Below are 1,072,171 nucleotides of genomic sequence, written 5' to 3' on the forward strand. Positions count from 1 at the left end.
ATCTCATTCATGTTCACATAAAACAACATTTCTCACTCGGTTACAAATCTACAAAATCCTGATATTTTTATGAATGGTTCTTGAGAGTTCAGAACCATACATAACCTGGAGGCTTGTTCACAGGTAAGTGGGCTGACCAAAACTCCTCTCTCAACTAACAGAACTTATAAATGGAGACTGGTTGTACTTTAATAAGTATCTTTACTATTAGGCTGTAGATACTGTATTTGGCTTCCCAGGTAATGAATGTTACTAAAATTCTCAGCTATGCTGAGCAGCAGAGCTGAAAGGGGAAGAGAACAAAGATGGCTTTATGTCACCTTTACACTCCTCTAAAACTGAGGCCATTTGGGGCCCCAGATTAACTTAGAACACACTCACTCATCTTCCAGCTTGTCTCATGTGCCAGTTGAATGGCACCCCACACTAGGGAACCCTCAGCTGTTCCATTAGGGAAACTCTCTCCTCCCTTGTGCTGCCAATGCAGGGACCAGGATTTGCCCCGAATTCTCCATAACAGATGGGCCAGTGTCCTCTGATGTGCAAATATTTCTCTCTCCATTTCTCTTTTGTTTTGTTATAATGCTCATCAGGATGTAAGCACTGATTATGCATGAAATGCATTTGCTTTGAACAGAGGTTTAACAAGATGTGCTGTGTATGTCTTGGAAAGCTCTATTTGAATTAAGACTTGCATCAGCAAAATGAGTATGGAATCTTTTAGTTTGGTTGTTACCAAAACCCCAAGGCTGATCACCCCCAAAGCCTAGGGATTTTCAAAATCCGAAACCACATCTGAAATTCACTAATTGCCCCTATCTTCATAATGAGCCAAACCAAGACCTTGGATCCAAAACAATCCTCAAACTCTGGTTAGTTTGATATCTGGATCTGAAGTCTGCAGCATGAGCTCAGGGAAAAGTAGACAGGGAAGGAAAATCTCATCCTTATTCCATGGATCTTTAATATGAAACCACTTCTGATATACTTTTTTTAAAAAAAAAGGGGGGGACATATAATGAGCCCACTACAACATATTCTGCAGCCAGAATTCTTGGCTCCCAAATATATCTTTATATGGTATGTAATACAGAAACACCCAGGAGACTATAAGAACCTTGACAAGGCTAATATTAAGCTAGAACAAAACAGAACTACTGGCACCAGATTGACTCAGCTCTTAAATAAACTTGTTCCATTAAAAAGTAGCCTCTAAGATACTTTCTCTCTGAAGTGTATAGTAGCTTATAAAAAGCAGGAAGAGTTGCCAGGTTGTAGATGTGTTCAAGTACTCTTTACCCTCATTAAAGAGCATTCCCTGGCAGCTAGCAGCTTTGAGTGTTCCAGTGAACTAGATTTTATAAGGAGGGTGTTTATAGTGGTGTGCAGTATAGCTGGTGCTCTGTAGTGGTGCTCTGTAGCAGCTATGAATTAGATACAGCTGTATTGGGAGCCTTATCATCCAGAGCACAGAATGTAACAGACTGTAAGATCAATGAGGTTCAGAAATGCAGAACAAAGTGAGTTTCTCTGCTTCATAGCAAGAAAGGCAACAAAAGAGTTGGGCCTAATTGTTCACCTGTTTTTTGATGTACAGTTTGCTGGTCTCAGTTTAATATCTGACACATCTTCTGTCTGGGGATTGATTATATCCGGCCTTGGAAGGCAGCTGGGATTGGATGACAGGGAATGGATCACTTGATACATTGCACTGTTCTGTTCACTCCCTCTGAAGCATCTGGCACCAGCCACTGTTTGAAGACAGGATCCTTGGCTAGATAGACCTTTGGTCTGACCAAGTATGGCCATTCTTATGTTCCTAAAGGACTAGATGAGCTAATGGAAAAGTTCTTTTCCATCTCTAACATCTATGATGTACTCGGAAAGGGGAGACCCAAGCTGGGCCTCTTTAGCTATGGGTGCTGAAGACCAAAAATGTAGGACCTCTCTCTTTCCCTCATTTCCACCTCATTACCAAATAATAAGTTATTATAATTTAAGAATGGCCATACTGGGTCTGATCAATGGTCCATCTAGCCCAGTATTCTGTCTTCCCACAGTGGCCAATGCTGGCAATCATCAAGCGATCCATCCCCTGTCGTCCACTCCCAGCATTTAGCAAACAGAGGCTAGAGACACTCAGCAGGGTGTTGAATCCTTGGCCATTCTGGCTAATAGCCGTTGATGGACCTGTCCTCTATGAACTTATCTAATTCTTTTTTGAATCCTGTTATATTTTGGTCTTCACAACATCCCCTGACAATGAGTTCCACAGGTTGACTGTGCATTGTGTGAAGTACTTCCTTTTGTTTGTTTTAAACCTGCTGACTATTAGTTTCATTGGGTGAGCCCTAATTTTTGTGTTATGTGAAGGGGTAAATAGCACTTCCTTATTCACTTTCTCCACACCAGTCAAGATTTTATAGACCTCTATCATATCCCCTCTTAGTTGTCTCTTTTCCAGGCTGAAAAGGCTTTTTAATCTCTCCTCATACAGAAGCTGTTTCATTTTTGTTGCCCTTCTCTGTAACTTTTCCATTTCTAATATATCTTTTTGGAGATGGGGTGACCAGATCGACACATAGATAGTCCAAGTTCTTTCCAGTTTTATTTGAAGGAGCCAAGTGGAATTTATTATGGCTTTTGAGAAAGCAATTCCAGATATGTCTTAATTGTGTGTGGGTGTGTGTTTGTGAGTGTGTAGATAACTTGGCTATGCAAATTATCAGTTGTTTTCAAGGGTAAATTCATCGCTAGTTTCTGTATTGCTGACCTTGCTATCTTTTGTGTCTTATTTAAAAGAACATTAATATGCAGAGCAACTGAGCTGTTTCAAAAAGCTCTTTGAAAAAAATGGCCCTGGGAGGAGACTGAAAGGGAGGAAAGGGAACAGAGTGGGAGGTAAATGACTGAGAGGATATATTTTTCTGTCTGTGCCTTCAAATGCATGAGACCTCACTCTGAACCAGGGAAATTAGCTGTAATTCTTTCCATGGCCATGTCATTTGACTGGACTACCACGGGAGACTTTATCTCCCTTTCTGCTCTATTTTATCTGCCATGTTACATACATAGGACATAGATAATTTTGCAGATTGTTTTTATTTCCTCCTACCACATTGCTAGCTCTCTCTTGCATCAAATGCAGTTAGTATCCCCTGTGCCTGATAGAGACTTTTTATCAAATGTAATGGTACCCAAAAGTGACAAAGCATGGACAGTAAGAATCCCTGATAGTTCTGATTCTTCCAAAGGTTCCTCTGAGGAATCAAAACTATCCAATGGACCATAATATTGGAGGAAATAGGTAATACAGCAGTAGTCATCTATGAAGAGCTATTGGACCTGGCTAACAATTATTTAAATGAGTCTGTTAAACAGAAAGAAACTTTGGGTGTCTACACTTTGAGCTGGAGGTATAATTTCCAGTTCCAGTAGACATACCTTCATTATCTCTCATCAAGCTCATGCACTAAGAACAGAAGTGTAGCCATTGTGTCAGGAGATACTAGCCATCCCAGGTCCAATCCTGTCTGAGACACTAGGCAAGTACTTGGGGCATCTAACCCCTCCCACTGTTAGCACTGCTGCAGAAACACTTTTATTTTTAGAGCGCTAACTCAGTCATGGTTAGCATAGGTATGCCTCCTTGATCTGGGAATTACACCTCCAGCTCAAAGCGTAGACATAATCTCAGTCAGTCAGAACCCAGATCGATAAATAAAGAGTTTCACTTTTTCCCCTCATAGTTTCCTCAAGATTGCTCTACTTTACTCCTGGTTAGCAAATATTATGTGGAACAAGGATTAGGGCTGTTTAGTTTACAGAAGAGAAAAATAATGAATGGTACAGAGAATGTAAATTAGACACTCCATTTTACCTTCTCTTATAGTACAAGAGCAAGGAGACTTCTAATTAAACTGAAATTTATATGGATAATGAGAAAATACACAGTTACTTTAGACAACATAAAAATATAAGACCCATAAAACTTCATGCTTTGCAAAACCAGCCACCCTGTAGGAAATAACTTCCCCATATGGGTCAGATATTACATGAGAGTCCACTACAGTGATGAAGCTTTTGGCAGTGGCTGCTGTTAGAGGCAGACTAATGCACTAGACAAATACTAGTTGGATGTGGCATAGCAATTCCTATGCTCCAGGCCAAGAATCACATTAGCCAATAACCAAACCATAAAAATTATCATGAGTCCCTCACAAGTCTCAGAGAATCTCTATTAGACCCATCAGACCTTTCTTTTAAATACTGCCTACCTAGCTATCTTAGGCATTGCTAGAACACATATCACAGTCATATCTGAGTCTTGAACACAGTAATTTAATTTGCATGGCATTGTCCATAGTATTTGCGTGGCACATGCCCAGTCTTTGGTCATTTATTCAATATTCCAGAGCATCAGGTTCTAAATTAACAAAGATCACCCTTGTATCTGAGGGCAGAATTAGGCCCATAATCTTTTAACACCAGAAAAATTAGTAAACTCACCGTTTTTTCCTGTGGCTAGCAAGAGGTTCAGAGTCTAAGTAGGGAATGCCTTTCAACTTCAGTAAAGAGCTATACAGGGACATGTTACACCAGTCGTCGATCATCTTGGCCACATGACAGCCAGCATCACAAGTAGCAAGGACTGTACATCGTTTGTGATCTCTACCTGAAAAGGAGAATGAGGAACTTTCCGTTACTTTATTAACATATTTGGAGAGAACAGTGGTAGCAATGGCTGTGATGCATATCCAATGGGAATTGGAACAAGACCACAACTCCTTGACATAATACAGGGGTTAAGGTAAAAGGAGAGAGGGAGGGGCACCGCTCTCTTTCCCTGCTGAAAGTAGAAGTGAACTCCTCATCCTGTAACAACTGCCCTTATATTTAAGATACATTTGACTCCTAGATTTCAAGTAGCTCGTGACAATCTCTCTCACTGGGCCAGAGTAAGGAGAGATGGAGCAACCAGATTTGTAATGCCTTGCCACTGTGACAAATACTTTCAAAGAAAAACAAACAAATGAAATTATTAATTTTCCTTTCTTGCTGGGTTCACGATAGATTAGTCAGACAAACAGTTTCCCCACAATTCTCCTTCCTGACAGAGCAAGCTTCTTGTACAGGCTGCCTTGGGTGAACATCATTCTAGAGGATGCTGGAGAAGGAAACAAGAAGCCCCCAAGTAAAAGCCCAGGTTCAAGACACACAAAACCTGAGGAGAAAGAACATTAGCAGTGTGACACTATTACTGCTACAAATATTGAATTGGATTCCCCATGATTAGGCATGCTTCTCGGGCTGTTCTTTCCTAGCAAAACAGCACCCTGCCCCTCATTCTCCACAACCCCAGGATTAACAATTGCAGACCAGACTGTAGATGTGCAATGTATGTGTGTACAGTGTGTTATCATAAAACGGTCTAAAAATCTAGTAGGAATAAACTGAAGATAATCACTCTTCCTTTCTTTCTAAACACTAACTACATTTCACTATACAAGACTACATTCTTGGTTACAGGACGGCAGTGCAGCATCATAAAAAAAGTGACATGGATGAAACCAACACAATTTATGCACAGCTGACAACTGAGCCATTAACAAATATTTATGCTGGCTAAGATAATTGTGCAGCATCACTCCATCGCAAATTTTCTTTTTAAAACATTTTTATCCAGTCTCCGTATTCTCCAACTGACCATTATTTCCCCTACACTTACATTCTAAAGATACGTTTTTTGTTTCTTTTCCATTCAAACTTCCTTCCCAGTGTGCTGCAAGACAGACAGACACACACACAAAGACCTTACTCCATTTTAGATAAAGTGAATTATAGCATAATATCTGTTAAACTGCAACAGCTAGAGAATAATAATAAGGACCCCCAAAAAATCTACGTTCAAAGAATGTCAGTAAGCCTGCCTGATAAACTGGTAGCCGTAGCACATTTGCCCAATGATTACACTCTCACCCCTATCCTGCCCTCATTTCTGTGTTCCAAATCATAACATCAAGGGTGATTTAAAGGGTTTCGTGTGGTATGTGAGACCTTGTACGGCAGGGTCATGTGACTGTCCTTTCTGTTTGGACATAGTTAATATGACATCTAATAACTTTGCAGCATTCTTTGAATGTCTTCATAAGCCTAGAATCCAACTGCTTTATTTTAAAAACACCAGTGAAATGTCATTTAAAAGAAAACATCAACTGTGGGATTTTTAAAATTGCTTCATCATATGTGCCACAACTCACTCATTTGGAAGGAGACTCAGTTGTGGATTCCTTTTAAGGCTATTTAAAAAGCATCTTGCCATTCTCCCTTATGGAAAAGCTTTTATAGAATCAATAGGCATAAAACCAATAGGATTCTATAGAAACTACTTTAAAAAGCAATAAAGAATGGTATTGTTCCTACAGAATTCTTAAGTCAACATATAGAATTTAATAGAGCATTACATTATAGAATTCTCTACATTGGTATATAATTCTATAGAAAGATCATTATTTCTACTAAATTCTAAAGGACTTCTCATGAAGGACAGATGAAGAATTTTGCTAAGTTTTTCAGTTACACATTTACAATCTTTACAAAATTTTAGCCTCTAATGGTCATGGACAATCTTGTCTGTCCCGCATGTAAGCATGTTTGTGGTTCTTGCATTGGTCTGAACTCACATATACATGTTCTTCTTCAGTGTTTGTTGAATCCTCATGTCAACATCAACATGAGATTCCATCATTTATAACCTTCTTCAGAATATGTTGAGATCTCATTCATTAAATTGCCTAGATCTTAACAGTCCTGCTTTATAATTAACATTAAAGTTTCTATGTTCACTAGTTTTTAATCCCTTCTTCAGTTCTATTTCAACCTATGTGCTTCCTCCTTTCTTTCAGTTGCAGACAGCAGACTGTTCAACAAACAGCAAACGAGACATGCACTGAAATAGGCAAAAGGTATTTGCTATAATGGGCCATAGCTGCAAAGTGCAGGTGCAGATCTGAAATTTCCCAAAGTTCTGGGGTGTTGTGATCCCGGGGTTTGGTTCAGATCCTTCTCTATAATGGAGCATTCAATATTTGTAATGCACCATCCAGAGTAAGAAACAATAGCCATTGTGTGTAACATTAGCCACTGGAGTCAGTGAATTCTAACTACTGTTGTGCACCAAAGATACTAATTTTGATAAGACAGGTCTATGTCAGATGGTTAGGGCCAATTAATAAAGACAGGTCAGTAACCCGAACTCTTGCATGTCACATCTTTATTACATGGGGGCAGAAGTAAACTAAATATCTGCCAAAAATAGAGCAAATGAAGTTCCCCTGAATCTTCATTAGATAAGGGAACTGAAGGAGGCGATTACAGTGCTTTGAAATTTTCCTGGAAGCAAGTGGTACTGAAGCTAAAAGGGGGAGGGCAAAAATATCAGAGGCCTTGGGAAACAACAATTCATTCAAAGTGGGACTATGAAGGGGAGAGCAAACTGCTAAATAAAATAAGATTCATAAATGTCAAGGAAACTTTGATCTGTGAAAGAATGTCACATGATATAGGCACTTTTTCTTTTTAAGCAAACCAGATGCCAAGACCGACCATTGATCCTTACCTTAAAGACCTGATAGTCACATGAATTTGAATAGTTAACATATAAACCAATTAGAGAACAAATTGTTTTTGGTTATTGGCACAACCAATAACCAGTTTAAAGTAAGTTTGTCACGAAAAATGGTCTTGGCTTCGCAGAGCTAAAGAAGATTGAGCTTCCCAAATGATACTGTTAGCAAGCAGTAAGGCGACCATATTTCCATAAGCTGAATACGGGACACCTGGTAAAATTACTCATATTCAAGTGACTTCAATGGCAATCAGAACTATGCAATACAAACATTCAGATTACCATCAAGTTGACTGAGCTCCTGTTAAAAAGAAATGCTACATAGTTGGATTCTTTTTATTTACCTTCTTATCTTTAAGGCTTTAGGGTTCACATGGGGCAGGGTGACACACACACACACACACCCATAGCTACCCCCCACACACACACTCCCGTACACCTCTCTCACACAGGGGTGGGGGGTGACCAACCTACCCAACCCTCCCTGCCCGGCGCTCTCCGCGCTCCATGCCTGGCTGGGCCCCCGGGACTGACCCGCCTCTACTGGTACCTGGTGCTGCACATGGGGGGGGGGGCACACAGGGTCACATGCCCCCTCTCCCCAGATTTCTGCCAGGATTCACACCAAAATGTGGCCAGCAGCAGCCTTTCAGAACTGTGCGGGAGGGAAGAGATGGGAGCTGCTTCCAGCCACAGGGGAGGAGGAGTGTGGGGAAGGTATGACGTGGCCCATATCTTTGCAGAGCTCATCTCTTCTCATCTCTCCCCTGCCATGTGGCTGGAAGCAGCTTGTCCCTTCCTGCCTGCACAGTGTCGAAAGGCAGCTAACACTTCCAGGCTGCTGCTGGCCACCTACATAACCCAGTCACCGCTGGCTACAGTGCGGGCAGGAAGGGGTTAAGCCCTCAGGATGCATTGTACACCAGGGCCCAGGGAACCTCACTGCAGGGGGTTCTGCGAACTTGGCCAGAGAGATGGCTCAGCAGGGAGGGTGCCTAGGGGACGGAGCAGCCCCGTGTTCCCTGGAGGCAGGACCCAGGTGGGAGGGGGTGGGTGAAGAGGGTGCTAAGCCCCTGCCCCAGGGGCTGCTGTGGAGGCTGCAGGTTCAGGGCAGGAACAGGCTGGAAATCACTTTTCCCCCCACCACTCCAGAGCTTAGCAAATGGGCGGAGAAGCTTCCCCGTGCCAGTGCAGTGTGGGGCTTTGGCACATGTGCACAGGCCAGAGGGTCTTGGGCTTTCCCAGGGTGCCAGCCCAGCCATAGGCAGTGGGGGAAGGAAGGAGCCTGCCCACCAGGCTGTTGGTGAGTTGAGCGCTCCGACCAGGGGCTGATTCTCCGCATAGCACTGGGAGTGGAACGTGCCCCTCTGGGTGGGATATGGAGAGCAACAGGACTAGGCGGGGTGAAGGGGCAAAGTAGGGAGAGGACAGAGAGGGGGGGAGCACATAAAGGAACAATGGGTGGGCAGCAGAGGAGACAACTGGCAGCCACCTGGCACCTGCCCACACACACCATCCACTGCAGCGTGCAGTCAGCCCCATCCGGAAATGGGACAGGAGGTGGGGCCCCACTGGCCGAGAACCAGCACACAGCAGGGTTTGCACTGACAGACCAACGGGGGAAGTGGTCAGCCCTGCGCGCTGCATCTTTGCCCCACCACCAGCCTTGCACACCCACCCCCATCATCAGCCACTGGACACCCCTCCTCCCCCCACTCAGTGCTGGTGGGTGGGCAACTGGTGAGCAGGGATCTGGCCAGCATCAGGACCCGCCAGTACTTGGGAGGAGGGAGACAGAAAATATGGGACAATTTCCCATTTTTAAGAAAGTCAGGACACCTGCAGGAGGGCTTAAATACAGGATTGTCCCTTTAAAAATCAGATATCTGGTCACCCTAGCAAGCAGTGAAAGGCTTGAAGTGCATCTCATTAAAAATGCACACAAAGGCACACAGAATACAAGGCTAGAACAAACAGAGTTCCGATTTGATTGCAATATGCGGGGAAGGAATCACAACACACAAAAGGTGTCCAGCACAAGGTGTACAGTGTCATGAGTAAAATAAAAGCAACCATTCTGTAAAAATGTCACTCTTAGCACTAACTGCATAGAAATGCATCAGCAAAAACCAGTCAAAAACATACAGCTGAAGGACAAAGTTCTGCTGATGATTCAAAGTGATGATGCAAAGTAATGATACAAAAATGGTCTTTTGGGGTCTCGCAGTAAGATTTAAGAAGCAAAGAACTTGATTTGTAAAACCTCTGGTGGATTCACGTGATCTAAATATTTAACATACAGCACTGCTAACAATACTTTATTAGCATCCTCAGCTCAGAGAAGTGCCATCTGCTCCCTGCTGCTGAGAGGTTCAAAGTATAGAGCCTTAAACGTGCACAACAGCAGCAACTCAGCCCAGCCCTAGCCCAACACCAAAAGGAACTTTGGCCCAGGCTGGAGGATCATTAGGCCTGCCCAGACTGTGAAAGAAGAATCTTCAGGCTAATCCCAGTGTGGAAGAAGACATGGAGGGGAACAAAACAGGTGTGGAGAGAGACAGAAAAGCAAGTGGGAGATGGAACAAGATAAAGACATGGAAGCAAAGGAAAGGTTAGAACAAACAAAAACACTTACATGTTCATCCAGCATTTTAGGGGTAGTTCTTGAAGATGTAGTTTAGTTTTATATACATATATATTCAAAGTGGGCGCACATATTTTTAATATATAGCCAAACTTTTTTCCTTTTGATCTCATTGGCGCAACAGGCCATGCCAAAAAATCCTTTGCCCAAAGCCAGCAGTGCTGATAGAGTATGGAAGCACTCTGAGCTGGCACTTCATAGATCAGCAAGCTAGTAAGTTTCACCTTCCTTTTGCTATGCAATTAGTTTACTAGCAAAATGTTTCAAAACAATATCTCCTTTTGTTACCCATGTCACTTTTCAGCAAGCTTCATGGCCCTGAGTTTCCCAGGCCTTCACATCATTATAATCCATTAGACACATTCATGTTCGTTCTGTTTTATTACATAACACATAATTATGTATTTTATTAACAGCATCACCAGGCATGACACATCAAAGCGAGAGGGCAGATGCTCAGGAAAGTTTAAAAGATGCAGTTTACTTAAAACAGGCTGTTAAAAACCTCCCCCAGTTTTCAGTCAAACTATGGTTAACATGTTTCTGGGCTTTGTTTTACCTTTGTGAATACAGTCACAACAGAACTTAATTCCACTCAAGGCTGCTGATATAGAAAAACACTTCCCCCAAAGACTTTTTTATTTCCATTCATGAAAAAGTAATACCCAGTCACAGGGAATGAATCACCTTCTTCTAGTGAATAGTCATTTGGCAAGACAACTTATTTACACTTATCATTACAAATGCAGAAAGGGCATAGTTCACGATTACATTCATGAACAGGAAAGATGCAAGTGACTGCAATACGTATGACTGTTCTTTCAAACATACAAGCTGCCTTCCTCATTGAGCCGAAATCAAGGAAGGGACCCCCTCTCTCCCCAGATCTACAGACCGTTGTCCATGGTAGGCAGGACTCCTTTGTAAGAATTCATCATTATTCTTGACAAATATAATATTCACCCTGCTTGGCTATTTAGAATTTGGGAAGATACTGAACAGCCTCTCGCAAGTATAAAACAATTTAGCACTTCAGGGGAGAATTAAGCAATGGGCATTCTAGTCCTGCTAGGTCTTTAAATCCCATGGTTTCCATGTAAAGACTGGCACTTGCCATGCCCTTAGAGACCTTCACTCTACAAAATTTTACAGAAAAGGAGATGCAAGGAAAGCATCTCTTTTCTGACAAGTGGAAGCAGAGCTATTCCACTTTAAGCTTATGCTGCCATGAGCTGAATGCAGCCAAAGAAAACACTTATGGCTTCAGCAGCTGTTTCCGTTTTCTGTAGTCAACAGAAACCTTTATATAATTTATCCACATTTATCATTTATCTATTTATTTAATTTACCTATTTATTTACAGCAGTAATGGTGGTACCTATGCCACCCCAGTCTAAAGGTATTTGACAGTGTCAGTACCAGCTCATGGGGTACAGACAGTTGAATCAAAAGTTTCCAGTAAACAAACTTGTTGATCTATATATAGGATATGATCAGGTGGTCCTTCATAATTTTATTCTCTCCAAAATAATAATATACCTACAACACTTCTGACTATTGGTTGGATTGTCAAACTCCCCCGTTTTTAATTTGGGATCTGACCATGGGGAAGGCCTTCTCAGGGTAGGAACATCCTCTGTGTATTTCCCCGCTAAGCAGGTCTCCTAGTCTGTGTAATTGTCTTCAACATTTGGAGAAAAGACAGTTCAGGACAGTTCATCTTTAAAGAAAACTATCCTGTCTAAGACCATGTCCATTAACAGGAATTTCTTTTCTGTCACCATTCATCTTCAGATAGTCTGTAAATGAGTATGTCTCTCCCATCCAGACATATATGCTTATTATTTTATTCTTAAACACTGATAAAAAAAATTCACTCTGAGTGGTTCAGTAAGCATAAATTGATGAAAAACAGATTAATTAAGAACTGTAAAGTCAGTCACTTCCTTAATAAACCATCTCTGATGGAGGTAGCTGTAGAAATGGAATGCTGAGATACAGTAAGCAAGAATAATAAATCCACTCGAAAGACTCTATTGTCACACTGGTCCTGAAAAGTTATGATTTCCAGCTCTTCGCACTGCTGAAAAATATTACTTCTTAAAGCATCTCACATATGGGGATTGTGCATCAAACTCCACAAAGACAACACACCCTGAGTAGATTTACAGTCTATAAGGACTTCATGCCAAATTACAAATGCTATGAGAATTGCACAATTCGATTCAGAGCTTGCAGGTCCTCAGTAATTTCTGGGCTGTGGAGAGGAGTGGGAAGTCTCTAGCATCCTAGAGACAAGTAATCTCCAGGACCCACAAATATGTAGCCCAAATATCTAAAAACAGGGGTCTGACATAGCTCATTTCTCTAAAAGAAGAGTGGCTCTAGCCTCACTATAGCAATCTTATTCCAAGATGAACCAACTGACAAAGGTGTCTTCTGTTCTTCTGAAATATTGTCTCCCACAGTTAATGTACAGGAAGGCTCTAGAGCATAGAAAGAACTTTAAGTAATACTCATTTTAATGACATTGATGTACCCAACTTCTGTGAACTATAAATACACTTTTGTATGCTAACTTTTAATTTGCTTTGATAGAAAAAAAATTCAGGGTGATCTAGTCTGATTCTCCACGTGAGCCTAAATATTTGCACTTGTCTGAAGCCACCAAAAAGGCAGAATGCTCAGCTTTTTTTTTTTTTTTTTTTTTGGGGGGGGGGGTGAATTGCTCATTCAAGACTAATGCCGTGGAATCCCAAGTAAAGGTAAAACATAACAACAAGTTTGGGAAAGAGAACTGTAAATAGATTAAAGCAGAATAACATCTGAAAAAGAGAAACATCCAGAGCCTCAGAAAAGTGCTGTGAGGTCTTTGGATGGAAGATGCTACACAAAAGCGTGAAATATTTTATTTCTGATTTCAATCCATAAAGACCTATAGATGTATCCATTCTAATAGGTGTGCCAATGATTCTCCTGACAGAGCAAACAATAAAGGTTATAATAGATATCTCCTTACCAATATTCCCTGGAAAGAGACCTAGACACCCATGAACTTTTTTAGTCCTGCACCTTGTCCCCGGACACAATACACACCCAGCCCTGAAAGCAGCTCTCAACTCCATCTAAATCAGCATCTCAATGTGTTCAAAAGCCTGCTCTGTGCCAAGTAAGTCTACTGCATATAGACAGACTAAGATCTTTATTGAAGCCACCAAAGTAGGGATCCTTTTGAAAGTATAGCTGTTGAGTGTTACTAAACCAGCAGTTCTCAAACTTTGAATGGGGTCACCAGGGCTGACTTAGACTTTCTGGGGCCCAGGGGTGAAGCCCAAGCCACACTCCCCAGGGCCGAAGCCAAAGCCCGAGAGCTTCAGCCCTGGGTGGCAGAGTTCAGGTCGCAGGCCCCCTAACTAGGGGCTGAAGCCCTTGAGCTTCAGCTTTGGCCCCCCTGCCTAAAGCAGTGGGGCTCAGGCTTTGCCCCGCCCCTGGGGGCAGTGCGGCTTGGGCAGGGTCAGGCTTCGCTCCCCCCTCCCGGGATCATGAAGTAATATTTGTTGTCAGAAGGGGGTCGTGGTGCAATGAAGTTTGAGAATCCCTGTACTAAACAAACCCAGATTGGACATTGTATGTTAACCAGGTAAATACCCTTCAACTCTCCTACCTTGCAATTGAGCTTAAAATCTTAAAACCATTGTTCACAGGGATTACTTGTTCATAGGAAGGAGTCAGGAGTGGATCTCTTCCCAATTTAAGCAGTACTGAAACCAGAAACTTTCAAATGCCCCTGTCATGAACTGGGTTAAACCTTGTTATGGGCAGACTTAAAACCTTGTTCAAACTGTTGTGTGAATGTATCCTTCGCTTAAGGTACAGTAATTGTGAGACAGTTAACAGGCCGCACCTAAAACAAGGTCTATTACAGCAGTGGTTCTCAAACTAGGGCCACCGCTTGTTCAGGGAAAGCCCCTGGTGGGCCGGGCTGGTTTGTTTACCTTCCACGTCTGCAGGTTCAGCTGATTGCAGCTCCTGCTAGCCACAGTTCACCGTTCCAGGCCAATGGGGGCTGCGGGAAGCGGCACGAGCCGAGGGATGTGCTGGCCGCATCTTCCTGGAGCCCCCAATGGCCTGGAGCAACGAACCACGGCTAGTGGGAGCCATGATCGGCTGAACCTGCAGACGCAGCAGGTAAACAAACCAGCCCAGCCTGCCGGGGGCTTACCCTGGCAGGCCGCACACCAAATGTTGCCAATCCTTGGGTTGATTAGGAGTTTTGGACTGTGGCAGGAGGGCTTTTTCCTGAGTATTGTGGAGGAGGAGCAGATGTAAACAGAGAGACTCAGAGGAGGAACAAAGCCAAGCAACATCCCGTGAGCACAGTGTGATCCAGGAAAAAGCTAGCAAGTGTGCTTTTGGGTCTGGTGTCGGCTGACGAGTGTTCGTGGTGCTGTGAGAAAAAGAAGCTGTTTCCTGCTATTTGATTCTTTCTGAGTTCAGAGAAACAGGACTTTGTACATTCTTGGTTTAAAAAAAAAAAAAAACCACTGTATCAAAGAAATAGCTTTGACTATCACCAATTTCTACTCCCAGCTGGAACATCCCCAGCCCCCTAAACTTTGACTAGCTTCTCGGGTAGAAAAAGAGGCAAAAATCCAGTTCTGTATATAACTAATATATTTGAGGTTTTGTGATTATCCTGATGTATAAAGATCTATAATTGCAATTCTGAAGCTGGGATAATTTAAATAAAACTGGAGTTAATTCCTTTTAGAGATTCCAAATTCAGAAGGGACCATTGTGATCATCTAGGCTGACCTCCTGTATAATTCAGGTTTTAGAACTTCCCTCAAATAATTCTAGAGCATAAATTTGGGGCATAAACACTAGCATGTGTCACCCTTTCTTTACAAAAGATGCTAGACTTCATAATCTATGAGGCTCTGGTGCTGCTTTTTGAAATAAGATGAACTATAGTAGTTCCTCATGACAGCAAAGATAAGGCAGAATGAAACACTTGTCCTACCACGAAAGTCTGAAGGCCAAGATATTTTTAAAGAATAGGTCTTAGCAGCTTAGTATAGTTTAAATTCCCATAGTTTAAAAATCAGACAACTGAGTGACAGGAAACCAGATCCCGTCAACACAACTTTTGTGAAGCATCTAAGATGTTGGGATAAAATGTTAATTGAGCCCTAAAGTATTTTAGTGAGACTGGCTGGTTCACTAGACATTCTATCCCTGAGAAGAACTTGCTGGGTGAGTTTCCAGTTAATTAAAGCACTTCCTTTCAGTCAGCAAAGAGAAGATGCTTCCTTGAAAAGTCCACTCTCAGCTTTGAAGGAAAAATATGGTGTTGTCAACATTTCTTTCACTAAGCTTGCCCTTGCTTCTCAAAAGACTTATGCTTTTTTAAAAGCTTTCCGACCAAAACTAGTAGGAAAAACAACAATGCAGAACCCTTGGTAGTGGTTTTGCTAAAATATTTGGCTGCTTGAAGGACCCTGACTATGAGCCAAATTTGGCCTTGAGTGACACCATTGTAAATTTGGAGTAACTCCATTAAAGTCAAAAAAGTATCTCTACATTTAATATGGGCATAGCTGAGAGCAGAATTTGATCTTGTCTTAGGAGTGGATGCATGTCTGCTCTTGCTAGCCAAAAAAGCAGCCTCTGGGTGAAGTCCCTGTAGTATGTGCTTTGTCAGTGACTAGTGGTGCAGGAAATGCTTCATGCTCCAGAGGTTTAACTCACAAATCCTGCAGAAAATCCTCTACACTGCCTGTGTCTGAGCCCTCAGGTAGTTCCAGCAGCCTCATATTATTTCTTCATGACCTATTTTCCAGGTCATCTAATATTTATTTATACCAAAACAGTTCTTTCTTAATGGCAGGAGTGTCTTTCCTACTGCTTTCTCTCAAGATTGCTGATGCAAGTTTCTTCAGCTGAAATGCACTTGTCCAGTCAGTTTGATTTGCCTTTAAGGCATTTCATTGTCTTGAGGTGTATGGTGTGGTGGTGGTTTACACACACACACACACACACACACACACACACACACACACACACAGCGCGCGCCAAATTGGTGTTGCCATCAGGACAGTAAGGAAAGCCTTTTACAGCCCTCTCTCTCTCATTGTCTGCGTCCCCCTCAGAATTGGGTGCAGCATTCCTAGGCAAGGAGAAGGAAGGGAAAGATGAGCCTTACAAGTAAATGCACTCTTCTCTTACCCTTTTGTTTTGGGGCTTAGTGTTAAGTTTGGCAGAAAGAGCTGCATCAGAAGCTGTTTACATTGTACTGCCTGCTATTTTAATATAAAACATTTTTGAGGAGGCTGTTTTGAGGTTAAAACTGGGCTGGAAGGACAGAAAGGCAATACAGCTCTTTCAACAAGCCTGACCGCCAAATAAATGTTTTAAAAGACATTTTTGTTCATAGCATCTTCTAACGCTCACATATAATGTTCTCTTATGTTTTTCCATAAGGGATGCTGATATATATCAATGTATGGGATGGGGCACCCATGTCTTTTAAAAAAAAAATCTACATAGTTACTTATATGGTCCTTATCACCCTAGTATCTGAATGGCTCACTCTCATTAGTGGAGTTTATCCTCACAGCACTCCTGTGAGATAAGGAAGTATTATTCTCTCCATTTTACATCACTGGCTAGATTTGTGTGATCTTGGGTAAATCCATGTGGTAGTCAGGAATTCAACCAGAGTCTCCCAAATCACTGCCCAGTGCCATTCTTCCTCCCAAGCATTAGTAAAAATTAATGCTTGTAGAAGGTAACTAACAGACAGGAAAGGAGGAAAGATGCTCCCATGGTTGCAACACTGATCACAGCAGTGCAAGTTTCTTCACTGATATGTTCTGACCTGGATTGACCACTTCTCGGATTGTGCCTCCATTGGCACATTTGGGGACATTTCTTATGGTCACACTACTGCCATTGGAAACGCTAGTGTAGGCAAGGCATAGGATCTTCATGACCATGTAACTGAACCCAGAGCAGGTCTTGATTCTGCACATCATTTGTACAATGCTACATGTGTAAGTACAAAAGAGCATTGAGCAGGACAGCAAACATAAGAGAACTCAACTCTGCATTCACAAGAGGACTGCTGTGCATCTGCTAAGTTACCCCTGTCTCAGAGGAGGAGCAGCAGCAAGGCCAGAGAGGGAAACTCAGTAGAACTAGTCACAACATTGTGATTCCCCATCCCCTCAGGAAAAATTTCAGTGAAAATTTTTTTTTTTCCCTTTTTGTCAAAAATATTTGAGTTTGAGGAAAACAAAATATTTTCTTTTTGGTAGTCAAAAAAACCACGTGAAAACACAAACAATTTTGTAGTAATAAAAAAAAACAAAACTATTTTTGACCAAACCCCGTTTTTTATAAAAATACTTTTAGTTGAAAATATTTTGACTAGCTCTAGAGTTCAGCATACTGAACCCTGGCCATTTGCAATACTGTAGAGTGTGCCAGTATACGTATTATAAATCCTAGGGCTTTTTCATTCTGATGATGATAAATACTCCATGCTGAAAGAAACTTGTTGTACCAGACTTTGTCCCAGAAATAATTCATTTTCTCAAAATTTGGAAAAATTGTGTCAGTATTCTAGAGTAGCATAAATTAAAAATAAAATATAACTTAATGGTTTCAGATACTTTTTATGACCGTGTAGCTTCAAAATGGATTTAATTTGGAAACAAATTACATTTGGCAAGGATTTAATTTGTAGCAGAATCCAACTGCTTTTTGTAATTTGAAATACATTAAAAACAAAGATATGAATTAAAAATAACTTCTGCACAGTAAATTCTCATGAATTTTCATTTATATTTGTACTACATGTCCCAAATGTATAATTATACAATGGAATATATTAGATCATTTGATAAATAACTTTTAAATCTACTGTAAGATATGGTCAGAAAAGTGACTATATAATTATATCTTCTTACACTACAGTTCTGTTTTTAATGCGTACTTACAGCAGAGATGAATCTGAGTGGCAAAATTCAGCTCCAGGTCTGAACTTTCCCACGGTACAAGGATTTTTGAATCTTGAGTTTTGATTTTGGTCTATTTCTAATTCAGAATCATGTCTACTTATTTAACTGACAAAGAAATTTTACTGTATTTTATTACAGGTAGCCAAGCGTGTACCACTATCAAAAACACAAACCTGGATTTTCTTCTGGCTTGCAATATCTACACAATCTTTAACTATATTCTATTCTAGCTGTAGAGACATTTCTCTACTGGTGATTATGCATGAACCAGTAAGAGCCCAGTTTGACTTTTGGCTCACAGCTTGAGTTTTCAGGGCCAGAAGAGAGGGAAAAACCCCACCTATTTAAACTATACAATTTTTTATGGTACCAGCGTTAGAGCTGGTCAACAAATCAGCTGTTTTCCCTGCAGAAAATTTTCAATTTGTCAAAAAAAAAATCTAAAATCAAAAATTTTGATATGGAAATGCTGTCGCAATCCCTCATGGAAATCATCATTTCAGAGCCTCCCGTGCTTCCATCTTCTTCTGTGGATTGCGCTCCCTGGCCAGTCTTCTCCCTTACTGTTCCTCTCTGCTATATCACAGAAATCTCTAGCCATGGTGTATCATGGGAGATGTCATCTGGCTGGAGAGCCCAGTCACAGTAAAATGAGACAACCACTTCTTGCAAAATAATTTGTTTAGTCAAAAAAACCAATTTTCTGTCAGAAAATAGTTTTGATATAAAATGTTCAACCCACTCTAACCAGTTTGACTCTATAAACATGGAATTCTGCCATGCCATTTTTGCAGTCACTTTATTTGCTGTATTTAACTGCAAGCCTGTTTAGGTCTATCAAACATAAAACTCATTTCTTTTAAAACAGTGTGTAATTGTTGTGCTGCTCTCACCACCCAGGAGACCTTGGGTCAATTCTCAGCCTAGGCACTTGCTCAGCAAGGACTGCTGGTGCAACAAAAGCAGAACACACAGCTCCTGAAGGAAGCGTTTGTAATCAGGCAACACCTGTTAACCATGAACCCTATTGCTTTTTAAAGGAATGACAACCTCAGAAGGGAATCCCATCCTGTCTCACTAGCTGGCCAATACTTCTCATTTTGGGAGAGTGTTCTGAAAACAAGACGTATAGGTTTTAAGGCCACAGGGGACCATTCAGATCATCTAGTCTGACCTTCTTTATAACTGCCAATTACCCCTGTACTGAGCCTAATAAATTTTGTTTGACTTCCAGAAAAGCATCCAGTCTGGATCTGAAGACTTGAAGAGACAGAGAATCCGCACCCACCTTGGTAGTTTCTTAACCTTTGCACCATCCTCACTAAACCATTCCCACTGGCTATTGCCAGCTCTAGGAAGGAACGTTAAGGCCCCACTGTGGGGGAGGGAAGGCACCCCAACCCCACATCTCCTGCTTTTCAGAGGTCTATACCCCATCACTCCAACTCCTTACCACCTGATCCTCAAAAGCTCAAGGTCAGCCACCCCCCCACACTCTGGAAGGGCATGAGGCACCAATGGGCAACCTGAACTCTGGACCAATATATTTGGGGCACTTGAGAATATATTTAACAAACACTAATGCAAAATAGAGAAAACTATGGCTCCAAAGAGAGAGACCTGTAGTGGGGAATTAGTGGATGTTTTAAAGTCAAGAGATACCTTGATTAAAAAGGAGGGTATGGGAAGAATAGGATTAATTAGTACTACCCCTCCCTTACACCAAATCACTGGAGCTAGGGAACAGGTAGTTTGGAAGGAAGAGCAGATGAACGAGTCTCTCCCCCACATATGCAGACCTCACACTCCTCACCCCCAACTCCTTCCTAGTCATTCAACTTGTGGGGAGAGGGGAAGACCCCCTCTCCCATCACTCTCCCAAGTAACACCCAGCCCGTATTATAGGACCCACCTCCCTCACAAGTGAGAAAGTTCTCACAAAACCACAAAATAAGGGGGAACACCAAGGCAGAAAACTATAAGACTGAGAATATAGATCCTCTAGGCTACAGTTCTGCTACCTGTGTACTTTCTCCTCCCTCTGCCAAAAAAGATCCTGCCTATATATTAGAGTCTCAAAGAGGGGAAGTGAAAGAGCATAGTAAAGAGGCAGATACCGTGATTATTAGCACAGTATACAACATAATATAGTAGACATAGTGTAACAGCTCGTGCAACTGACAGTGTGGAGGAACCATTTGAGCTCTGATAGGAACTCCCCAGGAAAACAAAGTTGCTTGCTTACCACTCCTTCTCATCAGAGGACAGAATACTTAGGAGTTTTAAAACATTATATGGACTACTCAGCGTTTCAAGTTCTTGAAACAAGATCAACCCAGTAATGGATGAAGCGAATGGCATGGAACAAAACCCTTCAGAAAGAGCACAGAATTAGTGACACACAAAGTAGCAGAGAAAATTCACAGAAATGCCACAACATAAAACTGGGGAGCTCAAAAACAAACCACAGCTGCTGGCAATCTAATTTGTGGCTCTTATGTATCCCAGAGGAGGAGGCTGAAGTGGAGAATACACAATCCAGCTACTCACAGCCTGATACAAGGCACACCTATAGTGGCATTTTTCTTGAATTTCATCAAGCTAGAAAGTACACTCTGGTGTTTACAGTCCAAGCTTAGTCTGGGTGCAATAAGTTCCATGATTTTATTGCACAAACTAGCCATTTTCACTTGCTAAATTTTCACCTGTTAAACAGGAGAACTGGGGTCCATTATGTCAACACTGCTCATATAGTGCAGAATTGATTTGCCTACAATGATGCTGCTGCCTCCCTTTACCCAAGACAGTCTCTTTGCAGATGGCATAAACAACCAAAGTCCCTGCCATTGACTATTAGATTGTATTTTCATCATATTGCCTCATGTCCCGGTCTGTAATGTATTGCCAGACTCAGAGCTTCACTCAGTAAAGGAGGATTTAGAATTTCTGGTCAGCAATTTTAGTGTTTTCAAAGCCAGATTATTGCAAGTCTGTCTTGTTTTCAGGAACTCCAGCTTTTATCAGATCTACCGTAGGATGCAGCTCATTCAAAATCCAGCAGATTGCATCCTAATAAGCATTTGGTTGTCTGAGCAGATGCCTCCTATTTTAAATCTTTCTACTGGCTTCCTGTCAAAATTCACATTGATTTTAAATTCCTTATACTTTATATTTTCAGCTTTGAATAGCTGTAGCCCATCTTCCATAACCAGTCTGCTGTACTTATACATCCCCAGCCATTCAATTGGATCTGAATTATGGATCATTTGCTTTGTTTGTGCTATAAGCTTGTCTCTGTTTAAACATTTCTAAGATGTCCATCACTACAGTATGTACTGTAGATGCCAACATTTGATGTATTACCAGAATCTCATGTGAACACTCAAAGGACCCAAAAGCCTGTTGAAAACACTTCTCAATACATTCAGTTGTACGTTCTAATGCCCTACAACATTGCTGTGAAGGATGCCATATAACATGTACTATTAAAATCTATGCCTTCACACAGTATTGGCAACATGACCTAGATTTCGCAAGAATGCCATTGCATGATAGGGAGTAAGGAGACAATGGATAGACTCTGTCTAGTTACCATCACTTAAGATTTGACTGCTGGGTTGCAATACCTGACCAAAGCTGAACTGGAAGTGCCAGGATTTGCCATGTGTAATATTCAAATATCCTATACACTTTAGACAAAGTTAAGCTTTTGAAAAAGCACTGTACTAGAAGGAATAAAGGAACAGAAGCTAATAATCTGTAGGGAAAGCGATTTTTAAAGAGGAAAAAAGGTATGCTAAGAATACAATTTGGGTGCCCCTTCCACACTTGGGCAGGGCTGGTTGGAAATTTTCCAGAAGGAAAAGTGCTGAGGATCTCCACTTCATGGAAATTTTCAAAATGTCCAAATTTCACATGAACTAGAAATTCGGAGTTTTGGCCAGCTCTACATTTAGATGCTCATACATCAATAGGAAGTAGTGTACATGAAAAGAAAGGTAGACCAGATTCAACTATTCCCAAAGTATAGGACAAGAGGTTCATTTGCAATGTTCTTTGATTAACTACAATCAACGCCCTACCAACGTGCCTCAGTCTTGATCTGGGCACTTGTGAGGCTAAGATGCGAGGTAAATCTCCATTCCTCATCAATCTTTGGATTTGCTGCTGAACTAGCATCAAGTGATAGTGCCATTTGTGGTTTCTGCGATACAAACATGTGTCATAGAATCATAGAATATCAGGGTTGGAAGGGACCCCTGAAGGTCATCTAGTCCAACCCCCTGCTCGAAGCAGGACCAATTCCCAGTTAAATCATCCCAGCCAGGGCTTTGTCAAGCCTGACCTTAAAAACCTCTAAGGAAGGAGATTATACCACCTCCCTAGGTAACGCATTCCAGTGTTTCACCACCCTCTTAGTGAAAAAGTTTTTCCTAATATCCAATCTAAACCTCCCCCATTAGGAAATGGACTCAGACAATATCACACAGTCTACTGAACAACCATCAGATGGTTAGCAATTTTAATTCACTACCAGGGTTCCCCTACCACTCCCAAGCACATGCTTATGCAGCCACACCCTCTGCTGGCAGGGATACAGCAAGAGGGTGAAAAGGTGGGAGAGGAAGAGACTCAAATTCTAAACTTGAGGTCTGGGAGTTGTTCATTCTGAACACAGAAAAAAATTAAATGAATATTTCTCGTTATGGACTAGAGTCAGATTCAGACTGGTGCCCCAAGGTTAAATGCTCTGTATTCTATTACTAGGCCACTGACCTATCCAGCCCATTTTTCGTTTAAGTTTGCTTTATGTAAAACTATGCTTGCCCTTCTTTCCTGAGCATGAGGGAAATCTTCTGAGCCCCAAGGACATCCCACATTTTCTCCTTTTTATCACCCTTCCTACAAAGGCCTGGTGTCAAACAGACTCTCCCTCCAGAGATGGAGCATTGGGTATAGCTCCATCTAAATGCCAGCAACTCCATTCCCCATATCCACCAGAAGAGGGAGCCCTTACTGATAAGGGGCTGGTGTATACACAGTTTTGGACTGATTTAATTATTTCAGGCAGGGGTGTGATTTTCTATCAAAATAGTTAAGTCAAAGCAACCCCTAGTTTAGATATCAGCATAATAGTGCCTCATACCAGTATAACTTATTCCCCTTCGCTAAGAGAGAAAGCAATGTCAGCATAACTGCATCCAATAGCAGGGGTTGTAGCACTTTAATTATACTAGTAAAAGAGAAGACCATTTGTGTCTGGAGACAAGCCCTGAGTAAGGATTTGAAATCTAATCTCACACCAGGACAGCCCCATCCTCCCTTTTTAACACCTGGGAAGCCATGTAAGTCAGATACAGCTTTCCAAGTATCTACGTCTAGTCACAAACAAAAAGGTTACTGAGACAAAAATCTATTTCAATAAAATGTGGTCTTGCCCCCTGAGCATCCTCTTGCAATGGACTCAGGACAATTATACAACCTTGAGAAACAGGAGGATGTGGGGACAGAGGTCTTGCCCTTCTTGTGGTGATGTTTCCCTTGGAGAGTACATCTACCGTTTGCCACAACGGGCAGACGAGGAGGGTCAAGTGTCAATATGAAGGGGTGGGAGGGGCATAGAAAGAGGCAGCCAAGAAAGAAGAGGTGGCCAGATGCCTGTGGGGTCTGCCACAAAAGGAAAAGAAAGCATTTTACAAACCTGTTCACTACAAGCCCCACATTCATAACTGTTTCCAAATGGAAGGCCATGTGGAAAGCCAAAGCAAACATTCCCAATTCTTTTTGAACCTATCAGACTATACAGGAAAATATGCGCATTTTATGGTTTGGGGGCACAACCTTATAACTATGTTTTTGCATTGTCATGTCCAAGTCCTTTTATTCCCCCTCAAAAAATTAATATTTCCTAAAGCAATACAGCTATTTATTTTGGGTGAACTTGAATTGAAGCACAATCTCCCTTTGCAAAACAACGAGGCACAGAGGAGTTGGAACATGACACCTAGGGGATTTCAGAGCACACTGCAGTGCAACCATAATCATTTTTCTGGTGCCTTTTCAACTGATTTTTGTGCCGTTGTCTTAGCAGTTCAATGTTAATTTTGTGTGCTCCTAAGTTGGCACTCAGAAAAACAGGCGTCAGGAAAGGGGGGCTGTAAAGAACAAAAATTACAGTGTCTGCCTCTTTATTAGAATTGTGTTAAACACAGTTCTGGTTTAAGTGTACTGGCAAGAAATAATTTTGAATTTCCCTGCTGTGAACCACAGCCTTTAAGGCACCAAGCTAAGGAAGACGTCAATCAACTGCCTTCCCACTGAGGTGCTAGATCAGCAACAAGCTCTTAAAGTGACAGGATACAAATGATATTTAAATTGGATTTTCATAGAGTCAGTGCGTGTACATCCAGGCATTAAAGATGCTAGTGCCATCTTGTAGCTTTCAGAAACCTTGAAGCAGCTGTATAGGGAGTAACTATCCCAGCTCCAGTTCCTCCAGATTTCACAACCGGTCACAATCAACCCTGAATTTTCAATACCCCAACTTCAAAAAAAATGTAACATCTATAATCTGATAATCAGCAGGAGAGAACTTTAGCAGATACACACTTAAAAGGCAAGGAAGTGGGCATGGGATAGAGAGGGCTTCAGTAAACAATAGCATCTGTTCATCATTTCATAATAAAAAAAGAATATTTTATGTATACATAACACTTTTCATCCTGAAGGAGCCAAAAAATGCTTTACAAACCATATACATAAAGCATTCTGACATGTAGCCACCTCTGGGTTAATGGTGACAAATAGAGCTGGTTGGAGAAATTTCCACTATAAACTGTCAGAATACACAGTTCCATCAAAAACACAATGCTTTGTAAAACCCTGTGGATTTCCCCAGAAATTTTTTTCAGAATAAAATTGGTGGAAAAGGATTCTGACTATGTCAAAATGTCCTGTTTCAACATTTTTTTGAACTAAGCTTATTTTTCATTTTGAAACTGCTTTTCATTTTATTTTCTATAATATAATCACGATCATCTAGTCTGACCTCCTGCACATTGCAGGCCACAGAACCTCACCCACTCATTCCTGTAATAGACCCCTAACCTGGGGCTGAATTAGTGAAGTCCTCAAATCATGATTTAAAGACTTCAAGTTATAGAAAATCTGCCATTTACACTAATTTAAACCTGCAAGTGACCCTTGCCCCATACTGCAGGGGAAGGGAAAAAACCCCAGGGTCTCGGACAAAACCCAAAATTCCTTCCTAACTCCAAATATGATGGTCAGTTGAACCCTGAGCATGTGGGCAAGATCCACCAGCCAGACACCTGGGAAAGAATTCTCTGTAGTAACTCAGAGCCCTGCCCAGTGGTGAGCTGGAGCCAGTTTGCACCGGTTCGCTAGAACCAGTTGTTAAATTTAGAAGCCCTTTTAGAACCAGTTGTCCTGCGAGGGAGAACCGGTTCTAAAAGGCCTTCTAAATTTAACCACCCACCAAAACTGGCACCTCCTCGCCCCGCGCCTAGCCCCAGCTCACCTCACCTACGCTCCGCCTCCTCCCCTGAACGCGCTGCGCCGCCCCGCTCTGCTTCTCCGCACCACCCCCACCCGGCTTCCTGCGAATCAGCTGTTCATGCGGGAAGAGTGGGAGTGCTGAGAAGCAGGCGGTGGCTTCACGCTCAGGCCCAGGGAGGCGGAGCGGAGGTGAGCTGGGGCGGGGAGGTGCGAGGAGGGCCGCCTGCACCGCAGCAGGTAACCCGGGGAGGGAGGGCAGCTGCACAGGGGAACCGCTCCCCACCCCAGTTCACCTCCACCTCCCTGTGGAAGCCGAAGCTGCCGCCTGCATCTCAGCCCTCCCCAGCTTCCCACGCAAACAGCTGATTCGCGGGAAGCTGGGGGAGGGGGCGGAGAAGCAGAGCAGGGCAGCGCTTTCAGGGGAGGAGGCGAAGGCAGAGCGGAGGAGAGCTGGGGCTGGGCGCGGGGCGGGGAGCTGCCGGTGGGTGCTCTGCATCCGCCAAATTTTCCCCGTGGGGGCTCCAGCCCCGGAGCACCCAGGGAGTCAGCGCCTAAGGAACCACTTTTGATGTGATCAGTGGGGGGAGCAGCCACTCCCCCTGCTCCCCCCAGCTTCGCTACCCCGCCCCTAGGAGCCAGAGAGACCTGCCGGATGCTTCCTGGGAGCTGCCCCAGGTAAGCACCGCCGGGACTCCCCACCTTGCCCCAGCAGGTCCCTCTGGCTCTTAGGGGTGGGATGGGCACCCACTACAGTGGCCCACGAGACCCTCCCGCCTGGTTCTGGTGGCAGTCTGGGGACAGGGGAGGGGTAGATGGGGCAGGGATCCCGGGGGGGGGGGAAGTCAAGGAACGCGGGGAGTTGGATGGGGCAGGAGTCCTGGGGGGCGGGGGTGGGCCACGACCCCCTTGCGGGGTGAGGAGGGAACCAGTTGTTAAGATTTTGGCAGCTCATTACTGGCCCTGCCTATCTAGTGTCCCATCTCCAGCCATTAGGAATATCTGCTACTAGCAGTTTCAGATCAGCTACATGCCATTGTAGACAATCTCATCATACCATCCCCTCCATAAAACTTATCAAACCCAGTCTTGAAGCCAGTTAGCATTTTTTGTCTCCCACTGCTCCCCTGGGAAGGCTATTCCAGAACTTCACTCCTCTGATGGATAGAAATCTACATCTAATTTCAAGCCTAAACTTGTTGATGGCCAGTTTGTATCATTTGTTCTTGTATCCACATTGGCACTTAACTTATGGCACTGATGTTTTTATAGAGAGCAATCACATCTCCCCTCAGCCTTCTTTTGATTAGGCTCAACAAGCCAAGCTCTTTGAGTCTCTTCTCATAAGGCCAGTTTTCCATTCCTTGGCTCATCCTAGTATCCCTTCTTTGCACGTGTTCCAGTTTGAATTCATCTTTCTTAAATATGGAAAACCAGAATTGCACACACTATTGCAGATGACATCCCACCAGTGCCTTGCATAAGGGTATTAACACTTCCCTATCTCTACCGGAAATACCTCACCTGATACATCCTAGCACTGCATTAGCCTTTTTCACAGCCACATCACATTGGTGGCTCAGAGTCATCCTGTGAGCATCCAGTACACCCAGGTCTTTCTCCTCCTCTGTCACTTCCAATTAATATGCCACAAGAACAGCCATATTGGATCAGACGAAAGGTCCATCTAGCCTAGTATCCGGTCTTCAGACAGTGGCCAATGTCAGGTGCTTCAGAGGGAATTAACAGAACAGTGATCAAACTGATCCATCCCCTCTTGACCATTCCCAACTTCTGGAAAACAGAGGCTAGGGACACCACCCCTGCCCATCCTAGCTAATAGCCATTGATGGACCTATCCTCCATGAAATTATTTTTTGAACCCTGTTATAGTCTTGGCCTTCACAACATCCTCTGACAAAGAGTTCCATGGATTGATTGTGCGTTGTGTGAAAAAATACTTCCTTTTGTTTGTTTTAAACCTGCTGCCAATTAATTTCATTTGGTGATCCCTAGGTCTTGTATTATGTGAAGGAGTAACTAACACTTCCTTATTTATTTTCTCCACACCAGCCATGATTTTATAGACCTCTATCATATCCCCTCTTAGTCGTCTCTTTTCCAAGATGAAAAGTCCCAGTCTTTTTCATCTCTCCTCATATGGAAGCTGTTCCATATCTCTAATCATTTTTGTTGCTCATTTCTGTACCTTTTTCCAAATCCAATATATCTTTTTGGAGATGGGGCAACCAGATCTGCACTCAGTATTCAAGATGTGTACACACCATGGGTTTATATAGTGGCAAAATGATATTTTCTACGTAATTATCTATCCCTTTCCTAATGATTCCAACATTCTGCTAGCTTTTTTGACTGCAGTGGGATGTTTTCAGAGAACTATCCACAATGATTCCAAACTACTGTTACAGAGACGAAACCAGCTTGCTCCAAATGTCAGGGGTTTCCAAGTTTAGGGTTTTGGTTATGGCCTATCCATAGCTACATGGGGATGTTTTCTCCCTCATTTCCCTTCTGCAATTTTACCTCTCTACCCATCTAAACTCCTGCTACATCACCCTGTTCCAGCAAGGTGACCCAGTGAAAGCAATGATAGCACTCCTATTGACAGCCTTCATTTTCCAACCCCTATGACTGCCTCACCAACATAGACCTTTCCTATATATAAGCTATTTAGAATTTAGATATGCAATACTTACAGCATGGGTATAACCAAGCCACTAGCAACAGCAGAACCCGCAGTCCAGCAAGAGAGAAGGAAATAAAATGCCAGAGCTGTAATGAGAGAGGTATATCCAAACTCTTCATGAGTCCCACGTTTGAACAAGTACATGATTCCTTGCTTACCATTCTCAGCTAGGAGTGCAGCCGCTTCAAGGGAGAGAGAAAAGAAAAGCAGGGGTACAGATAGTTAAATAGATCCATTAAAAATACCCACTAACAGTTCTGATATCTTTCAACCTTGATTATGATTGAATAAAGTTCAGTCAACAGGTTGATCCTACAGTGCTAGTTGAGGTATACTAGACTTCAGGAAAATAAGTGTCATTTGTGTTTGCAGTCTGCAGTCTGATATTTTTTAGATGACCTAAATGGAGAGAAACAGTAGCCATTTAGCCAAGAAAAAGGAACTTCTTGGCTTCTCCCTTTCTTAATCTCTCTGATAGACTCTCTTTTCCTCTCGTATAAACCTCAGAAGTGCTATAATTCACAAACTTCCCAACTCACACATTTTAAATGGGGGGACTCAGTTCTTCTGGTATGTCTCTGGAGAGGGAAAATAAAATCCACTTTAAAGAAAACCTTTGTTGCAGCTAAAGATATTTGGAGACCAAGTTCAAATTACACAAGCACAATTTATTCTTAGCCACCTTTCAGCAGACTTCTCCTTACCTTCATTAAAGGTTTGACTGGAATATTTGACTTCATCTGGTCCCATCCAAGATGTGCCTGATGGACAACTATATTCTGAAATTTCTCTCTCAAATGGGCTTATGCTTAAAAATTAAAGGGAAAAGGATTATATTAAATGGAAGAGTGTAACGCAGAGCATCTGTACAAAATATATTTATTGGACACTTCTGATAGATATCTCCCAGAAGGAATGCCCTTCTGTATCTTCTCTAGTAGCCCAATCCAACTCCCTTAAAGTTGACTACTAATAAACTAGGGCTGTGTTCCACCAGATATTCTCCTGCCACTGAAAAAGCTAGTTTCCAAAATTGAGGAGTCATGGGTTTCATTCTACAATGCTGGAGAAAAAAAATCTATTTTAAAAATCCAGTGTCCAATCTGGTCACGATCTCCTTACCAGGTGAGTATTATTGTAATACTATAAAATATCATCAGCACACCAAATTGTTCCCAATAGATATTTCTCTCTATGTAAGTCCAAATCACAGGGGCCCCGAGACCAGAATGGAGTTTGCAGTTTGGATTGTTTTTTGCAAAGGAGAGAATAGTGCACCTTGTCGGTACTAGGTATTTCATTTCATACAAACTTGTAACCAATGAGATGTGCCTGTTAGCATTACTTTCACCACCCTTTTTCCCTGTCTCTTTGTCCTTTTAGACTGTGTGTGTGTTAGGGCATGGATTGTGTCTTTCTTTGGGTTTGGAAAGTACCCACCACATTTTGGCCATTACCACAAACAATATGAACCCCATTTGTCCCACCAACAGCAGGAAATTGGTGGTAACTAGCCCACCTGATCCCTGCTCAGAACTCCAGAAGAAAGTGAAAACACATCAAGATTCTAGCCAACATCCAGAGCAAGAAAATTTCTTCCAGACCCCAAATTGGCAACCAAAGGAACACAGGATTCAACCCAATTTTTGATTTGCCTTCTTACATCAGTCTCACCCACACAAAAGAGATGAATTGCCAATTTTTAAAAAAGTGACACACACAATAGCCCAAGAAAAACAACCTTCTTATCCCCATCTGGGGTCAGAAATTGTATAATTGGTCCATACACTCATCAGCAACATCTCATGTCTTTTCCTCTCTCACTCCCATATTGCAAGAATGCCCTAACCCCTGGGCAATAGGATAGTGTGAGGTGGGTCTCTCTCAATCTGTTCTGCTGGAGCTGATCCATTTTGTATAAAATATTTGAATAGTAATTGGGCCAAAGAGAGAGAATCATTATGGCACTAACCTAAGATGTGGAAGACCCAAAATTCAAGTCCCTGCTCCAATGGCTATTTAAATTATTTATACACAGAGGAACAGCTTTAAGAGCAGAGACTGAGCACACTCTGCCCCAGACGATCCCACAGCCCAGTGATTAGCACACTCACCTACACTGTGGGAGACCCCAGTTCAAATCCCTACTCCACATCAGGCTGAGGGGGGAACCAACCCTGAGTTTCCACATCCTGGGTCAGTGTGGTCCTCCTGGCCATTTTGTGAATTTAGCCGTTCTTCTTAAAAAGAAATGGAGTCCTTGTGGCACCTTAGAGACTAACCAATTTATTTGAGCATGAGCTTTCGTGAGCTACAGCTCACTTCATCGGATGCATACCGTGGAAACTGCAGCAGACTTTATATATACACAGAGAATATGAAACAATACCTCCTCCCACCCAGTAGGACAGTGGGGTGGGAGGAGGTATTGTTTCATATTCTCTGTGTATATATAAAGTCTGCTGCAGTTTCCACGGTATGCATCCGATGAAGTGAGCTGTAGCTCACGAAAGCTCATGCTCAAATAAATTGGTTAGTCTCTAAGGTGCCACAAGGACTCCTTTTCTTTTTGCGAATACAGACTAACACGGCTGTTACTCTGAAACTTCTTAAAAATGGAGCTCTGAAAACAAAATATTTTGTTTGACTGAAACTAATTTTTGTTGACTTCTTCAATTCGACACCATGTTTCAGAATTTTCCATTTCAATTGGACCCAACTGCAGTTTATTTGTTGTTTTGCTTTTTCGGGGTTGGGTAGTTTGTGGGGGGCTTTTTCAAAAACCGCCAATGGACTGAGGAATCAGTTATTTGCCCAGCTCTAGCATAGGCCAGGCCTAGATGTGTTATGACAGGATGTGTTCTATGAAAAAAAGGCATTGGGGAAAGAATTTTTGCTATTTTTGGGGAGGCACTGAAATGAGCACTGAGTGAGGGGTCATAATACATTGGAATAGGCATATCCCGGATCATAGAATACGAGGGTTGGGAGGGACCTCAGGAGGTCATCTAATCCAACCCCCTGCTCAAAGCAGGACCAATCCCCAATTTTTGCCCCATATCCCTAAATGGCCCCCTCAAGAACTGAGCTCACAACCCTGGGTTTAGCAGGCCAAAGCTCAAACCACTGAGCTATCCCTTCCCCGCTAGTACAAATGATCAGTACTAACTTCCTACAATGGCAAGGATCAATGGATCTCAGTCATACACTGCCTGCTTCTTTGTTTCTAAGAGAATCGTGAACAAGGCTTTAGTCCACTTTCATCCTTGTGATTTATTATAGCCAGAAGCCTGGCGAGACTATGTATAGCCTGGTACAGTTCATGACAACCTATCATTTACTTCTCTTTAGGTCTATCCAGTTTCACTGGGATGGAGTCTTTATGACTGGGCCTATTTAAGCTGCATCACGCTAAAAGTTGGCGTTAAGACTGACAGCTTCTAACACAGATCAGCTGGACAATTTTTGATTCAAAGACAGGCAAAAAGACATAAAATTCTTGTGATTTCAGATGCACTTTCTATGCAACTTTAGAACAAAAGCAGCTTTGTTTTGGAAAAAAAATGAATTTTGCCAGTAGTTAGCCCTTAAAATATAAAAAAAAAAAGATGTCAGGGTGAAAGAAAAGGCTTTTCCCTATAAAGATCCAAAGAGCTGTGATAAGTGTGCCAAATCCTGATATTAAGAAGGTGACAAGTTTTTATGTTTTTTCAAAAGAAAAGAAAATCTTTACTACAGCACACAGCATTTATTCATGTAACATAGATCAAATGATACTCTGAAACTAGTGGTATACAAAGTAATATATGTCTGCATTTTTATTTGACTTTTGTAAGGCACTCAGAGTCCATTGTCTTGAGTAGCAAATAAATCTTCATAGAAAATTAATGCAATATAATATAATGTACTGCCATCCTTTTCTACAGAGTAATTGTACCATATTCACCCTTGTAAACTGGTGAAAATTCTGAGATAAACTGTCATTTAACTTAAACTTTGTCCAAATCCCCTAGATTCTTCACAGATACTAGCTAGAAAAAGATATATACTTGGCTGCAAGATCAAAATCAAATCTGAGGCTCACCACCTATATAACATCCCTATAAAATTTACATACATTTGATTGTATCACTCTTACATGACACTTGCCATCTTAGGCCCCTACCTGAAACTTATTCCTTGCTGGTGTACCCTTCTACCATGCAAAGGCCTGTTGAAGTCAAGTGAGAGTCATAGGTACAGATGGAACAAGTTGAAGGTTGCATGGAACACGTTGAAGGTTCAATCCACTACAGTCTAATCCAAAGCCTACCAAAGTCTGTGGGATCTTTCCATGGGCTTTGAACCAGGCCCTTAAAGTGTAAGTTACTTGAGCTAGGGACCATGTGCTCCTATATGTTTGTACTATACGTGGTAAAATGGGGACCCATTCTGATTGGGTATTCTGGCTTCTACCACAATACTAACATTAATCCAATTACTTCTTCTCTCTTAATGGATCAGACATGGATAAGTAAAATGCACCCCATTCCAGAGGATCGGTGGAAGGCCCTCCACCCCTATAAACTCCAGGTAAAATCTTAAAGTAAGTTTTCTTCATGGCTTAATGCATGGGCCCTCTGCCTTGCACCAAGTTCCACCCCAAGTATTTCTTGCATAGTCAGGGCTGTTAGGTATCTGTTACCTTGTTCTACTTTGATTTATATGGTTTCTTGTTTCTTAAAAACTGATTTGTTCACTTTTGTTATGTATTTTGTCACAATTAATGGTGGTCTTTTGTCGTTGCTTTTTAAAATTAGGGACAAAGCAATACAAGGGAAATTTAAAAGAAAACAAAGAAAATGATAAGTTCACAATCAAATATGCCCCTTAGCAAATGGATTTGTTAGAAATTGAGAGCAAAATAATTCTTCTTTAATTCTGAGTTCTTCGAACATAGATATTTATCATCGATAAACTTTAAAGCAAAACCTAAGTTGAAAATGCATTTGTAGGTTCAATTATATGAATGGTCATATCCCAGGCCTGCTCATTCATTTTTGCATTTGTCTTTAAGCATGCACTGGTTGTTGCATTCCCAACTGCCACATTGGAAAAGTTCACATGCATAAATAAAATTGTGCATTTCAAACACCCAATTCTGGTGCATCTATATGAATTTTTATCCCTGGATGTTCATAGAGACTAATGGAAATAATGTAGTAATAACTAGCATTTCACACAAAGATGCGTGCGCCATTCTCACCACTTACATTTCTGAACTGTTCTTCAGCTGCAAAGTTCTCAGACTCATGACTGGAGTGCAAGAAAAGAAATACGGCAAGTAGACTGTAACAGTGACGGTGCACACCTGCAGATGTAAAAAGTCAAAAACATCGTGTGAGGTAGAAACACAGAAGAAGAAAACGTGAAGGATCTAGAATCACCAACACCAGCAGCTATCACAAGAAGATTGTTCTGTGGGATGTGCCCAACATATATTGAGAGATCAACCTTGTTTGACTACAGTCACTTAAACCTCAATCCTGAAACATCCCCCACACAGTGAGACAGCTGTGTCCACACCAAACCCTAGTGAAGTCAATGGGAGTCCACCTGTGACAGCCACCACCTTGGCCAACACATAGGGATTGAACTGGAGATCTCCAGAGCTAAAAGCATGAGCTGAGCTGCTACAGCTTGAGTTAAAGAATCAAGATTTTGTAGCTCGGGGCTATATCAACTCCTATTCTCTGTGGATCGGCATGGAGGGGGACCTGTAAAAACACAAACACAGGTGGGTTACAGAGCCCAAATAGAGCTCCTTGCAAAATAGAGATCTTAGACTGTAAACTGTGTTCTATGTACCTTTTGGGAAAAATCTAGCACACTTTGGGGCACCTTAAAATTATCCGTGCTCTAAAAAAGTCCCAAGCCCACCCCCCCTATAACCCTGTCATGTCTGGCTATTTCTATTTAACTACAGTATTACTTATTTGCAGACATGCTTACAGCACTCATCATCATAGTACACAGGTACTTATTTCTGCCTTGTAGCCTCATTGCTTAACCAATCCACTCAGAAGAGACTTCTGAAAGGTTTGAAAGAAATATTGTTCTGCTGTTCAGTGACAGAAAGCTCTTAGACACTATAGTATAGTGATGGGCATCTTACAAATGCCTGAAATAAATTAGATAAAATATTGTACAGTGACAAGTAGAGATTAGGTTTAGCCAGGTACTGTAATCCTTCATAAAAGAGAGGCCTCACCATCCATGTTCCTTCTGCTAGTTCTATTGTACCATTTGGAAGAGGATACTAAAAATAAAAGTAATGAGGGGTTTTTTTCCTGTTTGTTTTGCTCTTGTTTAAAAAGCACCCACAGTGTGTAAATCAGAAGTCTGAATGTATTCCAGCTACAGACAGAACCAAGCCACAATGCTGAAATCTTAATCCTGACTGCCCCAAACCTCAAAACTGGTTGGACCTTGAACTATGATTTAGGTCCATCTATAGTTCTAGCCAAATAAAGATAAAATTACTGTAAGGAAAGGGAGAAGATTTTTTTAATAGATCTGCCCTACAACTGCAGGTGTCCATGAGGAAATTACTGAAACACACTGGGCCATTATAAAAGTGTCCTTTTTTAGGCATGAGTGAGACATTCAGACGCACTCTGGAATGTAAAGTGCTACACTTAGGGAAGAAAAAACAAATGCAGAATGGGGGATAACTGGGTTGGCAGCAGCACTGGTGAGAAAGATCTGGGAGTTGTGGTGGATCACAACCTCAACATGAGTCAGCAAAGCGATGCTGTTGCAAAAAAAGGAAATGCAATTTTAGTTTGCATTAACAGAGGCACAGCATGCAAGTCACAGGAGGGGATAGTACTGCTCTGCTCGGCACTAGTTAGGCCTCAGCCATAGCACTGTGTCCAGTTTTGGTCACCAATGTATAGAAAGGATGCAGAGGCAAGCGATAGGATGATCAAAGGGCTGGAATGTAAGCTATACAGGCAAAGGCTGAAGGAACTGGGTATATTTAGTTTAGAAAACGGAGATTGAAGGGGAACATGATAGAGGTTTTCAAATACTTGAAAGGCTGCCATAAAAAATATGGAGAAAAGTTGTTCTCTCTTGCCACAGAGAGCAGGACAAGAGGCAGTGGGTTCAAACTACAGCATAGCAGATTGAAATTAAAACTTCCTAACTGTAAAAACAGTAGGACAATGGAACAGACTGCCTAGGGAGGTTTTGAAAAGGTGGCTGTATAGCCCTCTGTCCTGGATGATTTAGACACAACAAATCCTGCATCTTAGCAGGGGTTTAGACTGGATGACCCTTGTAGTCCTTTTTAACCCTATGATTCTATATAGTTATTAAAACACATTAGGTAGTACATTTATGGAAACCAAGGAGCTAAGATACAATTGTATCTGCAATTATAGCTGCTTGTCATACAATTGTATCTCGGTCTTTGTTTCCCTAGATCTCAAACATAACAAGCTTATGGGCATAACCCTTCTAAAACAGAACTGGGAATGGTTTGGGTCTTACAAAACATAAGTTGGGTTTTGATTTTGCAAAATCAAAATCAGGTATGGTTCAGATCCAGCTCAAACTTTATCCAAAGCCCCCAACACTTGTAGGTGGGTGTGAGACAGGTGATTGGCTAGAGGATTCCAGTTGTGGCTGGTTTTCATTGCTAAGTCAAGCAACTTTTAAAGGTTTTGATAATTTTAAAACATGTGCCATGAAACTGTTCACCCAACCTAGGGAAACCGAGTTTTTGGAACTTAACAATTAGTCATCACGATAAAAATACAAAGAAAATGAAAGATATGTTCCCTAGATTTTTGGCAAACACTATCCGCATTGTGATTTCCTTTTTTCAGGGAAAGGTGATGAATTATGGAGAAGCAAATATGGCCATAGGTCAGTATGGCACTTTATAAAGACAACCACCCCTTTTCTAAGGGCTGGAGATTAGGAATTCAGTTCCCGTTACAGGGAAGGTGCTCAGGGTTATCTTGTGGGAGTGGGAGATACCACTGTGATTTCTTTCCAAGTTTAAATGCTGACTTGTTTATGTAGGATTAGTCTTGGTTAATTAAAGTCATAGTGACATAGATTATTTTAGTTGTCTGACTCTATATCATTTCAATAAATGCATTATATGGTTCCTTTCAGATCAAATCACTACTGCCCTGCCTTGCTTTGACCAAGACATGATAAAACAAGGCTTGTAACCTTCTAAAGCTAATAAAAAGGAAAGAACCTGAGTAGGAGTTCACTTTGTTGCTTTCATTAACTTTGGTGAAGAACTTACATAAAATGTTTATTTTAAAAAGTAAAGGGGGGGAAGGGATGAAATACTTAAACCATGGGAAATATGAAGCTTTAAGCAAAGCTATTTTTAATAGCTAAAATATTTGGGCTATTTTGAGGACTTTAGCAAGATGCTGAATGCACTCAACCCCCAATGGACTCAAACTGAGGACTATCTTTATTATTTTTAGGAATACTGTGCATGCCTCTGTGTGTTTATGTTGGGTTACTTGCTATGAGGGGAGATCAAAAGGGGATTTAGAGGAATCAAACAGGAAAGGCAAAACAAAAACCTAGATAAGAAGCATCCCACAATAGCCAGGTTAATTGGCTGTAAAGAAGCTGGTGCCAGCAAAGTTACTAAGATATCAAAAAAGAGAGAAAAAACCCAACACTTGTCAGTTAAAGGATTCATGGCAGAAGGGGAGGGGTAGAAAGATTGAGGCTAACACACAGGCTGACAGACACACTCAGGCAACGTCTACAGTTGGAGCTGGGGCAGGCAATTCCCAGCTTGAGCAGACATACTCGTGGCTACCTCTCATCAAGCTAGCACACTAAAAATAGTAGCGTAGCTGAAGCAGCCCAGGCTTTTCCCCTAAGTACGTACCCACAGGGTCCGGGTGGGTTTATACTCAGGGCAGCGATCCCTGCACCGCCGTTGCCACTGCTTGTGCTACCATGACTACTATTTGTACTAGCTCAATGTCTGCTCAAGCTGGGACTCACACCCCCAGCTCCAAGTCTAGACATAGCCACAGAAGGAGGGAGAAGCTGCAACAGTCATCTGCTTCTCGCAGCCAGAGATGGGGTAACTGGGCTGAAGGGAATTTACCAAGCCTGCAAGAAAAGATTAAGATGTAAATAAGACCCACGGTTTTAGGCTTTTCATTGTTTGATCCCTTTACTCTGCATCTTTGGGTGAATATATAATGTTTTGTTTTGAAGAAGCTATTTGAGTCTCTTTAATCAACTGCTGTCACAGGCACCCCGAGGGTGAAAGGACTATAGGTCCTCACCCCAGTTGGGCCTCTTGTGTTAATGTATTTGGTCAAGAGGAGGTGGGGCTGCAGTCCAGAGATCAGTCTAAGAGTGGTTCCACACACAGTGAGGTGCAGGGCAAGCCAGCTCTGCCACGTGAGGTGTGCACTCAAGACTGACTGAGAGGGCTCTAAAGCCCTGCTCACCTGGTAATTGTCACACCCTCTGAGTCTTGCTGGTGCTCAGTATCATGTGGGATTGGCCCTTTAGCGATATAAAATAAACATTTTATTACATCTTGTTTTCTCTTTATATCTGACCCCAGATCTCAGCTAGCTGGTCCTAAATTTAAATCCCATCCTGTGTCCTGATAAAGTAATAGTCTGTTTTCATACATGTAAGTAGTTCATGCAAGGAGTTTGTAATGTATTTATGAGAAGGCAACAGGTGAAGCTGTAGAGAGAAGAAGCAGAGGCTTCCATAGCTCAGACAATCTACAAATGATAAATGAATAGTTGCAATTCATGACATTATGCAGCAAGGAAAAGCATGAAGCTTTCTGGACATAGAAAAGCCCCTGGTTATTATTAGGCCTCAATGGCATTGCAATTCTGTTTGGAGCCTCCCATCAGCATAATTACTCCACTTCTGTGAGAGATGGAAGCTATGTCAGAGGGAGAGTGTCACCCACCAACACAGCACCGGTGTGGACAGCACTAAGGTCAATGTAACTTATGTTGCTCAGAGTGGGGTGTCTTTTTCACACCCCTGAGTGACTTAAGTGGCAGCGGGGACGAGCCCTTAGGCTTTAGAACAAGAACACCATCTCACTTTTACCTCTTCTAAATGAGGTAAGTAAGTGAAGGAATACAAGAAATTCTGAAGTAAAACATCAGAGACTGATAAGGGGCAGGGGTTTCAAGAGGTTTATGGAAATCAGTTTTTGTACATATGGTTTAATGCCTCATTTAATTAAGTCTTTTATACACTATCATAACAATTACTAGCATCCCCTTGGGGCATTCAGCTACAATGAGGTTGTGACCCAATCACATTCTAAAACTGTTGGGTTTTGCCCAGGGCCACAGTATGGCTCTTTTTTATATATATTTATTTATAATTATATACCCTGTTATAACAGAGGTGGATGCTGCCTATACCAATGGGGTACAACTGTGTGGTAAATTGATACTCTCTACTCCAGTTGTAATTGTGTTGTAGAGCAGGACCTAATGTCAGTATATCTCAAAAAGTATAGAAGAATTAAACCAGTAACCATTGTTCTCCTCTGACACCAATATCCTTTTGCTGTCTCAGAGCAGAGGCTGGCTGATAGGGTTATTCGGGCCGACAGGCAGGCAAGGATTTGCATGGGTAGGCTCAGTGCCCTTTAATAAAGTTTCCTCTTCAGGAGGGAGCTTGAACTCAGTAAATAAACTGGCAAGTCGCCTAAGAGATGTCAACAGCATGAGGTTTTGGTTTGCACTCGTTTCTCTGAAGAAAAGAGTACAATAGGGTCATTCAGGCACTTTAAAATATCAGAAAACCCTGCAAACTTCTGCAAAAAATGGAGAAAGGAAAATAATGAAAAGTCGGCATTCAGAAGATAAAACTGGTGGAGAAATCCAGCTCAGAGTAATCTACAAATAAAGTACAGAAGAATTCTCTAAACACTTCAACCTCTCCACCCCAAAGCCCCCTCTCCATGTCTTTCATCATATTTTTGAATTTGAAAATGATGGAAAGACACACACACACACACACACACACCCCTACCTTTTAGGCTCGCAGTACTTTTCTAGTTCTTATGGAAACATCCTTCCCACAAACTAAAAGCTGTACTCAGTGGGAGACTAGATAGCTCAAAGGACTGGAAATAGGATAGATCCTTTCACATCTAGCCCAGGCCTCAATCCAGCTATGAAGCAACATTTAAAAAGTTCTCAAAATTCATCCAAAGTTCTGAGGTCCTCTCAAACCCTTATGCCCCATGCATCTGCCATTTCCCCAACAAATAGAGATCCCTCTTCATGGTGTGTCATGTTACTTGGATATGTCACACTCCCAATTGCCTTTTACATTTTAGAAGTGCAGATGTAGCAGAGGGATCTAATTGATTATTTTGCACCAAAGCAGGGAAATAGACTGACCCCACAAGATGACAAGTGGATTAGAGGGGAAACAGGCCTGCCAGACTGCCACCTGAAGATACCAAAGGCCAGGGAGGAGAACATGTTATCCCTTGATGAGAGCAGAGAGGATGGAGAGAGGATGCTGGCAACCATGCCTCTCCCAAATGCCAAGGTGGTCTGTCATTGCTGAGGAAGAATGAGGGGAAAGGAAATGTTTGGAATCGACTGGTGGCAACCATCCAAAACACCAAAAATGAATGTGACAGCCATCAACCCAGCAAAACAGTTCTCCATACTGCTAAATAAATGTAGTATCATGAGAATGAAGGAGTGGCTGGGGGCAATACGGAAAATACCTTGGTAAGTGCTATAAAAAAAATAATGAACAACAACAAATAAACACTGTACACTTCTACCCATGTACACACAGACTGAAAATCCCTGTACAACATTTTGGGTCCCCTCTGCCCATTGCACATCAATTATGCTAAATCGTGCACCAGAAAGTCACTTTTCCCTGTCATCTGCTGTTCCATCTAGCCACCCTGTGACTGGCCTTCACTCTTACCTGAACCATTTTAAACATGACTTCAATTGAGAAACACACATTATTTACTTACAAGAAACAGCACAGATTCCAAGAGCTTGCTTGTTTTTCTGGAGGGATGTTTTTTTAACTGAGCTAAAGAAACGCTCACGTAATTTATTAATCTTTATATTTAGGGAAACAAAGAGAGCTCCAAAAAGTCCTCCAAGTATTCCAAGGAAAATGGTCGGAACGAAGGCCAAGACACTCATATCCAGCAAATTTTTAACCTGAATTGAAGGAGAAAAGAAAGACTGTACGGTCTAAGAATTCTGCCAGAGATTTGAAATACAGCAGCTACTCTGCGAAGTGAAACATGATATAACAATGCAACAAATAAGCAAAATTTACTTTATAAGAAACAGACCTTTCCTTGCAAATTAAGGAGTGCAGTTCTCAAATTTAGGGATGTTCCCATGAGGAGCCAAGAGACGTCTCCTCAGAACCTTGCAGGATCAGGATCAGAAAATACAAACCCAGGCAGCACATAGCACCACCAGACAGTTGTTTGATTTTTAAAAAGATTGGAAAGGACTTGATCAAATCAGGCTGAAGACTTAGTACTGCAGCTCCTTCTTGGGCCTCTCTTTCCATGAGTAGAAGCAGTCCATCAGGCAGAAATCTTTGTGATGCATCTCTTATTACTGAGAGAGCTCAGAACTTCAGGGTATAATGCAGAAACTTACCTTGACTTCAGCGAGGCCAGGATTCCACTCACTGTACCTTAAACCACCTCATTATTCATAATCATTTATTAAGCTTCAATCTGCAACTACCCATTTCAAAATCACTGAATAAACTGCAAGTAAAACTGAAGGAGGTAGGGCTAATCTGTAAATGTGTATTAATACTGTGTATGACCTAGTTATTTGGACAGTTATTTTATACTTATATTGGAATGTTTACTGTATGCATATGTTGGTTTATAGCAGAACTGTTAGGAAACCAGCAGGAACTCTATGTACTCTAGACCAGTAGCCTCCTAGTAAACATGGCAAGGGTCATTAAGAATCAATACCGGGCTATTAAGTTAGGTAAATGCTACTTCTTTTGCTCCAACCCAAGGTTACACTGCTGTTTTGCCAAGGCTGGGAACAGACAGATCAAAAGGACACAAAACAGTTAAAAGGTGACTCACTAGAAGAGGGGGCAGGGGCAGTTGTCAGGGACTGCAAAGCGGATTTGAAGTCATGAGGCCTTCTTTATCTTCCAGGGCATGGAAAGCCTCAAGTGAGATAGATGTGTATAGACTTAACTGTTTTAAAACCCTTTTTGTCTTATGCTTTGTTCCTACTGTTAAGATTAAACAATACTTAGTTTTAAGAAAGCTGCTTGGTCACCGTATTAACCACTGGGCACAGCACCTACAGGAAAGGCATGCATGGGCTAAATCCAACTGGGACTGCTAAGCACTCATGTGTTGATACACAGGATGCTGTAGCCCTGGGATAAGGTCTAAGAGTGGGAGAATTATGGGATTCCAACTCAGAAAAGATGAAGGCAAGAGGCCTGACACCTGATGGGGTGCACTCGGAAAAACTATGAAAGGGACAAAAGTGCAGCTAGCCCTCTAACTGGGACAAAAACCTTTTCCAAACATTTGCACAGATACAGAGTAGTGTCAGGGCTTTAACAATGCTATCTGACCATGATGTACAACCCTGGCATTATTTTCAGCAATTGCTACAACAAAATCATCCTCTTTATTACAATATCCTGTCTACACAGACCTAACTGTTTAAATATAGAGGGCAGCTGCTAAATCTGAAATATCAAGAATTCTATTCTGTTCAGTTTCTCACACTATCCTCAGCACTGTAGTATTGGAATGCCTTCCAAGACTGCATTAAGTTATGTGACTAACCTCAGTCATGTGTGGTTCTTTCTTTCTGCCTCCCTTTCTCTGGGAGAAATTGCATGAGGACTTTTTTATATATATATTTTAATATATTACATGTACGCTGTGCGTTTGTATTAGCAAAGGCAAGGACAAGCAAGTAGGCCTTGCATTTGGAACAAAAAGTGGCAAGGTGTATTGGTGGATCTTAGTTCCTGTGACAGTTCGAGCTGCAATCTGAGACCAGCCCCCAAGAGAGATCTGTCGCCTGCCCCAGTGAGCTTCACCCTTGTAAATAACCCAGCGGTCCAAGTAACAATAAATAAAGTCAAGCTTCCTAAAAATCTTGAGCTCTGCAGAATCACATGGAGCTGCCATGCAATAAATTCCTCTTGTAACATTATCCTGTGTAGAGTGAAACTGAGGAAAATAAATATTTTTCTTGAGAAACATAACCCACCAACTTTCAATTCAAAGTTTATTCACTATAAACTGTGTTGGTTAATGCCACAAACATGAAAGAAGTTAAATTTCCCCTGAGTCCGAAACTAACTGAAGTGAAAATACTTCTGATTATCTGTACCATCTGGACAGCCAAAACCTATAGAACTCCAGCAGAAGTCATGTGGTGGTAATTCTATCCAGTTTTTCCTCTGACACTAAAAGAAGATGGAGAGGGCCAACATCCACTCCCTTTTTCTGAAGATGTCCTAATATGAGTTTGTAAAGGGCTACAAATACTAAAAACAGCAGTCATTCTTGTATTTTACCCTCTTGTGTGTTTTTGGTACAGAAAGGTTCTCCTTTTGTGTTGGATCAACCTTCAGTTTGTTTTCATAATTGCTATGTATATTTATATACTTTTCCAATACTGTATGGCAGAATGAGACGTTTTCAACTGCAGTTCATGATAACTAGTTTGAGTGGGGTATTGAATTCACAGAACTCAATAGTACAAATATGTTACAATTCAGGACCGAAAATGTCAAGGAATTAAAAAACAGGGTGCTGTTGACATCTGTGAAAAGACACGTACACAGCAGAGGTATTAAAATGTGTCAGTGTGAAAGAAGACTGGGAAATTTTAAAAGATGCCCTAACTAGACAGCAGGAGACTTCAGTTTTTCTGTAAAAAGAGAATTCAAAAAACAGGGAGTGACTATTGTGATTTCACGAGGAATAGCTAAGAAACATGAGGTTTAAAAAAAAAAAAAGTTACCAGAAATGCAAAAGGAGGTTGGTAACTAAACAAGCATGCTGAGTTAATAAAAGCCTGCGGCGATAAGATACCAGTTACAGAAAGTTAGATGCAAGTCTAATATGATATGGAAGCAGAAGTGCCCAGTACAATTTTGCACAGAACATGCAGAGTCAGCATAGCATGGAGCATGCAAGTAATGAATCCTACCTACACAGCCAGGAATACTGCCTCAGTTGTGGGCACTACATTACCAGAAATGCAGAGACAAACTGGAGGGAATTAGAGAAAAGCAATGAAAAATGATCCGGAGCCAGTGAAGTCTACTTATGAGGAATGCACTAAGGAACACATACTCGGCTGGGACTCAGTAGAGCTAGGTTCTAGTCCCAGTTCTGCCATTGGCCTGTTGTGTGACTTTGGGCAAGTTATTTCATCTCTCCCTGCCTAAATTTCCTCACCTGTAAAATAAGGATAATGATACTTACCTCCATTATAAAGTGCTTTATAAGCGACAGATGAAAAGCATTACATAACAGTTGGGTAATATTTATAGGTTAAGACAAGCTAATAATCTATAAGTATTTTAGAGTGCTCACACACCAAAGAGAGTTAGAGTGGAACATGAAGATAACAAAGTAGCAGGAAGAAAATCAAGAAAGGGAGAATGTAGCCTGACTCTGCATTGTCTTCCTGACAATGAAATTCTGAGATGAGAAGTCCCCACACAAACAAGGTAGTGTGTACACATAACAGTGTGTACCCTGGAGAAGTGGTGCAGATTTCCTGGCAGCTAAATGGAGTGAAAGAAATGGTTTCTGGTCTTTCCGCTGCTCTATGCTCCCATACCTAATTTTGCATGGATAGCATGCGGTTGCTTCCCTCCATACCATGGTACAGAAAGAAGCATATGGCTTGGTATTAATGCAATGTGTAATTAACCTATGAAGGAAGTAGCTGTCAAAAATATTATTGAAGTAAAAAGCTTAGTAGAATTCAAAATAGGGTGAGACATTTATGTGAATAATAAAAATATCCAGTGCTATACCAGACAGAATAAAAATTCAAAAGGAATATCAAAACCCTCAGACTTCAGGATGTTCTCCAACCATTAACTACTTAGGGTTAGGAAAAAACTTCCTTCAAAGGAAAAATGATAGCATTATTGTCCACTTACATCCCCCCTCAGAAACAAAGGGTAGTATTTTTGAGTAGCATCTGCAAAGAGTCTTTCTTCTTCTAGGGTGATGGACAATTGTTGGTACTTATGATGAAGAATACGTATTACTAAGCACTGGTTAGAGGCAGGGATATTGCAAGCAATATTGTTCGGTGCAAACTTCCCCACACAGCTTGTCCAGTGGATCTCAAATCTGACCAACACCACACAGTTCTATGGGGTTTTGAGTGCTCTTATCTCTGCTTGAAGTCACTGGGAACCAAGGGCACTCACTCAGCACTTTGCAGAATACAGACCCAAGCCCTCAACAGTACTTGAGCAAAGATTGACAGCTATTGTCCTACGGTTATTTTATACATGCTGCTTTTGATAAACAAAGGAAATGATGGAATTTCATGTCTGTGGTTGTATAGTCTTCCTGAGATCAAACAAAATTTGTGTGGGGGTGGGAAGTTTGTTTGAGTGCCATGATCTGGCATGTTCAACAATATCTTTTAGCATGTAAATAAATACTTGTGTCTTCCAAGTATTATTTATTTTTCTTTGTATTTGTATCCATTTACAGGCAACAGCTGGCAAACAGCAACAAAGAGAGAGCTTCCCAGGAAGCTATTCAAGACTTAGCTGAGCCAAGTGTTAAACCACCACCAAAGTCTCCCCACCTATTGTTGCCGAAACGATCTGCTATTTTTTCAATGTATCCTGTGTTTTGAGTATCATCAAATTTTAAAAAACAACATGTCACAGATTTTGGCCCCAGCAGGTTGAAAATGATGGATATTAATGTTATGCCAAAAAAAAAAAAAGATACCTTTGCCCCCAATACCTCACATTTTTCAGTATGTTTCTTGCTTATCCCAGGGCACCCCATATTGTTCTCTGGTAACAGCCGGGGCTGGGATTTTGAAAAGCTCCTAATAAAAAGGAGCTATATGCCCAATTCCCAGTTCAGTGGAAATTGGGCAGCTAACCCTTTGATAATCCCAGCCAAAAACACTGCAAGCTGTTGGCCATCTAATAGCCTGAGCTCAATGCAAGGATCCCCACGGGGAAGGAAAAGGGCTTTGGAAATAATTGTTCTGTTATGTTAAGAGCTAAACATTTTCTATTAATTACCAGGAATGCAGTTCCCACTCCAAGGCTGAGCCATTAAAGAGAAACCACATGCAGAAATCAACATGGTTGCCCTTGGCATTGTTTCACTCTAATGCCAGCTCAGCAAAAACTGCAACAGTTAAAGTAACTACAGTCAAACCTGTCTAAGCTTCCACCCATGCATGTAGCAAAATTCAGCTAATAGAGTTTGTTCTAACTAATAGTTGACCGAAATCATATTGGACAGGTTGGAGGAGACTTTAAGACGGGGTGGCCAACCTGAGCCTGAGAAGGAGCCAGAATTTACCAATGTACATTGCCAAAGAGCCACAGTAATATGTCAGCAGCCCCCCTCCCCTGCCTGCATCAGCTCCCCTGCCCTGCTCCCAGCACCTCCCGCTGATCAGCGCCTCCCGCTCCCTCCCAGCACCTCCCGACGAGCTGTTTCATAGCATGCAGGAGGCTCGCACAAAGAGGGGGAGGAGCGAGGGCATAGCAGGCTCAGGAGAGGGGGCGGGAAGGGGTGGAGTGGAGTAGGGGCAGGGCCTGTGGCAGAGTCAGGAGTTGAGCAGTGAGCACTCCCCGGCACACTGGAAAATTGGCACCTGTAGCTCCAGCCCCGGAGTCGGTGCCTATACAAGGAGCCGCATATTAACTTCTAAAGAGACGCATATGGCTCCGGAGCCACAGGTTGGCCACCCCTGCTTTAAGAAGTTGCTTAAGAAAAAAAAAATTGCATACAGAAGATGGTCCTGAGAGAAAGTTTAACTGAATGGGCCAGATTCACATCAAGGAAAATTGGAAATTGCAATTCTCCGCATTTCCTACCCACAGGTGTAGCATGCTCAGGGAGGGAAATTTACCCCTCAGATAAGGTGACAACAAGAGAGTGCAGCTTTAAATTTAGTGCCTCTCCTGGCTGGGCTGGTCCCCCTCCTTCTTTGTCAGCCTCTCTCACCTTGGAGATTTCACTGACTAGCTCCAGCATTAAGGTGGAGCCCAGGGTTTACTTCGAATTGCTAATACAGTTAAAATACAAACTGCCTCAGCTTCACTAGGATATACCTCATGTTAGTTACCACTTGTTAATGAATACTTGGTAAGAACACACCTCTTTTCCTAGTTAAGATAAGGCCTAAGACTGTATCATTAAGTGCTTCATCAGAAATGATGTTGCTGTCAGAGGTAGTCATTTAATATTAGCTGGTATGCAGCATGGCATGGTAAGAGAAGGGGTCAGTGTCAATTGCTGCTGGAGCCCCAAAGGCTTAAAAACAGTCCATATGCTAGTTTTAATTTTCATGGGCTAATTTCCATTTATGCTTCTCAAGATCCTTGACTGAAAACAGGATTTGTGCCACAGATTATTTATTCCCAGATTCCATCACAGGCCCAAAGAGATATGGGTATTTGCCATATACATTACAAATCCATGAGCTATATTTTTATTCAAAAATAGTTCATTTGGTACATACCCAAAATAAATTCTTTTCTCTGCTTTGAAAAATCCAAAATGACCTCTGTAAACAAACCCAGAAAGAGATGAAGAGAGTAAATCCGTAGTGAAGGCAGCCATCAAGCAGCAGAAGAAAGTTTGCCAGGCCAGTCTGATGTCCCAGAAAGAGGCCACCTCTTCCAATGTGAACAAGAGTCCACCCACTGGGGCACAGAATACCAAGGCTATTCCTGCTCCTGCACCAGCTGTGATGAAATTCCTCCTACAACATGGAGAAAAATAATTCATCGGAAAACAGTGAGGCACAGCAAGGCATGCTTTAAGACTTATATGTTTAGAAAACTGATCAATGGTAAAAAAAATCCTTGCCTATTTATTGTTAAAGCAAACAGGTTTTAAAAGGCTGAATATAGGGGGACTGGGTTGTTCAGGGCATTGTTTTGGGGACATAGAGCTTTTCACCTCTGGAGTCTAAATTCAAACCTGACCCACAACAACTGTAATAACTAGTGGCTGTTTGGCAGCATAGGAGAAGTGAGCTGATTTCAGTCAACTGCCAAGGACACAAAGGTCCATGTCAAACTAGGCTGCCAAAAGAGGGGTCAGTGAGCCCAAAGATAAGCAAAAATCTTGGAACTGTTACCTGTGCATCCATATGTTAGTAATACTATGAGGGTTACATTCTGAGGCCTAAACGGGCTGTGGACTGGGCAGCAGGGGATGTGTTGATTGGTTAACTGATTAATATCTTATAAAGCAAATAGAAAAATCAGTTTCTCTCTTTTTTAACCCTGTCCCCAATGAACTTCTCTCCTAGTGCATTGCATTAGGAACTCAGAGTGTGTTTGTATGCTGATCAATTTCTTGATTCCTCAGAGCACTGCCTGTATTTTATGTAGCGACACCATAGTTAAGTTTTCTCAACACTTTCTATTATAACACTCTGTTTTCATTTGTTTATAATTTTGCCAAACTTTTGGGTTGAAATTTCCCATATTGGGTGTCTGGTCAGGCTGACATTTTCTATACATTTTCAATTCACATGGTTCACCAGTTTATTAAAGAAAAATACATTGTTTTGCCAATAATAAAAAAAAATCTTTCCAACTGTTTAACTGTGAAACTCTACTGCCTCCATGCTTTTCAGCAGGGACTTGAAATTTGGCAATGAGGGGGACCAGGAGGCATATCACCCAGTTATCAGGGATGTGCCTTTTGCCAGCGTTGTGAAAATCCATCCAAATTTGGTCAAGTTATGGGCCTCTGAAAAATCTCAGTTTGCACACCCTCAGTGGAGATTTCTTAGAACTTGACTGCTAAATTCTCTGAACACTCTGTCTTCAGGGAGCATGCTCCAGTTTGAGACTGAAGGGGCAGAGCAGGATTTTCCCTGCAATTGCTCCTCCACACTGCCGGGAGCGGCTATGACGCCGGCACAGGAGCTGAGAACGAGTGTCACTTTTGTGCTCTCAGTGCTTCCACTACCGGTATCCATGCAGTGAAGAGGAGGACAAGGAAGTGGCATGGACTACAGATGGGCAAGGAGGAAGACTAGGACATGGAGGGGAGACTGGGACAAGCTAGAGAGGCCAAGGGCTGAAAGGGGTCAGATTTGCAGAGAGAGAGGGGAAGAAGGATCTGAAACCGTAACCGTACACTCCCATATGAATCTGGAATAAAACCTATGATTCCTGAGTCTTACCATTCCCCCGCTGTCAGCAAATGGCTGCGGAACCCACTGGGAAAATATGTGCCTCGCCTCCCTCCAGTGGCTGGGCCCCAGAGTCTGACAACCTACTATTGCTATAGTTACTCTGTTAGCTCAAGTGGCACATGTCTCTGCTGTTGAACTAAAAATCCAAACCCAACTGATGAACCATGTGGGAGTCAATATAGTTTCACATGATTAATTTGTTTTTTCAGTTTGCTTTTCTTAAAAAAAAATCAAGGAAGTTATATTCAAAAAGTTATGTTACAAGAACATTAAATTTGCCGAGTCAAGCACACAAAAGTTAAGAAATACCAGAATTAAGGTTGCAGCGCAAGGGCAGCACTGGAAACACTATAACAGGAAATGGTGGATTCTCCATCTCTTGATCTCTTCACATCATGACTGGATGCCTTTCTGTAAGATATGCTTTAAGCTCAACACCAGGGTAACTGGTTGAAATTTAATGGCCAGAGAGATACAGGAGGTCAAACTTCATGATCTAATGGTCCCTTCTGATCTTAAAATCTTTTAAATTTCTTGTATGAAACGTGGATACCACCACCACCTCACAGGGGTTTTACAAAGATAAATTAATTCATTGTTTGTGATGCCATAGAAAAGCTGATCAGGAAATAAATAATTCAGTCTTCAGAGCAAGGTTTGACCAGCATGCAACAAATAAGGCTTGGGACCACACAAATAAGGAGAAAACAAATTACTGAATTTCTGCTCATTCAGTGAGCACTGTCCATCCTGTGCACTGAATGATGCAGAGGTGTGGTGGAAAAAATAGTAGGTGACCATGTCATTAAAGACCATATCATAATGCATATGCACAAAAGGGCTGAGTTAAGGCTATGCAGGCAACCTTAAGTCTGGCATTTCCTAATTTTTGACTGCTTGACTTTGGAGACTTTACCTTCTTTTAACATAGTTTTTCTGAGAGTAACATGGCCATAGCTGACCCAGTTCAGCTGACTCAGGCTTGTGGGACTCAGGCTGCAGGGCTAAATATCACAGTGTAGACATTTGGGCTGGGGCTAGAACCTGGGCACTGAAACCTCACGAGGGGGGGGAGGGTCTCAGAGGCCGGGCTCCAGTCTGAGCAGGAATGTCTGCACAGCAATTTTCAACCTCACAACCAGAGCTCTGCAAGCCCAAGTCAGACAACTCTGAGACTCAGTGCCACAGGGTTTTTTTTATTGCTGTGTAGACATGCCCTTATACATATCAACTAGTGCTGTCTAGTGGAGTAAGGGTTACATGATGCCTGAATACTTACTGAAATGTTGCTTCACCTCTGAAACAACAACATTTACTTTAAAAAAAAAAAACTTTTAAAAGTGTACCAAACCTATTTGCTGCTCCAGAAATACACCAGAGAGAAGTTAGCATGCTTCTCAGCCCACATCCCAAAAGACAACAACAAGGAAGAGAAGCTAAAGTGAGCTTGCTGTTCATAGTTAATCCTTTCTGTATAAACAGGATTTCTAGATGACATGTTTCTCCCAGGAGTTTTCCTGCCTCTGTAAATCAATTGTTCTCTAATTATCTTATATTGTATTATTACAAAACAAAAGCAAAATCTTTTACTGCTCCTCTCACAGCAATTACTAATTTCTTCCATGAGTAACAATTTGTTTTAATAGGCATGTCTCAGGATTTATTTCACTAACTGAAGATGAAAGTTAAAAGACAAAGCATATCACATATCGTTCGAGCTGTACTTTATGATTATCCTTTGAGCCACAGATCGTTCACAGTGGGCCTTTTCTTTTGGCAAATGAGGGGTTTTCCCTGCTTTGCCCTTGCCTTGGGAACAAAAAAACAAAAAAACCACAAAAAAAACAATACAGTATGGGGCTTTTTATTTATTACTTTAATGAGCAATATCCAGAAGACAGAGCCTGACCCTGCAAATCCTTACTGATGCAAGTAATCCTTACTCATGTGAGTAATCCCTTTGACTTCAGTGGGAATATTTACAAAAGCAGGTTTGCAGGATCCAGCCCGTAGATGTTCATAAGCAGAGAAGATTCGGATTAAAGAAAGTATGAACGGTCTATATCATTTTACAGTGGGGAAAAGAGGAAACAAACCTGTGCCTCCTATGCACAGTGTGTAGGTTGAACTGAAACTGTGGAATCCTCAGGAAAGCCAGGAAGAAAAAAGGTTTTAACTAAATATAGAAGTATCTTAATGTTGTATCAATTTAGACAAATCTAAATTCAAAAGTCTAGTATTTTACACTCACTTTGTAGCGGCGTGAATGACAACACGAGGTGCAAAGCAATGGAGAATTAGGCCCCAAATGTTAAGCACACTGTTTTCATAAGCATTCAGCATACCTATTTATCACAAGTTGTTTTAATTATGGCTCTACATTTGCTAGAGCCCAGCACAGCTCAGCTATGGAAATCACAGGGAGAGGAAGAGATTACTTTCTGATGGAGAGGGCCAGGAATATCTCCCAGTCTCATTCACTTCCCCAAACTCAGGGGTGTATTTTCTGCCTAAGATCAGAGATATCAGAGATGATTAGAATCTTATTAGATCATTCACTCCAACAGTCTGCCAGATTCTATTAGGCCCTAGCTTTTTGATTAACCCCTTGATACATCTGATTTGAGAGTCAGCATATGGCAACTGTCTCTCAAAAGACTTTCTAACAATTACATTTGATCAGTTACATACTTATCAGCTGAATTCCAAAACCTGGTGAAGAAGGGCAGCTGAATTCCAAGGGTGTCTGACTTGAACTGGGTCAGGCCACATCCTATTATTGCCCTAAAATAATGATATAAAAGTTAGTGTTATTTTTAATATGCTATTCACATATCAACTGAAGTTAAAGATAAAAGGGCCAGATCCTCAGCTGCTGTAGAGCAGCAAAGCTAAATTGACTTCAACAAGTGTAAAATGGGACTGTAGAACACATTTGCTTTTCAGTATGCAAAGTCCTGTTGACACAAGAGAGGAAGCTATTAAAGGCTTCCAAGTTAATAATTCAGAGATTAAAAGGGCCCCTCACAACATGTACTGTGAAGAAAGACTCTAAAGGCTCCTTTGACAAGCTGCATGTTAACATCTGCCTAAGAGTACTGACATGATGGATTAGAGAGAGAGAGAGACAGAAACAGACAAGGTGGGTGAGATATTATCTTGTACTGGACCAACTTCTGTGCGGCTCAAAAGCTCGTCTCTTCCACCAACAGAAGTTGGTCCAATAAAAGATATTACCTCACCCACCTTATGTCTCTAATATCCTGGGACCAACATGGCTACAAGTACACTGCATACAACAATGGATTATAGTTAAGGCTAAGATTTCGTCACGATTATTTTTAGTACAAGTCACAGACAGGTCATGGGCAATGACCAAAAATTCCCAAAAGCCTGTGATTGGTCCCTGACTTTCACTAGAAATAACTACGACAAAATGGGAAGTGAGGAGGGTCCAGCACCCACAGCTGCTTGGGCTCCGTGGTCCCCCCTCATTAACCACAGTGGCTGGGACACAGAAACCCCACTGTCATCGGTGACTGGGAGGCTCCCACCCACCTGCATTGGTTTGGTGCTGAAGGGTCTCCCCACTACCTGCGGTGGCTGAAAGCTGGCAACTGAGAACTACTGGGCCCCCGCCAACTGACACCTCCAGCCACACTGCCCTGGTGCTGAAGCAGAAAATGTCACAGAGGTCTCTGGAAGATCTTGCATGACAAAATGGTAGCCTTAATTATAGTCCATTTCAAGTTTAATTACCATTGAGAGCAATGCAGTTTCACTCCCAGTGGAAGATGCATAGTGATTTCATTTACTATGCCATGTCTCAGACAATGCTTCAGGGCTGCATTTAAATCCAAGAAAACAGTTTTCATTGAAATTTAAAATCATGAAAACGTTTATATTCTCTGTACAAGACTCTTTAACAAAATTGTGTGTGTTGATGTATAATAAAAATTGGATACTTTAAAAAATAAATTCAATTAAATTGGTTCTTTATGCCACTGTTTTAAGGCACTAAGTTAATACTATGCTGATTTTCTTTATGGAAATTTGATTGCAGTTTTTTGGTTCATGCATCACTATTACAAAACTAAACACGGGGGCGGGGGGTGGAATCACAGCTGCAGCCACTGAGCACCTGGAGACAAAAGTCTGAAAGTAAAGCAAACAAAAAAAAATCTAAAAAAAAAGAGAGCTAGGCCTTGGTAATCACTGTCTGAAATGGTTGTGGTCACCTCTGACTAAACCTTACTCTCTTATTTTTGAAAACCTGAGTCATCCTTGAGGGCTGCTGCACCTACGTACAAGTAAAATGATAAGAGTGGAGAAAAGGGGTTTGGTGGAGATGAGGAGAGCAAACCTCAAGGATAAATACTTTACAGGAAAAAAAAGGTGTGGGGGAGAGTCAGAAATAAAATAATAAGTCATCCAAAAAAGGAAATGTTACTACACACATAGAAAGAACCTGATTTTAATCACCTCTACTCATGAGACTGCTTAATAGGAGGAAATAAAAGGAGAGGATTCCTCTCCCACAGACCCAGCTGAAGGACTGGGAAGATTTCTGTTTGTTTCTTTTTATTTAAATAGGAAAAAAATAAATCAAATGTTTCTTTCAACAAAAGCGTATTCTGATATTATTTTCCCAAACTACAAATCTGACACCACACTGGGATTTAAATAATTTGCAGCTCTATTCTGACTTGCAATCTACTATCCTGTGGGAATTGCAAAGAGAAGCAGTTTTGACCAATTCTGTGGTCACTATTGACTATAACTGGGGGTTGTCTTCTTTGTAATCTAGGGATCTTACAGAACCTGAGCATCCAATTTTCCACTCTTTTGCACCTTGTGCAGGCATTTACCCCATGAAAAGAGGGTGTAAAATGCCACCACTTGTGTGAGAAAACAATTCTGATTTGAGCATTTTATACACCTTTGCACAGGTGTAAGTGATTACACAAGATGTAGAGCAATGGACAATCAGCCCCTGATAGTTTAAACTCTTGCATGGTGTTCCTTACCCCAAGTGAATCATAGGGCCATCCAGTCCACAGAAGAGCCCAGAAGCCACAGCCAGCACACAAGAAACAAACGTCCCAAAAAAAGTCTTGATATTAAAAATGTGTTGAATAGAAGCACCATTCAGAAGCCCAATGACTTCTGGAAGCCCATACAGTGCACCTGCTGGGCAAAAGAACTGTAAAGAGAAAGTCAAAAATTATTTCCAAATACATGAATTCAGATCCACCTGCAGCTAATAACTGCAGCTTTCACAAACAGTTCATAACTTCTCACAACTTACAGTTACTTGTTCTATCAAGTCATCCATTCTTTCAGTTCCTCCTCCTACATAGCTCAAGACTTCTGTATTAAGCGAATAGATATGTGTACCCCACATATACTTTTTCCTTAGATTTTTTGGAAAGTTCAATGAAATGTTTATTTTTCTCTTCCCTCCCCCACCCCCCTATGAGGCTACTAGCTGCCTTCTTGTGATTAAATTGAACGCAGTAAGATGGTAGATGGGAAACCAGCTTTCTGTGTTGGCTTTGCAGTCTGGTAGAGGAGATGGAGCCTCAAAGGAGAACTGGAAATGTAAGTTACGTTCATTTTACACAGAAGTCTGAGCCAAACCCCATTTGAAGTCATTGTGAGTGTTTATTTTAGGATCAGGCACCAACTCTGTGCAAATTACACTAATTTGCCACTTATATCCATTTTATGACCAATGTATATCTAAAGTATAACTTACACAACCATTTACACCACCATTTAATTTGCCCGAGACTTCCATAGGAATTGCAGGTGCTCACAGGACCTGAATTTGGATCTCAGACTGGATATCAATCCCAGACTCCCTACATAGCCAGTAAAACAGAAATCATAGGGAAATCCTGATCATGCTTAACTACAGTAGCACTTAGAAGGCACTGCCACAACAACAACAAAAAACACAAGAGCAAGGCATTTGTCTGATCTCAGCATTATAGAACTGTGTTGGGCCTCTTTTTCCCAGTGAGGACTATACAGGGTGTATGTTCTAAGACTCCTTTTCTGTAATTAAGCCTCCATCTCTCAGAACTCCACTGATATTTTACAGTACTTGAGTAAGAGACATACTTACCACCACTAACCCTGAAGATACAACAATCATGGCCAGCCCTGACCCAAGTATGCAAATCCAGGTCATGTGGAAGTTGCTCTTCTGCCAGTTTTACAAATAATTTATTAGCATCAGCAATGGTATAGAACACAAGTACATGTATGCCCCAAACCCTCTGCCAACACTATATAGTGATATATATTTAGAGATATATTTTCCTGTTCATTTGTCCATTTTCTTACATAACCCACTGCAGCAAGTCCTACAATTTACAGCATACAAGAATGAAAACAGGGGAAAGAGTGTTGCAGACTATTCAAAAATATGGGGTTGAGTCTGGGTTTTAGATAAGGGCAAAGGTTCACAGTGGCTCTTAGTTTTCCGACCAATTTGCCCAGGCTCATACAACATAGCAAACGGTATTTTAGTGTTCCCTGAAGGCCCCAAATCAAGACAGAATGCATCCAATGAAGTGAGCTGTAGCTCACAAAAGCTTATGCTCAAATAAATTGGTTAGTCTCTAAGGTGCCACTAGTACTCCTTTTCTTTTTGCAAATACAGACTAACACGGCTGCTACTCTGAAACCTGTCAAGTTCCATTGACTCCATTGCTTATGTGCTTAAGTAGTATACTGAATGAAGCTTTCCTGAACTTTGGCCTGAATCTATTACAATAATTAACTCTTTATATTTTACTGAGTAATGCTAACCATAAATTCATCTAGGTAGTTCCCTTGTTATTTGTTTAATAAAGTGACATATCTTGCACTCAGTCTTTTCAATTTAAACATGTTTCAGTCTGTTGCCGGCACAGAGTGCCCAAGGCAAGCAACAGCTGGGTTCGTTGCCCGGTATGCGTCACGCCAATGACCACAACGGGGTGGAGAAGCAGAGAGATTTATTTGGAGCTCCAAATAGGGTGCAAGGAGACTGAGCTGTCTCAAATCCTGCAGCAGTGCAGCAGATTCCAGTATACATTTTATACCTTTTCCTACTTCACTACACAAGCTTATGCAACCAATTACCTGTTACCCCGTACAATACCGTAGCCAATCAGCTAAAGCAGCCAGTTGTATTTTTCCTCAGTAGCATTGCCCAAGCCTTGCCTTATTTGGTCCTATTTGTTACTAGTTTTTGCTAAACATTTCTGCCTTATCTATCTGTTTCCCAGGCCGAAGCTGGCCTTGGCTGGCGAGCCGTGTGCAAACCGGTCTGTCTGTGTGCTAGCTTCCTCAGAGTTATGCAGGATCACAGAGGGTTCAAGAAGCAAAGGGGCCTTGGTTTATCCGGGCCTGGAGCAGGAGGGTTTCCTTGACACTCGTGGTCTTCCACCCTCCCGAGTTACCTAGTGTAGTGCTCAGTGTCCCCAACAAGTCTGCTGGGGTTTTTTGGTCTGTTTGTGTTTGGATTAACCACAGTCATGCTGTCTCCAGAACTCATCACAAGCACATCAGCACCCAGGTACCTTATAAAATTCCCAACTGTTGGGCTTTGATTCACTGTGCATGCAAGCCAAAGCTGTCCTCTTTGTTTCCCAGATCATAGTGGTACAGCAGGCCACATCAGCCTTCCTGTCCGCACTTCATGTCAGGTCTTTTTTTCAAGTGTACTGTACAGAGCAGCAAAACTGGAAGGTAAGGAACACAGAAGTGAACTCAGCTGCTCTCTAGTTGGAGAATGAAGGTAGGTTGTGGGGTCTTTATGGCAGGAACCGTCTCAATACTTGTTTGTACTGCAACTAGCACTAAGGGACCCTGATCTTAGTGTGGTCTCTGGCACTACTGTAATGCAACGCCACCACCACCAGGACGGTGGGCTGAGTTCTGCCTACTGTTTGGAAGCAGTGACACACACAATGGAACTTTGTGTGATCCAGTACTATGACGGTTACAATACCCTGGGGACAAAGTCTAGTTTTTTGGCAGATTTGGACTCAGAGCATCATATAGGTCATACTACTGGAATCCATTTTAATTGTTCTCATATCTCAGAGGTACACTGATCTTCTCATCCCCCATCTCCTGTAGACGTCAAGTCCACCTCTGCATTTTCCTGGGGTGCTCAAAGTGAGAAGGCCTTGAAAGCATTATTTCAAAGTCCTGACTTCTCAAGAGACAACAAACACATTAGGTATTCATACCATGCTCATCACTGATCTCTGAACACCTGTCTCTACCCATGATCATTGTGCTCAGGTATCGAAGTCCAGCCTAGAATGTCTAGATGTTTCTGCTCAAGATGGCAAAGCTCCTTTCCTGTTATGAACCTCTTAACTGTGGGCTTGCCAAGTACTAACAACCAGCTTCCTTCTTTCCCATCCATCAGGTCCACACCTCCTCCTATCTATCAATCTATCTATAAATAATTAAATAAAATAAATAAATAAGCACACAATAAACTGCATGGTACTCAGTTTGTCTGTCTTAGAAAGACTGAGCCTGAGTTAACTCCACCAGGATTTGTACCTTTGGTTCCAGCGTATGTAACCATTACAAACCTGAAGCATAGGCATCCAAGTCACCCTTCTAGTTGCTTTTGTATTATCCGTTATGCAGATGAACTGTATTTATAACTGCTACCATAGGCATGTACATATTTAGTTCCAATTTCAAGACACAATGTATTAAAATTCAGATGCAAATTTGACTCTCAAACCAGCTATCCTTACTCATGCAATAAATCACATTGGCCATGTGATTACTCATGAGAGTAGTGGGCTGTATAACTGGGCCCATAATTTGCTACAGAGGTATATAGTAACTGACATGCATAGTGTTACTTTTTCAAGACGTGGGGAAATCTCTTAAATTTTGGTTAATAGAAATAGAGGTCTTTTGAGACAGTGATTGATGGAAACAGCTTTCTAGAAAATTAAACCTAGCTTCATTCTCCTTTCAGATCTGCAGATCAGTCCAGAAGAGTTCGTTATGATCGCATTTACCGAATAGTTGCCTGTATATGCAGAAGAGTTGCTAAACCAACTGCTTATCATGTACTGAATGTCAGCTATTGTATTTCCCAATGAGTCAGCAGATGCTTCATTCAAGGCTTTAGGAAGAAATTCTTCAGCAAAAATATCATTTACAAAAGATGCCAGTAGAGTAGCTGAGTAAAAACTTCACGCTCATGGAGTTTTACTACCAATCAGAACAAAGTAAAAAGAGGCCAATTTATTTTTCCTCTGCTCACCTGGAGGTAATTTTTCACCAGTTCCCATTTTAGTTTGATGAGATAGTCAATTATCTGGTGTGTCAGGAATCCCAGCATTCCTACTCCTATTCCAATTAGCCCCATCAACAGCCATCGATCCCAGTCAGTTCTAAAGATGGAATAGTAACATTAGTCCTTTGCAGTGAGCTCAGGGTGGTTTGTCAAATTGCCTCCCGCAAAAAGTTATGCATGTTTTGATTACTACCTGTGACTGAAAGAGAGGCCAAACCACACAAACCTGATATATTAAGCAGAAGACTACATCTACTCACAAAAAGCAATCTTCCTTTGGGAATCATCTTCCTTTGGGCTAAGGAGCTAGATAGTGCTACTTTAAAATATATTTTATAGTAGATACAACATAACAAACACTCAGAGGGATGTCAAAACTTTTTAACAAGTAGGGCCAAGTAGTAGTATTTCTGTATACAAGCACCAAAAAAAAGAAAGGTGTTTTTCCTCCTCTCTTGTGAATTCAGTGTTCATGAAGGTTCCAGACTCTCAGCCCTGAAAACTGAAGTTTTCTATTGTCCACGGCCATGCTACAGCTGTGCTATTGGCATTGCACATATCCCCACCCTGCCCCATCCCTGACTTGAAGGGACCATCCCATCGGCAGGCTCTTCAGGTCTATGTAACTCTTGGTCTCTGCTGAGAGAAGAAGGGGCTCCCAATAAGCATCAACTGTAGTGAAGATTTTCACAGGGGGAATACTTGTGAAGTCATCTGAGGTCACCAACTCATTTCAGAGCAATCGCCTAACAGGCATCATCACATAGTAAAACCAACTTTAGGACACTACCATCCTGGGCAAGATTTTTTGACCAATAACTTATTGGGAAAAGGCTCTAAAATCTTACATATACACAACCATAGGGTCTGGTGGCACTATAATCTCCCTCCAGGTGGGCCCAGGCAGAGCCCAGCACTAAAGAATGTTTGCTGAAATCATGCAATTTAGTTATTTTGAGGCCTAATAGGGCAGATATTACTCAGCCATCAGTCCCATGTTCATCTGAGTTAATGTTTGCACTCAGAAGAAGCAAAGTGCTATAGAAGGCTATTAAGTAGCATTAAATATTGAATGGCAGCAGTGGCTTTATCTCTATCATAATGGCCTCAAAAGTTTTACTGTGTTTTCCCCAGTTTTAGTTAATGCATTTACACAAAGCATAAACTATATAAAATTATGCCTTTGCCTGTAGTTTATATATCCCTTAAATACAGTGCACATCTATGGTGCTAAACAAATAATTCCTGGTTAGCATAAGACATCATTTACTGCTAAATCATCCCTGACAGAGATTACTTATTTCTTGGGCTCATAAAATATTTCTGGAGAGAACATTTTTGACTTTAGAATACAACATGGTCAGATATTTGCAAACAATTTCCCCTGAAGAGGGTACCCCAAAATCCCTTGCAAAGTCTTTAAACCGCCTTTTCCTTCCAAATTGTACAGATTGAACAATGGGTTACACTATTTGTATGCTCAGTAAGGTATAAGCATTTCTAGGGAAGTGACATTGAATAAAAAGGTTAGTTGTCCAGTTGCCTCCCTTCTTGGCTATGATTACGTGAAAACATTTTCTTAAATAGAGAAATAAATGAAAAGACCACTCATTCCCTTACCCCCTTCATTTTGTGAGCATCTTTCATAAGTACTAAACTCACTTTATTGTTTTTAAAATAAGGCTTTGCAGTTCAGTAGCAACTTGCATCTAATTAGCTAAGTGCACTTTGTGAGTATTAGTGAATTGAGTCTCTCAGAACCCCTCTGAGATATAAAATGGTTGAAGTCTACATATTCTGACCTAGAGAAAGAGGCGTAAGAAAATGTTCTATGACAGATGCACAAGGGAATGGGGTATGTTTATATAGCTAGAAATGGAACAAAATCTAGGTCTTCTGATGTCCAGTCCAGGGTATGAGCCACAAGACCATTCTGCCTCCCCAACTCCACAAATAAAATATTTTCTCATCTCATGATTCTAGTATCTGCTTAACTTATTGACCTCCACCCTTCTGAGCAGCAGTCACAAGAAGAAAGATAGAGCTAGCTTAAACTTCTTGTGTGCCTTAGCCCAAATAATTTATTCTGTGCCTCAGACACCAGCTGTAAAATGGAGATCGCACTTCTCTGTCTCTCAGGAGTGTTACACAGATGAATTCATCAGTATTTGTGAGGCACTCAGAAACTACAATGGAGAGGTGCACACATCAGTAAATAGACTTTTTACTCCCCAATTTTCCACAATTGAAGAAATTTACTCTCTAGAAAGACCTACACACTTCAATTTTTTTGTTTATCTACAGTTTGATGCTAATCAGAGTTAAAAGAAGTTGCCTGCGATCTAGGAGGAACAGGACAGTACATATTGGGGGCACTGTTACCCGTATGTTTTCTCCTGTAGCCACTTCGTGTAAACTCTACTGTGTGAAGGTAAATAATCCAAACTCTCATGGGGTGCTTGACATTCTCTCTCCTCCTTTCTGCAATTAGAGTTTGCTAAGCCATCTCGCTTGCTGCTGCAATGCCTCCTAGGATCCAGAAAATGAATCAAATCAGGCCTTTCTTCTGTCAGCAGCATCTGCTCTTCACTATTATCCATGTACCTCTTACAGGAAAGAAAGGACGACATTTCCAAAACCCCAAGAATCGTTGGAGCGTTGACAAGAACTATTTGAGACAGAACACGCTAGTCACTTTGCTACCCAATGAAGGGTAAAGATGGAAAAATACACCAGGGTGGTGTACTCTACCTGTTCAGCAGAGATTGGCTGACTTATGTTGTGGGTTTGGTTTATTGTGACCGTACATAGATCTGGCTTGTTTGTGTCACTGAGAGCTTGACCAGGAAGCATGCATGCCAAATCTGAACAAATCTGCTGTAACTTTTCCATATTATCTCATTGCAGAGCCAACAGGTGGTGTTTTAGGTTCACAACCCCTTTTCCAGTCAGACTTAAATCTAGACATAACCCCTCCAAAAGCTGGTGAACTGTGTGGCAAATTAATGAAGCCACACAGTGCAGTGCAGTGCAGATGTAAAAATTGTAATGCAACAGAGAACATTCAACACTTTGAAAGGGCTTTTCTACCCACTACAGGAGTAGTGCTTTCGAGGGACTCTCAGTTGGCCAATGTTTTTATGTCCCTTTTCTGAAATTAAAACTCTGCTTAATTCCTTCGGATAGGCAGTTCTTTGGAGGACTGGTTAGGCCCTGTAATATGCTTCCACATGCACCTAAGGAAATTTTTAATTAAGAAATTTCTTAGTGACCAAAGTCACTGCACAGAGCTCAGTTTGATCTCTGCTGGGAGGATGAAGGGCTTTTTCATCCATGTCAGAATTCAAACTTGAGTCCTAAAGAGTCTAGAATGTTTCAAAACTCATGATTAGACAACTAAACCATCTACTTTGCTTTTTCTAACATCGGTGAGCATGAATTTTCCCTTTTATTCAAATAAAGGTCCTTTTAGGGTACACATCTTTGTCTTGCATAGTATGAATGAGGAAGAAGAGCTCTACTGCTTTCTATGACAGATTCTCTCTTTTCCCAGCATGGATTCTGGAGCTCTCTCCTTGATCTTAGGCCTTCCTCCAAAGCTGACTCCTCACTGAATTCTGGAAGGTGGTCACTGGTGAATTCTACCATCATTGCCTCCACAATATTAGATGTTGAAATCCCTCACAATAGAGCAGAGGAGAAATTTCTGGAAGGAGAATGAAGACTTGCTTGTGTAACCTTAAGGTCAGAATCCCCAAAGGAAAAAGTGCTGCCACAGAGTGCATAGGCTACCATAATTCCTTTACAGAAACTTGACATCACCATAAATATACATGAACTTTGGGGGTTACTCTGCTCCCTGAGAGAGGAAGGAGCTCATTTCCAAGAAGCTAGGATCCTAAGTTCTCGCCTCCCATTCACACAGGGGTTCTGCAGGAAGTGATAACGCAGATTGAGAAAACTTCTCTTTGAGAGGCAACACAGAGGACAGACAGCTCCGGTGAGGCCCTGCATGCCCAAAGCTGAATTGCTAAGCTGGGTCAGGTGGTGGTGCCTCCAGGCAAAGCACCTCTCTTGGGACTGGAGGCAGACCTGTAAAGAGGCACTTGAACTACTGCTACTCACTGATCCAAACCATTAGTGGGGTGTGGTGGATGGGTGAGTTGATATGGCCAAGCAACTGTGGGACAGTCTTGCCAGTTGGTGGGAAAAGGAAGTTGACGGACTATTGCCAATGTTAGTCTGTGTGTGGTGGTGGGGGGAGTATTTCACTCTTGATTTGCATATATGTTCTGTTGCCATGATTTCACATGTTCACTTTGAAAATATAGAAATAAAACAGGTTCCAGACATTAAACAAAAAGATTTATTACACATTAGAACCCCCGATTAGGAGGCTATAATTCTAACTTTTGATTTAGGGAATATTGAACCACTCAAGGTTCACTCTCATAATTCTGATGGCACACCAACAGCTATCTCTGTAGGTATGAAGTGCCCAATTGCCATTTTATCTAGATGACTCTCCTGTGGAATTTCAGCTTTCTGTAGCGGAAGGTGTACAGACACCAGACAGCTGCTCAGTTGCTTGGCACCCCAGTTCAAATCAGGTGAGATGTTTTCTAAGAAACATATAGTGTACATATAAAAACTGTATACACTTAATTGTACCCATCTCCCTCACCCTCCATATATCACTTATCTTCTTAGATTATAAGAATTTGGGAGGCAGGGATCATGCCTTTACGTCAAGCACAACAGTGCATAGTCTTCCTTGGGTACTATTGTAATACAGATAATAGTAACTGTGCATCATTATACCCATATGTCATAAATATAAAGGGAAGGGTGTCATAGATATAAAGGGAAGGGTAAACACCTTTAAAATCCCTCCTGGCCAGAGGAAAAACCGTTTCACCTGTAAAGGGTTAAGAAGCTAGGATAGCCTCGCTGGCACCTGACTAAAATGACCAATGAGGAGACAAGATACTTTCAAAGCTGGAGGGGGGGAAAAAAACAAAGGTTCTCGCTGTCTGTGTGATGTTTTTGCCAGGAACAGAAAAGGAATGGAGTCTTAGAACTTAGTAAGTAATCTAGCTAGATATGCGTTAGATTTGGTTTTGTTTAAATGGCTGATAAAATAAGCTGTGCTGAATGGAATATATATTCCTGTTTTTCTGTCTTTTTGTAACTTAAGGTTTTGCCTATAGGGATTCTCTATGTTTTGAATCTGATTACCCTGTAAGGTATTTACCATCCTGATTTTACAGAGGTGATTCTTTTACTTTTTTTTCAATTAAAATTCTTCTTTTAAGAACCTGATTGCTTTTTCATTGTTCTTAAGATACAAGGGTTTGGGTGTGTTCACCTATGCAAATTGGTGAGGATTTTTATCAAGCCTTCCCCAGGAAAGGGAGTGTAGGGTTTGGGAGGATTTTTTTGGGGGGAAGATGTTTCCAAGCGGGCTCTTTCCCGATTATATATTTGTTAGATGCTTGGTGTTGGCAGCAATAAAGTCCAAGGGCAAAAGGTAAAATAGTTTGTACCTTGGGGAAATTTTAACCTAAGATGGTAAAAATAAGCTTAGTGGGTTTTTCATGGAGGTCCCCCCATCTGTACCCCACAGTTCAGAGTGGGGAAGGAACCTTGACAAAGGGTAATCACCTTTCTGTATACAGTGCTATAAAATCCCTCCTGGCCAGAGGCAAAACCCTTTCACTTGTAAAGGGTTAGGAAGCTAAGGTAACCTTGCTGGCACCTGACCCAAAATGACCAATGAGGGGACAAGATACTTTCCAATCTAGAGAAGGGGAGAACAAAGGGTTTGGGCTGTCTGTGTGATGCTTTTGCCAGGAACAGATCAGGAATGCAAGCCTTACAACTCCTGTAAAGTTAGTAAGTAATCTAGCTAGAAAATGCATTAGATTTTCTTTTGTTTAATAGGTTGTAAAATAAGCTGTGCTGGAGGGAATGTATATTCCTGTTTTTGCGTCTTTTTGTAACTTAAGGTTTTGCCTAGAGGGATTCTCTATGTTTTGAATCTGATTCCCTGTAAGGTATTCACCATCCTGATTTTAGAGGTGATTCTTTTACCTTTCCTTAATTAAAATTCTTCTTTTAAGAACCTGATTGATTTTTCATTGTTCTTAAGATCCAAGGGTTTGGGTCTGCGTTCACCTGTACCAATTGGTGAGGATTATTATCAAGCCTTCCCCAGGAAAGGGGGCGTAGGGGTTGGGGGGGGATATTTCGGGGGGGAAGACATCTCCAAGTGGTCTCTTTCCCTGGTCTTTGTTTAAAACGCTTGGTAGTGGCAGCATACCGTTCAAGGACAAGGCAAGGTTTGTGCCTCAGGGAAGTTTTTAACCTAAGCTGGTAAGAATAAGTTCAGGGGGTCTTTCATGCTGGTCCCCACATCTCTACCCTAGAGTTCAGAGTGGGGAAGGAACCTTGACACCATACAGTCTAGATCATAAATCACAAAAGGAATGTGGAATTGTTTCCTGAATACAATAGAGCACTGGAGGTTGATATGTAACTTCGTTATGTTATTTGTATAACAAGGAAGTTTCAATCAAATTCAAGAAGATAATGCAGTATGTTTTCAACTATATTGTATTTTTTTTAAACTGCTGGGAAGCTATGTTCATTACTGTCAGTCAGCAGTGCTAGAAGCTTATAACTCTGACAGATTGAAAGCAAAACAGTTTAATGGAGAACTTGAATTTTATACTCTATCTATTCAAGATGTCACTAAAACCCCAATCTGTTACATTACCAATCAGGTTAAGATTATTATGGGATTTAAAAACAACAAATCAATGTTAAATACCCACATTCTGAGTGACAATTTAACAGAAAAATGTAAATATCATCAATAATAGTGACAAAAACATCTCATTATCTAGAAACATCTACAAACATCACAATAGCATGAAAATCTGCAACCAGGTTCTTCCAGTATTTCAAATGGCAAACCGTGTTTTTTGAAGGAAAAAAAAAATCAAACAAGAAATTTGTGGTAAAAATTCTCATCCTGTGGAGTTTCACACAAGATGCTGAATTTTATATAAATACATGGTTAAATTAACACTTTTGGTATGAGCATGAAGTTTAAATATTGCAAATAAGATGTGCTGCTTCAGGGCAATAATACAGGGCAGAAGATCAGAGATTTTTCTGGTTTGGTAGAAATTTCTTTGGTTTGGACAGTCATGTTAAGAGATAATCCTACATATACAGAAAGTAAAGAGGAAAGAAACAACATTTAGAAAACAAAATTAAAATAACTGTAAATTGCTTGTAAACCAGACAGCCTCCATTCAATCTGGGAACACAATTTTTTCCAGAAAGAGGTTCTATCTTATTTCACTGAGATTTCTCACATCCAGGAAGGCCTCAGGGCCACCAAGGGGAACAAACCAGCCATAAGACCAAAAACCCTCCTTTCAAGATTTCAGCCCAGTCATACATAGTAGCTATGGAAGTACTCATTCTAATCAGAACCACCACCTGCGACACTTGCCTTTCCTAGACTGTAAAAGACAAACAGAGATCTCATGGGGCCCCTAGTAACAAGGGGAATCTGTCATCCATGTAAAAACATGGAAGTCTAACCAGTGCTAAAGAAGCCATCACTCAAACCACTTAATGTCTCGCTTCCCTTTTTAAGCAAGTTAATCAAGAATCTAGCAAAAGTATCATCTCGTCAATATCCTAGATTCTTCTCCCTCAGGCTTCAGGCTAGGGCACACAGAGCAATTGTTGCTCTTAGGTGGTGACTTTCTCCTGTCCGCAGCCAAGGGGAAATGTGCCCAAATTCATCTTGCTGGACCTCACTGCAAATTTAATAATGTTGAAAACCAAATATTCCTGTCCTACCTCTGAAAGGTGGGACAGATGAATGGAAAATGGGTCAGGTCCATCCTCTCAGATTGAATTTAGAGGGCTGTTATGGGAAAATGCTAGTTCACCTCTCAAGCCTTCCTCACAGAGTCTCCCACAAGACTTAATCCTCTCCCCCATATTATTCAATATCTACATAGTGCCATAGCAAGACTTTGAAGACAACACCGCCTGAAGTGCCAGAAGCACACCAAGACATCCAGCTCTGTATCTCCTTCATGTCATACGTAAACAGCATTACTATTAATTTGTGTTATCATAGCGCATAGGAGTCACAGTCAAAGACAGGACTCCATTGTGCTAGGCACTGCACAAACACCAAACAAAAAGATAGAAGCTCTTTGAGGCAGGGGCTATTTTTTTGAAAACAGCACCTGGAGCAGCTGGCTAATGCTAAGGCTGAATCTAGCATCAAGACAGAGGTGATACTACTAGGAAAAGTGAAGTCCCTCAAAGAACTTGAGTACTCAACAGCACTTCCTACCAATGAGGGCATCTGTCCTCAGATTGTTAAATTGATCTAGCAGCTTTGGGGTCCTTTTGGATGCCTAAATAGCTAAACACCTACTTGTGATTAGCTGAAAGGTTGTACTGCATCCTGTCAGCCACAGATTTGGCCACTATGATCTACATTTTCGTGAGTTCCGGTCTGGATTATTTTAATTCATACTCAAAACTAGGAATGAAGCCACATGTTGTGAAAATGCTGCAGTCTTTCCAAATACACCAACACACATGTTTAGAGGTTACCATGAGCTCATGATCTGGTGACCAGTTCTCTACACTGGCTCTGAATTAGATACAGAGTCAAATTCAGTTAATTGAAGTCAGCAGGAGCTGTGGATGCTCACCACTTCCAAAAATCATACCACTCAAATTTCAAGTTCATCATCTCCAGTATTGCTAACTGCTTCATTATAAATTATATCAGAGAAACACAATATGAATAAATTTAAGCTTTGATCTTTATAGAAGGTATTGAAAACCAGTTAATATAATCAGATTAGTTTAGACTATTTGCCTAATGTATTGGCAGTCTGAATAATTAATTATACATAGAAAGGCCTATTACTGTGGTGCCTAGCAATCTATTTTGTTCAGTTTTGAACTGAACTGAACGGAGGGTATTTTTATATCTTCAGGGCCTGATTCAATGTTCGTTAAGTAAATATGAGTCTTTCCATCAATCTCAGAGGGCACCCAAAAGCTCTAAACAACTTTCTTGCATATTTCTGTTAATGTCTCTTTTCTTTGTGGCACGTTATAGTATTTAGTAATGTATGCTGAAATTAAAAATAGGGCAAATATAGGAAACAATATTCCCCCCTCCTCATTTCACATATGCACTTTTGCTCATCCTCAGCAAACATGAAACATTAAGTATTTAACCTCCTTATGCCAGGGGAAAACATTTAAAGAAGTTATTTTAATGAGTGCCACAAATAGAATGCACTATTTACCAACAGAATGAGGGAATTCAAATACCCATTTTATCACAGTCTGAGCCCCAGAACAGCCTATTTAGAAGGCCTTTAATCCAACACTGAGAATTGCTTTATTTTTTCCTTTGAAACACACAAGCAGACTATATCATAGGCAACAAGGTTCCCCTTAAATACAGCCCACCGCCAATGACCTCTGTTCCAGATACCTGCAGCCCCCAGTGTCAGGATCTGCCTGAAATATGCAAAACTGACCAGAGTATCTATGCATAAGACACAAAAACAAAAACCCTCAAGAAATAGGTATCTTGCAGAGAAGAACCTTCATTAATGTTTGAGGAATATACACATCTTCTTGAAATTAAAAAGAAAAATCAAGTCTCAACTTTAACTTTAAAAAGGGACAAAAACTATTGTTTAGGCCCAGTATGGAAGAGCAAGGAAATTAAGTTTTGAACAGAAATATTTTTTATTTCAAGACACACTTGAATAGTCTCACCTCCATCCCCCATTATGAACCCCTAATAATATTTAGCACTTCTATCACTTTCCTCCCCTAAATGCTATACTATTAACTAGCATGCTGATAAGGGCATGATAATTAAAAAAGTGAAATTCACCAGGCTGTTCAAGCTGGGGTGTCAGACAAAGCAACAGAAAAGTGAAAACTTTGATTTAATAATGTATGGTCCCAAATTTTAGTGTGATGGTGTCAGTTTAAAAGATAAACAACAAAAAGGTTCAGAGTGGACAATAAAATCTATGTCTATAGCCAGTGTAAAAAGAAGCAACATTGATGTGTTGGCTATGATATCTCTGACCAAGGAGGTTTCAAGACTCCTCTAGAATTTCAACTTTCCTGAGCACCAGTTCATTTTCCCAATGTCCTCAGCAACCCTGAAAAACATTTTCCTTGTCACAAGCCGTTCTTAATTTTAAAACCTGACAAGGTCCCTTTATGTTTTTAGACAATACAAATTTTCTTATTTGTATTAATAGTAACCCTCAAGTTTATTAAAACTGAATTTTAAAAATCTAAAATTTACTTTTCACCAGTTTGCTTACTTTATGCATTTTCACATTTTTCTCCTTACTAAAAAACACATTTTTAAAATTTATGTTATTTCTATTTTAAAAAGTTATGCCTTTTAAAAGGTAATGTTTTTTAGTAAAAGCTAGATTCTGTGGTTAGATTACTTGAGAATATTCCTTTAAAATATGGCTGAATACTGAACTGCTGCCAAAAATATCCATCTCAGAGTTGACTGAAATTCAGTCAAAAAAAAAATTATTTGTCAAACATAGTGGTATAGTTTGGATAAGACCACATAAGTTACCCCCTGTAATAATTGTGTTTTATGATTTTGCTACCTTCAGGATATTCATTTTTTACTTTGAGAAATTCACAGGTTACTAGGCCCAATCTCGCAAGTTGTGTTTTGGAGTTTTGCTTCCTAACCAACTGTTTGCCTTCCACAAGGGATACAAGGCCTTCAGAGGCCTCTGGGCACCATATTTCTTTAAAAAAAAAAAAAAAAAAAAAGTGATGCCGCCTTATGTGATTGGGTTCTCTCTAGGGCAAGAGCTGCAAAATTCCATAGTGCTACTTTTTCAGCTGCTCATCCTAGGTACATAGTATTTTGTTGTTGTTGTTCTTAATCCTGGATGCCAGAAAATGAATTTTCCAGGTCTGTTGCATAAGATTCAACACAATGTCTTCCCAACAAAGACTGTCCAGGCAGTAACAGCTGCCTTTACAGGCACCAGGATCACTTCCTAGAGAATCTTTATCCAGCTAAAACAAGAGGGAATCAGGCTACCTTTTATTTTCTTCCACTAATGCATTTTTTTTTTAAAGTTACATATCCTCTGAATGACCTTATCACATAATGAAAACACCCAACATACTAAATGACTTACTTATAAATGCATAACTTAAGGATCACTGTGGAAAGAAAAAAAAATACACACAGAATGCAGCTGATGAAAACATCTTCCTTGGTTATGTCTACATAACCCCTCCTTAGGGGTATTTTAGGGTAAATATGATATACAACATGCATTTTTATCTGTGATGTACAGTATATATATACACACACACACTACAAACCATGTTTATATATTATACACACTGTATATATTTAAAAGCAGGAGGTTGGGTTGTTTCCATAAGAAATGATGGAAAGTCATAAATTAGTATAGAAAAAATACATTAGCACTTAACATCAGGAAATCGCAAATAATGGTTAATCAGGCACTATCCATTAGGTTATCTGTTTATAGAATTTGACAACAGCATAAATAAAAATTGTCTTGCTTTACGTTTCATCATTTTTAAAAATGCTAACGAAATTAAAAAATTATCAATGAAACTACTTAAACAGGAGGATGCTACTTAAAGAGCAGGTATGTCATACCTATTAATCCATAGAATGAAATTAACTGTATATTCAATTGTAACAGTTTAGCATTATAGTTGAAGTGTACAGACATGTTAAATACACTGTATTATTATTTTTTAATAAATAATGCCATCACCACCAAAATAAAAAAAGTTGCTGATTTTAACCACTGAACACACCACATTCATTCTTATAGAAAGAGTAATATTGTTTCAAAAAAGAAAAAAACAGAAATGCAAAACACCTTTAGTGGGCATGGTTGAATATTAATAAAATGTATAGTCTTGGCCATGTGTGATCCTTTTCTGTATTTTCTCCCAACTTGGAAACATAAATAAGATACTTTTATGTTTTCAACATTTGGACATGATATATACCTTTCAGAGTAACAGCCGTGTTAGTCTGTATTCTCAAAAAGAAAAGGAGTACTTGTGGCACCTTAGAGACTAACCAATTTATTTGAGCATGAGCTTTCGTGAGCTACAGCTCATTCATCGGATGCATACCATGGAAACTGCAGCAGATACTATATACACACAGAGATCATGAAACAATACCTCCTCCCACCCCACTGTCCTGCTGGTAATAGCTTATCTAAAGTGATCATCAAGTTGGGCCATTTCCAGCACAAATCCAGGTTTTCTCACCCTCCACCCTCCTACACACAAACTCACTCTCCTGCTGGTAATAGCCCATCCAAAGTGACAACTCTCTTCACAATGTGCATGATAATCAAGCTGGGCCATTTCCAGCACAAATCCAGGTTCTCACCCCCCCACCCCCATACACACACAAACTCACTCTCCTGCTGGTAATAGCTCATCCAAAATGACCACTCTCCCTACAATGTGCATGGTAATCAACGTGGGCCATTTCCTGCACAAATCCAGGTTCTCTCACCCCCTTACCCCCCTCCAAAAACCACACACACAAACTCACTCTCCTGCTGGTAATAGCTCATCCAAAGTGACCACACCATTGCTGGCACATGATGGCATATATGACATTGGTATATCACATATATCACACCTGCACATCCACCAATGTCATATATGCCATCATGTGCCAGCAATGCCCCTCTGCCATGTACATTGGTCAAACTGGACAGTCTCTACGTAAAAGAATAAATGGACACAAATCAGATGTCAAGAATTAGAACATTCATAAACCAGACGGAGAACACTTCAATCTCTCTGGTCACGCAATCACAGACATGAAGGTCGCTATCTTAAAACAAAAAAACTTCAAATCCAGACTCCAGCGAGAAACTGCTGAATTGGAATTCATTTGCAAATTGGATACTAGTAATTTAGGCTTAAATAGAGACTGGGAATGGCTAAGTCATTATGCAAGGTAGCCTATTTCCCCTTGTTTTTTTCCTACCCCCCCCCCCCCACACGTTCTGGTTAAACTTGGATTTAAACTTGGAGAATGGTCAGTTTGGATGAGCTATTACCAGCAGGAGAGTGAGTTTGTGTGTGTGTGTGTGTGTGTGTGTGTGTGTCCATCCCCGGGGGGGGGGGTAAGGGGGGGGTAAGAGAGCCTGGATTTGTGCTGGACATGGCCCACCTTGATTACCATGCACATTGTAGGGAGAGTGGTCATTTTGGATGAGCTATTACCAGCAGGAGAGTGAGTTTGTGTGTGTATGGGGGTGGGGGGGGGGGTGAGAAAACCTGGATTTGTGCTGGAAATGGCCCACCTTGATTATCATGCACATTGTAGGGAGAGTGGTCACTTTGGATGAGCTATTACCAGCAGGAAAGTGAGTTTGTGTGTGTGGTTTTTGGAGGGGGTGAGGGGGTGAGAGAACCTGGATTTGTGCAGGAAATGGCCCACCTTGATTATCATGCACATTGTGAAGAGAGTTGTCACTTTGGATGGGCTATTACCAGCAGGAGAGTGAGTTTGTGTGGGGGGGGGTGGAGGGTGAGAAAACCTGGATTTGTGCTGGAAATGGCCCAACTTGATGATCACTTTAGATAAGCTATTACCAGCAGGACAGTGGGGTGGGAGGAGGTATTGTTTCATGATCTCTGTGTGTATATAATATCTGCTGCTGTTTCCACGGTATGCATCCGATGAAGTGAGCTGTAGCTCACGAAAGCTCATGCTCAAATAAATTGGTTAGTCGCTAAGGTGCCACAAGTACTCCTTTTCTTTTTTGATATATACCTTGAGTCATTTCAGCCCAAAACCAATCAGGTCTGCATCAGAAAAGGAAAGTCTGAAATGTACAAAAAATTGTTCAGCAGGCATGCCAAGGAGCATCTTGTGATACAAAAGACAAGTTATCAAGCATGCTGTTTTAGAGAATGAAGTGATCATCAAAGCAGTTCAGAAAAAAAGTGTGTATGCCTGTTTCAAGCTATTAAGGTATATTTCAGGGCTTGAAAAATCCTTCTGAAGCATCTATTACTATTGGAGAGGACTATAATACACCATATCCCCCGTCTAATATGGCAATTCCTAAATTCCTAGAATATTTTGAAGACAGATTCTTTAGAGATGCATTTCTTATGAATACTTTATCAAAATATTACGCCCCGTAACAGGTCTGGCTGGAATGTACTTTCTGTGGGACCTGAACAAATGGAGGGGAGATTGCTTAAAGCTAGCTTTAAGCAACCTTTGCAGTACCTTTGCAGCTGAGATTAGCCAGAGTGTAGACACATGTTGGCCACACTGCCTACATCAGGAGCTGCAAGGGGCTAGTGGTACAGCTTCTAAACTGCCTCTATACTGATAGAATTCTCAGATGGTCAATTTTACAGTCCCTTTGCATCAGTGTTTAAATAGAGAATCAGGTCCCACATATTTGCTCTATTGTTCGATTTAAATGCTCTCAGAGGCTGTTGCAGTGAAGAAATACATTTCCACCTAATTAAATCAAACCCCCACACATTTAAAAGTATCCAATTAATAATCCAAATATTTATCTTATTGTAAGTTACAGTTTGGGCTTAGGACAAAATACATTACTTGCATTGTAATGGTTGGTCGCATGTCACCCACACACTCCATCAATCATTAGGGCTGCCAAGCAATTAAAAAAATTAATCTTGATTAATAGCACTGTTAAACAATAAGAGAATACCATTTATTTAAATATTTTGGATGTTTTCTACATTTTCAAATATATTGATTTCAATTACAAACACAGAATACAAAATGTGGAGTGCTCACTTTATATTTTTGATTACAAATATTTGCACTGTAAAAAACAAAAGAAAACAGTATTTTTCAATTCACCTAATGCAAGTACTATAATGTAATCTCTTTATCATGAAAGTTGAACTTACAAATCTAGAATTATGTACAAAAAATAACTTCATTCAAAAATAAAACAATGTAAAATTTTAGAGCCTACAAATCCACTCAGTCCTACTTTTTTGCTCAGCCAATCGGTCAGACAAAGAAGTTTATTTACATTTGCAGGAGATAATGCTGGCTGCTTCTTGTTCACAATGTCACCTGAAAGTGAGAACAGGTGTTTGGCATGGCACTGTTGTAGCTGGTGTTGCAAGATATTTACATGCCAGATGCAGTTAAGATCCGTATGTCCCCTTCATGCTTTGACCACCATTCCAGAGAACATGTGTCCATGCTGATGATGGGTTCTGCTCGATAATGATCCAAAGCATGTTCATTTTCATCACCTGATTCAGGTGCCACCAGCAGCAGGTCGATTTTCTTTTTTGGTTGTTTGGGTTCTGTAGTTTCCGCATCAGAGTCTTGCTCTTTTAAGACTTCTGAAAGCATGCTCTACACTCATCCCCCTCAGTTTTGGAAGGCACTCTGAATTTTTAAACCTTGGGTCGAGTGCTGCAGCTATCTTTAGAAATCTTTGCATTTTGTCAGATCTGCAGTGAAAGTGTTTTTAAAATGAACATCATGTGCTGGGTCATCATCTGAGACTGCTATAACGTGAAGTATATGGCAGAAAGCATGTGAAACAGAGCAGACATACAATTCTGCCCCCTCTCCCCCCCGAAGATTTCAGTCACAAATTTAATTAATGCATTTTTTTTTTAAACTAGCATCATCAGCATAGAAGCATGTCCTCTGGAATGGTGGCAGAAGCCAGTAGTGGCATATGAATGTTTAGCATATCTGGCATGTATATATCTTCCAATGCTGGCTACAAAAGTGTCATGCAAATGCCTGTTCTCACTGTCTGGTTACATTGTAAATAAGAAGTGGGCAGCATTATCCCCTGTAAATGTAAACAAATTTGTCTGACCGATTGGCTGAACAAAAATGTAGGACTGAGTGGACTTGTAGGCTCTAAAGTTCTATGTCTTGTTTTAGAATGCAGTTATGTAACAACAACAAAAATCTACATTTGTAAATTGTACTTTCACGATAGAGATTGCACTACAGTACTTGTATGAGGTGAATTGAAAAATACTATTTCTTTTATCATTTTACAATGCAAATATTTGTAATCAAAGAAATATAAAGCAAGCACTGTACGCTTTGTATTCTGTGTTGTAACTGAAATCACTATTTAATACATTTCAGTTGGTATTCTATTGTTTAACAGTGCGATTAAACCTGCGATTAATTTTTTGAGTTAATCACGTGAGTTAACTGCGATTAATCGACAGCCCTAATCATAATTTTTACATGTATTCACAACAACAACGAACGCTTAAGACTGGCTGGACATCCATAACCCTATTTTACTAATGGTTTAAGGACTCTCACTCTTGGCCCAACCCTGCAAGGTGCTACACAGCCTCAGATTGACTTTAAGGGCATTTGAGTGCGCCGGGCACGTTGCAGGGTCAGGCCTTATGTCAATACTTTGCACTTTCTTGCAAAATGTAAAAGAATACAGAAGATTAGAAATAGCACAGATAGTAGAAATAACAGGCAGCTCATTACATTTTAAACAGTAAGTTACTACAATACATGAAATTAATACAACATATGTCAATTTTTCTCCTGTTATGCATTTACCCAGCAGAATTTAATTTAGCACATTTGGTAGGTATCAGAGGACAGCACAAGTTTAAATTCCAGTTAAAGATCACTTCTATTATAACAATTCTCCAACATAATCTGAAAACGTGCTACACGTGGAGCTTCCGAATTCCCCCCTCCCCGTGGTTTGTTTTAAATTGGTGCTCTATTTACCCTAGTATTGTACTTACAAAAAAGCACAAATACAGTTAATTCCAAAGAATTTTTTCTTTTAATTTCAAGCCACTAACCATTGAAAACCCATGCTTAAAAATCCTATTATATCATAATACTAACATAGTAATACATTCTTTAAAACCTGGTTTGAAGAGTTACCCCCCAAAAAAGCACAGAAAATAAATTACCAGACAAAAAACTGGACACTTATCAGACCATAATGTGACCTAATTGGAGGACAAGCAGTTATGAAGTGAAACCAGATATTATAGGTATAACAGAGACCTGGTGGAATAGTAGTCATGACTGGGCTACAGGTATTGAAGGGTATGTGCTGTTTAGGAAAGACCGAAATAAAGGTAAAGGTGGTGGAGTAGCACTGTATATCAATGATGAGATAGAATGTAAAGAAATAAGAAGCGATGAAATGGATATGACTGAGTCTGTCTGGGCAAAAATTAAATTGGGGAAGAAAACTATTAGAGCCTCCCCTGGGATAGTGCTTGGGGTGTGCTATAGACCGCCGGGATCTAATTTGGATATGGATAGAGCCCTTTTTAATGTTTTTAATAAAGTAAATACTAATGGAAACTCTGTGATCATGGGAGACTTTAACTTCCCAGATATAGACTGGAGGACGAGTGCTAGTAATAATAATAGGGCTCAGATTTTCCTAGATGCGATAGCTGATGGATTCCTTCAGCAAGTAGTTGCTGAACCGACTAGAGGGGATGCTATTTTAGATTTGGTCTTGGTGAGTAATGAGGACCTCATAGAGGAAATGGTTGTAGGGGATAATCTTGGCTCAAGTGATCATGAGCTAATTCAGTTCAAACTGAATGGAAGGATTAACAAAAATAAATCTGCAACTAAGGTTTTTGATTTCAAAAGGGCTGACTTTCAAAAATTAAGGAAATTAGTTAGGGAAGTGGATTGGACTGAAGAATTTATGGGTTTAAAGGTAGAGGAGGCCTGGGATTATTTTAAATTAAAGCTGCAGAAGCTATCGGAAGCCTGCATCCCAAGAAAGGGGAAAAAATTCATAGGCAGGAGTTGTAGACCAAGCTGGATGAGCAAGCATCTTAGAGAGGTAATTAAGAAAAAGCAGAAAGCATATAGGGAGTGGAAGAAGGGAGGGATCAGTAAGGCAAGCTACCTTATTGAGGTCAGAATATGTAGGGATAAAGTGAGACAGGCTAAAAGTCAAGTAGAGTTGGACCTTGCAAAGGGAATTAAAACCAATAGTAAAAGGTTCTATAGTCATATAAATAGGAAGAAAACAAAGAAAGAAGAAGTGGGACCGCTAAAAACTGAGGATGGAGTGGAGGTCAAGGATAATCTAGGCATGGCCCAATATCTAAACAAATACTTTGCCTCAGTCTTTAATAAGACTAAAGAGGATCTTAGGGATAATGGTAGCATGATAAATGGGAATGAGGATATGGAGGTAGACATCACCATATCTGAGGTAGAAGCGAAACTCAAACAGCTTAATGGGACTAAATCGGGGGGCCCAGATAATCTTCATCCAAGAATATTAAAAGAATTGGCACAAGAAATTGCAAGCCCATTAGCAAGAATTTTTAATGAATCTGTAAACTCAGGGGTTGTACCGTATGATTGGAGGATTGCTAACATAGTTCCTATTTTTAAGAAAGGGAAAAAAAGTGATCCAAGTAATTATAGGCCTGTTAGTTTGACATCTGTAGTATGCAAGGTCTTGGAAAAAATTTTGAAGGAGAAGGTAGTTAAGGACATTGAAGTCAATGGTAATTGGGACAAAATACAACATGGTTTTACAAAAGGTAGATCGTGCCAAACCAACCTGATCTCCTTCTTTGAGAAAGTAACAGATTTTTTAGATAAAGGAAACGCAGTGGATCTAATTTACTTAGATTTTAGTAAGGCGTTTGATACGGTGCCACATGGGGAATTATTAGTTAAATTGGATAAGATGGGCATCAATAGGAATATTGAAAGGTGGATAGGGAATTGGTTAAAGGGGAGACTACAACGGGTCCTACTGAAAGGTGAACTGTCAAGTTGGAGGGAGGTTACCAGTGGAGTTCCTCAGGGATCGGTTTTGGGACCAATCTTATTTAATCTTTTTATTACTGACCTGGGCACAAAAAGTGGGAGTGTGCTAATAAAGTTTGCAGATGATACAAAGCTGGGAGGTATTGCTAATTTAGAGAAGGACAGGGATACCCTACAGGAGGATCTGGATGACCTTGTAAACTGGAGTAATAGGAATAGGATGAAATTTAATAGTGAGAAGTGTAAGGTCATGCATTTAGGGATTAATAACAAGAATTTTAGTTATAAGCTAGGGACGCATCAACTAGAAGTAACGGAGGAGGAAAAGGACCTTGGAGTATTGGTTGATCATAGGATGACTATGAGCTGCCAATGTGATATGGCTGTGAAAAAAGCTAATGTCGTCTTGGGATGCATCAGGAGAGGTATTTCCAGTAGGGATAAGGAGGTTTTAGTACCGTTATATAAGGCACTGGTGAGACCTCACCTGGAGTACTGTGTGCAGTTCTGGTCTCCCATGTTTAAGAAGGATGAATTCAAACTGGAACAGGTACAGAGAAGGGCTACTAGGATGATCCGAGGAATGGAAAACTTGTCTTATGAAAGGAGACTCAGGGAGCTTGGCTTGTTTAGCCTAACTAAAAGAAGGCTGAGGGGAGATATGATTGCTCTCTATAAATATATCAGAGGGATAAATACCAGAGAGGGAGAGGAATTATTTAAACTCAGTACCAATGTGGACACAAGAACAAATGGATATAAACTGGCCACTAGGAAATTTAGATTAGAAATTAGACGAAGGTTTCTAACCATCAGAGGAGTGAAGTTTTGGAATAGCCTTCCGAGGGAAGTAGTGGGGGCAAAAGATCTATCTTGCTTTAAGATTAAACTCGATAAGTTTATGGAGGAGATGGTATGATGGGATAACATGGTTTTGGTAATTAAATATTCATGGTAAATAGGCCCAATGGCCTGTGATGGGTTTTAGATGGGGTAAGGTCCAAGTTACCTGGGAAAGAATTTTCTGTAGTATCTGGCTGATGAATCTTGCCCATATGCTCAGGGTTTAGCTGATCGCCATATTTGGGGTCGGGAAGGAATTTTCCTCCAGGGCAGATTGGAAGAGGCCCTGGAGGTTTTTCGCCTTCCTCTGTAGCATGGGGCACGGGTCACTTGCTGGAGGATTCTCTGCTCCTTGAGGTCTTTAAACTACAATTTGAGGACTTCAATAGCACAGATATAGGTGTGAGGTTTTTTTTGTAAGAGTGGTGGGTGAAATTCTGTGGCCTGCGTTGTGCAGGAGGTCAGACTAGATGATCATAATGGTCCCTTCTGACCTAAATATCTATGAATCTATGAATCTATGTTTTGAATCGTTTAATAGTAGAAAATCATCCTTAAGGGTCTCACCTTATTGACCTATGTACAATAATCTATGGCCAATTTAAAAGTTTATTTAATGATAAACTACACACTCCTATAACTCTAGCCTTTTTTCAATAGGACAAAGGGAATATTGCTTCAAAATTTCCCTGCTTAGATTTCATTATTATGAGTAGTTTTGTAGCTACCCCTTTGTACAACCAGTGTGGCTGTTTGAAAATCAAGTGCAGCTTGTTTGCAACATGCAAAATGGATCTTGCTCTCAGAAACTAACTGGCATGCAGATTTCCACAGAGATCCATAATTAAAGAACAGACAAGGAAAACAGACATTGCACAGTCAACTTGGACAACATGTGGTGCAAACAGAAAGCCAACACTTTAATATTCAGAGGCTCAGTGAAGAGTAAGATAGTTTCTCAATGGCTTCACACTCACACTGGTCATCTGTCACCAGCCATATGACAGTCTGGCAATGTATCTCAATCTCTTCAAGTTGTTTAATCTAAAGAGAGATTCCTGAAAGTTAACATTTATTTCTCAAACAGAGCTGCATAGTTCCATTTCTATTTTAATAGATTACATATAGACTAGCAGTACTAGCATAATGAAAGTTTATTTAGTGGAATCCAAAACATCTAAAATTAATTTAAAATTATGGAATAGGAATACATAGTGGTAAATCACTTCAGTCAAATTTTCCGTCATGTACTGTGTTATATAACATGGACATGAGGTAACTGACAGCTATCATTTCACTGAGTGAACTCTGGAAACGTGTCAGATGTGTTTAAGGACTCTCAAATACAGCTTTCCTATACTGACAATCACCACCTAAAACTTTCTATTAAAAAAATAAAACTTAGTTTATTGCTTTTCTTACAATTCTTTCTTCACATTAGGTATAGGCAATAAGGATACCAAACTTGAAAGTTCCCTGGCTGTTGATGGCTTTTGATTAAATTCACTTTTTCAAGAGAATTACTTATGAAGTTTTGAATGACAAGTCATATTCTACTCATATTCCCAAGGTTACAATTTTTTTAGTAAACTGGATAAATCTTTGCATTTTCCACACAAGAGATTAGAGTGTCTCATTTCCAGTAAGGTAACATGAACAACACTGAGAAACCTATAGCAGAACTAACCCATGAATGTCACCAACTACAGCTAAAGTGAGAAAGGAATAAGTAAAATTAGACTGACTGTTGAAGGGGCTGAATTCATTCTCACCAATGAGATTGCGCCATTGGCACTTGAAGCATGGAATGCAGATGAATAAATACGGCGTGTCCACACAGTTCTTAACAGTAGTATAAGATGTTTTAATAAAAATTATAAGGCCTGAAGTCTCTCACTTACGTGTAAGCTGGGGTAAGGAGAAAGTGAGACAGAGCAAAAAGGAAACCAGTTTGAAGATTTAAAAAAAGCGGTTAAAGTAAGTGCAGGGGGAAAAAAGGTGACATGGAAAAATAAGGTAGCAGCTGCAGAAGATGGTTCCTAGGATGAAAACACAGAAGCAGGACAGAATTCAGCAGTCCAGTTTGGAAATTGCTCTGGAGTTGCTTAGGCCAAGTGGCCTAGTTAATGTCATTTCTAGAATGAATACTTAAAATAATTTTTTTAATTTTATTTTTTAAAAAGGGTTTTGAACTGCAAGTTTTCCCAAACGAGTGTAACTACAGGTTATGGAATTTGCTCCTCTGCAATAATCCCAATACCTTCAGTTATCAAATAAGATAAGCGTATAGAAATAGTGGTAAAACTAAAAGGTGCATGTAGACCCACTTCTATATTGGTAACTTTTTGCTACCTCCGCAAGGTACTATACATATATTACATTATTATAGAAATGGCACAGCCTCAGAGGATACTTTCCACATTTTATTTACATTTTAAGACTAACTTTAATCTCAATCACATATCCATACACCTATTTCCTTTGTTTGTTTCACTAAAACTTAAATGCATTGTTTATTAGAACAAAGACTGTAAACAAATATTTGCCATGTCCATTACATGTAACACACAGGAGCCGCTTAACAGAATCCATTCCCCCCTTTTATAAATACAGGTATCAAAACAATCCTGAACATACTTTGTGACACCAATAGTAGTCGGCACCCACACCTTAGCAAAATTAAACAAGATGAGCAACAGTATTCACTGTATCTGCTACTTTAAAACAATTTTAACTGCAGCTCTTTTACTAAGCCAGATGGATAAAGCATGCCATTTATAATTTTTCTTCTTGAGAGATTAATTTTCGGAAACACATTAATCCACAGCAATCTGACACTTTCTGTCATGCTTTCATCTTGTAAAACCTGAATTTTAAGCTACTTCAGGCTTATACTTAAATGACAGTGTCTTGATAAGAGAAAAAAAATAAATTGTGCTGCCTTTTTTTCCTCCCATAGTGCCTAAAAACTTACTGGGCGTACATATATTATATATATATTCTTACAAATGTCCAGGTCATGTATACCAGCTGAAATTCTTTTAATGTGTGGGTGGTTTGCATTGTGAGATTTAATCAAGACATTAATATGAGTAGAAGGTTGTTGTTTTAAGACAGAAGTTTGAGAATCAGCTAAAATTAATTGCTGTAAGTTTGTCCTTCTGGAGGTTGTGGAAGCTTCATATTTTCTTTGGACATCATTAGACGTCTTAGCTCTTGAAGTACAACTTTAATGCTATAAGAATTTTGCCATTTTGCTAACACTGGTATGCTCCGTGTATCCACCTGCAAAGAAAGACAGCACAAGTTAAATAAGGACAATATGTTTTTGTACCATAAAATACAAAATTCCTGCAGAATTAGTTTTAGTTTACTTAATAACTTAAGAAATAGTAGCATCTATTGCAATCTCTTCAGCGCTTCCCAACTGTGTTATAAATACATAAAATATTTATAATGAACGCTTAGCACATACTTACATATAAATTCAGATCCTACAGGGAGACCAACACAGCTGGACCCCTGCATAGCATGCTCAACATCATCAACTTCAATGGTGAGGGAGAGGGTGGGCAAAGAAAAAGTCAATCTATGTAGAGCTCATTGCAAAATTGGGGCCATACCTTAAACTAGGGAGGTTTTTAATCCATCATATCAAAAGTTCTTTACTAAATGTTGCAATAAAACATTTAATTTTAACAGATCATATGAAAGTATTACTTGATTACAGCACAACATGCAATATGTGGTTCTCAAAGTTTGCTTAATAAAGAACTGAAAGCCATTTGCTACACAATATTCTATGCTAAATCTTTATACAGGAAAATTTACCTACTATAAATAGCTTTTGACTGCGATTTGTTTTGAATACTTATTGTTATATGGCCCTTCTGATGCCTTTTACTTCTCCCAGTAAATATGACTGGAAACAGTGAAGTAATTTGACTTATAAAGTTCCATATAAGATCAGGACATTTCTCAATTCTGCTTTGTTTCTTATGATAAATATTCTTATGGACCTCTTAAAGCACAGAGTCTTTATTGCATATCACTTGATAGTTTAAAAGTAAACTACAAAGGAAAATGTGTGTGCCCTTTTCCACTCCTTTATGGTATATACAGCATAAAAAATTTTTGTAGGTTAGTTTCACTTTTTAATATTAAAAAAAAAAAAAAGAGAGAGAAAATCAGAAATATCAAGTTCTAGCCATAGCAACTTTACCTCCAGATGAGACCTAGATTGCTTAACTTCGAGCTACCTGGTTTCAGAATACAGAGGATAATGCTGCTTATATTTGCAGGAGCAACTGGGAGATTAAGATTACCAATGATTACTTTCAACATTAAGAAACTAAATACTGAAGGCAAAACAGTGTCAAAAGGAAAGCTACAGTCAGTTGTTTATGCAGTGATTTTTGCACCAATTAAGAAACACCTTTTAAAAAAAAAAGGAAATCTTTTACAGCAAGGTTTGAAAGTTGCATTGGTCAGACCACTATTATAAGTACTAGCTCATTTTTTAAAAAGTATTTGATCTAATGTGTTAGAGATAACTAGAGATGCAATTCTGAGGAGTGAGGTGGAAGCCTATGTGACTGCAAACAGCTTTCACCCATGTTAACATTTGTTTGCAGGTATAAGTACTAAATCAATCCACTATCAGAGGAAATTCAACAGAGAGAAGAAATATACCCCTCCAAAATCCACCTCCCTCCCCCCAAATCTCAGGAGAGACTTTCTGAGCTGCAGAGAAGTAGTTCTGGTGAGGACAGCATCTAGTCTGGACCTCTCTCTCTGAGGCACAAGTGTCCCCCTCTTATACACCCTTCCTCCCTCCAGCCTCCTGAGCTAGATTGAGGAGAGGCCTTCCCTGATTGCTGTTAGGCAGTAGAGAAGCAATGAGCCACTGAGGCCCTGGAGCCCAGTAACATCACAGTTTCGTTTCAAAATTTGAACCCATTCTCCATATCCCACACAATGCAGCATAGGGCCCAAGACACTACCCTCCCCAGGCAAGAATTCCAGAGTGGAAGGAAACTTGCACAGTGGAAAGACCTGGCTGTTCGAGGGAAGTGTACTAAGAACAGAAATAAAACTCAGGCTCACCATGTTTTATGGGCACAGGGTTTGGTTGGGAAGGAGATCAGGAGGGAGAGAAGGGTAGATTTTAAGGAAGAGTAATAAGTTGTGGTTTTACCAGATAGGGAATTTTTATAAATTGGAATTAAAAATGAGTTGCAACAGATGATTGTCAAAGGCTGGGGCAGACTGCAGCTGACTGTGAAAAGAGGAAGATTCCCAATAGAGAAGCAGGAGGGTGACAAGAACCTAGATTTGCTGATTTAAGGGAGGTCAGATAGGCAAGCATGGATAAGGAAACAGTTTAGGTGGGATTTCAGTGGGTTTGAAAAATAATTCTTCATGTAATTGTGAGACAGTGAGCGACAGTTAGATGGGGAATTAAATGATGGGGGTTGGAGAGGCAGTTGCAGATTGTTTCTATCTAAGACAAACAGGAAAACTGTGGAACTAAACAATCCACTAAACAAATTTTCATCATGGGCATTTTGATTGCATGGTATATCCCTTTTCCCCACACTTCATCTGTTTAATCTTCTTTTTTAAGCCGTGTGTAGACTGGGGATTAGCCTCATTTACAGCTATCAGTGACCAGACACTAATGTAGCTTCACTAGCACACCTCTAATATAGTCAGTCAAAGCTACTATTTCCACTGGTAGAGTTTATTACAGTTTCAAGCAAAACTATTTTCACCAGTGCAAATATTGGCTTTCTAGTCTTCACTAGGGATTTTCAGCTAACAGACAAATATCTTCAAGGCAGGGACCGTCTCTTCCTGCACAGCGCCTAGTATATTTTCAGCACTATCACACTACTACTAAAATGACTTAATATTTATTTTAATTCAATCCGCTTTATTTTCGGCAAGCCACCATCTTTTGTTGCATAACACATCTTGCAGGCAGTAAATAAATATTTTGGCTTAGTTTTATTTATATCCTACATTGCAGGCCCTATTTTACATGTAAAGAGATTACACAATCAACCTACTTATGATATACCCCTTTATAAAGTAATCTGAAAAGAGAAGCCTCTCTCATTGGCTCAAACAATGTTGTTAGGAATGCTCAAAACCGAGTACCCACTTTATATTAAAATTGTATTCAGGTATAAGGAGGCAGCATTTCCAGGGAAGTCCGAAGGCTAGTGAAGCTGAAAACTGAGAAATAAAAATAGTTTTGTTCTATCAGTATATCCAATATAAATCTTTAAATAATGACAACAGCAGCAACATTACACACGATCCAAGAATAACCAAGGAATTCTTCTATGATTTTTAAACATCGAACATTTTGCAGCATTCTTCTATAGTTTATTCTGTGTTTATAATGCTTCCAATAGCATAACTTTAAAAAAGTAGCAAACTGCTTAGTCCACTATAAACAGATTCAAAATGATGACTGGACAACAGAGTTTACAGAATTATAGTTGATAAAATCCCAAGTATTTAAAAAGAAGAAACAAACACTTCCAGCTGTAAATGGTATTTAAATAAACAGAAGTGATTGCAAATCCTGTGAGATACCAACAGACTGTTAAAGAATACTCAAAAAAAAAAAACAGACATCCTCAAAAACCATGGGAAAATAAATAGTGTGTCAGAACACAACCTGTGTTTTATCAATCTATGATACACAATAGGCTCTAAAAGGAGAGACCCCACAGCATTAAAAATTATAATTTATTTTATGGCCATGACACCCTCTACAGAGAATAAGTAGTTTTGCCTAGTTCCACTCATATATTTGTGCCAGGTTTTCAAAACTAGATTCCCAAATTCTGTGTACAAATCCAGCAGTTGCATATGCAAACGGATCACTATGAGACTAAGTGCTCATACGCATATTCCGCATAGGTGGCCAACTTTTTGAAAAGGAGCCTATATTGTGAATTGAAGTGCAACTGGAATGAATTTTGCTAACTCTGCTTTTGCATTTTTAAAGTGAGGGTCAATGTGGATAAGTGATCAATCTTGGTCTTTTAAAAATGTATTAGTTTTAGAAATTTGAGGCTCTCCTCCCCCAAAGACAGCTCCTTCTGTTTCCCTCCATTCAGAAATCCCACAACCTGCTATATTGCTACTTGGATCCATGCACTGATTAAGAAAGCCTGTATTACATTTCTGGAAGACGACCTTCCTTGTTAGGAAGCCTCACACCGACAACACAATCTGGCATATGACAGCAACAGGAGGCCTGGGCAGCAAAGATTGCCTGATGATAAAACAGAGTAGACGGATGCCCCAACTCCTCCAATGAATTTTACAGCCTTGAACAACAGGGTGGGGAAGGAGACGAGAGCTGATCTATGGAACAGCCAGTCAGGAGGGTGGGCAGGAGACTGTCACAAGAGGGAACATCTCACAAAGTGGCAACAAGGATTTTTCCTGAGAAGTTATGAGAGATCTAAATGGAATGGAACCTTAGGTCACAAAGTAGAGAGGAAAGATGTGGTCTTCAGATCTGGGCTCACTTCCTGTTTCTGCCAGACTTCCTATGGGATCTTGGGAAAGTCATTTAAATCTTTTAGTTCCTTAGTTTTCCATCAGTAAAACTTCCATAATAATGTCTTTTGTCTGTTTTGCCCATCTTGCTCATAAGCTCTTCAGGGCCGGAGCAGTCACTTAATACATCTATATATAGACCTAACATGAATGAAGCCCTGATTTAGAGCAGATCCTTTAGGAACTACTATAATACAAATAGGTTTCAGAGTAACAGCCGTGTTAGTCTGTATTCGCAAAAAGAAAAGGAGTACTTGTGGCACCTTAGAGACTAACCAATTTATTTGAGCATAAGCTTTCGTGAGCTACAGCTCACTTCATCGGATGCATACTATGGAAAGTGTAGAAGATCTTTTTATATACACACAAAGCATGAAAAAATACCTCCTCCCACCCCACTCTCCTGCTGGTAATAGCTTATCTAAAGTGATCACTCTCCTTACAATGTGTATGATAATCAAGTTGGGCCATTTCCAGCACAAATCCAGGTTCTCACCCCCCCCCCCCCCCCACCACACACACACACACAAACCCACTCTCCTGCTGGTAATAGCTTTTCTTTTTATAATACGAATAGTTACTAAATCAGTGCACACATTTTATATACCCAGGAAAAAATGTTTTTTACCCCCAAAACTATTTAATTTAAAAAAAAATACTATAACATTAAATATTATAATGTTGTATTTGAAGCATGCTAAGCATATCAGAGTCCTAGATTCAAGATTACTTCATTAAGTAAGACTCTTTGTGGTGAATGGAACCACCCACCAGCACAGAAAGGGTTAAGGAGAGCCTTTGGGCCCAGCTAGCCCCACCCAGTTATTCCTGAAGCCAATACCAGGCATGAAGCGGGGAGAAAAGAAGAGAGCCTGTCTCAGTACAGGGTTGACCAGCGAAAAGGCAGGAGCTAGCTAGCTAGCCATCTTCCTGCCTGAAGGGATGGAGCACTGGCCTGCCAGCAATCTCCCCAGCCAAGGGGAAACTATGAAAGAACCCCCAGCAGCGGAGGTAACTGACTGAGCAGAACCCAGAGACGTTGTGGTGCTCACCCTCACCAGCCTGTGGCTACCCTGCCCCCAAAGGAACCTAGGACCAGACCCAACAGGGAACCCTACGGTAGACTGGACTAGAGGAGTCTTGCCTCAAACTGAACAGATTGGTAGGAAGTAGCCCAGGGTAGCAGATTCTGATTCTCCATTGGGAGGGACGCCAACCCCCCCCGGTTCAAGAGTTGACATACACAGGGCCCTGGGCTGGGACCTGGTGGAGAGGGAGAGGTCAGGTCTCCCTACCTGTCCCTGGCAGTAAGAACTGAAACTACTCAGCCCAGCTGAGGGCTGAGAGCCAGGTGATCTAACCACTAGGCCACCCGGCCGCCCAAGACCCTGTTACACTCTTATTAGGGTCCTACCAAATTCACAGTCCATTTTGGTCAATCTTATGGTCATAGGACTTTAAAAATCATAAAATTCATGTTTTCAGCTATTTAAATCTGAAATTTCACAGCGTTGTAATTTTTAGTGGTCCTGACCCATAAAGGAGGGGTTTGTTTGTTGTTTTTTTGGGCAGGGGAGTGTGCACAGTTATTGTTTGTGTGGGGGCGGGAGGGGTGTTGCAGTACTGCTACCCTTATTTCTGTACTGCTGCTAGCAAGGGCATTGCCTTCAGAGCAGCTGGAGCGTGGTGGCTGCTGGCCAGGAGTCCAGTTCTGGAGCAGCAGCGCAGAAGAGCAAGCAGAAGCAGCAGCAGCAACAGCAACACAGAAATATGGATGGCATGGTATATATTGCCACCCTTACTTCTGCGCTGCTGCCTTCAGAACTGGGCAGCCAGAGAGGGGCAGCTGCTGATTGAGGGCCCAGCTCTGCAGGCAGCAGTGCAGAAGTAAGGGTGGCATGGTATGGTATTGCCACCCTTACTTCTGCGCTGCTGCTGTTGGTGAAACACTGCCTTCAGAGCTGGGTGCCTGGCTAACAGCCACCGCTCTCCAGCCACCCAGATCTGAAGGCAGCTCAAAAGTACGGGTAGCAATACTGCAACCCCCCTAAAATAACCTTATGCCCCCACAACTCCCTTTTAGGTCAGAAATTTGAGAAACGCTGGTCTCCCCTGAGACATCTGTACAGCATAGGATAAAAGCACACAAAAGACCAAATTTCACCGGGGCGGGGAGAGATTTCACAGTCTGTGATCCGTTTTTCATGGCTGTGAATTTGGTAGGGCCCTAATTCTTATTTAGGGAAATAATGCATAGATACTCTCCCGTTTTTAGATAAAAGAAAGGATGGATTTTATCTTTCAAAGATGACTGCTGGTGGTAATTTGAATCCCTGGAAAATACAAACAATGAATAAGTCTAATCTAACCTTATCCGTAATTACAATGTATATATAATACAAATGCATATTGTTAAAATAATCTGAATCAGGTGTGTTCTCTCTCAAGACCAACGTTTATTAAACTAGGTTTCAGAAGTGAGCTGTAGCTCACGAAAGCTTATGCTTAAATAAATTGACCAGTCTCTAAGGTGCCAAAAGTACTCCTTTTCTTTTTGCATTTATTAAATTAGGGATTCTAAAACTGGCCTGAGACTTCTTTAAAAAAATAAAAAAAATAAAAAATAAATTAACTAAAAAATTATAACCACTAAATTCATACATATACTTCTACAGTCCACATAACCTGGGGATTTACAAGGATTTTACAAACACCCCTATGACGTTATCCCCATTTTACAGATCTGGAAACTAAGGCAGAGTTTAGTCACTCATCCAAGGGTAGAAAGTGAGTCAGAGGCAAAGCCAGTCAGAGAACTCAGGCCACCATCCGATTCCCAATCCTGTGCTCTAACCTCCAGACCATGCTCTTACCTTAAAACTGAAATGGAGCACTTCTGCTTAGGGTTGTGCCATAAATCAGACAAGATACCAAGGTGATGAGCACACTAAAAATTTGACGGATTACATAAAGAACAGTAATATTTCAGAAACGAATCACTTGTACTGTTTTTGGTTGATAATTCAACCTAATGCCACTTAAGGCTATTTGGTAAGTTAAAAAACAAATCATTTATACACGGAAGCCTTTACAAGGGATTAATTTATAGAGCTGGTTGGAAAAATTCCAACAAAACAGTTTTTCCATCAGAATTTGCCAATTTGTTGAAATTGAAATGTTGTGATGATTCAACGAAGCTCCTCTGGAAACTGGGCAGAGTTCTGTCAGAACCTTGCCTGGTTTCCTACCAGCTTGCCTGCAGGTCCTGGGATCGCAGGGTCCAGGGCTACAAGACAGCCTGTCAGGCACTGCCTCTGAGTAGAAGACCCCAGAACTTCTGGGATAAGTGGCTCTGCAGCAGTACGCCAAATAGACCACCTTGGAATTATGGAACCCAGAATTTAGGGTCCACACTTCAGGGGACCCCAGGGCTTAGGGTCCAGTCTCCCTTTTGCAGAGCATTTCAAAATTTTTGGGTTTTGTTCTGAAACAGAAAAACCAAATTTGAAAATAGCCAAATCCTCCAAGAAACAAAATTACCTTTCTGCACCCAGCTCTATTTTATTTAGATTGGACGCTCCAACTTAAAAATTTGTTATGAACCATATGAAACCAAGATAAATATTCCAAGACAAACAGGAAAGGTATTGTTCTGCATTACCAAACAAGGAAGCTCATTACTTGTTTTAACGAAGGGGAGGATTCTAAAACAACACTGTAAGCATCATACAGTAAAGCTCTTTCAAATGGCACCTTCAAATTGGCTGCTTCCCATACCAACATTTATTCATACATGTGCTTATTATACACCGCACCACAACCTGGGTAAACGGCAATATTTCTGGGTTGCAAATACTGTCCTTTATGGGATAGAAAGGCTCTGAGGCACAGCAAAACTGTTTGCTATGCAAAGGATTATTTTCAAAGGACTCATTTTGAAGGATTTCTGAAATATTATTTACAGTGCTAGTTTAGGCTTAGCAATTAACATATTGTGTTGCTCAATAAAAGAGTTCAAGTAGGTCCAGCACTAGCCTAAGAATTTCAAAACATAATGTCTACATGCCTCCAGTAGAGAAGGTTCAGTGCCTTCCAGCTCTTCTCCACTGTTATATTGTAGTAGTATTACAGCCTTGGAGAAGACTTCTCTATTTTAAATACCCACAATACACATAAGGATGAGTAAGGGGAAAACAAAATGGAAAAAAAACCAATGGTCCTGGATGAAGTCTAAATACTAAGTTGGGTGAACTTGAATGCCTGGTATGAAATGAGGACATTGATATAATAGGCACCACAGAAACTTGGTGGAATGATGATAATCAACGATACACTGTAATACTCTGTCATTCCTGTATACAGTACACCCTCGCTGTAACAAACCCGTCGGGATCCAAGCCATTTGTTTGTTTTAGCAAAAGAGCCCCGACGCCTGGTATGGTGAGGTGGGGGGTGGCTGACAGCTCCTCCAGCAGCGGCAAGGGCTGACAGCCGGGCTGGAGCAGCTACCAGTCCCTGCCGCAGCAGTGCAGCTTGAAGTAAGATCCAGGGACCAGGTTCAATATAGTGAGGGTGTACTGTCCATAGGAATGAGAGTAGGTCATACTTGTGGGAGAGTGGTACTATGTGAAAGAAAGCATAGAGTCAATTATAGTAAAAATCTTCAATGAATCAAACTGTACCATAGAACCTCTATGGATAGAAATTCCATGCTTGAATAATAAAGAGTACAGAAATAGGAATATACTACTGACCACTTGACCAGGATGGTGATGGTCATCATGAAATGCTCCAGGAGATCTGAAGTGCCACAAAAATAGAAAACTCAGTAATAATGAATATCGCCATATTGACTGGGTACATGTCACCTACGGACAGGATGCAGAGATAAAATTTCTAGACACCAGAAATGGTGCAGCTTCTTGGAGCAGCTAGTCCTGGAACCCACGAAGGTACAGGCAATTTTTGATTTACACACAATCCGGTCCAAGAGGTGAATATATCTCAACTGCTCAGTAAGAGCAACTATAATGTTAAATTCAATTACATCTTTGTGGGGTGGATAGGAGAGAAAGGATATCAAAGAAGCCCACCATAGTAACATTTAATTTCAAAAAGGAGAACTACAAAAAAAAAAAAAAGTGAGGGAGCTATTTGAATGGAAATTAAAAGGAACAGTCAAGAGTTTTAAAAACACCATAATAGAGGCACAAATTAAATGTATACCCCAAATAAAAAAAAATAGTAAGAGGACCAAAAAAAATGCCACCATGGCTGAACAACAGAACAACTTAGAGGCAAAAAGCATCCTTTAAAAATTGGAAGTCAAACCCTTCTGAGAAAAATAGAAAGGAACAAACTTTGGCCAGTGAAGTGTAATTAGACAGGCCAAAAATGTATTTGGAGAGCAAGTACCGAAGAAACAAACTAACAGCAGAAAAGTTTTTAATATATATCAGAAGCAGGAAGCCTGCCAAACAACCCATTTGGCCACTGGATGATAAGGGTGCTAAAGAAGCACTCAAGGAAGACACGGCCATTGCGGAGAAGCTAAATTAATTCTTTGCTTCTGTCTTCACTACAGAGGAGATAAGGGAGATTCCCACATCTGAGTCATTCTTTTTAGGTGACAAATCTGAGGAACTGTTCCAAACTGAAGTGTCAATAGAAGAGGTTTGAGAACAGATCAATAAATTAAACAGTAATACAATAGAACCTCAGAGTTATGAACATCCCGGGAATGGCATCTGTAACTCTGAAATGTTTCAGAACTCTGAACAAAACATTATGGTTGTTCTTTCAAAAGTTTACAACTGAACACTGACTTGATATAGCTTTGACACTTTATTATGCAGAAGAAAAATGCTGCTTTCCCTTTATTTTTAGTAGTTTACTTTTAAACACAGTACTGTACTGTATTTGCTTTTGGGGGTGGAGGGTGGAGAGAAGGGGTCTCTGATGCTGCCTGATTGCGTACTTCTGGTTCCAAATGAGGCGTATGGTTGACTGGTCAGTTCGTAACTCTGGTGTACGTAACTGAGGTACTACTGTAAGTTTCCAGGACCAGATGGTGTTCACCCAAGAGTTTTGAAGGAACTCAAATATGAAATTGCAGAACTACTAACTGTGGTATGTAACCTATAACTTAAATTAGCCTCTGTACCAAATGACTGGAAGACAGCTAATGTAATGCCCATTTTTAAAAAAAGGCTCCAGAGGCTATGCTGGCAATTACAGGCCGCGAAACCTAACTTCAGTACCAGGGAAATTGTTTGAAACTATAGTAAAGAACAGAATTATCAGACACAGATGAACATGATATGTAGGGGAAGAGTCAACAGCTTTTGTGAAGGGAAATCATGCCACACCACTTTATTACAATTCTTCAAGGGGATCAAAAAGTCTGTGGACAAGGATGATCCAGTGGATATAGTGTACTTGGACTTTCAGAAAGCCTTTGACAAACTCCTTCATCAAAGGCTCTAAGCAAAGTAAGTTTCAGAGTAGCAGCCGTGTTAGTCTGTATCCGCAAAAGAACAGGAGTACTTGTGGCACCTTAGAGACTAACAACTTTATTAGAGCATAAGCTTTCATGAGCTACAGCTCACTTCATCGGATGCATAGAATGGGATAGACAGATAGACAGACAGACAAGTTGGAAGTTACCATATAAACTGTGAGAGACTAATTAGTTAAAATGAGCTATTATCAGCAGGAGGGAAAAAAAAAAACTTTTGTAGTGATAATCAAGATGGCCCATTTAGACAGTTGACAAGAAGGTGTGAGGATACTTAACGTAAGGAAATAGATTTAATGTGTAATGACCCAGCCACTCCCAGTCTCTATTCAAACCCACGTTAATGGTATCTAGTTTGCATATTAATTCAAGCTCAGCAGTTTCTCACTGGAGTCTGTTTTTGAAGCTTTTTTTTTTTTTTTTACAGACAGCCCCCCAGCCTGAAGCAAATACTCACCAGCAACCACACACCACACAACAAAGACACTAACCCAGGAACCTATCCTTGCAACAAAGCCCGATGCCAACTCTGTCCACATATTTATTCAAGTGACACCATCATAGGACTTAATCACATTAGCCACGCCATCAGGGGCTCGTTCACCTGCACATCTACCAATGTGACATATGCCATCATGTGCAGCAACACCCCTCTGCCATGTACATTGGCCAAACCGGACAGTCTCTATGCAAAAGAATAAATGGACACAAATCTGACATCAGCAATCGTAACATTCAAAAACTGGTAGGAGAACACTTCTGTGGCCACTCAGTAAAAGATTTAAGGGTGGCAATTTTGCAATAGAAAAGCTTCAAAAACAGACTCCAGCGAGAAACTGCTGAGCTTGAATTAATATGCAAACTAGATACCATTAACTTGGGTTTGAATAGAGACTGGGAGTGGCTGGGTCATTACACATATTGAATCTATTTCCTTAAGTATCCTCACACCTTCTTGTCAACTGTCTAAATGGGCCATCTTGATTATCACTACAAGTAGCTCATCTTAACTAATTAGCCTCTCACAGCTTGTATGGTAACTTCCAACTTATTTGTATGTATCTATCTATATGCGGGGGGGGGGGGGGGGGGGGGGGGTGTGTGTGTGTGTGTGTGTGTGTGTGTGTGTGTGTGTGTGTGTGTGTGTGTGTGTGTGCGCGCGCGCGCGCATCTTAGTATATGTTCCATTCTATGCATCCGATGAAGCGAGCTGTAGCTCACGAAAGCTTATGCTCAAATAAATTTGTTAGTCTCTAAGGTGCCACAAGTCCTCCTGTTCTCTAAGCAAAGTAAGGAGTCGGGGATAAGAGCGAAGGTGCGCTCATGGATCAGTAATTGGTTGAAATATAGCAAACATAGGTTAGGAATTATGGCTGTCGATTAATCGCAGTTACTTCACACGATTAACCCAAAAAAAATAATGATTAATCGCAGTTTTAATCGAACTGTTAAACAGTAGAATACCAATTGAAATTTATTAAATATTTTTGGATGTTTTACTACATTTTCAAATATATTGATTTCAATTAAATCACTGAATACGAAGTGTACACTGCTCACTTTATATTACTTTGGATTACAAATATTTGCACTGTAGAAATGATAAAAGAAACTGTATTTTTCAATTCACCTCACACAAGTACTGTAGTGAATTTCTTTATCATGAAACTGCAACTTACAAATATAGATTTTTTTGTTACATAACTGCACTCAAAAACAAAACAATGCAAAACTTTAGAGCCTACAAATCCTACTTCTCGTTCAGCCAATCGTTAAGTCAAACAAGTTTGCTTACATTTACAGGTGATAATGCTGCCCACTTCTTATTTAAAATGTCACCAGAAAATAAGAACAGGCATTCACATGGGACTTTTGTAGCCAGCATTGAGAAGTATTTACGTGCCCGATATACTAAACGTTCATACGCTCCTTCATGCTTCAGCCATCATTCCAGAGGAGATGCTTCCACACTGATGATGCAAAAATAGTATGTTAATAAAATTTGTGACTGAAGTCCTTGGGGGAGAATTGTATGTCTCCAGCTCTATTTTACCCGCATTCTGCCATATATTTCATGTTACAATAGTCTCTGGGAATGACTTAGCACATATTGTTCATTTTAAGAACACTTTCACTTCAGATTTCACAAAACGCAAAGAAGGTACCAATGTGAGATTTCTAAAGATAGCTGCAGCACTTGACCCAAGGTTTAAGAATCTGAAGTGCCTTTCCAAATCTGAGAGGGACGAGGTGTAGAACATGCTTTCAGAAGTCTTAAAAGAGCAATACTCCAATGTGGAAACAACAGAACCTGAACTACCAAAAAGGAAAATCAACCTTGTGGTGGTGGCATCTGATTCAGATAATGAAAATGAACATGTGTCAGTCAGGTTCTGCTCGATAAGAATCCAAAGCAGTGCGGTCATCAGCATGAATGCATGTCCTCTGGAATGGTGGTTGAAGCAGGAAGTGACATATGAATCTTTAGAACAATTGGCTTGTACATATCTTGCAATGCCGGCTACAGTAGTGCCATGCAAAAACCTGTTTTCACTTTCAGGTGACATTGTAAACAATCAGGCAGCATTATCTCCTGCAAATGTAAACAAATTTGTTTGTCTGAGCAATTGGCTGAATAAGAAATAGGACTGAGTGGACTTGTAGGCTCTAAAGTTTTAAATTGTTTTAATTTTTGACCGCAGGTTTTTTTGTACATAATTCTATGTTTGTAAGTTCAACTTTCATGATAAAGAGTTTGCACTACAGTACTTGTATTAGGTAACTTGAAAAATGCTATTTCTTTTGGCTTTTACAGTGCAAATATTTGTAATAAAAAATATAAAGTGAGCACTGTACACTTGTATTCTGTGTTGCAATTGAAATCAATATATTTGAAAATGTAGAAAACATCCAAAAATATTTAAATAAATGGTATTCTATTACTCTTTCTAATCGCTTGACAGCCCGAGCAGGAATAACAGGTCAGTTTTCACAGTGGAGAGTGATAAATAGCGTGGTCTCCCAAGGCTATGTACTGGAACCAGTGCTGTTCTACATATTCATAAGTGATCTGGAAAAGGGGGTAAACAGTGAGGTGTCAAAGTTCGCAGATTATGTAAAATTATTCAAGATAATTAAGTCCAAAGGAGATTGCAAAGAGTTAAAGGGATATCACAAAACTCGGTGACTGGGCAACGAAATGGCACATGAAATTCCAATGTTGATAAATGCAAAGTAATGCACGTTGGAAAACAATCTCAACAACACATACAAAATGATGGGGTCTAAATTAGCTGTTACAACTCAAGAAAGATCTTGGAGTCATTGTGGACAGTTCTCTGAAAACATCTACTCAAGATGCAGCAGCAGTCAAAAAAGGCTAACAATGTTAGGAACCATTAGAAAAGGGAAAGATAATAGAATAGTTAATATAGTCATAAAGTTATGGTATGCCCACACTTTGAATACTATGAGTAGTTCTGGTCACCCCATCTCAAAACAGATATATTAAAATGAGAAAAGGTACTGACAAGGGCAACAAAAATTATTCAGGGTATGGAACAACTTCCATATGAGGAGATTTAAAAAATTGGGGCTGTTCATCTTGGAAAAGAGATGACTAAGTGGGGCTATGAGTAAGGTCTATATGGTTTTCAACCTTTTTTCGTGGCAACCCAGTTGAAGATTGTTGATGCCCGCGACCCAAAGGAGCTGGGGATGAGGGTTTTGGGAGGGGCTCAGGGCTAGGGCAGAGTGTTGGGGTGCAGGGGTGAGGGCTGCAGGGTCGGGCCAGGGATGAGGGGTTTGGGGTGCAGGAGGGGCTCCGGGTTTGGGGAGGGCTCAGGGCTGGGATGCGGGCTGCTCTTGGTCAGCGGCGCAGCAGGGGTGCTAAGGCAGACTTCCTGCCTGTCCTGGCACCACGGACAGCGCTGTGCCCCGGAAGCAACGAGCAGCAAGTCCAGCTCGTAGGCAGAGGCACAGAAGCACCTCCGCGCAGCTCTCGCCCCAGACATCGCCTCCCCCAGCTCCCAGTGGCCAGTTCCCGGCCAATGGGAGAGCAGAGCCGGTGCTCAGGGCGGGGGCAGTGTGCAGAGTCCCATGGCCCTCCCGCCTAGGAGCCAGACTTGCTGCTGGCCGCTTTCAGGATGCAGCGCCGTGTCAGAACAGATAGGGACTAGCCTGCCTTAGCCGGGCAGCACTGCTGACAGGATTTTTAATGGCCCGGTCGGTGGTGCTGACCAGAGCTGTCACGACCCAGGGCCTTACATTCCGCGACCCAGTATTGGGTCATGGCTTGAGGTTGAAAACCACTGGTCTAGAACATCATGAATGGTGTGAAGAAAGTGAATAAGGAAGTGTTTACTTCTTCACATAACACAAGAACTAAGGATCACCCCATGAAATTAAAAGGCAACAGGGTTTAAACAAACAAAAGGAAATACTTCTTCACACAACACACAGTCAGCCTGTGGAACGCATTGCCAGGGGATATTGTGAAGGCCAAAAGTATAACTCAGTTCAAAAAAGAGAATTAGATAAATTAATGGAAGATAGCCATTGATGGACCTATTAGCCACCCATGCTCTGGGAACCCCTAAACCTCTGAGGCCAGAAGATGGGATTGGATAATAGGGGATGGAGCATTCAACAAATTGCCCTATTCTGTTCATTCCCTCTGAAGCACTTGGCAGCAGCCACTGTTGGAAGACAGGATACTGGGCTAGACAGACCATTAGTCTGACCCAGTACTGCCGTTCTTATGTAAGGGAAAATCTCTAGTCCCCAAATAGACTATTAGAGACGAGTTACTATACCTGAAAAAATGACGATCAGGCAGGGCAACCTTCAAGCTTGCTAGTGGGTTCTGTAGTCTACTATTTACAGTCCCACATAGGCCTTACAGCAATTTTGCAGTTCATCAGGAAGACCTCTTAATTTTGTTGTTGTTTGTAATTTGGTTCAACGGTTGAGTTTACTAAACCCAACTCCTATTTAGGCACCAGCCCTGCACAGGCAAGTCATATTGACATCAGTTGCCAATGCAATGGTGCTGGGAACTATCAATGCTAGTCCAGTTGCAGGAGTGTGGTCTTAGTTTGTAAAGACACAGATTATCACTATTCTGTGACCAAGGACAATAAAATGATACTGTCAACAAAGAGAAAAAACACCCTTCTATATGAAAAATTTTCTCCTACAAACACCACCTCTGATAGAAACAGGAAGAAAATATTATTTTTCGTTTTACTCCGATAGCACTTTGCAAAGTCAGTTTCAATGTTTCTCCTGGAGTATCAATTTCTCGGAAGGGGAAGGAACCACCCAGGAAAACATGAATGTACAGAAATTGGAAGAGGGACTCAAGGGCAGATGTAGTATCTGAAACTGTATTTAAAAAATTCTTTTTTTGAAATTGTTCCATTTTCAAGTTGATGGTGTTCCTTTACATGCATCTAAAACTCTAGGTTTAAGATGTTTTCAGACTGCTCCCTTTTCAGTTTAGGCAGGAGTTTATGCAGTGTTTCTTGGATTAGTGACTACATAAAAACGGCATTTTGTTACTCAGCTCTCCTTCCTGTGTGCATTTGGCACATTTGTTTATTGTAAATTAACTAAGTTTTTACGTTTTGAATGCACAAGTGTTGTTGAAGTCTTAACTTGTCTTGGAGAACCTTTTAGTGATGCTGTGAGAGAAGTACAGAACCTAGTTCGGAACCCAGACTGAGTTTTCAGGCCTCCCAGTTAGAAAAAGCAATCACTTCACTTGAAAACCATGCATATTTGATATGGAATTTACTGAGAGGCCCCCAATTTTCAAAACAAAACTGCATGTTAAGTTTGGAACTTCATCTGGAGTCTTAGCTAGCAGATAAGAACATATTTAAAGACTGCAATTTCATTCTCAATACTTCCCAAATTTAAAATGTCAAGAGTAACAAAAAGTAATTTATAATTAGTGCCTTGCATTAGCTCAAAGCACCAGCCAAAACTGTTCAGAGATTTAAATGATCCTTAGTGGTTAAGTAAGGCAGATATCAAAAGTCTTGAGCAGTACAGCATTCCATATTCTTAGGTAAACTCAAGCCTCATTGAAGAGGAATACTGTAAAGGAGCTGCATATAAACTGCTTAAACACAAAGCTTTTTTACTCAACTTAAAAGAACAGCTTCAATTTATACCTGCATATTGTTTGCAAACAAAATCATCACAAATTAAAATCCTTGTTTAAACAAATGATCATTTATAAAGTATAATTTAAATACGAAGGCTCTTTCCCACCCACCCATAACACTCAATGGAATTTTTTACTATAAATAATTGCAGAGTACAGATTAACAAGGAGTTTGATTTTACCATTTTAACTTACCATTCCATTGGAATTATTTATTCCATTCATATTGATTTTAGTTACAAATCTAACTGTTGGAGGTGCTTCTGGATATTTAGGTCCACACTCTACTTTCAGACTGTATATTCTGTTTTCATAGTTTGTCTAAAAAGAAAAACAAAAAGATTAATGCATCTTACTGAAAGTTGTTATTTAAAAAGTACTTTAGAAATACACAAACACAGCAAGATGGGTTAGGGAGAGGAAATATGTAATGGGATGATTTTAACTCTGTTTTTATTATTTTACAGTTGAGGTCTTTGATTACTTTGTGACACGTCAATGCCTCAGTTATCTTGATTAGCTGATCAATATGCAATATTTTTTTAACAAAGATTTAACTACGTTAAAATAATCATTGCGTAAAAAGGCACCTATTATAGGTATCGAAAGCACCACATACAAAAAACAAACAAAAGACATTTTTTTAAAAAACTATACATAGAAAAGAGGACTAACCCACTGGCAAAGCTAAGCCACACATATGCTTCCTCCCCACCCCCGAACTCTGGCACAAGGGCAAACCTAAACCATCGGGCAAACCACCCTTACCAAAAGGTAAATCCTCTAATGCAGCAAAGATCAGGACAGGGGAAGAGGTAGATGAATATAAAACAAAAGGAGAAAAGCCTAGAAACACTCAAGAACAAAGACCAAAATAAATGGAATTTGCAACAAAATCCTGTAGAAGCAGTTAAGTAGTAACTATGGAAGAACTCCAGTAACAAATTCCACAATTTATGGCTTATGAGCAAGAAAGCTCTGCCTGAACAAAGAAAACCAAGCCAACTGCCAAAGAGGACATGATCAAGTACTCATGGCTAGATTATGAAAGGATTTATATACTATGATATTCAGTTGTACCTCACACTGGCAACCGACTCTTTCTCCTCTACACAGGAGCAACCATGGAAACAGCTACTTTCTGTAAAAACTGGTTACCTACATTCCTACTACTGTTGTTCTTTGAGATGTCCTGCACATGTCCATTCCACATGTTCGCACCTTGTGTTCGCTTGTCTGAGAACTTTTTCCCTCAGCAGTACCCGTCGGGGTAGCTCAAGCACCCTCTGTTATCACATGTCACTGCATGCTCGCATAAGAAGAGCCACCCCTGACCCTCCTCAGTTCCTGTGTACCTGGCAGACTCTGACAGAGAGGAGGAGGAGGAGGAAGACGACAGGCTGTGGAATGGACATGCAGGGAAACAAGCAGGGAGAACTGGAAGTCCTGGCACAGTCAAGGAATTATGATGTGATTGGAATAAGAGAGACTTGGTGGGATAACTCACATGACTGGAGTACTGTCATGGATGGATATAAACTGTTCAGGAAGGACAGGCAGGGCAGAACAAGTCGGGGAGTTGCACTGTATGTAAGAGAGCAGTATGACTGCTCAGAGCTCCGGTATGAAACTGCAGAAAAACCTGAGAGTCTCCGGATTAAGTTTAGAAGTGTGAGCAACAAGGGTGATGTCATGGTGGGAGTCTGCTATAAAACACCGGACCAGGGGGATGAGGCTTTCTTCCGGCAACTAACGGAAGTTACTAGATCGCAGGCCCTGGTTCTCATGGGAGACTTCCAGCAGATATCAGGATGATTGGAGAGCAATACAGCGGTGCAGACAATCCAGGAAGTTTTTGGAAAGTGTAGGGGACAATTTCCTGGTGCAAGTGCTGGAGGAACCAACTAGGGGCAGAGCTCTTCTTGACCTGCTGCTCACAAAGTGGGAAGAATTAGTAGGGGAAGCAAAAGTGGATGGGAACCTGGGAGGCAGTGACCATGAGATGGTTGAGTTCAGGATCCTGACACAAGGAAGAAAGGAGAGCAGTAGAATACGGACCCTGGACTTCAGAAAAGCAGACTTTGACGACCTCAGGGAAGTGATGGGCAGGATCCCCGGGAGAATAACTTGAGAGGGAAAGGAGTCCAGGAGAGCTGGCTGTATTTTAAAGAATCCTTATTGAGGTTACAGGAACAAACCATCCCGATGTGTAGAAAGAATAGTAAATATGGCAGGCGACCAGCTTGGCTTAACAGTGAAATCCTCGCTGATCTTAAACACAAAAAAGAAGCTTACAAGAAGTGGAAGATTGGACAAATGACCAGGGAAGAGTATAAAAATATTGCTCGGGCATGCAGGAATGAAATCAGGAAGGCCAAATCACACCTGGAGTTGCAGCTAGCAAGAGATGTTAAGAGTAACAAGAAGGGTTTCTTCAGGTACGTTAGCAACAAGAAGAAAGTCAAGGAAAGTGTGGGCCCCTTACTGAATCAGGGAGGCAACCTAGTGACAGAGGATGTGGAAAAAGCTAGTGTATTCAATGCTTTTTTTGCCTCTGTTTTCACCAACAAGGTCAGCTCCCAGACTACTGCATTGAGCAGCACAGCATGGGGAGGAGGTGACCAGCCCTCTGTGCAAAAAGAAGTGGTACGGGACTATTTAGAAAAGCTGGATGAGCACAAGTCTATGGGGCCGGATGCGCTGCATCTGAGAGTGCTAAAGGAGTTGGCGGATGTGATTGCAGAGCCATTGGCCATTATCTTTGAAAACTCATGACGATCGGGGGAGGTCCCGGACGACTGGAAAAAGGCTAATGTAGTGCCCATCTTTAAAAAAAGGGAAAGAGGATGATCCTGGGAACTACAGGCCAGTCAGCCTCACCTCAGTCCCTGGAAAAATCATGGAGCAGGTCCTCAAGGAATTAATTCTGAAGCACTTAGAGGAGAGGAAAGTGATCAGGAACAGTCAGCATGGATTCACCAAGGGCAAGTCATGTCTGACTAATCTAACTGTCTTCTATGATGAGATAACTGACTCTGTGGATAAGGGGAAAGCAGTGGACGGATTGTTCCTTGACTTTAGCAAAGCCTTTGACACTGTCTCCCACACTATTCCTGCCAGCAAATTAAAGAAGTATGGGCTGGATGAATGGCCTATAAGGTGGATAGAAAGTTGGCTAGATTGTCGGGCTCAATAGGTAGTGATCAATGGCTCCATGTCTAGTTGGCAGCCGGTATCAAGTGGAGTGCCCCAAGGGTCAGTCCTTGGGCCAGTTTTGTTCAATATCTTCATTAATGATCTGGAGGATGGTGTGGATTGCACCCTCAGCAAGTTTGCAGATGACACTAAACTGAGAGGAGAGGTAGATACGCTGGAGGGTAGGTAGAGGATACAGAGGGCCCTAGACAAAGTAGAGGATTTGTCTAATGAGGTTCAAAAAGGACAAGCGCAGAGTCCTGCACTTAGGAAGGAAGAATCCCATGCACTGCTACAGACTAGGGACCGAATGGCTAGGCAGCAGTTCTGCAGAAAAGGACCTAGGGGTTACGTGAACGAGAAGCTGGATATGAGTCAACAGTGTGCCCTTGTTGCCAAGAAGGCCAATGGCATTTTGGGATGTATAAGTAGGGGCACTGCCAGCAGATCGAGGGATGTGAGGCCTCATCTGGAGTACTGTAGTGAGGCCTCATCTAGAGTACTGTGTCCAGTTTTGGGCCCCACACTATAAGAAGAATGTGGAAAAATTGGAAAACGTCCAGCAGAGGGCAACAAAAATGATTAGGGGACTGGAACACATGACTTCTGAGGAGAGGCTGAGGGAACTGGGATTGTTTAGTCTGCGGAAGAGAAGAATGAGGGGCGATTTGATAGCTGCTTTCAACTACCTGAAAGGGGGTTCCAAAGAGGATGGATCTAGACTGTTCTCAGTGGTAGCAGATGACAGAATGAAGAGTAATGGTCTCAAGTTGCAGTGGGGGAGGTTTAGATTGGATATTAGGAAAAACTTTCTCTAGGAGGGTGGTGAAACACTGGAATGCGTTACCTAGGGAGGTGGTGGAATCTCCTTCCTTTGAGGTTTTAAAGGTCAGGCTTGACAAAGCCCTGGCTGGGATGATTTAGTTGGGGATTGGTCCTGCTTTGAGCAGGGGGTTGGACTAGATGACCTCCTGAGGTCCCTTCCAACCCTGATATTCTATGATTCTATGTGCAACACATCTTTGAGAACATCAGTTACAGAAAGATAGGTAACAGTTTTTAAATTTGAGTGCTTGTACATGTCCATTCCACTGCAGGTGACTCACAAGCAGACAAACACAGAGGTGGGCTCAGAATCTACCTGAACAGTGATTATGGGACAACGTGCCTGAAATTAGCATTGGCCCTGGACTGACAGGAAATGTCATAATGAAAAGAAAGAGGTATGAACTGATGACCAGGACATTGCTTTACAAATGACTGTGATCAGCACTTGTGCCAAGAAAGCCACTGAAGTTGCCTGTGCTCCAATAGAATGCACCAATACTCTAACTGGTGGGGCTATATTAGCCAACTGGTAGCATAAACAAAAGCACAAGGAGATCGAAGATGAGATTCTCTGAGTGGAAACTGGTTGGCCCTTAGCCCTGTCCACAACTGCAACAAACAACTGTGTGGAAGATCTACAGGACTTAGTACACTCAAGGTAGAAAGCTAAAGCCCTTCTCACATCCAATGTAGTCTCCTCTCACCTCTATGCACATGGGTTTTCAAGAAGAATGCTGACAAACAGATTTCCTGGTTAACATGAAAAATTAGACTACCTTTGAGAAATTTTGGGTGAGGGCACAGATAAATTTTATCCTAATGACAGGAGGCTCTGACACTCGGGCTCTCAACTTGCCCATCCTTCTGCTGAGGTGGCAACTAAAAATACTACCTCTATAGAGAGCTGGAGCAAAGAGCAAGTTGCAAGGGGTTCAAAAGGTGGTCCCATTAACTTTGCTAGGACCAGTTCAGATCCCATGGAGGTACAGGATCTTGCACATGTGGGTACAATCTGATCAAGCTCTTTATGAAACTGGTAGTGATGGGGTTGGAGGTCTGGAAGGCTTATATAGCTCTGTAAGAGGACATCTGGCAGCTAACTGCCAAACTTTGATGTTTTAGGTACAGAAGAGAGCTAAGTACAAGGCTCAGAGGTACATGCTTTGGGGATATGCCTTTCTTCTGGGACCAAATGGAAAAGCACTTCCATTTATGCACATAAGTGCCCCTATTTGAGGGTTTTCTACAATTCAGAAGCACTTCCAGGACATCCTTAGAACAGGATCTCTCCAAAGGCGTTGATCACTAACCATCCACACAATCAGATGGAAGTCTCATAGGTTGGGATGGAGCATCTGGCCGTGATCCTGAGAAAGCAAGTTTGGATCCAGCAGGACAACGGAGGCTTGACTGACAAGGTCAGCAGGGGCAAATAACAGTGTTGAAAAGGGCAAGCCAGTGCATAAAGATGAGATGAGCATGGTCTTGTTTGACTTTGAACAAGACCCTGGGCAGCAAGGGAATCATAGGGAAGTCATACAGTAGGAGGTCCTTCCAGGGTAGCAGAAAAGCATCTGTCAATGAGCCTGGGCTGACAACTTCCCAGGAACAAAAACGATGGCATTTTCTGTTTGACTCTGTTGCAAACAGGTCCACCTGGGGAATCCTCCAGAGCTAGAAGATGGATCTGATGATGTCTGGGCATGAAAACTGCTTGTGGTGATCAGAGACGGTCCTGCTCAGTTGATTGCCAACATGTTCTGCTTCCCTCGAAGGTAAGCAGCCCCAAGATGAATTAAATTGGTTATGCAAGAATCCCAGAGACAATCTGCCTCCTGGTATAGGGAGGAGTATAATTTATGCAACTCTCTGTTTATGTAAGACATTGACGCAGAGCTGTCTGTTAGAATTAACAAGTTCTTTCCTGCTGTATCAGGAGGAAAGCTTAACAGGCTAGTTGTACAGCTCTTACCTCCCAGACATTTATATGAGTCATTAGATCCTGAGGCAACCAGAGACCCTGATGCTGCAGGGATCCATATGGGTCCCCAAACCCAGGGCTGATGGTGTCTGATTAAAGTGAAGTTTGGTAGCTGTGGGATAAAGGCCCGCACCCTCAGATTTTCAGAGGTCCATTTACCAATCCAAAAAATGACAAAAATGACATTGGCACTCAAACCACATTGTCCAAATGATGATGACTTGGGTCATGTACTAACGCTTGCCATGCCTGCAGCTTGGCATGTTGAACCACATATGTACACACTGCCATGTAACCCACAAGGTTGAGGCAGCTGTATGCTGTGGTGAAAGCTTTCAGCTGCAGCACCAAGCCCCATACTGCCAGGATTATGGCAGCAAGAACATGGCCTTTGCAGAGTCTAAGAGCTCCAATAAATTCTTTCCTCTGTACAGGTTTTAGAATTGATTTGTCTCAATTTACTAGGAGCCCCAGTGCATCGAATGTGGATAGGATTGTAGATATACTAGGTAACACCTGAGCCTCGTACTGACCTCTGATCAACCAGTTGTCCACCTAAGGGAACATATGGACTCCTGATTTTCATATATTTGCTGCCGCAATTGCCATACATTTTATGAACATCCAAAGAAAGACAGGTCAAATGAGACCACTGAACTGATAATGGACCCCCTTTGCCACAAATCTGAGAAACATCCAATGGTTGTGCCATACTGCAACATGGAAGTAAGTGTCCTTCAAGTCAAAGGCAGCATACCAGTCCCCCTGTTCCAGGGAGGGAATAATTGAGACTAGGGTAACCATGCAGAATTTTATTTTGTTCAGGAATTTTGTTAAACTCTCTTAGATCTACAATAGGCCTGAGACCTCCCTTTGTTTTGGAGATCAGAAAGTAGTAGGAATAGAAGCCTCTCTCTCTGAGGCACAATGGGACTTCCTTTTTGGTCTTTACCTGAAGTAGTGATTGGACCTCCTGCTGAAGGACAATTCTGTGAGAGTTGTCCCTGAAGAGGGATGGGGAAGGGGAAAGAGGGGTAGAAATGAACTGGAGGGCATATCCTAGTTACACTGTGCTTAAAACCGCTCCAATCCAGTGTTAAGTGCTTGGGCCCAACAAAGGAAGCGGAATAAGCGATTTGTAAACAAAAGGTGGGAAACAGATGGAACTACAGTAACTGGTATATTGCCCTTGAGTAATACATCAAAATGCCCACTGGAATGAGGCGGCTGCATGGGATAAGCCCACTGATGCTGAAGAGGAGGGCAGCGGATGTGGTCCCCTATAACTCCTTCCCTTTCTCCTCAGTGTATCTCGAAACCAGGGAGGAAAGTCCTGGTGTCTGTATGGATGTTGAGGATGGAACTGCTTCCTCTTTGTTGCTGGAGTACAGATTCCAAGAGATTATAATGTCGCCCTGGAATCTTTTAGGCTATGGAGCCTATTGTCCATCTTATCCAAAAACAAAGTCCTAGATGGTCTGCTGGACTTCTTGGGGAAGCCCAGATGACTGTAACCACAAACATCTTCACGTAGAAATAGCTAATGCCATGGTTCAAGCTGCCACACCTGCACCATCCAAACTGTCCTGGAGAGCAGTTCTGCAACCAGCTTGCCCTCATCCACCATTACTGCAAACTCCTGCCTACAGTCCTTTGATAGCTTGTCTTTAAATATTAAAAAGTTCTCCCAGAAGGTAAAGTCATAGTGGCTCAGGAGTGCCCATTACTTTGTAATGCTAAACTGCATCCAAAAAAGTCTAGCCTCTTTGCATCTTTGCCTTTCAGCATTGATGCTTGGTGTCCTTTATCTTTCCAATTTGTTAGCAGCTGCAGCCATCAAGGAAGCTGGACCAGGGTACAAATACTCTAGATCCCTTAGAGGGGACATAGTACCTCCTTTCAGCTCACTTTGCTATAGGAGATAAGGAAGATAGTGTCTGCCATAGCCCCTTGACCTGGCTCCATAATGGCTTTGTTAATCAGCAGAGCAACCTGGCAGAGGCTACCGATACCTGAATGTCCACCAACTCATGGACACAACTCCTCTGCCTGAATGTCAAGAACAGAGACCACCCTTCTCAATAGATCCTGATGAGCCCTGAGGCCCTCTGGCAGTGGCGAATCACTTGCTGCCACAACAGCCTCAACTGGTGACGATGAAGTGTACACCACAGGATTCTGAGGTGGTAGCTGCTCCATGACTTGTGATGGGGAACCTAGTTGAGTGACTTCTGGCTGCAGATCTTGGTACAGATTTTGGTACAGAATACCAGAGAATGATGCCCCCAGAGCAGTCTTAATGACAAAGAACAAGATGGCTGTAAGGAGGGCCTATTAGGAGAAGGGACGCCCCATGGTGTCTAGAACGACCACTGATATTGGCTTCAGACCCAACTTTAACTAGGCAATTGCCCCTTAGGATACAGAGGCTATTGCTATGACTGTTGCATGACCCTTGGTCCCCAAGTCTCTGCTGGAAGACATACCTGCTATCTTGGATGGGACACAGATAAATGCACTTCTGAGTTCAAAGAGGAAGAATCTGAAACGTCTGTGAGAGCCATGTAGTCACACCCTACACACTATTGTAATAAACTTTGTACAAAGCACACAAAGCATTGTGAGGTGTCATTTGAAGATTCATAACTTGCTTGTTATTATTGTCCTGGTAACATGTATAGCCACATTGTATGTGAAATTATAAGATAACCCTGTATGATGTTTGTGATGGGGCAGATCAGTCCTGCACTGGTACGGAGGGGGTTAATCCTTCCCTCCTAGCAGAGGAAGCCCCACCCCTGAGGCTCTGCTGTGCATGCTCCACCTGGAAGTCAGGTATAAAAAACTGCAGAACTGCTCAGTCAGGGCTGACTGTGAAGGAGGAAGGACACTTGGAAAGGGCTCCAACCCAGGAGCTCTTACAGCCCTTACCTATGAGAGCTGAAGAGCCAGAAACCTGGACCAGAGGCCTACCGCTATTGAAACCCAGGGAGTGTCTGGTGCTGAGGAGCGTGGAAACCCTAATACCATATGGACCACTGCTGCAGGAGGGCTGGTAGGAAGTGACCCAGGGAGGGTAAGGGAGTGGTACCTCGCACCCTTATGAGGTCAGCTTGTTTCAGAAGGATTGCCCGCTGACCCTGTGACAGATCGCTCCATTGCTGGCAGGGCCTTGGGCCAGGTCCCGGTGGAGTCAGGTGGTCCCAGACCCCCCCTACCAGGGGCTACCACCCCCTTGTGACGGTCCCCAAGCGCTAGCCATTAGGCCCCGTTTTGCCTCCAAAGGTGGCAGTATTGACTCTGGCCAATAGGCTGCGCTATCCCACTAGGGGAGAGGGAATTAGGTGGACTCTGGCCATTGGGCCGCACTGCCCTAGAGGCATATTGAATGAACTCTGGCTGCTAGGTTGCATTACCCCACTCAGGAAAAGGCAGTAGACAGATCCTGGCCATTGGGCCACACTGTGCTGACTACCGGGGGAAGGGAGTTAGAAAACGGATGTAGGTATAGAGAAGCAACTTGACTTAAGGGGTTGACGAGGTACGAAGCCCGCCACAACGTTATTAACACATGTTCCAAACCCCACAGCCCTGCCCAAACTGAGAATGGTAAACAGGTCTCTCCTAAACAAAGGAATGTGTGCTCTGCTTCGTTTGCATTTAAGCAGTAAACAGAGTCATCAAGCAGGAAGGGAAACAAAGAGAGCTCATAACAGGTGAGGAAAAAGCCAGTAGTAGACATCCTTCCACATAGACTCTGTCTCCTGGTGCCCAGCTGGAAATGTTTTTCAAGTGAGCAACAAACTATAAAAAGGAGGGACAAACAACCCAGGGCACTCCTCTCTCTCCCTGCCCATCGCATTCACTGCACCTGAAGCAACAAAGGAAGCGTTCATTGGACTCAGGGGTAGAGGGGAGGGAGAGGCGCTGACACCTGTCAGAAATGGTCTAGTTATTACTTAGTCCTGCCTTGAGTGCCGGGGACTGCACTAGATGATCTATTGACGTCCCTTCCAGACCTACACTACTGTGATTCTATGACCTAAGAAGTTTGGTCTGTAAGGCTGCTGAAAGCATGTGGTGGGAAAACTGTGTGCTTTGAATTTAACATAGTTTGTTAAATTAGGCACCAATAATGTTTTATCTTAACTTTTCTTGCAACCATTTCTGACTCTTAAGCTTCATTACCTATATTAACTTAAAATCTGCTCTTTGTAGTTAAACTTATTTTATCTGATCCATTGTGTTTTAAATTGAGGTGTCTGGGCAACTCCATTTGGGGTGGTGACAAGCTGTGTGCATATTATTCTCAAAGGAATAACACACTTAATATAACTTGTGCTGTCCAGGCGAGGGCTGGGCAGTACAGGACATACATTTTTGGGGGGAAATATAAGACTGAGGGTGTGTTGGGGTCACCCTACAGCATAATCAAGGCTGGGGAGAGCCAAAGTGTAAACCAAGCTGGCTGGCAGGCTGCAGTTACACAAAGACACTCAGGGTCTGGCTTGCATGCTGGAAGACTGCTTCTGAGTAGCCCAGGTGGGTGCTATTTACAAGGCACTGTAAGGCACCTAACATTGCAGGGCAGGGGTGACACAGCTGCTCATTAGACTGGAGTGTACCCTGGTATGTCACAATGTTCAACATCATGGGGGGAGCAGAACAATTTGGGACTGGGGATAGGCAACCTGAGCCAGGGGATTGTGATTCCGGGGATATCATTGCCCTTTGACTGCACCGGCCTTTCCAGAAGCATGGGAGGTAACGGTACCATGAGCTCCTGACATGGAGAGGTTGGCGCGGCAGGCATAGGTACCAACTGTAAACTTTCTTGCATTTCTGGGGATACTGCTACAGGGAGGCGAAGCAGATCTCCTGCAGCTGCATATACCTCTGGGGTGGTTGGGAGCAGCAATGACAGATGGTTCTGCACCAGAGATCTTTTGGGGGATGCCTTTGATGGACCTGGTGCAGGCTCTGGAAGTGGCGATTCCTCCTTAACTGAACAGTGCTCCAGTGAGAGACTCTCCCTCAAATGTCTCTCAGGGTATATCTACCTTGCAATGAAAAACCCGTGTCTGGCCCATGCCAGCTGACTTGGGCTCACAGGGCTCAGGCTAAGGGGCTATTTAATTGTGATGTAGGCATTCGGGCATGGAGCCTGAACTCTGGGACCTTCCCATCTTGCAGGGTCCAAGAGTCTGGACTCCAGGTAGAGCAATGGTACATGACAGAGGGTGCTTGAGCCATCGCGATGGGTACCAACGAGGGAAAAATTTCTCTAACAACTGTGCATGAGACGTGCACACACCTATAAAGGAATGAAAACGTGCAAGCACTCAAAGAAAAACTGTTGTAGACTCTAACAATGTTGAGAAGCCCTATTTGAAGGTTATTACAACAGTTTAGCATGGACATGATCAAAGCACGGAGGACTGTGGTCAGTTCTACAATAACTGAATTTTCTGAATAATCTACAGCTGTCGATAGCAATGGTCACTCAAGGCCACTGACATACAGGCCTCCATCCTGAGAAAGCAAGTCAGGGTTGACCCAAGTTCCATATGTTTCTCACCAGTGCATATACTATACACATGAATAACAGGAACCCAAAATGGCAACATGCTCCTCAAAACTTTCCCCTACCCACAAACAACCACCCTTAACCTTGTATGTCACAGCTAGCTGTCACTCTCTCCAAGTAAAAATTTCAGCTAATTAGTCCAGTGACCAAGCAACTGTCCACAATGAGGCTACTAGACACAGTAAGGGTCATAGCATCGACACCACAATCCATATCATCAGATTATCTCCCCTGAGAGGGCTCTATATACACAGAGCAGCAAAAGGGACAGAAAGAAACAGTGGGAAAAAATTCTGGGCACTCTGAATACAGGACAGTGTCCATAACCACCCTCTAATTCTTCCCTTCTAGGAATGGGTACAGTCATCAAGGGGCATCCAGATCCTTTCTTAGGGACCACAGCTTTATCACCAGCACCTGAAAGTTAATAGCATGAAAGACTGCTAAAAGATCTGAGTGTCATCAGGAACAATTTTTTTATTCAGTGCCAGGAGGAGATTGCCAACTGCATTAATCAGGGTAGTCTTGATATGTAGACAGTCTGAAAATTCCATTAAGATGAGAGAAACTTGAAGCTGTACAGTCACTATGTTTTCCAATATTCTTCGCTGAAAGAGGGAGTTCTAAACAGATTCAGCACCACAGAAATTGATTGGTAGTTTTGGCTTGTGGCTACAATTCCTAAAATTTAACACAATCTTGTATTATTTATAGAGAAAACAAGGATGCTCTGGAAATCTGAGGGCTGAATGAAATGAAGCATGTGACTGCTAAAGATTTAGGTTTAATCAGTTGCTCTTGTGGTGAAAAAAGACACACAGAACAGAATATAAAACTAGTTGTTTAAAAAGACAAACAGATCAATCCATCATCCGATTGGGAACTGGGATCAGCAGCAGTATAGATGGGACACAGCTTATTTATAATTGCATAGAACCACTGGACATGCATGGAATATCAATCCCAGCTCTGAATGATCTCAGGACTTCGTTGTGAAATGACTACCCCTCCATGTTCGTATTTACCGGTCAACAACCTTTTGTTCAGGGGTCATGCTGCCATTGTTTCCTTACTCTGCAGCTATATGATACCTTCATCTTCAAAGCAGAAAAGCTCTTAATGCTCTGAGTAACATTAGCAATTTCCTCTGTTTTCTGTCAGAAGCTACACATTGCCTACTGTAGCTCTTCTCTGATTCGATCACCTCCAGTTGTCTGTACCCCCTGAAAATGCCTATGGAGTTGTTTGTGCTAATATGATGCAGCTAGCTTGGTGTCAGGTAAAGAATGATTATGTGTAGCCGCTTTCCACAGTCACATATGGCTGCTACGTGTGCATGTTTGTGTCCCTCTGCACTGGAGAGCACAGGAAGGCACAGCACCACTTCGATCCCCAGTTTCCACTGGATGGAACATAAGACTGCTTGTATTAGTTTCACACAATTGGGAAATAGATAGATTTAAACATCTCTAAGGATGTTCTGTATATTCTAAATATTTTTTGAAAAGCACTCTATTGAAGAGTATGGCACTAACAGCAATGGCATGGGCCAGACAGTACAGAAAAATACTGTTGGGGAAACTGGTACAATTTTGATAACCACCTCAATCATGAGCTGCAATAACCTTGCTACTACTGTCTCTATTTAATAGAGACTGCCCATCATCCAAAAGTTTTTAATATGGAATAGGGTAATACTAACTGCCTGTTCACTTGTGACCCAAGTTATCAATAGTTCATTTTTTTGGGCCATGGTATTAACTTCATCACTGGAATCAAAGCATTAAAAAGCTAGTTCCCAGTATTCCCCAGTTCATGTGGGCACAGGGCAATGAAATTTGATAATCTTCCTCCCCCAACATTCCTTTTGCTCCCAGTTGCTCACCCTCACCCTGAGCCCCTTAACATTTCTCCAACTCCTAGCTTAGGGGACTGACCCCACCCTCCCAATTCTCACTTCTACTAGAGTTCTACCATTTCCACCCCTCTGAGCTCATTTGGTCCACCTCTTTGCCCATGCGCCCTAACTAAATAATAATATACTGATAGACAAAAAGCATAGTTTTAAACTAAGCAGAATTTGAACTTGCATCCCAGCCCACATGGTCTCTCCTGCACTCTAACCAGCAACATCAAAAAGTTTGCTGGTTGTCTACCCTATGGCTCAAATTGAAGCAGATAACACTAGGTTGGTGACTTGGTACCTCTCTCCCACAAAGCAGTCATCTTGTTCTCCAGAATCTCACTTTATTTAAAGAAAAAGTATTGCTAGCCCTTATGGTACTGAAGAAAACCTTCAAAATGTAAACCAAGCACAAGCCACACAGTGACATCTACCTAATTCCACACACGACAACTCAAAAGTATAGCTCAAGGTGTTAACACCACCATTTGTTTTTTTAGGGGTGTTAAATCAGATTCCCAGTGATGATAATTTAAATGTCTATATGGTAAACAATTTCACTACTGACCAAAGCATGTAAGAGCAGGGACTACTGAGTCCCACCAAGGGAAGCCAATCCTGCAGAGCTGAGTGGGGCATCTGAGCCCCTGCCATGACCAGGCCAGCCCACTTCCTCAGGGTAACGAGTGTCTAGACTGCTCTGATACTGAGCAGGGATCCAGGAAGCACTCTCCTGGTGGCTGTTGCTTTTCCCACAGCTGTAGGCTGTCTGCAGATCCAGGCAAATACTACTGTATCAGTTAACAGGTTACATTTTAAATGCTTTTCTCTAGAACCATGAGATTGGGGCATGGAGGGTTTTAAATAAAAGCTTTGATTCTGACATCACAACTCTGGAAATCAGTGTCCAAGGCATGTAACTACTGTGTCTATACATTATCTGCCCTTAGAATCATAGAATATCAGGGTTGGAAGGGACCTCAGGAGGTCATCTAGTCCAACCCCCTGCTCAAAGAAGGACCAATCCCCAATTTTTGCCCCAGATCCCTAAATGGCCCCCTCAAGGACGGAACTCACAACCCTGGGTTTAGCAGGCCAATGCTCAAAACACTGAGCTATCCCTCTCGCCACAGTACTCCCTCTAATTTTTTACGTCCATGTGCAGAATGTATTTTATATGCACCAATATGGGGATGTGTGACACATCACCTTCATATAGGTGCACATAAAATCCATGTGGTGGGGGCGGGGCTGAGAGGTTCGGGGTGCAAGAGGGGGCTCAGGGCTGGGGCAGAGGATGGAGGTGCAGGTGGGTGCAGGCTCTGTGGTGGGGCCAAGGATGAGAGGTTTGGGGTGCAGGCTGCCCCAGGGCTGCAGTGGGAGAGAGGACTCCCCCCAGCCCCCTCTCGTGCTGCAGCAGCTTGGGGCTAGCGGCGAGGGGTGCCTCTTCCTGCCGCAGCAGGTCTTAATAGGGGCTTAATAGGCAGCTGCGCAACTTAGAGTGAACTTAACCTTGGTATATCCAAACCTCAGGAGCCCAGCAGTACACGTGTGATGATATTCGACACCTCTGCACAATCTACTGCAAGTGACAACTGATTCCAGTTTCCCAAGTAGGCTGAGTTTGGATTGTTGATGGAGCTTGGACAGTGCCATCATTATACCCCCCCCCCCCCCCCAACTATCAATATGAGCCTTAGTTTTCTTCTTCCAATAAGACTTACGGCAGGAAGGGACTTACTGCACAATAAACTATAGCACTGCTATCATGGTCACTCAACACTAGCAGTAAAAGTAACCTAGTAGCACAATACCGCTTTGAGTATCAGCCCAAGTCTCTATTTACGTAGAAGTATGTTTTGTACTCTTATCATCGAAGTTGCTTTTCAGCAGATTTCCTTAGCACAAAAAATACCCCATTCCAAGATCTGCCCATTCACTTTTGGTAATGCTCGTGTAAAAAGAAATAAGTCATTTAGGATTACTAGTTCTTCTGCAGGGTGTTTCGTTAAATATATTCTAAAGAAATTCAGAGTTCAGCTGGAACTTAAACTTTTGTTAATGCTAGTTTGTCTCAGAGGTCACTGTTAATTGTCTGGTCTTTGAAATAGACTTTGGCTGGATTTTATACATGAGCTATGTTCACACACTGTGCAGTGAATTATGTGATAGTGAAAAATACTACTTATCCTTTCTCAAATTCTGTAAATTTCTCATACTATAGGTATCTGTCAATTTTTAATTATCTTGTTTTACTGCAGAACTAAATCTACAAGGAGCATTTGATAAACATCACCTCCCATGTAGCAAAAAAGTGGTTGAATACTCCAACAACAGTTCCTGTATAGAATTATTTTGCTATCTTAGGGCATAGCTGCATTTCCATCATTAATATACAGCTTTAACTTGTGCCTCTATTCCAGGCAGCAATAGCCACAAAGCACAACCCCTTCACACAGGTTACTCAACAGACATAAAAATAACTGAAGAGATGTGGATACACACAGGCTATTGCTTTGCTGAAGACCTAAATATGTGCCTACACCAAATGTTCCTGTGCAATTCCTTCTAGCCTTTCTACAGATTTTAAGGAAATCAGAATTTTATGTGGATAATTCCCCAACACTGAATATAAGCTTGCTGGCACATATGAGTGTACTAGAATGTAGCTTCTCATATTTAACTCAAGTTACTTCATCAGGCTATGATTAGTTATAAATTGAAGACAGATTATGACAGAACAGTTGTAAATTAAACTATTGTTGCAACTATGTATTTTTCATTTTAAACATTAAGTGAATTGCTTCTCCAAAATGTAATCTTAATATAGGATTTTGTACCACCCACAAACAAAAAACAGAAGTTTTAACCTACTGTACTGACCCTTGGTGGTCCAATAATCATGCCTGTCCACCTTGTAAGTGTCATATCTTCATCATCTTCAAGGCCCCAGCTTACTGTACCATCGCCTACTCCTTTTTGACCTTCTTCAAGTTCTTCCAACAAGCGAAAATTACGAGGGACTTTAACTATTTAAATAAAGTGAAGTAATGTAAATAGCAATATTAACGAGAAAACATAAGTCAGTGATTATTAAATTTATAGTCTGAATGACATCTTAAACATCACAATTTAATATAATTTCAGTCATAAAAATCCTCACAAAGCATATTTTGAGTATCTTAATATAAAATATTTTTAGACACCCAGTTTGAGATTAAGTCATTATTTGAACACACTAGAATTTGCAACATAATTAAGTATTATATAGTAGCAACATGTTCAAATAAAGCAACCTGCTGTCTTAAATGCCATGGTAAAAATGTTTAAGAAAACAGTAACTATGGGTCTAAGTGTATCACCAGATACATTCGTAAGTCTAAATAACCATATAGTAACAGATTTCTCCCCGCTGCTTTCAGCTATTGTGCCACAAAGACCATGAAATTCAGATTATGGAATTTTCTGCACTGCTAACAATAGTTTTGTACTTAAATTGGGAAAATACTAAGACCCACTGTTCCGGACTGGTGGAGTAGAGAAGTTATGCTAGGATTATAGCAGCAGTGTTGGGACTGCACACATTGGACAGCATGATAAATGGAATGCTAGGTGACTCCAGCACCTAATAGACTGCCATTACAATACATATATATTTTCTGTAACAACATTCCAATCGTCAAAGAAATCTAATTATATGGAACCAAATGCACGCACACCCATCACTGGCATTCTGATTACAAAAGGGCTTGAAAAATTGTATGAGATATCTGACTGATATAAAAGACAAAAGAAGTGGGCCACAAGTGATGTCCAGAGGTCACAACTTCATGATTCTTGTCAGTTTCACTACTGCTCAGAGGATTCCTGATAGTTTTGGTGAAGTTGACCAGCATCTTGTCATTGGGCAAGCTATAAAGTAGCAAAAGAAGCATGGATGCTACCTTTGCAAGCTCATGCAGACAAAATTACATCAGTTTAAATTTGCTCAGTTTTCAGAACCATGTGAGCTAGAAACTTTTAAAATATGAAAGGGCTAAATGGGACATCATTTAAAAAAAAGCTCACTTTTCTTCACAAAAACAGTAATACTTGGAAAAAAAAGAAAGTGAAAGGAATTACAGGAAACAAAATTCTCTGGGCTAAATCATCGCCTGGTACAAGTTTGCATAGCTCCACTGAAGTCAATGGACTTACACTGATATACCTGGCCCTCTATCTTTTCAGTTTATTTTCTGCTTTTGACAACACCTTGTAAGTAGACTCCAAGGCCAGAAGGGACCATTATGATCATCTAGTCTGACCTACCTGCATAACAGAATTTCCCCAAAATAATTCCTAGAGCATATCTTTTAGAAAAACATTCAATATAGATTTTAAAATTGCCAATGACGGAAAATCCACCATGACACTTGGTAAATTGTTCTCATGATTAATTACTTTGAATGTTAAAAAAATTAAGCCTTCTTTCCAGTCTGGATTTGCCTAGCTTTAATTTCTAACCATTAATCATGTCATACCTTTCTCTGCTAGACTGAAGAGCTCATTATTAAATATTTATTCCCCATGTAAGTATTTGCAGACTGGAATCAAGTCACCCCTCAACTTTCTCTTTGTTAAACTACATAGATTAAGCCTTGCGTCTGTCACTGTAATGCAGGTTTTCTAATCCTTCAGTCATGGCTCTTCTCTGAACCCTCTCCAATTTTTCAATATCCTCCTTGAATTGTGGGCATCAGTGCTGGACATATTATTCCAGCAGCAGTTATACCAATGCAAAGTACACAGGTAAAATAACCTCTCTATTTCTACTCAATATTCCCTTGTTTATGCATCCAAGGATTGCACTAGGTCTTCTGAACACAGCCACTGCGAGTTCATGTTCTGCTGATTACCCACTATTATCTCCAAGTCAGCTTCACTGTTCTCCTGTATAGCCAGGTAAAGCTCCTAACCTACAAACAATTACACATGTAAGTTTACTTGTTTAAGAAATCCCATTGACTACAGTGGAACTAATCTCATGTAATTAAATTACACACATGCTTAAGTGTTTGCAGGATCCTGGAGTAAATTAGAGTTTCCAGTTTGGGCCTTTTACATTGCAACAGAAGGGGAAAAAAAACATTTTAAAATAGGAAAAAAAGTTATTTTAAATCCAAAATATTGGCAGATATTTCTGGGGCAAATGTAATTCCTGAAACTATACTGAAATTATTCAGTTTTTAAAAAATGGGTCAAATTCTGCAAAAACAATAAGTTAGGCCACTTCACTTGCTGGGAAATGCTTCACAGTTACCAGTGGTGAGTATATTTTTTAAGCCCTAATTTACAGTAAACCGGTTACGTAGCTTAATGTGTTAATGCAAAAAACTATTCACTTCTTAAATCCAGCATTCAAAATCTAGTTTTAGGTCACAATTACCTAAAATGAAACAGTCATCAATATAAAAAAAAAATCAAAAATGTTACACATTTTGAATATAGCAGCCTGTTAGAAGAATGAGAGGTCAGAGCAGAAGTTTATAGACATGAAACAAAGGTTTGTGGGGAAATTTACACAATCAGCTCTGATATGTTTCGGTCTAACCACTGCTACCAATTGAGTGTTACGAGATTAGTGTTCCGTACTCCTGGGCAGTCTCTTTCCCATCTATTTATCTTAGGATAAATTTATCTTCCCATAATGAAAAATATGTAATTAATATTTTGGTACTATAAATGTAGATTTTTTTTTTAATGTTCATGCAGGTGAAGACTCAATCTCTACTGATTTACACAATATCTATCCCTTGAGGGGGAAGGGAGAGAAGATTTGTTAAGCACCTATACCACACACTACCTAAGGAAATGACTGCACTAAAAAAAGAATGAAAATGCACACAAGCAGATTTTTTATCTATATTTCCCTATGCATATTCCTAACAGATAACCAAATCATGATTATTCAATGTTTACAGTAACATTCAAAAACAGTGGTAAATTCCAACAGAATATGGACCCACATACACCCTACGAAGGTAAAACCTGCATTTACAATTTTACACTACATTATAAATCCCTTTTACATTTGAATTTAATTAATTTCCAAATTTCATACAATAATTTTCCAGAGGGCAAATAAGCTATATAGTTTTAGAAAAAATGAAAATATATTTTCAAGCACTCCATTTTTTTCTTGTGTTAACATTTTTTGAGGGTGAACGGGGGTTGAAATAGGGTTCTTTTAGGTAAACAAGAAGTCCCTACAAACTCCAAATACATTCTTATAGCATTTCAGCTACAGGCCAGTTCTGAACACCAAAAATTGGGAAAAGGGGTTGGAAACAGGCATGGTTGGGAGCAGAGCTCTGACTTCGTAGCCACTGGAAGTTAGGGTTGGCTTACTACAGTGTTCAGGGTGCAAAATTTTTCACAGACCTGAGTGACACAGCTTGGTCAATCCAATTTTTAAGCACAGAACAGACCTATTTCACATCCCTTTCCACCCCATCTTCCATTCCCCTAAACTCCATTATTAATAGAAAAGTTATTTTGTTTCAATGTATTTAGACCCACAAAAATAATCAAAAATAAAAGGGAAAAAGGGGGAAATAAAGGGAAATATTAAATAAAAATTATGTTTTGGGTTAGTGTAGTACTGTCAGGAGCAGAGAGGGGGAAAATGCTTGCAAACATAAAACCTACAGAGGCAACACAATCTGATTTACATGGCTCCACCTTCTCTTCTTTTTTTTAAATCAAGCAATTTAAATAATCAACTTAAATCAAGTTGAAGCTTTGTAAAACTGATCTGAAAGTTTATACTATTATAAAACTAAATTTCAAATGCTGTTTTTATGTCACTGTTAAGTATCTTATTTGAATTTTACAGAATTTCTACAGGCAAAAACCAAAATATTGCAAACCAACACCTGATCCTACAAACATTTAAGCAGGTACTAACTTTACTCATATGAATACATCCAACTGACTTCAACAGGACTACTGATCTGCTTTAAATTAAGCATGTACATAAGTGTTTGCAGCATCACTTATTAACATTATATTTTTATTAAAAGCTTCTCTTTGGGGCATAAAATCTTTATCATTTCAAAACAAAATTGCTTTCAGTATTAACAATAAAAAGTTATTTAGCCTTTCAATAAATTAAGTTAGTGATTTTATTTTAAAATAAACAGGCCAAATTTTTCAAAAACATTTAGGCATCTCTGGATGGCATTTTCAAAAGCATCCACTAATATGAACTACAAACTTTGAAAAGGGAATATAACTTAGCTGAAGCGTTTTTGCTTTCTTGACTTGTGAAAGTTCAATATATTAGAAGATGGTGTTGGTGCAAATAAAGCATGAGCTATTATCAATTTTGTTTGACTTTATCAGTAAGCAAGGATGATGAGGCCCTGAACTTGTCTTTAGCATAAAGGAACACTTTAAATGTGAAATGTCTTAGGAAAAAAAATCTCGAAATCTGAAATTCTGCTAACAACTCAGAAGCAATTAGGTTTGCTAGAGGGAAAAGCTGCCTCTTGAGCAGAGCTGTTAACTCCACTACTGACACACTTTCAGCTGCAAGTATTCCCCCTCTTCTCCCTCTTAACAACTATCAGGGGAAAATAGGAGACCTGAGGCCTAGAGTTCAAGATCTATTAGAAAAAATTCAGCTCTACTCTGGAGACAGCTTCTTTCTCTGACAAACTTCCTACAGTGCACCATTAGGAAGTCCCAGTCTGATGGATCTGCACAGGACAGACCATAAACTTTCTCCTCCCCTCTCCACCTTGCCTCAGAAAAGTGGACCAGAGAACAACTTTGTTCTGATGATCCTCCTGTGATTCATCAAAGCAGATATGCCCTCTGACAAACCTCCTGGCAGAATTCTATTCTGATGAATCAGAGGAAGCTTATGAGCGCATGCTTCTACTTTGCGCTTCTACTCAGTCCTTCTTCTCCACTCCAAGACAAAAACCTCACTTACTGCCCCATGTTCCAACTCCCAACCACATCATCTTCACCCCAACACAATTAATTTATAAAAAATGATAGTATGTCACAGTGATCCTATATATAATGCTTAAAAGCTGGATGTGGCATGCATATACAGCAGCATGATAGTGTTTGTGGGTACATGGAGATCAGGAAGAACAAGTTGTGGAGTGGATGAGAGTACACTAGTAATATGAGAGTACAGATATGAAGAGGCATAGGAAACACTGGAGCATTGCAAGGCGGCTAATACGGATCAATGCTTACAGCTATCCACATGAACATAACAGTGCTGATAATTGTATTTAGGTTCTATCTATACTGCATTTTTTGAACCAGTGCAAACCCTCAGAACAAGCATAGGACTGGCATAAGACTGACACTTAACCCACAGCAATATCATTATTTTAGGAGGTCTGCACCAGTGTATCTACTCTGATGTAGTTAAAGACAAAACATTGGGAAAGTCTCACAGATGAGACTTTCACCTTATCTCTATTAGTAAATGTTCACTGAAGGAACTAAAATAAATCTAGCAACACTGGTGCAAACGCATAACATGCAGGCAGCTAAACTGATTTAGCTTAATACTGTTTAAATGCATCCATCTTACATTTTAAATGGATATCATTACACAAGTGCACGCTTTCTAATATAGGTAAGAATTTTTGTTAATTTAGGGCTTGTCTACACTTGACACACTATAGTGGCAAATCTGGAAGGCTATAGTTGCGCAGCTTTAGTGCCTCAGTGTAGACACTTACGACAGCAATAGAAGGGGTTCTCCCATCAATGTAGTTAATCCACCTCCCAAAGAGGCAGTAGTAAGGTCCACAGAAGAATTCTTCCATATACCTAGTGCTGTCTACACCAGGGGTTAGGTCAGCTTAACTACATCATTCAGGTTATGGATTTTTCACATCCCTGAGTGACACAGCTGGGTTGACTTAACTGTTGACATGGCTTTAGAGTTAGGTTGATATATGCATGTTCTAGGAATGCAAACTAAAAAACCCACAAGGAAATAAGCCGGTAAGTCTTTTAATAGTTCATCATTCAACACCTCAGGGTTGTTCGGGAGGAGAGTGGAGATAGATGAGCTGAAAATTGTGGAAAGGAGGTAAGTTTGAGAGGAGGAGCTAATGAATGTAGCACAGATGGAATGCTGAATAATTTCACTGCTTATTTCCATGCTTTTTACTATTTGCATTCCTGGTATATGAAATGGCACATTCTGGGATTTGGCAAATTGCCAATTTTATTAGATATTAGATTTTGTACAGCAGAATGTGACACAGGCAGCTGTGAACTAAGGCTTAGGTAAGGGCCCAGTCGCCATTCCAATCATTTAAAAGACAACATCAAATTAAATTTGTAACTTTTTAAAAAAAAGTTTATAAAGCCTAATGTTTTCATTGTATCTTTTTAGAGTCCAACAAAATTATTTTAACTCCAGCATTGCAACTCTAAAACTGAAACCAACTATACAAAATTGTAAGTGACAATCAACTTTTCACTGTCCAACTAGAGAATGAAAAAAGTAAACAAGGAGTATAGTGACAAGTAAACTAGAGTTTAAAATTCATTTTTAATAATCCACAGTGGTGGTAGTTGCATAAGCAAAGATATTTGTTTATTTATAATTTTAAATCTGGTAATATCCTTTTAAGAGAAGGTGTAGGAAGGAGATTTCATGGGATATCACTAGATGGTGGAAGCAGAAGTCAAAATTCCTGACCCTGAAATTGTATCCTGACACTCTCCCCTCATAGTGACACACAATGGAAGCCCATTCATGCAAATAATGTTGCAGGGTCTTAGTTTAGCAAACTGGAATAGTTGCCTAAATAGATTAGGAATCACTGTAATAGCAAGTATAAGTCTCAATCTCAGTGAGTCATGTCAAGGAGAGTCCCATATGCATTTACTATGATATTTCCATAGAGATGGAACCCCAACCTAGGTTTGTAAAATAATCAATCACAGATCACAACATTAATCTAAGATTTATATATCTGCATAATTGTAGGTGTTGCCTAAAAATACTATAGCAGGAACTATGTACCACCCACTATATAGTTCAGGCTACAACACAAATGCTATTGTATCCAATTTTCATGTACTCCTTGCTTTCTGAAAGTCACATTTTGGCCTGATGTGTGGTCTTTGATCAAAGGTATAATGACTTAATGTTTGCACAACCACTTCAAGCATTCGAGTTCAGCAAGGGATAAAAATAAACACTTTTCCTTTTAAAAAATTCTAACCAGCGTGAAAGAAGTTTGAAACTTTAATCATGGTATTGACATAGTCTTCCATCAAGGACATTGCTTTTGCTTGGACCAGAAAAAAGTGGTTTTGATTTACCTAAGTTGTGAACATTTGAAAGCTACATACTGAGCATCAGCAGTAATGTTTCCCCCATTATTTCTGCAACCTTTTTTTCTTGGTTGCAGTTAGTGTATTTCTAACACAACTGTTTATGTTAAAAAGGGATATAGGACTTAGGATATATGGCCTTGCAAATTTATCTGATTGCCTAGTTTTTTTATTTTATTATGTTTAATTCCTCATTTTTGAGGCTCTTTTTGAAGGGCCTAATTCAATGACACAATTGATGAAAGAAACTAATTAATTGTATGATAAATTAAATTGAGCTCTGCAGTTGTAAATCAGAGTTGGATGTTCCACTCCTTTCCAAATGTGAAATAGAAGTATGTATAGCCATGCACTTGAAATGCACTACACGTTATTTAAAAGACTACGAAAACAAAGTGTGCACTCTTCAAAACTAGCTTGACCACTTTATATTCATAATATTAGTATTTATGCACTGATTTTCTTCAAAATATGGCTTGAATTAAATCTCAGTAAGATCTAAGACAAGACAAATTGAGCGGGGGAGGGAAAAATCAGACACTGAAGTAATTTTAGTGACAATTTTTCAAATTAGCAAAAGCATTTGGAAACAGGACACGAACCAGGACTGTTCTGAACATTGCTTCTTCAGTGGTATGCTTTTGCCCCAGGATTAGCCTCACTGCTGCCCCCACAGATTGTCCTCTTGACATCTAATCATGTCTAAGACCTTCAAGCCACATAAACAGTTTAAATTTATATAAATTGCTTATGCAGCTTAAATACCTTGAGTCAGTTTGAAATACAACACAAATTTTAGAATATTTTTCAGGGAGGTCAACAAAACAACCATGGGGCTATATAGCTGGATGGGAGGCACTTTTGTTGCTGGAGGGATGTTTTTACACATGGAGAGTTTCAAAGTCACAATGGGCTCGTAAATAACCCAACTCTCACTGAAATCAAATGGGAGCTGGGCACCTACGTTGAAAATCTCCCCCTCAGTGCTTCAGGAACAGATTGCTACCTGGTCATGGAATGAGGAACACCAAGGGAGGAAGGAGGCAGACATAGAGAATAGAGGCATAGAACACAGAGGAATACACATATAGAGGGACACAGAAAATGCAGACTTATTTATGTTTGTGTTTGAAGTTTAACATTTTACAGATTTAAGCATGCAAAGTTTTCAGTTTAATGTAACACCACTTCTCCTCCTACAGACTTATTGAAGTGTAGAGGAGGGGAGACCTGCTCTGAAGAGTCATAAGATATGTCAGAGGCTAGGTCTATACTTGAAAGTTTTATCAGCATATCTGCATGAGTCAGGGGTGTGAAAAACCACACCTCACTGAGCTATGCTGGCATAATCTTCAGAGTAGACAGCTATGTAAACCTACTTTGGCTAAAAAACTGTCCATGTAGGCTACATCTACAGTATGAGGCTATGCCAACACAGCTATGGTGCTACAGTCTCCATAGTGCAGAAATACCCTCAGCAAGGTGTTCTACTGCTGTACAATGTTTCACACACTCATGCTCACCCCCATCCAGTTTATACCTCCAACCTAATTAACTATGTACCCTAATTATTAAAGATATGCAAGAGGTAAAAACAAATTAGGCTATGATTGCACACTGTTTTCTCAAGTGGGAACTGAACAAGTATAATTTTTTTAAATCTTTTCATATTTTTTCAAATTTTAGGGGCAAAGATAATTGTGTGGACACTGCAATTTGGGCACGGCAAGTGGAACAGAATTATGTGGCAGTGTGGAACAGGTTGAATGCTCTAACAGTTCTTTTTGAGACATTCTGATTTTTTTTTTTAAGATGCAATTTTGATAAAGAGAGGTAATATTGGTTTGAGGTGCTAGCTGGACTCCTCCAAAACACACTTCCAACTTTACCTCTGTTAATAAAGTCTGTACTTAAATAGAGGTAAGCCTTCAAATCTAAAATAACAACCTTTGGCCAAAACCTACCAGTTATAAGTCTACAAAGTTGAAACTAATGGTTACCAGTTGACTTTTACCATTTGGTAGCTACTAAAGACCTGATAACTTTCTCCATCTCATTTCCTTTAAAAACTAAAACACCAATAAATTAAAGGCAAAACAATTGTTAAGGCTGTATATTTAAGCAATTAGAAATAGAATATGAAAAAATTAAAGATAAATGCACAGTTTAAACCCTGATAACTGTATCATAAGACATGTGAGTTAAGTTATTTGATCACGGCTCTTAGATACAAATGCATCCAGAGTTGCAGAAAACACGTATCTGAAAAATAATATATTTAATAACTATTATAATGCAAACAGAGTGTAGATTATATTTTAGACTTTGCTTTTGCATTGCCAGAATTTTGGTTGTATTAACATAGTTATATATTGTGTATTTTAATTGGTTATAAAAATCATTGTTTCCTCTCTCTCTCTTGCTCCAATTTTATAAAAGGCTTTATATATTATTTGTTTTTTCCCGTGGCTGGTAATTTTATGCCCTCCAAAAAAATTTACAATGTATTTCAAGGAACTGAATGCAATGAGTCCCATCTAACCACAACAACATTTAAGTGTACTTTAACAATAACCATCCTTTTCCTAAAGAAACATCTTGACCCGAGTTTTCAAAAACTTTTAATGTTGCCAGCACAACTGATGTAGGCTTCTGAATGGGTCTAATTACAAACAGAAATAATTGCAATATTGAAGGCCAGACAGAGGAGCTGCTTAACTAACAGCTATAACATCTACACATGAACTAAACAGATGAGGGTGTTTTGAAAGGTAGATAACTGGTTATGGTGAGGATGCTATCAAACAACAATATAACTGACCACGTTGAAGTACATATTTTCTTTAAGGCATGTTCAGGGACAGTTATTTTCAAACAACATTTCTTCTTGTTCTAAAATGCTCTGTAGTTTTCCTATGTGCTCAGATAGCTGATTAGTGGTTTAAGTCTCAGGAAAGGAATACCTGGGGTGGAATCCTGGCCAAATTGAATTCAACAGGAGTTTTGCCATTTACTAGGATTCAACAGGAGTTTTGCCAATCTCACAGGATTACACCCCCTAGAATTCATCCAAACAAAAAATACACATTCTGGCAGTTTCAGCTCCAACCTTCCTCTCTGAAATAAGGATGAAATTCAGCCATGACAGAGTAGGTAGTATCCCATTGACCTCGCTGCAGTCACATCTGCTTATGCCTGCAGTGAATTTTGTCCCAAGAGAGTACCATTCAGTTTCCTGGGAAAGGGACATGTGTGTTTGGCAGAGATCCTAAAAAACAACTTCCCTTCTTGTTGGCAGTTCTTTCACTCTGCCTGGCTGCCCCCTCTACTGAAAAGATGGCTGATTTTCAGTGGTGCTAGGGAAGCATGGAATAAAGCACTTTAGGATTTCTGGAGATGAAAAAGTGTAACGTACAGTTAAGCACCCACTATGTTTTACTATACAAGTAGCTGCATTTCAATAATAAGGAAAATAATTCATGTAAATGTACATATACACATACAAGCTTTACAAAATACCCTCTATTATTTGTTAATATGCAAAGCGCTCTGGGATAGAAAACGTTATGCATTTTAGCAGATTATTTCTACCTTACAGAACTGAGTGACCGGTTTCAGAGTAGCAGCCGTGTTAGTCTGTATCCGCAAAAAGAAAAGGAGGACTTGTGGCACCTTAGAGACTAACAAATTTATTTGAGCATAAGCTTTCGTGGGCTACAGCTCACGAAAGCTTATGCTCAAATAAATTTGTTAATCTCTAAGGTGCCACAAGAACTGAGTGAGTACACAGGAGTAAGACAGTTTTCTGATTCAACAACATGAATTTTTTGTGACTGCCGGAATGAAACAACTGTTTTGAATGCAAAAAGTTGCAAGAAGCAAAGATTCACTCACAAGCAAAACCAACTTTACTTCCTGTTTATTAGAGGAAGCCAGAAGACCAAGAACTTAGACATGTAAGAGTGCAAAGAATCTGTAAACTCACTCTACCCCAAAAGTACTTGTGGGTGGGGGGGGCTTAGTTTAACTCAAACACCACAAGGCATTTCTACAAAAAGTAACAAAATCCAGTTCTCCCACAACTAAGTAAATATATAGTTCCTTCAGAATATCCATCCATTTCATAGCACAGCCTACCCCAATTCAGCCCACATAGGGTAATGCAGCCTTTTCCATTGGAGCCAAGGGTAGTACAGCTGCACCAGGTCTCTGCAGTGGGAGCTCCCCGAGGTACTGAGGGCTGCTCTCTTCCCTTTCTACAGGATCTGCCATGCACACCCTATTTCCAAAATCTGGCACAGTGAGGGGAGCTTTTCTCCCCCAAGTTCTACCTAGTATTCTCTATTCCTCTTCCACTGCACACCACCTGCATAAGACAGAGGTGAGTTCTACACCACAAGGTTCTGGTCTGCAGCCCTAGCTCTCCAAAAGCTCAACAGATGAGACACTAACTCAAATCACCTTGACCCCCCACACTCTCTGAATAGAGCACTGAAATCAGTTCGTTCCCCTGCCCCTGGGCTCTTCCCTGCCATTCCCTCTATTCATTCACATTGATGCCTTTGCCTCCTAAACCCCCTCTAAACCCTCACTTGGGCATTACACTGAAGCCCAGATTTACACTCCACCCTGTGCCTAATAATGCCTTTATTGAATAATAAGGTGGGCTCCGCTCCCCCAGGCTGGGCTACTGAGCTACCCCACACCACCCACACTGGTCACTGAGGTGGGATACCCCATCCCCAAGTACTGCCATACAGTCTGTCACCAGCAAACGAAGAGATAGTATCCATCCCCCTTGACTGTACAATAAGCCGCTCTGCATTAGACACTGAAATGGGTTTTGTCACTCCTACTCGGCCCTACCTTTCAGGCACCCACACCCCGGCAACGGGCACTAAATCATCCTCTCTCCTTGGCTCTGCCCCGCCGCTTCCCTACCCTCTGTACGGGTAGTGAGGACCGCTCCCTTCCCGCCCTACGGATTCGGGCTCCGCTCTCTCAGGCTCTACCAGACGAAGACCACAGGCCCGACGCCCTTGGGCCCGAGATGGGACCCCCCACGCCCCGCCGCCCTTTACGCGCCGCCCGAGGCACGGAAGTGGAACTCCTGTCCTGCCGCACCTACCCCAGGTACTGAGGAGGGAGGCGCTGCCGTGCCGCCCCCTGCACCAGGGCTCCACTGGGGACCCCCCAAGTTCTGGCTAGCGCCGGGCCCTGCCGCCGCGGCTCAGCCCAGACACCAGCTCCCCTTTCCTGGAGAGAGAGAGAGAGAGAGAGAGAGAGACAGGTACAGCCCCAGCCCCACCCCGGGGCTCTCGCAGCCCACAGAACAGAGACCCGCTTCCCCACACCCGCCCCAGGCCCAGCTCGAACCCCCCCTCACAGACCTGTGGATCCAGCCATCTTGTCCAAACCCCTCCCACCGGCCCGGGCCTGCGCAACGCACGTCACCTCCGCCTTACGCAATGCGTCACTTCCTAGTAACGGCCACAGAACTCGCGACTCTAGCAGGAGAAATAGAAACTGGTCTCGCATCCATAAAAAGGCGAAGTGACGGGAGGAGGGCCTAGGCCTCGAAACTTGGTCAAGTAAGGGCGATACCATGTCTCACTAGAGGGGGGAGGGAACCCTGCCTGTGAATCTGATGCAGGCTCTACGTGGGTGAATTCCCTGTATTGTGGGAGAATCGGGCTCCTGTCAGAGTTTGCTCTGTCCCGGCAGAGAGGCTCAGGGAACCCTTAGAGTGCGAGCGTCCGTACCGGGAACCTAGACGATTGGATACATCCCCCTTTCTGCGCCGAGTTCGGCTCTCCTGGGCAACTAATGGTAGGAAAACCCGCGAGAGCTCACCCACGTGTCCGGTTTGGCGCGGAATTTTCTTGGGGTTCACGGGCTGGCTGAAGGTGCTTGCGGAAGAAAAGCGGGGTACGAGCGCGAGACGCCGCCATCTCCCCCCCTCCCGCGAATATCTGCGCGCGAATGGGATGGGGGCGCAGGGGGCTCGCGGCGCTGAAGAGGGCGGCTCCGTGTTGTGCAGTTAATTCGCTGTAACTTTTCAGAGCCCGGCTCGGAGCAGGTGCCGGGGGGCGGCGCAGGGCAGGGCTGCCTGCTCCCGGTGCAGGGCGCGAGGCCGGCGGGCGCGCGGGAGAGGGGGCTCGGTGCGGGCTCCGGGCCGGCGGGGGGTGGAAGGGTCGCTCTGCCTCAGTTTCTCTCTCTCCACCCGTGTAGGGAGCAGCAGCCGCCGGTAAAGCAGCGTCATGTCCTCGCCGGCCTCCACACCGAGCCGCCGCGGCAGCAAGCGCGGGAGGGGCAGCAACCCGCCGACTCGTAAGTGCAGTTTTTCCCCGCCGGGTGGAGGTGCGTCGGGATTGGGTCGGGGGCAGCTGACTGCGGCCGCAGCCCTGCAAACTCCACTAGGAGATGAGCGTCCGGCCGGGAAGGCTTCGGCAAGCCCAGCAATGCCCGGAGTGGGGAATGTGGGCAGCCCCCCCGCTCTCTGTTTGGTGCTTAGCAAGGGTATGTGCACAGTGCAGAGAACATAACGGCCATACTGGGTCAGACCAAGGTCCATGGAGCCCAGTGTCCTCTCTTGATAGTGGCCAGTGCCATGTGCCCCAGAGGGAATGAACAGAACAGGTAATCATCAAGTGATCCATCCCCTGTCACCCATTCCCAGCCTCTGGCAAACAGAGGCTAGGGACACCATCCCTGCCCATCCTAGCTAGTAGATATCTATGGACCTATCCTCCATGAACTTACCTAGTTCTTTTTTGAACCCTGTTATGGTCTTGGCCTTCACAACATCCTCTGACAATGAGATCCATGGGTTGACTGTGCAGTTGTGTGAAAAAATACTTCCTTTTGTTTGTTTTAAACCAGCTGCCTATTAATTTCATTTTGTGACCCTTAGTTCTTGTGTTATGAGAAGGAGTAAATAACACTTCCTTATTTACTTTCGCCATACCAGTTGTGATTTTATAGACCTCAATCATATCCCCCCTCAGTCGTCTCTTTTCCAAGTTGAAAAGTCCCAGTCTTATTAATCTCCCCTCATGGAAGCCGTTCTATACCCTTAATAATTTTTGTTGCCCTTTTCTGTACCTTTTCCAATTCTGATATATCTTTTTTGAGATCAGGTAACCACATCTGCACGCAGTATTCAAGATGTGGGCGTACCATGGATTTATATAGCGGCAATATATTTCGTCGTCTTATCTATCCTTTTCCTAATGAATCGCAACATTTTATTAGGTTTTTTGACTGTCACTGCACATTGAGTGGATGTTTTCAGAGAACTATCCTCAATGACTCCAAGATCTCTTTCTTGAGTGGTAACAGCTAATTTAGACCCCATCATTTTATATATATATAGTTGGAATTATGTTTTCCAGTGTGCATTACTTTGCATTTATCAACATTGACTCTCATCTGCCATTTTGTTGCCCAGTCACCCAGTTTTGTGAGATCCTTTTGTAGCTCTTCACAGTCTGCTTGGGATTTAACTATCTTGAGTAGTTTTGTATCATCTGTAAACGTTGCCACCTCACTGTTTAGCCCTTTTTTCCAGATCATTTATGACTGTACAGTACTGGTGTGGCATAGCTGCGCTGCTGTAACCCTGGCCCGTAGCATAGGCACCATCTATGCTGAGGGAACTCTACTCCCCAAGTGACAGTAGCTGCCCACCTGCCAGCATCTACACCCAGGGTTGGATCTTCCTAGCCACACTCCTGAGTGTGGCTTTTTCACATCCCTGACAGTCTAGGCCTAAGCAGCTGATGCACAAGAACAGATGGAGTCTAACTTACTTTCACCCATGTTTCCTCTGCAAGGCTAACACCGAGGGAAGAATAATAAAAGCAGCTTTTTGTCATTAAAGCACAGCCATGAGCAATGTAGTTGTACCAGTATAGGTCTGTAGTGTAGACCTGGCCTAAAACTCTCCTCTTGATTACTGCAACAGCGTTTTCTCTGGCCTTAACAAATCAAATCTTGCCCTGCTTAGGCCAGTTCAGAATGTTGCCAAAAATATTTTCCTAGTATGTTGTTTTGAGCAGATTGCCCCTCTCTTTCCGTCTCTTCACTGGCTCCCACTTCTCAGTTGCATTGAGCATAAGCTACTTGGTTTTCACTTTCAAGGTATGTCATGGCTTATCCCCACCTTACCCATCAACTCTTATTAACTATTGAGAAAGTCTACTTTCTTTTCTAGTTGGACTCTTCTATTGTCCATTTGTTAAATTTTCAAATAAGTATCTTTGTGCTTTTTCCCAAGCTGCCCCTTGCATGCTCCTCCCTTACAGGAGGAGTTCCCTATAAATATCTATAAAGCTACCTTATTACCCTTCTCTAAAGCTCTTCTTAAGGCTCTCTTTTTACAACGGCTAGGCTGCGGGTGTGCTGAGGCCACTGCCTGTCATACTGACCAATACTGTGACCCTGTTTGTTTGTATGTCCCTGTTTGTATCCATCTGTTGTCTCTTGTCTTCTACTTGGATGGTAAGCTTTTTGGGAAAGCTCTTTTTATTCTGTTAGTAAGTTCTGTACAATGTTCGGATTTTGGTTCAGGAGTAAGGTTTGTAGGCATTAGGATGTAATAGAGGTTAAAATCCCCAGTAAAATTTCATATACTTTTTTAGTAGTAATATGTTTAGCATGTTATCCTGTTCCCAAAAGTGTTTTTTAACTTGTATTTATAAAATAATTACAAATTAGTTTGATAAAAAGGGATAATAGCTTGATAAGGCTTTTTCAAAGTAATTGGTTTGCTTTACTGTGTGAAATTTTGAAAAATATTGTTGGAATTAAGGAACTTGTAGTGTGCATGAGAGAAATATCCTGTAGGGGGATGCATTAGGGGTATCCCTACCCTTTGGGAGTTTTTGAGTAGCTGCAATATAGAGAGTATTTTTGAAGGTAATTTGAGCCATGAAAATGTCATCCAGTGTAGGAATGGTGTAGCAGTGAAATCACAGCTCTGTCCCTTTGGGCTCTCTTAAATATAACTTGTTTTATCTTATTCTCAATATTCAGAGATTTCTTCAGCATTTTCTTGATCCATTAGCTAAAGAGGAAGAGAATGTTGGCTTGGATCTTAATGAACCACTCTATATGCATCGACTTGAGGAAGTAATACTGTAATACAGCTAAAACTAACTTGTTTTTCAGACTTAAATGCTGGTGATTTAATGTGGCGTTTTTAAACATCTTGCAGATCAGTATGGTTGGGGAACCATTTCTAAACATAAACTGTGACCATCTGAGATCTTTCGACACAAATCTATACAGACAGCTGATCTGCTATCCACAGGTAACAGCAGGCCTTTTTTAAAGGATTTCTTCCAGTTGAGTTCAGTTTTTTTTTTAATTGCATTAGTTAAGCATAAATTAGTATGTAATTGTTTAAGATTATTGCTCAACGAGGGAGCAGTATTTATAGCTACACACCCCAGTGCTTAAGCACTTCTCTAAATATCTAGAAAGATGGTATAACATTTGTGTATACAAACTTCTGCATAAAATATATTTTATTACATAAAGGTCTTAAAGTATTTACCAGATGCTTCATAGCCAGAGACAGATACCAAAGAGCTCAGGGAGGAAGTAGTTGCTGCTCTCCAAAGGCAAATTCCCATGAGAAGCTCAGAAGGCTTCCCCATTCCACTCACCAAATTTGTTGACAAGGTATATTGTTCTGGAATTCCTCCCAGTTTGTAGTCCATGGATCCTGCTCAGTGCTCCAGCTTATTTCTCTCTGCCATGTAGGTGTGTGGAGGAAGCAGACAGCTTTAAAAGACAATAAGATCAAGGCTGAATCCCAGAATGACAAAGTAGTGGTCACTGGATCTTTATTAGTCTTTCTGTGCCTGTCTTAAATCTGTTATATACCTAACTACAACTGCAACCATGGGGCTGCCTTTGCAATTCTTTTCCTTGCCTTTCTTTTGAGTCCCTCCTCTGCCTGCGAATAGCTCCAGAGTCTGATTCTGCTGCTGCTCATAGTTTTGCTATGGAGCAATCAGGGAGGATTTGATTTAAATCAAATAGATTTAAATCATGATTTAAATCCTAGTCAAGAAGACTCAATTTAATCATGGTTTTTTACATAAAAGTGCATTTTTGTTGGTTGTTATAACCTTAATGCATATTCTTCACAACTCAGAAATAGATGTAGGTTTCATTTTTAGAAGGTACACACTATACATTTTTAAACACTGATTTATTTTGAAAACTTTTCAGATTAGTTTTAAGGTTGTATCAGAAAATGAATGATTGTTTGGTTATTTCATTTACCAAAGGTAATTGAAGCAGATATTTATGAAGTCATTGGGTGGTGAACTATCTCCAATTCAACAGGTTAATCATTAATATTTGGAGGATTTTCTTGCCATGGTGTATTAGAAGGATAACATCACTAGACAGACATTTTAAATTGTTTTATTTAACTAAAACAACAACGTTAAGTATTCTGGATTTTTTTTTCTTCAACAGCAAACATACAATATTTTAACAAAACAAGCATATGTCCCTTGTTTCTCACATTTATCTCCAGACTTCTTCTCTTTGTCCAGATCTATTCTGCCCCCAGCAATCTTCTATTCATTGAACTTTTTGAAACTTTGCACTTTTAGAGAGCAGTAAGGGATTGACTTTGTGTACCCAAATTTGCAGAGGGACAATAGAGTTGAGGTCTGTTGTTTCTCACCTGTATATATTATTTATTTATTTAAAAATATTTTTGCTGTTAACAAGCATGTTATCTCGGTAGACACAAATCCACAGTTTGATGTTGGATCATATTAAAGAAGTTCTGTATTAAAATCACAAATGAGTTTGATTCCCCATAGTTCAAATTCCAGAGTATTACTAATTAAGAGGTCTCTTGGTTTTTGGTACTGTTTCTCTCCCTCTATGTGTGAAACTTGCAAGCTGCTAACTGTGTTAGTACATTCTAAGACAGAGTCTGTTCTCAAAGCAATTCACAGAGAGAGAGACTCAAAACAATACTCTAACAACAGAAACAGCACCCAGAGACTCCCCACCCTTTTGTTGTATTAACAATTGTGATTAAAATAGAGACAGAGGATGTATGTGGATGGATGCTTGGTGTGGATAATAACTGAATGATCAGGGAGGTGCCAGCCTAAGAATCCAGTGTCCATCGGCTGAAGAAGGCGTCAAGTGGAAATAACCAGAGGACCCCCCGGAGGGCAGACTGGAATCCACCCAACAGCCTCAAGAATGGGAGAACCAAAGAACAAGATAACATCTTGGAGCCGTCAGGAATGTGCTATCTGCTGATTGATTCAGCAACAGCATGAAGCAGCAATTCCCATAGACTGGCATAGGAAGAAATTCCTATAAAAATAGACTCTAAAAAATGAGAACTTTGGGGGGTCGGATTCTGCAAACCAACTTCCAGGAGCATCAGATGAGCATCTGACAAGGCCCTGCTCCCTCCTCATGTCCAGGCCACATGGCCAGTGGCTTGGCATGAGCAACTCTAAGGCTGGTAACTATGATAACAACCTTGCAGAACCTGTGTGTGTGTGTTTGTATGAATGAATGTGTGAATAAATATGAGATTGAATGGAATGTTATAACTATAACTAACTGCTTACTATGATTCTTTCTGTATTCACAATAAATGTGGTATTTTTCCTTTTTCCCTTTAATAAGATCCTGCTGGTTTTTATTTTATTGGTACAACATTGAGAACTGCAAAACTAAGCATCTCTGATGGTATCTTCTAGACTGAGCACTGTCCCATTGGGTAGATAGAAAGATTAACCTAAATAATTTATACAAAAGCCCGTGGAACCCCATAAAGTTGGGTCCCTAATCCATGAATTATTGGAACTCATTTACAAAACTTTTCTTAAACGTTACATGAATATATCGTCTCATACTATAGAATTAGAATGTATCATCCATATTCCATAACAAGATATCTTTGAGCTATAATGTATCTTCATTAAAACTATCTTTTTCCTCAAAAAGCATTTTATCAAAAAAGTCGGAATTTATTTATTTATTTATTTTATTTAATCATTTATTTTTATCCACCCTGGTCTGGAATAGTGTCTGTTGAATATTAACTGAGTACATCATAATTGGTGACTGAAAACTGTGAAGCAGAAATACTGTCTGATTTATATAGTGATACCTTAGTTTTGGTGTAAAATACCTTTAGAGTTCTGAATATTTTCCCCTTTCTAAAATCAACAATAGTGTAAGTACAGCTGCCAATAGGTACTGTCTTTGTAGACAGAAAGGCATATATATTTTTGCCATGTTTGTATAATACAATTTCTAAAAATTAATGATTACATCTCTTAACCTATACTTCAAAGGGAAACAAGCATCTTTATCATGGAATAGCTTCTGAAAAGCTCACATGTACTTAGTTTTTACTTCTTGAACAGATGAGGAAGCATGTTGAAATTATTTCAATTAATGCAATTTAAATTGGGTTGAGGCTTTATGAAACTAATTTAAAAACTGCTTTTGAAACTTTAGGTTAGAATTTATAATGAATTAACTATAAGTGCTTTCTTTAATGTCACTAGTCTAATTTAAATTTTACAAAATTGCTATAGACCAAACACTGAAAATTATGATCCTGATACTGCAGTTGCCTAACCAGGTACCTAACTTTGCTCATGTGAACAGTCCGATGTACTTAAATAGCACTACTCATGTTTAAATTTACGTGTTTGTTTGCAGTATCAGACTAAAAGAGTTTTTAATAAACTTTTCTCTTACTAGTATAAAATCATTGCTGCTTCAAAACAAGATTGCTTCATTGTTGATACTAAAAAGTTGTTTAGACTTTCAGTGCACTAACACAATTGTCAACTTCTTGTATGTGCAAGCCAAAATCGAGCAGGCTAAAGTTAGGCTCTAAGGGCAGGATTTTCCAATGCACTTTAGGTCATGATCCTGTAAAAACTTAAGGCCACAACTTTACTACAATGAGTGGCCCATCTGAAATCATGAGACATGTTAGTAAAGGTAAACACATGCTTAAGTGTTTGCAGGATCAGGGCCTCAATGACAAAAGCACAAGTAACATTGACATCAGGAGAAGCATAGCCTGGTCAAAGCATTTCAACTTTTGGAAAGCTTTCTAGAGAATTGCTGCTCCGTGATGTGGCTAATTCTGTAGAACCAATCTGAAAATCGAAGTGAAAAATAAAAATGTAGATAAATCCCTTAAACCTTCAGCGTTTGAGCTAAGCTTATTTTTGATTTCGTATCTGAATTGTAATTCTGTGGGGGGTTTTTTTAGTATCTACAGAGCAGTTCCTGTTCGAGTTAATCCAAGAGTGAGCAATGTAAAATCAGTCTATTAAAACCCACATTGATGTCATTCATTACTGTAAAACGGATTCAAAACGTTTGCATGGTGTTGATGAAGAAACTGAGTAGAAAATGTTTGCAGAGGAACGTGTGGAAATGCTGAAAGAGCTCTCCAGAAAACCAGACATTTATGAAAGACTTTCTTTGGCTCTGGCTCCAAGCATTTATGAACATGAAGATATCAAAAAGGTAAACAAAATTTTACAAGTCTACCGGAACACCTGACTAGATAGTATAAATGCACATCTCCATTTAAAATATACACTTTTTTTGGAAATGATACTCTGTATGGAGTCTTTCAAATACAGAAAAATAAGAGGCCTTTGTGTATTTGAAATTGGGTTTGGTACATCCTGAATAAAATTTGAGTTTTATTTACAGTAAGTTTCAGTTATCAGAGGGCCTTGGGAATCCGAAAACTTTAGATAATGCAACAGGGGTTTCAGGTAATAGGAAAGGAAGCCTTTACCTTCACTCTCCTCTTCTACTGGCTGGCTTTAAGGAAACTGGCCAGCCAGTAATTCTGCTTTCTTTGGCCTTCTCTCTACTCTGCTACAGGATCCAGATAACTGAGAAATGCAGTCACAACTAACAAACCTTGGAAAACATTATAGACCATCCACTGAGTGGGGCTCTAAATCTTTGATTATTATAGTGGGGCAGTAACACCACTAATAGTTCAGGTTGAGAGTAGCTTACGGTTTAAAAGCTTACTGGTTTGTATGTGCACTCGTGCCCTGGGGTAGCCAAAGAAATGCTTGTGTAGGTAGCCTGTTATCAGCTGCCCCAAATAAGTCCATCTATTTTTCAGTACTGTTTGTATTGTTGTAGATAATTGTGCCCATTCAAGGATTTCTTCATTTTACTTTGAATATTCTACACAGGCACCTGCATGGAAAGCTATTCAGTTTGCTTTGGATGGACTTATGTTTCCAGTTCTCTCTAAGCATCCTTCTGTCTGGGATGTTACTTCTAAAATTATTTGTGTTTTTGCTAATAATATAACATATTTGGCATTGATCTCAGCTAGAGTCTGGTACACACTGCCCCTTTTGGGGAAACAATATTTTAAATTATTCAGGGTAAATATTGAATCTATAATGTGGTTTGAGCCCATGCTGGCAAGCCAGAGAAAAGTCATTTGTGTATGTGCTGCAGGAATGGAGCTGTTACAATCCAGACTGTTCTGCAGCTGCTGCTATTGGTCTGCTTCCCGACTGGGTCCCTCGCTTGCATCTGCAGCTGATTGGTCCATCCCCTTGCATCCCTTCCTGCCCCCAAGCCCCCACTGTCCTCGTTTTGGGAACTTGAAATATGGTAAGTTACTGGCACAAACTTGGTGTGCTGGGTCATGTGCCTTGCTGAGTCATGAGGCATTCAGTGCCTAGGTGCTGCCTGAAGGGATCTCAGGAGGGGTCCCTAGAAGAGCTGATTCTCCTTAATGGGCCATCAAGCAGGCTGGCTAGCCTTGATGTAAATCTATCTAGAGGGTGTTACCCAGAAACACAACAGGTTTGAGATACAAACACACAGCTAAGTTTCATAACTTCATATACAATGATGATACATGCATACAAACAGGATAATCATACTTAGCAGACTATAACTTTTCCAATGATACCTTACATGACACATGTACAAGATTTATCAGAATTGCGCAACAGGGGTCAGACATGGTCACCTTTCTTTTATACAGCAGCACGCCAACTGTAGAGCCTTTGTTGATAAGAGATCCAGAAAGAACCTAGCTCAGTGTTTAAATTCCAAATTGACTTTGCAGAGCTGGCGATTTAATTTAAAAAGTAATCTAAGCAGATTTGACCTGGAAAATCTTTGAGGCTTCAAAGATAGAACTCCACGACCCTTTTTAGTGATACTTGACAGAAAACAGTACTCCAGCTTTACATGTGTTCTGTTAATGATTTCAAACAATTTTCATTTAACATTTCAGTTCACTCAGTCAGAGATTGGCTCATGTAATTATCAAGAACTTCAGTGTCTGATTTGGAAAAATTCTTATTTTTATAGGGCATTCTGCTTCAGCTGTTTGGGGGATCAAGAAAAGATTTCAGTCATACCGGAAGAGGCAATTTTCGTGCTGAGATAAACCTTCTTCTGTGTGGTGATCCTGGCATTAGTAAGTCACAGCTGCTTCAATATGTCTGTAACCTGGTTCCTTGAGGCCAGTACACATCTGGGAAGGGCTCTAGTGCAGTAGCCTTCACTGCGTATGTAATGAAGGACCAGAGACAAGGCAGCTGGTTCTGCAGACAGGTGCTCTGGTTCTCCGTGATAATGGCATTTGCTGCATTGATGAATTTGATAAAATGAATGAAAGCACAAGATCAGTACTGCATGAAGTAATGGAACAACAGACTCTTTCTATTGCCTAGATAAGACCCAAGTTAATATCTGTTGGATGATTAATAGGGCTGTCAAACGATTAAAAAGATTATGGCCGAAGCATGAGGGAGCATACGAATGTTTAGCATATCTGGCATATCAATGCTGGCTACAAAAGTGCCCTGCAACTGCTTGTTCTCACTTTCTGGTGACAATGTAAATAAGAAGAGGGCAGCATTATCTCCCGTAAATGTAAACAAACTTGTTTGTCTTAGCAATTGGCTGAACAAGAAGTAGGACTGAGTGGACTTGTAGGCGCTGAAGTTTTACATTGTTTTGTTTTTGAGTGCAGTTATGTAACAAAAAAAAATCTACGTTTGTAAGTTGCACTTTCACGACAAAGAGATTGCACTACAGTACTTGTATGAGGTGATTTGAAAAATACTACCTTTTGTTTATCATTTTTACAGTGCAAATATTTGTAATCAAAAATAATGTACACTTTGATTTGAGTTACAACACAGAATACACTGTATATGAAAATGTAGAAATACATCCAAAACATTAAATAAATTTTAATTGGCATTCTGTTGTTTAACAGTACAATTAAAACTGGGATTAATCACAATTAATTTTTTTGAGTTAATCACATGAGTTAACTGTGATTAATTGAGAGCCCTAATGAGGAAATAAGATAATTCATAGATACTAAGGTCAGAAGGGACTATTATGATCATCTAGTCCGACCTCCTGCACAACGCAGGCCACAGAATCTCACCCACCCACTCCTGCAAAAAACCTCTCACCTATGTCTGAGCTATTGAAGTCCTCAAATCGTGGTTTAAAGACTTCAAGGAGCAGAGAATCCTCCAGCAAGTGACCCGTGCCCCATGCTACAGAGGAAGGCGAAAAACCTCCAGGGCCTCTTCCAATCTGCCCTGGAGGAAAATTCCTTCCCGACCCCAAATATGGCGGTCAGCTAAACCCTGAGCATATGGGCAAGATTCACCAGCCAGATACTACAGAAAATTCTTTCCTGGATAACTCAGATCCCACCCCATCTAACATCCCATCACAGGCCATTAGGCCTATTTACCATGAATATTTAAAGATCAATTAATTACCAAAATCAAGTACGTAATGATTAAACTACAGCCATGTCAGAACATAATCGGGATCAAGCATGAGGCAGAATGGTTGAACAACCCTTAATATAAAACTCCAGTGCTGTTAGTGTCAAAAACAAGAACCCAATTCTGCAAAATTTTACTCATGCCAAGTAAATTGTTAGCAAACAATCCTGCTGAAGTTAGTAGAACTACTTGTATAAGGCTTACTCAGGCCTTGTCTACACAACCAAGTTTTGTCGCCAAAAACTGCCTTTTGGCAACAAAACAGCAAGAGCGTACACACTACAATGGGACTTTTGTTACAAAAAACACCCAGTTTTGGCGACAAAAATCTTTCGCCCCTTCGAGAGACTTTTTTGTCTTTTCTCCTCCATTTATTGTTGACAAAGAGCCAGTGTAGACACGGCTGATTGCTTTGTCACAGAACTGGCTTCTGCCAGTATCCCACAATGCCTGCCCTGATTGCTCTGCTCAGTGTTTTGATCTCTGCTGCCCTGCAAGACCATCCCACACCAAGACCATGCAGTCCCACCAGTCTGTGCCCGTTTGCCAGGCCCAGTATCAACCAGCCTCACTGCCACCACGATGCCCCAACTGCCACACCCCGTGCCCCCAGGAACACCTGTGTCCACGTCCCCCCCCACAGTTGTCCTCACGCCACCATCCACCAGCCAGGCTCCACACACACTGCAGTACAATTGGAAAGGTAATGTAGGAACTAGAGAGAAGACTGTTGGCAGAAATACAACCTCAAAGTTGAGTAAGAGTATAGATGTTGGAGCTGTATTTCAATGACAACATTCAGCATGTTGCAGACTCAGCATATGTGGCTGCACACTGCATGTAATACCCCTTCCAGATAACCTTGTTCCATTTTGTACCCAAGCTTTTGTAATGAGGTTGTTTCTCTTGATCTAGAGAACCCTTTTTATAAAGCATTTTTGGTGAACCCAGCAAGAGTTAATTCTTTAAAGTCTTTCTTGTTAGAAGAAGCAAGTCTTGGGACTCTTAACATAGCTGCTGGAATCTTCCTTCCGCTAGGAAAGGTTGTTTGCTCTCAAATGTGTTTCCTTTTGACAGGCTGGAATTATTTGCCAACTGAATGCTCGCACCTCTGTCCTAGCAGCCGCTAACCCTATAGAGTCGCAGTGGAATCCAAAGAAAACTACTATTGAAAACATCCAACTTCCTCATACATTGTTATCCAGGTATTACAATTAGACTTATGTTTCCATGATGCATGCTTGCTTGGTTTTTTACAAAACCACTCTCTCTGTCTCCCTATTTTGTGTGTGTGTATATGTAATATAAAAAGTGTGTGTGTGTGTGTGCAGGAACATGTTGAGTGGGGGTGACATTTGCAATGTAGAAAGCAAAAGCTTTTTTCTAAATTTACTTTAAAAGTAATGTTGTTAACTAATACTCTAGCAGAGGACTGTAAATGGCTGACCAGTTTCTAGCATATAGTGCTTGGTATTGAATAATGGGATTTGGCAGTGTCTCTAAAGTTTTGTTGTGTGCATTGTTCTGTTTGCTTCAAGATTTTGTATAACTGCACAGGCACTGCCATTTTCAAATCTCGAGTATTTTACATTTAGTTCTGAGGACATGTATCTACTCTGGAGGTGGAGTGTAATTTCCAGCTCAAGTAGATATACCTGCTGTAATGGTCATCAAGCCACAGTGCTAAAAATAGAAGTGTAGCCACATCAGTGCAAGCAGTGGGACAGGATAGGTGCTCCAGGCATGATCCCATCTGAAACTCTTCAGTGCATACTCAGGCAGCTAGCCAGTTCTGCCAGGGCAGCAACACTTCCTTTTTTATCGCACAACTCAGAGCTAACCTGGGTATGTCTACCCAAGCTGGAAGTTACACCTCAGCTCCAGCGTAGACATACCTGAGTTGCCTTTTCTTCCTGTCAAGCTGTATTAGTAGCTGAAGTAAGTGTTTAATGAACAATGATAGAGGCATCACATCTTCAGAAAAGCATAAAAATTAGTCTTTCAGCCATTGCATGCTTTACAAATTAGGAAGCCAAATATAATAGTATACAAGTGTATGGTTTGTATTCTTATGTCAAGTGTCACCCTATTTTCTGTTTTTTATAGGCCTGAGCTTATTGATGATAAATTAAGATTTTTAACCTCTCAAAATATGTACCATACCTCATACCATGAGGCACCTAGAACTCTTTTAGGCCATGTAGAAAATAAGTAACTATGGATGATTGAGTGTCTAATTCCATTAATTTAATAAATTACAGGTAGTTGTCATCTTTTGAAATCTGACTAAAAATATGCCTATCTCATCCTTCTCAGAATACAGTTGCACCCAGAAATTATTCAATACATTAAGTAGACAGACTTCAAATACATGTAAATACATTCCCCCTCAAGATCAAACTGTAAGCATATGTAGACTCCATCACCTCATCAGGCAGAAGCTTGAATAAATGAAGTTTACGCTATGCGTGGAAGGTCCCAGCCTTCAGACATTCTTAGGCGAATGATGGGAGAAAATTCCATAGTTGGAAGCCCTCTGAAAACATTCTGCCTTCAAATACTCAGCTCTGTAGACTGAAAGCAAAATCACATTTTTTTTTTTCCTCCTTTTTTACATCCTGAGAGTATCCGGTACTCATGATGTAACAAATAAAATTTCAGATTTTAGATTTCACACAGCTTCCACTTGCTTGATCAAAATCATGAAACCAAGTAGTGTAAATGGTGGAAAAAGTTTATGCACTAAGTATTGAATCTTTATTCCATGCAGATTTGATCTGATCTTTCTAATGTTGGACCTGCGTGATGAAGCATATGACAGACGTCTTGCTCACCACTTGGTTGCGCTGTTCTACCAAAATGAAGAGCTGGTGGAAGAAGAGTACATGGACATAGCAGTATTGAGGGATTACATTGCGTATGCTCGTAGCTATGTTAATCCTAGACTAAGTGAAGAAGCAAGTCAGGCCCTTATTGAGGTAAAAAGTTGTGGATGTGAAATTTAAAGTACATGATTTAAAAAGAAGGGGGGGGGGAACCTTCCTGTGGGATAAGATGTACCAGAACTGTGTACACCGGTTTCCTTTATTAGGCTCTTGAAATCTTTTTAAAATCTATATTCTGTCTTTACTATTCTCCTTCCTTTTAATCCTGCATAGAAGTCATTCTGTGCAAACCAGTCTGTCCCTGAACAGGTTTCCCATACTCGTACAGAACCATCACATAATTTCAGTAGAACTTGAACTTTCTCATGCTTTTTTATAGATATACCTGTACAGATAGTAGTGATAGGCTTTAGCATTCCACATATTCTTCTGTGCTTTGAGACCAGATTTAACATTAATAGCTGTCTCAGTTTCATGGTAACTGCACCTGTATTTCCCCCTGGATTCACTCTGGAAATGCCCAGTCAAGTCTCCAGCCATCACCTGTCTCCGGATAGGGACCCTTCTGACAGGGGATATTAAGGCTGCACAGCTCCCTGCCATCCACTGTGATATCCCCAGCAAGCGTGCATTGCTTTCTCAGAGGACAATAATTGTGATTTTTTTACCTGTCACCCCACAGCTCTTCCAAATAAACATTTATCCACCGGGCAAAAGCATTATAGAGAAAACAAACAATAAACAGATTTAAATTCCCACTAAAGGTCACTAATTTTCCAAATGGGGAGGCTGATGGGCGCACCTCCCTTCCACCTTTCCGCAAAGAGGTGGGACCTCCCCTTGGGCAGAGAGTTATGTCCATTTGCTGAACCAAAACGAAGGCCATGAGTCATGCTCATCCTTTTACACCAAAGCCCTTCCTTTGTTTCCTGGATAACACAGCCTGACCCAGTCTATGCAAACCACCACCAGGAGTGGAACTTCTATGGAAGAGTTTAACGTTCATCAATTTAATACAATGATCCCCAAAGATACTGTGTAGGGTGCAGGAATAATCTGCCCAGTTTATTATGGCCTTGTACAGGATCAAGCACAAGGAGAAACCTACTAGCTGTGGTAGATGTCAGTCATGGCAAGGGAAATAGTGAAGATGTTTATGGCATTTATATTTAAGGGGATACACAATATTTGGAATTTTTTTTCCAGGCTGATAATCCTCTGAAGGATGGAGTCTGGATACGTCCTACATAATACATCTGTGAATTACTCATACATAAAACATTCCCCCCTTCCTTCTCCTTCAGGCTTATGTGGACATGAGAAAGATTGGCAGTGGTAGAGGAATGGTTTCTGTATATCCCAGACAGCTTGAGTTTTTGATCCGTCTGGCAGAAGTTCATGCTAAAGTACGTTTTTCCAACAAAGTTGAAACAATTGATGTTGAAGAAGCAAAACGACTCCATCAGGAAGCTCTGAAACAGTCTGCTACTGATCCAAGAACTGGCATTGTGGACATATCCATTCTCACTACAGGTTTGTGCTCACATAAGGATAAATTAGTATCTAATGGGTCTGGCTTTAGAAAACTATATATGCTATTTCAGTTTGGTGATGTTATCTTCAGTGATTGGTTTGTGGATTTGTAAATGCTTCAGATTGGATATTGAGCAATCCAGGTAATAAATGTCAAACCTGGATGTAATGTCAAGGTCAGTATATTCATTTTACAATGAAATCCGATTTTTAATTGAAAAACTTTACTTGAAATCTGCAAAACTTTCCCCAAACATAGCTAATACCTTAGGTGAACAGTTGATACAGCAGCCTATATTGTTAGCCCTCTTTCGGCTACAAAGAATTCAGTTTCTAATGTTGACATTCTCATATTTAAAGCAGAAATGACAGTCAACATTATATCCTTTGTAACTTTTTCTGTACTTTTTTCCAAGGGATAAGTGCCACAGCCCGTAAACGTAAGGAGGAGCTGGCTCAAGCTTTGAAGAAGCTCATCCAGTCAAAGGATAAAACACCAGCTCTAAAATACCAACAGCTTTTTGATGATCTCCATGCACAGTCTGACGCAGTACGTTTCTGCTTTCTTTGTATACTACTTTGATTTTTTTAAAAAACTTTTCCATCTCCTGGGGGATCTTCTGTGTACTCAGCAGCGTCCTCAGTACCGATTATAGTTGTATCTCAGTTGACTAGGAAAACTAAATGGAAATCTCTAGTAACAGTGGAGAGGTTATTTTACCTCTGTATTTGGCACTCGTGTAACTGCTGCTGGAATACTTGTCCAGTTCTGGTGCCCACAGTTCAAGAAGGATGTTGATAAATTAAAGGGGGTTCAGAGAAGACCCCTGAGAATGATTAAAGGGTTTGAAAACATGCCTTAAAGTGATACTCAGAGCTCAGTCTATGTAGCTTAACAAAGAGAAAGTTAAGGCTAAGTTGATTGTAGTCTAAGTATCTACCTGGGGAATAAATACTAAGTATGGGCTCTTCAATCTAGCAGAGAAAGATATAATATGATCTAATGGAAGTTGGACAATTTTTAAATCAAGGTTGGATGTTTTTCTAAAAGATACGCTCTAGAAATTGTACATATGCTGTTTGTTATACAGGTAATCAGTGTTCACAGTAGAGCCTTCTGGCCTTGGAATCTATTTACTCGTTGTCCACCTGACACATCAATAGGTATAAGATGAGCCTGCTAGTCAGTTGGTCATTAGGTGTTCCTGATTAACTAGCTTAATTCTGGTTTCAGTTACTGTTTCCTTCATAGACATAAGTTCCACCTGTGGAATAGAAGAGATCTTGATTACTTACATGCTTGTCCTGCTAACAAAAATAAGCTGATTATTCTTGTCAGCTATAGGTGTCTATTCTGGTTTGCACATCAACAAAATCATAAGCCATGATCGCAGAATCTCTTATTATCATTGAGGATGCACAAGCCAGAAAGAACCCACTTTAACTGTTGCATTCCAGGATGAATTTCACAGCTTAAAAAGACAAAACTTTTACCTAAAACCTGGCAAACTTGTCATGGAAGTTGGTGAGACAAGCAGAATCCCATGATTTTTCTTTGGGGCTTTGTAACATAGCCTTTTGTATTTGTTCTCAAACTTTTCTCTTTTCTTTAAGGCTGTCACTAAAGAAATGTTTGAAGAAGCATTTCGTGCCTTGGCTGATGATGACTTCTTGACTGTTACTGGAAAGACTGTTAGATAGCATTTCATTACAGCAAACTTAATAGCAGAGTTTTACTGTTTTTTTCCACGTATTTCCCTTGAGACCTGTATCTCGTTTAAGAATATTATTCTCTGTGGCAAAATTCATGATGATGACCTGTTGGTGAACACCTCTGAAGGACTGCAAAAAGGTTAAATTAAACACCGCTATATTTGTTTCAATAAAATGGGTTACTAACATTTCATGTATTTTCAATAAAGTGCTTGGTAAAACAAGCTCACAATTTTTATGCATTTTAAAGCCCAAATGTCAAAATTCATCTAGAACTACTGCTTTTTGATATAAATGCAACTTTAAATCAGTGCAGATTATGCTGTAGTATTTTTACTACACAGAGATTAGTGCTTGTGACGTTTGGAAATTAAAATCCACTGGTTTTATTAATAGCTTATTTGCCTTTCTATGCATTTCAAAAAGTGAAGCTAAATCTTGGTGAACACTTCAACCTAGTGTCCAGCAACTGCAAACAGACTTCATTTTGTTTTCTAGCAGTTTAAAAGAACCAAGTAACCATTTTTTCCTTTTCCCTCAGATTACTGCTTCCTCCCATCAATGTTTGTAATTGCTGTTAAAAGATGCCTTTCTGCTTTCAACTTAAACTTTTACCATAACAAGCTACAATGAAGTCCAAGTTTCACATTAGGTCATTTTCCTACAGTAAACTCGTATTGCTGTAAGATTTATAATTCATAGGACAGCTCAGACTATCTTCCCGGTCATTTTCTCTCTTCCATTGCAGTGGGAATTTAAATCAGAGGATGCAGCATGTAGGCATAACACTAACACTACAGACATTTTATAGATGTGGAAAAGTGGCCTTTGGCTATTTAATTATGCTCCTCGTCTGCTTTCAGAGCACAAGGTCAGTTCTCACACTGTTTCAGATTATGCACAGCTTCCCTACATGTAAATGAGATCAAGAGTATTTGAACATGACAAAAGAAAGTTTCTCTAGAAAACTGAAAACAAGCTAAAGATGAATAAAGTTCAATACATTAGAAACTGATCATTTAATCCTACTGTATTGAATTAGTCAACATTCAGTACAGTAAAAAAAGTAAGCAAAGTATTCGAGTGTTCTGCAGTACTAAGTTATTGGAAAGGGGGTAAATAGCAAGGAGGACAGAACTTGTAAATGACAACTGTTAGTCAGCAGTAGCACTTAAGCTAGGCACACAAAAACTAATGCTGATATATGCCTGGGAATGTATGTTAGAAGGAAGAATGTGAAATATTTATACAGGCTGCTGGGTTCTAAATTAACCGCTAAGAAGAAAGTTGTGGGTGTCTTTAGTTCAATGAAAAATTCTGGTCTCTGTGGAGCAGCAGTCAAACTGAACAAGGGCGTAGGCTGCTTAAGGAATAGAATAGAAAATACTACCAAAAATGTCAACTCCTTGAAGTCATGGTACACCACAGTTGGAATACTGAGTTCAGTTCTGGTTCACCCTGTCAAATAATACAGCATACCTAGAGAGGATTCAGAAATGAGTGTTACTAACTTGTAGAATACATTATGGCAGAGGCTAAGAGCTTACTAGGATAAGACACTAATATGAATAAAAGATTTTAGAAGAGGTGGGTGGGGGCCTAAAGCCCTTAAACTTTATTCTTCAGACCACAAACCAACCTGTGATTCATAAGTGTTAGGAAGAAACTTCGATGTTTATTACAAGTTGTCCACAACATGTTTTCTTGCTCTTTTCCTTTAAGCATCTGGTACTGGTCTTGATCAGAGAGGATGTAGAACTAAATTGATGACTGGTCCAACGGCAATTCCTCCGTTAGGTTTCTCCAGGAAGGAGGAATAATGAAAAGCTATTTTGATAAAACTTGAATTAAAACAGAACATGCCCAGTTACTGCTGATGGAGGAGAAATCCCTAAAGTAAAGATCAGTCTTCAAGAACAGAAAGAATTATACAGAAATAGCAGGCTCCATTTGCTTATAACCTAAAGCTACATTTTACCTACAACAAATTTAAAATGCATGTTGAAACATGCTGCTAAAAAACTCTGCCAGGCAAGTTTCTTTCCCTGAAATAAATACAAAACACTAATTAATCATGTGGTGTTTTCTAACTTTTGAACTTCAGCTCCCTTTCAATTCAGCAGCATTCCCCACTCTCCATTTGCTGATATTTTTGTCCCCCGTTTCAAAAATAGCAAGTAAGGCTTATAGTACTTCCTTTGGGAAATTAAGCTGGAGTCTAATCAAGCTGTCAGAAACCTTTTCCTGATCTTCAGCCTATGTTTTCATATTCACAGCATTCATAATCAATGTATTATCCTGAAAATAATTCCTCTCCAATCCTTACTGTTATAAAGAATATCTTTAGAAGAAAGAGGTAGCAGCTTCCCACTTGTTTGACTCATGCTTTTGCTCAAATGTCCCTATTCTGTGAAGGAAGCAAATTGGAAATTCTCTGGAGCGGGGGAATAAATTTCCAGATCACTACATGCTACTTTGAGGTGGCTCTTAAAGTTTCTATGTGATCGTACACATAAGTACCAGATCTATTTGAAGAATTTATTCTTAGTACACAATAATTGGTGACACCCTTACATGTGAACACAAACAGATGGGTCAGAACCTTTCAAGTCCCACATTAGTAACTAGGTCAATAAAATTATAGAAACATTTTAGAATTGTATTTGAAAGCTGTTCTTTAGTGAAGGTTCTGATTATAGGATTGGATCTTTCCCTATATGAACTAATACTTTCCCATCACAAACATCAATCCTAAAATATACAGTAGAAAGGGGAAAACTGGGAAGAGAAAGGCATAAGTATCTCCACAAATGGTTGCTCTAACAGATTGAGAATTTCTGTTCATGTGAAGTCTCCATAAAGGAATAGTGTTATGTTTTCAATTAATCCAATGTTCACTCCAACTTATTAAGATGTCTTTATGCTACCCTTCCATGTGGGTGATTAAACCTAGCTGTAAATGGAGAATGGAATGCACAGCAATGAAAGAGCAGTCTCGTATGTCTGAGATCTGACATTCCTAATATCAATAATAAGCAAGAAAACCTTATTCAGGCTCCTTTATGCATAAAGTAGTAAAAAGGTGTCATAAATATAAAGGGAAGGGTAACCACCTTTCTGTATACAGTACTATAAAATCCCTCCTGGCCAGAAGCAAAACCCTTTCACCTGCAAACGTTTAAGAAGCTAAGGTAACCTTGCTGGCACCTGACCCAAAATGACCAATGAGGGGACAAGATACTTTTAAATCTGGACCGGGGGAGAACAAAGGGTTTGGGCTGTCTGTGTGATGCTTTTGCTGGAAACAGATCAGGAATGCAGCCTCGCAACTCCTGAAAAGTTAGTAAGTAATCTAGCTAGAAAATGTGTTAGATTTTCTTTTGTTTAATGGCTTGTAAAATAAGCTGTGCTGGAGGGAATGTATATTCCTGCTTTTGTGTCTTTTTGTAACTTAAGGTTTTGCCTAGAGGGAGTCTCTATGTTTTGAATCTGATTACCCTGTAAAGTATTTACCATCCTGATTTTACAGAGGTGATTCTTTTACCTTTTCTTTAAATAAAATTCTTTTAAGAACCTGATTGATTTTTCATTGTTCTTAAGATCCAAGTGTTTGGGTCTGTGTTCACCTGTACCAATTGGTGAGGATTCTTATCAAGCCTTCCCCAGGAAAGGGGGTATAGGGCTTGGGGGGATAGTTTGGGGGAAGACATCTCCAAGTCTCTTTCCCTGTTCTTTGTTTAAAACGCTTGGTGGTGGCAGCATTCTGTTCAAGGACAAGGCAAAGTTTGTACCTTGCAGAAGTTTTTAACCTAAGCTGGTAAGAATAAGCTTAGGGGGTCTTTCATGCAGGTCCCCACATCTTACCCTAGAGTTTAGAGTGGGGAAGGAACCTTGACAAAAGGGTGTAAGACAAATGTTAAAGTTACTTTCCACATCCCCATTAGAGGACATAGCATTGGCAATTACAATGGGACAGCACAAACTTCCACTCTCCTGTAATGGAATGCTTTCACAAAAGGGGATAAATGCTAAATTAATGGAAATAAGCATTGTGTCATAAGATTAGTTCAGAAAAGTCAGGAGGAATGGAACAACAAAGCAGTTCAGGTGGGAAAATATTACTTCCGTTCATCACTAGTTTCTAATTTTGATGCCTGTACTATTCGTTTCACCAGGCTGTTGCTATGTGAGCTTGCCACACCAAGCAAACAGAAAAAGCAAGTTCAAAACTTCCTGGGACTTTAAGAGGGGAGGGGTATTCACCTGTCTGTCTGGATGCAGTTCAGAACAGTGGCCATGGTGGGCATTGTGAGATATCTCCTGGAGGCCACTTAGTGGAACATAAGCAATGCAGAGTTTACCCTGTGTAAGGTGTTATTGGTGTATGGTTATACTTTTGGTATGTATTATAATAAATGTTGTTGCAATTCAAAATGGAGTCTAAGAATTCAAGATGGGGCATGTTGTAGGAAAGGTTTGAACTCCATCTTGGTATACTTTCTTCATGGCATTTTCCCACGAAAACTCTGTTTCCTGCCAGAACTTGAGGGACTGAGAGCTGGCTGGAACACGTTGGGGGCAGTGTCTGCCAGAGTGTGCCTCAGGACTTTGTGCCACATAGAGCATATAAGGAACTGTCTGCGGTGACACAGGGGCTGTCCACCATTGAGGCAGCCACGTCCAGTTTCTTTGCACGGGCATCGGATCAAGTCTTCAGTCACTAATACCTGCCAAGGACTTTGATACTTACCTGATATCTGATTCCTGTATTCTATCAAAGGATCCAGTGAAGACTTTGCCATCAGCCCAGATCTGTTGATCTCCTGCTTCGGCGGTAGAGAGCCAGATCCTCTGATGTTCCTTAGACTCTGAGATGGTCCATCAGCTGCCGGTGACCTCCCTCTACAGTGAAAGAGAGACCGTAATTGTTTTTTGGGTACTTAATAGTTTAACCGAGGGACCGTTTAAGGTCTGGGTTCTATGCCCCTTGCTGGAATTTATTCTTGGGTATTTGTAGTGATCCCCCTCAGTGGACCTGTCCCCCTCCCCCGCCCTCCACTCCAGTTGCAACTATCCCTTAGTAAATCTTCTTTCTGTTTGAGGTTACATTCTCTCTATCCTTTATTTCAATGCAACACAGGCAGAAGGCACACAGATTTCTAAGTCTCCCAGTTGATAGATGCTGGTAGGACTCAAACCTGTTATTTATATGTCACCTCCTTATTATTCCATAACAGAGATTTTGGGGTAACAACTGACACTGTGTTGCTCTAACTTCTAATAGTTTATTATGTAGCGAGCGAGTTAAAATGGTGGGAGGAGCACTACAATGTGTACATCTCCATTGTTGGGTCAACGTAAGCTGCCTGATGTGGACAAAACTGTGTAGTGTACACATGACCTTAGTGATGCAAGTATAGTCAGATGCGTCATTCAAAAAGAGATCATGTGTGATTCTGTCTTTATCACTGTCCGATCTTCCATTCATGTTGGATTTGGGTGGGTAAACTAATACTGAAAAATCTCTGGCTGTAAGTGAATCTTAGACCATGTCTACACTATACAGTTTTGTGTACTGTATATTGTAAAGCATACAGTTTTGTGTACTCCGCTGACAGAAGGAGCATAGTGTGGACACACCACAGCAATTTAATTACAGTGGTGCCTGTACATTGATGTAACTTAAGTCTACTTAACTTTGTCGTGTAGACATATCCTTACAATCTTAACAAAAATTCTTTGTATTTTATACAGTGAGGGATAAAACAAGCATGTAAATGAAGTTACCATTCCTGAAATGCACCTGAAGAAGTGGTTTTTTACCCACAAAAGCTTATGCCCAAATAAATCTGTTAGTCTTTAAGGTGCCACCGGACTCTTTGTCATTCCTGAAATGGTCACTTTTCAAAAGGTGACAGTGCTGAGAACTGGTACATTTAAACAGGAGCAGATTAGCTGGACAAAGGTTGTAGAGGGTTAGCATTTACCAAGTTGTTTGATGAAACCGGAGTTTATCGGCCAAATAAAAACTCAAAAGCTAACTATTTAGTTTAGCGGAATTTAATGGAAATGATGGGCTGTTTAATCACTCATATTGTAATAATGTCTAGATGCATAAATATTTTTTTTGTGTTGGCACTGGAACAATTTTACAGGAGCATGTTATGACGTATAAAAATCAGACGTTCAAAGAGAAATCAGAGTACAGTGTAGATACAAATCCTTCACATCAGGACTGAAACAAATTCAAAACAGCTTTTCATTGCTCCTGTTAATGATTAGTCTTCATTTAGGGTATATACCAAAGATGTGTATTGGTTCTTGTTTTACAGTTATATTTTTGTCCCCCTCCCCAGTATGAAGGAAGAAATACAGAAATTCTGCTAGTGGCATGTGACTGCGTCATTATCGAATAAAGTTTTTACTTTGAATAAAGCTAATGTTAAAAGTGTTTATATTCTTTTACTGATTTTCAGTTTTAGAATAAATAATCCAGTCAAAATGCATACAGGAAGACATGAGTATCAATCCTACTATTTCCCATATGGTAAGCAAGTAGCATACCCTATGAGCTAATTCCCCTTTTTGCAGAAGTATGCCAAAGCAGTTGATAACCACAAAAACTGTGTGCTTCTCCAGTATATGATATTCTACGGTAATAGTTCATATTTCATCTGTACATAATTTCAGTGTTATTGCTGTTGTGTTGGTCTTTCTACTCACAACAGAAAAAATGTACCTTTTATCTAGCTTCCAAACAGAAGGCAGTAAAGGTTTTTAATATTATTCATTTATTTCTTTACAACTGCAGTGTTTAGTATTTCATTTTGGAATTAAGCCATGGGGGAAAGATGAGAACAGCAGAAAAGAAGGTTTTTGGGATATGTGTAATCGTTTAAAGTGTTCTGATTACGTTTTAGAGTTATTTTTATTAAATAATCAATGGGACAAATCATTTTGTATTAATTGATTTCCCAATAACAAAAGTCAAGTAATTAATTGTGTTTTAATAGCTTTGTTTGTGTATGAGACTTCTTCAGATAAATATTAATTGCATTTTCTTCTGTTTATTGCACATACAAGTCTTGAGAAATAAGAAATGCAAATTAAAACAAAAAACATCACATACAAGAATACCGAAGAGTAAAGAAAAGAAGTTTTGTAATTAATTGCTATTTGCTCCCTTCCCTGACACAGCCAAAAAAAAGTGTTTATGGAGAATGCGGGCATCGATCCCGCTACCTCTCACATGCTAAGCGAGCGCTCTACCATTTGAGCTAATTCCCCAGCTGTATGGGCCATGCAGAAGGTTGTTCACAAAACGTTTTTGAGCAGCTGTCTTCAAACACTGCAAGCTCTCCAATCAGAGAATAAAATGGTGTCTGATTCACCATTGAGCACTAGCAAGGACTCCCAGATACTTACTCAGCCTACTCAGGAAGTACAGTTCTTTCAAAGGTTTCAGAGTAACAGCCGTATTTGTCTGTATTCGCAAAAAGAAAAGGAGGACTTGTGGCACCTTAGAGACTAACCAATTTATTTGAGCATAAGCTTTCGTGAGCTACAGCTCACTTCATCGGATGCATGTTTCTGTCACCTCTGAGAGGCTGTGTCACCAAGCTGACCAACTGTGATCTTCACCTGCTCTCATCCTTTTGTCTCTTCAATTCCTTTTTCCACATTCAAAATGAAGTGTTCTATTGTTTAAAAGCAAGCACATCTGATTACTCTCATTGCAGGCTATATTTTGACCCTAGAAATCTGCACAGCATTGCTTTAACTTGTCTCTTCAGCACTGAGGTTTACCAACATGCATCTTATTCTCAGAATAAAATGCAATGTAACAGTTAGCGTCACTGGGTTAATATTCTTTGATCAATAGCAGCAAAATCTGCAACCACTCTCAGTCAGTCTCCCCAGCCACTACTATCACAAGACCACAGGAGGGGCTCTCTTTTTGAGAATTAACATCTCAATTACAAAAAGAAAAGGAGTACTTGTGGCATCGTAGAGACTAACAAATTTATTTGAGCATAAGTTTCCGTGAGCTACAGCTCACTTCATCGGATGCACTGCTACTCTGAAACCTCTCAATTACAGTGGTTGCACAAGAAAAGTTTCTTCTATTTTTGAAAAAACATGCCAGTTTGAAAGACATTCTATATATTTAAGATAGAGAATACTATGAGCACACAAAGAAAAGGAGTACTTGTGGCACCTTTGATAGCTGCTTTCAACTACCTGAAAAGTGGTTCCAGAGAGGATGGTTCTGGACTATTCTCAGTGGTAGAAGAGGCCAGGACAAGGAGTAATGGTCTCAAGTTGCAGTGGGGGAGGTTTAGGTTGGATATTAGGAAAAACTTTTTCACTAGGAGGGTGGTGAAACACTGGAATGCGTTACCTAGGGAGGTGGTGGAATCTCCTTCCTTAGAAGTTTTTAAGGTCAGGCTTGACAAAGCCCTGGCTGGGATGATTTAATTGGGGATTGGTCCTGCTTTGAGCAGGGGGTTGGACTAGATGACCTCCTGAGGTCCCTTCCAACCCTGATATTCTATGATTCTTAGAGACTAACCAATTTATTTGAGCATAAGCTTTCGTGAGCTACAGCTCACTTCATCGGATGCATTCCTGAATGCATCCGATGAAGTGAGCTGTAGCTCACAAAAGCTTATGCTCAAATAAATTGGTTAGTCTCTAAGGTGCCACAAGTCCTCCTTTTTCTTTTTGCAAATACAGACTAACATGGCTGCTACGCTAAAACCTGTCAATATGAGCACACAGTTAATGTATTGGCTAAATGTAATTGTAAATGAGATTATCTTCATTGAGCAAGTATGTTTCCAGTGGGGTCCAGCAGGGCTCAGTTCTTGGACCTACACTATTTAAAATTTTATCAATGACCTGGAAGAAAACAAAATCATCACCCAAAGTTTGCAGATGAGACAAAAACTGGGGGAGTGGTTAATAATGAAGAGGACAGGTCAGTGCATTGTGAGCAATATGTGCTGATTTTCTAAATTGGGGGCAAACAAACAATATGTATTTTAATATGGCTAAATGTAAATGTATTCTTCGAGGAACAAAGAATGTAGGCCATACTTACAAGATGGGAGACTCTATCCTGGAAAGCAGAGACTCTGAAAAGGATTAGAGAGAGTGGTGGATAATCAGCTGAACATGAGGTCTCAGTGTTAGATATAAAAATGCTCACATTCCAGGACAATTGAACACAGTTTATAGAAGAGTAAAATAATGCTAATCTGTTCCACCTCATAGTTAGCTGTAACATTGAGTACCTTTCCCAGAACTGAAGACCAGCTCTATGTAAGATCAAAAGCTTGTCTCTTTCACCAAAAGAAGCTGGCACAATAAGAGATTACCTCACTCTTTTCGCCTCTTTGATATAATGTTAAAGGTGTTTTTATGGACACCAATTTCTCTTGGAATTGTCACACGCCTCCTTGTCACCTTGCTTTTTCCATGCTATAAAAACAGAAAAATGACACAACCCTCTGTTTTAACCATATTTGCAAATGGGATGACCTGATGAAAAAATCATCCCTGACATAGCTTTTACAAAAATATTTATACCTTCTAAAACTCAACCTCTGCTGAATTGCCTTATCCTTTGCATTGTGCACATTCTTTCAATACTTATGAAAGAAAAGAATGTGTACTGTCAAAATTATGTTTATCTTCCATAACCAGCTAAAAAATATAATTCAAGCATATTGTGAACATCCCTTACTTAAAATGTGGTGGATTAATTTGATATGTACACTTATTTTGATCCCATACAAAAATGTTAAGAGCAGGATGCATCTAGAATTTAAAAAGAAAATAAGGACAAGTGTTTAGAGCGGTGAAATATCAAAGACAAAAATCACAAGCAACAAGCGGAAACTCTTGCAGCCCTTTTGTTTCATTTTTTTCAGCTGTCAACAATTACCTTTCTCTTCTATGCATGCAGCTGTGATAATCTTCAAGAAAACAGATCACAAACTGACCTTCCCAGGAAACAAAGGCCCCCCTCCCCCATCACTTTCTAAAATTAAAAAGCCTCAAGAAGTAACTTAAAATATGCATATTCTTCAGAACTGAAAAAACGGGTCACTTTGAAACATATTGTTCTCTGATTAAAACCCCCCTGGAGAATGCGGGCATCGATCCCGCTACCTCTCGCATGCTAAGCGAGCGCTCTACCATTTGAGCTAATTCCCCTCTCAATAAAAAAAAAGTCTAGCCATATGTGAGTCACTGTTTTCTAGCTCTTCACTGCCAGAATGCTAGTGGAAAGGACACGGTAATCCTATCAGCCACTATAAATCCTGAGTTTCCAGCACAAGTTATTTCGGAATGAAACATTCTGCTTTGCAGCCAAGAGTAAAGGAATATACAGCTCAAATTGCTACCTGATTGGTAGTGGGACTAAAACGCATATTCTTTATGAGACTGCAGAAATTGTTTATTTTAGGACAAGTCCTGAGATCTTTACAAGCAAGCAAAAACAAACTGCTTTGGATTTTATTAATCTGAGTTTTGCTTCAGTAAAATATGAGTCAAGAGCTCAGCATCTGACTGTTTACAAATTATCCAACTGAGCTGTAACTGGATCACACGCCTTTTCAAAGAGGTCTGCGTATCCAAACAAATTGTAGACTCATCTGCACAACTGAACAGTTATGACACTTAAGCTGTTTCATGTTGCTCTTAAAAAAACCTATATAATTATCTCAACAGATTTGAATTACAAGTTATTAACAGGCTACACAGAAATTTTCCCTAGCGTAACAGTAATCCCTGGGTAGCAACAAGCCAGCAAATCACTATAATACCCTCCACAGCCACCAATATAGTAAGCTTCAGAGTAACAGCCGTGTTAGTCTGTATTCGCAAAAAGAAAAGGAGTACTTGTGGCACCTTAGAGACTAACCAATTTATTTGAGCATGAGCTTTCGTGAGCTACAGCTCACTTCATCAGATGCATACCGTGGAAACTGCAGCAGACTCTATATATACACAGAGAATATGAAACAATACCTCCTCCCACCCCACTGTCCTGCTGGTAATAGCTTATCTAAAAGCCATTTCCAGCACAAATCCAGGTTTTCTCACCCTCCACCCCCCCACACAAATTCACTCTCCTGCTGGTGATAGCCCATCCAAAGTGACAACTCTTTACACAATGTGCATGATAATGAAGTTAGGCCATTTCCTGCACAAATCCAGGTTCTCTCACTCCCTCACCCCCCTCCAAAAACCCACCCCCATACACACACAAACTCACTCTCCTGCTGGTAATAGCTCATCCAAACTGGCCACTCTCCAAGTTTAAATCCAAGTTAAACCAGAACATCGGGGGGGGGGGTCAGAGGCTCGTTCACCTGCACATCCACCAATGTGATTTATGCCATCATGTGCCAGCAATGCCCCTCTGCCATGTACATTGGTCAAACTGGACAGTCTCTACGTAAAAGAATAAATGGACACAAATCAGATGTCAAGAATTATAACATTCATAAACCAGTCGGAGAACACTTCAATCTCTCTGGTCACGCAATCACAGACATGAAGGTCGCTATCTTAAAACAAAAAAACTTCAAATCCAGACTCCAGCGAGAAACTGCTGAATTGGAATTCATTTGCAAATTGGATACTATTAATTTAGGCTTAAATAGAGACTGGGAGTGGCTAAGTCATTATGCAAGGTAGCCTATTTCCTCTTGTTTTTTCCTACCCCCCCCCCCCCCGATGTTCTGGTTTAACTTGGATTTAAACTTGGAGAGTGGCCAGTTTGGATGAGCTATTACCAGCAGGAGAGTGAGTTTGTGTGTGTATGGGGGTGGGTTTTTGGAGGGGGGTGAGGGAGTGAGAGAACCTGGATTTGTGCAGGAAATGGCCTAACTTCATTATCATGCACATTGTGTAAAGAGTTGTCACTTTGGATGGGCTATCACCAGCAGGAGAGTGAATTTGTGTGGGGGGGTGGAGGGTGAGAAAACCTGGATTTGTGCTGGAAATGGCTTTTAGATAAGCTATTACCAGCAGGACAGTGGGGTGGGAGGAGGTATTGTTTCATATTCTCTGTGTATATATAGAGTCTGCTGCAGTTTCCACGGTATGCATCTGATGAAGTGAGCTGTAGCTCACGAAAGCTCATGCTCAAATAAATTGGTTAGTCTCTAAGGTGCCACAAGTACTCCTTTTCTTTTTGCAATATAGTAAGCGTGTCTGTGAAAAACAGGCAGGGCTGTACTGTTCCTGGAGACTTCCTGCCCACTTCAGTGACCCTTTGGGGCTGTGGGCAGTCAGGTGTAAATTACACAAAGGGTAATATCAGCTCCCTGCCAGTCCCAAAACTGGGAGCTGCAAAAGGTACCTTCGTTTTTCCCTTGGGTCCTGCACTCCCCAGGGCTTGTCTGGACCCAAGAATTGAGGCCACTGGTTATTGGAGAATCTCAAGACTATATTCCCATTAATCTCTGCTTCTATTTTTCTGTACTTTTTCATGATCCCCTTTTAAAAAAAAACTTTATTAATTTTTAAATTAAAAATACTCCATGCAATGCAGAAAGAAAAGGAATTATAGCTATTTAACAAACAAGGGAAGTAGTTAAATTATTATTCACTTCAATACACACTTTCCAAATATATCACCCTGGCCAGCAGTGAAAAATGGGCATAACAAATAATTTATTTCACTATAACAATTGTGTAAGGTGCAATAACATGCAACAGTACATACAAGGAATAAGTCCCTATCTTTCCAAAGAACAAATACATCATGGACAGTGCATGCTTCTTCATGTTGTCCCACCAATCTGACTCAGCCCTAGCCTTGATACCACCTCTGGAGTGAAAGAGTAGTTAAGTCTTCCAACCCCATTCAATCCTTAGTCCCCCTGTTGAGACTGCCAGCAAAGGTGTCATATTTATGTAATGATTTTTGGACAAGTGTTCACATTACACTTGGACTTAGAAATACAATAAATGTACAGAACTATTTGTATTATGTCTTCATGGGATTTAAAATGATACAAAATTATACATCAACATTTCAAAAGCTACAGGCAAGTAAAAAGCAAAGATTTACAAAAACAAATCCTGAACTGTTCCACATCTATTCCCCTTAGAGATGTTGTGGCTTCTTGTAAATCTATGGTTTTCTTTAGATGAAACAAATTCCTCTCATATATTACATTCATCAGTGTTATCATTCATCTTCTAATTACTGAGTTCTTTGGAAGTAATTTCTGTCATATCAATTTACCAATCTCTTAAAATTAGGACTCAAAAGGTTCTCCAAGCCTGAAATATCAGTCTCTTGCATAACCCAAGATAACTGCAATTCATCTTGAAAAGATTTTTGTAGTCCTATTTACTGATGAATCCTCATATAGCAAACATTTCATTTTCATATTGCACTCCTGGATACTTGTTTAAATGTAAAAAGAAGGAGGAGTATTTGTGGCACCTTATTTATTTGAGCATAAGCTTTCATGGGCTAAAACCCACTTCATCGGATGCATGCAGTGGAAAATACAGTAGGAAGATATATATATCTACACAGAAATCATGAAAAAATGGGTGTTACCATACCCACTATAATGAGAGTGATCAGTTAAGGTGAGCTATTATCAGCAGGAGAAAAAAGCCTTTTGTAGTGATAATCAGGATGGCCCATTTTCAACAGTTGACCAGGAGGTGAGAGTAACAGTGGGGGGAGGAAATAAGCATGGGGAAACAGGTTAAATGTGTTCTGCTGGACAATGAAGGGTGCTGGTAATATGGGAAACAGGATGGTAATTTGTCATATTATTTGGTAATATATTAGTACTAGAAATTCCTGATCAAGTATTACCAGTGTTTACTCCTGGGGGAATTCTGCACCAAAAAATTAAAAATTCTGCACATATTTTAAATTCTGCATATTTTATATCTCAAAATAACACTACATAATCATACCAGTTTCAATTATATTATCCCTCCCCCGCAGAGCCCAGCCAGAGAGCCAGATACATACACCGCTCCCCCCAGAGCCAGGCCGCAGGGTGCCCCTAGTCCAGACACTCTCCCTCACCCCTCGCAGCCCAGCTGCGCCCCGCACCCCAGCCTGGACACTCACACTCCTTCCCCCAGAGCCCAGCCGCATGGTGCCCCCAAGGCCCAGACACCTGCACCCTTCCCCCGACAGTCCAGCTCTGCCCCCTCCGCCCAGACACTCATACACCCTACCCCCACAGTTCCAAGCTACAGGAGTAAGTGTTATAGAAATATACTGAATCATAAAGTAGTGGATGAGTCAGAATTAAATTTGTAACATATGCCTTTCTTGTACAGTATTGTGCTTGGATAGTTTTTGGCTAGCGTTTCAGAGTATTCATTATTGAAAATGAAGAAAGAATTCATACATTCAGAACTGGGTGAGATTGCACGTGCAGTTCTGCTCATTGACTTGGTGTTCCAGCTCTCTGAAAAAAAAGAGTCAGAGGTCAGTTTTGCTTACAATTATAAGGCATGACTATTCTCACATTGGTGTAAAAAGCATAACTCTTTACATCAATTTTGTTACTTCAGATTCTAATCTCATACTGATGTATCTTAGATCATTAGCCTTTCTTTGCCATCAAGATAAATGGGACACTAAAAGAGACTGTGATGGGATGAAGCAAGGATGGAAGGGGTGTGTATTGTGGGATGGGGTCCTGGATTTTTACTTACTTCACATTCAGAATTTGTATGGGAATGGGAACTTTGCCAGCCTACTGTGCATGACACATGTGACGCTGATGTCCACAAAAATCAAATTTCTGGCTCCTTCTCTGCTTCACTCCTCTACCTCCTTGTTGTCAGTGCCATCTATCCTCTATGTTTACACATTTGGGATTGTCCAGGCTAAACCTAAAGCACTTGGACAGGTATTTGCTAATTCAAAGTGTCTATTATTAATTATTTATAGAAAAACTATGGTGTGTGTTCACTTAACATGTACAAGGAGAAAGAAGTAGCTGGAGAGCCAAATAGCTGTGAGTTTGTTTGTTTAACCCTTCCCCCCCCCCCCCAAAAAAGGGAAACTTGGGAATTTTGTTTCTGTCCTGAATAAAGGAGGAATGCAGATGTGGGAAAGAGTTTAGGGTGATTTTATTTGTTTGCTTTGACCCAGAAGAAAGAGGGAATTAAGGAGTTTTGTTTAATCCTGAGACAAAAGAATCGATGAACTCCACTGTTTCTCTGACCCTGGAAAGGGGGATCTTTAGGACTATATTTATTACATGCCCGAAAGAAAAAACTTCATGTTTCAGTTTCCTTTCTTGATTTGTCTGAGATTCTTTATGGCAGAAGGACCACTCACATGTAGGGACATTCCATATATTCCCCCTCTTTTCCCACTGCCTCTCCAATATTCAGAATACTACCAGTGAGCACATTAACTGAACTCCAGTCTTTGCAGGATAGCTGGGTTAGAGCCCAGAAATATATATTTTCTCCTTATAAGTGGGGTTTTCTTTGTTCTATTGTAATACTCTGAAATTACCCCTCGGACACTGATTTAAAATAGATTCTGTAGAACCAAATACTTAAATAAAACTCAACTCCTCCACTTCCCACGAGACATAGAATTCAAAAACAAATTACCTCGGTTTTGGAATCTCTGTCATTCGAGGTTTTTAAGAGCAGGTTAGCCAAACATCTGACAGGGATGGTCACTCTAGATAATACTTAGTTCTGCCTCAGTGCAGGGAACTGGACTAGATGTGCCTTCCAGTCTGACATTTTTATGATATTAAGGTGGCAATGGGATTGGAGGGATCAGGACAGACTGCAAACCTAATTCTGGCCCTCCAATAAGAGCACCGCATCCCTCACCACTTGCTCTGTAACATGCTTCACAGCATCAGAGCTCCTTTGTTCCAGTGCAGTTCCATCTCAATCATTACTTTTCTTGTCAGGCAAGCAGGGGCTACAGTTTAAACAACACACAAATCCACGCCTTTCTCCTTTTCTTGTCACACATCCACAGTAAGAAGCATCGCACCCAACCCTCTCTCTATTACATTTTTCTACACTCTGCCATGCACTGGAATTTGGAACCCTCCGAATCTTGTTGCCAGAGAATCTGGCACACTTTAGAGTCTGAACTACATATAAAGCACCCAATGATTTAACTGAGAAGAGCCCAGCAGAGACACAAGGCCCAAGTTCACACTTAAGATAATATGGTAATACTCACCGTAATAGTTTTAGATTTAATGCATATCCACTTCCCTCCCTGCCACCCAGTACAATAATAAAATGAATATAAATCAAGGGAAACCAACTTGGGAAAAATGTCAGGAGGAAAAAGAAGGGGATGGAAATCTCTGGAGGTGGCATGAAAGCCCAGGGGTGAGCTGGAAGACCACTGGGTAGTCAGGGAACAGGAGGAAAAATCACAAGCAGGCACCCTCATAGTGATAAGCACTCTAAACTTGACCTCACTTTTCCATCTGCCAAATCCAGTGTCACCAACTTCAAGAGAGCAAAATTCATGAGTGAGACCCCCCAAAGTCATGAGATTGGCCTGAAAAAATATGACTGTAAAAAAACCATTTTATTGTGTTTTTTAGGTCATTCTCTTCATTTTTGAACCCCCCTTTCCCATCTCCAAGGTGTGTGCAGTGACAATTATGTTGCCTGCTCTCCCGCATGTACTGGATAACATGACTTTGGCCCCTGCTGCAGGTGCTCTCACCCCCACATCTGCCTGTCTTCTACCCAGCAATTAATCCTGTCCTCCAGTCCATCAGTTATGTTCCCCACCCAACCTCCCTCAATTCAGTCCCCAGCTCCCATCATCACTACCCCATCAGTTCAGCCCCGCTACCCCTTCAAACCTCACCGCCTATAGCTCACCCTCTCATCACTCACACCACCTGCTCAGAACCCACCATCAATACCGTCCCCCACCCCATCAGATCCCACCATACTCACTTCAGCCCCCTGCAGCCCCCAGGCCATAGTTCAGCCCTCCCAGCCTCACCTCTCCTCCTCTTAGGGTTCTTCACCCTCTCCAGGCTTTGGGGGGCTGCAGTGGGGTCCCCTCTCCCACATCCCAGGCTGACAGCCAGAGCCCTGTCACCTGGGGCTGACAGCCACAGCCCCACTGCACAAAATCCTGAGATTTGAGAGTTCTATTGTGAGATCATGAGTAAGGCTTAATTTTGCTTAGAAATCGCATCTCTCACGATAAATTCATGAGAGATGGCATGTCTGCAAATCCTCCTGCAATAACAAGCACTTCCAAATCCCCTTTCCCTTGCGGCCAGCACTGACAAGTACTCCAACTTCCAAACCTTACATACTCCTTCCTCCCATTAGCAAGCCTCATTCTCAATCTGACCTACTTTTTCCACACCCTGCACCAATGACAACAAGTGCCCCTAGAAGAAAGGTGTTCTCATTTTCCATATCAAAACATGGTCAGCTAAGGAGAGAAGCAAATTAAAGTGATTATGCACAGTGAGAAAATAATCGTTCTTACAGCTGGCAGTATCACACAGGCTGTGTAGCGATTTCAACAGTTGGCTGGTGGGAAGCCTTATTAGCCGAGAAGCCTGGCAAAGATAAGTAAGACCATTGCACTTTCTATTCGGTGAGGTCTTTTGGGTAGTCAGTGGGACACTTCCTCTGAAAGCTCCTCCAGAAGTTTCTTTGCTTTATCACATAATAACTAGGAAAATAAAACTCAGTTACTATGCCCTGAGGATGAAACTATCAAAGCACCATGGACCAAGGGCAATTTTTTCAAAAGTGCCAAAATGACTTGGGCTTCTAAGTCTAATTTTTAAAAGTCACTTAGGCTCCTTTGGCTATTGGCACCCAATTATATAAATGGGAAACATCCAGATCTGCCACAGGCAGGGTGCACAATTTTCTTTCAAATGTGTATATAAAATACTGGATCTTGTGTTAACGACTTCATAGCAATTTACTTTCCCTTCCTAAATCTTAAATATTTCTGTATACCCTCATAGATCATGAATTGTGACCATTACTAAGATGTAGTGATAAATAAATGTGAACAGATTTTTTCCCCCTTAATTCTCCCCCCTTGATTTGTTTCAGGCGTTTTTTGTATGAAAACAATAGAAAGATTATATTAAAAATATCTGTGTTGAGAAGATCAGCAGAGGAGCAGAATAACATGGCTGCCTGAAGCCTGAGCTTTGAGGAGATAGCAAAGGAATCTGCCTCCACTTCACAGAAGAGTGTTTCTGGCTCACAGCATGGAGAGATCTCTCAGACTCCACATGAAGACTTTGCAGCTAGATCAGACAGAAATGCCAGGGCTGAGGAAACTCAAATGACAACCAAAATAGACGTTCTGGAGATGATCTCTGAGTTTAAGGCCATGAGAGATGATCTGATGACCCAACTTCTTGCAGTAAAGAAGAAAGTTACAGGCTTGGAAGAGCAAGTCACTGTGCTAGAGACTGGCCTCAGAGAAGCAAGTGAGAGAAAAACAGAGCTGCAGAGCCACAGAGCACTGATGGAACACAGAGAGAGAGAGAGACAGAGAGAGAGAGAGAGAGATGCAGCTTAAATTAGCTAATATAGAAAATAGAGAAGGAGGAACATCAGAATTAAAGAGCTGACTGAAAATCCTGAAGGAGGAAACCCAATCTGGTATGTAAAAAACTTTAATTGTGAAGTTGTTACATCTGAGCTGTCTGGAAGACATAAATGTGGAGACAGCACTTATGGCACTGTCTGGGCCTCATAGATTCATACACTTCAAGACCAAAAGTGCCCATCATGATCATTTAGTCTTACCTCTGGCATATGGCAAGCTACAGAGCCTCACACATCCACTCCTGCAATAGGCCCATATCCTCCGGCTGAGTTAATGAAGTCCTCAAATCTTTATTTAAATATTTAAAGGTACAGAGAATCCACTATTTCCTCTAGTTCAAACCAGTAAGTGACCCAGGCCCAATGCTCATAGTAATAAACCTAGAGACCTAATTGTGAAATTTCATGATTATCAGCAGAAAAAAATAAATTATGAAAAAAGCCAGAGAGCACTCAGAGCTCATACTCAAAGGCCACAAGCTGCAATTTTTCCACAATCTCTCTGCCCTAACTTTAAAAAAAAAGGAGACAGCTGGGGGAAATGACAGCAGCACTCAAGAGGGCAGAATTCTGCTACAGATGGAGATTCCCATTTAAACTCTTATCCAGCTTCCAAAATTAGCATTATACAGTAAGGGTATGTCTACACTATGAAATTAGGTTGAATTTATAGAAGTCTTTTTTTAGAAATCGTTTTTATATAGTCGATTGTGTGTGTCCCCACACAAAATGCTCTAAGTGCATTAAGTACATTAATTCGGCGGAGTGCTTCCACAGTACCGAGACTAGCGTCGACTTCCGGAGTGTTGCACTGTGGGTAGCTATCCCACAGTTCCCGCAGTCTCCGCTGCCCATTGGAATTCTGGGTTGAGATCCCAGTGCCTAATGGGGCAAAAACATTGTTGCAGGTGGTTCTGGGTACATGTCGTCAGGCCCTCCCTCCCTCCATGAAAGCAATGGCAGACAATCGTTTCACACCTTTTTTCCTGAGTTACCTGTGCAGACACCATACCACGGCAAGCATGGAGCCCACTCAGCTCACCGTCACCATACGTCTCCTGGGTGCTGCCATACGTGGTACTGCATTGCTACACAGCTGCAACCCATTGCCTTGTGGCAGCAGACAGTGCAATAGGCCTGATAGCCATCGTCGTCATGTCCGAGGTGCTCCTGGCTGCCTCGGTAAGGTTGGATAGGAGCACCTGGGCAGACATGGGTGCAGGGACTAAAATAGGAGTGACTCGACCAGGTCATTCTCTTTAGTCCTGCCGGCAGTCCGGTTGTACCGTCCTATGGTGAACAGACAGGAGATGAGGATGGCTAGTAGTCCTATTGCACCATCTTCTGCCAAGCAGGCAGGAGATGAGGATGGCTAGCAGTCCTATTGCACGGTCTTCTGCTGAGCAGCCAGGAGATGAGGATGGCTAGCAGTCCTACTGCACCGTCTGTTGCCAGCCAAAGATGTAAAAGATAGATGGAGAGGATCAAAACAAGAAATAGACCAGATTTGTTTTGTATTCATTTGCTCCCCCCCCAGTGAAATCAATGGCTGACAATCGTTTTGGTGAGGTCTGTCAGGGGCACCTTGAAAAGTTTAATGGAGATTCAGTCCTGCTTGAAATACTGGGGGGAAGAATTGCTCAGTGGGTTGAGCAGGGGGCCATTCTGTGTGACAGCTGTGTTTGTTTCTCCTTGATATAAAGCCACCCCCTTTGTTGATTTTAATTCCCTGTAAGCCAGCCATGTAGTCAGTCGCCCCTCCCTCCGTCAGAGTAACGGCAGACAATCGTTCTGCACCTTTTTTCTGTGCAGACGCCATACCATGGCAAGCATGGAGCCCGCACAGATCACTTTGGCAATTAGGAGCACATTAAACACCATGCGCATTACCCAGCAGTGTATGCAGCACCAGAACCTGGCAAAGTGAAACCGGGCAAGTAGGCAACATCAGCGTGGTGACGAGAGTTATGAGGACATGGACACAGACTTCTCTCAAAGTACGGGCCCTGGCAATGTGGGTGCTAATGGGGCAGGTTCATGCGGTGGAACGCCAATTTTGGGCCCGGCAAACAAACACAGACTGGTGGGACCGCATAGTGTTGCAGGTCTGAGACAATTCCCAGTGGCTGCGAAACTTTCACATGCGTAAGGGCACTTTCATGGAACTTTGTGAGTTGCTTTCCCCTGCCCTGAGGCGCAAGAATACCAAGATGAGAGCAGCTCTCACAGTTGAGAAGCGAGTGACAATAGCCCTGTGGAAGCTTGCAACGCCAGACAGCTACCGGTCAGTCGGGAATCAATTTGGAGTGGGCAAATCTACTGTGGGGGCTGCTGTGATGCAAGTAGCCAATGCAATCAAAGATCTGCTGATATCAAGGTTAGCGACCCTGGGAAATGTGGAGGTTATAGTGGATGGCTTTGGTGCAATGGGATTCCCTAACTGTGGTGCGGCCATAGATGGAACCCGTATCCCTATCTTGGCACCGGAGCACCAAGCCGGCGAGTACATAAAACTGCAAGGGGTACTTTTCAATAGTGCTGCAAGGACTGGTGGATCACAAGGGATGTTTCACCAACATCAACGTGGGATGGCCAGGAAAGGTACATGACGCTCACATCTTCAGGAACTCTGGTCTGTTTCAAAAGCTGCAGGAAGGGACTCTATTCCCAGACCAGAAAATAACCATTGGGGATGTTGAAATGCCTATAATTATCCTTGGGGACCAAGCCTACCCCTTAATGCCATGGCTCATGAAGCCATACACAGGCAGCCTGGACAGTAGTCAGGAGCTGTTCAACTGCAGGCCAAGCAAGCGCCCCCAGCCTTGGTTCACTCAACTTCCCTGTAAGCTAACCACCCTCCCCTCCTCCCTTCGATCACTGCTTGCAGAGGCAATAAAGTAATTGTTGCTTCACATTCATGCATTCTTTATTAATTCATCACACAAATAGGGGGATAACTGTCAAGGTAGCTCGGGAGGGGTGGTGGAGGAGGGAAGCACAGGGAGGGGTTGTGGAGGAGGGAAGGACAAGGCCACACAGCACTTTAAAAGTTTAAAACTTTAAAACGTATTGAATGCCAGACTTCCGTTGCTTGGGCAATCCTCTGGGGTGGAGTGGCTGGGTGGCCGGAGGCCCCCCCACCGTGTTCTTGGGCATCTGGGTGAGGAGGCTATGGAACTTGGGGAGGAGGGCGGTTGGTTACACAGGGGCTGTAGCGGCGGTCTGTGTTCCTGCTGCCTTTCCTGCAGCTCAACCATATGCTGGAGCATATTAGTTTGATCCTCCAGCAGCCTCAGCATTGAATCCTGCCTCCTTTCATCATGCTGCTGCCACCTTTCAGCTTCAGCCCTCTCTTCAGCCCACCACTTACTCTCATCAGCCCACCACCTCTCCTCCCGGTCATTTTGTGCTTTCCTGCACTCTGACATTATTTGCCTCCACGCATTCGTCTGTGCTCTGTCAGTGTGGGAGGACAGCATGAGCTCAGAGAACATTTAATCGCGAGTGCGTTTTTTTCACCTTCTAATCTTCGCTAGCCTCTGGGAAGGAGAAGATCCTATGATCCTTGAAACACATGCAGCTGGTGGAGAAAAAAAAAAGGACAGTGGTATTTAAAAAGACACATTTTATAGAAAAATGGGTACACCCTTTCATGGTAAACCTTGCTGTTAACATTACATACATAGCATATGTGCTTTTGTTACAAGGTCGCATTTTGCCTCCCCCCACAACGTGGCTAGCCCCTCACCCCTCACCGTGGCTAACAGCAGGGAACATTTCTGTTCAGCCACAGGCAAACAGCCCAGCAGGAATGGCCACCTCTGAATGTCCCCTTAAGAAAAGCACCCTATTTTAACCAGGTGACCATGAATGATATCACTCTCCTGAGGATAACACAGAGAGATAAAGAACGGATGTTGTTTGAATGCCAGCAAACATACACTGCAATGCTTTGCTCTGCAATGATTCCCAACTACATATTACTGGCCTGGTGTGGTAAAGTGTCCTACCATGGTGGACGGAATAAGGCCGCCCTCCCCAGAAACCTTTTGCAAAGGCTTTGGGAGTACATCCAGGAGAGCTTTATGGAGATGTCCCTGGAGGATTTCTGCTCCATCTCCAGACACATTAACAGACTTTTCCAGTAGCTGTACTGGCCGTGAATGCCAGGGCAAATTAATCATTAAACAAGCTTGCTTTTAAACCATGTATACTATTTAAAAAGATACACTCACCAGAGGTCCCTTCTCCACCTAGCGGGTCTGGGAGGCAGCCTTGGGTGGGTTCGGGGGGTACTGGTTCCAGGTCCAGGGTGAGAAACAGTTCCTGGCTGTCAGGAAAACTGGTTTCTCCGCTTGCTTGCTGTGAGCTGTCTACAATCTTATCATCATCATCATCTTCCTCGTCCCCAAAACCTGCTTCCGTGTTGCCTCCATCTCCATTGAAGGAGTCAAAAAACAAGGTTGGGGTAGTGGTGGCTGAACCCCCTAAAATGGCATGCAGCTCATCATAGAAGCGGCATGTTTTGGGCTCTGACCCGAAGCAGCTGTTTGCCTCTCTGGTTGTCTGGTAGGCTTGCCTCAGCTCCTTAAGTTTCACATGGCACTGCTTTGGATCCCTGTTATGGCCTCTGTCCTTCATGCCCTGGGAGATTTTGAGAAATGTTTTGGCATTTCAAAAACTAGAACAGAGTTCTGATAGCACGGATTCCTCTCCACAAACAGCAGTCAGATCCCATACCTCCCGTTCGGTCCATCCCGGAGCTCTTTTGTGATTCTGGGACTCCATCATGGTCACCTCTGCTGATGAGCTCTGCACTCACCTGCAGCTTGCCACGCTGGCCAAACAGGAAATGAAATTCAAAAGTTCGCGGGCCTTTTCCATCTACCTGGCCAGTGCATCTGAGTTTGGAGCGCTGTCCAGAGCGGTCACAATGGAGAACTCTGGGATACCTCCCAGAGGCCAATACCATCTAATTGCGTCCACAGTACCCCAAATTCGACCCGGCAAGGCCGATTTCAGTGCTAATCCTCTTGTCAGGGTGGAGAAAGGAAATCAATTTTAAGAGCCCTTTAAGTCGAAAAAAAGGGCTTCGTCGTGTGGACGGGTGCAGGGTTAAATCGATTTAATGCTGCTAAATTTGACCTAAATTCCTAGTGTAGACCAGGGCTAAGAGACTTTAAACAAGTTAAAAATACACTCCAATTGCTTGGGATAAAAATCCAAACTTCAGATGTAGAAGAAGACTCTCCAGAAGCAGTAACTACAGATTAGCTTCTGAAAAACTCTTGGTAAACACTGAAACCCGAAAAAACAGACGGGGAAAGAAAAGACAAAACATTCTAGAGGCCATACTGGCAATGGCAGAAGTGAAGCTGGAAACAGTCTTCATATTTCCTTCATCTTGGTTAGTTTTTGTGCTTGAGAATGGAGTCATTTGCAGGTCTGTTGATGGATATATACAGCAGCTAATGTGATTTTTGTGTTAGTTCCTCCATGGTTTTCTACTGTCTTCAGATAATCCACCTACCAGCTAATTAGATTTCTGTCAAGAATCTAGGCTCTTATTGAAACCAATGGTATTTTAGCCATTCACATCAATAGGCCCTTCAAATGTGTTGTATAAAATATGATGTCGATTGTTTCTGCAAAACTTATTTTAATGATACAAGGATCTTTTGAATTTTGACAGGAATTAATTAGAAATGGATTCTAACTTGCATTGCTCAGTTCATCTAATTATATTTAGAGCTACCATAAGGAACACCAAAAGAATCTTTTCATTTTGAAATAATCCTTATAAAAAACTTTACGTAATTTCCTTCAAATCAAGACATTTTCTAAAATTGCCAGTGTGTTCAATCCAGGTGTAGGAGGATACTGCAGTCATGTTGTGAAACAGATTTGTTATACAAGTTTTTTCATTATAATTGTTTGCAGTGTTGTTGTAACTGTGTTGGTCCCAGGATATAAGACAGACAAGGTGGGTGAGGTAACATCTTTTATTGGACCAACTTCTGTTGTTGGACAGGACAAGCTTTCAAGCTTCAAAGATCTCTTCTTCAGGTCTGGAGAAGGTAACCAGAGAGTCTAAGGGCTTGGCTACACTTGCAAGTTAGAGTGCATTAAAGCAGACCCAGGCACCCTAACTCACCACCCGTCCACACTAGCAAGGCACTTAGACCACCTGGACTCTGCAGCTGTAGCGCTCCTGGTAATTCACCTCCACGAGAAGCATAACGCTTGCTGCGCGTCAGCTGAAATACCCCAGGATCAGTGTGAATGAGGTGTTGCATTACTGCACTGCGATCGGCCTCCAAGAAACATCCCATAATCCCCTTAAGTCAAGTGGCCACTCTTATCATTGTTTTGGAATCAGCTGTAGGAATGCGGATATGCCCTTTCAAAGCTCTGTTTCTGACAGCCGGCATGCTTATCTGTTCTGGGACAAAGCAACCATTAGTGTGGAATGTTGCTTGCTGTGAGTGTGAGAGAGGGAGGTGGTGGAGAGAGGGGTCTGCTGCTGTCTAAACTTACAAGACTGCATGCTGACATGCTCTTAGCCCCCAAAATCCCACTCTCCCCCCACATACACACAACACACTCCCTGTCACACTCCACCCCACCTCTCCATTTGAAAAGCACATTGCAGCCACTTGCATGCTGGGATAGCTACCACAATGCACTGCTCTCTGTGGCATTGCAAGAGCTGCTAATGTGGCCATGCCAGTGCACTTGAATCTGACAGTGTGGACACACTGCAGCGCTTTCCCTACTGCGCTCTCCGAGGGCTGGTTTAACTCACAGTGCTCTACATCTGCAAGTGTGGCCATGCTCTAAGCTAGATGCAAGGTGGGACATTGTTAGGTGTAAGGGGTTCACACATGCTTGAGGAGATCACTTAAAATGAAGTGAGCAATTTATAGTTGACATTTCTGTACATAGCTTTTCAAGCAGATATCTTGCTGAAAAATACTGTCCATAATGGTCAGCATCTAATATCTCCTTCCCTCTTCCTCCTGGACAATTTACTAAATAAGACAGGACTCTGGAAGCCACTTAGGCCTCTGTCTACCAGAAGATTGCATGCATGTTCTGGAGAATTTTAGGTTATGTATTACCTAAGGTGGAGGTGGTGGAATCTCCATCCTTAGAGGCTTTTAAGGCCAGCTTGACAAAGCCCTGGCTGGGATGATTTAGTTGGGGTTGGTCCTGCTTTGAGCAGGGGGTTGGACTAGATGAGCTCCTGAGGTCCCTTCCAACCTTAACCTTCTATAGAATCATAGAATATCAGGGTTAGAAGGGACCTCAGGAGGTCATCTAGTCCAACCCCCTGCTCAAAGCAGGACCAATCCCCTATGATTCTAAGATTCTTATTAAGGAATCAAAACTGTAAAGTAGGACCTCAGCAATATGAACACCAGAGTTATGGACTGACTGATCAACCGGACACCATGTGGAACCGGAAGTAAAGTAACCAATCAGGCAGCAACAGAGACCAAAAAAAAAACAAAAAACAAAAAAAACCCAGCAGCAGCAGCAAATACTGTACTGTGCATGTACTGCATCCTAAAGGTAAGCACATCTGGGCTGCCTATCCCCATCCCCACACGTGGGGCACCCACTTACATCTAGGAGTTGAAGATACTGATATTTCCAGGCAAAACTGTGAGCTGCCTCAAGGCCCCTGGAGCAGGGGCAGCACTGGGATCTGTGCTGCTTTCCTGTAAGCCATGAGTGTTTTCACCCCCTGGCCGAAGAGGGGGCTCTATTTTGAACCCCCTGCCCCCCCGCTGGGAGGGGGACAAGCTGTTTTCACCACCACAACCACCACCACCCTGGGTGAGGAGTGGGACAACCTTGCCTGCAAGGAAGTTGCCTAGCTGCCTCTGGAACCTAGCCCAGAGTGTGAACTGCTGGAGCCTTAGCTGCATTTTGTTCAGAGTTACAAACATTTCAGAGTTATGGACAACATGCATTCCCGAGGTGTCTGTAACTCTGAGGTTCTACTGTATTACACTTCTCTCTCCCTGACTCCTGCCCCATATGATTTTGTATAAAAATTCAAAATAGTGATAGCCTCAAAAAAGTTGAAAAAGCATTATAATGTTATTTGTATTACAATAGTGCCTAAAGGCCCTAAGAGAGATGAGGGTCCCATTCTGGCAGACTCTGCCCTGGAGATTTTAAAGTCCAAGACCCAAGTCCTGTGAGTGAACACATATAGGTGCACTGCTGCACCTGTGCACAGCCCCATTGAAATCACATACAGGACCAGTGCCTAAAGAGATATAAGTGTGAAAGAAAGGAAGCATTATTGCCCCATTTTACAGATGGGGAACTAAGGCAGAGAAATGTTAATTAGTCTACCCAAGATCACACAAGAAGTCTGTGGTCAAGCTGGGAGCTGAACTCAAGTATCCTGAGTTACAGATCAGAACCTTAATCATGAAAACATTCAGATGGTTGCATCCTTATCTGAACCAATGGAAGACTTCACAAGGCCACACCATTGTTCCCCTCTACACAACCCTTCTCCACAGCAGGCTACCTTTTACCTGTAGTTGTCCAGTTGTCTTTTTGGAGGAGGTCCAGTACCGTTCCCCAATACATTCAGGGGAAGAAAGAAGACCATTCTTGCAGCTACAGGGGTATCTCCCCATTTTAACCTCCTACGGGGGGATCCCTTGTCCCCCTAATTTACTCCATATATGATACTCTCCTCATGCGTCTCCACAGATTGTCTCCCAGTAAATGATTGCTTGTTGCTCCCTCTTCCATTTGATTCAGTGTGTTCTACCCAGGTCTTGACATTTATTCAATGTGTAATACACTACATATTATAGAAATAATTTCAAGTTTTCTCAGGCAGCAGGGCTTGGACATGCATTTGTACTTACTTAGTTTCACGCTGGTTGTCTGCCTCTCAAAAACTGCCCAGTGAGGGGAACAATCCCAGAAGATGCAGAAGGGTAACCTAACTAGCACTGAAAGTGTTCACAGATTTTAAATTTGCATTAAAAAATATAAACTTATAGTGAACATTTCCAGTTGTATAGCATGTTCCACAGATTACTACAACCAAAGTGCCTGATCTTGCAAACAGGAGTAAGATGACTCATCTAAGGAGTCCCATTGCCTTCAATGAGTAGTATGTGACTAAACAGGCACAAATATGTGCCTAACCCCAGATGTGTGAAAAATCTGAAGTGAAATTAGATTTTATATATGTAGCATATTACCTAATAAGTAAATACTATCAAGTCTACCCATTTAGCTGTACTAAATTTTAGGTTATAGGTTTCAGTCAGTGTATATCCCTCCATTTTTAAAATATAGTTGGTCTGTAACTCTTTTTAAAAATGAGAAGTACTTGTGGCACCTTAGAGACTAACAAATTTATTTGGGCATAAGCTTTCGTGGGCTAAAACCCACTTCATCAGATGCATGCAGTGGAAAATACAGTAGGAAGATATATATATATACACAGAGAACATGAAAAAATGGGTGTTGCCATACCAACTGTAACGAGACCAATTAATTGAGGTGGGCTATTATCAGCAGGAGGGAAAAAAAACAACCACCTTTTGTATTGATAATCAGGATGGCCCATTTCAAACAGTTGACAGGAAGGTGTGAGTAACAGTAGGGGGGGAAAATTAGCATGGGGAAATACTTTTTACTTTGCGTAATGACCCATCCACTCCCAGTCTTTATTCAAGCCTAATTTAATGGTGTCCAGTTTGCAAAATTAATTCCAATTCTGCAGTTTCTCACTGGAGTCTGTTTTTGAAGTTTTTTTGTTGGAGAATTGCGACTTTTAGGTCTGAAATTGAGTGACCAGGGAGGTTGAAGTGTTCTCTGACTGGTTTTTGAAGGTTATAATTCTTGATGTCTGATTTGTGTCCATTTATTCTTTTGCATAGAGATTGTCCGGTTTGGCCAATGTACGTAGCAGAGAGGCATTGTTGGCACAAGATGGCATATATCACATTGGTAGATGTGCAGGTGAATGAGCCTCATATGGTGTGGCTGATGTGATTAGGTCCTATGATGGTGTCCCTTGAATAGATATGTGGACAGAGTTGGCAATGGGCTTTGTTGCAAGGATAGGTTCCTGGGTTAGTGTTTTTGTTGTGTGGTTGCTGGTGAGTATTCGCTTCAGGCTGGAGGGCTGTTGGTAAGTGAGGACTGGCCTCTCTCCCAAGATCTGTGAAAGTGAGAGATCGTCCTTCAGGATAGGTTGTAGATGCTTGATGATGCACTGGAGAGGTTTAAGTTGGGGGCTGAAGGTGACGGCTAGTGGTGTTCTGTTACTTTCTTTGTTGGGCCTGTCCTGGGGTAGGTACTATCCAACTATTTCTGATAATCATTCCAATCATTTGCTTTGTTTCCTGCTCAGCCATACTTTCCACTCACCCTCCAGCAAAACAGCAACTCAGAGCTGGCAGCTTGTGATACATTTTCCAGCATATACACAACCAATATAGCCTCATGCTTCCTCCTCTTTGTAACTTTATTATTTATTTATTTGCAGTTTTTATTATAAGACATTCGCCAAATGATCAGTAATTACTGAAAGGAAGCCAAAGATATGGGTGTGCATGGTTTTCCCCCCTGAAATCTTTATTATGCAAGCCACTCCAAATTTAATAACAAGGAAAGCAGTGTTCCTTCCAGTTTTCAGGGCATGCTCTTGAACAACTTGACCTTATCCAAAGGAATATCTACAGAGTATTTCTTTTCTTCTCATAAAACAGAAGAAAAGCAAGAACTTTGATTCTAGAGCTATAAACCTTTTTTCTTACTCCTTTCATTCAGAAAAAAACCAAGGGAACCTATTTCCCTTTGCAAAAAGAAAAGGAGTACTTGTGGCACCTTAGAGACTAACCAATTTATTTGAGCATGAGCTATTGCAATCTGGAAGCTGGCAACTCGACAGCTTCTGATTGGTCACTAACCAGTTTGGGGGGGGAAAGTCGACTGTTGGAATCGTATTGATGCAAGTTTGCAGGGCCATTAATCACATCCTGCTCAGAAGAACCATGACTCTGAGTAATGTGCATGACGATGTGGCTGGCTTTGCACAAATGGGTTCCCCTAACTGCGGAGGGGCGATAGATGGGACGCATATTCCAATTCTGGCACCAGCCCACCTAGCCTCCAAGTACGTTAATTGGAAGAGGTATTTCTCTATGGTTCTGCAGGCGCTTGTGGATCACCGTGGGCGTTTCATTGACATTAATGCAGGCTGTCCCGGAAAGGTGCATGACGCACTCATCTTTCGGAACACTGTCCTGTACAGGAAGATGCAAGCCGGGACTTTTTTCCCAGACCAGAAGATTACCATAGGGGAAGTCAAAATGCCCACTGTGATCGTTTAGACCCCACTTACCCTTTAACGCCTTGGCTCATGAAACCCTACACAGGGAGCCTTGACAGCAGCAAGAAGCAATTCAACAACAGGTGCAGAATGACCGTGGAGTGTGCTTTTGGCTGTTTAAAGGGCTGCTTTGGCGCTCTCTGTATGGGAAGCTGGACCTGGCCTATGACAACATCCCCAGGGTTATATTCGCGTGCTGTACCTGCCATAACATTTGTGAAGGGAAGGGTGAAAGATTCACTGAGGCATGGAACTTGGAGGTTCAACTCCTGGAGGCTGAATCTGAACAGCCAGAGAGCAGGGCTATTAGAGGGGCCCAGCGCGGGGCTGCAAGGATTAGGGATACCTTGAGGGAGCAATTTGAGGCTGAAAGCCATCAGTAATGTTTGCTGCCCTGCATGGGAGTGAAGTGCAGTGGTTCCAATGTTAGTAGGAATCCGTGTTTGCTATGTTGACTTGCAATGGCTGTTGCTTTCCTGGGCTGAGCTATCTTTTACTTTATACAATAATAAAGAATGTTTTCAAAGCCAAAAAAACCCATTTATTGAAAAGAAACACAACTGCTTGGGAAACAGAAAGGGCAGGGGGGTGGGGTGGAAAACGGTACTATGACAGATTTGCATCTGTCCTGTTATCATATTCAGCCTTCCTGTCTGGAGTGCTATGCAATGAGTGCTGCACTTCAGGATGGTTATAATGCATGGTGATGGGGGTTGAGCGCAGTGGGTAAGGGTCGTAGTTTTCAGAGCTGGGTGGTGAAGCTACAGGTACTGGAGGCAGCTGGTGGTGATAAGAATCCGGATGTTGGGGAAAGTGGGTTGGAGATGACATGGGGACACAAGGCAAAGAGTTTTGGGACAAGGGCTGTAGGGGGGCGATGGGCATGGTAGCACTCCGCCTGTATGGCTTCCAGCGTCTGGATCGAGTCCGCTTGGCGCTCCATGATGCTTATCAGCCAATCCGTGCTTTGCTGCCGGAGCTCCGTGCTTTGCTGTCGGTGCACTGCGTTTTCCTGGCGGATCCTGCTTTTGCTCTCCCTCCACTCCTGCACTTTTTGATTCTCTTTAGGAGATTGCTGCATCACTTCTTGCAGCATGTCTTCTTTGCTTTTTCGTGGCCTCTTCCTGAGTCTTTGCAGTCTCTTGGCCGGTGATAACACAGAGAGCTCAGATCTCAAGGTTGCATCTGTAAAGGCAAAATGCAACACTTAACAGAGGCAGCATTGTTCACACCAGACACAGCAATGATTTCCCCATACTTAAGGGCAAGCACAGTCTCTACACAATAGCAGAATTTGCCCGTCCCAAAGCGAGCACACATAACCCACGGGAATCCCAAAATGGTGAGTAAGTACAGGGTCAAGGGGGACTGATTGTTTCATGGCCATACTGTCCTCTGGGTTTCTGTGCCTTGGGAAGAGCCAACAGCTGCAGGGGGCCCCTGTACTGAACACTCTCCTCACATTTTCCACAGGAGTTCATCCTGGAAGATATCTCACTGCTGAGGGTGACCTGGGAAGCAAGGGAGGGTCTTCTACTACAATGCGGCTTCTGCCCTGGCCCATATGCATCTTGCCTGTGTGCGGCAATGGTCCCCCCGCCCCTCAGAGCATAGTGGCGCGGACATGTTAGCCTGACTGGGACAAGGACCACAGTGGCTCTCCCAAGAAACCTGCGTAAGCGCATTGCCCAACTTCTGGATGAGACCTTTGAAGAGATCACTGAGGCTGACTACCGTGATGTGAGAGAGCACATCAGCGCCCTATTCCTCATCTACGCATGCATGCAGCCCTAACTCTCCTCGCCTCAAGAGCCTGCACCGAATAACTTCCTTCCCAAAATAAAAGCTGTTTACTGGGAACCTCCTCTGGTGTTTGTCCTTCCCCAAGCACTGGCTGCCGCGACTGACTACCTTCCTCCTGGCTTGAGAACAGCTCCTGGCTGCATGCGTCTAGGGATTCCGGGGTGTCTTCTTCCTCCTCCTCCCCCTGCCTTGTTGAACTGGGCTCTGAAGTGTCCATGGTGGTCCTCGGAGTGGAGGTAGGGTCGCTCCCAAGTATCGCGTCTAGCTCTTTGTAGAAACGGCAGGTCGCGGATACACCACCAGAGCGGCTGTTTGCCTTGCGGGCTTTGCGGTAGGCATTCTGCAGCTCCTTCACTTTAACTCTGCACTGCTGTGTGTCCCAGTCATAGCCCCTTTCCATCATGTCTCTTGGTATCTGCCCAAAGGTATCATAATTCCTATAGCTGGAGCGCAGCTGGGACTGGACAGCTTCCTCCCTCCAAACACTGATGAGGTCCAGCACCTCGCCATTGCTCCACACTGGGAATCGCCTGGCACATGAAGGCATGGTCACCTGGAAAGATTCGCTGAGAGCATTCCATGCCTGGCTGAGCAAACAGGAAGGGGATTTTCAAAATTCCCAGAGAATTTAAAGGGCAGGTCTGACAGATGGTCATCTGAGGGCAAGGCACTAGAGTTCAAAGTGATGACCAGAGTGGCTAGAACAGGCATTGTGGGACACTTCTGGAGACCGATCAGAGCGCATTAACAGACTAGGGCGTCCACACTGGCGCTGTGACGCTCCAGCGGGGACACATCAAACATTATTCTACTCGCCGAGGTGGATTACCAGGAGCGCTCTAGCTGTGGAATCCGGGCACTCTACGTGCCTTGCCAGTGTGGACGTGTCGTGAGTCAGGGCGTCCGGGGCTGCTTTAATGCGCTCTAACTCGTAAGTGTAGCCATGCCTTGAGTTTCTGTAGGGTGTCACAGAATAGAATTCCTCTATCTTCTGCCCCTTTTATTAATTCCTCAAACACACCTTCCTATGATGGATACAGCTTTTTTGTGAGCCTTAGAACACTGATTACTGGAAAGCAGAAATGAACATCTACATTTTCCCTTTTCCAATAGCAAGTCCGTGTCTGGCTGAGCACAGCAACATATATACAACCTGTTACAGGCCGCTGCATCTCAACACACTACATACATCAAACATACAAACTTGCACTTTCTTCTCCAGACTACCGGGGGGGTATTTAACTTTACTACCCATCAAAGACACCTTCTTTAAAACAAACCTCAAAACACCAGTTTATTGAAAGCTGAAATAAACAGCAACACAAGGCATATAGTTGTTACTAGCTACAGTTCATCTCAAGTACCTCAGCTAATTTATTAGACAATCAATAGCATGTTTCAGACTTTGGAACATCTAATCCAAAGCAGCACGTCTGGAGTATCCAGATCTCCAAATGCTTGTTTTTCCCCAAAAAACTCTGTCAGCCAAGCACTGCCAATTGCTACAGCACAGCCAGACACACTTTCCTAATAATTTCCACACTTTTAAACCTTTAAAAAAACAACCACCCTCTGATTTTATTGCCTAGGTAAACGATGCCCCCACTAAAGCCACCATCACAGCAAACAAATTCAGTGCCTCTGTTTTATTCTGGACGGTTACCGATCTTTGCAGGTACACCTGCTGCCGCTGGTGCTGTTAGTGACAGTCACCCGGAGAGAACGTGGGTCATAACCGAATACTATCGTCTAAACCAGCTCCGGGCGTGGAACAACCAGGGTGACCGACCGGCTGCTAGAAGGGGCAGAAGACGTGCGGAGCTGCGGTTACTCTCTCAGGACGAGCCCCCTCCCCCAGCTTCCCCCCGGTCCCGCTGCGCTCCGCCCGCTGGTTACGGACTAACGCTGCCACGTGCTGCTGTGCGCCTCCTCTTCGCCCCGGGACGGAGCTGGGCGGTGCCCGCAGGCAGGGCGGGGCGGGGGCGGAGTCAGTGCCGGGCTGGTGGCGCACGCGCAGAAATGCGTCCGCCGGCGCGTGGCGGGTTTTTGCAACGTCAGCGCTTGTCGAAGCTCGGTCACAGTTTCTCTTCTTGACGTAGCGCGCGGTCGGCGCTGGGGCGGGGTCCGGGATGCGGCGCCGGCTAGGAGCGGAGGCGCCATGGGGAGCGCAGGTGAGAGCGGCGGCGGCGGGCCAGGGGCGCTAGAGGGTGAGGGAGAGAGCAGGGCAAAGAGGCGGGAAGGCGCCCGTCCCTCCCTTCCCGTGGCCTCCCCGTACTCCTCAGCCACTCCCGCCCCCACACAGACACCTCCCCCGCCTTCCACCACCCCTGTCGCGCTCGCTCCCTCCTGCTGCCCCCCCCCCAGGCCCCCCGCCCGGTGCTGCTGCGTAATCCATGCACTGACACCCTGCGCTATTCAGGGGCCGCTGCCCCCACCCAGACCTCCCTCCCTCCCGTGTCCTTAACCCTGTGCTCCTCAATTACCCCGTGCACCCCCCCCGATTTTCTCAGTTACTGCTTTCCTCTACCCCCACACCTTGTCCTGAATCACCCAGTGCTCTTGCCCCCTGCCCCCGCACCTTGTCTTCAGTCACCTTGTCCCCACATGCTGTTCTCCTGTCCCTACACCCCATTTTCAGTTACATGCCTTGAAAACCACACCGTCACCTACACCCTGTCTTCCTCAGAAATCCCCAAATGCCTTGTTCTTAGTCCCTGGGGACAGATAGCTCAGTGGTTTGAGCATTGGCCTGCTAAACCCAGGGATGTGAGTTGAATCCTTGAGGGAGCCATTTAGGGATCTGAGGCAAAAATTGGGGATTGGTCCTGCTTTGGACTAGATGACCTCCTGAGGTCCCTTTGAACCCTGATATTTTATGACCTCTTAGCCTTCACACTTTATCCTCAATCGCCCCTTCCTCCTGCCCACTCAACTACCTTGTCCTTCTGTCTCTTCAATTACACCCCATCACCTTCCTGCACACTTCCCCCTGCTTTCCAGTCACATCCCTTCACTCTGCTACACCTTTCCATTCACTCCCTCCTATTCTTCAGGAGTGTAGAGAACACAAGTGATGAGGTCTGTGAGTTACAGTGAAGCAAGTCCATGGAAGACTTTAAGGGGAACAGTTTAGAGGTGACCCTGAAATAAATGGGGAGTCAGGGGAGTTGTTTGACAATCTGCATGTGGAAATAGTTGGCAAATCCCAGTTTGTGATTAGATTCTTAGAGCTCAGTTAAACCCAGGGGTTGACTCTACCTTTTCCATGCTTAATGTATATCTTCCTGGAGTCCCTGACATGAATAAAGTTAAAGGCAAAAACCCTTTGTAATGTAAACGTACTATGCAGACAACAGATACCATTATGATATAAACCACATGCATACCTCTAGAAAGCCAGAATCAGAGCCATGATCTTTTAGCTCTAAAACCAAAGGCCCCTACTCCTTGTCCTAAAGAAGCCATGCTTTAGTTGGCAATAGTATTATAGGTCCTTTGGTGTCTTTGGAAGCCATCTATTGCCCAGTCACACACAAACAAAGCTGAAACATTATTCCCTGGCTGTCATCTTGTGGACATTTTGACTATCACTTAATCTTGTGCTATTCCATTTACAGGGAGATGGAGCTTGTTCTTCTGCTGTGTTGGCCCTCCACAGGACAATGAATCTGTTCTAAGGTAAGCCATATTTTTGCTTCTAAAGAATTTGCCACTTCTGTATGTAAGACACTATGTGGGTAGCAGACAGACAGGATGCAGTAATGAAGATGGAGAGTTTGTAGTCTAAAGCAATGAGGTGATAAAATACAGGTCAATACAAAATATAAGCACAAGATGTCATATGGTCACTATAAAAGCTACGATTTAATCCTGGGTATTTTTAGTAAAAAGTCATGGACAGGTTATGGACAATAAACAAAAATTCACAGCCCGTTACCTGTCCTTGATTTATACTATAAATACCCTTGTCGGGGGCAGCTACTGGGAAGGGGGGTGTCCGGGGCAAGCAGCACCAACGGTTCCCGGGGTCAGCTGCACTGGCTGCTGCTCAGGTGGTCCCCAGGCCAGCTTCCCAGGGCTGTCCAAGCAGCAGTGAGTGCGGCTGGCTGCAGAGCTGCTCCAGCAGTGGCCGGTGTCGCTGTCGCCACCTGAGCAGCTGGCCCCGGGGTCAGCCACACTGGCTGCTGCAGAAGTCACAGAGGTAGTGGAAAGTCACGGAATCCGTGACTTCCACAACATCCATGACATACATGGAGCCTTACTCATTATAACTGGAATTAATTTTCAGCGTAGGGGACAGGTAGAAAAAAGCATATTTAGGTAGAGAGAAAAGAAGAGTAGGAATGGATATAAGAGTTGATATAGGCTGGTGTGGAGTTATGGAGAATTTTGAAAGTGAGGATGATAACTTTGGAAAGCTATACTGTGGATTTATGGGGGTCTGCAAGCCTAACCCCATCAATTCAGTGCACCCTGAAAATCCTAAAACCAAGACTGCCAAAAATGAATACTGTTTGGTTGTGAATGTTTTTATGTAATTTCATAGGCGTCGAAAAAAAAAATAGTGGCTGCTCAGCACCCATCTGTGGGCCAGGATCAGCTGTTGAGCAGCCTGTAGGAGGCGCTGTGGGGAGGGGGAGGAGTTGGGAGGCAGGAAGAGGTGTGGGGAGGGGACGGGAAGAGGTGAGTCAGGGCTGGGCGATGTCAGAGGGGACTTCCCCAGATGCCGGGGAGTGGAAGAGGTAGGTACTAGAGGTAGGACTAGTCCGCTGGGATGCTGCTCTGCAGTGTGGCGGCTGGCAGCTGCCTGAAAGAGCCTGGCTGGGGAGGCAGCTTCCGTTCCCCACCTGGGCTTGGCTTCTGGGGACCAGGGGCAAGTGAGCCAGAGCTCCCCTTCCCCCCCCCGGCACGTTTTCAGCTCATTCAGTCATGGTCCTCAGCAGCTGAGCCCAGGCAGGGAGTGGAAGCCACCTCCACACTCAGGCTCTTTCGGGCAGCTGCTGGGCTGCAGAGCAGTGACCTGGAGGGGCCGACATTAGAAGCGGCTCCCTCCCGCTCCCCACCTGGGCTGTCTCCCTCCAGGGAGAGCAGAGGAACGTGCTGGGGGGGAGGGGGAGGTCAGGCACAGTGGGAGGACAGAGGCCCCCCCCCCAGTAATGTGCGGTGGGGAGAGCGTGGTGGCCCTGGGCTGGGCGTGGGGGCAGAGGTGTTGGCTGGGCAGGGACATATGATCTCCAATTTAGATCGTGCCCCCCCAGTATGGGGAGGCACCAGTTGTTGATAGGGTACCCTCAGGGGAGGGGGTGGAACAGGGGCAAGAAGAGACGGGGCAAGGGTGGGGCTTTGGGGGAAGGAGTGGAGTGATGGCGGGGCCTGGGACAGAGCAGGGATCGAGCTCCCCTCCCCGGGAAATCAGGCAGTTGGCGCCTATGTGTAATTTGTCAGTTTGTAAAGTGTTTTGAAGATTAGAAGCTTTATAAAGTGCTAAATATTACATTACTGGGGTGGCCAAACCGCAGCTTGTGAGCTGCATGTGGCTCTTTTACAGTTAAAGTGCATCTTGCAGAGCCCCACTGGCCTCCACATTATCTGTCTACCAGACTAGGTGGGGGAAGCTCGGAATTTCTGCCCTGTGGTGGGGTAGTGAGACTAGGGGCTCTTTGCCAGAGGTAAGTGGTGCATGATGGGATGGGGGGTTACAGGTTAAAGGTTCACCCCCCAGCAGCTTGAGTCATGTCCTCCTCCAGGCACACCTCCCCTCTTACCATCAGCAGTTCTCCCTGCAGCTCCACGCTGTTTGTAGCTGCCTCTCCCTCTGTCCTCAACTCCCAGCTTGCCAACTCTAGCAGCTGCCGTGCAAGGAGGGGGCTCGATGTGACCAAGCTGGGCCAGCAAATCCTGGCAAAAATCTGGGGAGCATGTGACCCCATGTGCCCCCCCATCCAGCAGGGAGGAGGGTCTCAGAGCTTCAACCTTGGGGGGCATGCCTGCTAGGGCTCAGGGCTTCAGCAGGAGGCAGGCTGAAACCCGAGACCCCCCCTCCCCAAAAGGCTAAAGCCCCGAGTCCTGACAGGTGTTTCCTGGGGGGGGCTGAAGCCCCGAGCCCCGGCAGGCATGCCCCAGCTCTTGAACTTCTGAAAATTGTCATATGCGGCTCGGAGGGTCAGTAAGTTTGGCTGCCCCTGTTATATTACTTTAGGCAGGGCTAGTAGATGATTCAAATGTCTGATTTCTTTTAAATGCTGCCTTTCATGTTATCCAAACTATGCAGTGCATAGTTTAACACTGGTTTCAGAGTAACAGCCGTGTTAGTCTGTATTCGCAAAAAGAAAAGGAGTACTTGTGGCACCTTAGAGACTCAAATAAATAAGTTTAACACTGGGCTATTAAAGAAGGAAATTCAGAAATGATTGTCTTTTGGAGGTTGCAAAATCTCACTGTGTGGATGCGGATTTTTATATTGGAGACCTAATTGCTTCATTTTACTCTTTTCTTGTTAATACTTATGTTGGGGTATTTTTCCATCAAGCCACATGCATAGCTCCAAAGAGCACTTTGTTAAGATGCTGTAGTTGGATATCTTAACTCCCAGCACCGTAAACGTGGTGTTTTCCAACTGCTATTAAGGCACCAGCCCTACCTCTGCTTTGGTAAAAGTTTGACATCTGCCAATCTCTTTCTTATATCTCATGTTGCAGGTGTTGTTCAAACAAAGTTCATCCAGAGTGGGCTGCTGAATCGAAGAAGGAAGGTGAAGAATCAAACCAGGAAATCATATGGCCAGAAGGACCTGCTGCAGTGGGTGCTACCTTTAGCTATATATGTGTAACCCTTCTGCCCGTCAGAGTTGGCAGCAACAAGGGCCGGGTTCAATATCTAGGGGATCCATTCCAATAACACAATGCAAACCGGCTCGAGCCCCCACCCAGTGACCTGGGACAAATATATACCACCCCCGCTGGGCGCCTCCAAGAGGCAATACTTCCCCTCTCGCAAGCACATAGCCTGAGTGTAGCAAAAGCCTTTTAATAACAGAGAGAAACAATGTGGCATTATGTTGGGGAAACACCACCAACAGGATTCATAACACAACCCATGAGCAAAAAAAACCCACCCCAGGCAAATTGGGGCATGCCCTTTTCCCTTTGGTTCTTGAGTCCAGCAACCCCAAATCACCCAAAGTCCCAAAAGTCCAATGCCCCAAAAGTCTCTGTCCCTGGTCAGGGCAGCCCCAGAATTCGAAAGTTTATCTGCGGAGCTTTACCTCCCAACCTGGGTGGAAATGGGACGGGGGTAAGAGGCACCTTACATGATCTGAAGCTGACCGCCCCATAGCTCCATAGCAGTGCTCCGCTCCGCCAGCCGCCCCACAAACTCCTTCGCTCCGCTGTGCTCCACTCCGCCAGCCGCCCCACGAACTCCTTCGCTGCGCTGCGCTCCACTCCGCTCCGCCAGCCGTCCCACAAACTCCTTCGCTCAGCTGCGCTGCGCTCCACTCCGCCAGCCGCCCCACAAACTCCTTCGCTCAGCTGCGCTCCGCTCCACCAGCTGCCCCACGAACTCCTTCGCTCAGCTCCACGACCCACAAGCAGCTCCTGCCATCCACACACTGCTCCGCGTTGAACTGCTTCACCAGCCCTGCCGCAAACTGCTCCACAATATATCTTCAGGCTCCCCCACTACTTAACACAACACTCAGTGATTTCAGCTCTTAGGTGAATTCAGCTTGTAGTAGGGGAGCCCCAGTGCTGGTGCACTGTCAGCCCAAAGTGAGCTCAGCAGCCTATAACTAGACTTCTAATGAAATCAAAATTAGCTCTGATATTCCACAGTGGAGAGAGGAGGAAGTGCAATTAGCATGTAAGGCCCTCACCAAGGGGCCCATGCCACCAAGTATTAATACTTGTCCCCAGCCTCTCTCTTCACACAGTTTTGGAACCCATGACCCTTGCCTAGCGAGTGCTACTTAGTTGATGGTGAATCCCTCCATCATAACAAAAGGCCACGTACAGTTCCAAGCACAGTTCCCATAATCAGGGTAATAACAATTTATTCTTCCTGCCCCAATAACAGAGACGCTGGGGATCCCACAGCAGCCAAAGTGACCATTTGAGCAGCTATGGTCTCATTCTAGGCATGGTGGGTGTGCCTATGCAAATGACATCGGCCCCTGAAGTTCTTTTCCACAACTTGCCGCACCTCACCACCAGATGTCAGGGTGGAGCTCATCCTGACACTGCTTACATATGTATTTTTAAATCAATTAAACTATGCCATGGTGTGTATTATTGGGCCATAATCATGGGTTGAGTGCACTGTGAGTAAGTAGCCTTGTGGCTTTAACCTACCCAGTGAATGTGACTATGGTAACAACATAAAAAGTCTGAAGTGCCATTTTTGGATGTTATGTCCCGTCCTGTGTAGATAGCCAATGTAGAAAAAGACTGGGATTTTCAAAGAAGCCTAAGGGAGTTAAGTGCCAAACTTTCATTGAAATTCAATGAGATTTGGGTGCCTAGTTCCTAAAACTCCTTTGAAAAAAATTCAGCCAAATCTGCTTTTCAGATCACTTCACAGAGCCAGATCCTGAGGTTTTACTAGTTCCTTACTCAGGGAACTTCCCATAGACTGAGGACTGGATCATTCTTTTCTGTGGTAAAAAGTTCAGGAGGAAGCTCATGGGGAGAAAATCTCTATGAGGATTCCTTCATAGTTGCTCTGTAATCTTTCTGTTGGGTTTCACCCCAACTCTGATGCAGCAGACTTGGCCACAGGGCCCATCGAGAAACGTGCAGAACCACGCTGGAGCTGCATTTCCAAGGACTCTCCTTGGCCACAGCAGTCCTAGTGATTTCCCTGGAAGGGATTCCTGATATGGAGTGGAATTTCCAGGAAAGGTAATAGAGCCCCAGTTTGTATTACCTTCTCCAGGTAAACTCTGCTGAGTACAAGAGTGAGGACAAAGTGCACACTCGTGTGGCTCACTAGTCCTCTGAAAGGCCGGATTAACCTTTTGTGGGCCTGGTCTAAACATATTTGTGGGCCCCCATGGGGCAATGGGACATGCCACGGGGATACGGTGGAGGGAGGTTGGTCCCCAGAGTGAGGGGCTGGACAGGGTAAATGGGGCATGGTGCATTGGGGGCAGTCCTGTTCCATCCAACTGAGCACGAGGGCATTGTTTACAAACAAGCAGCTGCCAGACGAACATTGGCCCACGCAGCTCTGCACTGGCATCTTGCCCCTTCCTCTTGGGGGCGGGACTGCACTGCCCAGCCCCGCCCGCCCGCAAGGGCTCCCTGTTCACAGACCCCGCCCGCCCGCCCAGCACCCTCCCCAGAGCCCCACCACCACAACTACCCCCCCACAGAATCCCAGAGACTCAAAACACACAGCGCCCCAAAACACACATCTCCCTCACTGCTCAGCACCCCTCACGTGCCCCCCAGAAAACCACTCTCCTGTGCTTTTCCCGCAGCAGCTGGGAGGTGACTCTATCCGCTGGGCTGAGCTGGCAGCGTGGCCGGTACCGGAGTGGGGTTCATTCTGGACCCTCCAGAGCAGTGTGATCAGCCAGGCCAAAGCAGGAGTGGGGCCTGTCTGGGCGAGGCTCCCGCAGGACCCAGTTGCCTGGTGGGGCTGGCCAAGCCCCCTGCGCTGCATCCCTCTCTTCCACTTGCCCCAGCCAAGACCAGACCAGACGAGCCTGTGCACCAGGCCCAGGCAGCTCGGCCCTGGGGAGGTGGGTGAGGCCCCACAAGTGGCAGGCAGCAGACTGCTAGGCGCTGCACTGGGGAGCAGGGCAGACCCCTGGGACATGACTCCCAAGAGCCCACCCAGGGCAGAAACACCCACCAGCCCTGCACTGGCAGCCTTCATGGCAGAGCTTGGCTGCTGGGTGGCAAGCCCCCTACAGGCGAAGCAGGACCTGCTGGCTGGGAGCCACTTACGGAGCAAGGCCTAGGCACTGGACTGGCCCGCGTGAGGAGCCAGACCCGGTCATGTGGGTAGGTTAGACGGGTCCATAATGGGCCCCTTCCCAGTGTCGGCCCATCGCCATTGTAAACCCAATACTGGTCCTCTATGAGGACCTGAGAAGGGAAAATTATGCAATGGAGACAGCTGAGCATCTGTTAATTCGGATCTCTCAATTTGTTCTTTTTTGTTTTAAGTGTATATATTGTGCTATGAAAAATAAATGCTTTTGAAATGTGAAGGGACATTTTAAAGAACTCCTTAAAATTTGTATACAAGGATAACACAATTGGTGTTTTCGTAATATGGCTCCCCTTCTTGATGTGATTTAATGCTATAAAATTGTCAGAAAACCTTCCAGCCCTCGTTTGTTGGCTAAGCCAATCCTTTTAGTTTATAATGGGCTTCAGCAACCATGTAGTCTTCTCTCTTGGCTCAAAAGTCTTCTCAGTCCTTTATCAGGGGTTCCTCTTCTTTGCAGTCCTCTGAGTTGTGGATTCTTATACAGCAAGGTAATGTGTCCTGAAGTCTCTGGAACAGGCCTTCTGTCTAGGAGCTCTGGAGAATTATCACTGCTCTCTTCCCAAACATCTGTTGGATTCACAATTTACAATGTGCTGGGGGGTTCTCGACCCCCCGGATCTGCCCCAAGCCCTGCCCCCATTCCACCCCCACCTGTCTCCATCCACCCCCACCCCACCTCTTCCCGCCCCATTCCACTCCTCGCTCAAGTATGCCGCATCCTTGCTTCTCCCTCTTCCCCCCCAGAGCCTCCTGCGCGCTGTGAAACAGCTGACTGTGGTGGGCGTGGGGAGGGAGGGGGAGGTGCTGATTGGCTGGGCCTGCAAGTGGACAGGAGGCACCTGGGGGGAGGAAGAGGTGCTGATAGGGGGGCTGCCGGTGGGTGTTCAGCACCCACCATTTTTTCTCCATGGGTGCCTATGGTTGGATTGAACTTAGGCAGCCCTTATATTTCCCAACAGGCCTGGTTTCTAGTCACATCTCCTGTCTTGTGCACCCTGATGTCATTTCCTTCTCCGTGGGAGGATGGGCTAAACCTGGCACAGGTTAGGGTGTTCCTTAACCCTCTTAAAAGCTAAGAGAAAAGGAGAACTTGTGGCACCTTAGAGACTAACAAATTTAGTCTCTAAGGTGCCACAAGTCTTCCTTTTCTTTTTGCGGATACAGGCTACCACGGCTGCTCCTCTGAAAACTAAGCGTACCCTGTGACACAGCTTGAATAATAGACTGATATTACAAAATATACTAGGGCAACTCAGGCAAAAGTTTTTTCTTAAAGTATCTTTTTAAAACAAAAATAGGGAATGGGTTGGTGACAATATTGTTGACATCAGTAATCAGTTACGAACTATGAGGAGAAGTGGGATTTCTGAGGAAGGAACTGAGAGGAGGGAGAGTATAACTTGGTGACAGTGTGGAAAATATACTAAGGGAGCAGTGAGATAGGCTTCTCTAGCAGGGAAAAAGGGTTTGGGTCGGTGATAATGGGCAGAGTTGTGGAAGGGCTTGAAGGAGAAACAGTTTACTAATTGGAATGAGGTCTATATTATCAAAGCTTTTTATGGTTCGGTATTGTTTGTTAAAACTGGAAGACACTGCTGTGTTACATTATATTATTATTCTCTATAATATTTAATTGTTAACAGAAATCAAGTCAATACAGAAAAATGAGTTAAAACTTGTTCCCTATACTACACCTACCATTGAATCTTCCTATGATTTTAGTCACACATTCCTCTATACTTAGAAATGCCTCTCTCTCCTCTGAAATGGAACAAACAAGGGAAACCTGCTGACCCCACACACACAGCCGTCAAAAAAAAGTGAACAGCCTGAAAAATAAAGAAAATATTTTTTTCTAATCTCTTTTAGGTATATTCGTCTTTGGTGTTAACTTGAAAAACAATTCAGACAAATGTGATTTTTTTTTTTTAGGTGACTGTCTCTTTAGTTGAATTCATGTACTTAATTTATCATAGATGTACTGATGATGTATTTGTGATGGCTGTTGTAAAACTTCTCAGGGCAGGGACCCTATCTTGGTTGGTGGAAAAGAACCATGCACACAAGTCACATAATTAATAATGCATCACAGTCTAATTTTATATTTTAAAACTATATATATCTGTATAATTTCTATATATTATCATGCCTTTGGCTATGACTCTCAGACCTCCAATAGAACTACTATTTTTCCAAATGTCGTTTTAGATTGTGTTGCAGGAGTGCAGTTGAACAGCTTATGTGCAGTAGTAACTGTATGTAAGTAGAATGTATGCACAAAATATACTAGTTGCATCTAGTCCTGTTTCTGTCATTGTTCTGCATCTTTTTGTAAGGAGGGCCATAAGTGGTTCATTCTATGTCTGCTATATTAAGATTAGTCAGCAGATGTTCTGTACCAACCTGTGACGTTAGGTCATAACCACATCTTTGCCTCTGAGATATTCTTGTCCTTACTTGGCCCTACTCTTGCCAGGGGCAAGCTGTTGCCCACATAAAGTAGCAGCAGCTGAGTGAGCAGTCTGCCTAAGGAGAGTGTTACTTGGCTCATGATGAAGGTTTATACTGGGTACTGTGTTGAGACAGCAGTTTTCTTGGCTAAAGAGTATAATTTTAATTTTGGAGAGTAGATGGCCATAATTATGGTGAGTTTTTGTTCTTTATTACAGCACTATGAAAAAGCAGACAGACAAGTCAAGGAGGAAGTGGAGATTCAAGTGTCTGTTGCTCTGCTGTCTCTTCAGGAGGCGGAGGGTCCTAAATTTCCAGTACATACTGAGGATCATGTGCAAACCCCAAATCTTGAAATACTAACAGTGGAGAAGGATCCTCTGTCCTCATTAAAAACTGAAGCCCATGCACAAAGCTCAAATCCTGACATACTGTGGGGGCAGGAGGAGGAGGAAGAAGAGGAGAAGAAAGAGCTGGTGGAAGAAGGGGAACTAGAATTTTTGTCTCTGTTACATTTTGAGATTCAGGAGCAATCTTCACATCTTGAAACATCAGTGGAAGAGCCTCTGACATTCTTAAAAACTGAGGCACTAGTGCAATCCTCAGATCTTGAAATACTAGGGGAACAGAAGCTTCCATCCCTACTGGATACTGAAACTGAGGTTCACATCTCAGATCTGGACATAAGAGATGCAGAGAAAACGTCACTCTTGATAGATACTGGGTTGAATGTACCAACAAAGAAGTGAGTAGAAAAAGCCTGACCTGCTATATAGATTTCTTGTTTTAGCAGATGAGCTTCCTCTGTATTTTTTTAATCAGGTATTTGGAGTTTAATATATCTCTGGCCAATTTTGATGTTTCTGGTTGTGACATACTTTTACCATTTATCCAGCTATGTAGGAAAACATTTGTGAGCCATATATTCTGTTTTAAATTATTTAGGACCAATCCTTTATATAAAACCCTTCTGCCAGGTGGAGCCAGCAGCAACAAGGGCCAGGTTCAGTATCTAGGGGTTCCTTTTCAACAATACAACACAAAACCGGCTTGAGCCCCATCCAGTGACCTGGGACAATTACACACCACCCCTGGGCTCTTTTAAGAGGCAATACTTCCCCTCTTGCAAGCACAGAGTCTGAGTGCAGCAAAACCTTTTAATAAAAGGAGGGAATTAACTCAGCATTGATTTGGGCAAACACCGCAACTAGGGTTCAAAAACACAAACCATGAGCAAAAGACCCACCCCAAGTAAGTTGGGCAGTGTCCTTTTCCCCTCAGGGTCTTAAGTCCAGCAACCCAAAAGTCCCTTTAACGTGTCTGTCCCTTCTCTGTACCCCACTCACAGTTGCTGTCCTTGGCCAGTGCAGCCCCAGAGTTCAGAGGTTCATCTGCAGAGTTCACCTCCCACCCTGTGTGGAAGGCGGGGGTGGGGAATTAAGGAGGCACCTTACACGCTGCACTGCTCGGGCACTCGCGTGTTGCTCCAATGGCTGATTGCCACGCCTCTCCGCCAGCTGCCCGACTGACACTCACCAAGATGTCATCAGGGCCCCCCATACACACACTTAACACAGCTCTCAGTGATTTCGGCTGTTAGTGGGAGAGCCTCACTGCTGGTGCACACTGGGCAGTCTCTTGCAATAAAGACACTCTCCCAAAGTAAGTCTAATACCAAGGGCATGGCTACACTTGCAGTTTTAGAGCGCTGGGAGTTAAACCATCCTTCGGAGACCGCAGCAGGGAAAACGCTGCCGAGTGTTTACACACTCAGCTGGAAGCACACTGGCATGGCCACATTAGCAGCTCTTGCAACGCCACAAAGAGCAATGCATTGTGATAGCTATCCCAGCATACAAGTGGCTGCAACATGCTTTTCAAATGCAGGCGTGGGGTGGAGTGTGACAGGGAGTGTGTTGTGTGTATGTGGGGGGAGAGAGAATGGGTTTTTAGGGGGGGCTGAGAGTGTGTCAGCATGCTGTCTTGTGAGTTCAGATGGCAGCAGATCCCCCCCCCCCCCCGCCTCTCTCTTATTCACTCAAAGCAAGCAGCATTCCTCAGTAATGGTTCCTTTGTCCCGGAGCAGATAAGCAGCCAGCTGTCAGAAACGGAGCTTTGAAGGGCATATCTGCATTCATACAGTGAGTTCAAAACAATTACAAGATTAGCCACTTAAAGGGATTATGGGATGTTTCTGGAGTTCAATCAGAATGCAGTAATGCAACACCTCATTCACACTGGCTCCGCGGTCCTCCAGCGAGGCGCAGCAAACGTTATTCCACTTGCCGAGGTGGAGTACCAGCAGTGCTGTAGCCGCAGAGTTGGAGCACTCTACGTGCCTTGCCAGTGTGGATGGGTAGTCAGCTAGTGCGCCCGGGGCTCCTTTATTACGCTGTAACTCACAAGTGTAGCCAAGGCCTTAGACCTAGGTATCTGTGATTTAAGCTCTGCAGTGTGTAACAAGACTATCCAATGAGTCTAAATTTTATTATGCTGTGGAGAGAGGAAGGATCAAATGGTGTCTAGGACCCTTAAACAGGGCCCACACTATCAGGTACAAGTACCTGTCCCCACCCTCTCTCAACTCATTGGGCTTTGGAACCCATGTTCCCTGCCTAGCGAGTGCCATTCAGTTGAGGCTGAATCGCTTCATTGGGTTATGCCAGGTACAATTCTGCTACCCTCAGTTCACACAAAAAGGATAACAACCCTTTATTACTCCTGCCCCAATAACAAGGAGACTGGGGACCCAACACCAGCCACAAGTGATCATTTGGGCAAGCAATCCCATCATGCTGAGCACCTAGGCAGGGTGAGTGTGTCCATGCAATTGAGATCAGTTTGACGTCTTTTTCCACAGCTCACTGCTAGATGTCGGGGGAGAGCTCATTCAGACTCTGCTTACGTATATGTGGGCAGCCACACAAATACATTGTGACTAATGCTAGGATATGTGGTTCCCCCATCAAGACTCCATGTCCCTTTCATGGCTCTAGCACAACTATGGAAGTCCTGAAAGCTCTGTGCCAAAGAGACAGATTTAAAAATAATGATACCAAATTAGAACTGTTCTAATTAACATACTGAATTAATATTGTCATCTTGGACTGTGATCTTACTAGATCTAATAAGCTGGGTAGGGCTAGGTCTGTCCATGGATGGGAAGACAGCGAGGAGAAGTCATGTTGTTAAATGTGTCCTTGCAGCAGGAGCAGAAATCTATCTGGTCTCGTCAGTCTTCTGGATATTCCAGGAGCGCGTGAAGAACCCTTGACTCAAAAGCAAATAGCAGGTAATGTAGAACCTCCTTGAGTCACTTCTTCAGCTCAGTCTTCAGGCATGTAAATTCGTGGTTTTAAAAATTGTTTTGCATTGGTGATTTAAAGGGGCTGTTACTAGTAGTAATGGAATGAAAATGAGCAAGTGTATCACCCATTGCTTTACAAATCAAAATAAAAGGCTTTTAAAATATTTTAAAATAAAAAATAGAGTAAGAAAGGAATTGAGATATAGTCAAGAAAGGAAAGAAGTTTTAGTTTAAAGTGAGAAGGAGAATCAATTATGCAGATAGATGCAGGAGGGCAGGACCAGATGACTATAATGGAGAAGGCCCTTGCACCCTAAATAGATTTTTGGAAAGGGACAAAAAGGTGGCTGGTGCTAGATAGGCTGAAGAGAGTAGATAGAGACAATGTTAATAGTAGCCATTTGTTTCAGAAAGTACAGTACATAAACTTGTTGTTTCATTGCAGTGGACACACAAAAAATCTGACTAACTTGCTGTGCTTTACATATGTTTGCAGCATTCAAAGATGTCTTCAAGGTTTTCAGCAGCACAGAGGGTAGCATTAAGATGCGTGGCCTGAAGCTGATTTTGCACAGTGTGGGGATTAATGTAACCCATCAAGAAATCTGTGAGGCACTGAATCGTGCTGATATTGATGGTATGGTTTCAGAATAGCAATACGTATTTATTGGTGGAGCATGTGTGTGCATGGTTAGTATTGTGGACAACGTGGCAGAGCATGTGAATACAGGGAGTGTGCATGTGTCAGTGTGAGATACTTGGGATGGCATGGGTTTGTGCGTGTGAGAATACAGATTATAGATTGTAAGTCCCTTGAGGGGCAGGGACTGTCTTTTTGTTCTGTGATTGTACAAGGCACAATGGGGTCCTGGTCCATAACTAAGACTTCTAGGCACTACAGTCATTCAAATAATTAATAATAATAATAATAGGCCTGGTCTGGAGACATGCTGAGCACTTGTAAGGATCAGGCCCCATGTTTGCATATGTGATACTAAAACGTAATCCCAAACTGAGTAGAACCCATTCTGTATCTATTTAGCTTTAATTTTTCCTTTCCCCATGCTCTTTTTTCTATTTTTTCTGGAGTGTCTGCGGATATTATTTTCTCTGTTTATGGAATATCAGATTGGTTGTGTCTCTATAACTAGGCATCTGGTTAAATAATTTGATTTTTATTCGAATTAGAGATGCTAAAATCCATTGTAACGGTGGAAGAAAACTAAAATAAATCCATATTAATATAGATGATGATATTTTCTAATTGATGGTTTTATTACTTTATATAGTCTATCGTGTCTTTTATTTTCTCCATGGCTGAACTGTCCTTTATCTGGCAGGTGATGGGCAGGTGAATTTCACAGACTTTGTAACCGTTCTGACAGATGACCAGCGCTTTGCTCAATCTATGGGTAAGAACTGTACAGTGAAAGAAAGGAAAAAATCTGATCCTTCTTCCTTTTTTCTACTGGCAAAACTCTCATTGATAATAGGAGAAGAATTTGAGATTGTGGATTAGAGAAACTGATATTGATATAAAAGGAAATCTTCAGAGTAATATAAAGAATATTCTAAATACTAATAAGTCAGTAATATAAAAAAACTTGTCTTTAAGATAATATAAAATTTTAGTCAGCAGTCAAATAGGAAACTGGCATCTTGACAATCCAGTGATATAGGTTAGGATTCAGAGAATACAGTTCATAGCTTGAAAACTTTTAATTGTTGTAAGGTAAGTTTGACAGAACGTTGAGTTCTAGGGCCCTGCCCAGAGAGAGAGAGAGAGAACGAGAACTATTCTGCTGGCTCATCTTGGTGTCAAGTTCTTGGGAACCAGACCAAGTGGTTCCTAGTAGCTCCAACCCAAGAATCTGAAAGGACGAGTGAGATATAGTGAGAGACTAGCTGTTCATAGGTTCTCCTTGACATGCTAGTAATGTCAGGAGGTCAAGGGATTCAGACCTTGTTACTCACCTGTGTGGGGAAATGTTACGGTTGCATGTGATTCCCACACTGAAAAGACCTCTTTTTAGAACAAGTTTTGTACTTAAAAATTGTGATAATCTAGAATATTCTGGTGTGAATTTCCAAAATACTTTTACATTTCAGTCACTTGTCACCCACTTATTTGTATAATTCACCTGTCAGTGTGTGTTAAGTGTCCCCTTTTTGTGCCCGGTCTGCAGAGGATGTGAGTGTGTGACAGCTCTCAGCTTGAGAGTCTGACTCCCTTTAGCACGAGCTATAAAGACTCAGTCTTTTAATTTAGGCTTGAATAGAGACTGGGAGTGGATGGGTCATTACACAACGTAAAACTATTTCCCCATGTTTATTCCCCCCCCCCCACCTCCCACTTTTCCTCAGATGTTCCTGTTAACTGCTGGAAATGGCCCACCTTGATTATCTCTACAAAAGGTTTTCTCCCCCCCCCCCCCCCCCCCGCTGATAATAGCTCATCTTAAGTGATCACTCTCCTTACAGTGTGTATGATAACACCCATTTTTTCATGTTCTGTGTGTATATAAATCTCCTCATTGTATTTTCCACTGAATGCATCCGATGAAGTGAGCTGTAGCTCACGAACGCTTACGCTCAAATAAATTGGTTAGTCTCTAAGGTGCCACTAGTACTCCTTTTCTTTTTGCGAATACAGACTAATACGGCTGCTACTCTGAAACCTGTCAGTCTTTTAGCTGAGAGGTCACTGTTTCGGTCCCCCAATATTAACTCTGATGGTGTCTATTGCACTTGCAGAGGTCCCACATTTGACATATTTTTAGGTTGAGATGCATCCTTCATACTGATGGGAGAGAAGGGGGGAGCACAACACACAGACCTGCTGATATGATGCAGGCACACACCCTGCTGCTGCAGTTGCTCCGGACTATCCAATTTCCAGAAGTCCATAAGAATCTGAGTGTTTGAGGAAGTGGGTGGTGATACAGACTACTTCATGAAAGTTCCCTCCAGACGACAGTTTGTCACCACTTGCTAAAATGTGAAGAATTACTCTTGATGTACTGTCTGTAACTTTTTAAGTGAGGATAAAATGCAAAGATTTTGAGGCATATCACAGCCTCCCACACTCTTCAGAAGAGTCAACATAGTAAGGAGCAACTTCAGCAGTGTAGTTTCTGTCTGATCCCCAGGCAGGGACAACTCTTCTCCATGACACTGGGAAGCTATGCTTTAAGGAACACTAGAACTATATAAAAAACCCAGGAGGTTATCAAATGAAAACTACATTTGTGTCCGTTAAGATTATGGCAGGATACACTTCATCCACCCAAACCTTAAAAGAATGGAAATAAGAAGTTAAGGGGAAATACTTGTGCATTTCTTTCTACTTATATATTGCCCAGGATTTTGCTACCACCAAATTAGTCTGTATTTTAAGTGTTCAATTTAACCAAGAATGGTATTTTCATTGGATCCCTCTTTGAATATTGAGTAGCATGCTTCAAAGGTAGTCATGCGGTACTCTTCCCCTCTCTGTGTATCTTTACTGTTATTTAAAATAAAGAAGCCTTCACAAGGCAGGAGAAAACAGATTAAAATATAATATTTATTTACTGAGTCTAATACTAGTAATGGACTACATACAAATTTACAAAAATAAGAAAGGGAAATTGAACCAGGCTTCAAGAAATAACAGCAAAAAGAGAAATTACTATAACGGAACTTATGTATACAGGGATGCTGCACATAAATTATTTGGAATTGTAAACAATAACCTTTTCCATAACAAAAATGGGTTTTTCTCATAATAATGTGCTCTGAAGTGAGGCTAGTTTCCTGTTGTAAGGTTAGAGCCCGCGGTGACGAGTTCCCCCTAAGGTGCCACCTGGAACTGGGATACCACTGAGCCCTCGACCCACCAGCCTGGGCTCCTCCTCACACTGTACTGCTGTGACAAGCTGCAGAGTCCTCCAGGCTGCACTTTCACTAGCATACATACAGGTAGGGACACACCCAGTTGCAGTTACATGCAAACTCTCTGACCAGCCCCTGCATTGGAAGGCCACAGTTAAGGCAACTCCCAGCTCCCCAGATATGCACCCCCTCCAGAATTTAAACCCAAAATTCTACCATCTTGTGTTGCACAGGGAACAGCATAAGCTCATAAAATTCACCCCCTCCCTCAATGTGGAGAGGAATATGAAACACCCTTTGCCCCTGAGTTATGATTCCCACACACTTCACTCCAACTCACTGGTTTAGATAAAGCAAAAACAAGTTTATTAATGACAAAAGATAGATTTTAAGTGATAGAAAACAGATCAAAGCAGATTACCTAGCAAATAAAAAACTCAAACTAAACTTAATATACTAAATAGATTGGATATGAATGCAGCTTCTCACCCTAAGAGATGATACAGGAAGGCTGCAGATTCTTAAAGCAAGTGCAGCTTGCCCCTTACAGCTTGGAATCCCCAGGTGTTTCATTCACAGGCTAGAAATCCCTTTAGCCTAGGTCCAGCACTTCCCCCAGTTCAATCTTTGTTCCTCAGCTGTTTCCGGGAGTCTTCTTGGGTGGGGAGTGAAGAACACCAGATGATGACACTCCTTCCCTTACATAGTTTTTGCATATGGCAGGAACCCTTTTCTTTTCAAAGCTTCGTTCCCAGACCAGTCTGTGGGAAAAATACTGACATCTCAAGATGGAGTCCAGCATCATGTGGTCATCATCATGTCCTTGTAGCATCATAGCAGCCATTACTTGGAGGCTGTCTGTAGTGTTCTCAGGAAGGCTTCCCAGGTGGGAGATAAGCTTCTCCTAAGGCAGGGGTGGCCAACCTGAGCCAGAGAAGGAGCCAGAATTTACCAGTGTACATTGCCAAAGAGCCGCAGTAATATGTCAGCAGCCCCCATCAGCTCCCCTCCTCTCCCAGCGCCTCCTGCCCACCAGCAGCCCCACCAATGAGCACCTCTCCATCCCTCCCCGCACCTCCTGATCAGCTGTTTCGAGGGATGCAGGAGGCTTAGAGGGGGGGTGGGGAGGAGCAAGGGCATAGTAGGCTCAGGGAAGGGCGTGCGAAGGGGTTGGGGCAGAGCCTCTGGCAGAGCCAGGGGTTGAGCAGTGAGCACCCCCTGGCACATTGGGGCTGCAGCTACAGGCACCAACTTTCCAGAGTCGGTGCCTGTACAAGGAGCCACATATTAATTTCTGAAGAGCCTCATGTGGCTCCGGAGCCACAGGTTGGCCAGCCCTGTCCTAAGGCCTCTTTTTTTTTTTTCTTTTCTTTTTTTTTCCCCCAATGGCCCATTACCCTGAATAGGCCCTTCTCCACCCACTATCTAGACTGTAAGTACCTTGTCTAGTGGGTGTTACAGGCAGAGCTGTCCTGTCCATAGGACAGACCGGGGCAACCGCCCCAGGCCCTGCGCTTTGGGAGGCCCTGCACCTTGGGAAGTGGGGTCCTGGGCAGCCTGGGGAGTTAGCGGGGGGGGCCTGGCGGCAGCAGCAGCAGGGGGCCCAGCCCACTCCGCTCTGCTTGCTCCTGGTGTCGCTCAGGGGAGGGGGTTTGGGGGAAGGGGTGGAATTGGGGGTGGAGCAGGGGCAGGAAGAGGCAGGGCAGAGCTCTGGGGGAAGGGTGAGTGAGGGTGGGGTCTGGGCTGGATTGGGACTGTTGGTTGTCCCTGGCCCTGCACCCCCCTAGGGGCGGCCCTGCTAACAGGTGTAACTACATTTGAAATACAGGTACGTAGTCAGTATTCATAGCTTCAGATACAAAAATGATACATGCATACAAATAGGATAATCATATGAATCAAATTAACTTTTCCAGTGACACCTCACATGACTTACCTTGCATAAAATACATCATAATTATGTCATAATCCTATCATAATCACATCACAGTGAAGAATATGGGGTGCAGTGTCACACCCGGACCTGACCTTCTCTTCAGACCTTGGAAGGGAAAACTTAAATACTGTAAACATACAGTTTTTTAGTTCATCAGACAAGTCTAAGGCTTCCAAGCCAGCAATTCAACCAGACTGCGAAAGTAATTTTTCTTTTTCCTTTCAGGAAAAGTTCTAGAATTTGCATCTTCTTTGGCAATTGGCACCCAGGCAGTGTAACATTCTTTGGTTTATGTTAATTAAACTTCTGGGTAATATTAAATTTTGTTTTAATATACCCCTTTGGGTGAAATGTTTACGGTGGAGATAGTCTGTGGTATGCCCTTTAAACTGATCTTCTGTATTTTCTCCTCAGTTCGGCCCAAAGAGAGCATAATACGTGACCCTTCTAGCGTAGAGACTCTCTTCTTTGAAGTTCTCACAAAGCTAGTGGAGATGTCAGCTCTGCCGATGAAATCAGAGAGGGAAGTTGTAAGGTGAGTGGCAGTGCAAACCTATTCTTAATACATGGTACACAAATATAGAGTTAGTATTAACTTAAAGCATTCTGATTATCCTTTGCTGTGCACTATCATCTATTTTCTTGTACTAGTGTCGGGATTACTCAATTGGTAACAGTACAAGCTCACTTCTGCCCCAGGTCTTGGGTTTCAAACCAAGAGATGTGCTAAAATTGAAGTGCAGTACTGAGGTTATACTGTTAAAGTAGCTGTTTAGATTAGAGTTCATCTTAGGTCCATTTTGTGTTTCTCTGGTGGTTCTCCAAGGTTGCATTAGGCCTTCTGGCTACAGCATTGCATTGGGAGCTCATGTTCAGCTGATTATCCATCATAACCCTTAGGTCTTTTTCATAGTCTCCCATCCTGTAATTGTGGTCTACATTCTTTGTTCCTACATGTATAACTTTACATTTGGCTGTATTAAAATGCATATTGTTTGCTTGTGTCCAATTTACCAACTGATCTGTCCTCTTCGTTATTTACCTCTCCCCCAATCTTTGTGTCATTTTGTTTTCTTTCAGATCATTGATAAAAATATTAAGTAGCATAGAGCCATTAACTGGTTGCTGTGGGACCCAGTTCTCCAGGGTGGCATTCAATTATCATAACCATGTAAATGTACTCTCTCTTCCTGCAGTCCTCTGCCCCATTCTCTGCACACCTTCCAACTTCTGAAACAAATAAGGTGGGGACTGTAAGATTGTGGGAACTCATTCATCCTCTCAAAAGGTTGGAAAAATTAGTATGTGATCATGTAAATAAAGACTATATCATCATGCATATGCACCGGGGGTTTCACAGGCAACCTTAATTTTGGCATTTACTACCTTTTTGAGTTCTTTACTTTGATAATTTTTTAAATTAAGATGTGATAATTTTTAAAGTGGCTTTTTGCTTGTAATCATCCAGGTTTTTTAAAAAGGCAAACTGAAAAATCAGAAATCCCATCATGTGGAATCATATTGACACCCACATGGGTCACCAGCAGGGTTGGAACTTTTAGATACACTGCACAGACCTCTGCTATGTGAATTAACAGAGTAGCTGATGACAGTAAGGTTGTTATCCTCTGTGTGGACCAGTACTAGATAGGAATGGGACACTTAGCCAGTGGTTTTCACAGGTATTTGCTGACAGTAGAGGAATGGTGAAACTCAAGGAACTTGGGTTCTATTCCAGCCTCTGGAGACAAGTGTGCTTTGTTGATTATAGCCTCTTCTACCTTCTCCCTTCAAGCTTGACCTCTTCTGCCCCACTCGCTCCAACCTTCTCTGTCCCATTCCTGTCTCTACCCCACCACTGGCTCCTCATTCAAGTCCCAGTCTCCCGACACTCCCAGTCTCCTTATGCAGCCATTCTTAACCGACCTTCAACCCAACCCTGCTCCCAGATCTAGTCTCCTTGCCCAGTCAGTCCCAATCCCTGCCCCCGTGCCAGCCTTTAATCCAAGGGTGGTCAAACTTTTTGGCCTGAGGGCCACATCGGGGTGCAAAACTGTATGGAGGGCCGGGTAGGGAAGCCTGTGCCCCCAAAAAAGCCTGTCCCCCGCCCCCTATTTGCCCCCTCCCACTTCCTGCACCCTGACTGTCCCCCTCAGAAGCCTGACCCATCCAACCCCCCTGCTCCTTATCCCTGACTGCCCCGACCTATCCACACCCCTGCCCCCTGACAGGCCTCTGGGACTCCCACACCCTATCCAACTCCCCAGAACCTCTGCCTCATCCAACCGCCCCCTGTCCCCTGACTTCCCCCCGGAACCTCCCGCCCCTAACCACTCCCTGTCCCCTGACTGCCCCCCAGAACTCCTACCCAAGTTTTTCACTGCTGTGTGTGCCGCCGCCACCACCCCCTTACTATGCCGCTCAGCGCGGCAGCATGGCTGCGTGGGAGGGGGAACAGTGGGGGAGGAGCCGGGGGTGAGCCTCCTAGGCCAGGAGCTCAGGGGCCAGGCAGGACGGTGCCGCGGGCCGTAGTTTGCCCACCTCTGCTCTGATCCCATGCTCTGCCCTCAGACTCCTTGTCCCAGTGAATCAAGCAATTCACAGAAGACAGCACATTTGCTTTAGGTACAAGGTCGCATTTTGCCTTTCATATTGAGCGCCTGCCGGTATGGTGACACATCACAAACGGCTGGACAACAGAATTTGGTTTCCAGGCAGCCATGGTAAGCCTTTTGGTACATGGGGTTGGCTTCTTATGCCTTCATAACACGTGGGAATGGTTTCAAACTGCAGCGCCATCCTTTCCCATAGCAAGCAATGCCGGTTGGGTTTCACATTTAAAAGGAGGGGCTGTGGTTTTCGGGTGGATGTGCAGCACACACCTCCCCCCACCCCACCGTGTGGCTATTCTCTGGGATGATCCCTTTACCCCTCCCACTCCGCGTGGCTATTCTCTGGGATGATCCCTTTTAGCCAAATGCAAACAACCCAGCATGAATGGGGTCCTTTTACTGTTCCCTTACAAAAATTCCCCCATTTCAACCAGGTGACCATGAATGATATCACTCTCCGGAGGCTAAGACAGAAAGATAAAGACCGAATGTTGCTTGAATGCGACCAAAACCATGCTTTGTGCTGCAATGATTCCAGACTACTTGCTACTGGCTTGGCGTGGTAAAGTGTCCTACTGTGGAGGACGAAATAAGGCAGCCCTCCCAGAAACCTTCTGCAAAGGCTTTCAGAGTACCTCCAGGTGAGCTTCATGGAGATGTCCCTGGAGGATTCCTGCTCCATCCCCAGACACGTTAACAGACTTTTCCAGTAGCTGTACTGGCCGTGAATGCATCCCAATTCTTCAGGACAAATCAAACATTAAACACTATATTGCTTTTAAACCCTGTACTGTAGTTACAAATGAGCACTCACCAGAGGTGCCTTCTCTGGCTTCAGGGTCGGGGATCCTGCCTTGGGAGGGTATTGAAAAGGTGATGAAAAGGGAGGTGATGAAAAGGTCCTGGCTGCTGGGGAGAACGGATTCACTGCTTGCCTGCTGCTCATTCTTCTCCTCCTCTTCCTCCTCCTGCTCTTCTTCATCCACAAAATCCTCCTCCCTGTTACGTGAGACTCCCCTCCCGCCCCCCCCCCCCCCCGCAGGTGTCCATGGACACTGGTGAGGTAGTGGTGGGGTCCCCCCCTAGAATGGCATGCAGCTGATCATAGAAGCAGCATGTATGGGGCTCTGACCCGGAGTGACTGTTTGCCTCCTTTGTCTTTTGGTAGGCTTGCCTGAGCTCCTTGACTTTCACGTGGCACTGCTCTGTGTCCCTGTTGTAGCTTCTGTCCATCATGCCCCGTGCCATTTTGGCATATATATATATATATATATTAGCATTTCTTCTTTTTGATCGGAGTTCTGCCTGCATGGTTTCGTCTCCCCATACAGCAATCAGATCCAGTGTCTCCCTTTCGGTCCATTCTGGAGCTCGTTTGCGATTCTGGGGGGACTGCATGGTCACCTGTCCTGCTGAGCTCGCCACACTGACCAAACAGGAAATGAAATTCAAAATTTCCCGTGGCTTTTCTTGTGTACCTGTCTAGTGCATCGGAGTTGAAAGTGCTGTCCAGAGTGGTCACATTGGAGCACTCTGGGATAGCTCCTGGAGGCCAATACCGTTGACTTGCGTCTGCACTACCCCAAATTCGACCCAGCAGGATCGAGTTTAGCACTACTCCCCTTGCCAGGGAGGAGTACAGCTGTTGATTTTAAGAGCCCTTTAGGTCGATGGAATGGGGTTGGTTGTGTAGACACGTTCATTTTTAAATCGACCTAACGCAGTTAAATTCGACCTAACCCCATAGTATAGACCAGGGCTTTGATGCTTCTCACCACAGGCTGGCTGGTTGCCCTTCAGTCAGGCTCTCCCCTTTGATTAGTGCTTCTTTCGCTTGGTGTGGTGTCTGTAGATGTAGGTGGAAGAGAGAGGAAGAGCATAGCAAAGTCTCTCCCTTTTATCATGTTCTTTCTTCCCTCTGGGCTCTCACCCCCCTTCAGAGTCAGATGAGCATTATCTCATCGCAGTCCCAAACTGACCAAAGGAAGGGGGGTGATTCACTTGAGAGTCCAGCAGATCCTTTGTTGTTGCCAAGGCCAGTGTTCTTTATTCCTGTGAGACTGTGCTGGGTTTGTCCCATACGCGCCCTGATGAGGTGTGAACTGCCCCTCTGGTTCTGGAAAGTTTTTGCCTGGACTTGCTTTAAGCCATGAGGACACATTTTCAGCCTCATAAATATATACATGAAATTACAGCCTATAACATTACTATAACAATGATTACTATAACATTACCATAACAACAATGCTCAGTACATCATGGGCCTTCCGAAGACACCTTTGCATTAGATACTATACAGTCATATAAGGATGAACACTGGGGATGTTACCCCGAGGTACAGAATGTCACAGTTACCTTCTGCAAATTGAAACCAAGCTTGTTTGTCTGAGCAATTGGCTGAACAAGAAGTAGGACTGAGTGGACTTGTAGGCTCTAAAGTTTTACATTGGTTTTTTTTGTTTCAGTTATTTTTTGTACATAATTCTACATTTGTACATTTAACTTTCATGATAAAGAGATTGCATTACAGTACTTGTATTAGGTGTATTAAAAATACGATTTCTTTTGTTTTCTACAGTGCAAATATTTGTAATAAGATTAAGTGCGCACTGTACACTTTGTATTTTGTGTTGTAATTTAAATCAATATATTTGAAAATGTAAAAAACATCAAAAATATTTAAATAAATGGTATTTCTATTATTATTTAACAGTGTGTTTAAGCACGATTAATTTTTTTTAATCGCTTTACAGCCCTAATATGTATATGTGCACAGTCACTGAGAGGAGAAATACTGGTTACTTACCTTACAGTAACTGTTGTTCTTTGAGATGTGTTGTGCACATGTACATTCCACAATCCTCCCCACTTCCTGACACTTTGGATACTACGAACAGCGGTGCGAAAACAGAGGGAGAGGCTGGGGACATACCCCTTTTATATCCTCATGTAAGAGCACGAGGAGAGCGGGTTACATGCGCTGCCTAACGGTACTGCTGGCAGAAGTCTCTGACTTGAGTGCACTGGGCGCATATACACTGTTAGTGGAATGTATATGTGCACAACAAATCTCAAAGAACAACAGTTACTAAGATAAGCAGTACTAAAATACTGATTTTTCTGATGTGTACCTGCACATTTTATTCCTACAATGGATTTGTTGTTCCTTATCCTCTGCAGAAAAGGCTCCATGGCCAGTGCAAACAGCAGAGAAAACATTGGATATGCCTGCCTAGTCTGTCTGTGTAATAGCTGCTTTTGGGCTGGAGTAAACAGCATTTAATGAACTGAGGGCCAAAGTCCATGGGAAGGAAGTTTAAACAGAAAGGTCCATTTTACTCTATCAAAGACTTTCTCTGTGCCTGGTGATAACTAAGTTACAATTATGTCATGGAAGTCATGGAATCCATTGACCTCCGTGACGTTTTCTGTTCTCCATGGGGTAGAGAGGGAACAGCATGGGGACTCTCCAGTGGCGGGGGAACTCATGGGTGGCAGGGATCCTGGAGCTCCCACTTGCCCCAGGTGGCGGGGAACCACCCCAAGCTCCATGCTGCTGTGGGTGGCGAGGGCCCTCCAGAACTGCTCAGCTGTCACTCACCCTCCAGAGCTGCTCAGCTGCCCTGTGGTGGGGACCCCGGAGCTCTCACTCATTGCAGCGGTAAAGGACCCAGGATCCCCAGCAGCAGTGGGTGCTGAGCTGAACCCGCCTCCCCATTTTGTCAGGGATATTTTTAGTAAAAGTCAGGGACTGGTCAGGGGCGTCTGAATTTTTGTTTATTGCCCATGACCCGTCCATGACTTTTACTAAAATATTTGTGACAAAATCTTAGCCTTAGTGATAACAAAAGATATTGATTTTTTTTATCTGGCATTATGGATGATTTCAAGTACTCTCTGCATATTGTCTGACATTTGTCTATCCTTAATTAATCCAGTTTGATCTGGATTTATATAAGCCAAGAGCATGGACTGCATTTGCCTAGGAAATAGTTTTGCTAAAATCTTTGTCATGGTTCAACAGCGATATGAGCTTATACGAGGTCTTCTCCATTTTTATGGACAACAGCCTCAGTAGCTTCTTTAATAGGTTGTGGAAGTTCCTCCCCTAATAGAATAGTGTTGAAGGTACCTCTCAAGGAACTCACTAATACCTCCTAAACCTTGTGAAATTCATCTAGAAAGCTATCAGGACCTGGAGTTGTACCATTTTTCATACTTGCTATTGCCTGTAGGATTTCTTCTTCTGTTATTTCATTATCTAAAGTTTCTTTATCAATTTTGCTTATCTTTGGCAAGCTTCTACTTCCAGATATGTTTAAATAAGTTCAGAGCTCGGAGTAACTGAGGTATAGAAATTTTTATAATAAAAAGCAAATGTAGCACATATTTTATTAGTTTGTAACTGTTTTAGCTGATTGTTTTTAATTGGTGGAATAATACATTGCTCTTGAAACCCTTTAAGCTTTTCAGCCAATAGTCTATTACTCTTTATTTCCTTTTTCATAAAATTTGTGCTTTGCATACTTATGGGTTTTTTCAGTGGAATTTGTTATCAATATGTTCAGTTTTCTCCTAATATTAGTTAATGGTTGATAGGGTTTTTTTAACCTGTGTTTTTATGAATGTCTTGTAAGCTTTTTATCTCCTGTTCTAGTTCTATTTGTTCTTGAGCTCCTTTCTTTTTTTTCAATTGAAAGACTCTGCTTATCAACTGAAGGCCTAAATACTGCTTTCCCTGCCACCTAGAGACGGCCTCTTTTTATATTGTCTGTGTCATTTATTTGAAAATTTTGAACATTGTCCCATTTAATTGCTGCAACTTGATCTTGGAGAAGCAAGCAGTTCATTTTTCAAAAAAGTGACCTTTTGGGACCCATTCAAGTGATCAGATGTTATTTCCACTGGTACATGATCTTAATGCTGCCAATTTCTGTAGCTCTTGCCTGCTTCATTAAGGATTTAGAGATTAATATTAACTCTGTTCTAGTATATAACTGAGGTGTGAATAAAATATGTAATCTCTTCCCCTGGGTGCAATTCTCTCCAGCAATCTGGGAGACTGAATTGTTGGCACCGAGAACGCCAATGATGTACCTACCTGCTTCCCTATCTCCCTAGTCTGTTTTATCAGATCTGCCCACTGTTTTTCCCAGGAATTGAAATGGGGGGGGGTGTTTGAATTTACTTGGGGGGGTGGTGGTCAGGGCTGATGTGGGGTGAGAGTGAAGGTGGACTGTATGGCACCATATTAAAAACTGAAAAATGTTTCATGACCATTTTATTAGATTTAACTCCTGTTTTAAAATCATCACACAAATTAAAGTTCGCTACTCAAGGCTTCTATGAAGTATTACATCTCCATCCTTCTTGGTTTCTTATAATTTTGCACAATTCTGTTAATGAACTTCTTGAATGCAATGCATTCATCTTTCGTGGCTTCTCGTGTGTCTGGTACTTCCAGGCCTTCAATTGATATGCTCGTTAGTTCATTCACATGATCAGGCAGAAGTCGACTTCTTTCAGAACACAAAATTCTATTCAGTGATGAAAAAGAATGTGCAACTGTAGCTGTTGTAACTGGGAGTAGCAAGAGATGAATTTCTACTTCTTTCATCCCAGGAAACATAGCACAAAGATCGTGTTGAGCCACTAGTGATGATAAAAAAAGAAGCTGAAGTCAAATCTTCATTCATTCGTTGTATGACATTCCACTCTGTGTTCAAATTCTCTATTCTGTCCTGAGCACATGGCAGCCCCATTGCTGGTAGTGCCTTACTCTACTCAACTGTCGGTGTTTTATAAGACAGGGATCTGTAAAAGCTACATAGAGGTTGAGTAGACCCTAGAGGTCGCTGTTGTAGATTTTTAAGAATCAAGTCTGTGTACTTTTTCAGTTGTCTTAACAAACACTTCTTGTCCTCTTCACTTAAGGATTCAATATAAATGCCTTCATTAGTCAACTTCTGGACTGAAGTCTTTGCTTCTTCCAGTACTTTTTCAATGGATAGCTCTCTGATTGATCTATTGCTGGACAAAGATCTACTATGGTTGTAGCAGATGCCTGGATGGCATTGTTTAATGACCCAAGTGGTTTCAACAGTAGACTTAGAAGAGAGAGAATGGCAATAGTCTTTTCTGAACATAGTAGCAAAAGTAGTCCACCAGCCTCACTGCTTAGATCCATCCCATCTTGGTAGATACTTTCCAAAGCCAGTAATAACAGCTGGAGTAACTTTAAGACAACAGCCAAGACATGAGAAAGCCAGAGGGTTTTCTCAAGTTGGACTAATTTGAACTTCAGTCCCAGTGTATCTTCTGTATTTTCCAGGATATTCAGTCTTTCTGGACTCTTGCTGAAAAAAGAATATAATGAAGACATTACATTTATAGCTTTTAAAATGTCTTTTGAAGAGTCTACAGCTCGAACTAGCACTAGTTGGAGAAGATGGCCTCTGTAGTGTGTATAGGAAAGATTAGGGTTATACTTTTCTCTGAGCAAAGGTTGTACTCCACCATGTCTTTCAGAGAAGTTTGCAGCTCCATCAAATGCACAAGCAGCCATCCGTTTGGGGTCCAATTGACAAGCATTTAACACTTCAAGATGTGGGTTGTCACAGACGCAACCGATGTATCTTCTATAACTTGGACATCTAGAAATGCATCTGCTGGCCTACTGACATCAAGATAACGTACACAATGACGTAATACTTGATGCCTGTTTGCATCAGTGCATTCATCAGCCATGTATGCAAATATATATATATATATTTTTTATTTTTAAGCTGAAGCAAAAAGTCTGTTGAAATCAGTAACCTTTCCTGCCCATTATTTGCCACTCCTAAACAGGAGTGTCTTGAAGTAGAATAATCTGAGGGTTTTTTCAGTTCTACCAGGACTTTGTTTTTTAATGACATTATTTAGCCCTTTGACATTCAAAGATATCATTTTTAAAAGGAAGAGCCATTGAGAGTAACTATTTAGTGTACTGAAAAACTAGAAATTATTGTGATTCTTCAGCTGCTTGATGACATGTTTTTTGTTCATAAAGTTTCATATCTATTTCTCATATTAATCCTCTCTCCTCTCCTGCATTACCTTTACTCTAATTTCATAAATAAAATACCAGCATAACATGTAAAACAGCCCCCGGATAACTGTGCTTTTCTGAACCCTAAACCCTTGTACTACCCTGTCATGAACACTTGGACTGCTTCTCTTGCAATCCAATGGAGGTACAATCTTCACCTAAAAGACCTTGACCCTCGCCCTTATGGATAGATTCCTATCTGATCTTTTGAGTTACGAGAAGGATTTACGCAGTACCCCTGATGGTTCCTCCCCACCCCCTCTCTATTTCCTCCATCCTTGGTATTCCCCCCCTTATAGTCCTTTATTTCCTCCACATATTAAATACAGAAGAACGCTTTACTGATCACCTCGATTAAAGCAACCTTCATACTATTTGCTTTAAAACATTAGCATAGTTACTGTTCAGTTGTTCATTCCGGATGTCTCCCATTCAGTCTTTGTTTAATCCTTAAGACTATGAATGGCTAGCCAACTACAAAAGCAGTTTCTCTTCCCTTGGTGTTCATACCTCAACTGCTAGAAGAGGGCCTCATCCTCCCTGATTGAACTAACCTCATTATCACTGATTCTAGCTTGCATATTTATACCTGCCTCTGGAAATTTCCACTACATACATCCGATGAAGTGGGTATTCACCCATGAAAGCTCATGCTCCAATACGTCGGTTAGTCTATAAGGTGCCACAGGACTCTTTTTGCCGCTTTTAGTGTAAAATGCTAATTTTGGAAGCTGAATAAGAGTTTAAATGGGAATTCCCATTTGTAGCAGAATTCTGCCCTCTTAAGTGATGCTGTCGTTTTCCCCAGCTCTCTCCTCTTTTTTTAAAGTTAGGGCGGAGAGATCATGGAAAAATTGCAGCTTGTGGCCTTGGAGCATGAGCTCTGAATGCTCTCTGGCTTTTTTAATATTTTATTTTTTTCTGCTAATAATCATGAATCATAGATTCATAGAAGATTAGGGTTGGAAGAGATCTCAGGAGGTGATACAGTCCCAACCCCCTGCTCAAAGCAGGACCAAGATCAACTAAATCAATTATATACCTAACTGTAAAATTTCACAATTAGGTGTATAGGTTTTTTATTATGAGCATAGGGCCTGAGTCACTTGCTGGTTTGAACTAGAGTAAATTGTGGATTCTCTGTAACCTGAAATATTTAAATGAAGATTTGAGTACTTCAGTAACTGGCCAGAAGATATGAGCCTCTTGCAGGAGTGGATGGGTGAGGCTCTGATGCTTGCGATGTGCTGGAGGTAAGACTAAATGATTATGATAGTTGCTTCTGGCCTTGAAGTGTATGAATCTATGAGGCCCAGGCAGGGGGAGCAGTGCCATATGTTCTGTCTCCACTTTTACCTCTTCCAGACAGCTCAGATGTAACAACTCCACAATTAAAAGTTTTTTACATACCAGATTGGGCTTCCTCCTTCAGTGGTTTCAGGCAGCCCCTATATTTCTGATGTTGCTCCTTCTCTATCTGTTTTCTATATCAACTAATTTAAGCTGCATTTCGCTTTCTCTGTGTATTCCATCAGTGCCTTGTGGCTCTGCAGCTCTGTTTTTCTCTCACTTGCTTCTCTGAGGCCAGTCTCTAGCACAGTGACTTGCTCTTCCAAGTTTTCAACTTCCTTCTTTACTGCAAGAAGTTGTTCATCAGATCATCACTCATGGCCTTAAACTCAGAGATCATCTCCAGAATGTCTGTTTTGGTTCCCATTTGAGTTTTCTTAGCCCTGGCATTTCTGTCTGATTTGGCTGCAAAGTCTTCATGTGGAGTCTGAGAGGTCTCTCCAAGCTGTGAGCCAAAAACACTCTTTTCAGTGAGGTATCTTTTTGAATTTTTTGATTTTCTTGGCAAATCCATCCTTGCAACTCTGTGCGTTTCTTTTGTGGAATTTAGTAGGTTTTGGGGGTCAGTGGAGACAGATTCCTTTGCTATCCCCTCAAAGCTCAGCCTGTAGGCAGCCATTTTATTCTGGCCCTCTGCTGATCTCCTCAACACATATATTTTTAATATAATCTTTCTATTGTTTTCATACAAAAAACGCCTGAAACAAATCAAGGGGGGAGAATTAAGGGGGAAAAAATCTGTTCACATTTATTTATCACTGCATCTTAGTAATGGTCACAATTCATGATCTTTGAGGGTATACAGAAATATTTAATACTCAGGAAGGGAATTGCTGGTTAATTGCTATGAAATCGTTAACACAAGATCCAGTATTTTATTGTCCAGACAGTCTGTGGCAGATCTGGATGTTTCCCATTTATATAGTTGGGTGCCAATAGCCAAAGGAGCCTAAGTGACTTTTAGAAATTAGACTTAGAAGCCCAAGTCATTCTGGCACTTTTGAAAAAATTGCTCTTGGTCCATGGTGCGTTGATGGTTTCATCCTCAGGGTATAGTAACTGAGTTTTATTTTCCTAGTTATTATGTGATAAAGCAAAGAAACTTCTGGAGGAGCTTTCAGCAGAAGAGTCCCACTGACTACCCGAAGACCTCACCGAATAGAAAGTGCAATGGTCTTACTTATTTTTGCCAGGCTTCTCGGCTAATAGGGCTTCCCACCAGCCAACTGTTGAAATCGCTACACAGCCTGAGTGATACTGCCAGCTGTAAGAACGATTATTTTCTCACTGTGCATAATCACTTTAATTTGCTTCTCTCCTTAGCTGACCATGTTTTGATATGGAAAATGAGAACACCTTTCTTCTAGGGGCACAGCTGCAGGGTGTGGAAAAAGTAGTTCAGATTGAGAATGAGGCTTGCTAATGGGAGGAAGGAGTATGTAAGGTTTGGAAGTTGGAGTACTTGTCAGTGCTGGCTGCAAGGGAAAGGGGATTTGGAAGTGCTTGTCATTGCAGGAGGATTTGCAGACATGCCATCTCTCATGAATTTATCGTGAGAGATGCGATTTCTAAGCAAAATTAAGCCTTACTCATGATCTCACAATAGAACTCTCAAATCTCAGGATTTTATGCAGCGGGGCTCTGGCTGTCAGCCTGGGATGTGGGAGAGGGGACCCCACTGCAGCTCCCCGAAGCCTGGGGAGGGTGAAGAACCCTAAGAGGAGCAGAGGTGAGGCTGGGAGGGCTGAACTATGGCCTGGGGGCTGCAGGGGGGCCGAAGTGAGTATGGTGGGATCTGATGGGGTGGGGGACGGTATTGATGGTGGGTTCTGAGCAGATGGAGTGAGTGATGAAAGGGTGAGCTATGGGCAGTGAGGTTTGATGGGGTAGCGGGGCTGAACTGATGGGGTAGTGATGATGGGAGCTGGGGACTGAATTGAGGGAGGTTGGGTGGGGAACATAACTGATGGACTGGAGGACAGGATTAATTGCTGGGTAGAAGACAGGCAGATGTGGGGGTGAGAGCACCTGCAGCAGGGGCCAAAATCATGTTATCTAGTACATGCGGGAGAGCGGGCAACACTAATTGTCACATGCACACACCCTGGGGATGGGGGGGGGGTTCAAAAATGAAGAGAATGACCTAAAAAACACAATATAATGGATTTTTTTATAGTCATGATTTTTCAGGCCAATCTCATGATTTTGGGGGTTCTCACTCATGAATTTTGCTCTCTTGAAGTTGGTGATACTGGATTTGGCAGATGGAAAAGTGAGGTCAAGTTTAGAGTGCTTATCACTACGAGGGTGCCTGCTTGTGACTTTTCCTCCTGTTCCCTGACTACCCAGTGGTCTTCCAGCTCACCCCTGGGCTTTCATGCCACCTCCAGAGATTTCCATCCCCTTCTTTTTCCTCCTGACATTTTTCCCAAGTTGGTTTCCCTTGATTTATATTCATTTTATTATTGTACTGGGTGGCAGGGAGGGAAGTGGATATGCATTAAATCTAAAACTATTACGGTGAGTATTACCATATTATCTTAAGTATGAACTTGGGCCTTGTGTCTCTGCTGGGCTCTTCTCAGTTAAATCATTGGGTGCTTTATATGTAGTTCAGACTCTAAAGTGTGCCAGATTCTCTGGCAACAAGATTCGGAGGGTTCCAAATTCCAGTGCATGGCAGAGTGTAGAAAAATGTAATAGAGAGAGGGTTGGGTGCGATGCTTCTTACTGTGGATGTGTGACAAGAAAAGGAGAAAGGCGTGGATTTGTGTGTTGTTTAAACTGTAGCCCCTGCTTGCCTGACAAGAAAAGTAATGATTGAGATGGAACTGCACTGGAACAAAGGAGCTCTGATGCTGTGAAGCATGTTACAGAGCAAGTGGTGAGGGATGCGGTGCTCTTATTGGAGGGCCAGAATTAGGTTTGCAGTCTGTCCTGATCCCTTCAATCCCATTGCCACCTTAATATCATAAAAATGTCAGACTGGAAGGCACATCTAGTCCAGTTCCCTGCACTGAGGCAGAACTAAGTATTATCTAGACCAGTGCTTCTCAAGTTATCTGATATGGGGGACCGGCAATTTTTTTTCCGATGTGCGCGCAGATCGACAGCCGATGGCTTGTGGACCGGCACCGGTGCGCAGACCACTACTTTGAGTAGCACTGATCTAGACCATCCATTTCAGATGTTTGGCTAACCTGCTCCTAAAAACCTCCAATGACAGGGATTCCACAATTTACGTAATTTGTTCCAGTGCTTAACTACACTTAGAGATAAGATGTTTTTCTTAGGGTATGTCTACACTATCCGCGGGATCGGCGGGCAGTGATTGATCCAGCGGGGATCGATTTATCCCGTTGAGTCTAGACACGATAAATCGAGCCCCGAGCGCTTTCCCGTTGACTCCTGTACTCCAGCGCCACACGAGGCGCAGGCAGAGTCGACGGGGGAGCGGCAGCAGTCGACTCACCCTAGACACTGCGGTGAGTAGGTCCAAGTACGTTGACTTCAGCTACATTATTCACTTAGCTGAAGTTGCGTAACTTAGATCAATCCCCCCCACCAGTGCAGACCAGGCCTTAATGTCTAACCTAAATTTCCCTTTCTGTGGATGGTTATATTCATAACCATCTCACAATGGGACATATGCACCTATATATTACATGTGCATTTCAGATTTCCAGTCAAACCTTTGTCCCTTAATTATTTCCTTTCATATTTTTTTCCCTTTGCTAGTGTCTGATAGCCCTTATGCCACAATACCTCGGTCGTTGCGAACTTGTCAGGACAGGAGAGTGAGATTGAAACCTCTGAGACACAGACCTATGCTGGGGGAAAAGAGCAATAAGGAGTCCAACCCTAATTCTGAGGACAGACAGGTGAGAATAGGGATTTCTCTCTGGGAAAACTACTGTAAAATTTCGCAGCTGTCTTGGTGGCAAAACTAGGCTGGTCAAAGCACTGAAGAATATACTGTCGGTAGGGTACAATGCATCAACCTCAATGAGTGCAGGATTAGGTGTTTAATAGGCCTCCATCTTTAACGTCTGTTTCTTTGATCATGGCAAAGATCTGAGTTAGCGTGTAAGGCTCCCTCCCCCATACAGAAAAGAGTTAAAATCTACTATGTCGTCCCATGAATTTTATGTTTCATGGAAAGTGGAGGAGTTGAGTTTTATTTAAGTATTTGGTTCTACAGAATCTATTTTAAATCAGTGTCCGAGGGGTAATTTCAGAGTATTACAATAGAACAAAGGTAATCCCACTTATCAGGGGAAAATATACATATTCAGGCTCTAACCCAGCTATTCTGCAAAGACTGGAGTTCAGTTAATGTGCTCACTGGTAGTATTCTGAATATTGGAGAGGCAGTGGGAAAAGAGGGGGAATATATGGAATGTCCCTACATGTGAGTAGTCCTTCTGCCATAAAGAATCTCAGTCAAATCAAGAAAGGAAACTGAAACAAGAAGTGTTTTCTTTCGGGCATGTAATAAATATAGTCCTAAAGTACCCCCTTTCCAGGGTCAGAGAAACAGTGGAGTTCGATTCTTTTGTCTCAGGATTAAGCAAAACTCCTTAATTCCCTCTTTCTTCTGGGTCAAAGCAAACAAATAAAATCACCCTAAACTCTTTCCCACATCTGCATTCCTCCTTTATTCAGGACAGAAACAAAATTCCCAAGTTTCCCTTTTTTGGGTGGCGGGGAAGTGTTAAACAAACTCACAGCTATTTGGCTCTCCAGCTACTTCTTTCTCCTTGTACATGTTAAGTGAACACACACCGTAGTTTTTCTATAAATAATTAATAATAGATACTTTGAATTAGCAAATACCTGTCCAAGTGCTTTAGGTTTAGCCTGGACAATCCCAAATGTGTAAACAAAGAGGATAGATGGCACTGACAACAAGGAGGTAGAGGAGTGAAGCAGAGAAGGAGCCGGAAATTTGATTTTTGTGGACATCAGCGTCACATGTGTTACAGCGTCAAAGCACAGTAGGCTGGCAAAGTTCCCATTCCTATACAAACTATGAATGTGAAGTAAGTAAAAATCCAGGACCCCATCCCACAATACACACCCCTTCCATCCTTGCTTCATCCCATCACAGCCTCTTTTAGTGTCCCATTTATCTTGATGGCAAAGAAAGGCTAATGATCTAAGATACATCAGTATGTGATTAGAATCTGAAGTAACAAAATTGTTGTAAAGAGTTATTCTTTTTACACCAATGTGAGAATAGTCATGCCTTATAATTGTAAGCAAAAGGGAGGGAAATCCTCCTTTCTGAAACTGACCTCTGACTCTTTTTTTTTTTTTTTTCAGAGAGCTGGAACACCAAGTCAGTGAGCAGAACTGCACGAGCAATCTCACCCAGTTCTGAATGTATGAATTCTTTCTTCATTTTCAATAATGAATACTCTGAAACTCTAGCCAAAAACTATCCAAGCACAACTGTACAAGAAAGGCATATGTTACAAATTTAATTCTGACTCATCTGCTACTTTATGATTCAGTATATTTCTATAATACTTACTCCTGCAGCTGGGCACTGGGGAAAGGGTGTGTGTGTGTCTGGGCTGTGGTGGGGTGGGGGGGGTGGCGCGGCGCAGCTGGGGTTTTGGGGGAAGGGTGCAAGTGTCTGGGCCTTGGGAGCACCCTGTGGCTGGGCTCTGGGGGAACGGGTGTGAGTGTCTGGGCTGGGGGGTCACCCCGCAGCTGGGCTCTGGAGGCAAGCGGGTGCGAGTGTCTGAGCTGGGGAGGGGTGCGCAGCTTGGCTGCGAGAGGTGGGGGCGAGTGTCTGGACTTGGGGGCGCCCTGCAGCTGGGCTCTGGGGGGAGCGGTGTAGTATCTGACTCCCTGGCTGGGCTCTGAGGGGGAAGAAGCAGAGAAACAGGCACTGAGTTGTCATATGGGTTTCTTTAACTCTCTTCTGCTGGGGGGATTTTTTTGTCTGTATTGTTACAGACATAATTGCTGACAGGTATTTTGAAATAAATTACCAAAATAGTTGAAACTGGTATGATTATATAGTGTTATTTTGCGAAATAAAATATGCAGAATTTTAAAATATGTGCAGAATTTTTAACTTTTTGGCTTAGAATTGCCCCAGAAGTAAACATTGGTAATATTTGACCAGGAATTTCTAGTACTAATATATTGCCAAATAATATAACAAATTACCATCCTGTTTCCCATATTACCAGAACCCTTCACTGTCCAAGTAGAACACATTTAAACAAGTGTCCAGGAGTCCAATATGAAAATGAAATATTTGCTATATGAGGTTTTATCAGTAAATAGGACTACAAAAATCTTTTCAAGATGAATTGCAATTATCTTGGGTTATGCAAGAGACTGATACTTCAGGCTTGGAGAACCTTTCGAGTCCTAATTTTAAGAGATTGGTATGTTGATATGACAGAAATTACTTCCAAAGAACTCAGTAATTAGAAGATGAATGATAACACTGATGAATGTAATATATGAGAGGAATTTGTTTCATCTAAAGGAAAACATAGATATACAAGAAGCCACAACATCTCTAAGGGGAATAGATGTGGAATAGTTCAGGATTTAGCTTTTGTAAATCTTTTTGCTTTTTACTTGCCTGTAGTTTTTGAAATGTTGATGTATAATTTTGTATCGTTTTAAATCCCATGAAGACATAATACAAATAGTTCAGTCCATTTATTGTATTTCTAAGTCCAAGCAACATGAAACAGCTTAAGTTTCATAACTGTTCAGTTGTGCAGATGAGTCTACAACTTGTTTGGATATGCAGACCTCTTTGAAAAGGCGTGTGATCCAGTTACAGCTCAGTTAGATAATTTATAAACAGTCAAATGCTGAGCTCTTGACTCATATTTTACTGAAGCAAAACTCAGATTAATAAAATCCAAAGTAGTTTGTTTTTGCTTGCTTGTAAAGATCTCAGGACTTGTCCTAAAATAAACAATTTCTGCAGTCTCATTGGAGTCTGTTGTGGTAAAGAATATGGGTTTTAGTCCCACTACCAGTCAGCTAACAATTTGAACTATGTTTTCTTACTCTTGGCTGCAAAGCAGAATGTTTCATTCTGAAATAACTTGTGCTTGAAACTCAGAATTTATGGTGGCTGATCACATTGCAGTGTCATTTCTGCTGAGTCATTCTGGTAATGAGGTGTAGAAAACAGTGACTGAGAGAGACCTGATTTTTTTCCCCTAGGAAGGGGAATTAGCTCAAATGGTAGAGCGCTCGCTTAGCATGCGAGAGGTAGTGGGATCGATGCCCACATTCTCCAGTGCCTTTTTTTTAAATCAGAGAATATTTATTTCAAAAGGACCCATTTTTTCAGTTCTGAAGAATATGCATATTTTAAGTTACTTCTTGAGGCTTTCTAATTTTATAAAGTGGTTTTTTGGGGGTTTTGTTTTGTGGAAAGATTGGTTTTGTAATATTCTCTTTTCTTGAAGATTATCACTGGTGCATGCACACAAGAGAGAGGTAATTCTTGACAGCTGAAAAAATTAAATAAAAGGACAGCAAGAGTTTCCACTTGTTGCTTGTGATTTTTGTCTCTGATATTTCACCCCTCTAAACACTTGTCCTTATTTTCTTTTTAAAATCTAGATGCATCCTGCTCTTAACATTTTTGTAAGGGATCAAAATACATGTACATATTAAATTAATCCACCACATTTTAAGAAAGGGGTGTGCACAATATGCTTGAATTATATTTTTTAACTGGTTATGGAAGATAAACATAATTTTGACAGCACACATTATTTTCTTTTATAAGTACTGAAAGAATGTTCACACTCTGAAACCAGTACAAAGGATAATGCAGTTCAGCTGAGTTGAGGCATAATAGGTTGAGTTATAGTAGGTATAAATATTATTGTTGTAAAAGCTATGTCAGGTATGATTTTTTTAATCAGGTCATGCGATTTGCAGATATGGTTAGGGCAGAGGGTTGTGTCATGTGTCTGTTCTTATAGCATGGAAAAAGCAAGGTGACCAGGAGGCGTGTGGCAATTCCAAGAGAAATTGGTGTCCATAAAAACACCTTTAACATTATATCAAAGAGGCAAAAAGAGTGAGGTAATCTCTTACTGTGTCAGCTTCTTTTGGTGAAAGAGACAAGCTTTCAAGTTCTTCAGTTCTGGGAAAGGTACTCAGTGTTACAGCTAACTATGAGGTGGAACAGATTAGCATTATTTAACATTATTTTACTCTTCTGTAAACTATGTGTTCAATTGTCATGGAATGTGAGCATTTTCATATCTAATACTGAGACCTCGTTCAGCTGATTATCCACCACAATCTCCAATCCTTTTCAGAGTCTCTGCTTCCCAGTATAGAATCTCCCATCCTGTAAGTAAGGCCTACATTCTTTGTTCCTCGAAGAATACATTTACATTTAGCCGTATTAAAATGCATATTGTTTGTTTGTGCACAATTTACCAATTTACCTCTTCATTGTTTTCATTATTTTTTTATTTTTATAGTTTTTGTCTCATCTGCAAACTTTCAGTGATGATTTTGTTTTCTTCCAGGTTACTGATAAAAATTTTAAATAGTGTAGGTCCAAGAATTGATCATTGTGGGACTGCACTGGAAACATACCTGGTCCATAGGCGCTGACTCCGTGGGTGGGGTGGAGCTGGAGCACCCAAGGGGAAAAAATGGTGGGTGCCCAACACCCACCAGCAGCCCCACTATTTGCTCCCCCTAACTCTCCCCAGCGCCTCCCGCCTGCTGGCGGGCCCAGCGGATCAGTGCCTCCCCTTCCGTCCCTGCGCCTCCTGCCTGCTGTGAATGGTTGTTTTGTGGCGTGCAGGAGGCTGGGAGGGAGGGGGGAGGAGCTGGGACACAGTGTGCTTGAGGGAGGGGGCGGAACTGAGCGGGAAGATGCAGAGCGGGGGTGGAGCAGGGGTGGGAAGAGGCGGGGCAGGGCTGTGGGTGTGGGGCCAGGGACCTGCTCAATGATGGTATCTCATTTACAATTACATTTAGTCAGTCCATTAACTGTGTGCTCGTAGTATTCTCTATCATAAATATATAGAATGTCTTTCAAACTGGCATGTCTTTTCAAAAATAGAAGAAACTTTTCTTGTGCAACCACTGTAATTAAGATGTTAATTCCCAAAAAGAGAGCCCCTCCTGTGGTCTTGTGATAGTAGTGGCTGGGGAGACTGACTGAGAGTGGTTGCAGATTTTTCTATTGATCAAAGAATATTAACCCAGTGATGCTAACTGTTACATTATGTTTTATTCTGAGAATAAGATGCATGTTGGTAAACCTCAGTGCTCAAGAAACCAGTTAAAGCAATGCTGTGAAGATTTCTAGGGTCAAAATATAGCCTGCAATGAGAGTAATCAGATGTGCTTGCTTTTAAACAATAGAACACTCCATTTTGAATGTGGAAAAAGGAATTGAAGAGACAAAAGGATGAGAGCAGGTGAAGATCACAGTTGGTCAGCTTGATGACACAGCCTCTCAGAGGTGACAGAAACATTGTAGCTTTGAAAGAACTGTACTTCCTGAGTAGGCTGAGTAAGTATCTGGGAGTCCTTGCTAGTGCTAGATGGTGAATCATCAGACACTATTTTATTCTCTGATTGGAGAGCTTGCAGTATTTGAGGACAACTGCTTGAAAACATTTTATGAACAACCTACTCCATGGCTCATACAGCTGGGGAATTAGCTCAAATGGTAGAGCGCTCGCTTAGCATGTGAGAGGTAGCGGGATCGATGCCCGCATTCTCCATGAACATTTTTTTTGGCTGTGTCAGGGAAGGGAGCAAATAGCAATTAATTACAAAACTTTTTTTCTTTGCTCTTCGGTATTCTTGTATGTGATGTTTTTTGTTTTAATTTGCATTTCTTATTTTTCAAGACTTGTATGTACAACAAACAGAAGAAAATGCAATTAATATTTATTTATCTGAAGAAGTCTCATACACAAACAAAGCTATTAAAACACAATTAATTACTTGATTTTTATTATTGGGAAATCAATTAATACAAAATGATTTGTCCCATTGATTATTTAATAAAAATAACTCTAAAACGTAATCAGAACTCTTTAAACGATTACACATATCCCAAAAACCTTCTTTTCTGCTGTTTTCATTTTTCCCCCATCGCTTAATTCCAAAATGAAATACTAAACACTGCAGTTGTAAAGAAATAAGTAAATAATATTTGTGGTAAACTCAGGACAAACAGCTACAAAAGGGGGGTAGTAATTAGTCCCAGGGAATTGAAAAGCCCCTTCCTATCCACTGAGGAGAGAGAACCAAGGGGCAATAAGGTTCTGCTGGAAAAGGGGTTGCTAGGGAACCAATTAGGTTCAGCTGACTCCAACTACTTGGGACCTTTTTAAACCCTCCCCTGGGTGGTAGGAGGGGGAGAGTGAGGGGAGCAGGGATGTTGCCAGTAGGCTGTTTGCAGCAAGACACCAGACCTTCCCAGTAGGGAGGCTGCACTCGCTCCCCGGAAGGAAAGGAAAACAAGCACAAGGGACTGACTGAGGAGAGGAGTAGCAGGAGCCTGTGCCACCTATAAGGATTTGCCTTGCCCCAAACCTGAGTCTCCAAGGCTAAAAAGGACTGAGCCTACTGAGGCGAACAAGGTATTTTGCAACATATTAAAAACTTCTACTGTCTACTGTTGGAAGCTAGATAAACAGTACATTTTTTTCTGTTGTGAGTAGAAAAACCAACACAACAGCAATAACACTGAAGTTATGTACAGTTAAAATATGAACTGTTAGAGTAGAATATCATACACTGGATTAGCACACAGTTTTCTGTTTACAAACTGCTTTGGAATACTTTTGAGAAAAGGGGAATTAGCTCACAGGGTAGCATGTTTTCTTAGCGTGTCTGTTGAGGAAGTGGGATTGATGCTCACGTTCTCCAGTATGCATTTTGATGAGATTATTTATTCTAAAACTGAAAATCAGTAAAACGCTATAAACACATTTAATATTAGCTTTATTCAAAGCTAAAACTTTCTTTTTTGATAATGACATAGTCACATGCAACAAGCAGAATTTCTATATTTCTTCCAGGAACAAATACATATCTTTGGTATATACCCTAAATTAAGACTAAATCATTAACAGGAGCAAAGAAAAGCTGTTCTGAATTTGTTTCAGTCTGGATGTGAAGGATTTGTATCTACACTGTACTCTGATTTCTCTTTGACTGTCTGATTTTTATACGTTGTAACATGCTCCTGTAAAATTGTTTGAGTGCCAGCTCAAGAAAAATAAATTTATGCATCTAGACACTATCACTAATATTGTGATAGATCAGACCATTTCAATTACATTCTGCTAAACTAAAGAGTTAGCTTTTGAGTTTTTATTTGGCCTATAAACTCCACAGTTTCATCAAACAACTTGGGGATGTTAACCCCCTACAACTTTAGTTCTGCTAATCTGCTCCTGTTTAAATGTATTTCACAGTATCCTAGTTCTCAGCACTCTCACCTTTTGAAAAGTGACCATTTCAGGAATGGTAACTTCATTTACATGCTTGTTTTATCCGTCACTGTGTAAAACTACAGAGAATTTTTGTTAAGATTTTATATTCTAAGGCTGTCTACACTACAAAGTTAAGTCGACTTAAGTCACATCAATGTACAGCCACCACTGTAATTAAACTGCTGTTGCATGTCCACACTATGCTTCTTGTGTCAGCGGAGCGCATCCACACTATACAAAACTGTATCGTGTAGACATGATCCAAGATTCACTTACAGCCAGAGACTTTTCAGTAGTAGTTTACCCACCCAAGTCGAACATGAATGGAAGATCAGACAGTGATAGACAGTCATACCTGATCTCTTTTTGAATGCAGCATCTGACTTTACTTGCATCACTAAGACCATGTCTACACTACACAGTTTTGTCCACATAAGGCAGTGTACGTTGACCTAACTATAGAGATGAACACATTGCAATGCTCATCCTGTCATTTTAATTTGCTTTCTGTGCTGACATAATAAAACCGCCTCGATGAGAGGTGTGGAGCTTAGGTTGACGTCGTTAGAGCGAACACAGTGTCAGTGTAAACACTGCGTTGCTTACGTTGCCCTAAGTGGCCTCCACGAGGTATCCCACAGTTCCCACCATGGCCACTCTGGTCACCGTTTTGCACTCTGCTGCCCTGCATCCAGGTAGACAGGTGAAAACCTCTCCCCTGTTAAAAGTCCCCGGAAATTTTGAACTTGCTTTTCCTGTCTGCTTGGTGTAGAGAGCTCACATAGCAACTGCCCAGATGAGCAGACCGGCTCCACACAGCAAACTCGCTCCTACCTGGAGTACACAGGAAGTGGTGGAACTCCTGGGTCTGTGAGGAGAGGAGATGGCAGTAACGGCTCCACTCCAGCCACAGGAACTTGCTTGGGTATGGAGAAGAAGGGCTACATTAGGGACATGCATCTGTGCCATGTAAAAAAGAGCTGCAACAGTAATAGAAGAAGGCAAGGGAGGCAAATAGTTGCCTTTAGTGTGGAGCTACAGACGTGCTGCTTCTACAAGGCCAAGAGGTGTCAGGGTAGTAGTGAATAGCCTCCTCATTGAGCTCCTCTTGTAGCCTTGTGTTCAAAACGCACAGCCCAAGACTGAAGGAGGTTGGCGTAGATGACCTCCTGATGTCCCTTCCAACCCTGTGATTCTATGAAGAGCAGTGCAGGAACCATGCTTTCTGACACAGATCGCTGGCTAGCAGGTTACCAGGCAGTTGAAAAGCGGCTAGTAGGATGCCCATGGAATGATGGGATTAAGAAATGTGCATCATGTGATGCTGAACCTGCCCCCATGAGGCATTGCAAACCCTTCCCAAAACACCCGGTGGCCAGCTGCACAGTGGGATAGCTCCCTATGGTGCACTGCTCACTGTCAATGGAAAAGCTGCTCCTGTGGGTGCACTCAAAAAGAAACGAACAAAAAAAGGAAATTATTTAGATTTTGTTAATCAGACAAAAACTTCAGCCCAAAGTTTTTATCCTGAAAAGGAACATGTGCCAGAGACTCCATTAATTCCTATTGGATGAAAAAGAAGTTCCACTTCCGTTTAGACTTAAACAGTTTCTTTTAGCCTTTATGTTGTACATTTTAAGACAATGCTGTTACCACCTATGAATTATATATACATGGTGAGAAAGATAACTAATCAAGTTACCTCTTCTGGGGTCAGGGTGATTTTTTTTCAAATTTCTTGTCTCTGAGTTTGGTCCATGTCTTTTCGAATCTCTTGTTGTCAATCACCTATTTTTTATCTCCTATTCCATTACTTTGCAGACTGAGTTTATTAAATTACCTCATCTGTGTATGTATCTATTCTAATCCCTTAATGAAAATGTTTTCATGCATAAATCACGATACCTAACCTAAACTAATACATTTTTGTTTATCCTGCTAAAACTTACCTTTGTCTATTTGTGACATCTAGTCTGTGCTGTCAACCACACTGGCTCCACTGAGGTTTTTTTTCTTACTAGTCTGTTTTTGTGGCCTTGGGTTTTTATTTATTAGCTTGTCTTGATAGGAGGGATGCGAGCAGCTGGAGCTTACAGTTCCCTTATGAAACTGCTTCACCCTACTGTTAGCACAGACCAAGGAATGTATAGATGAGACACACAAATGAGATTTCATGATTTACACAACTGTGAAACCGTTTCAGCTAAGTTCTGAAATGCTGCGTCAACAGAGAGACCCACAAAAATCAAAAGTTCCTTTATATTTTCTTATAAAACTATATATAATATTCATTTCTCCAACACTGTTTAGTATATATATTTGACTAACACCATTTATTACACAGTTTTCTAACAGATCCTAAGGGTCTTTGCTATGGGTTTTTATGTGGATGGCACTTAGATACTATGGTGGTGGGCAGCAGGATAAAACTCTAAGAAAGAAAACCATGAGAATGATACATTTTATTTGTTAACAGTCTTCCCTTGGAGGTTTCTGACAATAGCTTCTGCGCTTCTCAAACATGTATCCTTTATAGCACTCCAAATAGGTAGAGAAATATACTCCCAAGTAATTTCCAATTAAGGTGGATATGTCTGACATGTAACTCAATATGATAATCAATTCCATTTTCTTTGGAAGTCTGGCTACTTGCTACCTACCCCAGGAATGTTGGGGCATCTAAGTTATGAGAGAGAGTGTGTGTTTGTGGGGGGGTGGACTAGGCCCTGAGGCCCCCTACTGGAGGCTTCACAGCCCTGCCATATTCTGCCCCAAAAAGGGCAGTAGAGAGGTCCTCCAAGCTGCCTAGAGTGGCTGCGTGGGATGCAACCAATCAGCAAAGAGGCTGCAGGGAGAAGTCAATCAGGGCCCGTCAGCTTGGTATAAAAGGAGCTGCAGGCCTAGACTGAATTCAGTCTGCTGCTGGCAGGGAGTGGGGAAAATGGGAGCGGCTGGCTGGCAGTCTGAGCATGGCTTCTGGCTGGATACTGGGACTAAGTATGTAGTTACTGGCAGGGACCAGGGGAGTGAGGAAGGACCATCTGGCTGGTTGCTTGGATTCAACTAAGATAGGCTATGGGGAAGTGGCCCAGGGAAATGCAGAGCAGCAATTAGTAAAGGGATGCAGCTCAAGGCTGCTGTACTTAGAGTCACTGGGTTGGGACCTGGAGCAGTGAGCAGGGTTGGGTCCCCCCTCCACCAGCCCCTGGGTGGAAGTGGCTATGGTTTTAGGAAGGGAATTAGAAGTGTGGCACACCAGGGAAAGGACTTGCATTACCAGGACTGAGTCAGTGGGGAGCTATGGTCAGCCAACTGAGTTCAAGAGGAGTGGCTCAGCTGGGGACACTGAGGACTCAAATGAAGGCAAAGAGTCTCCAGGGAGGAGGCCTTGGGGGTGCTGCTCCACTGAGAGCAGGAACCTTTGCAGGACTGAGCCCAGGAAAGGCTACAGAGAAGGAAATGCCCAACCGAGGGTGCTGTGATGGGCTGTTTTAGAAGACTGAGCCCAGGGAGGGCTGCAGAACTTTCTGGATTATGTACCCTGGAAGGGGGGGTTTGTTTTGCACATGGACAGAGAATGACTTGGCCGAAGGGCTGAGTCATCAAAGACCAACCTGACAAGTACGGTGGCCAATGGGGGAGGGGGGGTTCTGTGAGAAGAGGAAAAACTGCAGGCATGCACACAGTCGACCAGGGTGCTTGCGAGAGATGAATGCACCCATTACAGAGATTAGATGTTTACACAAACAAGAATATCCAAGTTATATCCTTTCCAAACTCTTTGTTTTGTAACTATTATAAACCCTCATGCCTCAGTGCTAGCTGGTATCAACAGGAGGGTTAGCAGAAACTTTCCCTGTGCACAGGTTAACTCTTTACAGCAGGTTTTCTTGCACCACGTATGAAGCATCTGGTGCTGGCCATGAGTGGTAACAGGATTCTTGATGAGATGGACCATTGTCTTTGATCCAGGATGGTAATTCCTGTGAGTAAACTGTACAGCGTGTCCTTGGTCAGGAGCTTGCACTGAGGTGGTTACACTGATGCAAATTGCACTAGTAGTTTGATTGACCTTAGTTCTGTTACGCACTGATGATTCAAGGAATCTACTCTAAAGATGTGACATTGTTCACAAAGTAGGTTACAGATGTATTAAGATATCCACAAGTGTGACCCTCCCTGACAGCAAAGCTTTAAAATGGTTGTAAAATTCCCCAATGCCTTATATTAAGACAGTTTCTCTGTATTATACAGCATATATTTTTTCTTTGGACATTTCTCAACCATCTGTTACTTACGAATAACCATGGGCAGTTTGTGAGATGTGACTGGATCACTTTGATGTGGCACATCTCAGAGCCAGGTGAATCATAGTTGGTTCTAGTAGAATAGCATCTGTGGAAATATAGTCTGGCCAGAGACAGTGTTTTTTAGAACAGTATTAGCACAGCATCATTAAATAAGTGAGATCCTGTCACAGATTTTTAGTACTGGCCTAACTTTTCCTGAAACACTGTGCATAGTGCCAGAAATAACCTCCTACTAGTGATTTGTGTCGCAGTAGAGCTCAGAGACCCCAAACAACATAAGGGGCTACATTGTGCTGGCCATACAAACATCTACTGAAGGAAAATGCAGGGGTTGATAAAACAATCTTACAATCTGTGTGTATTTAACCATTCCTTTTGTGTGTTAGGTGAATCAAGTTAGCAACTGGCTGTGGTATAGTTATATCTTACACCATACATTCTGTAAAGTGATAATCCCTAATGAGAGCTGGTGAGCACCTCCATATTTACAGCAGTTTGTTCTGTAGGTGAATACATTATTTCTTTAATTATAAGTAAACCACTTACAATGTGTTATGAACTAGATCTATTTTAGGATGACTTATCTATGTGGTCTTTACTCTTGCAAAGTCAGAAACATCTGCAAAATGTTTTTTTAATCTATGCTGCTGTATACAGGTGGCAAACCCCTTGAATTACCAGCCACCATGGCAGCTGTGGGATTATGAAAACACCTGTTTTGACTGACTACCTGACAAGATAAGAAAGCAAAAATACTGCGAAATGTATGGTCAAATCTCCCTGCACAGCTACTTTGTATGCAGTGCCTCTTTTCAGCACTAACCTTAAGTGTCACAGGGCCTTCTGAGAAGTTAATGTGGAATCCCCCATGATTTCCACAGCCATGCATTTGGGGGCTTTGAGAAGATGGTTGGCCTGAGATCTTAATCTTTATATTAGTTTTGTTATGGGGGATATGGGGAGCAAGGCACTGGGCTCTCACTTAAGGTCTAATCCTGTTACTAGTGAAGTCAGTAACAAAACTACCACTGACTTCAGTAGTGCAGGAGGAAATCAGTGCCATTCTAGATCTAATATAGGTATACAGTGGAAGGAATACTATAGGCATCAAAATTAGAAACTAGCAATGAACTGAAGTGATATTTTTTCACCTAAACTGCTTTGTTATTCCATCCCTCCTGACTTTTCTGAACTAATCTTATGATACGATGCTTATTTGCATTAGTTCCCCATTTATCCCCTTTTGTGAAAGCATTCCACTCCAGGAGAGTGGAAGTTTGTGCTGTCCCATTCCACTTTAACTGCAGCTTTTCTCCCTTTAGTATTAAGGCAATGTAATTGTCAATGCTACGTCCTCTAATGGGCATGTGGAAAGTATCTTTAACATTTGTCTTATACCCTTACTACTTTATACATAAAGGAGCCTGAATAAGGGTTTCTTGCTTATTATTGATATTTGGAATGTCAGATCTTGGACACAAAAGAGACTGCTCTCTCACTGCTGTGCATTGCATTCCATTCCCCATTTACAGCTAGCTACCCACATGGAAGGTAGCATAAAGACATCTTAATAAATTGGAGTGAATATTGGATTAATTGAAAACATAACACTATTCCTTTATGGAGACTTCACATGAACAGGTTTCAGAGCGTTAGCAGTGTTAGTCTGTATTAGCAAAAACAAGGAGTCTTTCTGGCACCTTAGAGACTAACCAATTTATTTGGCCCACGAAAGCTTATCCCCAAATACATTGGTTAGTCTCTAAGGTGCCAGAAAGACTCCTTGTTTTCACATGAACAGAAATTCTCAATCTGTTTGAGCAAGCATTTGTGGAGATATTTATGCCTTTCTCTTCCCAGTTTTTCCTTTTCTACTGTATATTTTAAGATTGATGTTTGTGATGGGAAAGCATTAGTTCATACAGAGGAGGATCCAATTCTATAATCGGAACCTTCGCTAAAGAACAGCTTTCAAATACAATTCTAAAATGTTTCCATACTTTTATTGGACCTAGTTACTTATGTGGGATTTGAGAAATTCTCACCCATCTGTTTGTGTTCACATTCAAATATATCTGGTACTTATGTGTACGACTATGTAGAAACTGTAAGAGCCACTTCATAGTAGCATGCAGTGATCTGGAAATTTATTGCCCCACTCGAGAGAATTTCCAATTTGCTTCCTTCACAGAATAGTCATTTGAGCAAAAGCATAAGAGTCAAACAAGTGGGAAGCTGCTGCCTCTTTCTTCTAAAGATATTCTCTGTAACAGTAAGGATTAGAGAGGAATTATTTTTAGGATAATACATTGATCATGAATGTTATGAAGATGAAAACATAGGCTGAAGATCAGGAAAAGGTTTCTGACAGCTTGATTAGGCTCCAGCTTAATTTCTCAAAGGAAGTACTATAAGCCTTACTTGCAATTTTTGAAATGGGGGACAAAAGTATCAGAAAACGGAGAGTGGGGGAAATGCTCCTGAATTGAAAGGGAGCTGAAGTTCAAGAGCTGGAAACCACCACATGATTGGTGTTTTGTATTTATTTCAGAGAAAGAAACTTGCCTGGCAGAGTTTTTTTAGCAGCATATTTCAACATGCATTTTAAATTTGTTGTAGGTAAAAAGTAGCTTTAGGTTGTAAGCAGATGGAGCCTGCTACTTCTGTATAATGCTTTCTGTCCTTGAAGACTGATCTTTACTTGAGGGATTTCTCCTCCTACAGCAGTAACTGGGTGTGCTCTGTCTTAATTCAAGTTTTATCAAAATAGCTTTTCATTATTCCTCCTTCCTGGAGAAACCTAACTGAGGAATTGCAATTGGACCAGTCATCAATTTTAGTTCTACATCCTCACTGATCTTGATCAGTACCAGATGCTTAAAGGAAAAAAGCAAGAAAACATGTTATGGACAACTTGAAATCAACGTTTCTTCCTAACACTTATGAATCACAAGTTGGTTTGTGGTCTGAAGAATAAAGTTTAAGGGCTTTAGGTGCCCCCCCCCGCCTCTTTTAAAATCTTTTATTCCTATTAGTGTCTTATCCTAGTAAGCTCTTAGTAACACTCATTTCTGAATCCTCTCTAGGTATGCTGTATTATTTGTCAGGGTGAACCAGAACTGAACTCAGTATTCCAAATGTGGTGTACCATGACTTCAAGGAATTGCCATTTTTGGTAGTATTTTCTATTCCATTCCTTATGTAGCCTACCCCCTTGTTCAGTTTGACTGCTGCTCCACAGAAACCAGAATTTTTCACTGAACTAAAGACACCCACAACTTCCTTCTTAGTGATTAATTTAGAACCCAGCAGCCTGTATAAATATTTCACATTATTCCTTCTAACATACATTCCCAGGCATATATCAGCATTAGTTTTTGTGTGCCTAGCTTAAGTGCTACTGCTGACTAACAGTTGTCATTTACAAGTTCTGTCCTCCTTGCTATTTACCCCCTTTCCAATAACTTAGTACTGCAGAACACTTGAATACTTTGCTTACTTTTTTTACTGTACTGAATGTCGACTAATTCAATACAGTAGGATTAAATGATCAGTTTCTAATGTATTGAACTTTATTCATCTTTAGCTTGTTTTCAGTTTTCTAAAGAAACTTTCTTTTGTCATGTTCAAATACTCTTGATCTCACTTACATGTAGGGAAGCTGTGCATAATCTGAAACAGTGTGAGAACTGACCTTGTGCTCTGAGAGCAGATGAGTATAATTAAATAGCTAAAGGCCACTTTTCCACATCTATAAAATGTCTGTAATATTAGTGTTATGCCTACATGCTGCATCCTCTGATTTAAATTCCCACTGCAATGGACGAGAGAAAATGACCGGAGAGACAGTCTGAATTATATTTTATGAATTATAAATCTTACAGTAATAGGGGTTACTATAGGAAAATGACCTAATGTGAAACTTGGACTTCATTGTAGCTTGTTATGGTAAAAGTTCAAAGCAGAAAGACATCTTAACAGCAATTAAACACTGATGGGAGGAAGAGAGAGCAGTAATCTGAGGGAAAAGGAAAAATGGTTACTTTGTTCTTTTAAACTCCTGGAAAACAAAATGAAGGCTGCTGAAGTGTTCAAGATTTAGCTTAATTTTTTGTAATGCATACAAAGGAAAAACTATTATAATGCAAATGGATTTTAATTTCGAAAAGTCACAAGCACTAATCTCGCTGTAGTAAAAATATTAAAGCATAAATGCAACTTAAATCAGTGCATATTATGTCAAAAAGCAGTGGTTCAAGATGAATTTTGACATTTGGGCTTTAAAATGCATAAAATTTGTTAGCTTGTTCTACCAAGCACTTGACTGAAAATACACATCGCACTGAAATGTAAGTAACCCATTTTATCCAAACAAATATCGCTGTTCAATTGCAGCTTTTTGCAGTCCTTCAGAGAATCTAGTTATTTACAGTGCTGACAGTGGTGTTCAACAGGTCACCATCATGAGTTTTGCCACGGAGAATAATATTCTTAAACATGATGCAGATCTCAAGGGAAGTACTTGGGGAAAAAAACAGTAAAACTCTGCTGTTAAGTTATTTCATTACAGCAACCTAACAGTCTTTCCAGTAACAGTCAAGAAGTCGTCATCAGCCAAGGCACGAAGTGCTTCTTCAAACATTTCTTTAGTGATAGCCTTAAAGAAAAGAGAAAAGTTTGAGAAAATATACAAAAGGCTGTGTTACAAAGCCCCAAAGAAAAATCATGGGATTCTGCTTGTCTCACCAACTTCCATGTCAAGTTTGCCAGGTTTTAGGTAAAAGTTTTGTCTTTTCAAGCTGTGAAATTCATCCTGGAATGCAACAGTTAAAGTGGGTTCTTTCTGGCTTGTGCATTCTCAGTGGTAATAAGAGATTCTGCAATCATTTTGTTGATGTGCAAACCAGAATAGACACCTATAGCTGACAAGAATAATCAGCTTTTTTTTGTCAGCCAGACAAGGATGTAAGTAGTCAAGATCTCTTCTATTCCACAGGTGGAACTTATGTCTATGAAAGAAACACTAACTGAAACCAGAATTAAGCTAGTTAATCAGGAACACCTAATGACCAACTGACTAGCAAGCTAATCTTATGCCTGCTGATGGGTCAGGTGGACAGCAAGTAAATAGATTCCAAGGCCAGAAGGGTCCACTATAAACGCTGATTACCTGTATAACAAACAGCATATGTACAATTTCTAGAGCGTATCTTTTAGAAAAACATCAACCTTGATTTAAAAATTGTTCAACTTCCATTCGATTGTATTATCTTTCTCTGTGAGATTGAAGAGCCCATGCTTAATATTTATTCCCCAAGTAGATACTTAGACTACAGTCAACTTACCCCTTAGCCTTCTCTTTGTTAAGCTACATAGACTGAACTCTGAGTATCACTTTAAGGCATGTTTTCAAATCCTTTAATCATTCTTAGGGGTCCTCTCTGAATCCCCTTTAATTTATCAACATCCTTCTTGAACTGTGGGCACCAGAACCGGACAAGTATTCCAGCAGCAGTTACGAGTGCCAAATACAGAGGTAAAATAAAGAAATTACTCTCTCCACTGTTACTCGAGATTTCCATTTAGTTTTCCTAGTCAACTGAGATACAACTATAATTGGTACTGAGGACCATGCTGAGTACACAGAAGATCCCCCCAGGAGATGGAAACTTTTTTTTTAACTCAGAGTAGTATACAAAGAAAGCAGAAACTTACTGCATCAGACTGTGCACGGAGATCATCAAAAAGCTGTTGGTATTTTAGAGCTGGTGTTTTGCCCTTTGACTGGATAAGCTTCTTCAAGGCTTGAGCCAGCTCCTCCTTACGTTTACGGGCCGTGGCACTTATCCCTTGGAAAAAGGTACAGAAAAAGTTACAAAGGATATAATGTTGACTGTTATTTCTGCTTTAAATATGACAATGTCAACATTAGGAACTGAATTCTTTGTAGCTGAAAGAGGGCTAACAATATAGGCTGCTGTATCAACTGTTCACTTCAGGTATTAGCCATGTTTGGGGAAAGTTTTGCAGATTTCAAACATTGTTTCAATTCAAAACCAGATTTCATTGTAAAATGAATATACTGACTTTGAAATTACATCCAGGTTTGACATTTATTACCTGGATTGCTCAATGTCCAATCTGAAGCATTTACAAATCCACAAACCAATCACTGAGGATATCACCAAACTGAAATAGCATATATAGTTTTCTAAAGCCAGACCCGTTAGATACTAATTTATCCTTATGTGAGCACAAACCTGTAGTGAGAATGGATATGTCCACAATGCCAGTTCTTGGATCAGTAGCAGACTGTTTCAGAGCTTCCCGATGGAGTCGTTTTGCTTCTTCGACATCAATTGTTTCAACCTTGTCGGAAAAACGTACTTTAGCATGAGCTTCTGCCAGACGGATCAAAGACTCAAGCTGTCTGGGATATGCAGAAACCATTCCTCTACCACTGCCAATCTTTCTCATGTCCACATAAGCCTGAAGGAGAAGGAAGGGGGGAATGTTTTATGTATGAGTAATTCACAGATGTACTATGTAGGATGTATCTAGACTCTTCCTTTCAGAGGATTATCAGCCTGGGGGGGGGAAGGAAAAAAATCCAAATAGCATGTAGCCCCTTAAACATAAGTGCCATATACATCTTCACTATTTCCCTTGCCATGACTGACATCTACCACAGCTAGTATGTCTCTCCTTGTGCTTGATCCTGGAACAAAGCCATAATAAACTGGGCAGATTATTCCTGCAACCTTACACAGTATCTTTGGGGATCACAGTGGATGGCAGGGAGCTGTGCAGCCTTAATATCCCCTGTCAGAAGGGTCCCTATCCGGAGACAGGTGATGGCTGGAGACTTGACTGGGCATTTCCAGAGTGAATCCAGGGGGAAATACGGGTGCAGTTACCATGAAACTGAGACAGTTATTAATGTTAAATCTGGTCTCAAAGCACAGAAGAATATGTGGAATGCTAAAGCCTATCACTACTATCTGTACAGGTATATCTATAAAAAAGCATGAGAAAGTTCAAGTTCTACTGAAATTATGTGATGGTTCTGTACGAGTATGGGAAACCTGCTCAGGCACAGACTGGTTTGCACAGAATGACTTCTATGCAGGATTAAAAGGAAGGAGAATAGTAAATAAAGAATATAGATTTTAAAAAGATTTCAAGAGCCTAATAAAGGAAACCGGTGTACACAGTTCTGGTACATCTTATCCCACAGGAAGGTTCCCCCCCCCCTTCTTTTTAAATCATGTACTTTAAATTTCACATCCACAACTTTTTACCTCAATAAGGGCCTGACTTGCTTCTTCACTTAGTCTAGGATTAACATAGCTACGAGCATACGCAATGTAATCCCTCAATACTGCCATGTCCATGTACTCTTCTTCCACCTGCTCTTCACTTTGGTAGTACAGTGCAACCAAGTGGTGAGCAAGACGTCTGTCGTATGCTTCATCACGCGGGTCCAACATTAGAAAGATCAGATCAAATCTGCATGGAATAAAGTTTCAATACTTAGTGCATAAATTTTCCACCATTTACACTACTTGGTTTTAGGATTTTGATCAACCAAGTGGAAGCTGTCTGCAATCTAAAATCTGACATTTTATTTGTTACATCACGAGTACTGGATACTCTCAGGAAGTAAAAAAGACGGTAAAAATGTGATTTTGCTTTCAGTCGACAGAGCCGAGTATTTGAAGGCAAGATGTTTCCAGAAGGCTTCCAACTATGGAATTTTCTCCCATCATTCACCGAAGAACATCTGAAGGCTGGAACCTTCCACGCATAGTGTAAACTTCCATTTATTGAAGCTTCTGCCTGATGAGGTGATGGAGTCTACATATGCTTCCAGTTTGATCTTGAGGGGGAATGTATTTGAAGTTTGTCTACTTAATGTATTGAATAATTCCTGGGTGCAACTGTATTCCGAGAAGGATGTGCTGGGCATACTTTTAGTCAGATTTCAAAAGATGACAACTACCAGCAATTTATTAAATCAATGGAATTAGATGCTCATAATCATCCATAGTTACTTATTTTCTACACTGCCTAAAAGAGTTCTAGGTGCCTCATGGTATGAGGTATGGTACATATTTTGAGAGGTTAAAAATCTTAATTTATCATCAATAGGCTCAAGCCTATAAAAAACAGAAAATAGGGTGACACTTGACATAAGAATACAAACCATATACTTGTATACTATATTTGGCTTCCTAATTTGTAAAGCATGCAATGGCTGAAAGACTCATTTTTATGCTCTTCTGAAGATATGATGCCTCTATCATTGTTCATGAAACACTTACTCCAGCTACTAATACAGCTTGACAGGAAGAAAAGACAACTCAGGTATGTCTACACTGGAGCTGAGGTGTAACTTCCAGCTTGGGTAGACATACCCAGGTTAGCTCTGAGTTAGTGCGATAAAAAAGGAAGTGTTGCTGCCCTGGCAGAACTGGCTAGCTGCCTGAGTATGCACTGAAGAGTTGCAGATGGCTACACTTCTATTTTTAGCACTGTGGCTTGATTACCTGCTGTAATGGTCTATCTACTTGAGCTGGAAATTACACTCCACCTCCAGAGTAGATACATGTCCTTAGAACTAAATGTAAAATACTCGAGATTTGAAAATGCCAGTGCCTACGCAGTGACAAAATCTTGAAGCAAGCAGAACAATGGACACAACAAAACCCTAGAAACACTGCCAAATCCCATTATTCAATACCAAGCACTATACGCTAGAAACTGGTCAGCCATTTACAGTCCTCTGCTAGAGTATTAGTTAACAACATTACTTTTAAAGTAAATTTAGAAAAAAACCTTTCCCTTTCTACATTGCAAATGTCACCCCCAATCAACATGTTCCTGCACACACACTATATATATATATATATATATATATATATACACACACACACACACACACACACAGAGGGGTAGAAAGTTGTTTTGTAAAAAACCAAGCAAGCATGCATCATGGAAACATAAGTCTAATTGTAATACCTGGATAACAATGTATGAGGAAGCTGGATGTTTTCAATAGTAGTTTTCTTTGGATTCCACTGCGACTCTATAGGGTTAGCGGCTGCTAGGACAGAGGTGCGAGCATTCAGTTGGCAAATAATTCCAGCCTGTCAAAAGGAAACGCATTTGAGAGCAAACAACTTTTCCTAACGGAAGGAATATTCCAGCAGCTATGTTAAGAGTCCCAAGACTTGCTTCTTCTAACAAGAAAGACTTTAAAGAATTAACTCTTGCTGGGTTCACCAAAAATGCTTTATAAAAAGGGTTCTCTAAATCAAGAGAAACAACCTCATTACAAAAGCTTGGGTACAAAATGGAACAAGGGTATCTGGAAGAGGTATTACATGCAGTGTGCAGCCATGCTGAATGTTGTCACTGAAATACAGCTCCAACATCTATACTGTCATTCAACTCTGAGGTTTTAAGTGACCCAGTTCTGTCAATAGTCTTATCTCCAATTTCTATGTTACCTTTTAAATTATCTCATTTAATCATCTAACAGATATTAACCTGGGTACAATGCTGAGCTAGGGTCTTACCTTGGCAATAGAAAGAGTCTGTTGTTCCATTACTTCATGCAGTACTGATCTTGTGCTTTCATTCATTTTATCAAATTCATCAATGCAGCAAATGCCATTATCACTGAGAACCAGAGCACCTGTCTGCAGAACTAGCTGCCTTGTCTCTGGGTCCTTCATTACATATGCAGTGAGGCCAACTGCGCTAGAGCCCTTCCCAGATGTGTACTGGCCTCTAGGAACCAGGTTATAGACATACTGAAGCAGCTGTGATTTACTAGTGCCAGGATCACCACACAGAAGAATGTTGATCTCAGCACGAAAATTTCCTCTTCCGGTATGACTGAAATCTTTTCTTGATCCCCCAAACAGCTGAAGCAGAATGCCCTATAAAAATAAGAATTTTACCAAAGTTCTTGATAATTACATGAGCCAATCTCTGATTGAGTGAACTGAAATGTCAAATGAAAATGTGTTCTGTTAATAATTTCAGACAATGTGAAGCTGGAGTACTGTTTTCTGTCAAGTATCACTAGAAAGGGTCTGGAGTTCTAGCTTTATCACTTCAATGATTTCCAGGTCATATCTGCTTAGATTTCTTCTTAAATTAAACCACCAGCTCTGCAAAGTCAATTTTGAATTTAAACACTGAGCTAGGTTCTTTCTGGATCTCTTATCAACGAAGACTCTACAGTTGGTGTGATGCTGTATAAAAGAAAGGTGACCATGTCTGACCCCTGTTGCGCAATTGTGATAAATCTTGTACATGTGTCATGTAAAAAGAAAAGGAGTACTTGTGGCACCTTAGAGATGAAGTGAGCTGTAGCTCATGAAAGCTCATGCTCAAATAAATTGGTTAGTCTCTAAGGTGCCACAAGTACTCCTTTTCTTTTTGTGAATTCAGAGTAACAGCTGTGTTAGTCTGTAATGTGTCATGTAAGGTATCATTGGAAAAGTTATAGTCTGCTAAGTACGATTATCCTGTTTGTATGCATGTATCATCATTGTATATGAAGTTATGAAACTTAGCTGTGTGTCTGTATCTCAAACCTGTGTGTTTGTGGGTAACACCCCCTAGACAGATTTACATCAAGGCTAGCCAGCCTGCTTGATGGCCCATTAAGGAGAATCAGCTCTTCTAGAGACCCCTTCTGAGATCCCTTCAGGCAGCACCTAGGCAATGCATGCCTCATGACTCAGCAAGGCACATGTGACTCAGGGCTCCCTGTTTGTACTAGTAACATTCCATGCACATGTAGAGTTACCATATTTCAAGTTCCCCAAAAGAGGACGGGGGGAGAGAAGAGGAGCTGGAGGTACTCATGCGGGGGAGGGAGGGAGGGAAATGTTGCTCCCTGTCATGGTGGCTGGCACAAGTGCAGGTTGCAAGGACAGCCATCAGTCATGGCCTCCCTGAGGGACTCCCTCCCCAGTGCTGGGAGCCAGGGCCTGGGTGGGTGGGATCCGGCAGCTGTGGCTGCAAGGGGATGGACCAATCAGGAAGCAGACCAAACGGGGTTCTTTCTGAGCTACAGCATCTGCTCTGCAAAAATCCAGGACATATAGTAATCCTAATTGTGACCCAGGGCTCCAGATCTGTGCCAGTAACTTTCCGTGCATGTGTGCTGTGGGTATAAATTGCAGACTATGACATCAATCTTGGTCTTCATTCCTGCTCCACATATCTGGGCTATGATTTCTAAGCAAGGGAAGCTTTGAATAAAAGGACTGATGACCCCCAATCCTTTTAAGTGATCCAGAGAGACTTAATGCAAACTGACAGATTTAACATCACTGCTAATATCTTGATTTACAAACTCTGAAATCAACTGTAATGTATAACAGTAGTTTTCAACCAGGGGTCCAGGGCCCCCATAAGGGGCCTCGAGCACGTTTCAGGGGGGCCTCCAAGCAGGGCCAGTATTAGACTCACTGGGACCCAGGGCAGAACACCGTAGCCCCACTGCATGGGGCTGAAGCCTAGGGTCCTGAGTCCCATCAGCTGGGCTGAAGCCTGAGTAACATTGCTGCATGGGCCCCAGGCAACTGCCCTGCTTGCTACCCACTAACACCAGCCCTGGCTTTTATATGCCGAAGACCAGTTATTGTGGCACAAGTGGGCCATGGAGTTTTTATAGCATGTTGGGGGGGCAGGGGGGGGGGGAAAGGAGGCTCAGAAAGAAAAGAGATTCATTTTAACTGTTTAATAACTCTTCCTTTTTTACATTAATAAACCTTTAGTTTTGAGTTACTAAAGGATTGGCTACAAGCATAGTTTTTGGGTAAGATCTGACCTATATATTGACCTGGGGTGTGTGGCTGGTTCTTTGGAACTGGGAAAACTTTAAATGTGGTGGTTTTGGTTTAACAACCTTTCATCCCTATGTCGAATTGTAATAACCAAGGGCTGGAGGGCCTAGGGGACGGTTGTGTGGCTCTCTGAACTAGTGTAGTGATACAAGAGCTCACTTTTCTTACTGGCTTGGTGATCTCTAATCATAGAATAAACCACCAGTTTTGGGTTATGTCTACCCTGAATTTGGCACACTCAGCTGTGACTCAAATTAGGTAGTTGGAACTTACTTTAATTTGGTTGATGATGCACAAGCCAAAATAAAATACCATGCGCTCCCCCTCCCCACTAACAGAACAACAATGATTTTCATACAGCTACAGCTTCCATCTTATTTCAGGTTTACCATTATATGTTAGCTAGTATATAAACTGTTACACTGATTCCCATTGTGGCTCTAGCCATCGAGCAAAAGGCAGGTTGACAACACTAATGTGCACAAAATGCAAAATTCCATGGGAAAGGATTTGAATTGATTGCCCTTTTGTTGAAAGTGCAAATCTGGTTACTTTAAACCACCATGGCAGTATGTTACTCTGAGTGTCCTTCACCAACATGTTTAAGGAAACAGTTGCTCTTACAGGTATAAACTTTCTGTAACCAGAGATGCTAAAACTTTGAGTGCTGTAAACTTTGAACTATTTCTAAACTTGTCCTTGGTACCATTGAACAGCTGATCTCAGGAGCAGTCCCTGCTGTTTCATGAAGGTCAAAGCCTTAGATTCGCCCTAGCTTTACATTAAAAAAGTTGCTCAAATCTGGAAAAAAAAAGTTACAGCCTGCTCATTTTAGGCGGGCCTGTATATCACGAAGCTTTTGACCAAATGTCCCTAAATTTCCACTATAAACTTTAACCTCAGTCCCTCTTACAGCATTTCCATGCACGTGGGTTTTAGAGCAATTGAAAAATTAGAAATCAACTCCTTACTAGAGGGCTGTATCCAAGGAACCCCTAGATCAAATGACTCCCAACTTGCACTACTAACTGTGGCTCTGGTCCTGATGACATTAATTTTCAGCACAACTGGACTATGCATATGGATTTTAGAGCACTTTGAGATGGTGGCTCAAACTAGCAGCTTTTCCCTGAGAGCAAGCCTTCCAAAAAGGAGCTCCTTCAGAATGTGAGAATAATTAAAGTGAAAAACACATGTTCTCAAAAAGCTACTGAGGGCAGGAATTGAATGCATAGTACCCGGGCGCTGCTCGGGTTCAGTGGCCACAGCATGTCACCTGAGCCATCCAGTTACTCTGACATCAGGGTAGCTGCAAAACACGCTAGCTTGGAACAGCTCCATTCTCGCTGCACATACACAAATGACTTTTCTCTGGCTTGCCAGCATGGGCTCAAGCCACATTATAGATCCAATTTTTATCCTGAATAGTTCAAAATACTGTTTCCCCAAAGGGGCAATGTGTGCCAGACCCTAGCTGAGATCAATGCCAAATGTGTTATATTCAATAGCAAAAACACCCAACTTAATTTTAGAAGTAACGTCCAAGAGGAGAACTGGAGACATAAGTCCATCCAAAGCAAACTGAATAGCTTTCCATGCAGGTGCCTGTGTAGAATATTCAAAGTAAAATGAAGAAATCCTTGAATGGGCACAATTATCTACAACACCACAAATAGTACTGAAGAATAGATGGACTTATTTGGGGCAGCTGATAAAAGGCTACTTACATGAGCATTTTTTTGGGCTACCCCAGGGCACGAGTGCACATACAAACCAGTAAGCTTTTAAACAGTAAGCTACTCTCAACCTGAGAGTGTTACTGCCCCACTATAATAATCAAAGAGTTAGAGCCCCACTCAGTGGACGGTCTATAATGTTTCCCAAGGTTTGTTAGTTGTGACTGCATTTCTCAGTTATCTGGATCCTGTTGGAGAGTAGAGAGATGGCCAAAGAAAGCAGAATTACTGGCTGGCCAGTTTCCTTAAAGCCAGCCAATAGAAGAGGAGAGTGAAGCTAAAGGCTTCCTTCCCTATTACCTGAACCCCTGTCCCATTATCTAAAGATTTCTGATTCCCGAGGCCCTCTGATAACTGAAACTTACTGTAAATAAAACTCAAATTTTATTCGGGATGTATTCAAATACACAAAGGCCTCTTATTTTTCTGTATTTGAAAGACTCCATATAGAGTATCATTTCCAAAAAAAGTGTATATTTTAAATGGAGATGTGCATTTATACTATCTAGTCAGGTGTTCCGTAGACTTGTAAAATTTTGTTTACCTTTTTGATATCTTCATGTTCATAAATGCTTGGAGCCAGAGCCAAAGAAAGTCTTTCATAAATATCTGGTTTTCTGGAGAGTTCTTTCAGCATTTCCACACGTTCCTCTGCAAACATTTTCTGCTCAGTTTCTTCATCAACACCATGCAAACGTTTTGAATCGGTTTTACGGTAATGAATGACGTCAATGTGGGTTTTATAGACCGATTTTACATTGCTCACTCTTGGATTAACTCGAATAGGAACTGCTCTGTAGATACCTAAAAAAATCCCACACAGAATTACAATGCAGATATGAATTCAAATAAGCTCAGCTCAAATGCTGGAGGTTTAAACGACTTATCTACATTTTTACTTTTCACTTCAATTTTCAGATTGCTTCTACAGAATTAGCCACATCATGGAGGAGCAATTCTCTAGAAAGCTTTCCAAAAGTTGAAATGCTTTGATTAGGTTATGCTCCTCCTGATATCAATGTTATTTATGCCCCTACCATTGAGGCCCTGATCCTACAAACACTTAAGCATGTGATTACCTTTACTACCATGTCCCATTATTTCAGATGGGCTACTCATGATAGTAAAGTTATGGCCTTAAGTGTTTGCAGGATCATGACATAAAGTGCATTAGAAAATCCTAAAAGAGCCTAAATTTAGCCAGCTCTTGTAAAAAAAATAAAAATAAAACAAATGTTGGCCTGCACATATAAAAAGTTGACAATATTGTTTGTGCACTGAAGGTCTAAATAACTTTTCAGTATTAAAACTGAAGCAATCTTGTTCTGAAGCAGCAATGATTTTATACTAGTAAGAGAAAAGTTTATTAAAAACTATTTTAGTCTGACCACTGCGAACAAGCACATGTAAATTTAAACATGAGTAGTACTATTTAAGTCCATGGTACTGTTCACATGAGCAAAGTTAGGTATCTGGTTAGGTGACTGCACTATCAGGATCATAATTTTCAGTGTTTGGTCTACAGCAATTTTGTAAAATTTAAATTAGACTAGTGACATTAAAAAAAAGCACTTATAGTTAATTCATTATAAATTCTAACCTAATGTTTCAAAAGTACAATTTTTAAATTAGTTTCAAAAAGCCTCAGCCTAATTTAAATTGAGTTAATTTAAATCATTTCAACATGCTTCCTCATCTGTTCAAGAAATCAAAATCTGTCAGTACATGTAAGCTTTTCAAAAGCTGTTTCATGATAAAAATGCTTCTTTCCTTTGAAGTAGAGGTTAAAGAGCTGTAATCATTAATTTTTAGAAATTGTATCATACAAACATATGGCAAAAACACTCGCACCCGTCCGTCTACACAGATAGTACCTATTGGCAGCTGTAGTTACACTATTGCTGATTTAAGAAAGGGGGAAATATTCAGAACTCTAACGGTATTTTGCACCAAAACTAAGATATCACTATATAAATCAGATGGTGACTGAAAACTGAAGTGGAAATATCAATTATGATGTACTCAATTAATATTCAACAGACACTATTCCAGAATAGACCACTTGGTCCAATGAAAAGAAAGGCACGTGTATTAGCCAGATGAAGTTAAGAAACTGCATTTTACCTGTAACATTAACTCTGTCGCCTGGCTGAACCTTATCAACAAGGTCGTTGTGAGCAAACAGCACCACAGTATGAGGTGTCTGGCCAGCTGGCATATCTTCAGGAGACTCCTGTAGTTTGATCTGACAAAAGAGATATTAAGGTTACTATTTCTAAACAGTAGAAACCTAACAAATTTAACTCATTTGTAAGAAAGGATTTTACAACAACAACTAAAGAAGTCGGGCATCTTCAAATGGATACTGTTACATATTAGAGTACACTAAAACACAAAACTTTCAAAGATTTCACAACATGGTAGAAAACCACTACTAAATTAGAATTCCCCAGTTAGAATACCCAATCAGAATTATGCAATCTAGTTGTAGAAATGAGAGAGTGCATCTAGTGATTACTATCTCACATTGGCAGAAGTATAACAAGCAAGATTTACAGACAGGGCTAACCTATCCCACATATGTCATAGGACATTAGAACAGTCTCCGTATGGCAACATTTATTCGGTAAGTGAACAAAAAACACTAATTGGCTTGACTAACTTTTGGCACAAAAAACCACTCAACTCCCCTTCCAAATGGAGGATGGATAATCCTTTCATTTCTTTTCTCCCCTCTAAATATTAAGTATTATTGCAACCCTGTATTGCTTCATATGGTTACTTAAAGAGCTATGAATTGTTTTGAAGTTCAATATAGTAAGTCCTAAGAAACAGACATTTTAATATGGTTAAGTTACTTTTTAAAGAAAAAGGCAACTATTAAGCAAGCAAAACTTTTCTATTTTACAACACCAAAACGAAGCAACATACCATCTGTTTGTCTGAAAACATGGACCGATTGTGAATTAGTGCCATACTGTGTGTTGTGCTACAGTTCTTGCACGTTGACGGTTCAGCAATCCGGCCGCGGTCAATTTCTACTCTTGTGGTGAAGGCACAAACCTGGCACTTGAAGAATGCTTCTTGCATCTCAGGAATCAACTGGGAGCTTCTGATCACCATACCACTGATGGTGATAAGTTGGTCAATGTCTACAGCATAGAAAGGGATACATGTGATTGGCTCATGCTTTTCATTTGCCTGTCTCAAAAGTTCACCCTAGACTTTATTTTTACAACTAAATGGAGATTTACAGTGCCCACACATGAGGTAGAGAATATTTTGTCTGAGACACAAAGAAAATAAAATCTATATGAATAAAAATAAGCCACAGTTACATCAGAATTTTGACACAAGGGATATTATAAACCCTTACATTTCCAGGTATAAGACAGTCATTTACCAATAGAAGTTTGGAAAAAAATTCTTTTGTGGGCAGGTTATTCAACGGTTGTCCATTACAGTGTTTTTTGCACTTTCCTCTGCAACACGTATAGTGACTATGTGAGTCTGAAAATACTGGCCTAGATGGACCTGAAGTCTCATCATTTATCTTTTTTAATCTGTGTTTTCCTAGTTGTTGAACAAATTTCATGCATCTTCAAGTTTCTTTTTTTACATGGCAATCAAAACATCCTACCTTCAGGGTTCAGACTCCTCATATTCCTGGTCTTCAATGCATTATATGGTCTGACTTGAATCTGGTGTTCTAATATTGAGTCAGGGTAACGATCAAAAAAGATCTCATTAGCAGCCATGTCAAATGTTGGGATAACTTCCTGTTTAAAAGGAATAGATGCATGTGTAAGAAAGCCTGGCATTAAGTAGTTAACACTTTTTACTCCCAAAATATTCAACTTTGTGACCCCATTTGGTGCTAAGAGATAGGAATGACCACAGTTCTGTAAGCATTCCCCTACACAGAGGGAATTGCCAGTTGGCTGTTTAAACTAGCTTTTTGTCCCCTTTGTACTGAAAGAGCAGTGCACTCCTGATCTGGCCTTTGGATTCTTAGCTGTAGTGCAATTGCCCTACCTTTTTGGGTTTAGATAGAATTTTAATGATACCCTACGTTGCTTTTTGAAAGGCGTAACATACGCATAAAAGGACAGCAAAAAAAGGGGCCACGAAGAGTATGCCAAATATACATACATCATTATGGAACATATGTATTGCATTACCATGTGACTTTTAGTCATCTTCCTTAATATTTAGCATTAATACAGAATGCACACACTAGGTTAAAAACCCCCACTAGCCTTTGGAGAGTAAGGTTTCTTATTTAACAAAGATTAGAATCTAAACTTTCCTCTAAAGAAGTAGGTTGCTAGCTCTTATGGTTGCAAAGACAAGGATACGGTGAAATGTCTGAATGTGCAGAAAGCTCCATTGTTCTGCTGCTCAGAGTAACAACTTTCTCAACCTACAACAGAGTGAAAACTGGCAGCAAACTTGTCTTCAGAATCCTGTGGGCACCAGTAAAACTGAGCCACAGTTTCATTCTGTTGCTACATAGAAAAGCTGTGAGCAGCAGCAGAATCAGACTCTGGAGCTATTCGCAGGCAGAGGAGGGACTCAAAAGAAAGGCAAGGAAAAGAATTGTGAAGGCAGCCCCATGGTTGCAGTTGTAGCTAGGTATATAACAGATTTAAGAAAGGCACAGAAAGACTGATAAAGATCCAGTGACCACTACTTTGTCATTCTGGGATTCAGCCTTGAACTTATGGTCTTTTGAAGCTGCCTGCTTCCTCCACACACCTACATGGCAGAGAGAAGTAAGCTGGAGCACTGAGCAGGATCCATGGACTACAAACTGGGAGGAATTCCAGCAAAATCCCCCTTGTCAACAAATTTGGTGAGCGGAATGGGGAGGCGTTCTGAGCTTCCTATGGGAATTTGCTTTGGAGAGCACCCTCCCTGAGCTCTCTAGTATCTGTCTGTGGTTATGAAGTGTCTGGTAAATATTTTAAGACCTTTATGTAACAAAATATATTTTATGCTGAAGTTTGTATACACAAATGTTATATTTCAGAGTAGCAGCCTGTATTTGCAAAAAGAAAAGGAGTACTTGTGGCACCTTAGAGACTAACAAATTTATTTGAGCATAAGCTTTCGTGAGCTACAGCTCACTTCATCGGATGCATCACGAAAGCTTATGCTCAAATAAATTTGTTAGTCTCTAAGGTGCCACAAGTACTCCTTTTCTTTTTACAAATGTAATATTATCTTTCTAAATATTTATAGAAGTGCTTAAGCACTGGGGTATGTAGCTATAAATACTGCTTCCTCATTGAGCGATAATCTAAAACAGTTACATACTAATTTATGCTTAAATAATGCAATTTAAAAAAAACAGAACTCAACTGGAAGAAAACCTTTAAAAAAGGCCTGATGTTACCTGTGGATAGCAGATCAGCTGTCTGTATAGATTTGTGTCAAAAGACCTCAGATGGTCACAGTTTACGTTTAGAAATGGTTCCCCAACCATATTGATCTGCAAGATGTTTAAAAACGCCACATTAAATCATCAGCATTTAAGTCTGAAAAACAAGTTAGTTTTAGCTGTATTACAGTACTACCTCCTCAAGTCGCTGCATATAGAGTGGTTCATTAAGATCCAAGCCAACGTTCTCTTCCTCTTTAGCCAATGGATCAATAAAACGCTGAAGAAATCTCTGAATATTGAGAATAAGATAAAACAAGTTATATTTAAGAGAGCCCAAAGGGACAGAGCTGTGATTTCACTGCTACACCATTCCTACACTGGATGACATTTTCATGGCTCAAATTACCTTCAAAAATTCTCTCTATATTGCAGGTAATCAAAAACTCCCAAAGGGTAAGGATAACCCTAATGCATCCCCCTACAGGATATTTCTCTCATGCACACTACAAGTTTCTTAATTCCAACAATATATTTCAAATTTCACACAGTAAAGCATACCAATTACTTTGAAAAAGCCTTATTAAGCTATTATCCCTTTTTAATCGAACTAATTTTTTAAAATTTTACAAATACAAGTTAAAAACACTTTTGGGAACATATGCTAAACATATTACTACTAAAAAAGTATATGAAATTTTACTGGGGATTTTACTCTATTACATCCTAATGCCTACAAACCTTACTCCTGGACCAAAATCCCAACATTGTACAGCGCTTACTAACAGAATAAAAAGAGCTTTCCCAAAAAGCTTACCATCCAAGTAGAAGACAAGAGACAACAGATGGATACAGAGAGGGACATAAAAAGAAACAGGGTCACAGTACTGGTCAGTATGACAGGAAGTGGCCTTAGCACACCAGCAGCCTAGCTGTTGTAAAGGTTTTTGTAGGCATCACAGAAAAGGAGAGCTTTAGAGAAGGATAATAAGGGAACTTTATAGATATTTACAGGGAACTCCTCCTAAGTGTAAGGGGCAGCATGGGAAAAAGCACAAAGATACTTATTTGAAAATTTAACAAATGGACAATAGAAGCAGTCCAACTGGAAAAGAAAGTAGACTTTCTCAATAGTTAATAAGAGTTGATGGGTAAGGTGGGAATAAGCCATGACAGACCTTGAAAGTGAAGACCAAGTAGCTTATGCTCAATGCAGCAGAGAAGGGGGAGCCAGTGAAGAGACGAAAAGAGAGGGGTGATCTGCTCAAAACAACATACTAGGAAAATATTTTTGGCAACATTCTGAACTGGCCTAAGCAGGGCAAGATTTGATAGGTTAAGGCCAGAGAAAATGCTGTTGCGGTAATCAAGAGGAGAGTTTTTGGCCAGGTCTACACTACAGACCTATACTGGTACTGAAGCAGAGAGGTACAGCTGAGTTTTCCACATAGAAGGGATAGCTGAATTTGTGTTTGCAGATGAGATTACCCAGAGATAAGGTGGAGAGGGAGAAGAGAAGGGAACTCAGGACAGAACCATTTGGAACTTCTACAGAATGTTGAGGGTGGATGAGGAGGATCATCTAAAAGACTTGCTGAGGAGGCGATTAAAGAGGTAGAATAAAGAATAGGCAAAGGATGGAAGCCAAAGGAGGAAGAGACTTCAAGAAGAGCATGGCTGATTGTGCTGAAGGCAGCTGACAGGTCAAGGAAAATGAGCATAGAGTACTGGTTCTGAGCTTTAGCTAGTAAATGGTCATTAGAGACTCTGGGAAGAGCAGTTTCATTGGAGCCCAAGGGATGGAATCCAGAATGATGAGCTCTATGGTGGAAATTAGAGAAAAGAAACTCCAGACAACAATTTTACTTTTTCTCCTCTTAAAAACACTGTATGAAAACATCAGTATTCTTCAAACACCCTCAGATTGATCCTAAACATAACTCAATTCTAATATTTGCTAGAATCAAATACTGCACATAGAGAAGACAAATAAGCTTTTCATGAAAATGGAGGTATCCACACTTGTTCACCTACCTGGAACTTTTCTTTGCATGAAGCTACATTAACATCTGTTCCCCATATCACAAGTTTTTGTCCAAGAGTTTGTTCACTTGCCAATGCATCCTCTGCTGGCTGTGGGAAGGAAAAAGCCATCAATATGGATAATATAAATACATTTTAGAAAAAAAGTTACCAGCAAAATCTGAAACATCTACCTACCACATCAGAATGCAAGTCCACCTGCCTGGCTTTGCGGGCAGATCCAAGATCTGGCCTCTGCCTGACTGGAGTTCCTCGCACACCACTCCTTGGAGTGCCCTCCACTCTAGAGCTGGGAGTGCCATAGGTCAGAGGTGAACTAATATCAAAATCAAGTGGAATTGCTACAAAGAAAATGTTTAATTATACTTCAAAATATTAATGAATACACTTTGCCCTAATGAAGTAAACAAGTTAGTGTTTGTCATCGGTCAGTGTGACGGCAGACTAGCAAAGTTTGTAAGTCTTGTTAATTTTATAACTGTATTTTACAAGGCTGTACTAGCCATAGAATGTACTGTATGAATTAAAATGTATAGTTCTCCAAGCCAGAAGGAACACACTTTGCTAAAATAGTTTATTTTATACACCAACAGTATTTTAAAACACTGTAGAGCTTAACAACAAGTCACACTAAGGCCTACTGGGTGCATGTTTTATGCACTAAAATCAATTAACTAACTTAAAAGCAAGCCACCAACTAACCTGTAATTGAAAACAATCCTGTTAATTCATTTTTTGTTTTTAAATTGACAGCTATGTAAAAGCCTACATTAAATCTTTCAGTATAGGCCATTTAACAGCCAACAGTACACAGATATCAGCATTTTGCTCCTACTACTGACAGCAATACCTGATTCCCGAAACTGAGGTGGGCTGGAAAACAGAACATCTTGCGCATTTGGGCTTTGCATGTCAACTGCTGGGGAAGTAGGCATTGGCTGTAGATCTCCTGTAGATGTGGAGTCATCTGTTCTACGTTTTTGTGAAGGAGGAGACTGAGCATCTTCAGTGTGTGCTGCAAGAAGATGAAAGCTGGTTAAGTAGCTATTTCAGATGTTAGCTGCAATGTTCTACACAGATTAATGTTAAAAGACCAAATCACAAAATAGATCATATGATAGAATAGCAGAGAACTTAGCTGATATAAAATTAAAAAGCAAAGTGCAATATTTTGCTGAAATGAAAATGAAGAGTATTTGTGAGATTCCAAAAGTGGAAAATAGCTTAAGACAGTTTAAAATAATTAATTATCTTCTAAATGCTTAAGAAATCAAAACTCCTACTACTAGTGTTATGAAAACCTAGCTCACATAGTGCTTTTCATGAGTAGACTCCTTTGTAAAGTGCTTTGAGAGCAGTATCATTATCCCTGTTTTCCAGCTGTGGAAACTGAGGCAGAAGCGACCTACATACAATGAGTATCAACGCTTTTCAAGTGCAGCGATAAGTTTCACAGATCACACCTGTAACACTTGTAAACTTGCCTCCGTTTCACTTTTACAAAGCAGCCTCTTGCACCAATGCATTGTTGAAGACTAAAGCCAGGTCCCTACGACAAAGTTTTGTCAACATAGCTATGGCACTGACAGATGTGAAAAAACATACCTCTACCTGACACAGCTATGCCAGCAAAAACCCACAGTAGTAGCAACAGCTTTGCTAACAGAAGGGTGTCACTGAAATGGGAAACAATGCCCCAGAGTGAGTTGAGCTTACTACTGTACTGACATTACCTATGCTGATAGAAGCACACTTCTTCCCACATAGCTGTGTGGGAAAAGCCTTTGCAGTGCTGACAAGGCCATGCAGAAAAAACTAGTTTAGCCCAAAGACTAACAAAAAGTTAGTTTACTTAAGTTGTCATGCTCCTCTGAAAAGGGTCTAAACCAATAATTTATTGCTTCCTGCACATCCAGATTTTTAAATTTTTGCTTTAATAACAAAAAGCTGCTTTTACTGTTCTTAAGGCATTAGCCCTGCAGACCAAACACAGGTGAGAGTAAGCTAGACTCCATCTGTTCTTTGGCATCAGTTTAGGCCTAGACTACACTTAAAATGTAAGTGAACCTAGTTACTGCCGTCAGGGATGTGAAAAAGCCACACTCCTGAGTATACCTTGGAAGACCCAACCCTAGGTGTAGATGCTGGTAGGTGGGCAGATACTGTCACTTGGGGAGGTGGAGTTCCTACAGGCCCAGAAAACCCCTAACTCTCTCAGGGTAGGCAGTGCTCATGCTACGGGGTTACAGCAGCAGTAGCTACACCAGTACTGTATAGTCTCTGCACTGTGCACATACCCTTGCTAAGCACCAAACAGAGAGCGGGGGGGCTGCCCACATTCCCCACTCCGGGCATTGCTGGGCTTGCCGAAGCCTTCCCGGCCGGACGCTCATCTCCTAGTGGAGTTTGCAGGGCTGCGGCCGCAGTCAGCTGCCCCCGACCCAATCCCGACGCACCTCCACCCGGCGGGGAAAAACTGCACTTACGAGTCGGCGGGTTGCTGCCCCGCCCGCGCTTGCTGCCGCGGCGGCTCGGTGTGGAGGCCGGCGAGGACATGACGCTGCTTCACCGGCGGCTGCTGCTCCCTACACGGGTGGAGAGAGAGAAACTGAGGCAGAGCGACCCTTCCACCCCCCGCCGGCCCGGAGCCCGCACCGAGCCCCCTCTCCCGCGCGCCCGCCGGCCTCGCGCCCTGCACCGGGAGCAGGCAGCCCTGCCCTGCGCCGCCCCCCGGCACCTGCTCCGAGCCGCGTCCCGAGACCAACAAGTTACAGCGAATTAACGGCACAGCACGGAGCCGCCCTCTTCAGCGCCGCGAGCCCCCCGCCCGTCCCTCAATCCCCTTCGCGCGCACATATTCGCGGGGGGGGGGGCGTGGGGAGAGATGGGGGCGTCTCGCGCTCGTACCCCGCTTTTCTTCCGCAAGCACCTTCGGCCAGCCCGTGAACCCCCGAGAAAATTCCGCGCCAAACCGGTCACGTGGGTGGGCTCGCGCGGGTTTTCCCGCCAATAGCCGCACGGCTGAGCCTAACTCGGCCCAGAAAGGGGGTCGGAACCACCCATCTCGGTTCCGGGTACGGACGATCGCGCCTTAGGGGTTCTATGAGCCTCTCTGCAGGGACAGAGCAGACTCTGACAGGAGCCCGATTATCTCACAATACAGGGAATTCACCCACGTAGAGCCTACATCAGATTCACAGACGGATCCCCCCTCTCTCTCTAGTGAGACATGGTATCGCCCAAGTTTCGCGGCTCAGCTATTGAAAGCCGATCGACGCAGGTTGGGAGACTAGAACGGTCCATTCCCATCGCGGGGGTGAGGGATTGTACTCATAGCTACCTGATTTACACGAGACGGAGTTTTACATCTGCGGCAGTAACATCGCATGAAACCAGCTTCCTCGTTCGTGTTCCTGTGTCTCCGACCGGAGGCGGGGTAACGGACACCCCCGCGGCCGCAATGGTTTAGTCCAACTTTTCCTTTCCTCCTCCTCCTCCTCCCTCAGACCGAATCAATCAAGCTCCCTCCTGTGCCGGGCCGGGTTACTCGGCTCTGCCTGGGGAAGTGTACTCACCCAGGCGCGTGCGTCTGTGCGATTGGTTCCGCCCAGCGAAACTCCTATCTGGGGAAGGTCCTACCCCGCCGGCGGAATTGGTCTTGTTCTGGAAGGCCCTGTTGGGAGTTGGTTGCGCCCGGCGCCGCGGTCGCCATGGCTGCGGCTCTGCCCGTGTTCGGCCGCGGCGGCGGCAGCGGCAGCATTCAGGGCTTCCTGCACCAGCTGTCCTGCGCGCTGCAGGACCCGGACCCCGGCACTGCCGCCCTGCGCGGCTACCACCTCATCCGCAGCGTGGGGGAGGCGTGCGTGACCAGCACCGGCGACGGCGCCCGCGGTGCGTGTGACCTGGGCGGCGGTAACCAGCAGGCCCGTGGGCGGTGCAGCCCCGCTGCCTGGGCGCGCTCAGCCCGTGCCTGGGAAGAGCTGTCAGGCGCCCGGCCGGCGGGGACAGGGGAACCCCGCCCACGGCTGGCCCCCTTGGGGAAGGGGGGGGTCATGGCAGTGAGCCCCTCTCGTTCCTTGGTCACTGTGCCCGTGGCTGGCGTGGCCTGTGCCCGTCCTAACGCAGTAGGACCCTGCAAAGGGGTTCTGGGGTGCCCTGTGGACCGAAGCAATAGGTCCCGGCCTGTGCATGGGGGCAGGGAACCCCTTCCTCAGTCCTCGTTGTCCTCGCCCAGTTAGCCTGCGAAACGCTCTCCAGAGCGCCTGCCGCCCCAAACTTGACCTTCCGCTCTCAGTAGCCCCCAGGGAGCCCTGCCCCGGGGAGCTTCCTGTGTTAAACCTTGAGAGACTAGGTGGGTGAGCAGTGATAATTTTTGTGGGGGAGAGAGACGAGCTTTTCGGTCCTGACTGCACAGTGCTGCACGCTCTGCACCCAGCTGCTCCGCCAGCATCAGCTCACGGTTGTGAGGGAGGGACGCGGAATGCGAGCGAGCTGCTCCGCTGTCGGTACCAGGAACTCCCCCATCACCAGGCCAGTTGGTGAGGGTTTTGGGTTACCATGCCGTCTCAGGAGCCAGCTGAGCAGGTTCAGGTGTGGTTGGTTTGCTGTGCCAAGGCTGACCATGCCTGGGGCATCTTTTGCAGCTCACTATGCATTTGGTGCTGTGGAGCATGCTGCACGGTTGTTCTTTTCCTCTTGAGCTCCCCGGTGTTTGCAAACTGAACACTGACCACTCAGAAGTCATTGACTAGCTTTAGATAGCTCTGTGATTTTTGTTTTTTAATAAAACTTGCTGTCCTTGTCATGACAATATTCTATATAAGACTGTTTAAAACTATTCTGTGCAGCCCTACCAGCCACCGTTCTAACCCTAGTCCGGGAGGGAAGCCCTACCCTGTGGAATGCTAACCATAGCCTGGAGAGCCCCACCTTACTGGGTCGGGGGCTCCAATCCTATTGAACCCTAGCCCCAGGAGCTCGATGCTATTTAATCCTAGATCAAGGAGCTCTATCTTTTTGAACAGTAATCTTAGCCTGTACCCTATTGAACTCTAGCAGTTTTTTGGTGGATGCTTGCAGCCCTGCCTTAATGACCCTTAACTCTAGTGCTGGGAGCCCTAACCTTTTAAACACTAGCTCAGGGAGTCCTAGCCCGTTGAAACCTATCTTTATCCCAGGGAGCTCTACCCTTTTAAACCCCAACTGTATCCTGGGGAGCCCTTGCAATCCCAGAGCTAGCCCTATCCTGGGAAGCCCTAGCCTATTGAATCTGAACTCTAGCCTAGGGAACCCTAGTCTACTGAACCTTAACCCTAGCCTGGAGAGCCTTTTGCTATTGAACCCTAATCCTATAACCTGAGGAACTGTAGCCTATTGAACCCTAACCGGGAGAGCCGTAGCCTATTGAGCTCTAACACAATCTCAGGGATCTCTACCCTATTAAACAGTAACTCTAATCCAGGAAGCGTACTCTGCTGAAGCCTAACCTTGGTCCCAGGAGCTCTAGGTATTGAACTCTAACCCTAGTCTGGGGAGCTCTAGCTTTGGGAGCGCTGCTCTATTGAACCCTAATCCCGAGAGCTGTACTCTATTGAATCCTAACCCTAACCTGGGGAGCCCTAGTCTATTGAGCCCTAACTCTAGACAGGGAGCCTTTGCAGCTCCAGCCCTATCCCTAGCTGGGGAGCCTTAACCCTAATACTAGCCCAAGGAGCCATAGCCCTTTGAACCCAAATGTGATCTCGGGTATCTCTGCTTTTTTAAACTCTAACCCTAGTTCCAGGAGGTATACTCTAATGAGCTATACTAGCCTAAAGATCGAAATCTATCCTGGGGACGCGCATCCTTTGTAATCCTATCCCTAGACCAGGGAAGCCTACTGGTCCAAGATCTATTCCTAGCCTGGGGATGCCTACCCTTACTAATGCAAAGTGTACGTGGGGAGTACTAATGTCTCCAGGCCTAATCTGATCCCAGAGAGCCCTACCTTTGGTAACTGTAACCATAGCCTGCTGAGCTTTCCAGCCTCAGGCCTAACCCTAGCCTGGCGAGTCCTACCATCCCCATGAACTTGACAGTATAGCCCTGTACTTGGGAACCCTAAGAGCCTTTCAAGATCCAGGAATGCCTACTGACCCCAGGCCTAAACCTAGCTCAGAGGAACATACCCTTAGTAACCCTACCCTTAGCTCAAGGAGCCCTACTGGCCCCAGGCCAAAACGTAGCCCAGAGACGCCTACCCCTATGAACCCTCACCCCAGTCTGGGAAGCCCTACCCTTAGTAACCATGACACCAGCCTAGGGAGGTCTTAATCCAACAATGTCTGGCCTTACTAACACAAACTCTAGCTGGGGCATCCTAGCATCCTTAGGCCTACATGACCACAGGGAGCCATATCCTTGGTACCCCTAACCCTACTCCAAGAATCCTACTGACCGCAGATCTAACCCTCACAAAGAGCCTGACGCTTAGAAACTCTACTCCTAATATGGGGAGTCTAAACCTATCTTGGTGAGAACTACCCTTAGTTACCCTTTCTCTTCCCACAGAGACCCAGGCCCAACCCTAGCCCTTGGAGCCCTATGCTTTGTAAACCTAGTCCTAGTATGCGGGAGCCCAGCAGTCCCAGGCCTAACCCTCACCGGGGGACCTCTCCCAGAAGCAACCTGAACCCTAGACAGGGGAGCCTTACCCTCAGCAACTCTAATCTTAGCTTGGGAGCTCTACAAGGTGTGGGCCTAACCCTAAACTGGGGTAACTCTTACCCTAGCTCAGGGAGCTACACTGATCCCAGGCCTAAGGAGCCCTACTGACTCTGGGCCTAAAGCTAGCCCGGAAGATGCCTACTCTTTGAAACTCTAGCCCCGGGGAGGCCTACCGACCCCAAAGCCTAACCCTAGCCCCGGGGATGCCTATCCTTAGTAACCCTGATACTAACTTGGGGAATCCTACTAACTGCAGGCCTAACCCGAATCTGACAAATCCTACCGTTACTAACACAAACCCTACCTGGGGGAGTCCTACTGTATCCAGGTCTACCTGACCACAGGGAGCCATGTCCTTGGTACCAGGGAGTTCTACTGGCTCCAGCCCTAACCTGGCCCCAAGAAGCCCTATCCTTGGTAATCCTAACCCTAACTCGGCCAGCCCTACCGGCCCCAGGCCTGACCTTAGCCTTAGGAGCCTTGCAAGATCCAGGACTACCCTTACCGCAGAGAGCCCTACCAGTATCAAATCTAACCCTAGTCCAGGGAGCCCTATCTGTAGTAACCGTAACCCTAACCTGGGGATCCCTACCAGCCACAGGCCTAACACTAGGCCAGAGGGGCCTTACCCTACCTGGGGAGTCATACGTTGCCCAGGCCTTCCTGACTACAGGGAGCCATGCTCTTGGCAACTCCAGCCTATGGACTCCTACTGGTCCCAGGCCTAACCATCCCCCAGGAAGTTCTGTCCTTGGTAAACCTAACTGTAGTCCAGGAAGTCCTACCAGCTGAAGGCCTACCCCTAGTCTGTGGAATCCTACCTGCCTAACTCTAGCTTTGGGAGGCCTGTGGGCCACAGGCCTAACCCTAACCCAGGGAACCCTACCAATCAAAGGCATAAAACTAGCTTGGAGAGGTCTATCCTTAGAAACCTTAATCTTAGTCTGGGGAGTCCTCCCTGTAGTATGCCTGACGTTAGCCCTGGGAGCCCTACCCTAGCCCTCAGTGCCATAACCTTACTAACCCTGATTTAGGTTGGGGAGCCCTAGCAGCCATATGTCTAACCTGATCCCAGGAAGCCCTAGCCTTGGGAGCCCTCACCCTAGTCTGGGGATCCCTCCTGACACCAGGCCTACCTCTCGCCTGGAGAGCCCTACTGTTAGTAACCCTAATCCTAGTTTGGAGAGACCCTACCCTTTGTAACCCTCACCGTAGCATGGGTAGCTCAACTTGCCCCAGGCCTAGCCCTACCCCAGGGAGCCCTGTGGGCCCCAGGTCTAACTTTCACACAGGGAGCCCTACCGTCCCCGAGCCTAACCCTAGCAACTGGTGCCATACTGGCCCTAGCCCTTAATGTAGCCTGGGGACCACTACCATTGGTAACCCTCACCTGAGCCTGAAGATGCCTACACTTACTAAACCTAACCCTACTCTGGTTGTCCTACTCTTCCAAGGTCTATCTGACCATAGGGAGACATACCTTTGATAACCCTAATCCTAGCGCAGGGACTCTTACTGGTTCCTCGCGTAACCTGACCCCATGGTGCCCTACCCTTTGTAACCCAGACATGGGGAGCCCTACCAGTCCCAGGCCTAATCCTAGTGCACGTAGCCTGATGGACTCTTGCCTGTGAAGTACTACTGTCCAAAGGCCTAAAATTAGCCCAGTGAGGTCTACTCTTACCCATGGTAACCATAACCCTAGCTCAGGGAGCTCTAGTCTACTGAACTCTAACTCTAGCTCTGGCCTATTGAACCCTAACCCTAGTTTGGGGAGCTCTAGCCCAGTGGCTCTCAACCTTTCCAGACTACTGTACCCCTTTCAGGACTCTGATTTGTGTACCCCCAAATTACCCCTCACTTTAAAAACTACTTGCTTACAAAACCAGACATAAAAATATTACTGAAAAATTGCTTACTTTCTCATTTTCACCATATAATTATAAAATCAATTGGAGTATAAATATTGTATTTACATTTCAGTGTATAGTGTACATAGAGCAGTATAAACAAGTCATTATATGAAATTTTAGTTTGTACTCACTTTGCTATTGCTTTTTATGTAGCCTGTTGTAAAACTAGACAAATATCTAGATGAGTTGATGTACCCCCGGAAGACCTCTGCATACCCCAGGGGGTACATGCAGAATCACTGCTCTAGCCCATTGAACCCTAACCCTAGTCCCAGGAGTTTTAGCCTACTGAACATTAACCCTACTTTGTGGAGCTCTACCCTATTGAACCCTAGCCTGGGGACCTCTGTCCTATTAAACCCTAAACCTGGACCAGGAAACCATAGCTTATTGTATGATAACCATAGCCTGTGATTCCCTACCCTATTGAACCCTAACACCACATCAGAGATCTCTACCCAAGTGAACCCTAATTCTAATATGAAAAGACTTCTTTTACTGAATCATAACAATATCTCATGGACCATAACCCTAACCTTGAGAGCCCTACCATATTGAGCCCCAGTCCTAGCTCTGGGAGATGCATTTTGTACATGGAGGGGAGCTAGAGAGGAAGAAATGTTCATAGTGAGGGTGGGAGAGTATAAATCTTGAATGAAACTTATAGTTGTGTGGGCAGGAAGTAAAGACTATATCTGTGAGATGTTATGAAAGAATAAATAGGAGGATTTGGTCATAGTCTGGATATTTGGAACAAGATAAAGGGAGGAGTTAAAGGTGGCACCCAGGTTACAAGTCTGAGTGACATGGAGGATGGTGATGTTAACAGCGAGTGAGAGTGGAGAGACTTGGGTAGAAAAGATAAACTCAATGTGAATGAAACTCTTGAAGTTGATGGTGTGCTGAGGAGCGGTAAGAGAGACAGCATGAAATGTGGGATTGGGTAAACGAAGACAGGATTGGAGAGAGAGACTAGCAAATCATCAGGAAAGATGGCAGTGAAAGCTGTGTAAGTGGATGATTTCATCCACAGTAAAGGTTCAGATCACAGATGTCAGATAGAATCTAGCCCGCATGATCTATTTGTGGCTTGCATCAGACATTTAGAGTCTCCAAACTCTCTAAAATTTCATTTTTAAAAAGTAAGTTTCTAATTCTTATGGCTAGAGAGGAAACCTTCCAAAGGTAAGGCAAGTGTAGTCAAAGCGGTGATGTCTGCCTGAGTATGCAGACAGCTTGAAACTGACTCAGAGGGATGAACACCATTCATCTGCTTGGAATATCAACTTTAAACTGATAACTGATTGTTTCAGATGAGGGAAATGCGGTAGACCTAATCTATCTAGGCTTCATTAAAGCATTTGACATGATACAACATGGGAAATTATTAGTGAAGTTGGGGAAAATGGTGATTAATACAGGAACTGTAAAATGCATAAGGAGTGGCTAAAGGAGAAACAGCAGCTTGTTGTGTTGAAAGGAGAACTATGGGATGGAGGAAGGTTACTAGTGGCGTTCCTCAAGGGTCTGTCTTAGGACTGATTTTATTTAATATTTTTATTAATGACCATGGCACAAAAAGTAGTAGTGTACAAATGAAATTTGCTGATGACAAGTCAGGAGGCATTGTCAATACAAAGGAGAATTGGAATATTATATGAGAAGAATAGGATAGCCTGGAGGACAGGAATTTTTTCTCTAACTTGGGGGCTCATCAGTTGGAAATGACAGAGGAGGATAAAGACCTGGGTGTGTAAGTTGATCATGGGATGACTAATGTAATATGGCTGTGAAAAAGGCTATTTGGATCCTGAGATATATCAGGTGAGGCATTTCTAGTAGAGCTGGAGAACTATTAATACCATCAAACAAGACACTGTAAGACCTCATCTGGAATATCATGTACAATTCTGGTCACCCATGTTCAGTGAAGATGAATTTAAACTGGAACAGGTGTAGAGATGAGCTACTAGTTGGGTTAGGTAAATGGAGAACTGTTTTAGGAGAGGAGACAAACAAGCCAAGCTCTCTCAAGCCTAGCAAAACAAAGTCTAAGTGGGAATTTGCTTGCTCTCTACAAATACAGAAGGTAGGGGTTAACGCAAGGGTGGGAGAAGAGCTACCTAAGCTAAAGGACAGTGTGTGCATAACAACAAATGGGGATACATTGGCTATGAATAAGCTTAGGGTGGAAGTTAGAAGAAGGTCTCTAACCATTAGGGGAGTAAGATTTTTGGGTTAGCCTACCAATAAGAACGGCGAGGGCAAACAACCGAACTAGTTTAAGATGGAGCTTGCTATGTTTGTGAATGTGATTATATGAGGGGATTGCCTGCAAAAGCAGACGACTGGACTCGATGACCCAGGAGGTCCCTTGTTGTCTTTTGTGCTATGTTTCTGTGTTTAAAGTTCAGCGATGACACTTCAGTGGAACCTGATTCTCCACTGTTTTGCACCTTGTGTAGTCATTTACATTGGTGCAAAATGAGTATAGAATGCTGCCATTCTGAGTTCATAACATTTCATCCTTCACTTTGTACTTCCTTTGCACAGGTGTAAATGAATACACAAGGTGTAAAGCAGTGGAAATCAGGGCAGTGGTTCCTGACATTTTCCATTCAACTGTGAGCATGCTGCCACTGTCTGGAGCAGTGGAATAAAAGGCTGGCAGCATCGGTGCACTAGGGATCAGAAAACTGCCGCCTTATTAAGACAGGGATTAGGAGTGTGGATCACAAAAAGTATCAGATTTGTTACATATAAGTTGTGTTGAGACTCACTTAAAAAGGCAAACTCCTGTCACTCTTACATTGTGGAATACCTTATGTGGCAGTTTGGGTTCACTGACTGTACCCATGGAGAAAAGTACTACTCATAAGTCAGGATGGCAGAATCTGGCCCTAAGATTGTGCCCCAACTGCCACGTCTACAACTGGCAGTGTTGCTGTAGGTGTTGGAAACTTACAGCTTCACTTCCTCTACTGTGTATTCATGCTTCTCAGTTCACTCTACTCTTAACTGAGGATCATATTTGTTACCTCCTGAACTGTTAAGAGGAAGTTTTAAGCAGTCTGATTTATCTAATTGCTGTTTTTTTAAATAACAGCTGTTAGTTTTAGAAGTGAAACAAATTAATGAGTTGTTTGCAGTGTTGTTGTAGTCATATACGAGACACATTGTTGTAGCCAGAATACGAGACACAGAAAGTGGGTGAGGTAATGGCTTTTATTGGACCAACTTCTGTTGGTGCAAGAGACAAACTTTTGAACTATAAGAAGTTCTTCAAGAGATTCATTAGTGGCAGCTGTATTTAGAAGAAATGAAAGGAAATACTATTTCACGCAGCATATAGCTATTGTGTGGAATTCACTGCCACAAGGGGCTATGGGATTAAATTCTGTATCTGGATTTTTAAAAGGGCAGAATAATTTTAGGATTAATAACACTTGACTGTGGAAGAGGTTTAATATTTTTCTGAAGCATTGGGTGTTGTCCACCATTAGAATTGGGATAGTGGACTTTGATGGACCACTGGTTTGATCTGACATGGAAAATACTATGTTCTTGTCTAAACTCCTCATAGTTTTACTAGATGATAATTAAGACTTGTTGACATGACCTTTTTGGTCCTGTCTACTCTGGTGTTTGGTATCAGGTTAGCACCTTTTTGGCAAGAAGTTTATTTAAACGTCTCTCCGGATAGGAGTTAACACGGCTTCAAATGTTAATATAGATTATGTCTTAGTCCAGGATGACCTCTCCTCATACTCATTGATTAAAACGTAATTGACAGGTTATCCTTTGGGGTCATTGCAGACCTGATGTTGCTGTACTGGTTTTGGCACCAGGATTGGAAGATACAAAGGTGGCGTAAAGCCACCTTTGTCTCATCCCTGGTTCTGTACCAAGCAGAGTTGGACTGAACATGAGGTTTGAGCATATGTGAACTGAACATTTTACAAACAGAATTTAGGGTTCAATCTTGCAGACCTAATTCATGTGACTAGCCCTTTTGGCTTCAGTGGGAATACTTATGTAAGGACTGCAAAATCATGTTCTTATTTAGCACTGAAAATAATTAGTTGCATTTTGGCACAAGGACATTCTTTAAAAGTGGACATCCTGAATAATGCCCAATATTATCTAAATAATCAGGTTCTAGGAGCCACTTGTTTGGAAATACTGTAAATAACAAAGCAAATAGTTTGATGCTTTTCTTGTTCTTCCTACAGCATTGCAAACTTCACTGGTATTTTCCAAAGATAATGGATTACTTGTGTTTGTCCGCAAGTCTCTCAGGATTGAGGAAGTAAGTTGATAAACTTAGTTGTGATTTTTTTTTTTTTTTTAAAGAACTGTTGTAATATTTTTCGTTGCTAAGTGAGAGCATACAGGCTTTTTTTTTCTAAAAAGGAACTTGTTTTTTCAGTTTCGAGAGTGCAGGGAAGAAGCTTTAAAATTTCTCTGTGCCTTTCTGGAAAAGATTGGTCAGCACGTTCATCCTTATGCTCATGATATTAAGGTAAGTGAAGGAAAACTTATTTTTAAAAATCTCTGTCAAATACTTTTAACAGTTCTTCAGTGTTTTTAATTTGAACACGAAAGCTTGAAAGATATATAAAAATATGACTAGTACCAGGTTCATGGCTTTCCTTTATTCAATTCACCCCCCTCCCCCCCCCCCAAATGTTTCTAATAGAGCTAAAACAGAAGAGCAGTTTTGGTTTACATATTAATGCACTGGTGTCATTAAAAGTGTTAGTATACTTTGGTAGTATTAGTTCAAGTATCTTGGAGCCAGCAGGGTTAGCATATATTTTTCTCTCTCTCAAAAAATGGTAGTTGCTGGGTTTGGGGGTTTTTTGATAATGTTGTACCAGTGAAATATTTGATTTAAATATTTTGAATCCTTCTGCTCCAGTTCGTAACCTTTGAAGTGACTTTTTTAAGGCCTATTTTTTCACAGGAGTTGTGTACCTGGGTACTATGGGTGCTCATTGTTTCTGAAAATGTGTCCCTTAGAGTATGTCTACGGTGCAGTTAAAAACCCATGGCTGGTCCATGCTAGCTGACATGGGCTTGTGGGCCTCAGACTAACGGCTGTTTAATAGCAGTGTAGACATTTAGGACCCTGTGAGGTGGAAGGATCCCAGTGCTTGGGCTGCAGCCCAAGCCGGAATGTCTCCAACACAATTAAACAGCACCTTAGCCTGAGTCCCGCGAGCCCAAGTCAACTGGCACAGGCCAGCGGCGGATGTCTAATTGCAGTGTAGACCACTCTGAGTCTAAACTGCTCAGTAGTATCAATTTAACTGGAGATGTTTGTGCCACTGTACTTTTTGAGCTCGTGGTAATAGCCCCCTGCTTAAAAGGAAAGGGGGCTAGTGGCAGATTTGCTGCATGGGGTTCTTTTATTGTAGAACTTGCTTCAGTCTAGATTTACCAAAACTTGGATTTGCTCATTTTTAGGACACACTGCAAAACCAATCTTTTCTTTTGGGTTTGGTTGAGGGATATAAGGTAGTCAAGTGATGGGTTAGTGTTGCTATTTTCTGGGTGAATATTTATTCTAGTCTGCATTGGCTTTGTATAAGAAGTTGTGTATTTTTATTCTTGGGCTTTGTACATTTTAAATGTTGTAAAATACCTAAAATCATTGGGGAAAGGTATTTTAAAGAAATATCTTAAATTATTTAAATATTTTTAAATCTTCCGTCCTGTTAATGATTATTATGGTCTATTTTTTTCCAACCTAGCTAACTTGTATTAGTGTTTACACAAAAGAAAAGGCTGCAAAATGTAAAATCCCAGCCCTGGAGCTTCTCATTAAGGTAAAACATACTTTATAGTTCATTATTTCTAAGCCTAGAGACTTTTGAGTTATACCATGGCTGCTGTTGAATGTGGCAAACTCAAAAATCTACCATAACAAGGGAGGTTTGGTGGTTTAATTCTGTAGGAGGGGTATTAAAAAGGTATTTCTCTGCCCACAAATCAGTCCTAATCTCTTTTGACCAAATTGCTTTATTAAAGGTGCCATCCCTTAATTTGTGTTGGAAGACATCTTGGATTTTGAGGGCGATCACAGAGTGCATCTTTATTCCCAATTTAAGTGCTGTTCTTTAAAGCAACACTGTCAATTTAAAAATCACACTTCTGTATGAAAATATTAATCTGTTACAGATAACAACTAGGATAATACAACTGAAACATATTTGAGGGGCAAACTTGTTTTATATTTTTTTTTAGTTTTCTTAGTGCATATGATAACATTTTGTATATAATAATTTTTACTGTTTTTCCTGTGTAGTGCATTATGCCCTGATTCTGCAAACACTTATTCATGTGCTTAACTTTACATATGGGAGTAGTCCTTTTGAAGTTAATTCTTCTGTGATTTGAGTGGGCCTTACAGCAACAGGGAGAGAAACACTTTAAAACTAGGTAAACATGCTTATGAAACTGCAGACATTAACAGGTGTCATATCCTAAAACTAATTATAACTCATTTTTTAAACTGATTACATTTTAAATTGATGGTGCCCTTTTGACCTAAAATTACAGCCAAAATATGTACAAGGAACATAGGAAGTAGAAAAATAGGTGAACTACATATACAATAGGATGAGCACATGATTTGCATGAGGAAAACACAACAAAACCAATATTTATTGTATAGAAATGGTAGCTTGTCTTTACCTACATCTTATACAATCAGAATACGTATCAATCATCTTTAACTTAACCCGCTAAACCAGTGGGACTACTTGTGCTTAAAATTAGGTATGTACTTAAGTATCTTTCTGACTTGGGGGCCTTATTTACCTGGGTCCAAGTGGAAAAAAATAAAATAATTGTTTTTCCTCATTTGTGGGTATCTTGTATATATTTCCAGTTGCTTCAAAATTTACGGTCTTCCTTTCTGATGGAAGAATTGAAAGTTGGAGAGATCTTTAACAAATTTTATGGGGAACTTGCTGCAAGAAGTAAAGTGCCTGACACAGGTGAGCCTTAGCTTTTCTAGCAACATTATTACTTATTTTATTTATTATCTTTTAGTATAGTAGAACCTCAGAGTTATGACTACCAGAGTTACAAACTGACTGGTCAACCGCCCATGTCATTTGGAACCAGAAGTACACAATCGGGCAACAGTAGAGACCCCCTACCCCGAAAGCAAATACAGTAAAGTACTGTATTAAATGTAAACTATTTAAAAAAAAAATCAAGGGAAAGCTTAAATTTTTTTTGACAAAGTAAGGAAACCGTTTCTGTGCTTGTTTCATTTAAATTCAAATGGTTAAGAGCAGAAATTTTCTTCTGCATAGTAGAGTTTCAAAGCTGTGTTAGGTCAATGTTCAGTTGTAAACTTTTGAAAGAACAGCCATAACGTTTTGTTCAGAGTTACAACCAACTTCCATTCCCAAGGTGTTCATAACTCTCAGGTTCTACTGTATTAATATCTTGATGGATTTTTTCCAACAGTAATGTGGGTAAAATAGGAGAAGCTAGGACTTAAAATAAAAACAAAACTTCAAAAATAGTCTTTAATGAATAAATGAAAGTTACATACTAGTAGTAAGACTGCTCGGTTGGGAGTTGGGAAATTATGTATAAATGCATTTGACATTAGTGAATAGGAAAATCATGAAATGTTACTATTTAGTATACTGGCTCTAAATACTGATCAGCTGTCAATATGCTTTTGTAAGACCAATAAAGCAATATCATCATCATCTCCTCTAGAATAAGTAAGTGTCCTCAGAAATATTGACTGTCACATATGGTGGAGCTAGGTATGGGTTTTCTGCTTCATTAGGCCCTGATCCGGCAATGAGCTCTGACCTTGTATGGTCCAGCTCCATGTTAGCAACATTCCATGGACATCAGTGAGGGTGTGCCCACACAGAGCTCGTGACAGGAGTCTTAGGCTATATTTATATTAATGTTGCATTTTTAAACTTTCACTGCTGAACTCAACTCCTTGATTAGGGACTTAGAATGTCAAGGTGCTGAGCACCCTGTTTTCTCAAATCCCATTGATTTCAGTCTGAGTTGAGGGTGTGTGGTACCTCATAGGATTGAGCCCTATAATTTAGTATTTAAAACTAGTGGTTTGAATAACTTGAATAAATTAATCTTCACTATATGAGCTGGTGATTAATTTCAAATCCAAGCATGGAAGAATATGTATGTATTAAAGCATTGTTTTACTCTTTCGTTTGCCAGTCATCATGCCAAGATACCACTAGTCTTAACTGCCTAAATAGGTGGGTGGACAAACACACTGACTTTATAATAATGGTGTCTAACTACTGTATCATATGCCACAGAGATCTCAAAGTAAGTGACGCATATATTGATATTTTTTAGTACTGGAAAAATTATATGAGCTCCTTGGAGTATTGGGAGAAGTCCAGCCTATTGACATGGTTGACAATTCTGAGAAATTATTCCGAGCTTTCTTGGGCGAGCTCAGAACACAGGTATGATTGGAACCTCTTGTAGGACTCTGTCAATCAGTTTTCTCTGGTGGGTGTTGAATTACCATTCATCCCAAGATGGTTGGATACTTCATTTAACCAGATAATTATAAAACACAGTTTGAACAATTTTATTGTTAATAGCTGTCAAGTTTTGTTTTCTCTGGTTACAAGGTCTTGGGTAGATTACAGGTGGAGAGGAGACCTAGTGGCCATTAGCTGAGTAATGTGGGGAGGGGAGAGGGAAGAGCATGATCGTCATCAGCCATAGTGTCCTAGGTAGAGGATGTGATTTCCTTTAGAGGCCAGTTTCTTATTTAGACTCTATTAAGCTGCAGAACTTCATTGCACTGTTTGTTTCAGAAGGTTGACAACACAGCTATGCCTTACCAAGGTCCTTACTTGTTTGTTTCTATCTTACTCTTCTAATTTAAGCATAATATTTTCTTTAAAACTTTTATTTTCAGATGACCTCAGCAACAAGAGAGCCCAAACTACCAGTAGTAGCAGGGTGTCTGAAAGGACTGACTGCGCTTATGTATAACTTTACTAAATCCATGGATGAAGGTGCAGTACTTTTATTTTTCTTTTATTTTTTATATATATAGACATTTTAACTGTTGTGCACCTGATGGAGCATCTGTTCATCTGGTCTCAAGATTCACTCTTTTATAGATAAGAATGGATGCAAGCAGTTGTGCATTCTGAGTGAAATTCCCCCCCATTGGCAGAAGGCCTGCTCATGCAAGGCCTTCATGCCCCAGCACCCCTGGGGTGCTCCAGTACGTAAGAGAGTGTGGTCAGAGTGGTTGCATAGGGTGGGAAGCTGAAGTGCTTTATCCAGGAGGGACTGGCCAGCTGTACAACCTCAGGTGAAAGTTTGAACATTCTTATTCATAATTATATACAGGCACATTTACACTAGCGTACCCATGTTGTTTAAAGAGTGGTTTTTCAGAAAGTCAAACTGAGAAGTATATGTAAAAAAAATTTTTTAGCATCCTCAGGGAGAGGTTCCCTTCCTTTAAGAGTGTGGTATTTTGAAGACCTTTAAATATTGTCTCTTCACATCCATAACAAGATAAAATTATCTTGCCGTTTTGACTCTCTCAGAGGTGCCCTTAGTGAAATGTTTCATTATTGTTATCCTACAGATCCCCACACTTCAAAGGAGATTTTTGATTTTGCAGTGAAGGCGATCAGTCCACAGGTAGAATGTTTGATGAATATCTTCCGAGTGTGCATTCTTCTACATACATTAGTGCTGAAGAGCAAGTCATTTATGGTGAACCTTTTGTTTTTACAGGTTGACCTAAAGCGATATGCAGTACCTCTAGGTAAGATTTTATCTTATAACTGTTTGCAGTTCTATGGATACCAAGCATATCTTGGAGGAGACATGTTTCCTCCTCTGCTTATTCCCTTCAAAGAATACAGCATATTTTGCATTCTAGGCTAGAAGAGTGGAGTGAGAGAAGAGTGTGCTTTTGTGATCTAAGAAGTTAAAAATAGAGTAGTTGGCTGAGCAAAGCAAATTCTAATACTCAGCAACAACACTGCATCCAACACTTAACTTAATGGCATTTCTCTTTCTGTAATGTGACAACTTTGAATGCCATATCCAATGTGTTCCAAAATTTCAGGGAATGTTCTAGGCATCTGTGCATACCCAGGATAAAATCCAGATTAATGAGTAGCTACGCCGTGCCTGCCCTCTAACCTGGGGTGTCGTTTACAATGCTTTGCTGGTGTATCCTCCTATTTGGATTGCTCACAAACAGCCTCCAGATAACTTGCCACCCCAAATGGAGTTTTTCCAGACACTTTAATCTAATCCATTGTGTTTTAATTGAACAATAAAACAAGTTTATTAACTACAGACAGAGAGAGATTTTAAGTGAGGTACAAGTAATGAGGGGTAAAAATCAGATATGGTTACAAGAAAATAAAATTAAAACACTACAAGTGCCTAACTTAACCAACTGTATGAGATTCAAGCAATGTTTCTCTCACTACACACACTCCGCAGTTTTACTGTCCAAACTTCTTAGGCCAGGACCTCTTCTCCAGTTCTGTGGCTGCTTCCTTTGTTCCTTTTGGTGTAGTGAATTGATGAACAGAGAGAGGAAGAGTGCTTTGGGCTGTCTGTCCCTCATTTTTATAGTATCTGTCCTCCTCTTGGAGAACGTTTCCACCTGAGATTCAGGGAATAGAGAGTATGTGTAGGAAAGGCTGTTAACTACTGCATTTCCTCACTTGTCTGAGGTTTCTTTGTCCACCCTTCCTGCTTGATGACTCTGTTTACTGCTTAAATGCAAGTGAAGCAGAGCACATGTTCCTTTGTTTGATACAGACCTGTTTGCCAGTTTCTGCTGTGGTTTGGAATATGTGTTAATACCATTATACAGGGGAAAATGCAACACATTTTATCAGGATACTGTTGATGAGCAAATTACGAGTTTGCAGATGATACCTCACAAGGCATACTTTGTACAAAGATTATTACGATAATGTGTAAATTGTGGACACAGGACATACAGTTCTGGGGGAAAGTCTAAGACTGGGGTGTGTTGGGGTCACCCTGCAATATAACCAAGGCTGGTAAGTGAATTGCATGCTGGAGGCTGTTTGTCAGCAGTCCAGACTGGAGGCTACAGCAACAAAGCAGTGTAGACGATACCGCAGGTTAGAGGGCAGGGGTGAAAGTTACTCATTAGTCTGGATTGTACCCTGGGTATGTCACAGCGTCAGTGGCCAGAACTCTATTAATTTTGGTGAAAATCAGAAAAACTGAAAGGGGAAAATGGGGAACATATAGAGTCTGAGCAACAGGTTAGCTAAGCCTTCCATATAACAATATTCTCATCTCAGCTCTGCCCATCCTCCCAATACAGTTTTTAAAATGCTGTGGAGAAGGGGACAGTGGAGGGCACACAGAGCCCCTGGCATGGGGAAAATATGGGAAATGAGGAGCAGATAGAGCCCCTGGCCTGGGGGAGGTTGGGTGAAACTGATATGGAATGAAGGGAGGAGGTGGGGAGGTTTGCAGGGAGTCCCTGAAATAGAGGGGGATGGAAGGTAGCATAAGGCAGCTATGAGGGAATGGAGCGATCTAGAGAACCTTTGGTGTGTGCAATGCTACAGAAGCAAAAAAGTGTGTGACCCTCTCGTAAAGGTGGTGTACGTTGACTAGATCATGGATTCTCAGTCTGAGGGCTGCAACTCCTCACTGGGGGGTTATGACCACTCTGTATTTCCTATGTTGCTAAATGTAAGGTGCGGGGTTGGGGGGTGGCATTGTTCCTACCTACATCCCAGCTAAATGGAAGAGAGGACTCTGGCATGTCTCCTGGCATGGAAAAGGCTGAGACTCACTGGCCTAAATGAAGTAAAGTTCTCATTCATAATATCTGGAGCCCCTCCCTCCACCAGCAGTAATATACAGACCACTGAAAGGGGCTGCTGCCTCCCTTAGCTGTATCTATACTAGGATAAAAGCAGGAAGATTGTTTTCAGTTTTGAGCTCATATGTAGAGTTAAATGTGTGAATATAGATGTTTTAATAATCAGTAATACAATTTAGTCAGGAGATATGAGACTTCCTGTTGGCCTAATGTAAACTTCTAGAGCATGTTAAGTTGTCAGAAACTTGGAACACAAATCTGAGTTTTACTGATAATTGTGGTTTTGAATTACAGTTGGATTACACTTGTTCAGCGAGCATGCTGCTCAGTTTGGCACCTGCCTTCTGGACAACTATATCTCGCTGTTTGAAGTACTGTCCAAGTGGTGTGGCCATACAAATGCAGAGCTGAAGAAAGGTGGTCATTCAGCCCTAGATTCGTTCCTTAGACAGGTACTGCTAATTTACATAAGAACTCCAAGACTTCATCAAGGAGTTAGATTTCTCAAAACACAAGTGGAGTGCGGGGACTGTTACATAGATATGGTGGTATATATTTTCTTAAGGTTGTCTTTTTTACTTTAGAAAATAACCAAAGTGAAATTAGTTTCTGGAAATCCATAATTGTTTGTTTGTGTAAATCTGCAGATTTCTCTAATGGTGGCTAAAGATGCAGAAATGCACAAGAGCAAGCTGCAGTTCTTCATGGAGCAGTTCTATGGTATCATCAAAAAAATGGATTCGAGCAATAAGGAGTTGTCCATTGCCATTCGTGGATATGGGCTTTTTGCTGCGGTATGGCAAGCTTACTCTGACAAAACATTGGATGGGTTTTATGCTATGATTTGGAAGCCATTCATCTTACATGTTTGTTTTGATTGGCAGAGTCTGTTATGCAGGGAATGCTTCCCCCCAACCCTAGTTGTTTCTGAATTATAAAAGAAATCCACGAGTCAGACTTCTGCATTTTGACTTATAATAATCACTAAAGGCTCAGTGAACTACCACTGAATTCACTTGGAAGACTTGCAGGATTGGGCTCTAGAGCATTATAGCTTTTTCTCCTTAATACGTGACTGTAGAAGTTAGAAACACCCTTTCCGCTGTCAGAATTTTGGCCACATTAATTCAACTTAGACTTATCTTGTTGTGCTTGGATACGAAATCTACTGCCTTGGCAACTATTAAAAGTTGGAGGAGTTGCATCTATGGGCTGAAAATAAAACCTTTTTACCACTATATAATTCTCCTTTTTCCTTCCTCTCTCTTAACTGAGAGTGCTGGACAGGGTTTACTCTGGAGTCCCAACAGTGCTTCTCCTGATTGGCCAGTGTGGCTTGCTATGAGTAACATGTTGCTACCATGTTCCCCTGTGGAGAGCTAAGAGCCATTGTCTCCACAACATTCTCAGCCTGTCAGAGCTCTGGAAGTAATAGCCGTAGACCTCTTTAATGCCCCCAACTTATCCTTTCAAGGCAGTTGTATCGAAAAGTTGCAAGAAGAGGATATATAGTGGCCACATTTCCGTTCCTAAAAGACCACCTAAATTCTTAGCTTCTCAAGTTGGGTTGGAAAAGTATTGTAACTGCAAGCTCAAAATCAGATTATTAATATAGTTGCAATAAATTATAAAGCAAGGTCACTTTGTTTACTAGCACTTAACTGTTGAACAACATGAAAAAAAGTATTCAAATGTATCAGGTTCCTGTAAAGTTTCAAAAAAAGTTTTTATCTGAACCCAGCTTTTTTGGTTTTTTGTTTTTGTTTTTTTCTAGTATTGCCGCGTTCTTGTGCTTAACGTAAATACTAATTATTGAAGTGATACTTTACTTTCTCTCATTAAAGCCTTGTAAAGCTATAAATTCTAAGGATGTTGACTTCATGTACGTTGAGCTTCTTCAGCGCTGTAAACAAATGTATCTCACTGAGGCGGAGACAGCAGATGAACATGTGTATCAACTACCCAGTTTCCTTCAGTCAATTGCAAGTGTTATATTCCACATAGATACGGTAAGTGGAATATTTAAAACATCAGTCCATTATTTTGTGCCTTTAGAGCCATATATGGATCTGTTAAGGATGCACTGAACTACAATAGAAGAGACTCCAATTTGGGAGTGCCTGGTGACTTGCTGCTCAGCATGTACACGCTGACCTTTTGCTCCTAGAAGGCGGGATGAATAGTGCTATATTAAGAAAATTAATGAGAGGTCTGTTGAATAAAGGGAAGGATAACACACAGACTAGGTAAAACAGTAAATACTATGGCAATTGGTGCATTATAGGACAAGCACAGTAGTCAGGAGTGAAATTAAAAAAAAACAGTCTCTGGATGTGGCACACCCTCCCTTATTAGGTCACTTGTGTTGAAATGGCAGGCATGGTGATATCTGTGTTAGAGGGACATAATCAACTTAATAGCCACACTTCTACATTTCTTTTAAAACTAAGGTTAAACTAAGGTCACTGGTTTTTTTTTCAGTTTGTTTTTGTGCATACAACAGCACTTTACATACAGTCAGTTTCCCCTATGTACCCCTTTCCCCCTATATACCCAATCACTTTCTTGTTTCAATCCTCTTTCACACAACAATGGAAAGAGAAATGTTTCTCCGGCAGTACAGCACAGCTTTGTATCAGCTGTGTTTGTATAAGCCTACTGTCTTTATCTGCTCCCACACTGATAAGTCTGACACTTAAAGTGCCACAATGAGACGGGCAAGTGAGTCTACATGGATTCCTTTGTGTATCTGGAGTGTGTGTTTTGAATGAGGGCTTCCTGATCATTGGCCATAGGTTGGGAGTAAGATGAGCTGTACTTGAATGCCCTGGCTTCAGATGCATAAAAACAGATTAGGCTTCTGGTGTGTGGTTGCTTTTGTGTGAATAAAGCTCTCATTTTAAATTCATAATAATAAGAAATGAATATGATTGTTTCTGCTAACACTTGCCTTCATTCAGAAACTGCCTTTCTGTTCCTGGGACATAATGTGGCCCCAAGAAGCCTTCACTAACTCCTGTTTGTCTTGATGTTTTAAACTCTGTCCACATACAGTGGTTTGCTAAGTCTTTCTTTTACCAGTAAATAAAAGATAGTAGATAATTGTGTAACATTTCTCTTCTTTTACCTTTTGTTGGGAATTGCCTCTTATTTGAGAAGATTTGCATAATTTCCTGAGTGTTTAATGAAGTTATAATCGTTGCTTTTACTGGACACTTTTTTTTCCTGCTCTTATTTTGTCTAGATTCCTGAAGTGTACACTCCAGTTCTTGAACGTCTAATTGTGGTGCAGATAGATAGTTTTCCACAGTACAGTGTAAAAATGCAGTCGGCTTGTTGCAAATCCATAGTAAAAGTTTTCCTAGCCTTGGCAGGAAAGGGACCAGTTCTCTGGAGTTTCATCAGCACAGTAGGTGAGTATGTGTTTCTGACTCCTGATTTTTCCATCTACAATGATAAACCAGTTGAAGATAAGTTTGTGGAGTATTTATCTGAGATGGTCTCAATGATAATGGCCATTTTGGGAGCAACCTGAGGACTCCCACTCTCCAGGCCAGTAGAGGGTTTGGGGTGCAGATTACATTACCCTTGAACATCCTCTACCAGTTCCCTCTACAGGTGAGTAACAACCTTGTATGAGAACGTGATGATGATTTACACAAAAGGGTAAATGAAACAATAGTGTTTTAAAAAAACAGAGGTAGCTGTTACTGTTCTTGTTCAGATACATTGGGTTGAGGGGGAGTCTACCAACAAAAATAAAAAGTCCCTGTTTCCCATTTGCAAAATTCTTAAACTTTATATTAAAAAATGTGTACACCTGTTTAGGCCTGGGAGCACTCTTGTGGTTGATGTTATTGTAGAGTCTATCAGAAATACATGATGATGAACTCTTTGCTTTATGGAATATATTAATGGCATAAAATAAAATTCTAAATTTGTGGTGATGTTAAGATACAATCCTGTGAACAGAACAGCGTCTCTCAATGTTTATAAAATTTCCAAGATTTCCCAGCACGCCTTGCAATTAATATAAAATTAGGGGTTTTTCTTATTACATTGGGATTTATTAATTTTCTGTTTAATAACTGATCACCCACCATATCATACTCTAACACAAGTCCTGACTCCCTGCTCAGTGAAGTCCATTGGGATTTTTCTTATTTACTGCAATGGGCATTAGATCAGGTGCTCCATTCTGAGTACAACCAGCATCAGACCTGGAGAGGGGATGAGGCAGTGCTGACAAAATGTGATGTGGAGGCAGTTCAAAAAAGTTTTCCTGTGGGAGATCCTTAAATTTAGAGTCCACTTCTGGTTGTGCTTGCCAATTGATAAACTTCCTCTCCCCTGTATTTTTAAAACCCAAATTCTATCAGAATGCCAGAAATAAAGTTATACACTTCTTTCTTTTAGTGAATCATTTGGATGATGTACCTTTGAAATCTGTTCAGATAATTTTTTTTTATTTCAGTGCATCAAGGGTTAGTCAGAGTCTGCTCCAAGCCAATCACCTTCTCAAGGGTAAGTTAATTGTTGAGACTCTTCACTGGAAGTGTTTTTTTTTGATTATACAATGCAAAAGGCAGAGACTACTGTATATAGTTATCAGATCTGTAAAGTACCAATAACCTTTTGGGAGTCAGCTGATTGTTCTGAAGGAATTGGCGGCTGTGATTGCAGAGCCATTGGCCATTATCTTTGAAAACTCATGGCGAACCGGGGAAGTCCCGGATGACTGGAAAAAGGCTAATGTAGTGCCAATCTTTAAAAAAGGGAAGAAGGAGGATCCTGGGAACTACAGACCAGTCAGCCTCACCTCAGTCCCTGGAAAAATCATGGAGCAGGTCCTCAAAGAATCAATCCTGATGCACTTGCATGGGAGGAAAGTGATCAGGAACAGCCAGCATGGATTCACCAAGGGAAGGTCATGCCTGACTAATCTAATCGCCTTTTATGATGAGATTACTGGTTCTGTGGATGAAGGGAAAGCAGTGGATGTATTGTTTCTTGACTTTAGCAAAGCTTTTGACACGGTCTCCCACAGTATTCTTGTCAGCAAGTTAAGGAAGTATGGGCTGGATGAATGCACTATAAGGTGGGTAGAAAGCTGGCTAGAGTGTCGGGCTCAACGGGTAGTGATCAATGGCTCCATGTCTAGTTGGCAGCCGGTATCAAGTGGAGTGCCCCAAGGGTCGGTCCTGGGGCCGGTTTTGTTCAATATCTTCATAAATGATCTGGAGGATGGTGTGGATTGCACTCTCAGGAAATTTGCGGATGATACTAAACTGGGAGGAGTGGTAGATACGCTGGAGGGGAGGGATAGGATACAGAAGGACCTAGACAAATTGGAGGATTGGGCCAAAAGAAATCTGATGAGGTTCAATAAGGATAAATGCAGGGTCCTGCACTTAGGATGGAAGAATCCAATGCACCGCTACAGACTAGGGACCGAATGGCTAGGCAGCAGTTCTGCGGAAAAGGACCTAGGGGTGACAGTGGACGAGAAGCTGGATATGAGTCAGCAGTGTGCCCTTGTTGCCAAGAAGGCCAATGGCATTTTGGGATGTATAAGTAGGGGCATAGCGAGCAGATCGAGGGACATGATCGTTCCCCTCTATTCGACATTGGTGAGGCCTCATCTGGAGTACTGTGTCCAGTTTTGGGCCCCACACTACAAGAAGAATGTGGATAAATTGGAGAGAGTCCAGCGAAGGGCAACAAAAATGATTAGGGGTCTAGAACACATGACTTATGAGGAGAGGCTGAGGGAGCTGGGATTGTTTAGCCTGCAGAAGAGAAGAATGAGGGGGGATTTGATAGCTGCTTTCAACTACCTGAAAGGGGGTTCCAAAGAGGATGGCTCTAGACTGTTCTCAATGGTAGCAGATGACAGAACGAGGAGTAATGGTCTCAAGTTGCAGTGGGGGAGGTTTAGATTGGATATTAGGAAAAACTTTTTCACTAAGAGGGTGGTGAAACACTGGAATGCGTTACCTAGGGAGGTGGTAGAATCTCCTTCCTTAGAGGTTTTTAAGGTCAGGCTTGACAAAGCCCTGGCTGGGATGATTTAACTGGGAATTGGTCCTTCTTCGAGCAGGGGGTTGGACTAGATGACCTTCAGGGGTCCCTTCCAACCCTGATATTCTATGATTCTATGGCGATCTATGATGTTTGTTACCAAAAAGATGCAAATAAACTGGTAGCTTTAAAAACAAATAAAGTCTTTTTTGTGCTAGTTTTGCATACTACTTAATGAATGAAAAGCCCTGTAAGCTGCTGCTGTTCTTCGAGTGCTTGTTCATGTCTATTCCAATCAGGTGTGTGCGCATTCACGGTAGCTGGAGGAGTTTTCCTGTAGCAGCCTCTGTTGGGTCGGCCTGGGAGCCCCCTGGAGTCGCGTCTTCATGGCGCTCAATAGAGACCCCTGCTGACCCGCCACCCCCTCAGTTCCTTCTTACTGCCAGTGACGGTTAGTTTGAACATCCCGTAGCCCTTGCTTAGCAAGTGCCTTTATCTCTGTTTTTCTATATAGTTCTCACCCTCTAGGACATGAGGCACTGACTGGCACCGCCATAGCCCCGGCGCTCGAAGACAATCGGGTGTTGCAGCAATTGCTGCACCAGGTTGCTCAGGGTTTGGGCATCAAGGCAGAGGAGGTAGTAGAGGACTCTGATCCCATCGTGGATATCCTTGCAGCCTCTGGTCCTTCCCATATTGCCCTACTGCTCATAAAAACTATTGTGGACACCACCAAAACCCTGTGACAGAACCCAGCCTCATTGCCACCTACTGGCACCTACCAGCAATAATTTGTGCTGGTTATGAACATCTTTATTCCCACCTGCAACCTGATTCCCTTGTTGTGGATGCTGCTAATCAGTGCAAGCAGCAAGGTTTTCAAGGCCCCTCCCCCCAAAACAGGGAGGCTAAAAAACTCTACCTTTTCAGGAGGAAGGTCTAGTTCACGGGTGGATTGCGGCTCCACATTTCCAATCAATAGGCCACTGTCAGTCAGTACTCTTTTAATACCTCTGTGGCAATGGAAAAATTTTCAGAGTTGCTCTCCTAGACCCCCGTGCTGAATTTTCAGCCTTGTTTGAGGAGGGCAAGCTAATTTCCCAAGCTTCCATCCAAGCTCTAGTGGACAGTGCTGATGTAGCCACGAGAGTCATGGCTATGGGGTGGCCATGGGAAGGGGCTCCAGGTCTCTGGTCTCCCATACGAGGTCCAGTGGACCATACAGGACCTCCCCTTTGAGGGTGTGACTCTGTTTTTGGAGAAGACCGATAAAAGGCTACACAGCGTAAGAGACTCTAGAGCCATGCTCAAATCCTTGGGCCTACACACTCCTGCCATGCAGCAGAAGCATTTCAGACCTCAACCTCCTCCGCAGTTCTACCAATAGAACTGACAGGACAGCTCCCGGAAGAGGAATAAGAACGGCAAAAAAAGGCCTCACCCATCCTCAGGCCAGGGCTCTGGCCAACCCTAACCACCTCCAGCCCCAAACCAGTCTTTTGAAGGTGCGGTCAAGGATGGCACACCAGAACAAAAACTGGACCTATGCTGCCTTACCTTTTCTTCCTGACTGTCCCCTTTCTGCTCTGCATGGTCCTGTATCACTTTGGACTGCTGGGTGCTCCGCAAGGTAGAGAGGGGATACCCCATCCAATTCCGTGCCCTCCTACCCTTCCACCTACCCTTCCCCATTCCTCTTCAGGGACCCTTCTCACAAGCAACTCCTTATACAGTAGGTGCACTCAGTCCTTTCGCTAGGGGCAGGGGAAGAGGTTCCTCATGAGCAGAAGAGCAAGGGTTTCTATTCTTGGTATTTCCTAATACCGAAAGCCAAGGGCTGACTTAGGCCCATACTAGACCTCTGAGAACTCAACAAATTCGTAAAGAAGCTCAAGTTCTGCATGGTCTCTTTGGCCTCCATTATCCCTTCATTGGATCCAGGAGATTAGTATGCCTCCCTCGACTTGAAAGACGCGTACTTTCACATAACAATAACTCTGTCCCACAGAAAATACCTCAGGTTTGTGGTGAACAGGACCCACTGTCAGTTCACAGTCCTCCCGTTTGGCCTATCAGTGGTGCCTCGTGTTTTTATCAAGTGCATGGCAGTCATGGCTGTGTTCCTGTGCAGACAGCAGATACAGGTGTTCCCATACCTCAATGATTGGTTCATCAAGGGCCGCTCCAGGTCTCAAGTGGAGGCACAAGTCAACTTCATAAGAGCGACATTTGACGAACTGGGCCGCCTTCTGAACGAGGGAAAATAAACACTGTCCCCAGTTCAGAGGGTAGAGTTTATAGGGGCAGTAGTGGACTCGATACAAGCCAGGGCATACTTCCTGGAAGCAAGGTTTCATTCCCTCAGCGACATCATACGAGGTCTCAGGTAGTTCCCCACCACCACAGAAAGGAATTGCCTGAAACTCTTGGGACACATGGTGGCTTGTACGTATGTAGTACAGCATGCCAGACTGAGACTTCGACCTCTTCAGTTGTGGCTAGCATTAGTGTGTCGGCAAGTCCAGGACAGCTTGGACAGGATTGTAACTCTGCCTCGCCTGGCTCTCGACTCACCCCGGTGGTGGCTCGACCCACGGATAGTACGTGCAGGGGTCCCCTTCACCAGCCCTCAGCTGTCCCTCTCGCTAGTGATGGATGCGTCAGCTCTGGGCTGGGGAGCACGTCTGGGAGAACTCGGAACACAAGGCCTCTGGTATCGGGTGGAACTCGCTCTCCACATCCATGTCAGAGAGCTGAGAGCAATACGCCTGGCGTGCCAGACTTCCAAGCTCACTTGACAGGGAGATGCATCTCAGTTATGACAGACAACACCACAGTGATGTTCTATATCAACAAACGGGGGTGCACGTTCCTCTCCCCTGTTCCAGGAAGCCCTCCTGTTGTGGGACTTCTGTGATGAGCACTCGATACATCTGCAAGCATCATACCTCCCCAGAGTACAGAATGAGTTGGTGGACTATCTCAGCAGGTCGTTCTGTGGCCACGAGTGGTCCCTTCGCCCAGATGTGGCAAACTCAATCATCCATCAATGGGGCTTTCCCCACATAGACCTGTTCACCACCTGACGCAACAGAAAGTGCCAGCAGCTTTGCTTCTTTCTGAATCACAGTGCGGGTTCCATCGCTGATGCATTCCTCCTTCCATGGGGAGACCATCTCCTATACACGTTTCTGCCCATTCTGTTCGTTCACAAGGTGCTCCTCAAGATTCAGAGGGAACGAACTTCAGTGATATTGAGAGCTCCAGCACTGGCACGCATCACTCCTGCAAATGTCCATGGAAGCTTCAGTCAGCTTGCTGCTCTTCCCGGACTTAGTAACTCAGGATCACGACAGTCTTCAACACCTGAACCTCGAATTGCTACGCCTCATGGCATGGAAGCTCCATGGCTGAACCTGATGGAGCTTTCTTGCTCAGACCCCAGTTAGACAAGTCCTTCTTGGCAGTAGGAAGCCTTCCACCAGGGCTACCTACCTTGCCAAGTGGAAGAGATTTTCAATCTGGTTGGCGCAGCACCGTTCGTCCCCAACGCTTGCCTCTGTGGCACTTATGTTGGACTATTTCCTCCATCTCAAGCAGCAGGGACTGTCTGTCATCAATAAGGGTTCGTTTGGCTGCCATCTCTGCCTTTCACCCCGGAGCAGAGGGCCGCTTGCTCTTTGCTAACCCTATGGTTAGTAGCTTCCTTAAAGGTCTCGACAGACTGTACCCACAGGTCTGACAGCCGGTCCGAGCTTTGGATCTCAGTCTGGTCCTTTCAAGACTCCTGGGTCCACCCTTTGAACCTTTGGTGACATTCTCTCTCTCTTTACACACAGACACTCTCTCTCTCTCCCTCTCCCTCGCACGCTTCTGGTAGCAATAACCTCAGCCAGAAGGGTGTCTGAGTTCAAAGCCCTGACATCAGATCCCCCTTATGCTGTGTTCTCTAAGGACAAGGTTCAGCTCAGACCCCACCCGACTTTCCTCCCGAAGGTTGTCTCCCAGTTTCACATCAACCAGGACATCTTCCTCCCAGTATTCCATCCTGAGCTTCACTTGAGCGGCAGGGAGCAAAGGCTTCGCTCACTGGATGTCCGTAGAGCGCTAGCCTTCTACGTTGGGGGAACAAAGCCGTTCTGAAAGTCGGTCCAATTATTCGTGGCAGTGGCGGACAGGGTGAAAGGTCTTCCTGTCTCTTCTCAGCGAATATCCCATGGATCACATCCTGCATCCATGAGTGCTAGAACCTGGTGAAGGTGCCAACTCTTCTGATCACTGTATACTCCAGCAGGGCTCAGGCCTCTTCAACGGCTTTCCTGGCACAGGTTCCCACCCAGGAAATCTGCAGAGCAGCGACATGGTCCTCCATACACACTTTCACCATGCAGTATGTAATCACCCAGCAGGCCAGAGATGATGCGACCTTTGAAAGAGCAGTGCTCCAATCAGTGGACAACTCTGACCCCACCTCCTGAACTTGGCCTTATGAGTCACCTGACTGGAGTGGACATGAACAAGCAGCAAAGAGGAAAAAATGGTTACTCACCTTCTCCTAACTGTTCTTCGAGATGTGGTGTTTATGTCCATTCCAATACCCACCCTCCTACCCCTCTGTTGGAGTAGCCAGCAAGAAGGAACTGAGGGGGTTGCAGGGCTCTGTATTGAGCGTCATGAAGGCGCAACTCCAGAGGGCCCCAAGGCTGACCCAGTGGAGGCTGCTACGGGAAAAATTTTCTGGCTACCATGTACATGCGTGCATGCACCTGATTGGAATGGACATGAACAACACATCTTGAAGAACAACAGTTACGAGAAGGTGAGTAACTTCATTTTTTTCATATAATGATAACACTTCAAAAGATAGCAAGAAAGGCTGCCCTGTACCTCTTAAACTCTTTGTTGCTTAGATTGGTCATCTCAAACTAGATCGTAACTAATCAGTCAGACTTTGGAGTTTCTGTGATGTTTACTAACATGGACTAAAGGATAAATCTAACTGAGCATGTAACAGGGGCCAACCACTTTTCAGGCACCCCTTTGTGGCTTGGGTGGCTCTATTGTGACCTGCCTCAGTTTCCCCTTCTGCTACGTAGCCCTTAAAGTCTACACAATCCAAATATTCAATGCATTCCCCTTCTGGAGTCCAATTTATTAAAACCTGCACAGTGTGTTGCAAAACCAAACTCAAACCACAGAGAACTTGTCTATATGAACATTTAGTTGGTGGCAAGCTGTTGCATACTCACCTGCTGTGTACTAACTGTCTGCTCCTGTTTCAAAATGGGGTGTAGATTAAAGTGCTCTAGGGCACTTCTAGTGTGTGGCAGTAGGGTCTGCACAGAGAGGTAGTCAGTGGAAGGCTAATGCAAGGTAGATTTACACCCCAGCTTGTGGCGAACTAAGTGTTTGTTTAGACAAGGCCAGAGTCTTTGCCCCAGTCCCAAGCTGGGCACAGGCCTTCCTCCCAAGGGTCTGTCTTCCCTTCAGAGTTCTAATACTCTCCTCTCTCCTTGTGTCAGGAGCTCCCAGAGCTGGGTTGTAATCAAATAGAGCCTTTTTTACTGCCTGCAGCACTCTCCTACAGCTGCTCTCTCAGGCCAGCTGCAGCATCCCAGGCTTCTGTCATGCCTGGCACTTCTAGTCTAGGCCTAGCTGGAGTGTTATGTTCCCACTTGAGCTCCCCTTTCCAAGGCCTACCCCTAGGAGTCTGTACTTTCCTTCCTTCTCCTGATCACATGACCTCATGATCTCACTCATTGTTACCCACCTGGGGAGGTGAGCTGATCTTCTCACAGGTGAGGCTGAGGGCCCATTTCCTCTTAGAGGCGGGACAGCCACCCTGTGATAGAACACTTGCCTAGTGAAGGAATTTTAAAATGTAACAATTAATCTCTTACACTGCATTGAATTAGAATCTCTTTAAACTAACAGATTACCTGAAGAGAAAATGAAATAGAGGTCCAGCGCATACACAGGAGAATTTTATAAGCAGCTAGTTGTACTCTATCTCCAGCATGGTAAAACCAGGAAGCAGTCTGTTTCAGTCTTCTGATCTAAAAGTGACTTCCAGTTACTTATCTTAGCCTTTATTGAGACTTCTTCTCTTTCTAAGGAAAATATGTAGCCGAGGCTCTTGTAGGTAGTTTCACATGCAATGTATTGTACAGTTATTTAAAAAATATTAACATATTGATCTATTGCACTGCCCTGTAGGAGATTTTTGGAAAAGAAGTTTCTAAATTGGAAGAGCCCACAGCAGCTGGAGAGGTCAGAACTGGGAAATGGAAAGTACCTACGTATAAGGACTATCTGGATCTTTTTAGAAGCCTATTGAACTGTGATACAATGAAGGTAAAAGCCCACTTAACGCTGAGACCCAACAAGAAAAAGTTGAACTCCTTGATTTTTTTTGTTACATTTATTCAATTAATCCAAGATTATTATTTGAATAAAGTTTATTGCTCTTAAAAGCAAGTAACTAACGTCGCTGGCTAACACCTGGCCTCATACAGCCATATATTGTGCAGGCTGCCTTGCTTGGTTCTGCCAAAGAATCCTAATCCTGTCCTGTTCTTATCCCTGCTATGCCAACCCTAGATTTCTTCCAGGCAGGCAGCCAATCATGCTGCAGTATAGTGATTTAATGATATGGGCTCTGAATGTGGGCTGAGGGTGCGACGATCACATTAATTTAACAAAGATGAATTTGGCCTCCCGGGGTGAAAGGCTTCTGTACTAACCCTCTGCACCACAATCCCCCAAAACTTTACAGGTTTAAAAATAAGGAAGAATATAAATTTCAGAGTAGCTCTTACCATTGTTTTGAAGTTTATCCCTTTTTCTCCCACAAAGGATTCCGTTTTCGCAGATGAAACGTTTCTGATCGCAAATTCACCATTGCTTTCTCTGAACCGTTTGTTGTATGATGAACTTATAAAATCAGTATTGAAGATTATTGAGAAGTTGGACCTGACAGTTCAGAAACTGAATGTTAGTGAACAGGTGAGGCCTGATATTTTACAATAATTATTGTGATGAAAACCCCAAATCCCAGTCTTTTGCCTTTCTTTCCATACAGTGTAACCCTTGAAGTCTCCTTGAGTTAAAATTCATAATAGTCAAAATGTATTAAATTTTATTTCTGGAAGCTATTTCCAAACTGCCATTATGGCTGTCTTCAAGACGGACAAAATTCCCTCCTTGGCATCCTGTGATCTCATTATTTTTGTTTTTCTTAGTGAGTATTTTCAGTTATTACAAGTCCAATGAATTACATATGTCTATTTTTAAAAAGATAGATTAACGTGTAGCAAACTAGTTAGTATATTCTTTTTCCTGCCCTGCTGCTGACTGATAACAGTGGGTAAGTATTGTTCCAATCTGTAATGCCCGCTCTGTTGAAGCACATAAGCACATATTACCCTTTTTTTTTTCTTTCCCCCACCCTAGGATGAAAATGAATCTGGCACTGCTTTGGTTGTTCCTACTTCTGATCCAGCTTCAAACCTTCAGCCAACTAAGCCTAAAGATTTTATAGCATTTGTTAACCTAGTAGAATTCTGCAGGTACTGCAAGTTCTATAATTTGGGAATTCTGGAGTAGGTGCTGGGATAGTAAGATGCTATAGAAATGTGAACTATTAGTATTGGGTGTGATCATTTCCTGGTTTCAAATCCTTGGGCCTACATACTCCTGCCATGCAGCGGGAGTGTGTAGGTTTCTGGCCATATTTGATGTCTGTTTAAAGTGCACAATGTCCAGAACACTAGTTGGAAGCCAGTAAGCATATTTTGAACGTTTAGGTTGTGGGTGAAAATATTAGTATACACTGAAACTGTATAGAAGATTTGCAGCAAACTCCAAGATACATGATGCCCTTCAAATTGAGTGAGGAATTAACTGTGTGACTGCTGCACTTTAATGCTATGTCATTCATATATTCTAAGTGCTTTAGCTTCAGATACTTAAACTTCAGAAACTTACAATTCAATATTAGAGGTTTTCGTCACCATTCTAGCATTCTTATAAGATGGTTGATAAGTTAGTCATTCACCTTCATTTTATTCTCAGACATGCTTGCCTGTAATAAAATACCATATATAATTACACTAGCTATTGTAGGATATAATAATTATGAGGACTTTCAGCTCTCATGCTTTAGATCATAAGATCTCCTTTAAAACGTACTACACTATTGAAGGCCCCAAAGTCTACAATAGTGTTATTGTAATCTGTAAGTGTTTAGGATCAGTATTGTATTATATTCTTTATAAGGGTGATCACTGGAGGGGTCAGGAAGAAATTCTCTATGTGCCCTATATAATGTGTAATTAGGGGCAGTCTGGGAATTTTACTCTTTCCTCTTTAGTGTCCTGTAACTGATTTCTTTTCAATACTGATAGTTGGTCTGTTGCATTATGGCAGTTCTGATGTTTTTCACTTTCAGGCTGGTATAAGAAAAACTCATTTCAATTTATTTTGTTTGAATGTTCCCTGTGCATTTATTTTACAGAGAAATTCTGCCAGAGAAGCATGTTGAATTTTTTGAACCATGGATGTATTCCTTTGGTTATGAGCTTATTACACAGTCAACACGATTACCTCTTATTAGTGGATTCTACAAATTGCTCTCTGTTGCAATGAAAATTGCCAAGAAAATAAAATATTTTGAGGTGAGTACTCTCACTTGGAGCATCCCATTTTGTATTTTAATGACTATGCAAGTTGAAATATACTTTTGCACAACTGAAAATATTTATTAGTTATTGTTCGTTATTTTATTTAAAAATTTGGGTGCAAATTATGCCTTTTTGCAAAAAAAAACCTATTGGAAAGCTGAAATTAGGCTGAAAACTCAGCTTTTTAAAATATATCATCCATACGGGATTCCTTTCTGCTGGATCTTAGCTTCTTAGTGTGAGATTAATAGAACTCACCTAGCACTTAAGGTGTTTGATGTTTAAGGTGACTGGCCAGATTCTCAGCTGATATAAATTGTCATAGATCCATTGGCTCCAATGGAAGGAGGCTGATTTATACAAGCTAGGAAAATGGTCCAATAAATTCAGAGAAGCAGAATTACCAATTCAATAAATTACTCTTTCATTCTCTGAGTTTGTATCCTGTGGTGGGAGGAGGATTCATGTGCAAGGAAGCTTTTGGGCAAAGATGGTCCTTCAATTCAATGGATATCCTTAGAACTGTGAGGGAGGGAAAATCACAGATGTTGAACCACCTTCTGCTGTCCTTCTGCACTGCATACCTTCTCCTACCAAAAATAGGAGCATGGTTCCTACAAAGAGCCTGGCTGTGCCTACCGCTCCAAGAACTGTAGAAGGGAAGGACCAGTTTTTCACAAAAGTTCAAACTAAGAAGGTTGCCATTGATTTCCACAGAAATTGTGTAGACATTTATGCAGGTTAGCATGAGGGGATGATGCTATGGTGAGCAGCTGCCTTTTCCTACCTCACTCTCTTTCTAGCCGCACCTTTATAAACCTGCAGAGCCATATATGCACACTGTTCATGGAGAGAATCTTGCTTGTTTTCTCTTTGGCCTGGGGTGAGGGCTGGGGAGAGGACGTGATGCTGCTGCTTAAACTCCTCCATCCACATGCATATTGATCACTTTGGCTAGTACTTGCATACATTTAGTTGCCTCTGTACCTCAAAGCAGAGAGGATGACTGTCTTCAGTGCTTTTTGGTAGTATGTAATGGTGACTTTTGCTGAGAAAAGAGAATGAACGTACATTTTAAGCTTTCACTTTAGCAGATCTGTTAGTATTCAGGCAATAACCTATTCTTATCCTGTAGCTTTTTGTTTTGAGCCTAACTTGTGGAACAAGACTTGATGTCTGTCAGAACACGTACCTTTTGTGTATATATTTTTTTATTATTCATAGCAGTGATGATAGTTTTCTGTTTGGCAGGGTATAAGTCCAAAGAGTTACCAAAAATGCCCTGATGACCCTGAGAAGAGCTCTTGCTTTGCACTATTTGCAAAATTTGGAAAAGAGGTAAACCATTTTCTTTGTTAGGCTTTTATTACTATATCAATATAAACAGTGTTATTTCCAGTACAGCATTTTTAACAATAGTATCTTTTTGATTTTTGTCTCCATCATAATACAGCATTATCCCAGCATTTTGGGTTATAAGAGATACTTACTTTAAATAAATATGACCATGCGCAAGTGCCTTTCCCTGCCTGCTTGCAAGCACAGTCCAAATACTCTGTAGTCCAAACTTGCTGCATTTCTAAGGTTTGGTTTCATTAACGTAGAAACAAACAATAAGATCAAATTCAGCTCAAGCCTTCTTCTGACTTGGCTGCTCAGCCAACACCCTAAATCTCTTATATTTGGGTGGAGAAATAAACCACCTGCCTGCATAAGGGCTAGTCTACACTGGCAACTCCCAGCGCTCTTTAAAAAAACCTACCTCAACGGGGGGCGTAGCTCCCAGCGCTGTGAGCGCTGTTTACACTGGTGCTTTACAGCGCTGCAACTTGTTGCACTCAGGTGTTTTTTCACACCCCTGAGTGAGAAAGTTGCAGTGCTGTTAATTGCCAGTGTAGACAAGCCCTTAATCACCAAAAACACCTTAAGAGTCTCTGGTAGGATCAACACCTGCTCCCTGACTGGTATGTTTCAGACCGAAAAAGGTCATTCCAGTAAGCTGAAGTGACTGTGTCGGATAACCCAATAGTGCAGTATAAAACTATACGATATGCTCCTTTCTTTCTTTAAGTAAAATTCCAAAATGACTAGAAGTGATTCTGACTTGGGAGAAAGACATTTACATCCCTTACTCAACTTAAATGTAAATTTGATTCATTAAACAAATATAACTATTATCATGCCTTTTAGTCCATCCCCCCCATAGTAAATGATTAGTGCCAAGAATGAACTTCAGGGAAGGAAATGCTGCTTAGTATAAAATAAATAGCAACACATCTTCCATTGTTAAATGAAAATAATCAATTCAAGGGGAACAATTGTCAGTTCTCTTTTTAAATATGGATGGTAAATTCTACCATACTGCAGTGGAATCATCTCGGCAAATCAAAGGATGTGCAGTTCCTGATCTACAACTATACAGTTACTTCTCAGTTGTGCATTCTATATTGCATGATAATGAGTTATTCTCTATGTGGCATTCAGATCCTATACCCAGATTTATTGTTTCAGTTTATAGAATGGATCTGTCACAAACTATATTTAAAAATGCATATTACAAAACAAATGTAAGTTGACATAATGTCAGTTAAAACGTACTCTGGTGTTCAAAAATGAGACTCAGTGCACCGCCTGAGAGAAAACAATGTGAATACATAGGCTTTGTAGTATGCTTATGTATGCAGTAAGTTAGGCTTTGTCAGACCAATGGAGGAAGAAAATTCCATGGTTAAAATCTAATCTTTGGCCCTAGAGTTTTGTTCAGGAGAACAAAGTTTAACAATATTAAGAGCAAGCACTGTCCTTAAACTGATTGTAGTCAGGAGATAAGTTCAAGTTCAGAAGCAGACAAATCATCCTATTACTGTTGATATGATATGATGATGACTTTTTTATAATATGGAATGTGAGTGAAGTATTTAAAAAGAAAAAACACTTAAACGTGTGATGTCAGAACAGCCCCTCATTAGAACTAGATTTTTAATTTACACTTTGAACTAAAATCATACCAAAACCATGAAACCTCACAAAACCCTCTCTTCCAGTGGGGTTTAAACGTTTTGGTTGATTCTACAGTACCTAAAATACCAACTCTTAAGTACAACTTTTACCCTCAAGGTATTTTCTGAGCTGCTGTGAATTTCTGTTATCCTACCCATTATGTTCTAGTCACTAAACGAGATTCCTGTGGTATATGAATTATATAGCAACATATAGTGATAAAGCCAACACTTTCAAGATCCTTTAAGGTTTTATTTACCAACTAAACAAATGATCTGCTCAATTATTATTGTTACATTTCTGAATTTTAGGTAACAGCAAAAATGAAACAGTACAAAGACGAGTTGTTAGCATCATGTCTAACCTTTGTACTCTCCTTACCACATGACATCATCATGCTTGATATCAAAGCATACATTCCTGCATTGCAGGTGGGTCAGTGTGATGTATAATTAACATTCTTTGTTGGCTTTTGTTTTTAAAATCACTCTTGCAAAATTTTGTAATTGTATATGATTTTTTTTTTGACGGACAGGTAAGAAATCTCTTTCACTTTTGCACTAGCATCATCATTGATAAAAAGTTGGGTCATTGTCCCTTTTGTGTGAGCTGGTAAATTTGTATGGCTAAAACGTGATGTTTGCAGCTCCACCTGAAGGTTGTGATCATGCAAAGGAGTTCCAATGTTGTAATATAGTAAAATAAATGTTTGGTACATTAGCATGTCAGCTCTTAAGGAACTAAAGATATAAAAGGACATTATAATTTATAGTGTTATAATTTACTCATAAAGGTATCTTTTCTTTAAATCTTAGTATTGATTCCCAAAATATTTAATAGCTTTGTTGGCTTAATATGTAGAGTGCATTTAAGCTGGGCCTCAGCTATACCCCAATGGCTGATGTGGGACTGGATGCCCTGGAAGACTGGTCAACTCGCATTCCCAAACATATAATAGAGCCTTACTACAAGGATGTCCTTCCTCTCTTCGATGGCTATTTGAAAACCACTGGATTGGCAGGTATGTAGTAGAAAACATTGATGGTATAGAAATACAGAGTTGGGGGCATTTGCAAGCTTTAATATATTCAAGTATAATATAATAAAAAATTCAGTAGAGCATGAGGGTGCGGATGTAGGATACTTGCAACTTATTGTAGAAACTCTTGCATGTGGAATATTAGGAGATTCTTCTACAAAAAAGAATTGTGCTGCTTTTTTTTTTTAAACTGAGAGATCAGTGACTGCTGCAAGTAGAATCCCAACAATAGCAAATGGTATCAGTATATTTGCGCCATCCTTCATATTGTTTTCAGCAGTAGCTAAGAGGACAATAACTGTTGTATTACCCCTAGTTTATTGTGGTAAGTTTTGTGATGTTAGTGGGAGTTCTGTGTACCCATGAGTGGGCAATAACCCCAGTTACTGGTCTTCACTTCCAGCTATAATAACTGGCTTTTTCAGTGCTCAAGTAAAAGGCCCATATTGGATAGTGAAATTTTACCTCTACTGACACCTCAATTAGCTGTTGTGTAATAATAATTTCTGAAAAATTAGCAGAGCCTCTTCATGGCCAATCTTGTGCCACCCTGTAAATTGCCTGGTGGGGGGGAAAGCTTTCTGTTAGAGAATGGCTATTACCCTTCTCTGTGCACCTCACAAGTTCAAGCAAGTCCTGTCTTCAGTTCACCCATGCTCCCAATGGTTGATGACAATAGTCCTCTTGTCTCTTTTCTGGTGTTAAGTTTCCTTTGAGTCAGCTTAAAGTCGGTTCCATAACATGAAGAGTTTTTCCATGTCTGATATCTGAAAAGGAACTTAATTTTTTGCAAAATCACTTTTAAGAGAATAAATTCAGTGGATTTGAGTATATGGGCAGTATACATTATAGTATATGGGCATTAATAAGCTGCTTCTTTTTGATCAGATGAATCCCAGAATAATTGGGAAGTGAGGAAGCTTTCTCGTGCAACCCAGAAAGGATTTAACAAAGTTGTGATACAACGTCTGAAAAAAGCAAAGACCCTTTCATTGGTAAATCCTTCTTTCTCTATTGAAACTGACATTAACATTTCTGTTCTGCTCAGCTTTCAAAACCAAAAAGTATTATATCTTTTCAGAAGTAGATGTGAAAATACACTGTTTATATCTTAAATCAGAGTGAATCATTTATTTGCTGGCAGTAACAGCATGTAACCATGAATTCTCTCATTTTTCTTAGTGACGTTTCATGTATTTTTTTCTTGTATATAATATGAGGCCTGACTGACATGTTGAATAAACTGATGTTGTCAGATGCCTTCCAAAATCAGATGCTGCACATATAGGCTTGTGAACAGGGCCCTGTGGATCCCTTGATTGTGGAAATCACTTCTTGCCACAGAATTGGGCTCAAGAGTTTAAGCTTTTATTTTTGAAAATCTGTTTCTGGCCCGTACAATTGCAGAGTAAATCTTGGGTACAGATTGATGCAGAATTGTCTTCCTAAATCTGCGGATAACCAGGAACAGTAGCACTGAGAGGTGAACTGTCCCACTCATCTCAATGAGGTATTAACTCTGAAACATAAACCTGATAATCTGTGGTATATTGAAAATGTGCAACAGTATGAAATAATTGGAATTGAATATCACATGAATAATGCAGGGATTAGTTAATTGATTGTGGTGCTTAACTTTATATGTATTTCAGTAAAATTTTTAAAAAGCCCTATATAATAAAAACTACTTCAGAATTTCCAGAACATCCACCAGACTGCTGCTGATTTACATCCTGTTTGCTGCAGAGTACATGAGGCCTTGCTCAGAAGAAGTATCTGATATTTTCCTGACTGGTATTCAAGCCACACTAAAATTAGAATCTGGTTTTATAGTGGTTCTGAATGGTACTTTGTGGAAATTTTTGTATCCCATCCAAAACGTAATTGAAACTCATGAAAGTCAGGCATATCACTCATCCAACCCAGGGGCTTCTCTCTCTCTTTAGAAAACAGTGGCATAGTTTAATTTATATGTAATTTAATTTGGGTAATTTAATTTATAAACTACCTGGAAGGAGACAGTTTTAAGCAGGTAAACAATAGCTAATCCTAGTTGTGTATGCAGTGTTGTACCCATGTCAGTCCCAGGGTATTAGAGAGACAAGGTGAGTGAGGTAATATGTTTTACTATTCTCTGTCGCTCAAAAGCTGGTCGCTCACCAACAAAAGTTGTCCAATAAAAGATATTACCTCATCCGCTTTGTCTTTCTATTTGTGCAGACAGTGTCAAATCCAGTAGTTTATGAACAAAGCCAGCTAGTTTATACATTAAACTAATTTACATCATTGTTGGCTGCTGGATACTCAGCACTTCTGAAAATCAAGCATATGCCTAAATATGGATTTAGGAGCCTTACTTTAAACCCCTATTTTTTAAAAAATCTTTACCTTAAGTGTTTTGATTTTGTGAAATTCTGCACCCAACATTGTATTCTGTAGTCATGTGATATTCCTGTGCAGAACAGAGACAAATGTGCCACAAAATTATTTTACCTTTCCTGCAGAAATTGCCACTGAAGTGTCACAAAATATGGTGACTGTTTTGATACCTTCAGAATCAATCTTACTAGGGAGAGGAACTGCATATGGAGCCAGATAAAAATATATATAAAATGTTTTCCAGTGCTTCTGTCTCTTACTGAGGCAAGAATTCCACCCCTACCCCCAACTGTTTTAACTTTGTGGACAGGAATTTACTAATTAAGACCCTAATCCTGTATCCACTTATATTTGTAAAGTTACACACATGCGTGTGTAGCCCCACTGTCTCTTCACTTTTCTAATGAAGTTCTGAATTATCCAGGAAGAAGATCTGTCCTTGGAAGCTGTAAGAACTAGAGTGGTTCGGCTTCTTGGATCTTTGGGAGGTCAGATCAATCGAAATTTAGTTACAGGTGAGTGTCGAAAAATATTAAACACTTTTTTATGCTCTCTCTCATTTACAACTGACTTTAAGTGCAGGTTCATAAATGTTATCCTTTTATGAAATAAGGTGACCTTACCAAATAAAACACTATTTTAGTAGGCTGGTTCTATTTTGTTAAGCTTTCCAGTTCACAAGAAGAAAGTAAAACCTATTATGGAATGATAAGTGTGTGTCTGCACTGCAGCTGGGAGTGCCATTCCCAGCTTGAGTAGACATACATGCATTATCTCTGCTCAAGCTAGCATGCTAAAAATAGCAGCGTGGTTGCGGCAGTACAGGTGGTGGCTTGGGCTAGCCACCTGAGTATGTATCTAGGACCTCAGTCAGGGTTGTACTTGGTGGCTAGCTCAAGCCACCATGGCCATGTTGCTATTTTTAATACATTAGCTTGAGCAGAGCTAGTGCATTTTTGTCTATTTGAAGTATATGTGTAAGGCTTTGCATGATTGTGGGCTAAGTGACCTTTCAGCTTGCAGTGTAGACATACCCGGAAAGGTCACTTAGCCCACAATCATGCAAAGCCTTACACATATACTTCACTTTATACACGGGATTGGTCCCTTTGATGACTATTAATGGAAAAGTCTGAAACTGACTGTACAAAGTGAAGTCGGACTCAGTTTTTGCCGCCTCCCATTTACCCCTTCCACTCCCCAGGTTAACTATCATTTTCTCTTTCAATTTTAGACATTTTAGGGTCATATCTTGTAACTGGATCCACTTGTTTAGACCCTATACTCACACTGAGTCCTGTTTGAAATTAGTGAGTTTCTGTGCATTTCCAAGGGTCTTCCTGCCTGGATCCAATTTGTAGAATCCCACCTGTAAGTGTTGCTTGTAACAGTAGCAGACCAAAAAAATCCATATTGGACTTTTGAGAGAAGTGTTCTGAAACAAGCATGTTCCAATATGTTCCAAATTTATAAACTACTCTGAAATTACCTCTGTTGGAGTTGGATAGTAATGCTGTCTTGTGACAAGTTGGCAGCAATTACTCTTTCTCCAAGTGACAGTGAAGCTGTTTTTCTGTGAAAGTGAGACCACCATTATTCTGACAATTACCTTGATTAGCTAGGTACTTTGATGCACCCCTTGTTTGAAGTTGGCGGGGTTAGTCAAACAACTCTATCAAAATGCCTGAAAATCTCAGTGCTTTATGACTTGTGTTTTGATTTTTATTATCTGGTTAGTTGCATAGCATAAAGCTTATTTTTGTTTTGCTCTCTTCCTAATATACTAGCTGCTTCTGCAGAAGAGATGATGAAGAAATTTGTGTCCTGGGACACTGAGAAGCGCCTGAGCTTTGCTGTACCCTTTGCAGATATGAAGCCAGTCATCTACCTGGATTTGTTCTTGCCTCGTGTGACTGAATTAGCTCTATCTGCTAGCGACAGGCAAACTAAAGTATTGCCATTTTTGTGTTTGTTTTCATTATTAAATAATTGTCAGCTAACGCTTGTAAAAGATCTACTTCCTTTCTGAAGACTGTTCTGTTTTTGACTAAATCCTAGACTGTAACATGGTTCCTTGATGCAGCTCTATAATCATGTTGCTCTCCACGCTATAAACTAAAAAGTTATAGAACATAGATCCTTTGAACTGTACTGTACAGCCATGTGCTTCCACGGTTAGACTTGTAGTGAAAATGAGGGTTTAGAGAGAGCTTTTTTTGTGTGTTATGTGGCCTCCCTTCCCTGGCATAGTAAGCAAGCTTGTATTTTCCTTATCCATTGGCACTTGTGCAGGAAAGTATTTAAGGACATGCTTAAGTTCTTTGCTGGGTTGGGATCATGGTTTCCAAAGAAAGACGAGGCCAGTAGTGGCAATAGCAATGAAAGGCTATGAATGGTTTTCAATAATGTGTTTTCTCCAGGTCATAGATTCCACGGCCAGAAGGGACCATTGTGACAATTTAGCCTGACTTGCTGTATAACACACAGGCCACAGAACTTCCCCAAAATAATTCCTAGAGCGTATCTTTTACAAAAACATAAAAAACAAAAACCCCAATTGTGCACAATGAAATGGGAGGCAATAACTTGCTATGAAAAACTGTATTAGTATCTGAATTACTTAGTGAGCACAGTATTGAAGTACTTCTTTGTGCAATATTTGTTGCTAGGATGAGGATACAGTATAGATCAAAACCAGTTCATTAACATGCATTAGTGATAAGAATTTCCCCTGACCCCATTCCTTTCTTGTATAAGTAACTGGTACATAACAAAAAAGGCTGATCAAACTTTTATTGCAGGTTGCAGCATGTGAGCTCTTGCATAGCATAGTTATGTACATGTTGGGGAAGGCATCTCAAATGCCAGATGGACATCCAGGTTCCCCACCCATGTATCAGCTGTATAAACGAATATTTCCTGTACTGCTTCGGCTTGCCTGCGATGTAGACCAGGTAAATACATTTATTTGTTTGTGCCTCCTACTGAAACTCACACTTTGTACTGTTATATCTTAGAAAATTCCTTTATAGCTTGGTTAAAAGCGTCAAAATTTTGGAATACATTTACTACATGATATAAAATATTATGGCACGTGTTGCTGCCTTTTTTTTTTTTTTTTAAATGAATACTTTTTGTGTACTGAGATCCTTATCCCCCAAGCTTCCAAAGTGGAAGACAAAAGCCTCCTAGAAAAGTCCAGTGATGGACTTCAATCCAGGTTAATTCACAAGAGTATCATTTAAAGAACAGTCTCTGATTCATTCCAAGAGTTTTCCAAAGTATGAGTTCTTGATTTCTGTAGCAAAATAAGTTAATTTTGGGAGGGGGGAATTAATCATTCCAAATACACAGTTAATGTACAGCTGCCATGCTCCAGAGAAAAAATACATGAGGAACAATTTGTGATATTTGGTATCTGGAGATGATGATGTACATAATTCTGTGAGCTTCTATAACACCTTCCAGACAAAGATCTCAAAGCATATTAACCCTCCCATCCCTTGTAGGAAGGTATTATCATCCTCATTTTACAGATGGGAAGCTGAGTCTCACACAGTTTAAAATTACTGAACATATGAGGTTTTTCAAATTCTGAAATGTTTCATCCTATAAAAGAATTATGTCTTAAGACCCACCAGCTGAGTTTCTCTTCCAGTGCACCAAAATAAAAAGATTTAGATATCAAGTCTAACTATTTGCTGGTGTAAGTGTGGGTACAGCTCCACTGAAGTCAGTGGTGATGTGCCCAATTACAGCAGTGCAAGTCTGAAGTTAGTGTGCATGGGGCCCATATGGCGTCCTCAGTCTATGTGAGACTGAGATCAAATAGACTTTGCATTTTGAAAAATATGTAGGAAATGACTACACCAATTGAAGTAAAACCCTCTTTGCAGACATTGGGCTAAATTCAACCTTGAAGGAAATACATTAATTACATCAAAGTTGAATTTGGCACATTTAAGTTCTTTAAATGCTCTTTTCTGTCAAGATGTCAATATTTGGTGGTAATTTACCTTCAAGTAAGTGTTAAAATCCAACAACATATTAAATAGTAAGGGTAAAAAGATGCTAAAAAACCCCCCAAACTGAGTATGGTTTAAAAACCAAATATACTGCTCTACCTACCTGCCTTCCTTTCAAAGTCTGGTTGTATGCACCAGTGTCAACCAGAAGGTTGCGGTTGTGATGTACGATGTGAGTGAGAGTGAGCTTGGTGAGCTCTTGGCTTTGAGGACCTGAAAAGGGAAAACAGAGTCTAGATGATTCCAAGTCAAATGCTGCTTTTAATCCTTGCTGTTGGATATGTGGACCTATAATTATGAAATTATTGGCTTTTCACTCATTCACTTTACGGACTCCTCCTTTTTTAAAAAATAAATAAATACTTTTTTTTCATTGTCACATGAAAACAAGCTAGAATGTAAATATATATTTTAACCTATTGGGTGGTGGTTTTTATCTCTTCAGGTAACAAGGCAGTTGTATGAGCTTCTAGTCATTGAATTGATTCACTGGTTCACCAACAACAAAAAATTTGAAAGTCAGGACACAGTAGCATTGCTGGAAGCTATTCTGGTAGGAAGTTGGTTTCTCTTTTTATTATTATTGTTGTTTTTATTTATTATTTGTGTGTGACGTCTTTTAAAAAGTAAAGTATGATCTGCTAAAGGAACTCTAACAACAAATATACACATTTTACAGACTTTCCTCTCATGTAAAGAAGAAACCCAATTTATTACTTTCCTCCACAGGCCATCTTTATTCATTATTATTTACTTTTATGTTGGGCTTTATACTCCTGTGAATCCTTCATCTTTTTTTTTCACTTGACAATCTCTAAATAAGTCAAGTATCTTAAAAATTAGCAAGCATATTGTTAATCTTGGAAAGATCCTAGCCATCCTTTTTGTGATCAGCGTGTACAAGAAAGTACTAAAATACCATTTTATATGGCCTGTTTGAAAGTTTTCTGCAGCTATTATTCAGGCAAAAGTTTAACTACTTTTTGCACCATACTGATCAATTAAGGTTATCACAGTGGTCAGGTGAATGGAATTTTTAACCAAAAGAACTTTCTCCCATTTCATTGGTATTCAGCTGAAATAGGTATTAAAAAAAAAAAAAAATACTACCCAGAAATAGTCTGGTTAAATATCCTTTTTCCACTCGGCTCTTAAGATACGCTTCATTAATACTGTGATGTCATTGTATTAGTTCTCCAGTTGTTCATAAACTTCCAGGGGGAAAATGAGTAGACAAGACTCTGAATTTCAAATAGAAACTACAAGCAGAAAAAAAACTTAGTTATTTTCGCCCCCAAACAAACAATTCCAGCTGCCTTTATATATTGTAAAGATAAAAAAAGGGGACCAACATCCCTTCTCTTTGTAGATGATCTGTGAAGTACTGTCTTAATGCAGGAAGTCAGTTTTTACTGAGCAAATGGTATTGTGTCTGGATGACTTCAGTAGGGAATTTTATTTTTAATCTAAAAGCTTACTCACATACACGAATTCCCCCCCCCTGCGCAAACTTTTTTTTTTTTTTGAGCCATTTATACTGTGAATTATTTTTTCTCTATGCTTATTCTTATATTTGTCCACTGGAATAATACATGATATTTAGCACTTATAGCTGAGGTTCTCAAAGCCGTTCACAAACATTAATTGAATAGATCTCATCTCCCCTATGAGACGGCTATGATAAATATTGTCCTCTTCTTATAGATGGGAAGACCGAGGCTTGGAAGTTAACTTGCCCAAAATGATACAGCAAGCCTCTGATAGCACCAAGTTAGAACCTAGTTCTGACTGTCTAATCTAATTTTTCTAGGTTCTTATCAGATTCCTGTTACCTTAGAATCTGAGCACTTCTTAATAAATAAATAAACCTTAATATAAGACAGAGTCTAACAAATGGCATAGATTTTTTCCCTCTACCCTGGAAGATTGTTGGAGTTTTTTCCCCAGACATTTATTCTGTCCAGTTCTTCACCTTATATATTACATTATTCTCTCTCTCACATATTGCAGGTGTTGACTCCTTTCATCTGGGCACTAAAGTGAAAGTAGGCCTATAATGGGGAGGGAGAAACCTGCTTTTGTATGAAGTAGAAAACCACAGCAATGCTAGCCTTGAAGCTTCTACTTCTTGTAATGAAACAGTCTGCCCTTAATTTCAGGATGGGATAGTGGATCCTGTTGACAGCTCTTTGAGAGACTTCTGTGGTCAGTGTGTTAGAGAATTTATGAAATGGTCCATTAAGCAGACAACGCCGCAACAGCAGGAGAAAAGTCCAGTGAACACCAAGTCACTCTTCAAGCGACTGTACAGCCTTGCTCTTCACCCTAATGCTTTGAAGAGGCTGGGAGCTGCGCTTGCTTTTAACAACATCTATAGAGAATTTAGGTGAGCTGAAAACTTGAACGGTAGCTAAGCTAGACTAAAATAAGCAATGTTAATATACTAGAGGAGAGAGACATTTTGAGAAAAGAACCCAGGTTTTTATCCACTTACACTGAGGTTGGTTGATGCTGACTATTAATATGTAAAGAAGCTGTATCAATAGACCTCTTAAGACTATATACTGTGAGGGAAATTGACTTTACCCACAGAGAGCCTAAATATTTGGGTGCTATGTGGGGTGGAGAGCAGTGAGGCTGAGGTGGCGAATTTTCGTCCCAAAGCCAGATAAAAATGATAAGTTAACAGTTTTTTTTTTTTTAAATAAAGTACCACTTTTAATGATGGCTAGGTAATTTTCTCTTTTGCTGATAATGGTCTAAAATACTCTTGCAGTCTGTGTTAAGAAGCATAGGATATGTCTTTGTTCATTTGAAATGTGTTGTTTAACTGATTTCTAAATTTTATATTTGAGTTTCATATTCACTTGCCTATTGTTACTCCTATGCATGCTTTTTAGCATATTTACTCTCTTCCTCATTTTATAGGGAAGAAAATTCTCTCGTAGAGCAATTTGTGTTTGAAGCATTGGTTGTGTATTTGGAAAGTCTGGCCTTGACCCATACAGATGAGAAGTCACTAGGTGAGTTGAAACTGATTTATTGTGAAATGGAATGAATAAACCATCCGGTCTCTCATCCTTTTAGATGGCTAATGAAACAATCTTAACTAAGCCAAGCCATGACATTGAAGTTGTAGGTAAACTGCAGTGCAGTTCTCTTCTTACCAGAGGATCAATTATTTTCCATTCTCAGGGCTCCTCATTAAATTGGGTTTCTGATTTACTGGCATTTCTGTGCCAATTTCTTAAATGTGTGGGATTTTTATATCTGTATGTAAAATAAATCAGAGTTTTACAGATGTTTTACAGCAAAACTTCAAAAAACTGAGTGATGCTTCTGACCTAAGTATCCTGGTCCCACAGTTACACAAAGTAAAAATGGAGCCCAATGGTTTTTAGAGTTTAAAGGCTATTTTGTAACAAATATGGGGTTCAAAAAACGTATTTTTCTGCATTGATGGAGAGGGCTCCACCTACTTAGCAGTACCCTCAGCCACTAGCCCTCTTATGCTCCCCCATTTGGTTCTGGGAATGGGAGTTGTGTGAAGAATTCATGACCTCTTCCCCAATATTAAATAATAACCTATATTATTATATTTACTTGCCTTTTTTCCAATAGCCCTTTGTCAACTAATAATGGTTAAAATGTAAAACCAAAACCTTGTTTACAAATCTTTCTTTATTTCTTTCAAAGAAAAATATTTTGGATGTGATATTTTACTGGGAGTGGCCACGGGAGCATTCATATGGAAAAGAATGAGCTCCTTCTCTGTGTGAGTTAGTCATATATGCCAAAGAAATTATCTCTAAATGATATATACAGGGGGTAGGAAAGATGATTTTGTGGCAGAGGCCTGGGAGTTAGGATATGTAGTGACTGGGGGTTTTATAGTAGATGTAATATATCTGGACTTCAGTAAGGCTTTTGTCACTGTCCTATATGAGATACTCATGTGTAAACTAAGGAAATGTGGCCTAGATAAAATAACTGTAAGGGAGTTACACAACTGGTTGAGAGAACATACTAATAGTAGTTATCAATTGTTTGCTGTCATACTGGAAGGACCTATCAAGTGGAATCCTGTAGTGTTATGTCTTGGGTCTGGTACTATTCAACACTGTCATTAGCGACTTGGATGATGGAGTATAGAGTACGCTTTTAAAATTTATGGATGACACTTAGTTGGGAAGGGTTGCAAGCACTTTGGAGGACGGGATTGGAATTCAAACCAAACTTGACAAATGGGAGAATTGGTCTGAAATCAGTAAAATGAACTTTAATTAAAAAAAGGTACAAAGTACTAAACTTAGGGAGGAAATATAAAATATACAAATATAAAATGGGGAATAACAAGCTAGGTGGCAGTACTGCAGAAAATGATCTGGTGGTTATAGTTAAGGCTACGTTTTAGTCACAGGTATTTTTAGTAAAAGTCACGGACAGGTCACTGGCAGTAAACAAATTTTCACGGCCCGTCACCAGTCCATGACTTTTACTAAAAATACCAGTGAATAAAACTTTTGGGGGGACTGCTCGGGGGCTCCACGGGTGCTGGGGAGGGCAATCCGGCTGCTTGCGGGAGTGCAGATGGCAGCACGCAGCTTGGGACCCCTGCTGGTGCTGGGGAGTTGTGGGTGGTGGCACGTGGCATAGGACTCTCGCTGGTGCTGGGTGGGCATGGGTGGCACCCCAGGACCCCCCTGGAGCTGGGAGGGGCGGGAGAGCATTTTGGCAGGGCCGGCAGGCTCCCTACCTGGCTCCGTGCCTTCCTCCCCAGCAGCAGCAGAGCTTTTTGGGTGTGGGAGGGGGTTGTGGTACGGGACGGGGTGAGGCTGGCTCTGGGCGATGGTTATCTGGGGGGCTCCCCGGAAGCCGCGACATCCTCCTCGTTCAGCTGCTAGGTGGAGGTGATGTCAGCCCCACGCTCCAGAGGCAAGCCACCACTGGGATCACCGCAGTCATCACCGGCCTGGTACCGGTCTTGGTCGAGGGAACTTTCCTGACACTGCTCACCGCCCAGTGACCGTTCAGGGCTCAGTCCATGTGGATCGCCCTTGACGCTGGCCCGACTGTCCGGATGGGTGCCATCCAACCGGGACTCCTGGGACCGCTTGTCTTCGCGAATCGAATATTGACGGGACCACGGTGGACATTGCCAATGGTCCTCATCTCGCAGGAGATACCGCAGTCGGTCGTGGCATGATTGACGCCGGTCCCGCTTGGACTCCCATTCCAAGTCTCTGCCAAGGCACTGTAGCCCCAGGCGTCGATCACCGGCGTCTTGCTGACGCAGGTCTGCCCGTCGAGGCTGTTCACGGAGCAGCTACTACCGTCGGTGCCGCTCCTCCGTGTCGAGATCACGGTCCCGTGGCTAGCATAGATCCCTGCACCACCGATACTCCCGGTCCAGAGGCAGCAGTGGATCATATGCCAGCCCGGCCTCCCCTCACAGCCACCTGTCTACAGGCCCCGCCGGTGCCTCAGCAAGCGCAATGGCACTAAGCGTCATGGCCAGCCCAGTGGTACCAGTGGGCACCGTTGCCTCCAGCGCAGCCCCTGGTGGGGGCTCACTTGGCGGCTGGGGCCTCGGAAGCACCATCAGCGTCCATCTTTAGACTGCCAGAAAAAAGGTTGGTGGGACCTGTGTCCTTGGTATTGTGCCGGAGTCCGACCGGGTAGTGGATCCTTTGGTGCCGGACGACACCCAAAGCACCGCACCGGCCTTGCCCTGTCTGGAGGAGCTGATTGTGGCCCTGCCCCCCTCCGTCCCGCAGGAGGACTACCGGGCCCACCAAGACCTCCTAAAAAGTGTGGCAGAGAGCCTCCACCTCCAGGCTGAGGAGATGGAAGAGCCCTCAGACTCCCTGTTCAATGTGCTGTCCCCTTCAGCACCAGGCAGGGTGGCCTTGCTGCTCCATGAAGGGGTGGCAAGAATTTCAAATTCCCTGTGGCAAACACCAGTCTCAATGGCTCCCATCTCTAAAAAGGCAGTGCGCAAGTACTTTGTACCACGAAGGGACACGGGTATTTGTATACCCACCCGGCACCCAACTCCTTGGTGGTTGAATTGGGCAACCAGCCCCGACCCCCCAAGAACAAAGACTCTCGGAGCCCGAATACTTTCAGGAGAAAAGTTTATTTGTCATCAAGCTTTCAGCTATGACAAATGAGTAGCAAACCATCAGGATCTGGGAATCCCTCCCTAAGTTTGAAGGACTCCCTCCGGGAGTGCGATAAGGAGCTTAAGGCGCTCACGGAGGAAGGGTGGCGGCCGCAAGGGCATCCCTGCAGGCTGCTTCAGATGCAGCGGACACGGCCGCACGGTGCATGGCCTCAGTGGTGTCCATGAGATGAGTGTCATGGCTTTTGCTATCCGGGCTCTCTAGTGAAGTGCAGTCATCAGTGCAGGATCTCCCCTTCGACTAGAAGGCTCTGTTTGCTGGGGAAACAGACACAAGGCTGCCTGGCATGAAAGACTCCCGCCTGACTCTCCAGACCTTGGGCCTCTATGTCCCTCCTCCAGCAAAACCCAAGTTCAAGCTGCAGCAGGCTCCCGCCCAGGCTGCTCTCCCGAAGTATGAGGCCGCCCACAAAAAGCAGCAGGACTATAGAAAGTGCCTGCAACGACAATCCCGGCCTGCCCCCCACAGCCTGGGTCTTCTGAGGTCAAGCAGGCGGGCAAAAGTCTTTTTTGATGGGACGCTCGGGGTACCCTGCCAGTTCTCAGCAGGGACCTACCCCCAATAAAGCTCCCTTTCTCCAATTGGTTGTGTGCTTTCCTCCTGGAATGGTCACGGCTCACCTCGGACCGATGGGTCCTCAACACCATCTCCCGAGGTTACACCCTTCAATTTACCTCCTTGCCGTCCAACTGCCCTCCGCCCCCGTCCATCCTGGGGGACCCCTCTCATGAGGCTCTGCTCAAGCAGGAGGTGGGGTGGCTCCTGGACCTAGGAGCTATAGAGACGGTGCCCAAGGAGTTCCCGGGCAAGGGGTATTACTCCTGGTATTTCCTTATCCCGAAGGCCAAAAGGGGCTCAGGCCCATCATGGACCTGTGAGGCCTGAACCACTACATGGTGAAATTCAAGTTCCGCATAATTTCCCTGCCCTCCATCATCCCCTTCCTGGATCCTGGGGACTGGTACGCTGCCCTCAATCTACAGGAAGCGTACTTCCACATCCACATATTCAAGGGACGCAGACACTTCCTCTGTTTCGTGGTGGGACAGAGTCACTACCAAGTCACAGTCCTACTGTTTGGTCTGTCCACTGCCCCCAGGGTCTTCACAAAGTGTATGGCGGTAGTAGCGGCCTACCTCAGATGCCAGGGGGTCCAAATATTCCCATATCTGGATGACTGACTAGTCAAAGGCACCTTCCAATCACAGGTGAGGGATCATGTGGTGCTCCTCCTGTCCATATGTACTGCCCTGGGCCTGTTGATAAACAACGGCAAGTCCATGTTAGTCACGGTACAACGCATAGAGTTTGTTGGGGTGCTACTGGACGCAACGTCGGCCAGGGCCTCTCTCCCACCAGACAGGTTCGAGACCCTGAAAGGGCTCATCGACTCGGTCACAAGGTTCCCGGTGACGACAGCCAGGGCTTGCCTGCAACTGCTGGGTCACGTGTCTGCGTGCACATGTGCGGTCCGTCACGCCAGACTCAGAATGAGGCCCCTCCAGCTCTGGCTGGCATCGCAGTTCTCCCAGGCCATGGACAGAATGGACAAAGTCCTCACCATGCCGAACTCGGTGATCACCTCCCTGCGGTGGTGGACCACCCCAAACAACATGCTCCAAGGGTTCCTGTTCAGGGGCAAGGCCCTGTTGTTGGAGCTGGTGTCTGATGCGTCGGACCTGGGTTGGGGGGCCCACGTGAAGAACTTTCAAACCCAAGGCCTATGGTCTCTACAAGACCTACCCCTTCATATAAATGTCAAGGAACTCAGAGTGGTGCAACTGGCGTGTATGGCTTTCCGCTCACACCTGGAGGGTAAGGTGGTCAGGGTCCTCACGGACAACAGGGCCTCGATGTTCTATATCAACAGGCAAGACAGGGCCCAATCCGCTGCCACGAAGCTCTCAGTCTGTGGGACTTCTGTGTAGCCCACAACATCTACCTAAAAGCCTTCCACCTGCCGGGCGCCTGGAATGTGAGGGTGGATCGCTTGAGCAGGGATTTTTCCTCTCAGCACAAGTGGTCTCTACACCCAGAAGTGGCTCACCAGCTCTTCCGAAGGTGGGTACTCCCCAAATGGACTTATTTGCAACCCGGCAGAACTGACGATACCCCCGGTTCTGCTCCGAGGGGGCCTAGGGAGGGGCACTATCTCTGATGCCTTTACCCTGTCCTGGTCAGGCCAGCTTCTTTACGCCTTTCCCCCGTTCCCTCTGATCAGCAGGACCCTGGAGAAAATAAAGATGGACAAAGCCAGGGTCCTCCTCGTTGCCCTGGCGTGGCCCAGGCAGCACTGGTACGGGACCCTCTCGGGGCTGGTGGTAGCTCCGCCATGGCAGTTGCCGCTCCACCCGGACCTGCTCTCTCAGGACAAGGGCTGCCTCCTCCATCTCAACCTAGTAATGCTTCGCCTCACGGCGTGACTGCTCAGTGGCTAGGTGGTGAGGAAAGGACATGCTCGGAACAGGTTCATTGCGTCCTCCTCGAAAGTAGACGGCCCTCCACTCGTCGCTCCTATGTGGCGAAGTGGTCTCGGTTTTTGAGGTGGGCGTAAGGCCAGGGTGTTTCCCCGACAACTGCCCTGATCCAGTTTATCCTTGATTACCACCTCCACCTGAGGGCCCAGGGACTGGCCCCCGATGCAAGGGCACACAGTGTTTTCCCATGCTATGACCAGCCGGTTCCTTAAGGGTTTGGACCGTCTCTAGCCATATTCCAAGCCCCTGGTTCCAGTCGGACCTAAACCTGGTGCTGGCTCGTCTCACGGGGGCCCCGTTTGAACCACTTGCCATCTGTTCCTGGCCTCGCCTCTCGTGGAAGGTGACCTTTCTGGTAGCTATCATGTTGGCCAGGTGGGTCTCGGAGCTCAGGGTCCTAACCTCTGAACCGCCGTATACAGTTTTTCATAAGGACAAGTGTCGTAACCATACAGCTAAGGGTAGCCTAGAATTCTTCCTTACCTGTAATGGGTTAAGAAGCTCAAATAACCTGGTTGGCACCTGACCAAAGGGACCAATGGGGAAAGAAGCTACTTTCAAATTGGGGGGGTGGGGGAAGGCTTTGTTTGTGCTCTTTGTGTGTGTGTTCTCTGAGAAAGCAGAGAAGCATCAGGTCAGAAAACTCCTCCTAAAATCATCCTAAAATGAGTCTCAGTATTGCAAAAAGAGTAAGTAAATAAGGCAAGGCGCGTTAGATTATCTTTTGTTTTTAGCTTGTGAATTTTCCCTTTGCTAGAGGGAGGTTTATTCCTGTTTTTTGTAACTTTGAAACTAAGCCTAGAGGTAGCTCCTCTGTGAATCTTTTGTTACCCTGTAAAGTTATTTTCCATCCTGATTTTACAGAGGTGATTCTTTTACCTTTTCTTTAAATAAAATTCTTCTTTTAAGAACCTGATTGATTTTTTTTTTCAGTGCCCTATAGACCCAAGGGGTTGGGTCTGTGCTCACTTTGTAACCAATTGGTTAGGATATTATTCTCAAGCCTTCCCAGGAAAGGAGGTGTAAGGGCTTGGGAGGATATTTTGAGGGAGATAGGGCTCCAAGTGGCCCTCCCTGAATGTTTGTTTAAATCACTTGGTGGTGGCAGCATACTGTCCAAGGACAAAAGGAATTTGTGCCTTTGGTGAAGTTTTTAACCTAAGCTAGTGGAAATAAGCTTAGGGGGTCTTTCATGCAGGTCCCCACATCTGTACCCTAGAGTTCAGAGTGGTGAGGGAACCCTGACAACAAGCTCCAGCTCCGCCAACATGCCGCGTTCCTCCTGAAGGTGGTCTCCACCTACCACATGGGTCAGGACATTTTTCTGCCAGTCCTCTGCCCCAAGTCGCATACACGGTCGACATGAGGTGAGCTCTGGCTTTCTACCTTGAGCGGACCAAGCCGTTCAGAAAGTCTTCGCAACTGTTCATCGTCTCAGCTGAGCGTGCGAAGAGTCAGCCGATTTCCACTCAGTAGCTTTCTAACCAGATTACTTTGTGCATCTGTTCCTGTTATGAGCTGGCGTGGTTTCCCCTGCTGCCCATTGTGAGGGCATATTCGACTCGGGCGCAAGCCTCGTCCGCTGCCTTTGTGGCCCACGTCCCCATCCAGGACATTTGTAGGGGCCGCCACGTGGTCTTCGGTGCACACGTTCACCTCGCACTATGCAATCGTCTCCCAGGCCAGGGATGATGCCGGGTTTGGCAGGGTGGTACTCCCTCCCGAGAACTTGTGAACTCCTACCCACCTCCGACAGATATAGCTTGGAATGGCCTATTGTGGAATACACATGGGCAATCACTTGAAGAAAGGACATTTGCCTTTTCTGTAACTAGCGTTCTTCGAGATGTGTTGCTCATGTCTATTCCACATTCCACCCTTCTTCCCCTCTGTCGGAGTGGTCTGGCAAGAAGAAACTGAGGGGGGGAGCACAGCCCCCTTATACTGCGCCAGACAGGTGCCGCTCAAGGGGTTGTGGGGGGGGGGTGTGCTCCCCCCTGCGGGTATTGCTAGGGGAAAAACTTCCGGCACTGGTGCACATGGCAATCATGCATACCTATTGTGGAATAGACATGAGCAACACATCTCGAAGAACACCAGTTACGGAAAAGTAATGGTCTTTTCCCAGCACATCCTGAAGTAAGCAGGTGGCATGCAGGAAACTCTGTACAAGCCCAGGACCCAGTATTAGGCTGTTTCTCCCTTTGCATCCTTGGGCTTTGGGAGGGAAGGGGGTGCGAATGTATGGGCTTGCGGGGGGCCCTGTGGTTGGGCGCTGGGAGTGTGGGTGTCTGGGCTGGTTGGGGAGAGGCACAGCTGAGGTCTGGAGGGAGAGGGTATAGGTGTCTGGCCCTGAAGCTCAGGGGTATGTGTGCAGGTGGCTGGGGTCTGGGAGGGCAGGGGACAGAGAAACAGCAACTGGGTTGTTGTAGGGGTTTCTTTAACTCTCTACTCCTGGGGTAATCATGTTTGTTGTCTGTATTGTTACATACACAGTTGCTGACAGGTATTTTGAAATAAATTACCAGACTAATTGAAACTGATGTGATTATATTATGTTGTTTTGACAAAATAAAATATAAAGAATTTTGCAGAATTTTAAAATATTGTGCACGGAATTTTTAGGTGCAGAATTCCTCCTGAAGATAATGTTTAATCTAGAGAAGAGAAGAGTGGGGGGCATAAGTCTTCACATATGTATACTTCTTGTCCTACTTATTACAAATGTGATCAGCTTAGTTTGCAGCAAGGGAGATTTAAGTTGGATATTAGGGGAGGCTTTCAAACTGTGAGGATAGTTGAGCACTGGAGCAGGTTACCTTGGGAGGTTGTGGAATCTCCATCCTTTGAGGTTTTTAAAAACAGATTAGATAAACAGCTGCAGGAATGGCCTATGTATACTTAATCCTGTGATTGTGTGCATGTGGACTAGATGACCTCTTGAGATCACTTCCAGTCCTACGTTTCTATGATTTCTATGACTCCCAGCTGTTTCACAGGCTTGCTTGGTGACCTTGAGCAAATTATCATAGAAATGCAAAGCCCGATTATTAGTAGGCATGATCCTGCATGTAATCCTCATGGAAATCCCATAATAGAAATACACATTTCTGCAGCCTGGAGTCTCCCACAATTCTGTTATGTCTGGGCTGCTTTCATTCACTCTGCAGTTTCTATAGGTGGTTTGAACTCTCAGCACTGCTCATGCTGGCCGCGTCCCTTTCTCCTGCTTGTGGCCAGATCTTCTGCCTCTGCATCAGCAGTCAAGTGGTGGTTCATTTTACTCCTGTCCTTTCAGTTTATTAGTTATTCAGCCATTTTGGGCAGTGACTGGCAGTTTTCTCTTCTTCCAAGCCTCCTCTCTTCCTTTTTGGTTCAGGGTCTGAGCAGCGTGATAGTCACAGCCACCTGAAGCTCCACTGGAGTGTCTCCAGGCTGAGCTCCTCTGCCCCATTTTAGACAGAGCTACCGTGTGAGTGCTGGTCTAAGTCCAGAAGGATCCAGTGTAAGGCAGCTTTCCCAGGCTCAGCTGAAGGTGAATATTCCAATTATCACAAGATCGCTCTTCTTTGGAGAAAAGTTATGTAAGATGGCAGCAGAAAATGCTGTAAAATCTAAGTAATCCCTTCTCCTTCCACTGGGTGCTCTCAGAAGGGATACAAACCTGCTTTCAGGCTGAGACACTCCTTTTGTTCCTGCTCTTCTCAGAAATATCAGAGGAAGGTGTGATGGGTGTCGGGGGCAGTCCAGACCAGTGAGTGGTTGCTCTATAATTCTGGATTGCCTCATATTGCTTTCCTGCTGTAGCTCCCAGCCTGGGATGCTCACAACAAGCATACCAGCATGCAGGTCACAACCTGAATGTCTGTGTACTAGACAGCCCTGGTTCAGCAGCTCTGACCACAGCAGACTGTCTACAGCCCCACTGTGGTTTCCACCAACCTGGGTTTCAACCAGCAAGGTGACCAACATACTCCCAGTCCCTGATTTTCCCAAAACTATGTGCTCTGTGATGCCCAGCCCCTTCCTAAAAGCAATCCATGTGAAGGAGAGATGAACTAGAAGGCAGGCTGGCTCAGTAGACAAAAAGTCAACAACTTAAATTAGTGCCCTCCTGAAAAACTGTGGCACACCTTAGATGTCAGAAGAGCACTGAAGATTTGCCTCAAGTGTACAGAAGCCACCCGAAGTGACCAAGGACTCTGAGTTTCCAAGCTATATATTGCCAGATGGATCAGACTGTGCATTGTTGAAGCCTACAAGTCATCTGGCATCCCTGTTCTGGAAGGAATTGAGGCACGCTTCACGAGATCAGGACATCCTTGTGGTCCAGATGGGCAAGGGCTTCCACTTCAGAGATATGGAGTGCAGCTATCTGGTCTTTTGGCCAACACCTGATCAGACACTATATAAAGTGGACTTTCTTTTGTCTGCAGAAGCTGCTTCCTGGATGAAAGTGCAGCAGGTGGTGGCCCAGTAATAGTATTGCCTGTTGGGCAACTGTCAATAAGGGGGATTCCCTTCCTACCTCATTCTGTTTATCTTTTTCCTCCCTACTTCTGCTCACTGCTCCAGATGTAACAGAATTGTGGGAAAAGCTGGGCTGCAGAATGGAAAATTTCTTATACAGTAATTTTGTTTCTGCTAGCAGCATCTCCCACAGTTCTACCCACCCTGGATGGCTTCACTGTTGAGGGTAAGCTTTTCATCTAGATCATCAGCACGTAGGCTGTTTATCTGCTATAAATAGTTATCGAGTTGGCATTGAGGTTACTGTTGTTAATTTGCTTTCCATGAATTTTCTGCAGCTTTGAAATGACTTATCTGGCAGCAAGTGGGAGAAGGGAGCATGTCCAGCCTGAGACGTGCTGTAACTTTAAACCATCTCCAGAAACTCCAGAGTGGAGGGGAGCATGCCAGACATAATAGAATTTTGAGAGACTCAGCTAGCAGAAAGGAAATTATTGGGTCAGGAATTTTCCATTCTTTAACTGGGCCCAACTATTGGCATTTATTCATAGATGAGCACTTCCCTTTTCTTTGATAACAGGTACAGTTCAACAATGTTGTGATGCCATTGATCATCTAAAGCGCATAATTAAGCACAAAGCATCTTCTCTAAATAAGGCAGAAAAACGGCGGATACCAAGGTTAGTTGTTTGAGATTTTGCCTTTCCAAATACTATATCTTAGTTCGTTACATATGGCTCTTGTAAAAATTTAGGGTGGTGGGTCTGGACTTCCATTAATGCGTAACTGCATCCCCTTGTGTGTGAAAACTTTCTCCTGAAATGCCCCTTAGCTCAGGTTGGCCACCCCTGAGGTAATGGAAAGAGCATCCATAATTCTTCATTGGATATTTATCTTTGCAAATAGAGCAGTATGGCTTCATTAACATGATGCTGTTGTGGCTTTTCCTTGAAACAAAGAAAAGTCTTTGGCAAATATCAGTAAAGATTGTTGATTTGTATTCCTTATTTTTGTGCAGAGGATTTCCAAATGCTAAGTCAGTGTGTCTGTTGGACCTTGTCATGTGGCTCTTGGTGCAATGTGGGCGACCCCAGACAGAGTGCCGGCATAAATCCATGGAGCTCTTCTATGAGTTTGTTCCTTTATTACCAGGTACCGTGGTCACATATACCTCTAGTCTCCTGCTTCACATAATTGTGCATTTCTGCTCTCATTTTCTGTGCAAGTAGCTGCAAGTATTTCATTCAGTATAAAAACAGCATTTTTTTTTTTTACCATGCAAACTTCCTCCAGCCAGTGTGCCTCAACTCTGACCTGGAGTGACCACCTTTAGGTGCAGGAAAACTATTGTAGCTAGCTGTGAGGGGATCCTCAGCTAATGCAGAGCAAGAGGAGTGGTTCCTAATCCACCCTCTTCCTTGCAGTTGACATATGCAGCGTGGCCAAGGGAATCTGACCGCTGTATTGGCTGTCTCCTCTTCCAGAAAATAAGAGCAACTAATGGAATAGGTTTTTGAGTGTTGATCCGTGTCCATAATACCTTGCTGAATGCCAGCTGTGTATTTACCTAAAGAACATTGATTTCTGTATGCTTCTTTATCAGGAAACCAGTCCCCATCTTTGTGGCTAGGTGATGTTCTAAAAAAACAAGGAATCTCTTTCCTCATCAACAAATTTGAAGGGGGAGGTAATGATGGTGACAATCTCTCTGGAATCCTTTCTCAGCCAACACTGTGTGACGTGCAGGAGCCCTTTAGTTTGCGAGCAGTTGTGCAATGGATGGATATGTTTTTAGCAGCTCTGGACTGCTACAATACATTCATTGAGCAGGGAACGATCAAACCATACGAAATACTAGGTAGGTAAATCCTGGCAGCAGCTGGGTCAGTATTATCCATGTTATAAACTCACTCTGAGGGGTTCCTAGCTTGGGCTTAACACTTGTTTCAAGAATAGATTTGATTTACAGGTTCACAATCAGTTTCAGCAACAATTGCCTTGCCACGTGGATTTTTTTTGTAATAGTGGGCTGGTATAATACCTTATTTACTTAGTGTTTTATAGAAATGTTTCATTGCAATTATAAAAACACTAATTTAAATTTCTTTTCCTCATGGATTTATTTTCCCCTCACGTTGTTTAATTGTGTCCCAACTTCAAAGGCCCTGCAGTGCAGCAACCCTACCTCCAATGAGAAGATCTGTACATGATTCCTTCTAAAGTCCGTCACCACTCTCCTTCACTTACTTAAAGACGATTACCAATTATCAAAGTGAGGCGCCTCCTTCACTCTCCACTGCCAGCCCAGTCATTTGAGTTTGTTGCTTTTCTCATGCTTCAGCCCCACCGAACCAAGGGAGCTCAGTACTTGTATTCTGATGACATGAATACCAATACCTTGTGTAGCCGTTAGGCCATTGGGTCTGCATCCAATAAAAGTTTTTTTAAATTTATTCATACATTTCTGAACAGCATGTTTCCATAGTAGTAAAATGCAATGGTGGAATTAGATAACCATTTGTAAAATACTGGTCTGTGTGTGTGTCAGGGCAAGATACCTAGCTTCATTAAAGTGTACAATAAGATTCTTATTAAATGCAGATATTAGAGGGCCAGATTTTCAAAGATGTGGACTTAGATTTGACATGTATGCAGATACCTAGTACACACATCCATTAAGAATGTATAGTTGTCTGAAAACCTATCCCTCATGTCCAAAACTTAATACTAACAATGTTATTGAAATATGGTTTGAAGAAAAAAATCTCGTTCTTTCACTGGTGGGGAAAGATTTTGACTTTTCTCCCCCCACCCATATTTTCATTGTCATTGCATTATGTTAGTCTTTCTCTTTGTGCTGAGCATAAAATGTATTTTTAGATTTATGGGGTCACTATATATTTAGATTTGGTGTAATTCTTTCTAGGTACAAAGATGAGGTCTTCATTCCTGAGAGCTGTGGAGTTCTTCCTTGAAACTATTGTCTTGCATGATATATCTGCAGCAGAGCGGTGCTTTGACATTGGGTCAAAAGGCAATATGTTCAGCCCACAAGAAAGAGAAGAGTATAATTACAGCAAATGCACGATCGTAGTCCGAATCATGGCGTTTGTCAGCATGATCCTGGAGACCTGCCAACAGGATTTCTGGAAGGTAGATGTTGAACCTATTGATCTGTAGAAGGTGACCTCTGCAGTTGTTGCAATTGTTATTTAAAGTTATGCATTGTTGATTTGAGGGAGGGTGGGGGACTCATGACTAGCTAGGAGAAGTGGATCATCCTTTGCAATACCTTGGGCCATTAATCCTAGCTGGTTATTAAGCCCCAGGAAGTGTCCTGCTCTTTGGACATTACTGCTTCAGTAAGGTGAAGGAAACCCTCACTTCATGGATTATTTTGCAATGAGTGATGCAGTTCTAATTAGGAGAAATTAATACCATGTATATTTGCCAGTCAGGTTGCTTGAATCGCCATCAGCATGAGTATCTTATGTTCTTGAATCTGGGAATTTTTCTAAGTGATCATAGTACAGATACTGTGAGAGAGACAATGGCTATAGAAATGACTGTGCTCTGCATTTTTCCTGTTAAATTCCTTTTTGAAGAATGAACATGCAAGTCTCTTTCTGTATTTAACGTAATATAAATGGAAGTTTTAATATCTACAGTTCCTTATGAATTTTAAAAAGGGCACTGCTAAGTCAATTTCCGGGTGCATACAGGTGCATAACTGGCAGTTGCATAATTTGTTCAGATGCATAACTAGCAGTCTTCATGTGTGTAGAAGTCTCTAGTATTGGCACATTATTTGAACACTAAAATGAGCACATGTATGTGGAAATAAGGTGTGATGTTGTGCACCCGCATCTTTAAAAATGGCCACTTAACTTCTGTAAATCAGAGTAATTAACAATATATTGAAAATGAGCCATTTTGGAGAGAAAGAGATTAAGATTAACAATTGAATAGCCATATTCTGCTTATTTCAGGCACAGGAAAAATTATGGAAAGCAGAATAGGTCATCGAATAAGATTAAGAATAAAATGTCTTCAGCTTCATTTTAATCTTTTATTCGTTCCAGTTACTTGAGAAGGAATTGCTTAATGCAAATCTGATAGAACTTCTTGTGAGAATAGTGTGTGATCCAGCAAACATAGGCTTTAATACAGCTGATGTACAAGTCATGAAAAATCTCCCAGATGTTTCTGTGAGGCTCATAAAAGCTTTGATGAAATCTCCCTATAAAGAATCCTTGGAGCTAAGTATAAAGAAAAGAATAACATCACAAAGGTAAGAGCTCTCTGATAGCCATAAATGGCTAATTTAAAATAAAAACGAATGCAGTACATAGTGAGAGATGCAAAGTGAATGAAGCTTCCATTGCACAGTTATAGGATGGTGTATTTTTCTCATGTTATATTGATACACACACAGGCAATCTATGTTTTTATTTATTTTTCCTTTCCTTTGTCAGCATCGAGGAGCTTTGCTCTGTTGAGCTGTATAATCCAGATGCTCGTTTTGATCATATTAGACTTAGTTCCATCTTGTCTGCATGCAGGCAGCTCCATAAGTCTGGCCTGCTTCATTCCACACTTCAATCACAGGTAAACATTGATTCAGAAAATAACAGTTAAGATTTTTCATATTCAAGAGCTTTTCTAATGTGAAAGGCCATGAAGTCATGGGGAGTTGCTTGTGAAGTAACCAATGGCAGAATAGGCCTTAGCTAATTCTCATAATTTCCTAGTGAAGTAGGTCAATAAATAATATCCTTTTATAGATGAGAATACTCTGGCAGAGAGATTAAGTAACTTGTCCAAGGTAACACTGGAGAGTTGGTGTTGAAACTAGGATCTGAACTCTCGAATTGCTGGTGCTCAGACTATACCACCCCTAAATAAATGATTTACATTACACTCAATAAATACCAAACACTGGGGCATGAAAACAATAGAAGAGAGCCGTGAAAAATCCCTTTATCTATGGTTCCGTACAATTGGGTGGTAAATTTGGTAGTGTAGCTAAAAATCTGGCCACATGTGTGTACCTTAATGTTCAAAATGGAGGTTATTTCAAGAAAATATCTGCACTTCAAATGGAGTGGTAGACATTTAATTCCAAAGAGAAGATTAGATTGCAGACAGTAATGGTGGGGAAAAAAGAAGGGGAAGATGTGCTTAATTTTTGACAAAAGTAAAAAAACTTGATTTATCGTTAAAAGAAGTCCAGGGGAAAGAGTGATTTTTGTGGTTTTGACTATGCAAACAAACTTTTTACATTTTGAAAACTAGCATGTAAACTTACAAAATGTCAGATAAGAATATATCATTGGTTATGATTCAGTTGTGAAGTAGTCGGTAGAAGAAGGAAAAGATGTAATGCTATCAGAACGAGACAGAAAAGCATCAGCCCCTCTGATGGAGCAGTGTTCAGAAGAGAAATATACAATATATTAATATTCTGAGAAGAATATTAAGACAAATGGGAAAAGGTGTCAGAGAAGCACGTATAAGTGTGGTATAGGGGATACGTTATTTGGATGTATTGTTATTAAAATGAAGATTTTGGACATAGTTGCAAATAAAAATTGGTTTCCTTTATTCATGAGTGTTGGCAGGCCTGGCCTTTAAAGAGCAAATCCTTTGTCCAAAAAAATAATCAGTATAGGTCATCCTATTAGTACTACATATGTTGTTTTGCAAGAGACCAGAGTTCAAATTGTGAAGAGGTGGGTTATTCAGCTTCTGGAATAGAAGGAGAGCCTCTTTCCTTCCAGTAGGATGCTCCATTGGCTGAACAGATGCAGCCTGAGGGGCCTTGTTTAGACTTTTGAGTCACAGGAAAGTAGGATAGAGGGAAGTTGTACAGATCAAACTTAAACCTTTATGGAACCTCCTAGGTATTCCTTGGGCTTCCTGATACCAAGGTTCTGGAATTCATGTCTCAGCTAGTCTCTGTCACTATAGGTAAAGGAAAAAAGAAGCAAGATAGGTAGCAGCCATTCAGGATTGACAAAGACTCTGCTATTTGGTGAAGGATGCCACATTTATCATGTAACAATGTAAATGTTAAATTTTATGGAATTTTTGCCGTTAATTTCTCCAAGACCAAGATTTCACCCTATATGTTCAGATAAAAACCTGCGATAGTAGGACAGCATGTTGACTGGTGTCAGTGGTACCCACGGATTATATGGTGCCTCCTTCAGGGCATCTACATTCTCATAAGATTTTCTGAATGTCCATACTAGTATTGCTCATCAACTGTTCAGAATCCCTTAAAGTCCCTCAAAATCCCTTAAAGGAAGAGGTTCAGCATCCCTTGAAGTCTTGAGTCCAAATTTTGGGTTAGTGAGTAATGATCCCCAAATGGGTATCAGCTCATTCTGAAACCAAATGTTTATTCAAGTGTGGTTTCCAGGAGCATGAATAGGACTGTCTAGGTGCAGGGACAATTATCAGGTCAACAAGCTTGAAAAAACAGAGGTTTTTTCCCAGAACCCCTGTGGTGCTCCTGTCACAGAACAGTTTTACGGAGGTTTAATTTATTTATTTTTGGCAGCTAGGCAGAGCAATTTAATGTTTAAATTGTATTTTTCTCCTGCATTTATGCAGACTTACAGTAGAAGTTGTCCCTCTCCACCCCCTTCTCCACATCCTCTAGGGTTCGGGGCTCCATTTCACAGTTGGCTCTAAGCTTCTTTCAGTTGTTTATAAAAGCATTGCACCAGGAGATGAGAGGAAATCTCTTCCATCATTGGACATCAGCAGCAAGCGACTGGCTGATGGACTCTTGCAGCTGGCCTTTGCTTTTGGTAGCCAGGTAGGAGGATCACCTCTTCTGATGTACTGTCTCCAAGTCCATTTCTGTAGTTCTGGGTTCTGGCATGTTTCCTGTTCTGGTAGTTAATCTTATCTGTGCTGTCTTCAGCAACATTATAGAAGAAACTGGTCCATTTCTCTGTAACATGTATTTTTTGGGACAGAAAATTATGTATGTATGTAGCATGCTGTATTTATAAAGTTACCTCAACACTTTGAATCCAGAAGCCAGAGTTTGGCCATTGTTGAGTGCTAGCGTCAAAGGCAAATCATGGATTCTTTAGTAGGGGAAATAGTCTGATAATGTTCTGGGGGGGGGGCGGGTTTGTGCTTTTTTCCTAAAGTTTTAATATTTGTTTTTGTGTTATAAGTATACGTACAACTATTTGAGAAGGTAGCTTTAAAAGAGCTTCTCTTGATTTTGTAGAAGACTAGTGACACTTAGTGATTTCAGTACCTCTGGACTGACCTCTCTTCTTGTGCCAATTCCCACAGTGTGAGGAGCTGGTAAGTCTCCTGTTGAACACAATGATCCTGTCTGTGCCACTATCAGGAACATCACAGAGGAGTCTGATCAGCTTCTCCCATGGAGAATATTTCTACAGTTTGTTCTCAGAAACCATTAATCGAGAACTGCTGAAAGACCTGGATGTGGCCATACTTCAACTTATGAAATCATCTGTGGACAGCCCCAAAATGGTACTGGACCTCTTTTTCAAAAGGACACAGTCAGTTGAAAATGTCATACCCTCTCTAGTTACAAGAAACATCTACAATAACTGTAAATGAAAGATTGGGGGGGGGGGTTGTTAAATATTCTTTTTTCAGTGTTTCACTTTGTTGTGGAGGTTTGTTTGTTTTTTTGGGTTGTGTTGATACTCATTGATTCTGCATACCTCATGCACCATAGCAAGATGGCATAATTCCCATGCACTGCACTCTCACATGCTTCCTCTTCCCCAGGCCCCATTAAAGAAAGTCTGCCAATTAAAGAGGGTTTACTGGTAACACAGCAGCCGAGCTGATGTTTCTAAGATTGGGCTCAAGATGCCTGGTAAGGGCTAGGGACAGCAGAAGCCCATGGGAGGTGGGGATCTGTCTTCTTGGCCCAGGCAGGGGTCCAGGGAATGCAGTGACTGAAACCTGAGGAGCGGCAGCCTCTGCCTGGGATCAAGAGGACAGGTGATTCTTCTTTTTTGGGACTCCTCTATAGGTCCCTCGGAAGAATTTAGAAGTTGGGAGGCCTTATTTCAACATTGCTGCTAAAGAGCTCAGCAGAGAGGTATCAGAGCATAGGAGTCAAGCATGTTTGCCAGTGTTGCTTTTGAGCCCACACACACTCTCTCTTGCAGAAAAATTCAGCAAGGAAGAAGACACCCCACCTAAAAATTAATCAAAGGAATTTTAAAAAGTAGTCTGGACATTACATTTAAAAGGTTTTATCTCAGACAGTTCTAAAAATAATCAAGCTGGTGGTATCACTTTAAATTGTTTCCACTGTCATTAAAGCTGATGTAAGCAGCAAAGAAGTGATTTTTTTTTAAAAGGCTGGCACTTGCATATTGATGATTCTCCAATGTGCTGTGTGTGCAGAGCCATAACAGCTGTTAGTCTGAAAACTGGATCTCTCCTATCTAGTAGATTCCTAAATATTCATATTCACATAGTTGTAGCTAGCAGTGGATATTCTCTATAACACCTGCTTTTTAAATTCTCTACTTCTTCTGTTTTTGAAAACTTCTTGTGGCTGGTTCATGCGCTACAGGTCAGGGAGGTATGGTCAATTATTTTCCAAAACCACATTCCCTCCTCCTTTGTTAGAACTTGGAGATTTCTTTTTCAGGTTAGTGAGATTTTTCTTTTACAGTCTTTTGTCCTCGCTTTTGAAAATTTGGGAAGAAAAATACCCATAGTTTAACTGTAATATTCTAAATCTGGTGGAATCCAAATATGATGATTAGATAGTCAAAAGTGCAAGTAATCCTTGCACAGTAGGATGCAAAGTTCAAGTATAGTACTTAGTGATTTTGTTTTATACTCTGATCACATAATTTAGAAGAATTCTCTGTTTATTAAAATTGTGATCTCATCCTGTTACACTCTCTGTCTTGGATTGCAAAACTGAGAGGGAAGAGCAAAAAATGCTTGACTGTTACCATGTATGATACACCTTTATTCTTGGCTTCTCTGTGTACTTGTCAACAGAAATGTGTTTCGATTTTATTTTTAAATGTTACTTCATTTGTATCTTAGGTCCATTCTAGAGACTATTTTAAAATAAGAATTGGAGTTTATTAGGTTACTGTATCTGTTTCACTCAAATATACTCCCTTTTCCCATGTTCACACAAACTTTAATAAACAGAACTGCTGCACCATACGTGGAATAAAACAGGAATGAATATGAGAGCAATCTGAAGTGTTTGCTTTTGATCGTTAATGCTAGTATGTCCTTATGGAAAATTAATGTTAGCACTACTACGTGATGCATGAAACTAATCCTCACTTGATTAATATTTTAGGCTCGGATTTTCAAAATCACCTAGAGAATTTGGACTCAGTTCCCATTAAAAATAGTGCAAATTGGCTGTCAAAGTCTCCTAAACTAGTGATGCTTATTGTTTGTAATTATCTATCCCAATGACCAAATATCATGATTACATTGAATTAAATGTTACCACCATATGGAATACATGGAATTTTTATTTTGTTTTCATTTCAGGTGGGTACCATCCTGAATGGTATGTTAGATCAAAGCTTTAGAGAGCGTGCTGTACGCAAGCAGCAGGGAATGAAGTTGGTGACTGCAGTACTGAGAAACTGGATGAGACTTGACAGCTGGTGGGCCAAAGATTCTGCTCCAGAGAGCAAAATGGCTGTTTTGACACTGTTGGCTAAAGTTCTGCAGGTATATATTCAGAGGGGTAGCCGTGTTAGTCTGGATCTGTAAAAGCGGCAAAGAGTCCTGTGGCACCTTATAGACTAACAGACGTATTGGAGCATGAGCTTTTGTGGGTGAATACCCACTTCGTCGGATGTATGTAGTTGAAATTTCCAGAGGCAGGTATAAATATGCAAACAAGAAACAGGCTAGGGATACTGAGGTTAGTTCAATCAGGGGGGATGAGACCCTCTTCTAGCAGTTGAGGTGTGAACACCAAGGGAGGAGAAACTGCTTTTGTAGTTGGCGAGCCGTTCACAGTCTTTGTTTAATCCCTGAGCTGATAGTGTCAAATTTGCAAATGAACTGAAGCTCAGCAGTTTCTCTTTGAAGTCTGGTCCTGAAGTTTTTTTGCTGCAGGATGGCTACCTTTAAATCTGCTATTGTGTGTCCAGGAAGATTGAAGTGTTCTCCTACAGGTTTTTGTATATTGCCATTCCTAATATTGCTGGTGAGAATACGCTTCAGCCCATAGAACTAATCAACATACCCTTAGAGCCCCGACAGGGGTTATTCTGTCTACTGCCCAAGATCCACAAATCCGGAAACCTTGGACGCCCCATCATCTCAGGCATTGGTACTCACTGAAGGAGTGTCCAGATATTGTGGACTCTCTACTCAGACCCTACACCACCAGCACTCCCAGCTATCTCCGTGACACCACTGATTTCCTGAGAAAACTACAATGCATTGGTGACCTTCCAGAAAACACCATCCTAGCCACCATGGACGTAGAGGCTCTCTACACAAACATCCCACACACAGATGGAATACAAGCTGTCAGGAACAGTATCCCTGATGATGCCACAGCACAACTGGTTGCTGAGCTCTGTAACTTTATCCTCACCCACAATTATTTCAAATTTGGTGACAATATATACCTCCAGACCAGTGGCACCGCTATGGGCACCCGCATGGCCCCACAATATGCCAACATTTTTATGTCTGACCTGGAACAAGGCTTCCTCAGCTCTCGTCCACTCACGCCCCTTCTCTGCCTACCTTACAATGATGACTTCTTCATCATCTGGACCTGCGGGAAGGAAACCCTGGAAGAATTCCACCATGATTTCAACAGCTTCCACCCCACCATCAGCCTCAGCCTGGATCAATCTACATGGGAGGTCCACTTCCTAGACACCATGGTGCAAATAAGTGACGGTCATGTTAACACCACCCTATACCGAAAACCATCATCAGTGATCTACAACCCATCCTGGACAACAGTCCCTCACTTTCACAGGCCTTGGGAGGTAGGCCAGTCCTTGCCCACAGACAGCCTGCCAACGTGAAGCGTATTCTCACCAGCAACTACACACCGCACCATAGTAACTCTAACTCAGGAACCAATCCAGGCAACAAACCTCGGTGCCAACTCTGCCCACATATCTACACCAGCGACACCATTACAGGTCCTAACCAGATCAGCCACACCATCACCGGTTCATTCACCTGCACATCCACCAATGGAATATACACCATCGTGTGCCAGCAATATCCCTCTGCGATGTACATCGGCCAAACTGGACAGTCCCTACGTAAAAGGATAAATGGACACAAATCAGATATTAGGAATGGCAATATACAAAAACCTGTAGGAGAACACTTCAATCTTCCTGGACACACAATAGCAGATTTAAAGGTAGCCATCCTGCAGCAAAAAAACTTCAGGACCAGACTTCAAAGAGAAACTGCTGAGCTTCAGTTCATTTGCAAATTTGACACTATCAGCTCAGGGATTAAACAAAGAGTGTGAACGGCTCGCCAACTACAAAAGCAGTTTCTCCTCCCTTGGTGTTCACACCTCAACTGCTAGAAGAGGGTCTCATCCCCCCTGATTGAACTAACCTCAGTATCCCTAGCCTGTTTCTTGTTTGCATATTTATACCTGCCTCTGGAAATTTCAACTACATACATCCGACGAAGTGGGTATTCACCCACAAAAGCTCATGCTCCAATACGTCTGTTAGTCTATAAGGTGCCACAGGACTCTTTGCCGCTTTTACAGGTATATATTGTGTTTGGTAAAGTTAAAGCCACTTTAACAGCAATCTGTAAGAGCATGCTGCATCTTGGAAAAGTGGCAGTATTAGATTTTGAAGGTTTATTTTAGTTGTTTTGTTTTTACTTTTATTGCTAGTTGGAGAATTTCAGTGTTCTCTGAATAATGAATACAAAGTATTTTTTTTTTTTTTAAAAAGGTTTTGGCAGACAGAACTTTTGATTTCACCTTCCCATTTTTACTCCTGTGTCTGATGTTATAGCTCCCCATCTCCTTCATAACCAGAGTTGCCAATGGAAGGAGTCATCTTTGGGAAGCAAGCAACCTCTGATGAGGTACTGCCTGTCTCGTTGGCAGCCAGACATTTGTTTTTGGAGTGGTTGTCCCCAGACCAAATCATTTCAGAAAACTATTCTGTTTGGAAGAACTTCAACTTCTTTGCCTCTCCATTCCCTCACTTATTTGAGACATTCTTCCTCAGCTCACATCTTGAAGACAGAGCTTTTTTGACAACTTGTAAACCCATGCAAAATATCTAGGAAAAGAATCAGAATGACCTCCCCTATTCTTTTCTTTTCTTTATATTCATTCTGTGGCTTGAGGTTTATTACTGGAAGGTGTGTTTGAAAATATACGAAGTGGATTATCCTAATGGCTTAGCTGGTAATAGTGCAGTAATCATAGGAGATCTAGCTTTGGGAAGGAGCTTAATACTGTTTTTCATTGGCCAGAAAAGGTCACAACATGTGATTCCCAACATTGTGATGGGTGGGAACTTTTAGATCCATGCTAAGAACACATGTAAAACCTAAACCCTCATCATATGCATGTCTGCTGAAATAAATTCCAGAAATGACTGATGAATTATGAAACTCTGAACAAAAATCATGGAAACTGTGTTTAACACAGAGATTCTTTTTATATACTAAATATTTTTATATGTTTTAATTGTTTTTTCTCTCTCCAGATTGACTCCTCAGTGTCTTTTAATACAAATCATGAGGCTTTCTCTGCTGTTTTTAGTACATATACCAGCCTACTTACTGATCGCAATTTAGGTCTAAATCTAAAGGTAAGTTGTATTTTGTTTTCCCCCGAGTTTGAATGCTAACTCTACTCATGGATTAAAAACCAGTTTTAATTGGGTTACGTCACTAAGGGTACCTTTCTCTTGCTTTTCATAATAATGTAACAAATTTCCTTTTCTTTCTTACCCTCCCATAGATCAGCAAGCTAAAAATCACAAGTTAATGTCATTTTTATTTTTTTATTTTTACATTTTTCTCAATCTTCCTTCTTTTTCCTTCTCTTTTTGATCATGTAGTTTTAGGAGAAGTCAATAATATGGAGATATAGATGTAGTTATAAACTCACTTAAAAACGTAAGAGGAATATAGCTTGATCAGGGATGTCATTTCACTTTTGAGCACTATCTGTAGGGATTGAACCTGGGACCTTTGTATATAGAAGCATTAGATTCCTATTGCTTGAGCTAAATACCAAACTCATAAACTTCTATATGTAGTCTAGACACTAAAGTGGGGACAAAGAACCACACTGTGTTAGTATGGGGTACAAAAGATGCTGGACTGAGAGCCCTGACAACTGAAGTTCTCTGCCTACAGAAGAAACACAGTATGGTTACTGCCAATGTTCCCTCTAATTTTTTACATCCATGCGCGGAATGAATTTTGTTATGTGCACCAATATGGAGGTGGTGTGTGGTGGGGCTGAGGAGTTCGGAGTGTGGGAGGGGGCTCAGGGCTGGGGCAGAAGGTTGGGGTGTGGGGGTCAGGGGTCTGGGGTGGGGCCGGGGATGAGGAGTTTGGGGTGCAGAATGGGGCAGAGGGCTGGGGTGCAGGGTTGAGCACTTTGGCTGGGGGTGAGGGCTCTGGGGTGGGGCTGAGAGGTTCAGGGTGCGGGAGGGGTCTCAGGGCTGGAGCAGAGGTTGGGGTGCAGGGGTGAGGGCTCGAGCGTGGGGGGTGGGCTGGGGATGAGGGATTTGGGGTGCAGGTTGCCCCAGAGCTGCAGTGGGGAAAGAGGAGTTCCCCCAGCCCTCTCTCACCGCCGGTGGCAGCTCCGGGGGAGAGGCACCTCTCCCCGCCAGCAGCTTTGCATGCCCCAACTTTCCCCTCTCCAGGCCCCTGTAGCTGTGCACCTGCCAGCTGTGCAGCTTAGAAGGAACATAGCTTACTGCCCTGCTAATGTGAGTCTGCCATGAATTAGGCAGACTACTCTGGTGGTTGCCTGTTTGTTCATATTCAATTGAACTTGGACTTTTTGCTGTAGCTACCAAGAAGGGTGTCAGTTAGTGCATTAGTAGTGGTGTTTTTCTGTGCTAGTAGACACTTGTTAAGTAGAAAATGGACTGAGACTTATTCGTTGTGTACATCAGCCATGAAATATCCATTGGAGGATAATTTTTGGTCATTTCTGACCAGGGCTTGATTTTGGACCAGCAGCTTAAAAGATGGAAGGCTACATATTAACTAATTACCAACCACCTGAGCTCTGCACTTATCTAACTCTGCTACTGAGGAGTAACTTGTAGTTTTTTCAGTCTGATACATAGCTGGTGGATGAAAAAGTTTTTCTAATTTGAAATAACCTCTATTTACTTCAGAGCCAAGCAGTGATTATTCTTCCATTCTTCACTAATCTGACTGGAGAAAGGCTTAGTGAGCTTAAGGATGCTCTTGACCAACTTGTGGCTTTCAATTTCCCCATGAAGTCTGATGAGTTTCCCAAGGGAACCTTGAGGTACAATAACTATGTGGACTGCACTAAAAAGGTCAGTACTTGAGTATGTTTAAAGTGTATAATTAAAAACATAAGTGAATTTCTATGCAGAAACCATGTAATTTATCAGTATGTTTGTCATCTTTGAGATGACAGGATTGTTTCCTCTAAATCCTAATGTAGTTCACCAGTTTATCTTAATTTATTTCTGGTAGTTGATGATTCCAAACATCAGAAATTAGGAATATAAATACAAGGTCCAGTTCTGCAGACCTTTACCCTTGTGAACAATCCTTATTCATACAAGTAGTCCTATTGACCTCTGTGGGATGACTCTCAGGAGTAAGGTTTAAATGTAAAGGATAGGGTGTATGGTAATTCAATCTGAAGAAAAGTCATATTTAAGGTAATACAGTTATCAGATTTTCTTTAAGAATATGTTGTGTCTGTGTTAGGGCAGAGCTAAATTGTATTCTCCATGGTCTAGACTGTGACTGTTGAACCACATCCTTTTATAGGGGAGGTGCAGTGCGGAAAGGATCAATGGAGGGGCACAGTCTCTTTTCAGGCTTCTTCCACGCATGGTAGTGAGCATTTTGTCCATCTATCCATAAAGTGGAGCAAATTGCTGTCCCCAGTGTAGTAGTTCCATCCATGGCCCAACCCCAAAGTGCAGGAAATGGACAGAATTCTCTTGAATTAAGAGGGCTCTCTGACAGCAGCCACATCCCCCTACTCCTCAAAGCAAGAGGCTTTCTTTATATCTGGTGATTTATTTTTTGTGTGTGTGGAAGATTCTCTTTCCTGACAAATGAAAGCGTATGAAATAAAAATATTCTCTTGAGCATGGTCCAGCAGCATGATAGGATACCAGATCCGACGGACCATTGGTTTGATCCAGTATGGGCAACTCTTGTATTCTTTTTTCCAGTTTCTAGATGCACTAGAATTATCTCAGAGTCCAATGTTGTTACAATTGATGACAGAAATCCTCTGTAGGGACCACAGACACTTTATGGAGCACTTGTTTCAAACCAGTTTCAAAAGAATTTCCAGAAGGTGAGCTTGGGCTGTCATTTTTTGTTTTTCTGTGAAGCTTTACCTTGCCAATAGGTGCTCGACAGTAATCAAGTCCTGTTATGCAGATCGTTATGGTTATGAGCATTATGATTTCCAGCTGTACTTTTGAAGAAACTTGTCAGTTTCTTCCTGATCTCTCTTGAGCAATACCATCTCCTCCTGAAATTCTCCCAAAACATTTTGACCAAGATTTCCCGTAAAAATCAAGTAAATGTGGTTCTGATTTCCAGATGACACTTCATGTGTCTGGAGAAGTTTGCAAAGCCTTGACAGCTCAGTGTCTTCAAAAAAAAAACAAAACAAAACATTCAAATCAAGATAATAATCTTGGAAAACATGCACCCGGGGATGTTCAGTTGATCTTCCAATTGTATATTTAATGGAGTTAACCTTTTCCATAAGTAACTACCATGAAGACAACTAATAATTACTTTGTGCAAATTTATGGGGAATGAATATTACCAGGACAGTAAGACAGAATCATTTACAAAAAAAAATGGTATTCAGAAAAGTGTGTTTTAAGATTATATCCTCATTGAGAGCATTAAGGTTTCCTGACTTGAAGTCTTCATTTATGTCCAGATTTCAGTTTTGTATGTTTAGTTTTATGTAATTATCCAGGATAACAGCCAATATGTGGCAAAACTACATCACTGACAAGCCCAAATTTACCATGCCAATAGGTGCTGAGCAGTAATCGAGTCCTTCTCTTTTCCTTCCTCTTTGGAGATCAAGTATGTCTCTTCAGTTGTCCAGAAAGCAAGAGACTGAACGAAGCATGGCTACAACCCAGCTGACTCTTGAAAAGCTGTCCTTTTCAAAGAGTTCTAGTTTCTGTCTTTGTGAATGATTTGGTGGGTGCCTGAATGGCCTCGATTTTATTTTTTATTTGCTATTTGCTTATTACTACATTTCTAGGTGATGTTCTGTACACATTATTAAAGATATAATTGAGTTTTTAATATACACAGAGGACCAGATTCTAAACACCTAGGTGTTCAATACTGATAGCTATGCGTATCTTGAAAAATCTGATACTGTGCTTTTGCATAGTTAGGTCACCAAAGTATGTTTGGGTAGCTAACCCTCATTCCCAGGGATCAGACTCCAGTATTTTAGCCCTCTTTACACTTGTGATTGATGCTAATGCCATTGCTTACTTGCAGGCTGCTTTTGAAAATTAAGCAAAACTGGACAGGAGAACATAAATCCTGTTAAATATTTCTAAGAATTGTATATTGCGGTGGAATCTCCATCCTTAAAGGTTTTTAAGGCCCGGCTTGACAAAGCCCTGTTTGGGATGATTTAGTTGGGGTTGGTCCTGCTTTGGGGGGTTGGACTAGATGACCTCCTGAGGTCTCTTTCAACCCCAATCTTCTATGTTTCTATGTAACAAGCTTCTTATATCTAGGCTATTGGGTATTGGTTTCCTAGATATAGGGTTTTAATGGTTTGGTGTTTCAAGTGCTCATGTGTGCAAGTACTATTTTGAATTTATTTAATGGTCTTTGTCCTGAAAGCTCTCAAAACACTTGAAAAATTACATATGGACAAGAATTGTCATCTACCACTGAAATGCAGCTGTCTTTTGGGGTGAAATATGGCCTCCATTTAACAGCACACAGCAGCACTGCGCTATTGTTTCATAGGAAGTGAAGAAAAGCATGGCATATATTGACAATACGGGGGGGGGGGGGGGGGGAGATCATGTAGACAGAACGTAATTATCCAATCTTGAAAATGAGCTAAGATGCTGGGCCTAATACTGTTCTGTAGAGTGCTGTAGAATCTTTCATGACCACAATTGGTCTAGAGTTGGACCTCTCATTTATAAACCATCAGATAGCACCTCCACTAACCCAATGCCTTCAAATGGCATGCTGTGTTGCTGGATTAACGAAGACTCAAAAGGTACACCTACACTCCACACTTCTTATGGTGTCATATAGAGTACATACACAGCTCCCCTTCCTCCCCCCACACAGCATGGGTACAAATAGCGGTGTAGATAGTGAGGCACTGCTTAGGCAATTAAAGACAGGCTTGGATGTACCTGGTATGCACCTGGGTATATACTCTGTGACTCTCTCTACAGCCAAAGCAGAGCTTCCCCAATCTGCAGTGCTATTTTTCCAGCCTTTGTCCACCACAGGGATAGATTCTGGGCAGGGTGAGGCAATGGGAAGGAGCTGAAGCCTTTTCCTGTTTTCTCACCCTGCCAGAGCCTTTCATTGACACATGTAGCTACACACCGCAGTGTGGACACAGCCTTTTTAATGAGGAATATAGCTACATGTACCCTACATGCTGCCAACAGTGACATGCAGTGTAGATGTAGCCAAAGAGCAGAATGCCACTTACCAAATGACAAAAACTGCTTCCTGCAACACCTGGGTATTCTAGGTCTTCTACCCCAGTGCTGATGACCTTGCTTACCATGTGAGATCCGCTGAGTTGACAACCCAAATTGATATGACTGCTCAAGAGAATCAAAAAGTAAATGTGGAGTTGAAAATTTAAATGGAAATTTGGTAAAGGAGTGGTTCACCTAAAATTCTCATCCTGCTTAGGAGTAGCTGTGAAAAACAAGTTGTGCTGTTAGACACCGTGCACAAAATGTTCCAGAGCGAAGCCCTTCTTTCAAATGCCACTCGACAAGCCTTCGTGGATCGCTCTTTCCTCACCCTCTTGTTGCACTGCAGCTTGGATGCACTGAAAGAATTCTTTAGCAAGATTGTATTAGAAGCCATGGATACACTGAAAACCAGATTTACAAAGGTGAGCTTCATTTTTCTTTAAGGTTGTAAGAAATCCTCTAAAATGCCAGTATTGTTCCATGATATGTTACAGATTATATTTTCTTAACTATAAATACAACATTCAAATAAAGATAATGTTTTCCAATTTTGAGCACATTATAGAGCACAAATTAACATCTTAATGTCACTGGGAGTCTTTCCATTGACTTGAATGTGTGTTGGATCTGGCCTGAACATGTTATTACTGTGAAGTTAATATACATTAACTTATATGTTGCTTATGAAAAGAGAAGAAATGCCATCTGTGTATATCCAGAGAGGCTTAAGGTCCTGTCAAAGGCAAAATCCTGTACTAACCTTAACTGGGGTGTGTGCGTCTGTCTATAAGATATATTGTTTTACTGTACTCTTAAATTATATAAACTTGCACATTAACATGAAATGATGGTGATGGCGCCAAGTCTTATTTTGACAATTAGAAAAATGTTAGTACTTCCTGTGGTCAGTAATATATATATTTTGTTACAATTAAAAATCCTTACTGTTTTTATTTCAAAATATAAAGTGCCGACCATCCTCGGGGGAAACTCCCATTGACTTCTTTGCAGACAGGATTTCACCTCTGGCTTCTATTTTATATTCTCCTATCACTGTTCTATTTTAAAAAATTAAATACATGAATATAAAGGATCATTGCAATATGAAAAAACAGGGTTCTAAGCCTGTATTTCTATAAGAACGGCCATACTGGGTCAAACCAAAGGTCCATCCAGCCCAATATCCTGTCTACCGACAGTGGCCAATGCCAGGTGCCCCAGAGGGAGTGAACCTAACAGGTAATGATCAAGTGATCTCTCTCCTGCCATCCATCTCCACCATCTGACAAACAGAGACTAGGGGTATGTCTACACTACGGAATTAGGTCGAATTTATAGAAGTTGTTTTTTTAGAAATCGGTTTTATATATTCGAGTGTGTATGTCCCCACAGAAAATGCTCTAAGTGCATTAACTCGGCGGAGTGCTTCCACAGTACCAAGGCTAGAGTCGACTTCTGGAGCGTTGCACTGTGGGTGGCTATCTCACAGTTCCTGCAGTCTCCGCTGCCCATTGGAATTCTGGGTTGAGATCCCAATGCCTGATGGGGCTAAAACATTGTCGCGGGTGGTTCTGGGTAACTATCGTCAGGCCCCCGTTCCTTCACTCCCCTCCGTGAAAGCAAGGGCAGACAATCGTTTCGCGCCTTTTTTCCTGAGTTACCTGTGCAGACGCCATACCACGGCAAGCATGGAGCCCGCTCAGGTAACCGTCACCGTATGTCTCCTGGGTGCTGGCAGACGCGGTACTGCATTGCTACACAGTAGCAGTAACCCATTGCCTTGTGGCAGCAGACGGTGCGATATGACTGGTGGTAGTCATCTTCATGTCCGAGGTGTTCCTGGCCACGTCGGCCAGGAGCGCCTGGACAGACATGGGTGCAGGGACTAAATTTGGAGTGACTTGACCAGGTCATTCTCTTTAGTCCTGCAGTCAGTCCTATTGAACCGTCTTATGGTGAGCAGGCAGGCGATATGGATTGCTAGCAAGAGATGAGGATGGCTAGCAGTCATATTGTACCATCTTCTGCCGGGCAGGCAAGAGATGAGGATGGCTAACAGTCATATTGCATCATCTTCTGCCGGGCAGCCATGAGATGTGGATGGCATGCAGTCCTTCTGCACCGTCTGCTGCCAGCCAAAGATGTAAAAGATAGATGGAGTGGATCAAAACAAGAAATAGACCAGATTTGTATTGTACTCCTTTGCTTCCCCCACTCCCCTGTCTAGGGGACTCATTCCTCTAGGTCACACTGTAGTCACTCACAGGGAAGGTGCAGCGAGGTAAATCTAGCCATGTATCAATCAGAGGCCAGACTAACCACCTTGTTCCAATAAGAACAATAACTTAGGTGCACCATTTCTTATTGGAACCCTCCGTGAAGTCCTGCCTGAAATACTCCTTGATGTAAAGCCACCCCCTTTGTTGATTTTAGCTCCCTGAAGCCATCCCTGTAAGCCGTGTCGTCAGTTGCCCCTCCCTGCGTCAGAGCAATGGCAAACAATTGTGCATCTGAGTTGAGAGTGCTGTCCAGAGCAGTCACAATGGAGCACTCTGGAATAGCTCCCGGAGGCCAATACCGTCGAATTTTGTCCACGGTACCCCAAATTTGAGCCGGCAAGGCCGATTTAAGCGCTAATTCACTTGTCAGGGGTGGAGTAAGGAGATCGATTTTAAGAGCTCTTTAAGTCGAAATAAAGGTCTTCATCGTGTGGACGGGTGCAGGTTTACATCGATTTAAGGCTGCTAAATTCGACCTAAAGTTGTAGTGTAGACCAGGGCTACGGACACCATTCCATACCCATCCTGGCTAATAGTCATTAATGGACTTAGCCTCAATTAATTGATTCAGTTCTCTTTTAATCCTGTTATAATCCTAGGCTATGGGCTGTCTTCTCTCTGATATAAAAAATTACAGATGCAGGTTATATTTCAGGGTTTTCTTTTCGCTGCAGTGGGATTGCCATAAAATCTAAAGCTGTGGGTTTTTGAGCACTAATGATGATTAATGTCCTAGACATATTGTCTGATAAATATTTTAAATAATGTTTGTACTTACGTAATATATTTCAACCAAAGATCTGAGTGCTTTACAAATCTTTAAGTAAGACTCCCAACACCCCTGTGAGGTAAGGAAGTACTGTTCTCCCCATTTTACAGATGGGGATATGGGCACGGAGGTTGTGACTTGTCCAGGGTTGTATGAGATATCTGTGGTACAAATGAAATAGGAAACAGAAGAACTAGGTTTTAATCTTCTATTTCTGCATTTTTGTTCCTTCACTACTGTGTACTGGTACTGCATTTTTTTCAAAATCTTAGAGCTATGTTTTGGATGATAATTGTTTAATATTTCATGCACTCTATAAATATGGTTATGGAATCTTCAAAGAAATATTTAAGATTCATTCATAAAATGTCAATTTTTAAATTTACAATTTAATTTTATTCTCATGAAAAGTAGTTAGTGGCTGGATGTTTATTTTTACCATCATACAGTGAGACTTTTGATATGGAATTTTAGTTTTAGGATATGGAAAGCGAGTTTACTTTAGTTTCTACTGAGTAGCTTTTGGAGATACATTGCAAGGACAAAGGCTAGGTGATCTTTTCCTCTGTACATGTTTTGTTTTTAGTCAAATGAATCTGCTTTTGATACACAAGTCACCAAGAAAATGGGGTATTATAAGATTCTGGAAGTGATGTACTCCCGTCTCTCAAAAGACGATATTTATTCCAAGGATTCTAGAATTAACCAAGCTTACCAGGGATCCACAAATGTAGAAGGAAATGAACTTACCAAGGCACTAATAAAGTAAGGCTTTCTCATTGTTTCATAAACTTGTTTGCTACCCATTTGTCTGAGTGCCAGATATTTTTTATAAATATTCAGTTTAAACCAAAAGTTCATATCCAAGGAAAAATTTAATTTGAAAACTGAGTTTTGGTTTAAACCACAGTATAAGGTGTTGAATTGAATTTATGCCTGGATATGAGGATGTCCAAATATAGAAACTGGAGTACTTTTCTGTCAGAGTAGGTACCACTTTTTTCATGGGTGTGTTTGTGACGGTTGGGAGTTTTATTTGGTTTGTTTTTAATGAAAAGTGTGAGACTCTGCATCTTTTAAAATGACTCAGTGGATTTCCTTATCTTTTACTGTCGCTTATCACTGAGAGATTCTAGATCTTTTGTATAATTTTGCTGATCTATAATGTAGCCAGCCTGGCCTGTTTGCACATAATTTCCTAGATCAGAGAAAAGTCTCCTATGTGGGTTGAGAGCTTGTCTCTAAAATGTTCTCTGTCTGATTTCAACTTGTCAAAGTATTAGATCCCTAGCACTGCTATCACTATGGAAATATCAGCTAATGTTTGGCTTCAATAGTGCTGCTGAGTCAATTTTAATAAAATATTTCTATGAGAAGACTTAAAGGCAAATTAATATTTGACATGGTACATTGAGATGATGCATCAGTAGGCTGTGCTATGACACGGATGCAAAGCCTATGAAAGTCTTTCTGTTGATTTCATTGGCCTGTGGATTGGATTCTATGTGGCCTTCTAAAAAAAAATTTGACGCTATTTTCTGGTCTGTTTTGTTCTAAGGTCATGCTATGATGCATTTACAGAAAACATGGCTGGTGAGAGTCTGCTGTTGGAGAAGAGGAGACAGTACCATTGTGCTGCATATAACTGTGCCATTGCTGTCATCAGTTGTGTCTTCACTGAAAGTAAATTCTACCAAGGTTTTCTTTTCATAGAAAAACCAGAAAAGGTGAGATTTAATGAGGAAGCTACTGTCATGTCAAAGGTCTGCAGGGTCCGTACAGCTTATTTTGGACACGAACTGAAAGCTTGCACTTTGAACCCAAGAATTGAACCTATATAGTGCAAATTGTTATGTAAGAAACTGATGAGAGAGGAAACAAGCAGGGATGTAATTCTTTTGCTCTACTCCGCTCTGATTAGGCCTCAAGTGGAGTATTCTGTCCAGTTCTGGGTGCCATATTTTGGGAAAGATGTGGGTAAATTGGAGAAAGTCCAGAGAAGAGCAATAAAAATGATTAAAGGTCTAGAAAACGTGACCTATGAGGGAAGATTGAAAAAATTGGGTTTGTTTAGTTTGGAAAAGAGAAGACTGAGGGAGGGGACAGAATATCAGTTTTCAGGTACATAAAAGGTTGTTACAAGAAGGAGGGTGAAAAATTGTCCTTGTTAGTCTCTGAGGATTGGACAAGAAGCAATGGGCTTGAATTGCAGCAAGGGAAGTTTAGGTTGGACATTAGGAAAACTTCCTAACTGTCATGATAGGTAAGCACTGGAACAAATTCTCTAGGGATGATGTGGAATCTCCATCACTGGAGGTTTTTAAGAGCAGGTTAGACAAACACCTGTCTAGTCTAGATAATACTTAGTCCTGCTTTGAGTGCAGGAGATTGAACTAGGAGATCTCTTGAGGTCCCCTCCAGTCCTATGATTCTATGTAGGTGGCTTCCTTTGATCCTGCATGGCAATTGAATCACTGATGGAGGTTTTTCATATGGTTGAGTGGGGATGCAGTAACAGTACATTCAACCTCGCTACTCTATCTCAATCACTATTTAGTTATGGAAAATGCTTAAATATTACAAAAGCCCTCCAACCTTTTGAAATATTATTGAATAAGAGAATGTTACAGGGCTTTGTGTACTCTTTTAAAGTAACTAGTCACTTAACTTGTTCTTAGATGTCTGCATAATGGTAATTTCTAATAAATGAGTGTAATGGAACGGACTGTCCCTTATTTTGTATGGTAATTTGAAATAGACTGTCTTTTGAATAAAATATTGCTGGTGCCCCAGCTATTGTTTACAGTAAGTTAATTTTTAAATTTCCAAATATGCTTTGGTTCACAGAACTTGTTTATATTTGAAAACTTGCTAGATCTGGAGCACCAGTATTTGTTTCCTGTTGAAGTTGAGGTGAGTCATAGTTCTGTGTTTTATTGTAATACAGTGAAAATGTTCATTGCTTTTAATTCTACTCAGTCATTGCAGAGTGCACGCTCTGTGTGTGTGTGTTACATAATTATACATAGAAAGAAATGGTGCTGTTTGAAACCATGACAAATACAAGTGGAGACCTATGACCCTTTTGAATGTTATGTAGTTTGCATAGTAAAATCCCAAATCCAAGGAATGAAAAGCACAACTGGGATGTACACATTTAATATATTGTTTTGGCAGATTTATTCCAAAGATAAATTATTACTAGTGTCATTAGTTCAGCTGATGTGATATATTGTAGAACACTGATTATTAGCATTTGTAAGTTGGAACTCCTGTTCATTTTTAAATAGCTGAAATACTTTTTTTCCCCACATTGTTTAAAAAAGTTAAGTTATAAATAAAAGTTCTATAGAGTTTGCTAGGTAATAAATATAATTCTCTAAATCTTTTTGTAAAGATATCAAAATAGAACTCTTATTTTTATCAACTAGTTATTTTTTTAAAAGCAAATTTAACTAATTTTAAAGCTCATATTTTTGTTGGTGTTCTAGGTGCCTATGGAAAGGAAGAAAAGGTATATTACTATTAGGAAGGAAGCCAGAGATACAGTAAATAGGGACTCAGGTATGACATAAATTTATAATGATTAAAAATTTGTCACTCCCTCCTCAGCTCCCCCCACTTAAATGTACAATGCACCATTGCACTTATATGGAATGTGCTTATTTTAGTAGAGATGCATCTAGAAAAGCTGGTAACCATGTCTAAATTCTGATTCTGCAGGTGGCAGTGCCTGCCCAACTTCTGACTGCATGACCCCCGAAGCTATTTTTTCAGTAACTAGAATGGGACCATATAAAGGATAATTTCCTTCCTCTTTCTCAACAGCCCCAAGCAAACAGAGCCGTATAAAAATTGCTAACTGAGACTGCATTTTTGCGTTTTGACATGTTTGCTAAACGGTTTCAGAACGTTTTCCCACGCCAGTGTGTTCCGGTTTTCTGGGACAGTGATCCATTCCATGCCTTTCTAATGACATTGAGGTGCAAGAAATTGAATTGCTAATAGATATTAAATGCGTAGAAAATTTGTTATGTCAGTGGAGGAATTATGCAAAGAAAGAGACCAATTCATCATATTTATTAACAGGCCTGTGCCTTACAGTGAAACCTGGACTAGAGACCACCTTTATAAAAGTACCACTGATGTGCTCAATATTGTTCCAGATGCAAATAAAGACAGACACTGTACTTGGTCTAACTTTCATTAGAATACTTCCTTGGTTAAGCAACCAAATTTTATTTTTCTTGAGTAGTCACTGAAGACAGCTTTCACTCAAATTAGTGTTGTGATTATCAGTACATTATTTTTCTTGTTTAGATGAACCTCAGTATTTGCCTTCTGCATCATATATGGTTGACAGCAGTCTGAGTGAGGAAATGAGCCAATTTGATTTCTCAACTGGAATCCAAAGTTTTTCTTATAACTCACAAGACCCTACAGCTACCAGTATACACTTCAGGAGAAAGGTGATTACAGATGTATACTGTGGGAGGAACAAGAGTCTCAGTATTCTAAAACTCTCAGTAAACTTATACATTAATTAAAAGAGCAAGTTTCACGTACATGTCCTAGGAAAGGTAAAAGGTTCAATGGGAGTAAATACTGGATACGGGTTATCTCTATATGTAAGTCTGTCTTTAATATGAGGCTTGAGGCATCAGAGCAAGTGTTTTTTGCCATCAGTTTGGGTCCCTCTACTCTGTTTTTGAACTTAGTAAACCTTCCTTTAATTTGAAGGTGGAGATTTGCTCATGAAGGCAGAGGCTTTGCATTGTTGAAGGGAACTATAGTACAGAGTTTCTAAATCACTGAATCTAATTACAAAGAAAAGTCCATTACTAAAATATTTTTAGAAGCATCTTAGATATAATGTAGGTTAAAGGGCCACTGTCTTCTGTACTTTTCTGAATTTGACTAGATTTAAAGTGGTTGTATAATTTACATCTGTGCCTGAGTTCCCCTGCCATTTTTCTGTTTAATAGTCAGTCTCCTATTTCCCACCTCCTGCTTTACTATTACTATGTGAAAGATCCACAGAAACAACACATGAAAATGAGTTAACGACTATGTAGGGAAAACCCTGAAACTGGTCAGTTGGTATCAAATGTACACAATAAACTGAACAAAAGAGAGAGAAAACAGTATTATTTTCAATCTACTCTCTTGTGGTTATATAGTGTCTTATGTGTTGCTTGCGGCAGTATGTTCTGACATAAGCCTGACTTGAAGTTGACAGTGGCCCTTTAACATTTAGTCAGGCAAGAGTTTGCCGTATTGAAAGTAAGATTGAGAGAATCACTTTCACCATTTTAAAAGCGTTGGTCATCCAGGTATCATACATGTTTAAAGCAAGATCTATCAAAATAATTATAATGTTATCTAACATCAGATAACCACCTCTTTTCATATTTTGTAGTGAGGAGGATATTTTAACAGTTGACTTGACTTAAATTAACCAAAAATTTATTGTAATTATAGAACATGTCATAAGCAATTGTGATTTCCACTTCTTTGTAGTGGTGAAGCCAATTTTTTATTTGTTCTTTACTGTCAAATGAAGTCTCTTCTGGAAAGAAGAGAATGGCTATGGCTGCCCCCACTGGAAAACAGCCTCTGAATTCATCAGAGATTAATTACTTTACAAATAGCTTGACTGGGAGTAAAATTTAGGGAAAATGCATGAAGTCTTGAGGAAGATGTATGGTGGTGGCACTCTCAGGTGTGAAGTGGAATTATAGCTTCTGTGGAGGACAATTAATTTTTACATTTCTGATTGTTGTTGCCATACTCTTTTATGTATCTGAGTCAGAGTGACATGCAGCTGGCACCCTTAAACGTAGAGATTTGGAGCTGTGCAAAATTAATTCCTATATTTGGGGGAGATTTTGGTTTGAATAACATATTTGACCTATTGTTTGTTGTAATACGGTTTGTATAGACGTGACGAGAAAATCAGCATAACGAACAGTATAATTATGACTTTTAAAAAATAGTGCATAAAGCCCCTCATGATTAACTGGCTCTCCTTATTTTGACAGGAACCCACAGAATCCATGGATTCAGATGATCTGATGGAACTGGAGATGGACGAGCTCAATCAGCATGAATGTATGGCCTCTATGACGACCCTGATTAAACATATGCAGAGAAATCAGATTACACCCAAAGTAGATGAGGTCAGTATTGGTTCATGGTTTAGCACCTCTCTAGTTTAAGAACATAGTTAAGTATTTGAATAGGTTGCTGATTGAGGTTGTGAAATCCCTGTGGAAGTTTTTAACAACAGATTAGACAAATATCTGTCAGGCATGGTCTAGGTGCACTTGGTCGTGGCTCAACGCAGGGGGATGGAGTAGATGACCTCCCAAAGTCCCTTCTAGTCCTGTATTTCTATGACTTTTTAAACTCAAGAAAGGAGGTTATAATGGAAATATTGTTTTGTAACCGTTGTTGCTATCAGTCCCTAGTGTAATAGAATAAAACCTGTGGTAATCTTGAGTTATATGCATTTCAAATGACCCATTTAATTTTGATTTCAGGGAATAGTTCCACCAGACCTTCCTCCATGGATGAAGTTTATACATGGCAAATTGGGGAATCCATCTGTGCCACTAAATATTCGCCTCTTCTTAGCAAAACTTGTTGTTAATACTGAGGAAGTAAGTGATTTTTCAAAAAAATTGTATCATATTCTCTCTCTCTAGTAAAATATTATCTTAAATTGATTACAACTTCAGCTGTGTAAGTCTTTCAGAACAAAACCCCACACCAGTTAAACCTCTCCTAGATACAACTTTAGTTACTTGACCTATTGAAGGGAGGGTGTTCCTGGCTTATGCGTCAGGTGAAAGCCATGTGATATTAGTTGGCTCAAATGAGTTTTAGCAACTCCTGTGAACCAAAACTCCTGAGTTTTGTATAGCTCTAATTGCAACAGAATATAAAGCTATATGGTCACTGAATGAGGTCTGTAGTGACTCTGTGGAAATGTTCTTCCTTGCTCTATTTCAGGTGTATAATGTTTCCATCCTACTTCAGCCAGTCTCTTTAAAACAAAGTATTATGAACCAAATGAATCCTACTGTCCCATTACATTGTATATAAGATCCTAAATGTTGAAATTGCTGCAGTTCAGTGAATTGTCAGTCAGTACTGTTCTCAAAATAGTTTAGTGCTAGTCTGGTGACAGAGGAGCAGCTTTTAACATTAAAAGCTAAATGAGAAATGTGTGCGTGAGTGCATGGGCGTATGCACTCGCTTGCTTGTTCATTCTGGATGGGTGGGTTACTATTCTGACTTCCATGGGTAAGACTTAGTGTATGGAAAGCTGGTAGATGGGCTCCAGTGGAAGAAATCATGTGCTTTGCCAATAATAACGAACTTGACTTTTCAGGGCTTGCACACAGAAATACAAATGGGGTATGTAACTAATTTATCAATGGGGAAATTTTCTTTGGGAGCTTTTCAAATTACTATCATGAGGGCTTTGTACAATATTAGGCAAAAACTATACAGAGAAGGTTGATTTCTAAATGTCTGACAGACAGAAGTTGGACCTCGGTGGGGATGGATCACTTGATAATTATCCTGTTCTGTTCATTCTCTCTGAAGCATTGAGCACTGGCCACTGTTAGAAGACAGAATGGTGGGCCAGATGGACTGTTGGTCTGACCCAGTATGGTCATTTTTATGTTCTTATGTAAAAAATAACTATGCCTGTAACAATGTGATGCATAAATGCTTCTTGCATAGTAGGTTTGTATAGATAACTGTTCTTTATTTCTTCTAGGTTTTCCGACCTTATGCAAGGCAATGGCTTGGTCCTTTACTGCAGCTTGTTGTTTCTAGGGATAATGGAGGAGAAGGAATTCATTACATGGTGGTGGAGATAGTAGTTACTCTGCTTTCCTGGACTAGTATAGCTGCTCCCAAAGTAAGGAAATGTGGAACACGTTTAATTACTGTAGACTTCGCTTGCAACCCATCGGTTGCCAGTAAAAAGTTGCTATTATCCAGCAGTTGCTAATAAGCAGAAGCAGGTTTGTGGGGCAGGAGCCAGGGAAGGAACAGCTGGGACATGCCTTCCTTGGCTGTAGCCTTGCAACCTGCCTGTAGGCAGGGCAGCAGTGAGGAAAGGGCTTTTCTTCCCAATGCTGGGGTTTTCTGTGGGAGCAGTGGTGCTGGGAGCCCAGAGGCCTGCACTGCACCTCTTTCTCCATTCTCTGGGAATCAGGATTCAGCATGTCCTAGCACTTGCTTCTCTGCATGAAATCCTGAAGCAGGGAGCAGCTTGGGGAGCACAGGGAGAGATACTGTGAAGCTCCAGGTTGCAAGTTTCAGCCTTCCCTTCCCTCCGAGCCTGCAGTCCCTTACCTCCTGTATGGTCCCTATGCACGGGCAGGTTTCTGGTGCTGCAGTCCCAGAAGGAAACCCTAGAATGGGTTGAGAACTGGCCAGAGGCAGGTTTTCAGGTCTGCAGCTAGGCAAGGCACATCCCTGCACCTTTTTTCCCTGGTTGCAGCCCCACAAACCTGCCTGCAGGTGGTTCCTCTTCCAAAAAATGTTTAATAAGCGGCATGCCATTGCCAATATCTGAATCCCTTTAACATTAAAGTAAATGGAATGGAATTGATTCCCAGCAAAATGTTGCTACGAACTGGAAGTCGTTAATATCTGGGTGGCTATTAAGTGGAATCTACTGTACTCTGGTGATAGTTTTGTAATAAGTTTTTAAAATTATGTTCATATAATCACAGAATCCTAGAGTTATAGGACTGGAAGGGATCTTGAGAGCTCATCTAGTCCAGTCCCCTGCCCTCAAGGCAGGACTAAGTATTATCTAGACTAGACCATCCCTGAAAGGTGTTCGTCTAACCTCTTAAAAATCTCCAATGATGGAGATTCCACAACCTCGCTAGGCAATTTATTTCAGTGCTTACCTACCTTGAAAGTTAGGAAGTTTTTCCTAATGTCCTACCTAAACTACCCTTGCTGCAATTTAAGCCCATTGCTTCTTGTCCTATCCTTAAAGGCTAAAGAGAACAATTTTTCTTTCTCCTGCTTAAAACAACCTTTTATATACTTGAAAACGGTCATTGTGTCCACCCTCAGTTTTCTCTTCTTGAGACTAAGCAAACCCAATTTTTTTTCAATCTCCTCTCATAGGTCATGTTTTCTAGACCTTTAATAATTTTTGTTGCTCTTCTCTGGACTTTTTCCATTTCATCCACATCTTTCCCAAAATGTGTCGTCCAGAACCGGACACAATACTCCAATTGAGGCCTAATCAGCACAGAGTAGAGCAAAAGAATTACTTCTCATGTCTTGCTTACAACATTCCTGCTAATACATCCCAGAATGATGTTTGCTTTTTTTGCAACAGTTGTTTTTGCAACTTTTTTTTGTTACACTGTTGACTCTTATTTAGCTTGTAATCCACTATGATCCCCAGATCCCTGTCCATAGTACTCCTTCTCAGGTAGTCATTTCCCATTTTGTATGTGTGCAACTGATTGTTCCTTCCTAAGTGGAGTATTTTGCATTTGTCCTTATTGAATGTCATCTTATTTACTTCAGACAGTTTCTCCAGTTTGGCCAGATCATTTTGAATTTTAATCCTATGCTTCAAAGCTCTTGCAACCCCGCCCAGCTTGGTATCATCTGCAAAGTTTATAAGTATACTCTCTATGCCATTATCAAAATAGTTAATGAAGATATTGAACAGAACTGAACCCTGCGAGACCCCACTTGATATGCCCTTCCAGCTTGACTGTGAACCACTGATGATTACTCTCTGGGAATGGTTTTCCAACCGGTTTTATGCACCCATTTTATAGTAGCTCAATCTAGGTTGTATTTCCCTAGTTTGTTTATGAGAAGGTCATGCGAGACCGTATCAAAAGCCTTGCTAAAGTTAAGATATGCCGCATCTATTGCTTCCCCCCATCCTCAAGGCTTGTTACCCTTTCAAAAAAAGCTATTAGGTTGGTTTGACGTGATTTGTTCTTGACAAATCCATGCTGACAGTTACTTATCACCTTATCTTCTAGGTGTTTGCAAATTGATTGCTTAATTATTTGCTCCATTATCTTTCCGGATACTGAAGTTAGTGTTGGGACACTGGGGCATGGCCACTAGATAACTCGAGGGAATGGAAGACCACAAGTGTCGATGAAGCCCCCTCGAACTAGGCCCAAGTGTCCTTGGCCCCCTTCCCCCCCTCAACCTCCTCCCCCCCCCACCCTGGAGGCACTCGCAGCAGTTATGCGCACTAGGCCCAAGTGTCCTTGGCCCCCGCCTGGAGATACTCGCAGCAGTTATGCTGAGAATCTGCAACAATATGTTGCAGAGTCAGACTGCCTAAAACTAATCAAGGCCAAACAGGGCAAATATAAAAAAACAATGCTAAATAAAGCAGCTTTATGTATAGTTTAACAAATAATACAAAAAACAAGGGAACTAGCTGGTAACTGGATTGGCTGGCTATATAAATACTTAAGGCAGCTTGCTATTAAATAAATATGCTAAAAAAAAAAGAATGTATAAAAGTCTGTGTAACTTCCTGCTCTGTGTACAGGATTTGAGATTCTAATCTCCCTGTACCTTTTTGAAGCTTCAAATAAACTTTTCTGCTTCTCCACCCCGTTGTAATTATTGGGTGAAGCACACCGGGTAGCAACCCCCCCCCCCCACCGCTGTTGCTCGCCTCTGGCACTGAGTGCCGGCAACATTAGGATGACTGGTCTGTAATTCCCCAGGTTGTCCTTATTCCCCTTTTTATAGATTGGCACTATATTTGCCCTTTTCCAGTCCTCTGGAATCAATCCCATCTTCCATGACTTTTTGAAGATAATTGCTAGTGGCTCAGATATCTCCTCAGTCAGGTCCTTGAGTATTCTAGGATGCATTTCATCAGACCCTGATGACTTGAAGACATCTAGCTTGTCTAAGGAATTTTTAATTTGTTTTTTCCCTATTTTAATGGGATGATATTATTTTATCGATCTTTCCTCAGTGCTGCTTTAATCATTAACCACTGTAAATAACTAGATCATCTTAATAAGAAGCAAGTTTAGTTCATTAATTAAATCAATCTCTCTGGCAACACTGTAAGTAACTTATTGAGCCTGTGATCCTCCAGGTTCTTTCTTATTGGTCCACTAATGGACACTTCAAGTGGTAGAATGCACAAGTTCACAGCATACCTGAGAAATACATTAATGAACTCAAAAATCTACGCCCTGTCATGTCGTCTTGTAATATTTTTTAGACTGATGGTAAAAGTTAGTGCCACCTTCATACTTCCCTTCCCCAAAAGACTTATCAGTACTGGTATAACTTACTAGTGCCTTTTGGACGCTCAGTTTGCCAGTTGTAATAAGATGCCAGGATAGTTACTTTGTATCACTGTGAGGGCTAGAATGTCTTTTGAGTTAGTGTGAAGCAATGGAAACAGTCTCTAGCATGGTTCAGAGCACTTTTTATTCAGAATATCACCACATTCAATCATCACTGGGATTCAGGGATCTGTTACACTGAGAATATAAAAATTGGATGGTATCTTTTCCATGCTAATAGTCCTAGACCATTGTGATATCATACATCACCACCATTACTCTTCAGCTAATTTGCATGGAACAGTTTCATTAGTTGTATGAGGGATACTGCACTGCTGGTGGATTAGTTGGCCCAACTGCTATAGTTCAAAGTATGGACTTTCACCTGTTTTCATAACAAGTTTCCAGGGCTCTCCTACGTAAAGCTAACAAAGTTCTGGTGAATTCTGAGCTTGACTTCCCTACAAACTTATACTGCTGAACATGCCTTTTCCTTCTGTACACTTATTGCAAACTCATAGTCAACATTGTGTTAGCTAACTTGAGAATTCAGAGTTATATTTTAAACATTAAACCAGTGGAGAATGAAAACGTTCTATGCGTTCAGATTATGAACAAAAATATTGTTTTATATAGAATTACCATGTTGCTTTTTGTTTCATGTTAGGGGAATATTAAAGATGAGATACTGGCTAACAGATTACTTGAATTCTTGATGAAGAATGTATTTCACCAGAAAAGAGCAGTGTTCCGACACAACTTGGAAATTATAAAGACAGTTGTGGAGTGCTGGAAGGATTGTCTCTCCATACCGTACAGGTAATATTTCTCAGTATAAAAAGAATGTAGGGAAAATGTGAACTGAGCTCTGCAGAGGTGAAAGGGTTAGCCCGGTGGTTTTCAACCTGTAACACAAACAACTTGCAGGTAGTCTGAGGATCTGGTCCTTTCACAGGCAGTAGTGAGGCATCCGTAAGTCTTCAAGTGGTAATGCTTCCTGCTAACAGTCGCTCAATCCAGGATTGTACATGGATTTTAGTGGCTTTTTGACCAACCAACTATTTTTTAAAAACAAATCCTCTTATTGCTTTAGCCAGCTGCTCTCTCCCTTTGTGGTAAATTCACCTACATTTCTGTCTGTTGTTGACACCAAAATTGCAGAGGCAGCAACACACACAACTCATGCTGCTAAGAATCCTGGATAGATAAGAATTACAATGAGCTGTATGCAGTGAGAGAGCAGAAGGCAGGAGAAACTACTGAGAGGATTTTTTTGTCTGTTATTGCACCATTGAGTTAGCAGCTGGTGATGTTCAGTCATTGAGGATAGAACACAGAAATCAAAGGATGAAAGTTTTGTGGGGGGGATAATTTCTGGGAATTTGCAAATATTTTATACTATATGCATTCCCAATAAAGTATTGTTCATGTAGCCACGGTCACTTTCACCAGATTTGTACTGTCTTTAGCATGTACTCTGTCACATGCATATATATACATATATATATTTTTTTGTACATCCTTGTGCTGCAGGTTAATATTCGAACAATTTTCTGGTGGAGATCCTAATACAAAGGACAACTCAGTGGGAATTCAGTTGTTAGGTATTGTTCTTGCTAACAACTTGTCTCCCTATGACCCAAAGTGTGAAATAGACAGCGTGAGGTGAGAAGCATGTCTATTTGGGGAGTTAATTTTTTATTATAAACCTTACAATAAGCTGACCAAGAAGGATGTTTGCAGCATGGAGGGTGGGATTTGGAATGCTCACCTCTTGGAGCTTCTTGTCTCTCTGGCCCCACCACCACCCCTAAACTCCTAAGTTGAGCAAGTTGCTCCAGCTAACTCGGCAGCTGTTCCTTGCTTTAGGAGGTGAATTGGCGGGAGCGTAGATGTATCTGCACTGGGCACTATTCTGACTCCTGCTTTTACAGTTGTTGAGCTCTTTGGCACCCAGTGGAGTCAAGAGTGGCGAAACAGGTATTTGTGGCACTCCAGATCCCATTGTACCCAAAAATTCAAAGGGGAAGTGTTGTTACCATCTGAAACCTTCATGGATATGGGGTGTTAGTGTAATAGCTCCACAAAGACTGCATGAGTGCGGATGCATGAAATGGAGAGCGGCAAAGAATATTTTTAGAGTTTCTTAAATGTCTGATTTTCATGGAACATCAAATACTAGGGTGAATGGACCACAGCTGATTTCGTTTGTATGTTAGGTACTTTCAGGCTTTGGCCAATAACATGTCCTTAATAAGATATAAGGAAGTTTATGCAGCTGCAGCAGAAGTGCTGGGACTTATTCTTCGATACATGGCTGAGAGGGAAAATGTGAGTGTGTTACATTGTGTCTTTTATCATTATTGTATTAAAGACTGTTATATCTATAAGTCTAAACTGAATACCCAATTCTAGCTTCAAAATGAGAGAACGTTAAATTTAATAAGGCCTCCCCAGAAGTACGGCAATAGCAGAAGATGCTATCACAGGAGAATCAGAATTCAAGACGAGATTAGCACAGGCTGGGCGCACTTTGCCTCAGTTCTTATGAACCTTTTGTCTTGACCGTGGCAGTGAATGGATCTGGGGGAGTTGTGTTCACCTCTTTTCTGCCAGTGGGACTGACAAATAGAAATTTTTCAAATATGAGGGAAGGTGAATAAAATGTTAAAGTTAAGAATTCTCAGGGCTCTATTTGATAGAAGATTTCTAGGAACCTGAAAATAGGGACTTAGAATGAAAGTGCTTTCTCAGCTGCTGCTCTTGGACTGTAATTGTGGCACTCCTGTAAAGCAGGCATGTAGCTGTCTTCCCTGTCCAATACATTCCATTTTGTTCATCCTTTCTCATTCTCTAGGGTGCATGATGAATATTGTTGAACCCTTGCACGCTTCTCATTTTCAGTCTTATCCATTCCTCCTTTCCTTTAAAAAAAAAAAAAAAAAAATCTGTCATTTTGAATGAGTAAGCAGGTGTGGTGGTTAATATTCTGTGTGTACCTTGTATTTCTTTGCAGATAAAGTTAATTTAATAGAAAATGGCTTTTTATAGTATTATTGTATAGTATTTTACTGGAAACCTGCCACACACCATCAGGAATTATTTAGTGTTTGAAATAGGAATATCGTGTGATTTTTTTCTTTCTGTATTTAAGCTGTTGGTCTCTGCACAGTTAATAGAAACTTATGAATTGTTAGACAGCAGCTCTGTTAAAACAGACAAGTTGTATTTCATCCAGGCATGTTGTACTACTGCTGTGAATTGTCATAAATGTCAAGATTAAGCCAGTGAAGTTTCACTGTAACTAAAAATATCCCCCGCGTAATAGTACTGTTACATAATTTGAGTGTTCCTGAGTTTCTGGTGTTGGCATTTGTTTAATGATAAAATGTTTCTGATCTTTCAGATATTTGAGGGTCCAGTTTATGACTGTGTCATAAAACAGTTAAAACAACATCAAAGCACCAAAGAGGACAAGTTTATTGTGTGCTTAAATAAAGTAGCAAAGAACTTTCCACCTCTTGCTGACAGGTATAGTGAGATATGATACCCTGTATATAGAAAAATCATTATCTAATAGAACAGTGGTCCCCAAAGTGTGGGGCTCACCCCCATAGAGGGGTGCAGAAGAATGTTCAGGGCAGGGCCTGCACCAGACTCCATGGAGGGCAGGGAGAGACCACCGCCCAGACCAGTTCTGCTCCCAGCTACAACTCCACTCCAGCTGCAGCTCTGCCCTCATTCTCTTTCCTCCCCCATACCCAGTTCAGTCCCCAGCTCCACCTTCAGCCCAGGCTCCTCTGCTGAGCCAAGTGTGCAGTAATGGAGAGGTGTGTGGACAGATCCCATTACTTGTAATGGGGGACACAACAGGAAAAGTTTGGGCACCACTGTAATAGAATATAACTTCTTATTTTTTGCTTTGTGGGCTCCTTATCATGTAAAGGTTTATGAATGCAGTATTCTTCTTGATACCAAAACTTCATGGTGTTCTGAAAACATACTGTCTGGAGGTGGTGATGTACCGTGCAGAGGAAATAACTGATCTCTACTTACAATTAAAGAGTAAAGATTTCATCCAAGTCATGAGTCACAGGTAAGTGGGCACATGACTAGTGCATGATCATCTTGGCAACCTGGGAACATAGTCTGAATTTTGCAGCGTTATCTTTTTCTGGTAGTGATGCAAGTTTTACATTTCACGTGCGTTTACATTTCCAGTTTTTTTTCTTGAGAGCCTTGTTCTCTTCTTTGAGCAAATGTAGATTAGAAAATCTGGCAGGTTTTTTCTACTTCTCTTATTCAAGTTGAAAAGTATGCTTGCTGTAGCTTTTTTCCTTAGCCATATGGTGAAATCCTGGCCCTACTGAGATCAGTGGCAAAACTCCCATTAACTTCAGTGGGGTCAGGATTTCACCCTTAATGTGTATTTAGTTTGGTTCGACAGATTTTTTTTTTTTTTTCAGGTAAACACAAAAATAGTAACTAAAAACATTTTTATGCAATATGAAATTGCTAAATATTACTTTAATGTTCAGCTGTATGTGTAACTGTAAATAGAATAATGAAACCAATGCAGTTGCTTTTTATCTCCTTTAGAGATGATGAAAGGCAGAGGGTGTGTTTGGATATCGTATACAAAATGTTGCCTAAGCTGAAACCACTAGAACTAAGAGAACTTCTTCCTGGAGTAACAGGGTTCATCTCTCACCCTTCTCCAGTATGTCGGGAGCGCATGTATGACATCCTGATGTGGATTTATGATAACTACAGGTATGGATTCAGTTTCAAGTAGTGTCTTCCAACTGGGTAAAAGCAGTTATATAAAAGTGATCTGAATAGTTACTTTCCTTATGTAAAAAGTGAGGTGATGGTGTTATCACAGCACTGGGAGCAGAAACCTTTGAGTTCTACTTCCCTTCCTGAGGCTTGGAAAACTCACTTAAACCTTTCTATCTTCATTTCCCTGTCTGTTAAATGGGGATGATAATTGTGTACTTCTTCTAGTGATGGTCCCTATTGTATTCCACTGTGGGTCTACCCACGCACCCGGAGCCAGAGAATTTGAAAGTAGCATCCATTGGTCTGTGCATGCACCCTGCCTCACCTCCGGCCTCTGATGGAGGGGATAAAGGACAGGGAACCATCTCTCTAGTTCCTTCTCATCTCTGCCTGATCTGGGTTGGAACCTCCAGTGTCTATAGTTTTGGTTTTGTCCTACAAGATAAGATTTAGATTTAGTGTTGTAAATGGTTTTAATAGCTTGTACAGTTTTTAGTGTTTTATAGATTTCTTAGTGTTTAAATTTAGTCTCTTTGGAGGAACCCTTCCCTGTTCAAGTACTGGACTATGCCCAGGTCTCCAAGCTTCATATTCTGCACTTGCTGCCCGCAGTCCTTTTCGATCAGCGATGACTATCTGTATGCCTTGGGGAAGTCTGCATCGCGGTGAGTTGCAGTATCCGCCGATAATTCCTAAGCCTTACCCAAGAAGGGCAGGAACTTCATCTCTAGAAACACCTCAGTCGAACTCAGGTCAGGAAACCATCCCTGAACATTGGCCTGATTCAGGAAGCGATGTGTCTCCTGGTGCGAAGTCCAACTCTGGAGTAGGAGCATCTAGCCCCACAGATGCCCCAGTGGGATCTTGTCAGGAATTGAGGAAGCCCCTACCAAATTCACTGTCCATTTTAGTCAATTTCACGGTGATAGGATTTTTAACATAATACATACCATGATTTTAGCTATTTAAATCTGAAATTTCACAATGTTGTAATTGTAGGGGTCCTGACCCATGAAGGAGCTGTAGGGTTGCAAGGTTATTGTGGGGGGGTTGCGGTACTTCTAACCTTACTTCTGCACTGCCTTCAGAGGTGGGCAGCTGGAAGAGTGGTGGCTGCTGGCTGAGAGCCCAGCTCTGAAGCCAGAGCCGCTGCCAGCAGCAGTGCAGAAGTTAGTATGCTATTGCCACCCTTACTTCTGAGCTGCTGCCTGCAGAGCTGGGCCCTCAGTCAGCAGCTGCCACTCTCTGGCCGTCCAGCTCTGAAGGCAGCAGCGCAGAAGTTAGAATGGCATAGTATGGTATTGCCACCCTTACTTCTGCGCTGCTGCTGGTGGGCGCTGCCTTCAGAGCTGATGCCTGGCTAACAGCCACCGCTCTCCAGCTGCCTAGATCTGAAGGCAGCGCAGAAGTAAAGGTGGCAATTTGCAACCCCCTTGAAAGAACCTTGTGACCCCTCCCCCCCTACAACTCCCTTTTGGGTCAGGACCCCCAATTTGAGAAATGCTGGTCTCCCCTGTGAAATCTGTATAGTATAGGGTAAAAGAACACAAAAGACCAGATTTCACTCAGGAGGGGGAGACCAGATTTCTTGGTCCATGATGTGTTTTTCAGGGCCATGAATTTGGTAGGGCCCTACTCAAAAGCATGAGACTAAGTCTTTCTTTCTCTAAATCCACTTCAGGGAAGTCAGATTCAACTCTGAGCAAAACCCATCAGTTTGGCCTGTGAGGACTTAGTGTGTCCTTAGTCCCTGAGGCATGACAAGAAAGCCCATAAGCATAGGGCTACATCATTCTTGGCACCTCCCAAACCCTGAGATCCGCCGGCACTGACAAAGACCAATCATCAGCTTTGCTTGTCCACAGCACTAGCTTCATCAGCAGTTACACAATCTTCTCTGGCTCCAGCAGCTTGGACAAGTAGAACCCCTCTCATATCAGGGAGATCGGATCCATTGCTGTTCCACAAGACATTTTTGCTCTCCTGGATCTGGAATTTTCTGCTCCAGCATGTCCCTCCATTTCCCAAAAGATAATATCACAAATGAGGGAGTTGACCACTGAACGGAGTTCGTCACCTGTCACATGCGCAGAATAAAACTATCCTCCAACAGCCATTTCAACTATTCCTGCTACATATCCCTGCTGTTGTGGATAAATCCTAGTCAGGTATGTATGCGCTTCTCTTTTCTCCCTTCCTCACCAGACAGGACCATTATTACAGATGCATTCTTGTTCAGCTGGGGAGGCCACATGAACAGCCACAAAGCACAAGCTACCTGGACATCTTCAGAGCCCAGGAGTTCCAAGCTGTCTGGAAGGGATATGAGTCCTTTCTTCTATACATCCACGCTCACTATGTCCTTATAATGTGAGACAACATTACAATTGTCTTCTATGTCAACAAGCAGGGAAGAGTGAGATCTGTCCCCCTGTGTGCAGAAGTAGTTAGCCTATGGAACTGGTGTCAGCAGTCAAATCACCCTATCAGCAGCTTACCTTCTGGGGGAGCAAAATGTGCTTGCAGACTCCCTCAGCAGACATTTTGCAGTCAACCATGAATGGGAGCGCCACAACTTGGTACTGTGTAATATTTCGCTCAGTGAGGCACCCCAACCAGGGATCTGTTTGCCTCTCAGATGAACACGAAATACATCACATATTGCTCCAGAGGAGCCCTAAGTATCTCTCCCTCGGCAGCACTCTACTTCCTCAGTCAGGCCAGCTCAGCTATGCCTGCCCTCCGCTATCACTCCTTCCACAAGTTCTACACAGAATCCAGCAGGACAGGGCATGGGTCATCCTGATCACCCCCTGCTGGCCCAGACAGTTTTGGTTTCCCATCTGCCTATGCATGTCATCCCTACTACCAATCATCCTCCTAGTGTTTCCCAGGCTCCTGACTCAGTGGAATGGCAAAATCAAGCACTCGATCTGTGTCCATTACACCTCAGGGCTTGGTATTTGGATGGGCATTATCCTTAGAATGTTCATGCTTTGTAGCCATGCAAGACATCCCTTCTAATAGTAGAAAGGACTCCACTCAAAGATGTTTCTTAGCTAAATGGAGGTGCTTTTCTTCTTGGGCACATCAAAGGACCATTCTCCCAGAAACAGCAGATGTTCCTTATCTTGGAGTGTATATCCTTTTTCTGAAGACATCAGGCCTGTCCATCAGCTCCTTGCGAGTCCACTTGTTAGCAGTTAGTGCGTACCGTTCACCTTCTCAAGGCTACTCTGTCTTCTCACACCCACTAATCACCAGATTCTGGAAAGGCCTAATCACAGCCTTCCCATCTATTCAGAAGCCTACTCCCAGTGGGACCTGAGCCTTGTTCTCTCAGCACTCACAAAGCCCCCCTTTGCTTTTTGCTCCATGTCTCTCCTTTCCATGAAGGTCACTTTCCTTATAGCCATCTCCTCAGCTAGAAGGGTTGGCGAGCCTGGGGCAATATTCCATAAGGATTAGGTTTCTTTGCATCTACACCCCAAATTCAGTCACAGAGCAGTTTTAGAATTTTACCTTAACCAATCGATTCACTCACCTGTATTCTTTCCAAAACCACATGCATCTGCAGAGGAATGAAGATTCCACTCCCTCAGTGTTCAGTGGGGCTTGGCCTTTTACCTGCAAATAACAAAACCTATCAGGAAGTCCTGCAACTGTTTGTTGTTGTAGCAGAAAGAATTGGGGGGCACACCATCTCCACCCAGAGACTCTCCAAATGCATCTCTGGCTATATTCTACTCTGCTGTCAGCTGTCAAACCTTCTTCCCTGCCAGGGGATAAGAAGTCATTCCACAAGAGCACAAGCAATGACTATGGCATTACTTCAGGAGGCGCCCCCCCTTGATATCTGTAAAGAGTCCATGTGGGGCTCTGTTTACGTATTTGCGAGACATCATTCCCTGGTGCAGGACTCCTCTGCTGATACCTCCTTTGGGCCGGCAGTCCTCCCCTCAGTTCTACTGTCTATATACTTGCACCATTCTCCAAGTACTTCTTGTCGGTCACTACAGTGGAATAACAGGGACCTTCACTTGAAGAAGAAGAGGAGGAAGTTACTGACCTGTAACTGGAAGTTCCTGGAGGTGAATGGTCCCTATCTGTATTTCACTACCCATCTTCCTCCTCTGCTTTGGATCTTCTCTTATTTATGGTAAAGAAGAAAGTGAAGCGAGGGTCTGTCTGCTCTGCCCTTTATCCCCTTGGTCAGAGGCACGAAGTGAGCCAGGACACATGCCTGAACCAATGGATGCTACTTTCAAATTCTGCGGCTCTAGAGGCATGGTGCACATGCGTAAACCCACAGTGGAATACATCTCAAAGAACCTCCATTTACAGGTCAGTAACTTCCTCTTACCTATCATGGATTTGTGAACTATTTAATATTAGTAAAGCACTTTGAGGATAAGTGCTAAATTTGATTTATGACAGAAAATTGGTCTTATTTCACCATATTATTGAATTCTTGGGTGTGTTGCTTTTCTGCCTTTTTCAAGTTCTGTTACATTTTCACAGGGTAAACAAAAGAAGGGCTTGCCTTCTCCTCTGAAACTTCCAATAGTGTTGTTTCCCAAATTGACCAGCAGAAACTTCTGAGGAGTAGCATTATTTAGTTTCTTTCTACCTCTTCTTTCAGAAATAAAGTATCTGAAATATAACCTGCCGAGATAACTGTTCTCCACTAGTCTTGGGATCGCATGTCTGCTGGCCACTTACTAAGCTTTGTTGCTGTGTGGCTGTGTGTTCACTGCAGTGTAACTAGGCAAAGTCAATGCTATACCTCCCACTTGAGTTTGATGCCTCCTAGCTATGTTGCAATAAAAGCTATAGAGCAGGGGTCCCCAAACTATTTCAGTCGTGACCCCCTTCCCTCTGGGAGAGCAGGGGTGGGGCAGGATGGGGGAGAAGAAGCTGCGTTTGGGACAGGACAGGGAGCCACTGGTATCTCTGCAGTTGTCAACTTTCTGACTGCAGAAAAGTGAACACCCTTTCCATGCCCCCTGCCACACCCCTTCTGAGCCCATGCCCCTTCTGAGGTTCCACCCCTGCTCACTTCATTCACCCCCACTCTGTCGGTCGCTCTCCCCCAACCTTGCTCATTTTCACCGGCCAGGGCAGGAGATTGGGGTGTGGGGGCAGGCTCTGGGGTTGGGGAGGGGACTCAGGGCTGGGGCAGAGAGGTTTGGAGTGTGGGAGAGAGTGCTGGCTCTGGGAGGGAGTTTGGGTGTAGGCTCTGGCCAGGCAGTGCTCATCTCGGATGGGTCCCCAGAAGCAACTGGCATGTTTCAGTGGCTCCTAGGTGGAGAGGCCTGGGGGCTCTGCACTGCAGTTCCTGGTCAATGGGAGCTGCGGAGCCGGTGCTTGGGGCGGGGGAAACACTCAGAGCCCCCAGGACTTCCCTGCGCCTAGGAGCCGCGGGGACAAGTATGGAGCCTGCCTTAGCCCTGGTGCGCTGCTGATTGGACTTTTAGTGGCCCAGTCAACAATGCTGATGGGAGCCGCCAGGGTCCCTTTTCAACCAAGCATTCCTGGGTGGCGCTCCCTCCTCGGGGGGCTGGCCTGGGCCCACCGCATCCCCCCGGACATTCCTCTGTGTCCCCGGGGGGGGCCCCACAGTTTGGGGAACATTGGTATAGAGCCTTGTCTCTGTGAGGTTTTGCATGAGGTTACTAACATGCATTATCTCTCTTTAAAACAAACAGCAAACCATCATCGTTTTGGGGCAGTGAAGACATAGCATGTATGAGCCAAGTGCACTGCTATTATGTTTATTTTCCCCGTGTTTGTTCCTTTTGTTGCAAGTTGCATGAGAGAGAAATCAATAAGACTTTCTTTCCTTTTCATTTTATATCAGGGACCCAGAAAGCCAAGCAGAGGAGGAATCTCAGGAAGTGTTCAAACTAGCAAAAGAAATGCTACTTCAGGGACTGATGGATGAAAACTCCGGACTACAGTGAGTCGGCACACCGAGTATTGTGATGGGTCAGCTGAGATGCTTAAGTCTTGAATGCGTTTTTGTTTTGTTTTGTACAACAGATTTTTTTTTTTAGGGGTTTTTAGGCTATTAAGATATGTTAAGCAGTAAACGTAATAGTGACACCTTGCTCAAAAATTTCATGTTTGTTTCTGGAGATGATTATCTTGTTTTTCTTTCTTAATTGGAAGACATAGCTTTCCCTATTTCAAAGTTTCCAGTTACATTTCATGAAGAGGCTAGGGCAATATTACTATTAATCATGCTTATTATGGTAGTGCCTAAGGGCCAATCAAGCGTAGGCCGCCATTATGCAAACTGTACAAACACAAAGTCGGAGATGGTCCCTGCCCTGAAGAGCTTACAGTCTAAATAGACAAGAGAGACACAAGGTGGGGGAAGGGGTAGAACACATGTGATGGTGGCAAAAGTCGTGTTAGTTCCACAATTATTTTTGTGGAGTGTGGGGTTAGCTAGGAGGGGATACTCGTAGTAGAAAGAAAAGGAAAGGGAGGTGAGGGGGACAGGGCAGGGAAGATGAGAGTAAGATGGGCAGGTATGGAGTGAAGCTGAGGTGAAGAGGCTGTGAGGATGGAGGGGCACGGAAAGGGCTTGAGCAAATCAGTACAGGGCAGAGAAAGTTTGAGAACATTCTACAGTTTTGACTAGAATGCTCTGCTTTGACTGCTTCTGCTCCTGCCAGGTGGAGCCTCTGGCTGGCTTCTCTCTGCAGTTCTCTCCCAAAGCCACATGGTGGAAAGGCAGGGAGGCACCATCTGGGTTCTAGTGCCCCTAGACTGGGCAGGGGCTCCACTGCACATTTCTGAGACCAGGGCATGCTGGGGGAGAGATGGCTCTGCCTGGGCTACATTTTATCCCAACCCCAGTGCAGCAGTCCCAGCTTTGGCTGCTTCTGGTCCTACCTGCTGATTCAATGTCACTAACAATGATCAATTTGGAAAGTAAAAACAATATTATAAACTGTTTAAAGTACAGTAGAACCCTGTTTGTTTGTCCGGTTTAATTGGGATCGGGGCCAGATTAGATAATCAAAACTCTGGATAAACTGGACAATGGGAAAATACGATGCTGCAGCACCATCTAGTGGCCCCAGGAGAGATCACCTACTTCTGGCCCTGGAGTCCTGGTTGTTAGGTAAATGCAGAGAGCTGGTTAAGGGAGGGTTGGATAAACGGGGTTCTAGTGTATAAAATTAACAGAAGATTAACATTTTAAGAAGTGTTTGTATCCTATTCTCTTGCACTACATTTAGCTGAAATAGTGAGAATTTGAAAAAATGTTAAGGGCTTGTTCTAAAGCCTATTAAGTCAATGGGAGTTCTAAATCAGTAAGTCTCTTTAGTTTATATTAGACTTAATCCTATGTTAATATAACACAGTCCCTATGCCAGCACCTAAACTTTTGATCTATAAAGACGTAAGAAATTAGGTCCAGTTTTGGAAGATAGTATCATCATTAACTTTTATAATGCGGCACAATAGGAAAAAAGGTGTGTTTTATATACCTGTGCCCACAATTTCTTTTGTTTGCATGGACATGATTTCATAATCATAAGTAAAATTCCAATTTATGAAGTATAAAAATCCTTGTGACCTTACTAAAGTTTGTAATATCATTTAGATGAAATACAGATTGGGGGTGGAGAGTGGGAAATGAGATGATTAACATACACCAGTGTGGAATCGTTGGGGTAAAGAAATTAGTGGGGTAATATAGTCCTAATCCTAATCCTCCTTATATATTTTTTGCTATTCACTAGTTTTAAAAAAAAAAATGGAAGTTTTTTGAGTCAAGCATTGCGTAAGGCTATAGTGTTCCATTTATAGGTGTCCAAGTATGTTTTTCCTCTCTTTACAGATTGATTGTTAGAAATTTTTGGAGTGATGAAACTAGGTTACCTACAAATACCCTCGATCGTATGTTGGCTTTGTTAAATTCCTTGTACTCTACCAAGATAGAAACCCAATATTTGAGTTTAGTGACGAATTTTCTGCTTGAAATGACCAGCAAGAGCCCAGATTATTCCAGAAAAATGTTTGAGCATCCACTTTCTGAATGCAGATTTCAGGTGAATTGTAATATTTGTGTAATGCTATAGAACTATGCAGCAGTGTCCAGTTATCAATGTAGCAGTTACCTTTGTAGAAGTTAAATAGAGCTGAAGTAATGAAGAAGACTGAACGTGTGCTGTGTTCTACTTCAGTAACAGCTGAGGCAGTCATGGGTTATTCAAGTTCTTAGGAGTTTGATATTTATTTTGGGAGGATAACTTCATATTTTTAACGTGAACTTTTATTTTAAAAAAGTGAAGGTAAGAACTTACTTATAACTCAAGTGATAATTATATATGATGTATGCTAATTGTCAGAGATCCTTTTGTTAGATTATGTGTTATGTGCTAATTAAATAAATAAAAAGGGCACCTATAGCTTGGAAAGATAACTGAATAAATAAAGAATCAAATTGGGGGTTCTAGTGTTGTTACAGCAGAATAGCAGAATTGATACTAAATGACTGCTTTGTATTTGAACCAGGATCATGCAATGTTACTGAAATATGAACAGTTGTGATATGGTTCTGTATGTTAAGGAGACCAGTCAGTACTGAATTTAAAGTGATGTATTACATACTAGCCATTTTATCTCAATGGTTGAAAAAAGTTTCAGTTCCCTGTGCTCTTATTAATACCTTTTTGCATGTATAGGACTTCACTATTGATTCTAACTGGCGTTACCGAAGTACTGTTCTCACACCAATGTTTGTGGAGACTCAAGCTTCCCAAAGTGCCAAGAGGAATCGGTCACAAGAAGGATCCCTTTCAACTCCGGGGTCACTAGGTGGTCAAGTGAGGGCTACCCAACAGCAATATGAATTCACACCTACACAGAATATCAGTAAGTATAGATCAGCATGTTCTGGAGCTCTCCTGTTCCCCAAAGCAACAATTCTACTTTTCTTATTCCTTTTGTGTATGCTTTTTTTAAAAAGCAAAGGTATAAGTAAATGTGTATCATTTGTTTATGAAAACATCTAAACACTCTGGTCAGCTGTAAATTGAAGTACTGTATATACTCGATCATAAGCTGGTTCGTTTATACGCCCCCGCCCCAAGATGGATAAGTAAAAATGGAAAAAATGTGTGATCCATTCATAAGCCAACCCTATAATTCAGGGGGCATCAAACTTTGGCTCCCAGACCATCAGGATAAGCCGCTGGCAGGCTGAGATGGTTTGTTTACTTCGAGTGTCCGCAGGCACAAAGGTAAACCTAAGTAAACGAAAAGAAAAGGAGTACTAGTGGCACCTTAGAGACTAACAAAATAAATGTGTTAGTCTCTAAGGTGCCACTAGTACTCCTTTTCTTTTTGCGAATACAGACTAACACGGCTGCTACTCTGAAACCTGTCATTAAGTACACAAAGTGTCCCGGCATGCCAGCTGCTTACCCTGACGAGCCGGGACAGCAACTGGTGGGGAAATTTTTTGTGGGGGAGAAGCTGGGGGTCAGGGGAGTAACCCCTGTGACCATCCCCCCCACGTGACCCCCCAGCCCAGGACCCCCACATTCTCCCTATCCCATCCCTTCCCACCTTATCTGGGGAGGGCCAGACGGGGCAGCGTGGCCGCAGCATGTTCCAGCGGGCTGGGCTGGGCGGCATGACCACAGTGTGCTCCAGCGGCTGGCGCGGCCACAGCCTGCCCTGGTTGGCGGGCCCGAGCGGCACGGCTGCAGCCTGCCAGCCCTGGAGCTGCAGCTGCTTTGGAGGCTGGGAGGAGAGTAGCATGGCCAGAAGTGGAGAGACTCTGGCCCCGCCTCTTCCCTTCTGGCTCTGCTGGCTCTGCTGCCTCTCCTTGCTCTCTCTGTTGCGGGGAGGGGCTGTGTCCCACCTCTCCCTCTCTATACCCGTTCATAAGCCAACCCCCTCCTCTGGTGCTTCAATTTTTAACTAAAAATATTCGGCTTATGAATGAGTATATACGGTATGTTACTAATTTGTTCCAGTTCCAAAGTAGTAAGCCCTACACACTTAGTTTGCATTGATTGTTCTTATTTTTTTAAGCCTCATGTCCAATTAAAAAGATTGGCCTCCCAGCTGAACATTTTACTTCCTGTTGTTCTATTTAGGTGCAAAAATGCAGCATTCATTAGATAATAATTGGACTCTTCTTCTTTGCTTATGAACAACGTGCCTCAAGTGGCAAGTGACCAGGATTCATCACTGAATTTGGTCCACTGGTTGGATCATTAGCTTGCCCAGGCTGGGTACTGATGGGGACCAAGATGTGAATGCTGATTTCCCCCCATAATTGGACTATAAATATGGGAATTGTGCCCTTGTTTGGAAGGAAATTTTGTGCATGTTTTGACTTAAATGAAGTCACAAACTGATATTTCATATTTCTGCTTTTTACAGGTGGGAAAAACTCTTTTAACTGGCTAACAGGAAGCAGCATTGACACACTGGCAGAGTATACAGTCCCTTCATCATCCGAATCATTGTCCTCATCCATGCTGTTTGCTAGCAAGCGGAGTGAGAAATCACAGAGGGCAACCTTAAAACCACTGGGACCCAATTTTGGGAAGAAAAGGTTGGGTTTGCCAGGAGACGAGGTGGACAGCAAAGCTAAAGGTATCAATACCTTATTGATGGAATGCCAATGTTATTTATATATATAATTTTTTTTTTTTTTTTTTTTTTGTTAAAGAAAAACTGACTCTGTGTGCTAATGAAGTAGGTGGCAGAACATCATCTTTGGGATGTTGTAATGAAGGGACAATCTGGAAATTTTGCTTCCTGTCATATCTGATGTAAGGAGCATGTCAGATGTGAGTCCTTCAGTTTGAATGGGCTACTGTACCCTACTTAAATATATATAAATATAAATAAATATATCAAATGTGGCTGTTCATAATATAGGTGGTGTTTGAGTAGTGGAATTATTTAGGTGTCTACAAAATGGAATGTTGTTGGCTAAAATGATAGGGTAAGTAACACCTCCATTGTCTAAAACCAGCATTCCTTATTTATGTTTCTTGTTCTCTCCAAGATGACCAGAAGGGAAATGCCAGGGAAATCTATATTTCCTTGTATCTTCTAGATTTGTCTGAGTGTCTCCATAAATGAACCTAACAAGTAGTAAACATTAAAACAGTTACACCGGACCCTCTCTAGAATGCAGGATTTGGGATCCATGCGCAGTACCGCGTTATAACGAATTGCAATTAAAGTAATTAAATTTGGGATCCATGGCCGCGACCGCGTTTTATGTGAATTTGCGCTATATAGATATGCGTTTTAGCGAGGGTCCGGTGTATTTCTTTTTCAAATAATTTGAGTAGTGCCTCAGACATTTTTCAAATGGATTCCAATTTGGCAGCAGAATTAACTACTGTTCCTATAAATCAATCTCTGAAAATGAGCTTTCACTTATCCACTCCAGGTCTGAAAAACACTAGCATTGTTCTGGAATTGCTTAGAGGTTTTTTGTATGGTTAGTTAAAAATAAAGTGTGAGGCAGACAGCTCTGGAGTTTGACCCCTACAACATGGGCAGTGTACCTCATGCTGCCAGGTCAAGGTACTTCAACCCTGTTTCGAAAGGAACATACTCAAAGTAAGGCCATGTCTACACTACGAAAGTACTCGGATTTTACAGAAGTCGATTTTTGGGAACAGATTGTAAAAAGTCGAGAGCATGCGTCCACACTAAGCACATTAATTTGGCAGTGTGCGTCCACAGTACCGTGGCAAGCGTTGACATTCCAAACGGTGCACTGGTGATGCACCCACAGTTCCCACAGTCTCCGCTGCCCATTGGAATTCTGGGCTGAGCGCCCAATGCCTGATGGGGCCAAAAATTTGTTGCGGGTGGTTATGGGTAAATGTCGTCAGTCAACCCTCCCTCCCTTCCTCTGTGAAAGCAACGGCAGACAATCATTTCGCGCCCCTTTCCCTGGATTGCCTGAGCAGACGCCATAGCACGGCAAGCATGGAGCCCGTTCAGCTCACCGCAGCAGTTATGACCATTGTAAACACCTTGCGCATTATCGTGCAGTTTATGCAGAACCAGCACCTGAAAAACCAGGCGAGGAGGTGATGGCAGCATGGTGATGAGGACATGAACACAGATTTCTCTAAAACTGCAGTCCCTGGCAATTTGGAGATCATGATGTTACTGGGGCAGGCTCGTGCCGTGGAACGCCAATTCTGGGCCCGGGAAACAAGCACAGACTGGTGGGACCGCATAGTGTTACAGGTTTGGGGTGATTCCCAGTGGCTCTGAAACTTTCGCATGCGTAAGGGCACTTTCATGGAACTTTGTGACTTGCTTTCCCCTGCCCTGAAGCGCAAGAATACCAAGAAGAGAGCAGCCCTCACAGTTCACAAGCGAGTGGCAATAGTCCTGTGGAAGCTTGCAATGCCAGACAGCTACCGGTCAGTCAGGAATCAATTTGGAGTGGGCAATTCTATTGTGGGGGTTGCTGTGATGCAAAGTAGCCAACGCAATCATTGAGCTGCTGATATCAAAGATAGTGACTCTGGGAAATGTGCAGGTCGTAGTAGATGGCTTTGCTGCAATGGGATTCCCTAACTGTGGTGGGGCTATAGACGGAACGCATATCCCTATATTGGGACCGGACCACCAGGGCAGCCAGTACATAAACCGCAATGGTACTTTTTGGGTACTTTTCAATGGTGCTGCAAGCACTCGTGGATCACCAGGGATGTTTCACCAGCATTAACGTGGGATGGCCGGGAAAGGTTCATGACGCTCGCGTCTTCAGGAACTCTGGTCTGTTTAAATGGCTGCAGGAAGGGATTTGCTTCCCAGACCAGAAAATAACTGTTGAGGATGTTGAAATGCTATAGTTATCCTTGGGGACAGCCTACCCCTTAATGTCCTGGCTCATGAAGCCGTACACAGGCACCCTGGACAAAAGTAAGGAGCTGTTCAAGTATAGGCTGAGCAAGTGCAGAATGGTGGTAGAGTGTGCATTTGGACGTTTAAAGGGTCACTGGCGCAGTTTACTGACTTGCTCAGACCTCAGCGAAACCAGTATGCCCATTGTTATTGCTGCTTGCTGTGTGTTCCACAATTTCTGTGAGAGTAAGGGGGAGACGTTTATGGCGGGGTGGGAGGTTGAGGCAAATTGCCTGGCCGCTGAATGCACACAGCCAGACAGCAGAGCAGTTAGAAGAGCACAGCAGGAAGTGCTGCACATCAGAGAAGCTTTGAAAACCAGTTTCATGACTGGCCAGGTGTGTGACACTTCTGTTTGTTTCTCCTTGATGAAAACCCGCCCCCTTGGCTGCCTCTAAATTCCCTGTAAGCAACCCCCCCCCTTCGATCACAGCTTGCTTGCAAAGGAAATAAAGTCACTATCGTTGAAAAAACGTGTATTCTTTATTAATTGATTATAAAAATAGGGAGATAACTCACAAGGTAGCCCGGGTGGGGTGTGGGAGGAGGGAAGGAAAAGGCCACTTCAAAACTTGTTGAATGACAGCCTTCTGTTGCTTGGGCTGTCCACTGGGGTGGAGTGGTTGGGTGCCTGGAGCCTCCCACCCCGCGTTCTTGGGTGTCTCGGTGGGGAGGCTATGCAACTTGCGGAGGAGGGAGGGCGGTTAAACAGGGGCTGCAGCAGCGGTCTATGATCCTGCTGCTGTTCATGAAACTCCACCAGACGCCAGAGCATGTCCGTTCGATCCCATAGTAGCCCCAGTGTTGCATTATGCCTCCTCTGATTTTCCTGCCGCCACCGTTCATCGGCCGCTTTCCTGTACTCTGCTATTGTGTCCCTCCACACAGCTCTGTCAGTGCCGGACGACTGCATGAGCTCAGAGAACATTTCATCGTGTGTGCGTTTTTTTCGCTGCCTTATCTGAGATCGCCTTTGGGATGGAGGAGAGAGGCTTGAAACATTTGCAGCTGCTGGAGGAAAAAAAGGGAGTGAAATATTTAAAAAGATACATTTTACAGAAGAATGGCTGTACTCTTTCACGGTGAACAACACTATTCACATTACATAGCACACGTGATTTTGGTACAAGGTCGCATCTTGCATCTTACATTGAGTGCCTGCGGCTTTGGTGTGAGAGATCACACACGCAGGGCCAGGCAACAGAATTCGGCTTGCAGACGGCCACGGTAAGCCATAGTCTTTCGGCTTCTGCAACCTTCATAACAGCAGCACCCTCTCCCATACCAAGCAAAGCACATTGAGTTGGCCATTTAGTACTGCAGTTTTCCTGTTAACATGCAGCAGCAGAAACCAAACTAACTCCCCCCTCCTCCCCCCCCATCTCCCCCAATCCAATTCTCTGGGATTCTCTGGGATTATCGCTTTACCCCTCCCCCCATCACGTGGCTGATATCAGGGAAGATCCCTGCTAGCCAAACACGAACAGCTCAGCACCAATTCCCCCCCCTGCCCCCCCACTGCGTGGCTAACTGTGGGGAGGATTTCTTTTCAGCCACAGGTAAACAGCCACCTCTGAATGTCCCCTTAATCAAATTCCCCTATTTCAACCAGGTTACCATGAACAATATCACTCTCCTGAGGATAACCCAGAGAGAGAGAGAACAGATGTTGCTTGAATGCCAACAAACACCGGGACCATACGCTGCCAGGCTTTGTCATGCAATGATACCAGATTACTTGCTACTAGCATGGCATGGTAAAGTGTCGTTCCCTGGAGGACGGAATAAGGCTGCTGTCCCCAGAAACCCTCTGCAAAGGCTTTTAGAGGACCTCCAGGAGAGCTTCATGGAGATGTCCCTGGAGGATTTTCGCTCCATCCCCAGACGCATTAACAGACTTTTCCAGTAGCTATACTGGCCACGAATGCATCCCAAGTTCTCAGGGCTACTTAATCATTAAAAAACTCTTGCTTTTATAACATGTATTATATTTTAAAAGGTACACTCACCAGAGGTCCCTTCTCTGGCTTGATTGGGTTGGAAGGGTATTTCAGTCAGGGTGATAAAAAGATCCTGGCTGTCGGGGAGAACGGTGTGCTGTGTGCTCTCCTCAAGTTCGTCCTCCTTCTCCTCATCTTCCCCGTCCGCAAAATCCTCAGGCATGGCGTAGAGCACCCCATCATCGGAGTCCATAGACAGGGGTGGGGTAGTGGTGGCCCCCTCCTAGAATTGCGTGCAGCTCAGTGTAGAAGCGGCATGTCTGGGGCTCTGTCCCGGAGTGTCCATTTGATTCTTCGGTTTTCTGGTACGCTTGTCTGAGCTCCTTAAGTTTCACACGGCATTGTGTTGCGTCCCTACTATAGCCTCTGTCCCTCATGGCCTCGGAGATTTTTTGAAATGTTTTGGCATTTCGTCTTTTGGAACGTAGTTCTGATAGCACGGATTCGTCTCCCCATACAGCGATCAGATCCAGTACCTCCCGTTCGGTCCATGCTGGAGCTGTTTTTTGATTCTGCGACTGCATGGTAACCTGTGCTGATGAGCTCGCCTGGCCAAATAGGAAATGAGATTCAAAAGTTCCCAGGGCTTTTGCTGTACACCTGGCCAGTGCATCCGAGTTCAGAGTGCTGTCCAGAGCGGTCACAATGGTGCACTGTGGGATAGCTCCAGGAGGCCAATACCTTCAAATTGCATCCACATTAACCCTAATTCGAAACGGCAATGTCAATTTAGGGATCTGGGGCAAAAATTGGGGATTGGTCCTGCTTTGAGCAGGGGGTTGGACTAGATGACCTCCTGAGGTCCCTTCCAACCCTGGTATTCTATGATTCTACGATACTTAACACAGTGCTCAGGGATTTCAGCTTGTAGTAGGGGGAGCCTCAGTGCTGGTACACCATAGTGAATTCAGCTCAGCACCTGTAGCTAGACTCCTAATAGACCCAAAATTAGCTCTGATATTCCACAGTGGAGAGAGACAGAGGTGCAATTGATGGTTCAGGCCCTCACAAAGGGGCCCACACCACCAGGTACTAATACCTGTCTCCAACCTCTCTCAATTCACAGTTTGGGGGGAGGGATAGCTCAGTGGTTTGAGCATTGGCCTGCTAAACCCAGGGTTGTGAGTTCAATCCTTGAGGGGGCCATTTAGGGATCAGGGCAAAAATTGGGGATTGGTCCTCCTTTGAGCAGGGGGTTGGACTAGATGACCTCCTGAGGTCCCTTCCAACCCTGATATTCTATGATTCTATGAATTTGAGCGCTAATCCCCTCGTTGGGGAGGAGTACAGAAATCGGTTTTAAGAGCCCTTTATGTCGGGGGGGAAAAATGGCTTCGTTGTGTGGACGGGTGCAGGGTTAATTCGATTTAACGCTGCTAAATCTGACATAAACTCGTAGTGTAGACCAGGCCTAAGAAGAGGTAGTTCAGTTTCCATGCCAATCAATCCATAGTCTTCCTGTTGAGACTGCTAGCCGGGTGTCTGTTGTGATGGTGTAAGTTGTTTATGGGCACCTGTTTACTAAGATTTGGACTGAGATCACAGATTTATTTCATATAGGGCCCCACTGAACAACCATTGGAATGATTCTTTTCCATTACTGTCCTGGATTGGATTTGAACCATTGAGGCTTGAGATGGAAAACCATATAATCTATTACCAAATCTCTGAATCTTTTCAACTCTGTTGTTTACAGAAGCTGCAAACATGCTGAATGCTTTTCAGAACTTGGATAAAATACAATACTTGGCCTGAGGCGTTTACACTCTATTTATTACATAGACAGTAGTACAATTCACTCACAAATTTTTACATACTTACAGGTCAGACATAGAATGTACATTAGGAAGTGCTGATGAAAATTGATTGAAATAAGTTTAAGGTTGTCTTTAAAGGGGATAGCTATAAGGGTGGATACTCAAAATGTGTGTGTAAATTGTTGGTGCTTACTCATTATTTATTAGGTATAGATGAACGGGCAGAAATTCTAAGGTTGCGCAGGCGTTTCTTAAAGGACCAAGAGAAACTCAGCTTGATTTATGCAAGGAAAGGTGTTGCTGAACAGAAACGAGAAAAGGTTTGTTTGCTTCTTAATAGTTAGAGATTAAAATCTTTGACTGACAGGATGTGTTAGCTGTTTTTGAGAAGTCTGATATTTTACCTATAGAAGCATCATGTCATTGGAAAATTATGGTGTTGGGTACCATTGGAAGAACCTAGATAGGTTCTGTTACAGAGATGGTATCTGCAATTATGTTTTGCAAGTTTTATAATATATTATTTGTGTGTGTAATGCTGAGTGTGACTTAAACTTCTCCAGTAGGGAAAGCGCTGGGGGTATTTACTCCAATCTCCCATATTGTGTGGGGGTATTGGACTATGTGATTTTGTGCACCATTTGTATCACAACTCCTAGGAGCGATGGTGTTAAAAATGAAGGGCTATTCTTAACTCTAAATTCCTCAACTGTTGTGGTATACTGTGAAACTCTAAAATTACTTAAATGTTTCTTGTTTGCAGATGGCATAGTTTTCCAGTGTAGATGTCTTATTTAGGTGCGTAACGTTAATGTGTCCTGTTAATCGGGGTGATAACCACCCACAAGTCCCAGTATCTTCAGTGAGTTGAGGGTACTCCCTTTTTAGATGTCTAAATATGGATTTAAATTAACTATTTTTAGATACCTACACTGGAAAACTGGTCAGTTTCTGTACTCTACTCAAGATCTGCAGATACATGCAAACTTGATAACATGTCCAGTGAGCCCTGTTCTATAATGCATCTCTGACAGCATTCACCCTCAGGTACAGAACATGAAATGGCTGATGGAGTTACCTGAAATGTGTCAAACACAATGTCACAAATGTCACAAACACATAGTATGTGTTTGTACAGCATGTAGCACAATGGGGTCCTGATCCATGATGAGCTCCTAGGCACTATGAATAACAATATTTTAGCCTGTGTAAAATGTGATACTGGATTTCCTTCAGGGTTTATAGATTGCAGTTTACTATGTGTCAAGTCTTGACAAAATTATCTAAAATAATTTGTAGTAGCTGTTTATTTAACCCATTCACGTTAGATGTGTAATATTCACCTTTCTCACATTTTTGCAGACTCTGATAGGTTTAATGAGGGTCATGTTACTAAAAATTGAAAGCACTGTTGCCCAGGAACTGATACAGTTGGACAAGAAAGTACACATGGAGGACAAAGCCTCGCATCAATATTGTCATGTCTGATGGGGCAGCAGGAGTGAATAGATACCAGCCCAAAAAAATTTCTAGTGCTCTGGGAGCTTCACCAAAGCTCCAAAGCACCAAAGTTCCCCCATGACATATCTCTTGTAATCTTTTGAAAGAGTGATCCATTTAGAAGGAAGACGAGGCATAGAGCTGTGGAGGTAAAAAAGTCCAAAAGAGCAGGAGGAGGAAGAGGAAGGATTTGAGCAGAAGAAAAGAAATTGCAGTCTCGTCCCCTCACTAGCGTGCACACTCTTCCAAGACGTAGAAATGCAATTCCAGGTGGTCCGGATAGCAGTAGCAACATATATGTAATTTTTTTGCAGGAAATAGGGAGGAAGCAAACCCCAAGCCCTTTTTACTGTTAATCCACCCTCCTGCCCCCTTGCCAAAGCCCATCAGTATTTTCACTTGTATAAAAGGAAAAAGGCAGAGGCATCTGGAGAGAAAAGTAAATGTTTGTGTACATGAGAGAGTTGCACCTGTTTAGTTTAAGATGTAATTAAAAATGGATTTAGTTAAACTGGTGCAAAAGGCTGTTTGGACAATCCTATTTCATTTTAAAGCAGGTTTATTTCTGTTTAGCTTAAAATAATTAGGAATAAGTTTAAGCCAAAATGAAACAAGCCATTCTTAAAACAGAGTGAATCTACAGGTTTGCGTACTGGTTTAGGCAAATCGGTTAAAAAATTGGCTTAAGGTAAACTAATGCCACTTCTGTAGAAAAGGCCTAAGATACAGTGGTACTAAGGAAGGGTGAAAGTAGCTTTAGGCTTTGTTTTTTGTTTTGTTTTTTTACAGAATAATCATTTTGGTGTTTGGTTTTAACTCATTATGATTTCTGTAACTCTTTTTAGCCATTAACACTTATGAGAGTTTTTAAAGGAATTGTTAAACTTGATCACATTTATTATATCTCCTCCATTAAACCAGAAACAGATTTCACTGAGTAGGTATTATGTGATCTTTTGTCTCTACATGTAATCAAGGCTGCTTTTTTGCTGGCAATTGTTGCAGGAGATAAAATCTGAGCTGAAGATGAAGCATGATGCTCAGGTCACGCTGTACAGGAGTTACCGACAAGGAGACCTTCCTGATATCCAGATTGAATACAGCAGCTTAATCACTCCTCTGCAGGGTGTGGCACAGGTCTGTCTTCTGTTCACAAGTCACTAGCCAAATGTTCCAAAACTGTTCTCCGCCAGACAAATTGACTATGTAACAGCCAAGCTTTTTTCAAAATGATTAGTGATTTGGGGTGCCTCAGTTGTGGGGTAACCAAGTTGAAGCACCTTAAAGGAGCCAGGTTTTCAGATGGTGGGTGTTCAGTACTTTCTGAAAATCAGGCCCCTTTAAAGTATCCTAATCTGGGGAACCAAAAATGAAGAAAAGGGTATAGCTGGCCTTTTACTCTTTCCCAGTTGGAAATAGCAGCAGTTGTAGACTGGACTCCTCATCACTTTTGATGGTCAGGCTCTCACAGCATCTTTGGCCACCCTAGCCCACTCCCACCCCATCACAGCAGTATAGCTAGGAATAAGGGTACATAAGTCAGGCTTCATGAACAGTTTGCCTAAACTCCAGTCCCACTAAAGATCAGGGTGGGTTTAGGCTCTGTTACACTTGCAAATATCTACGTTCAATAATGTGTGTAAATCTGGGCTGATACTGTTCATCGCTATCTCTTTGCTCCATCCTCACACATGGATGACTTCCTATTCTGTCTTTTGAGCCAGCTGATCCCTTGTCCTGTCTCTTATGTCTTTGGGAGGGTTTTGGCTCTCTGCTCCCAAGTAGCAAGGTTTTTAGGAGAGATTGGGAAGGACACCTGGACGTAATTACTACCTCTCCTAGTCCTTTCAAATGGCATGGCTGGGTGGGATGTGAAGAATAGGATACATTCTGAGTCCTCAGTCCCTCCTATAGACAATGGTATACACACTCACTGAACAGGTTTAATAGAAAACTCCTTATTTCATACAGTAAAAGTACAGGGTCACACTTCACAAATGTTTTGAGTGAGTCATTTAAAAGATGCTGTATTACGTAGATCTTCCTCAAAATATCTAATATAGGTGAAGAAAACTAGTGGTCTCCTCTGACTGGCGCCCCCCCCCCCCTTCTTTCAAAAGTCTCGATGCTTCAAATTTGGGCCACTTTGTCTGGAATACAACGTACTTGGCGTGCAATGAGGACCTTCTTTTTAGCATTCTGAGTTACATTGTCTTAGTCACTTGTACTATGGCTGCATTGCTAATTTACAGAGAGATCCAGCGTTGGCCAAGCAGCTCTTCAGCTGTTTGTTTACTGGAATTTTGAAAGAAATTAACAAATTTAAGAATCCTTCTGAGAAAAACTGCATCACCCAAGAGCTGCTGCAAAACTTCAACCGCTTCCTCAGCACGACCGTGTCTTACTTCCCACCATTCATAGCCTGCATCCAGGTAAAACTTTCTATGTGGTGTGTCGTCTTTGTCTATCCTAACACTGATTAATTATGGTGTCACAACTAATTCCAGGAAGTGCATTTTAATCCTATTAGAGGGTTAAGCCAAAGAAAGAGATGGAACATAAATGGAGGCAAACAGTGAATGAAGATGGCAAAATAACTGTTCTGTAAAAGTGAGAATGATGTGACATAGCAAATCCTTCCTTCAGTTTTGTGTTCCATGTGTACTAAACAATAGATACCAGATATGTGACTTAGGCCAGAATGCCTTAAGGCAGCATTTCCCAAAATGTTGAAAGCTAAGTCCCTATTCAGGAAGATGAAACCAGTTGCTCTATAGCACCACCACATGTTAATTAAAGACCTGTCCATTTTAATGTAAACATTTTCTTCACTCTGCCTGGCTAGTTTCTCACATGTACGCCAGAGGAGACACATTGGGAAGTGCTGGTATAGATCTTCATAATGCTATACTTCCTTTCCTTTCTTACATAATTTGATGAGCAGCTGAAAATAATAGTGATGGCATTAAAGTATCATCACTTGGCAATTTGAAGTAGCACCCATTGAGGTAAATAGGGTGGATCACACCTCAGAGCTACTGTTTCAGGCTCTCTGCAAATTCAGGCATGCATTGCTACATCTGGTACATTGAGGTCACATTTTGAAGGGGTTTTTTCTGCAACCACAACAGAGATACTTGTTTTTAAATAAAAGTTCAGAGAATAATTGAGAAGTCTGGGCATCCCAGCTAATCTTTCAGACTCGGTCAGGGGCATGCACTTCACATTTTCCGAAATGCTGCATTAAGAAATACTTTGAGATGTAAGGCTCGCAGACATTGATAGCATTTGTTTTTTTTCCAGCAACTCTTATTCATTGCTTGCCAATGTCTTCAGTTTATTGCCTTACAATAATTACCAATGTAATGCAGACAGCTTCCTACTGAAGGGAAAGTTGTTCCCATTGACACTGATCCTCGACCCTTTCTCCTTTGCATCCTCTTTGATGTGTTTCCATATCACCAACACACAATTTTTAATAGCATGTCAGCTCCAGTTTTATGTTAATTTTCAAAGAGTCTAGTAAAATTTATGGTTATCCAAGTAATCACAGTAATAATTAAACACTTCTTATATACAAACCTCGCTATAGGTTAACATCTCTTCTCATTTGAGTTAATTTTGATCAATCCATTTGTAATTTATGAAACTCTGAAGTCACTACAAAATAACATGCCTTTAGAAAGGCAATTAGTTTAGCTTCAACTCTCTAGCACAAAAATTTGAAAAGCCTAATCTGTGGCAGCAGGTGTCATTCTTATTATGGTGAAACGCTGCTGTTCTGCAAATCATGTCTAGTGTCAACCCAGTTTTCTAAACTGTGATAACCTCACTTCCTAGCACTTAATATTTGAACATATGAAAAATTACAGCTTCCTGTTTACTTTCCTCTCTGCAGCTGCACATAAAGTTGAATGCTTTGGGAATTATTCTGTGCTTTCCAGGCCAGCATCTCACTATGGCTTTCTATTCATCATGTATTCCCTCTTGACTCTTTTTTTTTTTTTTTTTTGCTGGTTCCCAAGCTCAGTATTTTATTGTTACTTGCATTGAACTGTTCTCCCTGCCTGTTCTCCTCTATCAATATTGTTGTTGTATTTTGGCAGCTCACTGTATGAAATTTCAGAAAATTATGGAAAAATAAAAGTAAGATGAAGATACACAGCAACTAAATTGTGAGATTCTGCTTCTGCTGTTACTTTTTCACCTTTAAACTTAATAAAAAGCACAGGAATGGAGCTCAGAGAAGTCACCTGGTATTTCCACCAGCTGCTGCATAAATGTGGGGTTGGAAGTGAAAACAATTTAAAATTATTCATGAGAATGGCTTAATTTTTTTTAGATGTTTGGTTTGAAATATTTAGGTTTCAGAGTAGCAGCCATGTTAGTCTGTATTCGCAAAAAGAAAAGGAGTACTAGTGGCACCTTAGAGACTAACAAATTTATTTGAGCATAAGCTTTCGTGAGCTGCAACTCACTTCATTGGATGCATTCAGTGGAATAGTTATGTTCCCTAACATTCTAAGCCTGGCCTTGGCTTTATCTCTCATCCCAAGGCCTTCCTGCCAAAAATTAGGTAGGAAACGTGACATTCTTCTTCGAGAATGTGGGTGCTTCACTTTAGGTGTCTTGATGCCCTGCACTTGTAATGAGAGATTTGTGGTAGTAGATTTGTGGTAGCTGCCTCGTGCCGCTCCGAGTGGTTACATGGTGGTGCGTGCAGCCTTAGCCTCAAACAGGCTAAGCCTTGAGCCTTAGCCTCAAACAGGGTTTAACCTTGTTTTTCCTCTGAGACCGATTCAGGCGTGCCAGGCTCACCTGGTTTTAAACACTGCCTAACTTGTACGCTCTTCATACTGGTCTCTGACGGCCATGCTCAGTGTGTCCGCTGCCTCGGCGAGACACACGTTACTCAAAAGTGCCCACATTGCAGAAAACTGACGGCCAGGACCAGAAAAGCCAGGGATCTCCAACTGAAGTTCCTCATGATGGAGAAATCCCTCAGGCCAGCCTTCGACCCCACGTCCAGGTCGCACCCTGGTCAACGATCACCAGCAGCAGCCTGTGATAGGGGCTCTGCTCCAACAACAGCTGTCAAAGAGCCTGTTCTTAGACAGGTTCCAAAAAACAGTCGCAGACATTCCTGCATTGAGAGTTGACCAAAAGAAAGCAATTTCCTGATGAAGGATCTGCCCGAGGACCGACGGCACCGAGAGTTCCTGACAAGCTAAAGACCCTATGCGGGCATGGTCTAATGGAGTTTCACGTACTAAAGTGAAACCTTCCAACTCGGCACCCATAGAACCGAAAAAGGTCTCGGCACTGAGCGGTACAGTGGTGCCACCTGCCATGGCTAGCATCATTTGAGGCCTGAGGAAGTACCTGACCACTACTGCAAGGAGTTGTCATACCCGCCTACTTCAGGCTACGTTACCTCTTATTCTGGAGTACCTCCTGCACCTGAAACAGCAAGGCCTGGCAGTGTCGTCCATAAAGGTACACCTAGTGGATATCTCAGCTTTCCACCCCGGAGTCTTGGGACACTCTGTTTTCGCCATCCCCATGGTTGGCCAGTTTCTCAAGGGCTTGGACCAGCTACATCCCCAGATTAGACAGCCTGTTCCTGCATGGGACCTTAATTTGGTCCTCTCCAAATTAATGGGGCCCCTATTAGAGCCACTGGTGACTTGCTCCCTCCTCTACCTGTTGTGAAAGGTAGCCTTCCTAGTGCCTATTACATTAGCAAGAAGAGTGTCTGAATTGAAAGCCCTTACCTCGGACCCACCTTATACGGTTTTCCACAAAGACAAGATGCAGCTGAGACCTCCCCTGGCTTTTCTACCTAAAGTGTTGTTTCATTTCCATACCAGCAAAGACATATTCCTGCCTGGTTTTTTTTTTTAATCCAAAACTGCGTACCAGTAGTGTGAGCGTAGGCTGCACTCCTTGCATTACTGGTCTCACCTCAAATAATATCTTCCTGGATCACGTCCTATATCTGTGTTGCGAGCTGGCCAAGACACCAGCTTCAGCATTTACAGCACACTCCACAAGGGCATAGGCCTCATCGGTGGTATCCCTGGCCCAGGTCCCAGTGCAAAAAATTTTCAGGGCAGCAACTTTGTCCTCCATACATATGTTCACCTCTCGTTACGCCATCGTCCAGCATGCCAGAGATGATGCAGTCTTCGGCAGAACGGTGCTTCAATCCGAGATTCCGTAACTCTGACCCCACTGCCTTTGTAAGGCTTGGGAGTCATCTAATTGAATCGATATGAACAATCACTCGAAGAAGAAAAAATGGGTACTCCCCTTCTCATAACTGTTGTTCTTTGAGATGTGTTGCTCATATCCTATCTGCCTTTCCCTCTGTTGGAGTATCCGGCAAGAAGGAACTTAGGCAGTGCTGGGTTGGCAGGTTCTTGTATTGGGCGCCATGAAGGCACCACTCCAGGGGGCTCTACAGCCAACCCGACGGGTGCTGCTAGGGGAAAAACTTTCCAATGACTGTGCATGCAACGCATGCACACCTAATTGGAATCGATATCAGCAACACATCTCAAAGAACAACAGTTATGAGAAGGTGAGTAGCCATTTTTTACTGAACAGTCGGAGACTAAGCACAAGAAAGACCTGTATCCATAAGTGGAAACGATTTTGCACCTGGTGCAGCACAAGAAAAACAGATCGTACCACAGTCGTCACCCCACCTTGTTATCCTTGGAACTTCTTCTTTGTTGCCCTTATCCATGAAGGTGACCTTCCTCATTGCCATCACGTCCGCAAGACGAGTGGGAGAATTAGGTGCCCTAATGGCACACCCACCTTATACAACATTCTTTAAAGATAAAGTAATCCTGCGATCACATCCAAAGTTCGTACGCAAGATCGCCTCTCCTTTCATTTAAATCAATCCATTTACTTATCTGTATTTTTTCCAAAGCCACATGCGGACAGAAGGGAGGTCTCACTCCACATGCTGGATGTTCGCAGAACATTAGATTTCTACATTTGAAAGAACAAAAACATTTAGAAAATCACCTAGACTATTTGTTTCCATAACAGAATGTTCAATGGGTCAAACCATTTCAAAACGGAGACTGTCCAAATGGATATCTGGATATATCCATTTGTGCTACCAAAACAACCTACAATCTCCACTGGGAGTTCGTGCACACACCACCAGAGCGCTGGTAGCATCTGTAGCCTATCACTGACATTTTCAAAGCTGCTACCTGGGCATCAGTCCATACTTTCACTAAACACTATGCTTTAGTACAACTGTTAGCATCAGATGCTCACTTTGGACTTACGGTGTTATCTGCTGTCGATAGACCAACCCCAAAGCCCCTCCCCTCCACTGAGGGGCACTGCTCAACAGTCACCTAAAGTGGAGCACCCCTGGGGGCATTCCTCAAAGAAGAAGACAAGGTTACTCATCTTGTGCAGTAACTGAGGTTCTTCTAGATGGGTGTCCCTGTGCGTGCTCCACTACCCTTCCCCCTCCCCTCTACTTCGGAGTTTGAGGCCAATTCTCTGAGGCAGAGAGAAAACAGGAGGATAGTTGGCTGCGCACTGCTATGTAAAAGCTTGATGTGGCACGAGATGGCTACAGTGCGTGCACTGCCCAACCACACTGCCACCACAAACCTCCAATTACAAGCGCAGGGTGTCAAGACACCTAAAGCACCCACAGGGACAACCATCTCGAAGAACCTCAGATGCTGCACAAAGTGAGTAACCTTCTCTTTGCTTCTCTAGAGAGGATGAATGTAATTGACATGTGACACTGAACAGCATTCTATAGTCAATCCATTAACTTGAAATCATATTATACAACCTCTAGATGGCTGCCATAAAGAATCACATTAGTTGCCTTCATAAGTAAATTTTTTGGCCACAGTTTCCAATAGTGTATTTTGTTTAGAGGTTGGAGAGTTTTCAGTGTTGCATGAATAAAGCATTTATCACCACTCTAAATTCCAGTGCTGCTTTCCCTGGTGGCCATAACTGGAAAATTCGTGTTTGTAAGACAGTTATTTGTATAGTTGTCGAAGTTTGGTTAAGGCCTTTTTTTTTTTTTTAATTTTAAGCTAAAAAATGGCTTTTAGACTTCTCTACTGTTTTAGTTTTAGTTTTTAATGTGCATTTGGACTTAAAAAAACTTGAATATTGTGTTTCAGTTAGATGTAATTTGAAGCAGCCAGTAATGCTATGCCCTGCTGTGGATTAAGGTTAAATGGGAACAGAGATCCATCAAAACTGTATCACTCTGCTAAAAAGCAAGCAGAGCTGGACAAGCACAGTTAAATGTGTTTAGCTTCAGGTTCTGGTCTGCTAAAGCTGGACAAGACTTAGGCTCAGGGCCTGTACCTGAACGATCCAAGTCTTCATGGTTAATCCAGCCCTGGGCTTATAATAGAAATGCACCATTTAATAGATCCTTAACCTATTGTTGTTTAAAGAGTGCATGAGCATTAAATTAATAGGAGGAAGGACGTGCTGCAAACGAGATGGAAGCTATCATAATATCTATAGTCACTCTGTCTGCCTTATGAAGAGAATGTTGGTTATCAGTGTAGTTCCGGCCACTTATCTCTCTATCACTTCTGTTGTATTTTTATATAATGCCCAACATCCAAATGGCAGGCCAGGTGCCTCAGCTGAAATATGCACATGGAGTAATGACCTATTTCTGTTGCACAGCTTCTCTCCTCATTGGATAATGCCCCTCACCGGTGGAATTTGGAGGTGGATTATTGTTGCTGGAGACTCCAGAACTAAGCTCCAGTCTTCAGCTCAGGCCACCAGATTTTCTGCCTCTGGAACAATTTGGTAGTTCAGATTCTCCTGATCATTTTTTTTTTTTTAAACTATCCAGAGCTATCCTGCAAACACCTGGCTTAAATCTAAGTGATGTTCCCTATGTGAGACATCACGTATGGGCTCTACAGAAGATGAATTATCCCATGCCTGTGACCAGCCAGCTGACACTTGCACTGCTAAGGCACAGAGGTCAGAGTCTGACCAGCGTGTCGGGTCCCCATCCTGCCCCAAGGAGCCATGACTCCAGTGCAGAAAAGCCTGATCATGACCTTCTGAGGTTTTGGAGAGAGAGCCTAATGAGGAAGCTCTCTGGACAGCTCATGGAGTAGGTCCCACAATAAACAGGCACCAAAGGGGAAAATATCCAGAGAAGATCCAGAGTCCCCACACCCAGATGTGGGTTCCCTCCTCTCTGGGGGAAAAAGGCAGAGCTCCTACGCAGCTCCTCTTTCTCCCACTGTGAATCAGAGGATTTTCATTATGCTCATGGGTAAGTCCTGCAAAACCCAGTGACTTCCAAAAAAGCAAAAGTGCAAGCGATATCTTCTTAAGACGATAATTAATATTATGAACAAGTGAGTTTGAAAATCAGGGGTTAAACCCTTTGTCTTCTCCCCCTGAGGGAGCGTTTGCTGGGGTTTCTCTCCTTCATAGAGGTTCTCTCGTAGCAGTGCTCTGTATCATGATTACTACACCTCTCTCATCTCACACCGTATCTCACACCTGTTCCTCCTGTGCAGCCATGCTTCAGGCTGCAGCCTAGTGCAAATTATGATTGTCTGGCTTTTAGCCCAAGGACCCTTGCTCTGCCAGGAAAAGGGGCTCAGACTGTGAAAGGTGGGAAGGGTCTTGCTCTCTACCCCTCCCCGCGCCACAAGCTGGCTCCACACTAAAGTCTTAGGAGCACTTGAGGCAGTTGATGACAAATGGAGGCACATGAGTATTCCACTCTCCACAAAGGTGCACCTTCATGGGATTACAGAATGTTCAGAATTATCCTTCTCATGTTCAAAATTATCCTGATTTACTGAGTAAAGCGCTGAGTGGTACTAGGTTGCTCCTACAGTAATTACTTGGGTGCCAGCCTTCAGGCTCCCAGGAACTTTTAGCAGGCTACTTCCACAATTGAGGTATGTGTACCACTAGCCCTCCTCTGTTTTGGGGTTCCCATGCCAGGATAAATAGTGTTCTATCTTTCTGCTGTATACAGCCAGGGGAAGAAATACCACACATGCAGCACAAAACAAAATAAAAATAAACCTCTACAGCACCCTATCAAGAGAAACAGACCCAATCATAAATTAACAGCTGTTGGAAAGGATTCATAGCCACCAGTTTTTTATAATGAAGGGGAACTTTGGATCCAAATGCAGAGTTCCTACCCAGAGATCAAAATAGATATGGCTTTGGCTGTAATTTTGCCATAGGGTAAAGATTTGCAGGAATCCAAAACTTCATGGCATCAGTATTTCCTAAGGGGTCATCAGTAACCAGCTATTTCCAGTGGCTAGGGTTGCTGATGCAATGCACCACTTTCATCCCTTGTGTGGGTTTCTCAAAATGCACCTGCTGAAATTCCTTCTGAGGACATAGAGCCATGCACTTGATGCAATGCAAAGTTAGGTGTCATTCTCAGATCAAATCCAAATGACCCTTTGGGGAAGGGTTAGTGCAAACATCATGCTGAAAGCAAACCTAGCTTTCACTCTAGACCCTTGCATACTCACTGTGGGATCAAGCATACTAGGAAGACAAATATGCAGAATCTCATTTATATACAATATACAGAACAACATTTCAGTTCATTTTGACGTCTCTATTAGGGTGTATCTTTATTTAAAAAATTAAAAAAGCAAAACGTGCAAATATGGACCCTAGGGGAGTCATCCTGTTGTCCAGGCAATCCAATATCCTTTTTATGATAGTGGCCAATACTGACTGCATCAGAGGAAGGTGCAAGAAACCATTTAGTAGGAAATTGTGGAATTTGCAGAGAAAGTATCCTGCTAATTCCTGTTAGAGGTTGGCTTGTGATTGAGGCATGAGTGTTTATATCCCTTCCATAATTAGGGAGTAACCAGAGTTAAAGCTTCTCCTTGGCAATGGAAATAATGTCCTGGGTAGAGCAGAATCTGCTGCCTTTTAAGACAGTTCACGTAAAGGATACAGAAAAGAAAAAGGAGAGTTGTGGTCCTCTGGCTAGTCCTCCACTGGCCCAGAAGGCACATTGGACTTGCTAGATAACCAAGGACCCCACCTTGTACATGCAGAAAACACATGATCCCTTGAAACCGGGACTCCTACAGGAATATCTACAGTTAACAGCCTGGGTGTTGGAAGAGAAGTTCAGTTTTCAGCATGGATTCCAGAGTTCTGTCTGGAAACCAAACTGTAACAATCAGAATATTTCATTCACTGGTCTGGTCAGATTTACATTTCTGGTGCTCTTTGGGGCAGGGACTGCTTCTTCGTTTGTGCAGTACCCAGCACAAAGGAGTCTGATCTCTAGATACAAATATTAATCCCAAAATTCTGGTAATCTCAGATACACTAGAGTTTCTCCAGGACTCTACAACCAAGTCCTACAACCAAGCACCTTTAGAAATGTGGGTACCAGCCACAGCAGCATTTTGTAGACAGGCACATCGGTTCCTCTGTTTGAGCATCTCTGCCAAATTTAATTAGAATGATGGATTAGACAAGCCTGTGGCTGGCATTTTTAGTCACCATTACCTCCAAAAGGAAGATTTTGGAATTAGTTCCCATATCCATACAAGAACCATGCTGCCTTTGTCATAAGGAAAAGGTTATTTTTAGAGCTCCAGAAACCTTTCTGTCCAAGGTAAATTTCTCTTTCCACAGTTCCTGGGAAATAGTTTTCCCATTGTTTTGTTCTAATCCTTGGAAGACTGTGGCATAAATGGGCATTCCTAGAGCTCTAAAGATATGTCTCAAGCACATGGTATACATACACCAATTGTAGCCTGTTCATTTCATTCTATCCAAAATGCCAAGGTCTTAGGGTCTCAGAGTTGCTTGCAGGCAACACGTAAAATTCTTGCACCAGCTGGCATGCTGTGGGGGGGAAGGAACCTCACCTGAGGAAGATTTGCAAAGGAAATTTCCATTTCTCCTTTGGTTGGAGGTTGCTACTTAGTTTATAAAGCTCTTGCTTTATATATGGAAGAATTTCTATTCCTGCCTATTAGCCTACTGTAATAATTAAACTGCTTATTGTTTCCCTTCCTGCTTCTGGGAGTCACTACTTGCTACTTTCCATGAATAGCGAAAGAGGAGAGAAACTGTGCAACAGAATGAGAAATTCCTTATCTGATGATTTTCCTTTCTGTTAGCGGCTTCTCGGAATTCAACCCACACTGGGAGTCCGGCAAATGAGGTTGTCTTAATGCTAATAATTGGTTGCTGGAGTGTTTCTACAGCTGTGGAAGAACTGCTCTGGTGGCCTGAGCTAAGGGGCGGAGCTTAGTCCTGGACCCTGGAGCAACAACAATGGACAGCATCTGAATTCCTCGGGTAGGGCGCGTTGGTCCATGAATAATGGACTCGGAAAGAAATTGCTCATGTAAAGAAAATTATCAGAAAAGAAATTTCTCATTCTCCATTCATTTTCAATTCGTTTTCATGCTGCAGAGTTTAATTCAGTCTGATGGTGCATGAGTGGGAGAAAAGTGGATTTAGGGTGACCAGATAGCAAGTGTAAAAAATCGGGACGGGGCTGGGGGTAATAGGTGCCTATATAAAAAAAAAAAAAAAAAAATCCCCAAAAATTGGGACTGTCCCTATAAAATCGGGACATCTGGTCACCCTAAGTGGATTGGTTACTCATGTCAGCCAAACTTAAGGAAAACGGCACCACAGCTGGGAACTCTCTTCATGATACAATGGCCTCCATCCAAGCTTCCTTTCACTTTAGGAAAATAAAACCAAAAGATGTTCTCAGTGGGCCTGTAAATATTGGAAATAGGCTTTATAAACAGCCCATGTCTTTGTTTTACAGGAAGTGAGTTACCAGCACAGAGAGCTGCTAGACCTCGACTCAGCCACTGTGAGCGCTAGCTGCTTAGCCAGTTTACAGCAACCCGTGGGCATCCTGCTTCTTGAACAGGCTCTAACTCGTCTTTCTTCTGCAGAAGAACCACTGTCCAAACGAATGCGTGGAAGGGCAGAGCTCTCTCCAGATGTAATCAGATGGATTGAACTTGCTAAGTAAGTGCTTGTTTGGGCAGAAATTAATTAGTTCAAATTAAAGCAGCCAAGAGTTCTAGTCATATGTAAGTCTTGATTTTCATAGGAGGTATATTTTTAATACTTCTGAGCTAATTATTGACCTTTCAGGCAGGGCTACTCCCATGTCATAAATCTGTTCCAACACGTTCTCTGGTACAGATTCAACAGCTTGGTTTCCAGTCCAGTTAAATGCTGTACTCTTTCGGAGTAGTGTGTGCAGCATTGTTTAAGCATTTTTTGACCAGAGTGGAATTTACACAATCCAGTATAAATTCATAATCTGATAGAAGAATAATATCCATTTATCAGTGATGCATTCTGTGCAGCCAGGCATGTATAGAGCTGTCAGTTTTCATAGACTATTTAACATGTATCAGTTGTAATACTGAAGCACTTTGTACCTGGATACTTTGCACTTGAATAGAAAGCTGTTCTTTTTCAAATAATATTTTTTTGTCTTAACTTTACTAGGCTTTATCGATCTGTTGGAGATTATGATGTTCTTCGTGGTATTTTCAGTGGAAAGATTGGAACTAAGGAAATTACCCAGAATGCACTGTTAGCAGAGGCAAAAAGTGATTATGCTGAAGCAGCTAAACAATGTGATGAGGTAAAAAACTACATGGTTTATGGTTTATTTCCTCTCAGATTTTTTTTAAGACCCTTTTTTTACTTCCATCAAAATAATAATTCTGAGACAGCGTGTTGCTTTAAATGTTCTTTTATTTAGTTCACTTCATTATATAATTCAAGAACCATAAAAGATACTTGGCCAAATGCAATGTAAATAACGGTTCATAACAGACAGTGCTTATTGAGCCTAATTTTCAAGTTATCTCCATTAGTGTCACACAACTTTACAGGCATAAATCAATATAATTTCAATAAATACAAAAGAGCATTAAAGAGTGCAAATTAAGTGCCTATGATCTGCACATGTAAGTTCTATTTGTGTTCACAAGTTGATAATAGATAAAAAAATATGTGTGGAAATGAGTTACCTACAGAATGTTTGTGTCTAAATGAAAGGTGGAAAAATGCAGCTCTTTACAAATGCAGGTTGACTGAAGCTCACATCTGAATTGAGTTTTATATGTTAAAGGTGTGACTGGCTTAAATTTTGAAGAATTCTTTGGAACATTTTCTTTGGTCCTATTTGTTGATTAAACACAAATGCTGATAAAGGAATAAAATATTGTCATGCAACAGTGAAAACATTATAGGTTTTCCTGAACGTGTTCAGCTAGAATAGTAAAAAGATCATAATGTTGCCGCTAAGACCCTACTTGTTTTTTTCATCTGACATTCCTTTTCTAGGCTCTCTCTAAACAAGACTGGTCGGATGGTGAGCCTACTGAAGCAGAAAAGGATTTCTGGGAACTTGCATCTCTTGAATGCTACAACCATCTGACAGAGTGGAAGTCACTGGAGTATTGTTCCACTGTTAATATTGATAGCGGACAACCTCCAGACCTAAACAAAACTTGGAGTGATCCATTTTATCAGGTTTGTGAAATCATTGCTAGATTAGATTTGATATCACACTGATTGCATTTGTACAGGGGCCATTACTGCGGTGCCTTGATTAGGGATAGAGGTAAAGTGACTTGATCACAAAGGTATTTGGCACAACTTAGATGAGTTTTCTTATAAAAAAGTACAGTCAACAGTAATTAAAGTAAATATTTTTTGCTGTTCTGTTGCGTCTCAAGTTGCCCTTTAGTCCCATGACTGAGAAAATGGCTCCAGCCTTGTCACATTGTCCTCTTCATGTTGCTGTCATTTATTTTTCTCCTCCTTCTGTATTTGGGTGGTCAAACAGAATTTATCTTGAAGTTGATAAGAAATGCAAAGCGCCAGTACCTGTGCAACTGCATGAGTCCACCAGAAGAGGGCGCTATGTGACTTGTTGGTTGATGGGAGTCAGTCTGAAAAAGGTTAAGATACACTGAAAAATATAATTACATTTGGTGAAATATGTTAGTCTTTTCCTAATTTGAAAATCTTTAGGCCTGTAGCAGATGGAACCAGACCCCTATATGTCTTGCATATGGTTCTACATCACCAGCAACAGATGGCAGAAGTGATTATTCAGTATCCTGCCCCAGGAGTAAAGAGACTTTACTTTTTTCCTCTGTAGGAAACCTATCTGCCATATATAATACGGAGTAAGTTGAAGTTACTGCTCCATGGGGGCAATGACCAGTCCTTGCTGACCTTCATTGATGAGGCTATGAAGATAGAACAGAGGAAAACCCTTATAGAAATGTATTACAGCCAAGAGCTGAGTCTTCTCTACATCTTGCAGGATGACTTTGACAGAGCCAGATATTACATAAGCAGTGGCATGCAGGCCTTCATGCAGGTAACAAAGCTGCTGACATGTCTGCTGTGATTCTCTGTAGGAAGTCATGTCAAGTGCAGCCCTTGCTGCTACTGGAACAGTCCTTCAAGATAAAAATATAAAGGATGGAATCTTGACCCCCTTGAAGTGAATGGCAAAACTTCCGTTGACTTCCCTAGGGTCAGGATTTCACCTCAGGAACTGAAGAAATGGAAACAGCCATCCAGTGCAACATGCCCCCCCCCCATTTTGGGGGTGTCTTGCTCCTTTCAGTTTATTCATTCTGTCTCCTCCTCCCCCCCCGCACTATATCACACTGAGTTTATTCAGCCTAGTTCACTGATGTGCCATTCTGAAAACCTCTAACTAGTGTAAACTGATACTGGTTGGTTTTATGCATCTTTTCTAAGGATGATATGAATCACAATCTAGTTGAGCATAGCACATAGAAGGATCGGTTATTTATCTGCTCTACAGGGCTTTAAATAAAAACATGATAAGAAATCACTTAAAAATCATTTTCCCTCTCCTAGAACTATTCCAGTATTGATAATCTGTTACACCGAAGTCGACTAACAAAGCTGCAGTCTGTCCAAGCTTTAACAGAAATACAGGAATTCATCAATTTTATAAGCAAACCAAGTAAGATATTTTTCCCCACAGTATTTTTCGCTTATTTTGTGTATATACATTGTGGCACTGAGCTTTTTATTTTTGGAAAGAGTGAGTGTAGTTATTTTCACATGTCAAAAGACTCTGAATCTGTGTCTGATGCAGTGAAGATACTTTTAAAAAGGGTCATCAGCTATGTTATGTTTTATGTTTCTAGCCCTTGCCATAAAATCCTTGCATGATGATTTAAAATACCAATTATCTCTTTAAAATTATACATGATTAGTTTTAGACTAGTTTGATAGATCATAGAATCATAGAATATTAGGGTTGGAAGGGACCTCAGGAGGTCATCTAGTTGAACCCCCTGCTCAAAGCAGGACCAATCCCCAACTAAATCATCCCAGCCAGGGCTTTGTCAAGCCTGACCTTAAAAACCTCAAAGGAAAAAGATTCCACCGCCTCCCCAGGTAAACCATTCCAGTGCTTTACCACCCTCCTAGTGAAATTTTTTTCCTAATATCCAACCTAAACTTCCCTCACTGCAACTTGAGACCATTACTCATTGTTCTGTCATCTGGTACCGCTGAGAACAGTCTAGATCCATCCTCTTTGGAACCCCCTTTCAGGTAGTTGAAAGCAGCTACCAAATCCCCCCTCATTCTTTTCCGCAGACTAAACAATCCCAGTTGCCTCAGCCTCTCTTCATAAGTCATGTGTTCCAGTTTCCTAATTACTTTTGTTGCCCTCCGCTGGACGCTTTCTAGTTTTTCCACATCCTTCTTGTAGTGTGGGGTCCAAAACTGGACGCAGTACTCCAGATGAGGCCTCACCATTGTCGAATAGAGGGGAACAATCACATCCTTCAATCTGCTGGCAGTGCCCCTACTTATAAAGCTCAGAAGGCCATTAGCCTTCTTAGCAACAAGGGCACACTGACTCATATTCAGCTTCTCTTCCACTGTAACCTCTAGGTTCTTTTCTGCAGAACTGCTGCCTAGCCATTCGGTCCCTAGTCTGTAGCAGTGCATGGGATTCTTCCGTCCTAAGTGCAGGACTCTGCACTTGTCCTTGTTGATCCTTATCTTTTGGCCCAATCCTCTAATTTGTTTAGGTCCCTATGTATCCTATCTCTACCCTCCAGCGTATCTACCACTCCTCCTAGTTTACTGTCATCTGCAAACTTGCTGAGGGTGCAATCCACGCCATCCTCCAGATCATTAATGAAGATATTGAACAAAACCGGCCCCAGGACCGACCCTTGGAGCACTCCGCTTGATACCAGCTGCCAACTAGACATGGAGCCATTGATCACTACCCGTTGAGCCCAACAATCTAGCCAGCTTTCTGTCCACCTTATAGTCCATTCATCCAGCCCATACTTCTTTAACTTGCTGGGAAGAATACTGTGAGAGACTGTATCAAAAGTTTGGTGAAGTCAAGGAATAACACATCCACTGCTTTCCACTCATCCACAGAGCCAGTTAACTCATCAAGGAAGGCAACTAAATTAGTCAGGCATGACTTGCCCTTGATGAATCCATACTGACTGTTCCTGATCACTTTCCTTTCCTCTAAGTGCTTCAGAATTGATTCCTTGAGGACCTTCTCCATGATTTTTCCAGGGCCTGAGGTGAGGCTGACTGACCTGTAGTTCCCCAGATCCTCCTCCTTCCCTTTTTAAAAGATGGGCACTACATTAGCCTTTTTCCAGTCATCTGGGACATCCCCCGATTGCCATGAGTTTTCAAAGATAATGGACAATGGCTCTGCAATTACATCCGCCAGATAGTAGTGAACAGCATAGACAGATCATGTGTTCCATTAATATCTGCCATTTTAGGCATAAAATATAAAGTTATTTACATCTTATCAGCTTAGTACAAAACTCTAGTTAACAATTGTACCTTTGTATTCCACTATACTCCTATGAGGAATACTGATAACTGTCATTCTTTTTCAGTGATAATTATTGCTCCTTTTAGTTTCTTTATTCTCTAGTAGTTAAGATACAGCAATGCCTAGAAAATAGTATAATAAACACCAGACAATGATTCATTTCATAGAAGTCAGGAAATTTGAGTGAGTTTCATTATAGTAACTGCTGGCTGCTGCTGTGTCAATCTGTGCTTTTCTCATTCTAAACATTATGGTTTGACCCCCTACATTTTCACATTACGTCCATGCAGCCTTTTCTTAAAGTATTTTTAATTGATTTTAGGCAGCTTAGCTTCTCAAGCTTCCCTTAAGAGACTTCTCAGAATTTGGACAAGCAGATATCCAGATGATAAAATGGACCCCGTGAACATCTGGGATGACATTATTACAAACCGGTAAGATGAAATACTTGTCTGTTAACTATGATTCTACGTGTTAGTTAAGCTTGCTATATTTCTCATGTTGCTTGTAGAAATTTTTGGTTGGAATCCAGCACTCCGTGATTTCTAAGTACTATTGTGTCTTGCCTTTCAGATGGAACAAATTGTTTTCATATTACTAAGATATGGAGAGGAGCAAAGGGCAGACTGGGTGCGTAGGTGGATAAGAGGATGTTTTCATATAAATAGTGTAGTTAGCAGATTAGACCAATAGCCTAAAGCTTAAAATTGTTTGTCATCCATCAATAGCTAGGTACACGATAAAGAAATAAGGATTATAAATTAAGATTTTGCCATCCATCCATCCTTGGCCCAATTTTTCAATCCTTACATATGTTGAGGAGTAGATGGGTGAATAGTCACATTTATCACAATGGGGCTACTCACTAAGTGCCCCTCAGCGTGAGTAAAAGTCACAATAATGGGCTCTCAATTACTGGAGGTCTTTAAACAGCTAGAAGTTTTAACAAGGTTTTATACAAAGAACCCAACCCCAGTCATCACCATGTTCTTCAGGTATTTATGTGACTGTCTTTAACTATTACTATAACCAAAACTTCTGCTGTGCAACAGTTACCTGAAATGGCTGACCCTTGAGAGACTTTATTTAGGCAAGCTCTCAAGAGGCTCAGATGCTTTCTCTAACCTTTTAATTTCTTTCTCCTCCCCATAATATTTCTCCACATCCTCTCCTTTCTCTCAATGCAACTTCAGATCACTCTCCTTTCCTCAGTCTTCATCATTACCTCTCTCTGAGCCAAATAAGCTCCTTAAAATTTGCTGATTATGGAGTCTCAGCAGGCTTGGCAGTGTTCGTTCAGCCAGGAGCCAAAACCTCGTGTGCATAGGAGCTTACTTAGGTTAGAGGTGAACCAAAACACATTTCATGCTTTATCCTTTGGGAAAGCCCCAAAACTTACAAGCTTTGGAGAGTTGACAAACTGCCGAAAGCTTGCTGTGGGCTTTTAAGATACCTACTTGTGTCTTCTCTTAAATTAGGTTATAAGGTTCCTTGGGACAGGGACCGTATTTCTATGGTGTTTACACAGCACCTAGTGCAGAGCCAGACTGATACCCAGACTCCCAGTGAGTAACAGTTTACATGGTAAGCAGTCCCATTGAAGTTGATGGGCCTACTTATAGAGTAAGGTAATAGTCACTGTGAGTAATGATATCTCAGTGGGTCCCTTGATGGTGACTGGAGTCTCAGGGCACTACTGTAATAAAAATCTGAAAGGTCACTTGTGCAAACCTAAATAAGGTTTGCAGTTAGGTCAGAGTTTGACATGAAATATAGGCTCGTGCTAGAGCTGGTAAGGATTTTTCCTGTGAAATAGAGTTTCATTGGGAAATGCCGATTTATTGAACCTGAAGTGTGTCACAGAAGCATCTCTGGTTTGATAAACTTTAATTGAATCACAGGCAGGTTTCCAAGGGAACTCTGCTTGGTTTCATGGCAGGCTGCTGGGGAGCCTGGGCTTCTAGGGTCCATGGCTTTGGGCAGCCCTACCATGCAGACTGCTCCCAGATCAACTGGCTCCCAGGACCCACCCACTTGAAAGACTTGGAGCCAGCAGGCCTAGATGTCTGGAAGCTCTGCGGCCCCCAGTGTCAGGGCTGTGAACATAGTGGGGCTGCCTTGGATCCTGGGAATCCTGGCAGCTGCTGACTGAAATTGACATGATTCTTGTCAGCTTCACCACTGCTCTTTGAAATACTGAAATATTCCATGAACTGGAAATCCCAAGTTTCAGTGAGCTCTAGCTGGCATTTATATTTTATAAGCCAGTATACATGTTCCTTACAATTATGCTGTCATTAGAGAAAGGGCTATAGGTTTGTCTTCGTACATTTGGGGTAGTATTCTAGAAAAATGTAATAATGGACATTTTCTAGCACCTAAACTCCATAGTCTCCAATAAAAATCTAACCCCATAGCCAGGATTAAAAAATGAAATATTTGTAAGGAACACCATTTCAAGACAGAGGGGTATTCATTACATCAGTCCACCCTGTTTGTGACTATTAATTCTATTAGTTGAATATGCCTACTCCTGACTGAAGAAGATCAAAATCACAAATAATAGTGACATCAGTCAGTGATTGAAGCTGCTTAGCCATATTTACCAGTGGGAAATTTGGCAGCATTGAATATAGATCAAGGAGAGGAAGGATTAAAATCACCTGTGTGCTTCTCACTGTATTTTAATGTCTTATATTTCCTTTCACCATTGTGCAGGTGTTTCTTTCTTGGAAAAATTCAGGAGAAACTGCCTAACATCCAGGCTGATGACAGTATGGAGGTGGATGGAAGGGGAGATGTTGGTGACAAAATGGAAGCAGATATGCAGGAAGAAGACATTCATTCAATGATTAGAAGCTGCAAATTTAACATGAAAATGAAGATGATAGAGAGTGCCAGGAAACAGGTGACTCTGCACTGTCTGGTAGTGCTTGATTCATCGGAAAACCATAGCTATTAGAACTGGAAAAGACAGATTAGGTTGTCCAGGTCATGCTGCTGCCAATGCAGGGATTTCCCCCCATAGTATGTTCTTGAATGCCTGGGTAAGGTTCTTTTTCTACAGAATTGTAGATGACAGCTGTTAATTAACAACTTTTCTAAAATGTGCAATTTCAGGAAATGTGCCCAAAGGCTCTTTTCGTTCACCAGATGTTCCTGGTACTTTCCAGAACAAATAAATAAAGCATCAGAAATGTTATAGTTGTGGGCCTGTGGGGGCATGTGTAAGTAGCATAATGTATCACATTTTAAAGTTTTTTAATTTCATGTATTTATATTTCTATTTTTATCTTCTGCTCTAGTAAGGTAAAGGATCTCAACAGGGATCTGCCACCACCTCTCAGGCAAGTGCCCTAACCATTGGGCTGTGGGATATTGTTGTATGGGACTCTCTCAGTCTTTCCTTTTGAAGCTTTTCCTCTCTGGAAAAAATAATTAGTCATTAGAGCAGGGATCCTGGGCCTCCCACATCCTGGGTGAGTTTTCAAACCACCAGGCTCTCTCTCGCTCCGGACTAATGACTCTTTAATTATTTATCCACAATGGAACTGCTTCTACAGGACAGACTGAGGGATGGCCACATCAGAATATTCCATACCTAGTGATTGGGGCCCTCACTTGCTGATCCCTTGAACTGGGGTTTTCCATGTTCCACATGAGTATCATAAGGACTGAGCTAAGTCCCATTGTCTGTTTTGTGTCAGCTTACCTGTGGGGCCAGGTCCAGCAGGCAAGCTTACCTGCTTACCAGCTCAGGCCCAGCGTGCAAGTTAGGTGGAGGAACAGCTGTGTTTCCCCAGCCTGTGCATCACATTGGGACTTAAGTGTCCAGATGTCTAGAATGGAGCAGAGGCTCAGATACACAGAGGCAGAAACATAGGTGCCTAGGTAACTTGTTCTGCAAAAAATTACGCACCAAGTGAGTTAAAAATCTACAGGATTCAGCAGCAGCTGAGTTGTGGGAGTTTTAATACTAGTGGTGTCTGATCTTGGGATTTAGGCATCAAAAGTGGAAGGTAGGCACCTAAATCCCTTTCTGAATCTAACCCTAAGTGACCTGTTGCTCAGAGGTGCTGAATACCCAAAGTCTCCATTGAGATCAGTGGGAGTAATGGGTACTCAGTACCCCTGAAAGTCAAACCACTTATTAATGGGTCTAAAGATAGATGTAGAGACCTAATTTAGAGACCAGACTATCAAGGTGGAAAAAGTTGACATGTTGACCTCTGTATTTTAAGTAGGATTTGAGTTAAAAATGACTGGAGCTAGATTGTTTGTGTATTTTTTTTTATTTTTATCAAATACTTCCATTAGTGCAAGCCTGTTTTTCACACCCAGCCCAAAAGGCAGTGGTGCCCCTCACACTTTGCTGGAATTCCCAGGACCTTTCCTGTTACACATTGTGAATCCTGTAATGGTGCTTGCAAAATCCCTGGATCTCTTCATTTGCTGCAAACAGTAGTTTTTTATTTCCCCTTCTTCTAATGCATTATTGAAAATTCCCATTTTGATCTGTTAATGTAGAACAGCTTCTCAGTTGCCATGAAGCTTCTGAAGGATCTGCACAGAGAGTCTAAAACCAGAGAAGACTGGCTCTTGAGATGGAATCACAGCTATTGCCGCTTTAGCCATAGTCGCAGTCAGAGCCAGAATAGTCCTGAACAAATGCTCACTGTGTTGAAAACCATCTCTTTACTGGGTAATAATGTTATCTATTCAGACTCCATTGATGCAGAACCTATGCTATGGATTCTCTTCCTGTTTGTAATGGGAATCCATTTTACTGCCAAATTACCAACTTTATTTCTGAATTCGAACAGATGAGAGCAAAACTGACTACCTGAGTAAAAACATAGTGGCCTTCCGCAACCAAAACCTTCTGTTGGGTACCACTTACCATATTTTGGCCAGTGCCCTTAGCAAAGATCCAAGATGTCTTGAAAAAATGGAGGAAGAAAAAGCTAGGAAAGTCGTGATGCTTTCTGGAGAGAGGCCTGAAAACTCTGAGAAGGTAAATGAGAAGGGAAAGGAGCTTCTTACTCATTATTGTAGCTGGCTAATTTTGTTACGTAATTCATTAACTCAGTTACATTAAGCCCATGTTACTACAGTAAACCCATGCTACTGCTCTCTGTTGCTAGCACTGATTTCTCCAATGAGCTGCAGCTGCTGTTAGTCTGATCTGGACCCCGCTTAGTCAGTCATGGGCTCCTGCCCCTGGACATACTCATTGCTGGAGAGGAGGTTCCATGCCCCAAACTCCCACCAAGATGGTAAAGAAAAACTTGTGGAGGCAGGTTTTGAATCTGCTGTGTCCAGAGCCTCCATGATTGTGCTAGTGTTTGTCCCTGCTGACATCTTATATAGAGGAAGGAGGTCTGTCCGAGAGCATGTGGATGCACAAAGGCAAGAAGGGTGAGGGAGCAGAGACCAGCCTCATAGTGGGATGCGTGGTGCTCTTCGATATCCATGCTAACATCAGGCAGGGCTGGTCACATGAATCTCCCATGAAGATAGTCAATTCCTAATATTAATATAGCTAATTTTCTGTTTATTTTAATGATTGTTTAGTCATTTTAATGATCAACCATAGCTAGGAGCAGAAAAAAGTAAAATTTGTCCCATTGTCCTTTGCCTTAATTGAGCAGGAGTACAATATAAAAAGCACGCAATTGGAGATCCTACCAGATCTTCAAATGTATGTATTGAGAGTTGTTCAAGATGCCCTGGAACTGAACTTATGTCTTTCAAAGGAAGCCAAATGGAGAGTTAAACTGCATATATCAATTTATATCTGCTGATCTTGATAGCTGCCCTCTATTAAGAGCCTTGGGAGTAACTACAGTCAGAATGAACAAACAGTCTTATTTGTCTCTCCAGGAGCAAGTACAATCTGTAAATGAACAGTGTCAGTACAATAAGGACAAAAATTATTATAACTATTTCATAAAGTTAAAAATTATTGTGCTAGTTACTCTACCAGAATGAATGACAACATTCTTTATAATGAGCAGTTGAAAAGTAAGCATGAAATCTCTTCCGTACCACCTTGTGCTGTGATCCTTAAAAACTAAGAAAGATCATACTTATTTGAGAGACCTCCAGAAAGATACTGCAGTAAGTGGTATCCATCATTTTGTGGATGATTCTGTTCCCTCTGAGTCAGTATTTAACCAGTGTCCCAGCATGGTACTAGAGAGCACTATACTACCTTCTGGATGAGACATCAAACTGAGATAACATGGTACCTTCTGAAAGACCTAAGGGTGTTAACACTTGTCTCCTGACCAAATTCCAAGTCCAATAATTTCCCTTTTCCTCCATAAACTTCACAATGTAGGGTTTTTTGTTTATATTTTGATTCCCTCCCCCAAAACAAATAAGGGAAGAATAGAAAAGATAAAAGAACGAAAAGGGAGGGAAAGGGAAGAAAGGAAGTGGGGGTAGGGAGGAGAAAGAAGAACGACATCTCTGTTTCCATCCACTAGGGATTAATCAAACATTTTAAAAAAGTTAGACCAAATCTTTTCAAATTTGCCTGAAGTCCCTGTTCTCCAAAATGTTACCTGCTCTGAGATGCCTGGTCAGCCAAGTTGCTGAGCCAAGCTTCTGTCCCTGGACGCAGTCTGCTCTTTTATCTAAGTAATATGAATCATTTTGCTACAAGCACAGCTCTGGAGAACCAGGCTTTCCATGAGTTGTTGCATTTCCAAGACAATGGGATATATCACAAAATACAGTTCTAGGAAGTGATTTTTAAGGAGATGCCTTTTATCATATTAATCCTCCTGCCTGCTTCTAGCCAAAAGGATTATATCCTGGGACTGTCCCAAAAAAATTCACAGTGTAGTTTATATTGGATACAGTATTTTTCACTTGCTGTTCCTAAACTGTTGGGTGGTATTGCTGAATACTACTAAACAGCTGGCACATTTCTGCCAAGTAGGTGGTAGATGATGGAATCTGTATACGGAGTTTAGGTAAGTTTGTTTGTAAAATGCTTTGTAAATGATTTCTTCCATTCAGTACATTGTGGTAGAGAAATCTGGGATGACCACATTGTGCCTCAGTTCTCATAATAGAAAAAAACATGATTTGTGTATAAATAAAGGTTAAAACTAGATCTGGGCAAAGAGCTTTTTAACAAAACAAAAATCCCCCACATATTCTCATGGCCATTCAAACTAAAAAACTTAATTTTCTTCAGCTGTGCTTGTGTCTCTTTCACGTTAACTGTTTACAAATAGTCTATTGAATGAGTTTACTGGCTTGGAAATACCAAATTGTAGAGAATGTTCATAGAAAGTGAATTTTAAACTAATAAATATGACTTGCGTTGGAAGCCCCAATCTAAGATTTATGCCTATCCAGACAGGGAACAGAACTAATACCATATGATCTATGTATCCAATACAGCTCAAATTTCAAATATTGAATACTTGCAGCCAAGAATCATCTACAGATCAAGAACTGTTCACATAAAGTATTTGACAAATACGTGCTCAGTCTTCATTTGCAAATAGAAAAAAGAGACTAAATTTGTTGAATATTCACCATGACCTATTTGCTGAACTCTCCTTGTTGTGGTTTCTACTTGTGGTTGAATTTCAGGTGATAGCAGGTCTGAACAAGAGGGCTTTCCAGTACTTCAGCACTGCAGTGAGGAAGGCTGAAGAAGAGGTGCAGTCTCACTCTATGGAGCACGTAGACCTTACAGGAGTCATAAATGCTTACATGACTTTGGTTGATTTCTGTGACAAGCATCTCCGTAAAGAGGAAGAAGGTTCATCTGGTGAGTCAGAAATTAAAATATTTGTCAGGACTTCTCATCTTACTGTTATGCAAATTTCAGATGGGAGAGTGCCAATAGAGAGCAGTCAAATGCAGGGGCTTGAGGTGGGCCATTTAAAAAGAAAATATTCTTGTACATGGAAGAATTTATAACCGGTGGTGTTTAATACCAAGGGAGTAACTCCTGTTGTGGAGGATTTACTTAAAATACATCAGGCTTCACTCTGCTCCTGAAATCCCAGAAAGTTATATGACTTGAATTTAAATGTAAACAGATTGTCCTCAACTTGGATGTTGTTTACATCCTTTTTATTCTTTCTGACAGCTGCTTCTGGCTTCACCATTAGTGAGTCATGAGGTCTCCATCTTACTGGTGGGATATGCATCCTATCCAGCAGCTGCTCCTCTTGTTCATTCCCAGACCATGACAATGCTGTGTATAACATGGGCAAGATACTAGTGATGATGCAGCCTCCTGATAAAAGCTAATGCTTACAGTCCAAGAATACACAGACTAGTGGTGTGTGCAGTTCAAAAAAGTCTTCATATGGGAAACAGAATAAAGTAAAAAACAAAAAAAGTTAAAATTCCATACAGAGCACCAAGAAAGTAGATAATACAATTAAAAGTAAAGATGATGTTTTAGACGATCAAAGGGATGGAAAAAAAGACGGTGTTTCTGATAATTTTTGTTTAATGTTTCTTGGCAGATGTCAGTGCTCTGGATCTGCAGACATTCCCAGCCATTGTAGTGGAGAAAATGATAAAAGCTTTAAAGCTGAATTCCAGAGATGCTAGGCTAAAGTTTCCTAGGCTGCTGCAAATAATAGAAAGGTATCCAGCAGAGACACTGAGCCTAATGGCACGAGAGGTTAGTTACTTCCATTCCTGGGACAGCAGAGTTGATTGTGAACCAAATATTTATTGAACGGAATCCGTTTACTTCAAATTGAATTTTGGATTATTGTGTAAATCTGTATGTTAGTTTAATGGGATGTTTGGAACTTGTTGCATTGCACTTTTTGCTGAGTCAGCTGCTGAGTTGGTTAATGAAGAAATAAGACTTGAGCAGTGGTTCTCAACACATGGCCCGTGGGCCACCTACGGCCCAATTAGCATACAGTTGCGGCCCAGTACCGCAGCTGTGTGCTAAAAATAATTAAGTTTGCTGCTCCGGTCAGGCAGGGGCTGGGGCCAGAGCTGGGTGAGGGGGAGCCTGCTCTCACAGTCCTGCTGGAGCGATCCTGCCAGCAGGAAAGGCCAAGCAGTCCCCTATGGCTTGGAAGGAGCTCAGCCGGCAGCCTGCTGCTTCTGCTCCCTCCTGTCTCTGTCTCCCCACGCTGCAGGAACACACTGTCAGGTATTGGTTAACACTGGTGACCAGGTGCTAAAAATCTAGAGACCACGGGAACCCGTGTCAGCTGTGGGTGTAGCTTGAGCAGACATTGCCCCTCCCCGCTCCCCCGATTTCTTCGCAGCTCTGCTTAGCTGTCAGGGTGGGAAGAGGCTCCCTCTGGCCCTCTCCTCAGCTGAGGCTGGCAGGCAGCTCCAGGACGCTGCCTCCTGCGTCATAGTGCCCATCACTGTCATCTTCTATATGTGCTGTGTCCCATTTCTGGACAGGTGGTGATTGCCTGGGGGGGGTGGGGGGAGAGGCAGTAGGGAAAGAAGAGGGATGATACAGGATGGGGGAAGAGATGGGGTTGGGGGAATGGGGCAGGGGACAGTGTGGGGAAGAAAGGGGGTGGAGTTGGGAGAGGAAAGGGGAGGGAATGGGATGGGGGAAGCGAAGGGGATGACTGAGAGTGCTGTTGCCGGGCAACTGCTGCCTCCTTGCTTCTGGGTGTCTGCCCAGAGAAATGGGGGGGCATGTCCCTCCCCACTAGCCACTTCTTTGTGTCGCCTCCGGCAGGGATGAGCATGCTTCAGGCTGTGATTGCCTGCCCATCCCCTATGGCCATTTCTAGACCGTTTGTTTCAGCCGTTCTCAACCTGCGGGCTGCATGCAGCCCAATTAGCACACAGCTGCGGCCCAGCTCAGGTGTGTGCTAAAGGCCACGGGCTCCCAGCTGCCCCGCTCCAGGCACCCCAGCCGGGCAGCTGGCTGCTGCCTGGCCCTGCACAACAGGGTCCTGGCAGGCTCTGGGGTCGGGGTCCTGGCTTCTGCCTGGCCCCCTATAGCTGGGTCCAGGCAGCCGGCTAGCACCTGGCCCTGCACAGTGGGGTGTAGGGTCCGGGTCCTGGCTACCCATCCTGTCCCGCACAGCAAGGTCGCAGGTCGGGATCCCTGCCCCCACACCCAGCTCTCCGCCCCTGGCCCCACTCTGTGGAGGGGTCTCTGGGTGGAGGGTGCTGAGCTTAGGGGTTTGTGTGTGAGGGAGTTAGGTGGGGGGCACTGTGGTTCTCAAGCTGCAGCCCAGCTAACGCTTTGAGGGCCACAAATGTGGACCACAATGATAAATAGGTTGAGAATCACTGGACTAGAGGGCTGCACACTTTTTATTTCTGTCAGCCAAGTGCTTTGCACACATCAGGGTCTCCTTGCATCCCTTCATTTTCCCCCACAAGCTTCCCATCCCCTCTTTCAAGGACTCCTTGTAACCCTTTTCCTCCATGCCAGGCCACTGTGTGACATCTTCTCCCCCGCCCCCCACCCCACCCTTGTGACTGCTCCTGTCTTAGTCTTGGTCTACACTGAAAAGTTCTCTCACACACCCCTGGTGTACATAGCTGTGCTGACCTACCCCCACAGTGTAGACGCAGCTGTGTTTGATGGAAGAATGCTTCCATTGACAGAACTAAACTTTTTTCAGGAAGGTGGTGCTCCTACCCCACTGGGAAAAACCTCTTCCATCGGTGCAGGCTGTGTCTGCATTATAGGTTTATGCTGGCATAGCTATGCCGGTATAGTTTCTGCATTGTTAGCACAGGCTTGTTTCAAAACCGCTTTTTTAACTGAATTTATATGCTAGTGGTTACAGATTGGGGGGGCAGTGCATTGATATAGGGACATACTGAGAAGGCATCATGGGAACAGAATCGCAGCTTGGCTGCCCCACTGAGCTGAGAATGTATCTGTGGAAGCCAAGACAGGAAGACTACGACCTGGTCTACACCTAAAACTTAGGTCAACCTAGCTGCATCGCTTAAGGCTATGAAAAATTTTGCACCTTGTGCAACATAGTTAGCTCAACCTAACCCTACTATAGACTCAAGCATGCTGATGGAAAAATTGTTCCATTGACCTAGCAACCACCTCTCATGGATTAACTACACTGACAGAAGATACCCTTCCGTCTATGTAGGAAGCATCTACACTACAGTGGCTATTGCGGCACAACTGCAGCACCATAGGTGTGCTGCTGTAGCCACTTGACATAGACACACCCTAAGAACTGTGACAGTAATGAATTCCCCATTAGAACATTATGGGTGAAGTCTGTCCTTGCTAACAGATGCCACAAAAACAATAGTTGCTCATCAGGAGTCCTTCATTATTTCTTTTCTCTTTGGTTAAGTCATTTAGGGTGTCAACATTTCAAATTCCATTGAGGCAAAGGGTAGAGCTAAGACGGGGTATGTTGTGATGCTGGAAGGTGTTAATGGCTGCCATCAAACACAGACCTGGTTAAAGCTGCTGTGTTGAACCCTACTGATTTTGGGCTAACCAGGTGCCAGGAGCTCTGTGTCCCCCATTTTCTCCTCCTCGTTTTCTAGGTTTCCGCAAAATCAATAGGGTTCTGTCCATTGATGCCTAGAACGTTGCTTGAAAGTTTGGAATTGATCAGATGCATCATGCAAATGTTACATCCAACCAGACACAGAAATGCCATCAAGTTGAGTGCAGGGCCTCACTTGGCTCAGCCAATGAGACATAAATGTTTGCAGATGAAAACCTATCAAGAACTGAAAATGATTGCTTCGGCAGGGGACATTCTGTGCAATCTAATTAACGTTGTCTGTTTTTCCACGTGTTTCTGCCTGCTGACTTGGAACGCAGAGTAGTTTTGTTTGCTTTTGTTTATAGTCCGGATTTTTCAAGATATATAGAAGGTGATAACACTGTCTGTGTTTTGCAGATTTCATCAGTTCCCTGCTGGCAGTTCATTGGTTGGATTAGCCAGTTGATGGCAGTGCTTGACAAAGAGGAAGCCGTAGCTGTGCAGCATACTGTAGAAGAGATTGCGAATAACTACCCACAGGCAATTGTCTATCCTTTCCTGATCAGCAGTGAAAATTATTCCTTCAAAGACACTGCAACTGGCCACAAGAACAAGGAGTTTGTAGCAAGGTGGTGTTTGAAATGTTGCTTACAAATCTATAAGATTTTAATAGGAAGTGATAGTCTGTGAAAAGCATAGAAAATGGTAGCTAGATTTTGGTATCTACTGTGCTTGGTTCGAAGGCATAGAAAAACGGGTACTTAGGCCAACTTTTCTAATGTGGGTGCCTAAAATTAGGCACCTCCATCCATATTTAGGAACTTAAGTAAGTGGCTAGATTATTTTTAGAGGTGCTGAGCACCCACAATCCTTGCTCGTGCTTAGCCTCCCACAGCCGTATAAAAATGAACTACAAAACATAAAAGAAAAATGTTTGCCTTTTCCTGCTCTTTTGAAGTATCAGGTGCAAAATCATAGAGTGAGGATCCTTCCTTGTCTGCTCTGCTCTGCTAGGGTTGAGGGAAATCCACAACTCACTCTCCAATTACATCACTGTTCATATCTGCTAATGTTTTCTAAGATCCTTTAGCAAAGAGAGGAAAGTGAGGCCCTGACATTTTTAATCTTTCAAATATAACAAAATGAGCAAAGACACTTGTTAATTAAAAAATAATTTAACTAATTAAATAAGCTATCCTTGTACATCAAAAAGAGCAGTGAGGTGAGTGCCCAGGCTTTCCTTTTGGAAGGCTGCTCTTATTGCATAAAACACACTGCTCCCTTATTCTAGGGTCCTCAGCCATCAGGAGAGTGGGGTTGGGGGAGGTATTTTTTCATGCTTTGTGTGTATAAAAAGATCTTCTACACTTTCCACAGCATGCATCCGATGAAGTGAGCTGTAGCTCACGAAAGCTTATGCTCAAATAAATTAGTTAGTCTCTAAGGTGCCACAAGTACTCCTTTTCTTTTTGGTCTCCCTAGCGTTGCTTTTCACCACCATCTGTTAGTGGGGCAAGAGCTGTTTTAGTTGACTACAATAGCATGTAATGCCTAACTTTCTCATACGGGTTATCACACAGCCCTTGTAAAATTACTATTATTGTATGTGTCCCTTTGTCTTTTCTCATGATTTTTGCATCATATCTTAGTTTGAGACAAGAAGGCAAAGGTCCACACTTCTTGTGCTACTCAGAATAAATAGCCCACACGCAGCTTCACTGGCATGTGCTGGATGTATACAGTCTTGTTAATGCTGATTGCTGTACCCACCGGAGAGCTGCCAGTTCAAAATGTTGCTATTTTCACAGCACACTCTTAGCAAATACCAAAAAATAACAGGTTGCAGAGAGAGAGAGACGGACAGATTTAAGTGCTGTATTAGAGGCCAGTAAGTGGTTCCGCTGCTGTTCCTCTGCAGCCTGAGAGAGAGAATTCCCATCCTCGAGTCCCTCTTGTCCCTGAACTCCATAGAATTATATTTGTTCAGGTTTTACACATAGAAAGTATTTGTGTGAAGACCGGACAAGAATATGCTGAGGACAGCTTTTGTTGCCCAATTCTGATGGTCTGTTCTTTCACAGGATAAAGAGTAAATTAGACAGAGGAGGAGTGATTCAAGATTTTGTTCATGCCCTGGAACAGCTTTCTAATCCAGTGATGCTCTTTAAGGTACAGTAGGAACCCCTCAGCCATCTGGCCTTTGAGAGAGATAATGTAGAGAGGAGCCAGCCAGACTGATGCTGGAGAACTGTTGCAGGGATTGATGGCCACAGATGATGTCATCATAGTGCTTTCTGCAATTTTTACTCTGAACATTCCTATCCCTGTTCTGATCTGATGTTAGCCCCTTCCTCACTAACTCTAACCCTTCTTGCTCCTTCCCTTTAGCACTTCACCTAGCTAATCCCCTCCTAATATAACCTCACTGAAAGGATTTAAATAACAAAACAAAAGCAGAAGATGTGGTAGAATTAGCATAATGTTTGCAATCATTGCATTGTTTCTTCTGCTTGTACGATATACTCCTTAACCCTACTTATGTCTGTCTTGTATATTTAGAGTTTACACTCTTTAGGTTAGGGACTGTCTTATTCTGTCTTTGTACAGTGGCTAGCACAATGGGGCCCTGCACTCAGTTGGCCTCCTGGCACTACTATAATAAACAAAGTATAAGAAACAGCATTTTACATAGCACTCCTGTATTTTCAGCTTGCTCCAAAATGATTATAGCAGACTTTTAAATTCTAAGTCACATAATCGGTAGACCTAATACCATCTGACTGGGTTACAAAAGAGAGAGTGTGTAAATTATTTTCTTCAGTCCTCAGCCCCTTCTCTCTGTATTCACAGGATTGGGTTGAGGATGTCAAAAATGAGTTGGGAAAAACTCAGAGAAATAAAAATAACCTTAAGGAAATGTATGAACGAATGTACAGAAACTTAGGAGAATTACAGGCTCCAGGTCTTGGGTTGTTCAGAAGGAGATTTATTCAGGTATGTATGAAATGCTGTTGGTGTGTAATGGGATGAGAAGGGTATACTGGAAAGTTAAAAGGGACAGTATCAATCAGATAGGAGGTCCTCGCCCAATCCTGCAGCCCTCATTCGTATGAATGACTGAGTTACGACTGGGCCTTTAATACTTATTAATCGATAACTGTGGTGCTTTAGTTTTGTTACCGTTCAGCTGACACTTCCTGACTGCTCTGCCATGTAGAATGTTCCCACCTGAGGCATTAGTTTACACTTGTTTAGTCATTCCCCTCTGCTTCCATGCCAGTGCATTTGCCTCTGTCCCTACCCAAAGCTTTCTGCCTATGTACTTGTGTGGTACTCTGGCCTCTTATTCCTATCGTAATGATTTAGAAGCACCAGATGGACAGTTCATTTGGGGTCTTGTTGATGGCTGTGGCTGTGCCGAGAATCCTGAAATATCTGAGCAGTTAGTGACAAAGAAATGGAGAAGGAAGAGTGAGTGTGTGTGTGTGCTTTTTTTAATGTTAAACATGCTGATGATTTCCAGCACTGCCTTTTTAGAGAAGCAGTTTCATTCTAATAGGGATTAGTGGATTTGGGTTTGGAATCTCTGGACATTGCAATTAATTATTAGGTCAAGTCCTCTCTAGCTTAATTAATTTTCATCAAAACTAAAAATATTCTGATATATTTCAAGAACACACAAAAGAAAGGAGGCTTTTTAATGCGCAGCACAACATACATACTACATTGATCTTGTCTTCAGTGGAACTTGTTTTACTTTTGTGCAGCCCTGCCTACTTTTGCCAAATGACTGTGATACAATAAAAATATCTGTGTTCAGCTCTTTAAATGGGCCACTCCTCATATAGTATCTCCTATTCAGTGCAGCACTGTGAGTGATAGACACATCTAAATGACCTGGAAGAAAATATGAAACCATCACTTGATAAAGTTTGCAGATGAAACAAAAACTGGGGGAGTGGTAAATAATGAAGAGGACAGGTCATCAATTCAGAGCGATCTAGATCACTTAGTTAACAGGGTGCCAAAAAACCAAAAAGCATTTAATATGGATAAATGTAAGTGTATACATCTGGGAACAAAGAATGTAGGCCATACTTACAGGATGGGGGACTCTGACTCTGAAATAAGATTTGGAGTGGGGTGGGGTGGGGACGTGGATAATCATCTGAACTTGAGCGCTCTGTGTGATTGTGGCCAAAAGAGCTAATGCAATCCTGTGATACATAAGTGGAAATCTCAAGTAGGAGCAGAGAGGTTATTACCTCTGTATTCGGCACTGGTGTGACCGCTGCTGGAATACTGTGTCCAGTTGTGGTGCCCACAATTCAAGAAGGATGTTGTATCGATACACTCAGGGAGTTCAATCTATTTAGCTTAACAAAGAGAAGGTTAAAGGGTGACTTGATTGCAATGAGGAACAAATATTTAATAATGGGCTCTTCAGTCTAGCAGAGAAAGATATAATACGTTCCAATGGCTGGAAGTTGAAGCTAGACATTTAGATGGGAAATAAAGTGTAAATTTTTAACAGTAAGAGTAATTAATCACTGGAATAATTTACCCAGGATTGTGGTGGATTCTCTATCACTGACCATTTTTAAATCAAGGTTGGATGTTTTTCTACAAGAGCTGCTCTGGGAATTATTTTAAGGAAGTTCTATGGCTTGTGCTATACAGGAGGTCAGACTGGATGACCACAGTGGTCCCTTCTGGCCTTAGAATCTATGAATCTAGTAACCAAACAAGAAAGAAAAGTAGACTTGAAGTAAAAAAAAAAAAACTTTAAACTAAAACATAAATGATAGAAAAAATACTCTAACAGTTGTCTGAGCCTCCTTAGAATATTACTCAGATCCTCCATAGTGGGAATTTTTTGTGCTAATCCTTGTTTCACAGTCTCCATGGGAATCAGAATGCAATGCCCTTGACGGCTCATTTTATTTCTTTATTACTACAGGGTGATAGATGTTCATAATGCTTTATAGACAAATAAAATGATAAATTTAAGTTACAGAGGACTTGTCTTAATAATTAATTACTATGTCCAGGGATTCCAAAAATAAATTCCCACTAAAATGAAACTGATTCTCTAAAAATGCAGTGTTGTGCCTCTGAGGCACAGTGTGATCTTGCTATGTATGAAGTGAACTTTAATTCCTTTATTGTAAATTAATTTCAACTTCAGACCTTTGGGGAGGATTTTAACAATCATTTTGGAAAAGGCGGCTCAACGCTGTTAGATATGAAGGCTGATGACTTCAGTAGAATTGCACTCTCTCTCCTTTCAAAAATGAAAGACCAGAAAGAACCTGGAAATCTGAAAGAATGCTCACCTTGGATGAGTGACTTCAAAGCTGAATTCATGAGGAACGAACTGGAGATCCCTGGTATGCTACCATTTCAATACGGACAGTGAACTCTTACAAGAATAGTAGTTACCCTTAAGTTCCAGTCATCTTTAGCTAAGAACAAGAGCCCTCTCAGTTTGATACCTAGTGCGTCCTCTCTGTGGCCTTGTATCCTGCCATTGCAGGCGAATGCACTTGGTAATCAGAGGGATCTTTCCTGTCTCAAACTACCAGGATTCTCCTCTTCTTAAGACTAGATTTAGCTATATTTACTGCTGTGGTATTTTAAAATGTCTTTGCTTTTAAAAAAATATCATTGAACTTTTATGTTGCTTCTAACCCCTTGATCCCAGCAGGTTTTAAACTAAGATCTAATGGATTTGCATTCTAGTTTGAAAAAGGTCTGCCCTCTGAAAGCAATAAGAGTTCCAAAATCTAATGGCATAGGTGAAAAAATAATACATGTCACTGAATGACCAGATGAAATACTGTGTATGTTTAAATATACACTTTTAAAATTTTAGTTTTCTGCTAGTTTAATAAGATGCAATATTAGGCTGAATATGCATGCCATCATTAACTAACATTTAATTTTTAAATATTTTAATATTTAAATGAAGACTGTATGCCTCTTTGTTTTATTTTTTCTTCAGGTCAGTATGATGGTAAAGGTAAACCATTGCCAGAATACCATGCAAAAATCTCTGGATTTGATGAACGGGTATGCTAACAACTTTAAAGATAATATCCCTTTTGGCTTCTAATGTAAAAACATGGCTCAGTATTGTGTTTTTTGTGGGGAGGGAAGCAGTGCATGAGCAGATATCTAACAGTACACAAAAGATTAATCTTATTAATTAGATGGCCATTATAACATCATCATTAAATACACACTGATATTAGTTTGCAGTGTGTTCCATATGGATAATGGGATATTTTCTGCAGAGGCAATGGATTTATCTACATTTTTCTGAATTAGCAAAAAATTAAGCAGTCTAGTGGTGCAAGAACAACAACACGATCACAGTACACAGGAATGTAAGAGGCCCAGGAGTTTGTGATAGTCCTGATGCTACAGCATTGCATCCTCTCACCTGTGCCAAACATGTTTTGCTTTTTTCCCTCCCTCCAAGATCAAAGTAATGGCGTCTATCAGGAAACCAAAACGTATAAACATCCGAGGCAGTGATGAACGGGAACACCCCTTTCTTGTCAAAGGTGGTGAAGATCTCCGGCAGGACCAGCGCATTGAGCAGCTCTTTGATGTCATGAATATTATCCTTTCCCAAGATGCTGCGTGCAGCCAAAGGAACATGCAGATAAAAACTTACAAAGTCATACCCATGACAACCAGGTAGGGACTTCGTGGTCTTGTCATTCAGGGATAAAAGTCCTCACCTCAAAAGTCGCATAGCTTTTTTGTGCTGGGAGGTGGGATTTCTTTGTGCCAAATGCTGGTGCAAAAATTTTTGGCACTTGGCTCTGGGAATTTTTATATGATATGAAATTTTTTTTAGACCATTTACATGATATTTTTAGATCTTTGTTGAAAGTGCTGTGTCTGGCAATTATTTTTCTGAATATATTTGGGTTTATAATTATAACTTAGCAGTTTATATAAAACTTCCTGCGTTTAGACCTCTCAGCACATCCCAGCGTTGGTTAAATCCTATTATCCTCTTTTAAGGATAAGGAAACTGAGGCACAAGGAAATTTTAGGCTTGCCCAAGACCATGATCTTTACCAGAGTCAGGAACAAAACCTATAGCCTTGTGACCTGTCAAGTGGACCATGCTGCTTTCTGTTTATATTGCTCCTCTTCTTCAGTTAAACTCTGGGGTTTTGTTCCCACCCATGATTTCTTTTGTTACAGATTAGGGCTGATTGAGTGGTTGGAAAATACCTGTACCTTAAAGAATTTCCTTATGGAAAGCATGTCCGAAGAGGAAAAAGATTACTATCACAGGTGATGCTGGTTTTAACTGTCCACGTGAATAGAAATAACTATTTACTGGGCTCTTTCTGACATTCTGTTTGTCAGAACAGAACCTAGATTTAATGGTGTAAAATAAATAAATAAAAAAGTTATTGGTAAGCCAGAAGTCTCTTTAGTACTTCCTGACCCAAATTAGTAATTGGCAGCTATTTAATGAGCACCACTGAACCTGTCATCCATATCTTCCACCCAACTTGTGTAAACATGGAGTTTGTAATCATCTACGATATTACCATCACTATTTCCTTATCAACAGATTATGATTTTACAAGTGAAGGATTTTGATCTCTTGCTTTGAACAAGCAGGAAGTGAACTTAGGTCAGGAAGGAGAGAGAGCTACTTAGAAAACTGTGTGTTCAGCAATGAGTCAGTAATTGAGGATATTGCCTGTAACCACATGAAATACAAGTCTATCAGAGTTTAAAAGAAATGTTGCCTTTGCATGAAGAGTGGACTTTAGAAATTCTGGTTTTCGGTCTCCTGGCTGTTGGTTTTCAAAGGAATGAATGTTTGTAGAATCAGATAAATTCTAATTTTTCAATCTCGATTATCTTTGTGAGGCTTTAGAAATAACTTTCACTAACCTGCTTTGTTCCCATTACACAGTTTTGTTTAGATTTGTCTAAATATTGGCATGATTCATTTGCAAGCTCTCTTGTTTTTGAGCCAGGGTGTGGAATCAAGTCCAACACCAAGGCTCACATCCAGGTTGACACATCAGTTGCATTACTGGTTGTGTCCTTCAATTGAGACATTTAACTGTGCTCCTTTCTGCCTGTGTTCTGTTTGTACAAAACCAAGTTAACAATCATTTGGCACTTTTCCAATAGAAATGAGAGCTGTGAAAAGATTCTTTCTCCATTTTCCAAGTGGGTGGTGGAGTAATCATTGAGCATGTGAGAACTACTGTATTTGCCTACAAAGTCTCTGCATTACCAGCACCTAGCTCATTGCTTTGCGATGGGCTTGTACCTTGAGTGAGAAAGGGGTCATGTAGATCCCATTCTGGGTGGTGGGAAAGTTGAGGAGGAGGGACCATGATGTGCAGAAAAAAAAAGAGAATTCTAATATATAGGGTAAGTACATAGAAATGTATGTTTGTGTCTTTGTGAAAACTGTTTTATAATTTAAAACATAAACCTATTGTTGTAAATACAGTTTATTAATTATTTCCATACTTGGCTGAGGGAACAGCAGCATTCCCAAAGGAAATACTGATGAGAATTCCCACTGGCTAAACTTCAGTTTAAGGGAGCGGGAAAAAAACCTAAAATAATTATACAAGGATTTGGAATTTCTTTGCTTTGTGTTCTGCAAAGCAGAGACACCAGGCAGCCTGGATACTAATCTTCTTCTTCTACCCTTAGTCCCATCTGTATGTGTCAGCTCTTCGAGTCTGGCTTTTCCATTCCAGTTTGTCTTGAAACAGTTGCTTGGAAACTCCACAGCTAATCAAATCCTCTTGTATGACATCCATTCAACTACTTTTGGGTCTTCCAACCCTTCTCTTACCCTCGATTTCTAAATTTAACACTGAGTTTCCTATATATTCTTCTGATCATCTTTTCACACACCCAAACCATACAAGCTTGGATTTCCTCAGCTATTCTATAATTGGTACTACCTTCACACTTCCCCTATTTCATTCATTCCAAACATGGTCCATCCTTGCAACTTCAAGCATCCATCTTAACAATTTCTTTTCTACTATATTCCAGATCTGCTCCTGTCTCTTCCTCAGTGCCCAGTGTTTGGAGCCATACAAAAGGGCAGTCCTAATTACCATCTTACAAATCTTCAGTTATTTTTCAGTTTGATAGGCGTTTTCCTATTACAGATCATTCTGCTCACTTCTCTCCATTTAGTCCATCCCTTTCCAGTGTTGCTTGTAAGTTTGTCATTGAGTTTACCTTCATCCTGTACTATTGAATCTAAATACTTGAACTTCTGTACCTTTGGTAGTGGTTCCCCCTTCCCCCCACCATACTTAGACTCATTGCCTTCCTGCAAATATACTTCAAATGTACAGGCCATATTTCTGCTGATTTTTTTCATGCCATTTCTTTTAAGTACACACAATTCTATCTCTCTCAATCTTTTTTGCTCTCTCCCATGAACACTACATCATCTGCACAAAGCATGCACCAGGAAGCCACTCTGAATGTTTTCTGTAAGTCCATCAAGCACCAACATGAACAAAAAGGGGCTGAGCCTTGATGTATTCCAACTTTACTAGAATCTGTTCAGTTTCTCCACAGGGCCTTTTAATTGGTAACAGCACCCTTGTACACGTCCTGGACAAGTCTGATGTAGTCTTCGGGTATCCGTTTCAATCTCATACAGATCTGAGAGCTGACTTCTCTCAGAACATTGTCTTAAGCCTTCTCAAGATCGATGAATACCATCTGCAGAGTTTTTCTCTTTTCTCTATATTTTTCCACAGGCAGTCTTAATGCAAAAGTAGCATCCATTGTTGACTTGCCTGGCATGACTCCAGCCTGATAGTCACTGACCTTTACTTCTCTTCATAGTCTCTTATCCTAACTTTTCCCCATATCTTCATTGTGTGCATCATAAGTTTAACGCTGTCATAGTTGCCACGGTCTTTTATGTCTCTCTTTCTCTTAAATATTGGTACTAGTGTGCTCTTTCTCCAGGCATCAAGCAGCTTCAGTCCTCATGATGAAATTAAACAGTTGTGTCAATATGTTCATGTCTACTTGCCCCAGGGGCTTCCATACTTCTGCTGGTATGCGGTTGGGGCTGAGATCTTTCTTTTTCATGTTCCTCAATACTTCTGCAACTTCTTCTAGGACTGATGCCACCAGGCCCTGGGTTGGTTTTATATATGGCTTAGTTACTTTGGATTCTTTTCATTCATGAGCCTTGCAAAGTAATTTCTTCACTGTTCCTTAATCTGGTTCTCATTGATTAACGTATTTCCACTTCCATCTTTTAATGACTTTGAAATGAAGGAGGGTGAGAGAGAAATATATAGACCGGCAAAGACTCACGATAAGAGAACTAAAGACATTGTTGAGATCAGTCTGGATACTAATACTTTACTAGAATATTCCATCTGAGAATAACAAAGACCCCAAACCATTAATTAACCTCAGAATATCCTCTGTATCCTAGGAAAAGAAGGGACATTGTGTACATCTCACTTCACCCTCTACTAAAAAGCATTCAGGCCTTTGGTGGAACACAGCTGTTTAACAGCGCACAGCAACGTTACACCTGATCTTACAGGAAGAAAAAAAAAGAAACTGCAGGAGCAATTTAAGCAGGCACAATGGAATTATGTGAATAGGAAATTGGCCAGGGCAGCGAAGGTAGCACTCTTCTCCCTTATGGAAAAATATGATGGGACCTGCATTAAGCTACGAGAGGTCAGGACCTCAGCTTTACATATTTTTTCCAAAGACAGAACCTTCAACTGCACACAGTGCCTCTTAGGGGCCAGCGTGGGTAACAGGTTCAGTAACAGGGATAACTGTGCCTCATACCAACTTCCATCTGAGGGTCTGCAGGCTGTTACAAACCATACATTAGGCATCTAAAGACCCTTATGATAATAGGAAGTATTAGTCTTAACCCCATTTTTTATAGATGGGGGGAAAACTGATGCACAGAAGTGACCTAACTTGCCCAAGGTCAGACAGGAAGCCCTAGGGTAGGCCTTTGACAGGTGAAGGCCTGTCTCTAATATTTGTTTTGTATGAGCTTGATTGCAAAATATTTGCACTTCACTCTGGTTTACTGTATTTTGTTTTGCATTTTGTGTGCACAAAAATGTAGATAAATCACCCCTCCTTTTGTTTGTCTGCAGCCGAAAAGGACCTTGTATCATGTACAGTGACTGGCTGACCAAGATGGCTGGGAAGGAGAAAGGCATTGCACGCTATAAGACTATGTACAGGTAAGTCTCATAGTTACGTACTTTTCAGGAAAACAGTTGGTAAGAAACATCTACAAAATGTTTTTGGTAGAATTTGCTGAATCATCTAAACCAAAATGTTCCAGGGACCATGTTGATTTTGATGAAATTCTGCCAGAAACCAGGTAGGGTTCCAACAGAATCCTGCCTTGTGTCCTGCCAGCTTTTCCATTCACGTCCTTGACAGCCCATCTAGTAGGCTGACACAGAGGAGAGAGCCTAAAAGCCCAGGATTACCAACACCAGCACGCCCCACCAGGTTGTCTGCCCCCAAGCCAGGGCTTACAGTGCAGCTGTGTGAAAAATGGTAACTCTGCTTCACAGAGAACTTCAAAATATTGGACTTTTGTTCCAAACTGGAGCTAAACCAATTTTTTAAAATCTCAAAATCCTCCACAAAATGAAATAGAGTATTCTCTGGCCTGCTCTAATACTGATCCTTGTAGGCAATGAAAGTTAGGTTCTGAGTTACTGATTATGAATGGTTGAAATTGGCATGCTCCTTGAATCATTCCCTGCATCTCTTGCTTTTTAATGGATATTTTTGATCTGTTCTGTGTGTGCTTGCTGAGGGATTTAAATTGCAGAGACACTAATGAGACCTACAGAGGGGATTGTCCAATTGTATTTTTAAGTTTCTGATCGTATTTCTGCATTAACATTGAAGCTTATCCCATTTATTTTATTTTCTCCCTGATTTCCACTGTATTGAATTGATACATTAGGAGATTTCACTCTGGGAATGGCTGCCTGGAAAATAGGTATTTTCTGTCTTCCTAGGAACAAACAACATTTTCATCTTTTCTCCTCTGAATTTGAGGAAACACTCTTTGTGATTGGTACAGAGTTAAGAAAATGTTAGTGCTTTGATGTAAGAACCCAGATTTTCTTAAGTGTTATATCTTTTCATTGTACAGTTTCAGTAACTAGTGCATTCTGTTGTTGACTTGCAGTAGAGCTAATCGTACAGAAACAGTCCTGTCTTTCAGAAACAGGGAAACCAGTGTTCCAGGAGACCTTTTAAGGTGAGTACACTGTCCTTTACTGTGTGTTGTTTACAAAAGCTATATTAATGTTTGTTTCACAATATCTGACTTCTGTTTTTGTTAAGGAGAGCATTTGTTAAGATGAGTACAGCTCCTGAGGCCTTTCTATCTCTGCGATCCCATTTTGCCAGCTCTCATGCACTGATGTGCATCAGCCATTGGATTCTTGGTATTGGAGACAGACATCTGTTCAACTTCATGATTAATATGGAGACAGGTGGCATGGTGGGAATAGACTTTGGACATGCATTTGGTTCAGCGACGCAGGTATTTTTCCTCTAATCCTTTTCTGTTGACTACTCTATTGGGTGTCTTGGGGGCTGGCAGTATCTTAAGTGGATGGTGGTCAATCAATTACTTTATATTTTGTATTGAATTTAATTTAAAAGTATTTTATTTCTGCTGAATTTGATGATTACTCATACTTGACACCATAAATTAAGCAAATGATTCTAGTTAACACTAGAACAGAATCTTTTCCCGAATAACTTGTCTGATGCTAACAGGTTGATAAATTCTACAGTTCTATGCGGAGAGCAAAGTATTTTTTTAATATGGGTATCAGTATTTGATGCTTTTTGAAAATGAGAAGGCCTTGCTCATCCATGCTTTCAAACAGTAGTTATTGACAAATATTCATAGCCATAACTTTTACGCAAGAGCAGTCTGGTTTCAGTGGGCTCCAAGTTATTTTCAGTTCACTAGCCAGCAATGTTTTAAGGTTCACACAAAAGACTTCTTTGTAATCCTTCAGTTTTAAGGTTTCGTAATTCATGGGTTTCACTTTTTCTTTGTTCTTGTGTAGTTTCTACAAGTGCCAGAGTTGATGCCTTTTCGTCTAACTCGCCAGTTCACTAATCTGATGTTGCCAATGAAAGAATCAGGTCTCATTTATAGTGTGATGGTACATTCCCTAAGAGCCTACCGCACAGACCCAGACCTCCTGATCAGCACTATGGACGTGTTTGTAAAAGAACCTTCCTTAGACTGGCAGGTAGATTTTTTTTAATTTTTTTTTTGTTCTTTCCTTTTTGCCTTTCTATTCATGTACAAAGTCTAAAGTTGATTAGTTTTGTCTTTGTTTGATCATTTTTCGTGATAGAACAAGGAAGTCTTTCCTAATAGTCAGCTTACATTTCCCTTGTATCTTTATCAGCAGCTTTATTGAGCTAGGGAATAATCTTTCAGAGGTACTGGCCAAGTTCTTGCAACATGTAAAATAAGACACCGATCTCTTACAGGGGTGAGAGATGGACTGGATAGAGTGATAGATTTTATCCATTTCTAATTTGTGTTGTTTAGTTTAATTTCTGTATTGAATGAGTGATCTTGAGATCTTCAAATGTTTATGGTGATTCATGCTATCACCCTATGTAGTATAAATACAGTATTTTCAATTTGTCAAACAGAGCAACTCTTAGTTTCATTTACAACATGCATTTCATACAATGTGCTGTTTATGAAAATACTTCAGAAACCAGTTACTGAATTATAAGTTTGAGTATAAATATTTTCAGACTACCTACAACCATATAGAATTTGCTAAATGGATGTAATTATGTGCAATAAATTATTCCTTAGTTTTAGAGGTAGCAAAACTTTGAGATTTCACTCAAGCAGGTCAAAGTAGAGCTTAAGAAGATGTCTTTTCCTATGTTCAGGTTAGCGTTGTTCATCCACTATACTGAATCTGCAGAAATACAAATGTTTGTCATATTTTCAGTTGCAAAGTAACTTAAGTCACAAACAGAAGTAAATTTCCTCTAAATATCCTGCCCTCCACTTTCTTTGCAACACAGGTTATTTGCTGACTTGTTCCTGAGGATGTGGGTGGCTGTGAGAATGTAGGAGAGGTTTAGGAGTATGGTTATCTGTCTAAAAAGAAAAGGAGTACTTGTGGCACCTTAGAGACTAACCAATTTATTTGAGCATAAGCTTTCGTGAGCTACAGCTCACTTCATCGGATGCATACTGTGGAAAGTGTAGAAGATCTTTTTATATACACACAAAGCATGAAAAAATACCTCCTCCCACCCCACTCTCCTGCTGGTAATAACTTATCTAAAGTGATCACTCTCCTTACAATGTGTATGATAATCAAGTTGGGCCATTTCCAGCACAAATCCAGGTTTTCTCACCCCCCCCAGCCGCCCCCCACAAACCCACTCTCCTGCTGGTAATAGCTTATCCAAAGTGACCACTCTTCTTACAATGTGTATGATAATCAAGGTGGGCCATTTCCAGCACAAATCCAGGGTTTAACACGAAGGTCTGAGGAGGGGGGGAGGGGGTAGGAAAAAACAAGGGGAAATAGGTTACCTTGTATAATGACTTAGCCACCCCCAGTCTCTATTCAAGCCTAAGTTAATTGTATCCAATTTGCAAATGAATTCCAATTCAACAGTTTCTCGCCGGAGTCTGGATTTGAAGTTTTTTTGTTTTAATATTGCGACCTTTAGGTCTGAGATTGAGTGACCAGAGAGATTGAAGTGTTCTCCGACTGGTTTATGAATGTTATAATTCTTGACATCTGATTTGTGTCCATTTATTCTTTTACGTAGAGACTGTCCAGTTTGACCAATGTACATGGCAGAGGGGCATTGCTGGCACATGATGGCATATATCACATTGGTGGATGTGCAGGTGAACGAGCCTCTGATAGTGTGGCTGATGTTATTAGGCCCTGTGATGGTGTCCCCTGAATAGATATGTGGGCACAGTTGGCAACGGGCTTTGTTGCAAGGATAGGTTCCTGGGTTAGTGGTTCTGTTGTGTGGTATGTGGTTGCTGGTGAGTATTTGCTTCAGGTTGGGGGGCTGTCTGTAAGCAAGGACTGGCCTTTCTCCCAAGATCTGTGAGAGAGATGGGTCGTCCTTCAGGATAGGTTGTATATCCTTGATGATTCATTGGGGAGGTTTTACTTGTGGGCTGAAGGTGACGGCTAGTGGCGTTCTGTTATTTTCTTTGTTAGGCCTGTCCTGTAGTAGGTGACTTCTGGGAACTCTTCTGGCTCTATCAATCTGTTTCTTCACTTCCGCAGGTGGGTATTGTAGTTGTAAGAGTGCTTGATTGACATCTTGTAGGTGTTTGTCTCTGTCTGAGGAGTTGGAGCAAATGCGGTTGTATCGCAGAGCTTGAGGAATTCCACCATGATTTCAACAATTTCCATCCCACTATCAACCTCAGCCTGGTCCAGTCCACACAAGAGATCCACTTCCTGGACGCTACAGTGCTAATAAACGATGGTCACATAAACATCACCCTATACTGGAAACCTACTGACCACTATTCCTACCTACATGCCTCCAGCTTTCACCCTGACCACACCACACGATCCATCGTCTACAGCCAAGCTCTGCGATACACCCGCATTTGCTCCAACCCCTCAGACAGCCCCCCAACCTGAAGCAAATACTCACCAGCAACCACATACCACACAACAGAAGCACTAATCCAGGAACCTATCCTTGCAACAAAGCCCGTTGCCAACTGTGCCCGCATATCTATTTGGGGACACCATCACAGGGCTTAATAACATCAGCCACACTATCAGAGGCTCGTTCACCTGCACATCCACCAATGTGATATATGCCATCATGTGCCAGCAAAGCCCCTCTGCCATGTACATTGGTCAAACTGGACAGTCTCTACGTAAAAGAATAAATGGACACAAATCAGATGTCAAGAATTATAACATTCATAAACCAGTCGGAGGACACTTCAGTCTCTCTGGTCACTTGATCTCAGACCTAAAGGTCGCAATATTAAAACAAAAAAACTTCAAATCCAGACTCCGGCGAGAAACTGTTGAATTGGAATTCATTTGCAAATTGGATACAATTAACTTAGGCTTGAATAGAGACTGGGAGTGGCTAAGTCATTATGCAAGGTAACCTATTTCCCCTTGTTTTTTCCTACCCTCACCCCCCCCCCCCCGACCTTCGTGTTAAACCCTGGATTTGTGCTGGAAATGGCCCAACTTGATTATCATACACATTGTAAGGAGAGTGATCACTTTAGATAAGCTATTACCATCAGGAGAGTGGGGTGGGAGGAGGTATTTTTTCATGCTTTGTGTGTATATAAAAAGATCTTCTACACTTTCCACAGCATGCATCCGATGAAGTGAGCTGTAGCTCACGAAAGCTTATGCTCAAATAAATTGGTTAGTCTCTAAGGTGCCACAAGTACTCCTTTTCTTTTTGCAAATACAGACTAACACGGCTGTTACTCTGAAACCTGTCATTATCTGTCTAATTTATGATAAATGAAGAAAAATATTTTCTCTCATTAGAATTTTGAATTGAAGCAGTTGAAAAAAGGCGGCACGTGGTCTAAGGAAGTAAACACAGCTGAAATAAACTGGTATCCCTTGCAGAAAGTGAACTATGCCAGAAGAAAGCTGGCAGGTTCCAATCCAGCAGTACTCACCTGGTAAGACAGTCTCTCCCTTGGATTTCCAAGTCCTTTAATAAGAACCTTTGCAGCTGAAAGAGTCAGGAACTTGTTTCCTTCAGACGTAATGGGAGAAAAGGAAGACAAGGGGGCAATTTAATCATTTTGCTTCTTGGCAGAGTGAATTGTTTTGGTGTACAAAAGGTGTCTGAATCATCTTACCAGCCAAACTACCCCGTATCTATCTCCTGAGTGTCCTTGTTCCAGCTCCGTTTTCCTTTCTACTTCTGAGCATTTATTTTTCTTGGCAGCATGTGTGGCCACACCATGTAAGCCTAGTTATTTCCCACCCCTCACAAGCTGTTGCTCTTCATAAAGCTTTGCAGGTAGAGGTGGAATTTGAATGGACTCTACAAAAAAACAGTAGTCTAGCAGGAATGTTGAGGCAACTGTAAGGGAGGCATACAAGTAAATTAACTAGTTTAAATTGCCTAGGAATGTGATGGGCTACTGAGATTTAATCATCTCAGTCAAGATTGGCTCAAGCTAGAAATCACAATATTTTAGTCTTTAAAATTCAATTAACCCCTTCCGTTTAAATTCATTTTGGGTTGGTGCAATGAATGAAAAGCTTGTTTAAAATTATACAAATACTTTACAAATGGCTGAATAGGAAGGTGCAATTGGTATCATTCAGGAGAGCTGTGACAGCAACAGGTTTGATTGCCTTTAGGTTGCTGAGTGTGACAGAATGAGTGAGCTGTTTTCTGCTCCGGCCTCCATAGGTGAGGCAGACTTTGCAGAAAGCAACTGGCTGCCTTTTTTCAGATGAGCACTTGGCAGGTGAGGGAGGGGAGAAACAGTACAATACAAGTAACAGTTTGATTGAGAGGCTTATAGAAATTCTGTATATGTCTATATTGTATCTGGGAGCGAGATTCCCAGACTGGGCCCCCAGACTTGTGGTTTGCTCAAGTAGCTATGCAGATAGTGCTTTAACGGTGCGGCTCAGAAGCCGGGGCAGGGGTGGTTTTCAGAGCCCAAGCTGCTATGTCAAAGCACTGTCTCCACAGCTACTTCTAGCACATGAGTGCAAGCCCCCTTAACACAAGTCTGTGGACTCAGTCTGGGAATCTTGCTCCCAGATGCAGTGTCGACATACCCTGTGAGATTTTCAAAGACTTGAGCTCAAGCTGAAAATGTTCATAGTAAATGCTCACAGATGAGGGAAGAACCTGAGATCACTCATTTAAGGACCTGATCTTGACTTGCTTAGCATTCTAAACACCTATTGAGTCAAGAACGCTCACTGTGACAGGTTCGGTCACAGAGACCCCCTTGGGACTGTCACCTGATGTGCAGGCCGACGCCTTTGTTTACATGTTAGTTTGAACCCTTTCCCAGGAAAGCTCAGATGTGGATTGGTGTCTCTTAAAGTCCATTGTCAGTTAGGTGTTCCTTGATAGGACTATTCTCAGTAAGTGCCCATTCTCAGAAAGCTGACCAAATACTTCCCTGAGGCTATTTAGAATCAAACACATTGAGATACAAGTACATAGCCAATATTCATAACTTCAAATACAAAAATGATACACACATACAGGCAGCATAATCATGACCAGCAAATTACAACCTTTCTATAGACACCTTACCTTGACCTCCTTTGTACAAGATTTAGTCCAACTAGAGGATCTTGGTTGCAACAATGATCTATACGTCACAGTTCACGTCAATAACGGCACACTCACTACCTCATAGGATTAGGCCTTAAAGTTCTCATTTAAAAATAAAAAATCCAAGGTCTGGATTTTCAGAGTTTTCTTTTTTTTTTCAGTGATGAATTACGACTGGGCCACGAGAAATCACCTGCCTACAGGGAATATGTAGCTGTAGCTCAGGGAAGCAGAGATCACAACATCCGAGCCAAAGAACCAGAGGATGGGCTTTTGGAAGAAATCCAAGTGAAATGCCTTATAGATCAAGCAACAGACCCCAATCTCCTTGGCAGAGTTTGGGAAGGATGGGAGCCCTGGATGTGAAAGAAAGGATATAAGGAAATAATCAAATGGAGTGTTCTCTAAGGCAAACCACTACTGTCAAGTTACTATGTAGTGGGGGAGGAGCATGGATAGAAAAACAATTAATTTGTGTTTTCCACACTGGTAAGTCTGAACTGATTAAGGGTTGTGATGCTGTGGTAGAACTTACTCAAAGATGACAATTATGAACCAATGTCTCTGTACTAGGAACCTGAAAGGAATATGGTAATTGTGCTGAAGGCTAAGGCCCATGATATTAAGCTATTGTATTTAATAGAAGAAACCACAAACAAAATAACCACACAAGCTTTGAAGAGATGTTTACATGCTGTATTGTTTAATCCACACAAAGAGTGATTAGATAAATGTCAACACATACAGCCTATTGAATGATACACATAGAAATCTCTCATTTTTAAAAGTAGCAGTCAGTTGCTATAATACCAGTTATGACTACAAAACAGCCTGTTTTAACAGTTATAGGAGATGTTTAGTAAGTTGTGACTGTATATTATAAAGATGTTTAAATTAATGCAAAACAATAAAACTGCAAAGTTTTCATGTTTTAAGAATCCTATTTAACAAAAGTGTTGAATCCATACCTGAAAACAGGCATTGCTGGCGTCTCTACCGTTTTCTGCTGTGAATGAGCTGGACAATGTAGTCTATTGTTTTCCAGTACTTGCTTATGAGGAGATTTAAGGCGGGAAAGTCTGACTTTAGTCACACCAAGAGCACGAGGCTCTATTGTAAAGCAGTTTTTTAGAGGTAACTTCTGTGCCAAACAAAGTGCAGCAGGTATTATATGGGGATGAATTACTGTCTTTCAAAATATTATGACTAGTTATTAACATGAATTCATTTAAGAAGACATTTCCCATTGACATTTTAATAATGCGTGATTATCATGGAGCAGTGAACAAGTATAAAATAACTTTAAAAAATGAAAAGCAAGCACCTTTGACTTCTCTGCAGCTGTAGGCTCTTCTTTGCAACTGTTATTAGTCATTTCAGCCCTACTCAGGGCTGCTTCTGTACTGACTTCCTTTCCCTGGCATCAGTTTCAACCTGAAAGCAGACGGACCATCAGTCTCTCTGCTGGATAAGAACCTATAAGACAAATACGAGCTGGTAAATGTATAAAATGAAGCTAATGAGCATAAAGGGGATTGTTCAGAGTTGGAAACTGAGTGGCACAAAGAAGCAACAATTAAAATTTCTGGGAGGTTTTTTTCCCCCATCTAAAAATGTTTGACATTTTAACACCCTTTCTAGACCATAAATGCTATGAGTTTTGCTTTGTTCACTTTGACTCAGTTCTAGCACTGTAAATCAATATCTCCGAATTCTTGGTCAACAGCATTTTGAATGAATACAACCGAGTCTGGGGCCATACTTGATCTTTACTGGGAAAACCATTGGCACAAAAACTCCTGGGTGCTGTACAGGAGGTTTGTCTATTAAAAAATGAAAACATAAGCTGTAGAATAAGTAATAGCTCATTTCTAAATTAGTAGTTTTAGGACACTTACTCACTAAAGAAGCTAAACTGCTCTTTTCCACTCTTAAATTGCAGGGCACTATATATGCAAAGTTGTTTTTTTTGTCCGCTGCAACATGTGCAATGTAGTAATGTGCTTTTATATACTCACCTTTTTATGATTCTTCTGAATGCATTTTGCTCATTTTTATCTTTGATATTAATAAAGGAGACAACATGACTTAAGGCTGTCTGTGTGGAAGAACTGTGTGTCTCGCCAAGGCCACCTTATTCTAAAGTCATAAAGCACAGTTGTCATAACCATACAGCTAAAGGTAGCCTGTAAGGGGTTAAGAAGCTCAAATAACTTGGTTGGCACCTGACCAAAAGGACCAATGGGGAAAGAAGATACTTTCAAATCTTGGGGGGGAGGGGAGGCTTTGTTTGGGGGGCGGGGGGGGTGTATGTGTGAAAGCCGAGAAGCATCAGGTCAGAAAACTCCTCCTAAAATCATCCAGAAATAAGTCTCAAATTGCAAAAAGAGTAAGTAAATAAGGCAAGGTGCATTAGATTTATCTTTTGTTTTTAGCTTGTGAATTTTCCCTGTGCTAAGAGGGAGGTTTAGCCCTGTTTTTTGTAACTTTAAAGTTTTGCCTAGAGGGGAATCCTCTGTGTTTTGAATCTGATTACCCTGTAAAGTTACCTTCCATCCTGATTCTACAGAGGTGCTTCCTTTCCTTTTTTTTTCTTATAAAGTTCTGTTTTTTAAGAATCTGGACTACCTGTTTGGTAGGTAGATTATTCTCAAGCCTCCCCAGGAAAGGGGGTGAAGAGCCTTGGGGGGATATTTTAGGGAACAGGAACTCCAAGTGGTCCTTTTCTTGAATCTTTGTCTAACTCACTTGATGGTGGCAGCAGTACCCATCCAAGGACAAGGAAGGATTTGTGCCTTGGGGAAGTTTTTAATCTAAGCTGGTAGAAATAAGCTCAGGGGGTCTTTCATGCAGGTCCCCCCATCTGTACCCTAGAGTTCAGAGTGGGGAGGGAATCCTGACAACAGTAAAGAATCATAGAATATCAGGGTTGGAAGGGACTTCAGGAGGTCACCTAGTCCAATCTCCTGCTCAAAGCAGGACCAATCCCCAACTAAATCATCCCAGCCACGGCTTTGTCAAGCCTGACCTTAAAAACCTCAAAGGAAGGAGATTCCACCACCTCCCCAGGTAACCCATTCCAGTGCTTCACCACTCTCCTGGTGAAAATGTTTTTCCAAATATCCAACCTAAACCTCCCCCACTGCAACTTGAGACCATTACTCCTTGTTCTGTCATCTGCTACCACTGAGAATAGTCTAGATCCATCCTCTTTGGAACTCCCTTTCAGGTAGTTGAAAGCAGCTATCAAATCCCCCCTCATTCTTCTCTTCCGCAGACTAAACAATCCCAGTTCCCTCAGCCTCTCCTCAGAAGTCGTGTGTTCAGTCCCCTAATCATTTTTGTTGCCCTTCGCTGGACGTTTTCCAATTTTTCCACATCCTTCTTGTAGTGTGGGGCCCAAAATTGGACACAGTACTCCAGATGAGGCCTCACCATTGTCCAGTAGAGGAGAACGATCACGTCCCTCCATCTGCTGGCAAGGCCCCTACTTATACAGCCCAAAATGCCGTTAGCCTTCTTGGCAACAAGGGCAAACTGTTGACTCATACCCAGCTTCTCATCCCCTGTAACCTCTAGGTCCTTTTCTGCAGAACTGTTGCCTAGCCATTCGGTCCCTAGTCTGTAGCGGTGCATGGCATTCTTCTGTCCTAAGTGCAGGACTCTGCACTTGTCCTTGTTGAACCTCATCAGATTTCTTTTGGCCCAATCCTCTAATTTGTCTAGGTCCCTCTAATTTGTCTACCTCTCCTCCCAGTTTAGTGTCATCTGAAAACTTGCTGAGGGTGCAATCCACACCATTCTCCAGATCGTTAATGAAGATATTGAACAAAACCGGCCCCAGGACTGACCCTTGGGGCACTCCACTTGATACTGGCTGCCAACTAGACATGGAGCCATTGATCACTACCCATTGAGCCTGACAATCTAGCCAGCCTTCTATCCAACTTATAGTCCAAGAGTCACATGACTTCTGAACTGAACTCAGCTTTTCAAGTGGCTGACTCCAAGGAGGTGTTAAATTGCCCTTTTTGCACATTCCTCTTATACTTGCTGAGTACTTTGACCTGTAAAATAGATAGTGTAGGCTTACAGTTTAACCAGAGTTTTTCATATAGGAGTTTTGAAGCTTTCACAAGGAATTTGCAGTTTTCTGACTAGGCACTGCAATTTTTATTTATTTTTTTTTTTTTTGAAAATTGGACACTTAAGTTGCCCCAACATTCTCAGAAGGGGTTTGTATAAAGGATTCTGTAATGGGACTTTTGAAGTGAGAGCCAACACCCAATGCCATTGTCCCAGCCAGCCACACTTTTTCAAGGGAAAGGAAGTTGTGATGAATGTGGACTGCTAGTGGATCAGGGGAGGGAAAAATAGACCACCAAAAAGATATACATACCCGTTCTGAGTAGTGTAAGAGCTTGAGAGTTACCAATGGAAGCCTTTGATGTAGCCCAGCTGCTGAAACACTCACTAATTGTCCAAGGGCACCAATTTATCATGTGCTTTCTACCTCGATGATTATTTTTAGATATAAAAGTGAAGTCTGGTTTATAAGCAACAGACCACTCAGTCCTATGAGTGATGTGATACGGATACTACTCTAGCTCACTATGACAGCCACTTCCTCCATGCAGGAATTAACCCATCCAAGCTGAAGGTTTTAATAAGGTTATTTATATTTTCACTGGCACCACCTCCAGGCCATTGACTTTACTAAGTTATCCAGTCAGGAATACACCTCTGAGACTTCACTATCTAGTTGTAAAGGTCTGTTAAACCAACCCCATCATTTAATCCTTTCAACTGTTGTGCTGTACTGAGTTGCAGCTCTATATCTAAATACATACATGTCAAAAACAAAGACTAAATGCCAGGGCAGAGGCTAACAGACAAATAACATGGAGCAACAGGCAAGGTATGGGAAGGTGCTGACACAATGACAACCTCAAACAGGAAGGTTTTTTTCGTAGAGTGAGTTTTCAGAAGAAGGCAACAAGAACCTAGTTGGCACACAGGAAGTGGGAGACCGTTTCAACTGGCTTAAAAGAAGGTGATAAATAGAATAACTGAATAATTAGCCACAAAGTTTGGGTTAACAAAAATATTACCTATTCTTACATTGAACTGGTTAAAACAAGCAGATACACTAGATTAACTAAAGAAAAATACATTAATTGAATGCAGGAAATTATACAAACAATAGGAATAAAAAAATACAAATTCTGCTGAATAACTAATAAAAATAAACTACTTAGAATATGTAAATACTCCTGATCACACATTCTTTGGAGGGAAAAAAAAAAACCCATCAATCATCTTTCAGCATTGCTCTGCTGGTTTGCAATTTGGGATACTGTTCCATCCCCTTTAATAAAAAAAAAAAAAAAGACACCATTGTCCATGACCAACTCCAGCATCCTTTCCTAGAGATTACTGATGAAGTTCACGTTCTTCTCACACATCAGCACTATCTTTCCCCATCCTAACTTAAGCTATGTCTATACTACAGATGTTACAGCAACAGAAGGGTTTTTTCTGTCACTTTATTTAATCTATCCCTCCAAGATGTGATAGCTAGGTTGATGGAAGAATTCTTTAGTTGACCTCGCTTAGGTCAACTTAACTATGGCTCTCAAGGGTGTGAATTTTTTCACACACTCCAACTGACATAGCTAGGTACACCTCAGTTTTACGTGTAGACCAGGCCCTAGATCTGAGTTGTTAGGTGTTTGCACCTTGCTTTCCTCATATATATCCCAAGGAACCTGCAAGGTGTTCCAGAGCAGAGTTTGTTTGGTTACTGTGTCTGTTATAGGGTAAAGGCCCCTTCAGCAACTGGTCTGCCCTCATGCTGAAGGGTTTGGTTAGAAGCTCCACGCAATTAGATAAAGCAGCTTTATTGAAGGAATGATATTCTTTGAGAACCCTGTCCACAAACTTACTTTATGCATAATCTTGAATATGCTAAGGATTGTTACCCAAATATAATTGCTCTAAAACTTATTCAACGTTGTAGTCGCTAACCTATGACCAAGGGTGTGGGACTATCGTCTGAGTCAGTCCATTGCTACTAATATGACTGGCTATGAAAAGATGTAGATATGAAATGTATACAGAAACTTTGACACTTTTTAAAAAGCAACTAAGCAAAAATACAATGACCATCTAGCCTGGGGAGTGGGGTGTCAGTAACAGCAGAACTCAGAGGCATTTTAGTGTATTACATAAATGTTGTTTATCTGTTCTACTGTCAATAGAAAGATATGGTGTCTGGAAATACAAATATTTCATTTTACAGCAACATTTTAACTCCTGTTTCCATTTTACTTAAATATTCTTCCTATTGCAAGGTGCTGCTTTTCCTAGGACTTACTACCTTGCTTTCAAGCAGATGGCATAGCTATTTTGCATTCATCAAACAATGTTAAGATTTCAATCACATGAAATACAGAAGGCATTTTCCCATTTGCTCTAAGCCTGATATTCTGCTCCTTCCTATTGGCATCAATGGTAAGACTGACTTCAGAAGGAACAGATCAGATTCACAATGTCTAGGTCTGATATTTCATTAGACAAAAGCAGAGTTCTCTTCCTGCTCCGACACCAGTATCATCTTAAGACTGAAAAGTGGCATCCTAAAATCCAATGTTAAAATCCAATCAATATTAAATAAAATACCTTTTCCTGGCACGGTTCCATTCCACCAGGGTCACTTCATGACTAATTCCGCTCTGGGGAAGAGAACATACTTTAGCTAGCTGATTAGCAACACAGTTAAGTACAGGCAATTATGGATGCGCTTTCTATGGAACAATGTGGTTTCTAAGATAATTTGTCATGTGCCAGAAACACTACCATAAAGCAGTTCCTTCCAGCTGATCTATGGACCATCCCATAAAGAATGTGTGAGAGAGGAAAAACTAGTAGAACACTTGTGAACTAAGCTTGATCCCAGAGAGATAAAGTGCCTTCCCCTATGTTCTATACGTCCTGCTATGTAAACTAATGACCTTTTAGTGCATCTGCAGGGAAGAGTACAGTAACACCTTTACAAGTACAAGTAACATCTTTTAGCTGACTTTCAGGCTGCTAGGCCGAAGTTTGTAGGGCATGTAGTCACAATATAAACAGATGCCATAGTGCTAACTAGGATGGAAAAACAAAACAAAAAACCACCCACAAAATTGGCACGTAGCACATTTATGTAGGTGAGAAAAGTCTTCTATAGAAATGTATTCTGTCTGGCATGGAGAAATACAGCATGCACGTGTCACTACTGCATCTACATACAACAGACAAAAGTGGCAGCACCCTCCATATTCTTGTGTCAAGAAACAAAACACCGGCCTACTAAATGTTCTCAAATTAAGTGTAGCACCACCTCTATTGTAACAGAAATTGTCAACATAGGTCAGAGATTGGGCCGAAATAATTTAACATTGTTATAGTTGGATGGAAAGGACTCCTCCCAATGCCAAAGATTCTTTCTTTCTTTGATAGGAACTCGCTTCCCTCTGTGCATCAGCACCATCATGAAAGGCAGCATTGCCCTGAGAATAGGTTTTGCCAACCAAGCCTTGGCAGAGCCAAAAAATGCTGCACTGAACAAAAGCTGTATCCGTTTCAAGATTAATACCCTGTCAGCTAAAATAACTTCTAATTTATACATTTTTTGAAACAGGCTGAGAGGATTTTCAAAGGTCAGTAGAAATGGAATATGGCATCACAGATTATGCCAAGAAACATGAGCTTTAAATAATAAGCAAGTTAAATTTTGTATCAATAGCTACTAGGCACAGGCTGAGACTATTTAATTTTTGCTAGAGCTATACATTGATATATATATATCGCTCCAAAACAAATGATTAGGGTGGATAATTCCAGATCAGAATGTAAAATAGAGGCTGGGGAGTTTATGCATCTGGTTTAGAAATGTTGGAAAATTGCCAAGTTTTGTTTAGAAAGTAGGCATTATGGACATTAGAAAAACTTGTACTTGCCAACAATGGTGCATCTGAGCTAGAGATAATGAAAAACAGACTTTTATCATAGTGGTAAAAATGCTTGAGCCATGTCTAAACCTCAGTCCTGCCGTACCATTTTTGGCTGTTGTGGCAATATGGACATTACATTTTGTAGTGTAGACACTTACATGTAGCATATGCAAAGGTTGTTGAATGTTTTATCTATAGTAATTCATATGTTTAAACAATTTAAAAATTATTTTAAATAGACAAAAAATTATGGGAATAGTATTAGGTTTCAAAATTGTGAATAATGAGAATGGACAGAAAGGAGTTTGTGGCTTCAGTGTCCAGATAGATTACAGGTATGTATGCACTCATCAGATTAGGAAGCATTGTGAACTCAGAGATCAACTAGAGACGTGCGAGACAGAGTCCATTGCTGATCTTTACTACAATACAACCTATTTACAAATGAAATAATATAAAATGAAGGTACTTGTTTGAGCCACCTAAAATGAATATTGATTTATAAAGGTATATTTTGTGTTACAAAAATACAATTATGTTAATATATCCTCAATCATGCAACCCTAATTCATGTGAAAGTTAAACTCAGTGGGGACTATTGATGTAACTAAGAGTTGCATGATCAAGTCCAGAGAGAGCAAACTGAAGCTATGCCTACCAGCTTGTCTAACTACACTTATATAGCTAAAGCGGTACAACTTGTGTGTGTAAAGTAATACAACCCCATAGTAAGGACAGTTGTACTGGTACGAAGATGCTTGAGGTAGTATAGCTCAGTGGTTCTCAAACTGTGGGTCAGGACCCCATAAAGCCAGGGCTGGCCTAGACTTGCTGGGGCCCAGGGCCAAAACTGAAGCCCGAACCCCACCGCCCAGGTCCAAAGCCCAAGGACTTCAGCCTGGGTGGTGGAGATCAGGTTACAGGCCCTCTGCCTGGGGCTGAAGCCCTTGGGCTTTGGCTTTCATCCCCAGCCTGGAGCAGTGGGGCTTGGCTTTGGCTCAGGTGGGCTCAGGATTCAGTTCCCCCCTCCCGAGGTCATATAGTAATTTTTGTGGTCAGAATGGGGTTGTGGTGCACTGAAGTTTGAGAACTCCCGGTATAGCTTATTTCCATAACGGAAGAAGAATAAATTATAGCTGTATAACTGCATCCACACAAAGGGGGGTGTCATCCTGTAACTATTTTGGTTGAAACAAACAAACAAAATGCACACCACTAATTGTAAAAGTTAAGGCAGTACAAAAACTACTGTATGTAGACCAGACTGTAGCACTGTCCTTTTAAAGTCTACCTATGAAGAGAGAAACTAGGCAACTCATTTTGAATATTAATTGCTTTAGCTAATTCTCTTAAAAAAACAAGCAAACATATTTTGATAAACAATTTTATTTTCCCTTTTGTAAACAGTCAGGGGACTATTCTTTTAAAATGTTTGGGAGATGGGAAAACTTCATATTACACATTGTATCTTTAATTTTTAATTACATTAATTTTGTTTCAGGTATACTTGTTCATTTACCAGTATCAATTACTGATTTTAAAGTATGAGTATATTCATCAAAACTTTTTTTAATAGGAAGCTGAAGGGAGGAGGGTAAGAGAGATTACTGTGCAACTAAACTGTCTTCATTTTACTCTCTAAAGTGTCTAAAACCATAAATCTACATTTATAACCTTGTTGCTGTCAGAAGAACATCTTGTAAAGAAATGTACAGGCAAGCATATTGTCAGTTAAAACAGATTGTCCCAATCTGTCAGGCTGAGTTCTTGCCTTTTTAGTAACCACAGTAATTTCTCCTAAACTAACTGAACCTCAGGAGGGCACTAGAGTGACATTCACAAAGTGAAATACTCAGGTGTATGTATGTTTATTTTGTAAATATATACTGATTCCTCTTTAAAGTCTCCATTGGAAAAAGTTGTATTTTCTACACTCATTTACATTACATGTGCCAGGTCAAAAGGTGAAGAATTTATCCGTCAAAATGTCAAGCAAGCCACCACTGGTATGCAATCCTCCAGCCAATATGAATGATGGAGGTGGTGTTCATTTGACAAGACTAGACTGCAAACCAGTGGGAAGATTTCCTAAACTCTATTAGTGTTTTTATAAGCTTTCACATCACCAAAAATGCCTGAGCCTAATTAGTTACATAAAAACTTTTAATGACCATATGTTTTCACAGTACCTTTCACTGTGGAGGATCTCAAAATGTTTGTGTCAGAGCAAGCAGAATACTTTGTTCACTGCTGCCATCAAATGGGGGAGGCGGCAGCCTTTAAAAGCCCACAGCAACAGTTCTATAAACCTGTGTGGTGATAATATCTAGTTGTAGAGGTAGGTATTTAGGAAGACAAGCTTTTCTGTATGTACCTAATCCTGCAGTGATTGCTCAAGCAAAACTCATTAAAGTAGATTGCCCCTGAGGTCATGGTATCAGAACCCCTCCCCCCTCTCCCCCCCACGTGTTAGTGACTGTAATCTAGTATGGCATAAAGCCCTTGTCAGGAGGGCTGGTGCTGAGAATGCGGGGAGGTGTATTACTATACTGGAACCTTTGGGAAAGGATAGGGACATTTTCATTCCTCATAAATGCTTGCTACAATTCAGGTCAGTTCCACTTAAAAAAAAAGAAAAGAAAAAAAAGTTCATCATTCCTTCCTTGCTAAGAAACCCAAATTAACTATTTATTTGGAGTGTTACTTTATAGTTTTCAGAGTAACAGCCGTGTTAGTCTGTATCCGCAAAAAGAACAGGAGTAATTGTGGCACCTTAGAGACTAGCCAATTTATTTGAGCAGGAGCATCCGATGAAGCGAGCTGTAGCTCAGGAAAGCTTATGCTCAAATAAACTGGTTAGTCTCTAAGGTGCCACAAGTCCTCCTTTTCTTTTTACTTGATCGTGCCACGAGCTGCAACCCGTTCACAAGGCTGTGCAGACGATAATCATGGCCATCAAAATCGCGCAAAACGAAACAGAGAAATGACCGTGTTCCTAAAGCAGCGCACTTTACATTTTATTACTCACGACTTACCTCTAGGAAAACCCTCTCAAGGTGAGCGATTGTTTAAAGACCGTAACTGGGAACCGGGACACCCGGGCGGTCTCTTCCGCGGCTGTGGGTGTCAGTGTAACACTCCCCCCCGCCCCCGCGCTCTTTGCGTGACCTACATTGCAGCCTGAGCTGACAAATACCGACATAGCCAACGTTCAGCCACAAGAGGGCAATGCGTACCAAGGAGGCAAATCACTTCATGGTTTTGAATGCAGACCAAGTATTGCCTATGGTGCTAAAATCTATCACATGGTCAAACAAACAGCGCAAAGCTATACCCCCCCTCCCCCTCCCCCGCCGCTCCATGCAGTGTGTACGTGCCAGTTCGCCTGTCAAAACCACGAGGCGCCGCCGTAAGTGTGAACACGTTTAGAAAAGACAGCGGACGCACTGGGGAGCGGAGCCTTGTTACGGGGGGGGGGAATTCATCGGCCAGGCGGAGTTTCCCTCCAAACCGTGGCGGATGCCGAGCCTTGCAATACTCAAGCTGCGAGCTACGCCCAGCCTCAGGTGCAGCAGGCGAAGTACCGATCGCCGCCACCTCACTAGGCAGCGCACCGGGCGAAGGTGAGCCGTCCCCTCGGCAGGCTGGGACCCAGCGCCAGCCACGGGAGTCCTCGGCTCTGCCCCGGCGACGCTGAGCTTTGCGAAATCAGCCGCTGGCTTCTGGCGCTCAACGCCTTGGCGCTGCTCTGCGGCTTAACAGTTACCCTGGTCCTGCCCAGGGGACACGTTTGCAGCCCACGTGCATTGCTCGTGTACGGTTCAGGGCAAGTGGTTTCTCGCCCCCGCCCCCTTCCCCAGGAACCCGAGCAGCGCAAACCCCCATAAACAGGAAGGTGGGAATGAGACCAGCAAGTCCCGCCGCCCGTTACAGGCGCGTTCCCAGCGGCAGCCGGCGGCGCTCGCCCGGGCTCCGGCTCGGTGGCGGAAGCAGCCCGACCTCCCCCAACTTGCTGCTGCTGCAAAGATTTAGGAGGCGCAGCCTCGGATTCAGGTTCCGCGGCTCCGCGCCCCCCGGCAGCGGCGCAGGGCAAACCCCTCCCCTCGCGCGGCACAGCCCCGGGCCCGAGGGATTCCAGTAACACGCTCGCCCCGTCACCGGGGCAGGGGGGCGGGGCCGGGGCCAGATAAAAGCGGGGCAGGCGGCGGCTCCCAGGTTCAGACTAGCTGACCCGGTGTCGGAACAACCTCCTCGTGGGCACGGGCCTGGGCGCTCCCAGCGTGACACGCCGCCGGGCAGGGTGAGCCCGGGAGCAGCCTCTAGCCCAGCCGGACAGCCGAGGGGGAGCCCCTCCCGTGTGGCGGCGCGAACAGCCCGGGCCCCGCTGCGCCCCCGTCAGCCCTGCGCCGCCGCTGCCCGCTCTCCGATGAGCGCCGCCGCCCTGTACAGCCTGGACTCCCCGGCATGCTACAGGAACTGGTCCCTGGAGCCGGCCAACTTCTACGACACTAAGGCGGGCGGCGGCGGGCTGAGCCCCTCCTGCAAGCCCGGGAGCGGCGGCATGAGCGCCGAGGAGCAGGGGGGCGGCGGCAGCAGCAGCCTGGCCGAGCTGAGCGCCGCCGCCCCGGCCATGTACGAGGACGAGAGCGCCATCGACTTCAGCTCCTACATCGACTCCATGTCGGCGGTGCCCAACCTGGAGCTGTGCAACGACGAGCTCTTCGCCGACCTCTTCAACAGCAACCACAAGGCGGAGCGGGGCGGCGACTACGGCGAGTACCTGCCGCCGGCGGGCCGCGACCCCGCCAAGGACTTCGGCGGCGCCCTGCTGGGTGGTGAGCCTCGGCCCGGCTCCTCCTCCGCCCCGCGGGCCGCCCTGAAGCGGGAGCCGGACTGGAGCGACAGGGACCTCTCCGCCTCCCTGCTGCCCTCGCAGGTCGCCACCTGCGCCCAGACCATCATGAACCTGAGCGGGCAGCCCACGCCGCCCACCTCGCCCGAGCCCGCGGGCAGCAGCTCGCCGTCCAGCTGCAGCACCAGGTCCCCCTCGTCGTCCTCCTCCTGCGGGCAGGGGGCGGCGGCGGGCAAAGAGCGGAGCGGCAAGAAGTGGGTGGACAGGTTCAGCCCCGAGTACCGGCAGCGCCGGGAGCGCAACAACATCGCCGTGCGCAAGAGCCGCGACAAGGCGAAGCGCCGCAACCAGGAGATGCAGCAGAAGCTGCTGGAGCTGTCGGCCGAGAACGAGAAGCTGCACAAGAAGATCGAGCAGCTGAGCCGGGACTTGACCAGCCTCCGGCACTTCTTCAAGCAGCTGCCTGGCGCCTCCTTCCTGCAGCCCGGCTCGGGCACCGACTGCCGGTAACTCAGTGGGCAGGGACGCGAGGGACTGTGACTGCCTTATCCTACCAATACCTCAGAGACCTCCACGGAGCAGCCGCGCTGCAGAGGCGGGACTGGCCTACCTGCGGCGGGGACGGTGCCTCAGGACTGCGGAGGGGGCCGCCGCCGCTGCTCGGCTCCCTAAGCGGCATGAAGGGAGAGAGGAAGACAACAGTGAAATTGTGCTGGATTTCAGTTTCTTTTGAATGTTGTAGCAAGATTGGGCTAGGACCCTGGGTCTTTAACGGCCAAACTTGCAAAAAAATTCTAGCGAGAGAGAGAGAAAAGGAAAAAAAAGCTAAACTTTTGTGTTTTTTTCCCCTTAAATTATTTTTGTAATAGTTGTTTTTGTTCTTTCTACATTTTACTCATATTGATGCAGCTATGGTACATTTGTAAAAATGATTCAAAAAACCCTCTTTATACTGTAGATAGTAGGAGGAAAAAGACTGAGCATGCTCAACCTTTTATATCAATTTTTACAGCATTTCTAAAAATAAAACATTTTTAATCACTTCTGCTTCATGTCTTTGCCCTATGCTTTGGAGCCTTGGGTTGAGTGTAAATGCAACAGGTGGAGCGGTACTTCTCAGGAGTTACAAACATGCATAGTATGATTAATATGGAAATGTGATTCATCAGTAAAACCCAGACTGGAGGTGTGCTTTAAGTACAACTTTTAAAAAAAGTTTAATTTTAAATTAGGAAAAAAATAGGCTTATTTAGTGCACTAAATCTTTTAAACATCTCAAAAGAAAATGGAGGCAACACTTTGGTATTCATTAATAGGGTTAAAATTCATTTCTGCCAGTATAATGGTTATAAAGTATACCTTCCTGCACCCCCTACATTCTGCTATACCAACGTTGAGTCAGTAATTACTATTTATAACAACAGTTCAAGCTAACTGATCCACCAATGGCTGAACTCTTAACAACAAGTAGGCCATTTCCTACCATGGTTCTCAAGTAGCATAATAAAACACAAGGGAAGCTAAGTTTTGCTATTAAACTGTAAATCCTCAAGACAACAGAGCTCCCGCTGTAAAATACCCCAAAATCAGGTCAAGCCATGTATACTATTACTTGTACAAAGAGGTTTTAAGGCTATGAAGTCTCTCAGGAAAAATGCATTCCTTGTGGAATGAACAGGTTATTTACATTATTGCTGCAAGTACATAAATCTTTAGTTTCTTGTATGGATACATTTTAGTATTCTGAATCCTACTCAATGAACAAACTGACCACCTTTGCTGTGCAGTTCTACTAACAGTGAGGGTCCAAGAGGCAGAACTGACACTGAAAATAACTGCATATATTTAAGTCAATTTAGTCACCTAAATTTGTTCATAATCTGGAAGGAAACTTATTAGCAACACAGCATGTGTGGGGGCAGCAGTGGCCTGCAGAAAACCAACCTAATGCTGCAAACACTACAAGGGTGTAGTGCTTACCTGCAGAAAATAGTTCCATAGATTTCAGTGGGACTATTCACAGCAGTAAGTATTACACCTGGTATTTGATGGACTAGGCCCACTGTTTGTAGCTTTTTCTTAAGGTAAAACAGCTAAGGAAGAAAAGGTCTTTTTTTGACTCAAAGGCTTGGTTATTCATTAGTGCTCAAAAGAGTGCCTAAAAGTCATTCTGTTATCTCAGATTACCCCAGAAATGACTAGCAGGAGACCGATTTACAGTTATTTGTCTATTCAATAGCCACAAATCAGGTAGGAAAATCTTTTCAGCATGCAAAACTAGTTACTGTATAACTCTGGTCTATTGTTTTTTCATTAAGTGCAGACAATGTGCTCTGTGCTGTACAGGACAAAGAAAAAAATCAGTTGGTACCTTAATAACCTTACAGTCTAGTCTTACATTAAAGTTCAGTTATGAACACAAAAGATTAAGGTTATAATGATGTCTCCATAGCTACATGCAGCTATCAGAACAATTATACCACTCCTGAACCAGTTTGTTCTTTGCTCTTCATACACATTTATACTATACAATGAAACATCCACCTCATGGGAAGTTCGATGCCACAGTATTTCTATATTTAGACTATGACTAACTTATAAAACACTAGCTCAATATACCTTTGACACCATTTATCATATCTGAAAGATAATGAGGCTCATTAAAATCTGTATTTGTAATATTTATTGCAGTGTGGTAATAACGTTACAGTTCAGTATCAATGGTGTGCAGTGTATAATGCATCTGGAAATTGTTATTAAAACAGATAGCTTAATTAAGGTCCACCACTCATGGTAAAACCCTTATTCCAAAAATAACATTTAAAATGTTATTCTTTTGATACACACACAAGTATTGATACATACACAATATTCATAACACCCATTATAAAAAAATCACCAAAAACACGCTTTACAAACATTCAAACCTCCAGAACAAGTTGTTTTACATTCATGAACATTTACTCCAACAGAACACTCTCAAGAACTATAATCTTAAATTCTGGACTGATCAAAAACACAATAGAAACATTCAAAAAAAATCAAGATTTTTAAAAAATTATATTTAGCTTTTTTAAGTTTAGCAATAATATATTTTCTAAATCACAGTTTTAATAAACTACCTCACTATATCATGCTTGCATTATACATTATCTGTGGGCATAGTTATCAAATAACCACATTACAAAGTCCATAGATATTATAGTAGCTGACAGCATTCGGTTTAGTTTCTTCCTGCTTCCAGAAGGACAATTTCCTCCAATCCAACACAGCTAGGATGGTTGGTTACAGACTGGACATAGCAGTTTAATAACCCCACCTCCTTTCCCAGCACACTCTTCAACTCATAACTCTGTAGTGATAAAGGCATGTTGATTAAACAAACAGTACTGTACGTTCTGTTCACACAACTCAGAGATAGAGTGTAAGGTCCTCTTCCAGTGTACAACATTTTTACTGCTCAAAAAGGAAGCTAAACAAAATAAGATGGTGAAATGCTGCTACAAAGAATGTACTTAGTCTGATAAACGAATTAGATTTTCAATAATTTTAGAAATAAAACAATTCCCAGCAGTCGCAGTTAGAATGGATCTCACGGTCAGGCTCTTAAAACTGCAGTAGGTATAATGGCTACTGCAATCTAGCACCCAGTCCATGAAAGCATAACCAATTGCTTCTTTATATAGCTTTCTTGGACACCCAAGGATTTTGCATGTGATAGGGCACTGTGTGTGTGTATGGTCTGTAAGAAGGTAACCAAAGAAAAAAATCCCATTAGAAATAAAACCTTAAAAAAAAACCAAAAAAAACTTTACACCTGTTCCTGTACTGTCCTACATATATAGTTATAATAATTTGCATTTATATAGCTTTTTCTGTTTAAGGATCACAATATAGCTTAATACTAATTGTGCCTCAACATTTCTGTGGGGTAAGTACTACTATATTCATTTTATAGTGTGGTACACTAAGGTATAACGGTTAGGTGATTTGTCCAAGGTTACACAGAAAGATGGTAGAACCAGGATTAGAAAATAGGAGTAGTGGCTATTCGAACCAGGCTTGAAAAGACATTTTTATTTGAAGCCCACACTAACTTTGGCAAAAATTACAATTTGAAGTGATATTTCTTATGCTTAGTCTTTCCCTAAATGTGTTTTCTTTTTAAAATAACGCTGCAGTTTGAATTAGTGCAGTATAGGGGGGTGGGGTGGGTGGGGGGAAGTTATCACTGGATTTCAACTAGAAGGAAAAAAAAACCCCTCCAAACAGCAAGTTTTCGGGTGTAATCTTTCTGGATAACTGGCAAATATTCTTAAGACTTAAAGCATGAAAATGAGTTTCTTTGGGTTTTGTTTGTTTTAGTTAACTAACCCAACTCCTCAAAAAAGGGCTACATTATTTTGTCATACTTTCCAAACAAAAAATAGTTAATGGAAAGAAGCTTGTGTCAAATGACATTTGAATAGACTTCGGAATTGAGTGTGCAAGTACTCTATCAAACACTGGCTTTGTATTCAAGAGTTGCAGGAAGATTATTAATCATTTTAAAAATGGTCTTCTATAAACCATAAGTCTATTAGCTTACATATACTAAAGTATCTACAATATAAAAGAGCAGGAAACAATTCACTGCAAAATAATTTTAAGAAAAACTTTCCACTTAAAATATTCCTTATAAATCAAATTAATACAGTGTATTGTGTTAGTGACAACTAAACATACCATATAAAACACAAGACAAGCAAATAGGGCTATACTGATGATATCTCAGACCAAGAGAGTAACCACTTGATGACTGTCTTATAGCGCATGGTTGCTTGTGTTTCATGTATCTGTGGTTTGATTTATTTGGGTTCCAATAAAACAATTTATTATATATTTTACAGGTTTCTTTCGTGCTGCTTCCTATGATGAAACTTCAGTGACAGTTACTTGAGAGCAATTGGGTCTGGGTGTTAGAAGAAAGAACTAGCGGGCCAGGACTCTTGGTTTTGTCACTGACTTGCACTAAGTGCCCATCTGTAAATAAGTGTACTGTCAGGGTGTAGTGAGACTCTGTTTTTTCCTAAGCATTCCCAGATTCCCAAATGAAAGATGCTATATAAGAACAAAGTATTCTTAGCATGTTTACATACAGCTCAGAATAGCTACTGTCCACTTTGGAACTCTGCCTCTAAACTAAAATTCAAGAAATTTCAATTTCTTTATTTATCTTATGTATACCTACCCCATCCTCACTGGATGATGACATCAGGACAGAAGAAATTGTTTTTTGTAGCAGCTGCAATAAGAAAGTGAAAGGAGGACAAGACAAAAATCATATTTATGTGTAACATTCACTTTCCATGTTAAAAGTGAAAACTAGTATCTTGAGCCTAGAAATGTCTGTCCAATGTTTTACAATGCAGTTGACTGACAAAACCAAAAGACCTAAGAGTAATACTGAAAAAGAACTTCAGGATGCGAGTCAAAACACCCATATTTCCTTTAAGCTATGGCCTATCAGTTGGCTCATTGAAGAATACTTCAAGGGATATTAGATAGGGTGGGATCTGAGTTACCCAGGAAAGAATTTTCTGTAGTATCTGGCTGATGAATCTTGCCCATATGCTCAGGGTTTAGCTGATCGCCACATTTGGGGTCAGGAAGGAATTTTCCTCCAGGGCAGATTGGAAGAGGCCCTGGAGGTTTTTCGCCTTGCACGGGTCACTTGCTGGAGGATTCTCTGCTCCTTGAAGTCTTTAAACCACGATTTGAGGACTTCAATAGCTCAGACATAGGTGAGAGGTTTTTTTTGCAGGAGTGGTGGGTGAAATTCTGTGGCCTGCGTTGTGCAGGAGGTCAGACTAGATGATCATAATGGTCCCTTCTTACCTAAATATCTATGAATCTATGAATACATGTCCATGGCTCATTACTTCCTAAGGGCCCAATCCAGCCAAGTTCTTCAATGGGAGTTGTTGGTGCTCAGCACCTTGTAGGAAGTGCTCAGCATTTTGTGGGATGAAGCTCTTAAGAGTGAACTCAAGGGGTGTTTTACCTGAGTAAGGACTGCAGGATTAGACCCTTAATCTCCATTTCAGTACCACATTAATTTTAGGATTTTCTTTTTGTTGTATTAACAAAGTTATCATTTTTCTTCCATCAGGGGCTGCATAGAAAATTGTGTCTCAGAGCACCTGATATCAATACACCTACCCTCAATATACTGGATACAATTAGCACTTTTATTATCTACACTCACCTTTACTTTCACAGTACAATGAGGTCGGGATGGACAGTGCAGAAAGACTTCCAGTTGCATTTTGAGAACTGGTAAAATTACCGTTTGGGAGCACAGGCTGCAGTAATATGATCCCCTGAAACATATGTGAACAAATAGTGATGGAAGAGACATATGAAAGACAAGTATCAGTCATCAGATCAGAGGGCAAATAAGTAAACGATGTACTGATTTTGGCCCTGATTCAGCGAAGTACTCAAGCATGCTTAAGTCTCATTGATTTATCACATGAATAAAATTAAGCACATGGTTAAATGCTTTGCTGAACTGGGGTTTTATGGAATAAATTTACATTACATTATTAGCTAAATAACAGCAAAACTTCCTTCAAATGATAGGGTCTGATCCATTGGAAAACACACACAGAGGCACTACTAATAACATATTTAAAAAAACCTACCAAAATATAGGGCAATCTTTGTATTTTCGGCTTGCGGTTTTTCAGGGGAAATTATATATAACACAGTACACAGTGTATTTTTTTAAATTTTTGTTGTAAATATTCCTTTATCCCTTTAACTGTAAATTACCAGAATCTGGAATCAAAATAACTCTAGCCCTCTTTATGTATCTTGTCACTAGAAGACATCCTTTTTTTCTTCCCTTTACACTATGCCTAAAACATTATTGTCTTGTGCTGTCATCCCATCAAGGTCTTTAAAACTATGCAAGATGAGACTAGGTAAGTACTTAGATGGTAGACTTCCCAAGAACTTTCTGGTGGGAAGTAGCATTGGTAATTCAGCTGGTAGAATTTGTGCTGAGAGGTAGCATTTGTAATTTAATTGGTAGAGTTCTTCCTGAGCCAGTGCTGAACCAATGTCCCAGGATGCAGTTGCCCCAGTGTCCCTTTCAACATAACAGATACCATTTGCTTCGAGCCCTGAAAGGTTCTGAGAAATCAGACTTTACAGCTGTGATCTATTTGTAGAAAAGTGTCATTTTTATTCGGGTTATAAACTTAACAGGCCTGATTCTCCTCTCATTTACATTAATGTAAAAGAAGGAGTAACACAGAAGTTAACTAATACATACCAGTAAAAAGTGAGAGACGTACTATATCCATACCAGTTTGAGGTAACCTACAAAAATATATCATAGCAAACTCATACCATTTTGAATCTACTTGTGTCTTCCTTAATAGGTGAATCTTACCCTTACTGGTTGTGTCATTCCATCAGCAATAAAAATCCTGCAGTTTTGTCCCTCTCCCTCCCAACTCCCCCGTGTAGCTGTTGTGGGAGAATACAGGCATAGACAACATTGTAGGAATGAGTGTACCACATATGGCTGCATCTGCACAAAAACCCTTGGTACATCAAGCACTACACTGATTCTTACCTATCCTGTGGATGCTGCTCCAGTTTTCCATTGCCACATCTGTTACATGTGGGCCAAGAGAAGGCAGTGCTCTCGTTAACTCCAGAGACGGTGCCTAAAAAAACAATGAAATTCTTACAAAGGTATAATATATGATGGTGAATACAACTACCCAGGGAGGGAGTTCTCCAGGTGAAGGAGGAGCGACTACCTGACCCTTGGGTGAGTTTGTTGTCTTTGTTAGTGTGCTTGCTGCTTGACTGAAGTATATAGTGTGGTCTGTTTGTTAGGGGTGCCATGTGCTGAGCCAAGCAGCCTGCTAGGCAAGGCTGAGAACTTCTTAACAAGGCTTTGATCCCTAAGCCCTTTAACACCCATTAACCATTAACTCAGTAAGAAAGGGGGCTTAAAAAGCCAGCTCCTAAGTGACTAGAAGAGCTAGCGAAAAAGGAGCAGCTAATGGGAGTTTTGTAAGGGAGTGGGAGAGCTAGATACACCTGGTTAACATTCTCTAAACTTAGGGCAATAACTACCTACGCTCTTTCCCCCCCCCCCCCAAAAAAAAAAAAAAAAAAAGAGACAGACAAAACCAAACAAAAAGCTGCAGGAGTAAAAAGAATGCAGGCAAAGTCCAGCAGCAGAGTGGGGGTTTATCCAGTTTACTACACTGAATGCAGCATGTATGATTACCTGCCTTGGGAGCAGGTGGCATGTGTGTGCATAGGTGCTCGAAGTAGAGGTGCTGGGGGTGCTGCCACACCCCCTAGCTTGAAGTGGTTTCCATCATATACAGGGTTTACAGTTTGGTTCAGTGGCTCTCAGCACCCCAACTATACAAATTGTTCCAACATTCCTGTATGTGTGCATACACTGCAAGGAGCTCATGGCCCTCAGAGACCAAGTACAGGCTCTGGAGACCAGAGTGGCTCAACTGGAGGAGCTAAGGGAGACAGAAAGGTACATAGATAAGACTTTCCAGGACATGGTAGAGTGGTCCCACTGACAGCTTCTGTGCTGCTGAGGACTGAAGTCTCAGGGAAGAAGAATATCAAAGTAGGGCAAAGGAAATGGTCCCATAGTTGGGACCCTCCCCCAAGATGATGTCATGGTCTCCCTTCACACTGAGGATACCTCTTCAGGGGAGAGAATCCCAGTTATTACAAAGAAACAGGTAATAGTAATGGGAGCTGATAATCAGAAATACAGAAAGCTGGGTTTGTGATGACCAGGAGAACCGCATGGTGAATTGCCTGCTGGGTGTGAAGGTTGTGGATCTCTCGAGACATCTAGACAGGCTTATGTGCAGTGCTGGGGAGAAGCGGGTGGTCATGGTACATGTAGATACCAATGACATAGGGAAAGGTAGGAAAGAGGTCCTGGATGCCAAATTGAGGCTCCTAGGTTAGAGATTGACCCAGGACCAGGACTTCAGTTCTCTGAAATGCTTCCTGTTCCATGCAAAGGGCCAGATAGACAAGCAGAAGTGCAGGGTCTCAATGCAGGGATGAGATGATGATATAAGAGTTTAGATTTATTAGGCACTGGGAAACCTTTTGGTAGAGCAAGAGCCTAAACAGGAAGGATGGGCTCCACCTAAGCCAAAACAGTACCAGATTGCTGGCAAGAAAATTAAAAACGTTGCAGAGCAAGGGCTGGGAGAAAGCTGACAGGTGTGGAGGAGCACATGGTTCAGATAAAGACATCCCTTAGGGAAGGATCTATTAATAGAGATTCTCTATATCCTAGTGAGGAGAGGATGGAAGTTGGTAAAGTACAGATAGGAAATGAAGAGAAATGAAAGAAGCATCCCATTTAATTATATCACATAATGGCAGACAGCTAAAAGTGACAAATTTTATAAATGCTTGTATACAAATGCTAGCAGTCTAAATACTCAGATGGGTGAAATTGAGTGCCTGATATTAAATGAGAATATTGATATAACAGGCATTTCAGAAACTTGGTGGAATGATGATAATCGATGGGACATGGTAATGCCAGGGTACAAAGTATATAAGAATGACAGATTAGGTCATGCTGGTGGGGGAGTGGCATTATACATGAAAGAAAGCAGAGTCAAATGTAGTGAAAATCTTAAATGAATCAAATTGTACCATAGAATCTCTATGGATAAAAATTCCATGCTTGAATAATAAGAATATAGCCGTAGGAATATACTGCTGACCATCTGATCAGGATGGTGATGGTGACTGTGAAATACTCTGGAAAATTAGAGAGGATATAAAAATAGAAAACTCAATAATGGGGGATTTCAACTATCCTCACATTGATTGGGTACATGTTACCTCGGGATGGGAAGCAGAGATAAAGTTTCTTGACATCATAAATGACTGTTCCTTAGAGCAGCTAGTCCTGGAACCCAAAAGAGGGGCAATTCTTCATATAGTCCTAAGTGGAGCACAGGAGCTGATCCAACAGGTGAATTTAGCTGAATCACTTGGTAATAGTAACTTACAGGCTGGTAAGACTAACTTCAGTACCAGGCAAATTGGTTAAAACTACAGTAAAGAACAGAATTATCAGACACATAGATGAAAAAATTTGTTGAGGGAAGAGTCAACATCGCTTTTGTAGAAGGAAATCATGCCTCACCAATCTATTAGAATCCTTTGAGGGGTTCAAAAAACACGTGGACAAGGGTGATCCAACAGATATAGTGTAGTTGGACTTTCAGAAAGCTTCTAGCAAACAGAGACTAGGGGCACCATCTCTGCCCATGCTGGCTAATAGAAGCTGGGAATGGACGATAGGGGATGGATTACTCAAAGACTGCCTGTTCTGTTTATTCCCTCTGAAGCACCTGGCAGTGGTCACTGTCTGAAGACAGGATACTTGGGCTATATGAACCATTGGTCTGACTTAGTAAAGGCATTCTTATGTTCTCATTACTTCATTGTTTTCAGTTTAATAATTCCTCTTCTTTCTTTGCAGATGAACATCTGACAGCAGGCAATGGCTTTCTAATCATCAACAAAGTGGGCAAATGAAGAAAAAAGTCTGACAATACAATTATGAGTCCTTCATTTTAATGTCAGGGTGCATCAGAACTTCAAATACTTCAAAAAAGTATTTAAATCTCCATTTCTTTCATTTAAAACTAAAGCTCCAAGCAGATTTTTTTTTACCCTTTGCTGTTTCCATGGCAGAGAAGAATGATTGCTTAGTATTCTAGACCAGAAAATTTCATACTGATATTTAGGAAATGCTAGATAATCAGGAAATGCTAGATAATCAGAAGATAGAGGCTGCTTTTTAAAAACAACTAAATAACAGAATTACACTTGATTTACACTGATGTAACAGATTAACATCTGGCCCATAAAATTAACGGTTTGATCAGGGAGAAGATGCTAGATATATTCAGGATCATCATTAATGCACTCCCAACTAATGACTATATGGGAAGCCATTAAGGAGATTTAGAATAATGATAATATGCTGAGATGACGAGTTAGAATTATGAGTAGACCATTCTGTGTCCATAAACATTTCTGAATGGCACGATCTGGGACAACTGCAAGTGACAAATTACATTAAATCAACCTGTAGTTGATATGGCAAAGGCACTGACTAGTAATTCCAGATTTTTTTGAGCAAGTCTCTCAATTTTACAATACATCCAATACAATAAAATAAAATCCTAGAGAGACAAAGAGGTGGCAACACATTTACTTTCCCATTATAAAAACATTACTGAAAGGGACAGGCAGGAAAGAGGGGGAGATACACTGCATGCAATTAGGACAAACCAACAAAACTTTGATTTTCAGTTTCATGAAATTTGAAGAAATCCAAGAGCAGACACCAAGAAGGCAATCATTGAATTCTGAAGTAGCATTTATGTGGCTTGAACGAATGGCTCAAAAGATCTGACAGTTAAGTATATAAGCAAAGAAAACACAGACTTCTGATAAAAAGTGAATTTCAAGGGCAGTGAACAGATGCTGAAGAGCAATCTGTAACATGTAAGCAGAGACCCTCAGGCATGACACAGCATGAAGTAAGTGGATAACTTTTTCATCCATTCTTCTTTTGTTTTTGTGATGAAAATTAATTTAAATATTTATAATGCATTGGGGAGGGGGATGTGCAAGATGTATTTAATTAGAATTTGTTATTACAAGATTTTACACAAACTTGCCACAATATATGAGTGCTTCTTTTCTGAATGGAGGAAGGATAGTCATGCATTTTTAAAGTACATCTCTGCCCTCACTTCTTTCACCAGAATTTTTTTAAAGTTATTTTTAAATTGTCCTTATTTTGATAGATCAGTTTCTTCTCCCTCAATCTTCTGATTTATTTTCGTCTTTTGTATAGTATTCCAGATACTTTATTTAGCACCAGCAGTATGTAATCCAAATAATCAGAGAGAAAATAGATACAAATTTTATTGACTATATTACCCAAAGTGTTGAGGTTCGCTCTTACTTGGATGAAGAGGTGAACTCCCCAGTGAAACCATCAAAGATGATAGCAAAAGGGGAGTACCAAGCCAAGTGAAAGCAGTGGCAGACACACTAATCAGGTGACAATCACAGATGTCCCACAACATAAAATGGTATGCAGAATCTAAACAGGTTTAAATGCTGTACAGAATTACTAAGTCCATAGTTTTTCCTCAACTTCAAGCAGTTTTAGACTCTGGCCCTGAGCTCTCTCTTTTTAAAGGACCCATTGGTAGCTGTAATTTGACTTTGAGACATGTCTTATATTTCTTTGGACTGCTGCTGTCATCAGCATGAAGAGACTGAGAATGGCTTATCTGGGCTGCATCTGGAAAATTAGAAACTGGTCACTAATGGGAATGAGAGCTGGTGGCTAAAGGAAGTGTGCTGACTAAAAGGTCCAAAATCAATGGGTATGAAGTTTTCTTCAGCTTGTCACACTGATTAATGAGTGGGTAGAATGTCTGGTCAATTGACAATATTTAGGAATAGGCAGGGTGGTAATTATCATCATTCGAGCAGTTCATCACTACATCTGGAAACAGTGCCTCTTGGAGAGGGGCTTAAATATGAAGACATCAAGTGTCAAAATCAGAATATCATATCTGAATCATTCACTGAAAAAAATACTGTTAACCAGTTAATCCTCCCACAAAGCATATGTGGAATGAACTACCAGAACGCTCTCAATATGAACAGTTGGACCTAATAAGAAATAGTAATAATCTTATGCTCTTATCAAATACAAATGGAGAAGCTGCAAGCATTTCAGGAAAGATACACCTCCTTCGTTAATCATTTCACCAAATAAATTTGTTACTACAAGAACAACCGCGCTACACAATCATTTACCATTCATCCACTAGAAAGATTCAAAGAGGAAATAGCCAAACAAACTACAAAGCAGTGAAAATCCATTTTAAACACTGTAAACTATTAGTTACTATGTGAAAATACAAAGAAGAGAGATTATCTATAGACAGAGCTAGCTCTGCCTATAATAGGAGAAGATACTTTACATTCTGCATTAGAACAAAAGGACCCAGGAGACTATTAATAAAATAACAGGTTTCAAAGTAGCAGCCGTGTTAGTCTGTATTTGCAAAAAAAAAAGCTTTCGTGAGCTACAGCTCACTGAATGCATCCGATGAAGTGAGCTGTAGCTCACGGAAGTTTATGCTCAAATAAATTTGTTAGTCTCTAAGGTGCCACAAGTCCTCCTTTTCTTTTTAATAATAGTTACCCTAAGTGAAAGTAACTGTAAAATCAAACAGGGTGAATGCCAGAGGAAGTTCCATAAAACACATCTGCTCAGATCGCCAGCAGCACAACTCCCTCTTTCTTCCTTAATCCTTCCTTCACAACTAAGGAAGAGCAGGAGCTGAGGGGTTTTTTTGTGTACCTTGAGCATTAAAAATAGTTCTTCATTTTTACAATTATGTGCTTTAACTTGTACAGGAACATGAGGTGGATTTTTTCTCCTCTAGATGAAGGGGATGGCGGGGGAGGCATCTTGCACTGATTGTGTGTACATGCACGCACACACAGGCAATGAATGGGAACACTGACCATGCAGAGCTCAGATGGGCAATGGTGTGCAGGGGAAAAGACTTCCACAGCAACATGTGCAAGTGAAAGGCAATGAAAACCCAGGAAGAGATATAAACCTGACTGTCCTAATGACACACAGCAACTGCCCCTGAAGTCCCCCCCTTTTTTTTTCTTCTTCAATACACTGTTTTATTCAAGGGACCTAAACACTTAAAATGAACACAAATAGTTAGAAACATTCATTTAAAAAGATGCTGTACCAACCTCTTATGGTACAAATGGAATTGGCCTGTGTTGTAGAATCCAGTTCATCTAGTCTGACAGGGCTAGTCAGCTCACTAAAGTCAGCCTTGGCAGCCGGGTACAAAAGGGGCTTTTGTAACGAGAGAACGGTACGTTCAACACAAATAATCCTACCTGCCAACAAAGACATTTCAATTTATTACAGTAACAAGGAAAAAGGTGACCGCATTGTCATGGCCAATAAAGACAATGCTTTCTGCCAGTTACTAACCAGATAGATGGATTATTTCAGATTTCCTCCACAACAACATATTTGTTTTTTGAATGAAATACATATTATGCTCCTGGTGAGTTCAGTGCCTTCTGAGCAAAAAGATTTTGCTAAATCAGATTTTTAAAAGGGGAGAGATTCAAATTCAATTCAAATAGGATTGTTATTTATTCACTGGAAGCATGTGGTTTTTGTCTGTTGTTTAATCAAATAACTTTGTACTTCTCTTAGAGGTGTTTTTATTTGTTTAAATCTGTCCCGAGGCAAGGCACATGTAGTACTTTACTCTCCAAAGCAGGAATTGCCCAAACTGTTACTCACCTGCACCTAAATGCCACATCTCATTTGCATAATATGGACCAGATTTCAACTCCTAAGGGTAAACAGATTGTTCAATGGATTTGGTAACAGGACATGGAGCCTTTCATAAGTAGGTCAATGGCTCAAACCCAGGCTGGATTGATGGTGACTGAAAGTCACTAATATCTGACGTCTTATGTGAAATCAATTTGGTGTTCTCATTGTATTTCCTGGTGGACAAATATGCACATCCTAAGATTGTCACAACTATTGGCACTAAACTGGCTCGCTAATTGTGTGCCTTGAAAGAGAGGCCAAAGAATGAATGGGCATAGAAATGGAACTATCTTCCCATAGATGACCATATGGTCATTGAAGAGCTACACTGAAAAGGCAGTGTGGGGCAGCTTGCAATGCCTCTGGCTGTAGGGAAATAGAGGTGTCAGGTCTCTGGTTGTCATTAACCCTACTCCTTCTAGGGGCAGTAAATTCAGTTAAAAGAATGAAAAAAAAATTATTGAAAACAACAGTAACAATTCCCCCTTCCCCAGATATTGGGTCCCAGCTTACAATGCTTCATCTTGATCTGGGTGTTTTAGAGTCTCACAAGGTTGAATGTCTATAATAAAGATTTGAATGCCCATGGGTCACAGTTAATTTATTTTGGCCCCTGTACTATGAACAAACAGCTTACCATTTCCTCGTAAAGCATCCTTGAAGAAGATAACACAGTGGGAAGCATTGGTGAGTGCCTCCATTACTTTCTTATCGAGAACACATGATGAAGCAAAATATACAGGTACAGTCTTTGGAGTTCCACCGTTGCCTTTAGCCCCGCTCTGCAGTGTGAAGTCGGTCACAAATAACCAAAACTCCCTTTGACCAACAAAAACACTACATTTTACCTAGGGTTTCAAAAAGAAAGGGCAAAACATTTTCATTTAATTATAATACAATTTGATTCAACTAATAGCAGAACTGAAGACTAAAACACCTCCGTCTTCTCATAACAAACAAAACTCACTGAGACCATGATGTTTAGAGTTTCGACAGGAAGAGAAGTGAGGGTTAGGACAGGATTAGTTAACATGTGTTAACCCTTTCGCTGGCACAGATTCAGACTAACATCTTTTATCTTAATTTAGCTGGTCGACCTGAGTGGGGAGTCTGGGGTTACCTCAACCAGCTAGTGTTATAATACAATTTGCTCCATCCACACTAGAGTTTTAAAATATATTAGTTAAAATGTGTTAGCTAGCAACATTTTAAAAATACACCTTTTATGCCAGTCTGGACAAGGCCTTGTATGAGCTTTGTAGTTAAAAAAAAAAAGTCTGACTGACGTTATTCCTACATAAGCAAATATTGTCATCAGACTCTCTCATATGCACCATTACCTGAGTAACAGCTGCTATATGTTACAAAATTGGATGTTTTTCTTACTGATGAACAAATAGCATCTTTCAAAAATTTTGAAAAATACATCTAATTATAAACTAAATTATTCATAAAGAGTTCTGAGAGAAACGAGGGAATCAACCCTGATTACATAAGTCTTCTGCCTGTTTAGGACAGGGAGAAATATATTCTGGTATTGCTAAAATAAGCAACATGAAAACAGATGATGTCACAGCCAAAATACCTACACTTTATGTTAGACTTCATATCTGAAAACATGATTACCAGTAGCTCATTAGTGTTTTAACATGTTTCACATTACTTTGATGAACAAACTAGACAGATGGATATTAAATTTATTAAAAGATCTACCAAGATCAGCTGGGCTAAAGTTTGGCAATTTGCGTTTTCTTGTGTCTGTTTGCAAAGCTTTTGTAATTCTCTGTGTGTTCCCAATCCACTTTAAATGCTTCAGTGTTTTATTTTATATCTACAATTCATGCAAAGAGAGCACTCAGGAGCAGCTCTATAATAATGAAATAGTGTATAATAATGATAGAGAAAAGAGATTTTTAGGTAAATAAACTTAATTTAGATCCAAGTATTCAAGGAAATATAAACATTGTATAACTTTTTTTCTGAAGGATTTATGATTTTTTTAAAACAATACTTCAAAGCTTAGATAATATGGTGATGGGTGCTACCAGAACATTATGTATAGATATAGCCTTTTAATTTTCAAGAATACATTAAAATTTTTATTGAAGCATATAAGTAGAAGATACTCTGCAAATATCTTTATCATCTCAATTATTTATTGGAGTTTAACTCTAACTTCTTCCACCTCACCTCCCGCCCCAAGAGAATGTCTACATTTCTAAAAATAAAGACATATGAACTCGTAAAGCCACATTCATCTATTACAGGTTATGAGACAACGAGAACCTCAGCTCTTATTTCCAACAGCAAATTAAACCTGAAAAATCAGACCCTTTAAAACTAACCGTTTGTTCATATTAGTAGCTCCCAGAACAAATACACTGATTGGAAATGGTAGTTGGCAGAATTCATAATTCAGATGCAACAATTTAATCTGGTTCCTTAGTATATGTTTTTTTATTGTACTTATCCCCAAGTTCCCTCTGTAACAGCTACATGCATCTGATCATCTTCCACATGTGCAGAGTTTTAAAACAGTCTCGAAAAACTGACTTTTACAGCTGTCACATGAGAGTTACCCCAGAGCTTTTAAAAGTTGGTCTTTAGAGGTACACAACAGAAGAGTCAGCCAAAAAGTAAAATAACAACAACAGTAATAGTCACAAGTCACTGTAAAATCATCGTCTTTGTATGTGTGACAATTTGTTCTGAACAGAAAGGAAACAACAGACAAACAGCAGCAGGATTGAGTTATAAAAAAGGACAACTCCTCAAGCACAGATGGAATATATTTCCTCATTTTCCTTTTCTACCACAGTACTTGTTCTGAATAAATAAATAAATAACAACAGGCATATTTCCATTCCCCTTTCACCCAAATAAGACATTGCAGAATACCAATCAAGTGGCTATTTGGACTGAACACTGCTGCTTTTTAAAATACGGTAATATAAATGAACTACAAAATGTACACAATTCATACAGAGTATTTTCCCAGTTCTGAATAACGAGCCTGAAGAAGACATTAAAACTGATTCAAGGTCCTCACTTCACATTTTATTGCACAATAATCTTGCGTGTGAAGAACAACTCCTCTTGGCAAAGACTGAAGCAATCAACAAGTTGCTGCATGTGACATTTTATTTCTGGAAGGATTAGATGAGTGACACACAAACAGCAGGTAAGTTACATCCTGAGAGCAGCTATCCAAAAGTGAAACATTTTTCATTACCTTTGTAGCAGAGTTTTCCAATAATTTATGAGTCCTTACCTTGTTAATTCACAGAAGTCTAATGCATACAGTTAATTAGTGAATGATCACTTACAACAACAACTGGCTTATCAAACATTTTAACAACATGGAAGTATATATAGGTCTTTCCTAGTAGGCACATGAAAATTCTTCAAAGAAATGTACATCCCAGCATAGTTGATCTCTTTTCTAAGTAAGTCACCAGGAACTTCTAGAATAGGATACTGCTACACAATATTGATTCAGATATAGGCACATCTAAAATCAATGATCTCCGAATCAGTCAACCAGTTACAAACACAATCTACTTTTCTGTGATTAAAACAATTTTTAGAGGAAAGTTTCTTTTTTTGTTGTTTGTTTGTTTAAAAATAGGGCAGGGAGACAAATCTGTGTATCTAATTCCCCTACTGATGCCCTCAGGATCTCATAATTTCATCTTGCTTTAAGACCCACACAAATGCCCATGCCATTTAACTTGGGGAAATCCTCATTGAGCAATAAAAGGCACTAATGTCTCAGGAGTCAATTGTGCTGCTTGCCTAAGTATCAGATTATAACCCATGAGCCCTGGAAGCAAGAGATGATTTTTGACCTGAAACTGAATTCAGCTCTGTGTCATGGTGGTGGGGAGCACTTCCAGTTTCTTAGCTGGTCCTGTTAGAATTAAATCCCTTCAAATTTCCTTATCTTTGTTCATTATTTTTGTTTGACACTATTTTTCTTGTCAACGAATCCTCCATCTACTGCATATTCAGTAGTCTGGAGAAAATCAGTAATGCAAAATCCCTTTAACTACTGATACAGAGGGGTGAGCATCACTTTGGAAAAAAAAAAATCCAGAAGTAGAAAATCCAATGTGGATGGCAGACAGATTTACCTAAGAGCTCCTCCTTTTTACTAGTAGATTAGAGAAGCTAAATTCTGCTCTTGGGTGCACCTGGATGACTCCCCTTGAAGCGAGGGGGAGCTGCCCAGTAGCACACAAGGACAGAATTGCTCTCTTTCTATACCCATCATCTACCAAAGTCTGCACTCAGATGTACCACTGAATGGGGGCTTCTCAGGTGCATCTGAAGGCAGAATTTAACTGTAAAACAGATTCTCTTTTTGGTTGTCACTGCAGATCCCGACTGGTTTCAATGGGAGCTGCCTGGTCATATATAAGGTGAAAATTTGTCCCATGACAAACAGCACTTGATTCAGAAGAAATTAGTTTTCTAACCTAAACAGAAGCAAGACCAAGTAGAACAGTTCTTCTTGCTGCCCATTCACAGGGATACCCTACCTACTGATAGTTCCACTCAGACAGCTCTTGAAGAGCATCTGAAAAGTAAATGTTTTATCTAAACACAGCAAATATCTGCTTCTTCACACACATTACATTGGTTTTAGTACATTTAATTGCTAAAAAGTAAAATTACCTGCAGCCTTCGATATATAACTTGTGCCCAAAAGCTACAACGTTGATTAAAATCACCAATCTGCCATACAATTTAAAACAGAAGATTAGTCAAAGATGGTATTATAAATCTATTACATTAGTAATACAAAATACCTGTTATTGCACTTTTAAAAAAGTTACCTGAAGAATTTCCTTTAGACTATGCACAGTTGGGGGCAGGTACAAATTGGAAATCTGTCCTTCCTCACCTACATTGACATGTCTTGGATCAGGCTGAGCCGTAAGAATGTAACAAAAGCTGGGAGGAGGAAGGTTAGTTTTAATCTGTTGAAAATAAATTAAAAAAATGGGAACCAATTAAAAGTATTTTAATATGAACAATAATGATAAGTAATAATACTTAGGACTTACATCACACATTTTCAAAGTGCTATGCAAACATTTAACTGATACAACACCCCTGTGAAGTAGGAACTGATGAAAATTTAATGTTTTCATGTCACAAGTGAAATCAGTTTGTAAGAGTCATCCTTTTTCCTAATTTGACATTGATCCATAGCTCAAAAATATCACACAGTTTGGCACAATGGACAACCACTATGACTACTTTGTGACAGGGCAGTTTTGAGAGTTACGAATTCTATGATTTTCATGTTTTCAAAAAAATGTGTGACTTCTGAGACTTCGGGATTTTTTTGTATGTGGGTGGGTGACAGTAAACAGCTGAAGCAGCTTTACTGAGAATGCTGAAAGCTGCCAAGTTAAATCCTGGGCAGCACAGAGAGAAAATGGAGAACAGCAGCAATTCAGCAACAACATGAACTTTTCTCTCTGCTAGGACCAGCCCTTATTTCCCTTAAACTGTTATGTGATGGAATAACCACACTAGCAATCCCCATTCAGAGAGGCCTCAAACTGGAATAGCTTCTCAGGATGCAGGGTCAGCTCTATACTTTTATTTTTATTTACCAGTTTGTAAAATTCTACTCTGGGGATGTTGTTTAGGAGTTAATAAAGCACTTTATATAATAAAGGAAAGCTGGATTAATGAAAACAGCTGTTCAGCCATTAAAAAGTACTTCCACATAAGAAAAAAAATGTCAAAACAAGATGTTTCCTTTTGAATATATCAAAAAAGATAGTTTGGTGTATGTATGGCACAAGAGAAGTCTATTCCAGAGACCTCTTCATACAGTAACATTTTATTATTCATATTTTTAATTATATCTAAAGAATGTGCTTTCTAGGCACATTTATATCAATAACAAATGTATCAAAATTAAACAACATACTGCCAAAAATTGGAAGCAATAATAAACTTCATTGTGGCATCTTCAAATATTAGAATCCTAGGTTTGTGAAATACACTTGAAGTGTATGACAATGGAAAGTTTCCTCTCTATTGATTATTTATTTATTATTATTTATTAAAGTAAAAGAATTTAAAACCAAATAAAAGTTATAACAATATTACACAACATTTAAAAGTTCTGCTCCATACATAGATGCTCCCACTGCTGCCTACTTGTTGCAGCACATACATCAATCAATCTTTTTGAGACTTGTGAAATACCTAGATTGTATGAGGGGTGAATCAAGGACAGACCAGTAGTTTTATTCAGAATTGGTCTTGCTTTTTTAGGTTAAGTCAGAACTTTAATGGTATTATTTTAAAACATCAGGGTTTTAATTTTGTTCTCCAATGTAAACCCCTTAGCAATGTAAAAAGTATGTTGTAGCGAAGAGATTCATGGGATTTTTTCCCTGGAGTAACAAACGATCACCTTTTCAATTTCCTTTGTGTTGGTTACTTTTTTCCCCATGGGTACGTTTCTTTATTTTTAAATCATGCACACCCAATTTATAAATCTGTATAGCACCTAACACAATGGGGCCCTGCCCTGGATGAGACCTCTAGGTTCTAATGTAATGCACATAATTAAATAACACCAAAACCTTCTCTCCAACATGAGAGTTATACAGGAATACCAGAACAGCATAGGCACCTGATTCTCAATCATTAAAACAACAACACATCTCAAAACTTTCCCATCAGAGTAATACTCCCAAACAACACACAATAGACAAAGTTTCTTTTCTGAATATAATATCAATTAAGGGAAATTAACAGATAAAATCCCAGATTTGCAGTGCACATTAGCATCACATTTTAGTTTGAAATTCACAGAAATGCTCACACTATTTTTTATTATGCCAAGATTGTTTTAGTGCTCAGTTAAACCTCCAGATGATAATCTTTACGCAGGATGAGTACCACAATCAGAATCACTCCAGCATGCAAAGGAAGTTAGAACAGCCCTTACTTTGACCTGTAGAACGGTCCTGTCCTTGCTGAGTTCTACAGTTATATTTTCTGGTTTGCCTTCATAGCATCTGATCTAATTCGTATTTCCTGTAGAAGGAGAGGACTACCAAACTAGCGACCAACGCTGTATTCCACCATGACGTGTAAAGAGAGTACACATGGAGTACACATCTACAGTGGTGGATGAGCAGTGGCGGATTAGCCACTGGGCCAACAGGGCCTGTGCCCGGGGGCCCTGGAAAAATGTACACCCCCATGTGCTGGAGGGGATAAGGGGGGACTGCAGGCAGAAGGGGTGGGGAGGAGACCCTACAAAACAGTAATCCGCCTCTGTGGATGAGATCAAGGTGTTGGTCTAGGGCAGGGGAGGCCAACCTGAGCCTGAGAAGGTGCCAGAATTTACTAATGTACATTGCCAAAGAGCCACAGTAATACGTCAGTAGCCCCTCATCAGCTCCCCCACCCCCCGCTCCCAAAACCTCCTGCCGGCTGGCGGCCTTGCCAATCAGCGCCTCCCCCTCCCTTCCTGCACCTCCCTATGAGCTGTTTCGTGGCATGCAGGAGGTTCTGGGGCGGGAGCGAGGGCAGGCTCCGGGGAGGGCAAGGGAAGGGGTGGAGTGGGGGCAGGGCCTGTGGCAGAGCCAGGGGTTGAGCAGTGAGCATCCCCCCAGCACACTGGAAAGTTGGCACCTGTAGCTCCAGCCCGGGAGTCGGTGCCTATACAAGGAGCTGCATATTAATTTCTGAAGAGCTGCATGTGGCTCTGGAGCCACAGGTTGGCCACCCCTGGTCTAGGGGATGGGGGTGGGCAGTTAGTCTAGAATGAAGGGAGAAGCACTAGAGCATAGCTGTATGGCTAAAGGGACTGGGAGAATCTGACAACCCAAACAAACATGTGCACACTATACGTACAAGACCTTTAATTTTGGATGAAGAAACACAGTTCAGTAAAATACACCTTACCGCTTCACAGTCTTGACTTTGACCAGGAACTTTTAGAGGCACTAATGGAGGCCACAAACTGTCTATCAGACTGAAAAGTCCCAATGCCCTTAGGAAAAAAAATACAACCTGATTCAAAATATTTTCAATTGAACATGCTGCATTAAAAAGACATTTAATTTGAATCTTCATATGATTGTGAAAACAAATCTAAGTCATATTTGTCATCAGATTGATTTTTGTGGGGCCTAATTTAACCCCCATGGTCTCTGCTGCAGAGCAAGAGAGAAAAAGAAAGATAATTAATTGCTAACTATCAAAGTTTCATTTAATTCTTTGCCTATAAAAAGATGCAATATTGATAAACACTGACACTGTACATGACACATATCAATCCAGTTCCTTATTCAAGAGTTTTCAATCTAGAATATTTGCAATAAGCAGAGTAAAACTAAATTTGCTGCTGAACTAAAAATGTTTGACTTTCTTGATTTTCTCTGACCTCAGAGGTCTACTGGCCATAGAACCTTATAAGAAAGCCAGGGTAGATGTGATATTCTAATGTACAAAACAAACAGGATTTTGTTTTTATTTTAGTTATTTTTAAAATAGCATCGAGCATTCATTATACATCATAAAGAAGCACAAATGGGCACAGTCCCACTTTATTTTTCCTTTGCATTTCATCCTTTATCCATTTTTTTAAATCTAAGTACTCTATTTTGCATTTAGAAACCTACATACAAAATGGACAAACCCCTTGAATAAGTGGACTGGGGTGAGACAAGTTGAGGGAAAGAGGAATAACGGTGGATGCAAATAAAAAAGAAATGAATATAATACTTTGCTCTTCTTTAATGTTTTCCATTCAAGGATCTCAAAGTGGATTATCAACATTCACAAAGCTGATTTTATAGTACTTTGTACACCTTTGATATCCCTCCTACTATTAGCTGTGCTTTTCAGATGGGAAAACAGTGGAACAGCAAAGTTGACTACATGTGTCTAGCAGAGCCAGGAGGAGAATCTAAGGGCTTGTCTACATTCAGGAAAGTTAAGACAAATTGAAAATTTATAGAAGTGTAAGTTAAAGCACATTAGTTACAGTGCATTAAAGCCCTGTTTGGTCACTCTCATTTATAAGTAAGGTGCCCTTGATGTTTGTGGGAGGCAGTGTGGTCTCATGGCTAGTGCAGGGAGCTGCATTTGGGGATTAAGCTACAGGAACCAAGGCAACCTTACTCCTGTATAAGAGACTATACATAGAGGTTTAATGCGTGCATGTGGAGGTCGCAAAGTAAGAGTGGAATAGTTAACACTGGCAATAAACTGTAGAAGCTCAGCTGCACAGATGACCCATGCCCTGCCTCCAACACCCAAGGGATGATTCTGTCTCCTCCCAGAGGCTGTGTTGGTGCCTCACACAGGAGGTGTGAAGTTTGCTCTTATTACTTACATTTCACCAGGGAAGGGTAACTGACTTTTCTGTGTACAATGGGAAGCAGCCTATCTTGCTTGAACTAGAAGCACCTAATCGCTACTCTGAAACCTAATTGCACAGTAATTCACACCACTTGTTTACAAATCAGGGAAACAAAATTACTTAGCAACTGTCTATCTACTAAATATCTTGGCTCCACACTTTCCTTTGATGTTATTAGTCAGACTAGTGGCATGGGGGTTATAATACCAGAGGGATCTGCAAAGGTAGAAATCAAGTTGTGCTTCTCTCTCTCCCAGGCTGGAAATTCTGTTTTGGAGCTGTTATTTGTGAATGCTGGGGGAGTATCAGTCACTGCCCCCTTCCAAAGGGCCTGCTTCCCCACCCACATGGAATCCAGAAGGCATTGTATTTGCATATCGACACTCCAAACAGTCATGGACTTTGCTTCCTAGGCAGTTGGGGAGAAGGGATTGGAAACCACACAGGGACTATATCCTCATCTTTGGAAAATGGTTTCCCCGAACAATGAATGAAATTAATCCTGCACAGCAAGCTGGTACAAGGCCTATGCAACCCTCATGTCCCACCTGAGCCCAAGTTTCAAGGATTGAGGGGTGCACAGGCTGTGTGTATGCAGGCCCTCTGGAAAAGGCTGTATGTCACACAACACTGGTAGCACTTGCTATGGAACCAAGTCAGCGTGTGCAACTACAGTGGGATCTGCGCTAGAGTGAAGGGTCAGGGTTGACCCAGTGAGTAAGGAATTTCTTTCACTGTATAATAAGAAAGGTGAACTCCCTGCACATTTGCTCTGTGTTTGTGCATGGTAGTGGAGGGGGGAATAATGGCAATTTTTTTTTTTTTTTTACATGTTTGTGACAATGTTTTTGAATATTTTTATGACAAAAGAAACATGGACAAAATAAAAATAAGCAACAGGTGCAAGGAAAAAACCATCATATTTTAAATAATGTTCTTCTTACCTAAAACAGAAAGAATCTAATCTAATACTCTGTATTCTTATTTTTCCTACAAAAAAAGGGTTGAATCCCTTTTGTAAATTAAAAAGAAAACCCCTCAACTATGGAGTCATGACCAGCAACTCCATAACAAACTAAAAGATGTGCATGGAAAAAATCCTTCCATCCCACGCCGAATGCAGAAATATGTTGTCTATCGATAACCATAATGCACAAGGATGCAGGGAACAGTCATCTTATGACAAGGACCCCTCTCCATGTCAAATGCTCTCCCTTTCTCTTGCCCTGAATCTTTCCAGCTCTGCTCACAGCCCATACAAGTAGGAACTGTTCAGGTTTGTTTTTACATCCATTATACTTGAAAATCATTATTTACAACTTTACTCTGAAAAGTTGAACATGCTGCCTCTTTTTCTGTAGATCAGTAAACTCCAACTGTCCTGTCTGAACCCTCAGTTCTGGTTGAGGTTTTAATAATCCCTATTGTTAAACAAGTTGAACACACGGTTGACAGAACGAAAAAACACCACCACCACAAATGAAACCACCACCTCCTGCATATGCAAAAGTAACTCATGACCTATTTAATAAATCATCTTAAACCACTGAATGGAACAATTACTAGAAGATAGATGCTGATATGAACAATAACAGAGACAAGTAGCTGCCACCCCCACCCCCTTGGAATAAAGAATGTGCTGCCCCGTTCTGAGGCTGCTTTCATTTATACACCTAACCACCTCCCTCCCCAGTTTCACATTTCAGCAGTGTAATCAGGAAACACAACCATCTTCTGTTTCTTACCTTTTGTCTTTTAGTGTGTATGTGTGGCGTAATCTGTGATTTTTGATAAAGAAGGTAGATATTATTGACATCTGTTTAACAGATGGGTGAGCTGAGACTTTGACTTTATTGACACTACAGACATTTTTGATAAATTTCTCAACACTGCTAACACCAGCAACATTAGAAGCTCTAATATAGACAGGTGTTTAGCTGCAGACAATCTTTTGGCACCATGTCACCTTACCCTGCCGGGAGAAAGTTTAACTGATGCACTTGAAGCTGTTGACTATGTTTCTAGATTAGATCTATATTAGTTTTTCTGCAGCAAAATGCAATTTATAAATATTTTTACTTAAAAATCATGACACAGCAAATTCAGGAGAAAATGAGACAGGATAAAGAGAAAGGATAAAGACCAAGACAGACAAAAGAAGAAAAGGACAAAGAAGAAAGAAGGGAGAGAATGGGTCTACGAACTAGTAAAATGTAAGAAGCTAGGTAATGTAGTGTAATGGTTGCAGAAGGGGACAGAAAGCAGGAATCCTGGGTTCCATCCCAAGGTCTGCCATAGGCTTGCCATGTGGACTTGAGCAAGTTACTTAAACCTCTTTGTTTCTCAATAAACTCCACTATAATGGGCATAATATAGACCTACATCACAGTGGTGTTGAAATTAATACCTTTAGAGTGTTTCAGGATCCCCAGATGAAAGGTGCAATAGATCTACATGTCCTGATCACAGCTAGAATTGGAAGAGAAAGTCATATATGAAGACAATATTCTTCTTTCATTTCCAGCTAGAGAACGCACATCTTGTGAGAAAACTTGATCTCATGAGACTTCCAGCCCTGTCTACAGGCCAAAGACATTAGGATATTTACTCAAATTGAATCTTCAATCTTTTGGCTTACTCATCAATACTAGAGAACACAGTAGCGAATATCTGGCATACACACCATCTTTCTTTTGGCTAAACCACCCTGTCAGTTTTCCAGGGAAAAGACCATCCGTATCGTAGAACACATATATTACCTCAAACATGTTCAGTGGAATACACTTAATGAAACAGAATATGGTACCTGGATTTGGCAGCATCAGGGATACTGGAGAAGTGCAGCATAGAAAATCTAAAGTCGTGGCTGCTGGAAAGCACAGAGATTACACAATTCCTTGTAGGAACTGGCATCGGTACCTCTACCAGTCCATGGTGCTGACCTGAATTTTATGGGTTAGTAGTTATGACTTGCTGCTGATCGCATCAAACCAGAAGACTACAGGGTACGAGAACTCAGAGAGTTCTGTATCAGGAGAGGACTCTCTGGGTGCCTGGCAAAAACACTTGCACTGAGGACAATACCAAATTGATAAAAACTTTATTGAGATTAACAAAAGAATAATAAATGCTATGAAATTTATGACTGCAAAACAGTGAAATAATTCCAACCCCCCTAGTGGTAACATTCCTATTATAAGTTCTTTAATTTAACATACTCACGTCCTTCCTTGAGGACTCGGTAATAGGAGGTGAAGGACCAGCCTTACTCCTGGCATGCCCAAAAACACGATGGTGCTGGCTTCCCCAATAGTTAGAAATGTTGAGTAGTTATACTATACTACACAAGCGGAGCTGAGAGCATGATAGAAGATAGAATGATAGGTAGATAAAAAGATAGTCTATAGAATATAGGAGAACAAAGAAAAGAAAGAGCTAAAGACTAAAAGAGCGCTGAAAGAGCTACAAGCTAAAAGACTGCTAAAAGAGCTCAAGACTCTTCATTACAAGGTATTTTATAGGATCCTGACACTATGTAATTCAGGCCCAACCTATTATACCCAAAACTTATTTGCGTACCCTAAGAAATGTATGGGTACCCTTATTCTGTATGTTAGTGGATTATGACACTTAATCTCTATAAATTAATAAGGATTATCTCACTCCAAAAACCGCCAACCTAGGCTCTCTTGGTGACTTCCAGGTTGTGGTATACTCTGCAGTTACCAACCGGTTGCAGATGCCAGATAAACCTGTTCAGTGTTGTATACACTGTTGGTTCCCCAAAGTTCAGGGACCATTCCTATCCATTCCTATGTGCCAAAGGTTACCAGCTTTTATGCTGACTTACTCTTAACTGATTATACTTTTAGCTATTTAGCGGATCTTACCGGATATAGGCCGGTAGGCTTCTTGCATTTCAGCAAAACTTATTCTATGTATAATTATTAGGAAACACGTATCATATGCCTCAACAAATCCTAAATTCATAGGAATTAATACTGATAAATATAAGAATGAAAAGGATTAATTCAGAAAGAGAAACATATTATTTGATACGGCTGTCTGGATTAATAGGATATATTAGCTAGCAAAGTAATCCTATGGGCTATAATGGGGCCTGCAGAGCTTCTTCATCTAGTTGCTGAGTAGGATAATTATTGCTTAACTGAGCCTCTTATAACAAATATAAGTCTTATTTCCAGCAATATAGACATACAGGCCCTGCAACCCCAGCATACACTAGAGAGAAGCTAAACTGCTCTTAGAAAGCAATGGTCTTCCACTGTCTTTGAAACTTTCTGAAATTACAGAACAAAAAATCTCTCTTCAATACTGCAATAAAAATCGCAAGAAAATGTTTTATTTCACCTCTTTCCCCCCCAGCTTTAGTAAAAAAATATTACAGAAAGAAATATTTTTAAGACACAGGTGTTTGGGTTTTTTTTGCTTGCATCAGGCAAATATTACAACACACAAAAATAATATTAAGGGGGGGGTGGAAGCAATTACTTACCTTCCATGAAAGATTTCCATTTGTTCAACACTAAAAACAAATCCACCCCCCAACCCCATCCCACACACGGCATAAATCTGAACAGTCAAAAGACAAGGCAAGCCAAATGTAAATCTGTACTTGCCAGTCAGCACTGCTTCCTCAACTTCCCTTGTTATGCATAGTCATTGGAGAATGTATGACATGAAACAATATACACTCTTAGATTTCAGCTCTCCATACACCTATGGGAGCCTGGGGGGAGGAGGAAGTCAAAACCTGGAACTAATAACTCAGTATTTCAGTCAAATTGTACTTTTTTTCTGTTTTTGTTAACTTTAGCTAGTGTGATTACATTCTTTATGGGACATTAGAAATTACACATACTGCATGGAATAATTTGGATAGTGCTAACCAAAAACTAAAATCCATATCACATCACTGAGAGACTGAAATGCTTTCTTATACCATATGAGGCCATTTTGTACTCTCAGATATACATATAGGTGGTGGTGATAGATAATAAATATATCCTCACAAGTTTAACGGGCCACTGACAACCTAATCAATAATCAAAGTTTGTTAAAGGAAATAGAATACACTCAATTAGAAACTAAATTAGTTTTGATAATCTATGCAGTTATTAAAAACAGTAAAGAGTAAAAGTATCTTAAAACATTAACTTATTTAAGTTATGCTTTAAACTGAGGCACTCAACTTATAACCACAGCAATTACTAAATGGTTTCAAGGACCTCAAAACCTCAGGGAAGTGGGCGGTTCCTTTAGATGGCACTCTTTCGGAGGAGGAAAAACCAAAATGAAGGAAATTACAACTTCCTTGCTCTCTGGCCATTGCATGTTTCCTGTTACCATCCAGCAGTTGAAGAACCATCTTTGATGGCAGTTACCAGTCATCTATGTGGTCCTGCATAACTAACCATGTCTTTTTAGAAAGCCAGTATGTGAAACAGAGTATTAGAAAAAGTAAATCAGAGCGAAGGGTTGGAAGAAAAGATAAGGGAGAGAGAGACACTGAATTTCAGGAAGGGCTAATTTCATTTGATGTACTGACTAATACTAACACTTGTAGCTAATTTACATAAAGATTAAGATATGTGTGACAAGACCTCATGCAATAGGTGCCGACTATCCATGGGAAAAAAATAGTGGGTGCTCAGCACCCACCGACAGGCAAGCGGATCAGCTCCTCCCCCTCAGTCCCTCCCACCAACCGGCGGGCCCCACCCATCAGTTCCTTCCCCTCCCTCCCAGCACCTTCTGCCCATCGCGATCAACTGTTCAGAGGCATGCAGGAGGTGCTGGAGGGGAGGGGGAGGAGCAGGGGAAGGAGGCGAATGGGGCGGGAAGAGGTGGGGTGGGGGTGGCGTCTTGGGGAATGGGTGGAGTTAGGGTGACCAGATGTCCCATTTTTGGGGGGACTTTTTCTTATATAGGCGCCTATTACCCTCCACCCCCTGTCCCGTTTTTTCACAGTTGCTGTCTGGTCACCATAGGTGGAGTGAGGGTGGGACTTGGGGCAGAGAAGGGGGGTAGAGCACCCCCCGGGAACTCAGGAAGTCAGTCCTCTGCCTCATACAGAACATAAACTGCTCATCATAGACGGTCAGGCATAATCAAATAAATCGTATTTCTATAGTATTTCCCATCAGAGGAGCTCATAATGATTTAAAAATACAGTTCTGCCAAAACTTTTTTAGCCAAAAAATGCAGATTCAGGCTGACTGAATTTTGCATTCACCAAATTGTTTCAGTAAAAAAAAAAAAAAAAAAAAAAGTAAAAAAAAAAACCCCCTAAATGTTTTGTTTTGACATTTTCAAAATAAAACACTTAGATTTTTTGATTCAAAACAAAAAGTTGTTTAATTTTATTAAAAAATAAAAAGCGTTTATAAGAGCTCGAAAACTAAACCAAACACTTTATTTTAGGTCAAACATTTGTTTGACCCAAAATTATTTTTTCCCTTTTTAGCTCACTGAAAATTTTGATTTTTTGTTTCAGGTCAACCCAAAAAGATTTTTCCCCGCAAAACAGCCAGTGAACAACAAAACCAGTTATCTGCACAGCTCTATTCAGAAACACTGGGTAAAATCCCCACCGAAGTCAATGGCTAAAATCCCATTAAGTTCAGTGGAGCCAGGATTTCGCCCATCAATGAGGTAAACTTTACAACAACTTCCAAACATAGGTATTGTCATAACAGACCACAGGACCAGCTAGTTCAGCATCCAGCCTTTGACAGAGACAGAAGGACTAGATGTTTCAGAGGAAGATGCAAGAAACCCTGGAGTGAACAATTATGGAACAAACTGCCATAAGAAAAGTTTCTTCCCAAACCCCATCAATAATGTAACTTTGGAGGTCTGCATTATCTATAGAAATGTCTAATCCTTTTTTGAATCATGGTAAGCTTTTAGCACCAATTATATCTTTTAAAGCGAGTTCCCAGGCTAGTTAGGGATCATGTTAAAGTATTTCTTTTTATCACTTTAAAATTTGTCTTTGTTTTGTTGATTATGCTTTTATATTCTGAGAAAGAATAACTAGAAGAAATGGTTACTCATCCTGTGTAGTCACTGTGGTATTTTGAGATGTGTCCCCTTATGGGTGCTGCACACTAGGTACACTTGTGCCCCCTGCACCTTTGATCGGAGAGTTCTCATAGCAATGTGCGTTCGGCCCACATATGTGTATTACTCAGCCTCATGCTCCCTGACGTTGTTATATAGCACCACACACGCGAACCAGACTCAGTTCCTTCTCTACTGTGAAGCTCTATAGCAAAGAACTCCGAAGCAGAGGAGAAGGAAGGCAGGTAGTGGAGCACCAACTGAGGGACACATCTTGAAGAACCACTTATTGAACAGAGTGAGTAACCATTCCTTCTTCTTCAAGTAGTGTCCCTACACTAGGTGACTATGGAGCAGTTCCCTCTAAGCAAGAGGGGGCTTCAGAATTGAGTCCAATACCAAGAAAGTATAGTGAAGCTGAATGCAGCATGAGAAGCTCAGTCATGAGCTATGGCGTGATGCTCAGCAAACATATGTATAGAGACACAAGTCACAGCGCTACATATTTCAATGATGGGAACATTTTTGAGAAAGGCTTTAGAGGTAGAAATAGACCTTGTAGAGTGAATTTGTATGTGCAAAGGTGCTTGGATATTGCAAGATTGATAGCAAGAACTAATACAATCGGATATCCATTTGAAAGTCTTTGTTTAGAGACTGCAGACCTCTTTGTCTGCAAGCGAGACAAATAATTTGGGAGTCCATCTGAAAGGTCTAGTCTTGTCAAGATAGAAGGCCAGGGCTCTCCTTACATCAAGCATGTACAACAGCGCTTCTTCTTTGCTTAGGTGAGGTTTAGGATAGAAGATCAGAAGGTCAATGGGTGAGTTAAGATGGAACTTGGAAGATATTTCTGGTAAAAACTTGGGATGTGGTTATAATGTCATCTTGTCCTTGAAAAATAATTTGAAAAGGGGGTATGCCATAAGGGTCCCTATTTTCCCAACTCACTGAACCAAAGTGAAGACTATTAGAAATGTTGTTTTAATTGATAAATGGAAGAGTGAGCAGGTAGCCATGGGTTCAAATGGTGATCTTGAAAGGCATTTAAGAACCAGACTGAGGTCCCAAACTGGAGTAGGACTCCTGATTGGCAGAAAGAGATTTCCAAGCCCCTTGAAGAACCTCATGGTCATTGGGTGGGCAAATCTGGAATAACCTTCGATTGGAGAATGGAAAGCCAAGATAGCTGCCTGGTGGACTCTAATGGAGCTTACTGACAGGCTTGTGTTTTTTAGTTCTAGGGTATAGGTCAGTATAGCTGGCAGCAATGAGATTGTTGGAGGAATGTGTTTGAAGTCACACCAGCAGGCAAATCTTGTCCAATTTTGTAAGTAAGTGTAGCATGCACACTGGTTTTTTTTATGTGTAATAGCACTCTCTTTACTTCCTCTGAGCAGGTTGTTTCTAATCCCATGAACCATCTACCATCCATGCGTTGAGATGAAGAAGTCCAAAATTGGGGTGAAAGATCTTCCTGCCTTCCTGGGAAAGGAGATCAGAAGTGGCCTGGAGAGTGATTGGTGAGTAAATGGCTAGCTTTATCAGGTAAGAAAACCACGTTTATCTGGGCCAGATCAGAACTATTAGAATAACTCTGGATTTGGCCTTTTTTATTTTGAGTAGAACTTTGAATATTAGAGGAGTTGGGGAAAATGCATACTGTGGACCCAATGACCACTGAAGATGAAAGGCGTCCCCTAAGGAATGGTGATTCAGCCCACATCTGGAGCAGAACTGGGCACACTTCTTGTTCATTGCCAATGTAAATAGCTTTATTTGCGGGGTGCACCATTGCTGGAATATGTGTTGTAGTATGACGCATGGTATTCAATGAAGTACCTGTTGAGTGTGTCTGCGGTCACATTCTGAACTCCTAGAAGGTAAGCTGCTGTGATGACAATCTGATTGGGTATGCACCAATGGCAAAGCTTGACAGCCTCAGCACACAGAGAGGGGGATCTTGCCCCTCCTTGTCACTTGATATAGAACATACAAGGCATGTTATCCAACAGGACCTTTATTTGTTTACACCTAATTAGTGATAAAAACTGGAGACAGGCATATCTGAGTTCCAGGAGGTTGATGTGCAGAGTGGTCTCCTGAGGCATCTACCTGCCTTGGGCTGAGTGTCCAGATGTGCTCCCCACCCTAGCAGGGATGCATCCATCATTATGACACTGTTGGGGAAGCGTGGGTGAAAGGGACTCCTGCACAAACATTCTGAGGGTCTTTCCACGAAATGAGTGATTCTTTCACACAGGTAGGTATGGACAGTAGCGTAGTGAGACTGTGATTGTTCAGTGCCACATAAACAGTTCTGAGCCACCCATGAAGGCAATGCATTCAGAGTCTTGTATGGTCTATAACAAAACTGCCAGCTGCCATGTGCCCCAACAGTTCTTGACTGGGGTCTGAGGGCTGATCTGGATTGTACTATGTTGGATATGGCCATGGATCTGTGCATTGGGAGGCAGGCTCTTGCCTCTATTGAATTTAGATAAGTGCTTATGAATTCTAACTTTTGCACGTGAGTCAAGGTGGATTTTTTGAATGTTCAATTGTAGGTCCAAGTTGAGTAAGAGGTCTACGGCGACACAAGTTGCCCATGAGTTTACATCCAAGGAGTGACCTTTCAGAAGCCAATCACCTAGGTAAGGGAACAAAAGAATTCCTTTTCTGCAGAGGTGTACTGCTACTACTGACATAATCTTCAAAAAGACCCTTGGGCAGAGGACAGGCTGAAAGAGAACAACCTGTACTGAAAAACAGTCATGTCCAACCGTAAAAGGTAGAACTGTTTGTGAAATGGGTGGATCGCTATATGGAAATATGCATCCTGATAGTCTAAGGCTGAGAACTAATCTCCCTGGTCCAGTGATGAAATTATTGCTGCAAGTATCACTATTTTGAATTTTTAAATCTTCATGTAAGTATTGAATAGCCTTAAATCTAGGATGGGTCTCCCACCACCATTCTTTTTTTGGAACCAGGAAATATCTGAAATAAACCCCCTTCCCTTTGTGCTGCCTCAGAACCAGTTCTATAACACCCAAGAGTAGGAGAGAGTCTATTTCTCGTCGAAGCTGGTTCTCATGAGAGGGGTCCCTGAAGAGGAATGGGAAAGGAGAGTTGGCAGGCAGAAGAGAGGTAACTTTTGTGTTGAGGTCTGTATGATCTCTGGGAGCTCGATAATTGGGTGGACAAGATTTCTGCACTGTCTGGGACTCACTAAACTTTTCTCTTGTGGGCACTGGGCAGGTGTATAGACACTGAGAAAATGCAAAGTAGCCTTGCAGTCCTTTAATGTGCATAGTGATTCGTCCGTGCTATAATCAAACAGTTTAATACCCCATCAAAAAGAAGGGCTTAAACCATATTTTGGACCTCCTTCGGATATCCTGAAAGCTGTCGCCAGGAGGCCCTCCTTCTAACTACAGCTGTAGAGATCGAATGAGTGGGAATATCAGCAGCGTCGAGGGAGGCCTGCAGAGATCTTCTGGTGAGCCACTGGTCTTCTACAATAATGGCCTGAAATTGCTCAGTATGTTCAGCTGGTAGATTCTCAATAAAAGAACTCAGCTTGGCATAATTTGTATGGTCATATTTAGCCATTAATGTCTGGTAGTGGCGATTCTGAATTGCAAAGTAGCTGACAAATATGATTTTTTTTTCCAGACAGATGTAGGTGCTTATGATCCTTGCCATAGGGCAAATATTCAGCGTGGAGCTGCCTTCTACATTCATTAAGCACATGAATCATCAAAGAGTTAGAAGAGGGATGAGAAAATAAAATTTATGAGTTCTTAGATAGGATATAATATTTCTTATCCACTCTCTTGCATGTAGATGGAATTGAAGCTGGGGTGTACCAAATAACCTTTGCAAGGTCTAGCAGGGCCTTCTTAACTGGCAAGGCACTGCAGCAGATGAAGCTATATGGAGGATGTCAAGGAGTTTATGATGTGGTTTTTTGCAGATCCCTCTTGAGGAAGTTAAAGAGTCCGCAGTTCTCTTGATGAATTGTTAAATCTCTTTAAAATCATTTGGAAGGGATGGAGGAGGTGGCATAACTCCTTCATCAGGTGACAAAGAAAAGATGTTGGCCAGTGGAGAGATGTCTTCATCAGCTCTAGCTTCCTGTTTCTCCCAGGTTTCTCCCTGAGGTTCCAGTCTCCTATAGAGGGAAAGTGATGAAGGTTGCCTATCTCTGTGATGGGTGGTGCTTGAGGCCCTAGAAAGGCTGGCCCTGGTGATATGCTGCCCAAGGGTCCCTGTATGGCCAATGAAGTGATGTATATGGCGTGGTGGCGGCATGCATGCATGCAAATGTACAAATGAGATGGTGGTCGAGGTTGTCTCTCGTGACTTCAGAGACTTCCGGAAAGGGGCCTCTATAGCGGTAGTGCCCAAACTTTTCCTGTTGTGCCCCCCTTACCAGTAATGAAATCTGTCCGTGCTACTCCTCCATTACTGCACAGTTGGCTCAGCAGAGGAGCTTAGGCTGAAGGCAGAGCTGGGGATGGAGGAGGAGCTGGTCTGGGGGCAGAGGGTGAATGAGGGCTGAGCTGGGCTGGGGGGGGACAGGGGGCTGAGTGGAGCTATGGCCGGAGCTGGGCTGCAGGCAGAGTGGGACTGGATGGTACTTCCTCCCTGCCTCTCATAGGGGCTAGCCTGAGCCCTACTGCGCACCCCCCAAATGCTCCTCCATACCCCTCCTAGCAGGGTATACCCTACAGTTTGGGGACCACTGCTTTATAGGGATGGAGAGGAGATCCCTGCACAGATATCTGGGAAACCGAGGCAAGATCGTCAAAAGAATCCTGCTCTTCCACTCTGTCATGGTGAAGCACTGGAAGAACCCTGAGGTACAGCCACCAGTACTGGGCAAATCTGGAAGTCCCTGGTACAGAGAGTATATTGGTCCTGAGCAGTGGTGAGTCAGGCATGTCAGACACAGCTAGGTCTCGGGGAAAGCAAAACTCCTGTGATACAGAGATTGTTGTTGGTACTGTCTCCCTGGCCTGCACCAAAGTGATAGTGGCCGAGACAACTGATGATACCATGAATCTCAACCACTCTGAGAGGAGACCAGACAGAGCCTGAAAGGGCTTCTTCGGTACCGAGTGAGAAGTAGTAGAGCGCTTCTCGCCACTTTGCTCTACTGGTGGTACCGTCGACCTCTTAGAACCTCAGACTTTGCAGTCTTTAGGTCTGACAGTGCCCTTAGTACTTGAGGAATGAGCAGCTTTGTGGGTACCAGGTTGGAGAGCAATGGTTGCCAAAGTAGCTGAAGTCATTGAAGATCATGATCTCTTAAGGATAGATTCCCTACCTGGAGAACTTGAGGGACAGTCTTAGCGGAGAAATCTGCGGTATTCCTCTGAGATGCCCTCGAGGAGTGGGGTTCAGAGGCAGCGGACTTAACTGGGGAGCGGCGCGTAGAGTGGTGCCCTGGCCTTGGTCAGAAGACAGGTGCAGCAAGCTCTCCATCATAAGGAGACAAAGTTTCATCTCCCTGGAGTTTTTTTTGGCTCCACATTTTAATGCAAGGCAGAATTTGCAGTTTTGGGAAACAGGAGATTCTCTGAAGCAATGTGTGCAACAGGAAGGAGTATCTGTCATTCATTGAGATTGCCTCCCAGAATGACAGGCAATGTTTGAAACCAGGAGAAATGGGCATAACCTCCCAGTAAAGTAAAAACTATCTATATAAAAGAGGAGAGAGAGAAAAAAATTGAAAAGTTTTTTTAAAACTAGCATTACTTACTACTACTAAGAAAACACTATAATAAACTACACAGTTGACGTAAAACTCAATGCAGACAACTGCAAAGGCTCCATCTCAGGCCAAAGTGGTTGAAAAGGAACTGAGGGTGGTTTGCTCATGCAGCGTTATATCACAACTGCATGAATCACAAGACCAAGTAACATTCATGCATAGGGCAAACAGATGAGAAATCTTCGATCAAAGGCGCACGGAGGGCAAGCGTACCTAAAGTGGAGCACCCATAAGGACACTACTTGAAGAAGAACTAATAGTTTGCTTTTGGAATTGTTATCCTGAAGTCACTTAGTGCCTGCCTGACCAGGTAAAAAGGTTTATAAACTAAAGGAGAACTTATTGTATGTATTCACAGATTTCAAGGACAAAAGGGACCATTTTGATCATCTAGTCTGACCTCCTGATTAACACAGGTCATAGAGCTCCCCCCCAAATATTTCCTTTTATACTACAGCATATCTTTCTTAAAAAAAAAAAAATTCTAATTTTCAATTAAAAATTGCCAATGATGGAGAATCCACCATATCCATGGACAAATTGTTCCAAAGATTAATTACTTTCACTATTAAAAATGTACACCTTATTTCTAACACCATTCAGAACTAAAGTACCAACACAGAGAAATCCATAAGTGTAGACAGACAAGCACCAGGTACATCACAGCATACAATTTTAACTTCCTGTAAGGAACCATTTCACAGGCAATTTGCAGGTTACTTTTCCCCCCTCATGCAATCTTTTATTGAACACACTACTCAATCTTTACACATAACTGCATCCACTTGGGTAGTGATCATACTGAGGCTATCTTGGAAAATGTGGAGTATACTCCAGGGAGGTGACATATAGGCTGGAATATGTACAGCTTGGACATTGCTATCTAGTCCCTGGAGGAAACCTGGGGCAATCTCACTTCTCTTTTCCCAAGAGACTAAATTTATAAGATTGGCAAGTGGGCGGGGGGGATGTTGAGAAATATAGAATATACACATCAAACACTAAATGGCAAAAAATTTCACTGTGTCTGCTCTTCTCTCTCCAAACCTTCATATTATTTTAGTCTCTGTTAGGCTGACGCAAAAGGTGCAGGTCAGGGAAGAGAGGTGCAGGGAGGGTTGGTGGACCAATGTGAATGAGAATAGCGGAGAGGAAAAAGATGCCGAACCACATGCTATTAATCCAGCTTCTACAGTAATGACTTGTATAAACTGAGTAAGTCACGATAGCTTCTCTGTGACTCCACACTATCCATCTGCCATATAAGTCAGCCAGATACTGGACAATGATGTCAGGGGAAACATTTCTTCCTTTAGTTTCCTAACAGGGGAAAGGGTTCATTGCTGTGAGAGCCTTGCAGAAGGTGTTCCTTGTAGACACTAGGGCCCCAATCTTAAACCAGTCCAATGGGAAGCCTTCCATTAACTTCAAAGAGCTTTAGAACAGGGCCTAAATGAACTGCATAATCCTAGACTGTCCTTTGAACCAAAGGCCCATCCCAACCCCAACAATCACAGAAGTGGAGAGAGAGCCCCCAGTGACCGCCTTCAAAAAACAACACTGGGAGACCCTGTACCCAACCTCTTCTCTCTTCCCCCACAGTGGAGCTGCATGGGGATTACTGCAGCCCTACAGCAATAACCATCATAATTCCAATGGTCAAGATCTGCACGGGCTGCTCTGGGTCAGGATATTGTTGGATCATATTAAAGAAGTTCTGTATTAAAATCACAAATGAGTTTGATTCCCCATAGTTTAAATTCCCGGGTATTACTAATTAAGAGATCTCTCGGTTTTTGCTACTGTTTCTCTCCCTCTACGTGTGAAACCTGCAAGCTGCTAATTGCGTTAGTACATTCTAAGACAGAGTCTGTTCTCAAAGCAATTCACACAGAGAGAGACTCAAAGCAATACTCTGTAACAACAGAAACAGCACCCAGAGACTCCCCGCCCTTTTGTTGTATTAACAATTGTGATTAAAATAGAGATAGAGGATGTATGTGGATGGATGCTTGGTGTGGATAATAACTGAATGATCAGGGAGGTGCCAGCCTAAGAATCCAGTGTCCATCGGCTGAAGAAGGCGTCAAGTGGAAATAACCAGAAGACCCCCGGAGGGCAGACTGGAATCCACCCAACAGCCTCAAGAATGGGAGAACCAAAGAACAAGATAACATCTAGCAGCACAGAGCTGTCAGGAATGTGCTATCCGCTGATTGATTCAGCAACAGCATGAAGCAATTCCCATAGACTGGCATAGGAAGAAATTCCTATAAAAATGGACTCTAGAAAGCGAGAACTTTGGGGTCTGATTCTGCAAACCAACTTCCAGGAGCATCAGATGAGCATCTGACAAGGCTCTGCTCCCTCCTCAGCTTCCAGGTCACCTGGCCAGTGGCTTGGCATGAGCAACTCTAAGGCTGGTAACTATGATAACAACCTTGCAGAACCTGTGTGTGTGTGTGTGTGTGTTTGTATGAATGAATGTGTGAATAAATATGAGATTGAATGGAATGTTATAGCTATAACCAACTGCTTACTATGATTCTTTCTGTATTCACAATATATGTGGTATTTTGCCTTTTCCCCTTTAATAAGATCCTGCTAATTTTTATTTTATTGGTATAACATTTTGGTGGAGAATTGCAAAAGGGGGAATATTGGTAAAAAACCTCCGTTATTGTAAATATTGGTGTGCATACCGCCAGCTCTATTGAGCTAGGCATTTCTATTAGGTTAACCAGACCTGCTGGTCTCCGAGAAGGTAGCAGGGAAAACAGATTAAACCAGACCTGCTGGCCTCTGGGAAGGTAGCAGGGGACCTGCTGGCCTCCAAGAAGGTAGCAGGGAAAACAGATTAAACCAGACCTGCTGGCCTCCGGGAAGGTAGCAGGGGACCTGCTGGCCTCCGAGAAGGTAGCAGGGAAGAACAGGTTAACCGGACCTGCTGGCCTCCGAGAAGGTAGCAGGGAGAAATAGGTTAACCAGACCTGCTGGCCTCCAGGAAGGTAGCAGGGGAAAAACGCATAGATTAAGCTATGATTTCAGAATCTAGGCTGTGTCACTTGCTAAGTAATACCAGGAGTGACAAAGAGATTGAAATATCCATGTTAAGATGTTTAAAAGAAAACAGGGTAAGCCAGTACCAGAGGGAGGAATGGAGTCAGAAGGAACTCCAACCTCACCTTTTGTTAAAGAAATTACACCTTTTAAACAAATCCTTCAAAAATTTGGGCACAGTCCTTGGACTAAACAAGTCCTAGCTGATGTCTGCACTATTTCGGACCTGGAGGATAGATTGGCTCAGTATATCCTCATATACAAACCTTCTAGTGCTGCCAAAAGAGATGCAGCAGCAATTTGGTTCTTGTGGGAGGCATGTAAGGATTCTTACCTCCGCTTGTCTTCATGTAAAGAGAAAAAGGCACAAACGGAAAAGGGAGCAGACAATTGGAAGGTGCTGGCTACAAATACCCAAAGCCAGCTGAAAATAGTGAAAGATGCACTCCAGGAATACAAAAAGAGTGAAAAAGTTAACTCTGCAGAGGCTGGAGGGGAGAAGGTCCTATGTATGGCACCCCCAGGCATAATTGCAAAGAGTAAAAAAGTTAACTCTGCAGAGGCTGGAGGGAATTAAGTAGCTAAACTTTGTGAAAATGTTAAAAAGGAAAAGTGTTAGAGAAAGAGCATTCTTGGTTTCTTTGCAACCATTCTGAAGGAAAAATGGGCCCTTTTCCAAAGGGATGTCTGTAAATTAGCCAGGCAAAAATAAACTATCTGATTAAAATCATTTGACTGGACAATTTAGTCAAATTTGCTAAAAAAACATAAGAGGGTTCTATTGGAACTTAACTGCTTCAAATGTATAAAGGTAATGTAAGATGTAAAAAACAGAGCAGTGTGGAAGGGATGTTAAGGAAAAGAAAATGTGTATGTATATATGTAAAGTTCTAAGGACCAATTGGTTTTGTTTTTGTTTTAAATAATGCCACTAAAAATCCATTTGACTCTTTAATTCAAAGTTGCAAAACTGACAGACCTTTTTGCTAGGCACAGGTAATTAGTGTTGTTTGGCTTTGGGATTTGGCATTTAACCCTTAAAAGGTAACTCAATGCTTTACAAAATTTAAAACGTTTTTAAGTTGTGGCTGCAGCAAGGCAGTCAAAATCAGGAGAACAGAAAAAAATTCTGGATTCTTTTTGTTTGTTTGTTTGATTTTTGTTTGTTTGTTTTTTGTAACAAAATAGCAGATGAGAGTTGTAGTAAAAAAAAAAATAAATAAAAAAGACAGTGGCCCTCTGAAGCAACAGCAGGGGTGAGGTGCACAAAATAAAAAGAAGCAATGTTAGAAACACTGAGTCTTAAAATGGCTCTGAGTAATCAGACTGTCACTTTGATAAAGGTTCATGAAAACTCTGTAAGCAAAAAAAAAAAGAAACAGTTACACCTTATGTAAAAATTGATATGGATAACGTTATAAAAGTTAAACTATGGAAGGAATGTGCATTTGCCCCAGAACATGTGCAGGGTTTTTTGTAGAAGGGGCAAAAGAAATGCAAACATACCATGCTACTTAATTAAAATGCTATTAGGGCTCCAAAGGGAGCCAGAATAGGTTGGGTTTTCTTTTTCAGATTGCTGTGTGTTTTGGAAGCAGAAGTTAAAAGTAATCAAAACTCTGGTGAAAGTTGATTGTGTCCCTTTTAAGATAGAGTTTCTGAACGGCTGATGGCTTTAAATCCAAAAGCAGGAAGTGTCTGCGAAAATGCAAATTACCTAAATGATAAAGGAAGGAAAGAACTAGCAGCACCAAGGAGCTGCAGATAAAGGACATACCTGGTCAGCAAACAAATTGTCTAAATAAAAGGCATTGGATAACAAGATAATTTTAATAAATTTAATGATAATAAGTACCCTTGTAACACCCTATAGTGTGTATGATTTTTGGAAAAATCCTTTAAGGTCATATGGTACCGATGCTTCTCAGCTATTACCTGTAAATAAACTTAAAGCTTAACACAGCAGGAAAAACATTATAAACTTGGTCTGCTGTATAAGAAGGGAAACTGAGGTACCCTACCTCAGGGATTTAATGACTAAACAGTGGGATAATTTCCCCATAACCCTTAAAAGACAGAAACCATTGAAATCTGATCTGCCTATAGAACAAAAACAGGAAAATGTGGGGGCCAATTCCTCTGTTTTGCCTGCAATCAGCAAGGGTATTTGTAAAAGAAATATTTTAAGCAATAATCTGCCACCCCAAAAGGGGTAGAAACATGTTCTTTTTGTCTTTCAGAAAATCAGGAAAAGTTGATGCCAGCTGAAAAGCAACCCAATACCATGAATCTACTGTCACAATAGAAATTGTGTTTTGTGTTCTATGTTTTGTCTTGTGTTTTGTCTTGTTGCTAGCACTGTTGTATGTTTAAAAAAAAATACTAAAGACCTGCAGGTAATTAAAAATAAATTAAGCTCTCTGTCCCAGCTACAGGACAGCCTGATACAAAAACAAGTACATGCCAATGTAGACTTGGTCCAAATTGGTTTGGGTAACCTAAAAGCCCGATGGAATCTTTGGCAATGGCTTAATACTACCACATGGCTTATGCATAAGAAAAAAAAATTAGGAATAGGAAACTACACAGCCATAGCTATAGGATGCACTGAAATGCAGATACTTGCCCTAGCAACTTTGGAACACAAAATGTTCTGGGTCATATTGGGAAATATTAAGGGTTTGGTGCATTTGTTAAAACAAAGAAAGAGATCATTTTGTTTGACACTTATCAAAATGAATGGATGCAATACGTTTCCAGTATTGTAAAACCAGACTTGTTAATGGGAGAAATTGTTGTCAAAATTGCACACCAACAGTCCCCGGAGGCAAAGGTATTGAAGGTTAGCCCACTCCCCATATTACACATGGGATCCTTCTGGCTACCCTGGACCTTGAGCCAGTGAGCTGGGGAGGGAGGGAAGCTATTGGACACTAGAGGTTGTACTGAATGGACTCCTCAAAAGTGGGTGTGCCTCACCTTGCCTGTTGCCCCAGAACCTTGTAGTAAAGATACATCACTAGGATCATGTATGTGGGATGAATTGGAATCACAAACTCAAATTGCCTCACAGTACCTTCTTTTGAATAGGCTACATAGAAAGTGACACTGACAATTATAAATCTTAGTGTCAAAAGGGGGATTATGTTGGATCATATTAAAGAAGTTCTGTATTAAAATCACAAATGAGTTTGATTCCCCATACTTTAAATTCCAGGGTATTACTAATTAAGAGTTTGGTACTTTGGTACTTGGTTTTTGGTACTGTTTCTCTCCCTCTATGTGTGAAACCTGCAAGCTGCTAATTGCGTTAGTACATTCTAAGACAGAGTCTGTTCTCAAAGCAATTCACAAAGAGAGAGACTCAAAGCAATACTCTGTAACAACAGAAACAGCACCCAGAGACTCCCCGCCCTTTTGTTGTATTAACAATTGTGATTAAAATAGAGACAGAGGATGTATGTGGATGGATGCTTGGTGTGGATAATAACTGAATGATCAAGGAGGTGCCAGCCTAAGAATCCAGTGTCCATCGGCTGAAGAAGGCGTCAAGTGGAAATAACCACAGGACCCCCGGAGGGCAGACTGGAATCCACCCAACAGCCTCAAGAATGGGAGAACCAAAGAACAAGATAACATCTAGCAGCACGGAGCCGTCAGAAATGTGCTATCTGCTGATTGATTCAGCAACAGCATGATGAAGCAATTCCCATAGACTGGCATAGGAAGAAATTCCTATAAAAATGGACTCTAGAAAGCGAGAACTTTGGTGTCTGATTCTGCAAACCAACTTCCAGGAGCATCAGATGAGCATCTGACAAGGCCCTGCTCCCTCCTCAGCTTCCAGGCCACCTGGCCAGTGGCTTGGCATGAGCAACTCTAAGGCTGGTAACTATGATAACAACCTTGCAGAACCTGTGTGTGTGTGTGTTTGTATGAATGAATGTGTGAATAAATATGAGATTGAATAGAATGTTATAGCTATAACCAACTGCTTACTATAATTCTTTCTGTATTCACAATAAATGTGGTATTTTGCCTTTTCCTCTTTAATAAGATATTGCTGGTTTTTATTTTATTGGTATAACAATATGACTCATTTGTGTGAGCTCTCAGACACCTTCTCTTCTAGAGCATTCTTGTCCCCCATCAGAAGGGAGTATGGTTCCCTCTGCCCCACTTTAATGTACCAGACCCACCATCCCCAGAATTTATTCAGGCTAGTTAGCAGTCTGTAGTCAGAGTAAAATACCCTTTACTGCCTTCTGAACCTAGGCTACATTTTGGTCCTTAAAGTCAGCACACGCTTGTAAGACCATAAAGAAAAATCTTGTCTACCAAACACCCAAGACTAAGGGAAAAGTATTGAAGAGTATTGAAGTGAGATTCCAGTCCTTGGGATTGTGGGACAACAGACACATGTTGGAGTTTATCACCCATTTTGGCTTACTCCAGACTCACATGCCCCAAAGGTGAAGGGGGGCAGAGGGAAAAAAATAATTTTCCCTCATACTTTATACTTTTATTCCTTTACGTCCATTTTAGAATCCACTGATGGTTTTCCTGAAACCAGTACCTTAAGAGTCACCTTTTGGCATTTCCTGCAGCATTTGAAATAGTCATGGTTAGGGACACAGATGACAGAAACGTGAGTGTAAAGAAACAATTTTTAGCATAAAGCAGTGATTCTCAAACTGTGGTCCGCGGACCTCTGGAGGTCTGCGAGTCATGTCCAGTGCCACTGGCCCTGCTGATCAACTCCTCCCCGTCCCTCCCAGTGTCTCCTGCATGCCGCGGAACAGCTGTTCAGCGACGTGCAGGAGGCGCTGAGAGGGAGGGGGAGTAGCGGGGATGAGGCGTGCTCAGGGGAGAGGGCAGAAAGAGGCAGGCAAGAGGAGGGGCAGGGGTGGAGTGGGGGCAGGAAGTGATGGGGCGGTGGTGGGGCCTTGGGGGAAGGGGTGGAATGGGGAAAGGACCTGAGACTGAGCGAGGGTTGAGCACCCCCAGGGGAAAATTAGAAGCTGGCTTGGGGGTCTGTGAAAAGTTTGAGAACTGCTGAAATAAAGCATGATTTAAATATTAGACAGTGAAACCATGTTGCAGATCATGTTAGCTATCCCTGGATTTATATTAGCCTTCTTCCTTTAATGTTACCACCAATGCAGCTCCAGCAGCACTAGCCCAGACCAGCCTCTAGTGTTTTAAGCACTTCATAGGTGAGCTGTCTGAATAACATTTGGTTTGGGTGCAGATCAGGAAAAAAATTTATTGGGTCAACACAAAATGTTTAGGTCAACCTGAAATGAAATATTGTGCTCACTTTGAGGTTGTTAAACTTAAAAAAAATTAAATACTGAGCAAAATTCAAAACCAAGACACTTTTCTAAAACAAAATGTCTTAACATTTAATTTCATAAATGACTATACAAACTGTTTCAACATTTTGGGTTTTTTTTGTTTGTCCTCCCTGAAACAATTTGCTGAAATTGATCCAAACTGCTTTGATTGACCCAAATCTGCATTTTTCAGTGAAAAACAGTTGTCTGAGAAAATTTCCCCCCAGCTCTACTGTATAGTCTGACCCTCCTCAGGGCAGCCAGAAGTGAGTTACTGTTGCTCTGAAATAGAATTTAAATTTTTAAAAGTCTGTCTCTCATTTACTAGGCAGTACGGAGACTCACTAACAGCCAGTTATAAGGCTGCATTTGTATCCAGCATTCCAAAGCCATAATTTCTTTGGAAAATATGTAACTTCTAAAAAAGATCAAAATAATGAGCTATGAATGAATGAGAAGTGTTTGTTCTTAAAGATACATAAATAATCCAAGTAGATGATCCAAAAATTAATTCTGCACTAACTGGTACAGAGTAATAAAAGGGGCAAAATGCGCTTCAGGCCCGTATGAAGAAAACTATATTAAATAGTCTGGCCAGAAAACAACAATTCCATTTCACGACACATTTCAGCGTTTTAAAATTTGTTTTCATTTTGATGCGGAATGAAAATTAGACCCTTTGAAAGCGTTTGGGAAACAAGTCTCTCTTTCTGTCTGGGCTGGATCTGAGAAACCTTCCCAACAAAACTGCTGCAGAAATGGATGTTTCCATGAAACATTTCAGTTTCAACTAAATGTAATTTTTCAACAGAAAAAAGTTTCATCAAAAATATTTTATCTGTTCTAATGCTAATGACTTGTTTACATTGTGGTATAAGATGGAGTGAGAATTTAAACTGATATAGTTATATTGGCATATGTCCCCTTGTGGACACACTTACACCATTTCCCTTGGGAAGCTATTCCACAAAACAATAAATCTCATAAAAATAAGTTTTCTGTGACTAATTACAGACATATTTACATTGAAAAATAAAATAAATTGCACACTATTAGCAAAACTAAGCCAAGTACCACAGGTTAATTTTGTACTCCAGATTTCTTGCTACAGTCTTTTCTTAGGGCTTGTCTACACAGAAAGTTTTATCAGTTATATTGGTATAATTTTACCAGTATAGTTAAGCCAATATAGTTATACTGGAATAACTCTCAGTGTGGACATGCTTATTCTGGACTGAAAATGGGATTTCCCCCGCCCCCCCCCGGTTTTGCTTAAACCCCTTTCAAAGCAATCTAAGCGAAACTGAGGCCTTGGCTACACTTGCGAGTTACAGCGCAATAAAGCCGCCCAGAGCGCTGTACCTCACTCCCCGTCCACCCTGGCAAGGCCTGTACAGCACTGTGTCTCCGCGGCGACCGCGCTGCTGGTACTCCACCTCCCCCAGAGGAATACAGTTTGTTGCACCACCACTGGTGTGCTGCGGTGCCAGTGTGGCCGCCCAGTGCGCTCTAATTGGCCTCCAGAAGTATTCGGAAGTATCCCACAATGCCTGTTCTAGCCACTCTGGTCATCAGTTCAAACTCTACTGCCCTGGCCTCAGGTGACCAACCATCAGACCCGCCCTTTAAATTCTCTGGGAATTTTGAAAATCACCTTCCTGTTTGCTCAGCCAGGCGTGGAATGCTATCAGCAAATCTTTCCAGGTGACCAGGCCTCCACACGCCAGGCGAGCCCCAGTACGGAGCAATGGAGAATTGTTGGACGCATCAGTATTTGGGGGGAGGAAGCTGTCCAGTCCCAGCTGCGCTCCAGCCGTAGGAATTACGATACCTTCAAGCAGATATCAAGGGGCATGAGGGAAAGGGGCCATGACTGGGACGCACTGTAGTGCAGGATTAAAGTGAAGGAACTGAGGAGTGCCTACTGCAAAGCCCGCGAGGCAAAAGGCCGCTCGGGTGCTCGCCCCACGACCTGCCGATTCCACAAAGAGCTGGAAGCGATTCTTGGGGGCGACCCCACCTCCACTCTGAGCACCGCCATGGACACTTCAGAGCAGGAGGAGAAGCAGGAAAGCAGGAGTGAGGGTGCTGGAGCGGGGGGAGACACCCCGGAATCCCTGGAGGCATGCAGCCAGGAGCTCTTCTCAAGCCAGGAGGAAGGTAGCCAGTCGCAGTGGCCAGTACTTGGTTGAGGACAAACAGAAGAGCAGGTTCCTGGTAAGCAGCTTTGTTTTCAGGAAGGAATTTTTTCGGTGCGGGCTCTTTGGGCGAGGAGGGTTAGGGCTGCAGGCATGCTTAGATGCGAATACAGCATTGATGTGGTCTATTACATCGCGGTAATCGGCCCCGGTAATCTCTTCAAAAGTCTCATCCAGAATGTGGGCAATGCACTTGCGCAGGTTTCTTGGGAGAGCCACCGTGATCCTTATCCCAGTTAGTCTAACGTGTCTGCAACACTGTGCCGCAACGGGCGGTGGGACCATTGCTGCACACAGGCAAGATGCATACGGGCCAGGGCGGAAGCCGCTTTGCAGTAGAAGACCCTCCCTTGCTTCCCAGGTCACCCTCAGCAGCGAGATATCTTCCAGGACGGACTCCTGTGGAAAATGTTGGGACAGTGTTCAGTTTAGATGCCCCCTGCAGCTATTGGCTCTCCCCAAGGCACAGAAACCCAGAGGACAGTACAGCCATGAAACAATCAGTCCCCCTTGACCCTGTGCTTACTCACCATTTTGGGGCTCCTGTGAGTTATGTGCGCTCTCTTTGGGACGGGAAAGTTATGCTATTGTGTAGACTGTGTGTGCCCTCCTTAAGTTTGGGGGAATCGTTACTATGTCTGGTATAAACAATGCTGCCTCTGTTAAGTGTTGCATTTTGCCTTTACAGATGCAACCTTGAGATCTCAGCAGTCCGTGTTATCATTGGCCGAGAGACTGCAAAGACTCAGGAAGAGGCCATGAGAAAGCAAAGAAGACATGCTGCAAGAAGTGATGCAGCAATCTCCTAGAGAGAATCAAAAAGTGCAGGAGTGAAGGGAGAGCAAAAGCAGGATCCGCCAGAAAAACGCAGTGCTCCGGCAGCAAAGCACGGATTGGCTGATAAGCATCATGAAGCGCCAAGCAGACTCTATCCAGGCGCTCGGAGCCATGCAGGTGGAGCAATACAGCGCCTGCACACCCCCCCACCCCAGCAGCCGTTGTCCCAAAACTCTTTCCCTTGTGCCCCCAGGTCACCTCCAACCCACTTTCCCCAACATCCGGGTTCTTATCGCCACCAGCTGCCTCCAACACCTGTAGCTTCACCACTCAGCCCTGAAAACTACGACCCTTACCCACTGCACTCAACCTCTATCCTGAATTATAGCCATCCTGAAGTGCAGCACTCATTGCACAGCACTCCAGACAGGAAGGCTGAGTATGAGAACAGGATATACGCAAATCTATGACTGAACCATTCCCCACCCCACCCCCTTGCCCTTTCTGTTTCCCAAGCAGTTGTGTTTCTTTTCAATAAATGGATTTTTTGGCTTTGAAAACATTCTTTATTATTGCATAAAGTAAAAGATACCTTAAAGAAACAGGCCCTGCAAGTCAGCTTAGCAAACACAGATTCCTACTAAGATTGGAACCACTGCACTTCACTCCCATGCAGGGCACCAGACATTACAGGTGGTTTTGAGCCTCAAATTATTCCCTGAAGGCACCCCTAATCCTTGCAGCCCCACGCTGGGCCCCTCTAATAGCCCTGCTCTCTGGCTGTGCAAATTCAGCCTCCAGGTGTTGAACTTTGGAGGTCCATGCCTGAGAGAAGAATCCACCCTTCCCTTCACAAATATTATGGAGGGTACAGCACGTGGATATAACCGCAGGGATGCTGTGTTCGATCAAGTGCAGCTTTCCATACAGAGATCACCAGCAGCCCTTTAAACGGCCAAAAGCACACGCCACAGTCATTCAGCACCGGCTCAGCCTGTAGTTGAACCGTTCCTTGCTGCTGTCAAGGCTCCCTGTGTAGGGTTTCATGAGCCAAGGCATTAACGGGTAAGAGGGGTCTCCAAGGATAACAATGGGCATTTCGACTTCCCCTACTGTTATCTTCCGCTCTGGAAAAAAAGTCCCGGCCTGCAGCTTCCTGAACAGGGCAGTGTTCCGAAAGACGTGTGCATCATGCACCTTTCCGGGCCAGCCTGCGTTAATGTCAATGAAACGCCCACGGTGAGCCACAAGCACCTGCAGAACCATAGAGAAATACCCCTTCCAATTAACGTACTTGGAGGCTACGTGCCAGAATAGGAATATGTGTCCCATCTATCGCTCCTCCACAGTTAGGGAAACCCATTTGTGCAAAGCCATCCACAATGTCCTGCACATTACCGAGACTCACGGTTCTTCTGAGCAGGATGTGATTAATGGCCCTGCAAACAAGCATCAACACAAGTCCAACGGTCAACTTTCCCACTCCAAACTGGTTCGCGACCGATCGGTAGCTGTCTGGAGTTTCCAGCTTCCAGATTGCAATAGCCACTCGCTTCTCCACCGTCAGGGCAACTGTCAATCTCGTGTCCTTGTGCCGGAGGGCGGGGGCGAGCTCCTCACACAGTCCCATGAAAGTGGCTTTTCTCATCCGAAAGTTCTGCAGCCACTGCTCATCATCCCAGACTTGCATGACAATGTGATCCCACCACGCAGTGCTTGTTTCCAGAGCCCAAAAGCGATGGTAATGAGCATGTCTGTGAATGCCACAAGCAATCTCGTGTCGTATGCATTACGCAACTCGATATCATCGTCGGACTCCTGTCACTTTGGATCTTAAGGAATAGCTCGACTGCCAAACGTGACGTGCCGGCGAGACTCGTCAGCACATTCCTCAACAATTCAGGCTCCATTTCCCACAGACTGAAATGGAACTCAGATCGCACTGCACAGAAACCGTTGAAAGATGGCACCAAATGTGGACGGAAAAACAGAGATTGCTGGGATGCGAAGTGATGTATCATGGGGCGTTGGGACAGGTCCCAGAATGCTCCACACCCCACACCTCCTTTGCACAACCCACGACGCCAGAATGGGAAGAGGTGCTCTGTGGGATACCTGCCCATAATGCACCGCTCCCAATGCAGCTGAAAGTGCCGCAAATGTGGCCATGACAGTGCGCCCGCAGCTGCCAATGTGGACAGACTGCAGCACTTTCCCTACTCAGCTGTACGAAGGTGGGTTTAACTCACAGCGCTGTACATCTGCACGTGTAGCCAAGGCCTGAAAAGGCCTTTTTATACTAGAAGAAACTGCAGTGCTTGAGACATTTTAAACCAAACTGGACAAAACTGTAGAAAATGTACTGTACAGACCAACCCTGTAATGGGAAGGAGATGGACTAAATTACGTAAAAGGTCTCATCTATCCTTTTGAGTCTTTGAATCTTAAACAATAATGAGCTTGCTTCTCCTCCTACACCCGTTTTCCTGGGAAATACTTAATATTATCTAAACTTGCTTATGCTGATTGAGTATAGCTGTTCAAATATTATATTTTTTCTTTATTGCTCTGCTACCGGCATGGTGTTCTACAAATGGTGATTATAATACCAGACCAAACAAAGTCTGCCTTGTGTTTCAAAGTATCTTGATCCTTAACTAAATAAAATGACATCATCTCTGCCACAGTACACAGCATACTTTTTCAGGGGATTGTTCTCACCTTCCCCTTGTGGTTCTCTGCAAAATTCTTATTCCAGCTAAAGTGCAGGATTTTCCTTCCCATCTCCGGCTATGCTGTTCAATGTCCTCTGAAGAACATGGGGTCTGCAACTGCACTTCACTGAACATTCCATAGGCATCCTGAACAAGGAGGCATAATCTGAAAAATAATGTTTAATGTTTCTCTGTTAGCAAATTGCTCACAATTATGAAACAACAGGTAACAAATTTCAGAAAACTTGATTGTGAGTTCCTCAGAGTAGGGATTAGCCTAAAATGCTTTGAAAGCACTTTGCATATAATGGACTCTGGGACAAATAAATACATTAAAACAACAATAGCACTAAAGATTTTTTCAAATATATTTGCAATAGACAAAGGATAACAAAAGTTATGGAGAACAAGTAAAAATGTAAAGGATTTACATTGAAGATTAGGAAACAGTAGATAAGTAATACTTTGTTCCTTTGTCTGTAAAGAGAGTACAAATCTACTCGAAATGGGGATGAATCTTCTAGAACTCATAGATGGTATGCACAGATAACACAACCGGTTGTAAATATATTTGATCCACTTAAATAAAACACTGGATTTGATGAGATGAACAAGAGTCAAGAAAAAGGAAACCGATGGATATATTTTTTTAAATTTAATTGAAATCAGAGTGACCCAGAGGATTAGAAATTGGCAAACACAACCCAATTATTTAAATAAATGAATAAAAAACAAACAAACAAAACACAGAATGATACATCAGTGAGTTTAACATTTGTTGTATAGAAACACTTGGAAACTATCTTCAGGGATGTGGTAAGAGTACCCCTAAACAAGCAGTGCGATTAAGGACAGCCCACATGGAATCAAGCTTGGGAAGTCATGCTTAACTAACCTGCTGGAATTCTTTGAAGATATCACTATCATGGTAGATAAGGGAGAGTCAGTGGATGAAGTATATTTAGATTTTCAAAAAGGTATTTCATCACAAGGTTCCACATCAGAGATTAGCAGCTAAGATAGTATGACTCATAGAAGAGTGGGTGAACAAGGCTGCTGGATACAAAACTAGCTTCACTGCCCGGGGGTGTGGAGTGTGGGGCGGGGGAATTGAGCAAGGAGACCTTTCAAGAGGGAAAGGAGTTATGGAGCACCCTTGCAGACAGCGTAGGTGCCTCCAACATCTAGAGACGATTCCTTTTTGGAGGAAACTAAGAGGTGTGACAGAAGATAGAATTAAGATAAATTTTAAAAGTGCAGGCACTGCTTCAAAAGGTTTTAGAGAGGCTTCCTGTGAAGTCTCCTTGTCGGTCAGTCCAAACACGTGAGCACCATTATTGAAGATCCTCCACTGGTAGAGCACAAACCCATTTTAAAAAACATCTAATGACTGAGAAAGGACTGCAACCAGTGAAAGGTAGAGAGAGTCACGTATCTCTTAGTTCATCTCATCCCTCTGGATCCATGGAATCAGCTTTCTCCTCATCTCTCACCCGTACTATACATGGAGCCTCCATGCTACCCAGAAGCATACTGGGCTTCATACCAAGGACTCAGCCCAGCCTATCAAGAAACTGATATGTTTTTTGTTCCACACGGGACCTATTATTATCGACCTTTACTCTTTTCACAGAACTTGCTTGCAACTTCAAGTGTGGTCTATCTCAGCTATTACCTCAGACACTTGGTGATGCCAATCTTCTTTTAAGAAGCACTGGATCCTTCTCATTTCTTGAGATAGACTTTAGTGCTTGCAAGTCAGCGTCAGGCCAAATAGCAGTATGCTCATATTAAGGACACTGAGACAGTCTAGTGGCTGATGCAAAATGAACTCAGTTGCTGCTGAAGAAGTTAATCATTACAATATAGTGTACAAATGAGCCCCACATTGTGTACAGTGTTATTTTTACAGACAAGTGGCTTTTAGCAAACTTGATCCATGTATAGTCAAGTGCATAAAGTACACCAGACCCCAGGACGCATGAGCAGTGACGGATGTGGAATGGTAGTGGAGAATTGTGCTACTGCAGCTACAACACCCACAATCCAATCCACAATAGTACTGCATCAGTGATTACCGGTACAGTAGAGAAGCACAGACAGTATCTTTGCTCACCATTAGTCTAATCCAAATGCCTATGTGATTGCTTTTGCATGATTGGGAGAACGTGTGTAAGTGGGCATGGGGGTTATTACAAATATGCTGGGGGCACCAAAGAGTGGTTAGGATTACTCTAATATACACAAGTCTAAATTGAGATTAGCACGTTGACTTATTTGCAAAACTGAATTCCAGATTGGCACTCAAGATAAGGAACATCACAGACTAACAACATGACTGAGGACAACACAAAAAATATTCACCTCCTTAAAACTTTTTTACAAGTACAAGTGATATAATGTAAAAACCTGAGATCATACTGATCATAGACCCAGCATCTCTCACTGTGGAAGGACAGAAAATCAGTCTAATGCTACATGTATCTAATTAATGGACATCACTTTTCCTCTTCACTCTTACAATAAAAACAACCTAGCAGCACAACAGGACCCAGAAATGTATTAATAGAACTCTTGATGTCATTTTAGGTGCAGCTGGCTCAGTTCTTACAGATCCATTCATACACTATTACCAGTATCACCATGAATGGATGCAGCCTACTGGCTCCTTGAGGATGTTGATGCATGGCAGCTATGCTTTACAGAGAATTCTATTATATATATTTACTTTAGTTTTCTGAAATAAATTCTGAATTCGCATCATTTTCTCATATTATAATTTGCGCCACATTTAATCAGATACTCTCAAAATTTAGTTCTCAATCAAACAATATATAAAAAATTAAGCAACAATTTATACCAGCGTTTTATCTTTGGAACCACTATGCGGAACAAACTTGAAACCTAAATTACAAGAGACCAAACATGTAATCCAAAATCTAATTGTTCAGAACTATATTACTTATCTATGAAAATTCAGCCATGTATTTACCACAAATCCATCTCTCCATAAAGTGCAATATGCATTAACAGCTTGACTAATATTGTACATTTTCTAAATAAATGTTTAACACTTGTTTGTTGCTATACATATTCCTGAACTAATATAAAAGAAAAAACATTACTATTAATCAATGGTGTCTGTGCGTGTGTTGTGGGCCTGTACCCTTTTTTTCAAAATACAGTGAACTCAATTTATAAGACTCACTGATGGAAGAATCAATTGCATATAGTGATCAAACCCACTGGGACAAAATCATTCCTACACTAACTAAAATACTCCACTTGCAAGAATCAACCACTTATAAAAATCAAATCATTCGGGACGGATGTGATTCTTATACAAGGAGTGCACTAGAATGGTCTGGAAGTAGGCTGACCAGATAGCAAGTGTCAAAAATCAGGACAGGAAGTGGGGGTAATAGGTGCCTATATGAGAAAAAGACCCCAAAATCTGGACTGTCCCTATGAAATCGGGATATCTGGTCACCCTGACCGGAAGGCTTAGCATTTGTGGCCATACAGAAGTACTGAATTTAAAGGAGGGATGTGGAAAAAAAGACTCCTGTTGAGATCTATCCCGGAGGGTGACATGGGAGACGGCATGAAGAGGAGAGTGTGAGAAGACAACTAAGGAAGAAGTGAGGTCTGACTCATTGATAAGAGCAAATGGGGCAAGGGCAGGGAATGATAAGAAATGAAGCAGAGCTTAGTCAGTTACTTTTTTTTTAAATGTAATGACACAGTGAGTCTTATTTTAAACCTTGGGAAGATTTTGTTAATTTCCTAAAAGCCGTGGGGGATGGGGGAGGGAGTAGGAGAGGTTGACTACTTTGCATTATTTTTATGACTGAAGTAATATTAAGGACTAAATATTTCCCACTGGAAATGTGGAGATGATTACAGGATTGCACGGCTGTACCCCTCCTAATTAGACACCCTTCACAGTGAAGGAGTAAAACTCCATTTTCTTCTTTTTAATTATACATGAAACACACCATACATCTATGGCGCTGCCTTGTATCTTGCACTTAAGTCTTCTGGAAGGATGGGCATGAGTAGAACCCCCTTGTGTTTAATCATTCCACAGTTGACAATTACCTCTGCCAGTGAGAGGAACAGTGTATCGAAAAATATGCCTAGCCCAGGAAGAGAGGAGAGAATGACTGAGGGTGGGGAGCAAGAAGGCACTGAATGAAGATGCTGCAGTTGCTCTTGTCCGTATCTTGTAGAAATATGCAGCAGATTTGTCATAAACAGAAATTAACTAAAAGTAACTGTGTTTTATCAAAAGGTAAAAGGACCACACATGCTCTTTGTTTATTCACATTTTAAGGAACACACTCCAGACTGTGGTGAGAAAGAAAGCCAGGCAGAAATTTGTGCATACGAGTCCCCAACAAATCTCCTACAGTATGCAAAAGGGACACTGTTAGTTGTTTCTTTGGAAGGCAAAGGAAGTGAGGGTCAGGAGAGTGGGAGAGAGAGTGGAGGGAAGGGGAAAGCACATACAAGCCTTATGTTAACTCCAAAGTTTGCTCATCCTTTATCTCAACCATCAAGGTAGGGTAGTGTTGATTATCCTTCTTTGCTGGAGAAGATTTCTTATCTATTTTTGTGTGCTCCTTGCAGAGACATAAAACACACCTAAAAACACTCCCCGCTCCCTCAATCACCACAGGCACAACACTCTGCCTACACAATTCCAATTCAGCAACTTGTCTAGTCAAGTCTCAAGGTGGAGATCCTTAACTCCTGTAAGCATAGCTTAGATTCACACTGTAAACTTCAGGATACCACCCAAGCTTGAGTTAACTTATCTGAACTTCACACATGCACACAAGAAGCCACCCACCATCATGCAAACAAAGCAGCCCGTCTGCTCATTGTACCTGTCGTTGGAAAAATCAGAGCCGGAGACACAGACAGAGTTGGCACCTATCCGGGTTTTACCCAGACAGTCTGGTTTTGGCTTCTGTGTCAGGGTACCATTTAGGATTGCCAGGTGCTCAGTTTTCAACCGGAAAGTCTGGTTGAAAAGGGCACCTGGCAGTGTATAGACTGGACACCAAAAGTCCGGTTACTGCGAGTCAGGTGGAGGCACCGGGTCATTAACCTGCGCCAGCCCCTGCTCAGCCAGGGCCACCTCCTTGTCAGGCTGCAACAGCTCCCCTCCAAGCACCAGCACCTGAGCACCGGAGCAGAGGAAGCCCAGCTTGGGAGGGAGGGAGGTGAAGATGATCCAGCGAGCAACAGGGGGTGGGCGAGGGTGCAGGGAGAGGAGCAAGTGACAGGGGCAAAGCCTTGGGGGAAGAGGTGGAGCAGGGGCAGGGCCTTGGGGAAAGAGGCGGGGCAGTGGTCGGGTTACCAGCAATTAGAAAGGTAGCAACCCTACAGATCTGAAAACACTGTGGGACTATGATCAGCTTGTTTATCCTGAAACAACACAGGGATTTTCCTGTAAAAAATACCATATTCAATGGACCACAGATTGCTTTATATCTCCATTTACATAGTAATGCTCTACTGTATTATTGCCACTGCAGACTCAGACTGTTCTGTTCTCCTTTAAAATGCACATCATTTGTTGCCACCACAGACAGGGATGCTTTATAGATCAGCAATAACTACAATTTGAAGGATACTGATAAAAAAAAAGATACTATTAATACTTAGCTACCAAACAGCCTTTTTAATCCACAGGTCTCAAAGAACTCTATAGTGGAGAGTAAATAGCTGTGTCCTCATTTTATAGATGGGGAAATTGATGCCCAGAGTTTACATTATCTGTCCACAAATCAGCACAGTAGTGGCTGAGCTGAGAATAACACCCATGAGCCCAGCCAAATATGGCTAGGGAAATAACAGCCTAAATAACAAATATGTAGCAGAGGCCTCCAAAATGTTTAGTAAAACATTCTTAGCAATTACTTTCTCACCCTGCATACATACAGCAGAAAGTTTATACAAAGTAAATGACACATTTTGTAGTGTCCTTATTCCAAAATTAAAGGTTCTGTACATTTATTGCATTTATCTAGTCACTTGTGTTTTGATGGCAGTATTTTAAAAAATGGTCTTTTTTCCCACTTCTTCAAAGAATCAACAAGTGCAGCTCAAACCTGGAAAATTAAATGTACCTTCTACCAGGACTTTTATAACCGTCCCCCTGGCTGACTGCTTTCTCCATTTTTCTACCCACGTTATTCCTCCACTGCCTTCTTTGTTGCTTTTATGCCTTGAGGAAAAGGAGCTGATAAAAACTGCTTCTGTCGGAAGCAACAGGCCTGTAGGAGCCATGTGGTGGCCAGGCTATGTTGTTAATGCCAAACATACACATGACTGGAGCTGCATGGCAATTTAAATTTTCCCAGTCAATGTGGAACACTCCAAATATTTGGTGAGAGCTGAACATAAACAATACGCCATGGAGATAGCATGTGGCACAGAAATGGACTATTTATATTTGTAAAGACAAGAGCACTGGTTCCAGAAGTTGAACTGGACGATCATTTTCAACAGAATACATTTTTCCTATGCAGTTTTTTTTTAATACGGCACCAATGCAATGTTTTAAATTCACCGAACCACACTCTCTGTAATTCACTTTCCTGTAATTCTTAAACTCCTGACGTTTGATTCTTTTTTATATGTTCACAGATAAGAACTTTTCTAGTTATTTTTTGAACGCCCTTATAGTTTTGGCCTTCACAACATCCCCTGGCAACAAGTACTACAGGTTGACTGTGTATTGTGTGAAGAAGTTCTTCCTTTTGTTTTAAACCTGCTGAGTATTAACTTCATTGGGTGATTCCGGGTTCTTGTGTAATGTGAAGGGGAAACAACACTTCCTTATTCACTTTCTCCACACTAGACACGATTTCAAGTCTCTTTTGCTTGCTGAAAAGTCTTTATAAACTCTCCTTGATCATTTTTGTTGCCCTTCCTGTACCTTTTCCTATTCTAATATGTCTTTTTTGAGATGGGGTGACCAAAACTGCATGCAGTATTCAAGGTGTGGGTGCACCACGGATTTATATAGAGACATTATGATATTTTCTGTCTTCTTATCTATCCCTTTTCAAATGGTTCTAACATTCTATGCTTTTTTGACCGACGCTACACAATGAGCAGGTGTTTTCAGAGAAATATCCACAATGACTCCCAAGATCGCTTTCTTAAGTTGCACCAGATAATTTAGACCCCATTATTTTGTATGCATAGTTGGGATTATGTTTTCCAATGTGCATTACTTTGCATTTATCAACACTGAATTTCATCTGCCAGTTTATTGCCCAGTTACCCAGTAACCGAGTTTTGTGAGATCCCTTTTTATTTAAAAAACAAACAAACATTTACAATCGATAAAAAGACATTCCTGTCATCTACCCAAGCTCAATATCAAGCTTAAGTTATAGTTCCAAACCCTTTCAGAGATGCATTTGGCAAATATTTTCTACATTTTTCTGGTTGTTTTGGCTGTCTTGGACTCCTGAATATTGAAATCATTCTATTAATAGTTGCAGCCAAAAAAAATACATCAAATAGAAACAAACATTCCCAGCAAGCTGTTGTTGGGGCTAGGAGGGGTAAAGAAAACAGTTATTTGTTCAAATGTTTATCTCAGAACTTGGATGAAGTTTCAGGAGAAACAGTCCAGTAGGACATAAAAAAAAGAGATAATTTTATAGCTTTCTGTAATTTGTTTGGATCCATGCTGAATATATCACCAGGGTAAAGTCTTAATTATACAATGAGAAAAAACTACATCCATAAGCATCTTCAATCATTTCCATTTGTTTCCGGAGTGCAAGCATCAGCAGTGCTATAAAATAACTAAGAACAAGAAGCGCATTCTGGGTACATATAAGTAAACAAACATGAGACCATTTCACCTAGTTTCAGAATTGCTGCCGCCAGTATTGTTGTGGCAGTAAATTATAGGTAGAATATAGTTCAAAAAAAAAAAAAAAAAAAGAGGTAAATGCAGACTCCCATCATATACTGCTATGTTAAATTATGGATAGCTTCCACATGGAGTCTCATTACAATTACCTGATTTGTTTGTATGGATCAGCTTAGAACAGGATAAATTTTTTCTACAGAAAATAATTTATTAAACAACAGGAAACCTTTATGGTGAAGAAAGCCACAGACTCAGATGAACACCATCCATTGAGGGTGATATGAAATCTCCAATCTCCAAGAGAAGATCACATTCTAAATTTAGGTTTCAGAGTAACAGCCGTCTTAGTCTGTATTAGCAAAAAGAAAAGGAGTACTTGTGGCACCTTAGAGACTAACCAATTTATTTGAGCATAAGCTTTCATGAGCTACAGCTCACTTCATCGGATGCATACTGTGGAAAGTGTAGAAGATCTTTTTATACACACAAAGCATGAAAAAATACCTCCCCCCACCCCCCTCTCCTGCTGGTAATAGCTTATCTAAAGTGATCACTCTCCTTACAATGTGTATGATAATCAAGGTGGGCCATTTCCAGCACAAATCCAGGGTTTAACAAGAACGTCTGAGGAGGGGGCGGGGGGTAGGAAAAAACAAGGGGAAATAGGTTACCTTGCATAATGACTTAGCCACTCCCAGTCTCTATTCAAGCCTAAATTAATTGTATCCAATTTGCAAATGAATTCCAATTCAACAGTTTCTCGCTGGGGTCTGGATTTGAAGTTTTTTGTTTTAATATTGCGACCTTTAGGTCTGAGATCGAGAGACCAGAGAGATTGAAGTGTTCTCCGACTGGTTTACGAATGTTATAATTCTTGACATCTGATTTGTGTCCATTTATTCTTTTACGTAGAGACTGTCCAGTTTGACCAATGTACATGACAGAGGGGCATTGCTGGCACATGATGGCATATATCACATTGGTGGATGTGCAGGTGAACGAGCCTCTGATAGTGTGGCTGATGTTATTAGGCCCTGTGATGGTGTCCCCTGAATAGATATGTGGGCACAGGTGGCAATGGGCTTTGTTGCAAGGATAGGTTCCTGGGTTAGTGGTTCTGGTGTGTGGTATGTGGTTGCTGGTGAGTATTTGCGTCAAGTTTGGGGGCTGTCTGTAGGCAAGGACTGGCCTGTCTCCCAAAATTTGTGAGAGTGTTGGGTCATCCTTCAGGATAGGTTGTAGATCCTTAATAATGCGTTGGAGGGGTTTTAGTTGGGGGGCTGAAGGTGACGGCTAGTGGTGTTCTATTATTTTCTTTGTCAGGCCTGTCCTGTAGTAGGCGACTTCTGGGAACTGTTCTGGCTCTATCAATCTGTTTCTTCACTTCCGCAGGTGGGTATTGTAGTTGTAAGAATGCTTGACAGAGATCTTATAGGTGTTTGTCTCTGTCTGAGGGGTTGGAGCAAATGCGGTTGTATCACAGAGCTTGGCTGTAGACGACGGATCGTGTGGTGTGGTCAGGGTGAAAGCTGGAGGCATGTAGGTAGGAATAGCAGTCAGTAGGTTTCGGGTATAGGGTGGTGTTTATGTGACCATCGTTTATTAGCGCTGTAGTGTCCAGGAAGTGGATCTCTTGTGAGGACTGGACCAGGCTGAGGTTGATGGTGGGATGGAAATAGTAGAAATCATGGTGGAATTCCTCAAGGGCTTCTTTTCCATGGGTGAAGATGTCATCAATATAGCGCAAGTAGAGTAGGGGCGTTAGGGGACGAGAGCTGAGGAAGCGTTGTTCTAAGTCAGCCATAAAAATGTTGGCATACTGTGGGGCCATGTGGGTACCCATAGCAGTGCCGCTGATCTGAAGATATACATTGTCCCCAAATGTAAAAAAGTTATGGGTAAGGACAAAGTCACAAAGTTCAGCCACCAGGTTAGCCGTGACATTATCGGGGATAGTGTTCTTGACGGCTTGTAGTCCATCTTTGTGTGGAATGTTGGGATAGAGGGCTTCTACATCCATAGTGGCCAGGATGGTGTTATCAGGAAGATCACCGATGGATTGTAGTTTCCTCAGGAAGTCAGTGGTGTCTCGAAGGTAGCTGGGAGTGCTGGTAGCGTAGGGCCTGAGGAGGGAGTCTACATAGCCAGACAATCCTGCTGTCAGGGTGCCAATGCCTGAGATGATGGGGCACCCAGGATTTCCAGGTTTATGGATCTTGGGTAGGATAGAATATCCCAGGTCGAGGTTCCAGGGGTGTGTCTGTGCGGATTTGATCTTGTGCTTTTTCAGGGAGTTTCTTGAGCAATTGCTGTAGTTTCTTTTGATAACTCTCAGCAGGATCAGAGGGTAATGGCTTGTGGAAAGTGGTGTTGGAGAGCTGCCGAGCAGCCTCTTGTTCATATTCCGACCTATTCATGATGACAACAGCACCTCCTTTGTCAGCCTTTTTGATTATGATGTCAGAGTTGTTTCTGAGGCTGTGGATGGCATTGTGTTCTGCACGGCTGAGGTTATGGGGCAAGTGATGCTGCTTTTCCACAATTTCAGCCCGTGTATGTCGGCGGAAGCACTCTATGTAGAAGTCCAGTCTGCTGTTTCGACCTTCAGGAGGAGTCCACCTAGAATCCTTCTTTTTGTAGTGTTGGTAGGGAGGTCTCTGAGGCTAAGTCATTATGCAAGGTAACCTATTTCCCCTTGTTTTTTCCTACCCCCTCCTCCCCTCCTCAGACGTTCTTGTTAAACCCTGGATTTGTGCTGGAAATGGCCCACCTTGATCATCATACACATTGTAAGGAGAGTGATCACTTTAGATAAGCTATTACCAGCAGGAGGGGGGGGGGGGAAGTATTTTTTCATGCTTTGTGTGTATAAAAAGATCTTCTACACTTTCCACAGTATGCATTCGATGAAGTGAGCTGTAGCTCACGAAAGCTTATGCTCAAATAAATTGGTTAGTCTCTAAGATGCCACAAGTACTCCTTTTCTTTATTCTAAATTTAACATCAACCACGATCATCATGACACTTAAATAGCTCTTTTATCCATGAATCTGAATAGGCTCATACCAACATAAGACTGATACTAAGGGCTTTTTTGTTTGTTTTTTGTTTTTAATGTTTTAATGTTCAATTGCATATTTCAATGGGGAGCTAACAAAGGATCTTGTTCTGTGCACTGCTGGGTACCCTCAATTCCAAAGAGATCAGAGTTCAACTCCTGGCTCTAGCACAGGTTTTTTTTGTTTAATGTTCGGCAAGTCACGTTCCCTCTCTGACTCAATTTCTTGTCTACAACATGAGACTAGAAATGTTACCCTCGCAAGGCTGTTGTGAGAATAAATGCTCAGGAAGAGCACAGATACTGCAGGGATGGAGGCAATGTAAGTACCTAGAAAGACATACCCTGCTGCAAGCCCTTCCATGTACTAAACCTGCACATAAATTAACGGCAGTTTTGTAAGTGAAAGGCTTTCAAGCCCATTCTTTTTGAAATACAGCAGCATCTTTGAGAGAACACTTAAGTACCTTTGACAATACATATGGCAAGCGCTTTTCAAATATTGTAGCCACTGAAATAAAATAAGAATGCTGTACCAATACCAGTGGCATCACTGAATCTTTCAACTGTGTATCATTTGTGGATACAGTGGACTCATTTTTAAGCCACATAGACTATGAATGGACTGTGAGAAGAATTTATAAAATACGATACAAAACGAACTTTAACAACAAAGAAAGGGAACAGCCCACATTCTGAAAAGTGATAAGGCATTCAAAAATATACTCCTGGTAACATAAAGCAAAAGAGATAAATAAAACATTCATTGCTTCAGTGAACATGTAATGTGAATGAAAAATGACACTGCAGGGTATTTTATGGAGCTGCATTCAGGAAGAAATTCTTTCAACAATATTAAAATCTGTATCTATTATTCACCAAAATAAGCAGCAGAAAAAAACAGCAAAGAAAATCACAACTGAAGACTTTCTGGGGACCTTGTTTGGCAAAAATACAACTCAATTCTTCCTTGAGGTTTCTGATGTTTCTTTTCACCCTTGGTTGTTTTTCTCCTTGCTCTCATTCATTGGCTCAGTTTCATAGGTGTGTGTACGAGTGAGGGTGAGTGTGTGTATATAGACTGTTTACAAGAGTTATGGTAGCAATTCTCAGCAGTCCATTGAGAATTCCAGGAAATGGCCCCTGTTATTTTATTCTAGGTCAATGTCAGCTCATGACAGGCAGTAAAGATCACACAGGACAGCTCACTCAAACGCACAATCCTTCAGTGAGGCCTCAATGGGAGAGAAAGCCAGAGAGCTGTGAGTGGGCGGAGTGCCTTCCCAGCACTCTACCAACCACAGCACAAGGAATTATGATAAACATCACTCTGGAAACCAGATACAACAGTACATTGTGTTCTTCTTCTGAAAAACAACCAAGCTTCTCCTCACTTAAAGTAAACAGTTAATCCTGTTTATCTTTTTTTCTTGACGAGTTAACAGAATGATCTATTCTGCATAGCAAATTAAAGATTTTTCCCCTATAATTCATACAGATTTTTTTTCCTCCAAAGGGGGGGAGGGGGAAAACAATCAAGTATGTAAACTTTCTAGTATTGGCAGGCAGTGAGGAACACCAACCTTTCTTGGCTTAAACTGACAACACGATGCCAAAAACTGAATAAGACCTTTCCCTCTCTTGCATATTTTATTTTTGGAGTCCCAAACACAGTGTGTTATTTTTCTCATTTAACTACTACTTTTCTGTCATGAACAAATAAAACTGGTAAAAACTGTTACATGCGATATCTTTCCAGGCTGGGTAAATGCTATACTCTATATATGAGACTCCTTTCTTCCCAAACTTTGATTTAGTCAGTTCTTTACAAGACATGGGGGGAGGAGAGAGAGTGTATTGTATGCAGTTTTCTCCCCATGAATTGATAAGTTGCTTGCTTTTCCTCTTTTTCACAATATGTGCTAACTGTGTAAATTCATCCTGTCCCTGATTTTGCATCCTAAGGATGACTAAACAGAAAAACAGCTGGAATTGATTATCTTGTTTTTATGAAGCCACCATGTTATACCTATTAACTACTTATTACTGGTGAGTCCCAGTGTGTCTTCTGCAGGGTAACTGCTTTTCAGTAGGAAATCCCAACCTCTGGCACTAAGAAATTAAAACTGTACAGAAAAACTGAAGATTTTAAAAGTTTTTAATATCCTAAATCACTAACAGAGTATTTGTTTGGCCTTTTATAATCATAAATACATATGATTTGTTTTTTGTTTTGTTTTTTTTTTAATTTATCTGACTAGTCTTTAGTTTAGGATTTTGGGTTTCCTATGCAGTAAAATGGATGATATCATCAAGGGTTAGTGGGAACTCTGAATTTGGGTCTTGGAAAATAAGTATCCATGAGGCAGATTTTCATATATTTTATGTTTAAATGTATTGATAAGTCTTAAGCTTACACAATCATTTTTTGTTACTGATTTGAGCTCTTAAATACTTTTGTATTTTATTTATTTTTTAAACCTCTTGAGAGAAGTATGGAGCACAATGCCTCCCAAAGCTCCTGTGGAACACAAACACTGCCCCACCCCTTAGGAAACCTGAGGAGTATGTATGTGCAGGGGAAGTCATGGCTCTACCGCTCTCTTACTTTTCAGAGAGGGTCTAGTGCAGAGGTCCTCAAACTGTGGGGTGCACCCACTTAGGGGAATATGGAGAACATCGAGGGGGCACAGTGGGGCCCAGACCAGCCCCCTATGGGGGCCATGGAGGGAGCACCACCCAGTCCTGGTCAGCTCCCAGCTCTGTTCTGGCTAGGGTTGCGAATTTTCTAATTACACAAAATCGAACAGCCTTGCCCCACCCCCTGCCCCAAGGCCCCAGCTCTTCTCTGAGGCCTTGTTCTTTATAAATGGCCTTTGTCATTTTATTTCTTGTGCATAGGGGACACTGTACTATTACATAAAATTGTTAAAAAGTTTGAAATATTATCTGTCAACATAGTTTATTCAGTTAAATCAACAAAAAAAACAGTTACCTACCTTTCATAACTGTTGTTCTTTGGGATGTGTTGCTCATGTCCATTCCATTCTAAGTGTGCGCGTGCCCATGTGCACAGCCGTTGGAGATTTTAGCAGTACCCCTAGGGATTTTAGTAGTACCCCTTAGCAGCACCCCTAAGGCAGGCTGTGGCGCCCTCTGGAGTGCCATGCTTATGCTGCGGTATATCAGGTGCTGCCGGCCCTACACCCTCTCTGCTCCTTCTTGCAGACCATTCCGACAGAGGGGCAGGAGGGTGAGTAATGGAATGGACATGAGCAACGCATCTCGAAGAACAACAGTTACGAAAGGTAGGTAACCGTTTTTATTTCTTTGAGCGCTTGCTCATGTCGATTCCATTTTAGGTGACTCACAAACAGAATCAATGGAGGTAGGCTCAAAGTTCACAGTCTTGGAGCACTGCTCTGCCAAAGCCAGCATCGTCTCGATGAGATGCGAACACGAGGACAGATGACCAGGTTGCAGCCCGACAGATCTCTTGGATTGGCACCTGCGCCAGGAAGGCTGCTGTTGCTGCCTGCACCCTAGTCAAATGAGTCATCATGATCACTGGCAGTGGCACCTTTGCCAGCTCACAGAAAAAGTGGATGCAGGTCGTGATCCAAGATGAGATTCTCTGGGCTGACACTGGGCAACATTTCATCCTGTCAGCAATAGCAACGAACAACTGCGTTGACTTACGGAATGGCTTCATTCTATCAATGTAGAAGGCCAGTGCCCGTCTGACATCCAGTATATGTAGCCTGCGCTCCTCATCCATAGCATGATCCTGGACAAAGGACTGGTAAGCAGTTGTCTTGACCAATGTGGACCTGGGAGACGACCTTGGGCAGAAAGGCCAGGTCCAGACGCAGCTGGACCTTGTCTCTATAGAAAACTGTATAAAGTAGCTCCGACATGAGTGCCCTGATCTCAGACACCCTACAGGCTGAAGTTATAGTGACCAAGAAGGCGACCTTCCCGGAGAGAAGAAGAAAGGAGCAGGAAGCCAAGGATTCGAAGGGGGGATCCATGAGTCTGGACAGCACAGGATTCAGGTCCCAGGGGGGACCGGGTCTTGGACATGCAGGTAAAAGTGTTCTAAACCTTTCAGGAAACGCCCTGTCATGGGATGGGTGAAAACCGACTAACCTTGAAGTGGCAGGTGGAATGCCAAAATGGCAGCCAGATGTACCTTGATAGAAGATAGCGAGAGACCCTGCTGCTCAAGGTGCAGTAAACAGTACAGTTATGTCCTGCAGCGGGGCCTGATCCATACGAATGTGTTGGTCCACGGCTCAACATGTGAACTGCTTCCACTTCACCACATATGCAGCCCTAGTGGATTGTCTTCTGCTGCCCAGCAGGACCTGCTGGACACCAGCGGAACACCCCCATTTGTCCATACTCAGCCATACAGCAGCCAAGCCATTAAGTGCAGCAACTTCATGTTTGAGTACAGCAGTTTGCCATGGTTCTGTGACAGCAGATCCGGCCGAAGAGGCAGTTGCAGCGGGGTGGCTGCCAAGAGATTCAGCAGCATGCTGAACCAGTGTTGATCAGGCCATGCCAGGGCTATGAAGAGGATCAATGCCTTGTTTTGCTTTACCTTGAGCAGGACTCTGTGGATTAGCAGCACCGGCGGGAAAGCATACATCAGGGCCCTTGACCACAGAATCAGGAAGGCGTCTGACAGGGAGCGTTTGCCCCTGCTCTGCAGAGAACAGAACATGTGGCACCTCCTGTTCTGTCTGGATGTGAACAGATCCACTTGGGGAGTCCCCCACCTGCAGAGGATCAGGCTGACCACCTCTGGATGGAGTGATCATTTGTGGGGAGATGAGAAGGTGCTGCTGAGGTGATCTACCAGGACATTCTTGGCTCCGGGCAGGTGGGTGGCTACCAGATGAATGGCACACCACACACAAAAGTTCTAGAGGCTGAGCACTTCCTGACAAAGGGCTGAAGACCTGGCTCCGCCCTGCCTGTTGATGTAGTACATCGCGGTTGTATTGTCCACCAGGACCTGCACTATCCTGCCCTTCAGGCGGGGCAAGAACACCTGGCAAGCCAGGCGAACCGATTTGAGCTCCCTGACGTTGATATGAGGGACAAGATCGCTTTGAAGCCAGAGGCCCTGGATGTAGAGTTCGCCCAGATGGGCTCCCCAATCCAGGTCAAATGCATCTGAAACCAGGCTAAGTGACCGAGATGGGGTCACGAAGGGAACCCCGCCGCAGCACCGACTCCAGATCCAGCCACCAATCCAAGGACAAAAAGGACGCAGCTTGGCACTACAACCACTCGGTCCAGGGCATGCCTTCTGGGGACACAGACCGAAGCCAGCCACGCCTTCAGAGGTCGTAGATGAAGACAGGCATGATTGACCACATATGTGCACACGGCCACTTGAGCCATCAGTCGCAGGTGTGTGTGGGCTGTGGTAAGCAGATGGCTCTTTACATGGGCAATCAAGTACGACATGGCCTGGAAGCGTGCCTCCAGAAGGAAGGCCCTGGCTCACGTGGACTGACATTAACATGAACCTTTCTGTATTTATTAATAGGCTCAGATAGTCACAGATGGATCACACCAGGTCGAGGCTCTGTTGGACTTGCCCTGGAGACCTGCCGTTGATGAGCCAGTTGTCGAGATATGGGAAGATCTGAACTCTCAGGTAAGCCGCTACTGGAGCCACGCATTTCATGAACACCCTGGGAGCCGAGGACATGCCAAAGGGTGACACCATGAACTGGAAGTGACGCCTGGGCACTATGAAGTGCAGGAAGCGTCTGTTGCCCGGGAATATGGAGACATGAAAGTAAGCGTCCTTTAAATCGAGAGTGGAGTACCAGTCCCCTGGATCCAGGGAAGGAATGATGGAGGCCAGGGAGACCATGCAGAACTTCAACTTATTGAGAGACTTGTTGAGGCCATGCAGGTCCAGGATGTGCCTGAGGCCCCCTTGGCCAGATCTATAGACCCCCCAAGCCCAGTAGCTGCTAGCGAGAAGAGTCCCTGAAGAGGGATGGGACAATGCAAGGGTGGGAAGGAGGGATGGGGTATAGCCCTGAGCCACTATGTCCAGGACCCAGTGGTCCGACGTAACCCATGACCAGGAGAAGGGCTTGATGCTTCTTAAAGTCATCCAGCAGGCTAGCTCTGGAAGGTCCCATGACCGCCTAGTCTGGGGACAACAAGGAAGACTGGACTGCCAGTGGGGGGTGCTGGGTCTCGACCACCATTGGAGAAAGAGGCTTTGGGGTAGGCACAGGGCCCCAGCCTCAGAACAGGCTTCCGGTACCACGTCTGGTGATGCTGGAGCCACCACCTGCCGTTCTGTCGCGGCCACCTAGGATTGCTATGAAGGAGGCATTGTCATGACTGTACGCTCCATATGCTCCAATACGGCCACTGTGCTTGCCACTGGCCATGCTGCCACTACGGTACTGCTGACGAGGAAGCTGACTCCAGTGCCCAGCCACGCTGATGAGACCATGGCAACAGGCTGAGCTGGCCCTCCATATCAGAGAAACTCCCTTCCAGAGACCAGGGAAGAGCCATCAACGCCTGAGTTTGTTTGCTGGTCGTGGCTACCGGTGACCATTGGGAAGAGCTGGGTGCCAGTGGTGCACTGTGCATGGAGGCCGAGGCACTTTTTGCAACCTGCCTGGATGGCTCAGAAGCTGAGTGGAGGGCAGACTCCACCAGGAGAGCCCTGAGGCAGATGTCCTGCTCCTTCTGGGTGCGGGGCTGAAAGTTTTTGCAGATCCGGCACTGCAGGTCCGGCCTGACTCCCCCCAGGCACTTAAGGCAGCTGCTGTGGGGGTCACTCACAGGCATAGGCCTGCTGCAAGGCTTGAACCTAGGAGACCGGGGCACGCCCTGCCTGGGGCAAAGTCCTGCTGGGACCCTAACTACTAACTAATTCTCACTTAACAACTACGTAAGACTAACAAAACAAACTAAATACAACAACCTTAAGGCATGAAGTTCAAAATGGTAGATAACCACTAGCTCTTGCTAAGCAAGAGAAGCACTCTGACGGACCAACACAGGGTGGTCAGAAGAAACTGAGAGGGTGTAGGGCAGGCGGCATCTGATATACCACAGCAGAAGTGCGGCACTCCAGAGGGTGCCACAGCTGGCCCTACAGGTACCGCTAAGGCAAAAATCTCTGACAGCCAAGCACATGGGTGTGCACACACTTAGAATGGAATCGACATGAGCAAGCACTTGAAGAATAAGTAAATGCTTCAGTCTATAGAAAAGGGCAAATGATAGATAAGTTCTAATTGTCACCCTGTTGGAAGTTCTACTGCACCTCTTTGAGCACTGTGCAGAAGGCTAATAACCCCTTGTCCCATTCTAATTTATAACAAGGCTACATTTACATAGTGCCTTTCATCCCAAACAAGTCTCAAAGTAATTGAAAAATGAAGTACTTAATGGATATAGATTCAGATTTTCTGCTCACCCTACATAAACAGAATTTCCTTGAAAGCAAACAGAATCCATTTATCTACCACTGAAACACAGAATCTGTTTAATACTTCAGGACAGTCTAACAGTGGCTCTCAACCTTTCCAGACTCTTGTACCCCTTTCAGGAGTCTGATTTGTCTTGAGTACTCCAAGTTCCACTTCACTTAAAAATGACCTGCTTGCAAAATCAGACATAAAAATTCAGAAGTGTCACAGCACACTATTACTGAAAAATTGCTTGCTTTCTCATTTTTACCATATAATTATAAAATAAATCAATTGGAATATAAATATTGTACTTACATTTCACTGTACCATATATAAAGCAGTATAAACAAGTCATTGTCTGCATGAAATTTTAGTTTATACTGACTCCGCTAGTGCTTTTTATGTAGCCTGTTGTAAAACTAGATGAGTTGACATACGACCTGGAAGACCTCTGCCTACCCCCAGGGGTGTGCATACTCCCCCAGTTTGCATAGAACCACTGCTCTAAGAGAAAAAAAGCACCACGTCTAATCAAAACTACAGGACCAATTTAGAAAGACAGAAGGTAATCATGAAAATTTGAATGGACTAGGGTACTTAATTAAATATCTACTGATGCCAAAAGTGATGATTTAATATTTCATAGCACAAGTGGAAGACTTGGATTTTGTGCTTTATCCAAAAGAGTACCTACAACTGCATATCATTCTATAATCATGCTGGTGTTCCTAGTTCTGGCTCGACTCAGCCTTAATTCAGAAGGAAGAGAATCACCAGCAACATTTCCTGGAGCACTTGGGTTTTTGCTGGAGGTCTCCCATCCAAGTACTGAACAGGCCCGGCCAGTCAAGCATGAGATCTGACAACATCAAAGTCAAGAGAGGAGCATACATTTTGTCTTTAAAGGTTCAATTTCCTGCTCATAATGCTTACTACTGTTACCCTCATTGTCTCTCCCTAGTTTCCTCTTATTCTTTGTTACAGTCCGTTGTCATTACTTACCTTAAATTAGACTGTGAGCTCTTCAGAGCAAGGAGCATGTCCTCCTGTGTGTTTCTGTAGAATCTGACAAAACAGGGTTCTAATTCTGATGGGCATTATTGCATTACAAAAAATAAATAAAAGTTATGGCCTACAAGAATGAAGCTGCTTAGATGTAAATTACTTATGCTTAGCCCGCTGAATAATGTGTCATAGGGCTAGTGCTTGTATCCCCAGAAGAGATAAAATACTGTCAGCCTTACAGCATCTCCACACTTCTCTCTTGGGGGTTCTCCATGAAATAGGAGTTCTTTCTGTTGAATGTAGCAATGGCTCTCAAACCAGGTTGCCTGGATGACTCTTCAACCATAGATCCGTTCCTAGTGGTCCACAGAATTAAACAATTTGTTAACCAACAAGTGAGATTTTGACAGGGCGGGTGTTCCTTGAAGGGAGCTCTTTCTTACTGGTCTATATAATAAAAAGGCTGGAGAGTCACTGACGGTAGAAGTGGTGGGTTATCGCTCAAAATGCTGGTCATACATTGTTTGAATATGTTATCTGTTGCCTTCAATACTAAATAAATAGCATTATTTGTATTGCCAGCCACTTTCAATTTTTACATCATCCCATGCTGTCTATGTATTCACACATGTAGAAATACAAGGATTGAAAGTTCCTAAATGAAAAGGGAAAAAAACATTCTAAAACTAATATACATATAGACAAAAAAATAAATTCTATTCATGAGATCAGAAGACAAAATGTCAGTATTTTTAATAATAGATTTGTTAATGTTCACACTTATCGCATCTGATACAAAATATGTCATGAAAGAAGTATCACCAGAGAATCCTGGGCTCTAACTAACTTCTCTCAAATGTTGTCTTTTCTCACTCCTCCAATTTATTTCAAGTTCAGTTTTCACAGTCTATCTTAGGTTTATATATGGTTCCTTTGTGTAACTGATTGATCATATGCCTGTGATTGTTCATATGCCTGGAGCTGTGCTGTAAGGGTGGGTGTCCATGACTTTGAGAAGAATCAAGTTTCAGTTGGAAGCACAGCGACAGGCATGGAAGCGATGTGCAGCTCAATCAACACAACTAGCCAAATGGCTCTGTGGCCAATGTGTACGTTGTTCTTCCCGAACTGGTCTATGGAATCACTTGAAGACCCATTATTACAAACTGTGCTTCTTGTCCTCATCCTTGAAATTGAGGTGACTAACATCACCACCATCATCTACGGTGTCTGACCACCTGTACCTAAGCACAGTACATTGCAAAAGGTAGTCGGAGAAAATAAATATATTTGTAAAAAGAAAAGGAGTACTTGTGGCACCTTAGAGACTAACAAATTTATTTGAGCATAAGCTTTCGTGAGCTACAGCTCACTTCATCGGATGCTTACGCTCAAATAAATTTGTTAGTCTCTAAGGTGCCACAAGTACTCCTTTTCTTTTTGCGAATACAGACTAACATGGCTGTTACTCTGAAACCTGTCATTATGCAAAATATATTTGTGCTTATCTAATAACGTATCTCCTCCGAATGTCCAGGTTCACCATAAGTGTGAATTTCCATCTGGTGTGCAGACTTGAATGAAGGGCTAAGTGATAACTTGACTCCCCCACCTCAGAACCTAGCTAGCAATTAGAGCTGGAGAGGAAATCATTTTCCCATCCTGTGAACATTTTCAAGATTTTGAAAAATATTCCATCTTGAATCAGGATGAAAAGTCAAAATCTCCAAAATGTCTGTGAACCAAAAATCCAAAGAATGTTTCAAATTAACGTTTCAGGTCAATCAAATGTTTTGTTGTGATCATTTCTAAATGTTTGTTTTGATTTTGACCTTTTTACTTATTTATTATTACACCGCTATCTAGTGAGGAGGCATGGCCTCCCTCAGAGGCAGATGCAGAGGGGACGCCACAAGCTGCCTGGTGGATGAAACTATGAGGGCCATATCCTGCACGCTGGAAGCAGAGGGGTGGGACAGGAAGAGGTAGTATAAAAGGCCCGCCCAGTAGCTCAGTCGAGAGGGAGCTGCTGAAGGAGACAGACACTTCTTCCCTGCTGCTGGAGTGGGACGCCAAGGAGAACCACTGCTGCCCTGAGGACCAGCCTGAGCTTCTAGAGACCCTGCCACTCCCGATGTTGAGGTGCTGCTACCGCTACCCCTGGCAGAGTATCTTGAGGAGACTGAGGATGATCTCTGGATGCAGGTATACCCGAAGGGGAGAGAAGGAAGCAGCTCAGGGGAGCCAGACTACCGTCTGGCTGTGGTGCTGCCGGAAACACGATCAGCATGTTGCGGGTGTATTCCCCGCTGACCCAGTGGCAGACCACTCTGCCGCTGTTGGGGCCTTGGGCTGTGATGCAGTGGAGCTGGGTGGGCCCACATCCCCGGGATGGCAGTACTCCCCCACCTTAGGCCAGGAGGCCTGCACTCCTCAGGTGTCCCTGCCATAGCCCCATAGACGGTACTTGGTGCTCCCCTCTCCCGGAGCCCATAGACTAGGTGGATAAACTGCTACAGCTCTGCCTGACTGCAGGCCAGAGCCTTGATTGCTTGCCACCCTGCCCTGCTTAAAGGCTGGGCAAATAAACTACTACCACTCTGCCTGGTTGCAGGCCAGAGCCCAGATTGTTTACAGCGCTGCCCTGCTTGAAGGCCGTACCCATTGAGAATCGCTAATTCCCCCCTTTGTTTTTCTTAGCAGACCAAACTGCAAGGAAGACAATGCCAGCTTACATGCTATCAAACCAAAAAATGGTTTTGAACCAGTATTCTGACAATTTCAAAACTTGTTTTTTCCCAAAAGATCAAAAAGGGAAAGTCACTAAAACTGACCTTTCTTACAGAAAGTTAAATCAGCATTTTTGATGGAAAAATGTTTTAATCAAAAAAATTCCTAACTAGCTCTACCAGCAAGTTTTTCCAATCTGCGATACATTAAATAAACTCATCAATATGTAAGTATATAGGATTTTTTTTTAAGAGTATTACTGGCCAACATGTCCAAAACTACTTAAAGGAAAAAGACCTAGCTTTCCAGAGTGTGAGTGTGCCTACGTAAAAAATAGCAAGCCTGGCTATTAAGAGAAAAGAACTTACTAGGTAAAAAAAAAAATCTCCTTTCTGTTCCTCATATCCAGGAAATAAATTACTAATTTTTTAAAAGCTGTAAAAATGTAAGGAAAGGCCCAAAAAAGCTAATGTAAGTATGTAAAAATTTTAGGTGAGAGAATGATATGAATTAAAGGTGAACTTCTGGAGTAAGGTGCACTCCCTGGCTACCCCCCCTCTCAAAAAAAAATCATATTAAAGCATAGGAAAGGCAAAACCCAGATATGTACAAAATTAAAATGTAAGGTCAGAGGGGAAAAGCTTACACTCTACAGAAAAATCAGGCAGTCGAAAGGCTACATGAGAGCATGCCTGGAGGCATAACACAAATGGCTGTCTTCTCATATGTGCAGAATCAGTCTCAGTATCTGACAATTCTGGTCCCAGGCCCCTATCTGCATGTGATACCACATGGGCAGACTGCTGTGTACACCCACTGAAGTCAGTGGGGCTCTGCATGGGAGCAGCAGCCTTCCTGAATGCTGTCAGCTACAGGATCAGGGTTGAAGTTTGTACAGAAGAAAAAACCCATAGTCTATGACTATGAGAGAGACTTTGATGATAGCCTTTTTCTTTTCTCCGTCACACCATCTAACATGTCTACAATGGAAGAAAAGGTCCTGGCTTTGAACAAGAGTTGAAGGATCAGAGCAGGCTATATCAATTTTATTTAAGGATTGTTTATTTTATTCTATTATTTGAATATATGGTTCAATGGTGTTTTGTATGAGTTTCCAATTTTAAAAAAATAGAATTTCCTGGGTGGAAGGAGGGGAGAGAAGGGTAGTAACTTCGGCCTGGACTCAGTCCCCTTTGGATCACCCTTGTTTTTAATTTGAAAAAAAGATGACAGGCATGTAATAGAGGTTTATGTTTGTTTGTTTTTAAACCAGTTACCCAGATACGTGGTCTTCTAGGCAACCCCATGAAATATGACGAAAATGTCCAACACAGAACTGTATTCTTTTGGTATCAACATTTAATTCCACGCAAACCCTCCTTTCCAGATCACAAAGCATTTATATTTTTAAGCACACAGCCAGTTGTACTTTATTTATTATTATTTATTTATTATTTAGACTTAATTTCTTAACCTAAGTAGGGAACTATTAACGCACAAAAAGCTTTCTGTTTCAGTGATAAGAGGTGGGTTGCATGCCAAATCGTAAGCGAGGGATTGAAAAGTTAAGGGTAATATTTTCCTCTGAACTTTCCCTGATGTGACTGGAGAAAGAAGACCCCAGGAAAAGAACTGAAGTTTAAGACAGTCGGAGAGGTAGTGGGAATATTGCATCTTAGAAACACTAGTATTTTTCAACTTGTCAGAGGAATCAATGCTGAGAAGTATATACTGTATACCCACTGTTTGCAAATAATTAACTTGCTTGTATTCCTAAGAATTGTCAATAGCAAGAAAGCCAATGATGTTTTTTGAGAGTGAGCAAATGTAACTGAGAGCAGCTGATTTTGAATCAAAATTAGACACTGGAGGAGCATTTAATACTAAACTAGTTAGGATTTATAACCCCCCCACTTTCCTCCCAATAACCACTACAGGACATGCATTTTTCAAAACTCCACCCCGTGGCTCCAGGCTACATACTGAACACTTTGTACATTCTGTTCCTAAATTTCAATATTTATTGTCAATGAAAGCTTCCTGGTATTTCTTCACTCTGCAGTTTGGGTTTCAATTCCACAGCCTGGATTTTATGTATTAAACTCCCTTTTGTGGAGTTATCCTTCATCATTACTGTATGGTCTAATGAGTGATTATAAGAATTTTTTGTACAAGTAAATGGTATTTCTCTAACAGACAAGTTAATTTTCCAGCTACAATACATGAGTTAGTCAGATACTACGTTTCAGAGTAGCAGCCGTGTTAGTCTGTATTTGCAAAAAGAAAAGGAGTACTTGTGGCACCTTAGAGACGAACCAATTTATTTGAGCATAAGCTTTCGATGAAGTGAGCTATAGCTCACGAAAGCTTATGCTCAAATAAATTGGTTAGTCTCTAAGGTGCCACAAGTACTCCTTTTCTTTTTTCAGATACTACGGTGAGGAGAGTAATATAATAACCTAAACAGAACAGAAGTTTTTATTTATGTTACTTTTACAGGCAAGAGTTACCAACTGAGTATCAGAACATTTTAAGCACCAACAAAGGTTTTCCTGGAGTTCCTGTTAGCTTCCCTACTGTGTACGCTATTTCCCTTAGTATAAAAACCAATAATCACCAGGAGAGAGGTGAGAGATATCTTGTTGGAATTATATTGTAATAAAGTCAATGGTATCTGCATATATTCAGTATCTCCAAAAATCAGGCCACTTATTTAAGTGCCTAGATAGGATATTGGTGCCTAACAGTAGACGCCCGTATTTGAAAAGAAACCTTCACCTCCAGTCTTCATTTTCTCCATCTACAAAATAACACCAACAAATTGTCTACCTCCTGGGGCTCTGAGAGACTTAATTTCATGTTTGTAAAAGCCTTGGGAGATCTCCAGATGGATGGTACCATTATAATTGGAAAGTATTATCATCACAAAAAGCACAGTAGGCATCTTCCTGCTTCAGAGCTCCTCAGCTGAGGAGGTCTGCTCCTCACTAACTGAAGTTGATGAAAGGACAGGCTGAAACTGTCCCTATCTCAAATAGCACCATGTATAGTGGCTAAGATTTCTGGCATAAGAGGCACAGAATATGTTGCATGATCTCACCACAGGAGACGAATTTATTTGATTTCTCTTTAACCTTCTCTAATTTTTACCCTTCGCGGTGCCTAACTAAACTGAGACAACCAGTCAAAAAGTAAGAACTGGAAAGCAAGGTCACTTGTCCTGTTCACTCTGCATGAGAGTGAAACTAGAGATGCTAACAGGAGTCACAAGGCAACCTCAACAAATTTTGCAAGTCCTTGAGAATGCAAAGGTACACTGCCAATACCCAATCACAGAACTTAGAAGTGATAAACTGATAGAGGTACACAGCTTATACACAAAAGGTTACTGAGCATCCTTCAAAGTTGGGCACTTCAGTTAGATTGTCACTACTTCAGAATACAACACAACAGGTTCCAGGTCCTTTCCTGGAAGCTGTACATGACACTTGTACAGGAAAGTGAATGCTGCTGTTTGGAAATGCATGAATTAAATCCTAAAGTTCCATGTCCCGTCACTTAATTAACCTGCATGAGATAAATATCACACATAGTAAATACTTTGCAGAATATACCAGGCACAGAAAAAGTCAAGCTCTGGAATACCCTGGGTGTAGAAAGTCCATAAGCAGCTTAAGAATTCAGGGTGGCTGCACTGGAAATAGCAGCAGCAGACCCAGTGCAAGGGGGTTTGTCCCTGGCATGCAGGAGGGTGCAGGATGCATCAAAGACTCAGACAGTGTATTTACACCTGGCACAAGTCAACTTAACCAAAACCTCACATGGGAGAAAAGGTAGCAGTCAACATCTGCTACTTCACCCATACTGTATAGTAGCCACAGACCAGCCTCACATATACAGAGCTTAATTTGTGCCAGTTCTTGCCATGGCTGAGCCCCAGCACCTCTAGGCTTGGCAGTTCATAGTCCCAGCACCTCTGGGCTTGCTGCCTGTTATGAATGTAAAAAAATTGCTTGAGTCCCGCCACCTCTTTCATTACAAATTAAGCACTGCACGTACACTATGATCCTACCCCTTATCTCTGCAATATTTTAGCATAGAGCATGGGACTTCCACTTAGGCTTTACTCCTTCTGCAGGTTTTAGCCAATAATTGTTTCAGAGGTATGACAATACCTCTACAGCAGCCAGAGGCGGCCTCACCAACCTGTCCTTGCAATTGCTTTATATCATATCTTTGAAATTAAATCAAGATACAGAATGATTTTGATGAGAGAAAAGGACAGTATGCAAATAACATGCAGAAAAGTATAGCGTGAAAAGAAATGTGCTAAGTCATTCTTACTAGTTTTATACAGCCACATATTGTCAGAGGCAAGACTGGCTAAAGAAAAAAAAAAGGCACAAAGTTCAAAGCTTATAGACAGAAAGCTTAGGCTGCCAAGGCTTCCAGAAGCTAGAAGATTTGGTATGCCTTCTGAATCAATTTTTCCATAATAAACCACTATTTGTTGTGCTGTTTAAAAAATGCTCTGGGCTGAAACTTAGCTTAGCAAATCTTAGCACACAACAAAATTTTTTATAAAATCCTGCTTGAGTCATGAAAAAAATAATATTAACCTCCTCTTTTTCTCACAAAATAAATGTAAAGACCAGATTCAACTTTAAAAGAATGCTCTGTTTCTGCTGAGATGCATTTTTATGCTGGTATAAATTTCAACACAATTCTGGTTTTCAATAATAGAAGTTTGTGGAAGTATATAACTAAGCTAGAGTAACTTAGTTTGTAAGCTCTTTGGTGCAGGAATTCTTTTTTAGCTCTGTGTTTGTACAAGTCTAGGGCTCATTGGTGCTGGTCATACAAATAAACATTTTTTCTATTAAATCATCCAATTTCATATTTCATCTTTTTTAAAAAATGAATCTGCTCTGCCTGAGCAGCAAGATTTTTCACCCAGTGCTTCTTGTCAATCTTCTTTTACAATCTACATGTTTATAACTCACTTTAATCTTACAGACCACAACAAATCTGTTTATGGGCCATAATGAACTTTAGGATCCATGATCCACAAATGTAGAGAAATTTTAGTGGTTCTTTGCAAGATTAACTGCATCAGCTCCAAAACACCCATGCCAGTCCTCAGTACAAATGGGACCCCAACATTGACCTTTTACACCTCAACAGTTCAAAGGCAGAGAAACCAAACCTAATACTGTATTAATAATGAGGAGGGATACAGACTTTCCTCCACAAGTCATAGAAACCAAATGGTGCAAGGCTCGTCTGTGTACTCAGACTTATGGTGAAAGAAGGTGTTATGTTCTTAAACTTAACTTTGGTTTTTGGTTGGGAATGTTGGTTTTCCACTTGTGTTCTTCATTGTGAGTTTTACATTTGGGGAATATCCTTTTATGCAGAGGATGGTACGTAGCATAATGTTAAAAACAATTGCATTTTAATTGTAAAATTTCCCAGAGATTTAGGGAATGGGCCAGATTAAAAAACAAAACAGAACCCTAAAACCTTTATATCTAAAAAAATGGCAGAAATTCACCAAAACCCAGGAAAATCCCATCTCTGAGATAAAAATCATGTAAAGTTTCTCTGGTTTTAAGCTGTTTTGAAGTCAATTTAGTTTTCCCAGCATACAGTACATAGACAGGAATTTGTGCCCGTGCACACATATATACAGCCTAACTCCCCTTCTTAAAAGACCTCAACAAATGAAAGTCAGGCTGCAGGCTTCTGTTAAAAGTTGTGTTTAAGCCTCATCCACAGTATTCTAGCCCATTTTCTTTATTTATATTTTCAGGATGGTTTGCTGAATTTGTAAAACTCCTTAGCTAAAATTTAGGTATTTTTCAGGGTTCTATTTCACTGCCTCTCAATTGTATTCTTGTAGGTAAGTTTTACTAAAAGTAAAAAGAAAAGGAGGACTTGTGGCACCTTAGAGACTAACAAATTTATTTGAGCATAAGCTTTTGTGAGCTACAGCTCACTTCATCGGATGCATTCAGTGGAAAATACAGTGGGGAGATTTATATACACACAGAATCTGAAACAATGGGTGTTACCATACACACTGTAACCAGAGTGATCACTTAAGATGAGCTATTACCGGGGGGCGGGGGGGGGGAAGGAGACACGGGGGGGGACGACGGACAGACGGGACACACGACCTTTTGTAGTGATAATCAATCCCACCTTGATTATCACTACAAAAGGTTCCCCGCCTGCCCCCTCCCTCCTTTCCCCCCCCTCCCCCCGCCTGCTGGTAATAGCTCACCTTAAGTGATCAGTCTGGTTACAGTGTGTATGGCAACACCCACTGTTTCATATTCTCTATGTATATAAATCTCCCCACTGTATTTTCCACTGAATGCATCCGATGAAGTGAGCTGTAGCTCACGAAAGCTTATGCTCAAATAAATTGGTTAGTCTCTAAGGTGCCACAAGTACTCCTTTTCTTTTTGCAAATACAGACTAACACGGCTGCTACTCTGAAAACTTACTAAAAGTAGTAGCCTATAGTCACATCGAATTGTGAGGGCTAACATCCTTGACATATACCACAATGACAAGTTATAGTATTCAGTCAAACTTGAAAAGCTGGACAGTTTCCTCTTCTCACATAGACAATTATCTGCTAGTGAAGGAAAAGAATAGAGGCTATTTCCAAGTAATGTTATATCATTTTGTACTTAATGAGAAAGCCCAGCAACTGAAGTTTTATTTTACCATTTTACTGGTAGTTAAGATACTACCAGTATCTTCTCTATGCTTATAATGAGGAATTACTACTAGAACCAGTATCATCATACCTACCAATAGGAGGTGAGGTAAAACAACAAAAAAGTTAACTGTCCCCAGGACACAAGTCTTCAGATGGTGGGGCCAGTGCCAAATTCAGACCAAAGTGTTGGCAAGACTGTCTATATTATGAACCCTATAAGCTTTACTAGGTTTTAGTACAGATTCCTGCAGAATGAGAAATCCTCAATACGAGAGTGCCTCAGGTAAGTATTTATGGAAAAATAAATTGTAAAATATTTCCCTCCATAAAGGTAGCTGGTAAAAACACAATGCTAGAGACATACTTATAACACTAAACTTCAAAAAGGCAGATAAAGTCTGTATCTACCCTCCTCCCCACCTGACAAAGACTCCCAATTTTACAGTTATTGAGAAACTATGCTTTTTCACCCCCAATACAATACTATCGTTTCAGGATTTGCAGCTAAAGATAGTGTTAACATGGATCTGATTACCACAGGGTATGCATTCTGAATGGACTGAAATAAAAGCAGTTTTTTTGGCCTATCTATATGTGTAGTTAGATTTAACAGTATGAAGGAAGGAAAAATATGTGCAAGAACAAACTACAAGTAATATATCAGGAGTGTTTCCTAAACCATTCTATGAATTCCAATAGTTTTTGAGATTTGTTTCCAGACATACATTTTATAACATGTTTAATGGTTGCAGTATTCTACAAAATATGAAAGGCTTAAAAATTAAACATGTCTGAACATTCCTCCTAATAAATGAAATAGCCTACTTTTTGTGGGGTTGAAAGGAGTGCCCAGATTTGATTGACTGGGATTGCGTTATGTGGGAAATGAGTGACAGCGCTGATTTTATTTGTGGAGATAAAACTGACCAATTGGTGTCAGGGGACAGAGCTGAACTTCTGAGAGGGGACTGAAGTTGTGGCAATGTACATAAATAGTCATGGCTTTAGGCCATTGCACTACTTTTTTTCCTGGGTGTAATCCTTTCCTATGTGTCAATGAATTTATCAAGCTCTGATTTAAAGGGCTTTCTTAAAGGACAGACTCAAGATTTGACCCTGCTTCCTTTATCTTTTCTCATCCCGCCCCGTACAGTGGTTGTTTGTTCTATAATTGCTTGTGTGTGTGTGGTGGTGGTTCTTTTCCTCTTCATAAACAAATCTCCAACATTATTTCTTTAGTTCAAAGCACTGACCAGCCTTTATGAGCAACCCTAAAATAACAAATCTAAATGAGTGATTGAGATTTTATTACGGAAAAAGATTTTATTTTTAAGCCTCTAAGGATTTGTTGAAGGGGGAGACATAGTGACCTCTATGCTAACCATAACTAAATGGTGGTCTATGCTGAAACTTTACATCAACATAGCTTCGTCTCTCAGGGGTGTGAAAAATCCACACCTTGAGAGACGCAGTTAAGCCAACCTAAAGCCCAGTGTAGACAGCGCTAGGTTGACAGAAGAATTCTTCCCTATTCTTCATACCTAGCTACCTTCTTTCAGGGAGTAGATTAACTATAGTGATGGAAAAACCTCTCTGTCGCTGGTGATTGTGTACAGTGAAGCGCTCCAGCTGTGCGGCTGTAGAGTTTTAGTGTAGACATAGCCTGACACTCTCCCTTACAAAAAGAAAATATCACATCAAAATGATTTTTAAAATCATGGTGCTTCTCTTGTCAGTATCTTTGAACTCTCAATATTTATCTCTTGTATAGTTTTGTTAGCAGTCCTTCGCACTGTTAATAATAGAAAATGAAGAATCATGTAATTGTACCAAGGAGGAAAAAATTTAAAAAAATGATTGTGTTCTCAGAAATCAGCATCAGTTTGTCCAGCCATGAAGAATTATAGCTTGCTTCTAGCTTTAAATTACCTTAATGATGATAATCATAAACATTTCTAATAGTATTTTAAACTGGTCTTGTAAGGTTTTTGAACATGGAACTGAATGTACTGCCAGCTAGGGCTTCACCAGCCATGATTGTAAAAAGAAAATTTTCAATTTGACATTAGCTTGTTTTCTGACATGAGCGTAGTCTGAGCTTGGATATTCAGTAACGGGGATCAGTAATGATCTGAGAAAACATTACTACTAAAATATGTGAACTAATTAGTCATTTCACTTTTTATTGCTGGGTTTTTAAAACATAAATAAGTAACCTTTAATGGATGCAAATTTATTTAGATACATGTGATCATTTAGCATTCTGATTTATTATGTAATGTGCCCATCACTGTGGTATATAGGCCTCATATACACAATTTAAAAAGACACAGTCATCAAAGAGGAGGATATACCGTAGACTGCATCATATTGGAAGATCTAGCTGCATTCTTAGATGGGGTTGTACTCCCTTATTAGTGTCCTTGCAGAAGCACAGTAAATTGCATACACAGAATATTTCACATTTTCTAATGTATGAGATTTTCACATTTTAAATTATCTAATTTTGGCAATAATTTAAAAATAATCATCCTAGGAAACAATTCAAGGTTTTGGTATTAATTGAATTTCATGATCTCTGATACATCGAACTGGAAAGATTCGATTTTTCACATTATGCATCAGAAAGAAGCAACAATCAAGCGGCAAAAGTTCTGGCACAAATAGAATTAAAAATAAAATGTATATATACACACACACTGTTTACATCTTCAAAGTGTGGGGGTTACTGTGGACTTTTCTGCATTTACCTGAAGTCCTGAGGACTGAAACAGATTGAGTAAGGAGAAAACTGCTACTTTTACCTCCTGATACGACCATGTCTAAGTAAGGAAATGTTGGGTTGCCTTGTTGGCACAAGTGTGCTACTACCACAGCCAGGACCACTGTAAAGACTCTTGAGACTGTCGATAAGCTGAAAGGAAGCACTCCATATTGGAAGTGCTGTAGGCCCCCGGTAAACAGCAGAAATCGCCTATGAGGTGGGTGAGTAGGGAAATAGGAGTCCTTCAAATAGAGAGTTGCAAAGCAGTCACTTGTATTCAGGGAGGGGATTATAGCAGCCAGAGTAGTCATCCTGAATCATGAGTGGTGGATGAAGATACAGCCACCTTGGAACCAGGATGGCTCTCCAACCCCACTTTCTTTTGGGAATTAGGGACTATTTGGAGTAAAAGCTTTTCCTCCTGTGTTGACAAGCTACAGGCTCTATTGCCCTTCAATGGTTAAAGGAATCCACCTCCTGTTTGAGGATCCTCTCGGGAAGGGGGGTTTTGGAGAAGGGGTAGACAGGAATTTGATCCTGTAGCCAATTGAAATGATGTCAAGATCCATTTGTCTAAAGTGATATGTTACCACATCAGAAGAAAATGGGCCTGGAGGCCATCGAAGGGGAGTGGGGAAACTGGTTGTGCGCGGGCTGACTGATGGCTCTCGAGCATCCTGTTAAAATGCCTTCTTGATAGACAGCTCGTTCTGAAACGGGGATGGTGGTGGTGCAGTGTGTCTGGCATTTCCTTGCAGGCTCATAGGCCCACTGAAGATAGAAAGGCTGAGGTAGCTTAAAAAATTTCCCTGGGTATATATTCCCAAGGACAGTGGCAGGAGAGTCCTTGAGGGAGTGAAATGACTCATCAATCTTTTCACTAAACAGATTGTTAGAGCCCTGCGCAGATACAAAATTTGTATCCACATCTGAGCCGTGATCTGCAAAAATGATCTGTGGATATCTGCAGATTTGCAGGGCTTTAGATATAAAATTTGGATCCGCATCCTTCTGCGATCCGCAAAAATGGTCCGCAGATGTCCACATCCGATTTGCAGGTCTCTTCAGATTGTTACTCTTAAAGAAGAGCAGGGGGAGGGATAGCTCAGTGGTTTGAGCATTGGCCTGCTAAACCTAGGGTTGTGAGTTCAATCCTTGGAGGGGGCCATTTAGGGATCTGGGGCAAAAATTGGGGATTGGTCCTGCTTTGAGCAGGGGGTTGGACTAGATGACCTCCTGAGGTCCCCTTCCAACCCTGATACTCTATGATTCTAAGAGATCTTCAACTGTCACCTGGACCTCCAATGACTGCAACCAAGAGGCCCACCTCATAACCAAGAGGACGCCATGGAGCATGAAGCCACGTCCACTGCTCCAAGTGATGCCTGGAGGAATGATCTGGGATTGGGGTCCACATTCCTGCAGTAGTTTAATGGCAAACTCTGAGAGCTTGTTGTAATTGATAAAGTTGTATTTTCACAATCTAGCATAGTAGGCTGGCTGAGGAGAAATTATTTCTGATGAAGGGATCTAGTCTCTTGGCTTCTTTGTTCAACAGAGCGGACCTAAGCTGATGGAACCTGTTTTATCCATGACCACCTGGAAGATGAGAGAGTTCAGGTTATGGTGGGAGAACAAGTATTCTGTCCATTTGGAGGGCACAAAGTACTCCTTCTCAGCCTTCTTCAGTGTCAGAGCACAGGTGTGCCACATAGATTGAGCAGGCTCCAATACAGCCTCACTGGTTGGGAGCACCACCTTGGAAGGAACCGTAGAATTGAGCATGTCCAGAAGTTTACGGATGGAATCCTGAACCTCCTCCAGTGCGATCTGGAGGGTTCTGCAAATCTCCAGGGGAGTCTTGGTATTGGCTATAATCATCCTGGGGAGATGGAGAGGCTGGTGCCACCGCCTCATCTGGAGGTAAAGGAAATGCTGTTGGCAGCTCTGTCAGTATTGGCTGTTCCAGCTCAGTGACATGCTTTAAGAGGGACTGAGGCTCTTCTCTTGGAGGCAATCTCTGTGGAACATGGTGCCCAGGAGCTCATAGTCTGGGGCCTGAAAGTACAGATCCCATGGACCCCAGTATGGTCAGCAGCTAACTTCATAAGGGTATGGAAGCGGGCTCCGGAGGTGTTACTGTGGGTTCTTAGACACACAGTACAGGTCACAGGGATGCAGAAACCTCTGGTAGGCTCTAGAAGCCCTGTCCAGGCTAACTTCTCATGCTTGTGCTGTCGGGGAACTACTGGTACCATCTCCTGTTCGTCCAAGGAGTTCTACAGGTGGAGTTGACTTCACTGTCTGTTTTGTAGCAGCAGAGCTGGACGCATACAAAGGAAAATAGTGCCTAAATGGTGTGGAAGTGTCCATGACACAGCTAATACTTGGGACCAGTGCATGTGAGGTGATGATGGCTTTCTATAGAAGCAGTTCTTCAACTGTCTGAAAGGATCAAAAAGATCAGTGACTCAAGATCAGTGTAAATCATCAGGTCCTCAACAAGAGTGTAACAAGCTGGCTGGAGTTTTTGATATAGGCTGGTCCGACAGTGCAAGCTTGGATGCAGCACCGTACCACCTACATGGAAGGCTAATGTTCTTTCCTATCCTTCCGTGCTGCAAGGGACTGGTCCCCATCTCCTCCATTGACAGTTTTGGAGCACTGGATGCTCCCGATACCATCGGTCGGGGTCCATATCCCCCATGAGCACCAGATGCACCCATTCTATAGTTTTTCACTCAGTACTGAGGGGAGAGGATAGGCAGTCCTCTTCTTAAAGGGCTTGTGTAGCTATTTGTCTCTCTTTTACCCTCCTCATGTCTCCATCTGAGTTTAATGCAGGATTCCGAGCTGGAAAGCATCAGTTCATCAGCAGGGTTTCTAATCTGAGCCTTCAGCAATGCAGCATTGGCTGCTTCCACTTGGCTATAGTCCTAATGACATTAGCTGGCAGCAGGAAAAGGCTGTTGTTCCAGAGGGACTCGTGGTGGACAGCTGGGTCCAGGAGATCACTATAGGAGCCCAGCTCCAGCCCCAGCCCCTCTCTCTCCCCTTTCCGCCCTCCCCACCAGCCCCACCCCCAGGACTTGGGTAGCTCCGGCCCCATGTACTGCTCCCAGAGACAGAGATGGCTGCTAGATCTCACGTGCAGGAGCTGGGGGGTAGGGTTGGGGAGCCTGGTCCAGCTCTTTTTCTTATGTCCTGGGAGTTGGAGGAGCTTCTGACTCATGTGGGGCCCCCACAGGGGCCATACGGTTGGTCTGAAAGGGGGAAGCCCAGCCAGACTCTCCCATTCCCTCCTGGCAGCTTCCAGGTATTCCCTGCACAGTGGCAGCTGCTGCTGCCAAAGAAAACAAGGCACTTTCTACCTTGAGGGTATTCCCCCTGCCGAATATCAAAGGTCTGGAAGTTCTCAAATAAAAGGTCACAAGAATCCTTTATAATGGAAAATGTTAGATTACCTAAGTAGAGGAGTTGCTACCAATTCCCCGTACAATATACATACACTCACAAATTTGTTGTTACAATCTACACTAGCCTTTGCAGAATTACCACACAATCTCACTATTGTAACTCTTTCTTATCCATCCTCCTCTTACCTCCTATTTTGTAACTTCCTTCACTGTATCATGTCTAAAAATCAGACTTTTTGGGGAAGGGACCATATTTTATTTGTACTGTGAGATGCCAACCACACTCTTGAATGCTCTAAAATAATGCTGATGAACCGAGAACTCTCAAGTAGAAATTAGGCATATTACGACATGTCTTCACTAGCAATGTTAAAGTACTGCCACGGCTTTAACATGGCTGTGTAGTCGCGGCACCAGCTCTGGAAGAGAGGTTTCCCAGTCCTGATAAAAAACACCTCCATGAGGGGAGTAGCTCCCAGAGCTGGTGCACTGTCTACACCTCTACTTTACAGCACTGAAACTTGCAGCACTTAGTGGGGTGGTTTTTTACACCCCTGAGCAAGAAAGTTGCAGTGCTGTAAAGTGGCAGTGTAGACAAGGCCTTAGAAAAGAGAGTGGAGGTAACTGAGTGGGGAAGAGAGTTTCAACTACTCTCTGCATTCTCCTGGGCTCTGCATTTGAGCACTGTCTACTGAACCAGTAAAAATAAAGAAGTGACATCCTCTGCATTCTTAGGGTAATAACTTGCCTCAGAAAACTGAGAATGTCTCTACTTAATAAAATACGAATGTTTTGCCCTCGGACACCTGAAGCAGACACCAACCAGTGACACTGACAGCAGGCTGGTTGAGCACAAGTGCACCTAAAGAGCCAGCCCCACTAGGTTTGCACAGTGAAACCTTAGCTCTCACCACAGCTTGAGTCCTTCCCTAAGATTCCCAAACTCTCCTAGTATATTTTCTTGACATACCGCAACTATCCCACTGAAATGCCCTCCTTGTCTGCTAGCTGTCATAGTTGTATGCAGTGTTGTTGCAGCTGTGTCGGTCCCAGGATATTAGAGAGAAGTGGTGGGTGAAGTAATATTTTCTATTGCAGTGGCTCTCAACCTTTCCAGACTACTGTACACCTTTCAGGAGTCTGATTTGTCTCGGGTACCCCCAAGTTTCACCTCACTTAAAAACTACACTTAAAAACTACTTGCTTTCAAAATCAGACAAACATACAAAAAGGTCACAGCACACTATTACTGAAAAATTGCTTACTTTCTAATTTTTACCATGTAATTATAAAATAAATCAATTTGAATATAAATATTGCACTTACATTTCAGTGTATAGTATATAGAGCAGTGTAAACAAGTCATTGTATGAAATTTTAGTTTGAACTGACTTTGCTAGTGTATTTTATGTAGCCTGTTGTAAAACTAGGCAAATATCTAGATGAGTTGATGTACTCCCTGGAAGACCTCTGCATACCCCCAGGGGTATCCCTGGTTGAGAACCACTGTTCTACTGGATCAGCTTCTGTTGGTGAGAGAAACAAGCTTTTGAGCTTAATCAGAACTCTTCTTCAGATCCTGAAGAAGACCGGAAGAAGAGCTCTGTGTGAGCTTGAAAGCTTGTCTCTCTCACCAACAGAAGTTGGTCCAATAAAAAGTATTACCTGACCCATCTTGTCTCTCTAGTTGCCATAGTTTTCACTTTAAAAATACTGATCCAATCATTTCACCCTTCATCTCAATATAAAACATTGTAAGAGTGACTATTGGCTGTGGCACATTTAACTACTACACCAAGAAAACAGTCAAAAACAAAGCCAATAAATACATGTTTAAGCAATACGCTTTCTAAATCAGAGAATTTTAGAAAGTGGAACAAACTGGTGCAATGGACTGGTAATTCAAGGTTGCTTCAGATCTGGTCACGTCACCACTGACTGAAGATTGCTGCCATTTTACAATTGTCAGTGTCAGATATGAAATGACCAAAACTCATTCTTCACAACTGGCACTGACTGACAGCCTTGCTGGTCATTTCATCAGAAGAGTCAAAGATTAAACGGGTCTAGAAGCTGAACTCTTCTTTCACCAGTACTGGTGCTGCCTCAGTTAGAAGGGAGGGGCACACTAGTAGGCACTGTGGGAAGGTTGCCCTGTGCTGTATCTGTGGTATAGGGAGACGACTTCAGTTCCCAGCACTGCTAATGCACACTTATCACTTTTACAACCACAAAAAGAAGAAAACATTTTCAGAATGCTGACTGGAATTTTCCAAGAAACAGGAGTTCATAAATCCTGTCCTTACTGAGAATCTGGCTACTGAATGGTTTTACCCTTTAATCCAAAAACATAAGAAACTAAACTAAGACCTGTTTACTCAAGGTAATGTTTCATTTATGTCTTCTACCATGTAAATTGATTTTTTCTGCTGTACTCTACTTTTAAAGAAACTTTATACTTTTTAAAAATTTTGTATAAAAATCAGATACACCTCTACCCCAATATAACGCAGTCCTCGGGAACCAAAAAATTTTACCGTCTTATAGGTGAGGCTGTGTTATATCGGGGTAGGGAGAGGAACTGCTCCCCGCCCCAGCTCACCTCCGCTCCACCTCTGCCTCCTCCCCTGAGCGCGCTGCCACCGCTCCGCTTCTCCCCCCTCCCTTCCAGGTTTGCCGCGTCAATCAGCTGTTTGGCACGGGAAGCCTGGAAGGGAGGGAGCGAGGGGGGGGCAGAAGAGGAGCGGCAGCAGCGTGCTCAGGGGAGGAGGCGGAGGCAGAGCAGAGGTGAGCTGGGGAGCGTTCCTCTGTGCGCCCTCCCTTACCAGCGGTGGCCCCCCCGCCCCAGCTCACCTCCGCCGCCTCCTCCCACAAGCATGCCACAGCTCCGCTTCTCCCTCCTCCCAGGCTTGCTGCAGAGCTGTAGTGCGCTTGTGGGAGGAGGCAAAGGCGGAGCAGAGGTGAGCTGGGGTGGGGGGGGGCTGCAGTAAGTAAGGGGGGCGTGCAGAGGAACCGCTCCCTGCCCCAACTCACCTCTGCTCTGCCTCCGCCTCCTCCCCTGAGCGCGCTGCTGCCGCTCCTCTTCTGCCTCCCCCCTCGCTCCCTCCCTTCCAGGCTTCCCGCGCCAAACAGCTGACTGACGCGGCAAGCCTGGAAGCAGGGGGGAGAAGCGGAGTGGTGGCTAGCTCAGGGGAGGAGGCGGAGGCGAGCTGGGGGGGGAGTGGTTCCTCTCCCTACCCCGATATAACACAGTCTCATCTGTAAGACGGTATGATTTTTTGGTTCCTGAGGACTGCATTATAAAGCGCTGCTTTACCGCGTTATATCCGAATTCGCGTTATATCGGACCACATTATATCGGGGTAGAGGTGTATTTTGCATACAGCAAGATAGTAATAAAGGAAAGATTGTAATCTGGCTTCAATGCTTGAAGATTCTCGATCACTCTAGGGAAAAATACGTATGTATTGTGACAAAGCTCTCTCCTTGTCTCCGTGGGTCCCACGTTTCCTGGTGGATTTCGCTAGCCTCAAAGGCTCACTGTGACCCTCCACCTAGCCCTTCTCTCTCTAGAGGCAAGTGTCACAGCCTACTGAGCCATTTTCATCATAAGCCAGTGTGGGAGGTGGGGAAAAGCTATCCTCCCTTTCACAGTCTCTCTTGTCTCCCAGTCTCAGTGATTAACCAGGGGGGCAAAGGTGGGAGCCTGGGCCTGCCCTCTACTCTGGGCTCCAGCCCAGGGATCCGAATAGTATCAGCTATAGTAGCTGACTTTTTAGAAATAGGACGTGTACAATTCCCTGGGCTACTACCCCACAGCAGCCCCCACTTCCTCAAGATCCACTTCACCCTTACCTCACAGCCTCCTTCCTTGTGCCTGATATGGTGTGTACTGCTCAGTCTCTCCAACAGCAGAACTTCCTGACATGCGCACCCACCTGACTAACTAGTAGGCTTTTAACTAGTTTCAGCCAGCCTCTGATTGGCTTTAGGTGTCCCAATCAACCTAGCCTCCTCCCTGCCTTCTGGAAAAATCTTAATTGGCCCCAGGTGTCTTAATTGACCTGGAGCAGCTGCCATTTGCTTTTTCCGGTAACAGAGATTTGTTTAGCCTGTGGCTTATATATCTGTCTCCCATTACTTTATTATAGCCCTCTGGCCTTGCCCCGTCACAGTATCTAATTTTTTTTTTATCCTAAATACACAAATGTGGATTGAAAGATACATGTTCTGAACCACAGATGTAATAGACAATAGAACCTATCAAATTGCTTTAACTATTCTGGCCCCAATAAACCATAAGCCTACCCTTTAAAAATCGTTCTTCCCATATAGGAAACTTCCACAAACTCAGAACTAAAATGTATGTTAAAGACTGGAACCATAAGTACAGAAATTACTGATATCTTCTATACCTACTAACATAATGTGAATACTTGAGCCGAACACACACAGGGCCAAATCCTAGTCCCCCTGAAGTTAATGAATGTTTTGCTATTGATTTAAAGGTAGAAGCAGGATTAAGTCAACTATAAGTAGTAATATGATACTGAGTTGCTAACTATAATGAACATAGAATCCAGGAGAGAGATCGTAAGCTGGCACATGTTTGACACGCAGGATTATCAACTCCCTATTCAGATCCCTCTGCTGGATTATTTTTCTCACCATATCAAGTTTAAATTTCTGTCCCTGCTTTCAAGACCCTGCTCTATGCTGCCCTGGTCTACCTCTTGTCTCTTATTTCATCCTCCATTCAGCCCCTCTGTTCTGCCAGCCTGTATACCCCATTTATTTTTGACAGTATTGCCTAGAGATCCCAACCAAGTCCGGGCCCCATTGTACTAAACACTATAAGGCATATAGCAAAAGACAGTCCCCACGCTAAACAGCATAGACTTTTAGGTTTAAACACAAAATGTAACAGATGAGTGAAACAAACATAATGGAGGGGAGACAGGGTAATAGCAATATGAACACTTATTAAAGACTCACCGTGTGCATAATTTGTGTTGGATCATATTAAAGAAGTTCTGTATTAAAATCACAAATGAGTTTGATTCCCCATAGTTTAAATTCCAGGGTATTACTAATTAAGAGGTCTCTTGGTTTTTGGTACTGTTTCTCTCCCTCTACGTGTGAAACTTGCAAGCTGCTAATTGCGTTAGTACATTCTAAGACAGAGTCTGTTCTCAAAAAGAAAAGGAGTACTTGTGGCACCTCAGAGACTAACCAATTTATTTGAGCATGAGCTTTCGTGAGCTACAGCTCACTTCATCAGATGCATACTGTGGAAACTGCAGCAGACTTTATATATACACAGAGAATATGAAACAATACCTCCTCCCACCCCACTGTCCTGCTGGTAATAGCTTATCTAAAGTAATCATCAGGTTAGGCCATTTCCAGCACAAATCCAGGTTTTCTCACCCTCCACCCCCCCACACAAATTCACTCTCCTGCTGGTGATAGCCCATCCAAAGTGACAACTCTTTACACAATGTGCATGATAATCAAGTTAGGCCATTTCCTGCACAAATCCAGGTTCTCTCACTCCCTCACCCCCCTCCAAAAACCCACCCCCATACACACACAAATTCACTCTCCTGTTGGTAATAGCTCATCCAAACTGACCACTCTCCAAGTTTAAATCCAAGTTAAACCAGAACATCGGGGGGGGGGGGTAGGAAAAAACAAGAGGAAATAGGCTGCCTTGCATAATGACTTAGCCACTCCCAGTCTCTATTTAAGCCTAAATTAATAGTATCCAATTTGCAAATGAATTCCAATTCAGCAGTTTCTCGCTGGAGTCTGGATTTGAAGTTTTTTTGTTTTAAGATAGCGACCTTCATGTCTGTGATTGCGTGACCAGAGAGATTGAAGTGTTCTCCGACTGGTTTATGAATGTGATAATTCTTGACATCTGATTTGTGTCCATTTATTCTTTTACGTAGAGACTGTCCAGTTTGACCAATGTACATGGCAGGGGGGCATTGCTGGCACATGATGGTATAAATCACATTGGTGGATGTGCAGGTGAACGAGCCTCTGATAGTGTGGCTGATGTTATTAGGCCCTGTGATGGTGTCCCCTGAATAGATATGTGGGCACAATTGGCAACGGGCTTTGTTGCAAGGATAAGTTCCTGGGTTAGTGGTTCTGTTGTGTGGTATGTGGTTGTTGGTAAGTATTTGCTTCAGGTTGCGGGGCTGTCTGTAGGCAAGGACTGGCCTGTCTCCCAAGATTTGTGAGAGTGTTGGGTCATCCTTTAGGATAGGTTGTAGATCCTTAATAATGCGTTGGAGGGGTTTTAGTTGGGGGCTGAAGGTGACGGCTAGTGGCGTTCTGTTATTTTCTTTGTTAGGCCTGTCTTGTAGTAGGTAACTTCTGGGAACTCTTCTGGCTCTATCAATCTGTTTCTTTACTTCCGCAGGTGGGTATTGTAGTTGTAAGAAAGCTTGACAGAGATCTTGTAGGTGTTTGTCTCTGTCTGAGGGGTTGGAGCAAATGCGGTTGTATCGCAGAGCTTGGCTGTAGACGATGGATCGTGTGGTGTGGTCAGGGTGAAAGCTGGAGGCATGCAGGTAGGAATAGCGGTCAGTAGGTTTCCGGTATAGGGTGGTGTTTATGTGACCATTGTTTATTAGCACTGTAGTGTCCAGGAAGTGGATCTCTTGTGTGGACTGGACCAGGCTGAGGTTGGTGGTGGGATGGAAATTGTTGAAATCATGGTGGAATTCCTCAAGGGCTTCTTTTCCATGGGTCCAGATGATGAAGATGTCATCAATATAGCGCAAGTAGAGTAGGGGCTTTAGGGGACGAGAGCTGAGGAAGCGTTGTTCTAAATCAGCCATAAAAATGTTGGCATACTGTGGGGCCATGCGGGTACCCATAGCAGTGCCGCTGATCTGAAGGTATACATTGTCCCCAAATGTGAAATAGTTATGGGTAAGGACAAAGTCACAAAGTTCAGCCACCAGGTTAGCCGTGACATTATCGGGGATAGTGTTCCTGATGGCTTGTAGTCCATCTTTGTGTGGAATGTTGGTGTAGAGGGCTTCTACATCCATAGTGGCCAGGATGGTGTTATCAGGAAGATCACCGATGGATTGAAGTTTCCTCAGGAAGTCAGTGGTGTCTCGAAGGTAGCTGGGAGTGCTGGTAGCGTAGGGCCTGAGGAGGGAGTCTACATAGCCAGACAATCCTGCTGTCAGGGTGCCAATGCCTGAAATGATGGGGCGCCCAGGAGTTCCAGGTTTATGGATCTTGGGTAGTAGATAGAATATCCCAGGTCGCGGTTCCAGGGGTGTGTCTGTGCGGATTTGATCTTGTGCTTTTTCAGGAAGTTTCTTGAGCAAATGCTGTAGTTGCTTTTGGTAACTCTCAGTGGGATCATAGGGTAATGGCTTGTAGAAACTCGTGTTGGAGAGCTGCCAAGCAGCCTCTTGTTCATATTCCGACCTATTCATGATGACAACAGCACCTCCTTTGTCAGCCTTTTTGATTATCATGTCAGAGTTGTTTCTGAGGCTGTGGATGGCATTGTGTTCCGCACGGCTGAGGTTATGGAGCAAGTGGTGCTGCTTTTCCACAATTTCAGCCCGTGCACGTCAGCGGAAGCACTCTATGTAGAAGTCCGGTCTGCTGTTTCGACCTTCAGGAGGAGTCCACCTAGAATCCTTCTTTCTGTAGTGTTGGTAGGGAGACCTCTGTGGATTAGTATGTTGTTCAGAGGTATTTTGGAAATATTCCTTGAGTCGGAGACGTCTAAGATAGGATTCTAGGTCACCACAGAACTGTATCATGTTCGTGGGGGTGGAGGGGCAGAAGGAGAGGCCCCGAGATAGAACAGCTGCTTCTGCTGGGCTGAGAGTATAGTTGGATAGGTTAACAATATTGCTAGGTGGGTTGAGGGAACCATTGCTGTGGCCCCTTGTAGCATGTAGTAGTTTAGAAAGTTTAGTGTCCTTTTTCTTTTGTAGAGAAGCAAAGTGTGCGTTGTAAATGGCTTGTCTAGTTTTAGTAAAATCCAGCCACGAGGAAGTTTGTGTGGAAGGTTGTTTTTTTATGAGAGTATCCATTTTTGAGAGCTCATTCTTAATCTTTCCCTGTTTGCTGTAGAGGATGTTGATCAGGTGATTCCGCAGTTTCTTTGAGAGCGTGTGGCACAAGCTGTCAGCATAGTCTGTGTGGTATGTAGATTGTAATGGATTTTTTACCTTCAGTCCTTTTGGTACGATGTCCATCTGTTTGCATTTGGAAAGGAAGATGAATAAATGGACACAAATCAGATGTCAAGAATTATAACATTCATAAACCAGTCGGGGAACACTTCAATCTCTCTGGTCACGCAATCACAGACATGAAGGTCGCTATCTTAAAACAAAAAAAACTTCAAATCCAGACTCCAGCGAGAAACTGCTGAATTGGAATTCATTTGCAAATTGGATACTATTAATTTAGGCTTAAATAGAGACTGGGAGTGGCTAAGTCATTATGCAAGGTAGCCTATTTCCTCTTGTTTTTTCCTACCCCCCCCCAGATGTTCTGGTTTAACTTGGATTTAAACTTGGAGAGTGGTCAGTTTGGATGAGCTATTACCAGCAGGAGAGTGAGTTTGTGTGTGTATGGGGGTGGGTTTTTGGAGGGGGGTGAGGGAGTGAGAGAACCTGGATTTGTGCAGGAAATTGCCTAACTTGATTATCATGCACATTGTGTAAAGAGTTGTCACTTTGGATGGGCTATCACCAGCAGGAGAGTGAATTTGTGTGGGGGGGTGGAGGGTGAGAAAACCTGGATTTGTGCTGGAAATGGCCTAACTTGATGATTACTTTAGATAAGCTATTACCAGCAGGACAGTGGGGTGGGAGGAGGTATTGTTTCATATTCTCTGTGTATATATAAAGTCTGCTGCAGTTTCCACGGTATGCATCTGATGAAGTGAGCTGTAGCTCACGAAAGCTCATGCTCAAATAAATTGGTTAGTCTCTAAGGTGCCACAAGTACTCCTTCTCTTTTTGCGAATACAGACTAACACGGCTGTTACTCTGAAATCTGTTCTCAAAGCAATTCACACAGAGAGAGACTCAAAGCAATACTCTGTAACAACAGGAACAGCACCCAGAGACTCCCCGCCCTTTTGTTGTATTAACAATTGTGATTAAAATAGAGACAGAGGATGTATGTGGATGGATGCTTGGTGTGGATAATAACTGAATGATCAGGGAGATGCCAGCTTAAGAATCCAGTGTCCATCGGCTGAAGAAGGAGTCAAGTGGAAATAACCAGAGCACCCCCGGAGGGCAGACTGGAATCCACCCAACAGCCTCAAAAATGGGAGAACCAAAGAACAAGATAACATCTGGCAGCACGGAGCCGTCAGGAATGTGCTGTCTGCTGATTGATTCAGCAACAGCATGATGAAGCAATTCCCATAGACTGGCATAGGAAGAAATTCCTATAAAAATGGACTCTAGAAAGTGAGAACTTTGGGGGTCTGATTCTGCAAACCAACTTCCAGGAGCATCAGATGAGCATCTGACAAGGCCCTGCTCCCTCCTCAGGTCCAGGCCACCTGGCCAGTGGCTTGACATGAGCAACTCTAAGGCTGGTAACTATGATAACAACCTTGCAGAACCTCTCTCTCTGTGTGTGTGTGTGTGTGTGAATAAATATGAGACTGAATGGAATGTTATAACTATAACTAACTGCTTACTATGATTCTTTCTGTATTCACAATAAATGTGGTATTTTGCCTTTTCCCCTTTAATAAGATCCTGCTGGTTTTTAATTTATTGGTAGAACATTTGCAGGTATTGCGAATGTTCATTTTCTTCTGCCATCTTATATTTTTCAGTCCTGCACTTGTATATGGGAAGACCTCCCAAACCCAACCCACCAAGGACTCTAACCTCTCATTCAGATCTGCCATAATAGCTCACTCTTCTGCAGCACCCACAAGAAGTGGGTTAATAACAAATAGTTCCCTCCTCTTGGTTTCCCAGTTTGTCCTGTGTTGTCCATGTCCATTTGACTGTAAGATCCTTGGGACAAGGGATTATCTTCATTTTTGTGTCTCGTAGAGCAACAAGCATATTGTCAGTAGTTTACAAATAAGAAAGGATTAGTATTTACCTGTAAATATTATTTCTGAATATCAAATACATCAGTATTTATGGATGGTATATAGCAGTTTTGCAGAGTAAGGGTGATTTTACTCAGTCACTCAGCAGAGTGAGGAGTATGGTATAAATGCCTAGTTAAATTAAATAAAATAGACTGGTGCCAAGTAGCAATAGTCTGTTAAAAGAGCAGATTGTATTTTGCATCTGACCCCATGCCTCAGTTTGCCAATTTGTAAAAATGGGGCAGTTCTTCTCAACTTGGGTCACATATAAAGCTTTAGCTTGGTTCAGAACACAGTTATGTGCTAACCTATCAACTGGCACATTGTTGCAACCAGGATAGGGAAGATCCATAGTGTAACCAGGTGCCTTGATATGGTTGTATTTGTAGTACGGAAGTGGAGATGGGCTCGATGAGCCACCTTATTTCAGTAAAATCCCAGTTGTGGTGATCTGAATGAAGTGGCTGTCAGCTGTACCTGTTCTAACTGAAAAACCCATAAGAAAAAGGAGCTTAAAGATCAAGGTGTCATGGTTCCAGCAGCTCAGGAGAGATGACAGACTCAGAGCACCAGATTCAGGCTCTAGATTGATCAACATGTCCAATGGGAAGTCTAAACAGGGCCAATACCTGGAGGAAACATATTACTAGGGGATAAAGGCCTAACTCTGTTATGTTTAGACTTTCTCTCTCAGACTTCATTGAAGCATGAGTTCTGAGGACAGACTTAGGGTCTTTGCATAAATCAGTGGTGTGATCTAGGGAACAACTGATGGATCAAACAGAACTTGGACAATTTCAAAAGAAAAAAAAAAACTTTTCCAAATCTAGTGATATGCTGCTGATGTCCCAGATCTTCTTGAATGAGAACGTCAAGATCACTGGTGGAAAAAACATCTTTGCAGAAAGGCTTTAACCTCTCATACCACAGTGTCATTGCTAGTATCGTTAGCTCCTGAAGAAATGCCTCCCAACACGTACACACACAGGACAACATGAGATCAAATTATGGAGGACTGGGACCAAGGGACATATGTACAGAAGACTAAGGTTCCATCAGAACGAAAAGTTTTCCCAGGATTTAAGAAATAGCTGAAAAGGAAAGGAAATGAAGTTTGAGATGAATGTGAACAAGGTCGATCAAAAGTGTTCCTCCATCTTGGCACTCAGGATCAGCAAGATGATGGTCTAAAATGTTCTAGCTCAACTTAAGTGGTTGGTGCTTGATCTAAGGGATCTGTAAAATAGCATGCAGGATGACTATATCAACTCCCCTTTTGCCCAAGAACATAATCAAAAGGATCTTCTAGCCACCATATGACTAGCTATTTCACAAGCTGAGAAATGAAGGAGCCTTGAGTCACAGCACAGGGGTAACAGGAGGCCAGATCATATGGGGCTGTTCTGAAGGAAAATCAGGGTGCTTTCCCAACTATACCTTCTGGGCACAGGCTGTATGTAAGGAACAAATGCCGTTCATTTTCTTTTGACAGGATAATGGTCTTTAATGGGTGGAGGAAATGTATCCCAACAGGAGATTACTAATGATTCAATCTTGGAAGCAAACCAGATTTTTGCCTTAGTTACAGAAAGTATAGTTCAGCTTTGGGAATGGACAGAGTAAATTAGGCCACAGGAGCTGCCGAATAGCTTTTGATAAGGGCACTGTTTGGGGGGTGAAAAGGTATAGCATTATCAGACTTCTCTTCCACAGTGAAGTGAAGCTCCTATGTGATGATGGCTGATGTAGTGAGCGGTATTCTGAGAAGATTGGGATGGTTTTGTACATACAAACAAACTATTACAGTGAACTTTCTGAGGCCCCCTTGACTCTGAAAACTCTATTTCTCATCACTAGCATCTGAGGCAATTCTTACCACTGTAATGGAGGTGACAGGAATGGAAAGTCATGTTAAGGCCCTTTCACCATAGCCTACCAGTTTTTCTGTATTCTCCCTTAAAAAAAACTTTCAGATTTCCTGTGAATGGATGCAGAGTGACTGTGAGGGAGTGGAAGAATAGCAGCTATAGCCTTGAAAGCAGAGATAGGCCTGCGTTTCTTAGGAGGGAGATGCTGGGGTGTGGGACACTCCTGGGATTAACTGTTAAAACAGCTAGGTTAGCTTGTAAAAGGGACAGTGTTAATTCCACATCTTCTGCAGCAATGGTAGGCAGAGCAGAAACAAAATTTCCTACTACTTCTTTGGGTTTCTGTGCTGTAATCTGGTTGAGAAGACTTGTCAGAGCTGGTGGCAGACCCTTAATTACAGGAGGGAGAGAGGATGGGTTGACAGGATTGTCAGAGACCACCTCAGCTGTGTTCCAAGGACAGCATTTCTTACCCCTTTGGTTTCTCTCTCTAAGTAGCTTTCTGACTACTTCTCTTTCAGAGGAGGAGTAAGGAAAAGTAAAAAAAGAGAGAAACTGGAAAGGATAATTGAGCTGTTCTCCAAAAATCTTCGGTTCAATAGCCAGTCACTTGAATCAATGCAAAGCAACTAGATCAGCAGTCCAGACTGACCTATTCAAGACTTGCAGGAATATGACATATCCCTAACTCATTTTAAATGCCAAAGAGAAAATGCTTTATGGAGCTGCATACTAGCTGAGCCTTATTTAAAATAACAACTAAGTGCATTGTTTTTAAAAATGTAACTGAATTCTGTAAGTCTTGTGTTTTGATATGTTAAAGTTTTATACAAAGTCCCCTTGGATCCTGGAGAGTTCTATTTCTTTAAAGAGACGCATACTGTTCTAATATATATTCTATGACAGCACAAACAGTTTTCATGTAAACACAGCCATGAACACCATGAGTAACAACTCTGCTTCCATCAGAAGCCCTTTTTCCTGCGTAAGAAGTCTGCACGCTAATAAATGTCCCATGCTAATGTTAACCAGATACAGCTGGCTCATAGCTATAAAAAGCATTAATGAAAACATAAATACTAACGTCTCCACCCTCCAGAGCCAGTACGTCAAGGCTGAGCAAAAGCATCACTTTCCAAGTGCTCTGTGTGAATGAACTGGCTGCTCTGAACCAGCTTGGGCTGGTTCTCTGAAGTTTGTTTACTGAACAGCGTGTGCAGAGAGACAGGCTGATCATGGGGGATGGAGGGGGAGAGACAAATCACATGATCAACCGGCTCAGGCAGCCTTGAGTGATGTCGTTTTCAATAACAAATAGAATAAGGGGGAGAGGAGTGTTTATAAACAAAAAATATTGAGCTATAAACAAAGATGAGACTATCTTTACCTGTGCTGAATACTATATGATATTCTGAAATTTATTAATTTTAGCATATGCTTTACTATGCAGTAAAATATCTAGATTCAGTGCATGCAATGATATACTGCAAGATTAAAGAGAAGAGACCTCATTATAGGTTTACCTTTTTGCTCTCTCTCTGCTTTTTTTAAATAACAGCACTTAATTTTTTTATTGTGCTAACATTATTTTATTGAGCTTTATCATTTAAAAATTATAGAAAAAGAAACAAATACAAATTTAGCATGTACATACATGGAAAATAAAACCACATCTGTATTTCTATTTAATGTGAAAAGGGTGCAACATTCATGCAACATTAAGGTTGCAAATCTAGACATCATCAAGTCAGGAAATTAAAATGGTACTACTGGTAGCAATGGTAACAAGCACACTGCATATATGTAAGTATTCTTGATTATTATTTGGGCTGCAAACTGTTTACAGTATGTGTAATTATATTCAATTTAAAGTAAGCTAATGTTGGTATGAGAACTGTTACCTAATCATTGCCGAACTTGTGTGTGTTTCAGTGTGTACTGCTAGATTGTGACAAGCCCTCCATGAGCATGCAAGGAGGGAGACTTACCTACTGTGCCAACCATCCTTTCAAAGGGTGCAGCAGGAACCAATCCAATCTGAACTCCCCCAGTTCTTCCAAAAGCAGTTGTGTCTGCCCCCAAAAGCTCCTCCTGGGTAAGGCAACACCTACGCCCCTTTACACAGTTTACACCTTAAAGTTACATTAACATACATTTTGATTTCAATTTCCTTGTTTATTTCAAAGTTATAAACAAAAATGAATAGCGTCACCAGATCTTGCAATTTCATCATGAGTTTCAAGATATTCGATATACTGCATTTCTTAAAGCCTCAGCTTCTAAAGTCATATGAATACGTGAGAAGCTCAGCTTTCAAGTTTTGTTTAAAAGTAATTTTCTATCAACAAGCTTGCAGAGAAAAGTTTGAGAATATGACCCAAGTGTAACCTAAAGGTTCAAAACCAGAAAGTAAATAAAAAGTATCCAAAATGTAGTCTTATTTTAAAATATCTCATTTTTAAAGCCAATCTCATGATTTTGAGAGGCCTGGCTCTTGATTTTTGAGCACATGGGGCTAACTATACTGAAACAGCCTTGCAGAAAACCATCTCAAACAGCAGCAGCAAATGTGTCAACTCATCTGCTTTATTCCATCAAGATATAACTTCAGAGGCTAGTTGGGACTCTCAAGTTAAAACAGTATGGGACATTGGACAAGGGCAGTTGTTTTTTAAAATGTGTTAGTTAGGGTTAGCTAGGGTTTTCAAACGTGACTGTCCTTGTCCACACTAAGGACTAAAGCCATACTGTTTAACATTGTGTTTGTTAACATGCTTTCTAACCATGTATTTTCTCTTAGAGAAGCTCTAACACTATTCTGTATCTAAAGGCTTGTCCACAGGAAGACTCAGGGTCTGAACGTACAGTGCACTAGTCTGCTTCACACTAAATTGTCATGTGGACCCTGCTATAACACACTAAAAGTTCCATAAAAAACAGCAGTAGGTCAAAGCAGATGGGGTCCATCTGACAAAGAAGGGGAAGAGCATCTTCACGCACGGACTCGCCAATCTAGTGAGGAGGGCTTTAAACGGGGCAGGTGACAAAAGCCCACAGGCAAGTATAAAAAAAAAAGATGACCTTAACAGAGATGTTGGAGGGGACATGGACAATTAGAATAGGGTCATAGGAGCAACACGAAGGAAATCAGTGGGGGAAATCTGCCCAACATCTTAGAAGTCTACGCACAAATGAAAGGAGACTGGAAGTATTAGTACATAAGCTCAATTATGACTTAAATGGCATTACAGAGACTTGGTGGGACAAGTCTCATGCCTGGAATATTGGTATAGCTTGTTCAGGAAGGGCAGGCAGGGTAAAAAGGGAGGAGATGTTGCATTATATATCAAGAATGCATACACTTGTTCTGAGGCCCAGAAGGAGACTGGATGCAGACCAGCCGAAAGTCCAAGGGAAAACATAAAAGGGGTAAAAAACAGGAGTGATGTCATGGTACGGGTCTATTATAGACCACCAAATCAGAAAGAGGATGTGAATGACAAACAACACAAATATCCAAAACACAAGACCTAGTAATAATGAGGGAGTTTAACTTCCCAGGTATCTGTTGGTAAAATAATACAGCAAAACATAAAATTTCCAAGAAGCTCTTGGAATGTATTCAAGACAACTTTTTGTTCCAGAAAGTGGAGGCAGTAACCAGGGGGAAGAGTCATTTTAGACTTGATTCTAACCAACAGGGAGGAATTGGTAGTGAATCTGAAGGAGAAAGGCAATTTGGGTGATTGTGATCTTGAAATGACAGATTTCATGATTCTAAGGCAAAGAAAGAATGAAAGCAGCAGACTAAGAATAATGGGCTTTAAAAAAATCAGATTTTAACAAACTCAGAAAACAGACAGGTATGTGAAGAAAATCTACAGGAGAGAGGGCAGTTTCTCAAGAAAACAATATTAAAGACACAACTGCCAGCTATCCCAGTGTGAAGGAAAGAGAGGAAGAATAGTAACAGATCAATGTGGCTCTATTAGGAGCTCTTTAAATGACCTGAAAATCAAAAAGGAATCCTACAGAAAGTGGAAACATGGACAAACTGCTAAGGAGGAGTATAAAAGAATAGAACATGCATGCAGGAACAAAACCAGAAAGGCTAAGGGACAAAATGAATTACATATAGCAAGGAACATAAAAGGCAATACAAAGAGATTCTTTAAATTCATTAGAAGCACGAGCAAGAAGGAAGGAAGGAAAGTGTAAGTCCTCTACTTATCAGGGAAGGAGAGCTAATAATGGGTGACATCAAGAAAGCTGAAGTGTTTAATGCCTATTTTTCTTCAGTCATCACTAAAAAGATTCATGGAGTTCAGATACTCAACAGATTTAATATTAACAATGAGGGGGAAGGAAAAATAGGGAAAAAACAAACATATTTAAATAAGTTAGATGTATTCAAGTCAGCAGGACCTGATGAAATTCATCCTAGAAAAGTACTCCTTTTCTTTTTGCGAATACAGACTAACACAGCTGCTACTCTGAAACCTGAGGGATGTGTGAGATCCCAGAAGACTTCAGAAAGACAAACAAAGTACCTATCTTTAAAAAGTGGAACAAAGAGGACCCGAGGAACTATAGACCGGTCAGCCTAGCTTCAATACCTAGAAAGATACTACAACAAATTTTTAAACAATCAATTTATAAGCACCTAGAGCACAGTAAGGTTACAAGGAATAGCCAACATGGATTTGTTAAAAACAAATCAAGCCAAACCAACCTAATTTCCTTCTTTGACAGGGTTTCTGGCCTATTGTATAGGGACAAAGCAGTAGATATGATATATATCTTGATGCTAGTAAGGTTTTTGACACAGTCCCATATGACATTCTTATAAGCAAACTAGGAAAATGTGGTATAGATGAAATTACCATAAAGTGGGTGCAGAACTGATTGAAAAAAACCTATCGCTGTCAAACTGGGAGGATATATATAGTGGGATCTCACAGGGGTAAGTCCTGGGTCTGGCATTATCCAATATTTTAATTAATGACTTGGATAATGAAATAAAGAGTATGTCCATAAAATTTGCATATGATACCAAGTTGGAAGGGGTCGCAAGCACTCTCGACGACAAGATTAGAATCCAAAAGGACCTTGTTAAAATGGAGAATTGGTCTGATTTCAACAAGATGATATTCACTAAAGACAAAATGCAAAGTACTTCATTTAGAAAGGGAAAATCAAAAGCACAACTACAATATGAGGAATAACTGGCTAGTTTGTAGTACTGTTGTATAGGATCTGGAAGTTACGGTGGACCACAAATTGACTAAGAGTCAACAATGTGATGCAGCTGTGAAAAAGGCTAATAGTCTGGGGTATATTAACAGGAGTGTCATATGTAAGACATGGGAGTCTGGCTGCCACATTTTAGAAAACATGTGGACACACTGCAGATAGTCCAGAGGAGAGCAACAAAAATTATAAAAGGTTTAGAAAGCCTGACCTATGAGGAAAGATTTAAAAAATGTCATCTTTAATCTCAAGAAAAGAAGACTGAAGGGGGACCTGATAACACACTTCAAATACGTTAAGGGCTGCTATAAAGAGAACAGTGATTAATTGTTCTCCATGTCCACTGAAGGTAGGACAAGAATTAATGAGTTTAATCTGCAGTAAGAGATATTTAGGTTAGATATTAGAAAAATCTTTCTAATTATAAAGCTAGTTAAGCTCTGGAATAGGCTTCCAAGCGAGGTTGTGGAATCCCCATATTTGGAAGTTTTAAAAAACAGACTGGACAAACATCTGTCAGCGATGGTCCAGGTTTACTTGGTCCTACTACACTGCAGGAGGCTGGACTTGACTTCTCAAGCTCCCTTCCAGTCCTACATTTCTATGATTCTATGAAAGCATACTAGGGAACTTTTAGTATGAATTAGCAGGGGCTTTTTGACCAGTTAGCGCACGGCAGGCTAATCAGCTGTACATTTAAACCCCTGCTTGCCACACACTAAGTTTCCATGTGGACAAGCCCTAAGCAATAAATATTCAATAGCAGTCTGACTCAGGAAGTTTTTAAAGCACTGAGTTAAGTTCTGCACTCAGTTACATGAATACAACCCTGCTCAGATCAACATTTACATGAGTGTAGCTGACCAATGAAATTGACCCACTATCGATCTCTTCCCCACCAAAATGTTTTTCCATCCCTTTTGCTATCACTCTTCCCAACTCCATGCCCATACTCTCATGCACACAGTTTGATTCTCCTCTCATTTACATTGGGGGTTTTTTGTTTATTTTTTAACAACCACAACACTCCACTGGTCTCAGTGAAATTACTTGTTGTACACTGGTGTAAATGAGATCAGAATCAGACCCACTGATTTCCCTGATTTTGAGGGTGTTTAATTAAAATCTCTCTTTTCTCAAAATTTAAACACTACCAACTGGGTCCCCCTGCCATGGCAGCTGGTCTTCTACTGCTGATATATTTAGACATTTAGTACTGAGCATGACTGCTGCAAGCAGCCTTTGTTGGTTCAGCCACCATGCCAAGCAAACATGTATTTAGTATTAAATAGAAATCAGTGAGAAATGGAAATTACTTTTGCCAAGAAATGAGGCCCTGAATTCTTTAGTTAAGAAGCTCGTATATTTTGTATTTAAGTTATTCTAAGGTGGTTGATTAATCTGTGGTGCCATATATAAGAGATGATATAAAAGTATTTTTGTTCCTAATGACCATATTCACATCCTGGCACTTTTCCCCCCTCATGTTGGATGGAGTGTTTAAAAATCTGGGCATCTGTTTGGGGGTAGGGAAGAAGCCTCACAACATGAGCATTGGTCTAAAAAAGCAAAAACATCTGCTACAGTCACGAATTGAATCATATCTGAATTCAATCGGGAACCCTGGTGTTGATAGGTGCCCTGTTCACTCACAAAAGTACTCCAGTGTGGGAACTACATGGATTCAAGGGACATTAATGGATAGACACACAAAAAATGAAAGGTACACCATACTAAATAGTATTAATTAATTCCTAGTTCACCCTATTGTACTGTGAAGAAACCTACAGCGCTAATAAATTCTGGAGAAAGCACAGAGATAGTAAAGTCTTTTGACTATACCAAGACCCAATCACACAGAACCAAAACGTCAAAAGTCCTGTCATTATGCAATAGAAAAATCTTTAATTAAGAGGAACCAAGCCCACTCCACTTACATTCTGTATAGTTTGATGACATCACTCTGTCAGTTTAAAAGAAAAATCGCTCTGAATTAGTTGCATTCAATCTTAACCTCAAGTGCTTCTAAAACAGGTCACCCAGAGGAGCTTGTACTGCAGCCAAATTTAGGCCTCAAATCAAACATCTAAAACTCAAGAGTTATAAAAACATTTAAAATCTTTGTCAGTTTGTCAGAGAAGTGCAAATCACTTCCTTTTTCTTGCCTCAGAAGAAAGTAACAACAGCAACAAAGAATCCCTTTTAACCCCATACTACTATGTATACATTGCAAAGTTTGTTAAATAGTAAATTCATATTTATTTACTGCAGTAGTTTTCCCACACATAACTTACATCATTTTGAGGTATGGGCTTGTCTACATACACAAAGCTGCAATTATGATTCTATTCAGGAAAAAAAAAGGAGTTAAGACACTGCCTGAAATGAGTTTGTCCATATTGGATATCTGGCCACACCATTAAACAATGACACAGTTTGGGAAGGCTGGAAGTTTCTCTCCAGGAGAAACACAGATGTAGAACAGCAGAAATGATAACACATCAGGACTGAAGTGAACTGATAGAGGTAGAGAGGAAATCTTAATTATCACTAAAATTACAAATTACAGCCTAGTATTCCTCCATAGCCCATAAGAAAGGGAGTAAGATAAGAACTAAGATGGACCTTATGAAGGACCATTCTTTTCTGTTCTTATATCTTCTCAATGCTCTTTATCTTTTACACCAATTTATTAGTGTATAGTGTACAGGATATCCCACCCTTCACAAGTTGAAAAATCTGAGGGTCTATATTATTATTTAGATTGTAAATAGCCCTGCACACTGTAGCACTAACACATAAGACGACAATATTTAGAATCTAAAGGCCCTCTTTCCACTCAATAATATCTTACTCACAAAAGTATTCCTAATGATATGAAGGACACTATTCAACATGATGAAAGTTGGTGGTTGGAACTAAATTGGACACATATATAAGTAAATCAGCACAATGTGGCAGAGGAAGGGGAAGTGGAAACAGTGGGGTGACAGTACAAAAGATACCAGGTTATACAAAGGTGGGATTTTGGTGGAAGCACAAAAGAATGCGCATTTCAAATATGGCCACAAAAGTCCCACTATGAACATGGATAAGTGTAAAGTCATTATAAATTGTAGCCTAAAATATGCTTATTCTTATTCAAACAATGAATATGAATTTTCTTCTTCACTGCAACATAAAAGGTTAAAGAGAAGAAAGTAGAATTGGATGTGTAAAGCCCTGCCATGTCAGACTCTCCAGTCTGGCCTGATTATATTAAAACTCTCTGAATGTAGACGCTAATGAATGGTCCTAAATTTTTAACTCTGTCCCTAAAAAAATAAAATAAAATTAATTGGGTCCAATCTAGTAAGATTAAGAGGGCCAAAGCACATATCTTCTCTCCAATGTGTCTTTATTAGTTATTTTCAAATGATGTCTTCTCTGGGGCTGATGATGACAAATTTTAAAAGTTAATATTGGTGATCCTCATTCAGGCAAGCCTCTCATTCTAAATCAACTTACAAAGACTTTTTTTCAGAATAGGCCTCTAATTTTTAACGTATTTGAATTTGCACATACAAACAGTGTTTACACAATTCAAGCAAAAATATATTTGCATGTACAAATTCCAGACAACATATCTGGGACCATTTAGAGTCTCACCCAACTATTAACTCTCTATTGAGGTATTTATAATGCATTTATCACCACTATATCTGAGATTCTTGCCTTCTGCGCCATAGTAGAAGGATAACAAATTCCAGAGACACAAACTGGCTTTTATAAAAGTTTTGGAGAGCTGCTCCAGCATGACTAAAACACTGCCTCCAGGTCAGCCTCAAGTCATGTATCTGGGTGAGAGGTAGGGTAAAAACTCACGTGGAGGATTTCTGCATTCAGCACCGTCAGCCACACAACTTCCAAAGACACAAAATTCAAAGGGAAGAAAGGTCAAAAACAAGGGGGGAAATTCCATACCTTTTACGTAGACCATCTTGGAATAATTCTTGACAAATAACAGATGCTGAAAAATTACTGTCCCTAGTTTAAACTACAATCTGAGAACAGGGACTGCACATACCTTGATCTTTGCTCTAGGGCTGGAAAATAACCTTTGCAAGTTGCTGGCTTTCTACTCCCTAAACTGGTTTTCTACCACTAGATAACACATGGGGAATAACAATACTATTTTTATATTTTTCTGTATTCTTTCCATAATCATTAGGGTTTTCATACTTGGTGCACAGACATAAAACTGGGGGGAGAGGAGAGAAAAGACAGGGAGAATGACAAGATCGTAGAATCATAGAATATCAGGGTTGGAAGGGACCTCAGGAGGTCAACTAGTCCAACCCCCTGCTCAAAGCAGGACCAATCCCCAACTAAATCATCCCAGCCTGACCTTAAAAACTTCTAAGGAAGGAGATTCCACCACCTCCCTAGGTAATGCGTTCCAGTGTTTCACCACCCTCCTAGTGAAAAAGTTTTTCCTAATATCCAAGCTAAACCTCCTCCACTGCAAATTGAGACCATTACTCCTTGTTCTGTCATCTGCTACCACTAAGAACAGTCTAGATTCATCCTCTTTGGAATCCCCTTTCAGGTAGTTGAAAGCAGCTATCAAATCCCCCCTCATTCTTCTCTTCCGCAGACTAAACAATCCCAGTTCCCTCAGCCTCTCCTCAGAAGTCACGTGTTCCAGTCCCCTAATCATTTTTGTTGCCCTCCGCTGGACGTTTTCCAACTTTTCCACATCCTTCTTGTAGTGTGGGGCCCAAAACTGGACACAGTACTCCAGATGAGGCCTCACCAATGTCGAATAGAGGGGAACGATCATGTCCCTCGATCTGCTGGCAATGCCCCTACTTATACACCCCAAAATGCCATTGGCCTTCTTGGCAACAAGGGCACACTGTTGACTCATATTTGGCTTCTCGTCCACTGTAACCCCTAGGTCCTTTTCTGCAGAACTGCTGCCTAGCCATTCGGTCCCTAGTCTGTAGCGGTGCATGGGATTCTTCCGTCCTAAGTGCAGGACTCTGTACTTGTCCTTGTTGAACCTCATCAGATTTCTTTTGGCCCAATCCTCTAATTTGTCTAGGTCCCTCTGTATCCTATCCCTACTCTCCAGCGTATCTACCTCTCCTCCCAGTTTAGTGTCATCTGCAAACTTGCTGAGGGTGCAATCCACACCATCCTCCAGATCATTAATGAAGATATTGAACAAAACCGGCCCCAGGACTGACCCTTGGGGCACTCCACTTGATACCGGCTGCCAACTAGACATGGAGCCATTGATCACTACCCGTTGAGCACGACAATCTAGCCAACTTTCTATCCACCTTATATCCAACCTTTCTATCCACCATTCATCCAGCCCATACTTCTTTAACTTGCTGGCGAGAATACTGTGGGAGACCGTGTCAAAAGATTTGCTAAAGTCAAGGAACAACATGTCCACCGATTTCCCCTCATCCACAGGGCCAGTTATCTCGTCATAGAAAGGCAATTAGATTAGCCCAGCATGACTTGCCCTTGGTGAATCCATGCTGACTGTTCCTGATCACTTTCCTCTCCTCTAAGTGCTTCAGAAGATGTTCATATGCTGCAAAGTTTCCTTAACTAGAGGTTGCGATTCACTTTAGGTCTTGTCTACACTAGAAAATTAGGAGGCTTTTACTATGTTGGTGGTGTGAAAAATCCACACCCCTGACCAGTGTTGTAAAGCTGCCCTAAGTCCATGTGTAGACAGCTCTAGGTCGAAGGAAGAATTCTTCTTTTGACTTAGCTGCTTTACCTATGCTGACAGGAGAATCCCTCCCGTCGACATAGGTAGTGTCTACACAAGTGCTATAGCAACACAGTTGTGCCGCTGTAGCATTTTAAGTGTAGGCATTTTAAGTGTTGTATGCATTTCAGTGGGGGAGGCGGAGAGGACAGAGAAGGGAGTGATTACAATGTATGTGGTGGTGAATACAGAATTGTGCATAATGGTAGTTTCATGAGAAACAGTGAGTGAGCTAGCAAACATGCATGTATATTATAATGGGGAAATCACAGATTAGTAGGAATTCTACTGTTTCTTGAATAAAGTAGCACTCTTCAGAGGAGACTACTTTCTATCTGTGTACTTATAAACCTGCCACCACTGTATGAAAAGCTGGACCAGGGCAAGGCGTTGGAGGTGGCGTGCAAGTGGGACACCAGCAAGCATTTCCTTCCCAGGAGCAGCTTCACCCGATTTGCCTATTGGAGATTCAGCCACAGGGCCCCGTTCAACTGCGTCCCACTGAATGGAGCCGTCTGCCACCGGAATCGGGACAAGTGATGCAGGAAGTGCGGCTATGCCAACGAGACGCTATCCCACATCCTGTATAGCTGCCAGCCCCACCTGAGAGCTTGGCAGCTGTGACACAATGCCATTCAAGATCGCCTGGCCAAAGCCATCCTGCCACCTGTTGGGAAGGTTGCCGTAAACGGCGCCATCCCTGGAACCAACAGCCAACTGCGAACGCATATTGTCATCACCAATGAGGACCGGAAGAAGATCATGGTGGATGTCACAGTGCCGTTTGAGAACAGGACCCCGGTCTTCCACAATGCCAGAGCTCGAAAGGTAGAGAAATATGCCCCTCTGTCCGAAACCTTGAGAGCTAAGGATTACCAGGTCCAAACACACGCACTGATTGTTGGAACCTTAGGCGCATCGGACCCCAGTAATGAGTGAGTGCTAAGAGAATGCGGAATCAGTCAAAGCTATGCTCAGCTGATGCAGCAATTCATGGTGTCGGATGCCATCAGGTGGTCGTGGGACATCTACAAAGAACACATCACTGAACATCGGCAATACCAGCAGGGATGAGCTGGAGTTCTGATTAGAAGCGCAGCCAGAAAAGTAACAAACACTTTCCTCATGGATTGTATTTTCTAAATGGACAACCAACCAAATTTTCAACTACTGAGGGACAATCTGCACTCATTGATATACTTTGCTTTCCACAACCAAATCTCCTTACAACTTTTCATGAGTGATGTACCCAAGTATTCGGATTCTAATATCTAAACTGTATTGTCAAATCTATTCACCTAAATTTGGGTTATTGCTGATTATGTACTGTATATATCATATGACTTTTAAAAACTAACTTTGTATTTGTGGATAATCTAAGCACTGTACCCAGATGTAGAGACAGTCTTTTCCTAACCTATGTATTATATAACTTTTTTTAACATTAGCTTTAATAAAATTTTTAAATCTGAACATGCTGAAATGGAGCGTGATTCTTCTGGAAAACTAGTAAGTGACCATAGGTTCCATCAGCCCCCTCTGCCCTTCCTCACCCCCACCCTGACACACACAGTTGGACAGCTAGTAATTGTCATTTCTGATAATTTCCTTGCCAGAAGGATCAGTACCCTTCACAATGTGTGCTTTTTACTGACCACCACCTGCTTGGGACTTCTCTTGTACACCAGCTCGTCTGCTTCAGTTCTGATACAACAGAGTGACAAAGACAACTTCTTAACAAACCATTCTATCATTTTATTAGTTGTTATACCCAGTGCTGGATTTAAAAAGAATGGCAAGTTTTTGTTCTTGTGCAACATATTTATTAGATAATACTTCTTTTACCCTCTGCTTCACTGTTTACCTAACATAGGAATAAGATTCTGTGTTTAGCATTGAAAAGGAAACTGTAATGTAAAATTAACAATGTCTACACATCAACCACTAGAGCAGCACAGCTGCAACACTGCAGTTGCACTGCTTCAGTGCTTCAGTGAAGACACTACCTACACTGATGGGAGGGGTTTTCGCGTCAGGATAGGTACTCCACTTCCCCATGAGGCGGTAGCTAGGGGACAGGAGAATTCTCCCGTTGACCTACTGTGGTCTACACTAGGAAATTAGGTTGGTTTAACTGTGTCGCTTAGGGTGTGGATTTTTCAAACCTCTGAGCAACAGTTATACCAACTTAATTTCCTAGTGTAGACCACACCAGAGTGTTGTGGAGGAGTGGCACTGGAAGGAGTTGAAGTTCCATCCATCAAACTTTATAATCAGCACCTGGGAGGCAGCCTTTCAGGAACGAGTTTGGGAAGGGATGCACAGGGAATCAATGGCACGAAATGTATTATAATTTAATGTCTCAGCCAGACAGTGAGATGCCAAAGCTAAATTCCCAAAAAGCAAACTGTCTTTTTCCTCTCCATTTCAAATCCACATTGGTCAGTGAGTTGCTGTGACCAGGGCGATGCTTTCCTTATAGAACGGGTAAAGAATGAGGGGGGAAAGTGAACAAACCTACTGTAAAGGACACTAAGGCCTGGTTTACACTTAAAAATTAGATTGACCTAACAATGTTGCTCAGGGCTGTGAAAAATTTCATGCCCTGAGCACCGTAGTTAGGTCAGCCTAATCCCCAGCATAGACGTGGCTAGGCTGGTGGAAGAATTGACCTACGTACCGCCTCTCAGAGAGGGGGATTAATTACACTGACAGAAAAACCCTGTCCGTTGATATAGGAAGCATCTTCATTACAGCATACAGTGGTGTAGATGCAGCATTTCAGCTATAATACTTGTAGTATTAGACATAACTCTACTCAGGGAAAGAAGGAAAAGCAGAAGCAAGTTATTAGTCCTTGAACTGCAGTGAATATGTTTTCTCAAACTGCTAAGGGAACTATTAAAAGCCTTTCAAGTAGCAATTAGACAACTTTACAAGAATATTAAAAGCATATATCTTTGCTCACAAGAAGCAGCTGAAAAGAGGAAATCAGGGAAAATGTCCTAGTGCATGAATTGCAGTGAAGAGCCTTCAGTTACCTATTTCCTGTTTACTTCCCACTTGAAAAATTGTACCCCAGAAATCCAATGCAATTAAAAATCCATCATACATTTTAGCACACACTGTTGAGAAATGTTTTGTTGAAAAAATGACTGGAATGCTGTAAACAGAATAAAGTCGGCCACAAAAGAAAATGTTTTGACAGATGCTAACATCTGTGAGCATGGATCTTTAAATGGCTCTCCTTTCTTCAGACCTTTTTCACATTAAAAACCTACTACTGTAATTTAAAAAAGGCCTCTTACACCTCAAGATGAGATTTTCCTTAAGTTAGACACCACGACTTATCTATACCACCACAGAGCTGCTAGAAATGTTAACTGTTGCATTTGATCCATAATGCAACTATGTGTGCACTAAGACAAATTGGAATGAAAATGTCCTAAGACCGCAAGAGGGAAGAAGGGAAAGAAGAAAGATGATCCTGATAGAGTTTACAAATCAGTTTCAGAGGACTGGCACAGGTCACTAGATCCTTTCTGCCTCGCATTACGTGGGCATACACTGTGTAGAAACTCAGAACAAGCTGCTAGGAAATAAACAATCCCAGCAGACATGGCTGTAGTTTTTTTGCTGCCCTAGTCAAAATGGAAATATACATTATCCCCATTCCCCTATTTATACACAGAAAAACTTGGCTTTCTCTAATAATTTGCTTCTCTGGGGTTCTGCTTGCATGGTGGAGTCAGCCCTAGCTGCTTCTCAAGGCCCTGACAAGAAAAGTGACTAGAAAATAAAAGATAGAAAGAACAAAAGAACTATTCATTACTGAGAGGGAAAACAGGGTCGTACCTTTTTTTTTTTTTTTTTTAAATTGTGTACATTCTGAGAATAGAATGTTATTGTAAGCTATAATTTTAACATTCGGGGGGGAAGTAGGTCAGGACATACCCAAAGAAGTGAATGGAAAAGTCCTATATTCGCACACAAAGATTTTAAAATGTGGATTCACAGACATAACTAGCTTTGTTCTCTTTTAAAAGTTACTAAGCTTTTCCTCAATAGGGCACATCCTTTTTCAAACCCCAAATCTTTTGAGCTCTTGGATTGGTTAATTATCCAGTAAGCCTGCAAACTCTGAGTATTGGTTACACTAACTACTAGATAATGATTCCTGTCCTTAAGGAATGAAACTGACCAACTACATTTTCCTGAAGTCAAGCACCCCACTCACAACAAGATGATACTGGCAAGAACAAAATCCAAATTATACACGGCTTGATACCACAAACACAAAATGCAAGGCTGACTCAGCAAATCAGGCATCTCATCAGCAGAAGGCTCCTTAACACAAAGGGTGTCCTTTTTTTTGTATTTTCTTAACAATTAGGTTCTCTCCAAAAGAAACGAAAAGAGTAATGTTAGAGGGAGACGTTTTGGGCTTACACCTGTGCTCCACACCTCCTAGGGATGGGCTGAATCCATTCAGGAATACCACCCCAGAATTCTCCAGACAGATGGCTCTAAGCAAGTGTAAAACAATTTCACTGAGAATCAACTTTATATGATTTGTAAAAGCTACTCTTTCACCAAGAGGGGAGAACAGCAGCAATATGTATGCCAGACAAGAATGGGGAATAAAAAGAATCATGGCAAGGCACATTTCTTTCTTTACCTGCTCTCTAAGCATGAATAGTACATCTACAAGAGCAGTTCATTACTGGAGGGAATGGCAAATATAGTGGTTTTTAAGTGTCCTGAAAATGCCCAGACCCCCAAATTTCATAGAATAATAGATGTTAGAGATGCAAAAGTCCTATTAGGTATTCTAGTCAATTTGCCTACCATTAAAGGATTGCAACTTACTGTAGGTACAAACTATATAAGTACCTATGCAGTCAGTAGCTATATAAAGCTAGGTATTACAGTTTTTAGTATTTCATCCATTTACATTACACTAGCAATAGTTTTGGAAACTTTTCTTAAGAGAAAATTCCCAAATCCTCCAATTTATAAATACCTTTGTAGAATTTAGGTGCCCAGAACTAAACAACATGTTCCAGATGCAAATCCAGCAAAACCAGGCAGACAACCAGGATTAACATCTCCTTGCTCCATATTTTAATTTTCTGCCTCTTTTCATTTTACTGCCTTTTTAAAAAAATGTTTCTCCATTGCAGTGACATTTCGATTCTATAACAATAAGAAAACTATAAAACAGTCTGTCAGAAACAGCTTAAATCCGTGAACTGTTGGGCTACCCTGATATTTAGTTCGAACTTTTGTATACAAATTAAAAACTTCTGTTCACTCCTATTGCCTCATAAGATACACATCTTGTTTTCATGACAAACGTTTTAAGTAAAGAATTGGCAGCTGGTTTAAGGGATTGTCTAGGGGATGGTCCCTTGTGACAGGAAATGAAGGAGCTCATTAGCTCCATGAGGAAGTGATCCAACCAGGTCACTTTTAAGATGATGAGCATAAAAGTTTCTGATGTAGGAGGAAGGTCTATTCTGCGTAATTGTTTCACCACGGAGGTGGGAACTGGGGATCATCTCCTGACACACGTCTTCCACCCCCTCCTGAGCTCTAAAGCAGTGTTGCTTCACCAGCTTCCTCCCATCACCTGATTAATTTTCTCTCCTGGCAATGGGGTCTCAAAGCAGTCTTATGGTTGATACTGGCAGCAGTCAGGCTCACTTCTCAGCTGAAATGCTTACAAAAATTCTAAGCCACTATCAATGGCTTAGTTTAACTACTGTATATGAGACAACTCAGCTACAGCTGTAGGGAGTATTTAGAAGCCCAGAACCCTATTTTATCCACCTGTATAACCATTCATCCAGTTCTGAACTGAGGGGTTTAATGTCCAAAGTCTAAAGGATCTATTTTTATTTCAAGTTTGATGTAAAAATACAATCTGAGATTTGTATGTGGTGTTACCCCACTCCTGTGAAGGGTGTAGACCAAAGACTATCTGGAATTGTGTTCATGGGTGCATTTTTTGTTTGTTTGTTTAAACACTTAAACTGAAAAGGAGGGGAGGAAGTTAGGATTTTAGATCATAATCAAGCTAAATTATGGAGTGATAATAGTCACTTCATCGTTAAAATTGCAAATGGTTTTCCATCAGAAGCCCAATTTCAGCCCCTTCTTTAAAATCTATGAAGAGAAAAACGTTGGCAGGCTGTTTTTTTGCCAAAACAGAATTTTTCTACCATTTTTCTGTAATAGTGGACAGAAAGTTGCATCCATTTAACACAGCTTTTAAACTGGCTTAAGCTAAACCTGTGAAACTTGAGAGCATGGATGAGCCCCAAGAACACTGGAAGACTGATGATCCTGTTGAGGTTTGCTGAGTGGCTGATGATCCAGTTTTAGTTCTGTGGGAAAAAACAAGCCTCGTAAGGCTTGTGGTGAAAGATTAGGGATTGGCTGGCCTCTGTAGAGCATCATAAGGCTCGCAGAGAAATGAGGGTTGAGGAACTTCGATGAGTTTTTGAGGCTAGCGGAGTGCTCACAAGCCTTCCATCGCCTACAGGGGTGTGATTGAAAGTATCCCCAGTGAGGGCCCTAAGGCATAAAGGGTCCCTCATGAGTCTCCTTAGTCTCCCCAGGGGGTCTGAGGCACTTATCCATGTATAGCCTCACCCTTATATAGCTCCAAAATTCTGCAGGGACTTCCTAAGGTCTTGAAAGGCATATACATTCAAAACTCTGATACGTGCCCGTAACCTTAGCTTAACCTTAATAAAGCTTTTTGTAGGAGAACAAAATTTAATGCATTTGCTGTATAAAGTTTCAATTCAATGTGATTTGAAAGTGCTAAGATATGAAACCCACTCCCCCAAAATGGGATTTAATAAAAATCATGGTGGTCATAACCACAGACACACTCATTTTATTTCATTCTTTTGCAATTCTGCTTTGCATTTTTAGGGTCAAAACAATGAGAACAAAAAGTTGCAACAGTGGCCAGTATTGCTGGCATCAAGATGGAACTGCATCTGACATGTCTTCTGCACTGGAAAAGTGAGATCCCATTGTGACTCTCCTACACTGCAGACACTAACAACATTCCATTTGCAGGACGTAAAGGAAGAAACAGAAGAGGTTGAAAATGCTGGTCTAAGCCTCTAGATGTTGCAGGCCTTGGGTACACTGGAGATTTTTGCACGGATCCTGATGTAACTGTGCAGTACAAATCATTTTTCACACTGGTGCACTAGGGGTGAAATGCTGGTCCCACTGAAGTCAATGGAAGTTTTGCTACTGACTTCAGTGAGGCCAGACTTCACCAGAGGGTTGTACTGGTGCAGCTAAATCAGTGTAAAATCCGCCTTTTAGACAAGCCCTCAGTTTCTCCACTTCTAAAATAAAACTAATTTTTCTTTCCTATTTCATAAGGGTGTTATAAGAGGATCAATTAATTATTTGTCAAGTGCTTTAAAGATTGAAATAATTAGGTAACTGTTAGGTAACAGAATTAGTAGCTGTACAGTGCAACTCATGTAATAATATAAGACAGGCACATAATCATCACCTATTTTAAAATTATCATCCAGTTACTCATTTTTCAACTTTCTGCCAGTAGTTCTTGGTGCAGCACAGGAATCTTAGGCAAGAGGTCAGGCCATCCCCTCCCTCAGGTAACATCAGTGGTGCTCTGCACCTGTGCCTATTAGGGAGGTGTAATATTATTACAACTAGATCACTAGGTCTTGCTCAATATATTTAACCAGTGTTAGCTGAGGGCATCAGAATGCCAGACCCAACTTCCCCTCCCTGTTTTATGTCTCTGATATTATAATCCCAACAGACCAGTTTGCAAGTGTTTTATTACTCACCTAATATTTGGCAGATCTGAATTTAAGATTGGTGTTGCATAACGAATTGGGTTATTTCCTTGAAGCTGACATCTGAAACCCTCTCTTGCAGGTAGATAATATGCCCTTTGGACAACCACTTGTACCTGCACTTCCTTCCACCCCGCTGCTCCCTGGCTTTCCACCACTTCTAGGAGAGAGTCATTCGGGGCACTGAGTGCAAAGGGATGTAGTTTGGACTCAGGGTTGCTGTTAGTCTGTACAGTCTTTGGTGTAATCATATTGGTACAAGCAACCTGGTAAAGACAAAGCCATAAACTAAATTACTTTATGGACTATGAAACCATGCAGTGACGCAAAGTAAAATTCAACAAAGATTAATTATAGAAAAGCATCACAAGATTATTTTCAAAGTATTTAGTATATATAAACTATAATTTACACACATGGCCAGCTTTTATCTAAGATTTTAAATAAAGGCACAAGAAACCCTACAGTTCAGCACACAGTGGTCTCCTGTGTATAAATGTTACCTTGGATTAAACAAATTCAGTTAATGTAAGACAAAGGTGACAGTAGGGGGAAGAAAGAATTGGCATTAGTATGTATCACCATTTTATGTTTTACTTAATTCTTGGTAGTTCTAACTATTACTTCCTTTTAAATTGTAGCATTAGCCCTCAAAATTGATTCTACAACTTCTAAATTGAGGGAAAATATAAGGGTGCATAGTTTTATGAAGCAATAATCCAGCTCTCAAATTGATGAACTACAATGTCAAAGGAACCAGATTAATGAGGAGGAAAACAGGAACCCTAATCTATTTCCCTATCTATTTCCATTCTTTCACTACACCTGAAAAAAGTAAGGTTTCAGAGTAGCAGCTGTGTTAGTCTGTATTCACAAAAAGAAAAGGAGTACTAGTGGCACCTTAGAGACTAACCAATTATTTGAGCATAAAATGCATCCGATGAAGTGAGCTGTAGCTCACGAAAGCTTATGCTCAAATAATTGGTTAGTCTCTAAGGTGCCACTAGTACTCCTTTTCTTTTTGAAAAAAGTAAGTTTATTTTGGAATAAAAACCATGCTGTCTGCTGCTTCATCCCATATCAGTAACCACTTTCATCCCATTTTAAACACCTGCCATTTCCTATAGCAAAATTGTTGTTGCCCTCCATCTCCCCTCTGCCATCCTTATTCTAAACCCCATTTTCAGTACTCTTTTAGAAAAACGCTACAAAAAATTAATCCCTACTAGCTGTCACTCGCTAGCATGAATGGAATTGTCCTGATACCATTCAAATTAATGCCGAACTCCCTTTGACATCAGTAGGACCAGGACTGTCTCCAAGAACGTAGTGCAATTCAAAGGGCACTTGTTACCAGAAAGGGCTCATGGCCACTTAGGCTATCTCTACACTGGCAACTGAAAGACAAATCTTTTCTCTTTCAGAGGTGTTATAAAAACGCCGCTCATTGGGGGTGGAAGTATTCTGTTGACAGCTACACGGTGTGCCTTTTAGTGACACAACTGTGGTGACACAGCCCTGTCGCTAAAAGCTGCATAGTGTAGACTTAGCTGAGTCCTTGCTCATTCTGAATTTTTGCACTGATGTAGCTAAATCAAAGTACTTGCAACCAATACAAACTCCACTGTAGATGCACGGCATCAGTGTATAAAGATATTTGCACCTCTCAGAGAAGCTACGCTGATACAAAAATACCCCATGTAAACAAGGTCAAAGCTGTAAGTTTTTTAGCTGAAATTTCAAAGGAAGTGTTTTTGGTTTTTTAGAAGTTTGTTTGTTGGGTTTGGTTTTGAAAAAACAAAACCAAGGATGGTTTGGATACAGGCCCCATTTTTTCTGAACCTTCCAAAGTGTAGGAGTGTGAGTAAATTATTCTGGATTTGGCACATTAGTAGTGGAAATTGGTTAAAAATGTGAAGTCAGATTAGGGTTTGATTTGATATATCTAACCTTTTCATTCCCAGGCCTAAAAAGAGGTGTCAGATATGATGGGAATGGTGAGCTTTGCAAGGGAGTCATCTGAAACTCTGGCCAAGATTTTCAAAAGTGACAAGTTATTTTCGGTGCCTCCATTTTTGGGTGTCCAACAAAATACCTTAAAGGGGTCTGGATTTTCAGACAGTGCTAAACATTCACTCTCTATCAACCACGCCTCTTTAAAGTGTCTTAAATTGGGCATCCAAAGTTGAAGCCCCACAACCACTAGTCATTTTTTAAATCTTGACCTTATTTCTATTAAAGGCAATCGTTGGTGTTTTAAAGAAAGGATGCAAGAGGAAGGGGAAGAAGGCTCAAAGATGGGATTATAGAAAGGAAACATCAAAGTTTATTGAGAAAATAGTAATTATTTAAAATGAGATTGGGTACTGAGCTACAAAGAATAAGAGTGAATCAATGAAAACTTAAGCTGTGATACGTCACCAATATTACTCAGCACAGTAGCGAGCCACAACAAAATAATCTCACAGCAGTTCAGCATTTGGCTGGCCAAAAGTCTCTACTTGTAAAATATTATTAAAACAAACAGCACATAATATTATTCAGTTTTGGCTAAATAAGAGGGCAAGAGAGCACAATATTTCACTATTTCTGTTTTTGTTATGATTTCCAAACATCTGGCCACCAAATTATTAAAAAAGTGCTAAACTTCAAACAAAATGAACCATACCTGATTAAATGCAGATTCCTGGGGCAGATTGTCTCTGAGGTCATTTAATCTGAATATTTGTGCCAAAGATACACTATTCCTTCTAACATGCAACTTCTCTGGACAACGTGTCCTATCTTTCACTTCTGCATGATCTTTGAGAAGAACCTTCTGACTAAAATATGTATTCATGATAACAGGGACATTTTCATTATGGAGAAGGAGCTTTTGCCTAGAAAAAAGGAGTAAGAATCAAATATTAAATTATTTTTAAAAAATTGTGTCACCATTAACCCTATTTTAAAAAAACTTCTTCCATGTGTCTTTCTTCCTCTTTTTGTGTGTGTCTGTCTCTCTCTTGTGCTTTTACTGAGATATACTGCATAGTATTTTGACTCAAATATATTTTCTTCCTGCTTGTTGTTATTGCTCTTGTAAACCTTCCTTCCCAACCCTACCCCTGATCACTAGCATTTTGGCTCCTCTTGCTATAGTACATCTCCAAACGGTTTCACATATAACAATTTTTCTGCTAATTGACTGAGGTAGCAGTTGGAAAAAATCTATAACCTCAGTTTTCAGAGTAGCAGTAATTCAATACCAAACATGTTCTGATGTTGATATTTGCTCTGACACACACATGTCATAGTCTTATGTTTTGAGATGGATATTTTTGTACTCAAAGAATGCAAGTCTATTGAAGTCAGTTAACAAAAACAACGACTAATCTAATTTTCTAGTGCTTGTCAAAAAAAGAAATCAATTCAGTGCGTTTATTGAAAGCTATGTTTTTTCCCAATTAGATTAGTATCACTTGGGAGTAAAACAAGGCCTCCTTCTTGGCAGCAAAGATGCAGCTGACCCGGGTTCAGAAGCAACCTCAGGACTCTAGTTCCCCAGGCTGCTGCAGAACAGTTGTGTTTTGTTTGCTTCATATCCTTGTCTTCAATCTGGGATTAAGTACTACAGCACTATGGCAAAAATAAAACAAGGTGAATAATTCCTCAAAAATATTTGTTTCATATTATCATAGATACTGTTTCATTCCACCTCCCCAGACTTCTTAATTTGTTCTTTCTATTCATTACCCAGGGTGAGAAACTCTACAGCTCACTCATACAGGAACTGAATGGCCATGATAAATTAGACGGTGATTGGATCATCACTCTACATTCACTCTTCCATATAACAGGACATGCTTTCTTTTTAAACAATGCCAGCAGCTTGGGTACATGGAATCTACAGGGTGTGTATCGATGAGTTTGAACTCGATTTCCTTTGCAGATGGAATGGGAAAATATGGCAATTCAGCTTGTATCCAGTAGGGTCGCTTGCACTCAGTATTAAGAAAACAATTCAGAAATAAATAGAAATCTACACTGGCATGCAATAAAACATAAAAATTATATTATAATAAAATAGTGCACTATCAAATAAAATAGTAACTATTATTATTAATAAGGTTTCTACTTATGCATCCTCCTCTTTATGACTTCGGTGGAAAGTTAAAATTTATCAGGGAAATGGTCCTCAGATAGAACAAAGGGGAAAAGAGCAGTCTTGCGGTTAAAGTATTGGTCTAGAATTCAGGAAATCTGGATTCAATTCCCAGCTCTGCATGACCCCCAGCAAGTCATGCAAATACTCTTTGAAAAGGGTATAGTACCTAATTGACAGGGATGTTGTGAAGATAAATCCACAAATGTGTAGAGAGAGCACAGCTACTTTGGGTGGGAGGGCATACAGAAATAAGATAAATGTGCTTCAGAGTGTTCCAAAATTGGTTTTGATTTGCCCATGTTGAGCGTCTTTTGTACTACTACTTAATGCATACACGTTGCCAATGACCCACTTGTTCAGCACTTTTCAAATGAGCAGTTGGAGAGGAGACAGTCTGTGATGTGTGTGTTCACTGAATTAGAGAGGTCTTCGTAAGATATTCCAAGATGTGTCCAGTAGGAACTTGCCTCATTCAGATGTCCTAGCTTTAATAATCCAAAATGCTGAAAAGTTGATATGCCCAACTCATGAAGATTTTAATAATTCGAAGTACAAGCTCAATGAGACAGAATTTCACAGGAACTCTTGTCTCATGGAGTAAGGTGCACGCTGAATAAGGTGGGGGGTGATCAGAAGCCTTTACTAAATTCATTATTCATCTCACATGGGACAGGGCATTGCCTCATTCACTGCGTCAATTGTACAAAAATGACTTTAATGGGTGCATCTGGTACAACCAATGTAGTTTGTTGTAATTAGGATGAACAGATAGATATCTGGCTGTAGAAAAAAATGGATGATGTCATATTGTGACAAATACATTAAAGCACTCACAGAGAGGGGTGAAATTAAGGTATCACATTCAACTCTCTCTTTGGCATGCCCTGATTCTGGCATACTTAGTTGCACAACTTTACAGAGGCTTCTTAAATGGAGTTGCTTTACACACACACACACACACACTTTAAAAAACATGCCTTATTTTGTCAGTCACTTTTACTTCTCCTGAGTTATTTACACTGCTCTGCTGATTTATTAACAGAATACAATACTTATTGTTCAAAGGGCACAATCATTAAAATGTGCTTTAACTTTTTGAAATTAGCTCCACTTTGACTTAATATTTCTTATGCCTGGTAAATCTGAAGAAAAATAATAGATAATAGATTACATTTCCAAACCACTGTGCAAACATTAATATATCTTTGCAACATCTCTGTGAACTGAATCGCATTATTACTCCCATTTTACAGCTGAAAAACCAAGAGGTGAGATGATCTGCAGAAATCCCACAAAGAAAAAAATGTACAGTAGGATAAAAAGGTGTGTCTTTAAAATGTAATAGTTAACATGCAATGGATTTTAAAACAGGATAGCTGTCATTTTTTTAAAAACACATCTTTTGTCTTACTAGTTTAGACAAGGCCATAGAGAGGCTGAGCCAGAACGAGAATTAGAACTCAATAATCCCAAACTCATAGCCTCTTGCTTAGTTCTCAAACCTACTTTGTCCCACTTGAAAATCCAGTTAGTTACGTTTTTACTTTTGTTTTGTTTTTTAGTATCCAATTATGGTTATTGTGTAAAGAAAAAAATTAGCCATACTGAACATACTCATAAAGGCATTAAACTTGGCATGTGCAGGACAAATGAAAATACACCTCTACCCCAATATAACGCAGTTCTTGGGAGCCAAAAAATCTTACTGCGTTATAGGTGAAACTGCGTTATATCAAACTTGTTGCCTCAAGCATTTCCGTTATTAATAGTCACTTCCTGCCCCCTGACTGACCCCTCAGAACCCCGACCCATCCAACCCCTCAGCTCCTTGTCCCCTGACTACCCCCCTCCAGAGACCCTCCGCCCCTAACCACCCCTCCCAAGACCCTACCTCCTATCTAAGCCTCCCTGCTCCTTGTCCCCTGACCCCCCCCCCAGAGACCTCCCCGTCCCTAATCACCCTCAGGACCCCACCCCCTACCCAACCCCCCTGCTCCCTGTCACTTGACTGCCCCAACCCCTATTCACACCCCTGCCCCCTGACAGGCCCCCCAGGACTCCCACGCCCTATCCAATGCCCCCGTTCTCCGACTGCTCTGCCCCCAGAACCTCCAAACCATCCAACCCCCCCTGCTCCCGGTCCCCTAACTGCCCCCTGAGATCCTCTGCCCTTTATCCAACCCCTTGGCCCCGGCCCAGCACCCTTAACACGCCGCTCAGAGCAGTGTGTCGGAGCCAGACACGCTGATCCCCCAGAGCGCTGCTTTACCTCGTTATATCCGAATGTGCATTATATCGGGTCACGTTATATCGGGGTAAAGGTGTATTGCACATGCACAAGAAGGCCAAGTTACATTAGGCGTAGGATTTCTTGACTTTTGTACATGTAAGAACTCAACCATACAATTCTTGCCATAGCAGTAACATTTACTTTATTCAATAATTTCCCTATTTTGTTTTACTCCTGAGGGCATTCTGCACCAAAAAAATTAAAAATTCTGCACACAATATTTTAAAATTCTGCAAGTTTTATTTGTCAATAAATAAATGTAGAGGCTCCAGCATGGCAGTGGGGAGCATAGGTCACTGGCTGCACAAAGATGGGAGATCACCCTGCAGCCTCCCCACCCTGGGGACACAGATTCAGTGGTAAGGCTACAAGCCTGACACAGCACAAGGCCTGGGCCTGCCCCAGAAACATCCTGGGGGTCCTGCCAGGTGTGGGGCAGGCAGGCTCAAACAGGCAGGATCCAAGTGTAGAGGGGCTCAGTCTCGGGGGGATCCAGGTGTGGGATGAGAGGATTCTGTGTGGGACAATCTGGGTGCAGGCAGCTCAGTGTGGGGTCTAGGTATGGGGGGATCTGGATGCACAGAGGCTCATTGCGGGGTGCAGGAGGTCTGGATACAGCGGGCTCCTGATGCAGGGAATGAGATTCAGTGGGGTGGGGTTTGGGTTTGGGTATGGAGGGCTAGGAGGGTTCTGGGTGTACGGGGTGAGGCTTGGTCTGGGGTGTCTGGGTATAGGAGGTCCAGATGCACTGGGGTTGGGCGGATGGGAAAGCAGCTCCCCTTCCAGTGACCCCTCCCCCCGCAGCTGAGGAGCGATGGGGGCAGGCAGCAGGGGAGGATGCTGAGCTTCTGCAGCTGGGGGAGGTTTCTGGGGGTGGGTTTGACACAGCCCCAGCCACTCCTTGCTGGGGAAGAGGAAGTTCCGTCCTCTCCTGCCTCCAGCCCAGCTGGAACTAGCAGCTGATCCCGGCTCAGGGTAGGAGCCACTGTCTGGGGTGTCCCCAGCCCTTCAGTGATTTACCTCTCTGCCGGCTGCTCCGGGTGTCTGAAATTATGTACCTGCACAGCTAGGGAGTGGTGCGTGACTGCTCTTGCAGCTTCCCTTTGCTTCCCTGTCAGAAAGTCATTTTTCTGCAGGGAAGCAAAGAAATCTGCGGGGGATATGAAATCTGCACACACACAGTAGTATCCTTTTCAAAAAGACTGAATTTTTTAGAAGGTATACATTTAAAATATTCTTTCATCTTAAAATTAGTTATAAATAGGATCCATTTAAAAAAAATCTGACTGTGAGCACTCAGAAGTGCCGATTTGACAACATTAGAGACTGAATTCCTCTATTTATCAATAGAAAGTAACAGCACAGAAAGCAACTGCAAGCTTCAACACAATGCCCTGCTACCATCCCTGAACTCTGACCTAGAAGGATGTCTAGTAGCCAAGTAGCTGAGTCTCTACAGACATTCAGTCCTTAAACTCTTGACTGAGATAGCCAACAATGGTGACAATCAATGAGATTATGATGGTAACTCATTTTAGGTACTCATGGCCACCACATAGTTGTCTTCTGGTAATAACTTTTGGCATTACTGATCTGGTCTGTGTTCAAATTGGTGACCTACATATGAATGACTATTTTCCACCACAAATTTGATGAGCTATCTAGCTCCCAGATTTTATACACACAGGCAGTTATTGTACCATGCATCCTAATATATACCGTTTCAAATATATTGTATATTACATATATTTGAAAATGAACATGCTAATGATGCATAGTAATTTTATCCCTACTTTAGTTTAATAAGACAACTGTGATCGAATCAGATTTATAGATCTATGGGGATAAAAATGCATTACCTTTTTACTTTCTGAAAGAAAGAAGATCTGCAATTTGTCAAGAACCTCAAAACAATTCATTCCATAGCTATACTTGAACACACACCCCATAAGAGGATTTTAGAATCTACTTTCCTGACACTGCTGTGTTCAGAACACAAGTAAACAGGAAACATGTTAAACCCAGGTCTTTGTTACGTCACCAATGTCAGAAGAACACTTGCTTGATCTAGCCATCTCATGCTCTAAAAACACTGACGTGGGTAGCAAACCATTCTCAGGAAGGCTGAGGTTTATGGTTTTGTTTTTATTTTCCTACAGCACAGAAATCTGATCAGCTTTTTATTAAGGTTGATAGGCTTCACTTACACACATTACTTGAATGGTGTTGTTTTGCTACATCTATGCCTTCCATCCTCTGATTACCTTCATTTCCACTAACAGTTCATTCATCTTTCATAAAAGCATTAGATGAGTGATGTCATAAATTAAGAGTATGCCTGCATTTCCATAAGAAAATCTATTTTCAGGTATAAAAGTAGTTCATTCCCTACCTATAACATTTACTTACTGAATATATATATCTTAATGGATTTATTTTTTATTGGATATGTATACTTGCATGGAGGCCTGGTGGTTACTCCCACACTCTATACTGAACCAGCAGTCATCTTTCATATGAGGTCAGGTGCACAGCTAGGCAACTCCCTCTAGAAGAGACAAGCATGTTCCCAGCGGCGCTGATGTGAAATTTTTCTTGACCAATTGAAAATTGAGGGTTTTGTGACCTAAGATGGGCATGGGCCCACTTCTGTTTTCAGGTATCAGGACATACCTAGAATAAAATCTCTTTTCAGGAAGTGATGCTGCAACCGGAATTATTAAACTCAAGTGAATTCTCAAAGCTGGCAAGTTGGATCAATATCTCTGGGCTTTACATCCCCACTGTATAACACTGAGAGCCCTCCCTTATTAATAGAAGCAATCAGTGAAAAACACCCCTCATCTCCTTTTGACAGGGAAGGTGCTCTGAGGTGATATAGGCAAACTAAATATTTGCTTCAAAATCTTTTAAAAATCTGCAGAATTTTGCTACGTGTGTGAATGGGGCTTGGAATCCTTCTGCTTCAGCCGATAGGGAGGCTGAACAATCCAACTTTAAGTGCAGTGGGCACCTAAGAATCTGGACCTAGAAGCTTCCTTTGATCAGTTTTACCATGAGGTTTTGGGTATATGTCTGCATTTCCTAGTAGGCTCTGGAGCAGCTCCATTCCTTTTTTTCTGACACAGCCCATAGGATACTGCTGAGTGATCTCTGTACTGAGGGCTCTTCTCATGATGGCTCTCCTAGAGTGCTGTCTTCTGCAGTCCCAATTCTTACACATGCTTACGCATGCGAGATGTACCTTACTCCACATGAAGGTCTACTGAGTTTTCATTCTGAGTAAGGATGGCAGAATCAGACCCACAGAGAGCAACTCAACAAACTTTCCTCCCAAACTTAAAAATAATCTCTCACATTTTTTTAAAGAGGAAAGAAAACTAATTTTTAAGATTTCCAACAATCTTAACAGATGTAATGTAATATGAAGCATTTCCTAGACTATGACAGACTCTCTTCCAATTTTCTTCTCTCTCTTTTTAAATTAGGAAAAATCAATGCTTTAACAATGCTTTCATTAGGTTTAAACTGTTACTTTCATATAGTGAGAAAAAATGCTACCCCAAACAATCACTTATATAGAAACTGAATGTATAGAAAAAAGAGCTCATGTACCCTAAGATAAATGTCTGTAGTGAACTTTAAACATCTTCTTTACTCCGCAAAGTGTATTTAAAACTTCTGCTGTCAGTGTTCTACTTACCCACAAGTGCCTGTAAAATTTAAATTAATGTAGATCAACTTGACCAAAGAACATTCTAAGGTACTTTGTAATGATCTGGAGCAGAGGCTTTGAATTTTTATAGTATGGACCACCGTTAGAGCGAGTATATCTTGCAGATCACCTTTTTCCTCATTTGTGATCCCACAGACCACCTGTGCTAACATCCCTCTGAGAACTACAGTAACTGCTTACATGGACAATATTAATTATTTCATTTTTATCTGTTCCATTAGCAGCTCCAGCCCCCAAGAGTATCTCCTGTTTCCTCTTCCCTGTACGTAAGAGTGGCTGCTACTAAAGATAGATGCAGGAGACCTGCCAGGTCTCTGTAGATCACCAGCAAATGCTCTATTGGTTTGAAAATCACTTATAGGATGGCCCTGAAGGACACAACAAGCAAGTGGCTAAAATTTCAACACAGACCAGGGGTTTGAATCCTGCTCTCAGATACTGAGAAGGTTCATATTGTGACATGTCTTGTATAACCCAGTTCTGTGCTTGCATTGTATGTAGCCTCACATTCAGTCAGAGACAGGTTTAGAATCTATGGCCGCACTTAACTAACAAACCACAAACATCCCCAGAGCCAGACTGACATCAAACCACGATGCTTCATTGGTTCATGAACTTAAGATGACATTTTGTCATATTTGTTTTATAAAATACATTTTCATTATACATTGTGCAAGGGCCTAAAGAATTTTTGACAAGCGTATTGTATTGATTGAATTAATAAGTTCATCAATATGTTTTAGTAAATAGAAGTTGAAGTTATTAAACAAACAAACAAGACGTTAATTTCAAGTCCATTCAAAACTTTGAAGGGGGAAGAAAATTCAGTATTTGTCAAATGGAATTGTATTTGTTTACACAGGGTAAAAGTCTGACAGGCATTTATGTGGGAACCCAGGAGCAAGGGGGAAAATGCAAGTAGCCTTCCCACTTACATGCCTCATAAAAAGATCCATCTCTATACCTAGTGAGGTACAGTCACTGCCAGGGATACACTTTGCCCCCAAAATATTAAAGGGGCAGGGACTCTTTGCTTCTTAACTGGGCCGTGTGTGGTTTGCCCAGTGTAGCTCATGATGATTTACATCAAGCCCGAACAACGTCTGGGCACGCATATAGAAACTGAAAACAAACAAACTGACCCAAAAACACATTAATCCCTACCAGTACCCCACCAATGATAGTAAATTCCCTCCCAATTCCTAGCCCAAATCAACTAGCCAGTTGGAACAGATTCATTCATCTTGCACTATTAGGGTTGCCAACTTTCTGATTACAGAAAACCAAACATCCTTGTCCCACCCCTGCCCCTTTCCTGAGGCCCCGCCCCCGCTAACTCCACCCTCCCCTTCATTGCTCGCTAGGGTGACCAGATGTCCCGATTTTATAGGGACAGTCCCGATTTTTGGGTCTTTTTCTTATATATGCTCCTATTACCCCCCACCCCCTGTCCTGATTTTTCACATTTGCTGTCTGGTCACCCTATCGCTCTCTGTCCCCAACCCTCGCTCACTTGTTCATTTTCACCGGGTTGGGGCAGGGCGTTGGGGAGGGGCTGGGGAGAGGGCTCCGGGGTGAAATGGGGAAGAAGGGCTTGGGGTGCAGGAGGAGATTCTGGCCTGGGGGATGGAACTGAGGGATTCAAAGTGTGAGAGGGGGCTCCGGGCAGGGGCAGACAGTTGGGGTGTAGGAGGGAGAACGAGCTCTGGGCTGGGGTTCAGGCTCTAGGGTGGGGCCAAAAATGAGGGCTTCAGGATGCAGGAGGGGGCTTTGGCTGGGGCAGGGGATTGGGGTGCAGGGAGGGATAAGGGCTTCAGCAGGGGGTGCAGGCTATGGGGTGGGGTTGGGGATGAGGGGTTTGGGGTGCAGGAGGGGGCTCCGGGCTGGGTCCGAGGGGTTCACAGTGCAGGAGGGGGCTCAGAACTGGGGAAGGGGGTTGGGATATGGGAGGGGGTTCTGAGCTGGGTCACGGGTTGGGATGCGGGTGAGTGCTCTGCCTGGGGGTGAGGGCTCTGGGGTGTGCCTGAGGATGAGGGGTTTGGGGTGCAGGAGGGGGTTCTGGGCTGGGGCCAAAGGGTTCGGAGTGCGGGAAGGGGCTCAGGGCTGGGGCAGGGGGTTAGGGTGCAGACTCAGGGCAGCGCAGACATCAGGCGGCTCCCAGAAGTGGCCGGCATGTCCCTCTGGTTCCTAGGCGCAAGGGCAGCCAGAAAGGGCTTCATGTGCTGCCCCTGTCAACAGGTGCCACCCTCGCAGCTCCCTCTGGCTGTGAGTCCCACCCAATTGGAGCTGCAGAGCTGGTGCTCGGGGCGGTGCCTGCACTGCGGGCAGGTGCAGTGCGCACAGCCCCCCTGGCTGCCCCTGTGCTTAGGAGCCAGAGGGATATGCCAGCTGCTTTCAGGAGCCACTCAGAGCTGCACAGGGAGCCTTCCAGGCCTGCACCAAATGGACTTTTAACAGCCCGGTCAGTGGTGCTAACCAGAGTCGCCAGGGTCTCTTTTCGACCGGGTGTTCCGGTAGAAAACCAGACACCTGGCAACCCTATGTACTATTCAAAGTTGCCATATTTGCTAACAAAAGGCTCAGTACTACCAATATGTACATGAGTAACTTTATTCATGTGAGTAATCTCACTGCACTCGTGTCAGCCTCCAACTTGGACTTCTCACTCGAGTAAAATACTTTGCCATATAAGTGTTTGCAAGATCATTTCCAAATATCATTAGGAAAAATGATTTTCAAACATCTGAAACAGTAATACAAGCAACTATAAAAATTTCTTGCTACTACTCTTTTTAACACTAAAATTATCCAACTCTCACAAAGTGACAGATTACTCCAGAGCACAACTCTTATGCTACCTCTACATTTTCCACCACTTGGGCTGTAAAGGCTTTTTCTTTTTTTTAAAAAGAAATAAAATACCAATTTAGACTAATATCCAAAATAATTTACATTAAACTTGCAATTCTGTATATAACCAGCCTCCAAAGAAATCAAACTGAAGTATTTCTGGTTAGCTGGCTCAGCACAGTATATGCAGATCAAAGGTTCTCTCCAATAATATTCCACCCATTTTCATATCCTTTGTACCAATTTACTATAGGTGGTGAACTTGCATTGGATGTATTGATGTAGTATGTTCCTATGTACACTATTTGTAGAACATGATGTGTTTTATGTAACTATACAATGGCAGTAGTTGTATTCCCTGATAAAACAATTTTTTTTCAAAATCTTGATTGCATCCAACATAAACAAAGAAACCACAGCTATTATTAACTGGTGTATTGTTTTAATACAAGCCATCACCATTTGTTCCTCCTCAACCCCAAATGAAGAGTGTCAACAGCAAATGAAATTAGTAACAGGGTACAAGAAATATATCTTCTTTGGGGAATACAGCAACTTCTTTGGGGAAAGGAAATAGCCTTGCCCTTCTAAACAAGATTGTTTATGAACCTGACAAAACATTCCAGACAGAAATTGCTCTACGCAAAGATAGAAAATTTATTTATTTTTATCGTTTTACTAATTTCATAGTAAATATGTAGCACAAACCACAGGCTGTCCACAGCATTGCCCTTTGAAATGTGACACTTTCCATGCAACTAATTTTCAAACATTTTAAATTTGCACTTTTCAAAGGGCGCTAATATGATGAGCCTGTAGTGAGCATTATGTACTACCATGTCAGACGCCCAGGCCTAGTTGCCAGGCTTCATTCCTTGCAGTAGACAGCACACTGTGTTAGTCTTCGGTGAACCTTCTGGTTCACTTAGGAACGCCATGGATGGATTCCAAAGTGAATCTCATCCAACTCAGAGAAGATTGTCATAATTCAAGGCCTTGGTGGCAGGTGTAAGAGGATGAGAAAGTAGGTCTTAAGGCATCTAGAGACCACTGACTGACCTTCAAAGAGTGAGTGCTATTTAACAGTTTAGGGATAAAATCTGAATGACCTTAAATATGCCAAAGGAAGTTCCTCAAAATTATAGAGATCCATTTATTACAATAAATCTCAGCCTTCCAGCACCAAGAAATGAAATATATAAAAAACTCCACCATAGCAGCAGTTTCCTAAGATCTGCACAAAAACAATCTCTTGTTCTACTGTGCTAACACTTCTGAGGCAAAAAGAAAAGGAGTATTTGTGGCACCTTAGAGATTAACAAATTTATTTGAGCATAAGCTTTTGGGAGCTACAGCTCACTTCATCGGATACATGCAGTGGAAAATACAGTGGTGAGATTTTATATACACAGAGACCATGAAACAATGGGTGTTACCATAGACACTATAACGAGAGTGATCAGGTAAGGTGAGCTATTACCAGCAGGAGAGAAAAAAAAGCCTATTGTAGTGATAATCAAGGCGAGCCATTTCCAGCAGTTGACAAGAACATGTGAGGAACAGTGTGGGAGGGGAGGTGGGGTAATAAACATGGGGAAATAGTTTTAGTTTGTGTAATGACACATCCACTCCCAGTCTTTATTCAAGCCTAAGTTAATTATATCCAGTTTGCAAATTAATTCCAATTCAGCAGTCTCTAATTGGAGTCTGATTTTGAAGTTTTTTTGTTGAAGAATTGCAACTTTTAGGTCTGTAATCGAATGACCAGAGAGATTGAAGTGTTCTCCGACTGGTTTTTGAATGTTATAATTCTTGAAGTCTGATTTGTGTCCATTTATTCTTTTACGTAGAGACTGTCCAGTTTGGCCAATGTACATGTCAGAGGGGCATTGCTGGCACATGATGGCATATATCACATTGGTAGATGTGCAGGTGAACAAGCCTCTGATAGTGTGGCTGATATGATTAGGTCCTATGATGGTGTCCCCTGAATAGATATGTGGACACAGTTGGCGACGGGCTTTGCTGCAAGGATAGGTTCCTGGGTTAGTGGTTCTGTTGTGTGGTTGCTGGTGAGTATTTCCTTCAGGTCGGGGGGCTGTCTGTAAGCAAGGACTGGCCTGTCTCCCAAGATCTGTGAGAGTGATGGGTCGTCCTTTAGGATAGGTTGTAGATCCTTGATGATGCGTTGGAGAGGTTTTAGTTGGGGGCTGAAGGTGATGGCTAGTGGCATTCTGTTATTTTCTTTGTTGGGCCTGTCCTGTAGTAGGTAACTTCTGGGTATTCTTCTGGCTCTGTCAATCTGTTTCTTCACTTCAGCAGGTGGGTATTGTAGTTGTAAGAATGCTTGATCGAGATCTTGTAGGTGTTTGTCTCTGTCTGAGGGGTTGGAGCAAATGTGGTTGTATTGTAGAGCTTGGCCGTAGACAATGGATCAGGTGGTGTGGTCTGGATGAAAGCTGGAGGCATGTAGGTAAGTATAGCGGTCAGTAGGTTTCCGATATAGGGTGGTGTTTATGTGACCATCGCTTATTAGCACTGTAGTGTCCAGAAAGTGGATCTCTTGTGTGGACTGGTCCAAGCTGAGGTTGATGGTGGGATGAAATTGTTGAAATCATGGTCGAATTCCTCAAGGGCTTCTTTTCCATGGGTCCAGATGATGAAGATTGCATCAATGTACGCAAGTAGAGTAGGCAGTTAACTAAGAATAATCTACTCAGGGCCTGTGTTGACATCATTCGTGCACCTAGTGCACAAGGCAGTGAGGCTAGGTCCCTCAGTGGCTATTAGCCAGCATGGGCAGGGATGCAAAACCATGCTCTGAAGTGTCCCTAAGCCTCTGTTTGCCAGGGGATGGATCACTTGGCAATAGGGGATGGATCACTTGATTACCTGTTCTGTTCATTACCACTGAAATACCTGGCATTGGCCACTGTTGGAAGACAGGATACTGGGCTAGATGGACCATTGTTATGAGCTAGTATGGCCATTCTTATGTTCTTATTTCAAGTGGAATACAATAAAGTCATGTTAGCCTTAAATTATATTAAAAACACTGTGGGAGAATATGCCCAAAAGGAAAAGGACAACATTAGAAAGCGAAAAAGAGCAACTATGAAGGTGTTACAAACAATTGGGAGGGTGGGGGGGTCATAAATATCACCAGACTTTATCTTTAATAATCAGGATTTACGAGAGAATTCCAGTCTCTGTGTTTACACTACAACTCAATCTCTGACAAATTATCTATTAGATCATTTATCCAGAAGACTTATCCTACATGCTGTCAGTGCTAAAGTGCTCTCTGAAAGGATACATGCCTTCTGCACACCAAGAGCCCAGTTATGCAGTGGCTCCCTGTGCACTGTTGTACAGTGAGGAGTGGAGACAGAACAAGGAACTATATGGACTACCAGTCACTCCTATTGTGATGGAAACAAAAGCAGAATGGCACCTATGAAGCTGCAATGACAACCATACAGCAGTTTCACTATCACAAAAGTGATGTGAGGGGCTTCCCCTCAGCCCCACTGGAGCTATCCAGTGTACAGACTGGCTGCTTGGGGCTGTGCATTAGAGCCAAGATCTGGGGCATAAGAGTTCATCTCTCTATTGTTCCAAGATATCTGTCTGGAGATTCAGAAAGTTAACACTATTTAAGTTGATTCCAGTGTGAATGATTATTTTCACAACTATAAGGAAGAGATTTTTTCTTTTAAATAAAAGTTAAAATTTTGCACAAACTGATGAGTAAGCCCTTCCTACAGTGACAACCTAAATATAATACCCAGAAACATAGGCCAACATAAACAGGCTGTCATATGTCCTATTTCTTAGGCAATGAAAGCTGTTCTTCTCAACTACAGCACTAAGCCAGTTTTCTTACATATATGAAAAACCTTGGGAACACTTTAGGCGCATCTAAACTCACAAGTAGATGCACTGCTAACAAGACTTTATTTGGAAAGTCTCAAGAAGGCTTTCTGCAAAGGCATTGAAAATGCAAAGGCATTGAAAGGCATTGTTTCTTCCATACTTGTAATAAACCTTTTTCCCCTGTAGTTATTAGAGTATTCTTGCAAAACATATGTCCCATGCATTAAAGTAAACAGGGACATGCATCTATAGAATGTCATACGTATGTCAGGTGTATGCATCTCTCCACAATACAACAAACAATAAATAATATTTAACTAACAATTAAGATCATTAAAATGTTCAAATATCTGTTTAAGGCTCCAGAGTTTTGTTATTATGCTTACACGGAGGTACCAAAATTGCAAGTACTACCACCACTAATCTCAACATTTTCAGTGCAATATATAAAACCACTACTTGCAACAATACCAACAAACAACCACAAAACATGATTTTAAAAAGGATAATATATTTAAACTTACCTGAAAAATCTCCTTTATTTGAGTAATAAGGTCCACGGATCCATTATGTTTGGTTTTCAAGCACAGCTGCCAGTTGATGGCACAACCAGATATGCACATCGTCAGCTTAAGAAGAATGCCCCTCTCTCTAAAGGGCCCATCGGTGGAGACCACTTTCACTACTACTACTACTACTAAGTAGAAATTACTAATAAACTTCTCAAGAAGAAAATTCTTGTAGTAAAAAATGCAAATTTATATTCTTGTCTGATCAGTAAAGATTCTTTGCCAAGCGTGGGTCAAATGTGTCAACTTTCAGTAAGAAAATTTTCAAGAATCTTTTGCTCATGCTGTCATTGTTGCCATAAGGAATGAACCCTAAAGTTCAAAGGAGGTTTGATTTGTATGCCATTGAAATTCTCTGTCTATTCCATGTTGAAAGAAATGACTCAGAAGACTTCTCAGGCTTGGATTTCCTGCAGGATTAGCAGATTCTTGAAGAACTAGCAAATAGCTAGCATGTGCCAGAGCTACTTCTGGGGCATCAGAGGACATTGGACTATTTCTTGAAGTATAAGGAAAACTGAATTTACTTTGGGATGAATACTGTAGTTGGGGGTAAGGCTCACGTTGCCTGACCAGAATGCACAATACTGATATTCTAATGAGTGAGCACCTAGTGCAAAACAAAATATGTATAGCTCCTGATCTGTGGAGAGAGTACCATCCAGGCTGTCCCGAGGAAGAGCCTTTTGTCCAGATCTTGAAATTTTTTTGTTCTTCGATACATACACAGGATACTTTGCCTTTTAATATAGTATCTCTATTGTAAAAATTCAGGCCTTCTTGCAGAAATTGTAAGACATGTTTAATTTCTGCTACAATGGGAAGCACACCATGGTCTTTGCACCCAGTACTTGGATCTTTGTTAGGTTTGATACTATGCTCTGTTTGTTTGCCTTTTCCTAGATACCAACAGCACACTAACTATATCATGTTACTATCCCTTTTTCCTCAAATATTTTCTTACAAATTTCAAATTTCCCTTTTTTGTTTTAGGCTCAATAGCAGGGAGGTCTAATAGACCCTGCCTGAAACTATGGAGGCAGAACAAAACTGGTAGGCTCTTCAAGGAAAGGGGCACTCCTTTCTGATGGTCAGTGATATCTGGTTTTGTCCTGAGATGCCTGCAGGCTGAATACCCATTGTAATGGATCTACGGAATGTCCAATTTCTGAAGATGTGTGTGTGAGAGAGAAAATTCTTTATTTTATAATATTGGGAGGCTGTCAGATCCCATGGTGAGAAGTTCTCTGACAGAAATTAGACAGACAGCTTTTTCCATTAAGAAATATTGCAGAGTTCCTGAGGAAACTACAATCCATTGGTGATCTTCCAGAAAACACCATCCTGGCCACTATGAATGCAGAATCCCTCTACACCAACATTCCACACAAAAATGGACTACAAGCCGTCAGGAACAGTATCCCCGATAATGTCACAGCAAACCTGGTGGCTGAACTTTGGGACTTTGACCTCACCCACAACTATTTCACATTTGGGGACAATGTATACCTTCAAGTCAGCGGCACTGCTATGGGTACCCGCATGGCCCCACAATATGCCAACATTTTTATGGCTGACTTAGAATAACGCTTCCTCAGCTCTTGTCCCCTAACACCCCTACTCTACTTACGCTATATTGATGATGACATCATCATCTGGACCCATGGAAAAGAAGCCCTTGAGGAATTTCACCATGGTTTCAACAATTTCCATCCCACCATCAACCTCAGCCTGGATCAGACCACACAAGAGATCCACTTTCTGGACACGACAATGGTAATAAGTGATGGTCACATAAACACCACCCTATGCTGGAAACCTACTGACCGCTATACTTACCTACATACCTCCAGCTTTCATCCAGACCACACCACCCGATCCATTGTCTATAGCCAAGCTCTACGATACAACCACATTTGCTCCAACCCCTCAGATAGAGACAAATACCTACAGGATCTGGATCAAGCATTCTTACAACTACAATACCCACCTGCTGAAGTGAAGAAACAGATTGACAGAGCCAGAAGAATACCCAGAAGTCACCTACTCCAGGACACGCCCAACAAAGAAAGTAACAGAACGCCACTAGCCGTCACCTTCAGCCCCAAACTTAAACCTCTCCAACGCATCATCAAGGATCTACAACCTATCCTGAAGGACGACCCATCACTCTCACAGATCTTGGGAGACAGGCCAGTCCTTGCTTACAGACAGCCCCCCAACCTGAAGCAAATACTCATCAGCAATCACACATCACACAACAGAACCACTAACCCAGGAACCTATCCTTGCAACAAAGCCCGTCGCCAACTGTGTCCACATATCTATTCAGGGGACACCATCATAGGGCCTAATCATATCAGACACGCTATCAGAGGCTCGGTCACCTGCACATCTACCAATGTGATATATGCCATCATGTGCCAACAATGCCCCTCTGGCATGTACATTGGCCAAACCGGACAATCTCTACACAAAAGAATAAATGGACACAAATCAGACGTCAAGAATTATAACATTCAAAAACCAGTCGGAGAACACTTCAAACTCCCTGGTAACTCATTTTAAAAGTGGCAATTCTTCAACAAAAAAACTTCAAAATCAGACTCCAATTAGAGACTGCAGAATTGGAATTAATTTGCAAACTGGACACCATTAAATTAGGCTTGAATAAAGACTGGGAGAGGATGGGTCATTAAGCAAAGTAAAAACTATTTCCCCATGCTAATTTTCCCCCCTACTATTACTCACACCTTCTTGTCAACTGTTTGAAATGGGCCATCCTGATTATCACTAGAAAAAGTTTTTTTTTCTCCTGCTGATAATAGCCCACGTTAATTAATTGGTCTCATTACAGTTAGTATGGCAACAGCTATTTTTTCATTTTCTCTGTGTATATATATATCATCCTACTGTATTTTCCACTGCACACATCCGATGAAGTGGGTTTTAGCCCACGAAAGTTTTTGCCCCAATAAATTTGTTAGTCTCTAAGGTGCCACAAGTACTCCTTGGTTTTTTTTTACTGCATATACTGTATCCCTCTTTAGTTTGGAAAAAAAAATCTTTCTTACAGAACACAACTGGTCAGGTCAAGATCTCAGTTTCAAAACCAACTCCCTTAACAATTAAATACTGCTAATCCTGCCAATTAAAGAATCCTTCCACCTGTGAGAAATTGCTTGTGAAGTAGAATAGGAAGCTGACAGGAACTCTGTGCTGAAACGTCAGCTTTTTGGATTCATATTAGTGCTCTCTGTACTTTCAGTTTTCACACAGAAAGTGAAAGATGTCAAATGTGGTCTGCCTCCTGTTCTTTTCAGCCCAGCTAACGTATGACCCTAAACATCAGCAACACACTGAAAATATGCAGAGTAGTTTTCCACACTGGTTCTCAGTTATGCCTGCAACACACAAACCTGACACATCAATATACTATAATTTAAGATACATACAGAGGGGAGGGAAATGCTTTTAACTATACTAAAAATGTCATGACAAAAAATAGTGTAGCAATTGTGTTTCTTGTTTCACCTGGGTTTTCAGTTTGTAAATTTTTTGGACACTGGGGTTAATGGCACATTCTGCATCATAATTGTTTTAGAAACATAAACAATGCAGAGTATGAATTGTCCACAGGATGCTGAGTAACTTCTTTCATTATATTGCACAATCAACTCACACTATTGATTATGTACCCAACATAGCCTACACTTAAGGATGTCTTTCACCTGCTTTTTCTTGCTCAGGCCTGAGTCAAGAGAGAAACTTGCCTTTGAAGAGAGATACTCAAGATCAACTGTCTTCAAAGGTTCTAAAACATTGTTCACACTGAGAAGTTTCAATGATTTCCCCACATATGGCCTAGCTCCAGTGCAGATCCACCAGTGGTAGTACTAGTGACAGTACCAATGCAGACAAGACACGCAGCATTTTACGCACTGTATCACACAAACCTCTGCTCTGAGCAATGATAGAATACAGTGTTTAAAATGCCAGTGACCACTTGGAATTCTACCTACAGTAATGCACCCGCCGTTGTAACCAGCTGAGGCTCTGAAATGACAGTGGAAAGAGCAGGACATTTTTCAAGAAATAGCCTGGCGTAGACACAACCTCACTACTAGGGTAGCCAGGTGCCCAGTTTTCGACTGGAAAGTCCCGTCAAAAAGGGGACCTGACACGTCTGGTCGGCTCTACTGACCAGACACCCAAAGTCCAGTTACTGTTGGGAGGGGCGGCGGGGAATATGGTTGCCAACTTTCTACTCGCACAAAACCGAATACCTGCCCCAGGCCCCACCCCTCCTCTGAGACCCAGCACCTTCTCTGAGCCCCACCCCCCACTCACTCCAACACTACTCAAATGTAGTATAAGGGAAGGTAGAAAAAGCCTGTCACTGAAACATTCCAGTTCCATGATAAACAAAATACTTTTCTTCTGTATTTTTGGAATAGAAAGCAGTAGTCAGTAAATATAAGATTTTCACTTGCAACCCACAGTAGAATTTGTTGTTTTTGTTTTGAAACTTACTAAATAATTATTTTCAGAACGTTTTATTTCTGGGGAATATTGCGTCTCTCTTTCGTTAATTACAATAGATGGAAATTCGGAATATCTTCTTCAACTGCAGATGTGAAAAAAAACTTGCCGAGAAATTAGAACATTTTAGATTCTGCCCCCTGAATAGTGAGGCATTCGTTTTGCATGTTGGAATTGATAGGAATGTTGTTTCAAAGATACAATTATTTTCTTGATATGTACTAGATGAGCCATAGGTCTCTGCACTAACACCACAAACCATGGAATTGTTGACCACTAGGTTATTGTTATGATTTGTTGATAGGCCTTTTGTTTTGTTTTATTTCACTAAGTACCTGTAATTACAATAAGGCATCAGGTCACCTCAAACCCACATAACTGTCAACCAACAACACACTATATTTCTATATCTGACTAATGTCCCTTTTTGGACTCATTCAATGGAGCTTCTAAATTGCTGGTAAGACTCATTAGTGTAACGACATGAGATTCACGCTTCCCCTAATAGCAGTGCATTGATGCTTTGACAACCCTATTAGCCCTTAAAGGCCATGGAGGTGGAATATTTCCTACATTACCTAGTCAGTTTGACATCTACTGCAAGAAGGAAATGGACTTTGCTATTGTACGTAAAAGGGAGGAAAAAAGTAACAGAGGACCTACCACTTATATATATATAAAAATCTTTACACAGAGAGAGAGCAAGAGAGTGCTCTCCAAACATTACCAACAAAATGAGCAAGTGAATGGGAAACACATAATTCTGATGTGGTGCATTCAATGATATGAGTACTGTTTCTTTGAAACTGTAACTGGAAGCCAGCCTTGAGTAGGGTGACCATACATCCCGTTTTGCCTGGGACAGTCCCTTTTTTAAGCCCTGTCCAGTCCATCCTGACTTTTTTGGAAAAAGTGGGCATTTGTCCTCTTTGCTCTTGCTGACTTGATCAGTTGGCAAGAGCAAACGGGACAAATGCTCACTTTTGTCAAAAAAGTGGGGTGTGGTGCAGAAGAACATGCGGTGGGAGGACAAGCAGTGATGCCAGCTCCACGCAGCGGGAGAGGCAGGGCTCAAGTGAGCAGCAACGCCAGTCCCAGCCTTGCGGGGGGGGAAGGACAGGCATAGCGCGGGCGAGCAGCTCAAACCAGCTCCATGCGGGGGGGCGGTGCCTTCGGGCTAGCCTTGCGCAATGTCCCATTTTCCTTTTTGGGCTTGAGGGGCGGAGAAACATTCTAGAAAAGCTCTACAGAGTGAGAGAGAGAGAGAGAGAGATGAATAACTTCTTCAAGGCAGGGAACAGATCGACCTTTGTGTTTCTACAGCATCTAGCAGAATGGGGTCTCATCCTGACTGGGGCCTCTGGGTATTACCACGATACACTAAAGTAAAATAACAATAAACTTCACTAAACTTGAAATAAACTATATTTAAGTCTGACACAAAAGCAGTAAGCCAACTATGGTCAAAAACAAATGGAAAGCTGTCCCCTAGTATAGTGGTACTGTGCTGTGCTGACATACAGAGGATCCTTTCAGCCACCCCACGTTCAGGCTGAGATCAGAGCTGTGCAAATAACTGATTTTTTGGTTCATTATTAGGTCTAAAAATTTTTTTTAAATCACTTTGGATCAAACCAAAACCAACATTTTTCACAATTGTTGGTGAACTGAAGTTGGAAAAATTTCATTTCATTTCGATTTTGGGCATTTTTAACCTTTTTAAACTTAAAAGGAAATAAAGGACTAGATTCACAAAATGGAGAAAGTGGTAGTGGTGCCACCCCTCTTACGGCCAAAAGCCTGCTGGTTAGGGCATTCACCTGGGAGGGGCGAGACCTGGAATAAATTCTTTTCCCCGGAGAGGGGTAAGTCTATTCTGCAGTGGGTCTCTCTCAATCTCTCCGGTTGAAGCTGTTTCACTTTGTATAAATAGAGTCACTAGGCCAGAGATATAGGAAAAAAATGAGAATTACTCAATAGCCTGGTGGTTAGGACACCCTCCTGGACAGGGAACATCCAGGTTCCAGTCCCTGCTCCAATAAGCGTTTAATTATTTACACAAAGTGGAAAAGCTCCACCAGGAGAGATTGAGAAAGACCTGCCCCACATTAATCTATAACCTGGTGGTTAGGACACTTGCCTGGGAGGGGAGAAACCTGGGTTCGGTCACTGCTCTGCTCCAGAGTAAGGATTCAAACCTGGGTTTCCCTCCTACTAGGTGAATGCCTTAACTATGTAGCTATTGAGTATCAAGGGGGCAACCACCACCACCTCTTCAGCTTGAGCTCCTGGTTTTGGAATGGCACCAAAATCTGCTCATGAACCTATCGTGGAAAATCAAAATATTTCATTTTGATGTCAAAACGAACCATTTTGACATTTCCAATTTTTTTTTTTTGCCCATTTTGAGCAAACCGACTGATTCACTTAAATCAACAAGAATTCGCTAAATGTTTCAGTCAACCCGAATGTGTTTTTTTAACCAAAAAAACCCAAAAAATTTCAGACAAAAAATTTCCTTCAGCTCTAGGTAAGAATTCTGTAGAGACAACATGCTCCCAAGGGAAGGGAGCATCGAAGGTATCTAACAACTCTAAATGGCCCATGGATCAGCACTGACAAGCTCTTGAGAGAACTGTATTCAGCCCCCTTCTGCTGGAAAGAATGGACACAGGGCCTTTGAGGTGAGGAAAGACATTTGGGTCCTTTGAGCCTGGAAGGCCTGGCAGCGACTCAAAAATATTGAATATGCATGATCTTGTTACATTGCTGACTACAGAACAGTGATCACTGCACCACACCTCAGTGATTCTAGCTAGGGGTTGAGCCAAATTGGACCTTCATAATTCTGCCCTCCATCAGAATATTACCCAATCCAAATGGTGGAGAAGTTACAGCTCTGAACCCTGCCGTTCCAGGGTGTTTAAGGTAGCCCTTATAGACATTATTCTCCAACAATTTTTAAATGATTTCTTTTATTTTAAAAAAAGATTTATTTTTTGCCATAACCAGAGAACATAGAACATAAAATTAAGTTTAGAAGGAAAAGTGTTGGAAACGTATGTAGGAATTTACTCCTGCAAGAGCCTCCTTATTAAGATGAAATTCTTCAGATTCATTAGCTTGTTTTCAAGATTGTTTTTGTCTGAAAAACTATGCAGCCAAACTTAACACTAACTACATTAATAAAACAACTTTATTTTATCTGTAACATCTTTCCTTCAAAATATATCCCCAAATGCTTTAATCAAATAAAACAATGTAAAATAATAGAGAGAGAGAAATTAAGAGGTATAAGCAAGGGAGGACAGATACACTTTGGAATGAGGTGGAGGGTCAATGAGGCAGTGAGATACAGGAAGGTAAACTATTAAGTTGAAGTAAATTTAAAATGCTGGCAAACACAAAAAAAGGAGGAGCTTTAAAGCGAAGGCTGAAATTCTGTCCCTAAGTAACTCCACTGGGCTAGGCACATTTTTAACAAGAGTAAGATCAGAAAATATGTGGAGAATCATGAAATGTTTATGAAAAATAAGGGGAGGTTCACCCTTTATTGAAGATTCCCTCATTTTTGTGGTTTGAAGAAATCCTTAACAATAGTTTAATGTACATTTTTATTATTAAAAAAAACAAAAAAATAACTGCTCCCAGGCCAAGACGCTATATGCCAAGTTCCAGAACAAATAAGATTTTTATGGCCAAGTTTTAATTTCTTAGAAATAAGGGCTTGTAATGAGAATGCTGAAAGATTTAACTAGAGAGGAATTGTCCTGCAATTATTTCAATTGTCCTGAAGAACAATAATCACTGATATACTTCATACTGTTGTATACAACTTCACGGAAAAGATGGTAGATATTACTACATGCTGCACAGTAATTTAAGGATTTGGGAGTGGACAGTGCAGTGGGGGAGAGGGCAGAGCGTAACAAAGTGCAGATTCTGCATTCACATGCCTTTTACAATGGAAGCTGAACCCAAAACTGAATCTGAATCCAAGCTTACTCAACCCTAGCATTCAGGTGGAACAGAAGAAAATGGGGCAACAGCGGCACATTCTTGCTTAAAGGTGTACAAATAATTATTTTTAGGAAATTATATTTTTAAAACGTATTTATAAATTATTTATGTAACCACCTTTTGGTCTCCCAGCACAGACTGCATACTCTAACTTAGCATTTATGAAAACTAAATGCATACCTGAAGCCATATGAGCATAACTATCTAGTATTAATGATTTTAAAAGTAAGAGGAGATTATGGTTGACTTCCAGAATGTAAATGCGTTCAGCTGAAAAATGCAAGATTTTCAGACCATTGTACAGTACGGAAGAGAAGTTCCCTTGCCTAGTTAATGTCAGAAAGAACACAAGGGATTCATCAAGGGACCAGAGGCAATTCCATAATTACAGCACTCTCTTTTTCTCTCTGTGCTCCACCAAGGAGGCAGATGAGCAATTAGAAGATTCCCTGCAGGGAACAGCTATTCAAAGATATTGTGCTTTTACATTCAGCTGACTACATAAAACAGTCTTTTAAAATATTATCTGTTTGCTTGCTCAACGCATCACAAACATGATGTTCATGTCTGCGACCCTGACAGTTTCTGGTCAAGATGCAGAGAGATTGTGCAGACCACATCACTTTCCAGCACCCCTGGGACGCCAGCCAAAGAGCAGTATTACAGTCTCAGAGGAGACTGTCGGCTCATTCTGCCTTAGGCAAACACTGCAATAGTCTATAGAGACTGACATACTGGAAAGATGGATGGGATTCTAGAACGGAGAAGTAAACCCAGAATTAAGGAGTGAATGAAACCAAAGACTTACAGAACTTTAATTTTGTAAAAGTGCCCAATAAATAAACAACAATAGCAGAGATAGTGTCTATCTATTCTATGTTTCTGGAGAGAGAGTGGAGGCAATTAAGTTTAAAAACAAAACAAAGCTTTTTTTCTTTTTAAAATGTTTGCTAACATGCTAGCATGCACGTCTAAACTAAGGCTCCAAACCTACTGAAACCCAGTTAAGGATCTGTATTCAAACACGCCTCACTTCATACAATTTTTAACACAATCTAACCAACCAGGGTGTATGTATTAACGCCTCATTTAAAACTCTCATTCAACTGAAAGAATACTGTTTTAAAGCCAGCCAAACTGGTTCTAATTCGGTTTGTCCCTATCCAAACTAGCCAGCCTAAGTGCGCATAGAACTGTTTTCATAGAAACTATGTTTGAACCAAATTCATACATGGCTGCCACACTTTATTTCAAGGCCACTGGAGCCACAGTCTAGCAGACACTGAAGCTAGGGCAGAGGCAGAAATGAAGGGGAAAATTAGAAGGTTTGAAAAGAGAGAGGGAAGAGAAGTGACGAAGCAACATTACATGGCTTTTAATACATTTCAAAGTCAGCTCTGAATTTGGTGGTATTCACCACAGTGTCACATTCAACCACAGAAATGACTGAGCACAAAATGACTATAATCAGTATTTGCATATACAGCTATGGATACCAGTATGTAACTCATCATTTTATAGACTGCCACGGTATACGTGAAAGACATGAGATAAAACTAATATCTATTCTGTTTTATTCTAAAACTAGTTCTGGGAATTATTTTATTTACTTATTGGAATCTTTTATATAAAAGTTCCTATTCTAATCTGTAGTCTCTTAAGCATACTATTTAAAATATACAATTCAAAGCCAAAATTAAAACAAACGAAGCCTAAGGGAACTCTAATTCACATACCGAATCAACCAACCAACCATGACATCCCCCAAATACAAATAAATAGGCCACCCTCTTTAAACCCAAACCCTTCAGCCATTCCCAAATACTTCAGAAAAATAGATGGGTTTTATTGTGTGTCCTGAAGATCATTAGACTCTGGCTATTTCTGACCAAAAGAGCAAATTTTAATGTTGAGGGCCCATCATTAATGTCACCCAGCCAGCCTTCCTCCCGCGTAAGATGAGGGGGTTCAAGGGTCTTTGCTGAATTCAACTATACCAGGATTATAATGAAAAGAAAGACAGTCTTTCAAGTCGGCCGGTTCCAAGCTATTTAGAATCTTAAAAGGTTAAAAACAACCCCCAGAGGCAACTAATGCAGCTTTCAAAGTGCTGGTGTTATGTGCTTACTACTTAAAAGACAAGCAAGGTGCATGTGCATTCTACATTAGACTACGTTTCCAAACAGTTGGTACAGCCCTATGAAGAGATCCCAGCTGTAGTTTAATCTCAATATGACAAAGACATGGATGATGGATAAGAAGTTCTGCATCAGAAAAAAAGGGCTGCAATTTTCTGGGCAGACGCAGATTGAAAAGAGCCATCCTAACACACGGCTGCAACTTGATCATCTGAAAGCAAATGAGGATCTTACAAGCCCCCTAAATTGCAAATTTACATAAAAATTAGAAGGTTTACACAAACAATATAGGGGCTGATAAAATCTTCAACTCTCCTGGTTGCTTCCCCATCCCATCATCTCTGTCTTACTGGGATTAAGCTCCAGCCAGCTAGCGCTCATCCACACTTCAGTCTCAACTAGACACTGGGATAACATCATGTGTGTTAGTCAAGGTGGAAACACAGAACTCGGGGTGGTCAGCATATTGAAGGGATCATAAACCCTATGTCTCCTCACTAACCTCCTAACAGACTCATAGATATGAGCAAAAGGGACGGCAAGATATAACCCTGCAGAATAACACAGGACAGACTAATCCAATGCTACCCTCTGGAAAGACTCATCAGAAATATACAGAAGCTCTGCCCACTCCCAACAGGATCCATCGGTGAGCTACCACCACTAGAACTAGGTGAATTTTTTTTTTAGGGAAAAGTCAATTTGCCGAAAAATGCATTTTTCAGGGCACCAAAGCTATTTGCACATTCAGTGCAAATTTGACAAAGTGTTGGCTGAAAAAAAATGAACACAGTTTTGGAAATGTTGAATATTTTTTGACTAATTACATTGAACCATTTCAAAGATGTTCAATCTATTTCACATTTTGTGTCAAAATGTCATTTCAATTCAACATTTTATTTAGAAAAGGTTGTTTCAATTGGACACTTTTTTGATTGGAGTTGGCATTCAAAATATTTCATCCCGATACAAAGAAATGTTTTTGTTTCAGTGAGAAAAACCCAAAGAAATTCAGTTTCAGTTCAAAACTAACTGAATTTTCTTCCCCCAGATTTTTCAGTTTGGCCACTGAACCAAAATAAAATGAATAAATAAATTATATAGAACTACAGATATATATATATATATATATATTTGCGCAACTTTTTTTACCACCACTTCATGGTCCATGATATCAAAGATAGGTAACAGATCTAATAGTATCAACACAGGCACCTGTTCTTCATCCATCACCAGCAAGAGGTCAAGCATCAACTGATCCAGTGCAGTTTCAGAACCATATCCAGGTTCTATGGGTGGGATGACGTACACTCATTCACTGTGGAAAGCTTCCCACTGCCATGTGGATTTTTCAGCTGATGTCTATGAAACTAGCATTACTTTAGATTAGCAAAATTGAAAGGATTAAAGAAAAAAATCAAATGTACTATACATTTTTCTATGCTGTTTGCTTTTTCCTGTTTCTTTATCTTGGATAATGAAAATAAATTAAACCAATTACACTTTCAGGTACTCCTCCACGCAGTGTTTAGTTTGCACACATTATAGGGTATGGATTATTTGTTTAAAAGCTACTGTATTCATTGGCTATATTCATATATATTTAGTGCCATGGGAATATTTCTATGGTCCTTAGCTTTTGTAGAAACTCGTTGATACAAAATTTACATTTTGGCCAAATTTTACTTGATGGTGCCCCTTCAACAAACTATAAGTGTTACAGCAGGCTTGCTTTGTTTCCTGAAAGCACACTCTTATTACCAGGTGAAAATCCTGCTAGAAGATCTAAAGTGGGTTCTGCTGACTCACTATCGTAGGTGGCTCATTACACCACCTGGCTATAAGGGAAGAGGATGTGGCTCTACAGAGAGCCTTAGATGTGGGCTGAGCAGTCCCTGGGGAGGAACCCTGACGGCAGCCAAGTTTGAGCTAGATTTTATGTAGTTTTAATTTTTAGTTTAATTTTGTCAATAAAGCGAAATGCCAGGAAGAGGGTAAATTTTTACCAATAGCAACTGCTGAGGGCTCTGTTGGAGTAGGATGGAGGCAACAGTGAGCATATTTCTCCAGTAGAAACATACCTGTGTTGGCTAATTAAAAATGCACACCTTATGAGGAAAAGCCTGACCCCAGCATGTGACCCAAGTCATTAGGCTGTGTGCTTAAGCAGACCATCCCATCCCATGAGATCTGAAGTCTCATCCTTGGATCATATCGTATAAGCAGAGCTACTCCACAGCCATATTTTATCCTCAGGGCTGCAATAGTGTGAACTCCTGGCTGCCGCCCTTCCAAGTGTAAGGGCCGGGGAAACAGCAGATGAACTAACAGTAACAAATCCCATTAGCCCCTCCTTTTCCCCTGACCTGCCTCTGCCACCCAAACCTATTCTCTGTGTACAAATGGTGCAGTGAACTACCAGGATACTGTATCCAGCACAACTGATATAGTTCTCCTGCATCCAGGTCCCTCTATGCTTGTGGGATAGGTAGGGAAGAGGCAGGGATGTAATCCTATGTAAATCAATGACATCATCCTTTCAGACAGAAACAATTTCCAAACTCAACAGTAGTTACAAAAGTACCTGAAGCCAAGCAAGAATGCCATAGCTTATAAAAACAATAATAATCTACTCCTGTGACTCAAATACAGAACATGTCCTAGAAGGAGAGTAAACATGTTTATTCACTCAAGATTATTCACTTCAGTCACAGTACACTCATGCAAATGAAACCTTTAAAATACACCAACCCGATGGCTATTATACTATAGGAAGAATAAGATTATTCCAAGCTTGAAAAATGTATCTTCTAACCAGAGGTTGATGGGAAAGACAGGTGGTCATACCAGCAGGGTACAGAGGCAGTGCCCTGGTGAGGAAGCCAGTAATTCCTTCTCTGCTGCTGAGAAGGGTGACCTGAGTTTCCCCACCAACGTGCTGACCTAGGTGTCTCCTTGGCAGGCTCCTTTATTTATACTGTGTCAGGCTTGGCAACTTGTTTGGAATCGCGGTGGACCTCTCCCCTGAACACTTCCCTGTCTCCTGCCAGTCTGGAGAAAGCGGGAGCTCCTTCCCTCAAGACCCTCACTATTTCCTAGGAGGCAGGCCTTCCCTCATTTTTGTCTCCTGTACTCTGGGAGAGGGAGCTCTTCTCATGTCATTTTTAAACTAATATCTTTAAATGTCATAGAGTAGGGAAAAAAAATTGAATCTCTAATTAACACCACCACCCAAAAGACTATACTCTACCTTCATGTACACATGTCCAATCCCACTGAAGTAACTGGGGGCAACATGTGGCCAAAGTATACTTGGGGCCAAATTTGCCTCCAAATGTGCACGTGGAGTTACTGTTAAAATTAACAGACGCGCCCTGTGTGCATCTACAAACAGAATTTGGCCCTAAATGTTTTATTAAAATTGACATATTCCCTGGAAAACAGTGAGACACACGGAAGGAATTCAGGGAATTCAGTACAATGCCTGTGTAGTGCTGGAAGAAATGCGCTGCGTAGCACTTTGTGGCTATGTCTACACTGAACTTTCATCAGTAAAACTTTTGTCTGTCAGGGATGTGAAAAAACAACAAGTTTTGCCAACGAAAAGCGCTGGTATGGACAGCTCTTTTTTGGCGGGAGACACTCTCCCGACCACAAAGCTACCACCGTTCATTGGAGGTGGTTTTATTTTGCTGGCAGGAGAGCTGTCTCTTACCAGCAAAGAGCGGCTACACTCGAGACCTTACAGGGGCACAGTTGTAGCAGCACAGCTGTGCCGCTGTAAGGTACACAGGGTAGACATATCCTGTATCTGCTGGTGAAAACTGAAGGTTGCATGCTCTTGAATACCTGCTTCCAGATGAAGATAAGGTGTAGCCCTAGCCATGCTACCTGGGATTCTAATTCACCACTGTGTATACCCCCTACCATCTTAGAGTGCTCAGAAAGCACCTGTGTCCATATTCCTGGCACCCTGTGCTGGAAAAAGAAAAGGCTCTCTCCTGAACCTACTCTAGATGAGCTACAATATAGCACTTCATTCATCAGCTTTTCCCATTGTTACCACTACAAACAACTTTTTCCTTAGGTTCTAACACATTTTCGTGCTACATAACAATTCAACATGCTTTCTGTAATCTAGACATCTGTCTCATGACATACCCAGCGTATGCAGTTTGTTGTTTTGTTTTCTCGTATTTTACCTAGTTAATTCTTTAAAAGGAAAGAATACAGAGAACGGGGATAAACCAGTGAAGCAAACAGGAGCCCAAATCTCTCACTGTCTAAAACATACCACGTCACCAGCAACCACAAAGGATGTTAAAGTCAACAGATAAAGGTCAGATAAAGCACAAGATATGGCACTGTGCACGTTAATACCTCTCAGTCCTTATTACAAGGTTAATCTGTAATACTACTTATGCTTTATGGTTAACAATTAAATATTTTTATGTATCAAAAATCAAAAGCATTTATTTTTATTTTATAACCAAAATATAAATGTTGCTATTCATACTAAATTTTATCATAATTTTTATTTATGACAATTGTTAAGTCTTAATTTTAGAATAAAATCTAAATGTATGCAGTTTGTCTACAATTAGAGACTTTTACCCAAGTGTGGCTACACTAGTCCAACTGCACCTATGTAGATATACATTGATACAACTTAGCACAGCTTCAGGTAGTGCTCCACTTTATCTAAAACCACAGTAAGTCACACCCCTAGACCTGGTCTATACTAGAAAATTAGGTCAGTTTAACTATATTGGTCAGGGGGTATGAAAATTCCAAACTCCTGACCAGAGTAATTAAGCTGACCCAATTCTCCATGTAGATGGCACTACATCAGTGGAAGAATTCTTCCATCAATCTAGCTACCGCACTTCAGGGAGATGGATTATCGACACTGACGGAGTAGGCAGTGTCTACACTGAAGCACCACAGTGACACTGGGTGCAGTTGTGCTGCTCATAGAATCATAGAATATCAGGGTTGGAAGGGACCTCAGGAGGTCATCTCGTCCAACCCCCTGCTCAAAGCAGGACCAATCCCCAACTAAATCATCCCAACCAGGGCTTTGTCAAGCCTGACCTTAAAAACTTCTAAGGAAGGAGATTCCACCACCTCCCTAGGTAACGCATTCCAGTGTTTCACCACCCTCCTAGTGAAAAAGTTTTTCCTAATATCCAACCTAAACATCCCCCACTGCAACTTGAGACCATTACTCCTTGTTCGGTCATCTGCTACCAAGGAGAACAGTCTAGATCCATCCTCTTTGGAACCCCCTTTCAGGTAGTTGAAAGCAGCTATCAAATCCCCCCTCATTCTTCTCTTCCGCAGACTAAACAATCCCAGTTCCCTCAGCCTCTCCTCAGAAGTCATGTGTTTCAGTCCCCTAATCATTTTTGTTGCCCTCCGCTGGACATTTTCCAATTTTTCCACATCCTTCTTTTAGCGTGGGGCCCAAAACTGGACACAGTACTCCAGATGAGGCTGTTGTAGTGTTTTAAGTGTAGACAGGCCCCTACATAGGAGCTTTGCATCACTGTGCCTACTCCAGTGTAGAAAACCCTGAAATTAGTTGGTAGTGTCTCTAGTTTAATAAATTCCTTTTCTCGGATCTTGGTTGCTTCAGGGACATGGGGCTTTACTCAGTTGTTTTCACTAACATTACTGTATGCATTAGACTGTAAATTTGTTAACCTCAAAGATCTGCAATACAGCCTCTTCTGCCATCTCCATCTTGCCTAATTCTACTACGGTGTTGTGGTTGAAACATGGGAGAATGCATAAAGTAAAAGAGTTCCCAATTTTACACAGAGTCCTGTGATAGAGACTGCACAATCTCATATATGATGCTACACCAGGGTGTCAACTGATGTAGGAATTTGAAATGCGAGGACATTTTCACAGGATTACCAGGAAATTACAAAATTCAATGTCTTATTTCCTTCAGTGTTGTATTATAATTGTAATATGTGATGACTCAGTGAACTTGGAACCATATTCTAATTACAGTTATGATAAAAGGGATTATTAAAAAAATACGTGATGCTTCTTCCCAGGGCCTCCCTCTAGCCCTTACAGGGGCTTTTTCTTATACTTATTTTGGATCTATGGAATATATAAGTCCCAAGAAGTGTTTAAGTTTGCAATCTTAAACCAGATATGTAGAAATCATTACCAATGGGAAATTTGCCATGAAGAAAACAAATATTTTACATGTTGAAGATTTTTTTAAAAATTGAGAAATTCTTATCTTTCCCAGTATTTCAAGGATCAGAGTATAGCCTGATGAGAATGTTAACCACACCCCCACCCAGGCATTATCTCAGCTGTACATTTTCCTGTATGACAAGAGGAAAGGCTTCATTACTTAGAAACCCTCCAGGGATGAAACAAAACAAAAACATCTACAGTAAGTCATACTACAACCATCTGCTGCTTACCAAATATTAAAAGCGAATTTCTGAGATTCACTATTTAACTAGGTGCTTATATGGCTTCCAGTACTGTGCTCATCTCCAAGTGTCTTGAAATATATAAAAATAGAAATGACAACCACTCCCTCCCTCTTCCTTCTAAGCCTACAAGAGAGACAGTTTGATTAGTTTAGAGGTTGTTTATTTGCTTATTTATGTATGGGGGTGTGCTGGCCTTTGTCAGAGAAAGAGAGTGAGGAAATTATTGAGGAAAAGCTAAACTGAAAAAGTTACTTTTACATTTAGGACTAAATGTACTTAGCTCCATGATCACTCATCTCCTGGGGGGAGTGAATTCTATAGTCTAGGTCCGGAAACTTCTGTCTCTCATGCCCACGTGCCCACCCCCCCAGCTCTCCACCATTGGTCAATGCTTCACTCTTTCAGTGAAACACAGATGCCATGAAAGGTCATGGTCATGGAGAGGTCATTGAGGGCCAATCCCATAGAAGTATTTGATTATTAGGACAGAGATCTTGAGATAGATTCTATTCAATGGAGAATGGGAGCAGAAAGTAGAGCATTGGGTGATGTGTTCACAAAGACCTATTAAGCAGAAAGATTGAAGCATTTTGTACCAGACTGAGTTTTTTCAAAGCATGTGGCTTCATTCCTGGAACAATAATGAGCTGCAGTAAAATAAAGCCTGAAGGTCATAAACATATGGATTACCACAACCAGGGCTGTGTCTGATAGAATCCCACTGCACTCCACGCTATCTTCACTGAGACAGAAACTTAATCAAGATATTATCTTGTTATTGCAAGAGATCCAAACATGCAGATGATTTTTGAAAAAAGAAAAAGAAAAAGAGCATTTATATAGTACTTTCCATCTGAAGAGCTCAGAGTACTTCACAAACATTAACTGATTAAGGCCCAAATTTGTAAAGATATTTAGATATTGCAAGGCCTAACTAATTTAAGAAGCCTAAATCTCGTTTTCAAAAGGGATTTAGGCACTTAGGAACCAAAAATTTCATTTACAGCCAAAAGGATTTAGGCTGCTAGGTGTATAAATCCCTTTTGACAATGACATTTAAGCTCTCAAATCAGTTGGGCATTGCAAGGGTAAGCACAGAAATGCCTAAATAGCTTTAAAATGTGGTTTAAACCCTGAAAAGATTTAATGAGTTTTTTTTAATTTAAATTCATTTTTATATTTTATTTAATTTCAATTTTGGATGCCCCCCATCCTGAATTTTACCAACTGTGAAATGGAGACACAAAGATGTTAAGTAACTTGCCAAATGTCACCCAGAAAGTCAGTTTCTCAGCTCCTGATTTGCAGTGAAGTGCTCTGATTAGTAGACCACACACCTCCCAGTCTTTCTATTGCCTTTAAAGAAGCTAAAAAAATAACTACTGGCTTACTAATGCATGCCAGATAATCATATGCAATATCTTTGGAGACCATCTTGTATTAAATTATGAATTGTTTATGTATGATTGTGCTCCACTGCATGGGAGAGGGTTACCACAATTCCTATAGGGCTAAGAACAGTGGTAGGTGATTAAGGTGAGACTAAACAACTCTATAAAGGTACCACCCCCTGGAATGGTTTAAATATATTAGTTTAGGATGGGTTTTCCAGAGCATAAGAGACAAAGAAAGGGCTTTTGGTATAAAAGGATGAGCTTGAATTGACTCAGGTCTTCTTTCTGATTCAGCAAATGGACAGGACCTTCTGTTCAATGGGGGCCCCAACTCTTGGGGGAGGGCAAGAAAAATATTTGGTATACTAGGGACCCATAAGACTCCTGGGTGACTCCGGGGTTTTTTTGGTGTGTTTAAATCTATTTTATTTATATATATTGCTTTTATCTTAAAAAGAAACATGCTGCTTAGAAAGAGTTGTGTGGTAACTTGTAACTGTCACAATACATGGTTTATAGCTCTTGGAGAGAAAGCAAAAAACAGGTACTGGCCTTTTGGCAGATATACTCAACAATCCTATCATAGTGTAAGGTAGGAAGCTGTGCAATCTTAAAACCTCCCAGTCAGAAGGGAGTGGGACAAGGGTACCTACCTAGAGACAGGTGATAGAGATAGACCTGAGACCTGTCTGGGAACTCCTGAAGTGGACCACAGAGGGGGGATATGGGTGCAGTTTCTGAGAGAAATAATCTGTTCATTACTGAAATTAAATACAACTAGTTCTGAAAGATGGTAGATATCCATGTGAGCATGCACAGTAAGGGTGTTTTTCACAAGTGCCCCCTTAATGCAGCGCAGGACTAAGTATCACATCGGTCATACTAAAACTGAAGATGTCAACCCATGATCCAAACCTTCACTTGATGATTAATCTGAGACATAAGATAAAAAAGGTAAAAGAACATAAACCAACAGGATGTTAAAGTAAAATCTAGATACTTATCTATTAGACTTCCCTATCTGGTCTGAGTTCATTATATATCATACTAATAATGCATTGCTTTACATGTGTTGCCTCCTGTCACAATACACATTTTAATCTTTTCATATCTCTCAAATTAACACATTTTATACTTTTGGCAATAGGAAACAACAATCTCTTTTTAAAGAAGTGTAAAAGTAGCTCTTTATTACATTCAGAAGAATGCTTTCGACTATTGCCTTGAACGTCATGAGGGAAGCAGAAAATCTGTGTACACTTGTTCCATTGAACTTTCTGTTTATTTAAAAAAAATTGATCACCTCTCAGCGGATTATGTTCAAGGACTTAAAAAATAAACAAACAAATAACCTTGAACACAGACTACTGATGTCATTTCTGATATATGAATGACGACACTGGTTGTCACAGGGGCACATACAATCAATGCCAGATGCCTTGGAATTAGCTCTGGTAGATCTGGAAGTCCTTCCAGAAGTATCTAGTTAAAAATTAACCATTTACAGATCTGTTTGAGATACTACTACTAGGCACTCCTACTCAACATATAAAGTATACACAGTGTAATACGAGGGGGATGGGGAGGAGGAGGGGGAAAAAAGACTGTTTACTTTCAGAACCATCCTGAGTTAAAAGTTAATATAACTTACTTATGGTAGTGGAAAAAAATGTTACAGACTCATTAAAAAAACATAGAAAAGAGTTGCCCAGTCCAGAAAATTGCAGGACAAACCTGATTTTCTGATCTTCCATTCTACAGGAAACAAAAGCAGAAACAGAGGTTTATGAGTAACATGGAAATTACAAAAAGAAGAATTTTCAAATAATAAAGAATTATTTTATACCTGTACAACAAGGGATTCTGTGGGCCCTTTAGAACCAGCATTTAAAACAGTAATTGAATTATACACCACACTGATGAAATAAAAAAAAAGACAGGCATCAGTGTTGGCATTTCTCAAATGAGAATCTCAGATGGAAATAAACTTCCTTTTAAAATAAATATGTATATGTGACTATAGAATCCTCTTGCTACCATCACGTAATACAGGTTGGTTTACATTTTGAGGAAAACTATGTACGAATTTAAGGGCCTGATTCCATCCCGAAATTCTATGAAATGGGAGCAAGGCTGGGCCCTAAGGGCCTGTCCATTCTGTGGAAATTCTCCAGAAATTCTAATCTGTTTTAAAACTGGTAGGAGCCAGAGTATGGACCAGCATGAAATCAGTCAACACTGAAGCACTAATCAGTTTTAAAACCAGTTCAAATTTTATTTTATTTTTTTAATTTCCCTAATCTGTTTTAGTTCTGGTCTATATGACACAGTTAGGTCAAAGCAAGGCAGCTTATGCTAACCTAACTGTGGACATGTCTTCACTTAAGCTTGTTCTGCAGTACACCCTAGACTAGAGAACTGTATACCAAGACATCCTTACGGCCCCCGTCAACATTCCACATGGCACGAGCGACCACTGCACTGCTCCTACCACTCCATCCCTGAGGACATTAAAGACATTCACAGACGCACAGACTCTGACCTATGAAAGACACGATTGATGTATGTATCTGAAATGGAAATGACTGCTTTCCTCTTTTTCCCTTAATTTATTAAGTTTTATTAAGTTATAAATGTTTTTCTATTTGCATTGTAATGGAATAAAAGTCTGTTTTTGGAAACATAATTCATCTTTATTAGTTCACAACATATATTGGGTGATAATGACATCATTCACAAACAGTATTAATGGGTGCATTGGCAACGTTATATTACTACACACACAGCACTCAAAGGGTTCATACAGGTCTGCAAAAGAGCTAGGATGGGTAGAGGATACTACAGTAACACACACTACAGTGGCGTTATAATGGACTTTCAATGCCTCCTTGAGCATATAGCTACATGTTGAGCTCTTCTTACAGCTCTTGTATTTTGCTGTTCAAATTCAGCAGACAGCTGCTCCTTCTCCACCCTCTATCCCAGTGGAAATATTTCCCCCTTTGCTTCACAGATATTGCACAGGACAGCGCAGACAGCTATAACCATGGGGGTATTTTTCTCACTGAGCTCCAATCTTGTAAGTAAACAATGCCAGCAACCCTTAAAATGACCAAAGGCACATTCAACTGTCATTCTACGCTTGCTGAGCCTGTAGTTGAAGTATTATTTGGTGCTGTCAAGGTCATGAGCTCTGGGAACAAGGGGTAGGTTGCAGGGCCATTCCTACCAGTGATGGTGCTGTACACAGCCTGAGCGCACATGCACACACCCGTCCCCGAGGGTCTGGGCTGCTCTCAAGGCCTGCGAGGCCAGGGAGGCAGGAGCTGTGGGGGGCCCCACAGGCCCAGAGTGGCTAGTGGGATTAGCAAGGGGCCTGGCACCAGCAGCAGGAAGCAGAACAACCCGGCCCCAGCCAGCTCTGCTCCCCCCACCCCAGGCGTGTTGCTCAGGGGAGGTGACTTGGGGGGAAGGGGTCCACCCCCCCACACTCACCAGTGGCGGGAAATGGAGCGACCCCAGCCCACTCTGCTTCCCCCACCTTGGCCCCAGCCGTATTGCTTGGGTTGGGGGAATGGGTGGAAAGGACCGCCCCCCGCACTCACCGGCGGTGGGAAGTGGAGAGACCTGGCCCCAGCCTGCTCTGCTTCCCCTGCCCCAGCCATGTCACTTGCAGGAAGTAGAAAGACCTCCCCCCACACTCACCAGCAGCGGGAAGCGGAGCAACACGGCTGGGAGCTGGCAAAGTGGAGCGGGCTGGGGCCAGGTTGCTCTGCCTCCCGCCGCTGCTGGTGAGTACGGGGTCGCTGGGGGGAAGAGGCTTGGGAATGGGGGCGGGCCAGGGAGGAAGGCTAAGAGGCAGGGTGGAGAGAGCTGTCCTGGGCCCCACACTCCCGTAGGGACAGCCCTGCCCCTTGCAGTAGGCGAAGGCCGTGGGGGGGCCGGCCAGAGGATAGGGCTGGCTGCCAGAGCTGGTGCTGCTGTGTATTCAGCACATAGCTGCCTAGGGCATCATGAGATTTGGGGCAATTTGGTCCCCCAAATTTCATGGTGCCCTATGCAGCTGCATATTCTGCGTATGCTTAGGGATGGCCCTGGTACGTTGGGTCTCCCAGGATCACTATTGCATTTCAATATTCCCAGTGGTATTCTGCTAGTCAGGAAAGAAAGTCCTTGCTTGCAGCTTTCTGAACAGTCCTGTGTTCTTAGAGATGTGCTTAGCATGCACCTTCCCTGACCAGCCTACACTGGTGTGGGTGATCCACCAGCACTTGCATTACCATAGAAAATAAGTCCTTTCTATTGATGTACTCTGTGGCAAGCTGGTCTGGTGGTCTGATGGCACAGACCACAGGAGGCCCGCAAGGTGGAGACACAGGCCAGGGGCTGATCTCGGCCCCCCCGCTCCAGGCAGGCAGATGGACGGTCCACGGCCCCACTTTCAAGAAGTGGGAGGGCTATGGCTCCCTGCCTCTCCTCCCCCTCCAATTCCGGTGCCGATGCTCCATCAGTTCTGCGAACGTCACCAACCACCTTGAATTGTTTCTGTGTTGCACAGCAATCTAGCCTCTAAAGAATTGTCCAATTCCCCACAGCTCCTCTTGTGGCTCTGCAAATACTACAGGATTATGCGCCTTGTGCAGCAACGCCCATGACAATTGTACACAGCTGTGCAGGCTCCATGTTTCCATCAGAGATGGTGGCTAGCGAGGAGGGACAAATGGGTTTGTGGGGCTTTTTGAAAAGAAGGCATGAAATATTATGGGATGCAGATGAAATTATGGGATAGAGAACACTGCATTATGGGAAGTTGACCCCATGCTTCCAGTCATTCCTTTGTGATTCATTTCGGCTGTCAGGCATTGCAAAATCTTCCCAAAACACCTTGCGCTGGATGGTGGTGAATTGCACAATGCAAACATTCCCACGGTGCACTGCACTCTGGGTTGATACAAGGACTCCTGGTGAGGATGTACACCGCTGATACAAGGAGCAAAGTGCACACACACAAACAATATAACAACTGCGGCAGCTGTATGCCAACATAATTGGCATAATTTTTCCATGTAGACATGGTCTAAGACCAAAAGTCACCACCCATGCAGCTCTGCTGGTGGAAGCAAAGTTAGAAGCTGTAGTGTGGACAGGACTCTGGAGTTTTTAAACCACTATATTGTTTAATACTACTCAAACACCCAAATCCTGACCACAGTACAACCTCCACTACTGCTAACGCTGGTGGAGAATTATAGGCCCTAATTTCCCTAATTTAGACAAGATGCACCAGCATCCCTTCATTCTGTCATGTCAGAAAGGGTTAGAAATTTGCGCAAAGTCTGACCTGGTAAATGATTTTCTAGAGCAGAAGGAGATCAAAGCTGCCACAAACAGTTTCTCATATCAGCCAACCCTCTGAGGTTTATGGGAAGGGGGTCTCACTGGTACCCTCATCCTTTACCTCATTAAGAACTTTTTGAACTAGCAAACTGCCTTGCATTCTATTTCCAACATGGTGTCAGCTCTATCAGTTTGAAGCTCCCATTGTTATATTTTACTGTAATGTAAAGAACCGAAAAGCAATTAAAACTTGTTTACAGATCTTTAAACCAATTGCTTTTTGGTAAGCGAATTGGTTCCATTAATGCCATCCTTAATATAATCAAACAAGATGATAATAAAACAGCACATAGGGATGTCACAGCCCAGCTAGAATGTTGTAAAGAAAACAATGCAAGTCAGTTCACACCTCATCAAACTAACAACCTGAATACACACAAAATGCAAATGATTAACTTAAAGGACAGCAAAAAGAAAAGGAGTACTTGTGGCACCTTAGAGACTAACCAATTTATTTGAGCATAAGCTTTTAGCTCACGAAAGCTTATGCTCAAATAAATTGGTTAGTCTCTAAGGTGCCACTAGTACTCCTTTTCTTTTTGCGAATACAGACTAACACGGCTGTTACTCTGAAACCTATCATTAAAGGACAGTATCTCTGAATGGTGGGAAGTAGGGGAGAAAAGGAAGCAAGACAAATAGGGGTTGCCTATACAGAAAGTTGCAGAAGTATAGGATAAATCAATGTAGCTCCACTGATTATGTCATTCCCACCAATATGAAAAAAATTATTTAATGCATTTTTTGTATATATACAAAATTAAAGAGATTGGGTTTAAACTCTAGGGAGCCACAACCATAGTAAATTTATGCTGAAGATTCCAATATTAAGAAAAAGGACATTTTGACACTGAAACAAAATTCAATTTCGGGGATAGAAATGATTTTTTGTTTCAAAATTAAGTAAATGTATAGAAAAAAATTTTAAAAGGTCAAAATGAAACTAAACATTTCAGAAATCACTGAAATGAAATCCAAATGGTATTTTCAGACTTTTGGTTTGTAAAAAACAGAGTTTGACCTTTTGTCCAGATTTGGGACAGGACTTTTTTTTTAAATCTCAAAAATTCTCACTTGATATAACATCATTCACCACCCATCTCTAGTACTTACGTTACTGTAGTTGCATTTCTAGAAGTTGCTGGAATACAGGGTTACTAATGCAGGTTTTCTAATGCAGACAAGGACTATTTATTTTAGTAATGTCCTTATTTTTGAGGTGGTCGGGCAATCTTCTTTTTTCCTCTCATTTTACTGTTTTTGGACTTTTGTACTTTACCAGGTATGAAAAAGAGCGGCAAAGCCTTTTGTAAGCAAAGCAGCAAAACAAAGCTTGCATTCAGACTAGGCATACACTCCACATTTCATTTTCTTAAGTAAACTCTTAAGTCTCCAGATGCAAGTAAAATTAAGTACTTTGATAACCAAGTGGAACTAAAGAAAGGTTGGCATTTACTTCTGACTGTGTCAATTGCAAAGATGACAGTAAAAGAAATGTTGTCTTAAATCACCACTCAAACATTAACGTTGAAATTCTTATTTCAAAACAACGATGCAGTGTAACACAGCATGTTTCCAATCACTGAACCCAAGCAATCAGAAATCCTGCAGGAGAATAACTTGGCTGCTAATAGTTAGAACAGTAATGTTAATTATATAAGGTCAAGGATTAAATACAAAAGTCAAGTGTTCTCTTAAAAGTGTTTTCAGCAGAATTTAAGAGCAGCACTGACCCAATCCTGAAGCCCTTAATCAAACAAAATTCCTAGTTATGTCAATAGTATTTTTGCCTGAGTAAGGACTACAAAACCAGGCCATATGATCAACAACCCAATCATACAGGATTGGAATTTATTTTACTGTGTCATGATTAAGATGAGGTTTTTTTTTTTTAAATCTTGCTCTTCATGATGTGATCTTACCTTTACCTAAACTAAAATAGGGCTTCCCAAGACTAGAGAACTCCAGTTTATCCTCTACCCATGATCTCTTTCACTCATGAATAAACTATGTATTGCTGCCAGACTACAAACCAAAACCTTGGTTTCTTTTTCAGGTTATATATTTTCCAATAATTAATTATTAAAACTTAACATTTCTGTTCTTCCTCACTGAGAAGTTACTAAGTGGAAAGCACTCATATTTTCTGTAATTAAAATAAATAATAAAAAATTAGGGGACAAAATAAACATTTGTGTGTGTAGTTAAAGGGAGCACCTCAGCTCTAACACCCCTGCAAAAAAGTTACGTGGAAATCAGTCACTGGCTCCACTTTAACTAAGCTCTAGTTACTAGAGTGTAGAGTCATAAATTAAACTAGCCCTCTGACCTTTAAGAAAATTTAACAACTGAGATCATAATAAACAAGTCTCATGTTCTCAGTTTAGGCCCAACAGAGAGAAGTCCCACAGTGCTTCATAAAATCTTTAAGAGGTCTAGTCTCGTGAAGCACATGTAGCATCCATTAACATTTAAAATAGTTATGTGCACATCAAAAGGGACTAGGTCTCAACTTATTTTGAATGTTAGTTTTCCCTAAAAATTAATAGTCTATTAGTCCAAACTAGAAAATAAAAAAGAAGGGGCTGAAAACTATCCCACTGATATTGACATATTGATAGAAATACTAAGATGTTTAGGACAAAGCTCAGATAGACCACACTGCATAGTATTTGTGTATAATAATGTGTGATCTGAAAATTTTAATTTTAATGAGGAAACTACAGAGATTTTTTACTTTGAAAGGTAAATCATTTTAAATAACTCTAATTGTCTTTAAAAAGTAACTCCAAACTAACAGAAATAATAAAGGGCCACAAAGTTAAGTTCATCACTTCAACATGAAAAACTCTCATGTGGAAACATTTTTCCTTAAGTAGCATAACAATTATTTTTACTTTCACCTTCACCTTTCCTCAAACATCACAGCACAAGCAAAACTCATGCCATCATTTGAGGACAATTTTTAATTATTTCTCCAACAATCCATCTTGCCCCAGCCAAAGCATTATGGCCTTTGTATTCTTATTGGATGAGCTGATTACGTGCACGTGCCTCAGCCTCTTGTTCACCATAATCTCTCAAAGCCTTGACTACACACAAAAATGTTTTTCCACTTTAACTACACTGCTATAGTTACAACAGTATAACCTCCCTAGAACAAACAAAGATATAGCACTAAAAAAGTGCTTATATTGGTATAGCTCATATTAAGGATTGGATTTCCAATTAGGCAGTTAGGCATGTGCCTAGGCGCGCCGACATTCTAGGGACACCTAAAAGTTAAAAGTTTCATTTTTTATGGAAAATATGAAGGTCAGCTGTAGGTGGGGGGCGGCGCACTGAAGATGCCGTGCCTAGGGGCGCGTAAGGTGTAAATCCGGCCCTGCTCATACTGGTATATATAGTCAGGATGGGTAATAAGCTATACTGGTATAACTAGTTAACTTTACAACTATTTCAGCTAAAAAAAATCAACCCCCTCACCAAAATAGTTATACTGGTCAAAAAGTGAATGTAGACTAGCCTAAATATTTTCCACCAGTATTAGTGATGTTACGAGTAGTAGAGTAGAAAAGGCTCCTGCAACCAACCAATATTTTTGAATACTGAATTATCTAACCCTGCTCAGAGCAGGTCTTCAAACATGGTGCTTATAATGCCACTGGCTCTCAATTCTGTGTTTGCACTTGTATTACTACTGTTGCTACCACCAGTGGGACTGAACTAAATGGTAGCAGTGGCAGGAAATTTTTCAGAAAAACAGCCTGTGTGCCCTCCCCATTCTTGGCTCTGGGTCCTGGTTCCATGTTGCTTCCTAACTGCAGAAACCCTTTTCTTGACCAATTCCATCATGTTTCCACCCCCTGCTTCCTTCTAGTCCCCCATAAAACATTCTTCTGCCAAAAGGCCTTTCTATCCTAGGCCTTGCCTACACTGCCACTTTACAGCACTAAAACTTTCTCGCTCAGGGGTGTGAAAAAACACCCCCTTGAGCGATGCAAATTTCAGTGCTGTAAAGTGGCAGTGTAGACAGTGCGACAGCGCTTTAACATTGCTAGTGAAGACATACCCTTAGTCTTCTCCCCTGAAAAAGTATTAACAAAACAAGGCAACTGAAAATCTTTAGCCTTTAAAAAAATTCAAACAGATGGAATGAAACAAAATGATGGCTAACTTGACCAGCTTTAATAGCTTCTCGTTCCCCTTTCTGTGTCGATAAATTCTGTAGTTGGATTGTAAACCCTCTGCAAACAGGGATCTTTATAGACAAATATGAAGAGAAACATCTAGCATACTGCAGGCATTTGGCAAATATTCGCTTCATATTGAAAATACCCACGGTAAGACTTAAAACAGCAAGCATTGTCACTGCCCCCCATGTTGGTTCACAAATACTCACAGCAAAGTTTTACTAATTTTGAAAACTGGATGTAAAAATGACAGTTTTGATGCTATAAAGAAGCATTATCATGCTGGCTGACACACAGGGAATTTAATCCTTATTTCAGTACAATCTGAAGTACTGCTCAATGGCTTTAGTAAGAACAGCATAGAAGTTCTATCATGTGATGAACTACATGCTGATCTCTGGCATAGTATGTAAACGAACTCTTTCACCCTCCTTGGGTTTTCCCCTTTCTTTTCCCTGATCTTTAATGAGAATATCATGCTTGGGAGTAGCAGGCTAAAGTTTGCTTTGTACTTTCGGAGTGGGCAGGACGCCAAAATGCAAGCACAATGACTGGATTCAGTTTTTAAGCAAGCACATCAGAATGGCATTCGCCCTCATATGGGAAGAATGCTTTCGATCGCAACTTTAACAGGAAATCTAGACCAAAACAAAAATGGGTCATCTCCTAATTCACTGTGGAGACTTTACACCTGGATTTTAATGCTGCTTTCTTGTAATGAAAGTTTCCAGTGACAGAAATTTCACTTCCAAAGACTTATTTAAGTGCTTTTTTTCAGCACAATGATTTTTAAGGATGCATATTCTGTACAGTTTATAGTAGGCTTGACATTTCTGCTTTTATTTCTTGTTGAAATCACAATGTATATACATGTGAATAACATTTACAAACTTATAAAATTCTATTACACACACCAATACATTGGCTTATTGTCAATCTGTAAAATAAATATTCACTAAAAAATGTATTTTAAAATTACAACATTCATTTTCTGTTTTTTAAAATATAGTACACTGGGCATAGGTTGCACATGCTAAATTCCAGTTTCCATTCTGTTCTCTTCTCCCTCCACCCCTATAGATGCTCCAAACTACATCAATTTAATTTCCTATGGGATGAATTTACCAGAGGTGAATTTCTTTGGGCAGATTACATAAAATCAGTTCAGGCATATTCCATATTTTGGCTTCATAGACTTACAAATGTATACTATCGGTGAGAATCCATGCTGCGCCTCTAGGAGGTGGCCACAGGGAAAGTGGGTTAAGGCGGCTTTAAATCCTCTCTGCTCTCCCAATTTTGGGGTGCTTCAGGGACTGGGCCTGCCCCATGGTGTAATTTACCCAAACTCTGCACTCAGTAGGGAATTATTTCTTTCTATATTGGCTTTTCTACAGCATTCTTCATTGTAGTATGTGAATGCCTCACTAACATTTTATTTTCACAAATACCCTGTAAAGCTAGGAAATACTATCAAACACATTTGACATATGCAGAATTGAGGCACAGAGAAATTACTTGCTGAAGGCCACACAGGAATTCTGTAGCACAATCCCAATCTTCTGGGTCCCAGTTCAGTGCCTAAAACACAAGAACATGCTTCCTCTTCAAATAGACAGCTGGCCATTTACTACGCTAAATTAATTTGGCAGTTCCTAAGGTAAATAAAAAAGTGGTGTTCTGGTCATCAGACAAAGGTGCCATACAACCCTGCTTCATTGTCTGTCCAAAGTGCATAAAGAATTAGGAAAGAGTCCTGAGGAAAAATAGTATGTGATAATTTAAGAGTGTATTGCAATGCTCATGCACAAGGAGGCAGAGTATTGGTTGCATAAATAACCTTAACGTTGTTAGTTCCTGAACTTGGCTTGCATTACCTTGCAACCCTAATGTTCGTTTTACATATTTTCCCCCCCAACTATGGAATTTCCCATGAGATTTAAAAAACAAAAATCCACCATTTTCAGGTCTTTGATTTTGAGCATTACAATGCTCTATACTATGAAATATGTGTAATCAGTGAGAAAACACACCTTTATATATCAGATGCAAGGCCCCTCATTTTTGGTTTTAATTTTTTTTTTAATTTCCCAGGATTGTTTATCAGTGTTTATTACAAAAATTAAAAAACAGATTAAATCAGTGCAACATTAATTTCACAGTTTTCTAGGTACATGTCGGGGTTAATATTAGGGGGCAAAACTACAGAAAAAAGCAATTAGAGAAAAGTAAGGGCTATTGAAAGTAAAAACAGTTTAATGCGGTGATTTGTTTAGTGAACTGTATATTAACAGTATGTTCATATAGGCGTGCGCATGTGTATGTGTGCCAGTCTTCCACAATATTGCCTCAGTTTAACAGACAGCCTCGCATTTACACTTGGACTAATTTATTGTTAATATAAACACGTCTACCTAATGTAATGTAACGTATTGTATTTTCTTAACATAATCTGTATTTTCACGTCCAAAATTTGGGTGAAAAATCAATAAAAAACAAAATATCTATTGTAAACCCGGGAATTTTTAGTTAACAATGAGTAAATAGTGAAAGCAAAGGCCTTAACCATATGTAAGGAGGCCAAATTGCTCTGAAGCCATGTCTTTTCCCATGCAAAGGTCCCTCAAAGATCACATTCCACAATTCAATCAGTTTGTGTGTGCAACACGCATATTGACAATGAAGTACTGGAAAACAGTTTTGTCATCATTTAACCAAAGGCTTATTTGTGAGAGAGTTTGTTTGTTTTCTGTGGAAACCTTATAAACTGATTTTCCTCAGACCAATGGAAGGTGCATACACAACCCAGAGACAATGTCTCTGCCAAATTTCGAGTTATCGCCTAAAATCTGTGTATTGGGCCACAGTCTCTTTATCAGGCCACAGAGAAGCAGAGGAAGGAGTAAGTGGTTACATTGGCAGGATACTGGTTCAGACTCTATAATTACTTCAAAGACAGTTAGATCCAAAGAGAAAGTAAAAATGAAGTCAGGTACAGGACAGATGTGTATTGGCATTTTCTCTACCAGAGCTACCATCCCTTGTTCTGAAAAGGAAAAAAGGAAGCAGTTGTTCCAATTAATAATGATTTTGTGTCATTTGAGTTCTTAAATAAACATAAAATAAAGTAAAAAAAGGGAAGTCTATGGAGGTAGGATCATTTGCTTCTTACCAGCATTATGGTAAACACATTATAATTGGAAGAACCAAGAATACAAAACACAAATTTAAAAGGATGTTATTAGCATTTTACAGGGGATGGGGGGAAAGAGGAGGGAAGGAAGGAAGGTAAATAGCATTTGTAGGGTTATTTGAAGAAGTTCTATTTTTTTCAAATTGGAGGAAAGAAAGGAAGGGAAGAAAAGTAATATGTTCTGAATATAACTGACTCAACAATGACGTCTTACAGCAAATTAGCAGATTTCCACTCTCTTATTTGTTTATTTTAATATGAGGCAACAAATTACTTGCTGGTTATGCTGAAATAACCAGAGGATCCTTCTGCAAAACAAACATGACACAATGAAAAACTGCTAAAATAAAAGACTTACTTAGCACTGGCATGCCCTTCCTGTTCATCCTGGCTCACTTTTCACTTCTAAGCATAAAAAGAAATGTCATGTATTTCTAAACTATGTCTGGGAGCACAGCCCCAGAGATCATGAATAAAACACCGAAGCTCTTTATTATATAAAAAAAAAATACTGTACTTAATCACAAACTGAGATGTTTTTAACTACAGATTGTATCCATCATGTGACGAAGAAATGTCTAAATATCATCCTCCTCCTTGGGAGTTACGCCCCTCCTCTGAGAACAGCAGCACAAATTCCATAGCATACTGAAAGCGGTCAAGACAGCATGTTCTTTTTGCCTTCAGTGTAATACATATTCTTGTATAGAATGTGTGACACATGAAATGAAAAACCTGTGAAGGAACGGTGTTTTCTACGTTATACACTTACTGCTGACTCAAATGTCTTTATTATCTAAGGCAACTGGAACTCGTGCCCATAGCAGTTACATTTGATAACTCAAGGTTTACCTATAGTATAATTTATTTCTTACAGCATTATTTGCTATCATTTGGAGCTTTTATTCAGTGCCATAAGTTGGACTTCTACTATTATACAGATAAACATCAAATATGAGTGTAAAGAGACACCATGACTAGGCACCAATCTCTTTGCTGTGCAACTATTTAGCCAAAATTCAGTCTTGAAGTGCCACAATTTACTGTACTTACACTAGTAGGGGAATGGACCACATGACTGTTCCTCACTAACATCTATGATTCTGATATATTCCACAAAATGCAAACTTCTGCTTATTCTTTTTCAGAAGTAAAGAGACTAACATTTAAGACTGTGTCTTTCCCCAAGCACTTTTCTTCTTTTGGTGTAGCATAAGCTTTTAATGTTTCATATGCCCAATCTCTGAATTGCAACTTGTTTCCTTGGAGTTGATTTGCTCAGGATGAAGTGGAATTGTGTTAACAGCAGAGGTTCATTTTGATGGTGAATATAGTACTTACCTACCTCAAAGGGGTGTTGTGAGAATAAATACATCACAAGATTATGAGGTGATCATACACTACAGTGATGGGGGACATATAAGTTCCATACATAGAGAGAGAATGGAATAACTTAGGGCCCTGGCCTTATCTAGCTTTTCTGACCATTTTGCTGTTCCAGTAGGACACAGATACTGTGGGAGGTCATAGTCATGGAAGGAGTGGTGAACTCTCAGGTAGCTTGGGTCAGACCTGTTGAGGGCTTCATATATCAGGATAGAAATTTTGAATTGGACTCTGTTCTGAATGGTACAAAGAATGGAGTACTGGAGTGATGCATTTACTATAATGTGGGCTGGTAAGCAGATGGATGGCTAGGTCTTGTACAAGTTGGAGCTTTTTCTGGATGTGAGGCTTCATTTCTAGATATGAGTTTTAATAATCAAGCCTGAATGTTGTGTATGTGTGGATCATCTTGATCGGGTCTGTGTCCAAGAGGATGAGCACAATCTTCAGGCTCATGTTTTTTGCCACCACAGCTACTGATGATCCAATAGACATTGAGGAGACCAACAAGTAAGCAAATAAAATTTGAGGAAAGATGACCTCAACAGTACTTGTCTTTTCTCAAGATCATCATCTTAGCCTGGATTCAGTTTAAGATGGCTGCCTTGAGCCAAGTGCTGAGGAAGCTGGAAGATTGTGCCGACTGACAGAAGATAGAGCAAAAAAAATCTAGGAGGAGAAGGCTCAAAGAAAAGATTCAGGCCTTGTCTAAATTAGAAGATTAAGACAGCTTAATTACATTGCTCAGTGGTGTGAAAAATCCACACACTCCTGAGTGGCGTAGTTAAGCTGACAGCCCCCCAGAATAGACAGTGCTAGGACAACGGAAGAAGTCTTCCATCAACCTAGCTACTACCTCTCGGAGAGGTGGATTACCTAAAGCAGTGAGAGAACCCCTCCTGTCAGTGCAGATAGTGTCTAACACTGAAGTGCTGTAGAGGTGCAGCTGTGTCGCTGTAGCATTTCAAGTGTAGACAAGCCCTAAGAAAGGATTGAAAAGTACCCCAAGAAGTTCAAGAGTAGTTAAGACAGGGATCTAAGAAGTGTAGAACCTATGGGGTGGCGGGTTGGTGAACAATTATTTTCTTCCTTCCCTGCCCCACCACTTTTAAAAAATGAAATATGGCTCTAGATTATTTTCAGAAAGATGGGCTAAGCTTTGTTTTTTGAACCAGTTAGTGATAAGTTGCCATTGATTACTGCAAACTACTTTTAAGAAAGGTAGGATTTTCTAATCATGCTACCTAGGATTCTGGGATTTCCCTGATCATTCATTCTTGTGTAAGCAGGGTCTGAATTAATTCTCCCCTGACAGCTAGCTGTGAGGGGGAGAGACTTCAGGAGCAAACTGTATTTACATGAACGCACTACTCTGCTTAGATATTCAGCAGATGGAGCGGTATTACTCAAAGTAATCAACTTTGGCTGTTAGGTTACAAATCACTTTAGTACTGAGTGCAGGGGTAGTGAAATGCTGTTACAAATGTTGTTGTCATTATTGTATGAATAAAGGGGAGCAGAACTGTGCATCACCTGTCCTAAATGAGGGGGTCACCCTCAGCGGAAAGGACCTCGTTAAGCCAGGGGCTCGAATGCCAGAAAATAAGAGGGGTGGTGACAGGCATCCCAGCCACGAGTTGCAGACTCTATCTAAGGGTTCCCAGTCTGGTTTAAGCTGTTCCTCCCCACGGTACAAAGAAAGAGATGAATAGTCTTCATTAGGAGTCTTTGTTACGCTAAAGTGCTCAAAAGAGAGCTAAAATTACTTGAGATGGGGCAGTGTTTCTGCCCAGCCTACAAACAGCTGAAAATTACTAAAACTGATGTGCAGAGGTCACAGCAGAGACGCAGGTGGCAGCAGAAGGTAACTGGCGGCCAGCAGAGAGGAACTGCAGCTGGTGGGGCAGCCAGCAGTGAGGCGCAGCAGCTGGTGGGGCAGCCAGCCAGAGCAAGCAAGCAAGGTGCCTTCTTCCCTGATGGGAGATGCACCTCTGAACCTTGGGTCCTCACTGACCAAGGACAATCACTGTGAGTGGGGTATGGTGAAGGAACAGAAAGGGGTACCGTAAAGGAATTTTTGGTAGTAGAACTCAAGAACTCAAGAATGAGGCCAGAAGGCACTGCCCCATGCACTCTGGGCTGGATGTCCTGCTCACAGTTTTATGGTTATGAATCCCACTTGTGGCATTTTCCCTAATTAATGTTGGGTGACTTCCCTCCTTTCATTCAAAGTTTCTTTGCTACACTCAGACTCTGTGCTTGTGAATAGGGAAGTACTGCCTCTCCAAGGCGCCCAGGGGTGGTGTATAATTTTCCCAGGTTACTGGGTGGGAGCTCAAACCAGTTCTGTGTTGTACTGTCGAAAAGGAACCCCTCGATATTGACCCCAGCCCTGGCTGCTGCCAGATCCACCTGGCAGAAGGGTTACACTTGAAAAATTATTTTTAATTTCCCCAGTCTCCTCTCCTTTTTCCAAATTGACATAACATCCCCATTCACCCTTCTCCTCCCTTCACAAACACAGCTTTCACTGACCTCACCTTCCCTCCTCCAAAATGACATGGTGATATCTGAACACCCCTAGGAATGTTCTGCCCTGAAGACTGTGATACAGAAGGATTATAAAGAAATGGTGACAGTTATTTTAGGAACAGATTGCTGTCACCATCATCAGCTAAGTAGTTGTGGCAATGATGATAGCAGGACCATGTAGTCTTCTATAGACCTGTTTTTGTGTGTGACTACAGTGGATGCCCCTCACATCATGTTGTCAGCAGATGCTAACAAGATTTGGATAAGAGTTGCTGCATGAGAGAGGTGAGCCAAGTTGTTCAATAAGATCAAAGACAAACAAGATTTCCAGCAAAAGAAGGTGAAGTTGCATAAAGCAGTGTTATAATTTGGAACACAGGCAATATGTATCAGTGTGATTTCTCAGGCAAACCAAAATACTAGAGCAGCTGACAGAACAGCAAATCAAATAATGCAATTAGGAGAGAGAAGGAAGCCAGACACAGAAATAGGTGGCAAAGGAAGGAGAAAATACCGGGGAATTCTCCATCTTAAGACACAAAAATAACAGTACTTCAAAGAAGCGGATGCGGTGGTGTGTAGGTTTGTATTAACGATGGGATAGCCATACCAGAGGAATAGGATTGCAAAGTCTGATGTTACTAGAAAGAACCTCTGGGATCTGATGGGATGGGTTAAGTTACAAAGTGCTGACTGTAAAATGAGTAGATGTTCTTGTTAAATAAATACATGTTGTACCAATTTTTCCTGGAAAGCTGGACCACTCTTATGCATTTTATTCATTCAGGGAACATGCAGTGCGTCTCCAAAGTTGAAAAGGACGAAGGAGTAACAGATTGTACCAGAAGTGACTGGAATCAAGTGATTCAGCTGATACTTGTTTACCCAAGTCAGGTGACATATCAATCTAAGTGGACACTAGCATGGTCATTGCTCATAGCCTGGTGTTCACCAACAGGTGTCTAGGAATAATGTAGGGCCTATACTGCTTATCAAAATATAGTGGTAAATGGCAGGACACAACTAAACATGAAATAGCTCCCTCCTGAAGGTGGGTAGCGGATAGCATGATGAAGTTAATCTCACGGATCATTAAATGTTGGTTTTGGGGAGAAATACTGTGGGATATGAGTGGTCTAGGGCAATTTTGTTGGGAAGCTCATCATAGGCCCATATCTCAGAAAATATTTCAGTAAAAATGAGGGAAGATAATGGTTTCCCTATAGCATAATGTAAGAGGACAAAGTTATTCTCTGAGGAAGAGAGCCAAATTCTAGTCAGCACTAATTATGTAGCTTGAGGCACTTACTACTAGCAGAATGGTATAAAAGACTAGTTCCAGAAAGGTTTTGCTGAGACAGTCATAGAAGAGGAAATATGAAGTTACTCCTAGGGCAACAGTAGGGTATACTATATAGAGGGAGGAAAATCCAACATAATGGGATGAAAGAAGGCTGTCCTTTAAATATCTTTTTCTTTAACGTTTTGGGGAGTAACTCTGTAACTGAGCAGTTTTGTATTCAGTAATTCTATGCCCTTTGCATTTCAAGCCTCTTCCCACTCCCACACCCACCCCTCACACAGGAGGTCTGTGCCAGACCATGAGACATTGAAAATTGTTGCCTTTTAGTACAAGCTTTCAGAGTTGCCAACTCTTGCAATTTTATCATCAGTCTAACAACATTTGGCCATTTTCTTAAAACCCCAAACTCCTGGAGTCACATGATTATGTGAGAATATCAGCTTTAATTTTAAAAAAATTCTGTCCACACAGCTGTGGAGAAAAGCTTTAAATCATGAATGCAAAAGGATAAAAATGAGAAATCAAATAAAGAACGTCAAGGATTTTAAGCCAGTTTCATAAATTTTGGGAGCCTTACTCATGATTTTGAATACTTAGACTCAACAATACTGCAGCTGATAAGTTGGGCTCAGTTTATAGACCCACAGTAGATAAGTCAAACTTATCTCAAGTCTGAAAGATAGGTCACATATACTCCCTTGTTTAATTACCGTTAAACAGATCTTTCTACGATCCTGTAAAGTGACATGGTCTGTCCCTTACCACTAGATCAACAACAGAAACCTTTGCAATGAGCTTAAGTGAAAGCCACAGAATCTCTGTGTGTTTGTCGTCTCCCATTTTGCTGCTATATGCTGCTTTGGATGAGCAGCTGCATTAAAGTTTAGAATATTTGTTACTGAGGCATTAATAATAATACCTAACTCTTATCAGTAGCTCTCAGAGCACTTTACAAGCTCAGTACCATTACCCCAGATTTGAAAACTGAGGCACAGAGAGGTGAAGTGACTTGCCCAAAATCACGCAGCAGGCAGAGGCAGAGCTGGGAACAGAACTCATGTCTCCTGAGTCTACGTCCATACTCTATCCACTAGACCACACAGCCTCTCATTACTGAAAGATTAAATTATCTCCAGTTTTGCAAATATATATCTCAAATACTTTTCCTACAGACTGAGTTGGAGAGTTAAAAAGCACGTACTAATATTTAAAACCAAATATTTTCTTCTGTTATTGGTGATACCTTAGAATACTAAAACTGAAACATTTTAAAAATGTAATTTACTTCTTGACATTTATTTCTGTGTTTACTTACGACTTTTATTCAGCTTGGATAATGAAGACAGTCTAATAAGTTTGTTATTTAAATTAAACAAAACCATAATTTGGGGTTTGATCTGCAGAATTCTAAAGATTTAGTCCAGGACATTTCTGCAGTATTTGATAGTATCTTGTTTAGAGGTCAGCAATAGAGTCACAAAGTAAGTTTGAAACAAAAAAGGCAGGCATCAGTTAATAACAGGCACTACTAAATATACTCATATTATGTTGCCTGAATATTGTTCTATTTAAACATGCAGAGGGGCAATTATATAATTCCCTGACCCACACAAGATACTTTTTATGGTGGTCCTACTGAGGACAATAAACCTATGTTTGTGACCAAAATCACATGATTAACGTTGAATACCGCAAGACTCAAACCTGAATGACTGTCGGAATACTACAGGTGCAAAGAATGATAGGCAAACTGATTAGAAGAAATTTGCAGAGTTATTAGCACAATATTAAATATTCATTAGTCAACACCACATGATTTACTGAACAACAGACAAAAAGATGGCTCTGTTTCATATATATATATATATATATATATATATATATATGCACACACAAATGCTGACAGCAAATTTTAGTAATAATTAGCCAGTCTATGGTGGCTTTTCCAAATAAACTTTCAGTTTATGAAGGACTTCGTGGAACAATATACACATCAGAGACCTTTCTAAAATACTAAATATGCTTGGCTCAGCAGAACAAGAGGAAAGAAAAGATTACGAAGATGGATTTTGAAGACAGGCTTAAAAGTTACCAGGCTTATCAGCAAAACTTTGCCCCGTCTCTGGCCTGCACAAGCAGAAAACAACAGGTAGCAGGTTTTGTTCAGAAAGAAATCTGTACTGGCAATTTGACAATTCCTTCTGAAGTGACGGCTAAAAATAAATATGAGATGGGGGCAGCAAAAGTGCTGGAGCTTTTAAATTGAACCCATCATAGCAGTAATCGCACATGTGTCGCCTTTCACCATTTGAGCAACAGTCCCAACTCTTCAAACCTAAGGACTCAGCAAACATAGGTACTGAGCGAGATTCAGCAACAAATAAATGGTTACTGTAATTTTACACCTGAAAAAGGCATTCTGATCTGTGAGAATGGTAAAAGCCTTTCTTGCACAAACTCTTTAAGACACTTTTACAACAATCCAATTAGTGGGAAAATAGAGAAGGTTAAGTATTTTAGCAAAACCACCTGCTTTCCAAATTCTGAAAATAGATTAGAAAAACACAGCAAACCTCAAAAGTGTCTGTCATTTTGAAACCACCAGCAAATATCTCAATCTAAGTAACACTGCCTTGCCCTCTTGCTAAAAATAAAACAGTACATTACAGCAACATTTTTGCTTGCTTCAGCCAAGAACTCAAAAGCCTCCCTAAATCCTGCCTTAGCTGGTTCATTTGATTGTACACTATGAATCAGCATTTCTCAACATTTCTGGAAATTCCTCAGAATATAATCCACCCCTGCAACAGGAAACAGCCTATCCATTCCAGTGTACAACAGGAAGCTCACACATTCACAGGCTTCACCTGAACTGTATAAATATTATTAATTGCAATGTACTGTGGCTATCAAATACCTTACCTTTTACCATAATAAACTCAGTAACTCTCTCATCTGCAGGTAAATAGCATTCTGAACAATGATATCATAAGTAAATCAGATTAGCTGAAATGTACTACCTTATGCGCGAATCACTACTCATTCCTCAGAGAAATATCAAACCTTTATTGTATTTACTCCATTTAGAACAACACATTCCTGCTATTATATGCACAAAGAAAAGGAGTACTTGTGGCACCTTAGAGATTAACCAATTTATTTGAGCATAAGCTTTCGTGAGCTACATACAGCTCACCGATGAAGTGAGCTGTAGCTCACGAAAGCTTATGCTCAAATAAATTGGTTAGTCTCTAAGGTGCCACAAGTACTCCTTTTCTTTTTGCAAATACAGACTAACATGGCTGTTACTCTGAAACCTGCTATTATATGAGATTCAATTGAACCACATGGAAGACCTAAGGCAGGAAAGCAAGAAGAATGCATAGAAAGCTAAATCCCATTCCAGCACCCAGCCGAAATAGCGGGGCTGGGCACTTGGTAGAAGAAAAGGGAGCTGAGAGGAAGAATCCTCCTCAGGACATGGAATAGTCTAAGCAGCTGCTCTGCAGCTTCTACATCATTATTAGCTGAAATAACCCTTCACGTGCCTTCATCCCAGTGGATCAGTGCAGCAAATGGATCCTGTAGCCCTAGCTATGGTCCTTGCCACATGTCTCTTGCCACACAGGGATCCCAGCAAGGCTCTGAACATTCCCATCCAAGTTTTCTTCATACACATATTCATAGATAGCAGCAAAACCACAATAGTTTTGCCATCAGGGCAGCATTTGGCCCATAAATGTAAAATCAGTCTCCAGCCTTAATAGACAGGTAGTGGGGGTTCTCCATGGAGCGAGGTGGAAAGAATCCCTCCACACCCAAGGCCAGAAAGCAGCTCTGAAGTCACTATACAGCCACTACCACAGAGGATCTAGAGGTGGCCGCAGCCCAACAGCTCCTGAAAACTCCCTCTTCTACACCGCAATTTAAATACCATGCAAACCAGGGTTCAGTGACGGGCAATGGGCATGCTTCCCCTGGGAAGAGTTTCCAAATCCTACCCTCTCCTACATACACTAGCATCTGATCAGTTCTGCTGCAAATGTGACTCCATGCACTCACTGAACGTGAGGGCAGGATTTGTCTCTCAGCATTTTACTACATTAACTATTTGCATCCAAGCAATGGGTACACATTGAATACAAGTGGCAAAAATATTCCTGAAAAACCGTGAACTTATTATACCTCTCTTGTTCTACGTGTAGTATTTCGAAAGCCCTTCCCACAGTTAGTGTAATTCCTACTTTACTGACGTCGCATTAAGAATCTGCTATTGTTTTGCTTTAAATATATAACTTGGCAGTGATATTAAAGACAGGGTAAGTGAAAAGGGAATCATTTTGCAAACAGCGGTTACACACTCCAAACCCTCCGATTTACACCGAGTATATTTTTCCAACTAGCACAAGGTAAGAAATTTACTGGATTAAAGACTGTATTCTTCAGAATTAAACTAAATTTTATTTCTGAAGAATAAAAACAGTAATAAAAGCATAAAACAAATACATATTGTTGCTTTTTTATGTATAAGTATGTCTCTTTTTTTCCAAGAAGGGTCATTTTTGATAATTTTTATAAAAGAAGCTGTTCAAATCCCAGGGACAAAAATCTGTTTTTCTCAACTGTGTTTAAATACAGAGCAATGAGATTAAAGTGCAACAGATAGACAAATACTTCAACCATCGTAGTCATTAATAGATGCATTTAACATTCGTGCAGCTTTCAAAAGCAAAACATCTGGTTCTAATTTCAAATCTGGCTTATAACACGAGTTCCGCCTCCACAATACTTTTATTATAAACTGTTCTTTTCCTCCTCTTTTTTCCCCTCCTTTTTGGAAGCGGCTGTTCCTTCCTTCTTGCTGGAAGCCACCTGACCATTGCCAGGAAGAGGAATGCAAAACATTCCCAGGAGCAGCTCCTGACGTCAGTGCAACATTCCACCTCCCAGCGGTCAAGACTGTCTGGAAATTCCAGTCTCCAGCAGAACTCATTTAATACGATAACAGCTGTAGCCTGCACTGAATCACATTAAAAACTCCTTCATGTTAAAGCAATAGACAGTCATATTATCTGCTTAAAAAACAAGGATAGACCTGAACTGCTTTCTCTGAAGTTATATTACAGTGCTTACTGTGATATTTTCTTTTCTTTTTTTTACACTGTACAGTAATAATACAAGACCCATTAAAGTGGAGGTATATGATGATACGCTTAAATTGGATTTTTTAAAAGGACCACGTACCATTTCTGAATGGTACGTGAGGGAACTGGGGAAGCAAGGAGGAAAGCCAGAAGTTTATTTAAGATTACAGAGGGTAATCATGACTCAGCCAGAATTCCTTATAGGAGGCACCAGCCACTTCACAGCCATTCCACAACCCCACCCTCCAGCATGCAGGACACTATCTTGCCTTAAAGTAGAAGTTTCCATCTCAAACAAATATTGGTTCTTTAGTGGGTTTACGTCAGACCCTGAGGTGACCAGCATGGATTCAAGCTTTTACTATTCTTTGACTTTACTTTTCTATTCTGGGTCTAAAGGTGCTGAGGAGGAGGTATGATAGAAACATGCCAAACAGTTTCCCCTACAGTAGTCCCTGATACATCAAGTAGTGACAACAATACATCTAGATAACACAGATAACAGAGCTGTCCTGTTGTGTCTTGTTTAGAGGTAGGATAAGATTTTAAACGTAGTAAAAACTGTAAAGATTTGCAAGTAGGGAAGGCACTTTTTTGCAAGGGGGGGCCTTCCCCCTACCCCCATATCAACAATAAACTGAGTGAAGGACATCTAGAGGCTACATACACCCTTTTAAATTGATAATGAATGTGCTGTTTTTGAGGAGTAAGTGGGAGAGGGCTTTTGTAAACAATATAACCTTGAAACTCTCACAATGTTTCCTGTATTGCCTATAATATTCAATTTGCAATTCTGGCAAAATGGGATGATTAGAAATAGAATTTCAGCTACGAATTCCCTTGCTTTTGTGGGTTTAAAATAAAAACTTAATATCTGTATACATTAATATGTTCAAATAACAATAAAATTCCTTCCGCCCTACTCTGAAAGTCTGATTCAACTGAAAGTTACACAAGGGATATTCCTGTTCAGGTATGGTCCAAATCCTGCTGGCTTTATTCAAACACACAGTCCCATTGCAGATTACTTAGGTGACTAAAGCCAGCAGGATTTAGCCTGATATTTCCTGGATGCTAACATTTTTCATTCTACTAAAAGACCAACTGCAAAGATGATTAATGAATTTCATTGAAATAAGAGTAGTATAGTGGCATCTCTGAGAACTCTAAACTTTGAGATAAGAATCTGAAGTAGTTACTGAACCTGGGAGGAAGCTGAAATGGACCACTGATATTATCTCATCACTGGGGGCATGAAGAGTGATCAAGGAAGGACCAAGAAGGTATGAAAAAAACGAAGAAGGGGAGAAGCTCTCCAAATACATGTTTGCATTCCATGTATTCCCATTTAAATCTTAAAAAAGTTAAAAATGCACGACTTCTCATTTCAAAAGCAACAAAAACTTAAGTTTGGACCTACCTCTCTTAATTTAATCACTAAATATTTTCCAGGAAAAACAAAAAAAAGCCAAAACCCCATCTTAAATAGACAAGGAGGAGGAGGAGTGGATGTTACGAACCCTTCTAGCCTACCTCTTTCTTCCAGATATCTACATATTAAATAATAATGTATCGATCTTGACCGACTATAGTGAGAAAAATCAGTATTCTCTAAGTACTTTCTTTACTATGAAAAACAATTAAGCAATTCCAAATTTTAGAGTGCATATGACATGGTACAACTAAATCAATGCTGTGCAGTGAGGTTCCTGTATGTCTGGTCATAGTTCTACATTTCAGCATTTGGATTGTTATACAGCACGTGTGAGTTTACCACCTTCTTGATGCTGATGTAACAGCTGTTAATTTCAACTCATAATAATTTTGAATATTTTAAGTTTGTTCTCATCAATGGGAGGAAATGGAATCAAGGTAATCAACAGAAATTTTTCTCATGCAGAACACTAGTTCCACACTACCTATGACATTAGTAAAGAAAACCATTCTCCAAGGAATTGCAGAAAGTAAACAAACTGTTTCCTGGTCAAAAATCTGCATGACATCTTGGTTGCACTAGTTGGTCAACAGCTAAGTAGCTGGAAAAAATAAAACCACTTTTGGCCTCTACCGATCATGAATATTGAAGCAGATTAATTTAATCGGAAAACTTCTTTGATGAGAAAGCAAATCGCTAAAACCTTTATTATCAAAAAAAAAAAATCTGACAATTCTTTCATTTTCTCTTACAACACTTAAATAGGACCTGGAAAAGGAAAACAAACAAATAACCATTAGCTTCTCAACCTAGAAATGATAAATATAAATATATCAAGTACCAACAGTAATTTGTTCAACAAGGAACACCTGTTTGGGAAGGTATGCTTAATACAGACTCCACTCCTGGATGGGAGAAGCTAGCAAAAAAAGGTTATTCAGCAACCTCACTTGGCAGATGTAGAAAACAGAGGGGGTATTCATGATCTATCCAAACGACAAGGAGTTTGATTCGGTTCTCACTTATGCCAGTAAAAAAAATCAGAAATAACTCCACTGAAGCCAATGGAATGACAAGGTAAAACAGAGGTGAGAATGGAATAACACCCTGTAGCTATGTTGCAACAAAGGGAAAGGGAAAGTGCACAAAATCTGTATAAAACTAGTACAAAAATAGGAGAAAATACAGCAGCAACATTGAATCTGATTCTACTGCCTGAGCTAAAATATAAATAATAGAATAAAACAATTTAGGCCTCATTGAACAGGTTGAAATTCAGAGCTAACAGATAAAGAGAAAAAAATTGAGGTACACATGCCATTAATGTCTTTCAAAACTAAACACTCAGAAGGTTTGTAGCCTCTGAAATACATATATGTAGATAATTAATAGGAGAACCAAATCAATTATTTCCCCTCTGTAGTTGGTATACTTTTTGCTTAATATCAAAACCATACCCCCTTCTTTGTAATAAGACATGCATTTCAGGGGGTTGTTTTGAGTTTTTTAGAATTCTCTCACTTTTATGGGGTGCGGGGGCAAGAGACTTTTTCGTTTTCTTCAGTCTGTCGGATGAAACATACAAATTATGTGGAAGTACCTCACTACAAAAGATTTAATTATCAAACACTTTTGAAGTGTTTATATTTTTATAACACCTGGTGTGGATGGCTCGGGTGGGACTAGAATGGGAACAAAGTGACTCAGATATCCAAAGGACGGGCTTGAGTTGAGCTCGCCTGCAGTTTAAGTTTTTTCTCTTTGGTTTTGACACTTGGAGGTTGTTTGCTTGCTTGCTTGTTTGGTTTCTTTCTTTTCTTTTTTTTTTTACTTTTTGATTATCAGAAATAACTTCAGGATTCCCCCCCCAAACAGCAATTTACCACAGCAGAAATTTTTTCATATGTATGCTACAGGGAGGTAGGCTGGAGATACTGTTCTGAAGAATCTCATGACTCTTATGTGCCCCATTCCAGAGGATAGGGGTCAGGCAGTAATATCTAACTTTCCCTGAGAGAATTTGGTAAGAGATTTGATCTACTTCAGTCAGTAATAGGAGTATTTGATATTAAATTGTAAATTCTGCTTCCCAAGACATATGATACTCAAAAGACCGAGTGGGCATAATTTATCACGCGAATAAGACAAACTGGCTTCGCTATTAATGGGCAAAATGACATTTGCTAGTTGGTATTTCCAGAAGGAAAGGAACATGGGGACCTTATTACTTCTGTCAGAATTAAATAATGAGTAATAAGGATAAGGTAGGTAAGAATTTAGAGAGAAAGATTGGGAGAAATGTAATTTTATTTTTCAAAAGGAGCTCCTTTCTGGCTCTAAAATATCTATTTAGATTATCTGCTGTTTTAGGCACACACCCGTCTTGCAGGGAGAGCTTGAAAAAAATTGTGTTTCTGTCTGAAAATGTTGTACTTATTATCCGCATAAGTAACACCTAAAATGGTTATAACTGAAAAGAGTTAGAGGAAAAGGGGTCCTATATTCCAGTTTGCTTAACTGTTCATTTGGCAGCATTTTGCGAGTCATCTATTTCACTTCTTATTTTAGGCACTGACATTGTCCTTGTGCCTTGTTCACATGGGTTTAAGTGCTTTGCTGGATTGAGGCCGCAATGCTCAGTATTTTCCAGTATCAAGCCCCTCTTGTGGTTTCTGAATTTTGGTGCTAAGAAGGTATATTTCCTTGCAACTCTTTCAATTTTGTCCCAAACTCAACCTTAACCGTCCTTGCAGTTCGAAGACCCTCTGTGAGTATTTTTCGTTTTCTGCTGCTGGTTGGCATAGGTAGTGGAATTGTTGAAATACAACAAAAGAAGAAGCCAATCCAACTGTATTACTGACACAATTCAGATGGCCTGTTCCCATGGTTTTGCACATCAGCACCCACACGTTTAGATACTCATTTAAACCAACATCTTGAGGATGAATTTTCATTAGTACTAAGCCATTAAGGAGTCTGATACATTGTTTCAGAAGATCAGAGTATACAAGACACAGTGCTAACTATGCTTAAGTCAATTCATAACCTTAAAATTTCAATTCTATCTACACAGCTAAATTATTGCATTAATGGCTTTGGTATGTCCCTTAATGTTGAAGAAAAACGAATCCAGAGATCTGTGAATCAAGTCACTAAGCCTGTTCTATTCAAAACTGGGACAAAGTCTTAAAAGACTATCTGTAATTATGTACCACAACACTGATACTCTATTATAACATTCAGTGTTCTGATATTAGATTTATTGATATAATTATGGTGTTACTAAGATACTTAAAGTTTTAGGCCTCCACTAGTTATGAGTTCTTGTTAATCATGCTCCAAAATCAACTGAAGACTCCCTTCTTTCCCCACACTGTGGAGACACAATGCAGTTGGAGTTTATTGTTATGTATTAACATTTGTATGCAATGCTTATTTATTTTCACTTAAAGATTTTATGATGTGAGACCTTTTTCCTGACAAAATGTTTAGCTTTGCTGCATGGATAGACATGAGCAGCTAACGTGGGTAGTGTTTATCATCCATAATTTTAAAACTTTAAATGCAGCATATGATAAAAGATATAAAAACCTATAGAGAGAGTATGATAATCCCAGGGTAAACATTTCATATTTACCCTATTCTATAGCAGTTTGACATACAGTTTTATGTAATTATTGTACTTTAAATAAGAGATAGGAGAAATTCTTTAGAAGTTTTATAGGTTTTAGAAGTTTACACTATTCGGTTTTTCAAAACCCCAGTCTTAAGAGGAAAGATTCGCCAATTCAGAACAATCAAACAGTAAGATTCCAAGAACATAAAAGTTAAATGGAAGAGACTTAGTAGTATCCCTGCAACACTTTGCAAAACTAAAACCCAGATGTTGCCTCCTCCCCCATATGTGACCTTGGGGAAAAATTGCAGAGAGGAATCAGCCACAGAGTCCAGGAGCAGCTGCAGAAGTAGCCAAAGCAGGGACCTGTGGACATTCAGAGAACTCTCTAGAGTTTTGACTGTCCTGATTGGTCCAACCCTGTCCTATCCTCCACTCAGTTTCTTCTCCTCAGCTTCACTCACACCTGCCCCTCTTACCTTCTTCTTCCCTGTTCTGTCCTTCACCTACCTTCCTTTCAATATCCCCTCTCCCTTCTCTTTCCATGTAGCTTATCCCTTCCTAACTAAATCAATCTCTCTCTCACACACACACTCACAAACTCACACACACAAAATCATGGAATTAAAATGACATTTGTTGCCATCATATTGTTCACTCTGCTTAGGTTATACCCCTTCTTCCACCCTGTTCGTCTATTTAGACTGCAAGCTCTTTGGGGCAGGACCAGACTGTTACTCTGTGCCAGACACAATGGGACCCCATTCTTGACTGTCCTTGGGTACTACTGTAATAAACTTGACCATTATTATTAACAGGTTGTCTAATGAAACGTTTTGCAAACTGTAAATTCCAATCCCCCCCCCCCAATGAAAGGTTGCAAAGGAGAAGATATGTGGGGTTGAAGGGTTGCCCCAGAGATCATAAAAAAAGGTGACATTTTACAAAATTCTGATTCTCGTTAATTAAAAAATGAATATAAAACGTAAGTCCAATAGAAGTGTGCCTCTTTAAGGCCATCATATTTTTGTAACGTGTGAAGCCCAATTAGTGATCCAGCACAGTTTAGTACAGTGTGGGGGCTTAGCAGGCTACTTCAGCTCCTGCTAATAAAATGGTATTAAGCCTGTGCCCGTGCAGGTGCTCTTATATTTACCTTCTGTAAAATAGTATAAATCCTATTATAATGTTATTTATGACAAAGTCATGAAATGGGATTACCAGAAGCATCTTCTATAATCACTAAGGCCTGAGGACCTTGCTGAGACTCACAGAACCTCACCGCATGCATCATTCATTCAGTGTTCCAGCTCAGTTGGCTCTGAGGGCATGGCTCCACTTGCAGATGTAGAGCACTTTGAGTTAAACCAGCCTTCGGAGAGCACAGTAGGGTAAGCGCTGCAGTCTGTCCACACTGATAGCCGCAGGCGCACTGGTGCGGCCACATTTGTGGCACTTGCAGCGGCATTGGGAGTGGTGCATTATGGGCAGCTATCCCACAGAGCATCTCTTCCCATTCTGGCGCTGTGGCTTGTGGGAAGGGGGCAGAGGGTGCAGGGCATTCTGGGTCTGTCTCAATGCCCCGTGATGCATCGGTTCACATCCCAGCAATCCCTGTGCTTCCATCCACCTTTGGCGCCATCTTTCAACTTTTTTTGTACTGCACGCTCTGTCTTCCCTTTCAGTCTGCGGGAATGGAGCCCGAACTGCTGAGGAGTATACTGACGAGTCTCACTAGCATGTCACATTTAGCAGTCGAGTTATTCCTTATGATCCAAAGTGACAGTGAGGACTCCAACGACATCAACTTGAGTAACGCATATGACACGAGTTTGCTTGTGGCATTCACGGACATGCTCACTACTGTTGAACACCGCTTTTGTGCTTGGGAAACAAGCACTGAGTGGTGGGATCACATCGTCATGCAAGTCTGGGATGAAGACCTTCATCCATTTCTGAGAAGGACATTGGAAGTTATTCTGATTATGGTTCAGGAAGATAAATGAAAACACAAACATACAACATATACCAGGTGCTGTTTTAGAGTGATTCTGTACCACAGTATATTCTGAAGATCTGGCTCTTCAAGTCATTGTTACACTTAGAAACAAACATCTATTATGAATAGATGAACCTGAGGGCTTTTTTTAAAGAAGAGAAAACTTGAAGCCTTGAAAAATACGGTTTAAGAAATTATAGAGCTTAAAGAAAAGTGAAAACAGTGCATCTGTTGAACAACAATCTTATGTGCCACATTAGTGATGTGGCCAAGGAAGTCCAAGGCCAATTGCTTTCAAAATTTAGGCTAAATGACTACTTTACAACTCAGCCTTATGATTCAACCAATATTTCTGGGGCTGCACCACTTCGTATTTATGGCTATTGTATATTCTGATTGTTCTATTGAAAAAGACTTGTGGTACCTTATAGACTAAGAGACAAACTGGAGTATAAGCTTCCGTGGGTGAATACCCACTTCGTCAGATGCTTATGCTCCAACACTACCCACGTTAGCTGCTCATGTCTATAAGGACTCTTTGCCGCTTTTACAGATCCAGACTAACATGGCTACCCCTCTGATACTTGAAAGAGACCTATTCATTTGTAAAGCTGTGCCAGGACAGAAAATAGGAGAATGTTTATTCAAGATATTTCAAGAAGCTGGCAAAGACTTCCACATTCAGTGGGAGTCGTGTATTGCCATCTGAATAGATGGTGCCAAGTCAACGGCTGGTAAGAATATATGCGTGGTCAAACAGATGCTTAACCCTGCACCTAACACTTCGCAATTTCACTCCCTTATATACCACCAAGCTCTTGTTGCTAAAAATGTCTTTAAAACTGTGGCACAACACAAAAGCTAGAAGCAGAAGTGAGTAGACTCTTCAAATTAAGAGCAGAAGTGCATATTTTCCGGAAACGTTAAAGGCATCGGCAAAAGAAAATTACTGAGGATTCATTTTAGGCAGCAAAGTTTACCAAGTTTACTTTCTGATTCTCTTTTTTATAACTGTATTTGTTATGATATGGCTACGGTTATTAAATTTTGCCTCCCTATGGTTAAAATAAGAAATTTTGGGGGAGGGGTCCAAGAAAACATGTCTTTGTCTGGAAGGGAAATAGGGAAACCCTGATTTAATCCATCTCCTTGCCAGTACAGAATTGCACAAACAAAGAGGCGTACCCTGCACTCATTTTACATGCAAAACTCCCATTTATATGAAGAGCTTGATAAGTCCAGGGGCATGAATAATTGCATGCACAAATCTCTTTGCACAAATGTATACTTAACTGTACAACACCTCACTACACTACACTCCCCACCTACTCCATCAAGGGGACATGACTTAACCCTAAAATCGTCTCTCCACAATGAACCTGAAGAAATGCATTACATTACCAAAAAAAAAAAAAGATATAGCAATGCTGTTTAGACAACACAACTCAAGGAAATAACTTTTTTTTTAAATGTAAATACAAAAAAAGATGAGATGCATCCTGATAATTCTGCATGCTTTACATACATATCACTCACATTAATCGAAACTGGTTTTTTAGTGGTTAAACTACTGCAGGAATTTTGGCACAAACTCTTTTTACAAATTAACCATCATTTTACACATCCCAAATGTGTTATTCAGAATTATTAATGGAGAAATAAAAGTCACAACTTTGTAATAATCCTGTGTTAAATCTGAATTTGTTCATCTTGTTTTTCCTTCAGGACTGGACAAAATAGGCTATGGTATTTTGTGCAGTGCCAGGTCTTGGCTCCATCAGTTGCTCATTAAATAAAATCTGGAATGTAGAATTGAATTGAATGCACATGGGAATGCATGTGAAGCTGCCCATATATCATTGATAGCTCTGTTACTAACACAGAGTTTATCCAAGACTATGCATTTTTATATGACATGAACAAAGCTGTTTGCCATTCTCTGTTTTGACGTCAGTGGACAACTTCCCACTAACAGTATCTGTCACAGCAGAATGCTTGGAATTTCCTCACTTGTACGTGCTGGAAAGTTTTGAGTACAGAGCTTTTATTTTAATAGAATGGTACACATTATTAAATTTTAAGATTTAGAACATCTTTTCTGCAGGATTATTAAATAAGAAATTTTCATTGTGACAAAATGTTTTTCTCCCTCAATAAACAGATTGAGACTGTACTGTATATTTAAGCATGAATAACATTTACACAGTACCATGATACCACATTTTAATGAGACATATCAGTTAAAACTGTGGACGTAACTACTTTCTTCCTCTTACCCCAAGAACTTAAGAGGACAAAATTAAAACAGCTTCTTTGACAATTTAGTACAGATATTTAAAAGCTGACCTTTTTTTTTTCTGCACCTAAGATTGTGGGCACAGTTACATACAAATTCAATTAATATATTGTGGATATCTAAATACCACAGTCAAATATTTAGCTGTCTAACTGAAATGAACTGTGCCCACAAACACAGAAGCAAGAAAGAGATGTCAAGCTTGGAAAAGAGACAACTAAGAGGAGATATGATAGAGGTCTATAAAATCATGACTGGTGTGGAGAAAGTAAATAAGGAAGCATTATTTATTCCTTCTCATAACACAAGAACTAGAGGTCATCAAATGAAATTAATAGGCAGCAGGTTTAAAACAAACAAAAGGAAGTGTTTCTTCACACAACGCATAGTCAACCTGTGGAACTCTTTGACAGAGGATGTTGTGAAGGCCAAGACTGTAACAGGGTTCAAAAAATAACTAGATAAATTCATGGAGGACAGGTCCATCAATGGCTATTATCCAGGATGGACAAGGGTGGTATCCCTAGCCTCTGTTTGCCAGAAGCTGGGAATGGGCGAGAGGGGATAGATCACTTGATGATTACCCGTTCTGTTCATTCCTTCTCAGGAACCTGGCACTGGCCACTGTTGGAAGACAGGATTTGGACTAGCTGGACCTTTGGTCTGACCCAGTATGGCCATTCTTGCACGTTCTTATGCTATAGCTGGTGTTAAATAACAGTATAAAAAGTCATGCCCTTTATATGTATTGGGGTTCTCCTCTTCTATACCCTTCCTTTCTTATTAACATTGAAATGTCCCATGTTGAACTGATTCCCACTAGAACTCAGCAATATAACTTAACAATACATGGTACTTCCTCCAGCCAGGGTCTCAGCAGACTGCTTCCACTCTACTCATAGCTTCTACTGGCCTGGAAACATACAATTAGGTTTGAGACACCCAGTTTGGGAGAGATTATATAATGCCAGTAGATCACTGAGCCAGCATCTAACTATTCCAAGCAGATAAATATAAAAACAATGGTTGTTGGAGACTGCCCTTTCACATTAAAGTAATTTTTAAAAAAAAATCACTACCAAAGGCCCAGGCTATTGCCTCACAGACAGATTCTTTACTGGGACATCCCCAACCTCTCCAACTCACCTGAAAGCTGGACTGATAACTATAGAATTTTGTAACAAAGATCATATCATTTTAACCTTCTACATAGCTATAAGCACTGCTAGAATGAAGTGGAATGTCTTGGCTAATCATCGCTCTTAAGTACTGTACAAGTATTAGGGGGTAGCTATGTTAGTCTGTATCCACAAAACCAACAAGGAGTTCGGTGGCACCTTAAAGACTAACAGATTTATTTGGGCATAAGCCATCATGGGCTAGAACCCACTTCATCAGATGCATGGAGTGAAAATTACAGATGCAGGCACTATATACTGACACATGAAGAGAAGGGAATTACCTCACAAGTGGAGAACCAGTGTTGACAGGGCCAATTCGATCAGGGTGGATGTAGTCCACTCCCAAAAATAGATGAGGAGATGTCAATTCCAGGAGAGGCAAAGCTGCTTTTGTAATGAGCCAGCCACTCCCAGTTCCAAATTAATGGTGTTAAATTTGTGAATGAATTTTAGTTCTGCTGTTTCTCTTTGAAGTCTGTTTCTGAAGTTTTTTTCTTCAAGTATAGCTACATTTAAATCTGTTATAGAATGTCCAGGAAGACTGAAGTGTTCTCCTACTAGTTTTTGTATGTCACCATTCCTGATGTCCAATTTGTGTCCATGTATTCTTTTGCGTAGGGACTGTCTGGTTTGGCCAATGTATATGGCAGAGGGGCATTGCTGGCACATGATGGCATACATAACATTAGTAGATGTGTAGGTGAATGAGCCTCTGATGGTGTGGCTGATGTGGTTGGGTCCTCTGATAGTGTCGCTAGAGTAGATATGGGGCAGAGTAGGCAACAAGGTTTGCTACAGGGATTGGTTCCTGGGTAAGGGATTGGTTTCTGTGGTGTGGTGTGTAGTTGCTGGTGAGTACTGTAGAGTTACTGTCCCACATCTGGATGGTTATGTCTCAAAACTCCTATATTCCACAAAACCTTGTCTTTCATTTTCTACAGACCTCTGAACTCCCCATTCCACATGCCTGCAACAAGCATGGCTGTCTCATCTTCTCAGGTCCTCTCAGAGGTCCAGAGAGGCCCATTGCATTTCCAGCTTTTGAAGCCCCCTAGACATAATTTAAAAAAAGAAAAAAAGACACATGAAAACAAAATAAGGCACCAAAAAAAGAGTGAGACAATTTGAATATTTTTAATTTAACAAATGCTTTTCTAGCCCTTTTCTGTGCAAATGCACTAATTATTGATGAAAAATCTAGCTTTCATGCAATGTCACAGCTGATATTAAGCATGGCAAGCCCATTCAAACACTCTTGTCCCATAGTTGAACAGTGATAGTTCTTCACCTGCTTCAACACATTGAAGGTGCGTTCACGTGAAGCCACGGATGCAGGCAAACTGACAAAAATACGCAGTGCAATTGTGATATTAGAAAACACCCCAGAGAGTCCAGGTTCGAGTATTTCTTGAAGCAATTCCTTTGGCTTGCAATCCAATTTAAAGTTCGTGGAATATATTCATTTGAGGAAGATGACCTTGTCACGGAGATCTTTTGAGATTTCTTTGTTGTACTGTTGCTGAAATTGTTCAGCTGCAGAAAGTAGAACTTCATTATTCAATCTGTTGAACTGCCAAAGAAACCCAAAAAGGGTACAAATTAGTCACAGTGACTCATATTGATGTGTAAGACCTAACTGAAGAGAGTCAGTGATGACAAGGAAGACATTGACCCTATAATGCTGCTCAGCATCGGATTCAGTAGGTAAGTTGCGACTGATGGAGAACTCAGATGAAATGCCAATATTCTGTGCTACTAATTTGGACTCAGCCAGGATCACATCCCATTGTTCACAAATCGGTTCAATGACATTGATAAGACTTTCAATGTTATCCCTCTCAACATCAAGTGTAGCACTGCGTGCTTCGATTACCAGATTAGTTTGGTGGATCATTGTAAGTAGCTTCATCCACAAAGATTACATCAGAATGCATTCAAATTTGGACATGTGCTTCTGAATAGACTGAAGTTCAGTTCAAGCCTGTGCAGTGAGATTGAGAGATTCAGGTTCATTTAAAGCCTTTCTCACTGAATTCAAATGCTGCGCAACTGGTTGAACACCATCAATCCATGCAGACCATCTAGTTTCGGACATCCCATGCAGTGAAACAGGAAGATATTGCTTCAGATTTTCCCACCTTTGTGGACTGCTACTGAAGAGACTGTACATTTGCTGAACAGTTCCAAAGTACGTAATTGCCTCCTTGCATGATTCAGCACCGACAACACCTACAAGGTTTAGTGTGTGGTTTCCACAGCTGGAGAAAATACAGTTTGAATTATGCTCAAGCAGAACTGCTTTGTACTTCCCATAAAACCAAGCTGCGAAACTTGTCAATGTTTTGACATTTGATAAGTGTCTAAATTTGAGGCCCCCTTTGAGCTTGAGGTCCAGGTCAAATGGCACTCCTATCCCCCCTCGCCCCCGCCTCCCCCTGCAATTGGTCCTGCATCTTCTCATCGCCGTCCACTCCACTCTTCTCAACCTCTCCTCACACATCCTATTGCTCTCTTCTCTTGAAAGTGTAGCATTTCCACATAGAGTGACTTCTTGTCCTGTAATTTACAGGGATATCCTCTCTTGCATGCATTATTTTCTACGATACATCAGTTTGGAGGTTAAAAAACTGAATTTGTTCATTTCCTTGAAAATAATTGGATCAAGTGACAATGACTGCTATAGAGGGATCTTTCATCTGAAATTTGCATTTGCAGAGGTCTATTGCTTCAACCAGCTGTGACAATTATATGATCTGAGGAACAGGTAGAATCTACAGAATGTTTTCTTGAAGTCAAAGATCTTTAACCCACAAGTCCTTCTTAACTCTGTTCTGATATTATCTGGCCTACCTATGCATAAGCCTAATATAACTATATTATTTATCAGTCTGGCTAAAAAGGATTTGAATTATTTTGATCTTTTACATCTTGGATGAAAGGACACAAATAATACCGATGACTATCTGTTTAGTTTTTTTATGATATATTTGCATGGCTGTACAGATAGCAGGTTTATGCCATAGTTTTTTTTCTTTTTCATCTATAGGATCCAAACCAAAACATGCTAAGAATCTCCTCTGAGGTGTGACAACTGATTTATCTTTGCATTTTTTAAAATGGGTAAATCCTTAGTATTACTCTCTCAAAATGGATATGAAAGAGAAGCCACATTTGCTACAGATAGCTTTCTGAAGTCATGTTCAAACTACAAACTTTTGCTGATGCAAGTTGTGTTGGCACGAAGCCGCTTGCTGCAGTTAGTATATCACTTGTGCACATTGATGCATACTTGGTGCCTTGCATTAGTACTCTGCATACTCAGCAGGAGTGCTTGTGTCAATGCAGAGTGCAGTGCACCATGAGTAGGTATCCTAGCATGGAGCTTGCCACCATCCAGCACACTGTCTTTTGGGAAATTTTGGCAATGCCTGGTAGGGCAAAAACAAGTCATGGGGGAGTGACTGGGAGCACGGGGTCAAGTTCCCATTATGTAACTTTCTCCACGCCGTAATGCACTCTCTAGCCCACGATTTTCATACCTATTTGGAAAATCCCCGATACCCATATGGGACTCACTGCTGTCTGCCATCTGTGACAGAAGCTTGGAGCCTGCACAGCTCTGCACAATTGTCATGAGTACTGCAAGCAAAGGACACATGATCCTCCAGTATTTGCAGAGCCACAAGAGCAGCCCTGGGGAACATGACAATTTCCAGGAGGTCAGACAGAACAAACTGAGAACCAATTCAAGACTGTTCGTAGCATTTGTGGAGCAGCTGCAACCGGTGGAGTGCTTGCTTCTCTCAGCCTGAAAAATGAGCACTAACTGGTAAGATTGCATGATAATGCAGGTTTGCCATGACAAGCAGGGGCTGCAGAACTTTTGGATATGAAAGGACACATTTCTGGATCTGTGTGCCAAGGCAGCCCCAGCCCTCCAGAGCATGGACACCAAAATGGGAGCTGCACTGACAGTGGAAAAGCAGGTGGTGATTGCACTGTGGAAACTTGCAACACCGGATTGCTACCAGTCAATGCAAAATCATTTTGGAAAATCTACCGTGGGGCTATTGTCATGCAAGTGTGTAGGGCCATTAATCGTCTCCTGCTACACAGGAGTGAGACTCCAGGCAATGTGCAGGACATAATGGATGGATTTGCAGATATGGCATTCCCAAACTGAGGTGAAGCAATAGATGCCAACAATGATTCTGAGGGACCAAGCCTACCCCTTGCTCATGAAGCCATACATCAGCCACCTCCACAGCACAAAGGAAAGATTCAACTACCGACTCAGCAGGTGCAGAATGATAGAGGTTTTGGTAGATTGAAGGGGTGCTGGTGTTGTGTACTGACAAGACTGGATCTCAGTGAGAAAAATATCCCAATGGTTATAGCTGCCAGCTGTGTCCTTAATAATATCTGTGAAGCAACGAGGGAAAAGTTGCTGCTAGGGTGGATGGCAGAGGTGGAGTGGTTGTCTGCTGAGTTTGAACAGTCAGATACAAAGGCTGTCAGAAGAGCTCAACACAGAAGTATACAGTGCAGGGAGGCTTTGAAAGAGCACTAACAGTGAGCCACAATAATGTGTTGTGGTATACCATGCTCTACCTTATCATGCAGTTTGGGGGACTTTTGGGAATTATGTGGTGCTTGGTACACATGTAAGAATAACATCGACAATGCATCTATTATTTTTGTATTGCTTGCTGCACATTTATGATTATATATACTATGTTTGTCACTGATCCTGTGAGTTGTCAAAGTGTACAATCTTGTGTACAATCACAAGTAAGTAGATACTTTCAATACCGCCAGCCATTTTGCTTAAAAAAGGGGAAGGCACATTCATGCGCATTTCAGCTACACGTATGTCAACCGTGGCTCTCATAGGTCAATGTATGTTAAACTGTGGTTCTCTTTGACATCCCCTGGTGTGGAGTGGTAAGAGTAGGGATGCGGTCCGTGATGCTATGGGAAATGTTGGCCGGGGGTTGTAGGGAGATGCTATACTGCTGTTCTCCATGGACTGCAAAGGAGGTGAACTCGGGATTATTGAATCTGTGGGTCCACAAGAGTCTGAAGCCTCTGTGTTTGCTGCTGCAAAAGCCCCATTACGTCCTGGTGCATCTCCCTCTCTGACTCCTGGGCCTGTCTTCTATCCTTCTCCATAAAGTCTGCAATATTTGTCCTCCAGGCTCTCCGTTCGTGGTCTGATGCAGCACTGGCTTGCAGGATTCTAATTGAAAATGTCATTCCAAGTCCTCTTCTTTCTCTTGCTTAGCTAGCTCAGGCATTCCGCAGGTGTGAAGGGGGAACCCCTTAAGGCCGCTACAGATAAACACACAGAGGTAGCAGTGTCAGTGCAGTCACAATGGAAAGTGAAAGTTATGATTCAAAACTCCCTTCCCTTGCTCCCCTGAAGTTGTAAAGAAGAGAGGCTTACTGACACTTCTGCTTCGGAGTGCTTGTGCACAGTAACACTCACAGCACCAACCATGGTGAGTATGGAGTGCCAGGGGTGAGAGATATGCTCAGTTGCATAAAACAAAGAGTATAGAGCAATAGCACTGAATACTGCCACCATTTTCCACAGCAGTAGTGATTTTAGCTGATATCTCGCTCCTGATGGTAACAAAGACGCAAAAGGCACAGCTTCATCTGATGTCCCAAAGCTGCCAGGGTCCATATGCTGCTAGCCTGTGTACTGTAATGGTACCTGCCAAAGTGGCATTGGAAAGTGTCCTGAGGCAGAAGAAGAAATAAGGCTGCCATTCCTAAAAACCTTCGAGAGAGGACTGCAGAGTGCCTCCAAAGTTTTGTCAAGCTCTCAAGAGGGTTTAAGGGACATCCCTGTGTACATAAACAAATTGTTCCAGATGACCCTCTGCCTAACTGTACAGGGAAATGAAAAGCAGATAATGACTCTACCTCAAAGAATTTAAAGAAGAACTAGCTAAAGACAAAAAAAAATTATTATTACTTTTTGAAAGTACATCAGAAGCAGGAAGCCTGCTAAACAACCAGTGGGGCCAATGGACAACTGAGATGCTAAAGGAACACTCAAGAACGATAAGGCCACTACAGAGAAACTAAATTAATTCTTTGCAATGGTCTTCACGGCTGAGGATGTGAGGGAGATTCCCAAACCTGAGCTTTTTTTAGGTGACAAATCTGAGGAATTGTCCCAGATTGAGATGTCATTAGAAGAGGTTTTGGAACAAACTGATAAATTAAATGGTAATAAGTCACCAGGACCAGATGGTATTCACCCAAGAGTTCTGAAGGAACTCAAACGAGAAATTGCAGAACTATTAACTGTAGTTTGTAACCTATCATTTAAATCAGCTTCTGTACAAAATGACCGGAGGATAGCTAATGTGACACAAATTTTGAAAAAGGGCTCCAGAGGTGATCCCGGCAATTACAGGCCAGTAAACCTGACTTCAGTACCAGGTAAACTGGTTGAAACTACAGTAAAGAACAAAATTGTCAGACACATAGATGAACATAATTTGTTGGGGGAAGAGTCAACATGGTTTTTGTAAAGGAAAATCATGCCTCACCAATCTATTAGAATTCTTTGAGGGGGTCAACAAGCATGTGGACAAGGGGGATCCAGTGAATATAGTGTACTTAGATTTTCAGAAAGCCTTTGACAAGGTCCCTCACCAAAGGCTCTTAAGCAAAGGAAGCAGTCATAGGATAAGAGGGAAGGTCTTCTCATGGATTGGTAACCGGTTAAAAGATAGGAAACAAAGGGTAGGAATAAATGGTCAGTTTTCTGAATGGAGAGAGGTAAATAGTGGTGTCCCCCAGGAGTCTGTACTGGAATCAGTCCTATTCAACATATTCATAAATTATCTGGAAAAAGGGGTAAACAGTGAGGTGCCAAAATTTGCAAATGATACAAAACTACTCAAGATAGTTAGGTCCCAGGCAGACTGCGAAGAGCTACAAAAGGATCTCACAAAACTGGGTGACTGGGCAACAAAATGGCAGATGTAATTCAGTGTTGATAAATGCAAAGTAATGCACATTGGAAAGCATAATCCCAACTATACATTTAAAATGATGGGTCTACATTAGTTGTTACCACTCAAAAAAGAGAACTGAGTCATTGTGGAGAACTGAGTCTATGAAAACATCCAATCAATGTGCAGCGGCAGTCAAAAAAGCAAACAGAATGTTGTGAATCATTAAGAAAGTGATAGATAAGACAGAAAATATTATATTGCATCTATATAAATCCATGGTATGCCCACATCTTGAATACTGCGGGCAGATGTGGTCGTCCCATCTCAAAAAAGATATATTGGAATTGGAAAAGGTTCAGAAAAGGGCATTAAAAATTATTAGGGGTATGGATCGGCTTCCATATGAGGAGAGATTAATAAGGTTGGGACTTTTCAGCTTGGAAAAGACATGACTAAGGGGAGACATGATAGAGGTCTATAAAATTATGACTGGTGTGGAGAAAGTAAATAAGGAGGTGTTATTTACTCCTTCTCCTAATACAAGAACTAGGAGTCACCAATGAAATTAATATGCAGCAGGTTTAGAACAAACAAAAGGAAATATTTCTTCACACAACAGTCAACCTGTGGAACTCCTTGCCAGAGGATGTTGTGAAGGCCAAGACTATAACAGGATTCAAAAAACAACTAGATAAGTTCATGGAGGACAGGTCCATCTATGGGCAAGGATGGTGTCCCTAGCTTCTGTTTGCCAGAAACTGGGAATGGGTGACAGGGAATGGATCATTTGATTATCTGTTCTGTTCATTCCCTCTGGGGCACCTGGCATTGGCCACTGTCAGAAGACAGAATACTGGGCTAGACAGACCTTTGGTCTGATCCAGTATGGCCGTTCTTATGTTCTCTCTTTGTTCTACAGCTACCTCTTATAGTACGAGTAAATAAATGAAAAGTCGATAGCTGTGTCCTGCTAAATTGGGGATGCCATCACGGTAATAGGAAACTAACACACTTACCCAAGGCTCCTTTGCCTGCATTGGGCTTGCCCATGCTCGACTGCCAGAACTGACTGGACTGTGGTGGATGCTCAAACAGGTCCTAGCTCACATGTGCCCCATTCTCTTCCTCCTATTCAGCCTCGCTGTTTACACCAGGGGCCTGTGACTGCCTCCTCAGAGGTATCCATGGTCGTGTGCAAGGTGGTGGTGGGGTCTCCGCCAATTGTGGCATGCAGCTCTTAGTAAAAGCAGCAGGTCTGCGGCTCAACAGTGGATCAACTGTTGGCCTCCCTGGCGTTCTAGTATACCTGTCTCAGTTCCTTTGTTTTCACACAGCACTGCTGCTGATCCCCATCATAGTCCTTCTCCTGCAGCTCCCCATGCAATTTGCTCGTATATGTTCACATTTCTATGGCTGGTCCGTAGCTGTGCTTGTACAGCCTCTTCTCCCCACAGGCCCAGGAGATCCAGTAGCTCCTGTCTACTCCAAGACGATGTGTGTCTGGATTGTGTAGCCAGCACGGTCAGCTGGACAGTTGCACATAACTATGGAGAGCTGCTTGGTGTGCTTGCCAATCTGGACAATTAGGAAAAGTCATCTGAATAATCTGCAGGGCTTTAAAGGGGGAGAGGTCTTCCGGTTTGCGTAAACCATGGATTGTGGAGTTCACAACTGTGACCAGAGTGGTCAGTTTCAGGCATTGTGGAAGAGGTGCTAGAGGACTGTTCGTGTCAACATCGGTAACAGAGCATCTACATCTGCGCTGTGTCAACCTCAGTAAATTGACCATGACTCAATGCCACTTGGGGGGGTGGTGTCACTATAGTCGGCATAACTGAGAGTTTATATCAGTGGGAGACAAATGTACGCATACACACATGCACAACTAGGTCTACGCAAGGTGGCTTATGGGGACTTAACTTTGTAGTGTAGACCAGGCCTGAGAATAGATGGAAAAAATCATTCTATTTTTAAGGACAGTATTTTTAAGGTTTCTTTTTAAGTCAATATAACAGGAGAGACAGGCTGTTTTAACAAAATATATTGGGGATAAAAATGCTTTTCAGAAGGCTGCAGCTGTTTCAGTTTCTCCTTAAGGTAGCTTCAATTTTCCTAACTGCATGATCTTGAAAAGTAATCACCTACAGATGGTAAGATCATATCTTTGGCTTTGAGGCTACTGCCATATCTACTTTAGAAATAGTCACCATGCTGGCTTTGGAACTTTTGTAGAATTTTATCTGCTGGTTGAGCCTCCTTTCCCTTATCAGGATTCTCACACTGCTATTATAATATCTTCAAAGGAAGAATGTAAAGACAGTGCTCACTCCCTTTTTGATAGTGGGGATTTGCCTGTTGATTTCTTCTCCTCCTCTTTGTCTGGTTGAATATCTATTATATTGATAATGTTTTTAAATGTACACATTGTATCAAAGGGCTCTGAAGGAAAACAATCTCTCTTGTTGATCCTGGTCTGACTGATCAACCTCTGATTCAGAGAACTTGCCTTTATCAGTGGAGCACGTAAGGGAACTGAAGTTTTGCAAAAGATATTTCTTCCTTATTTTTTTATGATTTAAAAAAAAAGTTTATGAGTAACAGCAGAATGCAAATGATAGAGTTCTTTTCCTGTAAGACAGCGCCAAACTGAGGAACACACTGTTCCTGTGTTTCATTAACAGAGCAAGCCCAAGCTGCTACTTTATCATTATCAAACAGGCTGAGGTATTTTATGATAGCATTTTTTTAAAAAGCCTCATTGTCCAGAAAACAGCGACATGGGCAAAACATCTTCCTTCTGTCTAACAAAAGGAAACAGGAAAAGTGAAGTTAGAACTGTATTTGCCCCTTCAAACTTATGTTCAGGAAGCAGCAGGTATATTTGAACTTACTGCAACTATGAAATCCAAGTTGGGGGAACACTTTGGGATCACTCTTCTTGCCAAGTTTTATTAAGATTGATGCCTTCCCTACATGCTGCATTGGCTCCACCACCAAAAACCAAACATTGGCTACTGTCTCCCTACCAGATGCCTCCTACATCCAATACTCTGAACACGCAAGGGTTTTTGGGCTAAAACCAGAATTGACAAAAGCCTCCTTCAATCTCAGGATTGAGACATCTTACAAATTAGACAACTTCTGTTTTTTATGCCTGTTTAGAACAAGTCAACTGTGACACTTCAGGTAAATGAGACATTTCCTGTGAGTCATCTCCAGAGAAAATCCTTTTTTGTTTATGGTTGGAACTTCAGAAATTCGTAATATACAGGACGAACTAACAACTACAATTAATGTTCAGTGTGCCTCTTAGTTCTCTACTCCAAAAACTTCTACCTGAATCGGCAAAAGTAGCTTTTACTGTTGCAGGCAGAACTTTTAGCAGGAAGTAGAAGGCACGGCTTATAATCCAGAGTTTAATGACAAAAAAACTGAATTGCCCCTGGTAGCCATCAAGAAAAGGAGAACCCACGTGTGATGGAGATTCTGTAAGACAAGGTTTCTAGTAAGTATTCATTTAAATTTTCATCATTGGCAACGGACTCTAAGGTGCCACAAGTACTCCTTTTCTTTTTGCGAATACAGACTAACACGGCTATTACTCTGAAACCGGACTAATTTCTGTGCTCCTCTTCACTCGCTTCTCCCTGCTGACCAGTGCCAAGGGAACAAAGACTGATCACATCTGCCTTGTAAGGTTTTGTTTCCCTGCAGACGGTGGTAATTCTCAGTAAAATAAATTCCCTTCAGTGAGGATTGTAAATACACATTTTAAGTTTAACACAATGTATGAAACATTAACTAGGTGAAAAAAACTGATCCAATGTATAAAGCAATTAGTGCCCGATCTTACACATTCTCTTTCACACATGAAGTTCCATTGAGTCAGTGGGACTACTCATAAAAAGACTGTTCGTGTGAATAAGGAATATTTTTTGTGACAGAACTAAAATTAGTATTTGTCTTAATGTTACAGTAACACAGGATTCTGTATATAAAAGTGTTTAGGGACAAATCCAAACACTGCTTCCAAAAATATGCATGCATGTTTCCTGCAGGACCCATTTGCTTATGCAACATTTTTGTCTTTTTATGTCAAGTTGTGATTTGTGCTCAACAAATGTCCACATACAAACTCATCCTCTGAAACTGTAGATAATGTGAAGAGTAAATTCTTTAAACACTGGCTCCTAAATTATGCATGTAAGTTTTGCGCATGCACAAATCAGCACTGGTGTGTCTAATGACCTTATTCACATGCTCAGGTGATCAATCTGTGTGCACAAAGATTCAGTGCAAAACTCTAGAGAGTAATTTGAAGAACATATTTGAAAATGTTGCCCTACAGATTTAACTTACACCAACAGAAGCAGTCCTCTCTTAACTCACCCCATTCTGCATCACACTGCAAGCACCTCAAAAGAGTGGATGAACTTACATACTGTGCCATGTGTTCCAAGTATATCTGGGTGATTTAAGGATGAGGTGGCGGCCTTTGCCATGACTTTCTTTGTTGATATAGGTCAAACCTCAACCTTATTTTAACATCCTATTTTCTTATTCAGTTTCCTTTGTTTCTGATTGATGTTATAAATAAAATAAATGTGTAAATAAGCTCATTTTAAAAATAGAAGAAGTTCTATTTAAACAGTGTTTTGGTGTTTTCAGATGCTTTTTTCACCTGTTCACATGTTAAAAAATAGCTTTATTTTAGAAAATGAAGTTCTGCCAGTTTTTCTTTAAAGGCCACAGCTGTATTTCATTATGACAAATTACACTCATTGTAGACTCGTACGTACTTCTGTCCACATCCACAGTCCTATTGATTCCTGTTTTCTAACTAGTGGTGTCTGGAATGCTGAATCATAACGCTGATGTGATGGAATCATTTATTAACGTTATAGAAGTGAATCTTACACTATTCAAAGCTTCATTTTATCCACTGTATATGATTGTGTTCCCTACTTAAAAGGATCATCTAAAGTCTTGGTCCAACACTTTAAACTGTGATATTTATTTATTTTTAAAGTCAAGTACCCTATTCTAAGCTTGAAAAAAAAAATCACTGTTTGTTTTACCTTTTCTAACGTTACTAGCCATATATATTATAACACAGTAACAAAAAATATTCAGTTCATAACATATTGGGTCAAATTAATCCACGGAGTAACTCCATTGACTTCAATGGATTTACATCAGGGATAGATTTGTCCCATTATCTTTGGAAGAGACATATGAACATGTTTTTCCCTCATGTTTTTTCCTCCTTCAAATTATAAAAATGTTTATTCAATCCAAAGGTAGTGGAGGATATTTTATTACTCTTAAATAACAGTTTAACCAAATAACCCGCACTCCTGCACTATTTTTTTAGTGTAGTGGAGGAAACATCCACTAAATACAAGACAAGTTTCAAACTTATGTAAAATTACGACTTCCAAATTATAACCTTTTTTAAAAACAAGAAAAATGGTTTACTTTAACAACATCCAGGCCAACTTCATTTAACATTTGGCTGAGTGAGGAAGGAAGACAATTTGGCATCAAAACAACACCAAAATGATGTAAAATGGGACTGCAGATCAGATATCACGGAATTTTGCCACTATCCACCAGTCTTTAAAAATAAGCCTTTACAACAACAGAAATTATGAGAGCACCTCTAACAATTCTGAAATGCCCCATGCATAAATATTCTGACTTCATAAGATGATCTTTTGCCAATATGAAGAACCCTGTGGGGGTTCAGTGATTGCTCAGTGCTTAAGGAGCTTGCAAAAGATGTGCTTTTTTCTGTGTTGGGTTCCAAGAGACTATGCATAAATAGAGATTACATACCTGTAAACTAGAAGTTCTTCAAGCTGTGTGGTCCTTATCTGTATTCCACATGTGGGTACACATGTGCACCATGTGCCTGAGTCCAGAAATTCTAGCAAGCATTTTCCATTGGCCCACACATGCGCAGATCTCCTTGTGCTCCTGAGGGCAGAAGAGGCAGTGCAGGCCGACACCTCTCCAATTCCTCCTCCTAATGCAAATCCAGAGAGGTACGGAGCAGAGGGAATGGAGGGCAAGTAGTGGAATACAGATACAGACCGCAAATTGAAAAGAACTTCCAGTTACCTGTAAGTAACTGCCATTTCTTCTTCAAGTGCTGGTACCTGACCCCCCCTTGCATCCCAGGACTCTGCAGGGCTGGAGGGTCCGAGTCAGTGTTAAGCTGGAACCTGGGGTCCAAAGCCTATTGATTTCTCATGTGCACGCAGTCCCAGCTTGACTTGGGTCCCAGAAGACCTCTGGATATATCCCAGAGTTCCTGGCAGAAGAGGAGCGGTGCTGCAGGCAGCAGCACAGTGGCTGGAAGCACCATTACTGCCTGGCCAAACCCGCTCCCTGTTCCTGTTCCTCTTGCGGCAGAAGCTCCGGCTCCTCCTTGCTGCTGCTGCACGGAGCTTGCCTGGAGCAGGGAGCAAAGTTGACAGGCACGAAGTGGCTTTGACCGCCAGGATGTTGCAGGTCATCCCACCCCCAACCATGCTGAACTGGGACCCCTGCCGCTCCTGGCCCCTCCTCCACCCCTGCTCTCCCTGGGGCTGTGTGTGCAAAGGCACCTGGGCAGCGTGCACTGTGAAGGCAGTGAGTGGGAGCAAGCCCCAAAACTTCCTAACAGCCTTCCTGGGACCTCTTATCCCTACCCCCTGAAGTGCGGCAGGGGCAAGGATGCCCGGTGGGAAGAGGTGACGCAGATACTTTTACCTACTGCTGTTTGGGATAACACCTGAGATGACTATGAGAAAGATATTAGCAGAAAAAAAGTTTTCTATTTTTCAGTTTGTATAGACCTTGGGTGGTGGGGAGAAGAGCAACAGCCCTACCCTAAAAAGTCTCCAAACTGCTGACCCAATGCCACAACGCCTACACGCTACAACCAATCCTTCACTCTAAAAATACAGTCATCTTATGCTGCCCTCAGTCCAGAAAAGTTAAACAGTTCAGCCAAAGTTATATTTTGACAAGTTCCAGAGAAAGTTAACAATGCGTGCTACAGTTGAGTTTGTGGAGTGGAATAGAGTTAGCAGTGAAAATGATAACCAGCCATTTACTGTAGTCTTACTGATAAGTAGTGAGTGATTTATTTTACTTTTTTCAGACACACTATCTTTCCATGGAGTATCTGCTGAGTACTGCACAGTTAGAATAGACTTTTCCACCAACAGGGATATGCCCAAACTAAAGACAACACAGGAATATTTCTGACTCACCTTACCCCACCAGAAAATGTATTTAATTGGTATTATCATTGTAAACGGTTTTTCATGAATCCTAAACATGAAAATATGAAATGAAAAACAAAATCAAAGCCCACAGCAACACAAGCAGGTATTACATTTCCTTGTTACCTAACCTAGCATTACATTAACGTGTCTGTCAAAAATTCTCACAAGCCATCAGAGACACAAGGCCTGACTCTCTGGAGCCTTTTCTGTAATAACGTGATGAATGGTCTGATAAAAATACCTTATCTTTTAACACTACGGCTGGTGCAACCAACTTATTGTACTTACCAGGGAGGATAGATGTGGACAATATCCTGTGGGCCTCCCTTGAGTTGAGCTGCTGTTTCCTTTGTAAAGAGAACTTTAACTCTGGGCTCAGACTCAACGACAACCTCTTCAGAGGAGCTGTCAGCAGACAGCGGTCCCAACTGCTGGCAGAGAGCAACCTGCATAGCGCATTCCTCTTGTACCTCTAAGATCTTCACAATTAATACACCGGATTTGCCTCCTGGAAAGTAAGCAAAGTGACAAAAACAAAATAAAAAGTTAGGAAGACGAGTCCTACAGACCAGAGTAGTGGCACACAGATTCACATCCCACTGTCAGACTCCTCTCATTTCTTTTGACAAAGTAGTCAAAACTGCTTGGACGTGTTAAACAACCAAAGTGAAATAATACAACACCAGGCTACGAACCTGCTTTCTTAAAAACCACATCATCACAAAACATATTCTATATAGATGTCATGAACTGAACAAAGCATTAAAGTCTCTCTATGTATTCCAAATACTGAGGACAGTACCATACACCATTTAAAAAAAACAACACTATTTTTGAAGCAGTTTGTATACACCTTGGGTGTTGGGGAGAAGAGCCACCCAAGGTGTATACAGAAGAAACAGTGTCGTGCCAAGAATTGGATGTAGTACTCTAGCTGGGACCTCACCAGTGCCAAGTAAAGCAGGACATTTACCATCCATGTATTACATACAACACTCCTGGTCATATTAGTCTTTTTTTTGCAGCTGCATTACATTGATGACTCATCTTCCGTTTGTGATCCACTATAACCCCCAGATCCTTTTCAGCAGTACTAACATCTAGCCACTTATGCCCCATTTTGTATTTGTGAATTTGATTTTACCTTCCTAAGGACACTTTATTGAATTTAATCTTGTTGAATTCAGACCAATTTTTCAATTTGTCAAGGTCATTTTGCAGACTACTCCAGGCCTCCAAAGTGCTTGCAACCCCTCCCAGCTTGGGGTCATCTGCAGATTTTATAAGCACACACTCTAACCCATTTTCCAAATCATTAATGAAAATATTACATAGTACCAGACCCAAAACTGACCTCTGCGGGACCACAGTAAATATACTCTCCCAACTTGACTGTACACCATTGATAACTACGCTTTGAGTACAGTCTTTCAACCAGTTGAGCACCCACCTATAGTAAATACAACTAAACCACATTTCCCTTGTTTGCTTATGAGTATGTCATGGGGAACTGTGTCAAAAACCTCACTAAAATCCAGATATATCACTACTGCTTCCCTCCGATCCATTAGGTCAGTTAATTGATCAAAAATGGAAATTAAGTTGTTTTGACATGATTTGTACTCAACAAATCCATGCTGACTACTCCTTACAACCTTATTATCCTCCAGGTAATTGATTGTTTAATAATTTGCTCCAGTATCTTTCTGGGTATTGAAGTTAGGCTGACTGGTCTATAGTTCCCCAGGTCCTTGTTGTTCCCCTTTTTAAAGATAGGTACTATGTTCGTCCTTCTCCAGTCTTCTGGAACCTCTCCAGTCCTCCAGGAATTTTCAAAGATAACTGCTTCAGCTAGTTCCTTACGTAACCTAGGATGAATTTCTAAGTTAGATGTAACTTATCTAAATATTCTTTTAACCTGTTCTCTCTCTAGTTTGGCTTGCATTCCTTCCCCTTGGTTGTCAATATTAATTGTGTTGAGTATCTGGTGATCATTAGTCTTTTTAGTGAAGCACCTCAGCTTTCTAGATGTTATCAGTTATTAGCTCTCCTTCCCCACTAAGTAAAGGACATACACTTTCCTTCATTTTTTTCTTACTCCTAATGTACTTCAAGAACCTCTTCTTGCTGTTTATGGCCCTTCTAGGTGCAACTCATTTCGTGACTTAGCCTTTATGATTTTTTCCCTACATACTTGCGCTGTTCTTTTGTACTCCATCAATTTGACCTTGTTTCCACTTTTTGTAGGACTCCTTTTTGATTTCCAGGTCATTAAAGAGCTCCTGATGGAGCCATATTGGCTTCTTACTAGTCTTCCTATCCTTCCTTGCAGTTGTGCCCTTAATATTGTCTCCCTTAGGAACTGCCAGCTCTCCTGAACTCCTTTTTCCCCTAGATTTTCCTCCCATTGGACCTTACCTACCAGTTCTCTGAGTTTGTTAAAGCCCATTATCCTTATTCTGCTGCCCTTACTCCTTCCTTTTCTTCAAATCACGAAATCTATCTTTTCATGATCACAATCACCCAAATTGCCTTTCACCTTCAGATTTGCTAACAATTACTCTCTGTTGGTCAGAATCAAGTCTAAAATGACTATCCCCCAGTTACTTCCTCCACTTTCTGGAACAAACAATTGTCCTGATACATTCCAAGAATTGACTGGAAATGTTGTGTTTTGCTCTACCACTTTCCCAACATATGTCTGGGTTAAAGTCCCCCATTACTATCAGGTCCTGCGTTGTGGATATTTCTGTTATTTGTTTCAGAAATGCCTCAACTACCTTCTCTTCCATTTTCCTGCTTTGGTGGTCTATAATAGACTTCTCCCATGACAGCACCCCTATTGTTAACACTTTTATCTTTATCCAGAGACTCTCAACTGGTCTGCCTCCCACCTTCTTCTACATCTCCTAACAATTATATATATATATCCTTTATGTGTAATGCAATCCTCCTCCCTCTTTTTCCCGCCTGTACTTTCTGAACAAGCTATACACCTCTATACCAATATTCCAGTCATAAGACTTTAAATCATAACTTAGTTATGTACTAATACTTCCAGTGCTTCCTGTTTATTCCCCACACTCCTTGCATTTGTGTAGAGATCTAAAAATGTCCAAAAACCCTGAAATGGGACTTTTCAACCTCATCAAAACACTTTGTTTCAATTTTCATTTCAAAACAAGTTTTTATCAAAAGCAGCAGATTTCAATGAAACATTTTGCTTTCAACAAATCAGCGTTTTCTGATGGAAAACATTCTGCCAGAATTTCTCATCGGTTCTACCCAGGAGACCTGAGTTCTGTTCCCAGCTCGGCCTGTTGGATGATCTTGGGCAAGCCACTTCAGCTCATAATGCCTCATTTTCCTCTTTTGTAAAGCATTTTGAGATCTACTGATGAAAAGTGCTATTCAAGAACTGGATTTTATTCTATTATTATTACACGTCTTTCTCCGCCTCTCAGGACACATTGTTAGGTTAAAATCTAACCTCAAGAGTTATCTAAAACAGTTAAGTTCTGCTTATGCACAAGCTTCCAATAAACCTATGATGCCAAAGTCTGGGCAGGTTTTCAGTGCCTAAAAACAAACTTTAGAATATTCATGCTCTCATGAACTATCTTGAGAATATTCACACTTTCGTGAATTATACTTGAATGCTTGTTGTGGTTCTCAGCTAACTCTAAACCATGTGGTATTCATAAACAGATTTTCCCACCACAAAAATTCCCTGCCTTTAAAGTAATTGGATGTTTCCTTCACTAGACCTACCCCACAATTTTAATATTCATGTATTCTAAAAACCATTTGAGTCACTCAAATTAACTTCAAACACACACAAAAATTATAATCAAACTTTTTTTTCAAATTAAAAAAAAAAGAAGAACTAGTGAGGCCAATCTAGCATTTGAAATATCCAGCTCTAATAAACGAAGTTTTGCCATTTTGACTATGCAGCATATAATTAGGTCAGCTGATCCAGCAGTAAGTTCAGAAAATTTCTGTAGGACAAGATGATGATCTGACAAGGTGAAACACACTGGGTTCTGTTTTTTAATAATATACATGAAAATGAGCCAGATTTGAAAATACCAAAATATTCTCAAATTAATTCTTAACTTTATATGAAACCCTAGAAAAGACAAGAGAAACCCCATTCCCACAATTCTCAGGTTGTTCTTCAGTCTGAAAATTGACACAAGACAGAGTTAATATTGTACAAAGAAGAACATTTCCTCACCAAAAGAAATGTGTAACCAGCTACTTCAGGATCCCAATTAAGCCTTGCACATGGCAGAAATACAAAGTATACAGAACCACAACCTATTTAATTATTTATATCCATACAGATAGTTACATTTAATTACTCAGAAACTGTGCTCTTACTCCTGTTGACAGAATGCTCTCTCAAAAACCAGGAGAAGCAGCCTGGATTGCTGGCAAAAGATGAAATGGGAAAGTACAGAATGCAGCTTTAATGTTTAATTCATTTGGCTCTTGGATTTTTATGCCAATTAAATCATCAAATGTGTCTGCTTGCGCATCGAGGCTGTGTGTACGGGCGAGGAGGTGGACTGGACAGCTGTAATTTTGGCAGCTTCAAGCTTGGTTGTTTAGTTTGTTTGCGTGAGGGTGTCACTTGCAGTGTTTTCCTTTCTACTTCGGATAATCTATGGAAATTCTTGTCAAACTTCTGAAGACCTCATTCTACTGTATTCCACTGCCAAGGCAGAATTATGTTTTTGCATTCAGTGATGCAGTACCTAGGGAAAGTAAGCTTAGAGGTATGTTGGTAGCAATTCTGCATAACAAGGAGGTAGGTTTCTTAGAACTAACCAACCATTTATGTTAACAACAAGAAAAATACTTTAATGGTATGCAGGAATCCTGACTACCATAGGTGCTGTCTTCCTGATTTCCTGGAGGGTACTTAACCCCTGCCCCCAGGCCATGCTCCCACTCCATCCCTTCCCCCGCTCCGCCTCTTCCCATCCCATTCTGCCTCCTCCTCTGAGGGCACCCCATAGACAACTGGTACCTCCCCATATGGTGGGGGGAGGGCACGATCTAAAGGGGAGGTCACATGCGCCCCTCCAGCCAACATCCCCCACCCAGCTGAGGGCCACCACGCTCTCCCAGACATGTTACGTGCAGCAGGGGACACTCTGACCTCCCTCTGCACCTGGCCCCCAGCATGTTCTGGCACTCTCCCTGGTGTGAAGGAGCTTGGGAGGGGAGGAGAGGGGAGCCTCTTCTAATGCTCTGCAGCCCAGCAGCTGCCTGAGATAGCCTGCCCAGGCTCGGCTGCCGGGGACCACGGCTGAGCGAGCCGGAAATGTGCTGGGGGAGGGGGTCTCAGACTTGCTCATCCCCAGTCCCTGTCACCCAAGCCCAGATGGGGAGCAGAAACCGCCTCCCCAGCCAGGCTCTCTCAGGCAGCTGTCAACCCACTATGCTGCAGAGCAATGTCCCTGCAGCCAGAAGTGGCTGGTCCCAGCCCTTCCACTCCCTGGCATCTGGAGAAGTTCCCCTGACCTTGCCCAGCCCTCCCCCTGCTCTTCCCGCCCCATTCTGCGCTCTCCCCTGCTTCTTTCTGCTCCTGCTCCTCCCCTTACCCCCAGCGCCTCCTGCATGCCACTGAATAGCTGATCCACGGCAGGCAGGAGGCGATGGGGAGGGGGGAGCTGATTGGTGGGGCCTGCCACCAGCTGGAGGCACTGAGGGGTAGATGTGAGGAGGGGTCCACCAGTGGGTGCTGAGCACCCACTATTTTTTTTCTGGAGCGCTCATGGAGTCTGTGCTTATGCTGACTACATGGACTGAATACGTTGAAGCAATAGCTATGAAACTGTATCATGTAGAGGGATTATACTGAGGACAAAATATAAAATAGATGCTATGCTAATTGGTCAATTATTAAATATGTATATAGATAAGATGTGACTAGAGCTAATTAAACAGACTTACTATTTTACCTACTCAATTAAAACTTTGATTCTGCCATCTGCAGGAATCTTCTTGAAAACTCAAAAATAGTGTTTTTCCAAATTGTCCGTGTCATACAGGGGACGAATACAGGACTATAATTTTTGAAAAACTGTTTGTGAAATTCTTGGAACTACAAGCTTTTCTCTATTTTTTGTCTTAGCTGAATGAAGAGGACTATTGAGTAAAACTATCTATCCAGTTTATATTTTACATCTGTCTCTATAATCTGTGAGACCAGGGCTGTTAAATTCAGTCTGCCAGAAAAGCTGCAATTCAGCAAAAATAAGAATGATACAGTATCTTCAGTGGTGGACTATTAAAGAGTCTATTTAATAAACAATATACAAAGAGCTCATTAATATTGACTCTTTAAAAATGCAACTTATTTATTCTTCAAGTATTAGGTTCTGACTCAAAGCCCATTGAGGTCAAAGCTGTTACATGAAATAAGCAGTCTCCCATAAAACCGTAAACAGATGAATTATAAATTATGTAGAAACGCAAGGGACAATTCAAGTGTATGATAATTACTTGCAAAGATTAAATAAAAAAGCCATTTAATTGGGCTCCAAAGGAGGCTTGGAGAGTGAAAGTGAAAACTATGGGTCCTGTTTGCTCCCCACCACCACTGAGGCTAACAGAAGCTGTAGGTGTCCTAAATTACACTGCAGCTCATTCAGTCCCAGGGAAAATGAGGCAGAGTAAGTTTCTCAGGACAAAACAGCATAGACAGTCTTGGGAAAGAATTTACGCATCTCTTCAGAAGAGATACACCAGTGTGAAAATTATGGTGATGAGGGAATTCAAGGGAAAAGGATAAGAGGAAGGGGAGATATATGAAGTACTAAGTCAACAAAAATTGAAATTCATATGCTCATATTTCTCTCTCTCTCTCTCTCACACACACACACAGACACCCCGCAAGATTTAAACAGCCAAAGTAATGCATAATAAATAGAGCCATGCAAATCTATGGATATTTGTGGACCATGTTTGCGGATCGCACATGGATGCGGATCAAAATTTTGTATCCACTGAGGGCTCTAATAATAAGGTCAAGCTATAATCAGTGCCAGGAGAAATCCAGGGGCACAGAATTCCCACAAAAATCAAGACCAAGAAATCTTAATGTAACACCCTAGAAAACAAGGAAAGTTGTTTTCCAAATTAAACCATAATTTAAAGCAAAATTATTAAATATTTTTGTTCCTGTTTTGTGCAAAGGTAGTCTGGACAGCATATGTTTGGTTTTATCATGTGAGCAGCCAAGATCTACACCTTTTGAGCTGATATCACCTGAGTGGGGTGACAGCTCAGCTTCTGAGAAGGACAGATACTTCAGGGAAAGCAATTACGGATAGTCACTTATGATCAAATATAATAAAAAAACTACAGAACCAAATTATATGATTTACAGATTACAAGTAGTTTTGTAATATACTTGATGTAACCAAATAATTAAAATAAATAATTTAACAGTCTGAATTTCCTAGGATTTTTGCCATTTTGGCTCCCAAGAAAATGAAATACATTCTGTTGGATTTCTATTGATTCTGCCTGTAACAGTTCATGGAATAAAATCTTATGGAAATGCAAACAATCCCGTAAACATAATATTGCTGATAGAATGTGTAGTGCTAAGAAATAAGCCCATATTCTGGGGCTGCTTTAGAAGAACTGATGGAGTTCAACTGTTTTCAACTTGAGAGGATGAAGTACTTTTTTTTGTTGCATTTTTAGTTTAAAAAAAAAGACAGTTAATGATAAGCTCTCCATTTGTCCCTGCTGGTTACTAATTTTAAAATGAGGCAATATTTTAGTCCACATTGTTTAACTTCTGTTTGTCTAATTTGGGCCTGATTTTGCATGGCACAGAGCACCACTTGGAGGGGGTGCTGAATGCCTTCAATTTCCATTATATTCAGTGGAGCAATGGCCTATTCTATACTTCCCAGATTCAGGCCACATATTTATATTTTTCTTCTCAAGTTAAAAAAAATGTCTTGAATATTTCTTTTTTACATCAGTAGTTTTTCAACATGGCTTCTCTTCCTTTGCTCCTCCTCCTTCCTGCAGTAGAAATCTCCAGGCATGGGTACTTCAAACTCAGCCAGCAGCTGAATGCCAATCCAAAGCCAATGTCTCAAAACTAGGAAGCAGAGTGGGGCTTCAGGGGACTTCACAGCATAACTGTCTTGATGTTAGTCAGCTCTAAAGAGATCATATTTCTTCATGTGGTGATAATTTCTGAACCCATTCATAAGTTCTATTTTTGAGAAAATAAAGACTATAGATGCAAGACTACCTCTTTACCCCACTTACGGACATATGGAAGAGGCTGTCTGAATTTGGCCCTATTTGAAAAGTTCTGTGCTCTTTAAGAAATTATTTATGGTGTTTTGAGTGATTGAACATACCATTATTCTTTCTCATAGGAAGGCCCAACTTCCTTGTAAAAAACCAAGCAAAAAAGAGAAAGTTACTTACCTTATAGAAAAAACGTTTACTTAGCTTTTCGTAACTGTTGTTCTTCGAGATGTGTTGCTCATGTCCATTCCATTCTAGGTGTGTGTGCACCCACGTGCCCAGCCGTCAGAGAGTTTTGCCTTAGCAGTATCAGTAGGGCTGGCTGTGGGACCCTCTGGAGTGCTGCGCTCATATGACGGTATATCAGGCACCGCTGGCCCTATGCCCTCTCAATTCCTTCTTGCCGGAACTCCGACAGAGGGGCAGGAGGGCGAGTAATGGAATGGACATGAGCAACACACCTCAAAGAACAACAGTTACGAAAAGGTACATTTTTCTTCTTTGAGTGTGTAGCCCATAGGATTACTTTGCTAGCTATTATATCCTACTAATCCAGCCAGCCATAGCAAATAATAAGTTTGTCTTTCTGAATTAATCCATTTTATTCTTATATGTTATCAGTATTAATTCCTATGAATTTAGGATGTGTTGAGGCATATGATATATTTTTCCTAATAATTATACATAGAATAAGTTTTGCTGAAATGCAAGAAGCCTACCAGCCTATATCCTGTAAGATCCGCTAAATAGCTAAAAGTATAATTAGTTAAGAGTAAAAAGAACAAGAGTACTTGTGGCACCCTGAGAGACTAAAAAATTTATTAGAGCATAAGCTTTGATACATCTTTGGCTCAGATAGGAATGGTTACTGTTTTTCAGTCATAAATTTCATAGCATTTATTATTCTGTTAATCTCAATGAAGCTTTTATCAATTTGGTATTTTCCTCAGTGTAAGTGTTTTGCAAAGCACCCCGAGAGTCCTCTCCCGATACAGAACTCTCTGAGTTCTCGGACTCTGTAGTCTGAATTGGACAAGAACCTATAAATCTTCTGGTCAGATGCGATCAGTGGTGAGCCATAACAACTAACCCATAAAATTCAGGTCAACAAGTGCTTGCTCATGTCGATTCCATTCTAGGTGACTCACAAGGAGTATCTATGGAGGTTGGCTCGGAGTTCACAGCTTTGCGGCTCGCAGTATTGCTCTGCCAAATACAGCGTTGTCCCGGGCCTGCTGAGTAAGTGCGTAGTGGGATGTAAAGGTATGGACAGACGACTAGGTGGCCGCCCCACAGATGTCCTGGATAGGCACTTGGACCAGAAAGGCTGCTGAACAGGCCTGCGCCTTGGTAGAGTGGGCGGTGATGATCGCCAGGGGCAGCACCTTGGCTTGATGATAGCAGAAGCGAATGCAGGCTTTCCAAGAAGAAATTTTTTGAGCAGATACAGGGTGACCTTTCATGCTGTTGGCCACAGTTGCGAATAATTTCCTTACAGAATGGCTTGATTCTGTCAATGTAGGAGGCCAGAGCCCACCTGACGTCCAGGGCACGTAGCTGTGCTCCTTCTCCAACTTATGGATCTTCGGAAAGAAGACTGGTAAGTAAACGTCTTGGCTCGAATGAAACTGAGATACTACCTTGGGAAGGAAGGCCAGATGTGGTCTTAGCTGGACCTTGTCCTTGAAGAAGACCGTGTAAGGCAGCTCCGAGGTGAGTGTCCGAATCTCGGACACCTAACGGGCTGATGTCACCATGACCAGGAATGGAACCTTCCAGGAGAGGAGAAGGAGACAGCAGGAAGCCAGAGGCTTGAAGGGGGAACCCGTGAGCCAAGACAGCACCAGATTCGGGCCCCACGGAGGAACAGGATCGCTGATATGTGGATAGAGGCACTCCAGCCCCTTAAGGAATCTGGCCGTAATATCCTGAGAGAAAACCGACCTGCCCTCGAGCAGCGGGTGGAAGGCTAAGATGGCCGCTAGATGGATCTTGATCGATGAGAATGACAAGCCCTGGAGCTTGAGACGCAGGAGGTAGTCTAGAATGAGTTGCAATGCAGCTCACTCGGGACAGACACCCTTATCCGCCCTCTAGCAGGTGGACTGCTTCCATTTGGCCAGGTAGGTTCCTCTGGTGGAGGACTTTCTACCTCCCAACAGGACTCGCTGGACCTTAGCCAAGCGCTGCCACTCCTGTGAATTTAGCCACACAGCAACCAAGCTGTCAGATTAGTGCCGCCAGGTTTGGGTGCAGAAGACTGCTGTGGTTCTGGGACAACAGGTCCACCCTGAACGGAAGCTGGAACGGGGTCGCCACAGAGAGGTACAGCAGAGTGCTGAACCAGCGTTGGCGCAATCATACCGGCACTAAGAGGATGATCACCATCCTGTCCTGTTTGATCATCATGAGGACCCTGGGCAGCAACGGCACCGGAGGAAAGGCATACATCAGAGCCCCCGACTGTTAGGATATTCAGGCCTGTCTGCAAAGGCCTGTACTTTAAGAATTTAGGTGTATTCTTATCACTTGGCTAGTTATAGAGGTATAAAAGAAAGAATCAAAATCACTGTCTGCCAGTGGAAGACCCTTCTCTTACTGTGACAGTCTGAGGCCCTGTTCTTAGGCTAAGGCCTTTGGCTAAGCAGCAGAAGCAGCCATAAGCTGGGAAGCAACCGGTCACATCCTCACATTCCAACCTAGTCACATTGAAATAAGGTGCTATTGGGCTGTTAGGAATACAATCCTGTCCTGATAGTGCCTATCACCTCCAGAGAAAGGAAAGTGCCTAGAAAATGTAAAAGGAAACTTAGTTTGATAGCATCCTGTCTGGCAAGAACTCACATATCAATAGCTGGGATGTGAAATCCTCACTTCTGTATTGTTTTGTCATTATAGTTCCCACTTTGCTATTGTTTGTCTGTATAATCTCTGTCTGGTTCTGTGATTGTTCCTGTCTGCTGTATAATTAATTTTGCTGGGTGTAAACTAATTAAGGTGGTGGGATATAATTGGTTACATAATCATGTTACAATATGTTAGGATTGGTTAGTTAAATTTCAGGAAAATGATTGGTTAAGGTATAGCTAAGCAGAACTCAAGTTTTACTATATAGTCTGCAGTCAATCAGGAAGTGAGGGAGTGGGTGTGTGGGTGGGGCAGATGGGAACAGGGAATGTGGGTAAGGAAATTGGAATCATGTTTTGCTAAAGGGGGAAATGGGAACAGGGAATGGGGGTAAGGAAATTGGAATCATGTTTGGCTAAGGACAGGAATGGGAACAAGGACACAGGTGTAAGGCTCTGTGGTGTCAGAGCTGGGAAGGAGGACACTAAGGAAGGAAACTGGAGTCATGCTTGCTGGAAGTTCACCCCAATAAACATCGAATTGTTTGCACCTTTGGACTTCGGATATTGTTGCTCTCGGTTCATGCGAGAAGGACCAGGGAAGGAAGCGGGTGAAGGAATAAGCCCCCTAACACCGACCACGGGAGCAGGAAGGCATCTGACAGGGATCCTCTGTCCATGCCCTGAAACAAGCAGAAAACATGACATTTTCTGTTCTGCCTGGACACGAATAGGTCCACCTGGGTAGATTCCCCACTTGCGGAAGATAGAACTGACCACCTCCAGATGAAGGGACCACTCGTGGCAAGAAGAGAATGTCCTGCTGACATGGCGTTCTTGGCCCCTGGGTGGTGAGTGGTTACAAGATGGATGCCATGCTACAGACGGAAGTTCCAGAGCCGTAGGACTTCTAGGCAGAGGGCAGATGACTCTGTCCTGCCTGTTGAGATAGAAGACAGTGGCCATATTGTCCATCAGGACCTGAACCACCATGTTTTGTATGTGGGGCAGAAAGGCTTCACAGGCTAGGCGAACCACCCTGAGTTCCTGGACGTTGATGTGCAGGGATCGATTGTAACTGGACCAACACTCTTGCATACTGAGATCGCCCAGGTGGGCTCCCCATCCTAGGTCTGAAATGTCAGACGCAAGAGTCACGAATGAGACTGGGGCTGCGAAGGGGACTCCTTCCAGCCCCGATGTGGGATCTTGCCACCAGTTAAGAAATGACAGTACACTATCTGGGATCCTGACCACAGTCAGTCCATGCCACGCCGACTGGGGACATAGATCGACGTCAGCCATGCCTGTAGGGGTTTGAGACGGAGTCGCACATGCCAGACCACGTAAGTGGATGCCGCCATGTGACCTAACAGTTTTAGGCACGTGTAGGCAGTGGTGATCGGTTGGGCATGCAAAGACAAGATGAGGTCACCCATGGAATCGAGTCTTGGGGAGGAAGGCTCTGGCCTGAGTGGAGTCGCACCTGATCCGAGGACCAGCCCTTTATCAACCAATAGTGGACCTACTGGTAGATTTGGATTCCCCCACATCGTAGGTAAGCGGCCAATGGCACTGCATGCTTTGTGAACACTCTCGGGGCTGACAAGAGACCAAAGAGCATTGCCGTGAACCAGAAATGGCGCTGGCCCAATGTGAAATGGAGGAAATGCCAGTGCCACAGGAATATGGAAATCTGTCTCTTTTAAATCGAGGGTGGCATACCAGTGTCCCGGATCCAGGGATGGAATGATGGAGGCTAGGGAGACCATGCGAAACTTCAACTTCTTGAGGGACTTATCAAGGCGACACAAGTCTAGAATAGGTCTGAGGCCACCTTTCGTCTTTGGAATTAGGAAGTAGTGGGAATAGAATCCTCTTCCTTCCATGTTCCGAGGAACTTCTTCCACTGCCCCCAGGCACAGGAAGTTTTCGGCCTCCTGAACAAGGAGCTGCTTGTGAAAAGGGAGGACGGGAAGCAGACCAGGCTGGGAACGGGGACGAGATGACGACTGGTGGCATTGCTTAAAACCCCTGACTCTGTCCTCCTTTTTGTAGGAGCAAGACCGAGCGGCACCCCAAAACCTCAACAACAGCAGAGGAGGTGGAGGGCGGAATGGCTTTCTGGCCTGCTGAGGAGTATGCAGGCCCAAGGAGCGGAGGGTGGCCTGGGAGTTTTTAAGGCCATGGAGCCTTGCATCAGTCAGCTCCAAGAATAGCCCTGTTTCCTCAAAAGGGAAGTCCTGGAGAGTAGTTTGCATCTCCTGGGACAGCCCAGAGGTTATTGCAAAGGCGACCACCCTGGACACCGAGTCCGTGGCATCTCAGGCCATCTGGAGGACACCGCTGGCCACAGCCTTGCCCTTTTCCATGAAGGTGGCAAACTCCTGAGCCCGATCCTGTGAGAGGCTCTCCTTGAGCTTGCTGATCGAGTCCCACAGGTTAAAATTGTATCTGCCAAGTAGGGCTTGATGGTTAGACACCCTAAATTGAAGGCTGGCTGTCGAATAAATTTTTCTGCCAAATAAGTCTAGCCTCTTGGCATCTTTGTTCTTGGGGGTACCACTCACCTGACCCTGCTTACCCCTTTCATTGATGGCAGATATGACTAGGGACCCCAGGGGAGGGTGTGTGTACAGAAGAAAGGAGAGCAGCAGAATACGGACTTCAGAAAAGCAGACTTTGACAACCTCAGGGAACTGATGGGCAGGATCCCCTGGGAGAACAACATGAGGGGGAAAGGAGTCCAGGAGAGCTGGCTGTATTTTAAAGAATCCTTATTGAGGTTACAGGGACAAACCATCCCGATGTGTAGAAAGAATAGTAAATATGGCAGGCGACCAACTTGGCTTAACAGTGAAATCCTCGCTGTAAACACAAAAAAGAAGCTCACAAGCAGTGGAAGATTGGACAAATGACCAGGGAAGAGTATAAAAATATTGCTCGGGCATGCAGAAGTGAAATCAGAAAGGCCAAATCACACCTAGAGTTGCAGCTAGCAAGAGATGTTAAGAGTAACAATAAGGGTTTCTTCAGGTATGTTAGCAACAAGAAGAAAGTCAAGGAAAGTGTGGGCCCCTTACTGAATGAGGGAGGTAACCTAGGGACAGAGGATGTGGAAAAAGCTAATGTACTCAATGCTTTTTTTTTGCCTCTGTCTTCACGAACAAGGTCAGCTCCCAGACTACTGCACTGGGCAGCACAGCATGGGGAGGAGGTGACTAGCCCTCTGTGGAAAAAGAAGTGGTTCGGGACTATTTAGAAAAGCTGGACGAGCACAAGTCCATGGGGCCAGATGCGCTGCATCCGAGAGTGCTAAAGGAGTTGGCGGATGTGATTGCAGAGCCATTGGCCATTATCTTTGAAAACTCATGGCGATTGGGGGAGGTCCCGGATGACAGGAAAAAGGCTAATGTAGCGCCCATCTTTAAAAAAGGGAAGGAGGATGATCCTGGGAACTACAGACCAGTCAGCCACACCTCAGTCCCTGGAAAAATCATGGAGCAGGTCCTCAAGGAATCAATTCTGAAGCACTTAGAGGAGAGGAAAGTGATCAGGAACAGTCAGCATGAATTCACCAAGGCCAAGTCATGCTGGACTAATCTAATTGCCTTCTATGATGAGATAACTGGCTCTGTGGATGAGGAGAAAGCAGTGGACGTGTTGTTCCTTGACTTTAGCAAAGCTTTTGACATGGTCTCCCACACTATTCTTGCCAGCAAGTTAAAGAAGTATGGGTTGGATGAATGAACGATAAGGTGGATAGAAAGCTGGCTACATCGTCAGGCTCAACGGGTAGTGATCAATGGCTCCATGTCTAGATGGCAGCCAGTATCAAGTGGAGTGCCCCAAGGGTCAGTCCTGGGGCCACTTTTGTTCAATATCTTCATTAATGATCTGGAGGATGGTGTGGATTGCACCCTCAGCAAGTTTGCAGATGACACTAAACTGGGAGGAGAGATAGATACGCTGGAGGATAGGGATAGGATACAGAGGGACCTAGCCAAATTAGAGGATTGGGCCAAAAGTAATCTGAGGTTCAACAAGGACAAGTGCAGAGTCCTGCACTTAGGACGGAAGAATGCCATGCACCGCTACAGATTAGGGACCGAATGGCTAGGCAGCAGTTCTACAGAAAAGGACCTAGGGGTTACAGTGAACGAGAAGCTGGATATGAGTCAACAGTGTGCCCTTGTTGCCAAGAAGGCCAGTGGCATTTTGGGATGTATAAGTAGGGGCATTGCCAGCAGATCGAGGGACGTGATCGTTCCCCTCTATTCGACATTGGTGAGGCCTCATCTGGAGTACTGTGTCCAGTTTTGGGCCCCACACTACAAGAAGGATGTGGATAAACTGGAAAACATCCAGAGGAGGGCAACAAAAATGATTAGGGGACTGGAACACATGACTTATGAGGAGAGGCTGAGGGAACTGGGATTGTTTAGTCTGTGGAAGAGAAGAATGAGGGGGGATTTGATAGCTGCTTTCAACTACCTGAAAAGGGGTTCCAGAGAGGATGGCTCTAGACTGTTCTCAGTGGTAGCAGATGACAGAACAAGGAGTAATGGTCTCAAGTCGTAGTGGGGGAGGTTTAGGTTGGATATTAGGAAAAACTTTTTCTCTAGGAGGGTGGTAAAACACTGGAATGCGTTACCTAGGGAGGTGGTGGAATCTCCTTCCTTAGAAGTTTTTAAGGTCAGGCTTGTCAAAGCCCTGGCTGGGATGATTTAGCTGGGGATTGGTCCTGTTTTGAGCAGGGGGTTGAACTAGATGACCTCCTGAAGTCCCTTCCAACCCTGATATTCTATGATTCTATGATATTCAAACCCATTTCAGGGGACATAGGACTTCTTTTCCGCCTTCTTGGATGTGGGCGGAATGGAAGGTGGGGTCTGCCATGCAAACTTGGCAATTTTTAGGACACCCTGGTGGATGGGCAATGTGACCCAGGCTGGGGCAGAGGAGGGGGATGATACTGAAAAGGTCATCGGACTCTTTAGCTAGCTCCTTGACCTCCAAATTCTGGTTGGCAGCCACCATCTTGAGCAGGGCTTGTGCTCTCTGAAGTAATCGGGGGGGCTATTGGTTTGTGAGGGCTCCGCCACTGCCTCGTCTGGGGACAGCGAGGACGACTGCACCTCTGGAGGGTGGGGAGCGTCTCCTTGCTCCATTGGTGACCGCTCTGCAGTTGCCGGGGCCTCCCGCGAAGCTCCCGTTTCTGACTCAGCATGACGCTCCAACTCGGGAGCCAACTGCGCCGGGCGTAGCTTGTCCAATGTAACCAGGGAGAAGCGGTACAACTACAGTGCCAGCATAAAGGTACACCCCACAGGTTCCACTATTGCCACTGGGCGGGCCATTGCCCTTGACCCCATGCCAATGCCGCCAGCACCTTAGCGGGTTCCTGGCTAAGAGGCGATTCGCCCTTTATAGGGAAGCGGCTGAAGGGGCCCTCTGACCTGGACCACTGCCCTTCTGGTGACCAGGGCGGGAATGTTGAAGCATGAGTCTGTCAACTAATCCTCATTGGCGACCGGTACGGAGAAGGCCAGGGCCAATGCCTGCCCTAAGAACGGTGCCGGGGCCCAGGCAAGACCTCAGACCACAGTGGTAACCCTAAGGGCCTCTGTAGTGGGCACGAGGCCTAACATAGGTCCTTTGCCTGAAATTCCCTTCTTGCACTGTGCCTGTGGGCCAGTCAACAGACTGTTTCTTTGGTATAGGTGAGGGGGAACGGTACCAGGCAGATTCCGGTGCCAGCAGTGCACTGCATGTCAACACCAAAATACCGGGCGTGGAGTCCGAGTGCAAGGGCTCCGATGCTGGGCACAGATTGGTCTCCATGAGGAGGGCCCTCAATCGAATGTCCCGCTCTTTCTGAGTCTAGGAATGAAAAGTTTTTGCAGATCCAGCACTTGTCTTTTCTATGAGACTCCCCCAGGCACTTTGAACAGCTATCGTGAGGGTTACTGATGGGCATCAGCCAGCTGCACTCAGAACACGGCTTGAAACCTGGGGAATGGGGCATGCCCTGCGCCAGGATAAAGTCCCAGCTGGGACTCTAACTATGAAACTACTATTAACCCACTTAACAGCTAACCAATCAGTCAACTAAACAACAAAGGAGAACAATCTAAACAGTGAAGAACCAATAATGCTCCTGCTAAGCAAGACCAGGTGCTCCAAGCAATGGTTATGGGCGGTAAGAAGGAACTGAGAAGGCGTAGGGCCAGTGGTGCCTGATATACTGCCGCATGAGCGCGGCACTCCAGAGGGCGCCACAGCTGACCCTACAGATATGGCTAAGGCAAAATCTCCGAAAACTGTGTACGTGGGTGCACACACCTAGAATGGAATCGACATGAACAAGCACTCGAAGAAGAAACTAGAGTTTTTTGAGATGCGGTGTCCTTATCTCTATTCCACTGTGGGGGTATATGCAACCGGAGAATTTTCAAAGCAGTGTCCACTGCTCCACACATACGCCCTGATTCACCTCATGCCTCCAACTGGGGATATAAAAGGTACCCATGCAAATATACATAGGGACCAGCAACTCAAAGAAGGAGCAAATTTACATTTAGCTTTGTTTTCAACACTGCAACAAATTCAGACATTTGGTTAGTAAAAGAGGATACAAACAGAAATTTGGCCCTTTGCCATTCCTCTGTAGGCCTAAAATAATAATTTATAGTATTAACTCTTAAGTAGCTATTAAATAAAAGAAATCTAGACTAGGATAGAATGAATTAGCAAGTGAAGCTCAAACTCTTACAGATTTTCATATTCTTAGGGCTTGTCTACACATTGCATTAGTGCACTCCAGCTAGGGTGTAAATTCTAGTACAGACCAGCGTGTCACACACTAACTGTCCACGTAGTTCCTGGTAGCGTGGACTACAAGTTCCCTAGTGCACACTGACATAGTACCATGACTATGTCAATGTGCAGTCCCTTCAAAACTGCACTACCCCTTTCAACTGCATAAAGTTTATACTTCTTGTCCTCATCTTAAGGACTTTCACAATTCTGCCCCTCCACTAGTTTTTCTGTTCCTATGTCATATTGAATTCCTGTCCCTGTCACACACCTACCCACCCAAAAGAATTTTGGATTATAACTCTGGAGTAAAGTAGTTTCTCATTAATAAACCCATGCAATTGGAGGTTCTCACAACCCCAAAATGTGCACAGATCCTGAAGTCCTTGTTATTTATATCCTCTGTCTCAAAGAGCTTGCATAAATAGTTATGACTATCTAGTCCTTTTATTGTATTAGAACTGCTAAACATGCAACATAGCAATGTATTAAGCCTCGTGTAATGATTGCAGAAAAAGAAAATAAAAACAACCCCTCAGACAAATAAAATGTATACTGTACAAAGCTTCAGCGTTTTCATTCTTAAAATCTACAGCACACAATCCCCTAATATTATACGTATCCCCTGCTATAAAGAACAGATTCTTCACAACATAATCCAGCACAATGTAGCTGTTGCCTTCCACATCATGCAAGCCCCTTAGAAATTGCAGATGCTTCCTCTGCAACAGGCGGACCTCGTCAGTACAAAGTTCAGCTGCCAAAGACTCCCCCTTGCTCCAGTGACATTTCCGGTTTGCAAGATACAGAGCTGAATTAGGAGAAAAAAGATGTGTATAAATGACCTCACAGAATCTTGCACTCAGTGACTTCAGATTCTCGGGACTACCTGTTCCACCCACCAAGAGATGGTAGTCCAAGAGATTATGAAACCTTCACAACCACATATACATAGATAGGACAGATGGCTATAAAAACACAAACCCAACAAAAGAAAATATATTAGATTGTTAGGGGGAGGTTCTTGCCCTCCCCCAATCACTAGAGTGCCTTCACATATCCATCACACCTAAAACATTGGTATTGTATTGGTGAAAAAACTCCTCACCCCAGCCTCCATTACATTTGGGGCAAGGAGCTTGTCAAATCATCATTGTGGAGAAATGTTGGAGGAACTCTATTTCTTCTCTCTCATTACACCTTTTACTAACAGGGCAAGTGGGTTATCTTAACCTTGTTCTCTCTCTCTGACTGAAATGGAGTTATCAGCCAATGGAGTTATCAGCCAATCCAATGAAGTTATGTACACAATAACCTCTCTTTAAAATTGTTCACAATTGACAATCACATCCCCATAGTAGGGAACTCAGGGGTTCACGAGGTATGCGCTCCCCTTCTGCCGTAGGGTTGCCAAGTTTCTACTTGCACAAAACCAAACACCCTTGCCCAGCCTTCTCCAAGGCCCCACCCCCCATTCACTCCATCCCCCCTCCCTCTGTCGCTCACTCTCCCCACTCTCACTCACTCGCACTCATTTTCACAGGGTTGGCTCAGAGGGTTGGGGCGCGGGAGGGGGTAAGGGCTCTGGCTGAGATTGTGGGCTCTGGGGTGGGGCCAGAAATGAGGAGTTCAGGTTGTGTGAGGGGGTTCCAGGCTGAGGCAGTGGGTTGGGGTGCACTGGGGTGAGGGCTACTGGCTCTGGGGTGGAGCTGGGGTTGAGGGGTTTGGAATATGGGAGGGGGCTCCGGGCTGAGACAAGGGGTTGGAGTGTGGGAGGGGGTATGGTACGGGCTCTGGGCTGGGGCCAGAAATGAGGAGTTCAAGGTGCAGGAGGGGGCTCCAGGCTGGGGCTTTGGTGTGGGCTGGGGATCAGGGATTTGGGGTGCAAGAGGGGGCTATGGGCTGGGGGGTTCAGAGGGTGGGATGGGGATCAGGGCTGGGGCAGGGGAGAGGGGTCGGGGTGCAGGCTCCGGGAGGCGCTTACCTCAGGCAGCTCCTGGAAGCCGTGGTATGTCCCCGCTCTGGCTCCGACACGGAGGCATGGCCAAGCAGCTCTACACGCTGCCCCATCCATAGGCACCGCCCCTACAGCTCCCATTGGCTGGGAACCGCGGCCAATGGGAGCTGCGGAGCTGGCGCTTCAGGAGGGGGCAGCGCTCGGAGCCCCCGGCTGCCCCTATTCCTAGGATCTGGAGGGAGAGACATACCGCTGCTTCAAGGAGCCACACGGAGCCACAGCAGGCAGGGAGCACTGCTGACTGAACTTTTAATGGCCCGGTCAGCAGTGCTGACCAGAGCCACCAGGGTCCCTTTTCGACCAGGTGTTCCGGTCAAAAACCAGGCACCTGGCAACCCTACTCTGCCCCTGTGATGTTCCCCTGGTGTTACTGGACCGACTAGTTCAGTCCAATCCTTGACTCTGGGAGCCAGCCTTACTCTGCTCCACTCTGAGAGCCCCCACTCCTGGGCTGTCCACAGCCTCTAGCATGTAAGCTGCTCTGAGTGTGCACTTTTGGCCAGCCGCCGCTTGGATTGTGCAACCGAATGACACTGGACAATATCTCCGGTCCCAAACACAACCCTAGGAAACTCTGTCTTGCACTGTCCATTTATGCCCACTGGATGCTGCAAGCTTGTATGAGTTCGTCAGTTTAACAAAGAAACTGATAAGTACCAGGCTTGTTACAGGAGTCTCCCACGCGCTTCAAACCAAATGCACTGCTTCAGATAGAATAAACAAACAAATACATAAACTACAAAAGATAGATTTTAAGTCATTATAAGTCAAAGCACAACAAATCTGATTTGGTCAAATGAAATAAAAGCAAAATGCAATCTGAGCTGATCTTAACATTTTCAGTTCCCTTACAAACTTAGATCCTTCTCACCACAGGCTGGCTTGTTGCGCTTCAGCCAGGCTCTCCCCTTTGATCAGCGTTTCAGTCGCTTGGTGGTGGTGTCTGTAGATCGGAGTGAGCAAACTACGGCCCACGGGCCGGATCCGGCCCATCAGGGCTTTGGATCCAGCCCAAGGGATTGCCCCCTATAGTGCCGCAGGCTCCGCGCCACTCTCAGAAGCGGCGGGCACCACGTCCCTGTGCAGCCCCTGGGGGAGGAAGGGCAGAGGGCTGCATGCGTTACCTTTGCCTCCAGGCACTGCCCCCAACAGCTCCCATTGTCCAGGAACGGAGAACCGCGGCCAATGGGAGCTTCGGGGGAGGTACCTGGAGGCATGGCAAGGGCAGCACATGGAGCATGGTTCCGGTTGCTTCCCGGAGCGGCGCCACATGGGGCCAGGGCAGGCAGGGAGTCTGCCCTGCCCCAGTGTGTGCCGCTGTCACCCTGGAGCCCGAACCCCTCCTGCACCCCAACCCCCTGCCTGCACCCCGCACCCCTTCTGCACCCCAACTCCCTGCCCTGAGCCCCCTGCCTGCACCCCGCACCCCTTCTGCACCCCAACTCCCTGCCCTGAGCCCCCTGCCTGCACCCCGCACCCCTTCTGCACCCCAACTCCCTGCCCTGAGCCCCCTGCTGCACCCCGCACCCCTTCTGCACCCCAACTCCCTGCCCTGAGCCCCCTGCTGCACCCCGCACCCCTTCTGCACCCCAACTCCCTGCCCTGAGCCCCCTGCTGCACCCCGCACCCCTTCTGCACCCCAACTCCCTGCCCTGAGCCCCCTGCTGCACCCCGCACCCCTTCTGCACCCCAACTCCCTGCCCTGAGCCCCCTGCTGCACCCCGCACCCCTTCTGCACCCCAACTCCCTGCCCTGAGCCCCCTGCTGCACCCCGCACCCCTTCTGCACCCCAACTCCCTGCCCTGAGCCCCCTGCTGCACCCCGCACCCCAACTCCCTGCCCTGAGCCCCCTGCTGCACCCCGCACCCCAACTCCCTGCCCTGAGCCCCCTGCTGCACCCCGCACCCCAACTCCCTGCCCTGAGCCCCCTGCTGCACCCCGCACCCCAACTCCCTGCCCTGAGCCCCCTGCTGCACCCCGCACCCCAACTCCCTGCCCTGAGCCCCCTGCTGCACCCCGCACCCCAACTCCCTGCCCTGAGCCCCCTGCTGCACCCTGCACCCCAACTCCCTGCCCTGAGCCCCCTGCTGCACCCTGCACCCCAACTCCCTGCCCTGAGCCCCCTCATACACCCCACGCCCTTCCTCTGCCCCAATCCCTTGCCCTGAGTCCGATCCTGCACACCGCACCCCCTCCTACACCCGCACTCCCTCCCGCACCCCAACCCCCTGCCCTGCATACAATTTCCCCACCCAGATGTGGCCCTCGGTCCAAAAAGTTTGCCCACCCCTGCTGTAGATGGAGGTGGAAGAGAGAGAGAATGGCAAACGTCTCTCCCTTTTATCAGGTTCTTTCTTCCTTCTTGGCTTTGCTCCCCACCCTTCAGATTCAGGTGAATATTACCTCATCGTAGTCCCAAACGGACCAAGGGAAGGTGGGGTGACTCACTCGAGAGTCCAACAGTTGCTGCCTAGGCCAGTGTCCTTTGTTCCTGTGAGGCTGGGCTGGGCTTGTCCCATACGTGCATGATGAGGTGTGAACTGCCCCTCTGCTCCTGGAAAGATTTGCCTGGGCTTGTTTTAAGCCATGGGGACACATTTTCAGCCTCATAACTATATATATGAAATTACAACCTATAGCATTACTATAACAACAATACTCAGTGCATCATGAGCTTTCCAAAGACACCTGACATGACAAACTTTGCATTGGATACCACACAATCATATTATAAGGATGAACATGGAGGTGGAAGGTGTTCCCCCGAGGTAGAGAGCATCACAGCCCCCTCCCCCTACACTTGAAAAATCTTCCAAAAGACCAACAGCCATATACAGCAATCAGATGTAATATAGTCATAGTTAGCCTCTACTTCAAGAAGGGGCAACTATGGAGTACATGATGCACCATTCCACACGTGCTAAAATGAAGATACTTCTCTCTACAGAATAAGGTGTAGGCTCTGTTGTGGCAGAGCTCAGAAAACTCAGACATTCCAAGCTGCTATGGAGTCTGATTTAGACAAAAGCAATACCCTTAATGAATAACCCTCTCAATTCACAGTATGAAAGACAACAAACACATGCTTCAAGGGGGCACTGTTTTCTGAAGCAGTAACTCAGCTCTGCTACAGAGAGGCAGCCAAACCACAGCAATTACATACAATTAAGCTCTGCAACAGAACAGAGGTCGGCAGAACAAAGGAATTTTTAAAGAATAAAGCCAAAAAGAAAGGTTTCATTGGATGACATGGAGGTTGACACAACACGCAAGATAACAGCAAAATGAAAGCTCCAGTTTTTGCAACATAAAATGCCACGAGGGGGTCAGCCAGACCGTTCTGGAAATATTTCTCCTAAAATCACAAATAAAACCAAAGGCCTTGGATTAATTTCATTGGGAATTCCTCCCTCCTTCCTTGTCACTGAATTTCTGGTCTATGCGAACATACAATACAGAGCATCCAAAATGACTTAACAGATCTTCAACAACTAAGCTGCTTCAATCTCTTCCCACTGATCACTGTGCTCATCTGTCTCTTTTGTGTCTGCCTTTAGCAACAGAAGCAGAGACAAGAGCTGCATGAAAGTCAGAAACAATCCTGCATTTTAGAAATATTATCAGAGCGAAGAAAACCTAGAAAGCTGAGTATCATGCTGCCTGGAGCAGCTCACAGCCAAAAGTGCCAACCTCAGGGCAGACTGTCAAAAGCAGGGCAGACACCCCAAACTAGTGATATGTTCTATAATTAGATTACACCAACCCAGTAACAAATGTGAATTCCTATCTCACTGTACCAGTCTTACCATGGAGTCATAGACAGTCCCTTTGGGCTCTCCAGTCTATCTTGCCACACAGGCAAGCTGGATTTAGTTATAAATGATCACTTACACCAAAAATCACAAAATATTCAGGTTGCTCCCAGTCCCAAGAGACCAGCCACTTACTCCAGATCCATTTGTCTTTGGGATGAGATCTAAGGTACAATACCTACAGCCAATCCTGTAATAAACTAACTAAAGGTTTATTATTAACTAGGAAAAAGAAATAAGAGTTATTTACAGGCTAAAGCAGGCAAGCATATATACACAAATAATTTTAAGTCTGTGATTTCAAAGGTGACAGAGATGTAGTAATCTGTCAACACTGGATGTCTTTTTTTGGGCTTAACTCAGGTCAACCCTGCAGATCTCTGCTTTTTGTTTCTTAGCTCCTGCCCTTGTGAGATTCCAAACAGTAAAGAGAAGAAAAATCTTCATGCTAGCAATTTTTATTTCCCTCTTCCGGCATTCAAGTGGATGGCACAAAGCTTTCTGCACGTACTTCTCTATGGGTGGATTGGGCAATGAACAAAGCTTTTGTCCTACAATGGCCTACTTAATATTTGATAGTCCTCTTGGATAGGTAGGGGAACAGACTCTTCTTGTCTGAGTTCACAATTTCAGAGCAGGTATTTTTACAATCATAAAACAAACTTTATAGCATGGAATACAGACATTACAAGTAAGATTAATGTATGAAGTAATTTACAAGCATTTCATAGAGTCTAAACATTAAATACGTTCTTATAAAGCTAATACGTATTTTGAACAAAACTAACATATAGGTGAGCTGGTTTCGTTTCCAGCTATTAGTTTGTTAGTTCTTAGCTAACGCCTACGGCCTTAGCCAGAGCTGGCACTTTGTTTACCAACATTACACTGAGACCAGCAAGAGATTCTTATCTTAAATCCCAATAAGATGAAAGCCAAAAGTGTTACAATTAGCAGCGCAACAAAATTATTACACTCTTAGATTACAGGCAGTTACATTAATGTTGCCTAACTGTCACAGCAAAATCTTAACCATTTGGGCTGAAATTTTGCATACTGGGCATCTGACCTAGGTTGAACTTTTTTTTTTTTTTTTTTTTTTTAATTTCAGCTAAAACAAGTCAGCTATTTTTGAGAACCAGATTAGATTAGAGAAATATATGTTGTCCAGCCCATGTAAAAAACAAACAAACAAAAACAAAAAAATCACAGCCATGTTGTTGAGATGCTCTAGCGCTTCCACCCTTTGCAAGATAGACTTGAAATTTTGTAGTGGGGTTGCCCTGATGTAAGAGATGTGCCCTTTGTTGTCCCTGTGAAAATTCACCCAAATTCAGCCAATTTTTGAGACTCTGAAAAATCACACTTCATACATGCTCAGTAAAGTCTTAAGAGTTTGGCAGCTACATTCTTTGAAGATTCAGAGAGGCATGTGATCATGTAATTGGAGACTGTATCATAAAACTGCATACATCCAAGGGGGATAAATTAAAATTCCCTATTCAATCTTAATTCTGGCATTTCCTAACATTTAAGCCCCTAGATCAGTGGTTCCCAAGCTAGGGGCGCTGCTTGTTCAGGGAAAGCCCCTGGCGGGCTGGGCCAGTTTGTTTACTGGCCGCGTCTGCAGGTTCAGCCGATCGTGGCTCCCAGTGGCCGTGGTTCACCATTCTCGGCCAATGGGGGCTGTGGGACGTGCTGGCCACCCTTCCCGCAGCCCCCATTGGCCTGGAGCGGCGAACTGCAGCCAGTGGGAGCCGCGATCGGCCAAACCTGCGGACGCGGAAGGTAAACAAACCCGCCTGGCCCGCCAGAGGGTTTCCGTGAACAAACAGCGCTCCTAGTTTGGGAACCACTGTCCTAGCTGGACAGAAAATTTTCACCTTTTGAACTCAAGTACTTCAGTGACAGGGACATTATGAATACCTAGTGTGCTAGATAAGAGATGCAATTCTGCAGAATATTAATGATGTATGTGCCACAACTCAGAGCCACTGCTATACAGAATACAAACTTGCACCATATTACTATATGCATGGCAATGTCAAATATTTTTCTAATGAATAGATGTAAATAACAAATATGTACTTTCATATAACATGCCTATATACATGGTTCTTACCTGAAGAGGTTTTATACTCTGAAACACATTGATGTTTCCAAAATCTAATGGCAGACCTCTCTCTGTTCTGCAGCCGATTTAACCTCTCTGCTAGCCCTCCCCTGCAGAGAATGAAGAAATGCTCAATTAAGCCAAGAATTAGCATTCAGTTTTGCCAAGTGACAAGTCATAGGACCAATGAAATATTTATTCTGTGACCCTCAGAGACAGAGACATACTGTAAAATTACACTCTACAGATTTGCTCAGTCAATTCAGATTGGGCTACAATCCCAATAAAATGTGAGCTTAATACAATACAGAAGATACAGAAATGTTCATCATCCTGGTATTCAAAATTTCAAGTCCCTCAGTCCCCCACCAATATGAGTTTAAAGAAGTATTTCCATCCTCCCTTCCACTTCCACTTTTTTTTTTTTAAATTAGAAGAAAGACACAAATATAGAACAATTTTGAAAACGCCCACATCTGTCAAGGGCAATGCCCCGCCCAGAATGTCATCTTATCCATAACTTCCACCTGGGGTTCACTTTACAGCCACTTTTTCAAAGTTGCTTGCTCGCTGGCAATGAGTGATTGCAAAAATATTCTTTTAGCCACACTTTACCCTATGATTCATTTCACACGCTGGGTCAAGTGTGCATTTCAGTGGCTTGAAAACTCTCCACACTGAAATTAATTCAACATTCTCGAGGTCAGAGGAAGAGGAGTAGCATCTGAAACATACACATTTAAGACAATTTCAAAGCAATTCCTATACCTTTGATACTGACCCCAAAGGGGTCAGTTTTCTAGTTTAAGAACAAAGAGACTAGTGTGTATGAAGCTGCCTTTGGACTATTGTGGGACTATTTGAGCATTTTTCTTCACCTCTGACTTAGATAAATTTTCATATTTATCTGTCTGAGAATAAGATCTGAAAAAATCATTTATGCAGGGCTGCAACTTGTGTTTCCTTTCCCTACATTCAGCTACCATCTATTATTGATTCTTTAACAATAATACTTCCATTTCCATCAAAAAGTGCAGTTAAAAGAAGCTGTGAATTTGCTTGGTTTCAAAGTATAAAGTATACTCATAGATTCATAGATTCATAGATATTTAGGTCAGAAGGGACCATTATGATCATCTAGTCTGACCTCCTGCACAACGCAGGCCACAGAATTTCACCCACCACTCCTACAAAAAAAAAAACCTCACACCTATATCTGTGCTATTGAAGTCCTCAAATTGTAGTTTAAAGACCTCAAGGAGCAGAGAATCCTTCAGCAAGTGACCCGTGCCCCATGCTACAGAGGAAGGTGAAAAACCTCCAGGGCCTCTTCCAATCTGCCCTGGAGGAAAATTCCTTCCCGACCCCAAATATGGCGATCAGCTAAACCCTGAGCATATGGGCAAGATTCATCAGCCAGATACTACAGAAAATTTTCCCAGAAAATTCTTTCCCAGGTAACTTGGATCTTACCCCATCTAAAACCCATCACAGGCCATTGGGCCTATTTACCATGAATATTTAATTACCAAAACCATGTTATCCCATCATACCATCTCCTCCATAAACTTATCGAGTTTAATCTTAAAGCAAGATAGATCTTTTGCCCCCACTACTTCCCTCGGAAGGCTATTCCAAAACTTCACTCCTCTGATGGTTAGAAACCTTCGTCTAATTTCTAATCTAAATTTCCTAGTGGCCAGTTTATATCCATTTGTTCTTGTGTCCACATTGGTACTGAGTTTAAATAATTCCTCTCCCTCTCTGGTATTTATCCCTCTGATATATTTATAGAGAGCAATCATATCTCCCCTCAGCCTTCTTTTAGTTAGGCTAAACAAGCCAAGCTCCCTGAGTCTCCTTTCATAAGACAAGTTTTCCATTCCTCGGATCATCCTAGTAGCCCTTCTCTGTACCTGTTCCAGTTTGAATTCATCCTTCTTAAACATGGGAGACCAGAACTGCACACAGTACTCCAGGTGAGGTCTCACCAGTGCCTTATATAACGGTACTAAAACCTCCTTATCCCTACTGGAAATACCTCTCCTGATGCATCCCAAGACGACATTAGCTTTTTTCACAGCCATTCAAGACAGTACTTATGAGAAATTCCAGATGCTCATTGGAAATAGTTGTTTCTGCATCTGTTTGGTACATTGTAAAATTGGAAAATACAATAAAAGGATATGCCATGCATGAGAGGAATTTCCACGGTAAACAAGGGGGATGGGTAGTTTACAGTTAAGATTTGTTCGGGGGGGGGGGGGTGTTTTTGTTTTGTTTTTTAAAACAAAACCAGAAATTAACTACTTCTTTTGGTTCAAACATACACATACACATTACAACAGAGTTTACAATATTGATATTTGATAAACACCAAGTGATATTTTATATATAATACAGTTGCATACATTATTAAGAGTACTGGTGGGGATATGTTGTACAAGTTATGTATGTATGTTAATATGGAATATGCAAGCAATATCATGGTTGGACAGGTAAGAGGACATTAACTATGAGTATATTTTCCCTTATTAAAGATGGAAGATAGAGCATGGTGCAAAGTTGGTATTGGAAACAGCACAGAATCTAATCTCTTTTCCATGTTTAGAGGGAGGCAAGAATATTTGTTTAAATTACTTTTAATTCTTTTTTAAGGTTTGTACATACAAGCTGGTATTCATGAATTCTTCTCTGCCCAGTGAACTGTCACACTCAAGGTTTCATTTACACAGCAAATGAAGAGACCCTTGGCAGCAATTCTCCAAATCTAAGTCAATTCATTTGGGAGCGCTGTTAGCGTAAGATCCATAAACCTGGAAATCCTGGATGCCCCATCATCTCAGGCACTGACACCCTGACACCAGGATTACCTGGCTGTGTAGACTCCCTCCTCAGGCCCACGCTACCAGCACTCCCAGCTATCTTCAAGACACCAATGACTTCCTGAGGAAACTACAATCCATCGGTGATCTTCCTGATAACGCCATCCTGGCCACTATGGAGTAGAAACCCTCTACACCAACATTCCACACAAAGATGGACTACAAGCCGTCAGGAACAGTATCTCCGATAATGTCACGGCAAACCTGGTGGCTGAACTTTGGGACTTTGTCCTCATCCATAACTATTTTACATTTGGGGACAATGTATACCTTCAGATCAGCGGCACTGCTATGGGTACCCACATGGCCCCACAGTATGCCAACATTTTTATGGCTGACTTAGAACAACGCTTCCTCAGCTCTTGTCCTCTAATGCCCCTCCTCTAATTGCGCTACATTGATGACATCTTCATCATCTGGACCCATGGAAAAGAAGCCCTTGAGGAATTCCACCATGATTTCAACAATTTCCATCCCACCATCAACCTCAGCCTGGACCAGTCCACACAAGAGATCCACTTCCTGGACACTACAGTGCTAATAAACGATGGTCACATAAACACCACCCTATAGCGGAAACCTACTGACCGCTATTCCTACCTACATGCCTCCAGCTTTCATCCAGACCACACACCATGATCCATTATCTACAGCCAAGCTCTACGATACAACCACATTTGCTCCAACCCCTCAGAAAGAGACAAACACCTACAAGATCTGGATCAAGCATTCTTACAACTACAATACCCACCTGCTGAAGTGAAGAAACAGATTAACAGAGCCAGAAGAGTACCCAAAAGTCACCTACTACAGGACAGGCCCAACAAAAAAAATAACAGAACGCCACTAGCCATCACCTTCAGCCCCCAACTAAAACCTCTCCAACGCATCATCAAGGATCTACAACCTAGCCTGAAGCACGACCATCACTCTCACAGATCTTGGGAGACAGGCCAGTCCTTGCTTACAGACAGCCCCCCAACCTGAAGCGAATACTCACCAGCAACCACATACCACACAACAGAACCACTAACCCAGGAACCTATCCTTGCAACAAAGCCCGTTGCCAACTGTGTCCACATATCTATTCAGGGGACATCATCATAGGGCCTAATAACATCAGCCACACTATCAGAGGCTCGGTCACCTGCACATCTACCAATGTGATATATGCCATCATGTGCCAGCAATGCCCCTCTGCAATGTACATTGGCCAAACTGGACAGTCTCTACGTAAAAGAATAAATGGACACAAATCAGACGTCAAGATTATAACATTCAAAAACCAGTCGGAGAACACTTCAATCTCTTTGTTCACTCGATTACAGACCTAAAAGTGGCAATTCTTCAACAAAAAAACTTCAAAAACAGACTCCAACAAGAGACTGCTGAATTGGAATTTAATTTGCAAACTGGATACAATTAATTTAGGCTTGAATAAAGACTGGGAGTGGATGGGTCATTACACAAAGTAAAACCATTTCCCCATGTTTATTTCCCCCCTCCCCACCCCCCACTGTTCCTCAGACATTCTTGTCAACTGCTGGTAATGGCCCACCTTGATTATCACTACAAAAGGTTTTTTTTTCTCTCCTGCTGGTAATAGTTCACCTTAAGCGATCACTCTCCTTACCGTATGTATGGTAACACCCATTGTTTCATGTTCCCCATGTATATAAATCTCCCCACTGTATTTTCCACTGAATGCATCCGATGAAGTGAGCTGTAGCTCACGAAAGCTTATGCTCAAATAAATTGGTTAGTCTCTAAGGTGCCACAAGTACTCCTTTTCTTTTAACTGAAATAGTGTAACTTAGGTCGACTTACTGCAGTATTGTAGACCAGCCTTAAAAAAACTAGAATAGATGTTTTGGCTTTGCTGGAGCCCAGGCTTTGATACCTGGCAAAGGGGGAGGGTCGTGGAACCCAGGCTCCTGCCCAAGCCTGAATGTTTACACTGATATTTTTAGCCCTACAGCACAAGCCCTGCAAGCCCTAGTCAGCTGACCTGGGCTCTGTTACTTGCTTTTGGCAAGATTTCAAGGTATACCATTTTTACTCTGCATCAGCTTCAGGGGTTGTTGTCATGTTATATCTTATGATTTCCTCAATTTTGCTGGCATCTGTGATGCAGGCCTTTGTTGATGCTAGTATTTGCTGTGGTCTTGCTTCATTTTGCCAGACGTTGGCATCAGTACAGGGCCTATTGTAACTAGCTCTTGAACTTAACTGTGGTTCCGTTTCTTTGTGCAGCTGTGTGCCTCGGGATGGGGTGGGAAGGCATGTTATTTTCTAATGCTGAATTTCCTCTTTTGGCAGATCCAGACACTATTATGTACTTAATTGGCCTATATGATTGACTTACATTTTGGTGTATATAATTTGACAGGTGGCAAATGTCATTTTGAAGAATAAAATATGATTCTTTTCTGTGAAGGAGGTGGACAGTATGTTTTTATATAACAAATAGCATACTTTGAGATTTATATCATATCAACCTTTCCCAAGAAAGAACAATTTTTTGTGAAACAATTTAACACGCGCATTCATTTAGCCACCTATTATGCAAAGGTGACCAATCATACATTCTCCATTGCCCACAATTTTTCCATATTTTACCTGGTGTCACTATTTTATCCAGTAAAAAGAAAAGGAGTACTTGTGGCACCTTAGAGATTAATTTGTTAGTCTCTAAGGTGCCACAAGTACTCCTTTTCTTTTTGCAAATACAGACTAACACGGCTGCTACTCTGAAACCTATTTTATCCAGTGAAATCCCCTGGGGAAGACTCCAGTTTAAGAAGCAAGATACATGTCCTAGTTCAGTACTTAACATGAACTTTTCACTGTAGGACCACCACCTCCCTGAGCAACGGTAGCTAGGACTATGGAAGCATTCTTCCCTCAACCTAGCTGCTTCTACATGGGGAGTTAGGTCGGCCTAGCTATGGCACTCAGGGGTAGTTCACATCCGTAGCTATGTCAATCTAAATTTTAAATGTAGTCTAAGACTTACTGGCCGTTGGGTCCCGACCCAAGTGAAGTTAAATTTAAAAGAAAATCTGTACTGCACTTTGAGCATGCAAGTGTAATGCCGGGTAAGTTGGGTTTAGAGACGTTTATCTTGTTTATTTGTTCTTTTTTTAAACATGTTGGGAATCTATGTTCATTATTTAAATTACCAAAACCAACCCTATTAAATATGGGTCATCTAAGTTTACTGGTTTCTAGTTCATTTGAATTTAAGAGCAATAAACAGTTACAGCAATATAGCATTTCCTAAACATATTTTATTCTCATAGTCAGGGTCCCATGTAATCAGTGATTTCACAGCCACAGACTTCACTGCAGAATTCACCCGCTGACAAAGAATTGTGGTTCCAGAATCTCAGCTCCCATTGGCTAGCTCTCATGGTTGTGAAGATTACACTCAGTTCAAGTTAGAATTTTTGTAACAATTCTGAGGAGTGTTAGCCATCCAATTCAGCTCAATGTAGTGTTGACTTAGAAAACTAATAAGTACTCTTTAACTGTCACCATTGTTAACTATTTCACAATTGATCATTAGGTCATTAATTATTTGTATTGTAGCATTGCCCAATCATTATTGGGTACTCACTGTACAAAGTTGGCATAACTGTGGGACTCCGATGTACTGTACATACACATAGAAAAACAGCTTATGGAAGTTTGTCAAAGTAGTTGCCTTGCAAGTCCCCTCTCAGCCCTAGAGATAGTTGCTGAGGATATGTCTGGACGACAGAGGCTATACTGGCATAGCTCAGCTGGCATATCCCCATAGTATTGATGAAGCCTACTGTAACAGAGGGTGTCTTTCTATCAGTCTAGGAACACCACATCCCTGACTGAAGTTAGCTGTGTTGATGAAAACCCTTTTTTTCCATCATGTGTTTTTCACATCCCTGACCAACAACCACATTGTTGATATAACTTTTCAGTGTAGATCAGGCCTGACCTAGTGGAGTGAGTTACAAAATCTTCAGATGGTATAAACTTAAGCTAGGTCTACGCTTAAAGTTTCGATCAACCTAGCTATCTTGGTGACAGATTTCAGAGTGGTAGCCGTGTTAGTCTGTATCAGCAAAAAAAAAACAGAGGAGTAGTTGTGGCACCTTCGAAACTAACAAACCCCAAAAAAATTTGTTAGTCTCTAAGGTGCCACAAGTACGCCTCATTTTTTTTGCTACCTATCTTGCTCAGGGATGTGAAAAATTTACATCGGAGTCCCACAGTTATGCCAAGTTAACCCCCCAAGTGCAGACGAGGCTAGATCAATAGAAGAATGCTTCTGTCGACCAAGCTACTGCTTCTCAGGGAGATGGATTACCTACAGTGAGAGAAAAAGCCTTCAATCACAGTAGGAAGCGAATACGCTATGGCATTACAGTGGCATAGCTGAAGCACTATAGCTGTCTGCTGTAGCGCCTGTAGTGTAAACATGACCCCAGCTTTAGAGCCCTGCACTACACAAGTTTTGATACAATTCACTATCACAGATTTAGAAGCCTTATTCCCTCTGTGTCTCAAAATGATGCATTAGAATCAGTGCAGTACATTTTTTCATTGGTTTAGTGTTGTCAAATTTGGACCACCCTTTTAACACCTGAGGCATGCCACAATTTTTCTTTGTGATAGGATGAGTTGGCACAGAAGGAGACAAGAGTAATCCTTCATCTTTATGTTACTTGTTGTGTAATTGCAACTGGGTACAAATTCTGGAGACATGCATACATCAACTTTGCCATTTTGGAGAGTGCAGTGTTTCTCCATCAACACTTCAGCCAACTTAGATATCATTTGGATGACCAGGAAAATATCTAAGATACATATTTTCACTGACAAGAAGAACAACTATTTCAATGGCTCAAATAATCATTTCTAATACACAGTGATCAATGGTGAGCTGTATCTGCCAGTACAGAAATCGTGGGGAAGAGGGTACATATTTGAAAGGGACAGAAAATAAGACAAAAAATATCATATTTCTTCTATATAAATCCATGGTATGCCCACATCTTGAATACTGGAATTGGAAAAGGTACCAAAAAGGGCAACAAAAATTATTAGAAGTATGGAACAGCTTCCATATGAGGAGAGATCAATAAGACTGGGACTTTTCAGCCTAAAAAAGAGACAACTAAGAGGGATATGATAGAGGTCTGTAAAATCATGACTGGTGTGAAGAAAATAAATAAGGAAATATTATTTGTTCTTGTGTTATCTGAAGGAATTAGGAGTCACCAAATGAAATTAATAGGCAGCAGGTCTAAAACAAACAAAAGGAAGCATTTCTTCATACAACACACAGTCAACCTGTGGAACTCTTTGCCAGGGCATGTTGTGAAAGTCAAGACTATAACAGGGTTCAAAAAAGAACTGGATAAGTTCATGGAGGATAGGTTCATCAATGGCTATTAGCCAGGATGGGCTGGGATGCAAAACCGTGAGCTGAAGTGTCCCTAGTTTGCCAGAAGCTGGGAATGGGCAACGGGGGATAGATTACCTGATGATTACTGTTCTGTTCACCCCTCTGAAGCACCTGGCATTGGCCACTGTCAGAAGACAGCATACTGGGCTAGATGGACCATTAGTCAGACCCAGTATGGCTGTTCTTATGACCTGTTTGAGGTAGGGCATTAATATGGATACAAGTGGTAGTGTGGCTTGGAAAGTTGCACTGATGCAGGTTTTCCTCTCTCATCCTTCTGTTTCTATTCAAATTCTTTGATCTATTGTATCAATGCTGAGAGGTCTTTTTTGACTGTTTAAGGCAGTAAAAAAGACACATCTGAAGTCTCTCCTAGAATCACTTGTGAATTTATGGATTTGGAGTTCTTTCCTGGAATCTGATAGAAGAAGCAGTTGCTCCTTCTGCGCTCTGCTAAAGCGTTTTCAATTGCCTCACATCAGAGTTAGCTTCAGCAAAACTTGCAGGGAGCAAATACTTAATTTGCATGAGTTGCCACACAACGGTAGGAGCCAAAGATGCCTGTTAGCAACAGTAGGAGAAGAAAAAGTGACTTTCCAGAAAATTTTACACTATCTACAGCTGTAACCCACCACAGAGGCTGCTGCTAGATACATCTTCTTAATCGCTGTCTTTACCTCTTTTATCTTAAATTGGGCAAGATGTGCCTAAACACTATGCCACTGTAACTCCTGCAAACGAGTAAACAAATATATGTTTGCAATACTGAAGAGTCAAGGTTCCTATGAAGCGAGATTTCAGTTTTCCAATTTCCCAGATCCCTTGAGGAAAAAAAATGTCTCTGGAAAAAGGCACAATAGTATTCTTTCCAGGGATGAAACTGCATTTGTAAAATTTACAAACCTGCTATTTGTCTTTCTGCATATGGTAAGATTTGGTGGAGAGTTTGTGTTCCTGTTCTTCTAAGCAGGACAACCACCTCCACTGAATTTATCAGCGGAATTTAACGGCCCTGTTTGAAACAAGAAGGAAGAAACTTTTGGGAGGTCTAGGTTTAGGGCCTGGTTTGTTTAGGGCCTCCTCAGTTTCCAGGGTATTAATTACCTTTTTAACCACGTACTTCAAAAATTCAAGTTGAAAAATTTACCAGGAATTTCTTAATCCATTCCTGCCCAACCACCCCCCCCCCCAAAAAAAAAAAAAAAAAGCAGAGAGCGCTCTCCTTCTAAACCAATGGTTCTCAACCTTTTTCCCTTTGCAGACCCTAAACATTTTTGAACAGAGCTGCAGGCCCCTTTGGAAATCTTAGGCATAGTGTGTGGACCTCCAGGGGTCTGCAGACCACAGGTTGAAAACTACTGCTCTAAACTGGCATGGAGGCCTACATATGGATTTCTTCAACCTCTGAGAGCCTAAATATGACACACGTCTCTTGCCCCTAACCTGAGGAGGGGAGGTAGACAGAGGAGAGGACTACAGTTCAGGGACAGATGACCCACCTCTCCTATGACACATGGAGAATCTTATCAAAACTATGGAAACTTGATCCAAATAAGTGTCCTTGTTCACAATGATAAGTTATTTTCTTGGTTTTATTCCTGGTTTGAATTTTACCTGTAGCTGATTTGTTCATACAACTGCTGGCAAAACAAAAATGGCAGAAGGCTAAGGAAGAGAAGTCCGCATAGAAGCGGAGACCAGAGCAGCAGCCAGACAAAGCAAAGTATCCCCATGGATTCCCTGCCTTTGCTCTTACAGACTAGATACTGAGGCACGATCTCTGGCTCAGAGACTTCTCTGCCAATTTGTCTCCCAAAGGCTTGCACATAACACCAGACTATGATTCCAGGGCCAAAAAGGAAAAGGCACCAAACTGACTCCTCTTTGGTAAGGCACAGATATGTCCTGTTAGACAATTCTAAACAGGCAATAGCTAGTAATTTAAAGTTACAATTGGGAATTTTTTGTTTTAGGTAAAAAGTATTTTTGCTCAAAAAGCTGTCTGCTCCCTCCATTAATATACATCACCTGACATGAACAATAAGGCAGGGGGCATCAGCCTCATTTTCAGTTTACAGACAGCCTTCAATCTTTGACAAGTGCATGGATCATGCATTAGTGAGGGCTGCCAGCCAAACTATCAGCAAACAAAGCAGTTTTTACAAATGATGCATCCAGGCAGTAGCTCTGATGCATTTCAGTTATGTCCTCTTTGTCCAGGAATAAATTATCTAGTGAAATTTTACTTAGTATTTATAATTCCAGTATTTTATCAGATCAGGATGTCAGAGAAATTAGGCTCTAGCTGTGAAGATTTCATACTACTTGTATCCATATGTGAGGAAAACAGATCAAATTAGATAGTACGAACAAGCTCCTTTTTCCCTTGGCATTTTATTTTATATTCAGGGCCTCTGCTGGCCTTGTACGATAGAAATTGGTTGTGTTTTACTGTGTGGAATACCAGGACATTCTGTATTTTCTGGTCCTTTGAAAAGGAATACGTGCATTCTAGCAGATCAAATCTTAAGTACCCCACTGTTCTACAGTACAATTACATATCAAATAATTAAATAAAACTTTCTTAACCTGCTCAAAACAATCCAAGCTAAGAATGTTAATAAAGTATAAAAGGAATTGTACTGATACAGGAAAGATTCATGATAGCTGTAAAAAAATATTACAAAGTGACAGATCTGGAAACAGAAGAGTTAACATTGTACGAAGTCTGCATTTCCTGAACTGACCAGCAGGCCTCAGAATAACTGGTCAGTTTTGCTGACGAAAATAAAATCTTACTTGAAAAAGCTAGAAACCCATAAAACCTTCACATCAGACATTTATTTTCAGCCACAAAAAGCTGAGTTTTATAGCAACTGTTCATCACATTTTATCTACATTTTGTCTTTAAGTTTCCTTGTTTACCAGTTTTATGAACAAACAATTATTGGTATAATCCATGCAAAGAACTCTATAAAACCTCGTATTTTCTTCCTTCTATCCTTCATAATGGAACTCTAAGAGTGAAAGAACTTACACAGATACCCAATTTCATCCTAAGGTATGGGTGTGAACGAACAGATTGCAGAAATAAGATTCATAAAGGGTGGTGGCTGCTACACATTCCCTTTGGCCTTGTCTGATGTAAAAAACATGAAAATTTTTTTAGTGTAGATAAGGTCTCCAATTCAAGATCTGTGTGTGGTGGAAAGCATGGGAACAACACTTTACTACCTGAACACCAGCATAATCCATCTCTCATTAGTTATGGTTACACTGCTTCCTTAATAACAAAACAACCCCTTGGAAGCTAGTTACTATGCAGTGCAGTAACATACAATCAAGAATCATAGAAATATAGGGCTGGATGAGACCTCGAGAAGTTAACAACTCCAGCCCCCTGTGCTGAGGCAGGACCAAGTAAAACTAGACTATCCCTGATGGGGGTTTCTCTAACCTGTTCACTGACTGGGATTCCATCATGTCCCTTGGAAACCTATTCCAGAGCTTAACTGCCCTTACAGTTAGAAAGCGTTTCCTAATATCTAAACTAATGCTCCCTTGCTGCAAATTAAGCCATTACTTCTTGTCCTACCTTCAGTGGACATAGAAAACAACTGATCTCCCACCTCAGTCTTCTTTTTCCTCAAGACTAAACATGCCCAGTCTTTTTTTTAACCTTTCCTCACAGATCAGGTTTTCTAAATCCTTTATTGTTTTTGTTGCTCTCCTCTGAATTCTTTGCAGTTTGTCCACATCTTTCCTCAAGTGTGGCACCCAAAATTGGACACAGTACTCCAACTGAGGCCTTACTAATACCAAGTAGAGCAGAACAATTACTTCCCGTGTCTTACGTACAAACACTCCTGTTAATACAGAATGATATTAACCTTTTTCTCAACTGCATCACACTGATGACTCATGTTCAACTTGTGATCCACTATAACCCCAGATCCTTTTCAGTGGTCCTACCAGCGAGTCAGTTATTCCCCATTTTGTAGTTGTACATTTGATTTTTCCTTCCTAGCTTAAGTACTTCGCACTTATCTTTATTGAATTTCATTTTGTTGAATTCAGACCAGTTCTCCAATTTGTCAAGGTCATTTTGAATATTAATCCTGTCCTCCAAAGTGCTTGCAACCCTTCCTGCATGTTGTCATCTGCAAATTTTATAAGCATGCTCTCCACTCCAAGTCATTATTGAAAATATTGAATAGTATCGGACCCAGGATTGACTCAGGCGGGATCCCACTAGATATGCCCTCCCAGTTTGACAGTGAACTACTGATAACTAGTCTTTAAGTCTGGTCTTTCAACCAGTTGTGCACTCACCTTATAGTAAATTAATCTAGACCACATTTCCCTAGTTTGCTTATAAGAATGTCATGTGGGATTGTGTCAAAAGCCTTTCTAAAATCAAGATATATCACATCTACTGCTTCTCCCCATCCGTTATGCCAGTAACCCTGTCAAAGGAGGAGAAATGAGATGGGTTTGGCATGATTTGTTCTTAACAAATCCATCCTGACTATTCCTTATAACACTATTATCCTCTAGGGCTTAGAGGATTGTTTAATAATTAGAGCTATAGATTAATCACAGTTAACTCACGTGATTAACTCAAAAAAATTAATTGCAATTAATCGCAGTTTTAATCACTGTTAAATTGAAATTAAATATTTTTGATTTATATTCTGTTTTGTAATTGAAAGCAAAGTGTATATTATTTCTGATTACAAATATTTGCACTGTAAAAATGATAAATGGTATTTTTCAATTCCCCTCAGACAAGTACTGTAGTACAACCTGTCGTGAAAGTGCAACTTACAAATGTAGATTTTTTTTGTTATGTAACTGCACGCAAAAACAAAACAATGTAAAACTTCAGAGCCTACAAGTCCACTCAGTCCTACTTCTTGTTCAGCCAATTGCTAAGACAAACAAGTTTGTTTGCATTTACTGGAGATAGTGCTACCCTCGTCTTATTTACAATGTCACCTGAAAGTGAGAACAAGTATTTGCATGGCACTTTTGTAGCCAGCATTGCAAGGTTTTTACGTGCCAGATGTGCTAAACATTCATGTGCTACTTCATGCTTCAGCCACCATTCCAGAAGACATGCTTCCATGCTGATGTCGCTTGTTAAAAAAAAAAAGTGTTAATTAAATTTGTGACTGAACTCCTTGGGAGAGAACTGTATGTCCCCTGCTCTGTTTTACCCACATTCTGCCATATATTTCATGTAACAGCAGTCTCGGATCATGACCCAGCACATGTTGTTCAATTTAAGAACACTTTTACTTCAGATTTCACAAAATGCAAAGAAGATACTAATGTAAGATTTCTAAAGATAGCTACATCACTCAACCCAAGGTTTAAGAATCTGAAGTGCCTTCCAAAATCTGGGAGGAATGAGGTGTGGAGCATGCTTTCCGAAGTCTTAAGAGAGCAACACTCTGATGTGGAAACTACAGAACCTGAATCACCAAAAAATAAAATCAACTTTCTGCTGGTGACCTCTGACTGAGATGATGAAAATGAACATGCGTCGGTCTGCACTGCTTTGGATTGTTATTGAGCAGAACCTGTCATCAGCATAGATGCATGTCCTCTGGAATGGTGGTAGAGGTATGAAGGGGCATATGAATGTTTAGCATATCTGGCACATAAATACTTTGCAACGCCGGCTACAACAGTGCCATGTGAACACCTGTTCTCGCTGTCAGGTGACATTGTAAATAAGAAGTGGGCAGCATTATCTCCTGTAAATGTAAACAAACTTGTTTGTCTTAGTGATTGGCTGAACAAGAAGTAGGACTGAGTAGATTTGTAGGCTCTAAAATTTTACATTGTTTTATTTTTGAATGCAATTTTTTTGTACATAATTCTACATTTGTAAGTTCAACTTTCGTGATAAAGAGATTGCACTACAGTACTTCTATTAGGTGAATTGAAAAATACTATTTATTTTGGTTTTTACAATGCAAATACTTGTAATCAAAAATAAATATAAAGTGAGCACTGTGCACTTTGTATTCTGTGTTGAAAATGTAGAAAACATCCAAAAATATTTAAACGGTATTCTAATATTGTTTAACAGTGCGATTAATCATGCAATTAATTTTTTTAATCGCACAATTAATCGCAATTAATTTTTTTCATCACTTGACAGCCCTATTAATAATTTGTTCCAGTAACTTTCCAGGTATTAAAGTTAGGCTGACTGGTTTATAATTCCTGGTGTCCTCTTTGTTCCCCTTTATAAAGATAGGTGATATGTTTGTCCTTCGCCAGTCCTCAGGGTCTCACTTGTCCTCCATGAGTTCTGAAAAATAACTGCTAATGGTTCCAAGATTGCTTCAGCTAGTTCCTTAAGTACCGTATGATAAGTTTCATCAGGCCTTGCCAACTTGAACATATTTAACTTATCTTAGTATTCTCTAACCTGTTCTTTCCCTATTTTGGCTTGGATTCCTTCCCCTTTATTTATCCCAGCTATCACTATTAGCATGGGAAAATTGAATGGATTTATTTTTGTTTACTTCTACTAAGGGATAGGATTGCACAAAGTGACATACAAGATTGATGTATATAATGAGAGGATGCTTAGGAGCTACAGTTCTGACAGCTGAGAACTAAAGAGGACAATGATGTACTACCAGCACAGCACCAGAATGGGCCACCAACTACAGTTTTGTTCTTTCGAGAATTCTGAAACCTGACGGGGTCCATCAATCCCTGATGGCTAGTCACACCATGTGGTTATGCTACAGAATGCAAAAAAGCCGGAGCCCTGCCATCTGGACCTGCAGTGTCAATTTCCAATATTCGTGTGTGTGCTGGTGGTTCATTTAATACAGAGAGCCTGATAATGGAGGCTCGGATAAACGGGGTTCTACTGCACTTCTGTTCTGACTTCAACCCTAAAGCTCACTTACCCCTGGAGTCTGGCCTAAAAAAGCTGGCAAGGGGGATAGAATTAGTGTCTGTAAGGCATTTTAAATCACTATTGAAAATGCTAAACTATACTGAAACTTAGAGAGCTGGAGTTCAAAATCCAGTGCTTTCCTCACTGATTTCAAAACAGAAAATGCTTTTTCTCTCTCTCTTTTTTTTTTTTTTTTTTTTTTTTTTACAGTTTGCCTGTTAGCAGATGAGAGAGCGTCTTAGTAAATTTTCCTTCTTTAAAATTTTAACTATAAAAAGAAATTAATCTTATAATAGATTCTACTGTTTTTGATAAATGTTGGTTAATTCTGATTTTTTCATTTGAAGCTTTTCCTTGAAAAAGAATTGTAATCTACCTCAGCAATTTCCTTTTCTTTGCAGAATCTTCTGGAGTCCTTGAAGTCTTCTCTGATTGTTTCTTAGGTGTCTGCAGAAGGGCCTGTGCAGATTTTAGCCAGTCACTTGCAGATCTGCCTGTAGCCTGTGCCAGATCTGCTTCAGAACTTGATTGTAGCTTTTTGCTAAATCCAAAATTAGGAGACTCTGTGTCCACCTGGCCTTCTTCCAGGTTTTCACTCTCAGATGAATATTCAGAAATTTCTGTTGAAACTGTCTGGACATATGAAAATAAGAACAAACACAGAGCATCAAGTCTGAACATACACTGACAGAAGAGTACATCCGATTTATTTTTTGGATGTAGGTTTGTCAAGTTGGGGAAAACAGTTGACTCCAACAATCTAAAGATCTCTTTACTGACTATCCAGCTTTATTGAAATACTAGGTTAAGTCAGCTTTGTTCTAAAGGGACTTAAAGCTGCCCCTTAGGACTCCTAATTTCCGGCTCAGAGAATGGACATGATTCCTTTAAGTAATGTTTTTATACACTGCTATACAAAATCTCATGGCAGGGGATGTTGTAGAACATTAAGGCCTGTAACTTCTACCAAAGCTGACTCATGAGCCTTGTCTACATTGAGGTTTTCTTCAAATTCTCCCATCACTGCTCAGGGACGGTAAGTTGTACAGGCCCGTGGTGTCCAGGCTCCAGCAAATTCAGGGCCTGGAGAGCCCAGCTCCACCAATGTTTGTGGCTGGGTCTCTCCTCCAGCCCTGCCTGCCATTCCTGTGTGCCTCCCCCGGAACGTCCCATGGGGCCTGCCTGCCACCTCCCCAGAGCATCCCTGGCTGCCCCTGCAGCTCCGCATTGCACTCCCTCGCCGGCTGCTGCCACAGCTGGCTACAAGGGAGTGGCGCTGGGGGCAGGCTGAGACGGCTGCTGTGCCTGCAGAGGGAGGAAGGAGGAAGGGAGGGAGGGAGGGAGGAGGTATATGACAGCCCCCCTTCCCCCAGCAGGGGACTCCGAGGGCTTATCCTAGCTGGACCACCTGAGCATCAGCAGCTGGGGTGGCTTGGGTGAGTGTCGTGCTGAGGAGTGGCCCCCTTTTCCCTCCCCCCCGGAGCTCGCTGCTGCTGGTGGGGAGAGCACTGGGGAGAGTCCTCCTCTCTGGCCCCCTGTCCCAGCCTGCCTGCTGCACCCCAAACTCCTCATCCCTGGCACATCCACATGCCCCTGACCCCCACCCTCTGTCCCAGCCCAGAGCCTGCACCCAGCACCCAAACCCCCTTCCAGAGCCCACACCCCCTCCTACACCCAGCACCCCAAACTCCCTCCCACACCTCCTCCTGCACCCCAACCCCCTGTCCCAGCCCAGAGCCCACACCCCTCCCGCACCCAAACTCTCTCCCAGAACCTGCAGCCCAAACCCCCTCCTGCAGCCCAACCCCTGTCCCAACCCAGACCCCACACCCAGGATCCAAACCCTGCACCCCCTCCTGCATCCCAACCCCCTGCCCCAGCCCAGAGCCTGCACCCAAACTCCGTCCCAGAGCCTGCACCCCTCCCACATCTAAACTCCCTCCCAGAGCCTTAGGCAGGTGTAGGGGGCAGGACAGGACTTGGACCTGTTCTGAGCACCACCAAAAATTATACAAACCTGTCGCCCCGTCACTGCTCTAAGACAGGTGATATGACACCACAGTGAAATTGCTGGGGGCTGGTCTACACTAGTAGTCCCTCTATTGCCAGTGGAACTATAATAGTGCTGTTGCAACACTGGGACAGTTTGACAAAAGAAGGCCTCAGTGTAGACAAGATACATGACTCAGAATTATCGTCACAATTATCAGTCTATTTGGCTCTTTTAAAGTATTATCCTCACTTTACAGAAGGGGAACTGAAAAAAGAGAGAGAGTAAGTGACTTGCTCAAGGTCAAATTTTCATCAGTTAACAGTGCCCTTGACCACAGACTATCTTTTCCCCATGGAGTCAGCAAGGCAGACAAAATCTCCAATGAAGACTTTAAATCATTGGTGCCATCATGATAACTGAGGTTAGTGCCTCCTCTCAAGAAGCTAGCAGTGTCATCTGTCAATAATTAACCTAATTATTTGCAACAGAACATTGTGTTTAACTGTGTATTTTTAAAAAAGTTCTCTACATTTTTCTCCAACGCAAGATTAGTGTAAATTATGAGATGCATGGTTAATGTTCAAAGAACACACACGTGCTTTCAAAAAGAAGAGTTGGAAGGACTTTTAAAAATTACTCAGAAGGAAAAAGAATGGCAGAAAAATGTATTTAAGCCCCCCTGTCCGCCAAAAAGCAGGCTAATATTAAACACAACGATTAACAACATTGTATTTTAGCAAACAGTGGGGTGGGGGGGTTGTTTGGGTTTTTTTTAGGACAATGCTTTCCTCCTGGAAATGCAACCAGAAATAAAAAGGTTTCACACAGTAATAAATTAGTACACCAGCTCTTTATTTTTAGATAGCCCTTGGATACATTCTTTTGCTTTTGGAGAGATTTGAGTTTACTGGGATAAATGGCTGTAATACCCATCACAACAAAAACAAAAAAAGGGATGCAAACATGAAGTAGTTTGTGCACATAGATCCCAAATGAGGAAAGCAATTAAACATGCTCTTAACTCTAAGGATGTGCTTAAGACCCATTGAATTTAATGGGAGTTAAACACATGCTTAAGTGTTTTCCCCCCTAAATCAAGGCAATATTTTTGTTGGAATTTATTACTATACACATATTAAAATTATTAATTTCCCAAGAAATCCCATCTTGTGATTTTTTTTTAGAATAAGCGAGGAGAGTACTAACATGTACTGTCACTGAAAGCCGGAAAAGGTCTAGTCTCTTAACCTCCTTATTTTTGGGGGTGGAACTAGAATGCCCTTGCCTGTCTTTCTCGTTGGCCACCGAAACAAAAAACTAATGACACTGGGGGCGGGGGCATGTATAAGGATTGGAACCCCTTGGCAGGGAAGAAATACTTTTTCTCAGCCCTCTTGGAAGTGGGCAGGCTTGAGAATGGGGTTTGCCAGAGGGCTTTGATAATCTTTAGGACCCTTCATGCACTGGGAGCGCGTGCGGGGATGGATGCAGAAAGCACATTAAACAAAGCGTCTGATTGCTCCACCATCTCTTCCACTCTAGACCTAAGTTAGTGGCCACGCTTTGGAGTGGGGCTTGGTGCTTCTTAAAGTCGTCTGATGGGCTAGCATGAATGGGCTCCGCCACAGCCTCATCTGGAGAGGATGAGGATGACTGAACCCCCGGGGGAGGACCCGGAGCATCATCCCCCGGCAGGAGGGGATCTCAGAGTGGGCACCTGTCCCTCCACCTCAGCATCTGCTTGCACTTCACGCACCCAGTCCGGTGCCGTTTGGTGATTGTCCAACACAGTGACCAACACTTGGTGAGATGGGGGCATTAGCATAACCAGCATGCCCCAGGCATTCCAGTAAGGCCATTGTGCTGGCCACTGGCCCTGCTGCTAGGACGGCATCGCTGAGGTAGATGCAGCCTCAGGAGCCCAGTCACGATGGTGCTGTCTCGGCGAGGGGCTGAACTTCCTCATCCTCCTCCCGTGACCATGGCAGGGCTGTTGACCCCTGATTCTGGCAGCTAACTGCCAACGTGGGTGACCGGTGCCTCGAGTAGGCAGACCAGTGCCAGGAATGGCGCTGTGCTGGGGAGAGTCCCTGTGGTCTAGGTGATGGTGATTGTCGGCGTGCAGAGGGTTGGCATGAGGATGACTGGTGCTGACCGTACAATGACTGGCACTTCCCTCTGGGCAAGTCTCGACACGAGGGCAGAGACTGGGAGCACGGTGCCGGCGATCTGTGGCAGCAAACCGGTGACCTGGGCTGATGCAGAGGCCAGAGGCGTGATGATAAAGAGCTCTGCCTTGGCATCGGAGACCAGCAGCATTCACTTGCCTTCTGGGAAGCTTTCATGGCTGGCTTGCCCTTGTAGGGAACCTTTGGCAGGTCCAGTGCCGCACGCGGTGCCAGCTGTGGTGGGAGAGTCCTTTGCTCTCTGGGCACTGGGAAGGCATTGACTCCGCCATCAGTCTGGGTCCCCTACCATCCCCTGGAGTCAGCGGCGGATCATGAAGGAGGGTAGGAGGTTCCCTCGGGGAAGTGTCCCCTTGCAACTCCAGCATGGGCAGGCAGCCCAAACAGGGTCCTTTACCCAATGCCCTTTGGTCTGTCTTGCTCGGTGCTGGGTCGCACTTCGTAGACTTCTTCTTGGGCACCAGCGAAGGGGATCGGTGCCGGGTAGAGCCCAGTGCTGGGGGTGCGCCATGAACCGAGGTGCTGGGCATTGTGTGCGTCCAGCCAGAACGGCTCGGAGGCTGGGCAGAGAGCGGCCTCCATGAGGTGGTGTCCTGGGATGAAAGTTCTTACAGATGCGACACTTTTCTTTGATGTGGGATTCCCCCAGGCACTTCAGACAACTGCCATGCAGGTCACCAACCTGCATAGGCCTATTACAGTCAGCGCAGGTCTTAAAACCCAGCGACTGGAGCATGCCTCGTCTGGGGCAAAGGCCCACCAGGACCCTAACTGACTAACTACAGTACTTAACAGCTACTTACTAACTAATCTACAATAGCAAAACTATTTACAGCTGGACCACTAAGTCAAAAGGGAAAGAAACCACTGACCACTTGCAAGGCAAGGAAAAGAGGCACTCCGACCAACCACCACGGTAGTAAGTAGTAAGAAGGAATTGAGAGGGCATAGGGCCGGTGGCGCTGATATACTGACGCATGAGTGCGGCACTCCGGAGGGCACCACAGCCAACTCTACGGATACCACTAAGGCAAAAGTCTCTGACAACTGTGCATGGGGGCGCACAGACACCTAGAATGGAATCGGCATGAGCAAGCACTCAAAGAAGAATAAAGAGTTTAAAGCTATACATATTTTTCTCTTTAAAGCTTCTTCCCCCCCCCCCATTTTGAAAATTGTTCATTGAAACACTATGTTGACTTCAACCCCAGATCTTTTACTAAGATTCATGGAGATAATTCAGTTAAGGTAAGTATTTCTTTTCAGTCTTATGGGTTAAATTCAGATTTACACCTTTGCTTAAAAGCCTAAATTCTTGGGTATAGGCTTTTGTGTGTGCAGTACCATAGGAGACACCACCCTTCTTCTGACAGCATATCCATAGAGAGAGCAGACAGTGTCTGTGAGATTAAATAGTAATGCGTGGGCTGAGTTAACCATGACGACAAAAAGGAGTAATAAGATAGATAAATCACTAGCTCTTAATTTTTTGGAGCTGCAAGCCCAAACTGATGGCGGAGATTAATTGAAACTTCCTATCTGGAGCAATAATGCAATGTATTTATAATATTAATAGCTTATATTTTTGCAATGCCTTTCATCCCAAAGGACACCAAATTACTTTGTAAAGTACAGATCAAATTGTGGCTGCTTGTTTGGGTGCACGAGGGAAAGAGAAAGTGCAGGAAGCTTCCTGGCAATCCCTCTGTGCACATGCACTCGCACAGTCGGATGTGCTCCGTATCATTAAAGGGGATGTTGCGTAGGCAAAATGGGAAGCGACTGGGCCTGCTCAATGCTCCACATCCCCTTCTGTACGCATTATTACTCTGAGGCTGACACCACAGAGAGTGCAACTGCACCCTTTAAAAAAAAACTGGTAACAGTTGCCTCTCCTGAGTACGCTGACCAACCACCACTCCCAACCTCAACAAAAGCCACAACATAGCCGCTTACATCGACACAATGCAACCGTCCTCCGGGGTGGAATGCAGTAGCTGTTTAACCGTGCACAGAAACATTACATAATCATTTAGGATAAATAGTGAGAAAGAAGGCTACATCCACTTGTATCTGCAGAAAAAATTGTATACGACAAGTGGTAGTTTCTCAAATTAGAATTTAACCAGAGCCAAATACCCCACCTCTTCTAAACAGTGCTATGAGATCTTTAACAAGGGGTTAGCACCTCATTTTTAATGACTCATCAGAAAGACATTAATCCCGGCAGCACAGCTCCTCTCATGATGCCAGGGCATGGGTTCATTACTGTCTCTAAGGGAAGAGGATCAGCTTCTAAATTAACAGCACCACTTCCTGGAACAACACATTGGCTTTTCTTTGGAGGTCCCCCGTTGAAATATTGACCAGTTCTGACACTTCTAAGGTTGAAAGTCCTGTCAGGATCACAATACCAGAAGCTGTGTTTGCATTAGCTACTTTATTAGCTGCAGGTTACCCCAAGTATACATGTGATCAAATTCAAAGCATTAGTACTAACATGTATTGTCACTGAAAGCCTATTGGACAGTTTTTGAAAAATTTCCATCGGGTGAAGGAATTGGAAGGGATTTGGTCTAAGCCTGCAGATGTTCACAGACAACATGCCTTAAGAACATAAGAACGGCCATACTGGGTAGACGAAAGGTCCCTCTGGGCCAGTATCATGTCTTCCGACAGTAGCTAATGCCAGGTGCATCAGAGGGAATGAACAAAACAGGTAATCATCAAGTGATCTGTCCCCTGTTGCCCATTCCCAGCTTCTGTGGAATCCTACTGTAACCTCTCACCTATTTACAAGCTATCTATGTGAATACTAAAATGAAAAGAGAAAAAAAGAGAAAAATTAAAAAATAGGATGCTCCCTAAAATGACTAGGAGTACTTGTGGCACCTTAGAGACTAACCAATTTATTTGAGCATGAGCTTTCATGAGCTACAGCTCACTTCATCGGATGCATACCGTGGAAACTGCAGCAGACTTTATATACCCACAGAGAATATGAAACAATACCTCCTCCCACCCCACTGTCCTGCTGGTAATAGCTTATCTAAAGTGATCATCAAGTTGGGCCATTTCCAGCACAAATCCAGGTTTTCTCACCCTCCACCCCCCCCGCCCCCCAAATTCACTCTCCTGCTGGTGATAGCCCATCCAAAGTGACAACTCTCTACACAATGTGCATGATAATCAAGTTGGGCCATTTCCTGCACAAATCCAGGTTCTCTCACCCCCTCACCCCCCTCCCAAAAACCACACACACAAACTCACTATCCTGCTGGTAATAGCTCATCCAAAGTGACCACTCTCCCTACAATGTGCATGATAATCAAGGTGGGCCATTTCCAGCACAAATCCAGGTTTTCTCACCCCCCCACCCCCATACACACACAAACTCACTCTCCTGCTGGTAATAGCTCATCCAAACTGACCACTCTCCAAGTTTAAATCCAAGTTAAACCAGAACATCTGGGGGAGGGGTAGGAAAAAACAAGAGGAAATAGGCTACCTTGCATACTCTGAAACCTAAAATGACTGGAGATCAAAGCACAATACTCAAAAGACACCAAAATGGTATACTCCTGTTCTGATTTCTGCACAACCTTTGATGTTTGTTCTAGAGGTACCTCCTGTCAGGCAATTTTACATAGTGTCATTTGTTTCAGGAAACTGTTCACCTTCTTCAGGTGGACAATAACTGTGGTAACAGTAACTGTCTGTTAGAGGAAACAGTAACCCCAATAAGCAAGAGGAGGGACAAATGAGATCTTGCCTAGAATATTGTTCAAGAGTAGTGGGAAAGAGTTCAACCTGAATGAGGAAATTTTGTGGCTTCTATTACAAGCAACTAACACCCATTGCCTCAAAAAAGAGTAACAGAAATGAAAAACAAATGATCTCCATTGTTACAGAGTGGCTCTGATTCCTTGTTCAGATGATACTACCTTGGTTCAGAAAAAGCACGGCTGGCACTGACTTCTCAAAGAAAAAAATGCACGTCATCACACACACAATCCTACCTCCTTCCAATACGCAATACTCATTTGCCAACATACTGCATGCAGCACCACTTGTTTTAGAAAGCACAAATGAAAGAAGAGGCTGAAACATGGTTTTGCTCCTCCAAAAATTCATTTTTCTGCTGCGATTTTGTAAAACCTCAAGAGAACAGATTTAACTTGTAACAGAACAGATTTTTCCACTGACCTAATGGGAAAGTTCCATGTTAGTGAAGCTTTAGCTAGGTAAAAAGGAGTGGGGAGCCAGTGGCAGGGAGGAAGAAATAGAAGCTACAGGATTCCTCTAGTCTCCAACTCTAAGCAGAATTAGCACCTTTTGAGGCAAACAGGTTTAGCAGGTTAGTCCATAAGATGTCTGCAAGCTGTTTCAGCCTGCCTGTCTCAGAACAGGTTAGTCTAAGGCAGAGGTTTCCAAACTTTAACAGCCCGTAAACCCCTTTCATTAAATTGTGAAATCTTGTGAACCCCCTCCTAAAAATTAATTATTTCCAGGGATTTAAGTTTAAATTTCCTCCGCACTCCATGAGGCTCCTGCTGCTGGACCCCGCTGACTGCCCTAGCCAACTGAGCTCCACTGAACTCGGGCTGCAGGTCCCGCTGATCACCGGGGCTCAGGCTGCCAGCCCCAACTGCCCAGCCCCGCTCTCCCTGGGGTTTGGGCAGCCGTTTCCCCCGCTGACAGGGGCAGGGCTTGGGCTGCCGGCCCCAACTGCCTGGCCCCGCTCTCCCTGGGGCTCAGGCTGCCAGCCCCAAGTGAAGTGCCAGGGTTCAGGCTGCCGGCTCCCCCACTCGCAGGGACAGGGCTCGAGCTTCCAGCCCCAACTGCCCAGCCCCAGTCTCCCTGGGGCTCAGGCTGTCTGCCCTGCAACCAGGTCCCACCTGCTGCCTTCAATGTCCTCTGGCTGCCATTAGTGAAATTTTTCTGGAGAACCCCCTGTAACGTTCTGCAAACCCCCAGGGGTTCGCAAACCCCAGTTTGGGAACCACTGGTCTAAGGCATAGATCCTCGTAATAGAAATAGTAGAGGCCACTTGCTCAGTCCAAGTAAACTTTTACACACAAAAAAGTGCCCCCCTTTCATTTAATTTTTATTTCCAAAGGCACTTGCCAGCTATAATATTAAAATGAAGTTTTGAATGCACAAACAGATCAAACTAACAAGCACAGTAAGACAAAGTGCTATCTATTGGAGAGAGGAGACCAGGTTAAAAGAAGGAAATGACTGGCTAAGTGACAATTTACAAAGATGCAGTTTTAGGGTTACTTTGAGGCCCTGCCCATATTATAAATATGACTGTGTGAAGTAGACTTGCTTGCAATCTAGGCAGTTGGAACAGCCATGTTGTAACTGAGCCCCTTTACACCATTGTCTTTGTAATGTAGATAGGCCTAAAATTCAGGGATTTTGTGATTTGATTTTTCTATCTTAAATAGTGCTACTGTTCGCTCCATCAACTTGTAGCACAAGTGAACAGAACCTGTTTTCTCCATTAACCTGATAACTGTTTAAGTCTCAATGCTGGAACTCCAGATATGGTTTTATTGCCTTGTCTAATCTCTAATTCATCATCACACAAGAATATCTTCAATTTCTTCCAGGTATGTCAGGTTGAGAGACAATGAAGATTATGGACATGTATCTATTTTTCAAAAAATTGTTAAAATTATTTGGATCAACCTGTGCACATAACTAGCCTATGTATTACAGTTACTCTCAACCTCTCTCAATCTTACACTCACTTATATCTTGTCCTTAATTAGATTTGCAAGCTCCGCAGGACAAATACCATGTCTTCCATGTAACTATGTAGCATCCAGTACAATTGAGTCCTGATCTGACTGAGGTCTTGTGGGCACTAGTGTAATATCAATAGGCTCAATAGGTGTAGATGGTTAACACCACTGAAAATCAGGCCACTTTTATGCAGAAACTTACTTGGCTGTAGATGTCTATCTTTAGGCACCTAAATTTGAAAATTTTGGCCAACAACAACACTGAAGTCTCTTCATCCTTGCTGTCACTTATATAAGGACTATTTCTGTATTTCTGACATTAAAGTCGCTAGTTATTACTATCTTTCTATTAGTAACTGTATGAGAGCCATCACCACATCAACAGTTAAACCTATTCGATAGTTTTCAGAGTAGCAGCCGTGTTAGTCTGTATTCGCAAAAAGAAAAGGAGCGCTTAGTCTCTAAGGTGCCACAAGTACTCCTTTTCTATTCAATAGTGTTTTGCTTTAGGTAGTTATGTGTTCAGTTTCATTTATGAAAATGAGTGGAAAAACCCAGTTTTTTGAGATTGGTAATCCTCTGGGTTAAAGCCTGGACATAATACAAGATGACTCAATTGAAAGGCACTACAGAGTCAAATATTATTTATATGTAAATCCTAAGATACCTACTCAGACTAAACTCCTACTGAATCAGAAAAAAAAAAACTGTTCTTAAAAAAGGAATTAAGTTTGTAACTTGAAGCACCTCTTTGGCCCCTTCTACAGAGTTTCAGAACCATGAGTAAAATCAGTATAAATACAATTCTTGCAAAACTGGTTTCTAACATTTTGGTTGCCTAAATTGAACAGGGAAAAACTATATTAGAACTAGGTTTTAAGACCATATTCTTGTATAGAAAATAGGGCAGAATTGCCAAGATTTTGATTTTGAAATGAGAGAATTTTATTCAGGAATAAATCCTATGTACTAGAAGTAAAATCTTTAGCATGTTTCAAGCTCTTATCTAAAGAAGGGATCAGAACAGCTTGGTATAAGCACAAGTGCCACTTATGCCATAATGCTGAATTCTGAGCAGGTATTCTATTTCAGATTTAGACATGACTCTGTGCCAGCAGCCGAAACTCCAACAAACTAGTCCATTTCCTCCTCTTCCAGCAACTTCAGGTAGTTCAGATCTGCCAAAGAGCAATCACCACCAACCTGTACTTTGAACTAAACTGGATTATCTAAACATCACTTCAGTCCTTAGGCCCCTTCTTCTGAGCTGGCCACGTAGACAGATTTGTTCACAATCGGTATGAAATTTTTTGTCAGAGGCTTCAGAAGTAATGTTCACTTATCAGCTCAAGGGGTGGGGGGCGGGGAGGAGGTACTACTTCTGATGGTCTGCATTTTTCAAGGGTAAACTGGAGCAGAGCTTATTGATGGACTCAGTCTTGCTTCCATTTACATCTCTGCTCTCAGTACAATCTTATGGGAATAAATCCAGGTGCACACACAAACACAGGAAGAAAAGGAGTACTTGTGGCACCTTAGAGACAACAAATTTATTTGAGCATAAGCTTTCATGAGCTACAGCTCATTTCATCGGATGCATGCACAAACACAGGATTAATGTTCTATTTTCAAAGTTTCAGCAGACTGCTCCACACTAACAGCTCCTGCAGTGCTGGGGAATTTAGGTTACAGCACTTAAGGAACATTATAGTGCACTCATTTTCTCCCACTCCCACTGCATTCCTCCCAAACCTCTTGCTTGACTGCCCTTCCCCTTTGCCCCACTTCTTGCTTCACAACTCACAAGGCTCTGTCCCCTATGCCTGGAACATCTTACCTCCTTCAAACCCCTCCCTAAACTTTTTACTTCTCCCTGCCTTCTCATCTCCCACACAAAATCTCCCCCATGCCTACCTTTTGTAAGATATCATGCCAGGTTTTATTTTTATTGGTGTTGTCTATTTTAGACTATAAACTCTTCATGGTAGGGAATGTGTCTTTTCTACACGTCTGAAGCATCATGTCATTTTTAGGGATTGTTAATAATGATGATAACAATACATGCATACTGAGGGCACTAGCAGCAGAATGGAGAAAGTACTAATTTGTTTTCCCGGTTAAATCAAACAGCATCTCCTAACTATACCCAAGAAAAGTGAGCAAAAAGAAATTTACATTAAATGCACTCTACTAGAATTCTTTGTTTTTGGGAGAAATATGCTAAGTTTATTGATATAATATCACAGAGTGTGCGTTAATCTGTAGAGAGGTGGGGACAGGAGGGAAAGTAAGTCATCAGAAACTGGGCAGGTGTGCTGTCCCTGGGAAGTTTTTGGGGAAATGCATTACATTTAGCAGAATCGCATGCATTATACAGACAAAAAATATGCTGTCAACATTGCTCATCTGCTTGTAAAACACACCCTGTTAGCAGAGTGAGTAGTTCTGCTTGGCCAGTCTCCAAGCATCTAAGGAGGACAGTAGCAACGTGGAAGGCAGGAGACTAAGTTTAATAAAAATCCAGTATATGTGCTATTGTAAAAGAACAATTAAAAAGTTTACCAATTTCAACTTTTATAATTCAGATTTTTATAACTATATAAGCCACTAATGAGTAGATATTGAAATGTTATGCCTGCTAGATTCCATGGAATGTGCTGACATTACGTTTCTATAAATCTGTGAGGAATTTCAGGTTGCTAGATGTAGTGTTTTCTTTGATAATCTTTTCAACAAGTTGAGGATAATGTTTAACAAGGGCTGCATTAACCCACCCTAAACCACAGAGGAATAAGAAACAAGATATGGGGATAAGCAGTCATCTCAATTCACTCCCTTCCTCAGGTACTTCTAATGTGTCCATCACCTAATACATCTAGGAGGTCCCAAATGGAATATGTGTACCAGTGGTGGTATGTGAGATTGTTGGAAGCGATGTACCAAAAACTATTTAATAAATCTGTTTCACATGAAAAGTTGCTGCATGAATTACAGCACACCAGAAAATGCTCAAGAAGCAAAATGTACACTCCTGACTGCTTTCAGCCATAATCGTGAAAGACTCACTGACCATGCCAGCATAGTCACTTTATTTAGTGGTTTCTTGTATGCCAATCAGCATTATACTCTCAGCTGGTGCACATCTGGATGGCTCTCTCCTAAGCCTAGCTTTCAGCTTGCGCTGAGCCACACAGCTGGAGCTACTGAGGCGAAACTACAAAGTTCTGTATCTCACCACCAGAGATCCTTTCGTTCGAAAAGATGCAGGCATACATGGCTGGTTCGGAGCAACTGCAAAACCTGCAGTTGCAGGGAACCCTGAGATCAAAGCCCTCTCCCCTCCCCCAATGCTGTAGCAGAGCAGGAGCTTTCTCTATATTCTTTGCCCTGCAGAGGCTGTAGCCTGGTCCCTGCAGGCCTGGGAGGCAGAGGATGCATGGGGAATTCCCTCTTGTCTCCACAGGGAAGTTGGGCAGGGGAGTCAGACAGGAGGCCAGTAAGGTCCAGTGGATAAAGGTCTGACTACAGCTCTGAAGAGAATCAGCTGAGGTTTGCCATCTTTCTAACTGCTGGTAACTGGACCTGAGACCCCACTCCACCTTTTCTCCCAAGACCCCTCTCTGCCTCTTCCCCCGAGACCACATCCCCATTACTTGTTCCTCTCCCTCTCTCCACCCATTGCCCACTGGATCATCTCAAGAAGTCTACCTGCAGGTAGGACGCAGACCTAGCTAGGTAGGGTTGGGCATGTATTAATGACCAGCGCTTCCTCCTGTTCCGCAGTAACCAGACTTTTAGTTTGGGTGCCATTTAGGGTTCCAGGTCCCCTTTTCGACTGGATTTTTCAATTGAAAACCAGGCCCCTGGCAACCCTAAATGGCACCCAGACGCAGAAGCCAAAAACAAGACTGTCTGGGTAAAACCCGACTGAGTGGCAACCTTAATCACCTGGCTCTTCAGCAACAAAGTAGCTGGCTGCAATTTGAGCCTCCTCCCTGCTAAGAGGAGCTCCTGTGCAGCTTGCCCAGCATTGCAAGCACCCAGTGGCCTTGCTTGGGAGACAGTGCAGCCACTGAGGAGCAAGAGGCCTCCTGGAATGGACGCTGCCAGATGCCCAGATAAACATCCAACACTCTCTAACACCCCGCCCCCACTTCTCGTTAATGGCACTTTTCATTGTTAAGCAAGAGTTACTCAAAATGTTTTGTATTTTTTCTGTTTACACTTTTTAAAAGGAGAAGTAAAGTGAACTTTGGCTTATGTTCAGCAATAATCCAGATAATTAACAGGAACTTCAAAGTTAAATGCCTTACAGAAGTCTAAGTATATTATATCAATACTATTACCTCTATCAACCAAGCTTGTAATCTCATCAAAATAAAAATATCAAGTTAGGTTGACAGGATTTATTTTCCATAGACCCATGTTGATTGAAATTCATTATATTACCCTCCTTTAATTCTTTATTAACTGAGTGCAGCATCAGCCACTCACTTATAAGAAAAGGAGTACTTTGGACACCTCAGAGACTAATAAATTTATTTGAGCATAAGCTTTCGGGAGCTACAGCACACTTCATCGGATGCATTCAGTGGAAAATACAGTGGGGAGATTTATATACATAGAGAACATGAAACAATGGGTGTTAGCATACACACTGTAACAAGAGAGTGATCACTTAAGGTGAGCTATTACCAGCAGGAGAGCGGGGTGGGGGGGGGGGGAGAACCTTTTGAAGTGATAATCAAGGTGGGTCATTTCCAGCAGTTGACAAGAACGTCTGAGGAACGGTGGAGGGGGGGAATAAACATGAGGAAATAGTTTTACTTTGTGTAATGACCCATCCACTCCCAGTCTCTATTCAAGCCTAAGTTAATTAGATCCAGTTTGCAAATTAATTCCAATTCAGCCGTCTCTCGTTGGAGTCTGTTTTTGAAGTTTTTTTGTTGAAGAATTGCCACTTTTAGGTCTGTAATCGAGTGACCAAAGAGACTGAAGTGTTCTCGGACTGGTTTTTGAATGTTATAATTCTTGACGTCTGATTTCTGTCCATTTATTCTTTTACGTAGCGACTGTCCAGTTTGACCAACGTACATGGCAGAGGGGCATTGCTGGCACATGATGGCATATATCACATTGGTAGATGTGCAGGTGAACGAGCCTCTGATAGTGTGGCTGATGTGATTGGGCCCTATGATGGTGTCCCCTGAACAGATATGTGGACACAGTTGGCAACGGGCTTTGTTGCAAGGATAGGTTCCTGGGTTAGTGGTTCTGTTGTGTGGTCTGTGGTTGCTGGTGAGTATTTGCTTCAGGTTGGGGGGCTGTCTGTAAGCAAGGACTGGCCTGTCTCCCAAGATCTGTGAGAGTGATGGGTCATCCTTCAGGATAGGTTGTAGATCCTTGATGATGCGTTGGAGAGGTTTTAGTTGGGGGCTGAATGTGATGGCTAGTGGCATTCTGTTATTTTCTTTGTTGGGCCTGTCCTGGAGTAGGTGACTTTTGGGTACTCTTCTGGCTCTGTCAGTCTGTTTCTTCACTTCAGCAGGTGGGTACTGTAGTTGTAAGAATGCTTGATCGAGGTCTTGTAGGTGTTTGTCTCTGTCTGATGGGTTGGAGCAAATGCGGTTGTATCATAGAGCTTGGCTGTAGACAATGGATCGTGGTGTGTGGTCTGGATGAAAGCTGGAGGCATATAGGTAGGAATAGCGGTCAGTAGGTTTCCGCTATAGGGTGGTGTTTATGTGACCATCGCTTATTAGCACTGTAGTATCCAGGAAGCGGATCTCTTGTGTGGACTGGTCCAGGCTGAGGTTGATGGTGGGATGGAAATTGTTGAAATCATGGTGGAATTCCTCAAGGGCTTCTTTTCCATGGGTCCAGATGATGAAGATGTCATCAATGTAGCGCAATTAGAGGAGGGGCATTAGGGGACAAGAGCTGAGGAAGCGTTGTTCTAAGTCAGCCATAAAAATGTTGGCATACTGTGGGGCCACTATCAGAGGCTCGTTCACCTGCACATCTACCAATGTGATATATGCCATCATGTGCCAGCAATGCCCCTCTGCCATGTACATTGGTCAAACTGGACAGTCGCTACGTAAAAGAATAAATGGACAGAAATCAGACGTCAAGAATTATAACATTCAAAAACCAGTCCGAGAACACTTCAGTCTCTTTGGTCACTCGATTACAGACCTAAAAATGGCAATTCTTCAACAAAAAAACTTCAAAAACAGACTCCAACGAGAGAGAGCTGAATTGGAATTAATTTGCAAACTGGATCTAATTAACTTAGGCATGAATAGAGACTGGGAGTGGATGGGTCATTACACAAAGTAAAACTATTTCCCCATGTTTATTCCCCTCCTCCACCGTTCCTCAGACGTTCTTGTCAACTGCTGGAAATGACCCACCTTGATTATCACTTCAAAAGGCTCCCCCCCCCCACTCTCCTGCTGGTAATAGCTCACCTTAAGTGATCACTCTCTTGTTACAGTGTGTATGCTAACACCCATTGTTTCATGTTTTCTATGTATATAAATCTCCCCACTGTATTTTCCACTGAATGTATCCGATGAAGTGAGCTGTAGCTCACGAAAGCTTATGCTCAGGTAAATTGGTTAGTCTCTAAGGTACCACAAATACTCCTTTTCTTTTTGCGAATACAGACTAACACGGCTGCTACTCTGAAACCACTCAGTTATGTTACCCAGGATCAATGTCTGACTCAAAGAACTATAACCACCCTGGTCATCCCATTTACACTTTTTATATATTGGCACAAAATTAAACTTCCTTCAGTTTTCTGGTGTTCCAAGATTTATTGAATATTAACATTAACGGTCCAGTCAGGTCCTCAGCCAGCTTTTTTAAAACTCTTGGATGCAAGTTATCCAGAGTTGCCAATCTAAAAATGTCTAACTTTAACAGCAGCTGTTTAACATACTACCGAGATACTAGGGGAATGGAAAAAGTATCATCATCAGCGTCACCACATGATATTATGATATCATCTGTTTTTCCCCAAATACAGTTTTATGTATAAGGTTATTTTGGTTTTGCGTATTTGAAATAAGTATGTTTTAAAATGAAAGACACAAAACTCATTTAAAAGTTAAATCTCAAGAAAGAGCACTTTACTGTCACCGCGCACATATGGCAACAATCATTTTATTATGTCATTAGTTGTAAGGTTTTTAACTTTATTGTGAGCAAGTTGTGATGATTTGGGGGACCTATGTATAACTTACAAATTCTGGTTAATATTATTAAATTGTTCATTTGAAAATTGCTGACAAGCCTATAAGCATGTACCTCCCAGAGTAGACAAAATATCTGAAAGGCAAGCACTATCAGCACCTGAATAGGCCCTACCTGGGGAGAACAACAGTTCTCTAGGACTTCTCTCAACAGAAGGCTGGAGAGTTAGAGTGCGGAAATTTCCCAAGCAGGACAGAGACAGAGGTGACAAAAGCAGGAGGTCATAAATGGTGGGGTGGGACTTGGAGACACATGCAGAAAGTTTGTGCAGAAGGGAATTGGACGTACCAGCCACAGTCAGAGTAGGTGAGCTGGCAGAGAAGGCTCTATGTTTTGGAACCTAACTCGTGCACTGAAATCAAAGGACTCTGGACAGCCCTAACCCTGACCCTGACCCTAGCCCAAAAAATGCTCTGGAGTGCTGAGGGTAGGAACATGAGAGTATGGTTTATTATTTTTGTGTGTATCTGTGTATTTCTCATGTTATTAAAGAAAAAAACAATAATGCATTAGAATCCTGTGCAAAAGGTTTGTGCGCTATATGCTACACCTTGAAGAGGTAAATTAGAAGGCTCAGGGAAGTTCTGGGAGATGATGTATTTAAGCTACTGAGAGCCTGAGGGGCCAGCACTTATTGCAGGGACTGGGCAGCAGGCTGCCTGGTGTACACTCTGAAGAGTGCACACCCAAAGTTTCTAAGAGAGGGATTACAGTTCTGTTCAGACTCCAGAGTATATTGAGACACAGAAGCCAGCAGCTGGGTCCCCTCAAAGCAGTCTGGTGAGAGGCCAAGAGGCAACACTCAACTGGAGTTGTGACATAAGCACATTATTGTGGGAGCACATCACACCAAAAAAATAAAAAATCCAAATATCAGAATCACTGCTGGAGTTTTGGATAAGAATTCATTTCCTGAGAAGTGGTCTGAAGCGCTCAACATCTAACAACACTCCTTCAGAACTGGCTGATGAGAAGTTATAACGGTGAGACGTTACAGAAGTTATAACGGTGAGAATCTTGCTACACAGGATACATTAGTGAGCTATGCTGTGCAATTGTTTAATAACTGGAATAATAAGCTAATATTAAAAATGATAAATAGGAAGCCCTGTAGTTTAAAAAAAAAAAAAGAAAAACTGGAGATGGGCCTGCACACTAATAAGCCTCAGACGAGTTGTTGCCAAGATCTTTTGGCCTCATGCCCCCTATTACCTCAAAAAAGACAGAGATTGGCATGTCTCCCCTACTCTACCAATTCACTTGCAACCAATTTCTCCATTTATTACAGGGGAAAAAAATCTTTAATTCAGACCTCTCATTTTCTCTTCCATTAAGTATAGGGCATGTCAGTTTGCATTTATACTTTGAAACCTCAAGCCTAGGAGCACAACCCTGAAAAGTTGTGACATTTAAAATGAGTTTGAAACGAATAATAAATAAATATAATATCAAAAGATAACATATGCATATGCTTCTAAACCAAAATCTGTTTCGGTGAATTTTGGTGGAGAACATTATATATCTGAAGTATCTGCACCCTCTATAGTATCTTAATTTTCTCTCTCTTAACCTAAAACCACTTAAGTTTTAAGGAGGAGGGGAGCATGGGTGTGAGTGTGTAAAAGAATCAAATACCTTTCCTGTAAAAAAGCAGGAAACTGCTTGTGGAAACAACTCTCAAGTATATGCTTTGAGCAAGGTGCCAATTTGGGTCACTGTCCACCATTCTGGGCCATCAACTCCTACCCTTTTACTTTTCTTTTAATAAAATATTTTCCCCCACACACTTTTTTTTGCAGCAGAAGGTTCTCTCTCTTTTCTCTATGGGATATATGATTAAAGCTACAACTATCCTCAAGAGAAAACAAAGAAAGGTTACTTACCAGTAAGTGTTGTTCTTTGAGTGTCAGTTCTGTGTATTCACATTTGTGGAATAAGGTGGGACTGGAGGGAGACAGGAACAATGGACAAATGGTGAGGGTGCAAGCCGAGGGCTTGGCAGACCTGGATCAGATCCCTTCTCTGCCAGAGTCTTCCTGTATGACCTCAGGCAAGTCACTTAGTCTCCCTGTCCCTCAGTTCCCTGTCTGTTAAACTGAGATACTACTACTTCCTTCCCTCAAAGGGGTGTTGCAAAGATAAATACTTTAAAGACTGTCAGGTAATCAGATATTATGGTGACGGGGTCTATACATATAGAGACAGATGGAGGCACAGACAGGAAATTGTCTTCATTTCTGTTCATACCACTTCAGGGCAGAACCTTTCCTGGATTGCAATAGGATGGCTTGGACGCTCAGAGCAGAAATGGTCCACATTAGTCAGCAGGTTACCCTCTATTCTGTGATATGGAGTATCTGGGTTCAGATGCTGAATGCTCCACTGCTGTTGAGACAGGATGTCTGAACACAGAGGCAGCAGATATGGGGTTTCTCTGGCCAGCTGCAGAAGATATTGACACCCATGCCAACAAGGCCAATTTGAGGCCATTAATAAAATATTTGCTCTGTCCAACTTGATCTTCATTATGACCCTGGGTGTCTAGGAAATGGGAGGGAAGGCATGTAGAATCTTGTATCTAAGCCAGCAGAAATGCATCCAGGAGATTAGTTTTGTTTCTGTGTTCTTTTGTGAAATACATATGGCATTTGAAGTCTTGTTTGGACGGGAAGAGGTCTATTTCTGGGTGGCCTCATCTGTAAAATAGTGCTCTGGCCACTGCTGCTCCCATGTTAAAACCTGAGGCCACCTGCTGAGTGAGTCTGCCTCCACACTCTTCTCTCCTACTGTGTGAAGATCAGTGGGATGGATTTGGTTTTTGATGCACCATATCCATAGTTTTCTTGCATTCACATATAAGAGGTAACACCACGTTCCTCCCTGGTAGTTGTAGTACGTGGCTGTGGGTGTTGTCTGTAAGAATCTCAACTACACAATGCTGAAGGGCTGGACAGAAGGCCTTGAGGGCGCACCAGAATACCCTAAGCTCCAGTATGTTGATATAGAGTCTGGACTCTCAGATGTTCCAAAGGCCACGTATTTGGAGGTCTTGGCAATGCATACCTCAGTCCAGATTGAAAGCATTGATAGCAAGTGATGGTAGTGAAGAAAGAAGCAAAGGTTATCTCCATGGGATAGGCAGTGTTCTCCCACGAGCGAAGCTGTTGGAACACTTGAGAAGTCTCCTCTTAGTTTTCATAGAGCCATAGAATATCAGGGTTGGAAGGGACCTCAGGAGGTCATCTAGTCCAACCCCCTGCTCAAAGCAGGACCAATCCCCAATTTTTGCCCCGATCCCTAAATGGCCCCCTCAAGGATTGAACACTCAACCCTGGGTTTAGCAGGCCAATGCTCAAACCACTGAACTATCCCTCCCCCCGATGTGTTGTGTACATCCAGTGTGTAGTGGTGACCTGTCACCCAGAGCTGCAAGGGTTCCATGTTAAGGCAAGCAAGGGTGTGAACACAGGCTGATACGGCCATCAGAACAAGCAGTGTGAGAAAAACTGCATGGTCTGTAAAAGCTGTTCTCTCAAAGTTGTCAAGGAATTCCATATCTTGAAAAATCTCTCTTCTGGGAGAAATGCCTAGGACTGAGTGGAGTCTGGGACTGCTCCAATGAAGATTTAAGAGTGAATTTCTCCCAGTTGACAAACAATCCCAATCACTGGAAGAGGCTCCATATGTGCCAGATCACTATGTAGAACTCCCGTTGAGAGTTGGCCGTTAAGAGCTAGTTGTCCACAAACGGATAAAGAAATATTTCTTGGTGTCCAAGGTGAGCAGCAACCACCACAAAGCACTTTGTAAAGACTAGTTGATCTGCGGACAGGAAGTGAAGGACTCTAAACTGTTAGTATCTTGTACCCACACAGAATTTCTGGAACTTAATGCAAGTATTTCTCCTGTGTCTGCATCTGTAAAATATCAAATGGGATCAGATCTCTCTGGTGCAGTGACCTCTGTTTCAGCTGCAGAGTATAGACCATTCTCCCTGATACCTCTTGAAATTGTCTGATTTCTCAGGAGGGGAGACAGATGAAGTACTAATTTTATCTTCTGGTGAAGTGTCAAGGAATGTGTTTCCACAGCAAGGACTTGTATGGATCCTCAGAAGAAGCCCCATCCCATCCCTCAGACAGGCTGATCTTCCTGCCTACCTGCAAAATCCAGTGCTGGTTTCAGTGTCTGCAATACATGCTGGATATGGGATTGGTAACTGCGCAGGCATCGGCTGGGGTAAAGAGTATCAGCGTACAGTCCATGCCAGAACAGGTATTGCAACTTCCAAAAGTGCCTTCACAGAGTCCTATATGTAGGTCCACATAAACAACTGAAGTGGGCCCTCTGCATGTCATCCTTCCATGATGTATGGACCTGTGGTGAAGGAAAGGCCCAGCATCCCAAGGTCGATTTGGGAAACCCTCCAAGCACATTTCAAAGGAGTGGAAGGCTCTCAAACAGCTCTGAATCAAACCTGGAAAAGTCGGTACAGGGGCAGAGTCAGGTAGTAGGAAAGCATGCAGCAGAGTGGCTAGTAGTCTCAACAGCAAACCCCCACACACAGACAGAGATTAAATGTGTTATTGGGATATGATCCATGGAGGAGTCCAACTTTATCAGTACTGAGACTTCCCGCTCTGGAATGTGGAGAAGAGGTGACAGTGGAGCCATTTGAGAGGCTTCAAAAACACTCCTGAGTCAAGGAATAAGTAAGAGGGGACAGAGGGCACATCCTGTTCTCCTTCTGTTTATGTCCCTCTTGTGGGGAGATATGCTACCTCCTCCTTCTTTCACCCAGATAGGCACCAAAACGGAGTTGAAGTGAGATGCCAAGAGAAAGTAACTGTTGTAGGACATATCCAGTGCCAGGTGAGTAGTCAAGTGTTGAGGTGAACACCTCATGCCATGGCACCAAGATCAAAGCTTTATGAGACAGCTGGCTTAATTTTCTGACACAATTTAGAGTTGACTATCAGTACAGGTTGTGAGCATTGAGAAGTCAGATGAGCCTCAAGTGTCTCCCATTTTGTGTGGGGAGAGAAGGCACAGAAAACCACACACACTGGGTTACTAAGTAGGTCTCACCCACACACAGACGGCATCAACATGGATGTCGGTCTCTGGTATATTCCTCAGGCAAGAGGTGCACTTCTTAAAATTTTTATGGGTCTCAGGGCCCAACACAGTTTTTCCCTTGGCCCCTTACTGGACTATTTACAGTAAACTAACTAAAACTATTCTGTACTACTCTACACTATTTATACTATATACTATAAGCGCAAGGTAGGCTAAGAAAAGGTTTAATCTGGGGATACAAAGACCAGTTCTGTTTGCGCTCTGCGATGACCGACAAGGAACTGAGGTGGCTAGGAGTTGCACTCCCTTATTCAGAGATAGGGTGAGGAGTTCATCTCGTCCAAGACAACTTGTGATTCCACTCCCCAACCTCCAATGCTTTTCAGTGTAGTTCCACAGCTACAGGGGTGCCAAATTCCACCAGCGGGATTACAGAGACCCTTAAAAGAAGAATAAGGTTTTCAACCAATCACTAAATAACTCCCCAAATGTCACAATACATAAAACTAATACTATATTTCAGAGACAGAGGATAGTTCAGCCAAAGAACAAAGGTACAAAAAAATATAGGAACTGCTGTGACCTTTCCTCTATTTCTAGGGTGGTTTTAAAGCTATTAGACATTAAGTCTCACAAGAATACATTTATGATGGCAGTCAAGCTGCTGCAACTCATACAACAATGAAGCACTTCTAAGCAACTGGGAATGTTATATTTCCTTTGTGCTCATATATGTCAGCTAAGCATTAGGAGAAATATTAAAGTTATATGGTTAACCAGTCAGAGGTCAAGAAATACCAAAAGTTAAGACTGATTATACAACCTTAACTCTGGCCCTGTGTGTGAGTGCATTACAAGAAATTGTTTTTACATGATCACGTACTCTCTCTCAGATATGGTGTTGTACAGTTTTTTCCTACAACCTGCCTAGCTCTGTTGATTGTGAAGTCACCCTAGCATCTTCAGGATGGCTGCAAGAAGTGAGGGGACAGGGGACACACATGAGGATGGAGTAGGAAAGCTAGTAGCCAGAGAGAGTGATACCACAGAGCAGGAAGAGGCACGAGTAGGAAACAGCAGGGAGGGAAGAGAACAATGGGAGGGAGAGCAGAGGGTATTACAAAAGGGGACCAAAAATAAAACAAAATATTTCCCAGGAATGGAGGCATGGACCAAATAAAATAATTCAGAAGAGGAGAAAAGTGAGACGAGAAAATGAAAATATAGGAGCAACCTGCTTTAATTTGGTGGGGCTTCTATTTTAGTTTCTTTTGGCTATAGGAAACTCAAACGTAATTCTTCCCCTAAAGTGTTTGGAACTGCCCCTGCCCTTCCACCCCAGAAATAGAGGAAAGGTCACAACACTTCCTAGCTATTTTTATATCTTTGTAGCTTTGTTCTTTGGCTGAACTATCCTCTCTGAAATATAGTATTAGTTTTATGCACTGTGACATTCAGGGAGAGGGACGTTTAGTGGTTGGTTGAAAACCTTGTTCTTCTTTGAGGGCCTCTGTAATCCCACTGGTGGAATTTGGCACCCCTTGTATTGTGCTGTGGAACTACATTGAAAAGCAGTGGCAGTGTGGGGAGTGGAATCACAAATCTTCTTGAACAAGATTAACTCATAACTTCGTTTAAAAAAAATGGTGAAAGTCTAGAGAAAGGTCTCCCATCCCTTGTCCCTTTCTAACAAGTATAAAATTGAACTCCCAATGTAGCTAAATTGTTAAATAATTCATCCCTTTCCTTGTCTACACACACAAGTTGTGCCAGTTTAACTGATATTGGTTTAGTTAAATCATTACAAGTTTTTCAGCTGGAGTGCACTCACACTGTTGTGCCTCCACTGGCACAAGCAACACAGCTTTTAGCTACACGTCACATTGCTGCAGCAATGTAAACATTGTACAGTGTGGGTAGGTATCCCAGAGTACCTTATACTGCCTCCAAGCTCACTGCATTCTGGCCAATTTCCACGACATATTGGGGGATACCTGCTGGCATCCAAAGAACCTGGAAGCAGGGGCCAATTTCTCAACATCTCTTCAGCTGTACCCCATAGCAAACTTCTTGTCTTAAACATTTCTTAGCTGTTCCCACAAACATGGATGAGGTCCACTGGAACGCAGTGTTTCTGTCCATTATTATGGCAAGAAAAAAGATTCTGTTATACTGGACTGCAGCACTGTACCTGCCTAGACAAATCCACCAGCAAAGGGACTTCAAGGGGAGAACACATACTTACATGCCACTCAGGCATTCCTGTTTCATCTATCTCAATGCAGTTGAAGTCACTGAAGCAAGGCTTTAAGGCCTAACCAGTAAGCACCAAATAGAGAGACCAGGTAGTTATGGAGACCTGGGATAACTGGCAGTAACTCCAAAACACCAGGATACAAAAAGGCGACATTCCGGGAGCTGTAGCGAGCATAGAGAAGTGAGTGACAAACGAAGTGTGCCAGGCCAGACTCCTGCAAAGTCAGTTTAAAAACGAGCTAAGGAGAGGAAATCCACACTGGGGGCAGTTTTGATGGAAGCGTGCAAGGCAATTCAGTGTGTCCTGCAGCACAGTTATCAGGCTGGTCGAGAAGACAGATGGAGCTGAGCAGTTGGTGTTACACCTAACTGGCAGTGCTATGGACGGCACTCTTGTACTCCCCAACACCTACCCTCTAGTTTTGTCGACTGGAAGGGCTACTTCTCAAGGCTTCTGCAGATCTTGGTGGATCATTGGGACAGATTTACCAACATTCACACTGGATAGTCTGGAAAAAGTCCATAATGCCAGCATATTCTAAATTTCAGGACTGCTTAAAAACCTGGAGTGAGGAACATTTTTCCCCCCAACTGTACAAAAGACAAACAGTTTGCTGTCCCAATTATCACCCTGGGTGCTCCAGCCTACCCTTTGCTTCTCTGGCTCATGAAGGCAATGACCTCCTTTTGGGTTCATGAAGATGCACAAGGCATTACAGAAGCTTTGGCAAGATTTAAAAAATATCAAATGCTTAACATCTGGCTTGCTAAGTTAGTGGCTTGCAAATGGGTCCTGTCTAGGTCTGAAGAACTCAAAGTCACCTGTGACTTCCAGTGATGCTGACTCCTTGGCAGTGGAGTGCAAAAAGGTTAACAGTGAAATTCTTCAATGAGCAGTGCAGTGTGGGATAGCAGTGGGACAACAACTTCCATTGGTTTAGCTATATAGGAAGTGGAAGGCATCTAATTTACCTGTATAACCAGTACAGAATTCCATAGTTAAAATGTAGGACAATTAATTGATTTAACTAAAGAGCTCTGTAGATGGGAGACGTATATGGACACATGCCTGCTCCCACCAAACTAAGGAGAGGTATATCAGTGCCATGTGTGTGTTTAGGCCAAGGCAGCACACTAGTATACTAGCTTTTCCACAACAACCTTAACAGGATTAATTTCTCATGCTTCCTATTTATTCTACAGTAGCCATGAAAAAATATAAGAACTGGGCAATTACAAAAAATGACCCCAAAGGGATTATAACAACAAATATATTTAAACATTAAACTATGCAACAGACTCAGTCAATTAAGGAAATTCAAAAATAAAACCAAAACTGCACACTTGTGTCTAAATACTGGGAGTCCTAGCACTAGGCAAATCTACCCAGTGTATTTCACTAGGGGTTTCAGGAGGCAATCTCAGGCTTGAGTCTGAATTTTCTTGGATAAGACTGTTTCACAGCATTAATATAATTTTGACAGGTTTTTTGTTTTGCTTTGTTTTTGTTTTTAACTACAGTCACTGCAGGTCCATCTTTGAATCCTTCTTTGTTTTCAAACCAATGACCTGAGATTTTCATTGGAGCCACTGAAATTTACTGCATCAATTTGGCTAAGACTTTAGGATAAAAATCTTCCTGACATGTTTATTGACATCTACTACAGCCAAATTTTAAACTTGGAAATCTCAGCCATTTTAAATGCATTTTCCCTCCAAATTGCCAAAAGCAGCCAGATTTTGTTCTGTACAGATCACTGAGAGAAAAAAAAGTTTGTTGTGTTTTATGTAAAATGCATTGTTTGAATAAACTGAGGGAAATGCATCAAACATAAGTGATTTTTTTCTTTCATTTTACTATCCACAAAAATAACGGAAAATTATTCATTTTAATTATTTAGTTAATCATTTATATTAGAAAAATGCTCCGATACAGCTAAACAAATTCATGGAATAACATTTATTGTAATGAAAGTGCAAAGCACAACAATGAAATGCATTTGTCTAGTGTAAGTAAAATGATGGAATTTTATAATATATTATCCACTTTAAGAATTACTCTAAGTCAAGGCAAAATTTTTAGGGAATAACAGCTCCAAGAGATTTAAAATCAGCTAAAGAAAAAAGTTTACAAAAAATCCCACATTTAATAAATGTTTATTTCCTGTAACATATTTAATAAATTAAATTTCAATTGAGTCAATTAATGAGATTTTAAACAGCAATGTCTTTCTGCCTTTAGGGCAACATATAACATCCCTTGTTAGTTTTATTTTTGTCTTCATGTATTATTATATACATATTTGACACTGCTAGTGAACTAGATAGTGCTGAACTGATTGGATTGTTTTGTTTTAAAGATGATTAAGCCACAAGGGTTCACAATTCAATCTGCTTTTGATTCTCCTCCTGGAGTGTGGAGAACTTAGCTTTACTTTACCCTCTTCCACACACTAACGGGCTATACAGTTTCAAGATAAATTTTAATCTAAGCAGAGAAATAAATATAATGTTTGGATTCACAGATATATAAACACACAGAATAAAAGTTTCATACCATACCATCAACCAGTGTGTATGCCACATGCTACAGAAAAAATATTTAGGAATGTTTAAATATTTTTTACAACGTACTAAAGATTTTATGACATTTTGGAGTCTTTTTTGCGCCCCTCAACCTGTAAAACTAGATGGCTTAGTTACGATGAAACTCACTGGACAAGTCTCAGAGGAGGAATAAAATTAAAACACTACTAAAAAAAGCAACCCCAAATAGCTTTTTCTGTATATAAATATGCAAAAATCTAAGGCCAAAATCCTAGGAAGTTCCAGTGCTAAAAGTAAATGCTGTGTCTTTGGAAAGCTGGGGCTCTCCCTTGTCCTAACATAAGAACATAAGAATGGCCCCACTCAGTCCGACCAAAAGTCCATCTAGCCCAGTACACTGTCTTCTGACAGTGACCAGTGCCAGGTGCCCCAGAGGGAATGAACAGAACAGGTAATTCCCTGTCGCTCATTCCCAGCTTCTGGCAAACACAGGCTAGGGACACCATTCCTGCCCATCCTGGCTAATAGCCATTGATGGACCTCTCTTCCGTGAATTTATCTAGTTCTTTTTTGAACCCTGTTATGGTCTTGGCCTTCACAATATCCTCCGGCAAGGAGTTCCACAGGTTGACTGTGGACTGTGTGAAGGAATACTTCCTTTTATTTGTTTTAAACCTGCTGCCTATTAATTTCATTTGGTGACCCCTAGTTCTTGTGTTATGAGAAGCAGTACACACTTCCTTATCTACTTTCTTTTCACCAGTCATGATTTTATAGACCTCAATCATATCCCCCCTTAGCCGTCTCTTTTCCAAGCTGAAAAGTCCCAGTCTTATTAATCTCTCCTCATATGGAAGCCGTTCCATACCCCTAATTATTTTTGTTGCCCTTTTCTGAACCTTCCAATTCCAATATATGTTTTTTGAGATGGGGCGACCACATCTGCATACAGTATTCAAGATGTGGGCATACCATGGATTTATATAGAGGCAACATGGTATTTTCTGTCCTATTATCTATTCCTTTCTTAATTATTCTCAGAATTCTGTTTGCTTTTTTGACTGCTGCTGCACATTGAGTGGATGTTTTCAGAGAACGATCCACAATGACTCCAAGATTTCTTTCTTGAGTGGTAACAGCTAATTTAGACCCCATCATTTTATATGTATAGTCCAACTGTATAAACCTGCCATTACTAATCCTAAAAAGCAAACTGTGGATCTTAAACTTGTCACTATTACAGGGCCAAGTATTCCCTGTCCTCAGGCCTGTATACATTTGGAGGGAAATTTTTCACACTTGGAAACAAAGAAGAAAGCATTTCCTACGAAGGTTTGGAAGAAATAAAGACAGCTTTCTGAAGCATCTCAAAGATGTTAGAAGTACTCCCGGTTGAGATGGTTTAAAGACCAAAGTGCAGGCAAGGTGCTCAAAAAAGTACATGATAAATGCAATCTAAATATATATGCAATACATGCTATATGCTGCTATATACACTATGGACAAGATTTTAAACAGTGGATACACGAAGTTAGGAACTTAAATCCACCTAAATCAATAGCCCGATGTTCAAAAGTGATGAGAACAATGGGAATTGTTGGGGATTCAACGTATCTCATGAGTAGTTTTTTATTGTCTGCAAATTTTGCCATCTCATGGTTTACCCCTTTTTCTAGATCATTTATGAATATGTTGAACAGTACCGGTCCCAGTACAGATGCCTGGGGGATACCACTATTTACCCCTGTCCATTCTGAAAATTGACCATTTATTCTTACCTTTAGTTTCCTATCTTTTAATAAGTTACTGATCCATGAGAGGACCTCTCTTATCCCATGACAGCTTACTTTGCTTAAGAGCCTTTGGTGAGGGACCTCATCAAAGTCTTTCTGAAAATCTAAGTACACTATATCCACTGGATCCCCCTTGTCCACATGCTTGTTGACCCCCTAAAAGAATTCTATTAGATTGGAGAGGCAACATTTCCATTTACAAAAACCATGTTGACTCTTCCCAACAAATCATGTTAATGTATGTGTCTGACAATTCGGTTCTTTACTATAGTTTCAACCAATTTGCCTGATACTGAAGTCAGATTTACTGCCTGTAATTTCCAGGATCACCTCTGGAGCCTTTTAAAAAAAACCGTCATCATATTAGCTATCATTTGGTACAGAAGCTGATTTAAACAATAGGTTACATACCAGTTAGTAGTTCTGCAATTTTACATTTGAATTCCTTCAGAACTCTTGGGTGAACACCATCTGGTCCTGATGACTTATTACTGTTTAGTTCATCAATTTGTTCCAAAACCTCCTCTAATAATTTTGTCAACTGCTGTTGACCATTGCCTCATGCCTTTTCTCAGGCATTTGGGGAGTTAGTGCTTAAAGAGTAAGGAAGGCTGGAAATTAAGAATTGATTTCAGGTACAGTCTGTGTTATCTCATGGTTAGATGGAGTGTGTGAAGTTTCATGGGAGAGTTCTTTAAACTATAAATTAGTAACTAGAACTGTGATAATTTGAAATACTATATGTTTCAGATTTACAAGTGCTTTGGCCTATGCCAGCTCTACACTTAAAAAATAAAAAAAGTTGATCATTCTAGGTTGCTCAGGGGTGTCAAAAATCCACATCCAAGTGACATAGTTAAGCCAACCTAACCCCCAGAGTGGACAGTGCTAGGCTGATGGAACAATTCTTCCGTAGATCTAGCTACCTCCTCTCAGGGAGGTAGGTTAAACTATGCTGACAGAAGAACCCACCTGTTGCTCTAGTAGCATCCACACTAAAGCCAGCAGCGGCTCAGCTGTAGCATTTTAAGTGTAGACAAGCTCTTATAGATTAGGAGGCACTTAGAAGACTTGAGTAGAAACCAGAAAAATGGAAAACATAAATAAAAATACATTAGCGTGCATCTAAGCCTGGCAGCAGACAGAAACATGGCGGATGGCCAAAGCCTCATAACAGACTTGCCATGCAAAACTGGTTTGATGAAAACACAGAGGAAAGAACAACAACGTGTCGACAGTAGATGGCAGACAGAACAGGTTTTTCTAATGATTGTTGCAGAAACAGAACCAATCAAAAGGCTTCCCATTCTAAATGTTCTAAATCATTTTTTACTGGAACCTATCAAACCACTCACTATTAGGAAGGAAGATGGTTCAAGGGAATTCCCCAGTTTGGGTACAGAAGAGGAAACTACTGCTGTACCCTCAAGAGCCAAGAAATGTATTTAAAGCTTAAGTGTTTTAACAAAATAATACAGCTTGAACATGTAAACCCTCGCAAAAAAAAATGAGATTGTGGTGTGAGCACAGGACTATGGGTCAGGATATCCTTGCATCTAATACCAGATTTGACCCCAACTCTCTATATAGTTTGGGGCACATTGCTTAAGAAAAAAGTTTTCAAAAGAGATCTTTAATTTTGGATGGCAGTCTGAGAATCTAGTGCCTGCTTTTCAGAGGTACTGAACATGTGCAGCTCCCACTGACTTCAATGTAAATTGAGGGTGCACAGCACCTCTGAAAATCAAGTCGTAGGCTTCTCAGGCTGGGCATCGAAAAACGTAGGCACTCAAATTTGATAGACAATTGAAGAGTGTGGCCTTAATTGCTTTACCTTTAGTTTCCCTGCCTGTAAAAGGAGGGAATACATACCTATTTCAGAATGACAGTGGAAGAAGTAATGCCTGTCAAGTGCTTTGCATGTGAAAAACACTATAAGAAACAAGCATGTAAAAATGTTGAGTACCCTCCTTCAAGCAAATTTTGTCAAACTTATCACTGGTCAAAGCAAGTTCCCTATAATTCAGTCCTCTTGAGCAGTTCAATATTCAACCGTGAAATTAGAATAATTTAGGCATTTTACTTTGACATACCATGACAAAGCATAACTTGATCTAGTTTTCATTTTTTAGCACAACAAGTTCTTATTTCTTTGTACACTTCCTCAATTCAGCCAGTGATGAAATTCAGGCAGCGAAGCTTACACTGTTTGGTGTTGCAATGCATTCGGGACTTAAGAAAAAAACCCTCAGTATGAGATAAAAGTGGTCAGAAGGGTAGTACTCAATAGGAAGTTGTTCCTCCAAAGGAAATTGCAAATTCAAGTCAAAGAGGAAGACTTTGGAACAGTTAATTCTGCTCCATGAACTTCAAAAATTAGAAAGAAGGAAGGGCTATAAGTGAAGAAACCATCTGTGACCACAAATACAAGCTGAACGTACTAACTTGGACATGGTTGGGAAAATATATCTGCCTTTTAGTAGATCTCAGATTAAAAAAACAAAATTTACAATATGTCTCCACCAAATTACATTTATTTTTAAAAGGACAAGAAAAGGGATATCTCAAATTGTAATCTGTGTCACGTTGGGATCCAATTACCAATAATATAGACTACATCAGTGCAGATGTCCTAAAAGCTAGCTGTCCAAGACAAGAAAAAAAAATAATAAGGACATGAGATATGTTACTGAAGGTATTTAAAAATCAGAGCTTCTATTCCATTCTATTCTGTTCAGGCTTTTAGACCACCCTCAGCACCATAGCATCTGAGTACCTGGTTCTAATGGAATAACAAGGCCTATCCCGGTACACAATGTGTACGTCAGAGTGACCAGCCAAACCTTTTTATCAGCTAGTTTAAAAGGGTCCGTTTTTGTTCACAAAAACGGTTCTTGGCCCAGAGTGCACAGGGACTAAGTGCATGCTGGATTGTTATTTATTTTTTAATAATGTAAAAAAATTGTTAACTAAAAACATTATCTGCTAACCGCTGTCTAGATGCTAGAGTAGTATTAACCAGTTAGAGCTCCATCCCCACTCAATCACAGGACTAGCACAAGTTTCCAAAGAATAGCATCTAAACCAGAGGTGGGCAAACTACAGCCGCAGGACAATCCTACCTGGCCCTTGAGCTCCCGGCCTGGGAGGCTAGGCCCCCAGCCTCTCCCCCGCAGCCTCAGCTCGCCATGCCACCAGCGTTCTGGGCGGCCAGGCTGCAAGCTCCTGCCAGGTAGTGCAGCTGTGAGAGCCACCAGGTGTAGTGTATGAAATTGCTCGCTGTAGGAATGTGCTACCTAGAGCACCAGGACTGGCAGCCGTAAGTAGTACACCATGAGTAGCACATTCCTACAGAGAGCAATTTCATACACTACACCCAGGTAGGGAAGGCTGTGCCTCCCCAAACAGCCTGGCCCCTGCCCCCTATCCGCCGCCTCCCACTTCCTGCCCCGACTGCACCCCTCAGAATCCCCAACCCATCCAACCCCCCTGTTTCTTGTCCCCCACCCACCCCTACTGGGACCCCCCTGCCCCTAACCACCTCTCCGGGACCCCACCCACTATCCAACCACCCCTGCTCCCTGTCCCCTGACTGCCCTGACCCCTAACCACACCCCCACCCTCTGACAGGCCCCCGGGACTCCCACGCCTATCTAACCGCCCCTGTTCCCTGTCTGCCCCTGTGACCACCTAGCCTTTATCCAACCCCCTCCCTCCCCGTTCCCCATCCCCTTACCATGCCACTCAGAGCACCGGGAATGGCAGCCATAAGTAGTACACCGTAAGTAGCACGTTCCTACAGGGAGCAATTTAATACACTATAGTTTTGGAACCCCGATGTGGCCCTCAGACCAAAAAGTTTGCCCACCCCAATCTAAACTAAACCCACAAAATATGTGCACATATAATTATGCATTCAGAATAGAAGCAAAAACTTTCCAGCTACCCATGTGGTGGGTCCACGTATCAATTTGAGCATGCACATTTTGTAGACAAAATTTAGAGATCATTGTTTGAAAATATTGCATTAGCAGGGTAGGGGGGAGAGCAGACAGTAACCCCACCAGGTAAACTGAAGACCATGCCAAGAGGCATTGTGCTAAACATGGCTCTTTGTCATTTACTGTATTTATTTGAATTTATTGCCCTTCTCTTAATGCGGTTACCTCGCTGTGAAGTATTTGTACACCTGGTAAACTGTGAGAACATAGGTGGTAAAAGGTCCTGGTTAGGACTGTCTTTTAAAAAAAAAATTACTCTTGATGAGATTCTTTCCTGATTAAATACAAGGATGATGTCATAGGATTACTGACCCTTTAAAGGGGAGATGATACCGGCCACATCAGTGCCACAACTGATTAGCTGCTTCCCAGCCTGAGAGGGTGGGACTAAGGAGGGTCAGGTGACAGCTTAAAGGACACCTACACCTTAAAAAAGACCGAGTCAGATCCGTCAGGAATTGGAACCACTGTGAGTGGGAAGGCTCCTGGGGAAGACCCTGGACCAGGGTCTGCACGAGGCCAGGTGCTCCAAGGCAAGCAGCCTAGGGATCCAGGGCTCTATTCCAGAACAGAGAGAATGAGGGAACTGAAGAGAAGCCCAGGAGAGGTGGAAGACTGTTGTGAATTACATTGTACCTGGACTCCCACAAGAGAAAAGCCTAAGGAGTTAGCACTCTGATAAGGAGTGAGAAGACCTGTGACAGTTGTACTTAAGTTATTTTGCTTTCTCCTAGGTTCACTTGGGACTTTTGTCAAAGGTGGTGTTAATTTTGGGACTTTGGAGTACCCTAGAAGGAAAATGAACTTTCAAGTGGCCTGGCTGCAGAACTAGGCCATGGCAGACCCAGATGAAGGAGACTTATGCGGAAGGCCCAACAACCTATGTATCCAGCCACAAGGGGGCTCTGGCCAGTGAATTACTTGAGTGTATGTTCTGGGGCAGGATCCTAAAATAAATAATAACTAACTAAGCATGGAAAGCTTACTTAGTCTAATAAGCAAAACACATGTGTCTTTGGAACATAGGTCTGCCCATTTCTGGACCTCTGGCCTTTGGCGTTCAGATGCAGTAGTCTCTGCTACAAAACCTACAGCATTACTAGGTGTCTTCCACAATTTATATTCCATCTTTAAGCATAAAATTAAAATCTCCATCTCTTCAGGAGATAACAGGAAAAACAACATGTGCCCCCCTTGACTATCTGTATGTACCTCGCCCTTCCTGCCAATTAACATTTTGATAGTATCACTCCTTCTTCACTAAGTGGTATCTGCCCTCCTTCCCTCCAACTGCAACAGAAACACATTCTTTGTTTTGTACCAAGAAAGAAAATATACCAGGCAGATATGAAACAGAGAAGATAAATAAGAAATCAAAAACTATGGTATTTGAGGCTAGAGTATTTAAAAAAAAAAACTAAAAATAAAGGCTAGATGAGTGCTTAGCCAGCTCATGATCTAACTTATTTAAAAGAATTTAAATCAAAAAGGGTTTCATTACAATTAGAGAATTAATTATGAAAAACAAAAAGTACAGATTTTATCTAAAGTAGTGGGGAGAAGTTAAAACTACTACACTCATTTTGTTAGTAGAACCCACTTTAGATAGTAGCACCTGCCCACCCAGTTAGCCCACTTCAGGGCTAAATTCTTAGCTTACCAGAAGCTAGAAGGCTGCAACTAATTTGCATAGAACAGAGCAGTTAACAGCTGCTTTTGTTGTTTATATAGATGTGTAGCTCACCAAGATCAAGATGGACCATTGTTTACTGGAATCTGTGGTCTCTATGGCCCCCCCACACCCCTCCAAAACAAACAAAGAAAAACCCACCACAGCTGCACTGTTACATGATAAAAACCGGCAAAGAGTCCTGTGGCACCTTATAGACTAACAGACGTATTGGAGCATAAGCTTTAGTGGGTGAATACCCACTTGTTGGTGTATGTAGTAGTATTCACCCACGAAAGCTCATGCTCCAATACGTCTGTTAGTCTATAAGGTGCTGCAGGACTCTTTGCCGCTTTTACAGATCCAGACTAACACAGCTACCCTTCTGACACATGATAAAAACTACTCCCTACAAGTGAAGAGTCACATCCTCCTGCAAGCCTCCCTTTGTTGCCCAAAGCACTATGACATTCTCTACTCTGCCTCTCCACAGTCTCTCCTCTCTTACAGCACTCCTAAGGCTCAAAGAGGAAAACAGGGAGAAGAGCTGACAGGACTGGCAGTCACTCTTGCCCCCACTGATGCTGTACTGCTGACTCCTACTCTGTCCTAGTAAGGTCATAGTGTGGTTCTCAAATTGTACACATCTTCTTTCTGAGTGTACACTTTTTTGTCCTAAAATAATGTCAGGTGGAATCCTACATGAGCATGTGAATGAGTTGTAAAAGGAGGTGAACAATCTTTTAAAAATTGGAAGTCAAATCCTACTAATGAAAATAGAATGTAGCAAACTCTGGCAAGTCAAGTGTAAAAGTATAATAAAGCAGCTCAAAAAAAAAAAAAAAGAAGAAAGAAAGAATTTGAAGAGCAACAAGCCAAAGACAAAAGCTAACTAACATTTTTTTTAAAGTACGTCAGAAGCAGAAAACTTGCCAAACAATCTGTGGGGACACTGGACAATAAAGGTGCTAAAGGAACACTCAAAGACAACGCAATTGCGGGAAAAACTAAATGAATTATTTGCATTGGTCTTCACTGCAGAGGATGTAAGGGAGATTCCTACACCCAAGCTATCCTTTTTAGCTGACAGATCTCAGGAACTGTCCCAGTTTGAGGTGCCAATAGAGGAGGTTGGGAACAAACTGATGAATTAATAAGTCACCAGGACCACATGATATTCACCAAAGAGTTCTAAAGAAACTCCAGTATAAAATTGCAACTGTAGTATATAACCTATCATTGAAATCAGCCTCTGTATCAAATGACCGGAGAATAGCTAATGTAATGCCAATTTTTAAAAAAGGGGCTCCAGAAGCAATCCTGGCAAATACAGGTCAGTAAGTCTAACTTCAGTAGCAGGCAAATTGGTTGAAATGATAATAAAGAACAGAATTATCAGACAGCTGAACATAATATTTTGGGAAACTGTCAAAATGGCTTTTGTAAAGGGAAATCATGTCTTATCAGTCTATTCAAATTCTTTGAGGGGGTCAACAAACATCGAAAGGGTGATCCAGTTGATAGCGAGTACTTGGACTTTCAGAAAGCCTTTGACAGGGTCCCACACCAAAGGCTCTTAAGCAAAATATGCAGTCATGGGATAAAAGGATAAGTCCTCCTCTGGATGAGTAACTGGTTAAAAGACAGGAAACAAAAAAGAGTAGGAATATAAGAACAGCCTTACTGGGTCAGACCAAAGGTCCATCTAACCCAGGATCCAGTCTTCTAACAGTGGCCAATGCCAGGTGCCCCAGAGGGAATGAACAGAACAGGTAATCATCAAGTGATCCATTCCCTGTCGCTCTTTCCCATCTTCTGGCAAACGGAGGCTAGGCAAACCATCCCTGCCCATCCTGGTTAATAGCCATTAATGGTCCTTTCTTTTTTGAACCCTGTTATAGTCTTGGCCTTCACAACATCCTCTGGCAAAGAGTTCCACACGTTGACTGTGCGTTGTGTGAAAAAATACTTCCTTTTGTTTGTTTTAAACCTGCCACCTATTAATTTCATTTGACCCCTCGTTCTTGTGTTGTGAGAAGGGGTAAATAACACTTCCTTATTTACCTTCTCCACACCAGCTGTGATTTTGTAGACCTCAATCATATCCCCCCTTAGTCAACTCTTTTCCAAGCTGAAAAGGAATAAATGGTCAGTTTTCACAGTGGAGAGAGGTAAAATAGTCGAGTCCCCCAAGGCTCTGTACTGGGACCGTGCTGTTCAACCTATTCATACACGATCTGGAAAAAAGGGGTAAACAGTGAAGTGGCAAAATTTGCAGATGATACTAAATTATTCAAGATAGTTAAGTCCAGAGCAGACTGCAAGGAGTTACAAAGGAATCTCACAAAACTGGGTGACTGGGCAACAAAATGGCAGACGAAATTCAGTGTTGATAAATGCAAGTAATGCATACTGTAAAACATAACCCCAACTCTACATACAAAATCATGGGGTTTAAATTAGCTGTTACCACTCAAGAAAGATCTTGGAGTCATTCTGAATAGTTTATTGACAAGATCTGCTCAATGTGCAGCAACAGTCAAAAAGGTTAACAATGTTAGGAACCATTAGGAAAGGGATAGATGATAAAAGAAGATATCATAAATCCATGGTACACCCACATCTTGAACAGTGCATGTAGTTCTGGTTGCCCCATCTCAAAAAAGATACATTAGAATTAGAAAAAGTACAAAGAAGGGTAACAAAAGTGTTCAGGCCTATGGGACAGCTTCCATATGAGGAGAAGTTAAAAAGACGGACTGTTCATCTTAGAAATGAGATAACTAAAGGAGGGATATGATAGAGGTCTATACAGTCATGAATGGTGTGGAAAACGTGAATAAGGAAGTGTTATTTTTCCCTTCACATTACATGAGAACTAGGGATCACCTAGTTCCAATGAATTTAATTATTAGGCAGTAAGTTTAAAAGAAACATAAGGGAGTAAGTCTTCACACAATGCACAGTCAACCTGTGGAACTCATTGGTAGGGGATGTAGTGAAAGACAAAACTATAACTTGTTCAAAAAAAAGAATTAGATAAATTCATGGAGGATATGTCTATCAATGGCTAACAGCCAAGATGATCTGGGATGTGACCCCGTCCTATGGGTGTCCCTAATATGATTGCCAGAAGCTGGGATTGGATGACAGGGGATGAATCACTCAATAAATTGCCCTGTTCTTTTCATTCCTGTGAGATCAGCCACTGCTGGAAGACAGAATTCTTGGCTAGATAGACCATTGGTCTGATTGAGTATGGCCATCCTTATGTTCTCAGCTGTGGGGCTGGCAGAGGAAAGGTATGTGATAATGGGGTATATTGGGGCATTCCTAAACGAGGACAGAGCTAAGGAAGTCTAACCAATGTTAACTCTACATTTCCTGAATGATGGCAGACCAAGTGCCAGCACATGCCAAGGCCCCTAGGTCTCACCAAACACGGACAAATGCATAGCTGGAAATCAGTCTGGCTCACCTATGGGTTAGCATTTTTTAAAATATGTCAAGTTTATTGGAATGTGTTTAGTGTTTGAACTTCATGAGATGCCTGTGAGTTGCTGCACGCAGTAATCTCACTTATATCTGTATCCCACGTTAGAAGGTAATATTTAAGTGTTTTGCTCTGTAACTATAAAAGTGTTTGCTGTGAAACTGGAAATCTTCCCCCACCTCCCAGTCAGGAGAGAAGCATTATCAAGTGTGAGATACTAGTTTATCACAAGAGTGTCATCTCCTGTCCAACAAAAGAAGGCCTGTAGACTCCAGACAAACCATTGTGGAACAAACAACAAAATCTTTTGTCCACTGATGTTTTCCCCACAGCCATCACAGCTTGAACTCTGGGGGAAGGGAATAAAAATCCCTGACCAGAAGGGTTTGTATCACTATACTGCTTGGAATTTAGAGAGGGCAGTATTTCTAAGACTAAGCAAGAGATCCCCAAGCTGCTTAGCTTGGGTTAGTCCTAAAGGACATACAACACTTTTATATTATAGCAGCTTCTGTTACCTTTTGACACCTAAGACTGTAATTCATGTGTATGTTTACTTGCTTTAACCTTGTAAGCAATTCTTATTTCTTCTTCCTAGTTAATAAATCTTTAGCTTATTACAGGATTGACTACAACTGTTGTCTTTGGTGAGAGATTTAAGGTGCAATTGACCTGATTGGTCCTTTGGGACTGGGAGTAACCTAAATATTGTTGCAATTTTTGGTGTAAAGGACCATCTATCACAAAGGCAGACTTGCCAGGGTGGCAAGATAGATGGGAGTGCCCCACGGGACTCCATATTAAGGCAGTTATAGTGCATGAGGAGTTCACACTTGATACTTGGTTGATGAAATTTAAATTATAGAACACAACTAGTTTGGGGTTTGTGTCCTCCAGACAGCTTGACATTCTGGTTTTCAGATGTTTGAGTTTTGCCCAGGTCAGTGTTCTGCAAGGGAATGATATACCACTAAGCAAACTTAGCTCTACATTAATGTAGCTTTTTTGCCACTGAAATTCCTAGTTTTGTTTTGTTTTTTAAACAGGAAAAAAGATATGTTGTTGTAGGCATTAGCAGTCATTTAGGCAACTGTACATATCATGTCCTGCAATTTGCATACCAAGCCAAAACAGCCTGCAGTCAGCAATTCCCAGGCCATTGTGTATGCCTTGCTTCCTGCAAACTTCCGCAACCTCATGATCCAGGAATCACCCAGAATCTATATGTTGGCAACCCTAGCAGCACACATTTCTTTTCCCTAACTAATCAAGGTACCTGTACTATGAGTTCTGAACCTATGCACTACACATCTTTGGAAACACCACAGTAATCTGGCCCAAGATCAGGAAGCAACCAATTGTCCACCACGCCCTCACCAACCCACCTCTGGAGCTAGTAAAAATAATGATTTTCCCAAACAACCGTTCCACGGTTTGCCTGCCACCTGTCCTTATTGTCTAACCCCATTGCAACCCCTGTACCTGTTCCCACCCTTCCCCCCACAAATTCCTCTGTCTACAACTCCTCCCCCTCCAATATAACAAACATTTTGGTTAGACGAGCTGCTGACTTCTGCTGCATTCACAGTAAATAAATAAAGATGTCATATTATAAGAGAGACAACTTTCAGCAAGCAACATGAGTCATTAAATGTTTACTGCACAGGTGTACAAAGGTTCAGACTAGAAATATCAGCGGTGGAGAGTTCACTGGGGGCAATGATATTGGCATATTCCCTCAAACTACCCAGGCAAGCATGAAGTGGCTGCACAGAAACCCTCTCACTTTTTTTTCCTTTATTGGTGCATGTGCACTATAATCCTTCCAGATTACACATCTAAACAAGGAAAGAATTTAACACGTTCTTAACACAATTTGCAGTTTGGGTCCCCCCCAAAAAACTTAGTGGCTGCCATGCACTACCACGGGTAAAAATTGATCAATTGAAAGCATTTTGACCCACATCACAACAGTAGTTTTATCTGGTCGCCCTCTGGTGGGGGGGCGGGGAACACACCTAGAAACTTTGGAAAGTGGATATATTATTCAGGGCTTATACCTCCAGAACACCAGGCTTCAATGACTCCAAATATGGGTCATTAATCCTACTCCACATTCCCAGAAGGCATAGCAAATTTCAAGAAAATCCATGCAAGTATGAGGCTTTCAGAGACTTGTAAGTGTCATCCTTTACATAGAAAAGACAGAGGGATGGTAAGGAAAGGGCTCTGTGCACCCATCTGCAGCACAGGAGGCTCTAAAAAGTGTATAGTCAAAGTGGCCCATTCATCACAATTCAATGCTCTCAGCAAGACAAATCCGACATCGGAAAGGGGTACAGTAGTCTGGAAAGGTTGAGAGCCACTGCTTTAGAGTCTGTGATATGCATGACACAGGTCAGTTCTCAGCTCCCCACTCAAAGGGGCAGGATTTCCCCAGATCCTGGCTCACACTGCGGGGGAGGGATATGTGCAACTGTAGATGACTGCAGCTCCCCCTCCCCTGTGATCTGGCATGCCCACAGGGAGGAGCATGAGCCGCTCAGACACTCTCAGAAGATCAAGGGACAGGAAGGGGGCTGAGACTCCCCTGAGGGGCAAGAGCTTCCTAGAGCTGGCACACACATGTGAGGGGAGAATATGGGGCTGACAGAGACTGGCAGAGCAGGTGCATAGGGGTCAGGGAACATTGCCAGTGTGCCTCAAACTTCACCAGAGCTGAGGGGTGCAGGGGATTGGGGTGCACTCGCAGAGTTGGAGATTCTATCCCTCTCTCACCTGAGCCCCCAACCTCTTGCCACCTCTACCATCCATCCCCATTTATCCCCTCCCATCACTGCAGCCCCAAACCCCTCTTCCCTTTATTCTCCCTCTCCTCCCAGGAAACATTCACATTTCTTGGGGGGCAGGGGGAACTGTCTCCTGTGACTCACAAACTGTAGCAGTCTCCGGCCACTGAGTCCAACACGCCTTCTGTCTCAGATTTAGGCTTGTGATTAAGTTATCCTAAGTATCCTATGTTAACCGAAGGGTGAGTTCACCGTCCGCAAGCTCAACAAGGTCTGTGGATTTGTGCAGTCATTAGTAAGGGCAAAAATTAAGTCAACCTAAGCTACGTCAACATACAGCCACTGCAGTAATTAAATCACTTTGGCACATCCATACTACACTCCTTGTGTCAGCACTGAATGTCCTTACAAGGGACACTTTAACTGATTTAAGTGTCAGTGTGGGGCACTGTGTCAAAAGGGAAAAGCAGGAGACATGCAGGAGCCCTGTTCGCCTCCGTGGCCCTGCCCTAGGGTTGCCAGCTGTCCAGTTTTCGACCGGAACAAAAAAGAGACACTGGCAGCTCCGATAAGCACTGCTGACTGGACAGCTAAAAGTCTAGTCAGCAGTGCAGCGGGACTAAGGCAGGCTCCCTGCCTGCCCTGGCTCCGCATGGCTCCCGGAAGCAGCCGGCATGTCGGGCTTCTATTCGCAGGGGCACACAAAAGGCTCTGCGTGCTGCCCCTGCCCCAAGCGCCAGCTCCGCAGCTCCCATTGGCCAGGGACGTGCCGGCCGCTTCCGGGAGTCACCTGAGGTAAGCAACGCCCGGCCAGAGCTTGCACCCCTCACCCCCTCTCGCACCCCATCCCCCTGCCCCAGCCCTGAGCCCCCTCCCATGCCCCAAACCCCCCACTTCTGGCCCCAGCCGGGAGCCTGCACCCCTAGCTGGAGCTCTCACCCCCTCCCGCACCCCAACCCCTGCCTCGGTCCAGTGAAAGTGAGTGAGAGTGAGGGAGAGCAAGCAACGGAGTGAGGGGGAATGGAGTGAGCAGGGGTAGGGCCTCAGAGAAGGCAGGGCAGGGCAGGGCCTCAGGGGGAAAAGGAGCGGCAGGGTATGGTTGCCAACTTTCGAATTGCACAAAACGGAACACCAGGGCCTCGGGGCAGGGCAATGGTGTTCGGTTTTGTGCAATTTGAAAGTTGGCAACCCTACCCCGCCCCTCCTCTTCCCCCTGAGGCTCTGCCCCTTCTCTCCCCTCAAGCCCGCCACCCCCTACTCCTCTTCCCCTGAGCCGCCACCCTTGGCCAGGCCAGAAGCTGGAACGGGGCCATCGTAAAAGCTGCCTAGGGATCTCAGGCCACTGTGCTAGAGAGCAGCCCCTGGACCATATCCCCACCCCCCAGGGTACAATACTCAGGGCAGCATGGTAGGTTTGCGGTTCCCTGGGCAGCTCTAATAACTGCCCGGCTCCAGCTTCTGACCTGGCCAGGGGACGGGACCTCAGGGGGAAGATCAGGAGTAGGGCCTCGTGGTAAGGGGAGGCTAAGGCCCACCTCAGCCCCACTACCCCACCGGGAAGAGGCTGATGCTGCATCTGAGCCTCAGGCAGGCGTGAAGCGGTGCCGCAAGCAGTCCAGGACAAATAGTGCCCTGGAGTCATTCAGCCCAGGACTTGAATTCTGCATTTCGGTACTGTCCCACTCAATTCAGGACAGGTGTTCACCCTAATTGTGGGACAGCTTCTGAAAGGAAGCAACAATTGAGGTCAGCAACCCAGTGTATACACTGACTGCATCGACCTAACCACTACGCCTCTCGTGGAGGTGGAGTTAAGTCAGTATAGTAGGCAAGTTATATCAGTGGGGGCTACATTTTAGTGTAGATACTTCCAGAGTTAGGTTGATGTAAGCCACTCTCAGTTTAACAGTACAAGGCAGCAGAAGGAAACTGTCCGGGGGGAGAGGGGGGACGATAACTCAGGAACCCCTCCATCAGGGGTCGGTCCTGGGGCCGGTTTTGTTCAATATCTTCATAAATGATCTGGAGGATGGTGTAGATTGCACTCTCAGCAAATTTGCAGATGATACTAAACTAGGAGGAGTGGTAGATACGCTGGAGGGCAGGGATAGGATACAGAGGGACCTAGACAAATTGGAGGATTGGGCCAAAAGAAATCTGATGAGGTTCAATAAGGATAAGTGCAGGGTCCTGCACTTAGGACGGAAGAACCCAATGCACCGTTACAGACTAGGGACTGAATGGCTAGGCAGCAGTTCTGCAGAAAAGGACCTAGGGGTAACAGTGGACGAGAAGCTGGATATGAGTCAGCAGTGTGCCCTTGTTGCCAAGAATGCCAATGACATTTTGGGATGTATAAGTAGGGGCATAGCGAGCCGATCGAGGGACATGATCGTTCCCCTCTATTCGACATTGGTGAGGCCTCATCTGGAGTACTGTGTCCAGTTTTGGGCCCCACACTACAAGAAGGATGTGGATAAATTGGAGAGAGTCTAGCGAAGGGCAACAAAAATGATTAGGGGTCTGGAACACATGACTTATGAGGAGAGGCTGAGGGAACTGGGATTGTTTAGTCTGCAAAAGAGAAGAATGAGGGGGGATTTGATAGCTGCTTTCAACTACCTGAGAGGTGGTTCCAGAGAGGATGGTTCTAGACTATTCTCAGTGGTAGAAGAGGACAGGACAAGGAGTAATGGTCTCAAGTTGCAGTGGGGGAGGCTTAGGTTGGATATTAGGAAAAAAATTTTCACTAGGAGGGTGGTGAAATACTGGAATGCGTTACCTAGGGAGGTGGTAGAATCTCCTTCCTTAGAAGTTTTTAAGGTCAGGCTTGACAAAGCCCTGGCTGGGATGATTTAATTGGGGAATGGTCCTGCTTTGAGCAGGGGGTTGGACTAGATGACCTCCTGAGGTCCCTTCCAACCCTGATATTCTATGATTTATGATTCAAATGACACCAAATTTGGATCACAAATGCTACCCATGCTGCTATGAGGCACACTAAATTTCAAAGTAGTCCCATGTATTGTTCAGAGTTTTGAGCACTTACAACAGTCAAGCTTTAAAAAGCATATAAAATGGTGGGAATGGAAACCCTCTAGCGACTTTTCTGTTTTGACACATATGCGAGTGTAAAATATGTACATTTTCTTAAATATTGTTTTCAATTTGGGTCCCCCAACCATTTAGTGAGTACCATGTGCTACCTTGGGTAAAACTCAAAAGATTGAGATCATTTTAACCCACATCCTACCAAAAGTTTATCTTTACATCGGGGGGGGCGGGGGGGGGGGGGGGAAGAGGCAGAAAAACACCACCACCCATGAAATGTTTTTAAATGGCTATTGGGAGTGGGGGGAGGTGTTATATCTCCAGAACCCCTGGCTCAAGTGACTCCAAATTTTGGTCACTAACCTATCCTGCACACTGCTGAGGCACACCAAATTTCAAAGAAATCCAAACAAGCATGTCAATTTTAAAGGATTTAGAAAGATCAATCTTTAAACAGATATCTTGATGCAAACTTAAGTATAATTAGACCCTGATTAAGAAATGGCCTATGGCCACCATCTTTAATCTTCACAGGCTGCCTATTCTATGTTGCGGAACCAAATGTGGATAACATAACATAAAAAGTGAAGGATCTACAGTATTTTACTATGATTAAAGGTGTAATTATATAAAAAGAAAAGGAGTACTTGTGGCACCTTAGAGACTAACCAATTTATTTGAGCATAAACTTTCGTGAGCTACAGCTCACTTCATCTGATGCATAATTATATAGTTGGTCATGAAAAGTATTCTAATACCTACTATACTTCAGAGAAACCCACCTCTCCAGGGAAAGCGTGGGGAAGATAATACTGCTTTATTCATCCAAGCACTCTCTCAATTAAATTCAAATAAGGATAATGATAATACTAACTGTGTATTAGATAAATACAATGACACACTGCCACAAATACTTAGTAATCCTAGGTAAAACAGAGATGGACACCTTTTACCCTGTAACCTTCGTAAAGGGAAACTGGAGGTTTATGAGTAAGCATTTGTCATAACCCATACAGGTATCAGCAGAGGAAATGTCTGTTTTTCTCTACTGTGCCATGTAAAAAGTTAAATGCTCTTAAAATATCACTACACTGCATAAAAAAACTGAAATCTATAACCAAAAATGCTAGAAAGATAGGATTTAAGAATAATCTGAATGGATTTATCTGCTTTTATATGGACCATGTTCAGCACTCAGTTCAGGCATGAACTTCCACTGGCATCAGTGGGTAGTTTGTGCAGAGCAGGTAGAATATGGTCCTAAAAATCCTGTTCAGGACTAGCCTAACAGAAAGGCACTTCATGTTTCCTCCCACATTTTCTGAGCTCTGCTATATAACTTTGAGTAAGTCATTCTCTCTAAGTCTTAGGGCTTGTCTACATGGGAACCTTTCTATCAATTATACCAGTATTGTTACATTAATATAACTCACCCCCACACACGTGAGCATTCTTATTCTGATACAAGAGTAGCTTTTTTCAATTTAGCTTGAACTCCTTCCCAAGAGACAAACTAAACTGAAAAAACCACTCGTACTGGAAAACAAGAGTGTCCAAATAGAGGGTAATAACGTATAACTATAGTATTTTAAATTCACACCTTCTGTTATCGAGAAAAAAATGTCTGTGTAGACAATGCCTCAGTTTCTTCATCTGTAAAATGGGAAAGTGAAGCTTCTCATCAGTAGAATGGGACTACTACTTACCTACTTCACAAGGCCATTGAGAGTCTTAATTTGTTAACATTTGAAGAACATGGATATCCTCAAATAGAAGGTGCTAGAGAAGTATTGTTAAACTATTATTATTAAATGAATTCTGAAGACACCTCAGGACATCTAGTTTGCCTCGCTACATAAAATCAGACAACACAGAACTGACCCACTTGAACCCCTGCGTATGTGGGAGGATGGCAGAGGGGGGGAGAAGGGACATGGTATGCAACAACTTGACTAGAGCAGCTGCCCCTGCCTACCAAGCTATAAAGCAGCATGGCCTCAAAATAGGTGCCTGTGTACTATAAACTTGACTAGTACCAAGAAAGGTTTCAGAGTAACAGCCGTGTTAGTCTGTATTCGCAAAAAGAAAAGGAGTACTTGTGGCACCTTAGAGACTAACCAATTTATTTGAGCATGAGCTTTCGTGAGCTACAGCTCACTTCATCAGATGTATACCGTGGAAACTGCAGCAGTCTCCACGGTATACATCTGATGAAGTGAGCTGTAGCTCACGAAAGCTCATGCTCAAATAAATTGGTTAGTCTCTAAGGTGCCACAAGTACTCCTTTTCTTTTTGCTAGTACCAAGAAGTCACTCTCAAAGTCAGATTTCAATAGTGGGGCAGGAGGGTGGGAGTAAGGAAAGAGAGAAGCACTTCCAGTAATATACCTATTTACATTTTACCTTTGGTGGACATATTTCTCTCCCTGGAAATCCACTTTTGGAGAAAACATGATGAAGGTTAGCTAGGCATTCAGCAGTACCAACTCATATAGCTAAGTCATCACTGGCTAGTCCCCCTGCCAACACCCCATTTAAATTTAAAAAAAAAAAAAAAAAAAAAAAGGTAAAAACTTTAGAGGGGATATTTTACACTGCAGAGTCAGTAAAGACACCAAACTAATACCAAGATGCTGGAGAAGACAAGGCAAAAGCCAAGAGAGGCACCACATTCCACAGAACGTACTAGACAACAACAGCAAAATCATCTCAGTGGGTGCATGTGCAAAATCATCTTGGCGCGCCCACATACCCCCCTTGTCCCTCTCTCTTTTTTATAACATCATCCACTGCCTAACACATCATAAGGCATCAGCGGTTAAACGCAGAGTAGTTTTTTTGGTTTGGGAATCTCCTTTTCTACTTCATACATGCTAGTTCAGTTTGCAGTGGTTGTTTTTTAAGTATCCCTTTTTGTGATCCAATGTTCTATCACTATGTCTCCCTTTGTTTATATTTTTAAAATCACTTTTGAAAAGATCAGCTGTCGTTATTTTTGCCTCTCACATACTAGTGAACAGAACTATATAAAAATGACAAAGAAAGAACAAAGAGAAAGGAATGTGTCATATAAGAATTCAAAACTAGTAAGTACCAAAATAGGACAATTTTATGGGGCAGGAGGTGATAGGACGGAACAGACCATTAGAATTTCTTGTCATTTCTCTCATTTTTTTTTCCCTCTGGCTGAGGCAGCAAGGAAGCAGAATGATTTCAGAAAAAAAAAATCCAACCCAAATGATATTCCAAATAATTGCAAATGAGTGACATCTAGCGATGAGCACAAAGTTGATCAACCTCTACTCTCCCACACAGTCAAGATAAGCTAGCAAGCTCTGACAAGTAGCTGAAGAGTGGGTGTTGAACCATGGGAACCTGGTACTGCTATGTTTCTCTCCCTTAAAGACCAAACAACAATTGAGCCAAGACCCAGAAATATGATACAATACATGACTCCAAAAAACAAGACGTTAACACAATCAAAGGGGACAGAAATTTCAGCTGGGATCTGTGAATTAACACCTCCTTAATTTACATCTCCATTCTTTTATACATATACCCTTTCCTCCCACTGTTTTAATCATGGAACTGTCCCAGATATTTTATTCATAATAAAAAAATCTAAGAGATATGGTGGAAAAAATGGATTTCATTTCTGATCTTGAAACATTAAACAGTTGTCTCAGAGACAGCTTAATGACTTCCCTAACTTTATATATCTTAATAGTGTCCTGTCGTAAGAGTTTTATGAACTTGTCAAACAGGCTCTTATTTTGCCAGTGGTTCCAAAATTATTGCTCACAGAGCAGAGTTACTGGAAGTGAGGGGGAAGGGAGGGACTGGAGCGTGATTTGTGGTGGGGTTACAGGAAGGAAAAGTACGCTACTATGCAAAGTAGCAGTAATACAGTCAGTCCCCTGACAGGGAAGTTGGAACTAGAGAGCAATAAAATGAAGGCAGATTTTTCACCACCATAACATAGTACAATTCTTTAGGAGGGACATGGACCCAGAATAGATTTCTTTAAGGTGTATGTGTATATTGGAATAGAAGTATAATTATATGTATTTTAAAGAACAACCCTAAACACATTGAAGATAAGAGAGTGAAGCCCAGAATCTTAAATGTGGGGGGAAGAGTATATGAACTACTGCCCTAGATTGAGACACCCGTAGCGTTAATACAATTCACCGTGCTGTATCTATTTCTGTCACAATCAGGGCTCCGGCACTGGGATTTCAGTAGTACTCCCAGAGCTGAACAGAAAAGATACACAACAATGTCAAGACTGATGTAGGGAAGGATAAAAAAAAAAATCAAAATCTGATAAAGCGAAGGAAAGTCACAATACACAGGTTTTGTTTTATATTCTAGATCAGAGGTGGGCAAACTATGGCCTGCGGGCCGGGCCCATGAACTCCCGCTGGGCAGCGGAGTCTGGGGCTTGCCCTGCTCCGGCACTCCAGCCAGGGTGCTGGGTCGGGGGCCGCACCATGTGGCTCAGCCCTGCTCCGGCCAGGGCGCTGGGTCAAGGGCCACACCACACAGCTCCCAGAAGCCACAGCATGGCCCCGCTCTGGCTCCTACCTGCTCCAATGGGAGCTACAGGGGCCGTGCCTGCAGATGGGCCAGCATGCAGAGCCACTTGCCCATGCCTCCATGAAGGAGGCAGAGAAGGGACATGCCACTGCTTCCAGAAGCCGCTTGAGGTAAGCGCCGCTCGAAGCCTGCACCCCAAGCCTCTCCCCACGCCTCTGCCCCAGCTCTGATCCCCCTCCTGCTCTCCAAACCCCTCGATCCCAGCCTGGAGCACCCTCCAGCATCCCAAACACCTCAGGCCCAGCCCCATCCCAGAGCCTGCATCGCCAGCTGTAATCTGCACCCCTTCCCGCATCCCTGCCCCAGACCTGACCTCCCTCCCACCCTCCAAACCCCTCAGTCCCAGCCCAGAGCACCCTCCTACACCCCAAAGTCCTCATCTCCAGCCCCACCCCAGAGCCCACACCCCCAGCTGGAACTCTCACCCCCTCCTCCACCCCAACCCCAATTTTGTGAGCATTCATGGCCTGCCATACAATTTCTATTCCCCAATGTGGCCCTCAGGCCAAAAAGTTTGCCCACCCTGTTCTAGATCCATTCTACCATCTCATTCACATGCATGAAAATGATTTTGTTTTGTGTTACCAATTTAAAAAAAACAAAAAACACTTAACTTATTTAGAAAAACTGACAGGACAGAGCACCCTATCCTGTGAAGACAAGACTGACATTCCTCACCCAGTGAGAGCCTACGCTAAAACTTATTTAAATGAACTTGACCCAGCTTGGCTTCGGGCCAGCATTCAACGTCACTGAATGACTTAACAGAACAGAGTGTTCTTGGCATGAGCACAAAAATGTGTTGAAATCCATGCTGGAGAGAAAATCAGTTTGCATTTCAAATTAATAAAAAGAAGTGGTAATAAAAAGGTAGCAAACACAAAGACAGCAGTAGTCATTTGAATACAGATTTACTGCAAGAATTTTTTTTAGCTTTCTACTGTTCCTTCATTCACTAAACAAGTTACATTAAGGGACTTAGTTCTCTGAGATATGCCCTTCCTTCCTTCTCCAAATCTCAACTCATAGCCTCTCCCCTTTCCTTCCCCTTCTCACCTCCCACAATGCTGTACCTGGAAAATTCCAGTACACCTTTTAGCTATCAAGCAAAGGGAGTGACAGCCTGTAAAGCCAGAACAATTCATGACTCACTTCCGCCCAAAACCTTGAAGTAAAAGCTACACTGCAGGCATCTCACGCAATGCTTCTGTATAGAATACTTTATAACAAAGTTATGTCATTCCTAAATGGATTATGTTAATTCTCTGTCATGAAATGAAGAGGAAACAAGAGGGAGAACAGGCAAAATAAACTTACCATACATTCAATGAACTTCCTGCATGTAAACATATGGGTATTATCTCCTTTCCTGTTTCCACACTAAGATTCCCCCTTATTTTCTTTCCAAGCCCAGTTGCATGTCCTGTTTTCCCTTCCTTTGTTCTAACCCTTCTTCTGTCTCCAGTATTCCATTTTTCCCCTCCAGCAAAGGACTGTATCACCAGAAGCAAAAACAGCTAAAGGGCCTTTCCCAGGTCAGTCACACAGCGTTGTCACTTCCATCACCCATTTATCATCCCATTAACTAGGGAGCATTCCTGCCAGGGCCATCCGTAGGCAAACGTGGCTGCGTAGGGCACCTGAAAATTTGGGGCACCACCGGGACAGCAGGTAAGAGTGGGTCAACTCCTGCACACCCAGCGCGTGCTGCAGTCTCCTTAAGTAGGGGCTGTATTCACAGAGCAGAATGTGCCAGTATTCTGCATGAGGGAGAGGGCATGGGGGTCTCTGCAGGGAACAGGGACTCTCCGCTGCCGTGAGGTGGGCCAGGTGGCTTGGTATCCTTTGCTGCCTCGTCCCTCCCTCTCTGGGCTGCGAGCCCAGGCTGCCGCTGAGTCTGCTGCATACGAAGCTCGGTGTGTGTCAGCAATGGCAGGGAGGGTCTCCTGGAGGTCCAGGGGCCGGAGGTGGTGGATGTGCCCCAAGTTGGGCATAGGCGCATCAGTTTAATAATACTGCGTAGGGCCCCATAAATCCTAAGGATGGCCCTGATTCCTGCCTTACGACTCCATTAGACCCTCAAATGCAAGCCTCACATCACAGCAACATCCTCCAGCTAGCGAAACAGGCCATAGTGAGCAATGATCATTCTCAGAACATGCCACACAAATCCTTAGACCAGCCCATAGCCCAGGGCCCTAGGAATTGGGCAGATGCTTCCCACCACCTTTGAAGCCCTAAAAGTAACTCTGGAGCAGCTTTGCAGAAGCTACTTCAGGTCACTGACTGAAATAGACTTGTGCCACCCTAAATCACTGTCAACCCCCTGCTGAAAGAAGATTGAAGATCTGTGATCTGTTCGGCAAATGGATCCTTCAGTCACACACAGAACTTCATGGCAGGGAGGGGACTCTTTACCCCCTGACTCATCCTCCCCATATCCAGTACTTGCAGCGTGTAGCAAAGCTGCACTGGTTTTTGCTTCCGGGGGGAGAGTGGGCGTCCACAACCACTAAGTGTTCACATTAACAAAATTAAACAGCCCTGCATGTGAACTAAGAAGCAAAGTAACTTGCATGGCACATGAATTAGGTCTCCATTTGGCATCACAAACTAAGCTCTTCCAATCCTTTTCTAACATATATTATAGAATAAACTCTGCCCGTGCCTCCCATCAATTGACAAACTACAGTATCCGCCGTGTTAGTCTGTATTCGCAAAAAGAAAAGGAGTACTTGTGGCACCTTAGAGACTAACCAATTTATTTGAGCATAAGCTTTCGTGAGCTGTAGCTCATGAAAGCTTATGCTCAAATAAATTGGTTAGTCTCTAAGGTGCCACAAGTACTCCTTTTCTTTTTGCGAAACTACAGTATGTTTACAGTAGCATATTAAAAGTATTAAAGTCTGTTTTGAGGTCCTAAATATGGGGAGGGGAAAGGGAGCAACCTCCTTTTTTGTAGATTTTTTTGTTTGCCTGATTGCCCTTCTCTGCATAATTACATCCTAAAACATGACTGGGGGAATAAAGAGGTATAAATGTTAGTTCTCACACAGAGGAAAAGGAAAATGCCTATTGAAAGCATAAATCAGACTTGAAAACAAACACTACTGATCATGAGGTTAAGGATGGGTCTAATCTATACTTTATTAAATTCAAAAACACTTTGCAATCATATAACAGGAATCAGACAGGATCAAGGGGGCATTTTCACACCATCTGCTTCCTGTAAGCACATGGCATTGGTGGAACTCAGCACTTCCTGTCTTATCTCTCTGGGTTTCTATGATGGTCAGACTATGGAACAAAAGGGCCTAAATAAGCAACAGAAATAGAGTTTATTTCAAGAGAGTAATGGATTGGGACTGGAAGAGTTTTAGCAGGTGCTAAAACTAGAGAGTATGCACGCTGCTACTGCTGACAACAACAGCATTAATATGTTAATGTGCATTTCCTAATTTTAAAAGAAAAGGCCTTGTTTGATATACTCTCCATTAGGATTTTTAAAAGAGAATGATAAATCTTAGACAAACTGTAGGCCATAAGCAATGATGTAATTAGTCCACCAGCACCCTCACCCAAAACAAAAACATGAACAAAATACACCATTCTGTAACATGAATAGAAAAGAGGTGGGGGAGGAGGTGTGCATAAATTAAGGGAGACCATGAAACAATTTCAGTATTTACAGTGAAGCATTTTGGGCTGTTAAGTAGGAAAAAGATCTTTGGAATACATAAGATTTTATTAAATCACAAAAATATGTATCAGTTCTATGTAGTCTCAAACTCTGCCCCAATACACTTGCCTCTCACCTAACAGGTTTCAGAGTAACAGCCGTGTTAGTCTGTATTCGCAAAAAGAAAAGGAGTACTTGTGGGCACCTTAGAGACTAACCAATTTATTTGAGCATAAGCTTTCGTGAGCTACAGCTCACTTCATCGGATGCATACTGTGGAAAGTTTAGAAGATCTTATTATATACACACAAAGCATGAAAAAATACCTCCTCCCACCCCACTCTCCTGCTGGTAATAGCTTATCTAAAGTGATCACTCTCCTTACAATGTGTATGATAATAAATTACCAGCAGGAGAGTGAGTTTGTGGGGGGGGGGGGGGGGGGGTGAGAAAACCTGGATTTGTGTTGGAAATGGCCCACCTTGATTATCATACACATTGTAAGGAGAGTGGTCACTTTAGATAAGCTATTACCAGCAGGAGAGTGGGGTGGGAGGAGGTATTTTTTCATGCTTTGTGTGTATATAATAAGATCTTCTAAACTTTCCACAGTATGCATCCGATGAAGTGAGCTGTAGCTCACGAAAGCTTATGCTCAAATAAATTGGTTAGTCTCTAAGTTGCCACAAGTACTCCTTTTCTTCTCACCTAACAGTATGCTGTCGTTCAATTAAGTCTGAAAGTTTGCTTGAGAACCAGATCCACAGGTTAGCGAGGTTTTCTAAAGCCACTCCCTGTCAGTTAGTAGGCAACCCACTGGAGACTGGCACAATCTCTAAGAAGGGCAAAATTGAAAGGAGGATGTGACATATCCTACAGTCATGTAGGTTACTTGTTTTAGTAATGTATTACTCCATAAATAATCTTTGAACAAATGCATGAGACCATTAGCTCAAACAGGAGGAGACTACATTTTTCAATGTACTGTAAAATTATGTATTGAGTGGGTTGTGCATTCCCTTTTCTGTGTACACTCTAATTTCATATTCTCATCGACGTTTGAACAAATTGTTGTCTCTTGAGAAGGTTCACTGTCAATTCAACTTTTCAATCTTTTTTCCTAATTAAAATAAAGACCAGCAAGATCTATATTCCATTACCCTTTTCCCAAGTCACTCAGTTTCCCTGGAGGATTACTGGAAAGTTGCAGAATTCTGGAATATTTTCCTTTGTGATTTAGGGAATCTCAGGTGATCTGATACTGTACCTTGTTAGCTGTGCCAGAACCAAAGAGGGTAACACATTTCCCTACTTTTGTGCACACTGCTTGACTTAAAGCTTTTCAGTTGGGGCATTTTATTTTGAAAATTAAGCTTGAAACACAAGAAAAACCCCAACCCATCCTATCAATATTAAAGCCCCATTTTCTGGACATTTTTCATATTATTCTCATATGAGCCTCAACTAATCAGTGTCTCCCCCACCCTCACCACCCAAGCATGTATGAAACTGACTAAAACAGCACAAGACTAGATCTAGAGTAACACATTTTTGGGGGTAGCACTATGTAAAAGGGAATGTTTTTACATGTAAATGCCATTTTAAAATTAAGAGGAGGCCAGATGATATAAGGTAGCTTCCTTAAAGGAAACTAATAAACATGAAAACAAAACTGATACCCAACAAGAAGAGTGATATAAGCCAGCTCCGTTATGTCAATTTACTAATTTGAAAGTTAGGTCATTTAATTATAAAGCAGAAACTGATTACTGGTATTGTTATGTTGTAAAGTTCTGCAGCATTTCAGACAACGTTGCCAACTGTTTAAAAAAAAAAAAGTTCAAAAACTTTTCCACATATTGTACAGCACCAGTTAACAAATGGCATGCATCTCAAACTACGAAAGTTTATAACCCTGTATTGCTTGGTGTCTGTAAAGTTATTTCACAGACAGACAATGCTGAACCACTATAAATACAACACACATTTTCCAATTATTTTGATAAATATCCCACATAGCTGGCATAGGTACAATCACAAAGACAGTATTACTGCTTCAGCTACTTCTAACTCAGCCATTATCATACATCTCTCACTATTATTTCAAGCATTAAAAAGGAAACAAACCGAGCACAATTGGTTTCAGAGTAGCAGCCGTGTTAGTCGTATTCGCAAAAAGAAAAGCTACAGCTCACTTCATCGGATGCATCCGATGAAGTGAGCTGTAGCTCACGAAAGCTTATGCTCTAATAAATTGGTTAGTCTCTAAGGTGCCACAAGTACTCCTTTTCTTTTTGAACACAATTGAAGCATCATGCATTTCTGATTTTCATCAGTGGCCACATTTTTCAGTGACGACTTAAATATTTAAACATTTTATTGTGGTATCACCTAGAGGCCTCATCCATGTCAGGGGCCCATTGTATTACACTCTAACAAACAAACAAACAAAAAAAAGAGACAGTCTCCACCCCAAAGAGTTTACAATCTAAAAAGACCTCACAGCAGGAGGAGACAAACAGGGGAAATGACCTTCTTTAGAAAACTGTGGAAGATGCTTTACTTTTGGGTAGAGCGTTAGTATCCAGTGCTCTTTTCCAGAACATTTACCTATTGGATCATCTCTCTAGTCCACAGCTCAGGCCAATCCATGAGCAATATTGTCAATCTCTCTCCTTTTTATAACTGGTGATTGTAGCACAGGCTATTGTAGATGATTAATTGGTTACACAAACCCATATTAAAAATTAAATCCATTTTCTTGTCTCTGGTTTAAAATGAGCATAGTTACAAAGCAACATAAAGTAGCAGTAAATCATCTGTGAAGTCCCACCCTCACAAGAAGTAGTGAACTGGCAAGCATAATCAGCAGCGGTCATACTTTTCTGATCTAAGATAAAGAAGAAGAGGATGACAATAATGAAATTTGCCTCAGAGCAATGATGAAGGCAGTAGTCACTCAAGCATTGGCTAGTCAGCATCTTTGGAGCACGCACAACACATGCTAAATAGAATAAAGGAAGTGGCACTTCCCACAATGCTTATAAGCAAATTCAGTGACGAACGCCAGCTGAATGACAGATGAGACAGCACTAAATAAGCATGTGACTCACGCAGGAATATTCCCATTTTTATTCCTATAAAAGGAATTTTTAAAATTATGATCCATATTATTTTATAAGTTGTTTGTGATTCATGCCAGAAACTAAACTCTATAGTTACTGGTATATGCTCTTTGCAGTTCCTCCAGAAAAACGCAATACAAACATTTAAGTTGATGCAAATTCTTTGAGCCATACCTACAAGCCGCTATACGGAGGTCATCCCTCTAAATACTGAGGCTTATAAATACTGTACCCTATTTCCCTCTATGAAAAATTCTGTATGTAGCTAATGCCAAAATGTTCTTTATAAATATTTGTACTGTACTTTGTCCAACACAACACTGGCCACCCAAATAATCAAGGTTTAGGATAATCATGAGACTTTTCAATGTCATTAATAGACTTCAGGTGGTCGGTCCTGTTTTGCATAAACAAGATTATATCACATCTGTGAAACAAAGAACTTCAGAAAAGTTAAAGCTACATATTGCATTTCAATTTTTTATTCATTTATTTAATAGGGGGGAAGCCTCACTAAAGGCCAGATTGTGTCCCACAAGCCAGTATGCAGAAAGGATCTTCCTCGCATAGTTTTTTTTGCCTGTCTTAAGAGAACATATAGGTTAGCCACCTTCACAGCATTGTAGCTTTTCTGCCCCAGTAAGGGCTGATCCTTGCTCTGAGAATCTGCACATGTGTAAGAGTCAGGCCTGGGACGACCAGAGGTTAAATTAGGTTGGACATGCATTGTTTCTTCTGGCAACTTGGAGGCCAAGAACATGAACTATGCTAACTTTCCTGCTTAGCTCCATTTGTGTTAGTAACACCTTCTGAAAGGAGGGTTTGCAGGCTGCAGCAGATACACAAAACTCTGGCATTTCAATTCCACCCAAGCAGTTTGGGTGATCAGATGTCCTGATTTTATAGGACAGTCCCAGTCAGGGCTTTGTCTGTTATAGGCACCTATTACCCCCAACCCCCGTTCCGATTTTTCACACTGGCTATCTGGTCACCCTACCCAAACCATATGGCAACAACTCCGACATAACTCTTCCTTACACAGCTATGGAAATCAGGGTTTGATATAATATTTTCACCCTTCTGGCCTCTTTCATCTATGCATTGCCTTATGCTCTTACAAATCCCAGAAATCCACAGGACTTTGGAATAGGCTCTGTTTCTTCTACAGGGGAACAAACAAACAAACAGTCTTCTCCTTTCCCACTCCCAGAGTGGGGAATCTTTGCAAAGGGAACTTCAGTTTTCCATTCCTTCAGCTACTTATAGGCCTTCATAAGGCAGGGTGCAGTATGGTCTTTAGTCATTTGATATAAAGCATTAGCATTGCTTTTAGCTGATCGTGCTGCATTGGTTCACAGTCCCTTCCAGAACACAAGCATTTTTTATTTATTTTATTTTTTGCAATGGCCTCAATATACAGTAGGAAGTGCCAACTTTTGAATACTTAGAGCAGGAAACTGAAATATGTTCAAAAAGAATACACAGAAAGCACTGCATCCAAAACTTTATTTTCCAATTAAGTTGTTTGATTTTAAATCCAATCACACTTGTACTCAGACCTAAGAAACTATTTCTGAAAACATGAAGATTATGCATCATACAGCACAAACCTGGCATAAACATAGCTCTTCCTCACAGCTTTCTGAAATTCAGGGTTGGATATATTTTCCTCCTCACCCCCAATCTCACTACCCTCCTCTTCCACTCAAGACATCTGAATTAGTGTTTATTGTCCAAAAGATTTATAACTACAATGCTTTTAGTTTATTTATACTTATTTTAAATAATGGTAGGAGGGAAAACAGCAGAATAAAGACAGTGGACTTCAAGAAGGCAGACTTCATCTTAGAATGCTTAAGGAGCTGACTAAGGAGATATCTGAGCCATTAGCGATTATCTTTGAAAACTCATAGAAGATGGGAGGGATTCAAGAGGACTGGAAAAAGGGCAAACATAGTGCCATTCTATAAAAAAAAGGGAAATAACGACAACCCAGGGAATTACAGACCAATCAGCTTAACTTCAGTCGCCAGAAAGATAGTGGAACTAATAATCAAGCAATCAATTTGAAAACATCAAGAAGATAAGGTGATAAGTAGCAGTCAGTAGAGATTTGTCAAGAACAAATCGTGTCAAACCAACCTATAGATTTCTTTGACAGGTTAACAAGCCTTGTGGATGGGGGGCAGTGGTAGATGTGGTATATCTTGACTTTAATAAGACTTTTTATACTGTCTTGCATGACCTTCTCAAACAAACTAGGGAAATACAACCTAGATGGAGCTACTGTAAGGTGGGGCACAATGGTTGGAAACCCATTCCCAGAGAGTAGTTATCAGTGGTTTACAGTCAGGCTGGAAGTGGGGTCCCGCAGGGATTGGTCCTGGGTCCAGTTCTTTTCAATACCTTCATAAATGATTTAGATAATGGCATAGAGAGTACGTTTATAAAGTTTGTGGATGATACCAAGGGGAGGCATTGCAATTGCTTTGGAGGACAGGATTAAAATTGAAAATGATCTGGCCAAACTGGAGAAATGGTCTGAAGTAAATAGGATGAAATTCAATAAGGACAAATGCAAAGTATTCCACTTAGGAAGAAATAATCAATTACACAAACACAAAATGGAAAATGAATGCCTAGAAAGGAATACTGCAGAAAGGGATCTGGAGGTTGTAGTGGATCACAAGCTAAATGTGTGTCACTATAACACTGTTGCAAAAACAGAGAACATCATTCTGGGATGTATTAGCAGGAGTGTTGTAAGCACGACACGAGAAGTAATTCCTCCGCTCTATTCTGTGCTGATAAGGCCTCAGCTGGAGTACTGTGTCCAGTTCTGAGCACCACATTTCAGGAAATATGTGAACAAACTGGAGAAAGTCCAGAGGACAGCAACAAAAATGATTAAAGATTAGAGAAAATTACCTATGAGCAAAAATTGAAAAAACTGGGTTTGTTTAGTCTGGAGAAGAGAGGACTTATGTCCCCCGCTCAGTTTTCAGGTACATAAAAAGTTGTTACAAGGAGGAGGGTAGAAAGTTGTTCTTGTTAATCTCTGAGGATAGGACAAGAAGCAATGGGCTTAAATTGCAGCAAGAGAGGTTTAGGTTGGACATAAGGGTAGTTAAGCACTGGAACAAATTGCTTAGGGAAGTTGTGGAACCCCCGTCATTGGAGGTTTTTTAAGAACAGGTTAGACAAACACCTGTAAGGAATGGTCTAGTTATTATGTAGTCCTGCCTTGAGTTCAGGGGACTGGACTAGATGACCTCTCGAAGTCTCTAGTCCTACACTTCTATGAGTCAGCATACTCAGAGAATTGGTAGGCAAGATCCCATTGGAAGCAAGTGTAAGGGAAAAAAAATGTTCAGGAAAATTGGCAGGTTTTTTTGGAGAGACAGTATTAAGGGCACAAGAGCAAACTATTCCAATACATAGGAAAAATATGAAGTATGAGAAAAGACCACCCTGACTTAACCAGGAGATCCTCAATAACCTGAAACTCAAAAATGAGTCATACAAATAGTGAAAACTAGGTCAAATTATGAAGGATGAATATAAAAAAACAACAACGAGCATGTAGGGACAAAATTAGAATGGCCAAGGCAAAAAAAAAAAAAAGATTAAACTAGCTAGGGACATAAAGGGTAACAAGAAATTTTTTTTTTATAGCTTATGAGAAGCAAGAGGTAGACCAAGGCGCATTACACAACGAGGACAGAATGACAACAACAGAAATAACAGAAAATGCAGCAATGGCAGAAGTATAAATTGGGTAGGATTTGAGGCTAAAATAGGAAACGAACAAGTTAAGAATTACTTCGGCCATGTCTACGCTACCACTTATGTCGACAAAACTTATGTCGTTCAGGGGTGTGAAAAAAACACTCCCCTGAGTGACCTAAATTATGCCAGCATAAATGGTAGTATGCATAGCACTATGTCGGTGGCAGAGCTTTTCCCGCTGACATAGATAACTCCACTCATTGGGGGTGGCTTAATTATGTAAACAGGAGAGCTCTTTCCCCTTGGCACAGAGCAGCTACACGAGAGATCTTACTGCAGCGCAGCTGCATTGTTACAGCTGTGCCACTGTAAGCTCTCTAGTGTACACATAGCCTTAGACAATTTAAAGGTCTTCAAGTTGGCAGGGCCTGATGAAATACATTCTTAACTATTTAAGAAACTGGCTGAAGACCTCTCTGAACCATTAGCAATTATCTTTGAGAACTCATGGAGGACAGGATAAGTAAAGGGCAAATATAGTACCTATCTCTAAAAAAAAAAAAGGGGAATAAGGACAATAAGGGAATTACAGAACAGTCAACTTAACTTCAGTACCTGGAAAGATAATGGAGCACATAATGAAACAATCAACCTGTAAACACCTATAAGAAAATAAATGGATAAGTAACAGGCAATAAGGATTTGTCAAGAACTAATCATATCAGAGTAACCTAATATCCTTCTTTAACAGAATAACAAGCCTTGTGGATAGCAGGGAAGCAGATGTCATATATATCTTGACTTTAGTGAGGCTTTTGATACCATCTCACATGACCCTCTCAAACAGACTAGAGAAATATAGTCCAGATCATTAGTTCTCAAACTGGGGCGGACCTCCCAAGGGAGGCCCGAGTCGTGTACTGTTTTGTTGTTTGTTATTTTTTAAATAAAGAGCTCTAGCTGTCAGCCCCGGATGGCTGGGGTTCATGCAGAAGGGCCGTGCACATCCAGTAGGCAGTGGTAAAAGAGGACGGAGCCCTACCATCCAGGCTTGGGCTCTCCTCCCCTCCCCGTAATAGCTCACCAAGAGGTAGCCCAAGCTTGGGCTCTCCTTGCCCACCCTCTGCTCCAATCCCTCACTAGGAGGCAGCTCAGGCTCAGGCTCTCCTTCTTCCCCCACTCCCTGCCCCAATCCCTCACTGGGGACAGACACAAAGAAAGGGGACCCGATCAAATAAGTTTGAGAACCACTAGTCTAGATGGACCTATGATAAGGTGGGTGCACCACTGGTTTGGAAAAGTTTTCTCATGGCTCACAATTAAGCTGAAAGAGCATATCATCTGGGGTCCCACAGGGATCGGTCCCGAGTTTGATTCTATTCGATAGCTTCATAAATGATTTGGATAATGACAGAGAGTAAACTTAACATGTGTGGATGAAACCATGCTGGGAGGGGTTGCAAGCACTTTAGAGGACAGGATTAAAATTCAAATGATCTTGACAAATGGTCTGAAATAAACAGGATGAAATTCAATAAGGACAAATACAAAGGACTATTCTTAGGAAGGAATAATCAATTGGACAAATACAAAATGGAAAATTACTGCCTAGGAAGAAGTACTGCCTAAAAGGATCTGGGGTTGATGACAGATCACAAGCTAAATATGAGTCAACAATTTAATACTGTTGCAAAATAAGCAAATATTCTGGAATGTATTAGCAGGAGTGTTGTAAGCAAGACATGAGAAGTAATTCTTCCATTCTAGTCAGCATTGATATGGCCTCAACTAAAGTAGTGCATCCAGTTCTGGGCACCACACTTTGGGAAAGATATGAACAAATTGGAGAAAGTCTAGAGGAGAGTAACAAAAATGATTAAAAGTCTAGAAAAGATGACCAATGAGGAAAGATTGAAAAAAAGAAACGGGGGAGGTTGTTCAGCCTGTAGAAGAGGATACGGAGGAGTGGACATTGAATACTTATTTGAGATGACAGTCCTAGATCCCCATGACTTAGAAGTAATGTACCTATTTACTACTCAGCAGAAAGAGACCCATTTCAGATTCAGGACTTTATACCGCATCACTAGGTATTCCCTATTTAGGCATACACACCCCAAAAAACACAGCTGCAACTACTTTACTCAACACATCCTCCTAAATATTCAAATAAGCGCTTCTGACAAGTACATAGGTTATACTATACAGCTCCTCTCATTACAAAGGATCCTAAACTGCTTTACAAATTATATTTCACAAAACATATAGAATCACTTTCCCACTCACTCAAGTATGGCACTTTTAGCATATATCTAACAGTAACAATGAATATTTTTTTAAAAACACACTGAAAAATGCAATTGAAAAACACTGAGCTTTCTTCCAGAATGTTACAAATATAAAAGTCTTCAAGTTACAGTCAGATAACTGTCTTGCGTTTCTTTTAATGATCAGTATATATATATAATCTCCCAGTCTGATGAAGTCCCTCATCATCTCACCCAGAGTGAGAAGACAGCATTTCTAGGAGAGTCTGACAAATGCCATCTATTTCTGTAGAGTCTAAGATTTTTTTTTTAAAAATGAAAATTATTGAATCTTATGGCTTCTCAGAAAACTTTAGAACCATGACCTAAGCATGAACAAATCTTGCAGTGGCCAAGCAATGAGATCTGCTGCTTCTAATCAGTGGGACTAATAAGAGGTGCTCCTAGACTTTAAGACCAGAAGGGACTATCACGATCATCTAGTCTGACCTCTTTGCACACCACAGGCCACAGGACCTAACCCACCCCCTTCTGCAATAGATCCATAACCTCTGGCTGAGTTACTGAAGCCCTCAAATCTTGATTTAAAGACTTCAAGTTACCATTTATTCTACTTTAAATCAGCAAGCAATGTGGCTATGCTGCAGAGGAAGATGAAAAAAAAACCCAGGGTCTCTGCCAATCTGACCTGAAGGAAAATTCCTTCCTGACCCCAAATATGATGATCAGTTGAATCATGAGCATGTTGGCAAAACCCACTAGCCAGACACCTGGGAAAGAATTCTCTGTAGTAAGTCAGAGCCCTCCCCATCTAGTGTCCCATCTCCAGCCATTAGGGGTTATTGCTATTAGCAGTTGATTACACAAAGGTGGGAAAGGGATTGCAAACACTTTTCAGGATAGAGCTAAAATTCAAAGGGATCTTGATAAATTGGAGAATTGGGCTACAGACAACAAAATGAAATTCAACAAAGACAAATATATGGTGCTACATTTATGGGAAAAAAACAAATGCACAAATACAGAACGGGGGATAACTGGCTTGGCAGCAGCACTGGTGAAAAAAATCTGGGACTTGTGGTAGATCACAACCTCGACATGAGTCAATAATGCGCGGCTGTTGCTAAACAAAGCAAATGCAATTTTGGGTTGCATTAACAGAGGCATAGCATAGCATGCAAGGAGGGGATAGTACTGCTCTACTTGGCACTGGTTAGGTCTCAACTGGGGTACTGTGTCCAATTTTTTACTACCGTTGTACAGAAAGGATGTAGAGAAACTGGAAAGGATCCAGAGACGAGCAACAAAGATGATCAAAGGGATGGAAAGCAAGCCATATGAGCAAAGGCTGAAGGAACTGGATATGTTTAGTTTGGAAATGAGGAGATTAAGGGGGAACATGATAGCAGTCTGCAAATACTTGAAAGGCTGCCATAAAAAAGATGGAGAAAAGTTGTTCTCTCTTGCCACAGAAGGCTGGACAAGGGGCAGTGGGTTCAAACTACAGCATAGTAGATCTAGATTAGATCTCAAGAAAAACTTCTTAACTGTAAGAATAGTAGGACAATATAACAAACTGCCTAGGGAAGTTGTGGAAGTTTCTTTATTAGAGGTTTGCAAAAAGATGGTGGATGGCCATCTGTCTTGGATGGTTTAGACACAACAAATCCTTCATCTTAGCAGGGGGCTGGACTAGATGACCATTGCAGTCCTTTTTAACCCCATGATTCTATGTTCTTGCACTGCAATGGCAGCCAGTGACAGCAGTAGCACCTCCTACACCCTATTCCCACACCACCTGACTGTACACCCTCCAAGCAGAGGCCAGCAGCAGCATGAAAATACACAGCTAGCCTCTGACACATGGAATAAAATGGGTGAAAAGATACTGTATACAGATACACAACTGAGGAAACTAACCTTATCTGTCTGAAAGAGAAAACAGACACCTGAGCCCCAAGTGACAAGGTTTCTGGGCTATGAACCTTCCAAACTCCTCTTGCAGCCAGAAAAACTTAAAGTTTTATTCCATCTCATCATATTCTGTTTATTGTGCTTATCAGAATCTACTGAACTGTCTTGTTTTATACAGTAAGATGGACATAAACTCTACATGCTTAACACTTTTCACAAAGGGCACAATTCTGCTCCCACTGAAGTCAAAGGCAAGAAACCCCTAAATACAAACTGAAGCAGGCCCTAAATGTTTAAAACAATAAATCTGGAGATTTAAGAGCAAGGTTTTTTGTATACTTACTGCTTTTGGGGGGGGGGGGGAAGGGTTGTGTTTTTTTTTTTAAACTTTGTCTACAGACTAGCCATTTTAGATGTGTTTTGTTTACTGCTGAATATTTTAGGGGCTGTTTGTATGTATTTTTTGTCTTTGACATGGCAAAAACCTTCAATCAATACAATTTGATATGAGAACAGGTACAGCATGAGCAGCAGCAGTACGAGATTCCTCAAGTTACGCTGCCCTCTCCCCTGTGCTGCACAAGCATTCTAGTGGCGAGAGGGTATTTCACACTCCCAAACCTATTCAATCCGTCACCTTTTTGCTGAGACAGACAATCGTGAAGGTGTAAATTTGATGGAGAAATATCCACCTAACATCTTGAGGATAAACTGTCTTTGTAAATATCTGTAAAATAAGTTTGGTTTTTAAATTAAAAATTAGCAAGGAAGTCAGAAACAATAAAATCTGTTTCAGAGTAGCAGCCATGTTAGTCTGTATCCGCAAAAAGAAAAGGAGTACATGTGGAACCTTAGAGTACCTGTGGCACCTCACGAAAGCTTATGCTCAAATAAATTTGTTAGTCTCTAAGGTGCCACAAGTATTCCTTTTTAATAAAATCTGTGTAAATTAGAGCACTGTCGACAGTTTGGTGATCAAATGCAAACCTACCCAAGACACAGGCATTTGTTACAATTTGATGTGCACAAACCTCTTTCTATGGTCGAGAATGGAATTAAAATCATTAAACCAAAACGTTTGGTCAAGCCTTAGTTCTAATACTACTAAGTCCATAGCAAACACCCATCATGCACATATGCCAGACCATCCAGACTGACCCTATTCATGCTAATGAGCCTCCTTTTCCACCACTTCTCTCCACAGCAAGAGTTAAAAACTAACACCTGATCTACACTTATAAATTGGTATTGCTGTTGGTAGAGAGAGGAGGGCCTGGTACAGCAGCATGAATTTCTTTTGCCTCTCCCCAATATTCAGAAATCCCCTCTGCAGTGTTCCAAACAGAGTCACTGTTGCCTAGAGGAGCTAAGCCTGAAAAACTCCAAATCGCTCCCACGGAATGCTGCCTCTGGAAAACCAAAGAGCTCCATTTTAATTAGGGTAACCATACATCCTCTTTTAGCCGGGACAGTCCCTTTTTTAAGCCCTGTCCCAGCCATCCTTACTTTTCTTTTTTTTTTTTTTTTTTTTTGCAAAAGTGAGCATTTGTCCCATTTGCGCTTACCAACTGATCAAGTTAGCAAGAGCAAACGGGACAAATGCCACTTTTGTCCAAAAAATGTGGGATGCAATGGGGGCAGAATGTGAGGGGGGGGGCGAGTGGAGATGCCAGCCCCATGCAAGAGGGAGACCGGGGGGCAAAGGTTCCAATGCTGGGGTCAGCCGGGTTTGAGCAACCAGTGACAACCTTGAGTGGGAGGCCGGCAGGGTTCAAGTGACCAGTGACAGTCTGCAACGGTGGGGGGGGGGGGGGAGCGGCATCTTGGGCGAGCACCTGGGCCAGCCCCATGGGGGAGGGGGTGCCCTGGGCCAGCCCCAAGCAGTGTCCTGTTTTCCCTTTGGGAAATATGGTCACCCTAATTTTAATGTTATTTTAAAACGTGGGGTGAGAGGGAGGTATTTGGTACACATAAGCAGAGATAGCTATGCTGTCAGCTGCATTTAAGTTGTGGCTCTCCAGAGCTATGCAAGAAAGAAGATGTAGCTTAACTGAATCCTTAAGTTAAACAGAGCAGAACTGGTGGATTAGTAGACCCAAACAGCCAAAGTGTTTGCCCAGTTGAATCAGTGAAAATAGACAGGTCTAGTATGAACAGCATGCGCCATCAAGGCCTAGGCTCTACTTCATTCAGTAACTTCTGCTATTCAACAGAGTCTATGTGAATAGCATAATACACCGGATGCTTTTTTAGATTTATATAGAAAAACATCCCAGAATATTTAACAAACTGAAATGTGGCCACCTCTAAGCAACCCAACTTATAGAACTAGAGTATATGTATGTGTAGGGTGGAGGGAATTTTGGTCAGACACTTCTACTCTCAGAAAGAGTAACATGGCTATTTAATGTCTATGCACAGCACAAAGGGCTGATTTGAGATTTCAAGGTATTATTTGAATAATCACCATCCAGTTGTCTACCTCAGGAGGAAAATGGACCAAGTCAGCCATGCTGAGATTTGAACTTCCCAAACTAAATGTTTTAAACCATCAACCCTTAGACCAATATAGACCTAATGATTCAACTTATATCTTCAGCTACCTTCAAACTCCGGCCCAATTAATATGAATGTGGAGCCCTAAAGGAAAGCAGTTATAACCTGCAGACTACCACAACTCATCCAGGAGTGGACTATATTCTATACTGAAAAATGAAAAATAGACTATTACACTTTATTAAATTGATCAAGTCAATGGAAGCCAGGTGTCACAAGATAAGTCTCCTCTGGCTACAGAAAGGCTGATTCCATTACCGTGTTCCATTATAAGGATATTATTTCTGTTATATCAAGTGGTTACTGTATAGTTAATCATTTTACCTGACTGATGTGAGTGCAAAGTGACAGTTGCTTCCTAAACCATTATTGACCTGATGTGTTCTGACCAACTGGTTTTGAAAACAGGCCTACTTTAGTGCGTGCTGCAGTCAAAGACCAGTTTGTCCATAAAAAGTATTTCTTTAGAAGTATAAGAGTTTCTAATAAGCTGGTTGAGGTGTTTGTATTTGTTGTTCTGGAGGCAGATCTTTCTTGATAGTGGGTTCATAACTCTGAAATTTGCTCCTTGCAGAAATACTCTTTCAGAAACAGCTGCAAGATGCTCCTCTTTGTCCAGGCCTTCCCAGCCAATTAAATCCTGGTATCCTGACTTGTAATGCTGCAGGCAGCAGGGGAACGTGGTGTTTGGTCTCTCTCTCATTATGATTATTACTATGTCTTAATATATGCTTTTTAAGGTGCCCAGATACAAGAGACATGGGTGCCAAAATAAATGCTTGCAGCAACACATAAACATATAATCTTTTATCAATGTTTAAATTATCAATCTGACTTGACACAGATTCCATTTGATGTTATGAGTCAATTCCCTAAAATAACCTATTTTTAACTGTATTGTACAAGATAGGTGCTAGATTCAACTTTAATTTTGTATGTAGAAAAAGTATAGTGGTGAAAGACAATGAGGAGAAAATACTTGTATGACTGGCTGCTCAAGATACTGCTCACCTTTGAGGGATATTTCTGGGATGCCATCGAAGATGTAAAATCTACTTCGCATAAGACCAGGGTGCAGAAAGGGAGAGAGAAGCTAATCACTTGCTACACTTTCCTATTTTGTCATTTTTGAGCTAAGTTACTGAGGCAGCAATAAACTAATATATCAATTACTGACTCATCCATGGCCCCAATTCTAGTAGGTCAGAAAGCCTCAGATACTACCACAGGTGTGTATTTGGAAGAACGTCACAACATTCTTCACTGAGGAAAGACAATTGCACAGAAGAGTATTTTCTAGTCTACATAAATCATTTAAAGCTCCCATTTCCAATGCAATGCCAAAAAGCAGCAGGGCTTTTAGAATACTAGTTATAATCCATTTCAGTGAAGTCTGAAACATTTAAAACCTGGCGATGGTCTAGTTTAAGGAATATCCTCCTAGAACAAGATTCCCATTTAGGAACTGTTAATGTTTTAGAATCATAGAACATCAGGGTCAGAAGGGACCACAGGAGGTCATCTAGTCCAACCCCCTGCTCAAAGCAGGACCAATCCCCAACTAAATCATCTCAGCCAGGGCTTTATCAAGCCTGACCTTAAAAACTTCTAAGGAAGGAGATTCCACCACCTCCCTAGGTAACGCATTCCAGTGTTTCACCACCCTCCTAGTGAAAAAGTTTTTCCCAATATCCAGCCTAAACCTCCCCCACTGCAACTTGAGACCATTACTCCTCGTTCTGTCATCTGCTACCACTGAGAACAGTCTAGAGCCATCCTCTTTGGAACCCCTTTTCAGGTAGTATTTATTCCTTTGAGAAAAAATGTTTTATCAAATTATAAAGTTAGCTTTTTTTGCTGGGTTCTTTTGCATTCAGATTAGATGTTATAATTTAAAAGATAAACTGCAGGCAGGCTTATTAAGTGTGTTTTGCAAAAAAGGGTCTGCCTTAAATAATTATTAAGCTTTACTTATTCTACATAGCACATACAGAGGAAGATATGATCACTGCTCCAAGAAATTCATAATTTAGGGGACAAATTTTCCTCACTTCATTCATGTAATTAAATTTCTCTGGCCTAAATGGGACTAGTCACAAAAAGTGAGCAAATCTGGCAGCACACCAGACACAGACAATACATAGTCTAAGCATACAGGACATTAGAGGAGTATCCAGGCTCCAAGTGAGGCAGACATATATTTTAATAAAACAGAGTTAACCTACTTTAGGAGGATTGATGCTGAAGACTTCACAGAAAAGTGTTTTAGAAGGGATCTGAAGGAAAAAAAGGAGGCCATTTGGCATGCATGGAGAGAGGCAGTTCCTAGTGTAGGAGGCAGCATGGTAGGAGGCATGAAATCTGATTTAAACAACATTAGATTCTGTTTAATCCCCTGGAATGAAAATATTTAAAATTTAAAATATTTAAGAGATTAGTCTTTTTTGATTACATTAGAGGCCTTTTATCTCTGAGAGGAGGCTTTTAGCGAAGGCCACATTCTGGTTGGGTCATTCAAACCACTATTTGTAATGCAGTGACCTGCATCGAGTGGAATAGAGTCCTCCTTAAAACATTATATAATTATACTGGAAAGGCGGTTACCATCATTGCACACCAGAATCTCCAAGGAAAAGGTTGCTAGTGCCTCCTCGACCCTTTGGAAGTTCCTGAGGAAGACCATTCTTGAGCCAGACCTCATCAGTATTGTCTGTCCTTCATTTCTTATGCAAAAAATCAAGTCAGTTATAGATAAAAGGGTTTTTTGTATCTGAGCAAAAAGCAACACTTCCTTTCCATTCCCGTCTCTCCCCCACTCCCCAAAAGGAAAGAAAACACACACTCCACCCAACTCTGGGTGGGATTTTCAAAACTGTGTGTATTGACCTAACTCTGCTCCCATTGAAGTTAATGAGACTGAGCAGAGTTAGGCCAATGTTAAGCAGCTGTGAAAATCCTATCCTCTGTTTTTTAAGTGCAGGGCCTACACATAAGTAAAAGCTGTGTACATACACCCTGGTGTAATACATCCAGCTTGTACATTTCTGTTTAAGCCCTCACCCTCCTTTTTGTTTTTAAAAAAATGATTTGTTATAAAACACGGGAGAGAAGTAATTTTCAGACTAAACCTATTGGTGCATCAAGGAAGGCATCAGTCACAAACTTATTCGTCTTTAAAAATGGCCCATGACATTAGAGGTCTAGCACACTGTAAAAATGGATAAATATTGCAGAAAAATATTTTGACAGAATCGCTAACCCTCCAGAACCTAATGGAGTGTAGCATTTCTGAGTAGTAGAAAATAAATTTCACACAAAAAAGTCTTCTAATTATGCAGACACTCCATTAGGTTTCAGAGATTTAGTAAATACTACACAAATATTGTATCTCAAATGGCTGCTCATTTTACAGTGTTAACCAACTAAATTAACAAGCAAGGATTAATCTTGTAGACAATGCTTTCCTATAGCAAACACCTCTTTTGTATTCTCAGTTCTGTTGTGTTTTTCCTCAGATAGTTTGCCTGAATTATTCCTACAAGGGTGCAAGTCCCAAATATTGCATAACATGGCAAAGTATACCAAAACTGTAAGAAGCCACTAATTGACACTGGGGATTTACCTTCCTGCATGAGCAAGCCCCCAGAGTTAAAGTATGGCCCAGACTGACCACTCCCATGGAAATTTCCACAAAAGGGAGCTCTGTCAGAAGGAAAACTGAAAAGGAATCCTCAGAGTCCTGGTCTACACACAATTTTTGTAACAGTATAAACTATTTTGCTTAGAGGTGTGATTTTTTTCTGAAATAGTTATATCGGTACAACCCCTAGCATGGATGCAGGGGTTGTACCAGTATAGAAGGTGCTGTATATTGTTACAGCTGATTCCCCTTTCCTGTATGGAATAAACTATACTGGTATAACTACAGCCACGCTGGGGTGGAGGGGGTTGTACCACTTGAACTATACTGGGATAATGAAAGTGGCACAACTGTCATGTATAGACAAACCCTAAGTGTGTTTTCCTGGGATTGTATGAGGTGGGCACGGGGCACTCCATTCCACCTCTGCTATTAGGACTCCCAAGTTCCTTTAAACTTCCTTAATGTGGATTTCCATGTGGAGAAAGTTCATTGGAGTTCATTCTGTATTAATATTACCCTGGATTCCTGATGGTACTCTGAAGAGGGTGTAGGGGAGAGGATGTACTCACCTACACATCACCCACTGACTCCTGACATAGTATGGACGGGGAAGATCTGCGGGGGGGAGCCTTTCTCCTTCTGCTGGTCAGATTAGGGAAACGATTTGACAACTGAGAAGAGCTGATACACCTAAGTATCCATTAATTATCTAACTCCTCAACTATTCTTATTTACAGATTTATGTAATCTTGTCTGCCATGACTATCAGTTTTCACTTGATTTCAGGGGCTCTACCACAACAGTAACAAGATTACTAGTTGTCAGAGCATGAAAAATTTACTTGTCGGCACTGAGAGGGTAGTTATTCCTAGATAACATGGAGGCCCAAACCATCAAGTTGTATAGAATTTAAATTTCTATTAAAAGACGCTTCTAGCACTTATGATTGTGAAGATAGCCTTTCCTCTTCCTTTTGAAACAAACCAAAGCAGTACAGTCTTCCTGAATCTACAGACAGACAGCTCTAATGTTTCCACTAATGTTCATGGCTTTGTAAAACAGTAGCAAAAATGAAAACCAAACTTGTCAGTTTCACTGCTGCTACTCAGCCCTCTGGGTAGCAGCAAAATAATCAGGAATCACATTTAATGTCTCACTGCTTCTTGGGCACAAATGTAAGCACTGGAGAAATTGAAAGGGGATCAAAAACTTAAACTGGAAGGTGAAGAAAGGGTAGAGCTATGGGGTATGTCCACACAGCAATTACAAACCCATAACTGCCCCGTGCCAGCTGACTCAGGCTCATAGGGATTGGGCTAAGTGGTTGTTCAACTGCGGTGTAGATGTTTGGACTCGGGCTGCAGCCCGAGCTCTGGGACCCTTGCAGGGGGAAATGCTCCTTCCTATTTATAGCATCTAGAAGGGATGAAGCATCAAGTTTATAAGACATCTTACTAGTCAGAGCCAAATAAAAAGAGAGAAATAGAGATGGCACCACAAGCAGGTTTCAGGAACAGAGCCCTGTAGAAAACCCTGTACCTTTCCCTGCATAGCAGGGGGTGTCAGGAGGGCTAGGTTTTTCTCCAAGATATTGGAAATGGAGCCTCTTCACCCTTGTCTTTAATCTACTAGCCAGAAGCAGAAGCATCATGTCTGATGAATTATTCAAGTATTGCTACTTGTCAGCGATTCTACCCCACTCCTGATTAGTAGACGGGAAACAGAACTCTTATTCTCAGACAGATCCTTTTTTCATAATCTTGGCAAGATTCAGTCTTGGTGAAAGTAGTTGCGACTCCATTGATTTAACTGACGTAGTGATGCAAGTAGTTGCAATTTAGTTTGGCCCACTGTTTTCACACTCCGCTTATCATTATTACTACAGATATACTGTTTGTTTTTCCTTTTGTCTAGGATAACATGCCATACCTTATGTCTGCTCAGATGTCAGATTTGATGTTGACATCTGTATTCATCATACCAAAAAAAAAAAAAAAACCCCACACACACAAACCCCTCTTGGACAATTTAACCTGCACAATCTCTAATTGCCACAACAGTGCATTAAGCTCACAAAAGCTTATGCTCAAATAAATTTGTTAGTCTCTAAGGTGCCACAAGTACTCCTTTTCTTTTTGCAATTACATAAGAGTATACAATTCTAAATCCATTTTTCTCTAGAATTCCCAAGTAATCTGTTACTGAAAAGTAAAACTGAATAGTTAGTTTTTGGCACCCTCTACTGGAAATTCTGGGAACATACTTTTACAGTACTATGAACTTTTAAATACAAGGGCTAAATATTAGAAATTTACTTCAATTCAGCCCCTAAAATATGTATGCTTATTTTTATGAGTGCAATTTTGAACATCAAGTTTTTCTGCACGCAAATAGCATTTGTGCACAGCAATTGTCACCTAATTTCCCAGCTGAAGCACAAAAATCAAGTTGGCACAAACCAATCCAAGATTTGGGATGCCCAAAAAATGCAGGCACCTAAAATTTATGCATGGAAATTTAGAAACAATGTTTGTAAAACTGGTGCCTAAGGATAATGGATCTTCTGTGAGAGGAAACAGGTAACCATTTTGTAAAAAACATAAGAACAGCCATATTGCATCAGACTCACGGTCCATCAAGCCCAGTAACCTGTCTTCTGACACTGGCCAATGCCTGATGATTCAGAGGGAATAGACAGAACAAGGAAATTCTAGAGTGATCCATTCCCTGTCACCCAGTCCCAGCATCTGCCAGTCAGAGGTTTAGGGACACCCAAACCATAGGGTTAAACCCCTGACCATCTTGGCTAATAGCCATTGATGGACCTATCCTCCAAGAACTTAATTCTTTTTTTAACCCAGTTATTCTTTTGGCTGTCACAACATTCCCTAGCAAAGAGGGTCACAAGTTGATTGTGCATTGTATGAAGTAGTACTTCGGTTTGGGTTTTTTTGTTTTAAACCTTTTGCCTGTTAATTTTATTGGGTGATCTCTGGTTCTTGTGCTATGTGAAGGGCTAAATAATACTTGCTTATTCATGTTCTCCGCACCGTTAATGATTTTAAATACACCTACATCATACACCCCTTTAGTCATCTTTTTTCTAAGATGAATAGTCCCAGTCTTTTTAATCTCTCCCTCATATAGAACTGTTCCATACCCCTAGCCATGTTTGTTGCCCTTTTCTGTATCTTTTTTGAGACGAGGCAACCAGAACTGCACATAGTATTCAGGGTGTGGGCATACCATGGATTTAAACAGTTGCATTATGATATTTACTGTCTCATTAACTATCCCTTTCCTAACGGTTCCTAGCATTGTTAGCTTTTTTGACTGCACACTGAGCAGATGTTTTCAGAGAACTATCCACAATGTCTCTAAGATCTCTCTTTTGACTGGTAACAGCTAATATAGACCCCATTATTTTGTATGTATAGTTGGGATTATATTTTCCACTGTGCATTAAAAATTTTGCATTTATCAACATTGAATTTCATCAGCCATTTTGTTGCCCAGTTGCCCAATTTTGTGAGATTCCTCTGTAGTTCTTCGCAGTCTGCTTTGGACATCACCATTTTTAATAATTTTGTATCAACTGCACATTTTGCCACCTCACTGTTTACCCCTTTTTCCAACTCATTTATGACTATGTTGATTATTATAATATATATATATATATATATATATACACACACACATATATATACACACACACACACACACACACACACCCACCATTATTATTATATAACAGTGTGTACCTTACAGGTTATCCTAGCAGAGGAAAGCTGCCTCAAGGTCTGATACTGAAACAGTCTGTTTTGGCACAGCACTCTTACTTTAAGGCAAAAACCCATGCCACTGAAACTGCACAAGACATTGTACAACTTTCTTATAAATTAATTATTTTATTTTCTAAATCAGATCTCATGTGATGATTTAATAACTACAAGACGCTCTGTCGACTACTCTATTCACTGACCATACTGCTTACCTATCTGTAGGTTTGGGGAAGAATGAGAATTTGAAATATTCTTGTTTGTGAAGCTCTCTTTTAGGGAGAAGAGGTAAAGAAAAACAAAACCCTTATGTCCCACCCAAATCAGTTCTTCCAAACCTTAATATGCTGTATGGTTATGTTTTGTTTTTTTTAAGCAGAAACATTTTCTCACCTTAGGAAGTTCACCTTCCTTCTCTTCAACAGGCAGAGAATTACTGCTTGCACAGGAATCAGAGTCTGATATGTCCAATGCACTGTCATCTTTTCCTGATCCATTGCATTCATCACTACCATCCCCAGGATCACTGTCCTTCTCCCAGTCAATGAACTGTGGTTCACCTTAAAGTATTTTTTAAAATTAAAGACATTTTTCTTAATAAGTCTGTGTGTTATTTATAACTATGAATTCAACAATGACAGTAAACATGCTGTTAAATTATCTCTCATTCAAAAATGTAAGTGATGTTATTTTATGTACATTCAACCGATATTTTTCTTACTCTTTCCATAACACACAAAACAACTTTGATAGCATCTTCCATAAAAAGCTCAATTCTAGTATACTTTGCAGAGCTAAATAGTACAGTTATAAAATTAAATAGCAGGTAAATGCTAACTTTTGTGGAGGCAAATCTCAAGATGACAGACTGACTATTTCCATATGCAATCTGATTGGTTAACAACTCTTATTGTCCCTGAAAAGGTAGGGGTTTTTAATTATTAGGATTTATCTAGTTACATTTTCCAAAAGCCCTAGCTCATGTTTGGCTGAGTAAATCAAACAACAGAGGGTAAGAGAAGTAAAAGATAAGAGAGAAAAATTAAGTCTTCTTCAGAGATCTGAAACAAAAATAGAGAGTTGATAAACCAAAGCTACATGAAGGTTATTCCAAAAGAAAAAAAGGTACAGACTAAAGCAACAAGATGATGGGTACATCTACACTGCAGCAGGCAGTGCGCTTCTAGCACAGGTAGAAAGACACGCTAGCTCTCCTTGAGTTAGCACACTAAAAATGGAAGTATAACGTGCGGTAGCACAGGTGGCAACTCAGGCTAGCCACCTGGGCATGTGCCCAGGGGATTCGGGTCAGTTTGTACTCAGGGGGCTAGCCAAAGCCATCACCCATGCTATCCCCAGCTACAATGCTATTTTTAAGCTCTGTTTGAGCTACTGGGCTAACACCTATCTGTCTGCAGCTGGGAACATGCTTCCCAGTTCAGGTAGTGTAGACAGAAGACACAGGTTAATACCAGGTCCAATCACGCCTCCAACTCACCCCTTCTTTTTTCCAATTTCCCCTGAAAATAGGCCTCTTCTCTCCACTTATGGAACCCAGCTCTGTCTCAAAGAAACTCAGTCCCTATCCTTCAGTTGTACATTGGATATTTAGGCCCTTATCCTGCAAAAAAGATAATCTTTAAAGATACATGGAATCTAATTTACTTTAATGGGACTGCATCAGACATAAGGGTCTACTCATGTTGATCCCATTTCAAGATCTTTTCAAGTCAGAGGGGCTCTGTATTGTTGCAGCAGTCTTCCCTTCCCCGTGCAGTAAATTGCAGGATCAGGATCTAATAGCTTGTCTACATTACAAGTGCTAGAGCACCATAGCTGCAGTTACGCCACTATAGTATAGACACTTGCTACAGCAATGGAAGGAGTTTTTCTGTCGCTGCAGTTAAACCACCCCTCTGAGAGGCAGTAGCTAGATCAATTGAAGAATTCTTCAGTTCACCGAGTGGTCTACACCGGGGATTAGCTGGGCTTAACTACGACGCTCAGGGTTTGAATATTTCACACCCATGAGTGACATAGCTTAATCAACCTATGTTTTAGGTGTAGATCAGGCCTGAGATTGTAAACTCCTGAGGGGAAGGATCTTGTGTTGCTTGCAAAGCATATAAACACACTTTTAGCTCCATTCTGACTATACTTGCTTGAATGGAGAGAGAGCAGACACACCGTTGTTTGTGAAGTAAGTCCATGTGAGGTTTTAAATCTAGGGGGGAGATCTAAAGGAAGCATGGTTAGAACAAATAAGGAGTTGTGGAATTGGTCAAAGCTGAAAATGATATGAATATACTTTCTTGTATGTGTGAGGAAGCAGGCTGAGGTAGCAGCACTTGTTGGATCATATTAAAGAAGTTCTGTATTAAAATCACAAATGAGTTTGATTCCCCATAGTTTAAATTCCAGGGTATTACTAATTAAGAGGTCTCTTGGTTTTTGGTACTGTTTCTCTCCCTCTATGTGTGAAACCTGCAAGCTGCTAATTGCGTTAGTACATTCTAAGACAGAGTCTGTTCTCAAAGCAATTCACACAGAGAGAGACTCAAAGCAATACTTTGTAACAACAGAAACAGCACCCAGAGACTCCCCGCCCTTTTGTTGTATTAACAATTGTGATTAAAATAGAGATAGAGGATGTATGTGCATGGATGCTTGGTGTGGATAATAACTGAATGATCAGGGAGATGCCAGCCTAAGAATCCAGTGTCCATCGGCTGAAGAAGGAGTCAAGTGGAAATAACCACAGGACCCCTGGAGGGCAGACTGGAATCCACCCAACAGACTCAAGAATGGGAGAACCAAAGAACAAGATAACATCTAGCAGCACGGAGCAGTCAGGAATGTGCTATCTGCTGATTGATTCAGCAACAGCATGATGAAGCAATTCCCATAGACTGACATAGGAAGAAATTCCTATAACAATGGACTCTAGAAAGTGAGAACTTTGGGGTCCGATTCTGCAAACCAACTTCCAGGAGTATCAGATGAGCATCTGACAAGGCCCTGCTCCCTCCTCATGTCCAGGCCTCCAGGCCACCTGGCCAATGGCTTGGCATGAGCAACTCTAAGGCTGGTAACTATGATAACAACCTTGCAGAACCTGTGTGTGTTTGTATGAATGAATGTGTGAATAAATATGAGATTGAATGGAATGTTATAGCTATAACTAACTGCTTACTATGATTCTTTCTGTATCCACAATAAATGTGGTATTTTGCCTTTTCCCCTTTAATAAGATCCTGCTGGTTTTTATTTTATTGGTATAACACACTCTGTTCATGCTGATGTCTGGAGACATGGGAGTTAGAAAGGAACACTGAGAACCAAAGAAAGTTACTACAAAATTGCATACTAATGGTACCTGACCCCAGTCAGAGTAAAGGTAGTTCACAGAACTGGTAAGTGAACTGAGAGAGGGCATGGAGGAAAGGAGGTCTTCTAGTGGTATTGAGCACACAAGATAATTCCCCTGCCCTCCCCAAACCATGCAGGAAATAAAAGACGAGGTCACTCACCTTGTGCAGCCACTGTGGTTCTTTGAGATGTGTGTCCCCCACCATGGGTGCTCCATCTGTGGTGGGCATGCTTCTCTGAAGCCTTTGATTGGGGATTTTTCCACTAGCAGAGTCAGTTTATCCCCCGCATGTGTTCTTACAACCTCCTGCCATGCTCCAAGCACATATAGCGCTGCACAGGTGAACTTCGCACAGTTCCTTCTCTATCTGCGTATTCAACAAGAACAGTCCAAAGCAGAGGGGAAGGAGGGCAGGTGGTGGAGCACTTGTAGAGACACACATCTCAACAAACCACAATTACTGCACAAGCTGAGCGTAGCCTTTTCTTCTTCTTCTTCTTCTTCGAGTAGTGTCCCTTTGGTGACTCCCAAGCAGTATCAAGGCCAAGACTGAAGACAGTACAGTAGAACCAAGTGCCGCATCAGATCTAACAGCATAGACCAAGGCACTTTGTTTAGAAAAGGTATGCACTGAAGCCCAAGGAGCAGCTCTGCATATCTCAGAAACTGGAATGTTTTTGAGTAACGCTGTGAAAGTTGCTTGTGATCTGATAGAGAGAGCTATAATCCTTTGGGGTTGCAAAGCACCATCTGCATCACAGCAAGCAGTAATATACCCAGCAATCCATTTCAAGAGACTGTGGTCCCTTTGATTATTCTGCAATGGACACAGAGTCTAGGTGATTTCCGAAATTGATTGGTCCTATCCAGATAAAAGGCCAATGCCAAATGTACATCTAACATATAAACAGAAGTCTCCCTCTGAGATTTATGTGGTTTAGGAAAAAATACCAGTAGGTGAATAGACTGATTAAGATAGAAATCCAACAGCACCTTAGGTAAGAACTTTGGGTGCAACTGTAGGAAGACCTTGTCCTTGAAAAATATTGTAAATGGGGTGAGGTCTGACATCCAAGTTCTTCAACCTTGTGGGCTGACATGATAGTTACTAGAAAGGCCATCTTCACAGATAAGTGAAGCAAGGAGCAGGTCACCATAGGTTCAAATGGAAGTCCCATAAAGCTATCTAAGCACCAGGTTGAGATCCCAAGTCAGAGTAAGGTCCTTAACCTGGAGCTAGATTCCCCACACCCTTAATAAATCTTAAGGGCATGGGATGTGCAAAAACAGAAAACTCCACTAGTGGGGAATGAAAAAAAAAACTGATATCGCAGTGAGGTTAACTTTAATAGAGCTAATTGATTTTAAAGAAAATCAGGTTTAAGTCCAGTAATTAATCCAAGATAGCTGAGAGCAGAAAAGATTCAGGCAGAAGCCAGTGACTAACATCAGGGTTGAATCTCTTCCATTTCTGAAGGTAAATAATTCGAGTTGACTTCCTTCTACTGTTTAGTAATACTTGTACTCCTGTCGAACAGGTAGATTCTAATCCCATGAACCATCTAGGACCCACGCTTGAAAAAGGACCCCCCCCTAGTTTCAGGTGAAGCACATGGCCCAGGCCCTGGGAGAGATGAGAGGCTGTCAGAAGTCTGAGCACCAGTTGGAGACACAGGTGAAGCAGGTAAGGATATAAAGTTTGCCTCAGCAAGGTCAGTACTATGAGGATAAACCTGGCTTTGTCCTGGAGGATCTTGTTTATCACTCTTAGAATTAGTGGTGTTGGAGGGAATGCGTAGAACAGGCCCTTTGTCAAAGGAAGGAGACAAGCATCTCCCAAAGAGAGGCGACTTACGCCGCCTCCTGAGCGGGATAAAGGGCACTTCCCATTGTTGGATGTGGTGTATAGGTCCACCTGTGGAATTCCCGACCTCTAGAATACCCCAGGAAGGATTTGGGAGTCAAACTCACATTCATAGTCCTGGAAGAAGCACCTGCTGAGAATATCAGCAGTGACATTCTGAACTCCAGGAAGACAAAATAGCTGAGATTTGAATCTGATGGGCTATATACACAATGGGCTTTATAGCTTCAATGCACAGATCCAGGCACATTTCATTAATGGGTAATGCAACTTGGATGGGTGTCACCAGCTGCAAAATGTCCTGGAGCTTGTGATGTGACTGTTTACCTCTTGAGGAGGTAATCTGGAGTGTGTCCACCATCCTCTTCACAAGGACCTGGAATTGATGAAAACTGTCAGCTATTCATGGTGGTGGAGGCATGACTCTCTCATCCAGAGACAAAGATGATATACAGATTTAAGGGGTAGCCTCTTTGTCCACCCTAGCTTCCTGTTCCTGAAAAGGTCTTCTTGTGTTGGGGCTTTGGTGGAGCAGACAGTTTCCAGATGCAGTGGAGTTGGAGGTCAAGCAAATTGCTGCTGATACGCTGCCAAAGGATACCAGTAAGGCCATAGGGGAGGCCCATGCGAGAGAGGGAGTAGTACTCAGGACTGATCTCTACACCCCTGACATGGGCAAGGGTCTTTGTTAAAGTATGGGTTCCTCTAATGATGTGTAAGGGAACCCTACACTGATAAGGAGGAGACAGACTGAGGAGGATGAAGGAGTTCTCCAATGTCCTCCAATGGGATGACTCCCAGGAGAAAAGGTTGGACAATTCTGTGGTACCAGGAAGCAGTGGTAATCCAGAAACTGAGGTCATGGTACGAAGAGTCATTTGGTACCCATAAGCAGTGGCTTGTCTAACACTGACGGAATTCCTGTGGCACCAAGTGGGTTGGTACTGACAAAGCAGTTGACTTGGGAGGTACCATTGGTTTGTAGCGTGTAGGTGCCGGGGCAGAAGGTGTGTGCTTCGATTTTGTTGGTACCGATAGAGTCAAGTGGGAGGGCACCATTGGTAAGTCTGAAATAGATGGGCAGTAGTACCAGGGCCCTGCCAGCACCATCTTTCCCCAAAGTGCTCCATGATCTTCCTGCTCCGCCGGTACTGGAGGGAGGGTCGTTCGCTTCCACGGCACCATGTCGAGAGGTCAAGGCCTCAGACACTGTAGACTTCACAGGAGATCAGGACTTCTTGGTAGCTGGCTCCTTCTGGTGGGAGACCAAGCTCCTCCTCTTTGGAGCCTTATCTTAGTCCTGTGAGATCTTCTCAGGCACTGGAAGAGGCACTGGATCTGTTTGGAGACAGATGTACAGGGAGGGAAGAAGGGAGTCTCCTGACCTGACTTGAAAGTGGGTTGAGGGGAGTGATCCCAGCAGCAGCTTCAGTTTAGTCTCCTGATTCTTTGGAGCTCCAGATTTTAAGAGCCACACAAAAAGTTACCCATTTGGGAGATATAGGACTCTCCCAGGCAATGGATACACTAGAGTGGCTGTTGCTGACTGGGATAGTCTCCTGCCAGGAGAGGCAGCATTTGAAAGCTGGTAAGTCCAGCCAGGCCAAATAAAGTCCCCAGGAAAAATGGGGAGGAAAAACTGGGGAAAGAGGAAAAACTGAAACCTCTTACAACTAATTCTATACTACCAATAAACAAAAACCACAAAACACACTGAGGCACACATGAGACAGACACATTAGCGCTCCATCTCAGGTTGAGGGGTAGAGAAGGAACTGAGGGCAGTTCACATGTGCAACCCTACATACCCTTGGAGTGCAGCACGAGGTTGTATATAGCACGTGTGTGGGCCAAACAGACATTGCTAAAGGAAAATCTCTAATCAAGGGCTCAAGAGGTGCTTGCTCACCTGAAGCAAAGCACCCATGGGGGACACTACTCAAAGAAGAAGAAGAAATCAGTTTGTTCTAGTCACATCGATCCTTGACTGAATTTGCTAACTGTTCAGTGCCTGGGCATATAGAATATTACAAAATAAAGTGATTTCGTATGTCTTAGAAGCCACCAGGTTGGCAACTACTATTCAGTAGGGAAGGGGTTCTCATGTTTTGGTTTTTTTTGCTGAAAAGCCCTTTTAAAATATTTCAAGCTGTGATGACAATCCCCAAAAGTGACAAGCTCCCCGCAATACCATGCCACCCTTACTTCTGTGCTGCAGTTGGCAAGGGTGCTGCCTTCAGAGCTGGGCATCCAGCCAGCAGCAGCTATTGTGACCCCCCACACACACACACACACAACAGTCTTGTGACCCACTTTTGGGTTGGGGCCCCCAGTTTGAGAAACACTGCTGTAGGGGATAGTTGCCCCAAGCAGAGTATTATTTTGAGGAGGAAAAAGTGATATAAGCAAGAAACAAAATGTCAACTATTTAGAAATCTGGTTGCTGTTTATTAATTATTTAGAGAAAAGTCAAAGGTTCAGAAGCTTTTTTGAATTACAAAAATTTACAGTTCAAAATTATTTCTCTCTCTCTCTCTCTCTCTCTCACACACACACATGCTAAAAATCAAATTAAAAAACCCTCTCCACCCTCGCAATCCACTACACCCTGGTGGTTTATATTCAAGGAAGAGAAACCCCATGTTCATTAAAAGTATTAATTTTGTTCCACCATTGGCAAGGTTAGATTTGTACCACACATTTCATTTTTCACTATATATATTTACTGTAATTACCTGATATTTTAAAGCAGTATATTACCAAAGGAAATGATTAGATGTTTATTTCTTTACCTTTGGTTCTCCACCCACAGACAGTTAATGTAGATCAGAGAAGAATATACAAGAGTAGCACATAGGTTCATTCAGATTAATTCTGCTCTGGTTGTTAATATTTAGGTGAAGAGTTACAAATTTGTGCACAAAGCATAGCTTTTTTTCTTCTTTAATTACAGTTTTGTCTCTCTTTAGACACTGGGGGCAGAGAACAATTAACCCAACAGAAAACTTATTAAGTCAGGGAGAAAACCTTTCATTAGACCAGAAACTCAACGAACCATAGTGTACTATATATGAACGGTGTACACAGGTGAGCAATAAAAATTGATAAAAGTATCAGATGTAGAGAATTGCAGGAATACTCTATATGGAAATCTAGGCTTGATTTACCAGATAGGCACAGGAAGTGCCATTCACCACCAGCTGTATCTGCAGGAGGGTAATGGTTGTGTGGGGACTGGTTGTGTGGGGACTGAAGGCCTGGGGGTTCACAACTCCACAAACAGCATGGACAAAGGAGTTAGTGTACCAGCCTATAAAGAGTAGGTCATCCTATTTCAATATATTATAAATCATTTTTATTTGTATTGGACAACTATTATCCCTCGCCATTCCACCCTTCATACTTTAGTATATAGTTCACTTTTGCTAAAGCTGTTTAGGGCCCATTCTGGCTCCCACAGAAGTTAGAGGGAGTTTTTCTACCAACTTTAATTAGAGCAGGATCAGAGCTGTAACATTTTGCAATAACTTCAAATGATTTTTCCATAAAATATTTAAAATCCAGCAAACACAGGATTTCTTTCCAAAAAGCACTTGCAAACATTTGAACTCACCTTCACTACTCCTGTCCTCTGACAATAAGTTATTCTTGCTGTAAGATTTCTGTGCTTTGGAATGATGACTCTTTTGGTTATACAACCTTGAAATCAATATTTTATTCTCATCATCTGACAAGTCGCTACCACTAGAGCTCCATACTATGTCCGCAAACTCCTCTGGGTTCTCAACAGTAGAAACTCCTATCAGAGAGTATGAGATAGTGTTAGTATATAACAATATGAAATCAATAGGAGTTTCTAAACTAGTGAATTTAAAATTAAACTTGCATTCTTTTTGAGCTGAAATAAATCATAAATCCTGTCCCCCCCAATATCAGGTGCAACTATTTGAGTATCCACACTTAATACTAAAATATTATGGCATTACCACTTACACTTTTAAAATATAAAGCATTATCTATCTTCATTACAACTCTGTGAGGCCAGTATTAGCATCTCCATTTCCAGAAAGAGCATGTGGGGCAGAGGGGTCACATGACTTGGCCAAGGCCACAGAGCAAGTCAGTAGCAGAGCCAGGACTAGCAATCTTGACACAGTTCCCTGCTCATTCCTCTGGATCACATTGTCACCTCCAGGCTCCATCTCTGCAGAGACACTTCAAATACAGTATTTTGAAGTCTCAAAGTAAAATCAGTTTTTGGATTTTTTTTTTTTTAAGTATGTGTGGTAATTTACACAAAAACTAATAATGTGTCATCATTAATCATAACAACAAAAGTTAAGATGCAGAATTGTAGAGCCTTTCACTGTCATAGCAAAATTAGAAAAGGCAATTAAACTGCTCAGGAGTAACTAAGAACAACAGTTCATTCAGAGACAACTGGTGAAACCAACATGTTTTCAGAGATAAAGTAAAGACAACTGATGGGTATTCCAAAATACCTTTTACCCATTATTATTAATGCATATAAAGGAAGAGGATTACAGCTTAGTAGCACAATGAATTTCAGTTTACAGGCAGGCACAAGGCAAATGAGATCTCTTACTTCCTTCCACTTTGAAGTCTGATCTCTCATTCTGAAAAATCCAATTGTTGGGTATCGGTACTGGAGGAAAAAACCAAAATCACCTTCTCCGACCCGCAACACAGATTCCTTTCAAAAATCTGGAAAAGCATAATTTTGAACTCCAAGATAGCATGTAGAAGAGATGCCCATTATCTTACTTATTTTTAACTCAGGGAACCCAACGGAAGCAGCAGAGCCTCTGGAGCAGATAGAGAGACAAAGGCAAGACTGGAGGCAGGGGGGTAGAAGTGACACACCTGAAGAGAGCCTGCAAAATCTGTGGGGGTTTCAAACTCCTGTGAGGAAAAGTGGAAAGAGTCTGCAGCAGTAGCTTCCCTACCTTGCATCTATAAGGAAGAGGGGACTTTGATTGGCAATGGAGGCTAGGAGGTTAGGGAACCACTATCCCAGCGCATCTTGTACATGAATGGAGTGCTATCACTGGCTAACTGATCAAACTCCTTCTCACAGAATTATAATTTAAATTCTCCTGAAGTTTCACCTAGATAAAGCATTATTCTTCACTTTTTAATTGTAAACCAATATGTAACTCTTCTAAGAGTGCATAGTAACGCTGACATGTTCTACCAGAGGTAGCTGCATTTCATCAATGGCTGATTGCATTCCTAAATTAAGTCTAGGGCTTTTTTGGAATAAGGTGTATTGCCATATTTTTTATTTATATATATATATAGTGTGTGTGTGTGTGTGTATACACACACACACACAAATTAGAACTTATTTTACATCATATCTAGGCTCTTTTTGAACTGTAAAGTCAAATCATCCCTTAAAAATTTACTGTTATGGCTGCATCTATTTTTGTAATTCCTATCACGATAGTAGTTGCTCCATGCTGCTATCCTGGGTGTCCTCACACAAAGGGAAAAGGATATGAAAGCAGCAGTGCTGCTGCTGTCAATCCAGCTGATAGGGTCCATTTTCTTTTCCCCCCAGCTCCACCTTTAGTCTCCTTATTTATCTGTCTCCAAGTGGAGTACACAACTGCCTCTCCTTCCATCTAAACACTTTTAAGCGTTGTTTTTTTTTAAACTGTGAAAAAACTTTAAAAATACTATCCCTGGCAGGATATGAAGTGTACAATATATGAAGCACTAGCAGAGCTCCTTTCGCACATACAAAAGCAGTGGCCGAGGTTCCCGCCTCCCTTCAGGATCTTTATCTGGAGATCAGGGGAGAGGGAGACCAGGAATGCAGGTGCAAGTGGGATAGGATCAGTTCTATTTCTTCGAGAGATCACCCTCTGTATGCATAGACTATGCCAGTAGGTGGAAGCAGCTGATGTCACAGATAAGAACTCAGAAAACTTCTATGGACAACGCAAACTGATAGATGCTTCTACAGTGTTAATGTGAAATAGTGATAGTACCTAGTGTGCCTTCAGCAGACGTAAGCAGTGGCCCAAGATGCTTATCAGCTCTAGACTTCTTTTCAGAAGATTCTGATGTCTACATGACAAAAAAATATAGATATATATATTTTATATACGCACACCAAATGATTAAAGGAACAAGGTAATAGAATAGTTGTATGTTACAGTGACTATTATTTATTCACATTAACATGGCAGTTCACTTTCAAGTCAGTGAGCTTTATATTCTATTAAAAGCATTATATATTAAGCAGTCCTACTGATTCTGAGTAATTCCCTCACACTCTTCTCAAGGAACAACAACTTCAGAACTGCATAATCTCTGCTCTGGGTCAGGAAAACATCCACTCTCCCTGCCCAAAGCACTGACATTACATTTTACCAGGGGTGGGGGGTAGAGATAGGCAACAATTTCACTCTAATTCCAACGTGGGAGGGCAGGCTGAAAGTTGGAAAATATGATCCTTAACATATTCAAAGGGGCAGGGAAAGAAGCATGCAGTTGTATTGACTCTGCTCTTATAAAAATCTCACAAACCAAGCACGAATGGGCCTGGCCAGTACTTGGATAAGAGACTACAGGGAAAAAACCAAATGCAAGAAGATGCAGAGTTGGAGATTCAGTAGATAGCATTCCTTCAATCTCAGCCAGAATTGAACAAACATCCCAGTAGAGTGACCAGACAGCAAGTGTGAAAAATCGGAATGGGGGTGGGGAGGGGGTAATAGGAGCCTATTTAAGAAAAAAGACCCAAAAATCGGACTGCCCCTATAAAACCAGGACATCTGGTCACTCTACATCCCAGTGAGGTAATAGAGGTAAAGGTACTGCAAATGCCATTTTGAATGAGACATAAAACTGAACTATCAACTGAAATACGCCGTGAACTGTTGTTGAGTGTTGCTGTGAACTTTTAAAGAGCTACTGTATTGCATCCCAGGAACGGATGAAATTATTTTTTAATACTATAAATATAGTTTGGAAATGTTTGAGCTCTTTCCAGATGAAAGGTACTGACCAGGATAAGTGTAAGATACCATCATGTGCAGAGAGAATTACACTTTGGAATGAAAACCAATTCTGTGCAGTCTTGTTTTCCAGTTCTGCTTACCTTGTCAACTCAACAATATGCTGTTGACACAACTTTTGAGTGGTGTTCCAAGAGGAGGAGGACAACTGACAATATAAGCAAACATGGGGAGAAGAGATGGAACACATGAAATTTCAACTGATGGAAATTTTGGGAGAGGAGCTACAAGTCACATTAAAGCCTCAAGGGTTTGTTGTATGTTTGCTATAAACAGTAGGTTTGTTATTTTTGGATTGTGCATAAAAAGCGAATTTGGGGGGGAAGCCTTATGATCATCAGTTTGCATCTCTAGCCTACACCACAGGTTAACCAGGATTTTACCTCAAGCATGGAAGTGCTCTGAAATCCATCGCCACACTTAAGCCATGCGCTGGAAATGGAAGAAGTAGCCACTGCTGTCCCAACATTTGCTTTTCTCAACGCTAGAGGTGTCTCATCCGGAAAAGACATACATTCAGCATCCCAAGCTCGTTTCCTCTACAAAGAAAATTGTAAACCCATTAAACTATTGAGCGTTCATATTTAATTTTATTTTAAGTACAATAAAGTCTAGTTAATCTGGATCTTGATTACCAAATATCAAGAATACTTATCAAAGAACTGTATACTTGGTTTGAATACTTAACAAAGAATTGTAATTTCTGCTTTTCAATAAATTGGAGGGGGTTCAGAAAAGAGCCAGGAGAATGATTAAAGGATTAGAAAATATGCCTTAAGTGTGATAGACTCAAGGAGCTCAATCTCTTTAGCGTAACAAAGAAAACGTTAAGGGGTAACTCTATCAGTTTGTAAGTAATTACATAGGGAACAAATATTTAATAATGGGCTTTACAGTCTACCAGACAAAGGTATATCAAGATCCAATGGATGGAATTTGAAGCTAGACAAAGCGGAGGGGCGCTGTGGGCGCTGGGAAGGGGGGCGGGGCTGCAGGTACTGGGGAGGCGGGCACGGGTTCTTGGGAGGCGAGTCACGGCCCAGAGGGGAGCTGAGGGTGCTGGGCCAGGGGGTTGCTGGAGCTGGCTCCCTACCCAGCTCCTGGTAAGCGGCAACAGCAGCTCCCTACTCCACGTGCTGCCTCCGCTCTCCCCCAACCCCTGGTTCTTCAGCTCCCATTGGAGCTAGGGGAGCTGAGGGAGCGGAGCCCCCCACTCAAGGTAAGCACTGCCCCAAACCCCAAGCCCTTACCTCCCCCCACACCCAAACTCCTGCTGCTGAGGGGCAAGGGGGCCTCCGAGACTGCCCCAGCAGCAGCCGGTGCACCTGGCCCAGGGGCTGCCTGAGCTGCTCAGACGGCTCCTGGGCCAGCCACACAGGGCTGTTGCAGAAGTCACGGAAACCATGACTTCCGTGACCTCTATGACAAACACAGAGCCTTAACTATAATCAAATCTCATGCTTTATCTGGTCACCTGCAGGAGGCAGAAAGGATTTTTTTTTCACCCAATGCACAATTGTCCAGACGTAACTAGGTTGCTTTGTTTGTCTCCCTCTCCTCCCCACCCTCCTCTGAAGCATCAGAGATTGTCCACAGCTGGAGAGAGGACACCAGAAGGTGTGGGCCAGTACTCTGAAGTTGTACAGAGAATTGTCAGCAGTTAATCCACCCCCATGAGAACTTCAGGAACTATGTTGATGGAAGAAGCCTTCCTGTTGACACAGCGCTATCTGCGCCGGGGTATAACTGCATTGCTCAGTGATGTGGATTTTTTACACCCCTGAGCAACGTAGTTATACGGATGTAAGTTTACAGTGTAGACCTGGCGTAACTAAAGTATTTAGTCTTAATATTGAGATATCTGGGGAAAATGTAATGGCTTGAGATATACAGGAGCTCAGACTAGATGATCTAACAGTCCTTGCTGACCTTAAACCCTATGAAACTATGAGTTTGGAACAATTACAGTTTTAGATTGTACATAGGATATCCAGATCACTGTTTTATAAACAAAATTTGATTAAATTATTTGAAATGTTAAGTGCCAAAATCTTCTCTCTCCCTCCCCCCATCCTTAAATGGGAATAGTCCTATTCAAATAGAAGTCCTTCCCAAATTCATAGCAGCAATGTCTGTATTAAGGACCAAATACTTTATAAAATCTAGATACAATCCACAACTACTTTGTAAGGTCTGAGGCCCTTTTCTGCAGTAAGCAGCAGCAGCCATAAGCTAAGAATTTACATTCCATCTAAATTGCACCAAAACAATGTAATATCAGTCTGTTAAGAAGGCGCTCCCATCCTGATAGTACCCACCATCACCAGATAAGGAAACAGATCTTAAGATGTTTAAAGAAAACTTTGTTTGATTGTATTCTGTCAGGCAAGAAACCACTTATCAACAGTTGTGATTATGAAATCTATACTCCTATTGTTTTGCCTTTATGATCCCTACTTCTCTATTTTTTATCTGTATGGTCTCTGTGATTCTTTCATTGTTTCTGTCTGTTGCATAACTAATTTTGCAAGATTTAATTCAACTAAGGTGCTGAGGAATGATGAGTTAAAGAACAGTGTTGTAATGGGCTAGGACTGGTGAAAAATACAGCCTTGTAGTATTTTAGTTTAAAATGATTGGTTAAGGTATAGCTAAGAAGGACACAAGATTTAACTACATAAATGGGTCCAAAAGGAAGTTCTTTGAAACCTAACTCCAGGACACAGCCCAAGATCAGAATCGCCAGACCTCAACACCCTGGCAATCATACTGTGCAGAAGCTGGTGCCCTAGACGATCTAATCTTGACTGGCCACCAAGAAAAGTTTGCCTGCCTTATTGGGAGTGGTGAGCATTGTATGCATAGTGAGCATATTCTGTTTTGGTAACTGTTAATAAATAGAGGTTATGGATATTGCTGTGTAAGGTTCTTTCACTGGTAAAAAGGACCTGCAAACCCGCAGAAGATTACACCCTGAGCCCTAGGAACTGGGTAAGGGCAGGTGCCTTTTGCCTCCAGTCGGCAGGTAAGGGCAGGTGCTTTATCGCCTCCACTCAGCTTTCCCATCGTGTAGCACTCAGTAGTTTCTCTGTCAGAAAGGATGTTCCCAGATGTTGCTTCAAAATTTGCCATCAATGAGTTGATGCAGAGAAAAATACACAGATGCTTTGAATTACATTAAAAAATTCTGCAGCCTTACTAGAAGCTGATGCTGCATCACTGACCACCAAAGTTCAATGAATGAGAAGTGCCTGGGACAAAAAAAGCTTGAGGGTTTAACTCTCAGATCCGTGTCTGCATTCCTCTGTTCTTTCCTCTCATGTTGGCACCATTATCGCAGCCCTGACCTCTCATGTCAGCTATTGCAATTCCCGTATCTTCCAGCTTTTTAAGAAGCACATTTGTTATACCAGCTCCTGTAATATCATCAATGTCAATAAATTCTAGAAAATGCTCTGTCACCATTGCAGGGACATTTTCACTAGGTTCTGGTGTTGTCACAAAACGCACCATTAAAGTCATTTGTTCCGTATGGCTGATGTTAGGTGTGCAGTCCAGAATAACAGAGTAATATCTTGCTGACTTCAGATCTGCCACAATCTTCTGTTTGACTTTTGTTGCCAGTAACTGTATGATCTCATTTTGAATTGTTTTTTCCAAGGTAGTGATGTGTGTACATTTCTTGGGTGTGTACTTTCTTGCACATTGTAGGGAGAGTGGTCACTTTGGATGAACTATTACCAGCAGGAGAGTGAGTTTGTGTGTGTATGGGGATGGGGGGTGAGAGAACCTGGATTTGTGCTGCAAATGGCCCACCTTGATTTTCATACACATTGTAAGGAGAGTGATCACTTTAGATAAGCTATTACCAGCAGGAGAGTGGGGTGGGAGGAGGTATTGTTTCATGGTCTCTGTGTATATAATGTCTTCTGCAGTTTCCACAGTATGCATCCGATGAAGTGAGCTGTAGCTCACGAAAGCTTATGCTCAAATAAATTGGTTAGTCTCTAAGGTGCCACAAGTACTCCTTTTCTTATTTCTTGGGTGGTGACTCTTCTTAGATGCTCCTGGAGTACAGCATCAAACTCAGCCATCAGCTCCACAATTTTAAGGAAGTTTCCATTGTTTGGCACATACAGCTGATCTGAAGCACCACTCAGTGCTAGGTTTTGGGTAGCAAGTATTCTCACAATGGCAACGAGCCTTTTCAGAACATTTTTCCAGTAAAGAGACTCTGATACAATCTGCTCTTGAAGCTGATCATCTATGGTGGCCTTTAACCTTTGTCTCACCTCAAGCTCTTTCCACCTGTGGAATGCTCTCTGGTGATTTGCTGCCTTCTCACGGCATGCCAAATTTCTAGCCAAATTTTTCCAGTCCTTTGTTCCTGTCAAACCCAATGTGGCTGGAACATTAGGCTGGAAGAGTTGGCAAGAAAAACAGTATGCAGCATTCTGGGTTTTTGAGTACATAAGCCATGGCCTCTCCACTTTGTCACCATTGGGGATTTCATGCCAGTAATGTGTTGGATGGAAACTTCTATTCTCATTGTCTTTGGGGAACATGAAGTTTTTGCTGTGGCCCATGCAGTACAAGCAAGTGGGTCCACAGTCCTGGATCATCTAGACTTAAGGAACTAAACTCAGCAACAGCTGTTTCTTGTGCCTCCACCACACTCTTCTCTGATCTACACTTTTCTTCAGGAATGCGTATGGTTACATCCATTTGAGATAGAGATATGGATGCTGCAGTAACTACCAGGTCACCTGCACTCTGACTAACTGGAAGATCAGGCATCTCGTCACCACTCACATCCTCACTGGGGCCGGAAGACTCACCGTGAACATTTGTGTCTGTGTATCTCAGGAGAGCTCCTTCCTGCTTAGAAAGCAAAGGAAGCTTTTCTATCTTTCTTTTTCTGAATGCTGCTCCCGAGGGGCATTTTCTTCTTTCACTCATGAATGATGAATGCTGTTCTGTGACAGCTATAGTGGCTCTCAACACTCATTTGAAAAGGACAAATAAGCAGGCTGGTAGCAGGGCCTGAGTGAGGGAAGATATCAGCGTCTTAAGGGCCTAACTGGCTCCTACTACTTCAGTTGACTGCCTGTTCTCCTCAAGTGGGTTCAGGGAAGCAGCAGGAAACAGGAAGCTCCCTGAGAAGCTGGCGTTAATCATTCCAGGCTCCTGGGGGTGTTAGAAAGGTACATAAGAGACTCCTCCTCTTCTCTCTCCCTGCAGCTCCTGCTGCTTTCTGTTATTCCCTCTCACCTTTTCTCCTGCTTGCCTGCCTGTTATGTCTCTTGTGCCCTCCTTCTTCCAGCAGAGCACTCCACCATCTCTGTGCATCTAGAGCAGAGAGAATACATATGCACCAGCAGCAGACACAATTTTCTACACTCTGGGTTCTAGTGGCCCCCGCCCAAGCCTGGCACCTGAGGCAGCTGCCTCAGTTCGCCTCATGGTAAGGCCAGCCCTGAGCAGAGGTGACTTTCACTCTGTTGAGCCTGATACTGTAGACACCAGAGCTGAACCCATGATGGTGTAATACAGCATTACTAAATTCACTTTAAAATGTAAGGGTACATTACCAACCTCCTACTTCATTGACACCAGAACTGGAAACAACATCCAAGTAGAAATCACACCAGTGCCAATACAGAAAAAATATACTCTTTTTAGGCCTACTCAGTATTACCCTATTAATACATCCAAGAATTGCATTAGCTCTCTTGGCCACAACCAAAGAGAGAGCCTGGAAATGTGAAGAAATATATTAAAATTTCAGGAGAGACACCTATAACTGGAGAGTTCTTTTGCAAGGCTTTAGCTTCTTGATTAATGACATTCTGTCCTGTAAGAATTAACCTTTTATTGGAATCTACAGGAAAAAAAAGAAAAGAAAATCCAGTCGGGTGGTTAGTGAGCACTGCAGTTTTCCAGACCCAAACATGGGAACAGTTAGCTTCCACACAAAGGGCTAGGGAAATGTTACAAGTCTTACTTATTATAATGGGGGAAAAGTATTAACATGATATCAGAGGGGTAGCCGTATTAGTCTGTATCCACAAAAACGAGGAGTCCGGTGGCACCTTAAAGACTAAGGGATTTATTTGGGCATAAGCATAAAAAAAAACACTTCTTCAGATGCATGGAGTGAAATTTACAGATACAGGCATAAAAATATATTTGTACATAAAGAGAAGGGAGTTTACCTTACAAGTCCACGTGGGCTTTGACCCCTTCCCTGCCCAGAGCAGTGGGGCTTGAGCTTTGGCTCCCCCACCCGGGGCACTGGGAATCAGGTGGACTCAGGCTTTGGTCCCGCCTCCTGGGGTCGTGTAGTAATTTTTGTTATCAGAAGAGGGTCACAGTGCAATGAAATTTGAGAACCCACGATATAGTAGAACCATCATTTTCAGGCTAAATGCTGTTACACTTTGGCTATGTCAACAACATTAGTAGCATATTGGGATAGCTGGTCAGTTTTTTTAAATGGCTTGCCAATTCTGCAAACACTTCCGCATGTGCTTAACTTTAGGCCTACACATAGACACTATCTGGAGATGAAATTAAAGTTAAACATGTGCATGTTCGCACAAGGTGTCTGTTTCTGATAATGCCATTCTCAGAATTCAGGGGGCCATGGCTCCAAGCTCTCTTGTAAGACCACTCTACAAGTTATCAGAGATTAAACACTAAACATGGGCACTGCAAATGCCTAAGAGATGCCCACAGCAGCCAGGGCTCTTCACTTTTGTCCACCATCCCTCTCTAAAGACAAATATGCTGCAGTCCCCACAGCAGCTAACGTAGTAATAATAGGCAAAGAGTCCTGTGGCACCTTATAGACTAACAGACGTACTGAAGCATGAGCTTTCGTGGGTGAATACCCACTTCATTGGATGCATCGTCATATTCACCCACGAAAGCTCATGCTCCAATAGGTCTGTTAGTCCATAAGGTGCCACAGGACTCTTTGCCGTTTTACAGATCCAGACTAACATGGCTACTCCTCTGAAGCTTGACATAGTAATAATAAACAGCTCTTGCCTATTGCTTTTCTTCTGTAGATCTCAAAGCGCTTTACAAAGGACATCAGAATCTTTATCCCCAGGTTACAAATGGGAAAACTGACAGGAGCCCATGCCCTGTGTGTAAGAAGTTAAAATAGCAAACAATGCTTTATCTTCTCTTCCTCTGCAGGGGGGCCACACTGAGCTGCCCCTGCAATTTAGCTCCCCCTGTATCTTTAACATTTGTATGTCACCAGCCTCTAAGGCCCTCTGCACGGAGGCTCCCACGTATAACTAGGGGCCCGCTGTAAAACAAACCAATAACGGTACCGAACGAGGCCCACTGTGCTAGGCGCTGTACAAACGGAAGCTAACATAGCCCTGGCACCAGACCACTGCGGGACTAACTCCAGTCCTCCCTCGTCCCCTTCCCGCAGGGCCCCAGCACGCAGGCCCCGCAGCCGCCCCGCACAGCTCGCGCTCGCACACCGGCCGGTAATACCTTCCTACTGGGCATATCTCCCCCGAGCCCTTACGCCGCAACAGCCGCTCCCTTCCCACGTGACAGGGAAACCCCGGAAGGAGGCGCGGGGAGCCCGAGCTCCAATCCCCGGACTGGAGGTGGGGCCTGAGCCCTTTCTGCCACGCCCCCTCCTTTCCAGCTTGGCGCCACGACACAACGGCTTCTGATTGGATAGGCGTGCCGGGATGCGCGTGACGTAACCGAGCGACCGGAGAGCGGTCGTGCCTTCCCCGCCTTTACTGAGGTGGCCCGTGCGGCGTCGGGCGCGGGGTCCGCTCGCCTTGCCTAGGCGGGCCGATGGCGGAAGCCTCCGTTGCCTGCAGTGGGAAGAGGCTGGGAGCCGAAGGAGCTCGCTCCTCCCTCAAGGGAAGCCCGGGGGGCGCCAGCCACCGCCCCCGCTCCGCGGGCTCGAGGGGGAGCTGCGCGGGGGCGGCCCCGAACCTGGGCCAGCGGCGCTGTGGGAGAGGCAGAGGACACCCCGGCGAGCCGCGGGGCGGCCCATCTCGCAGGGCCCGTGCCTGTAGCGCTCCCGCCCACGCCGTGCTGCCTACTCTGCCCCGGGCAGGCCGTTGGCGCCGTGCCCCTCCGCGCCCCCCACCCCGACAGGCGCCGGGCCACTCGCTTTTTTCCTTACAGGGTTAAATAATCAGTTGGGCATCTGGGGTTTGTAGCTCATGCCTCGCCCACGGCCAGCCCCCGTGCGGCCGGCAGAGCGGCTGGGGCGGTGAGCCCGGGAGCAGTCACAGGATCGCTTGGCTGGACTGAGTTTTATGGAAAAAGAAAAGGAGTCCTTGTGGCACCTTAGAGACTAACCAATTTATTTGAGCATGAGCTTTCGTGAGCTACAGCTCACTTCATCAGATGCATACCGTGGAAACTGCAGCAGACTTTATATATACACAGAGAATATGAAACAATACCTCCTCCCACCCCACTGTCCTGCTGGTAATAGCTTATCTAAAGTGAGAAACAGGTTAGGCCATTTCCAGCACAAATCCAGGTTTTCTCACCCTCCACCCCCCCACACAAATTCACTCTCCTGCTGGTGATAGCCCATCCAAAGTGACAACTCTTTACACAATGTGCATGATAATGAAGTTAGGCCATTTCCTGCACAAATCCAGGTTCTCTCACTCCCTCACCCCCCTCCAAAAACCCACCCCCATACACACACAGACTCACTCTCCTGCTGGTAATAGCTCATCCAAACTGACCACTCTCCAAGTTTAAAACCAAGTTAAACCAGAACATCGGGGGGGGGTAGGAAAAAACAAGAGGAAATAGGCTACCTTGCATAATGACTTAGCCACTCCCAGTCTCTATTTAAGCCTAAATTAATAGTATCCAATTTGCAAATGAATTCCAATTCAGCAGTTTCTCACTGGAGTCTGGATTTGAAGTTTCTTTGTTTTAAGATAGCGACCTTCATGTCTGTGATTGCGTGACCAGAGAGATTGAAGTGTTCTCCGACTGGTTTATGAATGTTATAATTCTTGACATCTGATTTGTGTCCATTTATTCTTTTACGTAGAGACTGTCCAGTTTGACCAATGTACATGGCAGAGGGGCATTGCTGGCACATGATGGCATAAATCACATTGGTGGATGTGCAGGTGAACGAGCCTCTGATAGTGTGGCTGATGTTATTAGGCCCTGTGATGGTGTCCCCTGAATAGATATGTGGGCACAATTGGCAACGGGCTTTGTTGCAAGGATAAGTTCCTGGGTTAGTGGTTCTGTTGTGTGGTATGTGGTTGTTGGTGAGTATTTGCTTCAGGTTGCGGTGCTGTCTGTAGGCAAGGACTGGCCTGTCTCCCAAGATTTCTGAGAGTGTTGGGTCATCCTTTAGGATAGATTGTAGATCCTTAATAATGCGTTGGAGGGGTTTTAGTTGGGGGCTGAAGGTGACGGCTAGTGGAGTTCTGTTATTTTCTTTGTTAGGCCTGTCCTGTAGTAGGTAACTTCTGGGAACTCTTCTGGCTCTATCAATCTGTTTCTTTACTTCCGCAGGTGGGTATTGTAGTTGTAAGAAAGCTTGACAGAGATCTTGTAGGTGTTTGTCTCTGTCTGAGGGGTTGGAGCAAATGTGGTTGTATCGCAGAGCTTGGCTGTAGACGATGGATCGTGTGGTGTGGTCAGGGTGAAAGCTGGAGGCATGCAGGTAGGAATAGCGGTCAGTAGGTTTCCGGTATAGGGTGGTGTTTATGTGACCATTGTTTATTAGCACTGTAGTGTAGTGTAGTATTGATAGAGCCAGAAGAGTTCCCAGAAGTTACCTACTACAGGACAGGCCTAACAAAGAAAATAACAGAACGCCACTAGCCGTCACCTTCAGCCCCCAACTAAAACCCCTCCAACGCATTATTAAGGATCTACAACCTATCCTGAAGGATGACCCAACACTCTCAGAAATCTTGGGAGACAGGCCAGTCCTTGCCTACAGACAGCACCGCAACCTGAAGCAAATACTCACCAACAACCACATACCACACAACAGAACCACTAACCCAGGAACTTATCCTTGCAACAAAGCCCGTTGCCAATTGTGCCCACATATCTATTAAGGGGACACCATCACAGGGCCTAATAACATCAGCCACACTATCAGAGGCTCGTTCACCTGCACATCCACCAATGTGATTTATGCCATCATGTGCCAGCAATGCCCCTCTGCCATGTACATTGGTCAAACTGGACAGTCTCTACGTAAAAGAATAAATGGACACAAATCAGATGTCAAGAATTATAACATTCATAAACCAGTCGGAGAACACTTCAATCTCTCTGGTCACGCAATCACAGACATGAAGGTCGCTATCTTAAAACAAAGAAACTTCAAATCCAGACTCCAGCGAGAAACTGCTGAAGTGGAATTCATTTGCAAATTGGATACTATTAATTTAGGCTTAAATAGAGACTGGGAGTGGCTAAGTCATTATGCAAGGTAGCCTATTTCCTCTTGTTTTTTCCTACCCCCCCCCCCCCCCCCAGATGTTCTGGTTTAACTTGGATTTAAACTTGGAGAGTGGTCAGTTTGGATGAGCTATTACCAGCAGGAGAGTGAGTTTGTGTGTGTATGGGTGTGGGTTTTTGGAGGGGGGTGAGGGAGTGAGAGAACCTGGATTTGTGCAGGAAATGGCCTAACTTCATTATCATGCACATTGTGTAAAGAGTTGTCACTTTGGATGGGCTATCACCAGCAGGAGAGTGAATTTGTGTGGGGGGGTGGAGGGTGAGAAAACCTGGATTTGTGCTGGAAATGGCCTAACCTGTTTCTCACTTTAGATAAGCTATTACCAGCAGGACAGTGGGGTGGGAGGAGGTATTGTTTCATATTCTCTGTGTATATATAAAGTCTGCTGCAGTTTCCACGGTATGCATCTGATGAAGTGAGCTGTAGCTCACGAAAGCTCATGCTCAAATAAATTGGTTAGTCTCTAAGGTGCCACAAGGACTCCTTTTCTTTTTGCGAATACAGACTAACACGGCTGTTACTCTGAAACCTGAGTTTTATGGGAGACCCGTTTTCCAAACCAGGTTTTTGTAAAAGGAGGTGATTCTGCGACTGTGTGGCATGCGCCTGTGTTCATGCCCCACGCGCTATTGTAACTTTTGTACAAGGCATCTCTTGGGAGGGATCATTTAAAAGCTCATAACTTGCTTATCTATAATGTGGCGAAATGCATGTAGCAGTGTAATAGGTGAAGCTATAAACATAAGCAGAGATCATGATAAAAATACGTTTTTCAGAGATGTAGGGAGAATGGCTAAACTGGTTCCTCAGAATCCAAGGGCAAGCTGACACCTCAGCCAGGTTTAAAAAAGGCTGATGACCAATACCTCCTAAGTGGCTATCCTTTGCCAAGAAAGGAGGCTGGTCAAAAAAATGTACATCTTAATAAAGAAACAGCATGGAGTTCTCTTCCAGACAGACTCCCTGTTGCCTTGCTCCGGGTTGGCAATGCTTCTCAGAGGGGGCTAGGACTATAAAAATAAGGGACAGACTCCCCAGGAAACCCCTCTCTCTCTCTGCCCAATGATTCATTGTACCTGAAGAGACAACAGAAATAACCATTGGACTGGAAGAGGGGTCCTGATTGAAGAAGTTTGGTCAGTAACTAAGGCTGCTGAAAGCATGGGATGAGAAAACTTTGCTTTGAATTTAACATAATTAAGTTACAGGTTTCAGAATAACAGCCATGTTAGTCTGTATTCGCAAAAAGAAAAGGAGTACTTGTGGCACCTTAGAGACTAACCAATTTATTAGAGCATAAGCTTTCGTGAGCTACAGCTCACTTCATCGGATGCATACTATGGAAAGTATAGACGATCCTTTTGTACACACAAAGCATGAAAAAATGAGCGTTTACCACTACAAAAAGTTTTCTCTCCCCCCCACCCCACTCTCCTGCTGGTAATAGCAGTGATCACTTTAGATAAGCTATTACCAGCAGGAGAGTGGGGTGGGGAGAGAGAAAACCTTTTGTAGTGGTAAACGCCCATTTTTTCATGCTTTGTGTGTACAAAAAGATCTTCTATACTTTCCACAGTATGCATCCGATGAAGTGAGCTATAGCTCACGAAAGCTTATGCTCAAATAAATTGGTTAGTCTCTAAGGTGCCACAAGTACTCCTTTTCTTTTATAGTTAAGTTAGGCACCTGTTGTGTTTTATATTTATTTTTCTTGTAACCATTTCTCGTTTTATGCCTTACTACTAGTACTTACTTAAAATCTGAATCTTTGTAGTTAATAAATTTGTTTTATCTAATCCAGTGTGTTTAAATTAAAGTGTCTGGGAAACTCCGTGTGGGGTGGCAAGTTGTATTCATGTTATTCCTTTTAAAGGAATAACAGATGTATAACTTGTATTGTCCAGGAGAGGGTTAGGCACTACAGTAGCTGCTCATTAGTCTGGCTTGTACCCTGGTATGTCACAATTTTATTGAACTTTGATCAGATTTGTTGCAATCCATTTCCTTGTGCAGAAGCGTCCATGTAACATCACACCAACCATTGTCTGAACAAGAACTAATTCGTTCATAGTAGAAAGAATGAATGGTCTGTCTCTTGGAATGATCCGACATTAGGTTAAGGCATGCTAATGGAATACTATGGGGGAATGCTACTACCAGAACTGTTTCTCCTGTAGAGACAGAGAACTTCAGTCTCTATAAAAGTATGTCTACAGGGCAACAGGGGAGCATGACTGCAGCACATGTAGACATATATTATTAAAGCTAGTTTATTTAAGAACAGCCATACTAGGTCAGATCAATGGTCTGTCCCGCCCAGCATCCTGCCTTCTGACAGCAGCCAAAGCCAGAAGCTTCAAAGGGAATGAACAGAACAAGGCAATTATCAAGTGATCCATCCCATGTTGTCCAGGTCCAGCATCTGGCAATCAGAAGCTTAGTGACACCCACCACATGGGATTGCTTCCCTGACCATCTTGGCTAATAGCCACTGATGGACCTATCTTCCATGAACCTTTTTTTTTTTTTAACCCCCTTACAGCTTTGGCCTTCACTACATTCCCCGGCAACAAATTCCACATTTGCTTGTTTTAAACCTGTGCTGTCTATTAATTTCATTGCGTGACTCCTCGTTCTTGGATTATGTGAAGGGGTAAATAACACTTCCTTATTCACTTTCTCCCACTCTATTCATGATGTTATAGACCTCTATCATCTCCCCCCTTAATCATCTCTTTTCCAAGCTTTTTAATCTATCCTCCTATGGAAGCTGTTTCATAAGCTTAATCATTTTTGTTGCCTGTGTCTGTACCTTTTTCATTTCTAATATCTTTTTTTTTTTTTTAATGGGGCGACCAGAACTGCACACAGTACTCAAGGTGTGGGCATCCCTGCATTTATATAGTGGCATTATGATATTTACTGTCTCATCTATCCCTTTCCTAGTAGTTCCTAACATTGTTAGCTTTTTTGACTGCCACTGCACAGTGAGCAGATGTTTTCAGAAAAACATCCAGACTCCAAGACCTTTCTTGAGGGGTAACAGCTAATTTAGACCCCATCATTTTGTATTTATAGCTAGATTACTGGTACTGATAGCAGTGAAGCCACAACAGTACAGACTATAGAAGCAGGGACCCTGCATAATTACTTGGGTGGCTAGTCAGTGTTGGCACTGCTTCAGTCCAATTGCATTCCCCAGTTGCAGCGTAGACCTAGCCTAAGGCTCTGAATCCTGCCTCCTTCACAATCTCTAGTTTAATTAAAGTAAATATACCAGGACTAATGTTCCTATGGAGGAATGGAGAAGGAATGGTATATGTCTGGCAGCCTCACAGAGCTCTTTAGAAAGGTTTCTAACATCAGAACTTTTTTTTTTGCAAGTGTACAAGGAAGCTTATTAAAAACATTCTTAAGTTCAGTTTGGAAGGCCATCATTAATGTGATTAGCCACAAAATTTTGTAGGAAAAAAGAACATGCTAAATTTGATTACATACACCTATCTATGCATACGCTGGCCTAGATGGCATTTCATGTCTGTTGTTTACCTGAATCAATAGCTTCATCATGACGTGTTGAAGATCAGAGATGAGACGAAATAAAGGGCACCTGCCACTGCACAATGGAAATTTTATACATTTTTCACATTTTGTATTTGAACTGTGTGATTTTTAAGGGAAACACAAATTAAAATGTAAATTCCTGTTAGCAAAAAAGCCATATCTTTAGTGGTGTTCACAGGGAATAGCAATTAATTTTCCGTGATGCACGGAGTATGTGAATACTACTTCGTAATCCATATCTAAATAGTACAGACTTTTGAGGAAACTACTAATTACTTTATGCCCCCTTAACATTTTTATATAAACTATTCAGACTGTGAATTGTTACTATGAACTGAACAAATTTGTATCTGATTCAAATGTAGTTTAGTGATTCAGTTTCCCATGCTTCTAAAGTTATAACTCTTAAATGTTTCCAAAATATAAGAACTGACACTTTTACCGAGTGCCAGACCTTTACTAAATGGAGTAAGTACTATAAATAATTTATACTGAAATTGTTAACTTGTGATTAATTTACAACAAAAATATATTTCATACAAGATATCATAAAATATTTTTGAATCACTTTTAAAGGACCTGCACATTTGGCAAAGGATTTTCTTGTCGGTTTTTGCCTTAGTAAAGATTGAAGGGTTGCAAAACTCCAAGTAATTTCCGTACCCAAGGAAAAAACAAATGATTAATACTACGGGACAAATTCTGAAGTCCTAGTGACAGTTTGATGTTTATGAATATTTCTTGCAGTGGATGTCCCTGAAGCAGTTCATTTGTGTTGAAGTCTTTATTCTGTTGTGTGCTTGCCCTGAGTACAGTTGTCAGAAATGTTTCCCCCTGCGGTACCCACTGGGGCAGTTCAAGCACCCTCTGTTGTGGCACACCACTGTGTGTAGATATAAAGGATGAAGCTGCCCCAATCCCCCACAGTTCCTTCTTACTGATGGTTGATAAAAAAAATCAGTTTGTCTTGCTTCAGCAAGCTCTCTATACACAACTAGATGCATAGTTACCTATTTGGGTAGCTTTTAATGCTAGTTAATAGGTAATTTTTTTGTTTTGTAAAAGTTAGTTTCTCAGTTCCCCAATGTTGGGGTTCAATTTGTTGGTACTGAGAAATGCCTTCGTCACTGTGTTTCAAGCCCTGTCTTTCATGCTGTAAACTGAGGCCTCCGAGTGACCCATGCACTAGTTGTTCAAAAGTGTCTGGGTGAGTTTCACATTACAGATCAATGCCAGATTTGTGACAACTTCAAGACAGGACCCAAAAAAGTCTATCTATACTGCAATTAAAAACCTGTGACTTGGGGCACGTGGGCTCAGGCTAAACAGCCCCTTAATTGCAATGTATATATTCAGACTCCGGCTGGAGCCCAGGCTCTAGGACCCTGTGAGATGGAAGGCTCCCAGAGCTCAGCCCAATGTCTACACTGTAGTTAAATAGCCCCGAGGTCTTACAGGACTAGACCGAGTCAGCTGGCATGGGCCAGCCACAGGTGTCTAATTGTAATGTAGACATACCCAGAATGGCCAGGCTGTTTCTTTTGATAGAGGCTGCTCTGAGATTACCTTCACAGCTTTCTCAGTCAGGAAGGGTGCCCAGCACTCTGGCTTCTGTGAGAAATGCCTGTCTGATGATGTCTGAGTCCCAGCACCATTGTTCCTCCCCAGCACCCAGGAAGAAACAAGGCTTACGACAACACTTCAGGGAGAGGCAGATCACTGGTCCCCAAGATGCTAAGCAAGAACACAAGGGTCTAGAAGTGTGCATGCAAAAAAAATCAAAGCACTCCTCCATTCACTCATTGGCTAATATGGCACCATTGACTCCAGTGCCAGGGCAGGGAGAAGTCAAGTCTGCAAGCCCAAAGTGGTGCCTTCATCATCTGCAGCACTGTCTTCATCTCTCACACACTAGTGAAAATATTCCAGAGGCATATGCAGCAGCAAGGGACTTGAGTTAATTGGTGCCATTGTCTCCAGTGGTGCAGGAGATTGCTCCTACTGTAGTGGTGGAAAAACACGGCACCAGCCTCCAGTGCAGCACCCAATACCTTCTCAACTTCCCATGTCCCAGAGTTCTCACCGGTCAGTACCGTCCAGAGGAAAACCATCAGTGAATTGATTTCTCTTAATGTTCTCCGGACTCTCGGCACCAGTCTCCAGCACTGACAGGGACGGCCCCTCTGTGATCAGGAGAAGGTGATTCTTCTTCTTCTGACTGGTTATTATGTCTCCCAGCCACAGAGCTTGTCCCTCCTAGACTTTACCACTTGCAGTACTTGCAAGATCCTGCAGCCTACACTGGCATGGAAGACGTTGGGGTCTAGTACCCTTACAGGAACTTTGGAGGATTCCCCCTGTTTCCAGAACCTCTCCAAACCGTTCACATTTGGTTTCTTCATCTAGATGGGGGGGGGCAGAGTCATCTCGTTGAGCCCCTCCTGATCCTGCTATGATGCTGGCAGACCAAGTGCCAACTCATGCCAAAGTCCCCACATCTCTATTGGGCACTGACAAATACATGTCTGGGATCAGTCTGGCTCACCTGTGTGTTAGTATTGTTAAAATAGGTACTAGAATAATAAGAATGTGTTTAGATTTTATTGAATGCTTGAGATTAATGCATACAGCAACTCACACTTATAAATTTGTATCCCATATTGCAAGGTAATATTTGAGCAGTGTCCAGATGAAGCAGTTTCCTCCAGAGCATCTTTACTCTCATCTGTTGACTCAGAGCTCACCAGGACATCCAAGTAAAGGAAGTTAGGGAATCTTATCATCTTATTGACATCCTCTCCACAGCTTGTCTGTCTTGTGTGGCTCTTCTGATTAATGATGCAGGGATCTGATTTAGAGAGAGTCAATGGCAAAGTCCCTCCTTGCCCCTTTCCACATCAAAATAAATGGAGTGTAGATGTTAAGTAGCTTACCAAGGCTTCGACCATTTTTACACCCCATCCCCGGGATCACTTGTCTTCAGACAGAATGCCCATGAGCGGGAATACCTGGGGCAGCAAGCAGCTACTCAAGTGGAAGGATACTAAAATCTTGACTTGTTTGGTAGAAACGTTTAATTCTACGGTGGAATTACAGTTTAGAATCGCCAACCAGCAGGCTTTATTAGGACAATAGGATTTTAACATCTGAGACTCCATTCTGGAATTTAAGGATAAGCTGCCTGAGGACACTAAACAGGAGTTCCTTTCACTGGTGTAGGAAGGGAATTTAGTGGCAAGAACTTCTTTTCAGGCTGGTTTGGACATGGCTGACTCGGCTGTTAGGACCATGGCCTCTGCTGTCACCATACACAAGTGCTCATGGCTGCAGACTTTGGGTTTGCCCCAAATAGAGAAAATTATTCAAGACCTGTCATTTTAAAGGTCATCCCTCTTTTTAGCACAGATGGATTATAAACTTCATAAAAGATTCCAAAACAACTCTGAAATTATTGGGGATGGAAATTCCTTTGGGATTTTTGCACAGCCAGTTCGATCTATCTCAAAGCCTCTTACCTTCTAGTGGTGCAGATCACTTAAGCAGGTTGTTTACAAGTCAGCACGAGTGGTCCCTGTCCAGATGTAGCCAGGTTAATTTTCCAGCTCTGGGGGACTCCCCAGGTGGACCTGTTCACAACAAGATCCAACAAAGTCCCAGCAGTGGTGTTTCCTACACGGTCAGGGTTCCCTCACAGAAGCTTCCCTGTTTCGCTGGATGGGCAACCTCGTGTATGCTTTCCCAGCAATCCCACTTCTTCATAGAGTACTGTTAAAAATCAGACTGGACCATATCCAAATCATACTCATAGCCCCAGCTTGACCTTGGCAGCACTGGTTCTCCACTCTCCTGTCCCTTTCAGTGAAAGCGCCAATATCACTTCCACTGGACCCAAACCTAATTTTGCACCTTCTGCACCCAAACCTGTAGGCTTTCCATTTAACAGCCTGGATGCTCCATGGTTAGACTCGAAAAAGAAGTTTTGTTCAAAAGAGATTCAGGATATACTGTTAAATAGAAAGATGCCATCTACTAGAGCTACTTATCTCTCTAAGTGGAAACATTCCTCTATCTGGTCTCAGTCTGGAGTCTTGTCACTACATTCTTTGATCTAGCATATCTCGGGCTGTTATACCAAAAACAACAAATATGGACCATAAGTTCTGTCAAAGTCCACTTAGCAGCTGTTTTGACTTCCAGATAGAAAAGACAGCGATCATCAAACAAGATGTCAAATCTTTTTTGACAGGCCTGGAAAGGTGGTAGTCTCACACACAAGATCCTGTTCCCCCATGGGACCTAAACTTGATATTGTCAGAGCTTACGGGGCCTCCTTTTGAACCTTTAGCAACTGCACCTACTACATCTTTCAATTAAGGTAGCATTTTTGGTGGCCATCACTTCTACAAGGAGGGTGGGTGGGTGAACTATGGGCACTGATGTCTGGCCCTCCCCCACTTTATACAGTTTTCTTTAAACACACCCTTTACCTGCATCCTCATCTAAAGTTTGTCTCAAAAGTGGTATCTAACTTCCATATCAACCAAGCGATATATCTACCTTCATTCTTTCCGAAGCCACATTCAAATAAAGATGAGGAAAGGCAGCACACACTGGATGTCAGGGGAGCATTGATGTTCTACCTTGACAGGTCCAAGCAGTTCTGTTTATCTTCCCAGCTGTTCATAGCAGTCACAGACAGCCTAGTTTCTTCTCAGAGAATATCATCTTGGATAGCCTCCTGTATTCATTTGTGCTACGATTTGTTTAATGTTACTCTACCAAGCGGAGTGACAGCTTTCCTGGCTAAAGTTCCTGTCCTAGACATTTGTGGGGTGTCAGCTTGGTCTTCAGTGCACACATTTGCTTCCCATTATACCATTACTCAGAATGCTAGCGACGATGCCAGATTTGGGCAAGTTGTCCTTCAGTCCTTGTGCAGATAGACTCCGATCCCATGTCCTGATTTCATCACTTGTGAGTCACCAAGACTGGAATGCACATGTGCAATCGCTCAAAGAAGAAGAAAAAAAGGTTACTAACCTGTTCTGTAACTGTTGCTTTTCAAGATGTGTTGCACATGTCCATTCCACAACCCGCCCTCCTACCCCTCTACATCACAATATTCCTGCAAGAAGGAGCTGAGGAGGGTTGGGGGCAGCCTCGCCCATATACCTGCACGCAGAAGCGCATGGCAGTTGAGGGTGCTCAAGCTCCCCTGACAGGTACCACTGAAATTTCCAGCAACTGTGCTCGGAGCGAGTGCACACTAAGAGTGGAATGCAGATGTGGAACACATCTCAAAGAACAACAATTACGGAATAGATTAGTAACGATTTTTTACATGCTGGGCGATTAGTAACTTTTTGAAGTGTTTGGGGGAGTAACATGCAAAGTTAGGTGATCAAAGGATGAGAACTATGAAGGTTTGACACCATAAATGTCATGCCACCACCACAATAAACTTAATGGGATAGCTTGAAGATGTAGTAGCTGGCTCTGAAGAATTGAAACTGGTTGTGGACATGGGCAATATACAAAGAGCCAGATTTTGATAAGCTGCATTAATATTTATACCTTCATCAGAAGAACATTTTAATGTCTGCTTTTCTTTTTTAAACCAAAATAGTATTTGAATGGAGCTACATATTAATTGTGTGTCTTTGGAACTGCTCCACTTTCTCTATTTAAGTCATAGAGCTACTGTTTATGCAAGACAACCCCATGCTGCTCCTGGTCTGGCCAGCAGAGGGTAGCTTTGTACAGCACAGAGGACTTTCCAGTGCATACCACACTAGTACAATCTAGGAATCACACAGCGTTGCCAGGCTCTGCACGTTTTTATGGTGGCTGACATTTTCAAATTTGCTTTTTCCTTTGTATTCAGTGCTAACAGTGGAGGGAATCACATGCTTGTTGATTTTTTAGACTGAGTTTATTGCGCACAAGGGGTCCTTGCATTCCTCCATTGTTCCCCACCCTGTGTACCACTCTCCCGTTCCCCTTTATTTCAGGGACTCATTGCAAACCAACCCTGCCAGGGCCTTTGGGTGCCTCACTCATTTCCCTCTGTACCATGATCCCCCATATCCCCTCCTGCCAGACGCATCTTTGTGCCCCACATTATACCCTCCATGACAGGGGCTCTGTGCACACCCCCATAAGTCCCTTCCCTCAGTGGCCCCCACACCAGGGTCCCCCATGGCCCCACTGCCAGCAATTCTCTGTGCCTCTCCCCATGCCAGGATCCCCCATTCTGCTCCATATGCTAGGGGGTCTGTGCACTCCTTTTTCTCCACTTATGCCAGGGTCCTCCATTCTTCCCCTGCCAAGGACCACCAGAGTGTGTTGTAGCAGTGGGGACAAAGGCCAAGCTTAACCTCAACCAGGATCCCTTAGCTAGGCTTTAGAGTGACATAAGCTGTAAATTGAGGAAGACTGAGAGGGAGAACTGCAGCTGGAAAAAAGGAGTCTAGGGCTGAAGGAGAAATGACGTGCTGACCAGGACAAATAAACGCCAACCCAAACAGGAGGAGAGGGATACGCTATGCCAACAAGGACAGGAGGAGAAGGACAAGCAACAGCATGAAACAGAGAGGCAGCATGAGCTAGGGAACAGAGGCCAGATGAATCAGTAGGTGGGGATAAACCACAAGAAGCCAATTCTGTGTGGGGCATAGATGCTAAATTGATAGGTGTCTGTCCCTCTTCCTATCTAACAAGCTTTGGAAAAGCTTGTGATTTGCACCAGGTCCCCATCAGAGAGGATCAGATCCCGACTCCATTGGTGGTACAAAGGGCCTTGCTGCCTAAAGCCAAACGGATGGAATAGAAATTGTGAACTATGAAAATTTAAGACAACTAAACTCCTTAAAGTCTGAAGTGACCCCCTGAGGCTTACGGGGAAAAATTTCAGGTGGGTTCAAAAGCATCAAGGTGTAACTTATATGGAGGTGACAAGACAGATAGATTATCCTTTTCCGCATTTGCAGAGGTAAAGAGACAGTACCATGGATCAATTGTATGAAATGTTTGGGTTAGAATAATTTTATGATTTGTGTTCATATGACCTGAGGTTGCGGGTGAGGGCTCAGAAGCAAGAAGACCTGTGTACTGCGAGCAGATTGATGAGTTTGTGGCTAATTAGGTTGGTTCTGAGAAAAAAACAAGGTTGACTGGCCCAAGCATGGGTTATAGGAGGGGGAATATGTGGGATTCCCCAGAATTGGGGACTGGATAATATCAAGCTAGGGAAGAGGGAGGTGCAGCACCCCCAAATCAACACATTGGTAAGGACCCCAAAGATCTGAGTTATCATCACTGCCAGGGAGCTGGACACAAATGGGCTGTCTACCCAAGGCTCAGGCACTGGTGCTGAGTCAGCATGTATTACTTTATTGCAGCCTGGCCCAATAGGTGCTGGGACACTGGCCCACTGGTGCAACAGGCTAACCATGGGAGTACAGTATGAATGCAACTGAATTCACACCACAGCCATCTGTTTATATGTCCTGCTGCTTATATGTCCTGCTGCATCCTTGAGAGTCAAATACAGCCAGATCCCCAATGGCAATTGGAAGTGAGAATCAATGGGGAGATATTTACAGTGTGGTAGAACACCAGCACTGCTCACACCTTAGAACCTGCATGTTGTACCCAGAACAGGTGCTCACAGACAGGCCCCTGTGTGAAGGTTCCTACCATGAATCTTCATCACTCTGCCTGTGTCCCATGTCATTAGAGACCCCAAAGAAGGTTCTGGGAGCCTGAAAATAGGATACTGGAGGATATTACTTTTTGATGTATTTGGAAGAGTTATTGCAGGGTGGAGCCCAGAGAGCTCAGGTGTAAATCCACTAGAGCCTAGCCCCATAGCCAAGGGGCCTAGCTCACAGACATCCTTCAACCAGATAACAGAGCCAGTGTTAAGCATGGCAGTGTCCAGAACTCCACATGGAAGTGGGGGAAACCAAGGCACAGATGAAAGTGGTATGAATCCAAACTCCACAGGGAGATGGGACACTCAGGCTGCTAAGGGATACTGCCAACTACACAATGCCTGCCAGGGAGTTGGACAAGCCTAAAGTAAGTGTTAAGCCACTGCTTAGGGGAATATAAAGCAAGCAGCAGCTAGGAGTAGGGGGGAAGGTCTGTGATGGGGCTCCACTCACCCCACTGGCACCTCCTGCTGGCCATCTTGGGGATTAGCTCCACAGGTCAGTACACCCTCTCCTGATGGTGCCTCACTGCTGTCACATCCTCTCACATTACTCCAAGGACTGTGGCATCCTTTTCATGACATATCCCTCTGGCACCATCTCCATCTCTGCTCCCCCCTTCCAGGTAATCTACAATCAACTGTGCAGCCACTTCACCAGAGGCAAACCTAGGCCTGCCCACTGCTCTGGGTCCCAGACCAGAGACTCTCTGAACCACAGTCATCTACTACATTCCTTTGACTTGACCACCACTACATTTCCCTGCACCACTTCCCCACCGTCACAGCACCCCATCTGGAGCTCCTTCTCTACTCCCTGCCTGCACTGCTCTGTCCAAGGTGCTACAGGGCTGTAGTCTAGGTTCAGGACACAGTCTTCTCTTCTCAGGCTCCTAACAAAGACTAAATGATGCTAGCCCTGCAGTTCCTTTTATGTGAGTCCACTGAGCCCTGATTGGCTGCTCCTTGCAGTCTGTCTCCTATTGGCTGCTTCTTGCACAGACTCCCTAGGGCCCTATTAACCCCTTCCCTGCCAATGTGGGATGAATGTCCCATCACAAGGTCTCCCTCTATCTATAATTGTATTATAATCTGTGAAAATGTAAATGGATATAAGGCCGGTGGGGGAGGAAGTGCTGCTCTTCTAAATGTATCATGAGCAGTGGAACTAGATTCAGAGGGCCAATATTCCCTGGAGGCACTGTTATTGATGGGACAACTGGAGAAAAGGGAACACACAAAATTAGGCTAGAAGCAGCTCAGCCACATGGACAGAGCAGTGCAAAGGGTTTAATAAAGTTTCATTTCTTCAACTTAACCCGCAGTCAGCTTCACTCTTTGTGAACAAAACATTTAGCATGTAGAGAACACAGGGACTCCACAGCCATCACATAGACTGCAAATGCAGGAGGACCAGGGAATGTAACTTGGTTGTGGGGGCAGTTTGAGGGTTCACCCCTACCAATGGATCAGGCCTATTCCTCTACAAGAAGTATTGTGGGGTTAAGACATGCTCTGCAGGGATCCAAGCCAGTTTTCATTATGGGAGTTAATCAGTGCCCTAAGAAGAGACAACAGGCTTCCCCTAAGAATGGTGACCCTGTGCCTGGGAATGTGGGGGTTTCCGAGAGTAAAGCACAGGGTGGGGTGGCTGTGGCAGAGCCTGTGTCCCAACAGGCTCTGGGTGTCTCTAGGGATGTTGGTTCTGGGGGGTTAGTGCCCTCCTTTACAATCTGGGGGAGATGACATTACTGGTTCTGTGGCTCCTGACTCAGTGGCCTCTTGGCCTGAGTCTGACTGAAAAATAGAGGCTGAGCCTGTTGCTATGGAATCTGTGATGTTCCTTAACTGAGGATTCTGGCTTTTTGGCAAAGTCCCAAAGCAAAAAAGGCCAGTGAAGGAGGAGGCAGTTCCAGTTTCTGAGGGTGCTATGAATTGGGCTAGTTTGGTTAGTGCAGTTGGGAAGCATGCTGTTGAGGGGGCTGCTGGGGGTGGTTCCATGGTTGGGGGCATAGAGAATTCTCTGGTATTAGTTTTGCCCCCTCCCTCTAGTCTCTCTGAGGTTCTCCCCCTTGAGGTCAGTAGTGACTCTGACGTGGGATGACAAACTCACAGATTCTTTGGGCCCTGAACATCTGGAGGGGGGGAAATATCTTGGACACCAAGGATAGGTTTCTGGCTGAGACTAAATTGGGGAAATTGGTTTCCTGAACTTAATCTGTTTTTGTTGTAAAGTAACTGCCTCTATGCTGTAGCATAAGTATATTATGTTGGATCCTCCTCCACTCTTTTCCGAAAAAGATCAGAAGGTTCATTTGGACTTTTTCTTGGAAGTCTGAGGCAGAATATTTTGTATCTGCCCATTGTGGAAGGGGGTCAAAGTCTCATTGATCCTTTGACTAGAGTTGCAACTTTTCACTTACTGTCTCTGTAGCAGTTCTTTGGGGATGAGTCTGTTCCTTGGAAGCCATTGGCCTTTGCTTTTCTTCAGAGGGTAGGGGGTTTGGGTTTTGATCAGAAACTTTTTTTATTGGAACCTGGGTGCCTCAGTTTTGAGGTGTTACCTGGTTTTATTAAAGCCTTTTTAACACTTGGAGATCTTTCGAGCCGAGGCTGCAGGATAGGTGGCTGGAGTTCCCAGGGCTGCTTCCTGAACCTGTTGTTTATAATCCTGCCACCAGGATTCCTACTCTTGTTTCTAGGAGTCTTTTCTTTTCCCTTATTGCAGCAGGTATAACAAAACTGGTTCATTTAATTGATTTTACTAATTTTACTTGAGTCTCAGCAGCTATCTTGACTGTCAAGCTTGGTTTTCATTCTGTTTACCGGTATTGTCTCTTTTTGTTTTTAAATCAGAGGTGGAATGAGCCCTTCCTAGGGGCAGTATTTCCAGTCTTGGCATTTGCCTCCTTCAGTGAGCCATTCCTGATTATACTAATGGTTCTATTTTCTTGCTTGTTGTTCCTGCTGTGGACTGGGATGTTAACAAGTCTGGCAGCTTGCTTGCCTTGAGGGGGGAGGGCGGGGGGGTCTTCTGAATTTATTTTTCATAGCCTAGGCCATGTGTCATTGCATATGCTTTTGGTAAAGATTCATCATTTTCAAACTCTTGTTGATTATCCCAATATGGTATGGAGAAGACAGCTTTTGGTGATGGACTCCATCCATCCAGCCTGGCGAGCTGTATACAAGCCTCTGACTGCAAAGAGGATGGTTGATCTCCAATGGAGAATTCTTCACGGGGCTGTTGTCACAAATGTGTTTATTCATCCACTGACTGTGGAGGTGTCCGTGTCATGTCCTTTTTGTGACACGGAGGAGACTGGTTTTCACATGTTTCTTACCTGTCCCAGGTTACAGCCATTATTTGTTTTACTTTAGTGTATTTTTTGGTTATTGTCTCAATATTTTTTCCTTACTGAATTTATTTTTACTGTTACGTATAAGTTCACAAATAGATCTGTGGTATGCCTGGCAAACTTTACTTTGGGTCAAGCAAAGAGGGCCATTTTAAAAAGTAGACAATGTAAATTACTGTATTTAGTACTGGAGTTGCCAAAGTTCTTTGTGTGTTTTTAGCTTTTTATTGGTTTTACACCTTCTTTTGGAGTTTAGCTAGCATACACTTATAAGCAATTTGGATCAATTTATTCAGTGGTAGAATATTGGAAATGCACCTTACTGTTGGTGACAGGCAATTATTTTTGAATTTGTAATTTATGTTCTTGGTTTTACTGCATTTCAGTACTGATTTAATTAAAAGTGTTTTAAAAGTCAAAGTTTCTCTGAGTCAGCCTGTCTCCCTAGGCAGCTGCTTACAAGTGATCCCTTTTTCTCCCCTGGAGAGAAGCTTTTTAATGCTTTAGTATTCTTTTGATCTCTAGCCTCCCAGCTTTGGCAACATAAAGCTTGCAACTTATGAGAGACCAGAGACAGGATTCTTGAAGCTAACAGCTTGACCCATTGTCTTTCAGATGTATGTTGGGATAGCCTTAGCTAAATCTCTTGTTGCTTTCCTGTTTATTCTTCTCGTGGCTCCCCTTAAGTAAGATCAAAACAATCATTCAAAAAATTCTAATAACCCTCCATAGTAATACAGTACAGTAACTTTATCTAGCTGACTGGGTCGCTTACAGTATTCTTACCTTTAATACATATCAGTATTCACAGATTAATACATAACAATTGCAAGCTTTCACATCTCCCTCTGTCTAGAATGGGCACAGCGTTACCCTACAGACATCCAGGCATGCCCCCAATACCTCTAATTCACTGTACCAGTTTCCTCCCATTGATCCCATAGGAGGGGTATATATGAACAGACTTCATGTGCCCATATGTTCTTGTCACTCCCGTACTTCTGATCATTTGGGGTACCCATGAGAGGGTTGGATCCCTGCAGAGCATGTCTTAACCCACAATGCTTCTTGTAGAGGAATGGGCCTGATCCATTGGTAGGGGTGAACCCTCAAACTGTCCCCACAGACAAGTTACATGCCCTGGTCCTCCTGCATTTGCAGTCTATGTGATGGCTGTGGAGTCCCTGTGTTCTCTACATGCTAAATGTTTTGTTCACAAAGGGTGAAGCTGACTGCCGGTTAAATGGAAGAAGTGAAACTTTATTAAACCCTTTTCACTGCTCTGTCCATGTGGCTGAGCTGCTTCCAGCCTAACTTTGTGTGTTCCCTTTTCTCCAGTTGTCTCATCAGTAACAGTGCCTCCAGGGAATGTTGGCCATGGCCTCAGTGGCAACAAACTCAATGTAGTCACACTCTCCAGTGTTCTAGAGCCGCCAGGTCTACACATATTGAATTTATTTCCACATGTTAAGTATCCTCACATCTTCTTGTCAACTGTCTAAATGGGCCATCTTGATTATCACTACAAAAGTGTTTTTTTTTCTCCTGCTGATAATAGCTCATCTTAATTAATTAGCCTCTTACAGTTTGTATGGCAAATTCCACCTTCCCTGTATGTATGTATATATCTTCTTACTATATGTTCCATTCAATGTATCCGATGAAGTGGGCTGTAGCCCACGAAAGCTTATGCTCTAATAAATTTGTTAGTCTCTAAGGTACCACAAGTACTCCTGTTTTTTTTGCGGATACAGACTAACAGGGCTGCTACTCTGAAACAGGTCTATGCAGAGCGTGTCACAAGATCTTGTATCTGTATTCCGCAATGCTGTGTAAACGAAGCCTTTGATTGTAACAAGGGACTAGTGGCCCCGTCGCCTCTTCTCACTCAGCCGGAGCCTCCAGGCAATGCCTCCCTCCCCAGGCAGTGCCCATGCTTGGTGCCGCCTAGCAGAGGAGCTGCGGGCAAGCGCAGGACCAGGCTGAGACTGACACACGCTCCCCGACTGCCAGCAGCTCTTCTCCCACCCTCCCCTTTCTCCAAGCGCTCCGGCTGCCTCGCCACCTCAATCTCTGCCTCCAGCGCCAGCAGCGGCACCCAGCACCGGGGCTGCACCCGGGCGCGCGGATACGGCACCATGTGACAGCCCCAGTATGTCACTGCCTAGCAGCGGGCCGGCTTCTGCCGATACCAGCTAACACTGGCCGGAGAAGGAAATCCCACGCGTCCCTCCCGAGTTTGGCCCCCTCCTCCTTGGACTTCCTGGGCGAGGGAGGAAGCAAGCGTCAGGCGCAGAAAATACATTGTTTAGTTCCCCCGCCCCCACCCAAAGCTGCTGCAGCCCCTGGGTGTATTCTTGATCCCGGGGATTGGGAACTACAGGAACGGAAAAGTTGCGGGGGTGTTGGCTTCCGTGCGAGTCTGTGGGTATGTGCGGTGTCTTTCCTGCCCCTGGCCCCCAGAAATGAGACCCATGGCCAAGTTCTGGTCACTTTGAAGTCAGCAGCCTCAGGAGCCCCAGGGCAGGAATGAGAAGGAAAGTCAGCACTGGTACTCAGCTGCCTCCTCATGCGGTGCTGCCTGCCCTGGCCCTGCAGGGGCGTGTGATGTACAAGGTTGGGGGTGGGACCCTGGGAACAATATGCTTCTTTCTCTTAGCATGTTACTTGGCTCTTCGCTCTGTGATATCTCTTCTCCCAACTCCTGAAGGGGCCCTAGCTACCTGGTACTTTCATTTTACATCCCAGCGTGTGGGTTGATTGGATTGTTTTTTACCACATCAAATACAATTATTACTTGCATCTGAAGAAGTGGGTTTTTTACCACGAAAGCTTATGCCCAAATAAATCTGTTAGTCTTTAAGGTGCCACCGGACTCCTTGTTGTTTTTGTGGATACAGACTAACATGGCTACCCCCTGATACTTTACACAGTGTTTGGGTGTCCCCATGCTGCTGGCAGAGGTCAGTGAGGAAAGACCAAACTAGGGAAGGTTGAGTGTATGTGAATGTGAGTCAAGTGGCATATCATATTCTTTTTCAGGTTCTCCTAGTTGTCTAGGCTCAAAGCTTGATTTCCGTTTAAAGAAAAAACAAATGAATGCTTTTCCACACTGGCAAAACAACAGACCTCTTTTTCTTACTTCAGTGATCATTTAGCTATTGCAAAATTTTAAGGATCCCTTTTAGATTTTGGTTTTTTGAGTTTGAGAAAGTTGACATGCATTGGATAAAATTATGTTAAGATGTTTGTGTGTGTAAATCAGTGTATTATAACGTTTATTTAAAATAAAATATATCAGCAGAATTGTTGACTGAACTAACTGTGAAGGTCAGCAAGGGGGGTTGGAACTGAATACTAATGAGGAATTGAAATAGCCCCAGGTGAATATTATTATCATCAGGCTGGTTTAAAACAAAAAATCAAAAACATGTTTATGTAGATTAACCATTATTTTTAAAGCTGGAAGGCATCACTATGATGATCTAGTCTGTCCTGCATAATACAGAATTTCACTCAGTTCCTGCAGTGGAGGGAATTACTTAGCCCCTGGTCTACACTACAGGGTTAGGTCAAATTTAGCCACGTTAGGTCAATTTTATAATGAATGCGTCTACACAAGCCACCCCATTCCATCGACCTAAAGGGCTCTTAAAATTGTTCCGTTGACCTAAAGGGCTCTTAAAATCAACTTCCGTACTCCTCCCCGGCGAGCGAAGTAGCACTAAAATTGACCTTGCTGAATCGAATTTGGGCTAGTGCAGAAGCAAATTGATGGTATTTGCCTCCGGGAGCTATCCCAGAGTGCTGCAATGTGACAGCTCTGGACAGCACTTTCAACTCCGATCCACTAGCCAGGTACACAGGAAAAGCTCCTGGAACTTTTGAATTTCTTTTCCTGTTTGGTCAAGCGGGCGAGCTCAGCAGCACAGGTGACCATGCAGTCCCACCAGAATCGCAAACGAGCTCCAGCATGGAGCGAACGGGAGACACTGGATCTGATTGCTGTATGGGGAGAAGAAACTGTGCAGGCCGAACTCCGATCAAAAAGAAGAAATGCTAATATATATATGCCAAAATCGCACAGGGCATGGTGGAGAGGCTACAACAGGGACACACAGCAGTGCTGCATGAAAGTTAAGGAGCTCAGGCAAGCCTACCAAAAGACAAAGGAGGCAAACAGTTGCTCTGGGTCAGAGCTCCATACATGCCACTTCTATGGTCAGCTGCATGGCATTCTGGGGGGGGGGGGGGCCCACCACTACCCACCAGTGTCCCTGGACACCTGCAAGGGGGGAGTGTCACGCAACAGGGAGGAGGATTTTGTCGATGAGGAAGAGGAGGAGGAGGAGGAGAATGAGCAGCAGGCAAGCGGTGAATCCGTTCTCCCCAGCAGCCAGGACCTTTTCATCACCCTGGAGCCAATACCCTCCCAAGGTGGGATCCCCGACCCTGAAGCCAGAGAAGAGACCTCTGGTGAGTGCACATTTGTAACTACAGTATAGGGTTTAAAAGCAATAGTGTTTAATGTTTGATTTGGCCCTGAAGACTTGGGATGCATTCGCGGCCAGTACAGCTACTGGAAAAGTCTGTTCACGTGTCTGGGGATGGAGCGGGAATCCTCCAGGGACATCTCCATGAAGCTGTCCTGAAGGTACTCTGAAAGCCTTTGCAGAAGGTTTCTGGGGAGGACTGCCTTATTTCATCCTCCACGGTAGGACACTTTACCCAATGCCAAGCCAGTAGCAAGTAGTCTGGAATCATTGCAGTACAAAGCATGGCAGCGAATGGTCCTGGGTTTTGATCGCATTCAAGCAACATTTGGTCTTTATCTTTCTGTGTTATCCTCAGGAGAATGATATCATTCATGGTCACCTGGTTGAAATAGGGGAATTTTTGTAAGGGAACAATAAAAGGACCCCATTCATGCTGGGTTGTTTGTGCTTGGCTAAAAGGGATCATCCCAGAGAATAGCCATGCTGTGGGGTGCGGGGAGGTGTGTGCTGCACATACACCCGAAAACCATAGCCCCTCCTTTTAAATGTGAAACCCAACCCATTGCTTGCTATGGGAAAGGATGGCGCTGCAGTTTGAAACCATTCCCACATGTTTTGAAGGCGGAAGAAGCGAGCCCTGCATACCAAAAGGCTTACCATGGCTGCCTGGAAACTGAATTCTGTTGCCCAGTCATGTGTGATGTGTCACCATATCAGCAGGCGCTCAATATAAAAGGCAAAATGCGACCTTGTACCTAAAACACTTGTGCTGTCTGCTGTGAATTGCTTGATTCACTGTGAAAGAGTCTCCCTTTTGTTCTCAGAAATGTATCATCTTAAATTTTACTCTCCCTTTTTTATCCCCCTGCAGGTGTAAATGTTTCTATGCTCCCCCGATCATCTCTGCCCCTGAAATTATCACAGATTAGAAGGCAAAAAAAACCGCACTCGTGATGACATATTTTCCGAGCTCATGCAGTCCTCCCACACTGATAGGGCACAGCTGAATGCATAGAGGCATTCAGTGGCAGAGGCCAGGAAAGCATTAAGTGAACACAAAGAGCAGAGGCAGGAGGCGATGCTGAGGCTAATGGGGGAGCAAACGGACATGATGAAGCGTCTGTTGGAGCTGCAGGAAAGCCAACAAGAGCACAGACCCCCCCACTGCATCCATTGTATAATCACATGCCCTCCTCCCCAAGTTCCATATCCTCCTCACGCAGATGCCCAAGAATGCGGGGTGTGAGGCTCCAGAGGATGGCCGAAGCAACAGAAGGCTGTCATTCAAACGGTTTTGATTTGTAGTGTGGCTTCACTAAGCAATGTGGCCTTGTCCTTCCCTCCTCCTGCACCCCACCCCACCCCACCTGGACTACCTTGTCAGTTATCTCACTTTTTTTTTAATTAATAAAGAAAGAGTGCATGGTTTCAAAACACTACGACTTTATTTCCTTTGCCAGCTGTGATCGAAGGGGGGAGGGTGGTTGGCTTTCAGGGAATTAAAATCAACAAAGGGGGTGGGTTTGCAGCAAGGAGAAACACACACAGCTGTCACACCATAGCCTGGCCAGTCATGAAACTGGTTTTCAAAGCCTCTCTGATGCGCAGCGCGCCTAGCTGTGCTATTCTAATCGCCCTGGTGTCTGGCTGCTCAAAATCGGCCGCCAGGCGATTTTCCTCAACCTCCCACCCCTCCATAAATGTCTCCCCCTTACTCTCACAGATATTATGGAGCACACAGAAAGCAGCAATAACAATGGGAATGTTGGTTGTGCTGAGGTCTAACCTAGTCAGCAGAGAGCCCCAGCGAGCTTTTAAATGTCCAAAGGCACATTCTACCACCATTCTGCACTTGCTCAGCCTATAGTTGAACTGCTTCTTACTACCGTCCAGGCTGCCTGTGTACGGTTTCATGAGCCATGGGAGCAAGGGGTAGGCTGGGTCCCCAAGGATAATTATTGGCATTTCAACATCCCCAACAGTAATTTTCTGGTCTGGGAAGTAAGTCCCTTCTTGCAACTGCTCAAACAGCCCTGAATTCCTAAAGATGCAAGCGTCATGCACCTTTCCCGGCCATCCCACGTCGATGTCTGTGAAATGTCCCTTGTGATCCACCAGTGCTTGCAGCACCATTAAGAAGTATCCCTTGCAGTTTACATACTGGTTGGCTAGTGATCTGGTGCCAAGATAGGGATATGTGTTCCATCTATCACCCCACCACAGTTAGGGTGCATTGCAGCAAAGCCATCCAGTATGACCTGCACATTTCCCAGAGTCACTACCCTTGATAGCAGAACGTCAGTGATTGCACTGGCTACTTGGATCACAGCAGTCCCCACAGTAGACTTGCCCACTCCAAATTGATTCCCAACTGACCGGTAGCAGTCAGGCATTGCAAGCTTCCACAGGGCTATTGCCACTCACTTCTCATCTGTCAGGGCAGCTCTCATCTTGGTATATCTGTACTTCAAGGTCGGGGAAAGCAACTCACAAAGTTCAAGGAAAGTGGCCTTACCCATACGAAAGTTTCGTAGCCACTGTGAATCATTAAATACCTGCAAGACTATATGGTCCCACCAGTCTGTGCTTGTTTGCCAGGCCCAGAATCAGCATTCCACTGTATCAACCAGCCCAGCTGCCTCCATGATGTCCCAGTTGCCACAGCCTGTGCTTTCTGTGTCCATGTCCTCATCACGATCGTCCTTGTGCTGGCGTTTCTTAGCCTGGTTCTGTACATACTCCAGGATAATGTGCGAGGTGTTTACAATTCTCACAACAGCAGCGGTGAGCTGAGCGAGCTCCATGCTTGCCGTGGTATGGCGTCTGCACGTGTAACCGAGGAAAAAAGGCACGAAATGATTGTCTGCTGTTGCTTTCACGGAGGGAGGGAGGGAGGGGCGACTGACAACATGTATCCCAAACGACCCTTGACAATGTTTTTGCTCCATCAGGCATTGGGAGCTTACCCCAGAATTCCAACGGGCAGCGGAGACTGCGGGAAAGCTACCCACAGTGCACCGCTTCGTAAGTCGATGCTAGCCATGGTATTGAGGACACTCTCTGCCTATTTAATGCGCTTAGTGGGGACGTACACAATCGACTGTATAAAATCAGTTTCTAAAAATCGACTTCTATAAAATCGACCTAATTTCATAGTGTAGACATACCCTCAGAGGCTTACTGTGTGAAAGGGGTCACCACTACAAAAGTTTGAGAGCCACTGATCTAATAATTCTAACAGTTATGCTAATGTTACCTTTGGTTCCCTATTCTCATCACTGTGGTCCCTAGCTTTCCCCAGGTAATTTACCAGTCTGAGTCGGCCTTTTGGTAATCCCTGTTGGGGTATCACATTGGACTAAATCTCCACAGGTCAGAAACCGTTGACCACTTTTTCATCTCTCACCAGAAGTCAGAAGTTTTCTGCTTGTTTCCAGGAACAAACTGTAGTGAATTATCCCAAGAACAGTCAAATATCTCAAAGTTATAAAATTGAAAGATCAACAGGAAATCAAAGATAAATATTACAAAAATTATATGAAGGTCTAAGGCTCCCTAGTTTCACCCAGATAGGTCTAAATCCTTTGAGTTACAGAAACAGTATCAGAAGATATGGTGTTCACATTTCTCGAGTTGTATGTTTCTCTCAGGGAGTCAAGGTGCTGGTCTGATCCTCCAAACTTTAACATATAAGAGTTTTAGCTCAGTGTGAGTGAGTTTCTGTCTCCTGCATTTAGATTAATGTCTGTCATTTGAATCCTTCTGGCTGCCTGACACGGCTAGGTGTGACCTTGCCATTACCAAACCAAGAATGGAAGTAGCACCCTTCTATGTTAATAGGTTCACAATAAGGTTTGATCCTATCAAACATGACCTCTCCGCCTTGGCCTATGTACTCCAATTTAATGCAGTAGTCAGTTTGCTTTCCATAGCCAACAGCTGTAATTCCTATCTTTTTAACTACATTTTTTACCTGGTTAAGCTAAATTGAAATGACACTTTTATTCTCAGACTTGCACCAAAATCAGTGACTTACCACTGAGTTAGTAATTTCCATGAAAGTTTGTGATTCGACCAACCCTGACAGAGACTATTTAAACTCAGTTTACATTTTCAAGGCTATCTTCATGACTGCAAGGCCTAGAAACATAACTAGAAGCATGGTTCTATTGAAGTCAATGGGAGTTTTGCCATGGACTCCAGTAGAGCCAGGATTTCACGCAATGGTTTTAAAATGAAAGTTTACATTTCAAAGCTCAAGAGATTGTAGTGTATATTTTCCCATGTAACTGTACAATTCTCAGGGCCCTGATACTACCCATCTACATTAGATATGATTTCTTAATGGACAGTATTCAATGTACCACAGATAGTGAATGTTAATTAGGGTGGTGCCTCTGTAGACAAAATTGTTCTCCATTTGCCTTGAAATTCTATCGATCAGCTCAGCCTGTTGTGGTTATTTTTGCACAGCATCTCAGAACCAGGTTAATTAAAACTTTGATCATTTTAAACAGTGGAGAAGCCTAAGATTGTCAAACTCCCCAAAACTAACTTTTCAGTAAGAGAATAACTGCTACCTTTTAGAAACAAGACAGTGATTCAACCACCTACTGTTCTGGGAATGAAATCTTACAAATTTTTTTCCACTTTACTTTGATGAATTATGTAATTAAAAGTCTAATTAGAACTCTGCTAGTGTATAATGTTCCAAATAAAACAGTAGAGTCAGTAACCTTAATTTCTCTGAGGATTTTTTAGATTATTTTTGTGCAGATGTAGTAAATCAGTTGGTGAAATCCTGACCCCATTGAAGTCATTATATTTAAAGCAATGTGCCAGAATTTGCACTGCATACTTATTCCTGCCCTATTGATAATTGATGTAATGTAGTATTCACATAGCTCCATAATCATTAGTTTTCTTACAGACACCAAGTCATATGCGAGAGCAACATAATGAAATCATTTGGCATAGAAGTTGCAGCCAATGTCACTGATCACAGGACTAGTGGTGGCACTATTGTATATACCCTTGGGGAACTCAATAAGAGCAGTGTTCTGTCAGCGAATTCACAGGGGATTCTTGTTTGCTGAATCATTTCTGAGGCAAACAATTTGGGTGTAAAAGAAGTTTTTTGTTTAGCTGGTTCTCATAAAAATGCAAACAGTGACAACATATTTTGATTGTGTTCCTTTCTTTAGAGATATCATCTCTATGAGATGATAATGTTATAAAAAGTTTACCTGGAGTTTATTGGTAGGATATACAAGAAATTTAATTACCACCAATTTGGTCTAGCATGTGCCTGTACATGTTGGTTATTTCACGTTTTTTTATTCAACTATGTTTTGATGGTAAAATAGTTTCAAAGCTATAGATATGTGAAGCAGAAATGGATTATTTGTTAATATTTCTGTGGAAACTACTCACAGAGATTAGTGAAGAAAACTACTCACATGTGGTTTCTTGTACCTTTCTCTGAAGTAGTACCTGCCCTTGTTCGACAGGATACTAAACTAGATGGACACCACTGTTCTGATCCAATATGGCAATTCCCATTTTCCTAAGGTATCTTTAATTTGATTTTATATTGGCTGTGTTCTTTGTGGTAATGTAAATAAATACATATTTTACAGAAATTAGAAGTCATCATTCTTTTCTGCTATTAAAGCGCAATCAGCTGAAAAATGTGATGAATGTACTTGAATTGTACAAAGTCATACTGAGAGGCCAGCAAAGTAGGCATTTAGCCACTCAACTTTGAGGTACTGTACATAGGAATATAGGAATATCCATACTGGATCAGAACCAAGGTCATCAAGTCTAGTATCCTGTCTCTGTCAGTGGCCAACACCAGATGCTTCAGAGGAAGATGTAAAAACCCTTGTAAAAAAGTAGGCAGATGCGGGATAATGTGTCCCCCACAATAGGTTTCATCCTGATCAATGAGACATATTGTATGGAGACTTGTTTAAGTGAGAGGAAGCTTCTTAACTGTATAGACAATGTAATCATTAGTTAGTAGTATATAGTTGTGGCATCAGGGAATAGAATCAGACAACCTCAGACTCCAAAAAGAAACAAGAAAAGGAGTACTTGTGGCACCTTAGAGACTAACAAATTTATTTGAGCATAAGCTTTCGTGAGCTACAGCTCACTTCATCGTGTAGCTCACGAAAGCTTATGCTCAAATAAATTGGTTAGTCTCTAAGGTGCCACAAGTACTCCTTTTCTTTTTGCGAATACAGACTAACACGGCTGCTACTCTGAAACCTGTCAAAAAGAAACAGACTTCTATCTGGGGAAGTAACTGAGCTGTTGCTCTATTTGTTCAGCCAGCAGAGGAACCTATGTTAACATGAATAGATTTCTTTTAATCTATTACAGATGGCAAAGGTATACTAAGCAGTTCATTGCACTCAATATTTCCCCTCACCTAATAATTGCCTCAAAAATGATTATGTTAAAAATTGTTTTAGAAAAATTGTACGTGATTTTTTTGGTTTGTTAAAAAAAATACTAGAGTTGTACAGCTTGTGCTGTAGAAAATGAAACACTGGGCACGGTTTTTAAAAAAATGTTAAAACTAGGCTGCAAGTTAAATCATCACACCAGCATTCGAAAGAGAGGTTTAAGGATTGAATAATTTATACCATTAACAAGCCTCTTTTCTGCTCCGAAATTGCTCTACCTGAGAGAAGCCTTCATCTTTCCTCCCTCATTAGCAAAGAAGTGGTCATGGGCAATCTTCTGCACTCTAATTTCTCCATCAATGACAGAACACTTTTGGAGTTGGGTTTCCACAGCTCATCCTCCCATCAGCAGTGACACATCATGGTTGCATCCATCCATCCTTCCTTCCTTCTGTGGGAAAGTAGTGGTGAATCCTGGGCCCCATGAAGTCAGTGTCACAGGAGGTTGAGGAAAGCCACATATTGTCCTCTGCCTCATCAAGTGCACTTAACATAGCTTAGGTATACCTGAGAATCTGGCCCAAGATTTTCAATAATTGCTATTCTTTTTTGCCTTAGCTGTGATGCATTGGGTCCAATGCATGCTGTGAAAACCTGTTTTTCTTAAACCACATTTAAGAAAAAGATCTGGCCAACGATAGCAGCTAGAACTCCTGAATGTTACACCCTATGGTTGCAGTGGAAAATGTTCCAACTTTGAGTTTAAAATGGATAAAACTGGTGGTGTTCTTCCCACTCTCTTTATAGTTTTATCCTGCTTGTAATTAGTTTTTTTTTTCTAAAATACTGTAGATTATTTTTATGTTTTTCTTGGACTAATTTTATTCATTTTATTAAAACCTTCAAGTGTTTTATGACCTTCATATAAGGTCTCCTGTAATTGTTAGTTGGCTCCTTCCCTTTCTGTGTTGGAACAACTATTATACTCGTCAATAATTTACTACGATCATCATCATCTTCCTATTATGCCTTTCAATGGTTCCCCAGCTGTGCCCCAGGCTTTTCAGGTTGGCTTCCACAGCTCTTCACCGTGTTGTTTTCGGGCAGCCTCGTTTTCGCTTGCCTTCAGGTGTCCATCATATTGCTACTCTGGTGATGGAATCAGTTTCCATCCAAAGCACATGACCAATCCATCTCCAACGTCTCCTAGCAATGATGGTGCTCAGATCCTCTTGGCTACGCTGTGTCAATTGATCTTTGTTTGAGATTGTTCTGGGCTAAAAGATAGGGAGGATTTTTCTGAGGCAGTTTGTATGGAATGAAGATAGTTTGGACATGTCATACTTTCTCACTGCCCAGTATTCTGAACTATAAAGTAGTGTTGAAAGTATGCAACTCTGATAAATCTTGAGTTTGGTTTTGGTGTTGTATTTTGATGATTTCCAGACTGTATTTAAGCTCCTGGAGGTGTTCCTGTTTACTACAATGCCAGACTTCTAATTCCACACAAAATATCAGAGGGTCCATGCAACCCTGTCTTCTATGTATTTCAGCCTAATTCATGATTACCACCTGATATACAGCTGCTTTAAACTATTGGTTTTTCTGAGAAATAGGCTTGGCAGTCATTAAATTCCTAATAATCCCATTTCTTTCCTTTCATAAAAATGAACTCTTAAGTGCAAATTTGAGTTGAAACATTCATACTTTATTTGAACAATCTTTTATTACTTATGCTTAAATTCTCTCTCTCTCTCTCTCTCTATATATATATTTGAAATATTTCAATAAACAACACTCCCAGCTCTGTCTCTATTGGCTTTCTGACCCTGGGGTGAGTTACAGCCTGTCTGTACCTTAATCTCATGTTATGTAAAAAGGAAATAATAGTGCTGACCTAACTCTTATGGATATTGTGATAATTAATTATAAAGTGACTCCCAGGCCAAAATGCAAAGTATTGTTAAGGATTTATAGCTGCTTATACATAATTTTAAAAAAAATCTGTTTCTTTGTTGCTGTTGCTCCTTTTTGGCCTGAGCAGTTGGCCAATATTTGGAGCCTTATTGGCTTATTTATGTTAGAAGGAGAAACTGGTGAAAGAGTCAAGTATTTCTCTGGTGGAAGCCTGTTTATTTACAAAGAATGCTCACAAAGCCCTGTTTCACTCAACACACTAGGAACAAACAACAATAGTCTGTTTCCTTATTCAGAAATCCAAATTTGCCTTTCCAGTGAGCACAGTGTCCAAAAGAAGTTCTTTCAGCTTCCTCCCAGGTCTACATTTATGACTTTTCTTACTGTCTGTGGCTTTTTTCCCCTCACACACAGACACACAACTATAACCAATCAGTTCTGAAGCCCCTGCATTTGCAATCAGTTCCAAGGTAAACCCCTCAGTCCATGTGCCTTAACTCCTGCTCAGGCTTTGGCATGCTGACCAGGGCCTTGGGCAGTGGCTTCAGTTGTTTCAGCTATCGCTGCACAAAGAGGTATTTAATTGCTCCTTCCATTTAGCTTGAATGAAAGGTGGTTAATACATCCATAGATTTTTTCCAGGTCTGTGATTGATCTACATATCAGAGACATGCTTGAGGGCAACCATTAACACCTTCCAATATAACATTAAGATCCCAAACTGCAGGATTTACAACATTATTATAAAATACAAGGCTCCTATATGCTCTTCCCCTTGGAGACCTTTATTTGTGGAGCCCACTTAGGGTAGGATGACAGCTGGGCTCTTCCCCTCCACTCCAGTCTGCATGTGCCATGCCCAGCACAGTTCATATATTCCAGGGCCAGGAGGGACCACTGCGATTATCTAGTATGACCTGCTGTATAACGCCGGCCATAGAAGTTCCCCAAAATAATTCCTAGAGCAGATCTTGTAGAAAAACATCCAGGCTTGATTTTAAAATTGCCAGGTATGGCAAATCCACCATGGCCCATGGTCAATTGTTTCAATAGTTAATTACAGTAGAACCTCAAAGATACAAATGCCAGAGTTAAGGACTTGCAGGACAACTGGACACCCTCTGGAAAAGGAAGTCACCAATCAACCAGCAGCACAGACAAAAGAAAAAAAAAGCAAATACTGTACTGCCTTAGGGCTTTAGCTCCGAGGCTCACGGCTTCAGCCAAGGGGGGTTGAGGCTGCAGCTGGTAGGGGGTAGGGGGGGTCAGGGCTCTGGGTGGGTAAGGGAGGAGAGGGGTTTCTGACCCTCAGGAGCACTGGGTCTTAGGGCATTAGACTGGGGTGGGGGGGGTGCTGGGGCTTGGGACTTTAGGTATGAGGGGAGCTCTGGTTTCAGCCCCAGCACTCTCCCCATAGTTAAAGCCTTGAGCCCTGCCCCCCACTGCCAAAGCTGGGAGTGGAGCCATGGGGAGCCCTGGCACCCCCGTAGGACTAATGCCAGGAACGGAGCTGAGGGGCTGCAGCCCCAAGCCCTGGTGCTCAACGCAAGGCTGAAACCAGGAGTGGAGCTGAAACCCCAAGCCCAGCACTCTCCCCAGGTCTAAAGTGCTGAGCCCCAACGCTTCTGTAGGGCAGCAGCCCTGAGCCCCTCATCCAGAGCCCTGGTGCCCCAAGAGTCAGACGCCCCAACCACCATCCGTGATGGCTGCAGCCCCAAGCCCCAGTGTGGCTGAAGTCTGTAACCTCTTCTTCAGAGTTAAGGAACATTTCATAGTTATGGACAACCTCCATTCCTGAGGTGTCCGTAACTCTGAGGTTCTACTGTACTCTTATTGTTTAAAATGTACGCCTTATTTCCAGTCTGAATTTGTCTAGCTTCAACTTCCAGCCACTGGATCATGTTATACCTTTCTCTGCTTGTTTGAAGAGCTCATTATTAAATATTTGTTCCCCTGTAGGTATTTATAGATTGGAATCAAATCACCCCTTAACCTTCTCTTTGTTAAGCTCCATAGGTTGATTTCCTAGAGTCTATCACTATAAGTCATTTTCTAACCCTTTAATCATTCTTGAAGTTCATTCTCTCTCTCTCTCTCATTCTTATTTACTTTGTTTTTTTTGCACCCTTTCTCCTGGTGATAGCCTTCTTTTCTCTCTGCATTCCTTCAGTTCAACAAAAGGCTATATACTACTCTGAGCCATGCCTGGCTAAACTACAGGATCAGAGAGAAGAGAAGCATGGGCTGACAGGCTGATTCCTGAGTCTGCGGTCATGTATATGTCTGCTCCTGGGGGAATTCTGTGCCACTGCACATGTGCATAAATAATGAGCCATGCATATTTTTAATTTTTTGCACAGAAAAAAGCTTCTGCCGGAAAGTTGCTTCAGCTCCACCTTTTGCCCACCAGAGGGAGCTGTGGCAAGAGAACAGAGCAGCAGCTAGAGAAGAGAAAGAGCCTGCCTTCTTCACAGCACCTGTCCAGAGACAGAAGCTAGGGGGAGACATAGAGAGTGGGGTTGCTGGGGGGTCAGACAGGGGCTCATAAAGGCTAGTGGGGAGGACAGACTGGGGCAGAGGCTGAATGGGAGTGGAAGTACATGGCCACAGGGCAGGGGAGGGCCGTGCAGGGCCACATGGTGATGGGGAAAGGGTGCAGGGCCACATGGGAACAGGGGGAGGGGGTGCAAGGCAATATGGTGATGGGGGAGTGGGTGTCTGAGTGGGGGTGGAGGGACATGTGGACGGGGCAGAGGTATCTGACTGAATGGGAGAGGCTAGGAGTCAGCCAGGGTCTGTATGGGGGAAGCATCCTAACAATCCCTCCCCATCTCCCCAAAAAAACCTGTTTCATACTTTTCCCACCCATACCCAACAACCCTCCAAGTTCACACCTGGGCTCCTTTCCAGCAATTACTTCCCTCTCCCTCAGCTCCTCCGTTTCCCTTGACACCCCCCCAACCCCCCCTCAAGCCTTTGCACTGCTTCTGAAATGTGTGGGAAGTAGGGTTGTGTATTGTAGTTTAAATGAATTATTACTCGGAATTCTGTATTAATATGCCTAGTAAACAATCTATTTGTCAAAAAACATTTCCTGAATCTTTTTTGTTGTCTGTATTGTTACAGACATACTTGTTGACAGGTATTTTGAAATAAAGACCCAAAAATAATTGAAACATATGTGATTATATTGTGTTATTTTCTCAAATAAAATATGCAGAATTTTGCAGAATTTGGAAATATGCATAGAATTTTTAATTTTTTGGTGCAGAATTCCCCCAGGAGTAATAATATGTGAATTACTCCCATGTTTAGCCCTATTAGGAGCCCTTCCTAGAGCAGGGAAAAAAAGAGGACGGCTTTCAAGGAGCTGCCAGTTGTCTTAAACACAGCAGAAGTATGTTTGGAGTAGGGAGCAGGATGGAACTGCTCATGCTGTTTTGCCCATCCCACTGCCTTTAGCCACTCCCTCTCCCTGATGGGAATCTTTATAGTATTGTTATTGTTTTATAATAAATTAAATGTTCTTGATAAATCTGAACACCTCTGCTGGGTATCAGTGAAAGAACACCCTGAGTCCTTTTGTAGTCCATTAAAGCTTGTTCCCAAAACCATGGTTATTGCTTTCCTAAAAGACATATAACTATGTGTCTTTGGTATTTCCATTAAAATAAATATAATGGCAATATGATTTTGATTTTTATATATAAGTAGTGTTTGGTTTTGTGCGAGGTGCACCCTACCACTATTTTATTTTTGCAACAATAAAAATGTACTGGAAGCTGAAAATAGGCCAAATTCTGCTCTTAGTTACCCTAGTACAACCCCACAGGCGGGCTGTATCTAGCAGCTTTTACAAAGGTCATTATTAGTATTATTGGTGTCATGAGGATTTAGCGTTTAAACTGTGAGCCAGTCAATTTCTTCAGTACCTTCATTTATTTCCTTAGTGTGGTGCTGTAGTGCTCTGTCTAAAGCCTTGTCTACACCAGAAAAAAACCTGGTATTGCTAGAGCCACATTTACAGCTGATTTAAATACAGAGGAAGGATAGTCTTGTGGTTAAAGCACAGGGTTTGGAACTAAGATCTGGATTCTAAAAGGACACAGTCACAGAGTCTGTGACTTTGGAAAAAACATATTTTCATAAATGACCTCTAAGACATTTTCCTGCTACAAAGCTGCATCTAACTTTGGGTGCTTTAATATTCAGGTGCTTAACTCCAGAGAACTAAGGCATAATTTTAAGTGGTTCTAAGCATCAAACAACTTCTTTTGATTTCATTGCAGCTGTATATGCTTAGTACCTCTGAAAATATGACCGTACATTTCTAAAGCTGGGTATTCAAAGTTAGAGAGTGCACTTAAGAATGTGGGCTTTTACCTGTCTGACTCATTTTTACTTCAGAAAAATAAGGAATTACAATACTTACCTCCCTCAGTTAAGAAGGGTTCAGAGACCACAATTTAGGAATCTCTGTTTTACTGAATAGTTTGGTCTCCTAAAGAGCCAGGAGCAACAAACTTATGGTCTTGAATGCTGTGGGTATTTTCTTTGGAACAGAGCCTAGCTCTGTGCCAAATCTTATTTAACTCAGCTGCTTTTTCCCTTGACAGAAGAATGTCTGAATGCCTCTCCCAGCACCATTCAGTTTATACATTTGTTTTTTTCAGTTTAACTAAAACAGATCAGCAAATAAAAAAGAGCAGGTCTCTATTCTAGTTCTTCACACCTTCCTGAACATTCACCCACTTCCCAAAAGTCCACAGTTCATCCAAGAACAGGGGAACCCTTTTTCCCTTCTTCCAATGCATTGTAAGTGACCCTATCATATACTGTGAACTGTTCTTGAAAAGTCTGCATGTGATGTGACAGAATATTGCTGCAGTCCATGATGTTTTACTAAAAATAATGACACTCACCCCTGGAGTTATCATCAAGGCTTGATGTCTTCACCAACCCCCCCCCCCCCCCCCGCCCCACCACCACCTTTCTTATGCAAAGCAGTTTAAATGCTTTCATTTTCTGGCAAGTGTTGATTTTGTTTCACTGTTGTTAGGAATATTAAAGATTCATATTTACAATTAAGATCACTATAAATATTTCCAGAAAATGAGCTGACGTGGGTTTTCTCCTTGGGAGCAGGTAAATGTTCTGGAGAGTTTCTGAGTACTTTGGCCATGAAGCTGTATTTTATTGTTATTTCATAGATATTTTAGTATTTTAATGTTATGGGTGTGCTTAAGGGAAAAAGAGGGTGGGTGAGGAGGAAAGAGCAAGATTGAAGGTCAGGTGGTTCTACCTCTTTTTACTCTGACTGTTCTTGTTTCAGTACGACTGAATTTGTCAAATTTGCTGTCTAGCAAGTTATCAGATAGCCTGTGTATGATATTAGAGATTTCTCATTACTTATGCTGGCAACCTACAGTATCTTGGGCTTCTTAGTGATGACATCAGACATCTCTTAAAGCTGAAGAAAAATAATCACAATACATCAGGGTGGAGCAATATAAAACAAGGTTATTTAAATAATTGAAATCATGATCAGTCACTTGATTTAAAAAGAAGAATAATTGATTTAAATTAGGTCAAGGGTGTGTAAAACTAATTTGCAACTTTTGGCAATTGCAATTTCAGATTAAAATTTACAATGAACTAAGTTATAAATGTGGGTTTTTAAAAAATATTATGATTAGTCAGGTATCTTATTTGAATTCAACAAAATTGCCATAGGCAAAAAACAAAATATTGCAAATTAAGACCTAGAGTCTACACACACTTAAGCAGGTAATTTTACTCACATAAATAGTACCATTGACTTTAAAGAACTATCAAGATGCTTAAAGTTAAGCATGGGCATAAGTGTTTGCAGTATCATGGGCTAAAATTTGTTTTTATTAAAAACTTGCCTCTAAGTAGCATACAAGCTTGGTTACTTCAAAACAAAATTGCATCATTGTTAATAACAAAGTTATTTAGCCTTTGGATACGTTCACATTAATGTGAATATTTTTATATACACAGGCTAACATTTTTAAAAATAGGAGCCTGAAGTTGGGCAGTTAAGTTCATAACTGAGGTTTTAAGGGTGGGATTTTCAAAAGCTCCAAGGGGCAGATCTTCAGAACTATTTAGGCATCTAACTACCATTGAAATCTTCCTCTGAAAATGAAAGCCAATGAGGCTTGGAATGGGGGTGCAGGGAGGGACAGGGGGAAACTTTAGGACTCTTCATGCTCACATGAAGTCTCTGTAGTTCAAATATATACTAACTGACTATTCCATTTGCCATAGGGAATATCACACCTCATCCACCCACACCATATACATGCATACCCCCCTTAGATACCAAATGATTAATCCATTTGCCATAAGGGATATATGGCTGGATGCACACATCCATCTGAATATTCATACAAGCACAAACATACACTGTTCCAAACTTCTGTTATTTAGTAGCAAGCAGCACCACCAAAAAAAAAAAAAAAAAATTAATCAGTGCAGTTAAGGTTTGGATGATACAATATGGAGATAACGTGCTGATAAAATACTGTAGCGACAGTTGGGAATACTGTACATACAGGCTAGTGGTAAGCTGAACCCCATCTGACAAATTAATTTTAGTTTATGTAATGCATTTTCCTCCTTTTTCAAAAATAAATGTATGTATGCTATCAGAAGAACTCTCAGCATAACTAGGATTGCCAACTTTCTAACCATACAAAACTGAACACCCTTGCCCTGCCCCCTGCCCCACCTTTCCCTGAGGCCCTACCCCACCCCTTCTCTGAGGCCCCGCCCTTGCTTGCTTCATCCCCCCTCCCTTTATCATTTGCTGTCCCCCATCTTCACTCACTTTCATCAGCCTGGGGCAGGGGTGTGTGGGCTCTGGGGTGGGTCTGGGAATGAGGGGTTTGGAGTATGGGAGAGGGCTCTGGGCTGGAGCAGGGGGTTGGGGGGTATAGGCTCTGGGCTGGAGGCATGGTCTGTTGGTGGGGCCAGAAAAGCATTTAAAAGTTAGGAAATGCCAGAATTAAGGTTTCTCATGCAACCCTAGTTCTGCCCTCTTGTGTATATGCATTATGATAGTCTTGAATCACATGATGACATACTATTTTTTCCACAGTACCCAGCCTGATTTAGTGCACAGGCTGGTCCTGCTCTGGGGATGAATCAGGATTGAGGCTGTTGTCTGTAGGATCCCTGCCTCATTCGTAGCAGAAGTCAAAAGATATGTCGTGAATGAGGCAGGGGATTATAGGAAAAAAAGAGACAGTTAAAGACACTGAAAAAACAGAAATTCCATCGTGTGGAATCATTCTGATGTCCAGATGGGTCACCAGCAGGGTTGGAACCTAAAGCTCTACTGTACAGAGTCTGGTTCTTGAAATAATGGAGTCGGTTGTTATCTGTGTAGACCTGCACTAGAAGGGGATGGGATGCACATGGATTTCACAGGGATTTGCTGACAGCAGAGGAGTAGTGAGACTCTGGAATCTTGGGCTCCAAGATCGGGAAGGATGGGCACAGACTCTTCTGCTTGTTTCCCTCCAACCTGTCCCTGTCCCAGTCCTGTCTCTTACCCAACCCCGGTCCTTGTATCAATCCCCATTTTTCCTTGCCTACCCATCCCTACTCTCCACTCCACAGAATTTTCATCCTAGTCTCGTTGCCCAGCCAGTCCTCGTCTCTCCCTCCTCCAGTCTCTCTGTCCAACCCCCAGTCTCCCCCACAGTTCTTAGTCTCTCTGCGCCCCCACCCACACCCAATCCCAGTTTCCTTACCCAGATAGTCCCCTTTCCTGCTGCAACTCCTTGTCCCCAGTCTCCTGGACTAGCCAGTCCCAATCTCCTCCCTTCCCCCAGCTCCTCACTGATCTCAGTGTCTCCACTCCTTTATGACAATTGGCTCCCATCTCCCCATTTCCTTGACTGGCTCCCAGTCCCGTTCTCCACCACATATGCTCCCAGTCCTAGCTTCCTCTCCCCTCCCCTGCCAGCTTCCAATCCCAGCCTCCCCTCTCTCCCTCAGGATTCAAGTCTCCTTGCCCAACCAGTCCATCTCCTCTCCAGATCCCAGTCTCCTTGGCCAACCAGTCCCAGTTTCCCCCCTCCAATTCAATTACAGTTTCTCACCCCTTTCCAGTTCTAGCCTCACTAGAGTTCTTGGCCCAATCTACTCCTTTCCCTTACCTCTAGTTTGGCTTTCCTCCCCCTCTTCATTCAAGTTAGATGGCTTCCTCCTCCATACTGCCTGGGTGCCAGCAGGGCGGGTTACTGGGAACAGAGGAGAGACAGGCTCTCAGTTCCCTGCTGTCAGTTCCAGTGTCTGACCCCACCCAGATCCAGAGCAGATGGGCACAGTCAGTACAGGCTAGCCCCATAGCCTGGGAATAGAACATGCGCAGCCATTCTGTGGGGATGGCTCATGTACAGTCTGCTTATGCACAGGAGCTGTGAGGAATGGAGCATACTCAGGAATCTTCTGAGCTTTTATTTCTTAAAATTGAAGAGGTCTATTGAGCATGTGCAAATGGCACTTAATAAAAGAAATGGTCACCAGAATTTTTAACATGGACAAAACAATGTATTTTCCCCCAGCCTTCTGGCAAATGTTCAAAAATGAAAACAACAAAACAAGCCTGACACAGGTATCTATCATGAAGATTTTCAGCCCAAACGGTTGAAGTTTGGTAAAGTTATACGCAACTGAAAACAGGGTCTTATAATGGGAAGTGTTGGGCAACCTTAATAATAGGCAGGCTACCAACCCTGCCTATAATACACAGATAAATATTCAAGTTTCAGGAACAATACGGTTTTCATAGAATCATAAAATATCAGGGTTGGAAGGGACCTCAGGAGGTCATCTAGTCCAACCCCCTGCTCAAAGCAGGACCAGTCCCCAACTAAATCATCCCAACCAGGGCTTTGTCAAGCCTGACCTTAAAAACTTCTAAGGAAGGAGATTCCACCACCTCCCTAGGTAATGCATTCTAGTGCTTCACCACCCTCCTAGAGAAAAAGTTTTCCTAATATCCAACCTAAACCTCCCCCCTACAACTTGAGACCATTACTCCTCGTTCTGTCATCTGCTACCATGGAGAACAGTCTAGCTCCATCCTCTTTGGAACCCTCTTTCAGGTAGTTGAAAGCAGCTATCAAATCCCCCTCATTCTTCTCTTCCGCAGACTAAACAATCCCAGTTCCCTCAGCCTCTCTTCATAAGTCATGTGTTCCAGTCCCCTAATCATTTTTGTTGCCCTCCGCTGGACATTTCCCAATTTTTCCACATCCTTCTTGTAGTGTGGGGCCCAAAACTGGACACAGTACTCCAGATGAGGCCTCACCAATGTTGAATAGAGGGGAACGGTCACTTTCCTCGATCTGCTGGCAACGCCCCTACTTATACAGCCGAAAATGCCATTGGCCTTCTTGGCAACAATGGCACATTGTTGACTCATATCCAGCTTCTCGTCCACTGTAACCACTAGGTCCTTTTCTGCGGATCTGCTTTCTAGCCATTTGGTCCCTAGTCTGTAGCGGTGCATGGCATTCTTCCGTCCTAAGTGCAGGACTCTGCACTTTTCCTTGTTGAACCTCATCAGATTACTATTGGCCCAATCCTCTAATTTGTCTAGGTCCCTCTGTATCCTCTCCCTACCCTCCAGCGTATCTACCTCTCCTCCCAGTTTAGTGTCATCTGCAAACTTGCTGAGGGTGCAATCCACACCATCCTCCAGATCATTTATGAAGATATTGAACAAAACTGGCCCCAAGACCGACCCTTGGGGCACTCCACTTGATACCAGCTGCCAACTAAACATGGAGCCATTGATCACTACCCATTGAGCCCGACAATCTAGCCAACTTTCTATCCACCTTATAGTCCATTCATCCAGCCCATACTTCTTTAACTTGCTGGGAAGAATAGTGTGGGAGACAGTGTCAAAAGCTTTGCTAAAGTCAAGGAACCACACGTCCACTGCTTTCCCCTCATCCACAGAGCCAGTTATCTCGTCATAGAGGCAATTAGATTAGTCAGGCATGACTTGCCCTTGGTGAATCCATGCTGACTGTTCCTGATCACTTTCCTCTCCTCTGAGTGCTTCAGAATTGATTCCTTGAGGACCTGCTCCACGATTTTTCCAGGGACTGAGGTGAGGCTGACTGGCCTGTAGTTCCCAGGATCCTCCTTCTTCCCTTTTTTAAAGATGGGCACTACATTAACCTTTTTCCAGTCGTCCTGGACCTCCCCCGATCGCCATGAGTTTTCAAAGATAATGGCCAATGGCTCTGCAATCACATCCGCCAACTCCTTTAGCACTCTCGGGTGCAGCGCATCCGGCCCCATGGACTTGTGCTCGTCCAGCTTTTCTAAATAGTCCCGAACCACGTCTTTCTTCACAGAGGGCTAGTTCTCAAGTAAGAACAAAGTATTCGGTGCAGTTTTGTTCTACAGAAGACAGCTCATAGATACTGGGTGTAGCATTATTATGCAGAAGTGTACACACAAGTATTCAATGTTTTACCCAAACGAAAGCTAATATCTTCATAGAACCAACAAAGGACCTTTCAGTTTTAAAGAGTTGCCAGACATAGATAGTATTAGCAACTAAAGACCTGATCTTACACTGGGATCTGGTAGAGCAGACACTTGCACTAGTGCTGAGTCCCATTTAAGTTAAAGGAACACTGAACAGGTGCGGGGACCTAGGCAATCCTGATGTATGATCTGGTTCTGAGAATATTACACAAGTTACATAGTCTTGATACTCACTGGTGAAGAAGAAATGACTCATAATGTTAGTTCAGGAACAGATAACAATAATCCAAAGAGAGGACATTTAGGGCAAGATTTCTAAAGGTATTTGGGCTCCTAAATCACACCTAGTGGAATTTGCTTATTGAAATGAATGGGAGTTATGCACTTAAGTGCTTTTGAAAACCCCACTTGACACCTATTTGCAATTTAAGGCACTTTAATACCTTTAAAAATCTGGCCTTTAGGGACATTTTATTTTAGCAACCTGAGTCTCTTCTGGAAATGTTTTCTTATTGTGAAATTAGCGTACAGAAATAGCATAGTTAAGTCATGAATGATCACTTTGGCATATGAAAGCCTTCATGGCTGTTTTCTAAAAGAGATGTAAAGGCGAATAATGCTGTAGTTTTCTTCAAATCCCACATTCATGCTAGCAATATACTACTGCTGAGAATACACATTTCAAAGGGTTCCACTGAAGACAATTTAACTAAAAAAAGACACAAAACAAAATACAGTATTTTAAAAGGATTGCTAATGAAGTCAATGCGAATTCTATGCATAGAGTGGTTATAGAACTGATCTGTACTAATTTGTCAACGTGAAATCTTCGTGTGTATGTGTGTGTGTAATAGATATTTAAATCTAAGTCTCAGGATATTTGTCTTCCACAAAATCCGTTTGTTATTGCCAATGTACTATAAACCAGCTCAGCACATTTTAATTAAATTAAAACTTCATTAGTGGCAATCAGGGTGAAATACACTTACATCAATCAAATTTAGGTTGATTTTTCCTAAATGCTGAAGGCCATATTCTACCCATGGAAAACAGTGTTCTCAATGTCTTGTATGTTTACATGTTTGTTTCTTTGCTTACAGTACAGTGCTATGGACACAAACCCTTTCATCAGTCTATGTTATTCAGCCTCTCTGGAACAGAATTGTAAATTGTTCTTATTGTTTATAAGAACGATCCAGTCATAATGTAAGAGTTTGTTTTAAGGTGCAGAAGGTAGATTTAATTTTAAACAATAGATACTGATTTTAAAAAGCTGAAATTAAACCTATAAAAACCAAAAAAACCAACCCCTGAAACCCTCTCCACACAAGAGCTTACTGAATGGATAGATATATTTGAGACGGGTATGTTTAGATTTGTATATATCTGTTACCAGTGGTGTATCTATTGTTTGTCATCATTATAACAGAAAACATCAGTTGCCATCACATTCCTCATTATTGAATTTTTGGAAACATTGAAAGACATCCTTAGTACAAGTCATTTTTCCTACAGCATATGCTTTCTACCACCAGGATCTCCTTATCTTTCTGTTATGCAAATGATTACAAACAAGCACTGTCTAATAGTCTCCCAAGGGAACTTGTCCAGGGAGCTGGATATTTCTTTAACAAGCTGAAAATGGGAGCAGTTACTATGATCACCAAAAACGTTGGGAGGTTCTCCAGTCATAAGGTACAACCCCCTGAATTTAAGGATTCATTAAAAATTCTTGCCTTTGGGCTTGCCATTTCACTTGCCATCTTTCTGCTAAAGATGGGCCCAAACTACAATACTGGAGAACTGCAAATGAACCCCCCCTCAAACTTTGGGTCTGGAGCCAAAATCTCTGGAGTGGGTGCCTCTCTACTCTTTGCATTTATTTCTGCTTCAGCAATGAAGATAGTCAGTTTCACTTTTGCTCCTAGTTATTTTCACTATCAATTCTAATCTGGAGCAATGCAGGGTAGTGTTTATTTGTAAAACAAACAAACAAACAAACCTGCCTCCACCAGGATAAAAAAAAAAACATAGAAATATTGCTATTGTCTCAGCTTTTGTACAAGTTTGTTTTTAAAATCATACACTTTGGGCCAGACCATGTTTTACATGACAACATCTCTTTAATGCTAGACTGACCACTGTTAACTCCTGTAGAGAGGTGGAAATGCACAGCCAAAATGGGGGATCCAGTATACAGTAGAAATTTCAGTAGAGTCCTGTAAGATTGTTTGACTGGTTTCTGGTTGTTTCTACTGGAGCCAAGCAACAGAACCAGTAGACCAATAGACTTTTTGTTCTGTTCCAAAACTTAGTTGGCCAACTAGGACTAGTGAGAACCAGATGAATATTTTAAACTAGAATTTCCAGTAGAGCAGTATGACTGTTCATCTCTGAGTACTGAGAATAGGTTTGACTGCAGCTCCTCCCACTCAGCCCTACAAAATTTTACTCACTTGCTCACAAAGGGAGTAATTTTTTTTCTAACAGCAAGTAAAATTGTATCATAATGGCAAGGGTAGGTAAATAGATATTCTCCTTAGCTGATAAATATTGCAAACCACCTTTATTTATTCAGACTATTTATTTTTGTGTTTTGTATCCATAGTAAATACAAGAACTGGGCTAGAAGCAATAAACTAGCAAATAATACTGAACCTACATTTCACAGTATGACATTTGACTTAGATGTGACCAGAAAGGTACATCACAGTAGAGAGACAAATGAGAGTTTTAGGAATGTTATCAGAAATTAAACAAATTGCTTGAAATTTGTTCATTAAAAATTGGGTAATAAAAATATGTCCTTTGAGGACTGAGAAATCTCTTTCCTCTTGGTTCAGCTATCCTATAAAATTTGCCATACTTACATACATGCATATACACAAGATATGAATAAATTCTGTATGTTTTTTTAATTCATGAAACCCCACTGCACTATATTTCCTCTTTTCCTCGTGCCCTAGAGCAGTTAAAAAAAAATAAAAAAGCATCTTGCAGAGCCAGTCAAGTAAAGAACAAAGTGTGATGGTCTATAAAAAATGTATGAATATGGATGCTTAGGAATTAGGTCTAGCTTTTTGTGTGCCAGTTTAACCCTATTTATGGCACATGTATCTCTGTATTCCAGAACACAAAGGAAAGCATCCACTTGTCAGCGCACCCTGAATTAATGCACGTACTTTTACTACATTATGAGAGACATGAAGAGAATCCAGCACTGAAGGAGCGATAGCTATAGAGCAAGACAGACACATTCATATCCCAAGAAGAGAAAGAAAACTACCTTATCGTAGCTGGTTTAAGCATTTATCTGAATATTAGCAGAGCAGCCAAGATATCCATGTAGACAGGAGATTCATATGAGAATTCTGAGCATTACTAGCTGGTGAGTGCATTTTTCTTAGGTACGGTATCATGTCTGATAGTGTCACTGTATGTTACTTTCATTTATTACACATTTTTTGGATGTCATAAACATTCTTGGTTAGACATCTATTCACTTGCCACTGATTATCATGAAAAAACAGAAAGTGGAGGAAGACTGGCTTCATGCCATGATTTTACAATGTGCTAGGAGCATTTCTGTTATGCATGCATCCATTGCAGACCCTTCCCATAATGAGACAGCATATGAAGAGGAGCCAAATTACAGCATATGCATGCAAGCCATCTTTATACCTTGAGGGAGGACTCTGTGCAGAACATTTATATCCCAGGGGGATAGAAAGATCTTTTTGCTACAGGGAGTTCATTTTATAAGGGGTATCCCCCCTATAAAGTCATACTGTTTTGTGGGTGTGTCACATCTAAAAGTTCTTATTTATAGAAAAGAAGGGGTTGCAGAATTACTGCCTGTAGAATTACTTATTACAGTGTGGGAGTGGAGTCCTTTGGAAGATTGTTACAATGCTGCCTGGATACTGAGTTACCACACTGTGGTGCTGCAGTTGCTTTTCTAGTGTCTACAAGCATGAGAAACTTTCACTGTAGCGCTTGGGAGAACAAGGACTATAATTAAATATGTATAATGCATGAATATAGAACATTTCTAAACTACATTATTAATAAAAAATGTCACTAAAAGATTTAGGCAAAAAAAGACAATATTTAAGAAGAAATTTTCTTGCATATTTTCCAGAACTTTTTAATTTAAAAAATTGAGGAATCTTTAACATTTGAAATATTTGCTGATTTTGCAGATATAACAGCCTTTGATTTATGAACACATACTTCTCTTTAGCTTTTACAAACGTGGTGACATGTTCAGTTAAAATATGGTTTCTTAATAGTGTGATTTTTCTTTTAAATATTTTTACAGATAGTGCCTCTGTGGATTGCTCCTAAGTTGTTAAGCTTCTCTGGATTTCTGATTATTTTAATTAATTATTTTCTGTTATCTTTTTATGACTGGGACTACACCGCATCAAGTAATTATCCCTTTGGTTTTTACAACTGTAGAGCTACTCAACCAAATTCTGGCAAGATATCTGCCTTCCTTCTCCCACACAAAGCTCCATTGACTTCAGTGGGGCTCCATGTGGATGCAGTTGCCTGCCTGCCCACATCTCATTGAAAGATCAGGGCTGAGAGTTGCAAAGACCCACACAAAGTCATTTAGCTGAACTTTTACACTATAGGTTTGATCCCGCAACCATTCAAGTCAATGATAAAACTCCCATTGAATTCAGTGGTGCAGGAGGCACCACTAGGCACTATCACAGGATTCTAATGCCATAATCGTTCTTAAATAAGATCAGAAAAAAAGAAAAAAACATGCCTTCTATAAAGTTTTTTCATTTGCCTCAGAGACCATAATATCTAAGATCCGTGTCCAGATCAGTATTCATTTCCCTTTCTTTTCTGATGTCAAAATAAGTGAGTTTCACCTCCACATTCAAGTCTTTTTCTGGCCAAATACAAAACTATAGAAATTGATTCAAAACACCTGCTCTTTTCTGACAAATTTAGATCTACATTTTCTCAGGTTCCAAATCCAAATTTATCTGCATCATGGGCTGAATTACTAATATCACTCACTCCGATTTCAAGGATGATGTCAGCAATCACAATTTGTACTAATGGGTTTTCGCTTGCGACTGTAGACCAATTTGGGAAGAACAACATTTACCACACTGACCACAAAGCCATTTGCTTGGGTTGTGTTAAATGAACTGCACATTATTTCTGTGCCTGGTGCTGTGCTTCCTGCTGCACCAGCCAGGCTGTAAGAAAACTGAAAAGGTTTGTATATATGAACATTTGTTGTTGGGACACCCTCACCAGGTTATGTCTAATTTAGATTGCATGCTCTTTCAGGCAGGGACCTAGTGCTCTAAATAAACAAGGATTTAAAAAATAGTAGTTTTGTAGCCATCTTGTAGTTCTATACAATTCATATTTTTCCCCGGTTTAAATGCAAGACTATCAAGAATCACCGTATCAAGCACCTTTCCAAAAATCAAGAGAAACTATCACTGCTATATCTGCTCTAGCCTATGGGCAAAGTTTTCCTCTCTGATCTGTACCGTAAAACTGCACAATGATCTCATTTATGTTACTAAGAACAATATGTTACTAAGAACTTAAAAATTACACAGTGCATTGCACAAATATTAACTCATTAGTTGATGGGTGGTCTGCACACAACCTGCATGAAGATTTTTGCCCTATTATCTTTACTTTCATACAACGTTGTAATCACTTCAGCTGCAAAAATCTATTGTATATTTTTCCCCTTTACAATATGAGCCTACTTGTAAATACCCTGGACCTCCATTACCTCACTAAATTCAATGAAGTATAATCAGTATAGATTGCTGATGGTGCACATTGCTTCCAGTTCACAAAAATATACTGTTTTAATTCTTTTTCACATAATGAGGATGTGCACATACACACAGATACATGTTCTATTGCACACAAGACTTTTAGGTGGATTTCATTAGTTATAACCACTGTTATTCCTCCCTATTCCTCCACTCACCCCCATATCTTGCAGGTGCCAGTCCCGGAATTGTTCCAGCATGGGTATGGCTATGTGGTGCTTGTACCACCTTTTGTGCTTATGCTTTAGGTAAAGTATGATAAGAGAATTTGCATAACTCATATCTACATGTTGTTTTGTCCAGTATGTTGTAATTAAAACAATAAAAGGTTGTGAATAAATTACTAGCCTATTTCCAAAGCACTGATATATAGGGATTTGATAATGTGCTGAAAATGTTTAACACCCATAGGATGTATTTTTAACCCAACATTCTGAAACTTTCCATATTGGTAAACTGCAGCCTTGATAACTAGCTCACCTCCCTTACAAATGCAAGCAGAATTTTTTTGCAGCATGACAACACCAACCATTTTCTTTGGAAATTGTTACTAAGTGCTGACATTGCTGTTGTGACACTGGCTACAGTCCTTGGCTTTCTTAAAAAAATAATTTCATTGTTACCTTTGGGTGTATTTCAGATGTTTCAGAATGGGACAGCTTTGTCTTATCTGTACATTTGCCCTTTCTTAAGAATGATTCATAGATTCCAAGGTCAGAAGGGATCATTGTGATCATCTAGTCTGACCTCCTGCATAACACACGCCATAGAACTTCCCCAAAATAGTTCCCAGAGCAGATCTGTTAGAAAAACATGCAGCCTTGATTTTAAAATTGCCAGGTATGGAGAATCCACCATGTCCCTTGGTAAGTTGTTCCAATGATTTATTACTTTCAGTGTTAAAAATTTATGCCTTATTTACAGTCTTAACATAAGACTGGCCATACTGGGTCAGACCAAAGGTCCATCAAGCCCAGTATCGTGTCCTCTGACAGTGGCCAATGGCAGGTACCCCAAAGGGTTATCATCAAGTGATCCATGCCCTGTCACCCAATCCCAGCTTCTGGCAAACACAGGCTAGGGACACCATTCCTGCCCATCCTGGCTAATAGCCATTGATGGACCTATCTTCCATGAATCTCTCTAGCTCCCTTTTGAACCCTGTTATAGTATTGGCCTACACAACACCCTCTGGCAAGGAGTTCCAGAGCCTGACAGTGCGTTGTGTGAAAAAATACTTTTATGTGTTTGTTTTAAATCTGCTGCCTATTAATTTCATTTGGTGGCCCCTTGTCCTTGTATTATGAGAAGGAGTAAATAACACTTCCTTATTTACCACTGCAGTTTGGAGTTGGGGCAGAGAGCAGTTTGGAGGAGTTGGGGCAGAGGAGAGTTTGGAGAAGTGCCATGGCTGGCTAGAAGACCAAGACCCTGGGTAAAAGACACCTGGCTTGTGAAGAGAGAGGGCAGGAAGCCCCACAAGCTGAAGAGCAGGAGAAGGAAGTAGCCCAGGGGAAGGAAGGACTAGTTCAAATGGTTTGCCACTATCCCTAGGGACCCTGGGCTGGGACCCAGAGTAGAGGGCAGGCCCGGGTCCCTCCCCCGGCACTACCCTTCTTTGGGTTACTAGTGGGACAGTAGATACCCCTAGTTCAGGGGCAGGAAACTGCACCCTGAACCTGCCCCCCCACACACAAGAAGAGGAAGCGTGGGACCCATCATAATCATGCCGGCAATTTGCCACACGTGGTGTTAGAAGTGGGATCTCCACGCTGGGGACTTAAACCAGTGTTACCCACAACCATCCCATCCCCAAGATGGACGACATGGTCAAGGCTGTAATATAAGCCACTGTGGCCCAGCAGGAGGCTACCCGAATCCAAGCAACCACCCAACAGGAGGCGACTCGGGTGCAGCAGGAGACTAATTGGCTGTTGATGAATTAGGCTGCCCAGGACCGAGGTCTGCTATCGGAGCTGGCAAACCAGATGAAGGCCCTTATGGAGTGGAACCACAATTGCGACGGAACCCGGACTTTACGGGCCAGCCACTGCCTACAGAAAATTACATGGGAGGATGATGTGGAGGCATACCTCCTGGCATTTGAGAGAACAGCCTTGTGGGAGGCCTGGCCCCAAGATCAGTGGTCTGGTATCCTCGCCCTGTTCCTGTGTGGAGAGGCCCAGAAGGTCCACTATGATATGGCTGCAGAGACTGCGGAGGATTACCCCCAGCTGAAGGCAGAGATCCTGGCCAGATCCGGAGTAACAATGGTGTTGCGAGCCCAGAGGTTTCATGAATGGCAGTATACAGAGGACAAGACACCCCGATCTCAATTGTTTGACCTGATCCACCTGACCCGGAAATGGCTGCCCTGAGCTCTGAGAAAATGATGGAGCTCCTGGTATTGGACCGGTATATGAGGGGGCTACCACCAGGCCTTCGGGCTTGGGTTGGCCAGAATGACCCCTCTACCTATGATGAGTTGGTCTCCCTCGTGAAAAGACAGCTGGCAGCCCATGAACTGTTCCAGACACCAGGGGGTGAGACACGGCAAACCAGGAAGCCAGCCCCAAACCCAAGGCCCCGGATTGTCGAGAACTACAGAAGAACCATAGCTGGGAGGAAAGACACTGAGGAATGGCCTGAGGCCAAGAAGGGATCTGGGGGTTTGGGAAGAGAGGGCTGGGGGGGCCGACCAAATAGCCCCAGGTAGAGAGCGGCAACTGGGTTAAGGGGTTGGTGTTACGAATGTGGAGAATTGGGGCATATAGCAGCCCAATGTCCCAACAGGAAAGAGCCTATGCAGTGCAATCTGGGGGATCCTGGGGAACAATGTGGCCTAATCGGCCTGGTAGGGGTCGCAATGACCTCACATGGGTATACAAGGTCAGTAAAAATGAATGGTATTGTGACCACAGCATTAGTAGATTCTGGGGGTGCCGTCACGCTGGTCTTGGGGAAGTTGGTGGGGCAAGACCAACTAACCCGGGCCAAAACAATGGGGGTAACATGTGTTCATGGCACCGTAAATTTCTACCCCACAATCCCAGTATGGATTGAGATCCAGGGAAACACTACCAGGGTAACCGCAGGTGTGGTCCCTAGGCTCCTCTACCTGGTCTTAATTGGTAGGGACTTCCCTGGGTTTGAGAACTTACTCCCCACAATAGAGCCAGGGGAGGGTAGCAACCCCCAGGCTGAGACAGAGGCACCCCAATTTTTGCCAAATTTGCCCCAGAGCTATTTTCATCCCCCGGGAAACCCCGAAAGTATAGGTGGGAAAAAGGGCAGATAAAAGGCTAGGGATCAGGATTCTAGCAGAGAACCAGAAAGCTTCCCTTGTTGGTAAGCGAACCCATTCAGGAGGCCAGGAGACAATTCAGGCCAATGAGGACTCAGATGCGGTTCCTAGCCCAAGTAGGGGCAACCCAAGGGGCAGAGTAGAAATAGGTCCCATGGAGTTAGGTCAGAGTGGTACTGCTCATGAGAATTTCGGGCAGGACCAAGCCAATGACCCACTATATGCAAATGTGATGGAGGAGGTAGTGGAAGTAAATGGCGTACCCGTGGAAGGAAAGACCAAAGGCCCAAGGCTGTATTATGTGATCAAACGTGATCTGTTGTACCGAATAGTGCAAATACGAGGGGAAGAAGTAGAGCAGCTCTTAGTCCCATGGAAACACACAAGGGCAGTACTAGAGTTAGCTCACAGTCATTTATTTGGGGGACATCTAGGAGTAGATGGATAGAGTCCTAAGAAGATTTTATTGGCTAGGAATATGCGCGGCGGTCCGACGCTATTGTACCTCCTGCCCAGAATGCCAGTTGCATAGCCCCGACCTCAATTGCGGGCTCCATTAGTACCTTTGCCTATTATTGAAGTCCCTTTCGAAAGGATAGCCATGGACCTAGTGGGCCAGCTGGAAAGATCAGCACGGGGCCATAGAAATGTATTAGTCATCCTTGACTATGCCACGCCAGAAGCCATTCCTTTAAGAAACCCCACATCCAAGGCAATAGCAAAAGAACTACTCCAGGTTTTTGCTAGAGTGTGCATCCCTAAGGAGATCCTGACTGATCAAGGAACCCCTTTCATGTCAAAATTAATGAAGGATTTATGTACCGTGCGCCGCATCCATGCCATACGGACCTCAGTCTACCATCCTCAAACAGACGGCCTGGTCGAGGGTTTAAGGGTTTAACCGCACCCTTAAAGGTATGATCTGGAAGGTGGTAGCACAGGATGGAAAAGACTGGGATACTTCTACCATATCTAATGTTTGCTATATGGGAATTCCCCGAGGCATCCACTGGTTTTTCTCCCTTTGAGTTACTATATGGATGCCACCCATGCGGAATATTAGATATTGCTAAGGAGGACTGGGAAGAACAACCCAACCCAGCAAAGAATGTCATTGAGCATGTGACACAGATGAGAGCTCAAATAGCTCAAGTAACCCCTATAGTACGAGAACATTTGGAAAAAGCACAAGAGACCCAGTGGACATATTACAACTGCCGTGTGAAAGTACGGAAATTTCAGCTGGGAGAACAGGTGATGGTGCTCGGGCCAACAGCGGAAAGCAAACTCCTAGCCAGCTAACATGGGCCGTATGAGATAGTGGAAGCCGTTGGGGAAATGGACTATAAGGTCAGACAATCAGACCGCCAAAGACCAGAGCAGATCTACCACATAAACTTACTGAAGCCCTGGTGTGACCGAGAGACCTGGTCATTCGGAGAGCTCCACCTCAGACAGACGACCCACAGGGCAGTTGAGGATATCTCCCGAGTTAGCCCCAGAACAACGAACAGAGGTCATTGATATGATCCAACGGAACCAAGATGTGTTCTGTACACAGCCGGGCCATACAACACTGGTCCAACATCATATCGTCACCAGGCCCGGAATAAGGGTGACAATAAGACCGTACCAGATACCGGAAGCTAAAAGAGAGGAAATTAGGACAGAAATGAAGAAGATGTTGGAACTTGGGGTTATTGAAGAATCCCACAGACAGTGGTCCAGCCCTATCGTCCTAGTACCCAAGCCTGACAGCACCCTGCGGTTTTGCAACGACTTCCGGAAGTTGAATGAAGTATCCCAATTCGATGCCTATCCGATACCATGCATTGACGAACTAGTTGATCAGTTACACAAGGCCTGATACCTAACCACTCTAGACCTGACCAAATGATATTGGCAAATTCCCCTGGCTGAGAATGCCAAAGGAAAAGACTGCCTTCTCTACACCCGATGGCCTGTTCCAATACACTGTCCTCCCTTTTGGACTCCATGGGGCCCCTGCAACATTCCAAGAACTTATGGACAAATTGCTGCGACCCCATGCCAGGTATGCCGCTGCCTATTTAAATGATATAGTCATCCATAGCTGTGACTGGGAAAGACACCTAGGGAAAGTAGAAGTGGTACTAGATGCCCTGTGGAAGGCCGGCCTCACTGCCAACCCTCTCAAGTGAGTGATAGGACTAACTGAGGCCAGATACCTTGGGTATGTAGTAGGGAGAGGCTTGGTAAAACCCTAATGGAACAAAGTGGAGGCAATACAAGACTGGCCTTGGCCAGTCCATAAAAAGCAGGTCAGAGCATTTCTCGGGTTAGTAGGGTACTATCGGAGATTCATCCCTCATTTTGCCACAAGAGCAGGGCCATTGACGGACCTGATAAAGTCTCGGGGCCCCAAGATAGTAAAGTGGTCTGATACAGCCGAAGGAGCATTTGCAGATTTAAGGACAGCCCTTTGCTGCCATCCAGTACTCATAGCCAGTGGTGAGCTGGAGCCGGTTTGTACCGGTTCACGAGAACCGGTTGTTAAATTTAGAAGCCCTTTTAGAACCAGTTGTTCTGCGAGGGACAGTTGTTCTAAAAGGGCTTCTAAATTTAACTGGCCAAAAATAGCGGCCTTAGGCACCGACTCCACGGGTGCTCCAGCCCTGGAGCACCCAAAGGGAAAATTTGGTAGATGCAGAGCACCCACTGGCAGCTCCCCGCCCCACCCCCGGCTCACCTCCACTCCACCTCCACCTCCTCCCCTGAACGCGCTGCCCCGCTCTGCTTCTCCGCCCCCACCCCAGGCTTCCCACGAATCAGCTGTTTGCACGGGAAGCCAGGGCAGGCTGAGAACACCCTGGAGCACCCAGGGAGTCGGCGCCTAAGGCGCCACTTTTGATGTGATCAGTGGGGGGAGCAGCCGCTCCCCCTGCTCCCCCCGTAGCTACGCTCCCCCACCCCTAGGAGGGACCTGCCAGATGCTTCCTGGGAGCACCGCCGGGACACCCCATCTCGCCCCCCGGCAGGTGCCTCTGGCTCTTAAGGGTGGGGTGGGCACCCACTACGGTGGCCCACAAGACCCTCCTGCCCAGTTCTGGGGGCAGTCAGGGGACGGGGTGGCTGGGGCAGGGGTCCTGGGGGGAGGCGTCAAGGAACGTCGGGGGGTTGGATGGGGCAGGAGTCCCAGGGGTCGGGGGTGGGCAACTACCCCCTCGTGGGGTGAGGAGGGAACCCGTTGTGAAGATTTTGGCAGCTCATCACTGCTCATAGCCCCAGACTTCAAGAAAGAATTTGTCCTACAAATAGGTGCCCTGAGCCCCTTCCTGCACACTGTACCCCCTCCCACGCCCCGCACTTCCTCCCGCACCCCAAACCCCTGCCTCAGCCCTACATTCATGGCCCTGCATGAAATTTCCCCACCAAAATGTGACCCTCAGGCCAGAAAGTTTGCCCACCCCTGGTGTAGATCATAATTATTTAGGGTTATTTATTCCCCTCTGTTAGGAATGTTTTCCTGTAGGACTTGGGTCTACTGTGCTTTGACAGACTGTCAGGGAGGCCATTGGGAGACAGGGTAATGAATGTAAGTGTCTATTTGCAAAGCTCGTGAGGAAGAAGAGTTGTAACAGAAAAATATTTCGATGAGGGCAGAAGTCAATGTTTTATGGACAGGACTAAAGTTTTGGTGGAGCAGAACTCCATTTGTTCTTCGTCTATGAATACATTTCCCCCATGTTATTAAATACTGTAGCATGAAATCTATCTAACAAAATTATATTTCTTCTGTTTTTTCTCCCCGCCCCCGACCTTTCTAGACTCTATAGATGGGAAGCATGCTCGAAGGACTCAGTCCAGTAGCCCTTTGGGGGAGTTATTTGACCATGGGCTAGATAGCTGGGCTACCTCCCTCTTCATCCTCTCTTATTTTTCTATCTGCTCACATGATAATGGAAAGACTGGGATTTCTGTACACGCAATGTATATATCTTTAAGCATTGTCTTGCTTAACTTTATGTTTTCACATTGGGAAAAATATAACACAGGAGTTCTCTTTCTTCCTTGGGGATATGATCTAAGCCAAGTGGTAAGTATTCATGATTCTTGTTTTTAAAACTATGTTACTGTTAAGTATTAAATAAAAGAGAAAAATATTGCTCAGGGCAAATGAACTTGGCCAAGAAATTGAACAAGAAATAGCATAATCCTAGAAGTACTGCAGAAATATTTGTGCATTTGAAGGGAAGGGGCATGCTCAAACAAATCATCAGTGTTATAGTTTCATTACCTTATCAGAAAAATATGCCTGCAGCAAGTATAAAAATCAGATGACATAAATGAGAATGTAATTTAGCTAGATTTGATTTGTGACATTTAGATAACATTAGTCTTAGTGAAATGGTAAGCATAGCAGTTACTTCACCAGCACAGACTCTGATGCACTGTATGAATTAACACATATGGCATTTATTAAAATGCCATAATCATTACTCTAAGCCCCCAGTGCCCTCACTTCCACTGTTCCATCAAACCTTACATAAAATGCAGGGATATAAATGACAGTATTTGCACAATGATCATATGGTGTTCCCAAGTGATTTTACCCATGCAAAAGTTCAAAGTCAAGTACCTTTCCTTAGAATTCATCCTCCTGGATTGATTTCCCCAGTCTCAGTTATCTTCTTCTGGTGGCTTACTAACCAGCCTCCAGGTGGAGCTCTTTCAGAAACCAGATCCTAGGCAGGATCTTGATGACCATTTGTACTGCGATCACACTTTAGGACTTCCCATAAAGGTTCATTCTGCATGGCAGGTACAGCTGGGTGAAGACAATCAATTATTAAAGCTCAAATTATTAATACGAATACTCACAGAGAGCTGGTCATCATGGATCCAGTGCTGAAATTCAAAGAGAGCTATCCCCTATTCATGAGGTGCTATTAGGGAGGAAAGCCCAGGACTGGGAACCAGCTGATATGGGTGGTACTTCTGGCTCTGCTAACAACTTCCCATATGACCTTGGGGAAGTCACCGCTCTATGCCTCAGTTTTCCCATCTGTAAAATAAAGATAAAACTTCCTTACCTCATGGTTGTGCTGTGAGGCTTAATTCAATGGTGCTTGTGAAGAGCTTTGATGAACTCAGGTGGAAGGCACTAACAAAATGCAGACTACTCTTATTTCCATTTTCTATCGACTTAGTTCACAAACCACTGTATTTGTTTTTATACCTCATTTCTAGTAACTTCTGTAACGACTCACTCACAGTCAGAGTGGTAAGCAAATAAACAAATATCTGTTAATTACATGAAGAGGTAGAGAGAATATTAAGGCAAGCACTATATATAGGGCCCAGATCCACAAAGGTACTTAGGCATTCTAACACTGAGTGTTGTGGTACCTAACTTTTGACCATCGAGAAAAATTACAGGAGCAACACTGTGATCGACAAAGCCTAGGCATCTAGGCAATGAATGGGGGAAGAGAGGCTCCTTACAGTATGATCCACAAAGCCAGCATGCTGGTGGGGGAGCTGTCTGAGCTAGCCAATGGGAGACGTTGACAAATAAAGGGGGGAGGAATAGCTCAGTGGTTTGAGCATTGGCCTGCTAAACCCAGGGTTGTGAGTTCAGTCCATGAGGGGGCCATTTAGGGATTTGGGGCAAAAATTAGGGATTGGTCCTGATTTGAGCAGGGGATTGGACTAGATGATCTCCTGAGGTCCCTTCCAACCCTGATATTCTATGAAAGGTGTGTGGTAAGCCCTGCCCTTCTTATGGAGATAGGCATCTAAGTCTGGGCTGCAGGAAGGCACCTGTCTTTGCATGTGAGCCACAGACTAGGGGAGATAGGTGTTCGGCTGACTAAATTGTGTGCAGGGCCTGAAACAACAGAAAAGAGGAGGAAGAGGACCTCCCTTATAACCTTTAGCCCTGTGGACGGGGTACTCACCATTTGAACAGGGATCAGCCACCTCTCAGGTGAGTGCCTTAACCACTAGGCTAGAGAATCATTCTGACTCTGTCACTGGCCCAGTTAATACTTAATTATTCAATTAAAGGGGAACAACTTCAATAGGACAGACTGATGGAGCCTCATATCAGACTACGCCATAGCCCAATGGTTAGGACACTCCCCTGAGAGATGGCTAATTCCTGTTCAACTCCCTTCTCTCCCTCAGGAGGAAGGGGGACTTGGACTAGGGGTCTCCCACATTCTGGGTGAGTAGCCTCTCCTCTCCCACCACAGCCGTTTTGTGTGAACTCTCCTGTGGGTCGCTATCCCATAGGCTGCCTCTCAGCACGTTCAGAGGCAAAATCACGGGCAACGAGTAAGTTTAGGTGCCTACAGGGTTAGGCAGCAGCTGAGCAGAGCTTTGTGGATCATAGTTATGTCCAAAAACAGGACCCAAGTATCTTTGTGGCTCACACCCAAGGTGTCCTTACTCCAGCAACTAGTGCTTGGCATTGAAGTAACGCTCATTATGCACTGACTGAAGCTAGAGAAGGGGGAGTCTGATCCACAGGGCCGTCCTTACCCATACACAAAGTACTCAGCTGCATAGGGCACCAGGAAATTTGGGGCACCAAATTTCCTGGTGTCCTGCGCAGCTGCGTGCTGCTCCAGCTCTTCTCCAGGGCCCCTGCCCCTGCTCCACCCCTTCCCCGCCCCAGCCCCGCCTCTTTCTGGCCCCGCCCCCACTCCCCTGAGCTCTGCAGGGTGGCCGAGGCGCTGCACTCACTGGCGGCAGGAAGTGCAGTGACCAGCCCCAGCTGTGCCGCTGGTGAGTGTTGGGAGGTGGTTCCCCCTGCCCTGCAAGCCAGCCCCGCCCCCCCGCAGAGGCCTGGGGCCAGCCCCCCCGCAGAGGTTTGGGTGCCCCCCGTGGGGGGGGGGGCAGCATAGAGCCCCAGAATAGCTAGAGACAGCCCTGCTGATCCAGTTCCTGTTATTGGCTCTGCCACTAATTCACTGGGTTAAATTTAGTTAAGTTATTTAAGGCCCAATTCTGCCATCATACTCCCTACAATACTTTAGTAGTACCTTATTGTACTAAACCCCATTGTAGTAGAAGCCATTTCTCACAGATTAAGGTGGTACACAAGGCAAATAAGGGTAGTAGAACCAGGCTCTTCATCTCTTTATGCTTCAATTTTCCCATGTGTAAAATGGAGGCAATACTTATCCATATTTGTAAATCACTTTGGAACCTTAGATGAAAGGTTCTGTTTAAAGCATGCACATCATTATTACCTCCAGCAGCACAGAAGAAGAGGACTCTAACTTCATTCAGTGACAGAGTTACACTATTACACCACTACTTCAAGCACTGAGATGAGCCAGTCCCCCTTACCAACGTGCCTCCTTTTTAAATAGGGTTGCGAAGCCTCCAGGATTGTCCTAGAGTCCCCAGAAATTAAAGATTAATCTTTAATTAAAGTTTATGTCATATGATGAAACCTCCAGGAATATGTCCAACCAAAACTGGCGACCCTCTTTTTAAATTGATGGTAGCCAGTCACTCAGGGCCACGTTTTCAGCATAGTGTGCAGGAAGTACAGCATATTATATGATAGCAGCAGTTGTGTAAGCTCAATGAAAACTTAACCCTCATTGTGCAGTTCACAGGATGATGATGATGACTCAGCTTCATTCTGTGAAGCAGCGGACTATCCTCTGTACTGGCCTCTATCTTAACTGGAAAAGAAAATAGCTGTGGTTCATCATGAAAATGTCATGAGACAGAGAAATTCTTGTAAGTTATGCAGATCACTTTTATTTGCCACTGCAGGACTCATCAGAATTAGTAATGTAATTACATTGCTTTCGTTGTAATTGGTTTTCCGATTGGCTTTGCTTAGAGCTAGCCATTCAAAGGAGGCCATGATACATAAACTTGAAAATTAGATGTAAAATTTCTGAAGGATAGGTGATCAAATACATCTACATTTATAGAATCATAGAAATGTAGGACTGGAAGGGATCTTGAGAAGTCATCAAGTCCAGCCCCCTACTCTGAGGCAGGATCAAGTAAATCTAGACCGTTCCTAACAGCTTCTTTCCAACCTGTTCATAAAAACCTCAAACAATGGGGATTTCACAGCCTTCCTTGGATGCCTATTACAGGTATTAACTACCCTTATAGTTAGAAAGTGTTTCCTAATATCTAACCCTAAATCTCCCTTGCTGTAGATTAAGTCCATTAGTTCTTGTGCTACCTTCAGTGGACATGGAGACCAACTGATCAAATCCTTAATTTTTTTGTTAATTAAAACCATCCAATATCAAGAAGGGTGCTGCCTTAATGGTGTTTGTTTCTCCAGTAAACACAAGCTCTTAGTCTTATGCAGAGTCAAAAAGGCAGCCAGAAGAGGAGCCTCTTTACATTACACTGGTGCATGACAGTTTTGGTCCCAGTGCACAAGGATTCATGTAAACAGTATTAGAAACCCCATAAGGAGTGAGGTGAAGGAAGGCCGTGGTTAGAGCCGGTTTAAAAATGCCAGTTACTTTTCACAGGAAATTTCTATAGATTTAAAAATTTCCATTTATTTGTAATTTCTTGTGGAAAAAACACTAGAGATGTTTGATTAAAAAAAAGTTTTTTAAAGAAAGCTATTAAAAATTGTTGAAAAATGTTACTGAAAAGTTAACTTTTTAAAAGATGCTGCCCCATCAATTTATACTGAAAAACTTATTGGTTTCCGGTTTTTGGATGACAAAATGGGAAATTTTGATCAAAATAAGTTACACATTCTGTCAAAAAATTATAATTGAAAAAGAGATTATGAAAAAATTTGGACTAGCTCTAACCATGACCCTGCTGTGGCTCTAAGCCAGCTCCAACAGCTGGTGTGAAGTGGTAGCAAAGAATTTTTTGCTTCTTATTGACAGGTGTAGCACTGCTACTGTGTGCAGTCCCAGAGACTTTATGCTTATCTGAAGCACTATGGGAAATTTTCTTTAATAAAATGGTAGGTTAAGTCGCACCAGATAAATTACAAATGTTGGTAATAACTGGAGTGATTTAGGTGGATAGGCTGTGTCCCTACTTCTCACTCACTACTGCCAATTAAAGAGAGGAAACAAAGCTAAAAATAAAAGGAAGAAAATAAACATCAGTTGTGAGAGGGAGCCTCTCAGTCTGAGCAGTGGACCACCAGAAAAGCCCAGATAGCATGTATTCACTGAAAAGATGGTAGTGGCATTACTATTCCAACGTTAAGAGTTGTACTTGGATAGCTATTTCAGATAAAAAGAAAATCACACTCCTAACCCAAATAGTTATACCAGTTAAAAAACAAAAACAAACAAACCACCTGTTTATAGACTGGGCTCTACTGAACCAGTGTGTGACCAGTCACAATCAATTTACACAGCTTGAAATTAATCTAAGTGAATATCATGTTTTCAAATTCATGTGAACAGCAAGAATATTTTTATGTGCAATTGCATGGAAAGCTTTGACATTTTGTAGAATGGCTTCAAAAGAAAACCTGTAAGCAGTCAAATTTTGTTGGAAAGTCATTTTCTCCAAATATTTTTCTCACCTCTACTAAGTATTAAAATAGAATTAATGTTAAGGGTTGATTTACTATATTGAGAGGCACACCCCAGCAGGGTCCTGTACAGCCTCTATTCTGCAAACTGTATGTTTGTCTAGATGGAGAGCTCATGCACAGCAAGCTGGGGTGTAAATTTACAGTGCCCCAGGCTGATGCACACTAACTGACGGTGTGGACTCCACTACTGTGCACTAACAGTTCCCTAGTGCGCTTTCAAAGAATCATAGGGTTAGAAGGGACCACAAGCATCATCTAGTAGTCTAACCCCCTGCCATATGCAGGATTTGTTATCTAAACCATCCAAGACAGATGGCTGTCCAGCCTCTTTTTGAAAACTTCTAATGAAGGTACTTTCACAACCTCCCTAGGCAGTCTGTTCCATTGTCCTACTCTTCTTACAGTTAGGAAGTTTTTCCTGAGATTTAATCTAAATCTGTGCTATAGTTTGAACCCATTGCCTCTTGTCCCGCCCTCTATCACAAGAGAGAACAACTTTTCTCCATCTTTTTTATGACAGCCTTTCAAGTATTTGAAAACCTCTGTTATGTCCCCTCTTAATCTCCTCTTTTCCAAACGAAACATACCCAGTTCCTTCAGCCTTTGCCCATATAGCTTGCATTCCATCCCTTTGATCATCTTTGTTGCTCACCTCTGGATCCTTTCCAGTTTCTCCACATCCTTTCTATACATTGGTGACAAAATTAGACATAGTACTCCAGCTGAGGCCTAACCAGTGCTGAGCAGAGCGGTACTATCACATCCCATGACTTGAATGTTGTGCCTGTGTTAAGGTAATCTAAAATTGCATTTGCTTTTATTGCAACAGCATCACATTGCTACTCATGTTGAGGTGGTGATTCACCACAACACCCAGATCCTTTTCAGCTGTGCTGCTGCCAAGCCAGTTACCACTCATTCTGTATTTGCACATTTGGTTTTTCTTCCCTAAGTGTAACACCTTATATTTGTCTTCATTGAATTTCATTTTCTTGTCTATAGCCCAGTTCTCCTATTTATCAAGATCCCTCTGAATTTTAGCTCTATCCTCCAAAGTGTTGACAACCCCACCTAGCTTTGTATCATCTGCAAATCTGATCAGTACGCTCTCTATTCCTACATCCAAGTCATTAATAAAGATGTTGAAAAACACTGAACCCATAACAGATCCCTGTGGAACCCCACTTGAGAGTTCCCACCAGTCTGATATAATTCCATTGATGGTCACTCTTTGTGGTTGTTTAACCAATTATGTATCCACTTAATGGTAGTTCCGCAAAGCCCACATTTTTCCAGCTTAGTTATCAGAATGCCATGTAGGACTGTTTCAAAAGCCTTGCTGAAGTCCAGGTATATTATGTCCACCACATTCCCCCTATCCATCAAACCAGATACCCTGTGAAAGAAGGAAATCAAGCTGGTTCGGCATGATTTGTTCTTAGTAAATCCATGCTGTCCGCTTGTGATTTACCCCTTCATCCTCCAGGTAGTAACAAACTGAATGTTTTATACATTGCTCTAATAGCTTCCCAGGCATCAAGGTCAGGCTGATTGGTCTGTAGTTCCTCAGCTCCTCCTTTCCCCCCTTTTAAAAGATGTTACTCCTTCTCCAGTCTTCTAGGACCTCGCCTGTCATCCATGGGTTTGCAAATATTATTGCCAGTGGCTCCGAGAGTTCTTCAGCTAATTTTTCTGCAGCCTGGGTGAATAGCATCAGGCCCCGCTGACTTGAATTCATTCAAATTAATCAGAAGATTGCTGATGTGTTCTTTAGTTATCCTGATCTGCATCCCTTCCTCTTTATTGTCTATGGTAACTTCGCTAGTCGTCCGGTCATGTTATTTTTTGTGTGAAGACTGAAGAAAAGTAGGCATTGTGCAGCTCTGCCTTTGTATCATCTTCTGTTACTGGCTCACCGTCTCCATTGAGCAGTGGACCCACACTATCCTTGATCTTTCTATTTGGTCTGACATGTTTGAAGAACCCCTTCTTGTTGTCTTTAACATTTCTTGCCAGCTGTAACTCATTCTTTGCCTTGGCTTTCCTGATTTTGTCCCTACATCCTCACGCTATTCCCATGTATACTTCCTTGGTGACATGCCTCTCCTTCCATTTCCTGTATGTATCCCTTTTGGTTTTTAGGTAGCTCTTCTGATCTTTCCCTTGCATCAGAGTAGCTTAATGTTGATCCTCTAGTATTACATCTTTTTAGGAACTGCCAGCCCCCCTCAACTCCTTTTCTTCCTATTTGGCTTTTCCATGGGACTTTGCCTACTATTGGTTGGTTGAATCTGCCTTTCTGAAGTCTAGGTTCCTTGTTTTGCTGTTCTCATGTCCTCCTTTCCATAGGATCAGATTATGATCACTTCCTCCCAAGTTCCCAACCACCTTCACATTCTCAGTTAATTTATCCCTGTTGTGTTACCTGCACATTCTAGGGCACACACCTTTACCCATTTCATAGGGCTGAAGGCATAACACAGTTAATTTAGGCACCCTCCACCCTTTCCCAGATCCTAGGGCTCTGGGTGAAAGGTACACACCCTTACCCCATTCGTAGGGCTCAGGGCCACCCAGACCCAATTCTGAGGGCTCAGGTCGTAATCTGGTTCATTTAAGTACCCCCCTTACTCCGTTCCTAGGGCTCAGGGCATACTCTTCTGCGGGGCCTTTTATCAGTGAAAGAGCCTTACACAGTAATATCCTTAACTTCTATTTATTAACAGTTACCAAACCAGAATGCACACACTAAGCATACAGTGCTCACCACTCCTAATAAGGCAGACGAACTTTTCCTGATGGCCAGTCAGGATCAGGTCATCCGGGGACTCCAGTTTCTGCATAATATAGTTGGCAGGGTGTTGAGGTCTGGCAGCTCTGATCTTGGGGCTATATCCTGGGAATTAGGTTCCAAAGAACTTCCTTTTGGACCCAAGTTTATATAGTGAAACTTGAGTCCTTCTTAGCTGTACCTTAACCAATCATTTTACTAAAGTATTACAAAATAATTTTGACCAATCCTAACATATTGCGAAACAATTCTTTACCCATCATACCCCACCATCTTAGTTGACTTAAATCTTGCAAAATTAGTTATGCAACAGACAGTAATAACCAAAGAACCAAAGAGAGACCATACAGATAAAAAATAGAGAAGTAGGGACCATAAAGGAAAAACAATAAAGAAGTAGAGATTTCACACCCACAACGGTTGATAAGTGATTCCTTGCCAAACAGAATGCTACCAAAGAAAGTTTTCTTTAAACATCGTAAGCTCTGTTTCTTTATCTGGTGGTGGATTGGTTCTATTAATATAGGAGCGCCTTCTTAACAGCCTGATATGTAATTGTTTTAATGTAATTGAGATGGAATGTGAGGATGTGACTTTCTGCTTCTTGGCTCATGGCTGCCGGTGTCCTAATGTGGCTGCAGAAAAAGGCCTCAGACCTTACAGTTGGTCAAGACCAGATCAAAAATGGATGACTCCTTAGTTGTTTCCTCAACTTTCTGAATCAGAAAGTTGCCCCCTACACATGCTAAGAATTTGCAGGACGTATTATGTTTTGCTGTAATTGTCTTCCAACAGATATCAGAGAAGTTAAAATCCCCCATTAAAACAAGCTCATGTGTGTTAGCTAACCTTGTTATCTGCTTGTAGAATGACTCATCCACTTCCTGTTCCTGATTTGGTGGTCTATAATAGACCCCCACGCTAACATCGCTACAGTTCTTTCTCTTTTTTATCCGCATCTAGAGGCTCTCAGTAGGTCTGCCACTCACTTCCTCTTGGGCCTCGGACCAAGTGTACACATTCTTGACGTCCAGCGCAACGCCTCCTCCTTTTTTCCCCATACCTATCCTTTCGGAACAGTCTCCATGCTGATACCTCACTGCTGGTACTCCAATCATGAGAGTTGTCCCACTAAGTCTCTGCAATACCAATTCAGTCATTTTCTTCATATACCATGACTTCCAGTTCACCCTGCTTGTTCCCACTCATTGCATTTGTATATAGCGTTGAAGATATTTTTGCAGACTGCCCTATTGCTTTTCTTCTGGCCTTTTTAATGCAGTTGTGTTTTCTAGTCCCTTCTCCAGAAATTAGCCTCTTCCCCTTGTCTTCATTAGTTGAACCTAGATGTGCATTGGCTGGATTTTTGTCACCATCCCTCATAGGACCTAGTTTAAACTCTCCTTATCAGATTAGCCAGACTATGTCCAAAGATGCTCTTCCCAGTATTTGATTGATGGAGCCCATGCCAGCACAGTAATCCCCTTTCCTGGAACATGAGCTTCTTGTTGAAGCAGCCAACCTCTCTTGCCGATATCACCTGTGTCGCCACAAATTTACTTCCATGATTTAGTGGTCCTTGCCCAGACCTTCTCCTTCAACAAGGAGGATGGATGAGACACCACTTGAACCCCAAACTCTTTTAACTTTCTTCCCAGTAACATGTAGTCTACAGTGATCCACTCAAGGTCGTTCTTGGCAGTATCATAGGTGTCCAGATGGATAAGTAGGAAGGGGTAGCGGTCCAAGGGCTTGATGAGTCTCAGTCACATCCTGAATTCTAGCTCCAGGCAAGCAGGACACTTCTCAGAATTCCCAGTCTAGACAGCAGATGGATGACTCTGTCCCCCTTAGGAGGGATTCCCTGACCACCACTATCTTTCTCCTCCTTTTGGGAGTGGGGGGTCGTGAAACCCGCATCCTGAGGACAACGCATTCCATGCCTTCTGGTTGACATGGTCTCCTGATCCCTTCCCTCAGATGACGCTTCCAAGGCATTCTCCCTAGTACCTGTGCAGACAGCCTGAAAGCAGTTGCTTACTTCTATCTGTGTTGGGGGTATATTGGTTCTCCTCCTTGTTCTTCAAGAGGACACATACTGCCAACTTCCTTCCTTTTTCTTCAGTTCCCCCCTGCACTGCCCTCTCTGATTCTTCAGCAGGCTGTGACTGAAGTAACAAATCCTGACTTCTAGCCAAAAAGTCTTCATTTTCTCTGGTGCAACACAAGGTCAATACATGGGTCTCTCTCTAGTCCTTTAACCTTTCCTTCCAGTATAGAGACCAGCTTTTATTTCATACAGACAAAGTCGCTTCTATCCTCCGGGAGAAAGACAACCATGATTTGATCTACTCCCGATGGGAAGTTTACACCCCAGCTTTTTGTGCACCAACTCTCCATCTAAACAAGACTTAGGCACATATTTAACTTTACATACCATGAGTAGATCTATCAAAGTTAACAGAGTTACTCCCAGTGCATAAGGTTAAGCACATATGTAAGTCTTTGCAGGATCAGGACATAGGTGTGGAAGGCCCATTAGAATCAGTGGAATTCTGCTGCACTGACTCTTACGCTCTGTTAGATTAATTAATCAAGGAGCCCGTCAGCAGAATTATAATTAAGTGTTTTTTCTGTGAAACTCCTTTTTTCGTTTGTTTTCGCTATTACTGAATATCTGCTCAAATCTAAATGCATAGCAAGCTTCTTTAAGAATTAATTTTTTTTTACATATTACTTAACTGCCTGTCACCAGTTCTCTACCTGTTTCTATATGTATCAATTTATTGCACATAATGTCATGTTAAAATTAAAAAAAAAAAAGTCTGAAAAAATTCACATCAGGCTAAGTTTTGCACCTGTTCAAATCAGACCCAGAAGATTGCTCGGCTGTTTACTTTTATTTTCTAGAGTGACATTTATGAAATGTTTATTTTGGGGGCAGAAAACAAATCTTCCTTTGTAAATGATTTTTTATTTGTTCATATTCTCTAGAGTTCATGTATTAAGCAAAAAGAAAAGGAGTACTTGTGGCACCTTAGAGACTAACAAATTTATTAGAGGATAAGCTTTCGTGAGCTACAGCTCACTTCATCGGATGCATTCAGTGGAAAATACAGTGGGGAGATTTATATACACAGAGAACATGAAACAATGGGTGTTACCATACACACTATAAGGAGAGTGATCAGGTAAGGTGAGCGGTTGTGGGGGTGGGGGTGCCGGGGAAACCTTTCGTAGTGATAATCAAGGTGGGCCATTTCCAGCAGTTGACAAGAATGTGTGAGGAATGGGGGGAGAGGGGAATAAACATGGGGAAATAGTTTTACTTTGTGTAATGACACATCCACTCCCAGTCTTTATTCAAGCCTAAGTTAATTGTATCCCGTTTGCAAATTAATTCCAATTCAGCAGTCTCTCGTTGGAGTCTGTTTTTGAAGTTTTTTGTTGAAGAATTGCCACTTTTAGGTCTGTAATGGAGTCCTTGAGGAATTCTACCATGATTTCAACAATTTCCATCCCGATGTAAGCAGAGTCAGGATGAGCTCCACCCTGACATCTGGTGGTGAGGTGTGGCAAGTTGTGGAAAAGAACTTCAGGGGCCGATCTCATTTGCATATGCACACCCATGCCACCTAGAATGAGGCCATAGCTGCCCAAATGGTCACTTTGGCTGCTGTGGGATCCCCAGTGTCTCTGTTATTGGGGCAGGAAGAATAAATTGTTATTACCCTGATTATGGGAATCAAGGACAGTGGAACTGTACTTGGCCTTTTGTTATGATGGAGGGACTCGCCATCAACTAAGTAGCACTCGCTAGGCAAGGGACATGGGTTCCAAAACTCTGTGAATTAAGAGAGGCTGGGAGAGGTATTAATACTTGGTGGCATGGGCCCCCTGGTGAGGGCCTTACATGTTAATTGCACTTCCTTCTCTCTCCACTGTGAAATATCAGAGCTAATTTTGATTCCATTAGGAGTCTAGTTACAGGCTGCTGAGCTGAATTCACTTTGGGCCAATGGTGTACCAGCACTGAGGCTCCCCTGCTGCAAACTGAAATCACAAAAGAGCTAAACTTACTAAGAGCTGAGTGTTGTGTTAAGTAGTGGGGGAGCCTGAAGATATATGGTGGAGCAGTTTGTGGGACGGTGAGCAGAGCGGCTTGTGGAGCAAAGCAGTTTGTTGGATGCCTAGAGCAGCTCATGGGGTGGCTGGCGGAGCGGAGCTTCATGGAGAGGTGGGACCATCAGCTTTGGACCACGTAAGGTGCCCCTTAACCCCCCTCCCCAAATCTCCACCTAGGTTGGGAAGTAAAACACTGCAGATGAACTTTTGAACTCTGGGACAGAGACTTTTGCGACTTTGGGTGATTTTGGATTGCTGGACTCAAGAACCAAAGGGAAAGGACACGCCCCAATTTGCTTGGCGTGGGTGTTTTGCTCATGGATTGTGTTATGAATCCTGTTGGTGGTGTTTCCCCAACATAATGCCACATTGTTTCTCTCTGTTATTAAAAGGCTTTTTGCTACACTCAGACTATGTGCTTGCGAGAGGGGAACTATTGCCTCTTGGAGGCGCCCAGTGGGGGTGGTATATATTTGTCCCAGGTCACTGGGTGGGGGCTCGAGCCAGTTTTGCATTGTGTTATTGGAATGGAACCTCTAGATACTGAACCCGGCCTTTGTTGCTGCCAACTCTGACAGGCAGAAGGGTTACACCACTATCAACCTCAGCCTGGACCAATCCACACAAGAGATCCACTTCCTGGACACTATGGTGCTAATAAGTGATGCTCACATAAGCACCACCCTATACCGGAAACCTACTGACCGTTATGCCTACCTACATGCCTCCAGCTTTCATCTAGACCACACCACACAATCCATTGTCTACAGCCAAACTCTGTGATACAACCGCATTTGCTCCAACCCCTCAGAAAGAGACAAAACACCTACAAGGTCTCGATCAAGCATTCTTACAACTAAAATACCCACCTGCTGAAGTGAAGAAACTGTTTGACAGAGCCAGAAGAGTAACCAGAAGTTATCTACTACAGGACAGGCCCAACAAAAAAAATAACAGAACACCACTAGCCATCACCTTCAGCCCCCAACTAAAACCTCTCCAACACATCATCAAGGATCTACAACCTATCCTGAAGGACAGCCATCACTCTCACAGATCTTGGGAGACAGGCCAGTCCTTGCTTCCAGACAGTCCCCCCAACCTGAATCAAATACTCACCAGCAACCATACACTACACAACAAAAACACTAACCCAGGAACCTATCCTTGCAACAAAGCCCGTTGCCAACTGTGTCCACATATCTATTCAGGGGACACCATCATAGGGCCTAATCACATCAGCCACACTGTCAGAGTCTCGGTCACCTGCACATCTACCAATGTAATATATGCCATCATGTGCCAGCAATGCCCCTCTGCCATGTACATTGGCCAAACTGGACAGTCTCTACGTAAAAGAATAAATGGACACAAATCAGACGTCAAGAATGATAACATTCAAAAACCAGTCGGAGAACACTTCAGTCTCTTTGGTTACTCGATTACAGACCTAAAAGTGGCAATTCTTCAGCAAAAAACTTCAAAAACAGACTCCAACGAGAGACTGCTGAATTGGAATTAATTTGCAAACTGGATACAACTAACTTAGGCTTGAATATAGACTGGAAGTGGATGGGTCATTACACAAAGTAAAACTATTTCCCTATGTTTATTCCCCCCCCTCCCCCGTTCCTCACACGTTCTTGTTAACTGCTGGAAATGGCCCACCTTGATTATCACTACAAAAGGTTTCTCCCCCCCACCTCCGCTCTCCTGCTGGTAATAGCTCACCTTGCCTAATCACTCTCTTGTTATAGTGTGTATGGTAACACCCATTGTTTCATGTTCTCTGTGTATATAAATCTCCCCACTGTATTTTCCACTGAATGCATCCGATGAAGTGAACTGTAGCTCATGAAAGCTTATGCTCAAATAAATTTGTTAGTATCTAAGGTGCCACAAGTACTCCTTTTCTTTTTGCGGATACAGACTAACACGGCTGTTACTCTGAAACCTGTCATGTATTAAACGTGAGCATAAAATTAATTGAAAATTTTATAATGCAAATTTATTTAATGCTAATCTATTATCCCAGTGAAACTGAAAGTATAAAACTTTAATTTTGACTTAACTTTTTGCAATAAAATGAATGCTGTGATTTTTGGTGCATTGTAGAGACTTTAAAGGAATGGTCAGGAGTTTCACATAGCTCTACATTTAAGAAGAGCTGGAGGAAAATTATGATAAACTTTTTGCCAGTTTTTTGTGGGTGTAATGTAGCAGACCCAGTCTTACATGTGTGCTTGTATGTGAAATATATATCTGGAAAAATGAGGCCAAAACATTGCATATATCAGCATTCAGAAAACTTCAGTCACAAAATTCTCTTTTGTGAAGCTTCAAAAACCTGGAAGAGGCAGTGCCGCTCAAAAATCACATAGTGATTAATTACAAGCCATGAGTTTTTATTCCACCTTTGCCACTTACCAGCATTAATAAAAGGTTGAACTTATACAGAACTTTTCAAATATTAAGTATCATTACCCCCATTTTACAGATGGAAAAACTGAGATTAAATTACTGTAATTGCCATAAGCATGATTATGTAGCAAGTCAGTATTTAGACTAAGATTAGACCTCCCATATCCTGACTCCAAGCCTGGTGCCTACTCTGCTATACCACAGAGCCCAGAAGCAAATAACCTTTCATATCCTAAGTTTTCAAATCTTCAAAATGGGAATCAATGGTACATACTTGTGGGTATGGACATCTTAAAAACGACATATTTTCTGATTTTTGTCTGTGTTAGGTATGGTTGTTGTCTTTTACAAATAAAATTCAGAGATTAAATGATTTGATGGTAAAGCACTGGATTCTAGTGGATTAGTGGGAGAAAACCTGGGTTGTATGCATGATTCTGACACTGACTTGCTGTGTGAACTTAGGCATGTCATTTAACATGGCATTCTCATTTTCTCCATCTGCATAAAAGGAGATAATACTCGTAAAGTACTATATATATGCAAAGTATTATTAAGGCCAGTCATTGCCAGATGTAGAAGTAGAACTCCTGTCTCTCAGCCCTCTTTTTCATTCAGTTGATAATGTAGTGTTTGGGAATATTACCATGCAATTTTTATGTATTTATTTATTTTTAGCAAAAGGAACTTTTTAAATGTTCACAAACATTAGGATTGTGCAAAATATGTTGCACAAATTTGTCAAAAAAATCCAATTTTGCAAGAATGTAGTGAACTCAAATCCATATTTTTTAAAAAAAAATTGTTTTACTTTTGCTCAGTTCTACTTTCAAGATAAATGGACATGCTTAAGGTTTCTAAGCTCTGCTTTTGATTTAACTTTTCAAATTTTATAATGTGACAGGTTTCTGGGGTGAAATCCTGCCCCATTGAAGGCAATGGGATTTTTTTTTGCAATTGATTTAAATAGATCCAGGATCTCACTTTTTTTTTTTCAATCTTTAAAAATATGCCTCTCCAGAAGTTTAAAAAACATTCTTTTGTGCATCGTCTACAGCATCTGTAAAATAACAAACAATGCACTTGATCCTGTGAGTAGAGCTGATCGGGAATTTTTTGACTAGCCATGTTTTCTGTTGAAAAATGCTGATTTGTCAAAAACAAAAAAATCATTTGTGAAATAGATTAGGATTTGATGAATCACCCAACTTGAAAAAAAAAATCACCTCATCTGATGTCAGTGTTCCCCACCCCGCCTCCCCAATCTAACTGGTCTCTAACTCCCTCCTCCCATTTCTCACACTGGTTCATGGTCTCAGTCTCCCCCCACCCCAAATCCCAGTCCCAGTCTCCTTGTCCTACCTAGTACAACCTCCCCTACCTCCTGGGTTCCAGTCTCCAGTAACAGTCACTGGTTTCTTATAGAATCATAGAATATCAGGGTTGGAAGGGACCCCTGAAGGTCATCTAGTCCAACCCCCTGCTCGAAGCAGGACCAATTCCCAGTTAAATCATCCCAGCCAGGGCTTTGTCAAGCCTTCTTCCTCCTACCCCCACCCTCCCGCCAGTCTCAGTTTCACCAGATTCCTTGTCCCAGTTTACTTCTTCCCTTCTCCCGTAGTCTGGCTTTTGCCCACTCTGCATTCAGCTCTAGTGACTTCCTCCTTCATGCATGCTAACAGAGGGGTCACTGAGAGCACAGGAGAGACAGGCTCCCTGCTTTCAGTTCCTGTGCCCGGCCCCATCCTGGTACAAAGCAGCTGAAAGTATCTGTTTCAAGGTAAGTCCAGCTTTGCCCCATAGTCCTTGCTGGAGCATCCTCAGTTGCTTTCTGGGAATGGTGCATGGGCAATAGAGTTGGTAAGAAATTTTTCTGATGGAACAGTTTTCTCTTGGAAAATGCTGATGCTTCAGAATTGAAACATTCTGGGGGAACGTCTCGATTTCAACAAATTTCTGACAGATGCCTGGCAGGTTTCCAACAGAAACCTTTCTGGTTTCCGGCCTGCCTCCCTCCCCAGCTCCTCAATAGCCTTCCTGTGGCAGCCTGTCAAATTTGGGCAGATTTACACCAAAATGGTAAAAGGCATATCCCTGGTACAAATGCCATCCTACTGTAAAATTTCAAGACCCTGCTGCAAAGCATGGAGGTGCTAGAGCTTTTTAAAGAAAACACCACCAGAATTTTACTTGGGCACATTAACGTATTTCCCCCTAGCCTCATTCTTAGACACAACTACATTGTTTTGGTTGAAATTTTCCAGAATAATTCAGCCTGAGGCAGACACCCAGCATATAAAATTTCAGCCTGAACTGTTAAAGGTTGGCAACTGAGAACAGAGTCTTATAATGAGACATGTTAGGCAACCTTAATAATAGGCAGCACTACCAGTCCTGCCTACAGTATCCTGACTGGAGGCTTTTTGATTCTTCTACATTCAATACTGTATGTCCACTGTACGCCCTTAAAATGACAGGAAACACTAGTCAGCTTTGGGCCTTCAAATGCTAATAAGCGGTGATGTGAAGATTATTATGATACAATGACTACAATGTGAAATAAAATAGAGCTACCGCAACAAGAATGTTTTTAACGATGCCACCAAATTAACTTTAATCAGAATATCCAAATTACAGGTACATCACTGTTATAACTAGAGTAACCTAACCCACATAGGGTAAAGTTTTCAATGCAGTGCCTAATGAATTAAGTGGTTACTCCTTTTATTTTTAATAAAGTTGCCTGCTTGCTTCCTCGTCTATCCTATAATTAGGGCACTACCAAATTCTCGGCCGTAAAAAATGCGTCATGGACCATGAAATCTGGTCTCCCCTCATGAAATCTGGTCTTTTATGTGCTTTTACCCTAGACTATACAGATTTTACAGGGGAGACCAGCGTTTCTCAAATTGGGGGTCCTGACCCAAAAGTGAGTTGCGGGAGGGCGGGGGGGTTCACAGTATTGCCACCCTTACTTCCCTGCATTGCCATCAGAGCTGGGCGGCTGGAGGGCAGCGGCTGTTGGCCAGGCGCTCAGCTCTGGAGGCAGCGCCCTGCCAGCAGCAGCGCAGAAGTAAGGGTGGCAATACCAGACCATGCCACCTTTACTTCTGCGCTGCTGCCTTCAGAGTTGGGGAGCCAGAAAGTGGCGGCTGCTGACTGAGGGCCCAGCTCTATAGACAGCAGCGCAGAAGTAAGGGTAGCAGTACCACAACCCCACTACAATAACCTTGCAGCCGCGCCCCCCCCCCCGCAATTTTTTTTGCGGGGTCAGGACCCCTACAATTACAGCACCGTGAAATTTCAGATTTAAATAGCTGAAATCATGAAATTTATTATTTAAAAAATCCTCTGACCATGACGTTGACTAAAATGGACCATGAAGTTGGTAGGGCCTACCAATAATGAATAGTGTTAGCGTCTCTTAGCCAAACTAAGAATCTTTACAAAAAAGATGAGTTCTATTTTTTCATTTTTTTCCATTTTGTTTTAATAAGAAATTAATGTCAGCTATTTTTTCCCTTAAAAGTACTTTGCTTTATTCTGTTTAGGGGGAAAAAATGGGTTGGAAACCAGGGGTGGGCAAACTATGGCCCACGGACCGCGTCTGGCCCATCAGACCTTTTAATCCGGCCCTCAAGCTTCTGCTGAGGAGCAGGGTTGGGGGCTTGCCCCACTCCATGCGGATCCTGGAAGTAGCGGCACGTCCCCCCTCCAGCTCATATGTGTAGGGGCAGCCAGGGAGCTTCACACTCTGCCCCAGCCCCAAGTGCCGGCTCTGTAGCTCCCATTGGCCGGGAACTGTGGCCAATGGGAGCTACAGGGGTGGTGCCTGTGTATGGGGCAGTGCCTACGGATGGGGCAGTGCATAGAGACGCCTGGCTGGCGCCGCGCCTCCACGTAGGAGCTGGAGGGGGGACATGGCGCTGCTTCCAGGAGCTGCTTGCGGTAAATGCTGCCTGGAGTCTACACCCCGTAGACTTCTTCTTCCCGTACCCCAACCTCCTGCTCCAGCCCTGATCCTCCTCCCACCCTCCGAACCCCTTGGTCCCAGCCCAGAGCACTCTCCCCCAGACTCCAATCCCCTGCTCCAGCCTGGAGCCCCCCGCCTACCCTGAACCCCTCATTTCTGGCTCCACCCTGGAACCCGCATCCCCAGCCCAGAGCCTGTACCCCCTCCCATACCCCAACCCCCTGCTTCAGCCCAGAGCCCCCTCCTATACTCCAAACCCCTCTTCTCCACCCCCAGCCTGCAGCCCCCTCCTACACCCCAAACCCCGCATCCCTGGCCCCACCCCAGAGCCCGCACCTCCAGCCAGAGCCCTCACCCCTTCCCATATCTCAACCCCCTGCCCCAGCCCGGAGCGCCCTCCCGCACTCTGAACTCCTCATTTCTGGCCCCACCCCAGAGCCCGCACCTGCAGCCAGAGCCCTCACCCCCTCCTGCATCCCAACTCCCAATTTCGTGAGCATTCATTGCCCACCATACAATTTCCATAGCCAGATGCGGTCCTCAGACCAAAACGTTTGTCCACCCCTAGATTAAAGAGACAGAAAATAATTACAGTAACCAGATTTGAAAATCTGAATCTAGGTCCATTGATACCTATGAGACCTGGCTGTATGAAGAGATTGGGGAGTTGCAGTTTCTGGACTAGTACTGAGAAGAGGAAGATGCACACATTACCAGGATTGCAGCTTGCATCTTGTACAGCTTATTCTTAAAGTCATTTTGTTGGCTGTATTGGAACTTTGCTCCTCTACCTCCAAGTATTGAGTTGGGTTGCAGGATTAGTCCCTATTGTGTGGGGAGGGAAGAGGTGGAAACCAGCATATTTGGACCCTGGAGCTTATGCTCGATTAGGGTGAGTGAAATTTTATGCATTTAAATTTGCCTTTATAAGTGGAAGATTAAAACAGCTTTATCCTTTTTCTATAGACATTAATAGCAATGTGTCTGGTGATTGCTGCTGTTTGGGGTAGAAGTTTGGCACAAGACTTTCCTATTTGGTTATTACATTACCGATATATTAGTAATCTTGCTGATAGGTAAATCTCCAGAGCTGTGAAAATCTAAATGGTTTTTCCTAGCTTATTTACTTCTTTTTCTTTATAATGTTTTTTTCTTCCTACGATATTTGTTATCTGCCACTGAAAGAGATGTATTTACAGAGTGATTTATTAAGATCAATATTGTAGTGATTTAGAGAATCTCCCACTGAGAAATGGAAACGATTGGAGAAATGTTTCCTCCTCACGTTCATACTTTCTGATGCTCACTAACTCACAACTGAGAAACAGAAGAACCTGACTTCAATCAGGGGGTCTAATTCCTTTTGCTGCTTGGTTGACAGGTTTCCAAAGATTCAGATGTAGTTAATGTCACACAAGTAAGATTGCTTTCATTATTGGGGTGGTGGGGGAGGAGAGAGACATGGAATTTGTATGTATGTGTATTTATTAGTATGAGTTTGAGCCTTTTAATCCATAATACAATAGGTTCTTAGGACAAGATCCTCAAAGGTATTTAATCTCTTAACTTCTATTGATTTCAACTGACGTTCAAATCCTAACTAGCTTTGAGAATTTGGGCCTTAGATACCATTGGTACAAAGTGATGTGGTGGAAAGAATGAAGGCTTTTACTGTTTAAATAATGTTAGGAGACAAAACTGTAAACCTGACGAGCAGGCTATTCAGTTTTTAAACTTGTATTTAGAAAGTATTTGTAGAACAGAAATGCTAAAATGTTGCTACTCCTACTAACTAATGTTTAGCATTACTTCCTATCTGATGTAATCACTTTTATTTCTAGATTCTGATATAAGCACTGAAAATTTCCTAAGCCAGGAAACAGACAGAATTACAACTGGAAAGAGAACAGAAGTAGTTTTATCTTTTAACAGATTAAAATAATGAGTTTTCAATAACATGAAATCAGGAATGTGTCTGAAATATCATCCAGGATTTAGTTGGAATGTTAAGAAATTAACATGCACATTTTGAATATCCTGATGTATTAGATTTTTATTTGTAATGAATTTAATTAGGAAGAGAAAAGACAGGAAAAGGAGAAGTTGGTCTTATACGCTATTTAACACATCCAGTATGGAAATAATTCTTAAGAAACATTTGCACTCTTTGAGCCAAATTAAGCTCTTGGGTATGTGTTTTTATCACCCATTGACTTCCCTAGAAGCTGTACAAATGTGTTTGAGGAGATAATTTAATTGTGCCTATTAAATTCACACACACTCTCCGTCTCCCACCCCCACTTACAAACCATTAAAAGGTACTATCTTCAGCTTCTATTGTACCTTCCAGGAATTCACAGATTATAAAGAAGTAGAACTATTCGAGTGACCCTGTACTTAGGCATAATTTTTAGAAGGAATGTGTACAAGGATGTGTTTTTGTTTCCTCTCTTGTTTTACCCTCAATGTAAAATCTTATGACAGCAGCCAAAATTGTATAATCCTTTGTATTTCAGGTCCACAGTATGCCCATTTTTGAGCTCTTTGGAGAAAAAAAATGTGAAATAGAACACGCCACAGTAATATCTCATGAATTTGTCAACTCATTTTATGAGGGAATGAGCTTAAAATGCCATCTGGTGGCTGGAAGTGGGGAAATAGGGAGATATGGAGTGATTTGTGCACAAGTCAGAGCACCATAGGCACTCTGAGAAGATCAATGCCAGCTTGTGCAGAAGTTGGCTATGTGGTGGTGTGATATGCAATCCTGAACTAGTCCACTGAGTGCAGTCTTCCTTTACCAAGTACCTATCTTCTTTTGTGCCTGTCTTTAAGGCACGTGACAACCAGTTTAAGGAGAAAAATAATGACCTTCCTTCGGCTTGACAAGCCACGGATGAAGCTTTAGTTCACACTGTTCAACATATTAAGAAGATTTGTGGAAGGGAGGCTTGTTAAAGCTTTAAAATCCCCAGAAGCAAGCAGCCTCTCTTTACTCTCTCTCAACCAAAAACCACCTCAAAGAAAAGCTTAATAATATCACTTAAGAGTTATTAGGCTCTGTTTATATATTGCATGCTAGTCAGGCAAGGGTCATGTGAATGGATTCTTGAAGCAAGAGAACTGAATGTTCTTTCCATCATTGTCTTGGGTAGTTTACATATATCTAAGAGCCCAGGGAGGCCTTTAAAATCTGTCACACAGGAGTTACAATGCCCTTAGTGGGACAGATTTCATAGCTAGAATATATATATGACTGTTTTTAACTATGAGAAAACCCCCCAAATGAACTATATTAATTGGCCCAGTTATTACTGTTTTCACAGTCCCTTGTAACTTTATTGAAATCAGTCTTCAAGTTTGTTTTTAGGGACTCTTCAGTTACATTCACAAAGCAAGAGAGGGCAGATGAGAGAGTCCTTGGAATTGACTTTGGGCTAGAAAGCATTTAGTCTTTGTGTCACAAGTTTGAATCTGGGTTCAGTAATAGAGACCAGAAGTGGTCACCGTTTGATAACTGTTCATCAGCTTATGTGCAATGAGTAGGTTCAGTTCAGTTTGCAATGGTAGTCTGAGATCTGTAGCACCATATTCATTTTGCTCTGTGCCAGGATTCCTAAAAATGGTGACAGTCTCAGATACACTAAGGGCTGAAAAGATGAAGACTAACCTACCTTCTCACACAGAGGTTGTTTCACCAGATTAGTTGATAGTGGGGGAAGCCTGAATGGCAAGCACATTCTGTGGAACTGATTTCATATATATAAAAATAAAATCAGAGAATCCACTCTCTTGCAATTCAGTCCCTTTCATGAGCACTTATAAATAGAAAAACAAACAGGACACTGACATTTTGTGAGTTTGTTTCCAAGGCCCCTAATTAAATCTTAATGGGGCATCACTTAACCATTTGGTGGCTTTTATTAATCACTGTTGGCACTTTAACAATGAGCTTGTATCTGCTTGGTCAACACTTGGCAAAGTATCTGAATGCAGTTTCATTCTCTCTCCCCTTCCTCACCCCAGTACAGAAGCAGAGCTGCTGGGCTGTCAAGCTTTTGGACCATCAATTTAGAAGAGCAAGAGTAAGGTTTGCAAATGTCTCTAATGGATTTTCAACAATTGGCGTCCCTAATGGTGAACTTCACTCTTAACACATTCTCAATAGATGTTGTAGTTTTACCGAGTGAGGCTCATGTTCTCTCATTACCAGGACTGAGTGTGTTTAAGATTACAAAAACAACAGCAAAACCGAGTGTTAGATCTGCAGGGCTAGGACAGTCTTCCTTACTTTCCTGTGAATCACCTTGCATGCTCTGAATGCATCTAGGAAGTCCAGGGTCAGATACACTGGACAGAAATCTCACTGGAATCCCAGGTTAAGCAGAGAAACCACTCCAGAGTATTTTACAGTATTTCTTCTGCTACCAAGTGAACACACCCAGAAAACTTTCATGGGCCCTGGCCACATTTTCATCATGAAGCTCAAATCCTTAAGCCACAAAGCAAACTCTCAGATACACACCAAACAAAATAAACAGGGTAGCTCTTCTGTCTAAAGAGCTCCCTGTCTTGACATCCAGACAGCAAACACCTTTTCTAACGTAGTATGAGAGAAGCCCAGTCCCTTTTAAAAGTTCAGACACTAAGTAGCCTCAGCTGTACCTAATTACCTCAACTCAGCAAGGCCCTCTCAGATGATACCCTGAAAGCCCCGTGAGGATTAATCACAATTGCCCCTCAACACTCTGGCTCAGTAGAATCTCCCATAGGGTCACACTGGGACAGGGTGTGTCATAACTGGTCCAGACCCCCCTGCAAAAAAAAAATAAAAAAGCATAATACTAGAGGGCAGATATTGATGTGAACATTTTTAGAAAAACATGTCTTTTCACACAATTATTTCCCAAGTGAATTTGGTACCTTAAATGAATCCAAAAAGCTGCCATAAAGTTTTTGCTCACTTGCAAGCAAAAAAAATCACTTTTGAATGCACAGAAAGAAATGCTTTCCTTTCCCCACACCTCACAATACTAATCAAAATCAGAAGTTAGAAAATTGTTCTTGTGCTTGAGGTGCCATTAGAACTTACAGTGGGTTCCTTGTATTTCATCAGTGCAGCTCTAAGTGCACAATAGAAAGGCTGTTCTATAATCCAAGCATTGTTGCATGTTTCAGACCTTTGGGATTGGCCAGTAAAGATGGGATCCACAAATTGATTTAGGCACCTAATCCCAGACTTAGGTGCCTAAGTCCCTGTTTGGCTCTACTGCGATCCACAAAACTTCAACTGAACACTGTGGGCACCTAAACCCATTCGGTGCCTAAGTTTTTTAGCGTAAAAGTTCCCTCAGAATCGAAGTTTCTGTCTCTGAGCATGTGCACTGCTCACTCTCTTTAGGCATCTGGACACCTATCTCCCACCTAAGCCCCAAAGCAATCTGAGAGCCAGGGGAGGAGAGGCATTCAGCCACTTAAGTTGTGTGTGGGGCCTGATCTGGAAGGAGTCTTCAGAGGCTGCCAACTGGATCAAGTCCAATTCTAAATCTAGCTGTAGGAGGAGATGTCTACCTTATAACTTTTAGACCAGGGTTAGAACACTCACCTGGGTAGTTGGAGACCCAGGTTCAATTTCCCCCTCTCCGCCAGAAGTGGGAGAAATGGGGTCTTCCACCTCTTAGGAGAGTTCACTCACCACTGATATTCTGATGAGGGGATGCCCTCAGTTTCTCCCGCTGAAGCAGTTGTCTGTGGATAAATAATGAAAAAGTGACTGCCGCAAGGGGACTGGACCCAGGGTCTCCCACCTCCTAGGTGGGTGCCCTAACTAATGGCCTACAGGGTCATTCCCATGCACTTACTCCCTCTTTCTGGCCCAATGACTATTTAAGTATTTATCCACAGTGGAAGTAATAGGTTCAGAGAGAGGAAGAGTGTGAATGAGGCTGTAATCCAATGGTTAGGGCCCCACCTGGCAGGTGAGACACGTCTGCTCCAATTCTCCTGCTTCAAACTCTCTTATTTATCCATTATGGAACAGCTTCAATAGGAGAGACTGAGGGAGCTCTCATCAGAATGTCCCATAGCTCAGTAGCCAGTAGAACTCTCCATAGGAAACCCCTGTTCAAATCCTCCCTCCCTCCCCGCTCCTGGCACAGAGAGGAGAATTGGACTTGGCTCTCATATCCCAGGCAAGTGCTCTAACCACTAGGCTAGAAGTTAAAAGGTGGACACACCCTCCCTGTACCATTTTGTGTGGAGCAAGGCGGGTGCCAAACTCATTCTCACAATAAATGCCTTAGGCGCCATTTGGCAGTAGGTTCCTTTTCATGGATTGCTAAGCAAAGCTAGCTGTCTTTCTTCAGCCAGAGCTTACATGCCCACCTCTGAGAGAGGGGCAGGGCTTAGGACACATCCCTCTCATCCGCATCTCCCATTAACTAGCTTAGGTGGCTCCCCAACTAGTATGCTGGCTTTTGTGGATTGCATTCTTAGGTGCCTGTCCCTCCCCGTTCATTGTATGGAGAACCTAGGTGTATAACTTGGCTTTGTGGGTCGCAGTGTTGTTCCCAGATTTTTTAGACACCTAAAAGTAAGGTGCCGTGATGCTCAGCATTGCAATACCTCAGTCCTGTTGTGAAACCCACCCTAACTGCCCGATCTTGTGCCCACTGAAATCAATGGCAAAGCATCCATTGGCTTCAATAATGCAGGACCAAGTCCCAACTGAAAAATGAGATGTAAAAGCTGGCTGAGGTCTGGGCCATGCACTCTCTCCTATAAGTGGGGTTAATGTTTGTAGAAAAAAAAGGTGTTAATTTTTTCTGTGGTGTGTTATACTGGAATTTACATTGATTTTGTAAAAATAAGTTTCCATTTTTGGAGGTGCTCTCAGCCATTGCTATATGTTGGTTTGATAATAAATACATAAACAATAATAATTAATAAATAGGGATGACCCCAAGGCATGACATTTAAACCTTACCAAACAGGAGCTATCATACAGGATCAGCCCAGGGCCATACCTAGTCTAGTAGCTTGTTTCTTAACTGTGGCCTGTACCATATGCTCCAGAGGCAAGTGCATGAATCCCTGTAAGTGGACAATCATGCAATAACCTACCCATAGAGAACATTTCTTCCTATCCTCTGTCACTTAGTGGTTGGTTTATGCCCAGAAGCCTGAGGGTTTAGCTCTCTTCTAAAAAATTATTCTAACATAACATAACTGTGGAGGTACTCATTAGCCATTTACATATCTAACCTAGAGTTAGTTGCAAAAAGTATTTCCCTCCCTCTCCAAAATTTCAGACAAAAAATTGTTCAGCGCTTTTATGATCTTTCACTGACTTTTTAAAATCCTATTTTAAATTTTTGTTTCATTTCAGGTTTTATATTTTTGGGTCTCCCCCCTCACAGTTATGGTTTTTTTCCCCACAATGGAAAAATGTGGAAAAATGTAAAAAAGGATGAGTGGGATATGGGGAAGATGATACTTCCTCACTTTAAAATGTGTTTTTCAACTGGAATCATAGAATCATAGAATATCAGGGTTGGAAGGGACCTCAGGAGGTCATCTAGTCCAACCTCCTGCTCAAAGCAGGACCAATCCCCAATTAAATCATTCCAGCCAGGGCTTTGTCAAGCCTGACCTTAAAAACTTCCAAGGAAGGACATTCTACCACCTCCCTAGGTAACGCATTCCAGTGTTTCACCACCCTCCTAGTGAAAAAGTTTTTCCTAATATCCAATCTAAACCTCCCCCACTGCAACTTGAGACCATTACTCCTTGTCCTGGCCTCTTCTACCACTGAGAATAGTCTAGAACCATCCTCTCTGGAACCACCTCTCAGGTAGTTGAAAGCAGCTATCAAATCCCCCCTCATTCTTCTCTTCTGCAGACTAAACAATCCCAGTTCCCTCAACTTCTCCTCATAAGTCATGTGTTCCAGACCCCTAATCATTTTTGTTGCCCTTCGCTGGACTCTCTCCAATTTATCCACATCCTTCTTGTAGTGTGGGGCCCAAGACTGGACACAGTACTTCAGATGAGGCCTCACCAATGTCGAATAGAGGGGGACGATCACATCCCTCGATCTGCTCGCTATGCCCCTACTTATACATCCCAAAAATGCCATTGGCCTTCTTGGCAACAAGGGCACACTGCTGACTGGAAAAGTATGAAAACTTTAAAAAAAGTTTAAACAAATGAAAGTATTTTTTCACACTTTCTAAAAACATTTTTCACACTTTTCTGAGCTGGGGAAAAAAGGTGTTAGAAGAAAAAAAAGGATATTTTCTTTCACTGAGAAAATGTGGGGTTGTTCTGCTTTTGTTTTAATTCTTACAAGGGGGGCAGAGAGGAAGAGGATGTTTCCCCTGCCACATTCTCTCAATTTTTTTGACCTTTGTGCTCCTTATTCCAGTGGACAAAGAAAGGGTGGCTGGGGCGGGGTGAGGAGAGGAGGAAAGTAAAAAAGGAGAATGATTAAACCTGAAAAATCTAAAAACTGTAAATTGAAACATTGCATTTTTGTTTTTTAAAAACAGAAAGACAATAGAAAAGGCAATTAGGTATGAAACTAAAGTGTAAATGACGGGTTTCAGAGTAACAGCCGTGTTTGTCTGTATTCGCAAAAAGAAAAGGAGTACTTGTGGCACCTTAGAGACTAACCAATTTATTTGAGCATAAGCTTTCGTGAGCTACAGCTCACTTCAAATGTTAATTTTGCTTTGAAATTTCTTGTCTTTACTCCCCTCACCCCCATGACATTTTCCCTGCAAAAAATTCATTTTCATTGAAACCCCATTTGTCAGCAGGAAAATCCTCTTATCAAAAAAATGTGCATCCTACTTAATTTTTGAACTCAATGTTGTCTTGTGGCAATGAGTTCCACAGATTAGTTTCAAATTATGTAAAACATCATTCTGCTCATTAGTTTTAAATTTGGTGCCTTTCAACTTTAACAGTTATGATGTTTTTGTATTACTGGCTGTATAACGGTACAACTTGCAGGTCCCAGTGAATATCAGAGTCCTTTTGTACTAGGTACTTTACAACAGAAAGTAAGAAGAGACTCTGCTCTGAAATCAGTAGGCACTGTAACTGCTTTGCATCTGAAAAGCAGGCCACTTTTGTTTAATAGGATTTAGGAGACTATTTTTTAGGCATTTTGGTTTGAAAATGTTGGCTTTAGTGTCCTACTCAAGGTCACAGAGTCATAGGGCAGAGGTAGGAATTTAACCAAGCTGTCCCAACTCTCAGGGCCTTGTGCTGATCACTGGGGGTGCACAGAACTTATGTTAGCATTAGAATTTATCCATGATCCAGGACATCAGTAGCAAAATAGACTACTTAAATATCAATGTTGCAAAAGTGAGAATGGCCATAACATAACACCATGGAAAACAATTTTATTTAGAGTTTCATATTTCCCTTGGTTTAGAAAAGATTGTTTTCTCTTTATCAACTTTAAAGTACAAGTAAATGACTTGTAATTGTAATCCTTTGCCTTATTTTTCAAAGGCCTTTTCTGAGTGTAGTCTATATAGAGCATTCATTCCCCATAGTCTAACCCACTTAAATGTTCTGCATCATAGTGAACATTCAGATTTCTTTTGGCCAGAGAGAACTGGATATGCCTCCCTTCAGAGTCCACTGATTCTCCTCTTTGGTGCAGCTAGAGCGATTGCTGTAGAGTGAGGCAATGTGTTCTCTCTGCCACTGCCTCTAGAATGCTCCCAGCTTTTGTCCGCTTCAGGAGTGAGAACTCAGATCTCTTGCATAGTCAAAGTAAATGCATTTCAAATGGTAACTGAGGGAGGAGAAAGAAAAGGAGTACTTGTGGCACCTTAGAGACTAACCAATTTATTTGAACATAAGCTTTCGTGAGCTACAGCTCACTTCATCGGATGCATACTGTGGAAAGTGTAGAAGATCTTTTTATATACACACAAAGCATGAAAAAATACCTCCTCCCACCCCACTCTCCTGCTGCTAATAGCTTATCTAAAGTGATCACTCTCCTTACAATGTGTATGATAATCAAGTTGGGCCATTTCCAGCACAAATCCAGGTTTTCTCACCCCTCCCCCCCCACAAACAAACCCATTCTCCTGCTGGTAATAGCTTATCTAAAGTGACCACTCTCCTTACAATGTGTATGATAATCAAGGTGGGCCATTTCCAGCATAAATCCAGGGTTTAACAAGAATGTCTGGGGGGGGGGGGGGAGGTAGGAAAAAACAAGGGGAAATAGGTTTCAGAGTAAAGTGAGCTGTAGCTCACGAAAGCTCATGCTCAAATAAATTGGTTAGTCTCTAAGGTGCCACAAGTACTCCTTTTCTTAAGGGGAAATAGGTTACCTTGCATAATGACTTAGCCACTCCCAGTCTCTATTCAAGCCTAAATTAATTGTATCAAATTTGCAAATGAATTCCAATTCAACAGCTTCTCGCTGACTATGTAATAATCTGTTTGCCCCGCCAATCAGTGGAATTAGAAATTAAATGAAAACAAAAAAGTTCCTTTCTCCAGAAATGCATAACAGTGAGAATCAGTCCTGTTCTATAAACAGCCACTTCTCCAGCTACCAGTGCCTCTGAAAGTTAAAAGTTTAACAAGGGTATATTAAACATTCTATGCAGTGAAATTTTTTCCCAACAGTCTCACTGCTCTAAAATGTGGAATATGGAGTGGGGAGGGGTTTTCTAGGCTCTGAGATGCCAAACATTGCTAAGTAATTTTTCCAGGTGCTAGGTGTAAATGAATCATTTTTACAGTTGACTCTTCAGCAGTCATTGAATATAAGGTTATCAGTCTAGAGGTTGAAAGGGAAAATAGTGTGGTGATGAGATGGGTCAGTTATGGCACATCTACACTGCAAACAAACCAACCCTGTGGCAGTGAGTCTCGGAGCCTGGGGCAACTGAATGGGACTCATGCTACCGAGCTGGAAATAGCAGCGTAGACTGCTGCTATTGCTGTGGGCTGGAGCCTGGACTCTGAGACCCTCTTCCCTTGCGGGGTTTCAGAGCCCAGACTCCAGCCCCAGTGGGAACATCTACACTGCTCTTTTTAGCCCGATAGCACAAGCCCCTCAAGCCTGAGTCAGTTGATCTGTGCTCTGAGAGTCGCTGATGTTTTGTTTTCTGCAGTATAGCTGTAACCTTAGGGCTGCTGAGAATTGGTTTCCATAATATTAGTGATGCAGGTTGAAATGCTACTAAACTGCCAAGCATTTAAGGACTCAGTTCAGTCAAAATTAACTCTTTGGCTTTGTCTACGCTGGCAACTGAATGACAAAAGTTTTCAGAGTAGCAGCCGTGTTAGTCTGTATCGGCAAAAAGAAAAGGAGGACTTGTGGCACCTTAGAGACTAACAAATTTATTTGAGCATAAGCTTTCGTGAGCTACAGCATCAAGTGAGCTGTAGCTCACGAAAGCTTATGCTCAGATAAATTGGTGAGTCTCTAAGGTGCCACAAGTCCTCCTTTTCTTTTTGACAAAACTTTTGTCGTTCAGAGGTGTTAAAAAAATCACACACCCAGAAAACAAAAGTTTTGTCAACGAAAAGCGCCGGTGTGACCAGGGCTTTGTCAGCAGGAGCGCTCTCCTGCTGACTAAGCTACAGCCGCTCGTTGGGGGTGGAAGTTTTTTGGCGGTGGGAGAGCTCTCTCCCGCCGACACACAGCAGCAACACTGCACACCTTTTAGCAGCATGGCTGTAGCGGCACAGCTGTGTCACTGAAAGGTGCGTAGTGTAGACAAAGCCTTAGCTTCTGCCTTCTGCAAAGGATTGCCCAGCTCTACTCCCTGTCTCCCTTCTCCCCCTGCCCCCGCCCCGCCAAAATGGGGGAAGTTTCCCCTTCTCAGATGGAAAGTTTTTGGAAACCAAAATTTATCTGAAAGAATGGCATTGGTTTGAAGTACAACAGTGGCTTAAAAATGACAGCAACAGTGTAGAGCGGCAGGGTCTTATTGCCGAACTTGTTCTCACAATCTGGAGGAGTTTGGTGATCTTCTGGTAATGGCCTAAGGCTCTTTAAATAAGTGTTACTTAATTACCATTAGACAAAGGCGAGAGGCTTATATAGGGCGCAAAGTGGGTCAGTGATTTGATTAAGTCATTCTTTAAGATGACAGATATTTGTTTTTAATTTTCCATAAGGTGTACTATGCTATGGCAACGTCTGCTATAGAAATATTCACGTAAGTAACTAACACTTTTTTGTGTTAGGATAAGGATTGAATTCAAAAGCCCTAAACAAGAATTTGAGGTGTCAGAATTGCTATTGCAGCTGGCTCTTTGATAATGAAAAATGTAGATCTCAAAAATAGCTTTGGAAATTCAAAAAGTGTCTTTGTTCCTAATGTGCCTTTGTCCTTTAGTGGATCATTTTAGTATTTCCTGACATGACAGAGATGGTTACAGATACAAATGCATTTTAACTGCCTATTTTATGTGTCTAAAAGAGGGTTGGATGATCTTGCTGCTGACTTGGGGGTTCTATTCCCATCTTGCCACTGGATTTCCCTACGTTACTCTGTGTCACCTAGCTGTGGCACAATTTCCCCACTATAAAATAGGGATAATTTCTCACAGTGGTGTTTTGAGATAGAGCTCAGGAACAGAGTGGGTTGAGAAGTGGTAAGGATTTTTGTGTAAACAAAAGCTTGACCAGTTCTGTTCATAGGTTGTATAATGTTTTTAGATCCTCAGAATGAAGTCGTTGTAGAAGTGCACAGCTTTCCTATTCACACTCACATTTTGCATTACTTCATGTTCCGATTTTTTGAAGTTAGATATTTTTTAGACTGAATGATTTCTATTGAGAGAATGTCTCCTAATATCCCAAGTATGAGATTTCAATCAACACAGGTAATATTTGCAGAATGTGTGATTTTAGGGAATTTCAAAAATCACTGCTTGGACAGGAGTCAGGATGGCTCAAAGGCCAAGCAATTGTGATTGGGTTAGAGCCTCACTCTGTGCCTTCCGCTCCCTGAATCAGCAGGGACTGAGAATGATGTAGAAGCAGCTATTCAGTTGCTGGGCAGAAGGGATTTCTTAACGCTAATTAAAAAACAGTCTTGATGAGTTCCAACGACAACCCCTAGCCAGGCCTCCTCAGCTAAAAAGACAGTGGAAGCAATGTGCTGAAGAAATTGGGCAACTTCATAAAAACTACCCCCTCCCCCATACACTCAAATCCCCACCCTCAGAAAAGATTACATTGGGTAAAAGTTTATTTGGGTGAAGGATGTATTTGGTGTATCTGTCTCCTCTTGGAGATGGAATTTTAACTAGTAAGATTATCATTTGTGGTCCGTGTGTTATTTCTACCTAAATTGACACTTCATAAAGATAACAAATAGCTGGGAACTAATGGTCTTTAAATTCTATTTCTAGCGCTGGTCTCTATTTCTGTTCTTCTTGGTTGCTTTTCTTCTAACAAATCAAACTTCAGGATTGAAACAGGAAATTTAGATTTAACCTTAAGAGTCAGTGTTTTGTCTCATGTCTGCTCTAATGTGATGCAGATGGTAGGACTGCTGTACGTAACTCAAGATTTTATTGAACTAGCCCTCCTTGCTTAATAGAAAACATAGCTAGCTGCAAATGCACATTAAACAGACAATTCTGAGAGCAGTAAGCTTGAGAATATATATAAGTATATTGACAAAATACTTGGGATGTTTCTTCAAACTGCAAGTCCTCCAGCTGTTTGATAGAGAGGACGGATTTTTTTTGTAAGGGTAGGGGAGGAGAGGCAGATGAGGGCTAACCCCCCAAAAAACCCACCACCCCAAGAAAATTACAAGCTGAACTATTCTTTTCTTTTTTCTCCTTTTAGAAGATGGTTGAAGGTTGACGGTTCTACTTATTAAAGAACATATAGGCTATACTGACTAGTCTCCATGGAGCTAGAGCAGTATTCCTTAATACAACTTTATCCTGACTCCAATATCCCTGCTATTCTAGTTTTCCTTTGTTGGAGTTGCCAATCATCCCAAATTGTGCCAAAGACTTTGGTAGTTCTATAATGGGGACAAATGACTGACAGGTGAAAGCCAAAATCTCTTGAGGAGACAAGAAACCCTGCTGTGCTATGGTAACCCCAATGTATACTATCCTAAATTTGTTGTTTGCACATCCTCTACAAATAGAGGACCCTGCATCCTGAATTTCCTTGTTTTTACAAAAATTGTTACAAAACGCTAATACTGTGAAACCAGTTGGGTACTTTTTTATAATTAAGATTTTCGGAAGTTTAAACTTACAAACTCAAAGTTTATATCACCAGAGGGTGCAATTCTACCTCGTAACAAACTATTAGTCTTGCACAATTTTAAAACACAGACATTATGACAATTGTCCAGCCAGATAATAATGAAACGGAGGCAGAGGCCATCCTATGGGGACTTCAAGCAACAAATCAACCAGCTGGAAAACACCTGATAGGTAGTCAGAAAGGAAAATACTACATAGACCAACACAAAGGAAAAAACTTACGCCACAGAAGATCACAGGAGTACCGCATATATCCACTGCCCATCATTCTGACCAGTATTGTCTCACTGTTTCCTTGTACACCCTGATCTGTCTGTTTCCATCTGTTGTCTCATATTTAGGTTGTAAACTTTTTGCACAGGGACAGTCCTTTTGTTCGCTGTTTGTACAGCACCTAGCACAGTGGGGTACTGATCATGGCTAGGGCTCCTAGGCACTATGGTAATACAATAAACACAGAGCTGCTGGCCTAGTTTATACAAGGGAATCCCTATTCCTTTGCCAGTTAACTCAGTCTCAAAGAAGAAAAAAGTTTTTTTAAAGCTGCTGCTGTGTTTTTAAAGTGAATATCAAAATGACAGTCAGTCAAATAATGACAGTAGTGAAAATAAATCATTGTTAAAATGGAATATACAATTATATTATAAATAGAATCTTTGTATATTAAATTGCCAACCTACCATTTTCCTAAAAGCACATTCATTTATAAATAATTTGACTTCTGTGTTTGTGGTTAATTATCGATTCCAGCTGCAAGTTCTTTGTTGAAGATCTGTCTATTATGTGAACATACAGCACCTACCAAAATGGGGCCTTGATCGCAGTTGAAGCCACTAGGTGCTACTATAGAACAAATAATTACTGAACTGTGATGCAATCTTTTAGTAACACCATTACAACACACTCTGCTCAGAATGTCTCTTAAAAGCTTCTACTACTCGTCTTACAAAATGCAGGAATCGAAATGGTTAACCATTTGCAGCAGCATCACTTAATAAAATATATATGGGCTAATAGTGATAATTATACAGCTGCAATCAGCCTTTGACCTCAGTTTACACACCCAGTAGAGAATTCTCTCATAACAAGGCAGAACAGTTCAGTTACCACGTCAGTAAAGATTTGATGCCATCAATGCAGCATGTCCATAAAACATCATATATGAATCTTGTTTCTTTCCAGGCTGCAGTATATTTCTTTCAGTTCTGCAGACGCTGTACAACATTCATAAGTAAGTGCATTAACATAAGTGTCATACCATCCTACTTAAATCATTGCATTTTATGCTGTCCTCACAAGAGAAATAAATGTAACATATGAAAAAGCTATGTTTCTTTCAGTCGGCAACTGGTCCACAGATGTACTGTGTGAAAACTTGACTACAGAAAAACAATCTGTAACATTGGCTTCTTTTTCATGTTTATAACTCTTTGTGTTTTCCTGTCACTTTCAGGCCTCCAGAGACTTAGGTTTGTAGTGTAGACCAAGCCTATGTCAGTATAACTATGTCACTCAGTCCTGAGTGATGTAGTTGCATCGACCTAACCCCGAGTGTAGACAGCGCTATCTCAATGCAAAGGCTCTTCCATCAACTTACCTACTGCCCCTTGCTGAGGTGGAGTACCTATGACAATGGGAGAAGCTCTAGGAAGCGTTTCCTGCCCCCCGCCCACAGTCTAACCCAGTTCCTCTTTATAACTCCGATTCTTCAACAGGCAAATTAAACAGATGTATGCTGTTGGTTAATAATACTGTGTTTTATTTGCAGTCAAATGTGCTCCATGATTTTCTCCAAATGTTATTGGCCACTGAAGGTAAATTATTGTTGTTGAGTACCTTACACTCAATACATCTTATCCTCTTTCAATCCCTCTTTAAAACTCAGCTCTGCCAGGAAGCATATAGGAAACTACCGTCAGATAATGGCTAGGCAGGTGGCAAGTTGTGATTATTTCTAATGGTTGGTGCATTATACCTATGAAATTGTATGCACAGCTAGCATATGCTCAAATAGCCTATTTTAATTATTCTGTTCTGCCCTCTGCCTTATATTGCTTGTTTATATTTCATCCATCTGTTACATCCTTGGAGCAAGGACAGTCATTTATTTACATGCATATATAATGCTAAGTACAACCTGGTTGAGGCCTCTAGGCATTAGTGCAATATAAATATTATAAAGTTTTAAATTTAGATAGAATATAAAATAATACCTAGCACTTACACAGCATTTTTGTGTTGTGGATCTCAAAGTGCTTTACAAAGACAGAGCCCAAGGAAGCCAAGAAGAGGAATGGACATATCCCAATCCCTTTGCCCACCAGCTTGCTGAGCTGCTGGAGTAGGTTACACCATCCAAAGAAATGGGGCAATTTCTGCTCTTCACCTGCATGCTAGGGTACTCCAAGAGAGATTGTGCCTCCTGCAGCATATTCCCACCAGAGATGTCTCCTGTGTCATCCCAAAAATGGGCCTGCAACCAACGCATAATGTGGGTTTACTGGCCCTGAAAAGTGCCAGAGACCTGATAGAATTAGTATTTCTTCTGATTAGCGAATATTCTTTATTTTCTTTCTTGTCATTCTCAGCACTTTGTTTTGCTTAGCATTTTCCCTCTTATGTAATCATTTGGCAGGGCTTCTCTCAGGCCTGCTGCTGTTTTATGTCACTACTCTGAACAGAAAAGTACAGTAGTTCTAAACATCCAGCAAGGTCTGATTTATTGGATTCTAGTGGTCATGCTCAGAAGCTTTGGTCATTAAAAATTCAGGTTTTCTGGTAAACTTGCCCTCTTTTCTCCCCACCCTGCTACTCTGAACATCAGCAGGTATTTTATCAGCATGGGTTATTTTTTGTTTTTAAAACAACAAAAAATTTCAGGAGACCTGATTCATTCTTTTGTATGTATTAGGGCTATCAAACCATTAAAATTAATTGCAATTAATTGAGTGGTGTTAAACAAGAATAGAATACTATTTATATAAATATTTTGGATGTTTTCCACATTTTCAATTGATTGATTTCAATTACAACACAGAATACAAAGTGTACAGTGCTCACATTATATTATTTTTATTACAAATATTTGCACTGTAAAAATGATAAACAAAAGAAATCGTATTTTTCAATTCACCTCATACGACTACTGTAATGCAATCTCTTTATTGTGAGAGCGCAACTATAAATACATACATTTTAATGTGGTATTCTATTGTTTAACAGTGTAATATATATGTGATTAATTTTTTTTAGTTAATCGTGTGAGTTAATTGCGATTAATCAACAGCCCTCGTATATCAGCGGTCTCCAACCTTTTTACACACAGGATCACTTTTTGAATTTAAGATCAAGCCAGGATCTATCCCGCTTCTTCCCCAAGGCCCTGCCCTGCTCACTCCATTCCCCCTTCCCCCTGTTGCTCACTCTCTCCCACCCTCACTCACTTTCACCAGGGCTGGGATGGTGGTGGTGGGGGTGCAGGCTCTGGGCTGGGGCCAAGGGGTTCAGAGTGTGGGAGGAGGCTCCAGGCTGAGCCTGCAGTAGTGGGTTGGGGTGCAGGAGGTGCAAGCTCTGGGAGGGAGTTTGTGTGTAGGAGGGGGTGGAGACCCTCTGCCCCCACCCTGCCCCAGGTCCTCAAGCGCCTCCCCCACAGCTCCCATTGGCTGCAGTTCGCAGCCAATAGGGGTTGGGGCAGCAGCAGTGTGCAGAGCCACTTGTCCTCGTCCTGCCCCCCAGGGGCTGCAGAGACATGCCAGCCGTTTGCTGGGAGCAGCATGGAGCCAGGGCAGGCAGGCAACCTGCTGCTGCGCCGCCGGACTTTTAGCGGCCGGAGAACGCGATTGAGTGGCAGAGGCTCCAGGATTGACCAGTCGACCGCGATCGAGTGGTTGGTGAGCACTGATTACACACACACACACACACACACATCAAGTAGTTGTGCGTTTTGCAGTATATACTGTACCTAAAGTTGTTCTTTTAAATCAGGGGTGGCCAATCTGAGCCTGAGAAGGAGCCAGAATTTACCACTGTACATTGCCAAAGAGCCACAGTAATACGTCAGCAGCCCCGCATCAGTTCCCCTCCCCCCAGTGCCTCCCGCCCACCAGCAGCCCCACCAATCAGCGCCTCCCCCTACCTCCCCGCTATTTTGTGGCATGCAGGAGGCTCGGGGAGGGGGGTGGTGGGGGAGGAGCGAGGGTATGGCAGGCTCAGGGGAGGACGTGGGAAGGGCCTGCGGCAGAGCCAGGGGTTGAGCAGTGAGCATTCCCCAGCACACTGGAAAGTTGGCACCTGTAGCTCCAGCCCTGGAGTCGGTCCCTGTACAAGGAGCTGCATATTAACTTCTGAAGAGCCGCATGTGGCTCCGGAGCCACAGGCTGGCCACCCCTGATTTAAATCATAAGTATAAATCAATGACCCAAATCATATAATCTTTAGTGATCCAAAATCCCACTGATATGCTTTATGGGAGTTTTGCGTTAGTAAGGAGATTGGTACAGGCGCAATCACTGTTTATCTTACATTTATCCTTTCCTCTGACAGACCATCAGTTCTTTACTGCCTTTAAAAGTACTATAAAAGATCAACAATCAAGAAAAAACAAACATTAATTTTGTTATATTTTACTACTTAAAATTGATTCCACATTACAATAGCATTTGGGTGATGCCGCAACAATCATTTAGCGGAAACATATCTAAAACTAAGCAAATAATAATGTGCCAGCATTAAGTATGATGTATAATGGATGAAAACATTTCAGCAGCCTCTAAATAAAAAAGTTTCATCATCTAAATAAATAGTTGCACAGCATGTGGATTTCTGTGAAATTGGAGAATTGCAAAAGACACAGCTACTGCAAATCACTTGGCGTGAGGTTTGTGTTTTATTGCTAGACAGTGACGAATAGGGGAAGCTGAGCAAAGACTACCTAATATGAATAAAACAATCTAATTTTAGCCAAGTATGAAGAATTGCATAGGTATCCTAGGATCTCTTAAAATGTTTAACTTTCTAAAACATTTGCACAGTGGTAATAATATTTGAGAGATGAACTGTTAAGCTTCATAGACCTTGTTCAAGCTAGAGTTTTGAAATTATTGGGGAGAGGTAGATTAGATAACGTATATCTCACTCCATAAAATCGATAGTTTTCTTTATTTGCAGAGCACACAAAGAAAACATTGAAGAAAGATTCTTTGTATGAAGGACTTCTACCTCTGGTATCTCCTGTGCTGCTGTTTGCGCTTCTTACTATCTGGGTGATTTTATCACCGTGTGATACATTAGCAAAACAAACCAGGCTATTTTTATGGATGGCTGGTGTTGTCTTCTCAAATGTTATTGTAAGTATTTTTGTGACTACAGTTTATATTTAGAGACACTATTCTAGGAGTAGAATTAAATTGTTCTTTTACTTGATGTGTCTAAAAGAAAGAAAAGAGCAACATTAGTTAAAAAAACTCACCAGAATCACTTTCACTCCTCTTGTGCCACTGGAATTAAGTGTCTAAATAGCGTGTCCACATTACACCCTCGTTTATAAAAATATACTACACCAATTGCCTGAAAAGTTAACGCTTTCAGCAGTGTTAGTACAGGTTTTTGGATATTTATTCCAGATTAGTGTAAAATTTTTAAGGTCTCTTTTCCAGGGCTTTATGAACATTGCTGTCTTTATTTCATGAAACATACCAGATATCCTCCAACATGTAGGTATAATTGGGTACTCCTCGATTAATCGGGTACTCCCCAGTTTAGACCACCACCACAAGTACTATAGTATAAGTAATATTTTGAGGGCATAAGTGATGCCTTGCGATGGTCCTCTGAATTTCTCTTACATTACTTGTTCATTGTGCCTTAGCACCCTCTTTCTTCATCTAATGTAGATGGAAAATAAATCTTTGTGAAGAAGCAATATGGAATACCATACAACAAAACTGAACATAATTCTTAATATTCAAGCTCTCACTGAAATCAAGGGTTAGGCCTTGATTCACAACAGCGCTTGATTTCAATGGGACTTAAGCACATGTTTTGCTAAATCAGGGCCTTGTGTTGAAAAATTTGCCTGCCCCAGGACAAACCCTAAATAACTGGGCTTCATGCATGGCACTAAGTTTTGGAAACATATCGAATCCATATGCCTCAACCTGCAAAAGATATTGTATAACTCCAAATATATAAGTTTACTTAAGTAAATAATGCAACTCAATATATAAGGATGAAAAGATTTTTTGAGAATTATAGGAAGTGAACAATTAACTTCATACAGAGAGCTGCAAATGCACTGAGATGTTGGAACCATTATATCTGTAAAAAGAAAAGGAGGACTTGTGACTTATGCCCTCAAATTTGTTAGTCTCTAAGGTGCCACAAGTCCTCCTTTTCTTTTTGCGGATACAGACTAACACGGCTGCTACTTTGAAACCTGTCATTATATCTGTGTACACCTTTTCAGTATAATTGTTCCTCCACAGGTAAATATATTTTAGTTGTTTTACAGGAAGATGCACATTTTACCGCATATTTTGAACAACGCTTCTGGTATAATTTCCAGGACACAGTTTCACTATAAAAGTGAATATCAATCAGTACTATGCTCATTGTAATTAAGTATTTATTACTACAGTATACAAGAATAGGTTAGTTTGGCATACAGTACCACCAAATTTAACATGTACAGAAACGGAAGTTTCCTGCATTACAGGAGATGTGAAATCCTGTCAGTTCAGGATGGAAGCCATGAGGTCTTATTGGAGGCCTCTAAACATTTATTTTGTAAAACCAGGAATGGATATTCATGGATAGTGCTCATGTTCAAATACCCTTTTAAAAATATGCTTGGCAGTCACAACTGAATAAGCTCCATCTTGGAGACTGCACTCTGCCATGTGAGGGGTGCCTCATTTGTCAAGGGTACAAGCGCAATTGTATGAATTTGTCATTCCATTTACATTTCTAAGAGAGCTGTGTATGTTCTTAAGTGAAAAATACGGATTTCCTGCCAGTGAGGGAAATCTGACGGGCAGTAGGCAAATATTAAATAAGCATCTCAACCAATGAAGAACAATAGTGTCAAGATACTTTTAAGGGGAAAACAACAAGGTGACCCACAAGTTCCTTGTTATGCTGCAATTTATTGCAGCTAATCAGTATAGTATGTATTTCAAGATCCTGTCTTACTGAGATAATTACTGCTGAATTAGAGGGTTACAGCAATTAAAATGTGTAAATAAATAGTAATTGAACCACTAACATTTCAAAAGCAAAAAAAGCCATCTTTTTTCCTCCTCTCCGTTGGTACCTTTTATACATATTCCCTTCAGAGACTAAGTAATAGTTGTCATAGCAATAGAGGTTCACCCTGAGATTCTGATACACTGGGTTTTCATTATCTGCCCTAAAGACCACAGATTGCTGCCCACTTTTCTCTACCTGCCAGTATCTTGCATGTCTCATTCCTTTCACAACATATTTATTTGTCCACTAGACACTTTTGACTTCAAGCCTGCTTTCAACTTGACCTCAAAACCATGCAATGTCAGACTAGGTAGGTAAAGCAAGGGCCTCCTGGGGGGAAAAACAAGAAGAAAAAAGAAAAGCCTCTAATGGGAAGCTCTAAGAGACAGGCAGTTCCCAATATTTTAGCATCTAACTGGAAAAACAAGGCTTTAAAAAAAAAAAAAAAAAAAAAGGTAAGGTGTCTACCAGCAACTCATCCCCAAGAGACAGTTCTTGCCCCTCCCCCACACACCCTGCCCCTTTGGCAGGGGCAGGAGCACAGCCTTGGAACCACTGCATTCATCCCACTTCTCTTCTGGTTTGAAGCACAAAACTTTCTTCCCTCTATTCCACTCAGGGATCTCAAGATTCCACTGAGGGATCTCAAAGGCATCCTGGGAAATGTTCAGGCAACATCGTTGGCTGGTCTGAGCACACAGTCACAAAAGGCAAATGTCATACTTCTGTCTGAACTACAGTCACGCGTAGAAACTCCCCTAAGACAGGTAGAGATTTCCATTCAGAATAACAGAACACTTCGTACTGAGGATTTAGGATGGTGGATGGGAGAGTCTGAGCCCTTTTGGACCTCCTCATGGAGCTGGGCGTGGAGACTGCAACTGCTTGGGGGATTTCAGATTCGCTGCTAACAAACGGATGGGGCGGAGGTGAGCATAACTGTGGAGGCAGTTAACAGGGAGTTCAAAGTGGGAGAAGACTGAGGACCTAGACTGAAATATAAGACAACTGGAAAACGTACATGTTTAAGATCATCATAGCCAAAACAGAATTCTTAACCATTTCCCCGTCCCCACAATGGACACCATCCATCCATCATCACCACTCAGGCCCATAACCAGGGCGTCATCTTCAGCTCTGCTCTCTCTCTAGAGCCTCTGATCCAGGCTATGTCTAAATCTGGCCAGTTTTTCCTGAACCCAATAATAAATACTAAAACAATGGTAACAATACTCATAGAATAGAAAAAGAGAGGCTACTGAATAACCTTATAAAGACAAATATATATGTCGTGTGGCCAACTGAGGTCTAGGTAGGGAATACAAGTCAAATAAAAATACTTGTAGCATTGGAAAGGTGTAAACATTAAGGAAAGAGGAATTAGCTGGGTTGACACATGGGAATGAGGTTAACAGGATGGAATTAAGAACGAAAATTTTAACCTATCAAAAAATATTCCTAACACAATTAGCTTGTGGAATGGGAATAGTGGAACCCACCTTTCTAAAGCTAGTTTAAATGGAACCAAAGCACTGAGAATAGATTGTAGGAAAAGATTCTGAGGGAAATGGGTTAGATCAGCAGAAGAGTCTTAATATCCCACTTCCATTTTTATCTGACAAACTCAGTTCTAACCTTTTTTCTACTGTCATCTGTAGTGACTAGAGTAGTTCAGGTTTAAAATAGTATATTATTTATTGGCCAATATATCTAAGAACTAGTAAATGACTGCAATTACAATTCTTTATGCACAATATATTTTGTTGATGCCTTACGTTAATGGAAGTAATTTATTGTGATGGAAACTGGGAATAATGTGAGTAAACATTACAAACACACTGAGAATTTAACAAATCAGTTTTAATGGAAAATCATATTTAACATAATTAACAATACATATTCCACCTTCTGGATATACGCAGTTGCTCAGCAAAAAAGACACTATGTATGTAATAAGAAGATTACGGTAACTTACTCTTGTTGATATACTGCAAAGCACAACACAGCTCCCTAAGTGAATTCTAAAATGGATTGTATTTTAAAAGGGACACTGTCAACTTCAATAATACATTGTAAGCCAGTGTGTTTACCTGCATTATTAATAATTACACCTTAAATTACTGAATGTGAAATAAATTTACATACTTTATTTTTTCCATTTTTTAAGCTTCCACAATGAAACAGTGAAGTCAGTGTCACCTTTACTTTCAGAGTCGTAATACTGTAGTGTTTGGATTTCAAACACTACAGGGGAATGAACTTTTCATTTGATTTTTTTTGTGTGGAAGTTTTTCTATTGATTTTAGGATTTATAAAAATGCAAATTTTTACTACATTTCAATTTTGAGCCAAACTTAAGTTGACAAGGGGTAAAATTTTCAAAAGTGCATAAGTGATTTAGGAGCTTATTTCATTTTCAAAAAATGTTTTTGGCTCTTAAGCTCCATTGACTTTCAATGATACTTAAGCCATGTCTACACTACAGCATAATTATGGCACTGCATCTGTGCTGCTGTCGTGCCATGGTGTAGATGCTTCCCAGACTGATGGAGGGTTTTTTCCCATCCTTGTTGGTAATCCACCTCTCTAAGAAGTGGTAGGTAGGTTGTCTGAAGAATTCTTCAGTTGATTTAGCTGTGCCTACCAGTGGGGTTAGGTTGACCTAACTACATTCCCCAGGGCACAAATTTTTTCACAGCCCTAAGTGATGTAGCTAAGTTAAATCTAATTTTCAAGCCTAGACCAGGCCTGGAGCCAAATTCTTAAAAGTATATAGGCACCTAAAGATGTACAGAGGTGCCTCATGGGATTTTCAAAAAGCACTTACACTCCTAACTCCATTGATTTAATGGGAGTTATGCAACCAGTGGCTTTACAAAATCCCATTAAATTCCATTTGAACCAATTGAATTAGGTGCTTTTGAAAATCCTACTAGGAGTCTGTCTGGATCTTTAGGTGCCTAAATACCTTTAAAAGCTGACCCATAGAAACCTAAGTCACCTTTGAAAATGGGACTTAGGTGCTTTTGAAAATTTTGTCTATGGTTTGGTATTTAGTCATTTCAAGCTGAAAGAAACTTTGGTTAAGGATATGAAAATTCATGTAGTGAAAATACATAGGAGACCAATAGTATTACAGTATTCAGATCTCACTAAAACACTAATACTTGTGATTTATACAGCACTTTATATGTTCAGTCCATCACTTTGACCATGATCCTTCTCATGGATTGAGATCCATTGCTCCAATGTTTAAGTTTGATTTAGTATTACATTTTGAGTTTGTGAAAACAAGTGTCAAACAAGCTGCCCTTTATGCAAAGTTGTTTTTAAATTCAAAGAGTAACATGTCAAAACACTGTCTCCATAAAAGATATGTACTGTATGTTTTAAATTACATGTAATAAAGTGCTGTAAAAATCACAGCCAATAAAGGAGCAAAGACAATCATTTATGATAAATCCCCATCTTGGAACTACCCATGTTTCCTAAGCCACACGCTTTTTCAACTGAAAATACTCTAGCAGACAAATTAACACGCTTCCTTTAAATAAATTGCTCCAATACATCTTACCTGACTGATTACATTATTCTAACAGTGCAGACTGATAATTTGCCAGATAAGTGACACCAGATCTGAAGCTTTCCACTGGCTCCTGTTTCCATGAGCTCTCGTGGTCTACGCAGTGGTAACAGGGCTCCTGGGCAAGAATGAGGAAATGGCACTTACCATATTCACTACGTTAGCCACAGCTGCTCACATACGCTATGGAGTTTGTGTGGTAAATACATGTTTTTTATAATTTTATTAATAATTGCAGGTATAGAAAAAGTTACAGCTGAGGCAGTAGGGAGAAGATACATGTGTCAGATTTGGTGTGATTACTAATAACATACAAGTGTGGCAGTATGCTATACTTTGAATTTTTTTTTAATTCATTCTTTGCTGTGTATTTATCTTTAGTCCAAAGGAAAACAAACTTGTTCATTATGGGCACTGCATCTCTTGCCCCCAAGTACAGAATCTTTAGCGGCTCAAAATATTGCAGGGACAGAGATTACTATCAGCTAAGCCTATCATAGTCATAATCTTTGTTGATTGGTTTTATGTAACAGTTTATGAGTGTCCTGCACTTCCCCCAGCCTCTTCGCTAGGAGATTAATCCAATGAAGTTAAAACAGAGTAAAATACAAAACATATTTAAAAAATGGTCATTTTGTTTTGAATGTGCAAAGCAGCATTTCAAACATTTAATTTATGTTGCCTCCTTCACCAGCTCCCACGTTAGAGGTACCATGGTGTCATTGTGTGTGTGTTCTAGGAATATCTTCCCAAAGCTTTCAGATTAGTTGGATACCGTTTGAATTTATTTTTGGCATTTATCACCATCTGCGTTACTGATCAGATTCATTCTTCTGCAGTCAATAGCATTTTGTCCTACCAATGTTGTAGAATAATCCTTAAAACATGCCCTAATTTGACTTTGCTTTAAGAGCAAATGTCCCAAATAGCAAAAATTTCATTTAGAAAATATACAGTTGACATCCTTTTATTGAAGACCTGGTGCTGCACTGTATGGGAAAGCTTTGCTTCCTGCCTTGAAAAAAATGTTCCCTTTTCAGTGTGTGGATGCAAGTGCCGTAATAGATTTTAAGACATTTGTCAATCCAGGCCAAAATAGCACAGATTAGATCTGAATTACTTGGGCCAGATTCAATGCTGGCATAAGAGGGCCTAATTCTATTCACTTCTTTTGCCACCTGTGAATCTAGTCCCCAATGGCTTCATCTCTCATCAATACACTACATGAGGAATTTAAAATCAAAACTCACTAGCTTTAATGCTTAGAATTCCAAACCTAAAACTCCCAGTGAGTGGGAATACAGAGACTTGGAATTCTTGTGCAGGTACAATAATGTTCTCATCAAAACACGCAACCCTCTTTAATTTATCTTTAGGGGAGGCAGCTGAGTAAGCATTTCAACATTTACATCTTTTTGTTGAAGAAACACATTCAAGAATGAACATCTTTGCTGTGACCAGAGCATAAACCTTACCATGGAGCTTCTCATTTGTGTTTCTATGATGAAAATAGTGGTGCTTTGTTGATTAAAATAACCAAAGAGTATAATGGGCTCGATATGCAAACAGCTGAGACAATGAGCTACTCAGCAAGCTTCAGAGAAAGCTAGTCCAGTGATCAAAGTATTGCTAGTCATTCTGCTGCCTATGTTGCCTATCCTATCTTCTTCCTCTTTGCCCAGAATATTAAGTTTGAACTTCTTGTCCCTACCTTTGAAACCCTGCACAAATCAGTCCTAGGCGATACTACATCATTGAGCTTTTTTAATTGTGCCCTCTCTCTATCCTGTCCATTCACCAATGAAGCCAGTTTTGATGTCCCCTACACTTCCTTCCCTGGCTCATATGTTTGTGCCTGCTTAAGTGATGCTGTATTTGTGTGGAACTTCCAATATGCCAGCCACATTCCATTTCCTAAAGTCTCACTTCTCCGACACTCCCCCCAAATACTAACCCATGTCAAATGCTTTATTTACCTCAAGTTAATCAGTGAAGAGCATCAGATGAGGAAACTTCAAGCAAAAAAGATCCTTTAAATCCCATACTCTCTTTGGTTCTCAGTGATCCTTGTCTGATCTATATTATTCAGATTGCAAGCTCTGCAGGGCAGGGATTGCTCTTACATGTGTGTCTTATACAGCACAAAGCACATTGTTGGTGCTTACCTAAGAAACAACAATATACCCCACTCCAATCTGGTTGTTTATGAAAAGAAAACTTGTACACTAGAAGGCTTTGAAGATTCTCTGAGGGCTTGTCTACACATGCTGCAGTGCATCTGGTGAAGATGCTCTATGCCGACGGGAGAGAAGCTCTCCCACCAATATAGTGCTGTCCATATCAGGGATATATGTCAGTGTAACTTATGTTGCTTGGGGGGTGGTTTATTCACACCCCTGAGCACCGTAAGTAATGCCGACATAAGCTGTAGTGTAGACATAGCCTAATCTTGTTGTGAAGGTAGGGCCTGAATGCGAGAGTAACTGGGCAAACAAATTTGAAAAACCAAATAGACACAAAGTGAGTGGCCTGCTAGATCCTTTGTACACAGTATTTTTTTCAGCCTCATCTAGGTATGCAATACATACTAATCAGTTCTTTGCCTGCATTCTTTACTATCTAGGCCAATAAATCTTCTGGTGCATATAGCAGGGTTGCAAATTCCTGTTGCTATTTAAAGTACATTACTCAGGTTACACAGGAAATAAGAATTTGGGGGTGGAGTGGGAGGAGGGCTACGGCGATATTTAAAAATACAAGTGTTCGTCCTTCACTGAAAAATGCTTACTTTATTTAAGTTTACGTCCTTTGTGATTGGGCTCTCTTCCTCTCACACGCTGTCCTAGCCAAAGAGGCTTTCTGACTCGTCCAAGGTATTCAGGTGTGCGTCAATTGTGCTTGCATCACATCAATTCAAGCCAATGGTTAAGTCAGCTACTTAGGGAAAGTTCTACTATCCCTCCTTGAATGACGAGTCCCCTTCCATCTATGGAGGTGAAGGTGAGGGTTGGGTTGCCCCAGCCTTTTTGGGGTCTCCAGAGCAGGATTCCAGTGCTGCATGAAGGAATACTTGCTGCACCTACCAGGTCTAAAGGGTTGTGTATTTAATGAGATGCTAGAGGGGAAGCCCTGAGTGCATGTAGGTAAGAAACTGAAGTTTCAGACAAAGGTTCTGAAGTCTCATTCTTTGATGGAATTAAATATTAATTCAAATACTTTATATATTGGAACAGAATTTTCTCACCTACTTTGACACCTGTAGATTTTCGAAGTTTTTTTTTTTTTTTTAAATCCATTCATCAAAAAATATCGGGAAAATATTTGGGTGAATACAAGCAGATCATAATTTTTTAAGTACAGTGTATGAAAAGTATGTGTAATAGAAATATACACCTCAGTAGTTATATCAGGATCATTATCTTTGCATTGTTGCTCCCCGCACAATTTATTTGTAAACCGTTGGAAGTGTACATGTACATAAAAGTGTCTTAATTTGGTGCACTGTATTGTAGTACCTTAAAATAGTTCACTAACTTAAAAGACAAAACTTGAAACGCCACCATCCTGTCCAGGTCTCTACTATATTGATTTTTTAAAATGCATAGCACAGAGTTTTAATGTAAATGAATTCCTTGTAGTATTTAATGTGGAAGCTATATCACATATGCAATTTTTATCCATTTTTTTTAAATTAACTGTCAAGCTACATTAGGGCAAACTGAAGTATAGATGCAGATTATGTACTGTACAGTGTATGTTACACTGTTAGAGAATGTCTTGGAAAATAAGTTAACTTTGATTCAACAAAATGGAATAGAGTGGTTTGTTCACAGCAGGGCAGTATGAGCACTGACTGACTTTTCACAAGGTCTGCTAAGGACTATGGAGAAGATAAACTGGACACCGTGCCTCCTTTTACTTGGTACATCTGTGCAACAGATGGTTAGTTTCACCATCATTTTCAAATGAAAGTTATTTAATAAGTGAAATTTATACTCTTTATGATGGGGCATGTTAGACATTGGAACATAGATTTGCTTACCTATTCTGATGAAGGGCATCTATCGTAATAATCTTCTCACTGCGACAAAGAACTTAAATCTGGTTGGTCTGAATGAGGTTTCTGCCTACCCCTCCATGGCCTTCTGTTCTCCTTCCCCACCAAAATTTAGTAATTTAAGAACTGTTATAGTACATGCTAAAGAAGCTGAATTGACCTCATGCTGAATGGATGGACAAAGCAGCCTTCTCTGAAGCTGTGATGAAACATTAAAGCAAACCTCTAGGTGGAGATCAAGAGCAATTTAGATTAGATCCTTCCTTCCTCTAGGAAGGGAAGCATTCCCTGCCCCCCAGTAGTGTTCCCTAAGGCTTAGCAGCAAATACCTAACACACTTTCCCACACTACACTGAGTCAGATCCATGGAGCTGGCTTTAATGCATTCTTTCAGCTATTTCGTCACACAGAGCAAGTATTTCTGATCCCAATTTAAATCTTTTAGAGATTGCACTTAAGATGGCATCCCTACCGTTAGACCTCTGTGGCAAAGGTCCATTTGGAATTTCCCTGTAGATCTTCACTATAATATTCCCTCTTCACCTCTTAGTTTATTTTTGCTGTACCTACATCCAAACTAAACTACAGCTGCAAGAGATTTAGTACTCTGAAACTGGAAAAAGTTTGCCAAAAGAATAATCTGCATCTTATTTTATTTTTTTTATATTTTCATTCATCTCATCCTGAGATTTGTGGAAGGGTGATACAGTTGTTGGGCTCCTGAAAAGAGATTTCTACATACATCATGAACCACATTTCCTTTTAAAGCATTTGGCTTTTTTTCCCTTGCTCGCATTTGCAATTAATAATGAAACAGTTTAATATATAAATAGAAAACTACCACTTTAAACTGTTTTGAATAGTCTCTAGAGCTACACAGATTTTAACATATACTTTTTTTTTATTAAATATGTAAAAAGATAAACGCAAGTCAAGTTATTCACATATTCAGAGACCAAAAAAAAAAAATCTACTCTACCATGCGACAATTTGTGGGTAATGTAAAATGAGTGATACATCTGAATAAGACTTTTTGCATCTATGATGTCATTACTTATCTATTTATAATTAACAATACATATGTTTACATTCCTTTCAGTTTACATTTAATATATAACCAAAGCTTTATGGTGTGCTATTTAGTAAAAGTAATTACAAATGCATATTAAAACCATAATGGAATAATGGTGTTACTCACCCGGGCAGGAGGACAACTCTATCCCCTTCCAGAGTATCACTCCTCACCACATTTGAGGCTCTCTGGCTTGGGAAGGTAACTACCATTCCTGTGCCCTACATCAATCACTTCCTGCCTGATACAAAGCAGTGAAAGGGTTATACTCCTCAGACCAATTACAAGGCAGAGTAGGAAGAAAGGGAGGAAAGGACAGGTTGGCTTTTTTTATACTTATAGCTGAAAAGGGTAGGGTAGAGTAGCCTTGTCGAGAACCACCTCGCAAGCAGAAAAATCTAACCATTTTGCAGCCTTGGAAAAACACTTTTTAAGGAAGACCTCTTCAATGTCTGCTTGCCTATAAATGGGAAGATGATGGAATTGTATCAGTGATCACAATCTGGTGCTGATGCCAGTAGCAGGGTAGGGTCTGATCCTGAATTTCTTGCGCCACCAGAACTTCCCCAGATGCTAATGGAAATTTCTGAGACAAAATTAAGAACTGTGCCCTAAATGCTGACATTATATCCTTATAAAAAACTCCTCACTTTTTAATTTGCTTTACATATAGGATTTTAATTGAAACCAAGCAAATCAATTAAACTAAAAATAGCAATGAAAGTACTACATTGCAGGGTACAGCACTTTCACTACCTATTATTGGGTAGGAAGTGAGGTCAATGCTGGGGTCAGGGCCAGAAAACTCTTTCAACCCACAGGGACTGGATACTATGCTGCTGAGCCGAGGGAGCAATTGAGGAAATGGAAACACCTGTTCTAATGTTTAAAGGTATTTTATGTACTGGCTGTAGTATGAAACTCAGTAGGAGTGATTGCTCACATTTAACTAAATTAGATTAACGTTGCTGCAAAAGATTTGAGAACTGAAGATTTTTTTTGAATTAAAAAAACCTTCTGCTACAGTATAAATTTAGTACCGGAGCTCAATCAGTAAAGCAACTCCATAAAGATTTTAAAAAAGATACAGCATTCAGAAGGTTTTATTGAGCTTTTCAATGATAGTAGCCTGGGATGCGACTTCTCCTTGTGCCTGCCAAATCAAATAACCGAAGTAATAAATCTAGAATTAAGAAATCAAGCGATGGAAGCCAGGAACACCAAGTGTAAAAGAAAGGCAATACTGATTCAGAAATAGACCAAAAATGTGCTATTTTAAGATTTTTTAAAAATAAGGAATGCTTTTAAATGTATTTTATGCTATATTTCTGCCTACAAAATGCCATAATTTAGAACAGGATAACAAGTACCCTAATTAAGAGGAAACACCCTTGGCACAGAAGTCTCTAAATTCTGTTTCTGCACTGGGCCAACCTATCCAGCAGTGAGGTCAGTCAGCCTGCAGAACTGTTTTTGTCCCTTGCAGGTGATCCCCTGCTAATGTGTTTACCTCTAACAGGACTTCTGGCTGGTTCACTAAGCATGCAGAGAGTGGCCTAAGCACCAATGGGGAAAATATGCCTTCAATCAGTAGTCAAATCATTTCATGTTTAAAAGGAGAATCTCTTAAGAGTTTCAGGACTGGTTCTGCAGCTGGTTTGCAGCACATCAACCTTGGATATGCCTAGCCCCAGTAAGGAAGTCTTCATCTTCCATATGTGTGTGGCCAAGGGGAGAGGCAGCAAGAGTAGGAAAGAGGAATGGCTGACCCACTTGATCCTCATTTGTAGGGGTGGCAGGCAGAATATAAGGTCAGAGATGGCATTCTGCAGATGCAGCTGCAGGAGAGAGGAGACTGTTGTCTCCCGAATCAGCACTGAGCTGGAGGCAGTGACAGAATTTCTAATAAATACAGGTCCTTCAAAAGAAAGAAGCAGGGAAACGTCCTGTTGAAAAGTCAGGAAGTTGAGAGGACTTTCAAACAGCTAAGTAGACACGTATCTTCCAGAAATAAAAACATATCGTGCAGCTTTCTAACATGCTTTGGTGTAAAACACTCAGGGGGGTTTAAATCTTTATTAGGGAAACCGTTGCTTTGCCGTCTCTTTTGTGAATACAGGATAGGAACGATATGAGTCACATAAGCCTTTTCCCTCCACAACACATACCTCATCATTATAGCTTGAGTATCACTTCTAAAGTATCCCTTTGTTCCAACTGTTTGACCAAATTTATGCCCCGAGGCAGATGTACTTGAAAATACCAAAGCACCACCAAGTGACAAACACATCTAGTGGTACAGTACTTCTTGCCACAAGAGATGCCAATATAAACATTTTAGAACAAATTACAAATGTATCATACTTAAGACAAAAAGAAAAAATAAATATATATATTTTTTAAAAAGTGGAACAAATCTCAAGCAGCCAAGTGGTGAAGTTGCAGTGATGTACAGTAGGTGATGTAGCCCTACGACCTCTCAGGTAGACACACTGAAAGAAGACTTCTGCAAATGCATCTTGGCAAAATATGGGTACAGAATGCAGTGGTTTGCTTGCACTCACTACGGTACATAAATGTTAATGGCAGACTGGGAGTGACTGGTTTTGAGTTTGAGGCCACACATATTCCTTTCTCCAGAAGAAAGTTCCCATACAGAATGAAAACTGTCAAAGATGTTGGACAGGTCAGTATTCTTCCTGCTGCTGGGGCTGTTCATGAACCTGCTCCTCGCCTTCATGCTCATCTGTGTGGCTCTCCTGCATGTTTAAAAATAAAAAGAATAAAAGACTTCAACAGAACACACTCCTGATTTGATATATTACCATAGCACTAAACCTAGTCTATGTTTTGGCTCCTAATTTTCATTCAAGTATGAGGACAACAGGTAGCCATAATTTCAAGGCTACCAAGGCAAGACATCTGTGTTGGACACTCCCACATCCCCTTCATTCTCAATATCGAAACTATTTTGCAAGTATGTCTGTTTAATACAACAGGATGAACCTTTGGGACTAAGGGGTTAATATTTGAAGAATTTCATTTCCAGTACAAAAGAGACTATTTCAGTGGAATAAATGTTGCATACTAGTTAGCAGGACTCATAACAGGTTTATGGAAAAATAAGTTTCATAGCACTTTGGTATAGCTTTTCTTTTGTTACTTAAAGACTTAAAACTGGGATAAGACCCTGTTTAATATGGTCTGCTGCAGTGGCCTGTAGTACGTGATTGTGGTAAACAAGTTAAAACTGCACAATCGGTCGTAGGTTACAATTCAGACAAATCCACTTTAATATATGTCTGCAAGGTAGTAAACTGTTTTGTGTTTCTCAAGTATCATTTGACTTGTAGCTAGTAGGGAGCATGGGTTGCAGCTAATAGCTGGGGAAAGCACAGATTTACCATGGAATTACATTCTAATTAGGGCTGTCAAAACGATTAAAAAATAATTGGAGTTAATCACAAGATTAAAAAAATAGTTGTGATTAATTGCAGTTTTAATCACACTGTTAAACAGAATACCAATTTAAATTTATTATAAATATTTTTGGATTTTTTTCTACATTTTAAAACATATTGATTTCAATTACAACACAGAATACAAAGTGTACAGTGCTCACTTTATATTGTTTTTATTACAAATGTTTGCACCGTAATAAACAAAAGAAACCATGTTTTTCAATTCATCTCATACAAGTACTGTAGTGCAATCTCTTTATCATGAAAATGAAACTTACAAATGTAGAAATTATTATTATTCTTTTTTACATACGTGCACTCAAAAACAAAACAATGTAAAACTTTAGCACCTACAAGACAAAGCATGAAGGAGCACATGAATATTTAGCATATCTGGCACATGAATACCTTACAATGCCGACTACAACAGTGCTATGCGAAACACTTGTTTTCACTTTCAGGTGACATTGTAAATAAGAAGCGGGCAGCATTATCATCCATAAATGTAAACAAACTTGTTTGTCTTAGCGATTGGCTGAACAAGAAGTAGGACTGAGTGGACTTGTATGAGGTGAACTGAAAAATACAATTTATTTTGTTTATCTTTTTTTACACTCAAAATATTTGTAATAAAAATAATAAAAAGTGAGCACTGTACACTTTGTATTCTGTGTTGTAACTAAAAATCAATATATTTGAAAATGAAGAAAAACATCCAAGATTGGTTTTCTATTATGGTTTAACAGTGCTATTAAAATTGCGATTGCGTCTTTTTAAAATCTAGTTAATTTGTTTTGTGTTAATTGCATGCATTAACTATGATTAATTGAGAGCACTAATTATAACGGATTAACCCATTTACTAGTTAATATATGGATTTTATTTTAACCAGTTTGTGCTTGATGGGAGCTGGGATTATTCCCCCCACAATGCTGTTGGTTTTCACAGCATTACGTGACATATTGTTCCTCTGAATGGACATTAAAGAATAGGTAGTTTATCTGCAAGCTAGAGTTTGATAAGGGATGTGGCTAAATGAGAGCTCCTGATACATATTCCCTGATTTGTCATTCACCTACCCTGGTCAAGTCTCTTAAAATTCAATGATGGCTCCTAACAGTCTGAGCAGCGTTGCCAACTCATGATTTTACTGCAAATACCCCAGTATTTGCTGGTTTTCATAAAGCCTCAGTTATGCCATTACACGAGTATCTAGGCATAGACTGAAGGGGGGGAAAAAAAAAAGAACGTGTAGCCTTCATGGCTAGAAGCTCGAAAGGCTCGAAAGTCAGAAGGTGCGTTTAAAAAGAACCCAACATTTAAAACACTCATGATTTTCTGGATCTGACTCTTCACTTTTGAACATTTAGGGTTGGCAGTAATAATATCCAAACTGAGGAGAGACAGGAAGCACCATACCCACAGGTGCAGTACTCTCTGGGCACTGGGAGCAGCACTGGCCAGAACAATGTGCTACCTTCGGAAGAGATGAAGTCAGAACTTCCCCCCATGCAGCTCTGAGGATTCTTTGGGGGCAGGGCCACAATGCAGTCCTGACAAGCCCCCCTCTGGGGCTGGCTAACAAAGATGGCAGCTCTAGTTTTTCTTCCTCCTTTCCCCTACAATATAGTATTGCTGTCTCCTGCAGAGGTGCACTAGGGAGCAGATTTTCCTGCCCTTCCCCAGCCCTGCAAAGCTAAGTGCTAAGCATGATCACAGAAGCATGATCTGCTAAATTACATTATAAAATGCACAAGGTCCAGAATGCTTTACAAATGAGTGAAATACAGTCTCGTGTTCAAAAGTTGGATGCACTTTAGGAAACAGATATTTTTATTTTCCTTAGTTGTTTTATTCACGATTCTGCTAACCTAAATCAAAGTTTAAAAGGATACCTAAACTTTTTTGGGAGTTTTATTTAATCCACAAAATGTACCTTAAGAATAATTAAATATGTATTTAATTTACGTTTTATTTAAAACATATTTATTTCTTTGAACAACTCTGGGTTCAGCATTCATTGACCTCACTGGCTACTGTTAGTGACATTATGTCTGGCCTTTGTTGTCTGAGAACCACCATTAAATCCCATTATTTAAAAAAACGGATTAGTTATGTACAACATTCTCTAGAGATGCTTCATAGAATGCACCTTACTATAAAGCAAATAAACACTGATTCTTTTAGATCGGAGATTTATTATTTCAAGATACTAATTTTAGTAAAATATTGTGCAGTTTAGTGATACTGGAACTCAAAAACCAAATCTTAAAGCGCACTTTCCATGTTCCCATTGACTCTGGCACCATTAAAAGCTATGCTTTGTTTCAGCAGATTTCATCATTCTGGAGAATGATTTTACTGAAAAGACCCTACATAGTTCATCCCTGCCCTACATTAGTGATAGCTAGCTGACTACGACTGAGAGGCGGGGGGACAACTTTGCTTAGCCGCCATTCAAGTTGTACCATCAACAATCCAATACTTCTGCAGGACCTGCTATCGCCAGACAATTTTTATTAGACGTGATTGGTGTAAATAACTCTCCAAAACGGATATTGCTACTTTTCAAATGTAGAGGCTGATGGGGGGGGGGGGAAATAAAAGGGGGGGGGAGGGGAAGAGTCTGATGAAGAGAATTTGAGGCTTCTCAGTTTAATTCAAAGCAGGTTATGCAATAAAGTGTTTCCATTTAAGCAGGTAACTATATGTTTCTAGAGGATAGGGGAGGCAGAATAAGGTTTTTACATTTGGTGTCAATGCTGAGCTGGTTTTGGAATGGTCCTTTTCAGATGGGAAGTTAAACAAAATAAAAACAGAATGATACACAAAAGTCAAAATATCAGCACTGATACTCCTAATCTTGGGCATTAAAGTGGCTCCCTGGGTGTTTACCTGTCTGATGAGATGCCACGGTAAATTAAAATCAATTCTTTTTTTTTTTTAAATCAGCTTTCTTCATTATTGAAATTGGACTTTATTTAAGCTAAATACAGGGTTGTTTTTTAAGAAAATACACTATTTAAAATTATATTTGAAATTGACAATCTATGTTGAGCCAAAACTTATTACAATCTTAAAATTATTTAATTTAAACATTAAAATATTAATCATTACATGTTTGCTGTCAAACTTTGGAGACAGTCAAAACCACTGTACTGGTAGATGTCACCTGAGTTTGTTGAAGTGCTAAACTAGCTTTTGACAATAGTAGCCTCTTCCTCAGGTACAGATAAAATATTTTCTTCACTTTAGTTTATTCAACTAGTTCAGTTCAAAGACTAGTTTATTTCAAGTTCAAACGCAGATGGGAGTTGAAAAAGCAGGAAAGCTTGTTTTTCTCTGTCAATCGATGAATAAAAGCTAGGTAAGAGAGGATGAGATCTATAAGATCTAAAATCTTGAAGGACACAATGACCAGAAACAATTAGTTCAATTTACTAACTACAGACAATACAGGTTATAAATCTGTTTTAAATGCAAAACGTTTTGATAAACTTTTTTGTATTACGTATCCAGCATATTTAAAGCAGCCCTCATGGGAGACAGAGCGCCTGTCTTTGCCCCCAGCCCAGCCCCACTCCGCCTTTTGCTCTGTCCCAGCCCAGCTCCAACCCCAACCGCAGCTCCTCTCCGTCCTCTGCTCTGCCCCAGCCCAGCTCCACTCTGCCCCCAGGCCAGCTCTGCCTCTAGCCCCAGCTCCAGTTCTGGCCCCCGCCCACTCTGCCTTCAGCCAAAGCTCGTGCTGTAACGGAGAGGGAGCGTGGACAGATTCTGTTACTGATAAGAGGGGGTCTGACAGGAAAAGTTTGGGCAACACTGAAATAGAGCTTAACACAAATCACAAGCAAAAAATTAACGTAGATAATTACTTAAATAGAAGTGTACAGATATCATCCTGATTAACACAAATAAACACCAGATTTAATGTAAGGACTATATTTAGTTGCAAATCAAGATGTGTTAATGATTACCAAGCAACGAGAATCAACCTTTCTTCAGGAAAATAACTATAAAGTATGAATGTAAAACGTGATTAAAATAATTATTTAAATCATGTTTCATGGCTGCTGATTTAAAACATGATTACAATCAGTGATTTGAATAAATTTGATTTAAATCAATTCCCCCTGATATGCAGATTTTTCTGAGGCACCAGTTAGAAAATACATGCATGATATTATAAACTTGTACATCCTGATCTTGTACATGTGCTAGGGAAAGCCACTAATCCTGAGCCAAGAAGTGGCTTGGGAACCTACTCTGACTCTGAACAAGACTGGTGGTCTTCTGTCTGCCTGAGGAATGGTTTCCTTGGGCTGGAAATGGCAAATTCTCCCTGTGCCCTGGCCACTCCTGAAGAAGTTGTTCTGAAATATGGGCATAAATTTCTCAGTTTATACAGTCTGTACCTATACAAATGAAATAGGAAAGTCAGACTTTCACTATGCACAATCACTTTGGGACCATATAGTCTATTTGAACAGCATCCCTAAAAAGTAAAGTAATAGAGCATTTACTTCTACCATATATTGTAGGATTGTGTCACCTCAGGCCTCCCCTAATAGAGATGCTAGCTTCCAGCTGTGAATAACCTGACTCTTCAATCTATCTGACTTATACGGTGAGTCATCTAACCACACAGGTGTGACTGCCGGCACAGTCAGGTATTATGAAGCCCATCTACTTCAGGAAGTGTCTCTTTCAACTGGAGTTTCTTTCTGAGGGACTGGAGCAGTAGGGTGCTAAAAATTACTAAATTAAGACAAACTGCTTGAGAACCTTGAGCTGAGTGACTGACAGGGATAGAGATACGCACTAAAGCAATTAAATAATGGCAAGCCTTTAGCTTCCATTGAACTGCAAAAGACTAGACTGTTTAGGAGAGAGAATAGAAGAAGCAAATTTTTCACTACAAGCCAGAATTGCATGGCTCAAGGATTCGTAACTGGATATGAAGCCTTTCACCTCTGGATTACAAGACTGAATTATCCCAGTTCAAAAGTGACTGAAAGCTGTTAGGCTAAACAGACTATTAAATGTTTTACTAGCTAACTGAAGTCCCAGTTCAGTTCTCAGCACATCCATGTCATAAGCAAGCCATTTACTAAAAAACTAATGACCCAGTATCTGTCTCTCAAATGCTCCTGCGACTTTGCTGATGTCTTTAAAGTCTTTCCTCTCCCCAGCACTCTTCCTCTTCACCTCTCTTTATATCCAGCTTTGTTCTTACAGACACAAATAAATGATTTTTACTTGCTAATATTAATTTTATTTTTCTCTGGGTGATGTTTGTATTCCCTTCATATCTTTGTTACTGAGTAAAAATTCTTATAAACAAAGATTTAACAAACAAAAAAGAAAAAACAACTCATCCAAGTTGGTGCCTGCATTGTCAATCTCAGCAGAGAAAGTCTACTGACTGAATGGAACCTGCTTTATTGGTACCCTAAAATTGTTGTCTCCAGTTCAGTACAGAGGCAACGTAGAGAAGCTGATAAAGCCATGGACCAGGTTGTGCCTTATGGATTATTTATAGGGCGCTGTGTCTGTCAAGGAGGTCACAGATTCCGTGACTTTCCGCAACCTCCGTGAGTTCTGCACTGGCCAGTGTGGCTGACCCCAGCCCCTGGGACTGCTGCTCAGGTGGCCCTGGGACAGCCACGCTGGCTGCTACTGGAGCCGCTCCGCAGGCAGCCATTCGGATAGTCCCTCAGCCAGCTGCATCAGCCGCTGCTGGAGCTACCCCAGGGACTGCCCATCCCTGGTGCGGCTGGCCCAGGGGACCGACTGAGCACCAGTCCTGGGGGTGGCAGAAGCAGCAGTGGTGATGTGGCCCTGGGAGTGGCCAGAGCAGTCGCTGCTCTATGGCCTCTATGGCCTCCTCCTCAGTGCTGCAGGCTCTGGGCCCCCTCTGCCCCCCGCTAGAGAAGCAGCCCGCCACCATCCCCTCCCCCCTCCAGAGCAGCGGCTCCCCCGGGGGGGGTTCCCCCAGCTAAGATTTAGTCAGGGATATTTATAGTACAGGTCAAGGTCAGGTCACGGGGCTGTGAAGTTTTGTTTATTGCAGGTGACTAGTTCATGACTTTTACTAAAAATACCCGCGACCACATCACAGCCTTAATTATGTATTAATTTAACAGAGATGAAACCAATAGGATTCTACAAAAATGTAATAATGTTACACAGAAATTACTGTAAAAATCTACTGAATGTAACAGACAACATCCTTTATAGGTGTTCTGAAACAACTTATATCAAATTCTATCACAAGCATATAAAACTTTATTAAATTCTATAAGGAATTTACTTAGGGGCATGGCCTTCCTTAGGCATACACAGCATATGCGGCTGTGTAGGGCACCCAAAAATTTGGTGCACCACTGGGATCGTAGGCGCCAACTTCTCATCTTGCCAGGGGATGCTTGACCCCCCTGCCTCCACTCCATGCCCCACCCCCACTCCATCCCTTCCCCCAAGCCTGTGCCCCTTCCCGCCCCTGCTCCACCCTCACCCCGCCTCCTCCCCTGAGTGCGCCCCACCCCTGCTTTTCCCCCTCCCTCCCGGAGCTTAAACGCCACGAATCAGCTGTTTGCGGCACTCTGGAAGCACTGGGAAGGAGGGGGGAGAGTTGGTAAGCGCTGGGTGGCTGGCGCGCGGCAGGTGCGGCAGGAAGGGGGAAGAGGGGCGCATGATGCAAAAATTTTCCCTGTGGGTGCTCCAGCCCCGGAGTACCGACCCGCGGAGTCTGCGGCTATGACTAGGACAGCAGGTAAGCGCGGGTCAGCTCCCATGCACACAGTGCGTGCTGCAGTACCCTTACTAGGCAGAAGGCAGGGGCCGTATTCACAGAGCCAATAAAGGGGCACCAGTATTCACAGAGCCCAATGCACCGGCACAGGGACACCAGTTGCGCCAGCATAGGGACACCAGTTTAATAATACTGCGTAGGGCCCCATAAATCCTAAGGACAGCCTTGCCTGAGGGGTAGCTGATCTGAGCGGAGAGCTCCAGTCTCTAGTGCTCTCAATCCAGAACTTTTCACAAATATTAAGTTTATTTTTTAAAAAGAGCTATTAAAAATAGGGATTAAAAACTGAATAAGAACAGTTGGCATGTCTGAATAGGGCATGCTCTATAGAAAGAATACAATATATGCCTGTAAAATTACAGCTTAAATGAACCAGGGCATGAGAGTGCTACCAAAAGGTTATTGGAAATATGAACTGAAAACAAATTTAAGTCAACAATGATATTTCAAGCATGAGGCCTTTGCCAGGAATGATTTGTACAGTTTGTTCTAACTATAACTTTTTGCTGAGGAGAGCCTCATGACCCTTGATATCTAAAATGCACCCTGAACACTAAGTTAACCCTTTTGCTTCACTGACAGCCCCTACACTCCAGCTCTTTCATTAGCAATCCATTAGACCAGAGGTTAAACCAAAGCTGGATTTAGCAAGAACTCATTAGCAAGAAACCAGAACTGTTGGAGCTGCTTGTAGCTTTGGGAGTTGGGGCTCTTTCATTTGGGGCTCAGGAAATCCTAACTGCTGTTACCAAGGGATTAGCCTACAAAATGCTCAGTGATAGAGAGAACACTTAACTTGGAGATGAGGAACAGATTCACTGCACAGGCAGAAAATAGAACGCAAAGGCAAGCCAAGCCAAGGAAAAGAGAAGACATTGCAAAAGAGTCGGCAAGATATGCAGCTACACTCTCCACTGTTAGCATCAGAGCACCTAGATCTTTGGCTCTAAGTGCTAGTGCGCTGATGTCTTGCCTCAGTAAACCAACATTGAGCACTGAAGATCTAAGGAAGAAAGACAAGGGGCTCAGTTTTCCCATTGCAGAATATGCAATAATTCAGTGGAAGTTATCTGTATCCAGATGCGGGAGAACAGGGCTGCACTGTATATGCTAAATGTTTTTGGGCAGCTATTAGTTTATGACATTCCTAGTGGGGAGGATGGAAGGGAACCAGACAAAGGGCTCAGAACTATGATCTGAGGTAAGCTGAATTTTGTGATGTGTTTTGCTAATAACGAAAGCTAAAGAAAAGGGAATCAACAAGCATTCTTTAGCTGGGAAGTCGCTTAACAATTCAAGCCAATGAACAAACAGATGTGATAGGATATGGGGAGAAGGGATTTCTCCGGCTTCCCTTTACAAATAAATCACTGTTCTTGCATCCAGACATTTCCTTTGACCACTATATAAGTGCAGTTCTTATGACTTTGCTCATATGTCTGGTCAAGTTTTTTTAAAATGTTTGGTCCTATCAGTATTGAAATACTGGTTTGTTCCCTAAGGAAACCTCCATGAATCCCTCCCACTTCCAGTCAGTTTTAGCTGTGTGGGGCCATCAAAATCATAAATACAATTTTCAAGTTCTTGATAGTGTTTTAAAAACTACACAAGGTAAATTATTCTAGCCTTGCTTTTAATGACCCAATAATCTTATCTCAAGACAACTAAACCAACTACTACTGAAGTTATCATCTGAGAATAGATACTAAATAAGGAAGTGTCAACAAAACCACAGTACCAGTGAGACTATGTTGATGCCAACACATTATGGAACCAAAGCTACGGTGCACTGGAGACTGAGGGGCAGGGCGTGTGTGTGGTGTCAATCTTCAGAGTAGTACACACAGGGATTTAGCCAACATGAACGGGAGTAGTTCCAATTAAATTCTCATGGAGTCATTACCCCTGAACATATCTAAGGAATTTAGTCAGTATCCTTTATCAGCCCTCTTCTTCCTATTCTATTAAATGTTTACCATGCTATGTCTATAATACAAGTGAGATTCTTGCTTATTCTTCCAGATAAAATAATTCTGAAATATTGGTAGACTGAAAAGGACAAAAGATTATTGGGTTTTGTGCAGTGAAGATTCTGCCTATAGCAACAGGATAAAAATGCTAAATAAAAAAGCAGATATGTTCCTTGTACCAGAAGTAATCATAGTGTGTACAGTGTGCAAATCTGTGAACATGTCTATCTGGTCTTCAATTTAATATTCTGAGATATTTAGGACCCTCTGTATTTCAGCATATTTATGCAATCTGACTTTCAAGAACATGTCAAGGAACAGGATTACAAAAAAATTTCTGTATAATTGCAGCAGCAGAAACAAAGCAGAGACAGGAACAAGAAAATTTGAAAATACTTCAAAATACTTTTGATGTCCCCTTCTGTTTCAGATTAACATCTCAACAAAATTAGAGCACATAAAATTTATACAACTGCACTAAAAAGCTATCAGCCCCTTCAGTGCATTCACCGATAACAAAAAACAATTGTCTCTAGATGCAAAGTGTTTTTTAAACTGACATTTGTTAAAAAGACTAGGTTGCAACAATCTGTGCTGATCTACCTAGAGAACTTGACCCAATATGGTGCCAGTGATATGAAGCCTGTTTTCATTAAGGAAACATACGAGAATAAAGAATATCTTGCACTTACGTGTTCTTCTGAAGCATAAAGGACTTCCATTAGCCTTTGGACAAGGTCATTATTTTCTTGCCCATGTTCTTGGCAGAGAAGTTCAATCTCCCTTAATTTTCCAAAGTAGAAATCCCTTTCCTTCTCCACGCCTTCGAGTGCAAGTTTTAATGAATGTACCTGTAAATAAAACATACATGTTCCAATAACAGGAGCACGGCACATGCGATCTGTGAGCAGACTATGAGTGAGTTTTGCCCACAGTGCAGGACAGTACATAACAGGCATAACCTTAATATATATACTTTTTTACAAGTCTTTAAAAACTTAAAAGTGCATTTTGTAGTTGTTAAAGGTGCCAGACTGTCGGAATAAGGAAATCCTTGTTCACAGAGAAGCATGGGCAAAAGAGTGTAGATTTCCCCATACTACCCATCAAGGCACCTCAACCCTCACCCCGGAGGGACCATTTTTACAGAATGTTTCAGTGCTGTGGTAATACATATCAATAGCAAGCTCCAATAACAGAGTGGCTCAGGAGCTATGACTAAAACCTGGCCCCCTGTTGAGACTGCTATAAGTGCCAAGCTGTGCCACTTGCCATGGCAATTTCACAATATTCATAATGGCTGCATTTCTACTTTGGCTGAATTAATGTACATTTGTTGTAAGTATTGTTTATCCTAAAATTTATCTACTCCTTAAAAATATTTAGCTGTGTCTCTTTTGATAATTTTTTTAGTTTTCTGTCAATCCTGCCTTGGCAGAATAATGATCAGGTGACCTACTATATGTTAAAAAAAATCTTTGAGTGCGAATACTGTGTGTGGCTGCTTATACCTTTCTTCACTTGTTTAACTGGTCTGGTGCTGGGTTTCAGAATTCTCTTATGCTGGCATAAAATATAGTGGTAGTTCTGAAATACCAGCTTTCAGGTGGTTGATCCAGGTGCTCCCTAATGGGGTTCTCACAACAAATTTTTTGGTGACCTCAGAGAGCGGCCATCAACTCTTGCTGGTGGCCACTCTGACAATTTTTCCTAAAATACTTATTTAACTTTAGGAAAAAACAAATAAATATGCATATATACATGTCCAAATCATTATAATTTATTTATGTAGGGTTTTTGTTGTTGTAAACGCAACAATAAATACAATTGTCTCTATTCTTTACTGGATCTACACAGAATAGAAACACAAATTCATGTTTTTCATGTTCTTCTCTTTTGATGTGGTGGTGGTTTCTTTTGCTTTTTTGGTTGCTTTTTTTATTAGACTTTCTAGCTAGTAAGTCTGCTGCTGTGAAAAGTGATATTTGTATGTTATATATATCATCACTTTTCACAGAAGCAGACTTGCTAGCTAGCTGGAAGGCAGTGAAAAGTGATATTAACAGACATACAAATATTACTTTCCATAGCAGATTTACTCAGCCCCGGCAAGCTAGGGGACAAATTAAGCACTGGATGGAGAGGTGGGTAGGGAGGCAGTGAGGGCCAGGGATGATGGAGGGGTTGTGAGCCCAGGGCCAACACCCACCACCACGCAGCTGGGGCCAGAGTACCCACAGATAGAGCCTGCTGCCTGCTACCCCACAGCTGAAGCAGGAAGCCCAAGCCCCACGGTTCCCAGGAAGGTGGCGAACTCATACTGGCTGGCTGATCCTCTGGCACTTGTGACTCCAGAGGGGGGCAGGGCTGAACCCCTGCTGATGGCCTCGGGGGATGAGCCACTGTGCTTCCCCCCACTCAATCACCGCCCAGGAGGCTGTGGCCGGAAGAAAAGCCCATGATGGCCGCATGTGAGAAAAGCTGAAACTGCTCAAGTTTCAAAGTACTTCTCTTAATTGACACCTGCACGTGAGAATCTAGTTCCAAGATACACTTTTCCAGCTCTGTTTCACCACTATACCTGTTGCACTCATTTGCGGTTTATTCTGACTGTATTAAAATAACAGGTTTCACATAAACTAGAACAGAGCCCTCAAATACTTTTTGAAAGAATAACTTTGTGTAAACAAAAGTCAAATTACAAATATCTTAGCTGCTGTATATTTAACTCTACAACAACATGTTACCACTTCCTTCCAGATAGCGAAGTATATTGACCACCACCAAACTCCAAATCCAACTACAGATCCCTAGGACTCTACTATTAAACCTCTTTCCATGGTGAAAATAAGTTATGTTTCATTATTCCTCCTATCACAAGTTTTAATCCATGAAGACAGACTTAACTCACAAAATGTTACTGGATTCTTCATAACATGGAAAAATAATTATCAAGATACCTCTTAAACTCTAAATATATATATAACAGACATACAATTCTTCTTTCATTCTAAATTCTCATGTTAGAGGGACTAGAATTTTTCTTATAAACCATGCAGTTATCTGTATTCAAGTAAAACTGTAATATGCATATTCAAGTACAACTAGCTTTAAGGCAGCTCTCACGCTGCAGTATGATTCACCCAAAATCATCCTTAGCATCTTTTTAAAATATGGGTACAACATTGGCCATCCTGCAGCCAACTGCTAGAGCAGCATTTTTTTAATGACATCACTTTTGTGTTCATAGCTGAGCTATTCCATTTGTTAGATCCTTCACCACTGTGAAGTGAATATAATTCAGACTGGAATTGGAAGTTAATTTTTCAGTTGTTCAATGTTTTGCTCTGTCTCAGTACTTTTACTATCAGTATACAGTAATCTTCGTTTTCATGACTTTTCATATCTTTCCTAGTGCTTCTGATAATGAGGGTCCTAACAAATTCACGGCCACAAAAAACACGTCATGAACTGTGAAACTGGGTTTCTCCCCATGAAATCTGGTCTTTTATGTGCTTTTACCCTATACTATACAGATTTCACAGGGGAAACCAGCATTTCTCAAAGTGGGGAGTTGCAGGGTAAGTCACAAGGCTATTTTAAGGGGATCACGGTATTCCCACACTTGCGCTTGCGCTGCCTTCAGAACTCAGCGGCTGGAGAGCAGCGGCCGCTAGCCGGGCTCCCAGCTCTAAAGGCGGCGCCCTGCCAGCAGCAGCGCAGAAGTAAGGATGGCAATACCATACCATGCCACCCTTACTTCTGCGCTGCTGCCTTCAGAGCTGGGCGCCCAGAGAGTGGCGGCTGCTGACTGAGGGCCCAGCTCTGCAGGCAGCAGCACAGAAGTAAGGGTGGCAATAGCACACCATGCCGCCCTTACTTCTGCGCTGCTGCTGACGACAGCTCTGCCTTCAGAGCTGGGATCCATAGACAGCAGCCGCCACTCTCCAGCTGCCCAGCTCTGAAGGCAGAGTCACTGCCAGCAGCAGCACAGAAGTAAGGGTAGTAGTACCGCCACCCCCCCACACAATAACCCTGCCGACCCTCCCCTCCACAACTCCTTTATGGTTCAGGACCCCTACAGTTACAGCACCTTGACATTTCAGATTTAAATAACTGAAATTCACGATTTTTTAAAACCTGTGTCCATGAAATTGACCAAAATGGACCAGGAATTTGGTAGGGCCCTACTGATAACTAATTCTGCGGTTGAAGCAAAGTTACCTGTTCACTGAGTTGTATGACTTGTGTTTCCAAATCTTTATCTGATTTGGATGCTGAGCTGCTTGGTGTGGCTTTTTTTGCTGACGATGGACGAGAAGGTGTGGACCCTGGTTTAGAAACCGGACTGGATTTAGCAGCACCTGAAAGCACAAGAATAAAATTGTTTTGAGAACACTCTTTTAAAAATCAGATTTAAGTATTTATGCCCAGTGTAAGTATTATACTCCCAATAATTTGAATTTTTACCCCTTCCAGGTACAGAAAAAAGGTATTTAATTTGTATATGACCACTAGTGCTGTTACTTCCCGGTTTTAAGTAGAAAGATGCAAAATATTGAAAAGGAAAGTAAATGCCATAACAAGAATGCTTCTTTCAGTTTAAAAGGACAAAATACCTCACTGATACTCAAAGAAAGGTGAATAAATAACATAATTTCTTTAATTACTACTACTTTACAATTTTAAAGATGACACTGGCAACAACTAAATCATTTAGCTTAACAGTTAATATTTATTGATTTTAAAAATTTACTGGAGAAAGGCAAGTTGATTTAATTTGTGGTGATTTTATTTGTAAGTCTATCTGCTTCTATGCTTTAAAATGGAGAAGAAACTAACACCATTACTTGTACAATCACACTGAAATTCAGCAGATGCAAACTGAATTAAATCCATCAGTGAGCACTTGATTGCGGCAGTGGCCAAAAGATAACGTTTCTGATCAGCTTAGGAGGTTTTTGGTACTTCATGTGAAAAGCAAAGCCGATAATGTACCCAAATGTACAGCAACACTTTTGCCCACAGAAAACACCACCCACACCAAGCACCGATAGGTACTCTACTTTCACAAGCATCAAGCATGCACAAATGCTTAAGTATAGACACAGGAAAATGCAGTGCTAATGCCATCTTTCTACGCACCCTAAGGCTGATAACTGATATGATGCCCTTCCCTTCTCTGTTCCCTTCTCCCCTCTCTTCTTTAGGGTTTGAGTGATTACTAAAGTCCCAACTGGGCTCTGAGTTTATCATTCGTGGAAGGAGATGTCCAAGCTTCACATACTGTAATTAGCAGCATCCACTCCCAAAGCACAGGATGTCCCACTCCAATTATTCTTCAGAAGAGACCACCCACTTTATGGTCTCAATGTGGCATAAGGTTACCAGTTTTTAAACAAAAATGACTGAGCAGAATTAAAAAGCACAGAAATGAACTCCCTAGACCTCTCTGCCAACCTTAATTATATTTAAGGCTTGAGGAGGAAAAGTTAGGCTTGTTAGATTGCCCATTTTCCTTTAAGGAACAGAGTAAAGAGTAAAAGCCTAAGGAACTCAATCCACAAATTAGCTTTGATGTAGCAAGACTCCCCCTCCCATCACATACACTCAACCCCCCCACCCCCTGCAAGATGTCCTCAGGCTTCTCGGTCAAGAAACTCAAAAGCTGATTGGGAGGAATTGCAACGATCGGTGATTCAGTCAAGCTTGTTAGGTTCTTGTGATTTAGTCACAGACTACACTGGCTACTGTACAAAGAGTTGTCTTTTCTCATCACTTTATATTCTCTAGTGACAGCCCTGAGAGTATAAACAATTACACATTTCATCTGCTTTTAGTGGGCACCATTTTGGCTAAAATTCCACCATACTTTTTCATATTTGTTACAAATAAAATTATTGATATATCTGAAAGGTACCTTGCCAACAGAAAGTTAAAACTCCAGTCTGGCCAAAATATAGCATCTTCCATCCTGAAGTTACAAGTTACATACATGGACCACATCACCCCTTGATAACAGAGTTCAGGTACGGTATACAGAGTTGGTAAAGATGAAATTTACACTGTTCGTATGCCTAAAATTACTTATTTTTTTGAAAGAGCACTTAGTATCTACAGATGTCATCAATCCAGCTCTTTTCTTGAGCAATAAAATTTGGTTCATGAGGCTAACATGAACCAATACACACTAACAGTGCCCTACTGCTCTTACACAAACAAAACAATAAGTCTTTTTGGTAAAGTACTCTGACAATAGAGTAAGATCTTTAGTTGCCATTTTTTCCTTTGTCAGAGACCAGCAGATCTTTGTGTATAATCTTCACTAACATTTTCCCCAAGGGCCTGATCAATACTTTAAATACAACTGAAACCACAACTCAATAAAACAAATCTTTTGTTAGGATCCCAGAATCTTACTCTGACATTTAAGTGATCCATGCATCCCATGTGACAATAAGCTTCATTTTTCATACAATAGCATTTATATACACATCACCACCATATACTTTACATACATAGACTAGTTTCAGAGTAACAGCCGTGTTAGTCTGTATTCGCAAAAAGAAAAGGAGTACTTGTGGCACCTTAGAGACTAACCAATTTATTTGAGCATGAGCTTTCGTGAGCTACAGCTCACTTCATCGGATGCATACTGTGGAAAGTGTAGAAGATCTTTTTATACACACAAAGCATGAAAAAATACCTCCCCCCCCACCCCACTCTCCTGCTGGTAATAGCTTATCTAAAGTGATCACTCTCCTTACAATGTGTATGATAATCAAGGTGGGCCATTTCCAGCACAAATCCAGGGTTTAACAAGAACGTCTGGGGGGGGAGGGGGTAGGAAAAAACAAGGGGAAATAGGTTACCTTGCATAATGACTTAGCCACTCCCAGTCTCTATTCAAGCCTAAGTTATTGTATCCAATTTGCAAATGAATTCCAATTCAACAGTTTCTCGCTGGAGTCTGGATTTGAAGTTTTTTTCCTGTAATATCGCAACTTTCATGTCTGTAATAGCATGACCAGAGAGATTGAAGTGTTCTCCGACTGGTTTATGAATGTTATAATTCTTGATATCTGATTTGTGTCCATTTATTCTTTTAGGTAGAGACTGTCCAGTTTGACCAATATACATGGCAGAGGGGCATTGCTGGCACATGATGGCATAGATCACATTGGTGGATGTGCAGGTGAACGAGCCTCTGATAGTGTGGCTGATGTTATTAGGCCCTGTGATGGTGTCCCCTGAATAGATATGTGGGCACAGTTGGCAACGGGCTTTGTTGCAAGGATAGGTTCCTGGGTTAGTGGTTCTGTTGTGTGGTATGTGGTTGCTGGTGAGTATTTGCTTCAGGTTGGGGGGCTGTCTGTAGGCAAGGACTGGCCTGTCTCCCAAGATTTGTGAGAGCGTTGGGTCATCCTTCAGGATAGGTTGTAGATCCTTAATAATGCGTTGGAGGGGTTTTAGTTGGGGGCTGAAGGTGACAGCTAGTGGCGTTCTGTTATTTTCTTTGTTAGGCCTGTCCTGTAGTAGGTGACTGAAACCTGTCATTATGCAAGGCACTACATTTAGCTGTATGGAGTGGAAATCTATCAACTGCATGAAAAAACTTGTACAGATACAGACAGACATCATCTTCCTTTCCAAATGCAAACAGATGGACATTGTACCAAAAGGACTGAAAGTAAAAAATCCATTACAATCTACATACCACACAGACTATGCTGACAGCTTGTGCCACACGCTCTCAAAGAAACTGCGGAACCACCTGATCAACATCCTCTACAGCAAACAGGGAAAGATTAAGAATGAGCTCTCAAAAATGGATACTCTCATAAAAAAAACAACCTTCCACACAAACTTCCTCGTGGCTGGACTTTACTAAAACTAGACAAGCCATTTACAACACACACTTTGCTTCTCTACAAAAGAAAAAGGACACTAAACTTTCTAAACTACTACATGCTACAAGGGGCCACAGCAATGGTTCCCTCAACCCACCCAGCAATATTGTTAACCTATCCAACTATACTCTCAGCCCAGCAGAAGCAGCTGTCCTATCTCGGGGCCTCTCCTTCTGCCCCTCCACCCCCACGAACATGATACAGTTCTGTGGTGACCTAGAATCCTATTTTCGACGTCTCCGACTCAAGGAATATTTCCAACGTACCTCTGAACAACATACTAATCCACAGAGACCTCCCTACCAACACTACAAAAAGAAGGATTCTAGGTGGACTCCTCCTGAAGGTCGAAACAGCAGACTGGACTTCTACATAGAGTGCTTCCGCCGACGTGCATGGGCTGAAATTGTGGAAAAGCAGCATCACTTGCCCCATAACCTCAGCCGTGCGGAACACAATGCCATCCACAGCCTCAGAAACAACTCTGACATCATAATCAAAAAGGCTGACAAAGGAGGTGCTGTTGTCATTATGAATAGGTCGGAATATGAACAAGAGGCTCCTAGGCAGCTCTCCAACACCACTTTCTACAAGCCATTACCCTCTGATCCCACTGAGAGTTACCAAAAGAAACTACAGCATTTGCTCAAGAAACTCCCTGAAAAAGCACAAGATCAAATCCGCACAGACACACCCCTAGAACCCCGACCTGGGATATTCTATCTACTACCCAAGATCCATAAACCTGGAAATCCTGAGCATCCCATCATCTCAGGCATTGGCACCCTGACAGCAGGATTGTCTGGCTATGTAGACTCCCTCCTCAGGCCCTACGCTACCAGCACTCCCAGCTACCTTCAAGACACCACTGACTTCCTGAGGAAACTACAATCCATCGGTGATCTTCCTGATAACCCCATCCTGGCCACTATGGATGTAGAAGCCCTCTACACCAACATTCCACACAAAGATGGACTACAAGCCGTCAAGAACACTATCCCCGATAATGTCACGGCTAACCTGGTGGCTGAACTTTGTGACTTTGTCCTTACCCATAACTATTTTACATTTGGGGACAATGTATACCTTCAGATCAGTGGCACTGCTATGGGTACCCGCATGGCCCCACAGTATGCCAACATTTTTATGGCTGACTTAGAACAACACTTCCTCAGCTCTCTTCCCCTAACGCCCCTACTCTACTTGCGCTATATTGATGACATCTTCATCATCTGGACCCATGGAAAAGAAGCCCTTGAGGAATTCCACCATGATTTCAACAATTTCCATCCCACCATCAACCTCAGCCTGGTCCAGTCCACACAAGAGATCCACTTCCTGGACACTACAGTGCTCATAAACGATGGTCACATAAACACCACCCTATACCCAAAACCTACTGACCGCTATTCCTACCTACATGCCTCCAGCTTTCACCCTGACCACACCACACGATCCATCGTCTGCAGCCAAGCTCTGCGATACAACCGCATTTGCTCCAACCCCTCAGACAGAGACAAACGCCTACAAGATCTCTATCAAGCATTCTTACAACTACAATACCTACCTGCGGAAGTGAAGAAACAGATTGATAGAGCCAGAAGAGTTCCCAGAAGTCACCTACTACAGGACAGGCCCAACAAAGAAAATAACAAAACGCCACTAGCCGTCACCTTCAGCCCCCAACTAAAACCCCTCCAACGCATTATTAAGGATCTACAACCTATCCTGAAGGATGACCCAACACTCTCACAAATCTTGGGAGACAGGCCAGTCCTTGCCTACAGACAGCCCCCCAACCTGAAGCAAATACTCACCAGCAACCACATACCACACAACAGAACCACTAACCCAGGAACCTATCCTTGCAACAAAGCCCGTTGCCAACTGTGCCCACATATCTATTCAGGGGACACCATCACAGGGCCTAATAACATCAGCCACACTATCAGAGGCTCGTTCACCTGCACATCCACCAATGTGATATATGCCATCATGCGCCAGCAATGCCTCTCTGCCATGTACATACTGTCAAACTGGAGAGTATCTACGTAAAAGAATAAATGGATACAAATCAGATATCGAGAATTACAACATTCATAAACCAGTAGGAGAACACTTCCACCTCTCTGGTCACGGGATTACAGACATGAAAGTTGCGATATTACAACAAAAAAACTTCAAATCCAGACTCCAGCGAGAAACTGTTGAATTGGAATTCATTTGCAAATTGGATACAATTAACTTAGGCTTGAATAGAGACTGGGAGTGGCTAAGTCATTATGCAAGGTAACCTATTTCCCCTTGTTTTTTCCTACCCCCTCCCCCCCCAGACATTCTTGTTAAACCCTGGATTTGTGCTGGAAATGGCCCACCTTGATTATCATGCACATTGTAAGGAGAGTGGTCACTTTAGAAAGCTATTACCAGCAGGAGAGTGGGGTGGGGGGAGGTATTTTTTCATGCTTTGTGTGTATAAAAAGATCTTCTACACTTTCCACAGTATGCATCCGATGAAGTGAGCTGTATGTAGCTCACGAAAGCTTATGCTCAAATAAATTGGTTAGTCTCTAAGGTGCCACAAGTACTCCAGTTCTTTATACGTAGACTAGGAATTCTTTCATCAGAGTTTCTAAATCTTACTCCTTCATAAGGACCAGATAAATAATCCCCTCAGATACATGGTAAGCTTTTTAAAGTGGGAACAAGGGTGCATATTTTAAAAGCTAGGGCAAGGACAGCCTGTTTCTTTTCCTTCCTGGCTTGTTTCCACTAAGAGTTCAGCAAAAACTTCTTGAAGATCAGGAAGGCAACATAGCCAGATGGGACCAGTCATAGTCACAGTGCATACAACTAGCTCAGATTGACCAGATTACTGTAAAGCTGCTAGTAAAGGCAGCCTTCATGGAACCTGGAGCTCTACCTCTTGTGTCTGTCTTCAAATGCACACACAGAGCATATTTCTTACAGAAAGAATTAAGCAAAGGGGAAAAAATCTTCTTCTTTTCCCCTGGAAATATATTAGACCCTTTGCAGGGAAGTTGACCCTCTTATTAACAAGCACTGCTTCATCAAACTTGGTGCAGTGACTCATAAAACTTAAAAACATAAAGAGAAAAAGTAACAGAAAAGAAAGATGAAGTTTCTAAGTTTCGAAAACAAGTACAATGTGTATCCTTGCAGACTAGTCAATCAGAGGACAGAAATGCAGCATGTGAAGATGCATCACTGGGGCGAAGACAGGCAAGGCAAGCATGATTTAGAGTCACAGGTTAAAATGAACAGAGGTTTTGAAAAGATTTGGATAGCTTGGAAAGAAGGAGTTCCAGAAACTAGTCCCTTTTTCACTTCTATAGTACACTGTAATGTACAGATAGTGCTAGTACAGAAATCAGGTGGATACATGGTCTGATGTATAGGAAGCAGTAAGTTCATGGATGTTTAACCCAAGAGGGCATTTCTGAATTGAATTTACAGATGAACAGGAGACAACAGAAGTGACAAGACAGTGCAATATGCACACACTTTGTCCAGTAACGTCTTGGGTTACAACATTTTAGAGCAGAATTCAATGAACAGAAGAAGCCACCCACTGAAAAAGCAACACACACACAATTAGATAGCTGTTACCAGAAGATAATTGAATATGCTTTTTTGCATATCAAGACCAAGGCTTATTATCTCCAACTGCAACCTACAATGGCAAAAACTCATCCCATTAGAAGACCACCATAAAAAATGATGGTATAACTTTAGGAATTAGTAATCGGGTCTGGCTAGGGACCTATCAAATTCAAGGTCCATTTTGGTCAATTTCACGGTCATAGGACTTTTAAAATAATAAATTTCATTATTTCAGTGATTTAAATCTGAAATGTCATGGTGTTGTAATTGTAGGGGTCCTGGCCCCCCCCAAAAAGGAGGGGAGGGGGTGTGTTTGTGCGCGTGTGTTGGTGGGCGTTCTGCAAGGTTATTGTAGGGGTGGTTGTGGCATTGCTACCCTTCCTTCTGCGCTGCTGCTTCTGGCGGCGGCGCTGCCTTCAGAGCTGGGCAGCTGGAGAGAGGCAGCTGCCGGCTGGGAGGCCAGCTCTGAAAGCAGAGTGGCTGCCAGTACCAGCGCAGAAGTAAGGGTGGCGTGTATGGTATTGCTACCCTTACTTCTGCGCTGCTGCCTGCAGAGCTGGGCCCTCAATCAGCAGCCGCCGCTCTCCGGCAGCCCAGCTCTGAAGGCAGCCCAGAAGTAAGCATGGAAATACTGCAACACCCCTCAAATAACCTTGTGATCGCTCTGCAACTCCCTTTTGGGTCAGGACCCCCAATTTGAGAAATACTGATCTCCCCTGTGAAATCTGTATAGTAGGGTAAAAGCACACAAAAGATCAGTTTTTATCAGGGGACCAGATTTCACGGTCCATGACGTGTTTCGTGGCTGTGAATTTGGTAGGGCCCTAGGTATGGGATGTGAAACACATAAATCACTGGACAGAGAATATGTTGATATGACCAGAAGTTAACATTCGATGTTATATAGCCTAAGTCCATCTCATAAAACTTCTAATCATAAGGTCACATGGACTGAGTATGTGCAGAGAGCATGGACTGAACAGGCACAGTCATCTACCTACTCTCTCACCTCTAGATGTTCTCTGTCAATTGCAATTTGAGGCACTATGGTGGGGTGTTCTGGGAAAGCTCAGACTGTCTCCTGCCTGTGGTTAGAGATCATTTGATAACACTTCTCATACAGCATCTTTCACAAGCAGAAGAGTTATTAAACGACTATGCTTTAAAATATTAAGTTTATGGCTTTTTTAATTCCTTATCCTGAGTGACACTAAGCACTTCAAACCCCACTAAAGTCAGCAGGAGTTAGATATGCTCCTTACTCCTCAGGATCAGACCCTAACCAAACAGGATGTTCTGATATCCGTTATCAGTACTGTCGTTTTAAAAAAAAGCTAAATAATCTGAGTGTTCCAGATGGCATGAACTAGAGACAGCTGAAAATGAAATCTGAATAACAGAGGACGTCCAGCAAATTCTAACTGAAAATTTTTTGCATCAAAGTAAGTTTTACCTCCACATTTACTCTTTTTGTTTGGCCTCAGGGAAAGCCCTTGCGGGGAAATGAATTTCCAACAGAAACAAAATTTTATAAAAATGTGTAACGGCTCCAATCTAGAACTACAATTAAATGCAATATTTCAGCCCAGACCATTTTTATCAGCTAAGTACCTGGAAATTGGGACTCACAATGGGAAACCTTGATAGACTTAATAGCTGCACAATTTAACACTAGGAGTGCAAATACTGCACTTATTTACACCACTGTAAATCTGGAAGAGCTCCATTAATTCCCTGTGGAGAGGTGCTATATTTTCCATACACAAATAGCCAACATGTTCTTCCAGTCAGGATGATTTATTTTAGCATGAGGATTCCAAGCCAGAATCCCATGGTACTGAGCACAGTCTCTCAACTCTAAGATCCTCCATCCTGAATTGCCCTCAACACTCTCCCCACCTCTCTTCATTCTCCCAGCAGACAGGCAAAGTCCTTACATTTAAAGATACAGTACACAGAAAATAGGATATCATCTCCTCAGAGCTGAATAGCAGCAGACTTCCTTCTTATTTCTTTATTGAGAAAAAGAGTATTTTACTTTCATTATTAATTTTTGTCTGTGCACTTACTCCAGCCAATGTGACTGAATTATTATTTATTTGTATATTATGGAATCCAAGGGTACCAATCAGGTATCAGGCCCACACTGTACTACATATTCTCTGGACAGATATGCAGCAAAGAGGACAGTCCCTGCCCCAAACAGCTTAACAAGGTACATGCCCTGTGTATGTCTTTGTTAATTAATGTAGTTTTTATTGCCTCGAATCTCAAGCCTGGTCTGTGTTGGCATGTGGTCCATTTTAACTATAAATTTATTCTTTGGGTAGCAGGGATATCTCATTACCTGCAAAAGTACTAGGCACTTTGCTCGTGCTATGGAAATAAATAGCAATATCTACTATAGCTCCCTGCCTAGGCAGCAGTCCATGACAGTTTCAACTGTATTTTCAAAAGGAAGATTTATGAAAACAATTAAATGACACCCCTACATATCTGTCATGTAAGCAGTTTCTTTCAATCATCACTGGTATATGAGGCATTTCATTATCAACAGCTGGGATGCTATCAGGCAGCCTCAACTCCCAATCAGACAGGGTTAACTTTAGATGTCCAAAACTGACACAGTGTGTTATGATTTTACGTTAGCTCACAGCTCAGTTTTTAAATACATCATGTCACTGAGCTTGTTAGCAGCATCACAGCTGGCTGAATTAACACTCAGTTCATTTTAGTTTGTACCTGGCAATACAACCACCACCGGTGTAAGATAATTTAATATACCGTTAATAAAGACAGGAATGATTTTTATCTTGACAATGTAACATAAATTGGATAGAGTAGCTATTACAAACATTACAATTATCAAGCAGTGTATTTATGATGCCCTAAAAACCTAATTACTATCAGTCTCATTATGCTGAAGAATTTCCCACTACAGCTTCTATTTTCTTTTCTTTTTGCTAAACGGGAGTTTTTATGTGCAGATTAAAAATGTTTAAATTTTGTATAAACTGCTACAATCCCAAACCTTTCATTGCTGACTACAAAAATGTGGGATCAGAATGCCAGGTCACTTAATACTCTGAGTAGATGTATTCAAAATAATGGGTCCACGATTCTGTCTAAATAGGACTTCTGGGATTTAATTGTAGTCCTACAGACAAAATACCCCAACTACTGACTGCCTCAAGGTCAAATTATCTCTGAAGCTATGTCAGTAATTAGTAACTTGTTCAATATTTGTGGAAAATGCTATGAAGTTCTGCTCATGTGACAACTGCATGAATGCAGTGCAAAGGGACACGCCAAAACATTGCACTCTGTGACATCATTCATGGTCACTGCTTGCGTGGAATTTGGGACTCACTCACATTAACTGCAGTATTTCTTCTGTCACATTCATTAAAAAGGGATAAAATAAGAAATTACACTGGTGACATGCTCCTGAGAAGAAACAATCTTTGAGGAAGATTAAGCTTTAGAAAAGGTTATTTGAATTAACAGCTTCCCTACTAACTAAATCATTACTGAGAGACTCCCTCTCACCCACACATTTGTTTTAAAGACAAGGGAATCAGTGCTCATGCATGCTTCCCCTCACAGCTCAGTAGACATGCAGGAGCCTGCTCAGCTGTGTGACAGGTTTGTTGGAGTGATGACACCCTCCCTGCTGAATGGGATCAGAGACTTAACTCATTTCATTTGTGACCCAAGACAAAAATCTAATCCTCAGTCTTCAGAAGAACTGTAATCTTATTGCATTGTTTAGGGCCCCTTTTCCACCCACTGACATCCTCAGACCAAACTTCTTAGCTATTGCTAAAATCTTAAATTTTGTTTCTTAAATCTGCCCCATACATAAAGGAAATGAGCTTGCATAACTCAAGATACATCTACACTGCCTCACAGTTTGGCCTGAAGGGGTATGAATAGCACTGTGCATTGAAGTGTTGTGCTGTCTCTCTCCCATGTGGATGCTGTGGGCATGAATCATTCACTTCCACAGCGTCCACAAGGGAAAGTTACAGCGCAGCATTTTAGTGCACGCTGCTATTCTCAGATCTGGAAACCTTTATATAGGTTGGCCAAAGTGCAGCCTTTGCGTTAGACATAGTCCACTGGAGAGCTCTTAGATCAAATTGGAGCACTATCTATGTGGATTGATAGTCTGATTTCCACCTTAGCATTAAAAAAGGGTGGCTGCAATTTGCTTAATATTAGACAAAATTAGGTATGCTCCTATGCTCGCAGCAAGCTGCCAAAGCAGCTTTAGCTGGGCAAAGTGTGACCACTCTGCCTAAAAGTGTATCATAAAGGAGACTCAGCATGTGACTCTTGAATGTTGGCCATTTCTCTGAATAACTCACTTCTGTTCTATATTATAGAACACCATGTAAGAAGCCTAGAGCTATATATAATTAACCACTTCAGCATGTGTATAATTAGAACCTAACATAATAAACATTAAACCCCATATATGTGTTTGCAATGCAGTTTCAACTCCTTTCATTAGATATTAATCAAAGAGCACATATGCTCTGCTTGCCACTTCAGGCAGTTTTTTTGCTGTTGTTGAAGCAGTTGAATCCATCAGGAATGTAAATTACAAGGCATCATGGAGGGATTTGTTGGAAAAAAATATTGTTTCCAGTAAAATCTTTAACTGAGCATTCAAAGTAGAAGGCAAGAATGGAGGCAGCTGGTCTAAAACAAATGTTACAGTTCGAAGTAGTAAATCTTAACATAAGTAATATGCTGAACTATCATGGTTGTACACTCCAGTAACTTAGCAGAGACTAAGGATCTTTTCTCCTCTGGATCATGTGAAAGTCAGATCGGTAATGGGATATAGATGTGGTTCTCAAACTTTCACAATTGTTCAGAACTTAAGACAGGAAGGCTTTAGAGAACTTTTTCTCCCAACCCTAATCCGCACCTCCGATTCCATGTGGTGGCTGGATCACTCAGTTACATTAAGTAGTAGGACACTATTATAGAGACAAGTTCAAATAAACTTGCTTTAATGCAATAGGTTCAGGTGCTTGACGCTAGCGGTGCTATTTATTTCCTCTCCATCGGTGTAGGACTTTACATTAGTAACAAATCTCTTCACCTTGCCTTCAACGCTCACTGCTCTTGGCCTCTTTGCAGTTTGAGTTTGCCTGCTGAATTTGATAACCCCACACTGACTGTGTTTGCCATACAGCTGACAAAGAAAGTCTTTGTAAACAGAGTCCAGCAACCTAACAGGACTACGTGCTGGAATCTCTTCTTGTGAGCCAGTATATGCACAGTTAAAGATTTCTGGGATGGGGTATGGCTGATGGAGTTCAATTATACATACTTCCTCCTTGTGATGGAAGAGGCTCTGTAGACCACAATTTGAAAATGATTGGGAAAGCCATTTAGAAAGATATTACCACTAGAGCTGGCTGGAAAATGGTTTATTGCCCTGTGGAAAATTTTGACTTTTGATCCTAAAACCAAAAATTCAATCATAAACCATAAGCTTTTCTAGTTTAGATTTTTCAAGGAAAATTTGACATTTTTGAATGTCATGAAAAAATTGTTTAACTGAAAATCCAATATTCCACCAGAAAACAGTTTTGATGGAAAATTTTCAACTTGCCTTAATTACCACCCGATGGTTTATGTAAAATGTGTTCAACCACTTTGTAGCAGCAGAAGGAGCCATTTTAAATTGGCCATTATGTCTTGTAAACGATATGTGTGGGATTTTTTTTTTTGTTTATATATCCAGAATATAGCAATGTGCATCACTAAAGGGAGGTCTGAAAAAAAAACTGCCCGGAAGGAAAGACAGTTGATTAACAAATTTTCTCAACTAGAACTACACTGACATACTGGAGATTAGAAAAGAGTAAGAGACGCGAGAAAGACCAATGTTAAAGGTACAGTTTATAATTTATAGCATCTTGATAGTGCCATATTTTTCTAGGTTTTCAGTCCAGTTTCTAGAACAGTAGTCCATGTCACCTTGGAGCAACCTTGCTGGCCCTCTTTTATTACAAATGGAAACTAAACTACCTTCTCATTCTTACAGCTGGTTCCTACGTATCAAGGTGGAACAGGAAAGCCTGCACTGTCAGTACTGTATCGATTCTGTGAAAGGAACATTTCATCCAATGGTATTCCAACTCCTTTCCTGAACTCCAAACACCAAGTTTTTAAAGTAAAAACAAACAAAAACTTCTGAATATGCCCTCTCAGCATCTCCTGTACAGACTATGCCTCCATAGCATTCTACATCTTCTGCAACAATACAACATGAGAAAGGGTCAAAGAACTATATATTGAAATGAAAACAGATGTGATTGTATAGTTGTGTCTGACCTACAGGAACGGTGGCAACAGGGTTTGATGGGGAAGGAAAGAGGAGAGAGAAAAGATGGCAGAAATTAATTCTTTGAGTAATTCCTGCTATTTCAAGTCTCCATGCTTGTCAACATGTCACTAACAGCTAAATTTAAGTTTTAGTACACTAAGAATAAAAAAAGAAAAAATATTTTTATCGAAAAATTAATTTACAGCACACCTAGCATTGTCTGATGCCATAACCTATGCAAACATATCTCACATATTTCTCTTTCCATAATGCATTATAAAGAACACCAGTTCTCCTTGCACAAGAGGCCTCAGATGGCTGTTTCATTCTCTGCAAACATTCATGGACAAACAGTTAATTCTGCCCTGGTTATTTTCCCTGTCATAGATGTGCTTATTTTTAGCCATCATGTGACTCTCCAGTATTTTCCAGGCACTGCTTTAGCCATCCATTTCTCACAGGATACTTCAAAGCAAAAGGCAAAACATCCTTCAGACTGAAGAATCTTCTGGAATTTTAACCTAATAAAATTGTTTACTTAATAAGTTGTCTTTTGTCCACAAATTTTTGATGCTCCCCACCCTGAAAATATGGGTGGCCTATTGAGGTGTGATTTACACTTGGGAATGCTTACATAAGTTTGCTGAGCTGAAATCCCAACCACCCGATCAGACTATTTTCTACAGGCAGAATTAAAATTGGCACAAAACAAAAAAAAAAGTTGTATTTAATCCCTCACAACAACTTTGAGCCTACATCTGTTGACTGTTTACTACAGCATAAGGGAAAAAACAGGTTATAAGAGGTTAAAGGACCTGAGCAATATTGAGCTGGCAGATGGCACTATATGTGAGGAACCTGTGGTGCTGGCGGGAAGCCTATAATGGAATATATACTGTTGGTACCAATCCTTATGAAAACACGCATGTGTATTCCCCTTGTACAGTGGGAATAGTATGTGGTGAAGTGGGGCTCCTTATTCCAGAGTACTGCCACTTCAGGTAGTCTGAAAGGTACAATTATCAAATTCCATCCATAGTTCATACTATATATCAGCTCTTGACAAATTGGCTCTGCCTCCCCAAGGAATGAAGGCAACATGAGGGTGGCACAGAAGATTAGTCCCAGGGAACTATTTATGCTGCAATTTCCAAGCTGCATTATCCTTGACCTGCCCTGACTTTTAAGAGTGACTGCTCTTCGAAGATGTCAGAGAAACCTCCTTGGAGCACTCATTTTTGAAACAAAGTTAATATTTCTTTTTATATTTCTCCTTGCTCTTAATTTTTTACAAACAAACCAAACCAAACGTAGGTTGCTAAATGCTAGTTGGGGACCAAACGTAGCATTTGCACAGATATGATAAACATCTATTTACAGAAATGGTAAACAGATGCCAAACTCCATCTGGCTCTGAGAGTTTGGCATCAGACTAAGGCACACTGCAAATAATTTTAGCTTGTTACAACTACCTTTTAGGGGTAAATTTTCAAAGCAGCCTTTAGGGATTTAGCAGTTTAATTTTGTTAGTGGGAGATTCACAGCTAAATCTTTTTGTACTTCTGAAAAAACACAACAAAATGTTAGGAAAAATATTAACTAGTTAGGAATAATAATTAAAAGATTTACATGATAAGTGTCTGATTAAACAGAAAATGTTATTTTGTGGAGCAAATCAATATTAGTGTCTCTGCCAACTAGGTAGATAAAGATAATATTTCAATCTATCTATATAGATTTATTGGTGGCTAAATATTAGGGCTGTCAAGCAATTACAGTGCTCACTTTATATTTATTTTTGATTACAAGTATTTGCACTGTATAAAAACAAAAGAAATAGTATTTTTCAATTCATCTAATAGAAGTACTGTAGTGCAATCTCTATCATGAAAGTTGAACTTACAAAAGCAGAATTATGTACAAAAAAACTGCGTTCAAAAATAAAACAATGTAAAATTTTAGAGCCTGCAAGTCCACTCAGTCTGACTTCTTGTTCAGTCAATCGCTCAGACAAAAAGTTTGTTTACATTTGCAGGAGATAACGCTGCCCACTTCTCGGTTACGTCACCTGAAAGTGAGAACAGGCATTCTCATGGCACTGTTGTAGGCAGCGTCGCAAGATATTTACGTGCCAGATGCGCTAAAGATTCGTATGTCCCTTCATGCTTCAACCACCACTCCAGGGGACATCCAGCCATGCTGATGATGGGTTCTGTTCGATAACAATCCAAAGCAGTGCGGACCGATGCATGTTCATTTTCATTATCTGAGTCAGATGCCACCAGAAGATTGATTTTCTTTTTTGGTGGTTCGGTAGTTTCTGTATCGGAGCGTTGTTCTTTTAAGACTTCTGACAGCATGCTCCACACCTCATCCCTCTCTGATTTTGGAAGGGACCTCAGATTCTTCAACCTTCGCTCGAATGCTGTAGCTATCTTTAGAAATCTCATATTGGTACCTTCTTTGCGTTTTGTCAAATCTGCAGCGAAAGTGTCCTTAAAATGAACAACATGTGCTGAGTCATCATTCGAGACTGCTATAACATGAAATATGTGGCAGAATGCAGGTAATATAGAACATGGGACATATAATTCTCCCCCCAAAGAGTTCAGTCACAAATTAATTAACACATTTTTTTTAACAAACGTCATCAGTATGGAAGCATGTCCTCTGGAATGGGGGCTGAAGCATGAAGGGGTATATGAATGTTTAGCATATTTGGCATGTAAATACCTTGCAATGCCGGCTACAAAAGTGCCATGCGAATGTCTGTTCTCACTTTCTGGTGACATTATAAATAATAAGAAGTAGGCAACATTACCTCCCGTAAATGTAAACAAACTTGTTCGTCTTACTGATTGGCTGAACAAGAAGTAGGTTTGAGTGGACTTGTAAGCTCTGAAGTTTTACATAGTTTTGTTTTTGAGTGAAGTTATGTAACAACAACAACAACAAAATCTACATTTGTAAGTTGCACTTTCACAACAAAGATTGCACTACTGTACTTGTATGAGGTGAATTGAAAAATACTATTTCTTTTATCATTTTTACAGTGCAAATATTTGTAAAACAATATACACTTTGATTTCAATTACAACACAGAATACTATATGAAAATGTAGAAAAAGATCCAAAATATTTAATAAATTTCAATTGGTATTCTACTGTTTAACAGTGCGATTAAAACTGCAATTAATCACGATTAATTTTTTAAATCGTGATTAATTGTTTTTAGTTAATTGCGTGAGTTAACTGCGATGAATTGACAGCCCTACTAAATATATTACTCCGGTTTCTTGGAATTATTTGACTAATTTATGAAGGATATTAACCAGAATTAAAAGGAAACATATACTTTTAAAAATTTTTAAAAATAAGTTTTAATATCCCCACATCTATCCTGTTCTTGACACACTAAGCACTATATGTCAGCATTCACACACAGACCTGCATCCTCAGGACCCACCCTGAACCAGCATCATCCAAACTTTCAGAAGGGACCTTCTAAACTGTATCCACAGAAGTTTTTGTATGTGCTTACCTGCACACTCATACCTCAGAGAGTCTAATTAGCATTTTTGTGAAATGCCAAAAATTTGAGATACTATAAAAATCAATGTTTTTGCATGTACAATGGTTATCTTCATTTGCAAGCAGATAATCATACAAGTGCAGATATTACAGAACAATTTGAGAGCATTTTTGAAAATCTGACCAATGAAGTTTTCACACACATTTGGAGCAGTTTTAGTCCTGTAGAAGAGTGGGAGAATACTCATCATATAATTTAGCATTTTGCGAGCAAACTAATGTTAATAGTCAAAAAGGCATCTGCTTTATTTCTCATTGCTTTTAAAAGCGACTTAATACAATGCACCATGCATGCAAAGAGCATTAAAGGTAAAGTTTTCAAAAGCATGCAGCATTGACCTAACTATGCCCCCACGTAAGTAAATGGGAGTTTTACCACTGACTTCAACAGGAACAAAAGTTAGACCAATGCTGACTGCATCTGAAAATCCCACAAAATGATTTGATTGCAGTGGACAGAATGCAGCTATCTTTATAGGCACATGCAATTAATATCCATTCACACAACTACATCCTCAGGGCAGTCCCTGCACTGACATAATCCAAGTGATCACTCCGCTGCCTACCTACTTCAGGAGAGCATCAGAAAGGGGCCTAGGAGCTCTTGTAGTTTCTTTGCCAGGCCCTAGTATCTGCAATTTTAAGTTTCTCATCCTAGGTTTTATGGGTGGTGGGTGACGCTTCCCCTTGGGGAGGCTAGCCCCCTACCCACCTCTTCCGGCCGAGGGCCTGCCTCCACTCACTGCTCTCAGCCCCCCGCCCCAGTGGCCCTTGCCAAAGGAGTTGGGGGGGGGAGGAAGCCAGGGGAGGGAGGGCTGAGAGCTCTGCTGGGACTACAGCAGAGCTCTCTTCCCTGGCTGAAGAGCAGAGCCCGGAGCCCCGCCCCCCTTCCACTGCAGCCCCATCCCATTCTATTCATCCATGGGCCTGCCCCCATTCCATCCCCACTCTGCCTCTTTCCCTGTGAGGCCAGGCCCCCCACCAACTCCCTCCCCCACCGCCCCAAGATCGGAAAAGGCCTGTGCCCCCACTGCAGCTCTGGAGTGAGAGCTCCTCCAGCCCTGGGGCTGTGATAGAGGGAAATTTTTCAGGGGGCCCCAAATCTTCCACTGTCTCCACTCCCCACCACGACGGTGCAAGGTTTGGGGAGACTTAGCCTCCCACAGTCTCCATCATGCACTGCCTATGCTAGGTTTCATTTGTTTTTTTACAGTGCAAATATTTGTAATCAAAAATAAATATAAAATGAGCATTGTAAACTTTGTATTCTGTGTTACAATTGAAATCAATATATTTAAAAATGTAGAAAACATCCAAAAATATTGAAATAAACGGTATTCTATTATTAACAGTTCGATTAATCGCACAATTAATCGTGATTTTTTTTAACTGCACGATTAATCGTGATTAATTTTTTTAACCACTTGACAGCCCTAATATATACACATAGGATATATTCCTTTTGGGACTATATTGGGAAGTGTAAGTATTCTCATCCAATAAGAGACCTTATTCCTTTAGACAGTGCAATTTACATGACTTAACACATGACATATTGGTGAAACTAAAATACACGTTACTCAATGGGTTAAACCTACTCTCCAATGAGCTACCAACACTTTTGACTAAACATAGAATCTTGTTCTAGATATAATGGACAACAAATGTTTTAAATACACAAAAATTCTCCATTTAGCATCTGGTAGAAAAAAATATCAAAAGAGCTTTGCAGATAAACACTGTAATTCTGGACTATATTTAAATCAATGGAAAGGAAATCCATGTACTTCCCGAGTGTGTAGAAATTGTCAGAAGACCTCTTATTTGTCCCACACAACGCTTGAACTGGAGAAATGTCTTATGTGTCTCAGTTTTTCCTCCAGTGTCACTTTTCATTTTCTTCTTCAAAGTAGCAGCAGCCTGAAGACTGAGGATATGGCATTACCACCCACACCTCTCTTGCCCAGTTCAAATACTGAAAGCTATTCCATTCCCTCAGAATCTTCCAGGTATTAGCAACACTCACGAATTCCCTCTGCAGATGGTCTGTTTTGCCATCCACATTAAGCTTACACTTATTAATAAGAAGTATTTTTAAAACCATTCACTTTGAATTAGCAATAGAACTTAGCAATTTTCCTTTTTTGAAGGGTGGTAGGGAACTACCACTCAGGGAAGTATACATAGGGTTGGCTATCAGGTTTCTTGCCCTGGGTGCCAAACCATCACCGGGAATGATGTGGGGTGTGTGCGCACCTAATAAGGGTGTTTTTTTTTTTTTGTTTAGCCATTCAGGGGCATCAAAACCATGTCCCACCCTATGTGACAACACACCTATGGCCATCCCTAAGTACACAAAAGGCACCAGCTCCTCAGAAATTCAGAACGAAAGGTTAAAAATATAGGAGGTACAAAACCAAAATGCAGATGTGCTACAAACCCAGCATAAGAAGCTGGCAGTGTTTGCCTGAAACACCCCACTGCGCTAGCAGATGTTGACCTTGCTGGGAAAGTGGGTTAAGTGAGTGTTGCTAATTCATGGAGGTAGGTGGTTCAACCCCACACGGATATAAGGGAGAGTAGGGAGCAGCACGTGCCAGCTCTTGGATCTAAGGTGTGGACTGAGGAAGGAACTGTAGAAGCAGCCATGCTTGGGGTGGAGTTTTGAGTTGAACTTTATGTTATTGTTAATGTAAATGTTGAAGGCAAACTCCAGGAAAGGGTGAGTATTTGACTCTAAACAGCGTGTGGATTTTATTTGAGAGCAGGCTGGGAAAGGACTTACTCTCACCCCAAAACTATGAAAAACAGATTAAAGCAACGAGATTGCACTACATGTTTAGGGTTATTTTTAAGATGTTTCTGCTGCTCTCTTGTTCCCTGGTTTAGTCAAAGTGATAAAAAAGTATCTGTTTTGTGACCCACACTCTCTATGGATAGTGTAGGAACAACTGTGAAATGGATCTTTGATGCTTTTTCCCATTTCCGATACATGCCAAGTAATAATAATAATAAAAAAAATCAATGATGCCTTTGAAGACATAGGACATTACTGTACGGAGCCCACTTAGAAGATTACTGTGTCTGAATGATCAGCACATTTAAAAATACAAATTAATCTATTTTCTGCTTTTGGGCGAGCACTTAGGATCTGGAAGCGTTCCAGTCACCAGAAAACCAGACTACGCCTGCAATTTCCTGTGAAGATGGGGGGGGTGGGTGGGTAGGGGGGAACTATTTGTTACATTCTTGAGTAGTTTATTTCACCTAGGCTCAGAAGCAAAACAGTCAATTGGCTTTGTCTCCAAAATTAGGTACACTGGAGTCATGGGATTTATCTCCCAGACCGCGAAATCTTCAGTAATGATGTGACAAGTCAAAACAGACCAACAAAATGACTGCCCACAAAAAGTCCATTTATGTAATCTAGGATGGTGAGCCCCAGATAGTGCAAAATGCAAACACAAAGAGCGTGGTGGCTGTTGAAACACCATTTCTAATTTGATCCCATATTTATATAAGCTATTGACAGCAGATTAAGACATTACTATACCATTATCTGTAAAATGGGAATGGAAATCTCCAAGATTTACAATACCTGCAGTGGGGGAGTTTGCATGATGGGACTTTTTTGGTAAGTTAAAGATCTGTTCACCGGGATCTGGTGGGGGAAGAGCATCTTGGCCTTGTCGAGCCACGACAGGATCATACTCTTTACCATCATAGTTGGCATCAAAGAACTTCTTAAACCATTGGATAAAATCTAAGTTGTCTTGGAAGCGCCCTCTCACCAATTTCTCCACTGGAATCACCTGTAAAATACAACGGTAAACGGTTCCAGTAACACTGCATTGCCAGTACATACATATTTCTCAAATTATCTAACAATTTAACTACCAGTGTGGTGTCTCCTGCATCACTCTGGATTTAGAGTTATATGGTTACGGTCTTCTCAGCTTTGTGTGTAGCTATATATAAAGCCCTTTTAAATACTCATTTTCTAGCAGTACCTTTCCATGAACAACGTTAAGTTAACCTCTCAATAGTGCATGTTCTTCTAAAAGGTAGAAGTACCAGTATTATGATACCATAGTAGAGAGTCTTGCAACCTGACCCAAACCCCATGGGACCCCATATACAAGTGTTGGGTTCAGCTCGGGTCTGAAAACAACCCAACACATTTGGGCTTGACTCGGGTAGTCTCTCATCATCTCCTCCTGCCCATGAGGTCGGTGAGGCAAGGTGGCGGAGCCTGCTGAGTGCCCTGCTCCTGCTGGCCATGGTCGTGCTGTGCTGTGTGCACCATGGAGCGAGCGTGCTGAGGAACTGTAACATCTATTATGCTGTAGCACACACAGCACAATGAGATGGGGGCACCCGGCTGCACCGGTACATGCAGACACTACTGTGACGACCCCACAAGCAGGAGGTAGATGGAGATGGATTGTGGGCACAGGGTGTGGGGAGCCCCCACCAGGCCAAACCTCAAGGATGAAATGGCAGCAGTGTTGACACAGATTGGGAAGGGGGGGGGGGGAGGAGTGTCAGATTTGGGTTGGGTCAGGTCTGAAAACAACTTGACTCTCTGGTTGGATTTGGACAGCCATGAGCTACTCAAGTTTGGGATGGACTTTAAAATTAGGCCTGTGCAGACCTAATTACTGTTCTTCCTCAGCTATGCTCCTTTTAGGTTTGAGTGACAACTGGGCTGCATGTAGCCAGTCTGAAACTACTGCCATCTTTAACGACAAGTAACTGGGAGTCTGTCCAAGATTTTAACTAACAAATTTTCATGCAATCAGATGTATGTCCTAAAACTGAACAATTTCTTCAAAAAGCAAAGAGTCAGATTCTGGCTTGCCCTGAGTAGGTGTGCAAGGAACTCTCAGAACACAGGAAATCCTCTTTCACACTGCCCTGTGTATTCACGGTGGGGAAACAGAATCTCAAGTGTTCTCATTAGACAAACCTATGTAAGCACCGTTAGTGCTGGGTGTGTCTGCAAAAGGCTCACGGAATCATAGAAGTTTAGGGCTGGAAGAGACCTCAAGGTATCATCTAATTGCTCCCCCTGTCCTGAGGCAGGATTAAGTATACCTAAACCATCCTTGACAGGTGTTTCTCTAACCTGTTCTTAAAAATCTCCAATGATGAGGATTCCACAGCCTCCCTTGATAACCTATTCCAGTTCTTAACTATACTTACAGTTAAAAAGTTCTCCCTAATAATGAATCTAAATTTCCCTTGCTGGACATTTTTTCAATTACTTCTTGTTCTACACCCAGTGGCCATGAATACAATTGATCACCATTCTCTTTATAACAACCTTTTTCACATTTGAAGACTTATGTCATCCTCCTTCAGCCTCTCTTCTCTAAACTAAACATGCCCAATTCTTTCAACCTTTCCTCATCAGTCATGAACTTTTTTTTTTGGTGCTCCCCTCTGGACTCTCTCCAATTTGTCCACATCTTTCTTAAAGTGGGGTGCCCACGATACTGTATGTCTCCAAAAGGGAAAGGAGCTGCTCCTTGGTGCACTCCCACAAAATCCTCAGAAGCATTCTGCCCACCTGTGTCCTGTGCAAGAAGAGTGTCACCAACCAATACTGCTATGCCTTGGCACTCTCCTCACCGCCTCTGTAGTGAAGCAGTGGATTTAAAAAAGACACAATGGAGTTCAAACTCACCTATATTTTTGAAATACACACTCATTCTAATACTGAGGTACTAACCTGACCATTCCAACCCCCACCCTTCCATACATGCTGTATATAGAATGGTTTGTTTACATGCAAGAGTTTGGGAAATTGCCCATGAAGTTTTAATGAGCTATAATGGAGACTGTGAGAAAGTTTCTTCTGTATCAAGATCTTGTGAATTCTTCAGCAACATGAAGAATCTAATGAAACTGATTAAATCCCAATACTGCAGCATAAGATAGGGTTCTGCCCTGCTCTCTGGAAGATCAGGATTCAATTCCCATTCCCAGTTTCAGTGGGCAGATAAGGACTACTGTAGGAATGCTGGAAGTGCCACCATGGCTTGCTTAGCAACAGTCCACATTGCTGAAAGTTGAGTGGATCAGAAGAGAATCCAATCTTCAACTGGAAAAGGGGTGCCCAGAGTCTCAGGGGGAATGGAAATTACAAGGCTAAACCGGCGACAGTGTTTTAAAAAACTAAAAGCTAGCCTGTACTTCACAGATCATGTCACATTTTGTACAATATTCCCTCAGTCTGTTATGTTTATATTTTTAATGACACACTGGCAAACAATGAGGTTATTCCCTATAAAAAAAAGAAATGACAATCAACTTTATTAGGCTTTTCAATGCTTTGCTGAAAGAACCCATTTTAAACAGAAGCACCTGTAGCATTATGGTAATAACGCATTAGTATTAAAAAGTCCTATAACATTCATTCAAAATATAGTGCTTTTAAAAACAGTTTAAGATTCAGAATAAAAAGGTTAAAAGCAGGCATAAAACCTTTTTTTGGATAAACCTTTACAAATATAGATATTTTGTACATGCAGAACTGAAACATGACCGCATTCTAAACTTATTCACTTTTATTCAGTTTAGTTTCTCATGTTGCTACTGCTTACATAAACTGGGCAAATTCATGTTGAGAAACAGTTAATTTTATACCACTTCAAATTTAGTCTGAGTAAAACGTGTGATAGGATCCTATCTGCACACAGAATATACACCTGACTGTATCAAGGGGAAGTAGCCTGGGGAACACAGAGGATGGGTCAACATGACTGATTAAAGTCAAGGAAAGGAAAAGTAAAGACATATTTAGCTTTACAGAACAAATAATGCACAACAGATGAGAGACTAAACAACACAAAGAACAAACACTGAAAAAAGCTTAATTTGTCAATGTGTATTTTGCTAGGAAAGTTGACCTGCTTGGACAAAATGCTGATTACATATTTTATAGGTTTTCTACATTTAAGCCAGGCAGGGCACGGTTTGATTTGTTCATAGGTAATGTTCAAAGGAAATTCTGGATAGATTGCATAGTTTCATATGTTTTAAGGCCAGAAGAACTAGTAGGATCATCTACTTCTGGAACTCCTTCACAATTTGGCCACAGAAGCATCAAGCCCATATCTTGAGGTTGAGGTAGTTTGTTTGTTTGAAGAAAGATATCTAATCTTGGTTTAATGACTTACCAAACAACATGGTGGATTCTCCATCATTTGGAAGTTGTTCCAATAGTTAAAAATGTACAACTCTTCATATCCTACCTTGAGTAAGTAGTATTCAGTACAACAATAGATACAGAATGCTTGTTGTTTACCTCTATTGGGAATTCTGGGTGTCACCACACATGACCTTAAGTTTTCCCCTCACCTTCTGAGGATCACAGTATTTATTCATTTTAAGGATCTTCCAATGGACAGCATTTTATTACGAGGCCCTCTCGTGAACTCGGGGACCTAATGAGTGGTAATTTTTAAATTATTGACAACTAACTATTATGGGCCCAGTTTTTCACCTTGAGTACTAAGGGTCCCGGTTTACACATTTTCTGCCTTTGTACCCAAATACCCGTTTTAGACGTCAAAATGCCAGTGAGAGCATCTAAATACAGAACTGGGATCTCCAATTCAGGTTTTAGAGTTTGAAAAACTAGGTCTGGTTATTTTTCATTTTGGTTCCCAATGTCCATTGTACATCACCCAGTATAGAAAATTGTTTTGTAAAACATTACAATTATTTAAATATTAAAAACTTACCTTATCCACATTCATTCTTTTAAATGATGCTTGCAGAAGTTTGAAATTGTGAATGTACTCATGCTCCAGCTTTGCCTGAAATTTTACTTTCTTCAAGCTAATGCACCCTGGGAACAACATGTCCATGAACTGGCAGTAAGCTGCTCCTATAACAAGAAAATGCATTGACATTAATCTTGATGCACCCAGCTATAACTAAGTGTCATTTATAGTCAGAAAAGAAAGTAACCATGCTGACTAGCTACTGCTGTAATTCATTTCTAGTGCCATGTACCCAATGCCTATCTGTCCACTACAATGTTGAATAGTGTAAGCGGCCTATTAATATCTATATTATTCTCATTCAGTCTGGATGCACCAAGCACTATTGTGTAACATCTAAAGGATGACCGTGACTGAGGCAAGTAAATCTTTCTTCCATTTACAACTGGTGTTGTACTGAAGTAGACTCCCTATACAAGGTAGGGCTGCCTGTACAGCAAGTAATAAAGTCCCTAGCTGTCAGTTTAAATGGAAGCCACCTAATAAGTGTCTTCAGACTCCTACAGCTTCCCAAAGTTGGATCAAGGGAAAATATGTTTGTTTCCTGGAACCAAAGAAATCAATGGCACTGAGATATAAGGTAGCTTGCTCAGTTCGCAGCCAATCCTATTCAGTACCCCCATCAGGTAGAGGCTTAAAATGAGACAGAGCAAAACCCAAAGTGACATGAATACAGGCGGGAAATAAGTTTCAGAATTATGGGATCTAAGGCCATTTCTCCCCCTCCTCCCGCCCCTTCCCCAACAAAAAAAATCCTGAAATTTTTCACCTCTAAAGCTCAAAAACGAAACATTTGGATAAGGAGACACTCAGTCACCTCATTGCCCAAAGCGTTCAGATATTGGGCTCCTCTTAGTGCTGCCAGTTTTAATTCTTTCACACAACAGGTTTACTAAATTTAGCATGAGGGTTCAGTAAATTTAGATGCCAGCCACAGGGGATAAAAATATGCAACTACACAAATGTGCAGGGAACTTTTTAAAAAAGGTGAACTGACTAGGAATATATAGGTAATACTTTGTTACACCTAGTGACCTTTCCCTTAAAAGGTCCTTATGTCACAGCAGCACCATCATTGGGGAAGGGGGGATCTTCACTATCAAGACATGAAAATGTCATGACATTTTGGTGACAAGTGTTAAAAATGTGGGGAAGGGAAATCTCAACTCAGATTCTTTGTGGAACAGTGATGTCCTCTAACCTGGAAGAATATTCCACCGTATTAGCATATTTAAGGTCAATTTTCAGATGCGAACAAGCTCAACCACCTATATACCTGTGTATGCAAGTCAGAAAATTGCACATTAAATACTATTTGCTCAATAAGTTTTTAAACGTTTTGTGCAAATAGTATTTATCAAAAGGGCTGTTTTGTGCAATCACTTGATGTACGGGCAGGTCTAAGAGGCACAACTTGGGTGCGGGCTTTTGACAATTTGGCTCAGTGTCACACAAATATTCTTTTTTAATCAAAGTTTTAGCAATTGTCAGTAGTCTTGCAAGGTAACAGGTGTGTTGGATCCGAGATTATCCTCTATTTAGCCAAAGCACAGATACACCACAGATAGCAACAGAGCAAAAAACTACCACACTTTTCTATCAATATGCCTCAAACATGTTCTGGAGGGCCCATAATTCTCTATACTCAGTCAACCATCATATGAAGGGAGGGAGAGGCTGTCTTCCAGAAAAGAAAAAAACAACAGAGTTTGAGCTAGAGTCACAGGAAAACGAGTTACATAAATTACAAATGAGGCTTTCATGTGACTTATTGTCAAGGCTGTGACAACAGCCTAGACTCAGTGCTTGAAACTGCTGCCATTTTTAATACCTTCTTTGCACAGCATTTCTTAGGAAGTATATTTACACTTACTGACTTTATGGGTGGAGTTTATAGGAAGGATTTGAATTTCCAAAGAAACCTTTTATTTAGCTACTTGCAATGGCTTTGGTATGCTTAGGATATAAAATAAAGAATCCCTGTAGAACAGGAGCCTTGTGGCAAGTTAAAAACCTCAGATAATGCAGGTGCATCATCATACAGAAAGCTTCGTAAAGCAAACTAATTGCACAGAGCTTACCTTTATATTGCATGGGAACTAGGAAATAAATGTCCACTAATAGAAAGTTTGTGAAATATCGCTGAAAAGGAAGATGAGTAGTGTGATACAGTATTGGATGGCTTGACTTGATTATACTATATTATTTATTACTACGTGGATTTATTTAGTATGCAGTGTTGTCCTAGCCATGTCAATCCCAGGATATTAGAGAGACAAGGTGGGTGAGGTAATTTTTTTTATTGGACCAATTTCTGCTGGTGAGAGAGACACGCTTTTGAGCTACACAGAGCTCTTCTTCAGGTCTGGGAAATGTACGGCGAGCAACACAGCTAAATACTAGATTGAAGAGACAGTTTAGCATAAGTAGTTAGCACGTATTCTAAGGGACCATTCAAGGTGAAGTAGCCCACTAAAACCCCTGCAGCCATAGGACCATTCAAGGTGAAGTAGCCCACTAAAACCCCTGCAGTCATTGGACAAAAAAAAAAAGGGGGAGGGGACTAGTGGGTTACAGATGGTTGAAATAAAGCTTAAGTCCAGTGTCTTTTTTAAAACCATGATTTTTAGTGTCTAGCAAAGTTATGAATTTAAGCTCCCAGATGTGTCTTTTGAAAGTGTTGTGCAGGTTTCTTTTGAGGATGTGGACTGATAGGTCAGATATAGAGTGATTGCTTTGTTCAATCTAAGGGGTCAATTGTGCAACTGATTCATGGTATAAAGGGAGTTTGCGCCAAATTCTCCCTCCCGACCCTCTCCCCACATATAAGCTTATACTCTAACACCTAGGTAATTGCCAGGAGTCCCTGAACACTCACTGCACAGCTGCTTGTGTTAAAGATATTCACAGTGCTGAGGTTCTCACCATTTTATTTATAGTTGTCATTTGGTAAGTATACATGAGTTTGCAAAGTCATCTTTTATTGTTTCTGCTGGTAACAAATTCCTTTTGCATCCCTCTGGGCAGCAGCTTACTAGGTTTGAAACCTTTGTGATGATGCGTCCCCATGTTCTCTTCTCCCTCTGATGTTGGTAGTTGTTTTTCTTGTATTTCATATCAGCCAATAGGATGTTCTGGTTCTGTGCAATACCCAAATGCCAGAAACGCTGAACATACCCACTTTACAGTACTGACCTGAACTGTGATCTCCGATAACAGCACAGTTTGCTGCCAGAACACTCCCTCTGTAGTAAGCTTCATTACAGTAACAAATACAAAAGTGGAGTAGGATGGGCCAAATTTGATGTCAGAGACTAACTCACATCAAGTCACAATCACCAGCTGATGTACGTTAGGAACTCTAGAAAGGAGAGTGGTGGCAGAGCTCAAATATGTGTCAGTACAAGTGTCAAGAAGAAATCTCGTACATAGCTAGGGCTCATATCCTGAGCATTGTGAACGCTGCTATCTTGCTGGATAATACAGGAAGTAAGGATGCATCCTATGTCCCTTTGCTTCCCAGCACAGTGTTGTACCACAGATTATTTTGTGCCTAGTTAGTTTAGTCACTTTCCCACACCGTTGGAGAGTTTTGGCACAGCCACCGGCAAGAAATTAAAAAAAATAATTAAAAAAAAATCACAAAATGTGGCAGGAGACACAGGGGCAGATAAAAGTAGTCAAGTATTAACTCTCAAATTGACAAGTTTAAGTTAACTGTGTCCCTTTAATGCAGCTGAAAGTTCTAATGATGAAACTGTATTTTAAAAAGACTATTACAGCTATTGTGTAATTTACATGAACAAGGTTTCTACAGCAGATTTACCACTTGTCATTTATTTTATTTTAAAACTTTACCTTCTCTGTTCTAGTTTTCAAAGCGTAAAAGTGGATGTTGGAAACAGTACAGCAACAACCACACCAGAACTGTCTCTCATGGTTAGTCTGTCTCTGTCCAGCCACAACCACATCAGAACTATCATCTCTCATGGTTAATCTGTCTCCATCTACCCCTACTATATTCCCCTCCACATCTGATTTTTTGAAAATATTACCAGGCACTCCACTTTTTTTAAATGAAATTATAATCAGCAGTATATCAACAGAAAGGTTATTGAATTTTGTAGATGCACCAATGCTGGAAAAGAATGAGAAAGGGTTTTTAACCATTATTAAAATTAATTCTGAATTTTTATGTAAATCTTATATTAGTTGTTGTTCTGGCATATTGATCCGGTCATTGACTTCTTTAAAATTCTGAGGCTAGATTACAGAAAGTATTTGCCAGCATGGTTGTGCTGATTAGACATGAATGGTCACTACTTTTGACCCAATCAGTAGAAATGTAGAAATTCTATACCCATTTTAAAATTAAGTGGCACAGCAACTGTTTTTTATACACAGCAGTATTGCCTACTTCTGTTGTTGTATACAGCTAGCAGAAAGACACTTGAAGTTGATTTGGTTTAAGTATTTATATTTAGAAGAAAATAACTAGTTCCCCATACCGTGACATTACAATTGATGGTTTCTGTAGTCCTGAATCAGGCTAACATGCCAAAATATTACTGCTTCTGGCCCATGGGAGGCTTATGAATAGTATTTTCCTTCCCTCCAAGAGAGAAAATTCCATTGCGATTAAAATCTAAAAGCTGAATATCACTAAGTCTTCATAACTTGGGTGTGGAAGTGTGTGCTGAGTTGCTCTGCCAGCCAGCCCTTTACGCTGACGGCTTTTTCTTGGTTTCCTGCATAGAGATTACTATACGGCATGCCTCAAATGTAAATGGCAAGACTACACCCACAATGCTAAGTAGGATGACTACAACTGTAGTAGGGGAAGGAACTGGCCTCTATGTCAGAATAAAGGCATGGAAGAAGAAACTGTTGATTGTAAAAGTGTCAAATGATTAAATTTCAATTAAAATGTTTCAGTAAATGCAATATTAAGGCTGACATTTGCTGTTGATTGCACATTTCTTTAAAATCAGAACTACAGTTCAAATTGTAGAAAATGGTAGTTCTTATTAATGTTTTCGAAGTTGCACACATTTATTTTCTTGATAATTTAAGTTTTCTTTGTCTTCAGCACAATGCATTCAGGTCCCCTCTTGCCCTTTTTTCTTCTCCTGAGAAACAATCTGCACTCTTTCTGCTCAACATCTGGAGGCTGGAGCCTTCTGATCTTTAATATGGCCCAGAGTCTTGTGTCCTGGGATTTGTGGCATTTCAAAGGGACAATGAATATATCACTCACTTTCACTAACACAACTGGACATGAGCTGCTGTTGTTTAATATGATTCAAATACAGCTTAGCTGCATTAGAAAGAGAAGCATTATCACCATGGTACCTAAGCACTGAATGGGAGCCTTGGTGCAATTATTAAATAGTCAATATAAATCCAGAGTTCACAATGGAAACATTGAGAGACTGATTGCTAAAGGAGCAAGAACAGTGGAGAAATGGTTCAAAATGAGAACCATATCCAGAAAGGAATTTACAAAGTTGCTCATTAGTTTCCTAAATGAAATGGCACCTTACAACTTTACTGCTCAAAAAATTATGCAGCTCTCGGTTTGCTTCTCTAAATAATTCCAGCTGGAGGTGGAAATCCGTCCTGACTCCCGCACAATTATACAATAGTATTTTTTTTATTACGTTTACACATGTGGAGAAGATAGTTCTATTGATAAAAACAATCTAATTATTTTTATACAAAATGTCTTTGATATAAGCCAAACACTTCCTGTCATTTTTCATCCTCTGCAGCAGAAGCCAGGTCAACTCCTCTCCCCACTGAGAGACCCCTTACCTCATGTTGCGTATTAACAGGTTCTGCCCATCTCTTTATGGCCCAATATCCTTACAATACTAGCTCACCTCCATCCATGGAACCCCTGCCAGTTCTCGACTATCCCAGTGGTTCTGTCCTCCCAATACTGTTGCATCTCCCTCTTCAAGTTTCCAGGCCTAGAGGATTACAGGGGTTAAACAGGGCCTGGGACTCTGCTGCCCAGAGCGCTGACATGACAGCCAGAAATTCCTCCACCTGACAACACTACTCTGACAGACTCTCACAAAATCCTTGGGAGTGGGATATCCGCTGGGCATGAAATCCTTGTAATACATCACTGTCCTGAAATCGAAAACGACATGTGGTTGTAATAATTATGTTTATGATAAAGGCAAAGGATATTTCAAAGACAAAGTAGGCCCAAAAAGATAATGGAACATAGGAATAAGTCTAAATTTGAGTGTCATGCATTAGTTAAGCAAGGAATATTGGTTTTATTAATGAGATTGTGTATCTGAAGAAATTTCTTTTTCAATGGACCGAGACATTTTTGATGATCGGGTCAGATAGCTGGTGATGCATTGGAGATCATTGGGCTTGCTGGATAGTCTTAAAAAGAGATAAGTTTGGGTAGTGATGCAGTCACTTGTTAATGAAAACAAGACAGTTTTGCAACTCTTTTCTTAGCCCTGGTCTACACTAGGACTTTAGGTCGAATTTAGCAGTGTTAAATCGATGTAAACCTGCATCCGTCCACACGATGAAGCCCTTTATTTCGACTTAAAGGGCTCTTAAAATCAATTTCCTTACTCCACCCGACAAGTGGATTAGTGCTTAAATCGGCCTTGCCGGGTTGAATTTGGGGTACTGTGGACACAATTACACGGTATTGGCCTCCGGGAGCTATCCCGGAGTGCTCCATTGTGACCGTTCTGGACAGCACTCTCAACTCAGATGCACTGGCCAAGTAGACAGGAAAAGAACCGCAAACTTTTGAATCTCATTTCCTGTTTGGCCAGCATGGCAAGCTGCAGGTGACCATGCAGAGCTCATCAGCAGAGGTGACTATGATGGAGTCCCAGAATCGCAAAAGAGCTCCAGCATGGACTGAACAGGAGGTACGGGATCTGATTGCTGTATGGGGAGAGGAATCCGTGCTATCAGAACTCCATTCCAGTTTTCGAAATGCCAAAACCTTTGTCAAAATCTCCCAGGGCATGAAGGACAGAGGCCATAACAGGGACCCGAAGCAGTGCCACTTGAAACTTAAGGAGCTAAGGCAAGCCTACCAGAAAACCAGAGTGGCAAACGGCCGCTCTGGGTCAAAGCCCCAAACATGCCGCTTCTATGATGAGCTGCATGCCATTTTAGGGGGTTCAGCCACCACTACCCCAGCCGTGTTGTTTGACTCCTTCAATGGAGATGGAGGCAATACGGAAGCAGGTTTTGGGGACGAAGAAGATGATGATGAGGTTGTAGATAGCTCACAGCAAACAAGCGGAGAAACTGGTTTTCCCGACAGTCAGGAAGTGTTTCTCACCCTGGACCTGGAGCCAGTACCCCCTGAACCCACCTAAGGCTGCCTCCTGGACCTGGCAGGCGGAGAAGGGACCTCTGGTGAGTGTACCTTTTAAAATACTATACATGGTTTAAAAGCAAGCATGTGAAAGGATTAATTTGCCCTGGCATTCGCGGCTCTCCTGGATGTACTCCCAAAGCCTTTGCAAAAGGTTTCTGGGGAGGGCAGCCTTATTGCGTCCTCCATGGTAGGACACTTTACCACTCCAGGCCAGTAACACTTACTCGGGAATCACTGTACAACAAAGCATTGTAGTGTATGTTTCCTGGCGTTCAAACAACATTCGTTCTTTATCTCTCTGTGTTATCCTCAAGAGAGTGAGATATCATTCATGGTCACCTGGTTGAAATAGGGTGTTTTTCTTCAGGGGACACTCAGAGGTACCCGTTCCTGCTGGGCTGTTTGCCTGTGCCTGAACAGAAATGTTCCCCGCTGTTAGCCACGGGTAGGGGGGAGGTTTGAGGGGGTAGCCACGCAGTGGGGGGAGGCAAAATGCGACCTTGTAATGAAAGCACATGTGCTATGTATGTAATGTTAACAGCAAGGTTTACCCTGAAAGAGTGTAGCCACTGTTTTATAAAATGTGTCTTTTTAAATACCGCTGTTCCTTTTTTTTTCTCCACCAGCTGCATGTGTTTCAATGATCACAGGATCTTCTCCTTCCCAGAGGCTAGTGAAGATTAGAAAGAAAAAAAAACACACTCGTGATGAAATGTTCTCTGAGCTCATGCTGTCCTCCCACACTGACAGAGCACAGATGAATGCGTGGAGGCAAGTAATGTCAGAGTACAGGAAAGCACAAAATGACCGGGAGGAGAGGTGGCGGGCTGAAGAGAGTAAGTGGCGGGCTGAAGACAGGGCTGAAGCTCAAATGTGGCAGCAGGATTCAATGCTGAGGCTGCTGGAGGATCAAACCAGTATGCTCCAGTGTATGGTTGAGCTGCAGCAAAGGCAGCTGGAGCACAGACTGCCACTACAGCCCTTGTGTAACCAACCAGCCACTCCACCACAGAGGATTGCCCAAAGAACAGAAGGCTGGCATTCAATAAATTTTAAAGTTGTAAATTTTTAAAGTGCTGTGTGGCATTTTCCTTCCCTCCTCCACCAGCCCTCCTGGGCTACCTTGGTAGTCATCCCCCTATTTGTGTGAAGAATGAATAAAGAATGCATGAATGTGAAGCAACAATGACTTTATTGCCTCTGCAAGCGGTGATCGAAAGGAGGAGGGGCGGGTGGTTAGCTTACAGGGAAGTAGAGTGAACAAAGGGGCGGGGGATTTCATCAAGGAGAAACAAACAGAACTTTCACAGCGTAGCCTGGCCAGTCATGAAACTGGTTTTCAAAGCTTCTCTGATGCGTACCGCGCCCTCCTGTGCTCTTCTAACCGCCCTGGTGTCTGGCTGTGCGTAATCAGCAGCCAGACGATTTGCCTCAACCTCCCACCCCGCCATAAACGTCTCCCCCTTACTCTCACAGATATTGTGGAGCGCACAGCAAGCAGTAATAACAGTGGGAATATTGGTTTCGCTGAGGTCTAAGCGAGTCACTAAACTGCGCCAGCTCGCCTTTAAACGTCCAAATGCACATTCTACCACCATTCTGCACTTGCTCAGCCTGTAGTTGAACAGCTCCTGACTACTGTCCAGGCTGCCTGTGTACAGCTTCATGAGCCATGGCATTAAGGGGTAGGCTGGGTCCCCAAGGATAACTATAAGCATTTCAACATCCCCAACAGTTATTTTCTGGCCTGGGAATAAAGTCCCTTCCTGCAGCTTTTGAAACAGACCAGAGGTCCTGAAGATGCGAGCATCATGTACCTTTCCCGGCCATCCCACGTTGATGTTGGTGAAACGTCCCTTGTGATCCACCAGAGCTTGCAGCACTATTGAAAAGTACCCCTTGCGGTTTATGTACTCGCCGGCTTGGTGCTCCGGTGCCAAGATAGAGATATGGGTTCCGTCTATGGCCCCACCACAGTTAGGGAATCCCATTGCAGCAAAGCCATCCACTATGACCTGACATTTCCCAGGGTCACTACCCTTGATATCAGCAGATCTTTGATTGCGTGGGCTGCTTGCATCACAGCAGCCCCAACAGTAGATTTGCCCACTCCAAATTGATTCCCAACTGACCGGTAGCTGTCGGGTGTTGCAAGCTTCCACAGGGCTATCACCACTCACTTCTCAACTGTGAGGGCTGCTCTCATCTTGGTATTCATGCACTTCAAGGCAGGGGAAAGCAAGTCACAAAGTTCCATGAAAGTGCCCTTACTCACGCGAAAGTTTTGCAGCCACTGGGAATCGTCCCAGACTTGCAACACTATGTGGTCCCACCAGTCTGTGCTTGTTTCCCGAGCCCAGAATCGGTGTTCCACAGCATGAACCTGCCCCATTAGCACCATGAGCATGCATTGGAAGGGCCCATGCTTTCAGAGAAATCTGTGTCCATGTCCTGATCGCTCATGTGACCGCGCTGACATCGCCTCCTCGCCCGGTATCGCTCTGCCAGGTTCTGGTGCTGCATATACTGCTGGATAATGCATGTGGTGTTTAATGTGCTCCTAATTGCCAAAGTGATCCGAGCGGGCTCTATGCTTGCCGTGGTATGGCGTCTGCACAGAAAAAAGGCGCGGAACGATTGTCTGCCATTGCCCTGACGGAGGGAGGGGCGACTGATGACATGGCTTACAGGGTTGGCTTACAGGGAATTAAAATCAAAAAAGGGGGTGGCTTTACATCAATGAGTACTTCAGGCAGGACTTCACGGAGGGTTCCAATAAGAAATGGTGCACCTAATTAATTGTTCTTATTGGAACAAGGAGGTTGGTCTAGCCTCTGATTGATACATGGCTAGATTTACCTTGCTGCACCTTCTCTGTGAGTGACTGCAGTGTGACCTAGAGGAATGAGTCCCCTAGACAGGGGAGGGGGGGGAAGCAAATGAGTACAAAACAAATCTGGTCTATTTCTTGTTTTGATCCACTCCATCTATCTTTTACATCTTTGGCTGGGAGCAGACGGTGCAGAAGGACTGCAAGCCATCCTCATCTCTTGCCTGTCCAGCAGAAGATGGTACAATAGGACTGCTAGCAATCCGTATCGCCTGCCTGCTCACCATAAGATGGTTCAATAGGACTGACTGCAGGACTAAAGAGAATGACCTGGTCAAGTCACTCCAAATTTAGTCCCTGCGCCCATGTCTGCCCAGGCGCTCCTGGTCAACATGGCCAGGAGCATCTCGGACATGACGATGACGGCTGCCAGTCCTACTGTACCGTCTGGTGCTACAAGGCAATGGGTTGATGCTGCTGTGTAGCAATGCAGTACCACGTCTGCCAGCACCCAGGAGACATACGGTGACGGTTACCTGAGCGGGCTCCATGCTTGCTGTGGTATGGCATCTGCACAGGTAACTCAGGAAAAAAGGCACGAAATGATTGTCTGCCCTTGCTTTCACAGAGGGAGGGAGGGAACGGGGGCCTGACGATATGTACCTAGAACCACCCGCGACAATGTTTTAGCCCCATCAGGCATTAGGATCTCAACCCAGAATTCCAATGGGCAGCGGAGACTGTGGGAACTGTGGGATAGCTACCCACAGTTCAACACTCCAGAAGTCGACTCTAGCCTCGGTTCTGTGGAAGCACTCTGCCGAGTTAATGCACTTAGAGCATTTTCTGTGAGGACACACACACTCGAATATATAAAAACGATTTCTAAAAAACCGACTTCTATAAATTCGACCTAATTTCGTAGCGTAGACATACCCATATATTAACTCCTTAGCAACAAGTTAAAAATTAGTCACTCCAATGCAAACCGACTGAAGACAGTAGGCTTCCACAGATGTTACTCAGGGTATGATTTTGCCTACAGAATCTTTATCACTGATGATTAGAGCCCTGCACGGATACAAAATTTGTATCCGCATCCGATCCACAAATATGATCTTCGGATATCTGCATCTGCAGATGTGGATATCCGCAGACATAAAGCAGATATCTGCAGATTTGCAGGGCTCTAATGATGATGTACAATATGCAAGAAACCTGCTTTACTTTCAGATCCCATTCTAAGTGCAGAATTGGCAGAGAAAACATCTTAACTTTCATACTGAGGAAATCATAGCACCCCACAGTGTCTGTTTACCGTGTCACTTCTCAGATTAGGACAGCACTGCAGGGGAATGCAGAAAAGTTACTAACTGATGTCAGAACTATGGCAACAGAAACTCGATCCTGAACTGGTAACTAAGCAAAATAAGAAAGAACAGATTTGTTCTAAAATGTAGTGTGGGGCAACATTTTTTAATGTGTTTAAGTGACTTCAGAGCCTAAGTCAGGGGTGGGCAAACTTTTTGGCCAGAGGGCCACATATGGGAATAGGTTTCAGAGTAGCAGCCGTGTTAGTCTGTATTCGCAAAAAGAAAAGGAGTACCTGTGGCACCTTAGAGACTAACCAATTTATTTGAGCATGAGCTTTTATTGGTTAGTCTCTAAGGTGCCACTAGTACTCCTTTTCTTTTTATATGGGAATAGAAATTGTATGGCGGGCCATGAATGCTCACAAAATTGGGGCTGGGGTGTGGGAGGGGATGTGGGTTCCAGGGTGGGGCCATAAATGAGGAGTTTAGGGTGCAAGAGGGGGGCTCTGGGCTGGGGCGGGAGACTGTTTGGGGTGGGGGGGGCAATGGCTCCAGCTGGGGGTGCGGGCTCTGGGGTGGGGCTGGGGATGAGGAGTTTGGCATGTAGGAGTGTGCTCCGGGCTGGGACTCAGGGGTCCGGAGGGCGGGAGGGGAAATCAGGACTGCAGAAGGGGATCGGGGGCGCAGGGAGTGGCTCAGGGGTACTTTAAGCAGCTCCCTGAAGCAGTGGCCAAAGCCCCCCACTGGCTCCTATGTGGAACCGCGGCCAAGCGGCTCTGAGCACTGCCCTGTCTGCAGGTGCACCCCTGCAGCTCCCACTGGCTGCAGTTCCCAGCCAATGGGAGCTGCAGGGGCAGCACCTGGGTCGGGGGCAGCATGCAGAGTAGAGCCCTCTGGCTGCCCCTACACATAGGAGCCAGAGGGGGGCCATGCTGCTGCTTCTGGGAGCCGCATGGAGCGGCCCCCAACCCTGGTCCCCGGCTGGAGCATGGGAGCAGGGCCATACCGCTGCTTCCGGGAGCAGCTTGGAGTGACCCCCGACCCTGCTCCCACCCTAGAGCACTGGAGCGGGTAAGCCCCAGACCCTGCTACCAAGAAGGAGCTTGAGGACCAGACTGAAATGGCTGGAGGGCCTGATCCAGCCCATGGGCCGTAGTTTACCCACCCCTGGCCTAAGTCCCATTGATTTGCAACGAGAGATAGGTTTCTAAGTCCTCTTGCGATTCTAGCCCTTAAGAACCTAATTCCCACTTAAGACTCCTAATTCCCAGAATCAGATCCCACTGAAATCCATAAAATCTCCACTCATCTGCCTCCAAAACCCACAGGTACTAAACTTGCTAAGTACCTAAATTCAGGTAGTAAAAGTTCCCTAGGTGCCTATGTTTCTGCCTCTAAGCATGTGCACCACATAGCCCCATGCCAGGCAGCTGGACTCCTAAGGTCCAGAGTGTTTCATGAATCAGGAAAAGAGGGGCATTCTTCCACCTAAGTCACCTGCAGGGCCCGAACAAGTAAGCATGCTCTGACCTCACCTACCAGATTGGGCCCCAATAGGTGAGCTTACACCAACCAGCTGGGGGAGAAAGGAGCAAGAGGAGCTCCCTCATAACTTTTAGCTCAGCCGGGATATGGGAGACCCCACGTTCAAGTCCTCTCTCTCAAGAGGGGCAAGAAGGGATTTGAACATGGATCTGTCACATCTCAGGGGAGTGCCCTAACCACTGTGCTCAGAGATATTCTGATGTGGGTCTTCCTCCATCTCTCCTGTTGAGGTTAGTCCACATTGAACAAATAATCAAAGAATCACAGGGGCTGGGGGAACAGTACATGCACAAGAACACATGCACAAGCAAGCATGCCACTGACTCTGTAGCCTAGAGGTTAGAGCACTCCCAAAGGAATTGGAAGACCTTTGATCCAATCCCTCTGCTTCAATAAATTTTTAAAATTATTTAAATAGGAGAGATTGAGGGATGCCCATATCAGAATATCCCATAGCCCACTGGGAAGGGCACTCGCCTCAGAAGTGGTAGATCCCAGTTCAAATCCCTTCTCCACCTTAGACAGAGGGGACTTGGACTAAGGGCTCCCACATCCCAGGTGAGTACCCGAAGCACTGAACTGAAAGTTATGAGGGAATTCCATCCCTGCCTGCTTCTTGCTAAAGAGACATAGGTGTCAAACTCCAAGAGAGGGTTTGCAGCTGAGAATTCCAAGCAGAGGGAGGCACCTCATTGCAGCTTAGGCGAGAAACCACCCAGCCTGCTGGCTTTTTGTGAGTCCTGTTCTGAGGCACCCTTCTCTCCCCATTTATTGTAAAGGGAGCCAAGGTACCTAATTCATTCTTTGTGAATCCCAATGATTTTTTTAGGCACCTAAAAGTTAGATCAGTGTCACCACACCTAAGAGTCTTTGAAAATGGGACCTAGGCACTTTAGAAATGTTACCCTAAGGTCCAGAATTTTTGGAGGCATTTAGGTGTTGCTGTGCCTAACTCATTTGAGACCCTAAATCTATTTTTAAAGTGGATTTCGGCACTCAGGAGCCTTAAAACCCATTGACAGTTGATGGGATTTAGGCTCCTATGTGCCTAAATCCATTCTGAAAATCGATTGAGGCTTCTAAATCAGTTAGGTATTACAACAATGAGCATAGCAATGCCTACATGGCTTTAAAAATCTGTGCCTAAGTATCTCCACATAGTCTACTAATAAACTGGATACTTAAGAGGTTTTTTCTTTAAAGATTTCTCAGCTATTCCATAAATTAAAAAAAACGAAATTAGATGCAAACCCCTGCAAATTATAACAATGAAGTTGTAACAATCTGACCATGTAGATACAAAACTTAAGATTGATAATCCTTATGCTTTATTGGGAGAAGAAAATGGGCACTGAACGCACAAAGTAATACATTAAAAATGAAAGCCCAGCATTAATTTTATATGTATTAATCATTAAACACTTCAGTCCATAAAAATTATGGGTGTTAACATTGATGGGAAGGGACACACCTTGTGTGTTCACTGATGGGTCAAAAAGAAGCATCTTGTAATGAGCATGCATGACATAATAGTTTCGGTGAGAACAGAAACAACTGCAGAGTACAGCAATGACTGTTTTAGAGCTACATAGCACTTGAGGCTTAAGTTTCATATTTTTAGACTTCCTAGAATTGCTTCCCTGAACATGATTTTAATGTTCCTATTTTCAATGGCTAAACAGTACGTTAGGCATTAACTTTTTGTCTTTAGATAAGATTTAGTAAACTAAGAATTTTGAGAAAAAGCAAGTTTAGTTTTGTTTTGAAGAGGCTTAATGGAATGTTTCATCTATTCCTATGCACCTTCATGCCACTCTTATGATGCTTTTTAAAACATCTTTGGCAATAGTAGCATGGAAAAGTCATGCTAAATGTATCCATATGTTTAGGAATTTATTATGATGCATGCAGTCCCCATGGAGTAATAGAAGTTATTGAATGCACATCAAAAACACCTAAGTGATTTAGGAGCACAGGTTAATAAGACATGCTTCTAAATCACATAGGTGCTTCTGAAAATCCAACCCCATATGTCTAAGAGTTTGTGTTGTGATGCAACCAGGTATCCACTGAACACCTGAATGAAATAATGTATTCTGGATTGTAAGACCTCAAACTCGTCTTTCCTTAAATGGTGTGTTAGCCTCAGGCAGTCAGTTAAAAAAAAACAAAAATACCCTGCTGTTAGGCTTGCCAACTTCCTAATCGCACAAAACCAAACACCCTTGCCCGGCCCCCTGCCCTGAGGCCGACCCGTGCCCCGCCCCCACTCACTCCATCCCTCCACCCTCCATCACTCACTCGCTCATTTTCACCAGGCTGGGGCAGGGGGTTGAGGTGCAAGAGGGGGTGAGGGCACCGGGGTGGGGCCAGAAATGAGGGGTTCAGGGTGTGGGAGGGGGCTCCAGGCTAGGGCAGGCTGGCTCTGGGGTGGGGCTGGGGATGAGGGGTTTGGGTGCAGAAGGGGGCTCTGGGCTAGGTGGAGCCTAGGGGTTCATAGTGTGGGAGAGGGCTCTGGGCTGGAGCAGGGAGTTGGCGTGTGAGAACGAGTATGGGCTCTGTGCTGGGGGTGCAGTTTCCCGTGTGGGGCCAGAAATGAGGGGCTCAGGGTTGGGGCAGGCAGTTGGGAGGAGGTATAAGGTGCAGGCTCCAGGAGGGAGTTTTGGTGCAGGAGGGAGCTCAGAGTTGGGGCAGGGGGTTGGGGGACAGGAGGAGGTGCGAGGAGAGGGTTGTGGATGGTGCTTACCTCGGGGGGTTCCCCAGAAGCAGCGACATGTCCCTCAGTTCCTAAGCGTAGGGGCGGCCAGGCGGCTCTGCACAGTGCGCGCTGCCTCGTCCCGTAGGCGCCACCCCTGCAGATCCCATTGGCCATGGCTCCTGGCCAATGGAAGCTGCAGAGTCAGTGCTTAGGGCGGGGGCAGTGTGCGGAGCCTCCCAGCTGGCCCTCCACCTAAGAGCCGAGGGACACGTTGCCGCTTCTGGGAAGCCTCATGGAGCCGGGTACGGAGCCTGCCAGCCCCACCCCAGCTGAAAACCAGACAGCTGGCAACCGTAACTGCTGTGCTTATTCAGTATTTCAGGATCAGTAATACTTATTTGGAATTCATTATATTAAATTTGTTTTTCCTAAATCTTCTCCTGTCTAAAAACTCATTTTAAGCATTTTGCTCTGGACATAATGTGTTCCATGATCATTCTAAGCTAAATTTAATAAATAAAGGACAAGTAATGAAAAAGCTTCACATGGGTAAAAGTCAATTTAACTTTAAAAGTGACAGTTTGAGAAGAAACAAATAATTTTAACAGAAATATGCAAAGCTGTTGTTTTATTTTTAAAATTTTATTCCTTGTGAGTTTTTGCTGAATTACTATTAATGCCCATGAAAGAAAATAACTGGTGTCTGTTTAGAGTTTATGAGTAACTGCTTGGCAAGCTCTCTCATGAAGCTCTGCACATGGTCTTAAAAACTGATTGTCAACATCCACTGTACTCTAATGCTAAACATCATACGGAAAACATTAAGGAGTCACTTACACTGAGAGTCTACTGTGTAGCAGGACCTCAATACAGTATGGTAGTGCCTTAAAAACATGGTTCAGTTTCACAGCGCAGACAGGATCAAACTATGTTTTAATCATGTTTTCAAGTCACATTACAGCCTTCACTTTGCAGGGCTGCAGTGTGATTAGAGAACAATGCTGAAATATGTTTCAGTTCTGCCTGCACTGCCAACCGAATGTTTGGGAACAACTGGTCTAAAAGGGTCCCACAGCACAGGCTTTCATAGTGTGTACACAGGAATCTTATTTATTTGGCTGAAAATAAATACATTAAGCAACATGTACCCAAATATTTATGTATCCTTTTCCATCAATTAAAAATACATTGAAAAAATGTTAAAGCAAAACAAGCACATTCCCCTCCTGTATACAATGACAAGAGAGCAAAACACACTTCTTCCCACTTGTGGAATCCTCAAGTAAACTTCACCCCAGCCACCCTCAGCCTTGCTCATAAGAAGGGCCCTACCAAACTCACAGTCCATTTTGGTCAATTTCAGTCATAGGATTTTAAAAATCATAAATTTCAGCTTTAAAATGTGAAATTTCATGGTGGTGTAATTGTAGGGGTTCCTGACCCAAAAAGGAGTTGGGGGGTGGCTGCAAGGTTATTGTAGGGATGGTTGCGGTACTGCTACCCTTACTTCTGCGCTGCTGCTGGTGGCGGCTCTACCTTCAGAGCTGGGCAGCTGGAGAGCGGTGCCTGCTAGCCAGGAGCCCAGCTCTGAAGGCAGACCAACTGCCAGCAGCAGTGCAGAAGTAAGGATGGCATAGTATGGTATTGCCACCCTTACTTGTGTGCTGCTGTCTGCAGAGCTGGGCCCTCAATCAGCAGCCACCGCTCTCTGGCTGCCCAGCTCTGACGGTAGTGCAGAAGTAAGGGTGGCAATACTGCGACCCCCCCTAAAATAACCTTGTGACCCCCCCTGCAACTCTTTTGGGTCAGGATCCCCAATTTGAGAAATGCTGGTCTCCCCCATGAAATCTGTATAGTATAGGCTAAAAGCACACAACACACCAGATTTCACAGGGGCAGACCAGATTTAACGGTCCGTGATGCGTTTTCATGAACATTAATTTACGCTAGGGCCCTGCTCAAACATGGTCTTTACAGCATGCTCTGAAGGTAAACACATTTGTATGCATCAGACCAAAGGAAGTATTAGGGGAGTAGATTCTAAAGTTGAGGTTTCCCCACAGAAGAGCCTGGCTGGGACGTCCCTTTATGTTAACACTGAAGGAGTTTTAGTTCAAGCACCTCCACTGATTTTCCATTGTGGCAAAATAACCTCTGGGGGAAAGGCTGTCTCAAGTAGTGTGGTTCCAGACACAAGGAGAACAACATTCAGCAGCCCCCTGTGGGCGGCATGAGAAATATAAAGTTGAATATTATGCTGAAAACACTTGGTAATAGTTGGATGGATTGTCAGTGGCAAGAGACTTTCTTTGAACAGAGGACCAACATGTACTTCTTTTAAAGCAACTGGCATCCTGCCCTACTCAAAGGAGATGGAGGATCTCGTACTTCCCCACTGGACTCCACAAGACAGGAGAGACAAAGATCCAAAGTACAGAAGGCAGCATGAAATTCTCCCAACACGTCCAAAACCTCCAGAAGTGACCCTCGCTGTAATGACCTAATTTTTGTCCTATTCAGATGTTACTCTGCATCCATGGACAAAGCAAACAGTTTGAGTACCAACAACTGTATCTGCAATGTGACGAGAAATGTCCTCAGAGTGGAAGGGACTTATATCAACAGTCAAGCAAAGAAAACGCATATTAACCAAACCATTCATCACTTGAAATAAGTTTCCTGATCAAGACTTTGCAGATACCATAGTGAAGACAAGTGCCATGGTATAAAAATTCCAAATGTCAAACTGTGTGTTGGTTTTACAATGTGGTCTGGCATTCACTAAAGACAAGGTAGAGAATTACCTATTTTATACACACTCATGTATACATACATATATAATTCATTTATATACAAGTCCTCTCTATTTTCATATAGCCTTGCATGACTCATTTAGAAAACACATTCCAATACCACAGCAATACATTCACAAGCGATCTTATAACAAAAAAACTCAATCAACTGTGCATACACCATGGAGGAAAAACAATTTTAGTCAAGACAGATTAGTTATAAATCTTATTTAAAACCTATTTTTACTCATTACAAAAATAACTTGACCCTTGGGAAAAGTATGACAATGAAGTTGGCCTTCTATTTGAACTAATGTAACTTAGAAATAAGGCTGCTACGTCTAGGGATCCCAATGCATTAAAACCGGTTAGGTTTTTTTGTTTGGTATAGAGGAATGACAGTCTACAGTGCTCTAGATCCTTAGGAGAACATTATGACAGTAGATTGACATGCTATAATGACACGTGCAGTTGAAGATATACATTTTCATATTCAGCTCAACAATCAAATGCAAAACCAATTCAACCTTTTTGGCTAGAGACCAAGAATGACTAAATACCCTCCCCACCAGCACCACCCAAAGTTAAGATAATTCCAAGGCTTTTATATTTTGGAGAGTGTTCCTTGTCTATGTTGTCAAAGCTAAATTATCAGAGCTGCAGACTAAATTTAGATTCTCCAGGGCTGAATTAATCCATAACCAGTCCTTTTGGCACATCACTACTACAGCAGGCATTCTGAAAGCACAGGGGACACTACACTGCACTCGACCTACTTAGCAAGGACAAAAACACAGCCAAGACTCAAGATGAATACAAATACTGTGCAACTGTAAAAGCAGCCTCTTCCTTTGCTGCTTCTCATCCTAGCTCTATTCATCTAACCAGCTACTGGGAAACAAACTCATCTCTCTATAGTACATACACTCTTAATGCCACTCCTTAACTACTTAACAGCAATGAAAAATGAAGAAAGAATCCAGTGGCCTTAGCTGTTCTTCCTTCCATTAAAAATGGTCACCTGAAGCTTTTCACTGCAATATTTATTTAGAACTCAAAAGCATACCCAAAGGCACAGTGTCATCCTATTGTTTTTCCTTTATACTCAAAATGTTTAAAACTGTCTCTGAAGTATATGCTTTACTCCAGTGTGTGCAGGACCTGAGTGCCATCATTTCAGCTGGCATCAGTGGGAGCCAAGGATGTTCATCATTCTACAAAACGGGGCTTTAGTGTTTTGCACTCAAACAGTTGATGATTTTTCCTTTTGTTTTTTAAGTTTGACCCTGTAGTTAGCTTCTTCTGGCATTTGGATTGCTTCTTGCTGCCAAAAATGAGCACAAATTGAAAATGCATAAGACTGCAATACAAAACGTAATGCTTTTTTTATTATTTATTATTATTATTATTATTATTAAAGAAAGCAAAACACCCTTACAGTTTTTTATTAGGAGATAAAATCCAGTTATCTTAGTCGCTCTGTAACTCACTAGAATACTGTGAAATGCTTCCAAGTGTTACAAAGTTTCCCACATCCTCCTTCCCTTTGAAGTCCTCCAGAAATGCTCATATTTTATGGAAACTAATGTTAAACTGCATGAAGGTTGCAAATGCATTAGGAACGATGGCCAAAATAATGTTAGAATGAATGAATTAGATCAGCCGTTCTCAAACTGTGGTCCATGCAGCCCTTGCTGGTGGTCCACAGACAGCTCGCTGGTCACAGGATGCTAGCTTGCCTCCTTGCTTGCATCTGCTAAACTGCATTAAAAGACAACTAAAAAAATACAGCAAGTGCTTCCTTAATATTACTTTGCCATGTAAACAATCACTGTAGCTGCCACAGGAATTTTCTTTAACAACATTGGTGGAGGAGGGGACAGGGAGACGGGTCTGTGAAATCAAAAATGGCAAGGGAAGTGTCCATCAGACTGTTGTGGTCCACATTATGAAAATTGTTTGCAAGAACCTGTATCAGTGTCAATATTTCAGACACAGATCTTTTTCGACTGTAGAAACTTTTTTTGGGGGGGGGGGGGGGGGAGAAAACCTGGATTTGTGCTGGAAATGGCCCACCTTGATTATCATACACATTGTAAGGAGTGTGATCACTTTAGATAAGCTATTACCAACAGGAAAGTGGGTTTGTTTGGGGGGGGGGTGGGGGAGGGGGGAGAAAACCTGGATTTGTGCTGGAAATGGCCCACCTTGATTATCATACACATTGTAAGGAGTGTGATCACTTTAGATAAGCTATTACCAACAGGAAAGTGGGTTTGTTTGGGGGAGGGTGGGGGAAAGGGGGGAGAAAACCTGGATTTGTGCTGGAAATGGCCCACCTTGATTATCATACACATTGTAAGGAGAGTGATCACTTTACATAAGCTATTACCAGCAGGAGAGTGGGGTGGGGGGAGAGAAAACCTTTTGTAGTGATAAACACGCATTTTTTCATGCTTTGTGTGTATAAAAACAAACATCTTCTGTATTTTCCACAGTATGCATCCGATGAAGTGAGCTGTAGCTCACGAAAGCTTATGCTCAAATAAATTGGTTAGTCTCTAAGATGCCACAAGTACTCCTTTTCTTTTTGCGAATACAGACTAACACGGCTGTTACTCTGAAACCTGTAGAAACTTGGACACACTCTCACACCAAAAACTGCAAGATTGAAACCTTGAGTGGATTCTGGATTGGAGCATTTAGGGAGTAGAATAAGAATGCCTGAGAAAAAAAATATAAAGCTAAAATCTCAAATTGAATTGGTAAATAAATGTAAAGCAATTTGGTCTATCAATGTTTGACTATAAAAATAACATGGGAGAATGGAAAAAAATATACAAAGATAGAATCTGAAAGTTAATACAATCCTAGATTTCATTTAATACTAAGTACGGAAAAGGTGGGAATGAGAACTCTGATAAAGCAGCCTTTTTTCAATTCCTCCCATGATACACCCTAAAATCCTTGCTTGAAGACACAGAAAGAGGTCCTTTGAGAACGTCTCATGTAATAAAACAAGACAATGAATTCATAGCATTTTTCCTGCCAACTATGGACAATCCAGATTTAGAGATTTAAGATCTCTAACTTTCACTGCATTCTCCACATTTAAGTTTTTTTTATCAACTATTTTTCCTTTTTGGTTATGGAATTATATCATGAAAGCTTTTATTTAAGTCTGCAAACATTCGAGATGATGGGGTATTAGCTTCGAAGCTTAACTTTAGACATTTCAGAAGTATTTGAATGGTCATACAGGAACAAATCAATAGCTCATCCTGTCCACTATGCTTCCTGTCTTAAATCGTGAAAAATGCTGGTAGTTGTGGGAGAAGGTGTCTATCCTCATGTACCTTATTGCGTCATATTATAAGTTTAGATGCCAATACTTTGAAACAATTTGCCAAAACCAATACTCAGACAAATGTATGGAACTTAATTAAAACACCAGCTAGGTGTAGTGGTTTTGCTTCAACTAGACACTCACAAAAAAAACCAACCCAAGATGATCTCGGTTCAGCAAAAACAACATGCTATGATGCAATATTTTAAACTAGTCATCTTATGTTTAGCAGCTATATTAGTTACACTGACCTGTACTGTATCAACACGACTTTCACAAGTCCTGTAGTGAAATTTGCTTATGTACGGAAAGAGGACAGATTTCTGCAAGTGGATGGGTTGTTCCTTCATATCAGTTTTGGATTGTTTTGACTGCTCTGTGGAGCTTATATTCAGATAATTTAGAATCACAGAAATGTAGGGCTGTGAGCTCTTGAAGTCATCTTGTCTACCCCGCTGCCACGTATATCTAGACCATCCTTGTTAGGCATTTGTACAACCTATTCTTAAAAACCTTCAGGGACGAGGATTCCACATCTCTTGGAAGCATATTCCAGAGCTTAACTATCCTTACAGTTGGAAAGTTTCCTTAATATCTACCCTAAATCTCCCTTGCTGCAAATTAAGCCAATTACTTCTTATCATACCTTCAGTATACATGAAGAGCAACTGATCACCATCCTCTTTGTAGCAGCCCTTAACATATTTGTAGACTTATCAAGTCCTCCTCAAGACTAAACATGCTTAGTTTTTTAAAGCTTTCCTCAGAGGTCATATTTTCTAACCTTTTATTTTTGTTACTCTCCCCTCTGAACTCTCCCCAGTTTGTCCACATCTTTCTTAAAGCGTGGTTCCCAGAATGGACATAGTACTCCAGCTAAGGCCTCACCACTGCCAAGAACAGTGGGACAGTTACCTCCCATGTCTTACATACAACCTTCCTATCAATACACTCCAGAACTAGCCTAGCTTTTTTCACAATTGCATCACATTGTTGACTCACTCAATTTGTGATCCACTGTAACCTCCAGATTCTTTTCAAAGGTACTACTGCCTACCCAGTTATTCCCCCATTTTGTAGTTGGGGATTTGATTTTTTTTTCTTAAGTGTAGTTCTTTGCACTTGTTGTCACTGAATTTCATCTTGTTGATTGTTGGACTAATCTCATCCTACCAAGTGCTTGCAATGCCTCTCAGCTTGGTGTCACTAACAAATTTTATAACTATACCCTCCACTTCATCATCCAAGGCATTAAGAAAAATATTGACTAGTTCATGACCCAAGATAGACCCTCTGCGGGACCCCATTAGATAACATCACCCCAGTTTGAGAATGAACCCTTGATCATTACTCTTTGAGTATGGTCTTCCACTCAATTATGCATCACCTTAAGTAATTTTATCTACACCACATTTCCTTACTTTGCTTATGACAATGTCACGTGGGACTCTGTCAAAGCCCTACTAAAATCAAGCTATATCAGGCCTGGATCTTTCCCTTCCCTTCCCCCTTCCGCCCCCCCATCCACTGGGATAGTAATCCTGTCAGAGGTTCTTGACAAATCTATACTGGCTATTACTTATAATCCTATTATCCTCTAGGTACTTACAAAACAATTGTTCAATCATTTGTTCCAGTACCCAGTAAGCTAGCATTTTGGAGGACACGATTTACCATATCTTTCATGAAAATCTGACTGAGATGGACATCTACAGAAGAAGTGGTAAGTAAAAATTAAATGTCTAACATGGATCATTCTTACAATAAAACGTCAACTTGGTCAACAGATCTAATTTTTGATGAAGTGGTTACATGGATTCAGTTGTCCTGAACCCCCAAAGCACTGTCTTAGCAGATATGAAGTCATAGCATGCCAGGTAAAGAGTTTGGAGCAATGATCTTATTAGATCTCCTTCACAGAAACACTTTTCATTTTGAAAAACTACAAACAGAAGCCATGATGCAAGTGACACCGCTCACTGCCACCTAGTTACAGAACCTGCTGTTTTACAGACAGCTTGCAACCTCTACTTTTATTAAATCATGGAGTTCCTCAAAACATCTTCTCTATTCCTAGATCTCATTGACTGCATTGCCTACAGCAAGGGCCTGTCATAGATGCAGTGGAAATAAGCAGATGTGCCTGGCACACTGTAGGAACACCTTGCAGCAGTTAAATGATGCTTTCTTCAAACCGACTATGTCCCACTTCATTTCACATCACCACTTTTCTGTGATTTTTTGTGTGCCCTCCAACAAGGATTTCAGGACACTTACCACTGGTGAATAACCCTTGGCGTATTTTATTCATCTGGGTACCCACCATTGCATTAGCGTATAATGTTGCTTTCACTAAGGTTGTCACTTTTCAGATAATATAATTCCCAGTTTTGCACCAACGTTTTAAAGCTTTCTTCAGTAACTGTACTATGCATTTAATACAGACACTCTCTATTACATTCCTTTCCTTTGCTGCTTAATCATCATATTTATTACTAGATTTTATCTGCAGCTTTATCTAGACTCTTCGTGTTCTGCATTCATTTTGCTTCCCCAAACAACCTTATCCTTCCATAAGTTATTTTTAACTCAGCTACACAAAACACATGGTTGGATATATTCTTCAGACTGTCTTCCCTCAAGAGAGCTATCCTCTGACACAGAAGGCATTAGAGGTATACATTTTCATCAAATCAGATTTTTAGGTTCAAACATTTTATGAATATACAGTATTTTAAAATAATATCTTACCTGAACAAAGTTGTTCGACTTTTGTGTAGTTTAAAGCTACTATGTCATTAACCCATGCAATGATGTCATGTCTGCTCATAGTCTCTTGGGTTATAGAGGTAGAATACACGTTGACCGCCATTCCCCAACTAGAAAATAAAAGTTAAATAAATAAATCTGCTTGACATTTGAATGAATTTATTTGATACATACATTTTTAAAAGAGCAAGTTTCATGTAATTTCAATCAGTGCTAGCGAAGGAAACAAAATTGCACAGTCTGTAAGAAAGAGCCTGCATTAAACACACCTTTTCTCTTTTCTGGAGAAAGGAGGCTAACTCCACGTAAATTTTATAACCCACTTTGGCAAGGGGATCTCCCAAAGGTCCCCTCCTATGCCAACTATAGCAGAAGGGCAAAGAGCAAACTTTAAAGAAGAGAATATCATACAAAAGTTTGTGGTATTTAGTTAGGATGGTAGCTAGGATGATGGCAATTCTTTTTAGCGTACATCTACTAGGAGCAAAGCTGAAGGGTAATTCAGAGAAAGCATGGTCTAAAGGAATTTGATCAGGACTAGTGAGCCGAGACTCTGAAGTTCTAGTTCTGTTTGCCACTTACTGCTGTGTGACTCTGAAGTCATTTAATATCTCTATCAGTTTCTCCAGCTACAAGTTTCCTTATCTAGGTGCTGTGATTAGTTAATATACATAAAGCACACTGAAGATGTATGATGTTCTACAAGTGCTACATAATAAATATACTAGACTACATAGATCATAATAGTTATGAGCATGACATCAGCTCAGGACAATTATTGTAAAATAAAACAAAGTTTGAATACTCTGGAATGTAATGGAAAACAAAAAATTTGAAAAAACACGCAAAGAAAGAAAAGCTGTAAGCTTAAGTGTGGTTTTGTTTATGAAGGTGACTAAAATTAGCACCTTTTAACTCAATATGATATATGTTCCTTAAGCATATTTGGAGCTCTCTCTCTTGCTTTATTGACAAAAATAAGCTTTCCCTACTTTGACTCTGGTTAATTCTACAGACCCAATACAGTTAGCTACAGGGGACTGAGACAAATTCTTTTCCGATTCATGCCTCAAATTTCTTTTAATTAAGTGCAATATGTTTCCACCATTCCTTTTGTGCTGAAAAACATATCAGCTCACTATAAAGTTTGCCTCCAAATTCTATTCTTTCTATTTGAGATACTGCGGATATGCCTATACTATAGCCACTCAAAGTATTTTCTGGGGAAATATGGGAGGAGTCACAACCATGCCAAAATACAATGTATGGTATGTTATCCTGCAAAAATCAAAATAATTTGTCACAGAAAACGGACAGTAAATTAAAAAAATCTCTAAGTAGCAGTAACCTGCCATCAGCAAGAATCCATGGAATAATGAAGACAAACATATACATTTCCATGGATGTCCAAATGGATGAGCTGTCTATCAATGGCGTGCACAGGCTTCCTCGCAGACAAGAAGACTGGAAAAGCTTGCTACATATCCATACACCCTGGACCTTTACTATAGATTTCCCCATATTTGTAATTGTGCAGTGCTCCACATCTTTCTTAAAAGATTATTCATGTGTTAACAAGTTTTCAAATGAGTGAATTTATTGTAATGTGCCCAGGAGTCTATCCAACCTAACAACATCTAGTGGGAAACCCGAGGTAAGCGGACTGATGTTGGCTTGATTTGCCTAAAATGCTACCAAGGTAGCCACAGCAGTAATGAGTCGAGACATGAACTACAACTGTCTAGGGAAGAGTGGGACCAGGCCAGAGTTGCCCAGGAAACAGAAGATGGCCCAGACTGGAGCTAATGCATAATCTTTAACAGTTCCTGGGGATAGTGAGAGATGGTCAGGGCAATTTAGATAGATATCTTTGAGGAGACTGTGCTAATGGGAATACTGTTTGGGAAAGATAACAGATCCTGGGTTAGAGGGACCCTGACTTAAGTGACAAGTCACAAGGATCTTGTAAATTGGAAGTACTTATATTTGAAGTGTAATATTCAATATACTTTAAGATGTTTACTGAGTAAGATGGTTTGTCCTGTTAATCCCAATAAGTGGTTCTAGGAATTCTTGTTCAAAGTAAGGCTTGATAAGTTGCCCCTTACCAAGACAGAATGAACCACCTCAAGATGACATTGGTAAAATTTGTAAAATTCCAGTTTATTCTCCATTTTTAGAGTACATTTCAATCAATGCATCCGATGAAGTGAGCTGTAGCTCACGAAAACTTATGCTCAAATAAATTTGTTAGTCTCTAAGGTGCCACAAGTCCTCCTTTTCTTTTCTCAATCATTTGTACATTTGTGAAAGAACTGGAAATATTAATTGCTAGACTACTGGAAACCTGCCACATTTTCAGACCTGGAAGCTCTGAAACTCACAAAACTGCTTTAAATCTTCAGCAAAAGTGAAATTTTATTCTTAGAAGTAATAAGATGGTTTGTGGGGGACCCACTGCTTATGCCTCAGTGATTCCTTATAGAAAATGCTCAGTTTGCTAGTTTAACTGCCAGCCCTGAAATTCAGCCTTGGATCTGAGAGTCAAGCTGGGTTCTCTCTCTCTCACACACACATAGTAAAGGTTCTATTTGCCAAATTATGCTCTCAGTGAAACCTGGGTAGTCCCATTGTTGTGTTGACTGCACTGGTGCTGAGGGTTGTTCACTTGGTAAACATTAAAGCAGGAACAATTTTTCAACATCTGGACTGAGTTGAGGAGCATTGACAAGGATTTAGCAAAAAAGAGTGCCTGATTACTTTTAAAGGCCCATTATTATGGCCTGTTAGAAACTTATCTCCCAAGGCCAGCACTGAAGAGAGGTTGGGTAGGCATAAATTTGTGTCTGTTACTGAACATTACCTGAAATTTGAACTTAATTTTTGCCAACCCTGAGACATGTGGGATTTCTTTTCTCCTTTCTGAGCTAAAGAAACATCAAGAAGATTTTCATCTCTGTGGTTTTAGTATTAAAGAATACAGTTGACCTGTTGACTCTAAAAACAAATAGCCAAAGAAATCTTCAGTGAAAATTTAATACGTTAAGCTACTCTTTTTTAAAAAAAATCATTAGTTTTTCCAATTACCAGCAGTTTGGGGCCAGCGAATTTAGCCCATCAGAAATACAGTTAGACAAATATACATCTGTCAAGAAGGAAGAAAGTAATAAACCCATCATAGCACTCTTCCAAAAGCTAATACCAAAGAAAAACCCACAACGCTTATTACCTTCAGTGACAGTGGTAACATGAGCTACATGCTATACTACACAGAAAGAACAACTCCACAGAAGGAAAACTGTGCAAGGAAATTAACAACATGAAATTTAAAAGGATGCCCTGAAGTAGCTCTGTAACTTGCATAGTGTTGGTACAACAGTAAGAAAATATTTTATTACAATCAGGGGTCAAACACAAATTTCTTAAGGTTAATGCTAAAGAGATGACAATTTTCTATTTACAAGTCTAGATGTATATTTTTGGCCATATCATGTCAGTTTTTAAATATGACCCATTTTAAAATAGAAATTTTCCATGAAGTCATTGCGGGAGAGCGACTTCCACTCAATCAAACACAATGATAAAGCCCTTTATTTGCAATGGTTTATACTGTATTGCATTCCTGAATCTTCCTTTATATCTAGGGTGACCAGATAGCAAGTGTGAAAAATCGGGACGGGAGTGGGGGGTTATAAGGATCTATATAAGAAAAAGACCCAAATATCAGGACTGTCCCTATAAAATCGGGCCATCTGGTCACCCTATTTATATCTTCTTTTGAAATAGTTTACAATGTACCACTAAATTCTTTGTACACCACCCTGGAGTTTATTCCAATGGAGGAGGTTTTTTAAATAAACAAAGAAAAAGCTTAGGTGTAAGATCACATTTAAAGTAAGTGTGTTCTAAATCGGTGCTCATTTTCTGTATGGATGCTCACACAGACTATCTTACTATAAATCAACAACTATGCAGGAAAAAACAATCCACTACATGTAACATGGGCCAAATTTTCTAAAGAGCACAGTACCCAACATGCTCATCTTTTGAGAGTCTGCACCAAATTTAAAATACATTCAGTAAAGTGCAACATAATGGCTAAGGAGGCAGAAAGCTGTGTTCACAACTACTGACCAAGCAACTAAGAACTTGCAGATTTTATTATGTTTGTTACCCTGGCTCACCAACCTTTCCCATGCCCACTTGTTTGCATCGTTGACCTGTTATGTTTGTCTTTTTGACTGTATGCTCTTTGCGACAGGGACCGTCATTCATTGTGTGTCTGCACAATGCCTAGTTCAATGGGACCCAACCAAACTGTAGTCTTTCGGCAAAACCACAATACCAATGTTCAGCAACAACTAGAGATAGGAGTTAGATCTGGAACTCCATCTTGGGCCTTCCATACCCCATACTTCATAAAAGTTCAGAGCAGAAATTTGCGGCTCACAGACCTAACAGCGAAGAGTTAGAAAATGTGCTAGTTAGAAAAAAAGAGTCATTCATTTCAATTATGAAAACCTTAAACTGAAATCCATAGAATTGCTAATTAATATTGATCAGTTTTCACATTATATTATTAATTCAAGCCCTGTTTCAGCAAGACACTTATGCATATGAGTAACTATGCACTTGAGAGTCTCATTGATCTCTTCGGGTACGTCTATGCAGGGCTGGGAAATTGCTGTGCAGGTGTTTGGGCTCAGGCTGGAGCCTGAGCACTGGGACCCCACAAGCGTGGGTGGGGTCCTGAGCCCAGTCTCCAGACCAAACCCAAATGTCTACACTGCCATGTTTAGCCCTACAACCCAAGCCCCAGTCAGCTGACCTGGGCCAGCTACAGTTATGTCACAGGTCTTTTATTCTAGAGTAGACATATCAGGATTAATCAGGTGCTTGAAGTTATGCACATGCTTACAATAACCTGATGGATCAGGGTCTTACTAGTTTAGCATATCCCTTGATAATACATAGTCTGATCCAAAACAAAACTAGATATTTGTGGGTGGCACAATATACATTACAGGGTGTGATAAAAGTGTTCCAGAAATGCTTACAGATAATTATGACCGATAAGAGAAATCATCATCGAGTTATATTTGGGGAGAACTTTTTGAATGTGAAATATTTACTTAGCAATGTTTTTTTTCCCTAAAAAGCAAACAATTGTTGGCAGCAGAAGTTATTTCTGCCAAAAGCAGTAATAGAGGCCAGATAAAGGATAAAACAAGTGAGGAGTACTTCCAAATTAGTTTACCCATTTTATGGAATGTATGAAACTATCATTTTTCAAGAAACAAACAGGACTTTTGTAGATGCTAGAAGTAGGATAAATCTGTGGATAAATGGATAAAAAGATTGTTAAAATGGGAAAATCTTATTCTAATAATGCCAAGGGAAATCATTCCAGAAGTCCTCCCCTGACAGTACCCAAGATACACATTTTGAATAAAAGGAAAGCTCTCAGAACAAAGCTGTTGAAGCAAAAGATATGAACAAATAGGCCAAGATATAGATGAGTGAGTCTGCCCAGGTCTGTGTGGGAAATCCATTTAAAATGAATAGCTTCTGCAAAAGAATAAAAAGCTCAAAGCAGCAGAAAAACAGGGAAGCTTATGATTCACTCTGGCCATTTTTCTATGGGAGAAAAATTATTGATGTCATCCTGAACTGGGGGGGATGGAGGAGAGAGGTTGTTTTAAGATTAGACCTTTGCTGCTGTCTTAACACAGATTATGTACAGATTCAATGTTCAGTTTTGATCATTAGAGAGGCCAATTATACTCCTCCTGGGGCTCGCTGTATTGAAAACAATTTCTGGACACAATTTGGGCAAAAAGCTGCAGCACATCCTGCCAACATATGATGCGCACTCTCCAATTTTCAAGCCACAACATATTCCTGTACCAAAAACAACTGCAAAAAACAAAACAAAAACCAAAAACCACAGAATTTTCTCATAGGTCACAGAACCTGTAATTGAAATGAATTATGTAGCAGGTATTACAAATTCTCTGGTCTAGTCAATCACCCATAAAATCTGCAAAGATGAAAAACACCTTCTTACTTGGTATACTTCTCTCCATACCCTAGCCAATACATCAAACCTTTAAAAATAGTGAAGGTCATTCTCTGTGCATTGTACTTTCAAGTGTTACCAAACATAAATAGCATCTTAATTTTTGTAGCAAACTATGATGTTCTGACCCAGAAAAAAATTAAGGTGTTTGGATCTCAGTGATTGGTTTGAGAACAAATGTAATTAAGTACTACACAAGGTGTAGCATTATACAATAGCAAACAGTTTGCTAGATAGAAAAATGCATACCACTTTATTCAGACAAGTTTTCCAGGTCCCAAAAGCTCATCTAAAAATGTTCAGACAATACAAACCCATTGGGGCTTTGGAGACAAAACCTTTAGAATAACCCAATAAATAGTCCCACATTATATTATTTTGCTGTTGCTTGAAAGATAATTTTGCTTTAAGTTTATTCACTGAGCCAACTGTGAAAGTATAGTTAATACTTTGCATTATTACAAATTAAGTTACAAATTTCATACAAGTGATGTAATTCTTAAAAACACTTTAGGGCACCTCAAAGAATCCAAGCCATGTCCAATGGCTTCTTTGAATTTTATGTATTTTGAGTTTCCACTCTCACCTCTGCACAGAAAACTGACAATTTTTTTCATTCTTTGGCTACTTTCTCCATACCTTTTCCTGCTGTTTTTTTACCACTACAGTATTTTGCTGCAATTCAGTAAATACAGTATTTGATAGGCCTTCAAAACTGTACAGACAAATCTATATTAGACCCAGCTTATGCATAACAACAAACTGTGTGCTGTTTCTTAGTGCTTATGTATTTATATATTCACTGTTTGTAGTTAAATAGTTAGCAGATAACGGTATAACATGATCCAATTGCTAGACGTTGACGCTAGACAAATTCAGACTGGAAATAAGGTGCACATTTTTAACACTGAGGGTAATTCACCCTTGGAAGAATTTACCAAGGGTCATTCTGGATTCTCCATCGCTGTCAATTTTTAAATCAAGGTTGGATTATTATTATTTTTTAAAGATATACTCTAGCTCACAAGAAGGTATTTTGGGGGGAGTTCTACGGCCTGTGCCATACAAGAGGTCAGATAGTGGTTCTTTCTGGCCTTGGAATCTATGAATATGTTGTCATATCTTTGGAACTAACATGGATTGAACGTGTCTGCATTTGATCTGTATAGATAGCTTTCCACATCAACCTTCACCAATGTAGTTTTAGCTAAGTTTGTCTCAGGTAATAGTACTGGAAGACAGCTATCAGCAGTTTGCCCTGAATGGATGTGGGTCCTAATCTTTAGAGACAAGCATCAGCTTTACAATAATTGATCCCCACCCCAATAGTGTCTATACTCTTATTAGTTGTGTGATGTATCCAGCAATGGAGCTTGTGCTCACAAACATGATTGGGGTTTGGACCACCCAATCTTCTTTATGTACTAGAGCTCACACATCTTATGAGAGGAGAGCAGCAGCAGTGACCAAAGAGACTCATTAAGACAGGAACAGGAAAGTTTAAGGTAGAAGTAAGAGATGTATATGTTTTTATATATCTGAGCAGCTTGGAACCAATAATTCACAATATACAATATAAAATGGTGTCTTACAATGACGGTTGGAGCAATACCCGGTTGGACTTCTGAACTGGCCGTAAGGTAGGAATTTAATGTGGCAAAGCTTAAAGTGTCAGTGAGGTAACACTTTCAAAACTGGCCAGACTTTATTTAAAATATTACCACTGAGCTAGTCTTCAGCACCAAAGAGTTAAGCTTGAATTGCTCCTTTGATGTTTTCTTCCAGAAGGATGAGATTAAATCTATAAAATTTTCAATGAGCTAGGCATTGGCAATGGTGCTTGATTCCCCTGTTTCAGCTCTTTTCACATTATACATCTGTACATTATTCATTCCCTATATTAAATCTGAGTTGTAAAATTTTAAAAATCTACATAAAATTTAGATAGGTCACCAAGGATGAGTTCTGATCATCTGTGACTGCAATAATTTGAAAGAGAAGATTAATAAATCTGTGGTTGGTCCCCAATGAAACCAAGCTTGAACCCACCAAGAGAGACTTTGGATTTTAGATTCTCTTGATACAGTTGTTCAACTCCTATTTAAATTAAAGAGTTGCTAAGCACACTTATGAAGACAATACAACTGTATTTGTGGAGCCATTTACAAAAAGCAAAAGGTATCATGATATAAATACATTGCCGCTTTATTAAACTCCTGGGTTGGATGCAGCAGACAGCAGATCAACCCATGAGTAGATTATCTTTTGTTCTGGGCAGAGGACGATTAGCAGTTACACATCATGCTTCTCACCAGTACAGAAGATTTCAAGGTGCTTTAACAAACAGATAAAGATTTTATCCCCATTTAACCGATGGGAAAACAGGCACTTTTCAAAATTGGCCTTTAATTACAGGTGCCTAAAACTTGAGATGCCTAAGCCCACATTTTCAGAGATGCTGAGCACCTGCCACTGGCTTTCACTGATGTGGTGGGTACACAGCCACTCTAAAAAGACTGGGACTGTGCAGGCTTGCCTTCAGTCCTAACTTTAATTCTCACTCTGCAATTTCAGTCCAGAGACTGCCCATGGTGTTTAACTGCTGGGTAGTTTTCAGATGGACAAGATTCAGCTAGTTAGCAGGATGAAATCGCCCAATTAATTTGATTTTTGACCTGTGCAGGATTCTCACTTGCATATTCAGAGCACTGACCTACTGAACCACTCATGTATGTGGGCTTCAAGATAAGGTACCATAACACTACATACTCATCCTCACTGGGGACCTAAGCAGATTCCAAACTCCCCACATACTTACTAACAGCTAACTATGTATAAAGCTCATTCAAGCAATAACTAAGCAAGAGTGAAGAACAGAACAATTTATGAAGATTCAATGAGTGTAAGCATCAAGGAGGAAAGGGAACTACTTAGAGTGGTACAAAGGGAATGACTAGAGGGAACAGGATAAAAGTCACAAAAATTGAGGCTAAATGTTAGGAAGAACTTCATGACAGTGCGATCTATGAGACTGTGGAATAGCCTCCCCAGGGAAATTGCTTGAGACATCTGAAACTAGGCTGGACACTAGAAAGTGTCCTGTAAGGAACATTCTTTCATTGGCAGAGAGATGGGCACAGTAAATATTTTCTATTCTTAGCTTCTACTTACATAGAACCAGGAGATGATCAAGGACCAACCCTTCACGTCTAGAACTGCTTGACCCTCCTACCCTACATATTTCAAAAGACAAACATTTCTAAGATTAAAATTCTTATTTTAAACTTTTAAAAATGTTTTGTGCCTGAAAAGGATCAAGAGCACTCCATTACAAACCATTTCATAGCCACTCTTGCATTATACTTCGAGGAGGCAGGGGCATGATCAGCAAGGACAAATTTAACTTTAATTAGCTAATCTTTAATTAACTTCTAACTGTAGTTTCATATGGTCTTCTAATATATTTAAATACATTAATGCTATTTGATTCCACCTATCCACCATTCTCTAATATACCTCTGGATTTTTCTTACATGAATAATCTCTCAAATTATAGTCATGTCACCCAGGGCCCGATTAAAGCATTCCAGAGCCACCACCTAAATGTCTTACCTCTGCACCATGGCCCTGACACTTGGGGAGCTGGTGGCAGGGGCTACCCACAGAACAACCATCTGCTGGGCAGGTTTCCAACACCACAGACCACCTGAAAACTGGGGATTCCACACAGTCCTCAGTTTCCCTTCCTGCCAATGCCATCTCAGCAGAGCTATAATGGGATGGCAGCACTGAGCCCACACCATGTGTCTTCTGTTAGGTTTGTGTTTTCAAGCTTTCCCGCCCAAATGCACCCATAAGAACTAGAAAAATATATATATATATATATATATATGAATGATTAAATGAAAGCCCGGATTCTGACATAATGCGATTGTCTGAGCAGAGGCCTCAATCTAGCTCTGAGAACTCCTGCTATTGGTCTGTGCAACCTCAAATAGATCAATATTAATAAGATGACTTATCTGGCTTTAAAACTTCAGTCATGTCACCTTTAGTAGTTTTCTTCCAAGACTAAAACAGTCGCGTCACTCTCCTCACATATTTGGTTGCTTTATGCTGTACTCTCTCCAGCTGCAGTGGGTGCACTCGGAAAGTTGATTCTGGTTATAGAAATATTACCAGTATGTTCTCTAAACTTAAAAATTCATTCCCATTCTGGAGATATTACTGCCCCTAACAGTATTCCTTCATTTCAAATGCACACACTGTATAACTTCCAAATTAACCTCAGATAGGGGGGCCAAAACTGGACTCTACACTCCCTTGTGGAATAAACTGCCCTTTATAAAAAATTGTTTGCTCATCATCATTTATATAATAATTTTTTTCTTGATACAGGCCAATATTCTATTAGCCTACTTTGTTGCAGCTGCACAATGAATCAATTTTAATGTTGGGACCAGGATGGATAAAAACAAATTTTAAAAAATGATTTTTTAAAATTTAAATCCTTGGATTTTTAAATTTAAAAATGGGATTGTTTTGATTGTTATTTAAATTATAATAAGTTTTTCTTTCTAACAATAGACCTGTTTAAAATTAAAATTTAATATAAAATATGTTAAGGCCTAAACTCATTACAATCTCTTAAAACATTTAAGTAAAAAATAAATAGGCTGAATTCATAAGCCTCTATCAAAAACTCTGAGTCAAAGGATGCTTGTGCATACAAAGAATGAATCGGGGGGGGGGGGGGGGGGAGAAGATCTAATTTCTGAGTTCAAGCTTTATAAATATGGCATAATAGGTCATGTATCGTATTAAGGGCTCGATCCTGTGAGAGAACCAGGGGCTATGCTACTAGATGCAAGAGACCAGCAAAGTCATCACCGGCATTGGGACCTGGCCTGTGACTCCAGGAGACATCATCCTGTATCTCTTCAGGGTCATCCTTTGAGCCCACCTGGATGGTCTCATACTCCTATTTTAAAGCTTCTCCCTACCTGGGCTCTGACTGGCTGTTCTCAAAATTATGAATATTTATGATTCCACCCACCATGGAAACGTAGTTCCCGGTTCATGGCAAAACACTGATCTGCCCAGTAACAACCAGCCCTTGCTTTTGAATCTGGGCACTTCAACTAAATGGCCTTGCTCGGTGTCCTTGCACATACACACAGCCAGATACAAACAGAATTAGTTTCTCAACCGCCCCCCGGTCCCTACACAAATAAAATGCTGCAGTGCAAAAGGCAGATGGTTACTTGAGTTGAAGTCTTGGATTGTTGTTAGCTTGTTTTTATAGTGGTAAGGGTAGGGTAGAGTGGGAGAGTTAAGTGACAAGGGAGAAAGAACAGAGTATGCAACAAGGAGTAACACTGGTGTTAAGCAGGATGCTGTGGGAAGAATGTAACAACATTCTTCAGAATGCAGTCTCTAGTGTTGATTTCAACATCAGGGAACAGCAGAAAAAAACCTGCTATTGCTGTAAGTGGTAAAATAAACCCTATTTGGAAGTATTTTCAAGAAGTTCCTGTACCTCTGAGTAAAAGAGGAACGCATGCCAAATGTAAACACTGCAAAAAAGAGATGCAAGGGCTGGTTGTCAAAATGAAACATTATGAAAAATGCTCCTCAGAAGGCAATGACTTTGACGATGATGTGGACAAGTCTGACAATCTAGATCAACTAATTAGTAAACTTATTTTTGCACTATTCATATGGACTGCCTACCATGTCCTACTATGCTAACAAACTTTAACTTTGATTATTATAGTAAATTTATGTTTTGAGTGGATGACTTATGAATTTCAAAATGTTTGTATTCAAAATATAATTGGTACGTTAGTTTGTTGTCGAAGTATGTCAATGTTTTACTGATACTGCAGGACTTCTGAAGTGATTTCTTAATTGCTCAATATAATCAAATCTCCTAGGTGAAGATTTTCTGTTTAAAAGTAAAGTTTTACTAGGGATTTATTAATTTCAACATTTAAAAATGTTCTTTTTTCAAACTGTTTGGTATGTTGCTAGAAATAAAAGTTTAACTAGATTTAGATAATCCTTATGCTTTATTAATTATTTCCCCTATAAAACTAAGTTTAGAAAATAAGTTATATCATTGAAACAATGGTATAAGCAGCTGCAGTAGGACTCTTTCATTTACAATCTTATTTTTTAAAGCAGTGCACTTAGTAATACTCAGTGAGAGAGAGTGATTTTTTTCACCATTTTCTTTCAGGGTCCACCTGAGACATAAGGGGTTATGATGGTCCATCATCTGAAATGTCTACAACTTCAGAGACTTCTGTTAGTACCACCAACAGTGCTGCAATTAAACATACATCAGACAATAAAATTACCTATATTAAAAAAGACTTTCTTCATAATCCAGTAAAATGAATGAATTTGTAATCAGGACCAGCAAATTCCATCAAGACTCCATAGACGAAAAGATTGCTTGGTTCATTTATGCAACCGAGTCTTTCTTTCATCTAGTTCAGAACAAACATTTCATGTATATGATTCAATCATTACAACCAGCATACACTCCTCCAGGCAGAGCAGACATTGCTGGAAGGCTGCTGGGTACAGCGTATGAGAAGGAAATTTGAACACTGAGAAAAAATTAATGAATTTTCCATCAATCTGAGTGTTGATGGGTGGAGCACGTACACTCTGATCCAGTAATATGTTCTTGTGTCACAACAAAAGGTGGGGTTTCTGTCTTACAGAAACAACTGATACATCAGGAAATGCCCATACAGCAGACTGCTGAAGAGAAGTAGCAGTAAAAGCTATGACAAACTGCAAATAAATACTTAAGTATCAAGTGCATAGCTTTGTTACAGACAATGCTAAAAATGTAGCAAAGATGAGAAGAAATCTAGAAGATAATCAAGAGAACCTGAAACTTGCAACATATGGGTGTAGTGCTCATTTGATGCATTTTTTAGCCAAAGATTTAAGTACAACTCCAGGAATAAAGGAAAATGGTGTTTAAATTGCAAAATACTTCTGTTACAACTGCTTTGCTTCAGCTTCATTGAAGAGAGCAGGAAACTAATTCTCTCCCAAGATGTACAATGGAATTCATTGGTTGACTGTTTTGAGCTGTTTATTAAGAACGGGCCTATCCTGATAACAATTTGCAAAGAAAAACATGACAGAACAGATGGAACTATCAATGTAGCCAAAGTAGTCAGCGTTGGACTAAAGAGAAATGTGGAATATATGCTGAATATATTGAAACCTAGTTCCATAGCATTGGAAAAACTGCAGAAAGATTGCTGCTATATTGCTGGTGCTGCTGAAATTTGGAAAGAATTGAAGAGACACTGAAGAAATACTCCACAAAACTGAATTCCAGGCAGTAAAGAGCGGCTGGATCAAACTCTAACTACACCAAATTTTCTTGCCAATATCCTCAACGCACCAGTCATGCCAACCATAATAAATTTCAGGAGTGGAAGTGAACTATTCAAGCAGTACGTGTTTGCTGATGATGTTGCACCACTGAACTGGTGGAAGTCACTAAATAAGCACCTGGAACTAGAGTCTGTTGAAATGATAAATCAGCTTTCAATAGCCGTAACCTCTTCCACAGACACAGAAAGAATATTTTCTTCATTTGGACAAATTCATTCAAATCTGAGAAATCAACTGGGAGTTGAAAAAGCAGAAAACCTTTCTATCTCTTCCAGGCTATGAATAAAAATGAGATGGGAGGGGATGAGATCAACTAGTTTTAAAAGTTTGAAGGACAATCTAAGTAATTTAGGAGATTGTCTCATTTTCAAGAGACTTAGGCAAGTGGGAGCTTAAGTTACAGTCACATTCACTTAAGCATATTTGAACATTTTCCAGTCTGACTTTAAATATACAGATAATCCCTCTGTTTATTTAATACATCAGATTTAGTTGGTAAATATGAAACATGTTTTGATAGGAAATGTTTATATATCCAAAATGTCTAAGATTTTGTTTAATAAAAATAAATTGTATATGCTGTTTTGTGTGTTTAAATTCCAGTTAACATCCTAGCACAGCTTGACACAAACCATGATCAAAAATTATCTAGTAAACAAGCAGTGTTGTTCATCATTTTCTAACATACTAAAAATGTATAAATTTAAGAATCTGAAAACACTAAGCTATATAAATTGCTTAAATAAATGTATATAATTATAGTGTACCATCCTAGATAGCAAAAAGATGTACCAAATCTAGTATAAAAAGTCTCTATTTAGTTGTAAATCAACATGTTTTAATGGTTGAACCAACCAATGAGAATGCAACTTTCTTTAGAAAACTGAAGTAGAAATGGGAAAGTTGATTAAAATCAGTTATTTAAATCAAGACTTTTCACTTGGTGATTTAAATAATGATTTATATTGCCTTGATTTAATCAATACACCCTGGTTGAAACTATCAGTATCAGTGGTGGGCAACCTACAGCCCGTCAAGTTAGCAAGCAAGCCACTGGCGAGCTGCAAGACAGTTTTTTTACGTTGACCATCCTCAGGCTCGGCACACCTGCAGCTCCCAGGGGCCGCAGTTCGCCATTCCCGGCCAATGGGAGCTGCGGGAAGCCACGCGGTCCGCAGGTTGCTCACCACTGATCAATATACTATGATATTTTCCCCCAAATCTCATTTCCCCCAACCACATTGGTCTCTGGTGGAGCTCCTGCAGTTTAAAAATTATTAGACCGTGTAAGAGAACACACAAACTAAAAAGAACCAGCTGTAGTTTGTCAGACAGTCCCTCTTTTAGATCGTGCTAGTTGCCTGAATACCCAAGAACAGAATTACCAGTGGCCGTTCAGACACACCCCTTTTATCTTGAAGGGCTAGCAAAGTTGTGTCCTAGTTCACCTTAAGCTAAGAGAAAGGTAGATGTACTGTTTAACAGAATTTGTCCTCCTTTAATGGAATATTTTAAGGTAAAGTCCTAAAGTACACTCCCATCAGACGCATGGTGACACTAGTGAGTTCAATCCCCACCATAAACACTGTAAACAACAAACAAGCAATTCAGTTGAAGACAAATGCATCATGCAACAAACACTTCAACATGCCTATAACCTATAGGCATACTCTGATATGTAAATTAAGTTGCACACTGTAAATATGTATTTATTAAACGCTTGGACTGTCAATCTGCTTACAGGGTCATGTGACAAAACAGGTTCACTCTGTAGGCCTTCCCCCGGCCCCCAACATTAACCAATGTGCAATAAGATGACATGGGTCACATGACACTTGGATTTAACAGATGTGGCTGTGATCTTTATTGAATTTCCTTAAGGGTAAGAGTTTAAAAAGATAAACAAAAGAAATAGTATTTTTCAATTCACCTCATACAAATCCACTCAGTCCTACTTCTTGTTCAGCCAATCGCTAAGACAAACAAGTTAAGTTTTCATTTACAGGAGGTAATGAAACCCTCTTATTATTCACAATGTCACCTTAAAGTGAGAACAGGCATTCACATGGCACTGTTGTAGCCGGCAATGCAAGATATTTACATGCGAGATATACTAAGCATTCATATGCCCCTTCATATTTCAACTTGTAGGCTCTAAAGTTTTACATAGCTGCACTCAAAACGAAAACAAAGTAATTCTGCATTTGTAAGTTGCACTTTCACGATAAAGAGACTGCACAACAGTATTTGTAAGAGGTGAACTGAAAAATACAATTTCTTTTACCTTTTTTACAGTGCAAATATTTGTAATCAAAAACATTATTATAAAGTGAGCACCGTACACTTGGTATCATGTTGTAATTGCAATCAATATATTTGAAAATGTAGAAAAACTTCCCAAAATATTTAGAATAAATTTATATTGGCATTTTATTATTAACAGTGAGATTAAAACGGCAATTAATCATGACCTTTTTATTCTCGTGACTAATTACGATTAAAGAAAATCATCATAAAGTCTGATGTCATCAGATCATCCATTGCCATGAAAACCCACTACTTAATTATTATGTAGAAACCCTATACTCTCCTCCCCTTTCTATTGCCTTATGAACTTGTGGTCATTTCTGTATAGTGATATTGTAAAAGACATGTTTCCCTATAATTTGCACACTACCATCCTGCTGGATGAAATTAGGTAACACCACATTTCAGGAACAAAAACACCAGTCTGGCACAGCACAAGCTGTCAAAAAAACAACCTTGTGGCACATTTACAAAAAGGTATTTCTAATGTCATTTTTTCTTACCATCCCTAATAGACTATAGCTATACCAGCAAGTCCTTTGTAGTGTAGACTAGCCCTTAAATGCCTTGTTCTGAATCCATTTAATTTTTACCATATTCTAACATTGTATTCTTTGGCAGGAAATGGTGGAAGTGGTATCGGAAAGGCAGACCCTGCCCTACATAAAGGAGTATTAGCTAAAATTGATACTAATCCATGGCATGTGACCTAGAGACCACAGAAAGGGCACAGAAAGAAGCTACATTACTTTCAAAGGAGTGTTTGGGCCTTTATTTAAAGATCCATGCTAGACAGTGAGTAGTGCCAGGCAGTAATGCACAAAGATGTTAAACAGCTGCGCCATTTTGATTTTTGGGATGAAGAAATATGGCAACTGAGAATAGTCTGTTTTCAGATTCTGATTCAGAATCTGCATGCACCTTGTGTAATATTTTGTAAGACATTCACAATTTTTAATATTGACAACTGGGCAAAAAAGTGTTACAACAGGGCCCAACGCAAATCATTCAAATTTAGTGCAATTAAGTGAGTTAATCTCATAACCCTCTCTGTGTTCAACAAGATTCCAACAGAGTTCTGTTATTTCTGAGCTGATGCTGTAGTTTCAGTATGACACATCCCTTTTATTTAACCTATTTTAATTTCACAGCCTCCATGTTTCCAACTCTCACAAATTATATTCTTTCTGTAAATGAAACTCCCCAAGAGGCCTCTCTCTCACTGGAGATGTATACTCCACCTCCACACAGCAAGCCATTACTCAGGATTTCTATAATGGTTTTAATGATAAGCTACCCTTTATAAGCTACTGAATACTGTAACAAATATTTTAATGGGATATATATTGTTTTAATGCATCTCAATCAGGCAGCTATCGCACTAGTTCCACAGGGATTAACCTTAAAAGGTTTTCCTCTTCATAATAATGTATAAATCTACCTGAGGCATATTTTTATTTTTTAGAACACAGTACTGTACTAACAGCCCTTCTGAGAATCCACACTCTGCATTCCAGAGTGACAAACAATAATTTGCATTCAAGTGCATCTCTGACTAAACGCAGCTTTTTAGGTTGCAGACTTGCACTGTATGAAAAAAAGCCCTGCTGTATGAGGAATGCTCATTTTACATACTTCTAATTATATATCTTCTCTGAAATGTCACTTGTCCACAGCCCTTTGGACTGACCATGTCCTAGAGCTTTGCCAAGAAATGCAATACTGAAAAATGAGTATCTAAAGAGCAGCTGAAATTACACTCACAGTACCTGCCCACACCACAATATAAAAAAAACAAAACACACAACAAGAGCACATACACATTCTTAATTGATGTTCTGCATCTCCGTGAAGCAAAATGATGGGCTATTCCTTTCTTCAGCAGTACTACTAGTGCAGGAGCCTGGTTATGCAGACAAAAACATTGGCTAACATTTTTTCATTTGAGAAACAGTTTCTTGGTCAATTCCACTGATTTTTAAAATATTATTCTACCACACTCTTAAAACCCCCTCATTTACACAAGATCATTATAATAATCTTTCCCTTCCTTTGCTATTCACATATGTCCCAGATTCATAACATGTGATTCTTTTCTGACAAGGCAGTAGGTGAGAATTGCCCCACTGATTTCAAATGAGTTAACTGGTGTAAAACTAGCATAAATAGGAGCCAGATCTGGCCCACAGCCTGCATGGGACATTCCTCCCCCAGCAGCTCAGTTTGGCACAGTTGTAGGTTTTCCTATGAAAGCTACATCCTTAAGCCTCCCTTCACTGATTAATGTTTACATTTCCTCTTGATGAGCCAATCCTTTTTGGACAGCGTGACAGAGAAACAGATTTAACTGAATTATGATTCAGTTAGTTTGTTTACAGCTATCATGAAAAGAAAATGAAATCAAATTGGTCAAGCCAGACCTTTAAAATACATATATGATTTTACCAGATGGTCCTAGCCTTCCCTGTGATTTGGTGTGCACTAAGTGTTAGTCCACAAAACTTACTCTTCAGCAACACTTCAGTAATAAAGAGCTTCACAACCAGAATACTGCATGCAAATAGTAGATCCTCATTTTGAATTACGTTGTATTCATTTTAGTATTAACAAGATCACCAATTAATGGGATTGACAATATGTAATAAAACCACTCATTTTCTATTACAAAACTGCCAAGAGGGCTGGTTGGAAAGTCTGCAGGGAGTAAAAAGCTGACACATGCTAATCTGCTTCCTTACCAAGCCTGAGCTATGCCTTCCTTAGAGTGGGAGGATGAGTGCAGGAATTTTTCTCCAACAATTGTTACACATTTCAAAAATTCACTTGCATTTTGGAGTGAATAAGTGCTACAAATATAGCGCTACACTATGTTAGTTTTCATTCCCTATCCTCCAACCCATCATATACATGGGAAAGGTTACTGCCTGATCTAACTTCATTCACTGCCTCACATCTTACCATGAGCACGGGCATGTACCTGGCATGGTTCCCAACCTTCCCCAACACCTGCTCTTTCTCCAGCGAGAGGGAGACCATGGTGTGCACTTATATAGGGTGCACCATACTGCAGCCTGTCTTCCCATTCCTCCAGAATCTCCTCCTGAGGTACTGGCTGCCCTTTCCCCCCACACCTCCTGACCCAAGCACACTCTGTCTGCGGCCCCACAAAGTCATAAGACCTCCTCGTCAGCCTGCTCCTGGCACTGGCCAAGATGGCCATCCATCATACCAGGAGGAAGAAGCTGGATGGTGGGTGCTCTGACTGTGGGACCTACTTTTGGTCCCTCCTTAAGTCACATATCCAGGCAGAGTTCCTCTGGGAAGCGTCCATTGCCCCCCTGGACACCTCCGAGGAGCAGTGGACGCTGTCTGGGGTTCTCTACTCGGTGTCCTCCTGTGAATCCCTGACTTTATCCCTCTGACCTTCACTTCCATCCCTGTTTTCTCATTTGTTGTTCCCCAGATTTAGCTGATGCCTGGGTTTGGTGGCTCCGGGGGAGGGGGGGGGGCAGGAATGGAGCTTTAGCAATGGCTAGGCTGACATCTACCAATCCCCAGTGCCTCAATGGGTCCATTACGCTTCACAGAACCTAGGCCTGCATAGAAGGTTCTGTTCTTATAGTCTAGTCCAAATGTGACAAGGCAGTTAGACCTCACTCACTCCACCCACATAGCAAAGGACAGTTAAGGTTTCTACCTTGCTCCTATCAATTTACTTAATACCTTTCTTCCTGTGGGCAAAAACCATGCAAGTCCCCACACCGATGTCCCCCAAACTACCCAACCTGTTTTCCATATAAATTCTGTTAAGACATTTTTCACTGTCAGCTGCAGTGGCAGCAGGAAACACTAACCTCACCAGCAGGAAAGTACCTAGCAACAAGGTCTTTCCACAAGAGGACAAGGCTGGGGCGAAGCCAAAAAGGTTATTCCTAAAGGATACATCAGGTTAAATTTTCTAATATCTTAAGTCTACTCTCTTTTTGCAAGCACCCACACAACACTGGGGTGGTGACCATATTAATAAGCAGCTCAACAAGCTGTACCTTTAAAATAAAGCTCACCTAGCCACAGGATGCTTCATAGACCCACAAACGCAGCATATATTTCAATTCTATCCAAAGCACTTCAGTCAGAGAGAACCGGCCTGAAGGCTGAGAAGAAGATGGTATGTTGGAAAAAGTTTTAGTTTCACTTCCTTACATGACCTAATGCTAGACTGTCTTGCAAGTCATAAAGAGGTTCTCTTCAACAAGAATCTAAGTTATAATCAGAATAGGATCCTCAACAATTTCAGGCTGAGGAATATTTACATTTGAAATGTCAGTGCAATGCTATTGCGCAAATGAGATCAGCCCCTTGCCCTACAGATCAGCTGTAGTGTTTGAGTACACTCAGAACATTTGTTTTGCCAAAACAAGTTCTCTTTAAGTAGAGCTCCACGGTGTGCCACTATAGCCCATTTTGAAAGCAGGATCTCTCAAATGGGCTATATCCATTGAAATTAGGGTGACCAGACAGCAAATGTGAAAAATCGGGACGGGGGTGGGGGGTAATAGGAGCCTATATAAGAAAAAGATCCCAAAATCAGGACTATCCCTATAAAATCGGGACATCTGGTCACCCTAATTGAAACAGTGTCTCCAATTTATCCCAGAATCAGAATCTGCTCACTCCAGTTTTTAAGAAGCAGAAAATAGCCTTTTTAAAAATTAAAAAAAACCCAATAGGCTCTGTGAAGGGGAACTGGGATGAGATAGGAATCCAACCTGTATAAGAAGAAGAGAAAGAACATCTATTGTCCAACCTACAGGTAGTAGGCAAGAGGTAAGGAAAGATTCTTGCACCACTCATACAAGTTACACTGGAGACTAACTGCATCCTTTAAGTCACCATTTAATACACACAGGACATTATCATGGGTATTACCTTACCACGGTGGTAGTATTTTACTTCAGATGCTTTGACATGCAAGAGGGGTTATCAAACAGGGTCCATATCTTTTGGAATGGAGCCAAACATATAGGATATGATTTTCAAAAGCACTCAGCACTGATCTAAATCTGTTCCCACTGAAGTCAAAGCTAAGACTCCCATCAACTGCAATGGGAGCAAACAGATCAACACTGAGCACTTTTGAAAGTCTAACCTTTATATATAAATAGCACTTGTCATGGGTAGCATTTGAAATTTTCAGAGACTGAAGGATGTGGGTCTGAACTGCAGTCTGTGAGCCTTACTTACCCAACCCCATAAAATGAGAGTACTTGTCTATTTAGTATCTTCTCCCATAATTCCTTGCAACAAGACTGAGCCCTATTCTACTCATTTCATCCATGTGAATAGTCTTATTTAAAGTCAATTGAACTATTTGCTGGAGTGCAGCAGGCAGGAGTTTGTGTTCTGTCTAACCAAACTAAGGTAATGCAATAAATCCTTCTTAAATACTTAAGTAAAGAATACAATTATTTTGTACCAAAAAGTAAATTCCACTGCTCTAGACATACTGAGGGAATAGATTAACTCAAAGAGTATAATATCAGTGGATGAAACTAGTTTAACAATACAGAGAAACCCTCGAGACATATAATGCAGGTTTTCTTAAGGATGAATGATTCATGGTCCAAAATTCTCAAGTAGAAAATCTGTCCAGGACTTAATACAAGGGAAACAAAAGATGTGAAGGACGATTCTAGACTTCTGGGTCCTAAAACAGTTAACATTCTACTGTTAATTTAACTCTATCTTCTATGGGCCAAAGAAATTACCATCTAAAAATCCCTATACCAACTGAAACTCTAGACATATCCTGTTAAACATTATAGTTTTTGTAATCAGTGGATGAGAACACCATCACTTCTGTTCCACATTCGTTATTATGCACAGAAAAGCTATACATCAGCAGTGTAAATACCAGTTTCTCCTTGAGAGAAGAGGACACTTACAGTAGGCAAATATTTATAACTAAACAAAGATATTGTGTCAGAAAATATATAATCTGTACTCAAGCTGTATGTACAAGCAAAAAGCCTGAAAGAGTCCTAAAAAGTTTAAACACTCATTCTTAAAAGCTTAGGGTAGTGAAGTAAGTGATATGGCTAGTGGACAAAAGGCCAATTAATAAATCTGATTTCCCAACTACATGTGGATAAAACAAAATTAGGAGTGGTATCCAAAGAAAGAGGGTGTAAGACTCCACTATTTCAGTGAATTAAAAATTTTACCTCAGATTTGTAATATGAAACTTGAAAAATACTTTAAATATTTGTGTGTGGCTGGTGAACTGATTGAATTGCCTAGATTGTGGCATAGGGCGCTGTGGCCAGGTGCCTGTTTAAAAATGTCCCCACCCAGCTCTGTCATTCCTGATTTGCTGCTTTACTGATTTACTTATATTTACCTAGGGCAGAGAATTATAATTATAAGCAAATATGGGGCTATTCTCTGGTGGGAGCCAAGATCCATTCTTGGCCATCAAAATTTATTACACCTTAGTGCCAAACCAAATTTACAGCCAAGCCTCCTGACTGAGATGTATCAAACGAACACCCTCTTGTCCTTCCTTTCCACCCCAGAAATATAATTTTAATAAACTAATATAAATTTAATATTTACAATTATTTACTGTAAGATGCAACATGATCTTATGGATTGAGCACAGAGTTGGAAGCCAGGAACTGCTTCAGCATTTGAATAGTAGTTCTGCTATTGACTCTCTAGGTAACCTACTGCAAGCCACTTAACACTCTGTATACATGTTCCCATATCTGTAAAATGGGGATATCTACCTCACAAGGATGTTGAAGACTACTACTTGGGTTAGTGGATAAAGCACTGTATTGGGACTCAGGAGACCCGGGTTCTATTATTTGCTCTGCTCCTGGAATGCTGGACGACCTCGGCCAAGTCACTTTGTCTCAGTTTCTGCATCTGCAAAATGGAGAGGGTACTCCCTTCCTTTGAAAAGTACATTTAGATTTACACATGAAAAGCACTGTACAAGAGTTAAATAATGCCCAACAATATTAAATATTATAAAAGCACTAATTTTTCACTAGATTAACAAATATACTTTTGTTTATTATGACCAACAACCATTTCCTTTGTTTAAAATAAGATGTGTTTACATAAAAGCATCGAAGGTATATTATGGAGGATAACTTGAGATGGTGTTGAACACAGTAGGAGAGAGATACAGTATTTGCTTTTCATGAAAACATAGTAGGCACAGTCTAACTTGGCCAAACTAGATTGCGAGCAGAATGTTTTTTGTTTGGTTGGTTTTTTTTACATAAGATTTGCCCAACAATTGACTTCTACTTCATGTTTTAGGATTTTTTTAAGAGTAAAATTAATGCATATTTCTAAATATAGATGGAACCAACTAACTATCAGAGTCACGCCAGCTTGGAGTGTGATTTTATGAGATGTTTGTTCTGGTCGGTATTTGAATATGAAAGCTACAAGGAAAATGCAAAATGCTACACAAGAAATTGGACAAAAGTTTATACAAGGTGCATTTCCCCCATCTCAAATTCAATTGAACTAATAGTCCATCATGATCTTAGTGGGTGTGATGCTGCCTTTCAGACGAAACATAATTTACTTGTGTATAAGGACTTTCATCCTACTAGAACTCAGGGTACTTCAGAGCCCTAAACCAACTGAGTCTTTAAAGATTTCATGGCAGCTTCAGCAAAATTAAGAATGTGATCTCGTGTCATGATAAAATCCCAATTTAGCTATTTAACTAAATATTTCCTGTAAGTTTCAGTTAAGTAGTGTTGACTTATATAGCAGTTTTCATCTGTAGGTCTCAGAACACTTTATGAAAGTATCATTATCCCTATTTGATAGATAGGAAAACTGGCACACAGACAGGTGACTTGTCCCACATCACAAGGCAAGTTGTTAGCAGAGCCAAGAACAGATTCCAGATCTCCTGAATCCCAGTCCAGTGCTTATTCACAAAATAAAGTTGCCATTCAAGCTTGCATTATTCATTTAACTATCCTAAAATGATGTATAGTGATAGTGTTGACGGGTAATGTGCTACATTCCATTCTCACAGGTGGGTGAATTGATAAAGAGGATTTAAAACATCTTGAGGCCTGGATAGTCTCTGGGTAAAAGGCTAAATGTAAGCAATTTTCATGTAAAGTATTATTCAATTGATACATTAATTTCCACCGTAATGTTTCCAGTAGTCTTACTACAGCAATTTTTCAAAAATTCTATTTTGGGGCATAGTCTTGTTGATGTGAATATCATTCCAACATGCATTATTGTCAGGCCAGAAATTGATTATTTTGTTGGTAGGTGCAGAAGTACTAAATGTAAACAGTGATTCCTCTCTGGTGCAACAGTGCAATGGGAGGATCTTATTGACCAAGGGGTTTCAACAAACACTGAAGACAGTGCTATCTTTTGTAAGTCAAACTGGAGTGCCTAACATTAAACTTACTTCTATCAAAAGATTTTGTTACCAGAATACAGCACAACTGCAAAGATGCAGCAGAATGCTTCCATTTAGCCATGTGGTAAAAGTCCAGCTTTCCTCTCAAACAAAACTATGCTACATGGCAGGAATTTAAATCTACAAAATGAGAGCTTCAGTCTTCCTGCCAGTAGGAATGATTCTTTACAAAAGGTGAAAAACCTATTGGAAGTTTAATAATGCTGCTTTAAAACTAAGCCCAATGAACTCTATCAACATAAAGGAAATGCCTGTAGAGACCTGAAGGCTTCTGGGAAGCAATAAGATTCTAATAAAGTGCAGGCTAAATTTGTGTGTGGCATTCATGGTAGAGTAAGCACTTGGATTCCACAAGTATGTCACCTCACCACATTCATTTGAGTGCTAAGCCATGAGCTTTTGGGGGAACTGTATGGATTCAGCCAAGATTTACTTACAAGGTTAATATCGTCATAACTGAGTTATTAGGGCCCAGTTATTCCTAATAGAAAATAAAGTAAAATACTCTGATTTTCTTTGGCTAATTTAGCAAAACACTCAGGTTTATTTTGATCCAGTTCTATGTACAATCAAATAGTATACATTATCTAAATATTTAGCTAACGTTTTAAGGACAGTATCATTTCCTGTTGCTGGTTTGAGAACATGAGCTTTGAAAGATGTGTGTGCTCAGAAAAGGCACAGCTTGCTGTCATCAAGGCAGCATTTAAAATAACTGCATCTTAACTTTAGAGGAGATACGACTGATCACATTATCACGCTTCAAGTCTACAGCTCAGAGCACATAAAACTAGTTGTATTCAAGGCTACATTGTTATCCTTATCAAAAAGGCAAACAATTTTAATTAGCTTATCTACTGGACCATATTCTCAGATATGTTAATGTAAAACGGTGCCAACAATACATGCCAAACCATTAATCAAAAATGCTTACAACTGTGACAAAGAACACACCATCCTCAAACCATACAGTCAAAAATGTAACACAACTGCCTCCCAATTGGAAAGAAGGGCTGAGTTCCCTGCCACACACCAGAATCAAAGAAAAGGCACGGGGATACGCAGTGTCTTCTAGAAAACGGCTGCAGTCCACCTGGTCGCTAATAAACCCTCGGTTTCGAGGAGGAAATGTTAGTGAATGTGTGACACCGTGACCTCTGCTGTCAAGCCTTCCACCAATCAGGGAGCAGAATTCTTACAAAGCTCCATCAATCTGGCGCTTTAACATCATCATCGACTGCAGTTTAATCTGGAGGATTCCATTTTTCCTGCACGCACCAGGGCAGGCAGGCACAAGCCGTTTTGACTCCATCCCTTCGCCTTAGCTTTCACACGCAGATGCCCAGCGACCCCGGCACAGCCAGAAATTCGGCGCTGCAGCCCAGCTCCCTTTGGGCGACCCCACAGATCTCTCTCGCTTGCATTTTTTATCAACACGCAAGGAAGGAGGGGTCTGTGGGGCGGGCGGGGGAGAGCCCCTACAGGCAGCAAATCTACTCACAAAATGTTTTCCAGCTGGACAATACAAACGCTATTTCCAACAGCCAGGCTTCCATGCAGGCGAGGCAGGACCCCGGCTAATAGGTCCCAGCTTATTTTTAACACGCCGCGGAGAGCAGGGCGTTTTGTTATGCAATCCCCCTGCCTGTCCCTTTGCTGCAGTGCCCGCGGCAGCCCCCACCCCAATCACGCAGGCACCCGCACCCGGGCGATCCCCGCAAGCCAGCGCGGGTTACCTGTAGGAACGCTCCCCGCGCACCGTGTGCTTCCTGAAGGGGATGATGGTGCCGTTATCCTGCAGGATGTCGTTGTTGTTCTCGCCATTTGGGGACAGCGTTTGGGTAGGTCCCGGCATTGGCGCGCGCTCCCACCCCCACACGGCTGGCTGCCTGGCTCGCGCGCGGAAGGTCGGCGGAGAGGCTGCGCCGGGGCTGCTCTGCTGCTTTGCCACAGCGGCTGCCTGCTCACGCTCGCGCTCCCCTGCCCACCTCCCTCCCTGCTGACGTCAAACCGCCCGGAGCAGCACCCTGGTCACGTGACACGGCCCCCCTCACCATAGCAACCAGCTAACTCATCAGATCTCCTCGGTTCGCACCAGGGCTCCGGCGTGGCCGCGCCAGTGCCGCCCAAGAGGCGCAAGGGAGGCGGGGATGGGGGCGGCCTACATCTGGCTCGCAGCGCGCCAGCGCCCCCCCGCCCCTGACAACAGCCTCGCCGCCTCCAAAGCCAGCCCTTCCTCTAACCGTTTCCTTTCGGTCCCCTGCGCGCCGTGCAGCTGTGTACACAAAGCGCCCGGCCCGGGCGGGGGGCGGCCCCGCAACCGCCTCAGGGCCGGCGCGTCCCCACCCACCGGCCCCTTGCAGGTCGGCTCCAGCCAGGGAGCCGGCCCGGCAGCCGGCGGGCTGCGCGCGGGGCCGACCCCAGGGCTTGCGGAGTCACGGTGAGGCGGAAACGCTGGAGCCAGCCCGAGCCGCGTGCAAGCGGCGGGGTTTTACCTATTAAAGGGACCTTCTACCAGGCGGCTGCGGCTGCACACAGCCCTGGAGAACACACTGCAGGGAGCCGCCGTGACTGGGGGGAGGAAGGGGGCGAGCTGGGATGACCACCCCCCCCCCCGCCGGTCTTTTCCAGCGTAGCTTTAACTTTGCCCCCGCGAAAAGCCCGATTCTTCTCCGATGATTGGTGGAGAAGGGTGGCATGGCAAAAAGCCATTTTCACGGCGCAGAGCTGCAACACGTCCTTCGAGCCTGCTTCATGGGACTAGGGGAGGCACTTGAGCGTTTGGACCTGCATTTATGAGGGAGCAAAACAAGCCTTTGTGAAAGATCATAATCCACCGTCATCTCTCCCCAGTAATACGCAGATATTTTTGGTCTCAAACTTCCGGAATTCGCATGGAAGCCTCACAATGGTCGCATACAATGCCCGGCTGGTCGTGATAAAATCCAAACATGAAAAGAGAGCGCGTACTCGCTCACACGCCCACCTTATTTTGCCCCGATATTTTTCCTATTTTAATGTGCATGCAATATTTGATCCCCCGTAATGCAAATATTTCCTCTTACTTCTCCTCATTTAAAATGGTGCAGCTTTTGAGGAGTGGGGTTTTTTTGTTTGTTTTTAAATAGAAAGTAGATCTGACCCTTACTGGAAAGGGGCTGGATTTAAATGTACATTATTATGTAACCGTATATCAGAATTGAGCTCCAGCCTATGAAGTATTATAAAGGTCTAAATTTAACACCTTCCCAGTACCCAGACCTGTAATTGCTTTCCTTCTCCTCTCTGCTACTCGGACTGGATTTCCGTATGAGACCCTAATCCACTATTTTGTGTCCTCGAGCTTCATCTGAGACTATGCTTAAATGAACATTTTAAGTTTCCAAATTTCTTTCAATTTCAGTATGTACTAAAACCATTTGATGGCTTTCCTTTTTAAAAAAATCTTGTTGGGGGAGGGTGCAAAAGGGGAAATGGTGCCAATATACGGTGAGAGACTACTGAATAACTAGCATTGCTAACAGAATTAGCAGTTATGTTAATGGCCATGTTAAGTACCTCTTCCTTCCCTTCTCTTCCACCCCACAATTTAGAAACAGTTCCCTATCCCCCCAGGCTTTTTTTGCCCCTTAAACACTCTGCATATCCACAGATAGTTAAAGCCTCCCTGCATATTTTCACATATTTAAAGTAGCAAGGAAAATTATCTTTGACTTTAAATACTGTGTATTTTTAACAAGTAATATTAATTTATATACAAGTGGATTAAAAGCTTAATTAGGCACCCACCATTATGAGAGGTTGAATCACAATAGTTCCCAGATATGTTAACCAAAATCAAACCATTTAAATGAGTTTCTCTGGCTGTTCTCTGAAACCCACATAAGCAAAAGTGTGCATTGAACTGTGTGGGAGGAAAGTCTCTTAATTAGGTCTATGGAAACTCAAGGCTGGGAGTTGGAAAAGAGTAATGAGTAATTGGGCAGATGCCTCATGATATTTTTGGCTTCAAAATTTAAAAAAACACTTAAATTCACCCTTTTAAAATCAAGGGTTTGATCAAGTGGAAATCATGAGATATTTATAAGTGATTAGATCTCAGTGACAAGATTTAATAAAAACCTCACAGCTTTCTCAGCTATCATAAAGACAGACTCTGACCAGATTTATATTTTCTGACAGGGTTAGCAATTTCCTCTCCCCTCTCTGAAAGTAAAATTCATGCACTGATTAAAATATAGTCCATTTGTGACCTTTCAGATAGATTTGATGCTTAGGAAAAAGTTACCTTAGTTTATGGAGTTGCACTTATTGTATAAGTGAGGTTTTTTTAAAAAAAAAATCCAAAGAAGTTCAAGTATAACTAATTTGGCAGGAGCTCAACCACAGAACAAAACAACCTACTGTGCTGCAGGGAAGCCTAACGCAAGTCATGGTGGTGAGTTTTGTAATGTAGGCATCTATCTCTGAGGAACTCAGCTGAGACCACCAACCCCTTGCAGGCCACTGAACTGACAGATGGGAACTTTCACTACTGATCCACACTGGATTTGAACTGGAAACAAAGGTGGAAGACTTTTCAATTACCAATCCAAGGATATGCCCAGTTACTTTATGTCCCCACACTTGATTGAAGAATACCCCCATTGTTAAATTGGTAATGGACTTGAAATAACAAGGGAAAGACAACAGATTCATAGTTAGCATTGTAACATTTGTCTGAGCCTTTTTTTAAGAACAAATAAATGCTGCTAAACAGCTCACAGGTGCCTTAGAAGTACATGAGATAATGCAGATGCAAAAGCTGCTATATAGTGATAGACAATATAAAAATAATCTGTAGCAGGTCTTTGGCTGCTAAACATTCCTATCTGATCCGTCAAACCAGAAAGCACTAAAACATTCAGCCACCTCTAACTTGTAAAAACATTTTTATTTCTTCACCAACAGCAAAGAACAGAGGCTGCTTTACTGAGGTCACCAAAATAGCTTAAAACATGCACTGACAAAGCTACAGCACAGGGAAGAGCAGATGAAGACAACATTACAGCATTATTTCTCTCTCTTAAATGTGTTCACATTAGGATTCCAGTTCAATTCAATTGGCTAGAGAGATCTAGTTTCCCTTTGCAGGCTGTGCCAGGTCTGGACAGGACTAGAGTTTTTCATTTGTTTACAGAACAGTGTTTCTACATCTTATCTAATGCAATTGGGGAAATATGGGGGGAGCAATTTGGGTCCCATATGCATGACCGTCCTTCTGCCTGGCTGGCTGAGTCTCCATTTGAAAACATTGCATGTGCTACAAATATAGCTAATTTTGTAGGTACAGCAAGCAAACCACTAAAAGTACAGTAAATCATCCTGTAGGTTTCTTCTTCCCACATTCATAGTTCTCTGCAAAAAATTCCCTAGATCTAGAACCAGTGACAGGGAACAAAGCCAGTAAGCCATAGGAGTTATGAAATGGCTGTATATCCTTGGTGATTTTATAGCTTTCACATTTGGTAAACACACAAACAGAAATGCAGCTTTAAGAATGTAGGTCAAGTCAAAAATCCTACATTTCTATCATCACCAACACAGCTGGAGCTAGGGGTACTGCTGCACCGCCTGGCTTGAAGTGGATTCCATTATATATAGGGTTTACAGTTTGGTTCAATAGCTCTCAGCACCACCACTATAAAAATTGTTCCAGCACCCTGATCACCAATGAATATCAAAAGGCACTTTTAATTAAAATGAAAAACTGGTGCCATTTCCACTAATTAAGCAAAGCAAAAAGAACCTGGAAATCCTGATTAATGCTCAAGCTTTTCCTTCTACCACCACCCCCATGTACTGCATTCTTGGAGATTCCCTTCCATGTCCCTCTTAACTCCTGCCACAAGGGACAACAACATTACTTCCAAGTAAAGATTGGGATGCAAGTCCAATCATACTACATTTTAGCTAGCCAGCAAGTCACTAAAGCCAATACAAGTCTCTTGTCAGCATTCTACATTCTTACCAATGCCAGTATGGGGACTGAGTGCATGAATGGTAATTGAAACCCAGCTCTCCTGCCTAGCAGCAAAGAGCACCACAACCAAGACTTAATATTTTTCAACACACTATTTGCTTCTTTCTACTCAAAACTTTCAGCTCCGTTCTAGTTAGCGCTCTGTGTCTCATTACTACTATCAAAAGCCCACAGTATGGATGGGTAAACAACACAACCAAACAAAAAAAAAACCCAAAACAAAAAACCACAGTGATTTAAAGCCCTTTAAAAATAAACAAACACTTTTGGTTTTAGAAATACCTCAAACATACTCTAATCAAGACTTTAGGCCATCTTTTATGATAAGAAAACCAAGGCCAGGCCTGCACAAGAAACTTGCCAGTGTAGCAATGTTGGCTACAGCGTGATTTTTTGGCAACATGTTATACTGGCTGAGCCCTGGTGTAGATGAAGTTATACTGGCAAAAAAGTACTTTTGCCGATATAGCTTAAGTGAGGAACTATAAACTATGCAGGTAGCAGCACTTTTGCGCTTCATCTGTACTAGGAGAGGTTGCCAGTGTAGCTATACCAGCAAAAAACTTTCCTAGAGTAGACCTGGCTTAACATCCTCTGTTTATCTACAGATTGCTAGCACATCCCTCAGCCTGCACCGCTTCCCGCAGCCCCCATTGGCCTGGAGTGGCAAACCGCAGCCAGTGGGAGCCACGATCAGCTGAACCTGCAGACGCGGCAGATAAACTGGCCCGGCGCGCCAGGGGCTTTCCCTGAACAAGCAGCAGCCCTAGTCTGAGAATCACTGCTGTACCATATCGTCCCTAGTTGTCTCTTTTCCAAGCTGAAAAGTCCCAGTCTTATTAATCTCTCCTCATACAGAAGCCGTTCTATACCCCTAATCATAGAATATCAGGGTTGGAAGGGACCTCAGGAGGTCATCTAGTCCAATCCCCCTGCTCAAAGCAGGGCCAATCCCCAATTTTTGCCCCGTATCCCTAAATGGTCGCCTCAAGGATTGAGCTCCTAACCCTGGGTTTAGCAGGCCAAAGCTCAAACCACTGAGCTATCCCTCCCTGCCCCCCCATTTTTGTTGCCCACTTCTGAACCTTTCCCAATTCCAATATATCTTTTTTGAGATGGGGCAACCATATCGGCACACAGTATTCGAGATGTGGGCGTACCATGGATTTCTATGGAGGCAATATGATATTTTCTGTCTTATCCTTTCTTAATGATTCCCAACATTCTGTTCACTTTTTTGACTGCTGCTCCACATTGAGTATGTTTTCAGAGAACTATCCACAATGACTCCAAGATCTCTTTTTTGAGTGGTAACAGTTAATTTAGACCCCATCATTTTATATGTATAGTTGGAATTATGTTTTCCAGTGTACATTACTTTGCATTTATCAACACTGAATTTCATCTGCCATTTTGTTGCCCAATCACTCAGTTTCATGAGATTCCTTTGTAGCTCTTTGCAGTCTGCTTGGGACTTAACTATCTTGAGTAGTTTTGTATCATCTGCAAATTTTGCCACCTCACTGTTTACCCCTTTTTCTAGATCATTTATGAATATGTTGAATAGGACTGGTCCCAGTACAGACCCCTGAGGGATACCACTATTTACCTTTCTCCACTGTGAAAGGGTAGGAATAAATGGTCAGTTTTGTTTCCTATCTTAATCTGTTACCGATCCATGAGAGAATCTTTCCTCTTATCCCATGACAGCTTACTTTGCTTAAGAGCCTTTGGTGAGGGTCCTTGTCAAAGGCTTTCTGAAAATTTAAGTATACTATAGCCACTGGATCTACCTTGTCCACATGCTTAACTCCATCAAAAATTCTAGTAGATTGGTGAGGCAACATTTTCCTTTACAAAAACCATGTTGACTGTTCTCCAACAAATTGTGTTCATCTATGTTTCTGATAGTTCTGTTCTTTACTCTAGTTTCAACCAATTTGCTTGGTACTGAAGTTAGGCTCACCAGACTGTATTTACTGGAATTGCCTCAAGAGCCTCTTAAAAAAATTGGCAGCACATTAGATATCCTCCAGTCATCTGGTACAGAAGCTGATCTAAAAGGACAGGTTACTTACCACAGTTAGTAGTTTTGCAATTTCACATTTGAGTTCCTTCAGAACTCTTGGGCGAATACCATCTGGTACTGGTGACTTATCACTGTTTAGTTTATCAGTTTGTTCCAAAACCACCTCTAATGACACATCCATCTGGGACAGTTCCTCAGATTTGCCACCTAAAAAGAATGGCTCAGGTTTGGGAATCTCCCTCACATCCTCAGCCTTGAGTGCTCCTTTAGCTTCTCAATTGTCCAGTGGCCCCACTGGTTGTTTACCAGGCTCTTGCTTCCGATATACTATTACTTTTTGAGTCTTTAGCTAGCTGTTCTTCAAATTCTTTTTTTGGCCTTCCTAATTATATTTTTATACTTCACTTGCCAGAGTTTATGCTTCTTTCTATTTTCCTCACTAGGATTTAACTTCCACTTTTTAAAGGATGCCTTTTTGCCTCTCACAGTTTCTTTTACTTTTTTGTTTAGTAAAAGAGCTAAAAAACTGCCACCATGGCTATGTTTTTTAATTTGGGAGTATAAATTTAAGTTGAGCCTTTATTATGGTGTCTTTAAAAGGTAGAGACATCAGAGTGTAAACTTTCCTGCACCATCTTCATAATGCGCCTCAACTCCAGCCTGTAGAACTCACTACTAACCACTGGAGATCAGAAACCCCAGCTACATACCCATTCAGTCTTTGACCTCTCTGCTACAGCTACCAAAGGTTCCAGTTAGTGCTAGGTTTTATGACCAATATTGTGATATGGACAATTGTCCACCGGGAAGCGGAGTAAGATCAAGCTCATTTCATATGAAGTGTTAGATGGTAACATCTCAGTCACTAGTAAAGCAACAATGCACTGAATTTCCGATCAATGCAATTTCCTTAGTTCATTCAACAGTCGTTCTTGTTTTCTTTGAATTCACTACACGGGAATGAACAGTTATCTGAAGAAAAACCAAGTGAGACATTTTAAAGCAAAATGAAAGTTCAGAAAATTATTTTTAAAATGATCTTTTAGCACCCTAAAGTGTGCTCGGTATTTTTCAAGTCTTTAGAGATGTCCCTGCCTGAAAGAGCTTGCACACTAAATACATGTAAAAAAGAAGTGATAAATGGGGAAGAGACGGTTTAGGACAAGATTAAAATAATAAAATCATAGTTACTTAGTAAGGCATGCACCCATCTTAACTATTCAGCTAGACCTGAATAAGCTATTTAGGCATATATCTCATTTTGAGCATGAGTAGTTCCACTAACCTCAGTAGAACTATTTACTTATAATACGTATTTAAAGTTAGGCTGAATCAGGATGTATATTTTCTTTCTAAATATGCATTGAGAATGTAAAATTTCTGTTGATGTTTTTGGTTTACTAAATAATTGAAGAAAATTGTTATTCTGTTAAGAAGCCCACAATAAAGTGTCACCTAACAGAAGTGTGAAATAGACAAATGTGATTGTACATCTATATTAGAGGGTATAGATTTGTGCCAGATTATTATACATTAGAACACTGTACTGATTTAGTGACATACATTACACATAAATGCACGAGTTACATAAATGCTTACTTTAAAGGAATTAATAGCAGTTGACAATAGTATTACCAACACACTGAGCACACCAAATCAGATGTGATATACTGTGTGGCTTAAATTCATGCTAAACTAGGTTATGCAGACAGAACTACTCAGCTCTCATTTTTCCATGACGTGACCAGCATCACTCTGATTAACTCAAAGGGACAATCCAGTGGTGATGTTAAGGTGGTTGGAGTGAAAATTCAGATCCTAGACCTTTTATGTACTTTATTGGCTTCCATAGTACCTGATAAAATCCCCTTGGGTACTTGCTCTATTCCTTAATGTTTATGTCACATTAGGTTTAAACACTACCATACCAAAATAGTAAATGCTATTTCTGGCATTATGCAGAGAAAGAAACACAGCATGTGGTTTACTAAACAGTTCCTTATCCCTCCAGGTATCTTGTAGATAAGAAATGAGGCCCCCTATTGCCACTTCAGGATAGACCTTAATTATTTGCTTGCTCTGGAGAAAGCAGGCTGCCCAATGACACCATGTGCATGGACCACATTACCATGAGGGAATCAATCAATTTTTATAAAGATGGGGCATATTGAAATTCCAGGGGTCAGGTTTCATATTTTAAAAAATTGTTCTGTGTCTGCAAGGAAAAGTAACAGGAAAGACTCAGCTGCTTGCCACTTAAACCTGGTTTTTCAAATGTGCTCAGCTGAAGATCTGACCCATAGTAGGGAATTCATACAAATGCTGATGCTCTTCCCCCTAGCCTTTGGGAACCTATGCTTTTTAGCAGCAGCCATCCTTTAGTTACTACAATAATCTGTGGCTCACTCACAGATCCAAACATTTTGGTCACAGACAGTTACAGAAAATGGTCAATATTAAAAGTGTTTTTAAACTAAGATTACATTCTGGAGATAATCCCAGAGCTACTTACTCAGATTATTAGCAGCAGCACGTAAATGCATCACCATACAATGGATCACAAGATAAAACACTATGCTTCAATTCACATGGTTGAAAAATACAAGTTATGGAAAAGATTATGTTTAATTAGACATTCCCCAAGCCAACTTGAGCACCACTGGGCCATAAAGCCAAAGAGTCCTTCAGCTAAAACCACCCTCATATACTGTGTCTTGAAAGATACAGCCTTCTGTGTACACTAAACCTCTCCTGCTTATCCAATTGAAAGAAGTCTGCACCAAATATCCAGCGTGTTCTTATGAATAAACACTTCGCCAGCTACTTAAGAATATTATAAAGCCATCAGCTGAAAGCACTATACAGTACAGCAGAACACACCCAGTGAACGAAAGTTCAGTCTGAGAAATTAAAAGGATTCTCTTACTTGCATTACCTCCAGACATAGCAACAATTAATGGAATTCTTATAGGGGCATATTACACCTGTGTTCAGTGGTATGCATTTGATTTCAATTGAGTTCTAGGTACAATTTTAAAAGTGCTGATTTTGACCAAGAAAGTCATAAATGGGCTGAGATCAACTGAGGCAGTATCTTTCCCTCTGTCCCTCATTGTAAATGGAAAAGGGCTGGAGATAGGACCCTGATTCCCATTTTATTTACACCAGTTTTACTCCAGTGCAAAATCCAGAGTTGCTCCACATTTATACTGGCATTTTAAAGAGTGGAGTCCAGCCCAGTGGGTTTGCAGGGAGGAGTCCTCAATGCTGGAACTAGCTTCCTCACTTTGGTTTGCCAGTGTCCAAAATCTGAGGATGGTACTCAACATGAAGGGTATAGCTACACTGCAACAAAACACCCAGGGCTGGCTTGGGTCAGCTGGCTCAGGCTCACAGGGCTTGGGCTATGGTTCTGTAAAATTGCAGCATAGATGTTAACGATCAGGCTGGAGCCAAGGCTCTGGGATCTTTCCCCCTATGGGATCTCAGAGCCTTGGCTCCAGCCTGATCCCAAATGTCTATGCTGCAATTTAACGGCCCCACAGCCCAAGCCATCTGACCCAGACCAGCTGCAGATGTTTTACTGCAGTGTAGACATACCCTCCCACCCCCTAAAGGTGGTCTTCAGGTAACTCAGGTAATCTTTTTCTGGGGATGAGAAGAGCTTGATTGGGTGGGAGGCAGATGGGATGTTCTGGAGAGGGGTTCTTGTTTTGAGCTTTGGTCCAATTTTTAGGTTGTACAGATTTCATTCATTTTAATGTGCGCAGATCTACAGAAATCTACATTTGATAAAACAAAACGAATCTATAAAATAAATGTGGCATCTGGCTGGAAGCCTGGAGGAACAGCAGAGAATATCTGAGAGGGGGAGAAGGTAAAGTATGAAAGGACTCCTGATGGATTTCAAACTGTTAAGGAATTTTAGAGCTGCTCTCTGCTTCCCAAACACTCAATTTTGTCCCTAAGTGGCCCAAGTTGGAGCTGGAAAAGCGCAAAAGGAAACAGATAAGTGGCATTGGTCTTCTGATTTAAGAAGCTGCGTGAAGTCATGTCTTGTGTTCTTCATTGGGAGATAAATACATTCTCCAAGAGCCTTTTAAGCCAACTGGCACTTTCACCCAGGCAATTGTTTAAAAAAAGGTTAGTTAGTAGCATTGTGTGACATAGAATTGTCAGGTTTCAGAGTAACAGCCGTGTTCGTCTGTATTCGCAAAAAGAAAAGGAGTACTTGTGGCACCTTAGAGACTAACCAATTTATTTGAGCATAAGCTTTCGTGAGCTACAGCTCACTTCATCAGATGCATACTGTGGAAAATACAGAAGATGTTTTTATACACACAAATCATGAAAAAATGGGTGTTAATCAAGGTGGGCCATTTTCAGCACAAATCCGGGGGGGGGGGGAGGGGGGAGGGAGAAAACCTGGATTTGTGCTGGAAATGGCCACTTTGATCATCATACACATTGTAAGGAGACTGATCACTTTAGATAAGCTATTACCAGCAGGAGAGTGGGGTGGGGGGAGAGAAAACCTTTTGTAGTGATTAACACCCATTTTTTCATGATTTGTGTGTATAAAAACATCTTCTGTATTTTCCACAGTATGCATCTGATGAAGTGAGCTGTAGCTCACAAAAGCTTATGCTCAAATAAATTGGTTAGTCTCTAAGGTGCCACAAGTATAGAATTGTCAGTAGCTTTGTGTGACAAAGAAGGGAGCACTTTTCCAAAATGTGAGTCTGGCATCCCTACATCTCACTTGCCTGCCAACAAGATAAAATACACCAAGCAATCATTTTAATGCTGTAACTCACTTTTTGAATTGAAATAATATGAGTTGGCCCTTATGTTACACAATGGATTCCAAAAAAGTAAATGCTGGCTCTTGGGACTGGTAATTCTCTGTCCCTAGTACACTGCAAGATTCTGACAGTGAAATGTTTTGCAGTTAATGGCCATTTCATTTATGCACACAATAAAAGAAATTTAATCCCCCACACAAATACCTGTTGCATGCGTACAAAGTCTATATAAGGAGCAGAGGAAATGTAAACACTTTGGAATTGTTCAATAAAACTTAAATGCATCACACTGAGTAAAATTCAATCATTAGAAGCTGGCCCAGCATACAATACTAACATGTCTGGAATCAGTGGTAGGACTCTTGTGAGTTAGAGTTGCACAGGAATTGTAACCTAATACAATGAGTATTACATTTGCCAACCCCCGTCAAAAAAAACAAAACAAAACACATCACTGCTTAAGAAAAATGAAGATAGAAGGCTGGCATTTTAAGAAGTGATTACTTCCTTACTGTTAAAGAATTTCATGAACAGTTTTCTTACGGTGTTAATACAATGAGTATTTGTCAGAGTCACAAGGTCTGGTCTATGCCCCAGCCTGTAATCAGTCTCCTGGGATTGACTCCTTTAATGTGCTGGGCCCCAAGGACCCACACAGTTCCACAGGCCCAAACCCATAGCCTCCAAGACTCAGATTGGGCCTTCGGCACCTGCAATACCTGTCTCTCCGAGAGAACAGAGTCCTGCGGGAGGCTGTTATGGTCCCCCGTCAATCTGCTAATATAATAAAAAAACCTCAAGGTTACTAACCTTTCTGTAACTCTTCCAGAGGCGTCGTACATATCCATTCAATGTAGGTGTGTGTGCACCCTGAGCACAGTTGCTGGAGGTTTTTCCCTTAGTGGTATCCTTTGGGTCAGCTCCAACATCCTCTGGTGCCGCACACTCATAGAGCCCAGATAAAGGGCCCTGCCGACCCTGTGCCCTCTCAGTTTCTTCTTACCAGCTGACTGATAATAGTGGAAGGAGCATGGGTTTTGGAATTGACGTGCAACACATCTCAAAAACAACAGTTACAGAAAGGTTAATGCTTGCACATGTCCATTCCAATTTAGGTGACTCAAGCAGCTGCAAAGGAGGTGGGCTTGGAGTTCAAGAACAAGCTGACTGCATGGCCAAAGTCAGCATCGTCTCTGGTCTGCTGAGTGATGGCATAGGGCTTTGAGAACGTGTGCACCAAAGGACCAGGTTGCTGCCCTGCAGATGTCCTGAATAGGAACTTGTGTTAGGAATGCAGTGGAGGCTGCCTGCGATCTTGTGGAATAAATGGTCAGGTTAGCTGGAGGCGGAATGCTGACCATCTTGCAATGTGTACATTGTAATCCAGGACGAGATCTTCAGGGTGGAGGTGGGAAGGCCTTTCATCCTGTTAGCTATTGCTATGAAAAGCTGGCTTGATCAGCGAAACGGCTTGGTTCTTTGTAAATGGATGTGCTCTGGCATTCTAACATCCAAGGAGCGTAGACATTGCTCCTCCCTGTTTGCATGCGGCTTCAGGAAGAAAACTGGTAGAAAGATCGCTTGACTGCAGTGGAATTGTGAAACCACTTTCAGGAGGAATGCTGGGTATGTATGCAGCACCTTATCTTTAAAAAAAAGAGAAGGAGGACTTGTGGCACCTTAGAGACTAATAAATTTATCTAAGCATGAGCTTTCATGAGCTACAGCTCACTTCATCAGATGCAGTGAGCTGTAGCTCACGAAAGCTTATGCTCAAATAAATTTGTTAGTCTCTAAGGGCCACAAGTACTCCTTTTCTTTTTGCGGATACAGACTAACACGGCTGCTACTCTGAAACTTATCTTTAAAGACTATCATATATGGGGGCTCTGATATGAGGGCACAGATCTCCAAAACCCTTCTGACTCAGGGGATGGCCACTAAGAAGGCCACTTTCCAGGAGAGGTGCACCAACAAGCATGTTGCCAGCGGCTTGAACGGGGGAAAAGAGACCAATTGTTGACCCAGGGGAAGAAAGGCAGATATTGCTGCTAGGTGGAGCTTGACTGAAGAAATAGCCAAACGCTGTTGTTTCTGATGCAAAAGGTACTCCGATATGAGTTGCAATGAGGATTGCATGGGTGGAACTCTGTGTTGGGGAGGACCAGATGGAGAATCACTTCCATTTTGCAAGGTAAGTGGTCCTGGTAGAGGGTTTTCTACTACCTAACAGAACTCTACGGATTTGCTCCAAGCAAGCTTGCTCTTCAGGATTCAGCCATGGATCTTCCAGGCCATCAGATGAAGAGACCTGAGATTTGGGTGGAGCAGCTGACCCTGGTCTCGGGAGATCATGTCTGTGTGTAGCAGAAGCAGGGTTTCCATTGAGAGGTCTAACAGGGTGGTGAACCAATGCTGCCTGGGCCATTCTGGGGCTATGAGAATGACCAGTGCCCAGTCCCACTTGATCTTCATCAGAACCTTGTGTGTCGAGTCCTCCACCGTTGGAAAATGTCCCTTGAGATGTCCGGCCAAAGGGACCATTCATGGTGAGAGGAGTAAGACCTGCTGAGGTGATCCCAGGAGGCACCTGCTGAGGTGCTCCCAGGAGGTCCAACACCGCGAGATGGATTGAATGGGTTATGCAGAATCCCACAGCTGGATTGCTTTCTGGCATGGGGATGGGAGGAGTGAGCTCCTCCCTGCCTGTTGATCTAGAACATGGCAGTTGCATTGTCTGAGAACCAAAACGACTTCGATGTAATATGGGGCAGGAATAGTTGGCAGGCAAGGCGGACCACCCTGAGCTCTCTGACATGGAGATGAAGAGAGAGTTCTTCTGGGGACAATAGTCTTGAGGGACCCTAAGTGGGCTCCCCAGCCCAGTGCTGATGTGAGAGACTGGAGACATTGATGGTTTGGACCGTGCAAAGGGCACTCCCACACAGACCACTTGGTAGTTCACCCACCAAGTCAGTAAATAGAGGACTTGAGCGAGCACAATGAGCACTGAATCCAGATGACGCCATGAACGTGAATACACCGTGGCCAGCCATGTTTGGAGAGGTCTGAGACACAGCCTTTCATGTTACACCACGCAAGTGCATGATGCCATGTGGTCCAGAAAACGGAGACATTTTCAAGCAGTCATGACTGGATGGGATTTATCAAGACCGTGACTGCTCAAAAACGGTCTTCTGGAAGCAAGGCTCTTTCTGAATGAAGTCAAGAACTGCACTGATGTACTCTAACCTCTTCATCAGGACAAGGGTGGATTTCTGGGTGTTTATCAGTAGACCTAGGGCCTGGAAGTTTGATTGGATGAGATGGATGTTGGATTCCACTTCAGCTGTGGACTGGCCGCTGACTAGCCAGTCCGTGAGAGATGGGAAGATGTGCACTGTTTCTTGAGAAAAGCCCCCACCACTGCCATACATTTGCTGAAAACCTCTGGAGAGACTAACAGGCCAAATGGAAGCACCGCAAACTGGTAATGTACTTGGTTCACAACGAATCTTAGGAACCTTCTGTGGCCTTGGGGGTGGGGGGGGGACACGATATGTGGAAGTATGTGTCCTTTAAATCAAGGGTGGCATTTTAATCCACCAGATGCAGAGAGGAAATGATGGAAGCCAGGGAGACCTTTAAGCTCTTCAGATAGTGGTTGAGACAATGCAGGTCTAGGATAGGTCTAAGACCACCCTAGGCTTTCGGGGTTAGGAAATAACATGAATAGAGCCCCTTTCCTCTTAGGTGATATGGAACCTCTCCTATGGCTCCCACCCGAAGGAGGGATTGGGACTTCTTGTTCCAACAGTTGCTCCTGAGAAGGGTCCCTGAAGAGGGATAGGGGCAAGGTAACCACAAACTGGAGAGTGTATCCCACTCTACTGTGCAGAATACCCAACAGTCTGAATTAATGTGCGTCCAGGCATTGGTGTGGGACAGGTGGTTCAAAAACAGAGGGACAATTGTATCAGATATTGTGTGGATTGAAACGTCAACCTTGAATGTCTTTCCACTGAATGCATCCGATGAAGTGAGCTGTAGCTCACGAAAGCTCAAATAAATTTGTTGGTCTCTAAGGTGCCACAAGTACTCCTTTTCTTTTTGTGAATACAGACTAACACGGCTGCTACTCTAAAACTCACCCAAATGAGTGCTTCAAGCTCCCTGAGAGTTTGGGGGCGGCCTGTATCAGCCCTGCTGAGGCGGCCAGTGGAGGAGGTCTAAGCCTGAATCCACTGCTCTTCCTCCTCTGCTGGTCCTGGCTGGCTGGGCAAAACAACAGCCAATCTGTTGGGGTCTGTAATGCTTCCTGGATTCCGCTGGAGTATATAGCCCCAGGGATTTCAGGGTCACCTTAGAGTCCTTAAGCCCATGAAGCCTACCATCAGTTTGCTCTGAAAAGCATGAGGACCCTTCAAAAGGAAAGATCTTGGAGGTTTTGTGGTACTTCCTGGGGAAAACCCCAACAACTGCAACCATGAGCTTCTGCACATGGTCGTTGCCCTGGCCATAGATCTGGCTCCAGAGTCAGCTACATCCAAAGCTGCCTGTAAGGAGGCCTTCACCACCATTTTCCCCTCCTCAATCAGCAAGGAGAACTCCTGTCTGGCATCCTGAGGGAGCAAGTCTTTCAACTTTTGCATAGCTTCCCGCATATTAAAGTCATAGCGGCCCAGGAGAGCCTGCTGGTTTGGTATGAGAATCTGTAGTTCTCCTGTGGAAATAGGCCTTCTGGCCAAACAGGTCTAACTTTTTTGATTCCTTTGCCTTAGGTGTTATGCCCGATTGTCCCTGGCGATCTCTCTCATTGGTGGCCACTATCACCAGGGATCTCAGGGGAGGATGAAAAAATATAAATTCGAAGCCTTTGGATGGTACGAAACACTTCCATTCTGTATGCTTTGCCATGGGAGGGAGGGAAGCAGGGGTCTGCCGTAGTCCCTTAACTGGGTCCACGATAGCCTCATTGAGTGGTAGAGCCAAGCTTGAGAGGCCCGCCACCAGCAGAATGTCCAGTAGATTGTGAGTCGCCTCGTTGACCACCTCTGCCTGGATGCCTAGATTCGAGGCCACCTGCTTTAATAAGTCTTGGTAAGCCTTGTGGTCGTCCCCAGATGAGGACATCCCCAGATGAGGCTGTGGTGGCAGTGGGTAAGAGGAAGAGGAGTCTAGGACTGGCTGAGCGGCCTCCACTCCTCCCTCCATATTGACCAGGATCCACAGGGCCTCTTCTTGAGGCTAGTGCCAGGCTTGGTACCAGAGTCTGGATCCGGGGGGGGGAGGGGGTGTCACACAGTGAGGTACCAGAGGTGCTCTGCTCTGAGGTCACCAAGTAGGAGCACCTCAAGAGAGTGCCTTGACCTTGGGGGAACCAGAAAGGCCATTGCATAGGTGCCGGCCGCCATGGAACCAGCGGCCAAGCACTCGGTGGTACCCCTATGCTTGGGGGCACGATGGAGGAGGAGTGGCCAGGGAGTAGTACAGGCAGCTGCGATGACGGGAAGAGTCAGATCCCACTTCTGACTCTGATGAAGACGAAGAGTCCCAGCATGGTGTCCAGGGTTGTGCAGACCCCCTTGGTGCCGGTGATCCGTGCTGCAGAGACGCCTGCGATGAGGCTCCCACAGGGGGTTTTCCCCTAGAGGGCAGTCGTGGTACCGGAGGATGGCTGGGGGAGTGTTCTTTGCCACTCAACGGTACAGTAGTGCCGAGTCCTGAGTGCCGCCAGGGACACATGCACTGAAAATGAAAGTAGGGTGACCAGACATCCCGATTTTATTGGGACATTCCTGATTTTAGGGGACTTATCCCACGTCCCGAACTTGTATCAGTCAGGATGCCCTTTGTCCCGATATCAGGACAGTCCGGACCACAGCCGCGGTGCTGCTCCTCACTGCTTCCTGGGGCAGCTCCCGGCGCCCGCCCGCTGGCAGGAGCGCTGCGTGCTGCAGGGGCGGGGCTTGCAGGTGTCAGGAGCGGGCAGAGAGCCCTCTGCCCCCCACCCCACGACCCTAGGAGCCAGAGGGACCTGCCTGCCGGATGTTTCCTGGGATGGGAGCTGCCCCAGGTAAGCACCACTGGGACACCCCACCTCATCCCCTGGCAGGTCCCTCAGGCTCTTAGGGTGGCAGGGCTCTGTGCGCTGCCGGTGCCTGCAAGCCCCGCTCTGCGTCTCCGGCAGCTCCCATTGGCGCTTTTCCCAGCCAATGGGAGCCACGGAGCTCGCGCTTGTGGCGGGTGCAGCACGTGGAGAGTCTGGAGACTCCCCTCGCTGCTCTCACCCTAGGAGCCAGAGACCTTCCAGCAGGGCTGGTGAGTGCGGCCAGGGAAGGGGGCAGGATGTGATGGTGAGTATCTGGGAGGTGTGTGGGGGGTGCTGGGCTTTGAGGGTGTGGAGGGTGCTGGGCAGTGGGGGAGGTTTGTGTGTTTTGGGGTGCTGTTAGGGGTGCTGGGAAGTGGGGGAGATCTGTGTGTGTCAGGGCACTGGGTGTCTGTATGGGGCATTGTATAGTTGTGGTGGGAGTGTTGTGGGGAAGGGCACTGGGAAGGAAGAAAGAAGGGAGGGGAAATCTGTGTGTACTGGGAAACTAGCAAGTGGGGGTGTTCTGTATGGGGGTGCTGGGCAGCTGTGGTGGGGCTGTGGGGGCGCTGGGCAGGGTGTGTGTTTGTACAGCACTGTGCATTTGTGGTGGAAGGGTTGTAGGAGAGCTCTGGGCATAGTGGATCCAGTGGGCGCTGGGCAGGGGAGCTGTGTGGCGCAGCATGGGCCCACCCCCAACAGGAAGGGGCACGCTGGTAGCACAGGGCCAGGCGGACCAGCATGCCTCTGGCTCCGGTTAGGGCTGTGCATCTGTGTCCGTCTCTTCCCCTCCGCTTGCCCAAAGTGTCCTGATATTTCACTCTTGCAATCTGGTCACCCTAAATGAAAGTAGGTCCTTGGCTGCTGCAAACACCTCCGGAGTAGATGGCACCATGAACTGACTGGCACACTCTCTGCCTGAGGACAGTGTCTCGGACGCCAGAGTCAGTGGGTCCTGCATAGATACTGGAGCCATCAGTACCAGCTGTTGCAGTGCCAAGGTGAAAGTGCGGCCCCATGCGGACATCACTTTATCCTGGTCCCCAGGCCTGTTTGACTTGTGCATTGGATCAACTCTTCTCCCCACTGTTTCTTATGCTTCTTGGGCACCAGGGATGGGGACCAGTGCCAAGACTTATGACCAGTGTGGGAAACACTCCTTGCAACAAAGCCCGTTGCCAACTGTGTCCACATATCTATTCAGGGGACACCATCATAGGGCCTAATCACATCAGCCACACTATCAGAGGCTTGTTCACCTGCGCATCTACCAATGTGATATATGCCATCATGTGCCAGCAATGCCCCTCTGCCATGTACATTGGCCAAACTGGACAGTCTCTACGTAAAAGAACAAATGGACACAAATCAGACGTCAAGAATTATAACATTCAAAAACCAGTTGCAGAACATGTCAATCTCTTTGGTCACTCGATTACAGACCTAAAAGTTGCAATTTTTCAACAAAAAAACTTCAGAAACAGACTCCAAGGAGAGACTGCTGAATTGGACTTAATTTGCAACCTGGATACAATTAACTTAAGCTTGAATAGAGACTGGGAGTGGACGGATCATTACACAAAATAAAACGATTTCCCCATGTTTATTCCCCACCCCCCTCCACTGTTCCTCAGACGTTCTTGTCAACTGCTGGAAATGGCCCACCTTGATTATCACTACAAAAGGTTCCCCCATCCCTCCGCACTCCTGCTGGTAATAGCTCACCTTAAGTGATCACTCTCCTTACAGTGTGTATGGTAACACCCATTGTTTCATGTTCTCTATGTATATAAATCTCCCCACTGTATTTTCCACTGAATGCATCGATGAAGTGAGCTGTAGCTCACGAAAGCTTATGCTCAAATAAATTGGTTAGTCTCTAAGGTGCCAGAAGTACTCCTTTTCTTTTTGAATACAGACTAACACGGCTGCTACTCTGAAACCACAACTATAACAGTGTATATACACTGGAAAAGACGACAAAACTTCTACTGGGAAGTTTTCCTGAAGCAAAGAGTAGTTCCAGCAACTGCCACAGGTGGTAAGAAGGAACAGGGGATGCAGGGTTGGCAGGGCCCTTTATACCAGTGCTATAAGGGCATGGCACCAGAGGGCGCTGGAGCTCACCCGATGGATACCACTAAGGCAGTAGTTCCCAAACTTTAACAACCTGTGAACCCCTTTCATTAAAATATCAAGTCTCACACACCCCCTCCTAAAAATGAATATTTCCAGGCATTTTCTCCTTTACCTGAGTATAAATTATAAAAGCAGTGATCTTGGAAATACAAAATTTGTTATGACATGCTCATTACACACTATTATTAATTATTATTTATCATTACAGTATTTTTATTGCATTATGAAAACAGCAACATTCTTCCAAGATCTCACTTTCGTAGCTTGTATCACTTTGAATAAGCCTGTTATAAGCCCAGGCTCCTATGTTTCATCAAGGAGTATCAGATGTGAAACAGCATGAAGGTATTTAAGAAGCCAACTCAAAAAGATCCTCCTACACAAGCATTCAGGTCTTGAGCAGTTTGGGCAAACAATGCATGTTACAACAAAACAAACTTGTTCTTCATAATAATTTTAAAAACAATACTAGCTGCCTATTAACTTTTAAAAACAGCAAAAAATATCCACCTCCCTTTCAATTTATTACAAGGAGTCTTGAAGTTTAAATCTCCTCAGTGTGATAGATATGCTTGTTTTAATTTGCTTAGCTCTTGGAAGCCCAGGGGCTCCAGGCTGCTGGCCCCGTGCTGCCTGGGATCCCTAGGGATAGCTCTGTCCACCATTAGGGAATTTTTCCCTGAGAACCCCTGCAACATTTCGTGGATGCCCAAGGGTTCACAAACCCCAGTTTGGGAACCACTGCACTAAGGGAAAGAATTTCAGCAACTGTGCGTGCGCCGTGCACACACGTACATTAGAATGATCATATGCAAGCACTTAAGAAGAATACAGTACTAGACTATTGGGAACCATGAAACACTGTTAATCTACTTGGTTGAATTACTTCACCATGCTGTATCTAGAGGGCAGATTTTATCATGGATTCTTTTACTGTTGGGTACTTTTTAAAAATGCATTTCAGGCTACTTATTGCTTACATCTAATCTGAACTGCATGTCTAGTTCTTTGATATCAGTTAATTTTAAAGTCTTATTTCCTACCTTGCTGCTTATAGTGTTTACCAATCTGTTATGGCTCCTAGTGCTAGCTGATTAATATTTTCACATCCTAGAGTACACAAGCACTTCCATTATACAAAGCCTTCCACCAGAGAACCTCAAAGCTAGTGAATTAAGCCTCAAAAATACCCTTTGGTTTCTAAAAAGATCTATAGGGTTCGCCCTTTGAAAGGTTAGAGAAGGCTGCAAAAACAGCACGGAAAGAAGACTACATAGCTTAGCACCCTAAAGAATGGTCTGAGAGCCAGGAATTAGAGTTCTACCCACAATTCTACCACTGACCAGTTAAGTCATGCAACCGGTGTCTTAGTTTTCCGAACATCTATGTAAGACGAAAGTAGTACTTTCCTTTTTCACATGATTGATGAGGATTAATGTTTGAACAACACTAAGATGCTGAATAAATGCTAAGTGTTATTAATGAGAAAGTTTCAAATGAGCAGAAAGCAGCATTATGCATGAAGAAATTCAGCACTGTAGGGAGACATGTTGGTTTTGTTACCACAGTGTGCTAAGACATTGAAAAGTTTTCAGAGGATGTCAAGAAATTTGCATCCAAACTGAAGGATAATTTCCTTAACGACATTTGAGGGTTATGAGTCATATTAAGCACACATGATTTCATGAATACCTTAATACAGCTTATTGGAAGTAAGTAGTCTATTTACTAAAACTGTACATTCTGCTCTGTGTTCTTGCTTATGTGTATTTGTACACTAACCTGCTACAGGTAACTATACTTAGCAGAGCTGCTGCTGTATGGTTTTCTGCAGCCCTGAGATTCAGATTTAGCAGAAGGTGCCCTGTTAAGGACATCTAGAGGAAAAAATGGGTCAGGGTGGAGGCTGATGTCCTGAAAGGGATAAGTGACTCTCAGAAGCCAGTAGAAAAGAAAAAAAAGTCGTGCTCAAGAATTGAGGGGAGTATGCATAAAGAAGAAAGAAGGATTTTTTTAGCAATACACAAATATAAATGAACATAGAATTAAATGTAATTAAAATTTGACTAAATTAAAAATTGCAAAAGGCTACAGCAGAATGCAATTAACACTGCCACACATCCAGGAACAAGCATATATAGGTCAAGTGTGATGTCTGCTGAAGAACTATAGTTAAAAACAAATTTATATGGAGCAGAAGAAATCCAATATAAAGCTCATCTCTCTCCTCGTAAAGATAGAGCTCCATTAAAAATTTAAGTGCCTCCATTTTGAGTAGACAGGAGCATACCGAAAATACATACATCTTATTGGGAAGATGGAGAGCTGGATTTACTTCCTTTCATTAACCAATGACCCACCTGTCAAATACATGGTTTAGACTTAAGAAAGAAGGATTACATGTAACTTGTTCTTACGTTAAATACAAAATACACACACACATGCACACACACACACACACACTCTAAGGTCTTAGTTAAGAAATCAAGTCAGGAAATGTGAAAGTAAAGGTTGAATGCACAATCTTAACTCTGCTCCTTTGTTAGGGTTGCCAGGTGTCTGGTTTTCAACTGGAACGCCCAGTCAAAAAGGGACCCTGGTGGCTGTGGTCAGCAGTGCTGACCAGGCTGCTAAAAGTCCGGTTGGTGGCATAGCGGGACTAAGACAAGCTCCCTGCCTGCCATGTCTCCGCACAGCTCCTGGAAGCAGCCGACATGTCCAGCTCCTGGTTGCAGGTGTCGCCATGGGGGCTCCGTGTGCTGCCCCCACCCTGAGCACCAGCTCCGCAGTTCCCATTGGCTGGGAGCCACGGCCAATGGGAGCTGCGGAGGCAGCATCTGTGAGCACAGGCAGCGCGCAGAGCCCTTTGGCCCCTCCACCTAGGAGCCGGACATGCCAGCCGCTTCCGGGAGTCGCCTGAGGTAAGCGCTGCCCAGCCAGAGCCTGCACCCCAAACTCCCTCCCACACCCCAATTCCCTGCCCCAGGTCAGAACCCCCTCCTGCACCCCGCATTCCCTCCCACATCCCACACTCCCTGCCCCAGTCTGGTGAAAGTAAGTGAGGGTGGGGGAGAGTGAGTGATGGAGGGAGCGGGGATGGAGTGAGCGGGGGGTGGGGTAGCGGTGTTCCGTTTTGTGCAATTAGAAAGTTGGCAACTCTATCCTTTGTATGTATGCATAATGATAGCCATCAATTAAGTGATAATCTTATTTTACATACAATATAATGCAGTGATGTTGTCTAGAGCCTTGCACATGTGTATCCCCACAGTGTCTGATTAGACAATTAAAGAGAATGAGCCAAATTTGAGCCTTATATAAATGGGTGGGACTCCAATGGAAGCCAATTTGCGATCTTAACTAGTAGGCACTATCAGGGTCCTGCTGTAATAAGTTAATGGGGGGCAAAATTATGTTTTCTGGCTGCTTTAGAAATCAAATTATAGCCATGCCACTTAAGCTTATATAATCTTTTGGAGGGGGATTTTCAAAGTCAAAGAGTACTTAGGTACACTGTTACTATTGAAACACAAAAGGCACTTTGAATATCTACTCCTTTATCTTTGCTTTATACCATCTTCTATTGTAATAAAAATTGTAGCCCACATGATAGTGGCTTAGTCACACTATTAGTTATGACAGAACAACTCTATGTAGGCCGAGCAGGTCATTATTATACACAGCATCTAACTTTTTATACAAGACAACAACATTTAGAGTAAACATTAGGTGAGAAATTTTTCACATCCACCTGACCCCTGTGATCCCAACACTTGAGATTTTATTGAGAGTCTCATAACATTGGTGATTTTCCTCAAGCCCCCAGCTCCTGGAATGATGTAATTACATGAGAATCTAACCTTTCATTTAATAAAAACAAGCTGCTAGCCCTCCTGCTTGCAGAGAACAGTGTGGACACAAGCGATTCCGAAAGTCAAATAAAAAGATCCCAAAATGCATTTCACAGAATCACAGAATATCAGGGTTGGAAGGGACCTCAGGAGATCATCTAGTCCTTATATTATTTCAATTTTTAAGTCAGTCACTCTCATGGTGTGGGGGGCCTGAATCATGATTTCTGAATGTGTGGGACTGGCAACACGGATGTGCTTAATATTCAGTTGCCTGATGCAATTAAATACTGTTCCCTCAGCATTCATGCTATTCCCTAGGCATTCTCCATTCTTAGTATAGGCTTCAGTTACAGTGCGGTAATGTTATCTACTTGCAAGGCAAAACTGGAAATGTGAGGGGCATGTTCTCTGTGTGTATAGATAGATAATCTATCTTCCTACTGTATTTTCCAATGCATGCATCTGATGAAGTGGGTTTTAGCCCACGAAAGCTTATGCTCAAATAAATTTGTTAGTCTAAGGTGCCACAAGTACTCCTCGTTCTTTTTACTGTACTTTAGAAGACCCTCCATCTGATGATCCCACTACATTTCTTAAAGAATTCATGTAAGAAAGATTATGACTAAAGCAGACTGTCAAACATTCTGTGGAGAGGATTGAACTCCATTTCTAATTATGGCCCTGTGGCAGGAACACACATATAGGACTATGTGCTTCCTTCATTCCACACCTGATCTCCCACAGATGTCAATGAGAAATTTGCACAAAGGGAGGAACAGAAGATAGCCCTTATACAGCAGCTAAATTCTTAGTTACATGCCCAGGTCTTTGTCACGCTCATCATCATCATCACTTAGGGGGAAAATATGCTGACGTTTAGAACCACTGCTATTTCAGCCCTTTGTTTCTCTTCCTTCCCCATGTTTCTTTCATTTCTCTTCCTATTCCCTGTGTCCTTTCTTTCTTCCCTCTGCATATCCTTCCCTGCAGCAGCTCCCAGTAATTACCCATCACTTTACTCCCACCCCTTTCCATCTGCTAACATGATCAACAATTAAATAGTTGATGATATTTTAAGTATCACCAGTATGCTTTTTACACTTTAGTACAGTACTGGGCAACCTGCAGCCCATCAGGGTAATCCGCTGGCAGGTCGTGAGACAGTTTGATTACATTGACCATCAACAGGCATAGCTGCCTGCAGCTCCCGGTGGCCATGATTCACCGTTCCTGGCCAATGGAAGCAGCGCGGGCCACAGGGACGTGCTGGCTGCCGCTTCCCCCGGCTCTCATTGGCTGGGAATGGTGAACTGCAGCCACTGGGAGCTGCAGGCAGCCGTGCTTGCAGACAGTCAGTGTAAAACTGTCTTGCGGGCCCGCCAGTAGATTACCCTGGCAGGCCATGTGTGGAGGCTCGTGGGCCGCAGGTTGCCCACCACTGCTCTAGTAAGATTAATGGGGTTAGTTTGGGGAAAATAATACCCCTGTCTTGTTTCAGGCTGCCTGCAGACTGAGGAAGACAACATTGCATTGGATTATACTCTGCTCACATTTGGAAGGTTCTCTTTACAGCCCTAAGAGGTAGAAACTTTTTCTAAAATGAAAATTTGTTTCTGCAAAATCTGAGTGTGTCATATTGAGTCAAATATTTCCAGTGAGCCAGCTCTGGCAAGCAGGTTGGGTTTCTTAAACTGCTGAATCACAGAAGCAGAGCAATCTAGGATTTCTCTACTCAGACTACAAGAGTGCTTAGTCATTGCTTGAAGTATCTTTAATACACTAATAAATTGTTGAAATGGACAAAATGCAATACACTATACATAAACTAGAATCTGGCATCCATTTACCAAAAGCCCATAAAATGATATAATCCTAACTTTATTTTCCATTTATTTTATGCATATTTTTGAATAGCAACTAAGTAACAAAATTCAGTAAGCTGAAATGGGTCTTATTATTATGAGGTTAAGTTGCTCTATTGTAAAAAGCCTGCCTTTTAAGTATTGTAAACAAAAATATAGCAATGATTTACAATAATATATTTTGCTCATGTTGTTAGAAAATTATGTGCTGATTTTATTTAATGCAAAGTAACAAAAACTCATATTTAATAGTTATGAGTTATAGTTAACATTGATAGCTTGGCCATTGGAATGGACTGTCATTAACTTTGAACAAAACCTTACATATGTTGCATTTTTTTAAAAAAATACTGTGGTGTTTTTTTTAAATGAGTCAGTTGCATTGATGAACTCCTGTGGGATAATTCCTGGTAGTAGGACAGTGGGGGGAAAAAAAGTCACCCTATGGTTCAGAACATTTTCAGACAAAACCATAAAAGGATATTTAGTTTGTTCAATTATTAAGTAAGGCAAGGAAAGGATACTGGTTAGCATGAAGCCATAAACAAACATTCCATTCAAGTTAACTTTGACCTTCAGGTTCAAAATTTAGATCCAAACTACAGCTCTCTTCTCATGTTAAATCAAAATTGACCATAAAACAATTGTGTCTTCATGCAGTTGTGACTGTCATAGGATGTTACCCTACACTGACTTTTGGAAGACCCAGTCACTTTCCACAGGATGGAAATGCTGTGAAAGCAATCCATTCAGCCAAAGGATTAAAGTGACTTGTTTTAGTGACCCCCTCTGGCTAATAATGAAGATGCAAAAGAAGTAGAGGAACTTTTTCCCCTGCCTGGAAGGAAAGACAGTGTTCCTTTACTCTTCCTGCTTTCAAGTCACTAAGCATATCTTTTCTACATGCAAGAAGCAGAGCAAATATTGAAAGCCTCTTATCAAGTAGATTTAGAAAGTTTTAGCTTTAGTGAAGCAAAGAAAACCTGCCAGGATATTGAAGTTGTTTTATTGTGTTCCTTTCCTGAACAAATTCTGTTTTCTAATCCACACTGGATTAGATGCTTTTGGCTGCTTGTACTGCTAGCCAGAAAATACTGAATAACTGCAAGTAAACATGGACTCTAAAGCACCATAGAAACAGCAATGTTTTTTGTTGTTAGGATGCATTCTAAATCTGTTCTTTTAAAATTCCTTGCTTAATGCATTGTATTTTTAACTGCCAATGAAAACGTTCTACATATCCTGGGGGAGTATTCTAAATGAAAGTTGTAAAACTGCCTGGATAGTTGAACTTCCTTCCCTATATGGCTATCCCTACAACTTTAACAATTAAACAAAAACCCACAAACCACCACTGAGTTGTCAAAGAAAGCATGAAAGTGCATCAAAATTCCATTGCATGTTGATATGTGAAACCTGGATTTGGTCAATGTTCGGCTATAGTGCAGCTATCTTTATAGCAGTATGATAAACCTCTGGTATTAAAAAGCTGGCGGCTGGGACTTTATTTTGATATTCAGCGTTCTACAAAGTTCCACGGATTTTGGGAGGAAAGACTACAGAGTAGGCAGCAGACCAGAGGGAATACTCTGGAAAGCTGCCTATTGGTCTGAGGGTGGGACTATTCACTCCAGGAAATCTGTATGTCCAAGATAAGTTTTATTAGGCAATGTGTAGTCACAAGCAGACTTTTGTAAAGTAGACTATATATCTCTGTTCGCCTCTACACTAGTAGTTTTCTTCAGATTGCCTACTGTTTCACAACCAGCTATGGGAATGCTAGTATAATCGGATTGATTGCAGCTGAGAGAGTGTTTTAACAGTATCATCCAGACATGTTTTGAGCAGGGTTAGAAAATACATGATTAAAAGGACATGGCCACTCTACGTTAGGCACTTCCATTGGTGCAGTCCTACCACTGTTAAAAACAAGGTGCAAGTGGAGGAAATCCATTAGAATTCCTACAGCTTTGAGTTTCTCAGCTTCTTCATGGGACCCAGATCCTTTGTTTCATCTTTGACTCATTCCAGGCCTCTTTCAGCTTCTCTTGTGCTATAGCAATTATCCACTGTTCTTAATATGAAAACTCCCAGCTTAAATATACTGCATATATCTTCTGGTTCCTCAAATTCTTTCAGCTCTCATCACTTCATTCTCAAAGCTTCTAAAGTCTGCAGTTATCCCCTTATAGCTCTCCCCATCACGGTTTCAGTCTTCTCTTTTAACTGCTCCCTCTCCCCAGACCCCCGTTAAGCAAGGTTCAGCTCCAATTCTTCATCTCCTAGGAACTGTTCTAACCTAAACCTCTCAACAGATCACAATTCTCTGCAAACATTCAGGTATCCCCTCCTGTTGATTTGAGCTAAAAACCCACCAACTGTGCATTTGTAGCACCTTTTTACAAATATGTCTGAGCAGTTTCAAGATATTCAAAACCCTTAATCAACAGTTGAACCATCTCCCTAGTTCCCTTGTGAAAAAAGCCTTAACACTGATTAGAGAGTACAGGAAAAATATGGCTCATCTTTGCTAAAATATACAACATAAATAAAATATTCTAGCAAATGAGACATGCCTTATGCCCCCATCAAAGTCAGACTTTATAAATGGTAACATTGACAGACTTTCAAGCATTGGCAGGTGGGTTCTAAACTAAAAGTTTCTGAGCAGGGATATGTCATTTTATTTTTATGTTAAGCGCACAACTACATAAAATATAATGTGTTATAAGATATGCCATACAGTGAACTGTACTCTGTACCTTACCAAGAGAGACTGCATGGGTGCATATACTTTTGACAGCACCACACCGCATGCTAGAAGGTGTTTTTATTTAAAAAAAAAGACTATAATATTGTATTCTAGTCTTCCTTTTGGAGAAAGTTTAGAATTCAGGCTGTGTAACAAGACAGACACTTGGCAACCATGATACAAAAAGACAGTTAATATGTGACAATGTTTCTTTTATCAACCACAGTTCAAGTGATCATTTTAAAGACTTTCAAAACATTGCCATCTTGTGGACCTACCTCTAATTGTATCATTGTTCTCTGCTGTTCCTACAGGTGAGCCAAATTATGACTGTGCAAATTGCAACATGACAAATTGGAGGCTGGATAGATTAACCTAGTGTCCAATACACAACTAACTGAAAATTTACAAAGAGATGTTCCTTATCAGATATGTATTATTAACCATGTACAGTAACATTTGGTCTAGCTCTTTTTTCCCCCAGTTAAAATTGGAAAAGCTGTATTATTTCACTGGTAGAGCTGCTAACTCAATGAAGTAAAATGAGCATTGAAGAGAGAGCATAAGAAAGTTTTCCACCAGAGTTCCTGAAGCAGGAGAGAAGGACAAGAGACAGAGAGAGAGAAAGAAAGATAGGGAGAGAAAGAGATTCCTTTCCCACCTTTGGCTTCCCTCTTTATTGATTGCCCCCCCGCCCTTTATTCACATTTGCAATATTTTTTTCTGGAAGCAGTTGTCATTGGTGCTGCTAGCTGTGAATTTATTACAATTAATTTGTATTGCATGGATACTACCATTTACAAAGGCAACTTATTCTGACTTGTACCTATTTATTTTTGTATGCTAGGTCTTGCTGCAAAGGAAACTCAGTATCTACTGTACACTGAATGTCACCCAACTGTTGACTTGCTCTTTAAAAATATAAACAAAATCAAAGCAATACCTCATTACTTTTAATGTCAGTCAGAACATACTGTACATTTTATCAAGCTACAGAGAGAAATAAAACACTTACTTTGAGCATCCAAGCACTTTCCCTGGTTGCCGGAATGAAGTATTCCTTACAGAAATTTGGTACTAGAAGGAAAACATGACAACAATTAGCTCAGCAAGGAAATAGGAAAAAATAATGAATGGTCTTTGTCTATATGGGATATGCAGCGATGCAACCACCATGTCTGTTCTAAAAACGAAACAAGAGGAGAAACCCTTCCTCACAATACCCTAATTCAGCTGAGTTCACACAATAGCACAGTGTCTGGTATAACTGCACAACAGTCACATGTGCCTCCTAGATGGTAGGAAATCTGTTAGGTCTCTTGCACCACCACATTCAGAGTTTATTCATAATCGCAGGTCATATTTCTGCCCCTTAATTTTGCCAGGCTTTTCTGAGCAAGAACATTATCACAGTAAATTTATGAGCATTCCACCAAACTGATCTTCCTGGCTATGACCCACTTGAAAAAAAACAAAACAAAACTATATACAGTACCTCGTGGGTCTATATTCCCTACATTTCACTACATTGCTGTGTTCCACAGCTGTCCATTAGGGGGCTGAGAGGAGAGGTTATGCAGAATGCTGTTAACTAAAGCTGGGTGAATAATGGACTTTTTGGTTCAGTAGCATTCCAAAAACACAAAAATGAAAAAAAATGTTTAACTTTGTGTTGAACCAAAACCAACGTTTTCCAATTTTTTTCAGCCAATTGAAGACTCAGAAAACACAGAGGGGCCAAACAGAATACTTTGTTCAACCAAAGTCAAAACTGTGTTTCAATTTTGGGCATTTTAACAAAAGTAAAGGACCACAAGGGCTTGTCTATATGACCAGTTAGTGCATGGAAGCTGGGGTGTAAGTTTACCTCACACTAACCTGCTGCGCACTAACTGTCCATATGGCCATGCACTATAAGATCACTAGTGTGCTTTGATCTATTCCCATTTCAAAGCAGGGTAGATCAAAATGCACTAGGGAACTTTTAGTGTGGACTGTTTGTATGCATCAGGCTAATGTGAGGTAAACTTACACCCCTGCTTGCCATGCACTAACCATTCATATAGACAAGACCTGTGTTCATAAAACAGAAGGGACAGGGAAGGGAAGGTGCCTCTCTCTTCTGTTGAAGCAATTCCATGTTGCATCAATAGTTAGTCACTAGAGCAGGGACTTAAACTTGGGTCTCCCAGAGGAGTGCCCTACCACTAGGCTACAGAGTCACTTCTCACTCTTTCCTGGCCCAATGACTATTCATTGTCATCATGAATGAATACGAATGGCAAAGAATTCCTGAATAATTTCAAGTCAACCAAAACTGCATTTTTCAGAAAATAAGCTATTTTTCAAAAAAAAAAAAAAAAAATCCCCTAGCTCTACTGTTGATGCAATCTGAATCAGGTGGCACCTTTTACACTTGGGCATGTATTTAAGAATTTAATGACTCAGGGATAGGTATTTTCTTTTGAGTTTCAATCCCTGTGTTCTGCTTCTGTGCCTCAGTGGACTGGACGCTTCCCATCCTATTAAGCAGATTTTTTTTTCTTCAAGCACTGGGAATTTAATGCCACATGATGCAATCCTTACAACAGATTATAACGTGAAAGACAGGACCTATGCATGCTAGAAAGTTTCCTCTCCTGGCTTTGAATGTCTTCACCACTTTTTGCAAAAAGAAAACAGGATATAAAAACAATTTTTAGCAATTGGAAGGGAATTTTAAAGGGGCCAAAAGTGTCTGATAGTCACTGTTTGCACAATGAATGAATGACTACCCCAGCCACAACAGGTTGCATAAATGGATAAATTCAGGGTATGTCTCACTGCAACAAAAAGATGTGATTGCGGCATGTGTAGAAATACCTAAACTAGTTGTGATCTACAGTAGAACCTCAGTTACAAACACCAGAGTTACGAACTGACCAGTCAGCTACACACGTCATTTGGAACCAGAAGTATACAATCAGCAACAGTAGAATCAAAAATACAAATACAGTACTGTGTTAAATGGAAACTACTAAAAAAATAAAGGGAAATTAAAAAAAAAAGATTTGACAAGGCCAGGAAACTGTTTCTGTGCTTGTTTCATTTAAATTAAGATGGTTAAAAGCAGCATTTTTGTTCTGCATCGTAAAGTTTCAAAGCTGTATTAAGTTACTGTTCAACTGTAAACTTTTGAAAGAACAGCCATAACGTTTTGTTCAGAGTTACAAGCATTTCAGAGTTCTGAATAACCTCCATTCCCGAGGTGATCGTAACTCTGAGGTTCTACTGTAATTAGCTAGCTCAAGTAACAATAGCAGTGAAGCTGCAGCAGCACGTGCAGCTGCATTGGCTACACCGGCTTGCCAAGGTACCCTGGTTACATCCTTGAGCAGCCATCACCTGTCCTGACGTGCCTTCGCTGCTATTGTTACTGAAGGTGGCTTTGATGAAAGCTAGCCTGAGTATGTCTATATGCGCTGCAATCATACTTTTGACAGCAGTGTGGACATACCCTCAGCCATAGCCATAAAGTGTGAACTAACAAACAAACATACTGCTGTATGGGATCATTCTGCTGGCTACAAGATAAACTGGTGAAGAGTAATTGGACTATCTCAAAAGTACAGATATAATGGGAGCAGAGTTCTGCACAGGTAGAATAGCACCAGCAATTGTAGGATGGAGCCGAATTCAGTGTTCCCTTCAATTCCAAAAAACTCAAAGGTATCCTTGTTGACTCAGATCAATTCACAGGAGAGACACTGACAGAGTACACATCTGAAAATTCCAACAAGCATGTGGCAGATTTTTCATGCCTCTTTATGCCTTAGTAATTTAAAACACATTTTTGATCCTAATCTTTTGATTCTCTTCCCGTGCCTTAATTTCACGTTGCACATTGACATGAATAAAGGCTACAGGCTGCTAAAAGTTTTCCTCCCCTTGTTCACAAAGCCACCAATAAATCTTCTGAGTGATCAAAAAGAAAAGTGTTACACTATTAAATACAGTCTTGTCCTGCTGAATGACTTAATAGGCACAGAAGAAGGACAAACATGCACTGTTCCTCACAAGTGGCTAAGATATGCTCACAGCCCTTACCTCTAAGAGGCATCAGATTTCATCCCCACAGAGCAGCCAGCCAGCTCTACCCCTTGGAATATAATTCCCTTTTGCTGAGCTCCTCCAAGATGGAGATGCATATAGAGATAATACATGGATCCAAGACCTTGGGAACTATGAATGAAGATCACTTCTGCGCTCTCATGAAGGCCTAATTCCCTTCCAATGCTTTATAAGCTTCCTACCTCTTTCTGTAAAGGCTTTATGACACCATAACTATCTTCCAGCTGGGAGGGTGCCATAGATCTGGCTTCAGAGTCAGTTAGTAGAATTTCTGTTACTATTAGTATGACAAGTACTGCCAGTCAGTACACTAAGTATCTATGTAAATAGTAGGTCTAACAGTAGTAATTGAGTAGATGAGATTTACAAAGTGTGTCCATTTTGCATTATTGTTAATATATAATTTGATAGCACAGGCTGCCACATTTTGTGGAACTGTTATTTCTTCCAGCGGTTTCTTCCCTTTGCCACTTTAGTAGGCAATGCTACTTTTTGATCATGAGAACAAGTCTCTCCTCTCTTTTTGTTTGGTAGAGAGAAGTAGAAAATGTCTGCATTTCAGTTGCTCCTGTCACACTGATTAAAGTCTTTCCTACTTGCATTTTCAATGTGTCTGATATCTGCTGGCTTCTACATCTTGTGTGCAATCACTGAAGGAGTATGTTAAGCATCTGTCTGTAATAGTTGGCTAGTCTGGTGCTCCTGCATGTTTTGATCTGTTTTTACCAGTAGGCTGTCTGTTTTTAGAGTTAGGTGTAGTAATATGAGTATGAATGAAGTTGATCAGATTTCTGGGTCATGCATTAGTGCTGCTCACCAACTTTACATATTACTTCAGAACCCAAGCCCATGTCATCACACCATGCTGGTGTTCCATGCATGGAACAACGAGGCAAGAAGCGTGGGATCAGAACCCACATTTTCCACTGAGGAGTGCACTGAGCTACTACTTTGAGGCTGAACTGAAGCTATATTGTAAACTCAAAACCAAAAGTGACTAGACTTAATCATTTCCTATTAAACTGTCAGAGGGGTTACAATTTGGAAAAGTAACCATGACCATTGCACAGGACAGGACTTGAAGATTACTGACAAGGTGGGGTAAATGGCATGAGGCACATCAATAACTAGGAAATAACCTGCACTTCTTTTATTAGAGGATGGCTGGCAGTAACTGCTATATCTAAGGATACCATTTCCATTATACGCCCCTTTGCACATACTCCGCTTTACAGCACAGTTTTGCTGCTGAAACTTCTCAAGCTCTCTCTCTGCCATAAGTAGCTTTTTTTTTTTTTTTTTTATAAAGACAGTTTAGGCAAAATTCTGTAGGTTTTTAGTTTGGCAAGGTAAAAAAAATACTCAGTTTTTCCCATTTAAGAAATTCTACAGACACTTCTTTAAGTCACGACTATAGCAAAAACTACTACAGTTAGAAACTTAACATGAGGAGAGCCCAATGAAAATTAGCAATTCATGGCTTTGATGTTACCAAAGTTATAATCCTTCAGAAATTGGTTACTGAGTATTGAATGATGGAAAATTTTGTTTAAAGATGTGCTATATTCTTGGAGATGCATTGTAAATTAATTCACAGCAAATAGTGTGCAACTTTCAAAATCATTTTGATAGATACATTTTAAAAGTTCCTGTCTTTAGAATTACTAGCCTTATTGAAGCCAATCAGTTTGGTAGACTTAAAAGCTGTTCTTTAAGTATTTGTAAGCAATTCCTTCAGTCACCTAAACTCGTACACGTCCATATATATCATAACATGCACAGGCTAGGAACATCATAAGTTTAGTTTGCAATTTTAAGATACTAGGCCAATTTTTCACCAATGACTGCATATTAAGATTACAAGTATGTAGTTTACTGGTAACAATAAAAAGCACTAACTGGCTTTGGCTGTCTGGTATGTTATGGAACTGGCGACTTATTTTGAAGAATGTTTTAAAATTAGTTAATGCAACATTAGGGTTGCATAGTTAAGCACTTGAAAAAAATCAAATAGGCAAGTGTGGTCCTAAAGAGTGACTATGTAAAAATGCCACCATTGTACTCCAGAGAGCTGCCCACTATCTGCATCTGGAATCATCTTATCTACCCAGTAGATGGTCTTCTGGTTAAGGCACTAGACTGATACTCAGGACATCTGGATTCTATTGCCACCTCTGCCTCAGTCTTCCTGTGCAACCTCTGTGCTTCAGTTTTCCCATCCAAAAATGGGAATACTTCCCTACCTTACATGGATATTGTGAAGATAATTAAATTAATGTTTGGGGGATGCTGAGATATCAGGTAAGAGCTATAGAAAATAAACTTGCATTCCTCTTGGTAGCACTGCTGAGATAACAGCAAAGAGTATGAGCAGGATACTATTCCTTCTTGTGTATAAGAAGTATTGGTTACTTACTTGCAAACAATTACACATGTACAAAGCCACTGAAGACAGACACCACAGATGTCAGAGGACTTAATTTGAAGACAGTAAGTTTGCACAGGTGTGACTGAGGTCATAGGATGGTCCAGTAGTTAGAGCGCTCACCTGAGACTCTGTGACCTGCCTTTGCCACAAACTTCCTGCATGACCTTGGGAAAGACCTTTAGTCTCTCTGCCTCAGTTCCCCATCTGTAAAATGGGGATAACAGCATTTCCCTACCTTACAGGCATTTTGTGAGGATAACTACATTGAAGATTGACATGTGCTTAAACACTAGGAGGTTACACACTTAGTAGCGTCTGATGGCTGAGCTTACTGCAGGGGCATCTTGCATCCCTCCATTCTTCCCCCCTCCCCACCCCCAACTCCCTTTGTGCCACCCTCACATGCCCCTCTCTTTCAGATACTTTCAGCAGCTCCCCCCCCCCCATCTTCCCCCACTGAGGGCTCTGTGTGTCCCCCATTCTTCCGCCGTGTCAGCTATTCTGAGTATTCATTCTCACTCCCCTTCCCCCATTCACCCCTCCCCCCCATGGCAGGCATTTGTGATCTCTTTTCCATCACTCCTATATCAGGGTCCCCCAATCTCCCACACCAGGTGTTCTGGGTGCCCCACATTTCCCCCTCCCCTCATACCAGGGTCCCCATTCTTTCCCCCATGCCAAGGGCTATGTACATGTCCCCATTCTCCCTTTCCATCCGTGCCCTCTGAAATTCCCCATTTCCCCCCCATTATTATGGGAGATAAGTCATTCAGGGAGTCAACACAGTAAACTGTATTGGTAGGATAAGCAGAGATGAGATTGGGTGTTCTGCTGGAAGACAAAGTATGCCATCAACCAATAGATTGCAAAGGTGCTCAAGCCAGCGGCTGGGTGAAAGAGCTGGCATGAATTTCATGTGTCCACCATTTTCTCCCTTTTTGGTTTTCCAATTTTTCTTAAAAAACAATAGGGTTCTGGCCATTGATGCAGGGGTACCAGGGGCCATGGCCCCATCACTTTTAAAAATGAGGGCTATGCCATCCCAATTTTTAACAGTGGTAAGGGCGAGCAATGGGGGGAGGGGCAGAGAGGAGCGAGCAGGAGGTGGGGTTTTGGGTGGAAGAGGTGGGGGGGGCAGAGCCTCAGAGAAAAGGGGAGGCATGGGGGCAGGGCCACAGATCAGGCACAGGTGGCCCCCCACACACACTTTTAGGGGGCGCCCGCCGTTCCTGCATTGATGCAGAGAACATTCTCTGAAGTTTTGGAATGGATTAGGTCTGGCATTCAAAAATGCTTGCATGACAGACACATGTGCCGGCAAACTGAGTGTCAGGTCTTCACAAGCTTGGCCACTTACAATAATAGGGGGCCACATAATGTATGGAACAGAGTCATACTTTGGCTGGCAGAACCTGCTATACTAGAAGAAAACTCAGCTCAACTCTCCAGATCTCAGACCAAGTTTGGAGACCTCGGAGCTAGAAAATATATATTTACTTGAGACTATTAACAGACAAACATGGAACCCCACAATGCCATTTACAGAGTCACTTTTCAGAGTAGAATCATACTTTAAGGTTAAATGTGTAGCTTTATTCCACTCCTTTACAATTACCATATACCACTGTTTCCCAAACTTGGGACGCCGCTTGTTCAGGGAAAGCCCCTGGCAGGCCCAGCCGGTTTGTTTACCTGCCGCATCCACGGGTTTGACTGATCGCGGATCCCACTGGCCGCGTTCACTGTGCTGGCCAATGGGGGCTGCAGCACATCCCTGGGCCCGTGCCACTTCCCGCAGCCCCCATTGGCCAGGTATAGTGAACTGCGGCCACCGGGAGCCGCGATCGGCTGAACCTGCGGACGCGGCAAGTAAACAAACCAGCTGGGCCCACCAGGGGCTTTCCCTGAACAAGCAGCGTCCCAAGATTGGGAAACAGTGCCCTAGACTAATTCCATGATCACAGCTTCTAAGATATATATGTAGCTGAAGTTGAAGATAAATGGATCAACTTAGAGTATAACAGAGAAATACACAATATAACAATGTAATAATATTGCACAAGCAAAAGACATGGAAGGGGGTTAAATTAAGGCTCTCCATTCAAATATCTTGACTTGACATTACCTTGCTTTGGGGTGTGTGTTTCTATTCAGTTGCTCTCTGGACTGCACCTGTGAATGGCAGTGTTTCCTCACCATGGCAGCCATGAAAACGGACATTGACTTAATCATCCTTGGTCACTTTACTCTGCAGAGGAGCACTGCACTACGTATGAGCGCAGTCCGGAGTGTTAACTGAAAACACCTTTCTCCATTCAGCAGAAAAGAGTGGAAAGAAAAAGTGAAAACCCAAAAGATTCTATAGTTTCAGGCTGAATTTAAATCCCTGCAGGAGTTCTGATATCAGAGAGACCAGCTCTGCATTTACCCATTCCTCACTGCCAGTCCAAGGAGAGCTCTCCCACTCCTGGTTTGCGGGACCACCAAACACTCCTCATTCAAATCAGTTGTAAAAATTCATTGTTGCATTGTCCACAAAGAGTTCAGCAGCCTATTATTCCCTCCTCTGCATTTCCCCGACGCTCACACTGTTTTCTGTGTCCCGGTCAGATTGTAAGTAAGAGCACAGACATCACTTAAAAAATGGCTGGAATAGCTCCTTTGGACTCTTACCTACTGTTAATGCACACACAAATGCTTACCAATTGTTAAGGGGTTTGGTTTTATATAAAAATACTCAGCAGGCCACAGTAGCTTTTAATTTATAGACCATTTTTAATATTCAGAAATAAAATTATGGAAACAAAACAGGGCAAATAAAAACAAACTGAAAATCCAGGAAACTGAAAGAGGATTACTAACTTTCATCATTGTGCGTTTCTAATGTAACCCTTCCACTGCACATCTATGTTTCTCTTCAGAGTTCACTGAATTTCTAGACTTGCCAGTTTTTTTACAACTAGAAAATAGCACTGCCCCTTTAGCCCAAGTGATTAACCAAAACTCAGGGCCTTGCAAGGTTGTTACCATTAGGAAAAGGAATTGATTATATAAATCAGGTATATTTTTGCTGTAATCTTGTTTATTTACAAAGTCCTGTTTCCATGAACATAGCAGAACAAACAGTAGCAGGCAGTTTCCTTGCTCAAAAATCTGTGTTTGCCACTCCAATGAGTTGGGTGTCTAAAGACCTGCCCCCGGGCTGATTGACCTCTATGTCACAATGATGACCTTTCTAGCATCTGGAAGACGGTATAAAAAGAGATGTGACATCATGACTAGGCCTCCCTCTCTTCCCCCCCCCAACCCCAATCTCAACATCTAAAGAAAAAGTCTTTGAACTGGGGAAGAGTGGTCTGAGGCTGGAAGGGTGTCTAGTCTGTATATTGAGGAACTGTAACCTGCTTATACCATCTGTTAGGGTGAGACACTGAGTTTGTTTTAGTTTGAAGAAGAGAAGACTGAGGGGGGACATGATAAATTTTCGAGTACATAAAAGGTTGTTGCAAGAAGAAGGGAGAAAAATTGTTCTCCTTAACCTCTGAGACTTGGACAAGAAGCAATAGGCTTAAATTACAGCAAGGGTGGTTTAGGTTGGACATTACGAAAAAATTCCTGTCAGGGTAGTTAAATACTGGAATAAATTGCCCAGGGAGGTTGTGGAATCTCCATCACTGGAGATTTTTAAGAGCAGATTAGACAATCTGTCAAGGGTGGTCTAGATAATACTTAGTACTGCCATGAGTGCAGGGAACTGGACTAGAGGACCTCTCAAGGTCCCTTCCAGTTCTTCAATTTTATGATTGCTTGATTCAAGTTTTGCTTAGTCTGTTAAAGTTAGAATTTAGACTGGTGTTTATATTTTATTTCTTAGGTAACCAATTTTGATCTCTATGCCTGCTACTTATAGTCACTTAAAATCTATCCATCTTTCTGTAGTTAATAAATAAGTTTTATGCTTTGGTTAAATTGCTATGAGAATCTCAGCTCCAATTACAATGGCTGGTGCATGTCTACTTTCCTATGAAGAAGAGGCCAACTAGATCATGAGCTTACACTGGCCAGTGCAAAGACAGTACAGCTCTGGGGTGTAGAGCTGGAGATGGGGGGGAATTGGCTGAAGCCTCTCTATTGATGGTTCATGAGTGGCTGGGAGATCAATCATGTAACTCAGTTGGGCGTACCCCTGCCTGTGGATGTCTGTGTAAGTGCAGTGCCTGTCAGAGGCTTCAGAGTAGCAGCCGTGTTAGTCTGTATTTGCAAAAAGACCAGAACAGGAGTACTTGTGGCACCTTAGAGACTAACACATTTATTTGAGCATAAGCTTTCATGAGCTACAGCTCACTTCATCAGATGCACTCAGTTGAAAATACAGTGGGGAGATTTATATACATATTGAGAACATGAAACAAAAAGGTTTTCTTCCCCCCCGCTCTCCTGCTGGTAATAGCTCACCTTAAGTGAATCACTCTGGTTACAGTGTGTATGGCAACACCCATTGTTTCATGTTCTCTGTGTATATAAATCTCCCCACTATATTTTCCACTGAATGCATCTGATGAAATGAGCTGTAGCTCACAAAAGCTTATGCTCAAATAAATTTGTTAGTCTCTAAGGTGCCACAAGTCCTCCTTTTCTTTCTGTCAGAGGCTTGTAGCTTGACATCAGCATCACAATGTGAGAGGCAGCCCAGGCTGGTGGGTTTGGAGGGTTCAGTGGTCCCGCAGTCCAGGTTGCATCCTGGGAACCCCAACACATACGCATACCACAGTTTGGGAACATGCTCCAGAAAATGCAGCCTTATTTTTTTTCCTTGACTGGTAATGCTCAAACAAGCTGCAAATGCCTTATACGTATCAGTGCCATCATTTTGCCTCAACATGTCAGTGTATTCCTCCTCAATAGAAACTGTCAGTTTCAACACTCCGCTACTAAAACATTTATGGGTTGTCAGCATTCACCTCTCCAGTTCACATGACAAAAAACATGTGAACTTGAATTTCCAGAATACAAAAAACCCACTAAGCTAAGATTTTGAATGATAAAATACTTCATGCATCTCAGAATAGGAAAGGATACATGAAGCCCCATAAGACTTAGTTCTAATAAACAGAAACTTACCTTCAGAAAAAGCATACTGTTTTCATTCATATATTCCTTCTCTTACATCAGTAAAATAGAGACCCATGTTTTAATATGATGATTCCAACAGTGTCACTATTTGCAGAGTTAGATCCTCTTCCTTGCTGCCCACGTGGCACGTATGAAATACACATTGATATCAAAGTAGTTCTCTGATAGTAGTAGAAAAAGTCCAATACATTTAGGAACTTAAGTTGATGCTTCTCCTTTTTAAAACTGATTCTGTACGTTTGGAAATGCAAGCCACAGATTTTTAGCATCTGAGTGGAGAGTCCGTTCCAGAACATGAACATTTATCTGGTAACATGCATGAAGCACAGATATCAAGTGACGCCACATCTCTGGAAACCACATTTATGTTTATATATTTTCACCCATTTGGTTGTTACTTTTCAGAGCACAGGAATATGCGCATTATAAAATGCTATAAAAACTCTGTCAACTGGTCTTTAATAGCTCTCCGTGCCATGATATGTTGTCTCCATGTGTCTTGTCTTCAAAACACTTCACCAGCACTCAGCTTGGCTGAGCTCTCATCTCCCATTGATTTCACTGGGTTCTCAACACCTTGCAAGATGAGTCCCTATATGATTTGCTCAGCACCATGTGCAAGTTAAACAATGGGTGTTGCCATACACACTGTAACCAGAGTGATTCACTTAAGGTGAGCTATTACCAGCAGGAGAGCGGGGGGGAAGAAAACCTGGAATTAGGATTGAGTCCCTCTTTCAGGCTCCTGCTTTGAGCACACCTTTCCTAGGACTTCAATTTTTATAATGTGGTTATTAACTATTTGCATGCCAACGTGACTAAAAGATTTGTAGATATCAAATCTACTGTGTATATAGCAAGTGGATTGGGGTCTCCATCTCATTGTCTATGTGCATCTGGTACGATACCCTTTTTGTAATTCTACCAGTTTGGTTGCAAAACTATCATGAAGCATTTTTCTTTAATTCATGTAAAACCTCTGATAACAAAGACAATCACTGCATAACATATTCCTCCTCACAGGTATTATTTTGTAAATGAATATATGTTTAAGACTCATGGGGTTATCCATCCACTATTGGGGTGAAACAGTGAGGCAAACCGTGACAGTAGCAACTAGGTCCGAAAGGATATTATAAGGTTTGCTTTATTAAAAAGAGTGAGGCCTAAAAATTAAAGTGTTGCTTTAAATAAAGTTTCCTTGCATAATATACAATGCTAGCTTATTTCTGCGAGTTTTTATATGGTGCTCATCACCATAGTTCCAAAGCACTTAATTATGGCAAATTATCCTCTTATTCACCCATTAATAAAAGAACCTAAAGGTTGGCAAAGAAATTTCAGAAACTCTTGTGTTTTCCTCAGAAGTACTGAAATATTGGAAGACCCTATTGCATTCATGCTTCCAAGGACTTGCCACCATACAGCCGATATAGTTAAAATGTGATTATGTCATTCTTCAGTGAGAAACAGCACAATAATTGAACCACGTTATATGCCAGAATATGAAGGTGAATGCACAGAACAAAAATATGACTGATTAATATAATTATAGGGAATTAGACGAGTACAACTATATCTATGAAAAAGAAGGGACTGCTGAGATACTTGAAGGTATTAAGGTTTCTAGGTGTATTACTTGACACTCTCTTAGCTGTTTGTACAGTCCATGTAATTTCTTCCACCCTGCTCTTCCAAAATCTGCAAATAAGCCTTTAAATTGAAAGTTAGAACTATTAGGAGATCTAGTCTATCCCACTCCCAATACAAGAAAATTGCTTCTCTGAAACAAAGGCCCCATCAGTCAAGATCAGGAGCCACCCAACAATAAACCAGTCAACATGAGAGCCATGGTGAAAAAGAAACGTTCATAACAGATTCCAGCTTCAATGGGATATCAAACATTAAGGAACAGCTTCTGATGCTCATTGTCAGAAAGAGTAACAGGCTCCGATGATACTAACTAAGCAATTATGTCCTAAGCACTGTGAGCAATCTAGGCTCATGCTAAAAGGAGTTTAAAATTATTTAAAATATCCTGAGAGAGTCCCTTAAAAGGACTGCTGGAGTATGGGGTAATTAAACTCAGACTCCACCAGGCAACATAGTTTCAAATGACCATTACATTAATGAAATATTCTGGTCAGTCTGTTTCTCATGTAAACCGGCTTGTGTAACAAGTCATACCAAGTCTACAAGTGACAGATTGCAAATAGACATTAAAATTTTAGGTTGGAAACTACTTATAATAAAAAATGCCTTATCTGACCTCTCAATTCCTAGACAGGGTAGGGGAAGGAGACGTTAATGTGAGAAGAGATATTTCTCAAGGATATACGATAAGGTCAAGAACTAATCTTTGCATTTTTATTTCCTCCACTGAATTGAGTGGAACATAATATGATCTGCAATTCAAGAAGCAAACCCACAAGAAGATGGTTAGAGTTTTTCTAACTCATTCATAGGGAATACTGAAGAGATCAGCACTCCTTCCAGCCCTTCTATGTGACTTATTGTTTTGACCAAAAAAAAAAAAAAAAAAAAAAAAAAAAGCAGTACCAGTAGCTACTAGTTCCTTTCAAATAAAGACAAATGATAAAGCTACCATCAGTCAGACAAACATTTCTTGTTGTCCAGCAAATCATCAATTCCATAAACCACATAATAAGTTCCCTGTCACTGGAGAACCACATTACAGTCTTTCTCTGTCTGACCACGTTCCTGTGTCACTTGTAGCCCCTGAACCACAATGGAGAGTTTTAGTGCAAGAGAGCTGCTACATCAGTCTAAATATGCAGGTTGTGCGTGCGATACTAGTCAAAACGCAACCTTTCGCTATCTGGCCTTCACATCTTTGACAAATACTCTTCATAGGTGTCTCTGGTTAAGCGACATTTCACCCAAGACCTGGGTGACTGGCTGGCATATCCATTTTTAGCAAGTTTTATCCAGTGATATTCGGAGTGGGGGACTAACTTGAAGGGGAAAGGAGTCCAGGAGAGCTGGCTGTATTTCAAGGAATCCCTGTTGAGGTTACAGGGACAAACCATCCCGATGAGTCGAAAGAATAGTAAATATGGCAGGCGACCAGCTTGGCTTAACGGTGAAATCCTAGCGGATCTTAAACATAAAAAAGAAGCTTACAAGAAGTGGAAGGTTGGACATATGACCAGGGAAGAGTATAAAAATATAGCTCGGGCATGTAGGAATGAAATCAGGAGGGCCAAATCGCACCTGGAGCTGCAGCTAGCGAGAGATGTCAAGAGTAACAAGAAGGGTTTCTTCAGGTATGTTGGCAACAAGAAGAAAGCCAAGGAAAGTGTGGGCCCCTTACTGAATGAGGGAGGCAACCTAGTGACAGAGGATGTGGAAAAAGCTAATGTACTCAATGCTTTTTTTGCCTCTGTTTTCACTAACAAGGTCAGCTCCCAGACTGCTGCGCTGGGCATCACAAAATGGGGAAGAGATGGCCAGCCCTCTGTGGAGATAGAGGTGGTTAGGGACTATTTAGAAAAGCTGGACGTGCACAAGTCCATGGGGCCGGACGAGTTGCATCCGAGAGTACTGAAGGAATTGGCGGCTGTGATTGCAGAGCCATTGGCCATTATCTTTGAAAACTCGTGGCGAACCGGGGAAGTCCCGGATGACTGGAAAAAGGCTAATGTAGTGCCAATCTTTAAAAAAGGGAAGAAGGAGGATCCTGGGAACTACAGACCAGTCAGCCTCACCTCAGTCCCTGGAAAAATCATGGAGCAGGTCCTCAAAGAATCAATCCTGAAGTACTTGCATGAGAGGAAAGTGATCAGGAACAGTCAGCATGGATTCACCAAGGGAAGGTCATGCCTGACTAATCTAATCGCCTTTTATCATGAGATTACTGGTTCTGTGGATGAAGGGAAAGCAGTGGATGTATTGTTTCTTGACTTTAGCAAAGCTTTTGACACGGTCTCCCACAGTATTCTTGTCAGCAAGTTAAGGAAGTATGGGCTGGATGAATGCACTATAAGGTGGGTAGAAAGCTGGCTAGATTGTCGGGCTCAACGGGTAGCGATCAATGGCTCCATGTCTAGTTGGCAGCCGGTGTCAAGTGGAGTGCCCCAGGGGTCGGTCCTGGGGCCGGTTTTGTTCAATATCTTCATAAATGATCTGGAGGATGGTGTGGATTGCACTCTCAGCAAATTTGCGGACGATACTAAACTGGGAGGTGTGGTAGATACGCTGGAGGGGAGGGATAGGATACAGAAGGACCTAGACAAATTGGAGGATTGGGCCAAAAGAAATCTGATGAGGTTCAATAAGGATAAGTGCAGGGTCCTGCACTTAGGACGGAAGAATCCAATGCACCGCTACAGACTAGGGACCGAATGGCTAGGCAGCAGTTCTGCGGAAAAGGACCTAGGGGTGACAGTGGACGAGAAGCTGGATATGAGTCAGCAGTGTGCCCTTGTTGCCAAGAAGGCCAATGGCATTTTGGGATGTATAAGTAGGGGCATAGCGAGCAGATCGAGGGACGTGATCGTCCCCCTCTATTCGACATTGGTGAGGCCTCATCTGGAGTACTGTGTCCAGTTTTGGGCCCCACACTACAAGAAGGATGTGGATAAATTGGAGAGAGTCCAGCGAAGGGCAACAAAAATGATTAGGGGTCTAGAACACATGACTTATGAGGAGAGGCTGAGGGAGCTGGGATTGTTTAGCCTGCAGAAGAGAAGAATGAGGGGGGATTTGATAGCTGCTTTCAACTACCTGAAAGGGGGTTCCAAAGAGGATGGCTCTAGACTGTTCTCAATGGTAGCAGATGACAGAACGAGGAGTAATGGTCTCAAGTTGCAGTGGGGGAGGTTTAGATTGGATATTAGGAAAAACTTTTTCACTAGGAGGGTGGTGAAACACTGGAATGCGTTGCCTAGGGAGGTGGTGGAATCTCCTTCCTTGGAAGTTTTTAAGGTCAGGCTTGACAAAGCCCTGGCTGGGATGATTTAACTGGGAATTGGTCCTGCTTCGAGCAGGGGGTTGGACTAGATGACCTTCAGGGGTCCCTTCCAACCCTGATATTCTATGATTCTATGATTCTAAATATTCTTACAGACTTGTTTAGCAGTGTTGACACCCACTTCCCCCAAGATGCTACAAGGCTGAACTTCAGGCCTCTGCTTTGTGATAGGAATATTGGCTTATTTGCATGGCCAGGAGATGGGGGGAAAAAAAGATATTGCCATCAGAATTAAAGTTTAAAAAAAAAACAACCCCAATTCTAGTGCCAGTCTGCAACAACACAAGAGAGGGGGAAGGTTGGCTGACATGTTAATCTGGCATCAATCTCCATAAATTTCTATGACTGTCTCAATCACTTCTTCAGGGAGAATAAAAATGTCTCCTTAGTTTTTCCTGTTGAGGGATACTCCTTGGTATCTTTGGTTAGATACACAGGACTCTGAGATGAGAGCACATCATAAAATAAAAGCCTCTCCAATAAAATGACTGGTCCAATGATGTGATCAGGGAAATGCAACAGCCCCCTTCTCATGCAAGTGTTGTGGGTATAATAGTAGCATAGTGATAGGACCCTTATATGTTTCATACACCGCTAGTTTGAAGCACATGGGAAAAGCTATTATTTTAGGAGAGTTCAGTGAAGCTTGCTCAAGCTTGAATCCAGAACTGGTTTTGGGATCTGTGAAGTTCCTCTGATTTCAGGACCTAGAAATTTGAAAGACTTTAGATTTTATTAAAAAGGAGAATCATTGTTTTTCAGTTTGGGTGCCTACATTTAAGCAGACAAATTTTCAGAGATGCTGCACACTTGCAGCTCCCCTTGAAGTCAGCTCAGCACTTCTGAATATGAGGCTACTGTATTTAGGTGTGGAAATGGGGATTTAGACTGGGCTCTAGGTGGAAAATATTGAGCTAAATTTCTAGTCCTCTTCCTTAGGAAGACAGTGTTGAAAATGTAAAAACACATGTAAAACATTCACAAGGGTTAGAATTTCACCACTACTTCCGTGCCGCCCCCACCCCAGAAGATCACGGCATATTATGAGTCCCTTGTGCAGATGTGAACAGGTCTCTTGATTGCTTTGAGGAATGCAGATCAGCTCAGTCAATGGGAGAGATGGAAAAACCACCCAGGTTTCCACAGAAGGCACTAGGGCTGATGCAAGTTCCCCCCCATCCCCCACAAGCTTCATGCAGCTGAGCCAGCTCCTATGCTACATATTAATGTTAGTGACTTTGTCCACAGGGAGAGGTTCCTAAATAGTCCACTAGATCACACTGCCTCTCATGCCACGTACAGAAATGAGAGCATGGTACTCCCGTGTTCTAATCTCAGTTCTAACACTGGCTTCCACTGTGAGCTTAGTCAAGCCATTTAATGAGTGTCTCAATTTCCTTAATTCAAAAATGGGGCTAATACCTACCTCCAGGGTGGCTGTGACAATGTCAGACACTTCAGAGATGAAGTTCACCAGAATGCACACAAAGCCCTCCTGTGGCTAAGGGCCTGGCATACTCCAGACCTCCAGTTCATTTGGGCAATTGTCCCTCAGAATTGTTTTAACGATTGTCAACCATGCATCGACTCCAGCAAAAGCAGCTAGGCTCCACTTCTGCAGCTGGGGGCTTTGGTATCGGAGGAGTATTAACACACACTTCATAAACATGAATCAAATAAGTTTGGGGTCCATCACCAGAAATTCTCAATAACCTTTTCTAAAATCTACAGATTGGCCCTGAACAGAGCAGTGTGATCATGATGGATAGAAGTTTCCTTCAATCAAAGGAGAAAGGGGAGTGGGGAGAAAAACTGGCTTGAGGGTCCATCCAAAAACACTAAAGCCAGCTCTCCTTGCTTGGGTCTTCTGATAGCAAAGTATTTATTTTAATGTGAAGGGCAGGGTAAATATTAGCATGCAATGTGATTTATTGCGGATTTAAATGTCATTGTTGCCATTTGATAGTGCACATGCAATAAATTACTGTAATCTAAGTTGTCCTGGCTATTTTTTTCACATTTATTACTTAGCAAACCAACAGAACAGTTCTCTTGGGCTTTCCTATAATTACCTTGGAGACTTTTTAGCATCCTGCATGAAAAGGAATCATTCAAACATTAAAGTTGTGTACATATTACAAATATTTAAAGAAAATATATATATATAAAATTTCACAAAACATGTACCCTAAAGGCGAGAAGGCATTCAAGGTTTTGAAAAAGATAGACAACGTTTTATTGTTAGATTTCAGTCACAAATATATTATTCTCAAGAGTTCACATGGATAATTTATCAAATAGAATTATAAACTTAAATATAATTTTAAATATTTTAATTTGAAATTGGCTTTTAAGTCTGCTCTTAGCAATGACCATGTTGCTAGCATGTTGAACTCTTAGCAAGGCAGTCTAAAGTCAAGGGTCATAATCCAGTTTCTCTCCTAGATGAACAGCAATTTGGTATTTGAACTGCATTAGATAAACATTTTTACTTACATGAACATTCCTCAGATGTTAAAATGGAAAAGGCTAGTTTAACTTATTTCAATTTCTACATCAGTTCTTAAAACTGCCAATATCACAAGTTAGTGTACTATTTAGGCCTAAATTTTCTGAAGTGGTAAGTGATCCTCAAATACCCAATTTCAGAAAGCTTTAAAGGGGCCTGGTTTTCAGAAAATGCTGAGAAACCATCCTATGAATCATAGAATATTAGGATTGGAAGAGACCTCAGGAGGTCATATAGTCCAACCCCCATGCTCAAAGCAGGACCAACACCAACTAAATCATCCCAGCCAAGCTTTTGTCAAGCCAGGCCTTAAAAACTTCTATGGATGGAAATTCCACCAGCTCCCTAGGTAACCCATTCCAATGCTTCACCACCCTCCTAGTGAAATAGTTTTTCCTAATATCCAACCTAGACCTGCCACACTGCAACTTAAGACCATTCCTCCTTGTTCTGTCATCTGCCACCACTGAGAACAGCCAAGCTCCATCCTCTTTGGAACCCCCCTTCAGGTAGTTGAAGGCTGCTATCAGATCCCCCCTCACTCTTCTCTTCTGCAGACTAAACGAGTCCGGTTCCCTCAGCCTCTCCTCATAAGTCATGTCACCCAGCCCCATAATCATTTTTGTTGCCCTCCACTGGACTCTCTCCAATTTGTGCACATCCTTTCTGTAGTGGGGGGCCCAAAACTGGATACAGTACTCCAGATGTGGCCTCATCAATGCCGAATAGAGGGGAACAATCACTTCCCTTGATCTGCTGGCAATACTCCTACTAATGCAGCCCAATATGCCGTTGGCCTTCTTGGCAACAAAGGTACACTGTTGACTTATATCCAGCTTCTCGTCCACTGTAATCCCCAGGTCCTTTTCTGCAGAACTGCTCCTTAGCAAGTTGGTCCCCAGCCTGTAACGGTGCATGGGATTCTTCTGTCCTAAGTGCAGGACTCTGCACTTGTCCTTGTTGAACCTCATATTTCTTTTGGATCAATCCTCCGATTTGTCTAGGTCGCTCTGGACCCTATACCTACCTTTCAGCATATCTACCTTTCCCCCCAGCTTAGTGTCATCTGCGAATGTATTGAGGGTGCAATCCATCCCATCATCCAGATCAATAATGAAGATGTTGAACAAAACTGGCCCCAGGTCCGACCCCGGAGAACTCTGCTTGAAGATCAAGCTGAGCATCCAAAAACAGAGGCACCCAAAATTAACTTGTCACTGTTGAAAATTTAGTCCTATATCAATTTACAGAGCATGTATTGGAAGGCATCTAAGCACTGACTAAAATCAAATACGATGCAATTCGAAATGCCCACAAACAACCTAGCTGCATTGTCCAAGAATATCAAGACAGCTGGTATAAGAACAAAGTCAACAGAGCTCATCTCCATGGGATTGTTATGCTATTAGACTGATATGCTACCTTCCCAGCTATTGACATTTTATTACTACAACATTGTTCACCAGCCTTCAGAATATATATTAATATTGATGGTAGGGGACAATACTGGCCACATAATTGAAGTTAAACACAGTACAAGTTTAATGATGGCATAACTGAAAAAAAAATGCAGCATCAGTAAGGTGGATAATGATTTCATTGCATGGTGGGGGCTGTTGTCTGGCTCGTTGGTAAAGGTGTGTTCCCCTTTAAGGGCTAGAGAGCCAGAGTGTGACATGCTGCAGCAGCTTCATACCCATCTCCCCCAGGGGTGACCAGAAAAGTGGGCACACTATTTAGGTCCATGCTGGTGAAGGAAAAGTCCTTTTACCTGGCCCATGCAGAGCAGCATCCTCCCTCCCAGGTTTGTCATGATCTGCTGAAGGCATTACAATAGTTGCTCCTTTAAGGGCGGGGCTAGGAAGGAATTTTTCCCGTCACTGACAGATTGGCCAAGGTGAGGTGGGTTTTTTTCCTGCCTTCTCCACAGAAAGTTGAGGGCTTAGTGGGGGCAGACATGAAATGGGGGTAGGCTATGATGTTGCCACTCATTATGTAAGCACGGGGTGGCTATCCAGTGCACATGCTCCATAGGAAAGGGACAGGGTGATCAGATAAAATGGATTGGTAGAAGATTTAAAGGAGGTATTTTTTAAAGGCACAGAAACAGGTGATTCAGGGCTCCTATGACTGGTATAATAGGGAGTCAACCCCCTGCTCCTTTATAGCTCTCCCTTAACCCTCATTAGGGGAGAGAGGTGTGAAGGTCCCAGCAGCAGAACTAGGATGGGTAAAGAGGGAGGGTTGACGCCAGTCCCCCTGCAACCCCTGGGTATATGTAAACAATTATGAAATTATCTTCACTGTACAATATGCTATCCATCAGGAACTCCCAAGCATTTAGGAACAAAGTTGTGGCCTCGTCAAACCACATCCAGTGTCTCCTGTCCTTCTGGCATAGCCAGACAAATGTGTTAGTTCAATTACTACAGTCAGGAAATGTGCTTATTTTCTCAAAGCCGCTTGTTTTCTCAAATCTACACCAACTAAAAACCTGTCAGTCAATGTCACCAAACCACAGCATCTGAGTTTGTAAAGAGGACTTATGACCTTTAGAATTAATTAACCAATTCACAGGTCTATCTACACTTTGAAAATGGCTATCCTATCTTTGTGGATAACCACCAACCATTTAAAAAACCCTTCTGTTTATTTTTCTAATGCCCAATAATATGCTAGGAACTTAGCAGGACAAGTAAAAGACAGGTCTATTTGCTAAAATGCTTACAATATAGATTTCAGAATTTCACCAGGGCTTTGGAGCTGTGCTCCAGCTCCACTCCAGGCAAAAACCTGCAGCTCCACTCCAAAGCCCTGAATTCTACAAACCAGGGTAATGACTGACAAAAATACAAACCCTACCTCTACTTCTTCCAAAGCGGCAACTCACAAAGGAAAACAAAAATAAATAATTGATTGCTCTTCGAGTCTGTCACCTATTTAAAAAAAGAGCACACTACAAGCAAAGCCACTGCAAATGTTAGTGAGGCAAACGTTCAGATATGCTTGTTAACTTTTCTTCCAAAAGTCCCCGTGGTATAAATATTCTATGTAATGGTGGTCAATGCAATACCAGTTGGGTGACCAAATTTTTCTAGCAAAAAGCCAATACATCTAAATATTCATAGATTCACATTTCAGGCTGGGGAACGTAATTCCCATCTTCAGGAGACATACCCATTCTAGTTTGCTAAAAACAGAGTGTAGTTACAGTGGGAGGGGTTAGCTGTCCCGAGCGTGTGCCTGTCTGAGACTCAAGGTACAGACTCAGGCAGCTAGCCCCTCCCACTGCTGGTGCCACCACAGCTACACTCTGGTTTTAGCACACTAGCTTGATGAATGCAGATATGTCTCCCTTGAGCTGGGAATTATAGCCCCAGCCTGAAGAGTGGAGACACCTCTGGATTATAAAGCCAGAAGGGACCAATGTGATCATCTATTCTGACCTTCTGTAAAGCACAGGACTTCTCCAAAATAATTCCTGTTTGAACTAGAGCGTATATTTTGGAAAAGCAACCAGTCTTGATTTAAAAATTACCAGTAATAAAGAAACCACCACAACCCTTGGTAAGTTGTTCCACTGGTTAATTATACTCATTGTTAAAAAGCTGCATCCTACTTCCAGCCTGAATTTGGTTCGCTTCAGCTTTCAGCCACTTACTCATTAGACCTTTGTCTGCTCGATTGAATAGCCCCTTATCATAGTGGTACTTACAGACTAATCAAGTCACCCCTTCCCTTTCTCTTTGTTAAACTACACTTTGTCGTGGTGCACAGCAGAAGGCTTTGGTATCTAGGAGAGGGTTGGTTCTCGTAGCGGAGCAGCACAAGGGGTTCTGCAACTGAAGCCCAGAGACTTGTTCTGGGAGTGGGTGAAAATGTTTTCCAGCTAGGATAAGAGAAGATGCTTTTTGGCCAGGTTCTGTCATCTTAGGAGGAAACGTTGCTGATCACTGGAGGTTGAAGGAAGGTTTAGAAGCTGGGGTGATGGTTGAGGTACTAGTCAGTGGGGTGTCTGGGAACGTTTAGTATTGCTGGTCACTGATGGGGGGAGGTAGAAGGATTTATCAGCTAGAGCAGGTCAAGTTGAGGGTACTTATGTGGAGATTGCAGGAAAGTTTTGTGGTCAGAGCAGGGTAGGAGTATTTTTCACTGGTAGGTACAAGTGAAGTCAGGGACTGAGAGAAGGGCAGGAGCAGAGCGCGTAACTCTTACAATATGTGAAAAGTTTTAGCAGCTGCAAGAAGCTGAAGTCAGGGTTGTTTGCCAAGATCTGTATGTAGGAAGAAGTGGTGTGTGAGCATGAGGGTTACATGGGAGGCCCTGACAACTAAGTGTATATAGCTGGGAAACAGTGGTCACGGGACGGGGCGGGGAGGTGCCTGTCCATTCATCCTACCCTTCCAAGCAACCACCGGCATTTTACCCTATGCCAGGAGTGGCGAAAGCACCCTAAAAGTGGGGGTCCACAGGTGCCCAAACCGTGCCCCTGCCCCTTCCCCCCGCCAAGACTGCCCCCCTGCTCACTCCTCTCCACCCGCAACTCCCATTGCTCGCCCTTACAGCCAGTAAAAAGAGGGGAAGCCATGGCCCCCAGGACCTCACTGTTCCAGCACCCCTGCCTGATACAATATTTAGAGGGCTCGGCTACTCATTAACTACCATGTAACATCCTAGTCAAGTTTTACATACAACAAAAGTTGTACTTTGTATTATGGGGCATTCTAAACAAGGCAAAAAGACCAGTCCACAATACACAGCAATAGTTTTGTTTTACATATGGCTGTATCAGGAGAAGGTAGAATAGTACCACAGCTCAATTCAGAAGCAACTGAGTCACCAAATTACTGTAAGATAGGTAGAGCAAAGTACCAAAGAGTTCACAAGCACTCCCTTTTCCACCCACAAAGACTCCCATTTCCATTAGCAGCCCCTTACAGCGCTTGATCTCAGTCAGAGAAATAAATTGGTTATTAAAGGGGCCAAGTCACAAACTATTGTATGTAGAAGTACACAAAAATACTGTGGTACACTCCAAGGCAAAAGTTATCAGACAGTTCCAGGGAAGCCAGGTGGATTAAAGAGCACACACTAAGCTACAATTATGTAATTAAACACAAGACACATGGAGAAATTATGATTGGTGTAGCTTAGGTGTAACAGTCATCAAAGCCACATTAATCTATCTTGATCACATGGGGAGGGGGTTATGCATCACCCCTCATGAGTCCCAAACATTCAGGCAGGGCTTGTGGAAAGCAGAACCTACTTGTAAGTTTATTATGTTAAGGGTTTTTTGTTTTGGGGTGGTTGTTTTTTTTAAAAACAGCTTGAATTTTGCCCTGAGTTAGCTTTATAGAGAGCAAGGGCTATGGAGAACAAAACTCAAATTCAGGGGGCAGAGAAAATAGAGAACCTTTAATATACTGTAGAAGGAAAGCGCCAAGTTATATTTACATCTCTAAGACCTAAGGGCAGGGCAATTATTTTATATAAAAAGGGGATGAGAAGTAGGAAAGCAAGCTCCATGACTTACCTTGCATTGTTGACTATAAGATGTATTTAGAGAGCTATTTAAAGAATCATCCCCACTGGAGAATGATTTACAGTGTTTCGGCATGAGAGTAGAAGTGAGGAAGTAGGGTAACAAAAATCTCAGTACCAAACACTCAAGTTACTATTAACTTGTAGATTTCCCCCAGAAAGGCACCCCCTTTTATGAACCTGGCTATGGGGCAGAACTAAAGAGCTAGCTCCGCCCCCTAATCCCACCCAGAATTTGGGAGCTGCTACAAAAAGATTTTTAAGCAGCCACTTACAATTCTATGAGCTTGTTAGATAGTTGAGTTACCTGGGGTGGGGTGAATGAATGTATAGTTTACACTTACTTTTACTGCTTATACTCATGTGGGTAATTTGGGAAATAATAATAGTTTTGAGGCTTGACTATTTTGCAAAAATCAAGAAAGTTAGTGCTAAAGTGTGGTTGTGGCTATCTCTATCAGGTTGTATTGTCTACTAACTTTTTATGTGCTTTTAAAGAAGCACACTACACGGCTCACTTAATACATCTATTTGCTTTGTGGTGCTCCATGGTCAACCTCAGCACAGTGTGAAAGGGATCCTTATTAATAAGCTTTTATCTCTATAGCCTGTAATATGAGCAAAATCACTGGTATATGCTGTTGAATCATTGCACTGAGCTACTTTGGGAGAAACTTCACCAAGATGGCTATTTTCAGTGGCTTTCTACTCTAATGTACCCATCTTTCATCAACAATAGCATCTTATATCTTTTCAGGCCATCTACTCACCACCACTGTTGTCTTAAATTATCTTCTGTATTCATAGCCCTTTATTTTGACTTTATTAGCTTTATGCTTCTATTAAACAAGTGAGGTCATCCTGATACTTCTGTAGGAGATCTGGTGTGAAATCTGAGTCCTTGAGCTGCCTGCCAAGATTCCAGCCATGCTTCCAGTGTTTCTGACTATCATCTGGTATGCTTTCAAGGGAGTGATTAGGTGATTATGCACTTGTTAATAGGATCTGCACAAGTAATGGCTGTTACAACAGTCAACATTTCTGATCTTTCCTTCTTTGTGTGAAGAAATGAGTTTTGTTTCTGAATTAGTAAATCAGTCAGCTCTCTCCAAATTCTTTAGAATTTTTTTTAAATAAAGTTCGGCATTGGAAGAAAAATAGATAGCCCTTCTCAGCAAAAGGGACACTGATTGTTTTGCTGTAAATGTTAAATTGGCCTTTACAAGTTAATGAAAACTCCAATATGCATTTGTAGGATCAGAGCATTCAACTTAGTACCCTGCCCTCCCTCCCGAAAAATCTCTGACTTGAAATGTCAGTTGAAAAAAGAAGAAATCTTCATGGACAACCGGAAGCTCTGCTATAGTACTAACGTTCACTATTTCTACTGCTGGGTTTCTACAGCGCTGAGACAGTGATGTCAAATACTTTTTTAAATTTAAACCTAATTTCTTATCACACATTCAGTATAGATGACCCATGTTTCTCTCTCTGGCTGAATGCTAATAATTTGGCCTTCTTTGGTGTCTGAATTATGAAATTCAGCAGAGTTTAACTGAGCTATAAAAGCAGTTCACTGTTTAGAGATTGCCTGTTGCTGAATGCTAATTTGGGGGAGGAGACCACATCCTATTGATCAGTCTCCTGCCAGAAACTGAGCATAGTGTAAAGAGGAATTAAAATGTATATATAAATTCAAAGGCAGCTTCCCAGATTGCTCCGCAGAGCTATGTATGCTGCCAATTATGAAACATTGTTTCAGTAATTTCCTCTAATTTAGTGCTAATCATTTGAGTTAAATTTGATAAAAGGAAGGCTAATCTAGTGGTTAGGACAGTAGCCTGGCATGTGAGACTCTGGCTTGATTCTCTGCTCCACCACACGCTTTCTGTGTGACCTTGGGCAAGTCACTTAAGCCCAGATCCTCACAAGTAATTAGGCACCTAACTCCCACTGAAGTCAATAAGAGCTACGTGACTAAATACATTAACTATGTGGGCCCTACCCTCTCTGTGGGTTAGTTCCCAGCCTGTATCATAATGGGGATGATATTTCCTTACCTTACAGGGGTGTTGTGAAGATAAATATTAAAATATTGAAGCAAAGGTAGATAAATACTTTACATGTCTGAGTACTGATGCATTATGAGAAATATACAAGTTCTTTTCTTTGCCATGGCTTTAAGGTTTTCTGACAATGGAGCTGTAGTCCTGGGGCAAACTTCTTCCCTAGATTGCTCTTTGGAGAAGAGACTAGGTTTTTGTTCTGTGTTAGTACAGGGCCTAGCACAATGGGGTCCTGATCCATGATTGGTGCTGTGATAGTACAAATAATAATATTCTGCCCAGGTACTGCTGATGTGGGTCAAATGCTGATTGATGGAATTCCCATTTACTTTTAGTTGCTGTTCTTTCCCAGTGGTAGTGGGGGAACCGATGGGGGGGAGACATGTTGTGGGAGGAAGGCAAAGTTAAAAGTCAGTTGTGCTGTAAATATCAATTTTGTTTCTGAGGATAAAATTGTGCACTGTCACTGTCTGTTGCTACTACTACACTATCTAATTGAGACCCATGCTGTTTGAAATATTAGGCTGGGGAGATCCCAGAACAAACATCTTAATTTGTAAAGGATCAACTATTTCTGTTGCTAAAAGCCATACTTACCTTCCATATTTAATGTTTTTAGAGTCATCTTTGGAGCCTTTTACAACCTTGATTTTGATCTAAGGCCAAGTCTGCACTAGGAATTTTTATAAATGTTTATTAGAATTATTTTAATGTCACTTTTATACTGGCAGACCCCTCAGTTCAGATGCAGTTATATGAGCAAAAAAGTCATGTCAGTATGGCTTATTTCCTTTGAAGATTTGGTATAATCCATAACAGCAGAAGCATTTTTTGTCAGTAGAAGCTGCATCTGTATTAGAAGGATTTGCTGGTACAACTATAGGCACAAACCTTTTTTTAGTGTTGACTAAGTCTGAGAATTCACAACAGTAAAATCTAGCATGGAATTCTATTGAAATCACTTTGATTTTTGCTAGCTATCCCATGCAGAGACTATAGGATTAAGTACAAAACTTCCAGGAGCAGACTAACCTTGTAAGAGGATTTAAATATCATCAGAACCCTGGCCCATTAGAGACTGAAATGGCAATGTTTAATAATTAAATTGTAGAACCAACCTAGTACCAAGAGAGTCTCCAGTGCCATGTGGAAGATCTAGATAAAATTTCCACTTCCAACCTCCAGCTCCATGGGCCAGTAGGACCTGGGGTGATATGACAGCAATGTGCTTAACTCCTGAATTGGGTAAAGTGGAGCATCCACATCAGTAACCTCCTTGGCCAAGGAGCAGTACTGACTGGTTCCATACACAGAGGTAGAGTGGGGCCAGGTTGAAAACCCATGCTGTAACATGAGTGCTCCTTTGTTTGTGTGTCTGCCTCCTCACCTGGCAACATGTTCAAGCAAAGCAGCAAGAGCTGATTACCAAGTTGAGCACCAATGGCATACATGGGACCATGTGCTGACTAGAAGAAATTGAGGATGAAACGGACCATGCTGGAAGAGTCTCTTTCAAAGTGTCCAGGCAAAGGCAGAATTACAAGCAGGAAACCACAGAAGGAAGGTACAGTCCTAATTACGATCACTTATTCAAACACTGTGACTAGTGCTCCTGTACTTCTAAACTTACTGCTTTCTACAATGAGTGCAACCCTGAAGGATTATGGTTGGTGATGGCAGTGTGGGGTGTGAATATGGGTGAAGGGATCCTTGGAACTGGAGAATGCTGAGTTGCAGAGGGGAAGTATCTGATTCTCTTTCTTATGATGACTTTTAAAAATTACCAGAATTGATACTGGTCAAGATCTGACTCACCACAATCAATATCTGGGTTAAAAGCTCAAGTTATACATCTCAAACAAGTGAAACCCTTAACTAAAGCGGGTCATTCAACAAATCCTATACTCATCAGTGCCTTGTATATCTATCTTTAAAAATGTTATCAATTAACTTTAATATAGTCCTACCACTTTAATCTATTGATCAGTAATGCAGCTATTAATAGTTGGACATTTTGCCTTGGTCATTAAGCCAGCTAAAAAGATTCCAATGCTTATGATGCTATTCAGAGTACTGAGTGCCAGGAGAAGTTATCTTGTTTTGTTGGAGCAGTCTGGTAACTTGAGTTCCTGTTTCAGCAATAAGCCTGATAAGGTAGGAGCTCTGAATTAAAAATATCCCCTATATGCCTAGTCTATTTACAGAGCCTCTGGTTTGGTATCTCCTTGATGGGTTAATTTAGCTCCCATTAACATTAATGGTGTCTGTAGGCATGCCCACAAAGTCTCCAATTTATTTAGAAAGAAAAGGAGCCTATATGCATATGGTGGTGATGACAGTGGGGAAATGCATTTATTTGCCCCCCCCCCCTTCCAAAAGTACACCAGATCAAACTTTTGCCACCATAAACAATTTTTGTATTTGAGCATATTGCTGGAAGTAGCCATCTTGTTAACCGATGTTATCTCTGACACTGACAGTTCAGGAATCCAATGGGAAACTAGAGCAGTTTTAAATACTTAATAGCTGTTTCATCCCTAAAATGTGAATAATTTATTACTAGTATTGTCAATGTTGTTGAAGCACATTGGGAATCAGATTAAAATCTCTTCTATGGATGTTGCCCTGCTGTAATAAATATTATTTCTCTGCATGATTTCCAAGACTAAACTTCACAATCTCTTCCACAATGAAGCTAGATTCATTGAATCACTGTATTAGTACTTATTCTGAACGTTAAAGCTACTGAGCTGAGCAAAACAGATGCTGTTTTCCTTCTCAGTCTGATTTAAAATTGTCCTGAGTATTTTTTTAGTATCCGCATTGAACACTGTAATCTACAGACCACAAAAGGCCAAGGAGCAAGCAAGTCAGTCTTAATGAACCAGTCACTACTCTCCACAATGACAGAACTCCTTCTTTTAATGGTATATATTTAACTGGTAGATAAAAGGCTTTGCAGGTGTATGTTTTAAACCGGGATTTGAATCCAAGGGTAGTAATAAGCCAGACTGAGAGTGTTTCTCACCTAAGGAGTGTTAAGAAGGAAGGCAAGGAGACTATAATATGAAAACATGCACAGAAAATAGTTAGAATGAAGCCTTGTGCAGAGTACTCTGGGGGAATTCTGTGCCACTGTGCATGCGCAGAATTTGTCTGCTGCAGATTTCTTTGCTTCTCTGCAGAAAAATGACTTTCTGCCAGGGAAGCAACAAGAGTGATCATGCAACCTTCCCCCACAGTATGTTTTGGGTGCCGAGGGCAGCTGGCAGAGAGGTGAGTCATTGTGGGACAGGGGAAGACCTGGCTCGTGGCTCCTACCCTGTGCCGGGCTCAGCTGCTAGGCCTGGCTGGGCTGGGGAGGATGGGACTTCCTCTTCCTCTGCATAGCATCTGGGGCCATATCAGACCCACCTCCAGATTTCTCCACTGGCTGTAGGAAGCTCTGCAAACTCCGTCCTGCCACGCTTCCTGCATCCATCACTCCTCAGCTGCAGGGGGAGGGATCACTGTACAGGGAGCTGCTCCCCCATCTGACCTACCCAGTCTCCCTCATACCCAGACCCTCCCACTGAGCCTCATGCCCCCTCTGCACCCAGAACCCTCTCAACGAGCCCCACTCCCCTGCATCTGGACCACCCCAACAAGCCACCCGCACCTGGATACCCACCCTACTGACCTCTGACCAGCTGCTCCTGGATCCCCACCCCACTGAGTCCCGCCCCAGCATCTGGACCCCCACCCAAGCTCCCCATACCCCCCTTCAGCTCCCTGCTGAGTCCCAACCACCTTCCCCTGGACCCCCCCTGCAGAGTCCCATTACTGTTGCACCCAGTCCCCCTCCCCCACAAGACCCTGTGCAGCCAGGTCCCTCCTGCATCCAGCTCCCCCACTGAGCCACCCACACGCAGATTGCCCCACACAGAATCCTCTCAACCCACAGCTGCATCCCCCCCACACTAAGCCTGTCATAAACATACTGCTAAGGGTAGCATAAAATCCCTCCTTTACCTGTAAAGAGTTAAGAAACTCAAATAACTTGGTTGGCACCTGATCAAAAGGACCAATAAGGGAAGAAGATACCTTCCCCCACAGATTTGAAAGTTTTTGTTTGTGCTCTCTATGTTCTCTCCAGGACAGAGAGGGACCAGAGCAGGAAAAATACATCTCCTAAAGCCATATCTGAAATAAGCATCTAAGATTACAAATTGTAAGTAATAGGAAGGAAATGCATTAAGTTATCTTTTGTTTTCGCTTGTGAATTTTCCCTATGCTAAGAGAGGTTTATTCCTGTTTTTTGTAACTTTAAAGTTTTGCCTAGAGGGGAATCCTCTGTATTTTAAATCTTATTACCCTGTAAAATTACCTTCCATCCTGATTTTACAGAGGTGCTTCTTTTACTTTTTTCTTTATAATAAAGTTCTGTTTTTAAGAATCTAATTGAGTTTTTAAGTGTCCTAAAAACCCAAGGGTCTGGTCTGTGCTCACCTTGGTTACTCTCAAGCCTCCACAGGAAAGGGCGTGAAAGGGCTTGGGGGGATATTTTGGGGAAACAAGAACTCCAAGTGGTCCTTTTCCTACATCTTTGTCTAACTCACTTGGTGGTGGCAGCGATACCGTCCAAGGACAAGGAAGAATTTGTGCCTTGGGGAAGTTTTTAACTTAAGCAGGTAAAAATAAGCTTAGGGGGTCTTTCATGTGGGTCCCCACATTGGTACCCTAGAGTTCAGAGTGGGGAGGGAACCCTGACAAAGCCCCTCCACACTTGGATCCAGTCTTGCTGAGCCTGCCTGCCCACACCTGGCCCAGAGGGGCAGGGCCCTGGGGTGTTTCTGGGGCAGGCCCAGTCCTTGTGCTGTGTCAGGTTTGGGTGTAGCCTCACCGCAGTCTATGTCCTGGGGGTGGGAGATGGGAGCTGCACAATGATCTCCCACCTCTGTGCAGCCAGACATCTGTGCCCCCCACTGCTGTGCTGGAGCCTCCACATTTGACAAAATTTGCAGAATTTTAAAATATTGTATGCTGAATTTCTAATTTTTTGGCACAGAATGCCCTCAACAGTAGCAGCGTAAATAAAGCAAGATGGGGGAATGAAGGAAATAGGTGCAGAGGTATAAGTAGGAACATGGTGTTTGCCTGGACTTGAAGGCTGAGGAAGGGGAGAGTTATCCCTTCCTCTCGGATGGCGAAGTTGAGGTACAGTGAAATGTGACACTGCTTTCCAAACGTCAGCGTGTCTCTGGCACAACCAGGAACAGATCCCACATTTTCTGACTTCCAGTCAGTGTTATCTATAAAACCACTCTCCTTCTCAAATAAATTGGAGTGCAAGTTAAGTGAAAGATGGCTACTACATGAAGGCATGTTCTGTAAGATTCCAGTGGAAGAAAGAGTAGGCCTACGATTCATTATGGTACACGCTGCCATTTCATATTGTCCCTTCCAAGTGTTGCACAACTGTAGGAATATGTGTTGAGGTCAAAGGCAGGTGGTTTTTGTTTGTTTGGGAGTTTTTTTGTTTGTGTTAAGGTTTCATGGCTAAATACATAAATGGATTTACTTAGCTAGAACAGTCCAGATGTCTAAGGCTCATCTCTGATCACCTTAAGTGTAACAGATTCCTCTCACCCCTCAGATCTGTGCAGGGAATCCTATTTCACAGCAGTTTACCGGTGTTATGTGGTGTTTTCCATGGTAAGGTGACAACTGGTACAAGCTGAATGCTTGTGATTTCTATATGGTGTGTGCTATTGAGGACTAAAACATTTTTCATGCCTACATTTTTATCCCCTACAGTGTGAATGGAATATTGATTATTACAGGCTTTTGGACCCCCCAAAATTTAACACTTACCCAGAAACTAGTTATTTAAAAAAAATTAGCTTCTGTGTAAGCTGCAGAAACTTGAGATGGTCTGCCCCTCACATTAGCAGTAGCTGAAGAAGCTGACTTCCCATGAAATACTGAATGTGATAGAACCTGCTTCTAAATTTGCAGAATCCTAAATCAGAAGCCACTTATGCCCCCACCTCAAGTGAAAATGGACAAAGGCACACTATTCCCATTGCTTAAGGAAAAAAAAAATCAACTCCCACTGAAGTCATAAGAATCCATGCAGTCAGAATAATTGGGCCAGGACACAGATGTGTATGGCTGTCCTCATAGAAAGTATCATGAAACTTTTAATAAGCTAGTAGTCAAGATCTCAGGTAAGCCTCACTCAGAGACAAAACATGCGCCACCATGCCATAGTGGGGCACTGGTTCATTAATGACTCAGAGGGAACAGTGCTACCTACAGAGTCATCAACACTACTTTCAGCAACATCTGCATTTTTCTCAGCTGTCTCATACAAAAACTGACCCAGCCCAACTCTTATGAGACAACTGGAAGCTTAATATGATATAGCATCATTTTCCAATTACCATTGAAAAGCTTGAACAAGTTAGTTGAAATTCTTTAAAAGAATTAGAAACAATTTTGAGAGATTTGACTGTATAGGAGTTGCAAGGGAGGAAGTTGCAAACATGTAATTGCCTCCATTTAAGAAAGAGGGGGAATTCTGGGGCACTGGTTACTTTAAAGACAAATATGAATGACATTTTGTAGCTAAAATTACACTGAATTTGAGGACTCTTTAAAAGTGATTGATCAAGGTTAAAATTGGAATATGTTTCAGGGGTAGTGAATTCAGCTTCCTGCCCAGAAACTTAACTAGCGATTGGGGAAGTGGTCAATTAAAGTTGCAGTAGAACTCAGACTGGAAGCATTGGCCAGAAGAGACAGAGATGAGCAGTGGAGATTGTTTGGAAGTATAACAGTCAAGATGAGAAATGAAAGCATTTAGCTCCAAAGCTTTAGCTCCAGGTAGAGTCTGATTTAAAGTTTGAAATATTAAACAAATCTGGCAACTAAACACCCTCTGGCAAGAGCACTAATGAGAAGCAAAGGCATTACAGAAGACTCCTGTTCCTTATCACTAAAATAGACATAATGCAGGAAGAATTAACCTTGAAAGAACAAATTACCAGACACATGGTCAATTGCCAAAATCTTAAAAAAAACAGAACTGCAGCTTTATCCATATTCAGCATCAGAAAGTTCCAGTCCAGCCAGTTAGAGCTGTTTGCCAAACTATGTCAGATTAAGTCATGGCACACCCCATAAAGTGAGGTCATAGAAAAATACCTGCACATCTTGGGTGTCTTTCAATTTAGAGGTATGTAGGTAAGACAAACAGGCACCTGGTCATGTTGAATCCAGTGCTACAGGGCATAGGCGGCAAGTTATATGGGCCTGTAGTGCCTGGGCACCAGGAATATTCCTGGCCCAGGGCCCGGCTCCAGCAATGTTTGAGGCCGGGTCTCTCCCTCGTCCCTGCCTTCCACCACCAGGCACTCTCCCCCACGTGTCCCCCGGATGATTTAAAAAGGCCTGGGGCCCCCACTCACCACCGGCAGCAGAGCTGAGCTGACTGGCTTGTGCCTGCTTGCTGCTGGCCCCTTCCTGCGGCCCCTGGGCGGGGTGGGTCGGGTCTGTGTCTACACGCTCAGTTCCTGCCCCAAGTGCCACTGAGGCCAATAGGACGCTGCGGGGGCAGTGCCTGGGGGTAGGAGCATGCGGAGGCCCCCAAGCCTGCCCTGCCTAAGAGCCCCAGGTAAGCGCCGCACCTCCCACCCCTTTCCCACACATCCCCTCCTGCCCCCAAACTCCCTCCCAGAGCCTGCACCCCCTCAGTCAGATTTTTGTATTAGGGATGAGGTGAAACTTCCCTGCCCCAATCAATCACTAAAAACCATGGCATACTTCATGAATGTACAATACCACATGAAATTCACCTCTTGCTATACCCTGTCCAGTGCTTTGCAGATGAGTGGGTCATGATCCTGCCTCCACCCCACAATCGTTGGGGCAGCTGGTGCTGCATGGGCACTACCAGGGAACGGTCCTTGAACCCAGGAATGATTGTTGTCTGCTCCATTGTGAGAGGCACAAAGTGTGAAGTCTCCGTTTGCCTTCCCTCCCATTCCATATGTAAAGGTCACTATTCTCTCTAAGCTGTGTGCATGTGCGCCTGCACAGTGATCCTAAACCCTGCACACACAGCGAAACACAGTGCACACAAAAATTTGCACAGAAGCACAACAATTTGCACAGAAGAAATTTTTTGCACACACGGCCTGAGGGAACATTAGTAAAGGTCCACCCCAAGCTACCCTTATACATCTGTGTACACACAAAGGCAAAGTTAAAAGTCGGAATAACCAGGTTTTTTGTTTGTTTGGTTTTGTTTTAAAACAAGTATTTACACTATAACTTTTCCAGTAACTCAACTCATGACTTAGGCATGCTGCAGTGACAGTTTGGTTACAGAGGTAAATGAATCTGCCATTCACACATGAAGGGGAGCTCTATGTGAGCTTGAAAGCTTGTCTCTCTCACCAACAGAAGTTGGTCCAATGAAAGATATTACTTCACCCGCGTGGTCTCATTCATAAATGAACTTCTGGAATTGTGTGTATAGAAAAGGATGGAATGTTTCCAAAACTAATAAAAAACAAATATATGTAAAATACTGAAATGTTTTGTTTTCTAAGGCTAGACATCCTCTGCCACAAACTGACAAAGACCTGACAAGAACTCTGAATGGATACTCCTTCAATAACTTCCCTATATGCCCCACTCATTAAACTATTGACACTTTCCCCTGCCACGTATTAGAGTTTACCTAGATGTTTTGAACAAGCCTTATTTTTAACAAAGTTATTTTTTTAAAAGATAGCAAAAAGTAAACATGGGTGTGATTTTAGCTGCACATATGATGCTGCACTCTAAACAGAAGAATGTTAATGGTTTGTTTTAAATCTGCTTTGTTATTACGTTACAGAAGTGTGACCTCTGCTTTCTTTTACTATTTGTCTTTTCTTAAAATTAAGCAGAATAGCCAGAACCAGTAATACAGAATCTTTCTTTGGATTTCTTGTTGTTTACATTATGGTTTTATACGGTTATTAAAGCCCACGTGTCTTCTGTTTTTACACCCCACAATTTGGGGAAAGGCAGGTAAAAGGAAATATCAGTTCAGAGAACAAGTTTTCGTATTTTCACCATTCACCACAGAAACAATGAGGTCTTTTTTGCATTATTAAAAAAGATCTGTGAATGAAACAAACAGATGAGCAGTGGCAAAATATAGTTAGTAAATGAGAAGAGCTATTTTACAAACATCACATACTCTACACTATTGCATGTACAGTCTGCGGCTTCCCTAGGTGTTAATACCTCTGCTGTTATTATTGTAACTTTCTATGCAGTGATGGCTACACGCCTCATCACTGAATGCAACATGCTGATTCATCAGGCTCTCTTAGGTGTATTCCCTGTAATAAGATTTACCCATCACTGATCTTTCCTATTAATCAGCTTTCTGAAGGGTTCCTTTTATACTTCTCTTACCTGAAGTGCAGAACCCTGCCTTGGATTGTAATTACAAAGTTAGCAGCAATGCTCAAATGGATATATACTGCAGTAACTTAAATTAATGCAGAGGGAATGAGTCCTCCTTAATGGCATAGCAATGTGAAACCCTTTGAGCCATAGTAAGGAGCTAATGACAGACTCACCCAAAAGGTTTCTTGTATCATATCAATGATGGCAACTTTCTCTTAAATGAAGAAACTCTTATTTGAATTTCCATGCACCCTGATGCCTATGTAACATTCACTATACACTACAATATTTTCTGAACCGCAAGCTTAACTAAGCAGAACATGTTAGTGGAGAGGGCACTGGACTGGGAGTCAAGTCCAGCCATGGGGGGTTTCTGGCACTCGTAATGATCTATCAAGTGTCACAGGATCATTTAGACCATCTCTGTGCCTCAGTTTCCTCAACTATAATAATACTTTCAGACCTACAGATAAAGGCTGTGTCCACATTAGCTTTTTAAAAGAGATCTCCTACCATTGCACGAACAGCACTTTTACCACAATACTATTTAACCCTGCTTGGAGCAGGTCTAGCTACCACAGTGGTAAAAACCACGTGGTCACCTGAGCCATGTCTATAGTAGCACTCCCATCATCAGTGGACGAGCACCAGTCATAATGGAAAAGTAGGAGGTTTCCCAAAATATTATAATGTAGACAAGGCAGAAAACTACTATGGAAGAGCTCTGATTAGGTTGTTATATGTATAATTACCTTGTGACAAAAAGTTCAAGGCCTCAAATCAGGTTTTTTTGGGGGGGAGGGGGGAACATGAAAGCAATATCAGGGCTCTTTAAATAACCATAGGCGATTATATTAATCTGCTTGTTTGTTTACAAGACTACAGCATCTTTTTTAAAAAGACCAAAATAGGAGCATAAATGACGGATGTGGATCTCAAGCAACCCAGCAGTGATGGTAAAAACTGTAAATCAAAGCGGAATGCTTCCGATACCCATTTCAGTAGAAGTTACTCTTATATGTATACCCCGTACCAATGAACATATTGTAAGCCTTCTTTTTAAGTCTAGTATACTCTGCAACATGTGCTGTAGCTGGTTTATTTTTGGACTCACACTTACTCTAAAGAAATGTTCCAGCAACAATACCCTGTCAGTACCCTGCTTACTCTAGACAGCTCTAGTACTGTCATCCTTGCTATCATTGGCGGGGTGCACTGCAGCAGTTGAACAGTGGAATATTTCCTGAAGAAGTCTAGTGTAGCTAGACACAGGCCCTGAGACCAGCAGGGGAGAAGACACATCAGCTGTTTCAGCACACAAGGGAATTATGGATGTTAACTAACTGGTGAGGTCACACCAGTTAATGTTCAAACAGCTGTGCACTTTATCCACTGAATCTTTTATTACACTCTCTCTCTCTCTTCGAATTGGAAACTCTGGCCACAAATAAAAGCCTTTGCAGGAAACTGTCTTCAAACTTAAATAACCTCAACTACTCCTGGGATGCACCTCAGCTCAATACAGCAAAAGATTTGTTTCCTTCTCCAGCAGAGACCCTTGATGCACAAACCATGGCTCTAGTAGCTTAAGTACTGGAATACACAGCAGGAAACTATTTCAATGCGGCGGTCGCCTACGCTCATTTAGCTGACACACGGGGTCTACTTCCTACCGGGCTTTAGCTGCTAAGGGGACTTCCCCAAGAACAGACCGGTTTGAAAAAGTGATCTTTTCCTGCAAGCTTGAAATTAGCCGCAGACCTCCCTCCCATACCCTTCTCCAAATCAAGCGGAAACCTCCACACAGGGGCGATGAATGTACTTGCTCTGAGCGCTCAGCTTAAAATAGATAACGAGGACCAAGAAATCCGTGTGCCCAGTGAAACTGTATAGCGCTCAGGGCAGGTGAGGCAGCTGCCTGGCAGAGGAAGAGGAGAGAGAGAGTGTGTGTGTGTGAGAGAGAGAGAGAGAGGGGAGGCGAAGTGTTTGGCGTCTTCGCCTCCCTCCAGGGAGCCCCCGCTCCCTGAACGACTGTACAGAAAGCAAAGCGATGCAGGCTGCAAAGGCCGGGGGGAGGGAAGAAGCCACCCCGCGCGCCGGCGGTGACCCCAGCGGCGGTACTTCCTGCCAGGCGCGCTTTGTACCTTAGCCGCCTTTTGACAGCTCAGCCCAGGGCGACTCACGTGCCTCGCAGTCCGGTCCCCACCAGTGCTGCAGGGCAGAGCCCGCCCCGCCCCGCCCCGCCCGGCCAGCCGCACACACCCTGCAGGGCCAGGCGCTTTCTGCAGAACGGATCGTTCGGCCAGTCGCCCCCCCCCGTCCCCACCCCGCCTTCCCGGGGGGGCGAGCGCTGGGGAGCGGTCCTGTGACCCCCTCCACCTCGCGCTCTGCCAGCGTGGCAGCGCCTCTTCCCTGCACAGCCCGCAGCAGCTCGCACCCTGGTGCCGAGGGGACTGCGAGGTGGTCCCTTGCTCCGCAAGGGGTTAAATCTGGGCGGGAGGCGGCACGGCGGCATCCGCGGAGGCGAGGAACAGCGGCTCTGGGCAAATGCAACTTCTTGCCCCCTTCAGCCTCCTCCGGACGCCTGGCCGCGCGCCCCTCACACCCCGCCCAGGCGCCCGTACCGCTTGAAATGCACTTGACTCACCTGTCTCCTCCTGGGCCGCCGCCGCCGCTTTCCCTCTCCCCGGCCGCTGACAGCTGGGCTTTGTTGTCTCCACCCACCACCCCCTGCGCTTCGCCAGCCGCTCCACCCCGAGAGCCACGTGAACCAACCGGGCAAGCCCCTGGCTGCCGCTGGGCTCCGGATCGCTCCGGGGATGGGAGGAGAGCGGAGCGCGGAGGCCCGGAGAGGAAGTGGGGAGGAGGCGGGTGCGTGCCGGCGAGTGGCGGAGGAATGGCTTTGTCACCGCTGAGTGCAGCCGCCCCCCCGCCCTCCCTGCCTTATCTCCGTGCACGGTCTCGGCGGTGGGGGAGCCCGGGAAGCCTGATGTTTTCTTTTTCTCCGTAACGCTGGCCTTGGGTTGCTCAGGTTGTGCTGCAAGGCCTCTATGTTAGGGCAGCTAAATGGAAACTTCTCAGCCGTGGCAGCTCGAGAAAGCCAGGAAAATATGCACCGAGCTCCCAACCCCCCTCCCGCCAATGGAATATCGTGGCAGGAGATTGATACATTTTCTTTATAGGAGAAACACCCCCAAATGAACAGCTTGCCACCCTCCCACACAGAGTGGCCGTATTTCCCTTCCTACTTTATTATTGATCTGTAGCACCAAGCCTACGCTTAAGCCCTTTACAGTGAGACAACAAGGTCCCTGACCCCAGGATCTTACAGTCAAGGTAAGATCATACGATCTAAGGACAGGATCCTGCAGAGTGACGCTCAAAAATCAAGTTACTTCTGCATAGAGTCCCACTGCTGGCATTCCACCAGGGGAGTCATTCTCTCCATCTATGATTTTTATAGCAGCGGCCAATCTCCATGGTCAGGAAGTGCTGGATAACTCCTAGGCTATACTTCTAGGCAGGGCTGTTTGTAGCATAAGGCCCTATTATCTTTCCTTTGTTTTCTCTCTCAAGTTGCACTGCACAATGATGTGCCCTTTAGCTCCTGTTCTACCATGGGCACAGGTTAAGACCCAAATAGGGGAAGAAGTTTGTTTTTTTTCTATAAAAATCTTAGAAATCACACTTGTGGTTTTTTTCATAATCATCTAGCCTGTTCCCAAGAAATGAGATTCCCTTATGAAGCTGTCAACACCATGTCTTTAATATATTGCTTCACAGATGGACCATTAGTGAAGTTCTGCCCACATAGGATCTAGGATTTTATGTCTTTTGGTTTTAAGCGCTCATGTCCCATATAAACATAAATTAAACATTGAGGATAGGTGATCTCTTCTGTACATTTCCCCCGGTTTTCTTGTCTTTGTAAAGGCAACACATAATACTATAAGTAAGGGTTTGAAGTAGGAAAAAACTAGTGATGGAATTAATCATGCCCCATTACCTGGTGGTTCCCCCTCTGTGCCTTCTGCTCTTTCATAACTGCTGTTGTCTTTTTTCCTCCTTTCCCTTTCCCTGGAAGTTCACTTTGTGCATGGGTGACTAGATGAAATGGGATGAAATTAAGAAAAAATAAAATGTAAGAAAAAATTCCTTCCAGCGAGATCCAGAAGACTATGGAATAATGTACTGAAATTATGGGAGACCCACTGCTTGACTCATTTAAAACTAGGCTGGATAAAGCACTAGAACTATTATAGAAAATAATGTAGTATGCTACAGAACAGTCCTGTATTGACAGGGAATGGACTGTATGACCACATTAGTCTTATATAATAATCAGTCAATATCTATCATCTGTAATATCCCATCACACTGAGTAAGCACATTAGCTGCCTTTTTCCCGCTAAAATGATCAACAGTGAAATAATGAAGTGTTGACATTCAAATTGTTATAATTAGGTATCAGAGTTAATGCCCCATCCAGATGAATGAGGGCAGTTCACACCTCTGAGTTACTGTTTCAGCTTGTTTGCCTGGCAATTTAGGGTATGTCTACACTTGGATCTGGGGATGCAATTCCCACATGAGGAGATAGACCCACACTAGCTCTAATTCCTTCTGCAAAGGCCCTGTCCGTTTCCTGGATCAGAGAGAAGGCCCTGAGTCAGTATAAATCCAGTTTTTTCATATCAAAACCATTTTTTGTCTGTTGATCTCTGGAAAACCAAGATTGACCCAGTATGTGCAAGCCTCCCCAATGGATATACATCTCAGGAGGTGTTTACAACCAAAGTGATTCACCTTAATCCTCCCACCCCCTATACATACATACACAGTTTTTGGTTCCTGGAGGAACTGTTATCACCTTCCTTCCCCTGCCCCACCCAGAGTTCCATGCAATCCCTGGCCCAAAATGATACATAAACTTGATAGAATATGGTCACCAAAGATAATGCATGGGATTTCAATGTCTGTCATACCACTCATATTCTTGAAACAGCCTTCCATCCATATCTTCCATCAGATGACTTGTTCCAGGAGGCTATTCTGTGCTAATGACCACATGGCACACACAACTCAGGTGTCCAACACTTGAGAGTATGACTTTGTTCCAGTTTTCATATGGATGTTATAATGAGCGTAAATAACCATGTAATTCTACGGCTAATTAACATTGTCAATTAATTATGTTTCTGTTTAACAAGTTAGAGAAGCTACCACCCCTCTGATGTACAAATCTCTAACTTGCTGAGCAGGAACATGTCTAATTAGCTATGTTAGTTTGATTAGATTTTGCTTATGGCATTAACCTTGCAAAAACAAACAATACAGCAAAAGGAAAAAGTCTATAACTGCTCAAACATCTCAACAGATAATTTATAGTTATATGGTAGTCTTGGTTTTGGGAACTGAACAGACTATAACTAGAACTGGGGGAAAACTGCACAAAATTGTTCTCCAGTGAGCATTAGTTTGAATTTTTTAGTGAATTTATTTTAACTATGCTTATTCCCCACTGTAAGAATGTGCATGGAAACTTTGCAGAAAGCAAATCTAAATTGGTAAATGGAGGTGTGGTGGAGGGCAATAATAGCAAATTCCAAGTGACTATAAGAAGTGTATACAGTCTTTGGGGGATTGGTACTACTTGTTACTCTTGATGGATTTTTTTTTCCTTTCTCAGCAGTTAACATACTGTTATCAAAGAGGAAATACAAATAAAACAAAGCTAAAGAGACACATAACCAAGATTCCAGGTACAACAGTTAAAAAAAGGAGCAGCCAATAAATTCTTAACAAAACTGATATTTAAGATCACAGGTTCTTATTTTTAAAAATCCATGAAAAACTGCCAGATTTATTCCTACTTTGTCATCTCACATGCTAGTGACAATAACTGTGTTCTCCCCATACTTCCTCCCCTAAAAAAGAGTCTTATCACCTCTGCAAGCCTCATTTAATGGACCTGAAAGTAACATGTGATATTTATGTATGTGCTTTTGTATGGTACTCATCATGGTTTTCTGCAAAACTGGTGAAGCAACAGTTTTGCAGAAAAGGACCTGGGGATTAGAGTGGATGAGAAGATGGATATGGGTCAGCAGTGTGCTCTTGTTGCCAAGAAGACCAATGGTATATTGGGCTGTATTAATAGGAGCACTGCCAGCAGATCGAGGGAAGTGATTATTCCCCTCTGTTCGGCACTGGTGAGGCCACACCTGGACTATTGTGTCCAGTTTTGTTTCCCCCCACTACAGAAAGGATGTGGACAAATTGGAGAGAGTCCAGCAGAGGGCAAAGAAAATGATTAGGGCTGGGGCACATGATTTATGAGGAGAGGCTGGGGGAACTGGGATTATTTAGTCTGCAGAAGAGAAGAGTAAGGGGGGATTTGATAGCAGCTTTCAACTACCTGAAGGGGGGTTCCAAAGAGGATGGAGCTAGGCTGTTTTCAGTGGTGGCAGATGACAGAACAAGAAGCAATGGTCTCAAATTGCAGTGGGGGAGGTCTAGGCTGGATATTAGGAAACACTATTTCACTAGGAGGGTGGTGAAGCACAGAAATGGGTTACTTAAGGAGGTGGTGCAATTTCCATCCATAGAGGTTTTTAAGGCCCAGCTCGACAAAGCCCTAGCTGGTATGATTTAGTTGGTGTTGGTCCTGCTTTGAGCAGGGGATTGGACTAGATGATGTCCTGAGGTCTCTTCCAACCCTAATGTTCTATGATTCTGTGATTCTGTGGTAGTATTTGAGTCCCTCAGATACATCAGTGAGTTTATCCTCACAACTTGCCTATGAGATAGGGAGGTATCAAGTGCAACCTTGACAAATTGGAGAATTGGTCTGAAATCCACAAGATTAAATTCAATAAAGACAAGTGCAAATTGCTACACTTATGAAGAGAAAAAAAATCAAAAGCACAACTACAAAATAGGGCATAACTGGCTAGATTGTAGTATTGCAGAAAAGGATCTGGAGGGTTATAGTGGATCACAAATTGAATATGAATCAACAATGTGATGCAGTTTCAAAAGAGACTAGTATTATTCTGGGTGTATTAACAGGAATGTTGTATGTAAAACACAGGAGGTAATTGTTCCATGCTACTCCATGCTTCTGATGAGGCCTCAGCTGGAGTACTGTGTCCAGTTTTGGACTTTAAGAATAATGTGGAGAAACTGGAAAGAGTCCATAGGAGAGCAACAAAAATGATCAAAGGTATAGAAAAACTGACCCTAGGAGGAAAGGTTAAAAAACTGGTCTTGTTTAGTCTTGAGAAAAGAAGACTGAGGGGGGAGCTGATAACAGTCTTCAAATATGTAAGGACTATTATAACGAGGATGGTGATCAGTTGTTCTACATGTCCTCTGTAAGTAAGACAAAAAGTAATCAGTTTAATCTTCAGCAAGGGAGTTTTAGGTTAGAGATTAGAATATTTTGGATAACAGCCAAACATATTACATATATTATGAGCTGGAATGTTAGAACCCTATTCACTCCAGGCCAGACTGAGCTAGTAGCAGGAGGGGGTAAGGAGGTTACATATTTCTGTTTCTGCCACACAAGCTGGGCACAAGAGAGTTCAGAGTTTAAAATTATTCTTTCCTTTATTCTGAAAATTCAAGTGGACAAGCGAAGCATAAGGATGCCATTGCTTTAGCAGTGAACAAGAGAACAGGTACTTCAACGAAGAGCTGGAAACTGGTGTCTGAGCAGATTGTCATAGCAAGGTTTACTACTGCCTACAGTAAACTATGCACAACTGTGGTTGGCTGTTATGCACCAACAGAAGAAGCAGAAGAGGAAGAGGACAGTTTTTATCAGCAGCTGGACAGCACTGTAGACAAGATTCCTGATCATGATATGATTTTGACAATGGGAGATACAGATGCAAGGTTGGTAGTGGACATGGTAAGTTAATGAATAGTGTTGGACCACACAGCATTGGGACAGAAAACCATAATGTGGAAAGATGATGAACTTGCTGTGAGATACACAAAGTGATATTTTGTTTCCTCACAAAAATATGCCAAAGGTTATATGGAACTCGCCAGATGGTCAAACCATAAACCAGATTGACCACATTATTATCAGTAAAAGGCATAGATGGTCACTGCTGGATGTTAGAGTCTATAGAAGTGCCAAGTGTGGCATGAACTTCTAATGGGAAAGATTATGATTCAGTTAAAGTCCAACAAAAAGATGCGTGCAACTGGAGCCAAATTTGATCTTGGTAAGTTAAAGGATAGCTCTGTGAGGGAAGCTTACAAGATGACACTTTGAGGGCATTTCAGGCCATTAAAATGCAACTATAAAGAAATCTCACTCCAGACTGAATGGGAAATATTCAAGGAAGGGATAAAAAAATGCAGTGGAGAAGTTACTGGAAGGCATAAGCAAACAAGGAAAAGCTGGACAAGCAATGAAACAAAAACATCATGGAAAAGTGTAAACAGGCTAAGACTGCTGGGAAAGTGAAAGAAGTAAAAATCACTGTGCAAAGCGGTGAAGAAATCACAAAGATTGGACAAGCAAAAGTTCTGGAAAGAAAAAGCTCAACAAGTAGAGGAGGTGTCAAGAGAACAAGATATGAAAATGATATGCAAAAAAGTTAAGTTGTATGGAAACACAATCAGGCCAACAATGCAAGCAATAAGAAAGGCTACCTGTGAACTGACAACAAGTTCAGAAGAGGTGCTGGAAGTATGGAGAGAGCATTTTAACAAAGTGCTGAACCTGCAGTTCATCCAGATATAAGGATTGGAGAAATGCTAGATGAACAGGTCGTCTTGCAAGGCAGAATGGGTACCAGCATTGAACCACCAGGAGAAGAAGAAATAGAAAGAGCAGCAAAGGAATTAAAGATTGGGAAAGCTGCAGGAATAGACAATTTAACAGCTGATTTTCTAAAACCCAGAAGGACAAGTGCTATCAAAGCATTAGGAAGAATATATAAGAAGGCATGGGAGCAACCATAAGGAGGTACCAGATGATTGGATAAAGGCAATACTTGTACCACTCCTGAAGAAAGGAAAGCCTGCCAATACATATAATTATAGGGGAATAAGCTTATTATCAGTCCTGGGAAAAATCATGATGAAAGTAATTGCCAACAGATTAAGGGCAGTTTTAGAGGAAGTAGTAGGCAAGGAAAAGTCCAGCTTCAGACCAGACCAAAGTTGCACTGATCACATATTCATACTCCAACAGTTGATGGGAAAAAAGCGAGAATGGGAATTAAAGATGTTTGCTGCTGTCATCGACTTCACGAAGGCATTTGATTTGGTTTGGAGGGAAACATTATGGAAAGTAGTAAAATCTTAAGGAGTTGCAGATAAGATAATTGCAATTATAACAGTTATGTAGGAAGACTCCTGTAAGAGTTGGTGGAAAATTAAGCAACTAGTTCAAGTCAATGTTTGGTGTAGTCAACTTGGACTTATAAATAATTGCCAAGAAGACAAAGTGGTTGCATCCTGGAAAAGGGATAATGAATAAAGCATTTAATTACAGCAGCAGTGAAGTTGTAGAACAAATAAAATCTTATGTGTTTCTTGGAAGCTTGATAAATTACAATAGTTGCATTAAAGATGAGGCTAAAAGGAGATGTGCTTTAGCGATAAGAGTTGTACAGAAGTTGATGAGATTATGGACTGAGGAAAACATTATGTTTGGTGCCAAAGAGAAAATTTATCATACCACTGTACTAAGAATATTACTGTATGGTCTGGAAGCAGCTGCATTAAACGAAACAGACATCAGAAGGCTGGAGGCAGTAGCAATGAGAGTTTTTCAGAAGATGGCAGGTGTAAAGTGGAATAATTTTAAGACAAATGAAGAAATTAGAAGTCGATTAGGATGTGAAGTCAGGGTACGGGATTGGCTGTGTGATGGGGTGTCTACCGCACATAAGCCATGAGCAGATTAACGTAGGTCAGGATGGGCTAGTTAACCTTAGATGTTGCACCTGGAAGGGAATCAAGGATTGATAGGGCCTAATGGTAGATGAAGCCAGGCTGGGATAAGATTATAAGTCAGGAAGTGAGAGTAGGAAAGCGCTGCAGGGAGGAGGTCTGCAGTGACCTAGAGCAGGGGTCTCAAACTCGTGACCCCCTCCCCACCCAAACTCCCTCTCAGAGCCCACCCTCTCACCCCTTCTGCATCCAAACTCTCTCCCAGACCCTGCACCCTGCACAAGATATTTGTCAAACAGAAAGAGGTGAAATGGGGAAAGAATTGCATGTTTAAGCTTTAATGGTGGTTACAATTAAAAAAAAGTATCCGTCTTCTTTTTAGGGCCATATAGCCATCTCCACGAATGTACCTGTCAGGTGATAATGATGGGGAACACATATGGAAAGAGGGGAACACTGACTCAGTGACAGATGTCCCTTTCCCTGCAACTTGTGGAAACTTGGGGTGCATGGAACAGGTATTTGAGGGCCAGAAGCGGGGCAGGCACAGAGCAGACACTAGCCATGGCCTATCTGATTAGGAGTGGATACTGTCCCAGCATTATTAACTCTGTCTCAGAACTACCACTGCTGAACAGCCACAGGGAAAGCTGCAAAGGATAGATTAAATGGCTATTATCGGAAACATTCTCATTAGAGAGGTAGTGGCCCGGGCAGCCTTGCAAATGCTTCACAATTGTCCCAAGAGCCATGCAGAACATGGACATCTGCTGGTGCAAGGAGCCAAGCCTGCCTGTATTATAATTGGGACAAATCCTTCCCGGGATGGAATGATTTTAAGGAATCTGAGTTGTAACTCATGGAGATACCTGCTCTTTACACTGTTTTCCCCCTCATACAGGTCAGTCTGGTTCAGAGGTTAAAATTCTATAAAAAATAATTTTCTTTAAGATTATTTGTGCTTCTCACTGTCACTAATGTTGGAAAGAGCTGTATTCTTTTTTCCACAACCCTCAGTAATAGAAGAAATGAAATAACAGGGTAAGACAAACAGAATTGTTTAATCTGAAAAAAATGACATTTTTTTCTCTACTGTGACATAGTAGTCATTTCAGATTTTCATACCAGCTGGGATCACTTCCATTCACAGACATAAATTAATTCTCATAATTAACATCACAGGCTAATGAGGTTCAGTCTATGGCATCTGACATAAAAATCCCTGAATTAGCAAGTACAGGTAATGAAAGAACTCCTGTTTTAATCTCTCCGAAGAAAGCCAACCACCCTGAAAAGCAGATGAACTCTGTTTAGGGAGCTGAATCAGGACTTGTGTAAATGAATCTACAAGGAATAAAACTAACAATGGTGGAAGAGTCTTGGGAACTGAATATCAGCAGTCAATAGAGCTTTGGAAAAAAAAAACCCCTAACATTGTTTGTCATGCTGCCATGTGTCTCTTTGTTCTCTCAGGGAATTAATTCTGTACACCACCCATGAACGCACATTTGGCTTCATCTCATAACAGAGGGAGTAACAATAAGAGAATAAAAAATAACATTTTCCAATTAGGTTGCATATTTTGTGTAAGCAGTTCAAATCACAACCAGTCTTTTCACATGAAAGTTTGTTTTATTAAACTTTATATTTGAAAATACATACTCAAACCAATAACTCATTACAATGAGCAATATGGAAACTAATAATAAATGACTAAATCCTCTGTCATAGAACAATACAATTTACATCAGCAACACCCACCTTCACACAGGACTTTCCATCCTTCAATTAGAGTAATTTTTAGGCTAAATGTGATGAGCAAGGAACACTTTCTAAAGCAATTAAAGGGAAATAACCGTGCACCTGAATACAGACAGTGACCTTTGAACTGAAAAAGCTGGCGATCCTATTTGAAGTAAACATAAAAATGTGAATATCTTCCCAGTAACACAAGAAGTAAATCAAACATTGGACAAGGCTATTTGACTATAGCTGGGCTAAAGCCTCAGCCTCAGGTGTGTTGTCTGACTAAAAACACAGACATCCAGTTCTTGTCCAATGGGAACTTGGGGTGGGATCCATGAAAGGACCTAGCTGTTTCAATGCTAAGTGTCAGAACGCCTCACTTTTGGGTATCTACAACATCACCAGGGCAACACTGCGATCCACAAAACTGGGTTAGGCCCCTAGGCTCCCCATACAATGAGAGAGAAGACAGGCGTCTTCGAATGAAATCCACAAAAGCCTTAGAAAACAATCCACAGAACTGGCTAAGCTAGCTAATGGGAGATGCTGACAACAGGGATGTGTGCTAAATTAAACCTCTCTCTCAGAGATGGGGTCTAGACCCTGGTCTACACTATGGGGTTAGGTCGAATTTAGCTGCATGAGGTCGATTTTAAAATGAATACGTCTACACAACCAACCCCGTTCCGTCGACCTAAAGGGCTCTTAAAATCAACTTCTGTACTCCTTCCCAGTGAGGGGAGTAGCACTAAAATCGACCTTGCTGGGTCGAATTTGGGGTAATGCAGACACAATTCGACAGTATTGGCCTCCGGGAGCTATCCCAGCATGCTCCAATGTGACTGCTCTGGACAGCACTTTGAACTCTGATGCACTAGCCAGGTACATAGTAAAAGCCCTGGGAAATTTTGAATTTCATTTCCTGTTTGGTCAGTGTGGCGAGCTCAGCAGCACAGGTGACCATGCAGTTCCCCCAGAATTGCAAACGAGCTCCAGCATGGACCGAAAGGGAGACACTGGATCTGATTGCTGTATGGGGAGAAGAATCTGTACAGGCTGAATTCCTATCAAAAAGAAGAAATGCTAATATATATATGCCAAAATTGCACAGGGCATGGTGGAGAGAGGCTACAACAGGGACACACAGCAATGCCGCATGAACGTTAAGGAGCTCAGGCAAGCCTACCAAAAGACAAAGGAGGCAAACGGTCACTCCGGGTCAGAGCCCCATACATGCCACTTCTATGATCAGCTGCATGGCATTCTAGGAGTGGATCCTACCACAACCCCACCGCTGCCCATGGACACCTGCCAGGGGGGAGTCTCACACAACAGGGAGGAGGAGGAGGAGGAGGAGAATGAGCAGCAGGCAAGCGGTGAATCCATTCTCCCCGGAAGCCAGGACCTTTTCATCATCCTGGAGCCAATACCCTCCCAAGGCGGGATCCCCGACCCTGAAGCTGGAGAAGGGACCTCTGGTGAGTGCACATTTGTAACTACAGTACAGGGTTTAAAAGCAATAGTGTTTAATGTTTGATTTGCCCTGAAGAATTGAGATGCATTCACGGCCAGTACAGCTACTGGAAAAGTCTGTTAACATGTCTGGGGATGGAGCGGGAATCCTCCAGGGACATCTCCATGAAGCTCTCCTGGAAGTACTCTGAAAGCCTTTGCAGAAGGTTTCTGGGGAGGGCTGCCTTTCTTAGTCCTCCACGGTAGGATACTTTGCCATGTCAAGCCAGTAGCAAGTAGTCTGGAATCATTGCAGCACAAAGCATGGCAGCGAATTGTCCTGGGTATTGGTCACATTCAAGCAACATTCGGTCTTTATCTTTCTGTGTTAGCCTCTGGAGAGTGATATCATTCATAGTCACCTGGTTGAAATAGGGGAATTTTTGTAAGGGAACAGTAAAAGGACCCCATTCATGCTGGGCTGTTTGTGCTTGGCCAAAAGGGATCATCCCTGAGAATAGCCATTCAGTGGGGGAAGGGGTGAAGGGATCATCCCAGAGAATAGCCATGTGGTGGGGTGAGGGAAGGTGTGTCCTGCACGTCCACCTGAAAACCTCAGCCACCTGAAAGGAGGGTGCTGCAGTTTGAAACCATTTCCACATGTTATGAAGGCATAAGAAGCCAAACCCGCATACCCTTTGGCTTACCATGGCTGCCTGGAAACCGAATTCTGTTGCCCAGCCATGTGTGAAGTGTCACCATACCAGCAGGCTCTCAATATAAAAGGCAAAATGCGGCCTTGTACCTAAAGCACATGTGCTGTCTGCTGTGAATTGCTTGATTCACTGTGAAAGAGTCTCCCTTTTGCTCTCAGAAATGTATCTTCTTAAATATTACTCTCCCCTTTTATCCCCCTGCAGGTGCAAATGTTTCTGTGCTCCCCCTATCATCTCCATCCCTGAGGTTATCACAGATTAGAAGGCAAAAAAAAACCGCACTCGCGATGACATGTTTTCCGAGCTCATGCAGTCTTCCCACACTGATAAGGCGCAGCTTAATGTATGGAGGCATTCAGTGACAGAGGCCAGGAAAGCATTAAGTAACTGCAATTAGGAGAGGCAGGAGGTGATGCTGCGACTAATGGGGGAGCAAACGGACATGCTCATGCATCTGGTGGAGGTGCAGGAAAGCCAACAAGAGCACAGACTCCCACTGCATCCATTGTATAACTGAATGCCCTCCTCCCCAAGTTCCATATTCTCCTCACCCAGATGCCCAAGAACACGGGGGGAGGCTCCAGGCACCCAGCCACTCTACTCCAGAGAGTGGCCCAAGCATCAGAAGGCTATCATTAAAACAGTTTTGATTTGTAGGGTGGCTACAATAAGCAATGTGGCCTTGTCCATCCCTCCTCCCCCACCCCAGCCCACCCCACTCGAGCTACCTTGTCAGTTATCTCACCTTTTTTTTTAATTAATAAAGAAAGAATGCATGGTTTCAAAACAATAGTTATTTATTTCCTTTGCCAGCTGTGATCGAAGGGGGGAGGATGGTTGGCTTACAGGGAATTAAAATCAACAAAGGGGGTGGGTTTGCAGCAAGGAGAAACACACACAACTGTCACACTGTAGCATGGACAGTCATGAAACTGGTTTTCAAAGCCTCTCTGATGCGCAGCATGCCTAGCTGTGCTCTTCTAATCGCCCTGGTGTCTGGCTGCTCAAAATCGGCCGCCAGGCGATTTGCCTCAGCCTCTCACCCCTCCATAAACATCTCCCCCTTACTCTCACAGATATTATGGAGCACACAGCAGCAGCAATAACAGGGGGAATGTTGGTTGTGCTGAGGTCTAACCTAGTCAGCAAACAGCGCCAGCGAGCTTTTAAACGTCCAAAGGCACATTCTACGACCATTCTGCACTTACTCAGCCTATAGCTGAACTTCTCCTTACTACTGTCCAGGCTGCCTGTGTACGGCTTCATAAGCCATGGGAGCAAGAGGTACGCTGCGTCCCCAAGGATAACTATTGGCATTTCAACATCCCCAACAGTAATTTTCTGGTCTGGGAAGTATGCCCCTTCTTGCAGCTGCTCGAACAGCCCTGAGTTCCTAAAGATGCAAGTGTTATGCACCTTTCCCGGCCATCCCACGTTGATGTCGGTGAAACATCCTTTGTGATCCACCAGTGCTTGCAGCACCATTGAGAAGTACCCCTTGCGGTTTACATACTGGTTGGCAAGGTGGTCCGATGCCAAGATAGGGATATGCATTCCATCTATTGCCCCACCACAGTTAGGGAAACACATTGCAGCAAAGCCATCCAGTATGATCTGCACATTTCCCAGAGTTACCCTCAATAACAGAACGTCAGTGATTGCATTGGCTACTTGGATCACAGCAGTCCCCACAGTAGATTTGCCCACTCCAAATTGATTCCCGACTGACCGGTAGCAGTCAGGTGTCGCAAGCTTCCACAGGACTATTGCCACTCGCTTCTCAACTGTCAGGGCAGCTCTCATCTTGGTATTCCTGTGCTTCAGGGCAGGGGAAAGCAACACACAAAGTTCAAGGAAATTGGTCTTATGCATGCAAAAGTTTCGCAGCCACTGTGAATCATCCCATACCCACAACACTATGCTGTCCCACCAGTCTGTACTTGTTTGCCGGGCCCAGAATCAGCGTTCCACTGTATTAACCAGCCCCACTGCCATGGTGTCCCAATTGCCACAGCCCGGGCTCTCAGGAACGTCTGTGTCCATGTCCTCCTCACAATCGACCTTGTGCTAGCGTCTCTTAGCTGGGTTCTGCACATAGTGCAGTATAATGTGCGAGGTGTTTACAATGCTCACAACAGCAGCGGTGAGGTGAGAGGGCTCCATGCTTGCTGTGCTATGGCATCTACACAGGTAATCCAGGAAAAAAGGCGGGAAATGATTGTCTGCCATTGCTTTCACGGAGGGAGGGAAGAAGAGAGGGGAGACTGGTGACATGTACCCAAAACCACCCACGACAATGTTTTTGCCCCATTAGGCATTGGGAGCTTAACCCAGAATTCCAATGGGCAGCGGAGACTGCAGGATAGCTACCCACAGTGCACCAATCTGTGAGTCAATGCTAGCCACGGTATTGAGGATGCACTCCGCTACTTAATTTGCTTAGTGGGGACATACACAATCAACTGTATAAAATCGATTTCTAAAGATCGACTTCTATAAAATTGACCTAATTTCGTAGTGTAGACATACCCGTAGTCCAGGCCCTATCTTGCTTGTGATCCATGAATGGGAACCTGCTACCTGGAAAGTGAAGTAGCTTACGCACCTACGCTGCTTCTTGGGGGAATGAGTTGTGCCTCATGCCACACAAAACAAGGAGGATGCAGTCTTACAACTTTAAGCCTAGGGGTTAGAGTACTCACCTGGGATTTGCAAGTCCCAGGTTCAATTCCCCCTTCTCTGCTAGAGGGGAAAAAGGATTTGAGCAGGTGTTTCCCACCCTTCAGGAGAGCATGCTAACTACAGAACTATGGGACATTCTGATGTGAGGATTCCTCGGTAATTTTTTAGGCTAAAGGTCATGTGCAAGGAATACATTCTAGGGCAATAAAAGTGAAATAACATGCATATGAATAAAGAAAATGAGCCGCAGGACAGCTTCTAATCAGGGGTGACAGGGCCTATCCAAAAGTGGGGGGGTCAGGGGCTCCAACCTTCCAGAGACCCCGCACGCACCCCTCCTCTTTCCCTGAGACCCTTCCCCTTCCCTGAGGCTCCTCCTCTTCTCCAGGAGGCCCCACCCCCAGCCAAACCAGAAGCCAGAGTAGGGCAGGGAGGGCCAAAAGCAGCCTCCACCCATGTCCTCATCTCCCAGGTCCCCAGGCCAGGGCAGGTGGAGGATCCAGGCTTCCCACAGCTGCCTGCATGGCTCTTTCCCTGACCTGGCTCTGGCCAGGGGGTAGGGCCTCGGAGCCGTAGCCTGGCCATGGTAAGAGCGGCATGGGAAGCTGATGGAAGCCGCAGCGCAGACCCTCCACCTGCCCCGGGCGGGATCCTGGGGGCAGAGACACAAGCCGGGGGCTGCTTTTGGGCCTCCTGTACCACGGGCAGGTGGAGGGTTTGCCAGTGTCCCACAGCTGCTTGCGTGGCTCTTACCATGGCCAGGCTGAGACTCCAAGGCTCTGCCCCCCAGCCAGAGCCAGGTCAGGATAAGAGCTGTGCAGGCAGCTGTGGGGAGCTGGCACAGACTCTCCACCTCCATCTGTCCTGGGCAGGGAGCCTCAGAGTTGGGGATACAGGCCGAGGGCTGCTCTTGGACCCCCGCACCACGGACTCCCCGGCCAGACTCCACCAGCTGCTGGCCTGGCAGGGGGGTGCGGCCTCGGGGGGATGAGGAGGGGAAGGGGGTGAGGTCTGCAGTGGTGAAAAGTGGAAGGGCCATGTCTCCCGGGCCCTCTGTTTCGGCGCTACCTCTTCAATGCAGCCCTACCAGGTATTCATTACTGCAATGGAAGCTTTAACATGCAAGGTCTTTTTTCCAGTGCAGCACCTACTGAAGTCCTGGGAAGGTGGGCGGTCAAAGGCCCATCCCCCAGCCTAAGGGGAGGAGCTACTGAATCATGGCTCAAGGTTCTGGGGAACAACTAATGAGAAAACAGAGAGAGGAGTGAGGGTTACAGATGCAAAATCAGGGATCCAGAAGGGGACACCAAGCAGAGAACCCCAGCCAGTGCCCACTGCTCCTCGAGGGTGTCTAGGGAGTCAGCAGATGCCGCCCACAGGAACTCTGCTCGGATGCATGATTGAAGGGAGGAGTAGAAATAGGCCCCATAATAGCAGAGCACCTCCCCATCCAGCATCCTCCCCCTGATTTTATAGATGGCCGCATTGGCCAGTGCTATAAGGAGGTTCACGAGCAGATCTCTTGACTTTGTGGGGCCACGGATGGGTGTGCATAGATCAGGAGGTGCGGGGAAAAGTGCAGCCAGAACCTAAGGAGAAGGTTCTGGAGGAGCTGGAAAAGGGGCTGCAACCTGGCACACTCCAGGTACATATGCACCAGGGTCTCCCTCACACTGCAGAAGGGACAGGTGTCGAAGAGGGGGGTGAACCATGCCAAGTACACGCCTGTGCTCACGGCTCCATGAAGGAGCCGCCAACTAAAATTCACAGTGGGCCAAGGGTGCAATGAAGGCTGGCCCACCGGCCCACAGATGGAAGGAAGCCCCGCCACTTGGTATTCGTGCAAGACATGAGGGTGAGGAAATGAAAAGTACGGAGCAGGAGCATGTACATGTGTGTCCTGGGCACGCTTTGGAAATGAACCGGCTCAGGTTACGGAGGGGAGGGGACTCATGAGGCACAGACCCGATAAGAAGATCCGGAGGGCTGGGGGTGAGGTGTGGGCAGGAAGCACCCTCCTGAAAGACCCACCCGATGAAAGCCTAAGAGGTGGGCCCAGTGCAGCAGCTGAGCAAGCAATTACTTTCTTTAGGAGCTGATGTTACCACTTACTCACATTGAACAGTTTGGCACCTACAAATTGAAGCAGTCCCATTATAGCCCATGAGTCTACCTGCAAAAGTACTATGCCATCTACGGGTAACACCTCCACTTTAACAGGTGTATTGAGGCAGCATCAAGTTTCCAAACTCCATCTGTGACGGCCACAAGCCGCTTCTTTGTGCCCATACAAAATCACTATCTCAACGTTATGGCATTATATCACGACGATGCAAAATCACAATCTGTTGCTGTGCTTTGAAAGGGGGAGGGCAGGTCGGCAGGTGAACCGCAGGCTTAGGGAGGCTAGCCCCTGGCCGGCCCGCCCCTTCTGCCACGGGCCCCGTCCCTCCCCTCACCGGAGCCCCACCCTCCCCCAGCCCCAGAGCTCCTGGCGGGTTGGCAAGCAGCATGGCCCCCGGCCCGAGCCCCAGAGCAGCAGGTGCGCGGGCGGGCAGGCAGGGCACGGCCCCTAGCACGGCGGGCAGCGCGTCTCCCCAGCCCCGGCGTGCCGGTGGGCGGGCAGCACGGCACCGAGGCCTGGATAGGCAGGCAGCGGGAGCACCAGCTCCAGCCGCCCGGAGTCCCTGGCTGCAGCCCCACTAGCCCCAGCCTGGGGCAAGGGCGCCGGAGCCCTCCCGAGGGTGGGGCGAGGACCCCTGCCGGAGGTGGCGGCAAAGGCAGGCAGCCCGCTGTCCATCTTCCAGGCCCCTCGCCCAGGGCAGGCGCGGTGGAGAGACCCAGGCTCCCGCGCGGTTCTCCCTGACCCGGCTGCGGCGGGGGCCCCTGGAGCCACAGCTCGGCCATGATAAAAACCAGGTGGGCAGCTGTGGGAAGCCATGGCGGACCCGCCACCTGCCCGTGGTGTGTGGGTGTGTGTGTGGGGGCGGGCAAGCAACCCCCGGCCCGTGCCCCTGCTCCCCACCCGCCTGGGGCAGAGGGAGGGTCCACGACTCCTCACAGCTGCCTAGGCTCCCCGGCCGGGCTCCATGGTGGCCTGGCGGGGGGACGGGGTCCATCCCGGCGAAAAGTGGACGGGCCAGGCGTCAGCCTTCCCCTGCCTTTGATAGCCGCAGCCCCTGGGGGAGGGTGATTTGATATGGGCTTACCCAACAAAGCTCTCTTCTGCTTGACAGCCCTGAATGGGCAGGAAATGAGCCAGCATAAAACAGAAATAATGGAGTGGTTTTCAAACTAGGGAATGCAGGATAAAAACTAAAATGCCAAGCAAGAAAAGATTTATCAGGTGATGTTGTGGGTGAGAAGGTTTGGCAGGTATATCATGCCCTGAAGATTGTCTCACTTGCTTAATTTAAAGTCAAAATGTCACTGTCTAGCTAGAGTTAAGGAAAAGGAACGTTGTGGCTATATTTGTCTACCAGTAATGTCATCTCACACTCATTCTAGGGCTGCATGCATAGAAATCCTTACGCAAGAACCATTAATCTGTTTGAAGGGGCTGCAAAGCCTACCTCTTTCAGGCAAATTGTATGTGAATAATATTCATCTATACATGTTGCTCTCTGTGTGTGAATGCTGCCAACTCCGATGATGTTATAACAAGTTTCATAATATTTGGTGTCTTTCTTAAAGTCCCATCTCCTGGAGTAAAATGATTACAAAAGAATCTCAGCTTTCCTTAAAAAACAACAACAAAAAAAGAAAAGTAGATTTCTAGCCCTCACGGTTGTACAGAAAACTATGAAAATATGAACCCTGAAGGCTCACATAAAAAGAACCCCAAATTTCATAATTTTTTCGTGTCCTGACTAGTGAGTGGGGTTGACAATATTGGCTAATGAAACACACATCGATAGGTAGAGGAACATAGGAAATGGTGAAATAAGCTAGTTACTTCTGTTAAACATTTTTTGAGAAGCTGGAGACACAGAAGACTGGCCTGTTGCTTTGTTTAATTTAGGTAAAAAATAGCCCAGATTTTTGGAAACGTATTTATCAGCATTACAGAACAATATATTTTTTTCTGCCTATTTTCCCTTTCAAGAAGGCTAAAAGTGCTTGAAGCCCCTTAATGGTTTATTTTATATTTTAAATAGACTCGTGGATTCCTCTGCTAACTTTCACACATATGCATTTTACAAGAACTAAACATGTTTTTAATGTTGCCTTATATGAATCAAACCAAAATGTTCTGAGGAAAAGACAGAGAATCTGTTTTACACAGTGGCAACTTCATTGAAATCAACAGAGTAACATTGAAGTAAAACTGAATCAATTTGTGGATGTGGGCCACAACGTTGTATTGTACGTAGCTTATTTCTCCCTGCCCCCCATCTTTCTTTTGAAGTTCTGATTAATAAGTCATATTCCCCAGAGGAAAAGAAAGATATTGTTCAAAATTAACAGACTGTATGGGAAACAGATTTAAGCATCTCTTTGATTATCTCCCTTGGCCAGAATGAGATATGATCAGCAGTTCATGGCTCGTTCCTCTTAGCCAGTGAGGCAGAAATGCAGCATAATGAAAATAGATCAACAGAACATACTTGATTACAGAAATATGAGCAAAGACATCACTTCTGAAGAAGATGAAAATTAACAGGGTCTATCTACAATTTTTTTTTTCTTCAGAAAAGTAGATAGGTAGGTGGAGGACAGACCATCACTGGGTGGAGAGTTCAATGGGACACCTATGTTTGAATCTTAAATTTTTAGGTGAAGAGTCATAAAAAAAGACAAAATGAAAAAATAAAATAAAATCACTTTACTACTGCATGCTCTTGCTGCTTGTCAGATGGCAATACTTCAGAAAATGAAGACTGGTTCTGTGGTTAAGGAACAAGCCTAGGAAGTGAGAGACTTGAGTTCAATTCTCTAGCTCTATCACAGACTTTTTCTGTGACAAAGGGCAAGTCCCTTAATTTCTCTATGCCTCAGCTTCATCTTCTCTAAAATGGGAGTAATACCACCTACCTTGAAGAGCATTTGTGGTAATTAATTCATGTGTAATGAATGCTTTGAGTTCCTTGGGTAGCAGGTGCTATAACAATGTGAAATACAGTTATTATTTTAAAATAAGTTAATTCCCTCTCATTTCTTCTGATCTCAGATACAGGCCTCTTATGTGTTCCTGCAAATGTTCTCATCTCAACTGTCTTATTTCAACCTCCTCCTGTTTATAAAGCCTCAGTCTTCCAATAGGGAAGCAAAAACAGTATCTTTTGATGTAGGCGAGCAATCACAGCACAAACAGCAAATCACAGCAATAGTCACACAGTTTGAGAGCAATTCATGGGCTGAAATGTGTTCATATAATGCATTCATTAAAGAATTTAGAATAGCAAATCATAACCAATGACGTCTATTCACAGATAATTCACAAACGGAAAAAGGGTTAAATTTGCAGAATAAATATTCACTGTAAATAGTTTATCCAGCTCCATTTACTTTAATTCCACTTTATTATGTGCTCAACCCCAATATCATTTTTTTAAAAAATGCTGAAAAATGTTAGATTTGGTGATAGGGACAATTCCTGGCCCATTGACTAAGCATCTAGAGATGGTGTCAACAGACTCCCACACATAAATATGGGACTCTTGGCTTCTATGATCCTATATTTCACAAGGCCTCCTAATCATACGCAGCATAGTGATCCATGGGAAATCCAGGCCCTAACCCCACCAATCTAATCACATCCCTGCAGAGAGCCAGTCTGTCTATACCAGGGGTTCTCAAACTGGGGGGGTTGGGACACCTCAAGGGGTCGCAAGGTTATTATATGGGGGGTTACGAGCTGTCAGCCTCCACCCCAAACCCTGCTTTGCCTCCAGCATTTATAATGTGTTAAATATATAAAAACATGTTTTTAATTTATAAGGGGGGGTCACACTCAGAGGCTTGCTATGTGAAAGGGGTCACCAGTACAAAAATTTGAGAATCACTGGTCTATACAATATCCTGCTCTGCTATCCCCACGTCAGCACAGATGGCTCTGTAACTGTGCTAGCATTGATCCATAACTATGCACTACTTCCAACAGATGGCATAGAAGCGATAAGTCAGAAAGTAATACTGCAATGAGTAAGAATTATACATGTGATATGCAAGTGTCTTTAATAGGCATGACCTTGACATGCTTAGCATCACCACTGTGTGATCCTTCCACTTCTGCCGGTATGGGGAGTCTAGCATTTTGTGTAGTGGGGCTATTCCTTGGCGCTGTGCCCTGCAGCTCACTACTGAGCATACCAGAAGTATTCTAATGTTAGAAATGTGGGATAGAGGGGCTGTTAGGCCTCCGGAGAAGAAGGTATGCATGCCACATTGTCTCTACTCCCTTCTGTGATTTACAACTATATATGGCTGGTTTTAATAATCATTTGCTCCCTTACACAATAGAGATCAGAGGCCTTGCTATTGCCTGGTTCATCAACATACACTGAAGAACAGATAACTAATACATCTAGGTGTGGAGGAATGAATTTAGATTATGTGTAAGCAAGTGAAACTCCCTATGGGAACGGCCCCTGTTTATGACAGAGATATAATCCTTGGGCTGTTCCTTTCTTTCACATTGATGTGCCTGTCAAAATGGAATCCAGCAAGCAACCAAAGGATTAATGAGGGTGACCCAACCTCCTCCATTTTCTAGTTTGTTTTCAACGCTATGAACAGCAAGAGGCTCTGCCAATAAAACATTTTGATTAGTGCTAATGTGCCTCTTCATTTCAGCTGGAGTAGGCCATTGTATGGTCTCAGACCTATTTTGCCAGCTAAAACAAGCTGATTTTACATATAAAACAATTTATTTATGTTTTTGGCAGAGAGCTGGTAATTCCTCCTTTTGATGCATTGCAGAATGTAGTGGGAGAAAGTGAAGGGCTAAAATACCACAATGCAGGAGATTCACCAGCAGGCAGGTATGTACCCACTGGACTATGTTTTATAAAAAGGCCTCCATATTTGGATGCACAATATTGTGTACATATACCCATTCCCCAAATATTACAGGTGCAAACACCAGCACACAGAATTAAAAATTTCTAACATCTGAACATATACTTGAAATCATCCAACTAATATACACAACTGATAAAATCTGTATCCTTAAAACCCACTGAAACAATTAAAAGTACCAAGTAAGTGTTTATATATTTTTGACATGATCATGGGTCCTGATTCAATGCCCATTGCAGTCAATAGGAACCCTTCTATTCACTGCAATGGGCAATGGATCAGGCCAAAACAGCAGGGACTGAAAATGTATTCCAGGGTATCTTAGCCTTGGAAAGTCCCTGACATATGGTAGGTTGTAAAAGAGCTCTCCCTGCTGAAATAAAGCTGTATGTTGGATTGGCTGAATGCGTGCCAGCATGTTAATATAGTATATTGTTTACAGACTTACAAGCTGGGCCAAGGCAAATCTTCAGCTATTGGGACACCATGTACTGAAACAGTTTTTTCTACTTGGAAGCCTCCCTTCAGGTTCTCACTGTACCTAGGGTCACGGCCGCATTTACTCATGATTTATGATGTGTCTGAGATTAAGATACAGACCTGCTTCTTCAGAGGCAACAGTTTCCCGCTGACAGAGGTGAGGTGCTACTTCCAGTACTCACTCACTGTGGAAGAGGAGGGATCAGTGCAGTGGCACCAATTCAGATACTTCTTGGGAGGGCAAGTTCCAGTCCATGCTCATTCCCTCATCCTCCTGCAGGGACCCCAGGCCTCCTCCCCCAGCCAGAGAGTCTCCACTCTCCCTCTTACCCACACAGTGCATGAGCAGGTGCCTCCAGGAGTCAAGCTCTCAGGCGGCTCCCCTGTGCAGGAATAAACTGCCTGTACACCAGCTCAGGACAACACTTGTCCTGGCTGCCCCTCCAAATTTGAGTAGTGTTGTTTCCCTGTGTGCTAGGTTGCAAAGCCACTCACTGAAATTTGGCCCGGCTCCCCTCTGTCTGGATGGAAGGCTGAAGGGTCAAATTTCAGTGGTATTGTAACCATGCAGCTGGAGCAACACTCCAGACTGCTGTGACAGCAGTACTGATTTAGTATGGGACCATTCCTTAAAAATGGTTGCTCCCCTCCCCCGACTACAGAACTTGGAGCAAGTGCAAAGACATGGATACTGTGATACCACTGCAGACCTCAGTCAAATTTGGCATCCCTTTGTGCTAGGTGCAGGACAAACATATACCTAACTAGGGTTTTAAATTGCTGCCCATCACCATAGTATCTGAGGACCTTCCACCTAAAATCAATAGCAACAGCAAAGTCCCTAGTGGACTTCACGGAGTCTGTGGCACTTCTCCCTTTACAGGATGAAAACTAGACACTGTGCCAGTTCCATGTTTAATTTTAGAGCTCTGGAGTTTTAAGGTGGTTGGGGCAAGTCAAGATTAAAGCGGAGGAGAGTTGGAGTAAGGGCAGGGACAGGAAAATATAAAGGGGAAAGGAGCAAGGGGAGGGGAAACATGGGCAGAGACACCTTATAGAGTGCATATTATTTATTAAATATTTGACTTACCTTCTAAATAGACAAAGACAGGCAAAGGATGGAAGAAAGTATTATTACCTAATTTCACTTTGGGGGCGACAAAGAGAAATTAAGTAATTTGCCCAAGGTCGGACAGAAAGTCCATGGCAGATCTAGGAACTGAACCTAGGTCTTCTGGGTCCCAGTCCAGTACCTGAACCACAAAGCACCATGATTATTTTATTTTGTAACAATTTTTTAATTATTATAATTACTATTATCCCCCAAACTCCTAGTGATGCCAATGGAAGAGCCTTGTGACTGGTCTTGCCATGGCTGGTCAGACAGGTATTATGTTGCTAGTAAGGGTGATACTACAAAAATGAAGTAATGTTAATATGTGACTATGCTAATACCTGTGTTAAACCTCTGAGCATGCCTAGTGTGTTTGCAGAATTCTGAGCGGACTCACACAGAGCTGAGTGCTTATGCAATCAAATAAGTGCTGAGCTTTCTCTCCTGACTAACCTGACTCCTGCTTTAAAAACATTACAATGGCCATTATCCCACACAGAAGTCAGAGGATGAAATCCTGGTCCTATTGAAATCAGTAGAAAAATTCCTATTTGTTGGGGCCAGGATCTCACCCAGAATGTTTAGCTAAACGTGTCTGAGTATTTCTGGGAGCTTTACATGATCAGTAATATACTCCTTCTAACTGCAGCACCAGCCCCCTGATGCTTTACACACAGGATTTGAACTTTGAAGTTTCAGTTAATTTCAGCTAAAAGTTGAGGCTGAAGCATGTTTCACCTGAATGCTGTTAACACTCCCAATGAAATACACCTTTTGTCCAAAACCTTTACACTTCTTAAAAACCCAAAAAGTAAAAAAGTCTGGAAATGAACAACGAAGGCCAGACCTACACTATCACTTACTTTGATATAACTTATGTTGCTCAGGGGTGTGAATAAGCCACCCACCTGAGCGATGTAAGTTACACTGACCTAAGCACAGGTGTGGACAGCGCTATGCCTGTGAGAGAACTTTTCCCACTGACATAGCTACCGCCTCTCGTGGAGGTGGATTTATTATGCTGACAGGAGAGCTTTGGCATAAAGCTTCTTCACCAGAGGCACTACAGAGGTGCCAACATAGCACTTCTAGTGTAGATCCAGCCGTTTCCTCACTGCCATATAATTAGCAGGGCTTCTGAGGATCTGTGGACCCAGAAGCCCTGAGATGCCTAGTCCTAGGGCATTCCTCATGGTGGGTTCAACAAATCAGCATTTTCCAATGAAAACTTGGTTCACCAGAAAATTCCTACCCAGCTCTACTCATCCCTATAGTATCTGTTTGCTTCACAAATATGAATACGTTTATCTTCACAACACTCCAGTGAGGTGAAGTGCTATTATTGGTCTCATTTTTCAGAGGGGGAACTGAAGCACAGAGAGATTAAGGTCAAAAGTATCCACTAATTTTGGGTACCCAATTTCAGACACCTAGAACCTGATTTTTCAGAGCACTTACCATAATATAGCACCTTCCATGTTCAAAGCACAGCTCCCGCTGACTTCAGTTGCAACTGAGCATGCCCAGCACTTCTGGAAAGCAGACCCCAGGCCTCAATAGTCAGACACCCAGAAAATGAGGAACACACAGTGAGTGACTACCGGCAAAAAAAATTGTTCAAGTGAGATATGAACTGCGTGGCAGAGACACAGACAGAATGCAGTTCTCCACAGTGACATTCAACTGCCTTAACCATGAGACTATCCTTTCTCTTCCTGAAATTCCTGCGTACCTTCCAACTTGAGACAACAGTCTCCTATGCTACAGAACTCTTGCTCAACCTCTTGCTCAATGAATAGGTTCATTCTCTGCACTGAATGACACAGGGGTCCTGTGGAAAATAGAATGTGATCATGTAATTAAGAGACTGTCATAACGTACATGCACAAAGGGGCTAAATGATGGTTGCACTGGCAACTGTAATTCTGCCATTTCCTAACTTTAAAGTGCTTGACTTTTTGCCCCTATTGTTCTTTTAACAGTTTTTAAATGTTCCTAAATATTAAAAAACAAAACAAAAACACCCCAGAAAAAATAGAAATTCCATCACATGGCATCGTATTAACACCTACATGGGTTAACAGCAGGGTTGGAATCTTTAGATCTACCATATGGGCTGTGCTTGAGCTAATGGAGTAACTGGTAGCAATAGTAGTTAACACCCTCTATGCGGGCCATTGGGTTTCATAGATACGTGCTGTTGTCAGAGGAATGGTGAGGCTCAGGAATCTTGGGTTCTACTCCAGACTTTGGAGGGGAATGTGCTCTCGTGGGCACAAGCTCTTCTGCCTATTCTCCCTGAAGTGTGACCCCTTCTGCTCCAACCCATCCCAGTCACCGTATGTTACAAACACATAAAAGTGGATTTCCCTGTAAGGACAAGGCCACATGGGTAAAATGAGCACCATAGCATCTGAAAGTAACATTTCATGGTTTATGTTATATTTTATTCATAAAATAAACCAAGATGACAAGAGATGTCAAGCAGATACTTGTACACATGCAAACATCCTGCCCTATATTGGGCTAGAGTGCTACGGGCAAGGACAGCATATGCAGCTTTTGTCATCCTCTTCCCCTTGAAAGCACACATATGGCAGGAGGTGGGCCTGGCTAATGCACCAGCCTTCTGACCACATTCCCACAGGAACATGAGGTCTGTGTGGCTTAGAGGACATGCCCAGACCCCAGGGCATAAGAGCGGCCATGCTGGACAGTGGCTAATGCCAGATGCTTACACAGAGGAACAGCTCTGACTGAGAGTAAACAGTTGGATGTAGGAGACAGTGGTTCAAAGCCCTGCTTCTAGTTATGCATAGTAGGCACTAGAACCTGGGTTTCTTGCAGCTTTGCTGTGTGCCCTAACCAGCAGGCTAGGGGTGAGGTGCTGTTTTTTCTTGTTTTAATGTCAAAAGTTCTCAGGTTTGTCCCAAGGTGGAATGGGACAAGCCTTTCCCACCCAGCCTGAATACTAGACTGGGTGTTTGCGTATAGGATTGTGCCACTCTTCCCAATGCTTGCTGAGCACTGGAAGCATCCATTCACAAAAACTAAGCACAGATTTTAGGAGCTAATATCTGGGTAGTGGAAAGGATGTTTCCCTTAACTAATTTTCTTCCCTGGGGTGGGTAATGATTTCTCAGAGGGCAAACTGGCTAACTTGTCCTGACAGATGCTGTCATACCCATACCTACGCTTAGATTCCTTATCAACCAAGCAGATTCGTGCTTTTATAAAGCCCTTGGTTTAAACTGATGCAATCATTTTATCTGATGGATGTTGCATGGAATAGATTGACAGTTGCTTGTTGTGCTCATTACTGACCTGTTATACTCTGATTGATTAATCAAAAACAGATTTACTATGTGCTTTAGTCAATCAGAAACCAGAGTACATGTAACAGAACGGTTATCTGAGAATTATACATGGTATTTTTATAAATAAACTGCTTTATATTTTTTCTGATTTAATAATGAGGAGATATCAAAGGCTTTGGCTGGCACATTTGGCATTGCATACAATATATTCTGTAGGATTTCCAGCTTTATTTTAGAGAGTATATTACAGGGAAGAGTTTATTATGACATGCTGTCAGCAGACATCAAAATGGGATGGCTTAGTGCAGTTCATCAAGCTGGTGCTTTTCCCTGGGAGTTTCAGGTTGTGGTCTGGAATCTATTTATTTTTAAATTAAATTAAACCTTTATCCTTTATGTATATGAAAAAAACCTCAAATGTGAACTGGATATAAGTCAATAGCTTGAAACAATAGCTCAGAGTAGTGTGAACTGCCTCATTCATCTCAATGGGGTATCAATTCTAGTGATGATAATATAAAGGTCAACATCATTAACTATTTCACTACTGATCAAAGCATGTAAAACAGACGTGGGATGATCTTAGTTCAATGATTTGCACCATCTTTTTTGTAGACTAAGTGGGTGGAACTGTAATTGTGGGCTGAATTTGAAGGACAACCATCACTTGTATTTTTCCCCAGTTTGTCCTGCTGGCTAGGAGAGGATTCCTAACTACTACATAAGGCACTTTGGGTCACAGCCATAACATGTGTAGGTTGTCATAGCTTTATGGAGTTATGACAATTTACTCCATCTGAGAAAATGGCCCTCTCTTGCACCTTGCTGCTATTCACAGCAAACAAAGTAGCCAGCTTGGGGACCAAACATTTTCCTCTAAAAAGCATACCCCTTGATACACAGGCCAGTGCATTAGTGAACCTTCTTTCCTACTGCCCCGTTGAGCATTATGGAGAGAGCCTTTCCTGCTACTTCCATAAGGGAAGAGCTTCTACATCTTCCTTCCTGTTTCAGAGTAGCAGCCGTGTTAGTCTGTATCCGCAAAAAGAAAAGGAGTACTTGTGGCACCTTAGAGACTAACAGATTTACTCAAATAATGCTCAGATAAATCTGTTAGTCTCTAAGGTGCCACAAGTACTCCTTATCTTCTTTCCTGTAAGAACTGGGTGAAATTTTTTCAAGGAAGAGTTTATTTGCCAAAAAATGCAGTTTTGGGTCAATCAAAACTATTTGTGAATTGGATACGAATTTGCTGACTGGTTTCAGCCCCCCCAAAAAACTGGGGAGGAGGGGCACTAAATTCACAGAGGCAGTGAAGGCAGCAGTGGTGGTGGCCCTGTATAGTCTTGTGGCTAAAGTACTCACATGAAATGTAGAAGACCTCTGTTCAAGTCCTTATTCAGAGCAGGGATTTGAACTTGAGTCTCTTATGTTACAGGTCAGGACCCTAAATGGAATTATAGAGCATTCTGGGGTGAGGCTCTCCCAATTTTTCTTGTTGAAGATGATCTCCTTTGTATAACCAATTATTGATTGGAACAGGGACAATAACCTGAGTTTCTCAAGTGAGTGCCCTAAGTGTTGGACTAGCAGGCTCACTCTCACTGCCCCCAAAGAAGTCTGATCTAAAGAAGTCTGATCTGTACAACACAGGCCTCATTCACCCAGTAATTCCTGCATCAAGCTCACAACTTTTTGTTGAGCTAGAGCATATCTTTTAATCTAAAACAGAAGATGGTAGAATGAGTTTCATAGTTCATACCTATACTATTTCAGAGCCAGGAATGCTTATTTTTTTAAAGATGTTGAAAAAATGATCCAAAAACATTGAGTCACAAGTGCAGCATTAACATCACCCCCTCTCCTCCCCCCCAAAAAATGCTGAAAGGTATTTTTGCTTCGGACGTGTCTTGAGATATTGCACAAACAGAAGCCAAATAACTAGGTTAAAATTGAACCTCACATTACCAAAGCAGAGAGCTAATATAATGTAGAACGTAAAATAGATAAAGTTTTACCAGACAGTATCTATATTAAAGAATCATGTGTATATATTGAACCTAAGATACCAGCTGTTGACTTTATGGAGAAATGCATGCATCCGTGTGTGTAAGTAACTTCCCTTACCAATAATGACTTGGAACTCAACTTCTCTAGAGGATTCAGGACCTTAAATTTAATCTTAGCGGATTTACAGGTAGTTTATTGACAAGGAGTTATGAGAAAAGTGAAGAGAGATTTCTACTGAAGGCAAGATGAATAGGTGTATAAAAGTTGAGTGGGGAGGGATGCAGATAGGCAGGGTGTTGCACTGTGTTTCCTGGATGATCTGTGCAATCAAACAAGGGATGTAAAAGAAATGGAGGATACCTAACAAAAAACAAAATCTATTGCAAGTTAGTATACAAAAGTAGCAATGGTGGACATGAAAACTCACATATCGCTTATTAGATGCTGTAAGGAGGTTTGATTAAATTGCCCAACAAATACTACATGACCATCTAGAGAGCTGGTCCGATAAATAAAAACATTATTTGTGTTAGATTCCTGAACATGCACCTCCCCCCACATTCATTGAGTAAATTGTAGTAACTTAACTGGTTCTAATACATAGTAATCAATCAGACAGATCAAAATAAAGTTGTCAGCATGTTAACTTTTGTTGGGTTTAGTATCTTCTTACAGCAGTCCCCAATTTTTTAAAAAACTTCCTTTTAGTACACCAATAACAACTCTGTAGAACAAATGGAATAGGTCCGTGCTTTGCTCAGCCTGGGTAGCCCTTTGGAACTAGGAAATCTCTGGAGAGGGATTGCTCTGCACTGTGGATTACTGTATGCTTGTGTTTCCACCAGTGACGGATTAGCCACTGGGCCAACGAGGCCGTGCCCACGGGACCTGGCCAATTGGGGAGTCCTGGAAAAATGGGCTCCCCTGTGGCCCGACTTGCTCTGCCCACCCGGCGCTCCTTCCAGGGGACAGGAGGAAGCCCCTGAGCCCCAACCCCGCTCCCCCGCTCCCGGACCCCATTTTCCCAGCAGAAGTGCAGGGAGTGAGCGGGGGGATTAGGGGTGGAAGGTGTGAGGAGGGGTTCCCACTTGCTGTGGTCCAGGAGCCCCACAAAACCCTAATCGACCCTTGGCTTCCACCAGCAAAAACATTCAACAGTATGATATACAAAAGGGAGTCCATAGTGGGGAGATTTAAAACTTTGTGGAAAATATTTTTGGTTTATTTAAAAAAAATAACCAAGGATTATGGAAACCTCTGATGCTACCATAGTCATAAGCAAATATTTGAGAGGATTGGGATTTGGTATTTTGCAAGGAAGACACAAAAATCCACATCTGTCAGACTGATTTAGTTATTTCTGTATTCATTTATTGCCTTTTCCTACAGACACCAGTAGAAATCCTTCTGCTTTGATCAGTGCCTTGGTAAAGGCTGCAAGGCTTTAACCCTTGGAGCTTGCCTTTGATCAGCTCTGCTGTTTGAAGTCTTAGCATGGTTAATCTCTCTCTGGTGCTACGGGGTGGAGCTGAGCTGAGCTAAGCGGGGAGACTTGGTATAATGAGTCACTTGCTATGTGAACTGTTCAATCACTAGCCATCTTGAAATAAAAGGTAGAGCTGAACCTAAAAGAAAAACTTCTTACAGAGGCAGCTAACTGGAGAGTTTTGGAAGGAGTTTAGAGAGGGAGTGATTTTCTTCCCAGGTTTGAGTAAGAAAGCAGCTTGCGATCAAGGAGTTGTGGGGAGAGACGATGTCACAGAGAAGGCTTGGCAGTTCATAACCAGCAGAGGTAAGAGGTCACAGCCTAAGTTCCCTCTAAGCTGCACGAGTGTGCAGCAGCCTATTAAGCACTGCGCAGGAGCTCAGGGCTGCGGCGGGGAGAGATGCCTCTCACACAGCTCCCGACCTGCTGCAGCGGGGAGAGATGCTCCACCCCCAACCTAGCCCAGTCCCGGACCTGCCATGGCTGGGGGAGAGGCACCCCTCCCATGGCCCCAACCCAGCCCAGCCCCAGCCCTGCCTCAGCTGGGGGAGAGCCGCTTCTGCCCCAGCCCCAGCACAGCCTGGGAAGAGGTGCCCTTCCCCTGGCCCCAGCCCAGCCCAGCCCCAGAGCTTCTGTGGTGGGGAGAGGCACCTCTCCCCTATCCAGCCAAGGTGCTGCGGTGGGGAGAGAGAGATGGGGAGAGTCCTCTCTCCCCACCATAGTCTCAGGGCAGCCTGCACCCCAAACCCCTCATCCCTGCCCCCCCAAGCCCGCCTCCTCAGCCAGAGCCTGCCTCCCCACTCCAACCCTCTGCCTCAGTCCTGAGCCCCTCATCCCACACCCCACCGCAGAGCCCATACCCCCAGACAGAGCCCTCACCCCCTGCACCCCAACCCTCTGCCCTAGCCCTGAGCCCTGTCCCACACTCCAAACCCCGAGGCCCCATACCCACCACATGAATTTTGTTATGTACACCAATATGGAGCTTATGTGTCACACATCAACTCCATATTGGTGTACATAACAAAATTCATTGCGCACATGCATGGGAAAAATTAGAGGGAACACTGGTCACAGCAGCATTCTACATGGCTGGAGATAGATGAGAATGGGCACGCTGTGGTCACCTGAGAGAAGAGAACCAGGAGGAGTTCCACACAGCTAGAAGTTTCCAATTGATACCAGATCCTCAAAGCATAAAGTGTGGAAGATAACTCTCAAGATTCAGGGATCCAAGGAACTAGAGAGATGTATGAGACACACTTGTGGATGGCAGCTCGGCCCACCCTGTAAGAAAATCAAACTTGTCCACAAAGAGTTCTCTGTATATCCCAGGAACTGTCCAATCCTTGTTGGGGGTTCGATACTCGAAAGGATCAAAAGAATGTTCTGCAAGGGACAGATGGAGAACATGATGATATGCTACCTTCTCAGAGCCAAGACATGATATATCATTCTAAGTTTGGATAGACTTTTGAAGTTATCAGGGGAGGATCCATTGGTGATAGTTCATATAGGTATTAATGACACTGTGTCATGGGATATCTCACATATAGCGGATGACTTCAGGGAATTTGGATGCATGCTGAAGAAGAATGTTCATGTGATCTTCTCTGAGATCCTTCCTGTCCCATGAGCAAAGGAAGACAGCAGGCAGATAAAGTGGAAGTGGCTAGATAAATCATGTAAGATGAAGGGTTTTAGTTTTGTGGAACAATGGTCCACCTTCTACGGGGAGAGGGAGCTTTGGTTCCTGTTCTACTGAAATGGAGGCCCTCCAATCTCCTCAGGGACAGGCTGGCTAGAGCAGTCAAGGCGGCATTAAACTAATAACAAAAGGGAGGGTAAAAAAGGAAGGATATGAGCACTCAATGAGCACAAAGTCGAAATGCTGAAAACAAAATTAATCAAGGAATCAAAGGACATGTAGAGAATACATTCTTTAATTACCTACACACCAATGGTAGGAGCCTGGGTAACAAACAAGAGGAACTGGAATTACTTATTTATGAGCATATATTTGATCTAGCTCGTATTATTGAAACCTGGTGGAATAAGTCACATGATTGGAATGTTATAATTAATGGTTATAACCTATTTAGGAGGATTGAGTGGGCAAAATGGGGAGGGGAGAGCACTCTGTGTCAAAAATGGCATTACCTGTACTTCTATCACAGATAACTCAGAAGAAAATGATCTTGAATGATTACAGATCAATGTCCCAGAAAGATAAAGAACAAGATGGAATATTAGTTTAATACAGACTGCCAAATCACACTGGGGAACAGGATGACCGGCTCCTTACGCACCTATCTATAATGTGTAGGGAAAAAAAGCTGCATAATCATGGGGAAATTTCAATTTAAGTGATGTATGCTATAGGTCTCAGGCTGCCAGTACTAAACCACTCCCATTGGAATTTCTAAATATTATAGATGACAATTTCTTAACTCAAAAAGTATTGCATCCAACATGGGGCAATTCTATATTAGACCTCATCTTGGCAGATGAAGAGAAACTGATCACAGAACTAAAAATTAATGGTAACTTAGGAAGAAGTGATCACATTTGTAATGTGCAAATAAAATAAAGTCCAGATCAGTGATATATATACTTGGTGCTTTAAAAGGTCCATTTTCACAAAGCTGAAAACAATTAAGCCAAATCAACTGGGAGGAAAAATTTAATCAGAAAAATATGAATGATAATTGGGAATTATTTAAGAACACTTTATTAGAAGCCCCAAAAGCCACAATCAAGGAGGAATTCTGATTGGTTTAAAAAAATGACATGTTTTAAAGGAGAAGTAAAGGCAGCTATAAAAATAATATATAACAAATGGAAGAAAATGAAAGTTGATAATAATTAGGATAAATCAGAAGCTAGGAATGGTCAAAAATTGATAAGAGAAGTAAAGGGACACAAGGAGAAATCTATGTCTAGCAGAGTTAAGAACGATAAAAGGAGTTTTTAAAATATATTAGGAATGAAAAGAATCCTAACAATGTTGTTGGTCCATTACTAAATGCAAATGATAGAATTATAAATAACAATGCAGAAAAGGCAGAAGTGTTCAATAAATAATTCTGTTCTATTTCTGGGGCAAAAACAAATAACACTCTTTCCATTCCACTAGTATCTCAGGAGATTGTTAAACAGCACTTACTAACATCAGACATTTTTAAATCCTCAGGTCCAGATAACTTGCATCCTAAAGTTTTAAACGAGCTGGATGAGAGCTCACTGGACCATTAATGTTGATTTTCAATAAGTCTTAGAACACCAGGGAAGTTCCAGAAGATTGGAAGAGAGCTAAATAGGATACCTTATTATATATTATTATAATTATAGGGCTGTTTGTCTGACATTAACCCCGACATGATAATGGAGCAGCTGATATGGGATTCAATTAATAAAGAATTAAAGGAGGATGTTGTCAGATGGCCACCGGTGTGGTGACCTGCTCTTGCTCGATGTTGATATCAGTCGGCTGCGTGCGTGTGTTCCTTCTGTGTGCTGCCCCAGCTCTGTGCAGATAGCTAACACAGCAGACCCCGAAAAAACCCCCAATGACCACAGACTCTAGTAAGGTATGAAGGCACGTCGGCCAGGTTTATTGTCAAACGAAGCACAGTAATAGTTCCCTATAGACTCTACCATGTAGAGTAGGGCATACTACGAATTTGTGCTCCCTGGCAATGGACACTGCTCAGACAGTGGCAGGACTTTCCACTGCCCCCTAGGCCGGACAAAGCCATCCACTCAGGGATGCATTCTTATACACAGGTACAAACAATACAATTAATATAATTAATGCCAGTCAACATGGGTGTATAGAAAATAGATTCTGTCAAACTAAATTTATATTTTTTTATGAGATTACAAATTTTGTTGATAAAGGTAATAGTCAATATAATATACTTAGACTCCTATAAGGCATTTGACTTGATAACACATGATAATTTGATGAAAAAACTAGAAGAAAAATTAACATGTCGCATATTAAATGGACTAAAAGCTGGCTCACTGATAGCTTTCAAAGTGTAACAGTAAACAAGGAATCGTTGTCAAGCAGATGTTCTTTCTAGTTGGGTTCTGTGTGGCTCAGCTGATGGCCCTACACTATTTAACATCTTTATCAGTGACCTGGAAGAAAACATAAAACTATCACTGAAAAAGTTTACAGATGACACAAGAATTGGGAGAGTGGTAAATAATGAAGAGGGTAGGTTACTAATACAGAGTAATCTTGTATTGCTTGGTAAATTGGGTACAAACAAACTATGTATTTTCAATACAGTTAACTGTAAAGATTTTATTATCAGATTTGCCCGTTACTTTGGGGTACCCTCATTTATTAGGGTTACTCTTCTGGGGGTGGGGGTGTTCTGTAATTCTATCAATGAACTGCTTGTGTCACTTCTGTTCTCATATGGAGCTCTACTTCTCCCTTCTGCAAGTTCCCTCCCAATGGAACTATCCTGCAGGACCTAGGTTCCCCAGGGCTGGGTTCTTCCAGCCCCAGAATCAGATGGACATACACACACATTAACAGAGCACGTCTGAGAGGACTGGGTTAATCAGCATTCCCAAGCTGATCCCTTATATGTCCCTGGACTCAGTAGGCTGTGTCGAGCAGCACTGGCACCCTCATAGGCCATGGGCACCGCACCGGAATAGAGTACACCTAAGCAGGCTGTGTCGAGCAGTACTTTCAAGCTGCCTCCCTCATATGCCCCAGGTTCAGCACGTCCCTATCCCCACTTTCATGTTACAATTGTTCTGGTAGTAACCCACTTGATGAGCAACCCCACAGGATTTTTGGGCACTGCAGGGATCTTTAGCTTAGGTGCAAGGAGCGTTGCTGCAGAGTGAATGGGGAAGCCAAAAAAAACACCTATGAGGGGGTGCGGGGGAAGAGAGATAGAGAGAAAAGCAACCAGCTTAACCATGGAAGTTATTTATTGCCAGGTAATAACCACACAAGGGGAGCCAAACAAACAGTTATAATATTAAATCTAACTTAAATTTGATTATAAAAGTCAGGTTTAGAAAACTATAACTGATCACGTAAGTCAGGGTCAGAAGGCTATATCTAGAGAGAGAAAGAGAGAGAGAGACTGGGTTCTCACCACTCCGTGAAGCTTGAGTCAATCGGGGTTCTCAGGCAGTGGTAGCTGATGGTCTGGAGTGCTGGAGACTGGCAGAGCCCCCAGCATGATCAGTCAGGAGAAGATGAAGTCCCAGTGCAACTGATGCAGATTTTGGATCCAGGCATCAGAGTACTTACTTGAGCATGGGTAGGGGTTTTTGTAGGGAAAGAACAATGGTTCAAGAGAGAACACTAGATTTGTTTGTGGGTAAACTAATGGCTCAAGGGAATATACCAAAGTTGTTTTGTTCAGGCTAGACAATAGGAACTGATTATTCCTGGCTATGGGTGGTGTTCCTTAAAGGGAGCTCACAATGCAATTAAGCAGTTTCAGTATTTTGGATACCAATAAAAGTTTTAATACTAGAATTGGTCTGATAACTACTGAGCTGGGTGTGTGCAGGCATGGGTTCATTAACATCTGTAGCAGTGATTCCCCATCATGCAGTGCTTCTCTGCTTTTCTGGTGCCAGAGTTCAGTGCGGTTCTTGCCTTGGAATCTCTGTTCTCCATTCAATATGCTAATGGGGATGCCTCTCCGTCCCATCCTTGATGCAAATGAGGCTAGGGGAGTTTCCTTAATCCTGTCACCCTGGTCTGGAGGGGTTTAGATGGGTCTTCCACGGCCTTTTCATTGCTTTTTGTAAGTCTTTCTTCTGATTGGCTTTGGTTCAAGCAGAGGCTGGGGGGGAGGGGATAGGTCTTTCACGAGTCAAACAGGCTGGGTACTGTGCCCTGGTTCCCCAAAAACACAGAGCTGATAGGTAACAAGTTACACCTAGGGAAAAAGAGTGTAGGTTATACTAACAGGATGAGGGACTGTATCTTGGGAAGCAGTGACTCTGAAAATTATTTTAGTGTTGTGGTGGATAATCAGCTGAACGTGAGCTCCCTGTGCAATACTGTGGCCAAAAAGGCTGATGTGATCTTTGGATGCCTAAACTGCAGAGTCTCAAGTAGGAGTAGAGAGGTTATTTTACCTCTGCATTTGGCACTGATGCAAATGCTGCTGTCCAGTTCTGGTGTCCACAATTCAAGGAGGATGTTGATAAATTAAAGATGGTTTATAGAGGACGATTAAAGTATTAGAAAACATGCCTTTATAGTGATAGACTCAGAGAGCTCAATCTATTTAGCTTAACAAAAGAAAGGTTAAGGAGTGACTTGATTCTAGCCTATAAGTAATAACATGGGGAACAAATATTTAATAATGGGCTCTTCAATCGAGCAGAGATAGGTTTAACATGTTCCAATGGCTGGAAACTGAAGCTAGACAAATTCAGACTAGGAATAAGGTGTACATTTTTAACAGTGAGAGTAATTAATTATTGGAACAATATACCAAAAGTTGTGGTGGATTCTCCATCACTGACAATAATTAAATCAAGATTGGATTCTTTTCTAAAAGATATGCTCAAGTAATTATTTTGGGGAAGTTCTGTGGCCTGTGCTTTACAGAAGGTTAGACTAGATGACCACAATGATCCCTTCAGTCCTTGGAATCTATGAATCTATGGAAAGGTGTTCCACATTGCTGCATTATGGATTTTCTGTCTTTAAGATGCCCTCCTTTTGCTCTGCAATTAAAAAATGACAAATGGATTAAATCTGAGAGCAACTTGGTCTTGTAAATCAGAGCCTTGAAAAGAGACCTAGAGTATGTTCAAAGTGAATATCACAAAATAACCCCAATACTATATCGGCCTACTCCTTATTTAAATGGAAATTTTGCCAGCAGGTTCAGACTTCATTTATACCATTTTTTTTATTGTGGGTTGTTTAGGTATCTTTACACATCTCTTTGGAAATCTACTGAATGTGCATTCTCTTTATAGTTTATTTAGGTGTAAAGAGAGGCAAATAATCACAATCTGTTTATGCTTGCACTTAACTAGGGGTATGTCTACACTACGGAATAAGGTCGAATTTATAGAAGTTGTTTTTTTTAGAAATCGGTTTTATATATTCGAGTGTTTGTGTCCCCACAGAAAATGCTCTAAGTGCATTAAGTGCATTAACTCGGCGGAGTGCTTCCACAGTACCGAGGCTAGAGTCCGGAGCTTTGCACTGTGGATAGCTATCCCACAGTTCCCGCTGTCTCCGCTGCCCATTGGAATTCTGGGTTGAGATCCCAATGCCTGATGGGGCTAAAACATTGTCGCAGGTGGTTCTGGGTACATATCGTCAGGCCCCCCTTCCCTCCCTCCCTCCGTGAAAGCAAGGGCAGACAATTGTTTCGCTCCTTTTTTCCTGAGTTACCTGTGCAGACGCCATACCACGGCAAGCATGGAGCCCGCTCAGGTAACCGTCACCGTATGTCTCCTGGGTGCTGGCAGACGCGGTACGGCATTGCTACACAGTAGCAGCAACCCATTGCCTTCTGGCAGCAGACGGTGCAATACGACTGGTAGCCGTCCTTGTCGTGTCCGAGGTGCTCCTGGCCATGTCGGCTGGGAGTGCCTGGGCAGACATGGGCGCAGTGACTAAATTTGGAGTGACTTGACCAGGTCATTCTCTTTAGTCCTGCAGTCAGTCCTATTGAACTGTCTTATGGTGAGTAGGCAGACGATACGGATTGCTAGCAGTCGTACTGTACCATCTTCTGCCGTGCAGGCAAGAGATGAGGATGGCTAGCAGTCATATTGTACCATCTTCTGCTGGGCAGGCAAGAGATGAGGATGGCTAGCAGTCATACTGTACCATCTTCTGCCGAGCAGCCATGAGATGTGGATGGCATGCAGTCCTTCTGCACCGTCTGCTGCCAGCCAAAGATGTAAAAGATAGATGGAGTGGATCAAAACAAGAAATAGACCAGATTTGTTTTGTACTCATTTGCTTCCCCCCCCTCCCCTGTCTAGGGGACTCATTCCTCTAGGTCACACTGCAGTCACTCACAGAGAAGGTGCAGCGAGGTAAATCTAGCCATGTATCAATCAGAGGCCAGGCTAACCTCCTTGTTCCAATAAGAACAATAACTTAGGTGCACCATTTCTTATTGGAACCCTCCGTGAAGTCCTGCCTGAAATACTTCTTGATGTAAAGCCACCCCCTTTGTTGATTTTAGCTCCCTGAAGCCAACCCTGTAAGCCGTGTCCTCAGTCGCCCCTCCCTGCATCAGAGCAACGGCAAACAATCGTGCATCTGAGTTGAGAGTGCTGTCCAGAGCAGTCACAATGGAGCACTCTGATGGGGCTAAAACATTGTCGCGGGTGGTTCTGGGTACATATTGTCAGGCCCCCGTTCCCTCCCTCCCTCCGTGAAAGCAAGGGCAGACAATCATTTTCCACCTTTTTTCCTGAGTTACCTGTGCAGACGCCATACCACGGCAAGCATGGAGCCCGCTCAGGTAACCATTGCCGTATGTCTCCTGGGTGCTGGCAGACGCGGTACGGCATTGCTACACAGTAGCAGCAACCCATTGCCAACCGGCAGCAGACGGTACAGTACGACTGGTAGCTGTCCTCGTCATGTCCGAGGTGCTCCTGGCCACGTCGGCTGGGAGCGCCTGGGCAGACATGGGCGCAGGGACTAAATTTGGAGTGACTTGACCAGGTGATTCTCTTTAGTCCTGCAGTTGGTCCTATTGAACTGTCTTATGGTGAGCAGGCAGGCGATACGGATTGCTAGCAGTCCTATTGCATCATCTTCTGCCGTGCAGGCAAGAGATGAGGATGGCTAGCAGTCCTACTGCACCATCTTCTGCTGAGCAGCCATGAGATGTGGATGGCATGCAGTCCTTCTGCACCGTCTGCTGCCAGCCAAAGATGTAAAAGATAGATGGAGTGGATCAAAACAAGAAATAGACCAGATTTGTTTTGTACTCATTTGCCTCCTCCCCCGTCTAGGGGACTCATTCCTCTAGGTCACACTGCAGTCACTCACAGAGAAGGTGCAGCGAGGTAAATCTAGCCATGTATCAATCAGAGGCCAGGCTAACCTCCTTGTTCCAATAAGAACAATAACTTAGGTGCACCATTTCTTATTGGAACCCTCTGTGAAGTCCTGCCTGCAATACTCCTTGATGTAAAGCCACCCCCTTTGTTGATTTTAGCTCCCTGAAGCCAACCCTGTAAGCTGTGTCGTCAGTCGCCCCTCCCTCCGTCAGAGCAACGGCAGACAATCGTTCTGCACCTTTTTTCGGTACGGACGCCATACCAAGGCAAGCATGGAGGCCGCTCAGCTCACTTTGGCAATTAGGAGCACATTAAAAACCACACACATTATCCAGCAGTATATGCAGCACCAGAACCTGGCAAAGCGATACCGGGCGAGGAGGCGACGTCAGCGCGGTCACGTGAGTGATCAGGACATGGACACAGATTTCTCTGAAAGCATGGGCCCTGCCAATGCATGCATCATGGTGCTAATGGGGCAGGTTCATTCTGTGGAACGCCGATTCTGGGCTCGGGAAACAAGCACAGACTGGTGGGACCGCATAGTGTTGCAGGTCTGGGACGATTCCCAGTGACTGCAAAACTTTCGCATGCGTAAGGGCACTTTCATGGAACTTTGTGACTTGCTTTCCCCTGCCCTGAGGCGCATGAATACCAAGATGAGAGCAGCCCTCACAGTTGAGAAGCGAGTGGCGATAGCCCTGTGGAAGCTTGCAACGCCAGACAGCTACCAGTCAGTTGGGAATCAATTTGGAGTGGGCAAATCTACTGTGGGGGCTGCTGTGATGCAAGTAGCCCACGCAATCAAAGATCTGCTGATATCAAGGGTAGTGACCCTGGGAAATGTGCAGGTCATAGTGGATGGCTTTGCTGCAATGGGATTCCCTAACTGTGGTGGGGCCATAGACGGAACCCATATCCCTATCTTGGCACCAGAGCACCAAGCCGGCGAGTACATAAACCGCAAGGGGTACTTTTCAATAGTGCTGCAAGCTCTGGTGGATCACAAGGGACGTTTCACCACGATCAACGTGGGATGGCCAGGAAAAGTACATGATGCTCGCATCTTCAGGACCTCTGGTCTGTTTCAAAAGCTGCAGGAAGGGACTTTATTCCCAGACCAGAAAATAACTGTTTGGGATGTTGAAATGCCTATAGTTATCCTTGGGGACCCAGCCTACCCCTTAATGCCATGGCTCATGAAGCCATACACAGGCAGCCTGGACAGTAGTCAGGAGCTGTTCAACTACAGGCTGAGCAAGTGCAGAATGGTGGTAGAATGTGCATTTGGACGTTTAAAGGCGCGCTGGCGCAGTTTAGTGACTCGCTTAGACCTCAGCGAAACCAATATTCCCACTGTTATTACTGCTTGCTGTGTGCTCCACAATATCTGTGAGAGTAAGGGGGAGACATTTATGGCGGGGTGGGAGGTTGAGGCAAATCGCCTGGCTGCTGGTTACGCGCAGCCAGACAACAGGGTGGTTAGAAAAGCCCAGGAGGGCGCGGTATGCATCAGAGAAGCTTTGAAAACCAGTTTCATGACTGGCCAGGCTACGGTGTGAAAGTTCTGTTTGTTTCTCCTTGATGAAATCCCCCGCCCCTTTGTTCACTCTACTTCCCTGTAAGCTAACCACCCTCCCCTCCTCCCTTCGATCACCGCTTGCAGAGGCAATAAAGTCATTGTTGCTTCACATTCATGCATTCTTTATTCATTCATCACACAAATAGGGGGATGACTACCAAGGTAGCCCAGGAGGGGTGGTGGAGGAGGGAAGGAAAATGCCACACAGCACTTTAAAAATATACAACTTTAAAATTTATTGAATGCCAGCCTTCTTTTTTTTTGGGCAATCCTTTGTGGCGAAGTGGCTGGTTGGCCGGTGGCCCCCCCACCGCGTTCTTGGGCGTCTGGGTGTGGAGGCTATGGAACTTGGGGAGGAGGGCGGTTGGTTATATAGGGGCTGTAGTGGCAGTCTGTGCTCCAGCTGCCTTTGCTGCAGCTCAACCATACACTGGAGCATACTGGTTTGGTCCTCCAGCAGTCTCAGCATTGAATCCTGCCTCCTCTCATCACGCTGCCGCCACATTTGAGCTTCAGCCCGCCACTTACTCTCTTCAGTCCGCCACCTCTCCTCCCGGTCATTTTGTGCTTTCCTGCACTCTGACATTATTTGCCTCCACGCATTCATCTGTGCTCTGTCAGTGTGGGAGGACAGCATGAGCTCGGAGAACATTTCATCTCGAATACGTTTTTTTTTCTTTCTAATCTTCACTAGCCTCTGGGAAGGAGAAGATCCTGTGATCATTGAAACACATGCAGCTGGTGGAGAAAAAAAAAGGGACAGCGGTATTTAAAAAGACACATTTTATAAAACAGTGGCTACACTCTTTCAGGGTAAACCTTGCTGTTAACATTACATACATAGCATATGTGCTTTCGTTACAAGGTCGCATTTTGCCTCCCCCCACCGCGTGGCTACCACCTCAACCCTCCCCCCTCCCTGTGGCTAACAGCGGGGAACATGTCTGTTTAGCCACAGGCAAACAGCCCAGCAGGAATGGGCTCCTCTGAGTGTCCCCTGAAGAAAAGCACTCTATTTCAACCAGGTGACCATGAATTATATCTCACTCTCCTGAGGATAACACAGAGAGATAAAGAACGGATGTTGTTTGAACGCCAGCAAACATACACTGCAATGCTTTGTTCTACAATGATTCCCGAGTACGTGTTACTGGCCTGGAGTGGTAAAGTGTCCTACCATGAAAGACACAATAAGGCTGCCCTCCCCAGAAACCTTTTGCAAAGGCTTTGGGAGTACATCCAGGAGAGCTGCGAATGCCAGGGCAAAGTAATCCTTTCACATGCTTGCTTTTAAACCATGTATAGTATTTTAAAAGGTACACTCACCGGAGGTCCCTTCTCCGCCTGCTGGGTCCAGGAGGCAGCCTTGGGTGGGTTCGGGGGGTACTGGCTCCAGATCCAGGGTGAGAAACAGTTCCTGGCTGTCGGAAAACCGGTTTCTCCGCTTGCTTGCTGTGAGCTATCTACAACCTCATCATCATCATCATCTACTTCATCCCCAAAACCTGCTTCCGTATTGCCTCCATCTCCATTGAAGGAGTCAAACAACACGGCTGGGGTAGTGGTGGCTGAACCCCCTAAAATGGCATGCAGCTCATCATAGAAGCGGCATGTTTGGGGCTCTGACCCGGAGCGGCCGTTCGCCTCTCTGGTTTTCTGGTAGGCTTGCCTCAGCTCTTTCAGTTTCACGCAGCACTGCTTCGGGTCCCTGTTATGGCCTCTGTCCTTCATGTCCTGGGAGATTTTGACAAAGGTTTTGGCATTTCGAAAACTGGAACAGAGTTCTGATAGCACGGATTCCTCTCCCCATACAGCGATCAGATCCCGTACCTCCTGTTCGGTCCATGCTGGAGCTCTTTTGCGATTCTGGGACTCCATCATGGTCACCTCTGCTGATAAGCTCTGCATGGTCACATCTACTGATGAGCTCTGCATGGTCACCTGCAGCTTGCCACACTGGCCAAACAGGAAATGAGATTCAAAAGTTCGCGGTTCTTTTCCTGTCTACCTGGCCAGTGCATCTGAGTTGAGAGTGCTGTCCAGAGCGGTCACAATGGAGCACTCTGGGATAACTCCCGGAGGCCAATACTGTCGAATTGTGTCTACAGTACCCCAAATTCGAGCCGGCAAGGCCTATTTAAGCGCTAATCCACTTGTCAGGGGTGGAGTAAGGAAATTGATTTTAAGAGCCCTTTAAGTTGAAATAAAGGGCTTCATCGTGTGGATGGGTGCAGGTTTACATCGATTTAATGCTGCTAAATTCGACCTAAAGTCCTAGCGTAGACCAGGGCTAGAAGTATAGGGTCACATTCTCGTTAATTACGCACATACAACCTGTTAGCTCCATTGCAGTTACAGTGATGTAACAAAGAGGAGAACTTGGCTTGTAGCATTTTAGTGGAGAGTTAACCACTTTTAATGGACAGTTAAAATATTTTACAAGTAATTATGTGAATATTTGCACCTTAAGCAAATGTTGTATATTAAACTTTGATTTGCAATTTGTATGCATAATTTATAAAATGAAACCATTACTCTAGACTCTAGAGCCAACTGGTGTTTTTTTGGCTTTCTTTCTCTCTCTGTGTGGGTTTTTTTTTCTTTAAGTGGTTGTAGTATCTCATTGACTGAGAAATTCTTTTTTTTATGTGTTGTTTGGACTATTGTGCTGAAGTAATTTTCTGATATATACAGGATAATTTTACATGTCACATTTTACAAAATCTTACATTCCTACTGTATGTTTGGAGGGTAGGAAAAAGCCCCTTAATTAATGTCAGGATGGTGAAAACTCCTTGTAGGGAAAATGATAAATATTTAGAGTAAAAGTATGTGACATTAAAATACATTTAAAAGGTGATCTGTAAAGGTCTTTTTAAAAAAGTGGTGGTGTGCATTTTTTAATCATCCCTGGCATCCATTAAAGAAGATCTGAAGAGGTTTTGTTAATAAAAACAACCTGTTTGTGTCTGGTCTTCTCTACGTTTGCAGGAAATAACCCCCCAGGAATCTCAGCTGTCACAGCTTTTCTTGTAGAGACCAGGTACTTGACCTTTACCAAAGGCATTCTCCAAAATGTTCGTTTGTCATTGCACCTAAATAGGTATTAACAAAAAACAAACTAGGGGCCCATTTCTCATTTATGCTAAGGCTCCTTTACACCACTCTGGCAGCGTAAAGGGAACTTAAATTGGTCATAAATTATTTACATCATCATCACATCAGGCCCTAAGAGTTCTGAACAGTCTGACTCGTGTGAAGTCATGAGTTCACTAGATCTCTAGTCACTAGAGAGCTTTTGAGGCTAGACAAGACCTAAATGTCTAATGTTGAAAACAGGGAAGAACACTTCTGAGGAAAAATCCCAAACCTCTAGGCCTTTATTATATACTATAAATAGCTAAAAGTGCATAAACAATTCTCTTTCCTTCACAGGTCACATTTAATGTCCTCCAGACCTGGCTTAATGCTAAGATGTGCTCTTTCCAGTTGTCAGGCTAAAGTCAAGCCTGGTCAATATGTAGATTGGAGATGTTGTTGGATGGGAAGCCTGCTTGTGGTTGAAAGAAGCAAGAAAGGTAATTCAGATTGGGGCAGATATGGTCAGAATGTTGAACAAGGTAGATTATTTTTGCAGTGATGTGTTGGATGCATTTAGGGTAGGTAAAATGCAGGGAACCCCAAGGAAGTGGTGGTCTGAATATGAGGCCTGGACAAGGATACTAAACAATGGGGATGGAGAAGAATGGGCTGGTTGTTGGAGACATCATAGAGGAAAAAGGGTAAGATTTGGCAACATGACTGATAAGGGAGAAGGAGCAAGAGAAGTAAGATAGTGGCACCAAGGCTGCGATGTGTAAATTTCAAATCACAATTAGGAAAACTTACCGTGACTCACAAATATAAAGAAAAGGCTCCTGGACTCTGCTATGTTCCTCAATCCAAAATTACAGATTACTCATCCTAATGAAAGTAACAGAACGCCACTAGCCGTCACCTACAGCCCCCAACTAAACCCTCTCTAGCGCATCATCAAGGATCTACAACCTATCCTGAAGGATGATCCCTCACTCTCACAGACCTTGGGAGACAGGCCAGTCCTTGCTTACAGACAGCCCTGCAACCTGAAGCGAATACTCACCAGCAACTACACACCACGCAACAAAAACACTAACCCAGGAACCAATCCTTGCAACAAACTCCATTGCCAGCTCTGTCTGCATATCTATTCAATGGACACCATAAAAGGACCTAATCACATCAGCCACACCATCAGGGGCTTGTTCACCTGCACATCTACCAATGTGATATATGCCATCATGTGCCAGCAATGCTCCTCTGCCATGTACATTGGCTAAACTTGGACAGTCTCTATGCAAAAGAATAGATGGACACAAGTCAGACATCAAGAATTATAACATTCAAAAACCAGTAGGAGAGCACTTCAATCTCCCTGGACACTCAGTAACTGACTTAAAAGTGGCAATTCTTCAACAAAAAACTTCAAAAACAGACTCCAACAAGAAACGGCAGAACTGGAATTAATTTGCAAACTGGACACCATCAAATTAGGCCTGAATAAAGACTGGGAGTGGATGGATCACTACAAAAACTAATTTCCCTCTGCTGATACTCACATTTTCTTGTCAACTGTTTGAAATGGGACACCTTGATTGCATTGGCCTCATTAGCACTACAAAAGTGATTTTTCCCTCCCTTGGTATTCACCCCTTCTTGTTGATAATAGATCACTTCCACCTTAATTGAATTGGCTCATTAGCACTGACCCCCCAACTTGGTAAGGCAACTCCCAACTTTTCATATGCTGTGTATTTATACCTGCCTACTGTATTTTCCACTCCATGCATCTGATGAAGTGGGTTTTAACCCACAAAAGCTTATGCCCAAATAAATTTGTTAGTCTCTAAGGTGCCACAAGGACTCCTCGTTGTTTTTGCTGATACAAAATAACACAGTGACCACTCTGAAACCTGTCTTCTTAATGAGTTAATGATGCTTATCCAAGTAAAATACAGGGAAATTCTTCTTATTCAAAATAGCCCCAACATGCTTTTTGTTAATTCCTGGTCTCATTCACCACTGCTCTACAGTTACAGCATTTCTAGTGAAAACCTGAAGGAACATGGCCCAAATAGAGGGGTCAGCTTTCTGAACTAAATCATACATTAGCTGGGAGAACGGGAGGAGTGTGTATGTGAGGACTGTACAGTGTTCTAGTGAACTGGCTCACAAAACACCAGGGCCATTGTCTCTGCATGCAACAGAAAGGCTGTTCAAAACCCCACAATGCCAAAATCTTCTAATGCCAAAAAATCTGTGCTTGTCATTTTCTGTGCACTTGCCACTGAAATGTTTCATTGCTTTTCTGTTCCTGCAATTATTTATCTCTACAGCAAAGTCCTCAACGTCAGTAAATAAGCTACGGCATTTTCAGTTTATTATATTATTTTTTTGGATTTTTTTAAAAAAAATTCTCTAGTTCTATGCCTTTGTCATGTAGCTGCCTTTGTATAAGTAGCTGCTCACTGCTGGAAGATTGACAGTGCAGCAGGCTTCCCTAGATCACAGATTTACCAATGGTTACTTAGTGTTTGTGCATAAAAGGACTACATATGTATTTACATTTTCATGCTTATTCTGTTATTATTGGAATGGATTTTCTGTTCCCTAGCTTGTGTAGCTGCAGTTTGCACTGGGCTGCCAGCTCTCTCAGCAGGGGAAAAATTAAATCCCTTTAAGATCTATATCCTCCTCTTTGTCAAATACAGATGTATTTTACTTTTTCTGAATTGTGTAGAACTTAGCCAACCAAAACCTGAGGTCTGGAGGAAGCTGCCACTGTCATTCACCCTGCACCACCTCTTCAATGAGAACGACTGCATGTTTCAGTGGTGGATGTTGAGGCTTAGGGCCAGATTATCAGATTGTCATGAAAGGAGCTTGTCCTGCATCCAGTGGTACTTCACATAGTGACGCTACACAGGTTCCACTGTCAAGCGAATAGAAAAGAGGTGGATTTTCCCCTATGTGAGACTGGCTGCAATGGTTACAGCCTCATTATAGCTGGGACCAGTAGCTAGTCCCCTTCTGTGCAAGAATGGCCTAGGCTAAGGACCCCATGGATTTGTGGATCTGCTGAAATGATTTCCTGCAAGGGCCTTCCTACCTTTTAGCAGTACTCACACACCCTTTTTACTACATTTTTACACTCTACAGTAAAAAAAAAAACCCAAACAATTAAGTCCTGATCCAGCAAAGAAGTTAAGCATCTACTTAAAGTTAATTGTGCTACCTGTGTGCATAAAGTTAAGCAAATGCTTTAGTGCTTTGCTAATCAGAACTATTCTGAGCAAAAAGTATTCGATGCTTAAATAGGAGTTTTCTACTCCATTACACATGGTTGCCTGATCGTGCATGCTCTTGCCAGGGAGTACAGTGCTGAAGAAGGGCCATCAACTATTAGGTATTATAAGAATGGCTGTTTTATCTGCTTAGTAGCTTTTTGCTCATTGTTCACTACATTCTGGTTTCTCAGTCATCTGACATCCATGCTGCACAGAACTAACATAGACTCTGTGGAGCATTATATAGGGCCTGATCCTGCATCACTGAAAAGAAAGTGAGTTTTGCCATCGACTTCAATTGGAATTGGATCAGGCCAATACTACGCTACGGGAAATGGCATGCGTTAGTCATCTTTTCTAATATTAATTTTTGTCACGCAATCATGGGATTCGCTCACTATCAATAAGGGCATTCGTGACTGAGACAGAAAAGTTTAACCTCTGTTAATGAGCTCAACAAGTAATATAACTACAACTGAATTCTTTGCTAGCTCACAATCCTTATTCCCAATTTATTTTGTTTAAACGTTCACTTGGTGTTTGGTATTGTAATGTCTTTATGCAGGAATTAAGGAAGCAAATATATTGGGGCTGCCTGATCAAATGTAGTGTCCTATGTTTACTTTTCCCAGCTGAATCTAGATCTTCATGGGCTGTAATTTGTTTCAGACTTCATTAATGTGCCATATGATTCCAGGCAGTCAGAGGAAGCAATGTATGAATTAGAATGGACCGGGTTGTTATCTTTAATTCTGGTAATCTGACTTCATTTTTGAAGGCTGCCAACATATCCTTGAAACCAGATGTTCCTAGAACAATAATTCTGCAGCTGCGGAGGGGAAAACCACCACATTTTCAATGAATGTTGAGTCACATAAAATATGACGTACCTGGATAGTTATTTTTAGGGTATATGGGATGGAAAACTTTTGATTAATAAACCTTCGCATTATACTAAAAATTAACCCATGCACTGGTGAATTATTTGTAACAGTTCCGCCCATTTCAAATGTGGTTACAGTAAAATGGAATCTCTAAAAATGATATCTGTCATACTGCTAATGAGTTCCAAGTCAAATTTACAGAGGCCCAGATTTTCAAAGGTGTATAGATGTAGCTGTGTTGAGTGTGGCTGCACTTAACAGATTTATCTAGTAAATTAGATTGGCATTGCAATGCTGAATGCAGCGATGCCTAAATACTGTTAAAACGCTGCACCTGGGTTTGTAAATCTTACCAAGTTTTTCTTCTAGCTGGTGGCTCAACCCACAACCTGAAAAATCAATCTGAACTCTTTGTGCTTTAGACTTGCTCCTACAGCAGTCTGGAATGGTAATTTAGTTGGCAGTGTTGCTGCTGCATAAACACAAGAAGATCTTCCCAGCTCCATAAAAATCTTTGTAGAGTAACAACTTGTTTTGGTAAGAAAAACAACAAAATGACTCGTGAGAAATAGGGAACAAATATTTCCATCAACAAGATTATAGTCTCCCACTCTCTCTTCTGGTCATAACTACTCTTTAATACTATGGCTTCATTATGAAATGAAGCCAAGCTATGAAGGTGGACAGCAGAGGTTATTGATATAATTAATAGCTCCTGTTTATTTATATCTTGAGCAAATTTATTTTTTAAGGTCAGTTAATTGTGCCCATTGCTAGTTCACATAATCATATGTTCCTATCACTTTTACCCTCTTCCACATCCTTTTTGTTGTCATCTTAATTTAGATGGTAAGATTTTGGGGCAGGACCCACTTCTTACTATATATTTGCACAGTGCCTAGTACACTAAGACATTGATCTCTATTGGGGGCCTCTGCATGCTTTTAGAATACAAATAAGAAATAATAACCAATTTATTTGATGGCCTGTGTGAAATTGGTTTAGCATCTCAGGCAAGTGGAATTGCACAATCCACATCATACAAACTGCCAACAGAGTTGGCAATCCAGTGTGGGCAAGTTTAATAGAAATACTAAGGGGGTGAATGTGAAGACTGGACTACTCTCTCATCTGCAGATATTATCCCCAAGGGGTCATGTTATTGGGCTTGCAATAAGAAGGTTTGCATTGCAGCTGTATCTATTCTGTTGTTAAGCAGAAGACCTGTTTCCAATGTCAGCAGTCAAGCACCTTTCACAAGCACTAAACTTTATTTACAAGCAAATCAGTGGCTTGAGAACAGACAGACTCAGACAAATGGCTAAGATGGATTGTCATAACAGCTGACTTGCCATACACTGTGTGAAATAAAGATGGAATGCAGTCTCCTATTTGCCATAACAGGGACTAAATTCATCAGTACATGACTTGGCTGAGTTTTACATCCAGTGGCATTGATTTCTTATTCAACACTGAGGGTTGGCTTGAATGTCTTATTTTTAAAACCTCCACAAGAGCTGAGATTTTTAGATGAAATGCATCAGTTTTAGATTCCACAGAATCATCACATAATTGGAGAGACCCAATAACTGTGGGAATTGGAGTGGGAATTTTATCATCAGCACCATGCCACTCAGTGGCTACAATGGTGTCTAAGGAAGGGGAATGAAGAAACATTGTGAAGGAGAGGAGTTTTGTTTTCTGATGACTTTTAAAATTACAATACAATATAACCTAGTGTAAAACTTCATCATGAAATTAGTTTAAGTCATGCTTTCCTTGATCTGTAGTTCATTTCTCATTCTACCTGATCAGTGCCTGAGACATGAAAATCATTCCCTAGCATTAATGGTATCAGCTGCGGGGGGAAGTGTCCTGCAGTTATTCAGCAAGTGCTTATTACAGGGTTGACTAAATGCAGTTCTGCTATCAACTCAAGAGAGGTACTAGGGCAAACTCCTCCCTGCTGTAAATCCGCTGCAGCCAGTGGCATTACACCAGGGATGAACCTGCTTTCTAACCTCTAGGAAAACCACCGCTGTTCAGACAATGTTAGCTTAGCGAAGTATAGGCATCAGTTGCATACCATGTAACGTGAACGACAAATGATTTCGCCAGGAAAGTTGTAGCTGGCCAGTGAATATCTAGTTTAACATTGATCTGATGTGTTTTGTTTTAAGCCACTCCAGTCTTGCTTCTGTTGGGATGCACAATCCACAATGGATTGTAACATCTTGTGTACCAAAAATAACATTGAGAGATGTGGTAAAAAGTAAACCTTCCTGCATATGTTTCTCCTAACTGTGAATCTAGAAAATAATTCTGCAGTGTCTTTTGTTGTTCTGAAATTGGTGCATTTGTAGAACTGAGACCTGAAGTATAATTTAAAAAATTGTCTTTTTGCTTAGTTTTCCTCAAAGAAAAATATGTGGCCAGCGAGATGTGAAGAGATGATTCCCTAGAAGCAGTGGTCCCTGGAGTGTTAATTATTCTATGCACCAGCTCTAATATGAGCCTTTCAACAAAAACAAACAAGACTTTCAAAGCCTCCGTCTGCTCAGGGACTTCAAGCTGCCTGACGGGTTGGGCTCTGAAAGCAAATTAGCAGAGAGCAAACAGACACTTGTTTGTGGCACAATTAAAAATGATACAGCGTGTGTAAGGTGAATGCTATTAATAAATGGCATTTTGCTGCTCTGCAGTGATTGCGCTAGGGAGGTATCTTCAATTCTAAGTGTCGCCCACCTCTGTATGTGTGTGGTTGTCAAACTGCAATGGCACCCACTTGAAGTACAGAAGTGCACGGTGCTGAGAGCTGATTTTTCTGGAATTCAGCAGGTCCTTGTCTCTAGCTACAGTAGCACTGTACTACAAGGCAGATTTGGAGGGAGTGCAGAGAACAAAAATTAAGTGGTTTCAGGGACTAATCTAATAGGCAATATTAAAAGAACAAAAAGTATCTTGACCAAACAGCAGTGTGTGTGGCGGTGAGGAGGTGGGTGAACCAATAAACAACTTTCTTTTGAAGTGTGTGAACCCAAAGGAGAATGCAGAATTGTCAGGACTATGGCTTATCAATCAAAGTGGGGCGGGTTCTGGATAATTCTGGGAGGCAACCCAAAAAGTAAAGTGTGGAATTTCTCACGCTTTCAGATTATAAAGCATTTAAAACCAAATATGTTATTTATGATGTTATTCATTATTTGTCTTGTGGTAGCGCCCAGAGATCCCAATTTGATATCAAGCACCATTGTGCCAAACACTGGGTACACACACAACAAAAGGATGGCCCCTGCCTCAAAGAACATACAGTCTAAGTAAATGATGAGACACAAACAATGGATACACCAAACAAACAGGGAAGCACAAGGTAACAGTGAGACTGTAATGGTTAGCAATTAGCATAATGTGCAGCTATCCCAGCATACCAGCTGCCTCGCCGTTGTCAAGTGTTGTGTTAAAAAGAAAAAGCAAGTCTTCTGGGAATTTAACTGGCATTTTATCAGAATAATTTTCAGTGATAAATTATGTTATATAAAGTTAGCAAATGGCACAGTAACATTGAGCACCAGAAGGCAAGCAGAGGGCCACAGAAGCCCTCATGTATTTCCCTCCCAGATACACAAAAACAAATATTCTCTCTCCTGATTTATATTTTTCAATCTTTCTTTCTCCCCCTTGCTTTATCACCTTGATTCCAACCTTACATACCACACCGCTACAATCTACTCACTACTTTCTCTGTATAAACTCTCTCTCCTCCCTGTTGAGACCATTTGATTTATCTACCCAGTCCATCCTTTCTCCACTTCCTTTCCTCACTTTTTGTTTCATACAATCCAACTTCTGGTTCGGCCCCCCACCCCAAGCTCCAATGTCTGGCCCCCCGCCCTAGCCCTGTACAGCCCCCTCCCCCCACAATCACTTCATCAATTCAACTCTCAGCCCCTAATTCCCCAATTCTCAATCCTTGTCCCCAAATTAATCAATTCTAGGCTCTTCCTCCCCCAGACAATTCAATTTTTGCCCCCTTTTCTAATTTAACACTTCAGTACTCTGCCCCCCTGCCCTTCATTTCTCAGCCTCCCTTCAGTTCAGTACCATACAAAATAATCCCCCAACTCATCAGTACAATACATCATGCCCTCCTCCAAATCTCTGTAGTTTAGCTCATGTGCCAGTTCAATATAATTCCAATCCCCCACTTTCTCATTTCATTATAGTCTCCCTCCACCCTCTTCAGCCGTTCCATTCTCAGGTCCCGTCTACCAATTCTTAGACCCCTCCTCTATGCTCCACCAACTCATCAAATTTTGGCCTCCTCTCTCATGTGACAATTCATGTCTGGGAGCTTCATACCTCTGAACAGTCTTCTCCTTCATGGCTTCGTGGTTGCCCACTCTCAGCTTCTCCTAGGCTAGGTCAGATGCCATCTCAGGGCCCAGCCCTAACTTCCTGAGGTATAGGAGGATATTGTGCTAAGGAAGTTGCTTCGTTCTTGCTCCATGGCAACTGTCCTCTTTGCCCTGAGGCAGAAGGGCTAATGAAGAGGCGAGCCCCCTGCCAGTCAGGACAGAAAGGACTTTGACAGTGCACCAACCTTCTGCCTTCTCAGCAGCAAGAAGGGTGACTGAAAAGGGTGACTGGGGAGGGAGGAAAGGAACAGTGAGTGGGAGGGGGACTCTGAGGTGCAGTGAGTGGGAAGGAGCAGGAGCATGAGAGGATGATGTGAGGGGAGGGACGGCGCAGTAAGAAGCAGGATGACAGTGGGGGAGGCAGTGTGTGGGAGGCAGGACTCCAGAGGGAGGCACTGGTCTCCGTTAATCAGTCTTTTATGCTGAGCAAATAGCTACTTTAGCCAGTATTTCTTTGCAGATCCACCACCTATGGAGAAAAAAATCAGCCCAACATAAGGGGAAGCAGATCAATAGGGCTAGGCGCCGGATGATGCTTAATATGTGCACATGGTTCACAATATGTTCTGTTTGATTGTGCCTTCTTTTCCCCAGCTGCATCACACAGGACTCAAGACTGGAGTGGCTTAAAGCATTGTTTTAAAATGAAAACCGACTGACTAGCTAACTTGACACAAAAAGTAACTAACGCAGCAGAAAAAAAAATCACGCAGGAAGCCGAGCAGACACTGAGTAAGCACAGCCTGCCCTGCACCTTGGGTAGTCAGCTGGAAATAAAAAGAGGTTGGGGCCTTGGACCCCTGGATGAAGGGACAGCAGGTCCCAGTGGACACTGTTAGTGATAGGGAAGGTTCCAAATTCCTGGGCCAGAAAACATGCGTATCTAAGAGTAGGACCCCATCTGGACTATTCTCAAAGGAGTACCCTTAGTTTCTGACTCTCCCAGGACTCTCCTGAATGCCTGTGGCTTTCTCTGCTGCAAACCACACGAACAGTTATGGTGTGGTTGCACTATAGACGGTCCATGCTAATCCCCGCATGGCCGTTATTCATAAAAAGACAAGGGAAGACTTTAATCTATGGATTATCTGGGCATTTGGCTAAAGTGATCCCAAAATACATAAAACTCTTCAGTTCCTGCTTCTGACTGGAACAATAGAGAAGGTTTTTTCCAAACCTTTTGAGGTACAAACAATCTCTGCAATGTGCTGGTTGTTCCTATCATTGTAGTAATCGCGTTGTCTCAAACACTCCACACAGAGCACAAACGCCCGTTTCAAATAAAATATGGACCTGCTAAGTAACAAGCCTCTGAAATAAATAAAAAGCAATGTATTAGATTTATAGGCTGCTGCATGTACCCCAACGTACCATCCAGGAGTTTCTAGACATTTTCAGTCACATCATGTAGGACTGTCCTAAGGAAGGTACCTACTTCCAGGGAATAAAAGGAGACGCAATTTGCGTTTGCAATTGGGATTGATTTATTGTTACCAGTACAAATTTGGCCTTTCTTTGGGGAGGATGTGGGGAAAACTGAGAGGTGTGGTGCCAGGAGTGCCCAGCTTGTAGCCAGAGGCTGTTTACCATATTTGCTTCTCAAATTGCGAGGGTCCAAATGTAGCCCATGAGGAAAAAATAGTAGAATTGAAACCAATGTGGAATTATACCTGGGGTATCACATGATGTCTATCATCTGCTTTGCATAATTCCGCAACTCTAACAAATTTACAGTGTAAAGTGATTGCCTTTGTTTGAAGAACATTTCCAACCAGACCTGGGAGTTAAGGGCAAACCAGCTTTAGAGCTTTGCAGTTAGTGTTGACACAGCAGTCGAGACTCCAATCTACTGCCTCCTTTCTCGCATCTGGTCTCCTGAAACTATATGATGGTGAGTACAGGATGTCCCTGATCCTTTGTCAATGCATTCTGTTCAAATAGCCCCACCAGATATAATCAATTGCCTATTTAGCAACATCCAGTGTACCAGTGTGAATACTGCTGAGTGTATAATAAGTGCCATTTTGCAATGGCTAGATGTAGTTGATTCCTCTGAAGATATGCTGCTATTTTGTAACAATCAAATGCATACTCTCAATAGATTGAATTATGGACTTGTTTTACCACAGGCTGTTTCAAACCAGCACAAACAGCAAAAACCTCATTGTTGCATCCCTGTGTTTTTTGCCTAATGCCCTACTTCCTGGGTGGAAGGGCTAGTATAGTAGCTAAGATGTTCACTTCAGGAAAAAAAGGAAGATTGCCTTTCACAGGACATAAATAGGCCTCTGAATATTAGCAGCTTTACATCATGCATACCCTACAACATACATGTAAAAATGTTGCTTTATGGGAAAAATAATCTTTATAAAT

The 1,072,171-nt window shown here is 42.1% G+C and overlaps 7 protein-coding genes, 1 long non-coding RNA gene, 2 other non-coding genes and 1 pseudogene across 19 annotated transcripts; 6 read left to right on the top strand and 5 right to left on the bottom strand.

Moving 5' to 3' along the window:
* Positions 1-80,518: 80,518 nt before the first annotated feature.
* On the bottom strand, positions 80,519-127,875 carry UBE2V2 (ubiquitin conjugating enzyme E2 V2). 3 transcript variants are annotated; one of them, XM_077810294.1, is made up of 4 exons: positions 127,631-127,875; positions 114,750-114,904; positions 98,577-98,702; positions 80,519-81,393 (listed from the first exon to the last, which is right to left on the bottom strand). In XM_077810294.1, the coding sequence occupies exons 1-4, from the start codon at positions 127,845-127,847 to the stop codon at positions 81,247-81,249; spliced, it is 645 nt and encodes a 214-aa protein (XP_077666420.1). In that variant the 5' UTR covers positions 127,848-127,875; the 3' UTR covers positions 80,519-81,246. The 3 variants fall into 3 exon arrangements, with proteins under 3 accessions (XP_077666420.1, XP_077666422.1, XP_077666423.1); XM_077810296.1 differs by having other exon boundaries at positions 114,759-114,904; positions 127,631-127,779; XM_077810297.1 differs by lacking the exon at positions 127,631-127,875 and adding an exon at positions 127,369-127,469.
* On the top strand, positions 127,734-138,576 carry LOC144261119 (uncharacterized). Of its 4 annotated transcripts, none has more exons than XR_013345153.1 (6): positions 127,734-127,831; positions 128,472-128,570; positions 131,412-131,553; positions 135,535-135,794; positions 136,764-136,922; positions 137,634-138,576. It is a non-coding gene; the product is annotated as an uncharacterized LOC144261119 (long non-coding RNA). The 4 variants fall into 4 exon arrangements; XR_013345152.1 differs by having other exon boundaries at positions 131,458-131,553; XR_013345154.1 differs by having other exon boundaries at positions 127,740-128,069; positions 131,458-131,553.
* Positions 138,577-138,854: 278 nt separating this feature from the next.
* On the top strand, positions 138,855-148,790 carry LOC144261118 (DNA replication licensing factor mcm4-B-like). The gene is made up of 5 exons (XM_077810298.1): positions 138,855-140,286; positions 141,852-142,059; positions 143,271-143,499; positions 143,916-144,049; positions 145,114-148,790. Exons 2-5 carry the CDS (start codon positions 141,871-141,873, stop codon positions 145,198-145,200), a joined length of 639 nt encoding a protein of 212 aa, XP_077666424.1. The 5' UTR covers positions 138,855-140,286; positions 141,852-141,870; the 3' UTR covers positions 145,201-148,790.
* A 6,570-nt stretch (positions 148,791-155,360) lies between these two features.
* Positions 155,361-155,433, bottom strand: TRNAA-AGC (transfer RNA alanine (anticodon AGC)). The gene has a single exon. It is a non-coding gene; the product is annotated as a tRNA-Ala (tRNA).
* Positions 155,434-216,843: 61,410 nt separating this feature from the next.
* Positions 216,844-216,916, top strand: TRNAA-AGC (transfer RNA alanine (anticodon AGC)). Its single transcript has one exon. It is a non-coding gene; the product is annotated as a tRNA-Ala (tRNA).
* Positions 216,917-229,281: 12,365 nt separating this feature from the next.
* Positions 229,282-249,456, bottom strand: LOC144261120 (DNA replication licensing factor mcm4). Its single transcript, XM_077810299.1, has 17 exons — positions 249,361-249,456; positions 248,940-249,038; positions 247,304-247,468; positions 246,631-246,794; positions 246,445-246,543; positions 244,607-244,702; positions 244,426-244,521; positions 242,668-242,806; positions 241,959-242,179; positions 241,152-241,272; positions 239,572-239,831; positions 235,003-235,368; positions 234,443-234,570; positions 232,723-232,930; positions 231,682-231,910; positions 231,137-231,270; positions 229,282-230,078 (listed from the first exon to the last, which is right to left on the bottom strand). The coding sequence occupies exons 2-17, from the start codon at positions 249,007-249,009 to the stop codon at positions 229,986-229,988; spliced, it is 2,589 nt and encodes an 862-aa protein (XP_077666425.1). The 5' UTR covers positions 249,010-249,038; positions 249,361-249,456; the 3' UTR covers positions 229,282-229,985.
* A 707-nt stretch (positions 249,457-250,163) lies between these two features.
* Positions 250,164-410,406, top strand: PRKDC (protein kinase, DNA-activated, catalytic subunit). The gene is made up of 86 exons (XM_077810300.1): positions 250,164-250,344; positions 259,304-259,380; positions 259,501-259,593; positions 260,828-260,902; positions 261,967-262,075; positions 263,445-263,557; positions 264,022-264,121; positions 264,709-264,764; positions 264,861-264,891; positions 267,253-267,410; positions 267,606-267,752; positions 268,803-268,967; positions 270,203-270,371; positions 271,433-271,482; positions 279,196-279,333; positions 279,835-279,984; positions 280,432-280,547; positions 281,495-281,654; positions 282,912-282,998; positions 284,972-285,091; positions 285,522-285,681; positions 286,588-286,694; positions 288,503-288,593; positions 289,866-290,029; positions 290,880-291,032; positions 292,549-292,656; positions 294,263-294,489; positions 295,032-295,126; positions 305,816-305,915; positions 306,254-306,387; positions 306,839-307,093; positions 308,162-308,388; positions 309,318-309,526; positions 309,711-309,843; positions 311,903-312,061; positions 312,556-312,759; positions 314,782-314,967; positions 317,970-318,074; positions 319,626-319,793; positions 320,673-320,800; positions 323,392-323,599; positions 326,812-326,990; positions 327,784-327,952; positions 329,073-329,138; positions 329,717-329,789; positions 330,546-330,694; positions 332,267-332,404; positions 332,768-332,887; positions 334,018-334,161; positions 338,232-338,383; positions 339,098-339,229; positions 339,784-339,895; positions 340,971-341,095; positions 341,511-341,660; positions 342,164-342,337; positions 348,207-348,305; positions 350,205-350,415; positions 351,052-351,241; positions 352,763-352,978; positions 359,235-359,347; positions 361,533-361,664; positions 362,780-362,959; positions 373,372-373,580; positions 374,073-374,211; positions 374,919-375,107; positions 375,742-375,966; positions 376,479-376,587; positions 378,779-378,890; positions 381,175-381,364; positions 382,984-383,158; positions 383,280-383,470; positions 386,071-386,251; positions 386,961-387,121; positions 390,330-390,541; positions 391,994-392,081; positions 392,763-392,906; positions 395,101-395,302; positions 395,917-395,984; positions 396,397-396,617; positions 397,137-397,229; positions 401,093-401,182; positions 402,154-402,225; positions 402,312-402,513; positions 403,052-403,240; positions 406,541-406,680; positions 408,476-410,406. The coding sequence occupies exons 1-86, from the start codon at positions 250,164-250,166 to the stop codon at positions 408,678-408,680; spliced, it is 12,447 nt and encodes a 4,148-aa protein (XP_077666426.1). The 3' UTR covers positions 408,681-410,406.
* A 10,142-nt stretch (positions 410,407-420,548) lies between these two features.
* Positions 420,549-422,197, top strand: CEBPD (CCAAT enhancer binding protein delta). Its single transcript, XM_077810305.1, has one exon. It carries the CDS (start codon positions 420,738-420,740, stop codon positions 421,671-421,673), a length of 936 nt encoding a protein of 311 aa, XP_077666431.1. The 5' UTR covers positions 420,549-420,737; the 3' UTR covers positions 421,674-422,197.
* Positions 422,198-423,829: 1,632 nt separating this feature from the next.
* On the bottom strand, positions 423,830-756,174 carry SPIDR (scaffold protein involved in DNA repair). Of its 4 annotated transcripts, XM_077810301.1 has the most exons (20): positions 756,069-756,174; positions 748,934-749,089; positions 747,519-747,597; positions 745,115-745,300; positions 736,661-736,827; positions 663,481-663,737; positions 647,852-647,952; positions 622,229-622,448; positions 540,651-540,861; positions 537,974-538,248; positions 472,030-472,188; positions 443,608-443,695; positions 440,499-440,642; positions 440,338-440,397; positions 436,298-436,508; positions 435,054-435,206; positions 428,791-428,884; positions 427,411-427,525; positions 426,394-426,447; positions 423,830-424,515 (listed from the first exon to the last, which is right to left on the bottom strand). In XM_077810301.1, the coding sequence occupies exons 1-20, from the start codon at positions 756,081-756,083 to the stop codon at positions 424,387-424,389; spliced, it is 2,874 nt and encodes a 957-aa protein (XP_077666427.1). In that variant the 5' UTR covers positions 756,084-756,174; the 3' UTR covers positions 423,830-424,386. The 4 variants fall into 4 exon arrangements, with proteins under 4 accessions (XP_077666427.1, XP_077666428.1, XP_077666429.1 ...); XM_077810302.1 differs by lacking the exon at positions 443,608-443,695 and having other exon boundaries at positions 440,499-440,616; XM_077810303.1 differs by lacking the exon at positions 435,054-435,206.
* A 49,093-nt stretch (positions 756,175-805,267) lies between these two features.
* Positions 805,268-855,625, top strand: LOC144260123 (ethanolaminephosphotransferase 1-like; annotated as a pseudogene).
* A 3,261-nt stretch (positions 855,626-858,886) lies between these two features.
* Positions 858,887-1,018,238, bottom strand: MAPRE2 (microtubule associated protein RP/EB family member 2). 2 transcript variants are annotated; one of them, XM_077810307.1, is made up of 8 exons: positions 1,018,211-1,018,238; positions 980,346-980,407; positions 925,472-925,599; positions 900,780-900,925; positions 896,627-896,840; positions 875,779-875,918; positions 872,247-872,405; positions 858,887-862,071 (listed from the first exon to the last, which is right to left on the bottom strand). In XM_077810307.1, exons 3-8 carry the CDS (start codon positions 925,590-925,592, stop codon positions 862,000-862,002), a joined length of 852 nt encoding a protein of 283 aa, XP_077666433.1. In that variant the 5' UTR covers positions 925,593-925,599; positions 980,346-980,407; positions 1,018,211-1,018,238; the 3' UTR covers positions 858,887-861,999. The 2 variants fall into 2 exon arrangements, with proteins under 2 accessions (XP_077666433.1, XP_077666432.1); XM_077810306.1 differs by lacking the exons at positions 980,346-980,407; positions 1,018,211-1,018,238 and adding an exon at positions 951,516-951,692.
* Positions 1,018,239-1,072,171: the final 53,933 nt, after the last annotated feature.

The sequence above is a fragment of the Eretmochelys imbricata genome, chromosome 2, assembly GCF_965152235.1.
Source record: "Eretmochelys imbricata isolate rEreImb1 chromosome 2, rEreImb1.hap1, whole genome shotgun sequence".
NCBI lineage: Eukaryota > Metazoa > Chordata > Testudines > Cheloniidae > Eretmochelys > Eretmochelys imbricata.

What these genes read in the sequence shown, in the direction of transcription:
- UBE2V2 (XM_077810294.1), bottom strand. Translation starts at nt 127,847, where the DNA reads ATGGTATCGCCCTTACTTGACCAAGTTTCGAGGCCTAGGCCCTCCTCC. An exon ending in GACCACCAAGGGTCAGTACA is followed by an intron (nt 98,703 to 114,749) that starts GTAGGTTAAAAC and finishes TTTTCTTTTTAG; the next exon opens with ACAAACTATGAAAACAGAAT. An exon ending in TAAATAATTCCAATGGAATG is followed by an intron (nt 81,394 to 98,576) that starts GTAAGTTAAAAT and finishes CTTTCTTTGCAG; the next exon opens with GTGGATACACGGAGCATACC.
- LOC144261118 (XM_077810298.1), top strand. Translation starts at nt 141,871, where the DNA reads ATGTTGGACCTGCGTGATGAAGCATATGACAGACGTCTTGCTCACCAC. An exon ending in CAAGTCAGGCCCTTATTGAG is followed by an intron (nt 142,060 to 143,270) that starts GTAAAAAGTTGT and finishes CTTCTCCTTCAG; the next exon opens with GCTTATGTGGACATGAGAAA. An exon ending in TCCATGCACAGTCTGACGCA is followed by an intron (nt 144,050 to 145,113) that starts GTACGTTTCTGC and finishes CTTTTCTTTAAG; the next exon opens with GCTGTCACTAAAGAAATGTT.
- LOC144261120 (XM_077810299.1), bottom strand. Translation starts at nt 249,009, where the DNA reads ATGTCCTCGCCGGCCTCCACACCGAGCCGCCGCGGCAGCAAGCGCGGG. An exon ending in ACCTCAGTTTCGGGAATCAG is followed by an intron (nt 246,795 to 247,303) that starts GTATTGCTGTCA and finishes TTTTCTTTGTAG; the next exon opens with CAATTCCACTTGATTTTGAT. An exon ending in CAAGTCAGGCCCTTATTGAG is followed by an intron (nt 231,911 to 232,722) that starts GTAAAAAGTTGT and finishes CTTCTCCTTCAG; the next exon opens with GCTTATGTGGACATGAGAAA.
- PRKDC (XM_077810300.1), top strand. Translation starts at nt 250,164, where the DNA reads ATGGCTGCGGCTCTGCCCGTGTTCGGCCGCGGCGGCGGCAGCGGCAGC. An exon ending in CCCTGGAGCTTCTCATTAAG is followed by an intron (nt 260,903 to 261,966) that starts GTAAAACATACT and finishes ATATATTTCCAG; the next exon opens with TTGCTTCAAAATTTACGGTC. An exon ending in AAAAGAATAACATCACAAAG is followed by an intron (nt 309,527 to 309,710) that starts GTAAGAGCTCTC and finishes TTCCTTTGTCAG; the next exon opens with CATCGAGGAGCTTTGCTCTG.
- CEBPD (XM_077810305.1), top strand. Translation starts at nt 420,738, where the DNA reads ATGAGCGCCGCCGCCCTGTACAGCCTGGACTCCCCGGCATGCTACAGG.
- SPIDR (XM_077810301.1), bottom strand. An exon ending in AGGAAGGTGAACTTCCTAAG is followed by an intron (nt 663,738 to 736,660) that starts GTGAGAAAATGT and finishes TCATATGTCCAG; the next exon opens with ACAGTTTCAACAGAAATTTC. An exon ending in GTCTAAAGGAAATTCTTCAG is followed by an intron (nt 440,398 to 440,498) that starts GTAACTTTTTTA and finishes ATTGTATGGCAG; the next exon opens with ATTGGTGATTTTAATCAACG.
- MAPRE2 (XM_077810306.1), bottom strand. Translation starts at nt 951,634, where the DNA reads ATGCCGGGACCTACCCAAACGCTGTCCCCAAATGGCGAGAACAACAAC. An exon ending in CGCGGGGAGCGTTCCTACAG is followed by an intron (nt 925,600 to 951,515) that starts GTAACCCGCGCT and finishes TTTATTTTCTAG; the next exon opens with TTGGGGAATGGCGGTCAACG. An exon ending in TGCAAACTCCCCCACTGCAG is followed by an intron (nt 875,919 to 896,626) that starts GTATTGTAAATC and finishes TTGTGCTTTCAG; the next exon opens with GTGCTGCTAAATCCAGTCCG.